This window comes from Pleurodeles waltl, chromosome 2_1, assembly GCF_031143425.1.
Source record: "Pleurodeles waltl isolate 20211129_DDA chromosome 2_1, aPleWal1.hap1.20221129, whole genome shotgun sequence".
Lineage (NCBI taxonomy): Eukaryota > Metazoa > Chordata > Amphibia > Caudata > Salamandridae > Pleurodeles > Pleurodeles waltl.
In genome coordinates, this window is record NC_090438.1 from 686473157 (window position 1) to 687451822 (window position 978666).

At 44.6% G+C, this 978666-nt stretch overlaps 1 protein-coding gene across 6 annotated transcripts; it reads left to right on the forward strand.

Moving 5' to 3' along the window:
* The first annotated feature begins 395803 nt into the window (after nucleotides 1-395803).
* On the forward strand, nucleotides 395804-968963 carry GRB10 (growth factor receptor bound protein 10). Of its 6 annotated transcripts, XM_069216783.1 has the most exons (19): nucleotides 395813-396171; nucleotides 468016-468091; nucleotides 515843-515932; nucleotides 555745-555873; nucleotides 604854-604941; nucleotides 680880-681096; nucleotides 725456-725603; nucleotides 787697-787853; nucleotides 821026-821141; nucleotides 853406-853480; nucleotides 870088-870225; nucleotides 895297-895407; nucleotides 895934-896032; nucleotides 896566-896643; nucleotides 903992-904108; nucleotides 935984-936050; nucleotides 939794-939881; nucleotides 944382-944475; nucleotides 967939-968963. In XM_069216783.1, the coding sequence occupies exons 3-19, from the start codon at nucleotides 515885-515887 to the stop codon at nucleotides 968080-968082; spliced, it is 1914 nt and encodes a 637-aa protein (XP_069072884.1). In that variant the 5' UTR covers nucleotides 395813-396171; nucleotides 468016-468091; nucleotides 515843-515884; the 3' UTR covers nucleotides 968083-968963. The 6 variants fall into 6 exon arrangements, 5 of the variants coding, with proteins under 5 accessions (XP_069072901.1, XP_069072884.1, XP_069072876.1 ...); XM_069216800.1 differs by lacking the exon at nucleotides 468016-468091 and having other exon boundaries at nucleotides 395810-396171; nucleotides 725456-725597; XM_069216775.1 differs by lacking the exon at nucleotides 468016-468091.
* The last annotated feature ends 9703 nt before the right edge of the window (nucleotides 968964-978666 follow it).

The following is a 978666-nucleotide window of genomic DNA, read 5'->3' on the forward strand; positions in this document are numbered from 1 at the left end:
CTTCCATGAGGATGCCCGCTCCGAATGGAGCCGGCGGAGTGGAAAGGGTGCGACGGGTGCAGTTGCACCCGTTGCGATTTTCAGTGTCTGCTATGCAGACACTGAAAATCTTTGTGGGGCTCTGTTAGGGGGCCCCACGACACCCGTTCCCGCCAGCAAGGTTCTGGCGGTCAAAACCGCCAGAACCAGGCTGGCGGGAAGGGGGTCGGAATCCCCATGGCGGTAATTCTGAGTTTCCCGCTGGGCCGGCGGGCGACCGCCAGAAGGCCGCCCGCCTGCCCAGCGGGAAACCCCCTTCCACGAGGATGCCGGCTCCGAATGGAGCCGGCGGAGTGGAAAGGGTGCGACGGGTGCAGTTGCACCCGTCGCGATTTTCAGTGTCTGCTATGCAGACACTGAAAATCTTTGTGGGGCTCTGTTAGGGGGCCCCACGACACCCGTTCCCGCCAGCAATGTTCTGGCGGTCAAAACCGCCAGAACCAGGCTGGCGGGAAGGGGGTCGGAATCCCCATGGCGGCGCTGCCTGCAGCGCCGCCATGGAGGATTCCTCAGGCCAGGGGAAAACCGGCGGGAAACCGCCGGTTTCCCTTTTCTGACCGCGGCTTTATCGCCGCGGTCAGAATTGGCCTGGATGCACCGCCAGCCTGTTGGCGGTGCATCCGCGGTCCCCGGCCCTGGCGGTCTATGACCGCCAGGGTCGGAATGACCCCCACAATGTCATCATCGAAACTAAGTCCCTGGAAATTATCCATATTGGGGGACTGTTCAAGATGTACGAAATCCCACAGCAAAGCTGCTGTGCAAGATAAACCAAAACCAAATAGAGGGACAGGGTGCAATTAATGGTCCAGTGTATGTTCTCCCTAATGAAATGCACTTAACGACAAGGTACACTGTTCCAAAAGAGGAAGGAGGGGGCAGCAGTCCTAATTATAGGAGCAGGAAACCTCACACACCGAGTGGATGTCATGCTTCATCATCGGAATTGCTCCTCGTCAGGCTGGCACTGCAATGCCTGACGGGCACCCCCCGAAGGGGGGCTCTTTGCCGGAGATCTTTACTCGATAATGCCAAGACCCCAAGGTGAGTTTGGATGAGAGGAGAAAAAGAAAGAGAGTGACAAAAAAGGATAAACTTGGCTCAGAACCCTCCACCTAGGGATAACAATTTTATTAGACCACAGAGGAACAAGGCCATGGCTAAAACTAATGAGGAGAGTGGAATAAGTATAATGGTCAGAACACTCTCAACCACATATCTTTGCTAAGACAGGAGTCATTTCCATGGGGGTTGTGCATCAAAACATGGCGCAGGTCAGGTTGGAGCCAATATTTTTTACTCAAACCTGGCTTGCACCATTCTTTGACGCACAACCCCCATTCTTCCCTACGCCTCCGCTGCCCGGTTTGAGTCATTTATTTTGACGCAAGCCAGGCAGCAGCGCCGGCTAACGTCATTCCATAAATAAGGCGACTGGCTGATGCGTTGGAATGGCGTTAGCCGGCGGTAAACATTTTGACGCAAATCTGCCCTGGCGCTGATTTACGTAAAAAAGTATAAATATGGGCCATAGTGAAAATTCTAAATTTATCTTGTGGTCCCACCTGGGGAAATACTGCTTCAAGCTGATTTGTTTTTTGTTAAATTCAAAACTAAATGTCCTCCTGTTTGGTGGGTATTTTACCCATAATGGCATTAATATTAAGTGAACTAACAATAGACACCATTAACTGTGGCAGCCCAGTTTGAAGAACTCTTGCTGGGGCAGCAGTTCTTGCACACATAACAAACTGCATTATATGTTGATACAGTCTAACTAAATGAGTAAATTAAGCAAGCACATCGCAATTATTTAATACTTCTGCATTTGCATATGGTGGTTAACCCATTCTGTGCCTTGGACGAGGTGACCTCGTCCAAGGCTACAGTTCCTGTGTGCCTTGGACGACAGGTGAGTCCTTTCCTTTTTTGGGGTTTTTGGGGGGGGAAACAGACACGGGGGGAAAGGAAAGGGCTTTTCCTTTCCCCCTGTTCCTGTTTTCACTAGATTCCTGCTCAGGAATCTCCACTAGCCACCAGGGATTTTTCAAGGTCTGTTTCTTTTGGGGGCGGCCCCTTGGGCAAGGGTCGCCCCCCTGGGGGGCAATATTTTTTAGTATTTCGCCCCCCCCCGGGGGCAGAACGCCGATTTTTCGGCGGATCTGCCCCCAGGGGGGGTGAAATCCACTAGACACCGGGGATTTTGTTTTCTTTCAGTATTTTGGGGGCGACCCCTTGGGCAAGGGTCGCCCCCCCGGGCTATTTTTTTTAGTATTTCGCCCCCCCCTGGGGGCAGATCGCCGATTTTTCAGCGGATCTGCCCCCGGGGGGGGGGCGAAATCCACTAGACACCAGGGATTTTGTTTTTATTGTATTTTTTGGGGGCGACCCCTTGGCCAAGGGTCGCCCCCCCGGGGCTCCATTTTATTTAGTGTTTCGCCCCCCCCCCCCCCCCCCGGGGGCAGATCGACGATTTTTCGGCCGATCTGCCCCCAGGGGGGGCGAAATCCACTAGACACCAGGGATTTCTTTGTAAATAAATGTTTCTTTTGGTGGCGACCCCTTGGGCAAGGGTCGCCGCCCCTGGGGGGATATTTCTTTTAGTATTTCGCCCCCCCCGGGGGGCAGATCACCAATTTTTGGGCCGATCTGCCCCCAAGGAGGGTAGAAACCACCAATACGCCAGGGATTTTTTTTTGTTCCCTTTTTTTTGTTTTGTGCTGGGGGTGCCTCCTTTGGGAAGGGTCGCCCCCTAAAGGGGGCACAGAGGTGTTGCTCATTTCTGCCGATTGGCCTTTTTTTTTTTTTTACGCCCATCTGCCCCCGAGGGGGGCAGGATCCACTTAGGTACCAGGGACAACTTCTAAGTTCTTGGTGGTGGGGTGTTTGTCAACTGGCGAAGTATTTGTATTTGTGATTATAACAATTTATTTCTTCTTTTTCTTCTAGTTCAACGCTTTTTCTTCCTTTGCTGTGGATCCTTGCGGTTTTGGCAGTAGTTTTCCTGCGGTTTGCATAGTTGCATGTTTTAGGTAAGTGAAAGCAATTTACTCCAAAGGAGTATTGTTGACATGAATGAATTACATGTTTGTAGGTGGTGTACTAAATGCAGTATTGTGTGTTTGAAATTGTCCTTAGATTTGAGCACAATGATATTTTTGTTGTCATATGTCTAATTTTCTTTTTTCTTTTTAGTGGGATATCATTGGTGATTGCTGTGTCTGTGCAGAGTAGTTGCTTGGTGAGTAGCTTTTTCAGGCAAGTGAGTGGTATAGTTTTTTTAGTACATAACTCTTTGTGATAAAGCTACACTTTGTTTATTACTTATTTTAGTGCTAGTTGTTGTTGGCAATCCATTTGTTGTTAGTGAGGATCATGGCTAGCCGCAGAGTGACCGCTCAGCAGGTTGTTCTCATGCTCTTTGAGTCGTCTTCAGACCATGATAACGACACTGACTCTGCATCTGAGGCAGAGGAGGAAGCAGGAGATTCTGGGAGTGAGTTTTCTGTCCGAGAGTATTCTTCTGATGAGGAAGCTACTCTCAGTGCAGATGAAGGGCCTGTGTTAGAGGAGGACATTGATGTGCCAAGAGTGCAGCAGCCTGGGGCTGAAGGGTTTCCCATTAGAAGACCTGACACCTGGATTGCCCCAAACATGGAGCAGCCACAGTTACCTGCATTTACTGGTCTCCCAGGGTGTAGAGTTAATACGGAAAACTTTTTGCCTGTCAATTTCTTTCACTTGTTTATGGACGATGTATTTTTGGAAGAGATTGTGGAGCAGACAAATGTGTATGCAAAGCAATATTTGCGGGACAACGCTGCCAGACTTAAGCCTCAGTCTAGAGCTACTCAGTGGGTTCCCACATATCTGGAAGAGATGAAAAAGTTTTTAGGTTTGTCTTTTTTGATGGGGTTGATCAGGAAGCCATCTCTGGCTTCTTATTGGTCTACTAGTCCCTTAATGGCAACAGCTATATGTCCTGCAACTATGACACGTAATCGGTATTTGCTTCTTCTTCGTATGCTGCATTTTGTAGACAATGCCTTAGCCTTGCCACGAGATCACCCTGATTGTGACCGTCTTTTTAAGATTAGGCCTGTCCTTGATCATTTTGTGGATCGGTTTTCAGAGGTCTATGGTCCAGGCAAAGAGATAAGTGTGGAGGAGTCTTTGGTCCTTTTCAAGGGGCGTTTAGTTTTTAAGCAGTACATTCCTAGTAAGAGGGCACGGTATGGGATTAAAATGTATCTGCTGTCGGAAAGCAGTACAGGATATGTGTATAATTTCCGGGTCTACACTGGTAGGGATTCCAGTATTGACCCTCCTGGTTGTCCGGCCACTTTTGGAGTTAGCGAAAAAATTGTGTGGGAACTTGCTAGACGGCTGTTTAACAAAGGTCACCATTTGTACGTAGATAATTTCTACACTGGAGTGCAGTTGTTCAAGGAGTTGTTTAGAGTGGACACTGTTGCTTGTGGCACAATCCGTTCTAACCAGAAAGGCTATCCAAGGGAGCTTGTCTGTAAAAGACTTGAGAGGGGACAGTGCAGTGCCTTGCGGAATAATGAGCTGCTAGCTATGAAATTTTCAGACAGGAGGGATGTGTACATGCTATCTACCATCCATGATGAGAGTACTTCCCCTGTGACTGTTTGGGGTCAGGTTGCGGAAGTGCGCAAACCTGCGTGCATTTTGGACTACAATAGGCACATGGGTGGTGTTGATAGAGTAGATCAGAGGTTGGAACCTTACACTGCTCTTCGTAAGTCTTACGTGTGGTATAAAAAGTTGGCCCTACATTTATTTCATTTGGCAACTTTTAATGCCTTTATTGTATACAAGGATTGTTCACCTGAGTCAAGGATGACATTTGTTGAATTTCAGGAGTCGGTGATAGAAAGCCTTATTGTGGTGGAACCGGCAAGAATTCCTAGAGTAGAAGTGGTGGAGGATGTGGCTAGATTGAAAGATTGGCACTTTCCAGATCACATTCCTCCCACTCCCAAAAAAGACTTGCCCACAAAGAAATGTAGAGTATGTGCCCGGAGATTAATCCGGAGGGAGAGCCGGATGTACTGCCCCGAATGCCCTTCAAAGCCTGGGCTGTGTGTGCCCAGCTGTTATAGAAGTTACCACACAAAGAAAAACTTTTGGGAAATACCGTGAGCGTAAGCTGTCTGTTTTATATTTTCATAGGTTTTACGGTTGGCATCTCTGTCATGTATTTAGTTAGAGCTTTTGTGTCTGTAGTTTTGTGCTTATTTTATAATTAGTTAGTGGTTTCTTTGTTGTTTATAAACAAAAAAAAAGTGATAGCGGTGTGCGTGGGGTGGCGCTTGGCTGGCGGTGTGCTTGGGGTGGCGCTTGGCTGGCGGTGTGCGTGGGGTGGCGCTTGGCTGGCAGTGTGCGTGGGGTGGGGCTTGGAAGGTGGTGTGCGTGGGGTGGGGCTTGGAAGGCGGTGTGCTTGGGGTGGGGCTTGTCTGGCGGTGTGCTTGGGGTGGCGCTTGGCTGGCGGTGTGCTTGGGGTGGCGCTTGGCTGGCGGTGTGCTTGGGGTGGCGCTTGGATGGCGGTGTGCGTGGGGTGGTGCTTGGCTGGCGGTGTGCGTGGGGTGGGGCTTGGAAGGTGGTGTGCTTGGGGTGGGGCTTGGCTGGCGGTGTGCTTGGGGTGGCGCTTGGCTTGCGGTGACAGCCAAACACCAGTCCACACTCCCATCAGCTGGTGTGATTCTTGTATCAGGCATGTCGGCGTATGTAAGTGATGGACCCTTGAGTGGCACGGTCTGTCGATGTGAGTGTTGTAATGTATTGGGCCCGTGGCTGGCGGTGTGAATGGTCTAGTGGGTGTCATGTATGAAAGGTGTGTGAATGGACTGTAAAGCGGTTGGTGCCTTGTCGCGGCTTTACACCTCACGAGCTATGAGTCATTGGTTCAGTTTTTTGCCTTTCAGTTATTAACAGTGCATTTTATTTTTGTGAAATCTTTTGTTAATAAAATTTGATCCACTGAACCATCACTCACCCTCGTGCCAAATCCAACCAGTATGTGTGGTAAAAATGACAAAACCTGCTCCGCTGTAATCAGGCGTCGCAGTACACCTGTGACACGCTAGGTGCCTCGGGTGGGACCCCAATGATGAAGCATGCCACCAACTTGGTTGGTGGGTGAGGGGTCTTTTTCACATAACCTAAGTGCGTTTCTTTTCACAATTTTAGTGTTTGGCACATCACAGACGTATGTGGACACATCAAAATGATATATTACAAAACTACCTGTGTTTGGGGGGGAGGGGGCACCTATGTTTTTGGTCCTGGGTTCGGCCTTCATTTAGGGAAACCTACCAAACCCAGACATTTTTTTAAACTAGACACCCCAAGGAGTCCATGGAGATGTGGCTTGCGTGGCTCCCCCAACATTTTCTTACCCAGACTCCTCTGTAAACCTCAAAATTTGCTTAAAAAAGCATATTTTCATGACTTTTCTTAGTAGGATCACCGCTCCAGCACAAAATTCCCACTCCCCAGTTTTCCCCTCAGTCTCCCAAGTAAAATGACACCTCACTTATGTGGGTCCCCAAAGCAGAGTCAGTCTAAAGATGTATAAAAGAATATGTCCTTATAAACTCGCTGTGCTATCCCCTCTATTGCTACAAGTTTTGGGCCTTATTCTGTTGCAGGCACATGGCCCACCCACACAAGTGAGGTATCATTTTTATCGGGAGACTTGGGGGAATGCTGGGTGGAAGGAAATTTGTGCCTCCTCTCAGATTCCAGAACTTTCTGCCACGGAAACGTGAGGAACATGTGTTTTTTTAGCCAAATTTTGAGGTTTGCAAAGGATTCTGGGTAACAGAACCTGGTCAGAGCCCCACAAGTCACCCCATCTTGGATTCCCCTAGGTCTCTAGTTTTTAAACATGCACAGGCTTGGTAGGTTTCCCTAGGTGCCGGCTGAGCTAGAGGCCAAAATCTACAGGTAGGCACTTTGCAAAAAACACCTCTGTTTTCTGTCAAAAAATGGGATGTGTCCACGTTCCGTTTTGGGGCGTTTCCTGTCACGGGCGCTAGGCCTACCCACACAAGTGAGGTATCATTTTTATCGGGAGACTTGGGGGAACATAGATTAGCAAAAAGTGTTATTGCCCCTTGTCTTTCTCTACAGTTTTTCCTTCCAAATATGGGAGAGTGTGTAAAAAAGACATCTATTTGAGAAATGCCCTGTAATTCACATGCTAGTATGGTCACCCCGGAATTCAGAGATGTGCAAATAACCACTGCTCCTCAACACCTTATCTTGTGCCCTTTTTGGAAATACAAAGGTTTTCTTGATAGCTATTTTTTACTCTTTATATTTCAGCAAATGAATTGCTGTATACCCGGTATAGAATGAAAACGCACTGCAGGGTGCAGCTCATTTATTGGCTCTGGGTACCTAGGGTTCTTGATGAACCTACAAGCCCTATATATCCCCGAAACCAGAGGAGTCCAGCAGACGTAACGGTATATTGCTTTCGAAAATCTGACATTGCAGGAAAAAGTTACAGAGTAAAACGTAGAGAACAATTGATGTTTTTTTCACCTCAATTTCAATATTTTTCTTTTTCAGTTGTTATTTTCTGTAGGAAACCCTTGTAGGATCTACACAAATGACCCCTTGCTGAATTCAGGATTTTGTCTACTTTTCAGAAATGTTTAGGTTTCTGGGATCCAGCATTGGTTTCATGCCCATTTCTGTCACTGACTGGAAGGAGGCTGAAAGCACAAAAAATTGTAAAAATGGGGTATGTCCCAGTAAAATGCCACAATTGTGTTGAAAAATTGGGATTTCTGATTCAAGTCTGCCTGTTCCTGAAAGCTGGGAATCTGGTGAGTTTAGCACTGCAAACCCTTTGTTGATGCCATTTTCAGGGGCAAAACCACAAGCCTTCTTCTGCAGCCACTTTTTCCCATTTTTTTGAAAAAAACGAAATTTTCACTGTATTTTGGCTAATTTCTTGGCCTCTTTCAGGGTAACCCACAAAGTCTGGGTACCTCTAGAATCCCTAGGATGTTGGAAAAAAAGGATGCAAATTTGGCTTGGTTAGCTTATGTGGACAAAAAAGGCCTGGCACAGGAGGGGGAAAAGGCCTGGCAGCGAAGGGGTTAATCGGCTAAGACTGGCCAGGTTGCCCCATCATTACTGAGGGTACCCAGTCTTCCACGTTGGAGTGCATGTGGAAGGATGCCTTGGAACAAATGTTGATATTACTGGTATGCTGATGGTATTTATAAATATACCTAAGGTGTGTGTGCAGCTGGAACTGCTGCCTCAGCGTATATGTGAAATGTCTGTGTATTGGCATCAACTGCAGGAAAATTAACCCAGGAATAAAAAACTTTGAAGTTATAAGCTTTGTGTGCCTCATACACAAAAAGGGAGCCTTGGGCACATGAGAGAAAACTACTCAGAAGACCCATTCAATAAGTACCTGACCCAAAACGTTGGTGGCGCCATGTTAAACGGTTCCTATGAGGTTCATAGGACTGTGTATATAACAACAAGAACTTTACAATTTAGAGACTTAGGCCCTCATTATGACACTGGTGGTAAATCCCGCTTACCGCCACGCTGACGGACGCCAACATACCGCCACGGTGGCAGATATTTGTTTACCATATTATGACACACACACACACCAATCCGACAGAATACAGTCACATACACAAATCTGCCAGACCAAAGGTCAGTGCTAAAGTGGTGGTCCCAAAACCCACACAGTTACGCCAACAGAACAAAGCCCATCACATTATGACCCACGAATCACCACAGTGGACATTCAACAGCGGTAAACCATTGGCGGTACATACTGCCACACTTACAACAGACACCCACAGACAAAACAACACCACATTGGACAATTCAAACAACACACACCTGACACCCATACATTCACCATACCTACACACCCACACCATTTAAAAACACACTCCAACATTACCCACAACCCCTTATGAATAAAAATCATAGCCACCAGACTGACGCCAAGACCACTGCGACAACTAGAGCCACACACCACTCACACCCATACACCCCCCACGCACTCCACATCACATACCCGAACACATTACCCAACACACCCCCACCAATACACATCACACAACACCCATGGCACCACTAATGCACCCCTGTTTCACTGAGAAGGAGTTAAGGGTCATGGTGCAGGAAATCGTCAGGGTAGAGCCACCGCTATTTGGAGCACAGGTGCAGCAAATATCAATAGCCAGGAAGATGGAACTATGGCGGAGAATCGTGGACAGGGTCAATGCCCTGGGACAGCACCCAAGAACAAGGGACGACATCAGGAAGAGGTGGAACGACCTAGGGGGGAAGGTACTTTCCATAGCAGCAAGACACCAGCTCGCTATACAGAGGACTGGCGGTGGACCCCCACCTCCTCCCCCACAACTCACAGCATGGGAGGAGCAAGTCTTGGCAATCATGCATCCTGAGGGCCTGGCTGGAGTCGGAGGACTGGATTCTGGTAAGTCAACTTTCAACAATTATAACCCCATACCTGTATGCCATCACATACCCTCACCCTCACTCCCATCACTCCACTCCATCCCACACACTCCACCATCACATTGAACAAATCCCAACGCCAAGCCTTTTATGCTGTACCAATGCATGGACAGCCCAGCATGGATACTCATCACTAAAGCATGCACAGCATAGGGAAACTAACAATCCCATCATGCACCAACATACACAGGTAAAAGCTTGCTGGGCAAAACCAACCATAGAGGGGAAGCCAAGGATGTACACTATGTCATACACATGAAGCATAACACATCATTTACATCCCCACAGGTACCCCAGCCAATGTCACTGGAGAGGAGATGCTATCACTATCCAGTCCCCCAACAGAAGAGGCCCACAGTGATGACAGTAACTCTGGTCTTCAGGATCTGGACGATCTACCTGGCCCATCAGGGACCACTGGACAGCCGGTCACCCAAGCCCAGTCACAGACCACCACAGAGCCTCCCCATCAGGAACCAACATCACAGCACTCACCCAGCATCCCCAAACCTCTGTCCCCAGGATACGTCAATCAGCAGTGTGCCCACCTGTACAGGGACCCCAGGCTAAACCTCACACACAATGTGGCAGTGGGCACACGGTTCATGGGACAAGGGGGCAGGCCACCAGGGACACTGGGAGTACTGTCGTGCGCCAGGGGGAGGACAATACCAGGGAACCGACTCTCCAGGAGGTGCTCTCCAAAATCCTGGGAGCCTATCAACATTCCCAGTACACGATAAGCCAGATCCTAGACAACGTGCAGGAGAACAGGCGGCTGCAGAAAGGACAGTATCAGGGGATCACGGAGGACTTGCAGGCCATCAACACCACCCTGATCTCCATAGAAGGGGTGCTGGCAGACATGGCCAACATTATGAGGGAGGCAGTGTCACACCAGCGGGGCCCTGCGACTAGCCAGTCATCTGAACAGCCCTCCACTTCCGCTGCCGGTAGTGGCCAGGAGGCCCTGCCACAGGACCAACAGGCCACCAGCACCCCTCCCCTGCAGAAGGTGAACCACCCTGCAAACATTCCCTGTGATCCAGACAGAAGCCAGATACACTTGCCAAGACCCTGCCAGGAAATGAGACTCTCCTGATTGTCCCCCTTGTGTCCCACTCATTCACCTTGTCCAGGTTGAACTGCCATTTCTTCCCTTCCTATGCCCCCCTTGGACAATGCACCTGTGGTACGAACAGACTAGACCAATACCCTGGACTTTCCTTCATCATCACCCCATCCCATTGCACTTTCCCCTCTATATATTAGCACTACAATAAACACCCTTTGATAACATTTTACTTTGAGTATGTCATGTATTTCAAATATGTATTGATTGAAACAGCTACAACCATTGCAAATGAACTGTACATAGAATTAGGATAGAATTGTTGACCTGCAGCTGGCTGTTGTGATCACACCAGGAGTATTTGTCAAATCATCAACATCTGCAAAATGAATATCCAGAGGTAACAGTAAGTGGGCAAAGAATTGGGAAATACTAGCATGCCAATGCCACACCAGAATACATCCAAAGTCATTGAAATGTAAAGTTGCACTGTCTCACCTGTGTGTCATTGCACGTACTGGCGGATCACAGATGTTCTGTTGTCCACATCCTCTGCCTCCCCATCCTCACTGTCCACAGGGTCCAACGCTGCCACAGGGGCATCTCTAGTCTCTTCCTCCTGCAGAAAAGGAACATGGCGTCTGAGGGCCAGGTTGTGCAACTACTATCTGGCAGACCTTGTTGGGTGAGTAGCACAGGGATTCACCTGTCAGATGTAGGCATCGGAACCTGGCCTTCAGGAGGCCAAAGGTCCTTTCTATGATCCTTCTGCTTTGCCCATGTGCCTCATTATAACGTTCATCTGCCCTTGTCCTGGCATTCCTCACAGGGGCCAGCAGCCATGATAGGTTTGGGTAACCAAAGTCACCTGCAAATATTGAGGGACAACATTTAGCCACACACTATCCTATATGGCCAACACCATAGGCATACACTAACATATACTGGGTGGGAACCAGGGCTCCCCTATTAGCCACACCCTGTGCCTCTGTAGTTGGGACATCACATTTGGGATGCTGCTATTCCTCAGGACAAAGGCATCATGCACCGACCAAGGATACTTAGGGGCATATTTATACTCCGTTTGCACCGGATTTGCGTCGTTTTTTTTAACGCAAATTCGACGCAAAACGAACTCCATATTTATACTCTGGCGCTAGACGCGTCTAGCGCCAAAGTTCATGGAGTTTGCGTCATTTTTTAGCGTGGACACCTACTTTGCGTTAATGATATGCAAGGTAGGCGTTCCCGTCTAAAAAATGACTCCGAGGCATGTGCGCCGTATTTACACTCCCGGGCAAAAATGATGCCCGGGAGTGGGCGGGTCAAAAAAAATGACGTCCAGCCTATTTTGCGTCGTTTTTTAGCGCCTGGTCAGGCCAGGCGTTAAGGGACCTGTGGGCTCGGAAGGAGCCCAGATGTGCCCTCCCATGCCCCCAGGGACACCCCCTGCCACCCCTGCCCACCCCAGGAGGACGCCCAAGGATGGAGGGACCCATCCCAGGGAACTTAAGGTAAGTTCAGGTAAGTATTATTATTTTTTTTTTTTTGTGGCATAGGGGGGCCTGATTTGTGCCCCCCTACATGCCACTATGCCCAAAGACCATGCCCAGGGGACATATGTCCCCTGGGCATGGCCATTGGGCAAGGGGGCATGACTCCTGTCTTTGCTAGGACAGGAGTCATTTTAATGGGGGTTGGGAGTAAAAAAAAATGGCACAAATCGGGTTGAGGCGAAAAATTTGCCTCAGCCTGACTTGCCCCATTTTTTGACGCCCAAGCTCCATATTCCCCTACGCCGGCGCTGCCTGGTGTACGTCATTTTTTTTAACGCACACCAGGCAGCTCCGCCGGCTAACGCCGGCTAACGTTATTGCATAAATACGACGCCCGCATGGCGCTTCAGAATGGCGTTAGATTTTTTGACGCACAACTGCGTTGGCGCAGTTGTGCGTCGAAAAGTATAAATATGGCCCTTAGTATTGACGTCGGAGATGTACTGGTCCGCCAAGCACACCATCTGCACATTCAAGGAGTGGAAACTCTTACGATTCCTGAACACCTGTTCATTCTGGCGGGGGGGTACAAATGCAATATGTGTACCGTCAATAGTACCAATTATATTGGGGATATGTCCCGTTGCATAGAATCCAGCCTTCACAGTGCACGTGTGTTTTATCAGGGCAGACAGCACTATTGAGAACATTGGCTGTGACATTCCTGCTGCCAAGCCCACTGTCACTTGGAAAGAACCAGTTGCTAGGAAATGGAAAACTGATACCACTTGCACTGGAAGGGGGATCTCAGTGGGCTGACGGATAGCAGACATCAGGTCAGGCTACCATTGAGCACACAGCTCTGTGATTGTGGGCCATTCCAAGTCTATAGGTGAGTATTATGTGACTGTCGTCCAGTGTAGCCAAGTCCACTAGGTTTCTGTACACGGGGTATGTCTCCATCTCCTATTCATCTGCAGCAGTATGTATCTAAGGGACAAAAGAGTGAGGAGGCTGTCACAAACTGAACAATGGAGCCACAACAGCAGTCCGCAATGTGCAAACATGTTATGGGACAATTTAATTGGTCAAGTATATGACTATTTATCCTGTGATGCAGCTTTAATCCATAGGCCTGCCCCTTCCTCCCCCTGAAATGGTGTCTGCCTGTCCTGTGTGGAGGGACAGGTGGAAGTGAGGTAATGCCTCACATATATTGTGTACTGTGGGGGTAGTCGGATGTGAACCGCCATGCAACTCCCCATTGGTTATAATTGGGCCCTATGGGGTGCAGTGTCCCATGGAGATCTACGCCGGCGGTGACGGTATGCACTGCCGCGGATTTGACCGCCATTTTCTATGATAGTCGTCACTTGTTTCCTGACCTTCCATAGGAGAGGACCTACACTGCATGTGCTGCTGTGACCTGTGTCTGGAACCTACCATGGCCCGTGTGACTGGGGAAAGGGCCCCAGCCTTCACTTCTGAGCAGTTGGAGCGACTGGTGGATGGAGTCCTACCCCAGTACGGACTGCTGTATGGGTCTCCAGACCAACAGGTGAGTACACTGTGGGCACAATGCATGTGGCGTGAATGCATGGAGTTGTGTGTGAAGGCATCGTGTAAGGGGGGGTGGGTGGATTTCCTCTTGGCGGTGTACACATTGTGTGCTGGGCTATGTGTCTGCCAATGGTGATAGAAACTGGTATGGTGGGCCATTTGTCTTACTTGCTGGACTGTTTGTCATATGGTGTTCTCCTGTCTGTATTGCCTCTGCAGGTCAGCACCCATCAAAAGAAGGGTATATGGCGTGTCATCACCAAAGAGGTGCGGACCCTGGTGGTCTATGGCAGGCGGAGCACCCACTGTCGCAAACGGTAGGAGGACCTGAGATGCTGGGCACGGAAGCCCAGCTGGGGATGGCCTCCCAATGAGGAAGGGGTTTCCATCGGATCCTGACTGCCCTGATGGCCCGCGTTCTGGTGGTGGCCTATCCTGAGCTGGATGGGCGCTTGAGGGCATCACAGCAGCCACAAGGGGGTGAGTACAGTGGCCATCATTGAAGCTCACGGCTGGAGGGGCAGTAGCCGGGTGGTGTTTGTGTGTCAGTGGGTGCCACTAGGCCAGGCCAGACATATTAGCTTAGATCCTCTGGTGGCTAAGGGTCTGAAGGGGAAATACTGCTTACCTAGCTTGTTAGTATTCACTACTGGTCAGGGCTGCGTGGGTCCCAGGTGTGCTGCAGTTGGCAGTGTGTACCCCTCCTCATTCCTTGTTGAGTATCCATTTCACTGTTAGTGCACTGCATAGTGCGTAGGCCTGTTCCCTGTGTGTGAGGGTGCTGTGTATGCCATCTGTGGTGTTGGTGCAGTCATTGACCAAGTGTATACTTTGTCTCTCTCCCCCTTTCTTGTTTTATCATCCTGTACTTATGTACATTAGCATAATCTGGCAGAGGAGCAGAGGCACCAGCGACAGAGGGAACTGCATCCCAAAGGACCCTAGAGACAGAGTCCACCGATGCTGAGGGCACTAGTGGGATGGACGGCGAGGGGAGCACCACAGCGAAGACAATACAGACTCAGATACCTCCTCCGATGGGAGCTCCCAGGTGGTGGCGGACACCTCTGTGACCACCCCAGCTGCAGATACAGCCGCCACCCACCAAACCAGCACCGCCCTCCCAGCAGCCCCTTAGCGAGGAGGGTGGGCATCTCCTTCGCCCAGGTACCTCAGGCCCTGCCCCAGTGAGCCCTGCTGCCCTGAGGGAGGAGGCCATTGACCTCCTGAGATCCATCTCTGTAGGGCAGTCAACCATTGTGAATGCCATCCAGGGGCTTGCAGCCCAGATGCAGCAATCTAATGCATTCCTGGAGGGCATTCACGGTGGATTGGCAGCCCAACAGAGATCGAGCCAGGCTCTGGCCTCCTCTCTGGTGGCAGCCATTGTCCCTGTTTCTACTGTCCCCCCTCCAACTTCCACTTCCCAGTCCCATTCTCCTCAACTCCAACCCATCCCAAGAACACAACCAGATGAGCATGCACAAAAGACAACACCCAAGAGTGTCACAGGCAAACACAAGCACCACACTTCATCCCACAGGCACTCACACAAACACCATCCAGTTGCAGACACATCATCCACTATCTCCACTGTCTCCCCCTCCTCCTCCTCCTCCACCTCCCAACCAGTTACGTCCACACTCACACCTGCATGCACTACATCATCCACTACCAGCATCATCACCACAGCAAGCAGAACACACACCTCACTGGCAGACACCTCCACAACATCCATGCACACGTCCCCTGTGTCCTCTCCCACAGTGTCTCTTCATCCCCCTATTAAAGTACACAAATGCAAGCACTCAGACACCCAACAGCCATCCACCTCACAACAGCATACAGCCCATGCACCTGCACCCAAATCCAGCAGATAAACATCTCCAACAACCACTCCCTCATCCTCCACTCCCATTACTCCTCCCTCTTCCCACCCCAAGGTCCCTAAAAAGCTTTTCCTTTCCCAGATTGACCTCTTCCCTACCCCTCCCCCGTCCTACACATATGGGCAGGGTTGCAAGGACCCAGCCAAGCACCTCAGCCAAACAGTCCACGGGCCCAATGTTAGCAGCACCTACTTGTGGTGGAGAGGATTCCAGGCCACAAATACTGAAGGGAAAGGAGCCTGCACAAGCCACAAAGAAGGGGAAGGAGCCTGTACCAGCGACAAAGAAGGGGAAGGAGCCTGTGCCAACCACAAAGAAGGGGAAGGAGCCTGCACCAGCCATAAAAAAGGGGAAGGAGCCTGCACCAGCCACAAAGAAGGGGAAGGAGCCTGCACCAGCAGCTGTCACAAAGCCCCCACTGCCAGCCATGGTTGTGCAGCCATCAGAGAGTGCAGGGTCTGAGCAGGAGCCTCCCACAACCACCACCACAGTGCAGCCATCGGAGCGTGCAGGGACTGAGCAGGAGCCTCCCATAACCACCACCGCAGTGCAGCCATCAGAGGATGCAGGGGCTGAGAAGGAGCCTCCCACAACCACCACTACATGGCAACCATCGGAGGGTGCAGGGCTGAGCAGGAGCCTCCCACAACCACCACCACAGTCCAGTCACCGGAGGGTGCAGGGGCTGAGCAGGAGCCGCCCACAACCACCACCACAGTGCAGCCATCACCGCCGGCGGGCGCCATATAGTCTAGCCTCCATGGGCTGCTGTGCGGCCTACCCCCACCAGAACCAGTGGGCAAGTCACCCACTCGAGAGACTGTGGCCTTGCACTCCCCAGGACCAAGCACTGGGCATGTTGCCCCCTCCAATACCAGTGGGCAAGTCACCCACTTGAGAGACTGTGGCCTTGCACTCCCCAGGAAAAAGCACAGGGCATGTTGCCCCCTCCAGAACCAGTAGTCTTGTTTCCGCATCCAGCTGAGGTGCCCCCCTGAGATGCCTGCCTATTTGCCAACTGATGCCCCTGCAGTGTTCTGTCCGTATTGAAGCAGGAATCGAGTGGGTCCTTGGACTTTGCCATGTGGGCCCTGTGAACTATGGACTGGGCAGTGTCCCTTTTTTGTACATTTTTGAACATATCTGTTTCATTGCCAAATCGACTTATTAATTTTGATGTTGATCACTTTAGTCAATTCCTGTTGTCTGTGCATTATTCTGCCAATTATTGGGGAAAACTTTATTTTCTTGTGCAGCTGGGTGTGAGTATGGTGTGTGTGTGTGTCGGGTGTGTCTTGTGCATGTGTGTGTCATGCTCGTTTTCCTCCCACTCTCCCTTGTATCTTAGGTGTCTGTACTCACCGTCGTCGTCTTCGCTGGTCTTGGTGTTCTAGGTGGAGCATGATGTAGAAAATCATCAGGAAAACATGCAGTTCTGGTTCCATGGCGGCGTGGTTCTTCCCTCTGTCTCCATTGGTGAGTCCTTTGACTTTTGTGCTCTGTTTCCGCCAGGCTTTTGATGGCGTTGGTACCACCCCGGAAAAGGTGGCAGATTGAAGGGTCAAAATATGGTGGGCGGTACTTTGTCTTCCACCTAGCTGTAGGCGGCTACCGCCATGGTACGTGTTGTTTCTGCCCTGGCGGTCAGTGTGGTATAGTGGCTGTTTTTCGGAGATATCGCCGCCATGATCATAATTTGGCAGTAGTTACCACCAGCCTGTTGCCGGTATTACCGCCACTTTATCAACCTCCGCCAGGGTCGTAATGAGGGCCTTAGTCTACATATATAATCAGTAGTTGTTGCTTTGTTTCGGCTAGCTCTCAGTACTACATCCAAACCCCTAAACTGACCAGGGCGATAGATGTTATTGGTAACCTCAAACATGACACTCTGATTTTCAAGGTATCTGTAGAAACAGATCTTAGCCTTTCATATGGTCACTCTTGCATGCCTAAGGTAAACACATAAAGATATGAAAATGCATTTTCAAACATTTATTGACATGATCGTATTCGTCCTAACAAAAACATGAGCTACGATAGTTAGAAAGATGAGACATGTTATTGTAACCAGCAGTATTAGGATGGTAAATAATAAAAACAATTCAACCATGTTAATTGTTATTAATGTTGGCTCACCTTTATCTGTATCTAATACTATACTAAAGAGAACACAGCAGGACTACCCGTCTGCTAGATCAATTGGATAGACTAACACTCATACCTTGGTCTTAGCTATCAGGAAGCTGGTTTAAGTACACAGGTTATCTTCCTTTGCAGGATAAAGGTCAGAGTCAACAGGGTTGCATCTCAGTCATAGTTCACAGCGATTCCATGATAATCTGGCACAAAGTGCTCCTCCCAATGAGTATAGCATGGACACTGTATACAATAAAATACTTTACTTATTGCACTGTGACAAAGGTGCAGAACAGCTACTGTGGTTCATCTAACACAAACAGGTTGTCTTCTAACAAGCACAGAAAAGGAAAACAAGGACATTGCGTTCTGACTGTACATCCCTGGACTAAATGTGCAGACTACAGGGCGACAATGCCTACCAAGAATAAATGCTTGTGAAGAACATTCTTCTGTTAGTGGAAAACTTTGTGAGAAGTCACCATTAGAAAGAGATGTCAAGCTTAAGATGAGAATCTAAAATGGAGACATAGCATGAGCCATGCAACACTAGTTGCACTTTACTTTATAACAATAAAAGTCTTGTGGCCTGATTTAGATCTTGACACTATTACCACCAATCCACTGCGGTCCCAAGTACTCCGTCAATCTGACGATGTTGCGACTGCCATATTTAGATCTGTGGCAGTTCAGCCACGTCAACATTGATGGAGTGTGCTAGTTGTAACCTGCAGCCAACGCGGCGGACTCCAATGCTGGTGAGTAGCAATATTGTACCAACCATATTTAGATAACACAGTTGATCTGGCGGTGTATCAGCGGTGGTCTCATGACGGTAAGAGTCTGTTGAGGGACCAGTTCAGCATTGTACTATTAGCTGTGGCTAATAGATAGATATTAGCAGCCCACGTTTGATATATATTGCACAACTGTGAACACCTGCAAAACACACTATAAAACACACTCCATTTCAGACCATGATCCTTTCCTATTCCACTGCTGACCACCATTATGAGGATGACCTGTCATTAAACAGCCAGGTTAATATATATATATATTTTCATCACTATGCCATGGAGAACCCGCGTTTTACACAGGGGAATTGACAGTAATGGTAATACAGTAGAACCACAATTGTTTGGAGCATAAGTACAAAATACAACAATATCTCAGAAAAGGCAAATGTGGGATAGAATAGTCAACAGAGTGAATGCTGTAGCTAACAATCTGCATACACAGGAAGAGATTCGGAAAAGGTGGAATAACCTGCAGGGGAGAGTCTGCTCCCTGGCCTCCAAGCATCACTTGAAGACCCAGAGGACTGGTCTTTCTCTGGGAGGAGAAGGTCTCACAGATCCTACAACCTGAAGGCTTAACAGGAATCCCTGGAGGAGTGGAGACTGGTAAGTTACACAAATGTATTGTCAAAGTCCAATTCCTCAGGATCTGTGTGTTGCTCGTTAATGACCCACCTCCAGACAATACCAATTCAGATATTGTAATATCACTAAAGGTTAGAGAGACCAGGCAAGAGGGAAAGAAAAATAAGAGAAGAGAAGAGCAGCGTGGAAGGTGATCTGAAAAGGAAGATGTTAAAATGCAAAGAGAACAACTATAAAGACATTAAACACTAATCAATTATTTATTATGTAGAAATTATCATATGAGGTAAATATGTAGGATAAACATACAAAAATATACCAAAACTCCTTAATATCTACTAATAAACTTCAAGCAATGATATTCCATTATTTATATCATATATATAAATATATTCATGAAAAATAGTGTCCAAGAAAACTAAAGCTTTGACATTGACTAATGCTTAACATTAAAATGAGCAACTTTATCTTCTGCTGTTTATTTGTAACAACAAAATACTAAGTATCCTTAATGTTTAAACGACCTTAAAACCAATGTGTCATCAACATGAACAATCTTTTTAAGAGTCCAAACGTTTTCCAAAAACACACACCGAATACAAGAATGCACTCGTATAAATGTCTTTGTTTATAAACATAAACGTCTTGATACTCATGTGATATTGACACAGTTCGCTTTACAAACGTCTTTGTATTCTTATGAAATTGACACAGTTCGCTTTTCAAACAAGAAAATCCTCAAAGAGACAACCAGCCCAAGAACGAACTGGTAACCACGGCAACAAAACAATTTCCTAATCTCCGAGGATCATCGGAGCGGCAACAAAGTAGCAAAGGATTTTCTTTGATTCTAAAATAACACTAGCGAAGAGAAATCCTGACGGAACATTCTCACCACAGCGAGTCCATCCACTCGCTCACAGAAGAACTCCGGAGGGCTTGTGCCAAACGACAGTCGACTGGAAAAGGAAGATCCACAACAGGCACTTCAACCACGATCCAAACCCAGGCAAGGTTCCAAAATAGTAAGCACTGGAACCTGGGTGTGGTTGGGTTTTATAGAGGAGCCACACCCTTAATCATGACTTCTCCTGAAGGTTGCTGGGAATTGTAGTCCCATCATTAAAGAACAGTGTGAATTTGTACAATTAAGCCACCATCGAGCACTCCTGCTAGAAATATGCATTTTACCACATGGATAATGAGAAAAGTGCGATTTGGTGCAACAAAGTGTGTGATAGGGGCGTGCTAAGCAAGGACGTTTTTTAGGAGAGGCTAAATCGATACCGCGCCTAGGTATATGACTACGCCAACTCCAAAGCCTGACAGTACACCCCCCTCCCGGGCGCGGTTGAGGGCCAGGTTTAGTTGGATGAAGACGATGAAACTGTTGCACCAAACGAGGGGCATGAACCTGTGTAGCGGGTTCACAGGAATTTTCTTCTGGTTCATAGCCTTTCCATGCTACTAGGTACCATAAGGAGGAACCACGGAGTCGGGAATCTAGAACGGCACGCACTTCATATTCCCAGTGTCCTTGTACCAGTAGCGGCGCTGGCCGAGGTGTGCTTGATGAGGTGGCAGGCTTTAATAGAGACGTATGAAACACTGTATGTATTTATAGAGAGGGAGGTAATTTCAATTTATAAGTCACTGGGTTAATTTAACAAAGGACCTCATAAGGACCGATGAATTTTGGATTAAACGCATTGTGATCTTTAAATGTGAAATTTTTGGTGGACAACCAAACTTTGGGGGTCATTCTGACCCCGGCGGTCTGGTTGGCAGGAGCACCGCCAACAGGCTGGCGGTGCCCCGCAGGGCATTCTGACCGCGGCGGTTTGGCCGCGGTCAGAAGAGGAAAACCGGCGGTCTCCCGCCGGTTTTCCGCTGCCCAAAAGAATCCTCCATGGCGGCGCAGCTCGCTGCGCCGCCATGGGGATTCTGACACCCCATACCGCCATCCTGTTCCTGGCGGCTTTGCCGCCAGGAACAGGATGGCGGTATGGGGTGTGTGGGGCCCCTGGGGGCCCCTGCTGTGCCCATGCCAATGGCATGGGCACTGCAGGGGCCCCCGTAAGAGGGCCCCACTTTGAATTTCACTGTCTGCATTGCAGACAGTGAAATTCGCGACGGATGCAACTGCACCCGTCGCACCTTCCCACTCCGCCGGCTCCATTCAGAGCCGGCGTCCTCGTGGGAAGGTTGTTTTCCACTGGGCTGGCGGGCGGCCTTTTGGCGGTCGCCCGCCAGCCCAGTGGAAAACCCAGAATCACCGCAGCGGTCTTACGACCGCGGTGCGGTATTCTGGAGGGGGGAACTCTAGCGGGCGGCCTCCGCCGCCCGCCAGAGTTAGAATCACCCCCTTTGTCATTTACTTTGTAAGTGGGACCAAGTTGATGTTTTTTGTCGTATTGTAGTTTATACTTGTATTTGGCTTTGCGTAGGTTAGCTTGTAATCGTGTATGCACTTTTTGCATTTGAGATAAAACGTCTTGAACCGCAGGCATAGTTTGGGATGCAACTGGTAAAGTGACAGGCAGTACTTGTGGGTGTCGACCATACAGACCATAAAAAGGTGTTTCTTTTATGGATGAATGATAAGAATTGTTAATGCTAGCTCAGCAAGCCATAGAAGATCTGGCCATACCGTAGGAGTGTCAGAGGCATAACAACGTAAATACTGCTTCAGTGTCTGATTCAATCTCTCGGTTTGACCATCAGTTTGTGGATGGTAACTGGTGGATAGAGCGGAATCTATTTGTAAAGCTCGACACCAAGCTTTCCAAAAGCGAGCTGAAAATTGTGTGCCTCTATCTGAAAGGATTGCATTTGGGAGTCCATGAAGACAGACAATATTTTGAAGTATAAGATTGGCTAAAGTGCTAGACGTTGGGAGTCCCTTGCACGCTATGAAATTTTAATCGTATTTTGTAAGACTATCAATGGCTACTAGAATTGTGTTTGTATGATTTACTTCTGGGAGCCCAGTGATGAAGTCCATTGTGATGTGTTCCCAAGGGTAGTTTGGAGTCGGCAGGGTAATTAGTAGTCCTTATGGTTTGCTATGTGTACTCTTGCAGCGAGCGCAAACATCACAGGATTGTATAAATTGTTTGACATCTTTAGAGAATGTGGGCCACCAGAAATATCTTTTCAAAAGCTCCATAGTTTTTAGAGGTCCTGGGTGACCTGCCACAGGGTGAGTGTGTAACCATTGGAAGGCTGTTTGTCTTAAATCTTTAGTTGGTAAGTAGACCCGAGAGTCATATAATGGTGAGCCTTGTTGAATGGTATGTTTAGTATATTGTTGTAACCAATTCTGCCAGTCAGTGACATGAAAATGAGAGCGAATAAGATCCAAGAAGTCATCGGCGGCTATTAAACAGAGCACCTTTGTAGGATCTACAATAGATTGTGTTTTTTGTTCTTCATGGGAGAGAGAAGAGCCTTGTCTTGTGAGAGCATCTGCTTTTCTATTTTCTGTGCCTGGCTGGAAGGTTACAATAAAATCGAATTCTGCGAAAAATAACATCCACCTTAATTGTTTAGGAGTCAATATCCGAGCTGAGCTCATGAACTTGAGATTTCGATGACCAGAGTATACTGTGATCTTGTGCTTGGATCCTGATAGATAGTGTCTCCATTCTTTGAAAGCGTCTTTGCTTGCTAAGAGTTCTTTCTCGGCAATAGTATAGTTAGTATAGTTTTGTTCAGCGACATTCAATTTTCTGGACATGAAAGCAACTGGATGAAGTTGTCCGGTGTATGGATGACGTTGTGATAGAATGGCCCCTATTGCCACATCTGAGGCATCGGCTTCTACAATAAAAGGGTCTGTAACTCTTGGGTGAGCTAGAACAGGAGTAGTAGTAAATGCCTGTTTTAACATGATGAATGCTGCATTAGCTTCTTCAGACCAACAAAAGGGAATGTTTTTGTGTAATAGTCTAGTGATAGGAGCCACCTTATGGGAGAAATTATCTATGAACCGTTGATAAAAATTTGCAAAGCCTAGGAAGCATTGCACATCTCGTACAGATTTGGGCGTTGGCCATTCCATTACTGCTTGGATCTTTCGTTCGGTCATCTGCATTCCTTTAGGGGTTAAAATAACTCCCAAGAATTCCACTGTAGTGACATGAAACTCACATTTACTAAGTTTACAAAATAAATGATGAATCCATAATGTATGCAACACTTTCTTTACATGTTCTTTATGTAATATCTCTGAGGTGGAATAAATCAGGATATCATCGATATAGACAATCACAAAAATATCAAGATATTCTCTCAATACATCATTGGGAAAATATTGAAAAGCAGCAGGAGCATTGCACAAACCGAAAGGCATTACCTGGTACTCAAACAGGCCATAACGAGTTTTAAAAGCTGTCTTCCATTCGTCACCTTCACGTATGCGAACCAAATGATAGGCACGTCGTAGATCAAGCTTAGTATAAATTATTGCATTCTTAACCTGGTCTAACAGTACTGGGATTAATGGTAATGGATATTTATTGTTCACCGTGATCTTGTTCATGGCTCTATAGTCTATGCCTGGTTGTAATTCACCGTTTGCCTTAGGTACAAAGAATAATGGAGAGGCAGCTGGAGAACGTGAAGGATGAATCAAATTGTTCTCTAAACACTGATCAAGGTATTTGCATAAAACAAGATTCTCCTTTTCAGATAAAGCATAAATTCTACAATTAGGTATTACAGAACCAGGTAGGAGATCTATTTGACAGTCATAAGGCCTATGTGGTGGTAAAGTACTTGCGGCTTGTTCGTTGAAGACATCTATATATTCATTATATATATGAGGTAAGGTAATATCCTTTTCTGCTGCAGTAGCTATACATTGTGAAAAATCTTCCTGAGCAATATGCAAACAATTCTTTAGGCAAAATTCTGAGATAAAGTTAACAGTTTGTTTTTTCCAATCGATGTGTGGATTATGTAGCATTAGCCATGACATTCCAAATATGAAACCATACTGAGGTGCTTGGATAATATCGAAAGAGATACTCTCTTGGTGTTCTTGACCATCAACGTTTTTACAAATCGTGTGAATAGGTAAAGTGCGCATGGTAACAGGGCCTCCGGATAATTCACTTCCATCCACAGCTTGCACAATCTCTGGTATTTGTTTTCTTACACACGTGAGTCTTAATGATTTAACAGTTTGAGAGTCTACAAAATTCCCAGTTGCACCTGAATCAATCAAAGCCTGGACTCTCTGCCATTTTTCTTGAACCATGATTTGTATGGAAACTCGAAAATGTCTAATATGATGACTAGTTTTGGAATGTACGGAAGGGATCATTTTAGTACCCAAGAGGTCCCCTTCCTTGTTTCTTGGGCCTTCTAGTTTTCCTCAGAATTTTCAAGCATGGCTACTTGTTTCTTTGGATTGGTATTTAAATCCGATTTGTTTTTTGCCTTAGATAGACAGTCCCTTACAAAGTGTCCCTTTTTTCCACAATAGAGACATTGGCGGTCATTCTGACCGCGACCCGCCGCCCGCCATGCGGTCACCGCTGAATGACCGCCCCGCGGTCAAAAGACCGCGGCGGCCATTCCAACTTTCCCGCTGGGCCGGCGGGCGCCCTCCAAAAGAGCGCCCGCCGGCCCAGCGGGAAAGCCCCTGCAACAATGAAGCCGGCTCCGAATGGAGCCGGCGGAGTTGCAGGGGTGCGACGGGTGTAGTGGCACCCGTCGCGATTTTCACTGTCTGCTAAGCAGACAGTGAAAATCTTTGTGGGGCCCTGTTAGGGGGCCCCTGCACTGCCCATGCCAGTGGCATGGGCAGTGCAGGGGCCCCCAGGGGCCCCACGACACCCGTTCCCGCCATCCTGGTTTTGGCGGTGAAAACCGCCAGAAACAGGCTGGCGATAAGGGGGTCGGAATCCCCATGGCGGCGCTGCAAGCAGCGCCGCCATGGAGGATTCCCTGGGCCAGGGGAAAACCGGCGGGAAACCGCTGGTTCCCCTTTTCTGACCGCGGCTTTACCGCCGCGGTCAGAATAGCCCAGGAAGCACCGCCAGCCTGTTGGCGGTGCTTCCGCTGCCCTCCGCCCTGGCGGTCAGAGACCGCCAGGGTTGGAATGAGGGCCATTGTCCCTTACGGCGACAAAGTTCTTTTTCTTCCTTGGTTAGGGATTGACGAAGAGTTCCTATTTCCATGGGTTTGCCAGTATTTTCTGATGAAGAGGTGGAGGATAATGTGTTTCAATATCGCTCAGAATGCCAATAGCCCCCTTCAGGGTGTTTTTTGTCTCCTCTTCTTTCAGTAAGCCTATGGTCTAGTCTCAAAGTAAGATCTATCAAATCATTGCAAGTCTTTGGTTGAGGATCAGTTTGTGCTAGAATATCTTTTAATTCTTCTTTAAGACCCTGATAGAAGAGGGCGGCTCTTTTCTCCTCAGGCCAAGATGTTTCCATAACCAGGCGATTAAAGTGAGAGAGATGTGAGATGAGATCTTTATTGTCTTGTCGTAACTCTAAAAGTTCTTTATCGGCTGACACGGTAACAGATCGTCGGTCAAATACTTTTTCAAACTTGTTTATAAACATACACCAGTAATATAATAGCCTACTGTCCTGGCACACTAATGGGACTGCACATGTAGCAGCATCGCCAGTTAAATATGAAATAAGGAAGGCTATCCTAGACTGTGGGCCCGGGAAAGCATCTGTACGACATGTAAAATGTAGCTCCACTTGAGTAAGGAAGATTTGTACCTTAGAGGAATCCCCTGAGAATCTTTCGGGAGCAGCAAGGGGAATTTGAGTGGGAACTTGCACTGAGATATTACTAGGAAGAGGAGGAACATGTGACTGGGAAGTGGCTCCTTGTTGCACTGTTGTTGTACCATCCACCTTGGCTTGTAATTGTGTCACTTTTGTAACGAGAGCTGCTGTGGTGTTTTTTGAGTCTTGAAATTCTTTTTGTAATTGGGTCAAGGCTTGCATTACAGTATCCAATGTGGCCATCTTAGCAACTCTAGCACAGACCGAGAGGAAAGTAAATTTTGTGGGCTTACTATTCTGTCAAAGTCCGATTCCTCGAGATCTGTGTGTTGCTCGTTAATGACCCACCTCCAGACAATACCAATTCAGATATCGTAATATCACTAAAGGTTAGAGAGACCAGGCAAGAGGGAAAGAGAAATAAGAGAAGAGCAGCGTGGAAGGAGATCTGAAAAGGAAGATGTTAAAATGCAAAGAGAACAACTACTAAGTATCCTTCATGTATAAATGACCTTAAAACCAATGTGTCATCAACATCAACAATCTTTTTAAGAGTCCAAACGTTTTCCAAAAACACACACCGAACACAAGAACGCACTTTTCAATCCTGTGCGCGCGCGTATAAATGTCTTTGTTTTTAAACATAAACGTCTTGATACTCATGTGATATTGACACAGTTCGCTTTTCAAACAAGAAAATCCTCAAAGAGAAAACCAGCCCAAGAACGAACTGGTAACCATGGCAAAAAAACAATTTCCTAATCTCCGAGGATCATCGGAGCGGCAACAAAGTAGCAAAGGATTTTCTTTGATTCTAAAATAACACTAGCGAAGAGAAATCCTGATGGAACATTCTCACCACAGAGAGTGGGATAGAATAGTCAACAGAGTGAATGCTGTAGCTAACAATCTGCATACACAGGAAGAGATTCGGAAAAAGGTGGAATGACCTGCAGGGGAGAGTCTGCTCCCTGGCCTCCAAGCATCACTTGAAGACCCAGAGGACTGGTCTTTCTCTGGGAGGAGAAGGTCTCACAGATCCTACAACCTGAAGGATTGACAGGAATCCCTGGAGGAGTGGAGACTGGTAAGTTACACTTATGTATTGTCAAAGTCCGATTCCTCGGGATCTGTGTGTTGGACGTTAATGACCCACCTCCAGACAATACCAATTCAGATATCGTAATATCACTAAAGGTTAGAGAGACCAGGCAAGAGGGAAAGAAAAATAAGAGAAGAGCAGCGTGGAAGGCGATCTGAAAAGGAAGATGTTAAAATGCACAGAGAACAACTATAAAGACATTAAACACTAATCAATTATTTATTACGTAGAAATTATCATATGAGGTAAATATGTAGGATAAACATACAAAAATATACCAAAACTCCTTAATATCTACTAATAAACTTCAAGCAATGATATTCCATTATTTATATAATATATATAAATATATTCATGAAAAATTGTGTCCAAGAAAAATAAAGCTTTGACATTGACAAATGCTTAACATTAAAATAAGCAACTTTATCTTCTGCTGTTTATTTGTAACAACAAAATACTAAGTATCCTTAATGTATAAACGACCTTAAAACCAATGTGTCATCAACATCAACAATCTTTTTAAGAGTCCAAACGTTTTCCAAAAACACACACCGAATACAAGAATGCACTCGTATAAATGTCTTTGTTTATAAACATAAACGTCTTGATACTCATGTGATATTGACACAGTTCGCTTTACAAACGTCTTTGTATTCTTATGAAATTGACACAGTTCGCTTTTCAAACAAGAAAATCCTCAAAGAGACAACCAGCCCAAGAACGAACTGGTAACCACGGCAACAAAACAATTTCCTAATCTCTGAGGATCATCGGAGCAGCAACAAAGTAGCAAAGGATTTTCTTTGATTCTAAAATAACACTAGCGAAGAGAAATCCTGACGGAACATTCTCACCACAGCAAGTCCGTCCACTCGCTCACAGAAGGAATCCGGAGGGCTTGTGCCAAACGACGGTCAACTGGAAAAGGAAGATCCACAACAGGCACTTCAACCACGATCCAAACCCAGGCAAGGTTCCAAAATAGTAAGCACTGGAACCTGGGTGTGGTTGGGTTTTATAGAGGAGCCACACCCTTAATCATGGCTTCTCCTGAAGGTTGCTGGGAATTGTAGTCCCATCATTAAAGAACAGTGTGAATTTGTACAATTAAGCCGCCACGAGCACTCCTGCTAGAAATATGCATTTTACCGCATGGATAATGAGAAAAGTGCGATTTGGTGCAACAAAGTGCGTGATAGGGGCGTGCTAAGCGAGAAAGTTTTTTAGGAGAGGCTAAATCGATACCGCGCCTAGGTATCTGACTACGCCAACTCCAAAGCCTGACATGTATGTCTTAAAATCACAAATGGAGCCCTTGTCCTTAACTTAGCTATTCAGAATGTTTCTAGACACCTATCAACACATATATATTGAAACTTCAGTTTCCAAAATACCACGTGTTATTCAAATCAGTAGCATCATGGTTGTTACAATCTATTTATCAATGACCAATATGTATTGTCAGATTCTGTATTGTCCTCCATGGATCACCCCTTGCCTAGTCCTTTGCTGTGTCTAAATGTAGGTTGTTTTACTTAAAAAAAATAGGTTCCAAACTCCAACCATATGCACACGAAGTTAAAGTGCTTGTCAGTGGTATTTTAACCCATTCACATTATACACATGTGTGTGTAAATATCATAAATGTGTGTTTAATTTTCACTTTATTAATTTATATAGGTATTTGTTATTCACTTTTTCACAAGCATAGGCAATAGTGTTTACAAATGACTACAACTACCATGAAGCCCTGCTTTTGTCTCTGCAAAATAAAAGTGCCATGTGGTTTTGCCCAACTGTCTTTTCCTTCCACATATGCACAAATGTCAAAGTTTTACATAGTTGTCATTCACCATTTCATGTATGTATCAAAATGTCATCTTCTACGTTGATCCAGTATGTTGTCACCTTCTTGTCTCTCCATTGAGTTGTAGAAATGATAGTGTGTATATTCAAAGGTTTCCAAACATGTTCTGTGCATGCTGATTATTATAAGTATTATTGATACACCCTTTACTTTGCAGTGTTCTCATGATGACCAATGCCATTTAATCCAATAAGTTGTACCATGGATTGTTTAGGCTGTTAGGCATTGAAAAGGCTCAGTTCTCAAATCACCTCTCTACTGTGTTGAGTTGCATGTTGGTACCTGGAATGTACACTTCCTAAATAACATTTTAGATTTCAGGACTTCTCTCATTGTTAATGAAGTGTGCCTCTGTGTACATTAACCTGCATGATTAACAATTGAAGAATCATACAAAGGCCTCAACATCCCATTAATCATAGTTTTTTCTTTTTGTTTCGGTTGCGTCATCTGTAGTTGAAGACAAATTTGAGGTACAATACAGACCTTTAATGTCTTCGTTTTTGTAATACATATTAGGACCAACACACAGGGCCAGTGGACTACAGTCTGCAACCAAAGACACCTCCACTCCAGGACAGGATCAAGCCTTCATTGAGGATACCACTCCTGCAAGTTGGGATAATGAGAGGAGTAGTGGTTCATCTGGTCTGTCTGGGCAGACAGCCTCAGTGAGTCTTACCCAGCCCACACCTACACTACCCACCCCAGCTGCTACAACAACTCAGCCTATGGATACCTCTACTTCCTGTGTCCAGAGGAACACAACTCCAATCTTGTGCCCTCCAGTCCTGTCTACTGTTCAGCAACCACCACCACTACCACCTCCAGTTGTGCTATGACCCAGTGGGATGGGCCACACTGCCTCATGGGCACAGGGTAGCGGTGTAGGATGTTATGGGAGGGAATCAGTGGGTTAGGAATGTGAGGCCACTGGTATCATCACCCAGACCACCATTGACCAAGTCTTGGGAGCAATACAACAGTCCCAAGACGTGAGAGAACAGGTCCTAACAGACATCCAAGACTTTAAGAAGGTGCAGAGGGATCACATTATTGAGCTACCGAATCACAACTACAATTTGTGCTCCTTGTCTGGGGTGATGTTTGACATTTATCATCACATGTGGAGGGCTTTTCCTGTACCATTCATCCCTGTCTCTGGTCCTTTTACATCAGGATCCAATACACCTTCTGCTGCCAGAGACAGGGAGGCCCTACCACAACAGGAAACTGATCCACCAACGCCAGTCCCTGCACCTGTGTTTCACCCAGGAGGGGACTTTCATCCATACCACTAGGAGAGGATGGCAACACCTCCACCGCCACCTACTTTCCTCCAGTGTGTGTCTACCATTCACTCTGTGGACTATTACATTGACACATTTACCTTTTCTGAGGAGAGATGTATTTTGTACATTTGACTCTAAACAATTTGTGCTCAACAAATATAGGCCCATATTTATACTTCTTTAGCACCGCATTTGCGTCATTTTCTGACGCAAAAGCGGCACAAACTATCAAAATATAATTGTATTTTGTAAATTTGCGCCGCTTTTGCATAAAAAAATGACGCAAATGAGGCGCCAAAAAAGTATAAATATGGGCCATAGTTTTATCCACCATGATGGACGTTTGTTTTCTATTCTTGTACTTCCTCATTCTGGTTTCAAAGAAAGTTTTACTCATTTTTTGTTAAAAATAAATGCACATAAAACAAAGTGAAATACTGGTGTGGTATTCATTGTGGTAATTCCTTTTCTGTGTCTTCCGTACACCATCATTTTTAAATCTGTCAAGCAATATAATACTAAAACAAATAAGAGACACCACATTGGTAATGTGTTTCCCATGGAAAAAAGATGGAAAAAGAAACAGTGAAATCTGAATGTATTGCTGTCATACATTTCTAGATAACAAGTTTGTGACAAAGTGAAATATGCTTTTCACAAACCGTGCAGAAGCCAAACAGTCTGCTCCATTTAGAAGTTGACAATCGAGAACCTTGACAGCATGGAAGAAAGGGAATATTACAACAAATCAAATTAAATTGGCAAACTATTACTGATTCAGGACCACAGCTGGAGCCAGAGATCCTGCCTTCACAATAGGAATCCTACCTAAATAACACCAATAGCCTACATCATGACAGTAACAAAATTTAAGGCCACATTACTATTTCAGGACATTGTGGCACTATCAGTGCAATGTCACAACCACCATTCAGTGGTGTGCTAAAAAAAAGTTATGAGGAGACACATCAACAGTTTCTTACACTGAACACAATCCAGTCAATGTGAAGGGAGACCAGTATGCAATGGTTTGACATACACATGTGGTTAGAGCAAGTTGAGCAGTACATATTGCCTGGGTGGCAACATCCACAGTAAAACAGGTCTGATACAATCTCAAGGACTTCCATTCAATCACGGTGGCAGTTGTCTCTGTACAAGAGTTGTCCATCCCAAGTGGGTGTCTGTCCCAGGATCAACCCATGTTCCCTTTAGACTTTCCAACAGCCGCATACCACTGCAAATGTCACAAATGTAAAATGTCTAAATTAAGATTATAAATTATAAATAAATTAGGAGGACAGATACTTAGCACAAGCAAAGTTAGTTTATGTCAATAAGCACAGTAGTCAATGTAGGGAAACTCTGATTCACAAACATCTTTGCCTTGCACTTTCCTGAACTGACTATTCCTACAAACTTCCCATTACATCCTAATATGTTCACTATGTCACAAGTTGTTCTGACATTGGGTGGCACAATATGTAAGAGTACACTTACATTCAGGTGAAGAAGTGGTTAATGACATCTTGATGTAGGTCAATTCCTTCCCCTTCACCACTGACATCTTTATTGGGCCTTTTGACATCCTCACCCAGTGGCTATGACACCGAGGAACCCAGTGCTACAGAGGGTGAGGGGACTGGCACGGAGGCCACCAGCAAAGTCAACATCATCTTCAGATGCCTCCACAGAAAACCAGTCCCTAGTGGTGGTGGACCCTAGTGCGACAATTCCACCTGCATCGTTGTTCGCCACCCACATTTCCATCACCACCCTCCTTCTTGTCCCACCCACCCAGTTGGCAGTAGCCCCCCTTCTAAAAGGGGTGGCATCACCTTTGCTGCAAGCACCTCCCCCTGCCATGTCTTCCAGGCTGCACTCAGTGAGGGGGCTATTGTCCTACTGCAGACTATCTCTGTAGGGCAGACTGAATTACTGAATGCCATCCAGGGGCTTGGTGGGCAGATGACACAGATGCTAGCTTACATGGATGCCATTCTCAGGGCCTACAGAGGTCATTCTAGGGTCTGACCTCCTCATTGACCACAGCCTCTCACCCATCCCAACCTCCTGCCCCAACTCCCACCCATTCCCCTTCTGAAATCCCTCTTCCCAGCCCCATCCAAAGCACCCGCAAAAATTTGCACGCACCCAAACACACATAAGCAGCACATCCAAACACAGCAAGAAAGACAGACACACACATACAGACACCACCACCCCAATGCGAGCAAACCCACAGACACCACACCCACCACACCACAAACATCCTAACTCACCACCAGCACACCTCCAGACACCACACCCACCACAACACACTCATTCACAGCAACCACCAGCACACCTGCAGACACCACAACTACCACAACACTAACATCCACACCCACCACCACACTCGCACCCACCACAACCACAACACACACATGCACCAGCACATCCACATGCACCACAACCACACACAGCACCTCTACAGCAAACCCATCCACACACACACACACATACTGTACACAAAGGGCCACACTCACCCACAGAACAGACATCCAGTGAAAAACACAAACAAAAACACACCACATACAATAGACCCACAGGCAACCCCACTATTGACAGACACATGCACATCAGACAGAGCCACTCCCTCTACCTACCAACCCCAGATCCCTCCCAAATACCCTACCTTTTTCCTTAAGGAGGGCCTGATGTTTGCCCTGGCCCTGACCCCTTCCTCATACCAGACCACCCCTCCCATAAGTAAGACTACCCCACTTGCACATCTTGGAAACTCTTCTACACCACAACCTACCCCTTTCCACATCCCAATACACCCCTTCCAAAGCCAAACTCACTCCTCCCAAATCCAAACCCACCCCGCTCAAACCCAGGGGATCCCCCAGTAACATCAGTGAGGCGCCTGCTCTCTCCCCCATAGATGTCCCTTCCAGAAGAGGTTTATTTTGGCAGTGTGAACAGGAGGCAAGTCATAGGCATGCAACCCAGACTTGGGACTTTGTGGCCTTAGGCCTTTGCTGTGTTTAATTGCTGCAAAACAGAGTTATGAGAGAGTTATCTCATTTATATAAAAACGCATTTTCAGAATACCTTTGTCCTGGCCTTATTTGTAGATTTTTAATAATTGTTTGCTGATGATGTTATTTCTGCTAATGTGTGTGCCATGCACTTACTCTCATTTGTGAAAGTGACAAGCACAGGTTTTCTTTTTTGGATATTTTTATTATGCATACATTAGTGTTGTACATTTGTGATGGACATGTCAATTTTGGTGCAAGCATTCATCATGTTGGTGGACACTTACACCAACATTAAGGCCCTCATTATGAACATGGCGGCCAGCTCCCCCAGTACCCTGCCAGCCGTATTATGAACATTCCACTGGGCTGGCGGGTGGAAACATTGTTTCCGCCTGCCGGCCCAGAGGAATACCTGGCCGGGACATTGACGGCAGCTCCACAAGGAGCCGCCGCCAATGCCTCTGTGGGGTGGGTGCAGCTGCACCCGTCACGCAGATCACTGCCCATAAATCAGGCAGTGACCTGCGCGATGGGGCACTGCACAGGGGCCCCTTTACTGCCCATGCCAAGTGCATGGGCAGTGCAGGGGCCCCCAGGGGTGCCCCGGTGCACCCCTTCTGCCAGCCTTTCCTCGCTAGGGAAAGGCTGGGGGATTTGGGATCATTATCTGAGGGGCAGCACCGCTGCCCTGCCGGATAATGATGCCTTGCATCGCCAGGCTGCCCTATGGCGGCCCTTATTGGTTTCATTAGGTGGTGGTGTGGGCCGCCATGCCGGCTGGTGGGATTTCCCGCCACCGCTGGCATGGCGGCCCACACCGCCATGTTCATAATGAGGGCCTAAATGTGTTTCTGTTATTGTGACTGGAGAATTAATGCGTGTTTATTTTAACATGATGTGTCAATAATATGCCTATATGCATTACACAGGGAACCTAACACTTTACAGTTAAATGACATCTAAAGTCAGTCATAAATTTCACAAACCAAGGGGACATGTGACCTTCATACATCTCTAACATTTTTGCAGTTTAGAGGTAAGATTGGTTCTAATTCTGTGTACACCCACTTGTAGCATTTTGTAGTGCAATTGCTGCACTATCATGGATTACAGTAGTTCCTATTGAGTATACTCTTTATGTATATGATATGGTAGTTTAGGCAAAATTATTGCATACACCTCTATGGACACATTTTGATTTGAGATTGCTGTGACTTTTTGTTTAGGTGTCCAATGCCATGAAGGCAGGGAGTACCAGATTGGTGAGTGTTACTAATATCTCGAGGTGTATTTTTAAACATTTTTCTAACTATGATATCACACACATATGCGTTGCACATCATTGTACTATTGCTTGCAAGTATTTGTTAAACATGCTCAAGTCCAGTGCTAATATACAGCAGCAGTTCTGAGGATGACATGTTGAACAGTGACATACCTTCTGTTCCAGCGAAGACAGGGGTGATTTTCATCTTGGTCCAGGAGCAGCAGCAACGGCAGGGCCTGTATGACTGAGTTCATGGTGGCAGGAAATGTGAACACCCAGAAAAAGGTGAGTTTCATCCTTTTATCCCTCATGATCCGCCAACTCAAGCGTGGAGGTTTAGCTCCCTCATTTGCGTTGGCAGAAAGGCACACCGTGATCGGCTCGACCATACACGTAGCTGGAGTCCCGCCGCCAGCCACTTTTGCTTATGGCACCATTAACGCAGGTGGTGATTTATGGCGGTGGTCTTTCGTCCATGGACCCACCAACATCTAAATAGAGCAGACGGACCACTTAGTAGATGGACAGGAACATTGTTGTAAAATCGACGGCAGGACCATTACTGCCAAGATCTAAATCAGAACCTTAATTGTTTCGAGATGTTCTATCCCACCCAACTCTCCAAGAATATGCCTTGACTGTCCAATTTCACTACCTGGCAGTTATAGCCAAACCCTGAGGCAGTTCATTGAGTTTGCAGCAGCAACAGGAATGATCTAAGTCCTTTAACTCAGACAGGCCCTGGGTGTCAAGACTCTCAATTTGTCTTACCAATGGCTTGCACAGGAGCAGATTGAAGAATATTCCTAATGCCCCCTCCGGACCTCTCCATCCTCCAGGAAACTGGGTGACCAGAGCACCCAAGGGGGGAAAGGGGATTGGGAGAAAAGAAGAGACAGCCTTTCAGTCTTTGGGTTTCTCTCTCTCTCTCTGTCTCCTATTCCTGGTACTTTTTTCTTTCTTGACTTAAATGTATTTTTTTTGTGTGTATTCTTCTGAGAGAATTTGGAATAAAATGAAAAAGAAGACAACTCAACAATATACATTACAATGCGTTCCTATCACAAGCTTATTTCTACCACTATTCTTAATGCCTAATTTATTTTCTATTTATTAACATACTCCTGTTATCTCATGCTATAGCTACTCTTCTGTTTATTTTCTTTTGCTGATTTTAAATCTTTTCTGAGTGAAAACGTATTTATCTATATATAACTATAAATTACAAACTTTTAAGACAACATTCTTTCTCTCAGCATATTTCATTTGCTTCTTTCCGTTACAGATAATACTTGCATGACCAGAACGACTTCAAAGAATTTCGGTGGTGAACTTCTTAGAAGACTGCTGTAATAAGTGAATTCCGTTCTCTTAATATGCATATTTATATCTATATGAGTATTTCTTCCTCTTCTAGTTCTTTCTTATTCAATAGAATTCTGCAGGTTATCTCTAGAACTCGAATTTCAATAGAGACTCTACTCTCCTGTAACATTTCCTCTTTTTGGAACTGAATGTCTCTATGAGATACTGCAGTAAGAGACACTAATCTGCTCTCCTCTTGACAATTGCGCTACATTGAAACACTGCCTCACTCTCCTCCAAATGGAGGGTCATTTCCAAGACACAACTGCATTCTTCTCAGAATGGCTGCTTGTTGTAGAGACACTGCTCTGTTTTCCTCTTAAACGGCTGCACAGTAAAGAGACACTACGTCCCTAACTCTGCCTACTACCCGTTTCCTAACTCTTACCCAAACTAGAGAATAAAACGATGTCCTAGCTTGTGATGCCACTACCCTGACTAAAAATATCAGGAACTGGAATTCAACGCTGCTTGCTCTCCAAATATCTCAGTGAAGTGCATAGCTTCTAGGTAAGCACGCGTCCATTGGGTGAAACAACTAGAGCGGCACTGGAGAGTGTCGCTCTAGCAGCCATCTTAGAATTCTTATCATGCCAACTTGCCAGACAAACATTAGGTTTTTTTCCTTTTCTTTGCAGAAGTTCGTTTCTTTTGAGTGTTTTACTCACTAAATGTGATTGATTTTGTTTTACTTGGTCTACGTAGGATCCTGACACTGGGCAACCAGCCTATCACCAACAATTTAAGAGGCGAGATAGGATAGGAAGCAGTAGGCTCACTGTTTCAGGCCCAACAGTATATTACCTATGGATTGACCAAACCTGGGTTTAACAGATAACTTTGACCGTGCTCATGCCCGCCACCTCGTCTGAAGCACATCGGATCTGTAGTTTCACGCTATCCATCCATGCTGCAGAGAACAGAGATCGGAAGAAGGATCCTTGGATTTTCCTTGTGTTGAGTTCTTGATTGAAGTGCTTTCTTGTTACTCGGAGTTCTCCTGCCTGAAGTGTGTCTGCAGCAGCTAGTGAGTGGTGGGTAGGGGCGGCTGTCCATCTTCTCTCCCCTCTTCTTTCCATCCCACCAACTCTCACCCGGCCTAAGCTATTTTCAGGTGAGAGGGGAAGGGGTGTTGGATCGCTTCAACCTGCCTCAGATAGCTGTGGCAGTACGTGAAGCGCAGAGTTTGGATTTGTCTCCCCTGGTCTGGTCTGGACTGGTTGGTTTTGAGGGAGAGTTTGTGGTTCTTGGTATCCACGTGGGATTACAAGAGCGTAAGGAGCTGCTCTTTAGTAGTGTTCTACCCAATGAAAGTTTATCCTTTCTATTAAACGTGTGTCGGGAAAATCCGCCACACCAAAGTTTTGAGTGACTGGATTCTAGATGTACATTAAAACGCAGTGTGGAGGAGGCAGTCAGGTAAGCCCAATTGGACTTTTCAAATTTGCTTGTCTTACCCAATGGCTCTGAGTAAAACTCACAAGGCTGCAGAAGCAAGGAAGGGAGGAAAATAAATGTTCAAGTAACCTCCCCTAGCATAAGGAGGACACTATGACACTGGGAGGTCATTCAGGGCTTGGAGATTAACATGAGGAGGTTATTTCTGATCCACAAGGGGTATCGCCGATGGTGAGGTCTTTTAGGGAGCTAGAAAAAGGTCTGAAAAAATGTCCCATACATCTGGCAGTGTCAGTTGTCAGTCAAAGAAAAGTTAGGGGACTCCCTGCTCCTGACTCCACTGGATGAGGGTATGTACCATTTGGAACCAAGATTATCCTCAACACCTTGCCTCCCAGTGAGGAGCTTTGGGAGTGTTCATTCCCATGAGGTTTTGCAAGAACTGTGGGACCAAGAAAGATTGGATGTGGAGGAAGTTGCCGCAAGTCAAGCCACAACCCAGGTCACTGGAAGTAGTATAAATGGGGAGCCAGGGGAGTTGCCACCCAGTTCAATCCGCTCAGGGGGTGAAAACCTTACTCCCATGTTTCCATCGAACTTTGCAGTTGACCCCTGTTCCTCAGCTATACTGTTAGATGTGAAGGTTCTGATGCAAAAAATATTGCAGGGTATCCTTGAAGCTGTGGTATTGAACTCAGATATTTTGAAGTCACACAAGGTTTACCAGCAGTGTATAGCCTCGGAGGTAAAGCAAATTAATAACTGTATGCCCAACCTGGTGAGATATGTTGAAGTGTGGAGTGGGCAGGCAGGTCCGAAGGGGGAGGTTAAAGTTGGAAGTATAATGTGTGAAGAGAGTGAATTTGTTAGCCCAAGAGATAAAACCCCAGTATTAGATGAGAATCCCTCTGTCTATAACTCAAAATGCCCGATGTTAATAAAAAAAGAAGGGGAAGTAGGTATAGATATAGAACCCTCTCTTATCTGGGATCCCGAGGTGGTGTAAAACATCAAAGAAAAGAGGGCAGGAGAGTTTAGGCAGAGAGAGAGAACAAAGAAAGCCTGCCAGTTTAACCCTACAGGGGGTGATCAAATGAGTAATAGTATAAAGGATAGAGGGAGTATATTATTTGAAAAAGGCTTAACTACCCTGTCTCAGACTAAGGTTAAGGTTAAGACCAAGGTTAAGGAAAGTACCAGTAAAGATAAGATAACAAATTGTACTTCAAGGACATTGCAAGTGGACTTGAGCGGTAGACGCCAGAAAGTGCAACCAGTGTGTAGAGATGGGCAGTGTGGGGCATCCTGTGATGAATGTGGAATTGGGGATCAGGAGAAAGTGTGTAGGAAAACACATGTTAGTGAAATAAGAAATATAGACCTACATGAGCATAGTGTCAGCCCAAAGTAGGAGGGTCAAAATTGAGCACTCTTGAAGCTGATAAGAAGGAGACAAACTCTTTATGGGTGTATCTGGAACCAACATCAGGTGGATGCCGAGGGAAAAGGGTAAGGAAGTTGTTGAAGCAGATATGTTAATCAAGAAATTATTAATGACTTATATGTGTGTTTACTAATGAGAAAAATGCATAGAGAAATTGATAGCAGAAAATAATGTGCATGTTTGAAAATGTGCCCTCGGGGAGTGATCACCATATATACTAAAGTGACTAAAATATGTGAAATAATTAAAAATATGAGAAAAATGTAGAAAAATTCAGTAATATATCATAATGAAATGTATAACCTTTATTTTGTATTGTTAAGTTAGCTGAACCAGAGGCATAGTTTCACTGGGCCTTTCTGGCTCTGAACATGGAGAATGTAAATGCCTTGCAAAGGACTGGTAACTGGGGACAGAGACCGACGAACAGGAGATGATGAAGACAATTTGAAACAATTATGTGTAGTGTAGGCTAAATTTACTTTCCCAGGACTTGAACAATAGATGCACTGACTGGAGAGCTATGTGCAACAATTTTGATACCTGAAGAGCTGGATGATGTCCTCATCGCAAGAAGAACCAATCAGCTTTCTGTGAAGTAAAATATATTAAAAGATTTGGTAAATAAAAACTATAGATAAAAGTCATATCTTCCGACCAACTGACCAATTAGCAATTAGTGGGACGGACTGGGAGACCCTAATAAAAAGTCATGACAAGGGGCTAAGACTTCAGAATTTAGGCGAATCTGGGAAGAAATTGATGACGTCAGGAGACGCTGTCCGAGGTGCTGATATTGGGTTCATACACTGTGAGCCTGATCCGTAGCCGACTGATTGATGACCTGAAGACGAAGACTGACTTGGTGCTGATCCATCCTGGATAGGTAGCTATGAAAATGTGACTGATGGTTTTGTGCCTTTTCTTCTAGGTACCAACTGCGCTGTTTTATAGAGAATCTCACTGAGGTAGAATTTTTCTAAATTGATGTTTTCTCTAAATTGTTTTGCATGAAGACTCACATGCTAATGCTAATCTTGGTTAGGTAGGCTGTTAGGGTAGTGACAAGTGATTGACAAACTAAATTGCTGAATTACATTCTTAGTGCTGATATTCATAGCTTATGGTATTGCATTGTCACTTTGAGAATAATGTTTTTCTATTAACGGATTAATAAAGATTGATTAATAAAGATTGAATTAACAGATGATTAGAATTGTAATCAATAGGGAATACAAATTTGTTAACTTTTTCCTGAGTAGTGGTTGTCATGGAGTTTCATGGTTTAAGGTTGTTTTCTACAGAATGTTTCTTGATTATTGATGATAGCTACCAAGGTTCATCGGCCTATACGCGTCCACTTGTAAGTTTACTTACTAAGGACCAGGCGCACTTGCAGTTTTTGGTAGCAGCTTGATGGTTAGTTTCCTTGGAGAGCTAGTTATGTGGTGATTATCGGTTATGGTAGTAGTTTAAGTTAGGATTAGTTATTCATATTTTATGAGGCTTGAATTTTGTTTTCCTGAAATGGCAATTGTAGCAAAGATGATGTCCCCTTCAAGCCCAGAAATGATTTCCCCAGATCCTGGATCCTGCTAGTAAAGTTGGGTATGTTCTCAGTGTGTTTTGTGATAGTGCAAAAGTGGTAGGTTGCGCTTGCACAGGCTTAAGCAAACCGCAGGTGAATTATGATGTATGTGAGGTAAAGTAGAGAGTCTGCATACTCTAGTTGAGGTTAGTAGAAGTGTGCGTACTCCGTAGTATGAGAGTAGGGAAGTCGTCGAACTGTGTGCTCAAAAATTGTCCACGTGGTTGTTGGTGATGTATGGACCCTGCGTGTTCTAAGACTCAGGAGTATATTGACAAGTGTAGGAGACACTTTGTTATATGTTGTGATCTGTCTGGTTTAATAGGTTGATCGGGCATGGTCAACAAGTCGGGGTGTATGATAATTGAGTAAAAGAAATTTCAACTGAGATTTGGTGAGTTCTATGTGCACCAGGACAGACCCATTGATCAGTTGACATAAAAAATTTGCGGGTCGAATTTTGCTTTCAAATGTGCGAGACTGAGAAAAAGGAATAGCTACATGAGCAAAAGGGCCATTAGTGAAAATCCGTAAGGTCTCTGAAGCAATTGTGTCCCTTCCTGTAGTAAACCAGCAGGTTTGTTTTAGTTATTATTTGGTTAAAGGTGCTTGCAATAAGTTGCATTAGTTGTGTGAATTGAAGTAGGAGGATGAGCCGCAAGACTTTGTCAGCCGCAGTGTGTGAGTGTGACGTCAGAGTGAGCCGCGCTGGGATGGGTTGGTTAGTGAGAAGAGTCATGAGCGGATTGGCAGCCGTCCGTAAGAGGCAATTGGTGGAGTAAGCGGGTGAAGGGAATCTTGGGAGTAAAAGTCATTTCATTATTGAATCAAAGTAAATAAAACAGGCAAAAATGAAGTTTTTCAAAGCATTTTAGATTGCGATGAAAGGTGATACTTACATTAAGGTGTCAGTGGGGGAGCTGACCCCACCGGAAAATTCTCTGGCTTACATTGTGATGGAGGAGCCAGGTGTAGCACTGTGTTTGTGGTTGAAACAACGATGTAAGCTAACAAAAAAGCAAGGGTCTTTAGCGTTTCCAGAGCATGGAACATTTAATTTCAGAATTTTTGATCAATTGCGAATGTCATTGTATGATATGAAGCCATTGCCAAGACCAGCACAGTTTAAGGCTTTAGCGGTTTGGGAGCTAGTGGCCAGACAGCAACAAGAGATGAAGTTCAAAAGGAGGATGAAGCGAGTAGAGAAATCTTTAGCTGAGGCTAGATGGGATTGGGAACAAAAGAAATTTAGAGCAGTGACATTACAGGATGTCAAGTTGTTTCCTGCCATTACGGAGGGATATGAGGCAGAGAAGGAAGATAGTGCTAAAGAGGATGAAAGTGCAGGAAGAAAGAAAAAGATAAAATCTTATGTTGATGACGAGGATTCTGATGTTGAAGACCTCATTACGCAGTTGTTAAGAGATCAACCTCTACCTTTAACTATATATGCAGGGGGTCCAAGTACTAGTGCAGCCACAAAAGCTCCATCGCAGGTGCAGGGATCCGAGGGAGCAGTTCAGATAGATGGTGGACAGATACCAGGGGTAGTACAGAGTACACCTAATGCAGGGACGACTACTGTAGTCCAAGTGCAGATACATCCGCCTTCAGTGCAGAGAATGTGTCCAGATGTACCGGTTCGTGAGACTGTCTCGAGCATAATGGTGCCAAGGGAGCAAGTGCTTCCGAAGCCAATGCTAGTTCAGACAGAACCAACACCAATGTTATTGCCTTCAGCACAGGTGCAGGATTTGCCAAAGTTTACACCAATGACAGGAACACAGTCAGATGTTACACCAGTTATGAATCAGGCAATGAGCGTAACACTTTCACAAGGTGCGAGTGTTAGGGCAGCTTCAGATGCAATATCGCTACCAATTACTGTTGGTCCAGCGGTACCCTTGTTTGCGCAAAAGAAACTAAATGCAGGAGAGCAGAACGAGATGTCACAGAGCCTTGTAAGAAGGGGAGTGAGTGACCCTATGCAGATGATGTCGTCCGCAGGTCAGACTTTCAATGGATCTAGACCTTTAATGGGTCTTAGTCCACTTGTAGCGCTTCCAGATGCAGTGAAGGGCCCAAATGCGAGTCAGAGTTCAAAACGTTTGACGCCACAAGCTTCAGGTGCAGTGGTGCAACAGATACCAGTTTCAAATGCAAGTAACATTTCATTACAGGGATTGTCAGCTCAGCAATTGAGCGAGTGGTTAGATAATTTAAACACTCCTCAAAATGCATCCAAGAATGAGGACCAGATAAATTGTGTAAGGCTGAATATAGAAGCAACAGAGCTAGTTGAGGGAACAATGGGCGTGAACAGATTAGAATCTTACACAGAAGAAGAGCTGAGATATTTGTGTCCAAAGATTACAAGAGAAGTGAGTAAAATACATCAGAAATTGGCAGAGCTAACAGAGAAACATGATATTGGCATTAAGAAAATTAAACATTTGAAACACAGCTACAGATTAGATTTCGAGGCAAAGGATTTTGAACACATGAGATCAGCAGGAATGAAGGCACATTTGAGAGATTTGCTACAGAGTGCTCAGATTTGGGGAGCATTAGAGAAGTGGGAAGGTAGATGGACAAAGAAAAAAGATAAACGAAAACAGGATTCACAAGAAGGGTCTGAAGAGGCACAGAAAGAAAGGGAATCAGTAAAGATGCTTCCGATGAAAGAAATGCCAGGAGGGCAGTTTGTTCATGTTCCATGGCACAGGAGTGACATATTGTCCTTTACAAATGATTACCCAAAATTGAAAGAGAAACCAGTTGAGAGGTATCAACAAACAGAGAGGTTTGTGAAACTTTCCAAATCTTTGTGGGAAGACTTGCACATGCTATTGGAGATAGTGGTACCAGCCGACTTGTGGGTTGAGTGTAAGAGACCAGTAGACTGCCGACAAGTGAACCAGAAAGGGACAGAGTAACAGGTGCACCTTCACCGGAGGTAATGAAAAACTATTATAAGGTGATTGTGTTCCCAAAGACAAGAATTTCTCCCAAAAATATTGATTGGCAGCAAATTGATAGGACAGTCCAGAAGTCTAAAGAGTCAATCCATACCTTTTATGAAGGATTGTTAAAGGCATTCAAGGAATAAAGTGGCAAGGAAGCAATTGAGCCGAAAGAGATGTTGCATTTTGTGTTCAGGTTTGTCGAAGGTGTGAGACCAGAGGTAGGGCAAATTATTAAGAATCATTTGATTTGTTGGCAGGCAAAGCCGATTGATGAGGTGTTGCAATATGCAAAATACAGTAGTGATGAGATTGAATAAAAGCAGAAAAAGTTGAAGAAAAAAGCGATGGTGATGCAAATAAAGGCAGCACAAACAGGAGTTCAAGGAGCTATAGTACCGCCTATGCCGCAGCAGCAGAGAGCCGTTATGTTTCAGCCTCAAGTAAGGAGTAGAGGACGTGGGATTGGCATGATATGTAGTCCGGATTTAGGGACTGTGGTTGTTCAGAATGACATGCAGGGGATGAAAAAGATGTTGCTGTGTCATTTGTGTGGAAACGTGGGACACTGGAAGCAGGAGTGTCCGTTAATGGCGCAGGATGGTGTTGTTCAGCAAGGTGATGTCAGTACATTTCAAACTGTGAAAGTCTCAAGAATGAAAGGATTTATTCCTAATGTTCAGAATTGAGGACAGAATTTCTTACCGGTGCAGCAAATGCAGGTGCCACGTGCACAATTTACCCAGTTGCAACCAGTACAGCAGCAGGTCCCCATGGTACCTAGACAGCAAATGCAGATACCTCAAGCCCCGATGGAGCATTAACAGGTGATGCTTACTCAGCATTTTTTAATACAAAGACCAAGGCACTCGTAAAATAATATGTAATTGTAAAGTCCGTATTTCGTAATTCTTGAATTCGTAACTCAATGGTCCGATTCAAATGGTATGCACTAGTGAACAGAGTTCAGAGGAAGTCCATGAAGTGAAAGGTTCATCTTTAATATGTCACAAACCAACCAGCCAACACGTGTTTCGTCATGTGAGTGAATACCCCCGTGACTTTTTCAAGGCTGCAAAGAATATCAAAAAGCATAAACTGTACATGATTCTACAAACAAAAATCAATAAATACATACAGACTCAAAGGCCAACTTTATAACGACAATACAACACAAAAAAGAAAAAATATAGTTGTAAAACCCCCACTTAACAATATAGACCAAAAAGCCTAATCACACAATACAAAGTGATAATACAATATTTAAATAGACCCCAAGCCTTCTCACCATCTGGTTTGGAAATAGCGGGAGGAGAAGAGGCATGAACCGCAAGGAGAGTGATGAGTGAAGCCATAATATGTGCAGAGATACCGAACAGAATCGATTCCAAAACCACAAAAGGACCTATGTGAAGCCACATACAAAATTACCTAGTGCACTACGTGTACCGGAAGTGAATTACCGTGCAAGCGCAATAAGTGTGAAGACCCCACAGTAAAGCAGCAGTGGAGTGTAAAGATCTAAAACAAACCTCAATTAAGTACGACGTGGGAAATAATGACTGCCTCAGAATTCGTGACCAAATAGCTGAATCCACTCTAGTAATACAATAAATTCATTGTAAAGTTAATTACAAAAGGAACAACATCCGAAGGACAAAAGGTCAAAAAAATATATATATATGTATACAAAGTGACCATAGAGGTTGGAAAGCACGCCGTGACAATGTCCCCCTAGGTTAAACATTGACACCTACCAAAAATGTATCCCATCTGTAAGGGTCCTTAAATAACGATATTGTAGCAATCTAACCTGGAACCACAAAAATGTACATAAGTTTCAGCGTGGATTATGCACATCTAAAGTAACCACCATCGAAAATCAAGCGCTAACGTCACATGCAGAACCCCAAGCCACCGCTCACCTGCAATATCTTGCCAGGTAGTCAGTGTACATCGGAGCCAGAATAAAGGCTCCGAAACAATCGAATGGCGAACCAATAGTATGTCCGCCATCTTTATTTAAAGAAAAATAACATGAAATTAGTCTCTTCTCGCGAGAAGAGATAAAGACTTCCATGCGTTCTAAGCCTCGAACACGAGTAGAGTGCATCTAAGAGGAAAACACAGGCGCCATCTTTAAATAGAATGCTCAATTTGGTTTGCAAGCAGAGTGTTGGTTGTTCCCACCCAACAACCAAATTGAAGAGTACGTCTGGCAGCAAGAGGAAATGTATTCAAAGAAACGAATCCCTTTACCAATTTGATAACACAATTACGTTACCACACTCCACTCTCGTCCAAACCACAAATCTCCCCCTATAAACCAAACCAGATGGCTCCATATTTAGGTAATATGAAGAGCATATCTTGTTATAAAAATCCAAAGCAAAGAGAGATTGGGAACAAGACATATAAAGGGTCACCATATTTATAATATAGGAAAATGGGAATATTTTACAGTAAGGATAGTAAACTAAAAAATGGCCCATAGTAATCATGCTATCAAAAAGAAGAGAAAGAAGATTCTATAATCAACTTATTCCAAGTGACCACAATATTATTATTGAAACAAAATTAAATTTAACACAAAAGTAACATATCCCCCCTTTAATCCCACAATCAAAGGCACATACATGAGTGGTGCTAGACCTTATTTTAAATGCGACATCAGTACATAATAAAACACAACCCAATATCAATCCAAGAAATATTCCATCTCATAGTTGGTATTAAGTCCCATTTCCACTGCTCTTAATTTGAGGATCCAGTAGCATTCCCTCTTCCTCAGTGCCAGCTCTCTATTTCCACCATGGGGACTAGAATGCACCACTTCGAAACCAAAGAATTCAAAAACCCGAATGTGATCCTGTTTCGGGCATTGGTACATATGTGTGACTATGGGATGACGTTCATCTTGTTGTATCAGAGCTCTGTAATGTTCACTAATCCTTACTTTGAGAGATCTAATAGTACTACCAACATAGTATGAACCACATCTACACACAATCATGTATATGACAAATTTACTGTCACACGTAATGTTAGAGGTGATGCGAAAATTATCTCCCATTAGGCTGTTAAAAGTGGAGATCCCTGATCTGCTCCATTTACACATCCCGCATCGGCCACATTTTTTTAAAAAACTACTCGGATTGTGAGCAAGTTGTCCTGCTGGGGTGTCAATGAGTAGCTGGGGCATAAGATATGGGGTATACGAGTACTGAACATGATTTGGGCATGATTGCTTTACGTCATTTTCTGTACAGTCAATCGGCTAGTCTTTATGGACATACCAATATGATTTTGGATATGGTCAGATTGATCTTGGATAACAACTTCTTCCTCTTCAAAGGAGATTGGTATCGCTAAAAAAGGGGGGTTGCTATGGGTTCTCACTTCTCGCCATCATATTCGAATCTCTTTATGGGGTTCCTGGAACACAGATTGGTTTGGGGGAAGGAGGCCAATACTTGGAACTCGAATATTCTTTTTTGGGGTTGATACATCGACGATTGCATCATGATTTGGACAGGTGATGTTGTAAAATTGCATGAATTTATTATCTACTTGAATTCCAATGATCTCAATATAAGGTTCACCTGGGAACACAGTGAGACTAGCATCACTTTTTTGGATGTGGAACTTTTTATTCATCAGGATAAGATCGAGAGTCGCCTATTTAGGAAAAGTACAGCGTGCAACTCAATCCTGCACGCAAGTAGCTCACATCCACGACACCAAATTCATTCTATTCCTTATGGTGAATTGGTTCGTGCCAGGAGAAACTGTAGTTTGGAAGTGGATTTCAAGAATAATATTGAAGACATGAAGGCCAGGTTTAGGTTACATGGTTATCCCACAGCTATCCTGGATAAAGCATGCAGTAGGATTGGGCGCCTCTCTAGGGACGATACCCTAAAACATTGAGAAAAAACTACTGATAACAACTTACGATGTGTAGTCGATTATACCTTCGCTTCGGCGGCCCTACAAAGATGCATGAGGAAACATTGGCACATACTTAGGCGGACACAACCCTGAAGGGACAAGTATTTGATTCACCCACTTTCACTTATCGTAGGGGTAGAACCCTCAAGAATATCTTATGCCCCAGCTTCTCATTGACACCCCAGCAGGACAACTGGCTCACAATCCGAGTAGTTTTTTTTTTTTTAATGTGGCCGATGCGGGATGTGTAAATGGAGCAGATCAGGGATCTCCACTTTTAATAGCCTAATGGGAGATAATTTTCGCATCACCTCTAACATTACGTGTGACAGTAAATTTGTCATATACATGATTGTGTGTAGATGTGGTTCATACTATGTTGGTAGTACTATTAGATCTCTCAAAGTAAGGATTAGTGAACATTACAGAGCTCTGATACAACAAGATGAACGTTATCCCATTGTCACACATATGTACCAATGCCCGAAACAGGATCACATTCGGGTTTTTGAATTCTTTGGTTTCGAAGTGGTGCATTCTAGTCCCCGTGGTGGAAATAGAATGCTGGCACTGAGGAAGAGGGAATGCTACTGGATCCTCAAATTAAGAGCGGTGGAAATGGGATTTAATACCAACTATGAGATGGAATATTTCTTGGATTGATATTGGGTTGTGTTTTATTATGTACTGATGTCGCATTTAAAATAAGGTCTAGCACCACTCATGTATGTGCCTTTGATTGTGGGATTAAAGGGGGGATTTGTTACTTTTGTGTTAAATTTAATTTTGTTTCAATAATAATATTGTGGTTACTTGGAATAAGTTGATTATAGAATCTCCTTTCTCTTCTTTTTGATAGCATGATTACTATGGGCCATTTTTTAGTTTACTATCCTTAATGTAAAATATTCCCATTTTCCTATATTATAAATTTGGTGACCCTTTATATGTCTTGTTCCCAATCTCTCTTTGCTTTGGATTTTTATAACATGATATTCTCTTCATATTACCTAAATATGGAGCCATCTGGTTTGGTTTATAGGGGGAGATTCGTGGTTTGGACGAGAGTGGAGTGTGGTAACGTAATTGTGTTAACAAATTGGTAAAGGGATTCGTTTCTTTGAATACATTTCCTCTTGCTGCCAGACGTACTCTTCAATTTGGTTGTTGGGTGGGAACAACCAACACTCTGCTTGCAAACCGAGTTGAGCATTCTATTTAAAGATGGCGCCTGTGTTTTCCTCTTAGATGCACTCTACTCGCGTTCGAGGCTTAGAACGCACGGAAGTCTTCATCTCTTCTCGCGAGAAGAGACTAATTTCATGTTATTTTTCTTTAAATAAAGATGGCGGACATACTATTGGTTCGCCATTCAATTGTTTCGGAGCCTTTATTCTGGCTCCGATGTACACTGACTACCTGGCAAGATATTGCAGGTGAGCGGGGGCTTGGGGTTCTACATGTGACGTTAGCGCTTGATTTTCGATGGTGGTTACTTTAGATGTGCATAATCCACGCTGAAAGGTATGTAAATTTTTGTGGTTCCAGGTGAGATTGCTACAATATCGTTATTTAAGGACCCTTACAGATGGGATAAATTATTGGTAGGTGTCAATGTTTAACCTAGGGGGACGTTGTCACGGGGTGCTTTCCAACCTCTATGGTCACTTTGTATACATGTATATATTTTTTTGGGACCTTTTGTCCTTCGGATGTTGTTCCTTTTGTAATTAACTTTACAATTAATTTATTGTATTACTAGAGTGGATTCAGCTATTTGGTCACGAATTCTGAGGCAGTCATTATTTCCCACGTCGTACTTAATTGAGGTTTGTTTTAGATCTTTAGGCTCCACTGCTGCTTTACTGTGGGGTCTTCACACTTATTGCGCTTGCATGGTAATTCACTTCCGGTACACGTAGTGCACTAGGTAATTTTGTATGTGGCTTCACATAGGTCCTTTTGTGGTTTTGGAATCGATTCTGTTCGGTATCTCTGCACATATTATAGATTCACTCATCACTCTCCTTGCGGTTCATGCCTCTTCTCCTCCCGCTATTTCCAAACCAGATGGTGCGAAGGCTTGGGGCCTATTTAAATATTGTATTATCACTTTGTATTGTGTGATTAGTCTTTTTGGTCTATATTGTTAAGTGGGGGTTTTACAATTATATTTTGTCTTTTTTGTGGTGTATTTTCGTTATAAAGTTGACCTTTGGGTCTCTATGTATTTATTGATTTTTGTTTGTAGAATCATGTACAGTTTATGCTTTTTGATATTCTTTGCAGCCTTGAAAAAGTCACGGGGGTATTCACTCCCATGACGAAACACGTGTTGGCTGGTTGGTTTGTGACATATTAAAGATGAACCTTTCACTTCATGGACTTCCTCTGAACTCTGTTCACTTGTGCATACCATTTGAATCGGACCATTGAGTTACGAATTCAAGAATTACGAATTACGGACTTTCCAATTACATATTATTTTACAAGTGCCTTGGTCTTTGTATTAATATTTGATGTAATTTTTGGAGGAATGGGAGGATCCTCCTAGACCGGGAGCACTGTACCTTCAATTGATTACTTCCTTTATTATTAGAGGGGAATGTTGTGAGCGCTTTCCTTCCCTTAATATCTCTTCCCACTTCGTTTACTAGATGCTTACTCAGCAGGTCATAGGTAAGAGACAAGACAGTGGTAACAACACAGTGCATCAGTTTCCATTTCACAGTGAGGATGAAATAAACGAAGAATAGATGAGTGACAGTTCGGATGAAGGAGCCTGTATGCTTGCCGGTTCCCTAGAAGTAGATCAGAAAGGATCTTTTGTGAAAGGAAAGGTGATGGGCTACAAGGTCTCATTCTTAGTGGATACAGGAGCTAGGTGCTCTCAAGTGAGGAGCGTAGAGGACCCGAATTTACCTCTTTCAGGTAGGACAGTTCAAGTTGTGGGAGTAGAGAATAGACAGTTGACAAACCCAATCACAGAACCAGTGCAGGTTGAAATTGGAAATTACCAAGGACTGCATAGATTTGTGGTGTGCGATTCAAGTCCCATATCCCTACCGGGAAGAGACTTACTGTATAAGACAAAATGCTCCTTTAATTGTTCGGCCACTGGGATAGAAGTCCAGACAAATAGTGATGATGAGGAACAACAGGCGACTGAAATGATGGTTAACAATGCTTATGGAGAATACCCGTTGATGGAATTTTTCCCAATGTTTTCTATGAAAGAGTTGCATGCAGACTTGCAGGGAACAGTGAAAGAAGAAGTTTGGGACTTGACAGGGAAAGAAGTGGGTCTGATCAAGGGAGTAGAGCTGATTAAAGTCACTCTGAAGCCCAATGCAGTGTTCCCGTAGCTTCCACAGTATAACAATCCATAAGATGTTTTGATGAAGGTGGCACAAATAATTGGGGACTTTTTAAAACAAGGAGTTTTGAAGGACGTGTTAAGCAGACCATGTAATTCACCGATAATGGGCTTGAAGAAGCCATGTGGGAAAGTTCGTGTTGTCCAGGACTTGCCAAAAGTGAATGACATGGTGGTTAAATGTTGTCCTGTAGTGCCCAATCCAGCAGTGATACTGTTTCAGGTTCCTTGTGATGCAGAGTGGTTCACAGTGGTGAATCGGTCACAAGCTTTCTTCTCAGTGCCACTTCATGAGGATAGTCAGTTTCTTTTTAGTTTCAAAGTCCTAGACAGAGTCCACAGCTGGTGCAGGCTTCCACAGGGGTATACGGAGTCACCATCATTGTTTAATCAGATCTTGAAAAAGAACCTAGAGTCATTAGAATTGCCACACCAATTGACTCTAGTGCAGTATATTGATGATTTGTTGATCACATCCAGAACAAGGGACGAGTGTAAATATGACTCGATTGCCCTGTTGAATCACTTGGAAGAATTCGGACATAAAGTGTCACCTGTGAAACTTCAGTATTGCCAGAAATCAGTAAAATATCTGGGACATCAGATTGAGAAAGGATTGAGGATAATTTTCAGGGAGAGAATTACCATGATTCTGCAGAGAAGTCCCCCGACTTCACAGAAAGATGTCAGAATGTTTCTGGGAATGGTGGGGTACTGTAGACAGCGGATTCTGAATTTTGCTGAAATTGCTAAACCTTTGCAGCAGTTGACACATAAGGAAGTAACAGATCCCATTACCCTAGATGAAGATCAGATGAAAGCATTCACTGAATTGAGAGAGAGTTTGTGCAGAGCTCCAGCGTTGGGAATGCCTGATTACACAAAGCCTTTCCCATTGTTTTGTCATGAACGTGATGCTTGTCCTTTGTCTGTTTTGACACAGGTCCATGGAGGTGCTTATCGCCCAGTAGCCTATTTTCAGCTACGTTGGACCCGGTCGCAGCAGCTTTACCACGTTGCCTGTGCACAGTAGCCGCAGTTGGTCAAAGTCTTTCCCAATGTGAAGGGGTTGTCATGGGATACCCTTTTACGGTAATGGTACCACACTCTGTTGAGATTTTACTGACAAGGTCGAAAACGCAATATTTGACGGGAGCAAGACTGACAAGGCATGAGACAAGCATATTGGGTGCTCCAATTGTAACACTGAAAGATGTACAGTGTTGAATCCAGCGACTTTGCTTCCAAGTGATACTGCTGAAATTGAAAAAGAGGAAGATATTGGACATGATAGTCTTGAGGTGACTGAGCTGTGTACAAAACCGAGGCCTGATATAAGAGACACTCGTCTAGAAGAAAATGACCAAATTGTCTTTGTTGATGGAACAGGCACACTGAGAGCAGGATATGCCGTGTGCACAATTACAGGCACTTTAGAAGCTTCTTGGCTTCTAGGTGTATACTCTGCACAAGTGGCAGAATTAGTAGCTCTTACTAGAGCCTGCTATGTCTCTGCAAGATTAAGAGTCACAATCTATACTGATAGCCAATACGGATTTGGAATTGTTCATGATTTCGGCCAATTATGGTCGCAGAGAGGTTTTATGACCTCTAGTGGAACCCCAGTGAGAAATGGCGACCGAATCAAAGTGTTGTTGTACACAATACAGTTACCTGAAGAAATTGCTGTAATGAAATGTAGTGCACACCAAAAGACATAAGATTACATTAAATTGGGAAATGGATATGCAGATCAAGTCGCAAGGTTTTGCGCATTGAACTGTATATCACTTAAAGACAAGTGGGAACTAATGCCTGAAGAAGAAAATAATTGTGCAAGTTTTTCTTTAAAGACAATTGACACATTGGAAGAATTTAAAACATTACAAGAGAATGCAGATAGGGAAGAGAAATGAAGCTGGATTAAACTTAAATGTGTTCAAAGACCTGATGAAATTTGGGTTTCTGAGGAGGGTCAGATGGTGTTGCCAAATAGTTTGATAAACTCAGATGGCCCGCTACTACCATGGCCAGGCACATATTGGAAGGGATGCTATGGTCAGGTTACTTAAGGTTGATTGGTTCAATCCGAAGTTCAGACAGGCAGCAGAGGCAGTGTGTCATTGATGTGTTATTTGTCAGCAACTAAATGTGGGAAAAGGGACAGTGGTGAATTTAGGCCACATTGGAAGAGCAGGAGGACCATTCAGCAGAATTCAGTTGGATTTCATTGAGATGCCTGCATGTGGTGGATTGAAGTATGTGTTGGTGATTGTGTGTGTGTTCAGCCATTGGATTGAAGCATACCCCACACAAAGGAATGATAGTCTTGCAGTAGCAAAGCTGTTACTTAGAGAGCTAATACCACTGTTTGGATTTCCGATCTCTTTCGAATCAGATAGGGGAACACACTTCAATAACGAAGTGATCAAACTCTTGTGTGCAGCATTAAACATTCAGCAGAAGTTACATTGCAGTTATCGTCCTGATGCATCAGGGTTGGTGGAGCAAATGAATGATACATTGAAATCAAGAATTGCCAATATGTGTGCCGCAACAAATCTGAAATGGCCTGACGCATTACCTTTGGTATTGATGTCAATGTGAAATATACCTGACAGGAAGACAGGACTGTCACCCCATGAGATCCTCATGGGTAGAGCAATGAGGTTGCCAGTAATTCCAGCCAATGCTCTTGTCAATATTACAGATGATATGGTGTTAGACTTCTGCAAGGGTCTGGCTGATGTGGTTCGATCTTTCTCTCAGCAGGTGCAGGCTGTCACCCTTGCCACCCATCCATGACCCAGGTCACAATCTGAGAGCTGGAGATTGGGTCGTCATCAAAAAGCATGTTCGAAAGACTTGTTTAGAGCAGTGTTGGAAGGGTCCATACCAAGTGGTGCTGACAACGACGACTAGGACTGCCGAATTGGATACACGCAAGTCATACAAAGAGAGTGGTGAGTCTGCAAGAACATGAAGAAGTGTTGTTAAGAGCACCAACAGCTGCGAAACAGGTAGCTGTACCTGAGCCGGAACCAGAACAAGCTGAACCTGAGATTGATCCTGAGTTGGTGGAAGATGGGTCAATCACCCCTGTAAGAGACAAGAGTGCAGAATTACAGGAGGGTGAACAAGAGTCTAACTCAGTGGATACAGCAGGAGAACCGAGTACAGCAGGGGTTCTCCCAGAAGCAGACGGTGCTGAAAAACAAGCAGAACAGGTGCCAGATCCAGAGGGTGAAAGGGCTGAGACAGATCAAAGTCAAAGTGGTCCGACTCCTCCTGAACCCGTAGCAGGTCCTTAAAGAGAAAACACCACAGAAAAAGAAAAAGAGAAGAGTCCAATTCTGAGGAGAATACTGACTGGAGGAGCAAGAAAAGGAGATAATTGGCATGAATTGCGAATTGGAAAGAAGAAGGAGATGGTTAGAAATGAACCAATACAGGAAGAAGTGGATGCCACAAGAAAGAAGGAACTGAGTGAAGGCAACAAGTGAGTGTCAGAATGAGTTCATGTCCTTTTGTTTTGATAGAGAAGTTCCGAATCAGTACTTTGATGCAACCTAAAGGTAATCAATAGACTGAGTTGTTGCGCTAATCTGGAGAAACCTGAAAAGAGACTATTGAAATAAAAACCAGAAAAGACATTGATAACATGATGTGGCAAATTGAAAACCCGGATGTGACAAGCTGCTAACTGATCTTTGACAAAGGAGAAAAGGGTTCTTGCATGTGAAACTCAACTGTGAGAAAGAAACATTTTAATTTTTTCCTTTTTTGATTTTTCCTGTTGCACTTTATCTAAGAGTTGATTCTACTTTCTGATTCTTTACAGATCATAGCTGAATTAAATGACTGCATTAGAAATATTAGATATTGTAGGTATTTAAGTGTTGAGATAGCAATTATGTGTGGAATAATGTTTATAATAATGATTGTGGGTATGTCTGTTCATGAAATGAAGGAGGCTACTATTGCTTCTGTTCCTGAGACTACTACACTAACAGCTTTAGAGAGGTTTAAGCTAGATGAAAAATATTTGCATGATTATACTAATGCTCAAGGAGAGCTTTCTTCTAATGTGTTCTATCGGTTGTTGAGTGAGTATGTGGAGACAATGGATGCAAGGAATTGTCTTGTGTGTACGCAAATTCCTTCCTCTGTGGAAGAAGGGGTTACGTACCATAGCTTGCCTTTAACTTATGGCATAACTTGTAGTCTGCTACTAACCAGATTCTATAACCAAGAGTATATCCAATATTTTTATTCCAACCATGATGTTGTGTTTTCCTTTGTTCCTATTATTAGATATTTGAGTAAAATAGCTAGAGAGCATGATATAGTATTAGTTAGGGGATTCTTTGAGCCAACACTAACATTTGCTACTGCTTATGCACACCAAAATAATTTAACCTGGTTACTAACACCGTTAGAGAAGAGCTTCATAAGGCATACTGATGATAGAAGGAAGGCATTGAAGGAGAAGTTAGAGAAAGGTTTGGAGAAAAGGACTTATAAAAATGATTATGCTTACACTGCTATTAAAACGCAAGGGAAATTAGCTTTAGATGCATTACACATAGGGAAACTTTGTATATATAGGCCAAAATCACACACTGACACTTTATTTGTGGGAACAAGTGAATGTAGGCATGTGTTTTTGTTTCAGAGTAAATGGACTTTTATGCTAAATGGTCAGGACCCTGTGAATCCTGGAATTTACGATATTTGTGGACTTAATGCTTATTACCGTCTTCCTAGAGGATAGTATGGAACATGTTATTTGGGGATCGTTTTCCCTAAAATCTATCAGATAGATGATTTAAAGAAATTCCCGAATGTGACTGAATTACATCATGGGCGTCAGAGGAGGGAAACCTCTGCTGCAATTGTGGGAGATATTTTTGGTGCAGTAATTCCTTCTGTAGGAGTTATTCTGAATGCAATTAAGATCCGAAAGTTGTCCACTATTGTGTATAGGGATACATCCTTTTTTACGACTTTTTTTATTACGAAAGTCGTGGTTAACGAAAGCGTAACAACGCTTTTTTTAACCACAACTTCGTATTTTTGTGCCTTAACTACGTATGTTCTGAACAACGAACATGCGTGGTTAAGGTACAAAGAAGGGAGTTGGCGAAGGTAAGTGGTGGGTTTAGGTTTTGGGGTGGGGTTGGGGGGTGGGGCGTTTTTGGTTTTGGGGAGGGGGTGGGGGGTCAGGGGGTTTTAGGTTTTAGGGTGGGGTTGGGGCGTTTTTGGTTTTGGGGAGGGGGTGGGGGGTCAGGGGGTTTTAGGTTTTGGGGTGGGGTTGGGGGGTGGGGCGTTTTTGGTTTTGGGGAGGGGGTGGGGGTTAGGGGGTTTTAGGTTTTGGGGTGGGTTGGGGGGGTGGGGCGTTTTTGGTTTTGGGGAGGGGGTGGGGGGTCAGGGGTTTTTAGGTTTTGGGGTGGGGTTGGGGGGGTGGGGCGTTTTTGGTTTTGGGGAGTGGGTGGGGGGTCAGGGGGTTTTAGGTTTTGGGGGGGTTGGAGGGGTGGGGCGTTTTTGGTTTTGGTGAGTGGGTGGGTGGTCAGGGGGTTTTAGGTTTTAGGGTGGGGTTGGGGGGTGGGGCGTTTTTGGTTTTGGGGAGGGAGTAGGGGTCAGGGGGTTTTAGGTTTTGGGGTGGGGTTGGGGGGGTTGGGCGTTTTTGGTTTTGGGGAGTGGGTGGGTGGTCAGGGGGTTTTAGGTTTTAGGGTGGGTTGGGGGGTGGGGCGTTTTTGTTTTTGGGGAGTGGGTGGGGGGTCAGCGGGTTTTAGGTTTTGGGGTGGGGTTGGGGGGGTGGGGTGAAGGGATGTAGGGTGAATGGTGCCTATTGCTAATGATTTTATCAGGAATGCCTTTACAACAAAATATCGTTGTTAAGGCATTCGTGGTAAAATCATTAGTAGTAAGGACGAGGTCGGTGTTCCGACCTCGTTGTTAAGGTTAGTAGTTGTTTTTAATTCGGTGTTCCGTCATATAATCTTGTGTATAACATGCTGACAAACTTTACAGGGGCAATACTCCTGTTGCATACTGAATTAGCCGCAGATAGAGCTATGACGCTTCAAAACAGGCTTGCTTTAGACATAATTTTAGCCGCCGGAGTCTGTAAAATTATTAATGCTAGGCATTGTTGTTCTTACATTCCTAACAATGATAGGGAGATAAGAGTCGTAGGCCCTCATTACAACCCTGGCAGTCGGAGATAAAGCGGAGGTAATACCGCAAACAGGCTGGCAGACAAAAAAATTGGATCATGACCACGGCAGAAACCGCCATCATAGACAGCCACTTTAACACTCCGACCGACAGGGCGGTAGCAACAAACACTGCAGCGGACACCGCCAACAGACAGGCGGAAGACAATGTACCGCCCACTGTATTATGAGAGGCCAATCCGCCAGCTTTTCCGGGGCGGTACCAATGACATCAGAAAGCACGGCAGAAATAGTACACTGAAGGGGAACGACTCACCTTTCGACACTCAGCGAAGAACCAGGACGCCATGGAGCCCAAACTGCAGGTCCTCCCCTATGCTGGTGTATCTACTAATACACCAGGAATTTGAAAGAAGGCGGCAGCAACGACGACGGTGAGTACTGCACCTAGCACACAGGGAGGGGGGGAGGAAAAAGAGAGTGACACACACATGCACTTCAGGAGGATGTGGAGGGGGACACCTCAGCCGGAAGATGGTACTACGCCACTGCTCCTCGAAGGGGCAACATGCCCACAGCTATGTCCTGGGGAGTGCAAAGCTACAGTCTCTCAAGTGGGTGGTCTGCCCACTGCTTGGTCCTGGGGAGTGCAAAGCCACAGTCTCTCAAGTGGGTGGTTTGCCCACTGCTTGCTCCTGGAGAGTGCAAAGCCACAGTCTCTCAAGTCTCTGAAGTGGGTGGTTTGCCCACTGCTTGCTCCTGGGGAGTGCAATGCCACAGTCTCTCAAGTGTGTGGTTTGCCTACTGCTTGCTCCTGGGGAGTGCAAAGCCACAGTCCCTCAAGTAGGTGACATGTTCCACTGGTTCTGGAGGGGGCCTTGTGCCCGGTATGCTTCATCCTGCCAAGGAAAGTGATAGTGGATGCATTTCTCCACTGGTTCTGGAGGGGGCCTTGTGCCTAGTCTGCTTCATCATGCCAAGGATTGGGTGAGTGGATGCATTTCTCCACTGGTTCTGGAGGGGTCCTTGTGCCCAGTCTGCTTCATCCTGCCAAGGAAAGTGATAGTGGATGCATTTCTCTACTGGTTCTGGAGGGGGCCTTGTGCCCAGTCTGCTTCATCCTGCCAAGGATTGGGTGAGTGGATGCAAGTAAGGCAGAGTTTAAAAGATTATTAAAACAGGTCTCCAGGGATGAGGCTCTGTTGTACCTAAGCAACAAATGCTCAGTTTCCCATCTGCTAAAGTATATTAAGGTTTTGTTGTGGAATAAATGTAGGTTTTATGTCAGGGAATCAGGAGGCTCTACAAAATGAACAGAAAATATGTAACTGTGGTCTTAATGTTTAAATGAATTTGAATTCTTTCCACATCCTTATTGATTGCTTATGTTTTTCACCCCAATGGGCGAAGTATCTAAAGCCCATTTCTTAAAAATATGGTACTAGAGATAGGGGATAGAGAAAGCGATTAACCTATTGATCTATTGATGGACATTATATTTTTTTGATGTGATGTGCAATGGGTTGATTTTTAATCGCCGTGGGTACATTGTTGAGAGACAATGAGGTGATCGATCCCCCAGGGTGGGGGAGAAAAGCCATTTTATACGGTAGGGTTTTTATATGGTGTGTTTTTATAGTTAGGATATGTCTTATTGTAATTTAGGGTATAGTATTTAACTGTGTATATCAAACTTTAATGTGATAAAGGGATTTTGTAGTGTTTTAAAGGCTATGACCTAATTTATCATGTTTTAGTAGTAGTAGTACTATGTGTGAAAGTTCAAGTCTGTAATGTATGTAATGATGTTTTGTAATCATGCATTTATGGCCTAGCCGGACGAAATAAAGCTATATTTTTGAACTGAGAAAAAAAACTTAACAGATTACTTCTTTTCATTTGTGAAGACTTGGATGTTGCATTAAAAAAGTGTAATCACAGCAGGAATATGTGATTTGGTCACGTTTCTGCCTACTAAGAAATGATGACGAAAACATTGTCAGTGCCAAATTTGCTACGTTTTCTGTAAACATTGCTGGATGTGCCAATGGTGCTGCAATGGGTGGCACAGTCTGGGATGGTTTTGTGAGGAGTAGTAACAGTGGCTCTGGACATGGAAGTCCATGTAACCAAAGATGGTGTATATAATGAAAAATAGGGGCAGTAACAATGACCTCTTCATCTATCCACAGAGAGGGGCTTGCATCAACTGATTTATATAAATTATACCTGATGCTGATTGCCCTAGCTACTGTAATTGGACTGCATGTTAAGATAATACCAGGTTTTCTAATTGGGTATCATTTAGTTTTGACTGAATACAGCTAGTGCATTAGCAGCAGTGATGAAGAGTTATACCACTGGGCCATACTACTCAGGAATGTGCTGTCTGTTGGATATGCTTTCTGCCCACAGCACTCATTTTGTTTATTTGTGGGAGATAACCTGAACCCCACAATCCCATTCTGACCACTGCCATGACCCAAGAATAATACTGGAACCTAAGCAGGCAGGGGAAAGGAGAAGGGGAGGAAAAGCAATCTCTGTGGTGTTTGAGTTATCTGTCCTCTTGACATGTGTGGCATAGTTTCTTTAATGTATATTTGGATATTATGTGCTCGAATGTCATGTTTTCTGAGGCTGATATCAACAGACCACAGAGAGAAAAAATGTAATTCTCTGATTCTGTTTCATAATCAAGGCAGCTGAAATGTGGCTACAAAGAGACACAAACTTCCAGATTCTGTATTATAGGATGGAAAGAGAAAAGTAGCAACACACTTCAGTGTATTTCCTATGGTTTGAACAAGAAATATTGTTCACTGTACTGTTCATTGATACAGGAAGTAAATATGAGATAACCCCTACCTGCTCCACAGAGCATCACACTTAAGAAAGGTATATAAGTTATTGGTCTATGGGGCAGAGTTGGACACACAGACCGGTTGCTGTGGAGATGCTAAAATATAGAGTTTGAACTTCAGAGGGAAGCTTCACGTGACTTGGCGTAGTATTACAAACTAATACAAGTGTATTGTAAGACAGCTAGTTAAACTTAGATATGGATTAGTCTAAATGATTGGGGATGTGTGAAGCAATATCATTGAGACTTATTGAATATTTGCCCTAATATGTATAGTACATTATGATCTGGAAATCTACCAGGCATGGACCCAACATCTGTATGGTCTCATCACATCAGAATCTGATCAATGAGCACATTAAGACAAGAAAACAGTTTGTTCTTCAGCAGTGGTTGAACAACTGTACATCTGAGAAATACCTGATTTCAAACTTACTAAATAAACAATATTAAACAAACTAAATAGCTCCAGCAGACATTACTTTGGGTGTTGATTTACTCTTTGCAATGATCAGAGTCCTCTAATTTAGAAATATCTGTTAGAAATTGGGTTACTGGTTGACTGGGGTGTGAGCCCTGGTCAGGCAGCAACCACAATCCTAGTCAGGGTAAGACACAAGTAAACTCCAAATTGACCTCTGCTCAACCACTTGGTAGCTTGGCACAGAGCAGTCAGCACTTTAAACAGTAAAACAGTAAAAACACCACACAATAAAAAGCCCATACCACTTTAGATAAATAGAGCTTAATTTAATATATACAACAAAAACAAAACAACAAAAATACAATTAGGAGAACTGGAGATATTGATTTTTAATGTTTTGGGAGAAAATAGCTCCAAAAGGCATAAAGTACCAACTGTGGATAACTGGTAGCACTAGACCAGGACAAAGTCACAAGTTCGGGCTAACCGCAATGGAGCGCAGGCTGGCAACATGGACCCAGTTAGGCCCGCTGAACAGCATACCTTAAATCCTGGTTTGTGAAGCGTTGCGTGGATCCATGTAGAAGATGTGCCACACAGCAGAGGCAAAGCTCTGTATTGGTTCTGAGATGTGGTAAGGTGCGAAGTCCTGTTGCATTGACGTTGAGGATGCTGTCAACAGCGCTTGCGATGCATAGTCTGGAGTCAGGGATTCTTTCTGCAGGCGGGCGATGTGGTTCGGTTCTGAGGCAGTGCGAGGCTGCAATATGGAGTATAGCGTCATCATCAAGGATGCAGTCGATGAGCATTGCAAGGGACTGTGCCGAGGATGCATCGTGCAGCGGTGGTTCCAAAGGTGTTGCGGGATGCAGTGGCAATGCAAATCTATGCAAAGTGTCCAATCCACACAGCAGCGGAGATGCATTGGTTCTTTCGGGATTGCACTGCCCAGCAGAGACGATGCATCAGTTCTGCTGGGTCCAGAGAAACTGGCAAAGCATCTAAAGCCCACATCCAAGGGCCCAGGGCTGCGATGGCACCAATTGGCCAGGTAGACTCACAGATGTCAGAGTCCAGGTGCAGATGCAAGGTGGTTTGAAGCCTGTTATGTCGCTGAGGATACAGATCAGAAGCCCAGCCAACTAGCCCTTGGTGTCACACTGGGGTCTGGGTTCAAGTGATGTAGGTCCAGTCTTTCTCACCCAGAAAAAAAGAGCAGCAGGCAATAGGTCAGCGCAGCAAAGCATGAGTCCAGAAGAGTTCAGTCCAGCAGTGTGGCAGTCTTTCAGCATCACAGCAGTATTTCTTCCTGGTAGAATATTCACAGGTCCAGAGAGGTAATGAAGTGCTGGTGTCTGAGCTCCTTCTTTTATACACAGTTGTGCCACTGAAGTAGGGAGAAAATTCTACAGTTATGCCTTAGAAGAGTACATTTGCCTGCCATTGTGGCCTTAGCTCCAGACTAACAAACTAACTTTGTGCGGAAACAGGACACAGCCTATTCAGGTGCAAGTGAGGCTGGGCCCAGATTCTCACTTCCATCCTGTCAGGGGTGGCCTATCCAGTCATACCTCAGCTCCCATTGTGTGTGGTTTTCTAGGAGGAATACAAGAAGCCGAACTGCCAACTACACTCAGTCATGTGACCAGAGAATGGCTAAAGCAAAAAAATGCCAACTTCCTAAAAGTGGTATTTTCAGAATAGTAATTTAAAATCCAACTTCACCATCATGCATTAGGACTTTAAATTAGGATTCCACAGACACCAAACAAGAACCAGCTATCTCTTTCAATTTGGATATAACACTTATAACACTTATAAAATGTCATAAGGCAACTCCAATGCTATTATATGGAAGACATAGCCCTTGCATTACTGAAAAACAGATTTAAAAGAGTTTTTTACTACCTGGACATATGAAACGTAAAAGTATATGTCCAGCTTTTTAAATAAATTGCACGCTGCCCTTGGGGCTGTCCAGGGTCTACCTTAGGGATGACTTATATGTAGTAAAAATGGAGGTTTGGATATGGCAAAAGGTTTATATTGCCAAGTCGAAATGGCAGGTTAAGACTGCACACACAGGCTCTGCAATGGCAGGTCTGAGTGATATGTAAAGGGCTTCTTAAGTGGGTGGCACAATCAGTGGTTAGGTGAAGGGATTTAGGTGGATTCTCTGAGTTCACTCCGTGAGGAACGATGGGATGCAAATGAGAGCATCTTCCTGGATTGCGATGTGGTGCAGTCTCTTGATGAGTGTGTCATTGGATACGGTATTGAAGGCTGCAGAGAGGTCGAGGAGGATCAGGGCCGCCGAATATCCTCTGTCGAGGAGGGTGCGATGTCATCAGTGGTGGCAATTAGAACAGTCTCTGTGCTGTGGTTGGCGTGGAAACAAGATTGGGCTGCGTCAAGCATGTTGTTTCTCTCCAGGAATTCAGTGAGCTGCTGGTTGATGGCCTTCTCGAGGGCTTTGTTGGCGAAAGAGAGCAACGAGATGGCATGGTAGTTCTGGAGTTTGCAAGGGTTTGCTAGGGTCGGTGGAGGGTTTCTTGAGGAGTGGTCTGACTTCTGTGTGTTTCCAAGCATCAGGAAAGCTGGCTGTGGTGATGGGTGCATTGAGGATGGTGGTGAGTCAGTGGCTGACATCCTTGCCTCCGAGGTTGAAGGGGTTGTGCGGGCATGGGTCCATGGATGCAACTGAATGAATGCAGTTCATATTGGCTATGGTGTTCTGTGTGCCTTCAAAAGCTTATGCAGTCTTTGTCCTACATCTTTCCTGCCAATGGGCAGTTTGCCACCTGCACTGCACCACTTAAATAAACAACACAGCTGATGCAGGTGGCAAAATGCCAATCAGCAGGCTGGGAAGAGAGAGCAGGGGCATGGGGGCACCCCCATAAATATAAAAAAATGTGGAGCAAACATCCATGCCTAGAGTGTGTTGGTGTTTGCCTGTGATAAAATCTCCACACATCACTCAGTACCATTAGGTCATAGTTTTAAGAGGGAGACTGGAGCTTTTAGAGGCGCTACCTTGCAGGAAACCTTTACTTTGAAGCTGCAGTAGCTACTAACATCAAGTAAGAAAATGGAAAATTCCTCTTCAGTTTAAATAAGGAAGACCAGAAGATGTGACAGTATTGCACACACAAACTAAAATATAATTCTGTCATGGTGGCACGAATTAAGAAAGAAAATTCACATTAATTTTGATGCTTCATTTTTAGACCTAAAGCAAACTTGTGCTATGCGTACACAAATGCAGACTATATTATTAAGCATGAAGGCCATAATGCATACTAACATTATCCACATGGGAGGGTGTCTTGGGGTGTCAAGATGGTGGTCACACTCTGAGAGCGTCCCGGATGCCTCCGTCATCCGCTGCCATCCTCATCACGATCCAGCGACCTACTTCGGCATGTACACCATCCAAGTTCCTTTCTGACAGCGCTACACCGCCATAGAACATTTTGGCCCACCTCGCAATGCTGGGAGAGGGCTGAAGGGGTGGTGTTGCCACTCGCACAAGATGGTGACAGTGCACAGATGCTGAGGCCCTGCTCTTCGGGAACAAGAAACTGAATCACAGACCTACCTGCCGCCCACCGCGGCCGGATTGGTGCGCCAGCCTCGTATTCCTGTGGGATCCTCCTGGTCAGTGGTATGGTTGTGCTGGGTGCTGCCTCTCCTCCCTTCCTAGCAGTGGCATGCCTGCTTTGAGGCCGCCAGGGCCGCGGCTTGCCACCAGGTGTAGGCTTTCATCTTACCTGGGGCTTTCGCAGTGATCCTTTGGCCTGCCCGGAGACAGATCTCCCTGCCCCCGTCCTGAGTGCAGCGGGGTCAGGTCCCATGCCAGCGTGCCCGTCGGGCTCTGATGGGTGCCCCCTTTTGCATCGGCCTCTCACTCCCCATCTAGTAGCCTGAATCTGTGCCCTGAGTTCCTTGAGCTTCATTAGGACGCAACTGACGCCTCTCCGGCTGGGAGTAAAGGTGTGTGACACGCGTGACGGGGGTGGGGTCCCACTAATTTTTGTTATTGCCTCCTGAGTGGACATGTGGGATCAGACTTCAATGGGCATGTGCGGATCCATCTGCTTCACTGCCCTCTACGCCCGTTGGTTTCCCCTGTACCACCTCCATGGGGAGTGGAATCCAGAAGGGGAATTTGGGGCACCTGTGGCCTTGTCACACCAGACCTACCTGCTGCCACTACCTTGCTCAGCGGGCTTCTGTGAGGGCCCATACAAGCTGGACTGTATATCTGTATTACTGCAACTGAGAGAGCTCTCCTGCTCTCCTGATTCAGGCCCCGCTTCTTGCATCTTACCCCCTCAACCACTACTCCAGGCACTGATCAATATAAATGCATGAATGCCCATCTGCTCTTGCTATTACAGGCTGTGGTAAGCGGGTTAAGCACATGTTCTCACTTTCAACCTGGAACAATGCCATAATGGGGAAAGACAAACCAGTGATATACCAGTCCTCCCAGTCCCGCATGACAGATTCACCACCCTGATAGGGCCACAAGGGGGTGACAGCATGGAAGCCCCTACTTATACCAGAGGGGACACAAATTAAATCCTACAGGTGATCCAGCATTCCCAGTCAGCAGTTGAGACCAAGATATGAGAGGTACGGTTAGACATGGCTGTCCTCCATCAGGACCTCAAGAACACTATGAATCGCATTACGGAGGTTGAGGGGAGAGTTTTCGCAGTGGAGGATGAGGTTGCCAATCTTAAAACTAAAGTGAACCGCCTAGTCACCAGTACACATGAACTCAAGCAGTGAACCAAGGACGTGGAAAATCGCTCGAGAGGTAATAACTTGCAATTCATTGGATTTCCGGAAGACGTAGAAGGCTCTCACCTTGTGGACTTTCTCAAAATGTGCCTCAAATCCTGGGTGCCAACTACCAAGTTGTTCCCCTGGTATTCCTTGGAAAGCACTCATAGGGTGCTCTCATCCAAGTTCCACCGGGGGTGTCCCCCAGACCTGTGATCGCACATCTTTTCAGCTTTCAAGACCGCAACTGTATCCTGAGAGAGGCACGTTCACACACTGACCTCCGCTTTCAGAAGTCGAAAATCCTTATTTTTCCAGACTACAGGCATGAGGTCCAAGCACACCGCTGCTCCAATGAACCTGTTAAACAAAAGTTGTGAGCCTTACAGTTATCCTACATGCTTCTTTTCTCGGCGTGCCTCAAAGTGATAGATACTGGGAAAACCTACTTTTTCAACATCCCGAGTCCACATGGGAATGGTTGACTGAAGAGAGGCAACTACTTCCGGCTGGTCGCTCTTCCCGTCCTTCCCTTCGGGCCTCAGTCCAAGCATCCGGAGCTGCAGCTCTGAGGCCTAGCCATCCGAAGCGTTCTCGCACCAGATCCCATTGCAGAAATAGGAAAGCAAAGACTGCCTCAGACTCGTGAGTTCTGACTCCTTAGTTCTGCCGGTGGGAGCATTCCCCGGATCCTGGTGGGGAGAAACGAGAAGCTGCTCAGGAAAAGGACCGACAAAGTTAGACACCCTTGACATGACACACTATCCCATGAACATTTTATGTGTTTATGTACCTCCCGCGGCCCCTGACTCCTTCTTCGCTGCACTTATAGAAATAGTGTCTTACCTGCCCCCTAGTTTCACAGTCATCGGGGGCAACAGGAACACGGTCTTTGAACCTGCGCTTCACTTCATGGGCTGTACGTCTGAAGTCTGCCTCCCTGCTCCAGTGGGTAACCCACCTAGGTCTCTGCAATGTATGGCAGACCTGGCACCCTAGGACATGGAAATATACTCATACCTCAGGCAGCACATCACATCCATGCCGGTATAAATATGTTTTTAATGCCAACCACTGATTTATCGTCAGTGACATTGATCCAAATACGTGCTCTAAGAATCTCGGATCATGCTCCCTTCCTCCTCAGTATTGGCCCGCATGAATCCACTCGGACCCTATGTGGCGCCTCAATGCCTCCTCCAAGACGAAGGGTACACCTGAGACATCCACCGAGAGATTAAGGCCTACTTTTCTAATAATGACAGCACGGTCCAGTCCTCAGGGACCTTATGGGCAGTGTGCAAGGCTGCTGTCTGCTGCAATGCCAAAGCCTTTCTCAGTCAGAAGGAGAGGGTCCAGCAAGCTAACATTACCCATCTGGAGGCTTGAGCGCTCTGCCAGAAATGCAAACGGCTCACGATGACGACTTTTCTGCTGCTTGGGCTCTGGTTTTGGTGACGGAAGAGACCAGGGCCCACTCCTTAGAAGCAGCAAAGCAAATATGGTGCACCTAGATGGCGCAGGCTAATGGCTGGGGGAAAAAAGATCATATTGCTATACTGGCTTGCTTGCAAACCTCTAGCAAGGCGGATTATACCTGAAGTGGCCAATTCGACTGGAGTGTTCAAACCACCTCTCTGGGCATAGCCTCCACATTCGCTCACTACTATGCCACACTTTATCCGGCTATCCCCAGACCTGAATTTGAGAGGGATGCTTGCTCTCAATTCTAGTCAACAGGCAATCAACCAACCCATTTTGTTAGAGGAAATTGGAGATGCAATTTTGAGACTGAAATCCAGCAAGACACCAGGCCCAGACGGCTATCCCACTGAGTTTTATTACAAATTCAGGGACATTTTTGCTTCCTGTTTACTTGGTCTCTATTTAGAGGCAATGGAGTCGGGCACCTTTTCTCATGACCTCGACCAGGCCCCCATAGTGGTACTGCCGAAGACGCAACCCCCATCCATGTCTTATGCTGACTATCAGCCTATCTTCCTCATCAACAGGGAAATCAAAGGCTAAGACACTGTCCTGGCTAACAGATTGCAACAGGCACTGGGGTCTTTGATCCACTCTGACCAATACAGCTTTATGTCTGCATCTAGTACCAGACACTGCCTGTGATGTCTGCACGTTGGGTTTGCACACTGGCACACTCTCTCCACTCCATTGGCAATAATACTGATAGATTTTGAGATTTGAGAAAGTATTTGAAACAGTGGACTGGGGCTATCTATTTCAAGTCCTCGGGAAGACTGGATTTGGACCTCGCTTTCGCCATATGGTCCAGCTACTTTAGACAAACACCACAGCCAGAGTCCATATCAATGGGGTTGTGTCAGAGGCCTTAAACATCTGCAAAGGCACTCAGCAGGGCTGCCCTCTATCCCCCCTCCTTTTTGCCCTGGCCACAGAGCCCCTCACACGGCTTGTTCGCTGTGATTCACTGTTTACAGGATGGAGGTGGGAGGCAGGCTTTGAAGAATGGAGTGCGCTTTACACAGTTGACGTACTACTATATCCGTCAAATCTGGCGGACAGTGGTCCTCATTGTCTTCATCTCTTGCACCTACTCGCAGAGGCCTCTGGCCTTATCGTTAACCCAAATAAGTCCACTCTGATCCCTTTGACTGGTTTTCGAGATGCCATGGACTGGCAATCAAACATACCAGTCAGGCGTCTTAGTCTTTGCTACTTAGACATCAAGGTCGCCCTTGACCCGCCCCTGACTTGGTCCCTCAATATAACACCGTTAGTTTGTAGGGTCAGAGTGGACCTCAAGAAGTGGCGCTCACTGCCATTGAACATGAGATGCATTGTGTTATACAAGATGATGATACTACCCCACTTCCTCTACCTTTTCCAAAACTTTCCTGTCAGCATTCCATGTCACTGGTTCAAAGAAATGGACTCCATGGTCGGTATCTTTCTTTGGCGCAATGGCAGATGACGCTTAGCTTGGGCCATGAGTCAGCGCTGTCCCTATGAGGGAGGGCTGGGTATGACCAACTTTTACTACTGCTACTTAGCATGCTAAATCCTAATTATTAATGATTGGTTCACGGGGGGAGGGGTTGGTCCAATTCAGTGTACTGCTTACAACTCAGTGTTCTGGGTTTTCCCCGTATTATGGACCTGCTCTAAGGTAGCCACCTACCCGTAACATTCCAGTAGTTACCAAGGTGGTGTTTTGTGTTTGGAGAGCCGCACACTGCCACACAGGATGGTGGAAGAAAATCACACAACATACCCCTCTATGGCATGGGACATGGCTGCACGAGGTGGCCACCCTAGAAGAACTCCAGCAGACTTACGCGCAACCCAATACACGATTTCACAAATTCCTGCAACTGCGCCATTCATTGAGGGTCCATATTCCCTCTGATATCCCTGTACCAGAATACAGCCCTATGGAAGCGAAGGTAGTGAGGGGGCAATGGGTAAGAGAGGTGTCTCCCAGATACATCGTTCCTTGATACTGAATGCTTCCAATCCCTGAGGTCCCGCTGGGATAACCTGGCTTGGGCCTTTGGATAATGAGGACTGGCAGGATGCACTGATGGCACCTAAAGTCATAACGATTTCTGCCAGACTGTGATTAGTGCAGGTGTACTACTTACACTGTGCCTATCTTACCTTGACAGATTACACCATGCTGGCCTTTTGCCAACTCCCCAAAGCAATCATTGCCCTCATTCACCGGCTGACTTCTTTCATGTGATCTGGTCCACTCTTTGCACATTACCGGAAGAAGATCCTAAATGAGCTTTCCATGGTATTGGGTCAAACCTTAGATCTCTCCCCACTTGTGATCCTATTGAGAGTAGATGAGGGAGTTGGGAGCTCCCATGCGGATAAGATTTTGTTGGGTACCACCTTAATGGTAGCAAAAAGAGACATTGCTGCGCACTGGAAGGCAAGTAGCCCACCTACGGTCTCAAAATGGAGGCAGGGGATCGATTGGTGCGGTCATATGGAGCAACCAGTGTACGTGGCAAGAGGATACCCCCAAAAGCACGCCAAGTTCTGGTCACACGCCAAAATCTGGTCCAAATGGTTAGAGGACACACAAATGGGCGCAGAACTGTAAAATGCTGGCGTAGGCCATCTGATTCAAGGGACATTATTGACTTTTTAAATGATACGTCTGTGCTCCGATGGGTGTGTAAGATTTGAGGCCGTTGGGCTCACAATTATTGGCTCTGTAACTGTGACTTGTTATCTGTTGCGAAACAATAAAAATTGATTATAAAAAAAAATCATTAATGCACATCATATAACATAGTGCTACAGATCACACTGAGTTCTCTAGAGTTTTTCAGGTCTCAGTGAGAAATTGCAACTATGAAAGAGACAAGCACCCAAACACCGCTTGGAGTTTATCATTTACTATAAAATAAATATTTATGTTGCGCAGAGTTTGGTGTCACAATGGCTGTGTAGGCTACGGTGGCTGCTGGGTCGAAGGGGCTAAGTCTCTTTTGGTGCAACAAGAAAGGAGAGCTGGGAACATGCGTGTGTCAAAGATATTTGGTACATATTGTAGGACAGGCATGGTCTTTCCTGGTTAAGCTTGTATTATGGATGTTACACCTAATTGTAGTGAGTTGGCTTTAGGTTTGTAAGGTAGAGCATTCCAAAGAAGAGGATCTATTGCGTCAAATGATCTGTTCCCTTAAATCATAATCACACTAATTGTAAAAGAAAATGTAAAAATGTAAATTAGCACTTGTATAGCGCACTACTCACCCGTTAGGGTCTCAAGGCGCTGTACTCATACCGCTATGGAACCCCTCCTGGCTTTTCCCTGTGAGGCGCCCACTCCTGAGCACCCCCAGGGTGAAGCCAGGCATCCAAGCGCTGTTGGGGCCGTTGTGGAGATTAAGCAAGCTATTGCCCAGAGTTGCAGAGTGGGACCCATGAATTAGATTAGGCACCGAGGCGAGAATTATCTGGTCAAGGGGAATTGAGCCCAAGACCTGCCGAAGCGGGACTTGAACCCTAATTGGGGCTATTGTTTTCAACTCTGCCTCTATGTTCATAACTGGGGGCTTCCTGACCTCCATCTTCCTCCTACCAGCCACTTCTTGCCCTCTATCAGAAGTTGGTGAAGATCATTGGCAGCAATGTCTCTCTTTCAGTCTTCTGGTCGTGACTGCTCATAAAACCTTTTATGCAGCTTAACTAATATGGCATGCAACTCAAGTTTATGGAAAATGCATTTCCATGGTTCAAACTGCCTACCACATCACATTATGAGCGCCTCAGGGCCTCCTCTATTTCATGAATGGAAAAGAATGGGTATGAATAAATAAATAGGTTGCTCCTGTATAAATTAACTCTTCAACTGTAACCTCTCAAACCATGCTGGGCTTTATTGCTACCCCCATTTGTCCTCATTGACTTATACCTTGTGATCAAACAGTAACCCTTTCACCACTCTTATGTCTAAAATTATACTCCTCTTTGCCCATTGACCCTGGGAAATGGTGATCAAAATGCACCTTTTGACGCACAAACACTCCTGCTCTGGTGTAACTTCAAAGTTTTTTTTGGTGTGAGGCTTGATGTCCTCCTTGTGTACTATGGCAGCTGATAATCTCTGCTGTGTACAGCATCTATTTAGGACATCCTCACTCCTCATCCTTGCTTCTCATTCCTGCTTCTCTTCCATCATCCCTACTTTTCATCCATTATACATCATCCCTACTTCTCATCCATCATCCATGCTTCTCTTCCATCATCCCTACTTCTCATTCATCATACATCATCCCTACTTCTCATCCATGATCCCTATTTCTTACTTCTCAAACATCATCCCTACTTATCATTCATTATCCTTACTTCTCATCCATCATCCCTACTTCTCATCCACCATCCCTGCTTCTCTTCCATCATCCCTATTTCTCATCCATCATCCCTACGTCATCCCTACTTCTCATCCCTCATGCCTGCTTCTCATCCATACTTCTCATCCATATTCCCTCATTCCTATTTCTCATACATCATCCATACTCCTCATCCATCATCCCTACTCCTCATTCCTCATCCCTCGGTCATACCAACACATTTTCAGTTTTAAGAAACACACCTTCACACTGATTGATTAACAATAGCCAATCAGAGTTAAGAAAGAGAGCCGCATTCTATTTCACTGAAAAGCAGCCTCCTCCTTCGGCACACTCTTAGGACTTGAATCTTGGTTCCCTCAAGAGAAGGCTTGCCCTAGATGCAAAGCTTGTGTTGAGGGTAATGGAGAATCACTCTTTGTATGGCACATGAGACATCTGTGTTTTAGGTGTAAGTTTGTCTTTGGGGATTGAGGACTGTTCCTTCTCATAGTCAGAAACTTCTGAGCCAAAGCTGTGGGCTCCTTGTATTTCCCAAACCAGCAGAGCTTTCTGCAGATGCCTATGTAGACAGAAAAAACACTTAGTTAAATAAAATAAAATGTTGTACAGCCTTGAATTCACTGGAAACAAACACACAGTTGCATTTCGACCCCTCTGTCTTCACCCAGCACATGCAATGAGAAGGCTGCTTTTCAGTGAAATAGAATGTAGCTCTCTCTCTTAACTCTGATTGGCTGTTGAAGACGTGTTTCACAAAACTGAAAATGTGTTGGTATGACTGAGGGATGAGGAATGAGGAGTAGGGATGATGGATGAGGTGTGAGAAGTAGGAATGATGGAAGATGGATGAGAAGTATGGATGAAAAGCAGGGATGAGGGATGAGAAGGTGGAATGATGGAACAGAAGTAGGGATGATGAAAGAGGAGTAGGGATGAGAAGCAGGGGTAATGGAAGATAAGTAGGATGAGAAGCAGTGATGAGGGATGAAAAGTAAGGATAATGGATGAGAAGTAGGGATGATGGATGATGAATGAGACGTAGGGATGATGGATGAGAAGTAGGGATGACGGAAGAGACGGATGAATGATGAGAAGTAGGGATGATAGATGAATTGTAGGGATGACAAGGAAGGATGAGGGATAAGAAGTAGGGATGATGGATGAGAAGCACAGATGATGGATGATGGATGAGAAGTAGGGATGATGGATGAGAAGTAAGAATGATGTGTGATGGATGAGAAGTAGGGATGATGGATGAGAAGTGGGGATGATGTATGATGGATGAGAAGTGGGGATGATGTATGATGGATGAGAAGTAGGGATGATGGATGAGAAGCAGGGATAAGAAGTAGGGATGAGATTTGAGGGATGAGGATAACCTAAAATGGATGCCGTAGCTGTGGCTTTATTTTATAACTTATTTCATGCTGCCCTTCGACTGCCCACTCCACTCAACTGGTCATGACAGGTGCATTCTAGTGTCCCTGTGTCTAACCAATTAACTATTTACAACCTTCTGCCAGGGCCCAGACTTCTCTAAAGACCCATAACTATTCTGATTCTGGTGATATTCTAGGACAGACCTCTCAGCTTCCATGGTGGTGAATGATGAACATGCAATGCTGGTTTCCATGGACTCAGGCCCTGTGGTGGTGTTAGGAGCTGGAGGCACTGCAGCAAGCACAAAGAAATTCTCCTGTCTACCAAATGTGGCTTGAAGCAGCTTTACACCTGTGAATCTATCAAGATAGCTATGCCCAGCATTCTCCCCTACTGCATCCACAAGACCAAATAAAAGAAACAGTATAAACAACATTCTGCACCTTTACAATGCAATAGCTTATACTAGTTTGCAAACTGGTGCTAACCTGGGCTGATTAGTCCTAATGGAGCCTTTTTCTTCACTAAACCAGTTTCCACAAGGACTTTTTGTGTATCTCTGTACATAGTGCAGGGAAGTCCTGTAACATTATCTGCAGGCAGGGCTCACTGGCCTTCAGGGAAGTATAATGGTTGTGGAAAGGGTTGATCATTTGGGGCTTACTGGCTATTGTCTACAAAACTAAACATGTCCATCTTCTTGCCTTTTCCGGTGAGTCAGTTCTGTTGCACTATTGCGACTGTGTCACATAAAGTGACCACTGGGAGCATTATTTACCATCCTAGACACAGGTCATTGGATGCTTGTCACACAAATGTTCGACATGCTGCTTTTCGCTGGAAATATGCACCATTTGATGACATATCTAAAGTAAACTACATAATATAGCAATAACATACACAAAGTAACATATTAGCATAATTAAAACACGCCCGATCACAACATGATAGAAAGCAACACACAATCACAGCACATCACGACAAAATTATGTTGCAATAATGCAGCACAAAAACACAGCATTACAAAAAAACAAGAGAACAAATCACTACCAAAATAAAAGGCCACACAACAAATGTATACAATGTATAATTGTGCTTTAATTATACAGTGATGAAAGGTGCTTAGGAGCAAGCATTCAACTAATTTACCACGAATGGCATGAAATGGTCCCCGTGAAAAATGTATTGTGATCTCGCCCACAGTCTTTGCCATAGTTGTGGGCTGAATGCTGACTTAAGTAATAAAGAGCACGTAATTTTACAAGCTTAAATAATGTAAATGTTTGCGTGTTACAGGAGCTTTCAAGGGATGTGCTGTTTTTGCCTGGAAATGTAGCAGCATTCATCGACATATCTGGAATAAACAAGAGAACTTTACAGAATAACATGTACAAAGTGAAATAACAACCGCATTAAGGTATAATAGGACACACACAACAAAACAGTCAAAATGTAATGTCACAACAAACACAGTAATAAACAACAAAATGACACTGCAATAATGCTTCACAAAAACACAGCAGCACAACAATAGCAGTGGCAAAGGGTGTTTGGAGAAAGCACTGCTTTAACTTACCATCAAGGACATGAAATAGTACCAATTAAAAATGTATTGTGATCTGACCGAGGGTCTCTTAAGGTGACAACTGTTTCCTTGCAACAGAAGAGTCTCAGCTAATAATTTATATTCAGTATTTTGTTAAGTTGCTTAGCTTGCAAATGACGTTGTCTTCTACCAAAAGCTGTCCCTCGATAACTACCTAAGGTCAGCTCTAAGAGAAGCTAAAAGTAATGCTTTTGGATTCAAATTTTATCAACCTTTAACCCACTTTTCTTGAATGGGCTTTACGCAGTTTTTAAATGTATTTTATTATTTTTAACTAGAACAAGGTACGGTTCATACATGGCATATGGATCATTTGGGATATAGTATATGCATAGGATATCAGTTGACATCTCTAACAGCATTTCTTGGCCTGGAGCACCCTGCAAATAGCAGAAGGGGCACCATTAGTTGCGCCTTGGGCAGGAGCCAGGTAGGAGTGTCCATCATTTGTTTCTTTTGTGAAGGTCATGACACCATCAGAGAGTGCCCGGTAGGGAGAATTTAAGGCACTGTGGGGCAAGGGATTGACCTCTTCTTTCGCAGTGTACCTACTTAGCGGATCAAACACCCACCCACCCACTCCTGGAGAAAGGTGGAATTTCGATCTGCAGAGAAAAGAGGACTACCCAAAATTGGACTGATTTCCTTGACTGACCCATTGGCAGGGTGTTGATTTGTGGTGGCATGGGGCTGGCAGGAGGGGAGACTGACCTGCTGGTGGTCCTGGATCTTTCTGTCCTACCCTGTGATGCCTAGAGTTTAATGATTTAAGGGGGCTTCACTTGGAGTCAGGTACCCCGGTAGGGACGGAGCGCTAGGCGGTGCCCTGGTCTTATGTGTTAGTATCAAACTGCAGGTATTTACCCGTCCCTCTGTGAGGTAGAGGGGAAGTTGACATTAAATGTATGCTTTTGCAAAAAATCTCTCTGATGCCCTCAGGAGGGCAGGGGTGCGCTGTGTGTCAATCATGTGTCATGTATTCACAGTTTTCATTCCTCAACGGAACTGTGTATATTTAAATGCTAAGTCTTGGTAAAATCACCTTATCCAATGTTGTCCTTGAGGTTTGGGGAAGGCTAGGGTGTGGTTTCAGCAGGGAGGCAGCGACTAGTACGTTGCAGGTGCACCAGAACACGTTGGGCAAGAGGCCTTCAAAAATACAATTATTATTCAATCAGGAGCGAAGTAGAGTTGCAGTACATTTCCATATGAATAATATAGAGGTCAAGGAAGGGAAATAAACAGATCAGGGTGGTTTATCATCAGTTTTGGTCTTTAACGCGAACAGCATTGGTCCCATTTTGTCAGTTTCACCAGTTTCCCTTGGTTGAGGTGTAAGAGGTGGATTGCAGAATGCATCCTCAGCATGAGGCCACTTGTACAGCTCCAATCTCCATTTCTGGAATTCAGGTGCATGCAGCAATTTCCAGTTGATTGGTCACAGCTCACTTGCCATCAGCAACACTAAATCAAGAAATTTGCAGGTCATTCTAGTATGTTTCGGCCATGGCATAAGGCCCAAATGGCAGATCGTAGGATCTTACATTTGTCTTTTACTCATCACGGTTCAAGGCAAATCTGTTCGTTTGAAAGAGTATTTTCCAATAACCATACATGACCATATCATGTGTTTAAATGTAGCCCAGGGATGTTCACATCTGGGGCATACATTGAGAACAATGAGAATATTTCACGCAGTCTGACTGGAAATAAATATGTACAATGAAGAAAATTACATTGTAAAAGATTCAGGGGCGCATTTTTCAACATCTTTCCACATATTATAACTGTGTTCGCTCAATTGACACCTATGAATGTTATACCTAGATCACATTTCCAAACAGCTTTTAAAGCAAAAAGCGCCTCGGAGTGGATGTAACGGAGAGCTATATAGTGGAACCGTATAGTGACAACCACCCAGGTCAGAAGCATCTGCAGTGTTTGGCCTACTTCAGGCTCCTTGCAGGAAGAACCTCTAATAGATCTAATAATATGTGTTAATGTGTCACGTGCTAAAAATTGAGGGGGAATTTGAGTCTCTTGTTGCAGTTCCCTGAAGGTCATGAGGTGCCCGGATTCACACAGTTGCGAAATCTGTGTAATTTCCACACAGAAATGTTGATTTCCCAGTGTGGGCAGTGACTTCCATGTAGGGCCCCAGTGGGGCGCTCTGAAGCATTTAGTTGATGTATTTTAGACCTTTAAAGGTATCTATGCCAGCATTGTTGAGCGGTCATAATTAAGACACCCCTCTGGGAAGTTTTCTGTTGCTAGATAAAAGTTCTGTAATCAAGGCGTTTCCAAGGGAGAGTGTAATATATTGCACCTCACAAGTAAGGGGTGAAGCAAGCCATGTTATCATCCACTGAAGCTGCACAGCTATGTAGTATGTCTCAAAATGTGGAGCACTGAAGCCTCCTTCCTCAACAGGCAAATGTAGCTTGGGTAAGGCAACTCTATGTTTGCTCTGGTTCCAAATCAAATCCCTTAGAAGCGATGCCAGCTCACGGAAGAAACTGCGTTCAACTACTATCGGTATGGCGGTGAAGTAATATAAACTGGAGCAGTAAGATCATTTTGGACAAGGAGATCCTGCCGAAAGGTCCAGGGGTAGTATCTTCCAACATCTCTGGGAAGCACAAGTATTGACCAGTACTCTAGCTACGATACCCTCTACTATATAAGAATAATGCCTGTAGCTGTTCACCCCAAGTACTATATTGTATCTGGCGATACTTCAAGGCCACCAATGTCTATCTTAGCTAGCTCACATGCCCCTGAGTCAGTTAATTGGAAAAAGTTCAATTTGGTCTTGTTGAACACCAGACCAGACCCCCTGCCAAAGCCAATAAAGCTTGTAGGGCTATCAGAAAGCCAGAACGTACATCATGGATATGTAATAATATGTTGTTGGCTCAAAAGGAAAGTATATGAACCTATCCATGTAGGTGTTTGAGCCAAACTGTCTCCCTATCTGCAGCATATAATTGGCAACAAATGTTTCATAGCCAAGAAGAAAGACTAAAGGGACAAGGGGCACCCCGGACAGGTTCTTCGTCCGATCTGAATTCAGACAGTGATTAGGCCACCTTGCTTGATGCACCAGGTGAACATCTTGCCTAGTCCAATTGCTTTTAGGACATGAAAAAGGTAACTCCAGTCTAGTGAACCAAATGCATTTTCCATGTCTAGTGATATTACATATGCATATTTGTCATTCAATGGTATCTGATCCAGGTCAATCGAGGTTAGTGGCTGTATTATGATTTGGCACAAACACGGTTTGATAAGTGTAAATTAGCTGTAGTAAAACCCATTTGAGTCTACTAGAAAGAGTTTTACCTAGAATCTTATCCAAATTCAATATGGATACGGGACGACAGGAATACATGTCCAAGTGGTCCTTGCCTAGTTTCAGCAGTCTGGCGATAACAGCTTATTTGGTGGTGGGGGAAGAACACCTGATTCAAATGCCACTGAGGACAGCTGAAGCAACAGGGATGCCAGTACTACTTGATAACTCCTACAGAACTTAAAGTAGAGGCCATCACTGCCAGGTATCTTACCAGTGGCCAACTGACTCATTGCTGCATTAATTTCGGTCAAACTAAATAGTGCGTCCAAATTAGTAGAATCATTACAGGCTAATTTGGAAAGGGCTGATAATTGTACATAAATCTCCTGATTGTCCCAAACTAGTGTCTGATCCATGGAATAAAGACATAAGGCAAAAATTCAAACGCTAAGAATTAATAGACACTTGAGAGTTCAAAATGTGTCCTTGGGGTAGCCTGATCTCCATGATGAGAGCAGCAAAGGATTAAGGGGGTCATTACAACATTGGCGGTAAAAGCCGTTTACCGCCGTGCAAAGGACCGCCAACACACCGCCGTGGCTGCAGAATTCCGCCACGGTCATTATGACCCACAGCTCGGAATCCGCCAAAATCCAGACACCCACACAAGTCCGCCACACCAAAGGTCAGTGATAAACTGACGATAACAAAACCTCCACTGTCCCGCCAACAGGAATACGCCCACACTATCACGACCCACGAATCCACGCAGCAGTCTTTCAACCGCGGTATTCCATTGGCGGTACACACCGCCATGCTCAAAATACACACACGTTTACAAAACACAGCCACATTGGACAATTCCAAATACACACACCTGATACACATACACACACCACTCCCACACACCCAATACAATATAAAATACACACCCACATCACCCACAAACCCCACGACAAAAATCCAGAAAGAAGGCCAGAGAGAGACACTACAATCTACAAACAAGCATCCACAGGCACACAACACCATCACCCACATAACATCCACGCACCCCACACAACACACCACTAAATATCACCCCACATATCACAACACACTTTCCTCACACATCACCCACACCACCCCATGGCACGGCAAAGACACCCCAGGTTCTCTGAGGAGGAGCTCAGGGTCATGGTGGAGGAAATCATCCGGGTAGAGCCACAGCTATTCGGATCACAGGTGCAGCACACCTCCATTGCTAGGAAGATGGACTATGGCGCAGAATAGAGGACAGGGTCAACGCAGTGGGACAGCACCCAAGAAATAGGGATGGCATCAGGAAGAGGTGGAACGACCTACGGGGGAAGGTGCGTTCCGTGGTATCCAGACACAACCTTGCGGTACAGAGGACTGGTGGCGGACCCCCACCTCCTCCCCCACAACTAACAACATGAGAGGAGCAAGTCTTGGCGATTCTGCATCCTGAGGGCCTCGAAGGAGTAGCTGGAGGAATGGACTCTGGTAAGTCAAACCTTAACTACCTTATCCCCCACCCTACCTGCATGCTATCACATACCCCCACCCTCGCCCTCACCCCCATCACTCCAACTCCTCACACATGTCCCACTATCACAAACCACACATCCCAACACCAAGCCCTGCATGCAACACCAAATCATGGACACCCATCACCAATGCATGGCCACGGCACATACCCATACACCCCCCAAAACCATCATCACACAAGGTCCCACACAGGAATGCAAGCACTGGGGTACACGGTCACCCACCCATTGCACGCCATGGTACACACAGATGCAATAATCATGCTTTTACACCCCTGCAGGACCCCTACCCAACGTCACCGCACAGGAGGGTCCACACATGTCCACACCACCAACAGAAGAGGCCCACAGTGATGACAGCAGCTCTGTCCAACTGGATCTAGATGACCAGCCCCGCCCATCTGGGATCTCGGGACAGTCGGTTCCCCTCACACAGTCACAGGCCACCACAGAGCTTCCCCCCTCTGGAAACACCAGCAAGGCACCCACCCAGCGGGCCCATACCTCTGTCCCAAGGACACGTCAATCAGCAGTGTGTCCACCACTACAGGGAACCCAGGCTATCCCACCACCCCAACAACAACAGGGACCTGGGGGCAGTGGTAGTGGGCACACCGTTCAGGGGACAGAGGCCCAGGAACACAGGGGAACTGGGAGGGCTGCTGTTTGACAGGGGGAGGACAGGCCCAGGGAACCCACTCTCCACGAGGCCCTTTCCAACATCATGGGAGCATTCCATCATTCCCAGGAGACGATGGCAATGGTACTGACCACGTTTCAGAAGACCCAGTGGCTGCAGGAGGAACAGTATTTGGTCTTCAGGGAGGAACTCAGATCCATCAATTCCACCCTGGGCACCATCGTAGGGGTGCTGAAGGAAGTCCTCAACACCAGGAGGGACACTGTGGCACAACAAGTGGCCCCTGACACTAGCCTGGACGATGAACTGCCCACCACCTCCGCCGGCTCCAGTGGACAGGAGGCACCGCCACAGGACCACCACACCAGCACCCCACCCCCTGCAGATGGAGAACCACCCCGCAAACGGTCCCTGAGATCCAGGACAAAGACAGAGAACGATGCCAAGACCCCCGCCAAGAAATGAAACCGCCCTGAATGTCATCCTTTTGTCCCACCTTGTCACCCTGTCCATCCTCAAACTGCCCCAGCTCCACTTCCTATGCCCCTTTGAACAATGCACCTGTGAAACAAATAGACTGGACTCTGCCATGGACATTCCTCCACCATCACCCCTCACCATTTTACAGCATTAGCCAATATTGAGCACTAAAATAAACACCCTTAAAGCACAAAACAATCTGGAGTCTGTCTGTGATTTCGAAATAGTGTATTAGAAATTACAGTGACCAAATGCTCTTTCAATTGTAATGTCAACATACCTATGTCACACAGCTCTAGTCCATGAGGAAACAAAGCAGATGTCACACAGTGGGACCCACATCTGTGAAATCGTAAGGGAAAACTCAGTGACCATACACTGGGTCAAAAGGACAGACAGTAGAGAGGTAGTAGTGTTGAATTGCATGTAGTAGGCAGGTTTGTCTTCTTACCTGTGTCTCACTGTAAGTATTGCAGGATAACCGAGTTCCTGTTGTCAATGTCCTCTTCTTCTGCTTCCTCGTCTTCACTGTCCACAGGCTCCATAGCTGCCACAACACGTCCATCTGGACCGTCCTCCTGCAGAAAAGGCACCTGTCATTGCAAAGCTAAGTTGTGCAGCATACAGCAGGTCATGATGATCTGGCATACCTTCTTTGGTGAGTAGAATAGGGAACCACCTGTCATATGGAGGCACCTGAACCTGGCCTTCAGGAGGTCAAAGGTCCTCTCTATAATCCTCGTAGTTCACCCATGGGCCTCATTGTAGCGTTCCTCTGCCCTTGTCCTGGGATTCCTCACTGGGGTCAGTAGCCATGACAGGTTGGGGTAACCAGAGTCACCTGAAAAAGGCGAGGGACAACTGTTAGACACACACTAACCTGTAGGGATATCCCCAGACCCAGACAACTATTCCCACTGATTTGGTTCCAGGTGCTCACCTAATAGCCACACACGGTGCCTATGGAGTTGCCCCATCACATAAGGGATGCTGCTATTCCGCAGGATGTAAGCGTCATGCTCTGAGCCAGGGAATTTGGCATTGACATGGGAGATGTACTGGTCTGCCAAACACACCATCTGCACATTCATCAAATGATAACTCTTCTGGTTTCTGTACATCTGTTCACTCCTGCGGGTGGGACCAAGGCCACATGTGTCCCATCAATGGCACCTATGATGTTGGGCATATGTCCCAGGACATAGAAGTCACCTTTCACTGTAGGCAAATCCTCCACCCGAGGGAAAACGATGTAGCTCCCCATGTGTTTCAGCAGAGCAGACAACACGCTGGACAACACGTTGGAAAAAATAGGCTGGGAAATCCCTGATGCTATGGCCACTGTTGTTTGAAAAGACCCACTTGCAAGGAAATGGAGTACTGACAGCACCTGCACTTGAGGGGGGATTCCTGTGGGATGGCGGATAGCTGACATCAGGTCTGGCTCCCACTGGGCACACAGTTCCAGGATTGCGGCACGATCAAGCCTGTAGGTGATGATTACTTGTCTTTCCTCCATTGTCGACAGGCCCACCAGTGGTCTGTACACCGGAGGATGCCGCCATCTCCTCACATGTCCCAGCAGACGGTGCCTATGAAGGACAACAGCGAGCACAGAGTCAACCAACTCAGAGGTACGTACACACAACTTACACAGAACACGATTCATAATCCGAAATTAGCATGTATGAGTGTTGAGGCAAGGCGTAGGTATGTGTGACACAGTTATAAATAGAGCCATGTGGGCCCCTGAAATGGCGGCTGCCTGACCTGTAAAGTGGGACAATGTGATATGAGGTAACTGCGCTGGCGTTGTACACCGTCGCGGTAGGCGGTCGAAGACTGCGGCGCAATTCTGCATTGGTTAACATTGGACCCTATGGGTCCCAGGAGCCAATGCCAATGTACACCGGCGGTGACGGTACGCACCGCCGCGGACGTGAACGCCATTTTCTATCTGTTCAATCACTCGATATCTGATCTTCGACAGGAGAGGACCTACACTGCAAGTGCTGCTGTGACCTCAGTCTGGAAGAGACAATGGCTCGTGCGTCTGGGGAAAGGCCCCCTGCCTTCACATCGGAGGAGTTGGAGAAACTCGTGGATGGGGTCCTCCCCCAGTACACGCTACTCTACGGTCCTCCAGACAAACAGGTAAGTACACTGGGAGCATGCTGTATGGGCTATGCCTGTGTGGAGTGGGGTGGATGAAAGATAGGGGGGGGAGAATGAGGCGTGCATGAAACGATGGTGAGTGCATGTGCCACATGGCAAGGGTAGGGATGTGGGCCAATGACTGTGACGGTGCAGTTGGTAATAACTTCTCTTTTTCCCCTGTACAATTTCTGCAGGTCAGCACCCACCAGAAGAAGGATATTTGGCGTGCCATCGCCAAGGACGTCTGGACCCTCGGGGTCTATCACAGACGGAGCACCCACTGCTGTAAGAGATGGGAGGATATTCGCTGCTGGAGCAAGAAAACGGCGGAGGCCCAGCTGGGGATGGCCTCCCAATGTGGGAGGGGTGCCCGTCACACCATGACCCCCCTGATGTTCCGGATCCTGGCGGTGGCGTACCCGGAGTTGGATGGGCGCTTGAGGGCATCACAGCAGCAAAAAGGAGGTGAGTACACTCTCATTCTGCTGATTCAGCGTGCAGTGGAGGTGTCTGGGTGGGGGATGTGGGCTGTGGGTTTCCCTAGGCCAGGGAGAGTGTGCTAGTTAGGTCCCCTTTTTCAGGCAGGCCCTGTGGCACCCCACCTGGGTACAGTGCCAACTACACCTAGTCAGGCTCCTGTGACATCCATGTGTGCAGATGTCGGCCATAGCCTTGTAGGCCATGTCCCAGGGATTGAATAGTGGACCCCAAGTGCGCGGCATAGTGCAGGGGGCTTCTGTGTCTGTCGTGTCCGCCAACGGTAGCGGTAATGCATGCACTCAACATATCTTTCTTCTGTCGTCCCCCCTTTTTGTGGTCTCCCTGTTCTTGTGTGCATTAGCATCATCAGGCGGACGAGCAGTGGCACCGGAGCATGAGGGAGCTGCATCCCTACGCAGCGACACTACGGAGTCTGATTTCACCAGTGGGACGGAGGGCGAGGGGAGCTCCACGGCGGGGACAGGAGTTGACACCAGTGATACGGACTCATCCTCTGATGGGAGCTCCCTTGTGGTGGCAGGCCCCTCTGTGCCCCCCACATCTAAAGGTACAGCCGCCAGCCCCCCTTCCAGCACCGCCCTCCCAGCAGCCCCTCAGCCTTTGCCCCGTGCCCGCTCACCCAGGAGGGTGGGCATCTCCTTCGCCCCAGGCACCTCAGGCCCTGCCCCAGTCACCCCTGCTACCCTCATTGAGGAGGCCATTGACCTCCTCAGGTCCCTCACTGTTGGGCAGTCTACCATTTTGAATGCCATCCAGGGTGTAGAGAGACAGTTGCAACCAACCAATGCATTCCTGGAGGGCATTCATTCTGGTCAGGCCGCCCTTCAGCGAGCTTTTAAGACAATGGCCTCAGCACTGATGGCAGCCATAGTCCCTGTCTCTAGCATCCCCCTCCATCTTCCTCCACCCAGACCCACACCCCTGTACCTCAGCCTACCCCAAGCACACCATCAGACCAGCATGCACACACCCCAACACACAAAGGAAGCTCAGGCAAACATAAGCACCACACATCCTACAGGCACTCACGCAAACATCACACACATGCAGACACAGCAACATCCACTGCCTCCACTGTGTCCCCCTCCTCCTCGTCTCCCTCCTCCCTCCCAGTCTCGTCTCCACTCACACCTGCATGCACTACATCTACAGCCACTACTTCCATCACCAGTACACACACCACCACAACCCGCTCACGTGCAGTCACCACCCCCACTACCATTCACACATCCCCTGTGTCCTCTCCCAGTGTCTCTGTGACGCCACCTCCCAAGGTACACAAACGCAGGCACACACCCACCCAACAGCCATCCACCTCACGGCAGCCTCCAGCGCATGTGTCAACACCAGGACAGTGCGCGCTCTACGGGCATCTAGAATGCAAAAACCCAACACTCGCAAGATAATGTAATTTATGCATTGTGATGATATGTTATTGTTTAAACTTTTGCATTGCAGAATTCCATCCAAAAGATTCATTTTTAAGGTGTTTATAAATACTGTACATTTGCAATGTATTGCTGCAGACATTCAGAGTGTGTTAGGGTGTGGTCCCTTATCAGGGCCTTCTAGAGACTTTCCCTGCAAAATGCCTGGGCGTGGTTCTAGGCTGGGCTAAGACTCTATAAAAGAGAGTCAGCCCAACTTCCAGTGCTCACTATTCAGAGGTCCCGGTGCAGAGCAGCAGCTTCTTCCTGAGCTCCTGTCCCGGAGGCCTATTTGGATTTTCCAGTCTTCTGCACTCATCTCTCATTGGTGATCACTGTTTCCAGGCGGTAAGACGGTGTTTGGACATTTCCCAACACCGTAATTGAGAATTTTCATATTCTTGACTTTAATTCTTAAATGAATAACAGATTACTTGTGCGCTCCCATTTTTTGACATTTGTATGGTGGTTTGCAAATAGGGAGGATGCATAATTTATTCCATAAAGATTTGACTTCGTTATTACATTGTTGTTCATTGCGCGCTGATATTTCTTGACATTTACATGATGTTTTATGAGTTGGCAACACGTGCAACTCGTTTCATGAGCATTTAACTTTGTTGTTCATTGCGCGCTACCTTTTCTTGACATTTACATGGTGGCATTCGAATCGGCGAAACGCGCAATTCACTTCTCGTGTGTAATTCATGCTGTTCATTGTGCGCTACCATTTTCTGGCATTTACATGGTGGCATTCGAATCAGCAACACGCGCGATTCTTTCCTTGAGTGTTTTTTCATGTTATTCATTGTGCGCTACCATTTCTTGGCATTTGCATGGTGGCATTTGAATCGACAAGACGCGCAATTCTTTCCCTGAGTGCTTTTCATGTTGTTCATTGTGCGCTACCTTTTCTTGGCATTTGTATGGTGGCACTTGAATCGGCAAGACGCGCAATTCTTTCCTCGTGTATAAATAATGTAAATTACTGTGCGCTACTATTCTAAGACATTTTCTTGGTAGCATTTCAAGTTGACACGTTGCGTGATTTATTCCTTGAATCTACGTTGTGTGATTTCATGGTGCACATTCCTTTATGGTGTTTAATACTCATATAAAAATCTGCAATGTACGCAATTCACTTCCCAATGTTTTTTCGGAGAAGAACACAACGATACCAGAGTCCTAGATGTAATGCTGTGTGTTCCTGATATGTATTCTTAAAAGGAGATTCATATGGTTGTTTAGAAATTGCTCAGAGTGTTTCCTGATTCTCATGCTAAAGAAAGTATTCGAATCTGAAAGTCCTATTTAACTTTTCCTGTTTCCTCCTCAGGTATTCGGTCACCTAAAGCCTAGTCAGTTTTAGGACTATTCTAGGGTTGTTCATGTTTTTTTCGGAAAAAAGACGAAGCTTAGAGTTGTAGCATGGTACTGAATTCATGAGATGTAATTTTGATGTTGTGTTTTAACCTTTTGCTTCTTACAGGTCTCCTTCCCAGCTGTTCCCGTCCTAATCCGCTTTTCCCCACTTGGACTCCCTTAGACTCTGTGATAAATCTAATCAGAGTATTGGAGCTGTCTTGTGGTGGAAGTGTTGGGAACGTGCACAGACCCCGAGGATCTGGTGACTCTGACAGAATGCACCTTCACCCAAAGTCACCAAACATACACCTCCTACAACCACAACCTCTTCCTCCACTCCCAAACCCCCTCCAGCTACCCGTTCCAGTGTTCCCAAGAAACTTTACCTGTCCACCCTTGTCACCAAACGTACACCTCCTACAACCTCAACCTCTTCCTCCACTCCCAAACCCCCTCCAGCTACCCGTTCCAGTGTTCCCAAGAAACTTTACCTGTCCACCCTTGACCTCTTTCCCTCACCTCCCCCACCCCGTCAGTCTCCTAGGGCCCAACTCTCCAGGTCCCAACCTAGCACCTCAGCCACGACATCGGTGGGATCAGTGGTGCCAGTAGTCACCGGATTCTGGAGTGCACCAGGCAGCAGGGCAGCCAGTGCGGCAAGGACCCACAGCACGGACAGTCCCCCACCTGTCAAGCATAAAAAGTTGGACAGTGCCCGCCGGAAGAGGAGGAAGACACCAGCCACCAAAGCCACTCCCAGGGGTACAGGCGGGAATGTGGAGTCAGCTGCGACACCTTCCAAGGTGGGGAAGGGGCACAAGAAACCCGGCAAGTCTGGGAAGATCGGCACGGCGGAGAAGACCGCTGCCCAGGAGGCGACCGCCATCAGCCCCGCTGCCCAGACAGGACCACCAGCACCAGCCCCGCTGGCCCAGACAGGACCGCCAGCACCCGCCCCGCTGGCCAGGAGGCGACCGCCAGCAGCAGCCCCGCAGGCCCAGACAGGACCGCCAGCAGTAGCCCCGCAGGCCCAGACAGGACCGCCAGCAGCTGAGTCGCTGCCAAGGACACCACCGCCACAAGCACCGCTGCCAAGGACACCGCCGCCACAAGCACCGCTGCCAAAGACACCGCCGTCACAAGCACCGCTGAACAGGACACGGCCGCCACAAGCACCGCTGGCCCATGAGCGCCAAGAGCACTGACGCTACTGAGTCCGCCACAAGCAGGATGAAGCACTCTGGGCACAAAGCCCCCTCAAGAACCAGTGGAGATTTACATCCACTACCTCTCTCCTTGACAGGATGAAGCACTCTGGGCACAAAGCCCCCTCTAGAAACAGTGGAGAAAGGCATCCACTACCTCAGTCCTTGGCAGGATGAAGCACTCTGGGCACTAAGCCCCCTCCAGAACCAGTGGAGATTTACATCCACTACCTCTGTCTTTGGCAGGATGAAGCACTCTGAGCACAAAGCCCCCTCCAGAACCAGTGGAGATTTACATCCACTACCTCTGTCCTTGTCAGGATGAAGCACTCTGGGCAAAAAGCCCCCTCCAGAACCAGGGGAGAAAGGCATCCACTACCTCAGTCTTTGGCAGGATGAAGCACTCTGGGCACAATGCCCCCTCCAGAACCAGTGGAGATTTACATCCACTACCTCTGCCCTTGGCAGGATGAAGCACTCTGAGCACAAAGCCCCCTCCAGAACCAGTGGAGACTGTTATCCACTTGAGAGACTGTGGCTTTGCACTCCCCAGGATTGAACAGTGGGCAACCCACCCACTGTAGAGACTTGAGAGACTGTGGCTTTGCACTCCCCTGGATTGAACAGTGGGCAAACCACCCACTGTAGAGACTTGAGAGACTGTGGCTTTGCACTCCCCAGGATTGAACAGTGGCCATGTGGCCCCCTCGTGGATTTGGCGTTGTGCACTCAACCGGCTGAGGTGCCCCCCCTTTCCCTTCCCCCTGAGGTGCCTGTTTTATTTCTATCTGATGCCCCTGCAGTGTTCTCTCCGTCATGTTCGGGTACCTTGTGTGGGCCTCGACCATGCAGTGTGGGCCCAGTGTTCCACGGACTTAAATGGAGCAATACCTGGACTTCTATTATTGGTGTATATATTTGTTAATAGTGTATATATATTTTTGCGTACTGGATTTTAATAGATTACAATGGTTACACTCATTTCCTTTTGTCTTTGCATTCTTCCGGGGGGGTTGGGAGGTGTAACTGTAATGTGTCAACATGTACTTGTGTGTGTGTTGTAGTAGGTGAGGGTGGGGGTGTTGCGTATTGCGTCTGTGTGTCCCTGTTTTTTCCCTCCCCCCTCCCCTGTGTCGTAGGTGCAGTACTCACTGTGGTCTTCGCCGCTGGCGTTCGTGCTCCTGGTAGAGGAGCAAGAAGATAAAGGCTGGGAAAATGTGAAGCTCTGGCTCCATGGCGTCCTGGTTCCTCATGGGGTGTGTAGAGGTGAGCTTTTCCCTTTGAAGTCCAGTTTCCGCCATGTTTTTGTTCGCGGTGAATCCACCCCGGAAAAGGTGGCGGATTGGTAGGTTGTGATACTGTGGGCGGTACATTGTCATCCGCCTGTCTGTTGGCGGTGACCGGCGCGCTGATTGTTTGTACCGCCGTGGCGGTCGGAGTGTTAAAGTGGCTGTCTTTGTTGGCGGTTTCCACCACGGTCGTAATTCCAATTTGTTTACCGCCGGCCTCTTGGCGGTCTTACCGCCGCTTTAACACCGACCGCCAGGGTTGTAATGACCACCTAAATCATACCTATCGTGCCAGAAGCCTCTCAATTTATTACCTTCCAAGTGTTGTAAAGCTATGTCTTTTTTGTAGTTGGTGAGCTTACCCCATGCGGGCCTCTAAATGTTGAAGTCCTTTGACCAGGAGGGATGAATTGTAAGAACAGGTGTCAAACTACATATTTTCTAAATGTCTCAGAACTTTTTTATAAAGCACTTAGCCACTTGTGGAACACTATATGTAACTCTGTGGAAGTGCTCGTGCAGGTGCCTTTGATACAGAGTGTAAAGGAATCGCTCATGCAGGTGCCTTGGATGCAGACTGTAAAAGCTTCCCATTTTGTGATCGCTCTATTAGGGGACCCCTCATTTACCTAACGAAAGGCAACAATAGCTTCAGCTATGGTGTGTCCATAAGCAGTGTCGTGGAGGGGAGTGAAACGCCAATTAGGAATACTTGCCCTCTCTGTATCCACTGTAACAATAACAACGACGGTTTATGGTCTGGCAAAGTCTTGGCTAGATATTCAAAGCCATACTAAGTCAGGTATAGGCGATGTGGCATAGAACAGGTCAATGTTTTTGTACAATGTCTGAAGTGGGGAAAAATAAGAGTACTGTCAAGTCACAGGGTGTATATCCCCAGAGACCCACCAGTCATCAATTTGACAACCATGTGGACAGGGCCTCATAAGTCTTCCAAGTCCATTCACTAGGAAACCGAGGGTGTGAACAGTCGAAAGCGAAATTCGGGACCGTCTTGAAGACCCCAGCTATCAATGATGTCCCTTGTTCCACTGAACCTAGTACACCAGCTATTATGCCTAAGAAGACAGGTGAATCATGACTAGGGCATACAATGCCAATAAATATATGTTGCTTCCATTCAATCGGGCCGAGACCATCACTTAATTGCCTTCATCATTGATTCTCTGCTCCAATTGTGTGAAAGGAATTCCTGGTTTAACCTGTAATAGCACTCATCGAGCGTAGTCTGATTATGTGGTACAGAATAATTGACCCCTCCAAACGTGCTTGAGTTTCAAGCTGTATGAGCATCAAATGAGCTAGGCTTAACTTTTGTACTTACAATTCTCTAAACACTTCTTGGATTTCTTTAAGACATTCTTATGTTACTTCAATATTCTAAGGCATGACTTGCAATCACGTATCGCTAATCCACTTCTCAGCCTACGTTCACTTGGTTCTCTTCAAAAGACTGGAGTATTGAAATATTCTTTGCCATAAAGAATGTAGGGGCCTGTGTTCCTTCCACTGTGATATACAGCACTGCAGAGATAAGTGTGAGTTTTGTTTAGAGCATTTGATGTGGCATTAGCACTGGTAGATGTACCTTCTGCTGCATTTGGCTGGTTGATCAGTGAGATAAGGCGAGATTATGTTAGAACCAGTATACATTAGAATAGTAACTATAAGAATCAGTAAGTTTTTACCTATCAGCATTTATGCTACTTACTCCATTCCTGTCTCCTCCTACGTGCCAAACAAGACTTCCTGTTATTCATAAGCATTTGCAGGTTATGCTGCACTGCAGAGGTTTCATATTTCGATTATTATTCATAATTAACATCCAGACTTACCCTTAGAGTCTTTGTAAAAGCATAAGTTCAGGATGTGGTCAGGGGGTTAAATGGCAACCACTAAAAGCACATGCTTTACCAGAAGTTTCATAATAAAAAGCACAATACGCACAATGAAGAGATGATAATAAAGAGAGAACAATGGTATCAATTCACACATCCTGTCTGTAAACAATTTTGAAGATCTGTCACAAATGCTTGATGGAGGAGCAGTTGTGAGTTAGTACTTAGCAAATACTGATTAGAAACCACCATAGATTTGTTTTATTTTAAACCATCAAAAGGAGAACAAAACACACAAATCAATGCAATGATGAGCAGCCCATAAATCTTAGCAGCAATTTGGACAAAAACGAAATAATTTGATTCATAAAGTGGCTTGTGCATGAAAGAGGAATAGTAACAAAAACATACAAGTAATCTGACCCCTGATACAACAAGTTCTTCTATCCACCAAGAATTATAGCTGGAAAAGGCAGAAGCAGAATAGGTCTGTAGTTACTGAGGGTGTTGGGGTCCACTTTTGGCTTCTTCAATAGGGAATTGACTTCTGCATGAAGTTGGGGGTGGTCATAGAGGTGCTGATGATAGCGGTGAGCATGGGGGAGATGATGATTCTTCCAAGGTTGGTTATGAAATAGAAGCATGGGTCTGATGGGCCTACTGAGTAGATGGTATCCATCAGGGCAGTGGTGCCTTCACTCAAGAGCGGCTTTTGTTGGTTTTGGAGGTCTTGTTTCTGGTGGGAGCGGTGCTTGGCACAGTCAGCGAGCCATTTATTAAAGAGCTTGGTGTCGACATTGAGATTCCCAGTGTGGTTGGGTGGACGTTCTTGTAGGGTCTTGGTCTAGTTTTCTCTGGATATTTTACCCCAGAGTCTTAATGGTGCTTTGGGTTTTCTGGTAGAGTGGCTTGATGGGCAGGTATCTTGAAATGTATGATGTAGAGTTCAGACCATGTGAGTGGGGTCATATGGGTGATCCTGTTGTTGGAGGAGAAAATAGGGTTGAGGGTTTGACCTGCTGTTTGAGTTGGTCCTTGGATGAGCTGGGTGAGTCCAATGTGCTGAAGCTGTCGAGGAGGGTTGTGAAGTTGGGGTCTGTGGTGCCTCCCAGGTGGAAATTGTGGTCCCCAAGGAGGATGTGGTTGGTTCATCTGATGGAGAGGGGAGCAATAAAGTCTGCTATGTGGTTGCAAAATTGTGCTTGGGGTTACTGGGGACGATAGGTGAGGGTGCCCTTCACTGTGATGTTGTTTGCCATTTGTATTTTGAAGTGGAGGTGATGGTGTTTAGAACTTCACCACATGGATTATGTTCAAAGTCAGGCACAGAGTGTCGCCACCCTCCACCCCCTGCCATCAGCTGCAACCCTTTTACCAAAAACGATGATAAACTGTGTTTCTTATCGGTTTTTAGTAAAAGGGGCGTGGACGCAGCACTCCCTCTCATTGCACATGTATGTTTGGGGAGCTGTCTCGGGCCGGCCAAACACATATGCACAGTAGGCTCTCTCCAGCCTGGCACTGTGTTGCCGTGATGGAGAGAGCAGGCGCAGGCTCCCAGTCTGCACAGGCAAACAGATAAATCAAGTCAGAGTAATGGCCAGTTCCACTGTCTCACCTGTTTGTCATTGGAAGTATTGTCATATAACTGATGTTCTGTTGTCCTCATTCTCATCCTCTGCCTCCTCATCCTCACTGTCCTCAGGGTCCACTGCTGCCACAGGGTAATCTCCAGTCCCGTCCTTCTGCAGAAAAGGCACATGTCGTCTGAGGGCCAGGTTGTGCAACATGCAGCATGCAACTAATATCTTGGAGACCTTTCCAGGTGAGTAGCACAGGGATCCACCTGTCAGATGGAGGCCTTCAGGAGGACGAAGGTCTGCTCGATTATTCTTCTGGTTCGCCCATGTGCCTCATTATAACGGTCCTCAGCCCCTGTCTTGGCAATCCTCACAGGGGTCAGCAGCCACGATAGGTTTGGGTAGCCAGAGTCACCTGCAAGTATTGAGGGACAACATTTAGCCTTACACAATCCTATGGGGAGAACACCTGAAGGCATTCTTTGACATACAGTGGGTGGGGGATCTGGTTCACCTATTAGCCACACCCTGTGCCTCTGTAGTTGGGACATCACATTTGGGATGCTGCTATTCCCGCACTAACCCAGGATAGTTGGCAGTGACGTGGGAGATGTAGTGGTCCGCCAGGCAAACCATTTGCACATTCAGTGAGTGGAAACTCTTACATTTCCTGTACACCCATTCATCCTGGCAGGGGGGATTATTGCAAAATGTGTACCGTCAATTGCACCAATTATATTGGGGATACGGCCCATTGCATAGAATTGTGCCTTCACAGTGGCCAAATCTTCCACCTGGGGGAAAGGAATGTAGATGCACATGTGTTTCACCAGGGCAGACAAGACCCATGCGAGCACAACAGAAAACATTGGCTGTGACATTCCAGCAGCCAAGCCCACTGTCACTTGGAAAGAACCAGTTGCCAGGAAATGAAGCACTGATAGAACTTGCACAAGAGGGGGGATCCCGGTGGGATGACGGATGGCTGATATCAGGTCAGGTTCCAATTGGGCCCACAGCTCTGTGATTGTGGCCCTGTCCAGTCTATAGGTGAGTACAATGTGCCTGTCCTCCTGTCCACAAGGGGTCTGTACACAGGAGTTTGTCTTCTCCTCCCATTCATCTGCAGTAGTAGGTATCTAAGAGTCACAAGAGTGAGTAGGCTGTCACAATTTGAACAATGGAACCACAACCTCAGTGTACGTGTTGCATTTATGTGATGGGGCAGTGGGAATGACAGGTGTGTGCAAATCTAGACAGTGACGCAGTAAAGGTTAATCTGATGGTTGTCCATCACCATGACATGGTGACCACCTGTCCTGTATCAAGGGACAGGTAGAAGTGAGGTAACTCCTCCGACGTTGTGCATCGTAGTGGAAGGCGGTCTTGCACCGCTGTGCAATTCCTCATTGGATAATATGGGGCTCTATGGAGTACAGTGGCCAATGGGGATCTGCGCCAGCGGTGACGGTGTACACTGCCGCGGACGTGACCACCATTTTTTATCTCAATCCTCACTTGTTTCCTTACCTTCAACAGGAGAACACCTACACTGCGTGTGCTGCTGTGACCTGTGTCTCGAACCTACCATGGCCCGTGTGACTGGGGAAAGGGCCCCTGCCTTCACTGTGGAGGAGTTGGGGCGATTTGTGGATGGGGTCCTACCCCAGGAGGGACTGCTGTATGGCAGACCAACAGGTGAGTACACCTTAGGCATGATGCATGTGGGAAGGATGCATGGAGATGTGTGTGCAAGCATCGTGTCATTGGGGGGGTGATGTAATGTGGTGGTGTACATGGTGTGCGCCGGCCGATTTGTGTGCCATTGGTGAAGGAAACAGGTTCGGTGGGCCATATGTGTGACAGGCTGGATTGTATATGTAATGGTGTCCTCCCATCTGTATCGCCTCGGCAGGTCAGTGCCCATCAAAAGAAGGAATTATGGCGTACCATCGCCATGGACGTGCAGACCCTGGGGGTCTATGGCAGGCAGAGCACCCACTGTCGGAAACGGTGGGAGGACCTGAGACGCTGGGCATGGAAGACCTTGGAGGCCCCGCTGGGGATGGCCTCCCAACGAGGAAGGGTTGCCCGTCGGAACCTGACCCCCTAATGGCCTGCATAATGGCGGTTGCCTACCCAGAGCTGGATGGGCGCTTAAGGGCATCACAGCAGCCACAAGGGGGTGAGTACAGTGGACATTACTACAATAATTGTTAGGTGGCATGGGATCCGGGTTGTGGGTGTTAGTTAGTGGGTGCTCCTTAATGCCAGGCCAGACATTGCAGCGTGATCGAGCTCAAGGGTAATGGTTGAAAGGGAAAAGACGGTAACCTAGCTAGGTTGTATTCCATGTCAGACAGGGCTTAGAGGGTCCCAGGAGGCGAGCAGTTGGTGGTGTTTGGCCCTCATCTTGTTGTGGCAGCTAGCCAAATCAATGGCAGTGCAATGCATAGTGTTCAAACCCGATCCCTGTGTGTGACAGTGCTGTGTATGCCAACAGTGGTGTGGGTGCAGTAACTGTCCCTGTGTTCTCTTTCTCTCTCTCCCCTTGTCTGCATTAGCATCATCTGGCGGAGGAGCAGGGGCACCAGTGACAGAGGGAGCTGCATTCCACAGGACCCAGGAGGCAGAGTACACCGATACCAAGGGAACCAGTGGGACGGAGGGCGAGGGGAGCACCACGGCGGAGACAGGAGGAGAAAACACTGACTCAGATACTTCCTCCGATAGAAGCTCCCTGGTGGTGGTGGACACCTCTGTGACCACCCCAGCTTCAGGTACAGCCCCCACCTTCGTACCAGCACCGCCCTCCCAGTAGCCCCTCAGCGAGTTGGCTGTGCCCGCTCACCCAGGAGGTGGGCATCTTCTTTGCCCCAGGCACCTCAGGCCCTGCCCCAGTGACCCCTGCTGCCCTGAGTGAGGAGGCTACTGACCTCCTGAGATCCATCTCTGTAGGGCAGTCAACCATTGTGAATGCCATCCAGGGGCTGGCGTCCCAGATGCAGAAATGCAATGCATTCCTGGAGGGCATCCACTGTGGATTGGCGGCCCAACAGAGATCGATTCAGGCTCTGGCTTCCTCTCTGATGGCAGCCATTGTCCCTGTCCCTATCGTCCCCCTCCAACTACCATTCTCAGTCCATTCCCCTCAACCCCAACCCATCCCATGCACACCTACAGACGAGCATGCACACAAGACAACACACAAGAGTAGTACAGTCAAACACAGGCACCATACTTCAACACACAAGCACTCACGCAAACACCAGACAGTTGCAGACACAACCACATCCACTACCTCGACTGTCTCCCACTTCTCCTCCTCCTCCACCTCCCTCACAGTCACGTCCACACTCACACCTGCATGCACTGCTGCAACAGCCACCACCAGCATCACCACATCAACTAGCACACACACCTCACTAGCAGACACCTCCACAACATCCATCCATGCGTCCCCTGTGTCCTCTCCAACCCTGTCTGTCCCTCCTCCTTAAGGTCACAAACGCAAGCACTCAGACACCCAACAGCCATCCACCTCACATCAGCATACTCCCTATGCACCTGCACCCAAGTCCAGCAGACGTACTCCTCCAACAACCACTCCCTCAACCTCCACTCCTATCCCTCTTCCCGCCCCCGTCCCTAAAAAGCTTCTCCTTGCCCAACTTGACCTCTTCCCTCCCCCCTCTATCCTGCCCGTAAGAGCAGGGTCCCAACTACCCAGCACAGCACCTCAGCCAAACAGTCCACGCGGACAGTGGAGGCACCTCCTAGTCGTGGAGGCAAAACAGTGATGGTTCCCACTCTACCAGCCAGGAAGGGTAAGGATCCTACAGCCACTGCCATGAAAGGGAAGAAGACCTTAACTCCTGCCATGAAGGGGAAGGAGGCTGCACCTCCTGCCATGAAGGGGAAGAAGCCCTCAACGTCTGCCATGTAGAGGAAGAAGCCCTCGACTCCAGCAGAGGCTGGCAGGATGACACCACCACCACCAGTGGTCATGTAGCCCTCACCTCCAGGTGAGGCAGTGCAGCCCACTCCTTCTGCAGAGGCTTCACCTTCACCTGCTGAGACAGTGCAGCCCTCCCCTCCAGCAGAGGCTGCCCCGGAGGCACATTCACCTGCTGACATATTGCAGCCCTCACCTCCAGATGAGACAGTGAAGCCCTCACCTCCAGCAGAGGGCATCTAGGCTACCCTCCTGTGACTGCTGTACAAGGAGCCCCTTCCAGAACCAGTGTGAAAGTCAACCACCTGAAAGACTGTGGTCTTGCACTCCCCAGCATAGAGAAATGGGCATTGACCCCCCTCCAGATCCAGTGGGCAAGTCACCTACTCCAGAGACTGTGGCCTTGCACTCCCCAGCAGGGAATGAATAGGCATGGAGCTCCCTCCAGAACCAGTGGTAAGTCACCCACTCCTGAGACTGTGGCCTTGCACTCCCCAGCTCAGAGAAATGGGCTGGAGCCATCTCCAGCACCAGTGGGCAAGTCACCCACTCCAGAGACTGTGGCCTTGCACTTCCCAGCACAGAGAAATGGGCATGGAGCTCCCTCCAGAACCAGTGGGCAAGTCACCCACTCCAGAGACGATGGCGTTGCATTCCCCTGCACAGAACAATGGGCATGAGCCCCCTCCAGAACCAGGGGTAAGTCACCCACTCCAGAGAGTGTGGCCTTGCACTCCCCAGCACAGAGACATGGGCATGGAGCCCCCTCCAGAACCCGTGGGGAAGTCACCTACTCCAGAGACTGTGTCCTTGCAAACCCCAGCACAGAGAAATGGGCATGGAACCCCTCCAGAACCAATGGGAAAGTCACCCACCTGAGAGACTGTGGCCTTGCGCTCCCCAGCACAGAACAAATGGGCATGGAACTCCCTCCAGAACCAGTGGGGAAGTCACCCACTCGAGAGACTGTGGCCTTGCACTCCCCAGCACAAAGAAATGGGCGTGGAGCCCCCTCCAGAACCAGTGGGCAAGTCACCCACTCCAGAGACTGTGGCCGTGCACTCCCCAGCACAGAGAAATGCGCATGGAGCCCTCTCCAGAACCAGTTGGCGAGTCACCCATTCCAGAGAATGTGGCCTTGCACTCCCCAGCACATAGACAGGGCATGGAGCCCCCTCCAGAACCAGTGGGCAAGTCTCCTACTCCAGAGACTGTGGCCTTGCACTCCGCAGCACATAGACATGGGCATGGAGCCCCCTCCAGAACCAGTGGGGAAGTCATCCACTCCAGAGACTGTGGCCTTGCACTCCTCAGCACAGAGAAATGGGCATGGAAACCCCTCCAGAACCAGTGAGAAAGTCACCCACCTGAGAGACTGTGGCCTTGCACTTCCCAGCACAGGAAAAAATGGGCATTGAGCTCCCTCCAGAACCAGTGAGCAAGTCACCCACTCAAGAGACTGTGGCCTTGCACTCCCCAGCACAGAGAAATGGGCATGGAGCCCCCTCCAGAACCAGTGGGGAAGTCTCCCACTCCAGAGACGGTGGCCTTGCACTCCCCAGCGCAGAGAAATAGGCATGGAACCCCCTCCAGAACCAGTGGGGAAGTCATCCACTGCAGAGACTGTGGCCTTGCACTCCCCAGCACAGAGAAATGGGCATGGAAACCCCTCCAGAACCAGTGGGAAAGTCACCCACCTGAGAGACTGTGGCCTAGCACTCCCCAGCACAGCAAAAAATGGGCATTGAGCTCCCTCCAGAACCAGTGAGCAAGTCACCCACTCAAGGGACTGTTCACCCACTCAAGGGACTGTGGCCTTGCACTCCCCAGAATAGAGAAATAGGCATGGAACCCCCTCCAGAACAAGTGGGAAAGTCATCCACCTGACAGACAGTGGCCTTGCATTCCCCAGCATAGAAGAAATGGGCATGGAGCTCCCTCCAGAACCAGTGGGCAAGTCACCCACTCCAGATACTGTGGCCTTGCACTCCCCAGTGCAGAGACATGGGCATGGAGCCCCCTCCAGAACCAGTGGGGAAGTCACCCTCTCCAGAGACTGTGGCGGTCATCACGAACATGGCGGGTTGGCCTGCCATGCCGGCATTGGCAGCTGAAACCGCCAGCCGGCATGGCGGGCCAACCCACCACATAATAAACACGTAGAGGGCCGCCATTGGCAGCCCTCACTCACCGCCAGGCTTCCGCCTTCAGGCAGCCTGGCGGTGAGTGGAAACACCAACCAACAGGGTAGCTGTGCTACCCTTCGGATAATGTTTCCGTATCCACCAGCCTGTCCCTGGCGGGTTACCCCACCAGGGAAAGGCTGGCGGAGGGGGAGCCCCTGCACTGCCCATGCACTTTGCATGGGCAGTGCAGGGGCCCGGTGCAGTGCCCCGTCGCGCAGGTCACTGCCCGATTTTCGGGCAGTGATCTGCGCGACGGGTGCAGCTGCACCCGCCGCACAGAGGCATTGACGGGAGCCGCCGTCAATGTCCCAGCCTGGCCTTTCTGTGAAAGGTTGTTTATTTGGCCGGCGGAGTTTCGGGGTCGCTAGCGGTCAGTGTTTTGACCGCCAGGATGAACACCTCAGTCTCCCACACCGCAGGCGATTCTGCCACTCAAAATCCAGTAGTCTCATTAGAATAATGACAACCTACGCGACATGGGGCCGCCAACGTTTGGTCAGGCTCTAATTTTCGGGTCCTCCTGAGTATCTCTGTCTCATTATATACAAAGACACCTCAGTACTATATACGGAGATGTCCGTGGTATTGAGGATTTCCTCCTCGCCTAAGTAGGACATCCTACCTGATGCTGGAGGTTGTTGAAGCTTGAACTTTAAAAGGAAAACCCCTATTTGGCGTGCCTTCTCTGAACACATTCACCATCTATTATGGCGAATCTGCAACAGGTAGCAATTGCAGTCAATATGAGACAACCAATGAGTGCATATTTATTAGCAAATGGCCTAACGGCCCAGGGGGGTCCAGTCACATTTGGGGTGGATGCCCATGCAGCTTATAGAACAGAACTTTGCTATTCTTGGGTCACACTTCCAGCAGTAGATGGGAGCACAAACACATTTTATCACTCTACACTTGCAAACGTACCTGGACAATAAATGGCATATGTATACTTAGAAATACTTTGATCTTATCAAGAACATAATAATTGGCTTGATGCGCCCTACCCCACACGATCTTACCAGTTAGGTTAGGTCCTCTAAGTAATGATGGTCCTACCTGGCCTTTAGTGGCCACTTATACACCTCACCCTGCAGTAGCAAATTTAGCAGTAGCTGAGGTTCGTCGCTTATATACTGAACTGACAGTGATAGACGGTAGGTACAGTTTTTAATGCAAACATTAAATACAAACCCAGCACATGCTGCTCCAGCGCAACCACATGCAGTGATGCCAGGTATTAACCCTGCAACTGTACATTCAATTATGGGTAAAGTACCCGCCAAATGAGAGGAAACTCTGTTTTGGTTAGCTAAAAAAATAAATGCACTGGAAGCGGTATTTCCCCATACAGGACTTCAGGATAAACATAGAATTTTAACGATGTGCTTGCAATTTGGGCTGGTCCCCACAGTAGATAACTGTAATACCTGGGGCACGGTATTTGCCGCGCTCTATACTACTGCACACGGTACACCTACACCGACAGTTGCCAATTTACCAGAAGTGTTGAAGCAAATTCAAGATGAATACGGGGCTGCCCCGGCCCTGGACTTGGGGATGCACTTAATGGGCAATTTTGCCACAGTATCCTCAATTATTTTAAGTAATCTTAAAGGGGAAGCAGTCGCACTAGCAGTGCTCATGCGGCTCTGTGATGTTCCTCAACAGGATCAGGAACACAAGCTTCCAAAGATTATCGCAGAGACCTATTCTAGCATTGGTCAAGATAGTCTAGGGACCAGACCAAATAAACCACAATTTCAGGGGAAATCTAATAACGATTTTTCCAAGCACGCTCCTGAGGGCAACAAGAAATGCAGGGATAAAAAACAACAAACTCCTAAAAAAGAAAGGGGAGAATCTCTGCGTACGAAGACCCCACAGAATAGATATAATCTCCGAATTAGAGATAATAGATATCAATATACTGATACACACCAATCTAGTTCCTTTCAAGATTCATTGGAAAAACGCAGTGAGAGATGTGGGCAATCAGAGCGAAGAACAGAGTACGTGAAACCGAGACGGGAATCATAACGCTTATCAGAGGTTTCTGTTAAAAAGGAAGAGAAACCTCCCCAACAAAAACCCCACTTTAAAAAGAAAAAGGTGGCAGCAGTTGCAATACGACATGCCGCTCAAGATAGGGTCCTCTTGAAGAACAGGAAGTGGGCACTAGTGCTGCCAGACAGGGCGGCAGAGGTCACAATAGTTCGCCGGAGTCTTCTAGAGCATCTGGAGGTGAAAGCAACTGATGACTTTCTACAAGTAAAAACTGCGGACATGCTAGTCTCCACGCCTGATAGGGTGTATAAAGTAACGCTACAGTTAGAAGGAGACATTGAACGCACAATAGATGCAATCTTTTCGGATTGCGTGGTAAATATATATGGTATCTTGTTGGCCGAACAAGATTGGCGACCAGATTTTGTCCGTACCTGCCCATATGGGGAAGAGGTTATTAAACCTTCTTTCTCGCCCCTTGTTCCGGAGGAACTCGCTGAATCCTACGCCATCGATTGGGCATTGGTGCAGGCACCCGCGTTACATCGCAACCATGTAGGATGGGATAAAAAATCCCCCTACCACATAATACCTATTAAAAATGAACCACAACCTCAGTATCCAATAAAACATGATGCAAAAGCACCCGTGAGAGAAATCCTCACACAAATAGAGTACCAGGGCGTAATTGAATCCTGTATCTCCCCAATGAATAATCCTTTATTCCCAGTAGCTAAACCGGACCATTCATACAGAATAGTCTTAGACTACAGACATTTAAACAGTCATACACACACACATGCTATACAAAACTCACATAGCACAGCACTGATGAACAACATAGTGCACAAAAAATACAAAACAACACTGGATATTTCCAATGGTTTCTTCTGCCAGAATATAGCACCTAAGAGTAGAGACTTAACAAGTTTCAGTTCACTAGGTTCTCCCAAACAATTCTGTTGTTTGCCCCAGGGGAACAAGAACAGCCCAGGACAGTTTGCAGCTTGTGTGACTGAAATTTTGCACAACATTGACCCTGAAGCATTGTCCTATGTAGATGATATCTATCTGACGGATGATGAGTTACTACAACATTTAAGACGGGTAGCCCACATTGTTGTGGGATTTGCTGAATTTGTCTAAACAAAATGATGGATTTAGGCCCAGATCTCTGTACTGGGGGTGAATGTTTCACATTGTTCAGCATTCCGTCCATCACTTGTTCTTTTTGCATTTGTTGCCTTACGTGGGAAGGATATGCCCAGACGTGGGTCCCGTGCTTCTCATGCCACTGGATTCAAGCTAGCCTGGCTGATGAGGGGTGAAACCCCAAAACCGGTCCCAGGATGCTTGTTTCCAGTCCAGAGAAGACCTGGCCTGGCAGTTCAGACTGGACTGTTCCCATGGGGAACAGGGTCAAGACTCATTTGTATATGGCTGGGTCCAAACTGGAATGGCATGGGCAGCAAAAAAACAATGGATTTTGGCCCAGATCTCTGTACTGGGGGTGAATGTTTGACATTGTTCAGCATTCCGTCGATCACTTGTTCTTTTTACAAATTCAACTTAAAAAAAACAAAAATAGCTTTCTTCAACGTCCTGTTTCTGGGATATGAGCTATCAGGAACAGCCTAGCGCCACAATTCTTAGAAAAGTGCACACAATTACAACCTCCAAATAAGATAAAAAAACTCCAATCTCTATTGGGTTTCCTAAATTTAGGCAGAACTTACATTCCAGAGTATGCGTCACGCATAAAACCCTTATATGACTTAATACGTCCTGACTTTTCAAGTAAATTTTGGACAGTCGAACACACGCGCATTCTCAGAGACCTGCAAACAGACATGCTTGCAGGACAAAACTACACACAAGGGGCAACAAAACTCACTTGGTCATCAGAGTAATTGCTGGTGCTATTGGTTTCACCTATGTAACCTTTAATGAGGGTTAGACTGTCCCGATAGCATACAAATCACATTTATACTCAGCAGCAGAACAACGCTTTGCTCCCACTCAGAAAATTCTCACTGCTGTTCAGATGGCTGTCATTAAAGAAAGACCTCTAGCCCAGGGCAAACGCATTATCGTCATTTCTCCAATCCCAGCCCTAGAGGCTGTCATCAAAATCAGCGTTCCTAACGCAAAAGCATTACATCCACGTTGAATCCAATGGGCCACGTCTTTGACAGCTACTGATGTAGATTACATTTTTGACCCAAAATTACAAACGCAATCATTTTTGCAATACAAACTAGAATACCCAGCTCCAGCAAGCACACTGCCTATTGAACAATATCATAGAGTCATTTACACCGATGGCTCTGCACAACCTGCAATTGGCACAAAGCCCCAATACTCCGCTGCTTGCGCAGTTGTAAGGATAATACATTTTGTCCCCTACATACATTTACGCAAACCCTAGGGGATTTCACAGCACAACTAACAGAGCTGAAAGCTCTGGTGATAGCACTGGAACATATGGATTCTGCACAGCACACGCTGATTGTTTATGATTTGTTCTATTGTGTCCAGTCCTTCAATGAATACCTGCATTATTGGCACCATAATGGGTTCAGAGATTCTAAAGGAAACACCATTAAACACAGATTACTGTGGGGGAAAGTAGCGGATCTGAAGGAAACGTTACCAAATGTCCATGAAGTACATACACTTGGACACCAGCACGTTGGAATACACGTGGCTGGGAATACACTGGCTGATGAAGCCGCAAAGTCAGCAGTCGCTACGGCCACTGTTGCTGCAGTAACCCGCTCAGGAGCGAAACCGGACACAGACATATGGGCTGCTGTGAAAGCTACAGCTAATAGTACGCCCTATCCAAAAGCATTTCCTGCTAAATATTCCTACCGAACGGGAGGCTGCCTAAATGCTGAAGTTAAGATACCAGGGGTAGGGGTTTGAGAAATTCCCAATAAAGATATAAGACCAGAGTTGATTGAAGCAGTGCATGAGGGGGCAGCATCTGCCCATGTTGGTGGGGCGGCTACAATATCATTGCTACAAGCCCGTTTTTGGTGGCCAGGCCTATACAAGGAGGCCAAGCAGTATGTCCTTTGTTGTGACATCTGCCAACAAATCAAAGTTTCCACTGCTAAGCGCCCACCACAGACACCCCTCCTAATTTCTAACAAACCTTTACAATGTGTGTACTTGGACCATTGCTGTCCCCTAACACCGGACAGTGCATACAAATACATCCTAGTCGTTGTTGACTCGGACTGTTATTAAAGACTTGCGAGTCTTTATCGGTACATATGCAGTTGCGGCTTTCCACTCGGACCAGGGCCCTGCTTTTGCCTCAGGGGCTTTCAGGACCTCATGGCTTTGTTGGGGGTCCAACTCCAATACTCATCTCCATAGTATTGTGGAGCGATTAAACCGTCATTTAAAGCAATCCTTAACAGCCAGAGTCTTAGGTACAGGTCGTAGTTGGCTTAATCACCTGTATGGAGTCCAGAGAGCATTTACCAATCTGTCTAGAAGGTCACTGGGGGGTTGTACTACATATGAGTACCCATTCAGAACTCGGATGCATGTTCCAGATCTTGATCCTGGGGTGGAGGTGGCATAAACACCTTTTGACATAAATGAATGTGTCACTGTCTTACAGGAATTACAACAGTTCCGTGACAACAACTGTTCTGCCAGTGATGCCTCCATAGGAATTAAGGATGTACCTATAACTCATACCGGCTGAATTCCTAGAGTGGGGTATCTAGTACGTGAAAAAGTTGCAGTGAAAAAGGAATTTGGCCCTTCTTATCGTGCACTGGTGTCAGTTTTGGGAATACACGGTACCAGAACTGTCATTCTACCACCGTTGGCAGGTGCCAAAGAAAATCGTTTTGTCTCCATCGATAATGTCAAATTACACCATGTGGCCGATCCTGCACAGCCAACCAAAAGGAACCCCTCGCACTACTGGACAAGAAGTTCCTCTACAAGTTGTAAGCAGCAACACTGACACCTCTCCGAGCTTGGGGAGGGTGGAAAATGATCTTGCATTGGTTCCGCTGACATCAAATAATATGGAAATTACTGATCGATTTGACACAACTTCGACACAGACGGATGGTGCTATTTATTCTGTGCCACCACGGGAAACATTAACTCCACCAACAAACACAGCTCCAGGTTTTGCACAAACTGCTTCTGGATACTTTGCCGACATCAACAGTGACTTTTCGGACTCAATCGCCTCTTCGACACCCGAACTGTGAAAACCTTGTAAGCTGATAAATTGGCTTAAAGTAACTTACTTCATTACTTCCATGGAACTATCTGTGGCTTTCCTTGAGTGTACTAGCCTTACTGCTTTAGATTGGGTTTGTCATCACATTCTTTTTGTTAATACATGGTCATTTTCTTCCTGAAAAATCAACAGTTGGACTGGTGGATGAGGTCCTAAAACCAAATTTTTATTCTCGCAAGGTCTGCAGACACTTGTCTTTTGTGAACATTTCCGCTATACCAAATTCCTGATGGGATTGTTTGAGATAAAGTAACATTTGATCTATACGGCCCTATGGAGGTCATTCAAATACCATATATGTTTAAACTTTCAATCAACAATTATAATAATACCGGGGTTGTTTCTGATGATTGGGATGTGAAAACAGTTGAATCGATGATGACTGAATTGCAGTATTATACTGTATTTGAAAAGGAAGATGTTTATCAATCTAAAGAGAATTATGGTGATATGTTTTGCTATAATTATTATGGGCACCATTTCATCCACAGAGCAAGCAGCCCAAAGACTGTTTTTAATTATGCACAATGGAAACATTGTCCGACTCCACCACAAGGGAGTTCTAAAACGTATTCTGTAAAGTTTACATATTTTTCCAGGCACAATGTTAAAAATGCTAAGTCATATTATTTTAAATTGCCACAAACACAAAATGTACGCATTTTATTAACAAATACAAAATGTATTTATTCGGATTCCTTTGTTTCCTGGTTGACTATAGAAGGCTATGAATATTGGCTAAAGTCGATTGATTTGAAAAGTATGAGGGGAACTAGACATTGGCAAATACAGGGGAAGGAAGTTTTATTTAAAGCATGCCTGGTACCAGTTCAAATGATATTTTTAGATGAAACTGTACAACAAATGAGTTTTTTAGGCTTAGCAAAGATTAAGGAATTGAACACGCCCAGTATACCCCCTCTGCAAAATTTTATAATTGGCAAAAATATATAAATGCAACTGAAAATCAGCTCGATGAATGGTTCCTGAATGGCACATTTAATGTTTCACCGACACGTCATGGCAGGTGGTTATTGTGGCCAATAGATACCAATGGGTGTCACAAACGTTTTATCAACTCCTCGGGGGGCTTTAGAACTAGTAGGCTGGACCCTCGCTATATACCGTCCGAACATGCAGGTATAGTAACAACATACAGTGTAGGGGAACTCTGCCAGCAACGGTTAAAGACTTCCTCACTAGACGCGGTTAGAAAACACCTCAATCTACTGTCTAATAACACCGACTTACAGGACTTCCTGATAAGCCCCAGAAAACAACGTAGAAAACGCTTCTTATATGAAGTATATAATGACATTTGGAAGCTTTCACAACAAGAAGCTGCTGCCCGGTTAAGGCAAATAAACTAGGAAAATTTAAAGAAGGCATTAGCTGTTGTAGATAATGGGATTAACACCCTGTCTGACCGGATATACACCTTAAATAACATCGTCTCTTCTGCTATAGACATTATTATACAAACAGATATGTCTTCCTTACATCATGGACAGAGTCAGCTAAGGTCCATTATGCAGTTGGGTTGGACACTTCAAACACTTACGGCCGGTCACGTTCCCTGGCATTATGTCAGCGCGAGGGAAATATTTTCTTCTTTTAATTTAACGAGACAACAACTAATGGTTAAGAAAGAAGCGACTTACTTCATGCTAAACATTGAAAAATTGGAAAAGTTGTCTTTTACTGTGGCTGAAATACCATCTGCCGAGTGGCTAATACACAGGGTCATTAATCTGCCTATTTCCACATTACAATTCACATCCTGTTTAAAACACATTCCGGTAGGCAGATACAAAAAACTGGGAGATAGGTACATCCATGAGGTGTGGGAGCTACCCTTCGCATACAAATGTCTCAGTGGCATGAAATAAGTCTTTCTTAGCGGTAATCAATGCCAGACTTCTGTCAGACATTAGATGGTTTGTAAACAGCTGTCTTGCATGGAGCGTGTAACGCGTCTGCAGCAAACTTGGCTTGTTATCTGAAGGGAGTTCCAGTCCCCTTGATTAGACCTACGTTCCAGGTGCTTTCAAACAGCAGCTATGTTCTCCTCAATGGTGAAGACTGTTGTGGGATGCGAGCTGGAATAGTTTATGTTGTTTCGGTCTCTAAGATTGTTACATGCTGCAGGAACATACTTTTTCCTCCCACTAAAATAAAAGAGGTAGTGGACATTTGGCCTCATATTGCTACTTCTAATGTAAATTTTGACAAGCTGAGCAGACTCAAGGCTTTATTGTTTCAAAAACATGTGGCTCTTACATCTGCACGCAGGTGGCAAGGTCGTCAGCAGAGATACAGTCCCTTTTAAGTACCAACTTTCTGAGACACTTTGGTGAACTGTGGGACAGATATTTAATGCATCCAGTACTACTGGAATCGCACATTTCTTTAAGGCTGTTGGTCCTGGTTTCGTTCACACCTTCTCCATAGTCGGTTTTATACCATCAGCCATCCACTCAATATTCTCCAGTATTTTCGGGGGATTTCCTATAACTTTGGCTATAATAGTTGGTGTTTTGCTGTTGCTATTTTTTATGCGCAATGGCTGTCCCGCCGCAACAAGGAGGAACTAAAGCAGTCCCATCAGCGCAGCTGTGTCATGAACGCATGATGCAGTATTTTGGAGCAACACTCCTGGAGCAATTGGAGTGTGACTGGTCCCTGTCATTCAGACCGGTTTTACATTGTGTGCAGCCCGTGTTTCAGTGTCTCTGGTGCTCTTTGGAACATGCACTGGAAGTTTGTCTTTCTACGCAGCGCTTGCTTTCATTGGACGCTGATCTGTTGATGTTCTCGCTGAGGGCTCATTACCAGACATGCGTGTTCAGGGTGCGTTTGCTATGGGAAGCTACTTATGAGTTGCCCTTCCTGGAGGATGTGGCTCTTAACTCATTATTGGGCACACCACGGAATGCCGCATTGGCTGAGGCTCAGGCTATGGAACACAACTGCTCCTTGGTCCTTCTCGGCGATGCCTTTCCAACTTTAACACCTGCACGAGGGGGGGTGTGGCTTGGCCTGCCAGCAAGATGGCCATCACTGTGTGAGGCTCGGCCGGGCTTAGGGCCTAATTTCTACATTTATGCTGGCGGAGGGGCAGATGGAGCGCTAGCTTTGCGTTGCTGGCTCTTTATGCCCTTGTAAAGGCTTCGGTTCCGGCGGCTCCCTGAATTGTTTTCCTGTGGCCTGTCGGAGCTGGGCCGGGTGACGCGGCGCGGCCTGCCGCTGGGCGTACCTCCTCCCGACTCAGGTGCTTGCCGGGTGTGCCAGCGGTTACGGAGCCGAATTGGAGCGTGGAGAATCTTGGAGGGGGCTTTATCGGTGGCTATTTCGGGCCACGGCTTGAGCGGTCTGGGGAGCTGAAACGCCAGACGTGAAGCTAGCTGTGGCTGGGGCCTAGTTCTTGCGGGCCCGACGGTCCGAGATATAATCGGACTGAGGTTTTTGGTCGGCCTGCGTTGTGTGAGCTCTCGGGCCTGCTGGCGGCTGACAGGTGGTGGTCGCTGGTGGCCTGGGGGTGGCCTGGGGGTGGCCTGGGGGGCCCACGCGGCCTGGTTGGTGCGTGGTGGGCCCCTGGGCATAGTGTTGGCCCTGGCCTTTTGGAGACCGTCGCCGGCCGGATCGGGCTGGAGGAGGAGGAGGTGAGGAGGCTCCGCCTATTTGCTTAAGTTGTGGAGTTCACTTTGGCCCTGATTGCCCAAAAGGCGGATACGCCCGTGGAAGGGGTGGCCAGTACCATGGAGCATGGGTCTGAGGCCTGGCCCTAACTATCTGCTCTCCTTTGCGGATGCTACATTTGGGACTTGTGTGTATACCCTTGCGAGAGGGCCATGCGCCATACCTGGACTTTCTTGATTGGCGCCTTGTGTGTGTTGATGTAGCGGTCTGGTGCCTCATTTCTGCAGTGCCTTGACAGTGCGGACGGGCCCTCTCGCACTTCTGAAGTGACATTCAGTGGCGAGGGTTGGACTGCTGCTTCGTTGCTCTGTTGTTGGTGGATCATTGGTGGCTGGCGAAGACAGAGCATGGGCATGTCCGAGCAAACACAGTCCAGACTTACCTTTGATGGTGGAAAGAAGAGAGGGGGCTCCTCCTCCTCGCTACCGGGCGGTGAGAATTCTGAGGCTGGGAGCTCGGATGGCTCGGTCAAGGTGATGTTTCTAGATCTCAAAAACAGCCTTGCTGGCATAGACGCCAAACTTGATCATGTGACTGAACAGCTTGACTGCATCAAGGCCCGGGTGCATGATCATGACTCCAGATTTGAACAGCTGGAGTCGCGGACGTCTGATCTGGAGGATAGTCGACATGGTGATCGTGAACAGCTTCTACAGATGGAGAGAGTCTTAGAGGTTATTCGCAACAAGAATGAGGATTTGGGGGCGCGCTCGCGCCGCAACTACATCCGTAAAATAGGCCTGCCGGAGTCTACAGATATGGGTCGGATGGAGGACTTTGTGGAGGGCATGCTCTCTGACCTTTTTCCAGGTGAACTTTCCCGGCTATTGGTGGCTGAGAGGGCTCATAGATCCCTGGGACCTCGGCCTCCGCCTTGGACTCCTCCGCGCCCCATCATTGCAACTTAGAACTTACTTTCTTCCCCGAGTACACTTCGGGCGTGCAGGCTGCGCGGCGTGACTTTCTACCGGTTAAGCGTACGCTGAGCCAAACCAAAGCGAGGTTTTCGCTGTTATACCCTGCCAAACTAAAGGTGCAACATGATGGGAAACTACTGTTCTTCACCGATCCGAAGCAGGCGGCTAAATTTGCTAAATCGGAGCCTAAGCGGTCGGAGGATTCGAGCCCGGAGGGCCCTCGGGCTGAGAGAGCTGCCTTGAGTGACAATGACTGATTGGCGGGAGATTGGCGGCTGGGGTGTTCTCAGTGTGACTGCGGGGGTTTTGCATGATATGCTCCTTTTTCGTTATGGCTGCTCTGCCGTTTTGCTTTGCTGTTCGTCCCTTTTGCCCTTCTCCCCCACTCCTGATGGGATGGTGGGTTGGATGGCCTGGTCTATGCCTTTGGAATCAGTCCTGGTTATAGTATTTGTATTATAAAAGGGTTTTTTGGTTGCTATGGGGGGCTGGGATTTTTCTTCAGCCCGTTTGGGGGGTCTGTGTGGGTGGGGGCTGGGGAAGTTTGTATATTGTGTTGTTTTAGTCTACTTTTTCTTTCTTCTCTATCTCCTTATTCGTCTAATGCTGGCGGGCAGATTTGGGCACTACGGAGGTGATTTCCGTTTGTTGAGAGATTGCGATGGGCTTGAGTAAGTTGACAGCTGTTCGCTGTCTTACCTGTGATGTGCGTGGGTTGAATGATGGGCGTAAGGCGCGCCTCATGTCCGCTTATGTTAAACGTCCCGAAATTGATATTTGCATGCTTCAGGAGACGCATCTGGTTGCTTCTACTAGGGACAGGCTGAGGGCTGGTTGGGTCAGGGAATTCTACTGCTCTGTGTTTTCACGCTATGCGCGTGGGGTGGCGATCTTGCTGCGTAAGGGGCTGCAGTGGCGCACTAAGAAAGTTGTTCTTGATCCTAATGGTCGCTATGTTGTGCTGAGCGGTACGTTGCTGGACAGAGCTTGTAGACTCATTTCTGTATATGGCCCTAATACGGATGATCCTGTGTTCTTCTGCGAGCTGTGGCATTTGGTGGAGTCGGTGGGCAGTGGTGCGGTTGTCTGGGGAGGCGATTTCAATGTGATTTTGGACCCTGATGCGGATCGCAAGAGTGTGGCTGGAGTGCAGCATGGTGCGGCCGCCAGGGCTCTGCAGTCTGTGATGGATGATGGTGCTTTGGTAGGTTTGTGGAGGGCGAGGCATGGTACTGATAGAGAGGGCGCGTGTGTGAACTATGCGCACAGCAGCTGGTCACGCATAGACCGCTGGTTGGGCACGAGAGACGTGGAGCTCTGGACTTGTTCGGTGGATCACCTGCTTTGTACTCTATCAAATCACTCTCCAGTCCGGCTGGTGCTGGAGGTGCCTTGTGGACTGGAGTGCGCTTTTCTGTGGCGGTTACCGCACGTGGTGCTTCGGGATAGAGTATTCCGTGAGGAAATTCGTGAGGCCGTACTTCATTTCTTCGCCGACAACAGTGGGTCTGTGAGCTCAGCTGGCACCTTATGGGAGGCATTTAAGGTGGTTATTCGTGGGGTGTGCCTCTCAAGGCAGCATGGGGTGCTGAAGGTGCTGCGCCGTGAGCTGACGGATCTGGAATGGCGGATAGCAGATCTGGAGTGAAGATTGGTGACGGACTGGTCCGGTGCGGTCCTTGCGGAGCTGCGGAAAGCAGTGTCCATGTATGAGGAGGCCGCGCTCCGGGAGATTTGCTTTTTGGGGCAGTACGCCCGGGCACGGCGATATGGTGAGGGGGAAAGGGCTGGTCGTATGTTGGTGAACATGCTGCGCAGACCATGGGCCAGTAGTTACGTTACTGAGATTGATGGCCCTGGGGGTGAGCGTGTAGTTGGGACGCAGGCTGTGATGCAGGCTTTCACCCAATTCTTCGTTAGTTTGTATACCAAACCGACGGATCTAGACTCTGCTGCGGCTCAAGCTTATTTTTCTGATATTCTCTGGTTTGATGATGCTCTTCGTGCTTATTTTGATAACCCTTTCTCAGTGGAAGAGGTTGTTGCGGCAATTTGTAGTTTGCTGAGTGACAAGTCACTAGGGCTGGACGGTTTGACTCCTCCGTTCTATAAGGAGTACTCGGACATTTTTGCACCTTATCTTTTAGAGGTGTATGCGGAGTCCATGGAGACCGGGATCCTTCCTGCCTCCCTTTGCGAGGCTTTAATTGTCACAATACCCAAACCTGGCAAGGACCCGTATAGCTGTGATTCGTATCGTCCGCTTTCCATGATTAATATTGATACTAAAATTTGGGCCAAAATGATTGTGGCGCATCTGCAGCCGTTGCTTCCGAAGCTGGTGCTTCCGGATCAGTCTGGGTTTGTGGCGGGTAGATCCACGTCCCATAATCTGCGCAGGTTCTTTGCGGTAGCGGACACGCGCGGGATCGGGGAAGAGGCGGCTGCGGTGTTCTTGGATGTTACTAAGGCTTTCGATTCTCTGGCATGGGATTATATGTTCGTGCTGCTAGCTAGAGTGGGACTGAGTGCTCGCTTTGTGAAATTGATCAGATTATTATATACATCCCCCACTGCTAGACTGCACCTGAACGGGACTATTTCTGACTCTTTTCCGGTTGCCCGCGGAACTCGCCAGGAGTGCCCTTTGTCCCCGTTGCTCTTCGCCGTGGCAATGGAGCCTCTTGCGGCATGGTTACGTCAGAACCATGGTGCTAGGGGTCTGCCGTTTAGACAGCGGTCTCTTCTGATATCCATGTATGCTGACGATATTGCGCTGTATGTTCGGGAGCCGCGCGACAATCTGTATGTTTTGTTGGATGAAATAGTGCGCTTTGGTTCCTTTTCTGGGATCAAGATTAATTGGTCCAAGTCAGTGGTGCTGCCATTATCCACAAGTGTGACGAGGTTCCCCTCACAGTACCCAATTGAATGGGTGGATGGTCCAGTTCGTTATTTGGGAGTCTGGCAGAGCTGTGATGTGGATACCCTCTGGCTGGCTAACTATGGCAAGGAACTATCATGGTTAGAAGGGAAAGTTGAGGCGTGGCGTTCCTTACCGCTCTCGCTGATTGGGCGTATTGCTATGGCGAAAATGGTGATCCTGTCAAAATTTCTATATCCGTTTGTTAATATCCCTCTCCCACTCCCGGCTAGCTTTCTGCGTCGTCTTCGTTCTGCTCTGATACAATTGGTTTGGGCCGGTGGGCAACCTCGTATTGCCTGGGAGAAGCTGACGCTGCCCTTTGAGCTGGGTGGCCTTGCTGCCCTGGATCTGGAGCTTTACTATTATTGTGCCCAGGCACACTTTGCGTACTATTGGCTGCAGCCGGTCTGATATTTGCCACATCTTGCGCCTGAGAGCGATTCAGTGTGGCCAGATGATTTGGCCAGAGTCCTGGGCAGTCCCTCCCAGCCTCGATCACGAGGCATTGATACGGTGGCATGCACCGCTTGAGCCTGGATGGTACTGCTGCGGCGCTCTGGGGCAAGTTCTGCCTTTGCCTCTTCGCTGCCAGTTCTTTCGATTGCGGATCTTGAGATGTTCCGAGACAGGCAGCTGCGTGACTTTCTTCGGGACTCTGGTTTGGCTGAATTGGGGGATTGGTTTGTGAATGGGTGATTGATCTCCCCTGGGGATGCGCTGGAGGGCGGATGCGCTACTGCGTTGCAGCGGCTGTACGTGTTGCATGTCCGCGCAATGCTGCGGGCGCGATTCTCTGGACTTACGGACCCTCCATCAGAGTGTCGGGCCCTGGAGGTGCTGTGCGGAGCTTAGTCACCGAGTAAACTTATTACCAAATTTTATAATTGTATGCAGGAGCGGCGGGGTGACCTTGGTGCGTCTGCTAGAGTGCGATGGGAGGAGAATGTGGGTGAGCCTATATCAGAGATGTTGTGCGCATATGAGAACTTTGTCCCCTAACTACAGGCTCCGCCTGATTCACTTCAAATTTCTGCACCACCTATATTATACCCCTAGAGGCCTCCATGCGATGGGCCTGCGTGCAGATGCAAGTTGTGAGTGGTGCCGTGCACCCAAAGCTGTCTTTTTACATCTTGCGTGGGAATGTGCCGAGGTGCATGATTTCTGGGTGGAGGTCATGAGGATGATTGAAGAGATGACCGGATTGGAGCTGCCCTTTTCCCCCAGACTAGCGTTGCTTGGATGTGTGGACGGGGTGTGGTGACCTCAAAGGCAGCTGGTGGGCCTTCTCTTGTTACTAGCTAAGCATAGAGTTGCGATGTGTGGGGTCGGGCCCCTCGTGGCTCTGATTGGCTGCGCGATGCCTCCTTTTGTCAAGAGCAGCTGATGATTTTCTGGGAGCTGACACTGGAAGGTTCCCGGCCCAAGGATATTTGGGCTCCACTGCGCTCCTTTTTGGATGCTTTGAAGGATGGCTGAGTTGGTACTTCGCGACTGATTGCACGACTAGGAGTTTTGTGTGCCTTCGCTCTTCTCTCGGGGACGTGGGAACTGTGACATTGGTTCGTTATATGCGTTCCTCTGCTCTTCCTCTGCCTGCCTCCTTTTCTTTTTCTCTTATTCCTTTCATTTGTGAGTTTTGTATTTAGTTTAAAGCCCGATGGACAAGTTGTGTACCCCCTCAAGACAGTTCAGTGGCAGTCAAGTCTACTTTGTGGAGACTGGGGCCTCTAATGGTATGTGGTGAGCCTTGACATGGCACATGGACCAGTGACTTATTTGTAATCTTTCTTAACAGGTGGCGCCCAGGGACTGTGCAAGGCTTGGACTTAGATATTCCCTTGTATCTAGATTTGCAGGCTGTCTTGTTTTGTTTGGTTGTATGTTGCCTTTTTCAATATACAATAAAATAAATAATAAAAAACACCTGCCGAAGTGGAAGATTTCCTGTCCTCCACTGTCCTGGAATCAAATGGAAATTCTAAAAATAACTCTGACTCTTGAAATTCGGTCCCTTTTATGCCACATGTTAATAGTTTTAAATTGTCCTTTTATGCACTCATGTGTCCTTTTAACGTGTCATTATTGACATTTTTTATCTATATATCTAAGGTTGTGTTTTAGTGGCTTTTAAGTATATTTAGGCTTTGAACCACCTTCAACCGACAAGGGGAGAGTGTTGTGTAGCCATTTTAGTTATAGCTCCGTGCACGCTATTTTCACATCCTAGGCCTGCCGCTGTGCACTTTAACCTAGATTTATTTTATTTGGCTTTGCTTTATTATTATTACAGTAGCCACTTTTACAGTCTTGTTTTATTTTCTCTCTATCTGACTGTTTTGCCTAGGCCAGCACTCTGTTCTCAAACAAGACATTCATGCTCACTCTGTGCTTCTTCGAAGGCTGCAGTAAGATAGGTTGCTGGTGAACGTGGTATAAGTTTAGTCTCTGACATTCATAGAAAATACACATCCTTACGTAGGGACATTTTCTCAGAACATCAGCTGTTTTATTATAAAAACACTTCCCTGCCCCTTACACGTTAGAGGGAGATTCTAGCCAGAGAACAATGACTGTATGCTGATTGCCAAATGCTTCACTACAGCTGTTTTGCAGACTTCAGGCCTTTGCTCAGGTATGGGGGATGATCTCTTCCCAGGGGAACCTGAAGGGCAGAATTAGAGCTCAACACGCTGTGCTCTATCACAGCTTAGGTAGGAATTAGTCTGTTGACTCTCGTGACAATATAGTAGCATTTTTATGTTTTACTCTCCTTTTTAGCAATTTTAATCTTGTCATGCTGTATTGTCCTGGTTATTACAGTCCATGCTTTGCCTTCTAAGATGCAGCCGCTTTATTAAAGCATTATTGAAATATATACTGCCTCTGTTTGTCATTGTGCATGTGAGACTAATGTAACTGAGAGAAACTGATGAGACCTGATGACCACGGCTTCCCTGAGAAACCAGTTATGTCATGTGCTCGGTTGCCCAATCATCCCTGCCCTTGGGTAAAGGTGAGGCAGCGCTAGTTGGCCAGAGCAGAACCCGGATTGGAGCGACAGGTGTCACCTGTAGTGGGTCAGACTCAGTCTCCCACACCGCAGGCGATCCTACCACTCGCAATCCAGTAGTCTGAGTAGAATAATGAGAGCCTACGCGACAAAACAATCAAGCCCTGGCAACTACCTAGAACCCAGACAGAAGTTAGAGCCTTCTTGAGTCTCACCGGGTATTACCGCAGGTTTCTTCAGGGCCGTGGCACCATAGTGGCCCCTTAACAGAGCTCACATCCAAAAAGCAACCCAGGTTGGTGAATTGGACAGAGGCTTGTCAGAAAGCCTTTGACTCCCTGAAGGAAGCCATGTGCACAGCACCCATGCTCAAGGGCCCTGACTACTTGAAAGACTTAATTGTACAGACAGATGCTTCAGAGCATGACATAGGTGTGGTACTAGCACAGCTGAATGAGGAGGGCCTAGACTAACTGATAGTTTTTATTAGCAGATGACTATTACCACAGGAACAGAAGTGGAGTGCAAGCATTTGCTGTGGCCTGGGCACTGAAGAAGCTGAGACCATACCTGTTTTTGACTTACTTCTGCGTTCAGACAGACCACAGGCCCTCAGATGGCTCATGCAAATTAGGAGTGAAAATCCTAAACTGTTGAGGTGGTCAATTTCCCTTCAGGGGATGGACTTTACGGTAGTGCATCGCCCGGGGACTGACCACGCCAATGCTGATGGTCTCTCCAGATACTTCGGCCTTAGCGATGAGAGCTCCCAAGGGGTTGGGTAGCCCTCCCCACTTTCAGCTGGGAGAGGCACATGCTAGACCTGACAGCCTTAGGGTGGTCATCCCCCAACTGTTTGCCTGCCTCCCTCCACTTTTCTGACACTGTTTTTGCTGGTTTTAGGACTGCCATCTTTACCACTGCTAACCAGTGCTAAAGTGCATATGCTCTCTCCCTTAACACATGGTAACATTGGTTCATACCCAAATGGCATATTTGATCTACTTGTAAGTCCCTAGTAAAGTGCACTACATGTGCCCAGGGCCTTTAGATTGAATGTTACTAGTGGGCCTGCTGCACTGGTTGTGCCACCAACATAAGTGGCTCCTTAACCATGTATCAGGCCTGCCATTGCAAGGTCTGTGCCTGCAATTTCACTGCCACTTCGACTTGGCATTTAAAAGTACTTTGCAAGCCTTAAACTTTCCTTTTTCTACACATAAGTCACCCATAAGGTAGGCCCTAGGTAACCCACAGGGCAGGGAGCTGTGTAGGTAAAAGGCAGGACATATCCCTGTGTGTTTTATATGTCATGGTAGTGGAAAACTCCTAAATTTGTTTTCACTGCTGTGGGCCTGCTCCTTTCATAGGCTAACATTAGGGCTACCCTAATATACTGTTTGAGTGGTAGATTCTGTTCAGAAAGGGGTAAAAAGGTCATGTTTAGTATGGCCAGAATGGTAATACAAAATTATGCTTATAGGTGGGGTTGGATTTTATATTACTATTTTTAAAATGCCACTTTTAGAAAGTGAGCATTTTTCTGCACTTAAAATCCATCTGTGCCTTACAGCCTGTCTCCAATCAACATCTGGGTTAGGCTGGTTGACAGCTCCCTTGTGCATTTCACCCAGACAACCACAAACACAGGATACTAAATCACACCTTCACTCATCTGCATACTGAATGGGTCTTCCTGGGCTGGAAGGATGGAGGGGCCTGACACTTACATTTCAAAGGCTAGTGGCCGGCCCTCACACAATTGACTACCGAACCCCCTACTAGGACTCTGGCAGACAGACCTGTACTGAAAGGGGACCTTGTGCACTTAATAACCACTCTTTGAAGTCTCCCCCACTTCAAAGGAACTTTTGGGTATATAAACTGGGTCCTTGACCCCACCAACTCAGACACTTCTGGTGACAGACACTCTGAGCCAGATACTGCAACCTACCAAGAGGAGCTGCCTGGCTGCCCAAAGGACTCACCTTGACTGCTTTGCTGTGAAGGACTGCTGCCTTGCTGCTGTGCTGCTGCCTTGCTGGCCTCTGGCTCTGCTGAGAAGTGCTCTCCAAGGGCTTCAATTGAGCTTTCCTCCTGTTCCTGAAGTCTCAGGGCCAAAAAGACTTCTACTCTTCAAGGAAACTCCTTCAGCGGTGAAAATTGCTGCACAGTCTGCCGGAATCGACGCACAGACTGCCCAGCAGTGAAAGAATGCCGAACCGGAATGATGAAGCCCAGCTCCCCAAGTGCAGATCAACGCAGCGCCTGCGTTGTGACCAGAAGTTTGACGCACAGCCATACCGGATTGACGGATCGCAGAGCCAGAACGACGCAGCCTGACTTCCTGCGTGAGGAATCGACGCAGTGCCTGCCGTGCGACAGAAACTCCGACTCATCGCCACACTGGATCAACGCAGCACCTGTGGCTGCGTCCTGCATGCCCAGGATTTCCATGCATTGTCCCTGGGCGTCAAAAGACCCTGCATCGCAGTGAGGATTCAAGATTGCGCACCAGAAATTGATGCAAAGCCCCTGCAGCGTGGGAAGAATCTACGCATCATCTGTGCGCGTCAGGTAATCTGATGCACACCTTCCTTTTTCTACACATCTTCTCTGCGGACTTTGTGCTTGTAATTTTCACGCATACTAGGTACTTTGTGCACACAAGAGACATTTGTTGATTTTTAAAGACTTAAGAATCTTATCATTGCAAAAGTGATATTTCACTTGTGCTTATCAAATCCTGATTTGTTTACCTTAATTTACTCAGATAAATATCTTATATTTTTCCCAACCTGTGTGGTGTAATTTTTGGTGTTTTCACTGTGTAATTGCATGATTTATTGCACAAATACTTTACACATTGCCTTCTAAGTTAAGCCTGACTGCTCAGTGCCAAGCTAACAGAGGGTGGGGACAGGATAATTTGGATTGTGTGTGACTTACCTTGACTAGGATTGTGGTCCCTACTTGGACAAGGGTGTATACTTCTGCCCACTACAGACCCCATTACTAACATACATACCAAAAAGCATTTTTCTAGTCGCAATCAGGCTGATTCTGTGAAAAATGGAGCATCATGAACACTGAAAAATAGCATAAATATTTTTATTTAAAATTGGTTTTACTTTTTCATCTGGTAACACCTTATCTTAATTCATGCTCTTACCGTTTTATAAACTATTGTACATTTGTACATGCATTGGCTTTCAAACGCTGCACACATGTTGCATCCCCATTACAAGATAGCCACCACACTACCATTGCCTGGAGTCCCTTTTTTCTTCATATCTTGCTAAATTAAGACCTCCTTTACACCAGTTCGGTTCATCTTTATTCAGTTTGAAACAACCATAAAAGTAAATATACAAAATACATCTCACATAATAAAATCCAAACACAAGAAGAGAATGAAGAGGAAACACAACCTTATACACATGTTGTGCAATTATGACACAAATTAAAAGTTAAAAAAAAGTGTAGATCAAATACATGAGTGTATAATGATATACAGAGACAGAAAAGTTAAAAACATCTTAAAATAGAAATTAAAGTGCATAGCTTCAATAAAATCTTTCTTGTACACTGAGGATTACGGGGGAGCCCACTCGCATATTGTCCCATGGCTAGGGTCACCTGTAGCAATAACCATAACCATAATCACTTCCCAACTGCATTGCATAGTCTTACTACTGAGGCAAGATATCTGTAAATGGTGTGGCAAACCACCTCAGTTTGCAGCAGCTGTAGATAGAGCAATGCAGCTTTACACTCTCTTTTATTGAAGTTCTGCAAGAGGGGTCTTCAGATGCGTAACCTCAGCTCTTTATAGAGTCCCCAAAAGAAGAAAAAATGCATCTGAGTATGAGACAATATTGAATGACATGGATGTTATATCAAATCTTGATCATAATAAACATTAGAAGGGTAAGATACCAAGTATTGTGCCATGCCAAGTCTAAATCCAACTAGATAAAATCTCTGATAACGCAGTACTTTCGTCAGATAGGGTTCCATGCCAGGGTTGGTGCACAGTGGAATATATGCCTGAACTGTCTTTTTCTTTGACCCCAACACCATTCTCTTTACAGCTAAAAAAATAACATTCTGTGGGTTTTTGTAGAGATCAATCCTACTGATTGCCCGCAGGTCATTTGTGACATGCGTGATCCATCTGAATGTATGGGCCTGTGACAGTTTTAGACAGTCTGCAATCACGATTTGGCCCAGCATAGCATCTGGCCTAGAACAGACTGACAACCACAGCAAGGTAGGAGCAATTCTTATTGTCCCTTCTAGGTACTGAAGTCCTAGTTCCTCATGTGCTATTTGAGACAGGGTTCTGTTTGGGAGTGACAATAGCATGAGCAAAAAGGAGTTCTCAATTACTTGAAGTTGGAAACATTCAGTTTTTCCCCAAACCCCTGCGCCGTAAGAGGCAACCAACACCAATCTAGCTTTTTATATAGTGACAGCGGCGTTGAGTGGCATGGACCCTAATTTCATGGCAAATTTAAACAGTGAGGGAATTGTCAAATTGTACTGACCTAACACCCATCAGGTGTTTCCGTGAACCTGCAATGTCAAAGTGTCTTCCAAGGTAAATAAAAGTGGATACACACTGAAGAACAGTGCCATTGATGTTAAAAAGAGGGATGTACTCACAGGTTGGCTGCAGATCATTGCAAAGGATTTGGCTTTATTTGTTGAGAGACTCAAGTCGGACATTAAAGCCCCAAACCTATCTAGGAGCTTCTAGAATCCTCTCCCTGTTCTTGCCACTACAACACAATCATCGGATTATGTCAGTACTGGGAGTGACCTGGTTCCAACCTGCGGAGGGTCTGCCTCTAACTCAGCCAGCTATTTATCAAGCCCATTAATATAGAAGCTGAAAAAGGAAGGCGGCAGCACCCAGTCCTGCCTGACCCCTCTTCTTATTTTTAATGATGATGAGCATTCTTTCAATGCCCCACACCTTAGACTGCCTTCCACCTCCTCATAGAGCTGCCAGGGTAAATGCACAATCTCTTGGTCAGCACCTTTCTTTAAAAGCATATCCCACAACCTTACAACATTAACAACAGCTACACTGAGGTCCATAAAACCTAGAAAGAGGCACTCTTTTATGGCAAGCACATATTTCTTAATTAATATGTGGAGGATATCCCCTATCTCCCTTTTAGAAAATCCGGACGATTATTGCTCTAGACCAGGATTTAAGGGTACCATTGCTGATTGCACTGTGGAGAACATTCACCAAGATTATAGCCCAGAATGTCAGATTACTTTTGAAAAGGTCATCAGGTCCAAGTGCCTTGTTACTTGGGCACCTTTCCACAGCAGTAATAATATCCGTAAATGACATTCTTAGCCTCTCAGTATTCCTTAATCCAGGGGTCCTTTTGAAGGTGGTACAGTCATTATGAACCAAGTTATGGGAGCCATATACAGCAGTAAAGTGCTGTCCCGAAGCATGTTCAAGTATAGTCGTATCTATCCTAGTGGAGGGACTGCTCTTAAAAAAGGGTGCGTTTGCTATCTCCCAGAATTTGGTCAGAGCATTCCTAGCACAAGCGACAGTTAACTGCTCCCAAGCCTACGTTCTGACCTTCTCTTTTCTTACTGCAATAGTTTCTTTATAGTGTTTCTTAAGAGTTCTAATCTCCACTTCGTCCTGAGGTGAATTTTTGACTGCTTGTAAAAGACTACTGCGTGCTTGGGTGCACGCTTTATCTAAACCATTTATTGAACCATGGGGCTTGATGTTATTGGGATACTATTAATAGATCATTAGCCTTTTCACAGATTTAGAGAAAGGCCCCCACAATGCCTGTTGAATCAGGGTCAAGGCTCAGGCACAGCTCAAAGGGCTCCCCTTGACTCTTTAGGAGTACCCCAGGTCTGCCTCTGGCTAAACATCTCTCCATTTACAACATACATGCCTATTCCTGGTGTATACAATTGCAGAAGCCATTTGATTATTAGTCATTAAAGGCAGCTCAAGGTAAAGACTATGGGCCACAAGTATAAAGCATTTGTGATGGCTGGAATCATTTTGTGCTTCTCATGCAAGGCTTTGTAAGAGCATTCGGCTTCTCTTTAAGGGAGATTGTGCTTGCTTAGTATTTCAAATCTGGCCACATGGCAGCAGTCACCAAGCAACTGCAAACAGGGAATGCGGACAGATAGGTAGTATCTGGGACCCAAAGAGATGGGTACATATAGATGGTAATTGCTGTTTTGGGGCACAGTGCTTTGGGGCACTTGCAGGGGGGTAAATTGAGTGAGATTGTAATGGGACTACTGTGGAAAGGGAAAGGGAAAGGGAAAGGGAAAGGGAAAGGGAAAGCAGGAGACAGGTAAAGTAATGCATCTGGGTAATTCACATGAGGAGTTCACTCTGCTGCCTGTGAATGAGCACACGTTTTCATGCTATTCACCCAGCAGCATAGGTTTAGGGCATTAATGCATACTGGCCCCATGTTATGAGTGGCCTCTTCAGCCACACTAGCATGTTAGTCACGTGCACAGTACATTTTGGGAATAGTAGTTTTGATTTTTGACATGGTAAGCAGTGTAAGAACCTGTCTCTACTGAGCCCTCATTTCTGTACTTGACAGGGCTATCTCAGCAAAAGAAAGTTGCAAGCCAAGAAATCTGTGTGACAGGCTTGAAGGCTGTATCTGGCTAAAGTTATTGTGGAGCGGGGCTCGGGAAGGAAGCAATAGGAGGAGGAGGATGAAAAGAAGGAGAATAAGGACCCAGAGGTGAACTACTAGGAGGGCTAGGACAACTGGAGCCACGGGCACCAGGACTACTAGAACTGGACCCAGGGAGGCCTAATCTATGAGGACCAGGGTTACCAATGCTGGAGGGAACCAGGACCAAATAGATGATGAGGAATAGAGCAATGAATAACAGCACTAAAGGTATGGTGGTCAGGATCAGGAGGATGTAGAAGAGGGGGATGGCCTGAAAGAATATACCAGAGGTAGAAGGAACAGAATGCCCTGGACCATAATGATAAGGAGGGCAATACGGATGAGGACAAAAGGGATGAGGACAGAGGGCCACTACCAGGAAACAAATGGAGCAAAGGGCCAATGACAGGATGGCCAAGACCACAGACATCAGATCAAGGAGGATCAAGGGGTAGGTGCAGTCCAAGATGGCGACCACTACGGCTGTGCTTTAGCAAACTAACTTACCCATAGACCCAACATGGGGCTTCCACTGATGCCAGGTTACCCCCCTCCCGCAGGCATCTCAGTGAGCAGAAATATCCAATGGTAGCCTTCCTGTAATACCTAACATCACCAGCCGTGGATCGGGCCAGGCCAAGACGAGGCTGGCGGCTGAGAGGCTGCATGAGGCCGGCGCTGTGGGAAGAGGCGGCAACGGGTTGAGAACTGGTGCAAGAGGTGACCTGTGGAGGCCTGTGACAGCTGCTAAGAGAGTGTGGCAGATGGAGTGAGTAGTGCAGGCCTGCAACAATGATTGCCACCCCGCATCCTATGACTTCTGCCCGGGATAGTTTGGGCTGCACCTGTGGCGACCACAAGGCCTTTGGACGCGAGGAGGTTGAAGGGTCCACGCTGCACCTGTGGGGACCCCGACAGTCACGCTGGCCTGACTGGATCCTGTCCTGTGAGGGTGGTGGCCTACAGGGTACGGTGAAGTGGGCCTTGAGGGCCCGTGATGTCTCTGACGCTGGCTCTGCCATGCGGCCTTGGCCGGCTGTGTTCCACAATGGACTGATGAGGAATGCCTGACCCCTGGCAGGGGACAGCAGAGTGATCAGAGGCCTTATGGAGTGACCTGGGAGTACCCTGCTGCCGATTACCCCAAGGAGGACAGCAAGATTATCCTAATTGTGATGCAGTTGGGGCTTACTCCCTGGCTCTACGATGAGAATGTGTGTTGGGCGAGTGCTGGTGGGCCCCCACCTGGGGTCCCCTGTGCCCAGACTTTAAAGGGGTGTGCCACCTTGTGGATAGTGGGGACTGCCCAGGCTCAACTCACTTCAACCTTTTGGAGGCACAGTGCCTGTAAACCCTAGCCCCGGCATGTTTCTTTCAATCGATGCTGGGTCACCTGCTGTGTCTCATGGGGCAAATGTGTTTTCTATAGCACACCCCTGCTGCCATACGTGGCGTCAGGGTTGCTGGTGCCCACCACTCGAGGTGAGCACTGCAGGACCTGAGACACAATCCTAGTTGGGGGGCCCTGACGAATTGGCTACCCTTACTGGAGTGTAGTACTGTGGTCATGTTGGTGAAGCCTTGGTCCTCCAGGAATACTGCACAAGGAACTGGGGAGCCTCAGGTCCTGGCCACTGCTTCTGAATGTAGCACTGGTACTCTGGATCACCTTGAGCCCACTATGCCCAGTTTGACAAAATTCTGCATGCAGTCCTGGATTCTATAACCACGCTGGTCTCTAAGATCAATACAGTCTCCTTGAATGTGAACGTGCTCCATGCAGACTATAGGAAGTTAGCTGATCACATGGATGAAGCTCAATCCTCCTTGACTAAGATGTGACCCAGCTCAGGTGCAAGACATGAAGACTGAGGTGGTCTCCCTCCACCGGCAGGTGAAAGGTCACTCGCGTTGCAATAATGTCTGCTTTTTCGGCTTCCCATAGAGCTTGGAGGGTCCGAGTATTGAACTTTTCCTCAAACAATGGTTGGAGTACAATGTGCCTAAATTATTATGGAGCATAATTTTATTATTAGCATGGAGGGGCCATTTCTTGCTTGATGTCTTCCAGTGTGGACTACTCGCTGATGACCCCTGCAGCTGCCCCAGGGTGTGGGTCTCCTGCCTGGTCTGGGCCCGTGTGCCCGTGAGACTCAGTCTTCACTCGCCACATCCCTACTGCTGCCTGACCAGAACATTTTCTTTCTTTTGTACTTCTCTTATGTTATTGGTTATTTGTTCAGTGGCCATGGCGGTGAAGCCCAAGCCAAAGTGAGAGGGGCTTGAATGTGTTTTTCTAATGTTTATTCTCTTTGTTGCAGAGTCAGAGTTATGTATTTTTGTAACTGGGACATGGTTCGAACCTGCACCGGTCGCATAGATGTATCTGTTCCTTCCTACTGGGGGAAGTTGGCCTTGTGGGCTGCAATATTTTCCTCTCTATTCCTACATTTTAAGGGCACACCAAAGCTCGCCTCCACCCCACTATAACATGTTGTTGTGGAACGTGTGGGGCATGGCCACTCCTGCAAAAAGATGCTGGGTGCATGCAGACCTTAAGCATAAGGGAGTGCACGTTTCTTTCCTTCTGAAGACACACAAATGAAGCCAGAGGGCAGGCATAGTGGAGGGTTATCTAGATGGAACGTTGCTCGCACTGGTGGGCATTTATGCCCTCAACACTAACCATTTTGCTTTCTTAAACCTCCTTAGCACAGCGCCCTTCTAAGACCCCCATGCTCCCAGTGTTTGGGGAGGTGATTTTAATTGTGTTCCGGGTATTCAGGACCACTCTACTCCTCCCTTGAATGGTGCCCTTAGTATTCTATCACCCCAGTGCTTTTGTGACTGGGTGGCTCATAGACGTGTGCATAACGTGTGGCAGTTGTGCCATCCTGACGTGATCGAGTTCTCATTTTATTCCCCGGTTCATCACCTCCACACCAAGCTTGATCTTTTCCTCTGCAGAGTGGCTGGGCATGCAGGTGGATAGGGCGGCATACTTGGCACATACCCTCTCTGCCCATTGCCCGCTGCTGTCTCTCTCTGGGGTCGGTCGCACCCCAATACACAATAGGACCCTAAGCATGGAAATACTAGACCTGGAGCTTGATCAAAGCCTCCTCGAGACAGAGGTGTCCTGGCAGCTGATTGGGCTGAAGCAGCTCCAGCATCTATGCAGGACACACAGGGAATTGGAGAGGTGCTTGAGATGACATAACTATTTACGTTGCCCTGCTCTTCTCCACGCAGAAGGTGACTGCTCAGGCAGACTACTGGTGTGGCTGGTTAGGGAGGACAAAGCTTGCCTGTCCATATGGGCCGTCAGGCTGGCTAACGGCACGGTGGTCAACACCTAGGTGGCTATCAATGTCGTTTTTGCTGAGTACTATTGCTCCTTATGTATGGCTTTGGACAGCCCCTCCCCCCGCAACTCAATTACGGGGGTTCCTGCAGGGGCTCCCAATGCCCAGACCGACTCCCCTCCAACAAATGGATGAGCCCCTCTGACTCAATGAGGTATGTGCAGGGATTGCGCAAACTGCCAAAAACAAAACCCCAGGGAACACTGGCCTCCCGATTCACTACTACACAATCTTCAGTGCACACCTTTCCCAGAAGTTGCTGGCGGTGTTCAATGAGGCCCAGGCGAGGGCCCAGCTCCGGGATTTGATTCACAAGGCATTGACAATAGTGTTTCCCATACTACTCTGTGACCTTCTTGATGTCTGCTCCTGCTGCCCACTTACCCTTTTAAACATAGATTACAAAACATTGGGGAATTTGATGGCCAACAAGCTGCTACCCACAGTCAACACCCTTGTGCAGAAGACCAATCTGTGTTCATCTCTCAGCGTAATACCTTCCGCAACATCCACCGATTGCTCAACCTGATGAGAACTGCTCCGAGCAAGTTCTGAGGGCAGGTGGTGGTGTCGCTTGATATAGAGAAGGTGTTCGGCACCCTGGTGTGGGGCTTCCTGTTGATGACGCCTGAGGCCATTGGCCTTCAGTCGGTTTACCTCAGTTGCACCCTGTTTAAGAATCTGACAGAGAGCGTCAGAAAGGGAAATTTGATCTCTGACAGCTTTTAGATCCGATGGGGCACCCGACAGGGTCATTCCCTCTCTCCGCTGATGTTTGCACTGGCCATGTAGCCCCTGGCCTGTAGCCTCAGTATGCGCAGCAGTGCGGGCTATTGGTGCACAAAGAACATTGCATTGTCTCACTCTAAGCAGATGATGCCCTAATTTATTTATGTGATGCCGAGGCCTTGCTTGCACCCCTGATGGAGACCCTGGACAAATTAGGGACCATTTCGGGCACCCAGGTAAACTGGGATAAACTGGGATAAATTGTGCCTATTTGCCTTTTCCCTGAACCCAATAAATGGGCCTTGCTGAGTTTCTGGTTTGACTGATGCCATGACACCTTTAAATTCCTGGGTGTTCAGATCTATTACTCCGACTGTGATCTCCTGGAGGGTAATTTGGCCAGGACCTTGGGATCAATCCATAAGTCCCATCCATTATGGGTGTCCTTGCCGTTATCTCCGCTGGGTCAGGTTGGGTTTTGTAAAATGCTTACCCTATCCCGGCTCCTGTATTTCTTTCCTCTGCATCTGCTCTGGTGATTTTGTTTGGGATCTTCAGGGTCTCCTGCTAGAGCTGATATGGGATACGGGCAGGAGGTGGGTGGCCCTTCCTGCACTGTAACACCCATTGAGTGAGGGTGGTCTTGGTGCCCCCAACTATAAATGGGATTATGCTATGGCACATCAGCAATAGCCATTGTGCTGGCTGGGCATCATGACATGTTGGAGGAGGACCAGCAGACCTAGTAAGGTCAGGAGTAAGTAGACTAGGGCCATTAAGACCGGGGATCAGCTGGAGAGGATTAGGCAAACCAGAAAGATCAGAACATGGAAGACCAGAAACATCAATAGGTCAGGGCCACAGAGGTCAGAACCAAGAAACCAGGACCTGTAGTTCCAAGTGAAACAGGAGAACTAGGAACTGGGGTATAAGGACCAGGCTGGAGAGGATCTGGGGAGCCAGAACAACCAGAGCTACAAGGACCAATGTGACCAGGCCAGGACCACAATGACCAGGTCCAGCTAAAGGGGACCTAATGAGGAGGACCAGTGGAGCAGAACCAGGTGGGCCAAAAGGGCCAGGGCAAGGAGAATCACGATGATCCAAATCAGGAAGAATAGTTGTGCCAAGCCTAGGAGACCCACGACAACAGGGCTAGGTGGATAATGACCCAGCAGACCAGCACAATCAGGATGAGGATCGCTTGTACCAGGACCAAGAGGCCCAGAAATGGCTAATGCAAGGATGAGTTGGGAGCAGGGCCAGGAAGGCCAGGGACAGGAAGAGCTACAACCAAGACCCCAAGATTCAGGAAACCACAGTGATCAAAACCATTTAGACCAGGGCCAGGATGAGATCAGGAGAACCAAAACATCCCACAAACATCCAACTTGGAACAGTACTAGGAGTAAGACTAATGCCTACAGGCACAAAAGGACCAAGATGCGAAGGAAGAAGATCAGGAGCATGAGGACGCATGTGAGTCTAAGCCACATGTAATAGGATATCCCTTTTGTGAATGCTTCTAATTTATGCTTCATATACTTCCAACTCCTAGGAGCCCACCCCCTTCAGACCATGTATAGCACTGGTAAGTATTTGCTGAAAAATGCCACAAAGTTAATAAAAAGCCAGGACTGTTATACTCTGACGTCTGAGTGTAGAAAACTTGGTCTGATGCTGGTGCAGTAGTCTGGGGGGGAGGGATCTGAAGGCATGGTGACTGAAACTTAGCAGAGGAGGTTAAAGGTTGATGGGTGAAAACTAGTGTGGTTTGTGAAGAATATCAGAAAGAGTCACCTTCCTGAGCAAAAACAATCATTTGAGGCATTACGCTCTTTCTGTGTGTCCTGCAGAATGCAGGACCAACAGGAAGAGGAAGTAACAATGAGCAATACAGATACTTCTCCTCATTGCACCTCACTTGGGAAGGCATGCAATTTTGATGCAATCCCAGGTTTACACACCTGGGGTTGTATAAAAAACCCATAGGTGGTGGCATGGGAAGGCCCATGCTCCATCCATGGAATGCCTTCTCAACACAGGGTAACACAAGGCAGTGATTTGCGCTGCCTTGTATTACTCTGGATTTACTAAGCCACACCAGGCCATTCAAGATAGCTTTGTGTGGCTTAGTCAATCCCATTTAAGGGCTTATGTTGCATTACATGATGCAAGGGCAATGCAAACCCATAGTAAATTTGCCCCTAAGTATGCAGTAGTAGGACTCCTTGTGTGATGAAAGTCTTAGTGCATGGAGCAGTGGGAGGCATTTTGCATGACATGATGGAGATTAGATACAGCTTCCCTAACAGTGGATGTGTGCTGACTGCATCCCTGTGGACAGAGGGTGAAACTCAGAACTGAAGTGAGAGAGAATTAAGAATAGACTGCCCGAAACATTCTGTGAGGTCCTTTTTAGCAAAAGGCTGCTGATTAGTTCTTCCTGAGTGATTACATAGGGTAGATGGTAGACTTAAGGGATAGGTCATAGGTTTCTTTTGTTAAAGGTCAAAGGTTCTAAGCAGGACTGCCATTTTGTCTATACCTGATGACTTCTCAGAAAGGCTGACAGCCAGATGCTGAGATCTCTTGCTTCAATATGTCCTTGTTTCGATACTTCTGCTTGGAGCCATCACTCTTTCTACTGCTGTGAGAGCCATCTCCTAGCCCAAAGCCTGTGTCTGAGCAACAGCCAGAAAATGTTATTTGACAGAGAAACACCCCAAATCAGTTCTGCAACCTCAATAGTGGATTCACATCCCCTGTCTGGAAAATGAGTGTTAAAGTGGAACTGTGAAATAATCAACCAGTAGGTCACAACAGTGAAGGTAACAAATGTCTCTGTTTATTCAAAGACTTATTTCACACAATGTTTGCAATAAAGTCAAAGACAAAAAAAAATCTGTGAGATTCTTCTCTGCTGTGTCTTTGATACCTACAGGTCTTTCTCTGATTTAATGGGAAAATGCATTCATATTCCAATGGCATTCCGATCAGTTAATTATAGTTCCATTCCTTTGCTTATGGCTTGTTAACAAAATATTTCATCTGATGACCCGACAATTTATAGGCTGTCGAAGTAAGGACTTTATACCATCTACCCTATTTACAGGAAAACCTGTCTGTAAGGGGCAGGAAAGAAATAATGACCCTGCCACCCTGGGAGAAAAGTCCCAAGGTGTGGGATCATTCATTTGTTTGTTTTTCAAAGACAAATTCCTGCTTTGGGAGTTTGTTTTTGAAAACCAAACATTTCTTTAAAAGTTAGCTAGTGGGCCATGACACCTGACTGTATTGCCCTTCAATTATTTCATGCTTAGACAGGAACCGTCATGACAGCAGTTCTTGTCAATGCAGAGCATTGTCCACAGGGCCAGGGTACACCTCTAAATCCTCATACCTGGAGGAAGAAGCCTGTAGTCTAGAGAGACACCGTCCCCAGGTGGATCAGGGGTGGGCACTCTAAGCAAGTATCTGCCGCAAAGCAGTCAGCAATCAACATACAGTTGTGGTCATCTGGCTGGAATCCCCCTCTAACATGTATAGGACAAAGGGGTGTTTTATAATAAAACAGCTGACATTCTAAGAAATTGTTTCCACATATGAGTCTGTGTTTTCTGTGAATGTTGGAGACACAGCATACCACATTTGTCGGCAACCCTATCTGACTGTAGCCTTGGAGAAAGCACAAAGTGAAATAAATGTCCCATGAAGAACATTATGTTTTCCTATGCAAAAGTACAATGAGATGGAGAAAATAAAACAGCACCGCAAATATAGCTATTGCTAGAAAAATAAAGCAATGCTGAATAAAATGTAACAGGATTAAAGTGCACATCAGCAGGCCTTCTAAGCTAAAATGATGTGTCTAAAATATGGCTAAAATAGCTATACAACAATATTAGATGGCTCTATGTTACTGAGATAAAACATTTCCATTTCTGTTTTTTGCTTTTACAGATCATTGTTTTCATGTGTTTAAATGTGATTTGTTTAATTGAACTGAACTAGAATTATTAATTCCAGAATGTACTGATTTGTTGCAGGAAGATAAGTGTTCTACATGAAACCTATTGTTAATTCTGTATCTGGCCCTTGTACATTCCCATGGCTTTGTGAGTAAGAGTCAGTATATAGCTTTAGAAAAGTTAACAGCTTTAGTCTTGTAAAGGTTCTAATCATGTTTATCATTAGTCACCTCTGCAGGTAAATGTAAAGGAGTAGGAGCATTTGTGGATCATCAGGCAGCTCCATAAAAGGCCCCCCAAGTCGCTATGTCTTGGCCCACAGTGTAATGGAGTGGCATTCAGTACAATGTCTGTCAAAATAATTTGTAAACATTCAAACATTTGGGACCTATAGACCTATAAGTTAGTGCCTGCAACTAAGCCAGTTTTAGCATTAAGAGCCTCATGTTGAAAAATCACAAGGTATGTGACTACAAAAGTACTTATCGTTATGTACAAAACCCTCCTTATGAGTTGGAAATTTAATTAGACTAGTAAAAGGACTTTTGCGATTGTTTCTGAATTGCAAAAAGGAAGGTTCATGAAAGGGATTCCTCTCTTCCCTTTCCAATTAGGAAAGAAATTTGCTGATAGTTTGTGACTTCAATTGCTGTCACAAACTGTTGCTAAGCTAACAAACCTGGAGTTGAGGTGTTAACTAATTTGTAAAGGAGAGGGGTTCCCCTTAGGATAGGATGTTGGCAGGCTCAGGGGGGAGAAGGTTTTCAAACATTTCTGGCCATATATTGCAGAATCTATACTATTTAGACAGCGAGGGGGGTAAACAGTGAAGTGTTTCTACTAGTTCCATAACTGCCGGCCAAACTGTTCAGAATGTCTACTGTATAGCTAACAGCTGGGTAAATAGTGACATTTTTCTGCTATTTGCACAGCCGCCAGCTGCAGAGTGCAGAGTCCCTACTGTTTAGCCAGCAGCCATGTAAATAGTGAGGCCTTTCTGCTATTTGCACAGCTGCTAGTTGGACAGCATAAAATCTATACTATTTAGTCAGCAGCTGGGTAAATATTTATGTTGTCCTGCTATCTGTATGGCCACTAGCTGGACAGCGCAGAGTCTCTTCTATTTAACTAGTGGCCGGATCAATAGTGAGGTTCTTCTATTTGTACAGCCATCGGCTAAAGAGAGTAGAATCTTTATTATTTAGCCAGCATCTGGGTAGATCGTGAAGTTTCTCTGCTATTTTCAAGGCGATCAGCCAAGTAAATAGCAGAATAATGTCACTATTTATCCAGCTGTCAGGTATATAGCCAAAACCTTCTTTCTGTGCTCGCTTGCAGTTAGCAGGACAACAAAATAAAAAATCAACCTTAAATATCTCCGTTCCAGAGCAACAGAAAAACAAATTTAGAAACATTATTCACTTTGGATTAATCAAGAATAGTCAAAGCCAGCTGCAAGGTCCTTATCCTAAACTTCATATATAGTGGTTTAGCTAAGAGGCGTTCAGAGAAATCGAGATAACTCACAAATTTCATTGAAAATGTAAAAGCTCAAAGAATCTCATTTTGTGCCAACCCGAGGGGAATCAGCAAGCCACCTCTGTTCTACATAATCCCCAACACCCCTGCTTCAAATGTTTTCCACAAAGAGTAAGGTAAAGTAGCTCATAAGTATTTGCGTAGACTGGGACATCAATTTTGCTAATTTAAGCCACAAAAAATCAAACTCAGGTAATTTTTCAAGGGGTGTGTCCTCCAAAGATAAAGTGCCATTGAAGAATCTGTGTTCAGTAAATGCCATGAATTACACCTTTGAAATGGTGACTTTAAGGCAAAGAAGGAGATGAAAGCTGGATTTTTGTGATGGTGAGATTTAAAGGTAAGACATCCAGTTTTGAAGATGGCCCTCAGGTTCTCGGAGCCTGTGTAGCTTTTTTATCAATGGATTGATATGGCAGTGGCTGGGTTGTCGAAGGACCAACATAGCTGTCTGGTTTTGTGCTATTTGTAGTCTGTGGTTGAGGGCTGTTGGAATACCCAAATGGAGGGTGTTTGCATGATCTAGCCAACTAGTGCAGTGATGATTTGGATGGTGGCTTCAAAGGTAAAGTATTTCCTGATTTTATAAATTCTCCAAAATTGGACAAAGCATGAAGAAATCACTGCTCCTATCTGTAGTTTGATGGAGAGATCCTCATCAATGAGGACCCCGAGGCTTTCTACAGCTTTGTTGGGCATGGGGGAGAGACCATCACAGGGGGCCAGAAGGAACGATTCCATTGGTAGAATTTGTTTTTAGAGATAAAAATTTAATAACAATCTTCACTCATTCTCCCACTTTTCTCTTAGGCGCAAGACTTTCAGAATACACCTTAGGAGAATCTTAGGAAGTAAGGTGGGGAACAGGATGAGAACTATGAATGTTTATACAGTGGTACAAACAACTACAACTGGAGTGTAGAAACGTAACTGTATGACAGAAGGAAATAGATCAGAAAGGTAATGTGTGCTATATATTATAACAACAGAAAAATCCCTAAGTAATCAATCAATCAATCAATCAATCAGTGCTTGTAAAGCGCAACTACACACCCGTTAGGGTCTCAAGGTGCTGGGGGAGAGAGTGTAGAATTTACAGGTGAGGTGTTTCTTTAAAAAAATGTCTTCAGTTCCTTTGTGAAGCTGAGGAGGGAGGTGGTTTGTCTGATGTGGAGAGGAAGGGAATTCCAGGCAGTGACTGCGAGGAAGGAGAAGGAGCGTCCTCCTGTTCTGGTTTTTCTGATACAGGGATACTTCTGCGAGAGAGAGCTGGGCTGAGTTAGGGCCCTGTGGGGTACATGGAAGTTGAGTCGCTGGTTCAGGTAGGCTGGTCTGGTGTTGTGGAGGGCTTTGTGTGCTTGGGTGAGAATCCTGAAAGTGATTCTTTTCTCTATGGGGAGCCAGTGCAGTGTATGCAGGTATTGCGAGATGTGGCAGTGTTGAGGTAGGTCGAGGACCAGTCTTGCAGCAGCATTCTGGATGTTTTGTAGTTTGCGGGTGAGTTTCTTGTTGATTCTTGTTGATTCCGGCGTAGAGTGTGTTGCCGTAGTCCAGTATGCTGGTGATGAAGGCGCATGTGACGGTCTTTCTAAGTTCGAGGGGGATCTACTTGAAGGACTTGCGTAGGAGGCGGAGGGTGCGAAAGCAGGTGGAGGGGACTGAGTTGATTTGATGGTTCATGCTGAGGTCGGAGTTCAGGATGATTCTGAGGTTGTGGGCTTGGCTGGAGGAGGTGGGGGCGGGTTTCCGAGGGAGGGTGACCACCATGAGTCGTTCTACGTGTTAGGTTGCGGGCCCATGATGAGTACTTCTGTCTTGTTTGTGTTGAGTTGAAGGCAGTTGTTTCTGGGGTCCCCGGAGTGTATGGAATTCATTGTTCTCAATGTATCTTCGGTGGTGAGGGGGTTCCAGGTGGTGATTGTTGGTTTTTTGGTGTTGGGATTTGATAGAGGGGGTTCTGCGCGTAGGTTGTCCTTGCTGAAACTGTCGTAGATGGTCTTGATTTTGTGGTGGAAGGAGGTGTTGAGTCTGTCACAGAGGTCCTGTGAGGGTGGGATGTCCGTTGTTTCACTGTTGGGTTGGGCAAACTCATTGATGATGCTGAAGAGTTCCTTGCTGTTGTGTGCTTGTGAGGAGATTCTGTCTTGTATAACTTTCTTTCTGGTGTTTCTGATGAGTTGGTGGTGTTCGGTGGTGACGGCTCTGAAGTTGCTTTCTTTGCGTGGGTGCTGTTGTTCTTTTTTAGGGGGGGCTATGGTGTTGGTGCAGTCGGTGGTCCATTTGTGGAAGGTGCGTACTGCGGTGTTTGGGTCGTTGCTGTGTACAATAGTGGGAGTGGCGATGGCGAGGGTGGCGGTGAGCTGATCGTCGGTTATTCTTGTCCAGTTTCTATGTGATGGTTGGTGTTGGGGTCTGATGGTGGTGGGTGTGTTAAACGTGAAATGGATGCATCGGTGGTCTGTCCATGGGAGTTCTGTGGTGTGACTGAAGGTAGCGGAGGTTCCTGTAGTGAAGATGGGATTGAGGGTGTGTCCTGCTGAGTGTGTTGGCTCCGTCATGATCTGTCAGAGTCCTATGTTGTGGAGATTGTCTAGGAGGGATGCAGTGTTGGGGTCTTGTAGATTCTCGAGGTGGAAGTTGAGGTCTCCCAGCAGGGTGTAGTTGGTAGCTGTGATGAGATGCAGTCCATGATGGAGTCAGCGAAGGGTGTACGTGGTCCAGAGGGGCGGTAAATGAGGGTTCCCCTGATGGTGGATGTCGGGATGGTCTTTAGCTTGAAGTGGAGGTATTCCATCAGGCTTGTGGATTCTTTGGAGTCTTCGGAGTGTGTGTTCAGGTGGAGGTTGGACCGGTGGACGATGGCGATTCCCCCACCCAGGGCTGCTGGGGCGGTCTTTCCGGGAGATCTTGTATCTCTGGAGGATGGGGATGGCAATGACGATGTCCGGGCGTGAGATGGTATGGTCCAAGTCTCGGTGAGGAACACGAGGTCCCAGATTTTGGTAGCGTGTTTATGAAGGAAGCGGACTTTGAGGAGAATGCACTTCAGAGTTTTCGGGGTCAGAGAGTTGTTGCGGATGGGTTGTGCTGGGTCCAAGATCTTGGTGGTGGTGTACGTTTGGTGGCAGCGGAGGCAGTTGAAGGGACCATAGGTGTTACCTGGAGCTGCTTGCTTGCAGTTGTTGTTGCGTCCTGGGTTGAGTGTGATGAGTGCTGCTGCTGTGTAGAGGTGGCGGCTGGCAGGAGCAGGGGTCCTGGCACTGGTCGTGTTCGGGTCGCGGACGAGCACAGATGGGCTTGCCTTAGGCGCCCCTTTGTGCGGCCGCCATTAAGTAGGCTGTGGCTCTACCCAGATGATTTCCTCCACCATGACCCTTAGCTCCTCCTCAGAGAACCTGGGGTGTCATTGTGGTGCCATGGGTGTAGTGTGAGTGGAGTGGGTGAGTGTGTGTGGGGTGCTGTGTTGGGGTGTGTGATGTGGGGTGCATGGATGGTGTCTAGGTGATGGTGGTGTGTGTCTGTGGTCTTGTCTGTGGTCTTGCTATCTCTCTTGTGGCACTTGTTTGTAACAGTAAAGGGTTGTGGGTAATGTGTGTGTGTGTTTAATAGTGTTGTGGGTGTGGTGTGTGTATGTGTGTCAGGTGTGTGTTATTCAATTTGTCTAATGTGGTGTTGTTGTGTATGTGTATTTTGAGCGTGGCGGTATGTACCGCCAATAGTTTAGCGCCATTGAATGTCCGCCTTGGTGATTCATGGGTCATAATGCTGTGGGTGTAGTTCTGTTGGCATAACGGTGTGGGTTTTGGTACCACCAGTTTATCACTGACCTTTGAGCTGGCAGACTTGTGTGTCTGGCTGTATAGTGACAGATTTCTATGTGTGGGTCATAATATGGGTGGCAGTAATCCGCTGCGGCGGCGGTATGTTGGTGGCAGTCAGCATGGCGGTAAGTGGGATTTACCGCCAAGGTGATAATGAGGGCCTAAGAGTCTGTCCAGTTTGTCTTCAAAATTTGTACTCTGCTGCACAGACTCGCATTCTCTACTTCCTGCCTACAGCTTCTACTCCATCCCTTTCTAAGTTGTCAGAGGGTTGAGGTCAGTGACAATTTACTGACTAGACCCATGATGAGTTGGGAAAGAGTGGGGTTACATTGCTCTCCACTCGCTGATTGACATGAAGTCCCGGCACTACAGAGCGTGAGCCTGAGGTGCCCGGAGCTTACTTCACCAGAATGTAACTAGGGGATAGAGACTGTGCGTCAAGGATATGGTTTTGCCGAACTAATGACCTCACAAGCCTCAAGGCTGTGAGTTCATTAGCTCAGCAAATGTTTTTGAAGGCAGATGTCAAGTGACAGGCTGCGCATGAACTGGCTTGCACAAAGGCCATGATTTAAATGCAGCATTATTTATTGCTAAAGAAGTCTCAACCGGGGTGTGGGGTGGAATCAACGGGAGCAGAGCCCCAACGCCCATGATGGCAGACCACCCCTGGGTACTGTCTTTGTTAATTATCAGAATCAAAACTCTCATTCTCAAACATGGGATACTGTTGAAATGGCTTCTGATTTTCAAAAGGATTCAGGTTTGCTCTTGGGGCCTGATTCGCATTGAACCTGGAGTTACCCATGTTCTGTGAAGGCATTGGAGCTTGCGGAACTTGCATCAATGGAGCTTGTGTCTGATTTGGGTTTTGCATAAGCGGAACTGGGACATTCTGCTTTTGAGTCGGAATAACATTCTGCAGTTGCCCTTCACCAACTACTCTATTTGGGTTTTGTTGGCACTGCCTCTTCCAATGCCTAAGCTTGTTACAGTAATGACAAGGAGTCAAGATTTTCAACGTTCCAATATCAATGCAAGAATTCGGATCAACCTCTGCCTTGTGGAAAGCCAATTTCATCCTGTATCACCTGAGCTCCACTCTGATTATCAACATCTTGTATTCTGCCACCATTTCCCACATACATCTGACTTTGAAAACCTTTCTGTGACAACTCGTGTGAGCAAGCATACATTTCTCTTTAAGTCGCTACTGCTTCATCTCTTGCTCATCGCTGCAGTACTTAGCATACCTCAGGATCTCATCTAACAGCTTAGTCTGCCAACAGTTCATATTTTGCTGGATATGCATGCTATTCTCTGGGCAACATAAGAACAAATTATGACGCAAAGCTTCCCCTATCTCCCCTTTCAGGTTTTCTTGACTACTGTGCTGTTTAACCACCTGCAACAACCATTCATAGTATGCATGCACTGATTCTGTAGCTTCTTGGGAGTTTCTATTGTTCTTTAGCCAATCAATATCCCTTGCCAGAACTTTTTCCTTCGAAATTGCAATCACCTCATCATACTTCGTCATCACGGTAGGAGATGGTGAACGAGTACTTGGATTCCTTGAGGGTTCCATACAAGGTCACTGTATGGCTATCTTCAGCCATAAATCACTTGGAACCACAGTGTGGAAAAAGGCATTAAAATCTGTCCACAAAACCTTCGCTTTGAGATCTTAAGAAATCTGTCAACCTGCATGTACCATTGAGCAGTATTCTCTCTCAATTATAAATAAGGGGAATTTTTTGTACCTGGCCCAAGATAACCTCAACTCCATAGCACATGAACAGATCCTCCACCTGGTATTTCCCTCATTAAGAACACTGTAGCCTCATCTTTGTCTGAAGATGGCGGAGGCAGTTTACCATTTACCATTCACCTCCACTGTATTTGATTGCTTCTTTTGCTTTCCTTGTTTCTTCATCTATTTGCTCTGTAACATGTCAATGTAATTCCATTTCCAAATGCATTTAAGGAACTCAGCAATGTGCAACCTCATCCTTGAAGATCACATAGGGCCACACAAATATTTGGATATGCGTTTTCCTAATTGCGATTCCATGCGAATTGCAATTAGGGAATCGCAAATCCAAATGTAAGAAACTCCACTGAGTTACTTTTGCGGTTCCCAGTGGGTAGCAAATAGACCTGCCTCATTCATATTAATGAGGTAGGTCACAATTTGCGACCCACCAGGAATCGCAAAAATCACAGGGATGGTGGTCTGCTGGTGTCAGCAGACCATTATGTCTGTGATTGCTTTTAAATAAAGCAATCTTTTTTTTTTTAAACGCAGCCCGTTTTCCATGAAGGAAAAGAGTCTGCGTTTAAAAAGAAAGAATATGAAACGTTTCAGTTTCATTTTTGAAGAGTAGGCAGTGGTCCGTGGGACCACTGCCTGCTCTTTAAAAACATTTTCGCATGCATTCACAATGCAATGGGTTAGCACCAATTTGAAATTGGTGCTAACTGCGATTTTTTGCGTCCGCATTCACGGTCACAAAACAATCATACATACAATTTAGATTCGGTATTGAGAAGGGACACCCTGAACACGCCCCTTCCTAATACCGCATCGCAAAACTCAAATTGCGATTCGGTAACAAGTTACCAAATTGCAGTTTGGGCCTTGTACATACCAAAAGGCAATTTTCTAGTCACAAACGGGCCGATTAGCGACTAGAAAAATGCTTTGTGCATGTGGCCCATAGTGACAATCCCTTCATCATCCAATTGTCCCTTGAGTCTTTTCTGAAAGGGCAGTTCTGATAGTTTTTCATGTGTCACAGCTGCAGGTCTAGTTCTCTCCTTACTTAAATATATCAGCTTGTGTTCCTGGTATTTATTCAGATGTCATAGGTTTAAGCATTCTCTCATCATTTCTTTCAATTCTACCTTCGGCTTTGGACATCTAAAGGTCTAATTTTCCCCGGACTCATGGGTGTCAACCAAATTTTTCCAGACTTTTTACTCTCAGGATTCTCTTCGAGCAAAAGGGGCAAGATCTTGTTATCCAAATATACCATCAGTCCTCAGACTAATTGTGTCATGAAGAAAAGTCTCCCTCTCAGTGTTTGTATAGTCTGTGGTGGCCTTCAGCAACAATCTGAGAATTCTGTAATGTTGGGATAAATCCTGTTGCGGCCATTCCACCTACAGCTCAGGAATTGCGGCAATGGTCACTGGGGCGGGTACAAGAGGAACAGCTAAAGTTTGAGCTGACATGGTTAGTGACACTGCAATAGGAATAGACACAACTGAGGCAGGAACAAACAGGGCAGCCAAAGTACTACCTGTCTTAGTAGATGCAAACATTGGGGGTGGTCCTCCAATCTGAGTTGTAGTCAGGTCAAAGGGGGCTGTGACAACAATATTACTACTAGTAGCACCATCTGGATATAGAGGCTAGGCAACGTAAGGCAAGTGGCATGAAGACAGCAAAGCATCTAAGAGATCATAACTTGTGTCACTATCAGTGTTAGATATTGCTGTGGCATCTGCAACATTATCACCCTGTGTTTTTTCCTTTTTAGGATTCATGGTTGTTAAGGCTAGATACATCGTAGTTTGCTCAACTATAAGTCTCCTACACCTACTCTGTACTTCGTCCCATTTAGCATCAGTATAATTACGCACTGATTCCTTAGCTCTATTCTGGTACTTCTCTTTCTCTTTTTTAGCAAGTGCAGCACACTCCCAAGCATTTAGAGCTTCAAACTGTGCTAATCTAGGACAGAGTTTCATCTCATACAATGTTCATCTCAAGTTCTCAATAATTCTCAAATTAAATGTGCCATATTGAGGAAATCTTAATGTTCCTTCTTTCTTGGTGATCTTATCATTGACGAAGCCAAAAACATGAGTTAAGCCCTACACTTGTCAACATGTAATGACATGACGTACTTTCCATTCCCTCATGCACAGGAACTCGCATATTATCCCTCATCAAATCTCTAAGTCTCTGAAACATTTTATAGTCACAACTATTTAAAAGTGAAATTAACAAATTTAAATTCAAAATAGGCAACATTTTAATCCAAATCACAATTCAGTACAGACTGAATCCAATCCCAACCCAGTGCCTTCTTTGTGGACCTATCACAGTGCAAAACGTGATGACACAACAAATAATCCCAGGAAGACAGGTCACACCAACTGACCTATTCCAGCAAGGCACTTTCTGACGTAATCCTCACTGTCTGGAGCAGTTTACTCCATTACAATTTTTCAATGCGTCAACTACCAAAAACACTAAGGCAAGTACAAATAACAAATAACCCTTGTGTGCTCCACTAAAGAATTCAAAGTAATGTGAAATAAATGTACAAGTCTCTTCTTGTAAGAGGCTGATTTTCTACGAGATAGAATACAAGGATTCGGATTATGCTTCAAGACAGCATTTTATTCACTGCAGTGGGTCACTTACAAAGAGTGTCAAAAAGGACACAGTCTGGCCAAAGCAACTGACTTTTCCCTCAGCCTTTTGAATCCTTTTATTGCAAAAAGAAAACCCCCCTTTACCACACTATACATGCGTCATAATTTCCAAACACGTTCAAGCAAACATTTCCTCTAACACCTTTGTACCACAAGAACAGGATGTTCAAACACAGAGATAACATTTCTAGAACATAGGGCAGTTTAACCTATCTGCAAAGTTTCGAAAGCAACTCTAAGAAACCAGCACATCTGCAAGAAATTAAATTAAACAGGGCTGAAGAAGGCATACAATTTTGCTCGTAGCACAGAATAAATGGAACTGAAATGTTAGACAAAATGGAGCGCTCATGCGAAGTTAAAAAATTCATTTTCCACAAACCATCCTTTTTGCTGTGAGCCGAACATTTTGTACCATTCAAGTAATAGAAACGTCACTAATATAAGTAAACAAATAAAAATCAGTGTAGCAAAAAATACAATACGCTGTCTTTTCCTTGTTCATCACCATTTTCTCCTCAGAGATGTTGTCATACCTAGCTATTTTCCATATCTACTGTAACAGACAAAAGATATAATAATCCCCAGTGTCCTTTAATTCCAAGTCTAACTGGCAAGCTTATGTACTTGTCCAGACGTTGGCGGTCTTGACCACCGTCATGGGGTGCAGTCCCTTCTGGGAATGTTTCTTCCTTTAAGTCTCTTTATAGTTCAACCGTACCATGTTCCTCAAATCGTATCTATGTTTATATATCTCAGAATCAAAAGATTAAAAAGGAGAAGAAGAATTGTCAGCTGGTGTACTCATTTCACCATTTAAAATCACTTCCCCATTCCCAAAAGGAACTTGGTACGGAATGTGCTCAGTCTCGGTATCCAGACAATTGTCTAATGCCCACTGGTCATAAGGTAAAGGCAAAGGGCACTTTTTTTTATATGTGATGCATGAATCCAGTTCTTCTTCCCATCACATTTCACAACAGTCTGGGTGGCCAGGAGAACTTGCAGGGACCCCTTCCACCTGGGTTCAAGGCTCCTCTTCTTTTGGAAATTCTTTACAAAGATCCAATCTCCTGGCTTGATGGTGTGTCCAGGGCCCTCAAGTCTCCTGGGCATTGCCTCTTTGACCTATTCATGGATAGAACCCAATTGTTCAGTTAACTACACAAGGTACATATTACCATCAGCATATACCTTTTCTTGTTCACTGGTTCCATTTCTACAAAATCCATTCACAGGACTTCGAATGGCAAGTCCGGTGGTGCAAAATTTCCTTTAGGGACAAAAGTGCCTTTTCCTACATTATATGTCTGGCATATGATGCACCTTTCTACATGAGAATGTGCATATTTTGGTATGTTCTTGTTATGCCATACTTGATCCAATGTATCCACTATTCCTTGAGAGCTAATGTGTGCATGTACATGTGCTGAGGAAACTATGGCATTCACAATTCGTCTTGTCTATCCAACATCCTTTACTACATTTCCACTGGAGTAGTTGCGTCCTGAATATCCTTTACACAATCTATTGTCTGGTTCATCATGCCAACTTCTGGTAACCATCTAACTGTCCCTGACACATCCATGATACTGTACTCAGCTTGTGCAGTATTTTTCACTGTCCTGTCTGCAAATGTATTTCATTTTCCTACATCATTCTCAATTCTTTCAACTGAACATTTTACCACAGCCAATTTCTCGGGTAACGTTAAAGCATTTAACAACCTTACAATGAGTTCACCATGACGTATTTGTGTTCCCCAAGAAGTCAAAAACCCTCTTTCACAATCTACCAAAAGAATGTACTACGCCAAAAGCATACTGTCTTTAAACCATCACTCAATTCACCTGCTTACATCAAGGCCATCAATTCTGCGGTCTGCGCAGAGTTGTAAAGTATCTTCATGTAGTAACATCATAGGCTGCAATCGTGGTCCCATCAGATAATTTTGAGCAGGAACCATCAACATACAATTCGCCACCCCCCTCTTGCAATGGCCTGACGCTGAGGTCCACTCTACCTTTGGACTCTTGTTCTGTTCTCATAATACAGTCCTATATTTCTTCTGGTAACACTTCATTAAGTAAAAGTAACATAGTTGCCAGGTTCAAAACATTACATCTCCATATTGAGAAATGTGGAGAAAACAAAGTGAGTTCATAGCCTGTCAACCTAGCATTTGTCAAATGTTGTATCTGTGTTTTATTCAATAGGACATCTACAGCATGAGGTACCATCACTGGTAATGGATGTCCAAGTACATATACTTTACTCTGTTGTACTGCTGTTGCCACTACTGCTACAGTCATGAGACAACGTGGCAATGGTCGTGCTACTGGGTCTAAACTGGACAAAATATAAGCACATGGTCTGTTTGAGTTTCTGTGTGATTTTGTCGATAATGCAAGACTGAAACCTTCTTTTTCATGTACAAATAGGGTAAATGGTTTCTGATGATCTGGGGTGGCTAACACAGGTGCATTACACAAAGCCTTTTTCAATTCACAGAAGGCTCTTTCACATTCATCATTCCAAGTGGTTGGTACATGTACATCTTTGAGAGTGAGGCCAACCAAAGGTTTCGCTATGAGGAAATAATTAGGTATCCATTGTCTGCAATATGAGTTAATACCTATAAAACCTCAAACATCTTTTTGTGTTTGTGGGTGTTGTAAATTGCAAATTATTGATATTCTTTGTGAGTCTAGTCTTCTAGCCCCCTTCAGGTGTGGCTAAATGTGACAGCAATTCTGATGTGGCCTGTTCACATTGTTCAGGTGTGTCAGGTGCAATGAGGAGTTCATCAATGTATTGTAGAAGAAAATTGCCATCTGCTGATTTTAAAGTGTCTAAATGGCTTTTTAGAGCGCAATGGATATACTAAAGAAAATATTATTTAAATCTTTAACAGAGAAAAAGTTGGCAGTGGGTGAAATCATATGAACAGTGTAGTGACATCTCGTGTACAACTGGGTATAGTGGTACTACTATCTTGTTAATAACTCGCAGATCAATAACCAATCTATATTCTGTCTGTTGTCCAATAGGACTTTTCTTGATGACGGGAAGTATGGAACTATTACGGTGACTACCATAACTCTCCTTCACAATACCCTTATCAAGGAGGTCTTGTACTACGGAAAAAGGTCCTTCCTCAGCTTCAGGGAATAATGTGTATTGTGGTATGAGGGGTAAGGATACGCCTTCTTTAATGCGTATCCTGACTTGTTCCATGTTTACAAAACCCAAATCTTTTTTTTTCCTGTAGCTCAAAGAGACGGATCTATATGTGACAACTGTTTGGGTAAATTAGATGCGAAAAGAACAAGGTAACTCTTTGAAATGGAAGTATTAACAATTGTCACAGATACTCCATCAGGGGAACAATGAATATGAGCATGCACTTTCTTTAACAAACCCAACCCTAACAAATGTTTGTCACAGACTTCAGTGAAAATCAATGAATGGGAAAAACTGTTTAGTCCAATAGTAACATCCAAAGGCTTTGATATGGGGCTTCGTACGGGCATTACAGCAAATCCAAGTGAAGTATTAATAGACCCAGAGAGGGGAGCCCCAGGAAAATGGCTGTGGATGGCGGAGGAGCGGGTAACTCCAGTGTTTAACAAAAAGGCTGCTATTCACCACACACCTGCATGTTCACATGCGGTCCCCACTGATCTACTGGAATTGCCAATCTCCCTTCTCCCTCTCGTGGGCATCCCTAGTCCATATTGTCTATTTGGTCATCTACCACATATGATCTGTCCATGTGTGTTGTATCAAAGTAATTAGAGCGCATCTGTTGTTGAGAATGTGCAGCAAAATCTTGTCTAGATCTTCCTCCCTATTTTCTCCGATTTCCCATTCCTCTCTGCATTCCTTGTCCAGAATTTTGTAGTTCTGGACAAGTGCCTTTCCAATGCCCTTTTTGTTTACAATATGCACAGGTATTATAGCCTATGACTCTCATTCCCTGTTGCGCAGGAGTATTTGTTTGTCCTCAGCCAATCCACCATCCATGTCCTCTTGCCCTCTCCATCTGCCCTGTACCTTGGGCCTGATTAGGTAAAGCCTGTTGCAGTAACGCTTTTGTTTTCAAATCTTTTTTTTCTTATCACAAACATCTTTCTTGTTTTTGAACACATTTTCATATTATGTGGCTTTAACTAGGAATTCTGACGGGCTCTTAGTTGGCCATATATTTTCAGTATTTTAAATAATCACAGAGGTCCTTTTCCATGTTATTAATGAATGTATCTGCAAGCATTTGTTGGTCAGTCTGCTCCTCGACTGCCTTTATTCTGTCAATAGGGGACATGTTGGATTGGTGTCTGAAGTGTATCCCACAGAGGAGGGCCTGTGTCCCTTCTTGTATTTCTTATTTTTAACATTGTTACTAATGTATGGTGACTGTTGTGGAGTATAAGAAATAGTTCCTTGTTGCATATTGGAATGAATCTGTGGAGTCACCATTATACTTTGAGTACTATTCAATTGAGATATTCCTCCCATTGTAGTGTTTAGTATAGCAGCATTTTGTGTAGTTTGTATGGGGACTGGGTTTGGAGGAATACTTGTTCACTGCAGTGGGTCACTTCCAAAGAGTGTCAAAAAGGACACAGTCTGGCCAGAGCAACTGACTTTTCCCTCAGCCTTTGATGTCTTTTATTGCAAAAAATAAAACACTTTACCACACTATACATGCGTCATAATTTTCAAACACGTTCAATCAAACATTTCCTGTAACACCTTTGAACCACAATAACAGGATGTTCAAACACAGAGATAATATTTCTAGAACACAGGGTGGTTTAACCCATTTGCAAAGTTTTGAAAGCAACTCTAAGAAACCAGCACATCTGCTAAAAATGTAATTAAACAGGGCTGAAGAAGGCATACTATTTTGCTTGTAGCACAGAACAAATGGAACTGAAATGTTAGAGAAAATGGAGCCCTCACGCCAAGTTAAGAAATCCATTTTCCACAGTAATCACTCACACAAGAAACAGTCAGAAATAACACCTAACAACTTACACACACACACACACAAAATCTCGACCTGCAGGAAATTAATTACCCTTCCCATCTGGGCAACAGAGTCTACCAGCATTAATCACTATTAGTAATTCACAACAATCAGTTACAAGTCCCTATCCCAATTGCGCAGACAATGGTACCTCGCAAACCAACATCACAAAACCTAGCAGAAAAGTTATATCACAATATAATTATTTTCTATTCCAGGATCCTGGACTGTGACAAGCCCAATAACTTCAACTGCTCAGCATCAAGCACATAGACACATTTACATAATTATACCACAAATGGTAGCACAGTACAAAACATGCAACGTTGACACAAATCCATAAACTCAATATTACCAATTGTGACACACAACTCTATTAATACTCACTACTCCACAATGGTGAATCACTTTGGAACAGCCAAACCTGTCAGTCTTCAAAGTGGGCCATTGACTTCAGGGACATAGGCAATATAGGATGGTGCATGGTCGAATCAGGTCTAAATTTTGGGTTATTTTATGGATCCTTCTCTCCTGTGACAAAACCATCACTCTGCTACCACTTAACGGGGTGGGTATTTTTGAATCTCACACTTCAGGTATATTCATCAAACAAAAAAAGCCACTGGTTGCATGGACCTTTTCTAGAGGACGTGGAGAATAAGTAAGAAACTAGCATTTACATTTATTTCCATAAGCAGTGAGAACCAACAGGGCTTTACAGGAAATGACACAGAGAATTGAAGTGAGATTAAAAGGCATTTATAACAAATTAATTCAAATCAAATCATTAGTTCAATAAATATTCAAATTTTAGCATCAGTATTTTAGATTTGAATGGTCTGGAAGCAGATATTTCAAAATAAGGTAAATTAGAACATTAACAAGAATTATAACAAAAGGAATACACAATATGCAAGAGTGTGTTCCCCTAATCTAATGAAGGAAGAATAGTTCATGAACATGCATTTGGATAAGCAAATAAGCCTAGGTGTCAGCTTCAGAAAACCAAATAAAGGTTTCTGATGAGAGAATATGAGCAGTTAGGCTTGAAGTCTTTGCACTCAAGCAGTGGAGATCAGCAAAGGTGAGATTGGTCATCTCAGCTGAAGTCACCAAGCGTCTCTCTAGCAACCAAGAGGTTGAATAAGAGAGAGTAAGAGGGTCTGTTCTGGTCTATCTCGTCTAAGGAACACACACTATTATAATTCAACAAGATCCTTATTTGCAACTTTACAGCTCATTCCACTTTCAAGAACCAATCAGTTTTCTCCAAACTCTGAAAACAGGTATACTCCCTTTGTTCTCATTTCATTACAATGGTCTATGCATGGCTATGTCCTTGAGTTGTTTCACTGGAAAGACTGTTTGGTACAGTCAGCTATTCCCATGAGTCTTCCATCCTATCAACTGTCTAATTTATAACAAATGCTTATTCACAGACTGATAGAAGAACGTCTGAAAAAACACAGCATTTGCAGTAGGAAGAAATAAAACATGACATGCAGAGCAACCACAAAGAATATGTGCACAGGTCTTTTTGCTTAAAATGTGGTAATTCAAAATACTAAATAGCAATAGAAAAAGATGGTTAGTATAAACTAGTCAACATTCTACTCGGGTGCTACACATAATGGCTAAATGCAGTCACCTACTACAAATTATATGATTAATATGCACACATTTTGTAACGTTTTAAATCACAATTTGGTAATGAATGTGTTTAATTTTGCAGAAAGAAATGTACTTTCTCCCACTATTTAGGTCAACCTCTGCAAGATCCCACTTCTCCCGAAAACAACATATCTCTGCCCCAGTCTAAATCATCCATTCTACCTATCAAGCCAGTGATATTCATTGGTGGCATGCACAGATTTACTTACCCTACATTACATGACATTCCTTTTCTACAGAATGGATTTGGAGGTGTGGGCATCAGGCTGTTAAATGTGATTTTTTTGTACTGTCCAGAAGGGAAGGCAGCTATATGCAGTTCTCCAACCTGAATTTTTTGACTATATTTTCCTTAAATGGTTAGCTTAATTCAACCAGTCTGGTTTTGTCTCTCTTTGCTATAATAAGTTAATTATGGGTTACCTTCTGTAGGACGGTGCATTTGTGATGGGTTCACCACGCTATAGTTCATTATGGTCTGTGTTGGTCCTGCATGTTGCTCTCTATCAGAGTGAGGTGTATGGGGTACCATGCCCAGGCCCATGATCCAGAAGCAATCTTTATTTCTAAGAATCATTAGACAGACTGTGTGAGTAGAATTAGACTTGTATCCTTTGAGCAGCCTACTCCAGTAATTTACCATGAGATTACATTCCACCTTTTTATATCATGAGTAGTAATGGTTCTCAACAATGGTATGGATTGAAACAAAGTTAGCAGTTTTGACTTGTTCAGTGAGTTATATATTTGTTCATCAGGAAAGAGGTAAATAATTTTAAGCAGATAGTTGATATTTGTTCTCCTCAATGAAAGCACATTCTTACTGCCGGTTGGTCTGGTTCTGCTGGTTTATCTGGAATTGCTCTTGCATCCTAGTGCCCAGAGGTGGTGCTCCTTGATTATAAATCTGTGTAGTTGCCACTTCTGTTAGAATAAACACCTGTGCAGTGGCAGATAAATTATGGGCCTGTTCAGTTACAGGGACTGCTGGATTAGGAACATGTACAGTTGTAGATGCTGAGTAGGTCTGGTCTATTGTGGTGCAGCTCCCATAACATTTTTATGTTCATTGTCAGAAAGACAGACCTTCACTAGGGCAGTATCTTGTGGGTCTTTCAGACCTTTATGTCCTCAAAAGAACCTTCTGTTAAATAGCACTTTTGCACCTCCCTTTTCCTCCTGTTTGTCTTTGTTAACATAGTAGAGTTAGTTTGAGCTAAAATGCTAGTGAGTGTAGAACTCTCCCAGACATAGTTTGGATATATTTGTAAATTTCCCAGATCTGCCCTGTCGACTTCAGGTGGCTGCGAAGATGTTTTAGCCTTGCCATTGTGTAAAATAGACTCTTTAAACATGTTTGAGTGAATACACAATGTGAAGTTTGCATTGTTGCATTGGACTTGTTTTTCCTCAACTCCTTTGCCTCGTCATCACTGACAATCGGCCTTCCAAATGTATTCAATGTGTCGCCATGACTGACCATCATAGGCTTGCAATTATTGTGATCCACAATATGGAGCATTACCTTTTCCACTTCTATCTACTCCCCCTTCTTGGTTTTGTTTGTCCACAGTTTACCTCCTTTCAACAAGGGGTGTTTTCTCTGTCCAATTCACTAGAACCTTCTGCAGGTTAATCATCTTCCCTTCCAGTGATTATATTAATTAATAACTCTTCATGATTTTGGCTTGCCTTTTTAAAAAGGGCCTCTTTGTGGGAACTAGACTAATCACTGTTACATGAGGAGTGAGGCAGGAAAACTGGTGCAGTTTTTGCTGCAGTTGTGAAGCTGGTTCTAGCTTGACAGTGCTCAGTCAAACTCATTAGATGTACTCTTAGGTGGATTCCCATTTAAGCTTACTGAAAAGATTAAAGCACACAGAATATGTGTTAGTATAGTTGAATTGTGGTGTATTTCTGTTGTTGATTTCTGAAGTAGTAATAATTCAGAGCTGAAACTCTCTGCAGCGCATTCAGGGTATAAGACAATATAATTTTCTCAATTAGCTAACATCAATTGTTCTTTGTGTTTCCATGACTATGACCTGTATTCTGAGGGAATATGAGGTTGATAAGATAAAAACTGGATTAGTAAATTTGCTGTTTCCCAAATCTTCTTTGGCATGGCGGTCAACCAATTTCTCATTGAAGCATATTTTGCTCTTACATACTCAGGGGGAGGCCTTAGCAGGAGACCCATTTTGTGATTCTGAGCAAGTTATTTCATTCTTGCCCTTCAGAAAGCAGTCAGTAGTAAGCTTGGGAGTGCAGATATCGTAATTATACATGCACTGAATTGGTGCTGTTGCTGCTGGTGCACCGGAGCCCAGACAGTCTACAACATTCGCTGTAGTATATACTGGCTGGGCTCCATAATCTGCTCTATGCGTGGAAGCCACAGCTTTCAGGTACAATGCCACCAATCTGTTATATACACGTAGGGGTCTTATTTGCACCATGTGTGTGAGCATAGCTTGTGTATGGTCATTATTAAATGCATTAAATACTTCATTTCCAATATTTAGAATGGTGCTAGCCTTACATAGTTGCTCATGACACAAGGGAAGGCTCAAAACCACCCTCTAAAGCAAAGTAAATGCTCCCATAGTTGTCCAGAATGCCAAGCTGCAACCTACTAAAATATTTGGTTGCAATGTTAGAACTTACCATAGAATACTGGCAAAAGTCAACTTTGCTCTGCTCTACTCAACTTCAATATGTGTCAAAGGCCATGCTGGTCACTGCCTACGCCCAGCACCCTAGGCTATACCTACCCTGAGCTACGAGACGGACAAGACCTTTGCCTCACTTGTAACGGAGTAAAGGACTACCACTCTTATGCCAGTGCCCCTTTCAAGGGGAAAGAGAGATCCGGGACACCGGAGGTCAAGTCTGGACCATGCTCATGCTCTTACTATAAATGCCTGACACCTGGTGCACAACCTGACTGACAGAAGCAGAGGTCGTCACTTATAATGGCAGAGCCAGCACAGCAGAGCACAGCAGCACAGTGGGACAAAAATGTGCCTACAACAGTACAGACTGAAAAGCTAAAACAATACCTGGACAATTCATGAATAATGCCTGGACAATGCTTTAAAGCAGGGCTTTTCAGGCCGACCAACAGTAATGACAGAAACAGCATTAATAGTTATCAGCAGTAGTAATGACAGTGGAGCGGCCAGACAGCCAATGAGCAACAAGCCTGATGCAGAGAACGAGCGTGACCAGCCAATTCTGTGAAAAGCGCACACAACAGAGCGTAGTGTAGGAGGAGGAACACCTTCATGGGGAATTTTCATATGCTCCAAAGCTGACTGCATTGTATTTACTACCCACATGTGATCTGACAACTTTTCCATTCATTGCTGAGGAATTTAGTTTTCCATCAACTGTATCTTTTTAGTAAGCAACGTCACCAGCACCTGAATCTTAAAAATTCGAAATCTGCTTCTACAATATTTCACAAAATCACCTGAACTTCAACAATACACGTAGAAACTATTCACACATCTTTTTTCTCTACCTACTTTAGAAATGGGCCTTTTTGTGCTGCCATACTGAATTGGCTCAGAAGTATCTACTTTAGGCCGGACTACTAAGACGTTGGTCTTTTCTGATCCAATTGTGCTAAAGAGGAAGAATATGTGATTATTTAATAACTAATTTACACATCTGATCACCAAAAGGCAGAAAATGAGCAAGTGAAGGATTGTTACTTTCTTTCAATGAAATACTCCAATTTGCTTTGTTCCCAATTAATTATAGCAAAACAAAAACTACCTTGGTTTGATGATCAGGAATGGTCGCATGTTCGCAAACAAATGCAATTTACACTGGTGAGGAAATATACAGATTTCTTTCGATATTCAAAAAAGATTTCTAGCGTGCTATGGGGATGGTTGGAGTCACTACAGAACACAAATGTGCAACAAACATGGTGTCTCTCAAAGGAGGTGGAAATGTCAATGAATCTGTGTCTCAGAATCTACAGACAGAGGTATCAAACTAACATCATTCTTCATTGACTTTAAACTATTACATATCTCTTGTGTAATTGTGGCTACTAATAAAGGAGTGCATTTTCCTCTGAGTTTACTAAACTTTCTTTCTGTTGTAATTAAGTTATAGCATCCAAATTTTAAGATAGAGTAGTGTCCAAATGTGTTACTCAAGTTTGATAACTTTGTGGTTTAGGCAATCTATCATGATGCATTAACCGTGTACACAAAATCCAATGGGATCGATACACACCTGACACCGGATTTCAACTCTGATTTGGCACTCCTGTTGCTCCAGGATGACCGTACAATGTGGTAGATATCTTTGCAGCAAAGAAAGATGTAAAGTCACTTGCCATAGTATGTCTTATGCTTAACTCTAATGGTGAACAGATATACCATAATAATATATCTGTGTGACCAGCTCTCTGTACTTTGATGTGGAAATTGAAAAACCTGACAACTAAACTCAAATAGAATGGATACCTCAAATATGTGTTCACTACCACTTCTCCCAGTGGCTAGAATAACTTTCAGAAATGTCATCGCTAAACACTCTTCTTTGGAAGATGAGTTATAGTTTCTAGTTAGCTTCTGTAGAATGGCAAGGTGACCAACAATTTCAGATTCTGTTGTTCCCTACTCTTGGCAATTTCCATTTCCATGCTACAACTTTAATACCTTATACCTGACATTCATATGTAACATGAGCAAGTATTTCTAAATGCTTCTTGTTATTCCCCATGTCCACCACTACAAATCCATAGGAAGGCAATAGGTCTTGGCAAAGAAATTCAAGAGCTGTGTACCAAGATACTGGCTGCAACAGCATTGCATCACGATTTCCTAGCAAAAACGTCATGGCCCATGAGGAGTTATACCCAGATACGTAAAGTAGCCTTTCATTCCATGAAAGAAACTCAGATTTTTCAATGTTTTCCAAGAAATGGGTCTATCTCTCAACCTTGTGAGTTCTACCTGGCAGCTAGCAAACATCCTCATATCGTGAATATCTTTCCACATACAGGATACACTAAGCAAACGCACCCTCCCTACTGGTGGATTATTTCTCCTTCTTACTATTGGAAGTGCCCTCTTGTGTATAACTACTTGCAGTTGTGCTTTGCCCTTGATTCCACTGTGACAAAGAGTATATCATACCCTATTTAGGGGGCCAGAGGACAAGCAGGGACTACTGGGACACATCCTTGGGTGCTTGGGTCATTTGCCTTTACTGTCCAAGGGTATGTTGTACTATGGTTCTGCAAAACTGGCCCAAGTACAACACCTGCAGCATTTTCGGTGGTGTGATGGCAAGTAGTCACAAGCTTCTCAGGGAGGTTAGTGTGGAGGTATGGCAGGCTCAGAATTGAATACAAAACAGCAAGCAGTGCAAACATGTGATTGTCCACTCCAGTTCTTCACTTTTAGTAAAGAACTGTACTTTATTAGATTCTAAGCACTTGATTTACATTTCTATGGACCAGTTACTCCGTCACAACGATGATGGATATCTCGTCCTCCGAACTATAAATCCCATAGGAAATAATGGGATTTATATGTCAGCGGACAGGATATCTATCACCATTGTGGCGGAGTAACCCGTCTGCTGAAATCTAAATCAGGCCCTACAGCTCAATACTATCCATAACACAAGCAGTTTCAGATACCCAACATACGGGTGCAAGTCTAGTATGCTAGAAGGCTACCCGTCCTCACTCTACCCTTTCCCTTACTAGAGTAGGGTCTAGTGGCTTAATAGCTAGTGCTGATGCAGTGCTTTTCATTCTTTTGACATATAGTTTCTGGGACTGAATAAGTCAACCAGTTTCTCACTGATTCTCTAGGCAGTATGGCTTCTTCTCCAGTCTCACAGTGTGACTGGAGAAGTCCTGGGCCCTGGTTAAGCCATGTGGCAATCCTGCTTGGGCTAGTCAGAGGTGGGTAGGCCTTACAGTGGCAGCAACTCTTCATACTCTGGTCTGATGAGGATTGGTGATAGTTGTGCTGCATCTCCATGGAATACAGTGGTGACACAGTCCTCCTTCCAGTGCAGGACGTAGGTGGCGACTTAGCTTCAAAGTGCTTTGGGGTCACAGATAGCTAAGTTTTAATGGGACAGCGCCACTGAGATGAATCACTACTTTGGCACATTGAGTGTTGAGGCAGCAGCATAGTCATCAGAGTGGTGGACTCTTCTCACCACACTCTGGATCTCTGCCGGGCTAGCCACTCATTCAGGGTACTAAGGTGAACACCACTATTTCAAAGGATAATTATTTGTGGGCAGTAGAGACCGTTCAGTCAAAGGCCAATGCCAATCTCATACCCATCACAGCTTCTGGGCAAGGAACGGGTGCTGTAAGGCAACTTCATTCCCTTCTTTATTTTGGCGGGCCGAGTGTGCACACTCAGGCAAGTATCACAGCTCCAACAACAAAGCTGGTGGTGGGAACCCATTAGACACGCTTTGGAAGTCCTGCACTTCCTCTGCTCTAACTTGTTGGGAATCCTGGTGGACATACGAGAGCACCAGGGCCAACCACTTCTGCCCAAACCAGCGGTCAGCTGCTCCTCTGGCACAGGTTCACTAATTCCTTCTTGCTCAAGCAGGACTCCCCAGGTATTTTCAGGACAAGACGGGTAGTTCCTCCTCCAGATCAGAATCCAAGTGATGCCCTGTCACCTCTGAAAAGATGGCTGGAGGCAGACTCCTGCCTTAGTTGCATATTAGTCCTTTGGGTATTCTGTGGAGCAGCTCCTCCTTACTCAGAGAGCACTGGAACAAGTGGTTCAACAACTCCCACTCTTTTTAGGGATAGGAGATGGGGGATGTGGAGTCACTGTTTACAATTTCAGAAGTGGTTTGTGTCAGTTTTCATTCCATGTGTCCTTTGTTTAGAGCCATGCTCTTCACAACAGGGCCGTCTCCAGGACACAGCACCCACAACAGAGACACAAAGAAGTATGAGGACTCTGCAGCTGACCATCAGCAGACATAAATGACAGTAATATTAAATAGACACAAAGAGCTGACTGCTTTTTAAAGGACCCTTCACACTCTGACAACAGGAACCGCAGTCTCACCATTCACCCATATCATCCACCAAATTGCTGTTTAAGGAAGCCTAACAAGCAGCCCACTGTATCAAAAGGACTTAAGGAGAAGTGTGTCTCTTCTTCCCTACTTCAGTGACTGGGTTCCCTACGGCAAGTCTCAGGAATGTCAGCACTGCCTGGAAAAACAACATCACTCCCAACTTCTGCACACACACAGACCAAGGGCTTCTAAAATAGAATCCACAGGCCTGTGTCACTATGGCTCACTCAGCCACTAATGCAGTCTGAAACATGCTTCTCACACAACACGCACCCATCCATCCTCTCTGGATCTTGGTGCTAAGATTCTGGGTCCATAATTAGCTGTAGAAATTTAAAATAGTGCACCAGTAGGCTCACACTCTTGTGATGCAAGTAAAATAGGCCTGTCACACTAACATCCCCACAAACTCAGAATGCTGCTACCACGGCTAGGCCCCATGACCAGGGGAGTAGTTCTCTGCCACTACTCAGGAAATGCTTGGAGCACGAATTAAGGTCCAGAACAGGTCCAGGACCAAATTCTTGTTTTGATTCTCTAAATGTATACTGTAGAGACTTGCCTTATCCTTTATGTGCCACAGCGTCATTTCTTGACATCTTTTTTCTCTATGTGTCTCTCTTATGTCTAAATGTGTGTTACTTCACTCCAAGGTGGCCACTAAATATTGTTTCAAATCTATATACTCTATTTGATCTGTCATTCATGAGCCTGCACCGTTTTCTTTCACATCCTTTCTCTACAAGTCTCCCTTATGTCCAAAGGTCTATTATCCACTATAAGATTTTGCCTATGAGCTTTAAGCCATTCCTGTAGGATTCCCCCATTCAAGTAGTGGCACGTGCCCTCATAACCCCTGCCCACCCTCCCTTCCTGTTATGGTTTGCCTTTATATCTCCAGGCTCTCTGTTCCTGAATACAGAGGTGGCTATAGACGGACACCAGCTCTGGTTGCATGGTAGTCCTTTGGGCACTATGTGGAACAGTCTCTCCTTGCTCAGAGAGAACTTAGAACTGGAACAGCAATTGGATCAACAACTCCCACTCGTATTCAGGGATAAGAGCTAGGGGATGTGGATTCACTGTTTGCAGTTTCATAACTGTAGTTCTCATTTCATGTGTCCTTTGTTGAGAGTGATGATTTTCAGAGCAGGGCTGTTTCCAGGCCGGTGCACCCACAACATCGCCTGTAGCCATTTGGCTGCCCTTAAAGCGCAACCTTATTCTGGTCGCAGGGGCTATTTTAATACCCACTGTTCACATTTGGTATTATGTTCAATTCCTGATCACAGACACATGGTTCCTTTTTGCATATGCCCTACATGACTTCTACTCAAGGCACCATTTTGAGTAAGTGTTTCTGCAATGGAATTACCACCCACCCACCACTAGTTAGGTTTTTTCCCTTATGCTCCTTGCATTCTCCATTGAACCATTCTTTCAGGTGGTCCACCGCTCTCCAGCTTTACAAGTGACCACCACGCCACTGCAGCTTTGATGCCTACGTTTATCGCGCCACTCTCATTTTGTATAAGGTAAGCAAGAGCATTTGGTTTTCTCACTTGTCATCTTTTTTGCCTCCAGGTTGACAAGCCTTCTGATACACTCTTCGCTCCTTCTCTACTTTTCAGTGTCTTTGAAGTATTCTGAAAGACAGTAATTGGAATTTTGGTCCCTTTGTTTCCGTGTGCACTTTCAGTGTCTTGTCTGCCTCTGATTTCCTTTTTTTGACATTTTCAACACTTTCTCTCCCATGCTCCCTAACTGAGAGTCCCGATGATGATCCTACATGCATCAGGATCGAAACTTCATTAACAGGTACGCAGACTCCCAACATTATATACTAAAACCAATGGGCCATGCTGGTCTTTGATATGATACACACACTGATCACCTCCGTCACACGTATCACACCTAGGAGGGCACCGAGGAACGTTTGTCACTGGCACCTACCCCGTCGCTTGTTTTTAATTGTATATTTTGATTAAATCTGCGACTTGAGTGAAACTACTGCTAGAGTTTTCCCTTTTATACTAATAATTAGCCTTTTGTATTTGGGCTTGGTTTTTAGAAGTTTTATTGAATAAGGAAGCGCTGCTTCCTTGCTAATGGAAAAAACATATTATTAGCTAAAGGCAAAAAATACTGTTTTGGTCTTAAAAAGAACACGGCGCCAATAAGAGTTCCTCGTATTGAATGGAATTATGTTATATGCAGGTGGGCTTTTGGTGAAAGAGCAAAATACTGCTCTCTGAAGCGTAGACTCACTCACTGCCCCATACGCTAGCAAGTGGAAGAAACAATGGCAAAAGAACAGACCAATGGACAAAGAAGGCTGTCGATAGCGCCTATATTATATGTCATATTAGTAAAATCAAAGGTCTTGGCTAACGATAGACTTTAAAAAAAAGGTCTAGTACGGTAGCAAAGTCCCTTTCGTGACCCTCTATATCATTCTTCAAGTACAAAGCACTGCACAGTGATATTGAGGTTGGAGCAGCCTTGACGTCAGAGGACTCTCATTGCAGATTTGACAGGATCAGAATTGTGAACCAGAGAACGTTGGCACTCAGGAACATAAATGATCCTTAACAATAAATCCTTACCACTCAGCGGTCACGCAATCCTTAGTAATGCAGTATGCCACATTAACGACTTGCGGATGGGAACTGCGCACGTTCCTCGGAATTCACCCGGAAGTGAGGGGGTGCTTGGGAGGCACACTTATGTACACAGCTTCGCTGGGACATGATTGCGAAAATCGGCAACGTTGTTACACGAAGTAGTACAACATAAACAGGAACATTGCCTCCGTTCTCGCGGAACCGCCTGCCATTCACACCTGCCAACTAGTGGACAGTTCACGTCGGGGACACGTTGGCAGAGCACTGTGCGTAGTTGAGTTTTGAAACACTACGTACTTGTATTTATGCTTTGTTTTTTTTTAAAGTAACCCTATAGTATGCGTATTGTTCGAAGAGGATAATGGTCCTTTTAAGTTTCATTAATTGCACGTTGCTAGTTACGTCAAAGACAGTTAAGGGGACTAAATAATAGTGTCGGAGAAATAAATTGCATTTTAAAACAACCACCGATAAAGTCAGAAGGTTTTGCTTTATCATGAAGACTAGCAAAATACGTGGTTACACGCAGAAAGACAACAGTAACTGGAGGCGTTCAGGAATACAGTGGTGGTGCTTAATATTGTATTGAAATTGCATTTTTATAGCGCTTACTACCCTTGAAGAGGCGTTGAAGCACTTTATGGCAAGTAGCACACTACCCTGGAACCCAAAGTTAGTGGTCACTCCATTATTTATCGGGATTAGCCTTGCGCTCTCAAAACATTCCCTACACGTACTCCAGTTTCTTTGTGATTCATTAATGTGTGATCATTTGAGCGGGTTATGTGAGAAGCAAATGATGGGGTACAAACCACAGAAGCTCGTCTTTAGGGATAAAAGGCCTCTTTAATAGAACAGATCTGGTATAACAATAACCTTGGCTTTAAGCCTCTCAAAACTAGAAACCTCACTAAACAGTATTTCCTCCTAACCCCTCCCCCACCCTCTAAACTTGCCCCACCCCAATAGCCCTGCTGGACGAGCTCCAACATCCTTATTCTCCTAAGTCCCACAATTCCCTGGGAACCGCCGTCTTCAGCACATCCGCTCCCGGTGCCAGCCCACGGAATCTCTGCCACTGAAAACGAGACAGGGCATCAGCCACATCATTGTTGATTCCAGGAACATATTTTGCCTTAAACATCACATTAAACGTCAAACATTTCAACAAAAACACTCTCAAAAGCCTGAGAACCCTCTCATCTCTTGCTCTCTGTGAATTGACCAAGTTAACCACTGACTGATTGTCCACGTTGAATACAACATTCCTATCTTCAAAGGTGGGACCCCAAACCTTCAAAGCCACCACCAACGGAAAAAATTCAAAAAATGCAATGCTATGCTTAGCTTTCTTCCAGCTCAAAGGCCAACTTTCTGCAGCCCAATGTCCATCCCAGAAAATACCAAAACCGTGCGCTCCTGAAGCATCCGAAAAAATTTGAATCTGCCAAAGCCAGTCCGAATCATCCACCAACATGGTAACCCCATTAAATTTCTGCAAAAAACCAATCCACATCCTCAAATTCTCTTTTACACTTGCCCGAATCCAAATGTGATGGTGAGGTAAAACCGCTCCCCGCATCGCAAAACCCAGGCGCCTACAAAAGGCTCTGTCAACCCGAACCACCGTGCAAGCAAAATTCAGGTGACCCAGTAAACTCTGAGTGCGACGCAACTCTAATTTTGGCTTCGCAACCGCTTCCTCCAACAACAGGATCAACTGCCTCACCTTCTCCGCAGGTAGCCTCACCTCCATCTTCAAAGAATCCAACTCAATACCCAGAAAACTCAAACAAGTCGAAGGCCCTTCAGTCTTTTCCCGGGCCAAAGGACCCTAAATTAGCCATCTCTTTTTCAAAAACCGCCAACGCTGCACCACATTCACCAGACCGTGGTCTACCCACAAAAAGAAAGTCATCCAAGTAATGAGTGACAAACTTACAGCCTCTCTGAGCTTGAACAAACCATTGCAAAAATGTACTAAACATCTCAAAAAGAGAACAAGAAACTGAACAACCCATTGGTAACATCCTGTCAACGTAAATGGCACCCTCAAACTGCATGCCCAACAAGGAAAAGTCTTCAGGATGAACAGGCAAAAGCCTAAAAGCAGACTGAATATCTGATTTTGCCATTTCAGCCCCACGCCCGCATCTCCTCAACAAAGAAATCGCAAAATCCACTGAAGCATAATGAACAACTGAATCTTCAGGGGCAATAAAATCATTAACTGAGGCTCCCGCTGGCCAAGATAAATGGTGAATAAGGCGAAATTCGCCTTGCTGTTTCTTAGGGACCACTCCCAAGGGTGAAATGGTCAAATTATGTAATGGCCAGCTGTAAAAAGGACCCACAATCCTACCCAATTTCAGCTCCTTCTGGAGTTTAGCCCTCACCACTTTCGGGAACTGCCTCGCTGACTTCTAATTATTGGCCCATCTCCTCAACCTCGGACCCTGATAGCACAGTTTGAAACCTTCTTGAAAACCCCTGAGCAAAACTTTTGCTTCGTCCAACCGAGGATAAGATTGTAACCAGTAACTAACAACTTCCAGCTTAATAGGAGTAGGGCCCTTTACTTGCCAGCTGCTGCCCATGTACCCTGCCTCTATCTGCTCCTCTACCCTGCACCCCTTGCCCAGCCCAATTGAACCCTCCAAAACATTGATACGCTGGGTGCCTGCCCCCACAATTGGAACAATTGTGCCTAAATTTACACTGTTGCCTACTGCACTGCCCGCTATTAAATGCCCAGCATGCTCCATTGTGTGGGAACTGACCCCTCTGACCGAAACCCACCCCAACATGGGTGGGACGCCCCTGAAAGGGCCTGTACTGAACCGGTAAACCCCTTGTCGTATGTGTCGTCAGAGCATTCCTTGCCGTCCTCAACCACTGCATCCATAATTCATTATCAATCTCCCCCCACACCTTCTCCGGATACATAGCCTTACGTGCTCAAAATTCCTCATCGTAACGAAACCAGCCGAACCGTCCATAATCCATCTGAGCCCTTTCACCACATCCATATACTTAAAAAGGGCCACACAACTGTCCGGAAAATGCTCGCATAAAACACTCGCATAGATCAAGAATGCCGAAGTCCAATTTTCAATTGTCGTTGGAACCTTAGGCCTGCGAGCCAGCTCCCATTCCTCCCCCTTAGAGCCTTCTTTAGCCTGCACCTCTCTATGAAGTAGTTTAAATACATCAATGAATTCCCCTCAACAAATCTTTTGTTTCAAGCTTTGAGTGAGATGCGTGCCAAGAGGCATCAACACTCCCATGTAAGGCAATTTCTTGGCTTTAGAGCCACCAGACGTGCCCTCCCCTGACACAGCACCAGACTGCCCCATACTCACCTGGGTCAAATCCTGCTTACCTGTCATCGAATCATTAGCGCCCGACAAACTTTCAATCTTCCCCGCTTGTGCCCCCACATCTTCAACTTGAATAGCCACATCCACATTGTTCAAATTATCACACACCACCCCTTTATTACCAGAAACTGCCCCAACCACGCCCGAGGCATTAGCGACCTCACCTCTAATCAAATTGCCAGACAAGACTTTCTTGCCGCCTGCAAGACGATCGCCCAGGACTGCCCTCTTGCTCGATGAAGTCTTTGTGACTGTAAACGGCCGTGCATTCGTATCATCCTCTTCGTAATCCAATGCTTCCTCTTCGCATGCCAATCCTGACAAAGCGCCCTGGCTTGCCGGAAGTGACTGCATACCACTGACATTGGAAGCCGAGGGTCCTTCATCACTAACCGATACCTCCCTCGAAGTCAGGCGAACCGCTCCGGGCTGCGCCCTCTCTTCCACCTGGTGTCCTGAAGGTGCCCGAACCTCCACTGGTCGAGGAAAAACAGCCGGCCGGCCGAGCCGCTGTCCCGCTGCAGCCGTCTCATGCCTGCCCAAAACATGAGCATCATCGCACCCAGGACGGTACGCCCTCTCACCTTGCTGCCAAAAATCAATCCTAACCTGCACCATCCCTGACGTGCCATCATCCTTTGCCGCACCACAAATAGTTCCCCTAATAACTGTACCCTGCTCATCCACAAATTCCACCTGCTCACCAGCCCTCAAAACCGACTGGTTAGAAACTTCCCACTCCTGCACCCTATCCACCATAGGACTCACCTGCCGAGGAATCCATTGAAAAGATCTGCCACCCTGCACAGGCAAACTACCAGACACTGGTAAACTCTTACTACACCCTTCGCCATAAAATTCATTGCCCTTCTCTAACTCCTCATCAGAATCTATCACTATAATAACATCATTACAAAATTGGTCACCACCAACCTCTCTGTCATCCACCGAATGTAAATCCTCATTCAAATCAGAAATTAATGAAAAACCAGAGGGCGCCGCCATATTGGCTGCCCCTCCTAAGGTTCTTTCCTTTAATGGAGAAGGAACGCTCCCCTCGCTTTCTAAAGCGAGTTGAGCGTGTTGCATGCGACTTCTCGCAGCGCGCCACCTCTTATGCGCATGCGCGCCAACCGACAGCTTCCCTGACTGACTCGCTTTGCAAACAGGTGACGCACGCGGTCCTAAGTTGTGCGCCACCACCTGTTCTGACCCGTGCACCGCAGCCACCTGAAGCGACCCCCGCCCGAGGGGCACCACCCGCTGCCTGAAAGAGGCTCCTGACCGCCTGGGAACCTTAATCCCACCCCTCCTAAATGAACGACCTCCCGGAAAGTCCACCCTCAGGTCATTTCCTTGCAACACGCGTTCTGGTGAAACCGATACTTATCTGCCAGCAACGCTCTTGGCTCTAAATTTCTTACACTTCCTAGGGCTACCAGATGGGGACGTGTACGCTAAAATCGCTGCCGATACACCTTCAGCGGACGACCTTTTTGGTCTTTTTAACCCCACCCATGCCTTCTCTAAGACACCTTCCCTTATGAAATCCTCCCTCCCTTCTTGCTGCAGAATCCTCAACGCTTCCACCACCTTATTAGCTCCATGACGACTACAACACCACCACAAACTATAATACTCAAAGTACCGAAATAACTCTTAAACCACATGCCCCCAAAAACAATACCGCTTCCTGGGTGTGACAACGGCCGAAGAGGCCGCCCACACCAAAACCACCCCATATATACCCACCCTTAAGACCCACCCCATCCTGAAACCATAAGCCAATCGGATCCGATCCTTCCCCATGGCTCGTCCCATTGCCCGATCAGCCCGGGGGGAGACTGGGCAAGCCCTCTGCTCCCCCCAAGCTCCCATTGATGGAAGCTAGGCATGTGATTTAGAGCAGTCTATATGTACAAGATGCATGTAGAAGTAAAGGGGAAAGGCATTTAGACTGAACGTGGGACGGAAAATTTCAAGTTTAAGTCACATTTATTATTTAATGCAGGTTTTTAGGAATATAGCGATAATGTGCAATCTGTGGATCTAAACATGTAGAAAACAATGTAGCTGTTAACAGTCTTTCTAAAGACACTAACTTCAAGAGGCGGCAGATACTTTCCTTCTGCAAAAATCAGCCCCATTGATTGTTTAGTACCTTTTTACTGGGGGCTGTCCATCCCTGACTTTTAAGTCCCTATAATTACCATTTGACTTCGGTAACACCTTTGAGAAACCTCTTGTGCCTATCATCCCGTTGTAGATATGATATACATACTTGCAAAACCATAAAGAACACCTATCTGTACATACTACAGCAGTACATTAAATACTCTGAAATATTATTGCAGTTTATTCGTGCAAATCATGTTACAACATACAAAAGTTGCCAACTTAATTTAATGTATATAAAAAAAGGCAGTTGTGAAACATGTTGCAGCAATCATTAGTAAATACAGTTCATCTATTATATGAACCATTCACTGCATGGTTCAGAAAGAGGTGGGAAAGTTCAGCCTCCTGTCTCACACCCTGGAAAGCACTAGGTCCCACAGACCAAACATTCCACATAATGGGGGTCATTCTGACTCGCGCCGGCGGCGGCCATTCTGGCTTTCCCGCTGGGCTGGCGGGCGACCGCCAGAAGGCCGCCCGCCAGCCCAGCGGGAAAGCGCCTTCAACGAGGAAGCCGGCTCCGAATGGAGCCGGCGGAGTTGAAGGCGTGCGACGGGTGCAGTTGCACCCTTCGCGAATTTCAGTGTCTGCTTGGCAGACACTGAAATTCTCAGTGGGGCCCTGTTACGGGGGCCCCTGCAGTGCCCATGCCATTGGCATAGGCACTGCAGGGGCCCCCAGGGGCCCCACGACACCCCATACCGCCATCCTGTTCCTGGCGGCCAAAACCGCCAGGAACAGGATGGCGGTATGGGGGTCGGAATCCCCATGGCGGCGCAGCAAGCTGCGCCGCCATGGAGGATTCCCATGGGCAGCGGAAAACCGGCGGTACACCGCCGGTTTTCCGTTTCTGACCGCAGCTGTACCGCCGCGGTCAGAATGCCCAAGGGAGCACCGCCAGCCTGTTGGCGGTGCTCCCGAGGTCCCCGGCCCTGACCCCCTATGTGTCTTGTGGTAACACGACTGTCCAGCATTTATCTTGTGTCATAGTGGAGCACACTTTGCCCTTAATATATTAAACACTTTCTAAAAGATTTATATAGCAGGAATTCGACCTGAAGGTATTGGTGCACTTTACATGAGCACCATTTACAGTACACAAGGATACAATCATTTTTGCTTTACATGAACATTTGCATTACATTGCAACACACACAATTATGTAGAATGTGATAGTCACATAAAATTTAACCAGAGTTATTTTAGGCCTCAATATAAAGTGTCTCATATTAGTTGAAAGTCTTTCTTGTCTGTTGTTTATTTTTCCTCTTTCTCCTTTCAGGAGCCCAGATGCAGCAGCCAACGTTAATTAAAATGTATTTCTGTTTGGTTCTCATGTGAATGCTTATTTGTAAATGTTCCGTGTAGAGGTAAATAATGGTCCTTTGAGAGAGATAGCATTCTGACCTAACTGCATCATTGGGATACAGATAGTCAGCTGAAGGTCATGCAGCAGAGATTCCATTGTATGTAGATAGGAAGAAGATCGAAACCCTCTTGCTCACAACATTTTAGACCCTGGTTCTCTTCAAGAAACGTAGGGAGTGTAGGTTGCCATAGAAAACCTAATTTAATTTTGCATGGCTGAGCTTGTTAGGATCAGTTGATGCCCTGCCACTCTACCTAGAAGAGATGCTTCCCTTTGCTCTCCCCAGCAAGAGTTAGACTCCTGGGAACATCATTTTGTCACTTACTTAACTGAATCTTCATGTGATTCTGCTTTTAGATGTTTTACTTTCTGACACCTTCTGCCTGACTTCTCACAAAATAACCTGACTTCAACTAGCTTAGTTAATTAGTGAAAGTCCCTTCACAGGAAACTAAGGTTGCTTTTGTTTACTTTATGACAACTTTTAACAGTTGTCTTTGTATTTGCTATTTTGAATGATTTGAATTACACTAACACAATCATTTATTGATTACTGATTACTTTGAATGATTTGAGTTCGTGCCATTATCAGTCTTTAAATAAACTGTCATGGTTTGCAGATCTACAACTCTCCACCATTCCTGTTGGGCTAAATTTGCTTCATGTTATTTGCATGTATTTGAAACTCTGTGTTACACCTGAGTCTGGGACTAAAGGTCCCTCTGCCTAAGTGCAGCTTGTACTTGAGTTTGAACAAGAGAATCTTCAAGGTGCAGATCCTCTGCATCAAAAGTCTGGTAGCAGATGATGGTTCCCACTGGAGTATAGTAAGTTCGAATTTTCCCCTGGGGCAGTTAGAATCTGCCCCAGCCCAGGTCCCTAAGGTTCCATGATCCAATTCATAGTGTTGGCGGTGTTCCAGCATTCTTGAAGTGGTTGCAGTATCCTGCTAGATTGAGTATAAGTAGCGTTATACATGGCTGATTGTGTTTTGTTGAGCGTTGCAGTGTTTGTGGTTTTTGGTGAGTTACTGTGCTTCATGGAATGGTGTCAAATTGGGTCCAGAAGGGCTATCTGTTGACAATGAGGAATTGAAATGCTTTTAAGCATATGTTGTTTGCGCTTATGATGATAAATGCATATAATACGGGCAATGATGATGAAGGCAATACCTAAAAAATGGCTGACAGCAAGCTACCTTTTGAGCAATATAGTAGCACTCCAGCGACTGTCTAATCACAGCCTATGAGCGTGGAGTTCGCAGACAGAAAATGGGGTCGTCCTGAAACGCAGAGCATAAATGCCGTTGAAGACGCCCTGTGAGGAGCAGGAGACGAGCAAGAGGAAGTGGACAGCAACGAGATGGAAGTGTTTCACGTCCAGGAAGAGCAGCATGACGCAGAAGAGGAGGAGACTGAGATGCACGCGGTGGAGACAACACAATAACTACCGAAGCAGATGACTGGATGGGAGAGAGATCGGAAAATCTGTCTGAATGCCCCGAAACTGAATGCTGCATGCCCCAGGGAGCCACGGCTCTTCCTTAGAGTTGTGCTTGCAGGCAAGTCCCACGCTGGGGATTTCTATACCAGTGGTGGAGCAATAAAAACTGATAACAGTACTGAAGACAGGAGGGAGGGAAGAGAATTGCTACCAGGGCTGGACTCTATTTCCGTCACTTATAAGCACAACTTCTCTCGGGGTTGCTTCTTGTATAAAACTGTATAAGTGGAGGACCACATGTCAGATAGAGCTCTTTTTGTGTTTGTATCTGAGGCATAAATGCCATCTACTCCCAAGCACCCCGTTTCAAGAACACCCAGACAAAGGATGGCATTTATGAGCCCCTTGAAGAAGAGGAGAGGAGCAAGGCAGAAGAAACTGACTAGCTTTTGTTGCTTATTTAAACCAATTGGGTTTCATTCCTTTATTCATACCTTCACTGATTAAAAATGAAACTCAGCTGTATACCCCCCCCAAATGAGGGTGTAGTCATCATTACTCTCTTTACAATGCACTTGCTGCAAAGAGTTGAAATTTGTTTATGTGATTTATTGTAATCCAAGATCCTGGGATAGGTATTGACTTATATTCAGGTTTTGACTTGTCTGTGTGGGAGACGTACCCCAATAATCAGATGAACCCCAATATTTCAACCTTAAATTTTACCCAATTAGTTTGGCTCCAGAATGTCAAATAGATCTAGCTGTTAGAGACTACTGTTCTAGGTCTAAAATAGGGCGGCAAAAAATATATTTACTACAGACTTTTGTAAATGTGGTATAGAGAAAAATGCATGAAATGTCATGAAGACCCAAATACAGAACCATAAAACATAGCCCTAACTAAACAAGTTATATAAACCCCAAGGTGAACTCCTAAAGGGTACTGGCAACATCCCTTTAATAAAATGTAAGCCAAATGGACATATAAAAAAGAAAAAATCTCGCAGCAACATTACCCCTAAAGACAACTGTAAAAATGAACCCCGACTATTCTAAGGCTCAAGTTTTTATACTCAAAAACATACAGGAAAATTACACATTCTATTAATAGATTCTGCAAATTCAGCTTGGTATGATCATGGCTCAGGTCACATTGGCAATTCAGAAATAGCTACGTAAATTTTAAATCTCTAGCACTAACCCAATTCTTAAGAGAAATCTTCCATCTACTTTCTCAGCAACTGCACTCTGGAAATGATCAGCTCACAATGAAACATTTCTTAAACAATTGATCATAGTATTAGCACGCCTTCAGCTGCACCTCCAGTGGCAGTCCTTGAATATGATACCTTAGGTACACGGATGCTTCATTCACAATACACAGTTTCCAAGAAAATACCGCTTATCAGGAGACTTCAAATCAAAATTGCAGAATTGCAGAATTGCATTCTTTTGAGACTTTTCAACACTTTTTTCAATATGGTGTCTGAGATAAATAAACTCCTTTTCACAATACTGCATCTTTTCTGGGGAGAATTTATGTCCATTTTCGGCCGAACGATTCAACAAGGCAATGGTGTGAAATTTACAATCCTCTTTTGTCATGAATGCTATTGAGAGATCGTCTGTAAAGCAGGCTAGAGTTAAATTACTTGGCAAATTTAAATTCTCCAAATCTTTCCTTAGTATTTGTGAGAACGTTGATTGATTCTCTGTATACCCTTGTGGCATCCTGCACCACTTGAGAACTTCATTCAGAAACAGAAATGTGAAAAAAAAACTCAGAACCCTCATGCAGCAGTATTGAAAAGGACAATTGCCACAGGTCATTGACTGTGTACCATTCTGTCTCTGTTGGAATCTGAAACAATATTACTACTAAATTCAGTACCACTGGACAACAAGGAGCACCGTTTCATTTATTTTTCAATGGTCTTGTACAATCCCCTATTTTCCATTCAGTGTCTTAATTCCCATTACACAGTAGAATTGCAAGGACTAACAAGCATTCTGTGAAGGATTTCTTTCTCAATCATTTTCTTAATTACTGGTTTCATTCCTTCCTCAGCCTCTTTAGTTGGACTGTACTGTCTAGTGATATACGGTTCCTACTAAGATAATAGGTCTGCATATTTAGGACAGCAGAACTTGAGACACTGTGGGACTAAGTCCTTCCATACCATCAGGAGTTGTTGGCTTGATTCCTGGCTAGTTCACAGTGCCTCACTCAAACTCCTAAACCTACCTAAGCTAGATGGTGATTTCGGCAAACTGAACATGACAGTCTGGCTCCCCAGGGAAGTCGTGAAAATAGATCTCACCCTTTATCAATTTACTCATGCACGCCCAGGTAAAAACACAAAAGGGATATGAGATAAGTTTTCAGTTCATTTATTGAAACTACCGTAATCTTGCATAAAGTGAACGAGCTGCAATAACTAGGTAGATGGAACAAAGCAAAGTAACCAGCATTATGAACATGGTAAAGACAATGAATAGTTCAACCATAGTAAATGAGCTCTAGAGGTTCTAGAGGCTCCTACCTAATCCTAAAACTGTACTAAGAGCATAGCAGGTGCACCCTTCTGCCTGGCCCGATCTAAGGGATTATCCTTAGCCCCATTAAATAAAGCAACTAAAACTGGGGAACAAACTCTGGTTCAAGAGGTCCTCACAACACTAGTTCTGGGGAAAGATTGCACCAGGAAAAAGAACTGACATTTGACCAGTAAAACCTCCTCTGATGGGCAAAATATTCTCTCCCCTGCCCCACCCAGAGGAAGAGCTGCACTCAACATCTCCACTGATGATAGACACCAGGAGGAGCTATGTCAGAATGCAGACAGGAGTACAGGTCACATACAAAACAGTTGATACATACCTGTTTCTCATGGGATGTATTGTTGAATATACTCTGCTCTACAGTCAGCTGCATACTCATCATCTACCTCCTTATCACTCACCATGTCCCCTTCATCAGCCACTGGTCCAGCTGTCCCTTCCTCTACATCCAGCAATGGGATGTGACGTTTCAGTGCCAGATTGTGTTGCATGCGGCAGGCAACAACGATCTGGTAGACTTTTAGTGGTTTGTAGATTAGGGCACCTCCGGAGATGTGAAGACACCGGAATCTGGCCTTCAGTAGCACAAAGGCCTTCTCAATGACACACCTCGTCCTGCTGTGGGCCTCATTGAAACAGTTTTCACCATCTGTAGTTTGATATCTCACAGTTGTCAGCAGCCAGGGCAGGTTAGGGTGGCCAGAGTCACTTGGGTGCACAAACGTTGGACCCATCTCAATACCGGTGGAGACACATGGCAGATTGTGAAGAGAGGTGAGATTACAGAGGCACACATACTATTGGATACATACCGATGAGCAAGGTCCAGTCCCTCTGTAGTTGTGCCATCATGTGTGGGACGTTGCTGTTCCGCAGAATGAATGAGTCATGCACAGAACCGGGGAACTTGGCCGTAACCTGGGAGATATATTTGTCAGACACACCACCTGGACATTAATGGAATAAAAGTTTTTCTGGTTCCTGTACACTTGTTCATTTATCCTGGGTGGAACCAAGGCAATGTATGTGGCATCTGTGGGCCCTATCACATGAGGGACATGTGCCAAATCGTAGAAGGCAGCTTTAACAGTCGCCAAATTCACACGTTGGGTGAACCTGATGTAGCACAGCAGATGTTCGAGGAAAGCACACAGTACATCCTTCAACAGATTTATGAACATCGGCTTTGTCATCCTTGCTGCCAAACCCACTGTAGTCTGAAAAGACCCAGAGGTAAGGAATTGGAGAACTGACAACACCTGTACTGTGGGAAGGATGGCATAGGGATGACGCATGGCAGGCAACAGAACCGGCTCTAACTGGGTACACAGCTCCATGATGGTCTGACGGTTCAGACGATACGTCTGCGTGACGTGTCTCTCTTCCAGGGTAGCAAGGTCGACTAGGGGCCGGTACACAGAGGCATGTCTCATTATCAACATTGCACCATATTTGGGAATAGGAGAGAGGAGAAGTCAAAAGTTGATGTATTCAATGTGTGGACATAATCAATCTATGCAGTAGTAACTATATTTAATTCATGACGCACCTAAAATTGAACTACTAATCACTAATTACATGTAAAATGGCAGCCGTCTGTACTGCATGCTCGGGACAAATGGAAGTGACCTCATTCCGCCAGCGTTAGTTGTCATGGCGGAAGGCGGTCTCAACCGCCATGCAACTCCTCATTGGATAACATTGTTGCCTATGGGAGACTGGGGCTAATGGTGATTACCGCTGGCGGTGACAGTCATGGTCCTGGCAGGCGTGACCGCCATTTACAGTGGCATAGCTCACTTGACTCCTGATAGTCGTGCAAACAAGACCTCCACTGTGTGTGCTGGTGTGTTCTGACTCTGGAAGCCAATTTGCCACAACCTGCAGGGGATGGGGCCCCAGCTTTCACCTAGGAGGAGCTGGAGAAGCTTGTGGACTGGGTCCTACCCCTGTATGGATAGTTGTATGGGACACCAGAGCAGCAGGTGAGTCTTATGTTACTGTCCTGTCTGATAGTGATGTTCCTGAAGATGAAAGGCATTGGGCAGAGGCAGACAGAGTGGATGCATGGAAATGGGTGAGGAGTCGGAGCGTTAGTGGCATGATGACACATGAGTGTGGTCGTGTCTGATGTGTGATGCCCACTGCTGTCCCTGTGATGCCACTCTACATGACTTTGTCCTGAAGTCTGTGTCAACCATGCAGGTCAGTGCCCATCAGAAAAAGGGGATTTGGCTTCCCTCGCCAAGCAAGTGCGGATCCTGGAGGTCCATAGCAGGCGAGGCACCCACTGCAGAAAGTGGTGGGAGGACCTGAGATGCTGGGCACGTAAGACCGCAAAGGCCTAGCTGTGGACGTCTTCCCAGCAATGGAGGGGTGCCCATCGGACCCTGCCCTCAAGTGGCCTGCATTTTGGCGGTGGTCTACCCTGAGGATGGGTGCTTGAGGGCAGCATAGCAACCAGAAGGGTTAACAGCCACAAGGGGATAAGTACACACTCACACCTCAATAATGTAATGCTTGTATGGCTTTGGGTTGACTAGTAGTGGGAAGATGTAGCATAGATCATTGGTAGATGCATGTTGACAGTGGGTATCAGCCACCTTGTCAGGATTGGTTTCAAATATCTGTGCCTATATTAGCAGACAGTGACCTCTGAGGGCATTTACTTGCAATTTGGGATTTGTGTGGTCACCCTCAACAAAGTTTAAGAGCCCAACTCCTACCATCAGCATCAGTACACCTGAGGTGTCAGGGCATTGCCATCAGTATCTGCCTACCACTGTGACAGAGGTAATTAGTGACTCCTCAATCAGCTGCCATGTACTGTATGTGTAGATAGGCACAGCAGACCCAGATGTCACTGTGCTGTTTGTCAATGGATAAAGTGGGCATGCTACCTACCTATGCAGGATTCTGTTGAGTAAGGAGTACAGGATATGTCTCAATAAATGGCCATGAGTATGTGCCAAGCACTGGGCAAGTGTGACTAGAATGACCCTCATCAAGTACATGAGTGTTATTGTTCCACCATCAGCAGTTCATATCAGCATTGCTGTAGCCCCCCCATTGTGTCCTACTGTTGTAACATGTTTAAGTGAGGGCATGGCCTGCTATGGCTTAGCAGCAGATAATGATGTTGTTACTCTGTGTGGATGTTGTGTTGGTATTGACCCATCTTCGGATTCCTTCTCCGATGGATGCTCCCTGGCAGTGGCGGACTCATCTGGGACCATCCCAGCACCGTCTTTGTCTGCCACCCCCCTTACTAGCACCACCTTCCCTGTAGCTTCCCACCCAGTTGCCCGTGCCCGCTCACCCAAGAGGGTGGGCATCTCCTTTGCTGCAGGCACCTCTGCCCCTGCCACAGTCAGCTCTGCTGCCCTCAATGAGGAGGCTATTGACCTCCTGAGGTCAATCTCTGTGGGGCAGTCAACCATTGTGAATGCTATCCACGGCCTGGCATCACAGATGCAGCAGTCAAATGCCTACCTGGAAGGCATTCACTGTGCCCTGGCAGATCTGCAGAGATCCTTTCAGGCTCTGGACATCCTCACTGATGGCAGCCAGTGTCCCTTCTTCTGTTCCCCCCTCCAATTACCTGTTTCCAATCCCATAGCCCTCTCCCCTCACCCATCCAAGGTACACTTTCATACCAACATGCTTTTACATCAAAAGACACAGTTTGCAAGGACAAACACAAGCACCACAAAAGACACCACCGCCATGCACACACACACAACAGACACATGCAGACACAACAACATCAACTCCCTACACGGACTCCCCCACCACCTCCCCCCTCACAGACAGAACACCAGTCATACCTGCAGTCACCATATGATCACTCCCAGATGCTGCCACAAATGCACTCATTCCCACTGTCAACACAATAGCAGACACCTATATATACACCCTTCACACCACAAGAATTTTCCCTGTTCCCTCCCAATCCCTGCCTTCCACCTCCCAGTTCTCCCATGGTCCCCTGGTACAAGCCATGCCCCTCCCTCACCTAAGATTTCTACCCCACAAAGGCCAAGGTTACCCCTCCCAAACCCAGATCCAAGCCCCCTCCCCCAAAATCAAAGTCAAACTCTAAACCCCCAACCCAAAACAAAGGACCCTCCCTCCAAACCAAAACCAAAGGACCCCCCCAAAACCCAAACCTCCACCTCCGACCCCCCTGCCCTCTGAGGTGCCTGCATGCCCCATTGATGCCCCAGCCACGTGGAGGCCACTTTGCAGTCAGGAGTCAAGTTGGGGCCATGGACATTGCCCTGGGGCACACAATACAGTGGGACTGGCCAGTAGCCCTATATCATATATAGTTATTTATGATTTGCATATTTCAATATAATATATCTGCACCAGAGACCCGTTGGTGTTCAAGGTAACAAACTTGTCCTGGCTTTCCTTCCACATGTATGTGTTGCATATTGCGATTTGTTGTATGTGGTTTGTGTGTGTGTGTGTGTTGCTACGGGTGTTTGTTTGCATATGTGTTTGGCCGTCCATAGCCGTGCTGTGTCTGTGTTGTGTGTGGGTGTGTACTAATGGCCTTACCTCCAGTGTGTGCTAGGCGGGTGTACTCACGGTTGGTGTGTCCATCACCGTCATTGGTTCTGGTGTTGTATGGCCAGCAGAAGCATTGGGAAGACTTCCAGTTCAGGTTCCATGGTGGCGGACATGCCTGTGCTCCTGAAGGTAAGTGTCCCCTTTTATGTTGTTTGTTTCCGCCAAGCTTTTCTTGGCGGGGCAACCACGGCAGAAGTCCTGGCGGTGTGAGACCTTGTAATATGGTCAGCGAAACATGTTCCCGCCCGGCCTGGAGATGCCTACTGCTGGCCACAGTAGCCCATTCCTAATGGCAGGACTGGCGGTGACTTGGCTGTGTTCCGGTCGGAACAAAGCCATGGTCATAATATGGAGGTCGGCTCCGCTAGACCCATGGTGGTGTGACCACCACGGCAGCAGTCCTCAGACCATCCGGTATGAAATAGATAAAGCATTTTATCTCGCAAAAAGGAAAGATCTTGCCAACAAGCTCAATGGGCTTGAATCAAGCAATATCAACTGATGTTTATTCTCCATTTGCCCTGTTTTAACAGAGACATTTGCTGAAAGCTGATTTACAATTTGCGAATTACTGATCCCTACAACTTGGACTTCTCTTCCTGAGAGGGGAAGGTTTGGGGCTTCACAGAATGAACTTTGGAAGGGGTAGTCCCTGTCTCAATCAGGAATGAAACGGGGTGGCCATTGATTTCTCTGTCAATATATGGGATACTTTGGTCTACCTACAGAACTACTCCAGGTAAGCAGTCCTCCACCCCCCTAGGAAGCGTTATTGTGAACTACTCCCTGCCATCTTATCAATAAGAATGATAGCATTCTGTTGATAACCTGCATTATATGGCATTTTATTTCTCAACTTTTGTTGCTTTACTGAGGCTGTTGGCATTGGCATTCAAAATGTTTTCTGACTCTGTATATTTTGTCCAAAATTCTGCATATTCAACATCATATTAATTCTGTGCACCATTTGTTTTTCTCCTGAATTGTCTTGAACCCTGGACTCTGTCTAAATTCCCTCTTCCAGTGTCTGATACACCCACAAATATGGCAAGCAGTGTTCTTTTTCAGTATCTCAACTTTTCCATTCATTCCATTTACTCTACTTGCATCAGTAGATTTATCTCATTCATACTATTTTTCAACAAGTTTATGTTTTAACCCATTTTCATTTGTTGATCCCTTTTCTAATTGTTTTGTTTGAGCAATCACCAGTTCTTCATTCAATTTCTTTTTTATTCAAGATAATCACTACTGTTCTTTGCCAATTTCAAAACCTCATCAGTACCATTTGTCGACCAACATAGCTCACTCTGCTCAATATGATTACTTATTTCTGACCTTAGTCCATTTACAAAATTAGACATGAAATCCCCATCCTTCTCTGGATTTTCAGCTCCACTGTGATTTTTGAATACCTGCATCAATATCTCATAATAATAGGAATGTACTAACTTTCACGGCTCCTATGTCGTTCTCATAATTTTTCCCAATTTATATCCCTCTCTTTAAATAATTTTTTCAAATGCTTAATCACTGTCTGGTATGTCTCAGCTAAATCCGTAGATGGTGCATTATTAGGACCAAGTTGTACCTGTGCTGGACATGCAACAGCCAGTTTATACTCAAGCCCCAAATCTCCTGGAACAACAATCTCAAATAGTGTATTTAAATCAGTTGATAATATAGAGGAAAGTTGATGTACCTGTCTTAAAGGAAACTCTGCTACAAGACGTGTTCCTGCTTCTGAATCACTTGCTTTATTTCTTGTCTCTTTTTCCTACTTGTCCTTCATTTTTAATCCACTCTTCCTTTTTTCCATTCATCTTGATAGTACTTCAAATCTTCCCAACCTCATGTTTTCTTAATCAAATCTTTAAAATGGGCCCTCAAAGTAATGAGACCCACCTCTTTAATTTTGTCATGTGTTAAATGCATTTTGTTTTCATTTTTCATTTTACTAATATCGACCTCTAGTTCATCAGCCAGTTCTACCAATTTATCATGAGCCTCATTATCATATCTGGTTGCCTCAAATATCTCATTTTATCAGCATTGTAGGTCAATAGTCTGTTTAAATCCACATTTCCCTCCAACATGTATACAAATTCTATCTTTAGAATTCCAATACAAATTTATTTAGCTGGCAGCTCTATCACCACTGTATTTCCAGGTACAGTCTGTGCTTCTCCTTCTTGTGCCTCAATCCCATTCGTATTAGGCATTATCATTGTGACTGAAACTTCTGAAGGAGCACGTGATATATCTCCAGTAAAAACTTTCACTGCAGCAGTATCTCCACTACCATCCCTGACAACCCCGACAATAGTCTGGATCGGTTCATTTGTGTATCTGTATTGAAAGGAGTTCTTGAAATCAACAGTTCATTTATGAATTTGTTAACATCACCTGATTTCTCATTATCTCCTTTCTCTTTGATTTTGTCTTGTTCTTTTCCTATAACTATAGCTAGACAGATTTACACATTAAACCGTTAAACATTTGTCTGTTTACCCTAGGACAGAAATAATATCAGTTCTTTAAACTAACTCAATATCAAGCCATAAAGTCTTTGAATTTGAGCAATAAGATGAAGAAGCACAATAGTCTAAAGAACTCTTGCTAGTCCTTTTCTGACCAGCAGAAATCTACCGGTGAGTTATCGTACTTCACCCGTGCACTCAGGTTATTCACAACAACCCAAATTAGACTCTTGACTCTGAAAAGGAAAATTTGTTACTTCGGAATGCCTACCAATGTGTAAGCGGTGCATCCCTCTACAAATATACCACAATACACACACATACCACAATAAAGACAAATTATCAAAATCTCGAGGTCTTGGATTTCTGACAAATCATATAACCAACTCAATTGTAATTAAATCAAATTACTTTAAAAAGGTTTACAAATATGAATAATATATCATTCCAACTGTAATCAATCCATCAATTGAACCCACAGTTGTTATCATGTATCCACACAATTCAACAATGAAACTGAAATCCATCTTGAAAATTATTTTCAGCACTGATTCATAAACTCAGTTTCTACCTATTCATATTTACACTCCAAGATCATTCAAGACTGCACAGTAACAAGGCTTGTCGTCCACAGGATGATCTGCCACTGCAAAAGTTGGCAAATCTCTAAACATGTCTTTTACCTTCAGTCAAGGCAAAAATGACCCAAAACTATAAATCTTAAACAGGGGGGCACCTTGAAGAGGAGGTGCTCTAATGCTAACCATGTCCCACTACCAAACTTTTGTGGGAGCCGAATGCCAATAATCACCTAAAGCCCAATATTTCAAAACCCCCACATTTTATCCAATTAATTTGGTTTCAGAATCGCCAATAGATCTGGCATTTAGAGACTACCCTCTCATGAACACTATATATTTCAGCAGAGTAAACCTGAATAAATGAGGAGTTCTAGGTTAAAAATAAGGAAAAATAGAGTTATTACAGAATTGTAAATGTGGCACAGAAAACAATGCAAGAAAATGCCCTGCATGCCCAATTACATAAATACAGAATCATAAAACTTAGCCATAACTAAACAAGTTTAGCGGATCCCAAGTCAAACTCATAAAGAGTACTGACAACACCTCCATATGTCAAATGGACATAAAAAATGAAAGCAAATTTCCTAGCAACCCTAGAGAAAACTGTGAAAGTGAACCCCCACGACTCTAATGCCCAAAAGTTTTTCTACACAAATCACACATTCTTTTAACCTAGTCATTGCGGAGGATGGCTCCAAGCCATCCTCAAACCCAAGACAGGAAATCCTTCTGGTGCAAGCACAAGAGGATTTTCCTTTCATTTAAAATAGCCTCAGGAGCTGGGGAAGAGCTTTCCCAGCTCTTGAGGCTATTTTTTTTCCCTTCTGAAATGACTATTGCCGCACATGGCACACTGACATAATTTCAGAACAAGTGCAAGTAAAATGAGCCAATGAGCTCATTTCACTTTCACTGCTTAGGTGCACAGGGGTATCTTTCAGCCCCGATCACTGAAGCACATGGATGAGGTATCATTGGAAAGGGGAGAATCGCCTCTACCTTTCCCTAGTGAATCCCTGCTTGGGGATTGCTGCAGGAGGGCAAACCCAAAGCAGAGATTCACCCAGTCGCACCTCGAGACAACCAGAAGGGGCAGGGCAGCGCACGGGGGAGATAAATAACAATTACATTAAAACACTTTTTAAAAAACACGTACCTCCTCCACCGCGCCGCACTGCTCAGCTCCGCTCCACTGTCTCCTCGCTGCTGACACAGGCTCCTAGTGTGCCCTGCGGCCAGGGTGCTCCCAGGCAAACTGAGAGCCTGTGCACGCGCTCTCTCCAGCCTGGCATTGCTGTTTCCCAGCCTCACCTCAGGCGCCACCCTCAACCCTAAAACCTCAACAGTCTTTCTGCTCCCCTGTGAACTAAAGCATCCCATCCCAATGGTAAGCAATAAGATATGATTCTTTGGGTGTTGTTTTTTTAAAGGGACCAGGAGAGTTTGGCTAACTCCAGGAATCATCCCACTTGCAATGGTGAACAGCTGCACTTTTTGGGCTTTGGTAGGCTGCCACCTGGAAGAACTTACCAGACCCAGATGGTTCTGAAAACTAGATGTCTGTAGGAGTCCAGGGTGGTGTGTTTCGCATGCATTTCTTACACACAATACCCTGTAAACCTCCAACTAAACAACACATTTTCCTCACATTTCTGTGAGGAAAACTTCTGGAATCGGTGGGGAGACACAAATTTCATACCATACAACATTCCCCCAAGTCTCCTGATAAAAATGGTATCTCACTTCTGTGGGTGGGATAAGAGACCTTTACACAAAAGGTCTTAAAGTGTTACATGGAGAGATCAATAATAGGGGTAGCTGTGGGATTTGTGGCCATTTTTGGGTGCCACCCATAGAAACCTCCCAAACCACACACTTTTTTCAAAAGCACACAACCAGGGAATTCCAGGATGGTGTGCCTTGTGTGAATCCCACGAGGTTTTCTTACCCACAATGCCCGGTACACCTCAAGCTTTGCCAGAAATCGTACGTTTTCCCTACATTTCTGTAACAGTAACTTCCAGAATTCACAGGAAACCCCAAAATGTATACCCTCTCTCACTGACCCACCTGTGCCAATAAAAACTCTGCTTTGTATGGCTGGGCCTAGTGCCCGCAACAGGAATTAATTATGTTCCTATTGCGAGTACATAGCATTTGTATCAGCACGGGTAGGTCAGCACTTGGTAGTAGGAATTTTGTGGATTCCTGTGAATTCTGGAAGATTCCATCACTGAAATGTAGGGAAAATGTGTGATTTCAGGCAAAGTTTAAGGTTTGCTCGGCATTGTGGGCAAAAAACCCTCTGGGAATTCACCCAAGTACCCCCAGCCTGGCTCCCCCTAGGAGTCTAGCTTTAAAAAAAAATAAGATTTGCTAGATTTCCCTATGTTCCGGTTGAGCTAGGACCCAAGATCCACAGCTAGCACATTCAAAAAGGGGTCAGTTTTGAGTGGAAAAATGTAAAATATCCATGTTGTGTTTTTTAGGTGTTTCCTGTCGCGGTCACTAGGCCTACCCACACAAGTAAGGTACCATTCTTATCAGAAGACTTAGGGTAATGCGGACGGAAGGACGTTTGTGGCTAACCACAGATTCCAGAAATTCCTATCACAGAAATGTGACGAAAATGTGTTTTTTAGTCAAAGTTTGAGGATTTTCTTGGGATTAAGAGTAAGACAACCTGGTGAGACCCAACCAAGTAACATCATACTGCATTCCCCTAGATATCTAGTTTCCAAAAATATACAGATTTTCTACATTTCCCTGGGTACTGGCTAAGCTAAGGCCTAATAGAAAAAAGGGTCAGTTTTGTGTGAAAAAATTTGATGTATCCATGTTGCATTTTGAGCTGTTGGCTGTCACGGGCACTAGGCCTACCCACACAAGTGAGGTACCAGTTTAATCAGAAGACATAGGGGAATGCTGGGTGGAAGTAATCTTGTGGCTCCCTGCAGATTCCAGAACTTTCCATCACATATATGTGAGGAAAATGTGTATTTGTAGTCAAAGTTTGAGGTTTGCAAAGTAATCTGGGTAAAACAACCTGGTGAGAGCCACGCAAGTTATACCATCCTGTATTCCCCTAGGTGTCTAATTTTCAGAAATGCACAGGTTTGTTTAGTTTCCCTCGGTAACTGCTGGGCTAGGGCCCAACATCCACAGCTAGGCACATTGATATAAAGGGCCAGTTTTACGTGGGAACATGTGATATATCCATGTTGCCTTTTGGGCCATTTCCTGTTGCAGGCTCTAGGCCTACTCACACAAGTGAGGTACCAGTAGCATCAGAAGACTTAGGAGAATGTTGGATGGAAGCAAGTTTGCGGCTCTTCCCAGATTTCAGAACTTTCCATCATAGAAATGTGAGGCTAATGTGTTTTTACTCAAAATGTGAAGTTTGCAAGGGATTCTGGGTAAAACAACCAGCTGAGAGCCACACAATTCACCCCATTCCGGATTTCCCATAGGTGTCTAATATTCAAAAATGTACATGTCTGCTAGGTTTCCTTAGGTATCGGCTGAGCTAGGGCCCAAAATCCACAGCTAGGCATATTGCAAAGAAAGGGTCAGTTTTCAGTGGAAAAATGTGATGTGTCCATGTTGCGTTTTGGGGCCTTTTCTGTTGAGGGTACTAGCCCTACCCACACAAGTGTAGCCCTATTATTATTGGAAGATTAAGGGGAACACAGAATATTAAAACAGGTATTATTGCCAACTGTATTTCCTTGCATTTGTACCTTCCAAATGTAAGCCAGTATGTAAGATAGCATGGTACCCACAAATTCAGAGATGTGGAAATAACCACTGCTTCTAAACTCCATATCTTGTGCCCATTTTTGAAATACATATGTTTCCTTGACACCTATTTTTCGCTCTTTATATTTTATGATATGAATTGGCTTGCACCCGGTACACAATGAAAAACCATTGCAAGGTGCAACTCAGATATTGGGTTTGGGTACCTCAAGGTCCTGAAAAACCCACAATTCCTACATATCCCATTAATTAGAAGGGTCTAGCAGATGTAATGGTATATTGCTTTTGTAAATCAGCTATCATGGTGAGAAGTTACAAATGAAAATGTTGTCCCAAATGGCAGTTTTGAGGTGTGGCTAAGATGGTTGCCGCATAGGAGCCTTTCTTCCGCTGCAGACTGTGTAATAGCCCAGTCTGTGCACCCTCTTTCGAGCCCCCAGCGGGTCTGCGTGGGACCTGCTGGTTCTGTGGGGGCCCCGAGTCGGGCTGCAGTTTTGAAAAGAGCCCCCGGAGGGCTGTGGGCCGTAGTTTGGAGGCAGGGTCCCGCGGGCACGGAGGAGGGGAAGTGCGGGCTCCGGTAAGAGAGGGCGCGTCGTTTCTGACGGCCCTGGCGGGACTTCCCTGGACCAGCAGTTGCCCTTGGGACCTGAGGCGGCTGCGTGGAGCCGCGAGCCCGGGCTCCTGGAAGCTGCTGCGTTGGAGGGGCCCGCGGGGAGGCGGGTGCTACCTAGGCCTGCTGTGGGCCCTCGCGGCCTCCATGAATGACGGGTGGTGCCCTGGAGGACACCCCCCTCCCACGTGAACTTCATCGGAGGCGGCAGCGCTAAGGGGATGTGACCTGAGGGAGCTTTGGACAGGCCTGCTGGGGAACGGCCCCGCGGCGCTCGTGAGGCCCTGGTCGGGGCAAGTGGCAAAAGAAAGCGAGAGAGGTGAGCAAGCCCGAGTGGTGCCCGGTGGCGTGGAGGTGTGACGAGGACTCTGGGACCAAGCACCAACAGCGGGGCAGGTGTCGGTGGTGCCGCCTAGGGACGTCTGGGGCCCACTGCATTCACTAGGACGTGAGCCAGAGTGGAGATGACCCGGATCCTGGGAGGGGGACGGCCGGCTGGGTGTGGGGGCTTGCTTGTGGGCAGCTTCCCGCCCTGCTGGGCCAAGCTTCAGCGACTGAGGATCATAAGAATTGGGGCCTTGGCGGCTGGACCACATCGTTGGTGGAGCTGGTGCCTGTACATGGTGCGAGGGTGATGATGTCCCAAAGACACACCAAGAAAGATGGCTCCCTTAGGGACCTTTTGGCCAAAACCCCAGCCAAGAAAGTGCTACCGGACGAGCCTCCAGTGATGGAAGATGGTGAAACAGTAACCCAGGGGGTGCAGGGGGGCGGTGATGCACCCCTAACCAGGTCCTTTATGGAACAGCTATTCAGGACCCTACGTGGTGACTTTGCCACCTTGAAGCAAGAAATAGCGCCGGAGGTCAAGGAAATGAAACAAGACTCAGGATGCCCGAGAAGAGGAGTTGGACTGCCATGGGAGGGAGCTTCTTGCCCTGCAAGACAAGAATCAAGAATTGCAATACCAAATTGAGGACTTAGAGAATAGGTCCCGGCGCTACAACATCCGAATGAAGGGCGTTCCATCACAGACCATGACTGGCAAACTGGAGGATTTCGTGGAGCGCCACTTTCGCTACGTGGCACCGGACCTTAAAGACCAGACTGTGGTGCTTGACAGAACACACAGGGTTGGCTGGCCTGCTCGCTCGCCGGGCCAAGCTCAGGACATACTGACCTGTCTACACCATTACAAGCAACGGGAGACCATAATGGCAGCGGCATGGAACCAACCACTAATTGACTTTGAGGGATTTCGGGTTGGCCTGTTTCAGGATCTATCTTCACTGACGCTGCAGCGGCGTAAAACGCTCCGACCCGTAACAGACTTTCTGAGAGACAACAATATCAGATATAAATGGGGCAATCCCTTCCACCTCCAGTTTGTGTGGCAGAATGAGACTTGCGCTGTTCGTACAATTGAGGAGGCACAGGCCTTGGAGGGCATGCCGCCACGCCTCTGGGAAACGGTGCCCCCTCCAAAAAACTGAGAGCAGTGAACATGTACTGATGGGGGCCACCTGAAGACCCAGGGCAGACGAACCAAGCAGCATAAACCCTCAACAGTGGAGAGCCAAAAGGAGAGAGTGGCGTTAGTTAGGCGTCTACGCAGCCAAGATAGTATCTCAGATGTGGATTCAGATCAATGAGGCCGGCAGGGCCCCGTGCGCCACCCCTCGCTGACGGAGAACTGTGGCCATGGGGGCTGTTCAAGCAGCAGAACACGGGCTGGTGAAGGTAAAGAGACTTCTGTTGGAGGCGGCCACGTGGCGGGGCTCCGACCCCTCCTGAAGTTGTGATCACCGTGGGACGGCATGAAGAACGGAATCACCCCCAGTTTATTTAACGTTTGTTCCCAGGCGTGGAACGCTTTCCCAGTTTATATTTCACTGTTTGTTTCTTCCTTCCCTACTCTCCATCCCTCTGCCCTGTGTTTGTTGGGGCTACACCTCATCCCACCTCCAGCCATGGGTACATGTATCAGGGATTCCCGGTGGACGGGCGGGAGTTTCCATCGGCACGGTAGCGGACGACTCTACCTTCCCTATGACTACAGTTCTTAGCTTAAACGTATGGGGCCTTAATGCAGCAGTAAAGCATCAGGCATTGCTGATACACCTTAGAGATGCACGGGCTGATCTGTGCCTTTTACAAGAAACTCACTTAGCGCGTGCAGACTGGAAAGGGTTGAAGTCACAGTGGTTCGATAGACAGTTCCATTCCTCGGGTCCTGGGAGGCGGGTGGGAGTGGCGATCCTGTTGGCTACCAGCTTTCCGGGTCAGGTCCTTGGAGTGCAGGCCGAGATTCCTGTGAGACTCCTCTCTCTTTACATAGATCTCCGGGGGAATAGGCTGACAGTAGCTAACATCTACGGCCCGAATGAGCAGCAGGAAAGCTTTCTTAGGGACGCCCTGGAGAGGATTATAGCGACTCCAGACGAGGACATCGTGGTGGGGGGAGACTTTAACATAGTACAGGACACCCTGCTTGACAGATCGGCACAGTGGCACGGCCAGAGGGGGGCCTTTTCAAAGGACTTTGAAGACTGGATGAGGGAGTCAGGACTCACAGACCTCTGGCGCAGGCAACACCCGACAGAGAGGGCATACTCATTATTTTCTGCGGCGCACCAGACCTACGCATGCATTCATCTTTTCCTCACCGCACCGCGTGTTACCAACTGGGTAAAGACTACAATAGAAGTGGCTTCCCTATCGGACCATGCCCCGCTTGTGTTGTTGCTTGCCTTTCCCCTGCATGCCCCAATTGCTAAATGTTGGCACCTTAATACGAGACTCTTAGCCTATAAAGACACACTAGCAGAAATTGAAGTTGCGATAACCCAGTTCTTAGTAGCAAATGATACTCCCGAGGTTAGTGCTGCCACTTTATGGGAAGCATTAAAAGCAGCCGTTAGGGGGCAATTCATAGCAATAGCGGCTAGACTAAATAAGGCCGGACGGACTAAACGGCAACAACTAAAGGACGAAATAAGGACACTGGAGGCCACCCAGAGCCGGTCGGGGTCATTGGCAACGCGAAGGCAGATTGCCACTCTCCGTAAACATCTGCGGGCCCGGCCGGCGATAGGGCAGAATATGCCCTGCTGCGAACTAAGTAGAAATACTATACGGGGCGACCGGGCGGGACAACTACTGGCCCACCAGCTTCAGGTGCGGGCAGTGGGACACCGTGTGGTGGAGCTCCAAGTGCCTGATGGCACACGGACTTGTGGGGATGAGCAAATCGTCACCCAATTTGAGCGTTTCTACTCAGATCTGTACGTGGCAGAGGGGCTCGACGTGGAGGGGGTAGAGGCTTACCTCACCTCCATCCCCCTGGCCCGGATCCCTTCGGTGGCCAGTGAAACGCTGGACGGAGACATCACTAAGGCAAAGGTCCTGGCAGCAATACAGAGGCTCCCAACGGATAAGGCGCCCGGTCCTGACGGCTTCAGTGCAGAGTACTATAAAGCTTTTGACCCCCTGCTGGCACCAGTGCTGACCCAATTATATAACGAACTGGGGGTGGCTGCTCCCCTACCTCCCACGATGCAACTTCGAGTAGTGACCGTCATCCCTAAGCCGGCGAAGGACCCGCACCTCTGCTCCTCATATCGCCCCATCACGTTATTGAACGTGGATGCCAAAATTTTGACAGGAATCCTCGCCCACAGACTGAAACCCTATATGCAGGGCCTGATCATTCCTGTAGCAATAACACTAAAAGATTATGCATCTCCTCAACAAGGTGCAGCGAGCTCAAATCCCAGCCTTCCTTCTCTCCATTGATGCGGAAAAGGCTTCTGACAGGGTCTACTGGCACTACCTTCCCAAGGTGCTGCTGTAGGGTTGGGCCCTAGATTCCGCAACTGGGTACTCTGTTTTTATGACAAGCCCAGAAGAATGGTGTCGGTAAATGATAGATTGTCGCAGCAGTTCCCCATTTATAGAGGCACGCGGCAGGTTGCCCCCTCTCGCCTCTACTCTTTGCCCTCTATATGGAGCCCTTTGCTGAAAGTGTACGCAATAAACCTGACATAATTAGTCTTCCAATGGGTGGTAGGTCATATACATTGGCCCTTTACGCAGATGATGTGCTACTTCAGGTCTCTCGGCCTCAATCCTCCCTGGTAGGGATTATGACAGAGTTAGCAACGTTTGGTGCAGTATCAGGCTTTAAAACTAACCTCTCCAAATGCACATAAATACCACCAACTCGTAGCTGGTGGTAATTGCATTTCCTAAATGCCCAGTTCGCATTTAGGAAATGCTTGATACATGTGCATAGGGAATCACAAATAGGAATTCCCTCTTCGTGATTTCCTATTTAGGGAATCTCAAGTTGTGATTCCCTATTCGGTGTCGCAATTTTGGGGAATCACCAAAAATTGTGATCCCCTAAAATGGGACTGAGATGCCTTTCATACATCATGGGAGGCTATTTTGCATTCGCAAACGGTGGAATTTACTGATTTGCACCATTTGCAAAGGCAAAACCCTTTGCTACATCTGGCCCTTAGTATCTTTGGGGAAATCTTGAAGGATCTACACAAAGTACCCCTTGCTGATTTCAGAATTTTCTCTTGTTTTCAGAAATGCAAGCTTTGATTTCCACAATGGGTTTCACATCCATTTCCACCACAAATTGGAAGGAGGTTAAAAGCGCAGAAAAAGGAAAAATGGGCTATCTCCCAGTAAAATGCCAAAAAATGTGTTAAAATGTTTACTTTTCTAAATCAAGTGCCTGCTTCTAAAAGCTGAGAAGATGGTGATTTTAGCATGTCAAACATTTTGCAGGAAAAAGAACAGACAATTTCTTTGTCCTATTCCTCCCCACAAAAAAACACAAAAGTTTGCTATATTTTGGCTAATTTCTCAGTCCCTTCTGTGGAATTCACAAACCCTGAGTACCTTCAGAATTCTCAGCATGTTGGAAAAATAAGGACCCAAGATAGGTGTGGGTAGCTTATGTGGACAAAAAGCTATAGAGGTCTAAACCTGAACTATCCCAAATAGCCAAAAAGACTTAGCAGTGTGTGTGTAAGAGTGTGTGTGGGGATGGGGGGTTAGAGGCCTAACAGGGGAAAGAGTTAATATATTCTGCAAATTCTGCATGGTATGATCATAGTGGGGTTGCATTGGCCAATCAGAAACAGCAACATAATTTTTAAATCTTTAGCACTAACACATTTCTTTCTTAACATATGAGAAACCTTCTCCCTAATCTCTCAGCAACTGCACTCCAGAGATAATCAGCACAAAATTAAATAGAATTAGCACACTTTCAGAGGAACTTTCAGTGGAAGTCCTTGCATATGATACTTTGGGTCCACGATGGAAGCTTCATTCACAATACACACTTCCTAACACAGTTGTTCATCTTTGAAACCTTGACATCTTTCAGTTGATGCTCCGTGGAAAGAAGAGGAGAGATGTTTTGCAGGGGGACACTGATTGGAAGGAGGTGAGCAGGAGCGAGAGTAACAGAATGCCAGAAATTGCATCAATATTAAAATTAATGGTATCTCACATGAAAATGTGGAATAACTACTTCACAGTGTTAATTAGATGTTAAAGTGACTAAGTAAACTACTTTCAAATGCAACATCATACATTCATCAATTACGACTCTATGCATCATTAAAACCATCAAATTTCAAAAATGATTTTCATCTGACATTACTGATTTGCAATATTTTTTAAAAAAGCTAATAAAGTAGACCACACGAGTTAGAGTGATTTACTGCTGATCGAGAATTCACTTGTGTGACCATTATTTAATATTCTCCCCTAGACTAATTGCTAACGCTAGATTTTCTTTAGCGGAGAAGACAAGAGTTAGTGTTTTGTTTTTGGTTTTCGAGAATTTGCATATTCAAAGCTGATCACTGTGGAGTGAGTGCTGCTGTGCGGTGCTGCAAGTTATGCAATAAGGTGCAACACTGGTATTGCTCTGTTGGGTGTGTGCATCACTGGAATTGGTTGTTACGTCATCGGATGCTGCACTGTGAGTGGACAGTTCAGTGATGGCACACTGAGATTGGATGCTAGTGTTACCATGCACCCATTGTTGTTTGCTGAGAATTTCCAGTTGTTTCAGTTGACGTTTTTCAATTTGCATGGAGCAGCTGTTAGAAAAGGAGTCTCTGGTTGTCTAGGGTATGCACCTTAGCCAGGCAGAACCCACCACTCTAGTCAGGGCAAGTCAGTTACACACCAGAAATAACCTGTGATCACCCTCTGGTAGCTTGGCACAGAGCAGGCAGGATTATCATCAGAGGCAACGTGGAAAGCGCTTGTGCAGCACACTCACACAATAACACAATGAATACACTACAAAAAGGAGAATCCACACCAGGGTATATAAAAATAGTTTACTATATTATAACCACATTAAGGCCAAAATGACATAAATCCATCATATATTTGTCAAACTATGCATCTTCTCAGATAGTACTCATTATCCTGATCAGGGTAAGACCAAAACGATATGCATCACCTAACTACGGTTCGAGATATTGGCATTTAAAATATACATGTAAATCAGTGCGAACCTAGGAGCACCTATGCGCTTCTCTACAAGAAATTAAGGTCCCGTTGGGGCCTCAGAAAAAGTCCTCTGTACTCTGGCGATAGGTGTTCCCTTTAAAAAAAAAACAAAGTAGCACGGGGCGCTCGCAGTCGGGCTTTCGAGTCCAGTATCTCCCAAGGAACCATAACCGCACGTGCGACCGTGTAGCATGGCTCCCAACACCTTATGGGTCTCTTGTACACTGTAACTTTTGTTCAGTGAGTTGAACTGCAGCTCCTTTTCCTGGATGGAGGTAATCTGGCACGACCCGCACAAGGATTGTGGCCCGGCAAGCATGTCTATGTTGTCAAGGCAACAAGTCGGGGGAGGCAGTGACTCCAGCGAGGAGTGTCCGCTCAGGTTGCTCCAGTGGTCTGTTTTCACCATTGTGCTCGCCCTCTTGTAGTCCTTTGAAGCGGAAAGTGCTCCACCACTCGCAGGGGGAGGAATTTGCTCTTTTGCAGCTCATGCAGAGGAGGCACTTATCCTCAAGCGCTCAACATCTGCTAGTGCATCACGGGTGACCAACACACCCTAGTCCATGTAACCTGGGGCAATATAAAGAGCTCAACACATGCTGGATGTAGAAGGCAAAACAAGGAACAATCAATCATGGCTCCTAGTCAGAACACCCTGCTGATGGGCTCACGTTTGACAGAGTCCCACAGCAATGGGTAGGCAAGATCCTTGATGACCCTGAGATCTCAACACGGGGGGCAAGCCAACAGGCCCCTGGAGCACATTGGTGGGACACAAAAGCAGGTAGGCAGGCCAGCACATCAGGTAAGTTGTGAAGTGGCAGTCCCTTCTGCAGCCCAGCAATCAGTAGGCAGCAGATTAGCAGAACAAAGTTGGTAGTCCAAATGGTGGTTCCTCCTGGCAGAACAACAGTCCTCCTGGTAGTGTACAGAATGTAGAGCCAGCAGCGTGTGGTTACAAATTCCACTCAGTGTCTAAAAACATGGAGTCCTTAAACTCAAAAAATGTCTTTGACGAAGGGGTGACTTTAAAAGAACCTTCAGAATTGTACAACATTTCCTTTCAGCCCGGCCCTCGCTCCAGATGATCAGTAGGGGGTAAAGTAGCCCTTTGTGTGAGGGAAGGACACAACCTTTTGACATCTAAGTGTGAATCAGCTCTCCCTCTCCCAGCCCAGTCAGACTATCAGTATGCAGAACTATCCACTGTCAAACCCAGCCCTTCCTGTGTAGTGGCTGTGTAGAGAGTATGCACAAAGTGTAGCTGTCACCCAGGCCAGATGTGGACTGGCAACAGGCTGCAGAGTACACAGAGTTATATGCACAGAGAATTCCCACTTTCTAAAATAGTATTGTAAAATCACGTTACCATTATTCTAAACGTACCAAACATGGCAAAGCTACTCCTTTCTGATCAACAATTATCACTTAAAAGTGTATAAGAGAATTCCCAGTGCTAACCTATGCGAGGAGCAAGCCTCCCACAGCAGTGAATAACGAAATAGGCTGTTTGTCACCACTACCAGGGTATGCAAAGCATAAAAGTACATCTACAACCCTTTACTTACACAGCACCCTGCCCATAGGGCTACCTAGGGCCGACCTTAAGGGTGACCTATATGTAACAAAAGGGGGTTTTAAGGCTTGGTAGGTAGTTTTAAATGCCTAGTCCAAGTGGCAGTAAACTGCGCATGCCAGCCCTGCAATGGCAGCCCTGAGACAGGTTTGAAAGGCTACTTCTGTGGGTGGCACAATCGGTGCTGCAGGCCCAGTGGTAGCATTTAATTTACAGGCCCTGGGTAGATTGTATACCACTTTACAAGGGACTTGAAGTAAATCAAATATGCCAAACAGGTGTAGGCCAATTATACCATGTTTAGAGGAGAGAGCACATGCTCTTTAGTACTGCTAAGCAGTGGTAAAGTGCCCAGAGTGCTACAGCCCACAAAAAGTAGGTCAGAAAAACAGGTAGAGGAAGGCAAAAAGTATGAGGATAACTCTGGAAAAATGGCCAGGCCCAACAGCCGCATATAGAGTAACGATGATAGTTTTCAAGAAATTGAGAGCTTTGTTTAGCGTGATAGGAGAGAATACCTGTTCATGAGGGCAAGAGCAACCATCCAGAGCATACCTGTGCATTACATGACAACCATGATCAGTTTACATACATGTATCTGGGTCAAACAGTAGAATACGGTCACAACAATTAATAGAGTTTTCCCCATATAGTATCTTTAAACTGAGAATTATTGAGAATTTGAGGTGACTGTTGTATGAGATGGAACCTCCACTTACACCCGCTGAATATGAGCTTTGAATGCATGCGAACATATGCAAAAGAGACAGAAAAATATCAACCCCGAGCAAAGAATAAGGTTTGTATTGTGATGGAAGCAAGATTAGGTACAGAATGGCAGTAATGGAGAGAGAATGACATTGGGGGTATAGGGATGTACCCTTGAATAACAAAGAGGAATGGCAGAGAGAATTAAGGGCCAGATGTAGGAAGATTCCAATTTGCGACTTGCAAATTGCGAGTCAGAGTGACTCGTAATTTGCGAGTCGCAAATTGGAATGTAGGATGGTGTCCCTGACACCATCTGCGACTTGAAAAGCAGCAACTGCAGGATAGCCCAACAAAGCGGGGGTCGCAAAGGCCCACCTCACTAATACTCATGAGGTGGGTCACAATTTGCGACCCCCTTGCGAGTGGCGGCATTCACAGGGATGGTGGCCTGCTGCGGACAGCAGACCACCATGTCTGTGACTGCTTTTTGATAAAGCAGTTTTTTTTTTTTTTAATGCAGCCCGTTTTCCTTAAAGGAAAACGAGATGCATTACAAAAATGAAAAATTAAACGTTTTTGTTTCATTTTTTCAGAGCAGGCAGTGGTCCATAGGACCACTGCCTGCTCTGTAAAAATGTTTGCAGTTCCATTCAAAAAGGGGAAGGGGTCCCATAGGGACCCCTTCCCTTTTGCGAATGGGTTACCACCCATTTTCAAATGGATGCAAACTGCGATTGGTTTGCGACTGCGTTCGCGTTCACAAAGCAATCTGGCATTGCACTGTGACTCGCAATTAGGAAGGGGACTCCCCTTCCTAATTGTGACTTGCAAACCCGTTTTGCGATTCGGTAGCCAGGTTACCGAATCGCAAAACGGGTTTTGTGCATTGCATAATGCAGTTTGCACGTCGCAAACAGCGAAAATCGCTGTTTGCGACGTGCAAACTGTTACCTACTTCTGGCCCCTAATGTCTAAGAGGGTAGAAATTAAGAGAAGGGGGATGAAATTAGTGACTGTAATTTTTGTGATGACTTTTTGGATGATATATTTACTTCCCAACAATCTCCATATAATGCTGTTCATCAGGCTAGAGAGAACCAGCAGCCCAGAGCAAGCCAAAAGAACATGGGGCCCATTGGCACAGGTGTAAGGAAACCAATTGATGAGAGCCTTCCTGAGGGACCTTGTCCTTTATTGCTCCATGTACACTATTGGGAGCCCCAAATACTATTGTTATTATCACCGCCCCAGGCCTAACCACAGTCACTACAGACGTGGGTATATCAGGTACTGCTTTAGATTTAGGAGCACAGCCTTGAAGCGGAGGAGCCCTCATTGTAAGTATGCATGTTGTACAGGTTGAGGAGAGTCCAGAGCCATAGACCTCAGAGAAGGAAGTCTCTTCTATGGGACTGGACATTTTGAGATTAAAAGGAGAATTCAAGGAAATGATCAGAGGAAACCTTGAATTGGGGTACAGAGATAGTTATATTGAAGAGGAACTTTTGTTCTTGAGTAAGGATGCTGCTAGATGTGCTTGTGAAACCCTTGCAAAATTGGGAGGGTTGCCCTCAGAGAGTGGGTTTGACTTGTCTAGAAGTGAGAATTTGAAGAATAATTTTAGGATGTTCCTAGGTAAAGACAATATCAAGACTATGCAAACCCAATGTATAAAACTACATTTGAAGGAGTGAGTAGCATTCAGAGGTGGAGTGAAATCCAAAAGATCAAAGACCAAAAGACCCAGAAGGGAAGGGAAATGAAAAACAATATGAGAGGACTGGAAGAAGAGAATAGTAAAAGCAACGCAAAGTTTAAAACCTACCCTTTGAGAGAGGTGCATGGGGGTGGATATGTGCACGTACCTTTAAGTTATGGTGATCTTTCCACATTTACAAACTGCTAATTACCACACAAATTACAAGACTCATGGCATCTTTGATAACATAATTGATAATATTAATGTACTATTTGCAGTAAAAATTTTGACGAAAAAACTGTGCATGGCAGGGGCGCGAGTTATTGTTACCTTAAGGCACGAGTTATAGTTACTTGAAATAACTCTAACTATAACAGGTTAATTTCTATGGTTTTGTACATTTAAAATGTGAGCCTAACTATAACATCCCCGTAACCTATGTTTTTTCAGTATATATATACTATGAAGTGCTTGTATAGATGGATGAGAGGGTGTATGGGTGAATGAGTGGTTGAAGTATTTGCTGTATGGGAGAGTGAGTGGATGTGTGAGTAGCTGTATGAGTGAGCAAGTGACTGTGTGATTGGCTCCATTTCATTGAGTGAGTGGATGTGTGAGTGGCTGTGCGGGTGAGTGAGTGGGTGTGAGAGTGGTCTCTGGGTAGGTGAATGGCTGACACTGTATTGGTGAGTGAGTTGATGAGTCAGTTACTGTATGGGTGTGTCAGTGCTTGTATGAATGGTTGTAAGTATAATTGAGTGTGTGTGTGTCAGTTTTTATATGGGAGAATGAGTGGATGTGTGAGAGCTTGTGTTGGTCAGTGAGTGGCTGTGTGAGTGGCTGCATGGGTGACTGAGTGGGTGTTTGAGTGCCTGTTCATGTGAGTGAGTCGATGTGTGAATGGTTGTATAGTTGAGTGATTGGCTGTACTGATGAGCCAGTGGCTGTGTCAGTGACTGTATTGGTGAGTGTGTGGGTGCTTCTACAGCTGATTGACTGGTTGTGTCAGTGATCTATTAATGGGCTGTGAGAGTGATTGTATGGGTGTATGAGTGGGGGGGTGGGTGTATGAGTGTATGAGTGAGTGTGTAAGTAACTGTATCAGTCTGTGAATACCTTAATTAGTACTGTATGGGTGACTGAGTGGCTGTGTCAATGGCTGTTTGACTGAATGAGTCGCTATATCACTACTTTTATGCATCTGTGAATAAGTATGTGAGTAGATGTGTGTGCGTATATAAGAGGTTGTATGAGCAAATGAGTGGGTGTATGAGTGTTTGTGTGGATGATGTCATAAGTGATGTCATTTGAGATGTTATCAGTGCTGTCACTGACCACATCATGAGTGATGAAATATGTGACGTCATAAGCAGTGCATTACAGAAGCATAAGTTATAGTTAGCTCAGGTAACTATACTACTAAATTTCTTAGGTTTTGTACGAGTAAAATCAGAACATAACTGTAGTGTCCCTGTAACCTTTGTTTTGTTTCAGTGAATATATATCTATATATTTATATATACATATATATATATCTGTATATGTATATATAGATACATATATATATGTACATATTTATGTATATATATATGTGTATGTATATATATATATATATACACACACACACACACACATATATATATATATATACACACACACACACATATATATATGTGTGTGTGTATATACCAGTAAGTAGCTATAGTTAGGACCTAGTTTCCATAGAAAAAGAAAAGAAAAAGCATTTTTTTACATTGCTATATCTTTGGCGCTGTTTGATGAATCTTCATTAAATTTTCCAAAAACATGTCCTCTAGCATTTTGTTGTACATGGAAAGTTGGAAAGATTTGGGTTGATCTGCCAAGCAGGGGCTGAGAAATGGAGGGGGGGGGTGAAAAAAATGTTTTAGAAACAAAATATTTATTTTCAATCATTAAATGTACTCTCTGGTATGCAGGACATCTGCGGGTGTTTTCTTCTCTCCAACCTACATCAGCCTCATGATGGGTTGGTGGGAAAAACATATAGCTTTGAGAGAGGGGAATGAGAAACACACAGATAAGACAACAATCTGGCTGAGATTCATAGACAACCTCTTCCTCATTTGGAACAGAACTAAAATGGAGTTTCAAAAATATTTTGATATACTCAATCATAACGACATAGGCTTACAATTCAAGTATAATACTAGCACTACTTAAATACAGTTTCTGGATGTGACGGTGTAGATTGAGGACTGTTAGAAATGGGGTCTCTGTTGTGCAGGCAGTTTGTGCTCTATCCAAAGAGGGACACTCACTCTAGCCAGGGCAATGGAGATACACACTCAAGATAACCCCTGCTCACCCCCTGAGTAGCTTGGCACAAACAGTCAGGTGCATCTCAAAGGCAATGTGTAAAGTATTCGTACCACCACACACAGTAGTACAGTGAAAACACTACAAAATGGACACCACACCAGTTTAGAATAATAGGCAATATTTATCTAAATCAAACAAGACCGAAACAACATAAATCCAACATACACAAGTCAAAATATGAATTTTCAAAGTAAAAAGAGTCTTACTCCATAGAAAACAATGGAAATGTTGATTTTACACAAAGTACCTGGTTTGCATCACAAATAAAGCTGCACCGGCGAGTAAGCATCAGAAAAGTCATCAATGCGTCAATTCCTTACTCGCAAGTGAGACAGTGCGTCATTTCTTCCCCAGGCGGGTAGGCGCTGCTTTGTTTTCCTCTCCCGCAAGAGATCGTTGGGTCAATTTCCAGACAGGGCACCTTAGATCCACGCAGGGTCGCAATGACTTTGATGCCCAGCGATGATGCTTTAGAAATCCGGTCGCACAGTGTTGGAAATCTGCGATGCGTCGTGATTGCATCATTTTTAGCAGCCGTTTCTCCCGCTGCGATGCGTCGATCTCCTAGCCGCGATGCAAGTGGGGTGAAGCGGGTGGCGGGGCATTTTTCAGCCATGTTGCAGGTGATGCGTCAAAATGTTTCCACCATGGCTTCCTTTGCGTGGATTTCCATCCTTTTTCTACCAGCTTCACCTTTCAAAGGCTCGGGACTGTATGGGGCACCACTTGGCAGGGTGGGAGTCTCAGCAGAGAGTCCAGGTGCTGGCAGAGGATGTTTTTGATGGCTCTGAGACTTCAAAACAGGAGGCAAGCTCAATCCAAGCCCTTGGAGATTCTTCTCAAGCAGGAATATACCACAAAGTCCAGTCTTTGTCCCCTTTCACAGGCAGAAGCAGCAACTGCAGGATAGCCCAACAAAGCACAGTCACAGGCAGGGGCAGCACTTCAGTTCTTCAGCTCTTGACCTTGGCAGAGGTTCCTCTTGAATCCAGAAGTGATCTGAAAATCTGGGGTTTTGGGTCCACTAGTTATACCCCTTTCTGCCTTTCCAGTAGGCAAGTTTCAAAGGAAAGTCTCTGTTGTTCACAAGATGCTCCCTTGCCCAGGCCTGGCTCCAGACACACATCAGGTAGTTGGAAACTGCATTGTGTGAGGGCAGGCACAGCCCATTCAGGTGTAAGTAAGCACTCCTCCCTTCACTCTAGTCCAGATGGCTCATCAGCTCCCTTTGTGTCGTGTCTAGTGGCAATTCACAAACAGCCTAACTGTCAGTCTGACCCAGACAGGGAATACACAAGCAGGCAGAGTTACAGAATGGTTTAAGCAAGAATATGCCCACTTTCTAAAAGTGGCATTTTCAAACTGACAATCTAAAAACCAACCTTACCAAAAGATGTGTATTTAAATTGCGAGTTCAGAGACTCCAAACTCCATATTCTGCTTCCAGAGGGAAACTGTACTTTAAAGATATTTAAAGGCAGCCCCCATGTTAACCTATGAGAGAGATGGGCCTTGCACAAGTGTAAACAGCATTTGCCAGTATTTCACTTAGGACATGTAAAACAAACCAGTACATGTCCCCCCTTTATTATACACTGCATCCTGCCCATGGGGCTACCTAGGGCCTAACTTAGTGGTGCCTTACATGTATAAAAAGGGAAGGTTGGGGCCTGGCAAGTGGGTACACTTGCCAGGTAGAATTGGCAGGTTAAAACTGCACACACAGACACTGCAGTGGCAGGTCTGAGACATATTTACAGGGCTACTCATGTGGATGGTACAATCAGTACTGCAGGCCCACTAGTAGCATTTGATTTACTGGACCTGGGAATCTCTAGTGCACTTTACTAGGGACTTACTAGTAAATCAAATAAGCCAATCATGAAAATAGCCAATTACACATACAATTTACACAGGGAGCACTTGCACTTTAGCACTGGTCAGCAGTGCTAAAGTGGCCATAGTACCAAAAACAGTAAAAACAGAGTCCAGCACACAGTCAATACATGGGAAGCAGAGGCAAAAAAGACAGGGGAGACCACGCCAAGGATGCCAGGTATAACAAGGACAATAAAATACAAACTACTCTATATTGAAAACCAGCCTTAACGAACAGTGTCCTGAAGGGTTCCAGCTTCCACCCAAATTCATTGAAAAGAAGTATTGCATACTTTAAATACATTTTGATTACATGCAACTGTTCCAGTGATAAGGGGCAAAATTTGCGGAAACAGAGCAGAGATTCCTACAGAAAATATATAAATATAGAGACATCAAACAGGGAGAAGAACGAGCCAGATCTCTCACATGGGCTCAAACTTTTGTAAATAAAACTGCACATGGTGGGAAAAGGGACAATAAGGAGACCATAGCTAGAACAGTCCTTACATACAGCAGAGAGAATATCCTGAAGAACTATTGGAATGTGTTGAAAAATGATCAAGGCATTGGGAATTAACTGGAAGATAGACCGAGCGTCACTTATCGGAAGGCAAAATCATTGAAAGATAAATTAGTAAGAAGTCACTTTGAACCCAAACAAATCATTGAATTGGCTGGGAAGACAAGGAATGGAATTTATAAGCTGCAACAAATGTAAAGCTTGCCGCCTGAGCAAAAGAATGAGAGTTCCATGATTTTTAAGGTCAAAAACTGACAATCAATGGGAGACTCACATGTGACACCACATTTGTGTACATGATAGAATGTTACTGTGGACTAAATTGCGTGGAAAGCATCATATGCCCCTTGCAGAAACAAATATTAGAGCATATTAGAGCAGTGCACAACAAGGACTTGAACTATGCCATGGCAAAGGATCTTCTCACACATCCTGGGACAGACTGGTTAAGTGTGCATTACTTTGGCATAGCAAGCATATGTAAGAATGAAAGAGGAGGTGATAGATTGCTGAAATAAAGATGTTTGGAGTCATGATTTGTCATGAGGTCAAGCAACAAGATACGGTATGGATTGAATGGAGATGAGGAACTTTATAATCATCTGTAAACTAAGAACTTAATATGCTCCTTTTCCATCAAGAAGTATTGCTTATGACCTTTTTGAGAGATTCATAGAGTTATTGGAATTTACAAAGGGATACTCTTCTGAATGATGTAATCATATATTTAGTAGAAGCCTTGGGGCAATTTAGATTTGAGTTTCTCTATATTTGTCAGATTAGAATGGGAGAATGTTGTATGATTTCTCTAAATGCGTCCGTTTATTCATTATTTGTGTCAGATGTAGATATTTTTGTCAGATGATTTCTCTATATCCGTCAGATGGGGAGGAATTGACATCAGGCTTAGTCTGCCCAATATAGCTGACCTAGAAAAAAATCTAAAAATCTTGGTGAGAATTAGTTTAGCATAGTTGTGGGGGCACTATACCTCATGACATATAACAAAGTTAGAACATGACCTTTAAACTATAATAGCCACATGGTGTATATGTGGTTCACACATTTTTCACTGAGATGAACATAAGGACACTCGATATTTATGTACTACTAGAGTAATATTTGAGAACTAAGGTTATTTGTCCTTCTGCTGGTTATGAGGGGAGTTGTACTGTCTGGAGTGATATAAAAGCAAAATATCACCAGTGTGGTATGATTATTGACAAACACATGTACATGCTGATGCAGGACTGGTTGAATTTTCCTAGCGGTACCAAACCAGAGAGGGTACCAATAGGCAAAACACATCCTCATTCCAGCAATGCTGCTGTATCATCTTACACACATAGACACAAATAATATGTGTGATAATTCATATGACGATCAGATAAAAACTCAATAAATATGGTTCTGCTAAAAAGTATAGTCATGGTATAGGGTTGCACCACAATGATTAGCCACAATGGCTACGCTATTGGGCAGGTAATTGAAAAAAAATAGAAAACATGATTGAATTCCTTTTAAAATTGCTCTCATTTGTTGCACTTTTTCTCAATGTGGAATGTTTGTCTTCATGTTAGTGAGTCGTCAAATCGTCATTTTTTAGGCTTTTATTGTCTTTTAAAATATCACTACAACTCCCACAATGCCTCTTAATTGGTTAATAAGGGCAAGTATAAATACTAGTAATGGAAGATGCACTCACAAACCCGTGAGCAAGACTTGTTAGTCGAAATGCGTTGATGGTGGATTTACATGGTGTATGCTTGATTAATGAATAATTAGAAGTGATACTCTCCTGGAGTGCAGCGTAAATTCTGTTGGATTATACATTTCGGGGAAGGTCCATCCCTGATGCTGGCACTGGCTTAGGATGAGTGCACTGCAAGGGATCCAGTTGTTTGATATTTGATTTTTTATATATATATATATATATATATAAAATCAAATATATATATATATATATATATATATATATATATATATATATATATATATATATAAAAAAAACCTACTGGCAGTTGCCAGTAGGTAGTTAAAGCTAGGACCTAGTTTCAATAGAAAAAAACTTTTTTTGACTTGGCTATATCTTTAGCGCTGTTTGGTGAATCTTCCTGAAATTTTCCAAAAAGTGACCTCTGGGGTTTTGTTGTAGATGGAAAGCTGGAAAGTTTCAGTATGATCCACCAAGTGGGCCGAGAAAAAGAGGGGGAAGTAAAAAAAAAGTGCATTTTCCATGTTAATTCCCATAGAGATTTTAGACACGACTACAGCTCGGACTTCTGGACAGAATTACACCAAATTTAGCAGAAGGGTAGCTCTTGGCGCAGAAAGCACCCTTTTTATTATTTGATGTGCATCAGTTCAGATGTTTTTCCAGAAATTAAAGTGCACAGGCTTCACAGATCCCAAAGACCTCATGCTGGGATCTGATTGGCTGCTAACACCTCAACCAGAAAGTGGCTGCAGCCATTTTGGGACTCAGCTTCAGCCAAGTCCCAGTAGCAAAAGTAAAAAAAAAAAAAGGGGGTTAGAAATACCTGAAATGTATTGGTTCTGGGGTCTCCCTGGGACACAGCCAGGACAAAAGAGCATTTAAAACAAAAAATGGAAATATCAGTTGAGGATTCGTGGACCTGTCGAAAATTTACAAAACAAAAACAAATGTGGTCTCCCACACTTGTTGTTATCTTAGCCCCTGGGTGGGCCAGGTCCTGGAGGCATGCATATATATGCTATAAATGGAGGAGGCGCACTTGTCCCCCCTCCAAGGGTTTAATAAAGCCCCAGGGACCACCACCTCCCTGGGGCTAAACTGTAGATTATGGGGGGGACATGCAAAAAAATTATATAGAGGGCGCAGCGCTGACCACCCCTGGGCCCAGGGGACCACCACCTCCCCAGGGCAAATACAAAATTATTGTGGGGGGTCGCATGGATCCCCCACTCCCCGGGGACCACCACCACCATGGGGCCTTTAAAATTTTTGAAAAGAGGAGGGGACAGCGCAGGGGTTATATATGGCCTCCTTCCCAGGCAATATATAACCTTGGGGACCACCAACTCCCTTGGGCCGGCCCATGCAGAACAACGGAGGGGGGGGCATGTGGCTCCCCCTCCTGAAGCCATGTATGGATGGCCCTGGGGACCTCCACCCCCCAGGGCTGGCTCGTGATATCTCGCAAGGTGCCCACCCTGGGGATATAGCTGTTTGCTGTGACAGCTCCCGCCAAGCAAAAGCAAACTCTGCACTTCCATCAAGCGGGAGCTGTCAAAATGCTCCCGCTTGCTGGCAGCGGAGTTTTTATTTTTTTTCCTGCTCATAGACATGCAGGCAGAGAAAGAGATGAAAGTATTGCTTCCGCACACCGGGAGCTGCATTTCTAGCAGCTCCTTGCATGCAGGAGTAATGCCAGCTCCTGCGGGAGGCAAAGAGCCAGCTGGGACCATGGGGTCCTTGAGGCTCCCTCCACAGTCCTCGACATTAATTGGAAAAATGAATGAGTTCTGCATTGCATATTTATCTTAGATAAATACACAGGGCAGGATTCATTTTTGCATGATGCTCATTTCACAGAAATTAAACCTCAACAGGAAGCACTTAAAGATATAAACAAATCAGGTGCCCAAGTTCAAGCTCGACTTCTGTAAAGGACTAGTCATCCTAATTTCTTGCGCATGGTTAAGGCAAAGCAGTTGTTTTTTCTCTGCATTTTGACCTTGAAAAGTTATATGCAAACCTTGATGAAGATGTTTGCATCCTTGCTTTTTTCGAACGCAGTATCTCATGTAGTGAATGTGATGAATGGGTTCTTTCTTGTCATTTCCTGCTAGGACCAGAGATTGTGTTCTCCTATTAAAAAAAACAAGGATGAAAAATGGCCTAGAAGCCCTGCATGTTTGGCCCCACCCCTATATACATTAGTGGTATGCAACAAGTTTCCGCCATTTTCCCTGGATGATGGACAGCTTACTAAAAGGACCCCCTGAGCTCTTTTCCCGATAATTTTGGGGAAACATTCTTGATGCACAGGAATATTATCATATATCTACCAAACAAAGAAGCACTCCAATAGTGGTGTGGGATTGGATGGTTGAGGGGGTAGGCCGTAGGCTCAGTAGACAATCCCCACTGGAGGAGTTGGATGGTTATAGGGGATTGGCCACAGGCCAGGCCCTGCATCCAACACCTGCTGTTCAGCAACAGCAGTTGAAATTAGAGATAAGGTAACTATAACTTGTGCACCTGCCATGCACAGTTTTCTCATCAGTAATTTTACTGCAAATGTAACAGTGATGTTATCAATGATGTCATAGACGATGTTATCAGTGATTTGATATATGGGGTAGTTAGAAGTGCATGGCGAAGGCACAAGGTATAGTTACCCTAGGGATGAGTTATAGGTACTTGAAATAACTCTAACTCTAAAAATGCTGAATTTCTATGGTTTTGTGCGGGTAAATTCAGAACCTAACTATAATGTCCCTGTAACCTTTGTTTTTTTCAGTAAAAAAAAATATATACTGTATATCTACAGACACACATATATATATATATATATATATATATATATATATATATATATAAATATATATATATATATATATATATTACACACAGTGACGGTCTCAACTGTGTAGTTATGGTTAAGACCTAGTTACCACATAGGAAATTGATTTTTTGTCTTTTTTTAACTTTAAATGCCATTTCACAAATCTTCATGAAACATCCAATAAAAAAGTTCACCCAAAAATTTCACCTACCTCAGCTCCCTCCTGGATGGAAAGTTTCGGGTGATCCGGCAAGTGGGGGCAGAGAAAAAAGGGAAGGAGCATAGCACAAGTTTCCTTGCATGTTCTATAAGGAATGTTAGACAGCGCTACAGCCAAAACTGCTGAACAGGATTTGGCAGAAAGCTTCATCTTTACCCAGAAAGCAATCTTTTTGTGATTTGGCATAAATCCGTTCAGTTGTTTTTGAGAAATTAGGGTTCAAAATGTATTGTTATCGGGACGGTTGGCTGAAATTAACAAAATCAAGCCTTCTGATTGGCAGAGGGGGCTTTTTCAGAGCAAGCATTCTGAGTGGCCGGCCCCAACATGAAAATAAATATTGTGGAGGCCATTTCAGGACTCGAGGAATTGATCCCCTATCCTGAAAAGGTTTTTGAAAGAGACATAAGGGGCATGGTAGGGAAACCTTGACCTCTTACTTCTTTTGGAGGGTTCCTAAAAGACTGTCTCTGGGCCCAAAATAAATAAAAACTACATTTCAGGGGGGTCCCCATGATCCTTTGGGTCTCTCGACTGGGAAAATGATTTACAAAGAAAATGTGGGGTGGGTATCCCTGAAGGGTGGCCAATGAGTAGGATGAGTGTAGCGTCTGGCCTCAGGCCAAACCCTACACCCAACTACACGCCATGCATGGCCAAAGGCCGTACACAGTGGGACTTTCAATGCCTGCTGAGGGTTTGGGTATGATAATAAGATCTTATCTTACATTAAAGAAACCATAGAAATTCACAAAAAAACAAAAATTAAAGTGATTTTATAGGTAGATATGATGATAATACCTTGCAGGAATTGCCCTGAGCCCCTTGTATACCCTCGTCATAATTATAGGAGGGGCGAATGGAGTGGAGTGGACTAGGAGTTAGGCCCGTCGCACAGCCATTTGATTTTTTGCTGGAACATGGGAGGTTATAAAAAGCATTCAAAACAAGACCTATTTAAAAGAGAGTTCGGAAAGTATGATATAGAGTGTTTCCAGGAAACTTGGTTGTGCGACAAACCTGATCCAGTTGATGGTTTCATGAGACTCTTCAGGGGAGCAACACGGCAAGGGTTAGGTCGCCCATTAGAGGTCTAATAACCTTATCCTCAACAAGAATAGAAAATAAGTTTATAGAGATAAAGAGTAAGGGCCTCATTACAACATTGGCGGGCGGCTACCGCCGTGCGGCCGCCAATGCGGCCGCACTCCCGCGGTGCCCATTTGGACAGCCCTGCTGGGCCGGCGGGCGGAAACCAAGTTTCCGCCCACCGGCCCAGCGGGGATGTGGGCCGCAACATGTGAGCCGGCTCCAAATGGAGCCGGTGGTGTTGCGGCCGTGCGATGGGTGCAGTTGCACCCGTAGTGCTTTTCACTGTCTGCACAGCAGACAGTGAAAAGCTGCATGGGGCCCCACGACTCCCCGAACCGCCAGCCTTTTCCTGGCGGGTCAGACCGCCAGAAAAAGGCTGGCGGTCGGGGACTCGTAATCCCCTGGTCAGTGCTGCCCTGGCGGATTACAACCGCCGGGGCCATTGTGGCGGAAAACCGCCGGCCCCGGCGGTGCGACCGCGGATACGCCGGGAGGCACCGCCAGCCTGTTGGCGGTGCTCCCGTCGTTTTGGCCCTGGCGTTGTAATACCGCCAGGGTCATAATGACCACCTAAGGCCAGGTGGATCTCTATAATGCAATTGAAGGAGCTGTACGGTTAATAATAATTAATGTATATATACAGCCGGGGAAAATGTATGATTATGATATTCAGCGGGGTCCATTTGAGGAAGATCTAGAACTATTAAGCATTGGTAAACCAGGATACTTGACCCTAATGTTGGGAGATTTTAATCACAAACTTAATCCCAATAGTATTGATAAACTGTATAAGGTGCTACCGGTAGTTGCACAAATTCCAAATAGCACCTTCCCAAAAGTAGAATGTTCTGCACATGATTTATCCCTAGTAAGAACCTTAGGATCCCAAGGTATGTTTTGTCTAAATGGTCGTATGAAGAAGGATCGCCTGGCAAAACCGATTTTCCAAATAGGCAACCAGACTTGCCCCATTGATTATGCTTTTGTAAATGCTTGGTCCTTTGGAGAAATGCAGGATTTTGAAATTGAGCATATAGAGGGCAGTGATCACTGGCCACTTCAATTAACAATACGATCTACTGATAAAAATCAAAGAGAAAAGGCAGTGATAGCGCTAGTTGAGTACCTTCGTAGAATAACAACCCCTTTGACAGAAAGTAGTCTAGGAGCACTTAATGAATTGATAGTCAATTATCCAAACCTTCCACTGGAGAAAGATCCAAGAAATGTGTTTAAAGGTTATAGTAGGGGTATTGCATTAATAGTGGACTGCCTAAAAACAAAATTAAAAAAACAGCAAGTGGGAAAGATAAAGGGAGAACCATATAAGATTAATAATATCAAAGTATGGTTTAATTGGGAATTTAGGTGTAAAAAGCAAAAGATTCGAACATTAGAAAGAGAATTTAGGAAAAGACCCACCATGGACACAGAAGTGCAGCTCTGTCAGGCAAAACAGAGTTATAAAACACTCATAAGACAAAAGAAACAGGAATATATCGACAAAAATTGGGACACAATGATCGAAGTGATAAGAACAAAGAATATTAGGGGCTTCTGGCAGTTGGTAAGAGAGGGGAAAGTATCAGGAACCATGCGGTGTTTGGTTGGAGAAGAGGATTCGTATAAATATCTGTCTACCGTATATAATGGTATCGACATCGAGGAAGGACATGGTGTCATCAGGAAGATGGGGGAGAATATGAGATTAGCTTTTGCTATGGAATATGCTTAGACAGTTAGGGATTGATTTGGATTTATTATATCTTCTTCAGGGCCTGGTATACATGTTTGTTGCTTATTATATGCTGACGATTTAGTGATAATGGATATGACGGAGTTAGGTCTACAAAGGAAATTAGAGGTGTTGTAAATTTAGAAAAAACAAAGATTATGTCTATAGGGAATGTGAAGAGGGATTTTGCTTATGTGCTAGGAGGTCAAAAACTAGAGAAGGTAAAAAAATATATAAATATTTAGGTATGTGGTATGACTCAGACTTGAAATGGAAAGATCATATTGAAGCCCGAAAAAATAAAACGTTATCATCGGTCTGGGGATTGAAACAATTTAATAGTAAATATGGGGGTCCTTCCCTCCAGCCGGTTATCTCTGCTTTTAACGCTATGTACGTCCCCAGTTTCAATATGGGGTGGAAGTCCTAACTCTCTCAGAGAAACTAAATTGGGAGATAGAAGAAAGCTTTTCTGTAAAGCGTTTGCTATCATTACCTCTCTCAAGTATGTTACAAGCTATAAGAGCAGAATGCCAAATGACAGCTTGGATTTACCAGGGATTACAAGCAACACTGAAGTTGTGGTTAAGCGTAAGAGACAAGGGTTTTGTAAGATTGCGAGATTGTGTAAAAAAGAAATAACAACAAGAAAATTATATTGGGCGCTACAAGTGAGAGGACGGGTAGAGAAGATCTGTGTTCTCTTAGCCTTACCCGGTAATCAGTGGCGCAGTGAACAAATCCAGAAACAAAATTTACGTGCAATAGTGAAGGAAAGGGCAAGAGAAATAGACCTGAAGTATTTAGAGTGTAAAATATCAACCCAGGCTATGGTAGGGGGATGGTGGAACCCAGAAAACTTTCCCTATATAGAGGCCCTACCTAACGAAAAATTAAGGGACGCAGGGTTAAAATTCTGAATTGGGCTTAATCCAGGCTGTATGGACCCTGAAGCAAAATCGTTTCTTAAGGATACTTTGGGTGTATGCACATGTGGCTTACAACAGAAATTCAGCATGCAACACCTTCTTTTGGATTGCTATTGGTTTTTAGAGGTGCGTAAGAAGTTTTTAAAACCAGTTTTTAAGGAATATAATATTATTAACCGAGATCAAGCGCTTAGATTATTAATAGACATGAGATTTTTTAATGTAACTTGTGCACCAGGCCAATTTCTAATAGGATTAAGAGGGGTCTTAACTGAACTTACAGTGTCGGATACTTCATAGGGAGGAAAGACGAACTAAGAATTTGAAATGGCACAAATAGATTGTTTTTAAATTGGTTGATGGAAATATGGAAATTTTGCCACATTAAAAAGCAGCCAGATGTAAAATGTAGAGCACTTTAAATTGGAAATAGCACTCTATGTCATTATAAGGATATGAGTCCCGTTAGAATTGTATGTGGGATGATTTGTTTAGCATGCAGTACTTTTAAAGAACTACAAGGAAATAAAATTGGTTGAAGGTTAACATAACTTAATGAATTATGTATGTCGAGTTTGTTACCAAGATTTAGAATTATGAATTATGTAGGTGAATGTACTATGCAATAGGGAATCCCCTTTTTCTTCTTAATGAATTTTGTATAATTGTCTGCTTATGTATAGGGTTTTATATTGAATTTCGTATATTTTATTATTTTTATACTTTTAAGGTTTAAGGTTTAAGCCAAATAAAAGAATTTATGACTGAAAAAAAAACCTTACTTTGTATTTAAAAAAAAAAGAAATTCACAGAAAAAAAACAAAGGTTACAATGGCAACATTTTTGGTTAAAATGTAGCATTTTAAACCAAAATCAACACTTAAAATCACCAATTATAGCTTACTGAGTGAGATAGAACTTCTGCTCCTACCATGCTCTGCTCATGACCACACAGACTGCATCACTGATGACATGTTCAATGACATTATTGATGACAATACTGAGCATGGGGAGGGAATGAGTTCTAGTTGGCTCAGTAAACCTTAACTGATGAATTTCAGTGTTTTTTTAGTTTACAATATAGCTTTATAACTGAAATTTTTACCTAACTATAATGTCATTTTAACCTTTGTTGTTTCATTGAATATATCAATCTATGTTTTCTGTGTGTGTGTGTGTGTGTAGCTAGAGATAAGCATAGGATGAGCCAGTACAATCTTACAAGCTCTAATAAGCGGGAAAACATGTGTCAGGAGTTGCTTTTATTGATTCCTGGTTGGCTTGTTTGGCACTGAACCTCCCCAAAGCTGTGTGTAGATTTTCAGTTCAGCGTGGGTGGTACTAGCCAATCCTATGCTTAAAGACTTTGCTGCAAAAATGGCAAAAGGCTCTGTCACCTTCTAGCTCAGATTGATGATACAGTGCTAATCCTATGCTTAGAAAAACAGACATTTGAGGTGAGCAGATTCAGAGTATCAATAGTGTTGTAGGGTGTTTGATATAAAGGAGCTGCTCTATACCTAAACTTGAGAACTAACCAGCATTGCAGGCTTCCTTTTTTTACATAATATATGTGGCCCTCTATGCCTGAAGAGGTATTATCTTGACTTATACAGTGTGCTCCCTTGTGCCTGCACAACGCTATACTTCTCTGATGAGCTCTAAATAGAGGGAACAACATATGCCAGTGGTGCATTTATTCATTCCAGGTTGACCTGGTTGGTATTTTACCACTCCAAAGATGTAATACTGTGCCTGGAGTGGTATAAGGCTTTTGCCATTTTTCAGCTCAAAGTGGATGATACTTGCTAATCATATGCTTAAAGACCTTGCTGTAAAAATGGCAAAGTGTTTTGTCACCTTCTAGCTCAGCATTGATTATGCTTAGAAAACTGGACATTTGAGGTGAGCAGATCCAGAGTGTAGATGGTGCTGTGAGGTATTTGATATAAAGAAACTTCTCTATATCTAAACTTGAGAACCACCCAGAATCCCAGGCTTCCTTTTTGCATGATGTATGTGGCACTCTAAGCCTGAATTGGTAGTGTCATGACTTATACAGTGTGCGCCCTTGTGCCAGGACAAAACTATACTTCTCTGATGCCCACTAATTAGAGAGAGGAACATGTGCTATGGTGCTTTTATTCTTGTCAGGTTGACCTGTTTAGTATTTTACCACTCCAAAGCTGTAATATTTTGCCTGGAGTGGTAAAAGGCTTTTGTCAGTTTTCAGTTCACCAGGGATAATACTCACTAAACATATGCTTAATGACTTGCTGTAAAAATGGCAAAAGGCTTTGTTACTTTCTACCTCAGTGTTGATGGCACTATGCTATTCCTATGCCTAAAAACTGCTAGAACACCACATATGAGGTGAGCAAATTGAGAGTGTCAGTGATATTGTATGGTGATCCTCATAAAGGGGCTGCTTTCCACCTAATCTCTGGAAATACCCAGGGTTCCCTTCTTATTTTTTTGCATAATTTATGTGCATCCTAAGCCTGAAATGGTATTGTATTGATTTATACTGGATGTTCCCCTTTGTCTGGAAAAAGCCATACCTCTGATGAGATCTGATGAGAGTCAAACATGTGTCAGGGGTTGCTTTTATTCATTCTAGGATAGCTTGGATGATATTTTACCAGTTCAAATCTGTAATTCTTTACCTTGAGAGGTAAAAGGCTTTCGTCATTTTTCAATTCAGCGTGGATGGCATTGTACTAATCCTATGCTTAGAGACTTTCCTGTAAAAATGGCAAAAAGCTTTGTCCCTTTCCATCTTGGTGCATCACACTATGCTAATTCTCTGCCTAAAGCTGTGCTAGGAAAACAGACATTTGAGGTGAGCAGATTCAGAGTGTCACTGGTGTTGCAGGGTGTTCCATGTAAAGGAAGGAACTGCTCTCCACCTAACCTTGGAAACTATCTGGAGTTCTTTGATTCCTGTTTCATCTCAAATGACATCACTAATGACATAATCCAATGAGTGTGTTAGTTTTTTATAGTTTACATAGTGACGGGTAACTACCATCTTACTTTTCTACCTGATTTTGTACAGGCTATGTCCAGCTAATTGGTTTAAATGTTTACTAAACGCATGTGTCCATAATGCGCCATAGGTGTGTTGAAGTATTGAACATGTTATAAATCTTTGTATGAAATAGTAACTTGATGTGCAGGTGGCGGTTGACGACTTGTATTCACTATGTTCCACACAAGTTTTTTGGTACTGCAGAAAAAGTTTCCAGCAGGGCAAAGATCCTTTATTCTATATACTAAGTATTGTAAGCAACATTGAGTTATTAGATAGAATCGTTTCACCATGACAATTTCTACTTAACATGGAAGACTCTGTGCACCAAGTACTAACCTATGTACAGTCACAGATACCACAGCATTCAAGGAAATTCATCACAAAACAAGTCCTTCAATTGAGTTCAGTGGAAGTAGGTTATTTTATTCGAAGACATCAGCATAAGTCCATCAAAGAATCACCGTGCCATAACCACGGCCATAGTGTTCAACTGGAAGAACATCGTTGTAAAGACAAGCCAACACGTGTTTTGTCACAAAGTGACTTTTTCACGGCTGCAAAATATATATGACAAAATTTGGTAGTCATTTCTTGTCCCGAATAATGTGAGGATGATAACACGGTCAATAAAGTGTATGGGTCAAATTAGTTAAAACTGCGTACCACATAGAAAAAATAGTTTTCAGGTGCATTGCCCATTGTGCCAGTAAGATTTCTCTTACTATGATTCTTTGATGGACTTATGCTGATGTCTTCGAAGAAAAGAACTTACTACCACTGAACTCAATTGAAGGACTTGTTTTTTTATTAATTTCTTCGAGTGCTGCGGTATATGTGACTAACTTTATGTGGTGTTTCTTCGGAACACCACTTTACGCTCTAGGGTAGTGGAGCCTATTCAACCGCACTGCACCATAGCCCTTTGTTATGGACCCAACATAATTTTCATACTCTTACAGTGGTTAGGAAGTGCACTGTATTCACCACCACTCCCCATCCTTTTCTGTGTATACTAACCTATGTACATGTGCTTTTTTTTGCTTCAGAAGATGGGCTATCTATAATGTTTTCACCACTGTGTAAAGGCTGCAGGTAGTATGATCTTTAGCACGTTCACTGTCAGGTTCACTGCAAACAGTGTGGTACATGGTAAACCCTCTCCACAGAAAGAATAAACAGCGTGAACAGCGCCCACTTTTCTTTTTTACATGCACTTAATTTCCGAATGTAGGATCAGTGACTACCAGGGAATTGATACAGGTAAAGACTGTCCAAAGTAGGGCATAAGTACAGCGCTTTACTATAAGGAGGAACTTGGTTTTCCCTGAACATCTGTATAGAGGTTGAACACCTTGTGCAGGATAGGTTAGCCTTTCATCTGTAGTTCATAGTCAACATGAACTCTGCTACTCATGAAGTGCATGGTATAGGGTCAATGTTGCACGTAACACAAACATGCTTTACCTATGGGGGTTGTATGTCTGATCACAGTTGTGATGCTTCATATTATTCTAAGCTATTTTGCACTTATTTTCATAACTCTATTGCTATACTCGTTTATAGAGCAGTGTGTGCAAAAGAAGCTTGGATGATGTCATCAGTGATCTCATCAGCAATGCCATCATCAATGTCATTAGAGATGTCATCCGTGTTGTCATAAATTATGTCATAAAACATGTCATGAATGATGTATCATGTGAGGTCATAAGCAGAGCATGGCGTGGGTGCAAGTTATAGTTCGCTCTACTAAATATTACTGGTGAGTTTCTAATTTGTTTTTTCTTACTTCAAAATGTTAATGTTGTCACTGCATATTTACCTAACGATAAAGTTACTTTAGTGTTTGTTTTTTTCAGTGAATGTCTAAGATTTTTATCTAAAGAAAAACAGATCTTTTTATCACACCTAACTGTAACCTTTGTTTTTTCAGTGAATTTCTAGGGTGTTTTAACATGAAGTAATATTTTATTACTATATATAAAGCCAACGCACCTGCCATGCATGGCCTTGGGCTGTACACAGCGGGGGTTGACCACGGGGCCTTATGATGTTTAAAGGGGAGAGAAGGTCATGTGGCCCTCCCCTCCCTGAGCCTTTAAAAGACCCTGAGGACCCCACTTCCAGGGCCATGTATCTTTTAAAGGGGAGAGGGTCCGGGTGGTCCACTCTCCAAGCCTCATTAGGCCCTGGAGACCCCACCACCCCAGGGCTTTTTTTTTTAAAGGGGAAGGGTATTGTGGGACCGTCCTTCGAAAGCCATTATAGGCCCTGGGGAACCCACCCCAGGTGCCAACACTTACAACAAAGGGGAGGGGGCCTGCACACCCCCCCTTCCCAAGTCTCTTTAGGGCCTGAGGACCTGTCCCCCAGGACATTTTCTTTTTTTTAAAGGGGAAGGGGGGCAGGGGACCCCCCCCCACCACAAGCCATTGTAGGCCCTTGGGAGCCCTACCCCGGGCCAAAACTTACAAAAAAGGGGAGGGGGCCTGCATGCCTCCCCTCCCTGAGTCTCTTTAGGCCATGAGTAACCCATCCCCAGGGCCTTTTTTTGTAAAGGGGAGGAGGGCAGTGTGGCCTCCCTCTGCAAGTCTTACTAAGCAATAGGGAGGTCTCTTTTTTTTAACTAAAAAGGAGGGGAGACGCGTGCGCCTGTAGGAAAGTACCATCTTGCCTGGCATGTTACCCCCATTTTTCACTGTATATATGTTGTTTTAGTTGTATGTGTCACTGGGACCCTGGTAACCCAGGGCCCCAGTGCTCATAAGTGTGCCTGAATGTGTTACCTGTGTAGTGACTAACTGTCTCACTGAGGCTCTGCTAATCAGAACCTCAGTGGTTATGCTCTCTCATTTCTTTCCAAATTGTCACTGACAGGCTAGTGACCATTTTTACCAATTTACATTGGCTTACTGGAACACCCTTATAATTCCCTAGTATATGGTACTGAGGTACCCAGGGTATTGGGGTTCCAGGAGATCCCTATGGGCTGCAGCATTTCTTTTGCCACCCATAGGGAGCTCTGACAATTCTTACACAGGCCTGCCACTGCAGCCTGAGTGAAATAACGTCCACGTTATTTCACAGCCATTTTACACTGCACTTAAGTAACTTATAAGTCACCTATATGTCTAACCTTTACCTGGTAAAGGTTAGGTGCAAAGTTACTTAGTGTGAGGGCACCCTGGCACTAGCCAAGGTGCCCCCACATTGTTCAGAGCCAATTCACTGAACTTTGTGAGTGCGGGGACACCATTACACGCGTGCACTACATATAGGTCACTACCTATATGTAGCTTCACCATGGTAACTCCGAATATGGCCATGTAACATGTCTATGATCATGGAATTGCCCCCTCTATGCCATCCTGGCATTGTTGGTACAATTCCATGATCCCAGTGGTCTGTAGCACAGACCCTGGTACTGCCAGTCTGCCCTTCCTGGGGTTTCTCTGCAGCTGCTGCTGCTGCCAACCCCTCAGACAGGCAGCTGCCCTCCTGGGGTCCAGCCAGGCCTGGCCCAGGATGGCAGAACAAAGAACTTCCTCTGAGAGAGGGTGTGACACCCTCTCCCTTTGGAAAATGGTGTGAAGGCAGGGGAGGAGTAGCCTCCCCCAGCCTCTGGAAATGCTTTGTTGGGCACAGATGTGCCCAATTCTGCATAAGCCAGTCTACACCGGTTCAGGGACCCCTTAGCCCCTGCTCTGGCGCGAAACTGGACAAAGGAAAGGGGAGTGACCACTCCCCTGACCTGCACCTCCCCTGGGAGGTGTCCAGAGCTCCTCCAGTGTGCTCCAGACCTCTGCCATCTTGGAAACAGAGGTGCTGCTGGCACACTGGACTGCTCTGAGTGGCCAGTGCCACCAGGTGACGTCAGAGACTCCTTGTGATAGGCTCCTTCAGGTGTTAGTAGCCTTTCCTCTCTCCTAGGTAGCCAAACCCTCTTTTCTGGCTATTTAGGGTCTCTGTCTCTGGGGAAACTTTAGATAACGAATGCATGAGCTCAGCCGAGTTCCTCTGCATCTCCCTCTTCACCTTCTGATAAGGAATCGACCGCTGACCGCGCTGGAAGCCTGCAAACCTGCAACATAGTAGCAAAGACGACTACTGCAACTCTGTAACGCTGATCCTGCCGCCTTCTCGACTGTTTTCCTGCTTGTGTATGCTGTGGGGGTAGTCTGCCTCCTCTCTGCACCAGAAGCTCCGAAGAAATCTCCCGTGGGTCGACGGAATCTTCCCCCTGCAACCGCAGGCACCAAAAAGCTGCATTACCGGTCCCTTGGGTCTCCTCTCAGCACGACGAGCGAGGTCCCTCGAATCCAGCGACACCGTCCAAGTGACCCTCACAGTCCAGTGACTCTTCAGCCCAAGTTTGGTGGAGGTAAGTCCTTGCCTCACCTCGCTGGGCTGCATTGCTGGGAACCGCGACTTTGCAAGCTACTCCGGCCCCTGTGCACTTCCGGCGGAAATCCTTCGTGCACAGCCAAGCCTGGGTCCACGGCACTCTAACCGGCATTGCACGACTTTCTAAGTTGGTCTCCGGCGACGTGGGACTCCTTTGTGCAACTTCGGCGAGCACCGTTTCACGCATCCTCGTAGTGCCTGTTTCTGGCACTTCTTTGGGTGCTACCTGCTTCAGTGAGGGCTCTTTGTCTTGCTCGACGTCCCCTCTCTCTGCAGGTCCAATTTGCGACCTCCTGGTCCCTCCTGGGCCCCAGCAGCGTCCAAAAACGCCAAACGCACGATTTGCGTGTAGCAAGGCTTGTTGGCGTCCATCCGGCGGGAAAACACTTCTGCACGACTCTCCAAGGCGTGGGGGATCCATCCTCCAAAGGGGAAGTCTCTAGCCCTTGTCGTTCCTGCAGTATTCACAGTTCTTCAGCCTAGTAAGAGCTTCTTTGCACCAACCGCTGGCATTTCTTGGGCATCTGCCCATCTCCGAGTGGCTTGTGACTTTTGGACTTGGTCCCCTTGTTCCACAGGTACCCTCAGTCAGGAATCCATCGTTGTTGCATTGCTGATTTGTGTTTTCCTTGCATTTTCCCTCTAACACGACTATTTTGTCCTTAGGGGAACTTTGGTGCACTTTGCACTCACTTTTCAGGGTCTTGGGGAGGGTTATTTTTCTAACTCTCACTATTTTCTAATAGTCCCAGCGACCCTCTACAAGGTCACATAGGTTTGGGGTCCATTCGTGGTTCGCATTCCACTTCTGGAGTATATGGTTTGTGTTGCCCCTATCCCTATGTTTCCCCATTGCATCCTATTGTAACTATACATTGTTTGCACTGTTTTCTAAGACTATACTGCATATTTTTGCTATTGTGTATATATATCTTGTGTATATTTCCTATCCTCTCACTGAGGGTACACTCTAAGATACTTTGGCATATTGTCATAAAAATAAAGTACCTTTATTTTTAGTATAACTGTGTATTGTGTTTTCTTATGATATTGTGCATATGACACTAAGTGGTACTGTAGTAGCTTCACACGTCTCCTAGTTCAGCCTAAGCTGCTCTGCTAAGCTACCATTATCTATCAGCCTAAGCTGCTAGACACCCTATACACTAATAAGGGATAACTGGGCCTGGTGCAAGGTGCAAGTACCCCTTGGTACTCACTACAAGCCAGTCCAGCCTCCTACAGCGCCCAACCGTTATTAGGCCCAAGTGAGCCTATGTCCTAGGGCCTGTTTTGGGGGGGAGGGGTGGCACATGTCCCCCCCCCTGGGCCTTATTAGAACCTGGGGAAACCATCCCGCAGGGACTTTTTTTAATGAAAAGTGAGGGTGCTGCGTGGTCCCCCTCTCTCAGCCTTATTTCAGCCCCGGGGTGGGCGCGGCTCCTCTCCATATTGATTAATGTCGCCCCAGGGTTGGACTCCCTGGGGCCTCTCATGGCTCAGAGAGGTGTGCCTTATTGCCCTCCTCCTCATATTGATTAATTTCTACCCAGGTGACCCTCCCCAGGGGTCTGTGATTGCTAGGAAAGAAGGGGTCCCTGCTCACCTCCCATTATTAAAACAAAGTGGCCTCGGTCACCATTTTATTTATGATCCCACAGAAATACTGAGGAATTTTGGCACTTTTTGCTCATTTTTTTGTTTTAGTCACCCAGGTGGTCCCTCTCCCCCCCATGGGGCCTAGAGGGTCAGAGTATCCCTACTCTGCCCCCTTAAATATATATATATATTTTTACATGCTCAGGACAGGAGACTAGGGGCCTTATTACAAGAACTACCGACAGGGAGGTTGCTGCCTTACTGACGACCTCCCTGCCAGCACTATTACAACTTTCCTGCTGGGCTGACAGATGGAAACCTTAGTTTCCACCCGTCAGCCCAGCAGGAAGGTGGTGGCAGCATTGTCGCCTGCTCGTAATTGAGCTGGCTGCCATGGGTCTGCCTGCAGAGGGCACCAGCACCCTTGTAATGCTCACTGTCTGCGCATTATGAGGGTGGTTGGCAGAGGGACCCCTGCACTGCCCATGCCATGGAACCTTGTTCCAGGTAGAGATGGCGATCAGTTGGGGCTCTGTTCGCCAAACTCTTAATTTGGCAGTCGGGCCGCCAAACCGGCGGCAGACATGACCGCTTCCACAAGTCTGGCAGTTTGTTGAATGCCGGACTCGTAATTATTCCCTGAGTCCCTGAGTCTTGTAATGGCTGCCAACAATACTTTTTTTCATGTTGCTGGCAGTCAGTCAGAGCACTCGCTCCTGCAGGAGTCTGACTCCCATGAAAGCAAATAAAATGAGAGGAAAAAAGCTCCCTGAGCCAGTCAGAACTCTCTGTTTTAAAAAAATGGGTTTGAGGGACTCTCGCAAGAGTCCTTTGAACCCAACGGTCGTTATATATATATTTGTTTATCCTTCATTTCTAAACAACTACTGAACAGATTTCCACCAAATCTCAAAAAGTACAATCTGCACACTAAGATCTAGATTCCTACCAAATTTAATGTAATTCCATTCAGTGGGTTTTGCTGTAGCCCTCTCTAAAGAAGTCTATGGAAAATGCATGGTAGCTTTGTGTTTTGGGACACCCTTTTTTCTCAGCCCCACTTGCTAGATCACCTCAAAACTTTCCCTGCACAAACTAGTCAGAAAGTAGCACCTTTTTTGGAAAGGTTTGTGGAACTTTATTAATACAAAAAGTAATTTTCCTGTGGAACGGCTATAGTTAGAGCTACCACAGATATTAATTATGTTTCTCAGTCAATCAACCAGTTTTTGTAAAGTGCAACTACTGACCTGTGAGGGTCTCAAGGCACTGGGGGTGGGTCTGGGCCTCATTCGAAGAGCCATGTTTTGAGGTTCTTCCTGAAGATGGTGAGAGATGGGCTTTGTCTGAGGTGTGTGTGGGCAGGTTGTTCCAGCTCTTAGCTGCGAGGTATGAGAAAGATCTTCCTTTGGTGGTGGTTTTCTAGATGCGTGGGATGGTAGCTAGCGCCTGCTGGGCAGAGCAGAGGGGTCTGGCGGGGTTATGGAAGGAGATGCGATGGTTCAGGTAGGCCGGTCTGATGTTGTGCAGGGCCTTGTAGATGTGGGTGTAGGAAAGTACCATCTTGCCTGGCATGTTACCCCCATATTTCACTGTATATATGTTGTTTTAGTGTATGTGTCACTGGGACCCTGCCAGCCAGGGGCCCAGTGCTCATAAGTGTGCCCTGTATGTGTTCCCTGTGTGATGACTAACTGTCTCACTGAGGCTCTGCTAACCAGAACCTCAGTGGTTATGCTCTCTCTTTACTTTCCAAATGTCACAAACAGGCTAGTGACCAATTTCACCAATTCACATTGGCATACTGGAACACCCTTATAATTCTCTAGTATATGGTACTGAGGTACCCAGGGTATTGGGGTTCCAGGAGATCCCTATGGGCTGCAGCATTTCTTTTGCCACCCATAGGGAGCTCTGACAATTCTTACACAGGCCTGCCACTGCAGCCTGAGTGAAATAACGTCCACGTTATTTCACAGCCATTTACCACTGCACTTAAGTAACTTATAAGTCACCTATATGTCTAACCTTTACCTGGTAAAGGTTGGGTGCTAAGTTACTTAGTGTGTGGGCACCCTGGCACTAGCCAAGGTGCCCCCACATCGTTGAGGGCAAATTCCCCGGACTTTGTGAGTGTGGGGACACCATTACACGCGTGCACTATACATAGGTCACTACCTATGTATAGCGTCACAATGGTAACTCCGAACATGGCCATGTAACATGTCTAAGATCATGGAATTATCACCCCAATGCCATTCTGGCATTGGGGAGACAATTCCATGAACCCCCGAGTCTCTAGCACAGACCCGGGTACTGCCAAACTACCTTTCCCGGGGTTTCACTGCAGCTGCTGCTGCTGCCAACCCCTCAGACAGGTTTCTGCCCTCCTGGGGTCCAGCCAGGCTTGGCCCAGGAAGGTAGAACAAAGGACTTCCTCAGAGAGAGGGTGTTACACCCTCTCCCTTTGGAAAAAGGTGTCACGGCTGGGGAGGAGTAGCCTCCCCCAGCCTCTGGAAATGCTTTGTTGGGCACAGATGGTGCCCATCTCTGCATAAGCCAGTCTACACCGGTTCAGGGATCCCCCAGCCCTGCTCTGGTGCGAAACTGGACAAAGGAAAGGGGAGTGACCACTCCCCTGACCTGCACCTCCCAGGGGAGGTGCCCAGAGCTCCTCCAGTGTGCTCCAGACCTCTGCCATCTTGGAAACAGAGGTGCTACTGGCACACTGGACTGCTCTGAGTGGCCAGTGCCAGCAGGTGACGTCAGAGACTCCCTCTGATAGGCTCTTACCTGTGTTGCTAGCCTATCCTCCTTCCTAGGTAGCCAAACCTCCTTTTCTGGCTATTTAGGGTCTCTGCTTTGGGGAATTCTTTAGATAACGAATGCAAGAGCTCATCAGAGGTCCTCTGCATCTCTCTCTTCACCTTCTGCCAAAGGATCGACGCTGACTGCTCAGGACGCCTGCAAAATCGCAACAAAGTAGCAAAGACGACTACTGCAACCTTCTATCGCTGATCCTGCCGCCTTCTCTACTGTTTTCCTGGTGGTGCATGCTGTGGGGGTAGTCTGCCTCATCTCTGCACTAGAAGCTCTGAAGAAATCTCCCGTGGGACGACGGAATCCTCCCCCTGCAACCACAGGCACCAAAAGAACTGCATCACCGGTCCTCTGTGTCCCCTCTCAGCACAACGAGCGTGGTCCCTGGAACTCAGCAACTCTGTCCAAGTGACTCCTATAGTCCAGTGACTCTTCAGTCCAAGTTTGGTGGAAGTAAGTCCTTGCCTCCCCACGCTAGACTGCATTGCTGGGTACCGCGTGATTTGCAGCTGCTCCGGCTCCTGTGCACTCTTCCAGGATTTCCTTTGTGCACAGCCAAGCCTGGGTCCCCGACACTCTAACCTGCAGTGCACAACCTCCTGAGTTGTCCTCCGGCGTCGTGGGATCTCCTTTTGTGACTTCGGGTGAGCTCCGGTTCACTCCTCTTTGTAGTGCCTGTTCCGGCACTTCTGCGGGTGCTGACTGCTTCTGTGAGGGCTCCCTGTCTTGTTGGGCGCCTCCTCTGTCTCCTCACGCAAGTGGCGACATCCTGGTCCCTCGTGGGCCACAGCAGCATCCAAAAACCCTAACCACGACCCTTGCAGCTAGCAAGGCTTGTTTGCGGTCTTTCTGCGTGGGAACACCTCTGCAAGCTTCTTCACGACGTGGGACATCCATCCTCCAAAGGGGAGGTTTCTAACCCTCTTCGTTCTTGCAGAATCCACAGCTTCTACCATCCTGTGGCAGCTTCCTTGCACCCTCAGCTGGCATTTCCTGGGCATCTGCCCAATCTCGACTTTGTCGCGACTCTTGGACTTGGTCCCCTTGTTCCACAGGTACTCTCGTCCAGAAATCCACTTTGGTTGCATTGCTGGTGTTGGTCTTCCTTGCAGAATTCCCCTTTCACGACTTCTGTGCTCTCTGGGGAATATAGGTGCACTTTACACCTACTTTTCAGGGTCTTGTGGTGGGCTATTTTTCTAACCCTCACTGCTTTCTTACAGTCCCAGCGACCCTCTACGAGCTCACATAGGTTTGGGGTCCATACGTTATTCGCATTCCACTTTTGGAGTATATGGTTTGTGTTGCCCCTATACCTATGTGCTCCTATTGCAATCTACTGTAACTTTACATTGCTTGCATTACTTCCTTTTGCTATTACTGCATATTTTTGGTATTGTGTACATATATCTTGTGTATATTTGGCATCCTCATACTGAGGGTACTCACTGAGATACCTTTGGCATATTGTCATAAAAATAAAGTACCTTTATTTTTAGTATATCTGTGTATTGTGTTTTCTTATGATATTGTGCATATGACACCAGTGGTATAGTAGGAGCTTTGCATGTCTCCTAGTTCAGCCTAAGCTGCTCTGCTATAGCTACCTTCTATCAGCCTAAACTGCTAGAAACACCTCTTCTACACTAATAAGGGATAACTGGACCTGGTACATAGTGTAAGTACCCCTTGGTACCCACTACAAGCCAGGCCAGCCTCCTACATTGGTCGTGCAGCGGTGGGATAAGTACTTGCAACTACTTACCACTTTGTCATTTTGTACTTTTCATAAGAGAAAAATATACAAAACAAGTTCAGTGTATGTACACCTAACCAAAAAGTTTTGCTTTTCTTCTCTTAGTCTATTTGCTAAGTGCTGAAAAGTACTCTTAAACTTTCTAAAAGTTTCAAAAAGTTGAAAAAGTTTTTTTTTCCTGTTCTTTAAAAAAGTCCTGAAACATTTTCTTTCTTTTTTCTGTCCCTAACCCTTTTCTATCATGTCTGGTACAGATCCTACTCTTGATCTGGTCAGCTCTGCTTATGATAACCTTAGCTGGAAAGGGTTGAGGAGTCTCTGCATTGATAGAGGTTTAGGGGTAGGGAAGAATCCCTCTACAGAATTGTTGAATAACATGCTCATTGAAAATGATAAGGCCTTAGCTGGCACATCAGTTGAGAAGTTAGGAGATGTTTCACACTCTGATTCTGGGGCACCCCCAGTAAGAATGTTAGATGGTATCCTTCCCAACTTGGCCCTTAGCAGACCACCTAGCATAACTGGTACTAATGTGAGCTCTCATCACAGTAGGGATGTCATTCCTGCAGGCCAGGTTGTTAGGGTGCTAACTGTTAGGGACAATTCTCCCTCTGTTCATTCACACCATTCTTCTGTGTCAAAGCATGCCCAACCCACCCACCCTGATGACAGAATTTTAGAAAGGGAGCTCAATAGATTGAGAGTGGAAGAGTCCAGGCTGAAGCTTAAACAGCAACAGCTGGCTCTAGACAGGGAATCTTTAGACTTAGAAAAAGAAAGACAGAGGTTGGGGTTAGGACCCCATGGTGGCAGCAGCAGTATTCCATATAGTAATCCTGTGAAAGAGCATGATTCTAGGAATCTACATAAGATAGTTCCCCCTTACAAGGAGGGGGATGACATTAACAAGTGGTTTGCTACACTTGAGAGGGCCTCTATTGTACAGGGGGTCCCTCAAAGGCAGTGGGCTGCTATCCTATGGCTATCTTTCAGTGGAAAGGGTAGGGATAGGCTCCTTACTGTGAAGGAAAGTGATGCCAATAATTTTACAGTTTTGAAGAATGCACTCTTGGATGGATTTGGCTTAACCACTGAACAATACAGGATTAAGTTCAGAGAAACCAGAAAAGAGTCCTCACAAGACTCGGTAGACTTTGTTGACTATTCAGTAAAGGCCTTGGAGGGGTGGTTATATGGCAGTAAAGTTTCTGACTATGAAAGCCTGTATAATCTGATCCTGAAAGAGCATATTCTGAATAACTGTGTGTCTGATTTGTTACACCAATATCTAGTGGACTCAGATCTGACCTCTCCCCAAGAATTGGGAAAGAAGGCAGACAAATGGGTCAGAACAAGAGTGAACAGAAAAGTTCATACAGGGGGTGACAAGGATGGCAAGAAGGAGGATGGTAAGTCTTCAGACAAGGGTGGGGACAAATCTAAAAATGAGTCTTCATCAGGCCCACAAAAACACTCTGGTGGGGGTGGTGGGTCCAAATCCTCTCCTAATCAAGTAAAGAAACCATGGTGCTATTTATGTAAAGTAAAAGGCCATTGGACAACTGATGCCAGTTGTCCAAAGAAAAGCACCAAGCCTCCCACTACCACAACCCCTACTGCTACACCTAGTGCCCCTAGTAATAGCAGTGGTGGTAGGAGCAAACCTACTGATAGCCAATCCAAGGGAGTAGCTGGGCTCACTTTTGGTAATTTAGTTGGGGTTGGTCTTGTTAGGGAGACCACAGAGGCTGTGTTAGTCTCTGAAGGTGCCATTGATTTGGCCACCTTGGTTGCTTGTCCCCTTAATATGGATAAGTACAAGCAACTTCCCCTAATAAATGGTGTTGAGGTTCAGGCCTACAGGGACACAGGCGTCAGTGTTACCATGGTAATAGAGAAACTGGTACACCCTGAACAACACCTACTTGGTCACCAGTACCAAGTGACTGATGCTCATAACAACACTCTTAGCCACCCCATGGCTGTTGTAAATCTCAACTGGGGGGGGGGGCTTACTGGTCCAAAGAAAGTTGTGGTTGCCTCAGATTTACCGGTAGACTGTCTACTAGGGAACGATTTAGAGACATCAGCTTGGGCAGAAGTGGAGTTGGAGGCTCATGCAGCAATGCTGGGCATTCCTGGGCATATTTTTACTTTGACAAGGGCTCAGGCCACAAAGCAAAAAGGACAGGGTGACTTGGATCCTGGAACAATGGACCAAGTGCTCCCTAAAGCTAGGGTTAGTAAAGGTAAATCCCTACCTACTATCCCTCCCTCTACAGATGATTCAACTTCTGAGGAAGAAGAATTTCCCCCCTGTGCAGAACCTTCACCAGAGGAGCTGGAAGCAGACACTGCTGAGCTTTTGGGTGGAGGGGGGCGTGCCAGGGAGGAGCTGAGTGTGGCACAGCAAACCTGTCCCACATTAGAGGGTCTAAGACAGGAAGCTGTCAAACAGCAAAATGGGGATGTCAGTGACTAACATAGAGTTTACTGGGAGGACAACTTCTTGTATACAGAGGCAAGGAACCCTAAACCTGGAGCAGTCAGGAGATTGGTCATTCCCCTGCAATATAGAGAGTTCCTCCTAACTCTAGCCCACGACATTCCCTTGGCTGCACATCTAGGGCAAATTAAAACATGGGAAAGGCTTGCCCCCCTGTTTCATTGGCCTAGGATGTCAGAGGACACAAAAGATTTTTGTAAGTCCTGTGTCACCTGTCAAGCCAGTGGCAAAACAGGTGGCACCCCAAAGGCTCCCCTTATTCCACTGCCTGTGGTTGGGGTTCCCTTTGAAAGGGTAGGGGTTGACATAGTTGGCCCCCTTGACCCTCCTACTGCTTCAGGCAATAGGTTTATCTTGGTGGTAGTGGACCATGCCACAAGATATCCTGAAGCAATTCCTCTAAGGACCATTACAGCACCTGCAGTGGCAAAAGCCCCCCTGGGAATCTTTTCCAGGGTGGGTTTCCCAAAAGAGGTGGTATCAGACAGGGGTAGCAACTTTATGTCTGCATACTTGAAGGCCATGTGGAAGGAATGTGGTGTAATATACCAATTCACTACACCTTATCATCCACAAACAAATGGACTGGTTGAGAGGTTTAACAAAACTCTCAAAGGAATGATAATGGGACTCCCTGAAAAACTCAGGAGGAGATGGGATGTCCTGTTACCTTGCCTCCTTTTTGCTTACAGGGAGGTACCCCAGAAAGGAGTGGGCTTCAGCCCCTTTGAACTCCTATTTGGGCACCCTGTAAGAGGTCCTTTAACACTTGTAAAGGAAGGTTGGGAACAACCTTTAAGAGCTCCTAAGCAAGACATAGTGGACTATGTACTTGGCCTAAGATCCAGAATGGTGAGTACATGAAAAAGGCCAGTAAAAACCTTCAGGCCAGCCAAGAGCTCCAAAAGCAATGGCATGACCAGAAGGCTGTTCTGATTCAGTACCAACCAGGGCAGAAAGTGTGGGTCTTAGAGCCTGTGGCCCCAAGAGCACTCCAAGACAAATGGAGTGGACCCCACATTATTGTTGAAAAGAAGGGAGACGTCACCTACTTGGTTGACTTGGGCACTGCCAGGAGTCCCCTTAGGGTGCTCCATGTCAATCGCCTAAAACCCTACTATGACAGGGCTGATCTCCCCTGCTCATGGCAACAGATGAAGGACAGGAAGAAGAGAGTGACCCTCTCCCTGATCTCTTCTCTTGCACAGAACAAGATGCTCTAGTGGAAGGTGTAGTTTTAGCAGATTGTCTTACTGCTGAGCAGAAAGACCACTGCATAAATCTCCTGGGTCAGTTTTCTGAACTCTTTTCTACTGTGCCAGGCACCACTGCTTGGTGTGAACACACTATAGATACTGGAGAGAGCATGCCTGTCAAAAGTAAGATATATAGGCAGCCTGACCATGTCAGGGACTGCATAAAATAAGAGGTTCAGAAAATGCTTGAACTGGGAGTGGTTGAGCACTCTGAAAGCCCATGGGCCTCTCCTGTGGTGCTTGTACCAAAGCCTCACTCTAAAGATGGGAAAAGAGAGATGAGGTTTTGTGTAGATTACAGAGGTCTCAACCAGGTAACTAAAACTGATGCTCACCCTATACCCAGGGCAGATGAGCTCATAGATACACTGGCATCTGCCAAGTATCTAAGCACCTTTGATTTGACTGCAGGGTATTGGCAGATCAAGTTATCAGAGGATGCTAAAGCAAAAACTGCATTTTCGACTATTGGAGGGCACTACCAATTCACAGTAATGCCCTTTGGTTTGAAAATGCACCTGCCACTTTTCAGAGGTTGGTGAATACAGTCCTGCAAGGGTTGGAGGCTTTTAGTGCAGCATATCTAGATGATATAGCTGTCTTTAGCTCCACCTGGGATGATCACCTGGTCCACCTATGAAAAGTTTTGGAGGCCCTGCAAAAGGCAGGCCTCACTATCAGGGCTTCAAAGTGCCAGATAGGGCAGGGGAAAGTGGTTTATCTGGGACACCTTGTAGGTGGAGAACAGATTGCACCACTTCAGGGGAAAATCCAAACTATCATAGATTGGGTTCCCCCTACAACTCAGACCCAGGTGAGAGCCTTCTTAGGCCTCACTGGGTATTACAGGAGGTTCATAAAGAACTATGGCTCCATAGCAGCCCCTCTTAATGACTTCACTTCTAAGAAAATGCCTAAAAAGGTATTATGGACAGCTAGCTGTCAGAAAGCTTTTGAGGAGCTGAAACAGGCCATGTGCACTGCACCTGTCCTAAAAAGCTCATGTTACTCCAAGAAATTCATTGTTCAAACTGATGCATCTGAATTAGGGGTAGGGGCAGTCTTATCACAACTCAATTCTGAGGGCCAGGATCAACCTGATGCTTTTATCAGCAGGAGGTTGACCCCTAGAGAAAAGCGTTGGTCTGCCCTAGAGAGGGAGGCCTTTGCTGTGGTCTGGGCACTGAAGAAGTGGAGGCCATACCTGTTTGGCACTCACTTCATTGTTCAGACAGACCACAAACCTCTACTTTGGCTAAAACAAATTAAAGGTGAAAACCCTAAATTGTTGAGGTGGTCCATATCTCTACAGGAAATGGACTATACAGTGGAACATAGACCTGGGAGTACCCACTCCAATGCAGATGGACTCTCCAGATATTTCCACTTAGACAATGAAGACTCATCAGGTCATGGCTAGTCTTATTGTCCTTTGTTTGGGGGGGGGGTTGTGTAGGAAAGTACCATCTTGCCTGGCATGTTACCCCCATATTTCACTGTATATATGTTGTTTTAGTGTATGTGTCATTGGGACCCTGCCAGCCAGGACCCCAGTGCTCATAAGTGTGCCCTGTATGTGTTCCCTGTGTGATGACTAACTGTCTCACTGAGGCTCTGCTAACCAGAACCTCAGTGGTTATGCTCTCTCTTTACTTTCCAAATTGCCACTAACAGGCTAGTGACCAATTTCACCAATTCACATTGGCATACTGGAACACCCTTATAATTCCCTAGTATGTGGTACTGAGGTACCCAGGGTATTGGGGTTCCAGGAGATCCCTATGGGCTGCAGCATTTATTTTGCCACCCATAGGGAGCTCTGACAATTCTTACACAGGCCTGCCACTGCAGCCTGAGTGAAATAACGTCCACGTTATTTCACAGCCATTTACCACTGAATTAAGTAACTTATAAGTCACCTATATGTCTAACCTTTACCTGGTAAAGGTTGGGTGCTAAGTTACTTAGTGTGTGAGCACCCTGGCACTAGCCAAGGTGCCCCCACATCGTTCAGGGCAAATTCCCCGGCTTTGTGAGTGCGGGGACACCATTACACGCGTGCCCTATACATAGGTCACTACCTATGTATAGCGTCGCAATGGTAACTCCGAACATGGCCATGTAACATGTCTAAGATCATGGAATTGTCACCCCAATGCCATTCTGGCATTGGGGAGACAATTCCATGATCCCCCAAGTCTCTAGCACAGACCCGGGTACTGCCAAACTACCTTTCCTGGGGTTTCACTGCAGCTGCTGCTGCTGCCAACCCCTCAGACAGGTTTCTGCCCTCCTGGGGTCCAGCCAGGCCTGGCCCAGGAAGGCAGAACAAAGGACTTCCTCAGAGAGAGGGTGTTACACCCTCTCCCTTTGGAAAAAGGTATCAGGGCTGGGGAGGACTAGCCTCCCCCAGCCTCTGGAAATGCTTTGATGGGCACAGATGGTGCCCATCTCTGCATAAGCCAGACTACACCGGTTCAGGAATCCCCCAGTCCTGCTCTGGCGCGAAACTGGACAAAGGAAAGGGGAATGACCACTCCCCTGACCTGCACCTCCCAGGGGAGGTGCCCAGAGCTCCTCCAGTGTGCTCCAGACCTCTGCCATCTTGGAAACAGAGGTGCTGCTGGCACACTGGACTGCTCTGAGTGGCCAGTGCCAGCAGGTGACGTCAGAGACTCCTTCTGATAGGCTCTTACCTGTGTTGCTAGCCTATCCTCCTTCCTAGGTAGCCAAACCTCCTTTTCTGGCTATTTAGGGTCTCTGCTTTGGGGAATTCTTTAGATAACGAATGCAAGAGCTCATCAGAGTTCCTCTGCATCTCTCTCTTCACCTTCTGCCAAAGGATCGACCGCTGACTGCTCAGGACGCCTGCAAAACCGCAACAAAGTAGCAAAGACGACTACTGCAACCTTGTATCGCTGATCCTGCCGCCTTCTCGACTGTTTTCCTGGTGGTGCATGCTGTGGGGGTAGTCTGCCTCCTCTCTGCACTAGAAGCTCTGAAGAAATCTCCTGTGGGACGACGGAATCCTCCCCCTGCAACCGCAGGCACCAAAAGAACTGCATCACTGGTCCTCTGGGTCCCCTCTCAGCACGACGAGCGTAGTCCCTGGAACTCAGCAACTCTGTCCAAGTGACTCCCATAGTCCAGTGACTCTTCAGTCCAAGTTTGGTGGAGGTAAGTCCTTGCCTCCCCACGCTAGACTGCATTGCTGGGTACCACGTGATTTGCAGCTGCTCCGGCTCCTGTGCACTGTTCCAGGATTTCCTTTGTGCACAGCCAAGCCTGGGTCCCCGACACTCTAACCTGCAGTGCACAACCTCCTGAGTTGTCCTCCGGCGTCGTGGGATCTCCTTTTGTGACTTCGAGTGAGCTCCGGTTCACTCCTCTTTGTAGTGCCTGTTCTGGCACTTCTGCGGGTGCTGCCTGCTTCTGTGAGGACTCCCTGTCTTGCTGGGCGCCCCCTCTATCTCCTCACGCAAGTGGCGACATCCTGGTCCCTCCTGGGCTACAGCAGCATCCAAAAACTCTAACCATGACCCTTGCAGCTAGCAAGGCTTGTTTGTGGTCTTTCTGCGTGGGAACACCTCTGCAAGCTTCTTCACGACGTGGGACATCCATCCTCCAAAGGGGAAGTTTCTAGCCCTCTATGTTCTTGCAGAATCCACAGCTTCTACCATCCAGTAGCAGCTTCCTTGCACCCTCAGCTGGCATTTCCTGGGCATCTGCCCAATCTCGACTTTGTTGCAACTCTTGGACTTGGTCCCCTTGTTCCTCAGGTACTCTCATCCGGAAATCCACTTTGGTTGCATTGCTGGTGTTGGTCTTCCTTGCAGAATTCCCCTATCACGACTTCTGTGCTCTCTGGGGAATATAGGTGCACTTTACACCTACTTTTCAGGGTCTTGGGGTAGGCTATTTTTCTAAACCTCACTGTTTTCTTACAGTCCCAGCGACCCTCTACGAGCTCACATAGGTTTGGGGTCCATACGTTATTCGCATTCCACTTTTGGAGTATATGGTTTGTGTTGCCCCTATACCTATGTGCTCCTATTGCAATCTACTGTAACTTTACATTGCTTGCATTACTTCCTTTTGCTATTACTGCATATTTTTGGTATTGTGTACATATATCTTGTGTATATTTGGCATCCTCATACTGAGGGTACTCACTGAGATACTTTTGGCATATTGTCATAAAAATTGAGTACCTTTATTTTTAGTTTGTCTGTGTATTGTGTTTTCTTATGATATTGTGCATATGACACCAGTGGTATAGTAGGAGCTTTGCATGTCTCCTAGTTCAGCCTAAGCTGCTCTGCTATAGCTACCTTCTATCCTAAGCTGCTTGAAACACCTCTTCTACACTAATAAGGGATAACTAGACCTGGTACAGAGTGTAAGTACCCCTTGGTACCCACTACAAGCCAGGCCAGCCTCCTACAGTGGGTGAGTAGTTTGAAGTTGATTTGCTTCTCTACTGGGAAGCAATGGTGGGTCCTCAGGTTTTGGGAGATGTGTTACTGGCGGGGGAGGTTCAGGATGAGTCTTGCGGTGGCGTTTTGGATGAGTTGTAGTTTCCTCGTGTTCTTTGTTGTGGTGCCGGCATAGAGTGAGTTGCCGTAGTCGAGCTTGGTAGTGACAAGGGCGAGGGTGATTATTTTGCAGCAGTGAACCGGGATCCATTTGAAGATTTTGCGGAGTTGGCGGAGGGTGTGCCAGAAGGAAGAGGTGACTGTGTTTACCTGTCCGGTCATTGATAGGGAGGAGTTGAGGATGATTCCTAGGTTGCAGCTGTGGTCAGCCAGAGTAGCTGGTGGGCTGATCGATGTGGGACATCTGGAGTCATCCCAGACTTAGATGGAGTTTCCGAAGATGATGAGCTCGGTCTTGTCCGAGTTGAGCTTAAGGCAGATCACGCTCATCCAGGCGGCGATGGGTATCATTCCGGTATGAAAGTTCCTCTTAGCTTTGTCCGGGTTTTCAGTGAGGGATATGATGAGTTGTGTATCATCGGCATATGACACAATGTTCATTTTGTGGTCTCTGACGATGGCTGCCAGCAGGGCCATGTATATGTTGAAGAGCCCTAGACTCAGGGATGATCCCTCTGGGACTCCGCAGCTGACTTCTGTTGGTTTGGAAATGAAGGGTGGGAGCCTGACTCTCTGTGTTCTTCCGGTGAGGAAGGAGTGGATCCTTGCAAGGCTTTTTCTGCAGATTCCTGCGTGGTGGTGTCTGGTGCATAAGGTGTTGTGGGAGACTGTGTTGAAAGCTGCTGAGAGGGGCGAGGAGTATGAGTGCTAAGGTTTGTTCACGGTCGAGGAGTGTGTGGATGTCATCAGTGGCTGCAAGAAGAGCTGTCTCCATGCTGTGGTTGCTGCGGAATCCAGACAGAGAGGTATCCAGAGAGTTGTTGTCCTCGAGGAACTGACGCAGCTGGGAGTTTATGGTTTTTCCAGGACTTTGGCTGGGTAGGGTAGCAGTGAGATGAGTCGGAAGTTCTTGAGCTCTGATGGGTCAGCTGTGGGTTTCTTCAGGAGGGGGCGGAGTTCGGTGTGTTTCCAATCTTCAAGGAAGGTGGCTGTTGTGATGGAGCAGTTCAGCGTCTTGCAGAGTTCGGGGGCGATTGATGCACTGGCTCTGTTGTAGATGTGGTGAGAACAGGAGTCAGTTGGAGCTCCGGAGTGAATGCTATTCATGATGATTTCAGTCTCTTCGGTGGTGAGCGTGGACCAGCTGTGGATGATTTGGGTGGGTTCTGGGGGGCCGGGTCGGTTGTATGTTCTGACACTGGGAGGTTTCTATGGGAGAAAGTTGTCATAGATGTCCATATATGCAGTGGAAAAAAGGGCTTAGTTTGTTGCAGAAGTCTTGCGATGGAGGGATGTTGGTGGCTTCGGAGAGAGGATTGGTGAATCTGTTGATTACCGTGAAGAGTTCTCTCGTGTTGTGCCGGGAGGTGTTGATATGTTCACGGAGTGCAGCTTTTTTGGATTTCTTGATGCGTTGGTGATGGGTGGCAATGGCGGCTCTGAAAGAGGCGAGGGCTTAGCTGGTTTTGCTATTTCTCCAGTTCATCTCTAGGCACCTACAGGTCCATTTGGATTTTTGGAGTTCGGCAGTGAACCAGCTGGCTTTTTTGGGGCACGCTTGACCAAAGTTGATCGGGGGGGCTAAGGAGTTGGAGCATTAGGTGATCCAGGAGTTGAGGTTGCGTGCTACGGTATTGTCGTTGTGGGGGTGAATTGGCAAGGGTCAGGGTGAGTTGCTCGTCAGTGATTCCGTTCCATTTCCCCTGGGGGTCCCTGGGGACATGGAGGCGGCTGTTGGGTGCGATGATGGCGAAGTGTATGCAGTGATGGTCGGTCCAGTCCGGAGTGGAGGTCTTCTTGAAGGTGAGCCGGTTGCTTGAGGTAAAAATGGGGTCTAGTGTGTGTCCTGTGGTGTGCGTGGGCGCGGTGATCATTTGCTTGAGGCCGTGGATGGCGAGATTGTCGAGTAGGGAAGTGGTGTTTTGGTCGCTGTGGTCATCAAGGTGGCAATTCAAGTCAACCAGGAGGAGGTATTCGGTGGACGCCGGGGTGTTGGGGCTCGTGATGTCTACAATGGTGTAGATGAAGGATGGGTGGGGGCCAGGCGGTCTGTAGACCAGAGTGCCCCGGAGGGAGGAGTTGTGAGTGGCGTGGATCAGGAAGGGTAGGTGTCCTATTGTGGTGCAGCGTTCTTCCATGTTGACCGTGATGCAGAGTAAGAACTTGTGTACGATGGCCCGTCCTCCATCCGGAAGGGAGGGTCCGTCCTTCCTTAGGAAGTTGAAGCCATCCAGGATTGCGATGGCGATGTCCGGCCAGAGGTAGGATTGGTCCAGGTCTCGGGTAGGAAGACGATGTCTGGACGGGTGGAGTTGATCAGGTCCCAGAGTTTGGTGGTGTGCTTGTGGAGGGAGCGTATATTCAGAAGGAGGCAGTTGATGAGGCTATGGCGGGTGTCAGTGATTACAGGCCTGGGGTGTTCTGGTTGTCTGTTGTGGCTGAAACTGAGATTGCAGTTCCAGAAAGAAATGTATCCCTTAATAACATGGTACCCATTTAACGAATCTCCAGAAAACTTTGCAGACCTATTGCACTCAATACACTGGCAGAGGATGGTCAAGGAGCTGCACAGAAAAAAGGAGAGTCCCAAAACAGTTTTGGACCTCAATGCATTTTACATAGACTTTTTGTATCGGACGTAGAGCAAAAACAGTCAGTTGGATTTTAATGAAATTTGGCAGGATTGAGGATTATGGTGTGCAGATGATTTTTTTGCAGTGACATCAAAAAAGGGTAAGCATTTTTGGAGGTATTAGCATTTTAAACCTAGTTATAACTGTTGTCACTAGTTTCAAGGTAGTAGCGCAGTACATAGCAATGACATGGACAGCGATCATTGGATAACGACTGCCTTTACAAAAATTCCAGACCGACATGTTTTTTTAAGGTCACTGTGCCGGTGTACTGGCTTAGTGCCTTAAATATAGTTATGTTGGGATTTATATGTTTTCCCTACTTATTACTACTTTAATTGATAATAGGTAGGGAAATATATTTATAAGTTTCTATATAACTTACAAAAATATTACGGAGTCCTAAGGTACTAGCTCGGTAGTACTGCGGAACCTTAAATAATTAAAAAAATATATATGTTAAAACATTGAAACAACACTCTACTACATTATATTTCACAAATATAGGCCCTCATTACAGTTTAGGAGGTTTTGGGGCAAGACCGCCATGCGAAATTGCCCACCATACCGCCAGTGATGGCGGTACAGCGCCCGCCATATTACAAGTCACAAAGAAGTAAACACCCAAATCCAGCCAAAAAACAACACCGCCAGGCTGACCCACGGCGAAAGAGTGACTGACCAACCGCCGGTCCAACCAAACACGACAACATTCCAACCGCCCCATTAGGAGACAGTTTCCAGCACAGCAGTACTTGCACAGTGGTAAACCATTGGTGGTTCGCACGCCGCGGTACAAAAAGGCACCGCCAATAGTAGCCCACACCACATTGGACAGTTTGAATCCCCCACACCTGAAACACATACACACACCACACACACTGCTGCTCACGGAACTATAAAACACCCCCCACATCCACATCCACAATCCCTTGCGACTCCCACAACCAGCCACTGAGACACAACTTACGAAGCATATCCCATACACTAAAAACACCTTTACATTGTACACTTAGCACACATCACCACGCACCTGCACCCCCTTACACACACCCCCACACCACCAATCCCCCCACACTGCACCCTACCCGCACAGCGCACCCCCTCAACAACATGTCATGCCAGAAGCACCCACGGTTCACAGACAACGAGCTGTGGGTCATGGTGGAAAAGATCATCAACTGATGGGAGCCCAAGTCCAGCAAACATCGTTGCCCAGGAAAATGGAGTTATGGCAGAGGATCATCGACAGGGTCAACTCAGTCGGCACCTATCCACGCATAAGGGAGGAGATCAGGAAGAGGTGAAACGACCTCAGAGGGAAGGTCTGTTTCATGGCCGCCAGGCACCAGATCGCCCTGAACAAGACTGTCGGTGGGCCCCCATCTCCTCCTCTTGAGTTAATATCCTGAGAGGAGAGGGTTTTGGACATCATGCATCCGGAGGGCCTGACTGGTATCATCGGAAGTCTTGACTCTGGTAAGTCATTCAATTCCCCCTGAGGTCCCAAACTATCCTGCCCACCATGCCTCCTACCACTTCCCAATCCACCCCATCACTCACCACTACACCGCTCCCAATCACCCCACACCTCTCACATGCATGCCAAACCACCAATCTTCCACCATCCCCATACACTACCCCCGCATGCACCGATGACAATCACAAAGTGTAGAACCACAACTCCCACAATGCCTCAATCCTCACACAGCAAAAAATATCACAGTTCTACATCAAAGTGGAATAGCTGCATGGGCAACCATACCACAGCCCACTCCTACTGGTTGCCACAACAGCGTCCCAACATATGGCAATGACAGCAGTGCCAACCACCATCCACAACTTAACATTGGCATAGGTAACCATGGCACAATCCCCATACCCACATCAATGTCTACAGTGATGCTGCTGTCAATGCCATCACTGGGAAGCAAGTTGGGCCACTGCATGCACCACACGATGGAAATGACTACTACACATCCACATACAAACTCTCCACCTTTCCATCCCCAGGTGACACTGCCACCCTGCAGAGGTGGCCAGTGTCAGACAGCTCTCACCAGGATGAAGGCCCAAGCAGATGCCTGGATGGGGTTGACTTGCCTGGGCCATTGGGAGGGACTGGTCAGTCCACTCCCGGCAGCCCAACCATGGACATCACGGACAGCCCCTGCCATGTGCCTAGAAGACCTCAGTCATCCCCTCCCCCACAAACCTGTGCCCCAGGGACCCCTCAATCAGAAGTGTGCACCACAGAAGAGGGGCTAGTGTCCAGGGCACACACCCCAGACAATGAAGGGCCTGGGAGTGTGCACACTGTGCCAGGGATACATGGGGCTAGAGGTACTGGGAAGGGTACAGTGGTCCAAGGGACGGGTCAGCCACAACACCAGACTGTCCAGGATGCCCTCACCCAAGTCCTCGGTACATACCACCAAACATACCACCAAACCCAAGACACCAGGGCCCAAATCCTTTCCACCGTGCAGGAGACACAGAGGTTGCAGACTGCACACCTTCAGGAGGCCAAGCAGCAATGGCAGACCCACAATGCCACCATGGCCTCTGCAGCAGAGGTGCGGAAGGAACTCACCACCATCCAGTGTCAGTCCACCTCCCACCAGCAGGCCCCTTCCAATAGCCACAACCCATCTGAGCCTTCCATGTCAGTGGGAGTTATTGGCATAGAGGTCCTGCCCTAGGACCTGCAGGACACCAGCACCCCTCCACCTGTAACTGAGGAGCCCCAACGCAAGCAAGGACGTCCAACCAAACATCCAGCTGGAACTGATGCCAAGACCGCCGCCAGGAAGTGACCTTCTCCTGAACATTCTCCCCAGTGTGTCATTGAGACACCGTGTTGACTGTCCACTGTCAAATCTCTGTTCTCCAAAGGCCACCATACTGGACTGCGACTACCAACTGCTGGCCTATATACTCTGATGAACCCACCTGCCATGACCCCACTCTTCACCCCTTGCACTTCTACCTCCCAAATAAACACCATTGAGCACAGTTACTGTCTATGTCTGTATTTGTAGTAAGTACAAAATATACAGCCATTAAATGTGCAACAAGCAACCCATTGTGATGCCAACATATGTGAGAGTGACAGAAGGGGAAACAAAATGCAGCAACAAAGAAAGGGGAATGGCCAGTGGCTGGAGACATATGTCAATGGAGGGAACAGGTGTGGCAGGGACCAGAGTGTACTACAACAACGCCCTGTATATGGATGAGGACAGGGACCCATCACTAAAGGAGCCACATATGCCTAGTCAGCACATATGCACTGTAAGTACAGGAAGCCAAGGCTGACTGGGCAACACAAGTCCTCTAACATATGCTCATCACAAATCCACATACCCAAAACATACCTCCCAATGGTCCCTACCCCACACCAGACAGATCCAGACGTGAGGCAGTTCCCACTGGCACGCACAGTGATGTTCCACAGACGCCCAATGTCGATCCCCAGGAGAGGATGTCATACAGAGGATTCCACCTAGTGAGCAAACATGGAGCACTGGATCTGCTAGTCCAGGCAACAATGGTCATGCACATAGATGTCACTGGTGAAGCAACACAACAGCAGGTACAGAATGGCACTGACCTGTGCACAGTAAGGAACCAACTCATGGGCACATGTGACCCAACCCCGAAACCACCCAGAGTCAGAGTTGTACCCAATCCATACAGTGATTACAGACACCAGCTGGCAGCATGGCACATGGCATACAGTTGTACAGGTCACATCCATGACAATTGACACATACCTGTATCTCAGTGGAAGTATTGTTGTATCAGCTCAACTCTGGAGTCAGCTGCATCCTCATCATCTTCCTCCTCATCACTCCCCATGTGGCCTTTATCAGCCAATGGTACAGGTGCCACATCCTCTTCATCCAGCAATGGGATGTGATGTCTCAGGGCCAGATTGTGTAGCATGCAGCAGGCAACAATGATCTGGTACAGCTTCTATGGTCTGTAGAGTAGGGCACCTCCAGAGATGTGCATACATCAAATCTGTCCTTTAGCAGGCGGAAGGTCCCCTCATTGACCTGTCTTGTCCTACCGTGGGCCTCATTGATTCTGTTTTCAGCAGCTGTAGTCGGATGCCTCACAGGTGTTATTAGCCAGGGAAGGTTGGGATAACCAGAATCATCTGTGTGCAAAGAGGTAAGAACCATGTCAATTCCAGGGGGGTGAAAGGGCAGATCATGAAGGGTGTTGAGAGCAGAGGGGCACACATTTGAAAGGAAATGTACGTTGAGGCAGGCCCGCTCCCTCTGGTATGGTGCCATTATGTGTGGGACAGTGCTGTTCCACAAAATGTATGAGTCATGGACAGAACCAGGGAACTTTGAGGTCACTTGTGTGATATATTGGTCAGCGAGATACACCACATGTACATTGGTAGAATTGAAGTTTTTACGGTTCCTATACACTTGTTCACTCCTCCTGGGTGGCACCAGTGCAATGTGGGTGCATCAATAGCCTCTATCATATGAGGTACATGTGCCAATTTGTAAAATGCAGCTTTGACGGTGGCCAAATCAGCACATTTGGGGAGCCTGATGTAGCTGGGGAGATGTTTTAGCAGGGCACATAGAACATCCCTCAGGACATTGCTGAACATGGGCTGTGACATCCCTGCTGCCAAGGCCACTGTAACCTGGAACAATCCTGAGGCAAGGAAGTGGAGGACTGACAACACCTGTACTGTGGGAGGGATGGCATTGGGATGACAAATGGCAGCCAACAGATCCGCTCCAACTGGCTCAAAAACTCCATGATGGTCTGACGGTACAGACTATAGGTCTGTATGAGGGGTTGCTCTTCCAGGGTGGCAAGGTCGACTAGGGGCCTGTATACCAGAGCATTCCTCATCCTCATCCTTTCACCGTACCTGGGAATAGGAGGGAGTAAAAATCATGATTTGCACCATTGACTGTGTGGATGTAGCTGTGCTATGCACAGCTTACAAATTGTAAGCCTTCACCCAGGAGGAATTGTAGAAGCTCGTGGAGGGGGTCCTACCCCTGTATGGACAGTTGTATGGGGCACCAGAGCAGCAGGTGAGTGCAATGTCACTGTCCTGTCTGTGAGTGGTGCGGATGGGGACGGGGACCTTGGGACGAGGCAGTGTGACTGGAGAATGGGCATGGTTGAGGAGTAAGAGGATACGTTGATTGATGTAACTTGCGTGTAGGAAGTGAGATGTGTGCTGTCCACTGCTGTCCCTGTGCTGTGGCCCTACATGATTTTGTGCTTCTGTCTGTATTGCCCGTGCAGGTCAATGCCCATCAGAAGAAGGGGATATGGTGTGCCATCGCCAAGCAAGTGCGGACCATGGCGTCGTTGTCCGGCAGAATACCCACTGCAGAAAGTGGCAAGAGGACCTGAGACACTGGGCGGAGGCCCAGCTAGGGGCGTCCTCCCAACGAGGGAGGGGTGCCCGTCTGACCCTGACCTCCCCTTATATCCCACATTTTAGCAGTGGCTTACCCTGAGGTGGATGGGTGCTTGAGGGCAGCACAGCAGGCACATGGGGGTGAGTACACACTGTCACGTGCATTATGTGTTGCCTTAGTGCCTCAGGATGTGCACTATTGGAAGGGTGTAGCCTGTGTGCTAGGCAGATACATGTCCACTATGGGTATTAGACAGGAATTATATTTATCATAGGTGTGTGACCATGCCATGCAGTCGGTGAGTTGAGGGTCACTTATCCCCAATGTGGTATCTGTGTTGTCACCCACTACCAAGATGAACTTGGCAGCTCATGGCAAAAGGGTCATTGCATATTGGATGTCAAGCCATTGTAATATGTTCTTGCCAACCACTGTGCCAGGGGTGAATACTGAGTCCTCAATGTGCAGGCAGATAGTGTATGTGTAGTGAGGTAAGGTTGACCAAGACGTCCCAGTGCAATTTGTGTATGGCCTAGTTGGCATGCAAGCTACCCATGCAGGATTCAGTTGGTTCAGTAGTCCAGAAATTGTGTGTCTCAGAGGGTATGGAAAGTGGCTAGGTACTGTGCAGCTATGGCGGGTATGCCTCCCATCATGTATACGATTACATCTGTGTCACCATCAGCGGTACACATGTGCATTGCTGTAGTTGGCCCCGTGGTGTTCCATTGTTGTAGCATGTGTAAGTGAGGGCATGGCGTGTCATGGCATGGCTTTAGAGGATGTTGTACTTACAGTTTGTGACTGTTGTGCTGGCATTGACCGATTGCACTCTGTCTCTCTCTCTCTCCCAATCTCCCTCCCTCTCCTCCTTTGTCTTTGTGTGCATCAGTATCATCTGGCGAAGGAGAAGGGGCATCAGCGAGTGGGTAAGCTGCAGCCCACGGACCCAGGAGGCTTAATCCAGCAGAGCCGATGGGACCAGTGGGACGGAGGGCGAGTTGAGTGCCACAGGGGAGACGGGATCAAACACAACATCTTCAGATTCCTCCTTCAATATACGGTTCCCTGGCGGTGGCGGACCCATCTGGGCCCATGCCTACATCATCATTGTTCGCCACCCCCCTTACCAGCACCGCTCTCCCTGTAGCTCCCCACCCAGCTCCCCACCCAGTTGCCCATGCCCGCTCACCCAGAAGAGTGGGCATCTCCTTCGCCGCAGGCACCTCTGCCCCAATCAGCTCTGCTGCCCTCAATGAGGAGGCTATTGACCTCCTGAGGTACATCTCTGTGGGGCAGACAAACACCGTGAATGCCAACCAGGGACTGGCATCCCAGATGCAGCAGTTAAATGCCTTCCTGAAGGGCATTCATGGTGCCCTGTCTGCCCTGCAGAAATCGTTTCAGGCTCTGGCCTCCTCTTTGACAGCAGTCAGTGTTCCTACTCCTTCCTTCCCCCTCCAACTACCTGTTCCCACATTCCTCTCCAATCACCCATCCAAGGCACACCAACATATGACCATGCATCCACATCAACAGACCCAGTTCGCACAAACACAAGCACCACAGAAGACACCACTGCCATGAACACACACAACAGACACATGCAGAAACAACAACATCCACTCTCTACATGGACTCCCCACCATCTCCCCCTCACAGTCTCATCAACTCTCACACCTGCAGTCACACCTCATCAGTCCCAGATCCTGCCACATGTGCTCTTACTGCCACCATCACCACAATATCACTTCCCACACATGCACCCCATACACCACAAGTGCATGCACCACAGCTGTCAACACAGCCACATGAAGCACATGAAGCACATCCACCCTACCTGCAGACACCACCCCGACATTCATTCACACATCCCCTCTGCCATCTCCCTGCGTCTTTCCCCCCACTCCTCCCAGTGCACCTAAGCGCCCCCACTCACACACCCAACAGTCACCCAGTACACACATGTCATCAACCCAGGCATTTGCGTCCAAAGCACCTCCCAGCCATTCCCTTTGCCTCCACTCCCAAATGCCTTTCCCATGACCTACCTTCTGCCCCTAAGAAACGTTTCCTGCTAGAGTGTCCCTGTTCCCCAGCCCCCACTGGCTCAGTCCCTGTTCCATCCAAGCACCCTGCTACCCATCCCAGACCCCTGCCTTCCACCTCACAGTCCTCCTCTGGTTCTCACAAGGCCCCTCTACCACCTGAGACATCCACCCCCACAAAGTCTGCAGTTGCCCCTCCCAAACCCAAGCCAAAACACACTCCCTCCACCTCGAAGGCTATGCGAAGGCCCACCTCACTCCCTGGCTAAACCTGCGCCTTCCAACGGCAAGTCAAAGGAGCCCCCCTCCAGATCCACCACCAAGGACCCCCCTCCAAGTCCAGGACAAAGGAACCCCCCTGCAAGCCCAATCCGCCTCGCCACAACCCTCCCTTCATCCCTGAGGTGCCTGCCTGCCCCATTGATGCTCCGGCCCTGTGGAGGTCAGCACATTGCAGTCAGGAGTCAAGTTGGGGTGTCATTCTGTGCCCAGTGTTCTCAGGGCACTGTGGAACATTTGGACTGGCCCTTTGGCCTCTTGTACATGGTTTGGTTTTTTATGCTTTTTCCGCGATTACATCTGCACCAAGGCAACATTGGTGGCCATGGTGACAACCGTCTCCTGGCTTTCCTTCTACATGTATGTGTGGTGGATGTGCGATTTTGTGTGTGTGCACTAATGTCCTTCCCTCCAGTGTGTGCTAGGCTGGTGGACTTATGGCTGGTGTCTTGGTTGGCGTCACTGGTCCTGGAGGTCAGTGGCCAGCAGGAGCATTGGGAAGTCTTGCAATTTGCGTGCCATGGCGCCTACGGACGTGCCTGTGTTCCTGAAGGTGAGTGTTCCCTTTTATGTTGCTCATTCCCTCCAGGCTTTTCATGGCGGTGAGACCACCCCGGAAATCCTGGCGTTGTGCAACTTCGTAATACAGTCATGGGAAACAGCCTTGCCGCTGGCCTGGAGATGCCTTCCGCAGCCCGCAACGGTCCATCCACTGTGGAGGTTGGAACGGAAAATTGGCTGTGTTCTGCAGGTGTCATCCCAGCACTCGTAATATGGCGGTCTTCGCCGCCGGGCCTGCAGCGGTGAGACCGCCACCTCCACCGCGGCAGTCTGATGACCGCCAGCAATGTAATGAGGGCCATAGTGTACTACAGTGTTGTGACAATTTCTTTACATATTTAATTATGTCCAGAAAAGTATATGCATTACCACATTAGTGCCTACAAATGACTGTCTTACTTAAAAAAACACATAAAGGTACATTTTATAAAAAACAGAAGTGTGCAAGGTGCTACCACAGTACAGTGTAAACTGGTTAAACAAATTAAGAAAATTGTAATAGGTGACACCTACTACTTATTTCTGACTCTACGATGCACTGTGTTCTAAAAAATTATCTCAATTGAAGTCATAAGTGTTGTTTTGAAAGTTATGATTTGACATGGCATAAGTGGTGTCCTATGCAAGGGTATATCCAGTGCTTTGAGAAGGCACAAGTTACAGTTGATGTAGTATGGCAAGTGCAGGGAGAACACTGTGTGCGGAGGTGCATGACATAGTAATTTGAAGGTGGTGTGTAAATTCTGAATTTAAGTTATAACTGTGACTCTAGAATTTCTTATGTTTTTGTAGTTTAGGTATGGTTTGTATGGAAAGATGAACTAACATTGTCCTAATTATCACTTATCCCTAACCTTTGTTTTTTTAATGGAACATATATATATGTATTTATGTACATACATCTATATATATATATATTACCTACTGGAGGTCGCCAGTAGGTAGTTATAGTTAAAACCATGTTTCCATAGGACTGTGTTTACGATGGGACTAGTGGCTGGATCAGTGAGTATTGGTGTTGTGCTAGCAGGTGTATGTGGTGTAGTGTCTGTGAAGTAGAGGGTGGTGTGGGAGTCAATGTAGGGAGTGGATGTTGTTGTGTGTGCAGGTGGGTGTTGCCTGTGTGCATGCTGGTGGTGGGTCTTGTGGTGCTTGTGTTTGTCACTGTGTGCTCTGGATAGGTCTGGGGAGAGGGGTATAAGATTGGGCAGAGGTAGCTGGAGGGGGGATGGAGGAAAAAGGGACATTGGCTGCCATCAGCGAGGAGGCCAGGGCCTGAAAGGATCTCTGCAGGCCAGACAGGGCACCGTGAATGCCTTCCAGGAATGCATTGCTCTGCTGCACCTGAGCTGCCAGTCCCTGGATGGTATTCACAGTGGTTGTCTGACCCACATAGATGGACCTCAGGAGGTCAATAGCCTTCTCACTGAGTGCAGCAGGGCTGACTCGGCAGGAGCAGAGGTGCCTGCGGCAAAGGAGATGCCCACCCTCCTGGGTGAGCGTTCACGGGCAACTGGGTGGGGAGCAACAGGGAAGGCGGTGCTGGTAAGGGGTGGTGGACAACGATGGTGCTGGGCTGGTCCCAGATGGGTCCGCCACCGCCAGGGAGCTTCCATCGGAGGAGGACTTCATAGATGATGCAGATGATCTCATCTCACCTGTGGCACTCCCCTGGCCCTCCTTTCCACGGGTCACTTCAGCTTCACTGGTATCAGCCTTTTGGGTCCCATGGGCTGCTGCTTCCCCACTTGCCTGTGCCCCTTCTCCTTCGTCTGATGATGCTGATGCACACAAAGACAGAGGAGGAGAGGGACGGAGGGAGAGAGAGAGAAAAATAGGGTGGAAAAGGATCAATACCTATCAACCATTAACACAGATCAACAAGTACATCTCACCAGTTACCTAATGGCATGCCATACCATTACAAAGCATTTCAGAAAATACGCATTGTGAATTGCAAGATGCTATGCTCATAATCCATCTATTGTGAGAACATCTTGACAATGAATTGGCAAGGCTGAAAAACGGCATAGCAGCAGTGTGATTGCCAGTGTGATGTCATGCATGACATTTAAACAATAGGATTAGACTCCAGGGACTTACCACATCTACTACCATACCATAGTTAGAAAAGCTAAACCACAGAATGATAGCTGCTACAATAGATTTAGCTGTGTTATTTGCACACATTGAGTCATATGTAGCAGAATGCCATGGTTATTTCCCTACACATATCCTACACTCTTAGGGCAACATATGTCAGCATGGTAAGGAGTCATGTCCTGAAACATCCATTTTGAGGACCCCTGATGCCACCCCCATAATCAGTCCATGGCAGCTACTGTGCAAGATAGAGATATCCTCTGTCATAATGGGAGACACATACTTATGTGATAGCACTCACACCTCAGGTACATTGATGCAGATGAAAGAAGTTGGTCTGATATAATATGTACAGTGTCCACACTCACCCAACTGTCAAGATTGTCCATTGGATATACACTGACAGCAGTGTATAGCCACACATAACCGATTCAGAGCCTGGCAGCGTGACCGATACCCATTGTGGATGTCCATCGACCACTGATCACATGCACATCTGCCCACATGTAATCCACCCAATCCAAACAAGGCCTATCATATGAGAGGTGGGAGCCTGTACTCACCCCTTTGTGGCTGCCGTGCTGCCCTCAAGCACCCATCTACCTCAGGGTAGCCACTGCCCATTTGCAGGCCATTAGGGGGGTCAGGTTCTGATGGGCATCCCTACCTCGTTGGGAGGGCGTCTCCAGCTGGGCCTCCGCAGTCTTCCGAGCCCAGCGTCTCAGTTCCTCCCACCACTTTCTGCAGTGGGTGCTCCACCGGCTATGGACCCCCAGGGTCTGCACTTGCTTGGCAATGGCACGCCATATCCCCTTCTTCTGATGGGCGCTGACCTGTATGGGTGACACGGACAGAAGGAAAAAGTCATGTAGAGGGGCAACACATCAGCAGCAGTGGACTACTCACATCATACACATCACATGCCCATACCAGTGTGTCTTCACGGCACAAACACATGTACTATATGGCCCCTGCATGCATCCACTACCAGCGTGGCGTGGAAACATCTTACAGCCTCACACACTCACCCATACAGCTGTCTATACAGGGATACAACCCAGTCTACAAGCTTTTCCAGCTCCTCCTGAGTGAAGGCTGGGGTCCTATCTCCTACAGGATGTGGCATGGTGGCTCCAGGAGACAGTACACAGCAGCTTACTTGGTGGAGCTCTTGCTTGCGCGAGTGTCAGGAGTCAAGGGAGCTAGGCGGCAAAAAATAAATGATGATTTTGCTCTTTGGCTTTAGTAGGGATCTGTGGAGCTCACGCTGGTGGCCATCAATGTGTGGAGATCTACCTATTATTTCCACTAGGAATTTGGGGGTTACGTTTGATAACTGCTTATCTTTTAAGTCTCAAGTTAACTCCGTCACTAAAGCCTGCTTTTGGACTCTCAAAATGCTGAAAAAAGTTTTTCCATATCTACAAAAGGAGCTCAGAATTACGGTATCCCTTGCTCTGGTGATTTCCAAAATAGACTATTGTAATGCTTTAATGCTCAACATTGACAAAACCTTGCTCAGTAAACTCCAATTAATTCAGAATACAGCCGCCCGTTTAATATTAGATCTTCCCCGCTCAGCCTCGGCCATCGGAAGTCTGAAACAGTTACATTGACTACCTGTTAAGAAGCGCATCATCTTTAAGACGATATGTTTGACACACAAGTCCTTGCATATGCGCGGATCTGAATACCTGACGTCAAAGTTACGCTGGTACGTCCCGAGCCGTCAGCTCAGATCAACAGGTTCCCACCTGGTCCATGTCCCTCGCACTCGTAAGGCCAGATGGGGCGATAAAGCATTCATAATGGCTGCTGCTAAACACTGGAATATGCTCCCCTTGATGATTAGGAAGGAACAAAAATGTTTGGCCTTTATGAAGCAGCTAAAAACGTGGCTCTTTCCTCAGTAGCCTTACTTTTCTTTTACCTATCTTTTTTTTGGTAATTCTACCCACTGTTGCTTAGTGCTTCGATTCTATGGCTGGAATGTGCTTTCTAAATACAAAATACAAACACAAATACAAATGGTTACGGTCCTGTACATGGCCATAATGGTATGTGGCGACTATTGGGGCCTGTCATAAGTGTATGTTGTGTGTAACAAGGGTCTTGTTATCTAGCATGTGTTGAGTGGTCATCAAGTTGTAAAATCTCTCCTCTCAAGCCTAGAGAGGGGGAGAATGAGACATGCACTAGTGTACCGCCTCCTAGTGGACCTTTCAACTCTCGCGGAGCGACACATCATCCAGACCTATTGTCTGAATCGTAACACCATAATGGAACTATGTACCCATTTGGAGCCAAATCTATTGCCTGCTATAGGTAATTTCTATGCATCCCTCCTACAGTATAGGTATTGTCGGTGCTACACTTTCTTGCCTCTGGCTCTTTCCAGATTACAGTGGGTTTGGCAGCAGGGATGTCACAGTCCATGTTCAGTCTTGTGTTGACAGGTGTACTCTCTGTTTTACTGAAACACATGGACAGCTACATCAGGTTCCCACAACGTGTGGCTTTGCCTACTGTTAAGACTGACTTCTATCATATTAGATGCATCCCTCAGGTGATTGGGGCCATAGATGGCACCCACGTTGCTTCAGTCCCTCTCAGGGCCAATGAACAAGTCTACAGGAACAGGAAAAACTTAGACTCCATCAATGTACAGGTGGTGTGTCTCGTGAACCAGTACATCTCCCAAGAAATAGACAAGTATAAAGGATCTGTGCATGACTCCTTTATTCTGAGGAACAGCAATGTCCCACACATGGTGGCACAACTACAGAGAGAAAGAGCGTGGCTCAAAGGTATATTTGCAATAGGATGTGTGTCACTGTAATGTCAACTGTCATCCCATTCAGCCCTTTGCCTCTACTGGTATTGTGATAGGTCCTTCCTTTGTGCACCATGCTGCTCGCACCTGTGAGGTACCCTGCTATGGATGGGGAACATCATTTCAGTGAGGCCCACGACAAGACGAGGCGTGTTATTGAAAGAACATTTAGGATCCTGAAGCTCAGGTTCAGGTGCATCCAAGTCACGGGAGGTGTCCTCTTCTACAGTCTTCTATAGATATACCAGATCATAGTCGCATCCTACATTCTACACAATCTGGCCCTGAGACGACTGATTACATAACTGGCAGATAAGGCGGAGGCACCTGGACCAGTGGCTGATGCTGGGGATATGGAAAGTGATGAGGAGGCTAATGAGGATGGCACACCTGAATGTAGGACTGAGCTGATCACTCATTACTTCCAGTAACATATAGGTATGTTGTGTGTGTATTGTCAGGTGTATCATTTACAAGTTGCCTCATAACAGTGCTGCTCATGGGCAGGTACATCACTGGAGATATTCAGTGTACCTAGTCCTTGGTGTGACTTGTGGTGGGAGACAGATAGCCTATCAGAATCTGTGTTACTGATGATATCTCACTGACATGTGTGGTGATGGCAGATTAGTAGGTTAACAATTCCTGTGAACAGGCATGTGGTGTGTCATTTGTCCTGCAAGGTCCTGTGCAGATCGTTTCCCAAATGAAGATTGTGTAGTGTGTTTCACTCCCTGTCAAAAGTGTTAGCTGTGCTGTTCATGGACATTGTCCTTTCCTAACAGTAGTAAGTGTAGTAATTTAACCATTTCAATTGTGATCTACTGCATAATAGTCATGTGATTCCTCATCTTGTGGGTGTGACATTGTCTTCTGCTGTCCCCTGTGTAGTTGCAAATCCACACTGTACACGACAACAATGTACTACATATGTGTTGTGGCTCCCACCATGCGTACTATCCTGATGTGATTCCCTGTCTTGTTCTATTTGCAAGTTGGATTTGTCGATCTAATCCTGTGTGTGGCTGGACTAGTGACTCCCTTGCAACTGGAATTTGGACCCTGTCTAATGTAGGGTGTCACCTGCAGGGAAGGGCTCCCTCTTCTGTCCAAGTGACATACTTTTGGTGAAGGGGAATTAGCACACATTAAATTTCGCTAGGATTGACATTCGTACATGTGAGAATGAAGACACAAAGTCAGTTCATGTGTTCTATGGTGTTTATTGTGCACAAAGTGTGGCAGACCTGATGAGTGTGGTCTACTTGGAGTAAACATCAGAGTAGGTGACCTAGCTGTAGCCAGTACAGGTCCAGTATCCAAGGGCCATGTGAAAATGGAGTAATGACATTGAACAGCCAACAGGGTATCTCAGTGGCACACAAGGGAGAATGTCCAAAAGAGGGTCGCTTCCTGCCAGTGGGTTTGGTCTTGGATTCTGCTCCTACAGGTTGTCTGGACGGACTACCACATTTCTGGTGGGGTTCCTCAGCTGCAGAGGGTAGGGTGCCAGTGGCCTGCAGTTCCTCTTGCAGGGCCTCCATTCCACTAGCTGAGGCTGATGTTGATGACTCAGTTGGTATCTGGCCAGTGGAAGAGGCCTGCTGGTGGGAGGAGGTAGCACACAGAATGCTTGTGAGCTCCTTGAGCACCCCTGCAATGGAGGCCATGGTGGCATTGTGGGCCTGCCACTGCTGCATCGCCTCCTGCTGGTATTGCATCTTCAGCCTTTGGTTTTCCTCCAGATTGGTGAGTATTTGGCCCATCTCTCCCTGGGATTTCTGGTATGCTCACAGGACTTGGAAGATGGTTTCTGGCCAGTCAAGTCTCTTGGGGGCCGCATCCGCTGGCCCTCAGGTGCCATCCCATGGCCCCTGAGCCCCTGTGCCAGTGCCCCTGGCACGGTGTGCCCACTTCCAGTTACCCCACCACCGTCATTGTATTGGGTGTGCGGGGTCGACTCAGGTCCCTGTACTGTGAGGCACACTGCTGATTGGCCAGTCCTTGGGACACAGGTTTGGGGAGCAGGGTTTGGCTGAGATGTAGATGGAGAAGGTTAGGGGGTTGGATGTGGGCAGGGTGAGGCTGGGAGTGGTGGACTGACCAGGTGTCCTAGATGGGCCAGGTAAGTCATCTATGTCAGGACATTCTGTGACGTTGTCACCACTGGGGCCATCATCCTGGGGAGGACTGGCTGTCTCTGGCATCCTCTCCATGGTGGCAGTGGCAGGGGTACCTGTGAATTAGGTGGGAGAGTATCACATGGTAGAGATGTGAATGTTGGTCTCTGTGTCTGATGCATACAGTGGCTTAACTCTTAACTCGATTCCCAGTTATGGCAATGACAGATGCAGCACTACAGACATTGTTTGTAGGTAATGTACAGTGATATGGGTAGCATGTTCCATTGAGGGTTGCTGTATGAGTATTGCATTTCTGTCATTGCCATGTATAGGTCCTCAGTCGTAGCATCCTATTGGTGTTACAGGTGCGACAGTTGTACATGCGGGTGTTGCACTGTGACGTGGACAGATCTGCTTTTCATGTGGATATGCAGGTGCATTGTGGGAGTCGTAGTGATGGTGTTTGGCAGTGCTATCCGTGCACTCGGCTGATACTCTCTGGCCACTGTGGCTGGGTGGTGGGGTGACATGCAGGGGAGGAGCTGTAGGTGATGGTGTGGGAGGCGTAGATGAAGATAGGGTGACTTGGCGAGTGATTGGGTGGTGGGGTTGCATGCTGGTGGGCCGAATTAGTGCTAGGGGTGTGCGGGTAATTTGCCAGTGTCCAGATCTCCAGGTATTCCAGTCAGGCCCTCAGGATGCAGGATGTCCAAGACCTTCTCCCCTCACAATGCAAACTCGGGAGAGGAGGTGGGAGCCCACCGCCAGTGTTCATCACAGCAATTTGGTGTCTGGATGCCATGCAACGCACCTTCACCCTAAGGTCATTCCACCTCTTCTAGATGTCCTCCCTTGTGCGTGGATGAGTTGGCCCTGTCGATGATTCTATGCCAAAACTCAATTTTCCTGGCTATGAATGTTTGCTGGACCTGTGCTCCGAGCAGTTGTGGCTCTACCCTGATGATTTCATCAACCATGACCCTCAACTCATCTTCTGTGAAGTGTGGGTGTTTCTGATGGGACATGGTGGTTGTGTTGTGAGTGGGGGGTGTGTAGTGTGCAAAGGTGCAGTGAAGGGTGCTTTGTGGGGTGGGAGGTACCTGGTTGTTTGTGGTGTTTGTATGCTGTGACAATGTCTTTAATGTGTCAATGGAGCAGTTGTGTGGTGTGTACTGAGTGTTGTGTGTGATTGTGCGTATGGTGTACGTGTGCAGTGTCTCTGGTTTGAGTGATGCTCGCTGTTGGTGTATTTCATTTTGGTTGCAAAGGGTTGTGGATTGTGTGGGGGTGTGTTTGGTAGTGGTGTGTCTAATGTGTGTATGTGTGTCATGTGTGGGGTATTTGATTTGTCTAATGTGATGCTGTGTTCTGGTAGAGGTGTTTTTTTGGCAGTGGCGGTTCACACCGCCAATGATTCTCCGCCGTCCAAAGAACACTGTGCTGATTTGTGGGTCGTAATATGGAGGGCGGTATTTGTTGACAAGGCGGTGCTAGTGCTGGGACCACCTCTATCCCGCCCTCAGTCGTCTTGGCGGTGTCGGATTTGTGGCTGTTTTTGGGCAAAATGCTTTGCGGACTCTTAATAAATCTCAACACTGGAGGTCTTTCGGCACCCACAACCGCGGCAGTCTTGCTGAAAGACCACCAATCTCTTAATGAGAGCCAGAGTGTCTCCTTCTGAAGACCTTGGAGTTGAATTGGTCATCCTAGACATTGCGGTGGGATTTACAATGGTCCACCTGAAAATCAAGAACACAGAGGAGAGTAATTACTTTATTGAGTTTGAAACTCCATGTAAGCATTTAAGTGAACCTGATTTATTTGATAAAACTCACATTTGCATTGAAAGGGACATTAAGTGGACCATCTCAATACTTTTCTGGGCTCACTGAACAGATTACTATGCTATAATGTTAGCTGAGAAACAAAGATTGTCCACCACAGATTGTAACTGATGCTCCTTTTAGGAAAGAGCTTACAATGGTTTCACATCAATATTACCCAGCACCTTAATGACTGGCAATCCACAACATGGGCATTACAGATGGCTCCAGCAGTATATAAAAATCAGGTGGGTTGGGACAAAGAAACAATTCCACATGTAGTTTTATGGAATAATCAACCACAAGTTCAACAGCAATATTCCATTAAGTTAGACAAGGACAGATTCATAATGCTCTACAGAGGAGCTGAATTATCAAAGGATAATGGCCTCTTGCCCATGTATATAAACTCCCTGTATTTTCCAAGTTTGAGAACCAGCGGTTCCTGGAGATCTGTTCTGGATTAGTCCTGAACCAACACTGTAAAACATATGCAGTTCAAAATGCTCACTGATCAAGTTTCATTACACAAGATACATAAATAAAGTTGTAAAGTATAGATGATGTAGCAAATATATGTTTTACTTCAAGCATTGCCCCTGAGTCAAAGTTCTTGACGTATTTACATTTGGAGGGAGACAAATTAAAAAACGGTGGTCAAACATATCTTCCACACTATGCAAAAAGTGCTGTACTACTGTTTCAATGAATAACTCACAAAATCAGAGGACATGATGGAAAATAAGAGCATACCTGTATACTAGTTACAAAATGACTTGTTTGTTTCTGTTTATTAGCAAACACACAACAAGGCATGCAACTTAGAAACTAGAATAGTTCCAGATCAAGCATACTTCCCCTACATAGGACCAGATTCACAAAGGTAAATGTGTATGTGTAAATTTCCTCAAATGTAGATATAATGCTACACCTAGGAATAACTGTTCATGTGTTTGCTATTCACCATGGAATAGTGGAGATTTACACCTAGTTGTAGAATTACATGTCACCACCATCTCCAACAAGGGAATGGAGCCTCCTACAATAGCATTTACAAGTGTAAAATTACTACTGGTACCTTTTCATCTGTTGGTGCAGCTCTTAACCACTGGAGTTGAAATCTCCCTACTGGAAATTATAGAGAAATGTAATAAGCTTTATGTATTTAATTTATTTTAAAATAATAAATATATTTTAATGGCAGATAATTGAAACCAATTATTATTAACCTGGAACAAATAAAATAAAACATTAGATTACATTAACACCTTAAATTAAGAATGCATTAAATGCTAAAATAAGGTAAATATATTGATTTGATTTATATAAATGAAATTTTAAGCAATTAAAAATAAAATTACCCAACCTCTCTAACATTTTAGTTTTGTTTAATTTGTAGTAAACGTGGTTAAGAGTTCTGAAGTTTTCTATTTAATTAATTTAAATAATTTTAGGTATTTTTTAAGTTTCATTATTTTTCTTAAATAAAGAAATAAACAATAACTATACATATTTATCTCACACACACACATATTCACTGAAAATACAAAGCGATGTTAGAGTTAGGTATGACAATGATATCTTACTACAAGTAAAAAAAAAAAAAAAACCTTAGCAAACAAAGATTAAAGTGAATTTGTAGTTAGGTGAAAAATAAAGTTTTAAACATAAAAACACTGACATTCACTAGTTCTGGTTTACTGAGCTAGAGCTAAATATAACTTGCTCCCCCATCATGCATTGTTTATGACCTCACATATTACATCAATCATGATCTATTCAATGGCATCATCAACATCATTGATAAAATCACTGATTACAACATTCAATGAGTGTGACAGTTTACTAAACACTTCCAACACTGAAAGGTATATATTGAGCTACATGTAGAACACAGGGCAGGTCTCAGGCTGGATATTGCTCCCGGGACTGGCTCACAAACAGCTGTCTATAGTCCACACACCCTGGTCATTGCTGCGCGTATCCAGGCCTGATCTGAGGGGCTCTCTGTAGCCTCAGCAACCCAAATGGAAGACGTCAGTGTTGCACTCTGTTACATGGAGCTCGTGGGCCCCGTTGAGCCCGGAGAAGAAGCGAAGAGGTGTAGGGCACAGGCTATCCCTCAGGTCACTGCTTTTCCTGTACTCCATGATCCACGCGTGGCTCTTGGGACCCAGCTCTCTTTCTCTCAACTGCCATGTAATGAATGATGAAATATGTGAGGTAACTATAACCTCTCTTTAATCTTTGTTTATTCAGTGAATTTCCAAGTTTTTTAAAAATATAAAGTAAGATATCCTTACCCAACCTAACCATATCATCACTTTACCCTTTTTCTTGTGGATTTCAAGGGATTTCTTTTAGTGTACAGGAACAAATTACTACCACCAACTATAAAGTCCCATAACTCTTTGTTTTTACAATGAACTTCTGGCAGTTTTTTAACATAAAGCAAAATATTACTAATACACCTAATTGCACATAGTGGTCCTTCGCTATGTACGTAGACTTGTGTGTGTGGATGGAATGAACTCTCTGAGAACAGCTGTACAGACACCACAGCCTCTCTGTAATAGTAGGTCATCCACCTAATTAGCCTTGGGTGTCTGGAGGGAGCCCACTCCCTGCGGAGACCCAAGTCCCATTAAGTGGGCAAGACCCTGCAGTGCACATGCTGCGTTCAGTGCACAGACTACATAAAGCCCATTCTCACCAGACATGAAATCCCAGTCATGCCACCCACCATGTAATAAAATGGCATTTAAACAAAATAAAAGCGCAAGGGATCAGAGTATCCCTACGCGGCCAGCTTATGACTTTTTTTTCTCAGGACTGGGAACCGAGCCTTAAAGTCCTGTAATGGTAGCCACAACAGTTTTCTTTATGTTGTAGCTGGCAATCAGGTTCTTCAGTCCTAAGGTACTCTGGAGGGACCAGCCAGTCAGAATTTTTTTGTTGTTGAATTTTCCTGTGGGATTACACTATTTATTTTGAACCCTAATTTCTAAACAGATCTACATCAAATTACAAAACGCACGCTTTCTGGGTACAAATCTGTCTCTCTGCCAAATTTGGTGTAATTATGTTCAGCTGTTTTTTCTGTATCATTGTCTAATTATCCCTAAGGAACTTGTGTGCAATAAAGTGTTTTGGGAAACCCCTTTTTTCAGTTTCTGCTTGATGGATCATCCTGTAACTTTCCAGGAAGCAGCTGGGGTTGCCCTACTTTTTTTTTATAAAACAAATCTGTGATTATCATCAAACAGCACCAAAATTATTAGTGAAACGAAAACATTATCTACCTATGAAAAGTCTGACCTAACTATAACTATGTGCATGTGTGTTTTCTTCTGCTGCTGCACAGTGAAGTCCCAAATATCTGTGTATATATATATATATATATATATATATATATATATATATAAAACACTTAAGAAAACAAAGGTTACTGGGACGTTAAAGTTAGGCTCGCAGTGCACAGGTATGCGATCAATAATTTTACTGCAGATGTTACAGTCACTTTATCAATGATGTTTTGATATATGTCATGAGTGCTGTGATTTTCGGGGTAGTTAGCAGTGAATGGCGAGGGCGTGAGTTATAGTTACCTTAGGGCACAAATTATAGTTACTTGAGGTAACTCTAACTATAACTGGTGAATTTCTATGGTTTTGTACATTTAAAATGTGAGCCTAACTATAACGTCCCTGCAACCTTTGGTTATTTCAGTGAATTTCTGTGCTCTTTTTAACATATTGTAATGTTCAATACTATACGTTAATCCAACCACTGCCACGCACAGCCTGTGGCCAGGCCCTGACGGCAACCCCCTATAAGCACCCAACCATGCACCGTGCATGGCCTTTACCCATGCGCAGCAGAGGTTGCCTGCAAAACCTGGCCTGCAGCCAGACCCTGCGGCCATCCTCTGTAACCTCCCAACGTCACGCTGTGCACGGCCCTTTGGGCGTGCGTGGCAGGAGTTGGCTGCAGACTCTCTGGGTGCGAGACTAGGTGTCAGAGGGTGTATCAGGGGGTGAAAATGGCTTTGAGGGTGTCTGTCTGGGTGTGAGAGTGCGAACATCACTGTTTTAGTGTGTGCATCAGTGTGTGCATTGGTCTGTGAGTGGATGCATGAGGGTGTCACCGGGTCTATGAGTGGGTGTATGAGAGTCTGAGTGGGTCTGAGAGTGGGTGCATAACTGAGTGGGTAAGTGTGTGAGTGGATGTGTAAGTAGGAGAGAGGTTGAAAGAGAGAGAGAGAGGGAAAGAGGGCAAGAGGGAGAGAGATAGAGAGTTTTTTAGGCTTTGATGGATGACATACTTAGAATGAGAGTAAGATCACGTTTCAGTATGAGCCTTATAGATTTGAAAAAAAAGAGGGAAACAACTAAGGACACACTTGGATTCGAACCGTCAATGGTCAGTGTGAAGGTTTGATACCTACACACTTGAGCTATGTAATTTTTTTTCTTCTCTTTTTTTAGCCCTTTATGGGCTCTCAGGGATCGCTGGTAAAGCCTCAAGGCCTCCCCCATGGTTCCTCACTATTTGTTAATTTTTTTTTTTTACTAAGCACTTTACATGCTATCTGGGACCGCAGGGGAGCCTCAAGGTCTCCCCCTCAGTCCCATTGCTCCAGCAAGCTGTAGCTGCTTTTAACGGCAGCTGCCTGGTTGCAGGAGCAAAGTTCCATCTCTGTTCGCCACACACATACCTGCGTGGAGGGAACAGAGATGAAAAGTATACTTTTTGCCAGCGGAACCTGTTTGACAGGTCCTGCTATCAAAATGCAGACTTCGTTTGCTGTGACTTAGCTGCAGCTTCAAAGTTGCGGTCAAGCCACAGCAACCAGCTATGTCCCAAGGGTGAGCCCCCTGGGACGTAGCCAGAGCCGGCCCTGGGTTTGGCGGTCCCCAGGACCATCAGTGGATCATTGAAGAAAGCCCAGGGAGGTAGTGGTCTCTGGGGAGTGGGGGTCCAAAATGGACTCCCTTTACATTATTTAGTATAAGCCCGGTGGAGGTGGTGATCCCTGGGGCTGAGAGGGGCCGAGCAGCCTCCCGCACCCAATTTCTCAAATGCCCGGGTGGTTGCGGTCCCCAAGGCTGTGGGGGAGGCCTTCAGTTCTCCCCATGTTATAAAAGCAGTTTTGCCCTGGGTGAGTAGTGGTCCCCCAGGGCACAGGGCGCCACATGCCCCGCTGCTCCTATTTCATTATAGCCCCAGGGAGGTAGTGGTCCCGAGGGCTGTGGGAGAGACCATTGCTACCTTTCCCCCAAATTTGGTGTAATTCCGCCCAGTAGTTTTTGCGCTTTTGCTGTTCAATTTTTCCTGTGGGAATTACATTGAAAACACTCTCATTTCACCCCCCCCCACTTTATCTCAGCCCACGCTTAATGGATAACCTGAAACTTTCCTGATAGCAGCTCAAGTAAGTGTTGAATAGTTTTAGACATTTTTGTGAAGATTCATCAAGCAGTGCCAAAGATAAAGGCGAGCAAAAACAGCTTTTTCCATAGAAGCTAGATCCTAACTATAACTACCTAGTGGTGACTGCCATTATCATATATATATATATATATATATATATATATATATATATATATACACATATATATATATATATATATATATATATATATATATATATATATATATATATAATTAACCTACTGGCGGTTGCCACTAGGTAGGTATAGTTAGGATGTGGTTTCCAACAGGGCAACATTTTTGACGTGGCTATATCTTTCACACCGTTTGTCGAATCTTAATGAAATGTTCAAAAAAAAAAGTCTCCTTGTTGTGCATGGAAAGTTTTGAGGTGCCGAGAAAATGGGGGGCAGGGGGTAGAAAAAAGTGTGTTTCCCATGTTAATTCCCATAGAGTTTTTACTACAGCCTGAACCACTGGATGAAATTACACCAAATTTGGCAGAAACGTAGCTCTTGGTAATTTATTATTTAGTGTAAATCCGATCAGTAGTTTTCTAGAAATTAAAGGAAAAATAAATGTGTGTATCAGGGCAGAGCCTAAGCACAAATATAATGGTGAGATCTGATTGGCTGTCAGCACTTCAAACTGAAAGTGATACCAGCCATCTTGGGACCATTTTACATGATAGCACCCCACTGAAATCTATTGTAGTGAATGGCAGGTTTTGAGGGTCACAAAAAGGAGAATGTATAAAGGGTGATAACACATTTTAGTTACAATGTAAATCATTTGTTGATGGTACAATACTAATTTTAGGAATTGTGGTGGGTTCTAAGGTGATTTTACCCTGCTGGTATTTCATGAATCATATTTGAGAGAAAACTGTTTTCTTGTGAAGTTCCCATAGACATTATGGAGGTGCTCCAGAAGCTAACATGAGAGCATAGTTTCTGTATGTATAGTTCACTGTCTTTCACAGCCATATGAGAATGAATTCTGACATTCTCAATAAAACATGTACTTCCAACAGGCGCAGCCTGTCAGTGGATCCCCTTGTGTTCTACTGCAGCCTACCAGAGTGTTCTAAGGAACAACTAGAGCGCTAACAGTCTTACTTACTACAAAAGTGTGGCACACCTGAAACCATCTTGTTTGACTCAAAATGGTAAAACTTAAAACATTTAATTTAGAAAGGAACAAAATGAGGAGGTTCATTTTGTCATAGAAGTTATGGTTAGTGCTGTAGAAAGAAAAAATAAGACTCATTTTAAGTGAGTTCTAAAATATCTTCCTATTGTGCTTCCACAGGAGCAGCCTGTCGGTTGAATCCCTTGTGTTCTACTGCAGCCTCCCAGAGTGTTCTAATGAACAACTAGATTGCTAGCAGTCTACCTTATAACAAAAGTGTGGTACAACTGAAGCCATCTTGATTAAATCAAACTGGCAAAGCTTAAAAAACTTGGAGTCTGATTTAAGAAAAGTGGCGCTGCACTACTTTTGTTGCACCCCCCTAGCGCCACCATGTGTGCGCAGTATCTAAGATATGCAGTAGTTGGGGCACCAGCATCAATCTATTTTATGCTAGTTCAGAGTTTTGCAGGATTACCATAAAAAATGTTGACGCTAATCCTGCAAAGTCTAATGAGGCCCATTGTAAACAATGGTATACCATCTTTTAATGCCTGATCTTGGCAGGCGTTAAAAGTAGCAAAAAAAATGACACAAGGCAATATCCTAGATTTCTTTGCGCAATTTTTTTCTTTGCATACTGTGGCGGTGGGCATAGCGATAGGGATGAATGAGACGACTCGGATTGGTGATTGAAAGGTATGTGATTTATTTAACATTATATATATATATATATATATATATATATATATATATATGTCCCCTTTGAATAATTTGCGACTTTATCCTTCTATGTAGGTGACCTCTTCTTTTCTTCTCTTTCCCAGGGCTTCCGGAGGCGGATGGTTGTTCTCCCAGGAAGGTGCTGTCGTCAGATCAACCGGAAAAGGAAAGAAAGGTAGGTAAGTCGCAAGTCTGAATGTGGTCTGGGTGGTGTTAGTGAGGTGAGAGGGTGTAGAGAGAGAGAGAGAGAGAGAGAGATGATGAGGGTCCGGGTAGTGATGATAGTCTGGGTTGGAAGTGATAGGCAGAATACCAGGAATTCCCCTTTTTTGGCTGACACCTCCGTGATAAAGTCTCTTTTCTTCTACAGGCACTACTACCTTAGGGTCTGTACTCTTACACCCCGGTGGTTGGGTTTAGTGCAGTTAGTGTTCTAATTAGCGTTGGTAGGGGTTCCCTAGTCGTCCTTTCTTCCCAGAGGTCACTTGCCTGCTTCACTCACTCTCTGACCTCTCCCTCCCTCGTCCTCTCCACCCTCCTCCCTTCCTACCAGAGCACTTAATCTATTTTTCATGCAGGACCGTACCTGCTTGAGCCACGTCCCTCCAGGGACGTGGCGGAGTCTCCGCTGTTCGGGGCTTCTTTGTCCCTCCATAGGGCTGCCACGAAGTGTGGACACCGACTGCTCGTCGAGTCTTCCGTCTTAAGGAACGTTCCCGCTTGCGCTGTCTCGTTCGTCCGCGTCTCCGTCGTCAACAACTCCACCCTCTTTCTCCTCTCCCCGCGCGCATTGTCCGTCGTCCTCTTGTACGCTTTGGGAAACCCAGATATCCGGGTTTCCTAATCCTGCCATTTCCAGCTCCGCGGTACCCCCGGGGTACTGGTCGGATTGGGGGCCGCCATGACAGGTAGTTAGGTGTTCCGACGCCCGGCTACACATACATTAGGCTTGGCTCAGGCATAATGTAGCATAAAGGTTTACAAAGTAGCGATTTTGGCTCGTAGGTACATTAGCGTAAAAGAAATGGAAGTAATGTGGCGCAAGGAGGCGCAAGGGGCTCTTAATTTAAAAAGGAGCAAAATGAGGGGTTTCATTTTGTCATAGAAATTATTGTTAGTGCTGTAGAAAGAAAAATTAGGACACATTTTAAGTGAGTTGTGAAATATATCCCTCTTCTATTTCATTAAAACATTCTGACATGTAGACGGAAACATGCACTTTTAACACCAGCAGCAGACTGCCAGTTAATTCCCTAGTGATCAGCAGCTTACTACAGTGTTCTAATGAGCAACTAGCGTGCTAACATTCTGAGTTTATGCCAAAATGTTACACATCTGACCACCATCTTGATGGAACCAAAGTGGAAAACTGAGATTCTGCAGTAAATGTGGAGATTAGGGAGCTTCATAACAAATAAGTCCTCCAAGACGGCCACTAGAGAAAAAAGAGCTCAAATGTAGCACAAATAGCCCCCAAACGTAGCCCAAGTATAGCCCAATGACAGAAGTGTGCAAAACACTTAACTATTTTGTTATTTTGTAGTTTGATATAACGCAGACTTAACCCAAAGGTATTGAAGTGCTTTACATGAGCATCATGTACATTACACAAGGACACATTCCTTTTGTGCTTTAGGTATGGGGAGATTAAGTGATCTGCCCAGAATCACAGGATGTCGATCAAGTGATCAACTGGATAAAAAACATAAGGTTAGCAAATAATGTAAAAGTGAATTGTCACTATTTGAGAACTTAGACAATATGTCCTCATTTTAGTTTTTTTAGAGCACTTATCATAATTTCTATGGAAATAAGACTCTCAATTTTACAATTTCTAATGGAAATACTTTAGGTATTAAAGTTTTGATTACATCAAGATTGACGTCAGGCATGCCACACTTTTGTAATATATATAGAATGCTACCAATCTAGTTGTTAATGATAATACTGTAGGGATGCAGATGTCAGGGGCATGGACTCGGATAATTGAGGGCAGGGAAAAGGATGCAGAGGCAACAAGTTGACCACACTGGGTAAACAGGAGGGGCAGTGCCAGCACAATGGATCAGGAGGGCAAGGGAAAGGGGGCAGGGCCAACAAACCAGCCATGCAGGATAGGCAAGATAGGTTGTGGCAATATAACAGACCATTGAGGGCAGAAGGAAGAGGTAGAGGCATTACAACCATATATTCCTACAATTCCGATTCAGGCAGGAGTCTCCTGATGTTTTTTTAAGCCCAAAAGGGTTTATTTTATCTGTCTCCTGCCTAAAAACTCCTCTTTTTCAATGTAAGTCAATAAGAAAAATCAATTCCCCAGATTTTCTTTCAAAATCTTCCTCTTACCAAGTTCAAAATGTTGAACATTTACTGAGGACCACAGCACTCCAGCAAATATGTGTCAAACAAAAATTATTAGTTGTTCAGAAGTCAAACATTTAATAGATTAGTCTTTGAAGAAATTCCAACGAAGATCCTCTTTAGTAATAACCTTGTGGTTTATTTATATAAAGAAACTCCTCCTTGAGTTTAGTTTGTTCCCATTTAGTCAGGCCATATGGTAACAACACGTAGTCAATCTTTGCAATAACAGCCACACGTAGTCAATCTTTGTAATAACAGCCAACACGTGTTTCATCACACAGTGACTTTTTCAAGGCTGCGAAGTGACGAATATGTGTACTTATTGGAAAGCACAGTTAACAAATACACAAGGACATGACTGAGCCAGAGGGGGCTCAATTGCCAAAGGTGAAAAACAAATGTCTTAATGGTGCATGGGTGAGAAAGGCTGGAATATTGTAATTGTTCCAGAGGAGCCACTTACATCCCCAAAGTGAGTCATATCAGTGCCAAAACATACTGCTTAGGTGAACATGCAGTCAGTGTGTGTGTGTGTATGTTAAAACCGCAGCTGAAAGATGTGGACAAGAGACCCTGTATCTGAAACAAGTAAAAAGATAAGAAGATGGTCAAAGACACTATTCGGACTTGTAAACCTACCAGAAACATTAAAATGATGGGTCCTGTACATATTTCAGATCAGTCAAATGGGAAAGCTGAAATATAATGATATTAATGTATTAAGAAGGATAAAAGGTATGGATTGTACATTGCTCACCAATTGTATAAAAACGCGAGCCAAGGTATATAAGGTAATGTGAAAAAATTACCTGATTTAGAGATGTGTAGTCAGACAACTGCCTCGATGTGGTCCAAAGACCAAAATTTCCGTATTGTCCCCAATCTGGGCGAATTCCAAATATTCTACCTTGTATAATGTTGTTAGCAGTTTATAGGGCTATGATAAGTCCTATATCTACACAGGAACAAGTAAGATGTAAAAATAGAAGGAAAGGAAGAGGGAAAGGTTAAAAGCTAACATAGGAATGTATATCAATTTATTGTGGAAAAGTAGGTCAGTCATAGGAATGGAATACTGTGGATTTTATTATGAATACTATATCGTACATATTATACGTTTGTCTCGACTATTTTACACAGACCAGGGAATATGCAGCTTAGAAGAAGTAAAATGGGTCCAATAAGCATAAGGTTCAGATGAACAACAAGTAGAGTGTCTAAACGTCCATCTATTTAACCCGGAAGTTAAACAGAACCGTAAGAAGAACTTAGTTTAAACTAATAAATGTGAGTTGTGGTTATCAACTCAAAATGCAGTAATTGGCAGTTCTATATAAATAGTTATGGTGGTTATCAACTCAACATACAGTATTTAGGAGCGCTATATAAATAGTTATGGTACCCCTAGGGTAGAGGGTAAAGAGAAGACCCATATATGAAATATGATGTGAACATGGGGGAATATTGTTATAGGTTTAACAAAAAGAAACAGAGAGGGTAGCAGCGTAGTGAGAGTTGTTGATAACACAGGTCTATGGACATCGATGTTTAAACATGAGTCACAATAGTGTCATAATTTAAGCAAACTAGTGGCCAAACATTGTAAAAGAGCATTGTGCATATCAGTAGCAGGTGCCTGCCATTAATGTCTGCAAACCAAAGTCGTGCATAGCCATTACATAAAAATTTCGTAACATACCTCGTTAAGTTAGCGAAGTGTCTGCCGTGAAAAGATAACTGGCAAGAAACCGAGGAACTGTGTAAGACAAACGTAAGTAGAGCCTAATTGAAATAGACAGAGGACTAATGCTCATTGGAAGTCCTCCAAAGATAGGGATAACGGCAGCCATCTTGGAGTGTAGGAAATTACATATATCTAGTGTGTGTATCTAGTACCATCCGTAAAAAGCCTGAAGGTCCGGGTCAGGCCCCTCTAACATAAAACAAGAAAGTAATTTCATAACATACCTTGTTAACTTGGAGAAGTGTCTGCAGTCAAAAGTTAACTGGCAAGGAACCGAGGAACTGTGTAAGACAAACGTAAGTAGAGCCTAATTGAAATAGACATAGGACTAATGCTTATTGGAAGTCCTCCAAAGATAGGGATAACGGCGTACATCTTGGAGTGTAGGAATTGACATATGTCTATTGTGTGTGTCCAGGACATTGCATACGAGACAAGTATTGAAAAAAAATAAGAAACCCGACACAAGTGCATGTTAAATGAGAATGATGTCACCAGTGAAATAAGGAGGGAGCATATGAAAAAAAGACCCTCATGATATGTGAAATAAGTGCCAGGAAAGTTAAGGAGAGGAGCTAAAGGATAAATGCGGGATCCACCAAAAGTTGTAGGTTTGTTTGTAAGTATTAAATAAGTAGCTAAAAAAGCATTGTGTAGGTTTCAGCATGTTGAAGTAAAAATATTGTTTTATATATAGCTATAAAAAAAGAATAAATATTAAATAAATTAATGAAGTCCAATTTGATAGCAAATAAATTGTACAGTTCCACAATAGAAACATTGTTCCCTGACCCGCCTATTTCTTTGCATAAACCATTAGCTTCCAATATGTTATATGGTACTGAAAATACAATCAGTTGTGAAGTCTATTGATAATATCTGATCAGAGTAACATACACAAGTTATATGTATCATAGTCAAAAAACAGTTGGGAACACAAAGTTATTCTAGGAATACATGTAATTCCCTATCGATAATCAGACCATATTCAACAGCTCGTAACTTAATGATCCATCTAGCTTCACATTTTCTAAGTTCCCTGTTCCTGTCACCCCCCCCCAGGGTGATTGATGATCTGAGTAATGCCATGGAATCTGATCTTTAGAACTTCGGACTCTTTGTTACTAACGGATAATTTAAATTGTTATTCCTAATGGCTCTAATGTGTTCTTGGATCCATTCCTTGAGTGGACGGATCGTACTACCCACATAGATTAGTCCACAAACACATACAATGCAATGTACTGTATATTTAGTATAACAATTAATAAAATGTTTGACGTGGTAGATCTCATGTGTCTTATAAGAAAAAGTTGTAGTTTTGTTCAAAGCAAACTGACACGTAATGCAGCCACCACATTGGAAAAAAACAGACGGTTTCAGGGCAAATATGTCTTAGGTTTCTCCTGCTCCAATGGGGCAATGTAGCTAGCACACAGTGAATTTCTCAGTGTACGTCCCCTACTATGTACTATGGATGGTCTCCTACTTAGTACCTTATCTAGGCAAGGGTCCAATAACAATAAATGCTAATGGTGTTTCAGTATAAGATATACTATAGAACTGACAGGACTAAAATTAGTTAATAGATAGAAGAGTTGTTCCTTACCCTTACTATTTTTGTTGTGAATAAGTAAAGTACTCTGATTCTTAGAAATTATACGTTTTTTGGCTAGTGAAATAACATGGCTAGAGTACCCTCTATGTTGAGAATGTTGTTCCAACAGATTTATTTCTTGTAAGAATATCGTATCATCACTGCAATTACATCTGGTTCTGATCATTTCCCCATAGGGGATAGCATTGATCTGTGAGCTAGGGTGTGCACTATGTGCATGCAAAATCAAATTACATGCTGTTGGTTTTCTGTAAATCCTGGATAGTATTTTATTGTCCGTAGTGTATAGAATAACGTCTAAAAATTCAATTCTACCCCCTCGATTGTCTAAACCAATTGCCATTATGTAAGAATACATTGTTCTCCAACATCAAGCGTGTATAGTCTATGAGCATATACCTATGTTCAAACAGAGAGGTATCTCTTTAAGAAAGCTTGGCAAATAGCGCTTCCAAACTTTTTTCTAGAGGAATAGGTGTTGTCAGACCTGACAGCCTTTGGACTTCGTAAGCATAGTATGGACATGACATCTTTTGATGACAATAGAGAGGAACTAGCTGCAGAATTGATTTCCTCTAAGCTTTTATCTACCAAGGAGAACAACACTAGAAACACTAGAAAAACAAATGAGGGTTTGAGACAAAGGTTTATTAGACTAGAACATTTAAAGAAACAGGAACTTTCTAAATGTTAGGATGCCATTACCCTAAAAAGATACCTAGAACTCAAACAAGTACCTCGGGGACTCCGAGTAATCATCTTTCCCTCTTTTGACAACTTAGACCCAGACCTATTGAAGGAATGGGTACACCTAATTGCTTCATTATCACTAGGTATGATTGACATTCTTATAAGACATGCAGACAGGAAGAGGGACACACTATTGACAGAAATTGCTGCTTTGGAAAAGGAAATCAAAGATATGAACTTGCCAGATGTTACAGAGAGGAATTACAATATCCTAAAAGATGTACTTAATGCACATCAACTTTACATTAAAGAGAAAAAACTTTAAAAACTTAGGAGAAATGAAATGGACTATCAAACCGGTTGCATCCATACCTTTTCTTGCAAATTTGATGATATTAAAAATGATGTACAAACCAGGGCTCACACAAACATCCGTTCTAACAAATCTGCTTCCAGGACGACGCAAATGTCTCTAATGTATCCAGTGTGGAAACTGAACCACCGGTAGAGGGCACCTCAAAAATGGGCCCGTCTTTTGGAGGTGCATGCTCATCTTTTTTAGAAGAATGGTGAGCTACAGAAAAGAGATCCAACTGAATTACAACAAACAGAACTCAAACATAAGAAAACCAGGAGGGGCGCGGTCAAGCAAAGGAGACACAGACAAAAGAAAAGGCATACCCACGAGTTTGGCCTCATGCAACCAGAGAACATGAGTGGAAGTTCCATGGTATCTCTGAATGACGATTCAAATTCTAGTAATAATGTGGATTCTGTACAAGTCATCAATCTCTCTGACTCTGTATTATCCTGCGATGAAATAAATGTACTCAGATTAGGTTTAGGTTCTGTCCTGTTTCTAAACCTACTTTTACAGACATACATGTGGATTTGTTTAAATTCAAACGTCGTTTTAAATTTAAAAAGATTTCATGGACAAACCCACCCAAAACAATTTGAGTAATGCCATCGCTCCAAAATGTAACAGAACTATTAAGGACTTAAAAGACATACAAATGTTGCTATCACTTGAAAATATATACTCAGTGGCACCCAGGATACAGGACATCTTAGAGCACCTCGACATTCAGTCTAGTCTTGAGGTGGACAGTGGCCTTAAACCCAGATCTGCCTTCATTCCAACCTTATCTTTGGACAATCACATAGATGTATTCTATAAGGCAGTTAGCACTGACCTATATCGCTTGGAAGACAAATACAAATCGAGTAGGAGTTTATACAGTAACAATCTTAGACCTACTGAACAACAAGCTTTAAAGAGACTAGCAAGAAAGAGGGACCTTGTTATCAGGGAAGCGGACAAAGGGAGCAATGTGGTAGTTATGAACAAATCGAATTATATGACAGAAATTGACAGACAATTGGGGGACACTAAAGCATATGTACATTTAATTGGTAATCCATTATTGGAGGTCACATGATTCATGGAGAGTAAACTATCACATTGGAAAGAACTTCAGGCCAGATGTAGCAAAGGTTTTTCCCCATTCTGTGTCTATGGGAAAAAGTGTTTTTACATATGGCCCTTCGTCTCATATCAGACCCCGAATACAAATACATGTACCTACCTGCACCATGAGCACCCTGCATCTACATATTTTCCAAGGTTCACAAGCCGGGTAGACCCATCATATCTGGAACTGGATCACCAACAGAGCACATTTCAGAATACATTGATTGCTTTTTACAGTCGCTAGTACGCAACTTAGATCCAAGACATCCAAGACACTAAGGACTTACTATGTCAACTGGAAGACATTGATTGGACCAAAGACTACAGGTTTGTTAGTCTGGATATCAACTGACTATATACATCTGTCAGAAATTGAGTCTTTGGTTGGCAGTCAAGTTACTCCCTGTCCAAGCAAGGACCCTCACTCTAGTCAGGGTAAGTCATACACAATCCAAATTATCCTGTGCCCACCGTCTGGTAGCTTGGCACTGAGCAGTCAGGCTTAACTTATAAGGCAATGTGTAAAGTATTTGTGCAATAAATCATGCCATAACAAAGTAGAACACCAAAACAATACACCACATAGAGTTTAGAAAAATATATAATATTTATCTGTTAAGATGCAGGTCAAAACGATTAAAATGCAATAAGTATATCTTGAGATATAAAGTACCTGGTGCATGTGCAAAATCTCCGCAAAGTACAGCGGAGGAGGAGATGCGTGGAAACAAAAGGGGTGTGCGCCTATTTCTCCGACCACACATGGCGATGCAACATTTAGTTTTCACGCAGGGATGGCTGTGCATCGATTTCCGACACTCATTTGTGGATCCTCTTGGGGTTGCAGGTTTTTGGACGCCCCGGAGACGTTGCGTGGATTTCCGGCGCTGACAGGACGAAGTCACAGCGGCTGCGTCGATCCGGTGGGCGTTGCATGGAAATTTCTACCACAAGGCAGGCGTGGCGTCGATTCCTCTCTGGAAGTTCTGGCTCGGCTGTGCGTTGATCCTGAGGGCCGTGCATCGAATTTCCGGTTGCTACGCTGGTGCTGCGTCGATCTTCTTGTTACGAAGTTGGGCTGCGTCGTTCCGGTTCGGCATGCAGTGACTTTTTCAGTGGGGTGCAGGCTGTGCGTCGTTTCTGGCAGGCTGTGCATCGAATTTTGCCACACAAGGAGTCCATCTTGTAGAGATGAAGTCTTTTTGGTCCTGAGACTTCAGGGAACAGGAGGCAAGCTCTATCCAAGCCCTTGGAGCAAACTTCTCACCACAGCCAGAGAGCAGCAAGGCAGCAGGGCAACAGGGCAACAGCAAGGCAGCAAGGCAGCAGTCCTTCACAGAAAGCAGTCAGCAGTCAGTCCTTTGGGCAGCCAGGCAGTTCTTCTTGGCAGGATGCAAGTTCTGGTTCAGGTTCTCTTCTCCAGGAAGTGTCTGAGTTGGTAGGGGCAGAGGCCCTATTTAAATACCCAAATGCGCCTTTGAAGTAGGGGAGACTTCAAAGAGTGGCTCAGAAGTGCACAAGGTCCCCTTTCAGTTTAATCCTGTCTGTCAGGGTCCCAGTAGGGGGTGTGGTAGTCCTTTGTGTGAGGGCAGTCTACTGTCCTTTGACATGCAAGTGTCAGATCCTCCACCCTCCCAGCCCAGGAAGACCCATTCAAAATGCAGATGTATGCAAGTGAGGCTGAGTATCCTGTGTTTGGGGTGTGTCTGAGTGAATGCACAAGGGAGCTGTCAACTAAACCCAGCCAGACATGGATTGTAAAGCACAGAAGGATTTAAGTGCAGAGAAATGCTCACTTTCTAAAAGTGGCATTTCTAAAATAGTAATATTAAATCCAGCTTCACCAGTCAGCAGGATTGTGTATCACCATTCTGGCCATACTAAATATGACCTTCCTACTCCTTTCAGATCAGCAGCTACCACTCAAACAATATGTGAGGGCAGCCCCAATGTAGGCCTATGAAGGGAGCAGGCCTCAAAGCAGTGTAAAAACAAAATTTAGGAGTTTTACACTACCAGGATAGGTAATCTACAAAGGTACATGTCCTGCCTTTTGCCTACACAGCACCCTGCACGATGGGTTACCTAGGGTATACCTTAGGGGTGACTTATATGAAGAAAAAGGGGAGTTTTAGGCTTGGCAAATACTTTTAAATGCCAAGTCGAATTGGCAGTGAAACTGCACGCACAGGCCTTAAAATGGCAGGCCTGAGACAAGGTTAAGGAGCTACTTAGTGAGTGGCACAATCAGTGCTGCAGGCTCACTAGTAGCATTTAATCTACAGGCCCTGGACACACCTAGTGCACTTTACTGGGGACTTATAAGTAAATTAAATAATCCAATTGGGTACGATCCAATGTTACCATGTTTAAAGGGAGAGAGCATATGCACTATAGCAATGGTTAGCAGTGGTAAAGTGCGCAAAGTCTTAAAACCAGTAAAAACAGTATCTAAAAACTGGAGGGAGGCAGGCAAAAAGTTAGGGGTGACCATCCTAAGTCTGTCAGGTCTACCAACCTCTATTCCACTAGAAACAATTTTGGAAGAGCTATCTGCATTGCTTTCTTATAGAGATGCCCCTCTGTTTGAACATAGGAATATGCTCATAGACCATTCACGCTTGATGTCGGAGAACAATGTATTCTTACATAATGGCAATTGGTTTAGACGATCCAGGGGGTAGAATTACATTTTTAGACGTTATTCTATACACTACGGACAATAAAATACTATCCAGGATTTACAGAAAACCAACAGCATGTAATTTGATTTTGCATGCACATAGTGCACACCCTAGCTCACAGATCAACGCTATCCCCTGTGGGGAAATGATCAGAACCTGATGTATTTGCAGTGATGATACGATATTCTTACAACAAATTAATCTGTTGGAACAACGTTCTCAACATAGAGGGTACTTTAGCCATGTTATGTCACTAGCCAAAAAACATATAATTTCTCAAAATCTGAGTACTTTACTTATTCACAACAAAAATAGTAAGAGTAAAGAACAACGCTTCTCTCTAGTAACTAAGTTTAGTCCTGTCAGTTCTATAGTATATCTTTTACTGAAACAGCATTAGCATTTATTGTTATTGGACCCATGCCTAGATAAGGTAATAAGTAGGAGACCATCCATAGTACATAGTAGGGGACGTACACTGAGAAATTCACTATGTGCTAGCTACATTGCCCCATTGGAGCAGGAGAAACCTTAGAAATGGTTTCCCTGCAAACCGTCTGTTTTTTTCAAATGTGGTGGCTCCATTACATATCAGTTTGCTTTGAACAAAACTACTACTTTTTCTTATAACACGCATGAGATCCACCAAATCAAACTTTTTATTAATTGTAATACTAAATATACAGCATTTTGCATTGTTTGTGTTTGTGGACTAATCTATGTGGGTAGAACCATCCGTCCACTCAAGGAACGGATCCAAGAACACATTAGAGCCATTAGGAATAACAATTTAAATTATCCGTTAGCAACACATTATAACTCTTCACACAAAGGGTCCGAAGTTCTAAAGATCAGATTCCATGGCATTACTCAAATCACCAATCACTCTAGCGGGGTGACAGGAACAGGGAACTTAGAAAATGTGAAGCTAGGTGGATTGTTATTAAATTACGAGCTGTTGAATATGGTTGAATATCGATAGAGAATTACATGTATTCCTAGAATAACTTTATGTGTTCACAACAGTTTTTTTAAATATACATGTAACTTGTGTATGTACAGATATTATCAGTAGACTTCACAAGTGATTGTATTTTCAGTACCAAATAACACATTGGAAGCCAATGGTTTATGCAAAGAAATAGGCGGGGTCCGGGAACAATGCTTCTGTTGTGGAACTGTACCATTTATTTACTCTCAAATTGGGCTTAATTCATTTATTTATTATTTATTATTTTTTATCGTTATATATAAAATGGTATTTTTACTTCAACATGCTGAAACTTACATGACGCTTTTTTGGCTAATTATTTAATACTTACAAACATACCTACAACTTTTGGTGGATCCCACATTTATCCTTTCTTTCCTCTACTTAACTTTCCTGGCACTTATTTCACTATCATGCAGGTCTTTTTTTCACATGCTCCCTCCTTATTTCACTGGTGAGATTGTTCTCATTTAACATGCACTCATGTCGAGTTTCTTAATTTTTTTCTCCATACGTATCTCATATGCAGTGTTCTGTACACACACAGTAGACATATGTCAAGTCTTACACTCCAAGATGGCCGCTGTTATCCCTATCTTTTGAGGACTTCCAATGAGCATTAGTCCTATGTCTACTTCAATTAGGCTCTACTTATTTGTCTAACACAGTTCCTCGGTTCCTTGCCAGTTAGCTTTTGACGGCGGACACTTCGCTAACTTAACAAGGTATGTTACAAAATTACTTTCTTGTTTTATATTAGAGCGGCCTGACCCAGAAATTCAGATTTTTTATGGACGGTACCAGATTTGTATATTTTCTAATGGCGTTTCGGGACCGATTTTTACATAATGGCTATGTAGGGCTTTGGTTTGCAGAAATTAATGGCAGGCACCTGCTACTTATATGCACTATGCTCTTTTACAATGTTTGGCCACTAGTTTGCTTAAATTATTACATTATTGTGACTCATGTTTCAACATGGATGTCTATAGACCTGTGTTATCAACAAATCTCACTATGCTGCTACCCTCTCTGTTTCTTTTTGTTAAACCTATAACAATATTCCCCCATGTTTACATCATATTTCATATATGGGTATTCTCTTTACCCTCTACCCTAGGTGTACCATAACTATTTATATGGAACTACTAACTAATGCATGTTGAGTTGATAACCACAACTCACATTTATTAGCTTAAACTAAGTTCTTCTTACAGTCCTGTTTAACTTCCGGGTAACATGGATGGAAGTTTAGACACTCTACTTGTTGTTCATCTAAACCTTACGCTTATTGGACCCATTTTGCTTCTTCTAAGCTGCGTATTCCCTGGTCTGTGTAAAATAGTCGAGACAAACTTATAATATGTGCGATATAGTATTCATTATAAAATCTACAGTATTCCAATCCTATGACTGACCTACTTTTCTACAGTACATTGATATACATTCCTATGTTAGCTTTCAACCTTTCCCTATTCCTTTCCTTCTATTTTTACATCTTACTTGTTTCCGTGTATATATAGGACTTATCATGGCCTTATAAACTGCTAACAACATTAGACAACTTGGAATATTTGGAATTTTCCCAGATTGAGGATACTACGGAAATGGTGGTCTTTGGACCACATCGTGACACTTGTCCTACTACACATCTCTAACGCAGGAAATTTTTTCACATTACCCCATATACCTTGGCTCACATTTTTATACGATTGGTGAGCGATGTACACTCCATACCTTTTATCCCTCTTAATACATTAATCTCCAGTTCTATCATTATATTTCAGCTTTCTCATTTGACTGATCTGAAATATGTTCAGGACCCCTCATTTTAACGTTTCTGGTAGGTTTACAAGTCCGAATAGTGTATTTGACCATCTTCTTACCTTTTTACTTATTTTGGATACAGGGACTCTTGCCCACATCTTTCAGTTGCGGTTTTAACATACACACACACACACTGACTGCATGTTCACCTAAGCAGTATGTTTTGGCACTGATATGACTCGCTTTAGTGATGTAAGTGACTCCTTGGGAACAATTACAATATGGCACCCTTCCTCACCCATGCATCATTAAGAATTATTTTTTTCACGTTTGGTAATAGAGCTCCCTTTGGCTCTGTCATGTCCTTATGCATTTGTTAACTGTGCTTTCCAATAAGTACACATATTCGTCTTATCACAGCCTTGAAAAAGTCACTGTGAGACGAAACACGTGTTGGCTGTTATTGCAAAGATTGACTATGTGTGGCTGCTATTGCAAAGACTGACTACGTGTTGTTACCATATGGACTGACTAAATGGGAACAAACTAAAGTCAAGGAGGACTTTCTTTATATAAATAAACCACAAGGTTATTAGTAAAGAGGATCTTCATTGGAATTTCTTCAAAGACTAATCTATTAAATGTTTGACGTCTGAACAACTAATAATTTCTGTTTTACACATATTTGCTGTAGTGCTGTGGTCCTCAGTAAATGTTCATATGTTGTGTATTCTCTGTGATCGATGACCACATAGCACCATCACATACTTTCTTACTTTGATTATTGGACACTCATGGGAAGTGCTTCTAGGTTACTACTACTACCTTTGCTTTATTTATGTTCATTCAAGTTCAAAATGTTGGCAACTATGGTACATTGGATCAATGCGGGCAGGAGGGATAGAGTAGGGACATGGACATCGATAACTGAGGGCAGGCGGGAGATGGGCAGGAGTACCAAATTAACCTTACAGGACAGGCGTAAGGAGTTGGAGCAGCACATTACACTACACAGGGAAAGCAGAACGGCAGTACAGCACCACAGACCATGGAAAGCAAAAGGGAGCCAACAGGGCCACACAGATGGACATCTAACAACAAAGGGAAAAGAGGCAAGGGCAGCAAGATGACCATACCGGACAGACAGGATGAAGATTTACAGCATAACGGACCGTGGAGGGCAGGAGGGAGGGGGCAGGGTGTAACAACGGACCAGACAAAGCAGGAGGGAGGAGATAGGAGCCTGAACCTGGAAAGCAGAGGGCAGGGCAGGAGCAGCAAGTTGACCATGGAGGACAGGCAGGATGTGCACTGGAAGCACGACACACCTTAGAGGGCGTGAGATTAGAATAGCATACACGCAGACAATGGAGAGAAGGTGGGAGGTGAGGTCAGAGGCAGCAAGCACAGGGCAGGTGAGAGGGGATGTAGCAAAACAGAAGACCATGCATGGTAAGGGGGAGTGGTAGGCAGCACAATGGCCATGGAAGACAGAAGGGAGGGTAAGAGGTTGGACACAGACAAGAGAGGGCAGGGGAAGGGGCTTCACAAAGGACCACACAGGGAAGGCAGGAGGAGCAGTTGCAGCACAACAGAGCATGGAGAGCAGAAGGGAATGGCAGCAAAATGCACCATGGAGGACAGGAGGGAGGGAATAGGGGCATGAAACTCAGAAAGTCAGGGTAGAGGTGGCAGGGACAGGCGGCAGCTATCTGACCATGCTAGGCAGGTGGAAGGGGCAGTGGAAGCTCAGCAGAACACTCAGAGTACATAAGTGGGGCAGTGGCAGGTACATGGAACAAAAGGAGGGAGCAGGGGCATGCACACAGACATCGGAGGGCAAGGGCAGGAGGGCAGGAGGGTAGGAGCAGCAAGCTAAGCACAGAGGCTAAGCAGGAGGGCAATGATGGGGCATAGAATTGGCCAATTAAGTGAAGTAGGAGTGGGCAGGGACACCAAGCCAAATGGAGGGCAGTGGCAGCAATTCAGACCAGGCAGGGCAGGGGGAGGGGCTGTTGCATCAACTCGAACAAAAGAGGATAGGGAGGAGGTGGATTGGGCAGCAATCTAACTGTTCAGATCAGGGGTAAAGGCAGTGACGGAAAACAGCCACACAGGGCTGTAATGAGGGTGCAGGGGCATGAACGTGGACAATGGATGGCAAGGAGGAACAGGGGCAGGAGCAGCAGCACAATGCCATGCTAGGCTCTGCATCCAGCCCCGCACCCACCGTGCATTACGATGGGCATCTTATTTAACGTTTAAAAAAACAAACTAGAAATTCACTGAAAATACCAAAGGTTATAGGGCCATTACAGTTAGGAAACATAATTAAAAAAACCTTAGAAATTCACTAAAAAACCAAAGGTTACAGGAACGTTATAGTTAGGTTAAGATTTCACACACACAAAAACATAGAAACTCAGCTGTTATTTTAAGCAACTATAACTCATGCCCTAAGGTAACTGTAACTTGCGCCTTCACCATGCACTGCTAATTACCCCAGATATTACATCACTCATGACATCTTCTACAACATCATCGATAATATCACTAACACATTTGCAATAAAATTAGTAATGAGAAAACTGTGCATAGCAGAGATGCGAGTTGTAGTTACTTTAAGGCACGAGTTATAGTTACTTGAAATAACTCTAAAAGGTAACTATAACCCCGCCCTCCCCAAGCACAGTTTTCTCATCAATATTCTTACTGCAAATATTACAGTGATATTCTAAATGATGTTCTACAGAATGCTATGAGTGATGTAATATGTGGGGTAGTTAGCAGTACATGGCGAGGGTGCCACTTATAATTAATTGAGATAACCATAACTATAACTGCTAAATTTCTAATGTTTTGTGTTAGTAAAATAATATCCCTAACTATAAGGTCCCTGTAACTTTTGTTTTTTTCAGTGAATTTCTATTTTTTTAAATTCTATTTCGTAAACATAACATCCCTGTAACCTTTAAATAATATTTAATTACTTTACCTTTATCCAACGACCACTGTGCCACCTTTGATGTGCGCAGTGGGGGCTAGCTGCATGGCCTGGCCTGCTGCCAGCTCTTCATAACTGCCCAGTTTGGTGCCACACACAGCCTTTGGCCGTGCACAGCGGGGGTTGGTCTTCCCCTATAAGAGGGAGAGGGCCACGTGGCCCCCCCTCCATGGGCTGATTTTGGTCCCAGGGACCTCATTCCCTGGTGCTCGGCCAAATCATTATTAGGGGAGGTAGGCTGTGTGCTCCCCCCTCCCTGGGCTGATTTTGGCCCCGAGACCCATCCCCTGGGTGCCCGGCCAATTAGTAAAAGGGAGAGGGGGGCCCTGCGGCCTGCTTTCCCAAGCCAGTGTTGGCCCGGAGACCCCATCCCCCAGGTCCCGGCCATTATTAAAAGGGGGTGGGAACCACATGGCTGCCCTCCACAGGCTGATTTCGGCCCCAGGGACCCCATCCCCTGGGGCCCAACCACTTGTACCTGAGTGCCCTGGCCCTATCTATGGCAACCTTTGTGGATAAATGGGGACCACAAGGGAATTCTGAATGCCCCTGTGGTCCTAGCCGGCTCCCCACCTTCTGCGGGAGCCGGCACTGCTCCCGTACGCAGGGAGCTGCAAGAAGTGCAGCTTCCTGGGTATGGAAGCAATACTTTCATCTTTTTACCTGCCTGTTTTACTGCGGTCAGGGAAACAGATGTAAACTCCCCTCCCAGAGAACAGGAGCAGTTTTCCCACTCCTGTTTGCTGGTAGCTGAGTTAGTGTTTGCTCTTTCATGGTGGAAGCTGTCTCCTGAGAGTCCTCGGAAGATAGCAGGAGCTGGCCAGGGGGAGTGGTGGTCCCCAGGGCCATTAATGGCTCCAGGAGAGGGACCATGCGCCTCCCTCCTTTAATATGTCGGGACTGACCCTGGGGAGGTGGTGGCCCCAGGGTCGCATATGGTGTGGCCCCTCTCACGGTTGTAATTATGTTACTGGCCCCAGGAAGGTGGTGGTCCCCAGGTCCTAGGGGGTCTGCACAGCCCTCATGCAGAAAGGTAAATTTAGCCCCAAGGACAAGGTGGCCCAGGGCATTTCTAAGCCATAGGAGGGGTGTCCGCACAGCCTCCCTCCATATTATTATTCAAGCCCATGTAGGTGGTTGTCCCCAGGGCTCATAAGAGCCCAATGGAAGGTAGTCAGCATGGATCCCTACCAATATTTTAAAAAAGCCCCAGGGAGGTGGTGGTCCCAGGGCTCAAAAGAGCCAAGGAGGGGGGCCTCTTATTTTTAAAGTTTAAAAAAAATGCATTTTTGTCCTGGCAGGGCCCCAGGGGGGCCCTAGCACCAAGGCTAGGGGGTCAGGCTATTCCTATCCTGCTTCCTTTTATTTTGTAACATTTTCCTGGTTGAAGTGTTGGCAGCCATGAAGATCTAAGCATGAGGTCTCTGTGATGCAAAAAATGCTGTTCCTTTGGAAACTAGGTCCTAACTATAACTACCTACTGGCGACTGCCAGTAGGTGTATTAATATATATATATATATATATATTTATATATTATGTATATATACAATTTCTTGATCTACACATGTGTCTCTGAGCCACACAGTACATGTGCCTCCTTTTGTGAGGGTGGTTTGAATCCACTTTCTCCGACCACCTCTTAAAAAGCCCATGTGATTCAAATTGCAATTGTCTGAAGTTCATTTACTCAATATGAAGAAAGTGGGATGAATGTATTTAACCATTTAAATATGGGTTTGCAGGTAATATAAAACGGCCGCCATGTATATGTGATCTTGATATTGACATACTGCAAGGATAAGTCCTTTTTTAAATTTTTGATGTTTGTAATTGTTTGAATCACGGGGAAGGTGGTGCTTGTGTGCAATTTCATTGACATCGAAAAATGTCAGGTGCTGAAATGTGTCTGTCGTAAACAATAAATATAAATGTCATGCCCCACGAGTGCCTCTTTTTATTTCTCGTCAGAAATAAAATTGCACACAAGCACCAACTCTTCCCAGTGAAAAAAAGAAAAAGAGGACTTATCCTTGCAGCAAGTCAATATAAAAATCACATATACATGGCGTCCAATTTGTATTACAGTCAAACACATATTTAAATGGTTAAATAGATTCATCCCACTTTCTTCATATTGAGTAAATGAACTTCAGACAATTGAAACAATTCCAATTTGAATCACAGGGGTTCTTTAAGAGGTGGTTGGAGAAAGTGGATTTGAACCACCCTCACAAAAGGAGGCAAACTAGGAGACGAGTGAAGCTCCTACAGTACCACTAGTGTCATATGCACAATATCATAAGAAAACACAATACACAGATATACTAAAAATAAAGGTACTTTATTTTTATGACAATATGCCAAAAGTATCTCAGTGAGTACCCTCAGTATGAGGATAGCAAATATACACAAGATATATGTACACAATACCAAAATATGCAGTAATAGTATTAGAAAACAGTGCAAACAATGTATAGTTACAATAGGATGCAATGGGGACACATAGGGATAGGGGCAACACAAACCATATACTCCAAAAGTGGAATGCGAACCACGAATGGACCCCAAACCTATGTGACCTTGTAGAGGGTCGCTGGGACTATTAGAAAATAGTAAGGGTTAGAAAAATAGCCCACCCCAAGACCCTGAAAAGTGAGTGCAAAGTGCACTAAAGTTCCCCAAAGGACATAGAAGTTGTGATAGGGGAATTCTGCAGGAAAGACACAAACCAGCAATGCAACAACAATGGATTTCCAGTCGAGGGTACCTGTGGAACAAGGGGACCAAGTCCAAAAGTCACAAGCAAGTCGGAGATGGGCAGATGCCCAGGAAATGCCAGCTGTGGATGCAAAGAAGCTGCTACTGGACAGTAGAAGCTGAAGGTTCTGCAGGAACGACAAGGGCTAGAGACTTCCCCTTTGGAGGATGGATCCCCCACGCCATGGAGAGTCGTGCAGAAGTGTTTCCATGAAGAAAGACTGCCAACAAGCCTTGCTAGCTGCAAATCATGCGGTTAGGGTTTTTGGATGCTGCTGTGGCCCAGGAGGGACCAGGATGTCGCCAATTGCGTCTGGGGACAAAGGGTGCGTCGAGCAAGACAAGAAGCCCTCTCAGAAGCAGGCAGCACCCGCAGAAGTGCCGGAACAGGCACTACGAAGTAGAGTGAAATGGTGCTCACCCGAAGTCGCACAAAGGAGTCCCACGTCGCCGGAGGACAACTTAGGAGGTCGTGCAATGCAGGTTAGAGTGCCGTGGACCGAGGCTGGACTGTGTACAAAGGATTTCCGCCGGAAGTGCACGGAGGCCGGAGTAGCTGCAAAAGTCGCGGTTCCCAGCAATGCAGTCTGGCTTGGGGAGGCAAGGACTTACCTCCACCAAAACTTGGACTGAAGAGTCACTGGACTGTGGGAGTCACTTGGACAGAGTTGCTGGATTCAAGGGACCTCGCTCGTCGTGCTGAGAGGAGACCCAGGGTACCGGTGATGCAGTTCTTTGGTGCCTGCGGTTGCAGGGGGACGATTCCGTCGACCCACAGGAGATTTCTTCCGAGCTTCTAGTGCAGAGAGGAGGCAGACTACCCCCACAGCATGCACCACCAGGAAAGCAGTCGAGAAGGCGGCAGGATCAGCGTTACAGAGTTGCAGTAGTCGTCTTCGCTACTTTGTTGCAGTTTTGCAGGCTTCCAGCGCGGTCAGCAGTCGATTCCTTGGCAGAAGGTGAAGAGAGAGATGCAGAGGAACTCAGATGAGCTCTTGCATTCGTTATCTAAGGAAATCCCCAAAGCAGAGACCCTAAATAGCCAGAAAAGAGGGTTTGGCTACTTAGGAGAGAAGATAGGCTAGCAACACCTGAAGGAGCCTATCAGAAGGAGTCTCTGACGTCACCTGATGGCACTGGCCACTCAGAGCAGTCCAGTGTGCCAGCAGCACCTCTGTTTCCAAGATGGCAGAGGTCTGGAGCACACTGGAGGAGCTCTGGGCACCTCCCAGGGGAGGTACAGGTCAGGGGAGTGGTCACTCCCCTTTCCTTTGTCCAGTTTCGCGCCAGAGCAGGGCTAAGGGGTCCCTGAACCGGTGTAGACTGGCTTATGCAGAAATGGGCACCATGTGTGCCCATGAAAGCATTTCCAGAGGCTGGGAGAGGCTACTCCTCCCCTGCCTTCACACCATTTTCCAAAGGGAGAGGGTGTAACACCCTCTCTCAGAGGAAGTCCTTTGTTCTGCCATCCTGGGCCAGGCCTGGCTGGACCCCAGGAGGGCAGAAGCCTGTCTGAGGGGCTGGCAGCAGCAGCAGCTGCAGTGAAACCCTGGGAAAGGCAGTTTGGCAGTACCAGGGTCTGTGCTACAGACCACTGGGATCATGGGATTATGCCAACTATGCCAGGATGGCATAGAGGGGGAAATTCCATGATCATAGACATGTTACATGGCCATATTCGGAGTTACCATTGTGAAGCTACATATAGGTAGTGACCTATATGTAGTGCACACGTGTAATGGTGTCCCCGCACTCACAAAGTCTGGGGAATTGGCCCTGAACAATGTGGGGGCACCTTGGCTAGTGCCAGGGTGCCCTCACACTAAGTAACTTTGCACCTAACCTTTACCAGGTAAAGGTTAGACATATAGGTGACTTATAAGTTACTTAAGTGCAGTGTAAAATGGCTGTGAAATAACGTGGACGTTATTTCACTCAGGCTGCAGTGGCAGGCCTGTGTAAGAATTGTCAGAGCTCCCTATGGGTGGCAAAAGAAATGCTGCAGCCCATGGGGATCGCCTGGAACCCCAATACCCTGGGTACCTCAGTACCATATACTAGGGAATTATAAGGGTGTTCCAGTAAGCCAATGTAAATTGATAAAATTGGTCACTAGCCTGTTAGTGACAATTTGAAAGAAATGAGAGAGCATAACCACTGAGGTTCTGATTAGCAGAGCCTCAGTGAGACAGTTAGGCATCACACAGGGAACACATACCTATAGGTCACAAACTTATGAGCACTGGGGTCCTGACTAGCAGGGTCCCAGTGACACATAACAAACATACTGAAAACAGAGGGTTTTCACTATGAGCACTGGGCCCTGGCTAGCAGGATCCCAGTGAGACAGTGAAAACACCCTGACATACACTCACAAACAGGCCAAAAGTGGGGGTAACAAGGCTAGAAAGAGGCTACTTTCTCACACAACCCCCCCCCCAAACGAAGGACAATAAGGCTAACCTTGGCCAGTTGAGACTTTATTGTCTAAGTGGTGATAAGTAGAGAGTAGCTCTGCAATAGACTGGTTACTCCCTTTATCATCCACTATATGGTTACTTCCCTGTGGGGATGTAAACCACCCTGTTTGAAGTTTTTTAGCAAAGGAACAATGTGAAGATGTATTTTTAGAGTTTCTAGCAGTAAGTTTTAGTTTAGAGCAGTGGGAATTGTCCACTGAACCTATTTGTAGTGATGGAAATGCCAGACAGGGATGCTGTCTCAGAAAAGCCATAGCTGGGCAAAAACTTTGTCCATATGGCTGGAAGAGAGAACAGGGATGCTGTTTCTCTTGAGTTGGAGCAGGGCAGGGATGCTGTCCTATGAGCTCCACACTAGGGCAGGGATGCTGTCCTAAGTGTTGTGAGGCAGTGCAGGGTTTCTGCACTAAAGTTTCTCTGGGAGGGTTGGAGGGATGCTCCATGTTAACTAAAATGGTGCTCTTTTTCTCACCAATGTTAGTTATCCCACAGAGAGGTACTTCTACCTCAGGGAGTACAGCTTTGCCAGCTGATGCTTCCCTTGGAACAGGTGCCACCCCAGGAGAGGTTTCTCCCACCACAGGAATGGTATCCTGAATGGCAGGGTGGTTAGGGGATACTGTGATACCCTTTTTACCTGTTGATGGAGAGGGATCCTGAGTTTTCAGGCCTTCTCTCCTTTGCTTTTTCATTTCAGCAGAAATGAGAGGGAACAATTCCTCTGGGATGCCCAGCATGGCTGCATGGGCATAAAACTCTACATCAGCCCAACCTGAGGCCTCTAGGTCATTACCTAAGAGACAGTCTACAGGTAAGCTAGGTGATACCACCACCTGCTTAGGGCCAGTAACTCCACCCCAACTAAACTGGATTATAGCTAAGAGAAGAAACTTAGTGGAGTTATGGACATCAATAATCTTATACTGTTGTCCACTGATGTGTTGATCAGGGTGCACTAGGTTTTCAGTCACCAAAGTGATACTGGCACCTGTGTCCCTGTAGGCCAAGGCCTCAACACCATTTATTGAAACTGTCTGCCTGTACTTATCCATTGTAAGGGGACAAGCAGCCAGTGTGGCAAGGCCAATGCCACTAGGTGTGACAGAAACTGTCTTGGGAGTGACTACCCCAGTTTCTACTATGGACCCATAAGTGAACCCAACTACACCCTTAACTTGACTGTTGCCAGAAGTTCCACCACTAGTACCACTACTGCTAGGGGCACTAGAGCTTGATGTATTAGTGGTGGTAGGCTCAGGGGGTTTACCTGGACAGGACTTATCCCCTGTCCTATGGCCTCTGTTTTTACACACAAAGCACCAAGGCTTTTTAACTTGTGTAGGTTGAGAAGAAGAGGAAGAATTTGTTTTATCCCCACCCCCAGAAGAGTGTTTAAGATTAGAAATGGGATCTTTGGTTTTACCCTTATCCCCATGCTTATCTTGAGATTTTTCACCATCTTTCTTTTTATTGCCATCTTTGTCACCACCTGTATGAACTTTTCTGTTCACCCTTGTTCTGACCCATTTGTCTGCCTTCTTTACCAATTCTTGGGGAGAGGTCAGATCAGAGTCCACCAAGTACTGGTGCAACAAATCAGACACACAATTATTAAGAATATGCTCTCTCAGGATCAAGTTATACAGGCTGTCATAATCAGTAACTTTACTGCCATGTAACCACCCCTCCAAGGCCTTCAATGAATGGTCAATGAAATCAACCCAGTCTTGTGAAGACTCCTTTTTGGTCTCTCTGAACTTTATCCTGTATTGTTCAGTGGTTAAGCCATAACCATCCAGGAGTGCATTCTTAAGAACTGTAAAATTATTGGCATCACTTTCTTTCACAGTAAGGAGCCTATACCTACCCTTTCCACTAAATGATAGCCATTGGATAGCAGCCCACTGCCTTTGAGGGACATCCTGTACAACACAGGCCCTCTCAAGTGCAGCAAACCACTTGTTAATGTCATCATCCTCCTTTTAAGGGGGAACTATCTTGTGCAGATTCCTAGAATCATGCTCTTTTGCAGGATGACTATTGGGAATACTGCTGCTGCCACCATGGGTTTCAAAACCCAATTTCTGTCTTTCCTTCTCTTGTTCTAAGGACTGTCTATCCAAATCCAGCTGTTGCTTCTTAAGCTTCAGTCTGGGTTGTTCCACTCTCAATTTATTGAGCTCCCTTTCTAACAATCTGTCATCAGGGTGGGTGGGAGGGACATGTCTAGAAACAGAGGTATGATGAGAATTGACAGAAGGAGACCTATCCCTTACAGAAGGCATCCTAACAGCTTGGTTAACAGAAACATCACTTCTACTGTGGTGAGAAGGAATACTCTTGCTAGGATGTGAGACAACACTATCTGTATGGTGTGACTCTACATCAGTACCAACTATGCTAGGCTGTCTAGTAATGGGCAGGCTAGGAAGTTTCTTTCCTGAATCTTTTCCTAGGGGAGTCCCTGGATCAGATTGGGAACCATTAGCTACTTTTTCAACAGATGGGGCCCTTCTGGCCTTATCTTGTTCTCTAAGCATGTTAAGCAATAATTCCAAAGAAGGATTCTTCCCTACACTCAAACCTCTCTCTATGCAGAGACTCCTTGCTCCTTTCCAGCAAAGGTGATCATATGCAAGTTTGGACAGATCAACATTTTGGCCTGTGCCAGACATTTTTAGAGAGAGTTTAAGTGATAGAAAAAGAGAAAAACGTTTTCAGAACTTTTAGAAAGACAGAAAAAAAAACTTTTAAAACTTTTAAGAACTTTTTAGAAAGTTTAGAGGTACTTTTCAGCACTTTAGAAAAGAGGTGAGAAAAGAAATGCAAAACTTTTTGGTTAGGTGTACATACACTGAACTTGTTTTGTATATTTTTCTCTTATGAAAAGTACAATGACAAAAGTGGTAAGTAGTCTCAAAGCACTTATCCCACCGCTGCACAACCAATGTAGGAGGCTGGACTGGCTTGTAGTGAGTACCAAGGGGTACTTACACCTTGCACCAGGCCCAGTTATCCCTTATTAGTGTATAGGGTGTCTAGCAGCATAGGCTGATAGATAATGGTAGCTTAGCAGAGCAGCTTAGGCTGAACTAGGAGACGAGTGAAGCTCCTACAGTACCACTAGTGTCACATGCACAATATCATAAGAAAACACAATACACAGATATACTAAAAATAAAGGTACTTTATTTTTATGACAATATGCCAAAAGTATCTCAGTGAGTACCCTCAGTATGAGGATAGCAAATATACACAAGATATATGTACACAATACCAAAATATGCAGTAATAGTATTAGAAAACAGTGCAAACAATGTATAGTTACAATAGGATGCAATGGGGACACATAGGGATAGGGGCAACACAAACCATATACTCTAAAAGTGGAATGCGAACCACGAATGGACCCCAAACCTATGTGACCTTGTAGAGGGTCGCTGGGACTATTAGAAAATAGTAAGGGTTAGAAAAATAGCCCACCCCAAGACCCTGAAAAGTGAGTGCAAAGTGCACTAAAGTTCCCCAAAGGACATAGAAGTCGTGATAGGGGAATTCTGCAGGAAAGACACAAACCAGCAATGCAACAACAATGTATTTCCAGTTGAGGGTACCTGTGGAACAAGGGGACCAAGTCCAAAAGTCACAAGCAAGTCGGAGATGGGCAGATGCCCAGGAAATGCCAGCTGTGGATGCAAAGAAGCTGCTACTGGACAGTAGAAGCTGAAGGTTCTGCAGGAACGACAAGGGCTAGAGACTTCTCCTTTGGAGGATGGATCCCCCACACCGTGGAGAGTTGTGCAGAAGTGTTTTCCTGAAGAAAGACCACCAACAAGCCTTGCTAGCTGCAAATTGTGCGGTTAGGGTTTTTGGATGCTGCTGTGGCCCAGGAGGGACCAGGATGTCGCCAATTGCGTCTGGGGACAGAGGGGGCGTCAAGCAAGACAAGGAGCCCTCTCAGAAGCAGGCAGCACCCGCAGAAGTGCCAGAACAGGCACTACAAAGTGGAGTGAAATGGTGCTCACCTGAAGTCGCACAAAGGAGTCCCACGTCGCCGGAGGACAACTTAGGAGGTCGTGCAATGCAGGTTAGAGTGCCGTGGATCCAGGCTGGAAGGTGCACAAAGGATTTCCGCCGGAAGTGCACGGAGGCCGGAGTAGCTGCAAAAGTCACGGTTCCCAGCAATGCAGTCTGGCTTGGGGAGGCAAGGACTTACCTCCACCAAACTTGGACTGAAGAGTCACTGGACTGTGGGAGTCACTTGGACAGAGTTGCTGGATTCAAGGGACCTCACTCGTCGTGCTGAGAGGAGACCCAGGGTACCGGTGATGCAGTTCTTTGGTGCCTGTGGTTGCAGGGGGACGATTCCGTCGACCCACAGGAGATTTCTTCCGAGCTTCTAGTGCAGAGAGGAGGCGGACTACCCCCACAGCATGCACCACCAGGAAAGCAGTCGAGAAGGCGGCAGGATCAGCGTTACAGAGTTGCAGTAGTCGTCTTCGCTACTTTGTTGCAGTTTTGCAGGCTTCCAGCGTGGTCAGCAGTCGATTCCTTGGCAGAAGGTGAAGAGAGAGATGCAGAGGAACTCGGATGAGCTCTTGCATTCGTTATCTAAGGAAATCCCCAAAGCAGAGACCCTAAATAGCCAGAAAAGAGGGTTTGGCTACTTAGGAGAGAAGATAGGCTAGCAACACCTGAAGGAGCCTAGTAGAAGGAGTCTCTGACGTCACCTGATGGCACTGGCCACTCAGAGCAGTCCAGTGTGCCAGCAGCACCTCTGTTTCCAAAATGGCAGAGGTCTGGAGCACACTGGAGGAGCTCTGGGCACCTCCCGGGGGAGGTACAGGTCAGGGGAGTGGTCACTCCCCTTTCCATTGTCCAGTTTCGCGCCAGAGCAGGGCTAAGGGGTTCCTGAACCGGTGTAGACTGGCTTATGCAGAAATGGGCACCATGTGTGCCCATGAAAGCATTTCCAGAGGCTGGGGGAGGCTACTCCTCCCCTGCCTTCACACCATTTTCCAAAGGGAGAGGGTGTAACACCCTCTCTCAGAGGAAGTCCTTTGTTCTGCCATCCTGGGCCAGGCCTGGCTGGACCCCAGGAGGGCAGAAGCCTGTCTGAGGGGCTGGCAGCAGCAGCAGCTGCAGTGAACCCCCGGGAAAGGCAGTTTGGCAGTACCAGGGTCTGTGCTACAGACCACTGGGATCATGGGATTGTGCCAACTATGCCAGGATGGCATAGAGGGGGAAATTCCATGATCATAGACATGTTACATGGCCATATTCGGAGTTACCATTGTGAAGCTACATATAGGTAGTGACCTATATGTAGTGCACGCGTGTAATGGTGTCCCCGCACTCACAAAGTCCGGGGAATTGTCCCTGAACAATGTGGTGGCACCTTGGCTAGTGCCAGGGTGCCCTCACACTAAGTAACTTTGCACCTAAGCTTTACCAGGTAAAGGTTAGACATGTAGGTGACTTATAAGTTACTTAAGTGCAGTGTAAAATGGCTGTGAAATAACGTGGACGTTATTTCACTCAGGCTGCAGTGGCAGGCCTGTGTAAGAATTGTCAGAGCTCGCTATGGGTGGCAAAAGAAATGCTGCAGCCCATAGGGATCTCCTGGAACCCCAATACCCTGGGTACTTCAGTACCATATACTAGGGAATTATAAGGGTGTTCCAGTAAGCCAATGTAAATTGGTAAAATTGGTCATTAGCCTGTTAGTGACAATTTGAAAGAAATGAGAGAGCATAACCACTGAGGTTCTGATTAGCAGAGCCTCAGTGAGACAGTTAGGCATCACACAGGGAACACATACCTATAGGTCACAAACTTATGAGCACTGGGGTCCTGACTAGCAGGGTCCCAGTGACACATAACAAACATACTGAAAACATAGGGTTTTCACTATGAGCACTGGGCCCTGGCTAGCAGGATCCCAGTGAGACAGTGAAAACACCCTGACATACACTCACAAACAGGCCAAAAGTGGGGGTAACAAGGCTAGAAAGAGGCTACTTTCTCACAGAAACGAGTAGTTGGATTTGAAATACATTTGGCAGGCATATAGTTTATGGTGTGTAGATGATCCTTTTTGGTAGTAGAGGTACGTAGGGTAGGTATTTTTAAGTTCTAAGTCACTAAACGTAGTGATATTCGAGGCTGCAGGATACTATGGTAATTTTCCTGTAATTTCAGGGTACTTATCGATAACAAGCCAGTATATGATTGGCTAATGACTGCCTTGCCAAACGTAAAATACAGCCATGTTGTTTTTAACACACTTTGGCTGTGTTCTGTGCTAGGGCATAAGATAAGGTTAAATAGTACGTACTAAATTTTTACCTACCTATTACCGCCTTATTAAAGTGCTCTTAAGTAGGTGAATTAGTAATATATCTATGAATTGTTTTTTTAATGTAACAGCGTACTGTGGTACCACCTAGGAATTACTGCAATATTTAAAAACAGTTAAAAAAAGATATATAAAAAGTTTAAAAAGACACTGCACTACACTACACTTCACAAATATAGTGTAGTACAGTGAATTTTCATAGTTTACATATTCGCTTAAAAAAATAATAATGAAGAAGCGCGGTACTAATTAGAAAGTACTGCACTACTTACAATTTTTTTTATTTTTTATAAATGCACTCTACAATGCCATATTTCACATATTTCTTTAAATTACACTGTATTACTCCACACACCAGTCCACTCTGTCATTACACCCTATGCCATTCCACTCTACACTATTCGAATCTACACCATTCCACTTTTTTACCCCACTCTACTTTATGCCACTCCACTCTACGCTATTCCACAATCCATCATTCAGTTCTACACCACTTTATGCCATACCCCACTCTACGTTACGCCACTCGACTTTACAGCATTCCACTCTAAACCACTCCAATCTACGCCTCTCAACACCACTCCATTGTACACCACTCTACTACACACCAATCCAGTGAACGCTACTCCGCTCTACGCCACTCCACTATATGCCACTCTGCTGTACATCACTCCACTCTACATCACTGTATGCTACGCTTTTCCACTCTTTGCCACTTCTCTCTATGCCATGACACTGTATGCTATTAAACTGTATTCCACTCTACTCTACTCTAGTCTATGCCACTCTGTTCTGTGACACTTCACTCTATGCAACTCCATTTGTTTTGCAACTCTACTCTAAGCTATTCCACCCTATGCCATTCCACTCCACGCCACTACATGCCATTCCAATGTAGGCCAATCCTCTCTACACCACTCTACTGTACACTATTAAGCTCAGTGTCACTCCACTCCATGCCACTCTACTGCACACCAGTCCACTGTATGCCACTCCACTCTACACTATTCCACTGTACGGCACAGAACTCTACAGCTTTCTGCTCTATGCTATTCTACTGTACGCCACTCCACTCTATGCTAGTCAACTCTATGCCATTCTGCTCAACACCACTCCACTCTGTGCCCCTTCACTCTATGCCACTTCACTGTATGGTTTTCTTTGCTATGCCACTCAACTGTACACCACTCTACTTGACTCCACTGTACACAATTTCACTCTACGCCACTTTATTTTAAGCCACTTCACTCTACACTATTCCACTGTACTCCACTCTGTCCGTGCACTCCACTCTGCGCCACTCCACTCTATGCCACTCACTGTATACCACTCCACTCTACGTCTGTCCACTCTACACCATTCCATTGTATGCCACTCCATTCCACGCCACTCCATGCTACGCTATTCCACTCTATGCCCCTTAGCATCATTCTACTGTATGCCACTTCACTGTACGCCACTCCACTGTACACAATACACTGTACGCAACTCAACACACTATTCCACTCTACGCCACTCTGCTGTACATCACTCCACACTATGCCACTCCATGCTGTGCTATCCCATTTTTTTCCCCTCCACTCTATGCCACTCCAGTCTATGCCACCCCGATCTGTGCCACTCCACTCTGAATCTCTCCATTCTTAGCCACTCCACTCTACGCTGTTACACTCTATGCCATTCCACTGTACACCACTACACTCTACACCATTCCACTGTATGCCAATCCTCTCTACAACACTCCACTCTATGCCATTTACTCTATGCCACTCCACTCCATGCCACTCTACTGTACACCATTCCTCTGTACGTCACTCCACTCTACGCCACTGAACTCTACAGCTTTCTACTCTTTATTACACCACTGTTTGCCACTCCATTGTTTGCTATTCAACTCTGAACCACTCCACTGAATGCCACTCAACTCTATGCAACTCCACTCTATGCAATTCCACTCTACGCCACTCCATTCTATACCACTCCACTCTACGCTTTTCCCGTCTACGCCGCTCCTCTCTACATGGCACTCTACTCTATGCCACTCCACTCTACGTCTGTCCACTCAACACAATTCCACTCTATGCTACTCCACTCCCTTGCCACTCCACACTACACTGCTCCACTCCATGCCACTCCAGTCTACGCCATGCCACTCTACAACATGATGGTATGCTGTTCCACTCTATGCCACTCCACTGTACACAATTCCTCTCTACGCCACTCCACTCTATGCCACTTCTCTCAATGCCACTCCACCTTATGTTACTCCACTCCATGCCACTCTACTCTACGACACTTCACTGAATACCACTCCTATCTTCGTCACTCCACTCTCTGCCACTCCTTTCTATGCCACTCCTCTTTATGCCACTCTGCTGTTTGTCAATCCACTCTATGCTATGCCACATTACATCACTCCACTTTACCTTGCTGCACTCTATACCACTCCAATCTATGCTACTTCACTCGTACAACTCCACTCCACTTTATTCCACTCTATGCCACAACACTATACGTTATTCCACTTTATGCCACTCCATTTTACACCACTCCACTGTACACCACTCTACTCTATACCACTCCACTCTACGCTACTACACCCTATACCACTCAACTCTTTGCCACTTCACTGTACACCACTACACTCTACGCCATTCCACTGTACGTCAGTCCCTCTACACCACTGCACTCTATGTTATTCACCTCTAAGCCACTCAAATCAATGCCATTCTACTCTACATCACTCCACTGTACATCACTCCACTCTATGATATTCCACTCCATGCCACTGAACTCTAAGCCATTCTAAACCATGCTATTCTACGTGATTCCACTGTACACCACTCTATTCTATCTGTCTCAATGCCACTCTACTGTACACCACTTCACTGTACGTCACCCAATTCTATGCTATTTCCCTCCATGCCTCACAACTGTATGCTCACTCCACTCTATTGTGTTCCACTCTTCTCCACTCCATTCTTAACCACTCCACCCTATGCTATTTCACCCTACACCACTCCATTCTATGCCACTCCACTCAATGTCACTCCACCCTATGCCACTTTACTGTACGCCACTCCACTCTACGTCAGGCTACTCTATACTAGTCCACTCTACACCACTTTATTCTATGCCATTCCACATTATGCTATTCCATTCTATGCCACTCCACTGCATGTTATTCCACTCTACACCACTCAACTGTACAATATCCACTCTAACCCACTCCACTCCACAATACTCCACCCTACGCCACTCTACTCTGTTATTCCACTCTACAACACTCTTTCACACTCCACTCTACGCCACTAATCTCTATGCCACCACACTGTGTACCTCTCCACTGTATGCTGTTGCATTTTACAGCACTTCACTCCACCCCACTTGATGGTACCCTGTTCTAGTCTACGCCATTCCACTCTGCTCCACTCCACTCTATGGCACGGCACTGTAGGCTATTTCACCCTATGGCACTTCACTTTACACTATTCAACTGTATGCCTCTGCACTGTATGCCACTCTACTGTATGGCACTCTACTATATGCAACTCCACTCCATGCCACTCTACTCTGTTGCAGTCTAAGCTACTTGGCTCTACACCACTCTACGCTACTCCACTCTACAGAATTACATTCAACGCCAATCCATAGTACACTGCTCTGCTGGACACTACTCCACTCTACTCTCTGCGCCATCCATTGTACGCCACACCTACTCGACACCTCTACACTCTACGCTTTTCCACTCTGTCACTCGAATGTATACACTTCAATGTATTCCACTCTAACTTATGCCACTCCACTATATGCTGTTAAACTTTACACCACTCTACTCTAACCTATTCTACTGATGCCACTCGACTCTATGCAACTGGACTGTATGCCACGCCACTCTACACCACTTCACTGTATGCTATTACACGCTACACTGTTCCACTCTATAGTATTCCACTCTATGCCAATCAAATTATGCTAGTCTACTCTACGCCACTCCCCTCTATGCCACTCCAACTTACGCCCACTCTGTGGTATTCCACTCTACGCCACTCACCTCTATGTCGCTCCACTCTACACCACTGCACTATACGCTACTCCACTTAATGACACTTCACTGTACACCACTCCACTGTATGCTATTCCACTGTATGCCATGCCACTATTTGCTATTCTACTCTATGCCACTCCACTCTACAGTATTCCACTCTATCACACTCCAATCCACGCTACTCCAATCTACGCTATTCACCTTTTTACCATTGCACTGTACACCGCTCTACTGTATGCCACTCCACACTATGCCAGTCCACTCTACACCAGTCCACTCTACACCACTCCACACCACACCACACCACAATACATGACTCTATGCCACTCCACTCAACACTACTCTACTGTATGCCACAGCACTGTATACCACTCCAGTCTATGCTATTTCCTTTGATGCCTCTCAATTCTACCCCACTCTTCTCCACTCTACGCTATTCGACTCGACACCACTCCATTCTATGCCACTTCTCTCTACGCTGTTTGACTCTTCACCTCTACATTCTATTGCAGTCCACTCTATGCCACTCCAATGTATACCACCTTATTCTATGTCACTCCACGCTATGCTATTCCATTCTATGCCACCCCACACTACGCTATTCAGCTCTATGCCACACCACTCCATGCCACTCCTCTCTACAACACTCCAACCTAAACCACCCTACTCTACGCTATTCCTCTCTATGACACTCTGCACCACTCCACCCTTTGTCACTCGATTCTATGCCACTCCACTGTCAACCACTCCATAGTACGCCACTCTACTGTATGCTAATGCATTGTACGGCACTTGATAGTATACTGTTTCAGTCTACGCCATTCCAATCTACTCCACTCTGCTCTATGCCATGACACTGTACGCTACTCAATCCTACAGCACTCCACTCTATGCTATTCAACTGTATGCCCCTGCCTCTGCACTTTATGCCACTCTACTGAATGCCACTCCACTGTATTCAAGTCCACTCTATCCCACTCTACTCTGTTGGAATCTAAGCTACTTGGCTCTACGCTACTCTACCCCACTCCACTCTACAGAATTACACTCTATGCCAATCCTTGGTACACTACTCTGCTGGATGCTGCTCAACTCTACCCCACTCCCCTCTGCACCACTCCATTGCTCACCACACCTACTATAGCATTCTAGCATTATACCCTACACCATTCCACTCTGTCATTCTACTGTACACCAATCCTATGTATGCCACTCCACTCTATGTTGTCCAATTCTATGCCACTGTACTGTATACTACTCCACTGTATGCCACTCTACTCTATGCTGTTCCACTCTACTCTATGCCACTCCACTGTATGGTATTCCACTGTATGGTATTCCACTCTATGCCACTCCACTTTATGTCACTACAATCTATGCCACTTAACTTTATGCTATTTGACTCTATGGTCTACAACACTGTACTGTACACTACTCCATTCTACAAACCTTTAGTGTGCATCACTCCACTATGCAATGTTCCACTCTATGCCCCTTACTGTACGCCAATCTATTGTTTGGTATTTCACTCTAATTTATGCCAATCCACTATATGCTGTTACACTTTATGCCACTCTACACTATTCTACTGATAGACTCCACTGTCTATCACTGTACTGTACGCCACTCCACTGTACACCATTCCAATCTATGCTATTACACTCTACGCCACTCCACTCTATAGTATTCCACTCTATACCACTCAACTTTATGCTATTGTACTCTACGCCGCTCCCCTCTATACCATTCCAACTTATGTTTACTTTGTGGTATTCCACTCTACGCCTCTCCCCCTACATTGCCCCACTGCACTATATGCCACTCCACCTTATGACACTTCACTGTACACCACTCCACTGTAAACTGTTCCTCTGTATACCATGCCACTCTGTGCTATTCCACTCTACGCCACTCCACTCTATGCTACACCACTGTACGCTATTCCACTGTATGTCACTCGACTCTATGCCACGCCACGCCACTCTAAAGTATTCCACTGTACCACACTCCACTCTATGCTACTTCAATCTACGCTATTCGCCTCTACGCCACTGCAGTGTACACCACTCTACTGTATGCCACTCCAAACTATGCTAGTCCACTCTACACCACTCCACTCTACACCACACCACACACACTACATGACTCTATGCCACTCCAGTCAACACTACTCTACTGTATCCACAGCACTGTAAGGCATTCCAGTTTATGGTATTTCCTTCTATGCCTCACAACTGTACGCCACTTTTCTCCACTCCACCCTACACTATTACACTCTACACCACTCCATTCTATGCCACTTCTCTCTACTCTATTCCACGCTACACCTCTACATTCTCTGGACGTCTTCTGTACGCCACTCCGCTCAATGCCATTCTACTCCACTGTATTCAAGTCAACACAGTTCCACTCTACAACACTCCACTCTACGCCACTTCATTCTGAGCCACTCCACACTACAGTATTCCATTTTATGCCATTCCATTGTGCTTTATCCTACTCTAAGCCACTTCACTATATACCACTCCAATCTATGCCACTCCTCTCTCCAGCACTCCACCCTAAACCACTCTACTCTACGCTATTCCTCTCTATGACACTCTACTCTACACCACTCCACTCTTTGTCATTGAACTCTATGCCACTCCACAGAACACCACTCTACTGTATGCTAATGCATTGTACACAACTCCACTCTGCACCACTAAATGGTATGCTGTTCCAGTCTATGCCATTCCAATCTATGCCACTCCACTCTACGCGATGACACTGTATGCTATTCCGCTCTATGGCACTCCACTATATGCTATTTGACTGTTTGTCTCTGCACTTTACACCACTCTAATGAATGCCACTCCACTAACTGCAACTCCACTCTATGCCACTCCACTCAATGCTATATCACTGTATGCCACTCTACAGTGTTACACTTTACACCAAACCACTGTACAGTAGTGTGTTGTACACCACTCTACTCCACTCGCATATACCCAACTCCACTCTACACCTGTTACACCGCAGCGCTCGCTGCGGCCGCGGGCTCAGGTTGCCGCGGCGCGGCACGTTAATTTTGCCGCGGCCGACGCCCGGGCCGCGGTAGACGCCGAGGCAGACACCCAGGTCGCGGGGGTCGCCGCGGCTCCGAAAAGGGCCATAAAGGCTCCAGGGAGCCGGTCTGGGGGTCACGGCGCTCGCCGCTCCCCCTTTTTCAAGTTCTGCCTTAAAGGCAGACGCGGCAGAGCCTGAAACCCCGAGGGGGTTTCAGGCATGGCCGCACACAGCGCATTATGCGCTTAACATTTATTTCCCTTGCATGTATTCACCTGCCCACCACCACTTACCGATGTTCCTAGGACAAACCGAACCCTTACACTGGGGGTTCTTTATACTTGCCTTTTTTCTCTTCCCAGCATGCTTACCACTTCCTCTCTACCCAGCATGCATTGTCTAACACACATACCTAATTCATTACTGTTTTCTTTTCCCCAATCCAAGATGGCGGTGTTCTACTTCCTGTTTCCTGTTTCCTGTCCAGGGGTATTTAAGGGGATTCCAACTGCCTGTTCATTGCGTTGCAACACTCCTTGGTGATAGTCACGCTCCTATTTGATATCCTTCTGCGAATCCTGTCTGTTCCTGATTTGCTTTGTTTTCCTGCCTTCCTGAACTGCGGTCCTAATACCCTGGTGTCCTCCTTTTCGTTTCAGGGAGTTCCTGTGGAGGTTTTTTACCCTACTGGGGTTTTTCCTCTGGGACTCCTTCTGGAGGGCACGGACTGTAGTGGTTCGCTCATACCAAACAGCACCGTGGCTACCGGAAGGGGTCGCCCCTACCTCGGCCAGAGCAGAACCCGTCGGAACAAGGACCGTTCCCCTACGCCTCTCCGCTGCGAGGGTAAGACCGTTGAGAACCGCGACAGATTGCAACGCCCACAATTCCTGTTGCAGTCCGGAACTATGGATAACCCAGTGGTAAACACGGAACCTACTAACCAGGACCTACTGGCGACGATACAACAACAGGCTCAAGAACTCCAGCAATTACGTACTGAGAATACTGTTTATCGACAAACCTTTGCCTCCAGGACCACAGATGTTCCTGCAGTAGCCGCCTCTACACCTCGATTTTCCGGGGATCCCACCACATTAAAAGAATTCCTGGATGCCTTAACGGTGTACTTTGCCTTTCGCCCCTCGCAATTTGTACAAGATAAGACCAAGGTGGGGTATTTGATTAGTGCCTTATCAGGACCAGCCTTGGCCTGGGCCACACCTCTAGTAACCAGAAACGATCCCTGTCTATCTAATTATTCCACCTTTATCACTACTTTTAAACAGATGTTTGAACGCCCTGGACTCGAGGCGTCAGCAGAAGAGGCTCTTTGCGAAGTCCAACAAGGGAGTCAGGATGTATTACAATACATCACCCGTTTCAGACAATTAGCTGCAGAAACAACCTGGGTGGAACGTACCTTGGTGACACTCTTCCGTAGAGGTCTAAGAGAGGACATCAAAGATGAACTAGTGCATTCTGCCAGGATAGAAAACCTCAAAGGGTTGATGGACCAAGCACTAACTATAGAGTATCGGTTAAATGAACGACGAATGGAGAAAAAGAAGAGTCGTTTGCCTTTTCACTCAGTACCATCTCGTCCCTTCGCCCATCGTTCCGAGGAAGCCCGCCCTGAATCCAAAGGGAATACCGAGGAAGAGCCCATGCAGATTGACACAGCTCGCGGACCTCTATCCGCCAGCGAAAGGGAACATAGACGAAGGAAGGGGCTTTGCCTATATTGTGGTGCAGCTGGTCACCTAATTCGCGCCTGCCCCATTCGTCCAACCAAGCCCTTGGGAAACGCCAACTCCCGTCCCCAGTAAGAAGGGTGAGGACGGGATATCGTGATATACCTTCTATTTGCTCTTCCAGGGAGGAAGGAACTGCTCTTTTTCTCTTACCAGTTATCCTCCATTTAACTGATGGCCGTGAAGCAAGAACTTTGGCTTTATTGGATTGTGGAGCCAGTGGCCTATATTTAGATGAAACCTGGGCCAAAGAACAACAAATAACACAAATACCCAAAGAAATACCAGAACAGGTACATACTGTTGATGGGTCACTCTTGGCCTCTGGACCGGTACAATACACCACCCCTACTTTCTGTTTACAGTTCGGTAAACATCAGGAAATTCTCTCGTTTGACTTAATCTCATCACCACACCATGTCATGATCCTGGGAATTCCATGGCTTACACGGCACAATCCTTACATCAACTGGGAAACAAAAACCATTTCGTTATCCTCCCATTTTTGTCAACACCATTGCTATCCGGCCGGGGATTATTGGTCCCCAAAAAGTCTCTCAACAGCACCTGCCCAGGTGGGAGGATCCATTAATGTTCTACAGGGAGTTCCCAGACAGTATCAGGACTATATCGATGTATTCCAGAAGCCAGAAAGACCTGAATTGCCACCCCACAGAGAATACGACTGTGCCATTTCTTTAGAGCCAGACACTGTAGTTCCTTTTGGGCGGATGTACTCCCTCACCGAACCAGAGAAACAAATTCTGAAGGAGTACCTAGATGAGAATCTACAAAGTGGGTTAATAACTCCCTCCTCTTCACCCGCCGGGGCTCCTCTTTTCTTTGCACCAAAGAAAACCAAAGACCTGCGTCCCTGTATCGACTTCAGAGGGTTAAACAGGATCACTATCAAAGACCGGTATCCGCTACCCCTCATCAAAGACATCTTAGAAGCAGTCAGAGGAGCCAAGAGGTTCACTAAGCTGGATCTCCGAGGAGCCTATCATCTGCTAAGAGTCAGAGAAGGTGATGAGTGGAAGACCGCCTTTAGAACACCTTTTGGTCACTACGAATATAGAGTAATGCCCTTCTGACTCACTAATGCCCCGTCCATCTTTCAAAGATTCATGGATTCTATCTTTTCTGATCTTTTGCAACAAACAGTGGTAGTGTATCTTGACGATATCCTAATTTATTCGGTTCATCCAGAGGAACATTCCAAACACGTCCGCCAAGTCTTAGAAAGACTCCGACAACATCATTTGTTCTGTAAGCCTGAAAAATGCGAATTTGATCAGATAGAAGTGAAATATTTGGGATACTGTATAGACCAAACCGGAATTGCCATGGACTCAGACAAAGTACAGGCTATATTGAACTGGCCATCTCCTTCTTCCATCAAGGAGACTCAATGTTTTCTGGGACTAGCCAACTTCTACCGGCAGTTCATAGCAGACTTTGCCCAGAGAACCAGCTTCATTACTCAAACCCTCAAAAAGGAACACCTAAAGAAAGGTTGTTGTTGGACACCAGGCGCTGAGTCAGCTTTTCAGGACTTAAAGAAAGCCTTTAGTCAAGCCCCTATTCTTCGACACCCAGACACTAGCAAACAATTCATTGTTGTCACAGACGCCTCAGAAAGAGCCATTGGGGCTGCCTTGCTACAAAGACAAGACGATGATGACCTAGAACACCCTGTATTCTATCTATCCCACATTCTATCTGATTCTGAGCGAAACTATTCCGTGCTAGAACGCGAATTACTCGCCTTAAAGGTCGCGTGCACTGAATGGAGACACTTTTTGATGGGATCAAAGGAGCCCTTCGAAGCCCGGACCGATCACAGAAATCTACAGTGTTTAAGAAATTTCCAGTGCCAAAATAGCCGGCAAGCTCGATGGGCCTTCTTCTTCAGCCAGTATGATTTCTATATCACCTACATCCCTGGTTCTCAGAACATCCTGGCGGATGCCCTGTCCCGACGTTATCCTGGGTGCGGTGATTCCGCGGTTCAAAACTTATTCGACAACAATAAAATCATAGGGGTAGCACAGACCTTTTTAGATCAAGTTAAGTCTGAATATGCCCGTCTACACGAAACAGAACTAAAGAGGTTACGTCCACAGCTGCACATAGATCTTGACTACTATTATCATGATAAGGCCCTGTTTTTACCCACTAAAACAGTGCAAATCGAAGCCTTACACATGTGCCATGATTCTCCTATTGCGGGTCATCGAGGAGTGAAAGCGACTCAAGATCTCTTGCTTCGCTCTTTCTGGTGGCCAACTCTCAAGGCTGACACTGAGGCATATGTGTTATCCTGTCCTACATGTGCTCAAGCCAAGACACCCCGAACCAGACCTGTGGGCTTACTCCGCCCATTACCTGTTCCCCCAGGCCCATGGCTTACCATATCCATCGATTTTATGTGCGCCTTACCTTCCTCAATGGGAAACCACGTCATAATGGTAACTGTGGACTCCTTCACCAAGATGGCCCACTTCACGGCCTTGAGAAAGTTACCCACGGCAAAGGAGTTAAGTCAGGTCTTTACTCAAGAAATTTTCAGGCTACATGGGCTACCCCAAGTTATTATATCAGACAGAGGTCCCCAATATATCTCCCCTTTCTGGAACCAATTCTGCAAGATCTTGGGGATCCAGGTGGCCTTGTCATCCGGGTTCCACCCTCAAACCAATGGACAAACAGAACGACTCAATCAGGGTCTCGAGCAGTACTTACGTAGCTTCTGTAACGCTACACAAAGTAATTGGGCTCCCTACTTACCGCTTGCCGAATTCTCCTATAATAACTCTCTACACAGTGCCTCTAAAGTCTCTCCTTTCTATGGCTCCTATGGTTTCCATCCCAGGGCCTTCCCAACTCCCCTGAGAGACAACTCCAACCTTCCCGCCATCTCCTCTTTCGTTCGACAGCTACGGGGTATACAGCGAATTATCCATTCTAACCTTGTGTCCACCAAGTCCCGCATGAAGACAATAGCAGATAGGAGACGCTGTGCGGCTCCTCTATATCAAGTCCATGATAAGGTCTGGCTCTCCTCTAGATTCCTACCTCTCCGACTCACCCAAAACAAATTCAAGCCCCGCTTTTATGGTCCCTTTCTCATTCTCAAGAAGATCAACCCAGTGTCCATGCGTCTTCGCCTACCTCGGACATGGAAGATCCACCCAGTATTCCATGTCTCGCAACTGAAACCTTACCGTCCTGATCTCTTTCATAGGCAGTTGCCCTGTCCCCCTCCTTTGTTGGTTGACAATGTGCCTGAATACGAAGTGCAGGAGGTCTGTGACTCTCGATTTTTCCATGGGCGCCTCCAATACCTTATTCATTGGAAGGGGTACCCTTTGAGTGAGTGTTCCTGGGAGGATGCCTCTTCTGTCCATGCTCCTCTTTTAATCCGCCGCTTTTTTCGGCTCTTCCCTCACAAACCCGGGGCCTCGGGGAGGGGGCATACTGTTACACCGCAGCGCTCGCTGCGGCCGCGGGCTCAGGTTGCCGCGGCGCGGCACGTTAATTTTGCCGCGGCCGACGCCCGGGCCGCGGTAGACGCCGAGGCAGACACCCAGGTCGCGGGGGTCGCCTCGGCTCCGGCAAGGGCCATAAAGGCTCCAGGGAGCCGGTCTGGGGGTCACGGCGCTCGCCGCTCCCCCTTTTTCAAGTTCTGCCTTAAAGGCAGACGCGGCAGAGCCTGAAACCCCGAGGGGGTTTCAGGCATGGCCGCACACAGCGCATTATGCGCTTAACATTTATTTCCCTTGCATGTATTCACCTGCCCACCACCACTTACCGATGTTCCTAGGACAAACCGAACCCTTACACTGGGGGTTCTTTATACTTGCCTTTTTTCTCTTCCCAGCATGCTTACCACTTCCTCTCTACCCAGCATGCATTGTCTAACACACATACCTAATTCATTACTGTTTTCTTTATCCCAATCCAAGATGGCGGTGTTCTACTTCCTGTTTCCTGTTTCCTGTCCAGGGGTATTTAAGGGGATTCCAACTGCCTGTTCATTGCGTTGCAACACTCCTTGGTGATAGTCACGCTCCTATTTGATATCCTTCTGCGAATCCTGTCCGTTCCTGATTTGCTTTGTTTTCCTGCCTTCCTGAACTGCGGTCCTAATACCCTGGTGTCCTCCTTTTCGTTTCAGGGAGTTCCTGTGGAGGTTTTTTACCCTACTGGGGATTTTCCTCTGGGACTCCTTCTGGAGGGCACGGACTGTAGTGGTTCGCTCATACCAAACAGCACCGTGGCTACCGGAAGGGGTCGCCCCTACCTCGGCCAGAGCAGAACCCGTCGGAACAAGGACCGTTCCCCTACGCCTCTCCGCTGCGAGGGTAAGACCGTTGAGAACCGCGACAACACCACTGGACTGTATGCCACTCCACTCAACCTCACTTCACCCTGCGCCACTCCACTCTATGCTGATCAACTCTGTGGCACTGTACTATATGCCACTCCACTCTGTGCCACTCCACTCTACACTATTCCACTACCCTCAATGCCATTCCACTGTATATCATTCCACTCTATGCCACTCTGCTCTAACCTACTATACTCTATTCTATTCAACTCTATGCCACTCCATTCTACAACACTGTACTGTATGCCACTCCACTCTATGCTGTTCCACTCTGTGCCACTCTACGCCACTCCATTATATGGCATTCCACTCTTTGCTTCTCTGATTTATGTCACTCCACTCCATGCTATTACATTCTACGCTGCTCAACCCTTCGCTATTTTACTGTATACCACTCCACTCTACGCCACTCTATGCTGTTCCTTAACCTTGTTCCACTGTATGCCACTCCACTGTAAGTGACTACACTATATGCCACTCCACTTCCTGACACTACACTTTATGCTATTCCAGCTTATGCCACTCCACTCTACGATATTGAACTCTATGCCACTCCACTCTACACCACTGTACTGTACGCCACTCCACTCCACGTCACTCTGCTCTATGCTATGACACTCTACACCGATCCACTCTATACCATTCTACGCCACTGAACTCTGGTATTCCACTCTACACCACTCAACTTTAAGCTATTTCACTTTATACCACTCCCCTCTATGCCACTACATCCTAGGCCACTGCTCTATACACCACTCTACCATATGACACTTCACTGTATGCCACTCCACTGTATGCTATGCCACTCTATGCTATTTCACTCCGCGCCACTCCACTCTATGTTAGTCCACTTTACGCCACTCCTCTCTAAGCCACTTTACTGTATGCCACTTTAATCTACAAATTCTACTCAACGCATCTCCATTGTATGCCAAGCCACTCTACGCTATTCCACTCTGTCACATTCCACTCTTAGCCACTCCTCTCTATGGTATTCGATGCAACGCCAATCCACTCTACTACTATGTGCCACTCCACACTATTCTACTCTACACCACTCCACTCTACGCCCTAAACTTTATACTATTCCACTCTCTGCTACTCCCCTAAATGTCGCTCCACTCTGCATGACTCCACCTTACGACACGTTTCAAATTCTAAAGTTATAGCTATACCTTAAGTGTTTCTGCCGTCCCTTCAATGATCGCAGGGGAAAGGTGAAAGGATTGGGGAGGCCCAACAGAGTATACGCAGGAAATCTAGGGATCTGAGTGTCAGAGGCCATGTCCACAGTGTATATTATGTCCTTCCAATACCGGTGTAATTTGGGGCAATGCCACAGTAAATGTACAAGTGTGCCCTCTCCCCCGCACTCCCTCCAGCAAAGACTAGTTTTGTTGTGATCCCAAGCATGGATCCTAGTTGGGGTGTAATACCAGGAGGAGGCTACCTTATAAGCTGTCTCTGTACCTGCTGCGTTGTAAGCTGTGTGGTGCGCCCTATAAAAAACACTCTCCCACTCATCCTCCGATAGCTCCCTCCCCAGTTCCTTCTCCCATCTCAATTGACCCTTAGTCTTGGGTGGGTGGACCTCCCCCGCAAGAGGGCATAGAGCTCAGAAACCACGCGCTTATCGCCCTTTTTCATTTGAATCCAGTTTTCAAACGGTGTTAACGGTCTATCTATTAACATCCTATTGGCCGGAAGCAGGGCCCAGTGTCTTATTTGGTAGTACATCATCCTGTCAGCCTCGGTTAGCTCCCTCAGCTGATCAAAGAGGATAACCCCTTGCTCATCGAAGGGATATCCCACCCTTTTGCAACCCCCCTCATACCACCGACGCAATGCTTCAGTCTGTAGGCCAGGACCAAAATCAGGGTTCGCTCCCAGAGGAGTCATTGGGGACGGGAAAGTCGTCAAGCCCACCCTACCGGCCACCCGGTCCCACACTCTCATCGAGACCTCCGCAACCGGGGATATATACAACCCCTGCGCCCTGTGCCGATGTTTTGAGCCAGGGTTCCTTCCATATGTGAGAGCCAACCACTGCCTGGTCCATAAAACACCAATGCTTCTCAGAAGATGGTCGGCTCCATTCCAAGAGGTAACGCAGCTGTGCTGCTTGGAAGTATCGGCATGGAACCGACAACCCCGCCTCCCTCTTAGAGCGATACAGGACCTGCCGCGGTAACCACGCCGCCTTCCCTTCCCATATGAATCTTAGAATAGCTGACTGGAGAGTCGTTATCGTTCACGGTGGGGGCTCCAGAGGGAGCGCCTGAAACAAATAAAGTATACGTGGTAGGGTGGTCATCTTCACTGCCGCCACCCTGCCCAACCAAGACAATTTAAGTTTCCCCCACGTATCTAGATCGCGTTGCACCTCCTGGGTTAGTTTCGCATAGTTCAATTTCGCTGTGCGGGCGACTGTAGAGCCCAGCTCGATCCCCACGTACGGAAGCCCCGAGGAGGTCCATGTAAAGCGGAATCGGGCCCTCAGGTCCCTTTCATGTTCCACACTGATAAACTTGCCCATAGCCTGCGATTTAAGCATGTTCATTCGGAACCCCGAGACCCGTCCAAACTCCTCTAACATGCCCATTAGCGCCGGTAGTGAGGTCATCGGCTCCGCCAGAGTAAGGATGACATCGTCTGCGTATAGCGATATAAGATGTTCATCCCCCCCAAACTTCACGCCTGTGATCTGAGGGTTGTCCCAAAGCATCTGCGCCATAGGCTCCATGTAGAGCGCGAATAGGAGGGGCGAAAGCGGACACCCCTGCCTGGTCCCTCTTTGGACGGCGAACGGCAGAGAAAGTGTCCCGTTAACTCGAACCGCCACCCGAGGCGCCTGATAGATGCAACGGATCCACGCCATAAAGCCCGTGCCCAGCCCGAAGCGTTCGAGCACCTTGAACAGGTATGGCCAATTAACCCTGTCGAACGCCTTTTCAGCGTCGACAGACAGGAAGAGCACCGCCCTACGAGAGCGTTCGGTTTTATCCAAGAGGTGAAGCAAGCGCTTGGTATTATCGCTACACTGCCTATTCGGTATAAATCCTGCTTGGTCGGGATCGACAAGCCCTGGCATATAATAGTTGAGTCGGTGTGCCAAAATGCCAGTGAACAGTTTGGCATCAATATTCAGGAGGGAGATCGGCCTGTATGAGGCGCATTCCTCGGAATCCTTCCCCAGTTTCGGGATAACTACGATAGTAGCGTCTAACATACTAGGTGTCAGAACACCCGTTTGGCGAAAGGAATTAAAGAGTCGCACAAGCACAGGAACAAGTTCCACGCAGAAGGATTTATAAAAAAGCGCAGAGAAACCATCAGGCCAGGTGACTTCCCAGTCTGCAGCCGAGCGATCGCTGATATAACCTCCTCTGCCCTTATAGGTTGATCTAACGCGGTGGCCTCTCTTTCAGACAAAGGAGTAATTGCTATGCCCTCTAAAAAGGATTCCGAAGTTAAGGCACCGGGCTCCTCTATAGAATTCTGCGAAAGCCTGCATGATTTGGTCATTCGTGTGAGCTTCTGCTCCAGTGGGGAGTCTCACCATTTTTATCATTGATGCTGCACGCTGCGCTCTCAACCTATGTGCCAGTATCTTCCCGCACTTGTTACTTCCCACGTAATATTTTTGTTTAAGGCGGACTACCGCGTACCTTGCCCTGTCCCAGTCCAACCTCCTCAGCTGCTTTCGCACCTTCTCAAGTTCTCGCCATATTCTAGGAGCACCAGTGTGTTTATGCGAACGCTCCAACACCCTCACTCGCTGCTCCAGGTCCGCCCTGAGTCGGCTCCTTGCCTTATTGTCCCTAGAAGAGAGCGACATCACCTCACCCCTCAAGACAGCCTTCAGTGCCTCCCACAGTGTTGCAATACTTATTGACCCATCATCGGTGAAGCTAAGATAATCTGTTATTGCCCTTCGGATTGCCTCTACCGTCACGCCATTCTGCAGCATCGAATCCCTACATCTCCATACCGGTGTACTAACCCTCTCCATGCCCATATGGATCTCAACTGTAACCGTGGCATGATCTGACAAGGCCCTCAGCTCAATCGCTGAATCTCTAACCCTGGGGAGAAGCTCAAGGGGTGCCAGAAAAAGGTCCAACCTAGCGTAAGTTTTGGTAGCTGATGAGAAAAAATAGTAGTCCCTCAACGAGGGGTGCGCACACCTCCACACGTCCACCAGGCCACATTCATTCAACCACTGCTGCCCTGCATCCAACAAAGATCCCGTCTGCCCACCTCAATGGCCTGAGCGATCTAGGTCCCCATCCATCACCAGATTAAAATCTCCCCCCAGCAATATAGCACCATCAGGAGATTGGAGCAGCGGAGGCAAGGACTGTCTTAGGAAGGTTTCTTGTTGGGAATTAGGTGCGTATAAGGAACCAATCGTAAAGGAAAAACCTCCTAGTCTAAGCCTCATGGCCAGAAGCCTCCCTGGAACCTCATGCAATCTTGACATCACTTCCCCCGGAAATGAGTGTGATAATAATATCGCCACCCCTGCATGTTTTGATGGCAGCGAGGACCAGAACTGCCTGGGGAACCATTTAGAGCGCATACGGTAGGTATCTTTTAAAACAAGGTGCGTCTCCTGCAAGAGACATATATGACTCCCGGATCTCTCTAACGCTGATAAGATGGCTAGCCGCTTGGTAGGGTTATTAAGCCCCCTAACATTTAAACTTATACATTTAATGGTCATAGCCTATACTGAGGAGAACAAGCAAAGGAGGCAGGAGCAAAACAGGGGGACCTCCCTTACATTAGTACCCAGACCTCTTAGAGATCGCAGGCCTGAGGGTGTCTCTACAAAGAGCCAGCATCGCAGGGAAACCCAACAACAGACAACTAATAAGCACAACAGGTGCATAGAACACAGAAGTCCTCTGTCGTCTAACCTCGCGAGGTGCAATCTCCACGGGGCAATATATCCAACCATGTCGGGTAACCAGGTTCATTGCCCCCGCCACCCCGACCCTCTCCGACAGTCAACATATTATTAGCAATGCGGCCGATGACAATCCCTAGCGCCCCCGGGTGTCCACACTAGGTTGAGGTTCCTGCGGCCACACTGTTCAAAGCGGCTTCTCTCTCCGATCTCAGCTCCGAGGCCGTCGGGCGCTGAAGCCTCCTTTTCTTCTCTTTTTTTCGCCACCGAGGAGGGCCCTCGGGCGGCAGAGTCGCCCCCTCGCTCGCCTCCCGGGCAACATCCTGCAGGCCCAGGACGCGGCTAGCTTCCAAAACGGATTTCACCTGTCGGAGCTGCTCCTCCCAGCGGAAGACCAAGCAAAATGGATGGCCCCAGGAATAGGACACATTGTGCTCTCTCAAGTGATCCGTGATCGGTCTGAATTCTCTCTGCCTCTGGAGAGTCCGCACAGATAGGTCGTGGAATAGCTGGAGTTCATGCCCACGAAAGCGTACACTCTGGAGGCTGCGGCCCCACTGTAGAATCTTTTAGAAAATTGTGGAGGCAGGCTAAAATGTCTGGGGGTGGTCTCCAGGGCCCCCGGCGCGCCCAACTCGATGTACCCGGTCCAAGACTACATCCCGCGGCTCATCTGCGCCGAGCTGAGAGCGAAACAGGTCCACCACATAGCCCCCGATGTCCTCTTTTTCGGCACCAACCAGGGCCCCTCTAATACGAATATTTTGTCGCCTCGAGCGATTTTCCAAATCCTCCACTGCCATCTGGAGGAGGTCCTGCTGCTCTCGGATGCGGACGACCTCTTGTTGCAGGCCCGCAACCTCTTCACCACGAGGGATCTCACTGTCCTCTAGCTGCCATACACGTTCACCCAAGGAGGTAACCTCACCTCGTAGCTCCTTCACTTCCCGTGAGATGTCCCTACGCAGCTCTTGGATATCGCCCCGGAGAGACTCAAACAGGGAGGACAGAAAGCCCTTCGTAACAGGAGAACTCTCCTCTGGATCTGTCTCCACCTGACTCTCCAAGGCCCTCGTCTCAGGTAAGTCCTCCGCCGCAGTCCCGGACGTCAATCGCGCCCCTGCAAGCATATCCCTCACTGAGCGCTAGTGTTTGGCTTTTGATGTCGCCATGGCGTGCCGGCCCGATCTCACTTCGCCGGTTCAATCCCGCAGGGCCCTTAGGGTCTCCGTCCGAGACCAATCAGAACATGTCAACCCGTCCGGGGCCGCGACCAGCCCCAGCCACATCGGCCACCACCTGCAGATATCCGCTCCTGGTGCCTTTTCCCAATGGAATGCAGGACCACGCTTGTCAAAAATTTAAATGTGGAGTGAAACAGTTCAAAGGCCCGGCAACTGTGCCCCTACCTTCCAACAGGGCCCGCACTTCACATGGCCCCATTCCGAGGCACCAGATCAAAGAGGCCCTGCCTGCGACCCCCGGTCCAGTGGAGCATTAGGGAGCACCCCTCTCCCTCAGGGCGCTGAAGTCTCCAGGCGCCGGGTCCCGCGGCGACAGTCTGCTGCTCCGGGTCCCAGAATGAGCCCCCATGCCTCCCAGTCCTCATTCCAAAATTCAGGAGGGCCGCCGAGGAGGGGCCCGCCCCGCGGGCCAGGCCGCCTCGTGCGCCGCTCCGCATGCCCACCCCAGGGCCAAAGTCAGCTCCTCTTGAAGGAGCGGCGCGGACCGGGCCCGATCACCGCCAGGCCGCACTAGACCCCCGGAGGAGCCTCACGATATGGGGGAGCCTCCAGGCTTCCCCCCAACGGGCCGCAAAGCACTTTCCTGGGCCGGGGCGGCGGAGCGCTGACAAACACGTCTTAGCGCTCCGCCATCTTGGAGACGCCCCCACCTTAAGTGTTTAATGTACGCACCACTTTAAAATTACTATAACTCACGTGCCTCCATACACATTGTTCACAACTCTCTAGCCAGAATACATTAACTATAACGCGCCACTCTGCCATGCACAGTATTTTCACACATGATGTCATTTGAGATGTCAGAAGTGTTGTTATAGATGTTATAATTTCACATAGTATAACTGAGGTAATATGAAAGGGTATAATCAGTTTTCCACTCTACACCACTCCACTACACATGACTCCATGATACTCCACTCTATGGTATTCCACTCTACGTCACTCCACTCTGTGACACTACATTGAACGCTATTCCACTATACACCACTCCAACTATGCCACTCCACTCTATGCAACTTCTTTCTACTCTATTCTATGACACTCCACTGTACAACACTACACTATGACACTGTACTCCACTGTACTCTATTGTAGTCCAATTAACTACGCTCCACTCCGGTGGCCCCTCAGGCATCGGCGGTCTTGAGTGGACTGATTAATTGGGGCAAGGGGACTCATTTCATTACTCGGTTCTATAAAGCCCTTCGGGATGATCATCCGGGCGCGATAGGTGTGACGCATAGGGCTTGGGAGCATGAACTGCGGGACCACATAGAGTATGCTGACTGGGCAATGGTGTTGTCGTCGGTGCGCATGGTGTCATACAACAATAGCTTTAAACTGTTACACTTCACTTTTGTGCATAGGACATACTTCACACCTAGCTATCTCAATAAGATTGATCCAGGACGAGTGGCTAGGTGTCCCAGGTGTGGCGCTTTCAACGCCTCCTTCCTGCACTAAACTTGGTCTTGCAGGATGGTGCACAATTTGTGACGGGAGGTGGTTGGGAGAGTAGAGGAGGCTACGGGATTGGGGCTGGAAGCAACGCCATTGACATGCCTTTTAGGTGTAGTGCGGAGGCCGTGGGGTAGGAGTATCCCATATAAACTCACACAGCTGGCTCTGGTGTTGGCCAAGCGTAGGGTGGCTATTGGCTGGATGAGTGCCCGGAACCCTTCCATCCCTTGCTGGATTCAAGATTTAATGGAATGGGGTGCGGCTGAGGAACAATATATATGGATAACATGCAGGGAGGAGGGGGCACTGACAGACGTGATTGCCTGGGGAGCACTATTGGAACGGTTCACTGGGGTGGAGCATTTAAGTTCTGCAGGAAGTACGGATGATGAGGGCTGAATAAGTACACCTTGCATCAACTTGATAGGTGACGACCAACTGTGGTGAGGCTATGTCTCCCTTATTTACAATATATGTAATGACTGGTTTCATGTGGATCCACGCTGGAGGGGTGGTGGTGTTTGAGGGAAATTACTGCTGCAGTGGGTGCTATCGACCCTTGTGTTGGATTTTATGTTAACTCTGTCCTCCAGTAATGTAACAAAACAAAACTGTAATATTTCACATTGATATGCACTGCACTGTATTCTTGTTGGTTATGTTTTCCAAACTCAATAAAAACAGAGTTATAAAAAAAACTACGCTCCACTCAACAACACTTCACGCTATGATTTAAAACTCTTTTTTTATTAAAAAATAAAAACCATTAAAATGCTCTGGATAACCAAAGGTTAAAGATTAGTTATAGTTTGGAAAACTTGATTTATTCTTTATTTATTCTTTCTATACAAACTAAACTTAAACTACACAAATATTTCAAATTCTAAAGTTATAGCTGTACTTTACATTTTTAATTTACACACCACCTTTACACTCCACTCTATGCTATTCTTCTATACACCACTCCACTCAACTCCACTTAATCCTGTTCCACTCTATGCCACTCCACTCTACACTGTTCCACTCTATGCCACTCCACTCTATGCCACTCCATTATATGCTACTCAACTCTATACCACTCACTCTTCACCACTTATTGTACGCCACTCCACTCTATTCCACTCTACTCTATGCCACTACTCTCTATGCTACTACACTATGTCACTCCACTCTATGCCACTCTACGCTACTCCACTCTTTCTTATTCCACTCTACTACACTCTACTCTATGCCCTCCACTTTATGCCATTCCACCCTCTGCTACTCCCCTCAATGCCACTCCACTCTACACCACTCCACTTTACGAAACATTTCAAATTCTAAAATTATAGCTGTACCTTAAGTGTTTAATGTACACACAACTTTAAAATTACTATAACTCACATGCCTCCGTACACACTGTTCTGAACTCTCTAGCTAGAGTACATTAACTATAACTCACCACTCTGCCATGCATAGCATTTTCACCCATTATGTCATTTGAGATTTCACAAGTGTTGCTATGAATGTTATAATTTCACATAGTTTAACTGAGGTAATATGAAAGGGTATAAGCAGTGCATGGAGAAGGCACAAGTTATATTTAATGTACTCTGGCTTGTGAGTTGAGAACAGTATGTACGAAGGTGAGCGAGTTATAATTACTTAAAGGTGGTGCATAAATTAAAAATGTAAGGTATAGCTATAATTTTAGAATTTGAAATGTTTGTGTAGTTTAGTATTTACCAAATGGATCAATGAAAATTAAGAATTAAGCATCCTTTATTGAAATGACAGGTGATGCATTTTGGAAAAGAAGCTTTCCACACACCAATGTCCCCCATTTCCCATCACAATAAATGTGTCAGTTCATAAACATGAAAAACAAACCCTGTGTGATGGGGGTTCCAATATTTCATAACTCTGTGAATCTGCCATTTCGAATGAATAAGGGTTTGTACAGTCCAAAAATGAATTAAGGCAATAATCAGAGTTGTATACCATATTCATGAAAATATAACACATAATTTAACTCAAACATCAATATCTAATATGTCTGGATGTCAGTCAATTAGGAATGAGATTTATGCATTTCATAAACTCAGGACAATAATCAGAATCCTGTACTCCATTCATAAAAGTAGAGCACACATTAGTGTTCCACTATTAGTGCCAGCATGTTTGTGTACCACTTACCACTCTCAGATTCATCAATGGTGCATCATAATACATTCAAACTTCAGTTGCTGCCCAGATTAGCCTATCCAATGTTAATAGTAACAAAATGATATCTCATAAATAGAATACATGCTTTCATTGGAAAAATCATTTGCACTTTAACACTCAGACCACCACTGCTATGTTTCTATGGTACTTTTGACACTTCCATTGTCCAGGTCCATTCTTAGACTCTGTGTTTCACTAATTACTAACCAATGTGTACTAAAACAAATACATCCGTGTTGTTGTGTTACTTTTGTAGCCCGATAGGATCTATTCATGATCTTCTTACCATAATATAGACCAATCACAGGTTATTTGTTCATGACATCTTTTTTTGTGGCACACCATGTTATAGGTAACATGTGCATCAAATATCCAATTCAAGCAAAATATACGTATAGTTAATATACAAATGCACCATCTGTGTATCAACTACACCCATGTTAGCTTTCTATAGATACAAATAATACCTACGGCACAAACCCTCCAGCCACTGTGGGCTCTAGTGGGCAATGGGTGTTGGACTATCCAATTCTTATTCGCCAATAGATAACACAGACACTGCTATCATGTAGTATCACATAAATAACTATCACATAAATAAAAAGCACAGTGTTTCCAGCACACACATAACAGTCAAAATTAATTAATCAGTAGACAAGGATGACAGGCATTTTAATGGACATTGTTCATTGTGATTAGATGTAGTGCTTTGTCCTTGTTCAGACCTCCACCATGTTAGGTCTGGACCTTGATAATGTATCTGGATTCCTCTTTTCTAAGGATGCTTTCTCTGTTCTCTTCACATACAATAGGAAATATGCTGTCAACACCAAAATAATTCATTTGTTCAACATTTCTGTCATGGAATGATGCATAGTGCATAGCCTTTGGATTGTTCAAATCTGCAATTTTCAAAGATTGTATGTGTTTCAAGATCATTTTCGTGACACAGAAAGCTGTACTTCCCACATACTTCAGTTGGGCACTGTAAGAGAAAGATGCAAAAGTTTGTGTTACATGTGATGTGGCTCTGAATGGTATTCCTTTTTACTGGTAGGAAGTTCATACTCTTCTGAAGTCACCAGTCGCATAGGCCGAAATCCCTTTGGTTGCTGTTATCAGGTGCCTTTGTCAATGGCTGGCATGTAGGTATGAATCAACATATCTCTAAGAGATCTTGTTTTATAGTATGTTAATGAGGCATGTAGATCTAACTCTTTCCCAGTAATTTGATCGGTTTTTAGGTTATCACAGTGTCTAGATATTGGCCCTCATTCTGACCTTGGCGGTCGGCGGAGAGGCGGCGGTCGGACCGCGAACAGACCGGCGGTATTAAAAATGGCATTCTGACCCTGGCGGGAACCGCCAACACAGCCCGCCAACTTAACACTCCGACCGCCACAGCGATACAAACAAACAGCGCGGCGGTTCCCGCCAACAGCCCGGCGGCAGACAAAGTACCGCCCACCCTATTACGACCCACCAATATGCCACCTTTTCCGGGGCGGGAGCACCGCCGATAAGAACACGGCGGAAACAGACTACGAACGGGAAAACGCTCACCTCTACGCACTCCACGCGAGATTCCGGCAGTATGGAGCCAGAGTTACAGGTCATCCCCGCACTCCTATTCCTCCTCATATACCAGGAGCACGCCCGGCGGCGCGGAAGACATCGGTGAGTACTGCACCTACGACACAGGGGAGGGAAAAGATTACCGGCACACACCCACCCACCCACACCCACTACAACACACACATCAATGCATTCCCACAGATCACTGTCACAACCCACAAACCACCCCCCTCCGAAATAATGCAAAGACCAAAAGAAGAGATCATAAACGGGCAGATATATTGAAATATGGACACCAGTAATCCAAATAAATAAATAAACTATGTACAAAATATATACAGCTACTAAATGTAGTCCAACCACTGTCCGTGGATCACAGGGGTCCTGTGCAAAGGGGCAAGGCCCAGTCCCACGACAAGAACTCCACGGAGAGAACACTGCAGGGGCATCAGAAAGAAAATAGGACAGGCACCTCAGGGGGAAGGGAAGGGGGGGCACCTCAGCCACTTGAGTACACGACGCCAGATCCACGAGGGGACTCCATGACCACTGGCCCATCCTGGGGAGAGCAAAGCCACAGTCCAAACAGTCCATACAGTGGGTGGCCTGCCCACTGGGCCATCCTGGGGAGAGCAAAGCCACAGTCCATACAGTCCATACAGTGGGTGGCCTGCCCACTGGGCCATCCTGGGGAGAGCAAAGCCACAGTCCATACAGTCCATACAGTGGGTGGCCTGCCCACTGGGCCATCCTGGGGAGAGCAAAGCCACAGTCCATACAGTCCATACAGTGGGTGGCCTGCCCACTGGGCCATCCTGGGGAGAGCAAAGCCACAGTCCATACAGTCCATACAGTGGGTGGCCTGCCCACTGGGCCATCCTGGGGAGAGCAAAGCCACAGTCCATACAGTCCATACAGTGGGTGGCCTGCCCACTGGGCCATCCTGGGGAGAGCAAAGCCACATTCCATACAGTCCATACAGTGGGTGGCCTGCCCACTGGGCCATCCTGGGGAGAGCAAAGCCACAGTCCATACAGTCCATAACAGACCCCACTGCCACTGGAGGAGGCAAGTTGGCCAGAGGACATCCTGCAGCCCTGCCCGAGATAGATCCTGCCCTGCCACGTCTGCCAAAGGGCCAGCGGTTCTTGCCCTGAAGGGCCCAGTTCAGCGGTTCTTGAGACGGCGGGGCCCAGTTCAGCGGTTCTTGCCCTGAAGGGCCCAGTTCAGCGGTTCTTGAGACGGCGGGGCCCAGTTCAGCGGTTCTGGAGACGGCGGGGACCAGTTCAGCGGTTCTTGCCTTGAAGGGCCCAGTTCAGCGGTTCTTGCCTTGAAGGGCCCAGTTCAGCGGTTCTTGCCTTGAAGGGCCCAGTTCAGCGGTTCTTGCCTTGAAGGGCCCAGTTCAGCGGTTCTTGCCTTGAAGGGCCCAGTTCAGCGGTTCTTGCCTTGAAGGGCCCAGTTCAGCGGTTCTTGAGACGGCGGGGCCCAGTTCAGCGGTTCTTGCCTTGAAGGGCCCAGTTCAGCGGTTCTTGCCTTGAAGGGCCCAGTTCAGCGGTTCTTGAGACGGCGGGGCCCAGTTCAGCGGTTCTTGCCTTGAAGGGCCCAGTTCAGCGGTTCTTGCCTTGAAGGGCCCAGTTCAGCGGTTCTTGCCTTGAAGGGCCCAGTTCAGCGGTTCTTGCCTTGAAGGGCCCAGTTCAGCGGTTCTTGCCTTGAAGGGCCCAGTTCAGCGGTTCTTGAGACGGCGGGGCCCAGTTCAGCGGTTCTTGCCCTGAAGGGCCCAGTTCAGCGGTTCTGGAGACGGCGGGGCCCAGTTCAGCGGTTCTTGCCTTGAAGGGCCCAGTTCAGCGGTTCTTGCCTTGAAGGGCCCAGTTCAGCGGTTCTTGAGACGGCGGGGCCCAGTTCAGCGGTTCTTGCCCTGAAGGGCCCAGTTCAGCGGTTCTTGCCTTGAAGGGCCCAGTTCAGCGGTTCTTGAGACGGCGGGGCCCAGTTCAGCGGTTCTTGCCCTGAAGGGCCCAGTTCAGCGGTTCTGGAGACGGCGGGGCCCAGTTCAGCGGTTCTTGCCTTGAAGGGCCCAGTTCAGCGGTTCTTGAGACGGCGGACGGTCTATGGCCAACTGCTAAATGCCTGGTGGTGCCCTCCTGGGCAGCGGGGATGGTGCTCCTTCACTGCCCACCTGGGCTGTGGGTGGTGGGGCCCTCCTGCCCAGCTGGGCTGGGTCCTCCATGGGCAGCGGCTATGGGGCTGGTGGGCTCTCCCGGGGCAGCTGTGCCGGTTCCTCCCGGGGCAGCGGCTATGGGGGTTGTGGGCTCCTCCTGGGCAGCAGGCCTGCTGCCTGACCTCTCCAACTTGCTGCCCTTGCCCTCCTTAGTCGTCGGCCTGTGGCCCTTTCCTCCCTTTGGAGCTGTGGCAGGTGACTGTCTCTGGGTGGTGTCCGGGGGGGATGTAGAAGGCGGGCTCCTGCGGCGCCCCTTCCGCCTTCTGCTCCTCTTCCCAGGGGGTGGGCTGGCTGTCCCCTTGCTGCTGGGCGAAGATCCAGACATGCGGGCTGGCGGGCTCCAATACCCCTGCACCCTTGTCAAGGGGGCTGCAGGGCTGGTGGTGGCTGAGGTGCTCTTCTTACCCCGACGAGAAGGAGGGGGGGGCTCAGGGTCAGGAAAGAAGTTAGTAGTGGCGAGGAAGAGCTTCTTGGGACAATGGAGAGTGGTAGGTACAGTGGGAATGGGAGTGGAGGGAGAGGATGTGGTTGTAGGTGAGTCACGTTTGCTGTCTTTGGGTGCAGGTGCAGGAGGGATAGGCTGTCGTGAGGTGGATGGCTGTTTTGCGTTTGTGTGGTGTGGAAGAGGGGGTGACAGACACAGTGGGAGAGGACACAGGGGACGTGTAAATGGCAGTGGGGATGGTGACTGCACGTGTGCGGACTGGAGTGGAGGGTGTGCTGGTGATGGAAACACTGGCTGATGGTGAGGTGAATGGAGGTGTGAGTGTAGACGTCACAGGGAGGGAGGAGGGAGACGAGGAGGTGGGGGTCACAGAGGTGGTAGTGACTGTTGGCATGTCTGCATCGGAATGTTGCGTGTGTGAATGTCTGGGTGATCTGTGGTGCTTATGTTTGGATGAGCTTCTCTTGGGTGTTGAGGTGTGTGCAGGCTGGTCTGATGGTGTGGGTGGGACAGGCAGAGGAACAGGAGACTGGGAGGAGGGAGTTAGTAGAGGCAGGCAGGAGACAGGGACAATGGCTGCCGTCAGTGCTGAGGCCAGAGCCTGGAACGATCGCTGATGGGCAGCCTGACCCGAATGAATGCCCTCCAGGTACGCATTGCTGCGATGAACCTCCCTCTCCACCCCCTGGATGGCATTCAAAAGGGTAGTCTGCCCAACAATGAGCGTTCGGAGGAGGTCAATGACCTCCTCACTGAGGGCAGCGGGGGTAACAGGGGCAGGGCCTGAGGTGCCTGGGGCGAAGGAGATGCCCGGCTTCCTGGCAGAGCGGGCACGGGGCGAACGCGGAGGGGCTGCTGGGAGGGCGGAGATGGTGCGCTGGGTGGCGGCTGTACCTGTAATGGCGGGGGGCACGGATGGTGCCACCCCCGCAAGGGAGCCCCCTTCCGAGGACGTGTCCGTGTCGCTGCAGGCTCCAGTCGTCCCCGTCGTGGAGCTCCCCTCGCCCTCCGTCTCACTGGTCCAGTCTGACTCTGTGGCATGGCCCTCCTGGGCCATGTGAGATGCAGCTCCCTCCTGCCCCGATGCCACTTCTCCTCCGCCTGATGATGCTGATGCACACAAGCACAGAAAGACAAACAAAAAGGGTGGGGGAGAGAGAAATAAAGGGATATTGAGTACATGGATCTCCGGTACAGTTAGCGGACATGACAGACACAGATGCCCCCTGCACTAAGTTGCGCACTTGGGGTCCGCTACGCATTCCGTGGAACATGCCCTACACGCCTAGAGTTGTCAACTGCACCCATGGATGACACGGCCCAGGGATGGCTGTACTGACACACTACTGAGGGTGGTGGCTGGGGACACAGGGGCTTACGGGGGTGCCCAGCCTACAGATATTGCCCTGGCCTAGGGGGACCCACAGCCCTCCTCCCCCACCCAGACACCTCCACTGCACGACAACAGAGTAGATGATGCTTGTACTCACCCCCTTGTGTCTGCTGTGCTGCCCTCACGCGCCCATCCAAATCAGGGTAGGCCACCGCCAGGATCCGGAACATCAGGGGGCTCAGTTGACGGCAGGCACCCCGCCTACGTTGGGAGGCCATCCCCAGCAGAGACTCGGCGGTCTTCTTGGTCCCGCGGCGGATGTCCTCCCACCTCTTGCGGCAGTGGGTGCCCCGTCAATGGTGGACCCCCAGGCCCCGGACTTCCTTGGCGATGGCACGCCAAATCCCGATCTTCTCATGGGCGCGGACCTATGTGACACGTACAGGGAGGGAGAAATACCACGTTCAAGTTACTCAGCATTTTCCTTTCCAGTGGCCCAACGCCCCCCATCCCCGCCAGGCCCCCCGCCAGGCCCAACATGCCCCCCATCCCCGCCAGGCCCCCCGCCAGGCCCCCCGCCAGCCCCAACATGCCCCCCATCCCCGCCAGGCCCCCCGCCATGCCCAACATGCCCCCCATCCCCGCCAGGCCCCCCGCCATGCCCAACATGCCCCCCATCCCCGCCAGGCCCCCCGCCAGCCCCAACATGCCCCCCATCCCCGCCAGGCCCCCCGCCATGCCCAACATGCCCCCCATCCCCGCCAGGCCCCCCGCCATGCCCAACATGCCCCCCATCCCCGCCAGGCCCCCCGCCATGCCCAACATGCCCCCCATCCCCGCCAGGCCCCCCGCCAGGCCCCCCGCCAGCCCCAACATGCCCCCCATCCCCGCCAGGCCCCCCGCCAGGCCCCCCGCCATGCCCAACATGCCCCCCATCCCCGCCAGGCCCCCCGCCATGCCCAACATGCCCCCCATCCCCGCCAGGCCCCCCGCCAGGCCCCCCGCCAGCCCCAACATGCCCCCCATCCCCGCCAGGCCCCCAAGCCAGCCAGTGGCCCCAAATCCAGATAGAATTAAACTCACTTGTTGGTCTGGAGGACCGTAGAGTAGCGCATACTGGGGGAGGACCCCATCCACAAGTTTCTCCAACTCCTCTCCAGTGAAGGCAGGGGCCCTTTCCCCAGTCGCAGCAGCCATTGTCCCTTCCAGACCGAGGTCACAGCAACACTTGCAGTATAGGTCCTCTCCTGTGAAAGTTCAAGTCGCAAGTGGATAAGTAGATAGAAAATGGCGGTCACGTCCGCGGCGGTGCGTACCGCGGCGGTGTGTCCCGCCACCGCCGGCGCCCTTCGCCATTGGCTCCTGAAACCCATAGGCTTCAATGTTAACCAATGCGGCTTCGCGCCGCGGTCTTGGCCCGCCGCCCGCCGCGGTGTGCCACGCCAGCGCATTGACCTCACATCCCATTGTCACACTTCACAGGTCAGGCAGCCGCCATTTCCAGGGCCCACATGGCTCAATTTCAACTGCGTCACACAGGCCTAGGCCTTGCATAGCCACTCATACACGCCATTCACTGCATAGAGAATCGTATACTGTGCTAGCTGTGAGTACGTACCTGTGGGTTGCCTGACTGTGTGCTCCATGTTGTCCTTCCTAGGCACCGTCCGCTGGGTTGGGCGAGGAGACGGATGAATCCTCCCGTGTACCGACCGCTGGTGGACCTGTCGACAATGGAAGAACGCCACATTATCCTGACCTACCGTCTTAACCGTGCCACTATCCATGAACTGTGTGGCCGGCTGGAGCCCGACCTGATGTCCCCCATCCGCCAACCCACAGGGATTCCCCCTCTGGTGCAGGTCATGTCAGTACTCCATTTCTTGGCAAGTGGGTCATTTCAGACAACCGTGGGAATTGCTTCTGGGATGTCTCAGCCCATGTTTTCAAAGGTGTTATCCAGAGTGTTGTCTGCCCTGATGAAATCCGTGAGGAACTACATCATTTTCCCTGAGGTGGGCGAACTGGCTACAGTGAAGGGTGATTTCTACGCCCTTGGACATATTCCCAACGTAATTGGTGCCATTGATGGGACCCATGTGGCTTTGGTTCCCCCAAGAGACAGGGAGCAGGTGTACAGGAACAGAAAAAGTTACCATTCAATGAACATCCAGGTGGTGTGTTTGGCTGACCAGTACATCTCGCATGTAAATGCCAAATTCCCAGGGTCAGTGCATGACGCCTACATCCTCAGGAATAGCAGCATCCCTTACGTGATGGAACAGCTACAGAGACACCGTGTATGGCTAGTGGGGGACTCTGGGTACCCCAACCTGTCGTGGCTACTGACCCCAGTAAGGAATCCCCGGACCAGGGCAGAGGAACGGTACAATGAGGCCCATGGGCGTACTAGGAGGGTGATCGAACGCACCTTTGGCCTCCTAAAGGCCAGGTTTCGCTGCCTGCATATGACCGGTGGATCCCTAATGTACTCACCTAAGAAGGTGTGTCACATCATCGTGGCCTGCTGCATGCTTCACAACCTGGCTTTGCGCCGCCAGGTGCCTTTCCTGCAGGAGGATGGTCGAGACGGTGGTGTTGTGGCAGCGGTGGAACCTGAGGAGAGTGACGAGGAGGAAGACGACGGGGCTGAAACAGACAACAGGGACAGAATCATTGAACAGTACTTCCAATAGGACACAGGTAACATTTCAAAGATAATTTAGTAAAAGTTAACTACTCTGCAGCATCTCTGCTGCCTGTCTATTTGCCCCAGTGTATGATGACTGAGTTTTGGCTTTTCCCTCCCTATTTCAGATCTGGGGTCCCCACTACGAGTCCTGTGCTTCGTTTCCCCATGGACTACAGCTTTGTGGCAGCTGTTTGTTGACTTCACCATGTACAAGGACATATTTGCACTGTCATGTCAATTACAATCTATTGAAATCACAGCCAGACTCCTGATATTTTGGTGCAAAATAGGTGTTTATTGAAGTGCTCAAAATGGGATGGGTGGTTTCAAGTGGGTGGGGGCTATGGTGAAGGAATGTCCATGGCAGAGTCCAGAGTAACAGTCACACAGGTGCATTGTCCAGAGGCCTGTGGAGAGATGGAGCATGGGCAGTTCGAGGATGGACAGGGTGACAATGTGGGACAGTGGGATGACATCAGGTGGTATCCATTGCTGGCGGGGGTCTTGACATCCTACTCTGTCTTGCGAGATCTCAGGGCCCTCTTGCGGGGTGGTTCTTCTCCTGCAGGAGGTGGGGGTCTGGTGGGCTGCTGCTGTGCGGGGGCCTCCTGTCCACTAGCGCCGGCGGAGGTGGATGGCTGTTCTTGGTCCCGGCTAGTGGCAGGGGCCCTTGGGTGTTGTTCAGTGTCCGCCCTGCTGTTTACGAGGTCCTGCAGCAGCCCTACCATGGTAACCAGGGTGGTGTTGATGGCTCGGATGTCCTCCCTGTACCCCCGATAGTGTTCCTCCTGCAGCACCTGGATCTCCTGGAACCGGGCCAGTACCGTCGCCATCGTCTCCTGGGAGCGGTTGTATGCTCCCATGATGGTGGTGAGGACCTCGTGGAGAGTGGGTTCCCTGGGCCTCTCCTCCCCCCCCTGTCGCACAGCTGCCCGCCGAGTTGCCCTGTTTCCCTGGGCCTCTGCCCCCTGGCCGGTGTGCCCACTACCACTGCCCCCAGGTCCCTGTTGTTGTTGGGGTGGTGGGTTATCCTGGGTGCCCTGTAGTGGTAGACACACCGCAGATTGACGCGCCCTGGAGACAGAGGCATGGGCCCGCTGGGTGGGAGCTGTGCTGGTGTTCCCAGAGGGGTTAGGGTCTATAGTGGCCTGTGCCTGTGTGAGGGGAACCGACTGTCCAGAGGTCCCCGATGGTCCGGGCTGGTCATCGGTGTCCAGATCGACAGAGCTGCTGTCATCGCTGACGGCCTCTTGGGTGGGGGGTGTGGATAATTCTGGCCCCTCCGCCGCGGTGTGTTGACGGTCGGGTCCTGCAGGGGTATAGAGGTATGGTTATAGTTTCAATGTGTCGCATATGGGTGTATCTGTGGGTTCCCGTGTCCCCAAGTGCTGGCATTCGTGTGTGGGGGCTTTGGTGAGGGTGGCTTGTGGGGGGGATGTGTATATGCATTGGGCATGCTTTGGTGATGGGTGTCCATGCTTAGTGGACGCATGCAGGCCTAGGTTTTGGGATGTGTGGGTTGTGATGGTGAGACATTGGCGGGGAATAGGTGTGCTGGGGGTGGGGGTGAGGATGGTGGTGGGGGTGAGGATGGTGGTGGGGGTGAGGGCCGGGGTGAGGATGGGGGTGGGGGTGAGGGTGGGGTTCGAGGATGGGGGTGAGGGTTGGGGTCTGATTTGGCATGCAGGTGGGGGGGAAGCAGTATTGAAGCTTCAACTTACCAGTATCCATTCCTCCGCCGACTCCTGCGAGGCCGTCAGGATGCAGGATGTTCAAGACTTCCTCCTCCCATGATGTGAATTGTGGGGGTTGAGGTGGGGGTCCTCCGCCAGTCTTCTGCACGGCGATGTTGTGCCTGGATACCATGGAACGCACCTTCCCCCGTAGGTCGTTCCATCGCTTCCTGATGTCTTCCCGATTTCTGGGGTGCTGTCCCACTGCGTTCACCCTGTCGACAATCCTCTGCCATAGCTCCGTCCTCCGGGCAATGCTGGTGTATTGTATCTGTGTGCCGAACAGCTGGGGCTCTACACGAACGATTTCCTCCACCATAACCCTGAGTTCTTCGTCTGTGAAGCGGGGTTGTCTTTGGGGTGCCATGGGGTGGTGTGTATGATGTGTGGGGTGGAGTATGTGTATTTAAGTGAGTTGAGTGTGGTGGTGTGTGTTGTTTTGTGTGTGGATAGTGTGTGGGTGATGGTGTTGAGTGGCTGTGGCTGTTATGTTTTGGATGCTGGTGTCTCGCTCTTGCCTTCTTTACGATTTTGTAAGCGTAGGGGTTTGTGGGTGATGTGGGTGGGTGTTTTATATTGTATTGTGTGTGTGGGAGTGGTGTGTGTATGTGTATCAGGTGTGTGGGATTCAAATCGTCCAATGTGGGTGAGTTTTGTTCGTTGGTGTGTATTCTGACCGCGCCGGTGTGTCCCGCCAATGGAATACCGCGTTTGAATGACCGCCGCGTGGATTCGTGGGTCGTAATGGGATGGGCGTATTTCTGTTGGCGTGGCGGTGGAGGTTTGGTCACCTCCACCTTTCCGCCGACCGCTGGTCTGGCGGTCTGTTGTGGCGGTCGGATTTTCGGAGGTTTGCCTTCTGCGGGTCAGAATGACCGTGGCGGGTTTCCGCGACCGCGGCGGGATTATGGAGGATTTCTGACCGGCGGTAGGCGCCTTTTACCGCCGAGGTCAGAATGACCACCATTATGTTTCTGATCTCTCTCGACTTACTGTTAAACGTCGCAATGAGCCTGATTTCATTACCAGTGTCTTTTCTACTATGTTTACAGTCATATAACAAAGTTTCCAATATTCTTTTGCACTCACTTATTCAGCTCCTTGATTCAAGGCTTGCATGGCATATCCTCTCTGCTTGAAATGTGTTTTCATTTCCTTTTTTTCTTTCTTATATATTTTCTGGTTGCCACAATTCCTTTCAGCTCAGAGTAACTTGCCATAGGGAATACTCCCCTTCTGGTTTATTGGCTGTTGGCTTCCGGCATGATGTAAATGTCAGGAATCAGCACGCCATCAGATGTTTGAGGATGGCGACAAGAACACCCCTTTAAGATTTTGGTGGCGGCTAGGATACCATGAGTTGCTAGCCAACCAGTGTCAAGTGCTGGACGTCTGAGTAACGATAGGCAGAAGCAGTATGTAAACAACAAGAAGACATTCGGAAGTAAGGTGGCAGCTTTTGTGTTGTACAAATTTTTTGCTTGTTGCTAGTTCATTCCCCATTCATGTCCCTCACCTTTGTTATTTTCTCCCTTTGCGGTTCCACTGTATTGTGACCTCTTCGCCTGTTACTCTGGCCTTGCTATTCTGATTCTGTATTGATTTTGGAATACTACTTTGTTTTCCCGCTATAGGTCCTTGACCTTTTTTACCTGTAATGATGGCCTTGAGCTCTGGTCTCTGCCTTGGCTTTGTCATATTGCTGTGTTTTCCCATTTCCATTTCCCTGCAGATGGGCCCTGTCCTTATTCTGAGTTTGGGCTTACTGGCTTTGCTTCTACTTGGCTTAGCTTCACTGTAACCTTTATGGAGCTAGTGAATATATATGTTTTTTATATGTTTATTCTGAATATGATGTGCTTTTCGTTAATACTAAATGCTGCATGTACCATCCATGATTTTGGATTTTTCTATCACTGGAGACTCTCTGTGCATACCCATACTGCAACCAAAGAGGTAACACCAAGGAGAGTCATACTAGAGAACTGGGCATGTTATTTGTCTCCCTCTTTCTCAAACCCATTTCACTAACCCCTCATGTGTTTAACCCTGGTTAGTAAGGCCTCCTTGTTATGGAAAGGAACACTCTGTGGGGGGAGACAGATTGTTGTCAGAACTCACTGGATAATATTTGCAAAAACTGACAGTATGTTATTTCCTACCATTTCTTTTCTGTGTAGGTGATAACGCGTTCCTTTATGACTAATTTATACACTCTGGGACTCGTTTTAGGCCAATGAATCTTGAAGACACCTTAGGACGAGATAGCTAATCAACATGTCAATCAATATGTCAATAACGTCATCAATAGTTACGATATCAAGACAATTCAGATTAGTTGAAGACATTAATAAGACTCAGGAAACCACCATGACATTTCAGTCATGAATAACCACACCAGTTTAGTACGTTTTGTGATATTTATTCCCTATTGATTACAATTCTACTAGCAAGTTTATTAATCTCAAAACCAAGAAACACATTAGCATAATCACAAAATGGCAACTCTGATAAGATTTAATCAAAGCAAGAATCACAAATATTAGAACATAGCACGACGTCAACATAGATTATTCTCAGCAGAAGTAACGTTAGCACATTATTCAACAAAGCATAGATTCAGTCATTTGTCTATTTGTGTCCGATTAATGAACCCCTCATCTAACCTCAAATTAGCATTGGCATGTTGGGCTTCATGCAAAACAATTTAGTAACATCAATTTGGAAAACCTCTAACTAATGTCTCTGTCAAAAGAAGCAGTTGGTACCTAGAAAGGAAAAGCAAACAGACAATCACAATTTCATTGTCATATAGTTACCCTCCATATTGGGTCAGCATACAGATTCAGTCTTCGTCCTCAGGTCCTTAGTTGATTCGCCATCAGTCAGGTATTTAGCAAAGCTTGGCAGGGCAGGGCAAAAGGGTACTTCTCTCATAAGGAGGTAAAGTATAAACAGGCAATATAAGGGCAGGGATGGTTTTAAGAACCAAACAGCAAAGTCTCTATGCAGAGTGACAAAGTGTCTGGGTCACAGCAAATCGCAATAGCATCTCCCTAACTAACTCCTAGTCTCCTCATCTGCTGGTCTAATTTACTTCCTTGCGTCAAGGGTTTTTATCCCTTTTCCGTTGTAAAGTCCCCTAATTTTCCATTGGTTGAGGGTTGGCACCCCACTATCTCCATCCAATAAGTTAGCAATGAGTTCATCAAATTTGTCACCACATAACAGTTCTCACGTAGTTTATTGGTCCTTATGATTGACGTCTCCAGCGGGTAGAATGTCCGGTATGATTTCATACTCTCGTGGTCCTTTGCGCATCTTCAGTCAGTGGTTCCATTGTCTGTACCGGTTCAGGCGACCTTGTACCTGGGACTAGTCTACACTGTTGCATTCAGCAAAAATGTTTCCTTGAGCAAGTCGAATTTCATGAGAACGGATCTACTACAGTTACATTCATCTTCTAGCTTTTGGAAAAACACAAGTTCATGTCCTTCAGTAAGTCAGCACACTGCACGTTAGAAAAACACATTTAATATGAAACCAGGCAGCTAGGCCTCGACTCATGCTAACTAAGGCCTAATGATTTATTAGCAGAACTTTAGCATATAACCTTTTAATGTTAGTGCAGAATCATATTTTAACATAACATTTCATCATTATTTGTCAGTTTCATTAGTCCACGTATATATTGTAGGCCACTCCCAGTGGGCACATTTTAAGAATGCGTTTAGCAAAATACATTAATACATTTTCTAGGCAGCATTATTATACATTAGTTTTCATGTTAATACTGATTATATAAGCTACGCTCTCTCAGTCCCTCCTCTGATGACACTTGTCATCACACAAAACCTTTCCCTTTCTCAACCTTTCATTTTTCTTAATACACGCATTTCAACTTCTTCCCCCTTGTGCGATATTTCCCAAATTTCTTGGAACATTTTCTCCTTTTTCTTTTCTTCTTTCCTTTTATTGCGTTTTGCCAAATCTCTTTTGATTCTTCTACTAATTTTGAATGATAATCATAGTCCAAATAGACAAGTTAGAACAATTAATCTGCCCCCTATTATTTTTGCAAGTACCCCATTCCAAATACTACTAAACCAGTTCCCTACTTTAGTGATTCATTTCCCAACATTTTCCCAAACTCCAGGTTCTTTCAGCTCTTTCAAACTTCACTGTCTCTTGTTAAGTTAGTAAGCATACCTCTAATCTTTTTACTATTATCATGAATGAATGCACAACAATGGTGCTCATTAAGCATCTTACAGACTTCGCCTCTCTTTGCCAAAAGAATGTCTAAAGCAAGCCGGTTTTGAAGATTCTTAGCCCTCTCCGCAGCAAGTTCAGTATCCATCAGGAGTATAGCCCCTGTGAAGTTTGTCAGCATGTTATCTACAATAGTAGACAACTTTCGAATCTTTATGTAGTTTAAGATAACCCCTACTGAAGGAATTATGGGCCTGATTCTAACTTTGGAGGACGGTGTTAAACCGTCCCAAAAGTGGCGGATATACCACCTACCGTATTACGAGTCCATTATATCCTATGGAACTCGTAATACGGTAGGTGGTATATCCGCCACTTTTGGGACGGTTTAACACCGTCCTCCAAAGTTAGAATCAGGCCCTATGACTCCAAATATGTCACCTACGACAGCAGCCGCTGTCTCTCTCTTTTGTCTAGCATGATGTAATTCAGACATTTTAGGATGTTGCTTTAAGTCACCATTTTGGTAAATCTTTGGGAAAACTATTCCCAAATAACATGTCCCATACCATCCTTTAGGAAGACAGTAATAAGCATTAAGTCCACATATATAATAGATCCCAGGGATTGCTGGATCCTGTCCATTTAACATGAACGTCCACTTACTCTGAAACAAAAACACATGCCTGCACTCACTCGTTCCCACAAATAAAGTGTCATGTTCAGATTTTGGCCTATATATACAAAGCCTACCTACATGCAGTGCGTCTATAGCTAATTTACCCTGTGTCTTTATTGCGGTGTAAGCATTATCATTTGCAAATGTGCGTTTTTCTAATCCCTTTTCTAGTCTTTCCTTTAGTGCTTTTCGCCTATCATCAGTGTGATCTAAGAAGCTTTTCTCTACAGGTGTTAGTAAGCAGGTTAGATTAGTGCGGTGCTCATAAGCTGTCCCAAATGTCAGTGTTGGCTCAAAGAAACCCCTAACTAATTTTATGCTGTGTTCTTTAGTTAATTTGTTTAGAAACTCAATTACAGGCACAAAAGAAAAGACTACGTCTAAGTTAGAGTAGAAGTATTGCACATATTCTTGATTATAGAATCTTGTTAATAGCAAACTACAGCTTATTCCGTATGTAAGTGGCAGACTATGATAAGTAACCCCTTCTTGTACTGACGAAGGAATCTTTGTGCACACATAGCCATTTCTTGCATCCATTGTGTCAACATACTCATTCAGCAACCGATAGAAGACATTAGTAGATAGTTCCCCTCTTGAATTAGTTCCCTCATGCAAGTATTTAGTATCATGCTCAAATTTCTCCCACGGTGTTAGTGTAGCAGTTTCAGGAGTTGAAGCATTTTTTGTCAGTTTCTAATCCACCAATGGCATTCCCACAATCACACTTATAATTATTATTGCACACATAACTCCCACACCAACAGCTAAACATGCACAAATCCTACCCTTATTACTATTATCCTTAGTGTAACTCATGATCTATAATGAATCAGAAGGCAGAATAATACAAAACAAACAATCAACTTGAGGACGATATAAAAGCTCTTTTTTTTTTTCTTCTCTTTTTGCAAAGTCTCTCTCTCTTAGCAAGTATTTACAGCGTTTCACTCACTCCAGGATCCTTTTGTCAAATCAGGTTAGCAGCTTGCCATAATCGTATTTTCAGAGTCAAATCAGGTTAACAGTGTCACATCGGGTAATTTATCAGTCTCTTTTCTCAGCTTTCCAGCTTTACTCAATTTTATTTTCAAATTTTAACACAGTCTCTTTCTAAAGTTGAATTCAAGTGCCGTAGTATTGACCTGGAATTTCCCGATCAAAACAGAACGCCAAGAATTCTTGTTGCCATTCAGCTGACGTTGCATACGCCCATTCAGGACCTGCGTACCTTCTGTTTGTGACTCTCTTTCTTTTCAATTTGCGGTCACCCTGCAATTCTCCTTCACTGAGATCTTCTTTCCTGGTTGTATCAACTTCTTCCTCTATTGTGTCATTAGGGATCACTTTCTCCCCTGCAGCTTGTGGCTCCGGCCAGTTATCTCCTTTAAGTGTTTTCTTTCTGCTTGGCCTTTCAGGACGTTGAACAGCGCCCTCCTCTTGTGCTATGGTGTTTTCTCTTGATGGACCTGCAAGCGGCTCAGGAGGAGTCAGAACACCTTGACCTCCTTCTGCCTCACTTCCCTCGCCTTCAGGGTCTGTTATAGGCTCAACTTCAAACCTGTATCCGTCTGCTTCTGGGAGAACCTCTCTTTGTCTCGGTTCCCCTGTTGCCTCAGCTGAGATAGGCTCACTGTCACCTCTCTGGAACTCGTTTACTGTTTGAGTGACTGAGCCGTCCTCAGCAGGCTCTCCTTCAGTCTCAGTTCCCCTTTGATTTCTCTCCGGCCCTGAGAGTTCCTTCTTTGCAGCTGTTGTTTTGGACAATTCAAGTTCCTCATCAGTTGGACACGTCACCTTCTTTGTGTGACTGGCATATATCCAATTTGGAAGACCTGCACATTTCACAGCAGTAGTAGTTGTCAGTATTACTTGATATGGCCCCTTCCAACGTGGTTCCAAACATGACTTCCTCACGTGTTTCTTGACAACAACCCAGTCACCGGCTTTCAGGGTGTGAGCTGGATCACTGATCGGTGGCAATGTGGTAGCCTCCACCTGGTGAGAGAAAGAGCGGACCACGTCAGCCAGACCCTTGCAGTAGCCCAACACCATATCATCAGTGATATTCACAAGAGCATTTGCAGGCACTGCGGGTAATCTCATAGCTCGACCCATAAGAATTTCATGAGGAGACAGTCCTGTTTTCTTGTCAGGTGTGTTCCTTATTGACATCAGCACTAAGGGCAATGCATCTGGCTATTTCAAATTGGTAGCTGCGCACATCTTTGCCATTCTCGACTTCAAGGACCTCTGCTCCACTAGTCCTGAGGCTTCAGAGCGATAGCTACAGTGCAACTTCTGTTCAATGCAGCACACAAGAGCTTAATCACCTCATTGTCGAAGTGTCTGCCCCTATCTGATTCTAAAGAGATCGGAAACCCGAAACGTGGTATCAATTCCCTAAGCAGCAGTTTCACTACTGTAAGACTGTCATTCCTACGTATAGGGTAAGCTTCAATCCAATGACTGAAAACACACACAATCACTAACACATACCTCAGTCCTCCACACATGGGTATCTCAATAAAATCCATCTGCATTCTGCTAAATGGACCTCCTGCTCTCCCAATGTGGCTCAAATTCACCACAGTCCCTTTTCCTGCATTCATCTGCTGACAGATGACACACCTGTGACAGATAACCTCTGCAGCTTGTCTGAATTTTGGATTGAACCAATCGATTTTGAACAACCTGATCATCGCATCTCTTCCAACATGTGCTTGACCATGGTAAAACCTTGCAAATTGTGACAAAAGACTGTTTGGCAAAACCATTTTCCCCTCCTCTGAGACCCACAAGTCATCAGATCTCTGTACACATTGCATTCTCTGCCAGGAGCGTTTCTCCTCTTTGCTGGCACGACCCTGCAAAGATTTTAACTCATCTAATGTGTCAACCACCCTTAATGCATACCCTGTGCATGTTTCATTGTCAGTCTCAGGTAACAGTTCCCACTGATCTCGAAACGATATGCAGTTCAATGCGCAAAACCTTGCGACTTGATCTGCATATCCATTTCCCATTGACACAAAGTCCTGTGACTTAACATGAGCATTGCATTTCACCACGGCAATTTCAAGTGGTAACTGAATCGCGTGCAACAAATCCTTAATTTTCTCGCCATTTTTCACTGGTGAACTGGAAGAGGTCATGAAACCTCTCTGTGACCATAGTTGGCCAAAATCATGTACAATTCTAAATACGTATCTGCTGTCAGTATAGATAGTGACTTTCAGGTTTTCGGCTGCGTGGCATGCCCTAGTAAGAGCAATTCATTCTGCCACTTGAGCAGAGCATACTCTTTCAAGCCAGCAAGCTTCTAAGATACCAGTGATTGTACACACGGCATATCCAGCCCTCAGTACTCCCACTGTGTCTCTCAGGCATGAACCATCAACAAACATAATGTAATCATTTTCCTCCAATTGAGTATCTTTAATATCAGGTCTCGGTTTGGTGCACAGATCTGTTACCTCAAGACAATCATGTTCTACTTCTTCAGCATCATCAATGTTCACATTTTCAATAGGAAGCAAAGTTTCCGGGTTCAATACAGTACATCGTTTCAGGGAAACATTAGGAGACCCCAGTATAATTGTTTCATATTTTGTAAGCCTCGCATTTGTCATATGCTGAGTCTTAGTTCGGGTCAACAGGATTTCAACTGAATGAAGGACCATTACTGTTAGGGGATGTCCCATCACTATACCTTCACACTGAGGGAGGCTTTGACCAACTGCTGCAACTGCACGCAAACAAACCGGTAAGGCTGCTGCGACTGGGTCCAAAGTAGCTGAAAAATATGCTACTGGGCACTTTGCATCTCCATGGACCTGTGTCAGGACAGACAAAGAACAAGCATCACGTTCATGACAAAACAGTACAAAAGGCTTTGTGTAATCAGGCACCCCTAAAGCTGGTGCCCTGCACATACTTTCCCTTAGTTCCATGAATGCCTTCATCTCTTTCTCGGACATGGTTATGGCACCCGAGCTATCCTGCATTTCTTTGACAGTCAATCTCACCAAAGGTTTAGAGATAATTGAGAAGTTGGGTATCCACTGACGACAGTAGCCCACCATTCCCAGAAACATCCTGACATCTCTCTTTGTTGTCAGGGGATTCATCTGTAGTACGGCTGTGTTGTTGTCAGGGGATTCATCTGTAGTATGGCTGTCACTCTCTCTTTGGATATTTTCCTAGACCCCTTTTCAATCAGGTGACCCAAATACTTCACCTCTCTCTGGCAGTATTGCAGCTTCTTTGGGGACACTTTATGCCCATTCTTTCCCAAATGGTTCAACAAGGCAATTGTGTCATATCTGCAGTCATCTTTTGTCCTGGACGCAATTAACAAATCATCAATGTACTGTACTAGAGTCTAACTAAAAAGCAATTCTAGTGACTCCAAATCCTTCTTCAATATCTGATTGAAGATGGAAGGTGACTCAGAAAACCCTTGAGGAATTCTTCACCAACTGTAGACCTTGACCAGGAATTTGAAACTGAATAGAAATTGGCTATCGTCATGAAGAGGCACCGAAAAGAATGCTTGAGACAGGTCAACAACTGTGAACCATTCTGCATCACACGGAACCTGAAACATAATCACTGCTGGATTTGGCACTATGGGGCAACATTTTACCACAATCTCATTTATTTTCCTCAAGTCTTGCACAATTCGAACCTTCCCACAAGGCTTTTTCAAACCCATTATTGGTGAATTACACAGGCTACTCAGCACTTCTTTCAGGACCCCTTGCTTCACAAAGTCCGCAATTATCTGCATCACATGTATAAGGACATCTTGTGCCATGTGGTACTGCGATACCTGAAGAAACACTGCATTTGGCTTTGCCTCTACTTTGACTGGTTCTACTCCTTTTATTAGTCCCACTTCCTTTCCTGTCAGGTCCCACACTTTCTATGTCACTGTTCCCTGCAAATCAGCTGGTAAGTCATTCACTCTGAGCATTGGGAAAAAGGTTATCAAAGGGTATTCCTCATTTGTCATCTCAGTCTCTAGCTCAGAGATCTGAACATCGTCCCCTTCATCATCACTGTTTGTCTGCACCTCAATCCCTTCATTGGAACTGGTGATTGAACGCCTCGTCTTGCACAGTAAGTCTCTTCTCAGTAGGGATACGGGACTCGAATCACAGACTACAAATTTATGTAATCCCTGGAAGTTACCAATCTCAACTTGGACCGGATCTGTAATCGGATTTGTCAGGAACTGATTTTCTACTCCTACCACCCTTATAGTACGCCCCGAAAGTGGCAACTTAGGAACCTCTCCACTTCTGACTGTAGAGCGTGTAGCTCCTGTGTCAACTAGGAACGAAACCTTATGACCCATCACCTTTCCCTCTACATAGGGACCCCTCTGATCTACCTCTAGGGATGCTGCAAGCCTGCACTCCTCACTGTCTGAACAATCATCTGACCATTCATCGTTTATTCCATGCTCACCACACAATGGGAACTGCTGTACTGTGTTATTTTGACTCATTGTTTGACCTGTGACCTGTTGAGGAAGCATCACCTATTGCTGTCCCATTGGAGCTAATGGTATCTGCATTTGCTGTCTAGGTACCATGGGAATCTGCTGTTGTACTTGTTGCACTTGTGCTGGTTGAACACGCGGCATTTGTATCTGTTGCATGGGCTGTAAACCCTGCATCTGAACCATGTTATTCTGTAAGTTCTGATTTTGACCCCTCACTTTTGGAGCCCTCACATTTTGAAATGTACCAACATCATTGCTTTGTTGAACAACACCATCCTGCACCACCATTGGACATTCCCGCTTCCAGTGCCCCATGCCCCCGCACGCGTGACATGGCGACACCTGTTTCATCCCTTGCACATCATTTTGAACCACAACAGTATTAATATCTGGACCACGGTTCACAAAACCTCCTCGACCTCGTCCTCTTGGTTGTGCCTGAAACATTCAATTTCCCTGCGGTTGCTGCTGTACCATCTGCTGGATTCCATTTTCATGCAACCCTGCCTGCGCTGCCTTAATCTGCATCACCATCACTTTCTCCTTCAACTTTCTCTGTTTCAGCTCAATCTCGTCACTACAGTATTTCACATACTGCAACACCTCATCAATCGGCTTCGCTTGCCAACAGATCAAATGATTCTTAATCATCTGACTAATCTCTGGTCTCAACCCTTCAACAAACCTGAACACAAGATGATTCATGTCTTTCAGTTCTATGACCTCAGCACCACTATAGTGTTTGAATGCCTTCAACAACCTCTCATAGTAAGCATGGATCGACTCTTTGGCCTCCTGTGATGTTCAATCAATTTTCTGCCAATCAGTAACTTACTGCGACACTTTCTGCTTCAGAAACTCAATCACTTTATGGTAGTACCTCATCACCTCTGCAGACGGTGCTCCAGTAACCTTATCCCTTGCCGGCTCCTCTGTCGGCCAATCCACACCTTTCTTGCACTCAAGCCATAAGTCAGGTGGAACTATGATCTCAAACAGAGTATTCAAGTCTTCCCAGAGACATTTCGCAAGCTTCACAAACCTGTCCATCTGCTGGTACCACTCTATCGGCTTCTCCCTCAACCTGGGATAATCATTTGTGAATGATAGGATGTCACCTCTAGACCACGGTACATGGACTAAAACCCCTCCAGCTGTTTCCCTCATTGGTAACTTCTTTATTGTCCCCGTGTCCGGTGCTTCTTTAGCCTGTTTTGGTTCCGGACCATCACCTTTCTCTTTATCTCTCTTCTTTGCCCATCTGTGTCCCACTTTTCTAATGCTCCCCTAATTTGAGCACTCTGCAGTATCTCTTTAAGATGTGCTTTCATTCCGGTAGATCTCATGTGTTCAAAGTCTTTAGGTTCAAAGTCTAACCTGTAGCTCCTCTTCAAATGTTTAGTATTTTCTATGTCTATGCCATATTTATCTGCCATGTTCGCCAACCTCTGATGCACCTTGCTCACTTCTTTGGTTATCTTGGGGCACAGGTACCTCAACTCTGCCTCTGTGTATGACTCTAATCTGTTCACCCTCATTGTCCCTTCGACTAGTTCTGCGGCTTCTACACCCAGTCTCACAAAATTCAGGTATTCGTCTCTTTCTGACCACTCCACGGTCACTGTAGTAGTTTGCGAAGTGTTGAGCTTGTCTAACCACTCATTCAATTGTTGCGCTGTCAAGCCTTGCAACGAGACATTTCCAGACTGCACCAATGGTGTCTGTGTCGTATTTGTACTCATTAGCAGTGGGGTTAGCGTACCTAACCCTGCTTGCCTCATTGTCTCCAAAGGAACCCCAATCGGACTAAAGTCCAACAAGGATCTAGACCTTTCAGCTGACTGTCCTCCCTGTGTTATTCCCTGCAAGTTTCCGGTAGACCCTCCTCTTATTGCCTCTTGGGTCATTACTACCTGATCACATACGCCAGGCTTACCTTGCGCATACAGCGGTACTGGTGGACCAACAGTAATTGGCAATGATATAGCAGCTGGTGACTGTCCAAGTCCCAAAACCTGCGGAGCATTAACTCCCATAGCTTGATTCGTCATGGGTGCTGTAGCTACTGACTGCGGTCCTGCAACAGAAGTGTAATTCGGAACCACCTGTTGCTGCGGCTGGGGCAGCAATTGTGGAGTTGGCTCAATCTGCACTAACTTTGATCATGTGTATACTGGATCAGGCGGCACCATCAGACTCGTAGTTGTCTCAAATACTGGGACATCAGGATAAAGCCTTTGAATCGGTGGTGGTTGCAACTGTATCTGCGTGTCTGGCGCAGTGGGTACACTGACACCATTCTGTATCAAAACTGTATCACTTGTCTGCACTGTATTTGTTATTCCCTTATTTTGTGCTGGATCTTCAGGACCCACACTAGTACTCTGTGTATTGTCATTTATGGCATATGGTGGTGGACGATCATGTAACAATTGATTAAGAAACTCTTCATCGTCTGAGTCATCTTCATCTACCCAGGACCTCTGCGTCTCCTTTCTTACTAGAGCCCTTGTCTGTCTTACAAGTGGCTTTCTTTCCCTGTGACTCATCTTCTTGAGTTATTACCGGAAACATCTTAAGTCCGTCAACTATTCCCCTTCTCCACATCTTGGTCTCATTATCCCATCTAGCCTCAGCTAAAGTCTTTTCTGCTCTTTTCATTCTCCTTTCAAATTTCTGCTGTCCCTGTCATATGGCCATTAAATCCCAGATTGAGAATGCCTAATAATGAGCTGGTCTCGGAGGCGTTTTGCACACTTCACATCATTCGTAATTTTTCCAAAATTCTTGTATTAAACGTTCCGTATTCCGGAAAAACCAAACATCCCTCCTTCTCTGTCAACTGGCACTACTGTTGTAACCAAAGACATGGCGCGACTCCCTTTTCTTCCATTACGATATAGGCTGGCGTACCCTCAGGCGGTGTAGGCTCTCCCACACTCGCTGTAATAAATGTATCTCCCCTCAAGGCACACTTTAGAGCCTTGAAAAACTTCATTTTTGCGTCTTTTATTTTGCTTAGAATCTAATCAGGAAGTGACTTTAATTCCCAGAACTCCCTTTACCCACCTTTCTCAACCAATTGCCTCTCACGGACGGCCGCCAATCCATGCGCGACCCCTCTCGGCAACTGACCTATCCCAGCGCAGCTCAACTGACGTCACACTCACACACACTGCAGCTAACAAAGTCTTGGGGCTTGTCCTCCTCACACAAAAACGAATGCAATATATTGCAAGCACCTTTTTTTACAACAAAAACCCAAATTTGCTGGTTTACTACAGGAAGGGTAACACAATAGTTTCAGAACTTTACAGAGATTTCACTTGAAGCCTCGGCCGCTACTCTCTCCTTCTCAGCTCCCGCACTCGCAAGCAGAATTCGACCCGCAAATCCTACTCTCGACTTGCCAATGGTTCGTTCAGTGCACTTTAGAACTTGCCAAATCTCCATCGAACGTTTCACTCACACACTTGGACTCAAACTCGACTTGTCAACCACGCCCGATTGACCTATTAAACCGCACAAATTACAACATAAACCCAAGTGTCTCCTACACTTGTCAATATACTCCGGAGTCTTAGACCACGACAGGTCCGTACATCACCAACAACCACATGGATAATTTTTTAGCACAAAGTGCCACATTCACATGAAGTTCGCCGACTTCCCTACTGTCATACTGCAGAGTACACCTACTCCTACTAAAACAACATTACCTGGCCTATAATTCACACAAACTTCACAAATCACCTACAATATGCATAAGCTGAGCAAGCACAAATTCTACACCACACATACTTAGACGCCGAGAACATACCCAACTCACTTAGGCACGCTCAGAGATTCCGGGAAAGTAATGGGGAATTTAGAAACACATCATACCTCCAACTTGCATTATCTCGAAAAACAATTCTAAACAATGGTCCTTCGTCCTAGGGCACCGGAAGGGCCAAACCGTCGCTCTGCTACCAGAACTGATAACGCATCCCTTTATGACTAATTTATACACTCTGGGACTCGTTTTAGGCCAATGAATCTTTCGACCCTGATTGAAGACACCTTAGGACGAGATAGCTAATCAACATGTCAATCAATATGTCAGTAACGTCATCAATATTTACCATAACAAGACAATTCAGATTAGTTGAAGACATTAATAAGACTCGGGAAACCACCATGACCTTTCAGTCATGAATAACTACACCAGTTTAGTACGTTTTGTGATATTTATTCCCTATTGATTACAATTCTACTAGCAAGTTTATTAATCTCAAAACCAAGAAACACATTAGCATAATCACAATATGGCAACTCTGATAAGATTTCATCAAACCAAGAATCACAAATATTAGAACATAGCAGGACATCAGCATAGATTATTCTCAGCAGAAGTAACGTTAGCACATTATTCAACAAAGCATAGATTCAGTAATTTCTCTATTTGCGTCCGATTAATGAACCCCTCATCTAACCTCAAATTAGCATTGGCATGTTGGGCTTCATGCAAAACAATTTAGTAACATCAACTTGGAAAACCTCTAACTAAGGTCTCTGTCAAAAGAAGCAGTTGGTACCTAGAAAGGAAAAACAAACAGACAATCACAATTTCATTGTCATATAGTTACCCTCCGTATTGGGTCAGCACACAGATTCAGTCTTCGTCCTCAGGTCCTTAGTTGATTCGCCATCAGTCAGGTATTTAGCAAAGCTTGGTAGGGCAGGGCAAAAGGGCACTTCTCTCATAAGGAGGTAAAGTATAAACAGGTAATATAAGGGCAAGGATGGTTTTAAGAACCAAAGAGCAAAGTCTCTATGCAGAGTGACAAAGTGTCTGGGTCACAGCAAATCGCAATAGCATCTCCCTAACTAACTCCTAGTCTCCTCATCTGCTGGTCTAATTTACTTCCTTGTGTCAAGGGTTTTTATCCCTTTTCCGTTGTACAGTCCCCTAATTTTCCATTATTTGAGGGTTGGCACCCCACTATCTCCATCCAATAAGTTAGTAATGAGTTCATCAAATTTGTCACCCCATAACAGTTCTCATGTAGTTTATTGGTCCTTATGATTGACGTCTCCAGCGGGTAGAATGTCCGGTATGATTTCATACTCTTGTGGTCCTTTGCGGATCTTAAGTCAGTGGTTCCATTGTTGGTACCGGTTCAGGCGACCTTGTACCTGGGACTAGTCTACACTGTTGCATTCAGCAAAAATGTTTCTTTGAGCAAGTCGAATTTCATGAGAACGGATCTACTACAGTTACATTCATCTTCTAGCTTTTGGAAAAACACGAGTTCATGTCCTTCAGTAAGTCAGCACACTGCACGTTAGAAAAACACATTTAATATGAAACCAGGCAGCTAGGCCTCGACTCATGCTAACTAAGGCCTAATGATTTATTAGCAGAACTTTAGCATATAACCTTTTAATATTAGTGCAAAATCATATTTTATCAAAACATTTCATCATTATTAGTCAGTTTCAATAGTCCCCGTATATATTGACGGCCACTCCCTATGGGCACATTTCAAGCATGCGTTTAGCAAAATACATTAATACATTTTCTATGCAGCATTATTACACATTAGTTTTCATGTTAATACTGGTTATATAAGCTACGCTCTCTCATAGGGTAGTGACTAACTTCACATTTATAACTTCTCTATGTGAATATCAAGAAAGTTATTCTCTTTATTACTCATGTCATGTGTGAAGGTCAAATTAAATTTATGCTATTGCAATTTGGCTATGAAATTCTCAACCTCTGCTTTATCACCATACTATAAGATGAACAGGTCATCAATGTAACATGTCTATAACAGTATGTGTTTATATATTTTCTGGTTGCCACAATTCCTTTCAGCTCAGAGTAACTTGCCATAGGGAATGCCCCCCTTCTCCATATGGACTCCACATTCTCTGTGAACCTGACCACCTGTTCCTCCCACCAGCCTCTGACTAAATTTACATAGCCAGGGACAAAGCAGATGCCCATCGCTGTTCCTGATGTTTGTCTAAAATAACAAACATGAAAATATTGGTTTCGAAGTAGAATACAATTATGTCCATGAGCATGTTTATATGATCATATACTGACTCTTATCTACGACTGAAGAAATATTTAGTAACACATAACCGCTGATTGTGTTGTACACTAATATATGAAGAATTCACATCCAAGATGATCAGGAGGAATGTGGATTCCCAATGAATGTCAGCAGTTTTCCTTAGGAAATCTCCACTATCTTCACAGTATGATAATAAACCTTAAACAAACAGTAACATAAACATTTATGGAGATAGGTCCATTTTTCGTAGAGACTTCCTTTGGATTAGACAACAGGTTGTCTAGGAGGTCTTGTAGAATGTTTGTGTACCTAGGGAAACAACTACAAGCAGGGTATTGCTAGGTTTTATGTCCTGAGAAAACAATATCCTTCAAAGACAATCCATCAAAGACAATCAAACCCGTCTCTTTCCTAGGTGTCAGGGTCCTATCTCAGCAGAAGGACAGCAAATAGGCGTTATTGGTTTGTGCCAAACAAATGGTGGTTTGATTGCAGGGCCTGTTCACAGCAACAAATATTGGTGCAGTGTTTGTTATTCTCAGAACTACAGCAGCCAGCAGGCTGTGTCTCTGATGATAGTTAGTGCCTTATTAGCATTTGGAACTACAGTTGCCAGTATGCTAAGGCTTATGGCATTACGATAGACAATTACAGAAAAAGAAGCTGCCGTAAGGGTATGGAACGTTCTGGAAAAAAGCAGTAGCAACAGTTTTAAAAGCAGCATTGTACCACAGGATCCGTCATGGTCAATCTCACTTCATGGGGTTTCTGAGGCATACTGGAGAACCTTGTATCTTCTGCTAAGTTTAGAATTTCTAATTGCTGCTAAAAAAAAGTCTTCATCATCTGAAGGAGAAACTTTATGGTAGTTAATTCTGGATATTAGCCTGATCATTGGTTTCAACTGTTTCTTAAGAGGACTCACTTTGTTTTATTCTGTGAGTATATTTTCTGGGTGTGCATAATATTTCTTGGATGTGAACAAAGCACTTGTGGGCCACATAATCTTCTGCAGTTCACCTTAAGCCATTGTCATGTTACAGACAGTTCCATATCATTCTTTTTATGTAGTGCTCAGAAAACAATATGGGCAGATTAGTTCCTTCTTCTCTTTCTTGTACTTGTCCAGGCACCTGTATTCTACTGAAGAATACCCTGAGGTACATAAGGCCATAATGTTAGAAACATGGCTACTTTCTTAGCTTTCTAATTCACTAATGGGGGGCCACTATTTTCGTACCACAGTCTATTTTTGGTCATAGTCTGACCCTGAATGTGGTTCAGTCTGCCTCTCTCCCTACACGGCTGCACCTTCTTTACCTATTTTATTAGTATTCATGATAACCAAAATAGCTTTGGTGGTCTTTGTTGGGAGAATCAAAGTCACTATAAAATACCGGTAAGCCCTAACAATAAGTTCAGCACATGCCTGTTCCAGTCACTATGCCTGTGTTACAAGACTTACTGATGGCTGTTACTGCATAAAGAAACACAGGGGTATGTACTAAAGTATGGAATATGTCAGCTAAATAAACCTTCTACAAAAACACAGTCCCCCAAGTACAACTAATGAAAGCAGCTCATCCCGTGAAGTAATTTACATTGATCATATTGATCCATTTCAAACAGTAAAAACATATAACTATATACAAATACTAGTAGATTCCTGTACAAGCTTCATGTGGATGTGGCCAGAGCATCAATCATAGCTCTCACAGCTACAAATGACTTGTTCTTAGTAACAATGGGTGGAGTGCATACCTTTCACTCAGATTAAGAGCCTGCTTTTATTTATAAAGTATTAGCAGAAGCACTTACTAAAGTGGGAGAATACCTTTAATCCTGTAACCGACGCAAACCTAATTTGAGCGATGTAATAGGGAGAACCAATGTCATGATTAAACAAGCCTTTACCACTAGGGTCTGAAGTAATGGTGCATCCTGGTGACAAAACTTGTAGAGAGTTTTAAATAATTTGCTGTGATATAAATTACTGAACTTTGGGCCAGATGTAGGTAGCCTTTTACGCCTCGCAAATGGCGAAAAACGCAGTTTGCAAAGCGCAAAAGGCCTTCCGCGATGCAGAGTCACATTTTGCGAGTCGGTACCGACTCACAAAATTTGATTCCGACTCGCAAATAGGAAGGGGTGTTTCCTTCCTATTTGCGACCGCATTGCGATGTAGAGTTGATTTGTGACCGCGAAAGCGGTCGCAAACCAACTCGCAGTTACCATCCACTTGAAGTGGATGGTATCTCATTCGCAAGCGGGAAGGGGTCCCATGAGACCCCTTCCCCTTTGTGAATGCAAAAAAAAAAAAATTTTCAGAGCAGGCAGTGGTCCTATGGACCACTGCCTACTCTGAAAAACCCCGAAACTAAATGGTTTCGGTAGTTTTTCTTTTTGCAGCTCGTTTTCCTTTAAGGAAAACGGGCTGCAAAAAGAAAAAAAAACTGCTTTATTTAAAAGCAGTCACAGACATGGTGGTCTGCTGTCTCCAGCAGGCCACCATCCCTGTGAGTGCCTAGACTCGCTATGGGGGTCGCAATCTGCGCCCCACCTCATTAATATTCATTAGGTGGGTCTTTGCGACCCCATAGCGAGTCGCAGAAGGTGTCTGAGACACCTTTCTGCATTTCCTTTTGCGAGTTGCAAATTGCGAGTCGCTGGGACTCACAATTTGCAACTCGCAAAAGGAAACCTACCTACATCTGGCCCTTTATGTCTTATGAACTATTATTTGGAACAAAGATGTACAGTATTAACTTTCTGGAAGGGGTGAAAATTATGATGATTAGTAACTCATTCATATGTTACAGGATTTCAAACAGACCAAATTTTGTTTGAAATACAGACTTCTGCACCCTTGATACCGGCTGTTATTGGCAAGCTACTAAAGGTTGGTGAAATGGTTGTAGAGTGTGTGTCTGAAAAGAATGTATTTAAAACTGCCTACGTAGAGCCTCTGCAAGTAATAGTTAAGAAGGTACAAAAACTGTAATATTACCACCATTGCCTGGTTCCAAGAAAAAGCAAGAATTGATCAACTCAATCAAGCCATACCGTATTGTCCATCTTTCATAGCTATGTGATGCTGTTGCCACAAAATCCAGGCTGCACAACAGCCAGAAACCTTTTGCTGAGGTTTGCAACCAAATTAAAGCACAGACCAGCAAGTGATGAGAGCTGTAGTGGTTGAAAGTGAAAGATCACATGCTGCAAATTTTCCCGTTGTAGTGCCATCAGCACTACCTGCATCTATAGTGCTCGAGGTATATGACATTGAGAATGAGACTGAACTTAGTGAACAATTTAACAAAAAACTACTGGACTCAGGGCCATATGTACGTAGCTTTTTTTTAGTTACAACTGGCCCGATTCACAGAATCGGGCCATTTATGACCAAAAAAAACATTTTCCTATGCACAAAGCCATATTTTGCGATTCAGTAACCTATTCCCGAAAGGCAAAAAGGGTTAGTGATTTGGTATTTGTAAGGGGCGGTTAAGGGTGTCCCTTCCTAATAGAGACTCGCAGTCCTTTGAACAAATGTTTTCGACCAGAATGCTGTGGCAAAACATTCCCTTTTTACTACCAATTTCAACTTGATGCTAACGCATTCACAAACAGAAAGGGGTCCCCAAAGGACCCCTTTCCCTTTGTGAATGCATGAAAAAACGTGTTTAAAAGCAGGCAGTGGTCCTAGGGACAACTGCCTGCTCTTAAAAAGTGAAACAGAAACATGTATTTATTTTTAATTCATCCTGTTTCCATATAAGGAAAAAGGGCTGCATTTAAAAAAATAAAAGATTGCTCTATTCAAAAGCAGTCACAGACACTGCGGTCTGCTGACCTGAGCAGGCCACCATTACTATGATTCTTGCGATTCCCAGTGGGTCGCAAATTGCAACCAACCTCATTAATATTAATCAGGTAGATCTATTTGCGACCCACTGGAATCCAAAAGAAACTCAGTGGAATTACGTACATTTGGAACTGCGATTTCCTAATTGCAATTCGCATGGAATCGCAATTAGGAAATCACAATTCCTTACATACGTACATGTGGCCCTCAGACGCATAATTGATGGGGTGAAAAGTTTCTTTTATGGAACAGCCAGGTGAAGAAGAGCATCAGTCAGAGTATAAACTGCCAAACCAGATAGTCAATGTACAGGTGTTCAGTGGGCAAATAGACATGCCCCCAGGGACTTCTGTATGCCTACATCTAACAATCTTTTTGTTTGCATTATGGATCATATTCTTATTATTTCTCATTCACAAAGTGCGATGAATATTTGCCAGAATTTGACAAACCAAGACCTGCTACAGTAACGTGACAAAGAAGGTCAGTCAGAGTATAAAATGGCAAAACCGATGGGCAACATACAAGTGCGCAAACAGTAAATATACATGCCCCCAAGGACTTGTGTATGGCTAACTCTAACAATCTCTGTATTCGCATTAAGGATCACATTAGTGTTATTTCTTGTTTATGTAGTGCATGGAATATTTGCCAGAATCCGAACTGGGACGTGCTACATTTCACTTGGGCAAGAAAGACTTGATTCATCGTTCTACAAGGAATGTGGCTATAGTCAATGACAGGCACCCGTCTGCAGAATGGTGGCTGTTGGGGAGGAACAGGAATATCAAATTCTGGTGTTGTCTACAACTTTTTCCCCCATCTTGAGGACATACTGTCACAAGGACCTTTTCACTAACAAATGGGATGTAGATGATTTTAAGAGTCTCCTCACCAATCTAGTTTTATGCTTCCTCGTAGGATGCTCAGCCATACTTGAAAACGGATAGCTAAAAAACATATACAGTCTGGTTCCCATATATACTGGATGCCCATTGGTTGCTGGTGCTTTATTTGTAATGGGTACACTGTACTGTTCCAAGAGGGGTCAGTACACCAAAGTTCATACCCAAATCCTTTATTTCAAAATACCATCTAAAGATCAATCTGATTGAAACACTAATTTCTATAATAGAAGTCAAGAAAACTTGAATTGTATCCTTATTTCTAGGCATAAAATATTATATGCACCTTCATTTCTTGATGCTCATGTAGAAACTGAGTATGAATTTTGGAATGCAATTGTTTCTTTACAGGGGGTTTATTAAATGGAAGCATGACAAATTCAAGGAGCTGATTCTCAATTTCCTGCATGCTATTAGCCAAAAGATTTTTGTGTTTTTAAAAATGTAATATACAACAAACTGCATAATTTCGTCGCACTACCATTAGAGACTGAAGTTTAGAACCATACCATAATTAAACATATTTTCCTATTTGGAAATGCAGTAGGCAGCTGGGGGTATCGGGGTAAAAGAATTATCAGCAAATTATACATTTCACACAATAACAGATATATCTTAGGGAACACATATTTGGAATGTATACAGAAATGAGGGGGTCATTCCGACCTTGGCGGGTGGCTACCGCCGGCCGCCAGGCGGAAACCGCCTTGCGGCCGCCAATGCAGCCACACTTACGCGGCCCCCATTCCGACATGCCCGCCGGCCCAGCGGGAATGAGGCCGCAACACAAGAGCTGGCTCCGAATGGAGCCGGCGGTGTTGCGGCCGTGCGACGGGTGCAGTTGCACCCGTCGCGCTTTTCACTGTCTGCTATGGAGACAGTGAAAAGCTGGCTGGGGCCCTGTTAGGGGGCCCCAGGACACCCCTTACCGCCAGCCTCTTCCTGGCGGTAAGGGGGTCATAATCCCCAGGGCATCGCTGCTTGCAGCGCTGCCCGGGCGGATTATCACCGCCGGGGCAGAAACGGCAGAAAACCCCCGGCGGTGCGACCGCGGCTTTACCGCCACGGTCAGAATAGGGAAGAAAGCACCGCCAGCCTGTTGGCGGTGCTTTCAGTCATTATAGCCCTGGCGGTCTCGGACCCCATGAGTGTCAATAATGATTTACTAAAGCAGTTGCAGGTACATTTACCATCCACTGTCTGCTATCACACAATGTATTGAGTCTTTTAAAGAAACTATAAATGTGGGTTTCACTAAATAGCAGAGATCGAAAGATTGAAAACAATTGCAGCAATTCTGGCAAAGAAGCAGTAAGAAGTATTCAAGAAATTGTTATTTAAATGTTATAAGTTAACTTTGAATTCTAGATGGTGATCTTTGAACAAATGAAACTATGTATTCAGTTTCAGAATTCATCATCAGCACTTACGATTGTGAAAACATTATCAGACATCCAAAAAACGCCAGGGACAATACTTGGCAATATGTGCACAGCAGTCTACTTAACAGGCACTGAAACCGCACTGAACACCATGGAACCTCTTCAACGATGCAATCCTATTCAACCTGATAAGGTGAACTCTTAGCAATAGGCATTAAATAAACAAGACACAAAATATACTTTGATATCAGAAGAATAGTTTGATTTGATTCCGTTATCTCCATATGAGAAGATTAGTATAATTTAGCTCATTTCATTACTGATAAATCCAGGAAGTGTTCAAGACAAAAACAATTGGATGATATCCAAAACAACTCTTCCAAGACTCTTCCCTCCTTTGACAAATCTCAAACCTCACCTTACTAATATGATCTCCCAAATAACACTGTCTATATTCTTCCCTCCTCTATCCCTCCTTTATCCTATTCAATCAAACTAACAGACTCACATGTCCACCGCTCAAATGAATAATTTATATTCTCCTATACAAATCTACCTCTAATCCTTTGGGTTCCAGAGTAGAGTGCTACTCACCCCGTCAGGGGAAGTAAGAGCTAGATAATACAATTACAATTACAATCATTTTCTCCTAAGAAATATAATAATATATTTTTGATAGTAAATTCAATTTTCCTTTAGGATCTTAATTAATCTGTACACATGTTACATAACATTTGCAATATAATTCACTAGTTTTAGTGCCCATCGATTACGTCACCAAGACAACATTTACTCACCTTTCTACACTTTTAAGAAATGGTACTAGTTTGTTTTGTTTTGCAAAAGCATGTTCATCTTTAAATCTAGATTCAGTTACAAAATAAGTGTGAATGAATGAAAATAGAATATTGTGGGTATTAGCTACTACCACCACTTCCACACACACACAGGAACTATTTGCTTTATTGGCCAAAGATGAATAAGCATTAGCATGTATATCTTGAAGCCAGGATAGTTTCATTACTGTGAAACAAGACAATAAATTACTATCTGGGCAACCTTTTGCAAATCATAAGTAGCACAAAGTGTAACATACAAGGCAGAGCTATTACAAACAACATATCATCTTGATGTTATTGAGATTTCTGACTTAGATGTTGACAGACGTCACAATGGTGACGGAGTAACCCAACCGTCAACATCTAAATCAGGCCCAGAGTTATTGACTGTACAGAGTTAGTGGATGCTTTTCATGTAATGAGTTCCAGAATATTTTACATCTATAATTGTTTCTGCACTTAATCTAATACTATGTGTGAGCAGAATAATTTTACTTGTGATGATGCTTTTCAATATCAAAGTGTGAGGGGTGAAAGACACCGGCCAGTTTTTCTGTTATTTCTTTTCTCCGATTATATCACAGTTTGCTTTTGGGGCTCATGAAATCAACTGAATGTGACCCACAAAGGTTTGGGGCTCTCACAACACAACACAGAGTAGTTATCTGATGTTACATACTTTTAATTACTATCATTCGGATGTGATAAATGTATAGAGCCCATGTGGGCTTATCATTTACTTTCTCTTTGAACAAAGTACAGTGATTATAAATTCATAACAATCATTTTACCGAATACATGTTCAATTATACTTGTCCTGGGACAGGTAATCATTCTGAAACGAAACCTTATTATGTCGTCACAAATGAATTAAGCCCAAGTGGGCAAAAAGTACTTACTAGAGCCTAGGTGTTCATAACTTGGTACAGTCATATGTTCCGTTTCGTCTAAACTTTGATCACTTTAGCTGGCCCCAAAAAATAGATCTACCTCATTCATGCCTACAACAATTACAATCCAAGTTTTGAATATGTGCTGTTAGAGAGATTAATCACAATAAATCAAAATAATTAAATATGCTTAGGCAACATAATTGACATATCCGGTTACCACATTTATTTCAAATTCTTCATCATCTTTTGAAGAAAAGACTGTTAAGTTATAATAAAAATCACTATTAAGTAAAAATGTCTACCTTGCTACATTACAATCCAACAATATGTTTACTTTTGACTATATAGACTAAAAAGAGGCATTGTTGTGGGATTCTCATATTGTCACGAGCAAGCCTACTGCAAGAGTCGAAAAGCGTTGCGGGAACATGACCGCATCTGGGTTTATGAGAATGTTGCTGTAACACATTGTTATGCTGGTACCAGAGTGCCTGCCTCGGGTCTGTGCCGACAGGATTTGAGAAATTTGAAAGGCAGGTGCCTGTTTCTGCCTGCAGTGCATCAACTAAATAAGAGCAGGGGAGTAAGTTTCAAGATACAAATCTTGAGACTTTGCTATATATATATGTATATATATATATATATTTGGGGCAACTTTTATTGCACAATATGCGATTGTATATTTCACAGAGACCCATGAAATATTGAAATTATTTCACAAGTCCTGTGAAATATCATTTTCAACGCCATAATAATAGCCCAAACCACCCTGCACAGATTTAAAGTTGTATATTGTTTACACAACATTTAATTTATGAAAGGTAATTAAAACCAGTGGCGGCTCCTCCGCTATCGTGGCGGTGCGTCACTCACCCCCCCCCCACCGACAAGCAGCTGCAAACCTTTCAAAATAAAACTGTATTTATTATCGTTATATTTTTAAAGGGGCAGGGCCCTGGGGGATGCTGTGCACTCCCCTCAGTGTGCATGTGTGTTTGGCCGGCTCTATCGGGCTGTCCAAACACACATTCGCACTGAGCTCTGGAGACAGCAGGCCCAGGCTCCCAGTCTGCCTGGGAGCGCAAATCCAGGGTGCTGCGACCAATCTTTATGCTGCTTTCATGCTGCCAGCAGAAATGAGAGCAGCATTAGGATTGGCCACAGGGCAGGCTGCAAGCCTGTATCTGCACGTGGAGCCAGAAGATCAGCTTGGTGGCGGGGAGTCAAGTACGTCTTTTTTTTTAATTTATCGTTTTCCTTTGTTTTGTTCTCCCCAAGCCCCCCCTCACTCCCGCCACATGCCACCCTGCCTCTTTACTGCGCCGTGAGTCACGACTGAGTAAAACCTAAAAGTTCTAACTTCAATCAGTGACAATTGCTAGCTGCAACTTGCTGAAAACAACATTAACAGTCTCTTCCTTCTGCAGTCAAAAAAGATCTTTTAAATTTTTTTAACAAAGCAAAGAGGCAAAACGTGTTTTTTTCTGAAATTCTACATTCTTTTCTACTTATTTAGTTTCTCATATTTTTCTCGACTTCTACTACAGACCACCAAACAGTACTGCCCAGTAGTTCGGCCTAAATTAAAGCATGCTCATTTTACGAGATCTGACTAACTCTGCTTCAGAATCAGCAGACGGAAAGACGGAAAAGGAAGAGTGAATTAACCAACTGTCAATAAGAATAGGCAAATCTTTAAGAGTTTTTGGAAATTAACGTAGTTGTCTTCCAGGCTCAGATGTAATGCTAAGGAATCTCACATGGGGGGGTCATGCTCTTGAAAAGTTCAGCCACCATATTTCTTTTATCGGCATGATGGTGGTTAAAAGTCTTCTATCAGCAGGCTTGAGGTGGTTAGATAGGAAATGAATAATGTACCATGCAAATAGTCTTGAAGAGTTTTCGTTTATTAAGAGCACAGGAAGGTATTACATTTCAGGGCAAATGTGAATTGGAATTTCGTTTCAAACAAAATGGCAGGTGGGCAATATATTTTTTAACTTTTTGAAGCATTAAGGAAGACATTTTAGGAAAGGTTATACATAAACTGTTGTTCTAGTTCGTAAAGGCTATAACTACATCGATGTTTAGAAACATTTTCAAGGCACAATGGCTAGAGGCCCTTTTAGGAAGCATAGATGGTGGAATACAGTTTTGGAGAATGCAATTATTAGTGGGATGAATTATAGATCGCTGTCAAAGAGTAATCCCAAATTGTGAGCTTTATCAACAAAGAAGGATGGGAATCCCATTAAACCCGCCAAGATAAAGGGAAAGGGATGGAGTTGACCATCTCCATGGTCTTGACTAGTGTTTCGTCCTCATTGATGCAAAGAAATTTGTTTCCATCTCGGCTTTCTGCTGTAGGTTGGGCAACAGGCCCTGGCCATAAGCCACACTGTGTGGCCACCCCCCTTTCAGCACTGCTGAAAGCTGTGCACACAGGAGTTTGGTTACCCATGATTTGGTCCTGCAGCCTATCCCTACTGCTCATGGCCAAAAGCCATGTATAGTGATTTTTGGCAATCGATGACAGGTAGGGCTTGGTCCTACACCAGACTCTGCCATCAAAACCCTCTGCAGGTTGACCGCGTAGCGTGGCTAAAAGCTTTTGCACACCAAGGTTGGCTGCCTGATGCAGGTTGAGTGCCTCACAGTTACACAAATGAAACACAAAAACGTGTGTCTTTATTTTTTATACCTTAAAGTTGATTGTAAAAAGAACTATGTTTTTTTTTAAATACCTATAGTTTAATGTGGCTTTTATTTTATGTGAAAATAAATATCTTCTGATCAGCTTGTTTTTTTCATTACAGCAGGTGACCCAGCCACACACTGGACAATGCAATCCCACAGTTAGATAGACGGGATAAATAGCTTCCTGCTCCTCCTGCCGAATTTGTTCAGGTATTCACTCTCCAATAGAGATGGTAGACAGAACAGTTGCAGAAGATGTACAAGCCACTTAGGTGTTCCTTGTCCTCTTGATTTTCTCAGGAATGACCTGCTGTCCATGCCATGTATTAAGATGCTTGTGCATGGAGGTAGCTCCTAAGCTGTATTTGCCTTGTTACCCATCTTCTGCTTCTTCCTGATTCAAGTGCAAGTTACATATGTTGCCAATTTGTTTTTCAACAGTTGAAATGGATGGATGTCCAAATAATGGAATCTGGGCGTGACCTTGAGATCTCACTCTCATCAACTTCCAGTTCTTTTCTGTTTTCTTAACCAGAGGCACCTTTGAAGATGACACTGTATTGTTTTACCAAAAAAATAAAGCACTGCACAAAATCATAGAGGCTCATGTGTGGCTAAACTGTGGAACAGCAAACAGTTCACTGAAATGTGTGAGTGTTAGATACCCAAGAATTATTTAAATGAGGCAAATTCTTCCGGGGGAACCAATCAAACCTCTGCAATGATCCATAAAGATTTGTGGATCCTCAGTAAATCCTAAAGAAAACAGGCAAGAAAGTGAACAGCACAACGTGGTTTAGCAGTACTGCCATCTAGGACTGTAATTTTTGAAGGACTCAACAACAGCTATAAGTAAAACAGATGTATAGGATTGCAACTTTTGCAACTTTTGTTCTTTATTTGCATCTCACCTACTTTCAAACGAGTTAAAACAATAGACATAGCCACCCCAAGTCTATGGGTAGAGGGGGATGTTGCCGACAATGCCTGATAGCCTCCAAAACTGACCCGGCCAGATCCAAGATTGAAGCTGAGCATCTTTTCACACCCCTGCTGTCCTCCAAGGAGCCCAGGGCCGAGGACATTGTCACCTCCAACAATGTGGACCCTCTGGTAGACCCAAACTGAATCAACACTGCTTTATTTATTGCTGACTACTAGCCATACACCTAGGGTGCTCTGTCTTTGATCGAACCTCTAGATCCAGATCCTGCAAAGAAGGAGGTCCATCTTGAGTGCCCTGCCACGTTCTTTGTTTCTGTTATTGAGAAATTTTGGGTGACAGATGCTTCCGGGGTAATAGTGTGGGGTTGTTGAAATGTTGAAATGGGATTTGTGTTTACTGTATGATTTTTCTTCTCTTTGTTTGCTCCTGTTGTTACCTGGTCAGCCCAACAGTGTCACAAATGGCCAAATCATCCAGTAGCCCTCCAGCCTTCAGGCCCTTTCCAATATGGAATTTAACCTTATTTCATGGAACCTGATGGCCTATTAGATAACATCAAGCCTGCTGTGGTTTTGAGATTACTCCGTCATCACCAGCCTGGCATGGCTCTTCTACAAGAGACGCGTCTCTTGGGCACCCTTTGTCCATGCCAGCGTAGGTTTGGCTTGACTGCATTTATCACTCTGGCTTTACTAGGGGACCAGAGAGGTGGCAATCCTTCTTCACAAGAATTTTCCCTTGGTGGTCACCCAGATCTGTTATGATCTATTGGGTAGGTATGAGGGGCTAGCTGGTTCACTGGAAGGGAAGCCGTATAATCTGTTAAATATCTACATCCCTCCTCAACTGCAGGGACAGACCATTCATGACTTAAGGAATTGATATCCACCTTGCCATATGGGGTGCTGATTCTTGCAGGGATTTCAATACTGTAGCCAATCCTGTGACGTGAGCCCACCGGGTTCTCTCAAGGTCTCTCACCAATTAGGCGAATTCGCTCGGACTCTGCAAAGGCTTAAGGACATGGAACCCACAGACACGAGCATACACACACACCTCGATATCTACCAAAAATATGTCCCGCATTGATTATCTCTTCCTCCCAGCTCTTAACATTACAACCACGGCTGGAGTCACCGTGCTCTCTGGAGACCACTATCTGTTGTTCTTTCAGCTCTGGACCCCACTGCACCATAAATGCTCAATATAGCATCTACATGCTTGGCTCTTGGTGGACAAGGGGGCTGGTAGATCACTTGTCTGAGGAGCTGTGCTCCAGCTTTAAAACTAACGAAGGAACGGTTCAAAACACTGGCACACTCTGGGCAGCAAACAAATCTATGGTGCGAGGAGTTGCTAATGCATACCTCAAAGGTATAGATAAGAACAAGCAACAGGGTATTGCAGAACTAGAAACCTACATACTCTGGTGTGAGACTGAAGCGACTGTTCAAGCAACTGAAGCACTGACTCAACAATTGGACATTGACAGAGCCTCTCTATGCCACTTGGTCTGTCAGGAGAACTGCCAGTGTTGGGACACCACTTGTCAAAGTGTATACAAACACTGGGATAAAAATAGTGTACTCTTCTATCAGCTGGCAAACAAGAATGTTGGTCTGGCTGGTCCCACCCCTGTGCATGATTCCGGGACCCTGATCACCCCAGTTGAAGAAATTGCAACAATATTTGCAGATTATTATAAACATCTTTACGCCCTCAGCCACAGCCTCCCCCAAACTCACCTACCCGCTAGTTTTTGATGTGCCTCTCCCGAGTCTGAAGCAACTCCAATGGTAATCCCTTGAGGGACCACTCTCTGATGATAAGGTCCAAGCAGCAATTCAAGACTTGATAACTAGGAAATCCCTGGGACCAAATGGCTTTCCTCAGGAATATTACTCTACATTTTGAGATATAGTGACCCCTCACCTTCTCAAGCTTTGATCATTGGCTATGAAACAGAGATCCTTCCCTCTGGAACTAGACCTTGCATTTACCATTGTCATTCCTAAAACAGACCAGTCATCGAAGAACTGCATGTCCTATCAATTTCTTGCCTTAATTAATGCAGATATTGAAATATATGGCAAGATCCTGAGGTCCAGGCTTCAATCGGTCCTATGTTCCTTAATCTGCCCGGATCAATGTGGATTCATGCCGGTTCACAATACTAGACATTGTATTCGGCGGTTGCAGGTATGATTGGTCCACGTAGAAGAGATCAAAAAGGAAGCAGCCTTCTGGCTTGTTGACTTTGAAAAAGCATTTGATACAGTCAGTTGGAACTATCTTGGATCAATGTTGAATCAAATGGGTTTTGGTTCCCGTTTTTGAGAGATGATGACGCTACTGTAGTCCCTACCGACAGCACAGGTCATTGTCAATGAGTATTGTCTTTTGAGTTCCCAAGTGGATGGGGTACCCGGTAGAGATGTATCCTGTCTCACCTCCTTTTCGCCCTGCTTTTGAGCTTTTCGGCCCATTTAATCCTTTGTGGCGCACGGATGCGGGATGGAGATAAAGTGGAGCCCTTGAAGATAGGATTGCATTATATGCAAATGATGTCCTTCTGTTCCTTGGAGATCGGGTGGGTTCTGGCCCGCAACTCATCAAGCTCCTTCACCTTTTTGAGGAGCCTTCTGACTTCCGGGTGAATAAAGGGAAGTCACTGCTTATCCCTTTGGAAGGAGATAATGCATTGGTTGACTGTCAGTCTGGCATTCCTATATGTCGCCTTAGTTTCAGATTTTTGGGGGTGCACATTTTAACACTCTCTTAAAGGGGACTAGAACCAGTCTGACCTCATGGAAATATCTCCCACTTAATGTCCTATTTAGGGTTGCATTGATTAAAATGATGATATTACCCTATTTTCTTTATATTTCGCAAACTTTTCCACTCCAAATTCCCAACACGTGGTTTAGCGAGGTGGTGGGGTTGCTCCTGTACTTTCAATGGAGAGGTTGACCCCCTTGTATTGTCCAAGCCAAGTGTGGCTGTTCGGTGTACGATGGTGGCATTTGGGCGGTGGATATTCATTTGTATTACTGGGCATCCCAACTATTAGTCATAAATGATTGGCTGACGGGTAGCTGGGATGACCCAGTGTATCAGCTGAACTCCATAGCCTTAGTCTTGATGGGGTCATGCACCACTTATATGGTTGTCCAATTTCAACTTGCCCTTCCGGAGGTCACAAGAGTGGTCTTCTTGATATGGAGTGGGGCAATACGATTCACGGGCTGGGACAGATGCCTCACTCTGCAATCTTCCTTCCAGGAGGAGCTGGTTGGAACAGGTGTCATGCCTGGAGGGATTTTTTCACTGCGACTCCATAGGAATTACAATTTTGGAGACTCATGGCAGGGGATCTACTTTGTACTCCTTCGCAGACCTACAAGTTCAATTTACTCTTTCCCACACTTAATTTAATAAGTATATACAGCTACATCATGGCCTGAATCACTATAGCACTCATTTACAAGAAGTGCTAGATTTCAGCCTCTAGAGGCACGACTGTTGATGGGAACCAACCTCTTGTTTGTAATGCCCCAGAAACATTAGACCTGCTTAAACAGAAATGGGAAGGATGGATGGTGATATCTGCACGACTCAACCCTGACACTACCTTCACCAAACTTACATGACTCCCCAACGTTTGGTGCATGCTGGAATCCTCTCTGATCCCAGGTGTGCTCATTGTCAATCTCCAGTGGCAGATTTTTACCATATGGTCTGGCAATGTCTTAAGAGTGCCCACTACTGGTCATGTATAGGTACCGCCCTATCAGCGGTTCTAGATAATCCAGTTGCATCGACTCCCAAAATGGTCCTGCTGGGGATAATGGAGGATGTTGGGGAAACACAAGGGGACAGAGCTCTGTTGGGATTGGCGTCCCTGGTGGCCAAGAAGAACTCTACATGGTCCTGGAACCAGCCAAGCCCACTGAGTCTGAAGATGTGGAAAGCAGCGTGAATTGGTGTGCGAAACAGGAGGAACTGGTCTATATTGCTTGGGGATATCTGCAGTAATTCACTAAAATCTGGTGGGACTGTCTTCCATGTTGGGAGCTATGCCTTGAAGTGTTGTCCTATATTTGTGGTTGGCTGTTTGTGGGAGTGAGGGGAGGTATGGGGGCAGGATTGGGGAGCAGTACTTATCTTTTTGTTGTTGTCTGGCTTTTTGTCATTAAACCCAACAACACCTGTTTATCAAAAGAAACAAGTGGGAGGCAGGGTAGAGATACCCTGTTCTCTTTGGCATGGTGGGGGTGTCCCAGAGAGACCGCCCCAGCCAATATCTTAACTTCTCAATGTTACAGCAAATTTGTAGAGGATCCGTGCAAAAATTTAGGTTAGTAATTTATCACCTGTGTGAGCTTCTTCAAGTGTTTGCAGGACAATCAGCAGCTACCAGAGTCTAATTCAGGGGCGTAACTCAGACCCCTGCAGCCCGTACTGCACAGGGAGGACCCCAACTCTTCAAGGGTCCACCAACCCTTCAGGAGGGCCCCCATTTCACCCCAAAGCCAATGTACATGTCAAATATGAGAGACCTAGGGGCCCGTCATCTTACATTACGCCATTTTAACAACTGGAGTCATTTACTATTGGTGTTCTTGGAACACCTCACTAATGCCCCTCATACTAACCATCAAGAACACTCCTTTAGCATTTCATTCTAGTGAGGCAAAGCAGTCCAAATCATTTTCTGTATACAAATAATGGTTAGATACTAAGAACGCAGTAAGGCACTCAATTAAATAAATGCCCAGCTAGGGCCTTACTTTTAGTAAAGAAATAAAGGCCCTCATTACAACCCTGGTGGTAAATCCCGCTTTCCGCTGTGCTAAAGACCACCAACATACTGTTGCAGCAGCGGAATTCCGCTACAGGTGTCACGACCCACAGCTCGGAATCCGCCGCAATACAGACACCCACACAAGTCCGCCGCACCAAAGATCAGTGATAAACTGGCGATACCAAAACCTACACAGTCACGCCAACAAGAATACGCCCACACTATCACGACCCACGAATCAACGCAGCGGTCTTTCAACCGTGGTAATCCATTGGCAGTACACACCGCCGCGCTCAAAATACACACACATTTACAAAACACAACTACATTGGACAATTCGAAATACACACACCTGATACACATACACAAATCACACCCATTCCAATATAAAGCACATACCCACATTACCCACAAACCCTTACAACCAAAAATCTGAAAGAAGGCCAGAGAGAGAGATTAGCTAACACAACACCATCATCCACAGACACACAACACCATCACTCATACAACATCCACACACCTCAAACAACACACACCAACACATCCCCTCACACATCACAACAGACAGCACCTCACACATCACCCACACCACATCATGGCACCTCAAAGACACCCCAGGTTTTCTGAGGAGGAGCTCAGGGTCATGGTGGAGGAAATCACCCGGGTAAAGCCACAGCTACTCGGATCACAGGTGCAGCAGACATCCATTGCATGGAAGATGGAGCTATGGCGGAGAATAGTCGACAGGGTCAACGCAGTGGGACAGCATCCAAGAACACGGGATGACATCAGGAAGAGGTGGACAACCAACGGGGGAAGGTGCGTTCTGTGGTATCCAGACACCAGATTGCTGTACAGAGGACTGGCGGTGGACCCCCACCTCCTCCCCCACAACTAACAACATGGGAGAAGCAAGTCTTGGCGATCATGCATCCTGAGGGCCTCGCAGGAGTAGCAGGACGACTGGACTCTGGTAAGTAAACTCTTTACTACCATATCCCCCCCACCCCACCTGAATGCCACCTCATACTCCCACTCTTACCCTCACCCCCATCACTCCATCAACTCCATATGTCCCACAATCACAACCCACACATCTCAATACCAAGGCCCTGCATGCAACACCTATGCATGGACCACCGTCACCAAAGTATGGCCAGTACAGAAACTCACACAGACCCCAAACCAACTATCACAAAAGGGCTAACACAATGACGCAAGCACAGGAGTAGAGGGTAACGCACCCAATGCACAAGATGGCACACACAGATCCTAAAATTATGCATTTACACCCCAACAGGACCCATACCCAACGTCACCGAACAGGAGGTGCCAGACATATCCAGCCCCCCCCACAGAAGAGGCCCACAGTGATGACAGCAGCTCTGCACACCTGGGTCAAGATGACCAGCCCGGCCCATCAGGGACCTCGGGATAGTCGGTTCCTCTGACACAGTCACAAACCACCACAGAGCCTCCCACCTCAGGAAACACCACCACAGCACCCAACCAGCGGGCCCATACCTCTGTCCCCAGGACACGTCAATCAGTAGTGTGTCCACCACTACAGGGACCCCAGGCAAACCCACCAACCCAACACAATCAGGGACCTGGGGTCAGTGGCAGTGGGCACACGGTTCAGGGGACAGAGGCACACGATAACAGGGAAGCTGGGAGGACTGCTGTGCGAATTGGGGCGGACAGGCCCAGGAAACCCACTCTCCACGAGGCACTCTCAAACATCATGGGAGCATACCACCATTCCCAGGAGACCATGGGCACGGTACTGGCCAAGTTTCAGGAGACCCAGCAGCTGCAGGAGGAACACTACCTTGGGATCAGGGAGGACTTGAAGTCCATTAACACCACCCTGGTCACCATTCCAGGGGTGCTGGGAGACCTTGTCAACACTATGAGGGACACAGTGGGACACAAACAGGCCCCTGACACTAGCCTGGACGATGAACAGCCCTCCACCTCCGCCGGCGCTAGTGGGCAGGAGGCACTGCCACAGGACCAACAGGCCACCAGCACCCTACCCCCTGCAGAAGGAGAACCAGCCCACAAACGGTCCCTGAGATCCAGGAACAAGACAGAGAACATTGCCAAGCCCCCCACCAGGAAATAAGACCCTTCTGAGTGTTACCTCCCTGTCCCACTTTGTCATCCTGTCCACCTTAAACTGTCATTGCTCCACTTCCTATGCCCCATTGGAGAATGCACCTGTGATACAAATAGACTGGACTCTACCATGGACATTCCTCCACCATCACGCCAGCCCATTTCACACACCCCTCCACTTATTTGCACAGAAATAAACACCCTTGATTCACAAAACAACCTGGAGTCAGTCTGTGCTTTCACAATTGTGTAATTGCAAAATCTCTGGAATATAGCAATGTCAATGTACTTGTTCACATACCAAGGTTACACAACTGTAGGCCAGGAGTAAACATAGCAGAGGGCACAAATTGGGAGCCACATCTGTGAAATGGAAAGCCAAAGTGACAAGTCAGGGTTCATACACAGAGTGAAAAAGGCAGAATTATGCTAGCTCCTACAATAGTATGAGATGTGGGAAGCAGTTCCATCTTCTTACCTGTGTCTCACTGGAAGTATTGCATGATGATGTTGTTTCCGTTGTCTACATCTTCTTCTTCTGCCTCCTCTTCTTCACTAAACACAGGCTCCACAGCTGCCCCAAGACCAACATCAGGCCCATCCTCCTGCAGAAAAGGCACCTGGCGTTGCAAAGCCAGGTTGTGCAACATACAGCAGGTCACGATGATCTGGCACACCTTCTTCGGTGAGAAGTAAAGGGATCCACCTGTAAGATGGAAGCACCAGAATCTGGCCTTTAGGAGGCTGAAGGTGCACTCTATAATCCTCCTAGTTCGCCCATGTGCCTCATTGTAGCGTTCCTCTGCCCTTGTCCTGGGATTCCTCACTGGGGTCAGTAGCCATGGCAGGTTGGGGTAACCAGAGTCTCCTGCAAATATTGAGGGACAACAGTTAGACATCCTCCAAACATTAGGGAATCTCCCATACTCAGACACCAAATGGAACTATGTGGGGACTTTAGGCTCACCTATTAGCCACACACGGAGCCTCTGGATTTGCCCCATCACATAAGGGATGCTGCTATTTCTCAAAATGTAAGCGTCATGCACTAAGTCCGGATACTTGGCCTTCACATGGGAGATGTTCTGGTCTGCCAAACACACCATCTGCACATTCATAGAATGGCAGCTTTTGTGGTTTCTGTATACCTGTTCATTCCTGCGAGGGGGGGACAAATGCCACATGTGTACCATCAATGTCAGCAATGATGTTGGGGATATTTCCCAGGGCATAGAAGTCACCTTTCACTGAGGGCAAATCCCAGCTGGGCAGACAACACTCTGGACAACACCTTAGAGAACACTGGCTGGGGCATCCCTGATGCATCCCTGATGCCAGGGCCACTGTTATTTGAAAAGACCCACTGGCCAGGAAGTGGAGTACAGACAGAACCTGACCTAGAGGGGGGATTCCTGTGGGATGGCGGATAGCTGAAATCAGGTCTGGCTCCAACTGGGCACACAGTTCCTGGATTGTTGCACGATCAAGTCTGTAAGTGATAATGATGTGTCTCTCTTCCATTGTCGACAGGTCCATCAGGGGTCTGTACACCGGAGGATGCTGCCATCTCATCACCTGCCCCAGCGGATGTGCCCTATGGAGGAGAACGGTGAGCAGAAGGTCATACAACACGTAGGTATCACAATGTGTTTTTTGCAAAAACATTACAAATTCACCATGTGCCTTTGTCTGTCCGTATTCCTGGCCTAAATAGGTGTGACGCAGTTTTTTTTTCCCTGCCATGTGGCCCCCTGAAATGGCGGCTGCCTGACCTTTAAGGTGGGACACGGGGAAATGAGGTAACTGCGCTGGCGTTGTACGCCGTCGCAGTAGGCGGTCGAAGACCGCGGCACAATTCAGCATTGGTTATCATTGGGCCCTATGGGTTCCAGGAGCCAATGACGATGTGCGCCGGTGGTAACGGTACACACTGCTGCGGACATGGCCGCCATTTTCTAACTGTTCACTCACTTGATACCTGACCTTCAACAGGAGAGGACCTACACTGCAAGTGCTGCTGTGACCTGTGTCTGAAAGCAATGATGGCTACAGTGTCTGGGGAAAGGGCCCCTGCCTCCACTTTGGAGGAGTTAGAGAAACTGGTGGATGGGGTCCTCCCCCAGTACACGCAACTGTACGGTCCTCCAGACAAACAGGTGAGTACACTGTGAATATGGTGGATGGCACATGATTGTATGGAGTGTCGTGGATGGAAGAGGGTGGGGAGGGGGACAGGCCAGCATGTGAGGATAGTGTGTGTGTATGTATGTCTGGACCAGGGTGGGAGGTGTTTAGGCAATGCGTGAGAAGAACTGTACGGGATAGTAACATCCATTCTAACTTCACTTTTCCTCTAGGTCAGCGCCCGCCAGAAGAAGGGTATTTGGCGTGCCATCGCCAAGGACGTCCGGACCCTGGGGGCCTACCATAGACGGAGCACCCACTGCCGGACAAGATGGGAGGACCTGCGTCGCTGGAGCAAGAAGACGGTGGAGGCCCAGCTGGGGATGGCCTCCCAACGTGGAAGGGGTGCCTGTCGCACCATGACCCCCCTGATGTACCGGATCCTGGCGGTGGCCTATCTGGAGTTGCATGGGCGCTTGAGGGCATCACAGCAGCCACAAGGGGGTGAGTACAGTCTAAGTCTGCTGACTCTGCACGCTTTACGAGGTGTCTGGCTGGGGGGAGAGGCTGTGGGTTCCCCTAGACCAGGGCGAACTTGGTAGGGTAGGTCCCTTGTTAGGCAGGCTCTGTGGCACTCCAACCCCGATAGTGGTAATAGTCATCTACACCTAGTCAGGCTCCTCTTGGTTCCAGGTGTGCAGCAAATGGGCTTAGGCATCGTCCCCATGGGCATGTGAATTTCCTAAGAACTGTTAGTGCATGGCTTAGTGCATAAGGCTGCTCCCTGTGTGTTGTGTTCGCCAACGGTAGTGGTGTTGCATGCACTTACCATGTGTATCTTCTGTCTTTCCCCCCCTTTTTGTTTTGTCACCCTGTTTTTGCGTGCATTAGCATCATCTGGCGAAGGAGCAGTGGCACCGGAGCAGGAGGGAGCTGCATCCCATTTGGCCCTGGAGGGTGAACTAATGGAGTCTGAAGCCACCAGTGGGACGGAGGGCGAGGGGAGCTCCACGACGGGGACAGCAGCATACACCAGCGACAGCGACTCCTCCTCTAATGGGAGCTCCCTTGCGGTGACGAGCACCTCTGTGCCCACCGCATCAACAGGTACAGCCGCCACCCCCATACCAGCACCGCCCTCCCAGCAGCCCCTCAGCGTGTGTCCTGTGCCCACTTACCCAGGAGGGTGGGCATCTCCTTCGCTCCAGGCACCTCAGCCCCTGCCCCAGTCAGCCCTGCTGCCCTCAGTGAGGAGGCTATTGACCTCCTGAGATCCCTCACTGTTGGGCAATCTACCGTTTTGAATGCCATCCAGGGTGTTGAGAGTCATTTGCAACAAACAAATGCATACCTGGAGGGCATTCATTCTGGGCAGGTGGCCCAACAGAGAGCATTTCAGGCTCTGGCCTCAGCACTGATGGCAGCCATTGTCCCTGTGTCCAGCCTCCCCCATCCAACTTCCTCCACCCAGACCCAATTCCCTGTACCTCAGCCTATCCCAAGCACACCATCAGACCAGCATGCACACTCATCAACACACAAGAGTGGACATGGCAATCATAAGCACCACACATCCCACAGGCACTTACATAAGCACCATCCCCATGCAGACACAGCAACATCCACTGCCTCCACTGTGTCCCCCTTCTCCAGGTCCTCCTCCTCCCTCCCTGTCTCATCTCCACTCATACCTGCATGCACTACATCCTCAGCCACTACCTCCATCACCAGCACGCCCATTACCACACACCGCTCACGTGCAATCACCACCCCCACTACCATTCACACATCCCCTGTGTCCTCACCCAGTGTGTCTGTGAGACCTCCTCCAAAAGTACACAAACGCAGGCACACACACACCCAACAGCCATCCACCTCACAACAGCTTCCAGCCCATGCACTTTCACCCAAATTCAGCAAATGTACACCTCCTACAACCACTCCCTCTTCCTCCACTCCCAAACCCCCTCCATCTTCCCATCCCAGTGTGTCTAAGAAACTTTTCCTGGCGATCATTGACCTCTTCCCTACACCTCCCCCCCACCGTCCTTCCCCTAGGGCCAGGCTTTCAAGGTCCCAGCACAGCACCTCAGCCACCAAATCCCCAAGCACAGTGGTGCCAGCAACTCCGGTCTCATCGAGTGCGCCACCCATCAGGGCTGCAAGTGTGCCTCCTAGCGAAGCCAAGGAGCAGGCCATTCCGCCACCTGCCAAGGTGAAGAAGATGCCCACATCCCAGAGGGAGACGCCGCACCTACCAGCAAGCAAGGGCTCCTCCAAACCAAAAGGGGATAGTGGCAAGACACCAGCGGCAACATCAAAGGTGGGGAAGGGACACAAGCCGAAGAGCAGGTCAGGACAGGGCACGTACGTGGTCCGACTGAGGGACTAGAGTCGCCCCTTCTGTCAACCACTACACCAACGTCTAAGGCGGTGGACACCGCCACCTGCACCGCCACCAGCACCACCACCTGCACTGCTGCCTCAGCAACAGTCCCCAGGATCATCTCCAGTGGACAGCCGTCCAAGGCTGCAGGAGACGTCCTGCTGTGTCCCTCAACAGGTGCAGACACATGCACCACCGCCAGCACCTCCGCCACAGACACCGCCGCAAGCACCGCCACCAGCCCCGCGACGTGCTCAGACAGTGCCACCACAGCTGACATGGCTATCATCCGCAGTGGGCAGCCATCCGAGGCTGCAGGAGACGTCCTGGACCCTGCCCAGCTTCCATGAGGCATGACTCTCATCACTGTTTGCACCTGCAGGTGGCAGGCGAAGCCACAGCAGGGTGGGGTATGTCTCTGCCTCCATGACGTATTATGCTACCTGTTCCCAGGCAATCTCGTGGCACACACATCCATGTGAGGGTATGGAACCAGTCACACTGCATGTGAAGCACTCTGGGCACCAAGCCCCCTCTAGAACCAGTGGAGATTCACATCCACTTCTTCAGTCCTTGGCAGGATGAAGCACTCTGGGCACCAAGCCCCCTCCAGAACCAGTGGAGATTCACATCCACTCACACAGTCCTTGGCAGGATGAAGCACTCTGGGCACCAAGCCCCCTCCAGAACCAGTGGAGAAAAGCATCCACGTCCTCAATCCTTGGCAGGACGAAGCACTCTGGGCACCAAGCCCCCTCTAGAACCAGTGGAGATTCACATCCACTCACACAGTCCTTGGCAGGATGAAGCACTCTGGGCATCAAGCCCCCTCCAGAACCAGTGGAGACTGTTATCCACTTGTGAGACTGTGGCTTTGCACTCCCAGGATAGTGCAGTGGGCAAACCACCCACTGGAAAGACTTGTGGGCAAACCACCCACTGGAAAGACTTGTGAGACTGTGGCTTTGCACTCCCCAGGATAGAGCAGTGGGCAAACCACCCACGGGAAAGACTTGTGAGACTGCGGCTTTGCACTCCACAGGATAGAGCAGTGGGCAAACCACCCACTAGAGAGACTTGTGAGACTGTGGCTTTGTACTCCCCAGGATAGAGCAGTGGGCAAACCACCCACTGGAAAGACTTGTGGGACTGTGGCTTTGCACTCCCCAGGATAGAGCCTTGGGCAAACCACCCACTGGAGAGACTTGTGAGACTGTGGCTTTGCACTCCCCAGGACCAATCAGTGGGCATGGAGCCCCCTTGTGGAGCAGTGGCGTCATGCGTACATACAGCTGAGGTGCCCCTCTCTCCCTCCCCCTGAGGTGCCTGTTTCATTTCGATCTGATGCCCCTGCAGTGTTCTCTCCGTTTCGAGTCAGGTATCTTGTGTGGGCTTTGCCCATGCATTTTGGGACACTAATCCACAGAAGATTTTGGATTAATATCCGGACTTGTGTAGTTGGTGTACATATTTGTATATAGTGATTTTTGAACTTGCACTATCTGATTTTTATTGATTATAATAGTTACAATCATTTAATTTTGTCCTTGCGTTCTTCGAGGGTGTAAGGAGGTGTATATGTAATGTTGCTGCATGTATTTGTGTGTATGGTGTTATGGGTGGGGGTGGGGGTATTGCGTGTGTGTGTCACTCTCTTTTCCGTTCCCCCTCTCCTGTGTTGTAGGTGCAGTACTCACCGTGGTCGTCGACGGTTTCTTTCATGCTCCTGAAACAGAAGGAGGAAGACCAGCATGGGCAGGACGTGTAGTTCGGGCTCCATGGCAACCTGGTTCCTCGTTGGGTGTCGAGGGCTGAGTGGTTTCCCTTTCATGTCCTGTTTCCGCCGTGTTTTTGATCGCGTTGGTACCGCCCCGGAAAAGGTGGCGCAATGATTAAAGTTAGAAGCAGACTATCTTGGTAACCGTTAATAGCAGTTACAGCTTTCTCACTCCATGAGTGAGGGAAATTTAAAGAGGATTTATCTTGAGAGCTCTGATCATGTATTTTTTCAGTGTTGATGATGGGGGGGTCCATGGATACGGGGGCTGGAAACAAAGAAACAGTCACAAGTTACAGATTCAGCAGCTCAAATCCTTGCAACCAAGCAATGCATTTTCACACAGTTTGTGGATTTGAATTTAGCAAAGCCTCACCTAGCTACCTCCCTGACAAGCTCAAGGGCAGGAGATGACACCTAGGTGATCTTTAAGGTCTTGTGGAAGCAAATAGTGGCACACAAGTCGGAGGTAAGAAGGCTTGCAACACATTGCTATCGGTGCATACCCATTCCTTTGAACCCTGGGCAGTGTCGATGGCAGTTAGTGGTTCCTCTCCTTCACAGCAGCTAGATGACCTCCTCTCCTGAGGATGATGCAGAGGGTGCATAGCTTCTAAAGGCTCTGAAGCATCTGTCCTGGTGAACTCCATTCTGGAAAGCTCTGATCTCTAGGGTGCAATCCAGCAACTTTATTGATTTATAAAGTGCCAACATTGCAAGTACAAAACCTATATGTTGTAAATCGATCTCCAATGATATACACATATGTATCAGTTTAAGGTAAGGCATAGAGGCATATAGTTGACAAAATTAGTAACGCCAGAGCTATCACAACAAGTGAGGAAGGATAATACCTTCAACATTTGAGACATTGTGCAAGCATAAGCTTGCAACCAATGTAAACTTATTTAAAAAGAAAAAAGAAACCAAACTTTTATATGTAGTCATTTACACCTAGCTAAGTATCCGGCTGGTGCTGGGTAAGGAGGGAGGGGGAGGATGGTGGTGAAGGAAGGAGCAGGGCACGTGTCGTAGAGTGATGAGGGCTAGTATCAGAATGGATTTGATCAGGGCAGCAGATAGTTCCATTTTATAAGTATAAATGTTAGCCAACAACCTCAGTGGGGGGGAGTGTTTGTGTGTCATAGGTGCCTTAGGCTTGTGGGTGGCAGGACACCTATCAGGACGGCCTGTAGTCAGATTTAGCCTCCAACTTCTCCAAGTAATGCTGCCAGTCGGTGTGTCTGTTCGGAGCTGTGCCCCTCGACCCGGCCGCGTGTAGTGCCTGCTGTACCGCCAATAGGCCACAAGGAGACAGGGAGGGCAGACTTCTAACACATGGCTATTCTTCGTTTCACCAGAGAACCAGGACCAAGTCCATGAATTTGTTAATAAATTTGCATGCAGCTGTGTGACTAGTGACTCCCTGTAGGTAATGTAGTCCCACCCATTGGATCGGAGAGCCCATGGCCTCAGATAGGATAGGAGTCGAGCTGGGGGCAGCTCCAGACCATGTATACTAAGACGGTCATTCCGACCCTGGCGGTAAAAACCGCCAGGGCCGGGGACCGCGGGAGCACTGCCAACAGGCTGGCGGTGCTCCCTTGGGCATTCTGTACCGCCGCGGTCAGAAACGGAAAACCGGCAGTGTACCGCCGGTTTTCCGCTGCCCTGGGGAATCCTCCATGGCGGCGCAGCTTGCTGCGCCGCCATGGGGATTCCGACCCCCATACCGCCATCCTGTTCCTGGCGGTTTTGGCCGCCAGGCACAGGATGGCGGTATGGGGTGTCGTGGGGCCCCTGGGGGCCACTGCAGTGCCCATGCCTATGGCATGGGCACTGCAGGGGCCCCCGTAACAGGGCCCCACCAAGATTTTCAGTGTCTGCCATGCAGACACTGAAAATCGCGACGGGTGCTACTGCACCCGTCGCACCCCTTCCACTCCGCCGGCTCCATTCGGAGCCGGCATCCTCGTGGAAGGGTGTTTCCCGCTGGGCTGGCGGGCGGCCTTTTGGCGGTCGCCCGCCAGCCCAGCCGGAAACCCAAAATACCCGCGGTGGTCTTTTGACCGCGCAGCGGTATTCTGGCGATCCCAGCCAGGCCGGCGGCTTCTGCCGCCGGCCGGGGTCAGAATTACCCCCTAAGTCTGCTATACTAGCGTATCTGTGGGTATCTGTGGTCCCTGGGTACATGTGCGCTGTGTTCTGTAAGGTGTGATGAAGATAGTTAAATTGCCTGTACTTCAGCCTGGCGTTTGTGGAGATAAGTTTTGGTGTTTCAATACATTGTATCCATTGTTTATCTGTAAGTGTGATGGCAAGGGCGGCAACCCAGTAGGTTCAGAGTGAGCAGAGAGGAGTTTTCCTGTCTGTGCACAGGGAGCTATAAAGGTAGTAGGAACTTTATTGCTCGATTAATAAAAACCATTGCAGTATAAAACATGGAAACATACTACAATTAATAAAATTTACTTTTAATAATAAAACAATTAAAAGGTAGGCTGCAAAAAGTCATTTTCAGCCATGATAAAACATTTAAGCTGTTTCTCTATGAACTGTCCTAAAGCAATTTTCACCCAATGGGTGAATGGTTTGGAAAGCGCTACCCGCCACCTGCCTTTGCCCCCATATGAATGTGAGGTAGTAAGATGGGAATGGCAGAGAGAAAAATACAATTAAACTGGGGAGTTTTAACATATTGGATATGGCAATCCTACCTGCCAGAAAAAGTGGCAGGCTGGTCCAGAACGGAGTGATGCCTTCACCCTTTCAAGGGTTTTGCTGATATTTCCATCAATCTGATTTTTATCAGAATGACACACTTGGATACCTAAGTATTTAAAGGAGACACACGCCCAGGGGAGTGGGGTTTGAGGCAGTTCTCTCTTCTACTCCTCTGTCAAAGCTGTGAGGGGGGAAAGATGAGATTTGTTCCAGTTCACTAGTAGGCCAGACGCCTGTCCGGACTGTTGTAAAAGCATAATTAAGCAGGGGAGTACTGTAGCATCATCTCAAAGGTACACCAGGGCATCATCAGAATATAATGAGATTATGTGGCAACAGTCACAAGCTCTGAATCTACAATCTACGTCTCGTGCCCGGAGTGCACACTCTAGGGACTCCATGGCCAATGCAAAAATTATGGGGGATTAAGGGCATTCCTGGCAGGTGCCATGTTCACTATTAAATGCGTTGGATATAACATTTCCAGTTTTCATCCAGGCAAGTGGTGTATTATATACTAGATTGATCCATTTAAGGAAACAGGGGTCTTTTCCCATTCTCATGGGAAATTACTTCAAATATTCCCAATCCCGGTATTCGATGTCCAGCAATGCAATTCAGGGGTTCTTGCCCCAAGCATTTGATACCTATGTGTGGGAAGCCAAGTGCTTTAAGTGGTAAGAGCTGCAAAGTGAGCACCAGGTAGTGGCAGGCGTGAGCAGTCTTGGTATAGATCTGGGACACAGTTAAAATCCCCACAACAGCAGCAGGGCTCTAGTGCATTATGCATCAGAGCGGGGTGAGGAATCACAGGAAAAGGGCCTGATTGGTGTTGGGAGTGTATAAGGAGATTAGTGACAGATGGAAACCATTTAGGACTCCCTCAAGAACCACATATCTCCCTTCTAGGTCTATCTTAGTGTGCACCACCAGCTGTGGTATATATGACCCATATATGGCCCATATGAGGGTGCCTCTAGTATAGTGGGAGTAGATGGTCCCCATCAATGTGCCCCCCCCCACTGTCTGTGCATATTTTCAAGATCTGGGGCAGTAAGATGGGTCACTTGGAGAAGTGCAACATGGATTTTTTTGCCTATGCAAGTACTGGTGCACACAATAACGCTTTATATATCCCGGCAGTCCCCTAAAGTCACAGGTCAATAACAGATACTGCGACACAGATCAACTGCCTTGTGTATCCTTTTAACGTGCAGTGAGGAAGGGGGTGAAACATCTCTGTCATCACCTCATGGTCCCCCAGCACTCCCCACATCCATCCATCCATCCCCCTATGCTCAATAGACCATTTACCCATAGAAACAGTGGTGCAAGAAAAAGGAGAGAAGAAAAAATAACGCTTAATACTGACAAATAGAAACTTGTTATTGACATTGAACACCCCCTCACAGGCTGGTACATCAATGTGGGCCTGGCCAAAAGCACTGTAATGCTACAAAGAATAAAGCTATAAACTAGTCAATTTCTGTGTCGCTGTCCGCAATTGGGGTAGTAGCAAAATATCTGCATCAGTATTCTTATACTTGAAATGTGCAGCCCTCAGCCAGTACACCAGTGGTATGTCGTCCCCCAATTCAGCCCCGCACAGTGCGCAGAGGAACATAAAGTAAGTCTGATCAACCCCACTGCATATGCCCTCCTATATTACTCCCTCAGCTATTTGAGGAGTCACTACAAGGTCTCCTCCAAGCAATGCATCTACCAAAGTTAGTGTCTCATCCTTGTGACTCCGTGCAACCGAACCAGCAGGGGAAAGGGGTTGAGCGCGCTGCCCCACCTCCGCAACCACCTGCGCACTTTCCTTGGTGGCCTGTTTCTTTTTTGGGCCAACCGGATAGCGTCTATTGCTGGTCTGCGGCATCTCTGCACCTTTCACTCCATAGAAGAGTCCAAGATCCCCACTGGTGACGCTGCAATGCCCTTGCGTTCCAGCCAGGACCATGCCTCCTCCGGGTTGGTGCAGAAGGTGGCACTGTCACCATGCATGATCCGAAGCATTGCAGGGAATTGGAGGGCATATTTGATGTCATGCTCTGAGAGGCATCTTTTCACGGCTAGAAAGGAGTAACTCCAGTGCTGCACCACCAGGGTGTAGTCTGGGAAAATATCAACTTGGGAATTCTCCACCTTCCACAGACCTCTGGCATGGATGACTTGCAAGATCTGATCCCTATTCCTATAGTTAAATAAGTGGGCGACCACCGGGCGCAGGAAGCCCCTGGAGGGAGCAGTCTGCCCAGCACCCTATGGGCACGTTCGACAGAGATGGTGGAATGCTTGCCTGGTAAGAATGTTGTTGAGGACCAGTCCTTGAGTTATAGGTCCATGCTGGAGCACTCAGCGAGTTCCGAGAGGTCCAGTATCCGCACATAATTGTGACGGGATCTATCCTCTTGGTCATCGGTGCGTCGCCGGAAATATGCTTCGTCATCCTACAGGGCCTTAATGTGTTCACTAGCATCAGAGACCGATGGGCCAAGGGATGTTAGAGCAGATTCTGCAGACTCAACATGTACCTTCAGCTTCTTGTGATCCTCTCTCATAAGTCCCATGGGAATCCCCAGGGCATCAATCTTCAGTTCTAGGGTAGTTTTGATGTCTAGCACGTCAGAGAGGATCTCATTGAATCTGCATGAGTGTTTGTTGTAGGACTCTTACCATGGGGGTAAGACTGCTAAGTAAAAAGTGGTAGCACCACCATGTGTGGGTGACTGAGTCAGTCCCACACTGACTAGAAGCTGTCAGCCTAACTTCGTTGGCTAGCTAGCACCATCTCACCCAAACCTAGAAAGTAAAGGTGATTTCTGGCTGTCGAAAAACATGACACTCTGACTCCTCAGGGAAGCTGTGGTAGAACACATCATACCCCTTTCTCTTTGTTGCACAAAGTCTCACACTTGCTATGGCAGACACAGAGATGTAGAGTAAGTTTCAATATTTAATGAAGCAATTTCATCTGATGATAAAAGCAATTATTAAGCAGACAAAACCTAATAAAGTGATGATTGTGACCATTAGAATACAAAATATAAATAGTCTCACCATTCTGGCCTAATCACAAGATCCAATATTTCCTACCTATACCCTAATGTCTAAACCTGAGAGCGTAGCAGTATTAGCCCTTCTGCCCATCTCGTTCTATGAAAGGAGCCCACACCCCATTACCTGAAAGATTGGCAGGGGTCTGCCTGTTGTCTGCTGACAAACCTCTCAGTTGGTTGGAAAGACAAGGCCAGGATCGGCGAAGATGTCAACAAGGTGGTATTAAGCAATAGGTGCCCATAGCTGAATGCCCTCCACCCTCCTTTGGCCTATGTTGTGTTTATATAACATAACATGTTGTGTTCTAAGAACAGGCCTGAAGTGATGATATGTCTAGGGTTTGAGGTTTGACTCCATAATTCTTGGAGCGGTAATACTGGGTAAACTATTGTGTACAAACACAGAGTGAACTGTTGTGCAAAAGACTGATAAACATAAAACACAAACAACTGTGCCTTCTCAGAAAGGCAACTGATTAGAATACAAAAACAACCAATCTGAAAAGCAAGCTGTGCTAAAATATAATAATATATATATATATATAATAATAAATGAATAAAGGAATAAAATGTATATGTATGTAAAAGGGCACAGGCTATGGGCTTAGAGCTAAAAAAAAAAAGGTTACCCATCTAGGTGCTAAAAGGAACTCACAAGGTTCCCCAGTGACTCGTTCGAAGGGTGCAGCCTCTTCCCCTATGTGTGGCCGTCTTGTGTGCCAAGTGCCACCACCTTCATTCTGTCTTGTTTGGGGCAGACCATGGTGCAGTTCATAGTGCCAGTGAGTGAAGCTGTAGGATGGTCTCAGGAGTTCTCTGCTCCCAAATCACTGTGAGCTGATAGTCATGTGCAACCCAAGGGTTAGTTCAGTACATAAGTCTTGGTGCTCCAGCACCCGGGGTCCACTAGATATTGCACAGGAGGTATGCTTACCCCCAGTCTGCTGTGGTGTCCCAAAGAGCCAAATGCACAGGTACAATGGAGACAGTTAGCGGGCAGCAGTGTAATGACTGCACATAAGATATTCCTGGTCTCTGACTGTAGCCTCAGAGCATTGATGCAGGCCTGCAAGTGTAAGACGCGAAGGGGAGGGTCCCCATCATGTCTCTGCTGTATCCCCAATAACTGCTCCTTGGGGGAGCCCTTTACATTGAATGACATGAGCGTTCACAGGCCGAGGCAGCCAGCATAAGCATTCAGTGTAGGGGGAGAAAGGAGGGCCATTGAAGGAGGCAGCATGGGCCTCAGTTGTGTCCTCTTGCAGCCTTGAAGTGAGGTGTAGCTGCATCAGGGATCCTCTTGACGCCTCAGCCACTGTGCGGCCACACCTGATGCAGAGCAGTTGACGTGACCGGGTGTAGCAGCTTTCGCAATGTACTCCTTCGACGAGGCACACCAACAGCATAGATGCAGTGGGGGGATCCCTCCTCTGTGGGGTCACCAGGAGATGTGTTGCCATCCAGGTACGTGACATCACAGCCCTGGCAGATCACACCATCAGGCCTGCACCCTTACACCGGGGAACACAGGTGGCACCTCCCAGTCACCCTTTCCATTCTGCCTTGGGGAACACAATAGATGAAGTGGAGGCATCCGCAACCTGCCAACACTCGCCAGGGCATCCAACAACTATTCAGGTAGCAGGGGCTACAATGAAGCTGCAGGATATTACATTTGTGGCCAAGTACAACAGAGCTTCTCTCTATGTGACTTACTTGGTCCTCATCTTGGCCACGACCCCACACTGATGTATATTTCAACTTGAAAGAGGAAGCCTCACACACCTAATAGTGTCATGCTTCATCATTGGCTACCTCTCCCCACCCGGGTAGGATAATATCACCAGGGCAGACTCAACCTCCTGATGGATTTAGAGCAAAAAGGAGTTCTCAAATAAAAACTATTGGATAAGACTGGGATCCAGATTTTTTTCATTAAAAATACTTTGCTGGTCAAACAATTGTAAGCAATGGGCAGGGACTAAGCCCACTAAGTACACAAAGACCCTCATTACAACCCTGGCGGTCGGTGATAAAGCGGCAGTAATACCACCAACAGGCCGGCAGTAAAAAAAAAATGGAATCACGACCATGGCAGAAACCGCCAACACAGACAGCCACTTTAACACTCCGACCGCCACGGCGGGAGAAACAAACACTGCGGCAGTAACCGCCAACAGACAGGTGGAAGACAATGTACCGCCCACACTATTAGAAGGCACCAATCCGCCAGCTTTTCCGGGGTGGTACCAATGCCATCAAAAGCACAGCAGAAACAGTCTTTGGAACGGAAACCACTCACCTCACGACACCCAACGAGGAACCAGGACGCCATAGAGCCCGACTTACAGTTCCTGCCCATGTTGGTTTACCTCCTCATCTACCAGGAACATCAAAGACGGCGGCGACGACGACGGTGAGTACTGCCCCTAGCACACAGGGGAGGGGGGGGAGGAAAAAGAGATTGACACACACTCAACACGCAACACCCCCACCCACAACAACATACACACACACACACACACACACACACACATCCAATAACATCACAGATACACCCCGTCACCCCCTGGAAGAACGCAAGGACCACATGAAATGAGTTTATCAAGTGTAATAATCGAACATTCAGATAGGCCAAGATAACTTTAAATCATCAGTATATACAAATATTTACAGCAAGTACACAAGTCTGTATGCTGTCCCATTAAATGTCTGTAGACCGGTGGTCCCAAAAAGCATGGGCGAAGCCCACACATGACACCTGCCTCAAAACGGAGAGAACACTGCAAGGGCATCAGGCCAAAAAAAACACAGGCACCTCAGGGGGAAGAGGAGGGGGGGCTCCTCAGCCGCATGATGGGATGACGCCCCTGCTCCTCGAGGGAGCTCCATGCCCACTGTTTGGTCCTGGGGAGTACAAAGCCACAGTCTCTCAAGTGGGTGGTTTGCCCACTGCTTGGTCCTGGGGAGTTCAAAGCCACAGTCTCTCAAGTGGGTGGTTTGCCCACTGCCTGGTCCTGGGGAGTACAAAGCCACAGTCTCTCAAGTGGGTGGTTTGCCCACTGCCTGGTCCTGGGGAGTAAAAAGCCACAGTCTCTCAAGTGGGTGGTTTGCCCACTGCCTGGTCCTGGTGAGTACAAAGCCGGTTTGCCCACTGCCTGGTCCTGGTGAGTACAAAGCCACAGTCTCTCAAGTGGGTGGTTTGCCCACTGCCTGGTCCTGGGGAGTACAAAGCCACAGTCTCTCAAGTGGGTGGTTTGCCCACTGCTTGGTCCTGGGGAGTACAAAGCCACAGTCTCTCAAGTGGGTGGTTTGCCCACTGCCTGGTCCTGGGGAGTACAAATCCACACTCTCTCGAGTGGGTGGTTTGCCCACTGCTTCGTCCTGGGGAGTACAAATCCACAGTCTCTCAAGTGGGTGGTTTGCCCACTGCTTGGTCCTGGGGAGTGCAAAGCCACAGTCTTTCTAGCGGATGCTGTACTCCACTGGTTCTGGAGGGGGCATGGTGTCCAGAGTGCTTCATCCTGCCAAGGACTGGGGTAGTGGATGCTGTTCTCCACTGGTACTGGAGGGGGCATGGTGCCCAGAGTGCTTCATCCTGCCAAGGACTGGGTGAGTGGATGCTGTTCTCCACTGGTTCTGGAGGGGGCATGGTGCCCAGAGTGCTTCATCCTGCCAAGGACTGGGGTAGTGGATGCTGTTCTCCACTGGTTCTGGAGGGGGCATGGTGCCCAGAGTGATTCATCCTGCCAAGGACTGGGGTAGCGGATGCTGTTCTTCACTGGTTCTGGAGGGGGCATGGTGCCCAGTGATGCTGCACCAGTGGTGTGGCAGTTCCCATTCCCTCACATGGGAGTCTGAGCCACGGGATTTACCGGTAACAGGTAGCATGATACTCCATGGAGGCAGAGCCACACTCCTCCTTGCGACGACTAAGGCTGCAAACTGCTGGTAGTTCCAGTGCTGGTGGTGGTGCCTCATGTAGTGTGTGCAGGGTCCAGGACGTCTCCTGCAGCCTCGGATGCCTGCCCACTGCGGATGCTGCTGATGTCCGCTGTAGTGGCACTGGTTGGCAGGTCGCAGGGCAGGAGGTGGTGGCTGCGGCGGTGTCTGCGGCGGAGATGCTGCCGGCGGTGCAGGTGTCTGCACTTGTGGAGGGAGACACCAGGCTGCCTCCTGCAGTTTCAGAAGGGTACCCACTGGGGATGATGCTGGTGACTGTAGTAGAGGCAGCAGACGTGCAGGTGGCGGGGCAAATGACAGTGCAGGTGACAATGCAGGTGGCGGGTGTTGCGGAGGTGCCCACCGCCGTACAGGTTGCTGGTCTGTCTTGCAAAAGGGGTGACACCAGTCCCTCACCCGGAGGCTCTGTGCCCTGAGCTGACTTCCCTTTGCTCTTGTGTCCCTTCCCCACCTTGGAAGTCGCTGCTGGGATCTTGGCACTGTCCTCTTTGGTTCTGGAAGAGGCCTTGCTGGGTGGTTGGTGCGGCTTTTCTCTTCGGCATGCTGGCACCTTCTTTACCTTGGCAGGTGGTGGAATAGGGTGGTCCTTGGCCGCACTAGGTGGCACACTGACAGTCCTGATGGGTGCCCCCTCCGTTGTTCCCGGACTTGCAGGAACCACACAGGACGAGGATTTGGTGGCTGAGGTGCTGGGTTGGGATCTAGACATCCTGGCCCTAGGTGAAGGACGGGGGGGAGGTGTAGGGAAGAGGTCAAAGTTAGCTAGGAAACGTTTTTTAGACACACTGGGACTGGAATATGGAGGGGGTTTGGGAGTGGAGGAAGAGGTAGTGGTTGGAGGTGTACGTCTGCTGAGTTTGGGTGAAGGTCTGGCGGCTGGAAGCTGTTGTGAGGTGGATGGCTGTTAAGTGGGTGTGTGCTGGCGTTTGTGTACTTTGGGAGGAGGGCTCACAGACACACTGGGAGAGGACACAGGGGACATATGCATGGTAGTGGGGGTGGTGATTGCACATGAGCGGTGTGTGGTGATGGGCGTGCTGGTGATGGAGGTAGTGGCGGAGGATGTAGTGCATGCAGGTGTGAGTGGAGACGAGACTGGGAGGGAGGTGGCCGACGTGGAGGAGGGGGACACAGTGGAGGCAGTGGATGTTGTTGTGTCTGCATGGGTATGGTGCTTGTGTGAGTGCTTGTGGGATGTGTGGTGCTTATGTTTGCCTGAACTACTTTTGTGTGTTGATGTGTCTGCATGCTGGTCTGATGGTGTGCTTGGGATAGGCTGAGGTAGAGGGGATTGGGTCGGGGTAGTGGAGGTTGGAGGGTGGACGCTGGACACAGGGACAATGACTGCCATCAGTGCTGAGGCCAGAGCCGGAAATGCTCTCTGTTGGGCCGCCACACCAGAATGAATGCCCTCCAGGTATGCATTTGTTTGCTGCAATGCCTCTCAACACCCTGGATGGCATTCAAAATGGTTGACTGCCCAACAGTGAGGGATCTCAGAAGGTCAATAGCCTCCTAACTGAGGGCAGCAGGGCTGACTGGGGCAGGGCCTGATGTGCCTGGGGCGAAGGAGATGCCCACCCTCCTGGGTGAGCGGGCACGGGAAGCACGCTGAGGGGCTCCTCGGAGGGCTGTGCTGGTAGGAGGGGTGGCAGCTGTACCTGTTGTTGGGGTGGGCACAGATGTGCCTGCCACCGCAAGGGAGCTCCCATCAGAGGAGGAGTCACTGTCGCTGGTGTCCCCTCCTGTCCCCGTCGTGGAGCTCCCCTTGCCCTCCGTCCCACTGGTGCCTTTAGACTCCCTACATTCACCCTACTGGGCCATGTGGGTTGCAGCTCCCTCCTGCTCCGGTGCCACTGCTCCTCCACCAGATGATGCTAATGCACACAAGGACAGGCTCCCAAAACAAAACGGGGGAAAGACAGAGGACACACATGGTCAATGCCAGCAACACCACTACTGTTGGCGGACACAACACACAGGGAGCAGCCCTATGTACTTGGCCATGCACCAATAGTTCTTAGGAAAATCACCTGCCCATGGGGGACTATGCCTAAACCCATTTGCTGCACATCTGGAACCCACAGAAACCTGACTAGTTGTAGATGGCCACTACCACTATTGGGGTTGGAGTGCCACAGAGCATGCCTAACAAGGGACCTACCGTACCAAGTTTGCCCTGGCCTAGGGGAACCCACAGCCCACATCCCCCACCCAGACACCTCGTAAAGCGTGCAGAGTCAGCTGAATAAGACTGTACTCACCCCGTTGTGGCTGCTGTGATGCCCTCAAGCGCCCATCCAGTTCCGGATATCCCACCGCCAGGATCCGGAACATCAGGGGGGTCATGGTGCGATGGGCACCCCTTCCACGTTGGGAGGCCATCCCCAGCTGGGCCTCTGCCGCCTTCTTGCTCCAGCGGTGCAGGTCCTCCCATCTCTTGCGGCAGTGGGTGCTCCGTCTATGATAGACCACCAGGGTCCGCAATTCCTTGGCGATGGCACGCCAAATACCCTTCTTTTGGTGGGCGCTGACCTACAGGAAAGGTAAAGTAAGAATGGAACTTACTCCCCTGTCTGGTTCTTCTTACTCATTTGCCACAACTTCCCACCCATGCCCTGAAACATATACACTGACCATCCTCACATGCAGGCCACAGCCCCCCCCACATGTATCTTCCATCCAGGCCACTCCATACATTAATGTCCCATCTATCATGCTCACAGTGTACTCACCTGTGTGTCTGGAGGACCGTAGAGTAGCGTGTACTGGGGGAGGACCCCATCCACCAACTCCTCCGCGGTGAAGGCAGGGGCCCTTTCCCCAGACACTATAGCCATTGTGGCTTCCAGAGTCAGGTCACATTAGCACTTGCAGTGTAGGTCCTCTCCTGTTGAAGGTCAGGTATCTAGTGAGTGCACAGATAGAAAATGGCGGTCACGTCCGCGGCGGTGCGTACCGTCACCACCGGCGTACATCGTTATTGGCTCCTGGAACCCATAGGGCCCCATGATAACCAATGATGAATTGCGCGGCAGTCTTCGACCGCCTACCGCAACGCTGCACAACGCCAGTGCAGTTACCTCATTTTCCCTTGTCCTTCCTTACAGGTCAGGCAGCCGCCATTTCAGGGGGGCACATGGCAGGTCACCTAACTGCGTCACAGCACATTTGAGCAGGAATACGGACAGACAGCGCCACACACTGATTAAATCACAATAGTGCAAAACACCCTTGTGCAACCTATGTGGTATATGACCCTCTGCTCACCATTCTCCTCCATAGGGCACATCCGCTGGGGCAGATGATGAGGTGGCGTCATCCTCCGGTGTACAGACCCCTGGTGGACCTGTCGACAATGGAAGACAGACACGTCATTATCACCTACAGACTTGATCATGCCCCAATCCATGAACTGTGTGCACAGTTGGAGCCTGACCTGATGTCAGCTATCCGCCATCCCACAGGAATCCCCCCTCTAGTGAAGGTCCTGTCAGTGCTCCATTTCCTGGCCAGTGGTTCCTTTCAAACAACAGTGGCCATGGCATCAGGGATGTCTCAGCCAATGTTCTCCAATGTGTTGACCAGAGTGTTGACTGCCCTGCTGAAACACATGCGCAGTTACATCGTGCTCCCCCAGGTGGAGTGAAGTGAAAGGTGAAGTGAAAGGTGACTTCTATGCCCTGGGACATATCCCCAACATCATTGGTGACATTGATGGTACACATGTGGCATTTGTCCCACCCCACAGAAATGAACGGGTGTACAGAAATCGTAAAAGCTACCATTCAATGAATGTGCAGATGGTGTGTTTGGAAGACCAGTACATCTCACATGTGAATGCCAAGTATCCTGCTCTGAATAGGTGTCTGGGTATGGGAGAGTGCCTAAAGGGTTTGTGTATGTCTAACAGATACCCCTCAATATTTGCAGGTGACTCTGGTCACCCCAACCTGTCATGGCTACTGACCCCAGTGAGGAATCCCAGGACAAGGGCAGAGGAACGCTACAATGAGGCACATGAGCGAACTAGGAGGATTATAGAGCAGACTTTCGGCCTCCTGAAGGCCAGATTCCGGTGCCTCCCTCTAACAGGTGGCTCCCTATACTACTCACCGAAGAAGGTGTGCCAGATAATCGTGGCATGCTGTATGTTGCACAATCTGGCTTTGCGACGCCAGGTGCCTTTTCTGCAGGAGGATGGGCCTGATGTTGGTCTTGTGGCAGCTGTGGAGCCTGTGGACAGTGAAGAAGAGGAGGCAGAAGAAGAAGATATTGACAACCGAAACAACATCATCATGCAAATACTTCCAGTGAGACACAGGTAAGAGACTGGCACTGCTCCTCTTATATCAGACTACTGTAGGACATTGTATAAGTCTGCCTTTTTACCTTGGTGTGTGGACCCTGACAGTTCACTTTGCCTTTCCTTTTCACAGATCTGGGTACCACATTCTGCCTTCTGTTATGTTCACTGCTGCCCAACCACTGTCATACTTTGGTATGTGCAAAGGAACATTGACATTGAAATTTGTCAGAGAGGTTGTAACAACACATTTGTGAATGTACAGACTGACTCCAGATTGTTTTGTGATTCAAGGGTGTTTATTTCAGTGCTAATAAGTGGAGGGGGCGTGCAATGGGCTGGGGTGATGGTGGGGGAATATCCATGGTAGAGTCCAGTCTATTTGTATCACAGGTGCATTGTCCAAGGGGGCATAGGAAGTGGAACAATGGCAGTTCAAGGTGGTCAGGGTGACATAGTGGGACAGAAGGGTGACAATCTGGAGAGTCTTATTTCCTGGCGGGGGTCTTGGCAAAGTTCTCTGTCTTGTGCCTGGATTGCAGGGACCGTTTGCGGGGTGGTTCTCCTTCTGCAGGGGGTGGGGTGCTGGTAGCCTGTTGGTCCTGTGGCGGGAGCTCCTGTCCACTAGCGCCGGCGGACGTGGAGGGCTGTTCATCATTCGGGCTAGTGTCAGGGGCCCGATGGTGTGCCACTGTCTCCCTCATTGTGTTGGCCATGTCTGCCAGCACCCCTGCAATGGTGACCAGGGTAGTGTTAATGGACTTCAAGTCCTCCCTGATCCCCAGGTACTGTTCCTCCTGCAGCCGCTGTGTCTCCTGAAACTTGGCCAGTACGTGCCCATGGTCTCCTGGGAATGGTGGTATGCTCCCATGATGTTGGAGAGTGCCTCGTGGAGAGTGGGGTCCCTGGGCCTGTCCTCCCCCTGTCGCACAGCAGTCCTCCCAGCTTCCCTGTTGTCCTGTGCCTCTGTCCCCTGAACCGTGTGCCCACTGCCACTGACCCCAGGTCCCCAATCTTCCTGTGTTTCTGGGGTTGCCTAGGGTCCCTGTAGTGGTGGACACACTGCTGATTGACATGTCCTGGTGACAGTGGCATGGGCCCGGTGGGTAGGTGCTGTGGTGGTGTTTCCTAAGGGGGCGGTTCAGTGGTGGTTTGGGACTGTGGCAGGGGAGCTGACTGTCCAGAGGTCCCTGATGGGCTGGGCTGGTCATATTAATCCAGGTGTGCAGAGCTGCTGTTGTCACTGTGGGCCTCTTCTGTGGGGGGGACTGGATATGGCTGCCACCTCCTGTCCAGTGATGTTGGGTAGGGGTCCTGTTGGGGTGTAAATGCATAGTTATTGTATCTGTGTGTGCCATCTTGTGCAATGGGTGAGTTTCCCTCTACTTCTGTGCTTGCATTATTGCCTTGGCCCTTGTGTGAGTGGTGATTTTGTGGCCTGGGTGAGTCTCTCTACTGGAGATGCTTTGGTGATGGGTTTGTAATGGGTGTCCATGCATTGTTGTCACATTCAGGGCTTGGTATTGGGATGTGTGGGTTGTGATAGTGGGGTATATGTGAGGTGTTTGGGATGATGGGTGTGAGGGTAGGGGTAGGAGTTTGTGACGGCATGCAGGTAGGGTGGGGGATATAATAGTAAAGATTTTACTTACCAGAGTCCAGTCCTCCAGCTACTCCTGCCAGGCCCTCAGGATGCAGGATCGCCAAGACTTGCTCCTCCCATGTTGTTATTTGTGGGGGAGGAGGTGGGGGTCCACTGCCAGTCCTCTGTACGGCTACCTGGTGCCTGGATACCACGGAAAGCACCTTCTCCCGTAGGTCGTTCCACCTCTTCCTGATGTCATCCCTGGTTCTTGGGTGCTCTCCCACTGCATTGACCCTGTCGACAATTCTCCGCCATAGCTCCATCTTCCTTGCAAGGGATGTCTGCTGCACCTGTGATCCGAATAGCTGTGGCTCTATCCGGATGATTTCCTCCACCATGACCCTGAGCTCCTCCTCAGAAAACCTGGGGTGTCTTTGAGGTGCCATGACGTGGTGTGGGTGATGTGTGAGGTGATATGTGTTGTGATGTGTGATGTGATGTGTTGGGATGTGTTCTTTGAGGTGCTTGGATGTTGTCTGAGTGATGGTGTTGTGTGCCTCTGGATGCTGGTGTTGTTTTTGCTATTATCTCTTTCTCTGCTTCTTCCAAAATTTTCATTGTAAGGGGTTGTGGGTAATGTGGGTGTGTGTTTTATAGTGGTGTGGGTGTGTGGATGTGGTGTGTGTATGTGTGTCAGGTGTGTGTATTTTGAATTGTCCAATGTGGTTGTGTTTTGTAAATGTGTGTGTATTTTGAGCGCGGCGGTGTGTACCACCAATGGATTACCGCAGTTAAATGACCGCCACGTTGATTAGTGGGTCGTGATACTGTGGGCGTATTCCTGTTGGCGTGTGACGGTGTTGGTTTTGCTATCGCCAGTTTATCACTGACCTTTGGTGTGGCGGACTTGTGTGGGTGTCTGTATTGTGGCGGATTTCTAGATGTGGGTCATAATACCTCTAGCGGATTTCCGCCGCAGCCACGGTATGTTGGCGGCCGTCAGCATGGCGGTAAGCGGGATTTACCGCTAGGGTTGTAATGAGAGCCAAAATGTCTTGTTAGCTGCTGCACATGTGAAGTTTCGGGTGACACCTATAGAGTGTAGCACTGCTTAATTTGTCAATAAAAACGTGCCATTGTCCAAAGCCCTCCTCTTAAACATGCGGCTGCTGCAATTGAATGTGCAAACACCGAATACTTAGGCAGTGTAATCATGAAGCCATCTCGGGCCTCTTCAATCCATTTAAAGCCACTCCCTGCCCATTCAGCTCACTCTTGCAGCTTTCTGCTTTCTCCCATTGTGACGCTTTTTCGTATTTCTCTTCCTCCTTCTTTCCCATATGAGTCTGTTGCTCGCAGTAAATATGTGAGGCAGAAAAATAAGCGCCGTCCCTCAAAAATAAGCGCTGGTGCTATGCATCGGAAATAACAAGCACAAATTAAACACTGGAGTGTAGCGGGGAAGGGGAAAACTGTCAAAGGGGCCAAGGTGCCTGTAAACATACTGAGGGACATAAAACAACTGACAATGCACCTAAAACATCTCTGCCCTGCCTGAGAGGAAACAGTCTTTTTTATCTCACAGCCTTCACCAAGCAGGATCTTTACCACGCAGGACCTTTACCATGCATGTAAACACCACGCATGTAAGTATTTGGACCTTTACCATACAGTACTTTACGAGGCAGGTAAGTATTTTTTAAATAACATAATTTGTATGTTATTTAAAAAAAATATTTTATGCGTTAGGGATGGATAGAAGCAAAGGGATGTAAGGGCGATTTAGGAATCAGGGGTGGGTAGAGGTAAAGGGATGTGGGATGACCTGAGGGTTTAGAGGCGGGTGAAGGTAAAGGGACGTAAAGGTGACTTGAGGGTTCGGGATGGGCAGAGGTCAAGGAAGGTGAGGGTGACTTGTGGATTCAGGGGTGGGTAGAAGTAAAGGGAGGTGAGGATGACTTGATGGCTCAGGAGTGGGTAGAAGTAAATGAAGGTGAGGGTAACTTGAGGGCTCTGGGTGGGTAGTAGTTAAGGGTTTATGAGGGTGACTTCAGGGCTAATGGGTGGGCAGACGTGAGGCTGACCTGAGAGTTCAGTGGTGGGATGAGGTAAAGGAAGATGAGGGTGATGAGGGATCAGGGGTGGCTAGAGGTAAGGGTGATTTGATGTTTCATGGGTGGGTAGAGGTAAAAGGAGGTGTGTGACTTGATTGGATAGTATGATATGGTACAGCCTGCTATTCTACGGTATGGTATGATATGGCCTCTCATTTTATAGCATGGTATGGGCTGTTATTGTCTGAAATGTTATGGTATGGTCTGTTATTGTATAGAATGGAATAATATGATATGACATGGCCTGTCACTCGATTTGTACAGTGTGGTGTGCTATGGTATGGTGTGCTATTGTGTAATATGGTATGTTATGATTTGTTATTGTATATTATGGTATGGTGTGATAGGAAATGGCCTTTAATTGTATGGTATATTTAGTATATAATGGTATGAGAATTTTAAGGCCTGTTATTGATGTGTACAACCTATGAACTGCTAACAGCATGCATAGACATGCATTTAGCCAAGTGCCGATATCACCAATTAGTACAGCTAAAAGACATGTAATTTACGCTGGATTCCCAAAATTGGGAAGGAATCTGGCTTTATACGTAATGCAACCAAAATGAGGATGAGTCATAACCAAATGCACCCTTAGTAAATGCTGCAACATGTAACTTTATTCAAATTTAATAAATATGTTTGTTTTTTTATTTTGTTATGCTGTTCAGACAAGACTGGTTGGAGAAACATCTTACTGGAAAGTGATGTTTTGAAAAGTTTGGAAAGTCTGGAAAGCAAACATCGAATGAAGGGAGTGGTGGACCCTAGACATAAGGCATAAAAACAGCTAAAAAGTGATATAGAGAGCCATAGGAGCATGTAAAAACAACATACAAACTGACAATATACACTCACAAACAAAATCACAATATAAGCGCAAGCTGCGCTGAAGAATACTAATCAAGAAATCAATAAGTACTTGATTCATGCTCCAAGGAAGAAAACATAAACACAGATAAAGTGAAGCTGGCATGTGCAGACACCTCTTAACCAATGACAAGAGAGAAAATAAGATTGACAATGAAGCTGTAGAAGCAGATATGCTAATTAAGAAAATTATTAATGATGTTTATGTGCTTAATAATGAAAATTATGTAGAGAATTAATCGTAGAGAAAATAATGTGCACGTTTGAAAATGTGCCCTCGGGATATGGCAGCCATGTGTACTAATATAACTGAAACTGCATGAAATAATGAAAATATATGAGAAAAATGTAGTAATATGTCATATTGAAACGTATAACCTATGTTTTACTTCGATTTGTAGTGTTAACTTAGCCAAACTCAAGGCCTAGTCTTCCTAGGCCTCACGCACAGAGAGCAGAAACAATAACCGCGTTTGCAAGAAGCTGCTACGGCCTGGCCTTGACTCACCTCATGTTAAAGTTGCTTAGCTAGAATTTTCTGCAATGTACCAGCGGACAAGAGATGATGAAGACAATTTGATACAAATATGTGTAGAGTAGGCTAAATGTACTTTCCCAGGACTTGAACAATGAAGGCACTGACTGAAGAGGAACATGCAACAATTTCGATACCTGAAGAGCCGGATGATGAGGACATCGTATGGCGAACCAATCCACATCTTGTGAACAAACTGATATTAAAATTGGTAGGTTTGGTAAACAAATACTATAGGTTAAAGTCATATCTGCAGACTGACTGACCAATTAGGAATTGGGGGGATGGACTGGGAGACCCTAATAAAAAGTCATGACAAGGGGCTAAAACTTCAGATGCTGGAGACTTTAGGCAGATGCGAGAGATGCAAGGGGAGAATTGATGACGTCAGGAGATGCTGTCCGAGGTTCTGTCGATGGGCTCATACTCCGTGAGCCTGATGCATGGCTGACTATTTGATGACCTGAAGACGAATACTGACTTGTTGCTGATCCATCCTGGATAGGTAGCTATGAAAATGTGACTGACAACTTGTGCCTTTTCTTCTAGGTACCAACTGCGCTGCTTATAGAATTCTCACTTAGAAAGATGTTTTCCAAATTAATGTTTTTCGCTAAAATGTTTTTGCATTAAGGCCCACATGCTGATGCTAATCTTGCTTAGTTAGGCTGTTAAGGGAGACGTTGACAGTGAGACTTGACTGACGAGCTATTTGCTGAACTCTGTTATTAATGCTGGTATTCTTGAATTATGTAGATGCATTTATGCATATAGTTTTTCTTCAAGTTATGTTATGATGTTTTTTAGTAACAAATTAATAATTGAGTGAATTGAATAAAGATTGAACTAACGGATCATTTAGAATTGTAATCAACAGGGAAATAAACATTGTTTAACTCATTACTGAGTTGTGGTTATTCATGAGTAGATGGTTTGAGTTGTTTTCCATAAAATGTATTTCGATATTTTATGTTAGTTATTGCTTCAGTAGTCACTGCATAACTAGGATACTCCATGCGATTCAAAAGGTTCATTAACCTATACACGTTCCCTTGTAAGTTTACTTACTAAGGACCAGGCGCGCTTGCAGTTTTTGGTAGCAGAGGATGGTTAGTTTCCTTGGAGAACTAGTTATGTTGTGATTACTGGTTATGGTGGTAGTTTAAATTAGGGTTGGTTGTTCGTATTTTTTTATGAGGTTTGAATTTTGTTTTTCTGAAATGGCAATTGTAGCAAAGATAATGTCCCCTTAAGCTCAGAAATTACTTTTCCAGATCCTGGATCCCGCTAGTAAAGTTGGGTATGTTCTTGGCGTGTTTTGTGATAGTTGAAAGTGGTAGGTTGCCTTTGCAAAGGCTTAAGCAAATCGCAGGTGAATTGTGATGTATGTGAGGTAAAGTAGGGAATTTGCGTACTCCAGTTAAGGTTTAGTAGGAGTATGCATACTCCGTAGTATGAGAGTAGGGAAATCGTCCAACTTCACATGCATGTGGCGCTTTGTGCTAAAAAATTATCCACGCGGTTGTTTGTGACATACGGACCCTGCATGGTCTATGACTCCGGAGTATATTGACAAGTGTAGGAGACACTTGGTTATATGTTGTAATTTGTATGGTTTAGTAGGTTGATCGGGCGTGGTCAACAAGTCGGTGTGTGAGATAAATGATTAAAAGAAACTTGGCGACTCCTATGTGCACCAGGAAAGACCCATTGATCAGTTGAGAGTGAAATTTACGAGTCGAATTTTGCTTGCGAGCATGGGAGACTGAAAAAGAGGAATAGCTACATGAGCGAAAGGGCCATTAGTGAAAATGCGTAAGGTCTCTGAAGCGATTGTGTCCCTTCCTGTAGTAAACCAGCAGGTTTGTTTTAGTTATTGGTTAAAGTGCTCGCAATAATCTGCATTAGTTGTGTGAGTTGAAGTTTAGGAGGACAAGCCGCAAGACTTTGTCAGCCACAGTGTGTGAGTGTGACGTCAGAGTGTGCCGTGCTGGGATAGGTTGGTTGGTAAGAAGAGTCGTGAGCGGATTGGCAGCCGTCCGTAAGAGGCAATTGGTTGAGTAAGAGGAGAAGGGAATCTTGCGAGTAAAAGTCATTTCATTATTAAAGCGAAATAAATAGAACAGAGAAAATGAAGTTTTTCAAGGCATTCAGAAGTGCTATGAAGGGTGATTCTTACATTAAGGCATCAGTGGGGGAGCCGACCCCACCAGAAAATTCTCCGGCTTAGATTGTGATGGAGGAGCGAGGTGTCGCACAGTGTCTTTGGTTAAAGCAAGGGTGTAAGCCAGCAAAGAAGTTAGGAGCCTTAGCGTTTCCAGAGCATGGAACATTTAATTTGAGAATTTTGGATGAATTGCGAATGGCATTATATGAGATGAAGCTGTTAACGAGGCCAGCACAGTTTGAGGTTTTGGCGGTTTGGGAGCTGGTGGCCAGACAGCAACAAGAGATGAAATTTAAAAGGACAAAGAAAAGAGTGGAAAAATCCTTAACTGAAGCTAGGTGGGATTGGGAACATGAAAAGGTGGAGAACAGAGACGTTACAGGGAATTAAATTGTTTCCTGCAATCACAGAGGAAGACGAGACAGAGAAAGAAGATAATGCTAAAGAGAGTGAGAGTGCAGGGACAAAGAAAAAGAAAAAACCTTATGTAGACGATGAGGATTCTAATGTTGAAGACCTTATTACACAGTTGCTGAGGGATTGCCCTCAACCCTTTGGGACTTATTCAGGGGGTCCAAATACTAGTGCCGCTACAACTGCTCCAGCACAAGCATCGGGAACAGAGGGACCAGTGCAGACAGATAGTGGACAGATACCAGGGGTAGTACAGAGTACACCTAATGCAGGGACTACTACTGTGGTCCAAGCGCAGATGCAGCCACCATCAATACAGAGAATTTATCCAGATGTGCGAGTCCTTGAGACGATTTCGAACTTAGTGGTACCACAGGAGCAAGTGCTCCAGAGCCCAATGCTAGTTCAGACAGAGCCAACTCCATGTTATTGCCTCCGGCACAGCCACAGGGGTTGCAGAAGTTTACACCGATAACAAGAACACAGTCAGACGTTACACCAATAATGAACCACGCGGTGGGGGTAAATTTTCCACAAGGTGCAAGTGTCAGGGCTGCTCCAGATGCAATATCGCTACCGATTACTGTTGGACCAGCGGTACCTTTATTCGCACAAAAGAAAATCGAATGCAGGGAATCAGAATGAAATGTCACAGAGTCTTGTGAGAAGACGAGTGAGTGATCCTGTGCAGATGATGTGTGGGTCAGACTTTTAATGGATCTAGACCGTTAATGGATCTTAGTCCACTTGTAGCACTTACAGATGCAATAAAGGATTCGAATGCAACTCAAAGTTTGAAACTTTTGACACCGTAAACTCCGGGTGCAGCGATGCAACAGATACCAGTGCTGAATGCTAGTAACATCTCATTACAGGGATTATCAGCACAGCAATTGAGTGAATAGTTAGACAGTCTAAACACACCTCAAAATACATCCAAGGGTGAAGAGCAGATAAATCGTGTGAGGTTAACTATGGAAGCAACGGAGCTAGTTGAGGGAACAATGGGCGTGAACAGGTTAGAATCATACACAGAAGAAGAGCTGAGGTATCTGTGCCCCAGAATTACAAGGGAAGTGAGTAAAATACATCAGAAATTAGCAGAGCTGGCAGAAAAACGTGACATCGAAATTGAGAAAACAAAGCATTTGAATCACAGTTACAGGTTAGATTTCGAGTCGAAGGGTTTTGAGCATATGAGATCAGCAGGAATGAAGGCTCACTTGAAAGAATTGTTACAGAGTGCTCAGATCTGGGGAGCATTAGAAAAGTGGGACGGTAGATGGGTGAATAAGAAAGATAAGTGGAAACGAGATTCACAAGATGGGTCTGAAGATGTTCAGAAAGAAAGGGAATCAGTAAAGATGCTTCTGATGAGAGAAATTCCAGGAGGGCAGTTTGTTCATGTCCCATGGCACAGGAGTGATATATTGTCATTCACAAATGATTACCCAAAACTGAGAGAGAAACCGGTTGAGTGGTATCAGCAGACAGACAGATTTGTGAAACTTTCTAAATGTTTGTGGGAAGACTTAAACACATTGTTGGAGATAGTGGTTCCGGCCGATTTGTGGGTCGAATGTAAGAGAGCAGTGGATTGGCCAACAAGTGAACCAGAAAGGGGTAGAGTAACAGGTGCACCTTCACCTGAGGTGATGAAACATTACTATAAGGTGATTGAGTTCCTGAAGACAAGAATTTCTCCTAAAAATACTGATTGTCAAAGAATTGACAGAACAGTTCAAGAGCCTAAAGAGTCAATACATACCTACTATTAAAGATTGTTGAAGGCGTTCAAGGAGTACAGTGGTAAGGAGCCGAAAGACATGTTGCATTTTGTGTTCAGGTTCGTCGAAGGTTTAAGATCAGAAGAAGGACAGATGATTAAGAGTCATTTGATTTGCTGGCAGGCAAAACCGATTGATGAGGTATTGCAGTATGCAAAATACTGTAGTGATGAGACTGAATTGAAGCAGAAAAAGCTGAAGGAGAAAGCAATGGTGATGCAAATAAAGGCAGCTCAGACAGGAGTGCAAGGAGCTTTAGTACCACATATGCCGCCGCAGCAGAGAACTATTATGTTCCAGCCTCAAATGCGAGGTAGAGGTTGTGGAATGGACATGATGCGTGGTCCAGAATTGGGTACTGTAGTTGTTCAGACTGACATGCAGGGGATGAAAAATATGTTACCGTGTCATTTATGCGGAAACGTGGGACACTACAAGCGGGAGTGTCCTTTGATGGCGCAGGATGGTGTCGTTCAGCAAGGTGATGATCTCGGTACATTTCAAACTGTGAAAGTCCCAAGAATGAAAGGATTTATTCCTAATGTTCAGAATCGATTGCAGAATTTCTAACCCATGCAGCAAGTGCAAGTGCTGCATGCACAATTAACACAGTTGCAACCAATACAGCGACAGGTTCCCACGGTACCTAGACAGCAAATGCAGATACCTCAACCCCGATAAAGCAGCAACAAGTGATGCTTACTCAGCAGGTCACAGGTCAGAAACAAGACAGAAGTAATGACACAGTACACCAATTTCCATTTTACAGTGAGGATGAAATAAACGAAGAATGGATGAGTGACAGTTCGGATGAAGGACCGTGTGTGCTTGCAGCATCCTTAGAAGTAGATCAGAGAGGTCCTTTTGTGAAGTGAAAGGTGATAGGCTACAAGGTTTCATTTTTGGTGGACACAGGAGCTACACAGTCTACAGTAAGAAGTGTGGAAGTCCCGAATTTACTTCTTTCGGGCAGAACAGTTCAAGTTGTGGGATTAGAGAATAGGCAGTTGACAAACCCAATCACAGACCCAGAGATTGGTAATTACCAGGGACTACATAGGTTTGTAATGTGTGACTCGAGTCCAGTGTCTCTACTAGGAAGAGACTTACTATGTAAGACAAAATGCTCCATTAACTGTTCAGACACCGGAAGCGAAGTACAAACTAATAGCGATGATGAAGAAGAACAGGTGGCTGAAACAGTGATTAACAATGCTAGTGAGGAATACCCATTGATTGAGTTTTTCCCAATGTTTACTGTGAGAGAATTGCATGCAGATTTACAAGGAACAGTGAAGGAAGATGTCTGGGACCTGACAGGTAAAGAAGTGGGTTTGATTAAAAGAGTGGAACCGATTAAGATCACTTTGAAGCCAAATGTAGTGTACCCGCAACTTCCACAGTATAACATGCCACAAGATGTTCTGATGAAGGTAGTGCAAATAATTGGAGATTTTCTAAAACAAGGAGTTTTGAAGGAAGTGTTAAGCAGTCCATGTAATTCACCAATAGTGGGCTTAAAGAAGCCATGTGGGAAAGTGCATATTGTGCAGGACTTGCGAAAAGTGAACGATCTGGTGGTCAAGTGTTGTGCAGTAGTTCCAAATCCAGCAGTGATACTGTTTCCGATTGTTTGCGATGCAGAGTGGTTCACAGTGGTTGACTTGTCACAAGCTTTCTTTTCCGTGCCTCTTCATGGGGATAGTAAGTTCCTTTTTAGTTTCAAATTCCTAGACAGAGTCTACAGCTGGTGCAGGCTTCCACAAGGTTATACAGAGTCACCATCACTATTTAATCAGATCTTGAAAAAGAATCTGGAGTCATTGGAATTACCATACCAATCGACTCTAGTGCAATACATTGATAATTTGCTGATCGCATCCAGAACAAGGGACGAGTGTAAGATTGACTCGATTGCCCTATTGAATCATTTGGGAAATTTTGGAAACAAGGTGTCACTTGTAAAACTGCAGTATTGTCATAAATCAGTAAAATACCTGGGACATCAGATTAAAAAAGGGTTAAGGAGAATCTCCAGAGAAAGAATTACCATGATATTGAAGAGAAGTCCCCTGACTTCGCAGAGAGAATTCAGAATGTTTCTGGGAATGGTAGGTTATTGTCGTCAGTGGATTCCAAATTTTGCTGAGATTGCCAAACCATTGCAGCAGCTGACACACAAAGAAGTTACAGATCCCATTACACTAGGTCAGGACCAGATGAAAGCGTTTACTGAGTTGAGGGAGAGTTTGTGCAGAGCTCCAGCATTGGGAATACCTAGTTACACAAAGCCATTCACATTGTTTTGTCATGAACCTCATGCTTGTTCTTTGTCTGTTTTGACACAGGTCCATGGAGGTGCTTATTGCCCAGTAGCATACTTTTCAGCTACTTTGGACTTGGTCACAGCAGCTTTACCAGGTTGCCTGCGTGCACTAGCCGCAGTTGTCCAAAGTCTTCCTCAATGCGAGGGGGTAGTCATGGGATACCCTTTGACGGTAATGGTACCACATTCTGTTGAAATTTTACTGACAAGGACGAAAACGCAATATTTGACTGGTGCAAGACTGACACGGTATGAGACGAGCATATTGGGTGCTCCAAATGTAACATTGAAAAGATGTACAGTGCTGAATCCAGCGATATTGCTTCCAAGTGATACTGTTGAAATTGAAAAAGAAGAAGAAATTGAGCATGATTGTCTTGAGGTAACTGAGCTGTGTACAAAACCAAGACCTGATATTAGAGATATGCATTTGGAAGAAAATGACCAAATTGTCTTTGTTGATGGTTCGTGTCTCAGAGATGGAACAGGGACATTGAGAGCAGGATATGCAGTATGCACAATTACAGGCACATTAGAAGCTTCCTGGCTTCAAGGTGTATATTCTCCATAAGTGGCAGAATTGGTAGCTCTTACTAGAGCATGCTATGTTTCCGCGAGACTAAGAGTCGCAATCTATACAGTCAATATGGATTTGGAATTGTTCATGATTTTGGTCAGTTGTGGTCGCATAGAGGGTTTTTGACCTCTTCTGGAACACCAGTGAGAAATGGCGACAGAATAAAAGAGTTGTTGTACGCAATACAGTTACCTGAAGAAATTACAGTGGTAAAATACAGTGCACATCAAAAGACGCAGGATTACATTTCATTGGGAAATGGTTGTGCAGATAAAGTCGCAAGGTTTTGCGCATTGAACTGTATATCGTTTAAAGACAAGTGGGAACTGATGCCTGAGGAAGAGAATAATTGCACAAGTTTTGCCTTAAAAGTAATTGATGCTCTAGAAGAATTGAAAACATAGCAGGAGAATGCAGACAAGGAGGAGAAACGACTCTGAGTCAAGTTAAAATGCATCCAAAGAACTGATTAAATTTGGGTTTCTGAGGAAGGTCAGATGGTTTTGACCAATAGTTCATTGTCCCAGATGGCCAGGTACTACCATGTGCAGGCACATATTGGAAGGGATGCCATGGTCAGGTTGTTCAAGGTTGATTGGTTTAATCCTAAATTCAGGCAAGCAGCAGAGGCAGTATGTCATTGATGCGTAATTTGTCAGCAACTAAATGTGGGAAAAGGGACAGTGGTGAATTTGAGCCACATTGGAAGAGCAGGAGGTCCATTCAGCAGAATGCAATTGGATTTCATTGAGAAGCCTGCATGTGGTGGTCTGAAATAAGTGCTGGTGATTGTGTGTGTCTTTAGTCATTGGATTGAAGCATACCCCACACAAAGGAATGACAGTCTCACAGTAGCAAAATTGTTGCTTAGAGAGGTAATACCACAGTTCGGATTTCCGATCTCTTTAGAATCAGATAGGGGAACTCACTTTAATAACGAGATGATCAAACTCTTATGTGCAGCACTAAACATTGAGCAGAAGTTGCATTGTAGCTACCGCCCTGAAGCATCAGGACTAGTGGAACAAATGAATGGTACTCTGAAATCAAGAATTGCCAAGATGTGTGCAGCTACCAATCTGAAATGGCCAGACGCATTACCTTTGGTGTTGATGTCAATGCGAAACATACCTGACAGGAAGACAGGGCTGTCGCCCCATGAGATCCTCATGGGCAGAGCAATGAGATTGCCAGCAATTCCAGCCAATGCACTTGTCAATATTACAGATGATATGGTGTTGGACTACTGCAAAGGTCTGGCTGATGTGGTTCGCTCTTTCTCTCAGCAGATGCAGGCCACTACCCTGCCACCCATCCATGACCCAGGTCACAATCTGAGAGCGGGAGATTGGGTGATCATTAAGAAACATGTTTGCAAGACCTGTTTGGAACTGTGTTGGAAAGGTCCCTACCAGGTGGTGCTAACAATTAGGACAGCTGTAAAGTGTGCAGGACTGCCGAATTGGATACATGCAAGCCATACAAGAAGAGTGGTGAGTCCACAAGATCATGAAGAAGTGTTGTTGAGAGCACCAACAACAGCAAAACAAGTGGCTACACGTGAGCCAGAACAAGAGCAAGCTGTACCTGAGGTTGAACCTGAGCTTGTGGAAGATGGGTCTACCACCCCTGTAAGAGACGAGAGTGAAGAATTACAGGAGAGTGAGCATGAGCCTAATTCAACAGATAGAGCAGGAGAACCAAGCACAGCAGGGGTTCTCCCAGAAGTAGACAGTGCTGAAAAGCAAACAGAGCGAGTGTAAGATCAAGAGGGTGCAAGATTTGAGAAGGATCAAAGTCAAAGGACTCCTCCTGAACCCGTTGCAAGTCCATTAAAAGAAAACACCATAGAGAAGGAAAAGAAAAAGAGTCCAATCGTGAGGAGAATATTGACAGAAGGAACAAGAAAAGGAGATAATTGGCCTGAGTCACAGATTGGGAAGAACAAGGAATTGGTCATAAACAAAACAATAGAAGAAGAAGGGGATACTACGAGAAAGGAAGAATTGAGTGAAGGAGAATTGGGTGGTGCACGAAGGTTGAAAAGAAAGAGAATAGCAAGTCGAAGATACGCAGGTCCTGAGTGGGCATATACAGCAACAAATGAATGGCAACACGAGTTTATGTCCTTTTGTTTTGATAGAGAAGTTCTGAGTCAGTACTTTGATGTAACCTGAAGGCGATCAAAAGACTGAGTTGTTGAGCTGATTTAAAGAAGAACCTGAAAAGAGAGACTGTTAAAATAAAACCGAAAGAGACATTGATAACCTGATATGACAATTGAAAACCGGATGTGGCAAGCTGCTAATTGACTAAGGAAAATTCCTGGATGTGAAATTGAACTGTGAGAAAGAGAGTTTTTTTTCTTTCATTTTTTGTGCTGTTATTTTCCAAGAGTTATTTCTGCTTTCTGATTCTTTACAGATCATGGCTGAGTTAAATAACCAAGTTAGGAATGTTAGGTATTGTAGGTATTTGATTGTTGGAATAGCAATTATGTGTGGAATAATGTTTATATTAATGATTGTGGGAATGTCTATTCATGATATGAAAAGGGCTACTATTGCTTTTGCTCCTGAAACTACTACACTAACAGCTTTAGAAAGGTTTAAGTTAGATGAGAAATACTTGCATGACTATACTAATGCACAAGGAGAACCTTCTTCTAATGCATTCTATGGGTTGTTGAGTGAGAATTTTGAAACGATGGATGCAAGGAATTGTCTTGTGTGTACGCAAATTCCTTCCTCAGTGGAAGAAGGGGTTACGTACCATAGTCTGCCATTAACATATGGCATAAGCTGTAGTTTGCTACTAACAAGATTCTATAACCTAGAGTATATACAATAGTTTTATTCCAACTATGATTTAGTGTTTTCATTTATTCCTATTATTAGATATCTGAATAAAATAGCTAAAAAGCATGATATAGTATTAGTTAGGGGTTTTGTTGAACCGACATTAACGTTTGGCACCGCATACGCTCACAAGAACAATTTGACATGTTTACTCACACCTTTAGAGAAGAGCTTTATAGGGCATATTATGACAGGAGAAAGGCATTGAAGGAGAAGTTAGAGAAAGGATTGGAGAAGAGGACTTATAAGAATGATTATGCTTACACTGCTACTAAAGCACAAGGGAAATTAGCTTTAGATGCATTACATGTAGGGAAGCTTTGTATATATATATAGGCCAAAATCACGCACTGACACTTTATTTGTGGGAACAAGTGAGTGTAGGCATGTGTTTTTGTTTCAGAGTAAATGGACTTTTATGCTGAATGGTCAGGACCCTGCGATTCCTGTGATCTACTATATTTGTGGACTTAATGCTTTTTACCGTCGTCCTAGAGGATGGTAGGACATGTTATTTGGGGATAGTTTTCCCTAAAATTTATCAGATAGATGATTTAAATAAATTTCCGAAAATGACTGCATTACATCATAAGCGACAGAGGAGGGAACCTTCTTCTGCAATTGTGGGAGATATTTTTGGTGCAGTAATTCCTTCTGTAGGAGCTATTTTGAATGCAATCAAGATACGAAAGTTGTCTACTATTGTGGATATCATGCTGACAAACTTTATAGGGGCAATACTCCTGTTAGATACTGAATTAGCTGCAGATAGAGCTATGACACTTCAAAATAGGCTTGCTTTAGACATACTTTTAGGGAAAGACGGCGGAGTCTGTAGGATGATTAATGCTAGGCATTGCTGCTCTTATATACCTCATAACGATAAAGAGATAAGAGACTTACTTACTAACTTAACTAATTCAATTAAGGATTTGAAGGAATTGAAGGAACCAGGGGTTTGGGAAAAGGTTGGAAAAGGATTTGCTTCAGGAGGTAATTGGTTTAGTCAAATTTGGAATGGGGTATTATTAAAAATTGTACAGGGAATATTAATTGTGATTGCTTGTATATTAGGATTATGGGGAATGTGCAAATTGTGGCAAAAATTAAAATTGAGTCGATCTAAAAATAATCAGAGGTGGGTAGAACAACCTAGGGGAAGAATCTATAGGGATAATTTAAGAAGAAGGCAAAATACAGCAGAGACAGAACTGTAAAGCGTTGCTAATGAAATGTGTGATGACATATTTAGTCATCAGAGGAGGGACTGTTGAAGCAGATATGCTAATAAAGAAAATTATTAATGATGTTAATGTGCTTAATAATGAAAATTGTGTAGAGAATTAATTGTAGAGAAAATAATATGCACGTTTGAAAATGTGCCCTCTGGGTATGGCAGCCATGTGTACTAATATAACTGAAACTGTATGAAATAATGAAACTATATGAGAAAAATGTAGTAATATGTCATATTGAAACGTATAACCTATGTTTTACTTCGATTTGTAGTTTTAACTTAGCTGAACTTAAGGCCTAGTCTTCCTAGGCCCCGCGCACAGAGAGCAGAAACAATAACTGGGTTTGCAAGAAGCTGCTATGGCCTGGCCTTGACTCACCCGATGTTAAAGTTGCTTAGCTAGAAATTTCTGCAATGTACCGGCGGACAGGAGACGATGAAGACAATTTGATACAAATATGTGTAGAGTAGGCTAAATATACTTTCCCAGGACTTGAACAATGAAGGCACTGACTGAAGAGAAACATGCAACAATTTTGATACCTGAAGAGCCGGATGATGAGGACATCGTATGGCGAACCAATCCACATCTTGTGAACGAACTGATATTAAAACTGGTAGATTTGGTAAACAAATACTGTAGGTTAAAGTCATATCTGCAGACTGACTGACCAATTAGAAATTAGGGGGATGGACTGGGAGACCCTAATGAAAAGTCATGACAAGGGGCTAAAACTTCAGATGTGGGAGACTTTAGGCAGATGCGAGAGATGAGAGGGGAGAATTGATGACGTCAGGAGACGCTGTCTGAGGTTCTGTCATTGGGCTCATACTCTGTGAGCCTGATGTGTGGCTATTTGATGACCTGAAGACGAAGACTGACTTGTTGCTGATCCATGCTGGATAGGTAGCTATGAAAATGTGACTGACAACTTGTGCCTTTTCTTCTAGGTACCAACTGCGCCGATTATAGAATTATCACTTAGATTTTTTCCAAATTAATGTTTTTCGCTGAAATGTTTTTGCATGAAGGCCCACATGCTAATGCTAATCTTGGTTAGGTAGGCTGTTAAGGGAGAAGTTGACAGTGAGACTTGACTGACGAGCTATTTGCTGAGCTCTGTTATTAATGCTGGTATTCTTGAATTATGTAGATGCATTTATGCATATGGTTTTTCTTCAAGTTATGTTATGATGTTTTTCATTAACAAATTATTATTTGAGTGAATTGAATAAAGATTGAAATAACGGATCATTTAGAATTGTAATCAATAGGGAAATAAAAATTGTTTAGCTCATTACTGAGTTGTGGTTATTCATGAGTAGATGGTTTGAGCTGTTTTCAATAAAATGTATTTCAATTTTTGATGTTAGTTATTGCTTCAGTAGTCCCTCCATGACTAGGATACTCCATGCGATTTAAGAGGTTCATCGACCTATACGCATCCCCTTGTAAGTTTACTTACTAAGGACCAGGCGCGCTTGCAAAGCCAACCAATGCTAAAGTAATGGGTGAGGTAAAAGACCTGAATAGAGTTTGTTTTTTTAAAGAAATAATTGATTGTCGCAAACACTGTATCTCAGTTGAGACCTAAAAAAATACAGAAGCACATTTTCCTGGAAATAGCTAACACTCTTAGGGATTGCGAGATTAAGTGAAACGTGAAATATAAACAGGAACTAAATTGATGTCATGGACTACCTTAACTTATTTTGCATTCATTGCTCAGAAATCGATCAGGGTTTTTGCCTGTAAAGTCAAAGACATGACTTGTTTCATTGTCAGTTTTTAATTACTGCCAGTATGAGACCTGCAGGAACTCAGCCCACTTAAAGCAGTTGATAGCATGACATAAAATTGTGACTACATAATGCCTTACCTCAGTCCAGCTTCACACGACTAAAAAAAGGAGCAAGACAAATCTGTTCCTTTCATGCACATCTCAAAAGCTGAAAGCTAACAACGTTTTGGATGGTAAAAGACACAGAGATACAACACAACATTGTAACACAGAAATTGGCCTCCAGCTACTTATTGTGACTGAAATGCCAGTCTAACTTCTACTTTCCAGTGCAATGCCTTGGGTGGATGAATATTTTAGGGTCACTGAAGGGATTTCTCTACCTTTTACTGAAAATAACTGTAAAAGGACCCTCAAAACACAGGCCTTTAGAAAGATATTGACATTGTGGGTGTGCACACAACTGACATCGCTTTGACACAAGGCTGGCTTTTGTGCAGTGCTACTGGTGCAGCTGCACTTGGCGCTTAGCTCAGGGCTACTGTATTTAGAAATAATGGGGGTCATTCCAACCCTGGCGGTCGGTGTTAAACCTGCGGCCAAACCGCAAACAGGCTGGCGGGGTAAAAAATGGAATTCCGGCCCTGGCGGAAACCGCCAACAGAGACCGCCACATTACCACACCGCCCGCCACGGCGGCACAAACAAACAGCGCGGCGGTCACCGCCAACAGACAGGCGGGAGACAATGTACCGCCCACTGTATCACAAGCTACCAATCCGCCACCTTTTCCGGGGCGGTAGCCCCGCCGATAAAAACAAGGCGGAAACAGCCATTTCGAAGGGAAAACGCCCACCTCCATATACCCCACGAGGAATCAGGACAGCATGGAACCCGAACTCCACATACTCCCAGCGATAGTGTACCTACTCCTCTACCAGGAGCATGAACGCCGGCGCAGAGGACAACGGTGAGTACAGCATCTACGACACAGGGGAGGGGGGGAAGAACATATTACGGGTACACACATAGGTGACACACCCACCCTCACCCACTACAACACACACATCAATGCATAGCAACACATCAGAGTGACACCCCCCAAACCCCCCGGAAGAATGCAAATACAAAAGGAAATGATTCTAAACATTGGAATATATTGTATAACTAGCTTAAAAATATATCTACACATTAAAAAATCTTATATACATAAATGTACAAGTCCGAGCATTGTAGCATGCATTGTCCGTGGACCACTGGGCCAAAATCACATGGGCAAAGCCCACACAAGATACCTGACTCCAACGGAGAGAACACTGCAGGGGCATCAGATAGCAAAACTACAGGCACCTCAGGGGGAAGGGAAGGGGGGGCACCTCAGCCAGATGAGTGAACGACGCCAGATCCACGAGGGGCCTCCATGGCCACTGTTCAATCCTGGGGAGTGCAAAGCCACAGTCTCACAAGTCTCTGCAGTGGGTGGTTTGCCCACTGGACCATCCTGGGGAGTGCAAAGCCACAGTCTCACAAGTCTCTGCAGTGGGTGGTTTGCCCACTGTACCATCCTGGGGAGTGCAAAGCCACAGTCTCACAAGTGGATAACAGTCTCCACTGGTTCTGGAGGGGGCTTTGTGCCCAGAGTGCTTCGTGCAGCCCTGCCCAACACAGATGCGGGCCAGCCCCTGCCGCTCATGGGGCAGCGGTGCTTGAGACGGCGGTGCCCAGTGCAGCGGTGCTTGAGATGAAGGGCCCAGTTCAGCGGTGCTTGAGACGGCGATACCCTGTTCAGCTGTGCTTAAGACGGCGGTGCCCAGTGCAGCGGTGCTTGAGATGAAGGGCCCAGTTCAGCAGTGCTTGAGACGGCGGTGCCCAGTGCAGTGGTGCTTGAGATGAAGGGCCCAGTTCAGCGGTGCTTGAGACGGCGGTGCCCTGTTCAGCGGTACTTGAGACAGCGGTGCCCAGTGCAGCGGTGCTTGAAATGAAGGGCCCAGTTCAGCGGTGCTTGAGACGGCGGTGCCCTGTTCAGCGGTGCTTGAGACAGCGGTGCCCAGTGCAGCAGTGCTTGAGATGAAGGGCCCAGTCAGCGGTGCTTGAGACGGCGGTGCCCAGTTCAGCGGTGCTTGAGACGGCGGTGCCCTGTTCAGCGGTGCTTGAGACGGTGGTGCCCTGTTCAGCGGTACTTGAGACGGCGGTGCCCAGTGCAGCGGTGCTTGAGATGAAGGGCCCAGTTCAGCGGTGCTTGAGACGGCGGTGCCCTGTTCAGCGGTGCTTGAGACGGCGGTGCCCAGTGCAGCGGTGCTTGAGATGAAGGGCCCAGTTCAGCGGTGCTTGAGACGGCGGTGCCCTGTTCAGCGGTACTTGAGACGGCGGTGCACAGTGCAGCGGTGCTTGAGATGAAGGGCCCTGTTCAGCGGTGCTTGAGATGAAGGGCCCAGTGCAGCGGTGCTTGAGATGAAGGGCCCAGTTCAGCGGTGCTTGAGACGGCGGTGCCCTGTTCAGCGGTGCTTGAGACAGCGGTGCCCAGTGCAGCGGTGCTTGAGATGAAGGGCCCAGTTCAGCGGTGCTTGAGATGAAGGGCCCAGTGCAGCGGATCTGGCCATGGCGTGGAGGTCATTTGCCACCTGTCCTGTGGCTGGCGGAGCCTTCCTGCTCATCTGTCCTGTGGCTGGCGGGGCCCTCCTGGGCTGCAGTGCCGGGTCTGTTGGTGGCCTCCTGCCCACCTGGGATGGGGCTGGCGGGGCCCTCCTGGCCAGCTGGGCTGATGGCGGTGTTGTCGGGCGTGCTGCCCTTCCCAGCCTTCCTGATCGCCTGTGTCCCTTCCCCACCTTGGGCGGTGTGCCAGCTGTCTCCACACTTCCTGCCGGAGCCATGGTAGGGGTTTTAGTCCCTGCTGTTTTCACCCTCTCGCGCCAGCCACTGCCTATCTTTGGATGTTTCTCCGGGGGTGGGCTGCCCGTGCCTTGACTCCGTACTGAACTTGCTGCCCTGGAGGGTGGGGGACTCCACAGTCCATGGCAGACTGTCATGACAGGGCCCGGTTTTGTCGTGGCTGAGGTGCTGACTATAGTCCTATGACATGGACGGGGTGGGGGAGTTGGTGGAAAGAGGTTGAGTTTGGACAGGAAAAACTTCTTAGGAGCAGTGGGACGGGTAGGTGTAGTGGGTATGGGAGTGGAGGAAGAGGTTGTGGTTGTAGGAGTATGAAGTCTGGTGTCTTTGGGTGCAGGTGCTTGGGCTGGAGGCTGTCGTGAGGTGGATGGCTGTTGGGCGGGTGGCTTCCTGCGTTTGTGTATCTTGGAAGAGGGGGTCACAGACACACTGGGAGAGGACACAGGGGACGTGTAAATGGTAGTGGGGGTGGTGACTGCACGTGTGCGGGGGGTCTGGTGTGTGTGCTGGTGATGGACGTAGTGGCTGAAGATGTTGTGCATGCAGGTGTGAGTGGAGGCGTGACAGGGAGGGAGGAGGGAGACGAGGAGAAGGGTGACACAGTGGAGGCAGTGGGTGTTGGTATGTCTGTATGTGGATGTTGCTTGGGTGAATGCCTGTGTGATCTGTGGTGCTTATGTCTGCCTGAGCTTCCCTTGGGTGTTGAGGTGTGTGCAGGCTGGTCTGATGGTGTGTCAGGGATAGGCAGAGGTACAGGTGATAGGGTCTGGGTGGAGGAAGTTGGAGGGGGGAGGCTAGAGACAGGGACAATGGCTGCCATCAGTGCTGAGGCCAGAGTGTTGAACGATCGCTGTAGGGCAGCCTGACCAGAATGAATGCCCTCCAGGTATGCATTAATCTGGTGCACCTCTCTTTCTACACCCTGGATGGCATTCAAAATGGTAGACTGCCCAACAGTGAGCGTCCTCAGGAGGTCAATGACCTCCTCACTGAGGGCAGCAGGGGTGACTGGGGCAGAGCCTGAGGTGCCTGGGGCGAAGGAGATGCCCACCTTCCTGGGTGAGCGGGCACGGGGCAAACGCTGAGGGGCTGCTGGGAGGGCGGTGCTGGTGCGGTGGGTGGCGGCTGTACCTGTTGTTGCGGGGGGCACAGATGTTGCCGCCACCACAAGGGAGCTCCCTTCAGAGGACGAGTCCGTGTCGCTGATGTCTGCCCGAGTCCCCACTGTGGAGCTCCCCTCGCCCTCCGTCCCACTAGTGAATTCGGAGTCTGTTGCATGGCCCCCCATGGCCATGTGGGATGCAGCTCCCTCGTGCTCCGATGCCACTTCTCATCTGCCTGATGATGCTAATGCACACATGAACAGGAAGACCACAAAAAAGGGGGGGGGGGGAGAAAATAAAGACATGTTGAGTGCATGCATTGGCGACACCGTTGGTGGACAGGACAGACACAGAAGCCCCCTGCACTACGCCGCGCACTTGGGGTCGACTACTCAATCTGTGGAACATGGCCTGCAAGCCTATGGACGACATCTGCACACATAGATGACACAGGGCCTTGATTAGCTGTACTTGGCACCCTACAGAGGTGGGGGGCGGGGGCACAGGGCCATGCCTTACGGAGGGGCCTAGCCTACAGAAATCGCCCTGGCCTAGGGATACCCACAGCCCTCCTCCCCCACCCAGACACCTCCACTGCGCGCTAAGTCAACAGAATGAGAGTGTACTCACCCCTTTGTGTCTGCTGTGATGTCCTCACACGCCCATCCAAATCGTGGTAGGCCACCGCCAGGATCCGGGACATCAGGGAGGTCAAAGTCCGACTGGCACCCCTCCCACGTTGGGAGGCCATCCCCAGCTGAGCCTCCGCCGTCTTCCTGCTCCAGCGTCAGATGTCCTCCCATCTCTTCCGGCAGTGGGTGCCCCGTCTCTGGTGGACCCCCAGGGTCCGGACGTCCTTGGCGATGGCACGCCAAATATCGATCTTCTGGTGGGCGCTGACCTATGTGAAATGTACAGGGGGGGAAGAATAGTTATCACCATCTGCATGCTCAATGTGAGTGGCCCCCCATCCCTACCCTTGCCATGTGGCACATGCTCTCACCGTCATTTGATGCATGCCTCAATCGCTCCCCTCCCCACCATCATTCATCCATCCCACTCAACACAGGCATTGCCCACAAAGCATAGTCCCAGTGTACTTACCTGTTGGTCTGGAGGACCGTAGAGTAGCGCGTACTGGGGGAGGACCCCATCCACAAGTTTCTCCAATTCCTGAGCAGTGAAGGCAGGGGCCCTTTCCCCAGTCGCATGAGCCATTGTCTCTTCCAGACCGAGGTCACAGCAGCACTTGCAGTGTAGGTCCTCTCCTGTCGAAGATCAGGTATCGAGTGATTAAGCTGATAGAAAATGGGGGTCACGCCCCGCGGCGGTGCGTAACGCGACCGCCGGCGCACATCTTCATTGGCTCCTGAGACCCATAGGGTTCAATGTTAACCAATGGTGCTTAGCGCCGCGGTCTTCGACCGCCTACCGCCGCGGTGTGCCACGCCAGCGCATTTACCTCACATCCCATTGTCGCACTTCACAGGTCAGGCAGCCGCCATTTCAGGGGCCCACATGGCTTTCTTTCTACTGCGTCACACAAACCTAGGCCTTGCATCAACACTCATACAAGCCATTCAATGCATTGGGAATCGGGTTATGTGCAAGCTGTGGTTACGTACCTGTGGGTTGATTGACTCTGTGCTTGCTGTTGTCCTTCATAGGCACCGTCTGCTGGGACATGCGAGGAGATGGAGGAATCTTCCTCCCTGGTGGACCTGTCGACAATGGAGGAAAGACATGTCATACTGACATACAGGCTTGACCGAGCCACTATCCATGAACTGTGTGCCCAGCTGGAGCCAGACCTGATGACACCAATCCTCCAAGCCACAGGGATCCCCCCTCTAGTGCAGGTGCTGTCAGTGCTCCATTTCTTTTCAAGTGGGTAATTTCAAACAACAGTGGCCATATCAGCAGGGATGTCTCAGCCTATGTTTTCCAAGGTGTTGTCCAGAGTGTTGTCTGCCCTGCTGAAACACATGCGCAGCTACATTGTTTTCCCTGAGGTGGGGGATTTGCCTACAGTGAAAGGTGACTTCTATGCCCTTGGACATATCCCCAACATCATAGGTGCCATTGATGGGACACATGTGGCTTTGTTACCCCCCAGCAGGAGTGAACAGGTGTACAGAAACAGGAAGAGTTATCATTCGATGAATGTACAGATGGTGTGTTTGGCAGACAAGTACATCTCCCATGTGAATGCCAAGTTCCCTGGCTCAGTGCATGACGCGTACATCATGTGGAATAGCAGCATCCCTTACGTGATGGGTCAACTCCAGAGGCACCGTGTGTGGCTAATTGGTGACTCTGGTTACCCCCACCTGTCATGGCTACTGACCCCAGTGAGGAATCCCAGGACAAGGGCAGAGGAACGCTACAATGAGGCCCATGGGCGAACTAGGAGGGTGATCGAGCGGACCTTTGGCCTCCTGAAGGCCAGGTTCCGGTGCCTCCATATGACAGGTGGTTCTCTCTACTACTCACCAAAGAAGGTGTGCCAGATCATCGTGGCCTGCTGTATGCTTCACAACCTGGCTTTGCAACGCCAGGTGCCTTTTCTGCAGGAGGATGGTCCAGATGGTGGTATTGTAGCAGCTGTGGAGCCTGTGGAGAGTGAAGATGAGGAAGCCGAAGAGGACGACATAGACAACAGGAACACAGTAATACAGCAGTATTTTCAGTGACACACAGGTAAGAATCCACACCGGCATATTACATATACTTAACCACTACTACGTCTCTACTGTCTGCCCTTTTCCCCCAGTGTATGGTAACTGAGTTGTGACTTTCCCTTCCGATTTCAGAGATGTGGGCCCCACTGCGTGACATCTGCTTTGTTTCCCCATGGACTAGAGCTGTGTGATAGTGGTATGTTGGCATCATAATGTAAATATGCATTTTGGCACAGTCATCTCTAATACATTTGTACTAAATCACAGCCAGACTCCAGAATGTTTTGTGCAATAACTGTGTTTATTTCTCTGCTCTATATTGGTGGGTGGTTGCAAATCGGTGAGGGGTGATGGTGGAGGATTGTCCATGGCAGAGTCCAGACTAGTATTATCACAGGTGCATTGTCCAAATGGCTGTGGGAAGTGGAGCAGGGGCAGTTTAAGGATGGACAGGGTGACAATGTGGGTCAGTGGGATGACAATCAGGGAGGTATTCTTTGCTGGCGGGGGTCTTGGCATCTTACTCTGTCTTGTTCCTGGATCTCAGGGCCCGCTTGCGGGTGGTTCTCCTTCTGCAGGGGGTGGGGTGCTGGTGGCCTGTTGGTCCTGTGGCGGGGCCTCCTGTCCACTAGCGCCGGCAGAGGTGGTAGGCAGTTCTTGGTCCATGCTAGTGTCAGGGGCCCTTTGTGGTGCCACAGTGTCCCGCAATGTGGTGACTACCTGATTCAGAGCCCCTACAATGGTGCCCACGGCGGAACTGATGGTTCGTATTTCCTCCCTGAACCCCAAATACTGTTCCTCCTGCAGGAGCTGGATCTCCTGAAACCTGCCCAGGACCGTCGCCATCGTCTCCTGGGAATGATGGTAGGCTCCCATGATGGAGGAGAGGGCCTCGAGGAGAGTGAGTTCCCTGGGCCTGCCCCCCCCCCCTGTCGCACAGCAGCCCTCCCAGTTCCCCTGTTTCCCTGGGCCTCTGTCCCCTGGACCGTGTGCCCACTACCACTGCCCCCAGGTCCCTGTTGTTGTTGGGGTGGTGGGTTAACCTGGGTGCCCTGTAGTGGTGGACACACCGCTGATTGACGTGTCCTGGGGACAGAGGTATGGGCCCACTGGGTGGGTGCTGTGCTGGTGTTCCCAGAGGGGGGAAGGTCTGCTGTGGCCTGTGGCTGTCTGAGGGGAACCGACTGTCCCGAGGTCCCCGATGGGCCGGGCTGGTCATCTAGATCCAGGTCGACAAAGGTGTTGTCATCACTGTGGGCCTCTTCTGGGGGTGGAGTGGACATTTGTGGACCCTCCTGCGCGGTGACGTGGCGTTCGGGTCCTGCAGGGGTATAAATGGATGGTTATTGCATCTGTGTGTGCCATAGCGTGCAATGGGTGGGTGCCCGTGTACCCCAGTGCTGGCATTCCTTTGTGGGGGCTTTTGTGACGGTGGTTTGGGGGGGGGTATGGGTATGTGCAGTGGGCATGCTTTGGTGATGGGTGTCCATGCTTTGTGGTCGCATGCAGGGCTTGGGGTTGGGATGGGTGGGTTGTGATGGTGAGACATTTGCAAGGAGTAGGTGTGACGGGGTGAGGTTGGGGGTATGAGTTGGCATGCTGGTGGGGTTGGGGGGATGTAGTTGTGAAGATGAGACTTACCAGAGTCCATTCCTCCAGATACTCCGCCGAGACCCTCAGGATGCAGGATCGCCAAGACCTGCTCCTCCCATGTTGTAAATTCTGGGGGAGGAGGTGGGGGTCCGCTGCCAGTCCGCTGCACCACGATGTTGTGCCTGGATACCATTGAACGCACCTTCCCCCGTAGGTCGTTCCACCGCTTCCTGATGTTGTCCCTATTTCTTGGGTGCTGTCCCACTGCATTTACCCTGTCGACTATTCTGCCCCATAGCTCCATCTTCCTGGCAATGGAGGTGTGCTGTACCTGTGTTCCGAAGAGCTGTGGCTCTACCCGTGCGATTTCCTCCACCATGACCCTGAGTTCATCCTCAGAAAACCTGGGGTGTCTTTGCGGTGCCATGGGGTGGTGTGGGTGATGTGTGGGGTGGATTGTGTGGTGCTAAGTGTGGTGATGTGTATTGGTGTGTTGTGTGAAGTGCGTGGTAATATTGCTGGGTGAAAGTAAAATGCGCGTCTGGGTGCTCGGATCTCTATTTCTCTGTGCGTGGTCCCGATTCTGGAGGAGTGGGGGTTTGAGGGTGATGTGGGTGTGTGTTTTATATTGTCTTGGGTGTGTGGGAGTAGTGTTTGTATGTGTATCAGGTGTGTGTATTTTGAATTGTCCAATGTGGTTGTATTTTGTAAGTGTGTGTGTATTTTGAGCCCAGCGGTGTGTACCGCCAATAGAATACCGCGGTTGTAAGACCGCCGCATGGATTCGTGTGTCGTGATAGTGTGGGTGTATTTCTGTTGGCGTGACGGTGGAGGTTTGGTCATCGCCAGTTTCTCGCTGGCCTTTGGTGTGGCGGACTTTTGTGGATGTCTGTATTTTGGCGGTTTGCCTGTTGTGGGTCAGAATGTCCGTGGCGGTTTACCGCGGCCGCGGCGGTATGTTGGCGGTCTTCTGACAGCGGTAAGCTGATTTTACCGCCAAGGTTGGAATGACCACCAATGTGTTTAAAAGCACCTGCTGCAGAATTCACTGTGTCCAGCAATTTTCATGCAACAATTAAATAATTTCAAAATAACTCTGGTGATTAATGTTTCTGCTGGAGAGAGATCGAAGTTTTGTCTAGTGGAAGTTTTGACTCATCATAAAGTAGTGCAGGGTGTTAATATGCCTGCTGCAAAGAAGTTTGCCATGCAAATCACAGAACTGTATTTTATGTGGGTAGCTCAGTGGTTTACTGCTTTTGTCACAGAGATTCTTTTGTTACTTGCAGTTCATAAGTTACAGTCCTAATGTAGCAGGGTGACCTATGAACTGACATCAAAGAACTGCATGCAAACTGTATGGCATATGTAGACAATTATTTTTTTTCTCAATTTTTCGTCTTCCTAATTGTGTTAAAAATAGTTTGAGTAAAAGTACATTCTTATTAGTAAAGCAAACCCAAGTAGGGCAGAATTTTTCGCTCACCCCGAAAAATGATTAGTTGAATGTGGAGAGTCGGTTTACTGTAAACATTAATAATTTATTCACGTGTTTAAAGTCTCTTTAAACCACTTTCTATCCTGTCAAGGCATGTTATTAAGTGATAGTATTTTTTTCATAGTGCTTCAGAACGGCGCTTTTGCTGTAAAGAACTGATGCTCAAATATTATCCATTGTTATGCTGTTCGACGAACAAAGGATGGAAAGCAGAGCTGAACCCCATTGGAATTGAAACTCGTAGTATTCAAGTCACTCATCCAATATCAGCAGCGAGCATTTTACACCCTAGGCGATTTCCATGAAGCCCAGTGCATAGCAACTTTCAGGCTGCAGCAACATTACCATGACCGAAGGACTCCAGTCAGTGGTGTAATGCAGGCCTTTTGCGGCGCAGCGAGGGGAGCACAACCCTTCAGGAGGCCCCAGCCCTTCAGTGGGCTCCCATTTCACCCCAGGTCTAATATATCTGTGAGATATGGGGGACTCATGGACCCCCATCATATTCTGTAGGAGGTGGGGGACATTATTTTGCGTTACGCCACTGAACCCAGTTACAAGTGTGACAGCTTCAAGGGCACACATCTTCCCACAGCAGTTGCTTCATAATGGGCATGTGGCAGCCCCTTCTTCGTAAGCCTACAACCTCTTCTCCCTGGCATGAGGTCTGCCCACTTCCTTTGCCTAGCGGCCACGCTCGGTCCTCGGGACCGCGTCTCGGCTCGCCCCCGGCCGAGCTGGGCGTGCACGACTAGGAAGAGGAGGAGTGTTTAAAAGGCCCTACAGCTGGGGAAGGCGGAGCCGCCTGTGGAGGAGAGAGACCAGCTGAGGCGGTGCAGCGTGCAGACGGGCTGCAAGCCCCCGGAATTTTACTTACTGCTTTTAAACCCCTGACTTTTTTTTTTTTTTTTTAAGTTAGCGGCGTGGGGGCACTCAAGACGGGCAAAGCCGTGTTTTAATCCGTGTTTTTTTTTTTAACTGATTTGTTTTTTCGCGGGGAGAGGAGGCGTGTTTACTCATCTGAGGAACTGCCTAAGGAGTGGTAGAAAAGTCCTAGCAAGTAGAGATAACAAGCCGAGGCGGCCTTTGCGCGTGGATTCAGCGCCCAGGTCGGCAGGTAAGCGGGCATGTCCAGGTGCAAGTGTTACTCATTTGGGAATGGTGGGCGACTGCCCCAAGCAACCCCATCCGCCCCCAAGAACTGCATGTACCTTGCAGGGCGGGGGCACGCACAGAACATGCATGGTCGCGTCGCAGAGTCCGCGACAGCCTAGTAAAGCATTTGGGTACACAGTTTGACATCTGCTTCCTTGAGGTCTTATTGGTATTACATGATTTTTGTGTAATTGTGTGTCTGCCTTGTTTGTAATCGATATGCTCTCTCCCATCTAGCGAAAATTCGCACAGGAGCTTTGCTGCCACCCCCCACCACCCAGCCCCTCCCCAAGTACCCCCACCACACTATTTCTGGATGTAGTGGATCACTGATTTTGAAGGCCCTCTGTGCTCTCTTTGCATTTGTGATTATAGGTGAAAGTTGTTTTTGTGTATATAGTATCTGAGGGAATTCTCAAATAAGCACAGCGAAGTATGACAGTAGTCTGTTGCCCTCTCTCCCAAGCGCGGCCAGTGGTCCCCGCTGGTGTTCACTGCCAGGCTCTTAAGGTGATGGTATGGCCCCCGGTGTGAGCAGCACCTTTCAGCCATGCTTTCCCTGGGGCGCTGCACATGGCCCCCTCCCGTGCCATGCATTCGCTGATGTCTAGTATCTCCAAGCCCTCATTCTTTGCTGCTATTTCTTGAGAGAACTTGGCGAGGCGTGAGGTAGTAACTGCCTATCGCTCCCTCTCTAACAGTAGCGCTCTGGGTTGGAGACTGCAAAGGTTATGAACTTGTCAGTCGTCTGTGGAGAAGCGAGCCCTTAGCCCGCATATGCCCCATATGGCAGCCGGCCTAGATCTCGAAGGCAACATGGGCAGGGCCGCGGCTCCATACCCAGCCTTCCTCCCCACACGGCAGCTTTTCCCCGCTTTCGCCTCGCTCCTTGAAAGCGTCTTTCCCCGCCCTCCTCCGGGGCCGTGCAGCCGAGGGACGGGGCTGGCCCGCCCGGATTAGTCAAGTTCACGGCTTGTTGTCCACACGTGAAGGCGGCCGGCTCAAAACAAACCTCGGGCGCGGCGCGCCTCTACGTTTCCTTTCAAAATGCAACAGATTTTGCACGTGCCGTTGGCCGCTTCGTGGAAATTGCTAAAATGTATTTAGAGGAAATAAAAGGTCAGTTGTACGAAACAATTCGGAACTAATTTGCTGTTCTAGAACAATGTCGGCAGGACCAACATTATTTTAAAACTACAGGCTATGTTTGCTGCAATTAATTATTTTTAGTACTGTTTAGACTGACTCGTTTATTATGAGCAAGTCTCTTTTTTTTATTTTTATTTGATATCTTTGGCAAACATCATTTTGTTTTCTTCATTTCATTTTATTATTTCTAGCGGATACTAGTGGGGCTCTGAAACCATGCGCTGCTCGCAATAACCTGTACATGAAAGGTGCATGTGCTTTTCGCTTGTTTGTTGACCACAGTAGCCAGGACCCGCGGCTGTACTATTCCTCTCCGCCCCTCCCCCATAAGTGTTGCGAAATGGTTGTGGAGGTGGGGTTTGCAGACAGATACAAAAACTTAGTGTACTACCCAGCCTTGCACACGCGGAGGGTGGGTGTATGTAAACTATTATTGCTTAATTGCTGGGATGAGTCCACGCACCCACTCCCCCTCACCCCCCCTTCCGTTTAACGCAATAACCTCGTGATTTTACCCCATGAAATATTTTGTACCTTTTGTTAAATACAGCGGCTGGTGCCAGCCTGTTAAGGTCTCATAAGGTGGATGTCCCCCCCTCCACCGCGAGGAGCTCCAGTGAAAGGCTGCACCGGGGCCCGCTTCACGCACACCCATTGGACCCTGTTGCTGAAGGCTCGATCAAGGTTGAGTTTGAGCGGCCTCAGTAAAACGTGTGCTGTGTTGCGTTCTGGTAAAAGCTGAATCAGCTTCTGGGAAGGCTGATTTACCTGCCCCGTGTTGTGCCTGCTCGGATTGGAAGCATGTGTCTGTGTGGACGTCAAAGGGCCGGTGACTAAGGCTGACCGGGCGCCTTGCTCGTCCCCCCACGGCTAGAAGGGGGAGGGAGGCGTTGTCAGGATGACATCACCACGTTCAGCCTCGCTGGAGGACCTCGAACGTCCGAGAAGAGTTTGTCCACTGTGCAGTTCTTTCACCTTTATTCCAATGGTGTGAACGTAAAAATGCATAGGTGCAGGTGCACATTAAGGCTTCGTCAGGTGGACGGGATTTCTTTTGAGTGGAGCGTCATTAAATTCAGCATTGGCTTTATTTAAGTTGGTATGTTTGGACAACTTGCCCCTCTTGACTGGGCGTACTGTCGAGCCCTTCATAAAACCGGACTGTCCCAGTTAACAGAATAAATACAAAGGGTTTTCTCTCCTTTTGATCCACTCCACAGCAAAGCAGAAAGTCTTGCAGAAGCCAGAAGTTATTTACCCCCTGTTACGTGCTCCAGTTTTTTCCTCTGGCAGTGCTTGTTCACACTTTACTTAATCCAGAGTTGTTGTTATACAGTTCCAAGGCTTCTCGCAGAGAATGGATTCTGATCAGCACATTCTGATCGGTTATGGATACTGTTTTGCGGTTGGTCTTTATGTAAAGTGCCTATTTTATTGATTGAGCTGTGGGTGTGGGTTTTGGTAGCTGAGCGATGTGGCTTAAAGGCATTAGAGATCTTTAGCATTCTCTAGGCTAGTACACCCGACATGTCGGAATTTGAGCCATCAAATTATGATGCTTGGAATACTAGATTTGTGAAGTCTTGGGGTATTCAGTCTTGGTTTGGAACATAAGTACTGGCAACAGTCCTGCGAGTAAAGGTGTTTGAAAGAAAACTGGCCAGATCCTGATTAGGAGTTAGGCTTAAAGGTAATTGCGGGATGCCAATGTAAATAGCACATGACTTTAACCAATCGTCTGATCAAGAGTTAAAAACCGCATGGAATATGCAGCACTTTTGCCGAACACCCCCTATCTGTGGATCTCATGCATTAGTAACACGTGCTATTTACCCACATGTGGTATTTACCACATGTGAAAAATAACACTCAACTACAAGTAGGAAACAGATTAAAAACCAACGGAAAATAGCTTAAAATAGCTACAGTCAAACGCAATCGGTAATAATTTCCTACAGTGTGGACAATTAGAGCGCAGTAAAGCAATACAAAACCAGCATTTGCAATGCAATGGGTCTAACATTTGCTCAAGTTAGAGGTATTAGTGTTGTAAATTCCTAACAGGACTTTTCTTGCCATTTGAAATGAAAAGTGAAACCGTTGACATAAAGCGAGCTGTTTCAAAGCAACATGGCTGCGGTGAGCGTGAAGGAGAGACGCAAAAAGAAGTTCGCTCGCAGTCACACGTTTCAGCAATCGTGTAATTATTCATGTACAGGGGCAGTCTGCAAGGCGGTAACAAAACTGCTCCAAGGAAGAGCAAACGTAAAGCATTTACCAATTATTATGAAGGATTTTTGAAAGGTAAGCCCATAAATGAGTGAAAGTGATGGGTTGCTGTAGGCATGGTTCAAATCCCCAAATACTTACAACAGGTCAAAGCGCTTGTGCCTCAACCTAAAAAAGGAGACCAACGCATTAATGCAAAAAATACACCAAAACACTGCTAGGCCAAAATATAGCCTACAATTCCAGGATCCCAGGTCCATGTTCCGCTCTAAGAAAAGCGTAGCATGAGGATGGAAATATTAATGATTTGAAATGACGCAGCAGAGGATAAAAGCCAGGATCGGCAGAGTAAGGCTGCCACCCATAAACTTGATTCAGCGCAAGATCCAGATGATCCTCAGTCGTAATATGGGCAGTATACAAAACATATTTTCATCCATTACAGATCCCTTGGAGCCCATTATGGGGTGCCACTGATACCCCCTTGTAAAGAATTTAAGTTCTGCTAGCATTTTCAGCAGGCACTAAACGGCAGACAGTAGGATTGGTGCATGTTTTTTTCTCATAGAGCCATTAGCAAAATACTAAGTGACATGCTTTGCAGAGGGTGAATGGTAAGAATATACAGTGTCATTGGACACAGCTCATGCCAGCAAAGCAAACATCTTTGTAGAGCAGGATTTCCTGCTATCCTATGGTCATCTGACTGCACTCATGTACACCTGATGTAAATATGTAGATGGGATTAACTGTGCTGCAGTTGTAAAATAAAGTACAGTATTATTGTGCCAACGCTGTGCGATGCAGACCTGTGCATACTGAACTGCCTTTAGGTGCTCTGGTTGAAACCACAATGTCCTAATCCTGACTAGTAGCAACATTAGTCGTACTGTGGTGATACATCACCCTTAAGGAACTGGGCAGACAAATCAACTCTTCATCAAGATTATAGTGCGTTATGATTGTTGTAATCCAATATCAATACATCTAAGTAGTACCATTAGAGAGTTGTTAATCCCTACATCACATACATTGGCCAGTGTGGATATGTAGAACAAATTACACCACTCTGTACAGTGATGATTCTCAGGCAAGTCATCTTTTTAACAACCACCTGTACTTAGATTACAAGTCTCTTGTCTCTATTGTGGATTCTTCCAACCAGGATACCTTTTTTCATGTCTCTAGCGGGAGACCTGTTGTCGATTGCTGTAATTATTTCTCCCACTGCTTAAGGTAGAGCTGAGGTGGAGAACTACCACTAGCTGCCATGCTTTAGTACTTAAAATGTCAAGATTTGGAATCCGTTTTTAATATCTTCGTCATCATTTTGTGTGTTGGTCAATGGCAAATTTGTCCATTTATTCTTCCACAGACGTGTGTTTTTTTTTTTTTTTTTATTTATGACACATTAGACAGTAATGGTGCTTTCCCACCTCCTTGGCCAGGATCTGTAATTTCCAACTTCTTTTCCTGCCTGTGTCAATGATGGGAGAGTCTTGGGAGTCTTCTGCTTGTGATGACTAAGTGATAGCAGAGCATGGCAGTGAATTCTATTTCTGTTGTTTCCAGGCACATTGTCCACACAAAATGATTGCATACACACTCCCACGCAGGAAAGAGTTATTGGTGTCCTTAATTATTTTTGTGTCGCTCTGGCTACTATTTTAGCCCTCTCCGCCCCACTCCAACATATTCTCCTCATCCCAGTTTTTTTTCTTTTTTTCCTCCAGTGCCTGGCAACTGCACAATCAATGCTGTTGGGGCTTTGGCTTCCTTTATCGTGGTTTGTATACACTAATATGACACGATCGTCTGCCTTGTTAGAATGGAAAATTAAAAATGGACACCATCACAACATATGCTCACATGAGCATCGCAGTGCATGGACCATTATATCTGTATGTGTCGAGACTCATTCAAGTACATCTGCATCTATCTTGGCATTTTGTTAAGTGGGGAAAAAAAACATTCCATGATTACCATCCTTGCATGTCTGTTATCTGGTAATGCACTTGTGAAGCTCGTAGAAAGCAGCGGCAAAGTCCAGTAACTTTGCCTTTTTGACCTAAAACGTAATGGCTTTGCCAATGTTTGTCCTTGTTGCTTTTCAGCCTAATGCCAGGGGACCACTAGGAGTAGGTGCAGTGCTTTATAAATCTTTCAATCATTTATAAACCTAAATTTCAAGTTACAGTTTTGACTGTACAGCAAAACTAATGCATACCATGTAGCCTGTGTCTTCAGGACTCCTCCTTATGTACAGTGTCCTAGCACCTAGACGTAGTGGTGGTTGGCCATTACAAAACAGTACATACTTGAAATGGGAGCACTTCCAAACCTACCTTAACAGTTGCAGTGGAGGTTTGTAACATGACATAAAACAGAATGCACTCTAAATTTGCTTGTTTGTAGCTGTAAAGCTACAGTTCACATGGACTTCAAATTGCTTCTAGCCCTCTATGGTGTAGGGAAGAGGACGTGCTTCACTTGCAGATGTTTGTTGTGGTTGGTTGATGCAAGGTAGGCACTAACACGTGCATAAACCAGACTTGGGGTTTTGGAAGACAGCAACATTGGAACACAATAGGACAAAAGGCGAGAGTCTTAGGAATAGAAGGGCCTGACTTCTTTAATTTGTGCTACGTATGTTACAGGTTTGATTTGAAAGCACAGGCGTTGAACCAGATGTCACCAATTCTGTGAAATATACATAAAGTGGGATGTTGCTTTACCAGTAAGAATATCTCTCAAATAATCCCTTTGATGGATTGATATATCACTCAGCTTCTTGGAGTGCCTGCGTTTGAATTTAAAAAGGATTATTTTACATTTCAGAAGTACTGCGTTATCACAAATTATTCCTTGTCTGTACTGAGTTGTATACAGATTTTTTTTATTTTTTTTATAATACTCTGCACTGGAGTAGACTGTTTTTAATGTTTCGTTCAGGGCTCCTATGTAAACCAGATCTACTAGCTTTGTCAGTGCTGGTTAAAATAGTAATGTACTTAATGCACAAAGGTGACTTTTGGGTATAATGTTTCAAATTGAAGTTATTAGCCAATAACAGATACTACTTATACAGCCAGGAATGGCAGAACTGTTGTGATGTTGTAGCCTAGTAACCTGGTATAAATGCCTCTGGCATCTCATGCAGTAGTTGTATGTTTATGCTTTCTTGCATAGACAGGTTGAACAAAGGCAAGTTGGTAAATATTCCAGACCGGTTGCGCACTGTCTGCAAACATGCAAGATACACCTCTGTCTGTCATGTCTATGGTGATTCAAAAGAATCGGACTGTATTTAATATGATGTATCAATTTGTGCCACATTTTCACTATTTTTTTATTTTTTATTTTTTTTACTGTATTACTACTTTAAATATCTTGCCAGAAAACATTTCAGACATTAAGACCATGGTTGACTTCAGTTTTCGGTCCGTAGAAGTAGATACTTAATTATTTCAATAAGACTCTCCTAAATCTGTATAGTTTCTTCACCTGAAGGTACATGCTCGAGTTTCAAAGTCACACAAACCTAAGTAGCTAACACATTCAGGACCTAGGCCTCCTATAATCCTAATACAGCGAACTGGCCTCCATTTATTCCTTACTGTGTCACAAATATTTTGATACACTTTTATATGAATAGCTGTAATATTCTTCTCACAGCATCTAGACCTCTTTAATGCAGATAAAGTTTCACCCCATTCTGGTTTTCAGGAATCTGGCACACATCCTTCAGCATTGCATTACTGAGCCTCCTTGAGGCAAGAAGTTAGAGATCTGATTGGCTTCCAGCCACCTGTCACTTTGCAGAGTAAAACTGGGACCTTAATCACTAGTCTCTAGTTTACGTATTTCATCTGCTGCCAAATACCACCACTTTTCATCCAATTTGGACGCCCTTCTCTTCTGTTTTTTGCCATATGTATGGGAAAAATGTGATCAAGCCACCCATAGACTAAAAGTAGATTCTTTGTCTTTTAGATGTGCTTTGTCTATAGATCTGCAATTGTAACAAAGTATCCCCTGACATAAATAGCTGTTCCTGGGGCAGGGGAAATAAACGTCAAATTAAGGAAAACAAACCCCAGGCAAAATTGCTTATATCTAGCTCAATGCGCTATTGATGATGGCTCAAACAATAGTTTATAACATCTTTATTCTCTTAAAAATATTACATCACTATGTCAATCATTCTTTTTATTTCAATATGGATAACATTTATTTGAACATTGAGCCAATTAAACAAATACATCCTGGCAGAACATACATTTACACGCATTGTCTTACTATCATGCGTACCTCGTTCTCACAAACTCACGTGTGATCTGATTCTCTAATATAATTCTATTTAGAAGACATCACAGATTTCTGTTTACAATGTTATCGAAGCATACTTCATGCATTTACATATGAACATTTGAGTCATTAATATCCGTTCCTTAGTTCATACTACAATCTCCTGTTAATGTTATTATATTACTCCTCTCAATATATTGTGGCTTGTAATGTTTTTTTCAGTACTGTAGCTTCAATTATGATCACTCCATACTGTGGTTTATATTGTGTTTCAGTATCGTGGCATCCATTATGATTTCATTAAGCCACGATACTGAAAAACACAATATAAGCCACAATATGGAGTGATCATAATTGAAGATACAATATTGAAAAACGAGATGCAAGCCAGAATATTGAGAGAAGCAATATAATTCTAGATTGTAGGTTGAACTAATCTTAATGACTCAAATGTGCATATGTTAGTGCATGAAGTATGTAAAGATAATGTACACAGAAATATTTGTCTTGTAAATAGAATTTTATATTATAGAATCACATGTGTGATTAGGTATGCAGGATAGAAAGAGAATGTGTGTAAAAGAATGTTGTAGCGGAATGCATTTGTTTTATTGACTCAATGTTCAAATAGACATTAGCCAAATTGAAATGAACAAATGATTGATATGATGTGATGTTTTATAGAAAGTAAAGATTGTTATAAATTATTGTGCGAGCCATTGCCAATAGAGCGAAAGATAATTTGGGTTGCAGAGTGTCTTTTTTTTTTTTTTTTCTTTGTGGGTTTTTTTTTTTCCTTTAATTTTTTTCCTTTAATTTGTTGTCTATAGATCTGTCCAAAAAAAGTAAATCCCACATATTCAGAGGTACACTATTCTTCTAACCTGGATTCTTCCCTTAACCTTCAGAAAAAAGACAGGCTTTGTTTTACTCTTCCCGAGATGTTTTACTTTGCTTTTTGAGAGTTTCAGGTGTGCTTTCTTGCACTTGATGCCCAGGTGTGTTGGCCTTAGTTGGTTCAGTGTCTTCTGCATTGGATTTGTTGCTACTTCATCAGCACGTAAGTTACACATACGTGCTTTAACATTTGCTTGGATGAAAGGCATCAGACCCAGTAGTGTTGCCCAACATTCATCAAGTTTCAAAGAAAGATGAGTGGGGAAATTTGATACATCATCCTTTTGAGAATTTCACTCATCCAGCTGATTTCAGACAACATACTCAGGGCTCTTATAGAGATGAACTTTATTCTGCACTTAATGGAACGCTGCCGTTCCCTGCTGCATTGTAATTCCTTTTGGTTGTCCATTCTTTGACTTAGGGTGTGTGGAATTTAATAAAATATTTACTTGTCCATGGAACAGCTTGCTTCATAAATCTACTTGCCCTGTTTTAAAAAAAAAACAAAAAAAAAACTGTCGCTTTGGTGCCATGTAGGGAGCGACAAATTGTGGCAGCAATTTCACTGTATAATCGCTTTGAGAATAGCCTCTCTGATTATGCTAGAGTGAATACTATAGTAGGGCTTGAATTCTAACAATTTCCTTATTTTGCCACCTTTCTGCTGGTCTACATGCTGGGGCTGGAGGTAGTGGTAAGCAATAGTTCCAAGGTTGGAATGCCCTTATTAGTCTGTGCAAACCTACTAGCTTGCATGTCTTAAGGGTTTCTGCCGAATCTTTTCCCATACTGAGAAAGGTTGGACAATTACTTCCAGGTATGGGGGGGAAAAAAGTGGTTGGAGGGAAAAGTGAACTTGAACTCAGCAGATTTTTCGCATTAGCATTACTTGCTTGTGCCAAAATATAGCTCACAAATATTTTCTTGTAGTATGATTTCCTAGTCCACTTCTGTAAATTCTTGTGAGTTTTTGAAATAGCAAATCTGCACTAATGCAAAGACATATACCATGGGTTCTATTTTATGACTTTAAGAATTAGGGCCCTAATTAGGTCTGGCGTTAACCAATACATTTTGTTTTTATTAAAGTTTTGTCTCTCACCCTTATCTGTTGGTTGGCTTTACTGTGAGTGATGACAATCTGCATTCCACAAGGAGCATATCTGCATACAAAGTTGTTTTGTTCAGTGCCAGGAACTACTGTGGCAATGTGTGCTTCACAAGACCAAAAAATATTTTTGCATTTTACCAATGTTTGTTACAATGGTGAGGGCCCGGAGAGCTTGCAACAATTAAGTGCTAGAAAAGCCATGTCATAACAAGACACACATTGACAAAGCTAAAAGGCTGAGTTTCCCCCCCCCCCCCCCCCCCCAAAATGTCGGACTCATTGGCTTTGCCCAAGTGTATTTATTTTCATGCTTACCATAATATTGTTGATACTGATTACACTGTTTTTCCAGTAGAAATAATTTTTGGAAATACTAGCATGCATTAACATATTTTACTAAATGATTCTTCAAATAAATGGTACCTTTATATTTCGCAGTAATTTAGCAAAACATTTTTCCCTAGTTGTATATTTTTTGTGATTTTATATTTTGAAATCAAAGGATCCTCAATCTTGCGTTCAAGCTTCTACAAATATTTGCTTATAATCAGAGGGCATTGTACATACGTGTATGTATATATTTTTTTATTGAGCCACTTTCAGAAGTGCAGTCCAAGCTTACATTTATTTAGGGAGGTCACCCTAATAAAAAAAAGGCTTTGTATTAATGAACCATAAGTACATGTTCGAACAGCATTGACATATGAACACAAATATTACCTCCATTGCAGACATTTGCCTTCCATGCTCAATAATTGGGTACTGTAATCTGGCATCCAAAGGGCTTATGCTGCAGGGATTTGGCCCTAGTAGTCAACGATAATGTAGGTATGAAAACCTGTTGTCCATGACTCCCAAACAATATGGTGTGGGTCTCTAGAAATTCCACACCCCTGCTTATGATGGAATCTGCCTGGAACAGACTTTGCCAGAGAAATCCAGCAGTTTGGGCCAGTCGGTAGGTTCATTGTTCTCTTGAAAAAACAGAACAGTTCTAACTAGGATCAGGGCAGTTGTTACCAAGGACCAGGTTTCTGGTGTGCGTTTTACGTTTCTAAGTACTTTCAGAAGGGGAGCTTGTAGAGCATCTCGCCTGTCTGTATTAGTCAAAAGGTGTTTGAGGCTAGACAGTCTTGAGCTGTGGCCCCTCTATTTGTAGCATATTCTTAGCCAGTGAAGGTCCTCTACCCTCCAGTATCACCATTATGGTTCATCCACGCACAAACCCTCAATAGGCCATAAGTATTTGCAATACAATTCCCTCCCTGCTGATGGTATACAGATGTCAAAGTACATAATATTTATTGCACCCAACGACCACCAAATTCAAACACATGCAAGATCCTACTTTTTTTTTTTTTTTTTTTTTTTACAATATTTCTCAGATTTATTTTTTATGAAATTACTTCTTCAAATAGACACATTTCTGAATTGATTGTGTCCCTTCTTTTTTTGTAATTAATCTCCGGTTGCTCTTCCCAAAGTTGACTGACCTTTGTACACTGCTGTCTATCCAGCTGACACAATTGGTGCAGGGACCTTTACCTAGTTGGAATTTCATTTATTTTTAACTTACTTTTCATGGGGCGGCAGCTTGGCTAAACCGAATGGTCTGTTACCCCTGATCAACTGCTCCTTTTATTGGTGACTTCAACAGTCTGGTCTGCATCTGTTGTTGGTTAAACTATCTTAGTCAGGGCGGCTATGTAATATCTGGAGTTTGCTAATTGTGTATGGACTTTGTTAAAAGCAGTCATAATTGCAGAAGAACTGATGTGATGCTTTGAGATAAGTGTATGCACAAGGTATCTTGTACCTCAAAGAATGAACCCGAAAGTGAGTTGGGCTTGCAACTGAAGTCTTTAATGCTGCCAGTGATGCATTTGTCACTTTTTATAGTGGTCCTAAAACCATAGTGCAAGATCCACTATAGCCTGGTAGAATTCGTAGTAATATTTGTTCTTGACTTGATTGTCTGTTGCTAAAGTCTGTGTGATCTGCAGGTCATAAGGGTGAATCCTGGCAGAATTCTAGGTCAGCTTTTCATCTCTCCAATGTTGAGTGTCCTCCAGTTGAGTAATTTTGTTTCAGTGGAGCTGTATAACAAACATTGTTGTGCTGTGCGCTGTAAAATATATTGCTGAATATTCTTAAATCGTGTTTCAGTTGATTTTGTGCTTTACCACTCAATTTCAGTAATTAGGAATGACAATCTCTCTATCTTGGTTGTTTTAATTGCTGCCAAAATAAGTTTGAATAATTTAGTGACATTGTTGTTTCTAGAGACCATATGGAGATGCTATCCTCACTCTGCAGGAATATGTACCCTCTATTGATCAAATGTTCCACTGTCAATTGTTTCATCCAAAGTTACTTTTTTGTATTCAAAGCTAAGTTGTCTTGTTATATCCACAAATGTTGACTTCATTAGCAAAGTATTCTGGTAATCTTTAGAGTTGACCTGATGCCTTTCTGTATGTATTTGTCAGCTCATTCGCTCGTGGTTGTATAAGAGCAGTTAGTAAGGACTAGCTCTGGATTACCACCCCCCACTGTTTGGTCTTTATCAAGAGCTGTTTTATATACACCATATGTTATCTGTCTCTTTTAGGGTTGAGCGCGCAAGTGCTCTAGCCTGTTGTAATTTCTCTCTGGGCTAACCACTCCCACTCTTGCTATTCATTCTTTGTTGTGCTTGTTGTCACAATGCACCAATAAAAATTAAGCATTTATAACATGTCCCGCCTTTGTGTGCTGAGTTCCCTCCCAGGCGATTTCACTACGTGAACATTTTAGTTAGCCGTCACACTATGTCTCGCTTCCTTCTGTTACAGCGTGTGATGGCCCCTCCTCCGGCTTGCCTTTCATCCCAGCCACGAACCTTCTAGACATTCACTCAGGAAGGCAGTAACTCTTGTGCTCATGGCGGCCATAGTGCTTTGAATTGACTTGCTTATGTCAACTGTTTTACTTTTCAATTTGTGTGGCGAGAGAAACCCACTTAGGAATTTGCAACGCTAATGGCTCTAACTCGAGCAAATGCGTGACGCATTGCATTGCAAATACTTGTTTCGGGCATTAATTATGGTCTTGGGGGATCAATAATATTTCTTTGCATCACAATTAACTATAATCTACATTTGTGTTAAATACCTAGTGTTGGCTTCTCTCATGGTCACATTTATTTTTGCTGATTCGTGGTAGGGGGTATCGAGCACACAAGAGGGAATGGTAAAAATATCATGACCAGAATATTGAGAAACTAAATATTGAGGAGGTAAGTGCATTTTCTATTAACTCAACATCTCAACTCGACTGTCTTGCGTTTTTTTGTTTTTGTGCACGTGGAGAACCTTCATTCTTTTCAGATACGGTAACATCCTGCTGCTTAGACTTTAACGTTTATGTAATCTTAACGAGGGCATAGTGCTTTTTTTTTATTTATTATAAATTTAAATGCACTTGGGAATACAAACCTTTTAAGTCTGCAAAATTTAAAGGTATAGACTTTACAAATATTGTTAAGGAGAAAACAAACTAAATGACTAGTGATCATTTTGATTGTACTACATTCAATTCATCTCGATCAAAGTGGTAACGTGATATGTAATCTCTTCTGTAAGATAAATAAACCATTGCAATTAAAAAATATTGTGAACTAAGGGAGAAGTCATGAGCACTGCATTTGGTTTGTGGGTTATGGTTTGGAATGTCTCATGCACGTTATAGATTGGAGATTTCAGTGTTTTTTCAATTCTAAAAAACACAACCAACTGCGCTGGTTTTTTTGTTTGTTTTTTAAGTAAATAGACACATTATAGCTGCAAGCAAGTTCGTGGGCACCATCCTCAGTTTACGTTGTGCGGGGCTAGAGGTGACTGAGTCCACTGCTATTTTAATAAAGGCATATAATTAGTCTTCTCGCATTAGAACTAAGAACTTTAGTCCCTTAGCTCGGACCTCCCTATTATACTAATTTAAATTCAAGTACCTAGAGGTGATTTTGCCCACGTTGGTCACGGTACACATTTTCAGTTAATATCTTATTATTTGTGTTTGCAAAGTCAGATGAAACAAACGTCTGATGTGATGTTTGGTATTGTATAACATTGATTTGCAGTTTGCCTACACGTGCGCTAATTGGTACACCTGCCCTAATGGTGCGGGACCAGAGTCCGTCTCATATAAATCAGTCCCCTCATACTGATTCAAGTTACGTTCTGCTGCACTTCAATGTTTTGCCATAGGCTGTGACCATTGTGTCTTGTATTTATATTTTGCTCTTCTCAGTAGGTCTGAGTATCTGGTTTCTTGGCAGGAGTATTGCATCAGTTTCTTGGATCTATTAATGGAAGGCTGGTGCAATATTACACAGAGTAAATATTGGCCTTCACCCTCGTGCTTCATGTTGTGCAGCCAAAGCCCTTGAACAAAGCTATTTTTTTTTTCTTTAACATTTCGTGGTGGAAAGCAACATACAGTTTTAAGTGAGATTGTTGTAATCATGTCGTTTCTTGCTTTCTGTGTGCTTGTGTGTGCGCGCCTTGACAAATGTTGCAAGTGATGTGGTTAACTGTCATGTAAACTGTAACATGACTATCGAATTTTGTATGGCGCGCTGGTGTTCGGCGTATGTGGAAATAGCACAGGCTCTTTTCCAGTCATTTTGTCCTCGGTGTATGGGAAGTGGACAGTAGAGTGTGCTAGTAGAGAAACCATATTTTAAGAAACATTACTTAATTGTATGATCTTTTTGCTCTTTACTCGCTGTTTCAGCCTTGGAAAAAGTCTCGAGCCTACAAGACAACCAAGATTTGAAAAACATCGTGGCTGGCATTAAGGATGTACAAAAAAAGCACCAATAAATCTTTCCAAATCATACTATGGTCGCTGTTGCTTTTCTAATGTTTAATTTATACTGTGGAGCAACACTAAATTGGGTTATTGGGCCTTGCTTAAAGATGAATGTAGTCTTACAGCTCCGTATTCTTTGCTCTTCTTAATAAGCAATTACGAGTGATCGCATTGCAGTAGGACCTTTTCTCTTTCCACCCGGAAGAGCTGCTATTTAGTTGAGGTCCCCTCGCCTCATAGATGGCCCCAGCTGTGCAACATAACTTAATTTGCTCTAAGCTGCACACATTCCTGGAATGCTTCTATACCTAACCCTGCTCTCTCATTGGTTGTCAAATAAGACTGCCCTCTACATTAGATGTGGTTCTTTTGGACAGATTTTGGCACCCCCATCTTTTTCGGATCCATGCTGTGCCCAAGAGAACAATCTGTATGGACTATAGAAAGCCCTTCAACAGCTTAAGTTCCTCCTAACTTCTTTGAGTGCTCCCCAGGGGGGAAGTCTCTAGCCTCCATGAATCTTGCCTGCTTCCAGGGATGCTAGTGCATTTATTTCCTCACCCCTCCCACGTATCTGATTAAATTCACTAATGAAAATGGCTTCTCCTTAAGTGCACATGGGCAATGTATGAATTATCTGCATTTAGCTTTGTTGTCCATCAGGTGTTTGGTTTTTCATAATTTCTTTGCTCTAGACTTTGCTCCTCATTGTCTGTGGCATTGTTTTGGGGATTTACAGCTTCCCGTTAGGAGTGGGAGGCTCCAAAGCTGCAGTAGAGACCCTGCTGTCGAACAAAGCTGCACTTCAGTGTACCTTTCTCGAGTTTGCATTCAGACTGGTGCGTTGGAGGTGGCATAGTGTGTGCGGAGGGGGTGTTGGCCGTTGCAACATAGTGGCTATAGCATCCTGCTGGAATATCTTATCACATTCGGGTAATTTTTAGGTCGAGCGCGCAAGCACTTTGACCTGTTGTAAATATTGTGGGCTTTTAACCATGCCCATCTCAAGCCCCTCACTTTCATTCGTTTCTGGACTTGCCTTTAAAAAAATCACTTGATGTAATTGGTAAAAGCTTTAAGTTTGTCATCCCTTGCAGACTGCCCCTGTTACAAGGATATACTTCAGCGTGAGTGAACTATTTAAAAACAAAATATTTTTTTTATTCTTCGTGTTGCATGGGGGCCATGGCACGAACAGGCACAACAGCGTGTACTCTGTCGCGCTATTGTAGCGCTGGTCACATTGTTCAGTTACCTAATCAGTCATTTCTTGTGTCTTTCCCCTTAAACCACTTGAAATTGGTAAATGCTTTACTTAAGACAAAAATCCTCAAAGTGAAAGCGGCTCTCACGGCACATCGGTTGAGCCATTGCAGCAGTATTCACTGCATTCAGAAAATGTGCCCCATAATGCTTTGCAGGGCATTACTTTTGCAAAACATTTTTGCTCATAACTCAGCCTGTGGTGGTCCTAGGACAATGGGACCACCACCAAAATGTTCACAACAAACGTGCTCTTTTTGGCTGCATCATCTCTGGAACCCCACACTTGGTTAGTGGGGACCCCAAAATAATACCTCCCACCATTCAGTGTCTTAAGTGCCGTCATGGCTGTAACTTTTGTTCTACAGCTGGGAGAAGTTATGTTTTATGGGCCTTGTTTGGAATATCATTGCTATAGGCCTGCTATCCCTGAAAATGCATAATGCACTAAGGCAGCGTTTCCCAACCTGTGGTCTGCAGCCCCCAGGGGTCTGTGACATTCCCAGGGGGTCGGCAGGCCTGGCCGGCAGGAAGGTATCTACCACTGGGAAAAACCATGAGCTGGACATGGAGCATTCACAGCATGTGTGAGGTGGGGGGAAGAGAAAGGAGAGTGCGTTCCATGCTTATGTTCTTGCTGGATCTTAACTATTGAACTCTAAAATCATTTTCTTTTTAATTGAAGCTGTTAAACAAATAAGGGTACAAATAAACATAAACGAAAAATATATTCTAAGGAAGCTTACTTCCTTTGGTCTATAATCAATACTGCCAACACGTCTCATTGTGTTTAAAAAAACATTAAAAAAAAAAAAAACCTTTCTATTTATCTTGGAATCAAGTAATGTATGTGCTTCTTCTGTTTCTCTGTGGGGGTGTGCCCTTTGACTTGATTCTTCTCATCCTATTCTGCTGACTGTACAATACACTTTTCCAGCTGGGCCCCCTACTGAAACAAGTGCGTACTTTTATATCTGTTAATTCATTTGTGCAGCAGCATTAAAGCACTGCAAAGTTCTGTGTAAGCTTTCCGACAAAAATAAGCGTCAAAATAACCCTGGTGCTTAATGTATCTGCTGGAAAAATGGGAGTTTTGTCCAGTGGCAGTTTTGACTTATCAGCGGTAGCGCAGATGGTTAATATGCCTGTTGCAAAGAGTGCATCATGCAAAGAACAATATTTTATATACATAGCACAGTGGGTTACCACTTTTTTTCCACAGAGGTTCTTTTGTTAATTTGTAGATCATAAGTTAGAATCATAACCTAGCACAGTGAGATATGAACTTCCAACAAAGATCTACATGGAACAAATTAGAAAGTTTTAATTCCCTCCTCCCCCCCCCCCAAGACTTTCATTATCCTTATGCTGCTCAAAAAAGGCTGTCTTGCATAGGACTGCACTATTATGAAAGTCCAGGCTAGCCACTGTTATGAATCCTGTGTTTGTGTTTCTCCAGACCAAGCAGTCTTAGAAAATGCCTACCAGCATGGATGACGATAATCTTACATCTTGTAGTCCCCTGTAAAGTGTTTCGACACCCTACATTGGTATGAAAGGTGCTATAAATAAAATTAAATACATGTGACAGAGGCTATGGAGAAATGAGTGGCCCTTGTGGTTTTGCTTCCTTTCCCTACCACACATTATATGAAAAAGCTCTCTCAGATCTTGTGTATCTAAAAAAAAAAAAAAAAAAAAATCACTTGGGGAAATGTAGAATTTGACTTGAGGATTCAGCTTTCCTAAACAAAACCAAACATTGAAAAGTTAGTTGCCGAAATGCAGCACCAACCTTCCCATTAAGGTTTTTCAGATTTTTTTTTTCAATATAAAATTATATCTTTAAGAATTTGAGTATTTGTTTGGTGGGTACTTGTTTGTATTTTTTGTGAATTACTGTTTTAATATTTGAAATGTGAATCTTAAAGTGCTTGGGGGGGCCCCTGGCTTCCAGTAGTGATTCAGTTGGGGTCCTCAAGAGTTAAAAGGTTGGGAACCACTGCACTAAGCCCTTTATGGGCTTAATATATGGTTGCACTGCATTATTTACTGCCCTTTTTTCTTTTTGTGTGGTTATGCCCTGTCCCTGTTGGGGCTAACTATATAGTTACATGACCATGTTTCTTGCAAATGCTATTTTCATTGTGGTGTCCTCTAGGGGCTGTTCTAGGCATTAGTCATATCAAGATACTAAAATATTTGTGGCATGAGAACTTGCCCTATAATGCTTTGCAGGGCATTACTTTTACAAAACATTTTTGCTCGCAACTCAGCCTGTGGTGGTCCTAGAACAGTGGAACCACCTTCAAAACGCTTTATCTGAATAAATCAACTCCTGGTCATGCCCCCCCCCCCCCCCCACTAAATTTCAGTGTCGTTTAGGCTTTCTCATGGCTAGATCTATTGTTTTGCAGCTGGGAGAAGTTGTTTTAAAGGCCTGGTTTGTAAAAAAAAAAAATCATGGCAGTAGGCCTGCTAGTCCTAAAAACACCTCCAGGGGTGAAGTATATGGTTACATTGTATTAGTTTCTCCTGCTTCGGTCGAGTGCGCAAGTACTCTCGCATGTTGTAATCTATCTGTGGGCATTTAAACCCAACCACCACACGCCCATCACTCACTCGTTCATGGGTTTGCCTTTAAAACAAACAAAAAAGCTTTGTTATCATTGGTAAATGCTTTGTTTGTCCCTCCTTGGGGCAGTTTTACCACCTTGGTCATCGACAGTGTTACATGTGAATAAAGAGATATTGTGTTATGCAGCCAGCAAATCTGATGGTGGGATGGTAAAAGTGGTATTCTATTGGAATTAGCCTTAAATTAGGATGTGTAAATGGCAACCTTTTCATTTTTTATTCTGCAGCTAGAGGTAGAAGGTAAGTTGAAATGCTTTAGTTATATGCAGGGCCACTGGAATAATGTGGCAGGAAAAGACAAAATTATGAGGCATGGTTGACCAATTAATGTGGCAAGAAAACTAAAGTTATGAATTTACAGTACCAATAGCTCTAACTCGAGCAAATGTGAGACCTATTGCATTGCAAATGCTTGTTGTTTTTGGTACACCACCATTTCCAGCATGTTAGCATCAGTACCTTGTCCATGTAAAATCTAAACCTCACCCTAGTAAATCGTACCTGGACCCAGGGTATAATCGGTCTTGATGAGATCCGAGACGTTTTATATTTGGAGGCAGTGAAGCACATAAGGTATGTTTGTCTACTACGAATTTCTGTTTGGTGGCAGTTTTGTTCCTTGGCATGTTTTATCCTGTCTTTGCAGTAACCTTGCATTTAGTTAGTGAACCAGTTGAGGAAGAACTGGCCTGACGAGGATGTTTATTTGCCTTCCAGGCATGTATGTCTGCAATGGACTTGCTGCATCATATACCGGAGTACCTTATCAGATTGCTGAATTTAGAAAAAAAAACTGTTTCTTATTAATCTATGCACTGGGCGGGTATCATTTGTCTTTGTCAGACCATTATTTTATTGCTGAAGTAGCTTTTTGTTTTTGTGTAGTGCGTGAACTATGAACAACATGAACCGGAGCCCTTTAAGGTCGTTAACAGATGGTGAAAATAAATCTATAAACCTACAGCAATGCTTTCACCCCGTCAAGGCCAGACCTTAGTCTGGAAGTAGAAAAGTGGTGTCCTCGAGGTAAAATGGTCCCATGAGTTTTACACTGGTCACATGAATGGTTATAGTAAAGATATTATTTGCTTGGTTCATCCGTTTTCTTCACTATGAAGGATTAATCGAAACACTTGGCTTTCATTAGTTTTGTTGTGCCATTCAGTCAGAAGTTCTGATTAATTGGTCTTAGTATATCAATTGTTTATTTTGGAACAGCTGTTCGTTATGACTTATAAGATTATGCTGAGCCCCCTTACATTTTTGTTATCTACAGACAGCTTTAGCTTTCTGTAATAGATGTCCATTTCTTCAGAAATCTACAGAGGGAGTAGGCTTCAGGTCCACTATCTTCACCTAGTAGTTTTATGTATTTTTCATGGTTGTCTATTGCTTGGGTAGGTTGTTCATCAGTGCCCTGGCATTTTGAGGATAGGTTCATGTCCCATTGGTAAGAGTGTCAAGTGGTCCTTTTGCTATCATGCAAATGAATCATAATATAAAGCTGGAGATGAAAAGCCAATTTATGTTTTGTATTTAGCATCTGCCTCAATGACCCTTTCACTGCTTATTAGTTTTTTTTCTCTTTAGAAAGTTCTTGTTAGATGCCTTAGCAGACTTTGCTACTAACTAATTAATCTTAGACTTTCATTTGTTTTTTTATCTTGCAGTCTTTTTTAAATATATTTTTGAAACGCCTGTTTTTATTGCGTGATAACATAAGTAAACTGACCAAGCGCAGCAGTGAGGTACACATCTTATTAATATGTAGGATGTTGACCAGAGAAGGTAGGTTGTAAATAATTAGAAATTGAATAGGAATGGGAAGACAAATGGGAGAAAAAGTGGATATAAAATCAAAGCAAATTCGATGGCACGGGACTTACTGGGCAACAATTTCATGTGTTTCAAAACCTATATTGTAGCATGATAAATGATAACAAGACATAGGATCTTGAAAGAAAAAAAGCAATAACATAAAAGTATACATGGAGCACTCCGGTATGGGTGCTTGGGATATGCAACAAAACCTATCGATGCAAACTTAAAGGCCAGTTATGGGAGTTTTTGTTCACATTTGCCTGAGTGTATGTACCGCCTCTGTTTGCACACTGTGACTGAGTCGCAGCCTATTCTGAAGTCTGCGTTAAGCCCGTAAGCTGTCTTAACCTAGTATTGCGGTGTTGTGCTGGTTGGGTGTTTTGACCTTACAATATATCAAACATATATGTTAGTAATGATCATCAGGTCATGGATGGTGGTCATTATTTTTGTGCCTTGATGTGTACTACAAAAAAGTCCCACAGTTTGCACCCAGAGCATAGTTGTCCTCTACCTCTCGGCATGCGCAATGCGCTCGCCTCTGTCTTAGCCTGTTTCAATACGGTCTGAAGCCACTGAGAAGTGGATGGTGTATTAGGTGCTTTCCATTGCATGGCAATTTGTTGCTTAAATAGTGCAAATGCCAGGTCTAAATCTATGGAAGCGTTTGTTCTTCTTGGACCTGTGGCGAATCCTTAATAGACAGAATTCTGGGGTGGTTGTCAGTGTGTTCAATTATTTTTTTATATTTGGATCATATTGTGCCACTTATCCAATATTGGGGAGCATTCCCAGACCATATGATGGGAGTTGCCTCGTTCAGGCCACACCTGGGGCGTTCAGCAGTAGAGGAGGGGGAACATGCGTTTTAATGCTGTGTGGAGATACATATGCTTGATGTATGTAGTTGAACTGGGTGTAGCGAAATCTGGGGTTGCAGGATACCAGCTTCACGTGTTCTACTGCAATTAACCATTGCGGTTGTAAGGGCTGCGGTAAAACCACGTTCATCTGGCTCTTCTACGACTGATGCCTGAAAGTAGTGTGTGTAGTATTGGGGGTGGGGGGTGGGTTCTACATCAGCTGCACCCTAGGTGTCTCAGAAGAGCCTGTACACAGCATGATACGTTAAAAAAAAAAAAAAAAAAAGGCCCGTACCTACAGTCGTGCTCCATGAGGTCAGCATATGGCAGAGTTATTCCATCCTGGAAGAGGTCCCCCTGTGACGTTATCACCACCTCCACCCAGGGGGCTAAGTCATGTGACTTTAACAGTGCCTCTCCATCTGGCATTTGTGCCATGGGGATCAACTGGAATACGGAGAGCCGCCAGTGCTGCCTAGAACATATCAGCTCCAGCATGTGTTGGCGGTCTTCATTAAAGTGGTTCCTTTAGGTGACAAGTGTGTGGGATCCGAGAGCCATGAGTAAACCGGGGTTGTGCTCAGTTGTGGATGTGCTAGCTCCCTTTCTGCACTAGGGGATGTGTCAAGCCAGTGTGCAGGCCACTGGAATTGCACTGTGGCGTAGTAGAGCTCAAACTTAGAAGCACCCCCCTCCAACTAGGTCATCGTAGTACATTCAGTGCTACTCGATGTCTGTGTCCCCAGTATGAGCAATGGCAGTCTACCATTTAACTCTCTATAAGAAAAATGCTTAGGAGTGACTGTTGGGATGGCTGCGAAAAAAATACAACCGCCTCAGAAGTATTAACATCTTGGCTATCGCCACCCTCCCCAGTGGCGACAGAGGTAGGGAACCCCAGAACGTTAGGGAACCACAAATGGATTGAAGTGCACAGCCCAAGATTCCATTGTGTAAAGCTTTGACTCTGTGGTAAGTATGTATACCTAGGTATTATTTTATGCAGTCATGAGACCATGGCAAGCAGCACATTGTGGTGGTATCCCGAAGTGACATGGGAATCTGGGTCAGTGGGAACAAACGTGATCTAGACCAATTTACTTACAAGCCAGATAGACACCCAAAAGTGCCCAGGAGAGTCATTAAATGTGGTATGGATGCCCAGGCTTCTCTGAGGTATAGTAATGCATCATCCTTGTATAGCAATATTATATGAAAGGTTGTTAGTTCCTGAATCTCCCTGTGCTGAGCGTGTTGTCTCCGGTCAAAGGTTCCAGCGCAATGATCGTTGGAGCTAAGCGGCAACCCTGCATTGTGCCCCTAAATATTGGGAAGCTCTCCCATATGAAGGGACCTGTCTGCACTCTGGCAGTGGGTTTGGTGTGTAGTATGCAGAGCCAGTTGTGAAAGCCCGACCAAATCTCATGTGGCGTAGAGTTGCAAATAAGAATTCCCACCCCAGCGTAGTGAACACTTTCAATATCTACTGAAGCTGCAAACTGATCATATGCCGTTGATGGGGTATTATGTAGGATGTGTAAGAATTGCCTAATGTTCAGGCAAGGGCTATGCCACGGTATGAATTTGGACACGTCTTTGTGGACTAATGCCCTGATCCGCAAGAGACCAGTATCTTACAATCGGTATTAAGAAGTGACAGCGGCCTACATGAGCACACATCGTTTGGTGTTGCATCCCGGTTTTGGTAGAACTAGAATCAATGCTTCCCATTGCAAGTTTGTCTCCTGACCATGCCCCATTGTACATGTTTGTGTTAGCAAGGGTTGGGTGACTGCCGCGGAGTACATGGCATAGTATTCTATGGTGTGTGGGGGAAGTGGGGGGCTCGCTGACTTTCATAAGCCCACAGATCATTGGGGAGCTATGAGAAAGCAGCGGGCCACCGGCCCTTCCACCACAGCTCCAGGTGTGTGTGTTGGGGGGGGGGGGGGGGTTTCTGGGGGGGGAGGAAACACACCACTGCACAGGCCGCTACCTCCTCTCTACCCAGCCGCTGTCGATCCATCCCATCGGTTTGACCATCAATTTAGAGGGTCAGTTATCTGTTTATGCTATCGTGTCACCTAGATGGCGAATTACTCATCGTCTGAGGTCGGGTGGGTGATATATTGCAGGATGATGTTGGGGCTGGTGCCAGAGCTGATTATGAAGAGACTGCCACAGCCGCCATCTTGGCCACACCCCATCTTGCAGTGTTTACATGTTATTTCATCAAAATTAATGTCTTTGACAAATTTCAAATACTTTGTGTTTTTTTTTTTTTTTTTTTTTTATATGTCTCAAGTTGATGTAAAGTACATTCACTTCTCACTGAGGGCACAGTTTAGGTCTGCTAATGCAGCCTGCATAGTAAATGGGACCTACTTCTACCTTCTCCATTGTTTAAGGTTAAGCTATTGCTTTAATTTAGGAGACAACTGAGGGCAACAAACATGTCCCCAGGCACAACCAGATCTATATGCTTTGTCAGTGATTGGTGACCACTGCTCTAATTTGCCTGGAGTAATTGAAACTCTACTCTTTTGAAGGCGTTCATAAAGAACCTATATTTGAAATGTTGCTTTAATAAAGTCTGGGGAGGAACAGTGGCTGTGTTTCTTCTTTTTCTTCTTCTCTTTCCTCTTCTTCTTTTATTCTATTCTACCCTCGAGTTAGAACAAGAGACTCCATCTTGGCAGGGATATCCGTTATGAAGGGTAGTTTGAGTAATCTCCTGAAAGAAAGCTTGATGGAGCATGAGAAGAATCTTTTGTATTTACTTCAGATATATTATCTCCTGATATATTATGCTTATGCGTGTAATTGGCGATTCCGGTTATATACTCTCAATGTCTCTTGCTGTGCCCTAATGTGTTTATCAGCAGGTGCTCCATTCTTTCTCCACTGCTTGGCTTACATTTTCGTTGGTGCATCTACTTTGGATCATAGCATATGATACCACCAATCAACCCCCAAAGTATAATAACTGTGAATGCATGACTGGTTAACAAGCTTACTACCAGCACAAAAGTGTGTAGTTCTCACAACAAATCTTACACTAACAACTATTCTTTTTTAGAGTATTCCATTGCCCTTTCTAGTCAGGGGTCCTCAGACAGCCTATAGATTTGGACAAGGTGGGCTCACTCACGTAATGTGACATGGTTCATCATCTGCTACCTCGTCCCACCCTGGTAAGATCATACTACCAGGGCGGACAAATCCTCAAGTGGGGCTATCTTGAGGGAGTTCTTAAAAGTGATCGCACTGGATAGGAATCTCAGGTCCAAATGTAAAATTATCTCTGGATAAACCACAAAATGTACTTTTTAATTGGGTTGTATCCAGGATATGATTTAAGATAATACGAACACGGTATTAAGGTGGAGTTCTTGGGTATTATGCCCAGTCATTTCCCGTAATACTGCCTGCAGACTTGTTTCTGCCCTCTACTAATAGCCAAAAAGGTCTTGGGCATTCCTCAGGGCTTGCAAAGTAGTTCTAAGCCTAAAAATGTTAGGCCAGAGGATATAGGACATAAAATATTCAAGAAGTTGACCCATCTGACACTTATGTTAGTTTACAGTAGTACAACGCCTTCAAACTGGAAAAAAGAATGAATGATAGGCAGGGTAAGAACTTGGTTATCCACATTTCCTTTGCCCAATCTAAGAGCAAACAGGAGAGAAGTGACCCAAACTCTGGGAGTCACCGTAGTTTTAATTTTAACCTTTTTTACTTTTAAAATCATTGAGTTACACACATGAAGCAAACAGCACTCACATGCATGGCATAGGTGACAAAAGAACACACGTGAATGACACAGAACATGCACAATATGTATAAGGTATTTGTTGGGTAGGATACCTGTAATCCCTGGCCTAATCTACACGTGGTCTGTCCAGGACGGGCGTCTCCTGTAGACACTATGTAAAAGTGCGAATTTAAATTTAGAATGAACTGACAAGGAAGAAGCCCCATTAGCTGCCTCCGTTTGCTTCTAGTCATCTTGCAACTGTGGGGGGTATCTGCTAGCGTAGAATTGCACAAATCTGGCATCTAGGTAGAATAGCCCCCTTAAAAGATAATAAAAACTGTCTGAGGTGCTGTAGTACTTTTGAGTAGTTACTGTGCCCTTGATGGTTATCTGTGGCTTTGATGAAACTTCAGATTAAGTGCAGCCAAGTGTTGCGCAGTCCCCCTCCCCTGGTATCCCCATCTCAGGGTACTTTCTTCGTCCAGGAGACGCACCTGCGGTTTTGCCTGCCCCAACCTCCTGTAACAGCCAACTAGAAGCCTATGGTGGCTTGCCGGTTGTGGTTTTAAAGGTGTTGTAAAACAATTAGGCTTATCTACTTAGTCTGCAGTTGACTGTAGTTGTTAACCAATAGCCGGAAAGGGAATTTCCACCCAGTCATAGGTCCCTTTCCAGTCTCACCCGGTGCAGCGTATGCCCGGCCGGCTTGCAGTGCATCTAATTTTTCTCAGTGTCATGCTGCCCCTCCCTATGGGGGGGGGGGGGGGGGGGGGGGGGGGAGGGGTGGCAGGGGTGGTAACACAGGGAGAGGAAGCCTCTGGGCGCTTGCACGTGTTGTGTGCAGGTGCGCCAAACTTAGTGGGGATTTAACCTTGCATCTGCAGGTGTATTGAGCAGGTAGACCTGTTTTGGGGTCAACACATAAAGCATGTGTGGTTCTCCAAATAAAAGCTTTTGACCTCTATTTGTGTTTTGGATGGTTAACAAGCTTATCCATATTTCATTCTAAACGAGGCTTTCAAGGTATTGATCTACATTCCTAAATGCCAACTCCCCAGTCCAGGTCTGGTTCACAAATTAAGTAGTCAAGGCAGTGTTGAAGCAGATAAGTCAATTAGAAATTGTTAATGAATGTTTGTGTTTTGACTAACAGGTTTAAAGAAATTAATGTGCATGTTTGAAAATGTGCCCACGGAGAGTGGCAGCCAGTTATACGAACTTGTACTAAAATGATTAAAAATAATGAAAATATGTAATGTAGTAATGTCATATTGAGATGTATAACCTATGTTTTGCAGAGTTAACTTAGCCAAAGTTATGGCCTAGTTGCCAGGCCTCATGCAGTAGTTGAATTATTAAAGCTTTGGAGGAAGGCAAACGTGTTGAACTAACCTTGACCACTTGTATTAATAAAATCTGCTTTGCTAGAGTTTTTTTCTGCAATGTACCGATGAACAGGAGATGATGGAACCGAAATTGTAAGTAATTTGGTGTAAGGCAGACCCGATGTACTTTCTCAGGCCTCGAACAATAGCCCCACTCACTGGAGAAGAAGATACAACAGTTTCGATACCTAATGTGCCAGATCATGAGGACATCGTACAGTGAACCAATCAATGAACTGAGAACAGCGAAATATTAGAATTCATAAATTTGCAAAAATAATACTCCTGGATAGTCCTATCTGGTGACCAATTAGGGGGATGGACTGAAAAAGTCTAAGTCATGACAAGGGGCTAAAACTTAAGATGTGAGGGGAGAGTTGATGTCAAGAGACTCCATTTGAGATTCTGTCATTGGGCTCATGCTCTTGAGAGCCTGATGTGTTGCTGATCAATTGATGACCTGAAGATGAAGACTGACTATGTTGCTGATCCATTCCGTGGATAGGTGGCTGTGACAATGCGATTGATTAACTTACTGCCTTTCTTTCTAGGTACCAATTGCGCTGTTTTATAGTTTTCCTCTTGGTTAGATACCTTCCAAATTCATGTTCTAAATTGTTTTCGCGTGAAGTCCCACATGCTAAATGCTAATCTTAGGTAGGGTTCTTTTGAGTGATGTTGACAGTGACAAATGATTGACGAACTGGTTGCTGAGATTGCAATTAACGTCTGTATTCATCTTTGTTAGTTTATGCTGAAGCATTAGAGCATACGTTTTCTCAACTTCTGATTCGCTTTTTATTGGTGGTTGCTAGTAAACTAATTCTGAGCTGATTGAATAAAGTTTGAATTAACCAATGCATTAGAATTGTAACTAAAAGGGAAATAAAATTGTTAAAACGTATATTGAGTTGTGGTTTATCATGAAATGTTGATCTAGTTGTTTAATGACTAATGTTTTCCTTAATGATTGTTGATTATTTATAGTGCATCTTAGTAACCCTGCTCACTACATGGCTAGGATACTCCATGCGATCCAAAAGGTTCATCGGCCTATACACGTCCCCTTGTAAGCTTACTTACCAAGGACCAGGCGCACTTGCAGTTTTTGGTAGCAGCTTGATGGTTCGTTTCCTTGGAGAACTAGTTATGTTGTGATTAGTGGTTATGGTGATAGCTTGAGTTAGGATTAGTTGCTCATTTTATGAGGTTTGAATCTTTTTTTTCGTAATGGCTACTGTAGCATAGATGATGTCCCCTTAAGCCCAGAAATTACTTTCCCAGATCCTGGATCCCACTAGTAAAGTTGGGTATGTTCTCAGCGTATTTGTGATAGTGTGAAAGTGGTAGGTTGCGCTTGCAAAGGCTTAAGCAGACTACAGGTAAATTGAAATGTATGATAGGTAAAGTTTAGTAGGAGCGTGCATACTCTGCAGTGTGAGAGTAGGGAAGTCGTCGAGCTTCATTTGTGTGTGGCACTTTATGCTCAAAATTGTCCATGTGGTTGTTGGTGATATATGGACCCTGCGTGGTCTAAGACTCCGGAGTATATTGACAAGTGTAGGAGACACTTGGTTGTAGCTTGTAATATGTCTGGTTTCGTAGGTTGATTGGGCATGGTCAACAAGTCGGAGTGTGAGTTAAATGAGGAAGAGAAAATTTCAACTGAGATTTGGCGAGTCCTATGTGCACCAGGACAGACCCATTGATCAGTTGAGTGAAATTCGCTAGTCGAATTTTGCTTGCGAATGTGGGAGACTGAGCAAAAGGGCCATCAGTGAAAATCCATAAAGTCTCTGAAGCGATTGTGTACCTTCCTGTAGAAAACCAGCTGATTTGTTTTGGTTAGTGCTCGCAATAATTTTTTATTCGTTTCATGTGAATCGGTAATCACAAGAACAAGCCGCAAGACTTTGACGTCACACTCACACACTGCGGCTGACAGAGTGAGCCGCGCTGGGATAGGTTGGTTAGTGAAAATAGGCACAAGCAGAATGGCAGCCGTCCATAAGAGGCATGTGGTTGAGTAAGCGGGTGAAAGGAATCTTGGGAGTAAGTCATTTCCTCATTGAATTTATACACAAAAGATAGCAAAGATTAAGTTTTGTCAAAGCGTTCAGGAGTGCCATGAAGGGAGATAGTTACATTAAAGCAACACTTGGGAAGCCAACCCCATCGGAAAATTTTCTGGCATTTGTGATGGAGGAGTGAGGTGTTGCGCCATGTCTTTGGTTAAATCAATGTTGCAAATTGACAGAGAAACAGGGGGCTTTGGCGTTTCCAGAGCATGGAACGTTCAATTTGAGAATTTTGGATCAGTTGCGAATGGCATTGAGACGAAGCCATTTCCAAGACCAGCACAGTTTGAGCCCTTAGCGGTTTGGGAGCTCATAGCCAGACAGCAGCAAGAGATGAAATTCCAAAGGAGAATAAGGAAGGTAGAGAAGTCCTTAGCAGAAGCAAGATGAGATTGGGAACAGAGGGGGAGAATGGCAACGTTACTGGGTGTTAGGTTGTTTCCTGCTATCGCAGAGGAAGATGAGTCCGAAGGGAAAGAAGATGCTGGTAAGAGTGATAAGAGTTCAGGGGGTAAGAAAAAGACTTATGTAGAAGATGATTCAGGTGTTGAGGGTTTTATTACACAGATATTGAGGGATCGACCTCTGCCATGTGCGGCGCATGAAGAAGGTTCAAGTACTAGTTCCGTTCAGACTGCCCCAGCTCAAGTGATGGGAACAGTGGGACCAGTGCAGACAGATAATGGACAGGGACAAGGGTAGTGCAGAGTACTCCTAATACAGTGACTACTTCAGTGGTCCAAGCGCAGATGCACCCACCATTAGTACAGATAATTTATCCAGATGTACCAATTATTGAAACCACTACGAACTTAGTGGTGCCGTCAGAGCAAGTGGCTCCGAGGCCAATGCTAGTTCAGAGCGAGCCGACTCCAATGTTGCCTCAGGCACAGCCACAGGTTTTGCCGAAGTTCACACCAATGACCGGGACACAGTCAGATGTGACACCAGTGATGAATCAGAGTATGGGAGTAGCCCTTGCACAAAGTGCAAGTGTCAGAGCAGCACCACATGCAATATCGCTGCTGATTACTGTTGGCTTTTGCGCAAATAATGGTACAGCTGGACCGATTGCAGGCGAACAGGGTGAACTGTTAGTCTCGTGAGAAAGGGGGGATGAGCGATAATGTACAGGTGATACCGTCTGAGTCAGACCTTTGATGGATCTAGACCATTAATGGATCTTAGTCCACTTGGCGCACTTCCAGATGCGGTAAATGGCCTGAGTGCAAGTTGGAGCTTAAAGCTTTTGATGCCGCAAACTCCAGGTGCAGTGGTACAGCAGATGCCAATGCCAAATGCAAGTAATATTTCATTGCAGGGATTGACAGCACATCAGTTAAATGAGTGGTTAGATAGTCTGAATACTCCTCGAAATACATCCAAGGGTGAGGAGCAGATTGATCATGTAAGACTGGCTACTGAGATAACTGAACCTAGTTGAGGGATCGATGGGAGTGAATAGGTTAGAGTCCTACACAGAAGAAGAACTGAGGTACTTATGTCTGAGGATTACAAGAGAAGTGGACAAAATACATCCGGACTTGGCAGACTTAGCAGACAAACATGACCTAGAGATTGAGAGAACCCAGCATTTGAAAAGGGGTTACAGATTAGATTTTGAGGCAAAAGATTTTGAACACCTGAGATCAACAGGGATGAAAGCGCATCTAAAGGAATTATTGCAGAGTGCTCAGATTTGGGGAGCATTAGAAAAGTGGGAAGGCAGATGGGCAAAGAAGGATAAACGGAAATGAGATTCACAAGAAGGGTCTGAAGGTGTACAGAAAGAAAAATATCCAGTAGAAATTTTACAGATGAGGGAAATTCCCGAAGGGCAGTTTGTTCATGTTCCATGGCACAGGAGTGATATTCTGTCATTCACAAATGATTATCCAAAACTGAGAGAAACCGGTTGAGTGGTACCAGCAGACAGATTTGTGAAACTTTCTAAATGTCTGTGGGAAGACTTGAATACTCTGTTAGTATATTATTATTAGAGGTAGTGGTTCCAGCTGACTTGTGGGTTGAGTGTAAGAGCAGTAGATTGGCCGACGAGTGAACCAGAAAGGGATAGTCACAGGTGCACCATCACCTGAAGTGATTAAACATAAGGTGATTGAGTTCCTGAAAACAAGAATCTCGCCTAAAAATATTGACTGGCAGAAGATTGACAGGACAGTGTAGGAAGCAAAGGAGTCAATACGTTCAAGTAGTACATTGGTAAAGAAGCAATTGAGCCGAAAGACATGTTGCACTTTGTGTTCAGGTTCATTGAAGGATTGAGACCTGAAGTAGGGCAGATGATTAAGAGTCATTTGATCTGTTGGCAAGCGAAACTGATTGAGGTGCTGCAGTATGCGAAGTACTGTAGAGATGAGATTGAATTGAAACCGAAAAAGTTGAAGGAGAAAGCGATGGTGATGCAAATTAAGGCAGCTCAATCAGGAGTGCAAGGAGCTTTAGTGCAACAGATACTGCCGCAGCAGGGAACTGCAATGTTCCAACCTCAGATGATAGGTAGGGGTTGTGGAGTCAATGAATCGTGGTCCAGATTTGAGTACTGTAGTGGTTCAGAATGATGTGCAGGGGATGAAAAAGATGTTGCAGTGTCGTGTGTGCAGAAACACTGGAAATGGGAGTGTCCATTGATGGTGTTGTTCAGCAAAGTGGTGATGACAATACATTTCAAACTGTGAAAGTATTTAGAATGAGGGGACTTAATCCGAATCTTCAGAATCAAGTGCAGAATTTTCAACCCTTGCAGCAGATGCAAGTGCTGCGTGCACAATTGACACAGTTGCAACCAATACAGCAGCCAGGTTCCTATGGTACCTAGACCCCAAATGCAGATATCTCAAGCCCCGATGGAACAGCATCAGATGATGCTTACTCAGCAGGTCAGAGACAAGACAGAAGTAGTGACACAGTGCGCCAATTCCCTTTACATAGTGAGAATGAAATAAACGACGAATGGATGAGTAATAATTTGGATGAAGAGCCATGTATGCTTGAAGCTTCGTTAGAGGTAGATCAGTGAGGACCTTTTGTGAAAGGAAAGTTAATGGGTCACAAGGTCTCATTTTTAGTGGATACGGGAGCTACACGCTCTACAGTGAGAAGTGAAGAAGTTCCGAACTTAACTCTTTCAGGCAGAACAGTTTAGGTTGTGGGGGTAGCAAACAGACCGTTAACCTGTACTGGATCTGTGATCGGATTTAATTGAGATTGACAACTTTCAGGGACTGCATAAATTTGTATTTTGCAACTCAAGTAAAGTATCTCTACTGGGAAGGGACTTGTTGTGCAAGACCAAATATTCCATTAGTTGTTCGACTGCAGGAATAGAGGTTGACTAATAGTGATGATGAAGAGGAAGAACAGGCACCTGTAACCGAGAAAGAAAATATTAACGAAGAGTACCCGTTGTGAGTTTTTTTTTTTTCCCCCATGCTTACTGTAAAAGAATTGCATGCAGATTTGCAGGGAACAGTACAGGAGATTGTGTGGGACATGACAGGTAAAGAAGTGGGGTTGATCAAGGGAGTGGAGCCAATTAAGGTCACTTTGAAGCCGAATATAGTGCTTCCGCAGCTTCCACACTATAACATGGCACAAGATGATCTCATGAAAGTTGCGCATATAATTGGAGATTTTCTGAAACAAGGAGCTTTGAAAAGTCTTGAGCAGTCCATGTACTTCACTGATAATGGGCTTAAAGAAGCTGTGTGGGAAGGTGCACATTGTGCAGGACTTGCAAAGAGTAAATTACATGGTAGTCAAGTGTTGTCCTGTAGTACCGAACCCAGCGGTGATACTGTTTCAGATTCCATGCGATGCAGAGTGGTTCAGAGTGGTTGTCTTGTCACAAGCTTTCTTTTCTGTGCCTCTTCATGAGGATAGTCAGTTTCTCTTTAGTTTCAAATTCCTAGACCGTCTACAGCTGGTGCAGACTTCCTCAAGGGTACACCGTCACCGTCTGTTCAATCAGATCCTGAAAAATAATTTGGAGTCATTAAAACTACCTTACCAATGGACTCGTGCAGTACATTGATGATTTGCTAATTGCATCCAGGGCAAGGGACGAGTGAAAGTACAATTCGATACTTGTTGAATCATTTGGGAAAATTTAGACATAAAATGTCACCTTTTTGAAATTGCCGTACTGTCAGAAGTCAGTGAAATACTTGGGACCCCAGATTGAGAAAGGGTTGAGAAGAATTTCCTGAGGATTACAATGATATTGCAGAGAAGTCCTCCGACTACACAGAGATGTCCGAATGTTTCTGAGAATGGTAGGTAATTGTCGTCAGTGGATTCCAACTTTTGCCGCGCTTGCCAAACCATTGCAGCAGCTGACACACAAAAGTTGCAGATCCCATTACACTAGATCAGGACCAGATGAAAGCTTTTACTGAGTTGAGAGAGAATTTGTGCAGAGCTCCAGCAGCATTGGGAATGCCTGATTACACAAAGCCATTCCCATTCTTTTGTCATGAACTTCATGCTTGTTCTTTGTCTGTTTTGACAGGTCTATGGAGGTGCTTACGCCTAGTAGTCTATTTTTCCGCAACCTTGGACCCAGTCGCAGCAGCTTTACCAGGTTGTCTGCGTGCAGTTGCTGTAGTTGGTCAAAGCCTTTCACAATGTGAGGGAGTAGTGATGGGATATCCTTTGACGTTAATGGTACCTCACTGAGATTTTAATGACCAGGACGAAAACACAGTATTTGACTGGTGCAAGACTGACAAGGTATGAGACGAGCATACTAGGTGCTCCAAATGTAACATTGAAAAGATGTACAGTGCTGAATCCAGCAACATTACTTCCAAGTGATACTGTTGAAATTGAAAAGGAGGAAGACATTGAGCATGATTGTCTTGAGGTGACTGAATTGTGTACCAAACCAAGGTCTGATGTCCAAGTTACCCGATTGGAAGAAAATTACCAAATTGTCTTTGTTGATGGCTCATGTCTCAGAGATGGTACAGGGACATTGAGAGCAGGATATGCTGTATGCACGATTACAGGTACATTAGAAGCTTCTTGGCATCGAGGTGTATATTCTGCACAAGTAGCAGAATTGATAGCTCTTACTAGAGTGTGCCATGTTTCTGCAAGACACAATCTACACTGACAGCCAATATGAGTTTGGAATTGTTCATGATTTTGGTCAGTTGTGGGCCCAAAGAGGTTTCCTGACCTCTACTGGTTCACCTGTAAGAAATGGTGACAGAATAAAAATTATTGTATGCAATACAGTTGCCTGAAGAAATTGCTGAGGTGAAATGCAGTGCACATCAAAAGACACAGTATTACATCTCACTAGGAAATGGATATGCAGATTAAGTCGCAAGGTTTTGCGCATTGAACTGTATATCGTTCAAGGACAAGTGGGAATTGATGTCCGGTGAAGATAATACATGTACAACTTTTGCATTGAAAGTGATCGATACTCTGGAAGAGTTGAAAACATTGCAAAGTAATGTTGACAAGGAAGAGAAACGTCTCTGGGCCAAATTAAAATGTGTCCAACGTCCTGATGAGATTTGGGTTTCAGAGCAGGGTCAGATGGTCCTGCCCAATAGTTTGTTGCAAATGTCCTGTCATTACCATGGTCAGGCACACATTGGGAGGGATGCCATGGTTAGGTTGTTCAAGATCGACTGGTTTAGGATCAAATCTGTTTGTTGTATTTTTAAAAGACAAAATAAAACATACAACCACAGCTCATCGTGAGACATAATGCAAAATATCAGCACAATAGCAATCTCAGATCTTCACCCAGTAGTCTCTCTCGTAATCAGAAGATCACACCTCGCGGAACCACCCAGCCCGTCTTCTCTGTGCAAAATCATATGTCCACCGGTAATGTCCATTGGTCCTCCGATGGTCCACTCCCACAGATGAGAACACATAAACATACAAACATGAACACTTAAACTATGCCTCCCTCCAAGAAACCATGTCATCTTCCTATTTCTCCTCATCCCGACCCTTTGAGTCATCCAAGCTCATCTTCCTCATCCAAACCCCGTCCCCCCCCCCGCACTCCGACCTAAAATTCAAATCAGCCTCAAGACTCTCGGGTATAGCGGGCATGTTAGTTCGATAAATTCTGCTGAGAGAATCCGAAGGAACGGCTTCCACAACTCGCCCTAGTCTTCTACCCGCTGCTGGGAGGCTAACGTAATTTTCTCCATGGCCAAGATGAACCACAGTTTCTGGAACCATGAGATACGTGTTGGAACTCTGTCTGTACCCCAGAGAGCTAGGATCAGTTGCAGTGCTGCGTTAAGTGCCAAAGCCATCTGCCTCCCTTTCAAGGACCGTAAGGGATAAGTAAGGGAATTAGGCAACCCTAATAGAATATACAATGGGAATCTCTGGATCTGAACTTGGAACGCTGCATCAATATCATCTATTATGCTTTCCCAGTAGCGATGCAGCTTGGGGCAGTGCCAAAGCAAATACGGAAGCGTACCCGTAGCTCCGCACCCCCTCCAGCAAAGATCCGACTTATCACGATTCCATGCGTGAACCCGCGCTGGAGTGTAATACCAATATGAAGCGACTTTATATGATGTCTCTGTCCCGGCTGCGTTATGTGCTGTGTGATGTACTCTATAGAATATGCTATCCCATTCCTCCTCTGAAAGTTCTCTCTCCAGCTCCCTCTCCCATCGCAACTGCCCTTTTGACTTAGGTAGGTGCCCTTCCCCTTGCAAAAGCCGATAAAGTTCCGAGATGATTCTCTTATCCTTCTTTAGGAACAACCATTTCTCAAATGGCGTAAGGGGCCTGTCTATCAGAGCTCTATTCGCCGGCAAGAGAGCCCAGTGTCGAACCTGATAGTACATCAATCTATCCGCCTCCAATAGGCCATAGGCCGCTCGCATCTGGTCGAAGGACAACACCCCTTGTTCGTCAAAAAGACTCCCTGCTCTGCTGCAACCCCCTTCATACCAACGCCTCAGGCCATCCAGGCAAAGCCAAGGCTCAGTCAGGGTTCGCACTTATGGGGGTCATAGGGGACGGAATGGAAGTCAGGCCTAGACTGCAAGCAACCGCATCCCATACTCGTAACGTTTTTCCAGTAATCAGGGAAGAATAAAGGCTTCCCGCCCTATGCCGGCGCCGGAGCCAAGGCTCCTTCCATATATGAGAGCCCACCACCGCCTGGTCCATAAAACAACAAAGTTTCTCTGTGTGGGCGACTCCACTCCACAAGGAAGCGCAGCTGTGTGGCCTGAAAATATCTCAGAAGACATGGTATCGCCAAACCCTGCTGCTCTTAGGACGATATAAAACCTGCCGCGGAAGATGCGCCTGTCGACCCTCCCAAATAAATCTCAAGACCGCCGACTGCAGGGTGGCAATCGTCCGAGGGGGTGGGGCTAGCGGGAGAGCCTGAAATAAATAGAGTATTCGCGGCAAGATTGTCATCGTGACCGCAGCCACCCTGCCCAGCCAAGACAGTTTATGGCTCCCCCCACAACTCCAGGTCTCGTCGCGAACCAACTTCGCGTAGTTCACTCTCGCCGTTTTAACGGCAGAAGTCACCAACTCAGTCCCAAATAGGAAAGACGTGAAGACGACCAAGCGAAAGGGTATCGAGCCCTCAAATCCTCCTCGTGGCCAGCGCTCGGAGCCAGGCCAAGGACCTGAGATTTCTGCATATTCACTTTAAATCCCAAAACCTGGCTAAATTCAACCAATATCTCCATAAGCGCAGGCAAAGAGGTCGCAGGCTCCGTAAGTGTAAGAATAACATCGTCCGCATATAAAGTAATAAGATGGTGGTCTCCTCCAAATTTCACCCCAGAAACCAAGGGACTATCCCGCAAGGGGTTCCATATATAACGCAAACAAAAGGGGGAAAGCGGACACCCTTGCCTGGTCCCCAGCTTCACCAGGAACGGCCTAGAAAGCACACCGTTAACTCGGACCGCAGCTCTAGGGTACCGGTAGGCACACTGGATCCAAGATCTGGAGCCCGGACCCAGGCCAAAGCGCTCCAGGACCCAGAATAAATATGGCCAAAGAACCCTATCGAACGCCTTTTCGGCATCGACAGAAAAAGCACCTCTCTGCGGGATCTATCAATTTTATCTAACAAATGCAGCAGGCGCTTTGTATGGTCGCCACACTGTCGATTCGGGATAAAACCAGACTGGTCCAGATCAATAAGGCCCGGCATATAAGGATTAAGGCGGTAAGCAAGGATTCCCGTGAATAGCTTAGCGTCCATATTCAGAAGCTAAATCAGCCGATACGAGGCGCACTCCTCCGGGTCTTTGCCCGGTTGATGTATAACAGTAATGGTAGCGTCCAGCATACTCTGCGTCAGGTTTTCCGTCATCCGAAAGGAATTAAAAAGCTTCACTAGAAGCGGGACCAGCTCAGCACAAAAGGTTTTATAAAACAGTGCTGTGTACCCGTCTGGTCCAGGGGACTTCCCACTCTTTAAGCGGGAGATAGCTGATATATGACCTCTTCCGGCCTTATCTGTTGAACCAGCAGGGACGCCTCCCGCTCCCCAAGAGGGGTAATTGCTAAACCCTCTAAGTAAGAATCCAGGGCCGCGTCGTCCCGCTCATCCGCTGCGTACAACCCCCGGTAAAATCCCGCGAAAGCCTCTGCAATCTGATCACCCGTGCAGACCTCTTCGCCCGAGGAAGAACGAATCAGCTTGACCGCTGCCCTCGTAGCCGATGCGCCAATAGCTTCCCACATCTATTGCTCCAGATATAGTATTTATGCTTAAGTGGTGCTACCGCATACTCCACCCTATCCCAGTCCAGTCGTTTCAACTGCTGCCGTACCTTCTCTAGTTCGTGCCAAACTATAGGCGCACCAGTGGATTTATGGGAACGCACCAGGACAGCTACCCTCTGCTCCAGCCTCTCCCTCACCTCCCTCCTCGCTCTATTATCCCTCACCGATCATGCCATCACCTGGCCCCGCACTACCGCCTTCAGCGCCTCCCACACAGTCTCCACAGAAGTACTGCCCTCCTCATTGAAGCTAATATAATCCCAAATCGCACGGCGCAGCGAGTCCACCGCTATCTCGCTCTGAAGCAGGGAGTCTCTAAAGTGCCAACACGACCTATCTCCATGGCCAACTCAACCATGATAGGGGCATAATCCGCCAGGGCCCTGGGCTCAATCGTAGCCTTCCGAACCGGGACATAAACTCATGCGAGGCCAGAAAAAGATTGAGCCGTGCATATGTCTTGGTCGCAGCTGAGTAAAAGGAATAATCTCGGCGTGTGGGATGCGACTTCCTCCATACGTCTCCAGCCCACACTCCGCCAACCATTGACGCCCCTTCTCGGACAAAGCTCCCGTCTGCCCAAAGCGCTGGCCCGAGCGGTCAAGCTTGTTGTCCATCACCAAATTAAAATCCCCCCTCTCCCCCCCCCCCACCAAAATGGCGCGATCAGGCGAACTAAGTATAGAGGAAACTGACTGTCTCAGGAAGGTCTCCTGCTGGGAATTCGGAGCATAGAGGGAAGCAATGGTAAAAGAAAAGGCCCAAAGCATAATTCTAATAGCCAGGAACCTACCTGGGACCTCATGTATCTTCCCCACTATCTCCCCCGCAAATGTCCTCGAGAGCAATATTGCCACCCCGCATGTTTCGTAGTTGTTGAGGACCAAAGCTGCCTAGGAAACCATCTGGATCGCATACGGAATGTATCTTTATGTAACAAATGGGTCTCTTGTAAGAGACAGATATGGCTCCCTGATTTCTCAAGAGTGGACAGTATCGCTAACCGCTTGGTTGGGGTGTTAAGCCCACGGACATTCAAGCTTAAGCACTTAATTGTCATACTTTCAAGGGAAGAAAGTCGCTCGGGGGGAGAAAAACCACTGAGGGGCCGGAACTCAGAACAGCATCTCCACCACTCCAAGTAACATGACCAACCCCTTAGAGCCCATGATAACCTAACCCGCAGGGAAGCATATAAACATATATCCAAAACGCACAACAGGTGCTCATAACAAAAAAGTCCTCTCGCACCTATCCCCGAGAGGAAAGTCTCCATAGGGCTGTAGAACCACACCAGTTCGCCCGTTGAGTTCACCGTCTCTGCCGCCCAGGCCCACCCACGAGGGCACAAGCCCGCTATAAGCGACCCCGTGCTGAACAATAGTCCCCGCCTTCCCCGCCTAGGCACTTGTCCCAGCCGCTACACTGCTTACTGCCGACTGACGTTCCAATAACCGTTCCGACTCCGTGGGGTGCTGCTGCTTCCTCTTTCTCTCCTTCCTCCTCCAGTGTGGGCGGTCTCCTCCCGCCGGACCTAGACTTGTGTCCGAGCCCCGAGCGTGTCCCTCCAGGCCCAGGATCCGGCAAGCCTCTGATACCGTCTTCACCTGGCAGAGCTGGTCCTCACAGCGAAAAGTAAGGTGGAACGGATGTCCCCATGTATAGGATACAGCATGTGCCCGTAAATGCTCTGTGATAGGCTTAAACTCCCGCCGCCGTAGTAAGGACCGAACCGACAGATCCTGGTAAAACTGCAATTGATGACCTCTAAAGTGGACCTGCGGGGTATTGCGTGACCGCTGCAAAATGTTCTCTTTCAGCCCATAGTTATGGACGCATGCCAGAATATTCGGCGGGCGATCCCAAACTCCCCCAGCACGGCCCACCCAATGTACTTTGTCCAGGACAATCTCCTGGGACGCCTCCAGGTCCAGCACTGAACGAAACCATGCCACCACAGTCTCTAATGTCATCCTTCTCCGCTCCAGTCGGCACTCCTCTAATGCGGATATTGTGTCTGCGCAAGCGGTTCTCCAAGTCCTCCACTGTCATCTGAAGGTCCTGCTGCTCCCGCAGGCACAGAACCTCCTGCTGCAGGACCGCAACCTCCTTGCCTCGGGCCACCTCCCCATCCTCAACCTGAGTCATCCGCTCGCCAAGGGATGAGCGCTCCACCCGCAACTCCTTCACCTCCTGCGATATATCTTTACGGAGCTCCTGCCGGTCCCCGCGGAGTGATTCAAACGGGGAGGTAAGGAAGCCCTTCATGACCGGGGCCGCATCCTCCCCCGATGTCTCCTTCCTTGCTTCAGGGGACCCCGCGGCCGGTGAATCTTCTGGGCACCCCTCCACCCCCCAGCACCAGGCGCCCCCCCGTCAGCATGTCTCTTACCGTCCGGTCTCGTTTAGGCTTAGAGGTCGCCATATCTATGACTAACAGCCGCTGCTCAGGAATTCAGCCAGACCTCTGTGCACCAACACCGGACTCCGTACCCCCAAGATGGGCCCCTCGCCAGCAGCGGTCAGCCTCCTCTCCACCAAGCAGTCCACAGGCCACTCTCTTATGCAGCTTGCATCTGCGCCAGACAAGAACACTATAGACCATCTACTCCTCCATCCGGCGGCCAGGGCCCCCAGCGTCACCACTGCTGAAAAGCACAGTCACTCGGGGGGAGGGGGGGAGGGTCCCACTCCACCATCCCCCCTTTCTTAAGGGCCAGCGCTCCGGGCCCAACCAGCGGGCCCCGCCGTCTCCCCTCTCTGGCGTCGAGCCCACCGGCGAGGTCCCTCCTTCGACCCGTCCTTCAGGGGATCCAATTCCCCACCGTGGGTCCTGCCACACCACAGCTGCCACCTAACTCGCCTCTGGTCTGCCGCTCTGAAGGGGCTGCGGGCTGCCGCCAGCACCGGCCCAGGAGACGCGGCCACGCGTGCGCCGGTGAACGATCTCAGGCCGCCCTCAATGTACAGGGCCCCGGTGCCAGACACCACCCAGCATCCTGCCGGGAATCCACGGGCCTCTCCAGACGGGGCCGGACTGCCAAATCAGGGCCTAGGCGGTGGAGCACGGACCAACGTGTCCGCTCACGCCGCCATCTTGATCGACTGGTTTAACCCGAAGTTTAGGCAGGCAGCAGAGGCAGTATGTCATCGCTGTATAATTTGTCAGTACCTAAATGTGGGAAAAGGTACAGTGGTGAATTTGAGCCACATTGGAAGAGTAGGAGATTCATTCAGCAGAATGCAATTGGATTTCATTGAGATGTCTGTGTGTGGAGGTTTGAAGTACGTGCTGGTGATAGTGTGTGTTTTTATTCATTGGTTTGAAGCATACCCTACAAGGAGGAATGACGGTCTCACAGTAGCAAAGTTGTTGCTTAGGGAGTTAATACCGTGTTTCAGGTTTCTGATCTCTTTAGAATCAGATAGGGGAGCTCACTTCAATAACCAGGTGATTAAACTCTCATGTGCAGCAATAAACATCGAGCAAAGGTTGCATTGTAGATATCGACCTGAAGCATCAGGACTGGTGGAACAGATGAATGGTACTTTGAAATTGAGAATTGCAAAGATGTGTACGGCTACAAATCTGAAATGGCCGGATGTATTGCCTTTGGTGTTGATGTCAACGAGGAACACACCTGACAGGAAGACAGGGCTGTCACCCCAGGAGATCCTCATGGGCAGAGTAATGATATTACCAGCAGTTCCAGCCAATGCACTTGTAAACATTACAGATGATATGGTGTTGGACTACTGCAAGGGTCTGGCTGATGTGAGGTTTTTTTTTTTTTTTCTTTTTCTCTTCATGGGCCCCCCCCTGAATCTATCTCAAAGGATACAGCAGGAAAACCTTCTTCAGCAGAGGTTCTCCCAGAAGCAGACAGAGCCACTGCCAGACCAAGAAGGAGAAAGAGTTGAGACGGGTCAAAGTGATCTGACTCCTCCTGAGCCCGTTGCAGGTCTATCAAAATAAAACACCATACAGAAAGAAGAGTCCAATCCTGAGAAGAATATTGACAGAAGGATCAATAAAAGGGCATAATTGTCCTGAGTCACAGATAGGGAAGAAAAAGGAATTGGTCATAAATGAAACAATAGAGGAAGAAGTGGACACTACGAGAAAAGGAGAATTAAGTGGTGATTAAAGATTGAAAAAGAGAGTAGCAAGTCAACGCTACGCAGGGCCTGAATGGGCATAGGCATCTACCAACGAATGGCCACACCAATTCATGTCTCTGTTTTGATGGAGAAGTCCAGAGTCAGTACTTTGATGTAACCTGAAGGTAACAAAGAAGATGAATTGTTGAACTAATCTGAAAAACCTAAAAAAGACTCTTGAAAATAAAACTGAAAGCGACACTGATAACCTGATTTTACACCGAAAACTGGACGTGACAAGCTGCTAATCTCTTTTGACAAGGAAAAGGGTTCTTGAATGTGAAACTGGACTGTGAGAAGAAATTTTCCTTTGATTCTTACTGCACTTTATGGATCAAATCTGTTAGTTTTAAATTTTCGAACATCGCATAAGCAATACATCACAATATTGCCAGAAGGCTCATTATTAGCTCACTTAATGCGAATAATAGAAAAATAAGGTTAGTAATTTAATGCAACTACGCTTCCCCACTTCTGGCTAGCTATTCAATGATCAAACCCTCCCAGGCTCTAATACCATATGGATCTAGTTCTATATACATATCTCCTTACAGGTACAATCCCCTTCATCAATTCAAATTCAGAACCCTCAAATAAGCTGGGTAGGTCAGCTCTGAGAACTCCCCGGACAAAATACACAGAAATGGTTGCCAAAGTTCTTTAAAGTCCCCACTTCGCTGCTGAGAAGTCAGGCTGAGCTTTTCCATGGCGAGGATAAACCAGAGCTTATGCAGCCACAAGACTGTTGTCGGGATCCGCTCTGTCCCCCAGAGAGATAGCAACAGCTGTACTGCTGCATTCAAGGCTAAAGCCATCTGTCGACCCTTCAATGATCTCAAGGGAAAGGTGAGAGAATTGGGAAGGCCCAGCAAGACGTAGGCAAAAAATCTGGGGATCTGAGTGTCAAAAGCCCCGTCCACCTTATCTAATATGTCCTTCCAATACCGGTGTAGTTTGGGACAATGCCATAGCAAATGCACAAGTGAACCTCCACCCCCCACAACCCCTCCAGCAGAGAATAGATTTGTTATGATCCCAGGCGTGGATCCTACTTTGGGTGTAATACCAGGAGGAGGAGGCCACTTTATAGGCTGGCTCTGTACCTGCTGAGTGGTAAGCTGTGTGGTCCGCCCTATAAAAGACACTCTCCCAATCGTCTTCCGATAACTCTCTCAAGTTCCTTTTCCCATCTCAATTGCCCCTTAGTCTTGGTCGAGCAAACCTCACCCCGTAGAAGGACATAAAGCTTGGAAACCACACGCTTATCATCCTTTTTCGTTAGACCGTTAACACCGTTTGAAAAATGGATTCTATCTATTAATAACGTGTTGGCTGGAAGCAGGGGCCAGTGTCTTATTTGATAGTACATCATCCTGTCAGCTTCGGTTAGGCCATATCCCTCATCCGATCAAAAGGGATGACCCCTGCTCATCAAATCAATATCCCGCCCTTTTGCAGCCCCCCCTCATACCACCGATGCAATGCTTCAGACTGTAGGCCTGGGCCAAAATCGGGGTTCGCGCCCAGAGGAGTCATTGGAGACGGGAAGGTCGTCAAACCCACCCTGTCGGCCAACCGATTACACACACTCATCGAAACCTCCGTGACCGGAGATATATACAATCCCTGTGACAGCGCCTAAGCCAGGGTTCCTTCCATATGTGAGAGCCCGCCACTGATTGGTCCATAAAGCACCAATGCTTCTCCGAAGACGGTCGGCTCCATTCCAAGAGGAAATGCAGCTGAACTGCTTGGAAGTATCGAAGGAGACAGGGGACCGCCAGTCCCCCCTCTCTCTTGGGGCAATACAGGATCTGCCGCGATAACAGCGCCGTCTTCCCTTCCCATATAAATCTTAGAACTGCTGTTTGGAGGGTCGCTATCGTCCGTGGCGAAGGCTCCAACGGGAGCGCCTGAAACAGATATAGTATACGTGGTAGGATGGTCATCTTCAGTACTGCGACCCTACCCAACCAGGACAATTTAAGTTTCCCCCACACCTCTAAGTCGCGATGCACCTCGCGAGTCAGTTTCGCATAGTTCACCGTCACTGTGCGGGCAACTGTGGAACCCAGCTCGATCCCCAAGTATGGGAGCCCCGAGGAGGACCATGTGAAGTGGAACCGGGCCTTCAGGTCCTGTTCCTGTTCCGCACTAAAACTTGCCCTTGGCCTGCGATTTAAGCATATTCATTCGAAACCCCGAGACCCGCCTAAATTCCTCTAAGACACCCATTAGCGCCGGTAGTGAAGTCATAGGCTCCGCCAGAGTAAGGATGACATCGTCCGCGTAAAGTGATATGAGATGTTCGTCTCCCCCAAACTTCACGCCCTTAATCTGAGGGTTATCCCGGAGCCTCTGTGCCATAGGCTCCATGTGGAGCGCAAAAAGGAGGGGCGAAAGCGGGCACCACTGTCTGGTCCCTCTTTGGACGGCAAGCGGCAAGGAAAGTGTCCCGTTGACCCGAACCGCCGCCCGAGGCGCTTGATAAATGCAGCGAATCCATGCCATAAAGCCCAATCTTAGTCCGTAGCGGTCAAGCACCTTGAACAGGTATGGCCAGTAAACTCTATCGAACGCCTTTTCAATGTCGATAGATAGGAAGAGCGCTGCCCTACGAGAGCGTTCGGTTTTATCCAAGAGGTGAAGCAATCGCTTGGTATTATCGCTACACTGCCTATGCGGTATAAATCCCGCCTGGTCAGGATCCACAAGCCCCGGCATATAGTAGTTGAGTCGATGTGCCAAAATGCCATTGAATAATTTGGCGTCAATATTCAGAAGGGAGATCGGCCTATACGAAGCACATTCCTCAGGATCTTTCCCCGGTTTCGGGATAACCACAATGGTAGCGTCTAACATACTAGGCGTAAGAGCGCCCGTCTGACGAAAAGAGTTAAAAAATCGCACCAAAACGGGAACACATTCCACACAGAAGGATTTATAAAAAAGCGCTGAGAATCCATCAGGGCCAGGTGACTTCCAAGTCTGCAGCCGAGCGATCGCCTCAATAACCTCTTCCGCCCTTATAGGTAAATCTAACGCGGTTGCCTCCCTCAAAGACAAGGGAGTGATTGCTATGTCCTCTAAGGATTCTGGAGTTAAGGTACCGGGCTCCTAAGCCCTGTATAGGTTTCGATAGAATTCCGCGAAAGCCTGCGCTATTTGGTCACTCGTGTGTGCTTCTGTTCCAGAAGGGGAGCGCACCATTTTTATCATTGATGCTGCGCTCTCAACCTATGTGCCAGCAATTTCCCGCACTTATTGCTTCCTACATAGTACTTATGTTTGAGGCGGACTATCGCGTACTCTGCCCTGCCCCAGTCCAATCTCCTCAGCTGCTTTCGCACCTTCTCGAGCTCTCGCCATATTCTAGGAGCCCGGTGTGTTTATGTGAGCGCTCTAACACCCTTACTCGCTGTTCTAGGTCCCCCCTAAGTCGACTCCTTGCCTTATTGTCCCTAGAAGAAAGGGACATCACTTCACCCCTCACCACAGCCTTCAGTGCCTCCCTCAGTGTTGCAATGCTTACTATCCCATCGTCGTTAAAACTAAGGTAGTCTGTTATTGCCGAATCGCCTCAACCGCTGCAGCGTTCTGAAGCATCGAATCCCTAAATCGCCATCCCGATGTACCAACCCTCTCCACGTCCATCTGGATCTCAACTGTAATTCGGGCATGATCTGAGAGGGCCCGCGGCTCAATCACTGAATCTCTAACCCTAGAGAGAAGCTCCTGGGATGCCAGAAAGAGGTCCAACCTAGCGTATGCTTTGGTTCCTGATGAATAAAAGGAGTAGTCCCTCAACGAGGGGTGCACACTCCTCCAGACATCCACTAGACCACACTCGCTCAACCATTGCCGCCCTGCATCCGACACAGACCCCGTCTGCCCATACCGATGACCTGAGCGATCCAAGTCCCCGTCCATCACCAAATTAAAATCACCCCCCAGCAAAACAGCACCATCAGGAGATTGGAGCAGCGGAGTCAAAGACTGTCTCAGGAAGATTTCTTGTTGGGAATTAGGTGCATAAAGGGAAGCGATCGTGAAGGAAACCCCCCCCCCCCCCCCCCCCCCCCCCCCCCCCCCCCCCCCCAAGTCTAAGCCTCATGGAAAAAAGCCTCCCTGGGATCTCATGCAATTTTGATATCCCTTCCCCCGGAAATGAACGTGACAGAAGTATTGCCACCCCCCGCATGCTTTGATGGTAACGAGGACCAGAACTGCCTGGGGAACCACTTAGAGCACATACGGTAGGTATCTTTAAAGACCAGGTGCTTTTCCTGCAAGAGACCTATATGACTCCCCGATCTCTCTAGAGCTGACAAGATGGCAAGCCTCTTAGTAGGGTTATTGAGCCCCCTCACATTTAAACTTAAACATTTAATGATCATAGCCTATACTGAGGGGAGCAAGCAGAGAAGGCAGGGGCACAGAAGAGGACTACCCCCTACATTAACAACTAGACCACCTAGAGCAATCAGGCCCAAGAGTATCTCCACAAAAAGCCAGCATCGCAGGGAAACCCAACAACAAACAACTAATAAGCACAACAGGTGCATAGAACACAGAAGTCCTCGATTGTCGATAATCGTGAGGTGCAGTTTCCACGGGGCAGTATATCCAACCAGATCAGGAGATGAGGTCCGCAGCCCCCGTCGCCCCAACCCTCTTCAACGGTCAGCATATTGTTACTGATGCGGCCAGTAGCAATCCCGGTCTCCCCCGGAAGTCCAAATTAGGTCGAGGTTCCGGCGGCCACGTTGTTCAAAGCGGCCTCTCTCTCCGACCTCGACTCTGAGGCCGTCGGGCCCTGCAGCTTCCTTTTCTTCTCTTTTCTATGCCAACGAGGAGAGCCCCCCGCCGGTAGAGCCACTCCCTCTCTCGACTCCCGGCCCATGTCCTCCAGGACGCGGCTAGCCTCCAAGATGGTTTTCACCTGCCGGAGCTGCCCCTCCCAGCGGAAAACCAGTCGTAACAGATGGCCCCAGGAATATGACACATTGTGCGCTCTCAAGTGATCTGTGATCGGTCTGAACTCTCTCCTCCTCTGCAAAGTCCGCACCGATAGATCATGGAATAGCTGGAGTTCATGCCCTTGAAAGTGTACTTTGGAGCTTGCGGGCCCGCTGCAGACTCTTTTCTTTAAGGACAAAATTATGGAGACAAGCTAAAATGTCAGGGGGACGGTCTCCAGGGCCTCCAGCACGCCCAACTCAATGTACCTGGTCCACGACTACCTCCCGTGTCTCGTCTGTGCCAAGCAAAGTGCGAAACAGGTCCACCACGTAGCCCCCGATGTCCTCTTTTTCAACACCAACCGGAGCCCCTCTAATACGAATATTTTGTCGCCTTGAGCGATTTTCCAAGTCTTCAACCGCCATCTGGAGGAGGTCCTGCTGCTCTCGGAGACGGACCACCTCCTGCTGCAGGCCCGCCACCTCTTCGCCACGCGGGATCTCATCCTGTAGCTGTGATACACGTTCACCCAAGGATTAAACCTCTCCTCACAACTCCTTCCCCTCCTGTGAGATGTCCCTACGCAGCTCTTGGATGTCTCCCCGAAGCGACTCAAACAGGGAGGTCAGAAAGCCTTTCATGACAGGAGAGGTCTCCTCTGGATCTGTCTCCCCGCGACTCTCCAGGGCTTTCGTCTCAGGTGGGTCCTCCGCCTCCATGCCAGATGTCAGGCGTGTCCCTGCCAGCATGGCCCTCACCGAGCGCTCGCGCTTGGACTTTGATGCCGCCATGGCACGCCGGCCTGGCCACTCCACGCCGATTCACTGCCGGAGGGAATCTAGGGTCTCGGTCCGGGGCCAGTCTGCATGGGCCACCCCGGCCGGGACCGCGCCCAGGCCCGACCCCCAGCGGCCACCCTCCGCGACAGTCCGCTCTTGGCGCCCTTCCTGAAAGCCGTGGGACCACAGTCCTCAAACGATCAAATAATGGAGTGAGGCCGATCCTCTGGGCCCCTACCTTCTGCTGGGGCCCCGCACTTCAAACAGCCCCACTCCAAGGCACCAAGGTGAGGAGGCACTGCTTGTCCACCCCTGGTCGGCCGAACACAAGGGAGCACCTTCTCCTCCAGGCGCTTAGGTCTCCAGGCGCCGGGTCCCCGCAGCCCAATCTTACTGCACTTTATATAAGAGTTACTTCTGCTTTCTGATTCTTTACAGATCATGGCTGAGTTAAATAATCAAGATCGAAGAACTAGGTGCTGTAGATGCATGTTTTGGATTGGCAGTTGTGTGGAATCTTGTTTATAGTGACTGTGGGAATGTCTGTTCATGATATGAAAAGAGCTACTTTTACTTCTGCTCCTGAAACTACTACACTAACCGCTTTAGAGAGGTATAAATTAGATGAGAAGTACTTGCATGATTATACTAATGCACAAGGAGAGCTTTCTTCTAATGTCTGTCGCTTGTTGAGTGAGTATGTTGAAACCATGGATGCGAGGAATTGTCTTGTGTACACAAATTCCTTTGTCAGTAGAGGAAGGAGTTACGTACCATAGCTTACCCATGGAATAAGCTGTAGCTTGCTACTAACAAGGTTCTATATCCAAGAGTACATACAGTATTTTTATTCAAACCATTATGTTGTGTTTTCATTTGTTCCTATTAGATATCGGAGTAAAATAGCTAGAAAGCTTGATATAGTGCTAGTTAGAGGATTCTTTGAGCCTACACTAACATTTGGGACAGCCTGTGCACATAGGGACAACCTAACATGTTTGCTTACACCTTTAGAGAAGCGCTTCATAGGGCTTACTAATGATGGGAGAAAAGCATTAAAAGAGAAATTAGAAAGGTTTAGAGAAAAGGACTTACAAGAATGATTATGCTTACACTGCTATTAAAACACAAGGAAAATTGGCATTAGATTTATTGCAAGTAGGGAAGCTTTCTGTAATATATAGGCCAAAATCACACACTGACACTTTATTTGTGGTAACGAGTGAATGTAGGCATGTGTTTTTGTTTCAGAGTAAGTGGACTTATGTTGAATAGTCAGGACCCTGTGATTCCTGGGATTTATTATATTTTGGGACTTAATGCTTATTACCGTCTAACAAGAGGATGGCATGGGACATGTTTGGGGATAGTTTTCCTTAATATTTACCAGATAGATGAATTAAAGAAGTTTCCGAAATTGACTTAATTACATCATAAGCGACAGAGGAGGGAAACATCTCCCACAATTGCAGAAGAGATCTTTGGTGCAGTGATTCCTTCAGTGGGAGTCATTCTGAATTTGCTCAAGATACGAAAGTTGTCTACTATTGTGGATAACATGCTGACCAACATTACAGGGGCAATACTCCTGATAGGTACTGAATTCTCTGTGGATAGAGCTAGGACGTCTTCAAAATAGGCTTGCTTTAGACATTATTTTAGCGAAAGACTGCTGAGTCTGTAAGATGATTAATGCTAGGCATTGCTGTTCATATATTGCAGACAATGATGGGGAGATAAGAGACTTACTAATCTGACTAAATCAAGTAAGTAAGAATGAAACAGAGAAAGAATCTATAGGGAAGATTTGAGGAGGAGACAAAATACAGCAGAAACCGAGAGGAGGGACTGTTGAAGCAGACATGCTAATTAGAAATTGTTAATTAATGTTTGTGTTTTGAGGCACAAGTTCATAAAGAAATTAATTGCAGAAAAAGGAATGTGCACGTTTGCAAATGTGCCCATGGAGAGTGACAGCCAGTTACACGAACTTGTACTAAATGATAAAAAAATGCGTGAAATAGTGAAAATATGTAATGTAGTAATATGTCATATTGAGATGTAGAACTCCATGTTTTGCAGAGTCAACTTAGCCGACGTTATGGCCTAGTAGCCAGGCATCATGCATAAGCTTAATAATTAAAGCTTTAGAGGAAAGCAAACGTGTTGAACTAACCTTGACCACTTGTGTTAATAAAATCTGCTTTGCTAGAGTTTTCTGCAATGTACCGACAAACACGAGATGATGGAACTGAAATTGTAGCTAATTTGGTGTAAGGCAGATTAGATGTACTTTCCCAGGACTCGAATAATAGAGACACTGACCGGAGAAGAAGATACATTTTCGATACCTGATGATTCGGCTCATGAGGACATCGTACAGTGAACCAATTAATGAAGTGAGAACGGTGAAATATTAGAATTCATAGATTTGCAAAAATAATACTACTGGATAGTCTTAACTGGTGATCAATTGTCTAATTAGGAATTAGGGGGATGGATTGAAAGTTTGTCATGACAAGGGGCTAAAACTTCAGATTTTAGGGGCGAATTGATGACGTCAAGAGATGCAATTCGAGATTCTTTCATTGGGCTTATGCGCTTGAGAGCCTGATGCGTTGCTGATCGATTGATGACCTGCAGACGAAGACTGACTTTGTTGCTGAGCCATTCCGTGGATAGATAGCTATGACAATGTGACTGATTAACTTACTGCCATTCTTTCTAGATACCAACTGCGCTGCTTTTATAGTTTTCCTCTTAGCTAGATACCTTCCAAATTCATTTTCTAAATTGTTTTCGCATGAAGTCCCACATGCTAAATGCTAATCTGAGTTAGGTAGGGTTCTTTTGGGTGACGTTGACAGACAAATGATTGACGAACTGGTTGCTGAGATTGCTGTTAATGTCGATATATTCATCTTTGTTAGTTTATGCTGAAGCATTAGAGCATATGTTTTCTCAACTTCTGATTAGATTATGTTATTGGTGGTCACTAGTAAACTAATTCTGAGCTGATTGAATAAAGTTTGAATTAACCGATTCATTAGAGCTGTAACTAATAGGTAAATAAAATTGTTAAAACGTATATTGAGTTGTAGTTGATCATGAAATGTTGGTTTAGTTGTCTGACTAATGTTTTCCTTAATGATTGTTGATTGGGTATAGTTCATCTTAGTAACACTGGTCACTACATGGCTAGGATACTCCTTGCGATCCAAAAGGTTCTTCTGCCTATACATGTCCCCTTGTAAGCTTACTAAGGACCAGGCGTGTTAGCAGCAGCATATTCTCATACCTACAACCGTATTGAATCCCATACAGGGGCGTAGCTTGGCCAGTATAATTGGGGAGGGGGGGGGGGGTGTTGAGCTTCATATTTCCCAACAACACTGGCATACAATGTTAAATACATATTCCGACAGGGGCTTAAGGGGCAGCAGAAGGGGAGAGCAATGTGGATTGGTAGGGGTTAATAAGTGAGAGAAAGCACATTATATTGTGAAATAACCACCATTTTTGAAGTCTTTCCAAACAGGGAGAAAGTGTGCTTGTTCGTCTGTGTGCAAACCCCTGGTGAAATCCGACAGACGCCCCACTATCCCAGATTAAAAGCACCTGTCAACAACTTTACCACAATGCGTTTATTAGGGAGGTGTAACACCCCCCACGGAAGCTAAGCCCCTGGTCCCATATGTTCTTGCCTAATTCTCCGAGGTCTCAGACAAAGAGGGGGGGGGGAATGCATGCTCTTTGTAGCTTTTGCTGTGTGCTTATGCCAGCCCTAACCTTGCATTTGTAAACTCTTATTGTTTCTCCAATGCATGTTTCATTTGAAGAAATACCTTCCTTTTGCATGTATTATAAAAACAAAAAGTACTTGGTACAATTTCTCCTAACATCTCCCCAGGTATGACTATTTGAAGTACTGTCAAGTTTAAAAAAGAAAAAAAAATAATAATTATGTAAACATCCCAATTGTGAACTACCTACACGGGGATGTATGGCATTACAGCACATTGCTTTATTATGTGTGATAAGTATTATTTAAGGTAATATTAAAAAAAAAAAAAAAAAAAAAAAAAAAACATTTTTATGTTGGGGAGGAGGCTTATCTTAATATCCAAACCTTCCTTTACCACTACCCGCCGCTAAAATCTAAATTACGCATACATCTCTATGCCTCCCTTTACCCCTGCCCATCCCATAATATGGAAACTATCCATACCACCCTTTACCTCTGCCGAACTCTGAACCCTAAATTTAGTCTTAACATTGTTTGAAATGTATATGCGTAACTTACGTATGCTTATACCATGTGTGGTAATCAAACACCTGCATAGTAAAGACTGTTCCTCTCCTGCCCAACCCACACAGTAGCAAGCCTTTATTGGAAATTCCATCACCCACGGGAACACTTTTGTTTCAGCCCACACTTAAGAGCGGATTTGTCCCACGTGATGAATACTCTGAATTGTAGAGTACTATTAATTGGTTTATATATTTGTAGAGTCTTTAAATTCCGGTTGATTTGTGGATTCAAATGCAACTTCAGTTGCTAATTGGGACTGGGATCTCTCAGTCTTCTGCTTAAGTGGCCAAGACACCCCAAGCAATAATTGGGGACACTTTTTGTGTATTAGCAAGCCATCTCTTCTGAACCTGCTCCCCCCCTCCTTATCTGCACATTTTATTGTGTGATTTGACTCAACTTTTAAGTCTGCTAGTTTTTGTTTTTTGTTTTAATATTGCCAGCCTCGTGTTATCCAAATAATCCATAGTAAGAACTTGCCTACAGGGCTTTTTTGACCGCTTTCTCCATAAACTGTTCTTAAGGTATCTCTAACACTTGCGTCTGCCCACCACAGCCCCCATCACGTGGCAGTGGGTCAGCCCTTTGCCCTACTCTCAGTGAGAGACTGGTTTTTGTTTGTGATCATTTGACTATAAATCAAATTAGGCTATTGTGTATCCTGCTGGTAGGCCAATATCTGCATTATTTCGTTTTATTTTCTGTAAATCTAGGCACTTCGCCTTTTAGATGTCCACCTTTTTACTTGTTACTACTATGGACGTTTTTGATGCATATTGCTCATGTAAGAAAAAGTAAAATTGCAGCCTTGCAAAGGCTAGACTTATTGGCTTTGCGAATGCGCGCGCGCGTTTTTTCTTATTCTTTATCTTCCCAGAATGAACAAAGAGACGCAGCTGCAACTAAACTGCCATTTTAAATTTGCTGAGCTACAAGCACAGATGCATTACTTAGTGTCTGGTGGTATGCTTAATTGTAATGTTGCTTAGGATGTTAATATTGGTAAATATCCCTTGTTTATAGACTATAAGAGGGAACTAGTGAAAGATGGGATTGCACTCGGTGCCCTGGTCATTAGATAACATTGAGATGTTAGTCTGAAGAATTGGAATAGGACTGGTACAGTCTTCATCAGATGGCTGGAAACTGTTGGCTTTCGGGTGTCAAGGTGAAAAGTTTTTCACAATTATTTGAATGTGAAAAATTGAAATGTGAGCATTGCTTTTAAACCTAGGTCCGACTATGAACTTTAAAACGCTGCTTCAGAGGCATATCTTCATAAATTAGAAAATTACACTGGAAAAATCAAGTAGGTGTGTGTGTGTGTTTTTATATGTTGAGAGAAAAAAAAAAACAATGTAACCTGGCATTTGGTAATATGCAGTACTGGCAAAGCGTTATAAGTGTGAAAAAAGTAATATTCATTTTTTTATTTAAAACTACTGTTTCCAGTAAAAAGCCTTAATCTGCAATAATTTTTGTTTTTGTTTCAAGCAACTTTATTGGCACCCCCCTGTGTTCCGTTTTTGTCCTGCAGTTCCTCAACAATCCTTTTGTACATTAAGATACATTAACCTGCATACCACTGCACATTTCAAACGAGTGTGATTTGACGCCTTATATTTCGCACGCTTGAACACTTGGTGGTTAAGTGGGTGTCTTTGCAGATGGAAACATCAGTGCTGCGCTCCTTGTCCTCCCCCTAGAATATCTTCCTTCTCAGCAACTCTTCCTGCTTAATTCAAGGTATTTTTTTTTTTTTCCCTTTCCTTAAAATCTCATAAATTTCGGGTCTCTCCTAACCACTGGTTAATGCAACGATTGTTAGTTTGCAAATACCAATGCAATTCCATTGTCCGTTTAGACCCTTTATCAGTTGCACTTTTCTTACAGTATGTGCCCTTGGCATGGGGCTTCCTGCCTCTATGGCCTCAGTAATAGACCAAGATAACAGCCAGATGCCAAGTTCTTGCCACTAGGAGAGCAAATTCTGATTGCTTTCCTCTTTTGCCTCCACTGGCTTCCTGTGTTTCACTCGTATGTTCCATTTCGAGTCTTATTAGTGCAGCTTTCAAGTGTCTTACCCCTTTTGGCCCTCTCGAAGTCTTGGTTTTCATTCTAGTCATAGCTGATCCCTGATGATCCCGTAGGCCTTTCATAGGGTAACGCGAGAGAATCAACTATAACTCCGTTAATAGACTAAACCCGTTGGCATGAGACCACTGGTATGCGACACTGCTCATCAAACAGACTGCCCTGCCTTCAGATTTCAAAAACGTCCCCTCGTAGAAAAGGTGCAACTAGTGGATTTTGAATCTGTCATTACAATGTTATATAATGCTAATCTCAGAGTTCCCAAGAACACACAGATTCTAATGGGACTAGAAAAATAGTTTGTAAAGATCTCCTAAACTTTACATGGGTGTTACTGTCCACACTGCACTCTTTTCCTGTTCAAATGTACAGAGTAGGAATTCTGAGGATGTCCTTTACTAACAGTAAACCATCTGTACAAGTTGGCTAAATTTTGCTTTCTTGCAGTGTGAAGACGTCCTGGCTTGCATTCTGGTTCGGCCATGTCCGCCACTCTGTTGGTCCTGTTGTAGGTGCATTTTACCGGGTACCAATTGCGCTTGCACATCCGGTCACAGAACAGGGAACTTATCATGAACGTTTCTCCATAGCGCTGGCGTGATAGCTGTGGCTTAAACAAGTGGAACATTAACTGCAACCACCTAAATTATGCTATTATGCTGCAGGACAATGCAGTGTGCCCCTTCTTTGGAAGAAGGGGCACAGGAGCGTTTGTAACCTTTTGAGCCCGATTCCATCACTAGGATGGACATTCACAATGTCATCCTGGTGCAGGCGCTTACCATAGTGTAGTCTCCTTTTCTTCAATGTGTCATGAGAATAGTTTTAAAAACTCATTAATTCACTTTTCACTTAACAATAACAATGTTCTTACCTGCTCCAAGCATTTGTCTTGACTGTCTCGTCTGTCGGGTTTAATATCCCAGGAGATCTGTTGCTCTGTCCTGAATCAGTAGATAGCCGCACCTGCCTTCATAATGGTAGATTGATTAGCTTCTTGGGAAACGTTAACAAGCATTGGATAGAACCCAGCCAGTTGTTGGCAGCATGTTTGGCTTTCAGTCATATTCTATAGGTCTGCTTTTCTCTGCCTGAACACGGACTATGGATTTCATGCAGTAGCTTATCTTTTCTCCGACAGTGCACCTGTAACATGCTGGACATAGTCACCTGGACTCTGTCCATTTTATACCAGTTTTTGTCTGTCTGTCTTTTTTTTTTTTATTTTTTTTTTTAAATAACTTCCCTAGAAGCTCTTCTGCTTTCCTCGCCGTGGCCCCGCCAGACACAGTTCTCATCAATAATTTTTATTGCAAATGTTGCAGTGATCTTCTCGATGAGGTCTTGAGTAATTAGCAGTGCATGGAGCAGGTGTGAGTTATAGTTACTTTGGGGCACGAGTTAGTTTCTTGTGATAATTAGAACTGCTGAATTTCTATGGTTTTAGGTGTGTAAAATCTGAAACGAGCTATAATGTCCCTGTAACCTTTGTGTGTGTGTGTGTGTGTGTGTGTGTGTGTGTGTGTCCCTCCCCCGTGAATTTCTAGTTTTTTTCAAACATAAAGTAACATTTAATTACCATATGTTAATCCAGCCGCTGCAAGATTTTGGCCCTGGGGGAACCATCCCCCTAGGGCCCACCATCATATTTGTGTGTGGGGGGGCGGAGGGGATTGGGGGGAGTTGAGAAATCATGCAGCCCCCAAAAGTAAAGCCATTCTATGGAATACTCTGCCCCTGAAGATGCAAAAATATTGTTACCTGACAAGCCGGATGATGAGGACATCGTAAAGTGGACCAATCAACTTCATGAGAAGAGTGAAATATTAGAATTCATAGATTTGGTATAGAATTATTATCGGGTAGTGTATAAACGTACGATTAACTGACTGATAGGGAATTAGGGGATAGTTTAAGTGACTTTGATATAACAAGGTGACAGAGGAGAATTATTCAGACTAGAGATACATTCTAGACTTTATTCCGATTTGAGCTGTGATATTGGGAGAAGAAGAGACTTTAGAAGAGATTCGAGATTCTGTCATTGGGCTCATACTCTCTGAGAACCTGATGTTTTGCTGATCGATTTTAATGACCTGAGGACGAAGGCTGATTCTGCTTGCTGACCCATACCATGGATAGGTAGATAGGACGCTGTGACTGTAATGCATTTTATGCCTTTTCTTTCTAGGTACCAACTGCACTGTTTTGACAAGATCCATAGCTAGATGTTTTTCCTAAATTTGTGTTCTAAATTGTTTTGCATGAAGCCCAACATGCTGATGCTAATCTGGGTTAGTTGAGGGTATTCACATAATGGGTAATGGATTACAGGGACAAATGGTTGACGCGTTATCTTGCTGAATTCTATGTACGTGATTACTTCGTTGCAACTAACTCTGCTATTGATCTGCACCGTAACCTTAGAATGTGTTGTGATTCAAGCTTTGATTAGATTGCGTTTCTTCTGTCGTTTTGGACAACCAGTTATGTGTTTCGTTTGATTTTGAGATTAATCTACATTAATTTAGCATTGTTATTATAAGGGAAATAAACTTACTAAAGGTGTGGTTATTCATGGCTGAAAGGCCATGGTGCATGACATTTACTGACTCCATTGATTGATTTTATTGATTGTGTACTGATTATGTACTAGAGCTTTGGTAAGAACATTTTAAACGAGTCAAAAGGTTCATTGACCTATTTGCGTCCCCTTATAAGCTTACTTATTAAGGTCAGACACACTAACGGCGCTAGTGCAGTTATTGACAAGTCGGTTTCCATTGGAAAGGGTGTTTTTTTTTTTTTTTTTTTTTTTTTTTTTGTTCCTCCCAAACCACCCCCCCACTTTCCCTCTCCCTCTTACTCTCCAAAGACTTAACTACAGGGTAGTTCAGCACATCTGCACAAATCTTTGCAAAAAACATACATCCACTTTGGTTTATTTAAGGGAAGTTTTTCTTTGCACATCGAGATGGGCCACTCAAATCTTAGTAGAATTATTTGCTCTTTAATACAGAAACAGCTGAATGCATTGTGGATTCATGAATACAGCTGTGTATTTGCCAACTTGCCACATTTTGATTGGCTGGCCATTAGGTGCATTTTTCTACAGCCAACATCACCCAGGAATGTGCACTGAGCACCATCTTGGAAAAACTGAAAAGAAAATTTGGGATAAGGGTCCAGGGTGAACATATACTGACCCCACTCATAGATGTTTTGTAGAATGAAAACAACTCATTCACTTGGAGGGGTGGGGCACCAAGGCCAAAGTGACATTATGGTAGTGTTGGTTATAATACCTGAACATAGTTTTCAGAAACAAAAATGAGAAATCCACGTAAAAAGCTAGTCAAAATGTAGGTATGGGTTGCACATTTCAGTGGGTTTTGCTTTAGTGCCAACCATAATTGCACTTTGCATCTAAAACTGTTTCAGATTTAAAAAAAATATATTTTGAATATATCTATTTGTACATATAATAATATAAGTTGCCTTTGACTTGTAATGGTATTCTAAATGAATTTAAGAAATTGAGGCAAATGATTTAATTTTATATCTTAAGGTAATATGGAATGTATAAATAAAAATGTAATTTCGAAATGAGAAATTTATTGAGATTTATTAAAGTAGTTTTTTTGGGGGGGATTGTAACGTGCTTCCCCCCATTCCTCCCTCCCCCCTCCACCCAAGGAATAGATAGTGTATGGGTAATAAGGGACGTTTAAGCTTCAGAAATGCTTCAATTAAAATTACATTAATTCACATAAAATAAATGTAAATCAAATAATTTAAATTATTACATCTTAAACTGTTGGTGTAGATTAAGACTCCGATTGAAAATTATAGAATTGTGTTCTTGTGTGTGGAGCGCAAACATCTACATATTTATAATCACTTAAAAAAAAAAAAAAAAAAAAGTTAAAGGGTCTAGTTAAGTTAAAATGTAAATCTAAAAAATATTGTTTAAAAGTATCAAAACAAAATAAATACACTGAAATTATCCTCTTATAGATACCTCACGTAACTAGAACTTAAATCCCTGCTATGCACAATGTTGTAATTTCAAATGTTTGACGTCAGTGATGTCATAGAAAATGTCATAAGTGATGTAATATGATAGGTAACTAGCAGTGCAAGGCAAGGGTGCAAGTTAAGAGCAAGAGTAATTACATAAGGTAAATACGTAAACTTCAGTTTTATCAGGTATGTGTGTGTATATATATGTTCGATGGCATGTGTAGCTGCAGATACACATGCTATGCATATCCCGCCATCTAGTGTTGGGCTCGGAGTGTTACAAGCTGTTTTTCTTCGAAGAAGTCTTTTCGAGTCACGAGATCGAGGGACTTCTCCCATTTCGGCTCCATTGCGCATGGGCGTCGAATCCATCCTAGATTGTTTTCTTTCCGCCATCGGGTTCGGGCGTGTTCCTCTTCGCTCCGTGTTTCGGTTCGGAAAGTTAGTTAAATCTCGGAAAAATTTGACGGTATTGTTTGCGTTCGGTATCGGGTTAGTTAACGCAGATCGACACCGAATCAAGAAGAACTCCGGTAGCCCTTCGGGGCTTCTACCCCCCGGCGGGGCCTGGTCGGCCCGACCGCGTGCGTCTTCAGACTAATGGAACGGACCCCATTCCGCTTCTGCCCCGAATGCCACAACAAGTATCCTTACACAGATCAACATCTGGTCTGTAATTTGTGTTTGTCCCCCGAACACAAAGAGGATACCTGCGAGGCCTGTCGGGCGTTTCGGTCGAAGAAAACGCTACAGGACCGGAGAGCTCGAAGGCTTCAAATGGCATCAGCGCCGTCAGTACACCACGACGTCCAGGAAGAGTAGACTTTCTCCATCGCTGACTCTGACTCTGACTCTGACGAGCCCGAAATGGAGCAGATGCCGAAAACCATGAGTAAACCAGCCCCGGCCAAAACTCACGCCAAAATCATAAAGGCCCATGGGACGCCACCGCCGGCAGGCCATGGCTTAACCCGTAAAATCGGTGACCATCCATCGGCACCGAAAAAGGGCACACACGTGTCGAAGTCATCCGACTCCGGTCGAGATCCCGGCACAGAGCATACTAGACACCGAGAACCTGGCTCCGACCAGACTCGACACAGATACCAGCTCCGAGATAAGTCGGCACCGAGAGATCGGCACACTGAAACCGAAAAAAGTGGCTTCGGAGCCGAAAAAGACTGTAGAAAAAGTTTTGGTACCGAAACACCCAACTTCGGAGCCGAAAACAAGCTCCTACTCCGAAGAACAAGGCCTTTCAGAACAACTACAAGGCCATAAATTTGGACAAGAGCTAGAAGCAGGGGAGCCAGATTATAAACAAAAGGCTCCATATTCAAAAGGAAACAGGGAAAATAAGAACTCTCCCTCCTATAAAGATGAAAAGGAAACTTGCTTTCCAAGACAAGGAAAAACAACCAAAAGCGGCTAAAGCAGTAACTCCACCTCACTCTTTGCCACAACCATCACCACACGACTCACCGCAACCGTCACCAATTGCAACCCCCCCAATGATGCAATCACCAACGCACACAGGGGTCAGCCAGGACAACCCAGATGCATGGGATCTATATGATGCGCCAGTATCCGATAATAGTCCAGACTGCTAGCCAGCAAGACCATCACCACCTGAAGACAGTACTGCCTACACACAAGTGGTGTCCAGAGCAGCGGCTTTTCACAATGTGGCACTGCACGCACAACCCATCGAGGATGACTTTTTATTTAATACTTCGTCGTCGACACAGTCAGTACCAAAGTCTCCCAATGTTACCAGGGATGTTGAAACACGCGAAACAAGTTATTTCAAGAACCCGTGAAAGGCAGAGCCATCACACCTAGGGTGGAGAAAAAGTACAAGCCTCCCCCCTACAGACCCTGTGTACATCACACAACAACTGACTCCTGACTCAGTAGTAGGCGCAGCACGTAAAAGGGCAAATTCACACACCTCTGGGGATGCACCACCACCCGACAAAAAGTCGGAAGTTTGATGCAGCGGGGAAAAGAGTTGCAGCACAAGCGGCCAATCAATGGCGCATTGCCAATTCCCAGGCTTTATTGTCAAGATGTGACAGAGCTCATTGGGATGAAATGCAGCACTTCATAGAACATCTGCCCAAAGAGTTCCAAAAACGTGCACAACAAGTGGTGGAAGAGGGCCAAAGTATCTCGAACAACCAGATACGATCGTCAATGGATGCAGCAGACACAGCTGCAAGAACTGTGAATACAGCGGTCACTTTTCGGAGACACGCATGGCTACGCACCTCCGGGTTTAAGCCCGAGATCCAACAGGCTGTGCTTAATATGCCTTTTAATGGACAGCAGTTGTTTAGGCCGGAAGTAGACACAGCTATAGAGAAGCTGAAGAAGGACACTGATACGGCCAAGGCCATGGGCGCGCTCTACTCCCCACAGAGCAGAGGCACATTTAGGAAGACACAATTTAGAGGGGGGTTTCTGGCCCAAAGCACAGAACCCTCAACCTCACAAACCAGACCCACATACCGGGGCCAGTATCAACGAGGAGGCTTTCGGGGACAATACAGAGGTGGACAATTCCCTAAAAAAATTGAGGAAAGTTCCAAAGCCCAAAGACCCCTCAAACTAAACGGTGACTTCAGTGTCCTAAATCCCCAACACAACACCAGTGGGGGGGGGGGGGGGGGGAGAAGACTCACAGATTTTTACCAAAACTGGGAAGAAATAACAACACTCGTGGGTCCTAGCCATTATCCAACATGGTTATTGCATAGAATTCCTACAATTACCACCAAATGTGCCTCCAAGAACACACATGTCCAAACAGCACTTGGATCTATTACAACTAGAAGTCCAAGCGTTGTTACAAAAAGACGCAATAGAACTGGTACCCAACAATCAGAAAGGAACAGGTGTTTATTCCCTGTATTTTCTAATACCCAAAAAGGACAAAACTCTAAGACCCATCTTAGATCTCAGAACACTAAATCTTTACATCAGATCATTTTCACATGGTGACACTTCAAGACGTAATCCCGTTACTCAAACAACAAGACTACATGTCAACATTAGACCTCAAAGATGCTTACTTCCATATACCTATACATCCTTCCCACAGAAAATACTTAAGGTTTGTAATCCAAGGAGTACATTACCAATTCAAAGTGTTACCATTCGGGATAACAACAGCACCAAGGGTATTTACAAAATGCCTTGCAGTAGTAGCTGCACATATCAGAAGACAGCATATACACATATTCCCGTATCTAGACGATTGGTTAATCAAAACCAGCACTCTGAAACAGTGTCTTCAACACACAAAAAAAGTCATAGAAACCCTTCACAAACTAGGGTTCTCACTAAATTTACCAAAAATCACACTTACAGCCGTGTCAAATACAACAATACTTAGGAGCAACAATCTACTCAAAAAAAGGGATTGCCACTCCAAGTCCACAAAGGGTACAAGCATTTCAAAACGTAATACAAAGCATGCACCCAAACCAAAAGTATCAGGTAAAATTAGTGATGAAACTACTAGGCATGATGTACTCATGCATAGCCATTGTCCCAAATGCAAGATTACACATGCGGCCCTTACAACAGTGCCTAGCAACACAATGGACACAAGCACGGGGTCGACTTCAAGATCTAGTGTTGATAGACCGCCAAACACACACCTCGCTTCAATGGTGGAATCCTGTAAATTTAAACCAAGGGCGGCCTTTCCAAGACTCAGTGCCTCAATACGTAATCACAACAGATGCTTCCATGGTAGGGTGGGGAGCACACCTCAACCAACACAGCATCCAGGGACAATGGGACACTCAGCAGAAACAACTTCATATAAATCAACTAGAATTACTAGCAGTGTTTCTAGCGTTGAAAGCATTTCAACCACTAATAGCCCACAAACACATTCTTGTCAAAACAGACAACATGACAACAATGTATTACTTAAACAAACAGGGAGGGACACACTCATCACAACTGTCTCTCTTAGCACAGAAGATTTGGCATTGGGCAATTCACAATCACATTCGCCTAATAGCGCAATACATCCCAGGAATTCAAAACCAGTTGGCAGACAATCTCAGTCGAGATCACCAACAAATCCACGAATGGGAAATTCATCCCCAGATACTACAGACCTACTTCCAAAAATGGGGAACACCGCAAATAGACCTATTCGCAACAAAAGAAAACGCAAAATGCCAAAACTTCGCATCCAGGTACCCACAGCCTCACTCCAAGGGCAATGTGTAATGGATGAGTTGGTCAGGGATATTTGCTTACGCTTTTCCCCCCTCTCCCACTCCTTCCGTATCTAGTAAACAAATTGAGTCAAAACAAACTCAAACTAATACTAATAGCACCAACTTGGGCATGACAACCTTGGTACACAACACTACTAGACCAGTCAGTAGTGCCTCATATCAAACTACCAAACAAACCAGATCTGTTAACTCAACACAAACAACAGATCAGACACCTGAATCCAGCATCGCTCAATCTAGCAATCTGGCTCCTGAAGTCTTGGAATTCGGACATCTAGACCTTACACAAGAATGTATGGAGGTCATCAAACAGGCTAGAAAACCTACTACAAGACATTGCTACGCAAATAAATGGAAACAATGTGTTTATTACTGTCATAATAATCAAATTCAACCATTACATGCATCCGCAAAAAACATTGTAAGCTACTTACAAAAGTCTAAGTTAGCTTTTTCATCCATTAAAATACATCTCACAGCAATTTCTGCCTATCTGCAAATTACACATTCAACTTCACTATTTAGAATCCCAGTCATAAAAGCATTTATGGAGGGTCTAAAAAGGATAATTCCACCAAGAACACCACCAGTTCCTTCGTGGAACCTCAATATTGTATTAACACGACTCATGGGTCCGCCATTCGAACCCATGCACTCGTTTGAAATGCAATACTTAACCTGGAAAGTAGCCTTCCTGATAGCTATCATCTCTCAGAAGAGTAAGGGAAATACAAGCTTTTACCATACAGGAACCCTTTATACAAATACACAAGCATAAAGTGGTTTTACGCACAAATCCAACATTTTTGCCAAAAGTTATATCACCGTTCCACTTAAACCAAACAGTGGAACTCCCAGTGTTTTTTCCAGAACCAGACTCTGTAGCTGAAGGAGCATTACATACATTAGACATTAAAAGAGCACTAATGTATTACATTGATAGAACCAAACAATTTCGCAAAACACAACAATTGTTTGTAGCTTTCCAAAAACCTCATACAGGGAATCCAATATCCAAACAAGGCATTGCTAGATTGATAGTTAAATGTATTCAAACCTGTTGTGTTAAAGCAAAAAGAGAACTGCCTATTACACCAAAGGCACACTCCACTAGAAAGAAAGGCGCCACAATGGCCTTTCTAGGGAATATACCAATGACAGAAATATGTAAGGCAGCCACATGGTCTACGCCTCATACATTCACTAAACATTACTGTGTGGATGTGTTAACAACACAACAAGCCACAGTAGGACAGGCAGTACTACGAACATTATTTCAAACAACTTCAACTCCTACAGGCTAAACAACCGCTTTTGGGGAGAACTGCTTACTAGTCTATGCAAAGCATGTGTATCTGCAGCTACACATGCCATTGAACGGAAAATGTCACTTACCCAGTGTACATCTGTTCGTGGCATGAGATGCTGCTGATTCACATGCGCCCTCCCACCTCCCCGGGAGCCTGTAGCCGTTATAAGTTAATAAAAATAAACTTGTACATTTTATAAATTTGTAAATATATCACTTTTTAATCACACTATGTACATATATACTTACTCCATTGCATGGGCACTATTACTATACACACAACTCCTACCTCACCCTCTGCGGGGAAAACAATCTATGATGAAGTCGACGCCCATGCGCAATGGAGCCGAAATGGGAGGAGTCCCTCTATCTCGTGACTCGAAAAGACTTCTTCGAAGAAAAACAACTTGTAACTCTCAGAGCCCAACACTAGATGGCGGGATATGCATAGCATGTGAATCTGCAGCGTCTCAAGCCACGAACAGATGTACACTGGGTAAGTGAAATTTTCTATATGTATGTATGTATGTATGTATGTATGTACACACACACAAAAAGGTAATCAAACACGGTGCACTCAGACTGCCGGTGTTAGTGGTAGGAAGTAGACCAATCTTCCTCAAATGATGTGTGTGTGTGTGTGTGTGTGTGTGTGTGTGTGTATATGTATATTATTTATTTATTTATTTGTTAGGGATGTTATAGTTTATATTTCACTCGCACAAAACCTTAGAAATTCAGCAGTTATGGTTATCTCAAGTAACTAACTTGTGCCACAGCCCTGCAGTTTTCTCCTCACTTTTACTGCAAATGTTACGTTGATACGATCAGTCATGTTATGAAAGATGTCATGAGTGATTTAATGTAATATATAGGTTAACTAGCAGTGCGTACCTTAAGGGCATGAGTTTTAATTACTTGAGATAACCGTAACTACAGAATTTCTATGGTTTTGTGCAAGTAAAATGTGAACCTAACTATAACCTTTTGGCTTTTAGTGTGTTGTGTGTTTTTTTTTTTTTTTTTTTTTTTTTTTTTTACGTTGTCATTTCAATTACTTTGCGTTAACCCTGCGGCCCCATTAAATGGCCAACCCTGCAGGAAAAGGAGGCCATGACAACCCCACCCCTACCCCCACTAGCCTTGGTGCTTTGGACTCTGCCAGTGCAAAACATTTTTTTTTGTCTCCCTGCCCTGAGGCCAACGCCATATGAGCACCAGTCCAAGGGCCATGCATGGTCTTCTGCCGTGCGTGGTGGGGGTTGGCCACAGGCCAACTCTGCATTTCCTTTTGCCATGCATAACAAGGGTTAGTTGCAGGGCCTGGCCTGCGTCCTACCCCTCCAAGCACCCAGTGCCACACACAGCCATTAAACACCCCCCACTTAACGCCATGCACGGCCTTGGGAAAGAGAAGGGGTGTTTGAGTCTGCCTGATACCCTACCAGTGAAAAAAAAAAAAAAAAAAAAAGTTTGTTAAAATGTTGGCATGAAATTGCAGCGAATTCACGAATCCAGGCAAAAATAAATAAAACGTGGTCTCCTGCTCTTTTCAGTTCAGCCCCTGGATGAGCCAGGTCTTGGGGGCGTGAGGGTATTTTAAAAAGAGGGGGCTCTCCTAGGGCTCTTTTGGATCACCACATACCCACATACCCAGGGCTTTATTTTAATAATAGAAGAGGGCAGTGAGAAATCCCTTTTCTGGGGACATAACCCCAAGCCTTTGGGACCACCACTTCCCTGGGGCCAAATGAAAAAATATATATGTACGGAGGTAGGTGCGGACCCTTCCGGGACCCCCCCTGCCCTCCCCAGTGCCGAACACTTAAACTGAGGGGTGCACATGCCCCTCCTTCCTGGGCCACAAGTGCCTGGGTGCCCTGGGCCCAACCAGGGCACCCAGTATGATTTAATGTGGAGCTCAAGGGGACCCTGAAAGGCCCTGTGGTCCCAGCTGGCTTCCTGCGTGAGCCAGCACTGCTCCTGCACGCAGGGAGCTGCTGAATATGTAGCTCCCTGCATGAGGGAGCAGTCTCATCTGTTAACCTGCCCGCATGACAGCGGGAAGGGAAATAGATAAACTCTGCTTCCAGCAAGTGGGAGCAGTTTGACAGCTCCTGCTTGCTAGGAGTGGAGCTTGCTTGGCGTTGGCTGTCTCATCTCAGTTATCTCCTGTGGGAGGGCACCTCGAGAGATGGTATGAGCGGCCCTGGTGGGTCGCAGCCCCCAGGGCCATTAATGGCTTCAGGAGGGGGCCGTGCAGCCCCCTCTATCATGCATGTGCTGGCCCCAGGGAAGTGGCTGTCCCTGGAGCCATATATGGCCTGAGATGAGAGGGTGGTGGGCTGGGGGTCCCTCCCACTTTTAATAACATAGCTGGCCCCCAGGAGGTGGTGGTCCCTGGGGCTAAAAAGAGCCCCAGGAGGTAGTTCCTATGCTTCTGCCTCTGCTTGTCTAAATTGAGAACAAACGTTGCAGACTATGTATGTGTGTAGAAATAGATATAAATGTTTTACTGAGGAGTTTCGAAATTGTGGTTTTTGTGCAACTCTGAATTTAGTTCACCAATTCAAAGAGCCTTTTGCAAAGTGTTCTTTCTTGCACAATGTCATGTTTAGAAGCCAAAAATGTAGAGAAAATCAGTTGATATGTACAGAGGCTCTACTATTCTCTTTCCACACTTACTAATAAAAAATGGTACACCAATTGTGTAGCTGCATTGGCCGACAAGTAGGACTGAGAACTGTGGCCATATGAAATCAATGTGGTCTTCGCATGGCCCCTGCTTTGGTCTGTTCTTATCTTGAGAAGTGTGGAAACACTGAGTAGTAGAAACTTTGTGGCTCCCACACATTCCAGAAGCTTCCCTCTGAGAAATTTGGGGAAAATCCATGATTTTTCTCATGCTTGACATTTGCAGGGTGTTCTGGGAAACAAAATTGGATGTTTGAAAGCCACACTGCATTGGACTTACCAGGACCTGTAGGCTTCATAAATGTTCTGATTAGGGGTGTGATATTTGAGTGCAAGGTGCTTGTTGATTCGCACACATTCCTAAATCTGCCTTGAAATCCCATCCTGTGAATCTATGTGCTACTTCTTTCAAACACTGTTTTCAAGAGGGAATGCTTTCCCCTTTTTGAAATATTCATCCTTGCTGTTCTGAACATAACTGAAGCTTTTCCCTATGCGGTTCATTATGGGGACACAAAATAGAAGGAAAATTCGCCCTGTTCCTTCATGAAGTTAAATTTGCTTGATTTGTATGTTTGTCCCCAGTGCTCACACTTTAGATTGCCATTCAGACATTTGGTTGGCTCTGCATTAGTCGCAGCAACCAAATTCTTTCATGATGGGGGGGGGGGTGCACTGTTGTCAGTTTGACCATTTCAGAAAGAGCTGTTCTAAGTGGACTTTATTTGTACCTGATTATCAACACTAAACAACCACCTCTTTAACATGATTTGTTTTCTCAGTGCCTGTGGAAATTGCGCTTTTAATGTCCTAACCAAGGCAACTTCCAATTGTTTTGTGTAACTTCTAACCTTGATTGTCCTTTTTATATGTGATAGCGATACATGTGATGTTGAATGGCTTTTTCTTTATTTCTTTGGGTAAAAAAAACAAATGCTTTTTATATATTCTTGCATAGCCTGGATGGTGCTTTGAAGCACTTCATAAAAAGTCATATGCAATATCCTACATTCTTAGGTCTTACCTACAGACTGATTTTGCTGCTGTTGTCGAATGACATAATGTGTATAAGACCAATAGCTCATCCTTGAGGCCTTTGGATGAACCCTTTGCTGGTTGTCTTTCAGTCTCATTTGTGTGCTAATTTGATGGTTGTCTTTCCTCTTATATTTGGCCATTACCTGTAGCATAGCTTCGCCATCATCCTTTTGACAGGATGACTTGTACCCTGCCACTGCTTACATTAAGTTAACATTTTTGGGGGAGGAGTGAGGTGGGGGGGGGTGGGGGAGTTTAGCACTTCTGCATGGTTACCTGTGACAACATATAAATCATTGTACTGGAGCTCGACCCCCCCACCCCCCATCCCCATCTCCACCACCACCACCAACTGCACAGCAGAAAGCAGTGTCAAATGCAAACCCTATTGCATTGCCAGTGTTTGTTTTAAACTTCTTTCGTAAATGGTCTTTTTATGATTGTCACAGTCATAAGAGTGTTCATTATTTGTTGTATTTAGATTGTCACACATCAGTTAAAATGCTGAGTAATATCCAAATTTTACACTATCTCTAATTTAAAAATAATCTTGTTGTGGCCCCCAATATCTTTAGTGCAACGCATTCCAGTGAAAAGTTTGAATAGGCTAGCATTTTAATTTTAGTGGGGCTAACCCTCTTAAACGTGAGATGTGAGTGTATTATGGCAGAATAATGCAAGTTAAGAGGCTTAAGGTTGGTCTATGTGGATGGTCTCTGGGCCTACCCAAGTGCTTATTAGGGGACTTGGGGCCTCATTAGAAGTTTGGTGGTCTGCAGACCGCCATGGTGGCGGTCTGACAACCGCAGCCTTGGCTGTCACACCGCCAGGTTATGAGTTGGGCGTTGGACCGTCAACTGACCCCTGGCACTGCCATAGGCAGTGCAGCGGGGTCTGCGGTGACCAATGCTAGAGATCCTGGCATTGGGACTACCTTGGCCATTTCAACCCGCAGGACAGCCAAGCTTTCAATGGTAATCCCACTGCCATGGAAAGCTTGGTGGTCAGGCAGGTAAGGGGCTCCAAACAGGGGACCCCAGGGGCTACGGTCCCATGGAAGATGAGGGGGGGGGACCAATGTGGGCCACCCAAACATTTAGGGTTCTGGGTGCTTGGGCATAATACGCCTGTGACACCGACCAGTAGGGATGCATGGCCTGCAGTAGCTCCTATCGTACTGCTTCCCCCTGCCAGTTACTCCAGCCCCATGGGGAACTCTTAATCAGGCAGTCTTGGGACCACTGGCCTGGTGCCATTCGAAAGGCCACCACCCTAGTGATCTGACTGTCCGACTGCCAAAATCTTAAGGAGGCTCTTAATCGCCAATATGTGGGTGAAGTTGTCCTCTGCTGTGGAGTTTTATTTTTTTTAAACTATTTAAAAAATATATATATATTTTTATTGTGTTCTGTAAATGGATTCCTTTACATAAATCCATCTTGCTTCACGGTGGCTCCATCCACAATATATAGTATGTACTGCTTCCCTAGTATGTGCTGGGGTCCTCCACAGTGTAAATTAAGGAATATGCAGAGTAGCAAGTGATCACACTGTTGCTGTACCTTTTTAAAGGCCGCATTTAGTGAAAACTTGAAAAAGCTAATTGCACATCACCAACCTCTTTCCTACAGCAGTAGTTTCTGGCATTCGGTGTCTGCTAGTTTGATCAGATAGTGATGACCATGATTGCTTAAAGAAAAGGTAACTCATGCTCCATTTGAAGAAAATTGGTCAAAACGTGATTGACCACATCAAGGTGCCTTTCTTCACCCCGCTTACCCTCTAAACCAAGCACTAGGACAAAGAAGAATGAATGTGGTAGGGCTAGTGTAAATTTTGTATCTAGGTTAAGGCGTTCTCAGCTGTGCAGCACTTATCCCAAATTACATGGTTTTACCATTAGCTTGGACAAGCCTTTACTGGTTACCTGGCAAACCTCCCTGCATGACCCATGTATTGTTGCATTTCCTGTTAGATGCATTTAAGTGCAAGCAACAGTTTTGCCAGGCATTTTCTTCCCTGCCTTTAGTTCATTTAAGGCAGCACAAATGGTCTGGAGCTTGCAGGAGATACAGTATACAACTTGGCTTGGAGCCCACCCGTTGCTTAATATTCGTTTGCTTCATTGTCATTCTTATTTTCTGCCTCCTAATTGGCCAGCACATGCCAGCTTCACTTCCTTTACCTTTGTGTGGACCATGAGCCAAGTAATGATGGCGTCCCCAGTTATTGCCCTGCTGCTTGCACTGTGTTTTGAGGTACTATTTCATCTTCCCCTGTTGTCCTTGTGTGTGTTGCCACATTCCTTCTCACTCCACCTGTTGTCCATGTTGCCTTTTCTCTTCCCAACATTGGTGTCTGTGTTGCTTCTATCCCTCTCCCTTCCTTGTTTTTTTGCTTTTCTTCCTCCCACCCTCACCTTGTCCCTCACCCCCACTGTTTTTTTTTTTTTTTTTTTTTTTTTTTTTAAAGTGACCAACTCTGGCCACATCATACCACTTTTTTCTGAACTGGCCAGTTCCCTCCAACCCTTCCTTTTGTTTTCCATGATGCACCGTTTCGCACCACCGTCCCTCCTGTTGTCTGTGTTGCGTGTTACATCCCACCGTCCCTTTGCCCGTGTTGCCCACCCACAACACCTGCCATAAGGAAAAAAAAAAGTATTGTGGTGTGGCCAGCAAACTTAGCCATGCTGCACAGCAAATTTGCTGCTCTAAAACCTGGCCAATAGCTCTCGCATAGATGAGGCTGATTGTCTTTGACAATGATTTATTAGAGCTGGCTCGATAGTACAGCTGTCGTCTGAGGCAAATTGATCAATAGAAAGCACTTTAAGAAGCACTACTGTGAGCATAGGTATGGCTCTGCCCATATTTATCCCTGCCCCACAAAATTGGATTTTATTGGCAATAGGTTGTGTGCTTAAACTATATAAAAATAAAATTAAAAAAAAGCGTACTTATGCTCAGCTTGGTAGGCCTGAGCCAGTTATGATACCAAACCAGTAGTCCTGACTGGTTCATGGGAAGACATTTAGTCTGATGCTGAAGTTCAGCTCTGTTTATTCTTAGAAATTGTGACAAGGCATTAGGCCTGAAGTACTTGTGATAAGCTCATATTAAAGCCAGTGAACACTTAAGGGGGGATTGTTATACTCTAAGTATTGTAGACCCCTTGCCAAATACAGTTAATAGGGAGATGCAGCGTATGGTGAGTGTAACGCCATGACTATACAATAGTGTTGTGTTTTCACATTGTGAACTCTGTGATACAAAGATGTTTGACACTGAACTGCTTGCCAAAGCCATAGGCAGAGGAGTTACATAGTCAATTATTACACAGATATGATAAGAATGTGTTTTATATTGTGGACACTCTGTAGTAAACCCATTGCTATTATGTTTGTCAGCTCCCTTTTTAGGTCTGACCACAGTAAAACTGTGGTGTTCAAGAAAATTGTTGTGCATGTCATTGTATCCGTCTCGTCTCCTTAACATGTTTGGGTCTTGCTAGACAATGATCATGCCATATTTATGTTAATTTCAAATCCAATTAGCTTACTTTTTTTTGTAAATGTTTACTGTGGTAACAAATATAGGAATCCTCTTATGAATTACTTGGCACACGTAGATATAACTTTTGTGATTGTGACAATCCTCCCTAGGTTAGTTTACTCCTGTAATATCTTTGGGATATTCAAAATGCACAATGGAATTCTGAGAAGCCCCTTAAATAGGGGTTTCAATTTGCAATTTCTCTTCATCTTGTAATTGTGTGGGACACCTATGTGTGCACCTAAAGGTGGCAGTTATGACATTGTCTAATAAAGACGTCTCTTATGGTGTAATTTGTCTACTTATGAATGTATGTGCTTGACAGAAAGCATAGTTCAATGACCTTTGTATAACAACTTTATCTCTATACCTTGAGAAGCATGGTTGGCCACTTCTGAGTTATTGTTGTGTTGAGTATAGTTGTCGTGGGGAACAGCCAGCTCTTGAGTAGCCTTCTGAAGCTAAGATGGTTGTTAGTGCCTCGTATGTGTGTGGGTAGTGAATCCATAGTTGCTCTGCTTGGCGTTCTGTTTGAGGTGGCTCCATGTCATCCATTGACCAACTACTCTGAGGCAGTTTAGGATTAATGATGATCTAGTGTCCTTTGAGTTTTCCAATTCCAGAATTATCTGAGTAGTTATAGCGGGTGGAGTCAAAACCATTGATCAGAACTGGTGATGTTTCATATAGATGTTTAACAGTATGGGGGAAGATGGTTGAGCCTTGAGGGACCCCCGCTATAATGCTGTATGGTTTAGAAGCAAAAGAAGTGGTATGTTTAATATTCTACTGTGTAGGTACAGTGGCGTCCAAGCGAGAGCTGTGCCCTGTATTCTGGCTTCCTCAAGTCTTTGAACTAGTATGTCATGATCAATTGTTTTAAATGCTGAAGAAAGGTCCAAGAGAAGTGCAGCAACCTTGTTCTGGTTTACTGTGTTTGTAAAGTCACCTAGGTATGGAGTTAAGGGCTGATAGAGGGCCTCTTCATGGTCGGAGTACAGTTTGGAAGTCATTGCATGGAGTTCTCTTCAATGAATTGTGACATCTCTGGATGAAAGCTGCTCTTTCTAGAAGTTTGCTCAGGAATGGTCTGTAGATGTCTGTCTTGATTTCCAGAGTAGGTTTTTCAATAACTGATTTTTTTTTTTGAGTTCTGGGAAAACATCTGTTAAAGAGTTGTTGATGTATTCTGATTGGTATGGCCACAGGTGTTGCAGTTAGCATCTTTGCATTTTGGAATACGGAAGTCTGTATTTTCAAGAATTCTTTTAGCACACTTTGCATTACGGATTTTGTTAAAGTATAGATTTTGTTTTCTGTCTTTTTGATTTGAAGACTTGTATATTGTTTTTCAGCAGCATATCTTGTCTTGAGGGTTTTTTTGTTAGACAGTTGCGTTAAAGTGTAGCTTTTTTTTTTTTTTTTTTTTGATGAGAGGCGTTATCTATTTATATATAGCTTTTTTTTTTTTTTTTTTTTTCCCAGCAAAATTAGGAGATGAAAATCTTTTCGGGGCCATCCATAGTGTACAGAATTGATTGTGACCAGATCTGTGTTTGAGGTAAGCAGACTTTCTAGTTCCTTCAAATTTAGCATGATCAAAGATCGATGTGTTTGAGGGGTAGGATGATTTTAGTTTGGGTCAGTTTTGAATGTCTTTTGCTGAGAGGCAGTGACTAGATATGGTTTGGGGAGATTGGTATCTGTGTGTGGTATTGGGAACAAGCTATCATAGGTTGTGTGAGGATGGTTCTGCAGTGTGGCATATTAGGTTTGCCAAACCAAATGTTGAGGTCACCAAGGATGCATATGTTTGAGTATATTGTAAAAAGGTGTAAGTACAAGCAGATTAGGGACTTCTTCATGTTAGGGTGTAGGTCCCCAGTTGATCAGGAAGGCTGTGATATCCTTTCTTCTTCGTAGGGGACCTCGGAGTTCGTTTATCAGCTCAATCTGTCAGGGGTTTTGTAAGCATGGGGTGGTGTTATACCTCCCAACTTGCTGTTAATTGGAGTAGGATGCTTTCATGGGAGATCCTGCCCTCTGAAATTCAATATGCTTTGGAGACTATCGATGGTTCAGTGCACTCCATTACATTAAAATTGCAGCAAGTTAAAACTATCTGTATGTTGTATTATCCATACCGGAAAATTTCAAAATGTAATGGTAATCCAAGCTTAAATAAGTCTGTGTCCAAAGTGTGACTGCCAAGCAGCCAACTTCTTACGTATGTTTACTTGTCCTGACTTGCAGGATTCCTGGGTAATGGTGACCCAACTTATCACGTCCTGTCTGGGACTTGATATACAACTTATGCCCAAGGAGATCCTTTTAGCATACAGACCAGAATTTGATATAGGACTTCAGTGGCTGTTGGCTGTCGCAACAGTTAGAGCTGGGCTTTGTATTTCTAGTGTATGGGTGTCGGCCCTACCCCCCAGGAATTGCTGAGTGGTGGGCCACTATTCAGGGAATATGAGCCCAAACTAGCACTAACCGAAGTTAGGGGTGCACGCTCTGTTAAGAAACTGGAGCAAACTTAAGCAAGATTTAGCTGGGATTCTCAGTTTAGGTTTCAAGCCTGTAGTCTGAAGCCCACAAGAAAGTTACTGTTTCATTGTGTATTTGTAATTTTAGGTTTAGTATTCAATTGTGTGGAAATTAAAGTACTTTTTTTTCCTTTAAAATATATACACTGGACATTAATTGGAAATTATTGTGCACTTTGTGCAATTCATAAACTTCTTATGCTTTAATTCATTTTTGTCTATCTTTAACTATACAGATGGTATTACTTTCCTGATCCAACAAAGTGGTAGTAACTGACATTCCCCTTATGGTTTGGGACTGTCTTGCTTTAAACTCGTTTGTCCATTACTCCTGTTTAACGAGTCCAAGGACATTTCTTTCTTGCCTCTGAGTTGAAGGGATAAGTTGTTTTCGGCTTAACCTAGCCATGTCTGCAGTATTTTCATTGTTTCTTTTTCTCATATTGTAGTACCCCCACACCACCCCTCCCCCTTGGCATTTAGATGCTGACTGCGTGTAATGTTTGTGTTTTAAGCATTTGTTTACCTGTTATTTCTTCTGTGAAACGGTCATTCCCGACGCTATATAAAAAATAAATAAAAAAAAATTGAGATTTTGTCTGGAAATGTTGCAGTGCCAAGTAGTGCTCTGTAGAGAAGGAGAAAGTGACATGATATGGTTGGGGTAGAGCTAGATCTTACAGAGGACCTTGAAAGAAACCTCTTCAGCTTAGGTGACATTGATTTCTTTTAATATGATGGCTAAACTGCCTCCTTTTGTCTGTTATATTTATTTATATAGTATTTTTGTGTTGGTTTAATGTCCTGGTGGAACAACTTCATGCAAAATCGTGCCATATTATCCCAAGCCGTGATTCGGTTATGAAAAGTAAGTCTGGTTAGGTGTCAAATGTCAGTCAAATTTGTACAAATAAAGCAAGCGATTATAAGTAGGTGGTCTAAAGATTTTTTTTTTTTTTTTTTTTTTTTTTTTTTCATGCTACGGATGAGTGTTACCCTTTAAAGTTGTTGGTGGCATACCTGATTTGGTATTGTTAACTATTGGAGGACCAACACTTTGCATCTGTGGGGTAGTGGAGACTGCTTAAAATTGATCGGTTGGACTTTGGAGTTGTATGAAAGTCAGGTGTGTTTTGTAGTAGATAGGGGTGGAGGGAAACACTTGTATGAAGAGTGTTTTGGAGTTACGTTATTTTGGATCAGTTGAAGGTATATGGGCGAGGGGGGCATGAGGGTCATGTTGTATGGCTCTCAATTGATCAATGAATGAATGATGGATGTGTTTGTGGTTTTAGTGATTTTGTGTATTTGCTGCATGGGAAGTGTGAGCGAGAGTTGGGTATAAAAGTGGTGTTTTTGCTGATAGTCAGAGGTGGATGTGTTTGGTATGTTGGGATTGTGGGGAGTTTGTGAATGTGAGATTTTGCGTTAGTAGATTTTGTTATCTGTGTGGTTTTGTCTTTATGGCAGTATTTTTATATTATGTTGGTATTGGTTTGAGGTATAGGATTTCAGTGCGAGGGTCAGGCGAGTTGAGTATATAGAAAGGGAATGGGGTTGTGTTTGAAAGTAGAATGCATTTGTAGTGTGTGAGGAAAGTATTTGAGATGGATGGCTGTAGGTTGGGGAGAGAGGGATGTGCCTTGTTGGTGGGGGAGGCTGTTGAAGGAGTGTCTCATTGGTTGTGTATGAGAAGAGGAGGATAGCTGTGTTGTATGACGGATAGTTGAAGAAACGGTTTAGAGGGTTGGCAAGAGGAATATTAAGAAGGCAGAGGATATTGAAAGGGTTTTTGTTAGAATTATTCTCACAAAAGCCCACCCTTTCCTGTTTTGTTTTATTGGTATGTAAGCCAAATGTTATATTTGCTTGTGTTTTAGTACTGAGTTGTGGTTACTGTAGGAGCGTATGGGTGTAGGGGTACAAGGGCATGTTGGAGTGAGTCATACATCTGGGTAGAGTTTGGTTCGTAAATTGTGGAATAGCCTTGTTTGTAGGTAGACTGATGCGTGTTTTGAGCTAGTGTGCATGGCTGTGTTTGTGGCTGTATGTTGGAGTGTTTCTTGAATGAGGAACTGGCTGCATCTCTGGTCCTCTGCCCTAACAGGCCCAAGCAGGTGTCTCCCTTCTCCTCTCTGCCTTTAATTAAGATACTCCGGGGAGGGGAGGGGGCTTGTAAAGGCTACAGGGGAGGTCACTTGACCCATTGTCAGGCTCTTAGGCTCATCTGAAGGCCCAGCCGAGTGGTTACCCCAGCAATCCAAAGAGTGCACCTGGAGAGAAGGGTGTGGTCAAAGCTCTATCCCACAAGCTGTTTGGGAAGCAGGTCGGAAGAGGGGATCTGGAGAGGGGCAGGCAGGAAAAGCCGGCTTTTCAAGTAGTAACAACATGTTTTAATTGCACACAAAAAATCTAACTTACCATTTCAGTTTTAGAAATAAACAAGCGCAATTTAACACCAAATCATGCCAAACTACGGCTCTAAACGAGCACAAGGAATGTACACCGCTATTGGGCTGAAAGGGAGAATCGGGGAGCCAGCAGGGCCCTGTGAGTGTAGAACAAATGGGCCAGAGAGCAGGTGATAAAACGGAGGAAGAAAGTCTGCAAAGAAGAAAGGTAGAGCAAACAAATCGTGGTGTTTCTTTTTTTAAATTATTTTGCAATTATCTATTAAATCTTGGTGGCGCACAAAGTGTGCATGGTACAACACCAATAATCATTTCACCTAAAATCATGTTTGTCATATTGGGTGTAGCATGTCGTTGTTGACATAAATTCTGTTCCTTTTTAAAGAAAATGTTGCTCAGTTCAGAGTTTCCTAACCACAACACCTCAGTCAGCCTCGAATTACTCTGCCTCAATAGCCTGAGCGTCTGGTTTTACACTTTTTTTTTTTTTTTTCTATTTTTTTTTTTTTTTTTAAACCAATGCAGTAGGAAGCGGGTGTTTGTCATGAACTCGGAGAAATGCAAGAGGAAAGGGTTTTACATTAAGCGCTCTGACCACTAAAATAGGAAGAACCTTCCTTGACTAACGCAATCAGGAGAGGGGCTATTTGTTTAACATTGTGACCCCTCTAGCTCCTCCTAGAGATCTGGCAGCCCCCGTTTGTGTATTTGTAATTTTATGTTTAGTGTTCAATTGTGTGGAAAATCAAGTTCTGGACATTATTTGGAAATTAATGTGCACTTTGTGAAGTTCATAATCTTTTTATGCTTTAATTCATTTTTGTCTTTACCTTTCTTAACTACACAGGTAATATTACTTTCCTGATCCAACAAAGTGGAATTAAGTGACATTTCCCTTATTATTTGGGAATGTCTTGCTTTAGACATGTTTGTACGTGACTCCTGTTTAACAGCCCAAGGAAATTTATTTTTTGCCTCCAGTTGAAGGGAGAATGTTGGGGATCCGGACAACAATATTATTTTTGGATTATGGAAATGCAGTCTTGCATGGCGTACCTAAATCTATGGCCTTCAGGTGGTGCAGAACGCTGCTGTCACAGCTGTTAATTTACTCCTGCTTGTTTCTGTTAAAATCCCGGAGGAACCTCTGCATAGGTTACCAGAAGACAAAGGGGTCTTAGTTTAAGATGCTTTCAATGGTGCACAAGGCACTTGCTGGAACCTTTCCTAAGCATCTGCTCTCTCGATTTAAGCTGTACATCTCATCTCAGTGCTGTTACTTTTCTCATGCATGGTTCGTGCCTATATTCATCAAACCAAAATAGGCAGGCTCTTTCTTGGTTAGTGCTCCTGTTTCTTACACTAGAGGTAAGATTCTGCCTATGGGGTGTGCAAGCAAGGAGAGCAGTGTGCCTGTTAGTACACGTTGAATCACCTTTAAGACAGATACATTATGCATATCCACCTTCCCCGGCTTTTTGCTGTACAATTTGAATGAATGTTATTAAATTGCACTGCATTGTAATGTGGGTTCTTGATTATATCTTCAACTTTATTATAATCTTACTGGAATCAGGCCATGCATAACATGAATGATTAAATTATTATCTGAGCCTAATAAAATGGCACCTGCCTTGACAATTTGCATCCTTTTATGTAATTGCAGAAGGCAGATTTGTATGCAATCTAAGAGGCAAATGTCCCACCTAATAGGTGACTTAACTTTATTGTCCACAGCCGTCACACCCACATTGAGTAGGTGAGTACAGTCCTAGGCTAAGCCTGTAAGTTCCAGTATGAACATTGATATCCCATCTTAAAGACTTGCAAGTGGGCTTTCACAAATGCCACCATCTGGAGAAAGCATTGGTCCATTTGTACCCGTTTGATAAACTATTGACGTATATGTGATATCCGAATGTGTTGCCAGGCCATGAATAAGAAATTGATGGGGCTCCAGAGCATGTTACCCATTTTTTTTATTTTTTCATTTGCTCCATTTCCGACCCCACCCCCCAAAAACCTTCTGCCCCTGTGATCAGGGCAAATAAATGTCTCCTGGTGCTCGAAGTATTTTGGAGGTGTTTGTTGGTGGCTGATCCTTTGTAAGCACTGGCAAACCTCTGAATGGCGAACTTGATGCTCACTTTTAGCTCCTCATTGATGTGTGGGAGATGTCACTAGTGAGATCACTGGGATATAGGATGGATGGATGGGAATTCCAAAGCTCATCCCAAGTTGGAACTGTGGGTAGGGCTACAGGAGGAGCTTAAGGAAATCTGTTACTGACTCAGCTCCTGCAGTGTCCTATTGGCCAGCTCAGTTAAATTTTACATTGGTAGGGGAAGGTGGGAGAGAGGACAAGAGGAGCGGCATCGCAGAGGCTTCTCATCCTGCCAACTGACAGAATGGAACAGAAGGTGGGGGAGGGGGCATTTTAAGGGCAGAGACTAAGATAGCTCCAGTACGTGTGCCCGATGCACCCTTCAAACCCCCACTTGCTGATTCAGTTTGACACCACTCCTTTATTTCACAGTGCTTCTTGACCAACAGCACCATAGCAGAAAAGGGGCCTGACACTGTTTCGATTTTTTTTTTTTTTTTTTTTTCTGAGAATAAAAAAAAAAATCCAAACTGCCTATGTAGGTTCTCTGCAGAACTGACAGTTGTTTACCCCCAGCAAGGAGCCAAATAATGTGTTTCTTTTTTTTCTTGGCCTAAAAAAACCGCAGTGGCTCCGTGCTGGGGGAAGAGAGATACAGCTCATCACTCTCTCAAAGTGAGGGGGGAGATTTTCCCAAGTCTGACAAAACCGACAACAATTTTGAGCTTTAGGCTTCTCTTTAAATTTAAGAGAAACTGGTGTGAGATGTATGGAAGATGTCAGCAACCTATAGATTGCTAGAAAAGCAAACAAAATCCTGGATTTATGTGTGCCAAGTTGAAACATGCAAAAGTACTCTAATCTGATAAAAATGAAAACATCTCAACAGTTTTCATTATTTAGGCTGCAAAGAAACATAAATGTAGGGCTTAAATACATGACACTAAAAAAAAAACAGCTTAATGTCACTCTGGCAAACACCCCAGTAGTCAAAAATTTAAAGTCTGTAAATGCTTCCATACAGTCTTCTTTCAGGCTTGGCTAAAGGGTTTCACACCATTTCAATAAAAAAAAAAGACTCCCTTTAGTTAGCCTAATCATTTTTTATGGTTGTAAGAGTCTGCAACTTAAACACTAATCATTATTTAATCTGTCGGCCAACAATTCTTTCACTCTCTTGCATAGTCGTTAATAGCTGACAAAGGAGTGTCTTTAGTGTAGGCCAAGACTTTTCTTCACCCTGGACCTCTCGAAGGCTGAAACAAATCTAAGCCTCAACAATGTGGTTTATAAATTCACAATATAAGCCATATAGTCTGTTGGGTCAAGTACTCTGAGCAAGTTCTTCAAAGCTACTCTGACCTCGAATAGCCTATCACTGTGTGCATGATTAGTAATGAATGACATTCAGTTTATTGGGCAGTTTACTTCTCCGCAACGTGTATATGGTACTTCGAAAGTTCAAATAAAATTAAGTGATGGCTCATGAGCATTAGTGCCATATACTGAACATTTAATGAAGTTCTGATTGCCTACCTCGGTCTGTACAGTTGCATGTCTATGAAATTTATCAGCCAGTCTGACGTTCTTACCCATTTTAATATTTTTAGTGAGTATCAACTCAGGGATGTGGTCTGAAACTTACATGTTATGGTGTCCAAGTCTATTTCTTTGAGCAAAGTGCTTTCTGCATAAGGTATATGCGTCTGTTGTAGGCATAATACTGCATTGCTACACTTCTAGATTTATATTGAATGCAATCCCTTTCTGCCTGTATTCATGCCACTGACACTTCAGCTTAAGGCTTCTAGTAACCTTTTACCAAAATACACCCATACAAGCTTATTCGCATTCCTCTCATTACCCGTAGCAAGAGTTCTACATTCTCATATTTATGCCCTTACCCCTTCCTTTGCTAACCTCCATTTTTAATTTCCACCTGGTGGGGTTGAGCATAGTCCTATTTCGCCCTTGCTTTGAAGGGTTCACTGTTGGCCATCTCCTAGACGGAATCTACTCCCTCTCCAGAGTGTTTTAGACCACTCAATCCAACAGTAAGGTAGAAACTATTTAGGCTTGGCAGCTTCTCTCATTTTAACAAGGTGACATTACTTCAACTTCTTGAGTTAATGTATATTTTTCCCTCCACAAAATATTCATATTTAATTGTTGTTCCAGGAATCCCCCTCCTGTAATAAATGTACTGTGCATACCAACCTATTAAGATTACTCCGCATGAAGGGAAGTAAGCACAATTTCACCTAATATTGAAAAACTAAAAGCAACTCAAATAGATGTGGAGGAGATTTTGTCCCCTTAAAGATAGGATAAACCTTGCAGATTCAGGGAGCCCCACACTAATAATTTTAATTCCTGTCTACTGAGCCAGGCTGAATTTGAATTTGATGAACAGTACATACTGTCTAAAGTTCAGTGCTAAAATTTTACACCTCAGAATAATTCGTACTTTATGAATTTACAGATTAACATAAAATCTGTGATTTCTTCCCATTGACACATGCCTCCTGTTGTAGATAACTAAATGTTACACTTCACAATGTATCTCTTGGATGATATTTAGAGGTTAAAAAGTTTCATGGTTACTATTTACGAAGGGTTTAAACCATATTTTTATACATAGGAAAGAGTTCGAATTGGCAATTCCCCTTTTGAACATGTCCCATTGTGCATGACCAGGTGTAGACATAACTGCTGGTGTGGTAAGTACATCAAAGCCTGAAAAATCCACGTCCTCGAATGCCAGTGTTTTCTGTGGACATAGATTAGTCAAATCATGATGCTTAATAAATTCCATTCTATTTAAATTAGTTCGGCCAGCCAAGTTCCACAATACTCATTTGAAGTCTGGGCTAAAATCCTTTCTACTTTTATTTGCGATCAACTACTCAATCTCGGGAAGCTAAACTGGTAATCTTTCATCTGCTAGTTGGTTAGCAATGTCTGGTGCGGAAGACCTGGGTGATTGAACTGTTCTGTTCTTTGGCACCAAAATATGTAGTCCCTTTGCTCCTAGCCTGATTTAAAGCGGCAAGGGCAACCCTGGACAGGCAGACCTAACAGCACTTGACAATCCTGTCCCATTTGTTTCGTGGAACACCGATTGATTATAATGGGGTGAGGCGGCAACCTACTTTACATGAAAGGATCACGGTTCAGCAGCAGATCTACAGTTTCCAGATTAGAAAATGCTATCCGAGTTACCCGGGGATGGATCTCTTTTCTATCAACGAACTTTTTCTTTTTTTTAAATGTTGAATCAGACTGACATTCACTGAGGGGAACACAATGGTATAGAAACGTCATGGAATTGGGTTCCTATGTCATTGCCCTCAACATGTCAGATAGTAACTCTTAATTGCAAACAGGGCATTGAAAGCTGGTCCAAAGGTGTTGGTCTATTTAACTAATTAACTCCGAAAATAGATTAATAAACTAATTGGAGGCAAGGAGGTCCCTGGGAGGGGCAGGAATGTGAGCCCTAATTGTTTTATTGCAAGAGAAAGGAAATTCCAGCACATCTGGAATAAGGAAGAAATAACTATGGAGACTGGGGGTTTTAGAAACTTGCTGAGTACTCCGCTTAGTGTTTTTATCTTGCCAACCTGCATTACCGGCTCAGAGGATTTATCGCCAGTTAATTCCACAATCTGATTTTACTACAGTCTATTTTCTATTTTTTTTTTTTGTATTCCTCGGACTCTTAACTAATTGTTAAGGAATTTGATCCTCTACTAGTTATGTTCATAGATTACAGTTTTGAATTACTTAAATTCACCCAATAATTATTTGGGAAGCGGCAGGAGTTTACTTGTAATTTCACTGGATTGTTGACTTTTAAATTTGATTCTTTAAAGGGATTTCACAGCAGGTAGATTATTACATTTGGCTTTTGGAGATGTTTTGGCATTGCCATACCTTTTGAGTTATGTAACTAGGAATATATACTTTCAGTGTACTGTTGTGGCCTAGTTGGTCCAGATACTTGTGTGTGTGTTTTTTTTAAAAAAAAAAAATTATTTTTTATTTCTTGCTTTATTTTTTTAAGGGCCATCCTCCTCAGCAGCAGTTTGATTTGATAACTGCACCCTTCCAATTAACATTTTAGTGGTTAGTGGTGCTTCCCTGGGATTATGGTTTGGTGCGATTACCTCTTTTAATACTATAGGGAGTGCTTAACATATGATTTGAGTTGGACACTGGTTTATCCATCGTACTTGATGTAAAGGATAATACACTGCCTAAGGCTTACACTGCAGCAGACAACTCAGTTATCACTAGTCTAATTCTTTTCGTAAAGTAGAGGCTTTTAGAAAATTGTTCCCACCAAAGGGGACAAATACGTACTCAGGTTAACAGACCTGACACTTTTACTCTTTGAAAGACAGCAATGTCATGGAAGGCATGCACTTCACCTTGCACAAAACACTGGCTTGGGGACCTACTGAAGTGGGTCTAGGATGAAACCAGTGTATTTACCATGGCCCTATTGTACCAAGGATGAAACAGTTGCAACCACTTGGGATACATATGTAATAAGCCTGGAAGAAAAAAATGAGAATGCCTGGAGTCCCAACATGCATCCCTCAAACTTTGAGGAAAAGTCTTGACCACTAGTGGGACAATCTAGAATCTGGCAGATTGGCAGCCAGAACCTTAGATACCACAGTCTGGACTATCTGTGGGTGGAACTGAGGGAGTTGCACATATTGTTCCCAACCCCGTTTCAGAAACATAACATTCATGTGGCCCAGTTTCAGAAAATGCCCGCCCCACCCCCGTTTCAAAGTGCTACTCATATAACGTGTGATTTATATATAGCCCCTCGGAGTCCGGGGTTTGGATGCCTTTGTTTAGCATTTATCTGATGTTTAATAATAAAATGTTTCAACAACAAACAAAAAAAATACCATGGCAAAGTGTGCATCCAACAGTTTGCCAGTAGAGGTGGAGTATAGGGTACAATATGCAAAAAGCATTGGTTCTGAAACCTAGAGTTTAGGTGGAAGAGTGTCTCTGTGCATGAATGAATGAATGGAGGAGTGACTTTTGGTTTTCAGTTGTTAAATTGGAAAATGGTTATGGAGCAATTACAATATAATGCTGAAGAGAAGTTCACGATGTGCTGCCACACCACGCAAAAGACAGATTTGAGGGCTTCATTTGTAAAAACAGGGGACCACCATCTAAGAATGCATCTTCGCTGTTGCAATACTTTTGTTTTCTAGGCTGTATTAGTAATGTGGATTACCTTCATGATGAAACCATGACTGTTTCAACGATTTTCTGAGCAAAACTGGACATGGGTGGGGGGGGTGGGTGAGACTGAGACTTGGCAAAATAGTAAAACCTTTGCATTAATGAATCCTACATAAACGTTTGATCACTTGTAGATCTGAGCATAAACTTTTCCTTAGTTTGAGGAAATCCTCCTTCACATGTCTATAGTGTGGCACTAGAACTGTCAGCCAGTGGGTTTGTGCTGCAGGTTGTTAGGTCTATTTGTCCAGACCCTGAAATCTTATTGACCTTGACCCCGAACAATATATCCTGGCCTTAAGGAATTACACACCCCTACTGGCTCACTGAACAAGATGGACAACTGTAGTCTTCAAGACATATTGCTCTTTTGTAGCAGGCTTATGGAGGTATTAGCAGTGGACTTCTGTAAGCAAGTTTACCAGCCCTGTGTTTGGTAACCTGCACCTATACATACCTGTGTTTTTTTTTTTTTTTTTTTTTTCTTCAAATAAACTTCTCGGTACTAATTTAAGTGATAAACGTTGGAGCTACTAAGTTTGGTGACATGATGCAAAGGCTGTCCCTGTTCAAATTAAATGTGTTGCTGAGTGGTGTCTTTGAACGGGGATTAAAGGGCGGGGGGGGGGGGGGCGAGGGTTGTAATGTCAGATCAGAAACTTGAGCTCTTGAAAGGAAGTTCTCCATGGTCTGATTTTGAAATGTGGGGGAAATGGCACGTAGAGTCACGTAGTCTTAATTACAGAAAGGCTGCCCCATCTGTTGAAGTTCTTGCATGTTATTGGAAGTAATGGTACCTAATGGAAGTGGTTTGTGTGTAGGGTTGTTCCCGGTCTCCCCAGTGGGATGAAGAGGTTCTTCCAACTAAATTCCGTCCCAGTGTGGCCTGCTTGGGAGGCGTGTTTTTTTTTTTTTTTTTTTTAATTGGCAGTAATCTGCAGTATGTTGTGGGGGACTGACATATTGGAATGCATTCTTAGTTGGTCAATCATGCAACGGGAGGGCAGGAATTAATGCGTATCCAAGGGGAGAAAGACTGAGGTAGTTCTCTCAGTGGACTTGACTGCATATGGTAAATAATTGCTTCACTGTTGGCTGGCAGCAGCTTTCTGTGCAAAGGTTACAATTCAGTGCTGTATTTTGCACGTTTGAGGCCAGCCTTGTATCATGTTGGTTCTGTTTATAAATCGACTTGCGTCAAATTTTACAACGTGAGATCCTAAACTGATGCCAAAATGCAGCGTATGCATGGCAGAAATTGTGAAAAACGGAGCCTCGATTACGGCAATACCTTTCATTAATAGTTGTGGGATCCTGGTCAGTGTGCAGAGGAGTTTCGCAGATTTATCACTAGTTGGTGGTACGTTTTGGCAGTGGATTTTTTTGGTTGTTTTTGTTTTATTCTTCAGCCAAACTTCTGATATTAGATATTTCACGTAATGGTGAACCTATCTCAAGGGCTCGATTTGTTCGGTTCTGTGTTTCTTATCGCGCAGGTCCTGCAGAAGGCTTTGAATATGTTTTACTGAGACAGAAAAGCTTTCCGCGTCTCCCGGTCTGTGCCTCACTTTGTGGCAGCAAATAGACAGTAAAACGGCTGTGTTCCTTTACAAGATACGATTATCAAGACAAGCATGCGGTTTCCACACTGTCATCCAAAATAGATTATATTGTAACCATTCCCTCTTCAGGTTAAGAGGGAGGGCAAGGGAAGACCGTATTTGTTAATGTGTTCTCAGTGTCAAGTATTCTACGTTAACATGTATCGGTTTGAAAGGAGATGGTTACAACAAAAATAAGCATTCACAATGCCAATAGTTCTGGCTTTAAAGGAATGCTGTATGGTAATGTGAAGCATTAGTAAATAGCATGGAATAGACCTTTATTTGCGTGGAAACAATAGTGTGTAGGATATATTGGCAGATGACAGCTGCACTGTCCAGCAAGGCCAAAAAAATCCATGTAGGTTAATGACTGCCCTAATCACATCTGTGATGCAGCCAGAAAAAACACCATAACTTATCTAGTTAGTTAAGACACTTTAGTAGCGATGTCGTGTGGAGCCCTGAAAGCTCAAACAGCTGAATAAATAAGCAAAATGATCAGCTTTGAGCATGACAAGCACTTTTTTTTTTTTTTTTTTTTTTGTGTGGAAGCACACAACTTCTGCCCAATCAAATGATGTACTGCTGGCTACCTAGATGTGGATGGGCCCAAACCCCTCTCTAGTGATGCTCACATAATTGTCTGGCAACAGCTGCAGTGTCAAGCCTGGCCATGAACATGAGAAGCTGAGGGTTATCCCTCCCAAGGAGAGTAGCATCCTTACAACTTTTTTGATTGGTTGACATGTATCTTTCCTCTGCTTAAAATTAGGAAACAATTTTTAACATGTTTTATTTGTCACTCTGTGTGCAACTGTTTTGCTTCCCCATTAAATAAATACCTAACAGCCCGCACCCAGGCTCTGCACCACAACGTAGGTCTTTTTGATTGGGTTTGTGGAGCAGACTTTAATGGTTGTTATTGTTTTACCTCTTGCGTTCCACATATTGCATGAAAACATAAGCTTTGGCACTGGGGTAAAGGCCATCTGTGTCACTCTGTTCTGGCATTGATATGCAAAAGGTGCACTTAGCATGGCACTTAACATGGAGGTCCAATAATCTGCTCCCAGGGCTACTACTGAGGTCCTAATGGCTGGATCCCGTGGAAAGTGGGATAGGCCTTGGCAAGTATTTTCTTTTATGCTCTGACTCTTTTTTTTTTTTATTTTTTTTTTTTTTTTTTTATTCAGTGCAGTTTTCAGAGCGATAATTTGAAAATTCAACCATGCTATTTATAAAGATAAAAAAAACATGATTCACTATACAGTTTTGAAATACTGGATATGTGTTCACATTTCTCTGTGTGTGGGCGTTTTCTACAATATCATATAGCCAAACTTTGACAAAAAACCCACATATGCGCACTTAGATTGTGTAGACCACTGCTATTGACTTTGCTGACGTTTGGTTTTCAAGGATTGTAGCCTGATTGCCTTCATTCTACTGTTGCTCATGTTTTAGCCCCTTTCCATTGTTTTCCTTTTCTCTCAGTTGGATCCTATTTTATAATACACAAAACAAACTGTTAAGCAGGACATGGACCATTGTCACCAGTTCATTGACCGCTTTTACAATTAATTGTGCTGGCTACCTATTGGTTCTTGCATTGAGATTTATTTCACTGCAAAGGTTTTGCTGTTAAGTGATTAACACTGTTATCCCAATTGGGGGGGGGGGGGTGGGGGGGGAGGGGGGATTTAAATAAATATTCTCATCCAGAATTTTTTTTTGTTTGTATTGGCAAGCAACAGTTATATCCTGCTGTCTCCAATGTATCTCCCCTGGTTCCTTCTTCACAAGCTGCCTTTGTTTTTTTGGCATCTACTGTTTTACCCTGCATCTTGGAGTCCTTCTTTTCCCATATCTACTGATCAAGAGTTCCTAATTCAACACTTAACTACTTAATGAACTTGCACATCACAACTCTTGTTTTATGTCTTAGATCCTCCCCATTTTAGGTAGAGCGTAAGCGTACGACCTCTTGTATACTTCTTCTTTGGGCTTTCAGCTATTTCATTTGCTAGTTTGTGTCATTTAAAAATCCTTGCTTGCTAGTGGTCAGTCATGCCTCTTTTTCCCTCCTATGTTCGGAGCAGGGACCAACTGCTGTATGATTATGCTTTGTCTTGTTTATCGGGTCTGTAGGGCATTTTTTTTTTGTTTTTGTTTTTTTAAACTTAGTTTCCTGCTTCTGTCCAGGAAAGCATCCCTTTTCATTTGCCTAGAATTCTTCCTCTGAGTTTAGCTTTAAACAAGGCTATAAGTCGGGCTGTTGTCTTGGTCACATTTGGTCTTCGTGGGCTCTCTGCCCCCTCTCTCAGCTGCCTGGCTCTTGCCCTTCCTTGGCTTGGATTTTCTTTACCGTGTGTCTACCTAGAGACAGTGCCCGCTTCTGCTCCAGTACTGGGACCTCAGGCACAGCTCAATCAGTGCACCGCAGTTCACACACACACACACACACACACACACACACACACACACACACACACACACACTCCAAGCCCTCAGCCCTGCCAGTGGCAGGAACCCCACAGACTCAGTCTGTCAGAACACATCAGTTCTTGCAGTCCGTACACTCTGCTGCCCTAGTACTGGGAGCTCGGGCGCAGCTCTATCAGTGTACCTCAGTTCTTCCTCTGCAAGGTCAATTCCTTTTCTATACTGGGACCCCGCTCACATACAGTTCCATTACAGCAGCTCCATTCTAATATTCAGTCCCACTGCCAAGCCAATACTGGGCCCAGAAGAGCAAAGCACAGCTCAGCCAGTATGCCTCAAATCTAACATCCAACACCACTGTTGATGGGAACCACCAGAGCTCTGCCGGAATCCATCAATTCTAACATTCAGTGCACATTTCTTCTCAGTACTAAAGCTCATACGCGCCCTTTAGGACTCCTGCTTCTGTGGTTCCTAGGCAGTGCCACTCCCATACTGGGCCATACTCGCAGCTTCTCCAGGGCACCTCCAGGCTAACACTCAGCAACACTTGCATGCCGGTACTAGGTTCCACACACCGCTCCATTAACATATCTCACTTCTGACCTTTTGTGCCCTTTACAATCCCAGTACTGCGGCCCACATACAACTTTGTCAGTGCACCTCACCCTAACCTGCAGCTCCCAATTATTCCAGTACCAGGAATTTCACAGCACTCCGTTTTCTCATTCCTGACCCGCTGCCTTTCTATTATTCCATTACTCGGCTGGGACACAGCTCTGTCTATACCCCCAGTCCGGATCTTAAGCGCTCCAATATTTCTGTATTGGGGTTCACGTGCAACTCTGCTGATCCACTGCCTGCTGTTTTACAGTGTCCCATGCTGTTCCACACTCTGACTTCTGTTTGAGGACATGGGGAGCCAATTAAATCTATTCTTAGCTGCCATCTTTATTTGAGTGTCTGATTCACCTATCTCACTCCGTTCTTTCCTTTTACTCTGTGTACTCTCAAGGTTTTCTTTCACCTACACTTTTCTCTTTCCAGTTCTTAAAATTGACACATTAACAGTTTCGCTTTTTCTTTCAACTGTTTATTTCTACTCCTCCTTTTTTTGTTTTCCACTTCCTCTTGCTACCTCCTCTTTCAAACACGCAAAACTTGGTTATTTCTTTTCCTTTTGTTTAGTTCCTCTTTTCTTTATCAGGCATACATTCTTTCACTAGTTTCTCTTCCCTTCATTCTTTGTTTTTGTGCTTGCTCTTTCTTTTGACTCGGTACGTGTCTTCATTTTTTTTTTCTTTCTTTCCGTCAATTCACGTTTTCCTATAAATCCCTCTTCTCCTATCTGTATGTGGAAGCCACAAGTTACTTGCAAGGACCCGAAGTGTCCGTGTTTTTTCCATTCTGTGTCTGTGGGAAATGTCAGTACATGCATGCCCTGGTTCTTTTGTTGCTTGTTTCTCTCACGATCTTTTTTTATTTACTATTTTGTGTTTTTCTCCGATGTTAATTTTTTTTCTCTTTTCACACTTAGTTATTTTTCCTCTTTCATTCCCTAGCTTCCTTCCCTCCTTTTTTCTTTTGTCTCACACGTTTGCTCTATTTCTTCTTAGTTTTCATTTTCTTGTTCTTTCCCTTCATTTTATTTCTTTACAACTGCTTTTTCTTCCTTTTTGGCTGTTGTGTTCCTTTCACTTCTTTTTCTGCCCCATCTGCTTCCTCTACTGAGGTCTAGTTATCAGTAGAGCAATTTTGAGCCACTCCTCTTCAGCCATTGGTCTGATAAGCTGCTATTCACATTTTGGTTGGATTTTCCCGTCATCTGTCTGCACAGAACGTGACACAACTTCCTGCCTTTTCCTCCCTTTAATCAACGAGGTAGAGCCTCCCATTATCTAGACATCCCTGGCAAAGGGTACACACACAGGCATTTGTATCATCCGTTTGTGCCTTTTTAAGAGCCAGGAAGGGTCTTTGGGCAGAGCCCCAGTTCAAGGGGAACTTACAAGGAAAATAAGTGTGGGTCACCCACGATCACGTACTGCCAATCCCCACAATCGCATCCAGACAACCCAAACACTCTTAGTAGTCCTACAACAGGCAGACCCCAAATAGTGCACATCCTGCTAACTACCACACACCCTCAAACTATTGAACACATTCCATGGTGATTACTTTTACTGTGCTGTACACTAATATCCAGATATCTCATACCTCAACGCCTTTCACAGCTCGATTCCCTCTACCTCTCAGAAAGCTGGTGGTTCTCCCATTTCCTTGCATGTTCAAGACATCATTCTTCCCACAGGCAGGCGTATTCATTTTGTGGACTACACCCGAAGGGAGGAGGCCCTGCTGTTATCCATAGGTGCTCCTGGCCCTTCGTCCTAGGGAAGCAAGTAACACAAATCCATGGAGCTACTGACATGCCATTTCCGACTCTCTGCAACTGACTGTCACCTTCAGTCTCATCTATAGGCATCCTGGGCAGAACAAGGACTTCATTGAGTGCTCAGATCTTTTCACCGCCTTGTCCATCCAACATACCACACCACGCTTGCGCGACTTCAATCGTCTGAACACCAACTCCAAAATAAAGCAAGAAGCCCTCTTTACAGCCTCCTCAACACACTCATGTATAGCATGTCACACAAACACAGTCCAAAGGCCACATCCTTGTCCTTATTTTCCAGTATTACACAATCTGATCTGCAAATCAATGCAAACCACACATTCCCCTGGCCTGGACTGTCCACTGTGACATATGTATCTCCCTTCTCTGCATTCTACCAGCAAACCAAGGTCAACAGAAAAAGATGACCAAACCTTCAGATCCCTCAACTCCTCCATAGACCACCTAATGCTTGAGCTCCTCTCTCGCACGATCAAACATATTTAATTTCAAAACCCTTCTAAACAACTTCAGTATATATATATATATTTTTTTTTGTATAAAGCTGTGAACCACACCCCAATTAAAACACACAAATGTGAACTAAAGCACTCGGCACCCTGGATTGCCTCTTGAAACTGAAGTCCCTCTGCAACATGCAGCTCATCCCATTAGCCAAATCAAAGTAGTATAGCTTCACAATTAATGAAGCCACCAGCAGAATCCAGGTGCTTTTCAAGACGCTCAAGCTCTGCATCAACTCTCTGCCAGGCCCACCTATCACTCCACAAAGTGCAATGCAATCAACCTCTTCTGTGGAAAAAATACTGCAGATTCAACAAAACATTGATGACCATCTGCTTAATCTCTTTGCTCCAGCCTTTTCAGTCAATCAGTCAGGATTTGTAAAGTTTGGCTAATCGCCTGACAGGGTATTTAAAAGCGAGGAAAAGGTGCACACAAAACCATGAAAAAGGCAAGGATAAAACAGTGAGAACAAGGGAAAAGCAAGGAGAAATCGCAAAAAAATCAGTAAATGCAAGGAGAAAGCACTGAAAAACGAGGGAGAAGAAAGCGGAAGGCCCACAATAAAGAGTTAGAAGACAAGACGGTGAGAACAAGAGAAAGTAAAAAGAAGCACACAAACAGGGGGAAAAAAACAAGGGGCGATTGTGGGGGTGGGGGAGCAAAGAGAAAGCAGTGAACAAATAGAAAGAAAGAAGGCACACAAATGAAAAAGTGAGGAGGAGCAGTGAGCATGAGGGCAAAGCGAGGAGGGCACACAAATGGGAAAAAGCATGGAGAAGGCACAAAAATTGGGGGAAAAATCAAGGAGAAAGTAAGAACGAGGGAAAAGCAAGGAGAGGATACAAACTGGTGAAAGCAGTGAGAATGAGAGAAAAGCAAGGAACGGGTGCATAAAACGGAAAGAAGCAAGGTGAAAGGAGTGAAAATGAAGGAAAAGCAAGGTTGAAGGCACTGAGAAAACCGAGAATAAGCAAGGAAAAGACTGATGGAAGAGCAAGAAGACTGGAAGAGTGATGCAACATCATGGGGAGGGCTGGACCTGGGACCTTTTCTATAGAATCCTGCAATTGTCAGCCTTCAAAGTCCTATTTCTTGCAAATGTCACTGCTGTACTCCACTTACTCAAAGTCACTACTTATAAGATGTCCTTCATTAAAGACACTTTCTATGTGGTCACCCCTACCAACCACTGTCCATGCCTCTCTCATGGCATCTCCCCAGAAACTCTTAACAGACTAGTTTCTTTTTCACCTAGCCCTTCACTAGACCCTGATCACTTCACTAGCTACTGGCCCACCACTCTCTTACCATTTACTGGCCATATCAATAAAAACGCAATCTGTGATCAACTCCGATCACATAATTGCTAACAGTTGTCTGCACGACTACAGACTGGCTTCAGATAATGCTGCAGGACAGACTTGCATATAGGTGATGCTGTCGAGACCACAGGTAAAGATAACCCTTGCCGGTCGATGTTGGACGTCTCAGCTGCCTACAACAGTCAACCTTCCCACTCTGTCACCCTCGTATGCACCCATGCATGGGATTCTGCAGCAGTGTCCTTCACTGGTTCTCCTTCCCCCTTTCCTATTGACATCTGTTAATTCACATGAGCACCTCCTGTTCCCAAAAGATCTGTTATCGGGTGACTCACCTCATCAGTACCTCATCTGGTCTTCCTCAGCAATGAGCTACATGGTGCTCTACTAAATAATATGCTAATGATGCACAACTCTACCTGTAGGTTATGTCTGCTTCAGATAACCTGCACCTCAAATGCTGCCTGCATTTCATCCAGACCTGGATTTCTGGTGCGCACCTGAAGCTTAACCAACCAAAACAGAATTCCTGTTATTTGACATGAACATTAAATAAACAGTACAATCCTGGCTCATTTACTTAAATTGACTGCTTCAATCAGAAACTTGGACTGAATGCCAAGTTAATTGACTTTACCCTCTAGAAGGCCTCGCCCTCAAGAAGCACATGGAGGGAAAAAAACAGATCTCTTGGTACCTGTTTTCTTCTCAAGAAAGTGCAGGTTTCTCCCAAAAAGTGACTTCAGAAAAGCTGTTCAAGCCCTTCTGCTCTTGCATTTGGATGGTGGTAACTCCCTGCTCCTGCCCCTTATGACCCTGTCCTGATGGAAATTTATTGACTCTCCTTGTTGGCCCTCACCGTGATTAAAACCATCTGCAGTATTTGCCAAGACATGACCGGCTCCCCTGTTTTATCTTACAGACCAGCTCACCATCTCTGGTGATGATCGAACTGCAGGTGTGCTGACAACCATCAAACTGTATATAAAGATTTGTAAAAAAGAAGAAAAAAAAAGTTTTCCATCTATGCACCCAGGTGGTGGAACATGATCCCCAGTGTTCATCAGTACAACCACAAGGCTATTCCAAATTTGGAAAAAGTTGTTGAAGACTCACATTTTTGAAGAACACAACCTCTCCGTGCAATGACCGCCTTAACCCAGCTACTTCCCCTATCAGTCTTTAACTTTATACTTGTTTTTGATCCTGTACAGCTCTCTGCTGCCTTGTCGCTATGTTTGACCTATAGCAATAACATCATATAATGTTTTGACTGGCATTTTCACCTAATTATAATGTCCCGTTTCGCCTTTGTTTTTTCAGGTTTTATTTTTTATTTTTCTTAAAGTATGGTGAGGTGTCAATTGCCATGAGTGGCGTGGGTACGAGCGCAGGGCTAAAGGCCAGGCTGTGCACCCAACCCCCTGCGGGCACCCTACCCCACATGTTTGTGCATAACCGACTATGATGTAACAATATAAAGGGTGTTATTTCAAGTAAGCTAGACTTACTGTCTTTGTCAAAGGTCAAAACACCAAAATATAACCAGCATTTTCAATGCAACAGGCCTCTCATTTGTTCGAGTTATAGCTGTTAGTGTTGTAAAGCAAAAGCACAAACAAAACACAGCGCTATTGCGCTATGTAAAATACAGCGCAATCGCGCTGTGTGGAAAATAAACTAATAAAGTAGTCCGGACTCCAGGCTGAAAACATCGAGCCTCATATGTTTTTGGTACTTTACCAGTGCTGTGTGGGTGGACTAAACAACGGAAAAGGCAGGACGTATGCATGCCTTTTCACAAATCAAAGCAAGCGGATTTTAAAAGGCAAGCCCACGAACCAATGTAAGTGACTCGCGTGGCATGGGCGTGGGTTCAAACCCAAAGAGATTACAGAATGGGTGGAGCACTTTGTGCTCGCCCATAAAAAGGGAGCCCACTGGCTTAACAGAGGGGTCAGCACATCAACATAAATAAAGCAGAGCTATTGTCTTTGTCAAAACATCACCAATGACGATAACCTGAGCCACTGGAATTATGTGGCAGGGAAGGGCCGAATTGTGAGTCAGGGTTGAGTAAAATAGGTGCAAGAAAAGGCAAATAATGTGGTGCAGTTCAGCACATTATATGGTATTCGTTATTTTGTCATTTCTACACTTGTAAATACTATCTGGACACAGGGTTCACCACATTAATACCAGGTAAACATTCCAATATAGCAATAGGCAAAAGAAAGGTCACCAGTCAATCTTTGCAAAGGGCCTTCCAGTGCGCATGCTGCGTTATTAGTAACTAATCATTTGATCTACGAGCAAAAAAAATGTTTGTTAAAATATGCAAATTATGCACGAGATGGTGAATTATGTGGCAAATTGATTATTATGCATAAAACACTGCAGCCGCACAATTGCATAGTTCCAGTGGGCTTGACTATAATCAAATATACATTTTATTTAAACATAGCTATGTATAAATTTGTAAGTATAGCGGTCAGAAAATATATATATATTCAATAACGCCTTAAACATTTTATATAGTAAGCTCCCCTGGGGTCATGGATTCAATGACCCAGGAGACTTAATGTGTCCTTTTTTTTTTTTTTTTTTTTTTTTTTTTGGTACTTCTGCACACCCTCAAGCTCCTCCCCCCTGCTCCCACGCACAACATATAAAAAATAAAAAAAATAAGCATTTGCAATGGGTCTCGCTTTAGAGCCATTAGCATTGTAAATTGCTAAATGGACTTTTCTTGCCACACAAACTGAAAAACTGAAAATAAAAAGATAAAACAGTTGACATAAGCTAGCGGATTCAAAGCGCTGCCGTGAGCGCGGTGAGAGAGAGAGACACAAGGAAAAAAGCTCACTCGCAGTCAAGTTATCAACAAAAGTGTAATTATCCATGTAACTGGGTTGATGGCCAAGGCGGTGACAAAACCGCCCTAATGAGGGGCAAACGTAAAGCAGTTGCCAATGAAAAAGGATTTTTGAAAGGCAAGCCCGTGAGTGAAAGTGGTGGGTGTGGTTAAAAGCCCAAATACATACCAACACGTCGATAAAGCAGCGCTTATGCGCTGCTATGCTCAACCTAAAGAAGAAGAAAAAAGCTTGATATTGCCACCTCCCCTTCTGGGGGTCTCAAGCTTTTTAAAAAAAAAAAAAAAAAAAAAAACAATAATCTAAAGAACAAAAATCCCTAGCAGGGCATTATGGGTTGCTCCTCAGCTGGAGCAGTGAATGTGAAAGGAGCAGCTGCTCTACTCATTTTGCATTTCCTTATTTCACATTGCAGTTCCCTGGCTGCAAGATCACAGGCAGTGAGAAGTTCAACTCTCTGCCCGCGCTCTTGCAACTAGGGAACACTGGCTTTCTCCTGCCCAGCCGAAGCGGAGAAAAGCTGCTCCTGCCAGCCCAGAGCAAACCACCTTAGCCTGCTCCTTCTGTACTGTACTGTGATGGATGCAGGCAGGGGAGCCAGAAAGGGCTGTAGGGGCCATGGGGCTCCCCTGGTGGTCCCATGGTCTGCTACTGCTGTGGGTGTCTGGGGTGGGCACCCGTGCAGTTTTTAAATGTTATGGCACCTTGGAGATTGTGTCCCTGATAATTTATAATCTAGGGAGCAGGGCTGCATGCCCCTCTCACCGTAAAAATGTAATGCAGTACCAGGGGATGGGTTACCTAAAATATATATACTATACCTACTCGCGGCTGCCAGTAGGTAGTTATAGTTAGGACCTAGTTTCCACAGGAAGAGCGTTTTTTGTTTTGCCAATAACTTTGGTGCCGCTTGACTAATCTTCACGAACTTTTCAAAACGTATACTTTGTACTTTAGTTCAGATGCTGTCTTGAAACTTTCAAGGTGATTTGTCAAGCAGGGGTTGAGGGGCGAAAAGGGGGGGGGAGAACCCAAAATGTTTTCCCCATGTATCTTTCCACCAATAGGAAGCTTAAGATGTTTATTAAAACTAGCACACCTGCTTAAGTGAAATCACCTGTACTGTTCTCATCAAATTATGTGCAGTTTTTATTTTTCATAACTAGCGTGTGGGCTCCAGGTTTAGGCAGTAGCTGCACCATGGTTCCAAGGCCAGACCTTCTGGCTTTGTTCATGCTGGCCTTTTTTCTGGGTGAAGCCGTCTGTGCCTATTTCTCTATGGCTAGCACGAAGTCAGGTTAATTACCATGCACCCCTTAATGATCTTTAATTGTCCATGCCCTTGCATAAAAACAAAAAACACGTAATTGCAGAGAAAGTTTGAGATCTGCAGGGTTGATACTCGACCATTTAGAAGCCATATCACTTGCACTCTTTTGCCGTTTTAGGGTCGAGCCTGTGTCGTTTGTGCATGTTTTGCTTGCGAGACAGTTTAGTAGTTAGAAAAGGGCTCGGAGCCCCGTCCATGACACCTCAGTGTCTTTGATTGGTTTGTGGGCTTGCCTGTTAAAATCTGCTTGCTTTCATTAGTGGAAGGCATGCATACGTCATGCCTTTTCTGGTGGTTAGCCCTTTTCGAGCGCAGCGACGAAGTACTGAAAACATGCGATGCTCGCTGTTTTCCGTCCAGTTTGTGGACTACTTTTTATCTTTTTTCACAGCGCGATCTCGGTTGGTTTTTTTTTTTTTTTTTTTTTTTTTTTGGGCAGTATGACCGCAGCACCCGCCTCAACACCGTTCTTTCTCTCCTGTGTTATGGGCACTAAGGCTGAGCGTGAGCACCTCCCTCAAAGTTTGTTTGGACAGTATGACCGGAGCAGCCACTTCAACCCCGTGCCTCTTCTCCTGGGTTATTACATTTAAAACTGCCCTGGCTAGTGGTTGCTGCACTTACACTGTGAACGAGCACCGAGGACTTCCTTAAAGTGTTTTTTTTTTTTTGGGGCATGGTTGAGCGCGGCACACTCTTCACGGACACTGCGCTTCATCTCTTGGGTTATACCGTTTTAAACCGCATTGGCTGATGGTTGCTGGCTTAGCAAGGTACTCTGCCAATGCACGAGTACTTTGCGGCACTGTGAACGAGCACCAAGCATTTCCCTTAACTGTGTGTGTTTTGGGGGTGGAGGGCATGATGAGTGTGGCACCCACGTCAGACACTGCATCATCTGGGTTTCGTAATTGAGACACTTTGGAGGTAGCGCACTGTAGTTTTGAGTTGGGCATGTTCTTGTGAGCTAGCAGTTGAGTATTATTTCGTAATGCTTTCCTGCAATTCAGTGTGCATCGAGCACGAGTACTCCCCTCAAAGTGTGTTTTTTGGGGGCAGAATGACCAGCAGCTGCTTTAACATCACGCGTAGTCTCCTGAGTTATTACATTTTAAACCAGACCGGCTGATGTTTGTTGCGCTTAGTGTGGCATAGTTGTCAAATGTGCTAAATGTAAAAGATGCGGGACAGGCACAAACCATGCACGTCTGAAACCCTTCTGAGCGGTGTATAGCAGCAGGCGTCTATGCAGTCCCTAGGTGAATATATCAGATTATTACACAGTGCTGTTGTCTGGTGGGATAGCACATTGGAAATGTGTACATGGTTTAAGCTACACAGAAACAAATGCGTGCCTTTAATGCTACTGCTCTAGACTTTGTCTTGGGAACCAGGGTTCTTGACTCGGTTGCTGGTATCACATTACGTTTTTGGGTAATTTACTGTATGTCTGTGTAACAAAAAGAAAATGCAGCTAGTAAGGGAGATAGCAATCTTTATGGCCATGCTAATCTATTGGCTAAAAAAAAAAAAAAAAAAACCTGAGGATTCTGTACTTTCCTAGGTCATATGTGACACAATCATGTTGGTTTCAGACAAAGGGGAGAGTGCAAAATGTATTAAAACTAGTGCATTTAAAATACGTGTGCCACATCTTTAATTTTGTTAAAGCTCATACTGCCATGATGAACTTTATCATTTTTTTACAATAAAGCAGCATTAATTGTATAATTCTCCCAGATTAAGGTGGGAAATGGGTTATTGCACTATTGTGTATTACATTACATTTTCTTCCTTTTGTGTGTTTTGACTACAGGTCTGGTTCAGTTGTAGGAGCCTACTGAGAATTATTGTGAGTAGAGTCTCACTATCAGATGTTTGTTTTTGTTTTTGTTTTTTCACCATAGAACATTATTTCCTTTCTAACTTGTTGGATAAGATTTCACTCAGTCCTGAAGAAGCACCATTTGATCTGTGAGGACATTGGAAGGCGCAAAATATGTTGACTCTTACAGTGGTATAAGAAATTGTTCTAACCACGCCCCCTTTTTTTTTTTTTTTTAAAGAGTTAAGGATCATTATTTCCCTTAACTTTTTTTTTTTTTTTTTCATTTTTAACCTTGACCAGCGCTCTCTGATACTGATAAAAATAGCTTTTTAAGGGAGTGTTGAGTCAATTTTAACACTTTTTTCCATCTCTCCTGTTTTTTCACTCTAATCCTTTGTACAGACTTTTGGCTAAGTGGCCCCTATTAGGGTCCCGTCAGACATTGCAGTGCCATTCTGACATGGAGCAAGCCCAATGATACGTGAGGGCCCTTGCTTCTGAAGTACGCCATGCCTTAAGACAGCCAGAGATTTTCTGAGGTTGTCCTATTTGTTTTGGAACAGTGTACCTTTTTGCGTGATACAGTATGATAAGGGAGGATGTACAGTGGACCAGTTAATCTCCCAGTCCCCTTTATTTTTGAAGTTATACTTAGTCTTGCTCTACTGCTTTAAGCATAATACAAACACAAGTATCGTGTTTGTTTTGCACAACAACACAAGTGATATTTCTTGGAAATGGACAGGATGGGTGAGAGCACTGGCTGGAGCACTTCCTTCAGTTGCTCATGTTCTGCTTGACTTGATGAGCAGGTCCACGCTTTAGACGCGGCGCTATAACGGCAGAGCTACTCGCTGCCTTGCAGCTGAAACCTTTAATGTTTAATATAACAAAATAAACGTTAAACCTCTCTTCCCCCATTTTCCATTTCTAACGGACTGCGGGATTGAAATGCAATTAATAAAAAGCTTTCCGTTTTGCTCTTCAAAGCGGCATGTTTAACATTTCAGTTTCAGTAAAGGAATAATGTGCAAATAAACTGAAAAAAAAATACTACCTTACAACACTTTGAAAAATTAGGTACAATCTTTAAATATACATACATTAATTTATATGGTGTTTAATTAAAACAAAAAAATGAAATCACTGTGGTTTTCTCTCACATAAATACATCTGGGGCGCAAGCAGACGAGTGCTTTCACTTAGAAACAAAATACAGTCACGGAAAACACACTCCCGTACAAATTGATTGATGTTAAGCAACATGCTGCCTTGTACATGACACTTTAATTTTAAATTACCACAAAAGCTTTAAAAACAAAATTAGTCGTGCTTTTCCATTTTACAAAAAAAAAAAAAGGTACAGCTGCAGACATTACATCTGGTGACACCGGTGTCTGTCGCCACATCAACATATGTGAACATTTGACTTTGAGCACCCTGTGGCAAGTTTTCGCCCTTTCCATATTCACACCACGTCTGTCTCCATCCTACTGCCGCATTTAAATAAATCCTTGGCTTATTTGTTAGCTTACAATTAAAAAATATATATTCAAATACAACAAATGAGTCTATTGAATTTGCATCATATTAAAAACCACTTGCTATACATATAATTGCACTGGACACCATGCCACATATTTCCACTACACAGATCCACACCACACAATTACACAACTAACCATTCCAATCCAACTCACATAATTCCACTCAAACCACATACATCCGCTCAATCATACAAAGGTAAAAGACATTGCCATTTACTACACCAACAGCTCTAACTCTAACTCAAACAAATGCGAGACCTACTGCATTTATAATGCTTGTTCTACTTGGTTTTAATCAGGGAAGTACAATGTTTGCAAAGCATGCGTGGTTCTCTAACTAGAGCAAGTCGATGTAGCTGTGGGTTTAGCAGTCTTCAATTTTGGATCTTAACAGTCGGCCCACCTAAGCGTAGCGTGTTAAGGAAAATTCACATGTGCACAGTAGATGAAACATTTAACTTGGCAATTTGTTCTACAAAAGGCATGGCGTCAGATGGTGAGCTGTAGTTTTACCCTTAGAGGAAATGACTTGTCGGCACACAATCGGTCTACATCCCCATGCTGCCTCTGAACCTACGAGTTTAAGGATTGTGAAATACTTTCCCTGGTCAAATGCAGATGCGTTATAGAGGTAAACCTTTAAATGCGGTTTAATGCCGCATGTTCTACTAACATTTTTCTGCAATCCGTCTAAAAGCAAGCCTGCTTTTCTTTAGTTAACTGCACGGTATGCCCCGTTGACCTTCTCGTGTGACTCGATATTCTGCTCTTCTTGTAAGCAGCCAGTGTCGTCCTCGTTTCACGCCTGCGCCTGTCGCGTGTTTGCCATTGAGACAAGTGTAAATCAATTTAATATTATAGGAATTTCTGGTATGACCAGTATGCAGAGTTGTGCTGCCCACTCCAGCACCGATATTGGAGTAACGATCTAAAAATAGCCACGCTTATTTTAGTTGGTGGTCCAGTTAAGGAAAGAATGAGCTGTTGGCCTGTGACTGAACTCCTTGTTGCCGTCTGTCGGGCCCATAGGGAGCATCTGCGCCTGCCCCACGTCTCGCAGTCCAGCCTGAAGATATGTTCGGATCATGTTGTACCTCTAGAATGCAAAGACTCTGTTGCGTGGAGTCCTTCGTGGTTCTCCGCGATGCTTGTTAAGGAGTGTCTTTAGGGTAACGGAGTCTAGTGGGTTAGTAATGCTTTAATAAAGACTAGAATAGCCCCCACTCCCTCCAGTAAGTAGTAGGTCCACCTTTTATCGCACCACCTGACTACTACCTTGGATGTCCCATTCAGTGCTAAAGATGGCACTTGCCTCACACTCCTGGAAGCTCAGGCTTGGATTCCACTTGAACAGTGTTCGTGCTTTACTACAGTCCCTATTTCAAATGGAAAGTGTAGGACTTTTAAACATGTTCTTAATGTTTTGCCATAAACCAGGCACTAGAGACGTCTCTGTTGTAGGCTTGCTTTCATGTTACTCCCTTGAACTCTCACAACGCCCCAGGTTTTATCCCTTGACGAATTAAGCAATCCTTTGACAAATTTTAGTTGCATCGAGTTTTGTGGCCCTTATTGTAAACTATTTTTTTTTTTTTTTCTTTTAGCGTTAGTAACCGAACATTTGCATTAACTCTTGCCTCCATTAGTCCTAGGTTGTGTGGATGCAAGGATGGACATTGTAAACTCCACCTAAAACGGCGCTTTTGTTTCATCTACGAGACAGTGAGCAATTAAACTTTATATTTTACGGTGCGATCTGTACACTACATTTGTGTCGACACGTGCCATGAATAGCAACCAAATGGTATAAAGATAAAACTGTGGTGTTATAACCCCACTTTCTACAATGTGAACGTCAAAAAATGTATAAAAATGCAGAGACGAGTATACATCTTGGATTACACAACCTATGAAATGCTAATTCAAACAAATCGAAATATTAGTGGAAAGGATGGCTCATTTCCGAATTTGCGTTTATTTTTAAAAGGCAAAGCAGTACACCTCCACCATATGCTTTGTCGTTTTTTTTGGCTCCTAACCAAGCCTCACTTTTTGTCAGAGCATGCTAGTTCTTCAGTTGAGGCCACTGTTTGCTCATACTACAAATGATTCAGTGGGGGTCCCCGGGCTCAAGTAATGATAAAGTGGGGGTCCACAGAAGGAAAAAGGTTCGGAACCACTGCTCTAAAGCTCTAGCTCCAGTTTTTTTTAATTTCAAACTTTAACAAATTAAGCACCACCTCGAGTTGGTCTTGCTCCTTTATTTTGAAGACTATAATGGAGAATTGGCAGTTCTAAGCTCAAATCATCTATGTGCACACATCTGGGCTCTGCACCCATTTGCCTGGACAAGACTAACATACACCCATCCACCATACACTTCTCGATGACTGCACTCCTGCGTTTATTGAACATAAAGTCTCCCCATTTCATTTGAAATCCATCTGCTTTAGTTTGATACTTCTGGGGGCTTCTCTCTGGAGTAAAAAGTTGTGACATGCGATGAAGTCTGTGGTTGTCAGCCCAACCTAAGTTTCAGCTGAGCTTCAGCAGTTTCACTCATGTGCATCATAAGATCAGCGCAACAAGAAATGTAAAAACAAGATTCAGTCATGCTGAACTTTATTAATAAATGTCGAAGACAATAGTGAGTGTGCCTTTCCAAATGTCGACAGTTGCCTTTGTATATTTTTTTAAAAAACATTAATGGTCACAAATTGCTCTGCTGAGCATTGATTTTTCTCAGTTGAAGTATATTAAATCCCAAAAGGACAGCTATGCAACAAGGAGGATGAATGCCTTATCTCTGCTAAGTTTAGCAGCAGATGTTGCATGAGATTGCCTTTGAGGATCTGATAAAAGTGGAAGTAGACAAAAATAAACATTTTCTCAAGTTTTTTATTTCATTTGGAAATATAAAATGTTATGGTTTATTATGGTCTGTGTGTGTGTATGTGTATATTTTCGATGGTATGTGTAGCTGTAGATACACATGCTTTGCATAAGTCCGCCATCTAGTGTTTGGCTCGGAGTGTTACAAGTTTGTTTTTCTTTGAGGGTTTTGGAGTCACAGGATTGAGTGATGACTCCTCTTGGTAATACTGCGCATGGGCATAGAGTCCTTTGTTAGATTGTTTTCTTTCTGCAGTCTGGTCCAGATGTGTTTCCTCTTGCTTTGCTATATCTCGGTTTGGTATTCTCTGAACTTTTCTCTAACTGTCTCTAAACGTCGGTATTTATGGTGTTTTCTACTCTTATAGTCGTTCCGATTGTAGTTGTCTGAGTAGATTACACACCCTTATGGGCGACCTTGACCTTTTTGGGCCTACTCGTTGTAGTCGAACAATGTTAGGCTGATGGAATGGACTCCGTTTCGGTTCTGTCCTCAGTGCCACGCCAAATTTCCCTACACCAATCAGCATTGGGTGTGCAATCTCTGGAACATGGAGAAGAAACCTGCGACGCTTGCAGATCGTTTCGATCTAAAAAAGACTTCGGGTCTGGTGGGCACATCGAATGGAGACGGTCTCTAAGTCATCAGAACACACACCAGATATCTTCAGAGAAGAACACGTGCAAAAAGAAATAGGACAGCGTGTAGCTGTCTCCATTGCAGATATCGATAGGAATCTGGATTCCTATGTCGACAGCCAAGATATTCCGCCGGTGCAGTACATGAGTACATCAGCCCCGTCACACCAAACAAAGACAATTAAAGACTCCTGTGTCGGTCTGAGTCCTCCACTGTCTTCGGGCCATGCTCTGACCCGAAAAATACCTTCAGATGACCACCCCTCCGGTTCGCCACCAAAACAAAAGACCAAAGTGCATTTGGCATATACCAAACAGTCAGCTACATCTATTTCGGTATAAAGCCAAAACTCGTGTTTTCCACCTCTGAACAGAAAAAATTAAAGCACTGGAGCTGACTTTTTCGGTCCGAGTCAAGCATTCCATATCCAAGCCTTTGGAACCAAAACTGCTGGTAGTAAATATTCCCCAGCTACCGCGTCATCAGAGACACAACCTATATTAGAGGTTATGGACGCTAAACAGCGCAAAATTCAAATACACAAAGAAACAGGAAAGATCATAGCCTCTCCTCCAACAATGAAAAGAAAACTGACTTTTCAAGAGACTTTGGATGCTCTGCCTCCACCTATTAAGGTCTCTAAACAGGAGGAGAAACAAAAGACAATCCAACAGCCTCAGCCTTCACCACCGCATACTCCTATCCTTCCTGCTACCCCACCCACCTACACACTCAGTACAGTTTTCTTCACAGGAATCATGTACATCACCTCATGCAGATTACCTAATTGATCCCCAACAAGAGGTAGACCCATGGGATATATATGGCGCAGATCTCATACTCCCTAATGATCCAGATTTATACCCAGCAAGACAATCTCCCCCTGAAGATACCACTGCTTATTATCAGGTTATAGCTAGAGCAGCTGCGTATCATAAAGTACAGTTACATACAGAGCTTATTGAGGATGCCTCTTTATTTAAAACTAACATCTACTCATAAAGAGTATCCGTATCTCCCTATGCTTCCAGGTATGCTTAGACATGCTGAAGACATTTTTAAAGAACCCGTGAAAGCAAGAACTATTACATCCAGGGTGGATAAAAAAATATAAAACTGCACCAGCTCATCCAGTTTTTATTAGAACACAATTACCACCTGATTCGATAGAGGTAGGTGCAGCAAGAAAGAGCCAATAGCCAGTCTCCTTGAGATGCTCCTCCTCCAGACAGTCGGAAATTTGATGCAGCAGGTAAAAGGGTTGCTAATCAAGCTGCTAACCATTGGGGGATTGCAAACTCCCAAGCGCTCACTAGCAAGGTATCACAGGGCTCATTGGGATCAGATGGAAGACTTGGTACAATATCTTCCACTGAAACATCAAAAAAGGGGACAACAAATAGCAGAAGGAAAGGCTATTTCTAACAACACAATTAGATGCACAGCAGATGCAGCTGATACAGTAGCAAGGAAAGTCAACACCAGCATACTCATTAGGAGACATGCATGGCTAAGAGCTTCAGGATTGAAGAAAGAGATGCAACCAGCAGTATTAAACATGCCCTTCGATAAAGAGCATCTATTTGGGCCAGAGGCTGATACCACAATAGATAAACAAAGTCTCAGACCGCTAAAGCTATGGGTGTATTATTCACCATACCATCTAAGGGCACTTTCCGTAGGCCACAATTTACGGGTGGTCTCAAACCATCAACCACAATATCATCTACCTTACAGCAAACACAAAGGCCTCTATACACACACTTCTATACCAGAGGTTAATTCAGAGGCTCTTACAAAGGATCTAATTATACGGGAAGAAGTAAATCAGCCGCTTCCAGAAGTTCCATCACCTCAACAAAACAGTGACTTATTACAAATCCCCACAGAGCATACATCTCCTGTGGTAGGAATACTGGCAACACTTTAGCCACAATATCACTACAGATCAATGCGTTTTATCAATTATCCAGCATGGCTATTGTCTAGAGCCTACTCTACTTCACCAAACATCCCCCTCGTTCACACACTCACTCAGGAAAATCTCAGTTTATTAAAGCAGGAAGTACAATCTCTTCTACTCAAAGGAGCCATAGAAATATATCCCAACAGGGATCCAGAGTATATTCACTATAGTTCCTCACACCAAAGAAAGATGGTTCTCTCAGACCAGTTTTTAGATCTGACCCCTCAATCAATACATCCTTTCAGAACACTTTCATATGGTCACTCTACAAGACATAATTCCACTACTACAAGAAAAACAGGATTGCAATACTGCATTAGATCTCAAGAAGGCTTATTTCCGCATTCCCATACATCCAGCACATCAAAATTACCTAAGATTTGTTATAGCAGGAAAGCACTACCAATTCAAGATGCTACCATTCAGGGTAACCGCACTAAGGGTGTTCACCAAATGCTTAGCCGTGGTTGCAGCATTCCTCAGAAGACAACACATACATGCATTCCTATATCTGGGTGATTGTCTGATAAAAGCCAATACAATTCAAATTTGTCAACAAAACATTCTATATACTATAGACATCCTACACAATCTAGGATACACATTCAGTTACCACAAATCTCACCTGCAGCCATCACAAATACAACCGTATCTGGGAGCAATTCTGAACACTCAATCAGGATTAGCATACCGAAACCCAGTGAGGATTCGAGCATTTCACAAACTCCTATCCCGACTACAATACAACCACACTTGTACAGTAAAGTTAGTGATGAAACTATTGGGAATGATGGCTTCATACATAGTAATAGTGCCCACTGCAAGACTGTACACAAGACCACTACAGCAGTGCTTTAACAATGGTTTCGGGCACAGGGTCTAATCCAGGATCTAGTGTTGTTGGACCACCAGAATCGCCTCTCTGCAATAGTGGCATTACACCAACCTAACAAAGGGGCAGCCCTTTCAGAACGCTCTACCTCAGGCCACAATCACAACAGATGCATCAGTGATAAGTTGGGGAGCTCATCTCAACAACCTCACTATACGGGGGGATGGGACTCAATTCAGCAAGGGGTCATTTATGTAGATCCTCCTTCCAGTTAGTGACGGAAATGGGTGTGAAACCAATGCTGGATCACTGACAGCTAAGTATTTCTAAAAAGTAGACAAAATTCTGAATTCAGCAAGGGGTCATTTGTGTAGATCAGTGGTTCCCTACCTGTGGTCCGGGGACCCCTGGGGGTCCGCGAAGCCTCCTCAGGGGGTCCGTGGCTGCTTAAAAAAATAAATAATATTAATAGATTAGGTCCCCAACTTTCAGTAATGACTCAGTGGGGGGGGTCCCCGGATTCCAATAAAGAGTCAGTGGGAGTCCCCGGGCTCCAGTAATGATAAAGTGGGGGTCCACAGAAGTCAAAAGGTTGGGAACCACTGGTGTAGATCCTTCAAGTATTTCATTTCTTATCGTGTTGGAAGCTCACGTCATCAGTTGCCACTGGGTGGGGCGGGGCGCCCAGGGTGGAAGGGGAAGCAGTTTCCCTTCCCTGGGAGGGATGGGAGGTCCATATGAGGAGGGCTAGCGCACCACCCATGGGCTGGTCACAGGACATAATGGTTACGACTGTGGCGCCTCAGCGCTGCGCCACCGAACGTAACCATTATGTCCATGGGTTTAAAGCTTCAATACAGGATATTGTTTGCTATTTGATACACTTACAAAAAGCAAACCTCACATACTCCTCTATTAGGATACATTTAACAGCAATAGCTTCTTGCCTCTAAAACTGAGAACATACTTCCCTGTTTATGATTCCGTTATAAACTCTTTTTTATGGAAGGTCTTAAAAGAGTTATTCCCCATAGAGCGCCAGTGTGGAATCTTAACATTGTACCCGCAAGACTTATGGGGCCACCATTTGAACCCATACATTCTTGCCCTCTTTAGGTTTTATCATGGAAGGTTGCCTTTTTAGTAGCAATTAGTGATATTAAAGCATTCATTTTAGAAGAACCTTTCTTTCAAAATCACAAAAACAAAAGAACAAATTCAGAATTCCTACCAAACGTGGTTTCACCTTTTCATATCAGTCAGTGGAATGGACAGTCTTCGTTCCACAGCCAGATTCAGTTGCTGAAAGAGCTCTCACACCCTTTATGTTAAAAGAGCTCTCATGTACTATATAGTCAGAACAAAATATTTCAGAAAATCCAAGCAACTATTTGTGGCTTTTCAACAACCTCACAAAGGTAATCATATTCCAAAACATGGATTAGCTAGATGGATGGTATTCAGATTTGCCATCTTAAAGCTAAAAGACAGTTACCAGTAGCTCATAATGCACATTCCACTATGAAAAAAGGAGCTTCATTGGCATTCTTAGGGGAATATACCAATAGCAGACATATGTACAGCAGCCGCATGGTCTACACCACTCACATTTACTAAATACTGTTGTGGATGTGTTCTCGCCAACAAGCAAACGTTAGACAGGCAGTGCGTAGAACACTATTTCAAACTACACAACCTCCTACAGGCTAGCCATCACTTACTTTGGGAGGGGACTGCTTATGCAAAGCATGTGTATCTACAGCTACACATGCCATTGAAAGGAAAATGTTACGTACCCAGTTTATATCTGTTCGTGGCATGTAGTGCTGTAGATTCACATGCACCTCTTCGGAAGCCTGTGGCCATAGTAGTACTGTATATTGTAAATATGTATATACATTGCATGGACATCTTATTTCTTTACTTTATATGTACATATACACTTGTACACTCCTTACTTCACTCTTCTGCGGGGAAAACAATCTAACAAAGGACTTGATACCCATGCGCAGTATTAAAGGGGCGGGGGGGTCACTTGATCCCATGACTTCAAAATATTCTCTGAAAAAAAACAACTTGTAACACTCTGAGCCCAACACTAGATGGTGGACTTATGCAAAGCATATGAATCTACAGCACTTCATGCACAAACAGATGGCTACTGGGTAAGTATGTGTGTGTGTGTGTGTGTGTGTGTATATATATATATATATATATATATAATATTCTTCTCTGCCAAATGGTCTTGCGAAAACGGAGCACTCTAATTGCTGGTGCCAGCGAAGGTTCAAGACCACAGACCCTCATACAAGGCTGTGCAATTTCTATTGCCCAACGTCCAGGACATATTGTTTGAGGTCAAGGGCAACAAGTTTTCATGTTTTTGTCCTTAAGACAAGCAGGCCCAACCCCCTGCAACACAAACCTTTTGGCTGCCAGTTGACAGAAGTGAACGGTCTGCAGTTAAAGGTATGTGTCCATATGTTAATGCTGTTCGAACTTGTGTTTGAGTCATTAATGAAAAGACTTATTAGGGTGTGCACTGTAAATAAACATTTTCTCCCAGAATGCTCTGATTAGATGCAAATGTTTGCAGAAACTTGTAAGCAAGAGTATGATTCTTTGCTTTCAAAATAAAATGTTCAGAAAAAAATGCAAGTAGGAAAAATGTTTTTTGCTGCTATGGAATATTCGGTGCTATTTCTTTGAAGCGTCATTTGGTAAAATGTGTTGATGCATGCTAGTATTTCTGAAAAATATTACCGATGGAAAATCAGAATAACCATTTTCATTGAGATTACAGGAAGCATGAAAATAAACAAGCACTGGAAAAGCCAAATGATCCAAAATTGTTGTGAGTCTTTTGGTTTTGTCTATACGGGTCTTGTTTTGACATGGCTTATGTAACCCTTTATTGTTGTGGGAGCTGCCAGGCCCTCACCATTGTAAAACACATTGACAAAAAGCAAAAATGTTTTTTTTGGTCTCAAAAAGCACACATTGCCACCAGTGGCCTAACAAAGGCCCCACAGTCCCCCACCAGGGGACTCACTCAGCACGGCACCTACGCTGGCTGGGGGTGGAGGGGTGTGGGGTGGGTGGTTGAGGAGGTCCCCTTCCATGTTCTTTGCAGGGGAGCCACCTCCAGTTTTGTTATGCCACTGATTGCCACAGTAGTACCTGGCACTGAACAAAACTTTGTGTGCCAATATGCTCCTTGTGGATAAGATCCTCACAGTAAAGCCAGCTGATAGAGAAATAGAAGTTTAATAAAAACAAAATGTCTTTGTTAACGACAGACCTAATTAGGGACCCACTTCTGATAGAAAATCACAGTAGTGCACCAATTTTATGTCTTTGAATTAGTGCCTTTCATGAATTCACAATAACTTACAGAAGTAGATCAGGAAATCGTACTCCTAGAAAATATTTGTGAACTGTATTGAATGGGTCAAATTGAGAACTACGAGCCTCAGGATGTGATTGTATAAATAACTACAAGTCCCAAAATGGCGTTGCACTAATAAGTTGTGTGTGTGAGAATAACTTGAGGAAACAGACTTAACCTACTTGAGAAAGGCGGAGAGTCGAAACACGTTGTCTGGTCTGTTTGGATGACATTGAACAAATAAATGTTAATTGCCAAGAAAAGCCTTAAGGGTGTGCAGCACTTGTTGTGGCAAGATGTATATGCACCAAAGTACTTTACGTGCTTAGGGCCTTTAAAGGTCTTCATCTGGCCATGCCTGCAAACTTCAAACAAAGGATCTCGTGATAGGGCGCATGTATCCTTATCCAGGTTTAACAAATGATGAAGACCATGAAAAATAATTTAATTTGAAATGGGTGTGATTGATCCAATAGGCAGATGGGGAAGCAAGGTCTGACATTTCAGTGTAGAGGATGTTGGGCTAAAGTCTTTGAAAAGATGCCAAAAGTGGTAAGACAACTCACCCCTTCCCCTGCACATCAACAGAACACCCACACACCCCTCCCTCTGATTTTTCCCTGCCATTTACATGAGTTCAGTTACTCAGCTGGGCAGTAACCTTAGGCATGCCACTGCCTTCAGGCCACTTACTAAAGCAAAACCTAGTCCTTGATGTTCCTGTTATGAATGTAGACAACCATGGTATGACAACAGAAGCTAGCACTTACTTTATGGAGATTACTTGGCAAGCCAAGGTAGCGGTAGATGCTATCCTCTGTTCATGACCCATGGCAGAGAGTTCGAAGTTCTTTTGTCCAAATGGTCCGTAGTGGACACGATGCAGCAAAGTGCATCTTGTGGGCTGCACTGAACACCATGGATTGTGAAATTCATGCTGTTTGCATTATTATGGTCATTTGTTGCCCCGCTAGTATGTGCGCCACAGGATTTTCTTGATTCCTATAGGAATCTCAAGGACATGCACTTTAATGGCCCTAGAGAGGCAGTGTGATATTCCTGCTATTTTGGGATGCTCTGGAAGGATGATGAGCTCAGGGCAATTTAGAATCTTTGGTTCCAGAAGCCTTTCTTTAAGATTGACAGATTTGAAATGGCAACTTTGACCTAGCTCCTGCGAGCGCTAGACCATAGGGACTGGATTATGTCCTTGGACTTTGAGGACATGCACTTTTGTGTCTGCCTGCTGTCCCACAGGCACATCCTTCGATTTATTGTGACGGCAGCACTCTATTTGCCATTGCCTCATGCCTTAATGAAGGTGATGGTCACTGCCCCTCTTCGCAGGTCAGGAGTGCAGGCCTTTTTGTACTCTAATGACTTGCTTTTGAAGGCTCACAATTAGCTGCCCAGGAATTCTCAATCAGTGAACCAAAATCTCAAAAGCGACCAGTGCTGAGAATTCCTATTTTTAGTTGTAGTTCTGGACACTGCCGTTCAGCACCTTCGTGCCTTTATAGCAAGAATGTAATATTGAGGTTATGATCTTAAGGTTGCAGACTAAGTCCTAGGTTCTAGCCTGGATGGTTCTGAGGCCTCTTGGTCTCTAGGCCTCTTGTATTGTTCTGGTATCTCATGCCCATTGGCATTTATTGTTTTTCACATGGAATGGACATCTGCACTGGACTCCATAGTAGGGGTGTGTTGTGGACCACATCCACATGTCCAGTGATGTGGCACTGGACCTTTAGTGTTGGATGAAAGATACCAACCAGACGTGGTTCTCCCTATTCCCACTGATCGCTTGCAGTGGTGTCAGATATGTTGGCTGGTTGCTGGGTAGGACACATGGATGAGGTGGAAATTAGATGCTGCCCTCCTCCGGTGGAGCAAAGGCACAGCATAAACCATCCAGAGCTACGTGCCAGCATTATGGCTCTATGGGCCTTACTGCCTTCCATCATGGGCAGCCGTATGCAATTTCCAACAGACAATAAAACCTATGTGTGGTACTGCAATACAAAAAGTGTTGTGGGGTCACGGTGCTGTGCTAGGAAGAGCTGAAACTGTGATGCTGGCTGGACCTTCCAGAAATTCTTTCCGTCAGCTATCTGGCCAGATCCTGAAGCGGTCCGGCTCAAAAGATGCCCTTCTGCTGATCATCACGAGTGAAGTATACATCGGGAGATAGCTCAAGGCACCTTCGTCCAGTGGGGAGGGCGCGTTGGTCCTTTGTGCACTAGCATTTCCGCCTCTGTCCCCATTATGAGATGTCCTCTCCTCTGATCATTCCCACCACTGCCCCTTCTTCCTTGAGTTCTGAAGGTCAGAAGAGAACAGGTTCCTGACTGCTCCAGTCTGGGCTTGAAGACTGTAGTACTCTTAAGTTGCTGAGCATTTGCCCTCCACGTCCTCTACTTCTGTGGGAGGACTTGCTGCCCTTGTAATAGGGCAGGGTTCATCATCTGAATTGGCATACTCTACACCTCCATCCATGGAAATCAAGTAGAACAGTGAAGAGGTTTTGACCTGCATGTAGTGGTGGCGAATGTCAGACCCCCTCTTGATTGCATGCCATCTATCCATGAACTCTGCCTACTCTGGACATTGTGCAGAGTTTGTGGCCAGGTGAGAAGACAGGCTAGAGTACCTGTTGGAGGATAAACATTGTAAAATTCTGTTTTTCCATTCTTTAGATAAGTAAGTCTGTCTCACGGGTACTATTAGGTTATTTGCCAGCCCACTAGACCTTTCTACGTTTGCCTGATCACCCCCTCTTATTTAACGCACCATTTGCTGTGTGTTTTTGAAAGGATTTGCATGCGATTCTTTTTGCAAATTTTATGCCGCAGTGGGACCTTAACTTTGTGCCAGTGCACAACTTTTCAGTGACAATTGTGATCCTTAAGTCGGTCTTCCTCTTTGTCATTACCTCTGTGCTCAGTTGTTGAACTGCAGGAGCTGTCGGTACAACCACAATATACCACCTTCTTTCTGCATTGGTAGATGCTTCAGACCCAGGCATCCTTTCTCCCAAAAAGAATATCTCCCTTCCACGTGGAGCAGTCTTTCATGCTCCCTCCATGTTTGTCGCATCTCTCCAAGCAGGACAGGCTTCCTTAAATGTACATCAAGAGAGCCCTTGGCTTATACATTAATTCATCTAAGGATCAATGAAGGGTGTGTCTTTACTGGACATCTACCAGGTGGCTTCCTGGGTGACTCATCAGTCACTACTGCCTTGATTCACAGGTTTACTCTGTCTAGCAAGGTTTTCTTTTGTGAAATCCACTACTGAGACTTTCAACATTGTGGGTGGTTTACTGCTTTAGTATCTATTTTAAAGGTAAGGAATATGCATATAGAAGTACCCATTAACAAGTTATTTGTCTTCTGTATTTCTTTCTCATGGATACTCTAACCAAATATTCTTCACCACTCACACCTCACCCTTCTGGAGAGAACCTCTGTCTGGTTTCAATATAGTCCCATGTTTGGTTCTGCACACTCACGGTTTGCAACCTATTCCCTACTGTTCCTATGCAAATTGGCAGCCCTGCAACTCCACTCAATTCTCCAGGGACCTCTGGCCCTGTAAGTCACACATCTTTCCTCTGATCTGTATAATGTCTAACCAACCTACCACCAATGTTAATTATTCCGTTAAGTCGAAGTGCTCTCCACTGTTTTCCCCCATTCCTGATGATGACCTCATTAATTATAGAGGTCGCAACACCGTCCAGGTTAGACAACACATCGACATGCTGGCACCTTATGTCCAATCATTTTCTGGAGTATTAATTTGTTTCTTCGTGTATACATACCGGTCACCTTGTCACACCGTGTGATTACTGTCTAGAGCGTTTAACCTTGAACACTGTATATGTGTAAATAGAAGTATTCAGTAACCCAATAATTGGTCAGATGGTTAAAATATTTTAAAGCTGGATCTTTATTTCTGGATGGATTTTGCATCCCCGTATTAAATGTAATTTTGAAAGGACTCCACAGTGAATGGTTCTTTTGAGTTATCTATAGATGTATTACAATCGCCCTTGGTTCCTGATTGGCATATTGGGCCAACCCTTGCATTGGAGAGCTGCTTATGATAAACTGATGTCAGTGCACAGGGTGGTGCCTGTATGTAGGTTTTGGTGGCCCATTCTGCAATTGTGGTGAGGTTGCTTCGTGTTCCCGTGGCACAACCGATTGGCACGTGGGCGCTAGTGCTGGAGAGTTTGAGTTCATTCTTCTGCCTGGGGGAATTCAATCTGCAGACAGACTATCCACTAGGTAGCGCATTACCATAGGAAATGAACTTGTTGCTTTTTCAGTGAATGCCATCTATGTACATTTGGATACCAACTACTAATATCTGAAGTTTTTCTGGCTTCCCAGTTGTGCATGGTTTTGGAGTCCTCACAAACATTGCTTTGTAATGTGCGAAAACTGCTAGAATGTTTTGGCAGGATGCATTGTTGGGCTGCTTTCTTATGTTTCATTAAACAAGCCAGACGGGTAAGTGCTGAGAAGGCATTTAGCTTTGACCATACACAAGTTCCCGGAAGTGAAGGTTGCCAAGTTTCATCTTTGAATTCGAAGGCCTTTAATGGCATAAGACAGACACACACCTGTTGTACCACAGCCTAAAAGATGAGTCTTCCTAAAGACATACTGGAACACCGAACCATGCAATTAATAAATGAAAGTCCACTGACATGAGAAATTATTGGAGGAGTAATAAGAGTAAAGTGGCAGCTAGTGCAGCATGTGGGAAGCATTTACATATACATCAGCCAAATATTTGTGCCAGATGTATGTGCACTTCAGGTATACAGTAATTCTCCTTACCTCCATTCGTACCACATTCAAATGGTGTATATGGATTGCCGTCAGCTGCATATTTCGTAGTGCTATTAGCAATTGTATTATCCCACAAACTGGACTTGAATGTTTGGAAAGCAATCTCCTTATTTTAAGCAAATGCTGTCATTATTACTAGACTTCTGCAGCAGTCCTCCGCAATCTTTGTGGCAAACAGTGCAGCACTAGTTACGTAAGGAAAGCATTTCCCGACCTTTGGTCAATGAGCAATATTTGAATGTTAAGCAAAATGGTGAGCACATCCGACCCACAACAGATCATATTTAATGAAGATATGTTGATGAAACTATTGGAAGGAGCATATCTAATTATTAGCATTCAACATCTGAGGGTGACGCCTGCAACACGTCACTCACAAGCAACATGCTGATTACTGGGTAAGAGAAAACACTATCTTAAGACGTGCCAGACAAGTTGAGAAGTGCAGCAGAAGTTCAGAACTGATATGTAGCTGCCTTTTGTTCAGAACACTGGAATATTCAGAATTAAATCTGTATGATGCTGCATACCATTGCTCCACAAATACCTTTTCAACCAAACACTTTTAATGGCGATGACCATTGGTGTTACCTTAAAATTTAGTTGGGTAGAGGTTTATTGTACCTCCTTGGAGCACTTGTTTTTGTTTTCTCATCATCTTACCTCTGGTCTTTGCAATGCCTGGTGGTCTCTGATGTGGTCTTCCAAGGTAGCTGATTTCCAACACTGATGTTGTGCCTCAAATTTAAATAATCAATCTTTCCATCCATGAGGAAATCGTTGCCACTGTCTTATGTGGGCATGGAGGCTATCTGCTCTTAACATTTTCTGCTCCTGTGCACCCTGGGCAAAAAATGCTCCCCTCAATTCCACCCCCCGCCCCCCCCCCCCCCCCCCCAAAAAAAAAACCTGGTTAAGGGGTTTAATTTACTACCAACACTCCTCTTAATCCAAAAGCATAGACTGCCCGACCCCCTATGTGAACACTGAACAAGTGATGAGTCTGAGTAACGCAGTAGTAACCTTCAGGCCTTCCATTGTAGAATGACTGTAGCAGCGTAAACATGTAATTAAACCCTTTCAACAGGCCCTTTTAATTAAGTCACTCCTGTGTAGACCTTTGTAGCCTACAAGGCATTGTGCATGGTATTTGAAAGTAGGACATGTAAAAATTAATGTTCATGTGTCCTTCGAGTGATTAGCACCTCTTTTACTGTAGGTAGGCTGGCTGGTTGGCCTCTTAGAGGAGCAATCACTGGAGTGCACTTTTAAATACTTCTATTTACTTATAATAAATACTGATGCTGTGACTAGCTACAAAATAATTAAACCTGTTTTTAATAGAATGAAAAATTGAATTTAGTGGTTAAGTTGGATTTTTAATAAATATTAAGGGAAGGTAACTTCTAGAAAGCTACTTTTTCTATGCCTGAGGCTCCTGGAGGCTAATTTACACTTGCTGTCCAACTGCTCCCAGCTGTTATAAACATTCAAATAGGTGTGAAAAAACAGGAATGAACTGCCTCCAAGGAGGAAACAATAAACTGGCTTGAATTAGTAGAGTTACCTCCTCTAATCCTCAGAATATGCAAGGTGGGGGGGCTGTGGGCAGCTTTTTTGACACTGCAGTGTTGGAACCTGCTTCACAGGTCCACTGGGTTCACAGAAAATACTTGGGACCTACTTTAAAAAAAAAAAAAGGAACAGGATGACAAGACAATTGTATGTACTGTCTTTCTGAGGAATTCTGTTTTCTTACCAGACTTCTGGCTCTGAGCTTGTTGTGTACAGTGGCTGCCGCCTTAACCTGTATTTTAGTATTAGATGTGAGAAGATATTAGGATTACCATAAAATAGTTCCTGCCCCCCCCCCAGCCCATAGAACTAAAGTTTAGTGTGGCTGGGCATTTTCAAGATGGCCAAAATCTTCAAAGTGGCTAGGGTTGGCTTGGGAACATTTATCCCTTGGTCAGGGTGTAACCAGGAGTCATTCACAACCACTAGCTAGTGCTAGACATAAATGTGGTGCATCCAAGCAACTGCTTCTGGACACTGCTTGATCTGAGGAGGAGCAGAAGCAGCTTGTACCTGCTGGCTGTGATCGAAGAGGAACTCTACACTGGGTACAAAAGGGAGCATGTTCAATCCTTCAAAGTGGACGTAAAGGGCCATAAGGCTGACACTCTTTTCAAACTAACGGGATTCAAGTTGCAGGGGGGCTCCCCTGTATAACTTTAGGTGTCTCCCCTGAGGTCCCAGGGAGGGTCTTTAGTCTCTAAAGTCTCAATTCTAATGTGAGAAGGGTAAATCTCTGACTGGGATGAACCTGATTGACGTATTCAACCTGTGCTCCTCGTGTTCTGCCTTGAATTGTGCCTAGGTCCTGGAGTAAGAGGACCATTGCAATCATTGACACTTTCTGCTTCTCAACACTATTCCTACTTAAACCTTTAAAAGGAATATTTCTGGTTACGTTTATTGGACTTTTGTCACTTTGTCATTTTGTTTTACAAGTTGCTCTTAATTTTGTTTGGGATTCTTGTTTTACATTATTTTTATTACAGTTTTGGTACTTTAGAAATAGTTTGCGTTGCCTAAATTCAGCCATCTGTGCTGTGCCATAGCTACCAGCGAGTAGGGGACGGGATAATTTAGTGACTTTGAGGGTTCACCCTAGCCGAGGGTATTACAGTTTTAAATTCAAATGGGGAACTCAAATAATGAGACCCCTTACAAATGAATGAGGTGTGTAGCTGCTACCTTCACCTTCGCCACACCTCCCTTGTGTCCCTTGCCCATCGCCCTCCTTGCACGCTGGTGGTTCTTCCACTTACATATCCTCCCCTGTGTTGCTTGACTCCACCCCCCCAGCTTCACAATGTTCATTGTGTTACTCCCCTCTCCACGGTTACCCCTGCTGCCTCCAACTCTCCTACCGTCCGTAACAAAAAAATAAAGCAAAATACCTTGCAAGAATGCCAGTGCTATTTAGGTGTATTTATTAGACATATTGCGGTCAACTGTGGCTTTTTTTTTGTTCTTCATTTTAAGCCATGTTGCACATTTCCCCACGTTGCTGTGCAACATGGCTTTGTCTGTGGTTGTTTTTTTTTGTTAGATCTAGCAAAGGAGAATCCCATTTGCTTTGGAAACGTTTACCGATTCTTGTTTAGTTCACACAAACCATTTCTGTGCAGAGACATTCTAGAACTCCTCTTCATCTTGACCCTTGAAAATTTAATAATGAATTCCGTAGTTTGAAGTACCCAAAACTACTTGTTTACTGTTAATGCTATGCTGTCGTGTCTCGTGAGATACGAGATGGGCTCATGTACATGAGACACATACATCGATTCTGGATTACTGCATACATTCCAATACTTTAGAACAGCAAAGAGTGAGATATTTTTTTTTTTTTAAAGGGTACGTTATTTTCCCTGCTGCCCTCTATTGAAGCAGATGCAATTTCTAGTAGGAGATTGCTCTAATAAGTACATTTTGTAATTTAAAAACTCATTCTCCTGCCTGATTTGGGTATATTGGCATGTATGCAACTGTACAGTATGTAATGCACTGTGTACGGTCTGATGGTAAGCACTGAAAAGCAGTAAAGACGTGAAAAGGATCTGCTCTGATTGTACATTGTTTGATATGGGACTAAATGTGATCTGAACTATACTGCTCCACCTCCTAGAGTAACTTGATTGGACAAGAGTCTTTCTGGCAGAGTACAAGAAGAGTAGCTTAGTCACTCAGCTTGGGTTGTCTATACCCACAAGTACTGCATGCTGCCTGTTATTTACTTTCCCGTACCACCCCTTTTTGTCTGGAAGTAGGCCCCTTCAGGTAGGCAGTATTCTGCTTACAAATACATCTGCAAGGTCACACTTGGGTCCAAGATCTCACTTAAGTTTGCTCAAGCAGCTTTTATTACAGTTTCCAAGAGAGCTGACTCGTGAAGAGAAAGCTGGGAATGCCTTTTCTTTTGAGATCTCCAGCCTGCCCCCACACCAGGGACAGCACCGTTTTCAGTGGAGAGGGGGTGATTGGTGGATGGGAAGGGAGAGATTCGTGCATCTAGTCACTCATGATTGACGAGAGCTGGTATGTTCTTGTACGCACCAAGCAAAATACAGTTGTATTGGTATAAATGGGAAGGCAACAACACTGATTGCATAAAATGGACATCAAACTAGCACATTTCCTTTTTTTGTTCTACACTCCATACTCACTGACGGGGCAAGGCTGGTGCATGCCTACATAACTTGCACCATACAGGTGTTTGAAATTTGGGGTGTGGTTTGGAGAGGAAAGGCTTACAATCTGAAAAGGAAGATTAGAGGGCACACATCTTCTAATCCTGCAGTTTATTTAGCTGCTTGGCTGTGTGGTTGAGTCTTTACGGTGCAAAAGAAAACAGTCAGTCTAACATGTTTAATAAAAAGAAAATGCTTGCAAGCATATAAAAAAATAACCCACGTACAGTTTGCCATATCACTAGACCAGAGCTTTGCCCCAACCAGTTTGTAGCATGTACAGGGAGTGCAGAATTATTAGGCAAGTTGTATTTTTGAGGATTAATTTTATTATTGAACAACAACCATGTTCTCAATGAACCCAAAAAACTCATTAATATCAAAGCTGAATATTTTTGGAAGTAGTTTTTAGTTTGTTTTTAGTTTTAGCTATGTTAGGGGGATATCTGTGTGTGCAGGTGACTATTACTGTGCATAATTATTAGGCAACTTAACAAAAAACAAATATATACCCATTTCAATTATTTATTATTACCAGTGAAACCAATATAACATCTCAACAATCACAAATATACATTTCTGACATTCAAAAACAAAACAAAAACAAATCAGTGACCAATATAGCCACCTTTCTTTGCAAGGACACTCAAAAGCCTGCCATCCATGGATTCTGTCAGTGTTTTGATCTGTTCACCATCAACATTGCGTGCAGCAGCAACCACAGCCTCCCAGACACTGTTCAGAGAGGTGTACTGTTTTCCCTCCTTGTAAATCTCACATTTGATGATGGACCACAGGTTCTCAATGGGGTTCAGATCAGGTGAACAAGGAGGCCATGTCATTAGATTTCCTTCTTTTATACCCTTTCTTGCCAGCCACGCTGTGGAGTACTTGGACGCGTGTGATGGAGCATTGTCCTGCATGAAAATCATGTTTTTCTTGAAGGATGCAGACTTCTTCCTGTACCACTGCTTGAAGAAGGTGTCTTCCAGGAACTGGCAGTAGGACTGGGAGTCGAGCTTGACTCCATCCTGAACCCGAAAAGGCCCCACAAGCTCATCTTTGATGATACCAGCCCAAACCAGTACTCCACCTCCCCCTTGCTGGCGTCTGAGTCGGACTGGAGCTCTCTGCCCTTTACCAATCCAGCCACGGGCCCATCCATCTGGCCCATCAAGACTCACTCATTTCATCAGTCCATAAAACCTTAGAAAAATCAGTCTTGAGATATTTCTTGGCCCAGTCTTGACGTTTCAGCTTGTGTGTCTTGTTCAGTGGTGGTCGTCTTTCAGCCTTTCTTACCTTGGCATGTCTGAGTATTGCACACCTTGTGCTTTTGGGCACTCCAGTGATGTTGCAGCTCTGAAATATGGCCAAACTGGTGGCAAGTGGCATCGTGGCAGCTGCACGCTTGACTTTTCTCAGTTCATGGGCAGTTATTTTGCGCCTTGGTTTTTCCACACGCTTCTTGCGACCCTGTTGACTATTTTGAATGCAACGCTCGATTGTTCGATGATCACGCTTCAGAAGCTTTGCAATTTTAAGAGTGCTGCATCCCTCTGTAAGATATCTCACTATTTTTGACTTTTCTGAGCCTGTCAAGTCCTTCTTTTGACCCATTTTGCCAAAGGAAAGGAAGTTGCCTAATAATTATGCACACCTGATATAGGGTGTTGATGTCATTAGACCACACCCCTTCTCATTACAGAGATGCACATCACCTAATATGCTTAATTGGTAGTAGGCTTTCGAGCCTATACAGCTTGGAGTAAGACAACATGCATAAAGAGGATGATGTGGTCAAAATACTCATTTGCCTAATAATTCTGCACTCCCTGTATTTTTTTGGTTTCGTATGTTTTCACGTGTTCTCAGTGCACTGAATTGAGGAAAGAACATGTGGTACATTGAAAACTACAGATGGGCACTAATGAACAGGTGCCAGGCTCCTATGCTAAAAGATTTTGAACAATATATGGATAAAATGGTTGAATTTACTAATTTGTGCAGTTTCGCATAGTTGTGCCAACTGTAGAACAGGGCTACGCTTACTAGACCTTTTTGGCTAAATTTGCATTGTACAACACTGAATGCCAAAACAGCAGTGCATTCAAAGTACCTATAAATGTGCAATAATGTGAAGTCTCCAGTGCGCTTTAAGCAGCTTTTTTTTCAATTACTAATACACACAAAGGTATATGAGCACTGCAGTTCTTTGCTGTTTGCTACAGGTTTGCTTATTAGGTTCTCCTTTCTTTGCAGGAGTTGACGGTCTGAGAGCAGTTGTCAATACCAAAAGAACAAATGGCTTTAACGGGTGGGCCGGATCAATTTTTACACCCCTATTATCAGGTAGGTGTGTGTGTTTTTTTTTTTTTTTTTTTTTTTTTTTAATCTTTTAGTTTTGGGTGGGTGACCCAATTTATATTAACTGAGCAGAGCTGAATTTTGTGGTGTCCCAAAGTTTTGTTTTACAGTTATACTCGTCAGGGTCTTAAAAATATATATATATACACTCACAGACCTTGGCCACTGTGTCTTTGCCAACTGATTCTGAGAGCCCCCATCTATCCAAGCATCTGTATAAATTGGCAAAGCGGAAAGTTCTGAGTCGGAACTGTATTTATCCCACGCACTGGTCAAATTAGAAAACTGATGGGCTCTGACTTGCAAGCTTGAAATTATTTCAGATATGGTGTTTCAGTCAGTTTACACCTGAAATCCTATTTTTTTCATAACGAGTGTAACTGATCTCTGCTAAGGTTCGTTTAGATCCAGCTTGCTAAGTAATGCCGTAACTTCAGAACATAGCGGAATTCTGTAATGCTGCGTTTACTTTTCCCCACTGTTTGCAAGTGTTTTTCTTATTGTTGGCAGCACTTGTTTTGTTCTTGGAAATTCTGCTTTCTGGTACATGGTTTCTAAGAAAGTTTTAAATAGTTTACAATGTGGTTGTACTCTTGTGAAATCAAATTTACATCTTCAACTTGGTTTCACTCTGCGAACTCCTCAAGACTTCTATTTCTCCCCACGTAGGGTACAGTCTGCAGGGAGTCAACTTTGGTTCAGTGCGGTTGCCAAAAAGTCTGTCCGTCTTTACTTTTGGCTTTTGCCATTATGGATTTGTATTTGCTACCGTCTGGTTCTTGAAGAAATGGCACTTTCCATTGTTTACTGCTCATTCTGGTTACATAGTGACCTCTTGAAAATAATTGATCTACGAGATTTATTAAATGGACGGTTAAATATCGGTACTCTTTATTTAATTATGGTAAATGATTGAATTACTTTTCAGTTCTCACTGAGCGCAGTCGCTCAACTTGTCTACATTGCCTTTGAACACTAAAATAAGCAATGAAACCCTTCATCCCAGTTTCAAAATGAATGATTCCTCAGCCAAAATCTCTTCTTTTTGTGAATGTATTTTTAAGCACAGAGTAGAATAAAATGCAAATGTTTGAAAGTCCTGAACTGTCGTTTCCTTCTGGAGAGTTGAAGGCACATGAGGACGACACTTTGTGAAAGGAGATTGGGGAGTTGGGAGTAAAAGGGCAATAAGGAGGTTTACAGTATGTTCAACACATCAATTTGTTTTGAGAACTTTGTTTTAAGACGAGTGTGAAAATGGTGCTATTAGCTGTAGAAGTCACAGTCAGCACTTATCATCTTGGTTTGTGTCCATTTTGCCATTTTGACCTGAAATGCTCCAAAACCACTTGTGTTGGGATTTCTTTTTAGTGATATAACTATATCACTGTTGGCGTGTCAGACCTTTTTAAGTAAACTTACAAGGGGAAGCAAATAGGTCGATGAACCTTTTGACTCCCAATTAAGAGGTTCTTACTATGGCTCCAGTACATAATCAATACACAATCAACAATCATTAGTAATCAATATTGCGTAAATGTCACACCATGACTTTTCAGCCATGAATAACCACACCTTTAGTAAAAGTTTACAAAGTTGATTTCCCTATATTAACAATGCGAAGGTCATGCAGATTAATTTCAAAATCAAATGAAACGCATACAAAAAAAACTGCACTGGTTTTCCGAAGCGGTGGAAGAAACGCAATCTAATCAAAGCTTGAACTACGACACATTCCAGAGTTACAGTGCCTATCAATAGCAGAGTCAGCTGCGACAAAAATATAGCATACATGGAATTCAGCAAGGTATTTCATCAATTAGTCCCTGTAATTAGCAGTCATTTTGTGAGGGCCCTTAACGAATGTCAGATTAGCAGCCGCATGTTGGGCTTCATGCAGAACAATCTAGAAACGCAAATTTGGAAAACATCTAGCTATGAATCTGTCAAAACAGCGCAGTTGGTACCTAGAAAGGAAAAGCATAAAACGCATCCTAGTCACATTTCAATGTATACCTATCCTCTGTATGGGTCAGCAAAGCAAAATCAGTCTTCGTCATCAGTCGATCAGCAAGGCATCAGGCTCTCTGTCCGAGATGAGCCCAATGTCCGTATGAATCTCAAATCTCTCCTGAAGTCTCTCCTTCTCTCAAAAATCTGAATAAGTCTCTCTCTCCTAAAGTATCTGAATAATTCTCCTCTGTCGCGTTGTTATATCAGTCACCTAAACTATTCCCTTATTCCCCATTGGTCAGTTAATCGTATGTTCATACTTTACTCAATAATATTTCTATTCAAATCAATGAACTCTAATATTTCACTCTTCACATGCAGTTGATTGGTCCATTTTACGATGTTCTCATCTGGCTCGTCGGGTAACAATATTGTTGCATCTTCAACTCCAGTCAGTATCTTCATTGTTCTTGTCCTGGGAAAGTTGGTCTCACACACTTTACACATAAAATGTTACACTAGCGGGAACATCATCTCCTTGCAGTCGGTTCTCACGAAAAGCTTCTGTTAAGCACTTTCCACAAAACAGTGGACATTTCAATTTAATTCACTCGGCCAGCAATTTTTATCAACTGTTAAGAAATACAGCTTCTGCATGAGGCCTTGCAAAATAGGCCAAGACACCTGCAAAGTCGAGGCTTACAATTAATAAAGGTAAAGCATACTTAATACCCTTAATATCACATATTACTACATTAGTCTAGTGCATATTCGCTATTTCATAAGTATTAATCATTATTTAGTACATTTCGTGAACATTGGTGGCCATTCTTCGAGGCCACATTTTTAAATACGTGCATTATTTTTCTACGTTAATTAATTTTCTACATAAACTCCACAATAGTACACAACTTTCGAATCTTAATCAAAGTCAGAATGACTCCCACTGAAGGAATCACCACTCCAACTATATCTCCCTCAATAGCAGAAGAGGACTCCCTCCTCTGTCTCTTATGATGTAATTCAGTCACTTTCGGAAACTGTTTCAAATTCTCCATGTGATAAATCTTTGGGAAAACCATGCCCAAATAACATGTCCCCTACCATCCTCTTGGAAGACGGTAATAAGCATTTAAGTCCACAAATATAGTGTATCCCTGGAATTGCAGGGTCCTGCCCATTCAACATAAGTCAATTTACTCTGAAACAAACGCATGCCTACATTCACTCATACCCACAAATAGTAATTTCCCCTTGCGTTTTAATTGCACTATAAGTATAATCATTCTTGTAAGTCCTTTTCTCTAAACATTTTTCTAATTTCTCCCTTAACTCCTTTCTCCTATCATCAGTGTGATCTAAGAATCTTTTCTCTAAAGGTGTAAGCAAGCATGTCCGATTTTGCGGTGTGCATAAGCTGTGGCAAACGTCAGTGTAGGTTAAAAGAATCCTCTAATACCATGTCATTATCCTTAGCCACTTAACTCAAATACCTAATTATCGGAACAAACTAAAACACAACCTCATGATTTGATTAGAAGTATTGAATATACTCCCAGTTATAAAACCTTGCTAGTAACAGACTACAACTTATCCCGTAGGTTAGGGGCAAACTATGATAGGTGACTCCTTCCTTGACTGAAGGAATCTGCGTACACACAAAACAGTTCTTCCTATCCATCGTCTCCACATACTCACTCAATAAGTGATAAACCTTAGAAGAAAGTTCTCCCTGCGCATTAGTATAATCATGCAAATATTTCTCGTCTAACTTAAACTTCTCTTGTAGTGAAATAAGCCCAGTATCACCACTCCAGCAAGGTTTAAGGATTGGCAATATTTCCTTAACATCACCTGGGAAAGACTAGATGCAATGGTTAGGGTTGGTACCTATAATTCTTCACTTTCCAATCCCGGCGGGTGATTAATATGGCCAACTGACACTGAGTGTCAAGCATGTTTTTTTTAAACTCCAAGGTTTTTTTCAATTAACAGGCCAGACCTTTGCTTTGTATTGGGTCATCATACAGGTATAGTTACGACATACAGTGTGGGTAAACTGTGCCAACAATGGGTACAGAGTAACATGTTAGCTGCAGTTAAACAGCTGAGCACTTTCTGAAGATGTAGACTTGCAGGATTTTCTGCTGGGTCATAGAAAACCGCGCTCAAAGGTTCCTATATGCTATGTATAATGAAATCTGGAAACTTTCACAGATTGAGGCTGCTGCGCGTTTAAGGCAATTGGATAAGGAAAACTTAGAGAAGGCGTTAGCAGTTGTCGACAACACCATGAATAATCTGTCCAACAGGATTTATTCACTATCAAATATAGTGTTGTCTGCTATTGATATCACTCAGACTTGTCCCGGTTATATTATGGACAGACACAGCTATACAACTGGGTTGGACATTATACACTGAAGAATGGCTCCATTCAATGGAAATATATTCACGGGAGTGAATTATTCACTAACGTTTCCGGGGAACAACAGACAATGGCTAAAAGAGAAGCTAGTTTCACCATGCTTCACCTAGAAAAGTTGTCCTTCACAGTAGCAGAGAGTCCTTCAACTATTTGGCTCTTACATGGCATAATTAATGTACCCATTTCAACCTTTCGTTTCTCAAGCTGCTTGAACATCTTGCGGTGGGAAGGTACGAGCAACTAGGCAATAGCTATATTAAGGAAGAGTGGGAGTTGCCCTTTGACTATAAATGTCTGAACGGCGAAACAGAGTTCTTAGTGGAAGCGAATGTGAGACTACTGTTAGTCATTCGATGATATGTAAGCAGGTGTCCCTTCACGGTCTTTGCAATACAGGGGTTGCAAACTTGGCCTGTTTTCTGAAGGGTACTCCCGTCCCTTTGATGCGCACAGTATTTAATGTACTTTCCACTGGAAGTTATGTGGTACTGAACGATCAAAGTTGTTGAGGCATGTGACCAGGAATTGCCTACGCAATCTTGGTCTCGAAGATCGTTATATGTTGGGGACTTGTTTTATTTCCCCCACCACACAAGAGATAAAAGTATCTGACATGTGGCCCCACATAGATACTATTAATCTGAACTATGACAAGCTGAGCAGGCTAAAGGCGCTATTGTTTCAAAAACAGGTCGCCTTGACATCCGCCAGAGAGACGTATGCTCTCCAGATTGCGAGATAATCTGCTGAGATACAATCCCTATTAAATACCAACTTCCCCAAGCACTTTGGAGAACCGGTATCCAGAATATTCAATGCTTCAAGCACTACTGGGATTGTCAACTTCTTTAAGGCTGTTGGGTCTGGTTTCGTGTCCATCTTCCAGACTGTCTTCGGAGTCATCCCATCGGCCATCCATTCGCTCTTTTCAAGTGTCTGGTGGCTTTCCAATTATTTTGGCTTTGATTGGCAGACTACTACTGCTATTTCTTCTGATCCACAGTGGTTGTTTCTTTCCAGCTACGCAGAGCAATGGAGCCGCTCCCACCAACTCTGCTGTGCCGTGAACGCATGGTTCGAATCTACGGTGCACCCTTGCTGGTGGAATTGGAGCATGATAGGTTGTCATCATTTCGGCCACTTCTCTGGGGCATACAACCAGTTTTCTGCTGCGTGTGGTGCCTCTTTGAACATCTGCCTCTTTGAACATCTGCCTATGGTCTGTCTTGCTGTTGCACTGACATCTCCTGTGGAACACGAACTGCTGATGTCCCCCGATGAGGGTTCATACACGGTCATGCCTCTTGAGACTGAGGTTGCTCCGCTAGGCCACCTATGAGCTTTCCGTTTTAAGGTCTACCATGGACAAAGGCACTGCAATGGATGAATTTACACTAGAGACTACTGCTCTGTGGATCCGTTTGTCCACCCAGCACTTGATTCCACATCAGGTGATGTGGACTCATTTTTGAGGTCCTTGGGTTGGTGACTTCAATGACACTTTTAGAGATCACGCTTACAGCAAATAATTTTATAAATTGGCTTGCCATTTCCCGATTAAAATTATGCATTTAAATTGACACTCTGCTTTGGCACGCTGTGCTTGGCATGGTTGACATTAACATATTTTAGCTGAACTGTTTTAATGCTTTTAACATATTTTAAAGTTTTATTTTTTTTGTTTTTTAGCTAGTTTTTAGCTTTTTAGCTGTTTTAGTTCAGAGCAGTTTTAGCGTTTGTGTTCCTGTACCTTTGTCATACCTGTTACAGCAATGGGTAGGGTGTAGTGAATCCTAGTTTGTTTTAATGGGATAACAGGAGTTAGCTTAGCCTTTGGCTTGCAGACTCGTGCCCCCATCACCTAGTGACTTTTAATCTACTTAGATTGCTCTGTTTTAGCCCATTTAATTCATCTAAGAGGGCTGCCTTGTTTATAGTTGGGCCACTTGTTATGCTTTGCATTATCAGTGCCACCGCGCTAAGGCGTCCAGATCAAGCAACAAAGACAAACAGTGGGTGTTCACACTTAGGGATATTCCCTCTCTATACTTTGGAGGGATTTGTTTTAATTGCAGTCCCAAGCATGTCTTATCTTGTTTGGGAACACACCTACGTCAGGGGTCCTGGTAGATCTGTATAAATACATCAGACAGATAATCAGAGGGATTCCGACCAGAGGGCATCACCACCATCGCTGATATCAATGCTGCACGTTGTCTTGACGCTGACCCAGTCTTCATGTCCCTTCGGAGTTTGAGATCGAGACCTCATTCCAAGGTAACGAGGGTTGGAGGCTCTTCTCATGGACATGGCATTGGCAGATTAGGTTTCACAAACCCAGCTCTCCTTTAGGTCGGAGGTTAGGCCTATCATGTTAGGGTATTAGGGCATATTTACACCTCTTATGTCTTTTACATGTTATTGCAAGATGGTGGGGGACTTTGTAATGAATCTAGTCTTAACAATTCTGTTTCTTGCACTGTTCATTATCCTAATCATTGCAGCCCATGTAACATATCGCAAATTGTAGTTGTGTTAAATAAAAACTATTGAAACTTTACTGCATCTTTGTTATTGCCTGTGTTTGGTTGTGATATAATGTATCTGTGAGAAAGGGGTAATCTCAATTTAACCACAACACTCCCCGAGATGTCTTACTCTCGTGTCCATGCGTAAAGGCTGCCACAAATCACTTATTACTCTTGTGTTTGGTGAGGTGCTGGTAGTGAGCCGGAGGGGTTGGGACGACAGCTGCCACTTGTTTGTAGGATAGGCATAGTCGCCTACAAACAAAAGTACTGTCATCCTTAAACCACCAGTCTTGCCTAGAGCAAGAGTCCAAACTACGACACTCTAATGCCATTAGTGCAGTAGTTGTCTCAAAAGCAGAAGTATAGATGGCTCCTTTTTGTATCCAGAACAGACATACCCACAATCAACATCACAAACAATAACCCACACATAATTGCCAAACCAGTGCTCATATATTTACAGCACCTAGCTCCTCTACCTTGTTGACCAAAGTCAGCCATGATTTGTTAAAAAAAAAAAAAAAGTTTAAAAAAAAAGGCAGAACATTTTAGGAAAATCTGTAGCAAAAACCAATAATAAACACTACTTTCAGCAATTCAGTTTCACTTCCAGAAACCCTCTTCCTTGTCCAAATCGGTTAGCAGCTTTGTCAAATCATGTTTTCAAAAAGTCAAGTTACATTATCAATGTCTTTTCTGGTTACTTTCAATAGTCTCTCTAACAAACATTTTCTCTCAAATTGTTCAAAAGTTTAGTTCCTCAATCTTCTTCACGTCACCTCAAAATATTGACCTGGAACTTATCTATCAAAACAAAGACAAAGTCTTGCTGCCATTCGTTTGTAGTTGCATACGCCCATTTAGGACCTGTGTATCTTCAACTTGCAATTCTCTTATTTTCAAATTTCGATCACCGTTCAGCTCTCCTTCACTTAGCTCTTTTTTCCTTGTAGTATCTACTTCTTCCTCCATTGTTGGTTCGACAACCACCTCTTTCCCTTTCTCTACTTGATTCCGGCCACTTATCTCCTTTCAGTGGACCTTTTGTCAGTATTCTTTTAAAGATTGAACTTGAACTCTTTGCTTGCTCTGTGGTGTCTTCTCTTGACGGACCTGCAGCTGGTTCAGGAGCAGTCAGATCACCTTGATTTTAACCCTTCCCCTCTGGGTCTAGCAATTGCTGTTTGTCTCTCAAGATCGTCTGCTTCTGGGAAAGCCCTCCTCTGACTAGGCTCTCATGCTGCTTCAGTTGAGATAGGCTCTTCAATACTCTCTTGAAGTTCTCCTCCCTCGTCTCACAGGAGTGACTGAACTATCCTCAACGAGCTCAGATCCGGTCTTAGTTCCTCTTTGTTCTCCTTCCTACCCTAAGACTGGTCTCACTGTTGTTGGTACTCTCAACAATGCTTCTTCATGATCCAGTGGACATGCCACTTTCTTCGTGTGACTAGTGTGAATCCAGTTCAGGATCCCAGCACACTTCACAGCTGTAGTAGTCGTCAGGACTACTTGATAGCGTCCCTTCCAACGAGGCTCTAAACAAGTCTTTCTCACGTGATTGCGGATGACAACCCAGTCCCCAGCTCTCAGGTTGTGCCCTGGGTCATTGATCGGTGGAAATGTGGTGGCCTCCACCTGCTGAGAAAGAGCAGACTACATCTGCCAGACCCTTGCAGTAATCCAACACCATATCATCTGTAATGTTGACAAGTGCATTTGCTGGCGCTGCTGGTAATCTTATTGCTTGGCTCATGAGGTGACAATCCTGTCTTCTTGTCAAGTGTGTTTCTCATTGACATCAACACTAAAAGCAACGCATCGGGCCATTTCAAATTCCTAGCTGCACACATCTTTGCAACTCTAGTAAGGGCGACCAGTTCTGCTACCTGGGCAGAATATACTCCTCGAAGCCGGGAAGCTTCCAAGGTACCTGTAATTGTGCACACAACATATCCTGCTCTCAGTGTCCCTGTATCGTCTCTCAGACGAGAACCATCAACAAAGATAATTTGGTCATTTTCTTCAAATCTGGTATCTGTCACGTCTCTGTTTTGTGCACAACTCAGTTACTTCGAGACAGTCATGTTCAACAGCTTCCTCTTTTTCAATTACATCTTTTTCACTCAGTAAAGTTGCCGGGTTTAGCACTGTACACGTTTTCAATATTACATTTGGCGACCCCATAATGCTCGTTTTTATATCTAGTCAGCCTTGCACCAGTCAAGTATTGGGTTTTCGTCCTTGTCAGTAAAATCTCAATAGAGTGATGGACCTTTACAGTCAGAGGATATCCCATCACCACGCCTTCACACTGTAAAAGACTTTGAGCAACTGCACGCAAACAAATTGGTAAGGTTGCTGCAACTGGGTCCAAAGTAGCTAAAAAATATGCTACCGGGTGATGAGTGCCTCCATAGACCTGTGTCAAGACGTAATGAACATGCATTATGCTCATGACAAAACAATGTGAAAGGCTTTGTGTAGTCGGGGATACGCAATGCTGGAGCTCTGCACAAACTCTCTCTCCTCAGTGAAAGGCTCATTTCATCCTGGTCTAACACTATGGGATCAGCGACTTCCTTATAAGTCAGCTTCTGCAATGGTCTTGAATTGATTGAAAAATTTGGGATCCATTGGCGACAATAGCCCACCATTCCAAGAAACATCCTGACAACTCTGTGTGGTTGGGGGACTTAACTGCAATATAGTTGTAATCCTTTCTCTGGATATCTTTCTCTACCCTTTCCCAGTTGGTGACTACTTTCTGACAGTTCTGCAATTTCACTGGAGACACTTTATGGCCATTCTTTCCCAAGTAGTTCAACAGGGCAATTGCATCATACTTGCACTCGTCCCTTGTCTTGGACGCAAACTTTAAGTCATTAATATACTGCACCAAAGTCGATTGAAAAGGCAATTCCAACGACTCAAGTCTTTTAAGATTTGATTAAATATCAAAGGTGACTCTGTATACCCTTGAGGAATTAAACACCAGCAATAGGCTCGACCCAGGAATTTGAAACAAAAGAGAAATTGGCTATCCTCCTGAAGAGGCACAGAAAAGAACGCTTGTGACAAATTAATGACTGTGAACCACTCTGCATCACATGGAATCTGAAACATTATCACAGCTGGATTCGCCACTACGGCACACTTGACCACAATCCATTTATTTTTCTTAAATCCTGAACAATCTGAACCTTCCCACCTGGCTTTTTCAAACCCATTATCGGTGAGTTACATGGGCTGCTCAACACTTCTTTCAGAACTCTTTGCTTTATAAAATCCATAATTATCTGAGACACTTTCATCAGGACATCTTGTGGCATGTTATACTGTGGAAGTTGAGGGAAAACTCCATTCGGGTTTATGGTAACTGACTAGCTCTACTCCCTTAATCAATCCTACTTCCTTTCAAATCCCACATGTTCTCTTGTACTGTTCCCTGCAAATCGGGATGGAGCTCTTCACTGCGAACAAAAGGAAAAACTCAGTCTAAGGGTACTCCTGGCTTGTGTATTCACACTATTTCTGGGGCTTGGTCTTCCTCATCACTATTTGTCTGAATCTCAATTCCGTCGTTTGAACAAGTAATTGAACATTTTGTCTTACACAGCAAGTCTCTTCCCAGTAGGGATACCAGACTTAAATTGCAGACCACAAATTTATTCAATCTATGGAAATTGCCGATCTCGACTTGAACCGGGTTGGTAATCGGGTTTGTCAAATACTGGCTTGCTTCCCCCATGACCTGAGTTGTTCTACCTGAAAGGGGCTAATTAGGAACCTATGCACTTCTCACTATAGAGCGTGTAGCTCATCTGAACAGTCACTTGCCCATTCACCATTTATTCCATCCTCCCTGTGTAACTAGAATTGGTGCACTGTTTTGTCTCTGAAGCCAGGATGGTGCAGCAACAGATGCTTTCTGAACAGGTCACAGGTCAGTTATTTGCATTTGCTGTCTAGGTACATTGGGAACCTGCTGCTGCAACTGTGACACTTGTGCACTGAGCATTTGCACCTGCTGCATGGGCTGAAAATTTTGCATTTGATTTAAGTTCTGAAAATTTGGATTAGGACCCCTAATTCTCGGTCCTCTCACATTCTGAAATGAATTGATGTCATTACTCTGCTGAACACCTTCCTGCACCATCTTCGGACACTCCTACTTCCAATGTCCCACGGCCCCACCAATGTGAAATGACAATAGCTTCTTCATTCCCTGCACATCATTCTGAACCACTCCCGTATTCAAATCCGGACCACGATTCATATTACCTCCACGACCTCTACCTCTTATCTGTGGCTGAAACATGATATTTCCCTGTTGCGGTGGCATCTGTTGTGAAAAATTCCCTTGCACTCCTGTTTGCGCTGCATCACCATTGCTTTCTCTTTCAACTTTTTCTGCTTCAGTTCAGTATTTCACATACTGCAACACCTCAATTAACTTCGCTTGCCAGCAAATCAAATGACTCTAAATCATCTGGCCAATTTCAGGTCTCGATCCTTCTACAAATCTGAACACAAAATGTAGCATGTCTTTCACCTCAGTTGTTTCTGTACCACTATATTGCTTGAATGCCTGCAACAATCTATCATAGCACGCATGTATTGACTCCTTTGCTTCCTGGGCTGTCCTGTCAATTCTCTGCCAATCCTCTATATATCTATATCTATATCTATTTATTTTATTTATTAATTTATAAATGAATCTCCAACAGAGATCACAATCCACAACAAGTAGGAGATAGATCTCATGATCTGTAATTGTATGGTAGTATCAGATAGTGGGATATGAGGTTTGATTTCCTTTGAGTTATCGACTGTCTGGTTTGAATCTCTAACATCTCTATATAATGTGCTTGACGATGGTAGGGTATCAATGACTATTACATAATAGAAACAGATCAGAGATCCAATAGAAAAAGGGGGGAGGAGGCCGACCGAGGGAGTACACCCAAGAGAGACACAGCTATACTTTGCAAATCCATCTTGCAGCATGGGAACAGTTGGGAAAAGGAGAGTGACTGTGTGCCTAGCTAAGTATGGTTATATTACAGCTTCTGTATTGGACTCAAGAAAGGAGCGCAGTGGAGCCCATATGTCCCTAGGTCTAGAGCCCTCTGGGGTCAACTCCCAAAATATAATTAATTGTTCCTGGCATAAAGAGGCGTCTCTCAGCCAGTCTGATCCACGGGGAGCGCGTCTGCGACCCCAGCACATCGCAACCCTGCGCTTAGCCAGTAGCAGCAGCAGCATGCCCACTAATCTCCTGTAAGCAGACGGCACCTCCTCCACACATCCAAGGAGCGCTAATTTAGGAGAAAGGGGTAAATCCAAGCCAATCATTGCCCCAATCATGCGCATCACCTCTGACCAGAAGACACATCCTGGCAAGACCACGACAGGTGTAAAAAGTCAGCATCCGGAGCGTGGCACTTCTCACAACGTGCGTCTGAGCGCAAACCCATAGAGTGCAACCTTTTGTGGGGTGTAATACAAGCGATGCAGGAATTTAAAATGTATGAGACGCAGTCAGTAGTTAGGCGACAGGACTCTCATATGTGCACAACATTTCCTCCATTCTTCCTTTGAGATGCTATCGCCAATATCCACCTCCCATTTAGCCCTAGCCGACTGTGCAAGATCCCCTTTCAGTTGTACAGTTTAGTGATTAGCTCACGCGGTGACTGCACACTGCACAGCGCCTCCAGTGCCTGGTTTGTCAATGGCATCTCAGGTATTCTAGGGAAACAGCCATGGAGCATCGCACACACTCGCAGCACATACAATCTATGCAGTGCACTGTCCCGCCCCTCTCCGATCACAGCCTCCGGCTAAATCAGCTGCCCGTCCTCAAACCAATCCCCCAGCTTAATCAAATTCGAATCGCAAAGAAAGCTGCGAAGCCCCGCATCGCGGAACATTCGCTCATCTGCAACATCTAAGACTGACCTCGATGGAGCAAAGGGACCAGGGACACCTGTACAATGCAATATAACGATGCATGCTCTTGCCGTGCGTTTCACAGTGTCCACTCCCGGGGCCTGGGCCGAGCGGAACCCCCAAGAACCCGGGATAGGCCTTCAGGCCACACCGCATCACATTCAGGCACGAGGTGAGGTAGATACCGGACGGGACGTATCCAATAATATGCAAAATGTGCTTGAGCACAATAATGGTAAGGTTCCAAATCGGGGGCAGCCAGGCCACCCTGCTCAAAGGGCAGCCTTATTGTCTCCCAAGAAACCCTAGGTTGTCCGCCAGCCCACACCAACCGTATCAACGCAGAACGGAGTCTCCGCCAAAAGCTTGCGTTAAGATGGAGGGGCATATTTACAAATAAATATAGAAACTTAGGCAGCACTACCATTTTGGCAATATGGATTAGTCCTGTCAGCGAGAGAGGCAGCGAACGCCACACCTCCACCTTCTCTTCCAACCACAAAATTGTCCTGCAGTAATTAGCCGACCTGAGGGAATTTTTTTCTCGGCTCAGACTCCCAAATAACGTACAGGCTAATCCGTCCAGTTGATGGGGTATCGGCTAGGGGAACTTATCGTTGCGCTGGTCAGAGGCATCACTACGGATTTGGACCAATTAATCACAGTGCCAGAGAAGGCGCCGAAACGCATTATCTCATCCAACAATACATCAAGATTTGCCCTAGGTGTACGTACATACAGCACAATATCATCTGCGTACATAGAGATCAATAAAGGGCGCTGACGTTACGCCAATACCTTGTCACTATGATGCTGCCTTAAATACGCCACAAGAGGCTCCATTGCCACCGTGAACAGCAGTGGTGACAAGGGACACCCCTGTTACCCTCAAGCCACCCTGAAAGGGTGAGAGATACTTCCATTCAGCCGCAGCCTGGCAGTGGGTTCCGTATATAGTAAGCAAATCAACTTCACAAAATGTGCACTCATTCCCACTCTGGCGAGCAGCCTGAACAGGTACCCCCCCCCCATGCCAGCAAATCAAAAGCCTTAGTGGCATCCAAGAACACCGCAGCAGCCTCCTCCTCCTCATCAATTGTCCCCGAGACCGTGAAAGTGCGCGAATTGTGGGTCGTAGACCAGCCCGGAACAAACCCAGACTGATCCAGAAGCGCAAACTTCGGAAGCAGCGGCTGTATTCTTGCCGCTATCATCTTTGCCAAAATTGTATTATCTGTGTTTATTCATAGAGAGCAGACGGTACGAGTCACAGCAATGCGGATCCTTACCGGGTTAAGGATTGTGACAATCAAAGCCTCGCAGAGGGAAGATGGGAGAATCCCAGCCTCCAAATCCTCGACATAAATGTCCAGAAGCCGGGGAGCAAGTATATCAACAAATTCCTTATAAAAGGCTGGGTTTAACCCATCCAAGCCGGGGGACTTTTCACCAGGCAGGCTCTGAATTGCATACTTTACCTCCTCAACCGTGAAGGGGGCATCAAAATATTACCTATGTACATCATCAAACCAGAGGAGGCTAATCTTCACGAAGTAGTCCTGAGCAGCATCAGCATCCAGCTGTGAGGGCTCTGCATAGAGATCCGGGAAAAAGTCAGTGAATACCTGCATGCCAGCCACTCGCTCACCTGCTGCATTATTGATTTCTGTAATATAGTTACTGGCCCATGGTCTGCGCAGCATATTCAACAGAGTGCGACCAGCTCTCTCGCCCTCACCATATTTCCTAGCCCTGGTGAACTTACCTAGAAAACAGGTCTCCCGCATTGAGGCCTCCTCATATGCGGAAACCGTGCTCCGCAGGGCTGCAAGAGTAGCACCAGGCCAGTCTATCACCAAACGCTGTGCTAATTTCACTATTCGAGCCTCCAATTCCGCCAACTCCTGCCGCAGTGATCTGATACCCCTGTGTTTCGAGAGGCATACCCCACGCACCACCACCTTAAAGGCCTCCCACAATGTGCCAGCAGATTGCACTGACCCCTCGTTCTCAGCAAAATAGTGTATCGCCCCACGGACCTCCTCCCTAAATGCCCCGTCCCTAAGCACCCCATGAGGCAGGAGACAAGTAAATGCGCGCCCCGGAACCCCCGGCACCTCCAAAACCAGCTTTACCGGGGAGTGATCCAAAAGGGTATGCGCCATGTGCTCCACCGACCTTGTCGAAAGTTCCACATCCCTGGTTCCCAGCCAGCGATCAATAAGTGACCAGCTGTTATTGGCATAATTAACACATGTGCCATCTCGCACAGCCCCGTGCGTCGCCCTCCACAAGTCTACCAGTGAACCCGCGGTCATCACAGATGTCCGGGCTTTGGCCACAGCAACATTTTGCACGCTGGCAAGACTCTCTCGGTCAGCCACGGGGTGCAATATGACACTGAAATCCCCACCCCAGATCACAGCCCCATTGCAGAGAGTATCACTCAAGCACCATACCTCACAAAATAACCCGGGGTCGTCTGTGTTGGGGCCGTATACTGACACAAGCCTGCAATCCCTATCCAAAAGCATGCCACCCAGCAAAACATATCTGCCATTAGGCTCCACTATTACTTTGAGTACGTCAAGACAGGCCCCTACGCAGCAGGATCGCCAAACCTCTTGCATATCGCGAAAACACAGCGCAATGATATTCTGATACATCCCGCCTTCAGCCGATCTTGCGTCGCTGCTACTAAGTGATTCTCCTGAAGCATACATATATCCATTTCCTAGCATTTAACGTAAGCGGACACCAATCGCATTTTACGCCCATCATTTAAGCCACGCCCATTCTATGTTAAACATCTAACCGATGTCATGTTCCCTGCATGCTAAAATACATTTGATAAACTAAATCGCCAGCCCAGCGCACCCCCCACCCCCAATCCGCCAGTCCCATGAGGAAGGAAAGGAAGAAAAAAATCGAAGGAAATACATGCCCCCCACGACCGGGTCGAAGCGAAGAGCCCACCCCCCAGAACATCCAGACCCAACCACAACAAAAAACATTATGAGAAGACTCATCCAATAGGTGTGTGCTAGACCATCTATCCCACCGCCCCGAAAGAGGCAGGGGGTAGGTGGGGCATAGGGCCCAAAATACAAAACAGTCAACAGAGCGGCTAATTTAAAGGATCTCAAGATATTCTAGCGTCCCGGCACCCCAGGAGAAGGGGGGCCCCAGGACCCCATTACACAGCTCGGATCAGTCATTGTCACTGAGTTCTGCACGCTCATCTCCCTGGGCAGCTGAATCAGCTGCCGCCACCCTCTTAGGTACCGTCTTAGCACACCTCGCCGCCAGCTTAGGATCTGTGAAGTGCAGTTTACCTCCATGTTGTACCTTCAATTTCGCGGGATAGATAAGAGAGAATCTAGCTTCTGTTTGGCTCAGAGTATGTGTAATCGGCATAAAGGCTCTCCGTGGAGCCTGTACACTAGGAGTATAATCCGTGAAAATACTTAATTCAGAGTTCTTGTAGATCACCGGTCGTCTATCCCTGGCCAGTCTAAGGACCGTATCCCTGTCACGATAGTTCAGCAGACGAGCGATGATAGGACCCGGCGGAGTGCCGGGCGGGGTCCTAGGCCCCAAGGATCGATGCGCTCTCTCCACCACCAGCAGGCAGGAAACTTCTTCCGGGAAAAGGTCGTGAGCATACCCTCCACAAAATCCTCCATCCTGCCCATGTCCGTTGATTCCGGGAGACCAACTATACGGATGTTGTTGTGGCGCGATCTGGCCTCCTAATCTTAATTTGTGCTGCAGATGACTTCAGTAATCGTTCCATACTGGTCAGCTGTTCTTGTGTGCCGTGGCGCTGATCCTCCAACTCAGATGTGTGCGCCTCCAGCTGCTCAAACCGTGAGTCGTGATCATCTACTCTCGCCATGATTCGGTCTAGCTGTCAGTCAGATGATCTAGATTAGTGTCAATGCTGGAGAGGCTGCTTTTTAGATCTAGAAACATAGCCTTGACTGAGATTCCAGAAGTTCCTGCATCAACAGGTGTCTCCTCTGGCTGAGTGGTGGATGTGCCGCCCTTCTTCTTTCCCCCATCAAAGGTAAGCCTGGACTGTTTGTGCTCCGCCTAACCCATCTTCACAGCAGCGATGTCCCAACAGGCGGGGAGACCACCGATTGTCGATTTTAAAAGGCTATAGTCTCTCCCCCCCCCCCCCCCCCCCCCAGTCTCTAGTCTCACACCAAGAAACAGCACCAATCGCCCAAGTGAGCAAGTTGGCCGGTCCTGTCGTGTAGCAAATGCACCTTCAAGGTCCCACTGCCGTCACATTCGCCAGCCCTTCTCAGACAAGTCAAGCTATCATTCACGGGAACCAGCCGACAATCCTGTGAAGGTCTTCGCACGTAGGGCACCCACAAAGACCAGTGAAATCTCAGGAGCTCCACGGCCCCCTCACCCCCACACGGGCGGTGCAATTCCTCAGGACCAATCCAGGTGTACCCTCTGCTGCGAGGCCTCTTCCCCCCCCCCCCCCCCCCCCAATCCACAGAGGGGCCCACTTGAGCCCAAGCCGAGAAGCACCAGATCAAACACCGGTCCCACAGGTCCTCAAACTATCAGAGGGACCTGGTCGGGAGCCCCAGCTCCTCTCCCCAGCACAGACAACCGTGCCCGGCCAGCCGACCTGGCTCCCTCCATGCCAATTTTGCCGATCCAACCCGTTGGGGGGGGCGACAAGATCAACGGGATCCACCAGCGCCCCCCGACAGGGAAGCAGATGTAGAGTACCCACACCGGCCGCCCCAATCTAAGGGCAGGCCGCTGGGAAAAAGTAGTGCCAGGTCCCGCCAGAGAGGCTGAGGCAGGCCAAGGTCCGATGCCCGAGGTCATGGTCTGAACCAACCGCCGATTCAACCTCAGACTGGAAGTCTACTGCGCTCACCTCCGTCCTCTGAGGCAGAACCCCACAGCCCCTGCCGTGAGTCCAGGTCCACCGACCAGGAGGGAGCTCTGACAAGAGGCGAACCCTCCCAAGCCAAGGCCCAGCCAGGCAGGGGGATTTACTCCCCCGGCACCAGGCAGACCAGAGCAGCCGATCCCAGCAGCGCCGACTGCCAAACTGTCCCCAGACAGACTCAACGCAGCTCCTCACTTCCAGGGAAGCGACCGCGTCCCGAGCCACTGCAACTCAGGGCGCGCACAGCGGGAGAAGGCCTCTAGAAGGACTGCCTCTCCCGCGCTTCAGATCCAGGCGGGGCCCGCTCAAACAGCGTCAGCGAAACCGGGGCAGTCTGCTCCCACCAGCGCCCACCACAGGCCCCATCCACAGCACACCGGTCCCAGAGCGGGCCACAAGAGCAGTTAATGTAAGTTAGACGCCCGAATGAGGATAATGAACCGGATAGGCCCCAAGCCCAGCAGAGCCTCACAATGTGACTGCCATCTTGCTGGCAGGCCTAGCCACACCCCCGTCCCTCCCCCCCCACCCTGCCAATCAAAGTTCTTGGGCGAAATTCTCGATTTTGAGAAACTCAATCACCTTATCGTAATACTTCATTACCTCAGGAGATGGTGCACCTGTATTCTTGTCTCTCTCCGGTTCACTTGTTGGCCAATCTACACTCCTTACACTCGACCCATATGTCAGCTGGAACCACTATCTCCAGTAATTTGTTCAAGTCCTCCCACAAACACTCAATTTTGGATAATCATTTGTAAATGATAGAATGTCACCTCAACTCCAAGGGACGTGAGTAAAATTTCCCCCTGGAATCTCCCTCACTGGTAAAATCTTTACTGGATCTCTATTGGGCTGCTCATTCTCGGTCAGCTCCAGAGAATCCCTTTTTTTTTCTTGTCCCTTTTCTTTACCTATCTGCCTTCCCATTTGTCTAATGCTCCCCATATCTGAGCACTCTAATTCTTTAAGGTGTGCCTTCATGCCGGCCGACCTCATATGTTCAAAATCTTTTGCCTCAATCTAATCTGTAACGCCTCTTCAAATGCTTTGTTTTCTCAATTTCTATGCCGTACTAATCTGCCAGTCTCTGCGCTCTGCTCACCTCTCTTGTAATCTTTGGGCACAAATATCTCAACTGTGCCTCTGTGTAGGATTCTAACCTATTCACCCCCACCATTCCTTCAATGAGTTCACCCGCTGCCATGCCTAGTCTGACACAATTCAAATACTCCTCTTCTTTAGGGGCATTCTGTGGGGGTATTCAGCTTGTCTTAGCATTCAGTTAACTTCTGAGCTGTCAGTCCCTATAACGAAATGTTACTCGCTTGAATCTGGGGCACCTGCTGTGCCACTACATTTGGATTCTGCAGTGTCAATTTCAGGGTCTGGCTTACATTTGAGCCTGTCACAGCATCTGGAAGTGCAACAAGTGGACTAAAGTCTAACAATGATCTTGACCCATCAAAAGTCTGACCCATGGGAGAGACTACCAGAAGAGGTTCATTAGGTCTTCCCCTCATTAGGCTTTGAGCCATTGCTCCCTGTTCACTCACAGTTGGTTTCTTTTGTGCGAATAATGGTATCACTGGACCAACAGTAATCAGTAGTGATATAGCATCTGTGGGAGAGTAACTCCCATATTCTGATTCATCACCGGAGTCAGGTCTTACTGTGTCCCTGTTATTGGTGTAAATCTCTGCATTACCTGTGGCTGCACTTGGGGCAACAAAATTGGAGTCTGTTCAGTCTTTACCAGTATTGGTCACGGAACCACCTGCTCTGTGGTTCGAAGTAGTCTCAAAAATGGGCACATCAGGATAAAATCTCTGTATCGTTGGCAGTGGCATCTGTGTCTGCACTACAGGAGTAATTGGAACATTAGGACCACTTTTGCACTGCATTCAGTGTCAGGTTAGCATTAACCTGCACTGGACTCACTGTCCCAGTCACCTGTGTCAGGCCTGTCAGATCAGCACTAGTACTTGGACCACTCTCGCGTACTGAATATGGTGGTGGTCGATCTCTCAATAGTTCTGTAAGGAACTCTTCATTATCTGATTCCTCCTCTACTGTTGGAGACTTTCTAGCTCCCTTACTTTCGGATGGACTTCTATTTGTCTTTCTGATTGCTTTCCTTCCTTCTCATCCTCCTGTGTAATTGTCGGAAACAACTTACATCCTTGCAAAGTCTGACCTCCATACCTTCTGATCCCAGTCCCACTTAGACTCCACTAAAGTCTTTTCTGCCCTTCTCAGCCTTCTCCCAAATTTCAATTGCTGGTTGCTGTCTAGCTCCCAAAGCGCTAACGCCTCAAACTATGCTGGTATCGGAAGGGGCTTCGATTCGTATAACGCCATCCGTCAATGCTCTAAAATTTTCAAATTGAACTTCCCATTTGTAGGAAACGCTAAGCTCCCATCTTTCTGTGTCAATTTGCACTATTTCTTTAGCCAAATACATGTCGCGACACCCCTTTCCTCTATTACATTATAAGCTGGTGTATTCTGGGGCGGTGTAGGCTCCCCTACACTTGCTGTAATATACGCATCTCCCCATTAGGGCACTTCTCAATGCTTTGAAAAATTTCATCTTTTCTACTGTTTTATTCAAAATCAAATCAGGAAATGACTTTTACTCCCAAGATTCCTTTCACCCACGTTCTCAACGAATTGCCTCTCACAGACGGCTGCCAATCCGTGCACAAGCCTTCTCACTAACTGACCTATCCCAGCGCGGCTCCAATGACGTCACACTCACATGTACTGCGGCTGACAGGCTTGCGACTCCTCCTTAACTCAAATTTTCACGAAACTAATATAAAATATTGCGAGTACTAATCAGAAACCAAAACCCAAAAACAAATCTGGTGGTTTACTGCAGGAAAGTTAACACAATCGCTTCAGAAACCTTAAAGATTTTCACTGCAACTATTCCTTTTTCTTGGTCTCCCAGATTCACAAGTAAAATTCGACCTGTAAATTTTACTCAACTGATCAGTGGGTCTATCCTGGTGCACATAAGACTCACCAAATCTCAGTCGAAATTTTCTCTCACACACTGACTTGTTGACCACGCCCGATCAACCTATTAAACCAGACAAATTACAACATATAACCAAGTGTCTCATACAATTTTCACTATACTCTGGAGTCTTAGACCACACAGGGTCCGTACATCAACAACCACGTGGAAAATGTTTGAGCACAAATCTCCACATGTGAAGTTCGATGACTTCCCTTCTCTCACACTGCAGAGTACTCGAACTCCTACTGCAACATCATTTGGAGTACGCAAACTCCCTAGAATCCTCACAGTTCACCTGCGATTTGCATAAGCTGTGCAAGTGCAATCTATTTCTCTCACTCCATCACTAGAATGCCGAGAACACCCTCAACAACCACTAGCAGGATTTAGGAAAGTAATTTATGGGCATTTTCTCTCCAATTACCATTATTGAAAAACAAAATCCAAATCCCAATAATAGTGGACTCTCAAAAGGACCAGCTTCAAACCGCTACCATCCCTGGGAACACCTGTCACTGTATCAGTCTCTTGCTGTCTGTTATTACTTTGTACCAGACACGTATGGCAAGCTCTTAAGGAGACAAACCATCAGTCTGCTACCCATAACTGTTAGCGCGTCAGACCTTAATAAGTAAACTTACAAGGGGACGCGAATAGGTCGATGAACCTTTGACTCGCAATTAAGAAGTTCTTACCATACCTCCAGTACATAATCAATACATAATCAACAATCAGTAATCAATGTAGTCAGTATATGTCACGCACCATGACTTTTCAGCCATGAATAACCACACATTTAATAAAAATTTAGTACGTTGATTTCCCTATATTAACAATGCTACAGTCATGTAGATTAATTTCAAAATCAAATGAAATGTACAAAAACAGCAACGGATGTCCGAAGCGGCGGAAGAAACACAATCTAATCAAAGCTTGAACCACAACCAGAGTAACAGTGCATATCAATAGCAGAGTCGGATGCAACAAAGATATAGCATACATGGAATTCATCAAGGTACTTCATTAATCATTAGTCTCTGTAATTGCCAGATTAGCATCCACCTGTTGGGCTTCATGCAAAACAATTTAGAAACACAAATTTGGAAAACATCTAGCTATGGATCTGTTAAAACAGTGCAATTAGTACCTAGAAAGGAAAAGCATAAAAAGCATCAGTGTCACATTTTAATGTATACTTATCCTCGGTATGGATCAGCAAAGCAGAGTCATTCTGTCAGATATGAGCCCAATGTCTGTATGAATCTTGAACCTCTCCTGAAGTCTCTCCTCTCAAAAATCTGAATAAGTCTCTCTCTCCTAAAGTATCTGAATAATTCTCCTCTGTCGCGTTATCAGTCATCTAAACTATCCCCTTATGCCCCATTGGTCATTTAATCATATGTTCATACTTTACCCAATAATATTTCTATACCAAATCAATTAATTCTAATATTTCACTCTTCATGTGCAGTTGATTGGTCCACTTTAAGATGTTATCATCCGGCTCGTCTGGTAACCATATTGTTGCATCTTCAGCTCCAGTCAGTATCTCCATTGTTCTTGTCCTGGGAAAGTCGGTCTCACACACTTTACACATAAAATGTTACACTGGCGGGAACTTCATCTCCTGTTAAGTCCGTTCTGACGAAAAGCTTCTATTAAGTACCTTTAACAAGACAATGGACATTTCACTGTTTAATTCACTCGGTTAGCAATTTTTATTAACTGCTAAGAAATACAGCTTCTGCATGAGGCCTGGCAAAATAGGCCAAGTCTCTTGCTAAGTTAAGGCCTACAATTAATAAAGGTAAAGCATACTTTATAACCCTTAATATGACCTACTACTACATTAGTCTAGTGCATATTCGATATTTCATAAGTATTAATCATTATTTAGTACATTTTGTGAACATTGGTGGCTGTTCTTCGAGGTCACGTTTTCAAATGCGTGCATTATTTTTCCACATTATTTCATTTTCTACATAAACACATTACTATAATCAGTATTTTACATATATTTCAGCAAAGAAAATCAGTCTCAGGCAATAGTGGTTAAACAACTATATTTCCTTAGAACTGTGAGTCTCTACACAGGTACAATAGTTTTCTATGTGATATAGCTTTCATAGCAGTATGACCCATTTGCAATGCAGAAGGTAAATTTGAACAAGAGAAGAAAACACAAATTTGATATGCTCATTTATAACTCAATATGCATTAACAGTTTATATCTTTATTCTGCACTAAATTAAGCCTTTTTATTTTTTTTAACTAATTGATACTGTTATGAGACAGCTACATTATATTGTAGACCTATTTTTAGGAAGGAGAATTGTTGGATGTAATTGTTTTTGGTGGGGAGGATGTGGGAGGCGGAATCACTTTATCCCAAACATACCCAATCATGTCATGTTAGACATTTTCTGACCATCTCTGAGTTACATTTGGGTGTGGGGAGAGGGAGCTGAAGCGGCGGGGTCTGGCATCTTAACTGGATTCCCTTTTTGGGTTGAATATGGACTCATCTGATTGGTTAGCCATGGGATGTTTCCTTAAACCTTTGGCTTCTTTTCTCTACCATGGTAATTCTCTCTCCCATTTGGAGTGTCCTGTTTCATTGTATGGTCATAGGAGGAAAACTTGCTGTTTTTTTGGGGGAAATGGGATGATTAAGAGCTAGAGTTCATATATCCTGGTGTACTGTTATAATTGATAACAATCTCCATCCAATGGGCATCCACGACTGGGCAGTCCCAACACTTGTTAAATACCAGCTACTGGTGTGTGGCATCTGAACAGTCAGGTTAAGTATGTCCTATGTCATATGTAAAAGTGAATAGATTTGAATTTAGCTTTATGCAAGACCATGTGCAGGTATATCTGTTAGATTTCTAGCCACAGATCACCTATCTTAAAATATCTCCAGGCCTCAGACTGAAGATTTTCTAGCAGAATCCCATACACCAGTAGGTGGTGTCTTTTGGTTCAGGGTTGGCAGTGGCATGTACAGAACTTCCATCGGCGCAACCTCTGCAATCTGACAACCGTTTTTTCCTTTCTGCGCTGGACACCACTTATGTGGATTTAAGCTACTCTGCACTCACTTTTTGACTGATGTTTTTTGATGTTTTGTATATCCTTTTATGAGATTTTATTCCAGGTGTGAAGATGGCACCTATGAAACCAGCTGATATCAAACCATGTGAGGTCTGTCAGAGGTAAATGTGGGTGACAGACCCTCACTTGGTGTGTTTGTAATGCTTCGAACCAGGACACAACTTCAAGGCATGTGAGGAATGCAACAGCATGCACTTAAAGGTGCTGAAGCAGCGATCCTTCAAGCTCCTCTCCACCTGACGTCTGTCACATCAGCTGCTCATGGTCCCATTCATGTGGGAGGCCCCAGGACTTTTTGTTGCATTTGAAGTTATCAGGGAGGTTGAGTAGGTTCCGCAAGAAGACTACGTCTGACCATTCTTCAACTTCCCTATGCCCATCGTTCATCCGACAAGATAAGGGAGTGGCGGTACTCCAGGCCCTGTGATATGGCTGTGTCTAAACTTGGGTCTGCTCTGATTTCTCTGCCTCACCCACCTCCACCAATTTTTGATTGAGTGACACCCATTTAAAGGACTTTTAAGAGGCTGTGCACTTCACTTCTGAGGGACCCGGACACTTTGGGGCACCTTCAAGCCATGTGGGCTTGGGAGGAGCCTCTACTTCAACCATGCTGGCAGGTTCATCCTCGGTGCCAGTCAGGCCACAAGGATCCCTCTGTGGATCCTGAGAGGAGCAGGTGGTGACACACCTTTCTTGGTGCCCCATCCAGTGTCAATGCTCCTAGACAGTGCCGTCCCCATCATCATCATTCCCCACTCCAGCATGAGGCTGAATGTGCGTCGTCTGACACCGAGGACATATTCCCCGAAGTGAAGCCAGTGTCTTATTTATTGGGTAGGCCTGGAGAAGGAGACCTTCGGCCTTACCAGTGCCCTTTGGGTGTTCACCAAGGTGATGGTGGTGGTTGTAGCTCCTCTGCGTAGGTTGGGGATTTCAGTCTTCCCCTACCTTGACAACTGGTTTTAAAAGGTGGGCTCACTCTAGGCATTTTTCTCCCACCTTCATATTACAGTGGACCTTCTGTACTTGCTGCGGTTTAGTGTCAACATGCTGAAGTTGCACCGGACTCCCTATCAGACCCTTCATTTCATCGGAGCTGTTCTTCACAGGGTTTTGCTTCTACCTCAGACTGAGAGGGAACACGAATAAAAGGAATTACAACAATGCAGAGCTCTTAATAATACATTTTATTAAAGCACTTTTTAAGGTTCGTACAGGAAAAGGCATATGTGTTGAATGTCAAATGCAGCACACAAACACTTCTAAAACTTTCCACAGTAGTAGATTAATAATCATGGAAACAATGAAAATACATTACTTCAATTGTGGATTATATATCTGCATATGCAGTGATTATATATTCATTCACAGCACAAAGCTAAAAATAGGAATGAAAAAGAATGCATCACCATGTGGTGAAGTAAAGACATCTCTTTGCCATCTTCAAGCTGGGAACCCAGACGACTGCTGAAAGGGAGAACTGCCCACAATGGGAGTGATGACTGGCAAAGGAGTCCCTTTCCCGACCGGAGTTCGATCTCCACAGTCTTCTAGTTGCCCTCTTAAGTACCTTAAACAAGCTAAAGAGGAGAATTCTAGAAACTCTCACCTCCCGTATTGTGAGTTGTTAAAACGTTGGGTGTACCAGTCCGTGTTGAAAGAGCACTTTAGAGATTTGGCCACTACCCAAGGTGCGCTCCCAAGACCGAACTATTCCCTGCCATACCATAAACATTCTCCTCTGGTACATCTTATCTGTGCTCTTCACTCCCCCATGTTATGTACCTGCCCTTGGTGAGAAAGAGCAAGCAGAGTGAAAATATGTTGTGCGTGGAAAAATACCTGCGTCATCAGTGTGATAGGGTTTGAAGCAAAGATAGGCACAAAATGGAGTCAGTGGTCAAGATGGAGCAGTGGTTAAATAATGATATCATTACAGATGGGTGTAATTTCGGGCCTATCCTCCTGATCGTCTGGTCCAGAAGCCCACTGATGTATATGGAGTCAACAGTGGGACCGGAAGCCCAGTGGGTGCTGCATCAGGGGAATCTCTCTGATCTGGTCTAGATCTTGAAGGGAACAGCAAAAGACCTGCAGTGGTGACTAATGACCCACGTTTGGGGAGATCCTTCTCCACCCCTCCCTCCCCCACCCCCCCCCCGGCCAGAATTGACTGTAGTGATAGATGGATCACTTCTGGGCTAAGGTGGGCACCTGGGAGAGGTGGAGATCATGGGACTTTAGTCTCTGGCACAGTTCAAGCTTCACATAAACCTGTTGGCTTTTCGGGCAATTCCATTGGTATTAAAAGCCTTTCTTCCTTTGATCAAGGGAACGTTGATGCAGGTGTTCAACACCACCACCATGTGGTACTGTAACAGACAGAAAGGGGTGTGGTCGTGGACCCTGTGTCTAGAGGCCCAGTGCCTCTGTACATTGCTGGAATGTCTTGGCATTTCCCTGGTGGCTCAACACCTGGCGGGCTATCTGAATGCCAGGGCAGATTAACTCTGCTGAAGATGCCTAGTGGATCACAAATGACATTTCTGCCCAGAGGTGGTCCAAGGTTTCTTTCAGCACTGGGGAAAGCTTTGGTTAGATCGGTTTGCCACTGCTGAGAACATGCAGTGTCATCAGTTCTGCATGCTGGAGTTTCCATGATGGCTCTCGCTCGAGACACTTCATCTTGACTGGATCTCCAGCCTCCTGTATGCCTTCCCACCCTTAACACTCATGCCCAAAGTTTTAAAGAAGATTAAGAATGACCAGGCCCAAGTCATTCTTGTGGCTCCAAATTGGGCATGGAAGTCTGGTATCCAGAGCTGTTGAGCTAGACCATCAGTCCTCCGTTGAGGCTGCCTCTTCAGAAGAATCTTCTGTCACAGCAACAGGCAGGGGTCCTGCATCTGCTCACCTTCTACCTCCATGTATGGAGATTGAGTGACAACAGTTGCCACCCTTTGAACTTCTTCCTGATGTCTGTGATGGTATTCTGGCAGCTAGATGTCCCTCCACCAAGACTGTGTACGCCTGCCGTTGAGAAATGTTTGGATCATGTTGTACCCCTCTCAATATTGACCCCTTGTCTGTACCTCTCTCAAATTCTTTTGTTTACAAGGTCTTTGGCCCAGCAGGGCTCTGCTTTGGACACAGTTGAGGGTTACCGCTCAGCTGTCTTTTTTTTTTTTTTTTTTTTTTTCCAACCTTGCTGGACCAACCTTCTCGAAGTCACTGGTTATGGCTAGGTTCCTTATAGGCCAACATGTGGTTCCTTCGAAGCCCTTTATCCTGTTTCAGTGGGACTTCAACCTTGTTCTTAAATTTCCCACGTGCACCTCCTTTGAGCCTCTACACAATTGTCCTCTTAGGCTGTTTACCATCAAAACTGCTTTTTAGTGGCCAACATTTGCTCTTAGTACGCTCTCCTTTTACCACCCTCTATCCACACCCTGGGGCGTGGGGGTGGGTGGGGCAGAAAGTCTACTAGATGCCAGGGAATTAAAAACAAAAATAGTGGGGTGGTGGCTACCAACTAGTATGGGCCTGGTTATGCCCCCACCCCAACGGAAGGAGGTAAGTCTTTCAGCTCTCCCCCGCATACTAAAACATCTTATCCCACGGAAAGCAAAACAACATTTCATTATTTTGAGTTTTGGTTGTGGTTTTACATTTGGGCCATGAGAGCTTGGCTAACTCTCAAAATCATCCCACTTGGAATGGTGAGGGCTGCACTTTTTTGACTTTGGGACGCTGCCATGTAGAAAAAGCCACAAGACCTAGACCTATCTGAAAAGTAAACATCTGGGAGATCCAGGGTGGTGTGCTTCACATGTATCCCACACCATTTTCTTACCCACAATGCTCTGCAAACCTCCAACTTAGTTGGAAATCATTTTTCCCAAATTTTTGTGATGGAACCTTCTGGAATCTGCAGGAATCCACAAAATTCCTACCACCCAGCATTGTCTCATACATACCGATTAAAAATTCTGCTGCACTTGTCAGCCTAAAAATTATTTTTTTTCAAACTGCCCTTTTAGATCCACTTTGGTTCCCCCTCAATTTCAACATGTATTTGTTCTTCCCTGTCACAGGCACTACTTGGCCCACCTACACAAGTGAGGTATCATTTTTACCGGGAGACTGAGGGGAACATTGGGTGGTAAGACATTTTTCGAGGAGCGGTGATCCCACCCAGAAATGTGGGAATTATGTGTGTTTTTTGTTTTTAAGCTAAATTTTGAGGCTTGGAGGATTTTGGGCAAGAAAACATTTGGGATCCACGCAAGTCACACCTCACTGGACTCATTCTGGTGTCTAGTTTTCAGAAATGTCTGTTTGGTAGGTTTCCCTAGATGGCGGCTGAGCCTAGGACCAAAAACGCAGGAGCCATCCCCCCCTCCGGCAAAAAGTTTTTTTTGTATTTGATCATTTTGATGTGTCCAGATAGTGTTTTGGGGCCTTTCCTTTTGTGGGCACTAGACCTACCCACACAAGTGAGGTACCATTTTTATCGGGCGACGTGGAACACAGATTAGCAAAACCAGTATTACTGCCCCTTGTCTTTCTCTACATTTTTTCCTTCCAAATGTAAGACAGTGTGTAAAAAAAGGACGTCTATTTGAGAAATGCCCTGTAATTCACATGCTAATATGGGCACTCCCGAATTCAGAGATGTGCAAATAACCACTGCTTCTCAACACCTTATCTTGTGCCCATTTTGGAAATACAAAGGTTTTCTTGATACCTATTTTTGACTCTTTATATTTCAGCAAATTAATTGCTGTATACCCGATATAGAATGAAAACTCATTGCAAGGTGCAGCTCATTTATTAGCTCTGGGTACCTTGGGTTCTTGATGAACCTGCAAGCCCCATATATCCCCACAACCAGAAAAGTCCAGCAGCCGTAACGGTGTATTGCTTTAAAAAAATCTGACATCGCAGGAAAAATTAGAGTAAAACGTGGAGAAAAATGGCTTTTTTTTTTTTTTTTCACCTCAATGTAAAACATTTTTTATTTCAGGTGTTATTTTCTGTAGGAAACCCTTAGAAGATCTACACAAATAACCCCTTGCTGAATTCAGAATTTTGTCTACTTTTCAGAAATGTCTAGCTTTCTGGGATCCAGCATTGGTTTCACACCCATTTCTGTCACTAACTGGAAGGAGGCTGAACACACAAAAAATATTAAAGATGGGGGTATGTCCCAGTAAAACGCCAAAATTGTATTGAAAAATGTTTTTATGATTCAAGTCTGCCTGTTCTTTTAAAGCTGGTGATTTTAGTACCGCAAACCCTTTGCCATTTTCATGGAAAATACCATAAGCCTTCTTCTGCAGATGTGTGTGTGTGTGTATATATGTGTATATATGTGTGTGTGTGTGTGTGTGTGTGGTGTTTTTTTTTTTTTTTTTTTTTTTGGTAACGAACTTTTGGCTGTGTGACTAATTTCTTGGTCCCCCCTCAAGGAAACCCACAAAGTCTGAGTACCTCTAGAATCCTTAGGATGTTGGGGGGGGGGGGGGGGGGAGGGGAAGGACGCAAATTTGGCATGGGTAGCTTATGTGGACAAAGGTATGAGGGCCAAACAGCCAAAGAAAAGGCCTGGCAGCGAAGGGGTTAAGGCCAATGTTACAAAGTTAAAACTTTCCTTTTACAAAAGAAGTTCTGTGGTGCAAAATCTCCATTCCAATGGACACCGCCCTAAAGCTGCTTTAGTTAAGAAAAGAGTGGGAAACTCACCTCAGTGCTTTAACCATTAACAACTCCACTTTCTCTCTGTTAACTCCCTGAGTTTAAATTTTCCTTTGATCATGTACAGCATTATGCTACTTTTTGGCTAGGTTTGCGATATAGAAGTAATGTATGCATACTATTGCTCTTTGTAGCATTCCATTTCATTGTTTTACCCCACTGTGCTATTCTAGACAAAGACCCGATGTGTGCAGTTCCGCACGGACTCTGTTCCCAAAGGGAACAGTCAGGCAAGATCTCCTCCAGAAGGGACCACAAGCAAACCTAAACTGGTTTTGATAGTGTCGGTCTTGTCAATGAGGTTTAGCTTAGATCTTGTCATAACAAGCTAGGGACTTGCGTTTAGCTGTGCCCTTGGCCACATGAAGTTAGGAATGCTTGTTTAACTTTAAGACACTTTCTGATACATGTTTCTGAGCTTCGTGACCTGTTTAAATTGTAGTCTGTGTAGCAGCATAATCATGTGATTAAATTACACTAAAGTTAAATTGAATGGTTAAACAGAGCCACACAAAAATAACTTACATATGCACTTACAGTGCCCACACATTTTTGCATTGGAAGAACAAAATTTAAATAAAAGCTTGATTGAAGTAGCATCAGAAATAAGGAGTTCTAAGTTATCAGTTACTTTCCACATCCACTGCACAGATCACAAAATTAAACTGCTAAGATTTCGGGTGTTTGAGATTTTATCTGATAACCGGTTTTAGGGGACAAACATGTAGTTTGAAAAAAAAAAAAGGTAACCGAGTACTAAACACAGGGGGCATAATGGTTAAGTTACGGACTTGGCTATAACTAGGCTATCCTGTTTTAAGTTTAAAACTATAACTAATAAAATCCCACAAAAAGGGAATCCGCCCTCCTCACTGTAAACATATGTACACTGACACTTGCTCTACAACACACGAAAATCCCTTTAAAAGAAAATGAAAGTGAATTAATTGTTATTTTGGAGGGGGGGGGCAACAAAATCAAACTTTGTTGTTAAAGATAGCGGCAAGAAAGATTGGCCTAAGATGGTTCTGCTTGCGTTGTTGTTTAGGGATATCACTAAAATGTGCTTTGTTTTCCTCTAGGTGATTTAATTGGTTTGAAGGTGCAAGAATTGGAAGCATGTTTTTAAGTTTCATCTATTTATATTACAAACGGTAGAGAATCTGAGAAATCTTATTGATCTTTGGACAGTGTTTAATTCTTTCACTGATGGTAAAATGGCTTGCTCATAAGAATCTTGGGCAATATGTACTATCAAATTTTACCCAAAGATGTAGAGCTGATAAAACTCTGACAGCAACGGTCTCCTGTGACATTTTTCAGAGCAGCTTTTTACAAGGGAACCAGTGTGTGGGGTTCCATGAGCTGAGGCCGCCACGCAGCGGAGCACAGGGCTCCATTTGGCGCCTTTAGAGTCGGGAGTGGCAGCAGGGACAAGTCGTCCAGGTGAAGCTAGTGAAGGGCAGGTACTGGGCTTCCTGGGGTCTCAACACTCTGGTTCTGACAGATTTTGCATCCCATTGAAGAAGCAGGTGGGATAACGTGTTCTCGGGATGTTGAGTAAGAACCCTGGTTTAAATGAACCAATATTTTAGCAGCATTTCAAACGTGAATTTGAGGCCGTTCATTGCAGTTGTCTTCCTTCACCACTGTACCATGACTTTGGCTGCATCAGCTTACATAGTGGTTGTAGCTGGGTTTCTAGATTAATGAGGCATCCAAAAATCACAGCTGGCAGAGTACAGGCAAAAATCTTTTGCTCGCCATAAGGCTTGCTGTACCAGCCCTTGTTCAATCACTAGTTCCCATCTCATAACATCATACTGGATGTCTCTAGGCCATTTATTCTCCCTACTTGTCTATACTGCTCAATTGATTTTGTTCTCTGTGACAAACGTAAAGTGAAACTGAATCTTGATCACGTGAATTTTTGTTTGTTTTGTTAACCCCTTCGCTGCCAGGCCTTTTCCCCCTCCTGTGCCAGGCCTTTTTTTGCCTATTTGGGGCAGTTCGCGCTTAGGCCCTCATAACTTTTTGTCCACATAAGCTAACCAAGCCAAATTTGCATCCTTTTTTTCCAACATCCTAGGGATTCTAGAGGTACCCAGACTTTGTAGGTTCCCTTGAAGGAGGCCAAGAAATTGGCCAAAATACAGTGAAAATTTCGTTTTTTTTAAAAAAAATTGGAAAAAGTGGCTGCAGAAGAAGGCTTGTGGATTTCCCCCTGAAAATGGCATCAACAAAGGGTTTGCAGTGCTAAACTCGGCAGCTTCCTAGCTTTCAGGAACAGGCAGACTTGAATCAGAAAACCCAATTTTTCAACACAATTTTGGCATTTTACTGGGGCATACCCCATTTTTGCAATTTTTTGTGCTTTCAGCCTCCTTCCAGTCAGTGACAGGAATGGGCATGAAACCAATGCTGGATCCCAGAAACCTAACCATTTCTGAAAAGTAGACAAAATTCTGAATTCAGCAAGGGGTCATTTGTGTAGATCCTACAAGGGTTTCCTACAGAAAATAACAACTGAAAAAGAAAAATATTGAAATTGAGGGGAAAAAAACATAAATGTTTCTCTACGTTTTACTCTGTAACTTTTCCCTGCAATGTCAGATTATCGAAAGCAATATACCGTTACGTCTGCTGGACTCCTCTGGTTGCGGGGATATATAGGGCTTGTAGGTTCATCAAGAACCCAAGGAACCCAGAGCCAATAAATGAGCTGCACCCTGACGTGCGTTTTCATTCTATACCGGGTATACAGCAATTCATTTGCTGAAATATAAAGAGTAAAAAATTGCTATCAAGAAAACCTTTGCATTTCCAAAAAGGGCACAAGATAAGGTGCTGAGGAGCAGTGGTTATTTGCACATCTCTGAATTCCGGGGTGACCATACAGTACAAGCATGTGAATTATAGGGAATTTCTCAAATAGATGTCTTTTTTACACACTCTCCTATATTTGGAAGGAAAAAATGTAGAGAAAGACAAGGGGCAATAGCACTTGTTTTGCTAATCTATGTTCCCCCAAGTCTCCCGATAAAAATGATACCTCACTTGCGTGGGTAGGCCTAGCGCCGGCGACAGGAAACACCCCAAAGCGCAACGTGGACACATCCTAAATTTTGGAAAAAAACAGAGGTGTTTTTTGCGAAGTGCCTACCTGTAGATTTTGGCCTCTAGCTCAGCCGGCACCTAGGGAAACCTACAAAACCTGTGCATTTTTTAAAACTAGAGACCTAGGGGAATCCAAGATGGGGTGACTTGTGGGGCTCTGACCAGGTTCGGTTACCCAGAATCCTTTGCAAACCTCAATTTGGCTAAAAAAACATATTTTCCTCACATTTCGGTGACCGAAAGTTCTGGATCCTGAGAGGAGCCACAAATTTCCTTCCACCCAGCGTCCCCTCTCCCCCCCCCCAAGTCTCCCGATAAAAATGATACCTCACTTGTGTGGGTAGGCCTAGCGCCCGTGACAGGATGTGCCCCAAAACACAACGTGGACACATCACATTATTTTTATAGAAAACAGTGCCTACCTGTGGATTTTGGCCTCTAGCTCAGCCGGCCCCGGTGCCTAGTGGTTTCTGCCCCCTTGTAGAGTTGTATCATAATACTTTCAGAATGAAGCAAATACGTCTATTAAACAAATATCTTAATGTAGAATATGCTGGAGTTCCAAAGCTGCTTGCTCCTTGTTGCACCGTGATTAATATGGCGCCTCATAGGGTACACGTTACTGCAATACGTCAGGACGAATAGAAACTGGAATAGTGTGGACACTCCTGTCCAGTGTCTCTGTCCAATTCCCAGCTTTGTGGTGATAATTGCTTGAGGTAAATTAGTTTTCACCCACTGTTTGACTCATGGGCCAAAGGCAAACGTCACTGAGTTCTGAATATGAAGTAATTCCACTGTGTAACGCTTTTTCGACATCTAAGGACATCTCTGAGTATTAATCACCCAAAACACGCATTTTTCATTATAGGATGCTTGTTTCTGAAATTTACTGCTTTAATTATTTGAGGCAGAAACTCACACTGGTCTGAGTATTTGGCTTCTTTTTCTCATTATGGTCATGTGACCGTAGTTCGCTAAGCAGTTTAGAGTCTGCATTAAGCATGAATAAGATGCATTGTGTTTTATTACCCAAGAGATTTTTGTTGATTATCAATATCCTTACCATTCAATCTCTTAGATTGAGGTAATGGCGTTAAAAGCAGCTGTGTGCATGGGTCTGTCTACCAAATCGGTCCTGGTGAATTTTCCCTGGATCCCATCACCTTCCATGTGTCTGCCCTCTGATGTTGAGTACAAGTTAATGAGTAAGTTGCCCACAAAATATATTTACTTGCTGTAAGGTTTCCTCCCATTGTTGAGGCACGCGACCTCGGGTAGGCACACAGCAGACCACCAACGGAGTCGAATGAACTCACCTTGGTTATGAGGCTTTACGCGTCCCTATGATGCCCTGTCTTTACATGGGATGGGCGACCTACAACTAGACTGACTGGGACGACTGGTCCACAGACTAAGTGACCTCCCAGCATTTATGGTTTTTGTTTTTTTTGATTTTTGTTTATTAAGGAGAAGTTACAACTAAACGGTCCTGATGAAGCGCCAGTGGATCAATTTCTGACCGAGTAGGCACGAAACATGTCGACCCAGCGTTAGGAGTGAATACTCTCTCCTCCTTTCCTTTTTTTAGGAGTATAGGAGACATTATTCCCTTGATACTCCTTCACTTATTTTTAATCTTGGCCTGACCCTTACTATAAACATTAAATCTAGTCATTAGGTGTTCAGAGTAAATTTTATATACCCTTCACTCTCCTTTCCTCCTCTGTCAGCACGTCCTGCGGACCTAATTTGACCTGCAGAACCGTTTTCCGGTTGAAGAGCCACCACCTCTTGTGTGGTGGCCCGTCAGACGTTGCAGTGCCGGTCTGGCGAGGAGTTAGCTTGATGATGATGCCTAGCATCCTATTGTGATGCTTGAGGGCACTCCTACAACATCTTCTTTCAGTCTTCTTTTCGTCCTCATTGACAATATTCTTGTTTTGGAACAGTGTACACAATTTTTATTATAGGTTCCTCCCATTGTTCCCTGTTTTGATTTACCAGGAAACCTTTCGGTAGACTCTCTGCATATGTTAGGATACACCTCAGTATTTCTTTCTTGCCATTTGTGAGCTGGAAACTGTAGATGGTTTAGCCTCTGGTGTTGTGTTCACCACCATTAATTGTCTTTTTTTTTTTTTTAAGTTTATCTACTTATGCTGGTGAGTTTGGCATCACAACATTGTTGCTAACATAACAAGGGTTTGAAATGACTGCAAGTATGAATGAATATCCAGTTTTAGTTGATCAAGAGGATTGTAAGTTAATCACTGCAGTCTTTGTCCTTTAGATAATGTAGGTCACTGCATGTTGAATGCTCTTCTGGGGTGCACTATTTGGTTGTGATTGAGATGTAAATTCCAAGCATCTCCAGTGCCTCTCTGATGCTATAGTTCACAACTCTTTGTTGTGAGGTAAGCAATTATTGTTGGGTGCCTGCAATGTAGTGTCTTAGCATTATGTGACAATGACAGAAAACAAATTGTTTCTCACCAGAGCAAGCATTCTTGTTAGAAGGTGCTGCTCTTCAGACTCTGTGTGGTACCACAGGTGTTCACTGCATTGTTCATACCAATGATAACTTTACTTTTACACCTGCTCCAAAGTTACCCTCTATCGGGGGGATTGATAAGAGCACAATCCCAGGGCTTGTCTAATGTTGTCCTGGGATATAGGACACTTTATTAATTGCTCATTGTGGAGATGTTACTTTCTATTTCCTGGGATGTCTTTTTCTAGAATCTGGAATGTGATGATGCGGTGGGTGAGATCAAGAATAGAATGGGGAGGCTGGGATGTGGAGTCTGGAGAGAAGGGAGATTGGATGAGGTGCTGCGCTGAAGGTGTTGTGATTTCCTGAATCTTAATAAAAGAAAAACTTATGAAAAGAGAAAAGGACTTCTAAAGGAGTAATCTTTACACTCATGTGTGCTTCCTTGCAAACACTTTGAGTAGTTTACCAAATTTCTGGAAAACAGTACTCGGATACCCATGCAGCTATAGGTGCTTACATTGTCATTGGGCTTTGCCCAAGTGGATTTATCCTATCTCTCGCTCTTTGGGCCATGATGTTCCAGAAAGAGTCACACACACCCTGGTCACCAGCTGCCTCGACTATGGCAATGCTCTCTACACCGGAGTATCCTCCCAGCTACTTAAGACTTCAAACTCTACAGAGACCGCAGCCAGACATCCTCAACCTCCCCTAGCGCTCCAGCATCACTCCACACCTCAGGAAACTCCACTGGCTCACTGTCAAGAAGAGATGCCAGTTCAAAATCCTCACTCTTACTAGGCTCTCCACATCCTAGGGCCGTCCTAAATCAACCATCGACTGAGCTTCCAGCAAGACTGTGCTCTGCCTCGCTACATCTTGCTTGCACACACACCCTGCATCCATCGCAGCCACAGCAGAGGCCGCTCCTTCCCCTGCACAGCAGCCAAATCCTGGAGCAGCTTGCCCCTCCACCTCCGAACAGCTCCCTCCCTGGCAGACTTCAGAAAGAGACTCAAGATGTTGCTTTTAGCCAATAATGGCATCCTCAGTGCCCAGATACCCTTGGGGTGATAGTGCTGGGCCTTACCAATGCTATGATTGATCTTCTAAACACTAGGCTACCTATTTTAAATCATGAAGGTCATAAATGTAAAGCAAGAGTTGATTGGAGCTGATGGTGCAAGGTGACAAGACACTTCACAAACTAGAGACCACCACGCTCCCTCTGAAGCAACTTAAGTTAGAATCTTCCAGGCACACCTTTGTGGCCTTCAGATATAGAGCCTGAAGCCTGGTGACAAATTCAGGAAGTTACTTTACTGGTTGGCTAATAGAGTAATGGCAACAATAGTGGTCTCTGCCATAGAGGATACAGAGAATGACAGTCACAGACTCCCTAGCCACTGTGTGAGTCTGAGAAGCTTCTTCGAAATGCTAGTCAATGAGAGGTCAGGAAAGATGCATCAAATGGGCTCATTGCCGCTTTACCTCATATGTGATAATTTCAGTGATGTTTGTCTGAGAAACACCCAACTAATTGATTTTTCTTCCTGTCTTACTGATTAATGTGGGTAATGTGAAATTCCTGGTTCTGGTATGTGATAACTGTGTGCTCTTGTACCTGTCCTCTTCATTGAGCAGACCACTTGTCAAGGATGCCCACTCTCCCTGTTCGCCCTAGTTGTGGAGCCACTGGCAGAGCTGATCAAGAAGGACTCTGAGGTAGTGACTTCAATGAGATTATACGTGGGAGTGCCAGGGATATCTTGCTCTGAATTGACAAAAACCTAACCACACTATACTAGGATTAGTAAAAATCTTACAATTGCTCGGAGATGGTTCTGAACTTAAAGTAAATTGAGAAAAACGCACATATTTCTAATTCCAGGTGTGCAGCCTGAGACTGCATATCTCGAGATTGTGCTGGGCAATAGGCCACTTTAAGAATCTGAGTTTGATGCTCTCTCGAGATGCACAGGTAAGCTGGGATCTGCCCTACTGCCCCGCTATTCCACCTATTAAGACAAGACATCGAAGCATGGAGTGACCTATCATTATCCCTTAGAGGAGTTCAAAATGATCTCCTTTCTCCAACTCCTTCATACAGCAAAACCACCAATTTGAAATTCCTCTGCCTCTACTGGACTACAATGCTTGTTGACAAACTGTCAGTTGACTGGCTGTTTCACAAGTCTCATTCAAAAACAATTGTGTGTAACCACCCTATCATGGAAGTCTCGGAACAGTGGATGTGCAGTTATGTTATTGGGCAGCCCTGTTGATTACCATTAGTGGCGGAGTGTTTGGCAATAGAAATGGTTCAAATAATAGATTGGAAATTAGGCCTTTACAAGAACATGATTTGTTGACATACTATACAGCGCCCATACACACTAACCATAGTTACTAGAATCCTCTTACTCACCTGCAAAGCACTGCTTTGGCATGGAATATTGCTGGAACACGTGACCTGTTTGAATTGCTTTATGTTTGGAATCATGGAATATCATAACTTAGGGATATCTAAGAGGGCAGCCAAAAAAATGCCTTTAAATAGTTAACATTAGAATTCACCTTCCAGGTCCCAATTCTTTTGTTACCTACAGTTGTGGCACTCTGAAGATATGCATAAAGAGCCTGGCAGCAGACTCGTAACACAATCTTCCAGAGCCAAAGCGGACCCTAGGGGGATTAGGCGAGGGGGGTGTTTAAGGAATATCAAGTGTTTACAGGGCATTGATACTGAATGTACTCAACCAGTTCTGGGAGCTAGACATAGATCACCTAGAAGAAGGGGAATAGATGGAGGCCAAAATGGCCTTGTGTTCCTTAGCAATATCGCCCCATCTATGACTCGTACAAGTTAAATTATTTCATAGGGTACACTACAAACCAGAGGGACTTAAGCAAATGAAGGAGCCACGACCCTCCCTGTCTACTATCCAAAACAATAGTAGGCTCATATATGCACACAGTTTGGGATTTCTCCATCTTTAGCTACTGGACACAAATACACAGCATATTGGAATGGGCAACAGGAAGGCATGTAGTGCCAGAACCCAGTGTGGCAATTTTAGAGGTTGAGGGGCGTAGACAGTTGTGCACACTGTTTGCATAAGCACCTTGGTGGTTGAGCACGACATTGTACACCACTGGAGATGAAACGAAGCTTTTCCTTTCTGTGAATGGTTGGGACATGGACTACTGTGCAAAAGCTCTAGAACTTGTAAGGCAGTGGATGGCCGAAAAACAGCAACGTCTGGGGCACCTGGTGGCAACACTTATAAGGAGTGCTACCTATTTTATGGCTGACTTTAATAACTGCAAATTGTATTGTAACGGAGTTCAGTGAAATATCGCTTTTGAAAGACTGACCTTACTAAATGACGTAATGCTATGCAATTGCTGTATTGGTGTAATTGTATTGCAATAATAATAAAAAATGTATGGTTAGAAAAGTTGTCTTGAAGGAAACTATCCAAAGTTTTGCCTTCTGTCTTTTATTATGGCCCACCATCTGGAGTTCTTAATCCTCCACCCTGAGGCACGGAGACCTCCTAATATCATAATGCACGAGTGATTTGGAATAAATGTATACTTCAAATTGCCTGCCTGTAAGTACTTTATTATTGCTAGAATTGTTTTCCATCTGTTTTGGTTAGAGCGGCTCAGCACTGTCTCCAGAATACGCTATTGATTAGCATGTCTTAGTGCATTTTAATGGTTCAGTAATTGTGGTTGATCTTCCCAGTAACATTTTATGAGCTGAACATTGTGGTCACTTGACTGCTCCGATTTCTATTTCACTTTTTTGGGGTGTGGGGGGGGGGGGGGGGCGGTGGTGGAATCTTTCTACGCTTGTTCTTCTGCTATTAGAAGAGTGGTTAAATATGCTGACCTATTGTATTTTAATGAAGACCGAGGTGCCAAGTCTCATCTTCTTTATCAAGCTCAAACTGTGAAAATATTCTCTATTCACCCAACTTAACTAGGGTCACTAACTTAAAACCCAATTCAGTGTTGGTCAGCGACTAAAGTTTACAACGGATATTAATCTTGTTTATATTATCTCAGATTTGCTTTAACCGAAACCGGATTCTTTCCTGTCTTGCCTTCATAGCTAAATGGTGTCTTTAGCCCGTGCAGCAACCAGTATTGGAAAACCTGTGTATTTCCGAGGTCCTAGCTGATCCATTCTAAAAACCGATGTCCAGACCTGCCTATATCTCTTAAATTTTCTTTGGTAAATGACAAATTGATACTGCATTTGATTATGAGAAACAATAATAATCCTCGTTGACCTCTGTCATTGGCAGCTCAAATTTAGTTCTCCACCATTGAGTTCTCCACCCAAAGATGTTTTATTTTGTAACTCCCAGTTTTTTTTCTGGCCAAGCTGTGACCAGTAACGAATTATTGGGTTGAGGAGTTTGGCTCACATTTCGTGAGCAGCTGTGAATTTAAATGGCTTTTTTTGCATGTAGGACTCTGAAAAGGATGTCCCTAAGGAAGAGCGGACTACCGGAGCTTCAACCATTGACTTGACCGCCTCAGCAACGCCTTCAGCTGCAACTGGTAGTACTCCCGGTGGCATAGTGTGCATTGCTGAAAAGGTAATTTAGTGTTTTCACCTCCCCATCACTGAACCTGATTTATCCCACATTCATTCACGTCACGTTGGTTAGAGGAGGGTGCCACCCATAGATCAACTTCTGGATTTTATTTTGACACTGCTTTGGAAGCAGATGGCTTTGGTCCTTGTCCCTTCACCTTCCACTGGGGTGTCATGCTCCTCACCTCACTTTCCTTGCACGTTTTCTACTTTGTTTTCTTTGTGTACCTAGGGCCTTCCCTTCTTTATTCCAGTTTCTTTTTCAAAATTGGGGTTCGGAAAACGTCGAAATTGTATTGGCCTGTACATGATACAGGTTTTCCAAATGTTTTGTTAGTGTGATTGCCTTATACTTTTGCAGCTTTTAAGCAGGTTCAGTCCCAGGCAAACTTGGCTCTACCCTAAAGATCCCAAGTTGCTGCATTCTCTTATCTTTGGAAAAGTGTGTTTTTGTTGCAGTCAGTTTAAAAGTGGAAATCTGTTTTTTGTTGAATCAAACTTTTCTGTTCTTCGTGGTAACTAGTAGTCTGGCATGCTAGATAGTAGTGTGCAGTGTAGCTAATGGAAACCTACACTTTGTTTAACACTAACGATTGTGTTAGACCTTAGCGCATCGTTCTACTTTCTTTTTGAATTATTACTCTTTTCCTTCCTGCTCAAATGCAGATTGCTTAAATAGCTCAAGATATTCCTTTTACCTGTGAGGTCCCCATTTGAGTGCCCTTATTTTCACTCTCCTTAGTCCTAGCAAGTGATATACTGGGCAAGTGGCTGTCAGAGCTGTGTAAATGTACTGAGCACATTGGCAATTAAGCAGACTTTGGGATTGCTGATTAATGTGCCATTAATTCCAGCTCTCCATTGTTAACCCTACCTTTGCATCCTATTTCCAATCAGCCCTCCTGTTTCCCCACACAGCTTTCCAGAGGCACTGCCATCTGTCGCCTTCATTGGCCTGCCGTGCTTTGGGTTACTTCATAGGCCACCTGAGATCTGGGCTTATTCATTCAGTGTGGATTGGCTGCAGGAGTTTGAGGAGTAGTGGGAGCCAGAAAACTGCCCCTTCAGCATGGGATGGTGGGTTATTCCATTGTAGTCCGATTCAACGACACATGAGAATTCTTTGATGCATTTATTGAACCACCTGCCATCCACAGTTTTTGGCGAACTGTTGGTTTTTCTTCATCGGAGTATGCTTTCAGTCTTCATTGAGATACTTTTTCTTCGTTCCTAGAGCGCTTTGCTATTTCCAGAAGTAGTGCTTTAAAAAGAACTTTCTTTCTTGATCCATCAGTGGTTTGAGCAACAATGTTTTTTGTCATCATCCAAACTGGATAAGCGGATACGTGCTAAAGAAAAACCTTGAAGAATTCATTGTGACTCAGTCTAAGACTTTCCACATCTGCGTGACCGGCATACTAATCCAGAAATCTTAGATCACCATGACAGTACTCGTCATGCTGGCTGCTGACAATACTAATTTGAAACTGCACATTTTTATATAGCGATGCCAGTCCTGTTGAATACAGAACTCTTGGGTAGGTCATAACCATCTTTTGGCAACCATTCATAGGTGTAATCGGAGTCCACAGAACTTGCTAATTTTAAAGTAAGCCAATAAGACCCATTTAATAGAATCTTTAACAACATGTGAGAGAAATAGATGATATTCCCGCGCTCCATCCAGAAACCAAGCAAGTGAGTAAGGGGTTGCTTACAGTCTGAAACTCTAACTGGCTCATTACAGGCGCTCCCACTGATGTTGATAGGCCCCCTCAGGATTAGAAGTTGTTCCTATGTGAATTCCCGGAGGAAACAAATGGTAGGGCATCGCAGTATCAGATCCCCACATGTTTTCGTTCAAATGTTTGTAATTCAGAACATTCCACTCCTTGAATTACAGGGACTCTGTAATGGTTACCCTGCGGACAGAGAAATAACCAGATTATTTTGGGCAGTTAATAATGATACCCTTTCTAGAAAGTTGTGTATGCATCCAGTAGTGGACCTTAGACAAAGCATCCTGTACAGCACTAATATGGATCCTCTTGCCATTGCGTTGATCCCAGCCACACATTTCAATACAATACAATACATATTGTACAAACATTCATTGGGGCACATCAGACAATACCTCTCCCGGACAATACATAGCCGGCAAATCCAGGCCTAGCCGGTGAGAGATCCTTTCTTCCTCTACTCAGATGTATGTATAAATTAGTAAACTTTCAGGGGATCTCTTGAAACATCATATGGTAACAGCTCATTGAACATGACATCACCCAGCAAGTGACTAAAATGCAATGGCCAGAACATATCATTTAAATTCTCCATTTTTGTATGTGGCGTCAGTTTCAGCCTGCTTGCAGTGCAACCAGGCTTTAGTTAGACTTGTCAAGAACGGAGTTACTAAAAAATGTATGGTTGGCTTAACCTTTGTTCTTTAGATATGTAACTTATCACTGTATCTACTACCGTATATAGCTTTAGTGGAATAGGTTTTACAGCCGTGAACGTAAAAATTGCACTGGGAGGCATTTAAAAAGGGGTTCACAGGACTTGTGCCATATCACTGGAAGCGTACAGCTCCCTCCATGGATTTCTTGGTCAGGCTTGTATAATACATGAATCACTAAAAGACCCTTTGTGCTTAATCCTCAGGATATGCTTTAGGCCCACCTTAGGAAAGCACTGAACAGGAGCAGTAGGCGAAATGCAAAAACATAATTGATACGAATGCCATGAAATGGTAATGTGCTCTTGATCACCTAGTAAATACCGCCGCTTTGCCAGGCTAAAATGAATGCATATGTACATTGGGGCTATGTGGCCCATGTCGTAAATGACGTTTGCACTTGCATGCACCCCAACGGTATTGGCCACCGGTCTTCCAACTGAATCTTCTTCCTTCCCACCTGCGTGTCACGGATTACCACCAACCACTTTTTTTTCCAAAAGGCGGTGCCAGTTCCAGTCATCTGGCTCTGAACGGTAGGAAGGAGGGCTAACTAACGCTTACATGGTTTAGTGGGTCTGGACTACACAGGCCTCTCAGCCTGCTAATAGCTTTTCCAAACGCTCTTTCTCTCAGCTCATTTGTCTGACTGGACAGGAGCCGAAGAGCTATGTGCATGAGGAGGGGTGTGAAAGTTAAAACCAAACTTCTCCCCTAACTTTAGTCCTCATACCTGTCCTGTTATGAGGTGCACTTTAATAGGCGTGATTGGCTATGGACTTGAGGTAATGGGGCAAGAAAGTACACTTTGGATGCTAATACCCCGTTTAGGTCTATGCAGAACACTAAAGCCATTGTCGGAGGGCCCACATAGCCAACAGTCCATAGTGATGCCTCCAATAACATTCGGCATTGCCACTGAATATCCCCTCAGTCCACATACCTTCCAAGTGGTGACCTGGTTAATGAAAGAAAAGGGTGATATAAGGAAAGTTTGACTATACTCAGTCCAAGTAAAGCATGATTAGTACAGGTAAGTCGGGCATTGAATTCCACAGTCTAGGTTAATAAATGCTATCTGCAATTACTTATTCACTCAGGAATTTGTATACACTACTACTCCATAATATCAAAGCCCCATTTATTTAATCTGCTAGGATGTCGTGTAGGCGTTCAGATTGGGGTGCAGCTATCTGATTTTAAAATGTAATCACGGACCCTGCAACAGCACCTCTTCCATTGCTCCAGTTTGCATGCGATCGCTCCTCAATGTGTCCACTAGCTCCATTGTCCAATGTTGCGGAAAACGAATTACTTAATGTGCTCACGTGAGCATCGTCAGTAGTTAAAGCACATGCTTTTACCATGCATGTAATACAACATGTTGTCCACTGCAGCTCCTATTGCATGGTGGTTCTTTACCAGGCAAAACTAATGGTGATTTGATATATTTATTTTATCTATATTACACAGTGGCAGTCGCCACGGTATGCTTATGATTAGGCCAGTTTCATTCGGAAGGGCATTTTTCTTTCTTTAAACACTTTGGTGGCATCCACACGAAACCTTTAAAACTAGTTCATTCACTTTGGCTCCTTAATGGAAAGTTTTGCACCGATCTGTTATGCAAGAGCTGGGGGGAGGTGTTACAGGGGTGGGTGGAGGTTTTGTGGGGGGGAAGGGTGGGGGGGGATTTTGGAGGGGTCCCCAGAGTGCGATTTCACATGTTAATTCTTTTGGGAAACTTGGCTTTCTCGTATAGAAAAAAAGTTGAATTTAATTACACCAAATTTGCAAAAAGTTAAAATTTTGCTCAAAGCATGCTTTTCGTGATTTGGTGTAAATCAGTTTTTTTAAAAAATTGGCATTCAAAGAGGGTCTTGGGTTGGTCATAAAGGAGTTAACCCTCAGAAAAAGTTGGGTTTATCTGAAAGTTTGATTCTGCAGGAGTCTTGTGATATCAAAATAAACAAGCATTTGCAATACAATGGGTCTCCCATTTGCTCGAGTTAGAGCCATTGGTGTTGTAAACTGCTAACTGGACTTTTACTTTTCAGTTTATGTGGCAAGAAAACAGTTTCACATAAGCGAGCCGCCGGCCGCCGTGAGCACAAAGCAGACACAAAGGAAACAAAAGTTTGCTTGCAGTGAAGCATATCGGCAAAGTGCAATCATCCATGTAACTGACAAATTTAAGTATCCATGTAACTGGCAAAAGCCCAATTATCCATGTAATAGTGTTGATGTCATGCAAAGCGCACAACTACAGCCCAGCGAGATTGCACTGCCTATGAAATAAAAAGTAGTCCAGAAATTATACAGAAAACATGGACTCGTATTTCTTCAGTAGTCACCCTGTGCACTCGAGGAGGGCTAAACACCAGAAAACGCATGACATATGCATGCCTTTCACAAATGGAATCCAGCGAATTTTAAAAGACAGGCCCACGAACCAACCAAACTGATGAAGGCGACATGGGCGTGGTTAAAAGTCCACAACAGGGACAGAGCGCTTTGCGCGCTCGACTCTGAAGTCACTTGTGAATTATTATTTTTTTCTCCCGTTGGCCATTTCAGTTCCATGGGACTGGCTGGCTGGACATGGTACAATGTTGAGGCTTCAGTTGCAGGATGCGGATACTCTGTCCCGGAGTCTGAGTTTCAAGAAAAAAAGGTTGCATGAGAGGGTATGTAGTGGGTTGTTTTGGCGGAGCATAATTACAATTAGACAAATAGCCAATTTTGCTGGCGGTGTGGCAGTACTACTGTGAGACACAGAACACCCCTGTGTGTTACCACAGTATCCTCTAGTACCACAGGAGTACTGCGTTATTGAAAAAATAAAGTTCAGCAAGTGGGAGTGGGCATCTCATGGTGGAGTCTGGCATGACAACCAATGTAATATTTTTTTTTTTTGGTGTAAAAATATTTTGGAAACGATCAAGGGTGTTCTAACATGAACCTCTTATTTCTTTTCCCATCAATTTTTATATTTTCCTGCAATTTTTTGTGTGGAAATTAACTAAAAAGAAAATAAGGCATCACAGCTGGGGTGGAAAAACAATATTTGCGCATGGCTTGATTATCAGCACCTTCTAGTAATGAGCTGCAAGACTCTGGCAAGATGTCTGTGGGTGAACAAAGTCAATGCACATCAGTCCCATCCTAAAGCAGGAACGTTTGAGGTCCCTCTGTTGCGCAAGCAGACATTTTCCAGGAACAGTATCTTCATCTAGGAGACTCTGAAGGACCGCAGAAGTCGTAGTTGGTCCCGCTTCATCTTGTTGCCCTTTTTGCAGTAGTGTGCATTGAGATGCTTATGGGCTCCAGAAGTCCTGAATGAATGCCTTTTTCCAGGACCACACTTAAAGCCTTTCTTGACTAAATTACACTTGCACGTGATGGTTTTGCCTTACACCACCTTTAATGCAGGGATTGAGAAGACATTTAAAAAAAACAGACATTTTAATAAAAAATGCGGAGATCTTGTATAACCACTAGTCTCAAACGCTAATAAAATGATCCCATAGTAGTAAACTTTTTTTTTTTTAAACCATACGAGTCCTACAGGAAAAGGAAGTAAAGGCCCCACAGAAGTGACAGCACTGTCATGGGGTTTCCCCCTCGAGTACTAAAGAGAGGCCAAAAAATAAGCATTGGCAAAGCCAATAGGTCTCGCCTTTTGCAACAACTGGCTTTGCCAATGCAGTTTGCCTATGCTGTCCAGCATCTGCAAAGTGCGTTTTGCTGGATCTGCATACCAGTGGAAAAAAAGGTATGAGATGATCTGACAGAACAGAGCATCATAAAGAGCCGTATCCTGTCCCATTAAACAAAGACCAGGTACACCCTTGATATCCAGGGGACCTTGGTTAAGTACAATTATGAGAACAGTTGTCCCTGCAAGAATGGCATTGAATATTTCATATCCTGACATCATAGGCGCCTCAGATTTTCATGGAGCTGCCACTAATAAGCAGTGCTCAAACATGCGCCCTTGTGAGGGCTGAGATGGGCAAAATACCTTGTAGTCTGTGCGAAGCCGGGGGTCACTTGATACACTTGAAGATGCGCAGAGTAGGGAATTGGGTATAGAATGTATCCTGCTGCATCATTTTAAAAAAACATTTTTGGGGGAACGTTTGGAAGTTTGACAATGAGGAGTGGGGGAGATGCAAACGTAGTTGATTTGCAGAAAACATAGGCTAGGCCATATGTTTAAAAATTTGGATATTCACTGATTTAATGACATTTGCCTATAAATCATTGAGTGTTTGGGAGCTTATTAAGTAGGAGAGTTGTTAAATTTAAATAGGAATATAATTTCATGACAGGGTACTTGCATTCCAGAGCTGCGGGTGGAATAAAAGATGCTTACCTTTTAATCTTTGGAATAGTATCGAGATTAGAATAATTCAGGGGGAAGTTGAGAGACCGAAACAGAATGTAGCCAGGAGAGGCACAGTACTAATGCTTCAAAGAATGCAGTCAGCAGGGCTACTGATGTGATTTACCGGTGTCTATTGGCACACTGGCATGACATAAATGATGGAAAGTATATCCTGTGTGTGTAGTTATACTGGATATATTTTAGGTGGGCATTGCGGGACAGCAGCTGCGGATAAGCGTGCAGTCTCCACCCGCTCAGCATCCGAGAGGTCACAGCCTAGGTCAGCAGCCCAACGTTCTGTGTCCAAAGGTCTCCCAACCATCTTCTTCAATTTGGGGGATAGGTCATTTTAAACCAAATCTTTCACCTTTTGTTCTCACTGAGCCACCAGCCCTCTGGGCAGTAGTCTTCGTTCACTTGGAGAATGGGACACACAAGTGAATCAAGACCACTTGATGATGCTACCCATGAAATCACCCCGCAGTGATGACATACACCGTGGAGGGTAGAACACGTGGTTGAGGGTCTGCTAAGCAATATCTGAGGGCCGGGACAATAGCAGTATGAGGGTTCACGCCTTTGATTATTGGTGACTATATATAGGAAGCTAAGTGAACCTCGAACACAACTTCTTTCTGCCCCTTTTGATTTATGGATGTGCAGCCATGGGAGTGTTACTAATGAGTGGCACAAGCTAAATGAGCTTGATGCGCACACAGCTTTTTCTTTTTTTTTTAAAGCAGTCTTGTGAGAAGTGTTGGTATCTGTTTGGATTCGCCCTTGACGTCTACAGCTACATATACTGTATTTTATTTTTTGTTAATAGACATACATAGATAATTGTCCCAAGAAGAACACTGCATTGCAGATTTACAAGATACCAGACATGGCAGATAATCAAGGATGTACGTGTGCCGACGAAAAGAGTCTCTGTATTAGCTGTCCATCAATTCTGAGCGACACTGACATTGCTAAGACTTTGGCCGAAACAAATGACTGGGAATCCCTCACTGAAGAGAGAACAGATTAAGACAGCTATCCAAGGCATAATGATGAAGGAATATCTCATGGGAAATGCTACTCCAAGAGGTCTCTAGGTTCATAACGCTCCTTGGATCTTTCTGGAAGATCTCTTGTTTAGGAAAGATTAGGTGACAATCTCATGGAGATGCACACAAGATTGGCTTGTTTAGATCATAAAAACAGTGTCCAGGTTATCAGAATCTCTGACTCTTAAGATCCAGATCAGTGAATTGTAATTAAAAGCCATAGTACGTGTCACAGTATACAAGAAACGGCTCAGAGAGCGCAATAAAGAGATGACTGAACTAAAGGACTTTCTAACTTAGTCAAAAATATAAAAAATGAGTAAGGATTTCAAAAAAGTCTCTCGAAAGTATATCTGTATACAAAGGAGGACTACACTACGCCTCAAGACCAAGGCCAGGCGAAAGAGACTTGATTCATTGGGGGCTCTACAGATTCAGTGGAATGGAAGAATGGGGACGAAAATTTGAATCTGAGCCGAGGGAGAGGATGGCACTGGCCCTTAACATGGCAAGGTCCATTCTCTGAAGGACCTCCAGCACCAGTCTTTCAAACTTTCCCACCAAACTTTGGTGGATGGATGAATCCCTACACAGCAGCACCTCAACCAACGTTCCTCCCCTCACCATTCAGGCCCAGTTATTTAGGTTGTGGTTTGAACCCACAACATGGAAGAAGAAAAGAGATGGAGTGGAATGACAGCCCAAGATAAAATAAGCAAACAAGGAGCATGACGAAGGGCCAAGTGCCAAGAATGAGCAAGACCAGTCACTGGTATTCAACTTGACAGATACCACTTTGGCAAAGGAACAACAGGAAGTCTTCAATTAAGGTCTTGGTTTTGTCACCCCTTTTTCCTTACATAAATTCAAACTACATACAGAAAGTTACATTTTGTTGCAAGATCAAACTGAAAGCCTTTTTAAAGAATGGAAATATGGCTCAAAAGGAGGGGGATACCAATTTAATGAGAATCCATTTTTTGTCCCCTACCACTTCAACACCAGTGGAGATACTTGCATTTGAGCAAGCAGTATTCAGAGATCTAGAAACTATTGAAGTCTCGCTTCCAACCACTTCATAATAGGACAATGAGGAATGGCAAGCATTCAAGGATTTTAACAGCCAGGATCTTGTCATAAAACCGGCTGACAAGTGTGGTGAGATTGTGTTGAAGAAATCTGATTATTTTGACTAGTGTATACATTTACTATCTAACACCAGATTTTAAAGACCTTTGACGGAATATCTGCCACCAAGACTGGGAAATGATTGTTAATTTGGTCGAAGAAGCAGAGACCAATTACTGGATATCAAAGAAGGAAGCAGAGTACTTGCTGACAAAAAAAACCTCTGACTCCCTATTTTTACTTTCTCTCTAAGATGCACAAAAATAGGAGACCACCACCAGGTCACCACACAGTCTCCGGTATTGAATCAATTTTAGAACCTTTATCTCAGTTTGTAGACTTTTTTTTCTCCTGTATCTGTTAGTTCAACACACTCCCTCCTGTCACAAATACACAAAAGACCTATTGGTGTACTTGAAAGACCAACATTTTGACTGGAGTTGTGATCGGTTAGTTGGACTTGTTATTGAAAGTTTATATACTAGTCTTCCACAACACAACATACTATCAAAGATATTCTTTTCAAAGAGTCATGGCATGTCAACACTTTGTGTTGGAATGTTGCAGGACTGCACAGACTTCAGACTTTTTCAAATTTGAACAACAATTATACTTTCAGACCAACAGAACATCTATGGGCAGTGCATTCTGGCCGAGTCTGGCAGGGTTATAAGTTAGCTCATTTGAAGATATCCATGTACTAAGTGCATCCAAGCCATATAACCAGAGGATCCAACTTTGGAAACTATTCATATGACATCTTGATTATCTGGAGAGGTTCCACAGCTACTGTGTCAGAATTTGTAGGGTGGTTGAAGACCCCCTCAATCAACATCTGAAGTTTACATGCACAACATGACTGGATTTGTTGGATGTCATTTCTTTTGTAGAAGATAAGACTTTGAAGACAAAGACCTTCTACAAACAGCAAAAAAACTGCTTGTTACTATTTGATAGTTTTCATCTGTGGCCCCTGAGAGAACTTTCCTTGCAGTCCGTTCTTAAGCATTCACTGTAATTCCAGTAGCAGGCAAAACTCAGGTGAAGGATCGCTCACTGAAGTTGAAGGTAAGAGAATATCCAGTGAAGGCTATCAATAAGTGTCAGTCTTTTAGAGTCTTGAACACAGCTGAAGAGAACATTTACATGTGTCAACATATATTGTAGAGCTTCAAACTATGTAAAGAAAATAAATGAGCACTGGAAAATCCTTACATCAGGAAATCTGAACTGGCCAAAATCAAGCCACCAAAATGATACAGTTGGACAAAAAACCGGAGATGGACTTTGAGGAAACATACTAATTGTAATTCAACACGTGATATACCTATTAACATGTCTGTTATTTAAGCTATACAGGGATGACGAGCCAGAAAATCGAAGTACACGTAGGTGAACACTGTTGGGGCTCAGAAGAGTACAACCAAGATGAGAAGTCATTTCCTGACTGTGAAACATACAGGAAACAAAATGGAGTGGGTAGTTCTAGAGATGCTGGAAGGAAAAATCCTTTTTATCTCTCGGGTGCCTTTGACTCACCTGTTACGTCCCTCTGTGGTGCCAATTTCATGCAAGGGGAGAGACCCCTTAGGCAAGGGTCGCTCCCCTGGGGGTGAGGGGGGAATCTATTTTAGGCCATTTCTCCTCACCTTGGGGGCAGATTGGCCTATTTCTATTAGGGGGGGGTGGGGGGGAGGCAGAAACCACTTAGGCACCAGCGATTAGTGTGTGTGTATGTATGTGTTTTGTTTGGGGGAGGGGGGAAGCCCCCTGGGAAAGGGTTGCTCCCCATGGGGGCACATTACTGTTGGCCATATGCCTCTGGGGGCAGATCGGCCTATTTTTGGAAGTCCCATCTGCCCCCAGGGTGGGTGGGGGGGGTGGATGTGGGCTGAAAGTCTACCAGAGAATTATTATTTTTTAAATTATTTTATTTCCAAAAAGAGGGTGGGGGGGTTTAGCCATACCCCCACCCTAAATAAATGGGGACATAAGTTGTTCTGCCCGCCAGTGGGCAGATGGGGAAATTATCCCTGATCCACTCCCGGGGGTGCAGAGAGCCCACTAGATGCCAGGGAATTCATCAAAAATAAATAGTGTGGTGGTGGCTACCAACCATTATGGACATGGTTATGCTCCCACCCCAACTGAAGGGGGTAACAGTCTTTCAGCTCGCTCTCCCTCCCCCCCCCCTTACACTTAAACATCTTATCCCATGGCAAGCAAGAGGACATTTGATTATTTTGGGTTTTGGTTTTACATTTGGGCCATGAGAGCTTGGCTAACTCTCAATCATCCCACTTGGAATGGTAAGGGCTGCTCTTTTTGGACTTTGGGACGCTGCCATGTAGAAAAATCCACAAGACCTAGACACATCTGAAAACTAAACATCTGGGTGATTCCAGGGTGGTGTGTTTCACATGCACCTGCACCATTTTCTTACCCACGATGCCCTGCATACCTTTAACTTTGCTGAAATCACACATTTTCCACATTTTTGTGATGGAACCTTCCGGATTCTGCAGGAGTCCACAAAATTCGTACCACCCAGCATTGTCATCTATACCGATAAAAAAAAAATGTCCCCACTTGACAGCCTTCACCCATTACCCACCCCTCCCCACCCCCAAAATGCCATTTTGGACCTGCTTTGGTTCCCCCATAGTTTCAACATGTTTTTGGCTCTTCCTGTCATGGGCATTTGGCCAACCTACACAAGTGAGGTATCACTTTTACCGGGACACTGAGGGGAACGTTGGGTGGTAGGAAGTTTGTCCCGGTGCAGTGATCCCACACAGAAAATGTGGGGAAAAACGTGTTTTTTTTTTTTTTTTTGCTAAATTTGAGGATTCTGGGTAAGAAAACATTGGGGATCCACGCAAGTCACACCTCCCTGGATTCCCTCAGGTGTCTAGTTTTCAGAAATCTTTGGGTTTCGTAGGTTTCCCTATATGGCTGCTGAGCCCAGGACCAAAAATGCAATTTCAATATATATATTTTTTTATTTCAGCTGTTATTTTCTGTAGGAAAACTTTGTAGGATATACACAAATTCCCTGTTGCTGAATACAGAATTGTCTACTTTTCAGAAATGTTTAGCTTTCTTGGATCCAGCATTGGTTTCACACCCATTTGTGTCCCTAACTGGAAGGAGGCTGAAAGCCCACAAAAAAATAGTGAAAATGGGTTATGTCCCAGTAAAATGCCAAAATTATGTTGAAAAATGTGTTTTTCTAATTCAAGTCTGCCTGTTCCTGAAAGCTGGGAAGGTGGTGATTTTAGCACTGCAAACCCTTTGATGCCATTTTCAAGGGAAAAAAACCCCACAAGCCTTCTTCTGCAGCCCTTTTTCCCCATATTTGAAAAAAAAAAAGATTTTTGCTGTATTTTGGCAAATTTCTTTGTTCTTCAGGGGAACCCACAAACTCTGGGTACCTCTAGAATCCCTTGGATAATGAAAAAAAGGAAGCAAATTTGGCATGGGTAGCATATGTGGACAAAACGTTATGAGGGCCTAAGCGAGAACTGCCCCTAGTAGTCAAAAAAGGGCCTGGCAGCGAAGGGGGTTAAAGAAAAATGGTGGCTGTACTGATTATATTTTTTTGACAAAGGTCTTAATTATAATATTCCCTGGCTTTCCTTTGGCCAATAACATTTAACCTCTTGTCTGGCCTTATGGTCACATAATAATCATAGTCCTCTATGGGTTTACCCATTTGTCAGTCATGAGCATTGAGGGATTCCATGTACATAATTGTACATTAAGCCCATCTTAAAACTGTGGGATTGTATCTGCATATACTTTCTCTGAAGGACTTATATATCTTTTTATGCAGGTTCACTTTAAACTCTATTTTTAAATAGAACAGATAATCGGTCATTGGTGGCCTTAATAGTGACTTGTTTAGGAATAGCTATATTCATTGCCTCCTCGAGCGGTATCTGAAATAGATGTAGCTACTAAGCATGATATCTTTTGAAGGATAGCTCTCCCTCGGTCAACTCATATACGTGCTTCAAGAATCCTCACTAATTTTACACATGCTACTCATGGAGAGTAGTTGAGCACTTTGTCCGTCTTTTAGTCTTACCAATATTGCGTATGACGTTCTACATCGTTGTTTTCAAACAGTCCGTTTTCTAAATTGTGCATTTAGCAATACAAACTGAAATTACTGGAACAGCTCTTATCTATATATCATATTTCCTCATCTGGAGGAGGACACCCTTGACCATAAATTTGTTTAACAGTGTGTGTGTTTTTTTTTTTTTTTTTTCTTTAACTATAATGCTATTCAGTCCACACACTGGATGACTTGTGTTTGAGTCTGTCCTCGGTATCTACATTTGAACGTCTGTCAATCAGGACACATCATAATTGTTGCAACATTTGGGCTTCTGTGCATGGTTCATTCCTGACGGCCAGACACTTGCCTGTGAACAGCTATTTCAAGTTCAGGTTCATCTCTAATTAGAACAAGCATGAGGTGTGTATATATACCCAGCCATTCGGGTCATTTTATTACATCGACCGGAGTGGCAACAAGTTTGGGTTGACGCCCTTCATAAGTGAGTTGCTTGGGGCTTTTTTGAGCTCTCCATTGATTTTTCTAATTATTTACTCGTATGTCCTCCATATTAAATTCAGTTTTTGTATTTTCTGTCTTGTGTACATCTATAGATGGAGGCACTTTTTTCTGTGGCTTAAGAGTGTATTTCCCCACTGATGTATTTAACATAGGTCTTCTCCTGACACTAGTTCTCTGTATTCTAATTCACTTGCTGGTCTTTATTATCAATGCTGTAGACTACTCTAGAGGGCTTTTTTGAACCTAGAAACCTAGTTATCACTTCTGCACTTTATCCAGGCCAAAATACCTTTTTTGCACTAACCATGGGAATCTCCACATGTGTATTGATGCTTAGATGCACAGTTGTATACCTTCCTATGTAGTGTTTACACAGGATTGAAGAGAACTATGTGAATAGATATATGGTGCATTATTGAGCAGTATTGGTAATGTTCCCTCCTTGCCTGTTTTTCAGTTGTAGGTTTCATAGCAGTGCTTCCAATGTTATCGCACCACATGAACTGTGAGCCATAATACTTAACAGTGAATACTTGAAAGTCACAAGTAACCTGATGATTAGGTCCTGTTGCAATCCCTGGTCCCTAGGTGGCCATTATAGGCCAAAACATGTTGACTGTAATTTAGGATGTGTAAGATTAATTATTTGTCCTCAAAACATCAACTTTTTTAACCTTACCCCAATCCTTTTTTTAGGAGCTTAAAATAAATGAATTGGTGGCCAGGGGATAATTTTAAGCCCACTTTTACCATTGTTCTCACTGAGACAGCTGCCCTTTGGACAGGAGGTGTCAGTCACTTGGAAAATGGGACATAAGTTAATAAAGACCCTGTGATGATGCTACCCATGAAATCACACCTTGGTGATAACTTACATCATGGTTGAGGGTCTGTCGAGCAAAATCGGAGGGCCTGGACCATAGCCGGATAAGGGTTCACTCCTCCAAGCTATTGGTGCCTTCTAGAATATCATGATCTCCCTGTACCTATTGTCTGTATTTGCTGCAAGACTATAAGGGTCTAAGATTGAGTATCTCCCTGTCCTCTGAGGTCTTGGAACGTTCACAAGAATGCTTCATAGGTAAGGAATTTACCTGCCGGTAGGGTCATCTGTTCCATCAGGTCTGGCAGTGGGATCAGGGTACCTAGCAGGTAGCAGTTGCCCATGGTTACTATCCCCACCTTCATCCAGGAGCTCAGTTGACTAGCCCTGAAATTAGTGAGCAGGTCTCTGTGCAGTAGCCTTACTAGTGGGAGCACAGGTGCGTAGAACGCGTTGCCCCCAGTCACCAGGTGGAGTCCTGGTCGTGCGGGCTGAAGAACTTTTGCAAGCAATGTCCCTTATTTAGGGTCAGTGCCTATCCGTCTAGAGTTGACAGTCCCACCTCATCCAGCCATGATGTGATCCACTGGAGTTGCACTGCCACATAGAGTTTGAAGTCTGGGACACCGAGTAGCCCCCTCTTTGGGTGCGTGGTGAAGGGCTTCAAACAAGACCCACTGGCGGCCTCTGTCCCATATATGTTCCCTCAGGGAGGGAGTCAAGTTGTCATAACCATGGTGCTGAAACCTGCACCAGCAGGTTCTCAAAATAAAAAAGCAACCTTGGGAGCATAACCATCTTGGAGAGCGCTATGTGCACCTTCACAGGTAGTTTTAGGGATCACCAAAATGGGACACAGGATTTAAGCTGGGGCTGAGCCTCATAGTGTCCAGACAGGGATTTTTCCATAGCTGAATCTGTAAGTGAAAATGTTAAATTGCCATAGTTGGAAACCAGCCTTGGTAGGAAAGTGGGAAATCATCTTTCTTTCACTTTGTTGCCTAACAAGGGTTTTCATCCCCAGTCAGCACCCTCCCCCCGCCCAGTCTACAACCACAATTCCTATTTGGGTGAACAACAATAGTCACTAAATTAAACGGTGCTTAACCCTCTGGTAGCTTGGCACAAGGATCAGTCAGGCTCAACTGAGACAATGTTAAGTGTTTATGCAGCACACAAACAGTAAAAAAAGGGAGCCCACATCACAAAAAAAATCTGACAAGTTTAGAAAAATAGATACATGTAATAGATAAACTTAGGCCAGAGTGACAAAAATCCATTCAGTAGAACTAGAGAGAACATTTTAAAGGTTTAAGTAAAAATAGCTCCAAGAAGCAGAAAGCGCTAACTGTGGGGATCAGGTTGTGCTAGACTGGAACAAAGTCACAAGTTCAACCCCGCCACAGTGGAGTGCAGTCTGGGCACAGGGACAAGGATAATCCTGATAAAACGGTTACCTTCTCAAACTTTGACATGCAGTGTTCAAAACTTCAGCATTTCACATGACCAGCTCAGTTGATGCCAGCTTAGGATCCAGGACTTGGAGATGCACCTCTTGGGGAGCTCACTCCAGCAGAGGCGAGCACAGCTCAGCCAGGCCTAGCGGAAGCGGGGCAGCTGGACACTTTAGGAAGGCCTCTGTATCTTGGAACAAGAGGACAGACAACTGTTCATTGGAGCCATTTTGGGTAGTCCTGGTATCGAGCAGCAAGTCAGGCTTCAGCATCAGGGTACTCCTTGGAGGTACAAATTAGGCCTCCAGTAGCAGGCAGTCTTCTGCATTACAAGACAGTCCTTCTTTGGGTTCTCTAGAGGTCCAGGAGTGAACGGATGAGTGGCTCATAGTACAGTCTTTGTACCGCTTTAAAGGCTGGCACCAGGTATAAACTTTGATACAATTGCAACATCTACCTCTGGAAAGTTCCTTCCCCTTTCTCCTGCCCAGACACCAAGAGGTCTAGGGTGACAGAAGGCTGGTGTCAAGTTCCTTTGTGAGTGTGCTGGCAGAAGCCCTTTGGAATGTAAATTGGGCAAGGAACAACTTCGCCCCTCCCATCCTGGCTGAATGGCCTTCTCACAGCTATACTTTGGTCCTATTTCTTCAGTGTCTGGGCCCAATATGCAGTCCTGACTAGGAGCAACTAAAAGGCCCAGGCATTCCGGCAACTCCTAGAAGGCCTCAAAGTTTAGAGCAGGAAAATGCCAACTTTACAAAAGTAGCATTATAAAAAATTAGATCTAAAATCTGACCATCATTAAAGAGGATCTTAAATTAAAATTCATTTGAGTCCAAACATGACAAATCTACTGCTCCCAATCAAAAGGCCAAACTTATTGTATGAAATTAGGTAACCCAATATTATCCTTCGGAAGAGGTGGGCCTAACAGTAATAAACAATAAATGTAAGTTTAAAACTGTGCTACAGACTGCAATGGAAGGCATGAGACATGTTTTAAAAAGCTACCTTTAGTGGGTAGCTCAATGAGTACTGCTGCCCACTTATAGCATTTCTTTTACAGGCTTCGGGTACCCCTGGTACCATATATTGAGGGACTTGCAAGTAAATTAAATGTATAAATCTGGTATAAGCCAGTTGTTTTAGGGGGGGGGGGGGTTTGCTCAAGCACTTCAACAATGGTTAGCAGCTGTAAAGTAGATTCAGAAAACAGGAAGGGTGCATGCAAAAGGTTTGGGAGTGAACCTGCCAAGAGGGCCTTGTCCAACAGGCCTGTGCTCAGGGAGCATGAGATACCGACACCTTAAAAGATTTTCTTTGCAACTTCTTGGAGACTTTCTGGAAACATACCTGTTGGGAGGGCTAGTTATTGGTGGGTCAGCAGCTAAAGGAAGGATGAGAGTTAACTGTCAACACCGGCAGCGGGGAGGAGAAAATGTGCAGTGAGACAAAAAAAGCAGCAGGACTTAGCCAGCGTTGCCTGCGTCATACAGGTTTTTTTTTTTGGGGGGGGGGGGATATTACCTCAATCCCAGTGAGATTATGGACAAAAATTAAGCAGAAGCAATCAGCTCTTAAGAAAGAGGAAGCAAAGTCTGCATGATGTGGCCAATTAGACAGCAGCATGGCAGGTTGGCGGGCCCTTTGTATGTATACAAAATCTTTTGTAAGAGTGCATGCACTGTTGCGGGTGAGACCTAAAAATGAAAGCAGCAATCTGGTCACTCACGATACACTGTTAAAAAATAAAAATAAGCCCACAGCCTCTCTTTTTTTAGATAAAAAAAAAATCCTAACTGATTTTCGGAACACCCTATCTATATTGTTATTTTGCAGAACTACATTGCTGTGGAGGCACTTTGAGAGCATCATGACATCTGACAAAGCTCCACAGCAATGTCCACTGCTTACACCATCAACAGCTGGTTCATTGCAAGATGACTAGCTAATTGTTCTGCCTTCAGGATCTGTAGCAGTACAACCAGCTAGGCCTGAAAAAATATCCGATGAGCTGTTTTTGCTAGTTGATGGGCCAAAAAATAAGTGCACCGCAAGTTACATGCACTCTCTTCACACTGGTGCGGCAGAGGAAAAACTGGCATTTACTCTTTGGGGAAAAGCCTGATGCTTTTCAGCTGTGCATCCAAACCACTTAGATCGAGCAGTTTGAAGGAACTTATCAAGGACCAGAGGCTAAAAAAAAACTGCTCCATGAAGTAGACAATCCAACCACAAGAAGACTACACTATGAGCATATTGCTATATATGTTAAGCACTGCTTCAAAATTGTGGCTACTGGAGCAATAGGACTGATGTCTAGCGGATCAGAAAGGATACTTTGAACAGTTAACTTGCCACTAGAGCATATTTTAAGCAAGATCCAAACTTTACAGGAGAACTGCCATAGACTACAATGGAGTGGTCCTGATGCTGAGGGATGCAAGCAAAAGATGCTCAAAGGATATTCTGCTTGTGGTGCGGTTGATGGGGCTGCTTTTGTGGTGATTTCTTGGTCCACGGGTGAAGGGGTAATTTGGCCACAGATGTCAGGGTCCCTCGTCCTCTGCGTTGCAGTATCCAGAGAGCTGGTGTTGGGCTACTAGTCAGTCTGAACCACGGTTGGAGCAGAATCTGTTTGTGGGGTCTAATGTCTCTTTGGTACAACAATGTAGTCCTGGATAGCACTCTTGGGATCAGCAGACACTGGTGCAGGATTTGGCTATCTCAGATTGGTCTCTTGCAGGCCTGGTGACTGATAGCAGCAAAATGTCTGCGGTGGCTACCAACCTTGTGACTCCGGCAACTTCAACCATTGTGTGGCCTGGAGCTAGTTTCAGGAGATGAGCTGACTGATCCTTGGAGTCACGGCTGTTGCTGGAGGTTGGGAATCACCTTTTCCCCGAGCCAAGAGCTGTAGGCACAGTCCAAACTTTGCTAGCCTAAAGAGCGTCAGTTGTATTTCTTTCAAGCGTACAGCCTCTTTGTGCGGGTCCAAGGGCAGCTGGGCAGTCCTAGTTCAGTCCTCTTATTCCAGTGTGATCTGAGGTCAGCCTGACAGGGGTGCCATTTTTATCTCGGGAAATCGCCATGAGGGGACCATGCATTCACTAGCCAGTGGGCTACTGGGTCCCATCCTACCTAGTGACAAAGTTCCTGTAATGTGTGGCATCTGGGTATCCCAGAATGCCACATTCTTGCCCCCTTCAAAATGACACAATCCCCCCTCGGTCGCAAGGAGCAAGATGGCCCACCCAAGGGGTGTGGCTGCCTGAGGGCAGCACACCCTTTGGAAACCAAGTTTGAGAGAGTCGTTCACCACACCCCCTCCATTACCCCAACCCTGCTCTGGGTTGTTGAGCCAGGCAGCCCATCAGCAATGGCTTCCCTTTTGAAGCTAACCCCTCCCCTGCTGCCCTCCCTCCCCCCCCCCCCCTTAAGTAGCCATCCTGGCAGAGGAGGAGATATCTTGTTGCTGCCGCAACGACTTTGTTCCTGAGCCTGGGAGCTGCTCATACATCTCCCCAGGTGGTCAGAAAGTGGTCTAAGTGGTCTGTGTGCCTTTGTGAGGCTACTGGAGAAGCATAGCACAGTGGCAACTTTATAAAAACAGCCTACTTGTAATAGTGACATTAATTTCGACCTGGCCATCAGATTGCATTTAAGTCCGTGATTAATTTGATACCTTACATGACCCAGTTTGGTAGTCCCATTCAAAGGTTAGCCAGGTTGGGATGCCACCTGGTAACCCTGTTAGCCAGTGGCGCTACCAACTTTACCCACTGGAAATCGACAGTTTGGAAGTGTTGCTGCTAAGATATATTGGAAAACATATGTCCTACTTAACAAAATACAGCACCCTGCTATAGTACTCCATAGGCCTTTCTTGGGGAGACTTGTCTATAATGTTAAGGGATCCGGTGGCTTTGCCATTGGTTTGAATTGCAAAGGCTAACTGGCAGTGAAAACACTGTCCTTCCAGTCTGCAGCGCAGGCTGGGAGCCTTTTTGTATCTTGTCATACGAAGGGTGACAACACATTGTGCTGCAGCCCTGAGAGGACACTCTTGCATGCCCTGGGTCCCCTATACTAGGACCTTATATGTAAGCCATGCCTTGCCAGTTGGGTGTATTCTATTAGACATGTAATTTGTATGGGGTTAAAACACTTGCTCTGAGTTTTGGTTGGCAGGCCTCCGTGAACTCAAAAAACCAGCAGATAATAGTCCAAATGTGGGCAAAAGGTGGGGCGAAACCTGCAAAAAATCTGGTTTCTTACAGTGAGCTTGCTAGATCTTGGGCCCCGCCATGCACTGCTCATGACTTCACATATTACATTTCTGGCCTGTCATATGACTTCACTGATGGCATCTTCTACTGAATGTGGCAGTATGCTATATGGTTTTGGAACTGCCAGTGATTCAATGAGCTACATCTAGGGCCAGTTTTCCATCACCACTCGTGGCAAGGGATATCACCTTTTACTACACGCTAGACATGAAGCATATCTGTAATCTTACCCATATTAAGTAGATGTTATCCCTCGTCCCAAAATGCTGGTATTCAGGTGCCTAAGAAACAAAACTGATCTATAAACATAAATGAGTTCAGCAACTTAAGATTCGAGTATCCTCCAAAAATGTGTGTTCTTGATTTACCTTTGTAGGATCAGCCAGTTAAGTGCCTCACCTGACCCAGATTTTTGAGTGAAGAGTTTCAAATATATGCATTACACACATTGTGTGTGTGAGGCACACACAACCAGACCTTATAGCGAACCATCTGCATTTTGTAAAAATACACTACTCACATTCCTGAAATAGGAGGAATGGCCTGCAACCTTGAAAATATTCTTGAAATCCTACTGAGAATTAGGCCTGCTAAGTTAGTCACCAATACATTATACATTCTTCAACAATGCATAATGTTTGGTAGTATTCAGGGAATTTCTGGGAAAAAAAATATCCACACCTTGTAAACTGAGGATGCACAACTGATACATATTCACTGAAACACAATCCTACACCATTTGTGTGTAATATAGTTTTATCAGAAAAAAAATGCATCTCTATGCAGATTTAGTGGCCTTTATAATAAAAAGTGTGGTGTCTGTAAACTAAAGTACACTGTCGCATGATTTAGTTACCTTTTTCAAAAATCACCTGCCTTATGTCCATTAAAGCTAGCCTGGGTCATTGTAAACATTGAGTTGAGCTTCTAAAAAGTTTAAGAAGCACAGATGTAAAGTAAGATATTACCACATCTAACTATAAAGTCACTTTAACCTTAATATTTAAGAAAAAATACTGAAATTATACTTTAATACCATACGTAACTATGCCAACCTCCTGCCAAGCATGGCCTTCGGTGCCTAACTCCTCGCAGAGAGCCACCATACACTGTGTGGTTGGCCGCAGGGCCTGGCCTTAACCCCCTGTGGGTGGCCATCTTTGCCACTCATGGCTGTTAGTAGTGTGTAGTGGGAGTTTGGCTGCAGGGTCTGACCTGAGGCCAGGCCCTGCACTAAATCCCCTCCCTCCTCTTGTTAATTTTGCAGGCTGTCATCCCTGCCACTTGGCTGTTGGCCACGCACTTTGTGGGTTAGCTGCAGGGCCAACCCACTTGTATGCGGACAGTTTACCACTGACACTCATGTCCCATTTTTTTTTTTTTTCTGGGGTCGTAGGATTCTCATGGAAACCAGCATGGGCCCTTGTGCTCACACAGGACTCTTGCAGAGGTAAATGTGGGGTTGTACTGGATCCCCTAAACTAAAATGTAATAAAAAATAAAAAACAATTTTTTATATATATATATAATATATATTCATTTTGTCTGGTGTATGTGTATCTGGTGTATGTGTGTATCTATCTACAAATGTTTGTAAATACCCCATAACCCCTTTTTATGCGTCTTTACTCTTTAAAAAAAAAAAAACAAAAAAAAAAACTTAGTACGGTTGAGTCAAGCCAGAGATCGCATTTGTGTGCGGTGTTCTGCGCAAGTGGATGGGTTATTGGGGGTAGTGAGCTCACAGTGGCAGTACTGCTGTATGAGTTGCTGTTAGAGGACACCCGCAGTCTCTCAAAGGGTTGGTGAGGCTTGGTTTCACTTTGTTTAGTTTTGTGCATTTTTTTGCATTTCTTATATAGCGCAAATTTGACCTGAAGGTAACACGGCGCTTTACATGAAAGCCTGTTACATGTCACAAGGGAGCATTACATTTTGTCTGGCCCGAGTGCTGCACAGTCACTGACGCTGATGTCTGGACCTGCACTAGAGCTGTCTGGTTATAAAAGGGCCAGTGTGAGGTCACGTCGGGCAGTCTCGAGTATGGCCGTAGCTTGTCATTGTCGTCCATCCGAACTGGCAGACCACTGCTGCCCGGCACTTTTAAGTGTGCATCTGTTCTAAGAGTACAGACGCCCTGGTCACACCATACACATATCCCGGAGTGATGGCATGCTAACTCAAGAGTTGTGACCCATTCCAATGTCAACAACATAATTTATAAATCGGACTGTAAGTTTGAAGTCTCGGGTGAGGGGGTGTTGGGGCCCAGAAGGAGTGATGGGGAGAACGTGCTATGTGAGACAGTGATCTGACCCTGCAGAAGGCCAAAAACTTCCTGCACTACAGAGTGCCTCCACTAGCACACGCACTCTGTTGCGGCACCAGCTTATTTCGAACGGCGGGCAGGGAGCATGAAAGTAAACAATATGAGTGCTGCCACAAGCACATTGAAAAAGTTAGGAGGTTGGGTCTGGGGCTGTTGTCAGTTTATTTTTCTGACAGTCTCTCTGGGTCACACGAGAGGAACAGAGCCTGACACCGTCAGCCCAGATAAACAAGGGCCGGTTCGGACCACCAGATGGGGTCTGGGCGCTTGCTGGAGAGGCACGAGGACACAGGATCCACATACTTTGGGTGGCATTACCTGATTTCAGCGATTCTATATTTTATTCCGCTCTCGTGACTGGCTGCGCTAACAAAACTTAAAGTATCAACTAATTCAAATTTAGTTGGGTTAGTGTGACCAAGGTAGTGTAAAACCTCCTGGCGATAGCAGCCGATCATGCTGGAATCATTTTGGTTAATTAAAAAAGCAAGGCACAATGTCATGTCGGAGAAGCTCTAGTTATGCGTGACTAGGTATTATAATGCAGGTGTGCGGATACCTGCATTAAAATGCGTTGGTCTAACCTCTGATGCGTGGTACTTGGAAGGGATGTGTATCTGTATGGGGAAAATGTTGTAGAGTACCTTAGAATTACTTGCTTTGTTGTCTGCGTGGTGAAGGTAAATCACCAGTCAGGATACCTGAGAATTTATATGCAAACATTCTGCAGACCTTCTGCCAAAAAGTGCATTCTATGTCCTCGGCTTGGAATTTTCTTAAGCACCTGCTGTTGTCAACTAAAAAAAAAATCTACTAATACTGAACTCGGCATCTCTGGCTGTCTGGGCAAGTTAATATAGCTCAGCATGATCCATAATACTAAATGTTGCTTGGTTTACGCAGGTAATCATGTATTTAAAGGAATTCTGTACCTGAAGCAACAGACAAACAATTGTTTTGGATTGTCTGATTCGAATAATTGTTTTAAAGTAGTTGGCCCCTCACTACTATTTCTAAGTGCAACCGTAAATAACTGCTATTGCTGCTATCCCAATTTAAAGTACTTTGTGTATTGAGCTCGGAATGATAGAGGCCTGAGTTGGCCTTGCTAATAGTATAGTTCATGACCAGCACATCACAACAGATGCCAGCATTTACGCTTTCGTGAAGTCATCCTGCATTCTGCATAACTTGCAGCGCCAGTGTTTTCACCAGAAACCTCTTTAGAGTACGGGGAATTTGTTGACATTCTCTTCACTACAGAGGTCCTGCGGAAGGTAACAAATGGTTATTTTTCACACTTAAAAGGTCAAGTCTTATGTGTGTTCTAATACAGCAGTACACACTGCCATTGGACTAGTATTCCTGTCCTACCATCTGTAGAATTCTAAGGAAGCATTCCCCAACTGACCATCAAATGCCTTTCCTGCATCAAATAAGAGGACCTAAATTGTTTTTGGTAGGCTCAAAGAAAGTAGCCATTACTGTCTCTTAACCCCTTCTGTGCCAGGGACGTAATGGTTATGTTCACCGGCACAGTGCTCCTGTGCTGAGGATGTAACCATTATGTCCTCGGCCTGGAGCTCGGAGGGACAGCTAGCGCTCCATCCGGAGGCTTCCCTCCCACCCCCACAAGGCAGGGATGGAAGGGGAAGCCCTTCCACCCCTGACCACCCCCCAGTGAAGTCTGACGTCAGAGGCCACCTCCCCATTTCCAGTTCAATCTGAAGAGAAATGCAAAGCCTTTCTCTTCCGATCATGTGATGGGGCTTGAGAGGCTTCAAAGGGAAGGAATGGAATTTCTTCCCTTTTGAAGTCTTTCAGAGCATTTGAGAAGCTGGATCGTGAAGCAATCTGCCTTCTGAAATGCCCACTAGACATCAGGGATTTTCTCCTAAAAGGAAATTGGCATAAGGGGAGCGACCCCTCCTTGGGCAAGAGTCTCTCCCCAGGGGGGGCACATTTTTTCAAGGCCTTTTGTGCCCAAAGGGGGTAGAAACCTCTAGGCGCCAGAGATCTTTTTTTTGTTTTTTTATGGCTTTTTTTTTTTGTTGAGGTGGGGAGTGACCCCTTAGGCAAGAGTCGCTCCCCTAGGGGGCAAATTATATTCAGGCCATTTCTGCCCCCCTTGGGGGCAAATCAGCCTATTTTTATGTGGCCGCAGAACCACTAGACACCAGGGATCTTTATTTTTTTGTGTGTGCCAACTTCATGCAAGTGGAGCGACCCCTTAGGCAAGGGTTGTTCCCCTGGGGGGGGGGGGGGGGAGGGGGGCAAATGTATTTTAGGCCATTTCTGCTCCCCTTGGGGGCAGATCAGCATATTTCTATTAGGCCAATCTGCCCCCGGAGGGCAGAAAATCATTTAGGCACCAGGGATTGGTGGGCGTGTGTGTTTTCTCTAGGGAGGGCAGCCCCTTGGGTAAGGGTCGCTCCCCATGGGGGCACATTACTGTCTGCCATATCTGCCCCCTTTGGGGCCAGATTGGCCTCTGTGTGGAAGGCCCATCTGCCCCCAAGAGGGGGCAGAAAGCCCACCAGAGACAAGTGAAGATTTTATTTTCCTAAGTAAGAGGGTGGGGTATGGCCAATAAAAATAAAATAAATGGGGCCAAAGTTGTTCCACACTGGGGGAAGCATTCAGAAAGTCTACTAGATGCCAGGGAAATAAAAAGAAACAAAAAAGTGTGGTGGTGGCTACCAACCAGTATGGGCCTGGTTATACCCCACCCCAACTGAAAGGGGTAACAGTCTTTCAGCTGTCCCCAGCACACTAAAACATCTTATCGGACAGCAAGCAAGAGGACGTTAGATTATTTTGGGTTTTGGTTTTACATTTGGGCCATGAGAGCTTGGTTAACTCTCAATCGTCCCACTTGGAATGGTGAGGGCTGCACTTTATAGACTTCGGGATGCTGCCATGTATCAAAATCCACAAGACCTAGACACATCTGAAAACTAAACAGCTGGGTGAGTCAAGGGTGGTGTTTCACATGCACCCAGCACCGTTTTCTTACCCACAATGCCCTGCAAACCTCAAACTTTGCTGGAAATCACACATTTTTCCCACATTTTTGTGATGGAACCTTCCGGAATCTGCAGGAATCCACAAAATGCCTACCACCCAGCATTGTCTCATCTATACCGATAAAAATTCTGCTGCACTTGTCAGCCTAAAAATGTTTTTTTTTTCTTCCCAAACTGCCCTTTTGGACCTGCTTTGGTTCCCCCTCAATTTCTAGGGTTTTGGCTCTTCCCTGTCACAAGCACTTGGCCCACATACACAAATGAGGTATCATTTTTACCGGGAGACTGAGGGGAACGTTGGGCGGTATGAAATTTGTCCCGGTGCGGTGATCCCACACACATGTGGGTTTGTGTTTTTTTATTTTTATTTTTATTTATTTTTTAAGCTAAATTCGAGGTTTTCTCAGGATTCTGGGTAAGACAAAATTGGGCGATCCATACAATTCACACCTCCCTGGACTCCCTTGGGGTGTCTAGTTTTCAGAAATGTCTGGGTTTGGTGGGTTTCCCTAGATGGCTGCTGAGCCCAGGACCAAAAACGCAGTTGCCTCCCCCGCAAAAACAGGTAGTTTTGTACTTGATCATTTTGCTGTGTCCAGATAGTGTTTTGGGGCATTTCCTGTCGCGGATGCTAGGCCTACCCACACAAGTGAGGTACCATTTGTATCAGGAGACTTGGTGGAACGCTGGGTGGAAGGAAATTTGTGGCTCCTCTCAGATTCCAGAGCTTACTGTCACCGAAATGAGAGGAATTTTATTTTGCCAAATTTTGAGGTTTGCAAAGGATTCTGGGTAACTGGATTCACCTAGATGTCTAGTTTTCAAAACTGCGCAGGTTTGCTAGGTTTCCCTAGGTGCCGGCTAAGCTAGAGGCCAAAATCTACAGCTAGGCACTTTGCAAATAACATGTCAGATTTCAATGTAAAAATGTGATGTGTCCATTTTGTTTTTCCTGTTGTGAGCTTCAGGCCTACCCACGCAAGTGAAGTACCACTTTTATTGGGAGACTTGGAACACAGAATAGCAAAACAAGTGTTATTGCCCCTTGTCTTTCTCTACATGTTTTCCTTCCAAATGTAAGATAGTGTGTAAAGAAGACGTGTATTTGAGAAATGCCCTGTAATTCACATGCTAGTATGTTTAGCTTTCTGGGATCCAGCATTGGTTTCCTACCCATTTCTGTCACCAACTGGAAGGAGGTTGAAAGCACAAAAAATTGTAAAAATGGGGTATGTCCCTGTGAAATGTCAATTGTTAAAACGGGGTTTTCTAATTCAAGCCTGCCTGTTCTGAAAGCTGGGAAGATGGTGATTTTACCACTGCAAACCGTTTGATGCTATTTTCAGGGGGGGGGGAAAAAACACAAGCCTTCTTCTGCAGCCCTTTTTCCCCATTGTTTTGAAAAAAACAAACATTTCGCTGTATTTTGGCTAATTCCTTGGTCTCCTTCAGGGGAACCCACAAACTCTGGGTATCTCTAGAATCCCTAGGATGTTAGAGGAAAAAAAGGACACAGATTTGGCATGGGTAGCTTATGTGGAGAAAAAGGTATGAGGGCCTAAGCACAAACGGCCCAAATAGCAAAAACTAAAGGCTCGGTAGAGGAGGGGAAAAGGCCTGGCAGCGAAGGGGTTAATACTGTTTTCAGGTATGCTTAAGCATCATGCCAGGGACTATAAGGAATATTACTTTTTTTAACCTTCTTGGCAGAGTATTAGGAAGGCCTTGCTTAGGTAGGTGATTCATCTTCATTTAGAAGTTTTTTTTTTTGTTGTGAATTTCGTGTTTTTATTTATTTATTTTTAAGCAGCCTACAATGCCTGCCATCGCTTGTTGGTGTATAGCAAAGCACTCCGTGATAGCCCACTGTTTTAATTAGGTGTTAGGCTTCCATTGTCTGATTATTTGGGATCTCAAACCCTAGTGGTTGAGACCATATAATATTCAACAGTTCTGGCAGGAATATCCAAAAGCAGTTTGCCACTGACATGACTAGGAGTGAAATCATGAAAGAAATTGAGGGATAGACCGTGGAAGTCTTTGAAGTTCCTGAGTGTTCTCTGTACTTGCCTTGTTTTGTTTTTTACTTGGTGGTGGTTGAACATTGTTCTATGGATGATGACGTTTTAAAATGTCTTTGTACTTATAAACGCTCCTGAATGAAATATACAAAAATGTGTAATGCTTGACAATTAAATTCCGTTTTATAAATTGCATCAGCTCTAGTGCTGCTGGATATAGTTTTTACCTTCACAAGCCTCTTTTTTCATACTCCCCAAATAGTAGCTGCGTGACTTGTGCTCTTCATAAAAAAATGTAAACAAAAGAGAGAAAGACTGCTTGTAGAATAAACTGGAGGTGGTGAAGGCTTATAGCACATCAAGAGTTCAGTGGCAGATAGAAGACCAGCAAGGGCCCAATCAAGTGCCATTATAAATTATTAAGGCTGGCTCTTGCACACTCCTGGGGAGTGGAGTTTAGATGCTGTGTGGTTGCTCCTAGCTCAGGTGGCATGCTTGAATACTAAAGTCCCCTTCAGAGGTGGCTGCTCACACTGGTTATATATTGTGTACTTTCATCCATGTGCAGGAAGTCACATTTATTAGCCCCTTTCTCTGTGCCTGCCATATTTGGTGTTTGTAGACTTGGGTGAGGAGTTAATGATGTCTAGGCCAATGGGGCATACCCCCAAGGTTCAACAACCATTTGACTTTAAACTGTACACCTATGGATCTCCACGTACAATGTGACTGTCTGAGATGAGGAGAAAAGATGAAAGCCTTAGCCCATTCAAGTCAGTTGATTCAAAAGAATGGAGAGTTTGGGTATGAGGCTGGTGTCCATACCAAAGTGTGTTTGTAGCTGCTGTGTCCCTTTGCTCTTGCAACATGCATCTGACTGTTTCAAGTTGGTTATTCAGTGAGAATCCGAGACAATCTTGCACCAGTTATGGCCATAATGTGGGTGAGTATTGTGGCATAGCTGCATTTTATCTTCCATTCAGTACCCCGAAAAAGGATCTAATTTTGGAAGTCTCCTGCTTTGCCAGACTTCAGGAAAAGAGACACTGGTAGTTCTTTAACCACAATATATTGCTAGCAGCAGTCTGTCCTTTGTAGCTATGAAATGGGCACCCTTCTGCTGCAGTGCCACGGAACCCTAGCTATTATTTAAACTGAATAGTGGATTATGCGCTAGAGGTCAATGGATCGAAGCAACATAGGTTTTAGGGGATGTCATCAATGAGTAATGTAAACATCAACAATATCAGCACAATCAGAAATATATAACTTCAAACAATAACTACACCAGTTTATTATGAAGATTTAGACAATTTATTTCCCTAGACAATAACAATGCTAATGTCACGAAAATAACTTCAAACACAAATGATAAGCATATAGAATTAATAGTGGTTGATTAGAACGTCTTATATATATCTTAATTTAATTAAAACAACCAAGCAAATATCTCAAAAAGAATTACTTATTAATATCAGAACTGGTTCTAATGGTGAAGTGTAAATTAGTACAACACTCGAAAGATGTCAATATGAACCATAAGCACGCTAAGTTATTGCCCTCCCTAACCACAAATTAGCATTAACATGTTGGGCTTCATGTAAAAATAATTTAGTAACACAAATTTATAAAAACTCTAACTCTGGTTATTATTAATATGCAGCAATCAATTTGAGTTGCAGCTGGTACCTGGAAAGCAAAAGACACATGACATTACAATGACATACATTACCGAATTGATAGCAACAAGCAGTGAACTTCAGAAAAGGGACACCATCAGATATGTCTTCATAAGAATCAGGCCTAAGAACGGCAAAACCCACACTGCTAATGACTCAAACCATCAGCTTATCTCTCTCTGTCTCTCTCTCTGTCTCTCTCTCTGTCTCTCTCTCTGTCTCTCTCTCTGTCTCTCTCTCTGTCTCTCTCTCTGTCTCTCTCTCTGTCTCTCTCTCTGTCTCTGTCTCTCTCTCTGTCTCTCTGTCTCTCTCTCTGTCTCTCTCTCTCTCTCTGTCTCTCTCTCTCTCTCTGTCTCTCTCTCTCTCTCTGTCTCTCTCTCTCTCTCTGTCTCTCTCTCTCTGTCTCTCTCTCTCTCTGTCTCTCTCTCTCTCTCTGTCTCTCTCTCTCTCTCTCTCTCTCTGTCTCTCTCTCTCTCTCTCTGTCTCTCTGTCTCTCTGTCTCTGTCTCTCTGTCTCTGTCTCTCTGTCTCTGTCTCTGTCTCTGTCTCTGTCTCTCTGTCTCTGTCTCTCTGTCTCTGTCTCTATTAGTAACATTTTCAAACAGAACATTCAACTTATGCAACGTATAGTTAAAACATGACCTTGTAAGACATAATGCAGCAACCCACTAGGGGTAGCTGTGGACACATCTGTTAAAACACTGAATGAACATTTATATAAGCATTGAATTATGGAAAATAACATTAGTTAGAATTTCTGCTCAGTTAGGAACAGAAAATGGACTGGGGCGAACATTTTCAAAAGTCACCCGTTAAACTCATTAATACATTATACACTTAATATACTGAAATCATTAGTAAACATATTAGAACATTCACACTCACATTCCCTCATCTGATGACTATTTATGAATTTACACAATCTATAATAAATTCATTTATCACCAATTTTCAAAATGTAGTTACTAATTTTCGCATTTTCTTTCTCCTTTTTTCTCCATAGAAGTTATTAATTTGTTTTTCAGAATTTCTTCTATTTTATTCTCTTAAAACATTTTATATGTTCCCCAGATTCCAATTAGACAAAATACAATTATTGACACCCATGTTGCCATTGTTAAAATACTACTTCCCACATTACTAAACCAATTTCCCACAGCTTTAATCCATTTGTCAGCTTTTCCCCAAACTGTAGTTTTGGTTAGTTCTTTTAAATCGTCTTTATTAGTAATAGTTAAATTTTAATCAGCTCTTTACCTTTACGTGAGTTATCAGGTATAAAGGCACAACAATGATTTATGTAATTTACAAGTTTCGCCCTCTTTCGCTAGAAGGTCTACTGCAAGGTGGTTCTGAAGTGCCATAGCTCTTGTAGCAATCAGTTCTGTATCTAGAAGAATAATAGCTCCGGAATATCTTGTCAACATGTTATCCACTATTGTGGACAACTTCTGCTAGAAATTGATTCTTACTTGTCTCATTTGAAATTTAATTGTTTCAGGAATCTTACTCAAGTCTTCCAACTGATAGATTTTCCAGAAAGACTATTCCCAAATAACATGTTCCATACCATCCTCTAGGAAGACGGTAATATGCATTTCTCGCACAAATTTAATACATTCCAAGAACTGGTGGGTCATGTCCATTCATCATGAAATCCCACTTACCCCTGAACATAAATACATGTCTACAAACACTCTATCATTCTTACTCAAAGGTCTAGATATACAAACCCTTCCCATGTGTTCAGAATCTGTTAGTTTTCATTGTTTAGTAATATCAGTATGAGCATAATCAACTCCAGGTTTTCTACCTATTATTCCCTTATCTATTGTTGCCTTTATTTCTCTTATATCTTCTGTGTCATCTAAACATTTATTTTTCTACAGGAGTTAGTAAACATGTTAAATTATTTCTATGCACAAAAGCTGTACCAAAAGTTAAAGTAGGCTCAAACAAATCTCTCATAACTGTTATTATCTTTGGCGATTCTATTCAAATAACTTATGATAGGTACAAATGACAATACCAAGTCATACTTTGAATAGAAATACTGAATATATTCTCGATTATAGAAAGCATTAGTAAAAGACTGCATCTTATAGCGTACGTCACAGGCAAACTATGGTAAACAGTTCCTTCTTGCACTGAAGTTGGAATCTGTGTACATACATAACAATCTTTCACATCCATCACTTCAATATTCTCATACAATAAGCGATAGCATTAGAAGAAAGCTTTCTCTTCATGTAAGTATTTGACATCTATTCTAGATGTATCTTTTGTTAATGATGTATCTGTTACATCTAAAGAACTATCAGAACTATCAATCCTCATAGTCTGGTTGGCTCCATTCATTTCATAAACACACTCCTACAAACAATAATAAACCTATTAACACACTCACTACCACCAAGCCAATACTTAAAACTAATACAACAACTAATTCTACTGTTCTGATTATGTAAGTTTCTCATATTTTCTATATTCTGGGGAAAAAACAAATTCAAAAATTCAAACAATCCAAAAATCCCTCCTAATTTTTTATTATGAAGAATTCATTCACTCTGGGCACTCTCCTTGTCAATTTCTGTATAGCAGCTTGTAAAATTATTTGTCAATTCCAAAGAGTTTTATTGTATCTTCTTAAGCACAACCTTTTCATATTATTTCTCATTATCTTTTCCCAAAGTCTTTTCTCAGTCTTCACATGGCAAAGTAAAAATGTTCAATGTCTGTCAAAACAATAGCTCAAAAACTCTTCTTGCCAGTCGTTCGTAATTAAGTATGCCCATTCTGGTCCTGCATATCTCTTGCTTGCAAATCTTTTTCTTTTCGGTCTTCTGCCACTTTCACCTTCTCCACTAGTATTTTCTCCTTCATGCAATTCTTTTTCTTCTTGAATTAGTGGAACTACATTAACTCTTCCACTGTTTGAACTTCTCTCTGGCCAGTTGTCTCCTTTCAATGTCTTTTTTAGTCAATGTTCTCAAGATGGAGTCTTCATTTGCCTTTGAACTTTTTTCTTTTGACGTTCCCGCAACTGGTTCAGGAAGAGTATAATCCACTTGGGCGATACTACCCTCAATTCCTTTACCAATGGGGTCTGTCCTTTCTTCTGTTTGGTAAGTAAAACCACTTGCTTCTGAGGACACCCTCCTCTGAGCAGATCTTCCTTCTGTTGAGTATTTCTGCTCACCCTCATTCGAGCACACCCTCCTCGGGTCACAATCGGTCTTTTCACTTTGTTCACAGACTGACTCTTCTACTCCTTTTACAGATTGTTCAGCTTCCTGTGTATTTTGTTCTCTTTCGTCTGTTATTGGAGTAGGCACATCTTTCATTTTCGATGTTCTGTTCACTTTCTTTCTCTTTGCTCAGTGTTTTCAACTGTTGGTAATCTTACCAGTTCCTCTTCTTTCTGTTGGATCATGCACTTTTCTTGTGTGGCTCGCATGCACCCAATTCGGTAAACCTGCACACTTCACAGCTCTTGTTGTAGTGAGCAGGATCTGATAAGGGCCCTTCAACCGTGGTTCTAGGAAAGACACTCTCACGTGCTTCTTTATGAACACCCAGTCTCTAGCTCTCAAGCTTTGTCCTTGACCTTGAGTTTGCTGTATTGTTGTTGGTTCCACCTGAATAGAAAGACAGAACCACATCAGCTAGGCTATTGCAATGATCTAGCACCATATCCTTTGTAATATTCACAAGTGCATTTGAAGGTATTGCTGGCAATCTCATTACTCTTTCCATCAAAATCTCGTGTGGAGACAACCCAGTTCTCTTATTAGGAGTGCTTCTCATTGACATTAGCACTAGTGGTAAAGCATCTGTCACAGTCGTTTCTTCGAGATCTGCACGTCACTGAACAAAAGGCCCACCTTCCGGGGTCACCAACTCAACGCTATTATAGCACAGAGTTACGATGAAGCCAGTCGGGGGGGGAAGTGAATTAGGGTAGGGAACAGCAGGGAGAGAGATCTGAAAAGTAAAGGTTAGAACAAATATGCATTTACTCATTCATAAAAATGTAACTCATCAATAAGGTCTTGACTAAATGAGTCTCTGAGATATTAGATGGAGACCTCTTTTGAAATGAGGGCAAAGCCCCTTCTTTGATACATGGAACAAGAGTAAACTACGACCTCAGAATCAAGAGATGGCAAGAACTTTGAACTATGATCATACACAGTATATCAATCCTATAACATCTATGTATTCACAACATAAACCTTTGATCATGAATTAGAAAATCTCAAAGAATTAAATATGCCTTTCACATCTTAAGCTTTTCAAAGAACAATGAAAAGTGTGATTTGCTTATCTCCAGAAATACTTTCACATTCACAACAATAAATGCCAAAATGTTTTACTCATTGACCTTGAAGCGCTTTACTTAAAAATACCAAGAAGCCCTTTTACTCAATCTGAATCACTTAAGATTGTTGTGCCAAGAACCTTTTACTCCTATGAATTGAAGCGCTTTGTCGTGTCAAGAGCACCTTAAACCTGAGGACTGAAGCGCTTGAATTGCTATTCCAAGAGCGCTTTACATCTGTGAACTGAAACGCTTTGAACTGTTGTGCCAAGAGCGCTTTACATCTGTGAACTGAAGCGCCTGAATTATCGTGCCAAGAGCCTTTATATCTGAACTGAATCGCTTTGAATTGATGGGCAAAATAGCGCTTTACATCTGTGAATGGAAACGCTTTGAATTGCTGTGCACAAAAGTGCTTTACATCTGTGAACCGAAATGCTTTGAATTGCTGTGCAAAAGAGCACTTTATATCTGTAAACGGAAGCTCTTTGAATTGGAATGCACAAAGCGCTTTGCTTCTGTGAACGGAAACGCTTTGCTCGTTATGCTAAGGGGCACTTATCTTTTGGAAGTAATGACTTCCTCCAAACTTGGATTCAGGAAGGTCTTACCGCTACGAGTACGATCTACTCGTTTTTGAATGCACCATGGAAACAAGGATACTTTGGTTAGACGACACTGCCATTCAGGAACTCTGTTCTTCTCCAGACAAACCCCCACGAGGTCTGGCTGCATCAAAGTCTTCAAAGGCTAGGCTTTATAGGCCTGCCACACCCCAAGATGGCTGCTCCCTCTAAAAACATGGGAATTGTAGTTCCTTCATAGAATAGCACTGATATGTGCATCTTGTCCACCAATGTCAGGAACCTGCAGCTCTATGAGCTTTGCCACAGGGCAGATGACGCTGATGGTCACCTTTGGAACAAGAGGGGGTGACAAGTGGTGCGCATAAAGTGCCGCAGAGTCGCGCAGCGGAGTTTCGGGTGAGACCTGGACCACGCCTGGCCTTATTCCTGACAGCATCCGGCCATTTTAAATTGGTCAGCGCACACCCTTTAGCCAATCGTGATTTTAATGTTCCATTCATTTGCTCTACGAGTCCTGAGGCTTCTCGGCAATAACTACAATGTAGTCTCTGCTGGATATTTAATGCTGAAAAGAGCAATTTTATCACTTCATTATTGAAGTGCGTTTCCCTATCTGATTCTATAAAAACAGGGAAACCAAAACGTGGCGTTAGTTCTCGCACTATTAACTTAGCTACTGTAAGACTGTCATTTCTCCTTGTTCTGATATGCCTCAATCCAGTGACTGAAAATGCACTCAATCACCAACAAGTATTTCAAACCGGCTCACACAGGCATCTCAATAAAATCCATTTGCATTCTACTGAATGGACCTCCCGCCATACCTATGTGTCGCATGTTGACAATTGTTCCTTTGTTGACATTCATCTGCTGACAAACTACACACCTTTTGCAAACCAGTTCAGCCACTTGTCTGAATTTTGGACTGCACCAAAACGGTTTGAAACGCCTGATCATCGCATCTCTCCCTATGTGTGTCTGACCATGATAATATCTAGCCATTTGTGTCAAACTGTTTGGTAAGACCACTTTCCCTCTACTGTCATCCAAATTTCATCCTCCATTTGAATGCAATGCTGTTTTATCTAATCCCCATGCTCTTCTTCTGAAACATTGTTCTGTATGGCTTTCAACTCCTCTAATGTCTTTACAATCTTCATTGTAAAATTTGCATACACTTCATCATTTTCAGCCATCAATTCCCAATTTCCTTTGAATGAAATCCCATTTAGAGCACAGCATTTTACAACCTGGTCTGCATAAGCATTTCCCAATGTTACATAATTCTGTCCTCTCTGGTGTGCACTGCATTTGACCATGGCAGTTTTCTCAGGCTTTTGTACAGCTTGTAACAAATCATTTATTCTTTCTCCATTTCTCACAGGTGAACCCGGAAAAGTCATGAACCCCCCTTTCTGACCAAGTTGGCCCAAAATCCCAAATTTGCACAAAACCATGTTGACTATCCTTGTAGATCGTCACTTTTATCTGGTCTGACAATAGGCATGCTCTTGTGAGAGCCACCAATTCTTGTGCAGACTTTACTCCTTTAAGCCATGAAGCTTCTAGCATGCCAGTAACTGTACATACTGCATATCCTGCTTTTAAGGCACCCTTGTTGTCTCTTAAGCAAGAACCATCAACAAAGAGAATTTGGTCATGGTCTTCCAAACAAGTATCTTTAATATCATCTCTTGGTTTGGTGCATAGTTCTGTTGCCGCCAAACAATTATGTTCAATGTTATCTGTTCTGTTTGGGTGTTCTCCTTCATGTGGTAATAATGTTGCCCGGGTTAAGCATTGTGCACCTTTTGATCGTTACATTTGGTGCTCCAAGAATCACTTTCTCATATTGGGTCAACCTTGCATTTGTCAGGTATTGCGTTTTTGACCTGTTCAATAGAATTTCTATTGATTGAGGTACCATGCGGTACCATCACAGTCAGAGGATAACCCATCACACAGTTTTCACTTTGAGTTATACTCTGCTCAACTGCTTGTAAGCATCTGGGTAAGGCTGCTGCAACATTATCCAAAGTAGCTGAAAAATATGCTACTAGACGATTGACACCACTGTGTATTTGTCACAACAGACAAAGAACATCCTCATGACAAAACAAAGGTTTTGTGTAATCAGGCATATTTAAAGCTGGAGCTTGGCACAAACTCTGTTTAGTTAATGCTTTCATGCATTCCTCATCCATCATTATGGGATCTAAAACATCTTTATGCGTCAGTATGATAATAGCACTCTTTGTCCCCTCACAAGCAAAAAAAAAAAAAAAAGTGTAAGTACCCTAGATTAGCTGTTCTACTTCAGGAAACTGAAGTGCCATGTGGGCCCTTGGAGAGTGGCAACAGTTCCATATCCATCCATTTAGCCACCTCCGTTTACTCCCAATGTTTTCTTCCCCCCCCCCCCTCCCCCTTTCTCTTTCCAGCCCTTAAAATGCACACGTTAACAGTTTTGCTCTCTCAACTGTTTATTTCTACACCTTTTACTTTTTTTAATTTCCCTCTTTCTACCTCCTCTTTCAAATTTCCAAACACGTGGTTATTTCTTTCCTTGTTTCGTTCCTTTGTTTTTTTTTTATCAGGTGTTAATTCTTTCACTATTTTTTCCTCTCCTCTTCATTCTTTCTTTGTCTTTTTTATTTTTTCTTCCCTTTGACTCGGTATGCATCCTTTCACTTTTTCAGATCTTTCTTCCTTCTTCTCTAGTGTTTTTCTTATCTCAGTCAGCCAATTCACGTTTGTATTATGAATCCCTCTTTTTCCCACCTGTATGCAGAAGCCACAATTTACTTGTTGGGACCCAAAGTGATTTTTCCTTTCTGTGTCTGTGGGAAATGTGTCAGTACATACCATATCCTGGTTCTTTCGCTGCTCGTTTCTCTCACCATCTTTTTTTCTATTCTGTTTGTTTTTCTTTTTTTTTTTCCCCACTTCTTTCACAATTTTTTTCATCTTTATCTTTAGTTTGCTAGCTTCCTCCCCTTTTTTATTTTTCCTCATGTTTGCTCAATTTCTTCTTAGTTATGCTTTCATTTTCTCGTTCTTTCTTTCTTTCCCTTCTTTCATTTCTTTGTGACCCCTTCTCTTTCTTCCTTTTTGTCTGTTGTGTTCCTTTTGCTTCTTTTTCTGCCCCATCCGCTTTTTCTCCTGAGGCCTTATCAATGGAGCAACAGGTTCAGTGGCACAAGGGCTCAGACCTAGGGACCTCTCTCAACTCTAATTACTGCTCTGTTTTCCTACCAAAATTCCAGTCAACCATTTTCCTTTCTTACTCCAGGGCTCATGACGCTGTTACTATGCAACTTGTCCTCTCTATCTTTACTCCTGACTCCCTCTTTCCTTCCACCCTCCAATCTGTCCCAAATGATATTTTTGTTATGGTGTTTTAAGCCTTACACTCTGACAAAGGTTTATATGATAACTGTATGTTTTAAGATAGAGGAAGAAGGTAAATGGAAGTGCTTTAGTTATGCTGGGCCACGGGAATTATATGGCAGGAAAAGATGAAATTATGAGGCAGGATTGACCAATTTAAGTGGCAAGAAAAGTCCAGTTATGAGTTTACAATGCCAATAGCTCTAACTAAAGAAAATGTGAGATCTATTGGATTGCAAATGTTTGTTATAAGTTGTACTTTAGACAATGTGGTCATATAGCCATCTTTTCTTCACAGAAATATGAAGAGTAATAGCATAAGCTCCCATTTGATGAGGATTACAATCCGTATTGCATGAATATTTAAAATAACTTTAAATGCTGCCAACATACAGTAAAACAAAGAAAGATCAACTTTACAAATTAATACCCTTTGTAGTTTTGTTTTTCAGGTAGAAAACTCGTGTTTTGAAAGTATTTCCAGGAACTATGGAAAAAACAACCCTTAGTTGTGAGTAAGCACCGCTTAAACATACCTTCGCAGCAAACTGTGCAGCGCCTGTGTTTTTTACTGGAGGAAGACAGGTCTCGGCAGTTTTCTCCTCGGGGCTGTCCATTATGTACAAATTAATGTTATGTGGAGTAATGTCTCTGTCTGCTATGCAAGATCAACAGGCATCATTCTCCCTTTTTGGGTGGTCATAGCCAAAGTCTCTTAACAAGCAGACTTGCTGTCATTGACCTCCGCTTCTCCTCTAACTAAAATGGTAAATCAAATGTGTGTGTGTGTGTGTGTGTATATATATATATATATATATATCACTTACCCAGTGTACATCTGTTCGTGGCATGTAGTGCTGCAGATTCACATGCTATGCATAGCTCTCCCGACATCTAGTGTTGGGCTCGGAGTGTTACAAGTAGTTTTTCTTTGAAGAAGTCTTTTCAGAGTCACAGGATCGGGTGACGACGACTCCTCAGTTACAGTGCGCATGGGCACAGACTCCATTGTATTCTTATACTCTATCACTCCTTTGTTCACCCTTTGCCGGAAAAAAAAGATGTCCAGGCAAATGTACGTGTACCTACATATGTACAAATGTTAAACTTGAACGACTACAGGCTTCCGGGGAGGTGGGAGGGTGCATGTGAATCTGCAGCACTACATGCCACGAACAGATGTACACCGGGTAAGATCCATTTTCCGTTCGATGGCATGTGTAGCTGCAGATACACATGCTATGCATAGACTACAAAGCAGGTAGTCCTCCCAAAAATAGCGGTGGCTAGCATTTAGGAGTTGAAGTTGTTTGAAATAGTGTTCTTAAGACAGCTTGACCTACAGTAGTTTGTTGCTGGGAAAAACATCAACACAGTAGTGTTCTGTAAATGTATGAGGAGTTGACCATGTGGCTGCTTTACATATATCAGCCATTGGTATGTTTCCTAAAACTGCCATTGACACATCTTTCCTTCTTGTAGAATGTGCTCTAGGAGTGATCAAAAGTTGTCTTTTTGCTTTGATATGGCATGTTTGTATGCATCTAACAATCCATCTTGCTAATCCTTCTTTTGATATAGGATTGCCTTTGTGTTTGTTGAAAAGCAACGGAAAGTTGTTTTGTTTTTCTAAATTCTTTATTTCGGTCTATATAGTACATGAGAGCTCTTTTGAGATCTAGAGTAAGTAGAGCTCTTTCTGCCACAGTGTCTGGCTGTGGAAAGAAGACTGGCTAATCCCCTGTTTGGTTGAAATTTTGGATTTGTTCAAAGTACAACTTTATGTACTTGAAAAAAAGGTTCCTCAAGAGTAAATGCTTGTGTTTCACTAACACTTCGTAAAGAAAAGCAAACTTCCAGGTCAAAAATTGAATTTGGCAAGAGTGCATGGGTTTAAAAGATGGGCCCATGAGTCTGGTAAGTACGATATTGAAATTCTGAGAAGGAATAGGTGGTGTTCTGGGTGGAATAATGCATTTTAATCCTTCCATGAAGGCTTTAATAACAAGAACTCTAAATAGAGAAGTGTGTTGAATAGTTTGTAAGTAAGCAGATGTTGCAGTAAGGTGGATTTTGATGGATGAGAAAGCTAAATTTGATTTTTGCAAATGAAGTAAATAGCATACAATATCTTGTATAGATGCTGTAAGTGGATCAGTGTTTTTAGATTGACAATGTTGGACAAATCTTTTCCATTTGTTTGCGTAACATTGTCTAGTAGTAGGTTTACATGCTTGTTTAATCACTTCCATACATTCTGATGGAAGTTTTAGGTAACCAAATTCTGACCTCAGGAGCCAAACCGCTAGATTAAGAGCATTGGGGTTTGGGTGCCCGATTTGACCTTTTTTCCTGGGAGTTTGGAATGAGGTACTACTGACAGATCTAGGAGTGTTGTGTACCAGTGCGGACGTGCCCGTGTTGGTGCTATGAGTATCATGGTGAGTGATGTTTGACGTAGTCAGCTGACCAGAAAGCAAAGGAGTGGGAGAAGGGGAAAAGCGTAAGCAAATATCCCTGACCAATTGATCCATAGAGCATTTCCCTTGGATAGGGGATGTGGTTGTCTGGATGTGAAGTTTCGGCATTTTGCGTTTTTCGCTTGTTGCGAATAGATCCATTTCTGATGTTCCCCACTTTTGAAAGTACTTTTGAAAGTGCTTGGGAGTGAATCTCCCATTTGTGAGTTTGTTGGTGATTCCTACTTAGATCGACCAGCTGATTGTTTATCCCTGGAATGTATTGTGCTAATAGATGAATGTGATTGTCAATTGCCCATTTCCATATTGTTTGGGCTAGTAGGGACAGTTGAGATGAATGTGTCCCGCCCTGTTTGTTGAGGTAATACATGGTTGTCATGTTGTCTGTTTTTATTAGAACAGTCTTCTGTTTGAGAATAGGTTGAAACTCTTTTAGGGCAAGAAATACAGCTAATAATTCTAGGTGGCTTACGTGAAGCTGTTTCTGTTTGGGATCCCATTCCCTTTGAATGGTATGATTGTTGAGATGAGCTCCCCAACCTATAATTGATGCGTCTGTTGTGATTATGGTCTGAGGCACAGGGTCTTGAAATGACCGCCCCTTCATTAGATTGCTGAGATTCCACCATTGAAGGGACATATGTTTGGCGGTCCGTAAACACTAGATCTTGAAGTTGACCGTGTGCCTGAGAGGCACTGTTCTAAGGGCCTCATGTTTAGTCTTGGATGTGGAACTATGGCTATGCAAGATGCCATCATCCCTAGAATTTTCATGGTAGTATATTGTTGATTTGGCTGTATGTGTGGTGTGAGATTTTGGAAAGCTTTTATCCTTTGTGTATTTGGATATGCTAGGGCTTTTCGAATATTTAAAATAGTGCATAGGTAAGGTTGTACTTGTGCTGGTTGAAGGTGTGATTTTTGGTAATTGAGAGAGAACCCTAGTGTATGCAGGGTTTCTTTCACATATTGAGTGTGTTGTTGGCATTGTGTAAAATTGCTTGATTTTATTAGCCAGTCTTCTAGATATGGAAAGACGTGAATGTGTTGTCTTAAGTAGGCTGCTACTACTGCTAGACATTTTGTGAACACTCTTGGAGCTGTTATGCCTAATGGCAAAACTCCGAACTGGTAATGTTTTCCTGCTATGGCGAACCTGAGGTATTTTCTGTGAGCTGGATGGATGGGTATATGGAAATACACATCTTTGAGGTCTAAAGCAGTCATGTAATCTTGTTTTTGTAGTAGTGGAATGACATCCTGCAGAGTTACCATGTGAAAATGTTCTGACAGGATGTATAGATTGAGAGGTCTGAGGTCCAAGATGGGCCTGAGGGTGCCGTCTTTTTTCTGGAATGAGGAAGTATAGTGAGTATACTCCGGTTTCCTGAGAATGTGGAACCAATTCTATTGCTAGTTTTAATAATGCAACACAACACTGTGTCCTGGGGACAGTTTGTGGTAACGTGGTGGAATGTTTGGAGGGGTGGAGATTTAATTCTAGGCAATAGCCATTGCGGATAATTGATAATACTGAATTGTCTGTGGTGATATTTTGTCAATGAGAGTGGAATTGCTGTAGTCTCCCATTCCCCCTCCCCACTCCTCCCTCCCCTCCCGGAGATGTGTGGAGGGGCGGGAAGGAAGTCACTGCTTAGATGGTGTAGTGGCTTGCTTTGAGGCTCGGTTTCTGAAATATTGTCCTCTGAAGGACCCTATAAATCCCCCTCTTTGATATTGTTTGTCCCTGCTTTGCCTGGGAGGTAGAAGCTTTAGATGATTGTGGCTTAAATCCTCCTCTAAACTATGGCTTGCAAAAGGAGCCTCCATATGGTGTGGTATATAATGCCCCATTACCTTTGCAGTATCTGGGTCTTTTCTCAGTTTTTCTATAGTGGTGTCCACTTCAGGCCCACATACATTTTTCTTATCGAAAGGCATGTTAAGTACTCCCTGCTGAATTTCTGGTTTAAAAAACAGAGGAGCATAGCCATGCATGCCTTCTAATTGTAATGGCAGTATTGACACTCCTTTCAGCTGTATCAGCAGCATCGAGGGCAGACCTTATCTGATTATTACTTATAGCCTGTCCCTCTTCAACTTGTTGTGCCCTTTTTTGATGCACTTTTGGGAGGTGCTGTATGAGTTCTTGCATCTCATCCCAATGGGCTTTATCATATCTGGCAAGAAGTGCTTGCGAATAGGCAATTTGCCATTGGTTAGCTGCTTGCGTGGCTACTCTTTTGCCATCTGCATCAAACTTTCTACTTTCTTTATCCGGAGGAGGAGCATCTCCTGATGACTGGCTGTTAGCCCTTTTTCTAGCCACACTGACTACTAAGTCCGTAGCAACCTGATGTGTGATGTAGTCTGGGTCTGTAGGGGCAGGTTTATATTTTGTCGGTTCTAAGGGTAATGAATCTAGCTTTGACAGGCTCACTAAAAATGTGTTCAGCATGCTTGACCATTCCAGGCAACATTGGGAGACACTGGTATCTAGAGTGAGTGGAAGACAGAGTGTTAAATAAAAAAATCTTCCTCCAGGTGTTCAGAGTGCATAAGCACCCCATGGTAAGAAGCTGCCCTAGAAATTACCCGAGTGTAGGCAGTAGTGTCCTTTTGATGGAGAATGCTTGGAGGGGTATAGGTCAGGATCATTGCCTGGAATGGGATCAGGATCATACAGATCCCAAGGATCCACTGTATCTCCATGTGAGTATAGGGAGTGTGTTGGAGAAGGCAATGGTGGTGGGCTATTGTGCGGAAGTGAAAAAGAAAGCTGTGGAGAGTGAGGAGGAGAGGTAGGGAGAGGTGCTGGTTTCTCCTTTCGTTCCTGAACCTTTGCTGGTGGTTGAGCAGAGTCAAATTCCTCTTGAAAGGCCAGCTTTCTTTTAGTCTTTAAAGGAGGTGCAGTCAGAATTCGACCAGTCTGTTTATGTATATGGATTCTTGATTCTTATATCCATAACCTCCAATATTGGCTCAATCTCAGCCTCTTCTTCAGAAGCTTTGTGAGATTCTTGCATCAGCTTTAAGATTTGCTTATGTTTACTCGAAAGACCTTGTTCCTCTGAGTGCGGGTTTTTTCGGCTCCAATTTAAATCTTTTTTTGGTCGCGAAAATGAAGTCTGCTGTTTCGGCTCCGAGTCAGGATGTCGAATCTTCGACTCCAGTGAGTGAGGACGCTTACTATAGTCTGATGTAGAAATTCTAACCGACTTGCTCGACTCCGCAGTGGACAGAGGCGTGGCCTCTTTCGTCACCGAGCCCGAAGTTCGGTCCCCGACAGTCTTTTTTTCGGGCCGAACCATGGCGTTCCGGCAGTCTAGTACCCAAGACCTTCGATTGTTTTTTGTATATGGGTGTAGGGGCAGACTTACTCACGTGCTGGCCAGGAGTGATGAGTCTATCATCTTCCGATTCTTGCTTGGAGTCTGTATCTCGGATGGAGACTGCTGTCTGCGCCTGCTCTTCCTCTATGACGTCGAGCTGTTCAGTGCTTTTCGATGCCATTTCTAGTCTTCGGGCCCTGCGATCTCTCAAGGTCTTCTTCGATTGAAACGATCAACAGGTTTCGCAATCTTCTCAATGCCTGGAGAAAGGCACAAATTACAAACCAGACTTTGGTCTGTATATGGGAAATGCGCGTGGCACCGAGGGCAGAATCGAAATGGAGTCCGATCCATCAGGCTTTCCACGTGGTAGGCCTGAATAGGCCAGAGTCTGGCTCACGCGCCCCGAAGGTTGAAGTTTAGGTTTTGACGGTATTACTGGTTTGATGTTCGATGGAAATTCGATCGAAACAATACCCACGATTGATAGGTTTTCTAAGGTTTTTCCAATTCAAAATCTCTGAGCGAGAGGAAACGCGTCTGAACCGGACAGCGGAAAGAAAACAATGGAGTTGATGCCCATTCGCACTGTAACCGAGAGGAGTCACTCAATCCTGTGACTCTGAAAAGGCTTCTTAGAAGAAAAACAACTTGTAACACTCCGAGCCCAACACTAGATGTCGGAAGAGCTATACATAGTAGGAGTCTCATCTGAGACTTTATCAGTTAATATATAGTGCTGTTTAAGAGATTACAGACCACTACTACTAAGGTTGCAGCAAGAGTTTTGAGCCCCCTTATCCAGAGAAAATGTGTTTCTACATTAGCATGATCTGGGTAATTGTTCTTTTTCTTTGAGTTGCAACTGTGGTGGCTGCGTCTGGAAAGGCTTCACATACTCTTCACCAATAAAATACATTTAGCAGTAGAAAATAATAGAACTAAGGTGTGAAATGACTTGTGAACAATATTTTAGGGTGCTGCAAGCAACATATTGCTCACAAGCTACATTTTGAGGGCCACCGCAAAGGGGAAAAAAAGCAAACTGAATTCTTTTGTAGTGGCTAGCCTAAAAATCTGGTTTGATCTGGTCTTTTGGCTATACTGTTGCATACCTCTGTTCTGCAGTATTTGTGAAAGGCATGGTCCCACTACCATATACATTTGAGTCATGGAGTTAATCCTCATTCTGTGATTATCCCGTTATTGAGACCCAAATGAGCATTACCTCTTGAGTGCCTTCCTTTACTTTAAATATCAGAGCCATTTTATTTTTGTTGTGTGTTGAAAAAGTATTTTATCATCCAAGTCCTCTCCACCCTTGCTGAGCCATATTTAGCTTTTCTGGCCATGTTTTGTTTCAAACTAAAATGCCAGTGTTTTTTTGATGAATAATAGCAAGATAGACTCTTACATAATCTACTCATTTGTGCCTTCAGGGAACCTCGGAGCCTTAGCAGTGGGGCCCAATCACAGATTATATCTGTAGAGCTTTGTTGCTTTCTAAAGTGACGAAGAACGTTCAGAGTAGGTTTGAGCTGCGGATCACCTAAATATTTGCTGTCCATTGTTCGTCTTTGACTGTTTCTCAACTTGTGCCACTGTTATGTCTTAGGCCATTTCTAGTTGTAACTGGGGCTGGCTTGAAGTCTTTCTAGACCCTTTGTGCTTTTTATTGCAATTTCCCTTCCAGCTTAACACGGTTTCTCCCTGTTTTCCCAATTGGGATCTGCCACCCTGATGCTGAGTGGGATTGAGTACCTTTTCTCAGTGTTGTAATGCCATATCCCAGGCCATCTAGCTGGGGTGTGGCCTGATGTCACGTGATTATTTGGGTGAGGGACCTAGTATTTTTATTATAATTTTTTTTTTGGGGATGTGCTGCCTGTGGGTAGCTGGTGGGGAGGCTGTGTGCACAGAAGCTGGAAATGGACTGCAGTACCTACTTTAAAAAGCTTAATGTTTTTACCAACTGTCCTGTGACAAGTATTTTGAATCATCACAAAATGTCTATCATACAGCATTGTTTTTTTTTTAAAATGTTCTATCAGACATCCAGCCTTACTACTTGTGTTGCTCAAAGTTCCCACAAAGTAACCATTTGAGATTCATGAAGCGTGGGCCTGGTTTTGGATAAAATGTCTTAGCTATTCCAGAGACCAGCCGGACTCTGTGTCAAGCTTTTTTTTTTTTTTTTTTACTCAGATTAGAAATAGACTTTAATACAAAGGTGTTCTGGTGGTATTTGCAAAATTAAAGATGTGTGTGGTATCAATAAGACTTGCCTGCTTATAGCCTGTGCACTCTGGAGTAATGGGATAAAGTATTTAAAGGGGGATCAGGCTTCTTGTTACCACATCATTCTAGAGCTATGTCCCTTTTGTGGACTTAAACTATAAACTGGCCAACCAGAGATAACTCTACCCCTTAAAGTGGCTAAGCAACGTGTTCCCCTATGGTGAAGTCTGAGGTCCAAGAGCAAATTTGTAGTTTCCTGCCACAGCATGTTCACCTAGGACTAACGTGGGCATCGTAGGATGCAAGGAAGTTTGGTCACTCCCACCTGCAATAATATTTGTATGATGTACAGGCCTCAAAAATCATAAAAATGTTACTATACCTGCAGGTCTAGTAGTTTGAATAATTTATTTGACCTAACTGTAATGTACTTGACCTGAAAACGAGTCTGAAATTGTGTAATCCTAGGCAAATATTGTATTTTATAGTTTCCTGTTTCTTCATTCTCACATGAGTGCACCTTCAAATTTGTGAGTTCAGCATTTCAGCTGTAAAAAAAAAAAAAAAAAAATCCTTTTGTTTGATTAAATACACTAAACGTTTGCTCCATTTAAAATAAATCTAGCCCACATATAGGGTACACATGATCCATGCATGACTTGCCTTTTAGTTTACTAATAGCTTTGCCATCAAGGCAGGAGTGTTTCTCAGTTTAACACAATTTTAATAAATGTATTACTAAAGCATGATGTGGTAGGGCACTGTCATTTACAGACAGTACATTTCCAAGAAATCTCCAAGTTAGTGGGAAGGTTTTTGGCCCTTTACTGATAAAACTATGTAATGCATTAACAATCTGTGAAAATTGGGTTTCAGAAAACATTTATTACCAAGTAAAGTGTTCTGTTTTTTATTATCCTATTAAAATATTTTTTTCACCACACAGAAGTACAAAAAATGTTTTTTCACAGCTACTGAAATATATTTTGAAATGCTTGTAAAGTTGATTTAGTTATATAAATGTGTGTTAGAAAAAAGCTGATACCAAAAGGCTTTCACTTCACAAAGGTCAGACAGTTCACCTTACAAAATCCTGGAACTCTGCAGTCACAATGAAAAGTATTTGCATTGGAAGAGGGCAAACTGACTTTTGACCTCGGTCTCTAAACACAGAGCAAATGTGACAAGAATAAGAATTAAAGGCATCCTAATTGCTAATTCACTTTCTGACTGAACAGAACACCTGTTTGTCAACTCACCAGAAGGGTTGAGTGAAATCTAAAAATAGCTCGACCTCATAAAATAAAACTCACCAGTGGGAGTGGTCAGTAGATTTTTCGAGCCCTGATGTAAGGCCAGGATAGAGATTTGGGTGTAGGCAAAAAACAGGTGGAGTATTTGAACTTGCTCTGTGTGTGTGATTTCATTCTTTGCAAGAAAAAAGCAAACGCTAAGTGAAATTATAGTTGGGTGAAAACTTCACTTAAAAGCAACATTTTAAACTCAAACACTGAATTTGACCTTTGATCCCTGATCTGCTTTTCAGAAAGAATTGAAAAACTAAGTTATTTGCTTTGGTTTACCTGTGAAACTCTTAGGAGTAGCTGTGTGTACTGCAACTCGGATCGTTTATTCATTGTTATCATTAACTCAAGTAACTTTAACTTGCACCCTCGCCGTGCACAATGATGTCATTTCAGATGGCCTCAGTGATATCGACGATGAGTGATGTAATATGTGACGTAAGCAGTACATGGAGACAAGTTATAGTTACTTGAGTTAACTAGAATTAGTACATTTCAGTGCTTTTTTTTTTTTTTTTTTTTTCTTTTTTGTAACTGAAATTTTCATCTAACTAGAACATCACTTTAACCTTTGTGTTTTTCAGTTAATTTCTAGGATTTCGTATTGCAAACTAGGATTTCACTAACATACTTAAATTTTTGTTAATGATATTGCAACAATGGTAACATTTCTCCGTCGTGGGCACAAAACCTTGTACCATTAGACTAGCCTGTTAGCCATGAATTCCTCCTTTCCACCCCATTTGCCGCATGCCCTCCCCCCACATTGATGCCCCTCTTCAACCGTTTTAGCTCTAATGCTGTTCTATGGAAACTACATGGAGAAACTGCATTTTGAAACAAAGCTGATTATTTGAACCACACTAAAGTTATTAGGGAAAGCCACTCGTTGCTTTCCCATTTAACTTTGGTCCTACCCTGGCCCATTTGTTCAGAACTTGGCATAACTAGCAGCAAACTAATCCAACTAAACATCTGGCAAACTGTCTAGATTCATTGATCAGTAAAGATTGCAGAGAAACCCTAAATTTATCCTCCACCTTTATACCTGCACCACCATTGGGCCTCTGTGAAATTTAAAAAGAAGAAAGGAAAAGTAGGCTAAATGTGCTAAGTCTCTGACGTTTGGTGCAGGTGCATCCCATTGGCTCTGCACAAAATCTGAAATACCTCCACTGGGTGTAACATTCTGCGACCTGCCACTTTTGATGCATAATTATCAAACAGTGCTAAAATTGTAAGCAACAAAAATGTTATTGCCTCCCCTCCCACCCTTTAACCCCTCTGCCCCATGGATTGTCACATAACATGACGCCAATCAAAAATGAAACCATCAAAACTGCTGCCAAAGTGTGTGCACATTTACTACGCACTGCCAATGTAATTGGCAAATAAACACTATTTTACTGCCCCTGCCCAGGCCCCCCCCCCCCCCTTCCCAACCAGTGGATCTGCACAAACATACTAAAAGGAGAAGTGGTAGGGCCTTGCCAAATCATGTGCAGATCCATCAACTGTGCCATAGGTATTGGCAGGTCAAAAGTATTCTTGACCCTACATACCCCCCCCCCCCCCCTTAACTTTTCACCCCCCAGTGGATCTTCATTAAACATAATATACCTGTACTGGGTATCATTGGCTAACTGTGTGCCACACCTGACAGTTTGATCAAACGTTAACTGAAATGTTAGATTTTTTTTTTTTTTTCCTCAACTATGCCCCCCATTTTGGTTTGGTACAAAATTTGCCATGCTAGTAGAAAACCAACCCTTCTATCAAATTGTGCAGATTCGTCAAAGTGCCAAGCACACTAGCAAAAAAAAGCAAATATTCCTTTTGATGGCATTCTGTTGGTTAGAATCAGGGCCACTGGAATTGTGCCTGATTATGCTGCGTATTTTGACTTTTCCTGCTGCAAATGTAGAAACCCCCATCCACATAATTTAGAACTCAGTGCCATATAATTCCAGTGACCTTGTATAATCTGTTTTAACGGGAAACCCACGGAACGTTTCAGCAACGTGTAAACTAAGCACTGGGATGATACTTCTTGTTAATATGGCTTGCCTTGTGATTTTTCTTTTTCTTCTTTTTTTCAGGACACTGTAGAGAAGACTGCAGTTAACAATAAAAGAGATTTGGAGTCTGCGTTCCGAGACCGTGTCCATCGCATCTCCTTAACTCAAGGTAAAACGAGTTTATGGTAATTTTTATAACTTAATCTCCATATGTGAAGGGGCTTGTGGGATATACATTTCGAGAAGCTGCCTGGGGGCTCGAGGTAGCTGGGAGATGGTATTGAGAGAGGAGAAAGAATCTTTCTCAGGCGCTGATATTGCAGCGTTTTTGCTTTTTCCTTTTCAAGCTCATATTGGCATAAGAACTCCGCAGTTGCATCAAGTGTACAATATCTGGAGTCTCAACACCTGTCTGCTGGCGCTGTTGAGTGTGCTCAGGCAGGGAGGAACCGCAAAGGCAGGTCACAGCACAGGGCAGGTCAAAGCACAGGGCAGATGCCTGCTGCATACGTCAGTGAATGACTAGATGGAATTGAGTGTCTCCTAATCTCATGCCGATATCTCCAGTCGGCTTCTGTCCTTCCAGATGCCCCACCTCTAGCTCTTGCATCGAGTAGCAGGGAATGGGCCATGGGCGTGGTTAGTGAGGGCTTCCTTTACCTTTTTTTGTAGGAGTGTGAGGAAGCTCTGGTGATGAAGAGGGCGAGTTGTAGGTCTCAGGGATTCGAATTTGTTTTAAATTAGGACATTCTACACGATATTCAAATGGCCTTTGACCCGGTATATTGTGCTATGACCACCCTTCAATTTCATCGTACTCATTCAGTGCTCTCATTTTTGGCTTTCCCAAATACCTCCCATTTTAGCTCATGGAATGAAAAGTTCAAAGAGCAATATTCTTCTGATCGTCCAAACTGGTCTGTTTTTCATAGTGATGATCCTGAGGAATACAAAACTGAGACTGGCCACCCTCTGAAGACAGTCTCATTATGTGTATATTCTACTGTACTCGCCAAGAAGTTTAACAAATATTTTATGCTAGAATTTTAAGGACGTGGCCTGTAATTCTAACCTGTAGAACAGAGGTTCCATATCTACTGGTTTTGCAGGTAAAACGGTGCTTGGTTTTATGAAATGTTATCGGTTGGTGCATTGTGTAGTAGTGTTCAGTTAGTGAAGGGGTAATTAATCAACTGTGAACTTACTTCAGCTGTTCTCAAGCACATGCATTAACCACAAACAGACTACAGTTGTATATTAAACTTTTTTGCATTTTTTTTTTTTTAATAACGGGGGAGAAAAACATTAGTTACTAATGTGGTGATTTAATAATTCATAAATATTCACATATAAAAATTGTACATATATTCAGCAGAAATACATTTTAAAAAGTACCATTCCTTTAGAGGTTGATCATCAAAGAATTACAAATAGGGTTAAAAGGCCTGCGCAGCTAAAATAACAGTTAACAGCTTAAATGCATGATGTTGTGGCTCTATCCAGTATATTGCACCAACTCTCCCTACATTTTTTTACAGCTCCTGTTCTTGGCATATACATCTTTTCTTCAAACTGTTTAACCTGCTTCATTTTTCCTGATCATAGGTTAGAGGTAGGAACCTCAAAGGATCTCCATTTTTGAAGAATTAAAGATTTGGCAATCAGCATGGTAATGAAAAGGAATTGTTGCTGTCGTAGATTAATTTGCCTATATGGAACACACGTGCCAAATAAGGCCCCAGGGGGGTCTGGACTAATGTGAACCAGCAGCTTATCACTAAAACTGAAATATTTGTTCCCAGAAGGGTAAAGTGCTGGGCATTTAAAACAGATATGTAGCCAGTCGCCCTTACTGTGACCACATCCTAAAACATGACGCTGAGTTGGTGGAATACATTTTCTGTAATCAATAGGGAGTATAATACAGCATCCATTTGAAGTAGAAAGCCATCCTTTTGTAATTTTCTCCACAGTTGGCTTTATGGGTCATTTGATGATACCAGGCCCACTAGTGTGGGTTGATCTTACATTCTGTGGATGCCATAACTTTGATTAGAACTGATGAAACCACTGCCTCATTTAATTTTTGGTGTAATAGACGATACCATTTCCCCATTTCTGTAAGACCGGCCGCAAAATAAGCTTTTCTAATATCCCTGGTAAGTGTATTAAATGCTTGTTAATTGCTATGTAAAAACAAGCATTTGCAGTACAGCGGGTCTCGCGTTTGCTCGTGTTAGAGCTGATAGCGTTGTAAACTCCTAACCAGACTTTTCACTCGTAATGAAACCTATCGGCAAAAGTGCAATTATGTACGTAACCGGAAAAAGTGCAATTAACTGTGTAACAGGGTCGATACTATGTAAAGCGCTCGACTTCTGCCAAGCGAGATCGCGCTGGGAAAATAGAGAAAAAGTAGTCCACGAGCTGGATGGAAAACAGCGAGCCTCGCATGTTTTCTGTACTTGGTCGATGCGCTCCAGGAGGGCTATCCACTGGAAAAGGCATGACATATGCATGCCTTCCACTAATGAAATCAAGCAGATTCTAACAGGCAAGCCCACAAGCCAATGAAAGACACTGACGTGACGTGGACAGGGCTCCGAGGCCTTTTTAATTCCTAAAGCGTCTCGCTTAGCGAAACGCATGCGCAAGCGACGCAGGCTCTACCCTAATGAATAATTGACAGATGGGAAAATGCTAATTCTGGGTGGCAAAATTATTGGCAGCCTGCTGTCCCCAAGGCTTCACTGCCCCGTTCAGCAAAAACATCACTGAGCCAGTGAAATCCCGCCCTTACCCATCCCTTAACTGCAGTTTCTAATTATATTACTAACCGGGAGCATCCTCCTATGTGGATAAGGGATGAAACTGGGTAATCTGAAATCAGTCTTTTAGTTTTGCATATCTAAAAAACAAAATTTGAGGTAACTTGTATCTAGTACTTTTAGGCAGTTTTGGTACTTTTAAGAAAACAGACAGACAAATGTCAGCCTCTCAGAACATCTCCTGGAGATAAAAACATTCCAAATGATTGTTCGTTGCCACACAGGCAAGCCGGTCTATGAAGGCTGCTTGATAGCACCTTTTAATGTGCGAGAGCCAATCCTCCTTCCTTGACTGCTGTGTCATCAAATTAGTACAGGCCTTCCTCCACTGCCACACAGAAAATGGTGTAGTATTTGATCTATTTCATTAAAGAAAGATTGGTTAATTTTGTTCATAATATTTGAAAAATTAAATACAACTAGTGGAAGACTAGCCATCTTAACTAATGCCGATTTTTCCCATGATAGAGGCAAGGAATGCCATTAAAGTAGTAACCTGCACACCTTGCTAAGAGTGGTGGCATAGTTTTAATCTGAATAGATCTGTGAAATGTAAATCCTGAGGTATATAATGGGATGAGTACTTGAGTAATAGTCTCAATTCTGCGGGTAAAAATGGGGAGTACTTTTGAATAGGAGTGCTTCGGATTTAGCATGATTAATTTTATAGCCTCCAATATCTGTAAATGCCTGAATTATGAGTGCATTAAGAATTTTTTGCTTCTCGGTTGGCAGATATAAAATCATATCATCTGCAAAGAGTTTTAGCTTGAGTGCTCCTTGAATGGGAACCCTGATCTGCGGGTTTTGCCTTAATGTGACAGCCAGAAGCTCAATAAATAGAGCAAAAAGAAGCATTGACATAGGGCACCCTTGGCTTATGCCTCTTTTGATGGAAACGTACCCCACTTTTTGCAAATTTATTATGAGTTTAACCTTGTCCTCCTTGTATTGATTTTCCAGTAAATATTCAAATTTCGGGGGAAATACAGAGCTCAGTAGTATGGCAAACAGGACTTCCCATTGTACTAGGTTGAATGCCTTTTTGGTATCTAGCATAATGCCTGCCTTTGTAGTGTTTGAGTAATAATCGATAGCCTGCAACAAAAAAATGTTGTTAGATGAGATCAACATAGGTAAAAATCCACTTTGTTCTAAGTGGACCAAAGTTTGTGCTAAAGGGGCTAACCTGGCAATAAAAATTATTGTAAAGATTTATAATGGCTGTTCAGTAGGCTAATTGGGGAACATGAGCCTGGTTTTTCGGGAGGTTTATCCTTTTTAAGGAAGCTAATAATCACGGCTTCTGTAAATGAGCTAGGTAAGTCGCATCCTTCTAGAATTTCGCTAGAGAATGACTAAATTTGGCCTCTTGGGCTTCAAAACAATTAATCTGTTTCGGCTAGTAGGCAGTCACTCCTACAAGATATTGTTTTAGGGGATGATTTTCTTGCATCTTCTATCTCATCCAATGAGATGAAAGCTGTGGTGGTGGCTTGTGGACTGCTAGTTAGAGCTGGTAGCCAAATTTGAATGCAAAAAATACTCAGTTTGCTCATGTGTAGAACTATTAGTTGGAGCATATAGCCCTGTAAAATGTACAAGTAAAACTTTAGATCAGGTTGAGTAACAATTTGGCTCTCTGCCACAACAAAGATTGTTTTAATAGTCTTGTTGCTTTTTTTTACTTCACTGACCAAGCCAAAAATTGCCCTGCCTGCTCACTTAATACATAGTATTTCTGAATGCACATACTTTGACAGTTTCTCTAGGTATATAATCTTTTAATTTTTGACAGTTTCTAAGACTGGCTCTAGAAGTCGATGTATGAAGTGTGTGAGCGTGGTCAAAGTTTGCTCAGTAGGCCCAATGCCTGTTCACTCCCTAGTTTATAATTTGAGCCCTAAAAGAGATCACCTCCTCCCCCGCCAACCCTGAGTAAGGGCTTTGAAAACACCCAAGACTGCAAAAGGTGGAGCTGGGCCTATTATCCTTTCAAAGAGTTGATCTATAGCAACACACATTGTGAACAGTTCATCAGTTAAAGATTTATCAATGCACCATTGAGGCTGTTCAGCCCTCTGAACCCTAAGGAGGACTGAATGGTCAGAAAAGGTGTTTGATAATTTATCACCCCGCCCCACTCTAAGACCACAAGTCCCTTTAGTTGTAGCATAAGATTATAAACTTCATTAAGGGGGGGAAACCCTTAATGTTTGTGTATTAAGTTCATCCAACCAATCTCATGCTTCCCGAAGTCTTTCCAGGGTTTATAATTTGTAAATCATTCTGTTTATTCTGCCTGAGAATAAATGTGGGAAAAAACTTATTTTGTTAAGCTAAAGCATGATGATGAGGATTGAAAGGAATATGCAGTTGAATAGGATGGCTTGCATTACTTCTGCTGAACAATTTCAGAAAGATTCTAATATTTTACGAAGACAAGGATTTTTACACGGATTTAAATCACGTTAAGACATAAAGGAAACGCATGTTTTATTGATCTGGGATCTGGTGTGAAACCACGAGAGAAACAGAAATCTGTAATGTACGTTTTCATACACCCAGGGTGTTGTATGTTTAGAGAAATGGAATAACTTGTTCAAAAAACGCTTTTTATTTTTGTAAACAAATTTTTTTTGAACGGCCACCAGCCTTGTGTGATACACAAAAAAAAACACATAACGTCAAGAGGACCATTGACTAAACCGGACTTAAAATAACGCTATTCTGTGAAAGTATACAAATGCTGGTGAAAGAAATGGCTCTGATTATATAATTATGGATAAACAAAAGGCATACCTAAACTAATCTATAGATTTATTTTGAGACCTTATCCAGGTAATCATGGATGTATTCAGTGATTTAAGCCATGCCTCAAATGTTAATTCGAAACTTTAGTATCCGTTTTAAAGAGATTAAAGTTCGAGGAATCGAAAAACAATTGCCCTTGTTGCCAGCTAACTAGAAAAAAATGATTTTTTTTTTTTCAGGTAAATATTTTGTGGAAATGTAATAAAACAAATTATATTTTAAGGGTAGTGGGGGATATCTTGTATGCGAACACTTATGCATCCACCTGTAGTGAGAAGTAGCCCCCCCACTCCCATTTTTATGATGACGGTGTAAGTACGTGAGCACAAATTTAATTCCTTTAACCGTGCCTTAAACCAGGAGCTTTAAATGATTGGACTCTTAACATTTCTAAAGACTGAGAGGTGTAATTAAGTGAAGTGGTCTGTAATTAGCTGTTGGTCGCTGTGGTATCTGATACATACAAAGACTCGACATGGGCCCCTGCAGTAGGGCAGTGCTAAGTGTTGAGAACATCCTTCTCTTTGCCTCAGAATATACATTTTGGAAGTAATCCAACATTGTATAGTATAGAAATCGCGTTCTGTTAGCCATTCTCAGTGTATGCACCATGGAAAGTTTTGTTCATGACAAAAGCTCGAAGGCAGCAGTTGCAATTTAAAGGTGCTGAGATTTGGAGCCTTTACGTTTAAGGCTTAATGTAAGTTTAAAATGAAAGAAAATAGTGTATAGAGAATAAAGAAAGATGTCCGGTGAAACAATAAATATTACTAATATTGATCCAGTCAATATTTTTTTCTTATGTAAAATCAAGAGGACTACAAACTGCAGGAAACTGTCCCTTTGAAGTTTAATTCATAAATAGGGTCTCCTTTAATTTTCCTGCCTTTTTCTGACTCCTGTATAGGTAAGAATTGTACGCTGTCTTTAGAATTTAATGATGCTTTGTGGTTGTGTAGCCTACTAATGTTTATCGAACAAAGCAACTTTGATAGGATATATTAAAGGCAGTTTTTGAGCATCTGTTTTAAGATCTGTAGTGGCTAGAAAACTGTACAGTTTTCATTGTAATATGGTAAGATTAGTCAGATCTATCCTGTTCATATATTGAAGTTTTTACTGCTGTAAAAACATGTTCGATGGCATGTGTAGCTGTAGATGCACATGCTCTGCATAAGCTTGCCATCTACTGTTGTGCTCAGGTTGGTACAACTTGTTTTTCTTCGAAGAATCATTGAGTCACAGGATTGAGTGACTCCTCCTCTCAGTATTAGTGCGCATGGGTATTGAGTCCTTTGTTAGATTGTTTGTTTTTTGTCTGCCATTGGGTCCAGACGTGTGTTCCTCTCGATCCCAGTTCTTGACTCGATACAGTCCGAAACCAGTTCTCTCTGTCTCCCTTTCAGCAGCGGTATTGTTTTCAATCGCCTTTTCTCCTACGGTAACCTCGGGTCGTTTTTTGTTTTTTTTGTTTTGTTTTTTTGTTTCCCCTCCAATCTCAGAACCAACTCCCTGCCCTTCAGGGCATTCGCACCCCTCTCTGGGCCTACATCTCACCATCTAACATAACTAATCTTGCTATGACCTAGACCTGATGGCACGGACTCATTTCGATTTTGCCCTCTGTCAAAGTTCCCACACACAGATCTACACCAGGTGTGTAATTTGTGTCTCCCCTGACCTCAGTGAGCAAACCTGTCATGCTTGTCAATCGTTTCGGTCCAAAAAGACTCTTCTTAGCAGAAACGGCTGTGAAATCAAAATGCCATCTTTGACTTCACACAGCACACCAGACATTTTTGGGGAGGAGCACGCCCAGGAGGAACAACATGAAGAGGCTTTTTTGATTCAAGATTCTGACTTGGATGTTTAGTCACATCAAGAGCCAGGAGCTGCAGTCTGCGCAGACCATTAGTACAAGTGCCCCCTGCACCCACAGCCAAGACTGCAAAATTCACAACTAAGGAGGGCACTGGTCCGCCACTGCCTTCCGGCCATGGTCGGAGCTGAGAAAGTGCTTCAGATACCATGCCCTTCGGTTTGGCTACAAAAAAAGTTAAAGCTTTGGCATTGGCCTCAAACAATCTCTGCACTGACTCGACAAACTGTGCATCCTGTCTCGGTACTGACCAAAAAACTGCCCTTCAGTGCTGACATTTCCCCATTGACCATCAACCTCGAAGCCCCAAAAAATTCAAAAATGCTGTCTCTACTCCAGCAGCCCTTCACCAGTTGAGCCAATTTTGGAAGTCAAGGACGTTCAACAATGCCGACTTCATATTTAAGAGGGAATAGGTCTCATTCTTGCATCACCCCCTGTTCCTGTAAAAAGAGAATTGACTTTCCAGGAGGCACTTGATACTTCTCTGCCTCTGAAAAAGGCTTCCAAACAAGACACCATATTTTCCTCAGCCTTCTCCTTCATTCTCTCCACCTCCTTCTCCAGCTACATCAGCTCCACCAAACACAGGGTTCAACCTCACCTGAGAAACAGGCTTTTATAGATACCCTTGATGACTCATATCCCTGGGATACATATGATCCTGATCCTATTGCACTTAATGAACCAGATCTCTACCCAGCTAGACCATCACTGCCTGAGGATTTCACCTCCTATCAACAAGTCCTATCTAGAACAGCTGCATTTCATAGTGTGACAATGCACACATCCTATTGAGGAAGATTTTTATTTGACCCCCTGGCAGCCACCCAAATTGACTGCTTGCCAGTGCTCTCAGGCATGCTTCAACATGCTGAGGAGATCTTCAAGGAGCCAGTTATGATCACTCCCTGAGTTGATAAAAATATAATGCTTCACCCACAGATCCTCTGTTATAAAGGACAGATTCCACCAGATTCTATTGTTGCATTTACAGCACGCAAAAGAGCCAATCAACAGGAGACACCCCCGATAGATAAAGTAAAAACAAATTAGATACAGCATGTAAAATGGTGCCAGCTCAAGCAGCCAACCATTGGTGCATTGTGAACACAGGCTCTACTAGCACGCTATGACAGGGAGCACTGGGATGCCATGTCAGAGCTGCTTCAGTACCTCCCCGAAGAGCATCAAAAAAAGGGGGCTGAAATTGTTGCAGAAAGGCAAACCATCCCAAACAATTCCATCAGGTGCGTCTTAGATGTTGCTGATGTAGTGGCATGCAGCGTTAATACCAGCGTCATTATTAGACACCATGCTTGGCTCAGGTGCTTTTGATTTAAGCCAGAGATTCAGTAGGATATCTTAAACATGCCCTTTCATAAGGAGTACCTTTTTGGCCCACAAGTAGACAACTTTGGAAAAGCTAAAAAAAAGATAATGAAACTGCTAAAGCCATGGGGGTCCCTCCAATCCACAACACACCATGGTACTTTCCGCCACCCAGGTGTAGCAAGAACTGTTTTATAGAGGTTCCTACAGATGACACAACAATAAAAGCAGAAGCAAGCCATCACCCTCTAGAGGCTCCACCTCCTGTTAAACAATGACTCTCTCAAGCTTCCACCGCCACACACCACTCCAGAAGGCAGAAGAATACAACTTGCTTTTTTTTTACCATCACTGATCGGGCATCACCACCAACCAATGGGTTCTTTCCATTATCCAAAATGGTTACTGCCTGGAGCTCATTTCTACTCCCCTTGCCCCCCTTCTCCCCTCCCTCCCCATCCCCCTCCCCCCCCAAAAAAATAAAAAATTCCACCTTGCAGTCTCACTCAGAAAAAAATCTCACACGTCTCAAAAGAAGTACAGTCTTCTCCTCAAAGGGGCCATAGAGCCAGTGCCTTTAAAGCATCAAAGCACAGGAGTATACTCCCTGTACTTTTTTATTCTGGAGAAAAGACTGGTGTCTCAGACCAATTCTCGATCTCAGACCCTTAAACACATACATTCTCTCAGAACATTTCTATACGGTCTCTCTCCAAGATGTCATTCCCCTTCTTCTGCAAGGCGATGTTGATCACCGCATTAAATCTAAAGGACGCATATTTTCACGTTCCTATTCATTCAGCACACCGCAAATACTTCAGATTCGTAGTTACAGGAGAACGTTATTAGTTCAAAGTCTTTATTTTTTGGGATCACAACCGCTCCGAGTATTCACCAAATGTCTCACAGTGGTTGCCACACATCTCAGGAGACAACACATTCATGTCTTCCCTTACTTGGACGATTGGCTTATTAAAGCCAGCACCCTTCAACAATGTCACCAGGATACTCACAGCCAATCTCCTGCATACTCTAAGATTCACATTTAATTACCCCAAATCACATCTTCAACCACTCCAGATACAACCTTATCTAGGGGTTATTCTCAATACACAGTTGAGCCTGGTGTTTCCCAACTCAGCACAGGTACAAACCTTTCACTTATTAATCTCTCAACTAACAGAGAACCATTCAGACAGTGATATAATTTATGTGCCTTCTAGGCATGATGGCATCTTGTATTGCCATTGTATCTCATGCCAGACTTCACATTCTTCCCCTTCAGCAATGTCTGTCTTCTCAGTGGTCTTAGGCACATGGTCAGGTACAGGATCTAGTGTTGTTGGACTTCCAGACTCATCACTCTGCCATGGTGAAACACCACCAACCTTACGAAAGGGCAGTCCTTCCTAACCCTGTAACTCTGGTCATTCTTACCACAGATGCATCACACACAGGTTGGGGAGCTCATCTGCACAACTGCACAGTGCAATGTCTTTGGATATTACTCCAGTCCTTACGCATCAACTACTTGGAGGTTCAAGTAGTCTTCCTAGCAATTAAGTAATTCCTTCCACACTTGCAACACAAAGTAGTGCTAGAATGGTCAGCCAACATGACTGCCATGTACTATCTTCAGAAACAGTGGGGGGCACGTTTGACCCATTTGGCACAAACGATATGGAAGTGGTCAATTCAGCACCACATTCACCTAGTAGCACAGTATCTTCCAGGAACAATCAATTCAGTTTGCAGACCTGTCCAGCAGGATGCAGCAACAAGCCCACAAATGGGAACTCCACCTTCAAGTCCTTCATCATTACTTCCTAAAATGGGGGACACCTCAAGTAGACCTCTTTGCCACAGCTCAAAATGGCCTATCTTCACATCCAGGTACCCCCACCCACAGTCAATGCTCTGTGGATGAGCTGATCAGGGATATTTGCTTATGCTTTTCCACCTCTCCCACTCATTCTGTTTCTAATTTGGAAACTCAGACAATCTTCACTCACCATGAGACTGTAGCACCCAAATGGGCGGAACAGCTGTGGTTTGCAGCACTTCTGGAACACACTAGTTCCACACCAAAAGCTCCCAAACAGGGTGAACCGTCTAACACAAAATCGAGGGAAAGTACAACATCAATATCCCATGTCACTCGACCTAGCAGTATGGCTCCAGAGGTCATAGAATTTGGATACTTACAATTACCCCAAGAGGGTATGGATCTTCTTAAAGAGGTGTGTAGACAGTCAACAAGACAATGTTACACTGCAAAGTGGAAACCCTATCTGCTATTGCCAAATAAAATGGATCCTCTCAAGCCAACGGTTCAAGAAATTATCTGTTACCTAGTGCATTTACAAAAAGCTAATTTAGCATGAACATCTATTAGACTTCATTTAGCAGCTATAGCTGCATAGCTTCAAAACAGACAGCATACTTATTTATTTAGGGTGCCAGTCATAAAGGCATTTATGGGAGGACTTAAGTCATCCCACCAAGGGTCCCTCTGGCACCCTCCTGCATCCTTAACATTTTTCTCACAAGGCTCATGGATCCTCCTTTTAAGCCACTACATGCATGTCCCTTACAATTCCTATCATGGAAAGTAGCTTTTCTTGTAGCCATCACTTCCCTTAGACGTGTTGGTGAGCTCCAGGCTTTAACATTGGAAGAACCATTCTTCCAAATTCACAAAGAAAGTTGTTCTCAGAACTAATTCTAAATTTCACCCAAAGGTTGTTTCACAATCGCACATTAACCAAACAATTCAACTACCAGTTTTTTTCCCCCAACCAGATTCAAGGGTGGAAAGGGCTCTACACACCCTTGATAAGAGCCTTCATGTATTACATTGATAGAGCCAAACATTTCAAGAAAAGTAAACAACTTTTTGTGGCTTTTTCAATACCCTGCAAAAGGAACCCTATGTCAAAAATGGGTATAGCTAGGTGGATAGTTAAATGCATTCAAACGTGCTATGCCAAAGCAAAACACCAGTTACCTGTCACACCCACAGCACACTCCACTAGAATGAAAGGTGCTTCACTGGCATTCATAGGAAACATACCTATAGCAGATATTTGTAAAGCAGCTACATGGTCTACACCACATACTTTTACCAAGCACTATTGTATAGACATATTCGCACGCCATCAAGCCAATGTTGACTAAGCAGTACTTAAAACACTTTTTCAAACAATTACAAGTCCAGCATGCTAGCCACCACCTAATGGAGGGACTGCTTTACAGTCTATGCAAAGCATGTGTATCTACATCTACACATGCCATTGAACGGAAAAATGTTACTTACCTGTAGACATGTTTGTGACATGTAATGCTGTAGAGTTACATGCGCACTCCCTCCTCCCTGGATGCCTGAGCTGTAGCAAATAATATTATATGCAAATATTGTACACAATACATGGGCATAGTTTTCTGTTACTCTTTTCACCCTATTTTACTCTCCCTCCTGTGGGTGAAAAACAATCTAATAAAGGACTCCATGCCCCCATACGCACTGTTACTGAGAGGAGGAGTCACTCGATCCAGTCACTCAAATGTTCTTTGAGGAAAAACGAGTTTTACCACTCTGAGCCCAAAACTAGATGGCAAACTTATGAAGAGCATGTGAACCAACAGCACTACATGCCATGAACAGATGTCTACTGGTAAGTAGCATTTTCCCTCCCATTGTCTATGTAGCCTTAGCACCATGACTTAATATTTCAGGTCCGTTTCTTGCTGTGGAAGCATGACATAAACTGGAAACTTGGGTAGGATGATGAAGAGTTAATGTAACCCTGGCAATGAAGATTACTGTATTGGGAGCTAAATGCCACGTGTTGCCTCTTAGTGACACCGGTTGGTAGACAGAGGGGTACCAATCTTCCCTAGGCTGTTGTGTACCAAGTCTGGATTCAAGCTTCTATGACTTTTGTGAAAACTTTCAATTGCCAGCAGATGACATTTTCAGCGGATGTGAGCCATACAATTTTAAAATTTAACCTAAAAACTGAGCATTTTGTCAGGGCAAGAGTCGTACTTTCAGATTTACTTTAGGTATCACATTATTATCAAAACAAATGTTTACATCGCTCAGAATGACTACGCACTGCATGGCTCCAACAAGTCCTGTGTTACTGCCCATCTAAATGGCTAATTCCCTGCATTGGTGTTACGCGTGCACGTTATCCACTACAAGGCTGACATTCTAGGGTTCACACCCAGTTCACTGCCACCCTAACTCACAGCTGAAACTCCCAGGGGCTCCTCTGCTACAAAAGCATTTCATTTTTTGCTACAAAATGTAACATTTTGGGTGTTCACTTAAAGGATCTATTTTCAGTGTCTGATGTAGTTTACGACTGAAACCAAATCTTCCTCATTGAAAAGCAGTGCATCTTGGCACAAGCGTTTCTAGTGTCATTCTGGGATAATATTGCAATGAAATCTATAAGTGTTAATTAGTACGGAAGTAAAGATGACCCTCCTTTCGTTAGGAAAGAGTTCTACACCCAGAGAATATAGAGCTTCCCAAAGAAGATCTCTGGGTATGTAACATATTTGATTCATATGCATTGTTGGGTTACACCTCCCTTAACAGTGTGGAAGTCGACTACACAGTGTTTTTTTCTTTTATATCCATCTCAAATAGAGCAAGTGCCGTGACACAGTCAAATTAAGACATTAAAACTGACTTTAAATACTTTCAACTGTGAACTATTTTCTGATGATTCAAATGCTACACAGTTGGTATTGGGTGAGGTAAATTTCGACACTTTTTTATTTTTTTAATTGAGAAAAAATCCCAATTAAACTATTTTGATTTTATAAGTTATGACTCTTCAGAGTAATAGGGGAGTAAATATTATCCTCTTAGATTTCTTGCATATATTCCCACTGTCCTTTCGTGGAAACAGATTGCTTCACTGTTTAATTTAAGGAGCTTGGTCAGATTTAAAGCAATTGCCCTGTCAATATGGATTTTCCTTGGTATTGCTACAGCAATGTTTGAATTTTTTCATATCTTAAGTTTGCTTGTTCGACTTGATACTCAGACTCTGCATTCTTTGTCTCCTTTGAGACTGCATTGTATTTGAATAAATAGTCATTTGAAAATTGAACTTCAAAATTGGCATATCAATTGCTAGCACAGTGTACTGCAAGAGGATAGTGTTTTGTGATAGTTAAATCTATCCTGTTTTTGGAGGGGTTGTTCACATATGCAATCTTGTGTACTATTTAGATTTGAAATAATCTCAAGATTCTATGACCTTGAGATAATTTGTCATCCGTCTTAAATTCTCTGAAATATGTTAAGCTTCACCCCTGTTAACGCACTATGTAACATTGAATGGGCAGACTGGTATACGCAAGTGGCTGTGTTCTTTAAAACTGGAGTTTTGTTTAATGTCCATATAATCCCCAGATATGCTACAATCTCCTCTGCATCGAGGTGGCACGGCCCTTAAAAACACATGGCCACCACAGGCAGCACTGTTTTCAACCAAACTGACTGAAACGCTTAAGTTTTACAGGCCGTTTTTTTTTTTACGAACAAACCCATGGTTGTCTCAAGTTCAACCTTTGCCAAGTGAGTTGAGGTGGGTAGGAAGGCAAGATGGTGCCTTTCTTGTCTGGAAAACATGAAGGGTAAAACTGTGTAATATAGGGTACAGCTTCCCTTACACAAGTTGACAAAAACCAGGTACTTTTATGGATAGTTCAGAAGAATCTGGACTTAGTGTTTGGCATATCTTCTATTTCTGCATATTTTAATTATATTGTTTTCCACTTCTTCTTTTTTTTTTTTTTTTCCCTCACTCCCCCATATCCTATACCTTTTCCGTAGATTGGCCCTTACACATGGATTACATGAGCTCTTTGATTTTCAGGCAGAAATCTTATGGTACAGCCACTGGCGAGCCCACCAGTGAACTATATAAGATACTGCAAAGAGTACCTGTCAATTTTGTATCAATCTTGAGGATGCATATCCTCATTTTGAACTTTTACTATGCGACTTGATCGTATAATCAAGATTTAGATTTTGAATTCATAATAAAACTATTTTCAGTGTTTTGTTGTCATTTTTCTATCAATGCTGGCCTGTGATGTAACTGTTAATCACCGTAGCATGGAAATTGGATTCTAAATTGTAAACTTTAGTGTTGACACTAAACATGTTAAATCTGTTCTGACTGCTCTGTACCATCCAATAGGTGTACTTGAATGATTTTGGTTAACATGTTTAATGTGTTGATAATTGTAGAATTTTTTGAAAATTAGGGAAATGCAAGCCAGCACTGCTTTTAGAGGTGAGGATCAAGCAATATGAGGAACTTTTGCATCTCATTCTGCTGCTTCCTAAACACTGACAAAAACTTAGGGTGCAGTTTTTCTTTCGGTGATGTGCGGTGCAGCATAAATTAGTGGAGACCAATAATTTGGTGTTTAATTGGTAGTCTATTTTTCTTGGAGTTAACACGGACTTGAAATTTGTTTTTGAGGTTTCATTATTTGGCCTGTCTGCAGCACTGTTGGATGTTTTACGAGTGGAGCTGGAATAGGGTTATTGTTGTAATCCTTAAAGTTTATTTGATACGATTGATAAATGCAGTATGCTAGCTAACTTAGTGTGATTTCTTTTTTTTTTTTCATTGCAGGTTGCATGGGATTTATGGCAGCATGATGTAGTCCAGTCTCGTAGGGTTAGGTTAAAATTATTTTGTGGTGGTGAATTTTGCAATATTAGTGGTCATTGTGAATCACGTTGTGTTGTGTTTTTTGTTTTTGTTTTTTTGTATTTTTTTTGCTATAGTGTTTTAGAACGTGTTTTTCTGCAGTAGGTGCACAAAGGCTATGGTCCCAAGGTTGAGCTGAAATGGTGTAGTATTATTTTGGTGCTACTTGGTGATGTAGGAGAGTGACCAAATTAATAACAACCTGCTCTTGCAACCAAATCAGTCATCAGTGTGGTCCAATGTTGGATGTGGTGAATAATATCTTTTAATGCTTTTAATTGTGGTGGTGAGGATAGGTGCAGGTAGCATGACCTATAAGTTTGGTGGTTCCATTGGGAGGTTAATAAAAGGAGATCTTACGATGTGCCAGCTCTGATATTTGCACCTCCCCTCACTTCTAATATGCTCATGCTACTATGAAATGCTCTGTTCATAACTGCTTTAATAGAGCAGCTGCTACAGGTGATGTAAGGCTAAGTTGTGATTTGCAAATTAAACCGATGTCTGCAGATATTTTTGCTTAATGATTATTATATGCTCACATTGTCTGTTTAAATCACACCTTGTTAACTAGTGGAATTGACCACACAAACCTTCCATAGATACTGGAGTGCAATAATGTTGTCTCTGATTTTGCTGCCACCAATTTACTCCTGTTATCAGGATCCAACAACTCTGCCTAATTCGTCAACTTCCTCAGGGGCGTTGTTTTAATCATGTACGTATTGCACCACTGGATTGCTTGTAATGTCATTGTACTGTCTGCATTTCAGGATAGATATTGCCAATATTTGATATGTACTTGAGGTTACCAATGCTTGTTGCACTAAATAGTTTTCACCAATGCTTGTTGCGCACATGTGACTGTCAGGTTTAGTTGTTTATTGGTTGCTAGGCAACCACCACGCCCCCAAGGTCTCCACTGAGCAGCTGCCTCCTGTTTTCAAAAGCATGAGTTGTGCTGGCTATAAATATTCTTGCTGTGCACATGACTCTGCTCGGCTTTCTTCCTGTCTGGCAAGGAAGGCCCTCTGCACTCTGGAATTCCCTCCAGGCCCCACCCGCTGCCCTCTTGACTCTGGTGGCAGCAAAGAGCCTCAGCATAGATCTTCTGGAAAGATCACACTTCGGTCAGCTAAGTGGAGCATGCTGTCTGGAATCTGTTTGTGTAGACCTTTATTATGGTCGCTTTGTTTTTGGTTTTTTGTTAACATTTTTTTATGAAAGCTGAAAACAGACAGATTGCACCCTAGCCTTCTTGAGACTTTGAAAGGCCTCTTCTAAGGACACAGACATGATTTATGAGTGGGGGGGCGTTGATGAGGGTTGAATAACAGATTTATTGTGTGGGCCTTGACAACTTTCATTTTGTAACTGAGACCTGTGACAGAACTTCACTATCCTCCACTTGTTTTTTTGTACTAATAGTGATTACACAATTCAGTGCTAGGATTACTTTGTGTGAGTTGATTTGCTTTTGGTATTGCAGTTCATTTTATGTTAACAGTGATTATGCAGTTCAGCGCTAGGAATACTCAGTTTTTTCTTCTTTATGGTATTGCAACTCGTTTTATGTTGTAGTTTTACCATAGAATACCTCATGTGAACGTGCAGATCCATGAAAGAGACTTGCAGAACTTCCTAACTTGTTTAGACACATTCAGATTTCATCACCTTTCGTATATATTAATCCGTGAGAAGAGTGGGCCACGTTGCTGATATTACCAGGTGAATGTGCTGTGATAACCAAATTAGACAAAATGAATGTGATCAGTGCATGCCATTTTGAATGCGATTTAATGAGACCAGTGCATGCTTTATTGAAAGTTGTGAAACAGCCTGTTAGCACATAGTTTCACCAGTACCTTAATTTTTCACAGAAAGGCAGCTTCAAGGGGCTCCACTGAGTCCTCCATAACCCGAAGAACCACACCGGCTAGACCTGGTGAAAAGGAGTGCAGTGTTTTTCTCTCTTTTTCCAAATCCCCTTCCCTTTTGGGGCACCTGCCTGGGTTTCTTATGCAATCAGCAGCACTGAGTGGTACCGCAGGAGGTCGGGAGAACAGTCATCGCCCCTGCAGACAGCCTGGTTTTCAGGTGAGTGGCCACGCCACAACACCTGTAGCCCTACTAGATTAATAAAATGTCCATAATTGCCAGCAGACCATCTTGATAACCAACATAGCCTTGTCGAAAGCAATGAGCTCGAGTGGAACCACTTTCACGCCAAGCCTTTGACAGATTAAACATTGGTTGGAAAGGTAAGCTGCCGACTATCCTAGAATTCTCTTGAAAGATTATAAACCTTTTTTTTTAATTTTTTTAATTTTTATAAAGGCAGTAGAATAAGTCTTAGGAACTCACGGTTTTCTTTTAGATGACTTTATACCTATACTTTTATTAATTTGTTTAATATTTTGTTTTAAGTTTTTTGTGTGGCTTGTGGGGAAAGTCTGAGGGAGGTGACCAGGGTAATGGTAGGATGTTCTTACTGGGAGTAGGTAGGGGTGACAAAGGGCAATTGATGAGAAACAAGCTTAACTTTATTGGTTTCTTTAATTTTCTCATTGACACAAATGTCCTTAATGTTATTATATGGTTCTGTTCTTTTTAAGCATTGTAAATAACAGATGGTTGGTGGAGTCTATGTTGGCAGGATTCGGATTATGACAGAGTTGTCCCCAACTCCTAGGCCCGTGGCTTCACTCCTTTACATGAGCTGCTAATGCGGAGAGCAGCCACACATTGTGCCCAGCCATGGAAGGTCCACCTTGTGGGTACTCAATGGATGCCTGTAAACAGAAGCTGTGTAGTTGGCAACCCCCAAATTAGTCAGTTTTGAATGTGAATAGTGGAACGTTGTAGACTGCATTGCATGCAGTCTTTGGTCCTCGCTTTGTGGCACCAGCAGAAAAAATGCACTAGGGGTCAAGCACAAAAAGCAGGAATTGTTCAGGGGGAAAAACATGTTTTGGGGGAGTAGTGGAGAAGGGAGACTTGGGCATTTATAGTATTTTATTCTTTCCTTCCTGCTGAGTGATTGACAGCAGACACATTTGTGTCCCCATGAAGAACATGACTTGCATAAGGCTGGAAAGATTTTTAAAAAAATAACTTCAGTGAGTTTTATGTTATGCATTCATAAGTAAGGAAAGGAAAACGGGCACATATACACTTCTGTAGTCCGATACAATCTCATTTTCAGAAGCTAAAACTTTCAATAAACTTCCCTAGGGGCCTAGATAAGAGAAGATGAATTGGGCAATTACAATGTTGAACAAATTTCATAAACCTAATGAAGTTACTTCTGTTTCCAATGTCAATAGAATACATTAGTCATTGTTCACCCAATGCTATTTGTTAGTACACGCTGCCTTGAACTTTTGCTGTGTGAGGACCTTTCTTGTAACAGACGGATGATAGCAAAGTTCTAACTTTACGCACTACCTCACTGTCTCTGTGGTGGCTTAAATAACGTTAAATAATTAGATGTATGAGAGTGGCAGAAACTGATGATAACCTGATAGTTACAAGATCAAGGCTTTCTAGGCCAGAGAATACAGTTTGCACAACTTAAAAGTATGTGACTTGATCAATTTTATGGCAGATATGGCAGATAGAATAATTATACCAACTTCTTTTTTTTTTTTTTTACATAAAGCAGCAGCCTTACAAATGCATTACAATTCAGCTGACAGTAGTTTAACCTCAAACTATTCAGGATTTTTCAAGGCTTAACAAATAGTAATTGTTTTCGAAACTCCAACCACGTCAAGGGAAGGACAAAACAAGTATCTGTATTCCAGACTATTTATGGTGCTTAATTAGATTCCCAATGACAGTAATAATCCATTAAGTAGTTCATACAGTTATACATTATGAAGTAATATAGATAATTGACTTACGGAAATGTCAGTCACAGGTCTAAATTCAATGCCATAATGTTCTAGTAGTTTGCACTGTGTACAGATCGAGCACTCCATTTTATAGACATGAACTGGTTTGTTTATAACCATCACCAAATGGACCTTGGTAAATCTACAGCTATCTAAAAAGTGGCAAGTTCAAAACTATGGGGTCGCAAACTAATTAAGAACTACTATATAAATAGATAAAATTAATGCTTTACAGATATTCGTATACTGTGTGCAATTGTAAAGCTCATGATCTTGTGATAAGGTTCTTGGTTCAGGGAGACCATGTTGGAAAGTGCAAAGACTGCTTTCCCCCATCACAAGCAACACAAGACTCCGAAAACATAACACACTTGCATACCATGTAAATAAGCCTGTAAACACTAAATCTGTCACACTTTGCTCTCACTAAGATTTCAGTGAAAGTAGTGGCAAATTAAAGTTTTAAACCATTGGTTCATCCCTTTTTTAGCCGTTGCAGACACAGGGATCCCTCTAAAAGTTCAAAGAACTTGTCCTACAAAGGGTACTCAGTAATTGTTATACAGTACGCTGATCATACCAGATTCGGGCCCATCGCTGACTTTCTTGGCCATTATTGTTTTCAGAATTAACTAGTGACTAATTGCCAAAAATCTCCTTCCATAGGTTCTTTGGGAGTTGGTTTGAGATTGCCCAATACAAGCTATTTTTTGTATTGTTTGTACATCCAAATTATACCGCCCAGTGTAAAAAAACACCATGTTCTGCTCACAGAAATCATTGCACTAGATGCAGTTGCCTTTCGTTATTGGATATAGGCGAGAGAGGCCTAATTTGACACTCTAAGGGGGAAAGCTGTCGACGGAGGTGAATAATTTACATATCTTGACCTCAAACAATCCATGGGTTTATTCTCTGTACCTAATATTAGAAAACTTGAACTTGCAAGATAACTAGAATACTGATTAATCAGTGAAAAAAACAAAGCTACATTGGAGCTATATCGATTTAATTATGCCTTTTGCACTGAAATGCGCAAGTATAAATCCTTTGCTTTTATTATAAGGATTAGAAATATTTAGAGTGTACAACCATTTGTCAAGTAAAGATTAAATTCACCTCCATTTTTGCTTGTTTGATTTGGGCAAATTCCAACAGAAAACAAATATAAAAGAAACAGTTTCTCTTCTAACTATTGAGCTTTGCTAATATTTTGTTCTGTTGCCCAGAGTTAATGGCAGAAAGCTGCCACTATGTAACACCTTGGTGTAGTGGGGCTTTGTACCACAGTAAAGCCACACACCTACCTGCACTTATAGTCCTCTTTAGTTGGTTTTGTAAACTTTATGAAGCGCACTGCTTACATTTAATGGCAGTTAAAAATAGTTTAGAAGTTAGATGATTTTAACTGGAAACATGGTTATGATTTACAGTTTATTCCTCTAGATGTGTCAATGCTTGCGTTTTAACTGGTTCTACTTAAGGAGGTAGTATCACTTTTTATGAAAGGCAATGGGAATAAATTAATGTGTTGGATAAATTTTTATTTGTAAAAATAACAGCACTGGAGATGGGCTTCACTGAGGCAGTCCTCTGTGTACCTTTTTAGAAAAGGAGTATCAAACGATCTGGCAGGCAGCTAAAAAGAAAAGCCTTTCCTGATGTGCTGTATGGCTTTCTCCTTTAGGATACTGTCCTGATATGATAGGACACCACTGTTTTCCATTATCTTTCGTGAGTTGGGTTCCATCTGTGACACTTGAAGTATGTCAAGAATCCTCTTGGGTATATTTGTAAGTACTGTCCATCTGCCCTCTGCTGCAGAATTGTAGCTTCAATTCGTCTGGTCACCTTTTTGGAACCATGGGCTCTTGTTGACTATCTGGTACTAAGAGGTTTCCTGCTGTCTGATTTGTTTGTAATTCTTTACACTGCAGTTGATGTGCTTTGGCTGCTTGTCCTTTGTGTCTGGCCCACACCTCCGGTCTGAGGTATGTTCTTAGCCTCCTTCTTGGTTCCTCTGCTCTTCGAAAGGATAAGGCATCTCACTTGAGTGGACATCACTTGAGGATCAGAAATGTGACAGCATCTTGTATTTTGTATGCCTTGCACAGCAGAATGTGTTCATTTTGCAAAATAAACACTGTGAAATGGTGATATGATGAACGCCTTTGTAGATGCACCCAAGATGCGGGTTTCTGCAGTGTACTGGAATCCATACTGCTTTAACAGCAAAGGACACTTTGAAACGAAGCAGAGTGTATTTACTTGATCTCATCCAGATGATGGCAACGAGGGCTGGGTAGGCCCCTGTGCTCCTGGGTATGACTGTACGTGGCAGGTATAGAGCTGCTCTGTGGTATGGCTAGCAGCCGCTGCACACATACAGCATTTCAGGACTCTCTATGCCAGCAACAGAACTGGTTTCACTTTCTTTGCTGCGGGGGGTGTAGACCCAGTACATCACAATCACAACACTGCAGACCCTAAAGCTAATAAAGAATGAGATCAGAAGCACTACATCGAAGAACGGCTGCATCCAAATTAAGGATACTAAAATGTATTTAGGTACATGTGGGTGATGGTTTGGGGCAGGGTTACGCGTACTGGGATAATGGATGGGGCACTGGGGACAGAGTGAAGGAGTCTGAGTACTGGGTTTGTGGTTACATGTACAGAATTAATGTTGGCAGGAACAGGGTGCACAGTTGGTAGTGCAGGGTTAATGGTGAAAGGTTTAGGAATCGGAGTGAAAGGTTTTAAGGTGCATAGTTTAGTGTTGACAGTACAGAGTTAAAAATGCTGAGTATGTGTGTATGTATAGATGTATATGTAAACTTAAGTTTAATGTTTCTCATGTAGTGACCTCAAATGTAGGGCCTTTGAGGTATTGATGCAGATAGCTTACTTCAGGCATGAGACAACATGCAGCACTACAGCACATTTACAAACATAGTGACACTTACTACTACCACGCAACACACAAAGCATTGAAAAAACATTACGTAACGTTTATTCACATATATTAACACACGTATAAATATATCTACTCCAGTATTGGAACTTTCATAGATTTACATGCTTAAATCGTTCCCGTCGAGATGGGAGTCATCTGTGTAATACAGAAGCTGTGCTCAAATACATATAAACACTACATGCATTAGGCCTTTATCTTAGAAAAATATCAGTCATTTTGCAAAAAAAGGACCAAACTCTAGAAACAACCAATCAGATTACACCACCCTCTAGAACCCTCCTGTGAGGGGCTTCCTTCCCTCAGTCTCCTCTGAGCTCTTCTCAGTTTTCTCTTAGATACTTTTTTCTGAGGTGTTTGGATTGATTTTCTTCAGAAATTCTCATAATTTGACATGGCTGTCAGTTTGAAGCACCAAGACACCTAAAACAGGACTTTTTAGAGCCTGCGCTACCTGCATGAAAGAGACTTCATGTGGGTGTCCAGCATAAGGACTGCTTATACTGCCTCTATCCTAACCATAAAACCAGAGACTGTAAGGTATGTAAGACATTTTCAACTAAAACTTTAAAAGACAGAGAGGGTTATCTTCTCCTTTGGCTGCAAAAGTTTAAATCTAGAGATAGTCCGGTCTCTGACAGTGCCTCATCGTCGGTCTGTCACCAAGACACCTGTGAAGAGATGCTGAGGAATCGACTGACAAACCTCCTAAAAAGGCACCTAAAAAGTCTTTTGAGGGTTCCTCAAAAATTTGTAGCCTGTCAAAGAAGCCTTTGTTGCAGTCGGAGAAATCGAAGGGGTCAGATTCCCTATTAAAATAAAAAAGAAAACCCTCCCTGAGCCCCCTACGCCGCCTGTGAGAATAAAACGCACATAAAAAAAACAAGAAAGCAACCTCTGCACGTCAACGGCACCTTCAACGGTATCTTTGTCGACGGCTCACGCATAGACGACATCTACCGTCACCATATCTATGTTGACATCCGCCTCAACAGAGTTCTCATCAAATGCCTTCTCATCCTCTTTGTCGGTGTGCCCCATTTTGTCACCATGACTACACTCTCAGACACTCGTCGACTGCTCCACCAACACTCCCACCGTCGACAACGCCTGTCGACGATCACCTTGTCGATGGGGAGACTCACTTCTTGTCGATCAAGGAAACACCTACAAAGAGACAGAGACAGTCTACATTGTCTTTCCTCATCAACAGAGCAAATTGGACTTAAAAAAAATGGTAAAGCATCGTTTGACACCCTTCCCTTATGTTTCCAAGTAAGGTGTTGAGACTGTTATGTGGGGTAGCCGGAAGTCCTTCACAATTCGCAGCCTACCTGAGATGCAAGAGATATTTTTCGCTATCTAGGCGACTGGCTAGGAAAGGCTCCCAACTTCCAGTCAGCACGCAGGTCTGTCAGAGCGACCTTATGCATATTCAAGGATGTGGGCCTCATTCTCAACCAGGAGAAGTCACTACTCCAACCTTTGACAGGGATAGCCTTCCTGGGCATTATATTAGACACAGAACAAACCAAAGCCTATCCAACACCGGACAGACAGGAGAAGCTAATCTCCCTAGCAAAACAAATTACAAAAAAAGTCTTTCAGTTCGACGCTACAGATCATTGAGGTCATCTTGAATAAACCTCATTCCCATTGTCTCTTTCATATGCGTCCAGTTCAAGAGGAGCTGGACAAGCAATGGAAACAAGCTGAAGGATCCTTCTAGGACCTAATCCAGATAACTCAGCTCATGATAGCTTCTCTCAATTGGTGGACAGTTCCCAAAAACATTTCAAGAGGACTACACTTCTTACCTCAGATTCCTCCGCTAACCATAATGACAGACGCGTCAATGAACTGATGGGGCTCATGCCTGCAGGACCTTCGAATAAGCTACAAGTGGCCTCCCTCTCACCACACTCTTCATATCAATCTTCTCTAACTCAGAGCAGTGTATTTTACATTGCAGGCCTTCCGCCCAAGAATTCATGGATCAGCAGTGCTTGTCAGGACAGACAATACCGTCCCAATGCACTATATCAACAAACGAGGAGGAACTTGGTCGCACCTTCTGTCCTGAGAAGCGCAAACCATTTGGAGTTGGTGCATTCAACACTCAGTAAACATAATGGCAGAGCATGTTCCAGGCCTTCAAAATACCATTGCAGATTCGCTAAGCAAGTTAGACATCTCCTCACGAGTGGGAATTGGAGCAGAAGACACTGGACGGAATATTCTCCCAGTGGGGCAAACCGAACCTGGATCTCTTCGCAACATCCTAGAAAGCCAAATACCAATGTTACCCAAGTTGGCATCAACAAGGATCATGGGGGATGCCTTTTTGATCACATGGTCAGGGATTTATGCCTACACCTTTCCTCCAATGCCTCTCATCCCAAGAGTAATCAGGAAGGTGAAGTTGGAACCCTGTCAGATAATTCTAATAGCTCCAGCGTGGCCACTTCAACCTTGGTACGCGGAGTTGCTGCTACTATCTGCCCATGGAGATAAAGACCATTCCAGAGTTGCTCACCATCAACCAGGGACAAGTAAGACACCCAGATCCAAATCTGAGCTTATCGGCCTGGCTCCTGAATTCAACGAATTCGGCCTCTTAAACATACCAAAAGATTTCAAGGACGTCCTCACTAAAGCCCGGGCAGATAGCACAAATAAAACATACTGCCTAAAGTGGAAAAGATTTTCTGTGGTGCGAGTCCATTGATATACATCCTCTCTCCTTTGCCCCAGAAAAGGTCTTACCATACTTGTTGCAACTAGGACGCTCTGGGCTCGACCATGCGTCCATCAAAGCTCATCTGACGGCCATTTCTCGGTTTAGGAGAATGTCCGGTAAACAATCTGTGTTGTCAAAGGCTTATAAAACAGTTATTTAAAGGTCTTTTCAGATCCTTTCCTCCAGTGAAAGCCCCTCCTCTGGCATGGCAACTGAACACAGTCCAATGCCAGCTGATGGAGCCCTCCGAGCCCATACATAGGACTGACATCATCAAATACCTCTCCTGGAAGGTAGTGCTCCTCCTTGCCCTTACTTCCGCTTGTAGGGTCGGCGAATTCCAGGCTTTTACAATACAGGAACCCTTCTTACAATTTAAAAACGACAGTTATTCTACCCACCAATCCCAAATTCATCCTAAAGGTGCCTTCAGCACTACAGGCTCATTATATGAAAGCCCAAAGTCATTCATACCAAAGCACCAGACTGCTTCAGAGAAATCCCTTCATTCACTTGATCTGAAGAGATGCCTCAAGTTTTATTTGGACAGGACGAAAACCTTTAGAACAAACCAGCTGTTCACGGCCCTTAGTACCCCTAGAAAAGGATATCCAGTAACTAAACAGACTATTTCTCGATGGATTAAAAATGTAATCGTCTTGCCTTCAGAAAGCTGGTCGAACATTGGATGCTAAGGTACGTGCACATTCCACCATAGCCGTATCCACGGCCTGTGCATTGTTCTCAGGTGTATCTATACTGGACATCTGTTGAGCTGCAAGTGGAAGGCAACACATGCTTCTACAAGGCACTATTTCTTGGACACAGAGGTGCTCCAAGATGCAGCAGTTGGACAAGCAGTCCTTAGACATCTGTTTCAGTGAAGGTGAGCCATTTGTTCCCTCCATCCGCTCGTACTGTTTCAGGTCACACTTCTTATAGCGTAATAACTTTCTGTTCTCAAGACTCTAAACGACAAAAGCTGTAAGAACTGTTCGCACTGTCTCTTACAGAACAGCATGTTGAAATTGAACACACAACAAATGTGCTACTAGCTGCTTGCTATTATTATTCAAGCATGTGAATCTATGAAAGTTCCAATACTGGAGTAAGAAATAAGTTACTTACCTGTAACTGTAGTTCTCCAGTATTGGAAACTTTCATAGATTCACATGTGGACCAACCACCTTCCCCTGGGGAGCTCACCTTCATTCCCTCAGTAGTGCCTATGTTACAGCAGTAGTGCTTGGAAAGACTGAGGGAAGGAAGCTCCTCACAGGAGGGTTCTAGAGGGTGGTGTAATTTGATTGGTTGTTATAGACTTTTTTTGTCTTTTTTTTTAACAGCATAACTCATATGTTTATAAGAGAAAGGCCTAATTCATGTATTGTTTATATGCATTTGAGCATAGCTTCTGTTACACCTGGGACTCCCATCTTGACGACTGGGAAGGATTCAAGCATGTGAATCTATGAATGTTTCCAATACTGGAGAACTACAGTTACAGGTAAGTAACTTATTTATTTTACTAACCCCTATACAGCTCTATTCCTGAATCCTAAAAACTCCACACTACCCCTTCACCATCCATCCTTGATCCCTAAAAACCTTAAAATGCTCAATTGTGAAATTACAATACCCACTGCCAGAGCCAACAGACAGAGGCGAGGCCCCTGTCCTGGCGCATCATAATTGATGTTTAAACAATGTTTTTCAGCTTTGAACGGTTTTCACTTGGACAGTAGCAGATTTGGGAGGTTCCACATGAACATTTTTTAATTTTTTGATAATACCATGTATAACAAATCAATCTGTAAGTGTTAGTACAACCATTTTATTTTTTCCATCCAATATGGAACCCACTAAGTTGTCCAAATAAAACGATCAAGAAAAATATCCAAGTAATGGAATATACAAAAATTCTTTACTCATCAGGATGCTATGGTTTTAGATATTTACTAACACAATATACGTAAGTGAAGAGCCCATTGACGTTAAAAGCAGCCCTATTATATATTTTGATCCCTTTCATAGTTGTGTAATGTTATGTCTTAAACTTTTTATCTAGATCAGGAGGCCACCTGAGGGTCTTTCAGCCCTAGATGAAGATGATTTAATATACTGTATGTTGGGTTTCGTGATCTGTAAACTGATCCCTTAGAACAATCCCACAGCAAGTGGAGCAGTGCTCTGGGGGATTTGCAGCCCCTCCAGCAATTGGTGGTCCGTGTTGGTTTACCTTTGTGTAGGCGCACCAGTGTGATGTACCAATATGTGCCTATCTTAGTGGCAGTTTCAGTATTAGCTGTGTTAAGTGCAGTTTGTCTCGCTCTATAATACATTTCCTTCCATTCCTTCTGTGCCCGTTGTCTCCCCAGTTCTAATTCCCATTGTCTGGCTCGCTGTTTTAACCTGTGGGGTAGTCTAACATAAGATGTACAGTTCAATGACTAGGTGCCTATCTGAGGTTTTCGTCACCAACCATTTCTCGAAAGGTGTAAAGGACTGCTGCACCCATGGGTGGACTGTTGTGTGTGCAAGCCAGTGTCTCACTTGGAAGTAGTCCATTTTCTGATTCTGGCAACGTGTAGTTGGAGCGAAGTTGGTCATAAGAGAGTGGACCCTCTTCGTCGAGCCTGTGTCCCATGGAGTAGCATCTCGCTCGCTGCCATGGCAAGAATGCCACCTGCTCCAAGCCAGGTGTGAAATCAGCATTTGGCATCAATGGGGATTGAAATGAGGTTAAGCCCTTACGCACTCCCACCCGGTCCCACACCTCCAGTGTGTCTCTAGTGACAAGGGAGTAAAGACTCCTCAGTCGGTATGGCTTTTTGAAGAAAAGGGACTTTCATAAGTGAAGCTCAGTGGCTGCTTGATCCATAAACAACCAGTGCTGCTCGGATTTCTCTCTAGTCCATTCCACCATATACCAGAGCTGTGCTGTTGGTTAGTACTATAAGAGATTTGGAATACCCAGCCCCCTTCACTTGGATCTTTAGCTTTGTTCCCTCTGCATCCCTGAGAGCATCTCAGCCCAAACAAACCAGTTAATTTCTCTTTGTAGGGACTGGATCAGTCCTGTATGAGGTGTCACTGGGAGAGTTTGGAATAAGAACAGGATCTTGGATAGAGCAGTCATCTTAAAGCGACCAGACAGCAGAACCAGGAGAGCAGATATTGCTTCCACTAGATCAGGTCACTTTTAATTTGCCAAATTAGGGCCCTATTACTTAGGGTCACCGTCATTTTTGCTAAAGAAGCCAGCTGAATCCCAGAGTAAGTGATGGAGGTAGCAGCCCATTGAATTGGATACAGACATGCTGGTGCGCCACAGTCACCAGAGATGCAGAGAGATTAAGGGCCTGTGATTTATGCACATTAATGCAGAACCCTGCTGCCTGGCAAAAACCTTTAGCTCAGCCCAAGAAGGCCAGAAAGACTGTGGTCGGGTGGTCCAATGCTTACTAGCATGTCATCTGCATAGAGGCTAATAGTGTGTTCCACCCTGCCGAATGTGACCCCCTTAATGTCAGGATTATCGTGAACGTGCTCAGCCAAAGGCTTCTTGTAGAGGGAAAATAACAGGGGTGAAAGATGGCACCTCTACAGCGTGCCCTGCCTATATTAAAGGGAGCCAAAGTTTGTCTAGTCACCTGAACAGTTGTGCTTCGTTGGCCATTGTTGCTGTGGACCCATGTGTGAAAATGCTCACTAAAGCCGATGTGTGTAAGTGTAGCCTCTAGGTGGGGCCTGTAGACCAGTTCAAATGCTTTATTGGCATCAGTGTCCAAGAGCATTATCTCCTGTCTGGAGCACTTGGCCTTGTCTATTAGTTGCAAGATGGTTTTAGTGCTGTCGCTACACTGGCTGTTTGGAACCAAGCCAGCTTGGTCTGAGTCAATCAGACTTAGCATAAGGGGGCCGGGTTGGGACGGCCAAGGTACTGGTGAATAGTTTAATATCCATGTTAAGTAGGGATATTGAGAGGTAAGAACGACATTTTTTCTTTCCCTGGCTCAAGGATGACCACAATGGTGGCATTCAACATTGAGGATGGAACCACATCTGATCCTGCTATTGAATTGAAGAGTTGGGTCAATATAAGGGCTAGCTTAGAGCAGAAGATGTTGTAAAACAGCTGGAAAGCCACCTAGCCCTGGCAATTTCAGAGTTTTCTTGGAGCGATAGCTGAAATGACTACTTCTATCCAAATTGGGGGATCCTGGGTGTCTGCCTGTTCTGGTGATAGCTGCAACATGCACGCTTCTTTAAGATGCAGGTCTGGTCCTTCCGGAGAAAGGGTCTGCCCTGTGTACAGCTCTCAAGTACTGGCAGCTATGGGGCCCATCTCCCACAATTTCAGAGCAGCCTGTGGCTCATAGAGAATGCAGACCCTCTGAGCTCTGTTTGTTAGCCAACAGGTACCTACATCTCTCTCCAGACATAAAAGGAATGTCTAATTAGAAGTGCAGCATATTCATCCTTATCCAAATTGAGGCCTGCCAATTGTGCGGGTGCCACTACCAGTTGTCGCGAAATATATGGGGCACCTGTGTGCTTGTGTATGCGTTAGAATTTCTGCTTTTGCAAGTGCCCCCTCTTGTCATAGCGGAGTTTGTTGTATGCCACATATGGCAACGAGTTCCTCTTGTGTGGCGCCATTTCAAGTTTTCCAAAGTGTGGTGATGGGACTATTAGCAGTATTGTTTATTTCTAGGAAGTCTACTATTGCTTGACTAACCTCTTTCGCTACCTTGGACTTCCGCCATGACCGGCAGGGGTGTCTCACTGGGGGGACCGTGGGTGGGGCTAGGAAGGGGCAGGCTAAGGGATACTGCAGTGTGGTGTGATCAGGAACGTGGTCCAATCTATGATGCTGTTAAAGCTCCCTTGTCCCCAGGAAGTGATCAAGGTGGGCGTACATGTTATGGGTGTGAGTAGAATGTGTAATCTTGAGTCTGCTGATGTTTGAGGGGTCCTCAAACCCATCTCCTTGAGCCATTGTGCTCCCTCCCAGGACAGGGCCCCAGTCTGACAGTAGCATTGCGCTGATCGATCTAGGTGGTTGTTTAACACTGAACTGAGGTTAGGGGTCCCCCCTGAAGGACCATCCTGTCCTGGATGGACATCCTCAGCCAGCACTCGGCCTAGGAAGCATTCCTGTCTGTCGTTTGGGGCATATGTTTTGGGAAGGCGTGGAATCGTAACCTCTGCCAGTCCCTAGAAACTAGATGAGTTTCCCATAGGAGACTGAAATCTGCTCCAGATTGTTTGAGGTAGGATAGAATGGCACGGTATTTGATGGGGTTGTTAAGCCCTCACATTAAGGGTGATAATCTTTAGAGTAGTATGTGTATTGGGGGGGGGGGGGGGGAGGGAGGGATATGCAGTGAGATCTTCTCTTGGTGGAGCCCCATCTTTTCTCCTGTGAATCCGAATTTGCCTTTGCTGGGCTACTGTGTAAGTGTCAGACCCCTTCAAGGTCTTAAGGGACCTCCCTGAGATAGATAAGTCTTTTTGACCATCTGGAGGCCATTGCGGAGGGATGCAAACTAGGCCTGTAGGAAGGATAGTCACTGGCCCCTCCCTAGCTTCACTATCCATTGGGTGTTCTGGGCTGGCCGATGAAGACCAATTCCCAGGTTGGCCCCCCAGCCTGCTTAGTCAGCATTTCTTTCAGGGAGCGATCTTTTTTCGCCCCTTGCCGTAGGCATGGCTACTCGATCTACAGGAGTTCAACCAGAGATAGGTGCACAGTCGGAGGCCTTCTGTGTGGTCTCCCCCCTAAGCAGGGCAGGGTATCAATGGTGGATTTGTTAGTGTTCTGTCGCATCTCAACACCCTTGACCGTAAGTGATAAGGGCCAGTATAGGGGTCTTGGCAGGCCTGAATCTCTTCCCATCATTCCCTTTAGGGACTCCAGCCTCCCCGTGTGTGCCTCATTAGGAGTCCAGACCCAGTCGTCCCCATTGAGCTCTGCACAGCACCTGAGGCAGCCGCCACAGGCACTTCCAACTACTCTGGGAAGTGATGTCTCTGCGGAGTCTCTAGTCCACGCCCCCCCATGAGCAATCCACTGAGGGCTCCCCAGGGCCCCGTGGATCCCTGCACCCTGCCGTTGAGTCCACTGGGTCCTGCGCTGGCCGGGGCCTATAAAGTCCCTGGTGGGTGATGGTGTGCTGCAGCCTGTTGAATATCAGGGGGGGCCCTGGGTGTGCTGTACACCATGTGGTGCTGATCAGAGAATCTGCTATCAGGGGCATGGACATTGGGATATGCACCAAGTCCCATCAGGGTTGTACATCTCAGCAGGTCATCTCTCTTCAGTCCCTGCCCCAGTGTTGGAAATTGCTATGCCCAGGGCGCTCAAATGCTGCTTTTGCTGCAGTGTATAACCCTCTGAGGGTAAGGTCAGGGACTGTAGGGTGTAGCCAAAAGTTCCAGACAAGGGATCTCTCCAAAAGATTTCTGTGGCATTGAATGCAATTAGTACTGTGAATGCTTGCGGTGGGGAGAGCGGGTCCCCAGGGGTAGCTGACTGCATCCCCTATCTCAACCACTGTCTCTTTGCTGCCAGGGGTGTGGAGTTTAATAAAATATCTACTTGTCCATGTGACAGGTTGCTTCATAAATCTTTTTGTTCTGTTAAAAAAAAAAAAATCTACTTGTCCCTTTGGTGCTATGTAGCGCGGCGACACATTATGGCAGCAATATCATTATATAAATGCTCTTATAAAAGCGTCCGATTATGCCAGGGCTAATGCTACTGTAGGGCTTCAATACTAGCAGTTTCCTTATTTTGTCACCTTTCCGCAGACCTGCATACTGGGGCTTGGAGAGGTAGGCGTAAGCAATAGTTCCAGGGTTGGGAAGCCCTTTGAGTCTGTGCAAACCTACTAACTTGCATGTTTTGAGTTTCCCCAGCTCTTCTCTAATCATTTCCCATTTACTGAGAGGTTGGAAATTTACTCCCTGCATGGGTCAGAAGTAAAATGTCTTCCAGGTTTGGGAGGGGAAAAGTGGTTTAAAGGGAAAGTGAACTTGTAAACGCTCAATAGATTTTTGCATGAGCAAATCTACACCTGCATAGTTGCTCATGCTAAAATAGTTTGCAAATGTTTTCTAGGAGTACTTTTTCCTGGTCTATTTCTGTAAATTTGTGTGATTTCATGAAATACGCAGATCTGCTCTAATGCAAAGATGTATCATGGGTGCACTTTTGTGACTTTTTTTTAAAGAGTTGTTACCCTAATTAAGTCTGGAATTAACCAAGACTGTTTTGTTTTATTGAAATTCAATCTCTGTCCATCTATCAGTGGACTTCACTTTGTCTGATCCTACTTGCAAAACCTACTTGTACTCTGCACCTGGATACCCTTCTGGGTGACGAGGTCTGCGCTCTACAAATCCATGTTTCATTACAATGATCGCAATCTGCTCTTTCACAAGGAGCATATTGGCACACTAAATTTGTTCAGTGCCAGGAACTACAGTGGCTATGTGTACTTTTTGTGACCAAAAAGTAAAAATATTTTTTGCTAATATTTACTACAATGTTGAGGGCAAAGCAGGTCCCTCTACGTAGTTTTCCAAAAGCCATGTCAAAACAAGACATGCATTGTCAAAACTAAAGACTGACCACCAAACTGGGTTTGCCAATACTTGTTTGTTTTCATGTTTCTCATGATCTTGTGGGAACTTGTTACACTGATTTACCTTTATGAATATTTTTGGGAAACACTGGTATGCATCAACACAGGTTACTAAATGATGCTTCAAAGAAATTGTACCTAAAATGTCCGCTGTAGTTTAGCAAAACGTCTTTTTTCCTAGTTGCATTTTTTTAATGAACATTTTATTTTAAAAGCAAAAAGATCATCAGTCTTGCATTCAAGCTCCTGCAAATATTCACACTTAATCAGAGCATTCTGGGAACATTATACGTTCCCCCATATTTTTGAACTTAGCAAACATGTGTACTTTTTTTTTTTTTTTTTTTTTACGGGAACCACTTTCAGTGATGCAGTCCAAGCTTACAACATATATTTAAAATGCTCACCCTAATAATAAAGGCTTTGCATTAATGAGCCATAAATACAAGTTTGAACGGCATTAACATATGGAAACAAATTAGCTCAACTGCAGACATTTTCTTTCACTGCTCTGTAATGTGGTACAGTAAATTGTCGGTCAAAGGGTTTATGCTGCAGGGGTTGGGCCTGCTTGTCCCAAGGACAACAAATATGAAAACGTGTTTTCCTTGACCCCAAACAATATGTCCTGGGCGTCGGGCTACAGGAATTCCACACCCATGAGGCTGCTCCTAACAAGCTCTAGGCTAATGTCGCTCTCGGGCCATGAGGCCTGTAGTGTTGGGGGACAGTCCCTCATGTCCTGGGCCGATGGTATCACTCACCCCTTACAGTGCAGGCAGTATGTTGTATCAGTCTCTTTGGAGTCCTTCCGAGGGTGATGGGGCTGGGTCCAGCATGTAGAGCCCCAAGCCGCTGATGAAGTATCAGTGCCCAGTTATCGCTTTGGGTCAGCTCCCCTGTCTCTGCTTTCGTGGGCTGTAGTAAAAAGGCCCCAAGGACACCACAGGACACCACAGGAGTAGGTCCTGGGACCAGAGTGGGGTGGAAGCCCATGTTTCCGCTGGAGCGCAGCTGCTAGTGCATGGGTCTGCACTGCTTGGCTCCTATGTCGATCATCTTGCATCCAGACTGGGATATGTGAGAACAGTCCTTTGCAGTGTCAGACCCTTGGATGTAAAGCAGTCAGGCCTGTCTTGGCCTTATTTACGCTGCTGTGCGGGTGCCATTTCACTGCTCACGTCTCGCCTCATTCCACACATGCCAGGGCCTCAGCACGGAGCCAGATGCCTCCTCAGGGGTCTCTTGATATGCCCCTCAGTCTACAGTGCTGGTGCAGGAACTGTGGGCTTATATTGTACAGTCTTTAGGGCATTTAGCTGGGCCTGGTCGGTGGGGGGCTTGAGAAGCATGTCTTAACAGCTTGCTATTGTGGCCACAGCTCCTGTTGAAGTTAAACCCCTTGCCAGGCCTAAACCTTCTGTAATATATATGTCACCCCTATGGTAGGCCCTAGCTAGCCCCAAGGGCAGGGTAGAGTGTATTTAAAAAAAGTTGGACATGTACTTTTAAGTTTAAAATGTCCTGGTTGTGTAAAACTATTAAATTAGTTTTTCACTATTGCAAGGCCTGTCTCTCCCATAGATAAATATTGGGATAACCTTGATGCAGTTTAAGTAAAATTTCCGATTGGCGGAAAAGAGATATTAGACCTGACATCCTTAGGGTGGTCATCCCCCAACTTTTTGACTTTCTTCCTTCCATTTTTCGGACCCTGTTTTTGCTGGTTTTACAACTCTGCACACTTTACCACTGCTGACCAATGCTAAAGTGCATATGCTCTCGCCCTTAAATTTGGTAACATTGGTTCCTACCCCGTTGGAATATTTAATTTACCTCTAGGTCCCTAGTAAAGTGCACTACATCTGCCCCCGTCCTGCAAATTAAATGCTACTAGTGGACCTACAGGCACTGATTGCGCCACCCACCTAAGTAGCCCCTTAACCATGTTTGAGGCCTGCCATTGCAAGACCTGTGTGTGCAGTTACACTGCCGCTTCAACTTGGAATTTAAAACTACTTGCCAAGCCCTAAACTACCCTTTTTCTACATATGTCACCCCTAAGGTAGGCCCTAGGTGATCTGTAGGGAAGGGTGCAATGTAGGTGCAAGGCAGGACATGTATGCATGAGTTTTACTACTGTGACGCCTTTTCCTCTCATAGACCAGCATTAGAGCTGCTCTCATACTTTTTAAGTGGTAGATTCTGATCGGGCAGGAGTAGACCTGTCATGTTTAGTATGGTCAGAATGGTAAACAAGAATCTTGTTTACTGGTGAAGTTGGATTCAATATTACTATTTTAGAAATGCCACTTTGAGAAAGTGGGCATTTCTGTGCATTTTCTGCCATCTGTGCCTTACAGCCTGCCTCCAATGCACATCCGGTCTGTGCTGGTTGATACATTACCTTGTGCATTCCACCCACACAGACACACAGACGACTGGGCTGAAAGAGCAACTTGTGCACTTCAGAACCACTCTTTGAAGTTTCCCCCACTTCAAAAGTATTTTTGGGTATATAAACTGGGTCTCTGACCCCACCAAATTAGACACTTCTGGATATACACCTGAACTCTGGAAGAAGAACTGCCTGGCTGCCCAAAGGAATCAACCGCACTGCTTTGCTGAGGACTGCTGCCCTGATTGTTGCCCTGCTGCCTGCTGGCCTCTGACTTTGCTGAAAGGGTTCTGCCTTCTCCAAAAGTGCTCTCCAAAGGCTTAGATTGAGCTTGCCCCCTGTTCTGAAGGATCAAGGCAAAAAAGACTTCATCTACTAGCTTCTAGCTAGTTCAGCGACTTCAGTCACTCCAGCACCGATTTCAGTGATTCCAGCACTGCCACCGCTGTCCGCCACATCACCGCCTGCCCCAACTCAGTGGTCCTTGTGCCACTCAACAACTGCGACCCCCAACGCAAGTCTGATGTCACCGAAACGCAGCTGACGTCCCGCAGTGTGATTGCGACACTGTGAAGTCCACAAATCATGTCTTGACCAGCTGGATCCATTGGTCCTGCCAGGTCACAAGGAACCGATGTCTCGCCACAGACTACGCACCAGTTCCCCCTGCACCTATAGTGTCAGACTATTGGGAATGACTCCAACAATAGTGATAGCCCCAGTTAGAGATATTGTGTTTCCAAGCGCGTTACTGGGATTTAATTTTTAAAAATGAATAACTTTGCTTGTGTACACTGGATTTTCGTTGTTTTTACCTCATTTTATTCAGATAAATATGTATTTTTCTAAACCAGTGTGTTTTTGTGGTGTTTTCACTGTTAATGTATGAGTTATTGCACAAATACTTTTCAAATTGCCTTCCAAGTTAAGCCTGCCTGCTCTGTGCCAAGCTACCAGTGGGTGAGCACAAGATTTTTGGTTGGGTTGGGTTCTGACTTACCTTGACTAGGATTGTGGTCCTTACTTGGACAAGGGTGTATACCTCTGCCAACTAGAGACCCAATTTCTAATAGAAGTTTGGAGTTTGGTATCTCTGTACTCGCATGTTAAAAATGGAACTCATTATGAAGTCTTACTTTTAAATTGTAAGTCTGAAAATGGCACTTTTAGAAGTTGGTATGTTCTTACTTTAACCATTCTGTGCCTCTGTCTCTGAATACGCGTCTGGGGTGGATGACAGCTGGGCTTTGTGCATTCTCTAGACAGTCGCACACAAAGGGACCTGGGGTGTGACATTCACATCCTGGTGACCCATCACCTGACTGATGGGCCGTCCTGAGGTTAGTGAGGAGGAGCTGACACTTGCGCCTAAATAGGGCTGTGCCTGTCCCCACACAGAGCTGTGTACCCCTGGTAGTGTGTCTGGAGCGAAGGAAGGAAGGGCAGCGGCCTCTGTCATTTCAAAGCTCCCTCTTTGAAGTCTGCTTCACTTCAAAGGCACAACTGGGTATAACTACTGGACCCCGGACACCTCAAATCGGTACGCTTCTGGATCTGAAGACATTCTGCCAGGAGGGACTGCCGTGCTGCCAGGAGGGACTGCCAGTCTGCTGAACTGCTTTACTGGTTGGCATGCTGCCTCTTGCCTTGGAGTGAGAAGAACTGTACTTGCCTCTCTACATCCTCGAAGAACCTAAGTGACTCTAAGGGCTTGCTGGCTTGCCTCTTGTATTGAAGTCCCAAGGACCTCAGACTTTCTTAAATCCTGCTCCAGCTGCTGGACTCAACTGTAAGCCCTGCCATGAAGTGCCAATTAAGTTATGGGCCTTGAAAGTAGGTTTGTAGCAGATTTTCTAGAAAAATCGATACCATCACAACAATCGGAGCTGCCGCATCCCTCTTCAACTATGACGCAGCCTCTGAGGATGATGACTTCACATCGATGTCTGCGTGCCTCCAGATCAATGCATCTCCTACATCCTCTGCACCTTGCCTTCACATTGCCAGCTGCACAGCTCAACGCATCACCTTCCTCACAAAGGTTTTGACTCCGCACCTCAAGGACATCGCTTCGACAACTGTGCTACTCGATGACTCATCCCCTGACTGTGCTGATTGGAGCCAGCGCATTGCCTCAACATAGACACAGCCCTCCATCCATGGTACTTTTCTTTAACTGGCCCTGTGTGGGCCCTTGATCGTGGTTGGCCTGAACTCTGTATTTACCACAGACTAGCACAACTTCATATCTCAAGTTCTACTTATTGGATTTTTGTCATTGTTATCTTACTTTGCTCATAAAAATATTCCTTATTTTTCTAAACTGGTGTGGAGTCCATTTGTGACGTTTTCACTGCTAATGTGTTTTAAGTGTTGTTTTACACATTGCCTCTTTAGTTATGCCTGATTTCTCTATGTATGCTACCAGAGAGTGAGCACAGGTTTAATATAGGTTGTGAATCTGTCTTACCCTGGCTAGGATTGTGGTTCCTACTTAGACAGGACGTATACCTCTGTCAACTAGAGAACCAATTTTAACAGTGGTTTTATTATTTATTTATTTTCTTGTGATTGCATTTGGAGAATGGTTGGGGCAATATTTAAGTTTACCTTGTGCAGATATTATATATTATAATATTTTCCAGCCTCCTATTTTTCACTTCTAAAGAAATGCATTATTTTTATTGAAAATCAAATCAATCCACTAACATGAGAACCAGTATAGGATTAAGACATCCCATTACTGTTTTCTGTATGTAAATTGTGGATGCAAAGGCTTAAATCTACAGATGCATAATATTACACATGTAGCTTTGTCAGGGTAGTGGACACGCTGTGCATAAATCACCTCTCATAAATGTGTTCGAATCTAACCCAATGTGTTCTGTGATTTGGATCCAACTCTTCAATGTCTTTCAGATTTTGCTCCTTGATCCAATTGCCTTCATGCAGCAGTTTGCAACACCACTTGTCCCTGGCACCTTAGTGTTGTGTAGAAGCCCTTAAAAATAAGTTTTAGGACTACCAGCTCCTTGTCTTGCATCTGATTCTATAGTAAACACCTGTCTGTCCTTACTCAAGCAGCATTGCAAGCCTCTGACCACTGATCCTTTATGCTCACACAGCTGCCATGTAGTTTTTTTCTTTTTGGACAGTTGCTGAGGCATTATTGGCCTCTTCTTCACCTTCCCTCCCTTGTAAGTTCTCCACGAGTGGGTGGTTTTAACTGCCCTAAAACTGGTGGGATTGCTTGTGGTTCAAATGTTCTGCTGTAGAACAGAGTTCCAGAAGCTGAGGTTAGTTCCATTTAGATGAGATAGCAGATGCAGGTCATGGATTTCATTGCAACAGCTTCCTCAGGAACCCAAGAACAACCTAACACAAGCATGTTATCAAAGCACATCCAGACGTAGTATAAAGGGATAGCATGTTAGTAAGCTTGACATAGACAGGCATGGTCTGAGGTCTGCAAGAAAGTAATACATCCGTGCTTTACATTGTTTATACAGATAACGAAATTTTCTGGCTCGGTGGGTGACTTAAATATTTTAATTCTTTATTGGGAGAACACAAAAAGGGGAATCTTTATAGATTAAAGTATCTCAATTTCATTTTGTGCTTGAATAGAAAAGGAGCCAACATGTTTTGTGACATCAAAGTTTCTAAATTGGGGCAAATCATTGTTTTTCGATAACAAAGTAATATACAAATTGACACACGTCATAAACAAAGTGACCACAACTGGTAATGAAAGAAAAAATAAAATATGAGCATACAACCTATCATAAAACAGAACGTCAAAATTAAAGTGCAAAAAATTGAGTGAAAGAAGGTACACAGTATAAATCAGAACACTCCAAGACTTTGACTACTGTGAAAACCATGTATTTATCTAATAACTACAGTGTAATAACTGTAGTGACCCAAGTAAAGTAGAACACGTGAGCAAAGGTATACTTATGTCCTCTACACTACATGTGAAGATCAGTGCCTTATTCATCTTGTCGCTTGGGAGAGTCTGTGCGCGTTATGAAATAACACCATGAAAGAAAAGATGAACAATGATTTAAAAAAACTGTGAATAAAGAGGAAGTAAAATAAGTAAAGAAAGTTGTAGATATAAAATTGAAATAAGGATTCCCCTTTTTCTGTTATCTTAATGAAGAAATAAAATGTCACCCACCAATCATGTGTCCCGAAAATAATTGGTTATTAATTGCTGCAGACCATATAAAGCATTGATTTATTACTTCTCTGCGGATCTCAGACCCAAGTATCCGTGTTTCATATATTTGTGAGTGGTAAGGAAAAGGCACCACATATTGGTCTGATTATTAGTCTTTTCCCTTCCTGAGTTCAGTCGACAGTAACCTTTTCATAGATTGGCTCTTTTGGTGCCACTCTGCTGAAAGTAGCACCGCTCCTCATCCGGCCTGGTGCATTCAACTCAAAGAATGAAGTCCTTTTATCAGGTAATTTTCTGCTGTGGTTAAGGTCTGGCTTAACTGTCTGGCAACAGCTGCACTGTCATGTGAACAGAGTCACCAGGAGAGGGGTGTTTGGCCCTGTCTGCGTGTTGGGATCCAGGAATGCATGTTTTGATTTGGGCAGAAGTTATAGTCTATTCTTGGCACTTCTGGAGTTTATGCAACCCAAAGGAACATCCACCATTGCTGGATCATACCAGTCTCCGAATCCTTAGACCTTCAGTGAAAAGTACAGTCTTCAGTTGTTTCCTGAAACTTAGTTCTCCCTTATTCTTTTCTTAGTGCTGCAGGTATGGCATTTCATAGTTTGGGTGATAAATAGACAAAAGATAGTACTCTGCTCCTGGGTTTCTTGATCTTGGGGGACTATAGGCAGCCTTAGATCAGCAGATTGTAACGATGATCTAGGACTGAAAGAACGATCGTCCTATAGGACTATGGGAATCAGGAAGCTGGGGGCTGTACTTAAGCACACCCCGATGGGCTATAGCTAGGGCCTGGAGCTGTATCCTCATGGATACAGGTGTAGCCAGTGTGGAGAAGCCTGTGAACTTCAAACCGATTGTTATATTACTTGGAGTCTTTTGACCATAGATTGAGGGATACCCAGGTAGTGAGTTACCATAATCCTATTGTGACCGCACTAGTCCTTGTACAACTACTCTCTTTATGTTGTACTGGGTAGAGAGTTCAGCGGTTTCGTGTGAATCTTTAATAGACCAAAGAAGTTTGTGGCGAGTTTACTGGCCTGAACCGCCGGGGAAAGCTTATCTATCCAAAGTACCAGACTTTTTACCTCCGATTTTAGTAGTGGACGGTCCCTTGGAAGGTCAGGCCAGCACAATTCATTCCAGCTAGTAGGGTTATTGCCAACTACTAGCCCTTGACTTTTATCACCATTTAATTCTAAACAGCTGGCAGACATCCATCCTGCTACTTTCTTTGGACATGCGTTTAATTGATTGGAGACAGCTACTGCGTCATAAGTAAGCAAAATAATCTACGTGTTGTCTACATATGACACCATTGAAAAACCATGTGCAGATGGTTTCTCTGCTTTCTGGTGAACATAAAGATTAAATAGCGCGGGGCTTAGTGATCCCTGTAGTACCCCATATTTTAAAGGGAATGATTTTGAGTAAAAAGGTCTAACTTGAAAGCTTCTGTTCAAGGAAGAGGCATGCCTTCTAATGGCTGAGCCTGTAAATCCCGACTCTTCTGATCTCTGTAGAATGGAGTAGGGCACGGCATCGAAAGCTGCGCTCCGCTCCCAATAATGACTGCAACTGGTCATCCGTGATTGCGGACTTTTTTTTTTTTTTTTTTTTTTTAAGCTGTTTAGCAGCTAAGTGTTTCCAGGGCGGAATCCAGATTGGTAGGATTTCATATTTTACAGTTCTCTAGAAATGAAGAAGTGTCTGCAAATATTTCTTGTATTTTACTGACATCTGTGAGCTAAAAAATTGACCTATAATTTTCTGGTACAGTAGGATCCTACGAGGTTTCTTTAGCAGAGGCCTCACAATCGCATGTTTCTAAGCAGACAAAACACTGCCGCTCTTTAGTGACAGGTTAAAAATAAGTCAAGATGGGAGAGATTGCATTTTCTCCTTTCAACAATACAGCAGGGGGTGCCATGCCCAAAGGGGATTCAGATTTTACTGCTTTCATAAACCCTTGAACGTCTTCCTTTCTTACATCTTGGAAGGCCGATAATTTCTCCTTAATCGTATGGGCCTGCGAGGGTCCATAGGCAAAATCATTATGCCCTGATTTCCCTGCCAAGGTGGCATGCATAATATTTTTTCGGACAATTTGCCAGCACATTGCAACTATTCAGAAGGCAACCACCTGGAGTGCTAGATGGCCAGTTTCATGAGTTTATTATTTTGAATAGATCTTTAGCTGAATGTGACACTATCAATCCTAGGGCTAAATTGAGTGGATCGTGCTTCTTTTATAGCATAGTGGTACTTTTTTACTGATTTCTTGTAACTTAATTTACTGGCTGCTTAAGTTTTTTTCCCTCAACTTCCTCTGTTCTTTAAGCTCTCTTAATTGCATAGTTAACCAAGGAGCCCTATCTTTGTGTTGACCCTACTTGTGCAATCTCATGGGAATTAGTTTATCAAGCGAGTCCTTTATCCGATCCCCAAACTCTAAATTCATTTCTATTTCACCATTTATTTCGGGGATGGAGTTTAGACTGTGGTTTCCCACCTAGCTGCAGTAAAGTATAAACAACACTGACCTAGTTCTAGCTGTTAGACAGTGGGATTTTCCTTCTCAGTAAAGGTATAGCTGACCAATGTAGTGATCTGACCAGCATACAGAGAGAAGATCTTCTGACCTCCTATTTGGTGTGTTCAAGAAAATAGGATCAAGGAGTTTACCTTTTTTGAGTGGGATGCATTACTGATTGTGTGAGCTGAATAGCAAATAAATCCTGTATCACATTCATTGCACATTCACATCTACTATCCTCAAAATGTAGGTTTGTCACCCAGCAAGCTTCTGTAGACTTTATTCGGCCAAAATAACTGACAAAACCTGTATAAACTGAGTAGCCGGTCCTGGGGGGGGGGGGGGGGGGGGGGTAACGGTATGCCAATACCTCTGAGACGGTAACAATCAGGAAAGCTCTATCAAGAGACTCCTACTCTGGGATATTAATAGGAGTAAATGTCCCCTTCCAATACAGTTCTGTATCTTCACAAAAAAGTGCTTACCCTCCACACAGCTATGTTATTTATCCAGCTGCCAGAGATTGAACTTTCAGAGACACACACATGGCATTGCAAAGTTGTTAAACTGTCTTGGATAACTAGATAATTTATGGTGTTTGTCTCTGGCAGTAGTGCCAATCGGAGGAGAGGAGGGCAATCATTAACCTACCTGGGTTTTTAATTTTGGCTTGACAGTGCATGTCACCTGACCTTTTAATCTACACCAATATTCAACAATTATTTGTATCCACACAAATGCATATCCATACATATCCATTCCCCTGCTATTGACTTCTAATGCTGGACATCACCCTACAATATTCATTTAAAGCCATAGCTTATTGTTATTACTATTGCTGGTTTTAAAAAAATGGATCCAACGTTTACAATAAAAATAACCCTTTAAATGAAGGAGGTGGCAAAATTAGTTTGAGGGTGTCAGTTCCTCTGGTAGAAATTAAAGATGCTTGGATGGGTGGGTTTCCCCTATTGGGTGTACTGGCACCTTCATGTGGTCAGGTCATTCGTCTGTAGGGCTCCAAAAATGTACTGAACCACTTGCTATGGTTGAGCTATTTTTAGATTACCTTGGACCTTTCTGGGGAGTGGACAAAGAAGTGTTCTGTTCATTCAAACTGAATTAGCAATTAGAATGCCTTTAAATCTTGTCCCATTTGCTCGGTCTTCAGGAGGTCAAAAGTCAGTTTGTCTTCTTGCAATGCAAACACTTTTCCTTGTGACTGCAGAGTTTCAGGATTTTGTAAGGTGAGCTGCCTGACCTAAGTGAAATGAAGGGCTTTTGGTATCCGTTTTTTTCCAAAAACACAACATTTATATAACTAAGTCAACTTTACAAACATTTCAAAATGCATTTCAGTAGCTGTGAAATCCATCTTTTGTACTTCTGTGTGATGAAAAAAATATTTTAATAGGATGAAAAAAAAGAACACTTTACTTGGTGATGTGCGAATGATAAATGTTTTCTGTAACCCAATTTTCACAGATTATTCTTAATACACTATATAGTGTTATCAGTAAAGCTGCAAGTTAGTGGAAAGGTTTTTGGACATTTCTTGGAAATGTACTTTCTGTAAATGACATTGCGCTCGCTACCACATCATGCTTTAGTAATATATTTATTTAAAGTGAGTGTTTAAACATAAACTGAGAAACACTCCTGCCCTTATGGCAAAGCTATTAGTAAACTAAGAGGCAAGTCATGCATGGATCATGTGTACCCTATACGTGGGGTAGATGTATTATACATGGAGCACAAGTTTAGTGTAATTATTCAAACACAAGAGGATTTTTTTTGTCACAGCAAAAATGCTGAACTCACATATTTGAAGGTGCACTCATGTGAGAATGAAGAAAAAGGTGACTGTAAAATACAAGATTTGCCTACGATCACACAATTTGAGACCTGTTTTCGGGTTAAGTACATTACAGTTAAGTCGAGTGGATTAGTCAAGCTACTCGAAAAGCAGGTCTAGGAACATTTTTATGATTTTGGTGGCCTGTTACAGAAGTATTGGCACTTTAAGTTTTCCATACAGAGCTGGATAGTAGGTCCCTTGGGGATGGCACATGCCAGCACTAAGCTCACTTCAGCCACTGCAGTCAGGTTCTCCAGTCTGACTCTGGCCTGCTTTCTATTATTTTGCGTTGACCCAGGGCCAGAGATAGTGGGAAGCCATCAAGTGGGTGCACTGCTTGTGATGGTGACCTACAGGGCTACTGACAGATTATTTGCAATACTCAGTTCTGGGCTGGGGTCTGTAATGCAGCCAGACCATATCCATAGCTTCTCCTTTGAGTAGGGACTTGCTGGGATACTGGTGGACCAGAAGGACTTCAAATGCCATAGTTAACACTAACTTCCTTTAACTCTTTCTTGCCTTGGCTCACTGTCTTGGTGAGAAACTCTTGAAGCCTGTAAAAAGGATTGAGGTGCCCTGGTAAAGTGAGAGTAATGAAACCCCCCAGTGTGGAGCACCCTCTCTGTGCTATTGAGGAATATTGACACAGGCAGCAAATAGAGTGGTTTCCCATTAATATGACTTTGACTGAACCTTGGATTTACTTAATGGCAGCCTTAGTACATACACTGATTCCTATGTCTGAGACTAGACTATGGCACATGCTTCCTGTTCAATATGCTGAGTGTCCTGGAACCATAGAAACCTGGAGACACACTTGGTTGCATATATGAACAAAAGGCTTGCATTAACCCAATTATGTCCCTGCACACATGCATGCCCTCAGTGCTTAATTTGAGCTCGTGGTTTCTGATGCACGACACTGGCATTTAACTGTCAACACGGAACATATTAGTCCTCCCCACAGTGGCGCTATTTGTGTAATTTGGAGGTGAGAACAACAGTTGTTTTCCAGTTAACATATATTAAAAATGGCTAATATCTGCCACCCAAGCCATTATTATAGCTTTGGGGGCCTGAAATATCCTGAATTGTAACACTTGTAGGAGTTGTGATTAGTCGCTGTGTAGGTGCCGTTATTGGCAATTGTGGCAGGGGCAGTGGGTGGTGGAAGCTGCAGTGACCTCCTGGCACTTTTGTCAACAAATTAAGCACTGCATGCCTGCCAGATATTGTTAGTTGTATGGTTTAGTAGCTTAGTCAACCTCTCCCTTGCCTGTATAGATCATTTCACATAGATTACTATGTTGGTGCGCTCTCCCTATGTACGAATTTTGTTTTGTACCTGGAGAGGCTACAAAAAGGAAGTCACAGTAAGGTTTTTCTTGTTTTAGAATGTCATTTTATGCAAGCTGTCATATTCACACCCTGCCCCATGTGTAACTTGTTGTGTGAAGACTAGACTGGGGAAGAGTTTTGCATGCTCCCAGACTCCTCATGGCATGCAGTGGTTTTTGTGGGCACAGATGTTCTTCAGGCAAGGCTGAATGCATGGCACTATATGAACAGAGGCAGCAGTGAATCTTGCCCCAAAGGAGAGCAACCCCTCGCACACAAGGGGGAGGTGGGAAGGGTTAAAGAAGCCAAGCTAACAGTCAATGCCCCCTTATGATCTTGTTTTCTTTACAAATCTCAACTTAATCTCCTCAAACCCTATTGTATTCCACAAAACGCATTACTGTAACTTCACTAGCAATATATCCTTATTTATTACATCTCATTTATCAGTAAATAATTCAGAAAAATTACCTCAAATCACAGCAATTCATCCATACTATAAACATTAAATTTCGGCTTTGCACCGTTTATAAATATCCTGACAATTCATGGCACAATGAAATAATCTTAAACCACGTTTGAATTTAAAATAAATCTGACAAATTACAATTCAAATTAAAAGTTCAGAATTCAAAATCAGTTGATGCAGCATTTCGGTGGTATTTGCTGGTTTACCCCACCTTCTTCAGTACAAACCTAAAAGCAATATTATGAATATTAAAAATTGGGGAAAAAGACAATGTGTGATACATGGGTAGATACCTTTAACGACACAAGGTAAATTTTAAAAATAGTAATATCCATATTTTACATTAATCCTTCCATGTTAAAAGGAGCACCATAGATATTTACTTGTTCCCCCTTTTCTTTCTATTTGCAATTGATCATTTAAGATCATTTGTACTGTATACCTTTGGCGGTGTCATTGCCTCGATGCATGATATTTATCATTAGTTTTCAATTAATACCCTTCTTTAGTTATACGGTCCCTCATACACCATGACTAGATCTAGCTCCCTTCCAATGTAGGACCTGGTTCTTTAATAAACTAAGCAATTCCCTTCTATTTACTGCAGATCATATTCCCATGTTCATATTACCCATATGCTCAATGCTGCGTATGTGAAATAAACCTCAGTTTATCACAGTACTAACATTGCTTCAGGGGTCAGTCATCTATCGCCTGTGATTTGCTTACCAATGTGCTCTGTAATTCTTGCCTCATCATACTTTTCCTATGTGTTTCTGCAGTCTTAATTATACTGTGCAATCCCTCAAGGCTGTTTTGTATGTACTCGCCTGCAGCAGCGTGTGCAGTGAATTTGTTTGCTCTAATGCATGGGTACTCACAAACATTTCCCGGGGGCCACAAAACAGTCTGTGGCATGCCCGAGGGCCGCACTGGTGCCAGTAGGCCGAGAGTAGTGGGGTGATGGAAGGTGGGCACAAGGGGGTGGGGGGGTGCAAAGTAAGGTAAAATGCTCATGCATTTAAACACTTTTTTGAAGTTTGCTAACAGTTTGTCATGTTCTTACATGTCTAGTGAAAGATATCTTTAAAACGAAATTTGTTCCTAAAGATAAGTTATCTAGGCCTCTTAGATAAAGTGTAAATAAAGTATGCCCATTTCACAGCTTTCTGATTTTTTTTTTTTTTTTTTTTTTTTCCTGCGTTGTCAAGTTCACGAGGGGGCCGCAATTAAAGGTCAGGAGGGCCGCATGCGGCCCCCGGGCCGTACTTTGAGTATCCCTGCTCTAATGTAAAGTTCTCCCATGGATCTTTAAAAAAACAAAAACAAAAAAGTAGGGTAACTTTTATTGTTGTAATGTTACCTAGTTTAACCCCATTTTACAGTCCCCTAAATTTAAACGGCAGTCACCAAAAATATCTCCCACAATTGCAGAAGAGGTTTCCCTCCTTTGTCACTTATGATGTAATTCAGTCACTCCTGGAATTTTTTTTAAGTCCTCTATCTGATATATTTTAGGGAAAACTATCCCCAAATAACATGTCCCATGCCATCCTCTAGGTAGACCGTAATAAGCATTAAGTCGACAAATATTATAGATCCCTGGAATCGCAGGGTCCTGACCATTCAGCCTAAAGGTCCATTTACTCTGAAACAATAACACATGCCTACATTCACTCGTTCCCACAAATAGTGTCACTGTGTGATTTTGGCCTATCTATACAAAGCTTTCCTAAATGTAATGCATCTAGAATTAATTGACCTTGGGGTTTTAATAGCAGTGTAAGCATAATCATTCTTTTGAGTTTTCTCTAATCCTTTCTCTAATTTCTCCTTCAATGCCTTTCTCCTGTCATCAGTATGCCCTATAAAGTTATTTTCTAAAGGTGTAAGCAAGAATGTTAGATTATTCCTGTGCACTTATGCGGTTCCAAAAGTTAATGTTGGTTCAAAGAATCCTCTAACTAATACTATAGCATGTTCTTTAGCCACTTTACTCAGATATCTAATAGGAAGAAATGAAAACACTAGATCATAGTTCAAATACAAATATTGTATGTACTCTTGATTATAGAATCTTGTTAGTTTCAAACTACCACTTATTCCATAAGTTAAATGAAGACTATGGTACGTAACCCCTTCCTCCACTGACAAAGGAATTTGTGTACACTCAAGACAATTCCTCGCATCTATCGTCTCAACATACTCACTCAACAAGCGATAGAAAACATTAGAAGAAAGCTCTCCTTGAGCATTAGTATAATCATGCAAGTATTTCTCATCTAACTTAAACCTCTCTAAAGTGGTTAGTGTAGTAGTTTCAGGAACATAAGCAATAGTAGCCTTTTTCATATCATGGATAGACATTCCCACAACCATTACTATAAACATTATTCCACACAACTGCCAATCTGACACTCATCTATCTACAGCGCCTAATATTTCTATCTTGATTATTTAGCTCAGCCATGATCTGTAAAGAATCAGAAAGCAGAAGTCACTCTTAAAGTGCAACAAAAATAAAAAATGAAGGAAAAGTTTATTTTCTCACAGTTCAGTTTCACATTCAGGAATCCTCCTTCCTTGTCAAAAATCAATTAGCAGCTTGTCACATCCGATTTTCATTTGTCATATCGGGTCATCAATGTGTCTTTTGGTTTTATTTTCAACAGTCTCTTAAGTTTCTTAGGTCAGATTAACAAATCAGCTATTCGATTACCTTCAGGTTACATCAAAATACTGACTCAGAACTTCTCTATTAAAACAAAAAGCCATAATCTTGTGTTGCCATTCATTGGTAGCTGCATATGCCCACTCAGAACCTGCGTTATCGTCTGCTTGCTTTTCTATATTTTCAATCTTCGTTCACCACCTAATTCTCCTTTACTCAGTTCTTCCTCCCTCGTGGTATCCACGTCATCTTCTATTGTTTCGTTTGACAAATTCCTTTTTCTTTCCAATCAGTTGTCTCCTTTTCTTGTTCCCTTTGCCAATATTCTTCTCAAAATTGGACTCTTCTCTTTCTCTATGATTTCTCTTGATAGACCTGCAGCGGGCTCAGGAGTAGTCGAATCACTTTGACTTTGATCCGTCTCAACTCTTTCACCCTCTCAGTCTGGCACTTGTTCTGTTTGCCTTTCAGCATAGTCTACTTCTGGGAGAACTTCTGCTGAGCTAGGCTCTCCTGCTGTGTTCGTTGAGGTAGGTTCTTGCACACCCTCCTGTAATTAATCACTCTTGTCTCTTACAGGGGTAATAGAGCCATCTTCCACATGCTCTGGTTCAATTTCGGGCTCTGTTGGGTCTTGTTCTGTCTCAGGTCTGACAATCTGTTTTCCTGCTGTTGGTGCTTTAAACACATCTTCATGCTCCAGTGGACATACCACTCTATTTGTATGACTTGCGTGTATCCAGTTTGGGAGTCCTGCACATTTAACAACTGTCATAGTTGTTAGCACCACCTGGTAAGGACCCCTCCACCGTGGTTCCAGATAGGTCTTGCGTACGTGCTTCTTGGCGATGACCCAGTCTCCTGCTCTGATTGTGACCTGGGTCATGGATGGGGGGGCAGGGTGGTGGACTGCACCTGCTGAGAGAAAGAGCGACCACATCAGCCAGACCCTTGTAGTAGACCAACACCATATCTGTAATATTGACAAGTGCATTGGCTGGAACTGCTGGTAATCTCATTGGTCTACCCATGAGGATTTCATAGGGCGACAGCCCTGTCTTTCTGTCAAGTGTGTTTCTCATTGACATCAAAACCAAAGGTAATGCGTCTGGCCATTTCAGATTTGTAACTGCACACATCTTGGCAGTTCTTGATTTCAAGGTACCATTCATCTGTTCCACTAGTCCTTATGCTTCAGGGCAATAGCTACAATGAAACTTCTGCTCAATGTTTAGTGCTGCACATAAGAGTTTGATCACCTCTTTATTGAAGTGAGTTCCCATATCTGACTCTAAAGAGATCGGAAACTCGAAATGTGGCATCAACTCCCTAAGCAACAGCTTTGCTACTGTGAGACTCATTTCTTCTTGTGGGGTATGCTTCAATCCAGTGACTAAAGATGCACACAATCACCAACACGTACTTCAACCCTCCACAATCATGCATCTCAATGAAATCCAATTGGATTCTGCTGAATGGACCTCCTGCTAATCCAATGTGGCTCAAATTCACCACTGTCCCTTTTCCCACGTTCAGTTGCTGACAAATTGCACATCGATAACCTACTGCCTCTGCTGACTGTCTGAATTTAGGATTAAATCAGTCAATCTTGAATAACCTAGCCATGGCATCCCTTCCAATATGTGCCTGCCCATGGTAGTACCTGGCCATCTGAGACAAACCATTGGGCAGGACCATCTGACCCTCCTCAGAAATCCAAACTTCATCAGGTCTTTGGACACATTTTAATTTAACCCAAAGTCATTTTTCTGTCTTGTCTGCATTATCCTACAGTGTTTTCAATTCTTCTAGAGTATCAATCACTTTCAATGCAAAACTTGTGCAAATACTGTCCTTCGGGCATCAGTTCCCACTTGTCTTTAAACGATATACAGTTCAATGCGTGAAACCTTGCGACTTGATCTACATATCCATTTCCCAATGAAATGTAATCCTGTGCCTTTTGATGTGCACTGCATTTTACTAAGGCAAATTCTTCAGGTAAGTGTATTGCACACAACAACTCTTAGCTTGTCACCATTTCTCACTGGTGTACCAGTAGAGGTCAGGAAACGTATTTGTGACCACAATTGACCAAAATCATGTACAATGCCAAATCCATATTGGCTGTCTGTATAGATTGTGACTCTTAGTCTTGCAGCAACATGGCATGCCCTAGTAAGAGCTACCAATTCTGCCACTTGGGCAGAATATACACCTTGAAGCCAAGAAGCTTCTAAAGTGCCTGTGATTGTGCATACAGCATATCCTGCTCTCAATGATCCTGTACCATCTCGGAGACATGAACCATCGACAAAGACAATTTGGTAATTTTGTTCCAGTCGAGTATCTCTCAGGCCTTGGTTTTTTACATAGTTCAGTTACCTCAAGACAATCCTGCTCGATGTCTTCCTCCTTTTCCTTCAAGACTCGTTGCTTCAGGAAATCTCCAATTATCTACGCCACCTTCATCAGGACATCTTGTGCCATGTTATACTGTGTAAGCTGGGGGAATACTACGTTTGGCTTCAAAGTGATCTTAATCGGTTCCACTGCCTTAATCAAACCCACTTCTTTGCCTGTCAGATCCCACACATTTTCCTGTACTGTTTCCTGTAAATCCGCATGTAATTCTTTCACAGTGAACGTAGGGAAAAACTCAATCAGTGGGTATTCCTCATTAATGTTGTTAATCATAGTCTCAGAAATCTGTTCTTCATCACTATTGGTTTGCACCTCTATTCCAGTGGTCGAACAACTAATCAAGCACTTTGTCTTAGACAATAAGTCCCTTCCCAGTAAGGATACTGGGCTTGAATCACAGACTACAAACCTATGCAGTCCCTGGAAATTACCAATTGCAACCTGTACTGGATCTGTGATTGGGTTTGTCTATTGTCTGTTCTCCACTCCCACAACTTGCATTGTTCTGCCTGAAAGAGATAAGTTCTGAACTTCTGCTGTTCTCATTGTAGAGCGTGTAGCTCCTGTGTCCACTAAAAATGAGGCCTTGTAACCCATCACCTTTCCCTTCACAAAGGGTCCTCTCTGATCTACTTCTAAGGACGCTGCAAGTATACACGGTCCTTCATCCGAACTGTCACTCATCCATTCTTCGTTTATTATGAAATGGGAATTGGTGTACTGTCATTACTTCTATCTTGTCTCTGACCTGTGACCTGCTGAGTAAGCATCATCTGTTGCTGTTCCATCGGGGCTTGAGTTATCTGCATTTGCTGTCTAGGTACCATGGGAACCTGCTGCTGTATTGTTTTTAACTGTCAGTTGTGCACGCGGCATTTGCACCTGCTGCATGGGTTGAAAATTCTGCACTCTGTTCTGAACATTTGGATTAAATCCTACATCGCTGCCTTGCTGAACACCATTCTGCACCATCAACGGACACTCCCGCTTCCAGTGTCCTACGTTTCCGCACAAATGACATGGCAACATCTTTCATTCCCTGCATGTAATTCTGGACTACCACAGTACTCCAATCTGGAGCATGTCATGTCAATTCCATGACCCCCTACCTCTCATCTGAGGCTCGAACATAATAGTTTTCTGCTGTTGCGGCATTGGTTGTACTAAGGCGTCTTGCACTCCTGTCTGAGCTGCTTTTATTTGCATCACCATTGCTTTTTCCTTCAGCTTTTTCTGCTTCAATTCAATCTCATCACTACAGTATTTTGCATACTGTAACACCTCATCAATTGGCTTCGCTTGCCAACAAATCAAATGATTCTTGATCATCTCCCCTATTTCTGGTGTCAATCCTTCGACGAACCTGAACACAAAATGCAACATGTCTTTTGGCTCAATTGCTTCCTTACCACTGTACTCTTTAAATGCCTTCAGCAATCTCTCATAGGTATGTATCGACTCTTTAGTTTCTTGCACTGTTCTGTCAATTCTCTGCCAATCAGTATTTTTAGGAGAAATTCTCATCTTCAGGAACTCATTCACCTTATAATAATGTTTAATCACCTCTGGTGATGGTTCACCTGTAACCCAATCTCTTTCCGGTTCACTTGTCGGCCAATCCACTGCCCTCTTGCACTCGACCCACAAATCAGCCGGAACCACGATTTCCAACAATGTATTCAAGTCTTCCCATAGACATTTAGAAAGTTTCACAAACCTATCTGTCTGCTGGTACCACTCAACCGGTTTCTCTCCGTTTTGGGTAATCATTTGTGAATGACATATCACTTCTGTGCCATGGGACGTGAACACACTGCCCTCCTGGAATTTCTCTCATAGGTAACATTTTTACGAGCTTTTCATTAAAACACATAAATATTCATTAATAATTTCTAATTAGCATATTTGTGCCAGCACCTGCATCCTGATTGATGGTTGACTCAAACTCTCTCTGATTTGTGCCAGCTGGGATTACATCATGTGCCTCCCAGTATCTTCAATTCCAATCCATATACAAGCCGTACTGGTGACCATTTTGATTCCATACATAACTAGTAAAACCTAATGTCCTCCGTGTGCATAAGGTGGAAGAGCTCATAATAGTTGCTACCGTGAATTAATTTAAAATATGGATATACATCATTCCAAACAACACTTCCACACTAGTGCTCGCTAATCAAAGCAACAAGGTACACCTATATTTCACAATTTCTCACTGTTGGTGTGCTACAATCCTGTTATTCTCCCAGTACTTATACTAATCATGCACTAGCACTTTACATCAGACCTTACTTTATTCTTTTCCCTTCCTCTCTATTACCAGCCCCAAGTTCTTTTGCAGCTTAATATAGTGTAAGGATAGAGGGCGCAATTATGTCTAGCAGAATTTGAGATGGAGTTTGAAAAAACAGTGGCTGTTTTGGTCCACTGATCCGTTTTCGACAGTCTCCCAGTGCTGGTCTACAATGAGCCCACTACAGTTATTTTGGAGACAGGGCAGTGGTGCACATGCCCACACATAGGTGACAGTAAAGTAGTTGACTATCTCTTCTGCAATCTGTGGTACGGTCCTACGGGGGCAATCTGTTAGTTACTGTTTTGCAGTCACACAGAAAATATGGTAAGGTCGGAGCCACTGGAATTACGTGACAGGAGGACTAAATTGTGACAGGGTGGACAAAACGCAAATTTTGTACATTGTGCGATGGTATTACTTCCTTAATTTGTCATTTTTACACACATTTACACTGTCTGGACAAAGGGTTCTCTTCATTCGTACAGCTTTAAAACCCAAACACAGCCCTAAGCAGCAGATAAGTGAAAAGTCCAACTTATTTGAAGTACCTTCTGCTACATGGTAACACATGTGGCTGCATTTTTAGTAACTTCATCCGTTTGAGGAAAAAACGTTTTCTTTTCGTTAAAATCTGCAGGTTATGCAGCAGGTGATGCAACAAATCCACAATTGTTCCAAAAACGCAGTGGTCGCAAAATCTCATAATTCCATAGGCCCGGAGTATGGTGTCCTTTTTTTTCCTTCTCCCCACCCACCCTCTTAAAGCGTTTGTTCATCCCTGAAACTTTTTTCTATGCTTAAACATAAAAATGGGTTTAAGTAAGTTGTTAGAAAACGGCTGCGTGAAAGTGTTTAAGAGAACTACATTCAGATATTGTGATGACCTTGCTGACACAGCAATCACATAAAAGGTGATGGCAGTAAGGCTTCTAATATTTCTAACAACTGGCAATCTCTCAGGGTAGAATCTCCACCCATTGTTCTTTGGCCCACCATGCCACCTCAGTTTGGACCCAGCCATATGCCTTTCAGCCTTAATCCTGCTCCTCCTGGAAACAGTCCAGCCCAAAGTGCCAGGTCCGGTCCTCACCAAACCAGAACTCGAGCAACCTAGGACTGGTTTCAGCATCATCGGGGCGCAACCGGTTTTGGGTTGCCATGTTCCAGTTCAGAGAGGACCTGGCTTGGCAGTTTGGGCTTCACTGCTCCTAATGGAGGAGGGTCAAGACTGATTGCATGTAGCGCGGTCTAATCTGAGGTGGCATTGAGCCATAGAACGATGGGTTGGAATGCTACCCGAGCAATTGCCAGTGGTTAGACTCGTTGCAAGCATCCTCATCTCCTTTTGTGTGAGAGACCTTGCTGACAGACATTTTAAGGCGTGGGTAATTACCCAGAGCCCTCACCTTCCAAGGGCCCCCTTAGAAAGGGATCTTTCGTTTGATTTCCATATCTCATCCCCCCTTCACTCTGCCTACTTATACCTTTGAGGCTCTTCAGTGGCATCTTAAGGATTTTTTTGGGGGGGCTAGAAAGGTATATATTAAATGTTTATCTGTGAACCACGTTTTTATAACCGTTTGGCACCATGCAGGATTCATTTAGATGAAAAGGTCCGTAAAAGGAGGCCCTGAAATGTCTTGCTTGGACCCCCCCCAAAAATCCTTGACGACACTGCTTGCTGAGACCTTCATATCGATGCAACCTTTCAACCAGACCAAAATATTAGACCCCCTCTGAAGTCCTATTTAACTACCAGGCTTGGAAATCTAGGACTCCCAAGGATGAAAGTCTTGTGCTTTTCTTTGGCATCGTTGCGTCTAGCCAACATTCCAGTAGGTGTCGTTGCTGTAACTCGGTGCCATTTCCTTGTTAATTGTTGACCCAATGCCCACCAACTTCCGCTCTGTAAACGACTGCTTTATGTTGTGGTTAAGCACCTTGCCGTAATGCACATGACTGCCTTGCATAGGTCGTATCTCACTCTGTTTAGAATAAATCGAATTCATTTCAAAGTTGCTTGTCCATCCCAATTCGTTTGGCAGCATGATTTGAGCCCATGCTATTGTAATTTTACTGAGAAGCAGAGTACTTGTCATTTTATTTTGTTCTGTCCTTTATATTCAGTTCCCAGAACCTCCTTTTAAAACGTGTGCTACGCAAGACGCATATTAGATACTTTAAGCCAGGATTAGAGTTTTCACAAAAATTGCCCTCTTTAGAGATTTGCATGCAGAACTAAATTTTAGTAGGAGTCCATTGATTGTTACAAAACGTTATGAAACTTTGCACCCAATTGATTTTACTGTATAAACATTTTACGCACCGTATCGGTTTGAGCATACTGGCAATGCATGGCTTGAATTATTAGGGACTATGGATGTTTTAATACTATCTAATTTACGTTTCCTTTTGACGATCGCTGATCAAACGTTTTTTATCTTCATGTCATTTTAACCTTTTATAATTATTGCATGTAGCAATGTTTTCTTTTTTTTATTTGCTTTGATGGCTCACACCGAATAAAGTCTGTTTTGATTGACTGATGCCTGTGAAGTTGGCCCTCTCAGTTGTTTGCGCCCTTTACTGACCCTGTGCGGGTTTTTATATTAGTAACCTATTTACTTTTCATTTTGTTGAATGCAGCTTTTATAAAACAGGATCTTAAAATGCTTTAGTTGCCCTTTTTAGCACGCGCGCTGGATTTTTTTTTTTACACATCAATTTATTGGCTTTTTTCATTGACAGAAATGGAAGTTGGGGTGAAAAAGTGAAAATGAGCACGCGGTCGTGAATATTATACAATCGAGTGCAATAAATCAGTACAACAGTAGGTGGTGCTACCATACTGTGATGAGTGAAAACAAACTGAAGGTGTTAGATGGCGAAATAATATAGCACACGATGATCGGGTATTATATCCATGAAGGTCTCAGTACACAAGGGATTTTTTTCACAAGATAGGATAATAAGTCATCAGTGGTGGGCAGACACGTTTACATTTGACGGTTTAGTGAGAAAGGGATGGACTTCGGTTCTTGTTCAAGGCTTGTTGGTTCTAGTGGAAGGCGCAATGGAGTTCCAAGCCCCTGGAGAAATGGGTTTTGTTTCCTTCAGCCTTGAAGTTTCAAAGACCAAATTGTATCTGCTTCTAAGGATGCGTTGTTCTTCTGAGATGGTCATTTAGAACGGATAATACTTAGTTTTCAGTCGTGGTTGGCCAAAGAAGGTAGCCCGCGTCTGTTCCCAAGATTCTCTGCATGTGGTTTCTGGCCACTCTTGTCATACTCTGAGTAAACGCCCGCTTCTTTGCTGCTACAACCGGGTACCAGTTCCAAATTCCGACCACCCGGCCTCATTTCTCATGCGGAGAGCTCGAAGGGTTAAATTCTAATTCTCGACAACATTTGTCGCACCCGGTGCTGCCAGGCGGGGTGGGGTGCACATTCCAAAGGAGCTCCCAGTGCGTGTTCTGTCTGTTCCGACGGGTGGCTCTTTTGCCTAATTTTAATTGTAAAATATTATATGTACTAAGGATTACTGAATTAAAATTCAGTCGACGCGCCTAGATAACCAGAATACTGTAGTTTACATATTTTAGTGTTTGGGGAAAAAAAAAAAAACGGGGAGGGAGCGCCTCCCAAAGCTCAGATACCGAGATCTGATAAAAACCCTATTCTTGCAGGGAAATTATATTGTTTCATGAGTGGTGTAAAGTAGTTATGACGAAATCCTATTTTTATTGCCCCATAGGTCTGGTAGCCTGACTACATGGTCAGACTGACCTATAGGGTAATAGGCAATGTCTGAGGGGGGGCGGTCTGACAGATGAGGTTGTTGGTCTTTTGGCGGTTTGTGGACCTATTCTGTAGTCTGGTGGATCAGTTTTTACTGCTGATTTCTCGATCTCCCAACAAACATTGCCTGCCGGAAGCACGAATGCCTCCATACATTGCAAACCACCATTCACTGTGCCTTTAAGTTGGAAACTGATTTACGAAAGTGGGCCCCTTTTTAAATTTTTAATTTTTTTTTTTTAATTTTTTTTTTAGGGTTGAGCCTGCGTCGCATGCATATCGCTAGCGAGACGCTTTAGGTCTTAGAAAAGGACTCTGAGCCCCGTCGACGTCACGTCTGTGTCTTTCATTGGCAAGTTGGCTTGCCTGTTAGAATCCGCTTCTTTTGATTAGTGGAAGGCACACATACGTCATGCCTTTTCCGGTGGTTAGCCCTCCTTGAGCGCAGCGACCAAGTACAGAAAACATGCGACACACGCTGGGTTTGTGGACTACTTTCTCGATTTTCGCAGCGCGATCTCGCAGGGCAGAAGTCGAGCGCTTCACACACTATCGACCTTGTTACACAGTTAATTGCACTTTTGCTGGTTACGTTCATAATTGCAATTTTGCCGATAGGTATTATTACGTGTGAACTGTAGCAGCGCAATCCTGCAGTTTTTTTCTTTTAATGCAAGAAAAATCTGGTTGGGAGTTTACAACTGTGAACAGCTGCAACTCCGACAAATGCGAGACCCTAGTGCATTGCAGATGCTTGTTTTTATAGTTATCGGACTCTACAGGGAGGGCACTTTTATTTTTGTTCCTGGACCTTTTTTCTTTCTAGTTCGACCCTGTGACTACATGCAAATGACCCTAATCTGTTTGACAGCTGATTCCTTAGAAAACCAGGGCCAGGATAAAGAGTCACAAGTAGGCATGATGATGTGGGCTTGCCTTTCAAAAATAACTTGATGCCATTGGTAAATGCTTTACCTCTGTCCTGACTTGGACACCAACTCTGTCACAGGGATACTTGCACGATTGCTGATGTACTTCAGCATGGGCAAACTACTTTTTTCTTTTGTCTGCACTTCATGGCTGCCATGGAGCTCACAGCGCTCAGAACGTGAACTTGATCAGCAGTATTGTTTTTACATTATATGCATTTTGTGCTTTGTCAAGTACACGTCCTTTCAGTAGGCATAGTAACATTGTGCGCTACCTTATGGTGATGCAGAGTTTCCACTAGACAAAAGTATGTTCTCTCTCTAGAAAGAACATTAACCCTCTGCTCTACCTTAGGAGTCCAAGCGTTCATTAGAAAAAAGTACATTAATCACCAGTTATTTTAACATTGTGACATTATATACACTCTGATCTGCTTAGTACACATTACGTTCTTTGCAGCACACGCATTCATTCTGGGAATTGTATTTTTATTTATATACCATAACCCAAGCTGCAAATACAAAGCAGAAACCTGATTAGATGAACTGTGCACGTTTCAGGCTGTGAAACGTGAGCTGTGTGCATCTATTTATAAAAGTAACCTCAAGGAGAGCTCACAGTTGAATATGCTGTACAATTGTCAATATTTTATAACTAATATTTCAGTTCAAGACTGACTGAGGATCATTAATATCATGTGAGGTGGCTCTCCTTAAGCATGTGAAAAATCATGGGCGTTTGGTTTGGGTCCCCAGAATGCACTGAAGCGACAATGTTCGAGTAAGCACACATTCTTGGATTACAATTATTCATTGCCCTGTGGGCAATGTCGCCTGTACCAACTGCCTAGTAAATATGTTTTGCACTTGGTAGTTTGTATTTCAAGGTTTTTGTTTAAAAAAAAAAAAATATATATATATATACAAAATTCTCCAGTAGGCTTACTAGCCCTTTAGTTATATGGAGGGCCACTGGAATTGTGGCAGAAAGTACCAACATATGCAGCAGGGTTGACCAATTAATATGGGGGAAAAAGAATCCAGTTATGCTTTTACAATGCCAATAGCTCCTACTCAAGAAAATGCGAGACCTGTTGCATTGCAAATGCTTGTTTCTTAGTGTAACTAAGAAAAGCCAGAATCACTAAGTATAATGCTCATCACTTGTTTGGACCTCAGGCCTTCTGTAGAGAGGAAAGAGACCTCTATTGAAAGCACTGATTCTGCTGTTGCCTGTCATTGGTCCTAGCACACCTTTCCAACACACTGCATTCCAGATCTTGTCAGGCCCCTGTTTTGCTTAGTTGGTAAAACCAGACAATCGGTGACACTAAGTTGAGACATAGAAAATGTCCATATCCTTTTAGAGTAAATGTAACACACAAATACTTTCATAGCTGTGGCACATCAGGCAAGTCATTGCTGCTAGTCTCTCTTCCAGGCTTTACATATTCAATCTCCTCTTCCCTTGAGCTCTTCTCTCCACCAATATTTCTCCATGATCCATTTTCCAGAGGCAGTCCATGACCTCACAGGTTATGTCCATCTGCAGCACTAGGATATTTTAATATGTGGTATGTACAACATATATTGTTCCTGAAGTGTTTCATCTTGGACATGCATTTCCGATCCCCAAAGAAGGCTCTTGAGTAATGTCTTGTAAGATCTCATCAGGTTAAGAATATCCTGTGGATTGTTCAGTAGAATATTCAAGTCTGTGGTGGATGATGTCCATGATTATATGTAGAAGACTGCATCATGGGCCTTATATCCCGGTGGCATGGAAAAGTGGGTTTGTGATATTTTTACACTCTAAATGGTTTTCTGGTTGCATAGAATAAAATGATGTACATGCAGTGCCACTTTGGGCTTGCAGTTTCAGAGCTCTCGGACAAATGGCTCTTTTAACTGTAGAAGTATTGATGCTCCAGGAGTCCTCCTTTTGGATCAAGACAACCGCATTTTAAGGCCATTGTAATTTAACCATTTCCTACAGATCTTTCTTGATTTCTGAAAGTGAGCTCATCAAAGGTGCTTCTGGTCACTTAGTTTCTCAAGCTTCAGTTATCGGGGACTCTGAAGTTCGATTATGCGGAAGCTGCACCTGTTGGACTTTTCCTCACCGGCATTCTCATAAGCAAGAAGAGGGCGAGACCAAGTCCCATTGTTCTTACTGCTACATTTTTGAGGGGGGGGGGGGCAGTGGAGGCCCTAGAGTGAAATTTGTAGTCTCTCTTCCACACCAGTATTGGTGAGAGGAGATAGCCCAAGTGATCAGTGTAGGTAGCCTAGGTAAGCAGCTTATAGGGTGTCATTTTATGCCACAAAAATAGGGCTGCCACTATGCAAAATATTTTGAAGATGGATGGGTATGCACTATTTCCAGAGGAAAAAAGTGGAAGCTAAACAACTCTTTAACTATAGGCACAACACTAACACTTTATTTTTGCGTTTTTCAAAAAAGCAAAGTAGTTTGTAGTTGATTGTGTGGGTGGGAAGAAGATATTGTTGCCTTATTTGCGGTCGTACAGGATTGAGACTGAACTATTCTCCATGAAAACATACCAGAGACCGACCTGCCACTCCTTGCAAATAACCCAGAAATAGTTTTCTACCAAGAGACCCACAGACCTGCTTGCAATCTTATTAAAGGTTCTTATCAGTGGCTCAATTCGTTAATTAATATTTTCACAGAACAAAGCGGCCACTATTCTTATCCTGGCTTTTCCACTGGTTTTCACCTGCTCCGAGATAAGAATTTTTATTAGAGAGCATGGCTCATTCCTTTGAATTAATCGCAAAATGTAAAATTCTAGTATGTGCTTATTTTGCCACCTCGACACCGACATTTTCATTTTATGAATCTATACTGACTTCTGCATAGTGCTATAGGTTTGCTGCCATTTTGCAAGTGCCTTAAGCGTTTATGCATCTTCTGTTTTTTGGTCCTTGGGTGAAGACTGAAAACAGTCGGTCAAGCACAGTGCTACCTTCTAGACGGCCTTTAAAACATAAAATGCACCTATTTGGTGAGAGGGGGTGTCTAATTTTCACCACGTTGTAATGTATGTTTTCCTATCGTTTCATAATGTTCTTTGTGAGGTCTGCTCCGTTTTGGGATATGCCTTTAACCCGATTTTGGAATGTGTAAAGGAATTTCAGTTCTGCATTCTCAAACAATAAATTTAACTTCTAATAAACGGATTAAGGAGTAGCTGCAATGCAGCAGGAGTTTCACTCTAGTTCTTTCCGGCATCCCAGTGTCAACTCATATGTTCAGCTGAAGAAGGGTTCTTACAGACTCATTTAATTAATAAAGCATTTTCCCTGTCGGAGGCTGCTTCAGCCCTCACAATATAAGTTTTATGAAGAGCTACATTGGTATGGAGTGGGCTGCCTGCTGCCTGCTGCAGTAGCATTGGCACTGGTTGTCGTGTGGGGGCTGTTCGCAGATTTTGGGATGTTCTGGTGATCGTCTAACCCCAAACTTGAATGAATAAGTTACTAAGATCTTCTCAATCCTCTTGTCGCTTGGGTCTCTAAATTCGCGTTTTCTGTCTTGATGAACATAAGTCTTCAATATCATCTGCTTATTGGGTCAGAACCTTGACTGATGGGGCACACTTGGACTGTATGTCCTTGATTCTTACAATACAATGAAGATAAAAGTTGACTTACACCAGTGTCTATAATGCAGCCAGTGTTTTATTATCATGAGGTGACACTTTGGTATATCACTTTTTGTCACAATGTGTACTGCACTGTATTGTCCGTCTTCTGTATTGGGAGCACAGTCAACGTATACTGCTTTTGGATATGTAGATATATATTAAAAAAAAAAAAAAACATTGTCTCGTTCGGGCTAAAGGATGTCTTGGTATGATTTATCATTTTGTGAGGACTGAAGTAGCCTCCCACATTAAAGAGTGTTGCTAAAATTAGGATTGTAAGAACCTTTGTTTTTACTGAGGACTGCACCCACGTTTTGAGGAGGTTACTTACCCCTTTAATAGCTATTGTGCAGCTTAAGTGTTAGGTATTTCCCCCTGCAGAGTGTTTTCTGGATCCCATTTTTTTTTTTCGAGGCAGGAAATGGGACTTGTGATGTAAACAGTAGTGAAAGGAAATCTGTTATTTCCTGTGTAAATTTCCTCTGCTTTGTTATGAAAGTGTCAGCCACGTCAGGAAGGAAGCTATTGGTAGTTTTAGAGGCCTAAGAGCCCATTGATACTATGAATTTTGACATTTATTGGTGACTTTTTAGCCTATTTTGCAGAGTGTTCTTTGCAGTCCTGCAATGTTTGTTGCTAAGATCTACTTGTTTGACTGAAGTTGCTATGTTCTCTAGAATTTTCTAGACTTGCAGGGTATGGTTATCTGTCCCCCTGGCACTAAGTATATCATCCTGAATCGAATAATCAGTTGCACGACAACCCACTGAGCAATGTTTGCACAAGATGAGTCTCAGGTAGCGATCAGTACCATGAGAGTTGATGGGGACAGTTAGTGGAACACTAAGTCATACTTCATAAATGAATACCACACTAAATCACCAGAAATTTGACACATTTAATAGTTTTTAATTAAAACCCTAGTCTGGTGCACATTAAGGTAGTAAGGCAGTTTCTGAGTACTATAAACAGCAAGAAGGAGCCAACATTATTGCTATGTATTCTGTAGTCCTTGACCCCTCGCTTACTACTTCTAAGCTGTATCCTAACTTTATCATTCTATTACATTAGGAAATATGAAGTCTATTCTGTGTTTTCAAAATAGTTCACAGCTGCATACCTGGTTATAGAATAACAAGTTATATTCTTGCTTCACAAAGGCAGGTGAGTTAGTGCAAGTTGGTCACAGACAAGTACATAGCTGGCCAGAGAGTTATTCAAGGCCGATTTCCTCAAACATTCTGTCAAGTCAGGTGCTCATCTATATTCTCAATTATCCCAGCATAAAGCTCCCCCACCCACCCCCTACTCCTGGCTCTGTGCAGTTTTAATAAGATTATCCTGGAGTTTGTTGACGACTTTCAGAATAAACTTTCAACAATAAATGGTGCAATGCCCGTTCAGCTTTTTTCCACTTACAGAGCATGTTATTTTAAAAAGGCAACAAAATGTAACATGTAGTTATCAACGTTCTAGAAACTTTAAATTCATAATACTAATTATACATGAAATGATCAATACCATAGATGCATTGATATAAGCTTTATCATAGTTAAGAACAGAACAGGATGAAAAGAATGTGCACTTGACTTAATCACGAGTATTCACTTTTGATTAGTTAGCACATGCAATTTACAGAAGGGAATTCAGGCCCTAAAGGGGAAAGAATACAGATTTACAAAAAAGTGACATATATGACAAATAGTTTTTTTTTAATGTAAATTTAAAATAAGACCTACCTGCTCGGGCATTACAGTGGGCTAGTTAAAAAAAAATAAAAAAATAAGTTATTTCACTGTCAAAATGTATAAGAAATTAAAAAGTGACTAAGCTCAAATTCAATTTGCACAATCTGGAGAGCAGGAAATGCCGTCTGAAATCTATTTTGCTATGAAAACTCTGCTCCTTTGAGAACTTGATTCGAAAGTAACAGTTCAGTACTGGTTCTGGGTTTCCACTAATGTTAAAGAAAACTTCCAACCATACCTTTGTTTTAGTCCCCAACTCTAGGATGTTCTTAAATAATAAACAAAAGCCCTAAACGAGGTGATATAAGGCCTTCAAAATATATCTCCATGTCCTTTGTTAGATGCCGGTTGATGGCACAGTTATTAAGCAGACTCTTTTCTTACAGTATATGTAGCGTGTCTGCAGTGGGCCTAATGCCCCATTACTAGAGTTTTTTTACCAGGCTTTCAGCCGTTGGCTTAATGTCCATCTCACCATGGCTCAGCCAGAGTAGTATTGCTTATGCACCAGATGCTTTTGTTATGATGTCGTTCCAGTGCATTCAGTTGCACAAAGGAGGTGTACGCAGGTATAGGCGCCTCGAACTTGCCTGCAGGATCCCTCCCATCTCTTCTTATGTCCTGCCTTAATATGCCTTTCTCACTCACTGTGCTATTTCTCACTGGTACAATTTTTCTTCCCACCTGCCACCCCCTCTTGTTCCTTCACCCCTAGTGTACTGCTAATTTCCTATATTCTACCTTTCCCTCCAACCCCTGTGTGCTTTTTTTCTCCCTCTTGCCATCCCTTCTAGCTGCTTATTGGGGGCGTATTTTGTTTCTTTTCCTAGAAGCAAAAGCATATATTGAAGTCTTCTTTGCATTTCATTACAGTATTCTGCAAATTAAGGTTGGATGGCAAGGTCGTCTTCATTAGCCATTACTTTCTGGGATGTGAACACAGACTATAATGAAGGTTCTGTCCTCTTCTGACCTGTATTTGACATTGAAACAGAAACCGATTTTATCAAAGGCAAGGATGCAGTGTAAGTCAAAGAGGGGGGGAGGGACCAGGAGATTATATGGTCCAGTGTACAGTCTCCCAATTATAGTGAATAACTATAAAATACACTGTTCCAAAAAAGGCTGCCAACCTAGGAGACCAGTGGTCTCAGGAGCGAGAGCCCTCAAGCATCACAATGGATGACTAGCATCATCATCAGGGATTGCTCCTCACCAGGCTGGCACTGCAATGCCTGGCGGGCACCCCAAGAGGGGGGCTCTGAACCGTACTACTCTGATAGTGACTGGTAAGTTCAACTATACAGACAAGGATGCAGTATAGACAGCATTTCTTTTTTGGTCTGTCTTTAATATTGTTGTGATGGATACATTGGCCTACTGGTGCTTTACCTATGGTTTGCTGAACCTTGTGGGTCCATGTCGCCTGTTCAGAGCATTTTGACTGTTAATCAAATAATCATACTACTGAGATTAACAAGGTGTACACATATATACAGAATTAAAATTGAAAGTTTTAAAGCCTTCTCTAAATGTGAAGGAATTTGAAAATAGGGGCTAAAAATTAAGTTGGTATCCTTTGCTTAATTCAATCGGGCAGGCAATGGGTGGTCTCCATTGAAGTGCATTAAAAGAGCATTTTTTAGTTGCAAAAAAGATGGCGATGTTCAAGAGGTTAGCATATCTGTTTTTAAATATTAAAAAAACAAATGTAGAAAAGCTCCAACCTAGCCTCCAGTAAAGCTTTGCTTTTCTATATTTGATTGTGAATTAAATTTACACATTTTTAATACTTTGCTCGATGTATACTTATTTCTGTATTTTTATTTATATTTGGATAAAATTGTAGAAATTGCTTCAACAGCTGGCCCCCTGCTTCCAATAATGACTCACTGGGGGTCCATGGATTCCAGCAATGAATCAGTGTGAGTCCACGGAAGTCAAAAGTTTGAGAACCCCTGCATTTAGCACATTAAATCTCCATCTGCTTGCCTTGTCTGTGACTTTGTTTTTTTGTATTGCTGATCGCCAAACCTGCCCTTCCAGTCACCAGCCCCTTAGTTGATTTCTTAGTTGATAGCACTTGCTGGTTGATCTCGATATATCAAATTTTGTGACTCGCTCAAAGACGCAGGTGAACTCTAGCCTTGTCCCTAGATGCTGAAAAGGCGTTCGATCTCATCAAATGGCCCTATCTATTTGCGACTCTGGAAAAATTCGGACCGGGAGAACAGTCCTCACCAAAGTCCGCCTGCTCTATGACCATCCAATGGCACAAGTCAACTGCGGGGGATTTCGATCAGACCCTTTCCCCATTTGTAGAGGGACACGACTGGGTTGTTCTTTCGCCACTTTTGTTTCTGTTAGCGATGGCGCCACTTGCAGCCCCTCTCACTCTCAGTTTCTTACAGGAATAGCTCTGCCGGGAATGGCCTAAAAAACTTACCTGTATGCTGACGACGTTCTACTCACCCTAACTGACTTGGAGCTATCTCTACTATCCTTACTAGAGATTATTGATGGATTCGCGATCCTGTGTGGTTACCGGGTGAACTGGGCCAAGAGCGAAGCGCTGCCCCTCTCGCTTGTGACTACAACGGCCGCAATACATGGATTCCCATGCCGATGGACCCCAAATCGCCTTAAATACCTGGGAGTACTTGTCAACCGAGGCTTAGAACATGTAGTGGCAGATAACCTGGACCCTCTCATTGCTTGTATGAAGCTAGTCTTCAAGAAGTGGTCACACTTCGGCCTCTCCATGTGGGGCAGAGTACAGACGGTGAGAATGGTCACGCTCCCACGTTTTACAATGTTTTGGGTATGCTTCCTCTTCAGGTACCCCTCTGGACCCTACGGCCAATAGATGCAGCAATCAGAACCTTCGTGTGGGGTACCACATGTCCACGATTGGCATCTGCTAAGCTTCTGGCATGATGCTCTTGCAGGGGCCTGGGGCTTCTCTCAGTGGAACACTATGCCCTCACCCTTCATCTGTCCCACCTGGCATACATGCTACCCGGTTCTCCGGAACAACCGCAATGGGTGCTCAGAGAAAATGCTGCTCTCCCACCGAGGCAGTCTTAGAGGACTGTACTGTAATGGCTCTTCTCCAACCAGCCCAGCTAACCCGATCCTAAAGGAGATGCGTGCACTGTTTACTTGGGATGCCTCCTTTTCTACACACCCAGGCCCCCATAAGTGGTAATGACAGGCTGCAAGTAGGGTGAGCGCTTCTCAGCTGGCCACAATGGAGCATGGCCGGTATTGACTACATAGCCCAAGTTCTTGACGACGGGGTACCCAAATCATTTGATAAATTACAGTAGGAGTGCAATCTCCATCCAAGGCAAGAATGGCGATACCTGCAACTCAAACACTGTCTTCAACAGAATATTGGTGCTGCCCCACGGGGACATCAGACCTCACCAGTAGTTGCTTATCTTAAGACATGGGGTCGACATAAAGGTGTAATGGCAGGCCTCTGAGGTCATTACGCGACACCTATACTCACAGCCCTTCCTTGAAACGTTGCGCTCTAAATGACAACCCGCCTACAGAGGGACCATACCGCGGAAGACTGGTCGGACATTTTGGGCACCCTGGACAGGGGCACCCAAGATGCCCGATTCAAATTCTGCCTCTTCAAGATAATCCATGACTGGTTCGCAATTACACAGAGCAGGTCTTCTACCACATGAAAATTGTTGGTGCTGCTCCTAGACTCGATGTGAATTGCTTCACATCATATGTGACTGTCAATTGGCCCAGCCTTTGTGGGAAGCAGTGAGTCTCACCCTAGCGGACTCTGTACCGCTCTGGCCCCCGCTGTCACTCGCTCATATTCCTGCATGATACGGAACCTCTCCCAGCCCTGTCACGACCGCAACAAAGGCAACCACACACGGTGCTAGCAACAGCAAAGATATATGTATGCTCCACCACTGCAGGTCGACTGTTTCTCCTACTCAGAAGAATGGATTGCAGCAATGGTTCGGATAGCCGCACATGAACGTGTCATCTATAACTTACAGGACCAGGCTATCCTATTTAATCAGGTATGGGCCTCCTTCCTCACAGAGGCACCATAGCCTGTTCACCATCGGCCACCCTCGCTCTTCACCCTTCTCTGTCACGGTTTTCATAGCAGAGGCATCAGCCTTCCTCCCACCCCTTCAAACCCACATCACCCTATTTTCCCTCCTCCAAACCTTCTCCTCTTCCTTTCCCTACCCATCGCTCTCTTCCTCCCCCTTTACTGATTCGAACACCCTCCACTCAGACGGCTCAAACACGGCGCTGGGTGCCCTACGGCCCTGGACTGCTGCCACTGTGCTCTCCCTCCACGCCAGTCCATTCCTCCCTTTTCCTCCCCTCCCCCCACCACCGTAGATTTGCCACTTTTCAAATAACACCTTCTCTTTCCTGTGAACTCCTCCTTCCCTGCCATCTAATGGGTATCTTTCACCCTCTCCATGGAACCACTCTCCCTCCCTTCCCACTTACCCCTCTCCTTTCCTGCCCAAACAACCCTCCTCCAGTATGACAAACCACTCTGCCCTGCAGCCCTCGTGCCCCCCATACTGCGCTGCAGAGCCTCCGCTGTACTACACTTGCTACCACCTGAACCCACTGTATAATACCTGTTTCTAGACTGCTCCCCCCAAATGCGCCCCCCTCCCTTACCAATCAACCATCATCTCCCTTCCGCAAAAAGTGCCGCCTTCCCACCTCTCTACTCCTTCTTCAGTGTGTCATCTGTCCTGCACACCAGGGAGCATGACCCGATGATATACCCTGGCGACGGCTGTTGTTCTCCGCCCTCCCACAAGCTTCAACCTGGCCCTCAGCACTTAGCATTTGAACCGATAGACAGGTAATCCAGTCCACATGTTGATGATAGGCTTGCAGATACATTACCAGATATTCTACTTGTTGTTGTGAAGGTGAACATGCTAGGACAATACAGATCCCTACGACACGGTGGTCCTAGGATACTATCCACCAAAAGTGATGCACAATCCCCCGCAGTACAGGATTATTCAGCCTTAGTTTCCTAACCCTCCCCCCCCCCCATTTCTCTATACCTCTTTTCCATTTCCTCTTCTTTCCCATCCCAAAATTTTGTCTTCTTCAAATGGTTCGAAAAGCTGTTGATCCCATTTGTCATTTACTAAAATCATTGTGGTATATTTCACGATGTTCTAAATCTGTACAGTTTTTTCTTTCTCCCTTCCGTACTATCATGATCCTCAAATAAAAAAAAATCTGGAAAAAAAGACCCAGGTGAAGTTTGCGAAGTACATACATTTTCGAAATCAATATAAACTATTTCCCTTGTAGCTTACTGAAATGATATTGCATGGCTGTAGACAAAATAGCTATATTTAATAAATAAGAATTCTCACTTTCTAACCATCAGGCACAGTAGTTGCCACACAAAGGATTACTTTTTATGCAAGGACCAATTAGTTTTGTCGCCTTTGCTAGACGCATGATGCACAAACAAATGTGCCACTTTTTAACTTGTTCCTTAAGGCCCAGTGAGAAGCTTGTAGCACAGTATCAGTGGGTCCCTCGTCATTCTCCAAACACCACTTGTGGCATTTGATCGTTCCCATGCTTGTGAAGGAGGTCTATCAGTGTGCATCAGGAACAATCTGAATGTGGACCAGTGTGCAAATGAGGCAAGCACTGGCTATGTACGTGCCAAATTGGGTAGTCTGCAGAACCTCAGTAGTGTAAGCTATTTGGACGCATTGGGTAACCCATTTGTTACGTGAGGGCTACAAGTGCTCTTTTAGCTTCAGCAGCTTCACTGTAAGTGTACCTTTTCCAAAACGTGCAGTACCTCAGAGCCATGTGACCAGTTATAGGCACAGCTGTGTGATTGTGGCTCTGGTGCCCTAGTGGTGGGATTTATTAACCCACATCTAGAACTATTCCCCTGAAATTGGAACATGGGTATGGTCTGGCCCTGCAATGGTTCAAGGACTTCTTCAGGCCTCGCATATTAGAGTTAATGGCAGATATTGTTGGAGGTACACCTGTCAAAGACAGAGCAGTACATCCACATTCATTATGGAAGAGGATTAGGAAGTGCACAGCTAGGAAACTGTTTAATATAGTTTTATAAGGTGAATGGCAGACTAGAGGTGGTATTCAGCAAGAATTGTACAGTAGGAACTGAGGATGCTTCTTTCACACCAGGAGGGTAAGAGGAGGTTTAGAGACCAGCAGTGGGTTAATTCCCCACTTCAGTACATCTATCACAATAAGGAACCCTTGTGTCTGTTATAATTAACCCCTTCGCTGCCAGGCCTTTTCCCCCTCCTGTGCCAAGCCTTTTTTTGGCTATTTGGGGCAGTTCGCGCTTAGGCCCTCATAACTTTTTGTCCACATAAGCTATTGATCATCTGAGTTATCTTGACACATATTTTTCACCGAAAGCTGCTGGATGTACTTGGAATTTTGCCTTTAAAACTGCTGCACAAATGAAGTAATACATCTGAAAACAGGCAGCGAGAGGCTCCAGCTGGAGAAGTGCCTTCCTGCTGGCCCAGGCCTGCATACTCCCTGGAAATGTGTCATGGACCCCTGGGGGTCCCCAGACCACAGGTTGGGAACTGCTGTCATAGAAATCACAATGATGAGTCTCAAGTGGTTGGAACAGCAGAGCAAAAAAGTGGTGGTAAAATGTAAAACTAGTTACGGGAACGCAATTCCCTTTATTCATGCGCCCCTGAGCCAGGATTAAAATCAAAGTACTGCGGGGAAAAACCTATACCTGCTGTCAGTGTCTGTAGAAGGTCGACATGTTTCAGCTTACTGGCCCTGGAAGCAGGTCTTACGGCTTTCTTTAGGACCTAGTCAAGTGTTTTGGCTTAATGTGGATGTGCATGTGTGTCAAAAAGAGTAAAGTATACGGAACCGTCCAGTGAACAGAGGATGGCCTGCCTGCTGTAAATGGAAGGGGTTCTATAAACAGTAGGCTTTCAATCAAAAAACACTACTACATTCAAAAACATAATTTGATAGCGAAGTAATCTGATCAAAAGAATAGTGTGGTAGAGAAGTAATCTCCTTATAGTACTGGTTGTTAGAAGTGGTTAAATATGCAGTGGAAATGTAATGTGAAGTCCTGTTGCGGGTACATAGGAGGGTGAGGATATGTGTACTGGAGGAAGTCTTCGTTGTTAGAAATGGTACAGGGAATGTCAAGGAGCTGAGCAGTGATCAGCCTTAAGGAAAACAAGGCCATTAAGGGCATGTATGAAATACACTGTTGTGCACACCTACAAGAATTGATGTTTGAAAAACTGCACAATGCTTAGAAAAAGCTAATTCTGTTATTATAAACCAGGTTCAGTAGCAGACCTCTAGTACATATAACTAATTGAGGGGTCATAGGCAAGGCCCTGACGCCGGCAGACATAGAACATTTTGAAGACTACACTTAAAGGTGAGTCAGTATTGTAAGAAAAGTAAGCACAGCTTCAACTGACCTTTTTTTAAATTACTCACCTGTGATTTTATCATGACCCAGAATTGCAAGTTTAGTCACCTGTGAGCAACGTGCAGCCTATTTTTTCCATATTCAGAGAACTGTAAGAACGGGATGGAACGCAGCTTCTAAGAAATTAATCGCATCACCAAAGCCAGGAAGGAAACTGTAGGGTGGGGGCTAACTTACTACTAGTGAACATAGTGGCTGCACACATGGCTAGAATTGTCCGAGAGAAGCCACAGAGATGTGACGTACAGGTTTGTCCAAACGATTCCAAGCATATAAATTTGAGTGAGATGATTGTTCAGTGGAAGGAACCCAGACAGAGTGAGGAGATTCACCATTCACATTGTTGGAGCTGTTTGCTTTGGTCTCAAAGTAAAATAGTAGTGAAAGACGGCTCATTTACTCTTGCATATGCCGATGCCCTACCGGTATGTTTCAACGATTTGAACAATTTCATCTCGAAACTGTTCGGAAAAAGTAGAAGATATTGGTGAAGTATCGAAAATAACATGGCCTGAATTCAGTAGAGGTTTCTGCTGGGAGACCTATAAGGGACGTAGTTGCCCACGAGTATTCTTGACATCTAGAGTTGCCATAAGAATAAGTTGGCTTAACACATTTGAAGGAATAGTGATGGGCAAAGTCATGGTCTCAAAAAATTGATGGGATGACTCCTGTCTCTTTGCAGCAGAGTGGCCTTGTCTAAAATACTGACACTCCCCAAAAGCCTATATGATTTTGTTTGTTTAGTCAGTCAGTGGACATTGGGAGCAGAGTTTCGAACATGTGGACACTGGACAGGAGAGCAAAAGTCTCTTAAGGCAGCTCTTAGCAGAAAAAGATTGCCTATGGGATGATAAGTTATAGAAATGGATTGGATGGTGTTATTGTGAGGGTACCCTGTTTACCACAGTGGATTCTTTTTTTTTTGGATTGCTAGGCTTTAGTTTAGCCGTTTCAGATTTAGATGTTTCAAAATGGAATGTAGAGTGGTATTGCTATGTGCCAAGGCACAAGAATACTTTGGGATACCCAATGGTCACTTATTGCTACAGCAATACACCAGCCTAAGCTGCTCCGGACATCTGAGACTGGTTTCCTGAGACGGAGCCAATGAAAACTCTGAAGACCGTGCTGGATTTTGGTGTCTAGGGTTTTCTTGGGGGTGGGGAGTTCGGACTTAGGAGGGAGACAAATACCCTCACTTAGTGAAGCACTTTGGGCATGCATAGAGAGTCAATCTAACTAATAAACCCTTAAAGGCTAATGTTGGACTTGGCCCTGTCTGCAGGGACTTCCCCAAACCTTTTACCTTAACTGTTTTCTGAACCTATTTGTGTTTGCCTTTAGGACTCTGCACTCTTTACCACTGCTGACCAGCTAAAGTGCTTGTGCTGTTCCCAGTAGTCCAGCCCGGACGATGTCCCATGCACTTTTGAATGGAAGATGTATGCACATTTGTCAGTTTGGGTAGCTCGCCATAGGTCCGGTATTGCATCTGTCCTCAACCTTCTTGCTGTTCTCCCTCATCCTCACCTTCTGTCCGAAACAGATTTTAGTACTGTTAAGTGTGCTATCAATGTGACATTGTGATTGTCCTCCCATATCAATGTGTGGGGTGATTGGTTCCGTATGTGTGCAAACACTCATGAAAAACTGAGTTGTTGTGGTTATGCCCATAGTTGTTCGTTATGGCAGCTAAGGTTTGATTCAGTATCCCTCATACGCATAGGTAGCACCCTTCAGGGTTGGCTGTGGCCTCAATGTGGTGGTAGGTCAGACCCCTTTCTCAGAAGCATCGCCACCCTCTGGAGTACCTCACTATGAACCCCAGCTTCTATCCACCCAGCCACTTCCATCGGGTATTACTCGTCTCTTGTAGCAAAAGTATGTATGGTGGTGTGTGGCATAAGCCAGGACATGTCTGGGCTTCCTTTGATCGTTGAGATCCCTCAGATGCCTCTCACCCACTATTCATACCTGGTGCTTTGAGCATCGTAGCACATTGTCCTGTCCTGTTCGCAGTTGCCTGGCTCCATACAGCTTCATAACAAATGTGGTTTTGCTTTAAATCCCCACAAGGCCATGCCCCAACTGCCCATTCGCCACCCAAAGCCTACCCCACCCCACAACATCCACAACTGTTACCCCACCCTCACCCCTCAAATACAGACATACACGGGGTTACACATTAGAGGTGGCTTAAGACTATAATACAAATGTCCAAAACCATAACCTGTTGGGGAATACACCCCTGCGATAAGCCCAGTGTTCTCCATGAAGCAAACATTTACACGTTGGCACCCACTCCACCCAACCATGCTGTTGTAACAGTAGATGTAACCAGCTTCAACTTTGCTTACTGAAATTGTGCAAGGTGCAGACAGTACAGCCGTCAGTGCTACAGAGGTGGAGCAGTTCTGATGTGTGGCAGTAGTCCCAGCCCCCTTTGAGGCCACATTCCCCTTCGGCAAAAGGTGGCCTGAAACAAGCCCAGCCCTGTCCTTATTCCACTTACATTCTGCATGGGGACATCGACACTAACCCTCGCCAAAGGGTTTAGTTTGTTGAGGAAGGGCGGAGCCACCTAGTGATACAAAAATGTGTACCATCCCAATCAGGGTAAATTTGAGCCTCTCTGGGTACAGCATGGCATATTCCACCTCCATCTCACACAGACATTTCTTCATGTTTCTTGTGGGCCTCCTGCACTGCGTGCATATGATCCAAATAGAACAGATGAGATTCCCCGCCCCGTGGGAGGTATTTCTTGCTCCAGTCCATTGCTTAAATAGTGTCTCAGTCTCTGTAATTTAGTAGCTTGGCCAGGATTGGTCTCTGGCGAGCCCATGGTAGTCACAGAGGGCCAGCGTGTGATGCGGCTACAAACATGGGGGATAGGTTATCTCTCTCACACATGCACTAACCGGTTTTCCACAAGGAATTCCATTTTCGGCAGTGCTGTGAATTGTGTGACTCCCATAATTCACACATTACTCCTGCAGGACGAGCCTCCAAGTCCTCATTTTCCCTCCTCACCTGTTCCAGTTCAAGCACATTAATTGAGCAGCAGCTGATGGACATGCCAGCCTGCCGAAGGACTGCTGCCCTTCCTCGAAAGACGACGGCATTCAGAGGAATATTGTAGTAAAGATCCTCTGCCAAGAGAGATCAGCTGAGAAATAAATGTATGCCTAGCCCCCAGTACCAAGAGGGGTATCATGTTTGTTTAATACAGACTGTTTATGTAAACTGGAATCATATTCCTCAGCTGTGCCAGTAAAACCAATACTGCACCTCAGACATTCCATAAACATTCCACAGATGGGAAGCCATAATGAGAAGAACACACACACTGGGCCAGATTTACAAGACCCTAGCGCCACCGGCGCATCACTTTGTGATGCTCCAGTAGCGCTGTGCAGTGCACCACATTTACAAAGCAGCTCTAAGCCACTTTTTGTGGCTTAATGCCATCTTGTAAATATGGGCCCCTCAGATGCAGTTTTCTGTGGCAGAGAAGCATGCAATGGGTGTTACTGTGAGCGTTCCACTGCAATACCCAATATTTTAGATGCTGCCCCGGATTGACAAGAAGGTGTACATTTGTGGCAGCGCACAACAAGGAGAAATACTTTTAGTCCTCCTCGTTTTTGCTTAATGCAGCACACACACAGCAAAAGGCCATGAATGAATGTTTGTGCAGGAAGGTGTGCCTTCTTATACTTAATCATTCAGAAATGACTATTTACTACTTCTATATGTGCTGCATTCTGCAGCGCACACAAGTGCCAAATCGCCATTGTAGATTGCTTATGTGCATGAAAGTCTCCTTCCTGCACATAATCAATCCCCTCAACGCATACACCCTTGCACTATGGTGCAAGGATGCCTGCGTTGTCAGCTTAGACCCAGGTCTGTCTGTCTTTATGAAATTAATGAGCTTGAACAAAATCTGCTGATCACAAATATACAGGCACAGGGCTCTTCAGATGTGGTTCAGTGGTTGTAGCTACTTGTTTAACTGGAAGGCAGAAACCTGGTGGAGGTTTTCATACTGCACTTGTAGTGCATTTAAGGGGTTCTGCACTTGCACACAGAGTGCTCATACTCAAATCCAAGCTCTCCCCCAGAAATGGCTGGAGTAGCCCACCTGTAATTGGAAGCAGCTCATTCACACCCCTATTTTGGGGAAGAAAAAGGTAAAGTTTCAGATGTGTGCTGTCTGAGGCACAAGCCAACTTGAATCCCTACTATTGGGAGTAAAGGGTGATCCTGATGCCTGTACAGTAGGATACATTTGCTGTAAAGATGATATATTATAAGCACAATATATTTATAACCACTGTTCAACATTTTATCACCACTGTCATGGGAAAGCTATATTAAAGGCTCTTTATTGTAAGAACACATATTGCAACTGTTTTCCTACATTATGCCCACAGCTCTAGGTACCTTGTGCAAAGATGGTTATGAGCTGAGTGTTCTGCTAATACATTCACAGCTTGGCAGTAGATTTTCATTCTGCAGCTTCACCCGAAAGCCTCATCTAGCTACCTCTTTGGCAATCTACTGGGCATGGGATGAGACTGGTGATTTCAAAGTCTTGTGGAGCAACAAGGGGCACTTTGGCAGGCTCAGGTCACCGTAGATGTTTTCTGGGCAGTTTAGACAGCAGTTGGTGTCTTCTCCTGCACAGCAGCTGGGTGAACTCTTCCCTTGGGGATGATGCAGACCTCTTAGAGCTGCTAAAGGTCTAAATAGAAGTGGGCTGATTAACTCCTTTGAGATGGGCTCTCCCCTATTTATAGTCTTCTCTAGTTGCTGTACAGTTTAAGGGAACGGATACATATATTATGTAAGGTGGTTAAGGCGTAGTCGGCAACCAAGATACCGGTTACAGTTGGGCTTGGTTGCTAGCCTGGCAGGAAGCCCGTCAGTCAGCAGATCCTGGTTATTGATCACCGTAAATTCTCATCAGTACTGGACTACAGTAATAATCATAAGTGGTTGTTACTAGTGAAATGTCTTGTACAATTGACTGTTAATTGTCTATTTGTGCATTTATAATGGTGCTTTAAGATTGTAAGGATTTCATTGGAATTAAAGTCTTGGTGTTCACAAAGGAGTCTTGCAGTCTGCTTTTTTTATTGATCACTTGACTCGGGTAGGCTGGTATACATTTTACACAGGTCAGTTCTTGACCTGTTGTCCGTAGAATATCTTGTCTGCCCATTTCCCTGATGTAATTATAAACTTAATAGGTTTGCTGTTGCCTATTTTCTCATCTAGCATCAACTACGTAATGCAGGTTGGTATTTTAGAGCTAATGTGTTAAACATGGTATGTCTACTGGTACAAAGATATTGATACTTTCTTTTTTGCAATCTTTTCTAGATGACGATGTGGACCTCGAAGCTCTAGTAAATGATATGAATGCCTCACTTGAAAGTTTATATTCAGTCTGCAGTACACAGGCTGAAAACGCACCACTCCTGCAGAATGGCCAACATAACAATAGCCATTTGCTACCCTCAGGGACAAGTTCATTGCAACAGACGCCTCAGAAACAGAAGGTCCAGCGGTCCCAACCAGTGCACATTTTAGCAGTCAGGTATGGTATCATCCAAACGCGCATATTGATATCCATTTACATAAAGGTACATACATTATCCTTATCCCCAGAATAGTCACAATAACCTTTTGCACATTTGAAAGTTGTGTGGTACTGTCAGAGTACAGACCATCAGATGGTCTTCCACCAAGCTATTTAGTTTTTAATGTTTCCATGTAGAATATACATGTTAGGGGGTTGGTGGTACATAAGGCAAACGCCTACAGTTAACCTCGGTAGTGCTGATCTGCGTAAAATGGAAGTATCTATGACAGCCTGGGGCCCATGCTAAATGAACCTGAATGAGTGAACATTTCAATCAGTTGTGTATTATTAATTGTGCCTTGCACAACTGTCAGTGTTGCATTTTGTCTGCTCACCAGTCTGGTCCTTTCCGTGGTACCTAGGGTTTGGATTAAATAGTGTCTTCACCCCTGTTAAACGTGACTCCTCTGGCTTTCTTAGTAATGCAGTACATTTGATAGTTAAGTCTACATTTTTAAGCATCACCTAGAATAATACTTTGTAGTGAGAAGTAGTTGCAAGTCCTTTAAGTTTTTTGTTTAGGAGCATTCCTCAGTGTTGCATTGTGTGCCTGGCGATCTACTTTGCTTGGGTATGGCCTTCCTAGACAGTTGTACTAACTCCAAAATAGATTAGCTTTTTTCGGTATGTTTTTGGCCTTAATGTAGGGTTCTACAACACTAATACATAGGACGAGAAAATGCAGAGACAATAAAGAACTTCATTTTAGAACTGAGACTAGCAGACTGTACTGAATTGCGTTTGCCGATGACTAGTATAAATATGCAGATTTCAGTGCATCTTAATTCTTGAAAAAGCATAGAGACAGACAATAGCGCAATGTGAAACGGTTGTCCGATGAGGGAAGGAGTAGTCCGACTAGAGTCTGTTAAACTTGCTTCTAAAGAACTAAATAATTACAACACACAATTGGAATTTTATACTTAAAAAAAAAAAAAAAAAAAAAAAAATACTCAATGCTTCTCCAGTTACTGGACACAGCAAAAGAAAGGGGGAATAAACAAGTTTGTAATACAAACAGAACACCAGAGGACGCTTAAGATTTTTAAAAACAATACAGCCGTTATCTGTTGTAGTGTCTATCATCTAGTATCCTAATTACTCTTTCTAGTGAAGTTTACGTTTTCAAATTTAGTACATGACCATAGATAGCAAGTTCAATTTTCACTTGTGTTCAATTCTCACTTTGATTTACTAAACTCACATGACCAACACTGAATTATTTTTGGAACATATAGGTATTGCAGATTACAAATACTGGTTTCCATCAGGAGCTTGTCCTTTTATTTCATCTGGCTTCTCAGGTGCACACTTTGGTTATCAAACATTTGTGTGTTCCCTACTTCTGGTCTCTGTACCAATTCAAAGACTGACAAACATTCAATCGGTTGATTTAGTACACAACCATTTACCTAAATGTCCTTTGTGTGACATAAGCAGAGAAAGTCTAGCTGTGCTTCCTCAGAATCTCACACTATCCCTGCCACGTCCAATGGGAAGTGGTCCATTAAGAATTATTTTCTGCTCTACATTATCATTCATTGTGGTACTAACCCTCTCTCCTAGCCATTATGGACAAGGTCATTCACAACTGCTTTGCCACCTCATGCAGCATCAGTTGCTTTCAGGCTACATTAAGATTGCTACTTTAGGAACATGTACCTTATTCGTTAAAAGCCCATACCTGCATACTTTGAAATGTAATCGGTCTGAATAGAGTTCCTGCATTGTAGGTGAAACTGCATGGAGTCCCCAAGTCCATCTAAAGAGTTAAATCACATCTATTGCAAGTTTTGAGGAGGAGGGCACAAGCCTACCTTGTAGTTGCCCTATTTACATGTATGTAACCTAATGAAAGGATATCTTCAGGACGCCCTGTCAATGTGCCGTAGGGCTCCTCCATTATTTAAAAACTTTTTTTTTTAGTCCACTTTATGATCCCGTATGGGCAGCGGCAAGCTCCTGAATGAGATGGCCTAGTGCTCACTTCTAGACTAGGTCATTAATAGGCATTTGACGCATTGGATTAACCTGGAAGCCGTTCTGTAGCTCCTCCAAGGACTGAGCCGATGGGTGGGGCTAGGGGAAGTGGCTGTGGACTATTATTGCCAACTGGCTCGATCTACATTTTCTAGAGGGCATGTGGTGGGAATGAGGTTGGTAGTAGCAACCCAGGCCTTCCCATACCCACCACTCCTCTGACCCCACTAGCAGACGCAATGAAAGGGGTGGAGATTGGAAGGGGGGGGGGGAAACTAGGATTGTTGTACACCGCACTCATTTCAGAATGCTTCTTTTGTTGCGAAGCATTTTGATAGGAAGAAACTGTTCATGCCCCCTGAAAAAAGCTAGACATTTTTTTGGGTTGTTTTTTCTTACCCTAAATATACTCCATGACCCATCTGGCTAACATCTTTTACGTTTTATCCCTATTTGCATTTTGTTGGGAAAACATGAAAGCTATAGAGATCTTAAAAGTAGACCAGGTCATAATTCATCAAGTGTTCATTTATGTGTAATGTTCAAGGAAACTAATCGTTGACATTAAAAAAACAGTGACTTCAAGTGAAACAAAATGGGGAACAATTCTTGCCGCAAAAGGCTTGTCGACCTGATATATATAACCTATAACACTCCTTCCAATATCAGGAGAACCAGGACACCTCCAATATGAAAATTCAGTTTATTTCAGCACAAAATCCAACGCGTTTCGGCAACAGCCTTACTCATGGACATCACATAAATGAAGTGCTTCACATATATACAGCCCAAGTTGGTCATAGAAATAAAGATAAGCGTGAAAATAAAAATAAAAATAAACCGACAAATCCTAATACACCCACAGAAGAACACGTATTTGTGGTGGCCATCTTTAAAGTGCACATTCAATCTTAATACCATGTAATAAATGTTAAATAATTTTTAAATAGTTTTTAAATCACACTGATATCCCTCATAAGATTTACATTATCAAAAGACTTATTAAAAGTTACTTCTCATGATGTTACTCTTCAAACAATTGGTAGAAAATATAATAAATAAATATTTGATACACCATTGCAAATTTATAAAATAATTCAATTTTTAAATATCTCAATTAAATATTACAATTAGATACCAAATACTAAATATTAAATATTTCATTTCCATGACGTTTGAGTAGAAATATCCATATATATTTTATCAAGTTAAAATCCAATATATTTTATAAAATATTTCATATAAATATTTAATACTCAAACCTATGTCTCAATTACTACCATTGTATCATGTACTGCCCAAGTGGGCATATACATTCACAAGTAACTATCCTGGAGGATAACATATCATTTCTGATGTTATACATAAACGACCTCGTTCTACTAGTGCATCATGACTTCTTAACCCAAGTGGGTGGACATACAAATTTCATTCATAATAAAAAAATAACACCTCTCCATATCTTAATATACATTGAAATAACACCAACACTACAAAATACTATTGTAATAAAAATGCTCATTGTACTACAAATCTACCACATATATATATATATGTATGTATATTATTGTTTTCACTGAAAAAAAACAAAGGTTAGAGGAACATTATAGTTAGGCTCACATTTCAAGCATACAAAACCATAGAAATTCAGCAGTTAGTTACATCAAGTAACTAACTCGTGCCCTAAAGTAACTAGAACTTGTGCCCCGCCATGCAGTGTTTTCCTAATTTTTTTTTATTTTTTTTTACTGCAGATATTACATTGATATCATCAAGCATGTTACCAAAGATGTCATGGGTGCTGTAATTTGTGGGGTAGCTAGCAGTGCATGGCGAGGGCGCGAGCTATAATATCCTTAGGGCACAAGTTAGAGTTACTTGAGGTAACTATAACTATAACTGCGGAATTTCTATGATTTTGTATGCTTGAAATGTGAGCCTAATCATAAGGTCCCTCTAATCGCTGTTTTATTATTTTTTTCAGTGAATTTTTATGGCTTTTTTAAAATCTGTTTCCTAACTAGAACGTCCCTCTTACCTTTTTTTGGGTGAATTTCTGTTATTTAATGTATAGCAATTTTCATTACTATAAGGTAATCCAACCACCGTCGCGCGCTGCCTTCAGCAGTGTGCGGCGGCGGTTTGTCACAGGCCAGGCCCTGAGGCCTCCTCCCTATAAGCACCCAAACTTGTACCATGCACAGCCTTCACCCATGCGCAGAGGAGGTTGCCTGCAAGATCTGGCCTACAGCCAAGCACGACAGCCTTCCCCCTAACCACTCAACCCTATGCTGTACACTGGCCTTTGGTCGTGCGCGGCGCGAGTTGGCCGCAGCCTTTATGGGTATGAGAATAGATGTGAGAGGGTGTATCTAGAGAGAGTTGCTGTCAGATTGTTTGTTTGGGTATGAGTGTGTGTGTGTGTGTGTGTGTGTGTGGACATCAGTGTTTTAGTGGGTGCGTCTGTGGGTCTTAGTGGGTGCAAGAGGGTGTGAGTGGGTCTGTGAGTGAGTGTGAATGGGTGTCTAAGTGTCTGAGTTGGACAAATTGATTGAGGGAGAGAAAGTGAGAGGGGAAAGAGGTTTTTTTTTTTTTTTTTTTAGGCTTTGATATGAGATGTGTTCAATTTAAAACAAAAAAATGTATACGTTATTTTAAATACATTTGTATAAAAAAAAAAAGGAAATTAGTCCAGCTGGACTCAAACCCCTAAAGCTCAGTGTGAAGGTCTGCTACCGTGCTTCCTGGAGCATTTAACCCGTGCAGGGGACAGAGTTGAAAGCTCTGTTAGACAGCGGGACTTGTTTTAACGTAGGATCTGGGGTAAATTAGAATATTTTGATTTTGTAAAAGTTTTTTTTTTTTTTTTTTTAAATAAAGCCCCTGTGTGGGCCAAGTCCTGGGGGCATTTATGTGTTAATCATTTATATCACTGCAGGGATGGCCTGCCTGTCACACTCCCACTGCTCCAGGGACCACCACCTCTGCGGGGCATTGAAGAAAATCAATGTGGAAGCTGTGCCACCCCCTAGAGGCTCCACCCCAAAAGAAAATATAACTTGCGCCCTTGCCATGCACTGCTAATTACCCCACAAATTACAGCACTCATGATATCTTTGGTAACATCATTGATAATATCAATGTAATAGTTGCAGTAAAACATTTTGCAAAAAACTGCATGGCAGGGGCGAGTTATTGTTACCTTATGGCACAAGTTATTTACTTGAGAACTCCAACTATAACTTGAATTTCTATGGTTTGGTTTAAAATATGAGCCTAACTATTACATCTCCGTAACCTTTTGTTTTAAGTGTGTGTGTGTGTGTTTTTTATATATATATATATATATATCAGAAATATCGATCAGTCTATGCAATTCTGCTGACTCTAGATGTGTAGTGTTTGTAGTTTAATAGTCCAGAGCCAACAATTGAACTGTGGTTTATTTGTTTTTATCACTGTTAATAATCCGTCACTTAATAATGAGAACTCTGAATACAAGCTAGAGGGTTAATAACCTACGTATTTTAAAAACGTTCCTACAGATCTGAGATGGGGGTGTGGCATAATTTCTTCTGCTTTTAATTCTGGATTACTAATGACCGAGGTAATTCTGGTGACATTTTTAGATATTGTTTTTGCTAATGCAGAGTTTGAATAGGAAGGGAGAAATAAAAGAAAGTCGGGTAGATGACATAATCTAATATCATACCATCGACACTGCTCCAGTTAATGGTACAGCAAAAATAGAAAGCTAGAACAATGAGATAGTGAAGAGCTCAAGTAATATCCCTGAAACAGGTTTTTTTGGGTTATGTGTATCTGTTATTTAGGCCCAGGGTCTGCCAATACCTAGGGAAACATGACCAGACATTTCGAAAACTACACATGGGTAAGTTGGTGGTGTGACTTGTGCAGAAGTAACCACATCTTTTCGTACCAAGAATGCCCTGAAAGCATTAGAAAACGTAGGATGTGTGGATGTTAAATATATGGTTATTGTAGATTTCCTCTATCCTAAACAAGCACTTCACTTTCAGATGTTTTCCTATATTCACTGCACCCGATTTATCGCCAGTAGACACCCTGTACCACTGAAACCCCATTACCCCCCCCAACCCCCCCCCCCCCCCCCCCCTTCCCTGTTCTTGAGACTGAAATGAACAGAGTTGCTGGTCAGGTCTTGGAGGGGATATGGTCTACACAAGGGAGACTGAAATAAACAAAAACCTGCTTTTCATGTTCTCCTAGTCAGTCATGGAAAGGGAGCTATGGCTTGCATCAATAGATTTCTTTGATCATCCAGATTTAGATTTTTTTTCTTCTTTTTTTTTTTTTTTTAAATACTTTCCTTGTAACCCTGAATTTCCCATCAAGCGAATGATGCATAATAAAAGCTTTGCCACAGTTTAATGTTGTCCACTGTTATTGCATATTTGATTGTGCAGACTACATTCCTGACGAAAAGCCACGCATGTTCAGAGCATCATTCCCTGGGTTTGTTTCTGGTTTTTCAGATGAGAAATGCGATAATTCAGTGAAAACTTGTTCAAAAATGTCATTTTTACTATATTTTCAGGATGCATTGAGATACTGATGCAAGGTTTGCACTAATACATAGCTCTCAATGTGCTCTAAAAACTTATTTCGTAGGTATGAAGAAAGGGACCAAAATTGTCAGTGCACCCGCAACCAAATTTTATTTGAAAAGTGATTATCTATTTGAAAATTCCTTTGGTAACTGATCAGGAATTCTGGGTCTGTCATCCTTAACCTCTCCTTTTTAAATAGGTCTCTCCTACTCGACAGCCTATTCACTACCTTCTGTGAGACGTGTGTTTACCAAAAACATACAGGGACTTGGAGCCTGCCCATTGATTACCGTTGATTGACTTCCTGTCACACATTTGCCTGCTACTTTTTTGAGTCTCAGCTTGTCAATCTTTTGTCCCTCCCATGTAGCACAGCTTTTTTACCATCTTTTGATTCACTAGCTGCTGTGTACATTGCTTGCTTTTCAAGCACTACTTTTTTTTCTTTTGGGTCAAGTACTCCATGAGTGTTTTGAGTTTTTCAGCAGTCGCCCCCACATGCTTAACTGCCCTTGCACTCTGTCACCGTGTGCCTTTCCCGTCTCCTTCTATGTTGCACTTGCCCTCTTGCACGTCCCCCACCCATTTGCTTTCTTAGCAGTGTGCTTCTCCCCTGCCTGCTCCAAGTTTCACACTTTAGCTTGTTTCCCCCCCTGCGCCTCACTTAGCTGGCATCTGCTTCCCCCCCCACCCACGCCCCTGTTTTGTTTCCACCTGTGTCCTGTTGCTTCCAACCCCACATGCACATTGTGAGGCTTCTGCCCACTGTTTGTTGATCTACACACTCCAGCTTTTCACCCTGTATTGTTTCTGCCTACCCATCATGTTGCTCTCCTCACCCTTGTTTAAAACAAAAATCCTTTTGTGCTTTTTTCCTGCAAACTCCGAACTGTCTCTAATAATAAAAAACAAAAAAAGCAGGTACATCTTTTTGTGGGTGTATGTGTGGTGCGCTCACCCTCAAAATGATGCAGCCGGCTGCATGAAAGCCTTTTTAAAAATTATTTAGCCATGCTGCTTTTCCAAAGGCAGGACCTATGCTTGTTCTCTAAGACGCCCTTAACACAACAAATCACTTAACTACCTGAAACAGATTGCTATTGCTGAATCGAATTTGAACACTCTGCTTTTCTACAGCGCACATGATTAACATACACAATTTGTCCAGCTTAAGTCAACGAAAGGCAAACCTTCATGGAAATAATCACACAACATTAGAAGATGGGATTTCCAGTATCGGGTTCTTATCTGAATAGCTGCTCTCTAAGCACTTACTCCTCAGTAATAGTTGGAACTATAGTAGTTATGCAGTGTCCTGTGGCTGTATGTGGAAGTTGCAGCTTTCTGTGCCTTGACTCCAGCTTTACCTTTTCAGACTGGCCAAGGCTGGACGTGCTATTTGCTCAATGACTTCCTTCAGAAGCTTGTGCAAGACTTTTATGGTTGGATGGGATGATTTGTTTATGGTATGTTACCCCATTGACCGCACAGAAGTTGAAATGCCAGAATACTGAGTCCATACATTTTTCAAAAAAGTCTCAAAGCTTTTGATCACTACATTTGCTCTTCAGTACTCAAGAAGCAGAAACTAAATGTTTGTGGCATGTGTAGCTATAGATGCACATGCTATGCATACTCCTGTCATCTAATGTTGGGCTTAGATGTGTACAACTTGTTTTTGTTCTAAGAAGTCTTTTGAATCACAACTCCTCCCTTGGGACATATTGTGCATTAACATTGACCCCATAGTTGAATTGTTTTCTTTGGCCATTGGGTTCAGAAGTGCTTCTTGGAGTCTGAGTTGATGCTGCATGGCAACTTTGTCAGGGAACCATGTTTCTCAGTTTGATATTTCAAACAAAAATCTCTGCATCTCGAGTCAACTGCTCAGCATTGAGTGATCTCCTCGGCCAGGCATCAAACCTGGCCGGGGTTCCCTTGTTGCTCACCTTCGAGAATGATCAGTAGAATGGAAAAGACACTTTTTAGTAACTGTCTACCAGGCTACTCAAATTACTAATTGACAGACCAGCACGCAGCCTTCAATCTCTGCTTTTCCCCAAACCACAGTAAGGCTTCCTACTCTGCCTGCCTTGTTAAGGTCCAAGAAAACCATCCAGTCATGACCGACCCATTGTACAACGTGCAGTGGAGCAACAAAGGGATGAGGAGATCCTGATATCTTCGAACAAGGCATTGAACACGAGAAATGTGAAGAGAAAATAGATGCTGGCCAAGTAACTGTGTTCAGCCTGGAACCAAATTTGCTATCTGAAGACACAGAGCCTCAGGTGGCTCAGACACAAGGGGTCCACACATAGTACCACACCCAAACATGGCAGCTTTGGCTGTGAGGGGGAGGTTTTATGTCTGGGTTTGGGCCCTAATTTCCAGTTAACCAGACCGCCCCTGCTTTCGACCCATGGCCTGCACTGACCTAGAGCCCGTTAGCCAACATAGTGCCTTACTCCTGCACAGTCAACACCTCAAAAGCAAACCTTCCTTGATGCAGATGACATCTTTATGCAGTATTGGTGCCAAACACAGAGAGGCACTTCAGAGCTGAAGCACACATAGACATTGTAAAGCACTTTATGCTCCTGGTTAAGCTAAAAGCTGGAGCCTATGCAGCCACCAATGGGGAAAACCACTTCGGAGCTGAAATATGCTTCTGGCTCGAAAGTGACTTTGAAAGATGTAGCAGCCTATCCTTCAATGCCTGCAGGAGGAGCGGGACTCTCAACAATGACACCTGTGTATTTATCCTCACTCAGGCAAAATCATCACCAAGTCTCCACCTCAGTTCCAGCAGACCCCACCTCAAAAGAGGCAGCTTACCTTTGAAGAACAGATAACAATGGTGGCCCCATCACTTAAGCAGAAAGAGACGTGATAGGGGTACAAGCTTTCTTCAACAGACAGCTGCTTACCCTCCTCCACCAACTCCTCCTTCTGCTCCACCACCACAACCCCATCACCGAGGGGGTCTTATTACTCTTACAGTGGAGTGGTACCTCCTGGACCCAACGATCAAGGCTTAGAACTGGCAAAGCCCTCTCCCCGTAATTAGCACTTCAGCTGCCACATTCATCATAAAACGGTCCTTATCAAAACAAACATGACTTCCATGTAGTACTTTTAAAAACAGAGGGCCAACTCTCCATATAAGCGCAAAGCATTGGCATTGGGCAATACATCTCAGTTAATCTTTCAGTGGAGTATCTACCAGGAGTGGACAATGATTTACAGATCTGCTCAGCAGGATGCAGCAAAAATTCCACGATTGGGAACTCCACCCTCAAATCCTATTCCTGTACTTCCAACGTTTACTGTTTCCCAACATAGACCTGTCCCAATGCCGGAAACGCAAAATGCTAGAGCTTCCACTCCAGGTTCCTACACCCGTAGTCCAAGGGAAATGCACTATTGATGAACTGGTCTGGAATATTTGCCTACACTTTTGTACCTCTCCCACTGCTTCCATATTTGGTAAGCAAGCCTCCCTCACATTGATTCTAGGTTCACTGCTCTCTTGAGCTCTCTGTAGTCCCTCACCAGAAGTTCCCAAACAGGCTGGACCTCCTCACACAAAATTTGGGAACTTAAGACAATCCAGTCCCAAACAACTCAACCTAGCGATTTGGATCCTGAAATCCTAGAGTTTGGGTATACAAGTTTACTGCTGATTGCATGGATATCCTCAGGGAGGACTGTCAATACACCACGAGGACCTGTTATGCTGCAAAGTCGAAAAGATGTTTCCACTACTGCCTTCCCAAGAACATCAGTACACTAAAACCAGAAGTACTGGACATTGTCTGCTACTTTTTTTTTTTTTTTACTTTTAACACTCAGGGCTGGCCTACACATTTATTCGTCTAAGTTTGCCTGCAGTGGCAGCATGCTTGCAAAACAGGAAACAATGCTCCATCTTCAGGGTCCCTGTAACTAAATCTTTCATTGAGGGGCTGAAAAGTCATCTCTCCCAGGCTACTTCCAGTGCCATTCTGGAATCGTAATATAGTCTCCAGAAGATTAATACCCCCCCCCCCCTTTAAGTCCCTTTATTCTAATCCTTGACAAATTCTGTCATAGAAAATTACTTAGTCACTATTGCCTCCTGTCATGTGTAAGTGAGATTCAGGCCTTGACTTTAGAATAACTTCTTTTTAAGTACATTCTGACAAGGTAGTCCTCAGGACTAATCCAAAATGCCTCCCAAAGGTGGTGTGATATCTTTTCACCTTGCTCAAACCGTAGAGCAGAGCGGGTGCTAGATGTTAAGAGCCCTTACGTACTATATTGATATTACACAACCATTTCACAAAACAACAATTATTTGTGGCCCTTTCTAAACCATATAAAGGAACTGTTTCAAAACAAGGAATCAATTGCTGGCTAGTAAAATGTATTCAGACCTGCTATGCAAAAGCCAGCTCTGAACACCTCCAAAGCCACAGTCTACTCCTTAAAAAAAAAAAAAAAAAAAAAACTTCACTGGAGTCTTTAGGCAACATTCCAATTGCTGATATATGTAAAGCTGCTATTTGGTTCACAATGTTCATTGTTACTAAACACGTTTGTGTGGATGTCCTACAAAAGCAGCAAGCCCTGGTGGGACAAGCTGTCTTGCGTATGCTTTTCCAGTCTTCTGCAACATCCACCATCTAGACACAGCCTTTGAGGGAAACTGCTTTCTAGTCTATTCATAGAATGTGCAGCTACAGCTACACATGCCACGAACATAATGTTACTCTGTAGACATCTATTCATGGCATGTACTGCAGCAAATTCACACGTGCCATCCTCCTCCCTGGAAGCCCTTGGTTGTTGCAGATACCGTACTTCATTTACTTTCTTATTACATAAACATCTATATGCTTCATTTATCCTACGCCCACTGAGCAGGAAAATAATCTAACTATAGCGCCTATGTTCATGCGCAATACTGTTTGAGGGAGGAGTCAATATACCTTGTGACTCAAAAGGCTTGTGCGACGAAAACAAGTTGTACATGTCAGAACTTAACACTAGATGACAGGAGAATGCATAGCATGTGAATCTACAGCACTACATGGCTCGAACTGTTGTCTGCAGGGTAAGTAACATATTCCACATGGGTGAAGATATGCTCCTCTCTGCAGTGCATGGTGTGTTAACCAGGTACAGAATGTAGCCATTTGCGAGACCCAATTATCATATCAGTTAATGTGTGGTAACCTCAGTGCTACTAAGATTTCTTATAATTGAATTAGTCTTGTGGTCAGGAGGTTCTCCGGACCCTGCAGCATGGAATCTCACTGTTTACAGCCAGGCCTTTAAACTGCATTTTGGCCAGGGACTGGTCAAGAAATGCAGGGGGTGAGCAGGGCTTTACAAAGTAGTGCAGTGTATGGACTGCATAGCTAGAGACCATTTCCTCTAGAAGTAGAGAAATAAATGTAGCAGATAGCCCTAATAGGTAATGTACCTGAATCTGTGCAGTCATTCTGGCCAATATCTAAGATGCCGCTTCAGGTGATACTTTGAACTTTCTGTGAAATACTTTAGTTCAATTTTAACATACTGACCACCTGTCTTGAAGTCCTATTTTGACGTTTTAGAAGAATTATGTATTCAAGCACCAATCCCCTGTGACAAATTTGTGATACGGGGAGCAGGGGTGATCGTGGGTGTTAATGAATTGGCAGTCTATTTTAATAATGTCCCTATTCAAGAAGATTCTCAACAGCTTGCAGTTACTGCAGCTTAGACAGGTGGTTACTATATCTACTCACTATGCTGACCACATGCTGATGTCCTAGTTTTACCAGTCCCAATATTATGTCATTCCTACAAGCTACTGATTTAGTATGATCAGGTAAGTGTCTCCATTTTGAAGTATGATTTGCTAATTCTAATAGACCCAGTAAAGATAAACAAGACGGCCACAACCTCTTGTAAATGGTCTGCAGTTCCTCCGGTCAAACTCTGGCATATTATCAAACTCTCCGTTGGAGGCATTGAAACCATAATTGGAGTCCATAATAAAAGTAATACTTTTTGCAAGTAGCCCTGATAATCTGAGAATAATTCCATTAATCTAAAATAAAAACTCTTCTCCTGTAAATTAAATACTCAAGTTGGGGGGAAAAATATGTCTGTTAGCAAGAAAGGAATTAGCATAACAATTACAATATTTCTGATAGTCGTTTATCTTAAAAAGCTAAGCAAATAGTTTCTACTCTTACAGACTATCAACTGCTGAAAATTCCTCGAATGCAGTTAAAGATTAACTATTCCAACAGCTATTAGTAATTTTATCTCTCTCAAGCAAACATAATAAACCTGCTGTCTGAAGGCTTTCAGAAACGTTACAAGGATTAAAGACAAATCCCCTCTGAAACCATCTGCTCAAAGCCTCGTCCGGCCCCTTTAAGGCTATATTTCTAGTTTCACCCCCTCATTCATGACCAGTTGTATAAATCTGATCAGTCACGGTAGTGTTTCAGGATAACCCTTGAACATCTGTCCCAGTAACGTTCTCAAAACAGTAAAACAAAAACAAGCTGTTGCCCCTGCCATTGCTAACTTGCCAGAATGCCTTTCTAATATCAATAGTTGTCACTATTGCTTGCAAAATAGCTGTGGTTCATACCCTCTAGTAGATGCCGTGCGGGACTAGTTGACTTCCAAATTGTGCCCAGTTTCCCTTCTCCCATGATTATACAAGCTACAGGAGAAAGCCACCACTTTTGTGGAATCAAATACCATTCTCCATGGCAAACGGGCAGGCTTTATGCTCAGTATGAGCATTGAGACGCTTACCTCCATAGTGGACGATCTGTGAAAGACTGAAGACAACAGTAGTGTTGGTACAGTATTACTTGATCCGTCTGCTGCATTAGACCCAGTTCATCATGAACTCATTTGCAGCACAATGATCAGGGCATGCTCTTGCATGGCAAATATCTTTTCGGTCTAAACAGACACTGACTGTCCAAAGTCCCCTCACAAAAACCCTCTGTGGTGCTTACCAGAGGGCTGTGCTATCTCCGATTTCTGTTTCATGGTATATGGCTTGCCTAGCTATTCATCAACACAGTATAAATGTGTATATGAAAATTCTTTGTGTGCTCCAGATCACTGATAATAATTACCTTAATACTCCATTTCATATGCTGTAGGACACTCACCCTTTCATCAAAGTTTTTAAAAACTGAATTTCTCTCAAACTTGACTCCTACCTAAATGCTGTACTGACTGTAACTCCAGGTTCTAGCCATCTTCGATGGGAAATCCCCCAGGTACATACAAAGACCAATCTCGGCATCCTGATTGTATGCAGTCCCCTTCTTCAAGTCTCCTTGGCCCCAAAGGACCCTATTCCCCAGGGCTAAGTTCTATGGAGAGAGTGTCTCGAGGCCCCAAACACCCCATCCCCCATGGCCGCAATTTAATAAAGGGGAGGGAGCTGCAGCCCCCTTCCTCAACTTTAAAAGGCCCTGGGGCAAAAAAAATTTTTTTAAAGTGGGGGTGCTCTGCGGCCCCACCTTCCAGAACCTAGTGCCCCGGGGTGTACATTTAATTGTATGTGGGTGCCCTGTGGCCCACCCAGGACACCCACAAACCACCAGGGTGAGGGGAGCTCGGGGGCCCCCAAAGCCTTAGCCAGTTCCTTGCATGAAGCCAGAGCCAGCATCCCCACCCTCAGAGGGAGCGACTGTGTTTTGCGTGCTCTATCCAGGTAGGAGTATTGTTATGCTTCCCTGCCTGTCTGGTGTTTGATAACAGCACCTCTACAAAAAAAGTGGTACTTTGGCATGCAGAGACACACTAGCGGAGGACATTTCTGTTTGTGGGCCTACAGCAACACATAATTAATTGTCTGCATCCTGAGTAGGTCCTTGTAACTTGTGCTCTGATTTTCAGCCACTTTGTTACTGTTACTCCTTCTTACAAGAAGCTTGCACTGAAGGCTGCCAGAATGCAGTGTCCACAATCACACCAGGTGATCATGTTGATACAGCATTTAGTAGGATCACTGCATGTGGAGGGTCTTGAAATGTTAATCCTGCAGAATCCTGTTTAGTTCATGAATACAAATTCTTGAGCATCTCAAATTTACAGTTGGAATTTTTTTTTTTAATCCTTGTATTTTCTAACGTGTAAATTTGGTTTTCGCAATCAATTTCTTAACCAAAATGTTAAAGTTTTTAAACCGTTTTATTACTTTCATATATTAGTAAAACATAACACAAAGGAAGAAAACCTTGCATAGCGACTTGTTCTCTTTGTCAAAGCACAGCAGTATTGAATGTCCGAACAGATCCATCAGGGTGTTAAATCTGTGAACAATAATGTGCTCTTAGGCAAAAGCCTTTAACCTAATAGCAAGCCCTAGATCCTGGCCCTTGAAACTTCAAACTCAAAAATTATTTGATGCCAAAATAACCCCTCCTTGGCTCTCGGGTTTTGTGGAAAGACCCATCTAGCATTGCCAGGCACGCTGTATTAGTCCTCTGCAGTCATAGTCGTTTTGGCTGTTAAGACGAGGGGGACTGCAAGCACTGCATCCAAAAAGTATGAACATTTTAATTTTTGTAAAACCCTAATTTGCATTTTCAGCAGCAGCAAATACTTCTAAATCCATAAAACTTTGGCACAATATCCACATACTAGAAAGAGGAACATTTGATATCCCAATAGGGAATGGTTGCTAAAATATTCATTGCACTATGAGCAGTTGACATCTTACAAGTGGAAGTTCGTTATCAAGATAAGAGCCCACATGATGCTGTGTGCTCCTTGCTTTATTTTCAACAGCTGCTGAATCCAGGAACTTTCTCACAATGCATGCAGGTGGTAGTTTTTGCACATTTGTTAAACTGTGCACTATTAGCGATGTGCAGAATATGCATCTAGACTTCAATTTACATGTGTATACTTATCTGATGTTGCTGTTGAAATGAATTTACTATGACCTGTCAAAGTGCCTTCCTGGCTTATGGTAACCAGGCCTCAGACCTCGATGCCATCTTGTTTAAAATTGATCTCACCCTGCAAGTTTACTGTTTATTTCTGCTGCACACTCCAGTAAAGTGAAGTTTGTTTATTTCAATTGATGATGTTCTCACTATTCTCGGAGAACATTTTTCCAGCATGGGCTCAGTAAATGTTGCAGTTGTTCAAGCTCTCTTCCGTCTGCTTGCTGTAGTACATTCATTCACAGTAATTTACTTGTATAACTAGTTTGTTCTGCCATCTCCCGATTATATTAGCATCAAGTGGGCTAAATCAGTATTCATGTAGTTGGGATAGTGCTTGATGGTAAAACAGTATGATGTTTAATAGTTATGTGTACTGATTTGTCAATTGTATTTCTTTTGCTCACACCATGATAAATTTGCAGTTTGTTGTAGGAGAAGATTCTTATGAACCCTCAATTTTGGGGGTGAGACAGAATTCTGCAGATACATTTATGATACTAATAGAGATGCAGTCCTATTTCTTACTGATTTTGCTGCTCATTTGGGGTTTATCATTTTTCTGATTTTGTTTGTTTATTGCCTTCTTACTTAGAGCCTTCGTGGCAATGAATTTATGTACTTTCATTTACAGCTTCAGTATTGCATCTTTGAATGTTTGTAATAAATCCTACTAAATATTCCAGTTTGCCATAGAACTTTAGTATTAAGTCCGGCACTCCTTAATTGATAATATTTTTCTATGTTATGTGGTGCCTTGTCTCGGGACACACTGCTTCATAAAATTGAGGTTTAACACAGTCCTTGACCCATCCTCACAAGGGTGGATTGACAGTGTCTTTTTATGCTGTAAGAATTTAGAGGGGTTCCCCACGTGCATGAGCAGAGAATTAACAGCTATTCAAGCATGAACCAAGAAATAGTCATTACTTAAGACCGGTCTTAACAAAATGCCAGATGAGGAAGTCATGCAAGTACAACAGTCTCTAGAAGACTTTAGAAAAACCTGCTTACCAAAGTTTACTTGGAAGTTGATCATTTAGTCAAGTATAAATGGCAAAATGGCATTGTTCAGAATAATCCATTGCTCAGTTTTTCAAATCCTAACTTCTGAGTAGTAAAGTTCTGTACATACATCACTGTCACTTCCTGTGCTTTTTGCCAAAAGAACTGGGAACTACTTTGATAGGGTAAAAATATTTAGCATTAAAAACGTTATAACAATCTCCCTTTGCTGTTCCCCCCCCCCCCCCCCCCCCCCCCTTTAAAGCTTACACACTATTAACATGTAAGTTTCTGATGGTAGGCTTCCTTTGAATAAAATTCAGATCTTTTTTTCCCCAGTAGAATTGGATGGATCTTTGTTGCCCTCAGAGGCCTCCTGTCAGTTTCCTTAAGTTGACACAGCATATCACCCAAATAATCTATTGCCAACCAAGGTTAAGGTGAACATATGTCCTTTAACACTATCTTTGCAGTAACTCCAGAGTACGCTGGCCATCGTTTGCAGTGTGTCCTTTTACAAACATCAGGCATTCACTATCAGTGATACTTTAGCTAGCAAACTTCTTATACACACTTAGAGCTTTTCCTCTACAGCAAGCTCCTGGAAAGGCAAACAGTACTATTAGCCTATATTTCCATAATGGAACGCCTCATGTTGGTGTCAAGTTCTTGTTCCTAGTCCAGCATACTGGGATTTTTCGTTCTCATTTGTCTTCAGCATCTTTCAGTTCACACGCCTACTGTTCACCAGGAGATCTTGCTCAAGCAATGAGCATTGTGCTCTACTCCTTCAGCAACTGTAGTCTCCAAATGACGTTCACATGCAAGTCTTTTCTTGTTAAGGCAGTGTTTTTTTGCATCTACACACGAAATTCACACACATTCTACTTATCCCTGAATGCTGCTCCATGACCATTTAACATTTTCTTTTTTCTGTAACAAGCGCAAACAATTTGATTGTTCAGGATTGCTCTTCTCCTTTTATCAAAATATTTTTCCAATTTCTTGACTGTTACTTCAAAGGCATCCAGTGGGTCACCACTCCCTCCTACCTGTTTTGTACACCCTAAACCCTTAGATTGTCGAAAAACATGTTGCTTATGTGAATATCTCGTACAAAGACAGTGCAATAAGATTCCATTAGTTACACCAACTGCTTACATATCAGGGCCAGCTCAGCCACTGCATTTAGAAATGTAAGCAGTTGGCATATGCTAACTACCGCCATGGCAAAGTATATTTTAAAATGGGAAACTATTACAAAATAATGGGTCGAAATACTTCCCAACAAATTAACATAACACATTCATTTGAAAATGCTGTAGTTTAAGCATTAAACTGCCTATGACAAAGTACCCACTTTACTGTCAAATCAGCATTAAACGTTCCTTTTCTAGGAAATAGGATATGATATGTGAGTTGTGGGAAAAGAGATTAAATTATATATTCCCTAAAGATCGTGATCTATGCCTACATGGAAAAGCTTACTCACGGTCTTCTACATAACAGATAAACCACACCCGGAACACTAATTTGCTTCTGCCCTGATTGGTGTTCGCCAACTTTAATTTAAAGGGAAAGGGTTGTTAACCCTTACAAGGTGGGTGTCGGCTGCTGGTTGACACCCACACTACCTCCCTAGTGTGGGTAATGACCAGTGGCCGACAGGAGAGGGAGTTAAAAAATATATTTTTTTAAATACTCTGATACGTCGCATTGGAGTTTATTTTTTATTTTTTGTTTTTGAATGAAAAAAACCCCGGGAGACACAGAAAACCTTCCGTGATGTCCGCGCACCGTGAGGCGTACTGGCATCACTTTGTTTTCTCTGCCAGAGCAGGAAGCGTTTGCTCTGGTGGGGAAAACAGCCCCAAATGGCCTCCCAGACGTTCGGAAAGGCCTCCTTTGAAAGAGGGGACTCTCCCCTTTCAAAGGAGGCCTTCCTGAACCGGTTTTCCACACTAGACACCAGGGATTTCACTTGGAGAGGGGTTTTTCAGGGGGGGGGGGGGGAGGTGGTTTGGGGGCATATATATATTCAATCACTTTTGTCAACGTGTGTGGTTTCCTTGAGGGCCCCGACCGGCCCCCAGGAAAACCACACCCAAAGATATAGATATTCGCCACCTGTTATCTTGCAGTTGCAGCTTGCGTCTTCATGCAATGCACGTACTTCAGCTGAAACATTTCAACTGTAGCTTTTAGGCAGCAATAAAGAGTCCAGTAACTCTTGTGATTGTTTCTGCTACAAAAGGATCTGACTTTTGTCTAGTGCCAGTTTTGATGCCATTAAGTAGCACAGAAGGTTTATATGCCTACTGAAAGGATCAAAACTGTAAGATATGTGAATAGCTGGATTAGTAAAGTCAGCCATTACCTGCGCTATAATACAAATGAAATGTATGTATGAGGGGCGGCTATGGAGAGATGAAGGGCACTTTTGGTGGGTGGTAGTAAGGATAATCCTAGGAATGGGAGCGGGAAACCAATAATGATTGTTGGACTGGGTGCTAGAGGCGCTAAAGACTGACGATTGGTATATGACAAGGTGATGTAATAATGCGTCTTTTTTGTTTTCTAAGTGTCTTGAGAGCACATGCTGATTGAGGGAAGAAGCGAAGGTAAGGTGACCTCTATTGTTGGAGGTATCGACACACCAACAGTTTTGTGACTGTCTACATAGGTAGTGTTAGAGCAACAGTTTAGCCAGTAGCAGAGATGGCATCTCGTTGGATGACTGCTGCTCAGGCCCGAACTCTGGTTATAGGGGACAGCTCTGACATAGGATCAGAGACTGAGACAGCATCTGAGGGGTAGGGCAGTGGTGCAGACTCTGGTTGTGATTTTTCAGTCGTAGTGCCATTCGAGAACTCCTCTTCCAGTGATTGAGGGAGGTGATACTGCTGTCCCTTCGCAAGCAGTCTGTGCAGTGGGACAATAGCGGTTTGACCCAACCCAGAGAGCAGGTGCATACAGCAGCAAGCACAGAGTGCTCTCTTTGGAGCTCCCCAGTTTAGTTCAGCCCCAAATTCCACTGCCCAAATAATATTGTAGAGACATCAAAATTATCTATCACCAAACAACCTGGTTTTGTAAGGCAGGCACCTGCGTTTTTGATATTTGGCTTGACGGCCAAATAGGGAAACCTTCCAAACAGACATTTCTGGAAACTAGACATCTGGGGGAGTCCACAGAGGTGTGACTTGTGTAGATTCACCAAAGTTTTCTTACCCAGAATACCCTGCAAAGCTTAAATGTTGAATAAAAACTCTATTTTGCCTTGCATTTCTTTCACATAAACTACAGGAATATGCTGGGATCCACAAAGTTCTTAACACCCAGTGTTTCCCTGCCTGTCCTGATAAAAACGCTACCCTGCTTGAGTGCCTGTACCTAGTGCCTGCGTCAGGAATGGATCACTACAGGGTCAACAGTTGTGCTTTTGTAAGAACCAACATTGACTGTTGTGTGATCTGTTCCTGACACAGGCACAAGGCCTACCCACACAAGTGAGGTACCATTTTTATCTTGAGACTTCAGGGAATGCTGGGTGGAAGGTAATTTGTGGCTCCTCTCAGATTCCAGAACTTTATCACTGAAATGTGAGGAAAGGGGAGTTTTTTGCTTTGCCAAATATTAAGGTTTGCAGAGGATTTTGAGTAACAGAATCGAGCCCTACAAGTCATTCCATTCAGAATTCCCCTAGATGTGTAGTTTTCAAAAATGTATAGGTTTGCTAGGTTTCCCTAGGTGCTGGCTGTGAGTTAGAGGCCAAAGACCACAGCTAGGCACTTTGCAAAAAACAGGTTAGTTTTCTTTGGGAAAATGTGATGTATCCACACACGTCCGTTTTCAATGTAAAAATGTGATGTGTCCATGTTGCGTTTCCTGTCGCGGGCATTTGGCCTACCCAAGCACGTGAGGTACAATTTTTATCTTGTGAATTGGGGGAACACAGAATAGCAGAACAAGTGTAATTGCCTCTTTTTCTCTACATTTTTTCCTTCCAAATGTAAGACAGTGTGTAAAAAAAAAAAAAAAAAAAAAAGTCTATTTGAGAAATGCCCTGTAATTCACATGCTAGTATGGATACCCCAGAATTCAGAGATGTGCAAATAAGGTGTTGAGAAGCAGTGGTTATCTTGTGCCCATTTTGGAAATACAAAGATTTCCTTCATACCTACTTTTCACTCTTTATATTTCACCAAATGAATTGCTGTATACCCAGTATAGAATGAAAACCCACTGCAAGGTGCAGCTCATTTATTGGCTCTGGGTACCTAGGGTTCTTGATGAACCTACAAGCCCTACATAGCCACACAACCAGAAGAGTCCTGCAGACGTAACTGTATATTGCTTTAAAATAAAATCTGACATCGCAGGAAAAAGTTAGAGTAAAACGTGGAGAAAAATGGCTGGTTTTTTTTCACTTCAGTTTCAATATTTTTCTATTTCAGCTGGTATTTTCTGTAGGAAAACCTTGTAGGGTCTACACAAATGCCCCCTTGCTAAATTCAGATTTTTGTCTTCTTTTCAGAAATGTTTAACTTCCCGGGATCCAGCATTGGTTTCATACCCATATTTGTCACTAACTGAAAGGAGGCTTATCCAGTTCCATTTGGCATTTTCGGAATTTAGTTTTAATTGGGTACATTCGGATTGGTTTCCTTCTCGCCAAGTTATACCCAGTGAACTAATTAATACACTCAAGAAGGTATCCTGCATGTGGCACAGTATGCTATTTGACCAGACCTCTAGATGATTAATTATTTTGCACTTCCACACACAGGGCTCTGTTTAATTTGTTCTCCACCTTCTAGAGCGTACAGCTGAAAATCCAAAAAAAAGAACACATTAGTTAGTCCCAGATAGACGATAACGAAGCATTAGTCAACCCACTGTTTACTGACTTCTGCAAACTCTCTTGACAGCAACTAAAATATTTTTATAAACAATTCCGGCACCTAAACAAAAAATATTAAACACACATTTAAAAAAGGTGTAATTGGGGGGGAGGGGCACAGGACTACACGCATCATTTTCCACTACTAATCTGTTTACGTCACTGTCTGAGATGCATGATGTTCCCTAATGTTTCAGTGAACAAATATTTTTTTTTTATTACTAATCTAATCTGAACTCTTGTTTTTCTTAGTGTTAACTTGGACTTCTAGTCCTTCTTTAATGGTCACTTGGCCAGTTCCATTTGCGGTGGGCGTGGTTTTAACCTCAGATACATACCAACATGTCGAAAAAGCAGCACTTTGCTATGCTTAACCTAAAAAGGTGCTCTGCCCCCTTGAGTGTGGGGTCCCTCTCTGCTTGCTTTGTTCGTTGAGAAAGATCTGCCTGGTTGACTCAGGAGCTACCTCTGCCCTGAGGTTCATCATAGCAAGCTGTAGATTTTTTTTTTTTTCCTTCCATTCCCCCACCCCCTCTAAACTACAGCAGGATAGAATATTCAGACATTTGCTTTTGAGACCTTTGTGACATGAATTGAGAGCCAGAGTGGGTTCAGTGGTCTGCAGCAACACACTGTGCTCCCTCCTTGCCACTTGGGACTGTTGTCAGCTCACAGGCAGTACTGGACACAGTTTGTAGCGGCAAGGCAGGCCTTTTCCCATTTCCATGCCAGCAAATGTTACTTTCAAGTTGGTCTGCCAGTCCCCTGCAACCAGATTCTTCACCCATCCATGTCGGACATGGATTCTGTAGATTTGTATCTTTGTGCGTGCACAAGACTATGTTGTCTTTGTGACACAGATAGCCACACTGGAACACAATTTGTATTTCTTAAGTAGACCAAATGCTACTTAAGATGGGGAGTTGGAGTCCAGTCAGCAGATGTGAAGCTTAATGTGTTTCACCTGACCTTTCTTGGGCCATTAGTTAGCCCACTCACTGTTGAGGGGTAGGTAAGCAGCCTCCCTTTCTTTTGTATCATTGTTTTTAGTCTCTCCTAAAAAGACTCCCAGCTCCACCTCACCTTCCTGCTAGCACCTTGTAACAAAGATGTGTTGGCTGGACCAGTGTGAATGGATTATGCAAGAGCAGAACTGTCCAGAGCTCATTGTTGGAAAAGAGAGCTACTGTCTGCAGCTTAAGATAAAAATAGGGGCAGAAAGCTTTAGTCAGGGTGCCAAGATTTTGCTACACAAATATTAATGCAAAGCTCTGTGCTACAGATGTGAGGTGTTTACCACTAACTCAGTTTGCCACGTTTGAGGCCAGAACCTTTGGATCTTCGATGAAGACTGCCAAGAGATGCCGTCTGGGCTTTGCTTCGAGGCAGAGAATTGACTGACTGCTCAGAAGGGACATTAGAATCCCCCTTGCACAACAGAGACCGCTCAGAAGTGGGAGTGTGAAGTAGCTGATGCAGGAAGAATTGAAGGCATCCACTTCAGCATCGTGGCAAGACCTGCACTGCCGCATCATGGTAGGGCATGAACTTCTCAGCAAGGGTGAGGCCCAAGAGTACCAAACATGTCTCTGCAGTATGAGCAGATTACCACAAGTTGGCATTAAACTTGTGTATCCTAGATACCCTTGTGGACCTAGGATTGTGAGGCATTCTAGTCTGACGTTCCACTGTGACGCCTGACCACCATGAGGCACTAAAAGAAATCTGTCCATGGTCCCTGCAAATGATGAGCCTGATTGTATGAGACACGCCTTGAGGGGAGAGGCCTTCATCAGGATCTAAATACTCACCAGGAAAGATCTACCTCCTTTTGGTGGTGGTTGTTTTTGTCTGAGCCCAAGATACCAAGTAGCAAGATCAGCTGAGCTGTGAACACAAACTCCACCACAGCCTCCTCCGCTGGCACTGCCTCCACTCATCTGAAGCATTGCCATCAAGTCCATCGAGAACAAATACCACCTGAAGCAGCTTGACCCTGACAAACCTCCATACAAATACCAGCAGTGCCTGTCCTTGTCAGCAATCGAACTAAAAAAAGGTACTATGCAATCCAAGTAAACTGAAAAAGGGCAGTTTGGGAGGAGCAGAGGTAAAGCCCTTAGTAACTGGGAGGGGAAAATTGCTAGAACTGATCCATGAATGAGCCTTTCGCCCTCCAGACTTCGTAAATCCCATGTCCCTACTGAAGTGAAAACCAGACTCTAATTGGGAATCAACGCAGGGAGTATTTTATAGAGAGGTCCAATATGAGGAGCCTAAACAGTTTCCACTCGATAACTGATGAAGGATGTTAAAAAAAATAAAAAAATAAAAAATTACTTGCTGCTTCTAAAACATTGTGTACACTATTACACTGTGTGATTTTTAAAAAATATTTTTTAACACTACCCACTTGCTCTGCATTGGGTGATTGACCTGTATCTGTAGGTCTGAGTTTGGAATCTCTAACCCTTTCCCTTTGGCTTTTAAGAGGACTTTCAGTGGGATCTAAGAGTATCTTAATTTTCTCCCTATTAACACATTCTTGTGATGAAATCTAGAGATTCATCAGGCAAAACATTCTGAATTCTGTGGATTAATTAGTCTATGTATTTGTTGTCCACATTAAACATTTTTTTAGTGTACTTGGATATTTATGCACATATTTACTTCTATGTATAGTAGCTCTTCCAGACAACAGTACCAAGAGACTCATCAAACCAACATCCATTAACTTAACATTGACTAACGCACATTGTGGGTAGTGAATCTGTGTGAACTGGAAATAAATGAAACCTTTCATCCTAAAGCCAACACAGTACATTTACCCTGACTTTCCAAACCCAAGTCAGAATGGTTCATGGACAATCACAATTTATAAACTAACAATTACCTCTAGTTACTATAGGATCGTTTAAAAATGCACCTTCACAATCTTTGGCAACTAGAAGGCGGAGGCAGGAAGCAAAACTGTTGTACTTAGGGATACAAACCACCCACTGGGAGAAAATGAAATATGAGCTGAATCTCTGGGTAGAGTGCTACAGGGGCATCTTAAATGCAGTAGACTTAAAATTGTGTTCCTTCTTGCTGGCTGGCAGGAAACAGTAGCTAACATGCTAGCAGTACTGTGCTGCCTATGTCTTCCAGGGGTTCATGATGTAAAATCCCTCATGGCTCCAGTGAATTGGAATGCATCTTGAATTGCTTTGAGACGCAGAACCCTAGTGAAGCTGGGCACCTTGAAACTCATTTGTCGAGGGTGGGTTCCAGGTACGAGACGTGGAATACTGTTATCTGGCAGTGCAACTTTAGTATGTTGTAGGTTGATATCTGAATGAACTGGATTAAGATAGGGAACTAATGTAGCCAGTGACAGGCCATGACTTGCGAGAGTAGTTCAATTCACAATTGGTGGGGAGGGGGGGGTGGATGCCACCTTCTTTGCTAGACAACATTAGAAACAAATGATGAGACTGATGCTGGGTCAGTATTTGTCCCAGATGCCCAACTTCCACACTTTTAAAAGGCCATACATCCATAATAGCTTAATATTATGCAGTGGCGGTTCAGGTATTTAACAGTATGAAGACTTATTGTTAAAGCATATATTCATTACATTTGTTGAAGTCCAATCTGCTTTTGATAGTCACAGCAGAGATCTCCAAGCGTGGCACTGGCTACCTTGCTTTCTTTGCTGTGACTTCCAAAGCTGTCTAAAGTATTTTGCATACTACTGGAAGTGACTGCCAGCTGCAAACATATCACAGCCTTGTATGTGGCTCAAAGGACTCCATGTCCTGCAGCCACCCTACTATCAATTTGAGGTACATGGGCAGTAGACTGCAGTGAGGAAGTGTCAGACCTGGAGTGGGAACAGGCTTTCACTCACCAGAAGCACCGCATCTATTGGCATGGTTTGGGAATGTTCAGACATATTTTCTTATAACCTTGTGTAGAATGGGAGCTGCATATTCCAGTTTGAATTCAACTATAAGTGGCGAATCTATGATAGTGAGCGGGGATGGGCTAACTCTCAAGAAAGGCTATACAGTGCACCTCTCCCTAACAAGTGCCTCCACCTGATGTTTAGGCAGTTTTAGAACTTCTGAACATTTCATGACAATGTCCCATCTCTTCCCCACCAAAGGAACCACAAACGTACAGAAGTGCCAACACATCTTTATTTTTTTGGGCTAGAACTTAAATGATGCAGCTGTTCTCTTTCAAGGGGAGTGGGAGTAATTTGGGTCACCCAGACACTCCAGACAAGGCCAATGGTTCTAAATAGTCACAAGTACTCCATCACATACTCATTACTGGATAGTAAGGTTTGGTTGTCTCTTGAACATCTAGCCAGATTTTCCTAGGCTATCTTGCCACCTAGTATGGCACCCTGAACTCTGAAAGCACAAACCAGTTAGGGCTATTTTATGTGGGAGGGGGATGTCTGTGAGCAAGACTGTGTTGTATGTGAGAGGACCCCCTTCCATCTTCTCTCTCAAGGGGTCGTACTTAGGCTTCTTAAGACAGTTGCCTCTAGGGCAACAAGGCTTATGCTTTGCTTGTTGGCAGGACAGCTGCAAAGTTTGCCCACCTATACTTCTCCAAGTGTTCCTCTGGAATGTGCCTTGCAGGCAGTTCTGGAGCCATTCAGTTTTCTCAAATTTTAAAGGGGAACAGGTCACCTGAAGAGAATGCGCCAACAATTTTGGCTGGCCTATTGGCTGGGATTAGTCATGACCTGTCTGGCTGCTCCTCGTCGACTCCTGTCCCACATTCGAGGTTCCAGTTTGCTGAGCGTGCCTGCACTATTGGTGCACCATGTATGGCACCTACTTCAAAACAGGCCCCTTTCACTCAGACTCTTATAATCTAATTTTTGTCCAAGCTGGCTACCTCGGCAGTTAAATACTGCTCACACAGGTTCTCAGGATATCCTCTTTGCCAGGCCATCCAGTAACAGTTACTTCACCTCACTAGCCACATACAGCACTGCTCCAGGAGAGGGTCAGCAGGAACGTTCCCTTAGTTCACGTTCACCCGTCTGAGGACAAGTTTACCTACCCGTTCTATTTACCATATGTATACAGACATGTAATCAGTAATGAATCCTATTCTTTAATCCAACATCAATGGACTTACTGAGCCTTGTAAATGTTTAAAAGTCTGTGCAAACAATGCACTATATTAAAACCATGCTCATTTAAATGCTCCCGAGTCTCAAGACTCTATCTTATCAAAGTCTGTTAGACTTGCACCTGTTTTTTGTGCATATGGAGCCCGAAATTGCATTCAACAATTAGAGAAAACGTGATAAAGGGTGTGTCTCTTCCCTTGTTTATCCACACAGGCATACACAAATTATTTGGGACTATTTAGAGGTCTTTGCTAAGTACAGCTTTGGAAGTCTGTTGGCACGACCTATTTAGGCTACATAAGTTTCCAGTACCTATCATAATTTGAGTAGACTTTGGGTCAGCCCCTTGGCCATCGTTGGATGGGATTGCCTCAGCTGTCTGCTGTTGATTCAATGACTTTCCTCCCTATTCACGTTTGTCCTGCTCAGGAGCATTTTGGCCTATGTGTTCTGACTGAACTAATTGCGTTCTTATACTGCATGCTTGAGGTCGGGGGTGGGGGTTCCAGTTAACACTCCATAGGATTCATGAGTTTCCTACCCCGCCCCACTTTTTTATTTTTTAACTCACTCTAACCCACTCCCCTTTTTAATTGTTTTATTTTTCTATTTTTTTATTTATGCAAATGCAGCCAGGCCTCTTTCTAAGTCTTTTTGCACTTTGACTTAAACAGTTTTTCACTTTTGTTTTATGTTTTAATATTGTGTTCGAACACAGCCACCTGCCTTGTTAGAGTAGTAAATTAGAAATGACTGCCCTCCTTCAAAATGAATGTAAACTGACGTGTTATGATACACATGCGCATGAACGGCCATCTTGGAATGAGTTTTATTTAATGAGGAAACTCATTGCAGGATTGCCGTACATTAGTGCATTAGGATGTATGTATTTTCATGCAATTGGCAAAAACCTTTGGGAACTATGTACTTGTTTTGGTTGCAAAGCATGGAATAGCTAAACATGTGCAAAATGCTCGGTCTCCAAATTTGACAGCTCACGCTCTCCTTGTATGGTCTGGGGGCATTGAAGCACAAAAAAACAGCCCCACGGACTGCGTATTCATCTATGCCAGGATCAAAGTATGCAGTTTGTGGCATTGTGATCCATGTCCCTTTAAAAGTCTTGGTTACAATGTTGATACATTGCTATTTCGACTACTAGGATTCAGGTCTGCTTTCCTTTGCTTGGCTCCATCCAAGCATTCACAAATTCCACCAGATCATAAGCCAATTCCTCAGGAAACCAGAGGTCTTTGCCTTGGTGAAATGATCTTTGCTGTGGGGAGGTATTTTAGCATCCCTCGCACCAGAAAGGGAAGCTGGCTTTAACACAGTACAAAAATGGTGGTGCCGCCCGCCTCTTGTAAATCAGACCCACAGTGTATTAATTAGGCATGGTCACCTGAAAGTCAATCATTTATCAACCTACTGAATACAATAATGTTTTCTTTTAACATCTTTCGATATATAGTATGAGAAAATTTGCAGCTAAGGTTAAATGGGCGTGAAAATGCAAATTAACAAGTCAGAAGCTAAAATGCATTTTTCTCACCCAGTTGAGTATGTTTTAACTGTTTATTGGCATTTGGAAATATAAACACTATTCACAACTTACATTTATACGTTTGTGCTTACAGCTTAAAAAGCTTTCCCAGTTGAGCTACACAAAATATTGTTTGGTTGTTTGGTGCGGTCTACCTTGTACTCCGAGTGTTCGTCACCACTCGATATTTTCTAGTTTCTCGGGCACCCCTTCGATTTATATGCATATTGCTCTGTGTTCGCCCAATAGTTCATGCAACTTGAACATTCCTCCACAGAGGAGCGTTCTATGACCGCCAGTGGCGTGTAATTTGTCTCTTGGCTATCAAACGCCTAAAGCGATCGCAAGCCTGGTGCTTCTCCTGCTTCAACCACCCAGCACCCCCTCATCCAGTAATATTTGTTTAGGCGCTAGGGTAATCTCGGTTACTTCTGATAACAGTACATATGCTGTGCCACTAATGGTTGTATTATTGGACATTGCCAGATAACGTGAAATAACGTGTCCATCTGTTTTACACTGCACGCAGTGAGGGTCAAGACTCTGATTCTTCTTATGCAATCATGTAGAGCTGTAGTACTCTGTGTAGATAATCACATGGAGATTGCTAGCATTCTCAGCACAATGTTTGCCTTTTCCAGTCCTCATCATCTAGTACACCCACGCCCTGTTCCCATCTTTCCCACCGTGCCTTCGTGGGAACAGTCGTGTTATTTGCCAGTGTTTAATAGATTGTGTGTGGTCCCGTTTTTATTTTTTTTATTTTTTTTAATAATACTAGATGACCTTTGCCTCCAACAGGTTGTTGTGGAAGGGTCTGTGGCAAAATCGGTGATGTCTCCAATGCATGTCAGGGTTGTAAATAGCGGTAGGAATTGTGTGTTGCACATTTCATAAATGCTGCAAATTGAAATGAGCCTATTATCTTCCCGTCCCATATCTCCCAGCCTAGAGATGCCAATGACTCCCATGCTCCTGAATCCTAAGTTGTTTTGTATAGGTTGGCCACATTCCATTCCACATTAGGATTTCGCTGTTGCCTCCCGCCCCCCATGCCCTTTAAGCCATTGCAGTGTTTGGTGCCAACAGACCATGGATGAATGGGTCGCTGGGGGGGGGGGGGGGGGGGGGGGGGGGGGGGGGGGGACGGTAGGGACCATATAATGAGCATAAGATTTTGCTCTCCATCAGAACATGTAGCACCACGACTATTGCAAGGTCATTGCAGCCCATATGGAGCCAGTTATTTATAAGAGGCTATCTGTCTGGCCCGGGAGTGCAGTCTTGTGTCCAGAATTTCCAGGCCCCCATCGTAGGGGTGGGAGGACACATTTACAAAAGGAGCTGCATTGTTGTGATCAGGCCTAGGCAAACCTCACCAGCGCCGATTGCAGGCCTTGAAAAAAGTTACAGATGGGGGGGGGGGTATAACATGGGGGCAATTCTGTTGCTTGTAAAACAGCCTTGGTTGGGAAATCCTGTTGAATAGCCTTCCCAAACTTTAAATTCCTGTCTGATCCCAGCAAGGAACAGGGCTATTTAGATCACATGGCAGTTGCTTTTCCAGGGCTATGTGTATGCCCTGGTACTAAGCGTCAGTCTGCCCATTGTAATTGAGTGATAGCCCAAATATCATTATGATTCCTTGTCAGGAGGACAAAGGTGGATTTGGTCCAATTTGACCGCAAGTCCAGAGGTGCCTGTAGAAACTTGCAGCATTTGCATCAGTCTAAGAATGAGTTTTGGGACTACTAATATAGATTAGGATGTCGTCCGCATATATACCCTGTCTTTAAGACAGTTTGGCCAGTTAAAGCCACTGAGTTGTTTGGTCTGATCCATTCCTCCAGAGGGTTCAATGGTCAGTGTGAAGAGGTGGGGTCATAAAAGGTGCCCTTGTCCGGTCCCCCGCGCAACCCAGAAGCTCCAGGAAAGTTCTCCTTTGATTCTGACTTGTGCCCATGGCCTAGAGTAGAGTACAGAGACATATTGGTGGAAGCATTGTCCAAAGTTCAAGTAAGCGAAACATGAACTTCGATCTTACTGAATCAGATGCCTTCTCAAAGTCTATTGATATCAGCACTCTGTGGTCTACGACTTCTGTAGATAGTGCCAAAGCAGTGCTTATTCATCTATGTTGCGTACTGCACCGTAGTATAAATTTGCTCTGTTGTGGGTGGACCTGGGTGGTGATCACCCCTGCTAGTCACATAGCTAGTGCCTTTGCTAGGATCTTGGTATTAGTGTTGAGTAAGGAAATGGACCTGTATGAATCGCATTAGTCCTGGAGCTTTCGGAGCCTTAGAATGACGGAAAGCATGGCTCCCCAGTAGGTCATGCGACAGCTCTCCCTGTTCCACAGCTTACGTATACATGTTGAGCAGTGGTGTGGTTGTGGCGTGGCAGGAGGCAAATTGTTTAAAACGTTCCAGTTATACCATTGGGGGCCAGGTGTTTTCCCTGGAGGGAGTGATTGGATAGCAGCAAATATTTTAGCTAGAAGTGGTTCATCGAGACTTTGTTCGTTTCAGTGAAGTGTGGCAGAATCAAGTCTTCCACACCACAATCTGTTGAACACACTCTTGTGCCTGCATGGGTCGTTCTACATGTAATTATTCGTAGTATTTCATGCACCATTAATTTGTGATCAGTGATAATTCCTCACATGTGTAGTATGATGCTAGGGACCAGGTGTAGGGCTTGTTCCCTGTTGGCCAACCAGTGTAGCAGTTTATCCGCTTTGTCCACTACTTCATATATTTATATTGAGTTGTTGCTTGAACCCTTGAGGTGTTATGTATCAGCTTTTGGCATAGTCTCAGCCTCATCTTTTCTACTGCTGCCTAGCTTGATCTGGCGTGTCCTCCATCTTCCCCTTAGCCTCCACGAAGCCATTTTCTTGCTGTAGTTCGCTGTGCCTTTTGTACTAAGCTGCTGTCTGGTAGGATAGTGCCTGTCCTCTCAGGACTGTTTCAGTGCCTCCCAGAGAACTACTGAGCTATTAACTGAGTTCTTATTAATGTCTAGGTAGTCATCAATGTAATGTTGGAGAAAATCTGCACAGGGGAGTATTTCACAGCCATCTGGTGTTCAGCCGCAGGTGCCCTCTGCTGTGGTCATTTGAGTGTGATTGTTATTGGAGTGTGATCGGATAGGGCTCAGGGTAATATACTTGCAGAGGATAGTAAGAGGGTGTCGGCTGTGGGCAGGAAGAAATCTATGAGAAGGATCTGTGCGAATGGGAGTAGAAAGTGTATTCAGCAACTTGGGGATGTAGCAGTTGCTTAGTGTCCATGAGTCCCAGCGAATTGGTCCATGTGTTTAATAGTGTGGATTCACTGGTGTGAGCAGAGGCAGTTTAAGATTCTAAGGGCCATTACCACATTGAAAACACCACCAATAATTGTGCACCAAGAGGTGGATTGTAACAGTAGGTTTGTCAATGTGTGGAAGGTGCTGTCTTAGTGTGGGTGTGGTGGTGGGGGGGGGGGGGAGTAGACATAGAGCGAGGCGATGGCCCAGACATCCTTTTCTCTCTGTGAATCTGCCAAGGGTGTTGTGTAATGTATTTGACATGTACAGGGAAGTGCTTATGAGGCAGGATGGAAGTCCTTCTATATGTTGTGGTGTAGTGTGGTACACTCTAGTATATCCACCTCTGGGCTGGACAGTTGTTGCCCAGCAGATGCATTTCTTGAAGTAGTGCCATTAGTAGGCAGTGCCTTTTAAAGTATTTGGAAGGCTGTGTCTTTCTTAATCTTGTTGTTTAGGCCATTGACGTTCTATGTAAGAACTTGGAAAGTGTTGTGCATTGTGACCATATGGGGGTCTGTGGCTCTGTGGTGCCGGCGGTTAATTTGGAATGAGGTGCTTGCTTGGTAGTGTACCTGTTGTGAATTTGAACATAACTGAACTAACATACATCCCAAGGGGAGGCCCTCACACTTCTCAACGTGACACATCTGTCACCCTTACCCAACCATTGAAACATTTGTAAGGGGGTATGTGGCTTAGTTATCAGGCAGTCAACCGTGTGGATCATGATAGTGTTTGAGGTGGACTCAACTATTTGTCCGATATCTGTTAATCTTGTGAGGTTAAGCCATACCCCCACCTGGTTGCCCTAGAACCAGATATTCATACAATTTGCTTAGAAAAAGGATATAAATAGTTCAGTTGGTAGGTATCTTCCTAGAGTTCCTAGTAGGTGGCGTCTCCAGAAGTCAGCGGATAGACTCTTGTGTCGCTGTAGTCTTCATCTCTCTCATGGGATCGGGTGCAGTTGGCGATTTCAACTCTCCTTGTAGAGAGCTGTCACTGACCTCATGGGCCTCCTGGTCTTAGTTGTCACCGGGTTTGGGAGTTAACTGTTTAGCTTGGTGCTCTCCAGTTGGGGATCTGACGTCTTGGTGACAAGATGTCTATCCCAGAAGATTTGTAATGAGTCAAAGAACTGGGTCTTTCCGTTGTGCTTGATTTCACCTTGGATGGAAATTGTAACATATGTCAGCTGCATGTCTCAGTTATCACTTACAGTTAAAGAAGGATTTACTTTGGTTTTGCACTTGTGTACAATCCGGATATATGCTGACTGTCAGTGATTGAAGCGCAAGAGGCGTCTGGAGTCTAGCCTGCCTCAATGGTATCTCGTTCAGCATAATTCAGAAATATGACAATCATCGCCCACGGTGAGGCTCCTGGAGGGGGCCGTGCTGCCAGTAATATACGTGCACTGTCAATGACAAAGCATGTTGAAAGTGCAACTACAGGCATCCATGTCTTAAGCCTGTTTGTGAGGAATTAATCTGGATGATTGCCCTCCGGAATGGATACAAAGCATAGGTTGTATTTTTGCGAGCATCCCTGCGCATCTTCCACCCTGTTCAAAGTGGCTTACTTTTTTTTAGGCAGGTGACACAAGTGGCTATTGTGTGGACCGTGATTCCCTCCCCCCCCAGTAGAGATGTGCTGTTTGACGTCTGCAACACTATGTGCAATTTTACGGAAGTCTTGGCGGAGTAGCCTCTGTTCTACTCTGGCTCCTTTAATTTGTGTTTCCATTGTGGAGTGTATCTCACAGGTAGCTTGTAGGATTTGCTCAGGGGTGACTGGTGATGGGATGGCATCTGGTGGGGGGGAAGATTAGGGGGCTGCTTCCCAAGGTACCTTCAGAGTGGAGGTGGAGTATTTGTCTATTTTGGTTTGGTGGGTTGTCGTCCTTTCCTGTGGTTTTCCCACATCTTTGCAGATTATGAAGGTAGAGGGGCCCGGATCCCTGGCCAGTTTGAGGGGTGGATTATGAACAATGGTGGCTGCCAGTCTGTCTCTCAGCCTGCCTCTGTCTTGTTGACTCTACCACTGTGGTCATGTTTTACAGTGGCCACTGACTCCGTTGCCTTTCTGCAGCTTGCTGACGACTCATGGGGTTATATCTGGCCCCCTTGTACCGTCTCATGTGGGTGTCGTGGGGCGTGGGTCCACTGTTGGGATGGCGAGGTTCTTGTCTGTGAGATGGGTGTGATAAGTCCTTAATTCTGTTACTTCTGGATTTATTTCTTTTTCATGTTTATTTCCAAAAAGATTTTAATATAGCAAAAAGGATCTAAGGTGATATCATACACAACTTAAAACATATTACATCAATACGTGTACAAAACAAAATATATTATTCACCATACACATACCATAATTTACATATACAATTTTAACAATAAAGAAGAAAAGAAAACATATAGAGGTAGTGCCCTACGTATTAAAGATGTGGTCACTATTATGTCACTCCTAATGTGATCCACTTTTATTTGCTAAGGCAATGGGCTTTTCGTGCACTAAACTGTCAAAATCTTGTGTATTTCTTTCACACAAGCGTGATAGTGTGCATCTCAGATTTTTTTTTAATGATATAGTCCAATAGTTAACAAGCCCAATCCGCTTGCAGTACATAAAGGTCAACGCGTTTCGGCCAATTCATTTATGGCCTCATCAGGACTGAAGAAGGGCAATCATAGTTCTTAATTATAGAAGGAACACGGTGCACCCTATCCTGTCCACTGTTCTTAGGTCAGCAGAGTCGATTGCTATTTCGGATCCAATCAGTATGGCTTGGATCGTTTTCCGTTTTTATCGGGTGCGGCGTGTGCTCGCAATTATTGTAAAATCCGCGAGTTTGATTCCGGGCGCGTCTTCCGTTTCGAAAACGTTGCTACGAGACGTCACGAGCAATCGACTCTGCTGACCTAAGAACAGTGGACAGGATGGGGTGCACCGTGTTCCTTCTATTATTAAGAACTATGATTGCCCTTCTTCAGTCCTGATGAGGCCATAAATGAATTGGCCGAAACGCGTTGACCTTTTATGTACTGCAAGCGGATTGGGCTTGTTAACTATTGGACTATATCATAAAAAGAAATTGGGGAGATGCACACTATCACGCTTGTGTGAAAGAAATACACAAGATTTTGACAGTTTAGTGCACGAAAAGCCCATTGTCTTAGCAAATAAAAGTGGATCACATTAGGAGTGACATAATAGTGACCACATCTTTAATACGTAGGGCACTACCTCTATATGTTTTCTTTTCTTCTTTATTGTTAAAATTGTATATGTAAATTATGGTATGTGTATTGGGCCCTCTGGGTGGGGGAAGGCTACAAGATTGGATCTCCCTTTTTTGCCTGGTGACCTTGGTTGTGTTGGCCACACAGCTTTGGATAAGCACATGCCCAACAGAGCAAGCCTAAGTTGCGTCCACCTTCGTGAGTGGTTAATACCTCCTCCTCCCTCCCCCCCCCCCCCCCCCCACCCGAGAGTGGAAACATTTGAAAACTATTCTTCCCTCAAACCCACACTAGGGTACCGTATTAAATCATGTAACTATAACCGCAACGTTACCAAAAGGTCTTCAGTGTAATAGGCACACTACTATAGCAGTGTGTTTGTACTTCAATGTATCTACATCTGTATATGATCATGAACAGTGACTAACAAGCAGTCACAATAAAATAATGGAAAGACATCTCCACAAGATTTCGCAGAAGCCTAAGTAATACTAGTTTCACGTTTAATAGATATAGCAAGAAGTGTTAATTCGGTCAGAAATGGCCCCAAATATCCTCATGAATATGAAGCAGGTCATTCATTTTGTAAATTAATCTCTTGTACGGTAAGTTTCGCAGGGATACCATCCGTTCATCATGGGTTGGTACAGTGGGTAATTTACATTTACACAGTATACAAAATTTGGCCTCAGCCAGTGTGGTATGTAGCCATCATTTCTTGTGATTGGTCATGCTTGCTATTCCCTCCGTATCCTACACGAGTGCGAACTCTGCCAAAAGTACAATCCAAAGATCGCTCTTGTTGGAAATAGTAGACAAGACTTGCGTATAGTGCAGCTGCTGCGCTCTGCAGCCCTATAGTGTGTGTTGCCTGCTCCTCAGTGCGCCCATCTCCATCAGTACGAGGAAGGTGACATTTTGGCTATGTGCAGTTTGAGTCCAGTGTCATACCTTATTTACTTAAAGGAAAAAACCTTCTAGGCAAGCCTCTCCAAGGTCTCTCTCACATTCCTGTAGTGTCTGTTCTGTGGGTTTGGAATAACGCATGTTAATTATGTCATATAAGCCAAAGAATACCTTTCTGCAATGATCCCATTTCACTAAATACTGATGGATCGGAAATTGGTCTGGAGTGAACGACAGCAATCCCATTGATCTCCCTATGCAGTTTCGCACCTGTTTTTTCAAAATATTTGTTTATCCATTTGGACATCTGTCATTTCTGTTAAGGACTTTAGACCATCATTGGTAAATGACATGAATGAGAATATGGATGACTTTGGTCTCCCATTCCTTAAACTAAAATGGTTTGTTGTCGATCCGAAATTCTGCCTTGTACCAGCTTGGGGCATCAGCTTGCAAGAATTCATTCATTCCAATAGCTTTGTGTATTGATTGCCGTACATTGTACGTTTCCTTTAACACTGGGTTTGTATCATCCTTGGTGTTTCAATTGAATATAGAAAGTTTTAGGGCAATGCATGCCATGTTTGAGATTTCTTTCAAGTAACTTTCATTCTGGAGGTTTCAGAATTTATTTCAAGTGGCTTGCCACTTGAACACGTTGGGTTCAGGTGTACGTTTTTATGTAAGGTAGTCGTAGATATTGTAAAGTGTTGGCTGCATAAAGTTTGGTCATAGCTAGTTTTCACGTTGGTGCACCCATGCATATTTTATTACATTATCAACAGGCCATAGGATTTAGATCATTATTCAAATTGCTAAAAATACCAAAAACCCAGTTAATCTCTGTGCTGCCACCACTTTTACTATTTGGATTCCCCTCACATTGATAACTGTAGTTTATCCCAGTTAGCAAAGTCGCTCTTTTTGTTTTCCCTTAGATCGGATATGTTCCCAGTAGCCATCTTTCTCATGCCTCTGTTATTCTTTATCCCAAGATTTTTTAGGTTTTGCTGGACCCGTTTAAATGGTAGTCCTGCTAGTACCCTTGCAGTTGTCTGGTGTCATGGACATCACTTCACGCTTGGACCAGTTTATTTTATATCCCATGGAAGTTGAAAACGTTGAACTATGATTAATTGCATGTGTTGTTAATGTAAATAGACATCACGATATCATCAGTGAATAGCATCATTTTACTTTCCTCTGTTGGTGTCTGACTTACTTTGATTGTATCTGACTTTCTCATGGCTACCGTTTGCAGTTCAGGTGCAAACAAAAAATAGAATAGGAGGGAGTAGTGGACATTGCTGTCAAGTTCTTCTGTGAATCTCGGTGTTGTTGGATGATAAAGCATTACAGGTAATTTTTGCCGTTGGATTCCGATACCATTGTGAGAGACCATTTTGAAGAAAGTGCCTCCTAATCCAAATCTGACCAGTGTGCAAAATAAGGAGCCCCGTTTCACTTGGTAAAAAAAACCTCATCAAGGGAGGTGGCTTCTTTAGTCTGTATCCTCTGAAGTTTGCCGTAAGAGATGTAATTACGTGCGTATGGTGTGGTACAAATCCCATATTCTACTGTTTTTTCAACTGAAGTACAACTTTACTGTGTCTTGTTGCTAGCACTTCTGCTAAGGTTTTCATCTCACAATTCAGATGGACTGTAGGCCTATAAATGGTGCATTGTAATTCACCTCTTCCAGGTTTAGATGTCAAAGAGTAAACAGCTTTATTTAATTCCGACCGTGTGTTCTGTGTCCATCTTCTCCTGAGACCCTTCCTAATAGAGGTGAACTTGCTGTGATTGTTGCTTTATAAAACTTCTACTGTAAAGCGATGTCTCAGAGCTTTCCCTTAGGAAATTGACTTGATAGCTTCTGCAAACTGTCTCTGGTATATCTAGTTTAAGTTGGTCTCAGTTTTTGAAGGGATTGTTCATGGTAGATGTATGTGGGCCATAAAACTTTTCAGTATTAGAAATATCAGTTGCTTCAGAAGAATATAGTATTGCAAGGAAAGAGGCAAACTCCTGTGTTACTAGTTTCCTCTTTGTTGTCAATGCAAGTGTACTTGATTGTGCTTCTCTTTGCCCTGCTTTTTTACAGTGTTCATATGCTCTGCATTTATTACACATCTGTACTCGTTCTTCTTCAGTAGAATATAGAACATTAAGTTCATATTTTCTGTCTATCAAAGTCCTCAGATTAGCATAGATCTCATCTCGTTTTAGGCTTGAAGTTGAGATATTTCGGTTTCAAAGATCAGTTCGTTTCTCTGTGCCTCTTTGAATTTCTGATCAATCTTTCATCTTGCATGTACCTTCCTCACTGCCCATTGCAGCTGAGCATAGGTAGAGGATTGTTCACTGGGTGCTATATATTCATTTAGGACACCTCTGCCATTGTTATTTCTGGAAATCAAGATTTGTCCAGTAGTAATATCTGTCTCCTTGCGAGACCTGTTCCTCAAACTGCGTGAGCGTATCTACAGTTGAAACTAAGGCAGACATGCTGGTGAATACTGCCTTAGGTCTTTAAAGTAAAAAGCCAAGCAAATATCCTGTGGAACTCATTCACTGACACTTCTACTTTGCTTTGAAAGTAAAGCTACAAATTGAGTTTGCACACATTTAAAGCAAGTAAAAATGGTAAATATGTCCCATATGACATTTGTTTGACGTATTACACTTACTCTGGTTCTCGTTGGCAATCAGGATGGTCCTTGTGTAGCATACATAAGTTCTCTAACCAGCACTTTAAAATGCAGTCACTCCTTTAACATTTTGCCACACAGGGTACTCCGTGACAACATGGTGTATGTGCTGTCCACCAGTATGTGCAGTGTGGGGACTATAATGCTCAATCGATGAACAGAACACCTATCACGTTCTGAAGTTTGATAGTTATCAAGCAGGCCATAAGGAAGTCTGTGATTTCCTGAAGTAGATGAACTAAAATTCTGTGGCTGCTTGCCTAACCTAGTAGTGAGCCACAGACTGGTAACAATGCACAGCCATTTAAAGGTTTACTTAACAGCAGCTGCACCAGAGTAAATTTCCTAGAAGTTTGCTTTAGTATGATACAACATAAAACAAGTAGGAAAACACAGAAGTGGCTGAGATGAGCACTAGGGAGTGTAAATCCGACTCTCATGCCTCTTTCCTTGTTCTGAACCCACTTTACAACGACAAGATGGTCTATCCTTTTTGGGCGTTTTAGGAATGCAATCAGCAAAGTGTCGCTCCTGCCGCCTTGCCACTTCCTCCAGAACATATGAAATGGAGTAGCTCCTTCTGTAGCAGCAGTAGGGCTTTCGATCACTGACCACAAAGTCAAGGAAAGATATGAAACTTCCTGTGGTTGTCTGACGATAAACAATTTACACATTGTATGTTGCCATCTGAAGTAGGTGAGTAAACAGTTTCTTGTACCAAGTGCAAGTTTTAAGGCGCTCATTTAATGGTTGAAGAGCCTTGTCATTCTTGTCCACTCCGCCCATGTACTTATTGTAATCAAGTACACAGGTGGGCTTGTGGACTTCAGCCATCTGATCCCAAACCATGATTGGGGGTGGGAGGAAGTGCTTTCATCAACTGTAGTGAGCACATACACATCACGCCTATCCACGAACTTGACTGTGAGCAGTTTATTGGAATGCAGCGCAGTACTCCAGGATTTCTGGAGCTTCTTGCAAACAAGCTCCTGTGGTAATCCTTTGTGGTAACAACGAACTGTACTGCAGGCCACAGTGCCTGCCTTGTCGAGCTCACTGAACAGCTTTCCTCTTGTACAGAACTGTCCACCTAAAGCTTATAACCTTTCTGAAGGAGTGTCTGGACAAGCTCCCATACAATCGTTCCCATTTGACCCACCCCCCTCAACATGGGAGGGCAACCTACAGGGTTTAGCATTGAATCCTTCCCTGTTTACACGCTCAAGCTGTACATGTAGCCAGTAGAGCTCACACTGCATGCACAGCTTGATACCAATAACAACCTCTTTTGCTCGCAGTGTACTGCCTGAACAGCAGCCACCGTTTGTACAAAATGAAGGACTCATCGACTGCTATATTCTTTCCAGGAGTATAAATCTCTGGAAACCTGGCAGACTAATGTTCCAAGACAGGTCAAGTTTTGAACAACCTGTAATGGTCTGGATGGTCCTGAGACAATGTAGCAGATTTGTCATTGAAATGCATATTGCACTGCAATAGCAAAAAAGTCTCTGCTCATGTTTGGTGCAAAGATGTGGGTTACCCAAACCGTGCCAGTCCACCAGTAGGACTGCAAGGTGAGTTTCTGAACTAACTCCATTTTGAGAATAAGGCCCAAAAATATAATCAATACCTCAAGCGAAGTGGGAGTCCACTGGTGTGCCCTTGAAAGGGGCCCTACAGCGCCTCTATGCTCCCCCAGAAATTGTTCAGCACTCAAATTTGTTTGCTGCACAACTTGCCGAAGGGAGGCAACATCCAAAAAGAGATGGATGTAGTCAATTGGCAAAAAGTTGGTTGTATCGACTTTACATCCAGCGTCCCTATTAAAAAGCTGGAATTAGGGGCTGAACTAAGTTTGAAGGGGGGGGGGGTGCTTTCAAGTGAGCACTGTCTGTGCATGCACGTGCTTGTGCTCTAGGTTTGGCTAATCTGCTGTTGTTCTGCTGCACAGACTGTGCTTGCAAAGGGACAGCACAACTGTTCTCACTGTTTCCCTCAATCACTGGAAGAGGAGTTGTCCGATGGACTCAGCTGACTGAAAAATCACTCCTAGATTCTGCTCCATTGTCCTCTCCCTCCAATACTGTTTCAGTATCTGCTGTCTCAGTCTCCGATCCTGCCTCAGAGCTGTCCTCCAAAATTCAAGGTAAGACATGAGCAGCAGTCATCGGAGATGCATCTCTGCAACTGGCTAAACTTTCCCTCTAAAATACTAGCCTACGTAGAAGGCCGATATGTTTGCAAAATTGTGTGTGTAATAGTAAATGTCAGTCTCCTTACCTTCACTTCTTCCTCATTTAGTGAGTTCTCTAAAGACACTGAACCCCCCCCCCCCCCCAAAAAAAAATACACTATTATTTCAACTTGCCACATATTCATAATCACAGCTTTTAGCTCTGGTGGCATCCAGTGTGACAGTAATGTTTGGCGTTCGCCCTCCCATGACTTCCTTCTTGGATTCCCGCTCTACCACCCAGCAAAAGTGCCCTTCATTTCTCCATAGCCCCTCTCGCACATACTTTTCATTTGTTTTAAAGTGCAGGAAACGACTGGCCTTACTTATCTACTTAGCTATCACATAAAATACAAATCTGTTCTTTCCAGCAGGCATATAAACCTGTGGTACTTAATGGCATCAAACCTGCCACTAAACAAAAGTTTGATCTTTCTGTAGCAGGAACATAATCATAAGAGTTTTCTTGACATTTTTGTGCAGCCTGAATGCTATATATGCCTGAAAGATATTTTTTTTGTGTATTTGTGTATGTGTGTGTGTGTGTGTGTGTGTGTGTGTGCGCGCGGCCAAGACCTGGAACACCCTCCCGACCAACCTAAGACAGACCCAAGACCTGCTCACCTTCAGAAGACACCTCAAGACCTGGCTCTTCGAGCAGTAGCAGCACCCCCCCTCCCTCACCCAGCGCCTTGAGACCCTCGCGGGCAAGTAGTGCGCTTTATAAATACAATGATTGATTGATAAATATATTTAGTTATTTTCAGGGGTGTGGATTTTAATATCTACTTGTTCATGGTACAGGTTGCTTCATATATCCACTTATCCCTTTGGTACCACATAGTACGGCAATACATTTTGGCAGCAATCTCATTATAGAAGAGTTCTGATAATAGCCTCTCTGATTATGCCAGGTCTCATACTATAGTAGGGTTTAAATTCTAGCAATTCATGCATTTTGCCACATACTGAGCCTAAAGGTAACATTAAGCAATCGTTCCAGGATAGGAATGTGCTTTGGAGTCTGTGCAAATCTACTAACTTGTATGCTTTAAGGGTTTTCACCAGCTCTTCTATAATCTTTTACCATACTAAAAGTTGGAAATGTATTCCCGACAAGGGCAGAAATAAAACTTCTTCCGTGGTTCGGGGAAAAAGTAGTTGGAGGTAAAGTGAACTTCTAAACACAAGATTTGTGCATGAGAAAAATGTACATATGTATATTTGCTTGTGCTAAGATGCGGTTCACAAATATTTTCTAGAAGTATGATTTTCAGGCCTACTTGTGAAAATTACTGTGAATTCATGAAAGCTGCAAATCTGGACTAATGCAAGGGCGTATATCATGGATGCAATTTTGTGACTTTAAGAATTGGGCTCCTAGTTAGGTCTTTAGTTGACCAAGTTCTAACTTTCTCTCTGTAACTGACAGAATTCTGCTCTTTCACAAGGAGAATATCGGCACACAAAGTAGTGCATTTTGAGACCTAAAACAATATTGTTTTTTTTGTCAATGTTTGTTATAAATGTGAGGACCCGGCTGCTTTCACAATGATCAAGGTTTAGAAAAACCATGTCATAACACAACACTCGTTGGCCAAGCCAAAAGGCTGACCACCGATGTCCGACCTATGGCTTTACCAATGATTGTTTATTTTCTTGTTTCCTGTTATCTTGTTGAAACTGGGTGCACTGATTACATTATGAATATTGTTTATGAATACTAGCATGCATCAACACATTTTAGTATGATGCTTAAAAGAAATGGTACCTAAAATTTCTCAGTAGTTTAGCAAAACATTTTTTAATCCTTGTTACATTTTTTTCTGAATATTTAATTTGAAAGCAAAGGCTCCTCAATCTTGCTTTCAAGTTTCTGCAGGTATTTACATCTAATCCGAGAGCATTCTGGGAATATTATTATACGTAGCCTCATGTTAAACTTTGCAAAGGTGTATACACATTTTTATAGTGGGACCTCTGTCGGAAGTGCAGTCTGAGCTTACATTTTCTTAGAGCGCTCACCCTAATGATAGACTTTGCAATAATAACCTATAAATACAAGTCAAAACAGCATTAAAATGTGGACACTAATATTACTTTAACTGCAGACAGTGCCCTTCTTTGATTCATAATGTGGTGCTGCTCGGGATTGGGGGTCAACTTGTCCCAAATAAAAAATAAACATGAAAACATGTTGTCCTTTACCCAAAACAATGTCCTGTGAGTCGGGCTATAGGAATTCCTATTTGTATATATATGTGTGTATATATATGTGTATATATGTGTATATATGTGTGTATATATATATATATATATATATATATATATATATATATATATATATATGTGTGTGTATGTATGTGTCTTGAGAGAGAGTTGCTCTTTAAATCTCACTTTTCTTTTTATGTACATGTGGTCTGGTTGCTGTCCCCAGAAAAACCATGCATTTATAAAATTATAGAGATATATATTTATATATGTTTATATATAAATAGATCTCACTTATTTTGAATATATGTATAGTTTCTCTGGGGTCCGATAGTGACCCCCAAAAGAAAACACGATTGTAAAAGACCATGCCCCATAGGGTTTGGCCTATGTCAGGGGCGCCGACCGCATCATTTGACTTTCCTTTTTTCTTTCTTCTCACCCACAAGGGGAGGGGGGGGGGGCACGGCGGCACAGCGGCACCTCCAAAACCCCATGCTGCAATCCACGGCCAGGAAACAGCGCCAGGAAGGCATGGATGGAAATGGTAGAGTCTCCCCTTTTCATAGATAACTCACTGGCATCTGGGGAGGCAGTTTTGCCCTGTTCGTCCCCAACAGAGAAGGTAGAGAACGCTCGCCTGTTCCTCCGATGCTCCGGTGGGGAATACTGTATAGTCAGTGTCCCTCATGGTCTTCACAGATGGGAGGGGAGGGAAGCGAAGCGGAGGGAGACATGGAAGCTATTCATTGTCTCCCCAGGGCTTTAATTAAAAAAACATCCGGTGCTTAGCAACAAAGGATTTTAATAAACCCCTCCCTGATGACGGCCAGTGGTCATGACCCACACTAGGGAGGGTATGTGTGTGATGGCCATCGACTGTCACACGCACTAAAGGGCTGAACATTTGCTGGCTTCATCGTTACTCTTATTTCAATGCTTCTCTTTTGTCAACACATTCTGGTTTCACTTTTTCTTCATGTGATTGTTCTTTATGTGAAGCATGGACCAAATTCTTCAGTCTGTCTGTCGTCAGTGGTGTTCCACTGGTTGCACACTTCTGAAGGTACTTGCCTTTTTTCTGTAAGTTGTAGCACTCCATTAGAGTGCATGTTTGCAGGCCATCGCTCCTTCTCCCCCATCCCATTCTGCTTCATTGCTTCCCCATATCCCTCCAGCAATCTCTCCCTGTTGTGGCATGCCCCATCTCCCTGTGCTTGCCCTGTCCTTCTCAACCCATTACCCATTGTTGCTTGCCTCTTCCCAGAAAAAGGTGCTGTGGTCCAATCACTGTTGACCGCGTCACACTTTTTAAAAAATAAACTCAACTATACTGGACAGCTGCTGTGTTGCTGTATAACGTGGTTAAAAACATTACAAAGCCAGTAGATTTTGCATGAGGCTATCAGAAATACATTTCAGTGTTGTCTCTGTGTAGTTTAGTGTTCTGCAGACTCTTGAAACTTTCACTAGGACTGGACTTTGCGTTGGCTATTGAGATTGTCCTTGTAAATTGCATGTTTTCTTATGTGTGTATATATAATTTTTTTTTGTTTAATTTCAGATGCCTCCAAGAAGAGGAACAGCAGTTCCGAACATCCTCCTTGCCAGCTATCCCAAATCCTTTTCCAGAGCTCTGCAGTCAGTCGAACTCGCCAGTTCTGACACCCAGCTCATTACCTCAAAATGAACCTCCTACCAAACATGTGAGCGTAAGTTCCCAGTAAATGTAAAGTTTTTTTTTTTTTGTATTTTGTTCATTTTTTTTCAATTTTCGGGCTAGGTGATAGGAAGACCAGGTTTCATGCCCAGTTTATCTGCTCAGTTTCAAAGTGTTCCTCCGTATGTAACAGAACAAGCATGCACATGCTGGCCTTTTGTCTTTTGGCTCCTGTGAGCCACATGGTACAGACAAGGGTCTTCTGCAAGCAGCACCCACCACTTCATCTATGTTAAATATGAGACCTCTTTGAGATGTATGAGCATTTCTTGGCCTGTGTAGATCAATATACCTAGATATATTTCTAAATTAGGCTTACTAATGTAATTCTGGATTCCCCCTCAGGTATTTTATAAGTGGTGTAATATGGTGTCAACAATGTGCCATCAGTCCGTATACATGAAAGACAGGGAGAAGATGAAGTGATTTTGCTATATACAGATGATATCCTCTTGTAGGTCACACACCTGGGGGAATACACGAGCATGGCAAGGCACTCTGGATCCAGGATTAAATGGTCCAAGTCAAGCCTCTACCAAGTGGGAGGTAATCTAAGGCAGCTTAGGTCGCCATGCAATTTGGAAGTAGAGGGCGATTCACATACCTAGGGATATACATGACGTTAGACCAGGGGCGTAGGTTGGAAAGGAACGTATCGAGGGTCCTAATGGAGTTTCATAACAATGTAGAAAAATGGGGGAAATCTGCCCTTCTAGCTGTTCGCTAGAGTGGCAATGTACGAAATGATAGCCCTACCTAAACTGTTATACTCCTTCAAGAATACATAGGTGATAATACCAGAAGAGCTCTTCAGTAAGATGGGGAGAGCGGTCTGAAAGCAGATGTGGAAGGGGAAACACCCAGGGACATCACTCCAGCATAGCCCTTACAATGGGGGTGGATAGCACTTCCAGACATAAAGGTGTACTACTGGGCACCACATCTTGTTGCTGTTCATGACTGGGAACACATGCCAGGTGAACAGTCTATCAACAGCTCACATCTCCAATGCTTATATGGGGGGGCAGGGACCTACGAGTCTTACTGCCTGCCAAATTAACAATAGAGGTCTGGTAGAACACTAAACAGAAAATAGGCTGGTGTGGGAAACTAACAAAGGAAACCCCATTGTGGGAGGGAGCACAGCTGAGAGAGATGGGGAATCTCCAGGGGTTTAGATCCTGAGACACAATAGGTATTTAGAAATTAGGTGACCTGATAGAAGACAGGAACCTTAAGACATTTGAGGCCCTTCAGAGGGAATTTAATCTTACCACAACGCAATGTTACCAATACATCCAGCTGATGTACGGGTGGCAAGCTGAGAAAATAGACGTAACTGACCTTGCCGAGGAAGGGCGACTGTTAATGGGCCACATACCAGAGAAAGCGATTTCCTGGACAGATAAAACATTGAAGAATAATATGCCTGACACATTGAGAAAATTGAGAGAGAAATGGGAAAGGGAACTGGGACCCATGGATAATAGACTGGGAGGCCTTCCTGATGTACCCATGCGAAGTGGCCATAAAAATCCCGCAACAGTTGATACAACTCAAAATTTGACATAGGGTATAATATGTTTGGGAAAGGCTACACAGAACAGGGAGAGCCTCCGCACCGACCTGTATAAAATGCGGGGCAGAAAAGGGGGACTTTCTACACACACTTTGGTCCTGCCCCAGAATTCAAAACTACTGCACTGTTATATTGAAAGAACCTGGAGAAATATTGGATGTAGGACTCCCAGCGGACCCACTGTATGTGTTGCTGGGCATACCTACAGAGATTGACGTAGCATGCCGAAAACTCCTTTCCAGTAACTTGGGACTAGCAGTGGTCGAGAGGGACGTGGCAAAAGATTGGGGAGCCCCAGAGATGCCAACTTTGAGGGAAAGGAGGACTGGGATGGACCTCTACATGATGGCAGAAAACGTAACGTACAAAGCCAGAGGCTGCCCAAGGAAATTCCTAAAGATCTGGGAACCACGGAGGACATATTAAGAGTTACAGGAGCTAGGAGAAGGCATCAGCGTGTACTCCTCCGGGGGGCTCATGACAGGAAGTTGTAGAAGCATAGGCATGTGCCCCCTGAAATGAGAAATTATAGAATACACATTCCGAGGACTGTGCAGTATATTAATGTCGGACATTGTAATGCCACCTTGCTACCTTGTAACAGCTGCTTTGAAGCCCACTTAGGCAGGTTTTTTTTTATTATTAATATTTTTATTTTACTCCACATTTAAATCAATGTGCTGTCAGCTGTGTTAGCCATGCACTGTTCATGACTGCAAAAGGGGGTAACTAGCTTTGCCCTAGTTGCTGATTTGAGCACTGGGACTCCGTGAGATCTAGGATTGCCAGACTCAGGCACGTCTCGGTGCATGCAGTTTGTGCCATGGTCAGATGTAAGTGCGTAGCAGTCAGTGCACATGCAGAGCATATGCCACAAGTGCATATTTGCTTGTAAATGTTTGTATCACAATCTGCACTAGTAAAGATTGGGATAAACAGTTTGTCTGTGCCAAGGTGTCCACTGGAGATTGAAAGCAATAATTATGTAGTGGTTTGCTGTTAGTCGAAGTATATAGGTGCTCAAAGAGCTCTGGAGCAGGCCATAAGAACAGGAAACTCTAGAGTAACACTAAGTACTGAACGTTCAAAAGAGGTAGTTTGACAAATTCCCATTGTTTAGGTCCTGTTCCAAGGCCTTCCAAAATCGCTCTTGACAGTTTATACCAGAGGGCCGTTTTTCCTCGCTCCACTGCACCAGCTTCAGTATCTTGCCACTTCCCATCTGTTTGTAGTTTCTTGGTAATGAACCAAAGTGCAATCTTCTTTTTCTTCCAGTCTCTGAATGGTCATGTTTATAGGATTATTTTGGCAGGGATCCATAGATATGCTTCTGCTGTTGTGCTTGTTGAGCTTAATATTCTGAAATGTTTAGCGTATTCTCACATGATATGTTCTCAGTTTAATCCCTCAATCTTTTCAGGTATCATTAAAGTTTTCTTCTCCCATATTCAGCATCTTGTGCCCTTACCTCAAACCCATGGTGCAATGAGTGCGTTATCCTGCTTCATTAAATCTGAAATGTTTGGTTTTGGTCTCGTCCAAATACATCATATAGCAGTCAGTTTTGCTTAAAATATTTGTTGTTGGGTCTCTTTGTGTTATCTTTTAGTGGTGGTAGGCTGTGATACAGTTCATTTGCAGTTTGTCGTGCAAGCAATTCCATGTATGCCCTACATGGACTTAACTTTAGAAATCAGTGTGCTATAGCAAAGGTGCCTAGGTGGTATATTTCGGTATCCTGCTGTTGTGAGGTAATATACCTTTTTATATTAATGCTCCTCTAAACTGAACTGGCATTTTATTTACCTTTACTGTACCACTCTTAGAATACAAAGGGGCATCTTTTGTAGATACCCATGATGCGCTGTTGCTCATGAGGTTGTCTGTTTTCTCTTAAATGTTTCTTTTCAACGTTCCTGCCAGCTTATGGTTTCCTTCTAATTTCTGCTCCATGGATTCCCTATAGTTCCCCTCCATACCTATCAAAGATCATATTTGTTGAGGCAGTGTTAGACTCCAACAGTTGATTTCCATTTGGTAAATTATGCTTCTCATCCTTGCAACTATAAAGGTTACTGGAGGGTGTTAAGCTATTTGTGCTTTTTGCCTTTTCTCTTTTCTTACAAAGAGCTCTTTCGTATCAGTGTTAAGATTGTCAATCGTTGTATAGTATTCTTTCATTGATTATTCCCTGTGGGATTTAAACGTTGTTTTAACCCATCTATGATGCCCAGTAGAGTACTTCACTCTGCTTTGTGGTCACTTCCAATACATATTTGGTCAAGAAGGATCTTTTAATGTTCTTGTTTGCCAAGGACTTCAAAGCAAACCTGCAGCCCAGTCCTATCTGCATTATCCTAGCACACCTTTGGTGTAGACCCTTTCCTTCACGAATAAAGGTGGCTGTTCTACCCTGTATACTGAAATCCAGAGCTGCAAGTCCCTTGCCTCTGCTAGCGCGCCTTGTCCTTAGTAAGTAAACTTACAAGGGGACGCGTATAGGCCGATGAACCTTTTGAATCGCATGGAGTATCCTAGTCATGCAGTGACTACTAAACCAACATCTAAAGAAAACATTCTAAGGAACACAGTTTAAAACAGTCTATTCATGAATAACCACAACTCAGTAATGAGTTAAACAATTTTATTTCCCTATTGATTACAATTCTAAATCATACGTTAGTTCAATTTTTATTCAGACCAATCAATTTATTAATTCATTAATAGAAACATCATCACTTGAAGGAAACATGTGAAATTCAATTTCATAAATTAAGAATACCAGCATTAATAGCGAAGTTCAGCAAATAAGTTTGTCAGTCATTTGTCACTGTCAACGTAACCCTTAGCGGCATACCTAGATTAGCATCAGCATGTGGGTCTTCATGTGAAAAACTTTTTAGAGAAAGCATTAATTTGAAAAAATATATCTAGATGAGAATTTCTATAATCAGCACAGTTGGTACCTAGAAGAAAAGGCATAAAATTCAGTCATTTTTTTCCATAGCTACCTATCCAGGATTGATCAGCAACAAGTCAGTCTTCGCCCCCAGGTCATCAAGTAGTCAGCCACGGATCAGGCTCACAAAGTATGAGCCCAATATCAGCGCCTCGGACAGCGTCTCCTGACATCAATTCTCGCTTGCATTCTCTGATTTTAGCCCCCAGTCATGAATTTTATTAGGGTCTCCCAGTCCCTCACCCTAATTTTCTAATTGATCAGTTAGTTAGCAGAAATAACTTTAACCTATAGTATTTGTTTACTGAGTCTACTGATTTTCATACGGGTCCGTTCACAAGATGTGGATTGGTCCACTTTACGATGTTCTCATCACCCGGCTCTTCAGGTATCGAAATTGTTGCATGTTCCTCTTCAGTCAGTGCCTTCATTGTTCAAGGCCTGGGAAAGTACATTTAGCCTACTCTACACCTAATTGTATCAAATTGTCTTCATCTCCTGTCTGCCGGTACATTGCAGGAATCTAGCTAAGCAACTTTAACATCGAGCGTGTCAAGGCTTAGGGTATGCTTCCAGTCCTTTGCAAGAGCGTTCAGCTTCCCATGTGCGAGGCCTAGAAAAAGCAGGCTTTAGTTCGGCTAACTTATGCAAACCATAGGTTGTACATCTCATTATGACATATTAAATTTTTCTCATATTTCCATTATTTCAAAACACTTTCAGTTCTATTAATACACATGGTGATCACTCCCCGAGGGCGCATTTTCAAACGTGCACATTATATTTCTCTGATTAATTTCTCTATGCGTTTCTCATTAGTAAATTCATATACATCACTAATAATTCTCTTAGCATATCTGCTCAACAGTCCCTCCTCTGACTAAATGTCACCACATCTTTCCTTATTAACATTTTACAATTCTGTTTCTGATGTAGTCTGCGTTCTTCCCAAATTGTTTCTATAGATTCTTCCCCTGGGTTGTTCTTCCCTCCTCTAACTATATTTAGATTTCCTTAGTTTTAAATTTTGCCACAATTTGCACATGCCCCATAATCCTAATATACAAGCAATCACAATTAATATTCCCTGTACAATTTTCAATACCCCATTCCAAATTTGACTAAATCAATTGCCTACTGAAGCAAATCCTTTTCCAATCTTTTCCCAAACCCCTGGTTCCTTCAACTAATTCAAATCCTTGCTCAAATAGTTAAGTTAGTAAGGACGTCTTTTATCTCCTAATATTGGGTATATAGGAGCAACAATGCCTAGCATTAATCATCCTACAGACTCCACCGTCTTTCGCTAAAAGTATGTCTAAGACAAGTCTATTTTGCAGCGTCATAGGTCAATCCGCAGTTAACTCAGTATCTAACAGGAGTATTGCCCTTGTAAAGTTTGGCAGCATGTTATCCACAATAGTAGACAACTTTTGTATCTTGGTTGCATTCAAAATAACTCCTACAGAAGGAATTACTGCACCAAAAATATCTCCCACAATTGCAGAAGAGGTTTCCCTCCTCTGTCGCTTATGATGCAATTCAGTCACTTTAGGAGACTTCTTTAAATCCTCTACCTGATAAATCTTAGGGAAAACTATCCCCAAATAGCATGTCCCATACCATTCTCTATGAAGACGGTAATAAGCATTAAGTCCACAAATATAGTGAATTGCAGGGTCCTGACCATTCAGCATAAAAGTCCACTTAATCTGAAACAAAAACACATGCCTATATTCACTCGTTACCACAAATAGTCAGTGCATGATTTTGGCCTATATATACAAAGCTTCTCTACACGTAATGCATCTAAAGCTAATTTTCCTTGCGTTTTAATAGCAGCGTAAGCATAATCAGTCTTATGAGTCCTCTTTTCGAATCCTTTCTCTAACTTTTCCTTCAATGCTTTTTCTCCTGTCATCAGTATGCCCTATAAAGCTCTTTTCTAATGGGGTAAGTAAGCATGTTAGAGGTTTCTTTGAACCAACATTAACGTTAGGTTATTTCTGTGTGAGCGTATGTGGTACCAAACTAATACTATATCATGCTCTTAATCTACTTTACTCAGATATCTGATAGGAACAAAAGAGAGCATACTACCCTCTTTGTATGGCTCACATGTATCCAATATGGCAGTCCTGCACACCTTACAGCTGTTGTAGTTAATACCACCTAATAGGACCTTTCCAACGCGGTTCCAAACAGGTCTTGTGAACGTGCTTTTTGATGACGACCCAATCTCCAGCTCTGATTGTGACCTGGGTCATGGATGGGTGGCAGGGTAGCAGCCTGCACCTGCTGAGAGAGAGAGCGAACCACATCAGCCAGACCCTTCAAGTAGACCAACACCATATCATCTGTAATATTGACAAGTGCATTGGCTGTAATTGCTGGCAGTCTCATTGCTCTGCCCATGAGGATCTCACAGGTGACAGTCCTGTCTTCCTTTCAGGTATATTTCGCATTGACATCAATACCAAAGGTAATGCGTCTGGCCATTTCAGATTGGTAGCGGCACACATCTTGGCAATTCTTGATTTCAATGTACCATTCATTTGCTCCCCTAGTCCTGAGGCTTCTGGGCTATAGCTACAATGCAACTTCTGCTCAATGTTGAATGCTGCACATAAGAGTTTGATCACCTCGTTATTGAAGTGAGTTCCCCTATCTGATTCTAAAGAGATCGTAAATCCGAACCATGGTATTAATTCTGTAAGCAATAGCTTTGCTACTGTGAGACTGTCATTTCTTCGTGTGGGGTATGCTTCAATCCATTGATTAAAGACACACGCAATCACCAACACGTACTTCAAACCTCCACATGCAGGCATCTCAATGAAATCCAACTGCATCCTGCTAAATGGACCCCCTGCTCTTCCAGTGTGGCTCAAATTCACCACTGTCCCTTTTCCCACATTTAGTTGCTGACAAATTACACATCAATGACTTTGCCTGAATTTTGGATTGAACCAATCAATTTTGAACAACCGGACCACGGCATCCCTTTTAATATGTTCCTGGCCATGGTAGTACCTGGCCATCTGAGTCAAACTATTAGGCAGCACCATCTGACCCTCCTCGGATACCCAAATTTCATCACGTATTTGGATACATTTCAGCTTGACCCAAAGTAGTTTCTCCTCCTTGTCTGCATTTTCCTGCAATGTTTTCAATTCTTCTAGAGTATCAATCACTTTTTAGGCATAACTTGTGCAATTGTCCTCAGGCATCAATTCCCACTTGTCTTTAAACGATATATAGTTCAATGCACAAATCCTTGCAACTTGATATGCATATCCATTTCCCAATTAAATGTAACCCTGTATCTTTTGATGTGCGCTGCATTTTACCACTGCAATTTCTTCAGGTAACTGTATTGCGTACAGTAACTCTTTTATTCTGTCACCATTTCTCACTGGTGTTCCAGTTGAGGTCATGAAACCTCATTGCGAGCACAGCTGAACAAAATCATGAACAATTCCAAATCCATACTGACTATCTGTAAAGATTGTAACTCTTAGTCTCAAAGAAACATAGAATGCTCAAGTAAGAGCTACCAATTCTGCTACTTGTGCAGAATATACACCTGGAAGCCAGGAAGCTTCTAACGTGCCTGTAATTGTGCATACTGCATATCCTGCTCTCAATGTCCATGTTCCATCTCTGAGAACAAACCATCAACAAAGACCATTTGGTCACTTTCTTCCAAACGTGTGTGTCTATCAGGTTTTGGTTTTGTACACAGCTCAGTTACCTCAAGACAATCATGCTCAATGTTGTCGTCTTTCTCAATTTCAACAGTATCACTTGGAAGCAATGTTGCTGGATTCAGCACTGTACATATTTTCAGTGTCACAATTGGAGCACCCAATAAGCTGAAAAATAGGCTACTGGGCAATAAGCACCTCCATGGACCTGTGTTAAGGCAAAGAACAAGCATCACGTTCATGACAAAACAATGTGACTGGCTTTGTGTAATCAGGCATTCCCAATGCTGTAGCTCTGCACAAACTCTCTCTCAATTCAGTTCATGCTTTCATCTGACCTTCATCTAGGGTAATTGGATCTGTAACTTCCTTGTGTCAACTGCTTTAGGGGTTTCGCAATCTCAGCAAAGTTTGGAATCCACTGTCTGCAGTACCCCACCATTCCCAAAAACATTCTGACATCTGAGAGGTTGGGGGACTTCTCTGCAGTATCATGGTCATTCTTTTTCTGGAGATTCTCCTTAATCCCTTTTCAATCTGATGTCCCAACTATTTAACTGATGTTTGACAATACTGCAATTTTACAGGTGACACCTTGTGTCCAAAATTTCCCAAATGATTCAACAGGGCAATCGAGTCATACTTACATTCATCCCTTGTTCTGGATGCAATCAGCAAATCATCAATGTATTGTACTAGTCGACAGGCAGGGTAATTCCAATGACAACAGGTTCTTTTTCAAGATCTGATTAAACAGTGATGGTGACTCTGTATACCCTTGTGGAAGCCTAAACCAGCTGTAGACTGTCTAGGAATTTGAAACTAAAAAGAAACGGACTATCCTCATGAAGAGGCATGGAAAAGAAAGCTTGTGACAAGTCAACCACTGTGAACCACTCTGCATTGCAAGGAATCTGAAACCGTATCACTGCTGGATTTGGCACTACTGGACAACACTTGACCACCAGATCGTTCACTTTTCGCAAGTCCTGCACACCACGCACCTTCCAACATGGCTTCTTTAAGCCCATTATTGGTGAATTAAATGGACTTCTTAACACTTCTTTCAAAACGCCTTGTTTTAGAAAATCTCCAATTATTTGTGCCCTTAATCAGACCTACTTCTTTACCTGCCAGGTCACAGACTTCTTCTTTCACCGTTCCCTGCAAGTCTGCATGCAATTCTCTGACCGTAAACATTGGGAAAAATTCAATTGCTGATCTTAACCTGTACTGGTTCTGTGATTGGGTTTGTCAACTGTCTATTCTCCACTCCCACAGCTTGAACTGTACTGCCTGAAAGAGGTAAATTTGGAACTTCCAAACTTCTCACTGTAGAGCGTGTAGCTCCTGTATCCACCAAATGAGACTTTATAACCCATCACCTTTCCTTTCAAGAAAGGTCCTCACTGATCTATCTCTAAGGATGCTGCAAGCACACACAGTCCTTCATCCAAACTGTCGCTCATCCATTCTTCGTTTATTCCATCCTCACTACAAAATGGAAGTTGGTGCCCTGTTATTACTTCTATCTTGTCTCTGACTCGTGACCTGCTGAGTAAGCTTCACCTGTTGCTGCTCCATCGGGGCTTGAGGTATCTGCATTTGCTGTCTAGGTACCATGGGAACCTTCTGCTGCATTGGTTGCAACTGTGTTAATTGTGCACGTGACACTTACATCAGTTGCACTGGTTGGAAATTCTGCACTCGATTCTGAACATTGGGAATAAATCCTTTCATTCTTGGGTCTTTCACAGTTTGAAATGTACTGACATCACCACCCTGCTGAATGACACCATCCTGCGCCATCAATGGACACTCCCGCTTCCAGTGTCCCACATTTCCGCACAAATGACACGGTAACGTCTTTTTTCATCCCCTGCATGTCTTTCTGAACCACTACAGTGCCTAACTCTGGACCACGCATCATATCCATTCCGCAACCTCTACCTCGTATTTGAGGCTGGAACATAACAGTTCTCTGCTGCGGCATAGGTGGTGCTAAAGCTTCTTACACTCCTGTCTGAGCTGCCTTTATTTGCATCACCATTGCTTTTTCCTTCAGCTTTTTCTGCTTCAATTCAATCTCATCACTACAGTATTTTTCATACCACAACACTTCATCAATCGGCTTTGCCTGCCAGCAAATCAAATGACTTAATCTATCCTACTTCTGGTCTCAAACCTTAAACCTGAATGCAAAATGCAACATGTCTTTTGGCTCAATTACTTTCTTACCACTGTACTCTTTGAACGCTTTTAACAATCTTTCATAGTAGGTATGTATTGACTCTTTAGACTCTTGAACTGTTCTGTCCTCTACCAGTCAATATTTTTGGGAGAAATTCTCATCTTCAGGAACTCAATCACCTTATAGTAATGTTACATCACCTCAGGTGAAGGTGCACCCATTTCTCTATCCCTTTCCAGTTCACTTGTTGGCCAATCCACTGCTCTTACACTCGACCCATAAGTTGGCTGGAACCACTATCTCCAACAATGTGTTTAAGTCTTTCAACAAACATTTGGAAAGTTTCACAAACCTATCTGTCTGCTGATACCACTTGACCGGTTTCTATCAGTTTTGGGTAATAGTTTGCGAATTACAATATATCGCTCCTGTGCCATAGAACAAACTGCCCCCCTGGAATCTCTCTCATCGGAAGCATATTTACTGATTCACTTTCCTTCTGAACATCTTCAAATCCCTCTTGTGAATCACTTCCACTTATCCTTTGCCCATCTACCTTCCAACTTCTCTAATGCTCCCCAGATCTGAGCACTCTGCAGCAATTATTTCAAATGAGCCTTCATCCCTGCTGATCTCATGTGTTCAAGATCCTTTGCCTCGAAATCTAACCTAACTGCGTTTCAAATGCTTGGTTTTCTCAATCTCAATGTCCTGTTTCTCTGCTAGCTCTGCCAATTTCTGATGTATTTTACTCACTTCTTTTGTAATCTTTGGGCACAAATACCTCAGCTCTTCTTCTGTGTAGGACTCTAACCTGTTCACACCCATTGTTCCCTTGACCAGCTCGATTGCTTCTATACTTAACCTCACACAATTTATCTGCTCCTCACCCTTGGATGCATTTTGAGGTGTATTTATACTGTCTAACCATTCACTCAATTGCTGCGCTGACAATCCCGGTAATGAAGTGTTACTTGCATTTGGCACTGGTACCTGTTGCATTACTGCACCTGGAGTTTGCAGTGTCAAAGGTTTTAGACGTTGACTCTCATTCGGACCATTGACTGCATCTGGAAGTGCTACAAGTGCACTAAGATCCATTAGTGGTCTAGATCAGTTGAATATCTGGCTCACAGACGACATCTGCCCAGAGTCACTCACTCTCCTTCTCACAATACTCTGACATTTCACTCTGGTCCCCTGCACTCACTTTCTTTTGCACGAATAAGGGTACCGTTGAACCAACAGTAATCGGTAGTGATATTGCATCTGGTGCAGCCCTGACACTCGCACCTTGTGGAAAGGTTACTCCCATCGCCGGATTCATGACTGGTGTAACATCTAACTGTGTTCCTGTTATCGGTGTAAACTTCGGCAAACCCTGTGGCTGTGCCGAGGCAATAACATTGGAGTCGGCTCGCTCTGAAATAGCTTTGGCCTCGGAGGCACTTGCTCTGATGACACCACTAAGTTCTAAATCGTCTCAAGGACTGACACATCTGGATAAATTCTCTGTATCGATGGTGGATGCATCTGTGCTTGGACCGCAATAGTAGTCCCCGGATTAGGTGTACTCTGTACTACCCCTTGTATCTGTCCACTGTCTCTCTGCACTTCCCCCTCTGTTCCAGCTACTTGTGCTGGAGCAGTTGTAGCAACACTAGTACTTGGACCCCCTGAATAAGTCCCATAGGGTGGAGGTCGATCCTTCAACAGCTGTGTAATAAGGTCCCTAACATCAGAGTCCTCATTGTCTACATAGGTAAGGCTGCTTCTTTGTCCCTGCACTTTCACTCTCTTGATTATCTTCCTTCTCTGTCTCGTCTTCCTCTGTAATTGCTGGAAACAATTTAATTCCCTGTAGCGTCTCTGTTCTCCACCTTTTCTGTTCCCAGTCCCACCTAGCTTCAGCTAAGGATTTTTCTACTCTTTTCATTCTCTTCTTAAATTTCATCTCTTGCTGTCTGGCCACCAGCTCCCAAACCGCTAAAGCCTCAAACTGTGCTGGTCTCGGTAGTGGTTTCATTTCATATAATGCCATTTGCAGTTCGTCCAAAATTCTCAAATTAAATGTTCCATGCTTTGGAAACGCAAAGGATCCTTGCTTCTTTGTTAGCTTACACCACTGCTTTAACCAAAGACACAGTGGTACACCTCGCTCCTCCATCACAAAATAAGCCGGTGAATTTTCTGGTGGGGTCGGCTCCCCCACCGATGCCTTAAGGTAAGAATCACCTTTCATCGCACTTCTGAACGCCTTGAAAAACTTCATTTTGTCTGTTTTAATTATTTCAATTCGATAATGAAATGACCTTTACTCCCAAGATTTCCTTCACCGCTTGCTCAACCACTTGCCTATTACGGACAGCTGCCAATCCGCTCGCAACTCTTCTCACTAACCAACCTATCCCAGCGCGGCACACCCTGATGTCACACTCACACAGCGGCTGACAAATTCTTGCGGCTTGTACTCCTAACTTCAACTCACAAAACTAATGCAGATTATTGCAAGCACTTACCAAAAACCAATAACTAAAAACAAACCTGCTGGCTTACTACAGGAAGGGACACAATCGCTTCAGAGACATTACAGATTTTCACTAATGGCCCTTTAGCTCATGTAGCTGTTCCTCTTTCTCAGTCTCCCACATTCGCAAGCAAAATTCGACCTGCAAATTTTACTCTCAACTGATCAGTGGGTCTGTCCTGGTGAACATAGGACTCGCCAAATCTCAGTCTAAATTTTTTTTACTCCTAGCTCACACATAGACTTGTTGAGCCCGCCCGATCAACCTACTAAACCAGACAGATTACAATATATAACCAAGTGTCTCCTACACTTGTCAATATACTCCGGAGTGTTAGACCACGCAGGGTCCATACATCACCAACAACCACCTGGATACTTTTTTAGCACAAAGGGCCACACACGTGAAGTTAGACTTCCCTACTCTTATACTGCTGAGTACGCACGCTCCTACTAAACCTTAACTGGAGTACGCAGACTCCCTACTTTATCTCACATACATCACAATTCACCTGCGGTTTGCTTAAGCATTTGCAAGCGCAACCTACCACTTTCACACTATCACAAAACACACCCAGAACATACCCAACTTTACTAGCGGGATCCAGGATCTGGGAAAGTAATTCCTGGGTTTAAGGGGACATCATCTTTGTTACAATTGCGATTTCAAAAGTCAAACCTCAGAAAATACGAACTACTAACACTAACTTAAACTACTACCATAACCAAAAATCACCACATAACTAGTTCTCCAAGGAAACTAACAATAAAGCTGCTACCAAAAACTACTAGTGAGCCTTGTTCTTAGTAAGTAAACTTATAAGGGGACGCGTATAGGTCCATGAACCTTTTGAATCGCATGGAGTATCCTAGTCATGCAGTGACTACTGAACCAACAGCTATCAATCAAGAAAACATTCTAAGGAACACAGTTTAAAACAGTCTACTCATGAATAACCACAACTCAGTAATGAGTTAAACAATTTTATTATTTCATTAATAGAAACATCATCACTTGAAGAACACATATACGACCATGCAATTTCATAAACTAAGAATACCAGCATTAATAGCAAAGTTCAGCAAATAAATTTGTCAGTCATTTGTCACTGTCAACGTCACCCTTAGCAGCCTGCCTAACCAAGATTAGCATCAGCATGTGGGTCTTCATGCAAATTATTTTTTGGGAGAAAGCATTAATTTGAAAAAATCTATCTAGATGAGAATATCTATAATCAGCGCAGTTGGTACCTAGAAGAAAAGGCATAAAATAGTCAGTCATTTTTTTTTTTTTTTTCATAGCTACCTATCCAGGATGGATCAGCAACAAGTCAGTCTTCGTCCCCAGGTCATCTATTAGTCAGCCACGGGTCAGGCTCACAAAGTATGAGCCCAGTATCAGCGTCTCCGGACGTCATAAATTCTCACTCGCATTCTGATTTTTAGCCCCCTGTCATGACTTTTTATTAGGGTCTCCCAGTCCATCCCCTTAATTTATAATTGGTCAGTTAGCAGATGTAACTTTAACCTATAGTATTTGTTTACCGAATCTACTGATTTTCATATGAGTCCGTTCACAAGATGTGGATTGATCCACTTTACGATGTTCTCATCATCCGGCTCTTCAGGTATCAAAATTGTTGCATGTTCCTCTTCAGTCAGTGCCTTCATTGTTCAAGTCATGGGAAAGTACATTTAGCCTACTCTATACCTAATTGTATCAAATTGTCTTCACCATCTCCTGTCTGCTGGTACATTGCAGAAAGTTCTAGCTAAGCAACTTTAACATCGAGCGGGTCAAGGCTAGGGTATGCTTTCAGTCCTTTGCAAGAGCATTCAGCTTTTCGTGTGCGATGCCTAGAAAAAACAGGCTTTTAGTTCGGCTAACTTAGCACTACAAATTAATGCAAAACCTAGGTTATACATCTCATTATGACATATTACATTTTTCTCATATTTCATTATTTCATAAAGTTTCAGTTCTATTAGTACACATGGTGATCACTCCCCGAGGGCACATTTTCAAATGTGCACATTATTTTTCTCTGATTAATTTCTCTACTCATTTCTCATTAGTAAATACATATACATCACTAATAATTATTTTAATTAGCATATCTGCTTCAACACCTCCGAGCTCAAAGTTTTGAGGTTTTTGGTATGCTCTTGATTAAAAGTATTTTAAGATGGGGCTGGCCCTTTTTTATGCTCATCAAAGCTATTGACCTTTTACAAATTATGTGCATTTTAATGTGCGGACCATTGTCAATATTATGGCATCAAAAAGGCGAGTTGGACGGTTTTAACACATTTGCCGTTTGGCTGCTGTAAGGCTGGCCAGAGCTCCTGAAGTAAATGCTTTTAAATACATTTCACACTGCAGCTTTAGTGTTGAACTAGTCAGCAACTGTGACAAAATGTTGAGCCATGACTATGTTCAGCTCCTTTAAGGGAAATACCGTTCAGATGCAGTGAAACCGTCCACAGTATGAGAATTACAGCGCAATACCAGCTAACAAGGAAGGAATGCAGCATGAGCTTTGCCTCTTCGTCTAGAAATAGAAACCCCTGCTGCACTCTTATTCTTGCCACCGTCCTATAAAATGTTAAGTGTAGGATGAACATTCTGTGAAGTGCTTCAGAAACGCAGTTGCTGCTGCTGTGGTGAGAATACTTGCAGTTTGCAGGACCTCTTGTGGAGAGGGGTGGAAAGGTCAGACGGGAAACCAGAAGCGAGTGTGGGAAGTTACTCGACAAGCCAAATGACCTAGTTTTTCTAACCTAAAATCAAAACGTTCCCTGACTGGCGCTAAATAAGAGCCGAGCACTGGCTTTTAATTTACTGAAGCCACTAATTTCAGGCTTTGGCTGTACCATAAACCAGCCATCCATTTACAGTAAAATGGCTACAGATACTTGGGAAGCTGGCAGAATATTACCGTAGGTCATTACAGTGTCACAGGATGTTTTTTTATTTATTTATTTTTTTAGTTGTTTGTCAATGAAGCTTTCATGTGTTCTAATGCTGCTTGAATTCTCGTATCCTTAAAATTTCAGCTCAGGCAAGTGTCCAGATAAAGGATATAATGGTTTCTTTGTACCGAAGTGGTTTAACAGATCTTTCTTTCATATTGACTTGCTGTATTCCTTTTCAGTGATTCGTTTTTTTTTTCTAGTAGGTAGTCAACTTGTGGGCTAAAGCGGCATAATGCAAAGTGTATGTCTGCACGTGTTTAAGACGGATGTGGTGTTTGGGTGAGCTATACCTGCAGGATTGAATTCGAGATTATTTTCACCTACGTCTCCAATGCCTACTTGAGCTTTAAGTGTCTTATTCTGTGGGCTGACATTGAAAGGTGAAGGACAGTCATCCATGCTCCATAAGCCCCCTTTCGATGGTTTTAAAACAAGGATCCAAGCTTGCAAATATTAGAGCTTAAAATGTAGTGAGTTTAAAAACTGACTTCTGTTGTGGATTCTTGTAACTATTTTCAGTGACTTGATTGTCAACTTTGATCATTTAATGAGTATTTAATTAGCCATCACAATGTACAGAAGTGGCTATCCTGGATCCGCCATGAGACCTACTCAAGTACTTAAGTTCGTTGCGGTCTGTATTCTAAGGTTTTTGGGGAAGGCCGAATGGATTTGCCTTGCACCTTCCCTAACTGCTATTGCTTTCTGTGCTATAAATATTTGTTTTGCTCTCATTTGACCCCCTAGATTAAAGAAAAACCTTCCTCGTAATGGCAGTGTCTCTCACACAGGCAAAAACGACGGAGTTACATTTCCTTTCCAGTTTTCTTTTTGTTATGGTTTACCTCGGTGTCTATGTAAGGGACAAAAAACAGGCTGGACAGTTTTTATTAGACTTTTACAAAGAATGCCGAAGCTTGCTCTGAATCTCAAAATGGTGCAGGAAAGCAAATATAGTGATATTCGAAATCAAGGCTTGCAAGATTTGACACGAGTTTGTCCCCTCACAGCATTCAGCAGAGCCAAAAACTCATGCATCCCCCCCACGATTTTAGATTTGGTCTCTCCTTGTTCCTTTTTAGCTTACATTCTGCATTACTAATCTGGGTCTTATCCGGAGGCATTTGCACGGCTATTTTCTTTATATCATTCTCAATCTTTTGCTGTATCTATATTCGGTTTTTATAGCTTGAATTCATGCATTGAGATTGAATGCTTAATCACGGTCTACAGGCATGATTTTTCAGTGGAGTCTGGGGCTGGCGGATTCACCGTCGTCCTTTGAAGGCATTGGTCCTTCATGTCTGGGTGACTGATTAGCATTACTCTGTTACAATTTTAACAATTTGCTTGGGTTTCATGTTACCACAGTACTTCACTAATCGCATCTAATCTGCAGCTGCAGCACTTGTCTTTGTCGACGGCCAAACAGTGGGATGCTCACTGTCAGGAGCGTTCTGAAAACAATGATTACTTGAGAGTGGTCTTAGTAAGACCAGTAAGATCCCAGACTATGCTCTGTGGTGGACGTCCTTTTTATCAATTCATAGCAACCAGAGTACATTGGGTTTCACTGTCATTTGTCTAGTGAAGCATTCAGAAGAGGGTAATGAGCAAAACTGTGATTGAGAGCCAACGCATTGATAGGTACGCCTCATTGACTTATTTTGATCAGTCTGGTCTCATCGGAGCATCGTGCCCTTGATAAGCCCTGACGCAGTCAGAGCACAAGTTGCCTCCACACAGGGCGTCAGCTGCACTACTGCCAGTAGGTCAGAGCTGCTGATCTTTTGAGTGACTTACAGTGGAAAGTTCAGTTCGCAGGGCCAAATCACTCCATTGATCCTGGCTGACCACTAGCTTGATCTGTGATCAGTCATGAGAAGAAACTCCAAACAAAAGCTTGACATTGGGCATTCAAAACATGGCACAGTTTCAGTCATTTCCAAGCACCTTCTCGAAAAGTTCGAGGTTTTTGGAAAGCCTAGATACACCAAAATAAGTGGCTAAGAACGAGGAGAAAATCTGGCTGTCAGCATGTTTGGCTTCGCAACACAACCCCTCTCTCCCTTTGGGTTTCAAACGTAAACACAGGACTGAAGTGATGAGGTTCAGCAATATGTAGGGATGGAATTTCGACTCTTTCTCCCCATTTTTCCTCCTTCCCACATTCCTACAAAAAAAACGGACTCACTGTAATGCTTCAGACAGGGATTGGGTTGATTAAGTGGAAGATTGAAAGGAAAGAAGTATTCTAGTTTTTTATGCTTTCAAAACGCCAGCACTCTTGTAAAGTTTTATTTACCTAATAAAATGACTTCTCACTATCTTGCTTAATAAACAATCCATCTCTGCTGTATGTTTTCTTTCTGGCCGGTGTGGATCTGTAGACACGTGAAGTGCTGTAGATGTGATTCAGATATTTTTACTTAAACATAAATCTTAAGTGCAAGCAAAATTCCCCCATCATATATGGTCCTGTAGTGTATGTAGTTCTTTTATAGCCATTTGTACATTAAAGGAACTCAAAAGTATTTTATATCTGAAACTAAAATGTTTTGCTAATACTGCTAATCGTGAAGCATGTTTTTCAGACTTCACTTTTGCTTTTATGTTTGGGCTTTCCAGCTATTCGACTGAAGTCACAGATGAAGTGCTGGGCCTTGTCAAAGTTGTTGATCGAATTGTCAAATCCACCTCACACCAATCCAACCCAGTCACACTCCAATCCAATACACCCCCCCCCCCGGATCCATTCCAGTCCACGCCACTCCAGACCAATACACCTCTCCCAATCCACTCCAATCCATCTCACCCCACTCCAACCCACCCCACTCCAATACAATCCACCTTACTCCAATAAAACCCACACCATCCCACTACAATACAACCCACTCTAATCCACCCCACTCAACCTACCTAATCTACCCCACTCCAATCCACCCCTCTCCAGTTAATTCACCCCACTTAAATCCCCATTTAATCTATTCCAGTCCAATTCACGCCACACCAGTCCAATTCACCCCACCCCCTTTCAATCCATACACCCCTCTTTACCCCAGTCCACCCAACCCCATCCCAGTTCAGTCTACCGCAGTCCAATCCAATACATCCAGCCTACCTCACTCCAATCCAACCCACCCTACAATTCGCCCCTTGTGTTCAATCCACCCCAGTCCAATCCATCCACCCCACCTTCATGCAATCCACCACACTCTAATCCACCCAGTCCATCCCACTGCAGCCCACCACACCCCAGTCCAATTCACCCCAGTCCAGTTCAATCCGCTGCACTGCAAACCAGTCCACTCCAATCCACCCCACCCCACTTACTCTATCACAGTCCAATTCACCCCAGTTCAGTGCACCCCAACCCCACTCACTTCAATTCAGTCCACTCCACCTATCCCTCTTCAGTCCATCCCACTTCAATCCAAACCATCCAACCCACCTAACTCCACCCCACCCCATCCCAGTCCACCCCACTCTTATCCAATCCACCCTACACCAACCAATCCACCCCACTCCAGTCCAATGTATGTTCACCCGATCACTCCAATCCACCCACGACAATCCAATCTAACTCATCCCACTCAAATCGGCCCCAAGCCAGTCCCTCATCCCATTTCAATCCACCCCACTACCTCAATCCACTCAAACCCATCCTCCCTGTTCCACACCACTCCATCCCACTCCACCAGATTCCACCCCAGCCTGACGCTCTATGCCACTGAACTCTACTCCCCTCCACTCTACAACCCTTTACTCCCCCACTCCACTACGACACTCCACGCTACAAAATTTTAGCCATGCTAGAACGCAGGTACACTGGTATACAACGTGGCAAAACACATTGCCTAAGCCAATAGCTCTTGTTTAGACAAGACCTATTGACTTGGCCAATGCTTGTTTTCAAATTATGCCTCCCCTTGATTATTTTACTCACATCATGCATTTTTTTGGTAAGTCCAGGGGCCCCGTACTTTTCCTTTAGCTGGATTGGTTGTCCTACGCGCATGACTGCATGCGTTATGTTGGCCCATAGTACTTGCTAAAGATCTGCTTTTTTTTTATTTTTATTTTTTTACATTTTTAGATCTACAACTGACAAACCTCAGGGATACTAACGCAATTCAATATTTAAAGACAGTGTAATAGAAAATGGTAAAAGCATTGCCATGTAGAAAAAAGTATTATCCTGCACATTTCTTTGTTTGGGAACATAAATCAGGAGTAGTTTTGAAGATTGTGCTAAACCAAGGTTTGAGCCTTTAACCAATGTGTGGTGTTAATTATGCACATCTCACTAAAGACTGTTTTTAATATTACCTACCTTTTCAGTAAGAGTTGTTGAAATAAAACCTTTGCTTTTCCCAGACTAGTTTCTATTCATTGATGAAAAGATGATCTTGGGAACTCTGTATTTCTCACAAATGAATTTACTTGGATATTAATTGGTATATTGTACCTCCAGCCTTTGTTTCAAGACTGCATATAAGCCTGTGAATTGATAACCTCTTCTATAGCTCCCTGTATGCAGACCATATGCTTATATCCCTGAGGTTTGAATGAGGATGTCCGGGGGAACTTTGCCCTTCATACCTTTGGCGGGATCTCAGGACTACAGGTGAAGTGGGATAAGTCCTAAGGGTACCCAGTGCGTTAACTGCTTGTCCTGGAGAGAAGGCTAGAGCTGGGAGAAAAGATTACAGTGCACACCGTACCTGGGTTGTCTGCATGTTTAGGACTGAAGATTTGTTGTTGAAGGGTAGCATAATAACTGATCTCCTCTTAGTATATTAATTTATAGCTAATGCTTCCCCTCTCTGTTACAGGAGGCATAATGCTCTAAGAAATGGTTCTGCATCCCACAGTTCTATTTGTGCCCTGCCCTTAAAAAATTCCCAGGAGTGTTTTCCAGGAGATGGATAGCATGCTCACAAATTTTATTTGGGGCCAAGGACAGATGCAGATTATCACTGGCTAAGCTTCAACTTCCCATCAACGAGGAGAGCCTGACTGTTTTACACCTGGAGCTGTTATGTTTGGCCACACAACTGCAGTGGGTAGCTAGATGGAGATCACAATACATGAACCCCATTGAGGATGGGGCCCGTGGCCGCCTTCACATATTTATGGGGCTGCTCATTAATCTCACTAGATCTCCTAATTGCGTCCCTACCATGTGTGTGGATAAGGGCACCACAGAGAATGCATGCTAAACTCGCACACGAGATTCCAAAATTATCGCTCAGTGCCCTGCCGCTTGGATGGAATTGTCATGTTTGAAGGATTTGGCAGGAAAAAGGCCTCACTCGCTTGAGTCATCTATATACGGGGGAAGCTGTTACTAGTTTTACAGACTTAGGTAGGGGTTATGAATTGCCAGATATGCACTTTTTGATGCAATGGGTCAGTAGTGGAAACACTAATTGGTGGGGCATGGTGGAACTAGCGACCCACACCTGCCTAAGCCACCTATATGCTTTGAGCGAAATACACAAATAAAAAACACTATTATACCAATCACTAATTAATCATTCTGATGTTAAACTGACAACACTGAGATACATGAGTAGGAGACCTAGCATCTCCCTTAAGTGAGGGTGACTGGTTAAAAAATACTCCCACAACACACTTCTAAAGTTTTTTCAGAACTCTAGGTTTGAATTGATTCAATAGCCCTTCAGGTTGTCCTAGATGTAACAGGGAATTAGGGGTTAGAAGTGCTTTTTTTTTTGTTTTAAATAAACAATACGGTGTGGCGTTCGGAGTTGAGTAGCTATTTGAACAAGCTGCTGCTGGACAGGTCTGTCTCGAATGCTCCAGCAACATGCTTACAAGGTTTGTTTCCAGGAACCAAAACTAACATGGTCTCCAGTACATTTATATGTCTAGCGCTTGTATCGATCAGAGGACGGATCAGTGGAAAAGTACAGCCGGTCCGGAGATGTGGAAACGGTACAATGAAGTCTCCAAGGAGGCTGAGTGTGACGAGGCAGCACTAAAAGCTCAGGAGAAGGAACAAAGGTGGCTCCATTGTGATGAAATATTGTGCTGACAATGCCAACAATTTACAATAGTGGCAACATGCATATCTGTTGATAATTATGACTGAAGTTGTTAAACTCTTCCACCCCCCCCCCTTCAAAATACTGACATTTCACCTATTAGAATTAAGAGCATAAATCGATCCTTCAGGCCATCGGAGTATCAGCTATCTTGGTTGTATCTTTAAGCATTTGGGATGACAGCAAAGGAATTTAAATATGGTATCACAGTTGGAAGTAAGATTTATCATCAGTTAAAAATCAAATTCAACCGTTTTCAACGCCCACTCTATTTAGCCAATAGCAGTGACAACCCCACAAATTGTGCCATCACCCTAGCTCCCCGGTGTCAGGGAAACATCCCTAGGATACAAGTATCAACAGTGTGCCAGGTGTCTCTTCTGGTTAGATCTGTCAGTATTGATCAGATCTGCATCCAGTAGGAGGACAAAACAGGCAGGTCTACAGCATATGCATTAGACCTGCATCAGCAGCATGGCAACGTGGGAATGCCGAGGACACCGCAGGATACTTTGCATTGAGTCTGTGTGGTATGAGAAGCTCTATGCAGTATTGAATACTGAATACATTTAAATCGGGAGTTGCAGGATAATTTCTTATGATATTTGAGCAGGAAAGCCCACTCTGTGTCCTGAAACTCTTGGCCCAGATCATTCTTCCATTTAATTCAGAGGGGTGTTAACGAGATCATTAAATGTTCCCCGAGTCCTTTGTACAGCCAGCGGATCAGATGCCTACCGTGTCCCAGGGTGTGTATCACTTGTACAAGTTCATGTGTAGGGGGTTCTGTACTGCCCAAGGCCCAGTGTTGCTTAATGCACCTTGTAATACTTGCATGTGTCAAAAACAAGCCCTCATGTGCATTCTGAGCATTGACATCTGTATGGCTCAAAAGGGTGTTGCCAAATAATGCTCAGACTGTCGTGACTCCACCCTGTTCCCAAGGATGGAACCTGTTACCTGTGAGAACACCAGCAGTCGTGGCAAGCCCTAACTGGTTATGTTTGAGGAGTACAGCGCTATTGCTGCAGTGTACCACATAGCCAGCTTCCAGTAGGCCAAGGCGATGCACAGCAGTAGAGGGGCCATAGAAAGTTTGGGAGACCCGGGGCAAACTATGCTGTGGAGCCTTCCTTGAGTTACCATCTTTGTGTAGCCTATTTCTTGAAGGTGTCACCCCGCTAACTAGTAGGAAAGCCCTTGCAGATGACCTGCGAGGCAGTAGGCATTTGATTAACATTAACACATAGGCCTGAAAGGGATGCAAAATCCGAGAATATCGGAGCTACTGTGGTAAAATCCAGTCGAAGATCCCTTGCATACAGTATTGGATCATCAGCATATTGGGAAATGGCTTGCATCGCAGATCCTGCTGGTATCTCCCAGTTTCCTGTCTAAGGTGCTGCACCAGAGGTTCCAGAACTATTACAAACAATAACCGGGATCAGGGGCAGCCCTGCTTGTACCCCGAAGTATGGAATAGGTGTCTGAGACATACACTCCAGTCTGCGCTCTTGCTGTGGGAGAGGTCTATAGTAGCCGAATCCATCATACGTATGTTTGGGGGGGATCCCAAATCTACAGAGTGCGGTAAGCATGTAATCCCACACCAGCATGTCAAAAGCCTGGCAGAGATCAAAGGAAAGGCAACCAGCCCAGGAATAATAGTCGCGGGCAGAATCCATTATGTGGTGCAACCTGCGGGTATTGAGGGCAGTGTTGCATATAGGGACAAATCCACACTGGTGTGTATGAATGAGTTTGGGAAGCAATGGCAGGAGGAGCCGGTGTGCTACAACCTTACTTAGAATTTTGATTTTGTTTGGTTTTCAACAATGACAACTGCCTCTAAGACCCTGTGTCCGCTGGGACCTTATCAGGCTTCAGTATCGAGTTCACCAATGCTTGTCTAGTAGAAGGTGGTAGTACACCCTCCTCCAAGGAGGACTTAAACAGTCTTTCCATTTGTTGGACCAGTCGGTTAATGTACGTGGCATAAAACTCGACCGGGAGGCCATCCGTCCTTGGAATCTTATTACGCGCTAAGCCTTTTATGGCTTTTCGGTTCTCCCCTGCCGTCAGTGGGACTTCTAGGATGGCTTTTTCTGTAGCCTGCAGCTATGGTAAGGTCAGTCCCCATAGGGGCTCTTTAATCGCCTCAGGGCCATTTGGGGGAGGAGCAGAATAGAGGCCCACATATAAATCACTGAATGCTGTATTGATTTTGAGCAGTGTGTTGGTGTTTGTCCTCTGCGAAAGGGGGTGGGGTTGGGTAATGATAATGATAATATGTAGAACAGGAGTGGGCGGGGTCATTTGACAGATTTATCTGCTTCACTACGTGTTTTCTGGATATATGCTGTTTAATCTAGAATGCGCAGCCATTACAGAAGCTCTGCGTGCTCCAGTCTGGCTCCCCGTAAGGTCTAAGAAAAGCATCTCTTACCACTGCCTGCTCCATAGGTCCCAAACTGTCCTGAACACAAGCCAACTTAAGAGCAACCGTCCGGTGGACACCTACTAGTGAGCCTATAGACACTCCTCTTATGGCCACCTGGAAGGTCTCATTCCACCAGTGGGAGAGGAGGCCGTGTTGGCTTTTCCTGCAAAATATGTATTTCTTATTGTGGCTAGTGTTTCTCAAAACGCTCCATCCTCTGAAAGCTGTGGCTTTAATCTCCATGTGTGTACGTGCGTCAGTACTGTACCCAATGCTAATGTTTGACCACAAACCATTGGAATTGTTTTCCCCTGATGCATTGCATGTGTGAAATTAGTTTGGAGATTTGCAGTGCACATGATTCAGTCAAGTTGCCCACGTGGTGTATATGGGGAGGTAAATAGAACGAGTTTTGCGCATACCCACCTTGCAGGTCCACCAAACATCCGTCAGTCTCTAGCCCTGTACCCAACACTGTAATGCATTGCCTTGTTTCACCGAGTTGGGGCTCAGAAGTGAGTGATGTGCGTGATCGAGATCCATGTCAAGGACTGTAATGAAGTCCCCTCCCAATATCCAAGGGTAGCATGTCCACTCTGCTACAACCGTGGAAAGTGAGCTAATAATGCATCCTGCTCTGTATTTTGTGCACATGTGCTTCCCAACATTACGGGCGCTCCATCTAGAGTACCCTAAAGGAGGACGTATCTACAGTGTATCTACATTTAGGTGTCCTGGTCTAGAAAGGGGTTCTCAGAGCTATCCATACTGCAGCTCCCCACACAAAAGCAGAATGTGATGTGGAACTTCCCCCCATTTTTTGCACAGTTTATAAGGGCCTCATGGAGACATACCACTTGTACGCGGTGTAGGTGGGCTAATATCCTATGACGTCTATGTATGGATCCCATACACAGGAATTCCAAGTAAGTATACTAACAAACATTAGTAATGCCCAAAAGAAAAACAAATAAACAACATAATGTGTGCAACCGCCTGTGGGGCGTGAGGTCTACCAAACATGGACATTGGGATAAGGGGCCTCCAGGCCTGAGTTCTACCATAATCAGCTCAGGTTGAGGAAGATGCTTAACGTGTGGTGCAATAGAGTACCTGTACAGTAAGGGCTTCCTCCGTAGGGCAGTAATACAGCTCCCCTCACATACGCCCCCCCACCCCCAAGACTGCAACACAATCGATTTATCCGTAAAAGACCAGGCTCCACCCAACAGCAAGAGCTGCTCTTCAGTCACTCCCCATTGACAGTACTTAGTCTCTGCTCCTACAAGTCATTAGCTGTTTGTGGTGTGATGACGGTTTCAACACAGTGCTGCCCTCGGAGTCCAAAGTAGAAGTGCTGTTGGATGAGAAAAGAATACTGCAGGGCAATCAGGTGTCTTGGCAGGTGGTCGACGAGACGAGTGCTGCCCTCTGGCAGTATAAAACCTGGTGTGGCATTGGTGTCTCGGTCGTCCTTGTTCTCTGCTCTGTCCTATGGTGTCACCTCTGAGGCAGTCATAGCTGTTTGAGCAGCTGAGACTGGGATTGTCTAGCACATTCAGGAATTGCTCTTCTAACAAGTACCCATGCTGCTTCGGGCGTATCAAAGAAGTTACTCCTATGCCCATGCATCACCTTGAGTGTAGCTGGGAACATTAGAGCATAGGAGAGGCTTTCCGCTCTATTCTGTTTTTACCGCCTGGAACGAGGCCCTGCGACACCCGACCAAGAGTGTATAATCTGGAAACAATGATACCCACACATTATCCACTAGGATAGGTGCTGCTTCCCCAGCACCACAAAGGAGGGCATCATGGTCTCGAATTCAGGAAGCGGGCCACCATTCAGCGGGCAATGCCCCAGGAGGAGGTTTTGTTTTGTAGGAACACAGTGCGCCCTCTCTTCCATGAAAAAGGGTAAGAGCATGTTGGTGCTACGGTGGTTTTCAGCCAGTTCCCGGCATATTGTGTAGCATTGGGTCCCTCATTTCCCTCCGGCATCCCAATAATCACAGACATAGTTTTGCCGTGCTTGCCCGCCAGCATCTTCTGCGCATTTCTGTAACATGTTAACTTGCCGTTGGACTTGTATAGTGGTGCGTTATGATTGCCAGGGCGTGAGGGTAGAGAGGGCAGGATCATGGTTTTTCATCCTGTCGACTAGTTTCGTATGGTCATCTCTGAGGAGGGCAAGAACAATGGGGATGGTCCCTAAACATTGCTCTACCGCCACTCTCGTGTTTCACACTGAGTAATATCATATTTATTCTGCGGAGGGCCCATGATTGTGGGGGGAATGCAGACTTCATTCATTGCCACAGGGGAACTGGAGGTGTAGATTGGGACTGACCATGAGTCTGAGAGTCAGTGTTTTTGCCCCTAGTTTCAAGAGCGCTGTCCTCCAGCAATGCTACAACGGGAATTCCAGGGAGGGAGGGCAGGAAAGGGAGCAGCACAATAACAGTTCCCGAGGTCACGCACCATGAGATCCGGTAGTTTTTGTCCAACATTCCATAGTGGCAAAGCAACAGCTCGCAAAACAGTTGCAGGGTACGTAGGGCCAACTCCACTGGCCGGTGCCAGTTCCTTGGAGGATATGTCCTGTACATCAGGGGCACAAAAAAAGTGAAGTGGGTAATGTGTCAGTAAGCAATGGTCCTACCCTTTGGAGAAGCTTGGTAGCAAAGTAGCTTATCGGGATCAGGGCTTGTCTATGAAGGGGACCCTCCTCACATTGCAGGATCTGTATTCAAGTGTGTTCCAGGGCTTCAGCAGTCCTTCTGCCCATGCGTTGCTCTGGCAGTGCCCTGGAACCCACACAAGAAGTCTATGTTCTGGCTTCAGGGCCTATAGTTTCCTTCCCGCTGCGGGCCTCCAGGCAGTGTGAGGCCCACAAGTGCTTCCACGTGTGCCGCCCTCCTCCACTTTGTGCGTGGGGTTCAACTTGCCAGTGCCTATAGGAGGGCTGCTCTGACCTCCCACGTCAGACCGCTTTGTCCAGACCAGGACCTCCAATGAGAACCGCCACCGCTTGGCTGGGCAGGCTCCTCTAGCAGGTGTGCTGAGAGTCCGCTTCTCCAAAGTCCAATACTCTGGCACAGCTGCCATTTACCTCTGCATCCTGTCTGCCTGTTTAATATGCTTGCTGGGGGATGTCAAAAATTTCACTGCCAGCATTGACTGTTTAACTGGTGAGTGGCAGGATTACTATCCTCCTCCGTACATCTGTGTTGACTCCAGTTTTCTGGCACCAGGCCACAGAGCAGAGGCGTGGTCAGATGGCTGGTAGGCCTAGTGAGGCGAGATTGCCTGCGGGGGAGCAGCGGGGACACCAGAGGCCATGCCTTGTCACCCCCGATGTAGTAAAGACACTGGTATAATGGAGGATGTTTGGGCCCAGGAGCTTCAGTTCTGTGGCTGCCATCTTTGGCAGTTGCCCACGGTCCCTCTGCCCAGCAGATCTGTTATTATTTTAGTTCGTTAAACAAGATTTAATATTGCTGTAGTATTCATGCTCAGGCCTCAACTAGATGTACCTCTACTTTGATGGACACTAAAGAATTTCCTTCTCCGTTATTGTTGTACTTGTATTGGACACCTCCCATGGATACAAGAACAGTCAAGTACTTACTGCACTTCTCACCGTAACTCTTAATAGTTAATAGAATTGTTATGATGGTCTCTCATAGAGCTCCTCTATCATTTAGTTCAGTTTCTAAATGTCATAAATCACTGCTATGATATGGAAACAGTGGGTAACGAAACTGGTTACCCACGGTTGTGATGCCATAAAGGACTTCCAGGACAGGCAGTTGGGCTCTCTGAGAACCTGTCAGCGCAGCTCTACTTGTTTGCCGTGAATGAAAGCTGAAAATATAGCTGCAGGAGGGGAAGGAATGTAGGGAAAGGGGTTATATTTGGTAGAGATTGACGGTAGTGTTTTTTTTTATTTTATTTTTTTATTTTATTTTGGGTCAGGAAGGAGAAGATGTTATGTATGGGTCCCCCATTACTCCTCTGCCCCTGTGCAGCAGTTGAAAGTAGAGGAAGATGATTTTGGGGCTATATTTAACATAAAACTATAGATGAGTAAAATATGAATCACATGTTTTTCACCTTTGTTCTAAGTGACATAGACCACTCTAGCTTTGGTTGCGTTGGGTATTTGTCACTCAAAACCCCTTGTTTACTTTTACTCATCTATAATTCCATAGGTGTTCCAAAAACAGGCTGCCTACAAGGCTGCTTTTTTGTTACTTATGGTTATCTGTGTGGAAACAAATTCCTATTATACGTCAGAATATTTCGTGCAATACCTATTTCTTACAAAGTAGTTTCACACCGTTTTGGAGGTCTGTACCTCAGCGCTAAAGTAGCATTTGATGCATCTCTGGTACAAGCCATTCATATAAAACAGAATACACTTCTGACAAAAGGCTCAAGTGTGACTATCCTGACTCAACATTGTGCCTTGACCAGACTTTGCAGATTTTGAGAATGAAAGAGCATTTTTGGAAATATGAAGAGTAAATATAGAATCTCTAGTGCAAATTTAAACAGATCGAAAAAGCTGTTGAATATTTGTTGCAAAACATATAAAAAAAGTTTAATAGAAGTTAGTTGTGGTTTTTTTAAAGGCACACTAGAAACATGCAGAAAGATTCTAATTTTCCATAAGTTACCATGAGAAGTGCAAATAATAAACCTGTTGCTATAAACATCTCATTTCTGTTTGTAAATGTACTGGTAGAAAAACAGAGCAGAAGAGAAGCAACTTTTTGTTCTTTATACAGCTGCTCTAATAATGCTCAGTGGCCTGACCCCTCCTCCCCTCAGTTGGTGGCTCTGGCAGGAAGCATTGCAATACCAGAACTCAACTGTAATAACTTATTGCAGTAGAGTTCGGACATCATTGCTTTTATACATGGAAATCTGCAGTCCCTGTATATCGAATGTCTTTATAATTGGTGACTTGTGATGCACCCTGTGTCAGAATATAAACAAATTACATCGGAACTGTAATAACCTATTGCTTGGAGTTACTTAGCCTTTTGTCTCCGTCCTCTAGATGGTCATGGAACTCCTCAGTGACTTGCAATATCCTTCTAATGTATGGCCAGGGGTACTTTATCCCATATTTTACAATTGAAATAAGACTTTTTTTTTTTTTTTTTTAATCTCTAAACTCTAAGGAATCATTACTGCTTTGCTGGGTGTAGTGACTGGAAGAAACATATTTGACATAAAAGGGAAAGCCACTCCATGAATCCGGTGCTACCACATAGAAACAAACATACACAAATGCCTTGTGCATATGTGAGTATTTGATAGTCTGACCTATTGACGTTACCAGTACTTGTTTTGTCTATTCTGTTGGTCCCCTTTAAAAATGTAATTGTTTGGGTCATGCAGGGACTCATCTTGAATTGTACTTTTTGGACAGTTCCTACCTGACAGGAGTTGCCCACAGCGAAAGCTACTCGAACTACTTGAAGCCGACCTGTATTATACCTGCTGGCACGTTACACTGACATTCTTAATTTCCGCTAATTAAGTTACTTTCCTTTGGGCCGGGAATTATAAAATATCAGCTGATTTGCTTGTAAGATGTCAATTTGCCTGTTTCGCTGGACTTTAGAAATGAAATTAATAGAGCGTATAGGCTGGCAGAGCTTCAATGCGCGCCAGTGCATTGGCAGGATTTGGGATGCTGTTGTGCATTCATAAATCTGTAGACGACAGACACTGGCAAAAGAACAGCAAAACCAATTATTTCATGCGCAAAATGAGTTCCCTCTTGCCCACTTAGCTCCTTTTGTTTATGCAAGCCACAGAATGTTAATAGTCCGGTTTTGGTGGCTGGTGCAGCTTGCAAGGCTTTTATCTAATGATCTTGAGCTTCCTGGGAGGTAACCCTGACACAGCAGTTTCCTGAGCGCGTTGTGATGTCATGGTATCCTGGATTGCCCTAAATATCAATCCCCTTGCATCTCTGCCTGTGTATTTCAGTGGTGGAAAACTGCCTGCAAGAGCTTTGGGCGTTTTCTGTATCATGATACCCCATTCAGATACACACTTAGTCCCGACCTTAAACCTACACTTGTGATGTTAGTTTTGCAGTGCTGACTATTTTCTGCACTTGTAGATGCACCTTGCCAATGTGAAATGTAATTGTGGTGCACACCAAAAACTATAACCAGGTTCCACTGGCGAGCGTACACGGACTAAGCCTTTGCATTCCGACAGCCTTTATTTATATCCTGATGGCATACATGGTGTTTGGGTGTGTAGCTGGGAACGTGTGTATTGTGTAGGAGCAGAGTGATCCCTTACATCCCTTCCCCTCATACATAAGACCTAAATTCGAACAAATACTGTCTTAGCTGCATTTGTCAAATGTTATGCTTCAAAAGACATTCTCACTCAGTCTTGCACTGTTGCAGATTAAGCTGTAACGACCTCTGCTGCAGCAGGGAGTTTGGACCCCTGTTTATTGATTGTTTGGGTTATGTTAGAAGAGTGATCTTCCTGAATTGGGGGGTGGGGGGGGGGGAGGCAGGCTGTTGGTGTTTGTATAGCTCCGTTCCCTACTCTGTCACACATCATTTGGAGCACCTTAAGAGTCTTATTCAGTTTGTCCTCCCATCCATTTCTTGAACTGGTATACGAGTGGTGGTGTCATGTCTCCAGGCTGTAACTATAGTGCTATTCATATTGACTATTAGTCCAGGACTTATTGTCATACAGCATCTTGACCTTAACTGTTGGTGGTCAGGTCCTCACAAGTACTGCACACCTGTTCAAATATCGCTGTGTAGTAGCCCTTGTTCCCCTTACTGTGTTGTTGCTCTTCCTCCATTTTTGGTGGCTCAGGCTGTGGTCAGGGTGCACTGGAGCCCATCCTGGTCATACCAGGGTGGTGTCAGTAAGTGACCAACCAGACAGCTTGGTTGCAGAAGTACTGTCTTGCACAAGAATGTTGTGGTGTATATTCTCAAAATTATTAGTAGTCCACTCAGTGGTGTCATACTACTTTGCACAAATCCTTATGGCCTCATTCATTATCCTCATTCTCTTGACATCACTGTGGCCACCGTTTTTTGTGTGGTACTGGATACCTAAGGACTCTAGGTGCTCTCTGGCTTCTATCCACAAAGTGATCAATTTTCTGTCTTTACTGTAGCCATACCCATACAGTTCTGATGCTCACCCAAAGTTGTGATGGATGTGTTCAAAAGCACTCGAGTACAATATTTTGGCAACCATTAATTTTGTGCAATAGTCCTTTGCAACTAGGTGTCTCCCATATAGAAATAGACCCAGATTCAGACTAGCCTCCTTCCACTATATCATACACTCTTCTTCGTTGATCATGGAAGCAGAGCGCTCAATTCTGCTTCCTGCTTGATACTCCTGGCCTTCACTTACTGGTCCACCAGGAATCCAAACCTTTCCTCTAAGCCTGGCTTTAGTTTTGGCTGCCCCTTAATGTCCCTGGTGGGTTATGCTGGACCACATGAGGGCCGAGGACTTTGTGGATGGGGAGATATGGCGATGAGGATTTGTCACTTAATAATAGGACAGCCTTATTATTGATAGGAATCTCATGGAACACACTTGGTAGCGCTTGAGTGTAGATTCTCGACTTGCCAAGCCTGTTGTGTGTTTAACAGGATAGTCTTCAAGTTACTCTTGGTTGCCTGTTTGCCTTATGTAAGCCTTTGTCCTCTGTTTTATCAGGTAAGGAAAGGACTGCCTGTGCAACATGGATGTTTTCGCTTTGTTTTTTTTGTGTTTGCATATACTGGCATGGGTACCTTGGCACAGGTAATCTGGTGGATGAAGAGTGATATCCTGAAACAGGATGCTTGTTCCTGTTCCAGGAAGGACTTGGCCTGTCAGTTCGGTCTGGACTGTTCCCATGGGGGGGGGGGGGGGGGGGGATAGGGTCAAGACTGATTGTCATATGCCTGGGTCCAAAGTGGGTGACAGGGTGAGAAAAAGTGATGGATTAAACCCATATATATGTCGGGGGTGAATGTTTGATTCCACATTCTGTCCATCATTTGTGTTTGCTTATAAAGAATTGTAGGCTGAGGTTTGCTCCAAAACCCTGTACCTCCTTAGGGCAGGTGTAACAAGGAGAAATGTTTATTCCTCCCCCTTTGTGTCCTCTGCTATGCAGGGCACATGCAAAGCGGCAAACTCCTTAAATAATAGTTTTTATACTGGAAGGGAGCCCTTAAAGCACAAAACCTATGCTTCTCACTTAGCAAACACCCTTTCTTTATGGCGCAAGGGTGTCTGCTTAGGGGCATGGCAGCTTAAAGCCCACCAGTAGAGTGATAAAACAGAACAGCGCCACTACTTAGTAGATATGATGCTGTTCTAATCTCTCTTGTTTGTGCAACACAGCAGCTTTACTTGCTGCACTGCGTCATATATAAATCTGGGTCTAGTGTATTTGGTTGTGTTTAAAACTTGGTCGTGATATTGGTGGGAGAAAAGATTGAGACTTCAGACTTTTGTCTACTTACTGAAATGCACTGGTTCTCATCGAAACACGTTGACCGTAAAATCCTTTTAAACAAATGACTAATGAAGGGATAAAAGTAATTGGTTGACATGCAAGGTTTTCATTTTTTTAAATGATCTTTAATACATTTCTTTGGCGACTGTTCTGTTGGAATGATTTAATGTGACCGATTTAAGCATTAGTGCATTTAATTCACGTCCCGTCAAAGAACAATAGGAGAACTGTACTGTTCTCACCAGTTGCATCCCTGAAAAACTCTACGGCATGTGTGGTCTGATTTCCAAATCCTGCCTTGGCAACACCTCAAATGCAGTATACTGTCTATATGAAGTATTTGCTCATTGTAATTTCCCAGTCAAGCTGAACATAATTTCTGATAGTGGGCCAGTTTTGTAAAAGTATTGACTTTATTTTAGTGATAAGCCATGTGCCATATTCATATTGGTTTGAATCTTCCTTCACGCAAGGCCAATGAATGGCATAAACTATTCAAGCAAATGGCTTTTTTGGAATCTTGCACAAGCAACAAAGGGATGGAAGGAATGCTTGAATATGATTAGCCGTTTGAAAACACTCATTCCAGTCAATCGTGTTTCACTCACTGTTTAGATGTGGGACCTGTGCTCACTGTGCCACATGAATCGAACTAGATCCCTGATGAGGCTGAAACTGTTCTGGGATTGCTTGTGTTCCCAGGCCTGATCTGGCAGTTTGGGCTGGACTGTTCCCTTTTAAAAGCATAACCAATGCTGATTTGCGTAAACCAGGTCCAGCCTATTGCATAGTGGAGACTAAAAACCAGACTGGAGTGCAGTCCCAAGTAATTCCCAGCTGTTGAGATTAGTTCAACCATTCCTTCGATTTCTTTTTTGTTTTCTTAGTGTGAAGAAAGTGGGTCCTTTGTTATGCCACTGGTGGCAATGTTTGCTTTTTAAGACCAAAACCATTTTTTTCTTTTTGCCCGTGTTTGTTACAATGGTGAGGGCCTGGCAACACCCACAATAGTATTGCAATGGCCATGTCAAAACAAGACACGCATTGACGAAACCAAAACACTCACAAAAAAATATCAGAATGGTTGGCTTTGCCAGTGCCTTTTTATTTTTATGCTTCTGAAATCTTGTTGAAAATGGTTACACTGATTTCCCTTTAGGCATATTTTTTACAAATACTATCAAGCATCAACACATTTTTCTAAATGACGCTTCAAAGAAATAATACCTACAATTTTATAGTATCAAAACATGCATTTTTTTTCTGAATATTTTATTTAGAAAGCAAAGAATCATCCCTCTTGCTTTTCAGTTTATGCAAACATTTGAGTCTAATCAGAGAGCATTCTACTTAGCCTCCTTTTGTTAAACTCTTCAAGTGTGTGTATGCTTTTTTTTTTTTTTCTTTTAAACTGGAACCTCTGTCATTAGTGCAGTGTGACTTTCAAATGTTTATTTACATTGCTCACCCTAATAATGGCTTTTCATTAATGAAGTATAAATATGTTCGAACAGTATTAACATATGGACACACACATTACCTCAACTGCAGACAGTTCCCTAGTCAGTAAATTGACAGCCAAAGAGCTTATGCTGCAGTGGGTTGGGCCTACTTGTCACAAGAACAAAATAAACATGAAAACTTGTTGCTCTTGACCCCAAACAATATGTCCTGGCGAAGGGAATTCCACATCCCTGAATGTGTAGGTGTGTGTATGTGTGTAAATATGTGCATATATGGGTATTGGGTGGTAAGGGTGTTTTTAGGGTTAGGTGAGTTATTGATCTTCATTACCACACCTTGTACGCTACCCCTTTTGTTAAATCCAAAGTAAAGTGGTCTGCAAAGTGCCGCATTCCGTTCATTTCGCAGATTCCTTTTATTGCGCCAACAGCATATCATCAGACTATAAGACTCATTTCGACTCTCCGTCTTTTGCATAGTGGTTTAGACTCTTCTGCCATGCCTTTATATTCACTCCAAGGCATTATGGGATTTATAGTTCAGTGTTTATCCCACCTGGAGGCCATTAACAATACCTCTAGTCACACCAAGGCAGTTTTTATTTGCAACAATTACAATACCAGCATGTATCTGCAGGGCTGGATTTAAAAAAATATATTCTTTATTGCAGAATCCTTGAGTGCGTGTGTTCGTCTGTTTGCAGGCATAGACATTGCAATTATTTTTATATATATATATATATATATATATATCTATAATCACTTACCTGACCAATACTTGCCATTTTGTTAAAGGCATCTGTGTGGTTAAGGCAGTGCTTGGTAAAGTAATTTGTTGCAATGTCATACAACCCCTTACTCTATTGCCTGTGAGTGGGATGCTTTCAGGCAATGGGAATATTGGGACTGTACATTTTTCTTCCCATCTGTGAATATATTGTTTGTTGCAGTGCATCTTGTGCAGAGAAAGCTCTTGACCTGGTCTGATGCTTAATTATTCACATGGGATTACTTTCGTCACTGAGCACGATACTGCACTGGGGTCTACAATTCCTCCTACCTTAAAGATGGAGTCCCATCTCAGAATGGCTTAATCTGTGGTGGTTACAATGTGTGATTAAAAATGTTATTTTTGGTTTATGGATATTGTGTACCCAAAACGGGCAGAGTGATTGGAATGACTCAAAAGAGGGAAAGATTGTTGGACAGGAAAGGAGTTTGACCAACGAGTTTGTAGTGTGTAGGTACTGTCTATTTGAGTATGCATTAGTTGGAAGAGGAAGTAGAACAGTTTTAGGTGCCTTTGTGACGGAAAGTTGCACATTGGAGCTTCTTTAAGGAAAAATGTGCTTCTGATGGATACTTTTACCTGCAGATTCATCACCTTGGAATTCTCCCCAGGCTTCAGACTGGATCCAGAATTTTTTCTTAGAAGTATTTCTGTGCACTGCTAGGTGGTGCCTTCTGGCTTTGCGTTGCCTTCGTACAGTTTAGAAGTGACAGAGCCACATATAAGCACCACCCCAGCACGCTGAGATCCCAACTTTGTCGCCCTTCTGACAACTTCTGAAAACGAATTTGAGTGTGCTAGGGAATGATGTCCCCACTGAAGTCTACTTTTCAAACAATGCTTCGACTGCAGAAATGTGATGTCCATCACAGATTGGGTCTGTGTTGTCTGGGCTTAGGCCTCCAATTGACGTTGTGCAATAAATATGCCTTCATGCAACCAAAGGCAATCCAGGACTGGGTTTGAAGCTGTAAGTCTTCAAACACAAGAACTCACACCCTTAGTGAATGTCCTGCTGTGAGGGGTGGGGACTTGGTCCCACTCCCGAGGCTGTTCCCATGAGCGGTTAGTGTTGGCCTCTGGTAAGTCTCAATCGAAGTCCATGGGCAACTTTAAAAGGCGAAGCAGAACTAAACCCATTACCTCTACTCTGAACCTAAAGAGAAGGCATAAGGATATCTTGTTGCTTGTTCACTTTTTGAGGTCTCAGTCGTAGAGTTGATTACTCAGTTGATCTCACTGTGTTTCAAATGTCCCAGGCCATCGGCAGAGCTGCAGCAGATTTAAGCCTGTAAGGAGGTCACCTTGCAGATTTTTGGTTAGCTTCTGAATCTTTAATTACCCCCCCCACCACCCTGCTTCCCTCCCACTGCTCCCCTCTGGCATACCATGGAAGTGTAGGGGGTTCCCCAATCACAATACTGTTGTCTGATCCATTCTTGGTGCTGTCTGGCCCCTTGGGGCCCACCCCAGACCCTGCTGGCTAATTCCACATCAGTTCTGGTACAAAGCCACTGGTGTGGGAAGGAGATCTGGGTCTGATACGTATGTTGGACACTGAACAGGTTTTGACTTATTCTTTACAGATGTCTCACTGAAAATACAAAAAAGCAGCTGTACATCATACCACCTGACTGTGTGCCTTCCATGGCATACATGCTAGCAGAGACTTGATCTTTTTGGCTCTCATTCACTGCAAGGGAACCCCACGATGTGGATGATACTGATGGCTTTCTTTCCTGTCACTACACAGAATGCCTTTAAAAGGGATTTGCAAGAGGCCAGTGCACTTTACACCTCTTCTGAGGTGCAGGGCGTAACTTGACTCTTGGTCTACCAATGTAAGAAAGTTTCCCTCTCTGCAGTGCTCTGGAGGCAGTAGAGATTCTCTATTTACTGCTGCTTCAGTCGAAATGAACCTACTGATAGATTTTGCAGCCTGCGCCAGCTATGTCTTGGCTCTTGCTGCCTTTTAACAAGAACCTCACTGTTACCTTGATGGTCTTAGTCAAAACACTGTTCCTACCTACCTGTAAATAGGCCTGTGGCCAGGTGTCAGACTGGCTTCTGGTGATCCGTATTTTCTAAACCAAGCATCCTACTCCAGAGAGCCTTGTGGTTCAGGCCTCAGCCACTAAACTGAATCCCAATTGATTTTTCACTACTAGTCTGGCTTGGGAATACAAGTGCTTGTTTTCTTCTGCCAGTCTAGCATTGTGGTCTGTTTATGCTGTTTGCTTACTGAGTTGATAAATGCATGTCCAATGAGATCTAACCAGCAAGATCTTGCTGCCAGTTTTGGAAGACCTTGGGACCTCTTTGGCTCAAACAAGTCATGATAGACAAGATCCATCTAAATGTTATTACAGTGGTCTAGATACTGCAGATTGCTTGGAAGGCAGGTGGCACCAGTGCTGTACTCCGATGTGTGGATGCGCTCCCATGTTTTTATGGAAATGTACAGGCCTCCTTTATGGATCTGCCTTTTGAGTCACACCTTTTCAGTGAGAAGGCAGGCCCTGTGCTGGAGCATTTTAAAGAAAGCAGATCCATGGCCTGCTTCTTTGGTCTTTTGGCCACTCCCAAGCAGTTTCCAAACACCCCCAAAATGTTAGTCTATTCCAGAGAACAATCCTGTAGGCAGACAACCTCCCCAACCGGTATAGCAGTTGCCATTGTCCTTTCAAGGCTATGGGCACAGATCTGGCAGGAAGGGCATGTGCCAGCAGGGGCGACAGTTCTCCCATTCCTCTTCCTCTGCTGCAGGAGCAAAAAAACGACTTCAGTTTGCCTTTAGTAGTGTCTGTCCATGGCAGGATCTTTTTCTCCCACAGTGGCGTTCCATCATGTTCGACAGATCGAGCTTACCAATCATTCAACATGGCTTGTCTTTTTATTTTACCCCTCCAAATACTGCCCCCCAGCCACTCAGAGGGAATTTCAGAAGAGCCCCCTGTCCATTGTGATGCAAGAATGCTAGTGTTACTCGCCAGAGTGCTATCAATAGGGTATTTGACTCTGATAGAGAAGAGGTTGTTACTCACCATTTCCTTGTGCTAAAGGACTGGGAGCACTGAGAAATATTTAGATCTTTATCTTCTAAATGCCTTCCTGCAGAAAGACAATTTCAGAATGCTCACTCTGTCCCAGATCATGTCTGTCCTCGACCTGAGCGACTAGATGGTGTCCTTGGACTGTCAGGACACGGATTTTCATGTACCCGTCCTATCGTCCCACAGACGCTTACCTGTGGTTCCAGGTAGGCTTGGAATGTTTTCACTTTGCGATGCTTCTTTTTGTCCTCACGAGCACCTCTTACTTGTTCATGAAAGTGATCGATGTGTTACTGCTCACCTTTGAGGTTGGAAATGAAGGCTTTCCCCTACCTCATTGACTGGCTGTTGAAGGTGGGCTCACCACAGTCGCAAACCTTTTGACATAATTTGGCTTCACAATCACTGTACTGGACTTCTTAACAGAGCAGAAAATTCATTAAACTATCCTGGATACCGCACAGTTGAGGCCTTTATACTGCCACAATGAGTCCTGGACATTTGGGCTATGATACTTGTCTTTCATCCTATATCCTGAAGCCAGGTAATAGCAGTTCTAAGGCTTCATAGCCGCCAGCATTGTCAGCTTCAACAGGTGGCATATAGGGGCTCTGCAGTGGATTCTGAAGTTCGTGTGCCGAGCATCAAGGATATTTTCCAGATGTAATGTTAATATACTTACAAAGTGCGAACTGTTATCTAGGAAGGCATCCTGGTGCTAGTTATCAGAGGCCGAATACAGACACTTTCAGAGTCCTAGAGATAATAAATCCATATTTTAAAGGCTTTTCTGAAGACATAGAGATTGCTGATGCAACACAGCAAGAAGAGGAGATTGTTCCAGAGACTGGCCTCTTGCACAGAAAATGCTCTGCCACCAGTGAGGACTTTCTTAAATTTAGGAACTTTCAGACGATTAGCATTAGTGCAGATATCTAGGCAGAGTGTAGCTTTGCAGTTTGTTAAAGCTGAATTGGCTTGGCTGCCAGGGGCCAATTAAGAGTCCAGAGCAGCTGAAGTAGGGGAATAATATGTCAAAGAAAGTGCAAGCTTTGCTGCCGCAGCTTGTATACAATACAAGCACTGAACAAGGTAGCCTGGTGCATCTTAACACAAGCCATTGAATTATTCAGTCTACTCAGAATGATGTGTTGTACCACAAGAGCGCAGAAGCGGTTTGGCAAGTTAGTAATTTACAAAGTGCCCTTATTAGGCCAAAGAAGTGGAGTAAAGTCTGTTGACATGACTAAAGTGATAAATCAGTTTCCATATTGACTCCTGAATTCCAAACAGACTTCGGAATAATTGAAATTGAGTTATCTTCAGGCGACCAAATGTCCACCGCCAAAGGATGCAGAAAAGACCCTGTGAAACAGCTCATGACAGCAGTCTTAGCCCTGTTAAATTTAAGGGATAATGCAGAATATCACCCATGCAATAAATAAGAAGCCATTAGGGGGTGTGGAGTACAGTCCAGTGTATGAATTGTACATCATCTGCATAATTAGCAAATGTATGCGACGAGCTCAAGTAGGTTGGCCAGGGGTCGTCGATACACATTAGTGTCTGGCTTAGCAAGGATGCCTGAGAGCCTCACTGCTCAACTGCTCTGAAGGAGGAGCACAAAGGGGAAGTTGGATTGCTTGCATCCTACCTTCCAGGAATGCCTGCCCCACTACAAAGCTCTTCCTTTGACTCCTATCTCTGCCATTCTTGAAATTAAAATGTCCTGGTTCAAGTTGTCATAGTTGACTGTCAAATAGGCTAGGTTAAGTAGTTCTAAGACTGTTTGATGACCCTTATCCACCACCATGCGCAGATCATCCATTGCCCCCTCTGTCGACAGGTGAAAAAAAAACGCAAATGGACTTCATCCAATAAGGTATGCTCCTCCAAAAAAAGAAAAACGATAAATTATATCCATATTCCCCAGAATTATACTAGGGAAGGACAAAAGGAAAATTGGTCTAGAATTCCTGAGGACTGTCGGATCTGAAGAAGGCCTCTGTAAGAGGGGCAGTGCTTATTTCCACTGTGGGTTCCTTAAGGCCCACTCCAGAGTGATTAAGTATGGTTGATAAAGATGGAGCGAGACAGATAGCAGCTTTTATACTGTGGAAGGTAGTGAATTCAGCGGCGAGCCAGATGTAAGAGTTAGCAAAGTTAAGAAGCTCACTTACTGATAGCTGACCTGGATCATGTAGCAGCACAGGGAAGAGCATACCTTGAGAGAGACGGACCCAAAATCCAATGTCAAAGAAGTTGAGTATGACGTATTTCATTGAAGTAAAAGTTGTGAGAATATCTTTGATCCTATTCTCAAACGAGGCTGCGAGATCGTCACAAAGTTATTGTGTAGGAGCTGTCTGATGGATGGAATTTGGCAGAGAGCATGTGACAGAAAAGATGGAGCATTAGCTGACAGGATTTTCTTTGCAAAGTATTCTGCTTTAGCTGTTTTAATCTTTGTTCATATCTCATTAAGCAAATTTATAATCAGTTATTAATGCCACTGAATAATTAGAGTGCCATGCTTTCAATTTTTACATGTGGGTCCCCCTGCAAAGCCTTTGGGTATAATTTAGACCTGGACCGCATAGGGCCAGCAAGGTCTTTTTTATAACTCGCACTCCTATAGGGGGCAGTATCAGCTGCCTGCAGATACAAAAGGAATGAGTGGTCGGGCCAGATTAGAGGACACACCTTCAAATCAAATTTGGTGGAGCAAAGATTAAATCCCAGTGTATGTTTGTGTGCATGTGTCTACCCAGTCACTAATTGCTGAAGACCCACTGCCACCAAGGAACTAACGAGGTCTGAGGTGACCTAAATATTCAAAGCACTCGCCTAAATATTAGTCACCTTTCATGACCAATACTGCGTGACATATAACCAAGGGTGATACAAAATCAGAAAAAGCTGGCGCAAAATACACCCAGGTCCCAGGGGAGGGTGGTAGCATACTAATCTGGCTAGAGCTTCATTCCAAAACACCTAAAATAAAACATAAGAGTTCAGCCTAGTGGAGGTCCTGTATCTATAATGTTTTTGTTATGTTTTATGAATAATAGAGAGTGCTAGGCTCTCTCGTCTCACTGAATCTTGTAGCCTTATTTTTGATACAAACGAAAAGCATGACTGGCACAGTGCATGGCCGGGCGCATCTGGGGTTATGTTTGGCATGTATTCGGCATGTCAAGTTGCATGTCCACTGCACTGGATGGAGTCTAAATAGGCAGGCATGTTTGAACAAACAAAAAAAAGCTAGAGCGCAAACCAAAATGGCGGCCCAGCTAGGGGAGTTTTGAAGTGCAAAAAATATGATCTGCTCCGAGCAACAGTGAAACACAGTGAGTGCCAAGTACAGTTATCCAGATGCTATTATCCAGGCAAAATATGAAGTGGTGGCTGTTCGAATGCAGTTGTTCCAGCTGCAGGCACCTCTCCCTTCCAAACCCGGAGCTGACTGACAAGTGGGTCCCTGCTGGACTGGGCAGGGCATCTAGGGAGATGGCAATTGGAGGACTCTGGTCTGTGATCGAAAACTGGCTCTCCATCAGTCTGTTGGGAGTTGCTGGCCATGTGTCAGGCTCTGAATGTCTTCTTGCTGCCCATCAAGGGGAGGCTGGTGCAAGTTCTCAAGGGGAAGAAAACAAATCTCCATGTGGTATTGCAACCAGCAGTGTCAAGTGGGGTCCTGCGCCTGGAGGCTTTGCGTCTTTGGAGTTGATTGGAGCACCAGGGCATTTCTGTGATAGAGAATGGCGTAGCAGGGTCCCCGAATGCCAGAGCAGATGAGCTGAGCTGGCAGCCCCTGGTGGATCACGAGTGTCTTCTACATCTCAAGGTGGCGTAGAGCATCTATTAGCCTATTTTAGGTTAATTGTTGGTCCTTTCTGCTTTTTGTTGTGGACTGGACCAACTGTCCTTGTTTAAATCTGAGTCGTATTTAGGGTCTGATACACGTTTCTCCCCAAATCAATTGTGATTCCAGTCTAGTGTAGCTTGGGCCTGTTCCTGTGCCCACCTCAGCCCACTTAAAATGAAGAAAGGAAAATACTATCATAAGAGAAACAAGGAAAAAGGTAAACAAAAAGGTGGATGGAGGCTAATTGAAAACAAATGGAAGGGAGTAAGTGGGAGTGGGAACTGCAGGGGAAAACCCTGCTAAAAGGTAAGAACAGGAGGGAGGGAGGTGGGGAAATTAAGAAAAAATGTATGGTGAAAAAAAAAAAAATCATGGAAACCTGTTTGAATATAGTTCATCTGTATCTGATTCTGCAAGTTTGCTTTCGTCCTAAGTAAGCGCACACAACCCACGTACACTAATGTATAAACCTGGGACTCGCAGTTCAAAGAATGCAGTGCTGCTAATGCTTGCCATGTCATTTTTGTTGCTAGTACGACGAGCCAGAGTCTGTGGACTTGACCTCAGAGCAGTGCGGTGGCGTCCTTCTTGGCAGAAGAGTTGCTAAGGCAAAACCTTCGAGGTGTGAAAGCACTTTAAGTTTCATGGCACTTCAAAAACAATGCCTCCTTTCAAAAGCAATGCCTCAGTTGTGTCATGACTTCTGAAGTCATGGAAGTTGCTTAATCGGCTGTTGACCACAAAATGCAGGGAGAAATATTGGTTGACGGCTCCTAGAGCCTTAGCTGTGCATGTAAAGCCTTAGAAGGGATGGTTATCAAACGACAATCATCATACAACGTACTTTGGCTGATAGTTGCATGATTTAGTGTTTGAAGAATGTCGTCAGATGAAGGGTAAGGTTGATGTGATCAGTTTTTTTCTAAGCAAGTTCTGGAATTGATCTCAAAAGGAAGGTTTTTTTGTTTGTTTTTGTTTTTTAAGCATGTCAAGATGTTTTTGATACCTGAATGACTAGCCTTACAGTGGAGGCTAATGTGATGGGGATATGTCAAAAGTTAGACCCTGGTATCGGCTATGTGATCTTGGTTCCCGGGAGTGTCACCTGTTAGATATTAAAAGGGGCAGAATACCATGAGCTGGGCATGAAGTGTACCATTTTTTTTATCTACATGTGGAAGAGTTCCTTTGTTTCCTTCGTGCAATTTCAAGTTTCTATAGCGTAGGTTTGAAAATGCATTTTTTTATATTGGTACTATCGGATTTACATTCTTAAGCATGTATGCAGTCTGCTAAGACTGGAGTTTTGTTTTGTTCTGTTCTCCTTGCAAACTTTCCCATTGAGCATATGTTTAAGGATCTCACTACCTATTTGAACATTGAAGACTGCACAGAGGTCTCTAAGGTCATGATTGCTAGTTTTACCACCATCTTTGGCAAAGGAGTGCTTACAGAAGCCAAAAGAACAAGGCACAACCACCCCTTCACCATTAGGGACACAGGGGAGCTAACCCAAGTGAAGGGCACCATGAGTGGGTGGGTAGACAGGAAAGTAACACTAAAGCTCCAAGCCCAACATAGGGTAAACTGAGAACACAACAGGAGGCCAGGAAGCTTACTGGTCCCTATTAAGAATCAAATGCCCAACTACAATCAAAGCCACCAGGAACAGTCCAGCACCAGTCCACACCCAAATTAAAGGAGAGGGACAAAAAGGCAGTTCAACAGGGATATGGAATTTAATTAAATATCTACTTGTCCATGGGGCTAGTTGCTTCATAATCTACTTGTCCTGTAAAAAAAAAAAATGTACTTGTCCCTTTGGTGTCCTGTATTGTGGGTACAAATTATGGCAGCAATCTCATTATATAAGAGGTAAGATAATAGCCTCTCTGATTATGTCAGGGCTAATACTGTAGTAGAATGCAATTTCCTTATTTTGCCACCTTTCCGTAAATCTACATACTGGGGCTGGAGGAAGCAGTAAGCAATATTTCCAGTGTTTGAATGCCTGTTGGTCCTGCCAACTTGCATGTTTTAAGGATTTTCACCAGCTCTTCTCCAACCTTTTCCCATACTGAGAGAGGTTTACTCCTGACAAGGGCAGAAGTATAAGTTCTTCAGGGTTGGGGATGAAAAATGTGGTTGAAGGGAAAGTAATCTTGTAAACGCTCAATAGATTTTCATATGAACAAATCTACACTTGCACACTTGCGCGTGCTAAAATGCAGTTCACAAATATTTTCTAGACCTACGGTTTTCTTGTCTACTTCTGTATATTCTTGTGAATTTATGAAAGGCATAAATCTACACTAATGCAAAGACGTATACCAGGGGCGCACTTTTGTGGCCCTTTAAGAAGTGGGCCTCTTTTTAGGACTGGGGATAAGCAGGACCTTTTGGTTTTATTAAAATTCTGTTTCTCTCACCATCAATCGACTGGCTTTGCTGTGAGTGATAGCAGTCTGCTTTTCCACAAGAAGCATACTGGCACGCAAAGTTATGTTCAGTGCCAGGAACTACTGTGACAATGTGTGCTTTTTTTAGACCAATTTTTTTTTGTTTTTTTTTTTTTGCTTTTTGCCTTTGGTGAGGGCCTGGCAGCTCCCACACAATAAAGTTTTCAAAAAAGGTGTCCCATAGCAATACACCCATTGACAAAACCAAGATACTGACCAAAAATGTATGATTGGTTGGCTTATACATTGCTTGTTTATTTTCATGTTTCATGTATTTTTTTTTAACTGATTTTCCAAAACGAATATTTTTTTGAAAATACAAGAATGGATCAACACATTTTACTAAGTGATGCTTCAAAGAAATAGTACCTAACATTTCATAGTAAATTAGCAAAACCTTTTTTTCCTATCTGCATTTTTTCTGAACATTTTATTTTGATAGCAATGAATCAATCTTGTTTACATGCTTCTGCAAACATCTACTTCTAATCAGAGTATTGTGGGAGGATTGTACGTAGCCTCGTATTGTTTAACCTTTCAAACGTGTATACGTTTCTTTACTGGGACAATTGTAAGTAGTGCAGTGTGAGCTTGTAACCTATATTTAGAGCACTCACCCTAATAAAAAAGGCTTTGCATTAATGAACCATAAATACAAGTTCGATAACCGTTAACATATGGGCACAAATTACCTCAACTGCAGACAGTTCCTTTACCTGTAAACTATCAGCCAAAGGAATTTTGCAGTAGGAGGTTGGGCCTATTTGTCCCAGGCCAAAATAAACATGGAAACTTGTTGTCCTTGACCCCAAACAATGTCCAGAGTAGGGAGTGCTTCTCTAATAAAAATCAACCAGGGAAACAAATGAAATGTAAGCACTCCAAATGTGGGCCTAAGTGCATAATTTCCAGATTTTACTGGACTTGTTCCCAATATGGAAGAGCGCCTGGGTCACCTCACCAGATACAAGAGTGGCACAGCAGAGTGTATGTAAAACCCTAATTCAGCCACAAAACCATGAGCAAAATTAAAAAATAACAGCGCAGGCCCACCATAGCCACAGGCATTCACGAGCAAATGGGATGGTCCACCCACTTACCAAACAAGGGGCAGGGCAAGAAGGCCATAGATGGGGAGTGAAAATTACCACAAACACCAAGGTAGCAAACAGAGTAAAGGCCAAGTCTGGAAAGGCCTGTACGACAAACCAATGACAAATCTTAAACTCTTTGAACAAGGGAGGGAAAGGGAAAAGCCAGACTTTCTGAAAGTCAGATGAGCTGGAACTCGCACCCATACGTCACAACTCACAGCCACATGAGATAGCAAAGGAGATGCTCAAATCCAACTTGCTCTAGGGAAAAGGGAAGCAGCACACTTTTGACCTCCTGGAATGGGGCAGTATCAGCACCTTATTTCAAGCAGGTACACCCTAACCCTAGCTTAATATGAGCCAACAACAAGCTCCTGCAGGTAAGGTGGGAAATTGCTTTCAACAATCGAGCAAGGAGATAGTTGCAACCTAAGGACCAAACTCAGCAGGGAGACTGTTCATTGGAACAAGCAACACAGAGCTCCAACACCAGCAGGCAGCCAGGAGCACAGAAGAAGCCATAAGATGGCGACAAGGGCACATTCTCTAGCTCATCAAGGAGCTTTAGGGAATCCTAAAACCATTTGGCACTCCAGAGCAAAGGTGAGGGCGCTTGTCTGTTCTCCAGCAAAGGGGGGCCCAATGGGAGGGGAGGCTGGGGTGGGGGTAGGGTTGGGAGAGTGTGTATGCGTGTGTGTATGTACGTGTGTGTGTGCGCGTGCATGTGTGCACGTGTGTGTGTGTATATATATGTGTGTGTGTGTATATGTATGTGTGTGTGTGTATATGTATGTGTGTGTATGTGTGTGTGTGTGTATGTGTATGTGTGTGTATGTGTATATATATATATATGTGTATATATATATATATATATATATATATATATATATATATGCAAAAAACAAAGGAGAACTCTGGGAAGTTCCCAATTTTAGGTGGAGAGCTGCTCTAGTAAGGAGCACCCTGCAACACCAGCGACACTCTAGATTTGCTCACCTCAAATGTCTGCTTATCTAGCAAAGTCTTTAAGCATAGGATTAGCACAGTGCTATCCTCACCGAGCTAGATAGTGACAAAGTCTTTTGCCATTTGTACAGCAAAATCTTTAAGCATAGGATTGACATAGTGTCATCCTTGCCGAGCTTGAGGTGAGCAAATCTAGAGTGTCGCTGGTGTTGCAGGGTGCTCCTTACTAGAGCAGCTCTCCACCTAAAATTGGGAACTTCCCAGAGTTCTCCTTTGTTTTTTGCATAATTTATGCGTCGCTCTATCCCTGAAAGGGTTTTGGTTTGACTTATACTGGGTGCTCCCTTGTGTCTGGACAAAGCTATACTCCTCTGAAGAGCTCTAATGAGAGCGAAACACCTGTCAGGGGTTGCTTTACTCATTCCAGGTTGGCTTGGATGGTATTTGACCAGTCCAAAGCTGTAATACTGTGCCTGGAGTGGTAAATGGCTTTTGTCATTTTACAGCTCGGCAAGGATGACACTATGTCAATCCTATGCTTAAAGATTTTGCTGTACAAATGGCAAAAGACTTTGTCACTATCTAGCTCGGTGAGGATAGCACTGTGCTAATCCTATGCTTAAAGACTTTGCTAGATAAGCAGACATTTGAGGTGAGCAAATCTAGAGTGTCGCTGGTGTTGCAGGGTGCTCCTTACTAGAGCAGCTCTCCACCTAAAATTGGGAACTTCCCAGAGTTCTCCTTTGTTTTTTGCATAATTTATGCGTCGCTCTATCCCTGAAAGGGTTTTGGTTAGATATAGATATAGATATAGATATGTGTGTATGTATGTGTGTGTATATATATATATATATATATATATATATATATATATATATATATATATATAGATGTGTGTGTGTATGTGTGTGTATATATATATATATAGATATGTGTGTATGTATGTGTGTATATATGTATGTATGTGTGTGTATATACACACACACACAAAAAACAGAAGAGAGAACTCTGGGTAGTTCCCAAGTTTAGGTGGAGAGCAGTAAGGAGCACCCTGCAGCACCAGCGACACAAGATTTACTCACCTCAAATGTCTGTTTTTCTAACAATGTTTTTAAGCATTGGATTGGCACAGTGCCATCTGCTGAGCTGTAAAATGACAAAAGCCTTTCACCACTCCAGGCACAGTATTACAGCTTTGGACTGGTAAAATACCATCCAAGCAAACCTGGAATGAGCAAAAGCACCCCCTGATGTGCTTTTAAGTCATTGCATCGCTTCAGAGAGGTTTAGCTTTGTCCAGACACAAGGGAACACCCAATATAAGTCAAAACAATATATAATATGCACCAAACTAAGGTTATTCTTTAGGGAAACTGTGCACACATCAAAGAAGCCTCAAGCCCAGCAGAGACAATAAGGCTGAGACAAATACAGTCCTAACCACATTAAAGACATGTGGTGGGCAGGAGGGTAAAGTACTAATTTGCCCTGCAGTGTAGGGGCTCATGAGCAGCATACACAGTGCCAAGCCCTAATAGGAGCACAAAGGTGTGCACCATACCCAGCACCCATTGGTGACTGCAAACCAGAGCCAGCACCAGTGAGCCCATGGACAATTCAAGAAGGGGGGGGGGGGGTGTGTGTGTGTGTGTGTGTACACACACACACATACTGTCAGCTGAACTCAGGCCACAAATGAAGTAGCGGATAAGATGTCAGTAAATAAACTGAACAAACGGTTGACTCAAGGGACAAAAAGGCCCAACCTTGCCCTCAAAGACAAGTAGGAACTCTTCCAGAGCAGAGGGCAATTTCCTTCCTGAGAAGACATACAAATTAGGAGTATTTTAGCAAGACAAGTTTTATAAACAACTAGAGATCATGGGTCATGGTAACTACACTTTTATTCAAAGCCAAATCCTCTTTGCATCTGTCATTTTATTTCAAATTCCTACTGGGGCAGGATGCCTCAGTAAGTCAAACGCTCACTGTTTGGGCTGTAACCAAGCTTGAACCTTAGCAAGACCAATTGTGTTCTTCATCCATTTGTTTGGTAAACGAAGCACCATTTTTAAAAAAAATTTTTTTGCTAACATCTGTTACATACTGCATCTGTAAACTGCTAAACTGTGGAATGGAGAACTTTGTTTCTTGAAAAATTGTAACTGAATAGAAATATTTCCAGGCAAAATGCTGAAATATGTACTGTTGCTCCAAAGTGACAGTGGTCAATTTCTGAAGCCCTACGTAAAAAAAAAAAAAAAAAAAAAACCTGTAATGCAGAAACCTTGTTTTACTTGCTTACCTCTTAATAGGTGAGCCCCGTCATTTAAAGTCACAAATTGCATTGAGCAAGTCTCATCTCGTCATTCTATAGTTTTATCATTTTTTTAACATTGTATAGCAGAAGAATATAATCTAAATTTAAGATCATTGTGTCCCTAATTGCATACACCACAGTCCAAAGAAACCAGGAAACAAGCAACAGAAAGAGGTCCCAACCATGCACCAAATCTGTCAAAGCATCTTGTTTAAACAATGAAGTTAGTGCCTTAAGATAGTTTTAAATAAATAAAATACAAAATAATAATAAAAAGTACTGAATTTAAGAAAGCTCATAAATGTCCGCAGTCGGTCTTGTCTCATTTGATACTAGTCTTAGTTGGGGTTTCATAAATCCCACACACACCTCACTGATTTGTTCTGCCGGTTGTTGATGAGATGCTTACTCAAGGTGCATGTCCAAAATGCGCTGAAGGCTCACTTGGTGCCTATTGGGGGACATCTCGTACGAAAAGGCCAAGATTCTCTAAGGCTGGGGGGTGCAGTTTAGTGCTTACCTGAGATAGTTAGCTATGCCTAACCTAAATTAAGGTTCGTTGGACTAGATCAAGTGTGGATTGCTCATTGGAACCTGCTTTGGAGTCTTGGGGGTGATACAAATGTATTTCAGTAATCAAAGTGTTTGTTTGCAGTGTCTGGGAGGCACTGCATTGCTGTGTGACCTTACTTGATCCTTTGAGCAAAGTTTGTGGTGCTAGTGAAAGCTCATTCTTTCTAACCAATTATGTTTTGATGTCACTCCAAGAAAACCTAGTCCTTCAATTCAAATCAGTAACTCCAGATTAGTTAATTTGAAGTTGCATAGATTAGTGGTTTAATGTTTTTCAGTGACTGAGCAATCTCCTTCCTAGGGGTTATTGTATGTCTTATGTTAGGTACCACAGCCTATACTTTGGTATCATTTACCCTGCTCTCAGTGTAAGGACCCCAAAGTGCTTTCAGTATTGGCTTGCATTTTGCCTCAAATATGATTCACCTGGATTCTCCTGGAGGCTAGTCTGACATTCTACCTTTTGTCAAATGCTAGTTAAGCCCAGGAGAATTGGGACTGATTTTCATTCTAAGTATTCCCATAGTTAATATTGCGGTGGTTGCAGTCTGTCAAAGACAAAATGATGTACGTAGGAAAAGTTTGGGGTGCAGGGATTCCTGGGCAGAGAACATGAAAATAAGTCTTAGTAAACTATTAGGCAGCATTCACCCTTGTTGAGTATTTGATGTTTCGATGACTGGTGGATATTTTAAGAGAATAATTCAAGCATTCCATCCATCTCCTTGTTGATGCCCTAAGCGCAACTGGTATGCCCAGACGTGGGTCTTGTGCTCACTGTACCATATGTCTCAAAGCTGTACCTCACTGATGAGACCTATGTAAGTCGAAATCAATCGGAGTTTGCTTGTGGCCTCTTCTGGAGGGGGGCCTCATCTGATGGTTCAGGACAGACTTCCCATGAAGAGCAGGCTTAGTACTGATTTGCATAAGGCAACCTTTTATCTAGAGGGGTGTGGTGGTTGAAAAACAGTGGACTGAACTTTCACCCAGTGTGTTAGCCAGTGGCTGAGATTAATTCAAGCATTCCATCTATCACGTTGTTCATGAATTGATTCGGCACCACATTGCATATATTGTCAAAAGCCATCAAAGTTCAGAAAAAATGGCAGTTCCGAGATAAAAATTATTAGTTCTTTTGATACGTAGTAATGCTGTGTCGACCAGCGTGGTGAGATCCCTACTTCTAAACAGCTTAAACAGGTTATTGGGTGAGAAGATGGCAGTTAGTTTCGAATGACCTTGATATGCAAGGAAGGGAGAAATGGCCGTTGGTTCTAAAATTACATTTTTTTTTAAATGCATTCTAATGGGGCATGGGGGTATTGAGAGATGATGCATAATGTCATCAGATACAGGGAAAGTGGAGAAGTCTTCCACTGTATATTTTGGCAGATGCACAAGGGTGACAAAATGTTGATGTAGGAAAATTAGCCTTCTGTGTAGTCTTGCCAGTTTTTTTTTTTTTTTTTTAATTAAACATGGTAGCTGACCTATTTTGATTCTGGTACTGGCAGATTACTAAACAGGCTTCCCACTACATGTAGTTGATATCTAAAATAGAGAAGAATGGGCAAATACCAGTTGGCTTGTTTGAGTTTGGGTAGACCCACAGACAAAATGGGTAAAAACAAGTGCAGGTGACATATGCTATATTTCGAGTTTTTGGAATAATGACATGCTGCTTCACACCACCACATGTAGGACTTAAAAATGCTAGGACATGGGTTGAAAGGCAGCTAACTCCCACTGGGATTAGGATCCATTAGAAAATTCCAAAGCAAAACAGATTTTGGCCTACAAGTCATAAATGTGACAGTAGTGCCGCTACCTAGCAGAAACATGGCCCAGTTCCATTCGGTGCATGTTTAACTCATACCCGTTATGCTTTCGATAGGAAAAAAAAGGAAACTTAAACATCCTGGTTTATCCTCCTGTCCATGCAGGGATTTTAATGAATTAATTAAATCATTAAATCATGCAACAGTTCTATAATCAATGGCATTTAACCTTCCTGCTTACGATAGTCCTCAGTAACCCTTATTTTAATTTTAAGCCAATGATGCTGTTGTGTTTTTTATATCTTTTATTTGTTTTTCAGAAACATAGCAACAAGACCACAGTACAGGTATTCATTACAGTAGAGAGCCACAGTACTTAAATACATACATTTGTTAAGTTGCGGGCATCCTTGGGAATTGGAGCCTTAGTGACTGCCATGCAATGTCTGTCTTCCCCCCCCCCCCCCCACCCCCTCTCTCCCCCTGACTCCATGCAATCTAGATGTCCTCTCCGTGTTGTCTGTATCTAGAGTCTTTTGTATCTGCAATAGTAGGTCCAAATCCCCTAGACCTTTTTCCATTTTTTTTTGGGGGGGGGGGGGGGGGGGGGCATTTTTGGGGCACCAGCCCATGTCTTTCTTCCACTCAGTAATAGCTGGAGGTATAGGGAATCCCCATGTCGGTGCCACATTGTTTTGCCATGCCAGCTCCCACTGCCTCAGATATTTGGGCCAAGCAAGATCTCAGAGTATATTGAGAAGGAGCCATTCAGCATCTGTCAGAACCTCCATGTTTTGGACCCTGGGCATCACCCAGGTCACCCCTTCCTAGTATGTCTGTATAACAGGGCAGGTCCATAGAGTATAATTAAAGGTGCTTTCCTGACCACAGCCTCTCAACAGGAGGAGATTCCCTTCCCAAACCTGTGAAGCAGTGTTTTAGAGTAATAGGAACTGTATAGTACGAGCTGAAACACTGTTTTGCAATGACTTGAAGTCCCTAGAAAGCCTCTATTGCTTGTCATTGTCTAATTAACCCAGGTATGTACTCCACTTATCTTGCAGACCCCCACCCACCCTCTCTCTCTCTTCCCCCACCCCATGGCATTGGGAGAATTGTTTATGGTCCTCTTGTAAGTAAGGGAGGTGACTTTGTCCTGCATCGAGTTGCCTATACCCTCACTTCCTACTCCCCTGATACATACACTCTAAATGCATGCATTGATGGAGGCAGCAATAATGTTCTGCATTAGCCAGACTATATTCACTCTACAGTGCCGCGAAAGTCTGGAAAGCAGACCCTCTCCAAGTGTCCAAGGCGATCTATGCTCAAGAGGTCCTACTTCGAGCAACTCTGCAAAGCCCCAAATTTCACAAGTGGGCTCTATCCCATGGAGTGGGTCTGTAACATCAACATCCCTTCCTAGCCCACCTCAGACATTTTATAACTCCTGTCCAAATGTCAACAACAGTCCGTGTCTGGATTTGGTAGTTTCTCTCTGCCCTCACTGATAAAATAGCGCAGGATTGCCCTTTGTTCCCATTGGTTCCCCATCATATATATGTTGAAATTAAAAAGCAAGGTCTTCATACAAGGCCGGAGCCACTTGGTAGGAAGTGAGTTCTTTATTTCATGTTATACCCTTAAGTTATGACGTTAGCAGGTAGGTCCTGTCAGGGCTCTCTTTCTTTCCAGGTTTCAAGCTGTGCTACGACTGTCACCTCATGAGGTCGGATCCGCATCAAGTCTGTTTGTGGTGCTTGGGGCACGACCACGACCCGAAGTCGTGCTCAGAGTGCCGGGCCATGCACCCGAAGGCCTTGACGGAGTGGTCCCTCAAGCTCATGGTGGCCTGGCACCCGACTCCACGTAGGTACTGGTCTCCTTCGAGGAGCAGCTCTCGAGACCACTCGCGGAGCCACCACCATTCTAATTCCTCCAAGTCTTCGGGCCCAGGTAAGAAGTAATCGAATTGGTTAAGTCACCCTTCCACTTCACCCCATCACTCTGTTGATGTGACGCGGAGGAGCGTCAGCGCTCGAGACCTCAGTCTTCGTAGCCTGCTTCTGGGTCCGCTCCTGCTCTTCCCAGAATTTCCGGGAGCCAGAGTGACCCCTGCCCAATTGAAAGTTTTATAAGGCCATGTGCTTCATTTTAGGTCAGGCCGACCCCGATACGGTGCCTTCGGGCCCAAGGGGTTCAGTCGAGGGGCCTTTGGGTTCCATGCCAGCGGCTTTGGCCACAGAGGTCCCCTCCAGATCCGCACCAATGCTGGTCGAACCACTAAGACCTTCCCCGGCGCCGGTTCGATTGTTGACGCTCCCGACGTCTGTGGTGCCCACCATCTACATCGACCCAATCCTCATCCCCTGGCTACTCGGAGTCAGAACAGCATCGGCGGACGCAGTCTTTGTCTTCGATAGGGCCTACTCACTCCAGGTCAGATTTGGACCCCTTTTTCTTATGGGTACAAATTTGGGGAAGGATTGTAGGGGTCCCTGGACCCTTATGAATACCAGGATAACCCTAATTTAGACTGGACAAAGGATTTGGGTGAGGCCAGAGTTTTGGACACCTCTCCAGACACCGGCATGCTGTCTCCTCCTACCATGGCTATGGCAGAGGGAGCGACTTATTCTATGGTGGTCAGTAGGGCGGCTGAGGGCCTTGGGCTGCCTACTGTACAGGTCAGGTCAAATCTTCTGATGGAGGTCCTTCAGCACTGGGCTTCCACGTCTGAGCCCCTTCTGCCATTCAATAAAGCTCTCACTGATGTCCTCTTGGGAACTTGGTCCAAACCCAACACAGGGACTCCCGTGAACAGGACTATCACACGCTGTTATTGGCCCACCCCAAACTACCCTAAATTCCTGTACCAACACCCCACAGCTGAGAGTCTTGTCATCCAGGCTTCCTATTCCTCTGGTGCATTCTCTTCCGCACCCCCAGATAGGGAATCAAAAAGGCTGGAACGATTTGGGAAGAAGAGGTTTTCTTCCACCAGTCTTGCGCTGCGGTCTGTGAACACTGCATGCCTTTTGGGCTGCTATACCTATTCTCTGTGGGATATGGCTGCACAAGTTCTGCCGCAGATACCGGAGAAGGCCCGTGCTATTGTCTCCCAAGCTGTCACCGATGGCAGCGATATGGCGAAGTTCACGATCTGATGTGGGCCGGACACAACTGATTCTCTAGGCAGATCGGTTGCGATGACGGTGGCCTTGAGGCGCCACGCCTGTTTTTTTTTTTTCAGGGGATGTCCAACAGTCTCTTATGGACATTCCCTTTGATGGCTCCCGTCTCTTTGGAGACTAGGCAGACTCTGCCTTGGAGAGGTTAAAGGACTCCAGGGCTAGGGCTTGGTCCTTTTGGCCTTTTCTCTGCCCCCTCATCCCCAACAGTCCGCCTTTCGCCCATTTCGTGGCCACAGAAGGGGCTCTTTGTTGCGTCCCAAACCCAGCCACCATGCTGTTCAACCACTGGGTGGCCATGGATGTGGAATTCCACATGGGCATGGGACAGGCAACAAAAGGTCTGCCCAGTCCGCTCCTGCCCCTGCTGCAGCCTCCAAACCCTCCTAGTCCGTCCCCTCACTCCGATTCAGTTGGTAGCAGGATTCGCCATCACCTGCCCCACTGGGAATCCATCACTACGGACAGGTGGGTTTTGCAGATAGTTTGAAAGGGCTATTCTTTCCCCTTCAAATCTGCCCCACCAGCCATGCCTCCATCAGTCAGCTATCTTCCGGAGGATCATTTGGCACTACTCCGCCAGGAAGTCACAGCTCTCTTGGCCAAGGGAGCCATAGAGAAGGCCCCTGTGCCAGTAGGTCGTGGTGGTTGTTCCTGCTACTTTCTGGTGCCGAAAAAGGACAATGGCTTACGTCCTATCCTAGACCTTCGGGACCTCAATTACTTCCTCAAGAAGGAGAAACTCAAAATGCTCACCCTGGCTCAGGTCCTGACTGCCTTAGATCAAGGAGACTGGATGGTAACGTTGGACTTACAGGATGCTTATTTCCACATTTCCATCCTGCCTGCCCACCGACATTACTTGCGATTCGTGGTATGTCACAAGCACTATCAGTTTACCGTGCTCCCCTTCAGCCTTACCAGCACCCCTTGGGTGTTAATGAAAGTGATGGCAGTGTTTGCAGCTCTTCTGCGCAGGTTAGGGTTTTCATTCTCTCCCCCCCCCCACCTCGACGACTGGCTGTTGAAGACCTACTCACCCAAGAAAGTCATCTCCCACCTTCCGACCTGCACAAGCTGGGGTTCATTATCAATGTGCCAAATTCACACCTGACTCCCTCTCAGATGCTCCCTTTTATCGGAGCTGTTCTCGACACAGTGCAGTTTCGAGCTTATCCTTCCGAAAAGCTAGTTCAAGACATTTGGGCTGTGATTCCGATCTTTCAGCCTCTGTATTGGGTTTCCGTGAGACTGACTGACTGCATCCTGCTAGTAACACATGCCAGTTGGCATATGCGGGCTCTGCAGTGGGACTTGAAGTTTCAGTGGGTGCAGCATCAGGGAAATCTCTCCGACATTGTCCAGATCTCAGACGGGGACTGTGAAAGACCTGCAGTGGTGGCTTTCAAATCCGCATTGGGTCCAGGGCAGATCCCTCTCTCTTCCCCCAGCCAGATCTTTCCATAGTGATAGATGAGTCACTTCTGGGTTGGGGCGGCCACATGGGAGAGGCGGAGATCAGACGCCTCTGGTGTCCAGAGGAGTCTGGGGTCCATATCAATCTTCTGGAGCTCTGGGCCATCAGGCTTGCTTTGAAAGCATTTCTTCCCTTTCTGAAAGGGAAAGCGGTGCAAGTGTCCACGCACAACAGTACCGCCCTGTGGTACTGCAACAAACAGGGTGGAGTGGGGTCCTAGACCCTTTGTCTGGAGGCACTGCACCTCTGGACATGGCTGGAACATCAGAACATTACCCTGGTGGTTCAACATCTGGCGGGGTTCCTCAACACCAGAGCAGACAAACTCAGCCGGCAATGCATAGCCGATCACTAATGGCGTCTCCATCTGGAGGTGGCGCAAGTCTTTCTGCAGTGAGGAGAGCCTTAGCTAGATCGGATTGCCTCCGCAGAGAATGCGCACTGTCAGCTGTTCTGCGTGTTGGAGTTTCCAAGGCAGCATTCGCTCGAAGACTTTTTGTCTCGAGTGGACGCTGGCCTCCTTTCCTCCTATACCACTTCTGACCAAGGTTCTCAAGAAGATCAGGAACGACCAGGCCCCAATTTATTTTGGTGGCTCCGGCCTGGGCAAGGAGAGTATGGTGTCCAGAGCTATTGGGCATGGCCACTGAGCCTCCACTCAGACTGCCTCTTCGGGAGGATCTTCTGTTGCAGCAGGGGACAGTTCTCCACACGAACCTGTCCAATCTCTGCCTTCATGTGTGGAGATTGAGCAGTGGGAGTTGGCGGCCTTTGACCTTCCACCTGAAGTGTTTGATGTGATCTTGGTAGCCAGGCATCCCTCCACCAAAACGGTGTTCGCCTGTCGTTGGCATAAATTTGTGGCATGGTGTAACAAAATATCTGTTCCCCTCTCTGCCCTATTTCTGAGGCTCTTTTGCTCATTCTTTCTTTAGCCCAGCAGGGCTCTTTGGGCACAGTTAAAGGGTATTTATCGGCAATTTTGGCCTTTCTTAGTTTACCTTTTCAGCCCTCACTCTTTAAGTCTCCTATTGTCAATCGATTCCTTAAAGGTCTCACCCATTTATTTCCCTCCACTCCATTTATCCTGCCTCAGTGGGACCTCAATCTTGTCCTTACTTACTTAATGTGTACTCCCTTTGAGCCGATGCACAATTGTCCTTTACGACTCCTCACTTTCAAGACTGTTTTCTTGTTGCCGTCACTTCTGCTCGCAGAGTTGCGTGAGCTTCAAGCTCTTTCTTCAAAGCCCCCATACTTGTCTGTACACCCTGACAAAGTGGTGTAGCGCACTAAGGCTTCCTTCCTTCCAAAGGTTGTTGCACCTTTTCATGTAGGCCAGTCCTACACCTTGCTTACTTTTTAAGCACCCCCACATCCTTCTCATGAGGAGGAAAGACTCCACCGTCTGGACCCAAAAGGAGCATTGGCGTTCTATCTCAATCATACTAAAGATTTCTGGGTGGACAATCAACCTTTTGTTGGCTATGTGGGTGCCAAAAAAGGAAAGGCGGCACAAAAAGTATCATCTCTCAATGGATACTTTTTTGCATCAAAATGTGCTACGCTTTGGTCAAGAAGCAACCCCCTGAGGGCTTGCGTGCTCATTCCACCAGATCAACTGCTGTGTCCACTGCGTTAGCACGGAAAGTTCCTGCCCTGGATATCTGCCAGGCAGCTATGTGTGCATCCCTGCACACGGTTGCTAAACATTACTACCTGGACAGTCCGGTCCGTCAGGATGGATACTTTGGTCGTTCGGTCCTGCAGGACTTTGTAGTATGATCTTGATTCGCAGCCCACCTCAGAGGATGGCATTGCTTGGGCATCTATTCTGAGGTAAGGGATCTGCAACTAGAAGTCTCTATCAGATGTACAAGTTACTTACCTTTGGTAACAAAATATCTGGTAGAGACATTCTAGTTGAGGATTCCTTACTGGCCCATTCCTCGCCCCCCCCCCCCCCCCCCTCCCCCCCCCCCCAGCCCGACTACCGCAAACTGATTTCTAGGGACAGGGATTCCCCGTTCAGGTCCTTAGCTCTGGTGCAGGTGCACCAATCTGTGTTCTTAGCGTGGAAAGTTGTAAAAAAAAAAAAAAAAAAACTGATATCACTGCTGAGGCGGTGTCTGTGTACTACTTCTGACGTCATCACGATGACTACAATGCCAACGACGCCCACGGAATCGACCGACGCCACCTACCGACGTGCACGGGTATTGCTCGAGGAAATAATCTCTGGATCCTTCTGATGCCTGGGGGAAAATTCTAAGGTAAGGAATCTGCAACTAGAATGTCTCTACCAGAAATTTGTCACCAAAGGTAAGTAACTTGTACTTCAGGCTCTGACCTGCATTGTCTGCTGCCTGAACAATTGAGGAGGTCTAGGTTTGCTTCCCTTGTCAGAAGCCATGGGAGCTCCTGCCTGGGTTGTAGACTAAGGAATTCGTCCATCAGCAGCTAATAGGCTTGTGGAAGACCATCTTGACTGCATACCACCTTGGTTAATCACTGTCTGCGATAGGGAGCAGTACAAAAGGTCTTGTGCACCCCATTTTCCTCAGATAGGGTTTTCCAGAAATGTACCTCTTTGCAACAGCTTCCAACTTGAAGTGTGCCTCTGTTCCAGGCAGCACCCTAATTTGGTTTCTCTGCCATAAACATGCTGGAATCCATTCTTCTTCCCACTTCACCTTGCCTTTCCAGCTGTACCTTTATTCTAGACGTCCATTCAGAAAATCTGATTCCATCTGCTTCTGTGTGATAACCTTCTACTGAGCTAGATCTTGGCATCCCATTCTTCTTCACCTCAGTCTTTCTCCTCCCTGGAGACTTCTGCTTCGAAAAGTACTTTCTTTAACAAGAGAAGGGAGATTCCTCACACCAGCTTGGACACTAAACTTGAGTGCATGGAACTTGAGCACCGAGCTCTTGCATCTATAACCTTCTAGCAGATCTTTTTCTCTCAGCAAATTGCTCTTCCAGTTTGGTGGTAAACTTAAGGTGGGATGTTTTGCTTCTGGCTACCTGTATAAATCTTTGGAATTCCTTGGTGTGGAAGTAGCCCCAGATATTATACAGCTTGCTGTATTTGTTTGAAAGGGTGTTGAACCAGGCAAGTAAATGGATATCTAGCCACTCCTTTGGTTTGCATACTCACAACTAATCGGGCATCACCTCTGATTGTGTGACCCTTTTTCTTCACTGAAATAGCGATCTCCTTGAAAGCTGCTTTCTCCTGATCACTGGTGATCTTAGTGCAACACTGATGTGAACAAGCAAATAATGGGCCTCTGACGGTTTCCAAATTCTTACCACTAGAAGCCCAGCATCTGCCACGTTGCGGCGCGTTCATATTCAAAACCATTTATAAAGCAATCAGTTAGGCCTCTTCCCCACTCCCTTCACTAAACATGATCTTTCGTAAAAGTTGGAGCATTTTCACATTAGAATAACAGTGCTGCAATCCTTCTCCTTTATTACTATCTAGGTCTCAACAATACTCTTTCAAGAGTGTTATGGGAATAGTTCACTTGAGAGGTCTACCTGAGTTGGTATCATTTTGAAGAATAACTTAACTTTGCTAACCTGCTTTTTGATGGGTATGATAGCCAATACAGGGTCTTCTGATCATCATACCTATCCCTTGTGAGGCTATCCAACCAATTTGTTTTATCACTTTTTGGCTCCCCCCTATGTCCCTTGTGTGCTCGGATGTTGTCAGATCCTGAACGGACTTAATACCAACACTGATACACACCTATATTGGATGCATCACTTCCAGGCTCCGGTGACTGAGCATTCCTATGAAATCGTTCTCAATCCATTCTGACACCTAGGAAGGGCGTTTTATGGAACCTGTGGAAACTAACCTGTCAATCACCAACATTACCAAAGAAAAGTAACGGGTTTGTTGGAAATTGTGACAAGTGAAATTATGAAAATGGTGATGTGCAAAGATACAGTGAATGACCTATCTAGAGGCTGCTGGTTTGTGGGAACAGGAATGTACTGTTACTGCATAGTATTCTTTAAAGACCAGCATCTTGTTTTGCCTGTAACTACGCACCAGCCCTATCTTGTTGAGATTTTAAACCTCACATGCCTTTTGTGAAACTAAGAAGAAACATTTTACATCCAAGATTTAGTGTTATGGTGATGCCTATATATTATGGACTTTTCTACTATTATTGGGTGGAAGGTTAGGGGGTTGTTGGTTGCGGTACATTTTTCTCCTTCAAAATTGGCTGATGTATAGACAGTTGCCTAGGGTGGATAGCGGGTGTGGTAATTTGAGGGTTGCTTCTTTCACTTGCTTAACTTTCCTCCACGTTTTGGTTTTTTCTGTTCCTTCTGAGGCACTTATTGCATAAGTAGGCCTGGCTTGCAGCTTGATTGGGCCCTATGGACTTTGATTTTGCCTGGATCTGGGAAAGCGGGAATTTCACGGCAGCGCTGCAGTTACCTGATCTTCAGTGCAGACCAGATCTCATGAGAGCATGAAGGGAGGGTGGAATTCAAATGAGCAGCTCACGCCCCTTTCGTAGTGTGTTCTCAAGGAAAATCTCCTGCTGGCAAAGCACTTGGCAGTAACAGAAGGTGAATTAACGAGCTGGATGGGAGTGGGTGGGGGGGCAGTCGAGCGGGAGATGGGCAAGCGTGCAGGTTCAAGGGCTGAGCTTGCATGTGGCAGGTATCAGCTGCAAGTAGGCAAGCTATTGTCTGCGCTATTTGGCACGGCGAGCTTCATTCGGTGTGCCGGCGCGCCCTTGACTCCGGCATTTTTTGGTGTCGCTTTACTTAGAACTTTTTGAATAGAGAAGGGCTTTGTTTCTAGCGCTGCTGCATCCTCGAACGAGAAATAGTTCTCTGGCGTTTTTTTTTTTCTTTTCGATTTGACTGGTAAAATTGGAAGTCTATAACTGCGTGTGGGAAAGGATTACATCAGTCTGAGGAGGACTACCATTGGCTTGCCGTCTGCAGTTTCTTTCAGTACCTAAAAGACTGTAACCCTTTGAGAGGCGAGCTGGGAGAGTTGCCTTCCTCCCCAGGAACGGTGCCATGCAACACTGGCGACGTGACAGGTACGGTACAGTAATCCGTTGACACTGTCTGGCGTCCTTGACGGTGCGGCTGTAGCCTGCCAGGGTTTGGAAGAGACCGCGCAGCAAACTCTCCAGGCAATCCTTACTTTAAAGATGCCGTCTTGCTCGTCCGACTGCTGCCTTTTACACGCTGTTGAGGTAAGATCTAAACAGGAACGCGCCCCTCGCGGTTTCTTTCCCTTGGGAGAAGGGTTTTGGGGGATGTTCGGGGGCGGTGCCCGAGGATGGGGTGAAGTTAGGCAGCGAGCCTGATTTTCAGCGTACGTAGTTTCCTTTAAGACCTGTAGGTTTAAGTGGCCGCGCAGCGTGCATTGAAAAAGGTGGTCTGTGTTAAGGTGCGATGCTTGTAATCCTAAAACGTCATGGTCGACTCTGAAAAGTTGTCGATCTGAGGGTGCGAGGTAGTACATTTTACGATACACCGATGAATTCCTTCATATTTACGATACACCGATGAATTCCTTCACCCCTCCAAAACAACCTGTCTTTTTTGTGACTGTGTGTCCTAGTGTCGAGGCCTCCTTTAAAATGGCGTTGTTTCATGGAAAATGGTATCTGTAATAATAGTGCTTCTGACAAAAGCGAGATCCCTTAAAAAGTCATTTATTAAGTAGCTATTTTACCATGTGGAAATGCTACTTCCTCTAGATAAAGTCTGAACCGATGCAAGATTGAAAGTAAATTGTTTGAGCAGGTGACTTAATACTTATGGCAACCTAAAGCACACAGGACGTTGAAGTATATTTTATAAAATGCATGCCGCCCCATCCTTCCGTTTTAACACAGCTGTTAGAGTAATTGGATTTCTTTCCTGAAGTTCACACTCCTGTTGATGTTTAGAGCTTCACTTACTTTCAGACCACTAAGTTATGAAAACCTGCAGATGCTAATGTTTAGAAACATTGATTTTGCACAAGGAAATAAGCAAATCCTTTCTTTTTTGTTAAATGTATTTTTGTTTTGTAGGTTGTGAAAATCTTCAGTGAAGATGGGACAAGCAAAGTGGTTGAGATTCTAGCCACCATGACGGCCAGGGATCTCTGCCAGCTGCTGGTATACAAAAGCCATTGCGTGGATGACAACAGCTGGTGCCTCGTGGAGCAGCACCCTCACCTAGGATTAGGTAGGATGTGGTCCCGGCTGACAGTGTTGTTGTGTAGCATATCCCTCTGCTAAAAGCTATTGGTTACTTATATTGCTCATGCCCCAGCCTGCACTTGCAGCTTTATTTTAGAGGCCCAGTATTTAAACAAGTTGGATCGCTTAGTCGAAAAAAATTGGAGATGAAGTGATGTTTTGCTGCTGCCTATGTGGACGACTGGCCCACTGACACCATCCAGTTAGTGAGAGCTTATATATACGGCGAGCACCGTTTCTGAAGACCTACTGTCTGGTTTTGTGGTGTCACAGATTTCATGGCATGAGTGCTGCCTCAATTTTGTTTGACAGAATCATGAGTAGACTGTTATTACGGTGGTAATGCTCGTACTGCTAGCCAGGCAGACAGCTGCACAACAGTCATGGATGGAAACTACACTTAAAAAAAAAAAAAAGCTGTGGCGTGAACGAATCAACACACATTCATATGTAGCAGGCCCGGTCTTAGTTAAATGTGTTTCCGACCAAGCTACTGCAAGTCTTTGACCCTCTCAAGTGGGTGCTTGAATCTGCACTGGTTTGTCATATTTCCCTTTGTGGTGTAAGGCCCATTTAGTCGGTGTTTTCATAAGACATTCGCTGTGTTTTAGTTGGTGCTTGGAGTCCCTGTACCCACCAATGACTATCCTCTTTGCATTTCAGCTGTGTGCATACTGTTCACCCTGTGCATCTTATTTGCAGTTTGCCTGACTAGACCTTTTACCTGTTGTATGGTACGTTTCCATTTGGATTTTTATGTCCATTTGCATTACAATTGCATCTTAGTCTTGGAACAGAGTACTCCTTACACGCCCAGAGAAAGCTAGGAATCTGAATGCAGCGTTTCTCTTCTGGTTCTGTAACCAACAGATGATCGATATGCATAAGGCCGAAGAGCATTCTGAATGTCAACCATCTCGCATTAAGCGTTAAGTTGACCATCCCCTAATCATACCCAGATCATCTCCTAGGTTTCACCTAGTGCTGTGGTAACTTTCACTATAGCTTCTACAATTCACTTTGGTGTAAAGAGCCGGAGCAAGACTGATGTTGCTCTGGTTGCTTCATCTGGACTGCCTCTTCACATGACGTATGGTTTAATGGTGTTTATTCCTAGACCAGCCCGAAAACAGTTAATTGAACATTGAGTTAACCTGCCAGTATTCTTCTCAGCCGTTCAATCAGTATGTCTCGTCCACCTCCTTTGCTTAAACCTTTTGTACTTGTTTCTTCTCGGCAAACTTCTACTCCACCTAGGAGTTAGGAAGATTGTAGCTGCTTTTCATTTCTCAAGAAGGGAGAGAGAAAGGCAGTCCATCCCAGATAGCATCTCTGTGTTGCCTGTAACAATGGAAGGCTCGCTCCTTTCTTGGTACAAAATGGAGAACACCTAAAGAACATATTGGGATTTTTGGAGCGGGTGGGCTTGGGAGGGAAGGTATTGTGGTGTTCCACTATCAGTGCCCTCCTTCGCGCTCAGCATCAAAACTGTAACAGTGTTTAGTTGGAGAATACCCAGGGGCGTAGCTACCATTGGTGCAGCAGGTGCAGTACACCAGGACCCAGAGCCCTGAGGAGGCCACTGAACCAGGGACCAGTGTGTCTTTGCTACAGTACTGAGAATACCCAAAAGTCTATCCAGTATGTGACTTGTCTAAACATATATGCTCAGATGGTGCATGAACCCTACATGTGCTCTGGTACAAGCTTGCACACATACTTTATGGAGGCCAGCTTTTAAAAGTGTCACGCCATATGAATCCCCTGGCCAAAGTTGAGTAAGTGGTATTGCCTCAGGTGGAAATAAGAAACTGAAATTCCAGATAAACATAATGTATTATATTGGTCGTCGCCAAAAGCACTGATTGCTAGGAACCATTTTGTTAAAATGTGAACCAGTTACAAACACACCAAGAGAGAATCCTTAAAAACGAAACTTAAACCCACAAAGAATTAGAAAACTGCCCCTGAAGAAGTCCTATTATGTTTTGGTACAGATTCTTTAAAAAAATTAAAAAAAAAAAATTAAACTCCTTTGCTGCCAGGCATCCCCCCACCACCCGCTAAGGTGGCAGGCCTTTTTTTTGGCTATTTGGGGTAGTTTGCGCTTAAGCCCTCAACGTTTTGTCCACATAAGCTACCCACAGCAATTTTGCATCCTTTTTTTCCCAACATCCTAGGGATTCTAGAGGTACCCAGAGTTTGTGGGTTCCCCTAAAGGAGACCAAGGAATTAGCCAAAAAAAACAGCAAAAATTTCGTTTAAAAAACAAAACAAAAATGGGGGAAAAGAGCTGAGCTGCAGAAGAAGGCTTGTGTTTTTTTCCCCTGAAAATGGCATCAACAAAAGGTTTGTGGTGCTAAAATCGCCATCTTCCCAGCTTTCAGGAACAGGCAGACCTCAATCAGAAAACTACATTTTTCAACACAATGTTGGCATTTTACTGAGACATAATCCATTTTTACTATTTTTTGTGCTTTTAGCCTCCTTTCCAGTTAGTGACAGAAATGGGTGTGAAACCATTGCTGGATCACGGAAAGTTAAACATTTCTGAAAAGTACACAATTCTGACTTCAGCAAGGGGTCATTTGTGTATATCCTACAAGGTTTTCCTACAGGAAATAACAGCTAAAATAGAACAAAATTGAAATTGAGGTGAAATAACAGCCGTTTCTCTCTACGTTTTCCTGCGATGTCAGATTTTCAAAAGTAATTTCCGTTACTTCTGCTGGACTCTTCTGGTTGCGGGGATGTATTGGGCTTGTAGGTTCATCAAGAGCCCTAGGTTTTCCAGAGCCAATAAAAGAGCTGCACCTTGCAATGGGTTTTCCTTGTATACCTGGTATGCAGCAATTCATTTGGTGAAATATAGAGTCAAAAATAGGTATCAAGAAAACCTATGTATCTCCAAAATGGGCACAAGATAAGGTGTTGAGAAGCAGTGGTTATTTGTACATCTCTGAATTCCTGGGTCCCCATACTAGCATGTGAATTACAGGGCATTTCTCAAATAGTCGTTTTTTTTTTTTTTTGTAAACTGTCTTATATTGGGAAGGAAAAAATATAGAGAAAGACAAGGGGCAGTAACACTTGTTCTGCTATTCTGTGTTCCCCAAAGTCTCCCAATAAAAATGGTACCTCACTTGTGTGGGTAGGCCCAATGCCCGTAACAGGAAACGCAATATGAACACATAACATTTTTACATTGAAATCTGACTTCTTTTTTGGGAAGTGCCTATCTGTGTATTTTGATCTTTAGCTCAACCGGCACCCATGGAAACCTATACATTTTTGAAAACTAGACACCTAGAAGAATTCAGAATGGGGTGACTTTTGGGGCTCTCACCAGGTTCTGTTACCCAGAATTCTTTGCAAACCTCAATTTAGCCAAAAAAACACTTTTTCCTCACATTTCGGTGACAAAGTTCTGGAATCTGAGAGGAGCCTCAAATTTCATTCCACTCAGCGTTCCCCCAAGTCTCCCGATAAAAATGGTACTTCACTTGTGTGGGTAGACCTTGTTCCCACAACAGGAAATGCCCCAAAACACAACGTGGACAAATCACATTTTCCCAAAGGAAATGAGAGCTGTTTTTTGCAAAGTGCCTAGCTGTGAATTTTGGCCTCTAGCTAAGCCGGGCCCATTGGGAAACCTGCCAAACCTATGCATTTTTGAAAACTAGACACCTAGGCGAATCTGGGATGGGGTGACTTGTGGGCTGTCACCAGGTTCTGTTACCCAGAATCCTTTGCAAACCTCAATTTAGCCCAAAAAACACTTTTTCCTCACACTTCGGTGACAAAGTTCTGGAATCTGAGAGGAGCCACAAAGTTCCTTCTACCCAGCGTTCCCCCAAGTCTCCAGATAAAAATGGTACCTCACTTGTGTGGGTAGGCCTAGCGCCAATGAAAGGAAATGCCCCAAAACAGTGTGGCCACATCAAAATGATAAAATACAAAACTACCTGTTTTTGCCTCAGCAAACCTCAAATTGAGCTAAAAAATAAAAACATTTCCCCACATTTCTGTGTGGGATCACTGCACCAGGACAAATTTCCTACCACCCAATGTTCCCCCTCAGTCTCCTGGTAAAAATGATACCTCACTTGTGTAGGTGGGCCATGTGCCTGTGACAGGGAAGAGCCAAAAACATGTTGAAATTGAGGGGGAACAACTTTGGCCCCATTTATTTGGGGTGGGGGTATGGCCATACCCCCACTTGTTTTTGAAAAAAAAAAATAACTTTCCTCTTCTCTGGTGGGCAGATGGGCCTTCCAAAAATAGGCCGATCTGCCCCCAAGGGGGGGCAGATATGGGCAACAATGTGCCCCCATGGCGAGCAACCATTACCCAAAGAGCTGCCCCCCTCCCCCCCAAACAAAACACACACCCCAGTCCCTAGTGCCTAAGTGGTTTCTCCCCACACCCCGGGGGCAGATCGGCCTAATCGAAATAGGCTGATCTGCCTCTAAGGAGAGCCAAAATGACCTAAAAGAAATTTACGCCCTCAGTAGAGCGACCCCTGCCTAAGAGGTCTCTCCCCTTGCTTGAAATGGGCACAAAAAAAATCCCTGCTGTCTAGTGGTTTCTGCTGCACCCCCCCCCCCCCCCCAGGGCAGATTGGCCTAATAAAAATAGGCCTGAAATTGCCTAAATATAATTTTGCCCCCCAGGGGAGCAACTCTTGCCTAAGGGGTTGCTCCCCACATAAAAAAAAATAAAAAATAAATCCCTTGTGCCTAGAGGTTTCTGAGATTTCTCCCCCACCCCACTGCCCCCCTCACCGCCCTGGGGGCAGATTGGCCTAAATACAGTAGGCCGATCTGCTCCCAAGGGGGGAGAACTGGCCTAAAATAAATGTGCCTCCCCATCCCAGGGGAGCGACCCTTGCCTAAGGGGTCGCTCCCATCACGTGTCACTGACCTAAAAAAGAAAATCCCTGGTGACTAGTGTTCTCTGCTCCTCTTGGGGGCAGATTATCCTAATAAAAATAGGCCGATCTGCCCCCAAGGGCCCATAGCAGGACGAAATGGACTTGTCCTCGGTACTGGGCAACCGTGGCCAGGAGAGACACCACCTCGTCCAAGGCACCCAAGCAGTTAAAAAAAAAAATGAATTCACTGGAGTACTTCAGGAAACATATGATATATTTTCATGCAAACTGCTTTTGCTCACTAGGGGTTCTCTTTGAAAAGTCCTCGTGAGTAGCACATACGTATGTTTCGGCATGCACAATTTTTCTCTCAATAGGGGGGGCATGTTTTTATTGTGGAGAACACATCACAGTTATGAAATGAGTTTCCAAATTCATTCGTTGAGAGGAACAATCATCTGTCTTGGATTGGAGAAAATGTGTCCACGTTCCTCCGTTTGAGAACCACCTCCAAAATGGTTACAAATGCTGACAAACCTATTACTAATAAAAAGGCATCACAAATGCTGGTGGATTTTCCACTTTCGTAAGTGCACTTTGCAAGAGTTAAATTGCTCTTCTCATGACCTTGGTAATTAGCTCTTCCAAATTGCTGTTTTTATACACAATGGAGTGGAAATTGGGTGTGCCAACTGTAGGAGGCTGGACTGGCTTGTAGTGAGTACCAGGGGGTACTTACACCTTGCACCAGGCCCAGGTATCCCTGATTAGTGTATAGGGTGTCTAGCAGCTTAGGCTGATAGTTAATGGTAGCTTAGCAGAGCAGCTTAGGCTGAACTAGAAGACGAGTGAAGCTCCTACAGTACCACTAGTGTCATATGCACAATATCATAAGAAAACACAATACACAGATATACTAAAAATAAAGGTACTTTATTTTTATGACAATATGCCAAAAGTATCTCAGTGAGTACCCTCAGTATGAGGATAGCAAATATACACAAGATATATGTACACAATACCAAAAATATGCAGTATAGTATTAGAAAACAGTGCAAACAATGTATAGTTACAATAGGATGCAATGGGGACATATAGGGATAGGGGCAACACAAACCATATACTCCAAAAGTGGAATGCGAACCACGAATGGACCCCAAACCTATGTGACCTTGTAGAGGGTCGCTGGGACTGTAAGAAAACAGTGAGGGTTAGAAAAATAGCCCACCCCAAGACCCTGAAAAGTGAGTGCAAAGTGCACTAAAGTTCCCCAAAGAGCACAGAAGTCGTGATAGGGGAATTCTGCAGGAAAGACCAAAACCAGCAATGCAACAACAATGGATTTCCAGACGAGGGTACCTGTGGAACAAGGGGACCAAGTCCAAAAGTCACGATCAAGTCGAGAGTGGGCAGATGCCCAGGAAATGCCAGCTGTGGGTGCAAAGAAGCTGCTACTGGACAGTAGAAGCTGAGGATTCTGCAAGAACGACAAGGGCTAGAAACTTCCTCTTTGGAGGATAGATGTCCCACGCCGTGGAGAGTCGTGCAGAAGTGTTTTCCTGCGGAAAGACCGTAAACAAGCCTTGCTAGCTGCAAAGCTCGCGGTTGGGGTTTTTGGATGCTGCTGTGGCCCAGGAGGGACCAGGATGTCGCCAATTGCGTCAGGGGACAGAGGGGGCGCCCAGCAAGACAAGGAGCCCTCTCAGAAGCAGGCAGCACCTGCAGAAGTGCCGGAACAGGCACTACGAAGTGGAGTGAAACAGTGCTCACCCGAAGTTGCACAAAGGAGTCCCACGTCGCCGGAGGACAACTCAGGAGGTCGTGCAATGCAGGTTAGAGTGCCGTGGACCCAGGCTTGGCTGTGCACAAAGGATTCCCTCGGAAAGTGCACAGGAGCCGGAGTAGCTGCAAAACACGCGGTTCCCAGCAATGCAGTCTGGCGTGGGGAGGCAAGGACTTACCTCCACCAAACTTGGACTGAAGAGTCACTGGACTGTGGGAGTCACTTGGACAGAGTTGCTGAGTTTAAGGGACCTCGCTCGTCGTGCTGAGAGGAGACCCAGAGGACCGGTGATGCAGTTCTTTGGTGCCTGCGGTTGCAGGGGGAAGATTCCGTCGACCCACGGGAGATTTCTTCGGAGCTTCTAGTGCAGAGAGGAGGCAGACTACCCCCATAGCATGCACCACCAGGAAAACAGTCGAGAAGGCGGCTGGATCAGCGTTACAGTGTCGCAGTAGTCGTTGTTGCTACTTTGTTGCAGTTTTACAGGCTTCCAGCGCGGTCAGCAGTCGATTCCTTGGCAGAAGGTGAAGAGAGAGATGCAGAGGAACTCTGATGAGCTCTTGCATTCGTTATCTAAGGAAATCCCCAAAGCAGAGACCCTAAATAGCAAGAAAAGAGGGTTTGGCTACTTAGGAAAGAAGATAGGCTAGCAACACCTGAAGGAGCCTATCAGAAGGAGTCTCTGACGTCACCTGCTGGCCCTGGCCACTCAGAGCAGTCCAGTGTGCCAGCAGAACCTCTGTTTCCAAGATGGCAGAGGTCTGGAGCACACTGGAGGAGCTCTGGGCACCTCCCAGGGGAGGTGCAGGTCAGGGGATTGGTCACTTCCTTTGTCCAGTTTCGCGCCAGAGCAGGGCTGAGGGGTCCCTGAACCGGTGTAGACTGGCTTATGCAGAAATGGGCACCATCTGTGCCCATGAAAGCATTTCCAGAGGCTGGGGGAGGCTACTCCTCCCCTGCCTTAACACCTTATTCCAAAGGGAGAGGGTGTAACACCCTCTCTCTGAGGAAGTCCTTTGTTCTGCCTTCCTGGGCCAAGCCTGGCTGGACCCCAGGAGGGCAGAAACCTGTCTGAGGGGTTGGCAGCAGCAGCAGCAGCTGCAGTGAAACCCCTGAAAAGGCAGTTTGGCAGTACCCGGGTCTGTGCTAGAGACCCAGGGAATCATGGGATTGTCTCCCCAGTACCAGGATGGCATTGGTGGGGCACTTCCATGATCTTAGACATGTTACATGCCCATATTCGGAGTTACCATTGTGAAGCTACACATAGGTAGTGACCTATATGGAGTGCACGCGTGTAATGGTGTCCCCGCACTCACAAAGTCCGGTGAATTGGCCCTGAACAATGTGGGGGCACCTTGGCTAGTGCCAGGGTGCCCACACACTAAGTAACTTGGCACCCAACCTTTACCAGGTAAAGGTTAGACATATAGGTGACTTATAAGTTACTTAAGTGCAGTGTAAAATGGCTGTGAAATAAGGTGGATGTTTCACTCCGGCTGCAGTGGCAGGCATGTGTAAGAATTGTCAGAGCTCCCTATGGGTGGCAAAAGAAATGCTGCAGCCCATAGGGATCTCCTGGAACCCCAATACCCTGGGTACCTCAGTACCATATACTAGGGAATTATAAGGGTGTTCCAGTATGCCAATGTAAATTGGTAAAATTGGTCACTAGCCTGTTAGTGACAATTTGTACAGAGAGAGCATAACCACTGAGGTTCTGATTAGCAGAGCCTCAGTGAGACAGTTAGGCACCACACAGGGAACACATACATATAGGCCACAAACTTATGAGCACTGGGGTCCTGGCTAGCAGGGTCCCAGTGACTCATAACAAACATACTGAAAACACAGGGTTTTCACTATGAGCACTGGGCCCTGGCTAGCAGGATCCCAGTGAGACAGTGAAAACACCCTGACATGCACTCACAAACAGGCCAAAAGTGGGGGTAACAAGGCTAGAAAGAGGCTACTTTCTCACACCAACATGTGACAGTTTGGCCACAAACAGAGTTTCAGTAGACGCTGCTCTACACCTACAATGAAATCCAAAATTGCTGCTTTTCTCTAAAGGGTAGTTTTGAATGAGCAATATAGGAAGTTGGCTCTGTATATACTATTTCAAAGTAAGAAAGTGTGCACATAGTCCAAGGGTTCCCCTTAGAGGTAAGATAGTGGCAAAAGGAGATAATTCTAATGCTCTATTTTGTGGTAGTGTGGTCGAGCAGTAGACTTATCAGAGGGTAGTGTTAAGCATTCGTTATACACACACAGGCAATAAATGAGGAACACACACTCAAAGATAATTCCAGGCCAATAGGTTTTTATATAGAAAAAATATATTTTCTTAGTTTATTTTAAGAACCACAGGTTCAAGATTTGCAAACAATACTTTAAATGAAAGGTATTTCACTCAGGTATCTTAGGAACTTTGAATCATCACAATAGCATGTACAGTTTTGGCAAAAATGGCCATAAGCTTTTTTTTAAATGGACACAGTGCAAAAATCAACAGTTCCTGGGGGAGGTAAGTATTTGTTAGGTTCACAGGTAAGTAAAGCACTTACAAGGTTCAATGTTAGGTCCAAGGTAGCCCACCGATGGGGGTTCAAGGCAACCCCAAAGTTACCACACCAGCAGCTCAGGGCCGGTCAGGTGCAGAGGTCAAAGTGGTGCCCAAAACGCATAGGCTTCAATGGTAATAGGGGTGCCCCGGTTCCAGTCTGCCAGCAGGTAAGTACCCACGACTTCGGAGGGCAGACCAGAGGGGGTTTTGTAGGGCACCGGGGGGGGAGAACATAAGCAGGCACAGAAAGTACACCTTCAGCGGCACAGGGGCGGCCGGGTGCAGAGTGCAAACAGGCACCGGGTTTGTAATAGGATTCAATGGGGAGACCTGGGGGTCTCTTCAGCGATGCGGGGGTGGCTCCTCGGGGTAGCCACCACCTGGGCTAGGAAGAGGGCCCCTGGGGGTCGCTCCTGCACTGGAGTTTGGTTCCTTCAGGTCCTGGGGGCTGCGGGTGCAGTGTGTCTCCCAGGCGTCGGGTTCCTTGAAGCAGGCAGTCGCAGTCAGGGGGAGCCTCTGGATTCCCTCTGCTGGCGTCGCTGTGGGGGCTTAGGGGGGGGGTCAACTCTGGCTACTCACAGGCTCGCAGTCGCCGGGGAGTCCTCCCTGTAGAGTTAGTTTTCTGCAGGTCGAGTTGGTTGCAGAGTGGAAAGTTTCACGCTTCCGGTGGGAAAGTGTGGTCTTTAAAAGTTGCTTCTTTGTTGCAAAGTTGCAAGTTGGTTGAACAGGGCCGCTGTCCTCTGGAGTTTCTAGGTCCTTTTAGATGCAGGGCAGTCCTCTGAGGCTTCAGAGGTCGCTGGACTCTGGGGGACGCATTGCTGTTGCATTTTTTCTCGAAGTGGGGAGACAGGCTGGTAGGGCTGGGGCCAAAGCAGTTGGTGTCTCAGTCTTCTCTGCAGGGCTTCAGGTCAGCAGTCCTTCTTCGTCTTCAGGTTGCAGGAATCTATCTTCCTCGGTTCTGGGAGCCCCTAAATACTCAATCTAGGGGTGTGTTTAGGTCTGGTAGGATAGTAGCCAGTGGCTACTAGCCCTGAGGGTGGCTACACCCTCTTTGTGCCTCCTCCCAGTGGGGAGGGGGTCACATCCCTAATCCTATTGGGGGAATCCTCCAGCTGCAAGATGGAGGATTTCTAAAAGTCAGTCACCTCAGCTCAGGACACCTTAGGGGTTGTCCTGACTGGCCAGTGACACCTCCTTGTTTTTCTCATTATCTCCTCCGGCCTTGCTGCCAAAAGTGGGGGCAGTGGCCAGAGGGAGTGGCATCCCCACTAGCTGGGATGCCCTGTGGCGCTGTAACAAATGGGGTGAGCCTTTGAGGCCCACCGCCAGGTGTTACAGTTCCTGCAGGGGGAGGTGAGAAGCACCTCCACCCAGTACAGGCTTTGTTCCTGGCCGCAGAGTGACAAAGGCACTCTCGCCATGTGGCCAGCAACATGTCTGGTGTGTGGCAGGCTGCTAAAACTAGTCAGCCCACACTAGGAGTCGGGTATGTTTTCAGGGGGCATCTCTAAGATGCCCTCTGGGTGTATTTCACAATAAAATGTACACTGGCATCAGTGTGCATTTATTGTGCTGAGAAGTTTGCTACCAAACTTCCCAGTTTTCAGAGTAGCCATTATGGTGCCGTGGAGTTCGTGTATGACAGACTCCCAAACCATATACTCTTATGACTACCCTGCACTTACAATGTCTAAGGTTTTGCTTAGACACTGTAGGGGCATAGTGCTCATACACCTATGCCCTCACCTGTGGTATAGTGCACCCTGTCTTAGAGCTGTAAGGTCTGCTAGAGGGGTGACTTATCTATGCCATAGGCAATGTGAGGTTGGCATGGCACCCTGAGGGGAGTGCCATGTCGACTTAGTCATTTTCTCCCCACCAGCACACACAAGCTGGCAAGCAGTGTGCATGTGCTGAGTGAGGGGTCCCCAGGGTGGCATAAGACATGCTGCAGCCCTTAGAGACCTTCCCTGGCACCAGGGCCCTTGGTACCAGGGGTACCAGTTACAAGGGACTTACACCTGGGTGCCAGGGTTGTGCCAATTGTGGAGACAAAGGTACAGTTTAGGGAAAGAACACTGGTGCTGGGGCCTGGTTAGCAGGGTCCCAGCACACTTTCAAATCATAACTTGGCATCAGCAAAGGCAAAGTCAGGGGCTAACCATGCCAAGGAGGTATTTCCTTACAAGCCATAAAATATTTAGCATACTAGCATCAAGGGTTATTTCTTGTAACAAAACTGTCAAGTGCGTTCGTAATGTAAACAGGGCGAGGAAGAAGGCCCACGTGCAACCGATCAATGTTGAGCAGGGAAAATTAAGGTATTATTGTGGACAGTTCTGTAAATTCAGTTCCGTTTTGTACGAATGAAAGGAGGCATTGCCATAGGTTTAGAAAGGTTCAAAGTCAGTGGAAGTTTAATGGAAGAGTTGGTTTGGCGGACATGGGCTATTTAGATAACTTTGCCCAGTGATAGCAGTTTTGTCAGAGAGATAATTTGGGCGTAACACATCTTTCAGGGCACGTCAACAGGTGTGCTCATTTGACTATTAACATTGTGGTCCATTTGCTGGTTTAACCCCTTCGCTGCTAAGCCCTCTCCCCACCTCCTCCCCCCTCCCCTGGTGCTAAGCCTTTTTTTTTTTTTGGCTATTTGGGTAGTTCACTCTTAAGCATCCATAACTTTTTGTCCACGTATGGTATCCATGCCAAATCTGCACCAGTTTTTCCAACATCTTGGGTAAGGTTTGTGGATTCCCCTGGAGGGGACTTGCACTTTTGCCGGTTACATGGATAATTGCACTTTTACTGATAGATTTTACTGCAAGCGAACTTTTATTTACCTTTGTGTGTCTGCTCTGCGCTAATGGCGGCCGTTAGCTCGCTTATGTGAAACTTTTACTTTTCAGTTTAAATGGCAAGAAAAGTCTGGTTAGGAGTTTAAAATGCTAATAGCTCTAACTTGAGCAAACACAAGACCCATTACCTTGCAAATGCTTGTTTTTTTCATGTTTTTAGGCTGACTGTGCTTCGGCACCCACACAAGTATGGCCGAGTTAATCAGTACAGATGGGGCAACGCTGGGTGGTAGGAAGTTTGTGGATTCCTGAGGATTCTGGAAGCTTCATCACAGAAATGGAGGGAAAATGCATGATTTCTGGCAAAAGTTGGAGGTTTGCAGGGCATTGTGGGAAAGAAAATGGTTTGGGGTGCATGTGAAGCACACCACCCTTGACTCCCCCCAGATGTTTAGTTTTCAGTAGTGTCTGGTAGGTGTTTCCAGGTGGCAGCAAATCCAAGTCCTGATGGAAAAAAAATAAAAAAAAATAAGTGCAGCTGCTCACCATTGCAGGAAGGATGATATTAGGGATTAGATAAGTTCTCTTGGCCCAAATGTAAAATCAAAACCCACGTGTCGTATGTCCTCTTGCTTGCCATTGGAATGAGATGCTTTAGTCCGTAGAGGGAGTTGGGGCATAAACACTGTTGCCCTCTTCAGTTGGAGTTGCAGGGGGGCACAATTTTGCCCATGGTGGTGGCCACCCCCCCCACCCCTCTATTTATATATAAAAAAATGCTGCCCTGGTGTCTAGTGGGCTTTCTGCCTGCCCTGGGGGGCAGATTGTAGGTAATAGTCCCAATCTGCCCCCAGTGGGGGCAGAAAGACTATGCCCATTTATTTTGGGGGTGGGGGTATGCTGTGGCCATTTAGGGCAGCCCCCATCCCTAGATGTATTTAAATAATCCCTGGTTCCTGGTGGACTTTCTGCTCTCCCCCTGGGGTGCAGACTGAGGGCATCTGAAGGTCGGATATGCCCCTCCTCCCCCCCGGGAAAAAAAAAAAACAGGGGAAGCAAAAAGCCCTTTCCCAAGGGGCCGCTCCACCCTCCCTGGTGTCTAATGGGTGGATCCCTGCCTGGGGATCGCTGTCCTACAGTGATCCCCAAGCAGGATTCCACAAGTGAGGGGACCATTGGAAAGGGGAGATTCTTCCTTTTCCAGTGATACTACTTTTGCCTCAGTGCTTGGGGGGGGGGCTGAGACTGCCCCTTGAGCACTGAGGCAGTGAAGGTGAAATGAGCCAATCGGCTCATTTCACTTGCGGTTTCAGTGAAATGATGAGGGCTGCTTGGTGCGGATCATCATTTCACTGAAACAAAAGAAACTGCTTCGGGAGATGGGGAAGCTTTTCCCCATCTCCTGAGGCAGTTTTTCAGGTGGGAATCCTTCTGGTGCACCAGAGGGATTTCCTGTGCCATCCGAGGCACACAAGCACCATGGCATCTGATGACTTGCAGCCATCCAACACACCTCAGGGGTTAACATGTCTTTTGTGGTTCCTGAATATGGTGTAGACAGTCTCTGGATAATTGTAGAGTGGTGTCTGAATGACCAGTGCAGTTGATGCAAGATTATAGCTGCAGGACAGATTCCTTTTTGCTGATTCTTCCAACCTTCTATAGCAGCTTGTTTGACTTATCCTTTTAATGCCTAGCACATGCACTTCACCCTTTGCTTTTCAGTGCATGCTCGGGCTTCTCTTTTCTCCCAGTCCCTCCTCCACTTTGTCTGAAGGGATCCAGCCATGCCCGAGATGGGTGTCCCGCCTCGGAGTGTCTGTAGCCGATGATGGGATATTGTCTGAACTTTACTTTTTATTGGCAAGATTGCTGTAACGTAAATAAAAGGCTGCTTAAAATATTGTTTTGCTGTATTGAAACAATGTGCATGTGTGATTCCTGAGCAGTTTGAGGTAGACCTTTTTTCTAGTTCTTAATGTGCAGTAATTTACTGTGGTGTTCATTCTTATTCCATTGCCCCTCATTGAGTTGCATTGGTAAGTTCAGTCATGTTGAATCCCTTCACTTTTTCCTTTGTTGCACCAAAGTATGTGTAATGAAAGTATTCATGTACCAATAGAAAGCAGTTGAATATCTGTCACTGGTCCTAGATAATATAGAACAGATACAGATGTCTGAGGTTTCCACCAGAGCCAAACTTTTATTTTGCCCCAGAGCAACAGTGTTTCGTATCTGTACAAGTGATAACTGTTATTTGGAGGTTGTTTTCTTCCCATTTCTCAAATGCGGTCAAATGGTTATCAAATACTTTTTTTCCTTAAACCAACTTTTTGCCTTTATTGTTCATTCCTCTGTTGTGCATGGTACTCAGGAGCAGCAATGCGTCAGAGTCCTTAGACTGGAGCACCCGTTGACTGATAAGTGGCAGCTGCTGCAATGAATAGGGTGTGGCCTTGCCTCTCTATTCACTGACCGCCTCTAGGAAGGTGAGCTCCATGAATCCTGTTTCTTGAGTCTAAGGATAGAGGGATGTGTTCTCCCCAGCTCATAACTTACACATACATTGTTAGTTTCTGAAGTAATGAGCTAGAACTAACCCCTTCAGCCAGTACTGACACCATTGCTTGGTGAAGGTAGTTGGAGGAGAATTTGTGTTGTACTGCTCCACAACCCTCGCTGTCTTGCTGTACTGTCATTGTCCAGTGGTAAAAGGCAGTGGGCAGTAGACACTAGTCCCACTCAGATTGATTGCAGGGCATGGATCTGGATGACTGTGCAAGGACTCAGAAGCAATTTCTAGAATATAATATTGGTAGTTGCATGTATTATAGTTGAACCTGGGTTATGACTCCCTGGTCCTGCCCATCTGGGCTATCCCACCATTGGAGGCCCAGCCATTCCAAATGCATCAAACACCAATGCCGCCACCAGAAGCTGGTAGTGACACCTCCGTCAGGGCCTGCCCATACACAGCATCTGCAGCAAAACCCCTGTCTGTTTGGAAATTACCATTGGTACCCAGCTAGGAAGATGCAGAGTCCCCAATTCTGGAGAGGTTTCAGCAGGAGTTAGGTGTTAGACTACAGTGCCTCCTCATCCACCAGGTTGCTGGCTAGATATCTGCTCCACCTCCACATTTGGAGACATCTTTGTGGAAGAACTTTCTTGCAGGCCTCCCTCCCCATAACCCACACCCAAGAGATGCACAGACAGCCACCAGTCCTGTCATCTCCACAACAGTCCTCCCCATGCATCCCTACCTCCCTTGTTTCCACCACTCCCATGCACCCTTCCCCACTGCTTCTGACAGAATCACCAGATGGGTTCCCTCACCTCCAATTCTGATTTGCCGCCTGGTAGCTCTTATGGTGTCTTCGATTCTTATGATTAGCCACCAGGCCCCTGGGAAGATTATTATGAATCCCCAGGTGGCTTTGACTTAGACCACTAGAGTCAGAGCTTCATCCCCTGAAGACAGTACAGCATACCACAAGGTAATCAGAGGTGTGCAGGATACCATAGGGCTTACATGCATGTCACACATGAGGAGAAATATTTCTTACTGAAGATGCTTTCCAATTCTGAATCCTCAGTATAATTCCTCATATGCTCAAGGGCATGCTAAAAGCCACCACTGATAACTTCAAGAAGCCTGTCAAGGCTAGGGTGGTCACCCCAAAGTTAAGGAAGGAGAAGATAGTGTCTGATGTCATAGTCTTCTCTAACACCAGCATATGTTGAGAATTGGATGTAACACACAGAGCCTCCGGGGGTATCAACACCAGTGTCATCTTCAGGCTCTGTCTCCTGGCTCAAACATGAGGTCCCATAGCATCTCTTCAACCACCCGTTTGACAGGGAGCACTTTTCCGGCCACAGGTTGATGAAATGCTCAATAATGGATATAGAGACTGCCAGGTTCAAGTGGGCACTCCAGGCAACTCCATGCGGGGTGGGGCCTGGGGCTTTGACCAAAGGCAACAGCAGGCTTAATGTCACTAGGCTGGCAGGGGGTACAACAGAGGGAACCTTTAGAGGCAAAAACACGGACGTGTGTGTGTGTGGGGGGGAGGGGTCTCTATAAGGCAGTTACCCACCTCTAAGCAGTGACTTGCCAGCTCCCTTTCACTACACATCACCTACAACACTATTTCCTCAAACTATACTCCTTCCCCCAGCTTCCCCCACCCCCCATGATGGGCACACAATCTGCAGCAAACTCCCTTTCCTCTCCAGGAATAGGAGGACACTCTTCTGCAAAAGGGTGATGTCACAACACAAATGGAGTGACGTATACTCTCTGGCCCTTGGGTTTTTACAAAGTGCTTAGCAGTGGTAGCTGCACATTTGTGCAGGGCTGACATTCATGTATTCCAATACATCGATGATTGGCTGATCACGAGCAGCTGCAAGCTACACTGCCTGGTACACTTCCAAAGAGTGTCCTTGTTTTACCCCTAGGGCGTTAGTATATTTGCCACCAAATCCAAACTGCAGCATGTTGCAAATAAACTTGAAGTCCCATACACCGATGTAGATCCTTAGAAGTATCTTCTATTCAACCTGCCAAATAGGACTTCCCCTTGCCATCTTAACTGCAGCTGACTCAAGTTTAAACCCTACCCTCCAAATAGCTACAGAACTCTGTTACATCATAAGTACAACACATCCTTCTCCCTTAATAACAGATTATCAACATTAATTACTAGAAGTGTTAGTCTAAAGGTATGCTTACTTTTTTTTTTTACGGAGAGTGTACCTCTTACAGTATGAATAAAATATATATCTTTCCTAACTAAGGAACAATAAATAAAATATGATAAAAATAAATAAATGATGGAGCAAAGAAACATCTGGAAACTTTGTACAAACCATGAACAAACTATAAAATACACACCATTTTACTTCTCTTGATCCCTTACATAATCTTGCAAATAAGCTAGCGGGCTCCTGTCTCTTTGCACCCTACACATTTTTTCCAACTTCCTTTACACTCTTGCTAGTTTTTCATGTAAGGCAGGCACCTCTTCCAGCTCCTGCAATGCTCCACTCTCATTCAGCAACATGGATCTGCTACACCCCTCACTACCATGCACTTCAACATCTACATACTGTCTTTTCATATAGAGCCACTCTTTGTTCCACTTGTCAACGTTTCAAAGTACCACATACAAATCAAAAACTTGTTTGACCTTGTATGGGCATCTAAACTTGAATAAACCCTTCTTCATATGACCATCTTTCACTTTCACCCAATCTCCTACTTGAATACCTGCTGACTTGTTTCTCTGCAAATTACTAAGAACAAGGCACTCATCCTAGTTACTTCCTCTCAACCAGCTCGGCACCATTTTTGATCAAGGCTTTCGCCTCTTCTTTAACTCTAAGGGTGATTTACTGGTTCCTCTACCTTCAGTGATGCAATTTGCCCACATCATCTTCTTAACTGCCTCACACACTTCCAATCTGTTGCGAACTGCTCTCTGTATGGGCCCCTAGACCATGACGTTCATGCATTCTGCCATCCCATTTGCTTGAGGATTGTAGAGAGAAGTGTGATGTTTTATGCCCTATGCCTCCAAGAATTTCCTCATCTCTGTGGACGTAAAGCTGGGTGCCATTATCGGTTATCAACGTATGCGGAAAGCCTTCCCTCCAAAATACCTCCTTCAGTACTTTGATAGTGTTTCCCGTCGACACCGCCCTCATAAATTTACTCTCCAACCACTTTGAATATATGTCAACCAAGACCATGGTAAATCTTAAATCCTGTTCTATCCCCGTAAGAGGACCCATGAAATCCATACATACATTATGCCATGATTCCTCGGGACTCTGAATATTGCTAAAATCAGACTATGTACCAACCCTCAATCTCTTTTCGCCTTCCTTGCAGTAAAAACATTTTTCCACCTACTGAATGGTCTGCACATCAACACCTGGCCACCAGAAGTTTTCCTTCACTCTTCTGAGTCAGTCTGACCCAAATGACCCTTGTGTGCCAGTTGTATAATCCTTCTAAGGTTTTCAGGTGGAACAAATCTAGCCCCCCCTCATCAACAAATACCCCTCACTCACCAACAACTCATCCAACATCTTCAAGTAAGGTCTCACTGAAGGAACTACCATACTTTCTCTTCTACTCCCTGTTAATCATTTCGCACACCTCCTTCAAGACACAATCACACTTCATTACCTATACCCACTCCATTTTTGTGACCGCTCCAACCCCATTGTTCACTACTTCCTCCAACCATGTCACTGCTTCTTTTTCTTTGTTTGCCACACCTGCCTTGTCTGTTACTTCCCAGCTCCCAGGCAACCGAGAAAGTGCATCCGCTTGTATATTCCGCCACCCTGAAATATATTCAACAACGTACTGAAATTCTTGCAAATGGGCAGCCAATCTCACAAGTCCGGCTGATCCCATTACAGCCCCTCCTTGGAGTAGGTACCTTTAGCAGAAGTTTTGATCTGTTCTCAGTTTGAAACTAATACCCCACAAATACATCCTGAAATATTCAGCCAGTGCTTTGTGCTCTATAACTGAGTAGTTCTTCTGAGTCTGTCAAGGTACGTGATGCAAATGCTACAGTTCTCTCCCCTTCTTTATGGATTTGAGAGAGAATTGCACCGATCCCTGCAGGGCTGGCATCAGCTGTGAGAACAGTGCTCAATTAGACATCAAAAGACACTAGGGTAACTGCTTTACATACATCCTGGTTTATATTATCAAAGCACTTTTGTTGCTCCACACACCATTTAAATACATGTCCTTTCCTCAACAACACCTTTAATTCCTCAGCTTTTGAGGCAAAGTTTTCCACAAACTTTGAATAATACTCAATCAATCTCATGAACTGTCTTAATTGGTCTTTATCATTCGGTGGGGGGGACAATTCTATGGCTTCCAATAAATTTCTCTTTGGTTTAACACCCTCCACAGTAATGTTATGGTCCAAATATTCAATCTCCTCACACATAAATGCACATTTCTGTCTTGAGTATGAGACCTACTTCCAATAACTTTCTCAGAACTTTTTTCAATACCACGTTGTTCCCCTGTAGCCCCATAAATGAAAATATCATCTTGGAAAAACATAACATTTGTGAAGCCTTCAAATATGTGCGTTAATCGTTGAAAAACACTAGCGGCCAGTGACAACCCAAACGGCATTCTAGTAAAGCGTAATGTTCCTTCTAGGGTAATAAAGGCTGTCGGATCCTTGGATTCATAGTGCAAACGGATTTGCTGATAAGCACTTCTTGAATCTAACTTTAAGAAGCTTACCACCATTTAGCAATAGTAACAATTTGTTGATGTTGGGTAATGGAAAACTATCAGTAACTATATTTTGGTTGACACTTAAGTCCACACAGAACCTTATGCGTCCATCAGACATCTTTGCTATTATCACCTGGGACTTTCAACTAGTTAAATTTTTTCTTCTTCAGCCATTTCTTTCACCTCCTCTCTAACTATTACAGGGACCTTCCTTGCTGTGTGCTTCACTGGTGTTGCCCCACTCTTTAACCTAATCTTAAGCACATTCCCACCCAATTCACCTAACTCTTCCCGGAACACCTTTTCTACCTCAGCCAAAATTTCATCCACATTTTTGTCCTCAACAACTATTACTTGTTCATGTGCTCTGGGATTTACTATGATGTTCAAATCATATTGGTGCATCCAGCCTAAAATGAGAAGTCCTGCTTCTGCAACATATACTTTTCCCTTAGTTTTCATTGATTTTAAATTCAATTCCAGACCTAATCACCTAAAATATAAATCCTTTTGCCCTGATACCCACCCAAGCAAATATCTTTGGGTAATAAGGTCACATGCGGCCATGTTTTGAAGTAAATATCCTTAGGTATAAGTGTGTAACATGACCCGGTGTCCACCATAAGCTCTACATCTCTCCTAGGGATGTTGAACCATGCCTTAGGCCTACTTCCCCCCTCCATTTCATCATCTTCACCCACACTCGAAATAAGATCTTGAGTTAAATCTAGACTGTAATCATTCGAGTCAGCCACAACCATTACTTTAGACTTAGACCATTCTTTGCACATGCATGCATAATGGCCTTTACACCTGCATTTCCTGCACTCTTTATTGATGGTAAATCAAAACTTAAAATCATTTCCATGAAAACTGCTATGGCTACAACATCTATTTCATCCTTTCGTATCATAATTTTTTAGTGTGTGCTTTCTTTGTGGCTGCTTGTTCTTTCCTACTGCTCCAATATTATTGTTTACTTCTTTTTTCTCACTTGTCATGCCAATGCCACATTTATTAATCTCCCTCATACAATACTCTAATTCTTCAAACTTTGCCATTTCGATTAAACCTCTTAATGTTGGGTTTTTTGCTACACACAACCACTCTTGTATTTTACGACTCTTACACTGTACCATTAGCTGATCCCATATCACACCAAATTGACATTTCAGATAGTTCCAGGAATCAGAGTGTGTGCACGTCACTGCATAGCACGGCCACTATGGAGCACAGGTGTAGCGTGTCTCGTTCTCTGCACTCTGAAGATGCTGCACGATTTTCCCACTGCACACTGCTGTTACTCTAGCTGTGCCTCATGCTGCTTGTGTCATTGCTCTCTCCTGGCTCACACCAGGCTGGACATGCCTCGCGCTGGCAACACATGCACTGGATTGTAAAATTGTTTATGTAAAGATCAGTAACAAAAAATAAAGACTATCTAGTAGAATTTCTCTGACTGGAGTGTCAGGACTGCGCCTCAGGAACAAGTGCTATCCACGCATACCTCCATGTCACTTGGCAGGTTGATGTCCAGGTAGCTGGCTGACGCTTTTTGCCAAAAATTGTTGTAAATAAAATTGAAGTTCCATACACCGATGTAGATCCTTGGAAGTATCTTTTATTCAACCTGCCAAACATGACTTCCCTCTCACCAGCTTAACTGCAACTGGCACAAGTTTAAACTCTGCATTCCAAATAACTACAGAACTCTATTACATCACAAGTACAACATAGCACCTTCAAAAACAGCCCATCCTAGAGTGCCAATTTAAAAGCAGTTAGGCAAAGCCCACCCTAACGAGCAAAGTTTCTGCCTTTCAGCACCTGCTCCTTTTTTTCCAGCCCAGCCATCAGCTCCCTGTTCTTTCACACAACTTTTAGGAATGATGGCCCCCTGCATCACCATCGTTCCACATGCATGTGTGCATCTGCACCCCCCTTCAAGAGTATCTGGTGGCCATGTGGTTTCAAGTGGAGGCTCACTGGAACGATCTAGTGTCGGTACAGGTCAGGGTGCACTGCTCTCTGCACTGGAACACCAACTTGTTTCAAGGCAGGCCTTATGCAGACCCAGTTGTGCTCATGAGCATTATGACACTTGTATCTCATGGGACTCGCTCACTTCAACCAGTTCAGTCCAAAGTTTGTGGCCCTCATCACCAGAGTTGCCACATGGAGTACTTGGAACTGCTTGCCATTCACCTATCCCCCTAAGCCTTCTTGCTGGTCATTCGAGGCAAGGTATTACCCATCAGAACAGACATGACTGTTGTGTATTACATCCAAAACCAGACAGCGCCAACTCCCCTTTGATCTCTCTTATGGCAGAGGATCTGGCACAGGTGCTCTGCTGCAAATTTCACCTGATGGCAGAGTTGATCCCACAGCTCTATCACAATTTTGCAGACCTGCTCAGCAGGATGCAGCAAGTCCACAAGTTGGAGCTTCACTCTCAGGTCCTTCGTATGTACTTCAACCATTGAGGTACCCCACACCTACACCTGTTTGCTACCCTGGAAAATGCTAAATGTCCAAACTACTCTAAGTGTTTACATCCACAGTCCATTGGCAATGCACTACAGATTGATTGGTCATGGATATTTGTCCCTGCCTTTGACTCACCTGCTTCTTCCCTTTGTGCTGAGGAAGCTCAGGCAAACGTCACCAACTCTCATCCTAGTAGCACCAACCTGGTTGAGTCCGCTTTGGTACTCTACTCTCCTGGAGTTGTCATTCAGCCTCAATAAAAGGTTTCCTCTCAGGCCAGACCTTCTCTCATACAGGTTGACAGGCATTTTGATTTTGGGCAGCTGTGTTGTAATTTGGCACTTGAGGTCCTATGATTTGGTTATTTTAACCTTCCCTGAGATTGTATGTCCTTCTTGTAGGAGGTCCAGCAAGCTCCCCACAACACTGTCCTGTAATGCAGCAACCTGAAAGAGGTTTTTACGTTACAGCATTTTAAAACAAATGTGAACCCTTTAAAACCCTCTGTCCAGGAGATGGTTGCCTACATTTTGCACTTGCAAATGACAGGCCTTACGTACACCTCTATTCACCTACACTTAGCCACAGTTTTAACCTGTATGCAGAGCTGACAGAAACTCAGTTTAAGATTCCCTGTGGCCAGCCTCAGAAGGATCAATCCCCAGATTACCTCACGTTCCTGTGTGAACCCTCAACATTGTCCTCACCAGACTCATCTGTCCACTTTCACATTAATGATCTCTGCAGTTCATGTCTTGGAATGGGGTTTTCCTTGTAGCTGTCCTTTCATTTTGGCACATGAGCGAGCTGCAAGAGCTCACGCTATAGGAGCCTTTCATCCAGGTCCTAGATTTTAGCACTAATCTCAAGTTCCTCCCTGAAGTGGTACCACCCTTCCACCTTAACCAAACCGTAGACTCCCAGTCTTCTCTTCTCAGCCTGCTTCTATTGCGGATGGAGCATTGTATACATTAGATGTCAAAAGGGCTCTCATGTACTACATGGACGGGACCAAATCATTCTGTGAGTAAGACCAGCTCTTTGTTTCCTTTGCAAAGCCTCATATCGGTCACCCCCTCTAAAGCAGGCCTAATCATGTGGTTTGTCAAATGGATTCAAACATGTCCCCACAAGGCAAAGAGGGTTCAACCTGCTACGTAGGGTGCACTCCATTCACAGGACGGGGGCTACTCTGGCCTTCTAGGAAATATCCCTCTAGTGAAAAGAGGACCCACGTGGCAACCCCACGCACCTTTTATTAAGCACTTTTGTGTTGCTATCTTAGCCCATCAATAAGCTCTGAGTCAGGCTGTGTTAAGAACATTAGTTCAGACGTCTGCATCATTCACACTTTACATGTTCATATTATGATTATTTAAAATTGCAGGAAGTGAAAGTGGAAAATAATGTTGGTGTGCAGGGAGGGAGTTGCCGATTCTGGTCCACCTGTCCCTTTCTCTCCCCAGCAAAATAAACTATTGGGTGATCTGGGATTGTTGCTAGGCAAGCCTTTCAAGCTGGAGAGTGTAAACCAGTGCCGAATTGAAAGTTCACCATCTCCCACTGCTGGACTTCTTTGGTTTAGGTGAACCTAAGAGTTCTTTATCTCACCTCTCCTTATACTTAGTGGTTCCCAAAACCTTTTCCTCGCCACTGTCCAGTGGGTTTTAACTGCTCCTTTTTTTTTTTTTTTTTTAAGCATTCCTGAGAACAAATATACTTTAAGTAGATCGTGTTTTATCAATATGTCTTACCCCATTGGATTTTGTCTGCCGCTTCCTTGCCTGTCATGTCATTGCTTAGTCTATTCATCATTGCAATCATTTTTTAATACTGTGAGCTGTACTTGATTGCAATTAAAGTCCTTATTTTGAGTTATATTTTAATGGATTCTCAGACTTTAAATCTTGTCTGACAGTGAGCCCTCAACATTCTATAATATATAACCTCCAAGTTCGCACTCAACATAGGTCAAGTCTGCGTTTTCTAACTGCGTATCACTTTGAAAGTCGTCCATCATTTTATCTTTCGTTCATCGTTTTTTTTAAGTTGTCTGCTGGAAAACGGCTAGTAGTAGTGGGTTGGTCAAAGTACCTTTATTTATTTTTATTTTTTTGTTCTCCTAGTTCAGTGCTTCATCTCGTCTTCTGAGACTCAGATACTGAACCTTGGGACAACTTGAAAGCCGTGCTCTTGTTAACGCAAGAGTAACGTTTGTGAATTACGAAGCAAGTCTCCCCCTCCCAATACCACATATTTTAGGGATATATTCTGCTGAGCAAAGGGGGCCTTCTCGAGTACATTTTTTATATGTATTGAAGGACTCATGGGGTGTACTAATGGTGCAGGTAATAAGGTGATGTAGTTTCTTTTAGCAGCCAGTCTCACTGCTGCAGTTTTGGCATTTTGGAGCTGGGAGTTTATACAGACACACACACCTCATTCCCATCTTCACATATATCTATCTGCTGGTTAACATACCGTAATGTTTGAAATTTCGTTATTTTTGTTTGTTCATTTGCAGTTAGATCTGGTGGCTTGTGCTCACTAGATGCATAACCACTTTAGGTATGCACCCATATTTCCACTTTTGTTTTAACCATTAATGCCCTTATATATTGCTTGCAATCGTAAGGTACATTTTACAAAGCTTTCGCCAACTATGTTAAACCAATCTAACCATTTGATCCACAGTTATTCTGTACTAACAACCCCAGAGTCGTATGCTTGTGGTTTCCAGTTTTGTACTTAGGTAATGTTTTGTAATAGTCGTTCGACTTTATTGATTGGAGCCTTTGTTTGCGAACAGCAAAAGCAAGCTGATGGAGAGGAAATCCCTGGTGATGTACATTACAGTGCACCTACAACTATCAAGGCAAAGGAAGTGTTTCTTGGAGATTGATAAGTCGGTAGCCAGAAGTTAAAGCCACATCGTTGAATAGGAATATGTAGTCTTGGGCTTTTAAAATTGAGATAGCTCATTATCTAGGGCCTCTTACTCGATGTTGATGTCCATCTGCTCTGTCCACCCTCCATGTAGGACATAGGTTTTCTCTGGTGGACTGTAAAATCCAATGTTAAATCAAACAGCTGATTTTTATGTGCAGCCATTTCATGGGTACTGCGTTCAGGCCTGTGGCCCTAGAAAAGATCCATGCTACCTACAGTTGTTTGGGTATTCCGGTGGCAAATTCATTTTTGAAGTGCCATCAGGGTCCCTGATTGAGCGAACCTAATATTGAGATACCTCTGATATGCATCCTTTGTTACTGAATTAGGGAGGATTTTTTTTTAGAACTTGACAGAATGTAGTAGCATAAAGTGAAGGAATAGCACCTGCTGAATTTTACTCCGCATCCCGTGTCTGCAACAATGGTGGCAGTTGCAGCCAAAATTAGGACGTGGAGTATATGCACTGCCACACCTTCGCTCAACTCTTCATATTCGAGCCAATGTCTCTTACAGGGATCCTGATTGGACCTTTCTTTGTTGAGGACACATACTGTGGTGCTCCTAGTTAGCAACGTTAAAAAGCATTTTGTAATTCATTGGCACCCATATGGCCTTCATTGCAGCCTGCCTCTCTGGCAAAATTGCTATGCTGCGTTGTTGGAAGTTAATTTCTAGCCTCCCTTCCTTCAGCTAAATGTGCATCGTATTCTAAACTGATGGGATAGTGACACGAATGTTTTCTGTGGTTTTGAATCTATATGTCCAGGTTATCTTGAGATTTGTCTATGCTGGAAAAAAAGTTGGAAAACCAGTAAAACTTTTTTCTCTGGTTTCCTTGTTGATATGACAGCTTATTGGACAGCTCCACTGCACCCCAGCATGATTCATCACCTCCAAAACAAAAACTAACCTCTTCTTCAATAGGACCATTAATATAATTTCCTTGACTTCAAAGCTAGAGGTCACTTGTGCTGTGTCCGGCCTAAGATCTGTCCTTTGCATGAAGTGTTCAGTGTATGCATGATGGCATACCAGGCACTGAAAATCCAATGTCCGATTCTCTCCTGCATTCCATAGAGGCGAAGTTTTGTACTCTGTTCTTATACAAACGTTAATGATTCAGCAAGCCAAAATAGGTGTTGGTTTGCATAATTCGTAGGGATGCATTTTAATACATTGTCAGGACCGGTCGAACAGTTTGTTGCTCTAGGCAAGTCGACATAGCACACAAAACTGCACCCCATGAACTATCTTTTTTGGCTTGTAGGCGTTGTATTTTTGCCTTCAGAAAAACCCTTACTACACACAGCATTAGCACAGCTGAGGCAAATCAGAGGCCACCTGACCTCTGTCGAATTGTGTGGCTGCAACACATCACTGATAGGGTGGCTGTGAGCCAGCAAGCACAAATATGTAAACCCTTCAACCAGACTGTCTACAGGCTTCGAAACAAATGCAGCAGAGGTAGGCTTGTGCTGTATAGGCACGCGATACAATTTTGACGTTTTATATAATAAAGGGATTGTTTTTGTAGACTAAGGCTCCTGTACTTAAAGTTGAGGAAAAGCTTAGCGGTGTGGTCCGGACATAGGAACATGTGACGTCGTTTAACACTATATCACTCTACAGCGGGGTACTTTGTCCAGGTGCTAAAGTCAGAACACACCTACGTTTAGTATTTTTTAAATGCGGTCAAAACACGTTCTTCTACTTATAAATGTGAGAACCACGTCAGTGATGGTTTTCCATTGCACTTTACCAGTTTACATCATGAAATACTAGATTGCTGAAAGCCCCTTAAAACTGCTTTTATCTGATATTGAATTTGGCTGTTCGTGCTAGAGAACACACAGGAATCTTAGTGACCTTCCAATAACACAGTATGTGGCAATGATGTGTATTAAAGGGCAGCCACCAACTAAAAGAACCCAAGCTCGAAGATGTAAATCATGTTCTACGGATGTGCCTGTCGGCCCTTAAATTGTGCCTGGATGTCAGTCCTTCCGGTCTCTCCTTTGACATCGTCATCTGAGCTTACTGTCCTACTCTCCTTTCTTCTGCAGCTCCTACTTTTCTCTACAGTTCACTTCAGCCTCTCTCCTCCACAAAAAGAATTCACCTTTTCCAGTTTTGCTCTCTTGTGCTTTTAGTCGTAGGTTTTGAATTACTGCTCCTCATCCCACATTGTCAGCAGCTTTCCAACTGCCCCCTAGCGATGTTCTCCAGTTCCGAGTCTGTGCCCAGCATCCCAAGAGGTGGGCACACTATTTGCCGGAGTGGTAATCTGATTATGGTCACAGCAACAGTGAAATCCCACACCTTTACTATCCTGCACCACTTCTACCCCTTTTCACCACATTGAAAAAGCACACATGTTCTAAGTGGCTTGTACCACACCATATGTTCTTGAGTGCCCACAAGAAAATTAGTTGGAACCGAAATCACATGTGCATCAGGGCACTGCTCATCCATTATTTGTTAATTTGTTAGCAGTGGAGAGGGGCCACCAAGGTGGGGTTGATGTGACCCTCCTGTGCAGACTTCTGTTTCCTTGTATGGGATGTTTTGAAGTGAGATCTCCAATTTTGGCCTTTTCACTCCCCAGTGTCTCCCAACTGGAAATGTATGTTATCTGTTACCAATGAGCTTTGCAACGTAGTGCCTTTGATCATAATCTGCAGTACCCCTGATAATTCATCAGAACTACTGGTGCTACAGGCTGCAAGTAAGTTTTCTTCATGGCGACTTAAGTTTTGATAGTCTATTCTAATGAAAATTGACAGTGTTCCATAACACAGAAGCTAATCTCCATCCTGCCCAACTGTCAAACATGCCGACCCGTGTACTTTCAAATGACAAAATTATTTTTTTTAACTTATTTCCTATGCAAATCTCCCCTCTGTCAGGACCGTCCCTTCACCGGTACCCGGTCCATCAAGGTAGTTTTGTTTTTGTGATTCATCATCTTCTGTTAAGACAGTGATGATGGGAAGAAGGCTTTCAAGTCACCCATTTCCCAGTAAGTTTGGTTCTGTTGGTTGAAGAACGTTCTTTGTTTTTTCCTAAATAACTGGCACAGCATTGACTTTCACAGTTTAAGCATGTATCCTGGGGGAAGGCTGAAGGAATTGGAAGGGGAGTGGTGTTGAAGAGCGAAGTTGAGGCTAGGAGCGGGATTGCCTGTGAACTGCCAGGCAGCCATATTGACTGCTACTGAAATCTTCTTTGAAATTTATGTTGAATGATCGCTTTGGAGCTGCTCAGTTTAATCTGGCCACGTTGAAAAACAACATTGACTGGACCTTAGGCCTAGTATTAGTTTCATATCCCCTTTCTTCCCCCATGGGGATCTTGTATATGTTTGAGAACCTTCTTAAACATAGCAGGAATTGGGCCTAAGAAGTAGATTTACAAGTCAGACTCAGTGCTGATTTTATTTTGTGCAACAGCCACCGCATCCCCAACTCTGTGACAAACTCTACAGACTTGCTACCTAGTTAGATGGAGCGCAAGGGAACTAAAGGGGAAATGATCAGGACAGGGACTCGATGGGTACCTAGTAGGTCACCTATGCTTCTTTATTTTGTCTTTGCTTTGAGAGGCATGACTGTTCTGTTCTAGCAGAGGAAATATACCACATATGTACTCGGCAGTTTGCAAAATTATCACCTTAGCACATGTGTAGTACAGGGAGGAGAGAATTTCATTAGAATAAAAGGCTGTCTTAAAGATAAGATCGTCATTAGAAATAACTCGCATCAGAAGGGTGAGACCTGTAGTTTAGGACTTGGCTACACAAAATTGAAAAGTCGGAGTTGCATTGTTTCCCTTAAAATGAAGGAACCGATATATCTAGCAGGTACTGCCATTCATCTGTCAACTCAATGGGACGTTCATTTCAAATGTCACTGTGCAGTTCTCAAATTGCATAACTTTCATTATTCTACGCTAACTGGTGACGATCTGGCATTTTGGTTTGTGGTAGTGTACCTAGTAGTTGGCCTCCAGAATGGCCAGGCTGTATCTTCATCCCATCCCCTTCCTGCAATACAACTGTCTACCACCGGTATGCATACACAGTTCTGTAACTCTAGTTTAAGCTACAAGTACATTTTGGAGAAAGGCTAAAGGAAAGCTTGTATCTCGGTGGCTTGAGAGGTTCGTCCTGAGCAGTTTGGTGCCTTTGTATGCAGGTATAAATGCAGGTATGTAGATGGTATTTGCATAGCTCAAATCTTTCCAAATAGCAGTGGAGCTCTGACCAGGGTCACTGGCAAGGAAATAAGTGACTGGAGTACAAACCAAGTTCCAAAGTAGAGGTGGGGTGGTACTTTGTGGTGATACACTGCTCTTTAGAGAGGTGTCTTCAGCTCATTTCTAATTGGAGCAGGATTGAAACAATCCCGAGGAATACAGGGATGATTTTCCAGATAATGGGTGTATAAATGAAGGCCTGATGCCTTTTTTCCCCAATGTATGCCCTTGTAAGTCTCCAGTCTGGTGTTCTAGCTGTGGGTGTGCCTAGAGCTAACGGATAGCGTGGGAGTAGTTGGAAAGTCTGGGAGGAGAAAGGGTGTTGCCATCATCCAGATGCAAAAAGTATGAGGGCTTTAATGGCAGTTCTGAAGCAGGTTTCTAGGAGGAATGGCGCCAGTTTGTTTAGAAGATGTTACATGACACTATTTATTCTCTGAGATGTGAAGTTGGTGTTCTAGGATGAATTAAGACAATTTGGCAATGGGTCAAAGCTGGGGTCCTAATCCATCCATGTTAATTCTGTTGAGCCATTTTTGGAATAGTTGTTGCTAATAGTTCTAGTAGCCTCAAGTATCCATGTGAAGTGCCTTCAAAAAGGTCGTCCTAAGATGGGTGTGAGATCTAGAAATCTACCTTGCAACTAATCAAAGTAATGCTGTGCAATGACCTGAAGAGGATGACTTCAGATGCTGATTGCATATTTTAAGGCTTTGGTTCATGCACTGCATTTTCAATCTTTGTGAATGTCGGGCATTAAGTACTCACCTTTAAAAGACAGTTCAATAGGAAAATACCTACTGTGAGAAGGTAGCCTCTTTCTAGCCTTGTTACCCCCACTTTTGGCCTGTTTGTGAGTGTATGTCAGGGTGTTTGTCACTGTTTTCACTGTCTCACTGGGATCCTGATAGCCAGGCCTCAGTGCTCATAGTGAAAACACTGTTTTCAGTATGTTTGTTATGTGTCACTGGGATCCTGCTGGTCAGGACCCCAGTGCTCATAGGTTTGTGGCCTATATGTATGTGTCACTGGGACCCTGTCACACAGGGCCCCAGTGCTCATAGGTGTGCATGTATATGTTCCCTGTGTGGTGCCTAACTGTCTCACTGAGGCTCTGCTAACCAGAACCTCAGTGGTTATGCTCTCTCATTACTTTCAAATTGTCACTAACAGGCTAGTGACCAATTTTACCAATTTACATTGGCTTACTGGAACACCCTTATAATTCCCTAGTATATGGTACTGAGGTACCCAGGGTATTGGGGTTCCAGGAGATCCCTATGGGCTGCAGCATTTCTTTTGCCACCCATAGGGAGCTCTGACAATTCTTACACAGGCCTGCCACTGCAGCCTGAGTGAAATAACGTCCACGTTATTTCACAGCCATTTTACACTGCACTTAAGTAACTTATAAGTCACCTATATGTCTAACCTTTACCTGGTAAAGGTTAGGTGCAAAGTTACTTAGTGTGAGGGCACCCTGGCACTAGCCAAGGTGCCCCCACATTGTTCAGAGCCAATTCCCTGAACTTTGTGAGTGCGGGGACACCATTACACGCGTGCACTACATATGGGTCACTACCTATATGTAGCTTCACAATGGTAACTCCGAATATGGCCATGTAACATGTCTATGATCATGGAATTGCCCCCTCTATGCCATCCTGGCATAGTTGGCACAATCCCATGATCCCAGTGGTCTGTAGCACAGACCCTGGTACTGCCAAACTGCCCTTCCTGGGGTTTCACTGCAGCTGCTGCCAACCCCTCAGACAGGCATCTGCCCTCCTGGGGTCCAGCCAGGCCTGGCCCAGGATGGCAGAACAAAGAACTTCCTCTGAGAGAGGGTGTGACACCCTCTCCCTTTGGAAAATGGTGTGAAGGCAGGGGAGGAGTAGCCTCCCCCAGCCTCTGGAAATGCTTTCTTGGGCACAGATGTGCCCAATTCTGCATAAGCCAGTCTACACCGGTTCAGGGACCCCTTAGCCCCTGCTCTGGCGCGAAACTGGACAAAGGAAAGGGGAGTGACCACTCCCCTGACCTGCACCTCCCCTGGGAGGTGTCCAGAGCTCCTCCAGTGTGCTCCAGACCTCTGCCATCTTGGAAACAGAGGTGCTGCTGGCACACTGGACTGCTCTGAGTGGCCAGTGCCACCAGGTGACGTCAGAGACTCCTTGTGATAGGCTCCTTCAGGTGTTGCTAGCCTATCCTCTCTCCTAGGTAGCCAAACCCTCTTTTCTGGCTATTTAGGGTCTCTGTCTCTGGGGAAACTTCAGATAACGAATGCAAGAGCTCATCCGAGTTCCTCTGCATCTCTCTCTTCACCTTCTGATAAGGAATCGACTGCTGACCGCGCTGGAAGCCTGCAAACCTGCAACATAGTAGCAAAGACGACTACTGCAACTCTGTAACGCTGATCCTGCCGCCTTCTCAACCGTTTTCCTGGTGGTGCATGCTGTGGGGGTAGTCTGCCTCCTCTCTGCACCAGAAGCTCCGAAGAAATCTCCCGTGGGTCGACGGAATCTTCCCCCTGCAACCGCAGGCACCAAAAAGCTTCATTACCGGTCCCTTGGGTCTCCTCTCAGCACGACGAGTGAGGTCCCTCGAATCCAGCGACTCTGTCCAAGTGACCCCCACAGTCCAGTGACTCTTCAGTCCAAGTTTGGTGGAGGTAAGTCCTTGCCTCACCTCGCTGGGCTGCATTGCTGGGAACCGCGACTTTGCAGCTACTCCGGCCCCTGTGCACTTCCGGCGGAAATCCTTTGTGCACATCCAAGCCTGGGTCCACGGCACTCTAACCTGCATTGCACGACTTTCTAAGTTGGTCTCCGGCGACGTGGGACTCCTTTGTGCAACTTCGGCGAGCACCGTTTCACGCATCCTCGTAGTGCCTGTTTCTGGCACTTCTCCGGGTGCTACCTGCTTCAGTGAGGGCTCTTTGTCTTGCTCGACGTCCCCTCTCTCTTCAGGTCCAATTTGCGACCTCCTGGTCCCTCCTGGGCCCCAGCAGCGTCCAAAAACGCCAAACGCCCGATTTGCGACTAGCAAGGCTTGTTGGCGTCCTTTCGGCGGGAAAACACTTCTGCACGACTCTCCAAGGCGAGAGGGATCCGTCCACCAAAGGGGAAGTCTCTAGCCCTTTTCGTTCCTGCAGAAACCTCCGCTTCTTCTGTCCAGTCGAAGCTTCTTTGCACCCGCAGCTGGCATTTCCTGGGCATCTGCCCATCTCCGACTTGCTTGTGACTTTTGGACTTGGTCCCCTTGTTCCACAGGTACCCTAGATTGGAAATCCACAGTGTTGCATTGCTGGTTTGTGTCTTTCCTGCATTATTCCTCTAACACGACTACTTTGTCCTTAGGGGAACTTTAGTGCACTTTGCACTCACTTTTCAGGGTCTTGGGGAGGGTTATTTTTCTAACTCTCACTATTTTCTAATAGTCCCAGCGACCCTCTACAAGGTCACATAGGTTTGGGGTCCATTCGTGGTTCGCATTCCACTTTTGGAGTATATGGTTTGTGTTGCCCCTATCCCTATGTTTCCCCATTGCATCCTATTGTAACTATACATTGTTTGCACTGTTTTCTAAGACTATACTGCATATTTTTGCTATTGTGTATATATATCTTGTGTATATTTCCTATCCTCTCACTGAGGGTACACTCTAAGATACTTTGGCATATTGTCATAAAAATAAAGTACCTTTATTTTTAGTATAACTGTGTATTGTGTTTTCTTATGATATTGTGCATATGACACTAAGTGGTACTGTAGTAGCTTCACACGTCTCCTAGTTCAGCCTAAGCTGCTCTGCTAAGCTACCATTATCTATCAGCCTAAGCTGCTAGACACCCTATACACTAATAAGGGATAACTGGGCCTGGTGCAAGGTGCAAGTACCCCTTGGTACTCACTACAAGCCAGTCCAGCCTCCTACACCTACTTACCGTTTTAATAGTGGGATGGCTCCGGCACTGTTCAATGAAATATAAGCCTGATCAGATGAGACGATGTAAATCCTGTCTGCGTTCTGAGCTCGTGTGCACATCACTGGAAGCAAAGTCTCCTTAGTCTTCCATTTTGGGAGCAGAGTTGTAATGGCAGGCCTGTTTGTATGTTTTTTTCTACATGGATTGAAATTGTTTCTCTCCACAGAGAGGTGCTTGGAAGACCACGAACTTGTAGCCCACGTTCAGTCAATGATGGGAACGGACAGTAAATTTTTGTTCCGGAAGAACTATGCAAAATATGAATTTTTCAGAAATCCTGTGGTGAGTGGTTTTGTTTTCTTACAGATGCATTGCATGTACAGCTGGATACTTGAAGGCCTTGCAAGCCAGGCCTTGTCATTGATGGAGTAATTAAAGCAAGCAGTTGCTCAATTAAGACGTTGGCTTTTCATAAATAAAAAAAAAAAAAAACTGGCACATGGTCCATTGGTAAATCCTTTTTAATTAAAATAAGGAATGGCAAGTGTTCAGAATTAAACCATTGCCTCGGATTCTGGGAAGTATTTCAGCCACAGTGTCAACCTTTTTCCAGTGACGCTGGAAGGTCAGAATTAGTGGACCCGGAAGGAGAGGATGTTCGAATGGACTTGACGCATTACTGCAAGCAGAAGCTTATGAACTGCACAGTGCCCAATTCCGCGGAGTGATCGCTTGGTTATTGATGTCGACTATAATTTTGAGTGAACTGCAGGTTTGCTAACTTTGCCTTAGGTGAAAAAATGTCCCATATTCTCTAATAGCTCTACCATAAAGAAATGCAGCCGTACACGACAGGCTTTTAGCCTGAAGCCCTCAAATATAATCTTCAAAAATTGGCATTTGTTCTCGATTTAAAAAAACGTTATCCCCTTTGAGTTGTGTAGTAGACCATACGTCTGTGGTTCTAGTCCCGGTGCTTTTTTATTGTTGTACTTTTACAAATGAACCAGGCCCAAAAGGAGGCTGTATATACTTTGCATTTGAAGAATCTAAGACTTTTTAACATAGGTGTATGCATTGTATTACTTAATGTACCACATGGAGAGCTTTAGATCCTGGTGCATCTGAAACCGAGAACACATGATAACCTAAAACAATTAGAAAACATTTGTGTATAGGTTACTTCTATAGCTCTTCAATTGCATTTAGTATGCCTTTTTCTAGTAATTAAAGTAGCCAAGTGGTACCAGTATCTGGCAGAGTACTATCCCGTTGTTTAAAGCGTTCGATGCCCCCTTAATGGCTAACCGCACCTACTTGAAAGGACCATAGCAAAACTTTCCAAAGGTCTCACTGATCAGCCACCAAAAAAAATCTTCTAAAATGGTTGTGGACAGTGGCGTAGCGTGGGTTGTCAGCACCCAGGGCAAGGCAAGTAATTTGCGCCCCCTAACCCGTGGATTTTAGCACCCCCCAGATGTTGCGCCCGGTGCGGCCGGCCCCCCCTGCACCCCCCACGCTACGCCACTGGTTGTGGAAGTTATGACATTGTGACCCATTGTAGTACTGTAACTGTTTGTTCGATGGCATGTGTGGCTGTAGATACATGTTTTGCATAAGTCTGCCATCTAGTGTTGGGTCCTGAGTGTTGCAAGATGTTTTTGTTCAAAGAATCTTTGAGTCACGAGATTCAGTGCTTCCTATAGTGCTCATGGGCAATGAGTCCTTTGTTTGTTTTTTCTCTCCACCATTGGGTTCGGACGTGTTTTACTTTTGCTCCAGTATTCCACGGCACACAACGGGTGACACTCCTGAAGATTTGGAGTCAGATGTTCAGTAGGACATTGAAAGCCAGCCTCTCACCTCTGTGCAACCTGTGAGTACATCAGCCCTGGCCTCCCATGTAAAGACTTTAAAAAAGCCCAAAAAAGAGGTTGTTGGTCCACCACTGCCCCCAGACCATGGTCGGATCAGAAAATTACATTTGGATGTCCCACCTTTCGGCTCAGCACCGAAAATAGCCAAGACTAAAACGTCTTCGGCATCGACCTCTGGCTTAACACTATCTCATTCAGCCTTGGTATCGAGTTGAACCTTTGACCCGAGTGCTTCTGCTCCAAGCAAAAAGCCATCTACATCTGCGTTAGAGCTGACCGCTTTGAGCCAACACAAGGCTTCCTCTCTGAATGCTTCAGAACAGAAAATTCTGCCTTCCCAAGATTTGAGCTGTTCAGAAGCAGCATTACTAGTGGAGCCAATCCTTGAAATAATGGACGCTCGTCAGCACCAGCTCCATATTCAAAAGGGAACAGGACAAATTCTTGCTTCTCCTGTCCCAATTAAGAGGAAAATTACTTTTCAGGAGACTTTGGACACTGCTCCACCACCTAAAAAGGTCTCCAGGGACAAGACTCTAATTCAACCTCAGCGTTCCACCATCTCCACAATCTCCTCCACCTATTATTGAACCACAATGTTCACCATCACTTCAGGGAAATGATTTGGGGAGATATCCCACAATACCTAGAACAATGGGATTCAATGATCCAGATCCCATACTTCCAAATTACCCTGATTTGTACCCTGCATGCCCTTCACCTTCTGAAGACGCAACATAATTTCAGGAGGTCATAGCACCAGCAGCTGCATATCATAATGTACAAATGCATTCTGACACATTTGAGGAAGATTTTCTTTTTGACACACTGACTGCCACTAATAAAGAAAGTCTGTTTCTGCCCATGCTACCAGACATGGCACAGACACTTTCAAAGAGCCGGTTCGATCTAGTCATTACTTCAAGAGTTGCAAGATTTATAAGTCGGCCCCTACAGAGATCATTATTTTTATTTATATATATGTCACAAATATCCCCTGACTGTTGTTGTCAGCCCGGAAACATGCTAACAGTCAATCAACTGGAAATGTACTTCCCCTTGACAAAGTAAAAACAATAAAAATAGATGCAGCAGGAAAACAAGTAGCTGCACAAGCAGCCAATCATTGGCGTATTGCCAATTCACAGGTACCCCTAACACGCTATAATAGGGGTCACTGGGATAAAATGGAAGACTTCCTCCAGTATTTTCCAGAGGAGCATCGCAAAAGGGGACAAATGGTTTGAGGGCCAAACTATTTCAAATAATGCCATTAGCTGTGCAACTGGTGCTGCTGCATGTGGTGTTAATACCGGCATCATTATTGAAAGGCATGCTTGGCTCAGATGTCAGGTTTCAAACCTGAAATTCAACAAGTGGTTCTAAATATGCCTTTTGACAAACAACATCTGTTTGGCCAGGAGGTGGACACCACTATTGAAACATTCAGAAACAAAGGCCATGGGGGGCCCTACTCATTATACCACAAAGGTTTAATTTTCATTGCCAACAATTCAGGGGAGGTTTCAAACCCTCATGTAATGTACCCTCCACCTCACAAGCTAAACAAGGCATCAGTTTCTAACTTGGACGTTCCTTTAGAGGGTTGTATAGAGGTGTAAGCACTAAAGGCAGAGGTAAGGCATCCACCTCTAGAGGATCTGCCTCTAATACACACTAGTGACTACTTATACCTTCCACAGGCTCACACCTCTCTAGGGGAAAGATTAATGGAGTTTTGCCAACAATGGTCCAATATCACCACAGACCATTGGGTTCTATCAATTATCGGACATGGTTACTGCCTAGAACGCATGTCTACCCCTCCACATATCTCCCCTCGCGCTCACTGGCATTCACAAGACCATCTTGCTATTCTAAAAGAGGTACAATCCATTCTTCTCAACGGGGGCTGTAGAGCTGGTTCCTTTCTCACAACAAGGTCTAGGAGTATATTCCATATGCTTCCTTATAACAAGGATGGGTCACTAAGGCCAATTCTAGACCTCAGGCCACTCAATGCTCTCAGAGCATTTCCATGTGGTCGCTTTCTGAGATATTTTTCCCCTATTACAACAAGACAACATCTTGACAGCTCTAGATCTAAAGGATGCATACTTTCACATTCCTATTCACCCAGCACACCTCAAGTATCTAAGATTTGTCATTGCGGGGAAACCTTATCATTTCAAAGTCTTACCATTCAGGGTGACCACTGATCCCAGGGTCTTCACAAAGTGTCTTGCAGTGGTTGCGTCATTTCTCAGAAGACAACACATACTTGTATTCCCCTACTTGATGGTTGGCTCATCAAAGCCAGTACCATCCATCAGTGTCAGTCATATCCAAGCCACAATAGATCTTCTCCAAACTCTAGAGTTCACAATCAACTTTCTCAAATCCCACTTCCAACCTCTACAGATACAGCCCTATTTGGGAGCAGTCCTCAGTACTCAGTGTGCTTTGGCATATCCAAACCCTGCTCAAATTAAAACCTTTTTAGACTTTCCTTTCACAGCTACAACAAAACTAATCTTGCCCAGTAAGAACAGTGATGCAGTTGTTGGGGATGATGGTGTCGTATATTGTCATAGTTCCCTATGCCAGACTATACATGTGCCCCTTACAGCAGTATCTCTCGTCAGTAGCCTCAATTACAGGTTCATCTGCAGGATGTAGTGTTGTTGAAGCACCAGACTCGCTGCTCACTGCAATGGTGGAATCTTACCAACCTTTCCAGGGGGTGGTCCTTTCAAGACCCTGTACCTCGGATCACTCTGACTACAGATGCATCACAAACAGGTTGGAGAGCACATCTCAACAACCCCACAAACAAGGGTATGGGATCCAGTTCAATACATTTATCACGTCAACTATTTGGAGTTACAGGCAGTCTTTCTAGCACTCTGAGCTTTTCTACCTCATCTCTCCTCCAAAGTTGTTCTAGTCTGCACAGACAACATGACAGCCATGTATTCTCTGCAGAAACAAGAGGACACGGTCTTCTCAGCTGTTCCTACTTGCTCAGACAATTTGGAAATGGGCAATTCACCACCACATTCACTTACTGGCAGTTTGTCTTCCAAGGATGAAGAATCAATTTGCAGACCTCCTCAGCAGGAAGCAGCAACAAGTCCACACATGGGAACTCCCTCCATAATACCCCACCAAGTACTTCTATCAGCACTTTTAAACGTGGGGGACACCAGAAATAGATCTCTTTGCCACCACACAAAATTCAAAATGCCAGAACTTTGCATCCAAATACACACACCCTCAGTCCAAGGGAAATGCTCTGTGGCTGAATTGGTCAGGGATATTTGCTTATGCTTTTCCACCTCTCCCAGTCATTCAGTCTCTAGTTCAGAAAATGAGACAAACCTCACTCACTATGATCCTTGTAGCTCCCATATGGCTACCTCAACCTTGGTTCACAACCCTGCTGGATCTTTTGCTGGTTCCTCACAAGAAACTCCCCAGCAGACTGTACCTTCTCACTCAGTCAATGTCAAATCAGACCTTCAGATCCCAAGACACTCAGTCTTGTGATAGGGTTCTTGAGGTAATAGAATTCGGTTACTTGAATCTCCCCTCTGAATGCATGGAAATTCTTAGGGAAGACAGTGTCATGCTGCAATATGAAACACATTCACCCATTCAAAGCCTCAGTTCAGGACACTGTTACTTGTTACATTTACAAAATGCAAACTTGGCATACTCATCTATTAGACTGCATTTGGCAACTATAGCTGCTTACCTTCAGAACAGACAACATACCTCTTTATTCACGATTCTGGTTATTAAAACCTTCATGGAAGGTCTCAAGAGTCATCCCACCCAGGACTCCCCCAGTCCCAATATGGAACCTAAATGTTGTCCTCACTAGACTCATAGGTCCACCTTTTGAGCCTATTCTTTCTTGTTCTTTGCAGTTCCTTTCATGGAAGGTAGCCTTCTTGGTAGCTATCACTATTTTAAGGCGTGCAAGTGAAATACAGGCTTTAACTTTAGAAGAACCATTTTTCAACTACAAAATGATAAAATAGCTTGTAGGACAAATCCTAAATTCATTCCAAAAGTGGTTTCACAATTTCATATTAATCAGTCAATTGAGTTACCTGTCCCCCCCCCCAAACCAGACTCAGTCGCAGAGATAGCTCTTCACACACTTGACACTGAGAGCCCTCTTATGTATATTGACTGAACTAAGCAGTTTAGGAAATCTAAACAGCTTTTTGTAGCGTTCTCCATGCCTCAAAAAGGTAATCCCATTTCAAAAAATGGTAAAGCCAGACGGATAGTCAAGTAAATTCAAACTTTTCTAAAAGACAGTTGCCTGTTACTCCTAGGGCTCATTCCACTAGAAGAAAGGGTGCCTCTATGGACTATTTAGGTAACATTCCAGTTGCTGACATTTGCAAAGCAGCTACTTGGTCTACACCATATATATTTACTAAACACTTTTTTGTAAATGTTTTAGCACAGCAACAAGCTAATGTTGGTCAAGCTGTGCTTAGGACACTGTTTCAAGCCACTCCAACTCCTACAGGCTAGCCACCACTTTATTGGAGGGGACTGCTTTACAGTCTATGCAAATAATGTGTATCTACAGCCACACATACCATTGAATGGATAATGCTACTTACCCAGTAGACATCTGTTCATGGCATGATGTGCTTTTTTTTTATTTTATTTTTTAAATCTGGTCCAAAAACAAAATCGCTAACTAAGGAAATGCCTCCTTGGCATGGTTGCCCCCTGACATTTAGCCTTTGCTGATGCCAAGTTTTGATTGAAAGTGTGCTGGGACCCTGCTAACCAGGCCCCAGCACAAGTGTTCTTTAACTAAACTGTACCTCTGCTTCCACAATTGGCACACCCCTGGCACTCCGATAAGTCCCTTGTAACTGGTATCCCTGGTACCAAGGGCCCTGATGCCAGGGAAGGTCTCTAAGGGCTGCAGCACGTATTATGCCACCCTGGGGACCCCTCACTCAGCACATGCACACTGCCTCACAGCTTGTGTGTGCTGGTGGGGAGAAAATGACTAAGTCGACATGACACTCCCCTCAGAGTGCCATACCCACCTTTCACTGCCTGTGGCATAGGTAAGTCTCCCCTCTAGCAGGCCTTACAACCCTAGGGCAGGGTGCACTATACCACAGGTGAGGGCATATGTGCAGGAGCACTATACCCTACAGTGTCTAAGCAAAACCTTAGACATTGTAAGTGCAGGGTAGCCATAAGAGTATATGGTCTGGGAGTTTGTCAAACACTAACTCCACAGTACCATAATGGCTACACTGAAATCTGGGAAGTTTGGTATCAAACTTCTCAGAACAATAAATGTACACTGATAATCTTAGAGATGCCCCCTGAATACCAATCCGACTTCGAGTGGGGCTGACCAGTTTCTGCCAGCCTGCCACAACCAGACGAGTTGCTGTCCACATGGGGGGGAGAGTGCCTTTGTCACTCTGTGGCCAGGAACAAAGCCTGCACTGGGTGGAGGTGCTTCACACCTCCCCCTGCAGGAACTGTAACATCTAACGGTGAGCCTCAAAGGCTCATCCCCTTTGTTACAACGCCCCAGGGCATCCCTGCTAGTGGAGATGCCCTCCCCTCTGGCCACTGCCCCCACTTTTGGTGGCAAGGCTGGAGGAGATAATGAGAAAAACAAGGAGGAGTCACCCACCAGTCAGGACAGCCCCTAAGGTGCCCTGAGTTGTTGAGGTGACCCCTGCCTTTAGAAACCCTCCATCTTAGTTTTGGAGGATTCCCCCAATAGGATTAGGGATGTGCCCCCCTCCCCACAGGGAGGGGTCACAAAGAGGGTGTAGCCACCCTCCACGACAGTAGCCATTGGCTACTGCCCTCCCAGACCTAAACACACCCCTAAATCTAGTACTTACGGGCACCCAAGAACCTGAGTCGAAGACCAGTTACCTCTGAAGCCTCAGAGGACTGCCCTGACCCCCAGGACCAACAAACTCCCGTGAGCAGCGGCTCTGCTCACCAACAGCAACATCTTTGAAACAAAGAAGCAACTTTCAAAGAGCTCACTTCCCGCCGGAAGCGTAAGACTTCACACTCTGCACCCGACGCCCCGGCTCAAGATCCAGAGAACCAACACCGCAGGGAGGACTCCCTGGCGACTGTGACCCCGTGAGTAGCCTGAGACAACCCCCCCTGAACCACCACAGCGACGCCCATAGAGAGAATCCAGAGGCTCCCCTGACCGCGACTGCCTGTAACAAGGGACCCGACGCCTGGACGAAGTACTGCACCCGCAGCCCCCAGGACCTGAAGGCACCGAACCTCAGTGCAGGAGTGTCCCCCAGGCGTCCCTCTGCCTAGCCCAGGTCATGGCTGTCCCGAGAAGCCCCCGTGCCTGCCTGCACCGCTAGAGTGACCCCCGGGTCCCTCCAATGAAATCTAAAACCCGACGCCTGCTTTGCACACTGCACCCGGCCGCCCCTGTGCCACTGAGGGTGTATTTTGTGTGCCTACTTGTGTCCCCCCAGTGCTCTACAAAACCTCCCTGGTCTGCCCCCCAAGGACGCGGGTACTTACCTGCTGGCAGACTGGAACCGGAGCACCCCTGTTCTCCATAGGCGCCTATGTGTTTTGGGCACCTCTTTGACCTCTGCACCTGACCGGCCCTGAGCTGCTGGTGTGGTAACTTTGGGGTTGCCTTGAACCCCTAACGGTGGGCTGCCTATGCCCAGGAACTGAGACTTGTAAGTGTCTTACTTACCTCACAATCTAACCATTACTTACCTCCCCTAGGAATGTTTATTTTTGCACTGTCCACTTTTAAAATAGCGTATTGCCATTTTAACAAAAACTGTATGTTATTGCTCTATTTCAAAGTTCCTAACTTACCTGTGTTCAGTACCTTGCATTTTATGTATTTACTTCAAATCTTGAACTTGTGGTTCTTAAAATAAATTAAGAAAATATATTTTTCTATATAAAAACTAGCTCTCTTAGAGTGATGTGCAGTTTTTGATTGAGTGCATCTGTTTCTCTTTGAATTTATTTTTAAACCCAGTTTGTTTTAACTAAAACACTTTAATCTGGGATTCTTTTTATCTTCATAGCTAACCTATTCACATTTCAGTTTTTCTCCATAGGAAGATGTTCTCACTTTTATGGATCAAATCTATTTATTGATATTTTGAGAAAGAAAGAAAAAAGGGGTACACAGCTATATGCCTACAACCTTACAGGCCGGCATCATTGATAACCCTCCCTTTTCATACAAATTAATGAGGATTTTGTCAGAGTGCTGTTATAGCCAGTGTCCCATATGCAATATTACCAAACAATCAACAGTCAACGAAACCAACTGGTGGAAATGAAGTAGCTCCCCCCTGCTGTTACATCAAGCTTCCCCCCCTCCCCCCTCCCCACACTCGGACACAAGCTAGTTATCCAATTCCCTCTGGGACCCAGAAGCCAAACAATCAACAGTCAACGAAAACAACTGGTGGAAATGAAGTAGCTCCCCCCTGCTGTTACATCAAGCTTCCCCCCCCCCGCCTCCCCACACTCGGACACAAGCTAGTTATCCAATTCCCTCTGGGACCCAGAAGCCAGACAGGTGGTTCTGACTGTACTTGTGGGCATCACTTGTCTTTCAGCAGACGCAGGGTCTTTAGATATGCAGGGCAAGTAAGTTCATTGAATTCAGCAGACAATCTGTATAAAGGGTTCCCATACTGTGAAAACTTCTTCTGCTCGCCTTTCCGCTGCCAACAATAGCTTCTCCATCGCTAAAATGAACCATAGTTTATGGAGCCATGATGTATAGCTCGGAATCTTGTCCGTGCCCCACAGGGCTAATATCGGCTGGTGAGCCTCTTTGAGGGAGAGGGCAATCTGCTGCCCTCGTAAGGATTGGAGGGGGAAGGTGAGAGGGTTAGGTAAGCCCAGAATAGTGTATGTTGGGAATGTGCGTGGAATACTCTATCGATTTCGTCTAGGATGCTGCTCCAGTATCGTTTCAGCTTGTGACAGTGCCATAGCAAGTGTATGAGTGTGCCTGTGTTTCTGCACCCCCTCCAACAGAGCTCAGTTTTAGTGGGATCCCACCTGTGTATTCTCGCAGGGGTGTAGTACCAATATGTTGCTATTTTATAGGTTGTTTCAGCACCTGATATGTTGTGAGTTGTGTGGTGTGCCCTGTAGCGTATTCCTTCCCATTCCTCTTCCGTCAGGTCCCTCCCCACCTCTTTTGTCCCTTAGTTTTAGGAAGTGCTTATAGCTCTTGGAAATCCGCCGCTTGTCATCTTTTTTGATCAGTATTGTGACTTCTCGAATGCTGCGAGTGTTTTCGCTACTAGGGGCTTGACCGTTGGCTGGAGCACCCAGTGTCTAGCCTGGTAATATGTCAACCTATCTGCTTCTGTGAGCCCATATGCTTCTTTTAGGCGGTCAAAGGGTATAATGCCGTCCGTGTCGAATAAGCTCCCCACCCTCTTGCATCCCCCCCTTGTGCCATCGCTGAAACCCCCTCGGATTTCAGGCCGTGGGCGAAGTAGAGATTCGTGCAAATCAGAGTCAGAGGAGGGAAAGGACATTAGACAGTTTCTGGTTGCCACAGAGTCCCAGACCCGGAAGGTCATGTTAGTGATAGGGGAAGAGTACAAGCCTACAGTTCTGTGCCTATGCTGCAGCCAGGGCTCCTTCCATATGAGACCCCACGACAGGTTGGTCCATGGAACACCAGTGTTTCTCTGTGAGCGGGCGGCTCCACTCCAGCGAGAAACGCAATTGAGCTGCCTGATAGTATTTCAAGAGGCACAGGAATGCCAGCCTCCCCCCTCCCCCCCACCCCCCCAAAACCCCTATCTTAGGAGGGGTTTCCAGTCCCATATACATTTTAGTAACGCTGAATGAAGTATAGCTATGGTTCTAGGTGTCGGGGCAAGGGGGAGTGCTTGGAATAGGTAGAGTATGCGTGGTAGGATTGTAATTTGTATTGCAGCAATTCTGCCTAACCAGGAGAGTTTGTTTACCCCAAACCGCCAAGTCCTTTATTAGAGCATTGGAGAGGGCAGCATAGTTCTTGTGGGCTGTTTTCGTGGTCATCGTTGCTAGATCAATGCCCAGGTACGGGACATGCGAAGATGTCCAAACGAAGAGAAATTTGGAGCGCAATTCCGCATTGTGCGCAGGAAGGCCCGACAAGTTCAGAATTTGCGATTTTTGTGCACTCACTTTGAAACCTGAATTGGAACGGAATGTGTGCAATGTGTCAGTAAGCGCCGGAAGTGAGACCATAGCTTCCGACAGAGTAAGGATCACATCGTTTGCATAAAGGCTAATAAAGGTGGGAGTTGCCCCCAAATTTAATGCCTGTTATAAGGGGATTGGCACGCAATCTCTGTGCAAGGGCTCCATGTAGAGAGCGAATAGAAGCAGGGAAAGTGGACAGCCCTGTTTCGTTCCTCACCGAATCAAGAATGGCGATGACAACGTGCCATTGACTCGAACCGCTGCCATGGGTTCTTGATAAACACATTTTATCCACTTCAGAAGTATCGGTCCAAACCCGAAGTGCTCCAACACCTGGAAGAGATAGGGCCAGTGCACCCTATCAAACGCCTTCTCTACGTCAATAGTAAGGATGAGTGCCTCCCTGCGCGATTTGTGCGTTTTGTCTATCAGATGTAAAAGTTGCTTCGTGTTGTCGCTGCACTGTTGAAGTATGAAACCCGCCTGGTCTGGGTCGACCAGCCCAGGCCTGTAGGGTTTGAGGTGTTGTTCCAAGATGCCAGTGAACAGCTTGGCATCGATGTTTGTTTAAAAGGGAAATAGGCAGATACGAGCCACACTCTTCTGGGTCCTTTCCTGGCTTGTGGATTACAGTGATAATCGCATCTAGCATGCTGGGAGCAAGAGCGTTGGTTTCTGTGAAGGAGTTAGTCGTGTGAGTGTTGGGGCCAGTTCATGGCAGAACGTTTTATAAAAAATAAAAAAAAAGGGGGGTTGTAGCCATCCGATCCTGCCGACTTCCCTGTCTTGAGATGGGAAATGGCTGAAATTACTTCCTCTATCTGGATTGGTTTGTTGAGGAGAACTGCATCCCTCTCTAAGAGTGGAGTGATTGTGCAATCAGTGAGGTATGGGGAGGGATCTAGGTTGATAGCGGTGTCTGCCGCATATAACTCTCTGTAAAATTCGAAGAACAATTCTGCTATTTGCATGTCAGTGCACGCCTCTGCCTGAGAGGAGGAGTGTACCATATTGATGGTGCTAGCATGACGTTGCGCCCGTAGTTTGTGGGCAATAAGCTTCCCACAATGGTTGCCACCAATGTAATATTTATGTTTAAGCCGCGCTATAGCGTATTCGGCCCGATCCCAGTCTAATCATTTCAGTTGGAGGCAGGTTTTCTCCAATTCCCTCCAAACACTTGGGGCTCACGTGTGCTTGTGGGAATGCTCCAGTGCAGCCACCCTCTGCTCTAACAATGCCTTATGTTCTCTCCGGGCCTTGTTTTCCATTGTGGAGAGAGAAATGACCTCTCCGCGTACTACTGTATTGAGAGCTTCCCAGAGTACCGATAAGGAGGTACACCCATCATCATTTTGGCTAAGGTAATCAGTGATCGTGTGTTTCAATGTGTCTGCCACACTCTGCGACTGCAGGAGCGTGTCCCAAAAACGCCAGCCAGGACCCAGAGTGCGGTTGAGATTAAGTTGGGTCGTTAAAGTTATAGGGGCATGGTCCGCGAGAGCACGGGGCTCTATTGTGGCCTCCTGAATACAGGCTTGGAACTCCGAAGAGGCCAGAAATAATCTATGCGTGTATAAGTCTGTGGCAGCCGAGTAAAACATGCAATCTCAAAGGTTCGGATGAGCCTTCTGCCAGATATCGGTCAGTCTGCGAGCCATTGTAGACCTGCTGGAGTAAGAACCCCCGTCTGACCGTGTCGTTGCCCTGACCGATCTAGCTCGTTGTCCATAACGAGGTTGAAGTCACCTCCCATGAGTATGGCGTGTCAGGGGTGGTTAGCGTTGAAGAAAGAAAGAGCCTCAGTCATGAATGCCTCTTGTGTATTAGGCACATAAATATTTGCTATTGTGAAATGGAATTAATCTATCCGCACCCTGTAGGCTAAATATCTACCCTTTATCTCATGAACCTTGGTGAAGAATACCCCAGGAATCGCCACCCCTCCGTGTTTTGTGGAAGCGGAAGACCAGTATTGTTGAGGGAACCATTTGGAGCGCCTTCGGTATGTGTCTTTGGCCAACAGATGTCTCTTGTAGTAAGCATATATAGCTCTCTGACTGCTCAAGAAAGGAGAGGATCCCCAACTGTTTCCAGGGATTATTAAGGCCTCGGACATTGAGGCCAAGGCACTTAATGGTCCAGTGCATGAGTGCAAGGTGGAGGACTATGGCATCCATGTGCTGTGGGTAACCTGGACCCGAGGGCAGCCCCGTATGGCGTTTTTATGTAGGAGTCTACAGGCATATGTGCCAGATGGCGTTTCTTGCGGGAGGAGCATACTATTACTAACAACAACAGCACAACAGGTGCACATCAAACAACGATCAAGTCCTCTATAGGAAGTCCAGAAGAATTGGGGCTTCAAACAAAGCTTGGGTGTCTCGTAGAGTCAGAGTGTGACGTTCAGCGGCCCCGCCGCCCAGGCCACACATCAGTGCCCGTCACATCCGGGCTCTCTGGGCAGCCCGCGTATCCCTCCACCGGCAGCAGGGGATGATTATGGGCTGGCGCCGGCAGCAATGCTCTTCAACACAGATTGCCTCTCAAGAGCTCTCTCCACAGACGATGGCCACAGCGCGGTAGTAATTTCCGTTCCTTTTGCCTCCGTCCAGTACGTCTCTGGGGGATTCCCCCCCCGGGTACCCTCGCCCCAGCATCGTCCTCCTCCAAGTTTAAGATCCGTTGGGCCTCCTGAGGTGATTTCACCTGTCACGTCTGGTTGCCCCAGCAAAATGAGTCGGAAGTGGTGACCCCAGCTGTAAGGTGTGGAGTTAGCCCGGAGGTGGTCCGTGATGGGCTTGAACGCCCTACGCTTCTGTAGTGTAAGTAGGGAGTTCTTGGTAGAGCAGCAAGGTATGCCCCTAAAGTGGATCTGGGGTAGGTTTCGCGCCTTTTGGAGAATATCATCTTTGGTCATAAAGTTGTGGATACAGGCTAGGATGTCGGGTGGGTGCAACCTTCCCCCCCCCCCCATTGGTCAGCCTATTCTGTGGACCCGGTACAGCATGATCGCCTGTGTACTCTCTGGGCCCAGAAGTGAGCAGAACAAAGCCATAGCATACTCTGTCGTCCCCTTTAGCCCCATTAGGAGCCCCTCTAATTCGTATGTTGTGGCGATGGGAGTGATTTTCCAGGTCCTAAGTCGCAATCTGCAGTTGCTCCTGCCGTTCACCCAAGCGAATGATCTCTTGTTGGAGTTGTTCGACTTAGTCTCCTCTGCATATCTCATTGTCCTCAATACCTGACACACTTTCCCCCAATGAGGTGAGATAAGCGCGCAGCTCGTGCATCTCCTGGGAAAGATTCCTCCGCAGGTCTTGAAGATCCGTCTTCAGGGAGTTGAAAAAGGAGGTGAGGAATCCTCTTGTAACTGATGCCGCCCCGTTGTCCTCCTCATCTCCCTTGTCTGCAAGCCCCCGTGCCTGGGTGGGAGCGTCGGCGTGTTTGCCCTGTGGTGGATGGGATCTGGTCAGCATCTCCCAGACAGACTGATCCTCTTTGATTTGGAGGAGGCCATTGCCTGCCGCCGCCCGTGGGGGAATTCTTACACCAACTGTCGTGGGGAGGCAACCCCCTCTTTTGCGCTCAAAGGCTGCGCACTACTGTTGGTCGACTGGCACCGGCGAGCAGCCACCTCCTACCGCGCTGCGCACCTGGTCACCCGGTCCTCAGGCAGCAAATAGTTCAAGAAGGGCAGAGGGGGGCCCCAGCCAACCCTCCTAGCCCTATCCGGGCCTCCGGGGGTCCCCAATCAGGACCTCCGATGCTTTAGAGGGCCGGGGGGGGCCCAGGCCACGCACTGCAGCAGCCAAAATCCGAGCCTGCCCCCGTTCCATTACCTCCACGGCCTGATCCGTGCCGCCGCTCACTGTCCTCACATTCGCACCACCGGCCTGGGTCCTCCCGCTCCTTTGTCAGGGTGCCCCGTGCCCTCTCCACTGGTTGGGGTCCTGCCTGGCTGCGTGCAGGCCCAAGGCCCGGCTCTCGCCGACCAGTGCCTTCCGGGCCTCCCAAACGGTCCAGCCAGAAGCAGCCCTTCCTCCGGCTCCGCGGCAGCGCCGGACCGCTCCCCCCGGCACTCCCCACTGGCAGAGCTCCGAATTGCCTGGAGGCAGCCGAGATCGGGCTACTATGCCATTTTTCCAGTCCCTGGCTGCGGAACACCCACAGACGCGTCCGACCACGCCCTGTGTTCTCACTTTTAAGATACTGTCTATTTCAGGGAGACAAGTTAGGGAATATTTTGAGGAAGTTCCGACACACTTGTTTAAATCCGTTGTGCTTGCTGTACTCTTACATCTAGGTAACTTTTCAAGCCACACTGCGTGCTAGTGTATCTTTTCCAGAGCACCATTGTATATGGCAGTGACCTGCGTGCCTAAACAAATAACACCATTATGACAGAAATCAGTGGCCATACTTGGAATATTCAGTTGATGAAAATATAACATTTTATGTACAGTCTGACTAGTCAAGAATTGTGCGTGTAAGATCGAAGAAGTATAAAAGCATATTTCTTTAATGACTGCAGTCCACATTGAATCTGTCTAGTGGATGAACAATACATGTCATTTTCACTCCAGACCTGGCCATTCAAACATAATTGTATGCTTATTGTTCCAGTACCGCTAGATAGGTGTCATTATTGTGTGTTGCAGAAAGACCTCAGTTATTCATAGATTTCGGTGTCTGGCCTTAGTTGCACCTTAAAGCAGTGCTGTGATCAAAACGTATTGTTGTTTACCTTGTAAATTGCTACATCTACATATTGTCAAACACAGTTTCTAGGTGTAATGAAGGTTCACCCCATCCGTTACCAGGGAAAAACACAGGTCATGCGTTGTAAGAGAAAGAGGACATTCCTCTTAATATTGTGAGAATGGGAACTAGGAAATAAACAGGATGCCTATGGCAGAGGAGAAGCTGTCAGTATCCCCAGACCTCCGTTCCTGGAGAACACCAGCCTGCAAAACTGCCCTATGGTCCATCACCACTGCCCCCCCCCCCCCCCCCCCCCCCAGGGCACCCAATGCGCTGACTTGCTTTTCTTCTCCAAATCCGCACTCAACCACCCCAACCCTCTCCTTTTGCTGCATCCAAAAAGCACTGATCTGGTCCCAGTGACCAGCCTGCCCTTCATGCTGTAGCCAGCAGTCATTTCTAATCCTAAATGCTGTTGTTCAACAAGCAGCAAGTACACTGTGCCCAGGCGGTAGAGGAGAGGCTTGCTGGATCAGCACTTGAGGCGTCAAAGTTGAGATGGCATCTGAAGTTGTCTTTCTTTTTTTTTTTTTTTTTTTTTTTTTTTTACTTGAATTGTGGTGTGTTTTGTACCTCATGCCCATCGTTGATAAAATGCGGACTCTCTGAAATGTTGATTCTTGAGAACTTGTGTGCTTTTAGCTCATGTCTATCAAAGTCCTGTCTAGCCATGGTTAAATGTTGACCATGGCATACTTAAGTAAATGCCTACATTTTGTCTATTATTACTGATCCTGACTGTTGATCATTCTTGTCAGTTTGTGAGAAGCCATGCCCTATGATCCTTTCTTGCCCCTCCAGCTCTGGACAGCTCTTTTCTACCCACTTACCTTCTTTCTCACTCAAACTTTTAACCCTTAATGGATGTAATTTCCTCATTTGTCCTGCTTGTTTAACTGTTTTTGAAAGACAACGCTGCTTGCGCTCTTGATATGCAGATTGCACAGAAACCTCGGAAACAGGCAGATTAACCCCCTGGGGTCCCTCACAAGGCAGCAGTGCTCCACAGGGTTTTAGAGTAGCTTTCTAATCACCCACAGATTTCACCACTGGACTGCCCATCTCCCTCCCCTACTTGTTCCTATTTGGATTTACCTCAAAAGAGCTTTAATATATCATTGACCTTCACTTTCCTCTGACTTACCAAACTCTGCTAGGATGCCTGAAGGAGGAGAACCAGGTTGAGCTTCCAACTACTCTCCTGAGGCCTCCACTAGCCTGGCTGCATCAAAGGGCACCCTCCTCGTAAACAGGAACAAATAGCTCTAAGCCTTGCCAGTTACAGTGTGACTCACTCTGTTTGACTACCTTTGCTGAGTTGCCGCCTGAGGTGCAATGAAGGGTTTAGAATAGACAGGCAGTCAGACTTTCTGCTGGTAGCAGCACACAAACTGTAATAAAGGTTAAACTGAACACAGTAAAAGTCCTAAACCAATTTAGAAAAAAATTAAATGACACCCGAGCCACAAAAATAAAATCAGTAGAGCCGGAGATAGTCAATTGAATGTAAAAGCGCTACTTGCAATCATCTGGTCTCAGCAAGCGAGTATTGAAGTCTGCCATGGTTGTTTGCTCTTACCTTTTCTGTTCCTGCTGGCTATAGACTGGGTCATAAAAATATCCACAACAGGAAGGAAAAATGGGATCCATTTGACACCTCAGATGCAGCTCGACGACCTGGACTTTACAGATGACCTACACTTACTCTCCAGGACCTAATGTTGCAAACCAAGATCAGGCTTTTTAACACCAACATAAAGTTAGTCCTTCTGTGTGAAGAAACTTAAAGGTCAAAAGTGACCAGATCCTCATCAACACCTAGCTTAGGAAAATCCTCCAAATCTGCTGGCCAAACACTATCACCAATGACCTATGCCACACTTTCCAGCTTCCCTGCTCATGACCAAATCATAAAAAGATGGAGGCTTCGAGGCTGAGGACGGGGGGGGGGGGGGGGGGTGGAAGTAGGCATAGATAAGTAAGCACAGGACCGGTAGAAATTGCAAGTTCAGGCTGACCACGATGGAGTGCAGGCCAGATCCAGATGTCATTTTAGTCTCCCTGAAAAGTTACTTTGAGTATGGTGCAAAAAGCTCTGTCGTGGTGGAGGGGACTGTGAGGAACATGGAGAGTGTTGTAGATGGTCATCACAGAGAGCATGCCTGGTGTCAGGTGGTCGTATCTGTAGTGCGAAGAGCCAGTTGGGCATTGCAGATGGTCGTTGTGGGGGCTTTGCGTTGGCAATCACTGCAGGCTGTTACTGCTGTAGAGCAAAGTGCAATTCTTGCATTGGCGGTGGCTGTAGTTCGAAGAGCAGGTCTCATTGGAACTTCAAATTGCAGTCATCGCACATGGCAGAGACTTGGGGCAAGAATGGTCTCTTTTTCAGTAGTGAAGAGCCTAAACTTCAAGATTTCACCTTCGCACTTCAGGAAGATTGAAACCTGATGCAAACCAAGGGTGCAGAACCTGAGGAGGCACCTCTTGGTGATCAGGGACTCCATTAGAGGACAGCATGTGCGGGCATGTCCAGTGTAGCAGGTCAGCTGGGCAGTGTCACGCACAACTCTGGAGCTTGATGTGCCCCTGTAGCTCACACAGGTCAGCCAATTGACCCTTGGATAATTCAGAATGCCCTGGGATGAAAGTAATGGGGGTCCAGTCTTCCTTCTCATACAGTAAGGCAGTCTCTGGCAGCAGGGCAGCCCTGCCTCTGTAACTTTTGTAGGTCCAGGAGTGTTCTGATTAGTGGCTCTGCAGGCCTAATATTTGTACCTGGAATCCCTGTCCCCCCCCCCCCCAACCTGGTTCTGTAAAGGTTTTCCCTTTACCTGTCGAGGCTCCAAACTGTCTGGAGAGTGGGGGGTGACAGAAGGCAGGGCAGGCCTGGTGTTGATTCATTTGTGTTGTGAGGCTGAGCTGTTTGAAGTGCAAGTAGGGGCTGGTTCCTGCTCCTCTCCAGTCGTCCTGCCTGGGTAGCCCATCCTTTCCACACCTCCTTGGTAGAACTGTCTGGAAGGAATACGCAACCCCCAAAACCAGAGCCATTCACTCATGTGACCAAGGATACTGGCAGTTGGCATTTTCTTGCCCTAACCATCTGTGTCATCTCTCTAAAAGTGTCATTTTCAGAATTGTGACTTAAAATCCAATTTAAAGAGGATTTTAATCTACAGTTCTTTTGCATGCAAACACGCCATATCTCGATCTGTTCCCAATCTAAAGTTATCACTTATTAAATATAATGGGATTAGTCCTGTGTTAGTGAATGGGAGAGAGATGTCTTGACAGTATTGAAAAACGACTTTAGGTTTTACATATCCTGGCAGTGAAATATTCCTAAACACAAACATCCTACTTTTTAGATCGTGCACTCTGCCTCATGAGCCTAACTTAAGGGTTCCTTCTAAAGTGTTAAAAACGAAGGTTTAGGCCTGGCATAAGGTTTATTTTGCCAGGTGAAAATAGTGCTTCAAAACTGCATTACAGGCTTCAGTGGCTGGCCAAGACATGTTTAAAAGGCTACTTTAGAGGGTAGCAGACTGAGTCTTGGTGCCCACTAGTAGCATTTAATTTACATGCCCTGGAGACCCTCAGTAGCATATACTAGGGACTCATAAGTTAATTGAAAGTACCACTCAGGTGTAATGTTTTATGGAGACCACACAAGCACTTTGTGTGCTTTATCATTGGTAACCAGTCCTGGAGACCTAAATGCCACCAAAAACGGGTTCAGCAAAGAAAGGGAGTAAAGGCAAAAAGTTTGCAACTCTGCCGAAAGTGACAGGTTCACCACTACATATCCTCCTAGATGGAGAACGTTGAGGTTTACTACTTTAGTCCTGAGTAGGGGAGCCTAAAGGTCAGACAGATTGTGATTAAATCATATTTTGAGCTTTGATGGCAATTTTGTATGCTTGCCTCTGTGGTTGATCCTTAGGTGTTCCTTTACTGGACGGTAATTAGGTGTCTGGTAACCACTAAGGCAGATTCTGGAACGACCTTCACATCAGACTGTCGTCAGAGTGCTCCCGGATGTTTTTTTCTTTTTAATACTTTAATTGAAAATTCAACAGATAACTGACAGAAATATGTGCACTATTTCAGCAGCCTTCTCTTTGTTTTTGTTGGTTTGTCTATTTTCTACCAATTGTGTGCAGCAGTCTGTAGTCCATGTTTTTCTTACGATTGCTAGCACAGGTGTATTAATAAAAATTGAGTGTTCATGTATTTTGAATAATTGTGTAGAAAATATAATGTATAAAAATAATGCATGCATTTAAAAATGTGATTATGAAGAATGGCCATCAATGTTAACAAAATGTACTAATTGATTTAATATTGTGCAATGTTGAATATGTTTGACTAATGTAGAAGTGCCTCATATTAAGGGTTATGCATTATGCTTTATTAATTGTAGGCCTTAACTTAGCGAATGTCTTGGCCTATTTCCCAGGCCTCATCCAGGTATTAATGTTTAATAAAATGGCTGTCCTAGAGAGTTAAACTGTGATTTCTATTGTATTAAGTATGCTCATAACGGAAGCTTTCTCATGAGAACCGACTGCTAGAAGATGCTGTTTCTGCTAATGTAACATTTTATGTGTAGTGTGTGTGAGACTGACTTTCTCAGGAGAATAAAAAAGGAGATACTGACTGGAGTGGAAGTTGCTACAATACTGTTACTGGACAAGCCGAATGATGAGGACATTGCAAGACAAACCAATCAACGACATGTGAACGGAGTAATAGTAGAATTCCTAGATGTGGGATTTTAGTTTTATTGGACAAAGTGTGAACATGCGATTAACTGACCAATAGGGATTTGGGAAGTAGTTTTACTAGTCTTAATATAACGATACTACACTGAGAGAAGACAGAGCCATTGTCCATTTTCTTCCTGACCGAAAGGTTTTTATTTTCTTGTGTGTCTTGACAAGGGACGCGCTTAACTTTAATGCTTAGCGACCTTGCGTTTTCCGAATTTTGATGCTGAATCCTGATGCTTTGCTGATCGACTGATGTCCTGGGGAGGAAGACTGACTCTGCTTGCTGATCCATACTGAGGATAGGTATTATGACCTAGACTGTTGATTATTATGCATATTTGCTTTTCCTTTCTAGGTATCAACTGCATTGTTTTGATAGAGCAATAGTTAGATGTTTTCCAAATTTGTGGTACTAAATCTTTTTGCATGAAGCCCAACGTGCTGATGCTAATCGGATGTTAGTTAAGTATCCTCTCTAATGAAATCATAACAGGGATTAATGCTTGATTAATTTCTCTGCTAAACTTAATGTAATTACTTTGACGCAGTTGACTTTATTGATTTGCACCATAACTTTAGGTGTATTGTAGTTCAGGCTTTTCTTAGATTACGTTTCTTCCGCCGCTTTGGACAGCCAGTATTGTTTCTATATGTGTTTCATTTGATATTGAGATTAATCTACATGACCTTAGCATTGCTAATTTAGGGAAATAAATATTCTAACCTCTACTAAAAGGTGTGGTTATTCATGACTGAAAGGTCGTGGTGCGTGACAAATACTGACTCCATTGATTATTGTCGTTGATTGCTAATGATTGTGTATCGATTATGTACTGGAGCTATGGTAACATCTTAATTGCGGGTCAAAAGGTTCATCACCTATTTGCGTCCCCTTGTAAGTTTACTTATTAAGGTCAGACGTGGTAACACTAAGGTTTTCTAACTTCACAAAGATTTTAACCTCTTCTGTGCCTTGGACGAGATGATCTCGTCCAAGGCTACAGTTCCCCTGTGCCTTGGACGAGATCATCTCGTCCATGGCACAGGGGAACTTGGGGGCGCGCTAGCGCGCCCCCCGTGCACCCCCCTCCCCCCCCCAAGTCGGGGATGGAAGGGGAAGACCTTTTTTTTTTTTGTGTTTTTTTTTTTTTGTTGTTTCTTTTTTTAGAGATGGGGAGCGACCCATCAGGCAAGGGTCGCTCCCCTGGGGGGGCAAATTGTATTTAGACCATTTCTGCCCCCCTGGGGGCAGATTGGCCAATTTTAGGTCAATCTGCCCCCAAGGGGGCAGAAACCACTAGGCACCGGGGATTTGTTTTTTGGCGCCAATGTCACGCAGGGGGAGCGACCCTGTAGGCAAGGGTCGCTCCCGGGGGGGGGTGGGGGGGGCAAATTTATTTTAGGCCATTTCTGCCCCCCCGGGGGACAGATCGGCCTATTATTAGGCCGAACTGCCCCCGGGGGGGGGGGGGGGGGGGCAGAACACTCTAGGCACCAGGGCAATTTTTTTTTTTGTTTTTTTTTTTTTGTTGTTTCTTTTTTTAGAGATGGGGAGCGACCCATCAGGCAAGGGTCGCTCCCCTGGGGGGGCAAATTGTATTTAGACCATTTCTGCCCCCCTGGGGGCAGATTTGTCAATTTTAGGTCAATCTGCCCCCAAGGGGACAGAAACCACTAGGCACCGGGGATTTGTTTTTTGGCGCCAATGTCACGCAGGGGGAGCGACCCCGTAGGCAAGGGTCGCTCCCGGGGGGGGGGGTGGGTGTTGGGGGGGCAAATTTATTTTAGGCCATTTCTGCCCCCCCGGGGGGCAGATCGGCCTATTATTAGGCCGATCTGCCCCCCGGGGGGGGGGGGGGGCAGAAACCTCTAGGCGCCAGGGGAATTTTTCATTTTTTTCTTTTTTTTTTTCTTTGTTTTTTTTTTTTAGAGATGGGGAGCGACCCATCAGGCAAAAGTCGCTCCCCTGAGGGACAAATTGTATTTAGGCCATTTCTGCCCCCCTTGGGGGCAGATTGGCTGATTTTAGGTCAACCTGCCCCCAAGGGGGCAGAAACCACTAGGCACCGGGGATTTGTTTTTTGGTGCCAATGTCACGCAGGGGGAGCGACCCCGTAGGCAAGGGTCGCTCCCGACGGGGGAGGGTGGGGGTTGGGGGGGCAAATTTATTTTAGGGCATTTCTGCCCCCCCCCACCCCCCCCCCCCCTGGGGCCGGCTGAGCTACAGGCCAAACACCACAGGTAGGCACCTTGCAAAAAACACCTCTGTTTTCTGTGAAAAATATGTTGTGTCCACGTTGTGTTTTGGGCCATTTCCTTTTGTGGGCGCTAGGCCTACCCACAGAAGTGATGTACCATTTTTATCGAGAGACTTAGGGGAACGCTGGGTGGAAGGAAATTTGTGGCTCCTCTCAGATTCCAGAACTTTCTGTCACCGAAATGAGAGGAAAAAGTGTTTTTTGGGCCAAATTTTGATGTTTGCAAAGGATTCTGGGTAACATAACCTGGTCAGAGCCCCGCAAGTCACCCCATCTTGGATTCCCCTGGGTTTCTAGTTTTCAAAAATGCACTGGTTTGCTAGGTTTCCTCAGGTGTCGGCTGAGCTACAGGCCAAAATCCACAGGTAGGCACTGCTTTTTATAAAAAAATGTGATGTGTCCACGTTGTGTTTTGGGCCCTTTCCTTTCGTGGGCGCTAGTCCTACCCACACAAGTGAGGTATCATTTTTATCGGGAGACTTGGGGGAACGCTGGGTAGAAGGAAATTTGTGGCTCCTCTCAGATTCCAGAACTTTCTGCCACAGAAATGTGAGTAACATGTGTATTTTTAGCCAAATTTTGAGGTTTGCAAAGGATTCTGGGTAACAGAACCTGGTCCGAGCCCCGCAAGTCACCCCTCCTTGGATTCCCCTAGGTCTCTAGTTTTCAGAAATGCACAGGTTTGGTAGGTTTCCCTAGGTGCCGGCTGAGCTAGAGGCCAAAATCTACAGGTAGGCACTTCGCAAAAAACACCTCTGTTTTTTTCCAAAATTTAGGATGTGTCCACGTTGCGCTTTGGGGTGTTTCCTGTCGCCGGCGCTAGGCCTACCCACGCAAGTGAGGTATCATTTTTATCGGGAGACTTGGGGGAACGCTGGGTGGAAGGAAATTTGTAGCTCCTCTCAGATTCCAGAACTTTCTGCCACAGAAATGTGAGGGACATGTGTTTTTTTAGCCAAATTTTGAGGTTTGCAAAGGATTCTGGGTAACAGAACCTGGTCCGAGCCCCGCAAGTCACCCCTCCTTGGATTCCCCTAGGTCTCTAGTTTTCAGAAATGCACAGGTTTGGTAGGTTTCCCTAGGTGCCGGCTGAGCTAGAGGCCAAAATCTACAGGTAGGCACTTCGCAAAAAACACCTCTGTTTTTTTCCAAAATTTAGGATGTGTCCACGTTGCGCTTTGGGGTGTTTCCTGTCGCCGGCGCTAGGCCTACCCACGCAAGTGAGGTATCATTTTTATCGGGAGACTTGGGGGAACGCTGGGTGGAAGGAAATTTGTAGCTCCTCTCAGATTCCAGAACTTTCTGCCACAGAAATTTGAGGGACAAGTGTTTTTTTAGCCAAATTTTGAGGTTTGCAAAGGATTCAGGGTAACAGAACCTGGTCCGAGCCACACAAGTCACCCCTCCTTGGATTCCCCTAGGTCTCTAGTTTTCAGAAATGTACAGGTTTGGTAGGTTTCCCTAGGTGGCGGCTGAGCTAGAGGCCAAAATCTCCAGGTAGTCACTTTGCTAAAAACAGCTCTGTTTTCTGTGATGTGTCCACGTTGTGTTTTGGGGCATATCCTGTCGCGGGCGCTAGGCCTACCCACACAAGTGAGGTATCATTTTTATCGGGAGACGTGGGGGAACGCTGGGTGGAAGGAAATTTGTGGCTCCTCTCAGATTCCAGAACTTTCTGCCACAGAAATGTGAGGAACATGTGTTTTTTTAGCCAAATTTTGAGGTTTGCAAAGGATTCTGGGTAACAGAACCTGGTCCGAGCCACACAAGTCACCCCTCCTTGGATTCCCCTAGGTCTCTAGTTTTCAGAAATGCACAGGTTTGGTAGGTTTCCCTAGGTGCCGGCTGAGCTAGAGGCCAAAATCTACAGGTAGTCACTTTGCTAAAAACAGCTCTGTTTTCTGTGATATGTCCACGTTGTGTTTTGGGGCATATCCTGTCGTGGGCGCTAGGCCTACCCACACAAGTGAGGTATCATTTTTATCGGGAGACGTGGGGGAACGCTGGGTGGAAGGAAATTTGTGGCTCATCTCAGATTCCAGAACTTTCTGCCACAGAAATGTGAGGAACATGTGTTTTTTTAGCCAAATTTTGAGATTTGCAAAGGATTCTGGGTAACAGAACCTGGTCCGAGCCCCGCAAGTCACCCCTCCTTGGATTCCCCTAGGTCTCTAGTTTTCAGAAATGCACAGGTTTGGTAGGTTTCCCTAGGTGGCGGCTGAGCTAGAGGCCAAAATCTACAGGTAGTCACTTTGCTAAAAACAGCTCTGTTTTCTGTGATATGTCCACGTTGTGTTTTGGGGCATATCCTGTCGCGGGCGCTAGGCCTACCCACACAAGTGAGGTATCATTTTTATCGGGAGACGTGGGGGAACGCTGGGTGGAAGGAAATTTGTGGCTCCTCTCAGATTCCAGAACTTTCTGCCACAGAAATGTGAGGAACATGTGTTTTTTTAGCCAAATTTTGAGGTTTGCAAAGGATTCTGGGTAACAGAACCTGGTCCGAGCCCCGCAAGTCACCCCTCCTTGGATTCCCCTAGGTCTCTAGTTTTCACAAATGCACAGGTTTGGTAGGTTTCCCTAGGTGGCGGCTGAGCTAGAGGCCAAAATCTACAGGTAGTCACTTTGCTAAAAACAGCTCTGTTTTCTGTGATATGTCCACGTTGTGTTTTGGGGCATATCCTGTCGCGGGCGCTAGGCCTACCCACACAAGTGAGGTATCATTTTTATCGGGAGACGTGGGGGAACGCTGGGTGGAAGGAAATTTGTGGCTCCTCTCAGATTCCAGAACTTTCTGCCACAGAAATGTGAGGAACATGTGTTTTTTTAGCCAAATTTTGAGATTTGCAAAGGATTCTGGGTAACAGAACCTGGTCCGAGCCCCGCAAGTCACCCCTCCTTGGATTCCCCTAGGTCTCTAGTTTTCAGAAATGCACAGGTTTGGTAGGTTTCCCTAGGTGGCGGCTGAGCTAGAGGCCAAAATCTACAGTTAGTCACTTTGCTAAAAACAGCTCTGTTTTCTGTGATATGTCCACGTTGTGTTTTGGGGCATATCCTGTCGCGGGCGCTAGGCCTACCCACACAAGTGAGGTATCATTTTTATCGGGAGACGTGGGGGAACCCTGGGTGGAAGGAAATTTGTGGCTCCTCTCAGATTCCAGAACTTTCTGCCACAGAAATGTGAGGAACATGTGTTTTTTTAGCCAAATTTTGAGGTTTGCAAAGGATTCTGGGTAACAGAACCTGGTCCGAGCCCCGCAAGTCACCCCTCCTTGGATTCCCCTAGGTCTCTAGTTTTCAGAAATGCACAGGTTTGGTAGGTTTCCCTAGGTGGCGGCTGAGCTAGAGGCCAAAATCTACAGGTAGTCACTTTGCTAAAAACAGCTCTGTTTTCTGTGATATGTCCACGTTGTGTTTTGGGGCATATCCTGTCGCGGGCGCTAGGCCTACCCACACAAGTGAGGTATCATTTTTATCGGGAGACGTGGGGGAACGCTGGGTGGAAGGAAATTTGTGGCTCCTCTCAGATTCCAGAACTTTCTGCCACAGAAATGTGAGGAACATGTGTTTTTTTAGCCAAATTTTGAGGTTTGCAATGGATTCTGGGTAACAGAACCTGGTCCGAGCCACACAAGTCACCCCTCCTTGGATTCCCCTAGGTCTCTAGTTTTCAGAAATGCACAGGTTTGGTAGGTTTCCCTAGGTGACGGGTGAGCTAGAGGCCAAAATCTACAGGTAGTCACTTTGCTAAAAACAGCTCTGTTTTCTGTGATGTGTCCACGTTGTGTTTTGGGGCATATCCTGTTGCGGGTGCTAGGCCTACCCACACAAGTGAGGTATCATTTTTATCGGGAGACGTGGGGGAACGCTGGGTGGAAGGAAATTTGTGGCTCCTCTCAGATTCCAGAACTTTCTGCCACAGAAATGTGAGGAACATGTGTTTTTTTAGCCAAATTTTGAGGTTTGCAAAGGATTCTGGGTAACAGAACCTGGTCCGAGCCACACAAGTCACCCCTCCTTGGATTCCCCTAGGTCTCTAGTTTTCAGAAATGCACAGGTTTGGTAGGTTTCCCTAGGTGGCGGCTGAGCTAGAGGCCAAAATCTACAGGTAGTCACTTTGCTAAAAACAGCTCTGTTTTCTGTGATGTGTCCACGTTGTGTTTTGGGGCATATCCTGTCGCGGGTGCTAGGCCTACCCACACAAGTGAGGTACCATTTTTATCGGGAGACTTGGGGGAACATAGATTAGCAAAACAAGTACTATTGCCCCTTGTCTTTCTCTACATTTTTTCCTTCCAAATATAGGAGTGTGTGTAAAAAAGACATCTATTTGAGAAATTCCCTGTAATTCACGTGCTACTATGGTCACCCCGGAATTCAGAGATGTGCAAATAACCACTGCTCCTCAACACCTTATCTTGGGCCCTTTTTGGAAATGCAAAGGTTTTCTTGATAGCAATTTTTTACTCCTTATATTTCAGCAAATGAATTGCTGTATACCCGGTATAGAATGAAAACGCACTGCAGGGTGCAGCTCATTTATTGGCTCTGGGTTCCTCGGGTTCTTGATGAACCTACAAACCCTATATATCCCCGCAACCAGAGGAGTCCAGCAGACGTAACGGTATATTGCTTTCGATAATCTGACATTGCAGGGAAAAGTTACAGAGTAAAACGTAGAGAAAAATTGATGGTTTTTTCACCTCAATTTCAATATTTTTCTTTTTCAGCTGTTATTTTCTGTAGGAAACCCTTGTAGGATCTACACAAATGACCCCTTGCTGAATTCAGAATTTTGTCTACTTTTCAGAAATGTTTAGGTTTCTGGGATCCAGCATTGGTTTCATGACCATTCCTGTCACTGACTGGAAGGAGACTGAAAGCACAAAAAATTGCACAAATGGGGTATGCCCCAGTAAAATGCCAAAATTGTGTTGAAAAATTGGGTTTTCGGATTCAAGTCTGCCTGTTCCTGAAAGCTGGGAAGCTGCTGAGTTTAGCACCGCAGACCCTTTGTTGATGCCATTTTCAGGGGAAAAACCACAAGCCTTCTTCTGCAGCCCCTTTTTCCAATTTTTTTGAAAAAAACGAAATTTTCACTGTATTTTGGCTAATTTCTTGGCCTCCTTCAGGGGAACCCACAAAGTCTGGGTACCTTTAGAATCCCTAGGATGTTGGAAAAAAAGGACGCAAATTTGGCTTGGTTAGCTTATGTGGACAAAAAGTTATGAGGGCCTAAGCGCGAACTGCCCCAAATAGGCAAAAAAGGGCCTGGCACAGGAGGGGGAAAAGGCCTGGCAGCGAAGGGGTTAATCTTCAGTTGGGGGTAGGCACGTTAATGTCTCGTTTTAGGAGGATCAATTTGTTTTACGTTAGTTAACCATGAATGTACAGTAAAATGAAGAATTAGAGTGTGGTACCGGATGTAGTGCCATAGAAAATAAAAGTAGCTAGTTGCATATTGTATGTGACATAATCAGTAACTTAACAAGCCATGCATGAGGGGAGAGCTTTGTGGGTTTCATAGCTTCATTATTATTTTTATTTATTTTTTATAAACAATGTTATTGTTTTATGCAGATAAGTAAGTTAGTTACAGCCCAGCATGCCCAGTCCGTCCCAACCAATACACATCCATTGTGTTATTCATATAGCATGTAGTAAGGAGCAGCATTACCATATCATAGACACTCCATCCCAGCATTCTACAGTTCAGTAGCTAGTCTTGCAACGTCTAACCATCTACCTATTTGGACCAGATTTTGACATACTTTTGTGGGCATCCTCTTGCTATGCACACCGACCGTTCAATGTGAGAGCACCAGTCGACCCCACGTCTCCACTGCAAAATCTCTGGGAGTGTAGACTCCTTCCAGTGTGCCGCCACTCGTTTGGCAACCACTAATGCGGCACCCAGCAGAGCCCCGTCAGCACAGGAACGCTCAGTCCCTTCACCCACCCCCAGCAAAACCATGAGCATGGAGAGGGCCAGACTCTGACCCAGTATCAGGGAAAGTTTAGCTAGTAGCTTCTACCAATAGCTTGTTATAACCGGACATGACCATGCCACATGGAAGAAGTCAGCGAGTGCGAGCAGCGGTTACACTATGAGGAGGCCTACCTATTTTTTTTTTTTTTTGCTGATAGCCTTTGGATGGTAACCATAATACTGCTTCATCTGAAATATTAAGATTTATTTGAGGTGACAAAAAGTGTGCGATCTAAATGACCATATGTAACATTGATTTAGGGCTGTTCGGTGAGTTTCTGTGGTTTTGTAACAGCAAACATTGCTCTCTGTACACAGAAACTGGTAAGCATGGTCTGCCGCCATGCCCAGTGCACACTGGGCACAGTGAGCGGCCTCTACACGTCTGCCATACCATGTAACTTTATCGGCCGAAGCAGCAGCCCTGGCCTTCCACGCAGGCTCCCAGAGCCTGCCTGTTTTTGTTTTTAGTTTTTTTTGCATTTTAGCTGTTTTGCGATTATTTTTAAAGTGTCAATTAGGGAAACCGTTTTAATTAAACTGATATTTTTTAGGCAGTAAGATGTAATCCACCACCCATTGAACTGGTGTCTTCCTTTGCAGCAAGCTGACAAACTAAATTCCTTTAATACTGTCCTGTGGTGTACTTCGTAATAACTTCTGGCCCACGAAGACACGAAATGAGACCAGCCTGTCACTGCAGAGACTGCTTCGTAAAATTCCACAAACCGCTGTGCAGCATGATCACTGAAATACAGCTGTGGTACTGCGCCTTGTGTATTCTGTTGGACTGGGACTTTGGATTCACCATAAGGTTATTGCTTAAGTAGGAAACAGTGCCCACATTTCTATCGAGTGGTGTGAAAGTAGTCCAAAACCTACTGGGAGTAACACTGTGGACTGCCAGGTGTTCCCACCGAGGACTGCCAGTTCTTCACAGAAGAGCTTGGGTCATAAGAGCTCCAGCCACATTTAGACACTGACATTATTAATGCTCATTCTGTACTTTTTATAATAGAGTAGTCCTAGGACTAGCATAGTTTGACCTGGGATTATGAAACTAAGAACAGTGCATGTAAGAGCATACACTGCTGCAAAAGCAGTTTGTTACTACAAAAGTACTTGATCCCCCAAGTCCTGTTAGTTCTTCTGGCCCTTTCCAAAGAATAATTTTAATATGAATATGGGGAAGAATTTGCGAAGCTCGACATGGAAGAACTCCCAGGCCTGTCCACTCCTGTTTAGGTGGAGAAAGCAGGAGGCATGGACCCCAAACGCTAGCACTAGAATAAAAGCTGGTTAATGGAGTTACGCATATACGCGCTTTAATAGCGGTCAGAAGACTCAACAAAAATATGCTGAGACCAGGAAGAAACATAAAATGAAAAATGAACACTATCCATCTCTAGGCAGCCCCAAAGTTCATAATGTTATGAGGCGTATGTAGTGTTTTGACATATCAAGGAACAGCTACGAGCTGGGGAAATGGATTTGGTCTCAGGAACCTCAAGTATATAACGGGCATGTAGCCAAAGAGGCAGCACCATAGTGTAGACCCTGACACTAATTACATCAGTGGGACAGACTTCTGAAGTGCAAGCAGAAAAGATGGGCTGAGCAATGCATGCAGCACAGATGGAGAAAAATTCGCCTCTGAGAAGGCTGTTCGCTAGAATTCGCCATTCCATTCACAGTATGCACACATGTTAATAGTCAGCAGTGTCTTTGTCCAAGCGACGGCACTTTCAGGGGAGTGAAAGGACATGGTCTAGACTACACACCATGGCTTGCCCAACATTTGTGTACAAATAAACCAATGATTGAGTCGTTAACATAATCAGGTCTGCCTATATGACACACTGGACCTATACACATGTTGGCACGACTATTATCCGAGGCAATTACTAGGTAAGAGTCTCATAGGAAGAGGGCTAGACGACTTATTCAGTCACACCTGCCTCTACCACAGGAGACCGTTGTGTGCAGTGGCAATAAGTAGTCGGCATACATGGCTGAGGCCATAGGGGTTGTTCGGGTTTTTGTTTTAACTATGTTTTTAACCAAACATTGAGATATTAGAACTATCATAGTTGTGTCCAGGTGTAAAGTAATTGCTGCATGCAGTCTGTGAATCAAAATTTATTTTAACCAGGCTAGTTGGGGTGCACTGTGGTAATAAACTCGAATGTGACATTTGCACTGTGGTAATAACTTTAAATGCATGTATTAGTGCAAGTGCTCTAAATAACATTTCCCTCCCATGCCCCATCTGCCTCTACTTCTCCCTAGCTTTTTCTCGCTTTATCTTCTGATTTGTTACTTAGCCCATGGTTTAGTGTAGATTATTGGCAAATGATGAAGGAAACATGAGGAACTGCTTTTGCCACCATTAACGAGTGCTTCATTTTAAGGTAATGTCAGTTGGTTTACATAAGCCCCCGTTGCTTTTCATCATTTATTGGGCACGATATTAATTATTTTTTACCACTTAAACAATGGACTAATTTCATGAAGTGGGCTGCTTCAGCTAGACATTGAGAATCATATGTGTTCCGCCCCAGCATAATCTGAGCTGAGGCAATGTTAGATGGATCTCGGAAGCTCAAAGTGCAAAAGTGAATATTGTGTTCTATGAAAGACATTATCTATGAACAGATTTTATAAACCTGACTTTATGTACATGAAAGAGCTGTATTTGTAGTTTTCAAGTCTTGCTTGACTGAGCACCTAAAAATATTTTGCATTATCAAACTTTCCTTGTCCTATTTGCTAAACCGGTGGTTCCCAACCTGTGGTCTGGGAACCCCTAATTGTCCACGAAGCCTCTTCAGGCGGTCAATGATGCTTAGAAAATTAAATAATATTAACAGATTAACAAGGTTTATATAAATAAAATGGGTAACTGTACAATTGCAAATATTAAAACATACTGTAAATGTCAAGGAATTTGAAATTCGGGGCTAAAAATTAAATTAGTAACCTCAGATTGATTCGTGGGAGGAATGCAGGTGTATCCAACAGAAATATACTATGGACGAAGTGTAGCTTCAATTGAATTTAGAAAAGCTCCAACCTTCCTATTAAAATTAAATGTGTTTTTTTATTTACTTTTGCATATAAATGAAGTGAAATGTGCTATCAGTTGTGTATGTGTTTGAATCTGGTTTCTGTATTTTTTGTGTATTGTTTTGCTTTTCAAATCAACAGCAATGTTTAGGCCAGGGTCCTCGGCTTCCAGTAATGACTCCTTGGGGCATCCCCGGATTCCAATAATGATGAAGTGAGGGTCTACAGAAGTCAAAAGTTTGTGAACCACTGTGCTAAAATATAGAAACATTTTTGCTGTATTGAGTTAGGTGTTTAGTCATCTTGAAGGCAAAGGTTTAAAACATTTTTTTCCTTTTGCTTTTTTGGACGGGCATTTCGACATTGGTTTGCCTACCTGGACAAATAAACCAAATTACATGCTGATATTTCTCCTTTTTTGAATGTAAATGTTTCAGTGTAGTGATCCAGACAGAGCGGCATCTTTGAGTGCTGCACTCTCCATACGGTGATCATGGCAGTGTGTGGCTTTAGATGATTGGTAGGCAGTATATTTCATGATTGAAAATGTACTCAAGGATTTGCACATTCACGAGTTTTTGTTGTTGTATGATGATGCAAACGTGTTTGGATTGTGATGGCATTTCTCATTCTCCCTTAGAACTTCTTTCCAGAACAAATGGTGGCTTGGTGTCAACAGACGAATGGTAGTATTCCACAGTCGCAGCTCCTGCAGGTAAAATCTAGTTTTCGGTAATGTTTTGCTAGCAAAGCTAAGTCACTGTAGCCTTAAAGAAAATGAAGCTCGACTTTCTTATGCTAAATATTTAGCAAGTTGAATTAAAAATGTGTTCTCTAGCTAGCTGACATTTTAAATAGCTTCTAGGTTATGCTCTGCCCGGTGAGATAGCAATAGCGGCGAATATTTTGTGGGTTGCAATGAATCCAGAACACTTGCCCAACATCACTCTTCGCTTGCATGGGCCTAGTGTTATTGAAACTCTCTGAAGAAACTGAAAAGCCCATTGCCCCGCATAGCACATACTGCCAGATGTTTGGTGTTAAGAGAACAGTACTTTGAGGTTTATAGTTTGACCTAAAGATTTCCACGTAAAAAGATAGTCGGATAAAGGAAAGGGGCAAATGTTTGGCAAGTGAAACTTTGATAGTGTTGTGATCCATAGTCCCAGGCCGAGCTACTCCATTAAGCTTCTCAAACGTTCACATACCTATAGATGGGTAGGTTGTTTTATAACTAACTGAATATTTTGCAAATAAATCACCCAGGAATTCATTAAAAACAGCTATGTAGCTGGCATTTTGCCAGTGATAGGTTTAATGTTCTAATCTGCGGTGTGATAAACAGGCAACATGGAGTTCGCCTAAATTTACTGGCGCCTAAATGTTTGACTAGTAAAGGGAGCTACGAACACCTCCTAACAACTGTCTGCGTTGACTAAACATTGACTCCTGGCAGCTCAGTGAAACTAATATTAACAAAGCAAAGTCTTTGACAGTTGATACACTCTGGGAAGCTTACTTCTACCCATGGAATCCTCTTCCAGAACCTGCAATTAATGAAGAATAGCCACATTGTGCCCAACAACTCACCTCTACAGTGAAGTCATGGACACTTGGCGCCGAGGCTGCCATGTTTACCTGCCACTGCTGCACCAAGTGCCTACGAGACAGATCAAGAAGAGCGTGGGGTACAACTTCCGTTGTTTTTATTTCCCAGCCTTCTTTAGGCCCAGTAGTGGAATCCACTTCCACACCTACATTCCCCCACCTGTAGCATAGGGGATTTGTTAAATAAGGAGCCAGTAGAAATATCACTAAAATGCTAGTGCCGGAAGTCTCCGCTCACACTCGTATTTCCCACAGGATTTTCAGAACTAACCGCTGGTCCCCATCACAGCATATGGGAGTGCGTGCATATAGGGATGACATTCCTCCCTAGACGTTTTGGCTGCTTACATCCTTAGTGGGCCCCAGGGCAGTGACTGTTATTTTACCAGATGTTTTTTGTTTAATACATTTTATTGATTTTTATCTCATATCAATCAAGCAAGGCGTCAGTCACATAGATGAACCTCACAAACAGGGGAGCTTCTACATTGAAGGCAACACGGTAATCACACGGTAAAGGCTCAGTGATTCACCAACAAACCCCAGCCTTCCCCCTCTTGGGTTTCAAGCTGATGTAGTACTTTTATAGGTCCGAATTTGGTTGCCCAGTGAACAAAGCAGGTCTTCACACCATTCGAGGAAGATACTTTTGTATTGGCACCACTTTGCCCAAATTATGTATTGTCTGTGGACACCCTTAGGCCGTATAGATGAGAATTTCCATGCTCGTATGACTGTCTAGTCCAGTTTTCAGTTTTTACAAGTATGGAGGGTCCTCAGATGTCCAGGCCTTAGCAATGTCCCATTTCCCACTTCCAGTGCCAAACACATTAAGGCTATGTGATACCTATCCCTTTGAGTGTCTCTTGTGACAAGTAGGAGAGCAAATGTAGGATCCCTCGGTAACCTCCATCCCAACCTTACTACAGGCTCACAAGCACACCCACCCTCAGACATCCAAACAGTGTGTAATAGGTCCCCTCTCTGAGTTCCAAACCTCATGCAGTTCGAAGTTATTGCCTCCATTCTCCAGTCTTTCCTGCTTAGACCCTGTGTAAGGAGTGCAATTGGATGAGCCTAAACGGAGACATTGTAATCAAACCACCACTGATTATCAGATGAGGCACTCTGTAGTAAGAGGCTGTGTCTGGAGTAGCAATTCCTCAGTTTTGGGTAAACTTCTAAAATTTAGAGGAATTCTTGGAGATTCATGGTTCCATGGGCCTTCCAGCAGGAATGAATCTACTTTCCTAAAAAAGGAACGCAGCAGGTTGGAGGTATAGTTTTGTAGTAGATATAAAAGATGTGACAGGACAACCACTTTATATTTGGAGGAGCGTCCCATTAGAACCCAAGGTCACGGGACAGGCAATTCAGCTGCGGCTCGTTGTTTCGATCCCATGCTAGTTGCAGTCTTCTTGTCACTTGGACACAAAGGTATTTAAACCCATCCCTTAGCACATGTAAGTGGGAGAGGCCCATTGTAAGGTAATCTAGGGATATACAGAGCATTTAGCAATATTGATGGCTAGCACTGAGAATACACCAAAGATTTGGAATATTGGGATCAGGAGTCCAGAGTCCTGTTGGTCATCAAAGAGTACAAACACATCCGCATATAGTGCTATTCTGTCCAAAATATCCAACATCCATTTTAGGCCCATGACCAGGGCATCTATCCTTAGCCACCTCACAAGTGGTTCAGTTGGAATTGCAAATAGGAAAGGCAACAGAGGGCACCCATACCTTGTCCCTTTTTTTATTGGGAAAGTATAAGAGAGGGAGCCTTCACCCTGTTAACCTGGCCATCCAGTCCTTTATATAATCCTCGGACCCAACATTCTCGAGCAGAAGTTAATTTCAGTAAGAAGCAAAATTGGTAGTCTGTGTACCACAATAAGACCTTTTAAAAGTACGGGCAAGAGGATCTCATGTGCCCCAGGTATTCTTTTAACCAAGGCCAGAGCGTTGTAGACTGGGTGGCCATTTGGGCTCAATGAGACATGAAGTCAGATTGGTTTGGGTGGACCAGGGGGCTGTATCACCTGCAGAAGGTGATTTGTAAGTGCTTTGGCCCATATTTTAGCTCCCATATTCAAGAGGGAAATAGTGCGATACCAGGGACAGGAGTCACGCAGATGGCCTAGTTAAGTATAACCATAACTTCTGGTAATCCAAGGTCTGGTGAAAGTGTTTCCATCTTCTGCGCTATGGCAAAGACCTCGATCAGTGAGTCGAAGAGCTGTGATTTGTACTTTATAGAATAAAGCTCTGCCAGGAACCCACTAGGGCCTAGGTTCTGCCTGTTCATCTCCTGTGATGTCTCAAGTGACTTTCTATCTATCTTCAGGTGACCGGTAAGAAAGCCTGCAACAAACCTCCTTGGGGCACACCAGTCAGCCAGCATGGGTTAGGATTATAAGGCTACTTAATAGGAGGTAATGCAACAAGTGGTGTCAGTGTCACTGGACACTGTTGTCCTCTGCATCGTAAATACAGTCAATGGCCTTGCAGTAGGTAATGTTGGTGCAGAGCCAGCTTAGTGTTTTTCTCACCTTGTCTCCCCATTAGATGTGGCTCTGTGTGGTGCGCCATGCTGTCCATGACTCGTGTAGGAGAGGTTGTCATGGAACTGCTTGTCAGTGCAGGGAAATGCCTAATGGTGGAGTGTGGATGGGATACCTCAAACCCCTTCTCTTGTTTCAGGATTTGAATCTCAAGTACCGTCCCCCTTCTGTTGCAGTTGTCTGTCTGCTGAGATGGCTAATGGCATCTCTTAGCAAAGTGGCTTTGAGTGCCTTGTAGAGTGCGTCTATGGATGCAAACAATTTTTTGTTTACTTAAGACAGCATTCAATAGCTTTTAAGACATACATCTTAGTGTTAGCCTCCTGAAGCCACAAAGCACTCAAGCTCCAGCCTGGTCATGACCTTCCTGGCCCAGTCTCATTGTCACTGGTCAATGGTCGGACCTCTAGCAAGAATGCGTGTCCCATCCACCTTGTGAGTCTTGGAGCTCGACAGAAAAAAGTGATCTAGCCGAAAGAACATTTAGTGTGCCCCTGAATAAAAAGTGAGGTGGCAGTCGTGATGATGTAGGGCACTCCATATTTTCTGATAGGCCCAGCGCCTCCAGGAATCTAGCCAGAAGTGATAGTCAACAGAACTTTCCTTCCACCTAACTGGATCTGTCCATTCTCCAGACTACCACTCCATTGAGGTCGCCTCCCAGTATCCAAGGCCCCACTAGGTTTTGTGCCACCAGTGCCCCAATGACTTTAAGAAAGTCCTTTTGTGAGGTAAGGGGGGAGGAAGGGGGCATAGACAAATGGGTACAGCAGTGAGTTTGTCAAAGACGAGCCCTGATATTAACATATTGACCCTAGTTATCAAGCCATACTTGTGACTTTTAGGGGCAGATGATTGTGAATCATTATGAGCACCCCATCGTAAAGCCTGCGTGAGCAAGTGTCTCTTGAAAAAGTATGTCCACAGCAGGTGATTGGCTACTCTCAGGATCACACTTATTTTAACTGGGTCTAAGAGAGCAATGTTGGAAATGGCCCTTTTTGCAGGGTTATTCCCAAACTTTTTGCCTTCCTCCTATTTTTTCAGGTCTGTTTTTGCTGGTTTATTGTCTCGGCGCACTTTACCACTGCTAATCAGTGCTAAAGCGCAAGTGCTCCCTAGGTAAATTGTACTGTTGATTGGTTTATCCATGTTTGGCATATTTGATTTACTGGTAAGTCCCTAGTAAAGTGGCCCAGAGGTGCCCAGAGCCTGTAAATCGAATGCTACTAGTTGGCCTGCAGCACTGATTGTGCCTCCCACATAAGTAGCCCTGTAAACATGTCTCAGACCTGCCACTTCAGTGTCTGTGTGCACTTTCAACTGCCAATTCGACCTGGCAAGTGTACCCACTTGCCAGGCCCAAACCTTCCCTTTTGGTACATGTAAGGCACCCCTATGGTAGGCCCTAGGTAGCCCTATGGGCAGGGTGCAGTGTATTTAAAAGGTAGGACATGTACTGGTGTGTTTTACATGTCCTAACGGTGAAATACTGCCAAATTCGGGTTTCACTGTTGCAAGGCCTATCTCCCTCATAGGTTAACATGGGGGCTGCCTTTAACTTTAAAGTGCGGATTCCCTTTGAGGGCAGATAGAAATACGGAGTTTGGGGTCTCTGAACTCATAATTTGAAAATAAATCTTTTAGTGAAGTTGGTTTTAAGATTGTGAGTTTGAAAATGTCACTATTAAAAAGTAGGCATTGTGGCTCTGCTGGTTTCTGTATTCCCCGTCTGGGTCAGTTTGACAGTTGGGCTATTTCACACCTCTCCTTTAAACCGTGACACAAAGGGAGCTGGGGTGTAGCCTGCATATCTTGATGAGCCGTCTGAGCTAGAGTGGAGGGAGGCATGGTTGCTTGCACCTGAAAGGACTGCGCCTGCCCTTATACATGCCAGTCTCTGCCAACTTCAAAGGAAGAATGGGGTATCAAAAGAAGACTCAAAACCCCAGACTTTCAAAATCTTTCTGGAATCAAGAGGAACCTCTGACCAGGAGGAGTACTGTCCCTTTGCTGTGTTGCTTTGCTGGACTGGCCTGCAGTTGCTTCTTCTGCGTGAAGAGTGCAAAGGGTGAACTTTGCTGTGTGTCCTGCTTGAGAGAGTTCTCCAAGAGCTTGGAGTAGAGCTTGCCTCCTGTTGGAAGTCTCAGGGACACCAAAGACTTCAGTTTCCTCGACCTGCAGCACTGGGAACTGTTTTCTGCTATTTGAGAGGAAAAACCATTGTGATACTGCCAACGACACCGGTGGCCTGCACTGTGACCTGCCAGTGCTTCACTGCCCTGCTTCAGACCACAACCCTGGTCTCACAGACAGTCATCAGATGACTTCACCAAGTTGCTGCTTACACCGCAACCTGTGGGCCCTGGACTCTGGAATCGCCTGCTCACACCACAGTCTGAGCATCCCTGACGCCACCGCTCCTGCTGACACTGGTGCTGCCGCCTGCACTGTGGCCTGTGGACACCGCTCATGAGGTTCAAGAGGCACCGTCCTGTTCCGTACTTCAGCCCGATCCACTGACGCCAGCACCATCAACTCCAGTGTTGTCACCATGCATCCCTGCCTACACCTTGGCCTGTGGACACCGCTTGTGAGGGTCACGAAGCACCGTCCTCTCCCACACTGCCAGCTTGGGCCTGCCGACGACAGCGCTTCAGCAACGACGACGCTGCCTGCACTGTGACCTGGTGACACCGCACGTCGCACCACCCCGCTTCACACCGCAGGCCTGGTCTCACTGACTGTGCTGGATGCAGTCACCGAGCCGCTGCCTGCACTGTGACCTGTGGGCACTGCCCGTTGCATCGTCCCACTTCGCACTGCATCCCCAATTCCATCCACGCCAGCGCTCCTCACTTCATCAGACCGGAGTTCGATCCGCAAGGCGTGTGACTTCAAGGGCCCAACAACTCCTGCACCAACTCCGGAACAGACACCAGCGATGCTGCTCTCTGGAGCTCACCGCGAGGATCACGACACCCTGCAAAATCCAAAGGTACTGTTTGTGGGTCTTCGCGACACCTTAGCTGGCACATGAATCCGCGGCTGGCCTGAACTGTTGCTTTTGTTGAGGGAGCTGTCGACTTCAAGAAACTATTTTTTAGTAAAACTTGAAGAACTCTTATATCTATTACTGTATGGTGAATTTTTATCCTATTTGGTCTTGTTTTATTTAGATAAATATTGGCTATTTTTCTAAAACTGATATGGTGTCCTTTTGTAGTGTTCATTTATTACTGTGTTATGTGCAAATGCTTTACACATTGCTTCTGAGATAAGCCTGACTGCTCGTGCCAAGCTACCAAGGGGGTTTGAAGGGGTTATCTGAGCGAGTATATCCCTTATCCTGACTAGAGTGAGGGTCCCTTGGACAGGGTGCAAACTGACTGCCAAGTAGAGACCCCATTTCTAACAATCATCATTCCATCTCAAGAGAGGAACGTTACCACCCATTTGTGTTCAGCCATGTGGGGAAGTTCATGCAACGGCAGAGGGCATGAGGAGTGTGCATGTGGTGTTCAGGGCCAGGAGTGAGCCCATTTGGACATGTCTGACATAAATATAGACAGAACAGATAAGTGAAAACAAAACTCCCACCCTATACTTAGACAACTTGAAGTGCTTGTTGTGAAATAAATGGGTAACGGTTTCTAACTAGACAAACAAAGCCCAACAGTGTTCCTTTTCAGCAACAACACTCCAGAATCCCCCAACACAATTCCAAAACACAGAAAAGTGAAATCCTCTCTGAATAGGCTACGCCTTCTGAGAATTGCTCAGCCTTGTAACAGATCTTCAGAGCACAGAGGCCAGTCTAGATGCATAGATTGGCTACAAGTCATTATCCAGTGGTTACGGAGATGTGGGCCTTATGAACATTCTCAGGTTCCACAGATGTCAAGCGTGAGGCTTTGCTTTGTCCGGGGGGCTTTCTGCTGAACGGTATTCGTAGCCCATCAGGACTGTTGTGGAAGTTGCTACCACTCAGTGTCATCACCAGAGCTCTCTTGGGTCCCAGAGAGCTGACTTGCGTCAGTGGAAGTTTGGTCTTTCCTCCAGCCATTCCCACACATCCTCTGTTGTGTCAAAAGGGTTTTCTTCTGAATGATAATCTTGAGGCGGGCTGGAAAGAGCAACAAGTAGTGTACTGTATAAGTTTGATTTTTGCTTTACTGCCAAGAAGGTATGTCTTTGTTGTTGGATTTTCAATGGAGAAGTTCACTAACAGCAAGAGCTGGCCCTACCACATGCCCCACTCCATCTCCAAATGGCTCTAGAGGCTGGTGGTATACACTGACAGTGTTGGTTCCACAGATGTGCAAGGCAGTCGTTACTGATATCATTAGTGAATATGGGACCGTCCAGCCCCAGAAGTGGCAGATCTTTAGCGGGAGAAGCCATTGGGAGGGAGCCACCAGATCTTCAGTGCGTCAGCCTTTCTCAAGCCCATGCCTTTCCCACCTCTGGCATGGGTGAGTGGGTGGGGAAACGACACACTTTGTCAAGACCATATTAACAGCAGACTTCCTTCTGTCCTTTCTGGACAGTCTGTGGTCATGTGGGGCCGGAGATGCGCCATCTCCCCAATTCCTCCCAGCTGCCAAGCAGTAACTTAATTACAGCCACAGCAGGCAGTCAGGGTCTGAGGTTTGGACTGGGTCCACAAGGCAGCTGACTCCCACAGCAACCCCTTGCCGAAAGTCTCTTCTCTCTCTCTCGCTTCTCTCTTCTTTCTCTCTTCTCACTCCTCTCTCTTTTCTCTTCTTTCTTTTCTCCTTTCTTTTCTCTCTCCTCTCTTCTTTCTCTGTCCCCCCCCTTTCCTTTCCCGGTAGTTGGAGGGTGGGGAGTGAGGGGGTCAGTTTGCCTTATTTCTTTCCATGTTGTCCCCAGACAGTGCTCTGCTCCGAGGTCTATCCGCGCCTCCAACATCAGTGATGCTGGCGGCCCACATGCAGCTACAGGATGCGTGGCACTCCTATGTCATTTGCATGCTAGCCAGTAGTTTGCTGAAACAAGGCGATAGATGGAGTGCTTGAATTAATCTCAGCCACTGGCTTTTGCTCGGGCTGCATCTCAATCCATCATTTGTTGCAAACCATGCCACCTCAGTTTGTACCCAGCCATATGTAAACCAGTAATGACCCTGCTTCTCATGGGTACAGTCCAGGAAAAAGTGCCAAGGCAAGTCCTCCCTAAACTAGAATCTAAGCAACCTTAAACTGGTTTCACTCTAGGGGATCATCAGCCAGGTATAGCTTGATTCCAGTGGCACAGTGCGCATGGGACCCACACCTGGGCATACCTGTCACACTTAGGACATGAACTGCAACAAGAAGGTGATGGATTGATTGCTTTAATTAATCTAAGCCACTGGCAGTCGCTCAGGGTCGCATCCCAATCCATTGTTGTTCCCCCATCATGTCATCTCAGTTTGGACCCAGCCACATGAAAATCAGTCTTGACCCTGCTTCTCATGGGAACAGCGAAGCCTGAACTACCAAGCCAGGGCCTCCCTGAACCAGAATACAAGCAGTCTTAGACCTAATAAGGGCTCATCAGCCAGGTATAGCTTGATTCCAGGGCATACATGAGCACAGGACCCACGTCCGGGCATTCCTGTTGCGCTTAGTGTCAGCTGCAACTGGTTTGCCCATACGTGGGTCTTGTGCACACCCAACCAAGCTATACCTGGCAGATGAACCCTTACTAGGGCAAAGCCAGTCCTGGGTTGCATGGTTTGTGGTTCAGGGAGAACCTGAATTGGAGGTTAGGGCTGGAATGTTCCCATTACAGCAGGGACAAGACTGATTTGCGTAGAGCTGGGTTCATCCGGAGGTACCATGGTGTGAAAAATAGCAATGAAGTGGGATGCAGACCTGAGTAATTACCAGTGGCTGGGATTAATTTAGGTATTTCATCTAGCACTTTTTGTATACTTCAGTTAGTCAGTGGTTCACAGCAATGTACATGACCAGTTGGGGAATTCCTTGTGGCCCTGATGGAAACTGATTAGTGACGGAGCTCAGTATAGAGCATCCACCATGTTTGCCGTTGGCACGACCCAGCCATATCATCCACTGTTGAGTTCTTCTAGCCTTGCTTCTGAACTGAAAAAATTAACTGCTGCCGCTGCCTTTAACTGTCCTTGCTTAAGTGCTAGGTGGGGTCATGTGTGCCCTGCAGGGGTGCTCAAACTTTTTAAACACGGGGCCAGTTCACTGTCCCTCACACTGTTGGGGGCCGGACTATAGTTTGAAAAAAAAGAAAAATGAAAATTCCTATGCACACTGCAAATACTTTATTTGTGGTGCACAAAAAGCAGGAGAAACAATGCAATGAAGAATGATTTTAATCAACATAAATTTATTTCAGTGGGAAGTATGGGCCTGCTTTTGGCTAATGAGATGGTTAATATCCGGTTCCATATTTGTCACTGCTAGTCGTCGCAAGTGATTCAAGTGTTAATCAGTTAGTCTGGATCTGGTTGGAGATTTCAGACGTTTCATTTGTGGAAAAGTCTGTTCACAGATATAGGTGCTGCCAAAGATGGTTGCAATTTTGAGTGCATGGTTCCTGAGATTAAGATGTTTCTCAGAGGGAAGAGATGCATAGAAATTAGTAAGGCCGCTTGATTTGAATGTTTCTTTCAGAGAGTCACAATTCTGTAGTTTGGCCAATTCCATTTGGTAAATGGGATCAACAACTTCAATGCCAACAGAAAATGGATTCCGGAAAAGCTGCATGTCTTGTTCATGGAGATGAAGCTCTTGAAGTCTAATTTGAAACTCCTTTTGCAACATTTCTAGTAAATCCACACGTTTTGTTTGGGAATGCAACTGCTGGTTTTTCCGCCAAAAGGTTTTGAGTGGTGGGAAGAGGGCAGAAGTTTTCCTTCACTTGTTTAATGAGGTCTAATTTTACTTGAAATGCTTTCCCATGTGAATGCATATCACAGATGAGCTTCCCCTTTCCTTGAAGTTGAATATTGAAACTGTTGAGTAGCTCTGTTATATCTGTCAGAAAGGCAAGGTACCATTTCCATTCTGCATCTTTGAGCTCTGGTACATCTTTGTTTTTTGAAAGCATAAAATCAGAAACCTGTGGAAGTAAGTCATAAAAACGTTTCAAAACTCTTCCTCGACTCCACCAACAGACCTCTGTGTGGTACAGATTATCTCCATAGGCAACATTTAGCTCAGACAAAAATTCCTGAAACTGTTTGTGGTTTAGTGCATGAGCTCTAATGAAGTTAACACAAGATACCACAATTTTCATGACAGTCCAACTTCAGTGATTTATAACACCGTGCTTGTTGGTGGATGAGTCAGTGTATGGCTATTGGATGTGAATGGTTGTTTGTCCATCTTTCTTAATGCATGCAACCACTCTTTTCATAGACCCCCACCATGCTAGGTTCACCATCAGTTGTCACACTGGCTAGTTTATCCCAGTCCAGCTCCAAATCATTCACAGTTTGGCAAACATTTTCATAGATATCCTCTCCTGTTGTTGTTCCTTTCATGCTTTTCAGTGCAGAAAGCTCCTCTGTGACTTCGAAATAATCGTTAGTCCCACAAATGAAAATTAGAAGTTGTGCAGATTCACAAACATTATTGTTTTCGTCGAGTGCCAATGAAAAATAGCAAAGATTTTTTTTTTAAAGTTTTTTTTTTTTAAGGAGTTTTGCAAATGCAGATACACATTTTCCCCCATTTCTTCAATCCTTCCTGTAATTGTAGGTTCTGAAAGACTCACTGTACTAAATAAATCAGCCTTCTCTGGACACATCACTTTGGCAACCGAAAGAAGGCATTCTTTTACAAATTCTCCCTCTATGAATGGTCTGCCATTGCACGCTATGAGCTTGGCAACTTGAAAACTTGCTTGCAATGATCTATTTAGCTGCTTTTGCTTCACAAAAGTATTTTGCTGAGTTGTCAATCCATTTTTCAGTTTTAATATTTTATCTTTTCTCACTTGTCCGACCAAACAATCATAGTGATCTTTATGTTGAGTTTCATAGTGTCAACGCAAATTGTATTCCTTGAACACACACATTAAATTCTGGCATATTAGACAAACAGCTCTTTCTTTGTACTGCATGGAAGTAATTGTAAGTCCACTGTTCTTTAAATACCCTGCACTCAGTCAATTTTTCTTTTTGTTGACATAATGATTTCCTAGGGATTATAATTGCTATTAGTAAAATACCCAAAAATACACAGGTACAAAAACAATGTACCAGCAAGAATGACTAAACAAAAATAAAAAATGTCAGCGGTCAGCAGCAACGCAAATGTTCAGCAGTAACTCACAAACTTGCTCACTAGCAGGCGCACACACGCTCGCTCACTAGGAGGCGCACACACACGCTCGCTCACTAGGAGGCGCGCGCACACACGCTCGCTCACTAGGAGGCGCGCGCACACACGCTCGCTCACTAGGAGGCGCGCGCACACACGCTCGCTCACTAGGAGAGGCGCGCACACACGCTCGCTCACTAGGAGGCGCGCACACACGCTCGGTCACTAGCAGGCAGACACACACACACACGCTCGCTCACTAGCAGGCAGACACACACACACACGCTCGCTCACTAGCAGGCAGACACACACACACACGCTCGCTCACTAGCAGGCAGACACACACACACACACGCTCGCTCACTAGCAGGCAGACACACACACACACACGCTCGCTCGCTCACTAGCAGGCAGACACACACACGCTCGCTCACTAGCAGGCAGACACACACACGCTCGCTCACTAGCAGGCACACACACACGCTTGCTCACTAGCAGGCACACACACACGCTTGCTCACTAGCAGGCACTTATCACAATAATTTGTAAAAAGAATGACCCCACACCCCCAGCATGTCATGCTTCATCACTGTCCTAGATTGCTTGCCAAAGAAGTCTCTAATAGTGGGCAAGCTTCCTACGTTCACAGGAAGCACCTATGGATGGAGGGTGGGCGTTGGGATCCAATTAATGCAAACTACATCAAACATACAGTAAACATCAACATTTGTGTTATGCCCAATTATTGAGAACACACTTGTGGCAATTGATTTTGCTGGATGCAATTAATATTGACAGACACACATACTGACATACATATACATACCCATACATACTGACATTCATACACACAGACACACACACTGACATACACACATACATACAGCTACTAACATACATGCATATGCACACAGCTAATTTTTCTTCCTTTTTTGTTGTTGTTTTGTTTTTTGCAGGAGGGTGGCTGTGGGTCATGGAAGTCGGCGTGGCTCTCCTATCCTCGTGGCTGGTCTCTTCCCTCCCATGTGGAAGGAGCTGGGAGGAAGTGACTGGCCGTCACTTCCTCCCATTTAGTTGGGCCTGCAATTTTTTCATGGGCCCGGTCGCGCTATGCAGCAGCGCTGACCAGGCCCCAGACAAGCAAAGGCTTGTCTCTTCCCTCCTGCGCGGAGGGAGCGGGGAGGAAGTGACCGGCCATTACTTCCACCCATTACCTTGGGCCTGCAATTTTTTCATGGGCTCAGTTCGCTGTATGCAGCTGCGCTGACTGGGCCCCTCCCACACGGAATGAGCGGGGAGGAAGTGACCGGCCATCACTTCCGCCCATTACCTTGCTTGAGGCTGCAATTTTTTAAAGGGGCCCGGTCGTGTTGACCAGGCCCCTGAAGCAAAGGCTCATCTGGGGTTCAGGACCCTGGCGGGCTGGATGCAGGCCGTAGTTTGAGGACCCCTGCTGTAGCCCATGAGTTACTTCTGGACCGACTCAATGAGACAGAGGTTCAGGGTAAAGTTCTAGCTTGGTTCTTCTCCTTCCTAAAAAATAAAATCTCTTTTCAGGTGATTGCCCTGCCATTTTCATCCACAAAGCATTAGTTTGGAGTTGCACAGTGTAAAGAAATGGCTCCCTGTTGCAGTTACCCCCCCCCCCCCCACACACACTTTTTGCCTGATACTGATGCTGACTTGACTGAAAAGTGTGCTGGGACCCTGCTAACCAGGCCCCAGCACCAGTGTTCTTTCACCTAAAATGTACCATTGTCTCCACAATTGGCACAACCCTGGCATCCAGGTAAGTCCCTTGTAACTGGTACCCCTGGTACCAAGGGCCCTGATGCCAGGGAAGGTCTCTAAAGGCTGCAGCATGTCTTATGCCACCCTGGGGACCCCTCACACAGAACACACACTGCTTGCCAGCTTGTGTGTGCTGATGGGGAAAAAAATGACTAAGTCGACATGGCACTACCCTCAGGGTGCCATGCCAACCTCACACTGCCTGTGGCATAGGTAAGTCACCCCTCTAGCAGGCCTTACAGCCCTAAGGCAGGGTGCACTATACCACAGGTGAGGGCATATGTGCATGAGTACTATGCCCCTACATTGTCTAAACAAAACCTTAGACATTGTAAGTGCAGGGTAGCCATAAGAGTATATGGTCTGGGAGTCTGTCAAAAACGAACTCCACAGCTCCATAATGGCTACACTGAATACTGGGAAGTTTAGTATCAAACTTCTCAGAACAATAAACCCACACTGATGCCAGTGTTGGATTTATTAAAAAATGCACACAGAGGGCATCTTAGAGATGCCCCCTGTATTTTACCCAATTGTTCGGTGCAGGACTGACTGGTCTGTGCCAGCCTGCTGCTGAGAGACGAGTTTCTGACCCCATGTGGTGAGGGCCTTTGTGCTCTCTGAGGACAGAAACAAAAGCCTGCTCTGGGTGGAGGTGCTTCACACCTCCCCCCTGCAGGAACTGTAACACCTAGCAGTGAGCTTCAAAGGCTCAGGCTTCGTGTTACAATGCCCCAGGGCACTCCAGCTAGTGGAGATGCCCAACCCCTGGACACAGCCCCCACGTTTGGCGGCAAGTCCAGGAGAGATAATGAGAAAAACAAGGAGTCATCACTGGCCAGTCAGGACAGCCCCTAAGGTGTCCCGAGCTGAGGTGACTGACTTTTAGAAATCCTCCATCTTGCAGATGGAGGATTTCTCCAATAGGATTAGGGATGTGCCACCCTCCCCTCAAGGAGGAGGCACAAAGAGGGTGTACCCACCCTCAGGGCTAGTAGCCATTGGCTACTAACCCCCCAGACCTAAACACGCCCTTAAATTTAGTATTTAAGGGCTCCCCAGAGCCTAGGAACTCAGATTCCTGCAACCTAAGAAGAAGAGGACTGCTAAGCTGAAAAACCCTGCAGAGAAGACGGAGACACCAACTGCTTTGGCCCCAGCTTTACCGGCCTGTCTCCCCCACTTCTAAAGACACTGCTCCAGCAACGCTTTCCCCAGGGACCAGCGACCTCTGAATCCTCAGAGGACTGCCCTGCTCTAGAAGGACCAAGAAACTCCTGAGGACAGCGGCCCTGTTCAACCAAGACTGCAACTTTGTTTCAAAGGAGCAACTTTAAAACAACTGCGTTTCCCGCCGGAAGCGTGAGACTTGCTACTCTGCACCCGACGCCCCCGGCTCGACTTGTGGAGAAACAACACTTCAGGGAGGACTCCCCGGCGACTGCGAGACCGTGAGTAGCCAGAGTTGCCTCCCCTGAGCCCCCACAGCGACGCCTGCAGAGGGAATCCTGAGGCTCCCCCTGACCGCGACTGCCTGACTCCCAGATCCCGACACCTGGTAAAGACTCTGCAACCGCAGCCCCCAGGACCTGAAAGATCAGAACTCCAGTGCAGGAGTGACCCTCAGGAGGCCCTCTCCCTTGCCCAGGTGGTGGCTACCCCGAGGAGCCCCCCCCCTTGCCTGCCTGCAACGCTGAAGAGACCCCTTGGTCTCCCATTGGTTTACATTGGAAACCCGACGTGTGTTTGCACACTGCACCCGGCCGCCCCTGTGCTGCTGAGGGTGTACTTTCTGTGCTAACTTGTGTCCCCCCAGGTGCTCTACAAAACCCCCCTGGCCTGCCCTCCGAAGACATGGGTACTTACCTGCTGGCAGACTGGAACCGGGGCACTCCCTTCTCCATTGAAGCCTATGCGTTTTGGGCACCACTTTGACCTCTGCACCTGACCGGCCCTGAGCTGCTGGTGTGGTAACTTTGGGGATTGCTCTGAACCCCCAACGGTGGGCTACTTTGTACCCAAACTTGAACCCCGTAGGTGGTTTACTTATCTGCAAAAATGAACTAACTCTTACTGCCCCCAGGAACTGTTGAAAATTGCACTGTCTAGTTTTAAAATAGCTATATGTGATTTATTTGACAACTGTGTATGCTATTTTGATTATTCAAAGTTCCTAAAGTACCTACCTGCAATACCTTTCATTTGAAGTATTACATGTAAAATTTTAACCTGTGGTTCTTAAAATAAACTAAGAAAATATATTTTTCTATACAAAAACCTATTGGCCTGGAATTGTCTTTGAGTGTGTGTTCCTCATTTATTGTCTGTGTGTGTACAACAAATGCTTAACACTACTCCTTTGATAAGCCTACTGCTCAACCACACTACCACAAAATAGAGCATTAGTATTATCTCTTTTTGCCACTATCTTACCTCTAAGGGGAACCCTTGGACTCTCTGCATACTATTCCTTACTTTGAAATAGTGCATACAGAGCCAACTTCCTACACACAGGATTCAGTCCATCCTTGTTTAATGTATATTTCAGGCCATTAGCATCTTTGCCTGCCCAGGAGGGGAACAGCCCTGCAAACTTTATGAACTGTATGTCAGCTGTGGCAAAGTGAATGCATGCAAACTATCTAAAGCTTAATGGCAACAAAACTGACATTCTTCTGATGGGACAACACTCTAGATTGGGGTGCTCATTGGTGGCCTCATATGCTGGGACGGTCCCCTGTGCCCAAATCTGTGAATAAGAACCAAGCAACTACTTCCAGTGCAAGGGGAATCTATAACCTGATTCGGCTGAATTAAAATGCTTGGTGTACTTAAAAAAAAAAAAAAAAAAAAAATGTTATCATGACCACTTTTTCTTAGCTATGTGTACAGTGCTTGTTCACATCTTGTCTAGCACACTCCCTTGTTTGATTGCTTTTCCATACAGCCAAATCTAGAGTGCCGTTATTGATCGCAGTGTGTAAAACTGCACACAAATGCTTAAACCTTTCTTCTTTTATGAACATAATGGTTTCTGTTTTTCTCAACAGAGCTTCCTGAACACCAGCAGCTGTCCTGAAATTCAGGGTTTTTTACATGTGAAAGAATTGGGAAGAAAATCGTGGAAAAGGATGTTTGTATGTTTGCGACGATCAGGACTGTACTGTTCTACGAAAGGGACATCCAAGGTGAAGAGCCCTTATTTTTTGAATTTTACTACAGTGAAACCTTCTCTGTGCATATTTGGTGCAAAACTGGGATGTTCGTAATAGGTGTCGAATGCTTTTCTTGGTGGCTTGTTGCATATTCCATTTCATTTGTCACTGGATTTGCAGTTGAATACCATGAACATTTGAGCCTTAAATCCTGCATTCCCATTCCTACTAATTACCATTAAGACTTTTTCAGTGTGTAGAAATTTTGGTTGTCACAAAAAAATCCACCCTAAAATGTGCGTAAATGGGTGTGTTCATTGTAGCATATGTGCTGTTGTATAAACCCCACCTGGAAAAAAGACTAAACATTTTGATAGTAGTTGATCATCTGGTGAATGATGAGATGAAAGTGTTGTGCAGTAGAAGAAAGCACGTAGATTTTATTTTGAAATAACCTATACTGTTACCAGTGCGGCTGAGCTATGTCAGTGCATACCATTCTTTTCTTTCCAGAGATGGTTTGAGTTTTCAGCAATGCACTCTTGCACGGTGATTGGCGGATGAGTGTTGCCCCTTTCATGTTCTAGTTTTTCCATAAGTTAAGGTATGTCTGCTCACTTAGGTGAGGAGTACATTGACAGGTTTGTCTAATTGAACAGGCTGTAGAGGGGTACCTTGCTAAAAACCTGTGGGCAAATGAATGATCGAGAAGGGGTCAAGGTGTATCGTTCTGTCAACTTGCTGATAGATTTATTAGTGCAGCTGGTAAGGAAAGCTGTCTGGAACATAGCAACCTGCTACTCCATTATTCTCCACAGAGGAGAGGTTTGAGGTGATACTAGAAAATGCAAATTGCACTACGGCCTCATTGCAGCTCTGTAGTCGGGAAGGGGTGACTCATGAATGTAAATTTCCATGCTCAAAGATTTCCAGATAACGATAAGAAAGATATGATTACGCTGATTATTAAAGCCTTTTTTTAGTTATTAAGGTACAGCAGGTTCAGCTTTTGTTGGACATAGTGAATGCTGTGTCTGAGGTCCACTCAGTTGGACTCGAGACGGAAACATTAACTCCATTCAGGATGGTCATCTGCTCAAGCATCCTTTAACAGAGCAGTAGTTTTTCAGCATAGGACTGGTCTAGTGAAATTTTTTTTGCCCGCAGTCATGACTGTTTTAGCAAAATCATTTTCACAGTTTTCAGGTTTGGTCAATGGTCTGTTTCGCTGCGTCAGAAGAAAGTGTTAGTCAGCTGTAGTGGGAAAGATATTGGTAATTCATTGTTACATAGATTAGTTGAACATCATGCATATTACAATTTGTTGGAATGCTCGCAGATGTTGCCATTCATACAGTAACTGATGCATACTCAATATCACCAGGAATTCTTTGTTTAATGTACACATAGGATCTGTAAACAGGTCAAGGGAACCACAGCAGAGGGAAGTCCGAAGAATAGATTGGCTTCCACTGCTCTTCTGCAATCTAAATTATTGGAGACTTGTAGCTAGAATCACCTGTCCTAGGGTTTTGCACTCCACCTGCAGACAAGTTTGAAATCTAATCATAACAAGCTTCCATTCTGATCCAAATGGTCTGATCTTGCCAAAATATTACTCAGTAATGTTTGTCCTGCAAAATAGAAATTATAATGAGCTATCCACAAACATCTTGGGATCAAGGTAGGCACTGTAATTTCCGGTGTGCTTCTGTATATGTATATTGTTAGACCTGGCATCATTGGCTTGGTATTCCCCTAACTTTTTTACTACTCTTTTTCTAACTTTGTATTTGCTGGCCTGAGGACGACTGCCACCCAGTGCTAAAGTGCCTGTGCTTCGTCCTTCAAACATGTCAGATTGGCTTATATCCAATTGCCATATTTAATTTACTTGTAAACCCCTAGTAAAGTGGCACTGCCTATTCCCAGGGCCTCTAGATTAAATGCTACTAGTGGGCCTGCAGCAATGATTGTGTCAGAGATATACGAAGCACTTTAAACATGTCTTAGGCCTGCCATTGCAGTCTGTGTGCAGTTTTACACTGCCATTTTGACCTGGCAAAATACATCTTTTGCCAGACACAAACTTTCTTTTTAATACACATAAGTCACCCTTAGGTTAGGCCCTGGATAGGCCCAAGGGCAGGGTGCAGTTTTATTTAAAAACTTGGGCATGTACTTTTAAACTTTACCTGTCATTGTAGTGAAAAACTTACATTACTTTTTCACTCCTGCAAGGCCCACCTCTCCCATCGGATAACATTTGCGTTACCTTATTATATTTTATAAGTTTAATTTCAAAATGGGAACAGGTAATACCATGTTTGTCTCTGGGATTATAATGAAAAATCTTAACTTATGGTGAAGATGGATTTTAAATGACAAATTTGAAAATGTCACTTCTAGGAAGTTGGCATTTTCCTGGCTTAGCCATTTTGTGCCTGCAAGCCTGTCTGTCGATCACATGACTAGGTACAGTTGGGCTTTGTGAATTCCTCCTAAACAGCCAACCACAATGGGTTAGGTGTGACCGGATTGGACATCACTGGAAGAATGGAAGTGAGAAGCTGGACCCCACTTAAACTTGAATAGGCTGCGTCCTGCCTCTAACCAAAGGGCTGCATACCTCCTGTAGTTAGTCTGAAGCCAAGGCCAAGAAGACATGGTTCTAGAAGCTTCTTCTCCTTCAAAGGCACAAGTGGGTTTAAATACTGGCTCTCAAGACAAACTCTTGAGTTCACTTCTAGACCTGTTGATACTCTGCCTGGCAGGACGGCTTCTGTGGTGCTGAAATGACTGCTACTCCACTGGACTGCAGATTGGAAGAACTGCTGTCCTGCTGTGCAGACCTGCTGCCCTCTTGCCTGGGTGAAAAGGACTGGACCTGCATCCCTTGCATCCAGTTACTCCAAGGGCTAGTTGGTTAGCCTGCTTTTCTGAAGTCTCAGGAGCACAACAGGCTTCCAACAACTTTGTGCCTGGACTTTGCCATCTGTGAGTCTACCCTGCCAAGTGATGCCACCCCAGCCCTGGACTCTTGGAAATGGGCTTAAGCTGCTCTGCCAGCCTCTATGGATCAAGCAGAACTGACATATATACTCTGCTGCGTGTCCCAACCCTGAGCAGAACTGACTCGTCTCTGCTGATGCGCGGATTAGACCGGTTTAAAAACATGCATTGCCTCCTCAGCCCATAATGCAGTTTGAACCGCCGCTGCATGATGCATCCTTGGCGCAGGCCCTCTCATCCATTGTTGACAGAAGATTAGATTAATACACCGGACTCCGCATTGCAGCCTCACTACTCCTCGGAACTTACATTTCCTAACCAAGCAATGCATACGTGACTCTGTCCTGTGCTCCATCGTGATCAGCCTGAACTTGTGACTTTGTCCTGGTCCTCCGCAACCAGATATCCACAGATGGTGTTATGTGCTTTTTAGTGCTAATTTCACTTAAATTTTCAAAGCTGCAATGGGGGCATGGCTACAGCCAGACAAAGATGGTGGCTTAGCTTGCGAGCTCCACCGCGCCTGAATAGCATTTCTTCTCCGCATACCGCCCTAACCTGTTTTCTTATCCCGGTGAGATCCACCACAGTCTGCTCACAATGCAGTGAGCACAGTGCTCCATCCAGGGACCTCAAACTGACTTGTTGCAACCGTTTTCTGAATCGAGGTTCTGAGCGCCTCTGAAACCTTCGTGTTTGCCTGACTGTCATGGTCCCCACGGGGACTCTAAAATAACCGGCAACCATTGCACTGTTTATTTGGACCTACATGCAAATGTGAGTGCTCTATTGTATTTCTACCTGCTTATCAGAGGTGTAATTCCTATCGTAGCAACAGCCTTTGTTGACAACTAATGTCTACAGTTTACATTCTAAACCTCTCTGAGCCTGATCTTAAGATGGCTGCCATGGAGGCTCATTGTTTCTTCTAGACCTCTTTTAAGCTAAAAACTACTAATTAACTGTAGCTGCGTCTACTTACACTGCCTGCAAATAGGGTCACACCACCTGCGCTTCCTTGTGCATGTGATAGTATCCATTTCCCCAGCATGACTTAACAGAGAATGACTGATGCAAGGGGCACAAGGGGGGGGGGTCTCCAAAGACTCCAAACCGGTGCAAAAAAAAGGTCAAAACAGGAACCACCTACCCTTGAGTCTCCCATCAAAGCAAAATTAGACAATAGTGGACCTTGGACTTGATCATGCAAGAACTCGATACACTGCACACCGTTGTGCAATCCACCAAAAATACCACGGAATCCATGCAAGTAGATCTTTCTCCCTGAAAATAGGACATTCTTTATCTTGGGAATAGTCTCTGAAGCAGAAACATATGTATAAGCCACCTGGAAGACAAACACAGCTCTGCTAAAATGATCTCAACGAATGTGGTGAAAATAGCAAGACTATAAACAAACATAGACATTAGATGACCGAAATGCAAGGGGCAACTTACGAATATTTTGATTACAAGAAGGAAAAGAAAGCCAGGCCCTTTACTGCACAACATTTAAAGAACAATGGATACCAAGGGTCCAAGATATGCAATTTGCCAAAGACTTTGAAATAACACGGGCTCACAGAGTACCTACCCTCACTACGAAAAACTGACCCACCTAGATCCCTGATCTTCAGACCCCTACGCTACTCACACACCGAAGCGATCGTTCATCACATCAAGAAAATGAAGAGGGTCAAATGGCAAGAGTTATCTATTGGGATTTCACCAGACTACTCAAAAGGTACCTTTAAAAGGAAAGCGTTCTTATCCCTACGCCAAGCTCCACGAGACTTATCAATACAGTTCTCCTTTAACATTCCTTTTGATCCAAAAGACCTGGACTCCTTCATCGCTGACACTCAAGACATGAAAATGAACTCCTAACTTTCAGATTTCCTCTTGTCTGACGTGGTTCATAATCACCCCCAACTAACAATCTCTATCAAGAGCTAACAGCTACTAACAGAATCCTGCATCTACAACCAGTTCTTCCTTAATAACATGGTTGTCTAACACCAGACTAAAATCATTATCACGTCTCTCGTATCCAAACACAAATGGATACAATATGCTAGACAACATGGGGCATAGACATCTTCTAACCCATCGGTTGGTCTTTCTGCAACTAACATCCCCTTTTTGTTACCCCCAATATTTGATTTGCCCTGTCTAGATTTGCCCATTGTGCACTGTGTAAATCTTGTTAATGTGCAATAACATTCTGTACTGCTGTTTTTCTCTACTATACTTCCAATTTACCTGTCTAATATATAGCTATATTCTATTAGTAGATGTAGTTTCTGCAACCCTCTTTGGGAAGCCTTGTTTCAGAGAAAGTCGTCTTATGTTAAACCAGAGGTTCACCTACCTACATTGGTAGAACATTACTAAGAGTTTGAACTGCTTTCACTGTGTTTATCAGTTACTAGAACAACACTTCTGCATTTCTAAAATGCATATCTGCTTTGTTCCCCGTTTGCTACTCTGCAGTATTGTCAATTAACCTATGCATTAAGGTCATTTAAGGGCTACATAATTGCGACCAGCTCTGTCATCTTATATTACACATCATTTCACTCTGCTCCTTAATTCAGTCCACCCCTCATAGCGCGTCAAAAGCACACTCACAGTAATCCGTAGTTAATGTATTCTAGTCCACTCACACTTCATACGCCCCCAGCTCCTTGATCCTAGGCTCTTCCTCCTGTGGCCCCCTCAGCTCACACTTTTTTGAGCCTGCTTGGTACCTTCTCGGTTACCATGCCACGTGTTACGTACACTGATATTACTTTCTTACTACCTTCATCACCTCTTCTTAGTCTAGCCTTTTCTTCCTTTTTTTAATCTTTCGTTTTCTGCTACAGATCTTCTGGCTCTTCCCTGCCTCCCTCCTTATGCCTCTTCTATGCCTAGGCCTCTGACTCCCTACCCCACTCTCCATAGTTTGCCCATCACCCCTCCATTCCCCCCCTCCCCGACCCCTCTGCCCCACATGGCATAAGACATGGATCTGCTCTGATTGTGTCCCCAACATTGCGTTATGCATAATTTAATGAATCTTCCCCTCAATGTTAAGGGTTTAAACCCTCCTACTAAAAGACAAAAAATCCTAAACTATACTCATAAATTCAAGGGGGATCTAATACTCCTGCAAGAGCCAAAGGTCACACAAAAAGTAGCTCTCCTACTAAATAAATCCTCAGTTAGTAACATTTTGTGTGTCCCTGCTATCAACAAGAAAAATGGCCTAATTACACTTATATCTACCTCCTCTGGTCTTGCCATTACCTCATCTGAGGCTAACCCAGAAGGCAGATGGCTTACAACACTACATAAAGACAATACTGACCTCAGTCGTAAATACCTACGCTCCAAATATCAATACCCCAACCTATTGGACTCACCTTAGCGAAAAAAATGTTCAATGGCATGTGTAGCTGTAGATACACAAGATGTGCATAAGCTAGCCATCTAGTGTTGGGTTCGGAGTAATACAACTTGTTTTTGTTCAATGAAAGTTTTCGAGTCACAGGATTAAGTGACTCCCCCTCTCAGTAATACTGTGCATGGGCATAGAGTCCTTTGTTAGATTTTTTTTTTTTTTTTTCTGCCGTCTGGTTCGGATGCGTGTTCCTCTTGCGCTGAGTTCTCAGCTCCAAACAGTCTAAAACGGTATTCTTTCCTTCTCACTTTCATCTTCAGTATTGTTTTCGAACACGTATTCTTTAATTCAACTTTCGGTTCCTTTTCCATACTCTTAGTCAAATTTCTCGGCCCTTTTGGCTAGAAAGGCCCTCTTTGGGCCTACCTCTCCCATGTGGTATCAAAGAATGCAGCCCTAATGGAACATACTCCATCCCGGTTTTGCCCTCAATGCCATTCAAAGTTTTTACACACCGACCATCAACAGGTGTGTAATTAGTGTCTTTGACCAGACCACAATGACCAGGCCTGCGAAGCGTGCCATTCTTTTCGATCAAAGAAGATGCTTGAAGATCGAGGAGCTCGTAGAATGGAAATGGAGTCTCGACATTCAGATGATACACCAGACATCTTCGGTGACGAGCACGCTCAAGAAGACTTGGAACAGGAGGGGGTTTTGGACATTCAAGATTCAGACTGATGTGCAGTCGGGCATCGAAAGTCAACCAATACAGCCAGCACAAACGAAGTAAAAAGCCCCCTTTTCCATTGGACAAATCAGCCACTAAAGAGGACACCGGTCCACCACTGCCTGCCAGCCATGGTCTGAGCCAAGAAACTTATTTGGATGCATCGCATACCAGCTCGGCACCGAAAAAAGCCAAAGATAAATCTTCCGCATTGACCTCCAGTACCTCAATTTCAGCACCGACAAAACAGAAATTACATGGTGCTTCAGTGCCTACCACTTCAACACCGAAAATGTTCCATCCGCAAAAACCTCCAGAACCGAAAACCTCACAAAAGACTTTCAGTGACTCTAGACAGTCTATAACAACCCCTACATCACTGGTGGAACCAATTTTAGAAGTTATGGACGCTAGGCAGCGCTGACTTCAAATTCAGCAAAGAACAGGGAGGATTATAACATCACCTCTGTCACCTTTAAAAAAGGAAATTCACTTTTCGAGTCGTGATTACTTTACACCTCCTAAGAAGAATACCAAAGAAAAGACTTATTTTCATACTCTGACATCTCCACCTTTACCTACTTTTCCACAACATACTCCTCCACCAATATCTCTCCCTCATTCAGGGTTCACACCACCTAGGTTCACCACCTGGTGGGTCTCAAGATATAGAGGGGATACATTAGATGAACAAGCCCCATGGGATGAATACGATCTGGATCTTATTACTCCAAATGATCCAGCTCTTTACCCAGCTAGACCTTCACCACCTGAGGATTCCACATCATACAGATAGGTTATATCTAGAGCAGCAGCATTTCACAATGTACATATGTACACTGATCCAGTGTAGGAAGAAAGTTGGTTCCTTCCAATGCTTCCAGGCATGCTCAGACATGCAAAATAAATATTTAGAGAGCCTGGGTTATCACTCCCAGAATTGATTTAAAAAAAAAAAAAAAAAAAAAAAAAAAAGTTCAGGACTTCTCCTACTGATCCTTTATATATAAAAACACAAATACCTCCAGACTCTTGTTGCATCTACTGCACGCAAAAGGGCTAATAGCCAGTCAACAGGAGACACACCTCCCCCTGATAAAGAAAGTAAGAAAATTAGATGCGGCTGGGAAAAGAGTGGCAGCTCAGGCAGCCAATCACTGGCAAATTACTAATGTATGACCTTTCATATCCAGATATGACAGAGCTCACTGGGATGCTAGGGAGGAACTTTGACAGTACCTACCAGAAGAACATCGTAAAAGAGGGACAGAAATTGTAAATGGTAGGGACAAATAATTTCAAATAACTCCATTCGATGTGCGCCTGATGCTGCTGATACAGCAACACGTAGTATTAACACAAGTGTCTTAAGGCGCTGTGCCTGGCTCAGATGTTCAGGGTTTAAACAGGAGGTACAGCAGGCAGTTTTAAACCTGCTTTTTGATAAAGAGCATTTTTTTCTGTTCACAAGTGGATACCACACTTGAAAAGTTAAATAAAGATAATCAAACTGCCAAAGCTATGGGAGCCTTAAAAGCCAGCACACCCAGGGGTAATTTTCGTCATACAGGGTTTACAAGAGGAGTTAGGTAATCATTTCAAGAACATTCCACAAATCAAACTAAACCCACCTCTCGATAAACCAGAGGGTACTTTAGAGGATCAAATAGAGGAAACAATAATAAGGTAAGAGGAAAACCATCTACATCTAGAGGCTCCATATCAGTCACAGAACAATGACTTACAACAAACAATACTAACACACACCACTCCTGTAGAGGGAAGGTTACAACATTTGTTACCTCCAGTGGACTCAAATTACCACAGATCAATGGGTACTTCCAATTATCCAAAATGGTTATTGTCTGGAGCTCATTTCAAAGCCACCAAATATACCCCCTTGTACTCACACACTCGATCATCTCACTCTTCTCTAAGAGGAAGTACATTCCCTTCTTCTAAAAGGAGCTATAGAACCAGTACCATTACAGCACCCAGGAACAGGAGTTTACTCCTTGTATTTTCTAATTCCCAAAAAAGACAGGACTCAGACCAATATTAAATCTCAGACCCTTAAACCACCACATCCAATCAGAAAAATTTTATATAGTCACTCTCAAGGATGTTATTCCTCTATTGCAACTTCATGACAGTTATATCTAAAGGACGCTTAGTTTCACATTCCTATTCATCCTGCATACCGCAAATACCTAAGAGATGTAGTAGCAGGAAAACATTACCAGTTCAGTGTATTAACACTCAGTCACAACTGCTCCCAGAGTATTCACAAAATGCCTCGCAGTGGTTGCAACACATCTCAGAAGAAAACAAATTCATGTTTTCCCTCATTTGGACTCATGCTCTCATCAAAGCCAATTCTTTCGCACTGTGTCAAAAAACATACTCAAACTACAATTTGTCTCTTACACTCTCTAGGGTTCACCATAAATTACTTCAAATATCATCTGCAACCTCTCCAATTAGAACCCTATCTAGGAGCTGTCCTAAATGCACAGTTAGGAATAGCTTTCTCCAAACCGGGTGCAAATCTTTTTAAACATTGATCACAACATTAAAACGGAACCAAACATACATAGTATGAACTGTTATGAAACTTAGGGATGATGGCATCTTGCATTGCCATAGAGCCTCATGCCAGACTTCATATGCGCCTCTTCAACAATATCTCTTGTAAGTGGACTCTGGCACAGACTCAAATGGAAGATCTAGTGCTGTTGGACCGCTAGACTTATCTCTTTTTACATTGGTGGAATATCACAAACCTTATGAAAGGGTGGCCCATTGTAGACCCTGTGCCTCAGATCACTCAACAGATGCCTCAAGCAACAGATGGGGAGCTCATCTCCTCGACCTAACAATCCAGGGGATATGAGACAATACTAGTCAGTCTCTTCATATCCATTACCTGGAACTGCAAGCAATATTCTTGGCAATGAAAGCATTCCTTTCACAGTTGCAACACAAAACAGTGTTGATATGTACAAACATGACTGCCATGTACTATCTTCAAAAACAGGGGAGGGGACACAATCTCATCAACTGTCCCATCTCGCACAAACAATATGGAAATGGCGATTTGTCACCACATTCACATAGTGGCACAATGTCTCCTGGGGACAAGACAATCGCTTAGCAAACCTACTAAGCAGGATGCATCAACAAACACGAATGGAAACTCCACCCACAAGTCCTTCAACAGTACTTCAAAAAGTGGGGGAACACCTCAAATAGATCTGTTCGCAACATATCAAAACAAACAAATGCCAAAACTTTGCCTCCAGGTACCCAAACCCTCAGTCCAAGTGCAATGCTCTATGGATGAGTTGGTCAGGGATATTTGCTTACACTTTTCCCCCTCTCCCACTCTTACCATTTCTAGTCTGGAAGATAAAACAATGTTCCCTCAACATGATCTTAGTGACCCCTATATGGGCATGTAACCATGGTACACAACACTTTAGGAACTCAGTTGTTCCTCATCAAAAACTTCCCAACAGACCAGATCTCCTTACCCAAAAACAGGGACAAATAAGACACCCAAATCACTCTACCTACCAATGTGGCTCCTGAAGTCATAGAACTTGGATATTTACAATTACCACAGAAATGTATGGATATCCTTAAACAAGCACGAAAACCTACAACTAGACAATGCTATGCAGCAAAATGGAAATGTTTTGTTTGTTACTCCCAAACAAAAGACACTGGCTCCCTCGAACCAATAGTACAAGACATTGTACAATATTTATTACACTTACAAAAAGCAAATTTAGCTTGCACATCTATTCATTTACATTTAGCTGCATAGCTTCAAAATAAACAACATATTTCTTTGTTTAAAATTCCAGTTATTAAAGCATTTATGGAAGGACTAAAAAGGATAATTCCACCAAGAATTCCTCCAACTCCATCTTCGAATTTTAACATTGTACTCAGGGCTCCACCGTTTGAGCCACGTCACTTCTGCCCCCTACATTTCCTTTCATGGAAAGTAGCCTTTTTAATTGCTATCACCTCCCTCAGATGTGTCGGTGAGCTCCCAGGCATTAACTTTAGAAGAACCTTCCTTTCAAGTTCAGAAAGACAAAATTGTGTTAAGAACCCTCCAAAATTCCTTCCAAAAGTAATTTCATATTAATCAAACAATAGAATTACCAGTTTTCTTTGCAAAACCAGATTCCGTTGCAGAAAGAGATCTACATACTCTAGATGTTAAGAGCTTTTAGGAAAACAAAACAACTTTTTGTGGCTTTCTCCTTACCACCCAAAGGAGATCCTATATCTAAAACAACTATAACAAGATGGATAGTCAAATGCATTCAAACATGCTATACTGAAGCTAAGCGACAATTACCTAGAGCACATTCCACTAGGGGAAAATGGTGCATCTATGGCATTTTTGGGTAACAGACATTTGTAAAGCAGCAACATGGTCTACTCCACACATGTTTCCAAAACATTATTTTTTTAGACTTCTTTGCAAGGCAAGCTAATGTTGGACAAGCTGTACTTAAAACACTTTTTCAAACAATTGCAACCCCCTGCACACTAGCCACCACTTTACGGATGAACTGCTTTACAGTCTATGCACTGCATGTGTATCTACAGCTACACATGCCATAGAACGGAAAATGTTACCAGTAGACATCTGTTCATGGCATGTAGTGCTGTAGATTCACATCCGCCTTACCTCCTCCCCAGACGTGTGTAGATGTTGCTCTATATATATGTATATATGTGTGTGTGTGTATATATATATATATATATATATATGTATGTATATATATGTATGTATGTATATATATATGTATGTGTATATATATATATATATGTATGTATATGTGTTTGGTATGTGTAGCTGCAGATACACATGCCATGCATAGCTCTTCCGACATCTAGTGTTGTGCTCGGAGTTGTTTTTCTTCAAAGAAGTCTTTTCGGAGTCACAGGATCGAGTGATTCCTCCTCTCGGTTACAGTGCGCATGGGCATCGATTCCAATGTTAGATTGTTTTCTTTCCGCTGCCTGGTTCGGACGTCTTTCCTCTTGCTCCGAGATTTCGATTTGGAAAACCTCAGAAAACCTACTTATTTGTCGGTATTGTTTCGCTCTCGTTTCCCTGCTAGCCTCGAAACCAGTAGTACCGTCGGAACCTTCATCTTGCCCTTCGGGGCGCACGCCCAACTCTGGCCTGTTCGGGCCTACCGCGTGGAAAGCCTGATGGATCTGACTCCATTCCGATTCTGCCCTCTGTCCCACACAAAGTACCCCTATACAGACCAACTCCTGGTTTGTAATTTGTGCCTTTCTCCAGACCATCGGGAGGAAGATTGCGAGGCCTGTCGATCTTTCGATCAAAGATTACCCTGAGAGGTCGCAGAGCCAGAAGACTCGAAATGGCGTCAAAGCACCAAACATCTTGACGTCGAGGAGGAAGAGCAGGCGCAGACGACAGTCTCCATCCGAGACACTGAATCTGAACAAGAATCGGAAGACGATAGGCCTGTCGCAGCTGGCCAGCATGTGAGTACGTTTGCTCCTCCACCCATACTGAAAAAACATCCGAAGGCCTTGGGTACACCACTGCCGGAAGGCCATGGTTCGGCCCGAAAAGACTGATGACGACTGATCGCCGGTGCCGAAAAAAAGCCACTCCTCCGTCCACCTCAGTCGAGTAAATCTGTTAAATTTCCAATTCAGACTCCAGTATAAGGCCTGCAAAAATCCTCATACACAGAGGAACAGAGACTTTCGAGAAAATTAAAGCAAATCTCAAAGCCCATGCTGAAATCTCATAAAGCTTCGGAAGAAGAGACTGAGATTGAGCCAATATTAGCGGTTATGGATGAAAGTCAATCGAGAATCCATATACATAAGGAGACTGAAAGAATAATCACGGCACCTCCTTTAAAGACTAAAAGAAAGCTGGCTTTTCAAGAGGAGTTAGACTCTGTTCAACCACCAGCAAAAGTGCAGAAACAAAAGGAGAAACAAGCACCTCTCCCTACTTCTCCTCCTCACTCTCCACAGCTTTCTTTTTCACCTCACAATAGTCCATCCCCACGGCCTTCTCCAACCCATTCATTATATTCACATGGAGAAACAGTAGACCCATGGGATCTCTGACACTGATCCCATTCCAGACAACGATCCAGAACTGTACCCATTTAAACCTCCTCCAGAAGGCACCACTGCCTCCACCTAAGTAATATCTAGGGCAGCAGCTTATCATGGAGTGCTTATACATTCTGAACCCCTGGAAGAAGACTTTCTATTTAACACACTGTCTTCCACTCATTCCAGGTACCAGTGTCTCCCTAAGTTGCCGGGAATGGTTAAACATGCAGACCAAATTTTTAATGAGCCTATCCAAGCTAGAGTCATCACCCCTAGAATTGATAAAAAATATATAAGCCTGCTCCTACTGACCCAGACTAGATCACTCATCAGGTACTTCCAGACTCAGTGGAAGTCAGTGCGGCAAGTAAGAGAGCAAACAGCCAGTCATCAGGAGACTCACCTCCTCCTGATAAAGAAAGTAGGAAATTTGATGCAGCTGGGAAACATTGCCACACAAGTGGCTAACAAATGGAGAATTGTCAATTCTCAGGCACTTCTATCCAGATATGACAGGGCAAAATTGGGACGAGATGCAAGATCTTATACAACACCTCCCAAAGAAGCATCAAAAGAGAGCACAACATGTTGTGGAAGAGGGACAAGCTATAAGCAATACCAGATAAGGTCTGCCCTCGATGCTGCTGATACAGCCGCAAGGAGTGTCAATACTGCCATCACATTTAGAAGGCATGCATGGCTACGCTCCTCTGGTTTTAAACCAGAAATTCAACAGGCAATACTTAATGTGCCTTTTGACAAACATCTATTCAGCCCAGAAGTAGACACCGCTATTGAGAAATTGAGAAAAGACTCCGATACTGCGAAAGCAATGGGGGCTTCATACACCACACCATATAGAGGCTCCTTTAGCAGATCGCAGTTTAGAGGAGGTTTTAAGCTGCAGTCCTCTGATGCTGCCACCTCCCACACAAAGCAGGGACAACAAACCCAATATCAAAGAGGGGGGTTTAGAGGGTCCTATAAAGGACAATATTTCAGGAGCAGAGGTAAATTCCAAGCCTCAAACCAACCACTACACAACCTAAGCAGTGACTTCCTTCCCACCCTTCCACTCCACACTTCTCCTGTGGGGAGGAGGGGGGAGAGAGACTACAGCAATTCCACTCTCATTGGCAAAATATCACCACCGACAATTGGGTATTATCAATTATGTGCAATGACTATTGCCTAGAATTAATCTCCAACCCTCCAAACATTCCACCAACATACCACAAGTTGTCCCCAGAACACAGCGTTCTGTTGCAACAAGAGGTACAATCTCTACTATTAAAACAAGCAATAGAATTGGTTCCACATTCTCAACCAGGAACAGGAGTATACTCACTATACTTCCTGATTCCCAAAAAAGGCGGCACTCAGGCCCATCTTGGACCTCAGGCCCCTCAATCTATACATCCCGTCAGAACCTTTTCTCATTGTAACTCTGCAAGATGTCATTCCACTACTACAAAAACAAGACTACATGACTGCTTTAGACCTCAAAGATGCATATTTCCACATACCCATCCATCCAGCTCACAGAAAATACCTCAGGTTTGCCATAGCTGGAAAACATTACCAGTTCAAAGTATTGCCATTCGGCATAACAGCGCCAAGAGTGTTCACAAAATGTCCAGCAGTAGTAGCAGCCTCCCTAAGAAGACAACACATCCACATCTTTCCATATCTAGACGACTGGCTAATAAAATCAAGCAATTTTACACAATGCCAACAACACACTTGTTATGTGATAGAAACCTTGCATAGACTAGGGTTCACTCTCAATTACCAAAAATTACTTTCAACCAGCACAAGTACAACCTTACCTAGGTGCTATCCTAAATACTCAAAAAGCCCTAGCTTATCCAAATACACAAAGGATACAAGCTTTCCAAAATCTCATACCACACATACAGCCAAATCAACAATATACTGTAAAATGTATCCCGAAGATTCTAGGAATGATGGCATCTTGCGTAACCATAGTTTCACATGCAAGACTAAACATGAGGCCCTTACAACAGTGCCTCTCAACAGTGGTCTCGGGCACACCGTCAACTTCAAGATCTAGTATTGATGGACCGCCAAACACATATGTCCCTTTAGTGGTGGAATCACAGCAATCTAATGAAGGGGCGTCATTCCAAGACCCTGTGCCTCAGACCATAATCACAACAGACTTATTAATGATTGGTTGGGGAGCTCACCTCAACAATCAGACCATTCAAGGTCAATGGGATGCCCAACAGAAACAGCTTCATATAAACCACCTATAACTATTAGCTGTAAGCCTTGCTCTAAAAGCGTTTCAACCTCTTCTCAAATAGAAGACTGTTCTCATAAAAACAGACAACATGACAGCCATGTATTACCTCAACAAACAGGGCGGGGCACACTCATCTCAACTGTCTCTGCTAGCCCAAACAATATGGAAATTGGCAACTCACAATCACATTAATCTATTAGCACAATACATTCCAGGGATAGACAATCAGCTGGCAGATCTCCTAAGCAGAAATCACCAACAAACACGAATGGGAGATTCACTCCCAAGTACTTCAAAAGTGGGGAATACCAGAGATAGATTTATTCGCAACAAGCGAAAACGCAGAATGCCTAAACTTCGCATCCAGACACCCATATCCTCTAACCAAGGACAATGCTCTATGGATCAAATGGTCAGGGATATTTGCTTACGCTTTTCCCCCTCTCCCACTCCTTCCCTTTCTGGTCAGCAAACTACATCAAACATCACTCACCATGATTTTAATAGCACCAACACGAGCACGCCAGCACTTTTACACAACACTCCTAGATCTGTCTGTAGTACCACATTCCAAATCCCAATGCTCTCAATCTAGTGAGTTGGCTCCTGAAGTCATAGAATTTGGTTACCTAAAGCTTCCACCAGAATGTATGAAAGTAATTAAACAAGCACGTAAACCTACTACTAGACAATGCTACGGAAACAAGTGGAAAAGATTTGTATACTACTGTCAATCTAAAAACACTGACCCACTTACAGCATCCATACAAGAAATTGTATGCTATTTACTTCATTTGCAAAAGTCACACTTGGCTTTCTCACCCATCAAGATACATCTCACTGCAATATCTGCATACTGCCAGAATATTCAACATACTTCTCTTCAGAGTTCCTGTTATTAAAGCCTTCATGGAAGGATTAAAACGCATTATTCCCCTTAGAACACCACCTGTTCCACTGTGGAATTTAAATATCGTACTTACCAGACTCATGGGAACACCTTTTGAACCCATTCAATATTTAACATGGAAGGTTGCTTTCCTTGTAGCTATTACTTCAAGAAGAGTTAATGAAATACAAGGCTTCACTCTTGAAGAACCTTTTTTCCAAGTACACAAACATAAAGCTGTACTTAGAACAAATCCAAAATTTCAACCAAAAGTAACATCTCCTTTTCACATCAACCAAACAGTGTAATAGCAAGTCTTCTTTCCACAGCCAGACTCTGTGGCAGAAAGAGCTCTTCATACCCTAGATCTCAAAAGAGCTCTTAAGTACTATATAGACGGAACCAAAGATTTTAGAAAAACAAAACAACTTTTTGTTGCTTTCCAACAACCACATAAAGGCGATCCTATATCAAAACAAGGTTTAGCAAGATGGATTGTTAGATGCATACAAACATGCTACATCAAAGCAAAAAGACAACTTTTGATCAGTCCTAGAACACATTCTACAAGAAAGAAAGGTGCATCAATGGCAATTTTAGGAAACATACCAATAGTTGATATGTAAAGCAGCCACATGGTCAACCCCTCATACATTTACAAACCAGTAATGTTTTTTTTTTCACAGCAACAAGCCACTGTAGGCCAAGCTGTCTTAACACTATTTCAAACAACTTCAACTCCTACAGGCTAGCCACCGCATTTTTTGGAGGACTAACTGCTTTGTAGTCTATGCATAGCATGTGTATTCGCAGCTACACATGCCATTGAACGGAAAATGTCACTTAACCAGTGTACATCTGTTCGTGGCAGGTAGTCCTACAGATTCACATGCACCCTCCCTCCGCCCCAAAAGCCTATAGTTGTTTAAGTTTTAACATTTGTACATATGTATATACATTTACATGGACATCTCTTTGTATTCTTATACTCTATCACTCATTCCTTTACCCTTTGCGGGAAAACAATCTAACAATGGAGTCGATGCCCATGCGCACTGTAACCGAGAGGAGGAGTCACTCGATCCTGTGACTCTAAAGACTTCTTCGAAGAAAAACAACTTGTAACACTCCAAGCCCAACACCAGATGTCGGAAGAGCTATGCATAGTATGTAAATCTGCAGCACTACATGCCATTTCCTACTATCTATTTTTCGCTACTTCACTCTCCTGCCTGCGGAGAAACAATCTAATAAAGGATTCGATGCCCATGCGCAGTATTTACCGAGAGGAGTCACTTGATCATGTGACTCAAACTCTTTGGAAACAAAACAAGTTGTACTACTCCGAACTCAACACTAGATGGCGAGCTTTATGCACAGCATGTTAATCTACAGCACTACATGCCACGAACAGATGTCTACAGGTAAGTAACATTTTCCTTCCCTCTTGCCTAACTGATGTAGACAATTAAAGGATGGAGACTTCAACCTCCCATGGGATGCCTCTCTGTACAGGAACTCTGCTTGCCCTTTTAGACCGAACAGTCTCACAAAAAAATGCTAAACCTTTGTAAAACTCATAAACTAAGACATTTGGAGACTCTTTAATCCACCCAGTAAGGACTACTAATTTTTCTCCTATCCCCCACAACTCATTTTCAAGAATAGATTATATTTTAGTAGATCTACGTGTTTCAAGCACCTCAAACCCAAAATCGAGTCTTAGTATCCGACCACGCCCACATTTCTTTACTCTGATATTGCCGGTATTGCACCTATGGCCAAAATATGGAGTATGAATGACCTCATTTAAGGAATCAATAAAAAATTAGATTGAACACTATTTAGAAGCTAACAAAAACTGTCTCTAATCCTTAAATGTGGGATGCTCTGAAGGCTACAATTAGAGGACACATGATCAAGCTTGTGTTCAGGAAAAACAAACAAGATAAAAAGAACAAATGGAGCTCCAAATAAAGACACTAGATAAATCCCTTAAATGCTCCAGGGATAAATCACAACTAATCATTCTGACTAAAGCACGAATACAACAAAATTCTAAGTAACAAAGCTCACATTCTAGTTCAAAGATACAAAGGCATCAAAGTCTGCGGTCAAAATGAATCTGTTAGAACACTAGCCTCATACTAAAATAAAACTACGAACAAACAGGGCATACCATCTAACAATGAGAAGGATATTTTGAACACATTTGAGAATTTTTATCAAACTCTATACTAAAAGTAATGATTCTCCATTTGACTCCAGCTTAGGCTATCTTAAAGGGACTAATATCAAAACAATAGATGAGGACACCAAACTCTCCTTAGAAAGCCCTTTTTCCCAACAAGAAATTCTAAATGCAATCCAAAACTCAAACCCAAGAAGGCCCCCACCAAAATGTTTAAACTGGGACTCCGGGGCTCGTTGGAGCTGTGAAAAAGAACCAGGTGACCTGGAACAAATGCTGCTAAGCTGCACCTTCTTTAAAAACTTCTAGGCTAAAATCAGTATTACTATATAAAATTATGAAACTAACATGGACACTTACCCTGGCTTCTATTTCCCTCGGTATGCCCCCTCCAACCCCCCCCCCCCCTCAAACTAACTTGCACCACAAACTAAACAAAGAGGACCACCTGCTTTAAGATATCCTTTTATCAACTGGTCTCAGTCATTCTCACTGACTGGAAGGATCTTTACAAACTTAGCCCTCACACATGTTGGGAATGGATTCACCAGATGGACAGGCAACTCCTTGAATACATACCTAAAGAATAACTCAAAAACAAAAGACTGAATCTGGTCCAAATTAGACAATGTTATTCAAAATACTTATCCAAAGTCTCTGCTAGCCCACCCTTCCCTCCCATATCTACCCCCTTCCCTTACTTCATTACCTCGACCACCCCTCCTCATACGTCCCCCATGTCTTACCTCCTCCCTAATACTGCCTGTCCTATCTTCTGCCTATTCCTTTCTCACCTTCCTCCCATACTCACACGATCATTGGGGGTAGCCTACTTTCTGATGGCCGCTTACTAGTCATTTCATTGATAACCCCCATACAAATATCATATTTAACCCACATTGACTCTTCGCTCTTTATACAGATACTCAATCCCCTCATGTATGCTAATCTACTTACCCGTACTTATGGTATTGTTTTGAACTGACAGCTGTGACACCCATACAATACATTTGTGTCTTCTCTTATAGCCCTACTTGTGTTGTACTTTTGTTGTTCTTTACTCATGTAAAAACCCTGATAAATTTTATCTTGAAATTAAAAAAATATATATCTCTTTAAAGTTGCATATCTCCGGTTATACTAATTGGGTTTTTGTCCTTTAGGTCTTGTTTTATTTATTAAAGAAAGCTCTATTTTTCTAACTCTGTGTGGGATCCTTTTTGTTTGGTGCTTTCTCTTTATTACTGTTTGAAGTGTTGCACAAATACTTGCCTCAAAGTTAAGCCTGACTGCTCAGTGCTAAGCTACCGGAGGTTGGAGCACAGGTTAATTTAGTGATGGATTGTGCCGCACCCTGGCAACGATTTTGGTTGCTGCGTAACCAGGGAGTGCATGTGTGTACACACGCACACGTGCACAAACACACAAGCCTGCACACACACCATTATAGTTAGGACCTTATTGCCATAGACAGTGGTTTTTGGGTTCGAGCCTGCTAGCACATGCATCTCTCTTGTGAGAGAATGTTTGCAGTAAAGAGCTTGGAGCCTGCCTGTCGCTCACCATTTGTTTTGTGTGGCACTCTTCTTTTCAGCCTCGTAATTAGTCAAAGTAGGCCTGTCATCATTTCCGTTCCTCTGTGGAGCGAGACCAAGCACTGATTGCTTCAACTTAATCAGTGCCCATCCTCTGCTCCCGAAGTGATTGAGGTACTATTTTGTTCTTTTAAACGTATAGTGCCCTGCAAGTACTACTCTGCTCTTTTCTACAGCACATTCTTACCTCTTCCTAAGGCTCCAAAATGCCTTCCAGTCAGTCCTTCTCCACAAAAAAGCCTAATCTCTAGTGCCCAGGAAGGACCCCTTGGGAGCGGACTTTCTGTCTGTTTTCCTGCCTGCTGCCTCCACAGGCACCAACCCCATGCTGCACCAACCCAATCTGCCCCACTCGAATCCACTCCAGTTTGCCCCTTTCCAATCCAAAACAATGTCACTCCAATCTAAAACAATCTGCCCCACTCCAGTCTAAAGCAATCCCCTCCACTCCAGTCTGTATTTTTGTCAAGGTTCCTAGATCCTTGAGTCACTTTATACTTTGGAAACATAAGCTTGTATAGGTGGCCACTCTCTAGAACGTCCTATGTTTGCATTTTCTCTGCCAGAATAAATGCAGTGAGTCTTAGCATGAAGCATCACCCTGTTTGGTGGTGCACGGGTCTCCATGTACTTCTAACAGTGGAGTACACTGAAGACTTGCTAGTTTGTGTTGAGGTCACCTGGCTTCCTTTGCTCACTAAGTGTCATGCATGATCCTCAGCAGCATGGTGCAGACCGAAGGACGATCATGGGGACTCCAAGTGGACACAATCTCCCCCAAGGACGGTGAACGAACATGTGGAGGCCTGTCTATCTACCCCTATTGCTCTGCGTAGTCACCCGAAGACATCTCAGTCTGTGCACAGAACCTCCTCTACCACAGCAAGACTGGTCCGAAGTCTCGTGCATTGATTATTACCCTCACCAATGTGGCTCTTGGAAACCTACTCCTTTGCCGTGATTCTTTTTTTTTTTTTTTTTTTTTTTTTCAAATGGACCTTCTCCGCCCTGGTCCTCTTCCTCTGGGTAACGCTAAAACCCGTATTCCTTGTTGCCTTGTGCCAGCTACTTTGTACACTTTAACCTGTCCTACTTTAGCCTCCTATCTACTTTTATGCCCCCCTCTTTCTTTGAACTTCTTTGACCTCTTCTGTGCTTCACCTTTATTAGCCATTCAAACACAAGTTCCTGATAATTCATTTATTTCCCTTCTTGCTTTGTAGCTCCCGTGCCCTGTCCCACATTTCATTGACTGCATGTGTTTTTCTGAACAAAGCTGACCTTCCCGAAGAAGGGAACAACTTCTACAGTGAACTTTGATACCCGCTGCTGGTTATGGAGGGACTGGACGGGTGTTAGTGATAACGTGGCAGAAGGTGATTGGTCACAGCAGAGTAATTTTAACATATATTCTTTTTTTTTTCACTTGTGTTTTAAATAGACTTCAGTTTCTTCACTGTTGCAACTATTATAGCCTTCAAAGAAGCCTTCGGTTTCTTTCAGAATACGTATGTCATAGGCTCATAACTTGGAACCCTGTACTTCAGGCATCAGCCTCTTACTTGCACAGGCATGCCATAAACCCACCTCGATTTTATTTTTCGTTTTTTTTTATATAGCCGTAGTCTACATTATTAGCTACATGTTTATTACAAGCAACAGTTACTGATGGCCAGGGCTCTTTCGTCTGCTAACACAAATAAGGTCTGCCTGTCTTCTGAATAATATAAAATGGATATCAGTTAATAGAATGAAAAGTAATGGACATATTAAAGAAACGAGACCGCACAGTCTCTCTGGCACAGGCACATACCATGTACTGTTCGCATGAAATGACTTTCAATAGCTGATATCTAGCTAAAGACGACAATTGATATATAAAGTTGACTAGTAAGCATGACCGACGAGTTTGCTGAGCTCCTGTCTGGATTTCTATCTTCCTGAAGGCCTCTTGCTGCTCCCACATTCTCCCTCTGGGATATCAGTTCCTTTTTTTCTTTTTTTAAACCGTATACAAGACCTTCTGGCTTTTTTCCAGTGATTGTTTTTATAAACTTCATGCATAATATTTACACCTTCTTTAATCCTAAAGGAATTGCCTGCTTTAAACCATTCTTCTCAGATAGTGGCTCAGTTGCATACTATTCTCGGACGGCGTCAACCAGCAGTGAAACTGTTTTGTGGAAGGTGATTCTAGCTGGGATATTTACGTGAGTTTTGTTAAGCCAGGTTATTCCGTATCCCTCACCTGGCTTTGTTATTGCTTCACGAGTCACTATAGTTTGTGCACCAACTCCGAATATTAATTAGAGATGGGATGGTGGTCGTTTGAAGGCTGTCTATTGTAATATAATGGTGTTCTGCAGAAATCTAAACTGATCTTAATGTTTGGTTGCATGTTTTGTTGCTCTTTGAAAAACATTAGTCACGTCTTGCAAACACATATGCTCTGGTAAATGAGGGTTTATTTTCTAGTGATTTTTGCTTCCTCCTGTCCATTTTTTTTCGTAAACCTTTGTAATCTTTGTGCTTGGAATCATATGAAGTAATCATATCTGCCATCCATAGCCCATTTAAATGCATCATAGTGAATGGCTGGTTTTGAGGTTTACAAAAATGTGAATCTAGAAGAGGAGATACATTTTGCATTCAATATAATCATTTGTTACGGACATGCTAATTCTAAGAAAACTGACGCTTTTCACATGTTTGATGAACCATGCTTAAGAAAATGTTTCTCAACTTCTTGAAGAGTAAGTTCTCCAGAAGCTAAAACGAAGACATCTTTGCTATAAGTTGACCAATATCCTTGTGGTGTCCTCGTTCTTATCTAAACAGATTTAGAAATCAGTGAGTGGTAGAATGTGCTGCTTAGGTTAGAATGAAATGTGATTGGGCTAGTGCGCCAGCCAGTGCGATCCAACCTTCTTCTTCTTCTACTATTATTATTATTGAGGTTGAATGGGTCAACTTCACCTTGGAGACGATTGTCCTAAGTGGTGGTGTGAGTGGAGCAGTAATCTGAGGCATCTACGGGAGCGTCAGCATAAATGGACAGGGGACAAAATGAGCCACATGCAGTACCAACACGGTTGCTAGCAGAATCAATGTAGAGACTCTTATTGGGCAAGACCCATTTGCTGTGTAACACATGCATTTTATAGAACTTCTATAATCGTAGAAGGGCACACGCTTGAGTTGTTGGCATTCTTGGTAGCCCGGAAGGCGTGGGCGCTTGACGTGCTTTAGAAACCGAGAGCAAATCAAGCGCCAGTGGTTTTTATGTTTAGGAAAGCTATTGTTGCCTCGGACACACAAATATGTAATCAGGGCACTAATACAGAGGAGTTTAATGACCGATGATTGAAGTATGTAAACAGTGGATACTCACCGGAAGAGAAATTAAAGCAGCAGTTTTAGCATTTGTGTAGGAGGAAGACTGACACAACTAAATGAGAGAAGCTGCACTTCTGAAGCAACTTGGATTGCAGTGACAGGCTCATCTGAAGTGATAAGGGCTGTTTTAGGGTATGTTTGGTCTGTGACTTGATTTTTCACAGTTCTTGTCATGCAGATGCATTCTAGTCAAATGGAGGCTCTACTTGCAGGACAATTCTTATTTGCTACACCTTTTGGAAATGGACATATTACTTCCAGATTGTTGTGACAAGAACGAGTGTGTGAAATTGGATACATAATTCTATAAACACCAGAATTCTCAGGTCTACATACCATTGTGTTACTAGTTAAAGAAGCTGATGCTGCCTGTCACTTGAAGGTCAGAGTAGGGATGACAAAGGTGCAGAGCAGTTGTTGTTTCACAGCATTTGGCGCAAACATGTCAAAAGTCAAATCTCCTGTTTTTTTTTCTTATCCTCTTCTATGGAACTCTTATAAAATGTAACAAATTAAAAAAAAAAAAAAAAAAATTGTTGCTGTCTACCATTCACACTGAATGCCCACTTCTTGCAACACCTGGGCACCGTGGATGGTGGCAAGGAAGTGCTGATTTGGTTTCTCTACTGGGCAGGCATCAGCACATTAGGGGAGGGAATGAAGAGGATATTTTGTTGTTGTTGGAATTTTAGGTTGAAGGTATATAATAGATTTCCATTAGTTTTTTAAATACTCCTGCCAAGGACCCTGCTCCCTTGTACGACATTAGCATTTGGAAAATAGTTTAATGCTACATTCTTTTGCAAACACTGGCTTGTAACTTGATTGTCTGTAAATCGTTTGCCTCCATTGGTATAACTCACTACCCATGTACCATATGCACTTGCATAGAGCACAGCCTCATGCTCAAACCACATTACTGCAGGTGAGTCGGGTTCTTATTTCCGAGAACTGGTTTGACTCTTTATCCGGGCGTGGGGGAATTCAAAGTATGGCCACTAAGACTGTTTGGCCTCAAGAAATATGCACACCAGTTCTCCCAGCCAATTCTCAGAGGCTTTTTCTGTGGCATCCTGGTATTCATTGAAGGGGAAGGGAAACGAGTATCGGAGGTGCATTTGACAGTCACGTAGACACAGACAAGGTCTGGAGCAGTGCATGTCCCATGAGCTCACTTGCCTACACACCAGGGTCTCAGTAAGTGAAAACTGCGCACTGGGCCCCTTCTTTAAAGAAAGTAAACGGGTCTTCTGCCGTGTTCCATGGCCAAAGACAAACAGCATTTTTTAACCATCCTACATGCTTGTCATTATGGACCTATTTTATGTCTATACGGTTGCACGAACATTAAAATGTTTTGTTGTCGTACAAAAACATTACTTATGAAAATATATTTAAAAAGCTTTCTGTTCTGTTTTCTTGCTTAACGTTATTCAATACTGTGCACTTAGTTTGGATGCTCCAGTGTGTTGCCTAAATGTAACCATATCTTTCCACAGGAACCGAGACACTTGCAAGTTATAGCTGACCTAGAGGACAGTAATGTATTTTCATTAATAAGTTGCAAGAAGCTGTATGGTTATCCCACAGACTATGGATTTTGCATAAAGGTAACTTAAAACTCAAGGACACATACCCTTTCTATCATGACCTGCTTCTTTCAAAGCAATGTTGACTCAAAGGCCTACTGCCGTAAATGCAGTTCATTATGAGCTTTTATAAGTGTGGTCAGACATACTGGCATCAGTTTATGCATTCACATATATGGAAATGACCTGCCCATCCTATCATGTCTGAGGCTGATCAGCAACCTTCAAGCATTTATTCTTCTGATTTCTACATTAACTGCACTTTTTGAATCCATTCGGTCACTGTTTATGATAAATTGCCATTTCGCTCCCCTTGTTTACCACCCATCCTTGTTTCTCCCCCCCTCCTAGTGTATACCCCCTTTCCCACTCAGCAAACAAATTCCCGATACTGTGCTCCTTAACTTAGTTTATTGTTTAATAAAATGTCATGTTTACTACTTGATGTATTGGACTGCTAAGTCTTTATTACTCCAGCTTCTCCAAAGACTTGTTAAATTTATTGTGTCCATTTTATGTATGTGATCTCGTTTGTCAAATTCTACAGCCTAACCGAGTAAGGAACGAAGCCAAGGAGTTGAGGTTGTTGTGTGCAGAGGATGAGCAGAGCAGAACCTGTTGGATGACTGCTTATAGACTCCTAAAGGTACCGCAGGCGCTTACCACTTGAGATTTGAGCATGTGGATGCTGAAGGGGTGACTGAAGTCCTTCTGCACAGTGACCCTGACTTGTTTTCGTAGCATTAAAGTACCCATCAGATTCCATTTGGTAGCATGATTAAGGTGACCCTTTATTACCCGTGGGTCAGTGATTTCATTGTGAAGTCTATTCTAGAACATGGTCTTATTTTAGAATGTGATCTGCAAAACACAAATGTTCTATAATGTCCTCTGCTCCTTTGTTAAGCTGTGTGCTCTATCATTGGTCTGATCATTGTATCTATAATGCCATATCCGTGGGATGGGTGAGAGGCTTAAGGAAAACCTGTTTAAGATAGTTGTTTCAGCTTTTCACTTCTTCTGTTCGATCCTCGTATCAATATTTTGGTTAAAGGTGATAACATTGATGTATCATGTTTCTAGATACTGTCTTCCCTCCCCCCACACCCCACACCCTTAATATTCTGTGTTTGATAGTTTTGGCCGAAAATACCCTTAATATGTTTCTTTTGCCTTTAGTATGGGATGCTTCTTTACCAAAACTACCATATTCCTCAGCAAAAAAAGAATGTGCACATTAATCCAGCTGCTCCAGTGGTAAGTGTGAGTGAGGACTTAAATATGCTTACGCAAAATGTACAGGGTTGCTGTTAATCCACTCTGTCATCTGTCAGTTATCCAGTAAGAAGTGATTTGTGACTGCGCGTTCATGAGTGCAGTATTATTTCCATAATCTGCCTTATTTAGAGTGTGATTGATCATGGGTGACCACGCAGATATGAGCGGTCATAATCCTGCTGTTCACTTTATTTGCTAAATTGTTTTGCATGATTTAATAATACACATTACTGATACAACTTGAGGTAAAGGGAGCTGGATATTATAATCAGTTGTGTAACATATCGGTCGTTTAAGCTTGAGTCTACGTCATAGGACACCAGCAGCCAACGGTGGCCCACTCGGGGCCACCACGAATTCCAGCGATCGCTCAGTCTGGTGAGGTACAGCACTGTCTCCTGCATATTGAAGAGGTTTGTATCAGGCTGCTCCAGACGTGCACTGCAAACATGTGATTGCGAGGGTTTTGTCACACGTACAGTTTTAGGACCAGAAGTATGTAGCTATTTTCATGTCGCAAACGGGCTGTTTAGCAGAATTGGGCTGTTTGCGATATGAAAATATCATTTTGTTATGTACCAATTCTGTTTTGCGATTTGGTAATCTCTTTACAGAATCGCAAAATAGGTTTGGGAGTCACTATTTGCAAGTGGTGTGCAAAGGACGTTCCTTCCATATAGCGAGTCGCAGTGGTATGTAAACAGTTACCACCAATTTCAAGTTGCTGGCAGCCCATTCGCAAACGTGAAGGGGTCCCCACGAGACCATTCCCATTTGTGAATGGAAGCGAAAATATTTTTTCAGAGCCGTAGTGGTCCCACAGGAGAATGAAAAGAAAATGTTTTTTTTTTGTTTGTTTGAAATGCAGCCCGTTTTCCTTAAAGGAAAGCGGGCTGCATTTACAAAAAAAACCCGATTTATTTAGAAAGCAGTCAGACATGGTGGTCAGCTGTCCCCAGATCTGAGAGTGCAGCCATTCCCAATGGGGTTGCAAATTGTGAGCTACCGCATGAACATTGATGAGGTATGTCATTTGCAACATCATTGGGAATCGCTAAATGTGTCTGAGGCACATTAATATTTTTCATTTTGCAGGTCTTTAATGGTGACTCACAAAAAATCACTATTGAAGACTCGCAAAATGAAATTGCCGTACATCTGGCCCTTAGCATTTTTTTGGGTAGTGAGTATACTAAAGGCCCTGTCAGATGAAACAACCCTTTGCCGTCAGTGCTCTAGGAGCACTCCACATCCACTATGCATAGATCAGAGAGCCTAAGGTTGGGCCTGACCTCTGACATCACACAGTGCGACTCACTTTGTAAGAACTGCTAAGTGGCGAGCTCCCAGGAAGCACTTTGCTTATGGTAGTTGGCTGTGTTGCAAGTCCCTGGCTTTCCACCTGAGATTAAGGCCAGGTGAGTAGAGATGGAATGACAGTAGAGGAAGGGACTAAATATAAACCATCTAGAATTTTGCACCTGCCTTCATATCTATTCTGCTTCCTATGTGGCAGGCAGAAACCAGTCCACCACCCTTCACCCCGCTTTGACTTCTTAACATACCAAAATCATATGCTTGTTCCTACTTGCAGTTTGAGGTCCACTCTCCCATGGTGGTATCTTCTCAGGCATATTGTGGGCACTCTTCACATTAAGGTGCCATATTTGGAATAACTAAACCCATGACAAAATGATGAATACACGTGACATTGTCGGCATTTATAGCAGAATTGCATCCCTCCCATGTACAGTGACGCCCTTCACCTGTCTGTTAGAGACATTCTTGGAATCATGGCATACCTTGGGCATCCTTGTCGATAGTGGCCATTTCTGTAATAATGGGGGTCCAGGCAAAAAGGGCAAGCACTCTTGGCTTTTTGAAAGCATCCTTCCAATTATTGTTGCAATCACTGGCATTATGGTCCTCATCTCGACAGCTCTGTCTATTCTAGCAATTGTAGAAGTCCTGGCATAATATTGGCTTTAGTGTAATAGTAGGCCTCTTATCTAATGGTGGCCAGTCTTGCATTTTGTATGCATGCTTAGCATTATGGTTTCTATCCTATTATAAACGTTTTGTTCTTCTCCGACTGTGTAAATTCTATGTTTATGCTTTGATAGTCCCTCGCATATAGTGGATATACCTAGCATGCAGTGGTGATAAATGGCCAGTGACAGCTGTGCATGTGAGTACTTAATCAGAATGATGAATTGTGTGAACACTGACTTAAACAAATGAAACTGTTTTCTTTGGGCAAAATGGAGGTTTTCAGAATACTTTTGTGAATTGAATTCATTTGACCTTAATGTAATTATACCACACATGATTAATAAGATGTACATAGTTGGGGAGATCTGTTGCAAACATTTTCTTTGTGCCAGAATGGCATTTGTATTTTAGAATTATTTAATCCTCAAACTGGTGATTTTTTTTTTTTTTGGTAATATTTTCATATTTGCTGACTGAAGTCTAGGGTATGTAAGTTTGGTGTAATATAACACGTCTGATGCCTGAACTTGCAAGGTATTTGTAACAATGGTATTAGGTTTGCTGTTTAGTCTGAGATTGTTCTAACTAGACTGGTAGCTCTGGTTTCTAAGCCTGAGAATGAGACATCTGTATAACTTTTAATGTCCACATCTTGTCCATTCTAAGTTGATTCAGTAAATATATATACTTAATCTATCTGTAAGATGCTGTATGAAAACCTAAAAGGAAGTAGATGGTGTAAGTGAAGACAGATGTACTATATGCATTTTGAGAAAATTAAATTTTGCTGCCATGTTTTGGTGTTGTGCACTCTGAGCACAAAAAGGAACTGGGTGTTCTTTCTTGTCACACCATAAAAGATTTGGACATTAATTCATATGGGGTTTTGTCGACTTTTCTGGAAGATATGATAAAAAATGAACCATGGTCCAATTTATTTGCAAAGATTTTCAAAGATTTCTTGATTAAAATGTAGGGATGATAACGCCAAACCCTACCTGGTAACTGGAGGTGGAAGTGCTGGGCATGGAATCATTATCCAACAAACTTTGTTGTGCTTTCCTTTCAAGAAGTACATATGCCTCTTGCACATTGATGTCCTACAAGGAATGGTTCCCAGCGAGGGCAACAGCAACCTGTGTGCCTGTAGGTTGAGTACTCCCTAGAAACTGAACAGGTGACATTCTGACATTCTGGCATTTCCGCTGAGGGACCCGTTTGGCAGCTCTGTGGTAGAGGAAGATAGGTGTAGTTGTGGGCTGTTTTTTTGGCATGGTCATTCTCCACTAATTCATTATTTATTAGACTGATTTATCCCGAGGTATCCAGGCACTATTGGATCTGATTTTTACTTCAATGGTTTCCAACTACCCATCAATTCTTGGGGGACAGAAGACCCTTTTGTCCTTGTCTCAAACTTTTTGGCTTGACTGAGTTTGTGTGCAATGAGCTTCAAGAGCTTTTGTCAGTCTTTGGAGCTAGTTAAGTTGCTCACTCGGTTGGTCCTGAACCACACAAACGTTGGTGGCACCAGTAGGTCACAGGCTTGAATTTTCCAAGCAAAACTTTGAATTCTTTCTGAGGTTGGTGAAAGTAATGCAATCATAATGCATACGTACAGCCTAGGTTTGTAGCATATGCTGCTGTTGATCATGTTTTGCATCCTCCTGCCATCTAGCGTAGGGTGCATATGTTAGCACATTTTTCCCTTAATCTTTCTCACAAGTCCTGCCTGAAGCCACAATGCACCTGAACAAAGACTCCACCTCAGATTGCTTTTTTTCACCATCTTGTTCATCTGGTTGACATATTCATCTCATGCCCTGGATACGCCTAACTAGATCTATTCTTTTTTCTGTTCCAATTGTTGATTGATATACTACAGCATCAGAAACCTCATTGCTAATCTTACCTTTCCGAAGTGGATCCACACCAAAGTGTTTGACTGTGGCTGACTCTTTATGGGTGGTGTGAGGAAGGAGTATTAAAAATATTGTTTCAAATTTTAGCAAATTCCCATGGTTGGACCAACATTGCGCTCTCAAGACCACGAGGATTCAAACTGTTAAGCATTGAAAGCCAATACAAATCAATAACACAATGCAGTATCTGAAGGAGCGTCCCTAGGTGCACTCAAGGATGCGTTGCTGGGTCTCACGGTGATGCTACTGACGCTCAGTTCACTTTATATGCTTTTTTTTTTTTCTTTTTCTTTTTTTTTTTTTAAAGGAAAACAGTCTTGATGGACAACATGACCACCATGTACTACACTCAGAAGCAAGGAGGGGACTCACCTCAGCTGTCAGCGTAAGCTCAGTTTGGCAGTGAGCCATTCGCAGTAACATCCACCTACTTTTGAGCACCTTCCTAGGTGGTGGATGGTGACTTGGCAGTCCTGCTAAGCTGAGCACATCCGCAAGTACGCAGGTTGGAGATGAATTTCCCAAGTACTTGAATATTTTCAGGAATGGGGTCCACCTACAGTCTATTTCTTTGAAACCACAGAAAATGCCTAATCAAAGCCTCCAGACCCACTGACCATGGGCAACGAACCATGAGTGAACTGGTCAAATATTTTACACTGTTCCTCCACCACCTCTGATCTCTTATTTGGTGAGTAAATTTAGGCAGGTGACAATGACTTTTATCCTTGTCGCACCAATGTGAACACGACAACCATGGTATTTATTGCTCCTGGAAATGTCTATGTACATCCTGGGGAATGATTACTCACTAGAGCAGACCTATGGAGTCAGCCTAGACTTTCACCTTCAGGAAATTAACCTAGTAATCTAGCAACTGAGGCCTTAAAGTTTGGTTACGTGAAATTAACAGGGAAGAGTGCAAATTCTGTACTAGGCACATAAGCCAGGGAGGGCCTGGCTTGGCAGTTCGGGCTGGACTGTTCCCATGAGGAGCAGGGTCAAGACTGATTTGCATATGGCTGGGTCTGAACTGGGGTGGCATGGTGAGCAAAAGAACGATGGATTAAACCCAGATCTGTGACTGGGGGTGAGTGTTTGCATTGTCAGCACTCCGTCCATCATCCTTTTGTGTTACATAAGCCAACCAACCGTGTATTATACTGCATAATGAAAGATAATTGCCCAATACTGCTCAAATAAACAAGTGGAACCATATGCTATAAGCAGGGTACCATCTATTTGATGCACCTTCAAAAGACTGACTGGTCATACACTTCTGTTCAACTACATCTAACAACAGTAGCCACTTGCATGCAAAAGAGAAAGCATATATCTTTGCTTAAGAGCGGTATTATTGGGATGGTCTTGAAAGAACCATTCCTCCTAGAACAGCATCGACCTCTAAATGAGACATAAATATTTACCAGGTTCAAGGGACCATCCCACAGGCCAATGCACTCTTGTGACATAGAATATATATTCTGGAAGGTAGCCTTTCTTGCAATTACTTTACCCAGAAGAGTCAACTGAGCTGCAAGTATTACGAGTAGAAGAACCTTTATTCAGGTTCACAGTGATGTAGTTCTCTTGAGAACGCATTCTAAATTCCTAATAAAGGTGTTTTCCCCTTTCCGTCTAAATTACTCTTTAGTTGCCTATATTTTCCCACACCTTGAAACAGTGTTAGAAAGACTGCTGTACTCATTTGATGTTGAGAGCACTTATGCCTTACATTGATAGAACCAAATTCTCAAGCAAATCCAAGCGACTTTTTTTTTTTTTTTTGCAAAATCTCACTTGGGAAATCCTATTTTAACGTCTGGCCTAGCAAGACGAACACTAAAATGTATATAAATATGCTATGCCAAAGCAGTTCAGTTCCCAGGGTTCATTTACGCTAGCGATAATTGAGCTACAATGGCTGGCCTAGGAAAAGTACCAGTAGCAGACATCCGTGTAATTCTCCTGTGTGGTCAATACCCACACTTCTAAGTATTATTGTGTGGCTTTCCAAGACCGACAAAGCATTAGTTGGCTAAACTGTATTAAAGGCTTTAGTCTAACACACTGTCTAATTTGCTCTCTAGCATCTGCCTTTTTACTACGGCAGTGCATTGCTTTATAGAATACGCAGAGCATGTGATCTACAACAGCACATACTACAGACTGACATCGTTACCCTGTAAGTAACTGTGGCTAGTAGTGATGTATATTCACATGTTCCCTGCCACCTCATCAGATGCGATCAGAGGTTCTAGATGTTTTTCTATTACTTTTTACATATTTCTCTACAATATGCAATGCACATTTAATGTCCTGCTTTGCAACACTCTTATAGCATTCACCCACTTGGGGGGAACATCCATATGATGAGTCGGTCATGGTGCATTTTGGCCTTCAAGAGGATATTGCGAGGCAAGATTTCCTCTTCAAAGAAAAACAGCTTTTAAAGGTCCATACCCAGAAGCAAAAATACATAGAGAATGTGAATCTACAGCACTGCCACCTCAAACCAATAGTTACAGGGTAAGAACCATTTTCGTCCCAAACTATAGCTGCCACTGCTTGCACAGCTTTTGCTGCATAGCATTAATGGTAGGCAAATTATTGCTTTGTAACATGCTTGTACACCTGTCAGTTTTAAATGTTCCATGTTTTTGAACAGTAGACATTAACGATGGACAGCAAATGTTTGTAGTGGTTTAGACCTGGCGATGGTTTGAAGTTCTCTATCCTCTTTGGTGGTCTGACATGGTGTTTAATCTATTGCTGTAAGGTCAGTTGCTGAAATGTGTAGTGGTTGTAGACGGCTCTGCACATTGTTTCTATTTGCAGCTGTATGTCTTTGTGCTGTACCCTCAGATTGTTTTAGTTTAATGAAAATAATTTAACCTGGATACCGTGATGGGCCCTGCCCACTTGGTCCATGCATTGAACACTGCTTCAGAGAGGTAGTGGGCAACTGAGACAGCTTCCTTGTTTTTACCTTCGAGGTGGGCCCTCTATCTAATAGAGGGCCCAATAACCAACCTGCTTTAAATTTACTTTTATCTAGTTCAATAAAACATGTTTTTATATGAAAATTAGCAAGTCGAGGAAGCTCAACATGAGGTTTCGCATTAAATGCAGAGGGTGCACCTTTTCCCTTGGAGAAGGCTGGGATATCTAACACCCACTGTGGCACCAAAAGGTCCACAGGTAGCAGAGAGGGCGGCAGTTATCTGATATCTGGCTTAATTGATAGTCATCTCATCTCTAGAAGATAATTGTCTAACATGTTGAATCCTTTCAAGCCTCTCACACGGTGCAATGTCAATATAGTAATAGTGGCTTACACTTTTCAGTGTTAAATTGTGATTGTGTGCATTTTCTCATATGCAGCCAGCTTAAAATGAGTGTTTGCCTTGCAGAGAAGTGTTTCTGAAAATTCCCTTGTTGCCATGGATTTCTCTGGACAAACAGGAAGAGTTATTCAAAATCCTCTAGAAGCTGAAAGTGCCGCCATTGAGGAAGGACATGCATGGAGGGTAAGTGGGGGTTATTGTTTGGGTTTGTTAGATAACTTTGAGTGAATGAAGAAAGAACCCTTGACCTATCATGGCTGCTGACTTCCTATCCTACCTGTTGCTGCTTCTAGTGACATAAGGTAGTCCTTTGAGTTTTCACCACCTAGTCCTGCCCCACCACTGTTTGTTCTGGCCACTCCTTAGTGCATGATTGCAAACTGAGCATTCTACTTGCTGCCTAACAAGCTCCTCCTTCTTCCATAAAAAAAACAAGCAAAAGGGACAGATGTTCTGCATCTCCCTTGGGACATTTGCAATATAGACAGAATATCCGACAAAACTCTTCCTTACCTGGGAAAATACTGGACAGGCCTTTTACTTAACAAGCAGAGGTCCCCTTGCTTTTTCCTTGGTTACCTTAAACAACAAACATGCCTCCTGCCAAGAAACAGTAAATACTTTAGGTAGAAAGACCCATTCATCCCAGTCTTCATGAGCACATGCACCAGTACCTGCTAGTAAGGCAGCTGTGACTGCTGTTAAGGGTGAAAGGGGAAGCTATCACTTGGTTTTCTATTTCTTCAAGACTTACTCTTGTTTCCTTGTGTAACTCCCATCAAGAATTCTTCAAAGAGTCCAAATCCGAGCCTCATAGCATACGCAGCTGTTGATGCACGTGTTCTGCGTGCCTCTGCTATCTAGTGTTGGGCTTGAACGTTTGCAAGTTTTTCTTTAACAACTTGTTTTGAGTCACATGAGGTGCTGGATGTAACTCCTCCTTTAGTCCACAGGGCACATGGGCACTGACTCAGTCTTAAATTGTGTGTTTTTTTTGTGCCATCTGGTTCAGGCATACATAGAGGGCTCAGAGCTCTTCATGTTCGTTTTTCAGGCCCACATGGTTCATTTCAAGGACATTTTGGATTAACAGTCTGTGCTTCAAGATGAACACTCTACTTAACGGGATAACTTTGGAGGACCACAGCCTTCAACTTGATATCCTGGACACTTTAGCCCTCCCCACACCCTTTGGAGACTGTGTGTATGCCCTTGATGTAGGAGAATGCAGACTGGAAGAGGGTTGTGAAACAGACTTCCATTCAACATTTCCCCTGGTGCTATTTGGACTATCTGTGGTTGGATCATCATAATGTCTTCTGTCTGTGCCTCTCCACCCTTCTAAACCACACCAACGCCTGCTGCAAGCTCTAACTTGCCTGCCCTTCAAGAAGACCTTAGGAAACCAGAGGGGCACAGGGCCTACTGCAAAATTCCCAAATAAGTATGCTATGAAACTTCGGGTACTTTCGTAGAATATTCCGTTGGTGCTGAAAGTCGATGATGCAGGACCATCATCCTATAGATGTAAACACCACACCTATCTGTGAGAGGCAAGAAAGCTAAGCAAGGTTAAAGGGGATTGAGCCTTGTCAGCTATCAAGCCCCACTCATGCCTGGACCTCCAGCATCCCTGGTCATGTATTCTAAACAAATATATTCTGTTGAACATTTCAATTTGACAATCCTGCAGGACATCATCCCTCTGCTCTGACATGGCAATTTACATGAGAGAGGTCTACCTCATAGATGCCTACTTCCACATGCCAATCTACCATGCCCATCGACTGTACCTTTGCTTTGTGATAAACAGACTTCACTGCCAATTCAAAGTACTTCCTTTTGGGGTCACTATGACTTTAAGAATATTCTAAATTGGTGGTGACTGCCCATCTGTGAAGGGGGCACTCACTTCTTCCCTTACCTTGCCGTTTGCTGATCAAGAGCAGCAACATGCAGCAATTCCAAAGCGCACTTCGAGCAGCAATCTCCCTGATCCAGTTTGTGATTCATAGTAAATGGCACCTAGTCTTTCCTCCATAGATGTAACCCTTCCTGCCATCTGTGTTGAACAATTACAGGGAAAGATTACTCCAACCAAGTGGAGTGTTGGCATTCCTGCAACTGCTGCCTCGTTTTGAGCCCAGTCTTCAGCTCCCTGTCCAAACTGTGAAGCAGGTCCTATGAATGATGGCCTTGTGCATCTCTGTGGTATCCTACTCAAGACTCTGCATGCGCCCCCTACTAAGAGCACATTGTAAGGCAGTGGTTACAAATGGAGGGTCACTGGGAAGATGGTGTTGGCGACAGCCTGCATTCACTGCTCTCTGCATTGGTGTACCAGCAAAAATTTGCTTGAGGGCAGGCCTTTATCAGTCCTGATTCCACAGATCACCATTACCAAACATGTCTTCCTGACAGGCTAAAGTGCTTATCTCAACACCATGTCTGTTCAGGGAATGTGGGCCCCTTAACACAAGGGCCATCATACCAGTTACCTAGAGATACTACCCATACAGTTGGCCCTCAGAGCTGCTTTTTTGTTTGTTCAAGTGAAGGTAGTCCTCATCAAGACAGACAAGGTGACAGCCATGTATGACGTGCAGAAACAGGGTGGCAAGCACAAATCTTAGCTCTCAGCATTAGAGCTTGGTATTTAACATTGGGCATTCTGCCACGATATACAGCTCGTAGCGGAACATCTACCAGGGGTGATCAATGACCTTGCAGAAACGCTCAGCAGGAGGCATCAACAGGTCCATGAATAGGAACGTCACCTGCAAGTCGTATGCAACCTACAAATAAACGCTTTTGCCACCCCTGAGAACCAGAAATTCCAAAGCTTTGGCTCAGGGTAACAGCACACATAATCCGTGGGGCAATGCACTGTGAATGAACTACTCTGGGATCTTTGGCTGCGCTTTTCCTCCTTGCCTACTCCTTCTGTACGTGATGAGGAAAATGAGACCGGGGGCCTTGACTATCATTTTGGTGGCCCCCGCTAGGACCAGGCAGCCCGGGTAGTCCTTGTTCCTGAAAACATCCATCATCCCCCACTAGAAGGTGCTGTTCAAGCCGGAATTTCTTAGAGGTGAGGCCATATCAGACACCCCTACAGCTCAGTCTAACAATCCTGCACATGGCGTCCTAAATACACCCCAAGGAACGCCAAGAGTTCTGTGGGTGGCGTGTAAGCTGACCACATATTATGGGACAAAGTGAAAAAGGTTTGTCTATTACTTCATTTCCAAAAACCTAGAGACCCTAAAGGCTAAAATCCAGAACATTGGCCTTTACATCTGCAGATGTTGGACTTTACCTACACATCAGCATACCTACACCTCTCTGCAGTAGCAGCTTGAGTGCAAAACTGGGAACGTTCATCCCACTTTAGGTTCCCAGTAGTCCAGGCTCTCATGGAGTATCTTATCAGGGATCTACCTCCTAGAGTAAATCCTGCCCCCATGTGGAGCCTCAATGTAGACTTCCTAAGGTCTATGCAAGAACTTTTCTAACCTTTACATTTGTGTCCTCTACAATTCCTTCCCTGGAAGGATCCTTCTTATTGTCCATAACTTTCAGCAGATGCATTAGTGAACTGTAAGGACAAGAACCATACTTTCAAGTTTACTAAGATGAGGTTGGTCTCTGGAACAGACTGTTTTTTCTTAAGATGGTATCACCTTTTCTTTTCAGTCAGACTATAAAGCTCCCAGTCTTTTTTTCCCCAGCCAGATTCAGTAGTGGAAATAGTTCTACTCCGACCAAGCCCTTTTACAAGTGCGACTACCTCTTTGTACACTTTGCAAAACCTCACAAGGGTCATCCCATCTCTAAGGCAGGAATTACCAAATGGATAGTCCAGTACATTCATGTCTGCTAGTACAAAGCTAAGAGTATTAACTGTCCATCCAGGGCACACTCGACCATTAAAGGGGCAACCAAGGCTTTCTAAGGGGAGCATCTTGCTAGCTGACAACCGCACATCAGCCCCCTGGTCACACCACATACTTACAACAGTCATTACTGAGTCACCAGCAAGCAATGGTTGGCCAGACAGTTTTAAGGACTTTGTTCCAGACATCTGCATCATCTGCATGTTAGCTACTGCTTATTGAGTCTTTGCTTTACAGCCCTTGCAGAGCATATGTATCTACAGCTGCACATTACAAACTGCAAATGTCACCTTGTAAGCATCTGTTCGTAGAATGTTGTGCACTAGTTTCATATGCACCGGACCCTCTCATTAAATTTGCCATGAATGCAGATTTTTTTTTTAATGACTTTTTAGTGGATACTACCCAATACTCATGGTGCACCAACCTATGCTGTCTCATCAGTTCATACACATTTTTGCCTGCTGTCTGAATCCAAAAGTAAGCTTGGCGCCCATATGCATTGTTGACCAAAGGAGGAGTTTCAGCACAACTTGTGACCTGAAAAACTTCTTTAAAGAAAATAAACTTGAAAATGTCCAATCCCAACACTAGATAGCAAGAGAATGCAGAGCATGTGAATCTACGGCACAACGCAGCATGCATTTGGTATACTATACAGTCTCGAGCAGGGGGTCTGCACGCAATGTGATGCTGACGCAGCAGCAAGGTGTAAGGATGGCTGCTGGTGTTGGTAAGTTTGACACGTTTTTGGAAAGTTTGCAGCACTAGGGGTGGGTGTTTAAAGTCATGGCTTGTGCAGTTAAAAGTAAATATTGTAAGTGAAGTCTTGCTGATGGACACGCATAGTGATTGGTCCTGCAGGGGGCCAGGGTTGGGAGCCCAACATGTTAATCATAGCTGCTACAGTTGTGTTGTAGCACGCAGATTATGGCAGTGAGATGGGGCGAAGGATATCATTGTAGATGTAAAATTAACAATGGGTTAGCATGCCAAATGCTACTTCTGAAGATTCATGCAAAATATTTTGCAGCAGATAAGTATTATGGTTGATTGTGACTGCATCAAAGGAATAGCATGCAAGTTGTGGATGCTGAAGGATGTCTTATATTAAACGTTTTACACAAAGCATGTCAAGTTATGGTTGTTGTTGCAGTCAGATTGCATATATGGTTGCAGTAAAGATTGTCTAGCTTGCTCAAGCTGCAGTAGAGGTTATCTCTATGTAGTCACATGTAGTACTGCTTACCTAGTGCGGAACAAGCTAGAAAACAGTGGGGTGACGTGCTGTGATCAGTGCAGTAGAGTAAAGCAATCTTGATTAGCAGCTCATCATTAATTAGCTGGATGCAATTCCTTTATTAGAAATTCAACTCATTTCTTGTTTCTTGATGGGTGCCAGCCTCAACATGTTGATGTCCATAAACGTACATTACTGAAGCAATAAAGTTTCATATGATCAGGCAAAATGTTTCCATGTGCTTTCTGGCTGATCTTGATTTAGAAAATTATCTTTGTCTTCATGCAGAGAATCCCCTCTTCAAAGGGGCCTTACCTCTCTGGTTGCAGATAATTACGTTTAGGGGTACTTTTGGCCCACAGAGTGTATAAATGGAGCACCCGTTGAGCTACAGCAGAAGAGTAATTGAGATGAGTACCCAGAGATGAGTCATTGTTTTAAGAATTAAGAGGTAGCAACAGTGCATGCAGTTAGGATATTGGCATATATCCTATGAAATAAATACGGTAGAACAGTAAGCTGACTACTGAACAGTAAATCTACCATGAGGTGTTCCATGATCCACATTGGCAGCGTTCCACCCTAGTGGAAGGGCAGGTGCCATAATGATACACCTTTGGGTTTTATTGATGGAGTGTGCCTCTTCAAATTCCTAATGAAAGTTAGGAAAAATCCCTTCCATTGTTTGTTGTAGAAGTGATTCCTGAGAAAATTGTGACGTATTTCACTGCACTTGTGCCTTTTTGCTTAATGTACATTTTCACTGGAGAACAGTTTGGTATGCAGGCTACAGTGCTGTGTTCATTTTCGTTGATGATGACTTTTGGAAAAAAGGCTAATTAGTGCTTCTGGGTCTGTAGAGAGTGAGTGGTTGTTTGCGTTTTCACTTTACACAACCTTGCTTGTATATTTAGGTTCTGCCTCTTCCTGGGGCAAGTTCATCTGTGAAAGTGTAAACACTAGCCTGGTTGTCTTAGAAGTTGGAAGTCCATGTTTGTAGTGACATTTTCCTGCGATCTGCTTAAGTATGAAATGTGGGAATGTCACTTTTAGAATTTGTAGACACGTGGACAGAAATAATGAAAATAAGGGTAGCTTTAGAATTGTTTTTTTGCACACCTAGTGGGGGGGGGGGCTGGGGGGGGGGGAGTACAAAAATCAGTTTTTTCCATCCCTTAAGACCTATGAAGATGGGAAGAATTTTGTTGATCTTGTAAAATGTTTAGGTTCAGGCCTGTCAGTAATGTGGCTTCAAATATAAGTTTTGAGACTAGATATGTGGACTGTGGTTCACTGGTTAATATGTAGCCTTCAAATGTTAAAAATAGGTTGTAGCAATTTTAGTTAATTTGATTCTTTTACAGCAATCACATTTGTGAAGGCCATGGTACTGTGAGGAGGGACCCTTTGTATATAATGCGCTCATGCTAAGTATACAGAGGCGATGCCAGGGGAAAAAGGAATTAATAAGAAAATGGGATCATAATAGAATTATAGGTCAGTAAAGTCCCATATTTCGGATCAGCGCATCCCATTCGCATTGTTGCCGTTCATTTTCCACTTTACATTTGAACTTGTTTCTTCAGCTCTAGCAAAATTAAGTCATGAATTAGAACAGCTGAAAAAGTAGTGTACTACATTGAGCATATAATATCGCTGCCATAGACCTTTATTTGAAAAAGGCCACCTGGAGGGTAAGTGGAGGAGCCACGGTAATTCTGAAAATGCTTTAGCCTGTTATTCTGAAAGACTTCTCCCAAAGCCACCAACTTACAGGACCTTCAGATAGTGCTGCAGATATATGTAGACGGTCTCTCAGAGAATTCATGCCAGTTTGAGATTTCCAATTACCTGGTTACAAAATTATTGTAATGACACTCTGATGAATATGTCTAACAATAGATTCCTCGCCTTGTGAACATCTCCAGGCACAAGACTGGATTTGCAAGATTTTACAGCATAACCCCTTGTGCCATTACATGGTGTTTCACCCTGGAAGTGAAGGCTGAAGCCGCATAGTAGTCCATTTTCTTTCTGCACCTTTCTATGCAGATTTGAAGCTTGCCCCCTAATTTTTCTCGCTAGGTGATAAGTTTTTTTTTGTCTCAAAATTCTCGTTTTCCAGTGTACAAAACGGAGTAAGATTACTGTTTCAAACAGATATCTGTGCCAGATACACATAAGATCTATTTTGGTGCTTGGGATCGGACAACGACTCCAATTTGTGCAATGAGGGTGCCCTTATGAATCCAAAGACTATCTGGGAAGTGAAGCCAAGCTGTATACTGCCATCCACAGAAAGAAGTTGTGTAAATCCTGTTCCTACTCAAAGGGATGGACCTCTTCCTGTTCAGGGTCTGTTCTCGTGACAGGTTGTCGTTGCGGCCTGAGTTTTTAGATAAGTCAGAGTAGGCACAAGATGGCCAGGTGGTACTTGTTCCAGCCTAGCCACTCTACTCGAAGTTTTGAGGACGTCAGGGTTCCTCTAGGTCTTGTGCCCAGTTCACCATCAAGGAGTGGGTTCTGTAGCTAATGCCCCTCAAATTTCCGTGGACGTCGCCAAAGGTTGCTGCTTTCAGAGGAGGCATTTTGACAATTTCTGCCTTTCTACTGATTCCCTCTGGAACACCTCCAGACCCCCTGGATTTGCAAAGGTCTCCAATCTGGCTACTACCAGTAGGTCAGGCCTCTGCACCATCCGTGCCTCCTGAACCTGCTTCAAGGTCAGCTCCAACTCCGGAGCAGACTTGACATCCAGCAACAAAATCCACACTGCCTGCTGTGCCAACTTTAGAGGAGGATGCAGTTTCTTTTGTCTTGTCTTATTCAGAACTGAATCAGTCACTACTTTGATTAAGGTCTTGTCCCAGACAAGTACTGATGCACCCTGTTGATTCTAACTCTGGCAAAACATTGCCTTTACCTAGAACACCCTCCAGTACTCCAACAACATTTTATCTAAGACTCTGACATGACAGTTTATATTTGGACCTACAAGAGGACAGTGGGTTGGAAACTCCCCCCCCCCACCTCCCCCCCTATACTGGGTTGGTTTCTCCACCTGGCCCTTTTAAAGGAAGACCGCTTCATATGGTATGGTCAAAAAGCATGCAGTGGAAGTCCTTGATATAAGTTTCCTTCTCTTAAGTTAAAAAAACAATATCCTCACTGAAGTTTTAGCATGGACAGGCTTTATTCAAGTCTTTGTTGTTGCCTTTCACTAAAGCCCTAGTTTTACACTCTTTCCCCTGTGTAAGTCGATGCCAGCAGATTGCTGAGTAGGTATTCCTACACCTTGTGGGTCTTGGTCGCAGAGATCCTGTTGGCAGTCTCCGAGAAATTCTGTGCCAACCTGGCACATACCATCCAGGTTGGTCTTGATGTAACAGTCATCAGATCAGGATTTGAACACTGATTGCTTAGGCAAAGCTGTAAGGACTGTTTTCCGGCATCACAAGCTCATGAGAATAACATCGCTAAAGGATATTCCTTTTGACTGGTCCCATTTGTTTAGTGAGCTGGCTGATTACAGAATACTAACATTGCTGTCATGCGTTTCACGCATGGAGCACAGTGGTGGCAGCGTATCATGTTTGGAGAAATATAGTGACAGGTCTTTTTACCTGAGACATGAATACATACACAGTCCAATTTGTCTGAGGTTCTACTGCTCATGGTGAACCTGTAATCCTGAATGCCAGCCATGCCATGCATTCTACATGTACTTGTGTGCTGGTGTTCATAGTGTGCCTTGCATGAATGACAGGTCACTGGGTTCCATTTTGGAAGCCCACAGCCTGGAACGGAATGCAAGATGGAGGAGAGCTTGTTTCACTAGACACCATATGTATTGTTGACATTTCCTAGAAGGGAGGGGAGGGACACCAGACACTATCATAAGGAAAAAAGACTGGCTTTCTGTTGTGTGTGAAGTCATGTTGTCAAAGAATTCTGGGGTAGAATGTTAGGTGTCAATTGCCTGAGCAACAGCAGTTGTGGTTGAGCAGTTGCCAGATCCAGTCACTCCTTCTGGTGGTCTCTGTTCTACAGTAAATGCGTGAAAATCTCTCTTCTCTGTTTTCAGTACACAATTACTGGTGACAATTCTGTTACAGAGACCACGAACGCAGTGTGTTGTCACAGACGAACAAGAAATAACTATGAGGAATTTGCATGCTAAACTCACTTGCTTCCTTAATACAGGGTAGCATCTTTTGGGGTGGCTGATGTGTGTAAGCCCTCACGGTCTGTGTGCTTGCAAAAGAAAAAAAAAAATTAGAACAGCCAGGTTCACAGGCTAGTTATCAGTTACTTTGCACATTTTATCAGTTGAGTGCTGGGCAATATAACAGCTTGAGGGTGAAAGTAATTTTTGACTGCTTATACAAAGGAAACCCACCCCACACAAGGCAAACCTCAGTGATGCACACTTTTCTTTTTTCTTTTTTTTTTTTAAATATAGAAGGAAAGAAATTCTGTGAAACACATAGTGACACAACATTCAATTGATGTCCTATTTGGTCTGTCACAATTGTGCATCCAGTTTGCCTTTCTCGGTGATACGCACACCTTATTATGAATTGGTCTAGAAAAATAGTGCATCCAGTTGGCGAGTTTGAGTGACAATGTACTCATTGCGGTGACACGCACACCTCATCATAGTGACATGCACAATTTGTTATCAGACTAGAAAATTAGTAATCTTTTCACAAGCACAGTCTGTGTGTCACGGTGATTACCTCATCACATTTTAGTATTATTTCTCAATCCAATTTTTTTTATTCTGATGTATAAGTATACAGGTGATGTAGTTAGTGGAAGTTATGTAGTTTTAAAATAGTAAATTTGTCAAGTGTTTCTTCCCTGAAATAAATAAATATATATATATATATATATATATATATATATATATATATATATATATATATATATATATATATATATATATATATATATATGTTCGATGGCATGTGTAGCTGCAGATACACATGCTGTGCACATCCAGCCATCTGGTGTTGGGCTCGGAGTGTTACAAGTTGTTTTTCTTCGAAGAAGTCTTTTTTCGAGTCACGAGACCGAGGGACTCCTCCCATTTCGACTCGCATGGGCGTCGACTCCATCTTAGATTGTTTTTTTTCCGCCATCGGGTTCGGACGTGTTCCTTTTCGCTCCGTGTTTCGGGTTGGAAAGTTAGTTAGAATCTCGGAAAAATCATCGGTATTGTTTGCGTTCGGTATCGGGTTAGTTACAACAGATCGACACCGAATTAAGAAGAGCTCCGGTGGCCCTTCGGGTTTTTTTTTCCATCCCCGTCGGGGCCTGGTCGGCCCGGCCACGTGTCTCTTCAAGGCTGATGGAATGGACCCCATTCCGCTTCTGTCCAAAATGCCATAACAAGTATCCATCTACAGATCCACATCTGGTCTGTAACTTGTATTTGTCACCAGAACACAAGGAGGATACTTGTGAGGCCTGTCGAGCGTTTCGGTCCAGGAAGACCCTCGGGGACCGAAGAGCAAGAAGACTGCAAATGGCGTCGGCGCCGACAGGACAAGAGCGTTTCGAGGAGGAGGAAGAAACATTCTCCACCCAGGAGTCGGACTCTGAGGAGATCGTTCCCGAGGAAACGCCTAAAACCGTGAGTAAGACGTCGAAACCAAGAACTCACGAGAAAAGCGCTAAAGCCCAGGGGACGCCACCGCCAACAGGCCATGGCTTAACCCGAAAAGTAGGTGACCGTTCATCGGCACCGAAAAAGGGTGAGCTGGTGTCGAAGTCATCCGACTCCGGTCGAGATACGGCACACAGCAATCTCGGGCCCGAGATAGTGGCACAGAGAAGATTCGGCACCGAGACAGCGGCACCGAAACGGGTCGGCACCGAGAGAGCACGATGCCGAAAGTAAAAAAGGTTTCGTCTGAGCCGAAAAAAGCAGCCGAAAAGGTTTCGGTACCGAAATATCCGGCCTCGGAACCGAAAACAAGTTCCTACACTGAGGAACAAGGACTGTCCACACAAATGAAGACACATAGATTTGGACAGGAATTACAGGCAATAGAGCCAGATCACACACAAAGACGGCTCTTTATTCAAAAAGATACAGGGAAGATCAGCACTCTTCCTCCAGTCAAAATGAAACGCAAGCTTGCCTTCCAAGACAAGGACAAACAGCCACACGCAAAAGTGGCTAAACAAGTAACACCGCCACCATCCCCACATCACTCTCCGCAACCATCACCGGTAGCCACTCCACCAATGATGCAATCCCCAACTCATACAGGAATGAGTCAAGATGACCCTGACGCATGGGACCTTTATGACGCACCTGTGTCAGATAATAGTCCAGAAAGCTATCTAGCTAAACCATCGCCACCAGAGGATAGTACAAGCTACGCACAGGTGGTGTCAAGAGCACCGGCATTTCATAATGTCCGCCTTCATTCAGAGCCCATTGAAGACGACTTTCTTTTTAATACACTGTCGTCCACACACAGCCAATATCAGAGTCTTCCTATGCTACCCGGAATGCTAAAACACTCTAAACAAGTGTTTGAGGAGCCTGTTAAAGGGAGAGCCATTACTCCAAGAGTAGATAAAAAGTATAAACCGCCACCAACAGACCCAGTGTACATTACACAGCAGCTAACACCAGACTCTGTTGTAGTGGGAGCAGCGCGCAAAAGAGCCAACTCTCATACTTCAGGAGATGCACCACCTCCAGATACAGAAAGTCGAAAATTCGATGCTGCAGGCAAAAGGGTGGCGGCACAGGCAGCAAACCAGTGGCGTATTGCAAATTCGCAAGCTTTGCTAGCCAGATATGATAGGGCCCATTGGGATGAGATGCAACACCTTATTGAACATTTACCCAAGGAGTTCCAAAAAAGAGCGCAGCAAGTAGTAGAAGAAGGACATGGTATCTCCAATAATCAGATACGGTCAGCACTGGATGCTGCAGACACAGCTGCTAGAACTGTCAACACAGCAGTAACAATAAGGAGACATGCATGGCTGCGTACATCAGGATTTAAACCAGAGATACAGCAAGCTGTGCTGAATATGCCATTCAACGGACAGCAGTTGTTTGGCCCGGAGGTGGACACTGCGATCGAAAAACTTAAGAAAGACACTGACACGACCAAAGCCATGGGCGCACTCTACTCCCCACAGAGCAGAGGCACATTTCGAAAGACACAATTTCAAGGGGGGTTTCGAGGGGAAACCACAGAAGCCACAACCTCAGAAACAAAGCCCACTTACCAGAGCCAGTATCAGCGGGGAGGTTCTCGGGGACAATATAGAGGGGGGGAATTTCAAAGGAATAGAGGAAAGTTCCAAAGTCCCAAAACTCCTCCAAACAAGCAGTGACTTCAAGGTCACAAATCCCCAACACAACACCTGTGGGGGGGGGGGAGACTAACCAAGTTTTACAAGCATTGGGAGGAAATAACACCAGACACTTGGGTCTTAGCAATTATCCAGCATGGTTATTGCATAGAATTTCTCAAATTCCCTCCAAACATCCCACCGAAAACACACAATATGTCAAAACAACATATAGATCTTCTAGGACTAGAAGCTCAGGCATTGCTACAAAAAGAAGCAATAGAGTTAGTACCAAAACAACAAATAAACACACGAGTTTACTCCCTGTACTTTCTGATACCCAAAAAAGACAAGAGTCTGAGACCTATACTAGATCTCAGAACATTAAATACCTACATCAAATCAGATCACTTTCACATGGTTACATTACAAGACGTAATCCCACTGCTCAAACAACAAGACTACATGACAACACTAGACCTAAAGGATGCATATTTCCATATACCAATACATCCTTCACACAGAAAGTACCTAAGGTTTGTATTCCAAGGGATACATTACCAATTCAAAGTGTTGCCATTCGGAATAACAACTGCACCAAGAGTTTTTACAAAATGCCTAGCAGTAGTAGCTGCACATATCAGAAGGCAGCAAATACATGTGTTCCCGTACCTAGACGATTGGTTAATCAAAACCAACACGCTAAGACGGTGTTCACAACACTCAAAATATGTCATAGAAATCCTCCACAAACTAGGTTTCTCAATCAACTACACAAAGTCACACCTTCTGCCGTGTCAAACACAGCAATACTTAGGAGCAACAATCAACACAGCAAAATGGATTGCCACTCCAAGTCCACAAAGAGTTCACACATTTCACAATGTGATACAGACCATGTATCCAAATCAAGATACAAGTCAAACTGGTGATGAAACTACTAGGCATGATGTCTTCATGCATAGCCATTGTCCCAAACGCAAGGTTGCACATGCGGCCCTTACAACAGTGCCTAGCATCACAATGGTCACAAGCACAGGATCAGCTTCTAGATCTGGTGTTGATAGACCGCCAAACATACATCTCGCTTCAATGGTGGAACAGTATAAATTTAAACCAAGGGCGGCCTTTCCAAGACCCAGTGCTACAATACGTAATAACAGATGCTTCCATGATAGGGTGGGGAGCACACCTCAATCCACAAAGCATCCAAGGACAATGGGACATACAGCAAAAACAGTTTCACATAAATCACTTAGAACTGTTAGCGGTATTTCTAGCGCTCAAAGCATTTCAACCCATAATAAGACACAAACACATTCTTGTCAAAACAGACAACATGACAACAATGTATTTCCTAAACAAACAGGGAGGCGCACACTCGACACAGTTGTGTCTCCTAACACAGAAAATATGGCATTGGGCGATTCACAACCACATTCGCCTAATAGCACAATTTATTCCAGGAATTCAGAACCAGTTAGCAGACAATCTCTCTCGGGATCACCAACAGATCCACGAATGGGAGATTCACCCCAAATACTAAACACTTACTTCCAAATGTGGGGAACACCACAAATAGATCTATTTGCAACAAAGAAACTCAAATTGCCAAAACTTCGCATCCAGGTACCCACAAGATCAGTCTCAGGGCAATGCGTTATGGATGAGCTGGTCAGGGATATTTGCTTACGCTTTTCCCCCTCTCCCACTCCTTCCATATCTAGTAAACAAATTGAGTCAAAACAAACTCAAACTCATACTAATAGCACCGACATGGGCAAGACAACCTTGGTACACAACACTACTAGACCTCTCAGTAGTACCTCATGTCAAACTACCAAACAGACCAGATCTGTTAACACAACACAAACAACAGATCAGACATCCAAATCCAGCATCGCTGAATCTAGCAATTTGGCTCCTGAAATCCTAGAATTCAGACACTTAGACCTCACACAAGAATGTATGGAGGTCATAAGACAAGCTAGGAAACCTACCACTAGACACTGCTATGCAAATAAGTGGAAAAGATTTGTTTATTACTGCCATAATAATCAAATTCAACCCTTACACGCATCTGCCAAAGATATAGTAGGATACTTACTACAATTGCTAGCTTTCTCTTCAATAAAGATACATCTGACCGCAATTTCAGCCTACCTGCAAATTACGCACTCAACTTCATTATTTAGGATACCAGTCATAAAAGCATTTATGGAAGGCCTAAAGAGAATTATACCACCACGAACACCACCAGTTCCTTCATGGAACCTCAACATTGTCTTAACACGACTCATAGGTCCACCTTTTGAGCCCATGCACTCTTGTGATATGTAGCTGCAGATACACATGCTATGCACAGGTCCTGCCATCTAGTGTTGGGCTCTGAGTGTTACAAGTTGCTTTTCTTCGAAGAATTCTTTTCGAGTAATGGGACCGAGTGACTCCTCCTTTTCGGCTCCATTGCGCATGGGCATCGACTCCATCTTAGATTGTTTTTTTTTTCCCCATCAGGTTCGGACGTGTTCCTCTTCACTCCGGTTGTTTGAGGTGGAAACTTATAATTCATCTAAATTCGTCAGTATTGTTCTCGATCGCATCCTATCTAGCAACGACACCTCGGTACCGGCAGACACACATCTTCGGTTGAAGCCTCATGGACGGGACCCCGTTCAGATTCTGCCCTCGGTGCCACGCCAAGTATCCCTACACAGATCAACATCGGGTCTGTAATCTGTGTTTGTCTTCAGATCACCGAGAGGATACTTGTGAAGCCTGCAGATCCTTCCATTCCAAAAAGACCTTGCGAGACAGAAGAGCGAGAAGGATACAGATGGCGTCCAAAAGCACCGAACGCCTTGACGCGTAAGAAGAGGAGATGATTCACACTGCCATCCCCGTTCAAGGTTTCGATTCCGACGAATCTGACCTCGACTGACCATCGACAGCGGGCCAGCATGTGAGTACACTTGCCCCGATCCAGACCAAGACCAAACATAAGGCCTCGGGGACGCCACTGCCGGAAGGCCATGGCTCCACCTGTAAAAAATCGACCGGTGACCAAGTAACACCTTCGGCACCGAAAAAGGCCACACCCGCTTCGAAGTCTTCAGACTCGAGTCAAGACACAGGCTCTGAAACAATACAGCACCGACCCATCAAGTTGAGACCCCGAAAGTCACTTTCGGAGCCGAGGCCAACTACCACCCCGGGCCCTCTGGTGCTGAAGAAACCTGCTTCGTAGCTGAAAAGACAGTCCTACACAGAGGAGCATGGACTTTCAAAACAGCCTAAAGAAAGCCATAGATTTGAGGAAGAGCTACAACAAATGGAGGATTTCGATGACAGACAAGCCAGGATACACATCCACAAGGACACTGGCAAGATCCTCACAGCACCTCCCCTCAAAATTAAAAGAAAACTGGCCTTCCATGGACGTTTGGACACTGATCAGCCAAGAGAGAGATCTCCGCCTCGCCAGTTTTCTCCTCACCAGTCTCCTCCTCACTCTCCTCAACGTACTGTCTCTCCACCTGCTACACCCACTGCACAGTCTCCTACACACACTATGCAGTCACATCAGGACACAGATTCATGGGATCTTTATGATGACCCTGTATCAGATAACAGCCCAGAGTGCTACCCATCTAAGCCCTCCCCACCTGAGGATAGCACCTTGTATACACAAGTTTTAGCTAGGGAGCAGCTTTCCACAACGTAAGCATGCACACAGAACCACTAGAGGATGACTTTTTATTCAATACATTGTCCTCAACACACGCCACATACCAAAGCCTACCCATGCTCCCAGGTATGCTCAAACATGCCCAGCAGGTATTCCAGGAGCCGGTTAAAGGAAGAGCTATAACCCCAAGGGTAGAAAAAAAGTACAAACCACCACCCTCAGACCCGGTGTATATCACACAACAGCTGCCCCCCGATTTAGTAGTGGTCAGCGCAGCAAGGAAAAGAGGTAACTCGCAGTCCTCTGGAGTTGCACCCCCTCCAGATAAGGAAAACAAAAAAATATATGCTGCAGGGAAAAGGGTGGCGTCACAAGCAGCCAATCAGTGGCGCATAGCTAATTCACAGGCTCTCCTCGCTAGATACTATAGGGCTCATTGGGATGAGATGAAGGACATTATTCAACATGTCCCCAAGGAACACCAAAAGAGAGCTCAGCAGGTGGTAGAGGAGGGACAAGCGATAACAATCAACCAGATTAGATCAGCGCTAGACTCAGATGGTACAGCCGCAAGGGCTATAAATACGGCTGTCACCATTAGGCGCCATTCATGGCTCAGATCATCAGGTTTTAAACCTGAAATCCAACAGGCTGTCCTCAACATGCCTTTAACCAACAGCAATTATTCGGCACACAGGTGGACACAGCCATAGATAAAATGAAAAAAGATGCCAACACTGCTAAAGCGATGGGTGCTTTATTCGTCCCAATACAGAGGCACATTTCGGAAGCCTCAATATAGGAGAGGCTTCAGGCCACAGTCCTCCGAGCCATCCACCTCACAAGCCAAGCCCTCATACCAAACACAATATCAAAGAGGGGGATTTTGGGGATCCTACAGAGGACAATTTCCCAAGTCTAGGGGAAAATTCCAATCCTCAAAGCAAGCCACTAACTACAGTGACTTTGTCATCACCTTCCCTCAACACACTTCCCCTGTGGGAGGAAGACTGAAAATGTTCCCCGAGCAACGGTTAGATATCACAACAGACACATGGGTCCTATCCATTATCCAACATGGTTGCTGCAATAGAGTTCATACAGTTTCCTCCGGACATTCCCACAAAAGCGCACAAACTTTCATCGCAACATCTTGCAATGTTAGAAACCGAGGTACAGGCACTATTGCTCAAGCAAGCCATAGAACTAGTGCCTCAACATCAAAAAGGAACAGGGGGTTTACTCCCTGTACTTCCTTATTCCCAAGAAAGACAAAACGCTATGGCCAATATTAGATCTCAGGACTCTCAACCTCTACATCCAATCAGAACACTTTCACATGGTGACACTACAAGATGTAGTCCCATTGCTGCAACAGGGAAAATTTATGTCAACACTGGATTTATACGATGTGTATTTTCACATACCCATCCATCCAGCTCACAGAAAATACCTCAGGTTTGTTATACAAGGAAAACATTACCAATTCAATGATTACCCTTTGGGATAACAACAGCCCCCAGAGTCTTTACAAAATGCCTTGCTGTAGTAGCAGCATACATAAGGAGACAACATATGCATGTATTCCCATATCTCGACGATTGGCTAATAGAAGCCAACACTCAAAAGCAGTGTCAACATCACACATGTTATGTAATAGATACCCTACACACACTAGGGTTCTCGATAAATTACCAAAAATCACACCTGCAACAATTGCAAATTCAGCAGTACTTGGCTACACTAAACACTCAAAAGGCGCCTGCAAGTCCAAGCCCGCAAAGAGTGCAATCGTTCCACACCATGTTCCCAAAACTCCAGCCAAATCAGCACTACACTGTCCGTTTGGTCATGAAACTCCTAGGCATGATGGCATCATGCATCGCGATTTTCCCAACCTCACGGTTACACATGTGGTCCTTACAACAGTGCCTTGCAAAACAATGATCGCAGACACAGGGTCATCTCCAAGATCTAGTGTTGCTGGACCGCCAAACACACATTTCGCTTCAGTGGTGGAATCCTACAAATTTAAACAAATGGCAGCCTTTTCAAGACCCTGTGCCTCACGCCATTCTCACAACAGATGCATTGATGATTGGATGGGGAGCACACCTCAACAATCACAATATTCCGGGACAATGGGACAGCAAACAGAAGCAGCTACACATAAATCACTTAGAACTGCTAGCAGTCTCTCTAGCACTAAGAGCCTTTCAACCTCTTCTGGCTCACAAACACATTCTTGTCAGAAAAGACAATATGACAACAATGTACTACTTAAACAAGGAGGGACCCACTCATCACAACTTTACCTCCTAGCACAAAAAAATTGGCATTGGGCAATTCACAACACCTGATCGCTCAATACATTCCAGGGATTCACAATCAGTTAGCAGACAACTTCAGTCGAGATCACCAGCAGACTCACAAGTGGGAAATTCACACCCAGGTACTCAACAAATACTTTCGTCAGTAGGGGACACCAGACCTAGATCTGTTCGCAACCAACAACAACGCAAAATGCCAAAACTTCGCGTCCAGGTACCCACACCCTCAGTCCAAGGGCAATGCTATATGGCTCAACTGGTCAGGGATATTTGCTTACGCTTTTCCCCCTCTCCCACTCATTCAATTTTTGGTCAACAAACTGCGTCAAAACAAACGCAAACTCTTACTTATAGCACCAACGTGGGCACGCCAACCATGGTACACCACACTGCTATACCTGTCAATAGTACCACATGTCAAACTCCCAAACAGGCCAGACCTGCTGATGTAACACAAACAGCAGATCAGACACCCCAATCCAGCGATGCTCAATCAAGCAATCTGGCTCCTACAATCTTCGAGTTTGGCTATCTAAATCTTCCACCAGAGTGTATGGAAGTCATTAAACAGGCAAGAAAACCTACCACCAGGCAGTGTTATGCTAACAAATGGAAAAGATTTGTTTTCTACTGTCAAGCAAAACATCGCTTTGGATGCGTCCATACAAGACATCGTAGGTTATTTACTCCACCTACAAAAAGCAAATCTAGCTTTTTCATCCATCAAAATACATCTTGCAGCAATTTCTGCTTATTTTCAAAATAAACGGACCAAATCCCTATTTAGAATACCAGTCATTAAAGCCTTCATGGAGGGCCTAAAACGAAATCATGCCTCCAAGAACTCCACCAGTACCCTCATGGAATCTTAACATTGTACTTAACACGACTCATGGGTCCACCATTTGAACCCATGCACTCTTGTCAGATCCAGTTCTTAACCCGGAAAGTAGCATTTCTAGTGGCAATCACTTCATTACGAAGAGTTAGTGAAATACAAGCATTCACTATTGAAGAACCTTTTATACAGGTACACAAACATAAAGTTGTGCTCTGCACAAACCCTAAATTTCTACCAAAAGTAATCTCACCGTTTCATCTAAATCAAACAGTGGAACTCCCAGTCTTCTTCCCACAGCCAGACCCAGTAGCAGAAAGAGCACTGCATACATTAGATATTAAAAGTGCTCTAATGTATTACATCGACAGAACAAAATCATTTTGTCGCACTCCAAAAAACCCATACTGGTAATCCTATATCCAAACAAGGCATAGACAGATGGATAGTGGAATGTATACAAACTTGTTACCTGAAAGCTAAAAGACAACTGCTCATTACGCCAAAGGCACACTCCACTAGAAAAAAGGGAGCAACAATGGCGTTTCTGGGAAACATACCAATGACAGAAATTTGTAATGCAGCCACTTGGTCGACACCTCATACTTTTACCAAGCATTACTGTGTAGATGTTAGCAACACAACAAGCCACAGTAGGACAGGCTGTACTAAGAACATTATTTCACACAACTTCAACTCCTACAGGCTGACCACCGCTTAGGGGAGGATTACTGATTTGTAGTCTATGAATAGCATGTGTATCTGCAGCTACACATGCCACAGAACGGAAAATGCCACCCAGTGTACATCTGTTCGTGGCATGTTCCGCTGCAGATTCACATGCGCCCTCCCTCCTCGCTGGGAGCCTGTAGCAGTTTAAGTTATAATTAACATTTGTACATATGTATATAAACATTCCTTTATTTAAACTTTGTAGATACATCTCCATTCCATTGCATGGACATCTCTCTTTACACTCTATCCACGCCTACCTTACCCTCTGCGGGACAACAATCTAAGATGGAGTCGATGCCCATGCGCAATGGAGCTGAAAAGGTCCGTGACTCGAAAAGACTTCGAAGAAAAACAACTTGTAACACTCCGAGCCCAACACTATATGGCAGGACCTGTGCATAGCATGTGAATCTGCAGCAGAACATGCCACAAACGGATGCACACTGGGTAAGTGACATTTTCCATATGCACACGCACACACACACACACACGGGTGGCTATGTTGCCAAAGTAGTAAGCGAGGTGTAAGTTTAACACAACACCCCCAGGAATATGAATGGTGTTGGTGCAGTTAATATGTTTGAAGGCAAATGTGATGAAGTACACAAAATACAAGAGGATCTTGGAGACATTGTAATGGTCATTGCAGAGAGTCCAGTGAGTAGTGGTGAACCAGACACGTGTAGATCCATATGTCAATATAGATGTTGACGATAAGAACATTAAACTATTGGTAAATTCAGGAGCCAGGATCATGATGATTACGCTGGAACTTTTCAAAGAAGTATGGAGTAGTAGGCCATCACATTAGAGCAACCAGACAATGGCACCTGTGTTGCACGAAGGATGGAGAATTGAAGTGCCATGATTCTTTGAAGATATTCTAGAATTCAGAGGTAGGAAGATTCCAGGAAAAGTATATGTAACAATCAAGGGTTCGAACATTTTAGGCTGGTTCCACCAGGAATTGTTTAGTAAGGTATTAAGTCCTGGTACCAAAGAGAAGGTATCTGTTATGTCTGATGATTTCATAGATAATATAGTTAAACAATTTCCTCAGTTTTTGCAGAAAAATTGGGCACCATCAAAGTGTTCACTCATCAGATCAAGATTAAAGATGGTGCAATTCCTCTGAAGGGTAAATTGAGAAGCATGTCAGGGAAAAATTCGAAAAAGGACTCACAGAATTGAGTAAAAAAGGGATAATCAAACCAGTAGAGTCTTCCCTGTGGTTGTGACCTCTGACAGTGGCACGGAAAAAAAACCTGTGATTTTAGTGTGTGGACCTGAGGAGTCTAAATGGATATATTTGGATAGATTCTCATCCCCTTCTGAAAATAAATGACCTGCTAACTGGTGGTTCGAAATGGTTTTTCTAAACTTGATTTGGCTGCAGCTTATCAGGTGGTTCTTTATCCATCTTCAAGACACCTCATGGCATTTGTTTCGCTGATCAGTAAGTTTTAGTGGAGTAGAATTCCATTTGGATTGGCACCAGCTGCTGCTGTTTTTCACCTGCTGTCGTTTTTCAGAGGATAATGTTCTGGATGCTTAAGGAGATAAAAGGCGTGGCAGTTTTTCAAGATGTTTTGATTTATGGAGCAGCAAAAAGAGCATGATGCAATTTTACGCAAAGTTTTAAGCAAAATGCAAAGAACAGGTGTTGTGTTGAACGCTGAAAATTTTAAAATTCTTACAGATTAATTGGAATATTTGGGTTGTGTCTCTGGGCAGGGTGTTGAGCCAAGGTCTGGCTTAGTCAGGGCTATCATTGATGTGACCACCACTTGTTGACAAAGTTGGACTTTAGTCGTTCATTGGGCTTTGAGTTTTATTTAAGATTCATATTGGATTATGCGTCCAGGGTAAAACCTTTCACCAACATGCTAAAGAAAAACACAATTTTTGTTTAGGGCAAAACTTGTCAGGAGGCTTTTGAGTGGATTAAATCTCATTTGCTTGGGTCAAGGATATTAAAGCCTTTTGATCCTAGTGTGCAGTGTAGTATTGCAGTGGATCCTAGCGGTTTGGGGCTAGGAGCATTTCTCATTCTGGTTAAGGGAGGAGTGGAAAACACTTTGGGGTATACCTCGAGTGTTGAAAGAAGCAGAAATGAACTGTTGGGTAATTGAAAAAGTATTATTGTCATTTTGGTGGGGTTTTAGGAAATGTCACCCATACAAATAGGGTAACCGATTCAGTTTGCATACTGGTCATAGCCCGCTGTCAGGAGATAGGCTGAAAGACCACACTCTGAGAATATTAAAATTGTCCACTAAATTGTTACAGTAAGATTTTGAGGTCTTGTATCTACCTGGTTACAAAAATGTCAGAGCAGACTTTTTGTCTAGGTTTACAGTGGATGACATAGGTGTGGAAGTTACTGAAAAAGATGAGCCCGAAGATTATTTAATGGCATCTATGAATGTTAAAAAATGTGTGCTATTAGTGAGGCTGAATGGAGGGAAGAGTTGTACAAACATGTGACTCTGAATTTTGTTTAAAAAAAACAAAAAAAAACTCAGAAGTATGTACCCTATCAGTTTCAGACATATGTAAAAGTATCTGCGGAACGGTCTGTTAAAGATGGGATTCTAATGCGGGAAGAGAAATTTGTCCCTCCGGAGAGAATTATAAGTGGTGCCCATGAGGGACATTTAGACAGAACACTAGACCGAGTAGGGGAAACACTTTGGTGGCCCAGTATGGACAAACATATTGATGAGCATATAAAAGATTGTTTTGTGCAACAGTGCTGATAAACTTCTCCAAGTTCGAAGCCCACCATTGCACCCTATTGAATTGCCCTTCAGACCATGGGAGATAATTGGTATTGATCTTGTAGGCCCTTTCAGTGTTCTATCATCATTTTCTAGATTTGCCATAGTCTTAATATACTACAATTCTAAATGGCCAGAGATGTTTTATAGGTGATCCCACAACAAAAAATATCATTGCTTTCTTAAAGATGTTTTTGTGAGAAGGGTTTCCTGCTTACCTGGTATACGACAACGGTGCACAATTTGTCAGTGCAGAATTCAAGTTTTCTCCAATAACGGGGCATCAAACATCTCAAATGCTTACTTTTTCACAGACAAACTGTTTAGTTGAGTGCATAAACCATGTGTTGGAGGATTGTATTCAGAGGGCATTTGAGAGCAGATGCACAGTGCAGAATGCGGTACAATCCATGTTATGGTTCTATTGCACTACCCCTCATTCAACGGCCAAGGTCTCACCTTTTGAATTATTGGGAGGCAGGACACCAACTTCAGAAATATGCCCGGGGTGGATGTCTGGGTGAAATATGGTTGCTGAATATTGACAAGGTGGTGAGACAAAATGTTCAAAGAACTCAAATCAACCAAAAGAATTATTGCTCATAAAAGGAGAGATGAAATATACTGAGCCCTTGATTATTGATGATGTTGTGGCAATGCTGTCTGGGTCAATAAATGAAATTGTTGCAATGTTAGGAAAGTGGTAAAAGCTGAGAGTAATGGTTCAAAAGCCTTAAGTCTCATGATAGATCAGGGAATGTCAAAAGACAATAGGGTCACAAGTAATCCAAGTGGGAGGAATGAGAGTAAGTGTTATGTTCTCAGAAGTAGTTGATCACAGAATATGCCTATTTAAAACGTTGACTTTTCAGTGCAGTATCTAAATGCAACATGACATAGATTTCTCTATACATACTTCTGGTAGGAGTGTATTTATGTATTTGAATGTATTTATTTTTAAGAAAATATTGTTCGTAATTGTTAAAGTGCTTAGTGTTATTGAGGGAGAGGATAGTGTAGTGTGTTTTGTCATGTCATAGGATTCTGGGGTAGAATGTTAAGGATTGATTACCTGAACAACAGCAGTTGTGGGTAAGCAGTTGTCCGATCCAGTCAGTCCTCCTGGTGGTCTTTGTACTAGAATGAATCTGATGAAAATCTCTTGACTACGTTTTCACTTCACTTTCTTTTAAAGTGGCAAAATCCTCGAGAGGAGCGATTGTAAATAGCTAGGTGCAGCCTTCTCTCGCCTCTTTGTACTTCTGCGTTGGGCACTCCATTAGGAGACTGTCCTGCTGGGCAAAGCATCGTTGCCAACAAAGGCCAAGTCTGGGCGATGACCTGACCAGGGGACATGAAAGAGGAACCACTCCAAATCAACAGGAGCAGACCTAGATTACACAAACTCTGAATGCAACATTGGTATAAGGATGGGAGTCCAAGACCAATCAATGTTCATTTTTGTGGTCTCTTCTTTACACTGCAGAGTACAATGCAGGGAAGGGTTGATGTTGCAAAGACAAACTCCCCATTGGAGAGGGAACATCGCCTGGAGTCTGATCGGAAGGAGTGATTAGTGTATTGTCCTGGGTGTAACAACATCCTGCCTGTGAGTGAGAGAAGTAAGCATCTACTCTGCAGTAGAAGCTGATCGTTGAAGAGACTACTGTAATTGACCCTGGCATAGGGTTGGTAACGAAGACTTGCTTAGTGGCTGCACCAAAATATCTATGGTACTGCCAGACTGAGCAGTGCAATCTCCATTATTTGCTTCCATCGTAGTTGCCACAGCATTTGGCGCTGTGTGCCTGAGTTATAGGTCCAACCTAAGCCAGGACAAGCAACTTTTGGTGGCACATGAGCCCCACAAATGGGCTGCATGACCGCAACACTGCCCAAGTGTCGTTGGGTGGGACCAGTCCTGCAGACCAAATGATCTGAGAGGTGCCTCGAAGAAAGAAGGCATTCTCCAAGACACTGCATGCTGAAGATGGCACCTGGCGGCTGCCATGTCAAAGAACAGTCTCAAGTTGTATTGTCATCTAAGTGCCAAGCACTCATCAGAGGGAGCTGTGCAGGGAGCAGAGATCTATAGTCAGTTGATTGAGAGAGGGCCACCTACAAAGGCCTCCAATCATACCACAACCTTCAAAGCAACGTGCTGCACAGCTTCTTTGAAGCTTGCTGTGTGCCGCCTTGAAGCTACCATTAAGGTCCCACAGCTGTGTCACAGCCGATTGAGGGAGGGGTTGGGGAGCATACCCTGCACCCATAGGCAGAACCTTGAACTTCTGCTTTTTTTCAGAGGAAGGAACCCACAGAAAGAGAGGGACCCATGAGCGAGCGACAGATGGAGGGGCATCTGAGCGAGCCAGAAAAGGCTCACGAAAGCATATAGACTCACATTGGAAATCTGCATTATTGTATTTGTTGTAGAATTCTGTGTTTTAAGTGTAATACCATACTTGTCTTTTATGCAAAGAGAAGCACTCCGCTGGACACTAATGTTCTTGTGCTGCTGGTTGATGATATTGATTATGGAGTGTGAGGAAATAGGGTATATTACATGGTGTGGTTGTGAGACCTTCCTGTGTAATACTTAGTACCCCCGTAAGGACCAGTAGATTTTGTTTCTTGAACCTTCTAGCTCAAACTTCAGTAGATGTGTGTCTGAGCATAAAGGCTTACACAAAGAAACAAGTGTAAAGCATTTAAACAGCACTAAAACAATTGAAAAAATCAGCAACACAACATCTGGGCCAATTTTTTTTAAATACTGTTTTTAATGTATTTTAGACACTAGAACAAAAAAAAGATCAATTGGGGTGGTTCTGGAGATATTGGATTTCCAAGGTACAGTAAATATGCACTTTTTATCTAACAGCACACAAGTTTTGACAAATTCAACACTTGGAAAGTTTTTAACCAGAATGTTTGGGCTAGTTTCATTGCAGAAGTTACTTTGGGCGACCAACTCTGGAAGAGATCTAGTCTAGGGGACCACAAAGATCCCCAGAAAGTTACCTCAAAGGTAGAAGCAGTGTTGAGTGAGTTCCATGCACTTCTATCCCTCTACAATAGATTTCTATTGAAGTGGTCCTGATGCAAGGGATACAGGATGCTGAAGATGCTCACCTCCAGGTGATGAACCTTCTGACATCATTGGGGTTCGCTATCAATGTAGCTAAGGCATAACGGACTCCTTCATAGAGCCTCATGTTAATCATAATCATTCTGGATATGGTGTGTTTTCGGGCCTTCCATTCTGATCAACAAGTTTGTGGCATTTGGGCTATGATTCCGCTGTGTCTGCATTGGCCCTGGGTCTCGGTGAGTGTCTCTGAACTTTCTTGGCTAATTGCGTTCTTGCATGCTTCTGCTCAACCATGCCCACATGGCTTAGGTGAGCTCTGCAGAGAGGTCTTAACCTCAGTTGGCCCAGCACCAAGGAAATCTGTCAAATTCCATCCAGGTTTCGAAGTAGACTGCAAAAGGTTTGCAGTGATGGCTGCTCAACTATAATTAAACCAGCAGCAGATTCCTCTTCCTACACCACCCAGCATTGACGACGATGACATGTGCATAACTGCTGGGTTAGAGGGGTTAACTAAGAAAGGTGGGGATCAGAGGACTTTGGTCTCTGGCGGGGACGCATCTCTACATCGAATCTGTTGGAGTTGTAGGTCATTCTCTTTCTATTGAAAGTCTTGTTACCATTCAAAGGGAGGCTGGTTCTCACAGAAAACACCACTACCATGTTGTATTGCCGGCTGGTGTGGGAATCCTTCACTCTGTGCTTGGAGACCCAGGCCTATATTTATACTTTTTTAGAGCCGCATTTGCGCCGCTTTTTGACGCAAAAGCGGCGCAAATGTACAAAATACAATGTAAGTTTGCACCGTTGTTGCGTCAAAAAGCGGTGCAAATGCGGCACTAAAGTATAAATATGGGCCCCAATGTTTCTTGAATTGTCAGAATCAACAGGGCATTTTCGTGGCAGTGCACCCTTTGGCAGGTTTTTAAGCGTTGGAGCGGACAAACTCAGCCTACAATGCCTAGTGCATCACGAATGGAAGTTACACCCTGAGCTGGCACGTGGCATCTTCTAGCAAAGGCAGGAACTCCTCTGGCTCAGTCTTTTCACAGTTTCTGAGAATATGCAAGGTCTGCAGTTTTGCACGCTGAAGTTCCCAAGAAAGCTGTGTCTGCATTGTACCTAAAATGGAGTATGGAAATCCTGTATGGCTTCCTGCTTCTACCTCGAGTTCTGAAGAGTAGGAACAACCAAGCCCAAGTCAACTTAGTGGAACATGATTGGCCCAGAAGAGTGTGGTACCTGGAACTTTTGGACTTAGCCATCTGTCTTTTGATCAGGCTGCCACTATGGAAGGATTTTCTATCTCAGCATGTTGGGGGCCTCGCACCCAGGCCTGCACAATTGACACCTCCATGTGTGGACATTGAGTGGCTTCAGTGAATTGCATTGCTATCTTTGCTGCCAGGCTTTCTTTTACAAACCGTTTACGCCAGGTGCTGTGACAAGTTTGTGGTTTGGTGTGATACCAATAATACAAACCCATTGTAGTCCATACTGTGGGATGTGGTGTTTTTTTCTTAGGACCAGGAAAGACTTGAATTGAGCACTGTTTAATGGTATTTGACGGCCCCTTCTGTCTTTTTGCAATGACCAGACCAGCCATCCTTCTTAGTCACCTGTTCTGAGATTTGTTAAAAGCTTATTTCATGCGTTTTCCCCTAAACATTTTCTGGTGCCTCAGTGGGATTTTAATTTGGCCCTTTTCCTCCCTCCTCTATCCCCCCCCACTCTCCCTCCCCCCCCCCGAGCTAATTCACAAGCCGCAATCCTGAAGACTTTGCCTCATTGTAATAACTTTAGCTTGTCGCATGAGTGAGTTTCATGCTCTTTCAGTCCTACCACCCTACTCCACCTTTTTTTTCATGACAAGCTGGTGCTGAGGGCTAGAGTGGCCTTTCTGCTGAAGGGTGTGACCCCTTTTCAAGTTGGACAGGCCATCACTCTTCCGATGTTCTTTGCTCTACATCACCCCTTGAAAGAGAAGATTCCACTGTTTGGACTCCAAAATAGTACTGAGTTTTTACATTGATCACACCAAAAATGTGATCACCTTTTTGTGGAATTTGCTTGGGCAAAAAAGGTAAGACAGTGCAGAAAAGGGCTGTATCAAGATAAGCATACTCCTTTTATATTAAGATCTGCTAGCCATCGATTAAGAAGCAGCCACTAGAAAGTCTGAGGGATCATTCCACCAGAGCCAACGTTGCTTCCACTGTTGGCATGTGGAGTGCCCATTCTGGATATCTGTCAGGCCTCAACATGGGTGTCCGTGCACATGTTCACAAAGCAGTACTGCTTAAACTGCAAGGTTCTATGGGACGGTCTTGTCACGTGTTTGTTGCGTCGTGCAGGACATTTTGATACAAACCTTTCCACAGGCCCACAACTTTGACAGGTACTGGTATGTTATCTGCTTCCAAGGTGAGAAATCTGCAGTTACAAGTATCCATCAGAAGAGCATGTTACTTAACTTTGGTAACGCTCTTTGATTGTACTCTAACTTCAGTTTTTTTCTCTGCTCTCACACTTCCCCCTTCTGTGTAATGGCTTATTTTTCCATCTAAGAGATCTGGGCACTGGCTCGTCTGATTGGTGGGCTCCATGTCTGAGGTAGTGGCGAGGGTAAGGCATGAAAATGACATCAGAGCGTAGAGGTGCTGCTTATTTGCAGCTCTGGTAGTCACTTCTGAGGTCAGCATGGAGCCACCAGGCACCACCTACCCGTGCACAGACAATGCTGTAAAAATGTGGATCCAGCCTGGGGATACTCGAAAGGTGAATCTGCAGTAGAGTATCCACCAGGAAAACGTTACTAAAGGTAGTAACTTGTTCATCATTACCAAATGAAGACTAACCCGAAATTGCAGTATTTTAAAAAAGTCCCCCAGATGATGATCATTGCCTTCATCCCATATGTTTTTACTAAATCAGTGCTGGCTGCAATATAGTCTTTCTAGATCTGGGAGTAGACAGTACTGTCTAGAAGTCTTGCGCAAAACGTCTTCCGAATTTAGTCTTTCTCTTGCCCACATTAAGCAAATGATAGAGGAATTCAAGGTATTAAATATCTGAAAAAGGAACAGGCGGTGATTAGGTGCAACCATTGTATTCTACCTTTAAAGACTTACTATCGAAAAAGGGGCAGGCTTTCCGGCCTTAAATGGTTTCTGAATCTAATCTAGTAATGCCACATTGTTTACTGTAATGTAAACCAAGTTGTTGCGTATCGCCCTCCCCAGCCTGGGTACCCGCTAATAAATACACCACAGACAAAGCTGCATATTACATCTTTATTCTTCAGCATGTAACTGCGAACTCCACATTCTAAACTTAAAATCACTGGACCTACATTCTAACACTTAGGTCATCATGCTACTAAGTCTTTCAGGATCCAAAAGGTTCCATCATTCATAACTCACAAGACATGACACAGTGCATCTGATCTTCATGGCAGGAGTTTAATAACTAAATCATAAGGCGGTGCACAGAGCACAACACTGGCTCTTACTGCTATGCTTTGCCCATCACCCAACTTACAATTAGTTGAGCACATGCCCCCTAATATCTTGGCTATTGACCTGATGAACTGGCCCCATTACACATTAGAATTGCCTCAGAAATTCACTTTCTTAGGCCAAATGTTAGGTCTGCATTGAGGAGAGACCTCAAAACCTACAGCTACATCCTTCAAACGAGAAATAACTTAAATCATAAAATGAGTTTGTGAAAAATGATGTGCTCCCACCATGTCCTCGATCACCTTGGATATCCTGTTCTCCAATATTGTAATGTACATTTTAATGTTGAAATCCAGGAGTCTAATGGGGCTGTATAGCACCAACTTAGTATGGTCCTTTAAGGCTTTTACAACTCTGTTTCCTTCCCGGAATATGTTGGGGCAGACTTCTTCCTGAAGTTGAATATTTTTGCTAATTCAGTGCCAGCATTGATTCTCATCAGAGCCAGGTGCGTGGTCAGCATTGTTCACTCTTAGTGTCTGGTGAAGCAAATTGTTTTATTTTTCAGCTTGCCTAGTTTGGTAAGGTAGACAAGAGTAACTTTTAAAAGATTCAAAACTTCGGCAAATTCATGACAAGAAACAAAGCTCTAAAACCCATTTGTTTTCTGTGAAGAATGCTGGCCACGTTAATTCCACTTAGTTCGTCATCTTGAGTTGTGTGGATTAGAACGAAGACCTTGCTATTTCAGTGTTTGCTATTTTCACAACCAGTTGTGATCTATTTTTTTTGTTTTTACTGAACCATGGTTGTTCTGAGTTTTTTTTCCTTTTTTTCCTTTGGCTGCTGATGCAGATAGTAAGTCGTGCTTGCCATTTGCAATCAGTTGCCTAATTTATTGTAACCATTGGAAGATGTTTTTGAGGGGTGAAGCTTCCACTGTAGCATCAGTCTACTGGGCATTAAAAACATGATCCAATACACGTACTTGTGTAGAGTTCAAAATTTGAGTTGGCCAGCGCAAGAACATGATAATAGATGCTAGGGTCTGGCATTTGGCAAATTCATTGTGTTTCCAAAGCAAGGCTTAGCGAGTTGTGACAGATAATGATCATGAGGTATCAATCTTCGGGAACCATAATTGCAAAATAATTGGTCTAGACCCGTTTTGGAGAGATCATCCTGTCATAAAGTTCCATCAAAGCCTAAAGGAACTTAGAAGGGGTTGGTCCTTGCTAGATATTTCAGGAACCTCATCAGTTAGTAGATGGGACATTGAATGATGCGATGTTGGTTCCTTGAACAATGACGTTTTCTACGTTGTTTATAGAATACAAAAGAGGGAAGTGATTAAATGTGTAAATCATGGTGAAAGACTTTGAATGAGCACCCCTGCAGGCCTCTGGCAGCTTAAAGGTGTACAGTTGATTTTAAGCACCTGTTGGTAGTGATGATGCATGGCAGCTCTTTGTAGGACATGGTTTGAGAAACTGGTCCTACTTGGCAAGGCGAGCATAGCGTGTAAATGAACAGTGTGATAACTGTGATGAACTGATTTGAGAGTTGCTCTACTCTTTTCTGTATCTGATAGTGGTGTACACTTTTGCAGGCCATGTCTGTTGTATGCCAGTTGTCTGCTGCTTAATATGGAGAGACTAGGTTATGAATCTAGAGGTGCTTATTGCTACTTCATGCAGGGCATCGTCCGTCTACCTGCCAGACGTTTCAGCTTTCTGGCCTTTAGCGTAGTCGGGGTTCTGCAAAGTCAGTCCTGGAGAGCCGGGTCCATGCCAGATTTTTAGCATATCCACATTTAGAAAAAAAGATGTTTCTGAAATCTACATTTTTCTAAATGTGGATATGCTAAAAATCTGGCATTTACCCGGCTCTCCAGGACCGACTTAGCAGAACCCTGGCCTAGTCTTTCGGATGAAACTAGTAAAAACGAAAATGGTTAATGCTAAACCATCCTAACATTGCTCTGAGTAGCAGTGCATGTTTTTATTTACTTTGGCAAAAACCTTGCTGCATAGATGGTCTCTTGTGAGATTCTTGGTCTGCTCCTCAGTGTCTAGTGTAAGACGATAAGCAAAACCCCTGGATTTCTGGAACTGTGCTTTTATATTCCCCTCCCTTAAACTCCCCATTCATTGGTCATTGTCACACTTGTATTCTCTCTACCTGCTCTTCGTTGAGGGTAGCAAAGGTAAAAATTAGGTGTTGAGAGCACAGTAAACCTATTCAAGGCACAGGCATACCTTATTGCTGCCTCTATAGAGGGCTGTACAGTACTAGTCCATCAGGAACCCAGTCTCCTCGGTGGGGTTTCAGTTGATCAAGTATGTGGATAACAAAGCATAACCACCTTCTGCAGCTGGGCTCGACTTCTAGCACCATAAACTCCAAGCTGATAGTTCTTACAATACTGCAAGTTGCCTTTACCATAACTAGCCCAGCAACTTTCTGTCCAGTTCCCAAGTTAACAATTGCTGTATTTTTGGTACTCAGCTCATTTATGTACTCCTAAATGGTAAACGTCCCCCCTCTGATTCTTTTTCCATAGTCGTTGAATAAAGCTGAAATTACATTTTGCTTTTTGCCAAGTTACAATTTCCCTAGTGTGTGATCGTTTCTGTTAAGAGCAATAAAATTCTTCTAAATGTTTTGCAGAAGCGAAGTTCAAGAATGAATGTCTTGAGTAGCCAGAGTCCATTACATCCTTCTACACTCAGCACAGGTAACTGGAGCTGCCAAACTGCAGCTTCCCATATTGCTATCTATACGTGCATGAAAATGTTTGAAAGCCACTAGTAAATTGTCGCAACGATGTTCACTTATCGCCTACTGATAGTCTCATCAAGTAAGCAGCTGCAACTGTATTCCACCACATGGGGTCCTCAATAGGTTTATTAAAGATAGCCAATGCTGCAAAGTTTTGTGGAGTTGTCTTCTGCAGTGAACTGCACTGCCAACTTTGTGAAGCTCCAGTTCATTGCAGAATAGACACGTTTCTGCCATCCGTTTAAAGTCATAAAATAATGAGTTGCACTTGTCAAGAACAGACTTGAAGAGTAGTGACCGTGCTGTAGTATCACACAAGGCACAGATAACATTTCAAACGATTTTGAAAGGGGGAGGATTGTGAAGGAGCAAATTAAATGTCCTTTTGTGTAGCACTCAAAGCCAAAATAATTCACTGCAGCTAGTAACCAGACTTGATTGTTGTAACAGTTGCACCCAAAGCAGCGCTTTGTTTTTTGAGTAAGGAGCTTCTCTTGCCTGCAGTACGTTGAGAATTGGGTTTGTAAGTGACCCCAGACAGGCCGTGCTGTCGTTTTTTGACTATCCTATGCCTAGGGGACCTGACCGGTGGCTAGTTTGGAGTGTGTAGTTTTGTCAAGACAAACCGTGTGGAAACACATGGCTTCTCGCCATGCTATGTTCAGAAAAGAACCTGTTTGTGACGTATTTACCTAGCCAATATTTGGGCTGTTATCAATCCATCTGGTTATGTGTTACTTGAATGCCCTTCAATTCAGTAGTTCATAACCAGTGGCGTTTTTAGGAGCACGACAGCTGGGTTCTGTCATGGGTTCGAGATCCTGATCTCATTGTGTTTTTCAGTAGATAATGTAATTTGAGTTTGAAAGAGTATCACAAATTTACATACACATTTCATAATACAAGTCTGGAGTAGCTACACTTGTGCTAGGATTTAAAATATGTGGGGCAGGAGTCCCTCTCGCATTGAGAATTATTGCCGTAGAACATTTAACTCTCCTTATCAAGCTATATTGTTTTTTCTTTCCAACACTTGTGCTGTTTAATAAGATTTCTTGTAGGGGATAACTCTTCACGGGTATATCAAACATTAGTCGGCGACAATTTTAAAGCGAACACCCTCTTTACAGCAGTAGACTTCTTAAAATGGCAGAACAGTTTGCAGAGGAACCTGCCATTTGACCCTGCACTTGAAACACTGAACTATTATATTGAAATAGAGATGATATACATGTTAGCACAGAACTGTCTCTCTGATACTTGTTTCATGTTGGCTCATGAGGCTTACTTGTGAAGCAAAATGTAGTGATGTCTTTTTTTTACCGTGCTTGTTTCCTGTGGCTTGCTCATACTGTGAATGGGACATGGTTATTCCAAGCTGAAATTCATTTTCGTTCTCTTTTGATTGCTTTTCCAGTGATTCCGTGAGGGAGAAGCAACAAAAAAAAAAACATAGCTAAATAGTGGTTACTAAAACATTGAGTTACTCGATTTAAGGGCGTTTTTATGGTTTGATTTTTCAATTGATCTTATTGCACAAAAGAAAAACTAAATTAGTTCTTGGCATTTAGTTACTTTTTGGATGCATTTTAGAGTTTTCCCGTTTCTGATGCCCAATCCAATACTTCAATTTTTGGTTTAAGGAAACAAACCAGAGAAGTAGGCTATAGCAGTGGGTTGCAATGCATTCAAATACAGATGGAACTAAACATCAGTTCTCTAAAGTAATTTATGTAAACATGAACATTGTGAAATTTTAAAAGTTTACTGCAGTGTTTATTAGAATTGTTTATGCACCTTATAAGAATTAAGTGTGTGTTTCTGTTTAAAAATAAGCTGAAGAGTGTTCTGGTTCTAAGTCTTTCAGTATAAATCATATCGCATTATGGGTGCTCCAAATACAACGCAGTGAAAGTGGAAGGTGATATCAGTGAAGATTTGAGTTGATACTATACACAAATATATACAGTACATTGGTCTGTAGGGGCTGATAAAATTAATCAATCTTGGCAAGACTCCAAATAAGAGTACATTATGATTATTCTTATCAGTCATATCAATCAACTAGTTCATTCGTCGATGTTTCAACCCTTTTAGAAGCAATTTGTCAGGGTCATCATCAGGGCAACAAGATAATGATAGCAACCAGTGTGGGGAAACATTTCCACATTGAAGAGAACAAATCAAGACAATGTTGTGAAATTGCCAGGGAAAGAAACTGCCACCCTTGGGTTAGACAGTCATCTTCTGTGCGACGGGCTTGTATGTTTGCCTTCTCGTTCTGAGGAAGCTAGTATCTGCACATATCTGACTGTTGTGTTTGGAGCACCTCTAGTGCAGTATGATATACTCAAAGAATGGCCTGAGACCTCTAGTATGTATATTTGGGAATGTAATGTGAAGTTGTGGTGCAGGGGGAAGCAATTTACAGATTCCAGTAGCAGAGTAGAATTGGGTCAGAATTATTGTTTTCCAACAGCAAGAGTTACCATTAGCAGTACGTCTGTACTGTCGAGACCGTTGGCTTCCAAAAATGTTCTTTTGGGCTGTTTGTAGGACTTTGAGTAATCCATTTTGTGGCTTAATCTTACTTCATTGGGAAGCCAGAGAAGTGCTAGCAGTTGGAGGTTGTGTGGCCAATATAAAATTGAATATGGAGATGGACAGATTTGCTCAAAACTTGAATTGAAAATTAACTTCCGTAGTTTTGTAACAAGCAATCAATTGGAAGCAAAGCTATACGCGAAATGAACATTGTGTGGGTTAACGGCCTGAGCCGTAATGTTTCCTGAAAAAATGATTACACATTATAGTTGGCTACTAAGACTACAGATTAATGGAGGTTACCACGAAACTTACAAATGCCTATACATTTCTTGTAATTAATTTCTGAAACCTCTGAAGCACTTAATATTGAAACAAGTTTCACACCAGGCACCGTTGTGCAAGAAGCGGTTCACAATTTTTTTTATGAGCCTAAGGCTACTTCACTGGGTTTGTTTTCCGTATTAATGCGTTAGAGAAAGTCATTCGTGCTGTGTGTTCATGGCATTTAACAATATTTTTTAAGATTATATTCCTATTTGTATTTATTGGTGAATGATGGTTTGTTCCTGACACAGGGCCTGTGTTGAGAATCCTAGTGAGTGTACAGAAGACCTTTAACGCATGAACCCCTCCGTTTCCTTAAAGGTGTGGCCAGCACACAGTTTTATGTGAAGGTGCTGGTCAGTAAAGGATCATTATAGATGTGCGCCCCCACTGCAATTTGCTTGCAAGACGAACTCCTAGAACATCATTTATGGCAGAAAATGTGAAGATAACTGAAACCGTGATGGTTGGTCAAAGGATGACATCGGATTACATCCCGATTTCATTGTCTCAAATTAAAAGAAATCACTTAAATGAGTTAACATTTTTTGTCTAGGTACGTTGAACACGGTCATAAGGTAGGGGAAATCTTCAGTAACTTAGGCTCTGTTACATGGGTGCAAAGGCTATAGTAAAATGAAGCCCCAAACTTTGTTGGTGCACCTGAGAGAAGTGTTGAACTTAGTCACATGTACATAAATGATTTGGCGCATACTAACGCCATAGATGTCTGCATACCATTATATTTAAGGGAGTTGTTATGTTTAGTTCTCTTTGTAAGCAAATTAATAATGTGGCCACATGGATTTTCTGCATTATCCTTTACAGTCATTCATAGAACGCAGCATTGGTTTCATGGCAGAATCTCTAGAGAAGAATCGCAAAGGATTATTAAACAGCAAGGTCTTGTGGATGGGTAAGCAAATTGCCATAAAAAAGTTATTTCCCGTGTTTGTGGTATTGTGGTTAGTTGCATGATGTCAAAGCAAATTTGATTTACATGACATACAGAGATATATGGACAACATCACTTTAAACTGAGGGTTAAATCATTGTACAGTACAGATGAATGCATTCCAAAATAAGTTGAATTACAGTGAAAACACTTTGGGAGAAAAGTTTGCCAGTGATTAAGAAATAATTTTGTGTGCTGAATAAAATATTTGTACAAACCCTCTGACGTTTGAACCATGGAGGCAGTTGAAGGCTTCCACTCCATCAGCTTCACTGAACCACCTGAGGAAATTGCCTGTGATGCTGGCCATGACCTTGGCTTTAGTTGTACACGGATCTCAAATTGCCAAATTGAAGAGTATCCCTGGGGGGTAGTGGGGTGCCAGAGAGCCCAAGCAAGAAGGCAGTGCCTTAGTGTGGCTTTCCTCCCGTGGCCGATAATCTGATCAATATCCTTGCCCCGGGGACCCAATTTGCTTCGAATGAACTGAGGTGGAATGCAAAAAAAGTCGCAGCCAGGAAATAAAACAAAAACGCAAACAAATTATCGATGCAACATTGCCGGTGCACTGCTAAAACTGGAACGGGCCTATATGCCGGAAGTGTAATGGTGGCTTTGCACGAGGGCAGACAGTGCAACTGACTTGCACAGATTGGAGCCCCAACAATATCTGTGTGGACGCTTGTGAGAGGCGGTCGCTGAAAAGAGCCCAGCTCCGCACTACTCTGACCAGGAGAGTAGTGGAATGACAATGGCCTGGGTAGATTCCCAGGACCTGGCTTCTCGACCTGAGATGAAGGGATGACGAGGCGGCTGTGGCGATTGGAGCAGTGTGCGGTGTGATCAGCAGGCCCAGGTGAGCCTAGAGCAGGCTCCCCACCATGCATGTGGACCTCCGGAGCGAGGCGAAGCAGAGTGATCTGCTTTGCCCCCCGGGTCATGGCTGGTGGGTCCTGGCAGAGGTGGGGAGACTGCAGTGACTAGGGCTGGTGCGCAAGGCCGGTGGGCCGGGTTCAGTCCTACTGCGTCGTGAGAAGAGCACTGGAATGCAGTGGAGCGATGTGGCCTGCTTGGTCCCCCCCAGGGTTGCCTGTTGGGCCTTTGCGTGGAAGGAGGTGCGCTGGGTGCTAGGGCTGTTGGGCCCTGGTGAGCCTAGGGCGGCCCGCTGCAGTGTGGAGGAGTGACAGCACTGAGGAGCAGATCGGGCCGGATTGATCCTAAAACAATGTTCGCTGCGGAGGTCAACTGAGCACTTTGCAGCCTAGGGGCTGGGGAGAGTGCGGGTCTGGTGTGAATTCTCTCACCCCCCCCCCCCCTCACCCTGCCCCCACCCCCCCTATTGACCCCCTTCAGTCCCGCCTCCCCTCTTGGCAGACTCTCCGTGCTGTGCCGTAGCTGACTACCTGAAGCATCATCGTAGCCATGCGGCCTACCGGGAGAGTGCTGGGAGTACTTAGATCCTGCGCATATCTGCCCTTACTACATGAGTATATACTTTGACTGCTAAAAGAATGGAGAAGTGGACCCATTGGAGCCATGTGGGGCAAATCTGAACTGTCATGCTGTGCATGAGACAGCTCCAGAGAATGTGAACAGTGAGTACAGTGCTGCTGGGAGGGGGCAGTGGAGGCACGGAGGTAGAGGTAACATCGTATATCCGTATAGGGGCTGGCTGGTCCACTGCGGCAACACTGGGACCGAATTATTGCACATACTTGTTGGCCGGGAGCAAGATGCCTTGGCTACAACCTGCTATATAGAGGGCCCATATAGGGAAAACAAATGAGCAGCAGGTGGGCCTCATATTTGAGGCTAAGTGCACTGCCTGGCCATCACGTGAGGTGTCTCTAGAGACTGAAAGTTCTAGATCGGCAGCAGCAAGTGGCACCCTAGAAACCACGCTCATCGTGATGCAACAAAGTGTACAATTCATTGATACTAAAATAGATTCCCAGAACTTGCGCATAGACCATATGGCGGCATCATGGCAATCACCTATCAGAAGCTGAACAACGTATCTCGACAAAGAAAGATATGCTCCAAATTACAAAGGAGACCTGTTTGAATGTGGAAAAGGGCCTCTCTCTCATTCAAGCCAAGAACAAAGACTTTGAAGCGAGGTCACGCGGAATCAATATAAGAATTTTAGGCATACCGGAAACCACTAACACTGGCAAGATGGAGTTGTATGTATAGCAATTATTCCGAGATATCTTTGGTGCTGAACACTTCTCTAGTTTACTGGTAGTGGAACGTGCCCACTGTTCCTTAGGGGCAAGGCCTCCTGGGTCACCCGCACGACCAGTCATCGTCTTCCTGCTCAACTATCGTAATACATGATACGGTGCAACACTTAGCACAAGAGTAGACTGCAATACAATATCAAAGTATGGACCTGGAATTCTTCTGGACTTTATGGTGGCAGTTCAAATGGCACAGCGAAGTGAAAAAGGAACTGCAGCGGGTGGGTCTGAAGTATGTAATATAATATCCAGCGGAGGGTTGATCTGCCTGACGAGGCAAAGGTATTCGATGCCCCTCAGGCTGCAATTGAACACATCAAGAAACTAGGACTGGGCCATGGGGCCTTGCTGGACTGAGAAATCCTTGATAAGCTGAGAGCATGGGATGCACAGCTGAAAGGTTGGTTGATTGATCGCAGAAGTGATGGTTGCTTCACTTAAATGATTTGCCTGTAATGTTAATGTTGTTGCATATCAGTTAGTTCCTGGGGTGTACTGCAAGATTTAAAGGCTGCGCGATCCTGTTTAATGGGACAGTTCCCTTTCTGGCTGTCCCCCTAGCGGGAGAGACCCAAGGAATTTAGAGACATCTGCAGGTGGGTTATAGGAGGTATAGTGAATCATGTTCTCTTTGCTTTTAGGCAGTTGGGAATATGTCTTTAGGACGTTGGGTAGGCTAAAGTGGGTGGGGGGGGTTAGTTGGGGTCCGCTTACATCCATTGCTTACCATTGATTGGCTTAATCACTCATTTGCTTGCACTATTCCTCAGCTTGTATGGGCTTTAGTTTCTCCTCTTGTTTTTGTCCCTCCCCTGAAGCATGGATGCATTACATACGTCGTTCCCTTGCTCACTTCTACTTTTTTCTCATTTGTTAAGCACTCCACAAGAGTGCGTGTGTTTTCAAATTGTCTCCCTACTACATTCACCCCTCTGCTGCATTCTGTATGCTCTCGCCTATTTCTCTCTTGCCTCCTGTGTGTTTTGCTCACCAGTTTGTGCTTTTTCCCTCCGTTGCTTTATGATCCACATGCTTTCCTCAACAGTTCCACGTTCCTGTTGCCCATGTGCTTTTTCACCCCACCCTCTATATTGTTTCCCCCAGCCCTCCATGTCGCCACTGACCCCGTTCTCCATTTGGCGTCCCCACAACCTCTCCACGAAAAAAAACCAACACTTTGGCACAACCTTAAAACTTATTTCCAACTCGGAATGTTAAATAAAAAAAGTTCCCCCGTTTTGTACTAAAGTAAACGCCCCATCCCTTGTATATTTGCCCACCATGCCACCCCAGATTACACTTGGCCATATGCAAATCTCTCTTGGTTCTGCTCCAATAGGAACACGCCAAGCAGAACTGCCAAGCCAGCTTCTCTCGAACACATGCAATCCTATGAAATGAAGCAAGCCTTTTTTTCTTTTTTTACTATTTAGCCATGCAGCACAGCATAGGGGGCGCTGCAAAGCAATGCTAAAAACTGTTGGATGATAACCCTTGGCTTTGCCAGTGCTTCTCTTGTTGATGTGCATTTTCCAGTGCTTCAAGATTTTAATCACACATCCGATGATTTGTGTGTAAGCGTTTATTCCAGTAGTTGTAAAAAGGAAACAACTGCAGCAGAGCTTTTAAAAACAGGTATTTGGGAATTACAGAAAGGTATATTGGATAACTGGAAGAAAGTACCAGTGTGTAGCTAGCTCTACCAAAGGAGAGCAGAGGAGAGGCAGAAGTAGCATAAAGCATATTAGGATTTGGCAGTCTCGGACCAAATTGGTACTTAGCATTAAGTAGATGGATTAACATTGTATGAATTGTTTGGGAGGGAAGAATTAGAATGCGGGCATAGCAGGTGGGAATCAGGACTGTTTGGTGAAGTCTGGAAGTAAGAGCAGAGAGATAGACTGGTGGGTGTCCTGAGGAGTTTGAAAACTCACCTTTATTCTGAATGTCCTCATCTGAAACCAGTCCAAAGTATTCAAGCTGTGTAGTCCAGTGCAAAAGTTGTCAAGATTTTGGATATTTGCAAAAATGAAAGAAAATTCTGGAAGTGTGATTAATTCCCATCTGCAGCAGTAGGACTCAAACAGAAAACTATGAATTGTGTGAGAAGAACATATGAACATCTTCTGTTGGCTTAACACTCTCCTAGCTCAAGACTAATGAAACCATGAAAGATGCTATGAGTTAGATTTTAAGAGATTTCTTTTTCTCCTTGTAGGCTATTCCTCCTGAGAGACAGCCAGAGTAACCCAAAGGCATTTGTCCTTTCACTCTGCCATCACCAGAAAATTAAACATTTTCAAATCCTGCCAGTAAGTGATTTTAATTTCAGTGCTTCTGCTTTGAACAACCGGTATGCATACATGGATTATGTGACTAGGTCTTAGTGTACTGTGCGGGCTAGAAATACTTGCAAGAAGAGTAACCTTGGAGTTCAGGATTTAGATCTAAAGCTGCAAATAATTATCTCTCCTTTGGAAATCAAGTTGAAAATGTAAGGTGCCTGCAGCTTCCCGCATGGTTTGTACTAGCAGTTGCCTCAGTCTGTTCTTTTTACAATGTTTATTAAAGACGTATTACTGAAGGCTGTACCAGTATTGTAATGGGCACCACATTTTCTGTTCAGTGAAGATAACCAGACGCAGAATTTGGAATGCAGGCAAGTAAATTGTCCATCTGCCTCTTAGAATCTTAACTGATGATCACGACTGTTAGAATAGAGAAGCTTCATCCCCAATTAAGTGGTGTCCAAAAAGACACTACATCTGGTAATTTTAACAAAAAAAATATTTTTAAAGCGTCTTGACATACGGAGATGTCTGATCTGGCTTCGGAATCGAAACCATAGATTTTAGTTTAAGTTTTCATGATTCATAGTCTAGCATTTGCATATCAGCTTGCATGCGTTTTTCATATGGACGCTTCTCATACAGGATGCAGCTGTTACTTTTCCCTGGTTGAATGAGCCCTAGGTTTTCCAAGTAGCAGCCCATTTGTCCCCCACTGGTAACAAAAAATACAGGAAATAATCCACCTTGCTAAAGCTTGTTCAGACCTAGCTGGGCTCCTATATAACTGCCATAGTTAAACTGGTTTAAATTTTGTCTTTGGGCCTGAATTGATAGAAATACCAAACTGTTAACATTAAATTAATGGAAACACCTTTCAGCCAGAGGTGAAGAATTGCTAAAAAAAAAAACCTTAAAGCAATAGACTGATTAATGTGAAACTAAGAAACTACTTTGGGGAAAGCAAGAGGAATTACTTCTCATCAATGCCCTGTTGGAGTGGAACACATAGAGGTTCTGAGGCAGCTTACTAGCTTTATGGGCAGAAGTTCAAGCAACCAGAAATCCTGCCATAATGTTTTTTTTAGAAAGTATCTAGTGGCTTGACTGTATTTATTGGAGAGTTTTTTTTTTTTTGCGTACATGATTCAACGGTATCTGCCTTTTACAGTGCACATCAACCATTCTTACAACAGTGATTACATAGATCAGTGGTTCCCAACCTGTGGTCCGGGGACCACCGGGGGCCCACAAAGCCTCCTCAGGGGGTCCGCAACTGCTCAGAAAATTAAATATTAACAGATTGGGTCCTCAGCTTTCAGTAATGACTCGGGGTTGGGGGGGGGGAGGGGTCCCCAGATTCCAACAATGATTCAGTGGGGTTCCCTGGGTTCCAGTAATGATAAAGTGGGGATCCACAGAAGTCCAAATGCTGGGAAGCACTGACATAGATCTACATCAAGTTGTATATTAATTACATAATATACAAACTGTCAGTTATTACAAATGATGGGTTAGTTAGGCCAGTAAATTACCTAATGTAAGAATAAACGAAGGACTCTTTGGGAAGATAGCAGTCTTTACCATGATACATACTCTTATGGTTAGACCTCTACCGCTCCTATTGTAACCTAAGTTGGATTGGGGTATAATGCCGGACTTGCTGGATTGCATTTGACTTTCCTGTTGCTCCGACTCCAATTCTTGCTGATATTTTCATACTTATTGCATTTGTTTCTACTGTTTTTTTTTTCTTCTTGTCGTTTCTCTATTCTCATTTACTCTGTCGCAACCAAGTCGCGAATGTTATTGAAGGGGTATATCTTGAATTTACCACTTCGTTGTTTGCTGTGACAGCTATGTTTATAATTACCATAATGTTGACTTTTTATTGGGTTATATTTAATTAATATGAAGTTTCAAAATGTTCATTTACAGCCTTGACAAAGCCCCTGTCCTGCGAGCCCATAAGGGACGAAGCACATAGCTCTCATATTAGAAAAATAAAGAAACAACGTCAGCCATTTGGATGAATATATTTTCTACAATTTCTACAATTTCTACTGTTCACCAGGCAGGTCGCTCCCCTCACCGCCACGCAGCCCCTGTGTGACCGCTGACCGCTGCTCCTTACCTGTGTCCTGTTGCGCCGGAAACAACGACATCACCCCCTCACAGGACCTCTGCGACTCACTCGCCTCGTTCTTTCACCGCAAGATCGCCGACATACACGACAGCTTCGGCGCACAGACCACGCACCCAACCACCAAACCGACGCCCCCCAACACCACCCTCCGCGCCTGGACCCCGGTCAGCACCAAAGACACCATCCATACGATGAACACCATCCATTCCGGATCACCAACCGACCCATGCCCCCACCACGTCTTCAACAAGGCCGACTCCGTCATCGCACCCCATCTCCGGGACATCATATTTGCTCCTTCAACACCGCCACCTACCCGGAGAGCTGGAAGCATGCCGAACTCAGCGCCCTCCTGAAGAAACCATCAGCAGACCCCACCGACCTCAAGAACTACCGCCCATCTCGCTCCTTCCGTTTCCTGCCAAAGTCATCGAGAAGACCGTCAACAGACAGCTTGCCGCCTTCCTCGAGACTAATGGATCCCTCGACCACTCACAGTCCGGCTTCCGAGCCAACCACAGCACAGAGACCGCCCTCATCGCAGCCACTGACGACATCCGAGCCCTGCTCGACAACGGGGAAACAGCAGCCCTCATCCTCCTGGACCTCTCCGCAGCGTTCGACACTGTCTGCCACCCCACCCTAGTGCAGCGCCTCAGCAACATCGGAATTCAAGAGAAGGCACTAGAGTGGATCATCTCGTTCCTCGCCGGAAGAACCCAGAGAGTCCGCCTCCCCCCGTTCAGATCCGTGGCCACCGAAGTCATCTGCGGCGTACCACAAGGATCATCACTCAGCCCCACCCTCTTCAACGTCTACATGAGCCCCCTCGCAGCCATCGCACGCCATCACAACCTCAACATCATCTCCTACGCCGACGACACCCAGCTGATCCTCTCCCTCACCAACGACCCAGCCACCGCCAGAACCAACCTGCACGAAGGGATGAAAGACGTAGCCGAGTGGATGATGAACAGCCGCCTGAAACTGAACTCAGACAAGACGGAAGTCCTCATCCTTGGATCATCACCCTCTGCCTGGGACGACTCCTGGTGGCCCCCTGCCCTGGGCAGCGCACCCAAACCAACGGACCACGCACGCAACCTGGGCTTCATCCTGGACTCCTCCCTCTCGATGACCAGACAAGTCAACGCCGTCTCATCATCATGCTTCAACATCCTACGCATGCTCCGAAAGATCTTCCGATGGATCCCCACCGAAACCAGGAAGACGGTCACCCAGGCACTCGTCACCAGCCGACTGGACTACGGTAACACCCTCTACACCGGAACCACGGCCAAACTACAGAAAAGACTCCAAGGCATCCAGAACGCCTCCGCACGCCTCATCCTTGACATCCCCCGACACAGCCACATCTCCGGACACCTGAGAGACTTGCACTGGCTCCCCGTCAACAAGAGAATCACGTTCCCCCTCCTCACCCACGCACACAAGGCCCTCCACGACCTGGGCCCCAGGTACCTCAACAACCGCCTGACCTTCTACACTCCCACCTGCCAGCTACGATCGACCAGCCACGCCCTCGCCGCCGTGCCACGCATTAGAAAAGCCACCATGGGAGGAAGATCCTTCTCCTACCTGGCAGCCAAGACTTGGAACTCCCTCCCCATCCACCTCCGTCTGACCCAAGACCACCTCTCCTTCAGGAAGCACCTCAAGACCTGGCTGTTCGAGCAGTAGCGGTCCCTCCTCCCCCAGCGCCTTGAGACCCTCCGGGTGAGTAGCGCGCTATACAAATTTCTTGATTGATTGATTGACAATTCTGATAAATTTAGTACTGTACCTGATTTTTTTTTTTTTTAAATAAATTGCCAGCACCTGTGGATTTTGTAATCTATTTTTTAATCTGATTATTTAATAGACCGAAGAGATGATTAACAAAGGGATTTCAGTCTTAGTCTACCTCTTCCATTCCTTCTCCCATTTCAGGGGTTGAATGCAAATATTAAATAGATCATGAGAGAGACCAGGCTTGTAGGACCCTACAATAGAGTTTAACTTCCACTGCCTGAAACAAGGTAAAATGGACTGCTTGCGCTCTGTTATTTAAAAACTAAGCTATCCATTTCTGTGCAATCTGAAATGTCAGGAGCCCCAGCATGGCATAGTATAGTGTTATGATTCACCTTGTCAAAGGCTGCTGACAAAGGAAGCAGGACTAATGCTGAGACATGGCCCACATCCAAGTGCATCCCAAGGCCATCCATGTCTAATAGTATCACAGTTTCAGTGTTCTATTAGGGATGAAAACCTGCTTGCTGAGGGTCAAGGAACTTAGAATTATACAGATGCATACTAAGTTCCTGGAAGCAGGACTAATGCTGAGACATGGCCCACATCCAAGTGCATCCCAAGGCCATCTATGTCTAATAGTATCACAGTTTCAGTGTTCTATTAGGGATGAAAACCTGCTTGCTGAGGGTCAAGGAACTTAGAATTATACAGATGTATACTAAATTCCTGAGCAGCATGAGATTCCAGGAGTTTGGTGCAGTAAGGCAATAGGGAAAGGGGGCAGTATTTCTTTAATACCTCTGGATCATTACCACTTTTTTTTTTTTTTTAACTGTAGTACTATGGCACTATGACTGTGTTAACGAGGATTGTGAAAAGTAGAGTGGGAGGGGAGAGGATGGGAAGAGTGGAACTTGTTTTAGGATGGGGAGAGGTGAGGAGGGTTGGTCGAAGGCTAGTGTTTGTGGTGAGGACCACGAGTTATTGGGTCAGGTGTCTGGGATGTGTTAGGTGCCTCCTAGGCCAGATTTTTTTTTAAATGATTTTTATTGGTTATTGAATGACAACCCATAATGACTTCATTCCAATATTTCTACAAAAACTTTGACAGTATTCAGGCTCTCTTTGTAAACATATGCCCACTCCCTTTATTGCTGCACAGCTTTTCTGGAAGCCATTTCCACATGGTAAAGAGACACTTATGTGAGGTGCATCTCATTGGACAGCAAATAAACATCCACCAGCCGCAGTCAGTCGCGGGGAACTCTCCGCTCATTATCCTGTTGCCCAACTCAATTACTTATGTGCACCCTCAGACTCTGTCTCACAGGCCCTCAAACATCTTTTTTCTGCCCCCCCCCCCCCCCTCCAACCCCCATGTGATCCTCAGAAAGCTGCACATCACAGACCTCCCTCGCACCAATCTCCTAGATCATCAGACGTAGACTTGCGTTCCCACCGCATCTGCACCCATGTGGCTATGTCAACTGATAGTTTTTTGTGTCTTCGTACATGGTTCATCCTCACATCCTCTGCCATTGCCCATTCTGACACACCCTTGAGCCAGTCCTTATATCTAGATGATGCAGGGCTTAGCCATTTAATAGAAATGCAACGTTTTGCCAGCAGGAGCCCTGTAGCACAAATTTGCGATTACGTTTTTGCCCTTTGGTGCAGGGATCTGCCCCAACAGGAGGACCTTGGGTGTAGGTGTAATCGCCCAGCCCATGGGTATCTAGGTTTGTCACCACTTCTCCCCAGAAAGGCGTCAAGGATGGGCAGCGCAACACCGTATGCATAAAGTCTGCTGATGAGGCGCCACAATGTAGGCCAGCTATCTGATCGGGTGGAAGAGATGTTGCAAAGCCGTTGGGGCGAGGTAAGCTCAATGTGTTATATTGAATAAGTTTAAACCGCATTTTGGAGCTCACTGATTTGGGATCCTCGAACAATCGCTCCCACTCCCGGGTGGTCATTGCTTCTCTAAATGTTTCTTCCTGCTTAACCAGGGCCTTGGGTATTATCTTGGGGAGATCTTCCCTTGGTGCCCTATAGACATGGGATATTAGCCGGTGGCCCCCAGACATGTTCAGGAGAGTTGTTAAAGTGTGGGAGATTTGTCATTCCTCCGGGGAGGAGGGCCATAGGGTGTGTGCCGTCGCCAGTATTTTAACGTATTGCAGATACTGTCCTGAACCCAATAAAAGGATTCAGTAGCTTCCTCCTGGGTGATAAACTTGCCTTCCAGGTAGAGATCCCATGAAAACTGAACCCACAGTCTCTCCACTTTTGCATGGACATTGTCTCAGCTATTCTGGCCAATAATTGTATTTCCCAAATCGGCATACCTCTTGTGATAGGGTTTGGCGTAGCACATAGCAGTTTACGTTCATGGGCCACACACATGATGCACCAAGAAAGGCACATCTTTTAGCATCTGCCTGTCACCCATAAGCAGAGCAGACAGAGTTGGGTACCATAGGTGCCTTTTAAGAGAGTCTTCTCCCAGTTGTCGCCACGATCCAGCCAGTAGACAGCATGTTGCAGGGGAGATGCCAAGTAGTATAATTTTAGGTTGGGAAGTCCAATCCCACCACGCTTAAGCATGGAAAGGCCCACCCTTTTCCTCCTGTTAGCCCAAAGCAGATCCAGAATCAAATCAGTCCATCCAGCTGACTGAAATATCGCCAGGGGATTTCATAGTGTATTCTGGAGCCCGTACCTGGGAAGCACCCACCATTTTGACAATTATGCCCTGCCAATTAGAGAGAGTGGGAGGTCTCTCCAGAATCTAATGGATGCCTTCAGCCCTTCCAACACTCTACCCAAATTGAAGTCATGGAATTTACCTTCAGTATGTGCTAACCTTATCCCCAGATATCGGAGTCCCTCCACTCCCAATGGGAGCCCCACTCGCATCCCAAATAAGGTACCCACTAGGAACAGGTGGAACTTGCGGATATTAACCTAGAGTCTAGATCCCTCCCTGAAGAGTTGCAAGGCATTCAGTATTATAGGAACTATGTATTCCGGTTGGTGTACATAAATCAGGGTGTCATCCTCATATAAGGAAACCACATGCATGATCTCTCCTACCAGCTTCCCCCATGGCCGTAACACCTGGCATAGGAGTTCAGCCAGTGGTTCCATGGCTAGGGCAAACAGAAGGGGTGACAAAGGGACACCCCTGTCTGGTCTCTGGAGAAATGGATCTTATTGACATTGTCTCCTGTGCGCATGTGGGCCAATGGGTCTGTGTACAGCAGCTTAACGCATGCAATGTAGCTTAAACCTAGGCCCATATTCTCCCTTATAAACCATAGGTACGCCCTCTCCACTAAACCAAAGGTCTGCTCGATGTCAAGCACAAAAGTGTAGGGGCTGTCCCTCGGGTACGGTGCATGATATATATGTGACAGGTAACCGAGATTATGCATAGTGTTGCAGCATGGTATAAAACCACACTGATCAGTGTATAAATGCTGACAGATGTGTGAGCAGTCGGATTGCCAGAACACCACTAAGCATCAATCAGCGTCCTGACTGGTACACCTGCTGCCTACTGTCAGAACAGCCCCTCGTTCCCACAGTATGCCACCCTCTACGAGTAGTCTGAGACGGTAGACTGTATGCACACGTTTCTCCAGCCTATGGTAGATCAACAGGTCTCTATAAGCCTGTTGCCAGTCCTCCAATTTCTGTGGTTGTGTAGGGAGTATTTTCTCCAGTGCACTCAGTTTGACTTCTTGATGGTTAAGGTCACCATCAAGCTGTTTTCTGATGCCATGTGTAGTTTTTAGGCAGATTTCTCTCAGGACCACTTTCATAACCTCCCAGTCGCACACCCTAGTCACAGATGTCCCCCATTATTCAGTCAGCATGTAAAAGTCCTTTTCTTACCCTCACCTCAAAGGGTGTGGTTGAGGGAATCAGTCAAAGCCTCCCCGGATGGTGCCATAAGGGGAATCACTGGTTGGCTAAAGCCATTTCCTAAACCACTAGCAATTGGGAATGATAAGATATGTATCTGGCAAGGTAGGAGATGGAAAGCAGTCTCAAACAAAGCAGTAATCCAGCCAGCTGTACATCTTCGTAGCTGGTGTATAGCAGGTGTAGGCCCTAAGGCTTGGGTGTTTATGCTGCCTGGGCTCGAACAGTGTGCATTCCCTTAAGATGCCAGTCAGCTGTCACGTGGGGTTTCCTGTAGGACTTCAATGGATCTCGGTCCAGTGTCCCATCCATGACAATTGCAGTCCCCTGCAAGGGCAACTACAGCTATTAAGCAGGGGCAGCGGCTGCAACCACTTCTCTATAACAAGTCCTACTATCCACTTCTGGTACATACACAGTGATCAGGCATTCATCTCTTCCATCCCATAACCGAGCAATATCACATAACCCCCTCTGGGTCAAGGATGTGTCCCTTATGTTGGAATGGTATTCCAGGGGCCACCCATATTAAGACACCCCTAGTAAAACCATAGTAGGATGTTGCATAAATCTGGTCCCATCAACGCTTTTGAAGATTAGGAATGCAGTTTCCCCTGATGTCTCTCTTGTAGTAGGGCAGTCGAAATGTGGTAACATTTTAAATTGGAATAGACGTGACAACGCTTCTCCAGTTGGGCCAGGCCCCTCACATTTAAAGTCAACAGCTTAAAAGTGTCAGCCATACTGTATCGTTTGCATCCCATCCCCCTCCTCTATCGCCTCTCCCTCCCCCCCCCAAATTCACATCCAGTCTTTGATAACCAGCCCTAGCAGGCTTAATCCCATCAACCGCAAGGAGCAGCATAAATCCCCTTCAAACCATAAAACAAGAATTTCCACAATTTCCCCCCTCCCCTTAAGCGGTGAAGCCACTACACTGTACCAGAACCATGTCTGGGCAGAGACAAGCTTTTACCACCCCATTACCATTTCTAATGACAATCCCAAATTCCAGCCTAAACAGGTAACCTAGTAACTAACTACGCTACGCTAGAGGTCAGCGCAAAAGGAAGACGACGACGCCGAAGCTCTCAAGCCGCCGCCCTTCACCTGAGCCCCTGAAGGTCTGTAGGCTCGGCCAGCTCTACATAACAATTCAAGAGTCATAATACCAAGTGTTCAATGTCTAGGTCTGCGTGTACTATGCCCAAGACAACATGCTCCCTTGTGGCGGTCTAAATTGTCAATTAAGGTAGTGAAAGTCCCGTTATCACCCTGTCTTTAGTGGTGGTTTTATAGCATGAGTTCTGATCGGATTAGCTGCGGTGTAGAGGCGCTATTGTCGTAACAGCTGCAGATCTCTTAAGGTGTTTCCCCATCAGTGCTGTCCGTGCATATTGTCCAGAAAGTCTCATGCGTTCGCCCTTGCAGGTGGTTCCGTAAGGGTTCCGTCTGATCTCGCCACTATCCGGCCCGTCAGTTTGGAGGATAGCATGTCACCGCGGCTAGGTGATGCTGCTTCCTTGGCCAGATGTGGGGAGGTTTCAAGAATTTCTGTTCGGTTTTGGAAGTGAGTACCCTTAAAGGTTCGGTTGTCTGATAGAGAAGCAAGTGGGTTAAGAAAGTCCTGTTGGTGAGGTCTGAATAGGTTAGGGAAGCCTTGGTTCGACAGGAAGGGGAGGTACCAGACAGATGTGTAATAAGATGTGGAGGGCGGCATATAGTTAAGTGAAGAAAAAGTTGGTAGAAGATAGGTGAATGTTGGGAGAAGTTAGATGCAAAGGTTTAGCGGTGGCGCATAGGGAGTTTTTAGGGTTGTAGCAAGTGCCTGGTTTGTGGAAAATTGGGTCATTGGGACTAGTAGCCCGGAATCCCGGTGGGGTTAGCATATTCAGTGTTGTCAACCGTGTCATGTGCTGATATGGGGAACGTTGGGGAGCGGAGAAGTCTGGGAGAGGGCTACAAATGGTCATTGCAATGTTTGGCTCTATGTTGGGGACAGTGGAGAGATGTGAAATGGGGAATAACACGGGGTAAACAGGCGGAGACAGGCTTGCAAATGTTGGGGTTGGCAGTTTGTTTGTGGGTCCTGGGGTAAAATGGGTTGGATGGGTCATTATGTCAATGAGGTCAGCAGTGATGTGAGGGTGTAACTGGAGGGGTCTCCAAGTCTGAAGTTGGAGGAAGGATTTGGCTGAAAGGGGCAGCTATGACAATGTAACGTTGCTGTAGATGGGGTGATGGAGAGCAGAGGGGCAGATGATATGGGGGATGTTGATTGAAGGTTTTAAGAAGCAGGGGTGGGTTTTGGGGTGGTGGTTGGGATATAGGGCTGCAAGTAAGTGGTGAGTCTCATTCGGGGGGGGGGGGGTTAGGGGGGAGACTGGTGGGGAGTGGGGGAAATGAGGTTTGGTTGCAGGGGTGTCTGAGGGTGAAATCATCATGCAACGTAGAGAAATTGAGTTTGAAGATTGAGGTTGTGCTCAGCTGCTTGGACCAGGATATAGCCATGCAGATAGTAATCTTAAATCCATATGGGATTTTGGCTGATTTAAATATGCGTAGATTAGCAAGTGGAAAGCCTTCTTTCTAACCATATATGCAGATTAAGTCAATTTGTTTGGCAGAACTTCCGAGTACAGTAGTAAAGGCCTGGCGTGAGTGTCTCCGGAGTTTTTGTGCACTCTGCTTAAGGTTTTTGGAGGCATTTTGTGGGCGATTGGGAGGGTAGATGGTTTTGAACAAATTAGGGCTGATTTTATGCAGTCAGTCAGTTGTCGAATCCATCGATTATGTGAGAATGCTGTTTTATTTTAACTGTAAAGAACTATGTTTGACATTTTGTAACTGATTCGCACTATTCATACAGCTAACGCACTTTAGTTACAGTCGATAAGATAAGTACTGTGAGATAGGGTGATGACATAAGTGACGTGGTAATTCGAACATGCCCTTCACTGTGTATCAATTTCAGTGTACTTCTACATTTCTTTATTTTTGTGTTCCATTACTAAGCCAGTAGGTGGAGCTCCTGGTCTATAATTTATTTCAGCAGTCTGCTGTCGCAAGTCACATTTGGGCCCGTGGCAGCCTAGGTTGGCACTGCCAAATCTACATCCCAACTCTCAGAACGGCGCGCGTCGGTACACCGACCCTCATCAGGGGCATAGCTTCGGGGAGCGGAGGGTGGGAGTTTTGGGGGCGTTACTCCGCCCTCCAGTAGATGTATTTTGTGATAAATAGTGATAAATAGTTGGGTACAGGTGCTTTGAGTCTGGTGTGGTGGCCGGATCCGCATTCCTCTCCCTTTGGACTACCCTTTAAGCGTCTTTCCTGCACCCTGCTTGTCTTATAATGTAGTATATTCTGTATCAGCGTAAATGTTGGGAAGTCTGAGGCTTTCCAGGTATACACAATTTATGTGGGCGGTTATGTCTGATTTTGCGCAGGCCGGTGAGCGGCCCAGCAAGTAGCTTCCCACAGCCTCCTGCTTCCAGTGCACAAGTCCATAAAAATGGGGAGAGTGGAATTGCCAATTTAGGCAGTATACAAGACACAACGTGGCGCATGACATCCTAGTGCGTGACATCACGGCACATGACCGCACATGATATCACATGTAGTGACATCCGATCTTAAGACCTCACACGTCTGTTTAGCAGGTCTATCATGAGTACATTTGAGCTTATTACAATATTTAACAAATTAGATTTTACGTCGGGATGTGCCATAAATGTGACGCAACCCTGATGCAAAATCTGAGCCTCCACGTATACTTTTTTTTTTTAAACCCTGCCACAAAGAAATTGGCAACACATAAAAATTAAAATTTTCCACAACCTGCTGAGCAGAAAATCTGGATTTTATTAAAGACATAGAGGCTAAGAATGTGCAAATCTTCTTTTATTGCCGGCTCACAGCAGCAGCAATAGAAAGAATTTAGAATATTCTAGTTAAGTATAGAGTTCAGCAACACAAGATAAAATCAGAGTGCGGAATCAAAAATCCATTACTTCAATCGCACAAATGCGACTGTCCAGAATACCATTTCAATAGTCTTCTTAATCTGTAAGAGAAAAAAACACAACTAACTATGGTGGGTTACAGTGTTGGGATAATCCAAGCCTCCATGTCTTTAGTAAAATCCAGATTTTCTGCCCAGCGGGCTGTTGAAAATCTACATTTTTATGGCATGACACAGAGGCTAATATTATTCAAGTTTAAAGTGCTGTTAAAACATTATCAATAGCATATACAACAGGTTTGATATTGCAAGCTTTGAACATGTTCTCATTCAACCAATCAGCAGCTCTTAAGATATCTTGTAGGCTGCCTCCCAGGACAAAAGCCTTTGAAGCTGGTGCACCCCTAACCGAGTGCGCTCCAGCTTACAAACATCCATACCTCCTTCTCTCATGACCTCTTTCACCCATCTTGCCAAAGTCTGAGGTGAAACCACGCTTTGAGGCCATCTGTAAGAAATGAGTAATTGAGTAACATTGTTTCTCAAATTTTCAGTTCTTTTCTCATACTCTTTCAGGCATGTAACCACAGTCTCATTCAATTCAAACTAAGGGTAGAATATAGAAGTAGACAGTTTTCATTCCTCTTCTAATATAGAAGCAAACACCATCTGGTTGCTAGGCTTTAATCATACCATCCAAAGCCCTTACATCTGAAGTGGTCCTGAAGGATACTACACATAGCAATATTGCCAGTTTGTAAGAAATAAACTTGAGATGGGGTATAGTTGTCAAACTTACTAGAACCATAATAGCTGACAACATCCCACAAAGAAGAATACTTGGAAACAAGAGGATTAAGGACTAACGTACTCTGCATGTTTTTTCTGGTTAGTGTATTTTGTCCTACAGCCGTACCGTCTACTAAGCAATGACTAGCTGCTGTCTCTAATCAATAGATGTTCACAGTCCTATATGACAATCTGGATCCAAGCAACTCAGTCAAGTAATTTCTATGGGCTATATCTTTTGAAACTGGATCATAATTCTATTGAACACACCAATAACCCGATTTTTTCCAAGACATTCTATATGCCTTCCTGGTTCTGGACACCCAGGATTCTAATATGTTTGAAAGCTTCAGCTGAAATACCTGGGATTTCCCACTTTCTCCTGGAATCTTCCAGGCCATCAAGCCTAGAAGTCCCTGTTCTATTAGAGGGTGATAGTCTCTTTCTGGTCCTAAAGTTTCCTTTCTGAAGGATGGTATCAGGAGGGGAAGTTTATTACCATTTATTTGAAGATTGGGGGCCAGGTTTGTGATCTCCAAATTGGGATTACTATCATAGCTGTTTCCTCGCATTTGCATAATTGGAGACTAACTCTATCATATCAAAACGAGGTAAAGCATAAGGAACTAGACCCCTCCATTCCTGCAGAGAAGCATACATTCCCCAAACCCTGGATCTGGTCTCCAGCTGAAAAAGTTCAGTGTTCAGGCTGTCTGCAAAGAGATCTACAAAAAAAAGGGCCCCAATCTCTTGAATGCTCAGAAAATCTGTTCAAACACCAATTGCTCGAATCTTACAAATTCCTTGGAAACCAATCGGCCTCACCATTGTTCACACCAAGAATATATTCTGCCGCTATCGGAATACCCTTGCTCAAACAATATCCCCTAAACTTTTGCCAAATCTGCTAGACCTTTCAAATGGGGGTCCACCCATCTTGTTGACATATCTGACAGCTGATACATAGTCCATACAGAGCATCACACATTTCATCAATCATTGGGTAAAGCAACATACTGCAAAAGAACCTGATAACAATTCTAAACAATTAGTGTGTAACTTCCTCTCTTGGACTGTCCAGTGTCTACTTGTGTATGAGTCACCACAGATCACGCCCCATCCTTGTAAGATCACATCTGACTATCACTATCTCTGGCTCCTCCCTGAAAATCGCCTTGCCATTCCATGCCTCTGCATTCTTGAGCCACCACTTCAACTCCTCTAGGGATTCCTGATTTAAGGTTATGATCTGGCAGCATGAACAGTTGATTCTTAAGTATTTTGTTTCCAGTCTCTGAAGGACCCAATAATACAGAGGTCCTAGGAATATCACCTGAATCGTCTAGGACAGGAGAGGCCTAAAATCCTTTCTTAACTCCTATCACAGTTTCTTTTGGTCTTAATTCTGCTTGGATCGTGTCCACAACAAAACCCAGAAACTGTTTTTCCTGACTTGGGATCAAAGATGACATTTTGTTTACCACAAAGCCAAGATACTCTATTAACCCTAAAGTCCTATTTGAATGTTTAAATAATATGTCCTTATGCTGACCGATAATTGGAATGTCGTCTAAATTGAGTCCCACTCCCTTTGTCCGTAACAATGTTCTTACTGGGCAAAGCACTTTGGTGAAGCACCAAGGTGCTAAGGAAAGGCCAAACGGGAGACTGTGGAATTGCCACAGCTTCCCCGTTCACCCGAATAGAAGATATTTCTGGTGAGGGGGGCCAAATCGGAAAAGTCAGGTATTCATCTTTGAGATCCAACCTTGTTAACCAATCTCCTTTCCTTAAAACATCCCTCAACAGATAAATTCCTTCCATTTTGAAGTTTTGATATACCACCCATTCGTTCAGTTCTGTTAGACTTATCACTGGTCGTAAACCTTTGTCCTTCTCTACCAGAAATATATTGCTGATAAAACCTAAGCCACCATCTGTGACTTCCTGAATGACCTCCTTTGCCAATAAATGTTCTACTTCTTGTATTACTAACTTTGAATCTCTCTCTCTGAGAATCTTATTCCTCGACATTGTTGACTGAACTGGTGTATCTATAAATTCCAGTCTGTATCCCTTCACAGTCCCTGGAACCCAGGGGTCCTGCGTCACAAGTCTCAAATTCTCACAAAATTTGGCCAACCTGCCTCTAACCTGTAGAGGGATATCTGAAAAAAGTTTTTTGAAATTCTCACCTGTGGACACGCCTCTTTGTCTTTGATCTCCTCTAGAGGACCTTCCTCAAAACTATTGTCTCTGGGGATAGAAACCTTGATAGGACCCAGTGAATCTGGTGTCACGTCTCATGAAGGGTCTTGAAATAGATTATCAGCTGAGGAACTGACTTCATTCTCCTGGCCCTAGCAAAAACCTTATTCTGAAATACTTTTTATTTTAATTTTATTTTTTTATAATCTTTTTGTGATTTTTGTATTTAGTTAAAAGCTCCTACATATTTGGCCATCTCCTTGATGAAGTCATCACTGAAACGTTGCCCATGAAAAGATGGGCCTCCTTCCTTACTTGCCAATTCAATTAATTTGGGGTAAATTTTGAGGAGGATACGCCTTTTCTCATTAGAAAAGGCCATGTTAGCTTTACTCAAAAGCCAGATGGCTATTTGGGCCCACAAGCATAATTCTATGGGGTCGACTGGTGAGTCTTTGACATACGCAAAATCAACCATGCCAAACATCTTGGTTAGTGGTCCAATTACGTCTAAAAGACGATCTTGGCATGACTTCAGTCCTCTGTCAGGGCCTTTGCTTATGTCTTTTCCACTTTTATTAATAAATGCCACTACTTTGTGGTCCATTTCTGAAGTCTAAGCCACTGTGGCTGGGAGGGAAGGGCATTGAAACTCTGACCTTAGTAGAGATCTCACTTCTTTAGGTATCTCTCTTCTCAACCAAAATGAAATGTAATCCGCTATGTGCTGCGAAGGATCCCCCACAGGGGATAATGGGTGTTTTATTAAGGGGGAGACGGGCGGGGGGTGAAACAATTAATTCCCAAAAGGATCAATTATGTCATCATCAATCCTAAAGCCTTAGATGCCTCCTATGATGTTCCTTTTTTGGTGACCTTGATACCTTTGTCTTAATCAAATTTGAGGAATAATTAATATCAGTTTCATGCTCTGAAGCCTCAACACTGTTGATGTTTTTAGGAACATCCGGGCCTTTAATCTGCTCGTCCACGGTGCAAGAAGCACTAATCGTGTCGTTGACACTCTCAGGTGTCTCTTGGGCCCCTGTTACTTTTGCTTTTATTTCTAGGATTATTACCAGAGGCCCTTTTTTCTTTGGGTTTTACCTACCCTTCCAGGCCATTCAGGTAGTTTGATTGTTTTAAAGACCTTTTGGTTCTTTGAAAGGACTTCCTACTTATTGATAGCATCATCTAGCATACCCATAAATTTACCAACTTCGCTATATACCAGGTTTTATAGCTTCCCTTCCAGGTTCGCAACTAATTGTTCTTGAAACATTTTCACAGCAAAATATATCAAAAGATGATTCAGTCACAAAATTAATTTGATAAAATAGTGCTGACTAGAAGCAGATTCAACTGTCCAAAATAAAAAAGTAATTGAAATGTTCCACACTGACTACAACTGCCAAGGAACCGAGCGATTGATATTTCAAATTTGCCCAACTTTACAAAATGGCTATGTTCACTAAATGAGATACTGTTATCCCAAAGGTGGAGAATTGCACCAGACTCGCACGCACAGCGCAACGTTGATTGCCAAGGTGTTTCTTTTAATAGCCGTGCAGTTGCATCTGGAGTGTGCCACACTGGTGTCATGAAATGTTTTGCCGAACTGATATTGCTGAATGTTTTACCAAAATTGTGGTCACGCATAGGAGCGTGCCCACACATTGCCCTGGGATACTATTAAATGTAAAGTCTTGTGGCTGAATTAAAGAAGCCGATGTGTTTCCAAAGTTGGCAGGCCCTGTCAAGTTCGCTTACGCGGAGGCGTGAGGGCAGCCAAGTGCACTCACATGGCATAAGTCGTTGGCATCATTCAAACGGAGAGAGAAAACTGTCTCCGCTTGCGGATGGTAAACATGGCAGCAACACAGAGGGCAAAGGTACGTATGTCAGAAATGGAGTAGATACGTACGTCAGAAATGGTGTTCAATATTATGAAAAACTTCGTACAGTACAGCAGGTACAGCATTAACCCCTTCGCTGCCAGGCATTTTCCCTCTCAGGTGCCAGGCCTTTTTTTGGCTATTTGGGGCAGTTCGCACTTAGGCCTTCCTAACCTTTTTGTCCACGTTAGGTACCCACACCAAATTTGCGTCCTTTTTTCCCAACATCCTAGGGTTTCTAGAGGTACCCAGAGTTTGTGGGTTCCCCAGAAGGAGACCAAGAAATTAGCCAAAATACAGCGAAAATGTTTTTTTTTTTTTTTTAAAGAAAAAAAGGGGAAAAAAGGGCTGCAGAAGGTGTGTGGTTTTTTACCCCCTGAAAATGGCATAAACAAAGGGTTTGCAGTCCTAAAATCACTATCTTCCCAGCTTTCAGGAACAGGCAGATTTGAATCAGAAAACCCAATTTTTCAACACAATTTTGACATTTAACTGGGATATACCCCATTTTTACTCTTTTGAGATATATATATATATATATATATATATATATATATATATATATATATATATAATTTTTTTTTTTTTTTTGTATTTTTTTTTTTTTTGTGTGTGCTTTCAGCCTCCTTCCAGTTAGTGACAGAAATAGGTGTGAAGCCAATGCTGGATTCCCTAAAGCTAAACATTTCTGAAAAGTAGACAAAATTATTCAGCAAGGGGTAATTTGTGTAGATCCTACAAGGGTTTCCTACAGAAAATAACAGCTGAAATAAAAGAAATATTGAAATTGAGGTGAAAACAGACATTTTTCTCCGCGTTTCACTTTAACTGTTTCCTGCGATGCCAGATTTTTGAAAGCAATATACTGTTATGTCTGCTGGACTCTTCTGGTTGCAGGGATATATAGGGCTTCTAGGTTCATCAAGAACACTAGGTACCCAGAGCCAATAAATGAGCTGCACCTTGCAATGGGTTTTCATTCTATACCGGGTATACAGCAATTCATTTGCTGAAATATGATTGAAAAATAGGTATCAAGAAAACCTTTGTATTTCCAAAATGGGCACAAGATAAGGTGTTGAGAAGCAGTGGTTATTTGCACATCTCTGAATTCTGGGGTGCCCATAAAAACATGGGAATTACAGGGCATTTCCCAAATAGGCGTCTTTTTTACACGCTGTCTTACATTCGGAAGAAAAAAAGGTAGAGAAAGACAAGGGGCAATAACACTTGTTTTGCTATTCTGTGTTCCCCCAAGTCTCCCGATACAAATGGTACCTCACTTGCGTGGGTAGACCTAATGCTGGTGACAGGAAACGCAGCATGGACGCATCACATTTTTTACATTGAAATCTGACGTGTTTTTTTGCAAGGTGTTTAGCTGTGGATTTTGGCGTCTAGCTCAACTGGCACCTAGGGAAACCTACCAAACCTATGCATTTTTTTTCAAAACTAGACACTTGGGGGAATCCAAGATGGTGTGACTTGTGGGGCTCTCACCAGATTCTGTTACCCAGAATCCTTGCAAACCTCAAAATTTGGCCAAAAACCACTTTTTCCTTACATTTCGGTGACAGAAAGTTCTGGAATCTGAGAGGAGCCACTAATTTCCTTCCACCCAGCGTTCCCTCAAGTCTCCCGATAAAAATGGTACCTAACTTGTGTGGGTAGGCCTAGTGCCGGCAACAGGAAATGCCCCAAAACCCTATGTGGACACATCAAAATTATCAAATACAAAATGAACTGTTTTTTGGGGCAGGGGTACCTGCGTTTTTGGCCCTGGGCTCAGCAACTATATAGGGAAACCTACCACAACGTTTCTGAAAACTAGACACTCGACGGAGTCCATGGAGGTGTGACTTGCATTGATTTCCTCCCCCCCCCCCCCCCCAGTGTTTTCTTACCCAGAATTCATTGCAAACCTTAATGTGGCTAAAAAAACCACTTTTTCCTCACATTTCGGTGATAAAGTTCCAGAACCTGAGGAGCCACAAATTTCCTTCCATCCAGTGCTCCCCCAAGTCTCCCGATAAAAATGATACCTTACTTGTGTGGGGGCCCAGGTGCCTGCAACAGAACAAGGCCAAAAACCTGCAGAGATTAAGGGTCTAGCACAGCGAGTTGAGAAGCACATTTTTCTTTTATACATCTTTAGGCTGACTCTGCTTTGGGGACCCACTCAAGTGAGGTATCATTTTACTTGGGAGACTGAGGGGAATGCTGTGGAGTAGGAAATGTGTGCCGGAGCGGTGATCCTACAAAGACAAGTGAGGAAAAAATGCTTTTTTTAATCATTGAGGTTTGCAGAGGGGCCTGGGTAAGAAAATGTTGGGGGATCCACACAAGCTACACCTCCCTGGGCTCCTTGGGGTGTCTAGTTTAAAAAAAATGTCTGGGTTTGGTAGGTTTCCCTAGATGAAGGCCACACGCGGGACCAAAAACATAGGTACCCCCTCCCCCACACACAGGTATTTTTGTAATATATCATTTTGATGTGTCCACATACTTCTGTGATGTTCCAAACACTAAAATTGTGAAAAGAAATGCACTTAGGTTATGTTAAAAAGACCCCTCACCCACCAACCAAGTTGGTGGCATGCTTCCTCATCAGGGTCCCACCTGAGACACCTAGCATGTCACGGATGTGCTGCAACGCCTGGTTACAGCAGATCAGGTTTTGTCATTTCTATCACACATACTGGTTGGATTTGGCACTAAGGTGAGTGATGGTTCAGTAGATCAAATTTTATTAACAAGTAATTTCACAAAAATGAAATGCACTGTTAATAACTGACCAAAAAACGGAACCAATGACTCACAGGTCGTGAGCTGTAAAGTCGCATCAAGGCACCAACCTCTTTACAGTCCATTCACACACCTTTCATACATGACATGCACAAGACCATTCACGCCGCCAGCCACGGGCCCAGCACATTACAACACTTGCATCGACAGACCACGCCACTCAAGGGCCCATCACTTACATACGCCCACATGCCTGATAAAGCAATCACACTAGCTGATGGGAGTGTGTGGACTAATGTTTGGCTGGAACTGCCAGCCAAGCCCCACCCACACCACCAGCCAAGCGCCACCCCACACACCACCATCACTTTTATTATGTTTATAAACAACAAAGAAACCACTAATAAGTACAAACCTACAAACACAAAAGCTCTAACTGAAAACATGACAAATGTGAAACTGAACATCTGAAAATATAAAACGGGCAGTTTACGCTCCCGGTATTTCCCAAAAATGTTTTTTGGGGTGTTAACTCCTGAAACATCCGGCGACACACAGCCCATGCTTTGAAGGGCAATCAGGGCAGTACATCTGGCTCTCCCTCCGCATACCTCCTCGGGCACATACTCTACATTTCTCAGTGGGCAAGTCTTTTTTGGGAGTGGGAGGAATGTGATCTGTAAAGTGGCGATCTTTCAGTCTAAGCCACATCCTCCACTACTGCTACTCTAGGAACTCTTGCCTGTTCCCCCACAATAAGGCTCTATATCACGGACTCCTGAAATGTAACAAATTTCATCCTTGACTTGGGTGAACAATCCTTGAACACAATAAAAGCATTAAAAGTTGCCAAATGAAAGAAATGTATAGCCAACTTGTTATACAACACGTAAGACTTAAGAAGAGAAGTTTAAGGTTCCAACCTCTGATCTACTCTCAACACCACCCATGTGCTTATTGTAGTCCAAAATGCAAGCAGGGTTGTGCACTTCTGCAACCTGATCCCAAACAGTCATAGGGGAAGTACTCATCATGGATGGTAGTTAGCATTTTTCTGCAAGGCACTGCACTGTCCCCTCAAGTTTCTTTCTTTTCTTTTCTTCTTTTTTTTTTTTTTTTTCTTTTTTACAGACAAGCTCCCTTGGATAGCCTTTCCAGTTAGATTGGATTGTGCCACAAGCAACAGTGTCTACTCTAAACAACTCCTTGAACAACTGCACTCCATTGTAGAAATTATCTACTTTCAAATGGTGACCTTTGTTAAACAGTCGTCTACCAAGTTCCCACACAATTTTCTCGGTAACTCAAAATGTGGGCGGACACCAGGGGGGTCATTACTGGAATCCCTACCAGTGTAGTCCCGGAAATTATACACTTATCCTGTACTACTTTCTGACAGAATATACAGTTTAGTTTCATACCGTACCCTCTTGCTAGGAATGTACTGCTTAAAAACCAAACTCCCCTTGAACAGGACCAAAGACTTGTTCACACTTATTTCTTTACCTGGAACATACACCTCTGAAAACCGGTCTACAAAATGATCAAGGACAGGCCTAATCTTAAAAAGAGGGTCACAATCAGGGTGATCTTGTGGCAAGGCTAAAGCATTGTCAACAAAATGCAGCATCCGAAGAAGCAAAAAAGTGATATAGCCGTTGCCATCAAGGAACTAGTAGACCAATAAGAAGCCAGTGACGGCTTCCTTATCAACCCCATCAAAAAAGTAAAAACTAAAAACTTTTCCATCTCTTCCAGATGTGTGGGAACCCACTGGGTAGCTCTAGACTGAGACCTAAGTCTCTCAGCGCTGTCCCTCAAATATTACTCTGCATACAAATTAGTCTGCTCAACAATCTCTTCCAAATATACATCGTCCATAAACAAGTGAGAGAAATTGACAGGTAAAATGTTTTCCATATTGAGACTACACCCTGGGAGGCCAGTAAATGCAGGTAACTATGGCTGATCAATGTTTTGGGCAATCCAGGTGTCAGGTCATCCAGTGGGAAACCCTTCAGCCCCAGGTTGCTACACTCTTGGCACATCAATGTCCTCCTCTAAAACAGGCCCTTCATCTGCACTGAGAGTGGCTTCCTATTCAGAAGAATCCTCTTGGACAGAAAACTCACTGCCAGAATGTCTCACTTCCTCCTCTGCCTCAGATGCAGTGTCAGTCTCATAATCATGGTGAGAAGACGACTCAAAAAGAATGGCAACAACCTGCTGAGTGGTCACTCTGCAGCTAGCCATGATCCTTTGATATGATATGATTACCAACAACAAACAGCACTTTCTAAAATAAGTAATAAACAGTGTAGCTTTATCACAAAGAGTTATGTACTAAAAAACGATACCACTTACTTGCCTGAGAAAGCTAGACTCACCAGCAACTACTCTGCACAGACACAGCAATCACCAATGATATCCCACTAAAAGGAAAAAAGTAAAAAGCAAATTAGACGTAAGACAATCCAAATATCATTGTGCACAAATCGAAGGACAATTTCACACACAATCCTGCATTTACTACACCACCTACAAACATGTCATTCATGCATGGCAACAATACTCCTTTGGAGTAAATTGCTTTTACTTACCTAAAACTTGCAACGATGCAAACCGCAGGACAACTACTGCCAAAACCGCAAGGATCCACAGCAAAGGAAGCAAAAGCTTTGAACTAGAACAAAACTGAGTCGCTACCCGAAAACAACATAAACAATATAATCCCTCATTTCTAGTGGGTTTAAACCCCCTCCCCATCCAGATCGGAGCAGATCGCCCTGTTTTTTGGTCGATCTGCTCTGGTGGGGGGCAGATTGTATATCACCCCCTGGGGAGCTACCATTGCACAAGGGGTCGCTCCCCAAAAAAACAAAGCTAAGATCCCTGGTGCCTAGTGGAGGATTCCTGCTCCACGATCGCGTGCCTCGCCTGTGATCGTGGCGTAGGAATCCATTGAAAACTTTCCTTTCGCCGTGTCCGTTTCCCCCCCCCCCACCCACCCAAAAAAAAAAACAATAGAGAAGGACTCACCTTTGTTGTGTCCTCGCCAACATTTGATGACGTCTGCGCGCTGTGAGCACACTGATGTCATCAGGTTGCCGAGGGGGGGAGGTCGGGGGTGGAAAGGGAAGTGATTCCCCTTCCATCTCTGACTGGGTTTTGTGGGAGGGAGGCCCACGGGGGAAGAGCTAGCACTCCTTCGCCCCCCCCCCACCCTCCCCCCCTTAGCCGGGTGCAGGATGAGTCTAGCTCGTCCCAGGCACCCAGGGGTGTTAAAGAAGCAATTAATGTCGAAAGTGAATGCAGGTTCCACAGTAACGAGGGATGCACTGGTACACACACAATCCTGCAACTGCCTTCACCCCAAAATAGTCAATATTCATACTCAACTAGAATGTTCATAAAGTTTTTTTGTTGTTGCTGCTGTGAGTGGGCAGTAAAAGATGATTTGCATAATATTAGCCTCTGTCTCATGCCATAAAATTGCAGTTGCTATAGTGAACTAAAATACTGACAACTCTGAATCCGATCTTCCCTGTAAGTTCTCAGTAACAACACCATTCCTATAGCTTGGATAAAGGTTTTTTAATTTGTCCTCAGTCCCCAACTTGCTCCTTCGCTTTAACATCAACATCCTGGCTGTCTCACTTGTAACCCAGTCACGTTCACAACGTAAAGAAGTTTCTGGCGAAAAATACAGAAAATTGAATGATGCCTGCATCGTGATCATGTTGTGCAGCCATTCCTACAGCCCTTCAATCTTCATTTTCATTCCCTCCAGTAATTTTTGTTGCAGTCCACCATTATATTACTCTGATTATTTCCTTTAACTGCTGCATGTCATGCTTCCTTGTTTTGCAGCTTTGTTTGATAGCATGACCTCGCTTGTGCTAAACAAAATAAAATAATTTCCAGTGGTGGTAATTACTGTAATATGTAATTGCCATTAATTTGACTTCTTAGAAACTTATAGTAGTTCTGCAGTCTCTTTTGACAAAATCCACCTGAGAACTTATGTGCTGAAATGTTTTATTTCTTCTCTTTAGTGTGAGGATGATGGGCAGACGTTCTTCAGCCTTGATGGACAAACCAAATTCACAGATCTCATCCAGCTTGTAGAATTTTACCAGCTAAACAAAGGCACGTTACCAAGCAAGCTGAAGCACCACTGCATCAGAGTGGCCTTATGACCCTATTATATTGCACCTTGCCTTGACTGAATACTGGAGTTGAGAAGTTGAGAGCTGCTCAGAAGTTCGCACTGGTCGATTGGGATATGGTGTTCATTGGATAGATGATATGCACCTTGGTGACTTGGGGGATGGGGGAAAAGACTGGTGTCAACAAACCAATATACTACTGGTTTGTGCAATGTCTATGAAAGCTGTTCGATGTCTTGGCCTCCCAGTGGAAAAAAGTTATCCAAATAATTGCAGTGCAACTGGAATTGACCAAGCTGGGCCTCTCGACAGATAAGCGAATTGTGAAGAGAAATCAAACTCTAAGCTCTTGCCCTGGAATAATCTTGACAAATAAGACTAGTGTGTTTACTTTTTTGTATTGTATCACATTTTTGCACTCCTTAACTTGGATACTGAATATAGCCTTTATTAGGAGCTGATGTGGCATTCGTAATTCATGTGGGACTTGGTCTGTGATCTAAACCCTAAAATCGGCGACAAGTACTGACCTGAATGGAGTGAAATAATTTAATCGTTGTGATTTTCTGGAGAAAGGAACTCGTCTTCTATAGTTAGATTTTCATTGGAGGCATAATGTTCTTTGGTTTCCCCTGAAATACTGGGTATTAGAATAAAACGGCTGCAGTATGTCCGAGGCATAATTAGTGATGCTCGGTCATGCGATGTATTAATCAGACCTCTATGCACACACGATTGAACTATTTTATTGTTGCCACGCGTTTGTTCATAGCTTGTTTTGTTTTCCAGGGAAATTTGACTGTTACTAAATAGGATTAAGCTGAATCGCCACAATTATTTGGAATTTTTTTTACTTGTGTGTGAAAATATTAAATGTCGTTAGTCTACCTACAGTTAGTAGGACAAAGTAATCAGTGTTTTTTTTTTTTTGTCAACTCAGTCTGTGATTTCTAGATTTCTTACCCAGCCATTGCTTTACAAATACAGTGATGCAATTATGCAACAAAACAATCTTGGAAGTATGAATTTTAATGAGTAAATAGGAATTTTGTCTCGCCTACCACCAATAGAAAAACTAGTTTTTGCAAATCCTGACCACTGAAGGGCTACGAGTTAGATGACTAGTAAATTCCACACCACTGGGACACTCTGCATAAAGTAATATGTAGGATGTAGTATTTGCTACAATGAAATGTCTGTATAAATGAAGACAGGATTGTACTTTAATTGCAAGTTTTTTCATTGTGTGTGTGTGTGTGTGTGTGTAATATATATATATATATATATATATATATATATATATATATATATATATATATATATATATATATATATATATATAAAGATCATTTTCCTCCTGCACCCCACCATTTTCTCAGCTCCAGAAGCTCTTCCCTTGTCCTAGTATCATTTTAAACCATTTAGCTTATTCTGATTTGTACTCTGAAAAGTGCCATTGCTGTTGGGTTTTTAGGATTCAGAATCCCCATTTTTGCCGTTGTGTGGGCTGTTTTTGTAATTCATCGTGAAGTCTGAAGATAGTATGGGAAAGATGGTGTTATTTCAAGAGGTCAAGCACTGTACTTTTCAAAATTATATATTTGGCCTAACACCGACCCTTGCTTTTACTCCAACACTGTCATGTGTAGCCTTCAGCAATTTACAATTAATATTGTACATTTTTGTGAGGAAAGATTTTGGAAAATGTTGTTTTTAAATGGCAAAAGCTTACATTTTACACCCTCGTACGCACTGGTGTGTGGCAATCAATCTAAAATCGCCAAGAGGAGACAAAAGTAAGAAATTCGATTTGTTCATTTTCATATTTTCCAACCCCGATATTCATCACTCCATGTCTGTTTCTGTTCAAGTGCTTTGTGTGCTTGCATTATTTGATGTTACACTGATTGTTGTGTACCTTTATTCTGTTTACACATTTTTATAATATATTTGCCTTTAGGGAAGGTGATGGGAAACTGAGCATTGTGAGGTCGTTTAGTGGCATGCAAGTTTCTCTTCCTGTTATATCTGTTTCCTTTTGGGGGGTTGGCAGTTTCTTGTTTTAAAGAACCTGCCTTGCCCATTTTTTTCCCAACTACTTAGACATATTATTTCAGTTGATTAGCCATTTTCTTTACTCACAATGAGCTGGGCATATTTTATGTTGTATGTAATTAACTTTTCTTTTTCACAGTGCCATTCTATAGCCCCTATGCCGAGCAGTCTCTTGTGACAGCCTCGTGTGACACGCTTTAGAACAAGGACATGGTAGTCCTCCATGCTCCAAAATGATACTACGTAACTGCGATCTCATCTTACTGTCACTGCAGCTCAGTAGCTAGCAATGATATTCTGAATGTAAGACCTAATAAAATAATGAAGCCTATGGGTTTGACAATGGATGCCAACCCCATGGTGATGAAAAATAAATGATACATTTTTCATAAACCACTAAACAGCTTAGGTTTTGAAATAAATGGTGTTTGGAAAAATATTGTGTTTGAATGAAAATTCAGCATTTTAATTGTTTGATTCTGCCTAGCCAGTTTGTTCATGTAGTGTCTGACTGATAGGGAGAATCAACTGAAAAAGTTATATAAAGGGCATAAAAAATTAGAAGCAATTTTCAAAGGAGACCTGTATGTTAATGGGTCATTCAGTCCTACAGTTGCGCTGAGAGAATGGGAAAATCGTGTCCTGTACTAGAGATATGAAGAGCAGAAACGTGTTTTTGGCATTACAGTATTTTTAGTATTGAAAGGCTTACAAGTATTCTGCACCCCTTCCTTCAAAATCGGGAGTTGGGTATCCCTCCTCCTTTCTCTAAATGCTTTTACCCTGAAGTACTCAATTGACTTACTGATAATGCCTTTTTAGTCAGCAAAGTTTTCTGTTGCTGCTCTAAACCTATTTTATAGGATTCTGAAGTCAATGTAATCTGTTTTTATCATTTTGGTCTTAAGAAAATGTTTAGCATCCACCATTGTAGTTCTAAATATCTCTGCAACAGGAAATAGGGAATTGTAGAACAACTGTCGTGTTTGTTAAAAGGCTTTTCCTAAATTGTTGGAAAGCTCAAGTGCATGTAGGTAGTTTAAAATGGCAGACTTCTCACAGTAGGGCGATATTTTGCAGGACTTCTTTCACAGTGACTTGTTTTCAGTTGGACAGGCTGGTCACTGTTCTCCTTGTAACATTGTGCTTTTCTGTAGTTCTGTTTGTGAGATATTGCCTTGCTCTTTAAGAGCTAGGTTGTTAACCTAGACCTTGTTTAGAAAAAGTCCACATTGCTGATTATATTTAGACAGGGGTAGCAACCCGATAATTTCATGTGTAGGCTGTATTGTGCAGTCTGATTCAGGACGGGGCTTGCATCTTCCAGCGTAGGGATCACACACCAAGCAGTTTAGGGCACTACATCAATATTGTGGAAGAACAAATAAAAACAGCATTTTAGGTGGAAGTTGGCAATAAGGAAGTTAATGCAAGGGACACGAACTAATCAAACCTGAATACTCGTAATGCTCACTCACAAACTGAGACAAGTGAATGTTTCAGGTTTCAGTTTTTCCTCAATGCTGGCTTAGCTGCATGAGGATCTGCAACTCTGTCCTTTTTTGCAAAACTAAATTGCTCCTCTTCTCTCCATCCCACCTTACTAACTTTGGTATATTTTCTCTTATGGTCTTCTTCGGTCTTGAAACTGACTTCTGCATTTGATGTCTTGTAATTCATGAAAATATTGACAGAACCATGTGCTCTTTTGAACGAAAAACTTAAAAACAAAATCTTAACTAATTTGCATGCTGGCATTTTGTCAATCAAACATTTTCCATCACTGTTGGTGCTTTTCACAAGTAGACATTTCACTTACGCAGTGAGTTATGTATATTTATGTATCTTATTTTAAAAGCGAAGACTAGACTAAGTTCTCAGTAGTGAATCATGATTTTTGCATGTTAATCAGTTGTCATAGTATTGTACTTTTCTGTATCTTTCCAGCTGTTGCTACGGACTGAAATAGTAAACTTCTTGGGTGGCGTTCAGACTGCTCAGTTCCCCCATACGCTTCCCCCGCTTTCCCTTTCTGCTTGTGAAATCAAACCAGAAGAAAAGAAAAACAAAGCCTTGGGTTGAGGGGGAATGGGTTAGGGAGAGGAACCTACAAGTTTATGCCTACTCAGCTGGCTGCCAGCTTACAAAACCAAGGACTGAAGGACATTTTGAGTTTTATTTTTGTATTTAAATGACATGAATGTAAAGGGGATGCTCAGGGTTGTTTTGGAGCCTGTCGAATTTTTATCTTTTCTTTGTCGGTTTTATTTCCTAAATAAAAAAAATCTTCATGTAGCATTCTAGAATATGTTTAAGAAAAATGCCAAACAGTTTTGGTAATCAGTAGTACACCTTTTTTTTAAGTTGTGTAGAATAGGTTGTGTTAAAATATCAGAATCTGTATATTATTGAAGAAACATGTGCCTCAGTTTTTAGTTGTTTTGTCCTCTCTTCTGCACTAAATACCTGACAGTTTGACCAATCAATGCACCTTTCTAGTGGCAAAAAACATGCTTATCGTAAATTATATTGTCACAATACAAAATTTAGTGACTGTTAAATGGAGGAAAGTTTTCAGGGAATGCACACAAGGTATTACCTTAAAGAGACAAAACTTGTATTCAGTATGCTTTGCTTCATACTGTAAATAGCTTTTTGGCTTGTGAACTAATTGTAATCTTTCAGGTATTTTTGTATAAATAAGGGACTGATATTCTGTTACTTGTAATTTAGAAATAAACATTAATACATTGCTTTTCAAATTGTTATCAGTTTCTTTTTTTTTATAGTAAATCTTTGGTAGCATATCAGTTTAGTGACCAGCTGAAACTGTAGCCCTAATGTCTTTGGACTATATTTCTGATATTTTTCTCTGTGGCAGTGTTACCTTTTTTTATTACGAACTTGCGTGCATTAGAATTGTAAGCCGTTTGGGACTGGACAGCAAATATTTCAATGTTGATGCAGTGTTCCACACACATTTCCTGATAACATATAGCACAAATGTAATTTTCAAAAGGTGTCTCCAAATATTGCATACAAATTCACCAACACAAGTCTTAGTCGAGAAATGAAAATGCAAAATCTTTCACCAGTACAGTCCTTGCTTGACCCAGATGAGATGTTTAATGTTGACATAATAAGGCACTATTTTAACGTCTAGTCCCATGATTTAATGAGTTAACCTGATTTACCTTGGTTTGTGACTGCTCCTGTATCTCCAACCTGCATTCCTTCTTGTAACTATCCTTTTATTTTTCTATAACGTTTTTCTATAACATTACATTTTTATTCAGACACTAAGGCCCATATTTATACTTCTTTAGCGCCGCATTTGCGTCATTCTTTGACGTAAAAGCGGCGCAAACTTACAAAATACAATTGTATTTAGTAAGTTTTATGCTGCTTTTGTGTTAAAAAGCGGCACTAAAAAAGTATAAATACGGGCCTTGGTGCCTGTTAGGAGCAGATGAATCTATTGAACATGGGATCCCCGCGTTCTTTCCCATATGGAACATTTGTCAGTGTGAGTAATGTAATCATATTTGTTCACCTTTTATGTGCATAAAAATGTTTTAAAACCCAATTTTCACAATGCTGTCACATATGTGACTTACTTCCATAGTTGATTCAAATTACATTATTGCTGTGAATTCCAGATTTTATGCGATGGAAGACCAAGTCTCTCTTATTTTCATGCCACAAGCAACTTAATTTTAAAACTTTGCAGTGTTTGTTACATAATGGCAGACAGCACCAAACCACTCTGCCAAGTTACATCATTGCCAGTTGATTACATGGCATCGTGTATATAAAAGGTAAACAAAACCTAAACATTTAAATTGTGGTCAGAGCTTATTGCCAATTGAATCATGCAAACAGTAGCTTCTAAAAACATTTCCCACTCCAGCGTTCCTTTTAAAAAGTCAAGTTTTTAGTAAAATACACTCTGAACATCACAATTTTACTACCGACATCCAGTGTAGCCCCAGTTTTCTTACTCTTCATTAACAATTTTCCTTTTTTTTTTTTTTTTTCCCCAAAAACATAAATTTTACCTTCATCAAAACAAACATATATTGTTTGTTGAGCCATAGTCCTCTCTGGTTGATGGGGCCCTTTCAAACCTTTGGCCTTGTGACCTCATTCCCTTGACTATTAAAATACAGTGCATCTGTATATGTTATGCTATGATGCCTCCAGTGAAAAGGCTAAAGGAGAAATCTATTTTAATTTTGCTTTCAATTAATTGCCTTCGTGATGCATGATAAAACAATGAACCAATCCTAATTTTAGCTGGTGTTCTCTTCAGTTGTATTATGATATAAATATGCAAGTATTTAGATTGGGATAAATTAACATTGCTTCAGAATCAATTTTAGATTTATAGATTTTAGAACTTGTTGCAGGACTTGTGTATGGTCAGTTTTCTACTGAACTGTAGACTATATGTGTGTGTGTGTGTGTGTGTGTGTGTGTGTGTGTGTGTGTGTGTGTATATATATATATATATGTTCGATGGCATGTGTAGCTGCAGATACACATGCTGTGCACATCCCGCCATCTGGTGTTGGGCTCGGAGTGTTACAAGTTGTTTTTCTTCGAAGAAGTCTTTTCGAGTCACGAGATCGAGGGACTCCTCCCATTTCGGCTCCATTGCGCATGGCGTTACCTCCATCTTAGATTGGTTTTTTTCCGCCATCGGGTTCGGACGTGTTCCTTTTCGCTCCGTGTTTCGGGTCGGAAAGTTAGTTAGAATCTCGGAAAAATCGTCGGTATTGTTTGCGTTCGGTATCGGGTTAGTTACAACAGATCGACACCGACTTTTGAAGATCTCCGGTGGCCCTTTGGGGTTTTTTCGATCCCCCCGTCGGGGCCTGGTCGGCCCGGCCACGTGTCTCTTCAAGGCTGATGGAATGGACCCCATTCCGCTTCTGCCCAAAATGTCATAACAAGTATCCATATACAGATCAGCATCTGGTCTGTAACTTGTCTGTCTCCAGAGCACAAGGAGGATACCTGTGAAGCCTGTTGAGCCTTTCGGTCGAGGAAGACATTAAGAGACCGAAGAGCGAGAAGACTGCAGATGGCGTTGGCGCCGACAGGACAAGGGCGTTTCGAGGAGGAAGAAGAAACCTTCTCCATCCAGGAATCTGACTCGGACGAGCTCGATCCCGAAGAAACGCCGAAAACCGTGAGTAAGACGTCGAAACATAAAACTCACGAGAAGACAACAAAAGCCCAGGGGACGCCACCGCCAACAGGCCATGGCTTAACCCGAAAAATAGGTGACCGATCATCGGCACCAAAAAAGGGCATGCATGTGGCGAAGTCATCCGACTCCGGTCGAGATACCGCCACACAACAATCTCGGGCCTGAGACAGCGTCTCTGAGCAGATTCGGCACCGAGACAGTGGCACCGAAATGGTTCGACACCGATACTCCACGATGCTAAAAATAAAGGAGGTTTCCTCGGAGCCCAAAAAGGCGACCGAAAGGATTTCGATTCCGAAACATCCAGCCTCTGAACCGAAAACAGGTTCCTACACAGAGGAACAGGGATTGTCCTCCCAGATGCAAGGACATAAGTTCGGAGAGGAACTTGAATCTGTTGAGCCAGACTACACTCAAAGAAGGCTCCACATTCAAAAAGACACAGGGAAGATAAGCACTCTTCCCCCAATTAAGACACAAAGAAAACTTGCCTTTCAAGAAAAGGACAAGCAGCCACAGGCAAAGGTGGCAAGACAAACAACTCCACCACCATCTCCACCACCATCAATGCACACATCACCGGTAGCCACTCCACCACTGATGCAATCCCCGACTCATACTGCAATGAGTCAAGATGATCCTGATGCATGGGACCTTTATGATGCTCCTGTATCAGATAACAGCCCAGACTGTTACCCTGCGAGGCAGTCGCCACCTGAAGACAGTACATCCTACATGCAGGTGGTCTCAAGGGCAGCTGCGTTTCATAACGTCACCTTACATTCAGAACCAATTGAGGATGACTTTGTTTAATACACTCTCCTCCACTCATAGTCAATACCAAAGCTTACCTATGCTCCCAGGAATGATAAAACATTCCAAACAAATATTACAGGATCCTGTAAAAGGCAGAGCCATAACTCCAAGGGTGGAGAAAAAGTACAAGCCACCACCAACAGACCCTGTTTATATTACGCAGCAATTAACACCAGATTCTGTGGTTGTTGGGGCAGCTCGCAAGAGAGCAAACTCTCATACCTCGGGAGATGCACCATCTCCAGACAAGGAGAGTCGCAAATTCGATGCTGCAGGTAAAAGAGTTGCAGCACAAGCAGCAAACCAATGGCGTATTGCCAATTCACAAGCACTTTTGGCAAGATACGATAGAGCTCATTGGGACGAAATGCAGCATTTCATAGAACACTTACCCAAAGAGTTCCAGAAAAGGGCACAACAAGTGGTAGAAGAAGGACAAAGTATCTCCAATAATCAGATACGGTCATCAATGGACGCAGCAGATACGGCTGCAAGAACAGTAAATACTGCAATAACAATAGGGAGACACGCATGGTTGCGTACGTCAGGATTCAAGCCGGAAATACAACAAGCCGTGCTGAATATGCCCTTTAATGAACAGCAGTTGTTTGGGCCAGAGGTCGACACTGCTATTGAAAAACTCAAAAAAGATACTGATACCGCAAAAGCCATGGGCGCACTCTACTCCCCACAAAGCAGAGGCACATTTCGCAAGACACAATTTAGGGGAGGGTTTCGAGGTCAACCTACAGAAGCCACAACCTCACAAGCAAGGCCCACTTATCAAAGCCAATATCAGCGGGGAAGTTTTCTGGGGCAATATAGAGGGGGACAATTCCAAAAAAATAGAGGGAAGTTCCAAAGCCCCAAAACCCCTCAAAACAAGCAGTGACTTCCAAGTCACACATCCCCAACACAACACCTGTGGTGGGGAGACTAAGCCAATTTTACAAACATTGGGAGGAGATAACAACAGACACTTGGGTACTGGCAATTATCCAGCATGGTTATTGCATAGAATTTCTCAAATTCCCTCCAAACGTCCCACCGATAACACACAATATGTCAAAACAACATATAGATCTTCTAGGACTAGAAGTTCAGGCATTGCTACTAAAATAAGCAATAGAATTAGTACCAAAACACCAGAAAGGAACAGGAGTTTACTCTCTGTACTTTCTCATACCCAAAAAAGACAAGAGTCTGAGACCTATATTAGATCTCCGAACATTAAATACCTACATCAAATCAGATCACTTTCACATGGTGACATTACAAGACATAATCCCACTACTCAAACAACAAGACTACATGACAACACTAGACCTAAAGGATGCATATTTCCATATACCGATACATCCTTCACACAGAAAGTACTTGAGGTTTGTATTCCAAGGGATACATTACCAATTCAAGGTGTTGCCATTTGGAATAACAACTGCGCCAAGAGTTTTTACAAAGTGCCTAGCAGTCGTAGCTGCACATATCATAAGGCAGCAAATACATGTGTTCCCGTACCTAGACGATTGGTTAATCAAAACCAACACGCTAGAAAGGTGTTCACAACACACAAAGTATGTCATAGAAACCCTCCACAAACTAGGTTTCTCAATCAACTACACAAAGTCAAACCTTCTGCCGTGTCAAACACAGCAATACTTAGGAGCGACAATCAACACAGCCAAAGGGATTGCCACTCCAAGCCCACAAAGGGTTCAAGCATTTCACCATGTAATAAAGACCATGTATCCAAAACAAAAGATACAAGTCAAAATAGTGATGAAACTACTAGGCATGATATCCTCATGCATAGCCATTGTCCCAAACGCAAAGTTGCACATGCGGCCCTTACAACAGTGCCTAGCATCACAATGGTCACAAGCACAGGGTCAACTTCTAGATCTGGTGTTGGTAGACCGCCAAACATACACCTCGCTTCAATGGTGGAACAGTATAAATTTAAACCAAGGGCGGACTTTCCAAGACCCAGTGCCACAATATGTAATAACAGATGCCTCCATGATAGGGTGGGGAGCACACCTCAATCAACACAGCATCCAAGGACAATGGGACACTCAGCAAAAACAGTTTCACATAAATCACTTAGAACTATTGACAGTATTTCTAGCGCTAAAAGCATTTCAACCCATAATAAGCCACAAACACATTCTTGTCAAAACAGACAACATGACAATGATGTATTACCTAAACAAACAGGGAGGGACACTCTCAACACAGTTGTGTCTCCTGGCACAAAAAATATGGCATTGGGCGATTCACAACCACATTCGGCTAATAGCACAATTTATTCCAGGAATTCAGAACCAGTTAGCAGACAATCTCTTTCGGGATCACCAACAGATCCACGAATGGGAGATTCACCCCCAAATACTAAACAAATACTTCCAGAATTGGGGAACACCACAAATAGATCTATTTGCAACAAAAGAAAACGCAAACTGCCGAAATTCGCATCCAGGTACCCACAAGATCAGTCTCAGGGCAATGCGTTATGGATGAGCTGGTCA

Bases quoted from the DNA above. Each gene is read 5' to 3' on its own strand.
- GRB10 (XM_069216783.1), top strand. From the start codon at position 515,885: ATGGCTTTAACGGGTGGGCCGGATCAATTTTTACACCCCTATTATCAG. The intron at 853,481-870,087 runs GTAAAATCTAGT...TTTTCTCAACAG, and splicing joins CACAGTCGCAGCTCCTGCAG to AGCTTCCTGAACACCAGCAG. The intron at 870,226-895,296 runs GTGAAGAGCCCT...ATCTTTCCACAG, and splicing joins CTACGAAAGGGACATCCAAG to GAACCGAGACACTTGCAAGT.